General features: G+C 41.8%; 26 protein-coding genes and 2 long non-coding RNA genes across 41 annotated transcripts; 15 read left to right on the top strand and 13 right to left on the bottom strand.

Annotated features, from left to right (window-relative positions):
• Nucleotides 1–2,246: 2,246 nt before the first annotated feature.
• LOC114874742 (trypsin 5G1-like) lies at nucleotides 2,247–4,831 on the bottom strand. The gene is made up of 8 exons (XM_046285486.1): nucleotides 4,765–4,831; nucleotides 4,440–4,540; nucleotides 4,261–4,370; nucleotides 4,046–4,184; nucleotides 3,857–3,970; nucleotides 3,612–3,795; nucleotides 3,431–3,548; nucleotides 2,247–2,483 (listed from the first exon to the last, which is right to left on the bottom strand). Exons 1-7 carry the CDS (start codon nucleotides 4,829–4,831, stop codon nucleotides 3,445–3,447), a joined length of 819 nt encoding a protein of 272 aa, XP_046141442.1. The 3' UTR covers nucleotides 2,247–2,483; nucleotides 3,431–3,444.
• A 2,797-nt stretch (nucleotides 4,832–7,628) lies between these two features.
• LOC114874753 (transmembrane protease serine 9-like) lies at nucleotides 7,629–13,721 on the top strand. Its single transcript, XM_046285485.1, has 13 exons — nucleotides 7,629–8,056; nucleotides 8,190–8,278; nucleotides 8,345–8,483; nucleotides 8,545–8,649; nucleotides 8,947–9,099; nucleotides 9,181–9,326; nucleotides 9,840–9,867; nucleotides 9,987–10,296; nucleotides 11,469–11,527; nucleotides 11,662–11,750; nucleotides 11,835–11,973; nucleotides 12,416–12,679; nucleotides 13,389–13,721. Exons 1-13 carry the CDS (start codon nucleotides 7,946–7,948, stop codon nucleotides 13,533–13,535), a joined length of 1,779 nt encoding a protein of 592 aa, XP_046141441.1. The 5' UTR covers nucleotides 7,629–7,945; the 3' UTR covers nucleotides 13,536–13,721.
• Nucleotides 13,722–14,181: 460 nt separating this feature from the next.
• On the bottom strand, nucleotides 14,182–17,633 carry LOC114874754 (trypsin 3A1-like). Its single transcript, XM_029184337.2, has 6 exons — nucleotides 17,532–17,633; nucleotides 17,230–17,318; nucleotides 16,999–17,137; nucleotides 16,741–16,857; nucleotides 16,023–16,169; nucleotides 14,182–14,379 (listed from the first exon to the last, which is right to left on the bottom strand). Exons 1-6 carry the CDS (start codon nucleotides 17,631–17,633, stop codon nucleotides 14,182–14,184), a joined length of 792 nt encoding a protein of 263 aa, XP_029040170.2.
• An 865-nt stretch (nucleotides 17,634–18,498) lies between these two features.
• On the bottom strand, nucleotides 18,499–20,693 carry LOC114874741 (trypsin-7-like). The gene is made up of 5 exons (XM_029184318.2): nucleotides 20,618–20,693; nucleotides 20,261–20,429; nucleotides 19,370–19,505; nucleotides 19,189–19,296; nucleotides 18,499–18,909 (listed from the first exon to the last, which is right to left on the bottom strand). The coding sequence occupies exons 1-5, from the start codon at nucleotides 20,661–20,663 to the stop codon at nucleotides 18,613–18,615; spliced, it is 756 nt and encodes a 251-aa protein (XP_029040151.1). The 5' UTR covers nucleotides 20,664–20,693; the 3' UTR covers nucleotides 18,499–18,612.
• An 8,640-nt stretch (nucleotides 20,694–29,333) lies between these two features.
• On the bottom strand, nucleotides 29,334–31,391 carry LOC114874731 (UDP-glycosyltransferase UGT5-like). 2 transcript variants are annotated; one of them, XM_029184299.2, is made up of 6 exons: nucleotides 31,012–31,391; nucleotides 30,805–30,864; nucleotides 30,360–30,730; nucleotides 30,064–30,286; nucleotides 29,788–30,007; nucleotides 29,334–29,676 (listed from the first exon to the last, which is right to left on the bottom strand). In XM_029184299.2, the coding sequence occupies exons 1-6, from the start codon at nucleotides 31,298–31,300 to the stop codon at nucleotides 29,388–29,390; spliced, it is 1,452 nt and encodes a 483-aa protein (XP_029040132.2). In that variant the 5' UTR covers nucleotides 31,301–31,391; the 3' UTR covers nucleotides 29,334–29,387. The 2 variants fall into 2 exon arrangements, with proteins under 2 accessions (XP_029040132.2, XP_029040131.2); XM_029184298.2 differs by having other exon boundaries at nucleotides 30,805–31,391.
• A 26,945-nt stretch (nucleotides 31,392–58,336) lies between these two features.
• On the top strand, nucleotides 58,337–206,235 carry LOC114874744 (protein O-mannosyl-transferase TMTC1-like). Of its 2 annotated transcripts, XM_029184324.2 has the most exons (15): nucleotides 58,337–60,668; nucleotides 118,753–118,930; nucleotides 134,215–134,288; nucleotides 139,498–139,629; nucleotides 140,490–140,562; nucleotides 144,874–144,977; nucleotides 163,735–163,924; nucleotides 175,934–176,055; nucleotides 176,239–176,403; nucleotides 177,667–177,780; nucleotides 193,836–193,976; nucleotides 194,586–194,785; nucleotides 194,968–195,103; nucleotides 200,807–200,936; nucleotides 202,188–206,235. In XM_029184324.2, exons 1-15 carry the CDS (start codon nucleotides 60,346–60,348, stop codon nucleotides 202,371–202,373), a joined length of 2,268 nt encoding a protein of 755 aa, XP_029040157.2. In that variant the 5' UTR covers nucleotides 58,337–60,345; the 3' UTR covers nucleotides 202,374–206,235. The 2 variants fall into 2 exon arrangements, with proteins under 2 accessions (XP_029040157.2, XP_029040158.2); XM_029184325.2 differs by lacking the exon at nucleotides 177,667–177,780.
• A 34,986-nt stretch (nucleotides 206,236–241,221) lies between these two features.
• Nucleotides 241,222–243,590, top strand: LOC114874755 (spore wall protein 2-like). Its single transcript, XM_029184338.2, has 3 exons — nucleotides 241,222–241,426; nucleotides 242,072–242,323; nucleotides 243,040–243,590. The coding sequence occupies exons 1-3, from the start codon at nucleotides 241,222–241,224 to the stop codon at nucleotides 243,291–243,293; spliced, it is 711 nt and encodes a 236-aa protein (XP_029040171.1). The 3' UTR covers nucleotides 243,294–243,590.
• A 4,208-nt stretch (nucleotides 243,591–247,798) lies between these two features.
• Nucleotides 247,799–248,635, top strand: LOC114874746 (histidine-rich glycoprotein-like). Its single transcript, XM_029184326.2, has one exon. The coding sequence runs from the start codon at nucleotides 247,799–247,801 to the stop codon at nucleotides 248,633–248,635; it is 837 nt and encodes a 278-aa protein (XP_029040159.1).
• A 4,992-nt stretch (nucleotides 248,636–253,627) lies between these two features.
• On the bottom strand, nucleotides 253,628–254,528 carry LOC114874756 (histidine-rich glycoprotein-like). Its single transcript, XM_029184340.2, has one exon. The coding sequence runs from the start codon at nucleotides 254,510–254,512 to the stop codon at nucleotides 253,718–253,720; it is 795 nt and encodes a 264-aa protein (XP_029040173.1). The 5' UTR covers nucleotides 254,513–254,528; the 3' UTR covers nucleotides 253,628–253,717.
• A 1,273-nt stretch (nucleotides 254,529–255,801) lies between these two features.
• LOC114874750 (histidine-rich glycoprotein-like) lies at nucleotides 255,802–256,542 on the top strand. Its single transcript, XM_029184333.1, has one exon. It carries the CDS (start codon nucleotides 255,802–255,804, stop codon nucleotides 256,540–256,542), a length of 741 nt encoding a protein of 246 aa, XP_029040166.1.
• A 636-nt stretch (nucleotides 256,543–257,178) lies between these two features.
• Nucleotides 257,179–258,555, bottom strand: LOC114874757 (spore wall protein 2-like). The gene is made up of 2 exons (XM_029184341.2): nucleotides 257,765–258,555; nucleotides 257,179–257,663 (listed from the first exon to the last, which is right to left on the bottom strand). Exons 1-2 carry the CDS (start codon nucleotides 258,534–258,536, stop codon nucleotides 257,179–257,181), a joined length of 1,257 nt encoding a protein of 418 aa, XP_029040174.2. The 5' UTR covers nucleotides 258,537–258,555.
• Nucleotides 258,556–259,456: 901 nt separating this feature from the next.
• LOC114874758 lies at nucleotides 259,457–260,218 on the top strand. The gene has a single exon (XM_029184342.2). It carries the CDS (start codon nucleotides 259,457–259,459, stop codon nucleotides 260,216–260,218), a length of 762 nt encoding a protein of 253 aa, XP_029040175.2.
• A 1,657-nt stretch (nucleotides 260,219–261,875) lies between these two features.
• LOC114874759 lies at nucleotides 261,876–263,312 on the top strand. The gene is made up of 3 exons (XM_029184343.2): nucleotides 261,876–262,010; nucleotides 262,323–262,825; nucleotides 263,105–263,312. Exons 1-3 carry the CDS (start codon nucleotides 261,876–261,878, stop codon nucleotides 263,310–263,312), a joined length of 846 nt encoding a protein of 281 aa, XP_029040176.1.
• Nucleotides 263,313–293,432: 30,120 nt separating this feature from the next.
• On the top strand, nucleotides 293,433–296,937 carry LOC114874766 (UDP-glucosyltransferase 2-like). Its single transcript, XM_029184365.2, has 5 exons — nucleotides 293,433–294,304; nucleotides 294,381–294,748; nucleotides 294,831–295,050; nucleotides 295,142–295,361; nucleotides 295,525–296,937. The coding sequence occupies exons 1-5, from the start codon at nucleotides 293,824–293,826 to the stop codon at nucleotides 295,817–295,819; spliced, it is 1,584 nt and encodes a 527-aa protein (XP_029040198.2). The 5' UTR covers nucleotides 293,433–293,823; the 3' UTR covers nucleotides 295,820–296,937.
• A 2,530-nt stretch (nucleotides 296,938–299,467) lies between these two features.
• LOC114874767 (myrosinase 1) lies at nucleotides 299,468–304,884 on the bottom strand. 2 transcript variants are annotated; one of them, XM_029184367.2, is made up of 8 exons: nucleotides 304,792–304,884; nucleotides 301,977–302,030; nucleotides 301,650–301,765; nucleotides 301,446–301,579; nucleotides 300,691–301,361; nucleotides 300,391–300,541; nucleotides 300,056–300,297; nucleotides 299,468–299,706 (listed from the first exon to the last, which is right to left on the bottom strand). In XM_029184367.2, exons 2-8 carry the CDS (start codon nucleotides 302,024–302,026, stop codon nucleotides 299,592–299,594), a joined length of 1,479 nt encoding a protein of 492 aa, XP_029040200.2. In that variant the 5' UTR covers nucleotides 302,027–302,030; nucleotides 304,792–304,884; the 3' UTR covers nucleotides 299,468–299,591. The 2 variants fall into 2 exon arrangements, with proteins under 2 accessions (XP_029040200.2, XP_029040201.2); XM_029184368.2 differs by lacking the exon at nucleotides 304,792–304,884 and adding an exon at nucleotides 302,130–302,869.
• A 37,554-nt stretch (nucleotides 304,885–342,438) lies between these two features.
• LOC114874771 (paired box protein Pax-6) lies at nucleotides 342,439–369,952 on the top strand. The gene is made up of 9 exons (XM_029184375.2): nucleotides 342,439–342,678; nucleotides 350,078–350,330; nucleotides 350,437–350,617; nucleotides 354,116–354,392; nucleotides 356,759–356,923; nucleotides 357,510–357,592; nucleotides 361,856–362,082; nucleotides 362,619–362,875; nucleotides 364,962–369,952. The coding sequence occupies exons 1-9, from the start codon at nucleotides 342,666–342,668 to the stop codon at nucleotides 365,048–365,050; spliced, it is 1,545 nt and encodes a 514-aa protein (XP_029040208.1). The 5' UTR covers nucleotides 342,439–342,665; the 3' UTR covers nucleotides 365,051–369,952.
• Nucleotides 369,754–374,732, bottom strand: LOC114874769 (transmembrane 7 superfamily member 3-like). 2 transcript variants are annotated; one of them, XM_029184373.2, is made up of 9 exons: nucleotides 374,483–374,732; nucleotides 373,406–373,729; nucleotides 372,467–372,735; nucleotides 372,112–372,283; nucleotides 371,906–372,049; nucleotides 371,502–371,642; nucleotides 370,392–370,655; nucleotides 370,072–370,306; nucleotides 369,754–370,003 (listed from the first exon to the last, which is right to left on the bottom strand). In XM_029184373.2, exons 1-9 carry the CDS (start codon nucleotides 374,571–374,573, stop codon nucleotides 370,000–370,002), a joined length of 1,644 nt encoding a protein of 547 aa, XP_029040206.2. In that variant the 5' UTR covers nucleotides 374,574–374,732; the 3' UTR covers nucleotides 369,754–369,999. The 2 variants fall into 2 exon arrangements, with proteins under 2 accessions (XP_029040206.2, XP_029040207.2); XM_029184374.2 differs by having other exon boundaries at nucleotides 369,754–369,999.
• Nucleotides 374,733–374,796: 64 nt separating this feature from the next.
• Nucleotides 374,797–424,972, top strand: LOC114874768 (ankyrin repeat and SAM domain-containing protein 1A-like). Of its 5 annotated transcripts, XM_046285403.1 has the most exons (19): nucleotides 374,797–374,880; nucleotides 374,946–375,073; nucleotides 383,456–383,536; nucleotides 383,758–383,914; nucleotides 384,268–384,413; nucleotides 384,662–384,784; nucleotides 388,924–389,150; nucleotides 389,676–389,892; nucleotides 391,753–391,971; nucleotides 392,234–392,510; nucleotides 393,240–393,923; nucleotides 396,713–396,887; nucleotides 412,227–412,544; nucleotides 412,833–412,960; nucleotides 413,038–413,415; nucleotides 415,205–415,516; nucleotides 416,101–416,259; nucleotides 416,551–416,688; nucleotides 416,854–424,972. In XM_046285403.1, the coding sequence occupies exons 2-19, from the start codon at nucleotides 374,958–374,960 to the stop codon at nucleotides 417,460–417,462; spliced, it is 4,464 nt and encodes a 1,487-aa protein (XP_046141359.1). In that variant the 5' UTR covers nucleotides 374,797–374,880; nucleotides 374,946–374,957; the 3' UTR covers nucleotides 417,463–424,972. The 5 variants fall into 5 exon arrangements, with proteins under 5 accessions (XP_046141359.1, XP_046141360.1, XP_046141358.1 ...); XM_046285404.1 differs by lacking the exon at nucleotides 374,797–374,880 and having other exon boundaries at nucleotides 374,894–375,061; XM_046285402.1 differs by lacking the exon at nucleotides 374,797–374,880 and having other exon boundaries at nucleotides 374,894–375,073.
• Nucleotides 375,083–477,928, bottom strand: LOC123987729. Its single transcript, XR_006829334.1, has 3 exons — nucleotides 477,535–477,928; nucleotides 442,872–443,153; nucleotides 375,083–377,881 (listed from the first exon to the last, which is right to left on the bottom strand). It is a non-coding gene; the product is annotated as an uncharacterized LOC123987729 (long non-coding RNA).
• Nucleotides 473,808–490,591, top strand: LOC114873284 (torso-like protein). Of its 4 annotated transcripts, XM_029181462.2 has the most exons (4): nucleotides 473,808–474,246; nucleotides 474,323–474,401; nucleotides 487,487–488,153; nucleotides 489,141–490,591. In XM_029181462.2, the coding sequence occupies exons 3-4, from the start codon at nucleotides 487,515–487,517 to the stop codon at nucleotides 489,534–489,536; spliced, it is 1,035 nt and encodes a 344-aa protein (XP_029037295.2). In that variant the 5' UTR covers nucleotides 473,808–474,246; nucleotides 474,323–474,401; nucleotides 487,487–487,514; the 3' UTR covers nucleotides 489,537–490,591. The 4 variants fall into 4 exon arrangements, with proteins under 4 accessions (XP_029037295.2, XP_029037294.2, XP_029037293.2 ...); XM_029181461.2 differs by having other exon boundaries at nucleotides 473,808–474,401; XM_029181460.2 differs by lacking the exons at nucleotides 473,808–474,246; nucleotides 474,323–474,401 and adding an exon at nucleotides 480,255–482,077.
• On the bottom strand, nucleotides 485,545–487,470 carry LOC123987730. The gene is made up of 2 exons (XR_006829335.1): nucleotides 486,237–487,470; nucleotides 485,545–486,161 (listed from the first exon to the last, which is right to left on the bottom strand). It is a non-coding gene; the product is annotated as an uncharacterized LOC123987730 (long non-coding RNA).
• On the bottom strand, nucleotides 490,264–493,325 carry LOC114873282 (tetratricopeptide repeat protein 5-like). The gene is made up of 8 exons (XM_029181457.2): nucleotides 492,880–493,325; nucleotides 492,462–492,812; nucleotides 492,128–492,370; nucleotides 491,998–492,051; nucleotides 491,734–491,919; nucleotides 491,434–491,606; nucleotides 491,211–491,355; nucleotides 490,264–491,139 (listed from the first exon to the last, which is right to left on the bottom strand). Exons 1-8 carry the CDS (start codon nucleotides 492,979–492,981, stop codon nucleotides 491,020–491,022), a joined length of 1,374 nt encoding a protein of 457 aa, XP_029037290.1. The 5' UTR covers nucleotides 492,982–493,325; the 3' UTR covers nucleotides 490,264–491,019.
• A 136-nt stretch (nucleotides 493,326–493,461) lies between these two features.
• On the top strand, nucleotides 493,462–550,303 carry LOC114873287 (ubiquitin-like protein 3). Of its 2 annotated transcripts, none has more exons than XM_029181465.2 (4): nucleotides 493,462–493,897; nucleotides 540,271–540,379; nucleotides 541,747–541,911; nucleotides 542,886–550,303. In XM_029181465.2, exons 1-4 carry the CDS (start codon nucleotides 493,868–493,870, stop codon nucleotides 542,948–542,950), a joined length of 369 nt encoding a protein of 122 aa, XP_029037298.1. In that variant the 5' UTR covers nucleotides 493,462–493,867; the 3' UTR covers nucleotides 542,951–550,303. The 2 variants fall into 2 exon arrangements, with proteins under 2 accessions (XP_029037298.1, XP_029037297.1); XM_029181464.2 differs by lacking the exon at nucleotides 493,462–493,897 and adding an exon at nucleotides 529,978–530,220.
• Nucleotides 550,304–551,337: 1,034 nt separating this feature from the next.
• On the bottom strand, nucleotides 551,338–552,838 carry LOC114873283 (lethal(2)neighbour of Tid protein). Its single transcript, XM_029181458.2, has one exon. The coding sequence runs from the start codon at nucleotides 552,721–552,723 to the stop codon at nucleotides 551,422–551,424; it is 1,302 nt and encodes a 433-aa protein (XP_029037291.2). The 5' UTR covers nucleotides 552,724–552,838; the 3' UTR covers nucleotides 551,338–551,421.
• A 441-nt stretch (nucleotides 552,839–553,279) lies between these two features.
• LOC114873281 (dosage compensation regulator) lies at nucleotides 553,280–558,392 on the top strand. Of its 2 annotated transcripts, XM_029181456.2 has the most exons (10): nucleotides 553,280–553,407; nucleotides 553,499–553,697; nucleotides 553,762–554,260; nucleotides 554,695–554,741; nucleotides 554,812–555,053; nucleotides 555,159–556,797; nucleotides 556,868–557,235; nucleotides 557,304–557,573; nucleotides 557,641–557,886; nucleotides 557,961–558,392. In XM_029181456.2, the coding sequence occupies exons 2-10, from the start codon at nucleotides 553,619–553,621 to the stop codon at nucleotides 558,288–558,290; spliced, it is 3,720 nt and encodes a 1,239-aa protein (XP_029037289.1). In that variant the 5' UTR covers nucleotides 553,280–553,407; nucleotides 553,499–553,618; the 3' UTR covers nucleotides 558,291–558,392. The 2 variants fall into 2 exon arrangements, with proteins under 2 accessions (XP_029037289.1, XP_046141420.1); XM_046285464.1 differs by lacking the exons at nucleotides 553,280–553,407; nucleotides 553,499–553,697; nucleotides 553,762–554,260 and adding an exon at nucleotides 554,283–554,607.
• A 135-nt stretch (nucleotides 558,393–558,527) lies between these two features.
• LOC114873286 (CD151 antigen-like) lies at nucleotides 558,528–562,443 on the top strand. The gene is made up of 5 exons (XM_029181463.2): nucleotides 558,528–558,899; nucleotides 558,995–559,177; nucleotides 559,256–559,426; nucleotides 559,492–559,581; nucleotides 559,653–562,443. Exons 1-5 carry the CDS (start codon nucleotides 558,666–558,668, stop codon nucleotides 559,797–559,799), a joined length of 825 nt encoding a protein of 274 aa, XP_029037296.1. The 5' UTR covers nucleotides 558,528–558,665; the 3' UTR covers nucleotides 559,800–562,443.
• Nucleotides 559,984–1,007,586, bottom strand: LOC114873280 (teneurin-a). The gene is given in 27 exon segments (XM_029181455.2): nucleotides 559,984–565,820; nucleotides 565,890–566,073; nucleotides 566,153–568,143; nucleotides 568,214–568,436; nucleotides 568,515–569,611; nucleotides 569,678–569,913; nucleotides 569,985–570,643; nucleotides 570,944–571,095; nucleotides 571,464–571,648; nucleotides 573,030–573,149; nucleotides 583,612–583,819; nucleotides 584,163–584,225; nucleotides 584,228–584,308; nucleotides 584,384–584,514; nucleotides 585,582–585,846; nucleotides 587,664–587,877; nucleotides 588,235–588,881; nucleotides 589,295–589,414; nucleotides 596,783–597,063; nucleotides 720,053–720,128; nucleotides 815,956–816,129; nucleotides 826,056–826,223; nucleotides 826,801–827,004; nucleotides 844,114–844,359; nucleotides 855,513–855,571; nucleotides 886,556–886,591; nucleotides 1,006,591–1,007,586. Coding segments are annotated over 24 exon segments (8,676 nt in total). The 5' UTR covers nucleotides 844,349–844,359; nucleotides 855,513–855,571; nucleotides 886,556–886,591; nucleotides 1,006,591–1,007,586; the 3' UTR covers nucleotides 559,984–564,858.
• A 13,877-nt stretch (nucleotides 1,007,587–1,021,463) lies between these two features.
• LOC114873289 (potassium/sodium hyperpolarization-activated cyclic nucleotide-gated channel 2-like) lies at nucleotides 1,021,464–1,022,846 on the top strand. Its single transcript, XM_029181471.2, has 2 exons — nucleotides 1,021,464–1,021,597; nucleotides 1,021,655–1,022,846. The coding sequence occupies exons 1-2, from the start codon at nucleotides 1,021,464–1,021,466 to the stop codon at nucleotides 1,022,844–1,022,846; spliced, it is 1,326 nt and encodes a 441-aa protein (XP_029037304.2).
• Nucleotides 1,022,847–1,153,433: the final 130,587 nt, after the last annotated feature.

Raw genomic sequence — 1,153,433 nt, 5'->3', positions numbered from 1 at the left:
CGGAAACGGGGAAGAACAACATGGCCAGCGAATCTATTTCGTACGCTCTCCACGAACAAACAATCATTACAGAGTTCACGGAACCACGGATGAGCTCGAGAAAACACCGATACAATCTCGGGCGTGTACCGAGCTATTTTCAGTGTTGCCTTCTTTTATTTCTTTGTTTGAAACAACGTCGTCTTGAAAGAACCAGGATCCTTCTGCTCGTACGTACACCCCCGCAGACAGCGATGGTATTTGTGTACAGAGCGCAGTTTCTTCGTTCGTTTTATATTATTAAGTTTCTAACGTACTGAAAAGAGCCGGGGGAATGTGTTTCAACAGTCGGAGTAACCGTGAGCTGGGAGCGACGCTAATATCGCCGAGGATCTTGCCAAATTGTCGCAATAAGCGTCGCAATGTCGGTGGCTTCTTGCGACACCGTATTCTGATATGTTTTAACCGAGCACGGGAAATGGTGGCGTGCAACCTGTTTCCTTTTGGTGATTACACTCACTACAGATCCAACAAGACCGGACATGCTTTTTTTAGAGGGCTTTTGAATGTGTGCCTCGAGTAAGAGCACTATCTGCTCTATCCTAGTAGAAAAATGCGCAAAATTTCGCATTGCAATAATCCAATCGCGGCAAAAAAAATTTTTTATTTCATAGCCCGTTTAGAAACTCCTTTCTCTTTTATCGTAAGCTTATAACAAAGACCTGCTAGTCGGCTATCTTCTTTCTATAACAAAGAGTTTCTACCCAAATTCCTTTATAAAAATGTTCAGCTAACTTTAAGAAATTTTTCACAAAAATAATTAAACCATGTTGAAACGATTATAACGATCCTTAGCGTAGAGGAACGGCAGGTAATTGCAGTTATCTTTAACGAAAGAAGGTTAACGAGGTGCAACCGCGTTCCATAAACGGAAAGTCTGCCAGCAGTCTAAACAGGGAGCGTTCACGTGTCATTATACACGCCGGCAATTGTCAACTTTCGGACAACGAGTAGAACATTTTCCAGCTTAATGTGCCTTTTGGCGAGGGTGCTGGTGCCGTGGTTCTTACCGAAACGAGCTAGGAGGTCGTAGTGGCAACGACTTTTCCATGCATACCTCCTAGTAACCGTGCACGTAATACGCGTTACGTCATTAGTATGTAATAACTTTGACACAGGAGTTGCAACGACATTACCGGTGCATTAAAGTTAATTCAATATCAACCGGAGTTTCTCATCTTTGACATCTTCGCGCCACACCCGCCTCCATCCCCGCCCCGGAACATTGGACCCGGGGATTCTCCTTTGTCCCGGTGCACTTGGCGACGCGGAAATCGTCGAACTGGCGGAACGAGCTGCCACGAATGGCGCTCGTAAATGGTTTCCATGGTGTCGGAAAGTTTATCGAATCGGAGCCATGGTTTTCGAATTAATCTCGACGCCGACGTGGCGTCGACTGGAATTAAAACGTTCACCGAAACGAAGAGGAATTCTTTGAATTATTGCAAACTATTTTGTAGGGTGACTTTGGTTTCAATGCACTTTATGATTTATTTATTTAAAACATTTTTAAGCTCCACCACGACTCTATTTTAAAATTGTTTTTCCCTCAACCATTTAAGTTTATTACGTTCTTTAATCGACCGGTAATTAAGCTGTCGTAAGGGATGATAATCACGTTTTAATTCATCGTTATTTCGCGTGTTCTACAGCGAATGTGGTAGCAGCTACACGGAATAAAAGTAACAGTCGAATGGTGTTAGCAATCGGTGACAGAAAAGTTATTGGATCGTGTCTGCGGTTTAATAGGATTATTGCAATGGCCAGTCGAAAGCTATCAGCTCAGGCTGCGACGTCTCGAGGAGCCTCGAAATTAAACATTTCTGTCTGTGTCTCTCCAATGTTCCAAGGGAAAGCACTACTTCCATAGCTTATACGACTTTCTATCGGTTTTCCTTCAATACGAACTATAACAGCATCGATATTTTATCTCCTACATTTTTCGCTCCTGTACAACGACTGTTGCACTCTTTCCAACATGCGGGATGTTTAACCCTCGCTAACCCCGATATCGGGTCACTTTTGACCCACATTTTGAGCGACAAAAGAAGTTACTCATCATCGACTGTATCAAGAGAAACATTGATGTTTTCAGTCAACGTTATAGTTGAATATAGGTGGATTTAAATAGCAAGCGTAGACAGGTGTATATTAATTGATTATATATTTTCTATATTTATAACATTCTAAATAAAATTGATACCAAAAATGAAAACAATTCACATCGAGAAGTTTAATTCTTAAACTTTACAATATTATTCATTTATTCCTATAACACCGTTTTGAAATCCTAGTGGATCTAAGAAAAGAAACTACCTCATATAAAGATACGTATGATGATATAGAATCAGGAATGCTTTGAGACCCTTGTAAAACATGCAACAGGATGTAACGTGGAAAATATTGCAACCTCTATGTTATACCTTGGATCGCGTTACATCCGGGTACAGTAAAACTTGGATATATGCAACAAACATTGGGACCCAGGCGTTGCATATATCCAGTCGAGGTGTCGAATCTCGGGTTACACGCGACGAGCAGCCAAGCGTGAACGTAGAAAAGGACAGACAGTGGTGGAAAGAGAGAGGTCCGATGATCAAAGGAAAGAGCCGAAACGTATCGGTGTGACTAATACTAATTCAACTATAAAACTTTTTATTTTTGACTTTTTTTTACTGAAATTTTTACTAACGCATTGGTGAAATTTTTCTGATTAAAATGATACTAAACACGATATAGTTTGAATTATAATTACTTGCTAAAATTGATGTTAAAAGTTGGCGAAAAGCAAAGGAGGATTGGAAATGAAAACCGGTTGCGGCGTCGACTCGGGTTTCAAACGTTGCATATATCCAAGCGAGGTGTCGATTCTGGGCATTTAAACGTTGCATATATCCAAGCGAGGTGTCGATTCTGGGCATTTAAACGTTGCAAATATCCAAGCGAGGTGTCGATTCTGGGCATTTAATGTTGCATATATCCAAGCGAGGTGTCGATTCTGCGTCCGTACAAATCGTTTGTACCGTGCCGCGTTACCTATTCTACGTTCGTACACAACATGCGACGTGTTGCATGTTGCATGTTGCGTGTTTCATGTATCTAGTGTACGGCCTGCCTTATACATATGTAGCCAAATCATATCGTGTTTGGTACCATTTTAATCAGAAAAATCTCACAAATGCATTAGTAAAAGTTTCATTAAGAAAAAGTTAAAATAAAAAAGTTTTATCGTTCAATTAGTATTAGTCACACCGATATTACGGTCGGATCATATTACACGGTTTCCTCGCCGAGCGGCTCGGTCCGGCTTAGGGGGATCCCCCAAAGTGGAGGGGATAGCGATGTTGCATATATCCAGACAAACTTCTGTTGCATATATCCAAGTTTTTCTGTATATGTAAGGATTTAAGCAATACCTGTTACATCTGTGATCCAATCTTTTACTTCGGATATGGCTGTGAAAGCCGTTGGATATTCCGAGCTGCAAGATCGGCTCCACGAAGTTATACCTTAGAATTAAATCATCTTCTGTGTTTCTGCTCTTAGATGTAATTTTCATTTATAAAACTCACCGAATAACATGTTTTCAAAGATGAGAGGCGAACCGGAATCACCCACACACGGACCAGCACCGTTAGACAAGGCACAGAACATCCTGTTCGTTAATACATCACCTCCACTGGCTTGCTGACAGTTCTCGCTGTTAATTTTCTGCATGGTGCTACGTAACAATTCCTCTGACACGGGACCTAACAACTGAACAAACTCGTTCGAACATTTCCAAAGCAGGATAACAGGAAAAATTCTGAATTCTTACCCTGGATGCACCCCAACCGAGGACTTGAACCTGCACGCCATCCTCGATCATCGAGTGACTTTGAGGTAATTTGATCGATTGCTTCGTGCTGTCGTATTTTATACTATCAGCAAGCTGAAAGAAATATACACGCAGTAGTAATTTGTTATTACAAAAAAAAAAAAAAAGAAATCGAATTTGAAATATTACCTCGATGAGACCAACATCGTAGTCGTAAATATTTTCGTTAAACGCTGGGTGTATCGTCACACTTTTCACTCGGAAAATCTCACCGTTCTCGTAGTAATGCGACGTCCCTGCTCTCACGTGAAAGCCCTTCACCCGTATCCTGTAAAAAGTATAGAAAAAGGAAAGTGGGATATCCCCTTGAATAGCTGAGTAAAAATACGGTGTATTAATCTTGCCTAAGAGCACACTGAGCCGATGTTATTATCCACTTTTCACCGATTATACTACCGCCGCAGAAATGTTCGACTTCGTGTCCGAAAAACGTGCCATTGTTCTGCAGCGAGACCTGCAACCGGAAGTAACGATTCTCTAAATGCCAAATCGACCGTGATGATGTATCGTGCGTGATACTAACCGCAAATGGATATTCCTCTATGCCAGTTTGGGCTCCTCCGATGATCCTTGATCCTGGTGAATCCTGCTCTTGCATCGGCACCATTCGTTCCTGATAATTCCCTACAAAACGTACAATTATGGACGTTCGATATAGATACGCGATACATGGTTTTGGTTAATTTAATCCAGGTATCTTATTTGGTAATTTAATTCCTTGATAAACTCGCGAATGTATCGTTTGACGTTAATTGAAAATTGTTTAACTACTAAAGTTTCAAGGTTCAACAAATTATTGTGTTACATTTGTAATTGAATGAATTTAATTCAACACAAAATTGTTATACTTGAACCATATCCGGAAGCCGTGCAGAGCACCGAGAAGCCAAAGATCACCAACAATGACGAGTACATGGTAACTACTTTTCTGATTATGAAAGGTACCGAGTGTTTCCTTATAAAGCAATCGCCACGTAACGTTTGCATGAACAATGCGATTTAGCGATTACCGTGTCCGTCTTTCGTTTATCGGGAAGCTGTTAATGCTGCTAATACTATGCAATTAAGGGCTGAACCATCGTCAGTAAAATGTTTTCCACGTGTGGTCAAAAAATGGCTCAAGTTATTAAGATAACGGCGAAGGAACTTTAGTATCCACATCCGTGTCGCAATGGGTCATAAATTTGCTGTTTTATTGGAATCCGTTTTTATAGAATTTTTGGAAACGTTTAAGTACAAGTAATACTTTGTTTATCATTTTGTAAAATCGTCTCGTCTGCGTTTAAACAAAAAGAACCTCGTCGATACGAAAAATTGTTTTTAATTAGTTTCACGTGGAAAATAGCTCGATGCGCATCGAAGCTCATTGTTCGTTGCATAGCCATTGATTCATGCAAATATCGAATTAATAAACTCTACTCTCATTTAATAAATACGTAACGCAGCCTTGATTTCATTGTTCCCGGTTGAAGAGCCGTTTTTTGTCGAAATTCATCGAATTAATTAGCCGGTGGCGTGAGAACCGTGTTGGGTCGAAAAATAATTTTAATTACGTGCCGTGTATATGGTAAGCGGATGATAAATGTTGTGCCGTTTGTTAACGGCAGGGCAGAGAAACGTATTCAGCTCATCAACGCGACCAAGTAACGCGATATTTATTATCAAATTAACATACATCACGGATCTGTTGAAAATCTCTTGTTGATTATCGCTCGTACACATTAAAATATAAATTACCTATCGACGATTTCGATGTTAAACAGTTTTGATAATTTTTGCTGTTTTTCGTTAACTTTTTGATTAAACGTAATCTGCCAATGACTGAGGTAAAATTTCTTATCTTTAATGAAGAAAATAAATAACTCATCTTAATTGACATCTATTCTTTATAAATAATTTATCGTTTTATTAAGGGTATGAGATAATCAATTAAATTAACGATAATGAACTCACGAAACTTCTACGAAAACCATATACATATATGTATAATACAAGACGCGATTAATATTTTCAATCAATGTTTGCTCCACAAATTTATTATTAATTAATATCGCTTCCAAATGTCAACAAGGTTATTTAATAAAATTATTATATGAATAATCGTTATTTGCAAATATATTACAAACATGTTATTTGCATGGTAATTTAACACTCAAGTAGCTGGCCTTTTGAAAAATAATATTTTAAAATTGCCAACTTAAAATTTTACACATATTTAAATTATAAGTATCGAAATTTTTAATTTATTGAAACAACATGAAATTTTCAACACAGAAATGTAAATCTGGCAGCTGTAAAAATCTGCGAAAATAGTAAATAAAATCACATGCAAAAATTTGACCGAAAACGAAAAAGAAAAAACGCATTTAAAATCACTCGTTTGCACTGCGACTGTGGCCATTCGCTAAAGGTACTGAAAGTTGAAATGTTTTAAATTTCCAAAATTTAAATTATTCAGCTTGGGAGCAATTTTTTCATCAATTGAAAACATGTTTAATCAATCATTAATGGTAATTGAGGATCAAAAGTGGATGTTATCATTAACATCAGCAGCACGTTCCCGAGCAAGAAGATCGTGTTTAAAACGCGATGTAATAGCGGTTTTATGGTTTGAAGCTAATTATCATTAACCCGCAAAACGAAATACGAACGAACGTGGACAAGAATTTTTCGTCGTTTTTCGATGAGCAAAAATTATCGCGACGATTTTCGTAACACGTCGGCGTATTTTATTTGGTTGCGACCAACGTGTCGGTATTCATCTGGCCTTTGCCAACAAGCATGGCGAAAATATTTCGGGAGACGCGAATGAACGCTGAAATTCTTGCAAAATGTGCATTCGCGACGCGGCGTGGACGCGAATCCGCTATAAATTTGGATAAACGTCGCTTCCCGCCCATTCACCGTAATTTCAATAATCGTATCGCATCGATACGACGAGTATCTATTTTTTATCAGCGATTGCGTGACGCTCTCACGGGACGATTAAGCGTTTCAATGATAAACAGAATTGCATTATTTATCTGTCGCAATTCTGTCGCCTCGAATGAATTTCTTCGAGTAACTGACGAAACCGGAATTGATCGAAGCAATTTCCATAATACTCCAAATATCAAGGAAATAATTGTTAGGAATGATATTCTAGCAACAGAATATCTTCTTCTCTAATAGTTGCAGCATTCAGTTTCTCAAAAATGCATCGCTATCAGGTTGCACAAAAATGCGAGAAATCGGATGAAAATTTCAAGCGAAAAACACGCGTACAGACTCGTATAAATTCCATGGAATTATAATCAACTGAAATTTTGGAAACGATCGAGCATCGAAGAAACGCGAAGCGTGTTCGCGCGTTGTGTATTGTACTTACGTGTTAAGCTCTAGGCGTAGTGCGTCGCGGTAGAAACTAAGCATTAGGAGTTGGAAACTTCGAAGAGATTACGACGAATTAAGCTGGCAGCAAGTTGGAGTACGAGAGGGATGAAACGTCTGTCCGGACTTCCCAGAGAAACATCGTTTCATGTAAGTTGCTGTACCTTAAACAAATCATTACATTTGTTAACTTCAACGCTCGAAACCATCTGCCTTTTCTAAAGAAAATACTCTCATAGATTATGATAAATTATTTTCGTAAACAACACGTATTTTTATCATTTTTATCATTTTTATCATTTTTATCATTTTTATCATTTTTATCGTTATCATTATAATAGAAGTGTACGAACGCAAATCGATTGATACGACAACTATTCACACCTTTCGAATTCTTTAAACTACTCAACATATGAAGAATTTGTAAATAATAAAAATTGATAAATAAATGATACGCAATGAGTCTGACCGGAAGCGTGGTTATCTTGTCATCAATGTGTCTCGACGACGACGTATGACGAATCGATTAATATGCTGCAATCAGAGTATTTCAGTACTGATATCAAATCTGTGATCTTATCAATTTCGCGGTGATTGGTATTGCTGTTCCACCTTTAAAGAAGTCTGGATGGTAAGTCATTGAACACTTCACCGTGAACCATGTGGCGACTGTTGGTGTTGCTCTTGGCCAGCTGGTACGCGTACAGCTACAGCCTCGAACCTAGGATCATTGGAGGCGAAAACACGACGATCGACAAGTACCCGTATCAAGTAAGACAATTGCAGATTTACAATGATTTTATCGCGATCGTGTAGGGACTGTCCACGCGAATGAAAATTAGAAACAACGTTTCAGCGTGTACCAACAAAATAACACGTATCGTAAACAGAGTCTCTGTAACAGGTGTCTGTACAAGTCGGAGGCAAACATGCATGCGGTGGATCCATAATCAGCGAAAACTTCGTGTTAACAGCGGCGCATTGTGTCTATAAGTAAATATAAACCGAGTTACGACGGCACTGAAATGATCAATTATTAATTACCGAAACATTTTTCAGTGAGTTATTTCAGGATGTGACAATTCGCGTGAAGAGTACCTATAGCGAGAAGGGTGGCGAATTGATCGGTGGCGTTAAGTTCATGTGGCCACCTCCGTTCAATAAAAATACTTTGGATTACGACATTGCTTTGTTAAAGGTAGTATATGGATAATATTTTAATTCGGTAAACATAAGTAGGCAACGATGCGTGTTCACAGCTTCCAAAGCCTATAACGAACGTGAAACCGATTAAGCTGGCGGATGCTTCGACGGTGGTGCCGGACGGAAGTAAAGCGATGGTAACAGGATGGGGTCGGCTAGTGGTAAGTTCTTGCTAACCGTGTACCTGTGCATCGTTTTGACAGCTGTTGCACCGGTAAACTTTGCGTTTGACGATGGCCGAGTCGATGGCTTCGGTCAACGGTGACGTTCGCCGAGTCTGATTACCTATTGCCAACTCGTGTAAACATCAACGTTCGTTTGTCGATCGGTCGACAATGTTCGGTGGTCATAGTAAACATTCATCGAGTTTGCACTGTCTCGAAACGATGCACGCTCCGCAGACATACTGCGCGCTTCTGCAACGTCTGGTCAGTTGCATAATATGCAGTTACTTGCAGCCTGGCGGAGGGATGTCGAGCACTCTGCAAGTTGCTACCGTGCCTACGATTAATTGGGCAGAGTGCAAGAAAAAGTATGCTAATTTGAAACCTGGTGTCACGGAGAGGATGATGTGTGCTAGTAGTTTAAACGGGGACATGAATGTGTGCCAGGTAAATGTTCTGTTAAATGTAGCGACGCTTTTTCTGAAACGAACATAATAATTGTAATAATTTTGTTTGTGTATAATATAGGGTGATTCCGGAGGTCCACTGGTTTTCAATGGCGTTCAGATCGGCATCGTCTCCTGGGGTGATGGATGCACAAATCGTGGAAATTATGGGGTGTACACGCGAGTATCCAGTTTAAATAATTGGATACAAAAGACGATGAAAGAGATGTAACGATCGAGGATACACTTGAGGAAGATGTGAAAATTAAAATAAAATTTTTCTACCATAGTGTTTACTAGTTATGACAAATCGAACCCAGCTGAATAGAAAAGAAATAAAAAGGGAATATGATAGAAACGCGATGAAAGAAGCATCTTTCCAACGTGAAGCTCGCTAATGATAAGGCAAACAGCTTCTTGTGTGCACGTATTCGAAGTTAAGTTTCTCGTTTCCACGTTCTCACCTCCTCTTCGTCACGTGGAATTATTAATTTTACAGCTGACTCGATCGTGCCACGGGTATTCTCGTTGGCGCGCCATTGCATAGATGGTTTTGCAGCTTTGCACAGGTGGCTGACTCGTAAAGGGCTGCTGAAACGAGCGTCGACATTGTACGTGACGCCGTTGATCGGCGTCTTCTCGTCTCGTAATGAGAACCAGCAACGATTTCAACAGAGTTTACCTGGCCCTTTTACGTTGCTAAGAATCAAGACCAACGTGACATCTTCAAATTCAACATAGATACTCGGACAATTGGGAAAAACAAAATGTCCCAATTTGTTTTTATATTATAAATTACATTAGTAATTCCAAAGAGCAAATTTAATCATTATACGAAATAATTCATTCTCAATATCTCTGATAATTTCTATTTATCAAAATACTTAGAAACGCTATCTCTACCGGATAACACTTCGAAGAATTAAAAATCAAAGGGCAAAAAGTATCCTCGTTATTAATGACATTTATATAAGATGTGTGCTAATTTGCGAAATCCCGTGGGAAAACTTTCAATTATTCGTAACCAATTTTTTTTTTTACATAGAATGCGACTTCTCGATCCGACATTTGGTAGGAACGATTCCGAAACCGTGTTTCTTTTTGCCCTCTCGTTCTTCGACAGGGCACGAGTTCGTGCTCGTTACAACGGTCGCAGGGACAACGATTGAGAAGAAAAAAAAGAAATTCAACTTAATTGGTTCGTACCGAAGGAGCGATGTTATCGCGAGCTGGCGGTGTTGAAGTTATATTTTAGTCTTGCTCCTTTTTACGTAATCCGCGCGGAATCTAGGTCGACGGTCTCGAGACTTTCCTGGATCGGAAATTTTTCTCGTGTTCGGCTAAATTGATACGAACGACAATTAACCCGAATATCGAAATAAAAGAAGGGCGAGCCTCGTGTCGAACAGCTAGTCCTTTCGCCAACTTCCCGCCATGTATACCTGCTTATCGTTCTTGTTATTGCTACTCGCTCCGTTCACATTGTCGCAGTACTTTTTGTTCCAACGTACGTACACTTGGCCTTTCAAACGTCTCGTTCAATGGAAACGTTTCAATTGATCTTAACGAGGAAAATATTCAATTAAACTCTACGCTGCTCGACTTTTTCAAGAAATCCTCTTTGTTCAGAGAAAATGTATATTTATTTGTAACGCAGGCAGAATTTTATATATTACTGTTAATGTATTTTTTGGAAGGACAGAGATTGACACATTTGAATATCATAAATTTATTACAATTGAATAATTGAAAGAAAACTGTAAATATCATTAGTGCTATATTAATTTCCGGAAGTAATAAGTAGAACGTTTCTACTACAGTCCCTAACGTGTTAATTGTATATCTACTTCTAAAGTAGAAAGTAGAAAGTAGAAATTTTAATGGTACTCAAACGTTTCTATCTATTTTTGTATTCTACTTATTCGATTGAATTCAATTTGTAACGTCAGTCTTAATTTCTCGGCTTATACTTTCAATTTGTCATTTCACATCACATATTGACATAATTATTATTAATTTATTGCTAAAAGCTTTTCTTTTCTTCGATCACTCAATTATACTCGTATACCAATAACAGATGATGCTTCTGTTAATAATGCATATCATATTTTAACAAATTACAGATTTTAATAACAGATCCATTATTAAGATTGTTCATTGATAATCGTGTTATTTTATTCGAATCATCCAACATGAAATTATTTCGTCAGAGAGAAATTTCAACAACGATCTCTTCTGTGTTCGTCCAATTGATTTTAAGGAAGATCATTAAATCCCGTGAACGTTCGTCGAGCAACGTTACTGTTTAATTAGTAGTTTTTCAACGAGCATGCAGGTGGAAATACAATTTCAATTATTGATTTTTTCCAGTTGATGAGGGCCGTATTGTTGGAGGCCAGCCAGCGAGTATCGATGAACATCCGTATCAAGTAAGTATTCTAAACGATTCGAGCAACTGGTGAAGACTGGTTCAAATCTCTCGAGCAGAAATATGTAAAACAGTTTTTCTTCAATATTGCATCGATTATACAACGTGGTTTTTGACACGCCATTAAATTTACAGGTATCTCTGCGATTTAACAATCGTCACATATGTGGAGGAGCAATTATCAGCGAGGAATGGGTCATCACTGCGGCCCATTGCGTTCAAACGTACTTCTTTCTTCATTATCAAGCGTAATTAGTCTTGTTATCGACACGTGCACCCCTTCGCTAACCAGTGTTCTATTGTTTCAGGAAATTCATTCGATTCGTTTCGATAAAAGCTGGCACTTCGGACCTCAGAGACGATGGAATCGTTATCTTCGCGAAACAAATCATCAGCCATGATAATTACATGAGAAGAAACGCGGATTACGACATTGCTTTGGTTCGGGTAAGTTACATATTTATTTTTCATAATTAAATTCATTCTAGTTTACCTTGAAATTTTTATATTTAAAAATATTTCGAGATCACCGGTGCAAAGTGTATCGAATCTTAAAAATGATTCAAAGTCATCAAAGTGTTAATTACCGCGTTAATCCATGAAAACCGTACCCGTTCGCAGTAGAATGAAATTTCGTACAAACGCATGCCGGTCAATTGGAACGGCCGAAAAACAAGAATCAAAGGAAAGAACAAATCATTGCACGGTCTCAAAGAAACTTTCAATCGATTCAGAGCAAACGTAACGTCAATCGGCATCGAGTTTATTTATCAACGGGACACGGGTCTCCCGGTGGAACAAAGCCGAAGAATTCAATTATCGTTTCACAATCAATTCCGCAATGCACAAGCTGGCCGGTTGGCAGCGTTGAAACCAATTACAATTTCAGTTGGAAAAGCCGCTGGTGTACAGTTCATGGGTGAGACCGATTCTGCTGGCACCGATAGCCGATCATTATATCGCCGGTAGCAAGGCGGTGGTCACCGGTTGGGGAGTTTTGAGAAGTGACGGACCGTTGACCGATCAGTTACGTAAAGTCGAGGTGCCGTTGGTTTCTAATTCAGAATGCTCCGAATTATACGTGACCCGACCGATCACTTCGAGAATGATTTGCGCCGGTTACGTAAACCTCGGAGGCAAGGATGCGTGTCAGGTAATTACTCTCGCTAATTGTTCCTTCAACGACTCGAGCGTGCGGTTAATCTTTTTTTAATCGCGCCATTAAATTCAGCTTTGTACGTTCACTTTGCATTGTTTTTTTTTTTTTTCACCACGAAACGAATGTCGTCATTCAACGGGAACGTTTGGTAAATGATACACGTCGATTTTTATGGAACTTTGAAATCTGTATTAAAATTTCTGCTTGGAAAGCAGTTTCCATTTTGCAGTTTTTGATATTTCGAAAATGTGAAGTGATTAGTGAAATTAAAAATATCTTTCTCGAAGTTTTACCTTCAATTTTCTCCATTTTCAAATCTATTACTTCTTGTACGTATACTAAGACATAGCTTCTGAACCGTTCAAATTTTCACTGAAACATGGAGAGGTATGTGTATCTTTGAATAGACTGGAGAAACTTCACTGCTTGAGCTGAGCAACGAATGGAAGTTAATAGAAGTAAAGTTAACGTTTCCCGTTCCTTGGTAAACGTTAAATGTTGTAAAATTGAAGAAACGTATATACATTTGCGCTTTCCTTTAAGAGAGAAAGTTCCCCACCGTTCAACCCCTTCCATCGGTGTTTGTGTAATCTTCGCAGTACCATTGTTTCCGAAACATTGGTCGATCCAGATTCAAACAATTCAATGCCGATAATATTTTTCCTATTATGTACCTTTATATTGTTTAAATTTTCATCCACAGGGTGATAGTGGAGGACCCCTGGTGCAATATGACAAACTAATCGGAATCGTGTCGTGGGGTTTCGGATGTGCAAGACCAACCTATCCAGGCGTTTACACAAGTATCACAGCTCTTCGAAGTTGGATCACTGAGAAAACTGGATTCTGAATCATTCTTCTTTAATTACTAGACTGAGCGTACAAGCTCTAAAACGTTTTTATTTATCCTTATGCGACACATAATTAAATTGTGCAAATATTTCCGGACGAAATAGTATACGAATAAAAATACTGTGATCACCATATACAACGTTACTATGATGCTTTCGAGAGAAATAAACACGAGAAAATGGAAGCATTTGTTTTTTAATCCTGCTCGTTTGATTATTAAAACGAGGCAGGCGAATAACGAGCTGATTCTGATGTACAAACGTAACAAGTGGTCCTATAATTGAGCCGATTATATCTGATCAAAAGCATCTGCTATTTAGTCGCGCATTGAACGCGAAAAAATATCATTAACCTGTTAATGAACAAGCTGGTCCAGGCTAACAGAGCTAATTGACAACTCGCTCGGTTCGGTGTTTTATCGAGCGAATTGTCGTTCGTAATAAGGTATGAGTTCTATTAAACCGCTAATTAGTTCGCGCGACGATCGATAATCGTTCGATGCTTTAATTTGCGACTTATAATTGGGATTATAATTGATACGAAACCTATTGCTCGTTCGATTTCGAAATAAAGGGTATGATAATTTCCTGGAATTCTTTTTTATTCGAATTTTAAGGGTAGAAATTGGAAACGATTGTTCGATTTTAGTGCGGTAAAGTTTTCTTGGTTGAAAATTTTCTTGTTACTCGTGTATAGTGGACGTCGGTGTTCGTCGAGATCCACCTTAGGTAACTGCTGACACGAGTATACACGGCTGGATGTATCATAGTTTTACACCCTAATCCATAGGATAGAACACCAATCAGCGTCTGGCCTTCCATCAGCGGAGCACCGGGATCACCCTGCAAGCAGACGAAGGTTGACAGTTTCAGTGATTACTTGCAGTCTCTCTTCCTTTGATTTGCTAATGCATTACCGATCTGCGAATTTATCTCTGTAACGTTTGATACTAATTTGTACTTTGAAAATAAAATTTTAATTCGCCTAGAGGAATCGTGTAGAAGTCGAAAGGAATTAGAGAATAAATTCTTCTATATTTTTAGTAAGATACACTGACAATAATGAAAAATAGAGTAAAGGGAAAGATTGAAATCTATTGGCAACGATGACTCGACCGAAAGCTACCGTTCTTTGTACAGTCCCGACGAATTTGATCGTTATTATGATAACGATGGAACGTGTTGGAATCTCCGTGCTTTATGACAATTTTCTATTATGTTCGATGAATAATGTTCAGCTTTTATTCAACCGTCCGTATTCAAACGTTGCTTATAACGCGACGAATCTTTTGTGCCTTTTCTGAGCGAACGACGTTTCAGACAGAAAAAGGAAACGATGGCAAATATTGGCGTAATGATTTCATTAATCGTTTCTATACATTTGATGCTCCACTTCGGGAAGAGAATCTTCGATGAAAGAGAGATGTGTCAAGATTTTCGTGCATCGTTCAACATATTTAATATTCCACTCATCGGGAGTTGATTTCTTCGAATTGCAATCCGAAGTCAAGCATATGCACGTCCGAAGCGTGTGAAATCGATGCAGCCGACTCGACGCGACGGTCGAGTTAGTCTCGTTTCAACGGGATTGTCGTTTAATTGTTCGGCCAAGCACGTGTAAAAGGCAATCAGAATCGCGTCAACGGGCCCTGTAATTATTCGTTTATTCGTTTCACATTTTTCTGCTCGCTGTCGGCGTCACGCGTTTCATTATCGAGGCGAGCAAGTTATTAAGAGGCGAGGACAAAGGCCGTTACTCGCGAATGAAATCGAATCGAATCGAATCGAACGCTCGAATGCTGAGAATGATTGCCTGCTAATATACAAACAATTGGCAATAATAGAATTCTAAAAATTTGAATACACATTGAAGTCGAATTTGAAAGGTAGTACCAATCAGATTGTTTTGACTATAATGTAACGTGTAATATAAGATCAGATTTTTATAAAACAAAAATTTTTATCAAAATCTAGAACATCCGAATTATCTCAAATCGAAACTAATCGTTCTCAATTAAAATTCGATTTTCAGACCCAACGATTAACCTCCTTTCCCAATCGCATATCCATTTAGCGATTAATTCCCCTAGGAACCTCTTATCTACCAAATCCACGATCAGAGTGATTCATTTTCTTAATCATAGAGTTGTCAAAGCTTCGACTGGCACGATTTCTAGTTCGCCTGCCACGTGCACGCGTATACGTCGAGTTTTTGGGAGCCGAGGTTAGTATTGTTCCTAAAACAGTTGTAGCTGACACTAAAACGGTCTGGTAACGCGTACAGCCTGAGAAGCGTCGAGTGCAGTGCACTGAGCGACGCTCGCGTCGAGTGGCGTCACCCGCGACGAGGTCGACGAATCTCCTCGGCAGACGCTTCAGGATCTTAAGTGTTCGCAGGGTTGTCGTGGCTCGCGAATGCACACCGTTCTCCCTTTTCCTCTCCGGGAGCCTCGTTTCATCCCTCAATTTTCTCGTCTCCGTCTTACCTGACAGGTCTCCACCCCCTGGGTCATGTTGCCCGCGCAAAGCATACTCTGAAGCACAGGTTGGTAGGGGGGCATTTTCGAAATGCAGCTACTCCGATTCACTAAAGGCACTGTCGTCACTGAAAGTCGAGATTCCGCTGGACCGGGCTGAAAATAATTTTTCTATTAGTCTAAAAGCTCTGATACTTTTATATTTATCTAATTTTTTTTCTAGTTTAATTTTCGAAACATCTTCAGAGATCGTTCGCACAATTTCGTCCCGAAATTGGAATCCCTATTACACTCTGCACACCTGTTCATCCCTTTTTTTTTTTATACAATCGAAAATTGGTCCACGTAAAATGTGTAAGCGCTCGGTTCTCGAATATAGATATCTAGTTTTCGTATCCAGACTAAAATTAAATCCGATATCACGATTAAAGTGAATAGTAATCGTGCCTGCATTTTAATGATCGCACGATAACACAGAAAGATAATTGTTACGGGGTATAAAATGGATGACGTTACATTGAAAAAGTAACACGTTTCGATCATATTTCACGATTTTTTCATTTTATTTCTCGTCGGATAAGAACACATACACACATGTTAAACTGTACGTTGATCAATTATAAAATGTATTCGGATAATTGCTGAATGGTGTTCGTGCTTTCTGTCATTTTTTCCGATAAAACGACAGCGGTTTTATTTTATTAATAATACCACAAACGGCACTTACCAGCGTCTGCTTCCAGCCTGTCACGAAACACATCGTTCCATAATCGAGTTCGTAGTCCTCGTTTTCTGGTACCCCGATTGGCAGCAATTTCTCTCCGAATTGCACAGGAATTTTCAGCTGCGTTCCAACAGATTTCGTTATAACGGACTGATCGAGTTCTTTTTTATTACCGATATTTGGTAGACAAAAAGACGATTCATAAAAATGAGACTGGTAACAGGATAAGTACAGAATAGGAAAATTAAAAATTGTGTATACCTTTATTAGGGCGATGTCATTGAGTAACACGTATTCATTAAAATTTTCGTGTACAACAACGTTGCTCACTTTCAATTCATCTCCGCCGGTGGAAAGGGTGGATGTACGCACTCGCACGGTCACCGTGGACGGGTCTGTCCTGTAAGCAATTACGTTTTGTTGTTTGTTCTCTTGTTCGCGTTGATGCAATTTGCTCGATGCAACAACGCGAATTCCGCGAAAGATACTCACCGAAAAACGCAGGACGCAACGGTTACGATCCACGATTCGTGCACCAGTGCACCGCTGCACGCATGAATCCCGTGTTTCTCGATGGACACCTGAATTCAACAAATATCTGTTAGTTGGTCGTGTGGTACACCACGATCCATGAGTTTTAAATTCTGTTTTTCCATGTCGCCGAATTTTTCTTTTATTTCCTGCTGATTTTTTTTTTTGTCCCTCGGTTATTCGATTGTATTAAATTTCATGATTTACACGACATTCTTTGAATGTCACTGAATAGAAAGGTAGGAGATGATATTTTAACTTACGTGGTAAGGATATTCTCTGATATCCACGTACTTGGTATTTTCAAACACAGTCTTAGTATCACAGAAAATAACGCATAAAAGTAATAATATTTTCTTAAACATTTCGACGTCGATTGAAGAATACGACTGTCTGAACTGAATTCGGGTGAAAAGTGATATGGCCAAATATTTCGGCAATGAGAATCGTTATCGAACACCGGCGTCCATCAAAGGTGTTCCACCGCCCGAAGTTCAAAAAGTAGGTATTCGTGGAATTCATTTCGGATGTGAAAAAGTATTACTCACCGTCGAAAAAGTTTCGTCGTTCCGTCGAAAGGTACAAAGCGCGATTGTGATTAGCGATAACGTATCGAGACCGAGATAATGGAAGAATCGTGTCAAGATTCGTCGCGTACCCAATTTCGAGCAATTTGTAATTAATCGATCGATCGTGCTAGATAAAACGTATTTCTTGTACGTATCTATGTATTTTATGTGTCTCTTAAGTATATCATCATTTTTCAACATATTTTCATATCGAATCGAATACAATAACATTTTGAAGAAATCGTTGCTTTGTTAGATTACAAATAAATGATGACGATAGATGGAAGATAAAAAACCAAAGCAGAAGAGCATTTCAAAGCGTTTCAAAACCAGAGTTTCAGCATAACAGCGATCTTGATCGAACTGTCCAACTGGATAAACTATCGGAGAAAGTTCGCGGTGTTCTCAGGATCAAAGGTGGCCAAACGTAAAAAGCATTTCGCGGTTAAACAAACTATTTCATCCGTCAAACTGTCGACGAAAGTCGGTATCGGATTCACTTTTTGTGTCCCACAGTTATTTCTTTATAATCTAGAAACAAAACGATGTACTACGAACAAATGGATCTACAGTGGATCAGGTATCATTGAGATATCATTGAGATGGGGTATGATATTGATTTGCCTGCTAGCTTGCAAATCGAAAATAAGTAAACGAATTGTAAATTTACAAAATATCAATCATTTTATTTCTACATTTATATATTAACGTTTTAATTACATCTCTGATTTCATGCATACATTAAAATAGCAATTACATTTTCCACTTTACTGCATTACACTCCACTAATTTCCTTAATCCAAGAGCGTAAATTAGCCACGTTTGTGTAAACACCTGGGTATTCTGGTTTAGCGCATCCATAGCCCCAGGACACGATACCGTAAAGGGTTCCGCTGGATGTTAAAGGTCCTCCGGAATCACCTTGACAAGAGTCCTTTCCACCTTCGGTGTAGCCAGCGCATATCATACGGCTGGTTATGGTATTCAGTCCCTGATAAGCTTCCTCGCACTTTGTTCTGCTTACTATGGGGACAGATACCCTCATGAGTTGCGACGATGTCATTCCACCTTCCTGTAACATAAATTTACACCGTGATCGTTCCATAGCTATTCTCAAAAAACCTCGATAGTATAGGCGTTTAGTGGAGGAGGAGAAAGGGTTTCGTCACGCCGGACACCTTTAGTTCGGGCCGGGGACCGCTAGGTGGTGGCGAGATGATCGGTGACAGTGTTCTCGCAAGTGGTCGCACGAAACGCCTTTCTCTCCCCTCTCCTACAATAGCTTGTGTATTTTTTTATTACAGATCATTTATTTTTAATTTACACTAAATTTAATGTTGCATTAACTTACTCTGAGTGCACCCCAGCCGGTTACGTTCACCATGGTATCAGCCGGAACCTCCTCGTCCGCTAACTTGACAGGTTGTACAGTTGGACCGAAGCTGAACCCACCACTGACCTGAAATAGAATTTTTATAATTTTTCTTCTTTTCAATGAATTCATACTATAATTTCTTTTGTAGGACACATACCTTCAAGAGCGCAACGTCGTGGTCGATAATTACTCGGCTGTAGTTGGGATGTATCATTATGGCGTCAATGAGGTAACGAGTTCCAAGATTTTTATTACTGTTACCAGCTCGAAGACTGTAACGGCTGGCAACTGATCTGTAATTGATGAAACATATGAAAATGCCAACGATTCCAGCTATCTGTGCAGCTGTGCACGTTTCTCGTTCCGCCTCGGTTAAACTGGCGGCTGTTTGTTCGCCAAAATATGAGCATGGTATTTGATGGCCTTATTGTTATTGTATAATAGGTAACCGGTAATCGTGTTGGAATTCGAGCTGCAAAGCCGATTTAATATCGCGATAGCTTTCGTAATTATTATCGTGATCGGCCAGCGAACGCTGCCAAGCGCGAAAATGCTACGGATCATCCCCTGACGCGAAGGTGTCATGATATGCTATCTCACGCTAATTGAATCGTTCGAAAAGAGATAGCAATTGTGTGTTGTTATATGCAATGTATGGATGAAGAGGAGAATTTATTTTTTAAAGCTTTGTTGGACTTGGAAATTATTATATAAATATTCAAATTGTAGGCGTTCAAAATTATGCTGAAATCAAAGTCGATTTCTGGGAATTTATGAAAAATAGTGACCAGGGACAGTGGAAATCGAATCCAAATGTTCAGGGTTCGTATTGGGCTAACCCACCCTCGATCGTTCTTAAAGTATATAGGATTTAAATTAATAGATATAATATAAGAATATAAAGGGAATTAAAGCATATCAAAGCAAATGAAAGCAAGATCATCGCGCATCAATCTGAAAGGTCAATATAACAGGCAACGGAGGTGATGTTTACATCTGCTTAGCAGGAGCGTACTCTGTTGTTAACTTAGGGTATTTGTGTTATTACCCGACGCAATGAGCAGCAGTGACGGCCCATTCGCTGCTGATGATCGAGGCACCGCAAACGTGCCCGCTGGTTTGCAGGCTTAGTTGATACGGATGCTGACGTATGTCAGCCTCAACTCCTCCGACGATATGGGTATCCGGAAGTGGAGGGTATCCCCTCAAGGCGGTGCCTATAACGGTAATCAAATTTACATTAATTCCTACTAAAATATTTTTCTTTTCAATCAAGTTAAAAGGTGCAATACTGTTTCGCGATAAAAACAGCGAATGAAATTATTTATCCAGGATATTTTTGAACGATATAGCGAAAGAAAATTAAAGGAACGAGCCCCGTGTACTCTCTTTTTTTAGCACTCACCGAAGCATCCAATAATAAAAACACTCAGCACAACGACTCGTAACATCTTAGTGCAATATCAAAGATTGTGCGCCGTGCACCGCTTTTATACTGGAAACTTGCTCCTCTGATTCAGCGGAAAAATCCTTATCTGACGACAGTGCAGCGTGCTTTGCGCAAGTAGCATGTGGTGCAAGCATTCGTAATATCGTAGTTACCAAGGATGTGCATGTAGAGGGGGTGGCATGGGCGGATAGCGTAGGAGAAGAATAGCTGCGCTTTTTCGCAGACGCGATTCTAACAATATAGCGAGATAAAAATCACGTCGTAGTACGCGAGAGGCGCGATAAGATTTTGAATGAGCGTGCACTTTGCTCGATAAGGGATTTTCAATGACCTTACTCGTTCTCGGCCGTTTCCTCTTCACAATGGACCTCGATCTGGTAACGAGCTTCTGCAACAGATTGCTCGAACCTTTTTTCATGGCAACCTTAAGCTCCTCTTATACCGGCATAAAGAGATCGAATGCTAGTTTCAATTTGAATTCTCTCGATGTTGCATTTTCAATCTGAATTTGAAGAAAAATATGTCTATCGATGGAAGATTTATTCAATTTCTAGTGATTCATAAAAATGTTTATCGTCCATAAATTTTGTCGAGTGTCAAGGATCTTGAACAAAATTCTAATTCACACTCGAACCGCTGTTGTTCGATTATTAGCAACCAGGGACCGATTTGCCGGTTTGCGATCGGTGGTTAGGATTTGATGGCTAATTGTACATGCTGATTTACACATTTTGCCAGCAAATATATGGATCGTTGGCGATTGTCCTGCGATTAAATATCCTGCAGCGTCCGCTATGGTGCAACCCTACGATTGGACGGGATAAAGCGAAATGCCGACAATAGACATTAGTTAACGACAATTCCAAAAGCCAATTGTGTAATCTGTCTCCCGGGCTTTGTTCGCTTTGTCATTAAACTCCCATCGTGATTGCGTCGAATCGAAATTACTCATGCTTTTTATTAATCATTTTTTCGTGTTTTGAAACAAAATGTAACGTATTTCCCAATGAAAATTACGGCAATAAGCAGATGTCTCGTAAACACGGAATATACGTTGTTTTTCTGTAAACTGTCTTTCTATCATAATTTCATTTTATCTTTACCAGCTACTGGAACGTTGAAAATGATTGATTGTTTATTTAATTTTCACAGCATGATTCGACGGTTGCATTTCGTAAAATTTAATTATGTCGTGATACATTGTGATAGAAATACAAAAATAGCAGTAGAGATTAAAGTATCGTGTTTTTCTATACTTTGTTTTCGCTTATCTATCGAAATTCTCCATTATCAAGACAATCTATCGTTGATTGATTGTATACATAAAGAATAGGTCAAGTTAAGAGAAAAATGTTATTTAGGGTAATTGGAACAAATAAGATTTCTATTTGTATTTTTGCAATTGCAGAAGAGATTAGAATGCATTGACTGATTGTTATCTATATCGTCGTTCCAACTAAAAGGAATTCGTCTTGCGGATGACAGTAGTCAATTTTTCATGTCTTATTTGAATTCCTTCCCGAAGCACGATTAATTTTCACGCTGCACAACTTTCAATCCTCGAAGAGGATATTCGAAGACGATGGATCGAAGAATCGCGGGAGTCCCATAGTTTTCGCGGCAGAAATTCCATCGACATAGCTGATACGTTTAATTAATTAGTTTTCGAACCGGGGAACCAACTTCTCGAACGGATAATTCGCTAGTACTTTTTTCGTAACCCACATTCGTGAATTGAACTTTTCTAATGGAAATGCTTTTTGGAATTATTTCATCCTCTGTGTTTATTTCTCGATGAAAAACACGTGGACTACTACAAAAATTCTCTCAACACCTCAATTATAAATCTTTATTTGAAAAGTTACAAGTTTTGCTGACAACGAGATAAGAATTAATAAAATTTTTATTCTCAAAAAAATCATGAGAGAACCGGTGTTCTGTAACATCCAGCAATATGCGGTCCAGACGGCACCCTGTCTACTTATACGCCATATTTCGAGGATTGTTACGAGGCGTCGCGACGAAAGTGTACCACGGCAGACTGCGCACTTGCCGACTACCACCGATTAACATATAAATCAAATCTCTGCTGGTTCAACCCTGTCCCACCCGTTTCGACCTTCCCGCACCCTTCTTCACCGGGTTTTCGCCGATCTCGCGTAAGATACGTGTCCTTCGCAGCCTGCGCCGGTCCTTGTGCACGCTTTCAACTTCCGCCTCGTCGAGAAGCAGATGCTTGTCCGGATACGAGCTTCGTCGCGGGCAAACTCGACTGACTCGATATCCTGATTGAATATGTCGCGAAACGGAGGTGGCGGGGCGTCGGAACCGGCCGAGTTTTCCGGCCGAAACTTCTGTCCAACTTGTACGATCACCATTTCTAAAGTAGATTCCACTTTCGTGATGAAGGAGTTCATTTTTTCAAGTGGTTCTTGATTCCCGAGGAAGATTGATATGCGGATGTTCGATCTGAAAGTTTTGAGAAAAACTTGCCAACGTAATAACTCCCCTATAAGGAGTAATAAGAAATGTGAAGCATTAAGAATCGTTGATTCTATGAAGTGTTAAGATGAGACAATTAAAGCTGAACAGGATGGTACCGTTATCGGTATCACGGTTGTAAGGAAGCTCGATGAAGAAGAAGAAGAGGTAGGATCGTCAGAAATTTTCCAATAGCTCGAAGCGAGAGCTCGATGACAAAGAGATTGCCAAGAAGATTCAGACGGAAGGAAGAGAGAACGCTTTACGTTGGGCTGGTTCGTTTCCTTTCCGAGCCATGATGTGTGACCGAGGTGGGACGGAGCCCGGTAACCGTAAGTCTGCCTTGAAAGGACTAACGAGCCCCATCCTGAAAGAATTCTTCGAGCTGCCGTCCAAGCCACCGCCACTTGCTTCCTCGCCGCGCCGTCTCTTCCTTCTTCCTTTTTTCCCCACCCCTATCCGACCCTCGCGTCCTCCGCTTCCTGTTTCTCCCTTTTCTACTTGCTTCATCTATTTCGTCCGTCCCTCTTCGTTCCCTTATCCTCGATTCTATTTCTCCTCCACCATTTTTATCGAACACCTACGTTGTCCAAGGTTTCCAGCGTGATTACTACACGCCAGGGACAGGGGCAGCGTGTCGTATGCAATTTCCACGCTTCGCTCGACGTCGATTTATCGGCGGTAAAAAGTCGGCCGGCAGATTCGCGCCGGAAACGACAAGATCGACCAGATACGTCTCCTAACACCCTCTTTTTCCACCCCTTCGTTCCTTTTTCCCACCGTTGCGCCGGCTGCAAAGTGTAATTCCGCGGTGAACACGAACGAAAATACGGTACTCGCGGCGGCATGATTGCGCCTGGCTGAAAAGCTTCGTAATTGGAGGAGAACCGAACGAGCAATCAGTGGTCATTTCCTTCGGTTCGTTTTTCATGAAACTTTACCGTCGTTGAATATAGATTCATTGATGTTGCTTTCCTGTACTATTTCATGGAATCTAGGTGTTTGTTTTTTTCAAATAATGTATTATACTATTCGTCGCATTAAAGTTTGATCGTTTCAACACCATAACAATGCGATTGCGATAAGTAATCCTACGGTATTTTAGAAATTAAAAAATGATAAGGGAAAGTGGGTGAACTAGAAAAGCTTATCGGATAATCGTTCCTCTCGCGTAGCTTCTGGCGGTGAATACAGAAACACAGCAATTTACAGCGACAGAAATGCAAGACACATCGGATACATAATTGGCTTGTACGATTGTACCGAAGTTCTCGAAGGCGCGAGGATTACCGCGAACCTGATTGTGCCTCGAGCTTTGTGTCGTAATTTGGATCCTCCACCATTCCTCTCCTATCCTTCCAAGTGTGGGGGATCGTGAGCGGAGCGTGGCGTTCCCGGCGCCCCCGGCGCCCCCGGCGCCCTGGGCATATCCTGTGATAGTCGTAAGGTGTCGCGCGTGTAATTCCATCCTTTCTCGCAAGCGGTCCATCACGGGAAAGGATCAGGGCGTCGGGGGCGCCGGGAACGCCACGCTTCGCTCAGAACTCGTCAGTGGGGCTGATGTGGACGGTCCCTGCCCCAGACACCTGGGTTCTATATTCACAGATTTTATATATATATATCGACAAGGCCCGTCGTCACGAAATTACATCGCGTCAACGATAAAATTTGAAAAATCTGTTCTACAAATGAATAGCTCATCGAGGCACGTAAAAAGCAAGGAATTAATTGCACGAAATATTCGTCTAATTTATTACACGCAAGTGCAATGTACTTACCGCGGTCAATTTTATATTTCATCTTGGCCGTTACCGCGAATTCCTGGCGGTTCATCGTCAACCGAAATATCTGCCGTGTATCTGTGTAATATAGCGTAATATTATTTGTAATAAAATTTAATTAACTTCACCGCTGCGACAACCATTAACGTCACGGCCGGTGCATAATACACGACGGTAAATTACGTTTGATGTATCACCCCGTTGCAACGCTCGTTTCTGCCTACGGTAATAACCGAGAATTGGACAACGAGGCGCCATCGGCGATTAGCTACCTCGTCCCTCATATTTTTCCAAACTTTTCCGTTTCCCGCTTTTCCCACCGAGGATCGTGACAACGTGCCGTCGCTGGGCTCGATCTAGCTGCCAGCATCGAAAACGTTCGCGTCCGTATCGCGTCGCACAGCGTACGGTTATTTCCCATGGCTGTCATTGTCCGGTTAAATTAATTCATTAAAACTGTCGGGCTCTGGTAAACATCGACGCGACTGGCGAAGGGAATTAAAAAGGACACGCGATCGTGTCAGTATCGTGTTGCTCGGATGTTTTCTTAAAATAAAATTCCAATGGTCGATGAAAAATTAGCTATTATATATTTTTCAAAAGTGATATAAAAATTTCGTGTTCTCGAGGAGACGTACGAGTTACATTAGGACGATATGGGGGAGGTTTGTTCAGCCGTGAACGGGTTATGCGGGCTCGTAAGTGATTGGGAAACTCGGTAAAGTAACCAGAGGAATAATCAAGGTTTGCGCTTCGTACGTCGATTCTCGATGGCTCCGATCCCTGTTACAGACGTTCACCGTCGTCAGCGTGTAACTTGTAAAGCGTAGATTGAAAACAAGAGTCGGTGATGAGGGTAGATCGTAGAGAACCCTCTGGCTAGATGCCTGATCTACCGGTTAGCCAATCTCAAACCTATTTCAAGTTATTATATTTGGACTCAGAACTCAAACATCTGTTACCAGTCTAATTGTTATTCAAGCATTCGAGTTATAATTTATTTCGAATTCACTGGATTCGAAATGAAGGGCGCTCGATAATGTTCCACTGGTTTGCACCTCGAGTTTCAAAAACCCTATTTAATTAACAAATCCGAGAAAACAATAGACCTCTCGGTCGACGAGTGTTCAACGATCGAAACGAGTCGATGATTTTATGAAAATGTTTGGAATATTCGATGGGCGCTTAATTTAACTTGCAATCGAAACGTTCTCGAATAAATTCCACTAATTTCGTAAAAACATCAGGAATTAACAGCTGGTGAAAATTGAACAAAAATTGCCATCGTTAGTAACTTGTCATTAATTACTCGCGTTTGTACGCGTCAATTAATCAAATTGAAAATCGCGCGAAACTGTTCGAAAATAGTGGAAAAATTCGTGGAAATGTTTTAAAGATTTCAAGCGACGAATAACAAGGTTGGCTCGCTCGTAATGCGAATATCTCGGTGTCGGGAAAGAGACGACGATTTAAATCGGACTACTTTCCAAATTTGCTCGTGTGCTGAACATTTGTTTTCATAAAGAGGATAATCTCTTAGGTTCCATCTTACTGCCAACGTTGCACGAACTTTACCTTAATCCGTTACCCGTGGACTACCATTCTCGGCGCAACTTTCAGGCTACTTCTTTTCGCTGCTTTCACTCGTGTAAATCCGTACATCGTGAGTTATGCTGTTCGAAAGTAGAATCCAGCGACAAACGTTATTCCGGTTGCTCTCTAAATTATTTTACCGTCTTCTTCTTAAACTGGCTCGGATTTCACGCAGATATTTCGGATTTTCCCGTATAATTTGATACTCGAGTGTCGCGTTTCCCGCCGCTGGAGACCAACCGAGAGTTCAGAATCTTTGCAACGAATAGTTTTCTATTTTTATGTTTGAAGTCATTAATTATCCCTCGAAGAAATATACTTAGAATTTTCTTTTCATTATTATCCTCGTCTAGATACTTTCATCGTATCTTTTAACTATCATGCTTTCCCGGTTGTATGGTAAAGTTTGTGATAACTATGTACCAACGAGCTTTACGATAAGACACGTTTTGGGAGAAGTATTTTGGCATAAAATAGCTTCCTAGCCGGTTGTACGATTCGTGTAGATGGTAAATCTTGTGTTCCGAGAGCAAACGTTGTAGCATGTTTTGATAGGAGAAACGTATCTTAGTCTGCTTGAGATAATCGCATGCTTAGAACAGGGATTGATAGACGAGCGTCTGAAACAGATTCTCCTAGTACAAGTTTCGGATATGTAAATAGGTTGAACCAAGTGGATTTTGGTAGTTCGAAATGTTAGATTGAGATTGGCAGCCGTTTTCAAACAGCCACTCCAAAAGATATTATAGAAGCAGCTATACAGCGAACCGAAATAATTAATCACTGTAATTTTTATCGCGACGAACGTATTTATACTGCTTATTTTAAATTCTCTTTCGCAAAGCGTACACGGAACGCAAGAGAGCATTTTAATGACACCGCAATCGTGTAAATTAAAAGCGCATGCCACGGCTGTTCAGACGAGTAAACAATTTACTGCGGCTACGGTAAAACATTTGCTCCCCCATAAACAAACGAAGCTATCCAATTTGTAGGAAATGCATTTATCCTGGCTGTAGGTGACCATCAATGGCAAGTATAATGGAGGCTGTATTAACGCTGGCAATGTTAATCGCTCGTTCAAAGCTGCTTAAATTACTTCAATACCCTGCGTATCACAACGCTCGTTTTATATTTTATTAACCAACTTACAAAGGGAATTTGTAGATTGTAATATTTTGCAATCCTTTATAATACCAAAGCACGCTTATTTGTCACGTTAAAACATTGAATGACGACATGAACCATAATTGCTTCTTTCTTCTTTTTAATGAAAAAAAAGTGCGTTCCAAAAAATTCACCCATCGTTCATTGTGGATGAAAACAGAATAAAGCTGAAAGGGGGTAACTTTTGTAGACCCTCGTCGAGTGTTTACGTGATAATCGCAGATCGTCAAGGCGAACGTGCTCGAGCGTTCGATCAAAAATGCATACTAACACGTTGCTTGTCGCGCCAATCGAGTTGCACACAATGCAGCTGACTGCATCGAATGCCTTCGAGCGGTGCAATATGCGTGAAACGTGTGACACGCGACACGTGTCAAGCTCGGCCAATCGACCACGCAACTCGATTTATGCCCGAACATACGTAGCGAACCGTAGCAGGTTAAATTATTTCGTGAATTGAGCGCGTACCAAGGCGACGCGACGATGACCCTAATTCCGATGATTCCTATCCATGAAACGATGGTATATCAGTTAGACAGAAACACGATTATTAATTATTTTTTAGTTGAAATCGGTATCGTTAAAGAATACATTTAGTTCCATTTCAAGTTAGCTGATATAACATTGGAGGATGAAAGGATTAATCAATTCACGTGCAAGAATTCCATCGAACAAGGACTACTCCCCTCGTAACCGGTCTCGAAGATTCGGCAACTAGAAAATTAAGGATTCCTGTTTGATCTCGAGCCCCCGACACTTTGAATCATTATGCATGCCGTCGGGGGGTGAGCCAAGCGAGGGGTGAAACAACTTTCTCCTTCGACAGAGACGAAGGGAATTGGTTCAACGATGGGGGAGGACGAAGCGAGGATAGACGGAGGTTCTTCCTGTCTCTCCTCCTCTTTGGCTCTTGCTACCCTTGCATAATGCATCGGGAAACGCCGTTAAGGCAAAGACGAAACTTCCCTGAAGTGGAACGCCAGAAGCACACACGTCTTAGCTTGTCTCCTTTCGTCATCTTCTAGCTATATTTCTTATTTTTTTTATTTTTTGTTTTCTGATACCTTCATTAAAATCTTGTTTGACAATAACAAGTGACCTATGTCTGTTCGAATCTGGATTGAATATTAGGGTTGAAAGTTAAGACAGTAGAAAGTATAAAATATCCTATTAAATCAAGAGAAAACAACAGTATAGTCGTCCTTTCCTTGTATTTTTAAAGATTTAGAAGTATTTCGATTCTATCTATGATATTTCCAATTCCCTGGCTATCCTGGTTACAACAATGTCATTGTTGCTTTAATTCCCAAGTATCGATCTCCATTTCTACAGCAATAATCGCGAAAAACATTTATTAAACGAAACGTCGCCGTTCCTCAACAATGGCTCCTCCATTCAAGCAGAACGCCATAAAATCGTATCGCTAACGCAACAGCAACCCCCCAACAATCTTACCTTCTAAAGCTAAATGGAAGAATTTGTAGTTTGATCCTTGAATCTTTGCTGACTCCATTAATTTTATATCGGTATATTCGTTAACCAATGAATTATTAATTCCAAATGAAACTAGTGCAGAGGTGATACTGAAAATTCATATATTCAATGAGATAACGTTAAACGAGATTATTTAATACACATGGATATATTATTCTACTTTGCAAAGTTATATTTAACTATTATCTATTTTTTCTATATTCATGATGTTAGTCGATCTTGTTCCACTTTTTTGCATATTTAAATCTGCACGACCATTGTAATATTTGAACGAATATTATTATACTTATTATTATTATGGTAAATGATATTATCGAAAGGAATGCAATGACGTCGATATCGTATCTTTGATACCAGGGGTCGTCTGCTCCGCTGAAGTGGAGATGTGGAACTTCTTTTCGACGCATCACATACTCGATCCACCACAGAGTATGATTTTTACTATCGTAAGGCTTATCATTCATGAGTTCCCTTAATTTTAACATCTTCGTTTTGTATCTGTAAAAGTGACACGAATTCACGCGAATTGAAAATTTCTAAAGAAACACAGGCTGCATGGTTCAAAGTAAACCCATGCAATTATTAATGGTTTGGTCGTGGTTAAGCTACCTTTCATTATTGAGTACATCGTTAACAGCCTCCCGGAAAGTTTCCTCGTCGTATTTGTTAAATTCGAGCATTCTACCAACTCCATGCGACACGAGTTTCTTGATTCGGAATATTTGATCGATAAATATCGGTATTCCCACGATCGGTACACCGTAATGTATAGCTTCCTCCGTGCTTTGCAAGCCTCCCTGATAGACGAACAGTTTCGTATTCGGACGTGCTGCAATACGTTTCTTTTAATTTGTGATCGAGCGAACAAAATGGGAAAATTCTTACCCAGGACACTTTGTTGAGGGATCCATTTGCTGGTGAATATATTTGGATGTTTTGGCAGTGCATCGTTCGTTTCGAATTTCCAGAGAATTTTGTACGGTAACCGAGAAAACACATTAAAAATTGATCTTATGGCATTATCGGACAGCAGCGAGGAACTAACGATGGTTCCAAGACTCATGTAAATGAAACCATCGTGCGCCTTTCGCAGAAATTCATCCATATCCTGCAGAATCAATTTGCTGTATGATAATTTATGTCTAACGTTTGATAAATTTTTATTTATAAAAGACACATACCGACGGCAAAGGCGGAGGATTCTCCATAATATGGAAACCATTGAAATAAATAACATTTGGTGTCACTGGTTTAGCAAAGCCGAGAAGGAGATCATGGTTAACCAAGAATAGGCTTATATTTCTTCTAAGCTCGAAGAAGGAAGGTGTATTATTTCCAAGGTAGCTTTTCACTAAATCATGGACCTGCTCTACTTCAAAATTGTACCAATCACGGAGTACAAGCATTGTATAGATGAAGTTTCTTACTTTCAGAGAAAGGGACATGTTCGGTTCAATGAGACCGTCAAATTCCCAGTGTGACAGATGAGAGGGTAGAAGAGGGATGCCCCACATATAAGATTGGTGCGCATGAAAATCTAAAGTGGTAATACCTGATAAAGTAAGATAAGTGAGAAATTGCTGATGAAATTGAAAAATTCTTTAAAAACATCTCGGATTTGCTTACCAATTACTGGAATATTTAGTACACGAGCAACATAAAAGACTCCGTGGCTGTACACACTCTCTGCAATGATCAAATCGATTTTCTCTTTGTTATTCTTTCTATAAATCTTCTGTACATCAGGATGCTCAAAAAAGCATCTCGTGAAATTATATAAGTAATTCTTGATATGCATATTTATTCCCATAATATTTCGATAATTAAATATACCGTCATGAAATTTAAAGTTCAGCGATCTATCATAATTTTCAGAGAAATCGATTTCCGTGTAATTAATTAACGACAGATTCTTCGTTGGGAACGATGTTATCATCACTATTTCATGGCCTCGTTTATGTAGAGCTAAACCAAGACCCCGCATCACTGATCCATGGCTGTAGAATGGTGCCTGTGTTATAATTAATATCCTTCCACAGGTCACTTGATTGCTTAATGATACAAGAAGTACGAGAAATGGAACTAAATGTTTCGTTCTTTGAATATTTGAGAATTCGTACATTGTATTAATTGCCTTCCTAATTATTGGTTATTTTATTCACTGTGATTTGGTTTAACTACAACTACGATGGTATTTGTCGATGACTGGTAACTGTTTGGAGTACTAGAAAACCAAATAATGTGATTTTCTTGAAGGTAGCGTCATTCTATTACATATTCGACGTGCCGATACGACAGTCATCAGTGTTATCGCTGAGATTGTATTTAATTCAAAGCAATACATACATAATTTTCTTCGCTCATCCTCTTCACATGCACATCGTCGGTTTTCACCATTTAACATACCTCGCTTGTTCCATCTGCCAGTCATTTAGATTGTCCGTCTTGACGGGTCGATTATAAATTTTATCAGCATGAAATTTAAATTTCAAGTTCTTCATTTTAAAGCAAGAGGTAAAAGGCGAAAATAAATTTCGATAAAAAGTTGCTCTTAATATCGTTAGTTAAAGTACAGCCTAACAGATTGCTAACAAATATTCAACTAATATACGTATTTTGCAATTTTAACTTACAAAATATGTACATATTTTCTAATACACAGTTTTCTAATACAAATTTTCTAATTTTGTTTCGAGTTAATTCGACCGGAGGCAGAAAAATTAAAAAATGCTTTTACCATTATTTAATTATAAAATCGTTTCATCCATTGAATATACCACGTGCGATCGATTAATTCATCTACGAGTTACAGGAATTCTAACGAACCGTTTTATTCATATTCATATGTTCATTCGTTTTGCAGCTAGTTTTGCCGAATAGAGTTTCAATTTATTTTTCAAAACGTTAACCGAATAAAACAATTTCTAAGGAAACATCCGGTAAGAAGGAGAAAAGAAATCTACGACTATAAGATCGCATATGCTGCAATATTTTTTCAACTGCAGGACATGTCACCGAAAGTTCAATTAGAATCGTTAAAACGTTAATTATTATTTGTCGAGTTAAGCACCACACACGAAAGGGGTGTCCCGTGGGAGAGACGCCGTTTCGAAACAACATTCAAAACCCTGCCATTCGGTTCGCAAACTATTTGCTTTCGCATTACGTTCATTTTATTCCATTGACGAAGTATGCAAATTTCCAAATTAGCTGCAATTCAAAATGCAAGTTTTCGTTTCAAGGTTTAAATGTTGAATAATAGGGTTGATTAAGAAAGTTACTAATTTCTTATTATAAACATGAATTAGAATTGAATTGGAACATTCAGGCAAGGATCTAATTCATCCGCAGTATCTTGATTGTTCCGAGAAGTTCCATAATTGTCGCACAACGGCGAAGCCTGGAAATTCCATATCGAGAGCAAATGCAATGTCGACAGGAGTAGGCACTAACCCGTAGAATTACATCAGTTATACCATAATCGGCATTCGCCTAACGCTTAAGATCAAGCATGTATCACGAGCCATCACGCGGCAACCTATTAGCTAGCTGCCGGTCTCGAATTTCGCGCAAACACACCATTCCGATCACGCAGTCATTCGCTAATGAGTCATCGATCACCGCGTGTTACCATCGACTACCATAACATCCATCATCTCTTGCGAACCCCTTCGAAAGTACGACAATACCATCGATAAAAGTGTTCTTCCGTTGGAATTCTATTCTCCTTGGCATTAAACAATCTGACTTCTCTTGCTTTCTTTTTTTCACCCGTTGTTCGAGTACGTTTGTTACGAGGAGTATCGTCAGCGCTCGATGGCAAGCGGAAAACTTTCAAGTAATATTAAACACCTGTCAAACTATGGCATCTGGTAAGCGAGGGGTGGGTCATTCGTCGGATAGGGTTGCCGATGTACGAGTTCGCCGTGGCTCAGGCGAAATAGAGTTACGAGTGCTTTTCGAGATATTATGTTTGAGTTTGGCCCGTAATATACGCTCGTGGCTAGAGTCTCGACGTACATCGTGGTCCGTTAACGATGGGCGCGGAAAGACCACGGGAAATTCGCGTGTATCGTGTTTGGCAAACGTTGGAATCGTCTACGGGAAGAGCCGGTGATTTCAAACTAATGAGCCGACGAATGAATCATCTTGCATTTAACGAAAAATTTACAATTGCTTCGGATTTATTTTTCCGTCGCTGAAATCAGTGGAAGTTCACGTCCCAGTTGCAATTTAGCACGGAAGGGAATGTTTACCAAGCAAAAGAACCAGCAGCGGTGGTTCAGATTTATTGCGTCCCTGTCTCAGGGATAGAAAGAAACAGGATCTCCGTTGTTTATATTTGCTCAAACGGTGAACTTAGTCAATCTCGTCGGTGTAAATGGATTATACCTCGTCCCTTCCATTGCAATGGACCGTGAGAGTCGGGATATCGATTGGGAGGAAGTTTTTTCTTGCGGGGTCTTCGAAGGAAACGAACTTTATCCGGGAAAGTAGACAACAGCCGACTAATTGAAGTATTTTAATTATTTCGTAGCCGAAGAGGTGAAGTTTCCGAACAAGTCGGCTACTTTAGAGAACTTCCCGGTTTCAAAGCGGACCGTTGTATGACAATTAAGCCGATAATTTAAGCAATATGAACTTTTCTACTTAATGAGCATCACACAAAGAACGATTAATTAGAATCAGTCGAACGTGATCACTTGTGCCCGTCTAAAGAAATTTATTTAAACGAACGCCTCTTTTTTCTTTCCTCTTTGAACCGTTACAAAAGTTGTTTATCCGTTACAGAAACTCGAGGTGCAATTTAGAATTGCAGGTACTTTTGTAAAAGAGAAAAGAAGATCGTAGAGCTCTAATGGAGAACGTTAATTAATAGATGAATTTTCTTCGATTTTGTTAGGAAACCTATCGTTATACCATATTTCTTATATAGTTCAGTGCAGCAGTAGCGAACGTTCTTGTATGGCGATAACGAAGATAGAGTAGGGAAAGCTTCTTAAGCTCTGAAGCTTAGGCGGCATTAAATTAAGCTATTCAGGTCAGCGATGGATTCTTTTCTCCTGAGCTCTTTGTTCGAAATAATTGCTGTCTACAGTATTATATAATATTAGATGTGACACATTGTTATGATACTACATTTTTCGGTAATATTCTTAGTATCTGCTGTTAAGTTCTTATTATCCAGTTTGATGGAACAGGATTTGGAAGTTCCAAGTCCCATAGGGCAAAGCTTAAGTACCGTGTGTCGCCGACTTTCCGGACTGATCCTTGGTATCTATGTACAGGGAAGCATGCTGTGAAGAGCGAATGTTCTATCGCAAACATTTATAAGTTTCATTTTCGTCGCTCTGGCGAAATAAGGGCCTAGGTGTCTCAAGTTTTACAGACAATAATCCAAGTACCGTGCGTCGCCGACTCTCCGGACGGATTCTTGGTATCTATAAGAAGGTATAATAAGGATTCTAATGATCAGTTCTTTGGCACCTGTTTAATAAACAACGAAAATGACATTTTACCAAGAAAACAAGCGTCTGACGGGTAGGTACGTACGATAATTCGTATCGTGTTACGCGAATCGGAGCAGTCACGGAGTAAGCGTTGCATCGAGTCAGCCCGATGTAAGCTCTCAGCTTTCTCGGGCTAACACGTCGTAGAACGTACCGCAATTTATCTCTGCCACCTATGGTCGTCCGGGTCCGGTGATTCAAGCACGGTAGGACCGTTTGTAGCTTCGATTCTGTCATTAAGGCAGCACTCATGGTTTATTCAGATGACCACACCGGTGAGGACCCAAGCTCGTAGCCAGGGACGGGCTTACGCGGTTCTCTAGAGTCACTTGCTCATTCAGTTGATTACGTCGACCCACGAGCACGGCTCCCCCTTATACCTTGAACACCCTAATCCCACCCCGTTCCTAGCCAATGGAGAGATGCCCTTAAGGTGTTTGCTCGACCATCCAATACGACGACTAGCTTAGTTTCGCCCTCTTGTATCTACTGAATCGATCATCTTTGGTTAACATAAAATATATCGCCAGCTTTGTTCGTTCGTTCTATTTCAATTCACTGGTCGGGATTGATACTGGTGATTTTCTTGGTAGTAACGGTTCGAAGGACAGGCCACCAGTTCTTTTCTCTTCGCGATTAATAACACGGACATGGAGGTCAGTCAATCCGTCTCAATCTTTCTTCTTGACAGATCTGTTCTTAATATACCTTATTTCCCCTATTCGCCTGAGAATAAAATGGAAAACTGTTCTATAATATCGTACATGTAAAGTGAAATATTTTGTATTAAAATTGCAAAATTATTTTTATATTTTTCGATGTTTGCTCGTTTGTAAATCATTTCAATTTGCAAATGGATCGGTAAGCATGATTGAGCTTTCTCGAATTCATCACGCAATCAATATCATACGAATATTGGTGACGGTAATTCCTGAGATATGACGCTTCCTTCGTCAGGAACAACTTTTACCATCGCCACAGATGTTTGAATATTCAGGAACGGATCTGTTCGGTTCATCTGTCCACCTGAATATTCAATGATTTCGCTCGTTCGTTTACTCGTTCGCGTAGTCTTGCTTCCCGCGTTTCCACGCTGTTCCAATCAAATCCTTCTAACCGTTCGTATGCGTCGCGTTCACAAAGCTTCGTCATCGCGGTGACACGAATTCTATTTTCTTCTTCCTTTTTTCTTTTTCATCCTCTTTCACGTGTAAACACACATTCGCAGAGTGTTTATTTCCACGAGAAAATCAAAGCGTTTTCGCGTTTAGATTATGCTGCGAAATAATTGATCAAACATGCTTTCCCTTGCAACCATTCGATCGAAAGAAAAGCCATTCTAATTTTATCTAAAATAATCAGCAACGAAATACGAAAATCTTCGATGTTGGAAATAAAGTCTGTAACAGATTGGATTGTGTCAGCGGGGAATGTTTCGACAAAGACGAAAGAAAAGCCAAAGCGGAATGCGTTCACGTGAAAACGGGAACTTGAATGAAATTCCTGTTCTGTTGGGGTTGAAATCCACGTATGTCAGACTATCAAACGACGATCAGATCTTTACACGCAACTAAATTCCACCGGTGGTGCACCGTGTGGAAATGGCAAATTAAAATTTTGAGGGTTGCACCGGTGTCCGATACCCCGGGGCGGTCGCAATTTCACGGATGGCAAAGCAAGTTCGACCGACGGCCACAAAATCGTTGCCGGCAAATTAATACTATCTGTGTGTGTTATCAAAGCTACCGTGTTTCCTGCGTGAACTATCCTCTGTAAAGTTCCCTGAATTGTTAGATCTGGACATCGTGTAGCTTATAAAAATGTTCAATTTTCATTAAATAAGAACGTAATTTCGATATTTAATTTTTTACATCACTACTCTTCACTTTATATAGATGGTAATAATTTTCTTTGAATCGTTACAGTTGAAGGGTAATTACATTTATTTCAACGGTGTAACGTTTTCTCTTTTCATAAAGCTAGGTATTATAAAGGTATTTGCACCTTTAACATTTCAAATCCTTGCAATTTAAATTTTCATAAAAAATATTTTTATTACTGTAGATTACAGTAATTAGTGTATCAAGAATGTATTATTTGATGTATAATAATTTGAGAAGGTCTTGAAACGTTACGTTTAATATCATCAACGCAATTTTCATGGAAATATTTGGGTGTAAAGGGTAATTTCACCCCTAATTCTCATGGTATACCCGCATTGTTCGCTGTACACGGCACACGAGCAATTTAATCTCTTAATATGCTCGCTTTGAAAACACGAACGGTTAAGTATAGTCTTGTTTCTACGTAGTAGCTTAACCTAACTAAGCTTCATCGATGTCTCGTTCGTCAGGTAGTCGGTAATCTGGGCTTATGCAGATAGGAGGATCAGGCCAGATTAATTACTCATTCGGTTCTCGGTTGGGCCCATTGACTTAAGACTCGCTTCTGCACTTTGATTGGATCGGATGTGAATCGAAGAACGCTTGAGGAAAAAAAGGTACCAAGTAATTGCACGGTACCATACTTGTCATAAAATAATTATAATATTGGAATTTGATTTATCTGATTATGTTTAAATTAATCACTTATTACGCGCGGTAAAGAGAAGACGCGAGACGGATGAAAAGCGTGGTTGGAGGGGTGAACTTTTTGAAAAATCGAGCACCAGGTTATCGGGGTAGGGGGTAAGCAAGAGAAACGAGGAAACTCGTACATTGGACCGGCGATTAGAGGGGACTTTAAAAGCTTTGGCCAGTGCAATAAGTCACCAAGCTGTGGGAAAAAACGGTGGATTTCTTTTTTGACCAATAAAGCGTGCTGCGCGTGACCAGTGTCCCGAGGAACTCGGCCCAGCTACATTTTCACCCGTATTTCGCGATTGCGGGGCAAGAAACATTTTACAATTTGTCCGTTCGAAAAAAGAAGAGAAACAAGATTGTCCATTGGCGAGACCGTGATTATCGTAATTCTGCAGGTTGAAAAGGACTACCAAAAGGATTGGCGAAATATTGACGCTAGATCCATTGAAATTTCATTGAATTAATTTAATTCGATTGAAACGAAAATATGACTGATCCATTGACTTAAATTCGTGAAAGTGATTAATCATTTAAGCCACGACTTTCTTCAATTACACCTCCAAACCATCAATCAAATTTTCAGAATTTAATGGATTATAGATATATTCTTTTCGATATTTTATTTTTGAACTGGCCAGAAATAAAGAATATTTACAGATTATTAAAGGTGATATTGGATTATCCGTCTAAAATTAACCTGAATTTTAAGATTACCAGGAAAAGGTATTCAGTGTGAATTACTGGAATGTTTCATCTTCCAAGAAGGTATACAAATCTTTGACTGAAATTCTGAATGCAACATTCTTCCACGATACAAGCTGACTTTTGTATTAAAGTGAACCGACAATGAAAGCGAACCATTGACATCAGAGCGCGCCTTGCAGTTGGAAAACAAAGGAGAAAAACAAAAGGCAACTTCAATAGTCAGATTTTCGTCCATTTTTCATATTCGTATCAACATTGCATTCTGTGAAAGAATCAATAATAAATGAAAATGGATGAGTACAATAGTTTCGAACGAGACGACGGCGAAGAAGGAAATATCCGAGGAGAAAAAAAAAATGTATTCACGCACTTTATATTTTCCAGGATTTTCCCGACAGTCCCGTATCTTTTCGCCCGGGGGAGCAAATTATTCGAGGAATTATCCAAGCGACGGTAAAACTGCGAGTCCGCGTTTTTTCGTTTCCGATGAAAGTGCAATGTCACGTGCTAAATTGAGATTCACGATTCGAAACGGTGGACGTTCGACGTTGAAAGCGACCCCGCGAACTTTCGCGTTTCGATTACACCTGCACGGAACGTGTCGAGCCTTTATCAAGAGATTTTACGAGAAAGGGTGAAACGCGTTTCACCCTTGCGTCGAAAGTTTCGCGACGGTTTCGTGGCGTTTCGTGGACATCGCTGGAACGACGTGTCGCCGGCTGGTCCCGTTGCCAAATGTTTTTACGCTTCGATGCTTCGTCCAGTCTAAAATACATCCTAAAAGTTACTGCTATTCTCGCAAACCCAGTTGCCGACCTTTTTTTTTGCCTCTCTACGCGGCACCACTGAATCGCCAAAAACGTCGTTGAAAACCGTTTTTCTGTGACCTGTTTTATGGTTGCTAAAATATTTACTTTGGACAAGCGAGGTGGAATATTTTGGCGAAGAGAGAAATGTACAGTTTTCGTTTGTATGAAAATATCTGCGCTTTGATTAATACTTAATTACCTTCTTTCGAAATTGCAACTCTAAAGTTTCAAGTACAGGGAGATTGAAACAAAATTTCAAATAACCGACGAAAATTTAAAGCAAAGATGGTTTATTCTCATTCAGAAAGTTCAACGAATCGGGATCGTCTAATGTCAGTCCACTTTTAGCAGCAGTGTAAATAATAACGTGAAAGAGGATAACGATCCGGTCCGATTTAGCACGCGATAAATCTTCCTGGGTCGTTTCGATGAACGAGCACGCCACTTCTGATCCGCCCAAACTCGCACTTATTACCGTGGACAACATAATACCGGCGTGCCAAGGCAGCGAAAACACGGAGTGCAGGTAGCCAACGAGTACACGGCAAGCTTGGGTTAACAGGAGGCCGATGCCAAGAATCCGGGACACGGTGGATGTTCCATGGGTTTCGCCAACAATTTATTTGGATCGTGCACCGAGAAGAGTAACCCGGATTACCAGGAACGGCATCTTAGCAAGAAACTGCCTTCGTCTCTTTTCAGCCCACCCCATTGTGGAACGCTCGGTAATGTACACTACTTAATGCTTTTATAAGCTAGTGTACGGCTTGCTTTATCGTCGTTTGGCCTTGATTTATCGTTGATTTAACGCTGATAGCAGCGAAAGTAGCTTAAATAAATAAGTATCCTTACACCTTCGTGGTGTGCAGCATTATTTTAATGAAAAAAAAAAAAAAAAAAAAACAGAAATTCATTTCTCGTTTTCTCGGATGGAAAACAGAGAAACGCGAATGCTCGACGAATGGATCGACGAGGTCGTAATCGGGATTGTTAAGAAATTTTGTCGATGCAGCTAAGAATAATAAGTGTGTCGTGAGCTCGATCTATCTTTGTTGGGACGAAGCCAATGATTATCGTGCCTATCTCCCATAACCCGTTTATATTTCGCTAGTTTCCTTTTGTAGATACCGCGTAATTTCGTTCATCGTTTCCATCGCGAAACTGATTGCTCTGGCCCGTTTCGGGTCAACGATATTTGCATTCAATTTTCATTGTGTCATGCCCGCTTCTTTCTTCGATTACCCTGCAAATACCGTGTTACGGTAAGGAAAAACGAGGACTCCTTGGAATTTATTCGATATTCCTGTCTAAACGGAAATCGTAAAATGCACCGTTTGTTGAAATTCTAAAATAAACATTGTACGATATTTGTGAAACACAAGTTCCATATTCAATTACTTCTATTACTTATAGTAATATAGAAGGTATAAAGGAGAATAAATAAAGAAGGGAAGAATGTAACTGCATGAAATGTTAAAAAAAAATATTACGTGGTTCCTCTCGAAAATTTATTCAAGATTTGGATAGTGTTTCGCAATATGTACACCGTCGAAATAGCGTTTTGATCAAACGCGATAACGGAAATAATGTCGAATCTTGATCGTAGAAGGAAAATGAACAGGCAGGTATTTGGGTCAGAGAAAATGAACGAGCAAGACCGGGTTTATTTTAGCCGGTCGACGATACACGAACATCTCATTTTTCAGAAGGTTCTGTTTCCCTCGGTGTACAATTTAAATATGACCCAAATACAACTAGCGTCGACGACTGTCATCTGAATACCAGCTGCCGAGTGTACGGTGACAATGCTATTCAAGAATTCAGTTTTCAGATACGAATCAACCGAGTGTAGTCCCAGCTTCGACATGGCTGTTCGACGTACCTTTCTAACGTCGGATACCTCGCATTAATTAAGCCACGGCTGCTCATCAATCTTACGGATAATCAATCTAATGCGGATAAGACAGAAAACTAAAGGATAGAGGAAGTGAGTTGCAGTTATAAGGCATTGTGCTCGAACGGGGGGCATCGTTTAATTTAATTAATTTAAATCATACCGACTTAAATTACATATTAAGTGGAAATTCAATTTAATTATTCTTTCGAGAAATCGTATTTTCATGATATTTTTTAAAATTTCCACGATAACAAACGGGTTCGTTTCGCTGATTCAAAGGACGGTTTGAAAGCTACGAAAGGAACGAGACAAAGTTAACGATATCATTTCTGTTTTCCATTTTTCTTGCCATTATGTTTCTGGTTGGAGGTGCATTAGATTGTGATGCATTAAAAAAGGCTGTCTGACTAGTTAGCCACGGCTAAAAGCACGTAGACCGTGGAGATGTAATTTATACGGGCACATATCAAAAGAAAGAGCGTTGAATTAATTAATTGCACCCGGCTAAAAATGCAGCCGGGTTACTTTACAAACTTTATTTACCTTAGCGCTAATGCACATTCGAAAATGCATGGGCTTGCAGCAAGGTGAAAACCCTCCTTCGTCGGCAGGTTAAACAAAAACCATTCGTATTCTGGAATTTCCATTACGTGCATTCTTTTCTATACCGAGTAACCGAGTGATTTACGATGCCTGTGGCCTCATAAAATCTTATTCTTAACGAAGATAATTTAATGAAGATCTTTCGCGATCTCGATGCAATCATGACAAATTCATCGGATTCGAAAATTCTTTTCCTATGATTACATATTCGTAGCCATTAAGAATTTTTACCAACTGGTAGAGATTGTGGTCTAAGATGATAGATCGATAATTAAATTGAATATTTGATCAAAAAGTGCCCCTCTACTGGTAGGATTTTACAGCGAATAATAATAGGATCTGAAGAGAGCTAAAATCTTGGATGCTTCATTTTATATAATATTCAAGTTTAAGGGATGAAACCACCCTCCAAAGTTCGAACATAAAGCGTTAACTCGAGGATGTTTAGAGATAAGAAAAATTATTTTAAAATTAATTTTCTGCAGTTTTCTACAGTTCTTGGGTTTATATTAATTATCGACTTTTGTCGATAAAAGTTTATAAACTAATAAAAATGAAAATTTCATAACAATTTTAATGAAAATACCATTTCCAATGAAATTTTATCTTGTAACGAATCCGTCGATGAAACAAGGGAACCTTTCTTCCCTTTCATGCTATTTTCCCACGAAACTATCGACGTGTAATTAAGCATTTAACTCGTGAAGTCGGGACACGCGTTAACTGGTGATTTCGCGGGGGTACGAATTTCAGTTCGCGTTTCTACACGCAAATTATCTTCGCAAGATGGCGCCCTAACGTCTCGGCCGTAACATCTGATAGTCCGGTAAGTGCAATGTTAAAGTTGAATATAAGGTGGTGCACACGGTAGGTAGGAGGGTTGGCAGGTGGCGAGATAACATTCACGGTAAGGGAACGTCACGTTTATCGTTAAAAGCATCCAGGGAAATTTTCGTAGTTTCTGTAGACGTTGTAATACGTTTCTCTATCGTTTTGTGACACAGGATTCACACCTTTCTCTGATTCTTCAATTAGTCAGAATACGATCCTTTGATTTATTTATATTAAAGCTACTTAAAATTTTCTAAGATTTTTCTTTTAGATATATTTGTATATTAAATTCCTGGTAACGCTGATCCAGCTGGCACTCAATGTGTTAAATTTCTTGCTTTAATATCTTGCAAAATTGAAATTAAAATTGTGATGGTTACAGTGGTGCGAGTGAAATGTATTTCTGCTGCGGACTGGACCTTTCGTGTCAGTTACAGACGCACTCTACAACGATAAGAGTACCTTTACGAACCGTTTTTACGGGACACCACTCCATAGAGTTTCTTCCAACCTTCGAAACCGTCCGTCGAGAAGCTTTGTACTCAGTTGCTGGTTAAATTGCACGAAGTGTAGGTTTCGACTGGTCTTGATGCACAGCTTCTTCCAGTTTGAAACGAAGGACAAGTAGTTAACAAATACGTACAATAACGTACAATTTTATATCATTACATGTTCGCGTGTATCAAAGGAAATAATAGTTTTCGTCGAGTGTGAACCTTTGAATATCATTATTCAGTTTCTATTGTGTTCGTAGTGGTCATATTTTCGCGTGGGTATAAATTTTGAAATTGTAATGTTCGTTCGAGTTCTTTATCTTTGAACATTTCAATCCGATTTTTATATCTTAAATTCATTAAGATACCAGCAAAAGAATACGGAAGATTAATAACACTTCACCTAGTTCTGAACGGAAGATAAAATGTGATTAATAAATTTCACGGTACAGTACATTAAGCAGAGCTTCTTCGTTGCACGAACGATTAATTCCGGTTATCTCGTCAAGATCGTCAGTAACGAGGATATCCTTGTTACATCGCGAACTCCTTGTTCAAGGAGGATCCATCGTTTGCATTGCTCCTTTTTCCTAATACAAATTTATGGTTCTCGAGGAAAGAACATTCTAAATTAACAAAGTACTTAAAACAGCGATATTTAATTCCGTTCTTCTGAAGCGTTATACGAATTTTTAAATATTTCACGGTGTAATTAGCGAGTGAACAATTAGCAGAAATTCGTATTGTGATTTGAAGCACGTGCAAAAACCTCTTAATTACCATCCACGAATTTGTAACACTTTGAATTGGAACATTCGAATTGATGTAATAACCGTAAGTGCCTTCTCCATTAGCGACTCGAGTTCGTTGTTCAAATTGCTGCTGCTTCATATTCGAATCCGGTTAAACTCGACCTTAAGAAAGGTCCTATTAGTCTTACCACCTGCCGCCAACACTCGTCATCCAGCTTCTACGCGTTTCTCTCCTCTTGGCTGAGTCGCAGACCCGTTGCGTGCCAGCTTCTTAAGTGAATTATGTCCCGGTGTCTCCGGTCGCAAATTAAACGCGTCTCCAGACGAGTATTAATCGACAATTCGCGTAACGCTGTTGCAACTTGACGCTAGCGTCATCGGTTTTCGAGACGCCTGTCGGTGCCTCGCGTCGTGCCCTGTCTTATTCCATGAACTTCTACCATCTGAAGTGAACGTATGATTTTGTTAACAGGATCATCGATCTCAAATATTGAGCGCAATATTCTGCAACGCGTAGCAATTTTAAGATTAACACGCGCAACCACCAACGTTACAGGTGCCTAGGATATAAGATTTATAGATGCCAAGAATCCGTCCGGAAGATTGGCGACGTACGGTATTTAGGGTCTAATGCATCGTAGTTTCAATTTTTATAAATATTTCATTTCATTTCTTATTTTTTTTACAATTTAGCAGGCATTCATTGGTGCGATCATTGATGACACAAGGGTGGCTCCACGAGCAGTGATAGTAGCCCCCATTCATAGGGAAGGAATTAAAAGGATAGTTATCTGAATTAATTTTTAATATTCGAGGATCTTGAATGACGATATCCGGATAACTGTTCCATTGAGCAAGATTTTTATCTCATTTGCGACGCACTTTTCACGATCGTTCATTCGTTCTAACATCGATTTCGCGGTACGGAGATTCCGTTTAATTAAAATGCATCGCGATGGCTTTTGTTCGCGGTGCCGCAAAGGGATTAATAAGTCATATGTGTGCACAGAGCGGAATTTGTGCCGCAAAATGCGACTCGTTCGTTCGCATATCATAGAGAATCATTTTTTATTTTTCAGGTACTTTACTATAGTTCAGCTCGTTGGAATGGAACGAAGATCGTTGCTTTCATGAAGGCGCTTTCGAAATCATGAAATTCATTTGTTTGCTTATCATCGAAGATTCGATAGTGATTAGCGGCGCGTGTTCGACACAATGTATTCATGGAAGAGAATGATTTACAAAATGTTAATCAGTATGTAACGATCGTCCATCAGATGAATTTTCATTTATGTAGATCTTTTAATTATCCACGTTTCAATAATGTCGCATTAATTGAAATATCCATCATCTGTATTTGGACAGTCTCCTCCCGATTACACAATTATTGACCTATACTGCTCGCAGTGGTTCAATTGCGTTCGTGAATTTTTCAAATATTTCTTTGATATCGTTAAATATTTAACTGGGTTGAAGTGTTAAAAACCTAAAAACAGAACTGTTATAGTATAATGGGCAACCAACAGAACATAATATAAAGCGTGAAACACATCGTAACTTTAAAAATGAAAAAAAATGTCCCTAATTTGCCACGAAAAATACAGATATGGCATAAAATTAATGAATCAGCAGACATTTGTGACGAAGCCTGCGGATGTTTCGTGCGCATAGAATTAATCCCGAATAATGTCCTGCAGACCACGAGACACGCGATCGTTGAAAATAAAACGCCGCTACGAGCACGGACCTGTCGTCAGCGAGGATATTTTTATGGGGTGTACAGCGAGTTTTATGGCCCGTACACGAGGAATCATTGATTTCCAACCGAATGTCCGAAGGTTTTCCTCCGTTTCGTCGTTGAAACCGAGCGACCCGTTAACACGATAGCACCTTCAAAAACGGCTCAGTCACGTCCGTACATTTGACTTCCTTTGTTCTTGCTCGATTTGGCTGACTTATGGCACGTATAGATCACTGAAACGGCGTATACTTAACACATCTACTGCCACAGTGAATATACCTATGTTTAATCAGACGTATCAAAACAACGTTCTATTATTAACTTAAAATATTTTCAGTTTCTTCTCTTTTCTCAATTATTCGAACATTCGAGCGAAGAAATCAAGCTGCAGGAGACTGAAATCAATTACTCCATCACTGAATTGAAAAATTTCAATTCTCTCGTGACTGTTCTTAAACGCGTTGCTCGACGAAGAGCTGTTTTCAAGGCACCACTGCCTTTCCTTTCCCAAATTCGATTAAATTCGTTCGAATGGCGTTTCGCTTAAACCGCGTTTCAGCGATCGAATCGAACGAGCAGAGAGGAAGCAATGGAACGGAATTATCTGAGCGTCGGGAAACGTATTTAACGCGTCGCCGTTGAAATCGAACACGCGTGTACAGGACAGGCCGAAATTAATAGACACCCGAAACAGTTTAATACTTTCTCCCGTTCCGTGTTACCTGGCACCCGCAGCTATTACACAAGTAAAACGTTCCTGTCGTTAGACGACCGATCTCGACGAAGTAAAACAGTTTCTACTTTAATTTGAAAACACAATACACAAGTGAAAAATTAAAATATGTAGAATATAAAAAATTTTCATTGAGAAATAGAAAGTTATTAGAATGGTAAAAAATTTTATTTTCAAGAAAAACCCAATTACATGCAGCGATTATTATCAAACGATAGGTAAAATCGATCGAATGTTGGTACATATTTGAAAAATATTAGTCAGCGAACCCTTCAATTTTTCGTGACGCTTATGGTATCAAAGGTCTAAATAGAAAACAGGCAAGTTCTTATCGTAGATGGGGCTTGCCGTTATCTCTGCCAGTTCAGTCCGGGTAAATCTATTACAGAGATATGTCTGCCGGTGCCAGGAAGAAAGTTAGTAAACTGGGTCATCTGATAAAGGAAGGAAGCATGGTGGCGGCTTAAGAGCGATGTACGGACGCGTTGATATCAGTTATCGGTGCTCGTCGTTGTTAGCTTTTTGCTCGATTGACATAGGTTCATGTGTTTTGTCCATTCAAACCACCAAAGGACTAATTGTTTCTTCGTGTCTTACGCTGCTATGCAAATAGCTACTGTCTGGATTAAATTTACCGTCGCACGATTTATGGATGTGTATTTAAACAGAAATTAACACGTTATAAATGGCTCGCGAGATTGTACTCTGCTTTTCTTACGAACCATGAATAGTTTTATGAAATATCTGCAAAGAAGGAATTTGGAAAATTTGTAATTTAGGTTCATTCGTTATTTTTTTAACGGGTTCTTTAATATTGATTGAAAAAATCGAACATTCAATTTATTTACTGCTAGCAATAGAATACTCGATCAAAATTTCATTGAAATGGCTTCAGGGCTTTGGTAGAAAATGGGTCAGATTCAAAAATTTTTCATATAAAGATATATCAATTATTTTTTGTAAAGCATTATACAAACACTTGAATTGAAAAATGAAATATTCGTATTTTCATTATGATGTGATGGACTGCACATGATTAATTTCACTCTGCCAGCCAACACGTTGAAATTAAAATATTTTATAAACGTGTTCAAAGAAGTCCTCATTTACACCGTGAAATTCGTCTGAGGAATAATTAATGAAACACAAGTAGATTAAAGGTGGCCCGTTGTGTAATTTTAGAATGGAATACATAAAGTCGTAAAAAATAGGTCTGTTTGTAACATTACCTTCGAGTAAGTCTGCAACGAAGCCACGAAAAATAACAATACGTATTATTACCTTCAAAAAACCGTGTACGGTTTCTATGAGCGTAACAAAGCGTAAGTAGAAGCGTGTTGTAACTGAAATTTGTAAACGTGTTTGAAGCGGTGCACCGGCACACAAACTGAGATCCTTTCAGTTCTCGTATGCAAAACTCAATTTTAAAGCAGCGCAGTCGGAATCCCTTTTATTTTTTTGCTCCTCGTGTTTCTTCTACACTGTCCTTGCCGCAGATTTTCCCGAAAAAAGTTTGCCACTTTTCCGTACTACTTCCAAGAGAACTCGTGACTTTTAGCGAGAAGTCGCTTTGAAAATAAAATTCCGCGTTGCAACGTCTTTACGCGTACGCAAACCTGGATCTTTTACAACTAATAATTTGATTAATGTAAAATATAATTGCATATAAATTTCAAGTTTCATCTAGAAATTACTTCTTTGAATGAGAATATCTGTTGAAAATGGGGTAAATTTTATATTTTCTGCTGCAAGATGCGTTTGATAGCCAAATATTTCGAAATGCATCTAAAATTGTGCATTTTCCCTTGCAATAGATGTTGCAGTAAAGAAACATCTATTTGCTTCTTTGAAACATAGCTGGAAACACATTCTCTTTGCCTTGTGCCAAGATGTAACAAGAGAAACACACGAAACTGCGTGGAATTTCGTTGCGTTCCAGAGACAGGTCCATTCCATTTTCCCTTCCCACGGAAGCGTTGTTTCGATGCAACGCGAAACTGATTTGGCAATTTAATTATTTCTGGAATCCAACAACGTCCCCGAAGTAATTGCGTTTATCGAAGACGATTCGAAAACTATGCGCGGTTCTCAGTCTTAATCTCTTGACTGAACCGTGTGCACGTCCACGTTTCATCTTCTCCCGAATTGATTGTGTTTTAATTAAGACTAGGAATTTACCAATCGAAATTTATACCACCGATCGTGTCGAGCAATTGATTTATAGAGAGGATGAAAATTGAAAATTTCAATAATAAATTAAATATCATTAAAACGATCAGAAAATCAGTGGTGACACAATAGGCGCGCTGAACAAGCTCACGGATATATTAGACCAACTTTGAAATGAATTTCAATTTCATGACACTGATTAGTGTTGAATGAGTTCCGACTAATTGTCGACGGGCCGGAGACGCGTTGTTTCCTCCACGTTCGGTCGTCCCGACGAATCAACGAGACAAACGTCGACGGCAAACATCCACACGATGCGTCGCATTAAATCAAAATACATTGCATCGAGCATATTATTCACGTATTATCAGAAAACGTGATAAAATGGGAATTTGCTAGTAGACATAATGATACCGAAATACGATAGGGTTAGACTATTATTTTGCCAGTTAACAAGTTCTCATTATACAGTATTATTCCTTGAATCGAGTTTCATTTCCGCCCTATAAACTACCACGTCCGTTTATACCATTTGTAAACTTTCTACACTAATTTATACTTCGTGTTTCTTTCATTCAAGTTATCAAGTTTTTCGAAACTCTGTTGTATGTATTGTACTCTATAATTTATACTAAAACGATTCCTTTGAAGTTTAATGCGCCAGAAACATGCTGCAATTTAAAAGATTACCTTAATGGAAAAGAATTCGATAGTTTTGCATTTACACAAAATTTTTCAACGAAATTTTTAACTGTGGACGGCTTTCAACATAATTAAAAAGAATCCGAAATTTCACGGATATTTATAATTGAATGGATTAATTCCATGGCAATCAGTTCTTTCACCATTTGCTACGGTATTTACATTTGAATAGACCTACATACTGCTTCAGCTTTACCCATATGAATCTCGGTAAATACTGCTGGATGTAAATTTTCTAATTACGTTAATGTACAACCACGAAAGATCGATATTTTTTTTCTCATTCCATTACCTCTTTTTCTTCTTCAATTCTCCGTTTATACTTGCAATCTACAGCTATTGCTTTACTGAGAAAAATCAACATTTCTCTAACAAAGCATCAAATATATCACAGTGTACATAGAATAATTAAAAAAAAAAGTAACACTGAAAGGAAGAATATTCAAAGTAATTACATACAATCGAAACAATACTTTCGACCAACGAAACGATAGAACAAACCAAACGAGCATGGATCCCATGAAAAGGAGAATAAATATAAAAAAAAAATATCAAGAGGTGGAAGCCTGGAACAAGATAATCGAATAGAGGACGCTCGTCCTGTCGCTGAGGGGATTTATAGAAAAACCTTTGTGACTCAGTTGCCATTGTACGCGTCGGCAATTTCGCAGGGCTTTATTGCGCATTCCGACACTCTTCGATTCGCCATCCAGCGAATCGAAATGGTCAGGAGAACGGTCGAAGAAACAAAAGGCGAAAGAAAAAGCGCGAAATAGAGGAAAGTAGGAAAGAGATAAAGGTGCATTGTCGTCCATAAGTGGTATATAGCTTATTCAATCTAAAGTAGTCGAATTCTGGAAGGTACTAAGGGTTGTAAATTCTTCTTCATTATTTTTTTTTTTAATTTTTAAAAATCAACATTTGAAATATTTAGACATAGACAAATTTGATAAGTGTCTTATTTTTTATGGACAACGGCGTACCCGAAATAAATAGTCTCAGGAAGGTGAAAAAGATAAAAAGTGACGCTGGATGCCTACACCGTTCAAGGCACTCGCTCAACTTTTCCAGGATACCAAACATTCGGTAATTGCGAAAGATTTATACCTTAAATTCCAGCCAGTGACTTGTCTCTTTCTGATCGTTCTTTCACAGAGAGTCAGCCGCGGCGCTGGATGAATTCCTCTGCCGCGTTCTAAATTGCGCGCCGATTCTGACGAGGAACAATCGTATTATTATGCTGGTCGAGCGTCGATGATACGACAGTTGGTTCGTTCGTTTTTGGATCGTCTCCAACGTCGTAGCCTAGCTCGTTACCTCTGCTTTTACCCTCTCGATCGTTACCACTTGTCCTCTTCGACGGTAACTCCTCGATCTTCGCGATCTACCGCGCCCTCGCCGCTCCTTTTCCTGGCTGCTATCTTCATTTGCGAATTCTACGCGCGACGTATACGCAGAAACTCTTCGAGAAAGTCGGCAAATTTGATTTTCGAATTTCGCGCAGCGGCGAAAACGAAGTTTCCGTCGGTAAGTATATAAACTAGTTTATATTGTGTGTTTTTACACGGTAGAACAGGAATGAAACTTCCCGAGAAGTTAGAACGCATTTACATATGAAAGAATTACGTATCAAAGTGATAGTTTCTACCATTTTTATGGTTATGGAGAAAAAATAATCATACAACAGGCAACTTGTTGGAAATGGGTAGTTGAAATAATAATACGTCGTAAACAACGGCAATGTTTAAATAAATTCTATCTTACCAGAGCGATTGTAGGTTTCAAACTGTGCCCTTACTATGGCGCGCTTTGTTATTCCGTTCGAACTCGAGGTTCAAGTTAATCAGTTCTTGCCGTGACCGTCCCTGTGTAAACATGTGTGCGCAGTGCCGGTATCGTACCGATCTGAGATGTTTTTTTCTAGTATAATTATGCACGTGCACTCGGGTGTGTTATGACGTTTAATAATATAATAATTTTTCATTTATTTGAAAGTATTAGCACGCTGCGCAGTTTAATGTGAACGCGCATGCGCGTGCGAATGTATTATTGCGCGTCTACTAGTGGTGAACATGCGCAGTTTTAATCGCGCTTCGAACGTATCCAATGTGCTAAATTGTTTATTAACGTTACTTACAAATTAAAACAAGTCTAATTGTGCGAAGACTAGTTGAAAAGCCGTGAAATCGTTGGATTTGAATTCTCAAAATAGAACTTGAATTAACGTGGAGTGACATTTCTGTGGTGACGCTGAACGGACGGGCACCTAACCTCAATCGCAGTATGGCGCAGTTCAACGACCGGTGAGTCCATTATTTTATAGTTTCTCCAACAACCAATTATGCTCTTAACTTTCTTTGTTTACAAAATTTTCGTTCCGTCGAAACGGAAACTTCAATAAAGTAAGCGACTAAAGAAATACAGAGAATCGTGAAACTACTGGTACTCTCTTGATTAACGATTCGGTTTTTATAAACGACGTACTAGAATATATTTGAAAGAACGATTAAGGGTAATCGAGCTACGTTATCGGTGTTAATAATACACGGATTGATTATTGATTTTATGATTATTACTGGGGAGCGATGAATATTTTAGAAATCGTTATGTAAGGCGAGTATAAGAGACATTCAGATACGAAGTATCATATTTTAATCGTGGAATTACATTGAAAGGATATTTCAGTCTCACTGTAATTTCGTTTCCCATTGCTTCCGCATTTTTGAACAGCGGATAATTTATTTCAATCCAGCGGTGCTCATTAATCAACTCGATAACCATCAATTTGTGTCATGTACGATCGTACGACTTACGAGATCCTGCCAGCAGCGTTTTCTTTAATGCATTATGACTTAATTAAAAGTCTATGCTTTCTTACAAGTATGTACACCGAGTTGCATTGAACTTGTCGCAGTGAAGTTGGCTACAAATTCACTGACGCATTCACGCCGCGTCGGTGAGTAAATGCGTGGCCAACTTCACTGTGGTAAGTTCAATGCAATTCATCGTCAGTGTACCTATCCATTTGATTGTAACGATAGAATTTTCTTTATTGGAACATTTCAATCAATTATACGCCTTCTACATCTACATGATGTCCGAAATGATTAATTAAATTACTACCGATCAAATAGATAATTTTATTTATAAATCGATGCTGTTGTCAGCCGCATTAGAGTGTTATGTTTATCGAGAAGCTTATGACAGGAAGATATCGAAATTTAAGTGGTGCTTGTTCGAAAGTTCGGTCAAGCTTGGCTACGAAACGCCTGGAAAGAGCCGCAAAGCCGAAGTCTGGACTTGGAAGTTGCGTTAAGTTTCGGGATACGTCTAGACGCGGCCAGCGGATACGTACGACATAAGTTTAATCCCGAATTGGACGGCGGCAAGAAGCTTTCAAGAAGTTTCGGGCATGCTGCCGGAATGTTTCGACACGCAAACACACTTACGTTTACCTTTCGCCACGAATTCCGTACGATATGCTGAAAAGATTCCAGCTTGCTTCTCGATTGCCTGGAATCCAGCATCGCTCACGCGAAAGCTGAACCTTGCACCACTGAGATCCCTGTGAAGGGAATTTCCCTGATCTCGTTTCAAACGATTTCAATCTCCTTTTTTTTTCTTCTTATTTCACGGAAGTTTTTAAATTTCAAAATTTCTTCATTTTCCTAACAATTTTCATTTCTTTATCAAAATCCCAGACAAACGAAAACTATAATAAAAGGGATTACCAATTTTTCTAAACGCGTTGATCCAGAAAAATTGGAAAAACTTCTACAAAATTTGATACATTCCCGTCCTGTGTATTTTGTATTTATCAAAGTTTACTCGTCAGATCGAAATAGGAGCGTTCACTGGACACGTTCATTTGAAGTATTAACCAACGATCGGAAGTGACGGTGAAACGTCAGAAAGTATCTACTAGTTTTACAGACGGCTATGATAGTCTGTTTTTTTTTTTTTTCTATACTATCGATGTAAAGTCGACAGAAAATTGCTGTCGGATATCCGGCCCGGGAAATGGAACAGTGAATATTTCGAGGAAGCACTTCGGAGCGATAAATATATGTTATGTTAGTGGTAGGAGACTTTCATTCGGGTCCGAACACGTCGATAAAAGCGTTCGTCCAGCCAAGAGAGCTAGGTATCGAGGCAGCATTTGTTTATTCGAAATCGATGAAATTTGTCGCAGTGAAAATTTTATAGAGTATCGAACGAGCAGTAATAGACTGGAAATTCTGTCCGAAGGGAATCGAATTTCTATCGAGCCGGAACACTTTCAAGCGTTTGACTCTTGCGTATACGCGTCGAATGATATTGCCTCGCAACAATTGTAGAAATAGGATTGTTCGAATTCATACACGGTATTTCATTTTTTTACCCTTTGTATCCTTTTTATGCCTCATGAAGAACCAGGTTCATACATGAATTGCAGAATTTCTGAGCGTTTGAACTCGGAAGATTAGGATAGAAGCTTTCAATAAATTCGACGAATCATTTCCTTTATCTTTTGTACGACTATATTTCTATGAAACTTTTCGGTCGATACATTTTTATATTGAAAATTTCTTTAATGACATAGTTACTCGATGTCTATGACTCGTTAATTGCTGCAATGTTGAGAGAATAAGTGTAACGTGGAATCGTAATTAACTACAGCTCAACGTGACAATTTCGCGTGGAGAATATTCATCTTCGCACGGAAGATTTGGTTTCTCATTTATGAACGGCACATGTTCAGCTGTAGACAATGAGACAATGCTCAGCTGTACCTCTGCTTCGCCATCTGCATCCTGCCACGTCCTTTGTGGATGAGAAACTAAATTTTGATTGGATATGCATTCGCACAATCCATGGGATTTTTGTAGCATGAAGGCCAACAATCAACCACTTGATTACATTTTATTTTAATTATTATTTCAATTTGTGACTTCAATGAGTGCAGATTTTTGAATAACAGAATTTTGCTAAATTATTTTCTATTACTTTGCTGGAAGAGATGAATGAATGCATGTAACAATAGAATTCTTTCCAGAGGTAATTAACAATGCATAAAGCATTTTACAGACGTGAAATAATTACTTACATTACAAGAGAAGGAAGTATGCTTCGATAAGATCTTTTTGCACAATCATAATCGCATCATTTCTTTCAGGAAGAACAGTTTCTCGGTTTGACCATTTCTGCCCATTAAATTAGGAATAATTTTCTGGCATGATAAATGCATTCGAATTCCGACGGGCTAGCCGGTATTCGACCCAAATTGCGAGTCGTAAATAATCGTTGGAAAACGGGCCCGACAAGGAGGCAGCAGATTCGCGTCGAATCCGCGTTGTCGCGTCTCATCGTTCCGTCCTCATTTTCCGCCGTTTGATTTATCGTCGCGTTACTTGAAGCGTCGTTGGAAAATATTATACGTCGATCGTGCATATTCCTCGCGGAGGACGAGCGTACGCGAGCCGTGTAAATAATGTAAAGCTTGGAAAAAAGCGTTTCGATCGTGTTCTCGTAAACCGTTTTTTGCGGCCCGCCTGCCATTCCGTTCGATCGTTTATGAAACGCTCGCCTCGCCTCGTTGCCCGTAAAAATCTTCCCATTGAAAACGAACGACACGTTGTAGAATGTTATTCCTCTATTCGCGAGAAATATTTATAAACGTTTCGATTGTAGTCATTACATTGATAGCGTGTTGCGTTCAACGTACCGCGTGCAATGGTTGAAAGATAAATTTGAAAGCGTATAAAAAGAGAGAGAGAGAGTGAATTTGAAGTTGTGAAAAAGTAGCTGAAACGAAATATCGGCGTATTAATGAAAGACTCGGAGGTGCGAAAATTCTGTATATAACACAGCTTTGTCCATCGAGATCCGCGTGTTTGGGACAACGAACATTCACCGAGTGCAATTATTCCCCAAGAGAGAGATAATTCGACGAATTCGCGTAAGGCTATTCTTAATCCGGCTTATCCGACGTACCTTTGTTCCCGTTCAGAAACTTGCCGGGAAACCGGCCCCTTTCTGCACCCTATTTCCGCCCCTTACCGCCGCCCTCGTCCCTTCGCGGCGACTAATCTTCTTGGGTGCTAAGCCTCTGATCAGAGATTGCGGCGGTCGCTCGGTAGTCACCCCGTAACGGCAAGTCAATCACAAGAAACGTGCGAATTTATTACATTGAATTCGGGGTATCAATGTTTGGCCAGCTCTCAAGAACTTTGAATTGCTAGCATTAACTCGTGGCCGTTTAACAATTTTCCTGTTGATAGAGAATCGAATGAAATAAGAAAATTAAAGAAAATGGTAGAAAATCAAATCGTACATCGGATGATTGATTTTCATTAAGGCACATTTCGTTGTTAACGTCCCAGATTTGTTAGCTACGATTACTGCTGACGCAGGAACGAGTCTTTCCTCGGTGTTACCGGATCGTGTTTCTCTGCTGAAACTTTCCGCTATTAAACTTACGTCTACGCCTTTCGCGTGTAATCCAATCCATCGAGAGCGTGTTGTTGATCAGCGTGGTTGAAGATTGAGTACCCGTATGCTGCGGGTAGAAAGTTTATTGTCCTGGCTAATCAATCTACCCCTTTCAATAACCAGCGTGTATGTGCTCGCGTGTATTCTCTTTTCATTCTTCGAATTAACAAACACCACGAGACGTGAGAAAAGAAAGAACAGCGTAGAAACATTAAAATTTAATTGTCCGTGTTACAACCCCCTAACGCTGCAAATTACGAAAGAAACGCGAAGCGAAAGTATAATGAATGCATGTAATATAATCACAGTCTCCTATAATTAAACCTTGCGATACAATTTTCCGACCTGGATCCAAGGATCCGCCATAAACCTTAAATTTCACGCGACACGAAACGTGTGAAACACCTGCTGCGATGAATCATAGCGGCGGAGCTCCTCGTTTCGATATACACCGTGGTACAATTAACTTCCATGAATTACACTTAATCACCCCGTACTCTCATCGTCAGATATCCCAGTTGCGAGTGCAAGGGGATGGAGAGGAAGCTCGTCAAAGCGTCGTTCGTTGTAACCCGGAGAACCGGAGGTATCGTTCCCGGTAACCAAGGACAATTTCAATACCTAATCTCAGCGACAAATGGAGGGTACGTACAAGTAGCCCAAACAATGGCTACCATTCGAGGTTGATGGGTTCGTGTAAAAGGAAGCTGCATGTTCGATCCGCTTGAAATTCCGTTCGGAATTACAATCTCGCGAACGACTACGCCTTTCTCTCGTAAGTGAAGCAAACGTTGGATAGGAGATCGGTAAGGTAGCGGGAAAGGAAGTTCGGCTGGTCGAGGAACAGGAAAGGCAGGGTGAATTTTCATTGGATCCCGCGGACACGAGTTTCGTTGTCGGTCGGACCTCGTCAAAGCTATCCCCCGCGACATTACCGGAAATTGCGGACACTGGCTTTCCCAAGTCGACTGGCAGTTCGGTTGCGGCACGAAGTGCACGAGTTTTGCGGCGAATTCGACAGCTTGTATGCATTATACGCGCAGGTGTCCGTGCCGGTCGTCCGCTTTCTGCTTGTGGAAACAAGAATAACCCCCTTTTGTGTACGCTCTGCACATCTTGCGACTACATTAATTAAACACATGCTCTCTCTCTCTCTCTTTCTCGTTTACCCTCTAACCAACCGAATGCTCTCCACCTTTGATTGCCCATGAAGTTCCTATTGTATCCTAAACGATCGAGACCTCGCGGCTACCCTCGAGTACGATGTTTTAATGAAAACTCTCTACTATGTAGTCGGTTGAACGGCTCTTATTCATCAACGGGATCATACTTTGATCTTGCACTTGCAGTTTCGTGTTTCGATCTCCTCCTGTACGCACCGTTTATTTTTGCTAACGTTGACCCTGGCTTTTCTAGGATAACTTTGACGCGATGTAGAATCTTCTTTGGGTTTGCATAGATTTCGATTATATTCTGGTAATGAACTTTTCAATTTGTAACATCAAAAGCCAGGTGTATTGATCTTCAAGTTTTAGTTTAAAATCCTCTATAAGCTAAGTTCAAGATTATTTTTGAATGATTTATTGAAAATAAATGGAAGGATTTTCTGCGATTTTAACAGTGCACTCTCAAGGTGTTAAAGATTAAAGAATAGTGAATTAAAAAAGATTCCACATAAAACTTCGAATTCGTCTCGTTAAATAAAAAAAATTCTCTGAATTGGGCTGAGAGGGTAAAGTATTTGGTAGGAGAATATTTCGGTCGCAAGGTAATAATTTATATCATGTAGATAGAGAAATGGTAAATCGTGCATATGATAACAAGAATGAATAGAAATGATTAAAAAGCTGGGCTCAACCAGAATTCTGAATTTCTATTAATAATCCTTTGAGGAGGAGCGGATAATCGTGCTTTCGAAATGACGACTGCTGCTTGCGATGCTAATTCCTTGTCCATCTGCTACCTAATCGGATCTTCCTGCTACGCCCGGAAGAAAAGTTTGAACCGCACTGCGACTCCGTAGAGGAGCGAACATTCGCGAGCAAGACAGACCGAGTAACCTGCATTCTTGGCGAAATTGCCATCAAGCCTTTTCCTTGCAGTCTGCCTTTCAGAGGGACACGATGGAATTGCATTTGCGACACGGGACACCGACACCTTTTCACGGTCGTTGGAAAACCTACGCGTCCTTCGGGACGCGTACACCAACGTCGCGTCGGTTGGGTGCATTATTAAATGTTCGGAACTGAGATACTGACCCCATCGACCAAACTATTTTCTTTCGCATTGCTAAAAATTGAAATTCCATTTAAATTATTTGTTATTTCAACCCCTTTGTGTTTATTCCCTTCTTCGATATTCTCATGTTGTTTCATTTTATACGGCAGCATTTTATGTGGCAGTCGGTATCTTTTTCACAAACACGATAACCACCTCGTTTATAGTAATCGCGATTGACAACGTTTGGCAAGGAATACCACGGAACGATAGTTTCATCCCCTGGAAATGAACGCTGTAACACTTTGCTAAGCTATACCGCGACATGCACGTTATCGCATCATCGCTGTCATAACGTGCTAGTATCATCATTACGTTCGTTGATTCGAGTACCATGACTTCGTCGTTCGATCCTTTGTAATCCTGGAGGCGCATTTAGAGGGGCAATAACGAAGAACGATCGTTCGTGGCAACGATTTCGGTGAATTGAATCGTAGCTTCCAGGAATTAACTTGGTAAATAACGTAATAGAATTTTGTCAAATCTATTCTTTGTTTACTTTTTCAAAAAACTTTTCTATTCTTCGTACAATTTTTCAATTTGCAAACAAGAAATCCGTTTGAACACTAATCAGAGCAGTTCCATCGTTGTTCGAGCGAAAAGCCCATAGGTGCGGGCTGGTGCTAGCGGCTCGATTTCAAAGTGAGATTTCGGGAAAAGACGCAGGTAAACAAACACGAGGCTCGCTTAGAAGGCGGGAGCAAGCAGGAGCGAGGAGAGGAAGGAAAGATCGTGGAGAAAGATTGAGAGAGATAGTTGGATAGGGGTAGAGGGAAAAGCCCAGGGGTGGCTGGTGCGCGGGCGCGGCTTTGCGGGTCAGAGTGCGCCGGGTATATAACCGGGCGGATGCCGTCGTCCTTTAGTCTTGCGCTTATCGTCATCGCGACGATCCGCTCGGATTCCACGAGCAAGCGGTCGCGTGTTCGCGATGTACGATCGACGATCGGTAATCTTCGTTCGCGCGTTCGTTAAGTTTCGGCCGCCTCGAGGTTAGTTCGTTCGGTGACTCTGTGAGGTGAACTTGGTTCGCGCATCGACGTGGATCTAATTGAAAAATCGATCAGTCCTTCGATCGACTCGTGTAAAATATCCGATATCGGATCTTTGCTGATCAATTATAGTTAATAAACACGAACATGTCTCTTCGAGTCTCGGTGATAAATGACGCGTCAACCTGTTGTAACCTTGTATCGGGTACGCCATAGAGGCGTGTAAACAATTCATTGAAGACCTTTCGTAGAAGGGACAGTGCGGTGGAAACTTGCGACGATTATTGTTCGCTATTCGCCCGTCGAAAAGGTACCTTTCGAGAGAAGATGTGGAAGTGAAAGATTCTCGTACGAGTGCTGTCAAGGGAGCGGAAAGAAAATGGTACCGGACCAGAGATTCGATTGTCCGACGCGAGAGGCCGCGAAACGTGGAGCGTGAAAGTAGCACGGTTGAATGGTGGAAGAATCGAAACTCTGGAGTAGCGGAAACGAAGGGCGGAGAAGGAAAAAAGGAAGAAAAGGAGGAAACGAAAGAAGGTACTGCGGGGAATTCGAAGCTGTGCCTCCGGTCACTTGCGACTAGCCGTGTATATGCATAGGAAAATCGTGGTAATAGAAGATCCCCAGCTAGCACGACGCGTATCTGGGTCATACAGCCGCTTCCCTTTCGCACGCGTCTCTCTGCTCTGTGCTCGTTTACCATAATTTTGTGAGATTCCCTGGTACCATCGGACGTCGATTTACCGTCAGAACGAACGTATCCTCCGTTAATCTTTGATCAGAAACGAAAAAAACATGCAATTAAGTGTAACGAAAGAACACGACAAAGAAACGTCCTGCATGAAAGCTTTCTGTAACACTTTCACATAGACGGATAGAAAATGGAACGGAAAGCGGTGGCGTGAAACGTGTTGTACAAAGTTCCTAGATGTCGATATTCGTGGGGGAATAATCGGAAAAAACGCGAAAACGGGAGCAGACTTAAAGGGAACTCGGTTTTCCACGAGCCGGTGCGCGTTTCGTTGACGTTCAAGATCTAGAGAGTCGTTGCACGCGAGCTCGTTTCGACTTCTTTGTTAAGCGCGGCGGTTTGTCGGATCGCCGCGCCGGGTTAAATCGTTTGCGTAGACGAACGTGGTTTTTCGCGTAACAGCTTCGATGACGGCGATGGTAACGAGCTGTTACATCGTCACCGGGTGGAAAGCAGGATATCGAAGAGGGAAAAAAACAGAGTGGTGACCGTGGAGCTAGATTCCCGCGGGGACAATCCCGGACGAACGAGCCACCACGCGAGGAGCTATTATCTGTGTGGAAGAGCAATCAGCTCACGCGAAACCCGTTTCTCTTTAGAACGGACACATCGGACGCGCCGGCACGGTAAATAATGAACCTCCGCAGTCATTTATCAAGCTCACCGCGAGGCCAACGAATGCTCAAAGTAGCCCGGTTGAAGTAAATGGAAGAGTGCAACGCGAGCTGACGGCAGGTAGCAAAGCGCGCCCGCCGATCCCAGCTGGATTTCGTTCACAAGAAAAATAATACCGTCACTCGACGTTGCTCACGGTATCTCGATCGAACGTACTTGCCTTTCGTGATCGTGTTCGGGGGTCGGTTCAAGGTAACGAACCTGGTCGTCTAATTACAAACCAGGAAGTCTCGTGTCTCGTCCGTTCGTATGTACACAAACGTTCGATGTCGGTGTTGTGGCTGTCTCTGAGATGCGATCAACGGCCGAATCGTCCTACGGTCAACCGCGTCCTTGTTCCGCGAGGTTTTATCAACGCGACAGATAACGCCGTTCCGAGAGATTTCGTGGTTCCATGAAAGTGATCATTACCGAGGATCGTGGCCGAACGTTGACTCCGTTTTGTGCGACGGTGTAGTTCGGGTTTCCGGTGAATCATGCGGCGACGAAACAACAGCAACGCCGGTTGTTGCTGCCAGAGCAACAAGAGATCCGGTCGCGCCGGTTACAACGACGCGGACGGAAACGAACCACCCGGTTGGTGCCTGTACACGAGCGTGGCTCTGGTAGCCGTTGCTTGTTACCTGAACGCGTTAAACGGTGATTTCGTGCACGACGACATACCAGCGGTGGTGAGGAACAAGGACGTGCTCGCTCAAACACCTTGGGCCAGCGTCCTCAAGGATGACTTCTGGGGTACGCCTATGCACGACATCAACAGCCACAAGAGTTACAGACCGTTGACCACCCTCACCTTCCGGTGAGTCATTTTTCTTTCTTTTATTATTAATAGACAGACGATGTCAGACGATTATTGTATGGATTATTATTGGAATTCTTTGTAAGATTTTTAAAAGAACTTTCATATTTCTGTTAAGTAGAATATATTAGGTGTACTTTTCTACTTTTTAATTAAAGATTTATTTTTAAAAAGTCGTGCTAATTTTTATCGTTATTATATTCTCGCGCCACTTTTCACATACATTGAAGCGCAGGAAAATGTTCAGATTTAAAATAGTAATTAAGAAGGCGTAATGCTAAAGACACCTAATATGTTTTTACACAGCAATAGTGTTTTAAACAGTAATGAAGTTACAAACTGCTTGTGATATAAAACGAGAACAAGGTTAAAAAAGTGGTGAGATCGATGAAAATTTCCGTAAGTGGTTGACATGGAACCCGGGCAATCAACGGCGCTATATCATTAACACCAATTCGTTGCACGGTTAAAATTAGTAGACAGGTTTGTAATTAAAGTTACGTATTCGGAATAAATTAGCACGAGCGTGATCGTTTCATTGTGTTATCGCGAATAGTATAATTATACGTTGCGTTCCGTTTCAAAGTCGGGTTAAAGCGCGATCGTTTCCAGTCGATTCTCTACGATATTTTGAACATCTAGATCGTAGAAAGGTGTACGGTTATCTCGTGCATTTCAAACGAATCGCTTGTAACGCGTCGCGAACGTTCGTATACCTCGAATCCCCTCTATCTAATTACCTGTAACAATAGTTCCAGACGTCTGGCACGGTTACTTCATTCAACGGATCCATCAAGCTTGTCTTTAATTTTAATTAAATGAATCTCACGCCGCGTCGCGTTTCTTCCTAGCTAATGACAGGTTCAACTCGGGGCGTACTTTAGCTTTGATATTAAATAACAAGGAAACACAATCACGTTACGCAATTGATTTTAATGAAGTTTTCAGAAAAGTACTCTGAACTGTATTCCTATAACAATGATAGAATAACGGGGTGATCATAGATACGAAAGCGTGTAAATGCATAAAGTTTCTGCAACTATAGAATCATAATTTCATGGTCAACCTCTATCGTTTCTTCAACTTTATTCTATGCACCATCGTTCTATCGCAATTACATAAGTTAAATTGATCTCTATGCTTGAAATTTCTAACTTTTCTGTATATTGAAGGTGATAATAGGTATTCCATTTATTGTACGTATAAGCATTCCATACTCGCCGAAAATGTTGGCATTGTGTAGTATATTCTATCATCAATCGTTCGGTTGTTATTTGATAACAAATTCTGCCATGTAAACAGGTATCCGAAAAAGGTATTTGTTTAAAAACGTAGAACAGCTTCCATGGAAACGTATACCTATATGTAAACTACGAGTCGGTTTAAAAAAATATAGATGAATGGGAAGTTTTATATTTCACCGTCATAACAAATATTATTCAACGCGTCGAATATCTATATTTCGTACTCGTCAAAAACTACCCCTGTGGAAAGATGCGAATAAAAACGGAAAAGGTCGCGGAAAAAACTGGAAACACTAATGCATAGTTTCAGAATGAAAAATTAAAACACGATTTCTTTTATGAAAAGGGTTGATATTCTGAATAACAAACCATTTCCAAGAAAGCCACCCTTTTGTTGAATTCAAACGAAAAAAAAAAAAAAAAAAAAACTGCTCTCCTCCTCTTTTACGTTCACCGTTCACCCTCCATAACGATAGAAAATTGCTCAATTACACCGGCAGTCTAGCAGGTTCGGTTCTCCGATCGTGTGAATCTACACGACACATCTGCATCGGACAATTTCTCCACCGACTCTGTATTGATTCTCTCGGCTTGAACGGAGAATGGAAAATTACGGTGGTGCGTGTCCGGTGTAGTAGGTAGCCAGTGCCGTATGGTTGGTCATGGGTCCGTCCGGTGGTGGTTGGGCGCGGGTTGGAAGGGGTGTGACAAGAACCTGACCACGAGAAACTGTTGGGACACCGTCGTGTTACATTGTATCCGTGATACGCGACGAGGCCGTATGCTTTCCGGTTAGCGGCGATTTGATGCATGGATACCAGTTTGCCACACTCCCCCGCGCGATACTGCATATTGGCTGGTATTGGGCGATCCATCATACCGCAAGACACCGGTACATCGCTCATTCGCCTTAACGCCCCAGATGCTGTTGCCAACTTCGACGGCCAGAGACGCTCGGTTCATACGTTCTCCAGCAAGGAACGTAGGGATGGGGCCAAGGTGGAACTAGAGGGAGGCTGAGCATCGCGCTTCCGTGTTTCGCGCGTTGCCGGAAGTGGAACGCATCCATAATTCCTGAGGCTGTAGAGAGACGAGAACGCTATACGAGCTCAGCCAGTCACGTTCCTGCGTCTTTAGATTACGTGATATTAACGATCCGGACGAGAAAGGGCATCGTTTCCAGCTAGTTTCCATAAGCGTCTTCTAATCGTTCTATAAGATCATTTCTCTAACGTTGCTTTCGAGTCGAGTGGATCTCATTATGATTAACTAATTGGTTCACTTCTAAGAACGAACTCGTGAATCGAAGAATCATCGTCTTACTTATTGTTTGCCTCCACTGAAATTAAATTCGACATCAGAAGGCTAGATGTTGAATTGTATGTATGTCGGGAGGTATCTGGTAAAGGGCGATGCAATTGTCTAAAAAAAGGGACTGAGTATGGTGGGAGAGTTTTCTCTGTTCATAGTTAGTTGGAAAAACGAGACGAATCGAATCAGACAAGTTCTCGAATAAAGAGTTTGTTATACATCAAACTACACATTTTTTCTGCTTTCTTCCGATTCTCCCTTACCCGGGTCACTTTTGATCTATCTCGGATCCAATACTAGATCTTCGACAGAGGAATCTTTAGCAGAGATATTCTGGTTACCTAGAAACCTAGGAAATGATGATTCTTGCCTGACGCTCGTCAAACAGCGGACTTGTTAACACGGTAACTGAAACATCTAGAGAGAAAATGACAGAGAAGCAACGGGAGGGTCGTGTTACGTGTGTTTATAATTACTGTTTCTTTCGTTTGTCAAGAGGCCAGTCTGCCGATGACTCTTTCAGCACGGTGTTTTGCTTACGGCGATTTACGGGTCAGAGATTCCGAACAATTCCAACCCCACCTCTGCGTACCTTTGCTACACGTTTCATTCGCTGTCTTTCTTCCCTTTACACCACCTACCATCCTTTGATCTCTTTATTGTCGGCAGAACTTTGATGCCGCTTAGAATATTTCGCTCTCAGAATTCCGAGTTTCGAAATGAAAACGTACTGGCGAGCCTGAAAGTTTGAAACGCGGGCCCCGGTTGGCCCGTGCCGCGTTTACTCTAGTAACCCCTCGAACTTTGCCCGGGATTTTCGAACGATTCTCGTTTTAAACCAACCATCGTGGTAAAACTGTGCGCGAGTACTCGATCGAGTACACGATTCTGTACGTGGAATATCCTTTTGTGGTCTATTAATGGAAAACGGAACGAAATACTTCGATAACTTATCATTTTTGGTCGAATCGATCTACCATTTATGGGCAGATATATTCTTCATTTTGAACGTTAGATGTTCCTTCTTGTCATTTTTATTTGGTACCTTTCATCATTGGCACCTTTTGAATTTCTTAAATTTCTAATATAATTCATTAGAACATAGAATATCTAACGCAATCAAGCTTCGTCGTTTCCCTTGATAATAGGGTTAAACAACGAAGCAAATTCAGGCAGAGATTCGCGTTTACAAACGAGCAGAAGTTCTCTGGTTAGATCGGCCGTTGGATTTTCGCTTTTGTAAATAGGAACAAGCTGGAAGTTACCAGCGATTCCCCGATAGAAAACACAGCAAAGATACGATCAAACCACGATTCACGCTATCGGATCCCGATATCGTCTCTTTATTTAACCACCAATGTTAACACAATGACGGTAATATCGCGAGATCGACGAGGGGAGAAACAACTTGTCAGTTCAGTGTTACAATTGAAAACGATGCATAAGCGATAGGGATGCCGTGGTACCATTTAATGGTACAAACAAAACCTCTGTTTCTTTCGCCATCGTTACAAGCCGAACTTTATAATGATGGATGCGTAATTAAAAATCCATTTGTATTGGCGTGTACAACGTTACCGGCCGTAATGGTTAGCGAAGAATTTTCATAATGCGGTTCAGAGATGTTTCGATAGGAATCGGCGAACCCACGCGAAAATTTAGAAATTTTATTCAAAACGGAAAAACGTGTAAGGGAAGTTCTAGGATTAAAAAGAAAAGTTTAGATAAATACGATTTAATGGGAGCCGTCGTATTCCCGGGCGAATACCGAGCACGGATGCGACGTACGAACGTAGAATACCACGAAGAAATGCAAATGTTTCCGCGAGGAGCGGAGATCCATTAAGCTTCACGGAATCTTGTTTTCTCTTCTCCTCTTGGCTTAAACCGAGCATCCTCTACTTTCAATATTTACACTTGTCCATCGAAAAAAATGCGTTATATAAAGTTAGGAAAAGCAAGAAAATATGCCTCGCGCCTTTCGTCCAAGCCGCATGGTTTATTACATGGATCGTTTAAAAATTTGATGAATTTATTCGCAAATTTACCGTGTATGCCAAACATGTTTTCTAAATTTTATACAAATATAACAAATCATTTTAAATACTTTGGGTGCGATTTTTATCGATGAATTCGCGGTTCTTTTTCAACGTTTATCCACGGGACTCTTTGTACCCGTAGAGTGACGATCGATATAATCACATTTGCCAGAAGTAGGAACTTATACCGCGTCTCCCAGGAGAGATTCTTTGTTTCATCGCGCGACGGGCACGATAGAGAGTGAGATAGCCAGTTACTCGCGTGTCGGCCGGAATAAAAATTGTCAGACGATGAGTTTTATTCAGGAAAGCTTGTGTCACAAAGCTTTACGCTGCGAGCTTTTGTACCGGTCTTTATCCAATTCTTGGTTGAGAGGCGGTTTTCATTAGGGGCTGGTAGATACGTGAGAGGAATTATCGTCACGAGTGTGCATTCCACGTGATACATTCACGATTCTTGACGATTCTTGCATTGATCTTTGAAATAAAAACAAACTCGTCAAACACTTTAACTGATTCGAGTATAGAAACAAAATATGTAGATTATAGAAAGATTATTTATAAATTTGGTAAGGAAAATTAATCAAAGTTCTTTTCGAAGTTCTTTTGCATTCTATCCAGTTTACTCTGTTCAGGAATTTTCCGATTAAACAGCCGCATTGCAGGAGTCTGTAGATTGCTGTACGCATTTCTGACTATTCGTGCTTTTAAGCTGCTGCGGTCTCCTGTGACCTCCAGTTACGCGCAACAGTGGTTTCCGGAATTAACAGTACCGTGTTGTTCCCTCTACCGCGACTTACACCTGATTTCGTGGCAAAACCTAAAATACATTCTCGAGAACAAAAATTCTATCAACGTGCAAGTAAATTGAGGTCATTGAAAAGTTCCAGCTATGTTTTCTGTGCCGATGCTGAAAATTTAATTCTTTGGAAATAAACGAAAGTTTCAATAATTCATTTCATTCGATTACTAGTTCATGGATTAAGTGATTGTCTAGTGAATTTATAAACGGTCAATCAAAATTTTTAATCGATACACTAATTTATTCAACAGAAATCATTTAAAATATTATAGATGAGAATTAAAATAGGCGATTCAGTGTTGTTTTATTTTTGTTACGATGAAGTTGCGGAAAATTTTATAAAAGTAATATTTATAGAATATTTAATTGATAATAACTTTAATATTGATACATAAATTCAAATGTAAGTAACAAAGTGAATCAATATCTGTCCTGTGTCTGACCAGTGACAGAGGTAAAGCGTACGCAAGTAGTATAAGTCAATGCTCGGTCAGACATCTTCCTTAAAATCATATGGATATGCGCAATTAATTAAATTCAGATGAATTTTATGTGATTTCATTTACTAAAATAGCATTTATTCAAATTTCTTCAAATAATAAAAAGTTGAATTCAACAAAAGCAACAACAGTATCGATTGCAAAAGTACAAGAATAGGTTTTGTGGAAAAACGAAAAATAGAAAAGTATGATAGAATATTGATATTCAGTGAAAGGTATCGAGTTTCTCAAACATCGAAAAATCGCGTATCCTCTTTCTTTCGTGGATTTTCGATTGTAATCATCTTCGGTGTTGGAAAGCAGAGAGGAGGATGAGTTTTGTGAAACGAAATCGCGAAAACGGTTGTTTGCCAGACGATGCAGAGGCTTTGCATTGTTATTATCGATGCGGGTAGAGGCAAACAAAGTGGTAACGAGGTGAGCTACGTCGTTGAGGTTCACTTTGTTTCACGTATAAACGAAAGCACGGTTGATCTCTCGCGATCCTCGACTCGAATGCTCGACTCGACGAGACAACGGAACGACGAAACCACGGAAACTTTCGAATTTCTCCTCTCCATCGAGCGAACCTGCTAAACTATTACGTTTATCGTGACTCTTTTCACCTGGAGAGCACGTACCGGCCGTGGAAAGATAGGGAAAAGTTGGTTCGCGAGCAGTCACGACGCAGTGAATCGACGAAAGAGATAAGACATACAGCCGAAACGGTCAAAGGGAAAGACGGAGGGGCGGGATAGTTTCCTCTAGAAGGAATTTGCAAGTTAGCTGTGTTACGTGCTCTCTCGACTTTCGTGAAAACGGACCGCTGCATCGGCAAACCGTGCAGGTTCGTCGAACGAATTTTGAATACCGAATGATTGCTTTTTCTGATACACGACACACGCCGAGGCTCGATAATCTGGAAACGTGTCAGGCTTCTTATAAATTTTAGATATTCTATGAATTTCTGCTATTAAGGGGTCAAGCTAGAATATTTCATTCGTACATTCCTGCGGAATGCTTTGTGGTTTTAAGATGAATTGTTTGCTATCGAGTTAGGTATTTGAAATATTCAAGGTACTGTTGGAGTTATATTTGGATATAGGTGAATTAAATAAAGTGTTGAATCGAGAAATTTGTTATGTTAAAATAAGAAGCAGATAACGCTTGCCAGACTGATGTTCATGAAAATTTCAAGCTTTTTGTAATTGAAGTCTCACGCGACCTATAAAAGGATCCAAGTGAGAATAGATTCGTGAGTCAAAGGGATCGAAAAATTCATTTTCAATTAGATTATTGACAGGATGTAAATTGAACTGACACTCGATCCTTAGCCATGCTTTACAAAATAAGATTCAATAGTTATACTATTACAGGAATACGTGATTATCATTTCGCTTAATTATGCAGCGAGAAGGCAGTCTCTTCGAATAATGGAACATTCAAGAGTTAGAGTATTAGGATAATGGCTGTTGGAGCACGGGGTAGTTTCCCTGTACTACTTTATTCCAGTGTATTCATTTTGGAATTTGCATGGGCTCGAGCTAGTATCTGATGGTGAATTTCCTTCGAAGCACCCCGTACACCCAACGATACACGCGATCTTTCGATGTTGCTAGCATTCGTGGGTGTTTCACCGTTTAGGACTGGTTAAATCACGATTCATGAGAGAGAGACGAGCTTTCTCACGGTAGTAGGTTCTATGGTGATTTACGAGCAGGGCCGCGAGCGACGATGAGCGCGGTCCGCGGCGTGCATGCCAGGGAATAATTATTATTAAATTACTTGACCCGACGCGACGCACCAAGCGGAATCTCGTTTCACGGCATTACTGACACGCATGAATGATTACGTTTCAGACCCTAATTTAGACGCGCGATATCGCATTATACAGCTTGCCACGTACCTACGCTCACATTCGATTATGCCGCGCTACGTTTCACCTGATGTCTCATTCGACTGTACGATTAATCTGGCCGATAATCACCCGTGAATAATTCGTTCCCCGAGGATCGCTCAAAACTATCTATTTCATTAACTTTTTATTCCTTGATCAAACATTCATTTCGCTTCGTCCCTCTTTGTCCACGATTCAACTGGCGATCTTTTGAATTTTTTTCAAACCTCCCATGTTGAATATCGAAATCAGCGTGAAATAATCGAATCGATTCAATCATCAAAAAATTCAGGCGGCAAACAAAAATATTCGCCTCCGCCCCCGTTTCGATTCAATTCATTCGTTTCGTTTGTACGCAACAACAACAACATCAACATCATCGATTGTCCTCTGTTTAACAGTGTTTATAGAGGACACACGCATTGATTAAACGTCCACGGAATATGTACGTAACGTAGAAAACTCGCAGTGGGTAGAATCGAATTGCGGTGTGAATTCTGTACGTCACCGTTGCGACGACAATCGAATTGCGGTCGAGATTCTGCACGTCATGCCACCACTGACCGGTAGAATAACCAGAGGTTAATGGTAACCGAGGAAAATGGGTCGAATTTTAAATTTTTTAGTAGATAAATGATTCTTCTCGTTCCGAGCGTATCGATCAAATTTTTATTTTCGATTCAAGACGTGAATGTAATGTAAGAAATTTTAAGTTCTTCAAATCAAAGCAATTTCTGTAAAAAAAACGACTTTCTTCACAAGGTAATTGCAATTGTAGACAATTCCTCGCAGCTGGTTTTTTTTTTGTTCGAAGGTGTTCCTCGGAAGCGATATTTCCTTCGTTTCATTTCGCCTTATACACAGACGACGGTGTCGCGGTTTTCGTCTCGACCTCTCTAGCCGTGGATCAGTATTTCCGTGGACGTCTTTCTTCGGCTCCGTGCTCGAACTTGTCGTTCGCCAGTGAAAAGGGAATTCCTCGTCCCGACGACAAGAACGTACCATTACAGAACGGCGGCGACGGCGAGGGCGGCGAGGGTGGAAGAAGGGGGGTGCTCTTTCGGCGTTGATCGTGACGAGGAATCCGAAGCGAGCATTTGTCTTCTTCGAGGTGTATCCAGCCGTTTATTGGATTCGTGAACTTTGCCACCGGGTATGTAATAACCGAGCTGGTGAAACCCCGTAAATCCGTGAGCAGAGAGAAGAAAAAGAGAATGAAAGAAAGAGAGAGAGAGAGAGAGAGAAAGACAGGAGACACTCTTAAGAACTCCGGACAGATGGAATGATATTATTGTGCCATTGAAACGAGCACGGTATTGAAAAAGTTTGTCCTCTACGTATTCCGATAAATGATTAATGCATGGCGGCGTAGAAAGTTCACCAACTGATTTCTATTCCCCCCTCCCCCGATGGAAATAATGATTTTCTTCTTTTCAAACATCATTCAGATACTTTGCTGTTTCACTTGGTTATTTATGAGCCGGTGCATTCTGTCGCGAACGGTAAATACCTTTTCATAGATTTCGTACCATGATTTATTTATAACTACCCATCTATAACTTTCTGCCTAGTTAAATTAGCATGAATTGTTGAAAAAATTATAAGGGTTTCGCATGTTTTATTTTAAACGGTAATGTAGAATTTATAGGCGTTTAATGTAGGGGGAGAAAGGGTTTCGTCTCCCCAGACGCCTTTGGTTCGGGCCGGGGACCGCTAGGTGGCGGCGAGATGACAGTGTTCTCGCTAGCGGTCGAGTATACGATTAAATGTTATTAAATATTTAATTAAATATGAGTTCCGAATTGCGGTATGATAGGTGTCTCTGGGGCAGAGATTGTCTGTTGTCAACCCCACTGACGAGTCTAACAGACGATCCTGACACGAAAGTCCTTTTTCTCCCCTCTGTTACAAATTTGAAGAATTGTTAATAATAGTGATAAATTCGTACGCGTCATTTAACGAGAAAATTCTCACGAAACGCCATAAATTCGTGGACGATTCACCTGATCGCGCAGCACTTTGTCAACGATTAATTCTACGCGAAAGTATCGACAAACGGATCGATAACGAATGGCCAACTACTCTCGATACGTTGAGTCATCCCGTTTTCAGGGTAAATGCATTTTCTGCGAGAGCTTCTGTCCTCGCGATTGTAAATGGCGGGGATGCAATATGCAGTCGGCTCGACGGCTGCGTTTACCGCAACAGAATATCGATGCCATGGAAAGTTTGGTTATACGAATTCACCGTGAGGATAAACTTTCTGGATAGCCGACAGCTAGCTGAATATTCATCGGTTCGGCTAAAAACGCAAAAATTTCCCCCTCGTTTCCATTCGATTCATAGTAATCTTGTTTTAATACGACTGCAGTCAATGACTCATAGTCAGTGTTGTACCGATAAAATGGCAACAATTGTTTCTTTCTAAACATATGCGAAAAACGGAGAGTTTGTAAGACGGTAATTGAATGAGAAACGGCAGGGATTTTGTCTTACGGTAAAGAGAAGACAAATGAATCGGAATCATCTTGGCTGAAATGGCAAACGCGGATCGGACGAGCCGTAATTAATTTCCGATAAATGGCAGCAGAGCCGAGCGAGCGTATACTGGAAATTTGCGGGATTCGCGACTTGGTTTGGCATTAAAATTGCTCGATCCATTGAGTCGACAATTTCACGATCGCAATATCGAAATACGACGCGGCAGGCTGTTCAATCGCAAACGGAACGAAACGAAACGAACCGAACCGTCGACGTTTTCCCTCGTCCTATTCACGCTTCGACTGTGACGTATTTTTAAATACTACCAACGGGGAAAGTCGAGTTACAGAGGGGACGCGATTTATCGATATGCCTGGCGAATAATACGAAAATTCATTTCGTCTCCGTGGAAAAGCTTACTCAAATAACAAAGCTCGATATGAAACGCGTTTAACGTTTCGACGTAACAGCGCCACGTTTATTTTCATTCCGGCTAATTCAGTATTCAATCGGCATAACGTCGGTAGTGTATCGATTTTAAAACGCGTTTTTAACCTTCCCTTCACTCGCATAAACATCCGATTGAAACGGTGCGCGATGTGCACTTTACCGTCGCTCTCTGATCGCCTGCAGCGATTTCAAGAATCCTCCAACCGAACGCGTAATCGTGAAACGTATCGATACTGATGATAGAAAAACTTGATATACAAAGGAATCTTTTTTTTAGAAATAATCGATAGGATTTTCGTTTGTTGAACTACTTTATGATAATGTATTTTAATACCAAAATCATAGTGGTATCAGTCTAGCCAGGTAACACAAACGAAACTGAACTTTCTATCTGTTAGTTTAGTCGGCTAAAGTCGAACTTTCGTAGAGTGTTGAAACCTAATCCTTAAATCTTGGCGACAAAGTTGTAACACCATGGAACAGATTCAACCGCCAACGCGCATTATCGTCATTATTACTTCGGTCAAGTTTTCTTATTTTCATTGCTTTTTATCCTTCGACCTTCTTTGTCAGATATTTTCGAGACAGCTAAGAGTGTCTGCAATCGAAGAACAAAAGGACACGATCGTCGTGAAAATTCTTTAGATACGATCGCGTTACGACACACTCGAAACTCTCTTTACGAGAGTCCTCGATGCCGTGGATCTGAAAACTCGGCTCTCTTCAAGTCGAGGTTACGTTTCGAAATGCGTGAAGGGTCGGTGAAAATGGGACAAAGATCGAGTTAAAGTCGAACAGTATTCGGGGACGTGTCACCTTTTCAAAGCACTGTTGACGTCATTCGCAAATTCAAGCAATAAGAAGTTTCCTTATCGAATTTTCATCGAAACAAGTTGACTAAATTTTTGCTATAAATAGCAAAGTTTTTCTAAATGTTTGAATTTTTAGACTTCGATAAACTTTTGATTACTGCAATGAATATGTTAAAAATGTTTGATTTTAATCGCTCCTAATTTAATACACAAGAAATCCACGTCGTCGAGGACGAATTTTCCCGACAAGCGACAAGATTTATACCCACCAGGCTCCAGGCGCGAGTTGAAATTAATGTATCCAAAACTTTTCCTCGCGAATAGTTGAATCGTAACTTCACAGACTCTATCTCACCCCGTTATTCATTGAATAATTAGGCGGATCGTAGGTAGATGGTGGTGATCTGTTAACATCCACCAATAGCGTATGATTTTCGAAATTTACTTGATTGCGTTAGATATTCTCGAGAACCATGCAAAATTTTACTAAAATTCTATTTAAATCTGATATATAATAACGAAAGTTTTGATAATAGCTATTTTATAATGAAAATAATAGCGTGTGTACGTTTATTTTCAACAGACCGTACGTCACTTGATTCGCGTTCACGTTTTCGTGACTTAGGGTTGAAGGGTGCAGTGAGTGTACCGTGTAAACTCGATCGTTCGCATGCATTAAAGAACACTTCTCCGTAGTACCGATATTCACGATAGTCGATATATGCTCGAGTACCTACTTTATCGCATCCTCTTCTAACGACGACGCATAATTTTCATCCGGCTAGTACGCATCCCGTACGTGTCACCTTCATTGGCGAATATATTAATAATTAAGTGTCTCCTTCCACTTTTCCCAGAAATGCTGATTATCAGCGTTTAATTATTACCGGCTAATCGTTAAACGTGTCGCTGGCGAAGCTTGTTCCGCGATAATTAACCGTGACGCATCTATTGTTGCTCGTTTTGCCTCTGTTTCGTTGCTCGAATTACCGCCTCGAATTTGCATTAATAACTTAAAGAAGGTTTTTGGGCAATTTTCACACCCTCCGAGGTGTCGTGTTTCCGAACCGATGAAATATTGAATATTTTGATATTTATTACCAAATACAAATAAATTAACGTGAAAGGAAAGGTGTTAAAATATAAAATTCGCATTATTTGAGGGTAAACCGCGAGGGAAAAAAACTTTGCGGCCAAAAACTTCATATGATAAATATATCTAAATATAAAATATGCATGAATGTGAGGTGTGAATTGTGTGTGTGTGGTCAGAATGATTACGCTTGTAGTAACCACTCTTCGGATTATGAATATAATCGCTTATTGATTGATGTATCGATACAAATATGACGACGGTGAGTCGTCATAAGCTGGACCAGTTGACGGCAGTTATTGTAAATCCTGGATTTGGTTTTGTTTATGATTGTTTAAAATTTAAAAATGGTATACTTGATCACGTACCCTTGATGTAGAAAAGAGCCAGATCCTCTTATATATCACTTTTAGAGAACTTGAAGTAAATGCAAGAAAAAAATATAGTTGTGGTGTCAATAACGTTTTCTATAGAACTGTTCGAGTGCATCCCGCACTCGACGTGGCGTTAATTTTTTCCAGACGCGCATCCGCCAACCTAGACGCGCGAGATTTAAATGCTTAGATTCAACACTATTAAATGTTATATAACACACAAAACGTAAAATGAATTAACGTGATCCGTATTATCTCGCAGCGAGATAAACATAACAACAGTAAAATGCAAAAGTGCTGCCAGCAGCGCTGTCCGTTGGAGTGATAAGGGTTAATTTATATTATTCACACCAGGCGTGCAATAAGTCATCAAAATTTATTTGTTATATATTCGTTCATCATGGATAAGCAATACGATATAACATTTTCAAGTGGCGTGTCGGGGGTTGGAAGTTTGGAAAGGGTTGAAATCCGTACTTTGCCTTCGGCTAATTCCTAAATTAAGCGGCGCCCAGCACTTTATCAGGAGGAATCGCGCGAAACGTCACGCGAGAATATCGCGCGTTCGTCTCGACGCGGTTCCCTGAACGGTCGGCTGAAATTACACCCTTAATCGCGAATATTTATCTGCAATTATTATCGTCGCCCCTCGAACCGGTAAAATTACGCGCATTTACGTACCCGGATGGCCCCGAATAATGGGACGGTTTAATTGCGTGACTGCAGGACGAATCCTGGGAATTGCACAGAGTCGCAAGTGTGTACGTGTGCACGTAGAATGTGTGTAGGTGTACGTAGGCGCACGTACAGTCTCGCTCGCTGACTGAGTTAAGGCAGCAGGGCCGCTTTGCTGCCTGCTACACCGGATAGTTAATTACTTAATTACGTTGCCGTAATTAGCTCATAGTTTTGAAGTCGAGCGAGCGCGAAGGTGCACGATCAACGAATCGCCCTGACAATAAACCGTTCGCGTTGACAAAATTCTCGTTCGCCCCCACTTCTTTGCTCGTTCCGATGAAAATTCTCTTAATTTTCACCTCGATCTACTTTTAGAAGTAGTCTTGCTGTTCAATAGATCGGATTGCAACCAACGGGTAATCTATTTCCGTGAATTCAATTATAAATCGATTCTTCAAGCAGATACTTATCTAGAAGATTTAATTATAGTATCTTTTTTATTACCGCAATAGATTACACTTTACGATATAAATATACGAACAGCTTTTCCAAGAACATCGGCTAAAAGCTTCTAAAAGCTTTCTCTATTCCGTATTGTGCATCATTAATGAATTTCACTGTGATTAACACATCAATTATGAGGAATTAACGTTAATAAATTTTCTTTCTTGAACTCTTTAACTTCGGTTGCTTGAATCATTGCAACTTGAACGGTTCTATTATTCTAAACATTTGTATGGTAATAGTAAGGAAATAAGGAGAGGAATGGAATGAACTAGACTACTCCACGAAATAGTGGTACCAAAGGATTACCGAAACTTTGTTTGCATATAGACACGCTTTCGTCCCGTGAACGATCGAATTTGTTGGTATTTAAATTCTAAGCACGAGCTTATCCCCGAGCTTCTGCGAAATATATTTAACTAGATTACCTTTGACGCTGGTATCACGTTGCTCGATGCAACGAGAGCAAAGCTTTAAAGCTAGCTCGGACCGTCTCCGTGGACGCTCTTCCGTTTGTGTGTTTAACGGTAATGACAGTCCGGATCCTTTGAAACTTGTGTTCACCGTCTACTCCTCTTTGTCTCGAGTACCTTTTCGCCATACTCTCGAGGTGTCAGGTACATTCTTAGACCAGTCCATCCTTTGCATTTTGTTTCCGTGTTGAAACTACTCTCGTGTTTCATGGAAATTTTTACAAAACGACCTGTGCTCGTTCAACTTCTTGCCTTCTTCTACCGCGTATCTTTCGCTAAGCTGTTTGAAATATTTGTCGTTTCACGGTTTTACATTCGAAAATAAGCAGAAAGTAACACGTTTAATGGTCACATCCGTCCGGCTGGTAATTTAAATTTCAACAACGCGACGAGACACGGGACTCGTCGGTCTCGAATTCATAGGATTAACGCGGCCATATTTTCCGCGTTGCATTTCGCCGACACGACACAACGAGTTACATCATGATATAATGCGCGTTTGTAAATCCATTTTATGTAACGCTTAAGTTCCGGTCCACTCGTTAACTCGGAAAATTACCGAGGTTTACTCGTGTGCTTTCGATCGAACCGCGCCAGCTTCCGTGCCGATTGCCTGATTATACACTGGCGCCCTATAATCACGCGATTTGTCACTTCTTTTTGCCCTTTTTTTTCACGATGGCTAGATGCAAAATCATATCGGCGGCGCGCATTTACGTACATTGCACGAATCGTAACAGAAATCTCATGCGATCTTAAACCGGGAAATATAAAAATATGCAGCGTCCTGTCGCGATAATTTTGCTCGCGGCTCGCCGAGAATTCCTCTTTTCTACCATACGGATATTAAGTCGTTCAGACCTCATTATGTATCATGGCACGGTAAAGGTTTCTCTCTGATGTCGCAAACCGTGTTTCCACTACTTGGATCAGACTTTCCTTCGATCACAACCGGTACGTTCAACCTGGTTTAATGAAATAAGCGGCGTTATTAAAAAGACTTGTCGCGGAGCGGTTCTTGGGCACGGAAACACCGTCGGTTATTGAGACGTATCGATCGTACGGCAGAGAATGCTTTTCTTTTTCTTTTCTCTTCTTTGTTCGTTCATGATGGGTATGTTTTATGGGAGAGCTGTTGTGGCGGTTTTTAAAAGGTTTGAAATGCTTGAAAGGATTCATTGTTATTTGGTGAGTTTCATTATTACGAAACGTCTGTGTATATACATTTTATTGTCAGTTTTAATGAACAATATTGTAGTTACAAATACCATAACCCGAGTATTATTAATTTTCAAACGATGCAATTGGATCAACTATACAGAATAACGAAATCAAATTACGTTTAGAATAGCGTTGCCCTTTTGTGGATGAAACATTCCACGGTACAAACATATTATTTCATTGCTGGTTACAAAAATCAATGTTATTCGTTCAGTTGGGAAACTCATAACATGTCGGTACAAAGGAATCGAACGAGAACGTTCTCGTGGAAACGAATCAATCGTGTAACAAAAAGCAATCACAATTAATCGAGCGATGTTTCGTCGGTGCGCTCTCATCGACGAATCGAATTTCATTGGCGGTGAAATTTTTTATTTCCCATTTTTTATGAGCCTCTCTTAAAACAAGGAAAAGCCTGGCAATAATTTATTCCAGACGAAAATCGAAGAGGTAAGAGTCAGGTTCCGCTGGTGTTTCCCTAATGACTCGGCTCCCTCGTGAAATTGCTTATTGCTTGTCAGTTTTCCCCATTGGCCACTCCGTAATCCTACCGGCTTTAGATCGAACAGATTGCCTCTTTGTTACCAAGAAAAAGAAAACACGAATTGTCGCTATCCAACATAGCTCGGCGAATGTTCAGTAATAAAAGTGTGTAAAAAAAAAAAAAGAATTGCGAATAGAACGAAACAAACAAGGGGTGTCGAACGAAAACAATCACGAAACAATCGTTGGAAAACAGATGAAATCACGCGGAGATTTTCGAGTAAAGTTTTATCGGTCGAACGTCGGCGTGTCGCGCGATTTATTACAATAGCCCGAACGGTGTATCAGGCTTTTCGACGCGATATATTACAGGTGTATTGAGCGAAAACTGAGGGACCGGTGTAAATCGCGCGCACGTTCCAAGCGTGAAACTGAACACCGTAGATTTTGGGGGGCTTCGATTCATCGGCACACGATGGTCTGAGGGTGAAATCGTTGCGGTCAGCTGGATTAGGTCTGATTCGATTCTGGCGCAGCCTCTTGCCAAGATCCATTTCCTTTACCGAGGGTTGGCCGTTTTCGAATTGGCCCAATATCGCTGGCTACCATTCCGTGTCGGGTAGGTGAGAAGGGAAGGAAAAGTGTCATCGAAAGCCCTCTTTAGCTTTTCGATGTTCCAGCGTTGATAGTGAAATGATATAAACGCGGAAAGGGAGGGTATAATGTTCAACCCTATCGTAGTTTCTCGCAGGGAAGCAATCTTGACCGAGATTATCTCGGTCTGGAAAAAACTTTCACCTATTTCTGGATGTTTGTAACCCGGATTTCTCCTTGATTTTCCGCTTATGTCTTTGAAAGAAATTGCAATGCGAAGAACTTAACCGTATTCTAGCAAAATAAGCGAAGACGCGATTAAAATATTTCAGTTTTGAGAAATTCAGAAACGCTTATAGAGGAAAGGTAGGGCGATAAGGTTGCAGTTCTTAGTCCCTGTAGGAGTCTGAAAGCAATGTTTCCGATCCTCTGATTGAGGCTATGCGGTGCATAGTCGGTCGATGCTTACTATCTCTTGGCACGCCACCACCACCGCGGTCATCAACCACCGTCGTCCCTGTTATATCCCTGCACACGGCACGCCAATCCCTAATCCTGTCTGGTAATTGTTTTTGTACCCCCTGTGTCAGCCAATTATCGATTGAGCCCGAAAACCGGCCGTAATCAATTATTCGAAAGGCTAAACCGTTTTGCACGCGACTTACTACATGTGTTTCTTTCATCCACCACGCGGTGGTTTCGACTCCAATTTCGCGTTAACACTATTATTATTACTTCTCGATTTTATCAAAACGCAATCAATTTTCATCATTCGTAAAATTGTCTGAAAGCTCATTGCATGAAACTGAGGTGGTAATATAAAATTATTATAATAAAACTGTTTGGAATTTCGAACCTTTCAACGAGAGAGCAGCTAGAAATAAATTAATAAACGCCTCATTTAGGTTCATTAATTAAATTATTTAAGCAACATTTCGCGATTTTCCGAGCGTTTTGTGTGACGCTACGAACGCATTCTACGTTTGGTTCCCGCACGAAATCGGTTGAATATTCGAGGGATTAACTTGTGCCAGGGAATTTGGCCAAGCTCGAAACGCGGAAATTACCATTAATATGAATATTTTATGCCACCCCGGTGATGTACTCGGATGTTAGTTGAGCATCGCGCGTGGAGGAACCCGCGAACGGTGAGGATGAAGCGATACTTGCCGGCACAATAACACCATATTTATGTAAGCAAATTCTCTGCCTCTCATCGGTAGAGGCTTTCGAAGAAGAATTTGCATTCATTTCGGTGTAGCTTATATACCAGTTGCTCGAAAGCTCGTTCCTTTTTCATGCAAATTTCCGACGACTGTGTCGTACCATGGGGCCAACCGAGAACCGAGAACCTCTATCCTCGAGCCAGCTTCACAAAGAGGACAGTTAACTTTTCTTTCCACGTCAACGTAACTTAAAGTCGCAACTTTTCAAATATCGAACATACGAACATCGCGCTGAATGCATGACAATTCTTCCTTCTTCCTCCATCTTTCTATCCATTTATCGAAACTCTATTTAAAGTTTCTTTTATTCTTCGATTTTTCTAACGTAACAGTGCTATCGTCACTTTTTATCACCATGTTTGCGGTTCAACTTTGCCAACTGTGTTACTTCTTGAGGATGAAGATGAACTGACAGGAGGGATTGAATGAAAATCATCAAGAAAGGTGTGGGTTAGAATGACGCGATTGATCTAAATGACAAAGGTGTTTGGCACGAAGACAAACGGCTGTCGAACGCCATAACGGATACGTATGGATACCGATAGCGGAATATAGCAAGGTTCGCTGGCGCGTGCTATTTCGGCCAATTACAAGCATCCAATTATCGAGACATCGGCCACGGCATCGGACCGGCCGATCGTTACCCTCTGGTACACGCGAAACACGTTTCAGATATCGCATCGCGTGCTTTTCATTCTTCGCCCTCACCGGCCCCGGAAACGATGTCATACGTCATTGCCGGTTTCATTGTGACGTGGAACGCACCAGCAGCGTCCAATTCGATTGCGCCTCGTTGCTGGCATTCCAATCTCTCTGCACTTTTGCCAGCCCCGATTGCCGAATATACCGCTCGTAAATTGTTCCAGCTATTGCGAATCAGCTGGCCATCGAATGTAAATATTCGATCCACGAATCGTGATCGGATAAGTTGATTTAAGATTTCCACGTAGCAAATATTTTCGTACTGTACAATATTTATTTTTTCTTTTTTTTTCTCGATGAATTTGAATTTTAATCAGCCTGTTCGTATACAACGGAAAGAAGCATATTGTAGGAGGACGAAACTTTTCATGTTCTTTATATTGATATACAAAAAGTACGGCGGAGTTACTTTGAAGATTATGGTAATGAGCTTCGGTACCGATGTCCGTGGCATCTTAACGAGTTTCGCTGCATTATAAGTTTCGCGAAAAGTTTCAACTTCATTCAGGAAGAAAACTCGCTGCCAGAAACGTCGCTTACCGATGCTCCAGTCGTCGTTGCGTTAAGAGACATTATTCCGGAACTGTCAAGCAACGAGCTGCTTGAAATATCATCGTATTCTTCTCGCGTGCGAAAAGTCTGCTTTGTTAAATGAGTTAATTCGATCCTCCAGGGTCGCGAGACCTTCTTCTGTTCCGTGAAATCGCGAAAGTTCGAGGAAAACAAAGATTTCTGCGTTTTCCGTTTCGTACTAGAAGAATAGGAATTTAGAAAATTTCAAATCGACTATTTATTCTACCGAAAATTAGTATAAGGGCGGTGTAATTAGGCGGGTCGTAATTAGTTCCAATTAAACAGCGTTTGAGGAAAACTGAAGGGAAATTTGCATAAGATTTTGCGTGCGATTCCACGAACGAATTCGCTCGTGAAAGTAAACTTTTAGCGTCAATAGTGGACTTGCACTCCCATTGGGATGTGCCGGCGTACGATAATGAATTTCACGAAGACAGTTTGACCTCGCTTCTGGCGAGTAAATCCTGAAGGATCATCCGGTTGTACGTCCAACGAATCTTCGCTAGCGAGAGAACGCCACTCTTTTGACTGTCGTTGATTCAAGAATGGAACTTGCGAAAAGTTTTTCGCCTCTTCGCGAGTTATGTCGCAGAAACTCGAACCGTGTCGTCGTTACGATTCAACTCTCCTCCTTCCCTCCCTCAAAATCTAACTTTTCCAAAGGGGAAATTCAATTCGAGATGTTTGCCTTAGCGCGCTGATAGTGACTCCTGAACTTTGTTAATTTTGATTGATGTAGTATTTAATTTTCATGAAACGAAAAGCGTTCTCAAAGCGACCGAGCTAATCGTGAGTAACGGATCATCGTTTAGAGGAGGCGCGATTTAAATATGCCGTTTCACTTCTGCAGAGATGAAGTGAAATTTACAGCAATTATTTCTCGCTTCGAATCGCGACAAAGTTTAGCCGTAAGATGGAAAGGTTCGAATGAATATCTATTTCTCGCCGAATATTCAGAAAGGCGTGTTAGCGAATGACGAGGAAACAGCAATGTGAAACGCGATACGGAAGCTGAGAACGCGATATTAGGTACAAATGTTTCTCTGCCAGCTATGCATCATCGATATTGGCCAGGATGACTTTCTGCTCGAGCAATTATGCAGTCCGGCACCTGCTACTGATAACGTTCCATCGATAGGCCGGATGCATCTCCGACTGAAATTCGGGAACTAATGGTTGACTGGCCGTTCGCTAACAAAGGGGAGACGGTGAATCGTGATTGTTCAAACGGTTCTTCGATAAAGATTAAATTTTCCAATTTAGGAGCTGAAATTGTAGCAAACAATTTTAAAGAAAGCCTTGTTGTAACAAACTTGACAAAAATAACAATCTTCTTATCAAAACATTATAATACCGTTAATTAGAAGCACGTAGCGTGTGCACATTGCATTCATTAGTCACATAGATTAAGCATGCATGTAAGCCACTGTTGAACTTGTGTAACAAAGCTTAAAGGAAGCAGTTTAGCGTTGATAAACGTCGCTACCAATTACAAGTTGGCTAGTTTAAACATACTTAAAATTACGATCGAGCAGAAACAACATAGATACAATATTTTCTCCGGTGACATTTCAGTTGAACAAATTTATATAATAATTATCTTCAGGTTAACAATTAGATTAAGTTACGATTTATCATGTATGGATCCCTGGTGTTCCAATGCGCAAGTGCACCTGAGTGGCAATTTACTTAATTGGGTTAGGTAATACGATAGAAGAGATAAATGTACCAGTTACGTCAGACTAACACACTCGACAGTCAAACAAGTTATACGCCAGTTTTATCTTCGTTTTGTTACAAGACTTGCCTTCGCGAATGGTTGCAAGGATCCAGCATGGGCTATTATAGTAATAGACGCGCCGTATATCACGGGAATACAGTCCCATGTGGGAAGAAAGCTATCGCCGCTTCTAAGATGCACGAGCATCGAATAAATTCTCTAAACCATTCGGTCGAAACGATTTCTTATCGAATTCCAGTTATGTTACATTAAATGTTTCTTACAAAACGTCACGTATGTTTCTTGTAATATGTAACTTCGAACGAGGTACGTATTGTCAGTTATACCGGTTAAAGTTAGAATCGTTTGACACCCGATTTGTTTTCTCTCGGCTATTTGTCTCGCGAGAAAATCGTAATATCCTCTCGCTGTTTCCTTCCTTATACGCGGTGGAAACGGTGTCTCCAAGTAAAACCAACAACGTCTCTGCGAAATGGTAGAATCTTGATAAGAGGGAAGCCGGGGTCGCGGTATACACGGGACATACAAGAAATAGAAGCAGCAAGCTCTCTGCTCACGTAACGGACAAAGTTCATCCGGAACGGCGCTGTTGCGGCCGGAGTTAAGGCTGCCCTCAGACCGTTCGTTAGGGGTTGTTTTTGCCCTCGTACACCGCCTAGGTCAACCAGAAGCACACCCGCCGCTTCTCTTCGACTTTCTCAGAGGCTCTTTTCTTTTTTTATTATCACGTAGTTAATCACGCTGCCAATTATATTTTTTGACAGCTTTTTTGCTGGTCTGAAAAAGGTGCAAAATGAAAGAAAAATAATACATTTTTAAGCTCATCATCATTTGTAAAGGTTATATCTTGAAAACGAATTAAAGCTTAATGAATTCGTTTTGAGAAGCACTATTACATGATCTGAAAGAAAATATATGGTTCCATTTAAAAAACAAAACTTGACCATCATATCTCTTAAGCTAATAATGCAAAACATAGGCCCCATTTTATCCAGTTTTTGTATCATTAATAATTACGGGATAAGAGTTCTGTCACAGTTGGACATATGAGTTGCGAAAAGCGGGGTATAAGCGTCTGCCCCACTGGACGAATCTGACAGACGATCCCAAGACGAAACGCCTTTTTCTGTTCCTACAATACTTTTTACGGGAATTTTCTTACATTTGCATCCAGTAAACTAATATTTACAATATTAACGCACTCAGACAGCGAAATCGGAATGGCTAGGAACGTCCATTAAAAGCGACGGTGCTGACTGAAAGAATTCCATAGGGAAAGTTCGCTGCGTTCGTTCCACGAACGGACGAAGCTTTCGTTCCACTTGAAAAATGCATTCGCCGGCTCGTTTGCGCGCGTAAAAAGGACACATTGTGTTTACGACTTTTCGCCTTGGATTCTATTGGATTTCCGCGTCTCATTCGGCCAAGCACACCGGTGCACCGTGAATTCCGCCGTGAAAATTTCAGACCCGATGCTTGTTCGAGCTCGACCACCCTTCCCAATTCGGACACCTTTCTCCCTTTATCCATCTTGATTAATAACAGTTTTGAATAAAAATAAGACGGAACGTGTATTCAGTACGTTGTCCTACTCGCCACTTTGCGGATCCTCGTCTTTGCGAATAAGTAAATACGTCGGTTTCGTGCTGAGAGAGTGCCGGCTCCAGGGTTGCTTCGAGATGTTTACCATTTATTAAAGATTCTGCAACACTCGCGTGGCGGCCTCGTTTTCCTCTTACCCTTCTTGACGAACAAGTTTTTTCTCAGCCCGGCCAAAGAGCGAGAGGGTAAATATGAAGCTACTCGTAATACCCGGGTAAACGAAGCTTTAATGACGTTCGGAGGTCGTAAAGGGAATCTTAAATATTTGAATATTTTAAGAACGTTTAACTTGAGGGGAGGTGGAATCGTAACTTTTGTTTGTTCTTCGAAACGATTGTGGAAACAGCTGGCCACGAGTACACTTCATAATGATGTATTTGGATATTTTTATTTTCCGTTTCAATTTATCAACCTCGGCAAACACGATTCATACGTTTCGATCGCATTTAACCGCAAACGATTCGAAATTTGTATGCAGACTCGCGTATATTTGCTTTGCCCCGGTAACAATGCCACGATAAGCTAATATCTTCTCGTCAAATAATAAAATGTATTATACAAAGCTGGTTTGCATAACGTGGTTCTACGCGTGTTCGTGATTTCGTTCGATAAAATTCGAATACGCGTTTCATCGAGCGCCTCGAAGTTGATACGATTTTCATAAATCGTTCAGAAAGCAAGTGACTTTTTATCGAGCCTCCCTTCGACGCGTGCAACCGAACGCCTACGCGCAACGTTCGTCGTTCACCTTCTCTTCTGTCTGCGTTTCACCCTCGTCCCTTTGTCTCATTGATTTATGAAACGACACGAATGTTTCAGCGCGAAAGATCGAAAGCATTGGGTGTAGCCATTGCCGAATGATTCCACGAGATCTCAATTCGTAGCCCTGGAATTCCTTTTTCGTCGAGCGAACGTCGTTACGCTCGTGAAATGGAACGATGAAGAAAATATAGCCAAGATCGAGGAACGTCAATTTATTTCGATGTTGTAACACCAGTTCGCGAGTCGAAACATAGGTTTACAATTCAACTGGAACCTCGTTATCGAGGCTTTCTAAAGAACGATGGCTTTTTCTAGTATTATTATTTCTTGATCCATATACAATATCATAATCCGTATTTATATTAAGAAGAAGAATATAAAGGTTGTTTTTTATTGGAATCGATATTCCGGCAATATCGTAAATTTATTTTCAAAGGGATCGTAACGTGTTCTGTTAAACGTATCTATAACGGTTTGATCGTCATGAAAATTTTTACCTTGATAACGGCGCGGCGTTATCTTTATTTAGAAAATATACACTCGAAAGGTCGATTGGATTTAGAAAGTAATTGCACGTCGGGGTTGCAATTGAAGCAGTTAATTGGTAAAAAAGAGATCCACTTGGTTCTTCGGTCGATCGAAATCGATCAACATCAACGGATATCCGCGGGTGGTGTTTCATCGAAAAGTGATAAATCGTTGGTCGTTAGCTGCGGCAAGATCGTTATCCGGACAGGTATTATATGGAACGAGATTTCATGAAAATCGAGTACACGGTACGCTCGATCGAAACGGTATTTATAACCTTTCGTCGGTAGCTTTCAGTTGGTTTTATATCGAACGCAGAAATTGGAAATCGGTATCCGGCTTGGGTGTCCTCGAATTGATTTCCCTTCGGCTAACAATAAACGACGCCTACGATTAGACGCGAGCAAAACGAAACGCTCGAGATCGAGTGGCAGGGAAATTAAACTTGTTCCCGGCTAAATTCGAGTCAAATTAAACCGGTTTACTATTTAAACTGCCCGTGATTAAACGAAACTCGTACACGTACGTTTTCTTTGCAATTACCAACGAATTCACCCAAATAAATTCAAGTTGTAAATTTCAAGTAAGTAAATAAAGAGTCACTTGTAACCTTTTTAAACGACCTCCTGTAAGTGCTTTTAGGAACGAAAAAATTACATTTTTTTGCATTTCAAGTATTTTGTTGCATTAAGCTTCCATTTCTGTATACAAAGCTACCAACTAATGGAAAAAGAAACAGAGGAAATTACAAACCTCTGGATAACCGAAATCCAGAGATTAATCAAGGTCTTACTATTCCGTAGATTGTAACTAACGATGAAGAAATTTTAAACAACAATGTGCAAGAGTTTTGTGCGCTTCAAAGAGCGCCATCAAGCGTGCGTTTTCATTTCCCCGTTCCATTTATCCAATCCACTGGACAGAGTTTCCCCGCGTGTTTAATTTTTCTCCGTGGCGAAAGATTCAAATTAAATCCACCAGCAATTTAATCGAACAGTGACGAAGTAACCACGATGTACAGGGTGATGGAAATAAAATCAATCGCTAACTCTTTTTTTTAATTCGATTCGATTCGACCAGTATATCAGTGCAGATGTCGATAATGGTAATGGTAATGATATCTATTAACGATAATAGTATTATTATCTGTTTGATTGCTTTTATTTACGTCGGCCTGTAGTTTCGAAAATAAAAATGAAAGCAGCACGAAAGGGAAACGGGTACAATTGGATCCCCCGTTGTTTTTCACGGTGCGATGACCAACGTTCCCCAATATTCCCGTTCGCGTCAAAGAGTACACTCGCAGGTATAATTAACGGATTAAATTCGTCCCGAAATACCGGGCAATCGGGCGAAATACTCGGCGTACCCGTTGATTTTTGATTACGCATCGGCACCGCCTGATAACATTCGGCCGCGTTCAACCGAGGTCGTGGGTGAAATCGTTCGAAAGAATTTATTTCACCAGACTGCTGCCGCCGTGTCCCGCGTTTATTCCCGACTATCGCGGCAACGCGATAATCGTCGCCCTGTAATAACAATCGCCGCGCCTCCCAACGACATTTTCGGTTATTCGCTGAATTTCCAACATCGCCAGCTGCATCGTTCCCCTATCTCATCTGCCGAAGGTGTGAACGTTCGCATAAATACCGGCTCGGACAGTACCGAAAACCATTTCCCTCTTCGCGTTAAACGGGACAAAAAAAATTAATATTTTTCCCCAATTTTCACGGGAATGTCCATTTGCTTTTACATATATCCCAACGTTTCGCGATCAACGAGGGGAAATTCGTTTGTTTGTTGATTTTCATTTGAAATACTAATCGTTCGATGAATAGTTAAGAAGCTTGCTGGTTTTTGTCAAATGTCAACGTCTTAGCGTGAAAATTTTGAAATCAAAGACAGCTGTGAAAATTTTAAAATGACTCGACAGAAGTGAAACGAACACGGAAAGTGAAAGCGATCAATGGAAAGCTCGTTTATTATTGCAACGTCACGTTTGGCTCCAGTTTCGCGGTTGTCATCAAGAAACACGAATTGGTTTGGCGGCTTCATTTTTCACACCGAGCCGACTCGCAGAATAAACCTCGCAGGTGTCACTCACAATGCGTCTCTGGTTGCACAATGCTCGCCATTTTGGCAAGTCAGCCGTTTCAATCAGCGTGGCGAGCCGTTTTTTCGTCGCGCGTCGATCGCAAACGCGTGGCTGTCTTCGATAAAAAAGCCACGACAAGGATTACAGGAGAAATGGAAACGAAAGGGATGGGCGAATCCATGAAATCTTGAAGGGCTATTCGTCATTCGCGGCGTCTAAGAAGGTAGAAAGCCGGTAGAATTTCAGTCTACCGCTCGTTTCTAGACGGAAGAAGAAATTTATGCACCTTTGTGCATGGAAATGCTTACATAACATGGAGAAGTATATTCTTTCCTGGTCGGTTTGTTGTGATACGAGTTTACACCGTAATAAGCCACGAGAGACGTGGAAATAAATAATGGCAAAAAAGAATAATCCTGCCCCGAAGAAATTATTTGCAAAATATAGAAGCTTTCTACTGGCAAATTAAAAAAGGAACAGCAGATCCGAAGTGACAGGAGATGGAAAAAGAGAAAAAGGGAGGTTGGAAAGCGTTTGAAAGGAAAGGAAAAAAACGTTTATCGAGCGTGAGGTACGTCGTATCCGGCCGTACTTTTCACCGGATTACCAGGTACGCCGGAATCGGAGGTTGCTCGATTCGTTTCCGTACCTTTGGCTGGCCTTTCCATCGGAAATAATTACCCCGTCTGTAATCGACGGCCGCTGATCATCCTCAGTCGGTTAGAGAGAAGAATCTTTCCTCTTTTTTTTCTCTCTCTCTTCGCGGGGATAAGATCGAGCTTTCAGGGATGGAAATAATACGACTTGGTAGAATCGTACACCCAGGACGGAATTGTTTCCACGAGCAGAGCCAGGATCCAGCCAAGCTGATTCTTGGCAAGCGTTGTTGATGAGGATGAACGATGAAATGGCTGGCCGTGGTTTGCTGCTCTGCCCATACTATGGAGTCGTGTGGTTGATGAATTGGCGCTGGGCAAACCGCCCTCTGCCCTTCCTATTCTTCCGCCCTCTACCATCCCCCTTTTTACGCTTCATGCTCTTCTCTCGCTTCTTCTTCTGTCTCTTGCTCGACCACCGCCTCTCTCTTGTTCTGTCTTTAACTAACCTTGCCTCCCTCCGCCACCTCGTCTCTTCGTCATCTTTTCTCTTTGCCCTCCCCTTTCAACTGGTCGCTATTATATCTATTCTTTCTTCCATTATAATTCTTCCGGGGAATGTCGGTGGCTATCACCCATCGCCGCTCTCACCCCAACGTTCCTTTTATAATTGTTTCCAGAGGGTATCTTTCATTTCTTTTTGTCGATCACCCCCCTTTACATAAAGACTAGCCGGGAAAGCTTCGCACTTTGTTGCACGTCAGATCATTGGTGTTACAAAGCTTTGTTTCAGGCCGATGTTATTTTATATAAAAAAAAGGGGTGGTTCATGTATTTTCAATCGAAGGGCTGGTGAAATTTTATCGAAGGATTTTGTATTCGTTGAAGAGAATTAAATGGATCATTCGAGGTCGGGAAAACTAGACAGCTCTGCTTTAGAAACTCGGAAAGGAGCATCGCGAGAGCTCTCATACTTGGCTTATAGTAATCGTGCCACTGCTTTCCATACATCCCCCTTTCCTCGACGTTTATGCTCATAGCCTCTTTTGCGGCACATTTTCGAGGACACCCTGATATGGTTATTCTTTAGTCGAGAACGAGCCGGGAAAGGTTTAATGGCGGCTAATAATCGGAGAGCAGCTCGCTACAATACGCCTCCGTAACACGGGCTAAATTAAGGGTTGCGAGATGTTGAAGTGACAATGGATGGTTGTAAATTTTGACGGCTTATCGTCCTCTATATAAGTTTATTCAACGCGTATTCGCTTTTGTGAACACGCTTTTGTTATTTTTACGCTCGTAGCTCGGTCATTTTCTTTTGTCTATTGTTTCGAGGTTTTGATCAATTTCTGCTCTTTTCTGCTATTCCGATATTGCGATCTCATCGATCAGGCCATTGATTCTTGTTCGCTAGTAATCAAAAACTCAAATTTTCTAGTTCTTCTTGATAAAAACTAATTTTTATTTGTAGCTTTATTCACGGATTAATAATCAGAAATATTACAAATACACATTACTTTTCCCAAAAATTATTACTCAAATCCATGTCGCAACGTATCATGAATTTCTAATGATATTAAACCTAAATTTCCTAATGTAATGACTCAATCTGTTACTCGGTGTTGTCAGCGAAATTTTCACCGGTATTTTCAACCCGTTAATTACTCGTCTTACATTAAGTATTCAGGTCGTTAGAAGATGTCTTGGGGGTAGCCTCGGTAAAAGTTTGATGTCTTGATTACAATTTTCCACGAGATATTCTTGGGAGGAAAAAACACAAGACACGAAGGCAGGTAAAAGGGATTTCGTATACATGATGTATTACAGAGTTCCATCGTGTTAAAAGTTCACCGAACTTCCGTGCGTTTCTCATTAAAACTTGTCCATTCACCGATGAAAAATTAAATTTCGCCCGGTAATGTGCTAAACAATATTTTTTCACGTGTCCCAAGGCGAACAACGATAATTTATACTTTTAATCAGGAGTTAGGGATGCGTACCCGAAACTTTGTACAACAGGTGAATAGCAATCTGTCCGGATAATCTGTCACGCTGGATTAAACAATTGTGTTTAATTGAATCGAAAGGGAATATTTCGTCATGATATTCTCGCGGCTATGCCAACGATGTTTTTAATGTTTCGTCGATGATTAACGAAAACGGTGTTTTCACGGAAAATTCAGCTACTGGGAGAACGCTCGATGTTTTAATTACCCTCCATCAACATACGTTAGCACGTGCGAGCTTATAAACAATAGAAGCGCCGCTTGCAATGCTTTTCGCTCATTTTCACACACTTTTTTCATAGTAAGTCTTATCAGGAAATTTGAAATTCTGGAGCTTTTGGGAAAGGATTTTTAAAAAAACCGGATGAAAATATTATCTCCTTTCGCTTCGATGATTTGAACGTGAACACTGGCTGAAATAAAAGAATCGATGCGTTTGAAAAACGGCTAGTGGAAAAAAGGCGGGCATGAACAAATTTTCACAGGTTATTTTTCTTTGAAGCAACGATCTCTTTTATTTTTGTCTGAACATTCGGTTTTCACGTTTCGGTGATTTTGTTCCTTTGATAAAAGCTACCGATTAATCTGTCCACCGTCTGTAATTTTCTTAATGTCCTAGCTGCCTTTGGTAAGAATATATCTTGGGCGAGGTAAAAAGAACGAAGGGATGTCTCATTAATATTAAATTCTTAACGGATGAAACGGTCAGAACGTGGAAAGGAGGAGAATTCGCCATCCTCAAGCGCCATTTTAATATGTCAACCTTCCTTTTAAACCGTGGCTTTCCTGTAAAATCACGTGACAAATGATAGAAAAGAGAATACCGGACGAACCTTTCTAACAGAAGGCTGCCATTTTCTGTGCAGTGTCTTTTTGTGTTTTCGTTTTGTTCTTCTTTTTTTCATAACAAAAATGTTCGTTTACCAATAAACTGATGTTCTGTTGTGGTCACTCGAATTTCATCGAATTTTCACGTATTTCGGGACTCGATCCTGAAAATGCAGCTTTCAAAAGGCTGGACGATCAAAAGGGTTATCATAGAAAAATGTCAAACGCGTCAATTTTTTTTTTAACCTGCCTGATCGGCTTCGTTCAGTTTGTTTAACGAGGAAATAACAGGGCAATTGTGCGCTTGATATGAAAACCGCTTTACAAATCGCGCAACGAACATTTTCGGTGTTCCCGTTTATTATTCGAGGAACTGTACAAACGGTATCCTATACGATCGCCGAACGTGGTGGAAAAATTTATTTAATATTTTCGAAAACGCCCGTTTAACAGGAAACCGTAGCTTTCGTTTCGCGCGGTTTCCGTTCGCCGCGTTGATGAATTATTTTTGTTGAACGGTAAAATAATTCTGGCGAATAGCAAGTTGTGATTTTTACGATATTACAGCTATTACAGCTATCGTAAATATTTATATAAAATACATCAACGTTATTTAATTGCTATTGAAACATGCATTTTTTAACAATTTTTTATAAAAACTCTGATTTTATTTAAAGTAATCCTGATGAATGTCAAAATTTTTGTTACCGAAAGAGGAAGGTTCACGTATAAATTTCAACGGCAACGAAGTGTCCTAAATCTGAGGTAACAAAAACGCTTCTGTTAAGAGCAATTTAGCTGTGAGCACTCGCGTTTGACGGTACACTAGCTTCGGTGTTGATGGTAAAACTTTTTCACTGGCCGAAGTTTTTTGAGAACTAGTAAAGATGGTTAAATTTCATATCAGAGAAGAGACTCGTTGGAAGAGTGACGTTACGATGTTTTCATTGGGAAATCTTTGGAAAGTTAGATCTTGTAAAAATGCAAGATAGATGGAGGTAGCTTTGGAGCATTCTCTTAACGCGACCAAAATGGCGCTCGTCCATTAGCAAAGTGGTCTCAATAAAATGGAAACTGTAGTTACGTTTCGATTCCCTGCTCTACTCTCGATAGAGACAAACGTGTGTCGATAGAATTTATCGTTCGCACGTGTTTCTACGCTTTTGACCAGAATGAAATTTGCAGCTAACTATAATAACCGCGAAAGACGTTAAGCACGTGAACTGAATATATCGTCACGTTTGATACTTTAAAAGGACGCGTTTGATACTTAAGAGGCAGTCTTGTTCGAACTTCCGTCTTCATCGGTCGTATAACGGAAGTAGCTGTTGCAACGATGCCGGAATAATTATTAGAATCTCCCGACTGGTTGTACCCCATTTCATCGGTCCGACTTTGAAGAGGATCCGTGAAGTTCTCGTTACTGATCTAGTTAGAGAGAAACTGGAATTTCTTGAAACGGATCTTTGCGACAAATGAAATTTAACTTGAACGATCTAGTTATAAACACGTCCCTGGCTGAATTGAATATGTTTCCGACGTGAACGGTATACGAGTGTCCTACTTGTACCAAATTTCATCCACGTTGGAACAATTAATGTTTTGTTACGAGCGCATAGATGCAAATGGAACTTTATATTTTTCAACCCCTTAACCCATTTCTTCCCAAAAATAAAAATTCTGAAGAAATATGGTATTTTCATCTATCAATTTCACTTTAAAATAATTGAAACAACATTATAAATATTAAAAACTAACAGTATGTGTTGTCATTTGCACCACACTCGAATTATTGATTCAATATTGAATTTCACAAAGTTTATTGAGCGTACAAAGAATGTTTATCGAGGAATTAGAGCAGCAATCGGACAACAATTCGCATGATCGCGTATTGTTCGTAGATTCTGATTCACGTGAAGTTCGCGTACACGTTCGCGAGGTTCATTACGACCCCCTTTCGGTGTTTGTCACGATGACACATTGTGAGAAGTTCTGACAAATACTCGTCTTCCCCGCGAGCAACCGTCGCGTTTCGGTTCTTCCGTCGCCGTCAAAAGCAACCCCTTCGAGATTCAACGCTCGCGAGAGCGAACGTTTCGTCTGAATTTCCAGCCTTGATTAAAGACTTCTCTCTATTTAATGTAATTTGGTAGTTTCGTGTTTCGACGACGAACGACGACGACTTTGAAGCGTTACGTCCTCTGCTCCCCTGTCATTTGTTAGTTTTCCGGCGACGCCTGTTATTTGTCAGCTTTTCGCATTAAATTCGATGCGAATAACGATCGAATCATCCTCGTGATTACACAAAGCTCGAGAGTACGGAGAGGTTTTTATTCGAGAACTTTTTCATTACAAGTACAATTTACAATTTGCAGTTTGAACAAATTAGCCAGCACCGATTGCTCCGGAAAAATTATATAAATATTTAAAAAAAAGAAGAAATTGTTTGCTCATCGAAACAAACTTCGAACACGTATGAATAAAAAGTAAAGGAAACAATTTCAGAAATTTGTTCGACAGGCCGCTTACAAGGTGGAGCGTTGAAAAACAAGCTTGCATAAAATTTGTTCGCTCTCGAGAAACTTTCATAATACGCGAGATCGTCGGACACTGGTCTGTTCATGTTAAATGCATACGTTTCCTCGGGACAACGTCATTTAAAAACGTTGAACGCGAGGCGAGTCGCGTCGCGACGCTTGGGTGACACGGTGTTCGGTATGGCCGCTTCAAAGGTGGCCAGCAAAGGGTGTGAGGTGGAACTAGGAGGCTAGCTGCATCTCAATGTGACTCGCATTATCAACGGCTGATAGGTCGGCAGGTGTAAAAGAAAATTAAGGTTGAGCGTGTTAACGGGACGGAGTCGAGCCTTTGATTTTCACGCGGACACATGAATGCACACAAGCGTCGCGCCGTCTCGTAGCTGGCCTTTGCAGCTTTCTACTTCCTCTCTTCGTCTTTTTTCCTCTGCTCGCCGATTAACCGGTGCATGTAATTACATTATAACGTATCGAATTTAGCGCGGAAACACATGGTCAGCTCGCGATAATGGCCGCTACGTGAATCGGTCGTTGCGCGTTAACGGCTACGCGAAATTCGACCAATTAATCAGCCGCGAACACCAGCTTTATCCTGGACGCGTCGAAAGGCACGGGACGGACAAACGAACGAAAAATGAATAAATAAATAAACGGAAAGGATGCGTGGGACGAGCTGATCGGCTGCTTTGATCACCGGTGTTGCTGCGACGCACGCTGAAATATTCACGCGGATGAGACGCATCGATATTCATTGTCCCGTCCCGTCCCATCCCGTCATTTTCAGTTTTATATTTCGGCTTTTTCACCCGCGACCACCGCGACGTCGATTTATGGTGGCGCCTGTCCTCGCGCATGCTGGCGGCAAACAAAAACCCCATGATAATCCGGTCGTCCGTTCGATGAACCTTGACCAACAAACCTGTCTATAATATTCCATGATCGAATGGAAAACCTGAAGTATCCTGTACAAGTGAAATCTTGAGAATTACAGAAATTTTCTAAATGAAAAAGTTTCTATGAAAGGCAAAGGATCCATAAATCCCGTTGCAACTTGCGACTTCAAAACTTTTGCTCTCCTCGGTACTTCATCAGATATACCACTATCTTAAAATTGTAAATCTAGACTTCAGAATGAATGCATAAAAGATAGCCTGTTACTTTTCGAGATTTATCATTCCGTTAACTTCAAACGCATTTGTAAGATTCAAAGCCATTCATGGTAATTAAATTACTTAAATTACGGTAATTAATTTCCGTTTCTATACAAAGTAACTTGTGCAAATAGACGAGAGTGTTTGGAGAGAACGAAATAATCAGCGGAGAGGGATTTAAGGAAAAGTAAGATGGTTCGGGCAGGACGAAAGAAGCGATAGAAAACGTCGCTCGTTCGAATCACTTTTGCTGGTGCGCGACGCGAAGGAAATAGCGGGGGTGCGGTAAGATGGCGCTTCCCCGCATAAAATACTTTTTCCCCGTTTAATCGAGCTGTCGTCGAAGTCACGTAGCCTCTGCCGACGCTGCAAGAACAGATCGTTTATTGCGATTCCAGACTTCGCAAGGTGGTTATACGACCGCGTTAAGTCATCGTCTTCAATTAAGGGTAATCGGTAAATTGCTCTGCCCGCTATCACCCTCTGCACCCTGGCGGCCAAAGTCACGGCACACCGGCACCCTTCTCCTACCAATCTGAAACGAGACTTTTCCCGCCATTCGAGATACGGCACGGATTCTATGTGTACTTCTACCGTCGTCGACGTTTGCATGTATTACGGTTATCTCGACATCTCTGCCATCAGGTTGTCGCGATGATTCAACGTTGAATACGTTCTACGAAAGCAGGGGGACGGATAAAAAGAGTGTCGTCGCTTGATGTATCTTGGGAAGGGTGTCCATGGAACGCGACAAGATTTCTCAACGATTCGTCGACGTACCGGCTGAAATTTCGACGCATTAGTTTGGATGTTAAAGTGGTCCAAATACGTTCGGATAACTGACAGCAACACTCGTCACAATGTTCACTTGCAAAAATGCTTTTGACAGCTTCTCCAGCGAGTTTCGCTTTCGAGTAGACAGATACTCGGAGAAATTTCAATTTCGTACGACTCCTCTATTGGGAATTTCATTCGAAATATAACTCTTCTGAAATATTCCATTCGCATTCTGATTATTTAGCGGGAAAGTGTTTCATCAAGTAAATTATTCGTTTTCACGTAACGCGAGGTGTATCTTTTCACGTTCTTGAAAAAGTGCCTCCTCCCTGGAGAGAAAAGGTGTGCTCGCCTCTTTGATGTTGCCGGAATTGATCGAAAGGTAGTTTTACAACCACCTTTATTCCAGTCACCGATAACTTACCCTCGCTGACAGCCCGAGGGCTTTCGATCTTATTCATCCACTTTCGCATCTTTCGTTTACTCTCCCTGCGAGGGAGTTACGATCACACGACACTCGGAGATTCAGTTTACCAGTAAAATACGTGGATCTACAGGTTGTTTTATAGCTCGTTTGTTCGGTGATCGAAAGAGAGATTCGTGTAACATTAGAAATTCATATTCCTACCGTGATGATTGGTAATTATCTTGAATTCGAACCTTACTAAAGTGTAAATTCGATGGAATGAAAACGGAAGGTTGAAAATTACAAAAAGCAGAATTATTCGCTGATAAACCAGACTCGCGAAGGAGAAAATATACATACATTAAAATTCCTTTGTGAAAGCTGCAAACTAAAAATGTAATTAGGTTAGTTAACACTTCAAACGAGGAAGTTAAACTTGTTATTCTATATTGAAGGTATAACGTGTTAAAAAATGTGTTTCAAAATTGTGCTTCAAATAATGGGTATACATATTTTCTCTTTGTAAATCAAATTTACACGTGTTTATAAGTACGCGGTTGAAGCAAAGTTAATTTAAAATTTATTTTTCTTTAGAATTCCTTGCTTAAGAGTTACTTATCAATCTACTACTTTCATTTTAATTAAACATTATTATTTTAATATTTCAAATGGGAGTTCAAGCTTCTACCTTAAATTTATTCTAGAAAGATGTTTAATTTATTTCCCCGGAATGCAGAACAATCTGCAACCATTTCTCGCAACAAGTAATCATCTCCAAGAAGGAAATGCTTTCGTGGAAGGTAGAATTTGGTTTATTAATATGATGAATGACAACGGGGTCAAAGTTCTGCGAGACCTGGGTGCAACAATATTCCATGGAGCACACGATGGTGTCTGTATTCCTCTGACGAATACAAATCGTTACTCTCTGCCTCGATTCTGTTCTCTTGCAAGCGTTTTCGCGCGCCTTCCACGTACAATGGAAAATGAAACCAGATCCTCGTGTACCTACCGGCCTGTCGCGACGCTCTGCAAGATTTATCGTGAACACCTCTCTCTGAAGAGATAGTAAATTGCTTTTATCCTTGTTCTTGAACATTTTTCTTGCTATACAACAAATATAGACGTATAAGACCTTGATAGTTCGGTCGAAATAAGACCATAGTTCATATTAGGTGACACCTAAATTTGTAATTCAATTTATCTAGAATTTCCTAATAAACAAACACGTCCGCTTTCATGATAGATAGTAATTACCGAAACAGCTAATTAGGATCTCTCAGAAGTAATATGTAACCGGTCCTTGTTCAGGAATCTATATTCCGAGTTCTGTAGGTTCATAAGCTCGTACTATCGATTATTATCACTTCCCATTACCATCTAGCGTGCATCTGAAACCTAAACGGAAGCCGTTCAGGCTTGATGGCTTGCCGATCGCGTTACTACTTCGGCTAGGTATCTGTACAGCCTCCATTATACCCTATTCGTATTGGCAATTAGTGGCCATCAAATTCGAGGCCGCAAACGCGATCGTTATCTTCTCTGGTTAATCGCTGATTATAAGCTTGTTTGTTTTATCGCTGTTGAAACACGATAGGCTAATAAAGTTGATCGAAATCGATGGATCCATCGTTATTCCTAATCTTCAGACATCTACTGCATTCAAATTTTCTTCAAACGTATGTATGTAACATTTGATTCAAGCAAAAACTCGCTGTTTTTAATGAATCTCTACATTCATCACGTTTGACATTAAAAAGCTTCAGATGTTTCTCTTCAAAAGATAAAATGCGACGAGGAAATTCATTTTCGACAAACGGAAAGCTATTTTCCCATGAAAGTATGAACACAGGAGAAACAGAAAAAAATTGTGTAGTTTAAACGCGTAGCATGAGATGTGCAGAGATGTTTAAATTAATTTCGTACATTTTTTCTTTTTCGACACTGATGAAATTGAAAATTGTGAGTAACTTTATAAATAACGATAAGAAGGAAAATGACAAATGAATCTTTTCTGTATTTCAACCGGCACCACTAACGAAAGTATCAGAATTTAATTAATCCTTCCGTGAATGAACATAAATACCTTGATCTCAGAAACTTGGCTCGTAAAGAAGAGAGGAGAAAAAAAAGATAGTTCCACAGGGTCTGTATAACTGCCGAGGGTTTTGAAAGGTTAAGTGGCCTGTTAGCAGCGTGAACTCGAAAGTTTCGTTAAAAATGTAAGTCTCATTAAGGCTCCCGTGTCCGTTCTATGCAGTGCCCTAGCAGAATCCTCTCGCGAACGCGTGGGACGAAAGAGACGGGCGAAGCGAGCAGGATAAACGATTCGGTTAAATATCTAATAACCTCATTATCCAACGATTCGTCGCTGAGCAATTTACTCGGCAAAAATGACGCCGAGAAGAATAAACATTTCTCGAGAGGGTTGTTTTTTCGGGAGACGGCTTACGGTGGACGAACGGCACCCCCTACTTTTCCACGTCGAGAAACAAGCAAACAAATTGCTCTTCCTGTCGCCAACTTCTTAGCGAAACTCGACGATCGGTCGACTGCTTGTCGACAGTTTCGCATTCGCGAATTTCATCGATCTTCCTCAAAGAAGATAACAGATTAGCGAGCATCACAGGTGCGTGCGAGGTGTGTCGTTTCCCGAAGCAATCGATCCAACAATCGCAATTCCATTCTATAGAATTCTTGTTCACCAGCAATTTTTAGAATTCAGTGAAAGATTTTTCACGCGTGAAAAGTAAACCAAGAAACCAGTGTCAGAAAACTTAAGTTTTCGTCTTACTGATTATTAATATCTAACGATAAATCGCTTCATTTGAAAACTCGCAAACGGTGGTAAGATTTACAAGCAGATAGCGAATGGATTTAGATTTTTCCACCGCGTCAGCTCCTCACGAACTCGGGTATTAGAGCGCATTAGGCTGTACCGGTGCTCGTTGATTTAATCGGCTCGAGCATGCTAGAGCGTGGTCGCGATTATCGCGACGCGTGTTACGCGTACGTTTAATCGCGTGCTCATTCGTTTGCTCGCGTATCTCATTCGACGGTAAAAAGAACAGCGACGAAACGTTAGAGCTGCGTGATAATGCGATACCTGCTGCAATCTATGCATTTATTTGCGCTGAAATTTTCACTCGCCAAAATCGAACGTTTTCGTACGATCGTACGTCAGAAACGAAGACTTACGTAAAGACTTGAAAATACCAACAAGATTAAGGAAGAAATTAGTAGATATGCAAACAGATACAAAGATAGAAAGTTGAATGAACGTGAAATCAGTAAATAATTAATCGTATAACAGATCCGATAAGAAGATGAGATTCATTATCGCGACGATAACGCAGAGAGACTAGCATACGATGTTATCGAGAACACCGGCGAACGTAGATAATATAATTAGAGGAGTTTCAGCAGCTAATTATGTTGCTCAGCTATTTACATAATTAATTAGTAGGTTGGTACGACGGACTCGTGTAACTGGTTGGAACACGTCGATGTATACGTGTTCACGGTACACGGCATAAATGTTACACCACACTGCTTTTTGCAAGTGGTAAAATCAATAAAATTATCGATACATTTCATTACGAATATCAGAGATCTGATATTTATCTCGAATTATCGAATTCATGGAATTCGTGTCGGTACTTGATCTAATTAGAAATTTATGGAAAAAAAAGAAAAAGGAAGAAAACTGAAGTGGGTGGGAAAACTCTGCTTTGAAAGTAGGAAAAGCTGACCGTGTTTAGCGGTACTGATTTCGCGACACGCGTTCGTTAAAAGTTTTTTACTCGTTCGAACGAGCGCTACAACTCGTAGAACTTGGTAACCTTTTTTTAAGCAACTCTTAATAACTACAGTTATCAATGGAGGTTCAACTACTAGGATAATTTCGCTTCTTCTCAGACTATTTTCGCGTTTAATATCTGAAACATTGTCTGAAACGGTAATTTTAAATATTTCAAACGTGCAATTAAAAACAAGCCAATCAAGATAAGGCAACAAAGTTTCATGAAATTCCAGCATTTGCATCGTTATCTTGGCATTCGGCTACGCGTTTACCAACAATGGTGTGATATAAAGAGATTCATAAAGAATTCACTATAAACTCGCTTCGTTATTTTCTGATGCCAACGGTAAGTCCATTCCTAACACACGTTACTGCCGAGCCGGTATAGAAATCGAAAGATACACAATCTACTTTCGCCACGCAAGCCGTGCAACTCCGTACAGGAACTCGAAGGTACACAATCCTCTTTTGCCACGCAACCTATGGAATGGATCGATCAGCCTGGTCGAACCGATGAATAATTACACCATCGAAGACTACGCGAATTCTCTTCGACGTGTCCGGGCTGCATGAAATATGCGCATCTCTAACGATCCTCGCGTGTCAAACGGAAGACACCTTTGCTTCCAAGTTCACTTTTATCCGACTTCCATCATCACTTTCGTCACAACTCGCGTGATTTCTTGTTTTCTCTTCCATTGAACGAGTAAGGGTTGCGAGGGTCAGAAGTGGAACCACTTCACAGAATGGCACGAAAGCACGGTTTCGTTTTTGTACCGCGATTTTCTACGAGTTTCGAGTATTTTCCGTAGAAGGATCAACGTTCGAGATCGAACTCTTTAGTACACGTTTGCTGTTTTCTCGCGATCGCTCGCGATCGAACAGGAGATTAAGGTAATAACCCGTGTCGCGTTATGTCGCTGTTACGAGCTGAGACGGCTTACTCGTCGATTCAGCGAACGAGATCGTCGCAATATAGGGCGTGTCTTACAAAGCTGTCGATGTGAATATCAAAGTGAGCTACGAGGTAAAATTGTTCGCGTGGAAAGCGTACGAGAGAACGATTGCTCGAAACTTGGAATAGCTACGCTTGGAAACGATAGGATAAATGTACCGGTTAAATTTATAGTATAATTTATCGCTTTGAAAATTCAGAGAATATCCAATGAACCTCTGTATGATAAATATGACAAGCATCTTCGTAAGCATCTCTTAAAAAAAGAGACTGTAAGGGAAAATATTCTCAAGAATTATTTAAGGACCATTTAGTATATTAAAGGATCCAAATTCTGATTATTCTGCGACCCTAATGATTTCTGACAATTTGTTTAATTATTTATTTATTTATTTGAATCATTTTAATCAACATGTTGCACAGACGAGTATTACTGCTATTTTTTATCTTTAGATAATACGTAACGTTCAGTACATAATTTGCTGAGTCTAATGACGATATCCGTTGCATTTATCATCGTAATTCTCCCTCGTAATCCGCAACTTAACGCCATTACAGCGAGGAATATCAAATATACGCGTTTCACGTAACAACGCGTTCTTAGCGTTCATCAGTGATCCATGTTCCATATCCCCGTTAATTAGCCCGATGATATCCGAGCGACGTTCGATCGTGCCTAGTGTCGCTTTTCCTTAATTAATGCCGTAAAATTAATTCCCGTAAATCCAGTCGAGTTACAAGGTGCTCGGAGGAAATGAAATCAGTCAACTGTCAGAGGAAGATTGGTGAAAATTCAAGATGGAAAATAGAGATGATCCCGGAGGAAAGGTGAGAGAGGGAGAAAAAAGAACGATGTTAGGACAGTGATGCGTGAGGTCGATCCTTAGGCGAACGTAAGGATGACTTCATCTGGGTGCTCGACGAGAACAAAGCTCGCAATTTCGTTCGTCTAGAACCTTCTGTCTCGCCATTATCCACCCTCGCACCGCATTTCCGCCTCTATTACCAGAAAATAAGGTGCTCGACCTCGTCTACCGAGACCTCGTTTTCAACTACGCGTATACTATTTCTTCCTAACTACGATACCCGTATCTTGCAATATTATAATATTGTCATATAAGTAATCATTTGCTAAAAATATAAACGACACGCTGAAATTTTAATAATATTTAATCAAATTCTATGTGCTAACTATAAATGGGCGATCCGAATATAGAGATTAACCGAAAATTCATGCATTTAAGTCACAGTAAGAACTGAACACAGTCAAATTCAAGGAATCCTTGAAATACATTGTATTTCGATTCACCATCGGAAAGTAATTGTTTTATTTCAACTAATTCTAAAATTTCCAAACTCTCGAATTTTTAAATTTTTAAATTCATGTTGATAAATCTAAGAGCTGAACACCAGCTGTCAAAGTGTTAAGAAACGAAAATCACGTGAAACCACTTTCGCTTATGCGAAAGTATTCGATATATTATCAAATATTTCAACTCCGACCCTGAAAATGTAGTTCTAATTGTTGAATACTTAATTGCGATATCGGAAAAGCAGACGACAAGACAGTCTTTTCTTCTTACTATTTCCTTCGCGATATTCGATGTTCCCTGTTGTTTAATAGTCTACTTTCTTCTTTGTAAAAAGAAAATAATCATAGAATGCAATATCTTGCTGTTTACTTCGTAACGACTTCTTTCTGAGAACAGTTTCACATGAATCCGCTTTCTACAACTTCGACGTTCACGATCTAACAGTAGACTTCATTAGATTATTCTCCATGTAAGATATCTAGTGCACTTGTACCTCTTCTCTGTATTATATTTCGTTATTCCTAAGGATCAGTTTACATCTCTCCGAGGCTCAACTTAGTTACTATTTTCTCAACGATGTTGAAGTTACGATGGGAAGTCTCGTAAACTTCAGCGGCTTTTATTAAAATACCTGGTGGTTATCACTTGGACGATGGGGTATCGGGTCGAAAGTGCAGCCGGGGATAACGAGAGGTTGCATGCTCGGAAAATAAATTACACGCGTGTGTGCAACGCGTGCGTGCAGCTGGCCAGATAACGCGATTTCATCGAAGCGCGCGACAACGGGTCGACAAAAAGGTACTCATCGGATAACGACGATACAATATGTATATAATGTTTCTGTTGCCTTTTATTCGGGAAGAAGCTTGTACAATTAGCTGTTTACGATATATTTATTTTGACAGATATGTTTGATAAATATCGTGGAGTAGAACGTGTTAATTGTGTTCCCTCAAATGGGATACATCGAACAAAGTTACTTGGCACGAACGAAATTCTAACCGCAGCAAGTTGTTCGATCCTTCTTGCAAACGAGATCGCAATTCCGATAGGCAACTTGTAATTACTCCGTACAGATGGCATCGGTGAGTTACAAGACCACAAGGGTGTCCTAGGAGTTTGGTGAAGTTATTGGGCAAACGCCAGTCCACTAAATTTATAATCTAGCCCGTTGATAAATTCGTGAAGCGTTTCTACTATTTTCGCTTCTGTGATCCAACTTATCATTCTGAATCGGTATAATTTAAAAGCGCGATAAAAATAGCTATTATTCGATCCAACGTCGGATCACTGTTTAAATGTTATGCATTTTGAGCGCCTTCAGCGATTTCGAATTGAAAACAAATTCGACGCCCTGTCCGATAAACCATTCGGTTAAATATTTAGTTGGTTCGTGGGGTAATTAATACGCAGGTAAATACGGGTGCGCTGAATTTTCCTATTATCGTCGATTCTCAGCCCTCTGTGTCTATGAAGGCTCAATGAAATCGCGTGCAGCTACGTACGCGTAATAATCGATAATTAGACCTCTTCCACCCGTGGTCCTGTTCGACTGAAGGATATCCATTTGTGAAACGCGATAGTCCAGCAATGCCTATTATTATCAGTGATAATCCCTAGATAACACTCGGCATAGCTAGTAACAGCGTACTCGCTTTATTGGATTCGCCGAGTATTACTCGACAGTGGTACACGATTCCGTGTCCTTGTTGCCATGCTTTCTTTCCTCCTCACCACCTGATCCTGATCTACCTTCACCTGGCGTCTAGGTGTTCATCTCGACCGTGAGAAACAAGAGGGGGGTTGGGGTTGAATTAAAATTACAAAGCCCCCGTGGAAGCCGTAGTTTACCGGGCCAGAACCGGGTGAAACGTGTTCACCGCGGTGTGAATTATTAACGCGAGCATTTCTCATTTCGGGCCCGCTCATGCGCGACAGAAATTATTGGTGATCTCTGCAGATATATTATGCGGCCGCCACGATTTATACGTCATCGTGTGGGGTAGTGTACCGGTTGCATCGATCCAACGTGGAAAGCGTACAACCGACTCTCTTTCTTCCTCTTTCCTTCTATCTTTTCCCTTCTTTATTTTCCTTCCTCCTAGCGTGAGGCCGATGCAGGAACACGGGTCGGGACAATAACCGTGCGCACCTTAAATAAGCGCATGTATTATTAACGATGTAGAAAGATGGCTGGCACGGAGGTGATGCGCTTTCTCCCTGGTAGGTGGTTGCTGCGGCGGTTTTGATGCTTCTATTGTAGCTGAACGTGTGCAGCAGGAAATTTAAAGTTTCTCTTGCTTTTATTTTCGTTCTATATATTTTTCTCTGCTTCGGAGTATGGGATTTTTAAAAACCTCCTACGGTGTTGATTATAATTTTGCTTTACCAAGTTACGTCTTTATTAATAGTTTGTACTTTTCGATATTACTTTATGATCCTATCGATTTCATCTCGGTTTCATTTACAACCTCCGGAAGGCAACAAGTGCCACGAAAAAAGACAGCTAACGATAAAGCATACAAAAAGGATAGAAGAGGGCGAGAACGCGGTGGTGAGAAGAACAGTAACGAGAATAAGAATAGAAATAGGAAGGAAAACGAGGTGGATGCATAAAAAAGGAACGCGAGAAAAGGGTGGCAGAAATTGAGCTCGATAAATCGAGGGATGGCGGAGATAGAAATCCGGGCTAGTTGGGCCATGAAACGCGGTCAACCATCCGTGATGGAAGAAATTTCCGGGGAAAGTTTTAATCGCTAATCACGTCATCCCGGTGAATATATATGTATGAGCCGGAAGGGATGGTAAATAGGTATTTCTCGGGACGAGAAAAAGCAACGAGGAAATCCTCTTATTTCGAGGCAGCTGGGACAGGCCAACCTGGAGAACGTCGACGTACCGGACGGACACCTTGCCAGCGATGCGAAAACTTCCTGCCCACGTAGAAACGATGTGTCCAACGTTTTAGTCCCGTTCTCAGCCATAATGACATCACTGTACACCCTTTATCACGTGCACTACGAGAATGGGTATTAGAAAAAACTTTTCCCCTGTCCTTCTTCGTAGTTCGGCAAGTCGTGTGTCGTCGTCAGGTGAGAAGAAAATCACGGGAACGCGAGAAAAACAAGTGTAAAATTTATTTTGGCAAACTTTTAAACAAACATTTTTCAACGAAACGTAAAAATAACAGCGATGCTTCGTGCAGCGTGCTGATATGCAATCGTTAAAACAATATACCTGAAATATTTCCAATAATTTCGTACATTGATAGGAATCCGATATTTCGTGTGCACCGATAGCGAAATCGAAGGGAATATATTTGGCGAACACTTATAAAAATATTTATCCGGTGAAAAATCAATGTCGAACATTATAATTGTAACTTGTTGTAGGATAAAAGATTTCAGTAGGACAGAGTCGATAAATACACGGTACGTTTTGACACGAGGAAATTACGATTTATGAAATTAATAAATTCTCTCCTCCTTGAACGTTTCACGGCAGCACTCCAACCGAGTGACTCGAAAGCTATAAATTGTCGCGCGCCCTGTTCGTTTCACTTTTGCAACTCGGCTAGCTGACGTATAATACAGCACGAAATATACGACATAACTTGGTATTAGCTTACGGGCTACTTTTACGTTACGAGATGCACAGCTTGTTACATCTTGAAATATTCAACGGTACCAGAATCTCTGGCGAAATTCGCACATGCAAATTCGCCGAATACGACGCCGGTTGGATGTCGTATCGCGTACCATCTGCGCCGACAGTCAGTCCTTGTAACGAAAAGATGCACAGTCTTCTCGACTGGGTAGACGTTCGAACAGAGAACGGAACGCGTTTCTGTATCGACGCCGCGCGCCGGAGCAATTTGCCGCGACGACATCCTTCGTGATCCTTCGATATGAGATCTTCTCCCCGCAATCTGTCTTCGTATCGCGTCCATAAAACTATCGTCTACTTCTTCCACTATTTCCTTTCTCTCTCGTTCCCGCGCCTACCGAAACTGACACGTGTGAAACCCGACATATCTCATCGATTTTACATTGCTGTAGAGTCACTCTACGTTACAATTTTTTTTTTTTTTTTTTTAAATACAAATGTAACATCAGAATCTTTCCTAAATCGAAGGCAATTCGCAGAAGAGTAGGTGCTTCAAAAAGAAAATATTCCACGCGACTACTCTTTAGGAACTTTCAATAGCGCAAGATGCTACTTTGCAGCCTCGGGATAGGGTGCTTACACGTCAGGTGAAACACAGGTCGACGCACGCAGCAGCGTGTCTTGTGTGCTCGTCCAAGGTACAACACAAGCAGGCTGTTTTCGTAGAACAGGTGCTTGGAGACAATACGAGAGCCTCGAGACGAGAGGCTTCCGCCAGTCGTCGTATAATGAGGCTGGCCTTGTTTCGCTCTTCCACGCTGGAGAACGCTGATAAGGGCGTCTTCAGGTGGCCAACTGGACGAAGGTTGCCAGGCGAAAAGAGACCTCGCAAACAATACTACGGATCCTGGGCCTCTTCGCTCGACTGCGTTAATTACAACGAAACGTAATTGGCATTGGCTAATTCTACCTCATCTTCTACTAAAATCGTGTCTTGAAAATTTGTGTCAATTCATTATTTTTGGTTCGTTAAGAAGAATTTTAACTTTTCAATCTCTGAATGCTATTATTGGAAAATTTGTATTCTCAAATACGTTCTTCAACGAACTGAAGTATTTTCTACGGTACGTTTTTAGAGTTTCATCGATTGTACGATTGAAGTGCGCTCGTACGTTCGATACAATTAGAAGATTTTCACCAATTAGTCCGATACGAGTCGTCGTACTCGCGAATTCACTTAGCGAAACGATTCGATTATTTTTATTTAATTCTCCGTATATTTTGCACGCTCGACAACGCTTCGATGGAGGAATGGCAGGTGGGCTAGCGCTGTGTTACGCAGAACACAGAAGCTCATCCCCTGGGGCGGATACCCAGAAAAGTAAGAAGAGATTTCTAGGGGAGTCGAAAGGATTGTATCGAAGGCAGTTTCGAGAAGGTCTAGGATTGTATCGAAGTTTTTACCGTTGCAAAGAGGAAGTCGAGCGTGCACCCACCCTATTCTCGTTTTCTGGGTCAACAAGAAGATGGAACCTCGTCTGTGATCCTGCGATTTCAGGCGTATTCTTTCAATTCATCAGATTTCTCTAGCGAACGCGGAGAAAATATCGTTTCTAACTACCGTTGAGAACCTTTTCAATTATATTCTAATTTTTTTTAATTGATGGACCGCGACAATAAGGAACGAGAATTAGAATAAAACCAACTTCTTCCTCTTTAAAATACTGTAATGCGGAAACTTTCCATGGAACTGGAAGACTTACAAAATATGTTAATTTCTGCACTTCGTAACAGTATTAAGAGTTTATACCGTAAAACAGTGAAACCGTTTCGTTTTATCCGCTTTGCCGGTGTTTCACGCCGAAAGTAACAATATAACTTGGCCGAGACAAGTGACAGGTGCGGGCTGAAAGTGAAATAGAGAAAACAGGGAAATTCTTTCTTATTCCTCGCCTTTCTTATCCCTCTTCTCGGCCTGCTTTTGGCATAGAATAAGAAGGATAGGAACGACACGTTTCTGTCCCAGCCTGACGCAGCACACTTCGCTAGAAGTTTGGCTTGGAATTTTAAAGCACTCACGTTCGAGGGGTTGAGTGGTTAGGTCAGTCAGGGTGAATGAAAGGTTGCGGAAAAATTGAAAATCTTTTAACACGTGTTTATTACTTATTCTATTACATCATCGACAAATATCAATATAATTATAGACATTAATGCTGATGAAATTCAGATTGGATTTTAGAAAATGGGGTACCCTCCGATCGAGCTGATTGTTTTGCCATAGATAGCCTTTAACCTGGCGATTCCAATGGTGGCCATCTCATTTCTTAACCTCCTCCCAGGGGTCAGAAACTGAAATGGTCCAAAAAGTGGTTTTGGCACCGATCTCAGTGAGTACATCATTTTCAACCAAGCCTAAAATGATCCTTCGAGTAATTCGAACACATCGGTGCAAAAAATCATTTTTTGAAAATCATTGCCAGGTCAAGGGCTATCTATGGTAAAAAAATCAGCTCAATCAGGGGGTACCTCATTTTCTTAAATCCAACCGAAATTCATCTTTCATTTTACCTGTTGACAGGTAAATGAATTAGATTCTATGCGTTAAATAAAAGTATCTCGCCCGTACTTCGTTGAATTGGTTCCGCTAGGTGTTTTCTAACCATTTGTAGCATCGTATTTTCCAAGTAGTCGACTTGTAACAACGGTGGCGAGAGCTGACTGTTCGAGCGTTTGCGTTGGCCTTTTCTCGAAATTACACGAAATCTATCCCGAACAGGGGCTGAGTATTGTTTCCACGTTTCTTCATTGTTCCGCAATACCCGACGGAGTTTATGCGAGGAGCAAATAAAGAAAAGAAGGTACAGAAAAGACCAGGTCGCGTCGCGTCGTTCCACGCCGAGCTTATCGTCTAGGCCAGCATTAGATGAAGGATCTTCTCGGTTCCCGAGCAAACCGTTTCTCCCTCGGAAAGTTCGTTATATCTGGCTTGGAAATGTATTTCAATTCAGTAGAAAGATACCGTCTACTCTATTTCATATGGATGTCTCTGTATCCCATGCGACGCGAGGGAACGGTGCGTCAGGGGGTTGACGGTACACGCAGAAAACGTTTAGTTCGGCGCCGCCATTTTATCCCTTAAATACCCAGAGGTATTCTTCCCACGGAATTGTAGCTTTTCCTCTGCTCCTCGTCGTTGAATAGCCTTGGATATCCTGCTAGGATGAAGCAGTTACCTCACCCTATCTACCCCCGTTTCTCTGTCATCCTCCTTCACCCCCTGCTCTCGTTTTTTTCTGTCTTTCGTTTTCCTTTTTTCTCCCCTCCATTCTTATTCTTCGTTCTCCTGCTCGCGAAGCAATTTATACGCGCCTCCACCTTGCAAACAGCCACCCATTACTCGACGACGATAAAGCTTCCCGAGCTTTGCGAACACATCCCCGGTTGCATGCTCGAGAACCAGCAACTACCCAAGATTTATGCTGTTCGTAAGTTAAGAATCGTAATAAACACTCTAGGTCCAGGGAACATTCACTCTTGATAATCATCAGATATTAAAACGACTGTTTTGGGCGCGTTAATTGTAAGGGGTAGTCGGGAATTTAATAATACACGTGCAAAGTGATTTTCTAGGTCGTCCGTTTGCTCGTTTAAATAATTCCCGTTTGATTGATCAATGCGAATACCATTTCGCGGACGATAAATCTAGGATTCCCGGAATAACGAATGGTAAATCCCTGGAATCGACTACGGTTGACGTTAGCGTGTCGCTTGGATCTGACGTTTTATAGGGTTACCTATCGACATCCAGGACAAACCGACACGTATTCGTGCCACAGTCGTTCCAGCTACTTTTACCTGGCTCTGAGAAACAACCACTTTGTTGCACTTCGAGAAATACCAAAGATTACTTACTCGAAAGTAGCTTTCAAATCCTCGATGCCTTCGAGATTAAATTTTCGAAATTTTTCAATTAAAAGTTTCAGAATTTTCCAAAGGAAAAGCAAGACTATTCAGCTGACTGTAATTTCGCAGTTGTCAACTCGAACCAGCTGTCGTAAACTTGCAGCAAAAAAGGAAGAAAGATGAAATGAAATGGAAAGAAAGGAAAATCTGAAGCTCACAGCGTATACAGGCGGTCGTAAATTCTCTACAGGTTGGAACCCAACGTACGTTTCAGTTTTATGGCTCGAGCTTAATTGTAAACCGGCATTAAATCAGCCGCGTTAGGTACGTTTCAGTCGTCAGCAACGAAAAGTGGATAATCGCGAATTTCATCGCCACCATATGCTGTTTACCTTGCCGTGTCACTTGCGTTTAAAGGCACGATCAGGCAATTAAAGATGCGCGATCAGAATTCATTTCTCGCGTGCAGAAACTTCGCTGAACTTCACGTGCTACTTTACGACGGCCTGCGAGGCCGATGTACTGATTAATTTGCCAAGCGGAGAGATACAGACGGATAAGAAACTTTTAAGGGTTGTGTCGCGTGAAAATTGGTCAACTGCTCGATTGCGCTTTATGGTAATTTTCCTTTCGTGCACTTCTAACGTGCGCTGGTTTTTATGTTCGTTGCCTATTTTAATTTTCTTTAGAAAAATAGACGGATTCGTTTAAATAGTTCTTTTACAAATAATTTTCCAACGTTATTTTGTGCAGCATTATTTAACAATTAATTCGCCATATTCCTCGTTATCTCTCGAGTAATAAATAATAGAATTTCCATCGCACGAAGGAGAAGCAAGTAGAAGAAAGGCGATAAGAGGTCGGAGCAAAGGTGTTTCTAATTTCGTTGGTAACTCGTTGTTCGTTATCATCGCGTTGTTCTCCTCGGCTGGGATCGTGAGATCGTTCGAACGTCGTGTTTAATGCCCGGCCAGGGGAAGAAAGGCCGGAACGCAATTAATCGTCGGACCAGTTGAAGTTACCGGTGCAGTTTCGTGCAGTGCACTGCACCAGCGTGCAACTGTAACGATCGCATCCTGCGCCCGTTGCAACGGAACTGGTGGCAGCTCGTTGCTGCTTTTCGTCCTGACCTTTTGTGCAACTGTTCCCCGCCGAGAAACCGGATCAGCCGCTCGTAAACCGCCGTCGAGTTGATTGTGCCGATAAAAAGGGTAACGATCAAACGCTTCCGTAACGTAAGTAGCTGGTAGCCTGGTGTTAAAACGAGTCGTCACGCTTGTTTTCTATCTACCTTTTTGTACGATCGAAACTGCGCGAAGAAAATGAAGAATTCGATGTTCTGACACTTGTCAAATGAGCGTTTTTCAAGATCAATTAGAAAGTAATTAAATTTTTAGTTGTCCGAGTCGGTCAGATAGTATTACATTCAGTTTTTAACAGCCCCGCTGAAATTAATTGGAAATGTAATTTGGAACAGATATAATTATTGTAATTGCAATGTCATTGGCATGCAATTATAATAATTTTATTGTTTTATACGAATGCTTTAAGGGCTGTCAATTGCAACCGATGATCGGTATCGGTGGTCAAACAATTTAGCCAACATCGTGTTACAATTCGGTCCACAAATTTTCTCGCTCCTTTTCGTAATTGTTTACAGGACGCTTGAATGGCCGAATTAAATTGGTGGCAATGCGGTTTCCGTGGCTACCATGATGATGGTACTCGATGAGCTTCAATGGATTTCGTCGATGCGATTGTTCCCGAGGCATGAAATATAGAAAATTTTCAAGCTTGTTAACGTTTAATATTGAAAATTATTGGCCCTGCGGGAATCAACGAATCAAGCGGTTCGTTTGTCCTGAAATTACATCGTCGTGTAATTTGTTTATAGATTTTTTCAACGAATTTTATCGACGCGACGTTTCGACGATATATTTTCATGAATTTTCCCCATAGAATATAATACACGCGGAGGGCAGAAACTGCCTCTTTTTTATCATAACCCTTCGTTTGGTGAATTGAAATTATCCGATGTACATATTCGAATTCAACGACAAACAATGGTTATAGTAACGAGAGCGAACTTACTTTCAATGAGTCACGTTTCATCTGACTTGCGCCACGTTTTCAATAGGAATTCTGCACACGTGTTCACCTTCGATACGAATAATTAATTCGTGAATGGTAACAAAAGCTCGTCGTTCGATCCTTCTCTTCGGATCGTTGATAAAACACGTCGAATCACATGGGAGGATGGAAAACGGTATCGCTAACGTCGTTTCTTCACCGGCTGTTCTTCATTATTTACGGTCAATTTAACGCGGATACGCAACAAAGCACCTCGACATAAACAAGAAAGGGATGTAACGTGCATAAAAAGTGTTCTACACGACTTTTTTTCGAGTCGTAACTCTTTCGATAAAAAGGTATATCTGGGTTAAGCGCGAAGTACTGTTTTATATACCTTCATTCTTCAGCGTAGCTTAACATTAGCAATTTTATCGTTGATTGTTCTTCCTCAACTTAATCTGCATAATTAATGTAGCTACATTTTCTCACCTTATACTCGTATCTCAGGATATCTTCTACCTTTACCATGATGCATTTCATCCTGAATAAATGACTGGTCTTAAAAGAAAGTAAGATAGACTATTAAATTTTATATCAATGGACGTACTGGTTGTATTTTAATGAATTTTCTCTTAAACGGGCCAAGTAGACGATTAACCGCATTTAATTAGAACCGTACACGACAAACTATACCATCGCGTAATATTACGCAGAGTCTAATTCCTGCAGAGGATCGAGTAATTATCGTTGTTTCGTGTTGCTTGTTGCCGAGTATTTTTTTCCCCTTTTGCAGTCCGCTTGTAATCTGCTCCTTAACGAGCCACGGTACAGGGACACGCTCGATCGGACGGTTAATTTGGACGCAATGAAACCAACCCTCCGACCGTTCCTCCCCGATCGGAATGCCAATACAAAGGGATTCGGGGCGAGCACTAAGTCGGATTTTCGCTTAGAGATATCAGGGTTACGTCCGACACCATTGATTGGTGGCATCGTTCCAAATTACCCTTTAAACCGTCCCATCACTGACACGAAATCCTTCATTTTTCTCCCTCCAACGATCATTTTTTATGCCCTCGCTTTCGCGACTGACGTGTAATTTCTCTCGACATCTGCCCGTATCTCCGCCCTTCGTACAGTTACAAAAACTGACAGCAAGTTCGTCCAAGTTTCACTGCATCAAACACAATAGTAGCTCTCTCTGTAAATCCTCTTTTCTTCGACGTTTACGTTTAGTTCTTTTGATCGAACGGATCGACGTCGATGCAGCTTAGAAATATTTATTCTTTTTCACTTTTTCAATGATTTTAAGCAAGTACAAGAAATTTTGATATTTCTCAATTATCTATCGTCTGTTGGACTCACCTTGAACGAATGTGTGATAAGAGGTGATCGTTAGGAATCGAGGATGCATAACCATTTGCACAGCTCGTGTGCCAGCATTTCCCAGGCGCATTATCTAACTAATTAGAACGCTGCTGATTAAGATTACCACTCCCTTAATGGTAACGAGTATTTACCTTCGATCCGCGAGAAGATCATTCCGTGTAATGCAAAGAGCGAAGCATTTCGAAGCAATAATTTCCAGTGGGAATTGGATGGATAATGTACAATGATTACGAGGTATTAGGTAGGAACATCGTGTGCACACCCGTTCGATAGTCCTTTATCATGTTCGACATGGACACGCCATACTTTCCAATACACAATCTGGGAAAGGAATGAAGCACGTCCGTTGATATATGGCGCCACTCAAGGCGTATAAGCGGCAGTAATTCACGGTATTATCTGATCTGGATGCGTGGCTATGTGAAAGCGGATAACAGGCGCGAGAGTAACAACAAGAGGATAGTGTAGAGGATGGTGAATGTGAAGGGATGACGAACGAAACAAAAAAAAAAAAAAAAAAAAGAAAAAAGAAAAAAAAAGAATAGAAGAGGAATGGTTATCCCCGGCGATGGTTTACCAAGGATCGTCAGTGTATTGATTCGATCGATTCGAATCGATGCCTTGCCACATAGCCTTTGATAAAGTGCTGCACCGAGCGTACGGTGTTTCACGACTTTGTGTGCCGATTGTTGTGGAGTTGCTCTATGCACGTCACTGGGAAATTTCAGTATCGATAGTTTGTTCTTTTTTCTTTTTTTTTAAATAACACTGATCAGTCGATACAAGCTCGTAAAATTTAAAAATCGTTATGAGGTTTCAAACTGGTTGAATAAATACCATTTCTCTAATTACAGTTTTCAGTATTAATTTTAAGCGGTTGTTTTAATTTTATGTAAAATATCAGCGACAATTAAGTGGATGGATTAAAGTCTGACAATTTGTGTATTCATATTTGGAGGCTTTTTATTGGAATATTTATGGTTCGTTTCTAGCACTCAATTAACATCGATGTAACCACGGGCTTTTCGTCCGCCCGACGAATTTCGTCCCTTTAGCCTATTGTTCTCTTAATGAAATTCACGACTACCTTCCCTCAACCATTTATTTCCTTCTCACTCCCTTACTCCCATTATTACCGTCGTTGAGGGTTTTTATTCGCTGCGTCTTGCCCACGTTATCCTGCGGTTCTCCTTCTCCACCCCCTGCCGTTCCGCCTGAGGTTTATATTTTTCGTAATTAATTGGCCCGGAAAAAGACTTCTAAACAATGGTTAAGTTCTCCCCGTGATTTTCCCGATTCATGAAATAACGAGGCGCATTCATTGTGTCCTATAGTAGTCGCGAATGAACTGCATTGCTTATTGTGAAACGAAATTGCTCGCTGGAATTCCCTCGTGTTCACTCTGAGTAATATTTATCGAGTCAGATGGACTTCTTTCCTCCCTTTTTTTTTACTCGCGAGAAGAGAACAATGAACAGGACTTTCAGACGAAATTGTATTAACAAAAGAATTTTCTACAACTCGTTGTTAAATGTTGGTGGCTTCAATTCGTTGCTTTTTAAACGTTGTAAATTTTATCATAAATATTATTATGACTTTCGAGTCACAGTAGTATAACATTTTCGTTCGTTTTCAACTGTCCCGCCGAACATATGCTCCACTATGAAAATGCTATTAAAGACAGTTCGCAGGGGAAGAAGTAAGATCGAAGTCAGTGAATGTTAGCGATATATATCATCATACACTTTCTTGCTGATACGTGACTAGAAGCAAGGGAAGCTGGTTCGTTCCTTAAATCACTGAAACACCGCCAGAGAATAGTAACCGGTATCCTGACCCTAGTACCATATTCCGCTCACGATTTAACCAGAATAGGAATGTCCCGTGATCGTGTTCTGCGGTTCACGACAATTCCTCGAGTGAATATAAGAGAATAAAAAGAAGGAGAATGGCAGATTGATCTGAATTGTCTGCGATTATTCATTTCAAATCAATCAATTCTGCAGACACAAAAGCTGCAAAATAGTGAAGATGACAATGAACATTATTTAAAAGAGAACAGTTGTTTCAATTTGCAACGAAAGTGTTCGGAAGGTATTCTCTTTTTGAAAATTTTCTTTCAAATTCTTTCATTTCTCTCGCGATTGAATTTTTCATTCCTTTAGGATCCGTTTTTTTTTTTTCTTTTTGTTTCTTCCCGTGATACGAAATGTTACAAACGCAAAGTTTCATTACTGAAACACAGACGGGTGTTGCGAATACGGCTTCGAGGAAACGTCAAGAGTAATCGAGGCTCGTATCTCAAAGCAAAAGTTTTTTCGGTCCTGATACGAATACGTGTTGGCAGCAAACACGGAAGCGTTAATGCATGACGGAAGAGCAGGAATAAGTATCGATCGGCCGCAGTGGTCGGCTAGTAGTTACCGGCGAGCATGGTCAAACAGTAGTAATAGAACCGGTCGTGGTTAGCCAGTAGTAAGAGGGTAGTTGCGGTCAGACAGTTAGTATCAGGTCTCGCTGCGGTCGCTCGCAAATAACAGTTTTAGTCCATCATATTGTATTCTTCCTTCGAAAATGTCAACGTGAACGTCACGGGAATACTGAAAATCTGTGGGTGGAAAAAGGAACACGTGGAATTAATTCTGGACATTTACATTTTTACTTGAATTTCGCATTTATAATCATTTATATTTCATATTCTAATCATTGTTTTCTAATTTTAGAGCGTCGTTTATATAATAAAATCAGTAAAAAGATCATTTACAACCATACTTTTAATATATAATAAAAATTACAATTTCAACATATCAAAGGAGGTAAACTAAATATTACAAAAATTAATATTTCCTTGAATATCCTTTCATTCTATGATTGGCTATTTCACATCATGCGTTGTTTCGTGTTGCCAGGCGCATTTACTGCAGAAATATGAAATAAAGAATAAAGAATTAATTCCAGCAATGTATATTTAAAGAAGACACAGTAAAACTTGAAAAATTTTCATCTTTATTCAGTGGAGCAGAAAAACATTCCAATTTCTTATTTTTAACCATATTGCAAACTAAGGCAATTCGATAAATACATATTCATAATTAATGCAAATATTAGGATACATGTTATCGCGATATCGGTTTATTAATTATTTATCAGTATACGTTCTACATTTTGGTATTTCAGGAGTTTTATAACAATTTCAGAGTTCCATATTGATTATTTAAATGAGTTATATAGCTATATAATAAATACTGAAATCTCTGTCGCTATAGGGTGGATACGAATTCATTTGAACGAAAAACTGTCGAGGGATCCTATTATTGCTGGCGAGAGGAATCTATTTGAACACCATTCACGGCGTAATTAGGCATTCAACCGATTTGGTCTTAAGCGCTTAATCGGCTTTGTTTCAAGCTGACATCCTCTTAAACGCAGGGTAAGCCAGGCCAGCCTGTCTTCCGTGGTTCGTGCTTCGAAGCCGTTACTTGTTGACAAACGAGCCTTACATACTTTTACTGCTCGAACGAGCTAACTTAACCGAATAGTTTTCCGTGAAATATTAAAACGTCCGGACAAACATTAAGGATTTGATTAAATTACCACCAGCCAGGAAGTTAGGCCGTGTTTACAGCTTGACGCCGATCGATGGAAACGCGCGGCAAATATCGTCGAGATTCTTGAAAATCTGTCGTACAATTCATGCGATTAAAAGTCACGCAATTTCAACGGGTTGTAACTGTTTTGCGATTGAAGATGAAAAATTGCTGTTTAACCTGCACGTTTCTCTATTAAATATCATAACTTTGAAGAGGAGTTGAACATTCTGAATACACGATCATTGATCGTTAATCGAACCTGTAACATTGACCAGTGGTGGCAGAGCATTAACGGGAATACGTCAAATCACGTAATAGCTCGTTTTGTTTTACACGACTGCGCAGCTGGGACATAATTACATACGTCACCGCAAGCATGATTCCCTGGACGTTTTACGGGGAATTGGACATTGAACGAATATCGTACCCTAAAGAGAACTACGATATACATCACGGTGATGCAATATCCTAGTAATCAGAACGAACTACGTTACGTTGGACTGATACTAGGATTCGGTCGATTTGCGTGCTGCACTTTAATAGACGAATTCCGTTCTCTATGACGGTAACGTAGAATCTGCACCAGATTAAACCTTGATATTTCATTTCGAATAAGAATGTATGATCGTGTTTTGATAGACACGTTTTATTATCTAAAAGAGAATTTAACTCGATTGTCTATGAAATTTTGAAAAGGAATTCGAATAATTTTATTTAAACAACAGATACTGTAAACATTCAAGGAAAATAGAAGGTAGCTCAGAATATGGAGTTTGTGTAACAACGCGACAGGAGACTCATGCATCATGGCCAAGGAAGTCCTGTGAGTGCAAACAGGAAGATCCTAAATATGCAGCCCTCATACCGTTTAGAGCGCGAGTTCCAGTGCACCCTAGCGCCTTGCGAGACGAGATTGCGTCTAGGAAATGTTTCAGCACCGTCGTCGGTCTCCGTTTGTTAAATACATACGGTGAATGCGGGAAATGAGAGCATCCGTTTGTGAATACACGACTGGGTTATCGTTGTATCCCCAAGAATGAGCCTGCTCAGAAACGGATTTATTCATGAAATGATATTTTATGTTCAAAGAGATTTGCCTGATCTTCGGACAGATCTGTTGCGCGTGATGTTACAAGTAACAGCGTTAGTTGGGGCTTGAAATGTAGTTTCTATTTATATGATAAGTAACACGGTCCATGCATTAGCGTCACTTGGTAAATGGGCCTGGAAAATAACTCCACAGAATTAATAAATTCCGAGTAAGTTAGACGAGAAAGATTTCTATGAAACGTCTGGCAAGTGTTGCAAGCTACTTCGAATCTTCTTCTTTCCTTAGGGGTGAGAAACTTATCGACTGAGTTTATTTTTAAAGATCTCCCGTTGTACGACAGATCAATGAGCAAGGTAAAACACCCGAAGAGTATCTTTCGAGTCTCTACTAGTCGTCTTTTAATATCTGCAACGTGTCAATCTCCATAAACAGAGAAAAGATTTATCGAGCTAGGCGGTAAAATCTGCGTACAAACTTGCAACTGACGCGTCCAAGTTCTTTGGTTGATCCAGGGCCAAGGAGACGATGGGATACGCCTCCGGTCGGCCAAGATCCTTGACACCTGGAACAGGGCCAAAGTTGGCTGCCGCCAGGGGCGTCGAACTTATGCCGTCGGCAGACTTTCAAAATTATTGCCGGCCCGCGTCAGCAGCTACGCTGTTTGTTTTCCTCCTGATGGTGGCTCGCTTGTCTCACCTATTTTTCTTCCACTTCCTTTTTCCCATTTCACCGCCTTTGTCGTCACCCGTTTCATCGTCTTCGCACCTCCTCCTCCTTCCTATCGTTTCCTCCGTAACTGGAATTGATGTTCGAGCAATATCGACGAGCGTGTCTATCGAAGGAAATAAAGCATTCGATGATCGATAGCCGGGAAACGAGAGACGTCTACGAACTTTCGCGGGAAATGTGCTTTCATTAAACGATGATACTCGGGACGTCGCGTCGCTTTCTTCTCCGGGATAAGAAACAAAATGAAGGAAAGAAATTGTATAACCGGTTGCGGTGAATAGGGGTTGGAAGAAAAAAAAAAAAGAATGAACAGCGGACTATTGCGGAATCCGATTATCTTGCTCGACTTAAGCGGATTTTCCTGAAAACTTCAAATCCGTTGTACTTACAAATGGGAAGACGATGGCGCTCATTGTTTTTCAATTGCACGAATTGAAGGGTCGATGAAAAGAACTAACGAGGAGTAAGGTATCCGGGGGATGAAACAAAAGCTATTTAATCCCAGTAAAAATTATCCGCGGTTGCGTGAAAAATTTATGAAATTATTCCGTATGAAGTGTTAAATTTCAAGCATCACCCGTGAAATAATTGCACATATTCTGAAAATATTATAAAACAAAACGTTATTTCAAGAGCTTGAAACAAACTGCATTATTGTTGAAATCTGGCCTAAAAATCGTGTTTTAAATTGTAGTAAATTGCATTTGAAGTAGTCATTTATGTATCCATTAAAAGCTTCCGAAGATAAATAAATCATGAATTGATGCAATTATTTAAGGACAATCTGTAACTCGCCGTTTTTATTCGGAGCTACGTTACGAGGAGCCGGTGATTTCAATTACCGTCCAATAACGTCAAACGAAATTAACCGTTCACGGTGATGCTTTGGCACGAGTAACGACTGAAATTAGACAAGATTTCGCTCTCACGTTGTACACCAAAAATCGATCCAACCTTGTTCAATTGTGCTCTAAAGTGATCGCTTCATTTAATCCAGAACTCGTTTCAGATACAGAAACTTAATAATTTTCATTCGTTATCTATGCGCATCAGCTTTACATGAAATGATCATAACATATGGAATTACGTACAGTTTAATATTAAATAGTTTTTGCGATATTAATATTCAGTACTCCGTTATAATGTTCACGTATATTGCACGGATATCCCGGAATGAATTTCAATTCAGTTTCATCTTGTATTTTCAGATTGAACTATCTGATGTCAGGATTAACGCCAAGCTGGTACCATGCGACGAATATTGCCCTGCACGCTATTGCATGCGTTTTGGTCACAAGGGTGAGCCTAGTGGTGGCAGCTCTTCGTCCAGGATTTGCTGCCCTGGCAGGCTTGCTGTTTGCTGCTCATCCTGTGCACACCGAAGCGGTGAGTAAATCTGACCTCACAAACGTGTACCATAGTTCAAAATTCTTGAGGGGTTAAACTAAGTACCTTGACAAATTCAAAAAATATCGCATCTAGATACTTCCGAATCTTTCTTTATACCAATGAATCTCCATAAAAATGGTACGCTAAATTAACTGGAGATAAAATCGTTCCCTTCTGAAACTTTCGACGACTTTTTCGTTGCGTTCAAGGCGTTAAATAAAATGTATTCGCCGCGTATGGAATGTTGAGCTTAGAAGTGTTCCGTCCTCAAAGGGCTAACAACCCATTAAAAAACCGAAGTACAGTTACGAAAAAGTTGTAAATTCCGAAAGGAAGTGTAAACGTAAAGCTAAGAGAATAGAAAGTGGATTAGTTTGACACGGATTATCTCCACGGGTATTGTAAATTATTAATTTCCGGAGATTAACTGTTGAAATTAATCGAAAATTTTCACACACGTGTGAGTGCAAACTTAAGCCGATTGAGGGGCAAGTCTCTTGTACGTCTCGTCCCTTCGTACACAAGAACAATGAACTTTGGCATCGGCTATAATGTTTGCTTACCGAATCTACGCAGGCTCGGCGTATAATACTGACATTGTACTCGTCATTGTTGTCGGTTATCTGCTATTTCAGACGGTACAGGTTTAAAGAGGGCTTAACGGGTTGAGAAAGGACAATCAAAAGGATGCACATTGAGTTGCACCATTTTAGGGTTTCAATTAATTAACGTGTCCCATGTCGCATCAAATGTAACGCTTAGAAGGAAAATTGATGAATCAAAGTATTGGGTACTTCAATTATATATTTCTAGAACCATCCTTCGTTTAATTAAAATTTTGCTAATGGAGTGCTAAAATTGTAATAAATTGAAATTGACGGTACAGATCATTAATATCGAAGAGTTTAATATATCTTTTTGAAATTGACACTTAGATTCGATAGATTCTTACAACATTAAATATAGAAATTCTTTGGACGATGGAAATTTATTCTAAGATTTTCAGAGACCTAACTTTAAACTTGAACTCTATTTGATGGAAAAATTGTATTCCTCAATGGCCGGATGCTTTAAAAATTAAATATTCACGAAATTGTACAAAATAAATAGAACGCGATTCCTACGCTGCTGCGGTAAGAGGGTTGGAATTTGCATTTTACGAAGTTTGAGATTCTCCAATAACTAAGGAAAACTCGTGAAAGAGAAGAAAAAAAGCAGGGAAAAAAGTCGGGGTAATGAGTTTTCCAATGATGAAGCTCACGCAGAAACTCGTTGTTGAAACATTACGTTCTGGAAACGAAACTTTCCGAGGGAGTGTCATTAGCGTAAGACACAAGCTTTGCAGTAAGAATTACCGTTTGTGCACGATATTGATTATCCGACCGACTGGATTGCCCGTTACATGCCCGAGTCCGTTTGCTGGTCACGCACTGAATCCTGTTACATCAGCTGGGTGCACGCGTGCTTTCCGTGTTCGTGTGTACACTACGTGTAGACGGTGGTGTTATTACAACGGTATGCGCAAGGTTCATGGATAAAGAAATCGGACATGCACGTACGGTAGTAACTTGCTATGACATTAAGTTGAAGGCGATGTCGTGACTCATTCCACGCTCTATCAACGTCTTACAATATCACCTCAAAGCTTCCATTTAAAAATTCATGTATCGCCGACAGAAATACAGGTACAGTGAAATTTCTGGAGCACAATGGAGACGAAATATTCAACAGGGATTCGGTGATACATTATTTTTAATACTCTTAATTTATTAGCTGCTAAAAGGATTATTATTAGAGGATTTAAATGAAGGTTATAGGAATTGGAACGGTACATTATGGATTTATTTTAAAATAGAATCATTTTACATTTGAATGAAGATTAATAACTCGCACAATTTTCAATGTACCAGTAGAATCTCGCCGTAATCCAAATTTTCTCCCGCCTGAAATCCGAGTTTTGAAATGCAGCTGTCATAGGTTGCATCCAATTTGATCGGTAACCCTCATCATATTGCTATTCAACCACTGCTCCGACAACAGACGCAGAATCTCCCTTTGTTTGTCGTAGCAGGCGTTGTTTACCGAAATCATTAAAACCCTGTTCAGATTGAATCGTCGATGAGAACAAGAGGGAAGCGAGGCAAGCGTTAATCAAGTTGAACGATGCGACGATGCAGAGCGGAAAAGGGTTTGAGATTGGTTGCGGCTGAAAGACCAGGCATAGGTGGCCGTTTTGATCGCGGTGCCCATTTATCCGGTTGTTCGAATGGGTTCTTTGTGCCGATTCCGTGCTGGATTCGCCTTTTCGACGGGGATGGATGCGTCACGACGCTCTGTTGTCTACCGGACGCGTTAACCATCGAGGAGGACAACGAGGCGGACGTGCTCCTTGTCGAATCAGTTTGCGTTGCCGGTGTTTGCCGAAATGATCAAGCGGTGAAAGCACCGGCCGGTTTCTGGCTGCCTGTCAGATTAAGCCCTCGACCGAGCGTTGAAAGGAAGCGCGTTAATTAAGTACAACAGCAGTGAAGCGGCTGTTTCCAGTGTAAACCCTGCGGAACAAAGGATGAACCGGTTCGGAAGAGAAGCGACGAGAGAGTGTGAGGAGTGGCCTCGAACGTAGATGAAGAGGGTCACCGACCGTCCCTGGACTTCATCGAAACCCGCGAATTTTCACGATCGATCGGTTATCACTAGCGTCGAAACTGTTAATCGGGTCAGCATTCCCTCCTCTCGCACCTGCTCGCCATCAATTTGATCGGTAAAAGAGAACCGGTTGATCGTATCGGAACGGAGAACGGTGCTGTTCGTTTCACCAGTTCTTTGCGCCTGCTTAGAAAAGTGAACTCGCAGCCGTATACCGTGACGTGTTTCTCTTAAAAAGCCTTTCCGCACGTGCTTTCACGTTGATTCGTGTGCACGACTAGATTTGGCGTTTCTGATAAATCGTGCACGAATACCGCGTTTACCGAATGCTTCTCGATACGGATGAAATTGCACGTTCGAGACGGTCATTTGGTGGAAGTCGTTGAGGCCGAGAAAAATGATCGTCTACTCAATTACCGTCGGAAAAGGTAAAAATCATTGATTGTTCTGTAGTCTGAAGTAGGATTCAAGTTTCCCGAGAAAGGATTGGTAAATTCCATTAATGGTACTTGGTGGTTTGTCAACGAATGTTCATGCGTCTTAGAGGTGACGTTAAAGTGGCATCCTTTTTGTACTATTCAAGCACTTTACGCTTTGCCTGTGCCGTTCGACTTTGAGACGGAAAATTAAGTTTAAAGGAGACTCGAAATATTTCCGTAATTGGCGGGCGTATGTACGTAACTCTTTAGGCAGAGCTTGCAATCAAAGTCGCAGCCCTGATTCGTGCCCGACAGAGCGAGCGCTCCTGCTCAAACATACCGGAGATCGTTTGAGAAGTTTAGTATTAACTATAAACACTGGCTATTAAAGATTCGTCGATCGATTTTCCTTCACCGTTACTTCGAATCGTTGCCTTTGGATTAGCTTTTCTGCTCTACTAACTGGACCGGTATCGAACCGATATCGCGTCCTGCATTAAGTATCTATTATTTCTACTGAAATAATCAACCAGTTTGAGAATGGGAAAGTTACTTCTGTGTCGAACAGAGAATTAAATCGGGAAAGTGATTAGCTTAAAAGATCGAACTAGATTGAAACTACGTCCAAACTGTGCTCTGCTAGCCGGTATATAGTGGCTGAACTTTGAAACATTTCCCTGAACAACGCTCAGCTAACTTATCGCAAGTTTATACACGTTGCGTGTAAACACGATGCAAAGCTGCGGAGAGTTGTACAGAGTTAAGATTTAGTCGATACGCGTATAATTCAAATATTTTCGATTGTAATTTTTTCGAAACTAACGTCAAACAGTAGTCTCAATAATATAGGTAATTTCTAAACATTTTTAATGCTATCCTTTTACCCATTTTGTTTCTCGTTGACTCTTAAAGATACTTCTCAGCAATTTGCATCAATTTACATTTTGCCGTTTCTGTTACAATGGAAATATGCTGGTTATTCGATAACATCTTACTACCCTCTTTGAATTTCTTCTTTCGTTCTCGAGTTTCTTGCGATGCTTCTGGCTATCAACTTTTTCCCATTATAAATTGCACGTGAAATTGGCTGCATCGATTTTCCTCGATACGTGGCTACTTGTACGAATTTTTGTTGTCGAAGACATCGAATTTGCAGTAGAATTATAAAGAATAAAAAATAATAATGAAACAATCATTAGGTGTGTATGCATATTTGCATGCACAATTTTTTAATTTTCACTCAAAGTGATAAACTAATAAATATTGTTTGCGAACAAAATCGCAGCAGTTTGTGATAAATCAATTACGAGTCGTAACAATGCTGCAATCATTTTTTTTTTTTCACTTTTGTTATTCAGTTATAACGAATTGGAATTTATTTCTGTGACAGACGTATTGATAGAATTAATCAAATAACTGTTTGAAAAATTATTTTAACGAACCGTGGTTCAAATATTACCACAACTTCAATATTATTCAACTAAAAATATACTGCGAACCGCATAAAATATACGATTATATTTTCCTATAACAATGGTTTGAAAGCATTTTAATTCGAAAAATTGTTCAATCCTTTCGTTCGTTTCGAAGAATCCCGTTTAAGATAGAAAACCGAGGAAAAGACGAGAAATGGAAGAAAATATGCGTTCCGCGAATCGTTGGTCCGGAATGTTTGCGTGTTGGCGAACGGGGGTGGCGATGGGGGGTGGTGTGCTGGGACGAATCTCGACGAACAGAATCTCCCTTTTACCTGAAGAAAACTCGACGCGAGGAACGCGAAACGTTTTCCACTTTTCCACGGAGTTATACGCATTCCCGTGAAATCATTCGTGAAATCGCGAGCCACCCCGTTTCTTCGTTGAAACACCAGGCTCGGTTATTTTCGCGAACGCCCTTCGTGTCATCGAGACAAAAATGGAGGATGATGGAAATTAAATGTAGCGACAGGACGCATCGACGACGTTGATGTAGCTCGAGGGATCCCGAAGAATATTCGACGCGAGAGAGGGCAGGAATTTCATGGGGGTTGATGTCGATCATGAAGCCGGTTTTCTTTTTCCTCGAAGATCGAGAAGACCCCTCGAGGCGACTAGACGAGCACGGACAAGAAATTTTCAAACTATCATACATCATCGAACGAGTATATCCGGTAAAAGCCGGGCTACACGGGTTAAAAGGAACTTTTAGTCGAGTTCCAGGGGGGAGAGATAGAGGGGTGAATAGAAGTCGAATTTAAAGTAGGCCGTCGCCGATATATACGCGTGCGATGCAGTGCGTCATTCTGATTTAGAAATGCGATCGATGGCCTGGAAATATTATAGGAGGTGCCAGCTTTTCTTTGTACTAAAAATATAGAGAGATCGATGTGTCTGAAATATCCTTTCAGAAGAGAGTAATCGCGTTCTCGAACACTGGTTCAGCAAGTTTTGCAAAGAAATATAGATACCATCAGTTATACGAAATTTTGTAGAAATCCTTACTAATTTCTGGAAAAGTAGATAAGCTAAGATGTATCGTTCTTAACTCAAATATTCACTTGCTTGAACGTTTGTTAGAGGCTCTAGCATTCGTGCAATTGTTCTCGTTGCTCGCAATAACGGAATCTTCCATAAACGTAAACATTTCGTGAAATTTCAAATTCCCCTTGGCATATTACGAAAATAATTAAACGGAAAATACAGATACGTTTCTTCGTCGGTTTCCCTCGACAGAGACGCCTGAAGATTCGCCTCTATCCTTTTAATCCTTTCCGCGTAACGGGTATTCGCGAAATTGTTCGCCAGACAGAAAACACTCCTGCCCGTTTCTACCAATTAGACAAGGCTTTGCCGGATAATCGAGGATCGTTACGGATGTTGCCTCTCTGTATTCCCGTTAACCTTCTTATTACTGTTTGCCGAATAATCGCGTGAACTGCGACGCTTACGACGATATTTCACAGCTCGATAAGGATAATGGGGAGTCCTCGAGTTAAATTAACGGACCACTTTTCGGCTTGGCATACATTAACCAAGTAATTTACGAATAGTTCTGGACGACCGTAGGTTATCCTACTCATATGTCTTCGAAAATCTTTTCACGATCATTCTTTACTTTTCTTGACTATTATCCCACCTTCTGCAGCTTTATTGCCGATAAGCTCCATTCCGTATGGTTAGGGATTTTAATCTCTCGTCACTCTATTTAAAAAATTCTTCATTTCCTCGCGGTTTCAAATGACCATTCTAAAACGACTATGATGGAAAATCGTTTTGTCGCAAACAACACACGCGTGAAATCGTCGCGTGCAATGGGCAATAATGGCGACCAGCGATCGTAAAAACGGTACCGTCGCTGTACAATCGCCAAAGCGTGGATTCTATGTTTAATGGCGGTGCTAGCGAGATTACTTCAAGAATACAGTTTAGTGAAGTTCAAAATGATGTTCAAGCAATAAACTTCAAACTTTCTTCCTTTCTATACAGTATATAATATTCTTTTCATTAATGTGAATCTCTTTGCTGAATAATACGAAAGCACCACGGTGAACTGGTTCAAATCTATTGTCTTCCTTATAATGGAGTAAGCTGAAGCTACGGTAGTTTCTTTCCGAAAGAAGGTATTCACTTTGATGACTTACTCGAGAAAATTTAATTACGCACGGTATGCTAATTTTATATATATAGAACAAAAGAAGATGAAGCCAAAGCTACCTCTGAAACATAGCCTGCAACTTAAGAACCAAATTACACCAACTTCCTCTTACTCTGTCTCGCTCTCTCCCATTCCCAGTAATTTCACGTTTTCGCGAAGCTCGATCTCGCCTCCTTGTATTCAGGATTCTGTCGAGTTCCGGCAGTGTACCGGTGGTAAGAGAGAACGGTAACAAGGTCGATTGAAGGTACCTTGAGCAATGGCGTCATCGGTGACCTATATTGCCAAACGTGCAAAATGTGATTCGGGTCATTATCGAATTATGTTAATTAAGAAAGAAGCCGGTTCGCGCGAAGTAGACGGACGTTAAGGAGGTCCATGAGACATATTCATTATCTCACGGGCCATCGATCCGGTTCCTGTTCCCGAAGGGAATTCGCGAACACCGGGCTGGCCAAGTCGACGACGAGCTGGAGCTAACAGGGCGAGTTTAAAAGTGATTTATCTCTGATTTATGGAGGAAGGAAGCCGACCCCGAAACGGAAGCCGAAAAGTTTCTCGGCTCCTCGGCGACCAGGCGGAAAGAATTATCGGCGGGGCACAATGGACAGGCGGTGATATCGTTTACACGTCGAATCCCAGCACCGTTTGTTCCGCGATCAGATCGCTAGGGAAAAGGACAATGGCGATTCGTTCGTTGGGAAGAAAAGAATTTTGCGTACCACCGCGATCCCTGCGCTTCCACGACGCTCTTAAATCTTGAAAAGTTTTTCTTAGAACGTAATTCGCCAAGAATCTCATGATCGTGAATCTGAGATTCATTTGGGAAGAGACAACAAAGTTTTCACATGTACACACTTCTATCACAGTCGACTGCAGATACGTACATAATTGATTCAGAAGCATTTCCTTGTCGCCGGCAAAAACTTGTCTCCGCTTTTTACATACAGTTGCACCAGCTTCCGAGATGCTGCGGTGAAATATTCATGCTGACGGAATTCGAGGCCGTCAGCGCAATCTGTGCACGATTCGCGCGCGAACTCGATTCAAAGCAGAAGAGGTAACCTCGTTTCTCGTGAACGAAAGTTTCCTTTTTCGTCTTTGCCGTCGCGGCGTTTCTTTTCCTTTGAATCGACATCGAGACACCGAATGAAATATCTTGCCCTATTCCCGAAACGAACTTCATCGTACGAACTACTGGTCAGAACTTGCTATCGCTTTAAATCCCCTTTCAACGTGGTACTATAAAATTATTAATATATCGATCGTAGTAGACGAATTCTTTGTGTTTTGCTACATTTTACATCAATTGCATCTGTGATTTTGATTTGTAATGATCGCTGGAGCGTAATACGTGCCGTTACGTGGCTTGTCTGACCAAGCGTTGACCTATTCTACTTGCCCGGCGAAGTGCTATCGTATTGGATCTTCCTGACCAAATATTAACCCTATTTCATTTGTCTGGGCAAATACTGACCTTATTCCACTTGCGTCATACTATAACATACTGTTCCCGTTCTACTAACAATGACGATTGAATATAAATAGGGTACGGCAATTTATCTTTCAAGTAACTTTGTATTATAAATATTTATTCAAACTTGGAACCATTTCTTCGATAACTAATTAGTTTCTAAAAAAGTTATTTAAAAGATTTTCTTATAAATTTTCAATATATTTGCTATTACTTCCGATCGAAATTGTACTTAATCCCCTAATGATAGAATAAAGGGAGATTTTTCATGGGGATCCACGGGATCGATGCTTTAAATTCCTGTTCGCTATTCGAACACCACGGACGTAATAGTTTCGATCGACCAGTTCGATTTCACCGAGCGAAATGAAAAGCTTCAATTTCGGGTGAAACTATCAAAGTAATCCCATAACATTTGAAACGGTGGCGGGGCCATTACCATTCTTTTTCCTCCGATACTGTTTGATAGCGCGTTTAAAATTCGCCTTATCCCGAAGGAGCTGATAGGGCACGGGTTAAAGGGTAAGCCCGACTATCTAGAGCAACTCGAAAGCATTAGTTGACAAGTGCATTAGTCGGCATAACTCAGCCGCTATCACGACGGTATGTAAATGGCTGAGTTGTTACTGGGAGTATTCTCGAGTCGCAGATAACAATTTCTGCTTGATAACACACGCCGTGATAGATTCTCTGCGCATCGCACGCCAACTTTTCCGCCAGTCTGCGATTCAACGTCATAGAAAATTGATTCGGTTTGCCGGTGACTGACTGACAATGAGAAACGCGACGTTCATATTAAACGACTGTCTTTTTCGACAAATGATCATAATTATATGATACGGGTGTGCAGAAGAGACCACGACGAGTGTCTGAAACGGCGCATTAGTTGGCCGCAGAAGGAAATTCCGTGGAAGCCAGTCTTGACTGCGGTTGGAAAACGGTTTTATGCAAGTTGCAAGAAAAGAGGCTTACCAACTCTACTAGGGCAAAGGGCTTTGCCAACGCGACCACTCGCTTTCTTTCTTCGTTCTACAATTTCTACCTTTTCCTTTCCATCAAAAAGGCCTTTCTCCAAGCGTTTCGCAACGCAGCTTGCAAAACTTTCTTCTCGAATACATCGAAAGCTTCTAATACATCTGTGCGTGTCCAAATAATATGCGGATGGAAGCTTGTCCTTGATTAAATTTTTAATATAACTATTCTCGAATCATTGACCTCGTTTATCTGCAAAATTGTTAATTGGAGACAAATAGAGAAGAGAATCGATGATCATTTGTGCGTTCTGCCCGACCGGCCGGACGTTTCTTTAAAGGAGATTACCTGAACTCGAACAACAAAGTTGCAGCGGAAACAAAGAGACCAGGTTGATTTGCTTTTAACGAGCATTCGGTAGAACGAGCATCGTGTTACCGCGTTTAACGAACCGATTATCAACGCAGGGAGGAGGAAAGAGGGGAAGTTTGCCAAGGATATTCAGGACTATTCGATTATCGTGAAAAGCGATTTAGCGCATCGTTCGCGGCGGCTATTTGCAGCGAGCAAGCGATTTCCATGTAACGTCAGCAGATGTCGTGGGATGGAAACGTTGGGAGAGTGTAATGCCTCTTAAGGGCTGGCATTTTTGTCGATAATAATATTCCCAGGGAAGATTTATCCTCGTCACGTAAATGGGATCGCATCGATTCTACTTGGGAAAGGAGGGAAGGGGTTTGCTCGAATCTAACGAAACGTCTCTGATAGTTAAATTCCAAGTGGAATATGGTGTCACTAGAAAGAGTTGATCAGATGTTACATTTTCTTCTATTATCAGATTCCAGAAAAGAATGTCTAAGAGCTGTTGAAATTAGTTCGGATCTGTAACTGACGCGTTAATGATGGTGTTAAACGATGGACGATAAAAAAGGATTTTCAATATCAACAATTAATCTTCAATTTATGAGAAAAGCAGCTGCCGTGCATCAGAAGTACAATCGATCGATCGATCATTAAGTCTTGGACCGTGATACTGATAAAAGTCGTAATTAAGAAAATAAGGAAACAGGGAGAAAAGAAGATTACCAGGTGGCTTTCTCTTTCAAACCATCCATTCCATTACCGTTTCACGCTTGAAGCGGGGTTAACAGCGTCGTTATCACGATATAAAGCGGAATAGGAGCAGGCGAGGATGAAAGTAGACGATATTGTCACGTTCCAAAGCGTCGCTTCCTTAATAAGCCTGTTGTAGTAGCAAGGATTATTGGTATTCCGAGCCGTCCTTCCGTCTTTTCGTTTGCCATTTCGCGGACGAAATTCGAGGGAATTTAACGACACCGTTGCCAGGGTTACATTCCCGGAATGGAGTTGGCAGCTTGTAAGAAGATGGTGCTTTAATAAAGACTGCTATAATATTAAAGCGGCGGATTGCCGCAACGCGTAACCGCGAATCACGCGACTCGCTAATGTTTCCACCTCCTCTTCTAATGTCCCAACGTTTATCACGTACAGCGAAATCTTTCTCTTCTCGTGTTTTCTTTCATAGAAACTTCTCTATAATCCTTCGACGACACGTTGGAAATGGCTTTCGAGAGACACCTTGAGAATAATTTCTATTTGCTTCGGATCATCGTTCCGCGTGTTGCGAGATACAAATGAAGGATTTCGGTCTCCTTGGGTGGTACAGGGAATCCCAAATGAAGGTACGGAAATTTAATTAATGAAATATACTGAAATATCTTATCCCCTTGGACCATCTCGTGCAAATTGTCTTCTAGAAATACTTCGGAAATTATGTCTACTTGCTTCGAGTCATTATTTCCTGTCTCGCGAATTACAAATTAAGGATTTCTTAATGGAAATATAATTTACGAAACTTAGTTGAAACTCGTATCGTTACCTTTTCGAGTTATTAAAATATTCACGGCATGGTGTGCTCCGGGATCATTATTATTTCCCTTTCTGCGCAAATTTTGGTGTATTTTCAAAATTAACCTACTTTCATATTTATGTTATCAAACGAAACCCAAAGCTCGTATACTTAATTCAGATAACGCTATAAAAAGGATCACGCTTATCATACGTGCGTTGTACTTCTCAACAAAGGGACACTTCTTCAGTAGCAGACGCCGTTAAAATCGCTTTTCCCCCGCCCTTTGTCCATTATTAATGGTCGTATACCGTGATAAGGTAATCGTAGGCTCGCTTCTTTTCCCTCAACATCTCCCTCTTGACACTCGTACACCTTATGTTAATGCATCCCAATGTTACTTGTGGTTCATTTATGGTTAGACGGAGACAGGAAAGTGAACTGTGTGTACGTCGTTTCACGGTTACGACGTCGTTACCGTATCGGTATATGTATATGTATACTTTGGAGACGAAAGAATGCCACGAGGACAGGGGATGAGGGTGGATTCAGTCGCGAGGGACACGGTTCATGGAACGACCACTTTATCCATCGCGTTGGGTTTCAAGATAAATTAAGCGCGACATTTCGTGGGCGGGACTGTTTTTTTGCTGCTTACACGAACCGGGGGGTAAAAAAATGCTGTTGGGCAACCCTCCTTTTGATTGGGGTAATAGAAGAGTTTACTGCTTTCATAATCTATGTTATCACTCTCTTGCCGCCCTCTGTTTTCACAACAGATTCTATTCAGTGTTTCGGTAGAATAATGCATTAAATTTTCTTAACTCACTCGAGACTGGCTTCTTATTTTCTTTTTAATATAGTCCCATTCTATGAGTAAACTCCATTTATTTAACCCCATTCCATTTTATTTTACTTCTACGAGAATATGACCCATTTTTCTTCGACGCTCTAAATTATTAACGCAAACATCCGTATAATACCAGGAAATTAATTAATTATCTGGAATATTGATATTACGCGGTTAACCTGATTTACCACATATATTATATGTGTACATGTATATATCATATAGATTACACAGATACGTGATAGATTCATCGGTAGATATTGAAAATATGAGAGGCATTAACCGAGGTAATTACAGTTGCTAATTACGTCGAAAATTCTATTAAATTCTGTGTAAGATTTCAATTTATTCTAAATTCCATATAAAACAATCGTTCATTCAAAGAGAAATCAGGTGCATTTCCAATGAAATCAAAGGAATTTCTCAGCCGATGGTGCCTCGAATGGTCTAGTTAATTACACGCACCTGTGACTTTGGAAAAGGTGAAAGGAATGTGACTAGGTATAAGAGAACGACGAAGAAGGGCGGGTTGAGACGGAAACCAGTAGCGGAAGAAGAGGATGATCCACCTCGGAGTAACGAGCGAACTCCTGCGGAACTACCACCTCATATAATCAATTAGAACTCTTGAACGAGTGAGATGGTAATGGAGTTGAGCTAAGTACAAACTGGAGCAAACTGGCGAACGTATCAACCATCGTCTCTTCCCGATACCGCTTCCTGTCCACTTTCTCTCCGATCTTCGATAATATCAAGTTTTATTACACATTGTGCCAGATTAGTGTTGCCTGAATAGCTCGTTAACTTTGATGTATCGCAATTTGTCGAAATTACGAAACTTGATGATATTTTTGTAGGTAGGATCTAACGATGGATATTGTTAAAGTACAGGGATAATTTTCGATGAAAAGTACAGTAATAATTTATGAAAAGTACCGAGAGGGAACTTACGTAAAGCTTATTTAAATTTGATATACCTGAAGTATTCACAAACGAATCGACTTTTCGCTGTTGCATTAAGATTACGCGAAAGCTTAAGGAGAATCTTTCAGCGTTTAACGCCTCCGTTTTAATCCAACGAGCCATTTATATTCGCCACTTAGGATAATCGTCGGTCGGTGTTTTTTTCGAAATTGCCCATTATCCCCACCTATGAATTCGCAGGACACTGGGGACGCGTGAAGAAATCTATCACAAAGTGGCCTGGGTAATCTCTGTTATCTTAAGTAGACCTTTCGTTTATGGCTCCTTGGTCCTTGAAGAGGCCACTTTCGACTCCATCCTCATCCCCTTGACGTTGACGGAGTATTGTTCCTCGACCGAGATTTTACCCGGACCACTCGTTCCACTGTAAGGATAGGGTAGATAAGAGGACGAAGGACAGGATCGCCGGGAAACGTCACTTCTTGTTTATCTTGTACTGATTTAGTCTTAGCCCATTTCTAACGAATCTCACCCTTGAAATCGCTTATTAAAATTCACGAGGTACGATATGTAGCGTGAATGATATAAAATTACTCGAAAATATTGCGGTGTTGACAAGAGAAATTGTTATTAAAAATAATTAATTAGATCCTCTTTGAATAATTTAATATGTGGAATTTTAGAAAAATAATTAGCTATTTAATATTCTCGGATTTTCCAAACTTCTGGAGGATTCAGGAAGTTACCTGCTCGTGTTCGTGAGTAATTCAAAAATGAAGTTGAACGGATTGCTTGTTACACGTAATTTAAAGTTTCACGTAGAAATACGTCTTCCGAATAAAATTACAGTTCTGTAAAATTACCGTTTCGAATGTAATCATTCTGTCGTTAAAATATTCCTCTCTAAAGGGTGGAACGGAACGCCTTCGTTGTCTTCTTTCCATTTCCTTTTATTATCGCCGCGATGATTTATTACCTTCTGATATAAACGGCCACGCTAAAAGTGATATTCATCAATGTCCATCGCGCTGGTAATTACAGTCGAAATTTAATAATACCATCGGCAACTGTATCGGTTCTCCTGGTGCTTCGGTATCCTTGCTACATCTATAAAACGTACGAAATTAGGGGATCCGCGTGTGTAACGGTGCTTCATTAACGGTGACGTAATTTATTGCCGCACGGGACAGTTAATAATGATGAGAATTTAATGGGGAAACTTGGAAATTTCCGAGACAAACGTTAATCATTTTTCAATCGTAAAAAATGCCCGTGTGTCTATGCACGTTGTTAATCACGTTGTCGCGCCTCGACGAGAAATTAATGTAACAGAATGAAAAATGTACCTCGTCTTCCTACTTTGACACGTGAAATTGAACAGAACGATGTCGTCTGTAATTAAAATAAATTTCTATCTAAATCATTATTCTTGTAACTGACATTCTCTGATGGTTGCGACTAATAAGTGAACTTGTAACATCGATAACAACGATACCGCGAACATAAGCTCGGTTAAATGGAAATGGCAAAGTCGATTATAACTATTAATTAATCGGATTGAAACTGAATACATACATGGTAGCGAACGTAGCGCAACTTCCTGCAAACGACGTTGCAAATTAGCGCGGAATAGTTGTTGCGTCTTGGAAAGCCGGGCTCACCTATCTTTATATCCGTGTGGGCGGAAGCAATTGTAGCAGTTAATAGCGTTGAAAATTAATTAATCGAGAGTGACCCATTGAAAACGCAGCTACTACGCTATTCTGAGCAATGAAACGGAACAATAGAAGGCAGGGAAATGAAAAATGAGAAAGGGGAGGAAGGAAAGAAAAGTAAAAGCGAGGAAGTGGCGTTGATCCAGTGGTACATACGACTCGTCGATTCTCGAGGATGTCGGCACACACGAGACACTCGGCTTCAGGGTGATCCTCGAGAAGCTCGGTTATTCACTGCTGGTCGAGTTGTCAATAACTTGGCCAGCCTCTTTTCTCTTTCAATTCGTTCCTGTTCCTTTGGCTCGCGTGTACGTTCACCTTGTCCGTCATCGCGTGTGCCGTGAAAGGGATTCTCTCGTTGGCTTTCATCGCGGCCTTCTCGTTTTACGCCGCTAAATCCAATTTCACTTTACCGCCCCGTACATCCAGAGAGGATCTTCGCGGTAACACGCCTGGCCATTGTGCCCTTTCGTCGTTTCCCCCCCCTTGTTCGTCACGAGGACCAACGTCCTTCCGGTGTATGCGCTACCATCTCGTTAACTTGATCGTTCGACATTTTACACTAGCTTGTTCCTTCCTCGGTATCAGCCATGAAAAGATTTAGGTTTGCGCTAAAACGCTTGACGATGTCGCTTTAAACTTGTACTGATTAGAGATGTGATTTTCTTTTTTGAAATTGGTAACATTTTTTATATTTTTTGGAAAAACACTGATTATTTCTTATTATATGTTATTTATTTTAATAAATATTTAATTCACCGTTTCTTTGGTGTTTCAGGTAACTGGCATCGTAGGACGAGCAGACGTATTGGCCTGCATTTTCTTCTTGTTATCATTCCTCGCCTATCACGGGTAAGTGTAATTTAATTGATGTAAAGTAATACGAAATTTTGATCGTCTGTCAAAATCCTTCATCGACGAAATGCGAGGAATAGTTCACTGAAATTAGCTAACGAAAATGCGCAAACATCATCCTTTCCCTTTCTCTATTCGCATCTGTACGTTTGGGTTATGAGTAACCTAATAAGGTAGCAGTGTCAGAGGCATAATACAGCCATAACTCTGTGGAACTTAGCTGCTGCTGCACATACATACGTCACCGACGTCGAGCGTCGCTTAGCGTCGGAACGACGCCAGTCTGACGTGGAAACAGCAGCCCATTCATTCGTGTGAGCAGCAGAGTGCGAGTGCTGTATGGAAATTATAAACTAAACTAATTTATGTGGCTCTCGATGCTCCATTAACTGTACACTTACCGTTAGTGCACGTTCAACTACTCGTTTACGTCGATCTTTTCCTAATTTTGCAAAAATCGATATAAAATTATTCGATCGAGGGTTAATTTTAGATTTTTCACTTCCATTTTTCAGATATTATTTTTAATCATAGTTGATGCATAATTGCAAATATTTTGTAGATTCTTATCACGGGGAAATGTAAAAAGGGTGTCATCAATCGAACGGAAAATTTGCGTCGAAATATCGCAGCTCTTTTTATTTCATGTATTCAGTCAGGTTAGCGTTTCATTGTACCGGTGACAAAAGCCATTTTTTCAGCCCTGAAACGAGGCCTCCGAGGTGAAAATGTAATCCAATAAAAGTAACACTCACCGTTCGGTGATATTAATTTCCACGCGAGACGGGTGTAATTAAACTTGAACCTTTCACGGTCCGAGTGAAATGAGGGCTGGGCTCGTGCCGGATATCGCAATCGATAGCGGTGTATTCGGAACGTACATACGTGTACTGATCCGGCGCACATTTTTACCGTCACGGTGAAAAAGGAAACAAATATCGAAAGCGGCGCGAACCATGCAAAATACGAGGTATATCGAGAGAAACGAAGTCGTGGAGTTCGCAAACGACGGGGAAAACTACCTCTCGGTTGAAAACGAGTGTCGAACCGGGTCACTGTGTCAACCTTCGGGCTTTTAGGTAATGAATCTCGAATGAATATACGTATTTTAGAAAGAAAAAATAATAAAAATTAAAAAAGAAATAGAAAAAAGATGAAAACTGTACGAAACGTTTCAGAACAAATGGTTATTATTCGAAATCAGTGACATGATTTGTCGTGTTGCGAAAACGTATTCTACCGTTTGCAAACGCTATAGTTCCTTTGAATACTCGTTTCTTTTTTTACTTTTTACTTTTTAGTTTTATTCGGTTCATTGCGGTTTTCTTCTTTTCTTCAGGGAGATTAAGGAAGCGATCAATCGAGTCATGGAATATCGTTGAAAGTACAGAAAAATTGTTTGCAAACATCATCTATACACGGTAACACTTGACAGGATTACGAAGAAACTTTCAATTATATTTTTACTCTCACCGGAAATCACAGTAGTTCATGTCGATAAGTTTTAATGAGCATCGAGTTCCTTTCATCAAACTTGTCGCTAATTTAAATGCTCTTTCGTGTTTAATCTCTTGGCAAATTATATGAAAAGTGGATCGAGTTTCTGATCGTTTCAGCATCGTGAAACTCCGCCGGAAGTAGCAGAAGTATTTCAAAGAAAATTTCGAAACGAGATAGTAACGATCGACGAACAAGCGGGGTGGAGGGATAAAGCGGTTGTCTCAGAATCGGAAGAATTCGTTTCCATTTCGCTTTGGTTTAAACCTGTCCTTTCAACGGAGATGCTTCTCTTTCACGTAATTGCCGCCTTTAAAACCGTCGACCTGAATCGACCCTCCATTCTGCGGCTGCTTATGTTCGCTCGCTCGGAAATTAAGTAGTCGACCATTTGTGTTGATCAGACGCTTCGATTGAACGTCCTCCGCCGTTCGATTCACGACAACTTCCACTGTTTCTTCGATGATTTCGAGAAATTGCCGTTCGAAAGAGATTGAATTGATCCATTTACCGGCTCTTCCCAAGTGTCCTTTCCTCCTAAAGTAAATTCATTGATTTGTCTCTGTTACATCGCCAGCGTAGACTATGCATCAAAGGACAGACATCAAATCAACGCGAAAACATTACTTAACACCTTCGCTATATTTACAGTACAAAGGCTAAATTTGCAGTAAAATATTGTAGGATGCCGGCGAAAAAATTATGGCGTTTCGTCTCGGGAACCGTCCACTAGAACTCGTCAGTGAGGCTGACGTGGACTGTCCCTGCCCCAGACGACTGGGTTCTATATTCTCAGATCTTATACATATATAATATCGACAAGGCTCGTGATGGAGCACTTGCGAGAAAGGATGAAGCTACACATGCGACACCTTGCAGCCATCACAGGAAAGGCCCAAAGGCGCCTGGGGCGCCATGTTCCGCTTATAACCCCCACAATATAGAATTATCAAAATTTATATCGCCATTATTATAGATTATTACGTTACTCGGTAACCAATCTTGGTTTATTCAGTTTCCTTCTGCAAATTACAATTCGTGGAACAACCTTTATCACCGCGAGGTTTCCACTTCCGGGGCAGTTTCTTTCTCTGCCGGCAAATTACCGTGGAATATCCGATAAGTAATAATTTCTGCGCATAATCTTCCAAGCGCAGCGAGCACACGACCAAACGTTTTTGCCAGGAGCCTCGGAATTCAGCACCTCGCCCCGTTACGACATCCGTCCATTAATCTTACTTGCGGGGCTTTGATGTAAATTATAAGAAATGCCGTGCCGTTCTGGCCAGGACGTCCTCTTGCTTTTTACGCGGCAAACGGTCCGCGCTTTTACCACCCGCCGGACTTGTCTCGCCTTCACCTGCGCCCTGCTTTCGTAATCCCCAAAATGTCTTGTAACGTATCCATTTCTCAACTGGAATTAATTAGAAAAAAAGCGAGTATTAGAAAATCGTTAACTTTCATATTGTTCGATTAAAAAATATTCTTATGGGAACCTTCGAAAGGGTTTCAAAATCGGAAACTTTATATCGATTCGTCTAATCAGATGAGTTTGAACTTTGATGATCGAACTTGATCCGCTTGTAAGTTAGGAAGTTCGGTACCACCTTTCGAACCGTGGCGATCTAACTTGAAACTATGAGAATTCGAACTCTGTCGCGAAGTAGGAAACTTCTGCTCGGCTTAGACTTCTTCGACTTGCATCTGTCTGTAACTTCGTAACAAATTTTGGGAAGATGTTGCATCGTTAACAGAATCGCACAATCTGAAATTCTGTACATTAATAATCTCATTACTCGTTCGGATGTATAAAGAAAAAAAAAAAACATGATTTCAGGAAGCAGGAAATTAACGTTGCCGATCCTTTCTCTTTCCTCCTTTTTTTCTATCAACCAGGAAGCTAAAACGAATTCGAGCGAGTTAAGAGAAAAAAATTGTGGTTGAATTACCGTGAAAATGTAATCACGACGGGGAATTTAAATAGTTATTTAATTCAGCGGAGATCTTTTAGATTCCGTTACAATTGTTATCGATAATACGTGGATACATCTTTCTTCTTCCTCTTTAGAAAAAAGAATTATCATTTCTAAGGATATCCTAATTTAATTCGAAGGGAATGAAATAATTCTCGAGCAGCTGCAACTTGGAGAACGGTGACGTAAAAAAATAGAAGAAGAGAAACGAATTGCTACGTCTCTGTTATCGACGATGCGTCTCATATTTTTATCTGGATAAGAAACTTCTCTAAACTGTCACGTTAAAACGACAGCTTCTGAAAGTTTCTTAATAAACAATTTAACTTCGTAGAGAAAGTTGAAACAGCTCTCTGGTTAGCTGTCGAAGCAAGACTAAGCGCGGTTATGAAAGAAACGTTAGCTATTTCACTTTTTAAAAGAAACGTCGACTCTAAGAGCTGCGAAACGTATGCTTTTGACACCTTTCGACAATCTTATCGTGAAATATATCTTTGCTCTGATTTCGTTCGATAACTTTCTCATTTTCAAACGCCCTATCGTGAAAAATATAATTCGTACGCGGTTGAAAATCTTTTGACAAATAATCGTGTCATTCGCAGAGATCGAAAATAAAAATTGATGCAAATGGAGGGTTGAGATAAATATTTACTTAAAACGTAGTATGTAGAATAGAATCAGCGATCATTGAGTGAAATTTTAATTTAATCCGACGATTTAATGCGGAACGACTCCTTCGGGCTCTCATTATTTTTCGTGCCACGAAAAAGTCCCAAAGCTCGTTGCTTTTTTTCACCTACATTTTATCCATTTTCCGCAATTATCCGCTAAAATAGAATACAATTTAGATATACGATGAGGAAGTAACTATTCTTTTCGCCACCTTGATACAAAGATGGGTCAAGTTTATTATACGTTCTAATGATCCTCGTTAACCTTTATCCGATACGCGTTATTAACCCGTTGAGAGGGCTCTTTCAATGCTGATTACATTCAGAATGGTATCTCGGTTCGGTGGTAAGTAAATTTTAAATAAAGCTCGGAGAAAATGGTGGTTCCAAATTTAACGTTCTCTAGCGATTCTTTTTTCATTCTAGATTGATCCGCGATATGATATCTATAATAACAATAATTTATCCGTGTGTCCGTTATCATTAACAGAAATCATTATGCCATAATTCTTAGAAGAAGGCCGGAGAAAAAAAGTACATAAAGAATTTCTGAAAGTAATCTCTGCCTCTGTTTGATACATTAGGTTGCTTAGTCAGCGATCATTCTCAGCCTTGTATTTTATCTCGATCTAATGTATTTCGTGCATGACGAGGCAAGAAAAAAAAAATTATCGGTACGTTTCCCCCTTTGCAAAGCTTCGCTGCCCATTACAAGGGAAGAGAATTTATGCTTTCACCGAATACTATATATTATACTTCTGTTATGGTTACTTCAAGACATTACTCACCGAACTTATGTGTATACTTTTAGCTGGAATTGTATGTAACTTTCCAGTCATGTTGGCTGACACAATAGAAACAGCCACGATTAGTACGACACCTCGGAATATAATTTTTCTTCAGGATATTAGGTAGTAATTTGTTATTTTAACGTCTCAATTTTCCCTTGAGAATTCCTAGTGCAATTGCATCTACCTTCTCTGACCATCACAGGTTATTTTTAAAATAATGGAACGACGGGTGAAAAATTTATTGCATAACGTTTTGAATTTGTTTCATTTACAGACAGCAGACGGCTTACGTGTGGAGCAGTGTATGTCTCGGAGCGTTGTCGATGCTGGCGAAGGAGACGGGCATTACTGTTTTGCCTCTAAACCTTCTTTACGACCTTTGCCGTTCCTGGCATTCAATCAAGAGGTAAGCGTTTAAGCACGTGCAGCAATTTGGAAACACGACACGCGCCTGCCACCAATAAATTCCGAAATAAGAAGTAACGATCTGTCCCGTGCTCGCGTCTCACCAGACCTCTGGGTGCCTTCTTTTATAACATCCATCGGAGGGTAAATTTTACCCCGGAAGGATAATACCATCTTGCCTTGGTGTACGCTAAAGTCTCTTCATCTTCATTTAAATCATGAAAGTCGGATCGTTTTAAAATACAATTTTATTTCACATTTATCATTAACATCTCGTCTTTCTTGCTCGTTAAATGTACTTTAAAGTATGTTAAACATTTGCACCACCGCTCAGCAGCGAATTTCTTTCGAACATTTAGAACAATTACAGAAAGTCGAATGCATTAATCGAGGAGGAACTCGTGCAACGAGCAGCAGAAATTATTCCCTCTGATCCTGTCTGCAGCTACGGAAATAAAGTACGTTTAAAAGGGAAATATAAAATCGCGCGGCCGTATGTAACGTGAAATGTGGAATGTGATATAGGAATATCGCGAGCTGCTCCTTTGCATACAAGTGGAAAATGGGATTTGTAGGGGGAAGATTTGCGTTAATAGAGAGATCCGGCTATCATCGTTAGACAAAGACGATATCCAATGCTCGGCCGTAAAACAACGAAATCGGATTAACTGTTTACAATGTATTATGGGGGATCATCGTGTACGAAACTCGATCCTTCGAGGGACGAGAATCGATGGAATTAAATTCACCCGCAATTCGAGTCATAGCTTTCGAGTAAATGTAGTTAAACCAGGGAAAATAGTCAAATTTGTTTATTATTAATTAATTAGCTAACATCTTTTTCTTTTCTTTATGTTTCAGGTCTATTTTCGAAGCCAGATGGAACGACGACTCGAGACACTTTTCTCGTCGCGCTGCAGCTTTGCTGGTTTCGGTAAGTTAATTAATAAGCACTTAATCGTAATCAGAGATTACAATACTTAAGAAATTATACGAAATCTATGCTAGGTATTTGTTCCTCCTTATTATTATAAAATACGATCCAATTAAACAAAATATGCCACTGCGAAAGCTTACGATTTCTCAAATCATCCCTCAAGCTTCCTTCGCTATAATTCAATTATTATCATGTCACATTCGAATCGAACAAACATCTGACACATCTGTTCGACAATAATGAACAGGGTGTCAGGTTGCACGGCCATCAAGAAGGGAAGAATAAGCTAGTCGAATCCTTTTAACGCGTTATGCGAATTCAATTGTGCCTAGAAGCCTTCTAAGATTTTCAGACGAATAAGAATAACGTGTTGAAGTCCATTGGATGCGTCGTAATGATATTATTAATATGATAATTGTAGAAGGGATAAAGAAAGTTATTTGAACAAGTTATTTAAATAATGTAAAATGCAGTTTGTCAACTTAATCACCCTTTTAGTTAATTTGTCCGATACATTTGAAATTGATGGTATTCTTGGCTAGGACACCATCCGCCAGAATTTCAAGCACGTTTCAATGAAACGGTAACATGCCAGCAGCAATCGATAATAGCCGTGGGCAAGCGTTTTCAGTCGAATTTATTCGACCATTTAGCCGGAATTATCGCGAAGGTCGTTTACGCGGATATAACCGAGAATCCAGGGGGCCGATGGAGAACAGGCCCTCGACATAATACGAATGTACGGGCTTTGTGCAATAGAGGAGGCAGGAAAATTCGCAAAAGTTCCTTCGTTACGATCGATTGAAGCTAGGAATATTGTTTTCGCGGTTTGCATTTCGCGCATTGTTTCCGGGGCACAATGACCTTTGCACTGCATTAGCGGTTCGCGTGAAAGTCCGACCAACGTTTTATCGAAAATTATTGATTCTACATTTAGAAATTTAAATTTGAATTGCCGTGATGAAGTTGCCGGTGTCCTAGATAATATTCGATAGCAAACAAACAAAATAAAGGTACTGAAATCCGTGGATCAAAATGTTTGTGCTTCAATGAAAGATACGATAACATTAGGGTATCTTGAAAGGGTGCATAAAATGCGAGGTTCGTCGGAAACAAGCAATAGCGTAGTAGAAAATTCTAAGAAGCTCATCTCGCGGTATTTGCAAACTGCTCAGAACCGCGTCGTTAATTCTTAACGACCGATATCCTCCGTTTTTATCGTCCGGTCGTGGTCGACCACCGATGTTTACAGCAACTCGTGCCTTAAGCGAGTTTAACGATCGTTAACGCAGATACACTCACCGCTGAGAGTTTCCTTTTACGATCGCGCAAGATAAACTGCGCGTTCTATCGAATTGTAGGACTGCCACGGAACTCGCCCACCCTCTTTCATTTCGATGGCAAACGTTCGATTCGTAATGCCAGAAATAAAATAGAACGGCTACTATGAGAATGCTAAAATTATAAGTTGTTTCTCATATTCACGAATTTATTTCGTAAAAATATTAGAGAAAAATATGAAACAAAATAAAATCCATGTAAAAGTGATTTTGATCAATGCTTTCTAAAATACTGGATTACTTTTAATGAAGACACGAATGATTATCAGTAGAAACATTACGCGTCGGAATCCACTGTTAAGCATCTGATCGCGCAATCAGTTAATTAAACGTTCGCATTCAAGTGTTAACTAGACGGATGGAATTATAATCACCCCCGGCAGTCTTAAGATAATTCGAAGCACGCAGATAAGATTCAAGCGGCAAACCAATCGACCAAGCATCGGCATACTGATGTAGAATCAGTCAACAATGCGTGTCCCTAATGCATCGGTTTATCGATTACGTCCGTTACGTTGCACGAAACCGCAGCGTACTCTCGACTGTAACCGGAAGTAAATACTGCTCGATCAAAGCTAACGCAAGCGAGTACACTTGCATTAGTAATTGCTAACTCACTTGGTAAATTGCATAAAAATTTCACCGGCGAATTGCTGGTATTTGCAGACGGCATGATACGTCTATCTAGATTTAAACGTCCAATTATAATAGTAAAACGTGTTATATCATTCTTTTAAATTAAACACAATAGTCTTAAATGAATATCAACAATTTCTTTATCGCAAGTTCGCAAGTTCAACGAGGGAAAAATATGTTGAGTAACCCTCTCGGAAAGGACATACTTTGAAACGTGTAAGTGGCAATGGGTTGCTAGAAGGAGGATGAAAAGCGGGGTTAAACGCGTATAAGGGGTCCTGTAAGAGAGTTCAGCTCGCATGCCTCCCTCGCTTCTTGACATAAATTAGCATAACTCGGAATCGCGTTCGATTAAACTGCCTTCCGTGCTCACCCTTCACCTTTTTTACAACCTCTATGATACTTTACATACTCGAATATCCTTCTACCTACGATACAAATTACGTACCATCGAGAAAAACGATGCGGTGGGCGGCGATTGAGTCGAGCCCGGTGAAACTTTCTGTTAATTTCGTAATCGATGATATTTCTATGCGAGCGTATACACCGACCGAGGTCGTTAATTAAGTCAATGACTCTTTAATGAACTTTGCTTCCATGGGCATCGATTGTAACGCGTAAATTATAATAGCCGTTTCGTTATTTTACTCGTTACATTGACTTAATTAAAATTAATGAACTACCTGCGTAACGTAGCTCGATATTAATTAGCGATTCTATTAATTTTTTTTATAAATCTTATTACTGTTCTTCGAGAAGTTCCTTCAATTCTACAAAACTTCTAAATTTTTCAATAACGCAAGATTAGATCGAGTGTTTCTTCTTTTTTTCTAAAATAATAGGATGCAGTGGTACACTTTAGCACAATACCACTGTACTCTTATATGTCAAAAGAACAAAGATGTGGTTTGTGGGACCACGATACGAGGACGTCGTAAAGAGACGTCGAGACGGCACCTGTATCGAGTACGGTGGATCGGAAGAGGGTCCCATCTACCGAAGTCGATGTCGGTGTCGGTGTCGGTATCAGTCTCGATCGAAGAAGATATGAATACCTTGGATTGGCAGATATTGTCCGACTGTAGGACTCTTCTAGAAACCACTCGTCCTCTGTATGTCCGTTGGCAAGAACATAGAGATCCTGGCAACGGCAGAAATAGAAAGGGGTTCAAAGCGTTCTACAATGGATGAAGAAGGGTAAGGTGTAAAGAGTCGTGTCTAGAAGAGAGGATGGACTATCGGGCTTAGGGAATTGGCGGGAAACGTGACGGAAATGCGACAACGAACGATTCTTTGATATACCGAGAATGGATCATTTTCTGGTCCAAAAATTCTCCATTTTATTTTAAAAATCTTCAAATAATTTTAAATGAATTTCTAAATTAATATAAAACGTTGAAGTGGTAGAAATTGAATTTTAAAATAAATTATAACATGCAATTTGATATTTCTGAGACTTTAAGGCAACACTGAAGCTTCGTTCTATCGTAGGCGTATAAATTAATCAAGACGTTATTATTAAAAAACAAAGACGGCAGGAGTACACAAGCGAACCGTGTGCTGTATTTCCGCGTGAAATTTTTAGCTGGTAGCCTCGTTTCTTGTTTTTCGTTTTCCAAGCTAGCTAATGAAAGCTTCCAATGCTTCTAGCAATGTAGCGAGTCATTGAGCCGCAAGTCGAGAGGCTCCTCCAGAAAAAGCTAGTAAGAGGCTCTTCCGCAATCTGCATTCCCTTTTGTTTTATTCTCATTCATCTTTCGAGCCGTGTAAACGGCAGATAGAGAATTCGTGTTTTAGAAAATACTAGAGTAGCCTACTGTGCAGAATTTTAGCTAGGTCAAGTTAATAATACAACGAATAACATAAATAAAAGGAAAGCTCGATTTCTATGCTGCGATGTTCCAACTAATTTTATTAATCTTTCGTTTCACAGGGAAAGAGTTGAAATTTTATAACGAATTTTCAATGAAACTGGCTCGTATTAATATTTCGATTCGCCGCAAACACTTGTAAAAAGCTATAAGCTATCTGTTACGCGATACTGAAAAACGGTAAAATAAACATTAATATCCATAATACACGGGAGGAACAAATAACGCCTTTTTACGATGACAATATTCCACTTTGGAACTTTCCATTCGTACAAAACGACGCGCATACGTTTGAATAAATAATCAAACACACCGATATGTTTTCTCTCGGCCCTGTTAAATTCTCTGTGCCGCGCTTGAAGTTACATTTGGAGGCTGGCCAACGAGAAAAATTGCCGCGTAAATACGTGACCGTCGCAATTAAGGGGTCTCTTTATTAAAGGATTCTCTTTTATTTACAGTTTGGCGTGCTGCTTGTTGTACGACTCGCCCTCCTTCATGGCGCTCTACCGAAGTTCTCGCCGCAGGATAATCCAGCAGCTTTTCATCCCTGTTTCCACGTTAGGTGAGTAGCACCATAAGTCCTTTATACTGCGCCAGTCGTATTCGAGAATCCTATTACAATGTTTCAAAACTCATCGTGGTTCTTGACTTACGGTAAACGTTTCGTATCGTCGGTATCAAGTGAACAGAAAATTAAAATAACAAATAGCCAGGGATAAGATTTTACGGTACATCGAATATTTTTGCCTTTTAAGGCAATGAAAGGGAATTTTGCACAATATTTCAAGTAATAACTAGAGCATCTCTTGGAAATCAATATCACTCCTTCAGTTATCCGATCCATGCCAGTTGTCCCTATTCCAGCAAAACATACGTTGCTCCGAGGGAGTCCCAAGGGAGGAAGGGGTGACTATCTACAGACGAAACAGTCACCCCGAGGCCAAGCAAACAGAACGCTACGTCAAGCTTTGCCTCTCTGCAGGATATCCTTCCTGCACGATCTCCCTTCTACCCCTACCGTCTGAAGAGCCATCGTTTATATCGTACCCGTTGCTTTCAGACTGACCCGAATCTAGCAGCTAGTGCTCGGAGTTAAAACGCTTCGCTCTTCTCTCTTTAGGCTGCGCTTCCAGCGATATCTTCCAACTTCCGAAGCGTCGATCGAATCGTTCGCCAACGAGCAGCATTCTCGTTCGTACTCCGGTACGTTTGAAAACGGCCGTCTCGCCTTCAACTTTTCCAGTTGCTTACTTTACTCCATTTCGGGTTGCTTGCCGGATAGGACGAGAAGGAAAAGGAACTCGATGACTGGTTGCGTTTGTACCGTCAAAGAGCCAAAGCTCGTAGAACTTTAAAAAGAAGAAAAAAAAAAAAAAAGAAATTCTCTCGATCGACCTGTGTAGAAGTGGCGCACCTTTAAGGTCGTTCGCAAAGGCGAGAAATAGCGTTCTTTTGATTTTAAGTAGATTTCTTGCTGGTTTCTTTCAACTGACTTTATATGCAAATTGATTTGCTGATACGATTTTTAATAATATCACAGCCTCGTAAATATTAGTGGCGCGATAGCAGATTCTTCTATCTAAGATCAGAGGAAACAGGAAAAAGGGAAGAAGAAAGGGGTTGGAGAAATGTGCTGCAAGCTCGTCGCATGCTCAACGAAAAATTCCGAAATATACGACTCGATTTTACGGTTCGACGGGCATGTCCAGCAAATCCGATTTCGCTATCTCCCCGAAGACTGACGATATCGACTGGACCCGGTAGCTATCACGCCGCGAGAAAGGAATATGTCCCGTTGGTTTACGCGACCAGGAAAATAGAACCGATCCCCGTGTAACGCTCCATTTCGATATCTCGATATGACGCGACGCGTTTCCTTTCGGCCTGGCCTGCTCCGCTCTGCTCTGCTATGTTCGCTGTTCCACCATGTTACACCGGAACGTCCGTGGCTACTTCCGCTGCCACTAACGGAAGAATTATTGTATTATTCGAGGAAGAGAACGTGCTCGATCCGTTTTCCATTTCGTGTCCCAGTTTTTCGGCGAACGGACCGGTTACGTGTACCGGAATTGTGCCGTTTGATAACGAACAGCCATAACGCACCAGCGTTTTAGAGGGTGAAAAAGAACGCTTCTCTCTGTTAATTCTACGAACCGTTCCATTTTGCAATCCATCCTGTTAAATCGAAAATTTCTCGTTGAAACCGTGTTAGCAAACACTGAAAAATACATTAATATTTTCCATTACGTTATCCGTAAAGACTATATCCCGGGTGAAGTCGTATTCTGGATCAATAGAATCCTTGCACGTTAACAGTCATCCCGGTTACTCGCCGATGCGAGAAGCAAAGAGCCGAGAGTGGAGGTTTTACTTAGCAGAAGTACAGCCTTAGGAAACGTTCGATAATTTTAGCATATTGAAATATTGTTTCGTTCTTTTCGTGCCGTTCCATCCTATCAGCGTATCGGTACCTTCCTTTCCGAACTCTGCTCTTGTATTTATTCTTTTTCTCTTGGTGCTACCCTGGCCCAGCTTCTTTCCTTCTTCTATTCCTCTTTTTCCTTCACGATCAACCAACCGAACAGACAGGGGTTCGAGAAGATATTATGCGAAATACTTTCTACCCGGCTTCTAGAAACCGGAATACTTTACGAGATGTATAATTTGGCCGGATGTACCGTCGTTTCGTAAAATTTATGATCGTTCGAGCCTACGTCGAGTTAACCTTACGCGAGTGTGTTTCTTTGTACTTTCGCGAAGAACCAGTTGAATTTTCAAGTTTTTCTCCTTCTTTTTCTCTGTTTTCAACGATTCAAACTCATATGTACGGGTACACGGAACGACAACACGTGTCCCAGGGATGAGGGTGCAACCGGAGGAAATTCGAGCGCGATATTTCGTTTTCCAGCCGTCTGTTAATATCGCGCGACCTAGAAAGATTTGCGAAATTACTTCCCCGCTATGGGCCGTCTGGATGAGATTGAATACCACCGAATAGCGGTCGCGCCATTTTACGGATGATAAAAAGAACTCGGAGGCTTTCGAGGTACTCGGCGTCGAGTAAATTTCATTCTATCTATTCGCTAGATTTGAAATATTTACGCTTCAAGTATTTGCACGATTCTTTTTCGTTTAGCAAATTCTTTTTGTTGGAACAGAAAATAGGGGGATGGAAATATAAAGAGTAATACGTATGGAAGTAGATTGCCGGAATCATTAATATTTAAGTATCGCGCTTTAAAGGGTGAACGAGCTTTCTAGCCGAGCTCCTGGTGTCGAGCAAAGTGGTCGGAGTAACGTGAATTTTGTTACCGCCGCTTATTCTCGCAAAATGCCGCAATTATGGCTTTATTGCGGCATGCACGGAACTACAATTTCAGACGAGGCTGCTTCCAACCAGTGTTCCACCTTATTTTCGCTCGTGTCATGAACGACGGGTTCGATAATAATTCCTCTGCAGATGGAATTCCAGCGACAAAATTGAACCTGATATTCATTTCACGTAATACGCGCTTACGTTTTACAATTTAAAAATTCAGTTTCCGTGTCATCGGCTTCCTCGTCGAAAACAGAAAATGAAACCCTTCTATCAATTTTTAAATAAAATCAATAATTCACTTTCTATTTTAACCCGATGGGAATTAAATCAATTATGTCATCAGAAAAATATTTTCTTCAATTTGTCAGCCTTTTTACAATTTCCCTATGCAAGGTTTAATAGCAAGCATTTATTCGTCCTAATATCGTAATTTTCACGGCGACTATTCGTGTGCAAGTACGCAAGCGGTGTATAACAAGCTTTGACGACAATCGTGTCGCAGCCAGGTTACAAGGGAGCATAAAAGAGCGAACTTGAGGGGTGAAAGACGTCGGATATGGGGTGTGAGCGTAGGAACACGACAGTTGAAATGGTTAAAGGGGCCACGTTACAGGGGTATCATGTATCTCGTATAGGGTGTTCTTCGGTAATTAATTCCACGTGGAATCCAGGCTCGTCCATCGTGTCTCATTCCGTTGGCAACGTTACATGCCCCTCTATTCGTATACAGGCGCGACGTTTTCGCGTAAAATATTAATTACGAGCAGGTTCCCGCGGCGGAAAGCCGGCTGCGCGTGTGTTTCGAACGTTTCGCGAATCGAACAAAGGGCGAATGAAAATTCCGATGAATTTTCACGAGAAAACCGCTGTGTTTTTTTTATCGATTCAACGACGCCGGCAAATGGTATTATTCGCGGAAAAATAAATGGACCGGCAATTGAATTTTGTTTTTAGTAGAATCGAGGATGGAGAAACGTATGGACGTTTCTTCGAGAGGCTGAATTTATTTCGGGCCATATTTACCCTTAAAAGTCAAGCATTTGTTGGGCCATTCTTTTTTACGATTCGAGCAGACTAAAAGTATTATCTTTCACGCATGGTTCGCGCAATAAATCCTGGCGAAAAGGAATCTTTAGCGAGTCAAACTTCTCTATCGTACGTTAAGCGGTCCTTTTTTACGATTCGAAAGCTTTGCAACCGACAGAGAGTTGGTATGTCTTTTACATTTAATATCCAGTTTGAAAACTCTGTTTATAGCTAAGTAAGTACGCAAAGTTATGAATACTGTGTCTCATCTACGCGAGCGTGCTTTAACGCCGGGTAGACTGGGAATGATTTTACCAAAGTTTATGACATTCTTAAATCGCCGTGAATGTTCGTCAGAATGTGTATTCAGGGTGGACTCTCAGAAGACTTCCCTGTTTACGTCTGTACTCTTGAAACTTTTTTGAACGATGATCCTTGGATAGTATAGCTTCAAAGTGGCTATAACTTTATAGCAATTTTAACGATATCAATATTTGCTATTAGTATTAAAAATAACCTCTGAATATAAATAAAATTGTTTCATTTTAGAATCATTTATAACCCACCCTCGTAGTGGTGAACATGTTTAGCACACCATGCGTTAGAAGTGCCTCTTTATTTTTCCTTTAGAAAAGTATCGTACCGGGGAAACTGTAATAAAATGATAATTAATCGTCACAGTTAACCATCAAGTTTAATGACACAACCATGAGCGATCTGCATAGCCGATAAAAACGCAACTATTCGTGACTGGCTACCGCAACAACGCGCGACCAGCGAAATCGTTACACGTAGCCACGATCGTTGCGCGTAAATTTTCGATGGATGGATAAATTTCGTTCGATACAACGAACGAAAAAAAAAAGAAAAAAAAAACGAAAGAAGGAAAAATTTATTCCTCGTAAAAGCTTTTATAGCGGAAATAAAAGTTGCCCGCGAGCAAATTCTTGCCAGTGAGAAATGCTTGGTTTCGTTCCTCTCCCGTATATTTTTTATCCTTTGTATCCCTTTTCATTCCTTTCCGTTCTTCGTCTTCCTTCTACAGTCTCGTATGATGTATTTCGCGAGCCACATAAACAATTTGAACGCACAAGCTGCACTAGAATCTGGGAAATTTAGAATTGCTACTATGTAGACGTACGAAGCAGCTGGGTAACAAAGTTTCCTTCCAACTAACGTTTTAACTCGTTTAAATTCTTTCCTGGATTTTGGAACAACTTTAAGATCCTTTGAACTGTGGGAGAATCAAATTTCTGAGGCAGAATTACGTATCGTTTGAAGAATCTTGGAATACAAATTTCGTGTAAAATAAACAGAACGAATATACATTTATTCGAATAGTAACCAATTTTGATCTAAGGTTGGCCAGAAATATTTGACACCCTGGGCATAACTTCTGTAGGAACAAGATTTAAATTCACGTTGACAGATAATAAAAATAAAAGATTCAAAGCAACATTGGAAAGACGAAAGACAACGCAAGCAAAATCAAAATTGGACGAGTGCTCTCGTGGAAAGCATCTTTCGTCGTTAGCTCAAGCACCGAGCTCCGGAATTTAGGCGGCACTTTCATACCCCTGCATTCAAACTACACGAATTCGAGTACGAATTCACGGACGCTTCTTTATTTCGCGATTTATTCTCGCGTTCAAGCATCCGCGCGCCCTAACGCGCTGAATTTCGTTTCATTCGAGAGAATAAATTGACAATACTCGGTTGATAATTGTCAAGAGCCAAACACTCGAACAATCCCTTCGATCGAAGCTTCTGACAATCATACGAATAAACAGCAACTAAATAATGTTTACCAGCGCTGGCGGAGACGTGAGAAGAGTTTGACGGAAAGAGGAAGAGAAGAGAGGGATGATGGAGCGAGAGTATGCTTCTACTCTGTGATTTCAACGGTGAAGAAGAACAACGGTAACGGTAATGCTGTTAGACCATTTCTGTCGTGTCCCCAGGGGTATATGCGAACACGAAATGTCCCGACCACTGAAAATTCCAACGTTGCCTGAGATAAAGCGTTTCAGACAAAGGTAGCATGACGGCACCGCTGAGTGCACGTAATTAGTTATATCCGGCGGGCCTAGGCGGTGCCGCACTCTGACGAGTCCCCCGCGGTAGTAAATTTTATACTTCGCGACGGGACAAAGGAACGAAGATGATATCAAACAGTTTTTGCGACTTTAACGGGGGTCGTGCGACATCAAAGAATTAGCGACTCGTCTCGTTATTGGGGATGGGGCGGGGGGTGTCTTCTCGCGACGCGCGACTCTCTTTTACCGGCAGAAATCTTATTTTTGACATCGCCCCCGTGAATGAGATATCAAACGCTTTGCCAACCTGTTTGTGCGTCACTGCGATAGCTTTCCTTTCCATCCTTTCTTTATCTTCCTTTTGAATCCGACAATTTTCTACTTGAAAAAAAAAAAAAAAATAGTCCTGATCAAATGTAGCATCGTACTTTGATCTTGAATTCTGTTAGAAAAGATTGCACGTACAAAAGGTACTCCGGGTCTGGAAATTAGCACGATGTTCCATTGGAAGGTAATTTTAAAGAAAGAGAATAGAAATCGACACGATGAAAGAGAAGAGGAAGAAAATAAAGTAGTTGACTGGTAGAAAGAAACAAGTGTTGGCTGCAGAGTATCCAATTAGCCGGTACTCGAGGTAGGACAGTAGACGGTAGAACGTTGAAGATCGCCCGCGGGCATCTTGGCCTACAACTTTGTCTCGATTCTGCAGCTTCGTACGTGGCCACTCGACTCGTCCGAGTCGCGTTTTCACCAGGCGTTACGGTTTCTAGTGCGCGATAGTACTACTTAAACTCGCTTGGTTTGCCTTCAACGAGCATCGTTGGGCTTCTACTTAGTCCGTCGCGTTTCTTCCCCCGTTTCGCTCGATCTTCTTCATTCAAGGCTACGAAACGAGCGGAAAACCGTCTGATGTATGCCTGGGCTCCCACGAGTGTTTAGAACGACACCCGTCAATTGAAACCCTTTGCGTGTGTTTTCTCTAGTATGTAGAACGGCGAGCACGCAAGGTGACGTAGAGAAAGGAAGCCCCATCGGTTGCTCGACAGCCTTAATGCTTGACAGTTACTACTTACACGCTGCAGCCGAGCTGTACAGTGGTACGAATCAACGTCTGTCGCGAGGGGCATCGTTCGAAACGCTTACGAGTTACGTGCCTCCGGCGTGCACTGACACGGATCACGGGTATCGTAACGAAGGGAAATACGAACGTTTTCTTTGGCGAGGATGTTCGTGGTTAGGGTTGATACTGCACGTTTTTCGCCAGATATTAAAGTTCGCCAAGCTGCGGTGCGCGTAGGTAGAATGTAATATCGTGTCGTAAAGTCGAGGCGAAACGATTCTGGGTAATATAAGTGGTGAATTATTCGCATGGAAAGGGAATTTCGTGTGAGGTGAAAAGGGATTCTAGATCTCTGTATGGGATAAAAGCGTGCTGCGAATACGAGGCAACTGCAACTTAAACGATACTTAATGCTTATTTTTTGTTGGACGTAAACGATAGCCACCTATATAAATAAGAATAAGCAGGATGAAGATATAAGATGGGACACGAGAATGAAATATAAAATAATAACAAAGGAATGGAATAGAAATTGATAGTGATATTCTTTTATTAAAATTAACATCGTATCTTAAATTTCTCGTATTCCCAGCAAAGCATTATCTTAATTATCCCTTGAAAGCTGTTCCTAAAGCTCGTCCTATTGCACCACTCGGCTATCCTATAAACCGTCACAAGGGTCGCCGTTAGCACGCGTTTCACTGTTGGCTACCCAGCTACGGGAATGTAACTCTCTCATTGAAACGAGCCAGTGTAAATCCTTCAGGACCCTCGACGCATACCGTAGCCGCGTCTAGAGGAACGATCTCAGTTTACCTTGGTGCGTAACACCATAAGTGTATTCACGTATCGTCGAGCGGCGTACTCAATTACGAGTTTCAGCCACTGACGGAGACGGTTTCAAGTGCAACGTTGAAGGGGTCGCATTTCCCTGATGAGACGTCACAGAACGATAATGGCTTGGCTTTTCAGTCTTAACGACGCTCGAGGACAATGTATCATCGTTGACGGGGAACGGGATAAATCTAACGCCTTGTGGGATTTCTTGCTCGCCCGGCAATACTGGTGCTCCCGGCTCCCATTACCATTTTCGATTTACGACCAATGTCACCGATATTTCACCAGAAATACCGTGTAATACAAAATTCGCACAGAATGCCAGCGAAGAGTATTAGTATTCTGGATGTGTACGACGACTCGTGTGGTACGATGTGTCAAGGATATTAGCAAAACACCAAGAAAATTAATAATGACATAGATCTAAGAACTCCATAGATTCCATAGATTTGGATTTGATTTCGTTATCGATAAATTTCTACAATTTTAAGCGACAAACCGATATCTACCTTAGATAAGACATTCAAAAGTAAGTCGATCCTCTTGCTCGCCTTGTCTACGGGTACCATGACTGGAACAGGATCATCCGGATCACGTGGATACCGCAGGTGTCGTCGTTAACAACCCCGGACAACGAATTCCTTACAAAGCGGTCTCATACCGAACCCGAATATTTGGTTGCATCGTCTTGCATTCATTACATCACGACACCAGACACGGTACGCTACGAGCAGTGAGCAAAGTAAAGGGATGGCATCGGAAGTGAATCACGTTTCCTGAATGTCCTGTGACTCTTGTACGACGATATCGTTGATTTCGAGCAGACCTTCTCTAACCGCTGCGAGCACAGTGAGATAATATCACCTTCAGTTGAAATCGAATAACGCGATACTTCGTCTACGATCAATCAATCCTCCGCATTTCTGAGAGTGTTCTGAAGTCCTGGGGAAGTCGAGTAAATTACTACGAAACTAAGACCATAGCTACCGCCTTAGCAATCCGGCTAGATTGTTGAGTCGAGATTGCACGCCACAAATCATCTGCGTAGAGAAAACCACCCACTAATCCTCTCGCTTCCTACCCTCTTTCACTTTGTATTCCTCCAGCCAGCTTTCTATTTCTGACACCTTCTCTAACGCCTCGAAGGAATGGGATTTCGCAAGATGATTGTTGCAATAAGTGTATCTCAATAATAATTTTCGGAATCTCTTTAATCGAACAGTTCGTTAATTGATATAGTGACGTAGTACGAGATGGATAAACCAATTCGTTCGCAACTAATCGACCAAGCTACTCTGCTAAATTTCCAAATACAATTTCGGAAATATTATCGAAGCCGGATATACACTATTCGAGCCGTATTGGATAGCCGATAGTGTATCGAGTGCATTCAATGGCCATCGGTAAATATAACGCGGATGATCCTCTCGCATCTATTGTGCCATGTAAATCGCTTATCATCCTTTCGAACGTTTAATTGGCAAAAGGCAAGCGTTCCAATTAAACGTTGCTTTAAAGTCTCCCAAGTGAACATTCATAATTGTTTCCTATCATAGAAGACATAGCACTTTACGTAAAATATTATATTAACGAAGACGTCTAATTTTCGAGTGCAGATGATTAAAATTATCTACTCAGTCATTTTAGGGTTCCTCGTTTTTTCTATCATTCACAATAAATGAAACATAGTCGATCCTTTTATAAAAAGATCTAATTGTTCTCGGAATTAAATTGACACCCAACAAAGAAAAATACGAGACGTTTCCGGTTGTCGCGAGGGTGGAATGGATCGTTTTTCAACATTTGTTCCAAGGATCTTGAGTCTAAGCAAGGCAGACGTTTATCGTCCCTCGGCTCGCCAGTAATTATTCTTCTCTTAGCGTCCCGGAGGAGACTCGATGCTCGCGTGCACGTTCAATTAAAAGCGACGGGAGGGAGGGTCAAATTAATACGAACGCGGTCATTAACGACGAACGAAGCAAACTCTCTGCTCTCGAAGTGCAAAAGGGGTTGATGGCAGGCATGTTGCGCGATACAGAGAAAATAAGAAGGGGTGGCTGGCAGGGTGGTTCGACGTCGAGTTGCAAGCAACACCTCGGTACGCCACTCTTGGCTTCGATCCATTTCTCTTTTCACCTCTACGACAGAATAGTTCGTTAAAGGGGAACGATGATGTTGATCCCGCTGGCTATCGTTTGGGAACACGAATGTTACTAATAATTTCTGGCACATGAAACCAGATCGACGTACAAATAATTAGAGAAAATCATTTTCCTTATACAAATTTTTAATAGTACAACATTGCTACAATATTCCTTGCGTATTCGATAAGAATTCCTTTTAGCACCCCCTTCCAAATGACTAAAAAATTACCAGGCAAACTTCTCATAAGTTGTAAGTCAGAAAAACATTAATGTGGAGGCGCGGAAATTTTATTTTTGAGAAAAAGTTTTTCTTTTTGATTCTGCAGAATGAAGACGCGAGATGATATTGGTTAGTAGAGTTCTGATTGAGAACTATCCACATAAATTACGACGGTAAACTAGCAGAGTAAGATGGTGGCAATTTTTCATGAACCAAGAATTTCCGCGCCACGTGACTTACCCACGTGACCCTATTATGCATGAGAAGTTTGCCTGATGATTTTAAAGTCAATTGAAAGGGGGTGCTAAAAGGAACTTCACCCGCGTATTCTAATAATTTTTCAATCGAGTGTCCTCGTTTCTTGAATGCAAACCAACATTCAGCTCTTCCGTCGATGTCAAACCAGCAGTTTTCCTTTCAGTAGACGTTTTAAGTCTCTTCAGGAAGTCGACGGTAGCGTAAGCAGGCAAAACCATTCGTAGAAATAATACTGTTCTACCGAATTCGTGACGTCGATAACATTTACCGAGTACAATCTTCTTTCGTGTCGTATTTCCCTAATGCATCGAGCTCGATTGCTTTTCAACCTTGCGACTCGTTCGATCATATTGATCGGTACCAAGAGAATATCGGCGATGTTCGATAATGGTTTCGTGCCGAGACAAAGACGCTTTCGTGGCTGTACAGAGGGATCGGTATCGACAGAACGAGTCAAAGGATCGACGACGAGAGGCGGCCAACGGGGCCGCGTATACGTTTGATTCCGTGCACCGGTGCAATACATCTCTGCTCGGTTTACCGGTAGCCCGACGAGACGGAAGTGTATCGTGGCCGGCGAAGCGGGCACATCCGGTCTACAAGATTAATTGCCAATAAACCTGCATTACAGGGACCTCTTCCCGTCGCGTCACTCTTCTCGTGACCCCGTCTCGTTTCCCGCCCACCTACTTCCTACCACCCTTACACAACAACCTTTTGCCAGTTTTCAATTTAGTTACATATATCTTAACTCCTTCCAAACAGTCCTCCTGTCTTTTTCACAATTCGAAGCATTGCTCAAAGTGTCCGTGAACTGTGCGAATCTGATAGTTCTTTGAGCAACGAAGCATGTAATTAAATTTAATGAACGTTTGGCTACAGACTGATCTAAATCAGTGGAAATCAATCAGTCCCTTCTGACTAATCGTATCGGATAATTGTAGGTTCGTCGATGATCTTTCTCATTGATTATAATAGTCTTACAGTGATATATCAAATGAACGTGTTAAATCTGGAGAATTTGTAAGAAATCCTCCAGTTACAAAGCAATCTATTTTAAAAATCCCTTTAAAGACAGAGGACTAGGTAGGAGATAAGATCAGTTTCTTAACGGTTCCAGGAAAATCTCGTAAAAGAAATGCCCCGTTATAAGAGACACTTTGTAACTGCGCTTAGCTTCTTTGTTCATCTATTTCCATTCATCCGCGAAGCGAGATCATCCGGTCGAGCTTTGGAGCGCATATAAAGATAAAAATCCCTCTCTCCTTTCGGAAATTTTTCACGATACTCCTTCGCGCGAGGCCGCGCCATCTCCGTGGTATCGCGAATAAAAGTATTTCGCCTTTACTTTCTCGCGCTACCTTCCTTTTTCTTTTTCGGCGAGAATTTCATTAACCTTTTTCCATCTAAACGAACGAAACGCGTTTGAATCCGCTCGAGCTACTTGCACGAGTCGTCTCGTCATCGTTGAAACGGACGGAACAAAGAGGAAGAAAAGAAAAAAAAAAACAAGAGGAATAGATTGTATCGAAACACGTACGTGACTAATTTCTCACTGAAAAATGACTATCGTTCGCGTGTCCGCCGGCCGGCAACACAATATATTATGCGCGGGATTAATCTTACTTCCAAATCGTCTAACGGCTCCTTAGAAACACCTTGAACGAATCGATCTCGACACTATCACGCGCCTCCGACGATTTCAGGGAAATTGCTTTCGTACGAATTCAAAAGCTCGCTTTTCGACGACGATCAAAGCTTTTAGACGCGAACGACGGAACAGCGGCCGGGACGATGACTGGAAGTTTATTGCGTCAATTAGCTCTTTAGCCGCGGGCTCTTTTCGGAGTTTCCTGTTCGAAAACGCCAGTTAACTCCATCTATCATTTATAATCGTCGTAGGATATAATAATAATAATAATAACACTAAGATGTGACGATTAAGCGGATAGAACTGGCGTCTCCGATTCAAAGTGGCGAAACAGGGACTCGGAAGATCCTGGAATTTAAATCTAGTATACCGTTCGAAATTAAATTCCCTTCTTATACGCTATCATAGTGCATAAAATTTCAGGAAATCCTGGATAGCATATTGCGAGGAAATCGTTGCACCGAACGAGCTGATATTCGTATTCCAAGCAGAAGTTCTCCACGATTCTCAAGAATATTATTCTCTACCTTCGCTAAAACTAATATTTCCCAACGATTCGTCTGTTATCCGTGATGCTTTACTATAATCCGTTAAACGTTGAACAAATCCTTCCGGGAATATATAAAAGGTACGAAATGGTACAACTGTTTGAATACTAATATCCCGGGTGATAAAGTCTCGTAACATACCGATATGTGTCTCGGTTGGATGACAGAGCTCATCGTTCAAATTTCGCGATCGTAAATGTCGAAATATACGTTCGTAATACGCGTACGTGTCCCGTTCGACGATTTGTATTCGAATTTCAAAGGAATCCGCAATATAAAGCTACCTGTTAGAACCTCACTATAGCTCCATGGATCGTACTCTTATTCCCTGAACGGCAATCGACTTTAACTGCCATAAAGATAGAGAACGAAACGTAGCTAAGTTCTTTAAAAAAAAAAGAATAAAAAAAGATGAAATGTCACACACAGGAAGCGTACAACGCGGCTGATGGGTAAATATCAGTCCAGGTTGTCCAGGGTGTTCTTTTGTTTTGCGTGAACGCGAAGTTTGCATGCTGTATCGGCCATTGTGCGCCCGAATGGCAAAAGTTTCGCAAGCTTTTAGTAACCCTGTCTTTACGTATAATGGTCCAGCTAAAGTGGATTAACAATTTCTCGTTGGACCGGCCAGTTACCGAACCAATTTCAACGCATCACGGAAACTATGGAACTTTCATTTTATTGCTTCGGCCGAATTTTTAATAAATTCACTTCATTCAGAAACTTTCTATTCCTCATCGTTCCTTGGAAAGTGTAAGAAATGAACGAATAATAGATTTCTATAAAATGATTTGATATTCTAATACGTTTATACATACATGTTTTCATTGAATGCTGACTTTAAGGGTCGTTAGAGAATTTAATTCTTTCGCAGTCACGCGAAAGAAATACTTTATCAAATGAAATCTTCACCGGTGGCGCAATTCAAGTGCCGGGTAAATTAAATTCTAGAGACACGTGTCGCGTACCTTCTATTTATTCTTCTTTTTTTTCTCATCCTCCGTTTTACGTTCGCTAGCAGACGTTGAAATATTTGTTGGAAAATGCAAATCGTACCCGGCTAGGTATTGCAGGAATTTAAATTATAACTTCATTTCATCCGGGGAGGTGTAAATTTTCTGCTAGCTTTTAATTTTACGAAATAAATGGAATATTTTAATATAGAAATATGACGAAGATAGCATGTTTCGTTGTCGATGAAAATATTTTTTTCCCCCCTGTTTAGTTTCGATGATATCGATTTACCCACCTTGTTCAAAGGTCAACCGTGCTAACTTTCCCAACTTTTCCCCGCACCCTCGTCAAAGTTAAGACATCCATGCTCGATAAATCAATTTCTCCTGGCGGATTCCCTAACGATACGTTTGCACCGTCCCGTCGTCTGTTCACTATTTTTCGCGCGTTTGATTCATAGGACGCGCGAAACGAGTGCAACAATATGCATCCGTTCCAAATAACGAGTAAAAGCCTATAAATCCCCGGGTATTCGTCGTGCGTTCGCGGCAATATCCGGTTGGTTTGTACACGTATTCGCAAAAATCGCGGTCCGTTCCCCTATATACGTCAGACTGGAATTGTAAAATTGTCCACCCCTCGGTGGAATAACGTTCAGCGAGCTCTTTCACGTAACAGTACGTGCCGTGAGCGGTTGATGTATGCGTCGAATTATTATTTTGACGTTTCGGGTCAGCTTTTCTTCCTAGATCTCGAGTGTACGCTTCTTAAGCCGGCCACAGCCATTAATCATGTCAGCAAAATAAAAGTGTACCGGGTGCCGAGAAAAATGATACGACAGAAAAATGAACGTCAACCGTTGAATGGAATATATTATTGTTATTGTTTCTTGCGGTTCTTCTGCCTGATTCCACGTTTTTTAAAATTTGTTTCTTTTCTTTTTAAGGAACATCAATCAGCATTAATTAACTCATTAGACGCTACTGTTGCGTTTATGAAACATCTTATTTGCAATTTTTTTTTTCACAATTTATATTATTCTGACTTTTAATATTATGGTTGTGAAAGGAAATTTCAAAAATGTACGAATAATTTTGTTTTTAATTAAAAATTCTTTTATGTCTCTGATATGTGCAGCAGGGAAATTTTAGAAAAGGAAAATGTACAATACGAAGGAATGTTCATAAATATATGAAATTTCTATGAAACTATTCATTTCATTTTCAATAAACGTGTATTATGAAATATGTAGTTCGCATGACTAACTTTCTGATGCTGTAATAATCTTGAAGCTGGTTAAATTGTTGAATTAATTTAAGAGATGCAAGTACCATCGATCGATCAAGCTATTTCGTTAATTTATTTTTCATTTTCTTACACAAGGACAGAGCAGAACGTATAATGAAATTCTGAAACGCGAAACGTGCCAGAATACTTTCGAAGTGTAGACACAAGGATTTTGGGGAACGGGTAACGCAGCTCTGGAGCGTTTCCATGTTGGAAGCCTTTAAATATTAATCTTTGCCGGAAGAAAATAATCCGGCGGTATTTTCCCCGGCTGCATGCGATGTTTGCGTCGAAAATTCTTTAACCAGTGTAAACAGTCGTGTTCCTTCTAAATCCTTGCTCGCGTTGTTGCTCTATACGTAACCTGTTTCCGTGCCATTGTTGGTAATATATAGCATTGCGGTTTAGTATGAGCTGAGAAATGAAATATTTCAAAAACGACCGCATTGTTAAAGCATTACAACCGAACTGGAGTAAAATATAAGTTGCTCTTAAAACGAATATCATACAAATAACAGAAATATTCCGCTCTTAATTTATGAAGAAACATCCTACAATTTAGTACAAAATCAAATACTCATTTTACAAATAATTTTTTCATATACAGTGAGAGGCAAAAGTGAATAGACACTGTTCAAAATAGAATACCTCGGTTAAAATTCGACTAAATAACTTAAAATTTCCGAAATTTTAATTACTTATAACTTTTAAATGCCTTGACTGATCTCGACGAAATTTCCAGCGTACACATAACTTATCTGAATCTACGAAAGACATATTTTAAATTTTCATTATAGACTTACATAAAGAAGTTGAAAAATTACCATTCACTATTTTTTTTCACGATTTCAAACGATGAAAATACATATTTTAGTGAATTAATTTTTATAGCTTCTCAAAAAAGCTTAAGTTATTTAGTCCAATTTTAACCGAGGTGTTCTTTTTTGAGCAGTGTCTACTCACTTTTGCCTCTCACTGTATGACAGTCTGCAATTGAGATACGTATTTCATAAACTCGATTAATAAATTACATTTATCGATTCCATCTCGTCTTCGACAGAAAACGTCTGTACCAAGAGACGTTCGAAAGTTAATTTTAACAACGTCCATCTAACTTTATCCTTCGCCGAAGCTAACAAAATCCAGTTGAACGTCTCGAATTTGACAGTTTTATATTCCGACCAGGAATAATCGAACGTAACACCGTTCGATAAATCACGTATCGGTTCTGCTCGGTGTTGAAGTTTCAATGGTGTCTAAGAGGATGAAGCGTATCACTGTATCGTTGAATCTTGAAACAAGGGGATTCAGCGGAGGGATTAACTGGAATATGGAACACTGGAAATCAAGGGGCTTCGTGTCGGGAAATCCAGTCACGAAAGGGCAAACACAAGACACATTGTACCCGGGGATGCTCGGATCAGTTTACCATGACGGAAGCTGAGTCGGAAGGTCATCTTTACTCAGTGAGAAGTGGAGTATACCGCAATGCAGTTCGGGATTACCACGTACCTATCCCATCTACCTTATCCCATATCCTTCGCCCTCTGAACCCGTCACCTTCTCTATGCACATAATGGCACTGCTGCGTACAGTCGTTTCTGTTCGGCAACTCGTTCCGAGCGTGGTCTCGGACTTTCAACCGCGACCAACGCGATGATCAGCATCTTCAGAGAAAAACCTATGACGCTCCGGGGACGAACTTGTCTCCCATGGAGTGTCATGGTTTTTTAAATGACGCATAGGAAAATTTGATGGTACCGATACGAAGGAAAGATTGGACGTCGATGGACACATTTTCAGCTTATTAAGAGAAGCGACGAAGCGGTGATTCAGCTTTGGGGCCGGGATTATAAATTATGCGACAACATCGCTGAGAATAAATTACCCTCTTGTCTCTGTGCGTGTGAACGCAGCTCGAACCGTAATCACAAGGAATTATCGTAGTTAAGTGTACTCGTAACGGCATAACGCGTTTAATTAAGTCTGGCATTGTGCTTGCGATGCAAAAATGATGAGCGGTAGGTAGCGTGCGTTTCTGTGCCACGACTATTTCCCTTTCAATGAAAAGCAACGCGAAGCACTCGGCTGTAGGGTGTTAATAATCCAGAGTAAGGCTCTTTTAAAACAAATCCGGCGACGCTCTATTGTTGAACCAACGGTAGGCAGTATGTGATGAAAACGAGGAATGTTTCGCATTGCTCTTTACGTACGCTAGGAGGTAAAACTAGAAGTGAAACAATGCCACTTTGCGCTTGTTATATTTATATTTTTCAGTTGTCCCGTCGTCGTCTCACTTTCTCTCTCTCTCTCTCTCTCTCCCTCTTTCATTCTGTCCGTCGGTTCTTCATTAACGCAGATAATTATGTTCCTCAGAATTTTGATGTAGTCAGTCATAAAGCCAAATGAAATGCGCACATTACTTGATTTATTATACGAAATTGTTACGAGAGGAACACACGCGAAGCTCGTTATTTAAAAGGAAGCACGTTAAATGAAGAAATGTTTAACTACCCGGCCTCATTTGGAAACAGTGTGTCGAATTTTTTCAAATTACAATAATTGTTTCACGGTGGAAACATGGTCTTAATTAATATTTCAGGTTAATTAATCGAAAGCAAAGCTTCGTGTTGAACGTCTACGTTTTTCATTTAAATTTGCAATAGAGGTTACTTTATTTGCGTTTGTACCATCATTCGTACGTCGCCGTATACAATTTCTAGAAGCTCTGAAACACCACGCACGCCACATACCGGCGCCAACGACAATTAAGAAGGATCATACGGCAGCAGGATTAACACTCACTGGGGAACGATGTGAATATTTAATAGCGGGTTATGCCGGTCTTGCTGTGTGCCTCTCCGCTTATGCGGCAAACAATGGAGCTGCCGAGTAAGCCGCTCGTAGGCGCGACGATACACGGGGCCATCCTCCTCGAAGATGGCTGAGATGCTTGCCATAGAACGGCCAGGCATTATATCGGTGATTATATCGGTAGATGCTGATAGCAGGAAAATGGAAGCCCCACGTCAGCATTGGAGGGTGCCTCTTCAGCCGGCGTCGTTCGACCTCTTCACCATCATCCCCTCTGCTCGAACAATACCAGCCGCGTGAACACGCCGTTCCCGCTCGAAGTATCGTCGACCAATTTTCGCGGGAAAAATAAGAGAGAAAAAATGACAAGGAGAACGTGATGGCGTCTAGAAAAAGGGAAGAAAGAAAGGGACTTTAATTGACTCTAAGATTCAATTTTGTTTTTTAGAAAATCTAAATCTAGAGTGCTTTTAGGAAACGAAATATGTAGTATAAATTTCGAGTGATCAAAGTGCTGATAATAATTGATTTAAAATATCGTTTGAAATCAATTATGGTAATCGAGATATAATATGTTTGACACGGAATCCTCATCGAAAACAACTCGTTCAGTTGATTAAACGAAGTACGAAGTGTTCATTTGCGACGACTTGCACGTTTAGTATATCATTTCACTTATTAATGTAATGCTTCAATTTGGTGTAATTAATAGACCGTGCGTAACGTTGAGAAATTACTTGGCGTTTTCTGTAATTGACGTAGCCCGTAATTTAACGTCAACTGTCTGATCGCATAAAACATGCATTATTTTCGTGATCACATTGATCGAAAAAAAAAAACACAAGGTGAAATTTGTTATTTAACAAGCCTCGACGCATCTGGATTTGACACGTTCGACCGAGCACTTCTGTGACACATGATTGACGCTTTTGGATGGTAATAAGCTTTACGTGCCAGGGGCATAGCATCGACAAGCACGCTGGTAAAATGCGATTATTTCGCAAAAATTGCGCAACGTAAATTTTTCTTATACAAGATATTCTTATCTCACGAAGCATTTTTACAAATTCCATAATACCAGAAATTTTTAGGTATTCTTATTTACACAGTCCACCCTCCACATCACCCATCGCTAATAAGCGTTTCAATTTTTCTTTTGTTCCAGATTATTGACGTTCTGTTACCTTGCGGCTTTGAATTGCTGGTTGCTGCTTTGTCCAGCGACGTTGTCACACGACTGGCAAATGGGATCCGTTCCTCTGGTCGCCTCTTTGGCCGACACCAGAAATTTGGCCACCTGTCTGTTCTTCGGTGGCTGTCTAATTCTCACGTACAAAGCCTTCACGGATTTCGAGGTGAGTTTTCACACGAATGACAAACGAAATTTCTCGTTCGCGAAAGGTTTATGCAAATTGCACGGCTGGCCATTATCGCGTGGCCGGTAAAAACGGCTGGCACCAGCAAAAAGTTGGATCGCTGTGTCGTGGACGTGTATCCATAAATTACCGGTTTTATCCAAAAAGAACGCGTTCCCGTGTCACGTACCCGCCTACCAAACGTTAACTTTTAATTACAACGACAGGAAATTGCAGACGGAACGAGACGGATATGCGTGTTGCGTAATATGAAAACAATCCTTGCAACAACTTATTGCGAAATTTATTCATTCTTTTCAAACTCTAATATATTAAAAAAGCTGTACAAAAAAGAAAAATGAAATAACCGAATAAATTATCATCGAGGAGAAGTCATTCCGTGGCTAAACGTTTCGGGCCACGAATGCGGGGAGTAACGAACCGCAAAGTTCCGTGTTGCTTCTGATCCCCGCGGGCGTAGCGAACTGCTTCTGATGAAGTTGTACCAACCTGGAAAGCCATAAAGAAAGTTTCGCGACGCGAGTCAAGCGACGGCAGAGGGATGGCAACCCTCGGACCTTCCTGTTTTTCGGGTCATCCGTCAGGGACGCGGCTGAGCGTTTACCGTAATGTCCTCTTTAAGGTTGAACGTGTGCGAACCGGTGGCCACTTTTCTCGAAGGAGGCCATATCTGTGGTTTTAACGTCGTCTCACCCCTTTGCTCACCGTTAGCCAACCCTTCTTGCCGTCGAAAGAGAGTGGTGGCCGCGGTGCACGTTGATGGAACCGGCAGCGAACGGATATCTTCTTTGAGAACGAGGCCGTTCTAGTCCGCTTTCCCGTCGTAATCTTTGCGCCTAACATCCGATTTGAGGAACGTTTCAGTAATAACGCCCCTCGGCATTGTTCTCGATGCTGTATTGTCCGTATTCAGCGCACATCTTTGACACACTTTCGCGCTAAGAAGAAAGAACCTGGAGAACCGTCGGTGGGTTAAACGGTACGGCAGAATGGACGAATATTCTTTGAGGGTTGATCGAAAAATCGATGAAAGTTTTAGAGTTTGTTGCGCCACTTATAGTAAGGTGTCTGGGTAAACGTCACGTTTCGTTCTATGTGAATTCAACTTTCCAAGTTGTATTATTTCCAAAGTTCAAGGCGGTATTTGTGAGAAATGGAATGGACGCAAGTTGGTTCGCTTAGGTACTCGTGTGTAATCTTGCTGCAATATAGTGAAACGTGAACAGTTTTATCGTTAAACGTGGTTCGTGTTTGCTGAACACATCGAATTCACGAAATTATTAATCAGATTTGAAATTAGTGAAAAATAGGTATTTCAATTTTCGTTTGTGAGGTAAAATGAAAAGTGCATCGCGTCAAATAGCATCATCTACTAAAAAGACGTTTGTTTATATTTTCCACTAAACTAATACGTTTATTGGTTTATAGCGATTCTGTACGGAGATATGCAAATATGCCAGGCAGTCATTTTCCCGTTCGTCCAATGGAACTCATAGAAACAGGAAATGCATACAGTCACCAGTCACAAAACTGCTGATCCGAAATTGATTCGCGCCAAACATGTCTTTGAACAACAATCAGCCTCGCATTTGCTCATTTCCTGCCCCGTAATCGTTTCATCGCCTGTTCTTTTTCTTTCGAGCTTATTTATTCGCTCTGCTTCTGATAATCGAGGGTGATTTAGTGGGAAGATACTTTTTTAAAAATTGTTCGGAGCAACAAATAATATAATTGTTTCTATATCCTGGGAAAAGTAATAACTTTCATTGGACAGAAATACAAGAAATATGTAATTCATATCACAGATAAAAATGTACAGATGCATTTCATCAAATTAAAGATAATTTTTATTAACGAGATACATTTATATTTACAGTACAGTATTTATAACACAGGAAGGTATTAATTTCACTGTCGTGGCTAGAAACGTTATGATACATTATTTAATTAACGAATGAAAAATGTTGAATGATTACAAGGGAATATATGTTTTCGTGTTTACACGTCAGTTGAATTAACAAGAAACTAACAAGATTACAAGACAATGTCTATCTTTATAATAGACATACCTCTTAATTGAATAATTTATAATATTATAAGATTAAGTATTAAAAATATCAAATAACACGATTATTTAAGTATTTAGCTGATAAGTAAATTCGCAAATCTTATTAAAAATTAACAAATTCAATAATCTTTTACGATAATTTTACATAATTTTGTGATAGGAAGGTTGCAAATTTAATTGCAAACTGGATATTTATCTTATGCTGCTACAGGAATATTTTTGATTGCATTCTTTTTATACGATTCACGAATTTCTTCGTACGACTTCCTTGGCAATAATAATTTGTTTATGATGGAAGGTTTCATGTTGTTCACAGCTACAACTTTAACAGGTCCCTTTAGACCCCATTTCACCACATAGACATCCAAATTAGTCGCATCTGACTCCTGAATAAAAAAAGAAAAGAACAATCCATTACGTATCACCAATGGAAAAACTCTATATACAAAATTTTTTAATTCCATATTAAAATGAAAATTAGGGAAATCAGTTCCTTGAAACTTACCTTAGAAGTCTCCTTAATGATCTCAACATTGGACGTTTTTGTATCAGAGTCATCTGAAACAGTCTTTTCAATTCTCCAGGATCGTATAATCCATAGAAGGGACCTAATCATCCTGTGCACCGTTTCAGTCCAGCTATCATTTTCCAAAGATTTGTTAGATCCCGACTTAAGAGACTCCCAAGATTCAGGCCATTCATTTTTATTCACACCCTTTCTGAGTGGTTTCGCAAAGTTCCTCGAAGCTGGATGTAGTTTATCCACGATTCCAGTGTTCCAATCCTCGTCGCTGAGTTCATCGCTGACCAACTTCTGACCCTCTTCCCTGGAAATTTGCTTTTCAGATTTCTGAGCCATTGGAACATTAAAAATGCTAGTTTCTTTTACAGATACTGGCTTTGCGAGCGGTTTAGGCGCCCACGTTTTAATCTGATCGTTTCTAATTATCTCTTCGTTCTTTGAAGGCGCCTTTATTCCCTGTTTCTCGAGTTCTACGTCCCCTTTACTGTTCCAGTTTATAGAAGGTTGCTTTTTGAGTAGTTTAGGTGGCCACTTCTTAACTTGATCGTTTCTAATTATCTCTTCGTCCTTCGAAGACCCCTTTGTTTCCTGTTTTTCGATTTCTATGTCCTCTTTGTTGTTCCAGTTTAAAGAAGGTTGCTTTGTCAGAGGTATAGGTGCCCAATTCTTAACTTTGTCGTCCTTAACTATATCCTCACTCTTTGAAGACTCTTTCGTTTCCTCTTTTTCAATTTCTATGTCTTTCTTATCGCTCATCATTCCTGACTGCTGCTTTTTGAGAGGTATTGGTGCCCAATTGTCAAGTTTCCCGTTTCTAATTGTTCCTTCGATTCTTGGAGATTCAAATTCATTAGTATGCGTTGCTCCAACTGCTTCGTTCAAATATCGTACAATTGAATCCTCATTCGGGACTGGAGGGCGTGCTTTACCAGTTGTTTTGGTATTCAAAGCAGCCGGAGAGCTGATAATTGAAGGCACTTCCTGTTTGTTGTCTTCGATTAATTGCTTCCCCGCGGATATTCGCAAATTGCTCGCCGCCATTTCATTTGCGTTCAATTTTGTTTCGCGCGAATCCCCGGGCACGTTCAACTTGTTCCACGACGATTTATCATTCTCCTCCAAACTTTTGACACCTAAAACGGGCGACCAAGGTTCGTTTTTCCATGGTTTTAACGTGTGCGATGCCAACGATGACTGTTCCTCCTCTGCGCTGACATTATTACCCTCGGCGGATTTAACATCCCCTCGAGACGCCTTCTTCGTATCCCAAAGACGTTTAATCGATTCACTTTCATTCGGAGAAACTTCCTTCTCGTCTTTTTGTTGCTTCCAAACGTGCGTGTCAGATTCTTCGGGTCTGAGTCCGTCCTTAATTACTCGAATATCATCTCCCTTAGGTAATTTAGGAACGCTGTCCTTCGTTGAAGAAGCTGATTTTAACTCGACGTTGCTCACTTTCGAGGTAGGAGACACTTCTTCTTCTACCTTGTCCTCTCTTCCCTTTTTCTCAGATGACAAATTACTAATCACTTTGGAATTACTCTGTTTAGACAGATGATCTTCAGCTACGTTTTGCTCGCTTGTTTTCTCGACCTGCGATTCTTCTTTAGCTACTTGATTAATTACAACTGATGACGCACCGTGCCTCTTAGAGGCGTTGTCATTACGTTCTATTGATTTAGTTACTTGTCTCTCCTTGGAAGTTGGTAATTTTTTATCTGTAATCATCCATTCCTTTGAAGAGGCTATTTTTGAACCTTGTTTTATCGTTTCACTGGATTTTGAAGTAATCTCTTCTTCTGATTTGCTACTTACATCTTGCGCAGATGAAAGCTGTTTCCACATGTTCATCTTCCTCGAATCTTTATCCTGATTTTTAATCAGATCGACTTTATTATCAGCTTTGTTAACACTTAATTCGGTAGTACCTTGTTTCCAGTTACCTTTCTCGTTTAAACCATGCGTTATTTCCTTAGGTTCTTCCGCTTTCTTCTTGGAAGAAACTTGCCCAGTTTCATTCGTCCCAGTTTCCATGGTCTTTTCAGCGTTCTTTCCATTTTGATCCTCGAGAATCTTGTAATTCTCATCTTTCTCGTGTGCAACTTTTTCAGTCTCTCGTGTTTCTTCCTCTACTTTCTCAGATTCTACGATATTTCCTCCAGACTTGCTCGCTGTTAACAGAGTTTTACCTTGATTTGATACTGAATCAGTTGCTGAAGTCTCTTCTTTCGTCTTCTCTTTAAGACTATCCTGTTTTACACCCGTATCTAATAATCTCTCGATACCGGATTTATCTTCAGCAACAATTTTTTGCTTATTTTCTTCAAAAGAAGGTTTTAAAATTTCAATTTCACTTTCTTCTCCAGGTATTTTTAAAGGATGCTGGTTATTTTCTGCAGAATGTGGAACCGTCTGATGAGTAGCTTCGCGTGGTTTGCTCAAATCCGGGTGCAAATCGGAAACCTCGATTTTATCTTGATTATCAACACCTGTGGACGCGTCGTTTGTAATTGCTGCAGCCGTGCCATCGTTATTCACGTTCTCAGCTGACCGTGCTTCGGCTGTATTACCTCCTCTCCAACGAATCGCTTTGTTTACGTCTCCTAGTTTCACGTTCGCTTCAACAGATGTATCAGACGATACGTCGCTTCTTTGGGAAGAACTAGGACTTCCTGTTAGAATACTGCCGATGGTTGATAAGCTTCCAACTTGTCCCACATTCTTATCAGGTACCATGGTTTCATCCTTGTTCGTGTTTTGTTCTAATGCAATGGTTTTCACATTTGCAGGTTTAATTAAACCATTATCAGAAGTCTGATCATTTTTATTTAATTTTCTCCATATTTCACCATTGTTTTCAGATTGTTTTGAAAGATTCTCTCCTTCTTTGCTATTTTTTAAAATTAGACCGCTTTCTTTAGAGATTGCAATGTCTTCACTTGATTCTTTTTTTGCAATGACTTTTGTTGCCGACAGATCGCTCTTTTGTAAATCACTTGGTGCTTTAAGGTATGTGTTCTCAATGGAAGATCCAGTTTCTTTGTATTTGCTGCTCCTTTCAGTGCTAGTTTCAGCCCATCCAATCTTAATAGGTTTCTTTTGGAGAAGTTTGTTGTTTCTCATCGACTGATCATTTTTATCTTCCTTGCCTAATATCGTAGACTCTTTATCATCTTTCTGTGCAGGAATATTAATATCTGCCCATCCTTTTTTCCGCCACATATTACTCTCGGGTAACTGAAGTTCCTCGTTACGTTTAATGTCACTATGCTCCCATGGATTGACTGCTTCCAAAACCCATGGCCCAGATTCTTTTCCTTCCGAATCTTCTGGTGGCAGGTTCTTTTCGTTTAGACCGTCAGGAACAGCTTCTGTAGTGTGCAGATTGCTTGACCACAGAAAACCTCTCTCTGGACTCCACCATAAGCTCTCTGTTCCAGGGTTAGTTTCTTTTAGAATTCCTGCTTCAAGTCCTTGCTCTTCCCATTGCACCGTTTTGCCTCCTTTCAGATCTTCTGGATCAAGCATCTCTTTTTCAGAATCCTTAGATATACTTTTGTTAATATCAACATCTTTGGCTTCCACTTTCAATTCTTTTGAATCTCCTAATCCAACTTCTCCAATTTGTACGCTCTGTTTCTCAGATTGGTTAGACTTCGAACCCTTCATTTTGAGGCCTCCCTCCTTTAAATTCTTTTCTAACCCTTCAACTTTAAGTTCTTTCTCTTCTGAATTCAGCAACTTTCCTTTCCCAGCATCTACATCCTTCTCTATCCATTCCCGTTCTTGAGGCTTCTCAACCCCAATTTCCATCAATTCTATCTCTCCCAAACCCTTCCTCTCACTTTCAACTTGAACCCCCTTCTTCTCCGACTCCTCTGGCTTTCCTTTTATGGCCCATCCCTGTTTTTGAGGCTTATGAACCTTCACTTCCTTCTCTCCCAAACCCTGCTTTTCACCTTCAACTTGAACCTCCTTCTTCCCTAACCCTTCTGGCTTGCCTATCATGGCCCATCCTTGTCCTTGAGGCTTCTCAACCTCAATCTCCTTTAATTCTATATCTCCGAAACCTTTTTTTTCACTTTCATCTTGAACCTCCTTCTTCCCTAACCCTTCTGGCTTGCCTATCATGGCCCATCCCTGCCCTTGAGGCTTCTCAACCTCAATCTCCTTTAATTCTATATCTCCCAACCTTTTTTTTCACTTTCATCTTGAACCTCCTTCTTCTCCGACTCTTCTGGCTTTTCATTTATGGCCCATCCCTGTTCTTGAGGCTTTTGAACCTTCACTTCCTTCTCTCCCAAACCCTGCTTTTCACTTTCATCTTGAACCTCCTTCTTCCCTAACCCTTCTGGCTTGCCTATCATGGCCCATCCCTGCCCTTGAGGCTTCTCAACCTCAATCTCCTTTAATTCTATATCTCCCAAACCTTTTTTTTCACCTTCATCTTGAACCTCCTTCTTCTCCGACTCTTCTGGCTTTCATTTATGGCCCATCCCTGTTCTTGAGGCTTTTGAACCTTCACTTCCTTCTCTCCCAAACCCTGCTTTTCACCTTCAACTTGAACCTCCTTCTTCCCTAACCCTTCTGGCTTGCCTATCATGGCCCATCCCTGCCCTTGAGGCTTCTCAACCTCAATCTCCTTTAATCCTATATCTCCCAAACCTTTTTTTTCACTTTCATCTTGAACCTCCTTCTTCTCCGACTCTTCTGGCTTTTCATTTATGGCCCATCCCTGTTCTTGAGGCTTTTGAACCTTCACTTCCTTCTCTCCCAAACCCTGCTTTTCACCTTCAACTTGAACCTCCTTCTTCTCTAACCCTTCTGGCTTGCCTATCATGGCCCATCCCTGCCCTTGAGGCTTCTCAACCTCAATCTCCTTTAATTCTATATCTCCCAAACCTTTTTTTTCACTTTCATCTTGAACCTCCTTCTTCTCCGACTCTTCTGGCTTTTCATTTATGGCCCATCCCTGTTCTTGAGGCTTTTGAACCTTCACTTCCTTCTCTCCCAAACCCTGCTTTTCACCTTCAACTTGAACCTCCTTCTTCCCTAACCCTTCTGGCTTGCCTATCATGGCCCATCCCTGCCCTTGAGGCTTCTCAACCTCAATCTCCTTTAATTCTATATCTCCCAAACCTTTTTTTTCACTTTCATCTTGAACCTCCTTCTTCCCTAACCCTTCCGGCTTGCCTATCATGGCCCATCCCTGCCCTTGAGGCTTTTGAACCTTCACTTCCTTCTCTCCCAAACCCTGCTTTTCACCTTCAACTTGAACCTCCTTCTTCCCTAACCCTTCTGGCTTGCCTATCATGGCCCATCCTTGCCCTTGAGGCTTCTCAACCTCAATCTCCTTTAATTCTATATCTCCCAAACCTTGTCTTTCACTTTCATCTTGAACCTTCTTCTTCTCCGACTCTTCTGGCGTGTCATTCATCCCCCATCCCAGTATTTGAGGCTTTCCAACCTTTACTTCTTTCTCTCCCAAACCCTGCTTCTCATTTTCAACTTCAACCTCCTTCTTTTCTGACTCTTCTGGCTTTTTGTTCATGGCCCATCTCAGTTCGTGAGGTTTCTCAACCTGAATCTCCTTCAATTTTATTTCACCCAACCCTTGCTTTTCACTTTGAACTGTAACTTCCATCTTTTCAGTCTCTTCTGGCTTTCCTATCATGGCCCATCCCTGTCTTTGAGGCTTCTCAACCTCAATCTCCTTTAATTCTATCTCTCCCAAACCCTTTTTCCCACTTTCAACTTGAACCTTCTTCTTCTCAGTCGCTTCTGGTTTTTCTATCATGGCCCATCCGAGTTTTTGAGGCTTTTCAACCTTCACTTCTTTCTCTCCCAAACCCTGCTTCTCACGTTCAACTTGAACCTCTTTCTTCTCGGTCTCATCTGGCTTTTCTTTCTGGTGCCATCCCTGATCTTCAGGCTTATGAATCTCAAGCTTCTTAGCTTTCTTTTCTTCCGAATTCTTCTCCTCCCTTTGCTCTTGAATTTTCATTTTTTCAGCCATTCCTGACTTTGATTTTTTAAGAAGTAAATCCTTCATTTCCGGTTTCTCTTTGTCAGACTCTTTTAGCCTTATTTCTGTGCTTTGCTTTTTGATTTGTTCAGATTCCCATCTTCCTGTTTTGATATTCTTTTCTTCTTCATTTTTTTTCCTGTTGGCTTCTTCTAGTTCCCTATTTTTAAATGATTCCATATATTTGTTCCTTTCTATGTCCTGCAGGCCCAGCATCTGTTGTTCTGGACTGGCTGGTTTAAGGCCCTGATTATTCCAGTGGTCACTGCTTGGTTTCCACCATCCCGCATCTTCTGTTTTCAATACCTGTTGTCTTAGATTCTGTTTCCAATGTCTGTTTTCGTCTGGAATTTCTGCGTTCCATTTTCTTACCTCAAAATCATCTCCACTGGATAATTTCTCTTTTGAATCCTTCAGAGGCTTGTACATCTTCCAACCTCTTGGTCCATGTTCCTGTTTCCTCGAATCTTCTATTCTTGTCTTTCCTGCTGCAATTTTTTCTTTTTGCAAATTGTTCTCTTCTTTTTCTTTACTTTCTCTATTTCTCTGGGGGTCCTTTTGTTCTATGTTACTCTTCCACATGTGACTCCTTGCTCCTCCTGATTCATCTTTTTCTGATTTCTTTTCTTCAGAAGATATTGATTTGTCTTCACCGCGTTCAAGGATCTTCTTATTAATAATTATAATTCGATGTTTCCCATCATTTTTTCCCTGTATTTTATCCGATTGCTTGGTACTCCATAAAGTTTTTATTCTGTCATCGCTTGTTTCTTTTGATGGTTTCTCCAACTGTATCTTTTTGGAGCTATGTTCCCTCTCTGCCTTCACTTTTTCGTCCTCTTCTCTCCAGCCCTTAAGTTTTAACATTTCTGGCAATTCATCTACTTTTTCACTACCTCTTCTATTACTTATATATCGATTGCTCTCGTACATTTTATCACGGGCTTTATGACCATGTAGCATTGTACCATACTGTCCAGTACCCTTATGTTTGTATTTTGAACCATGCTCCAATTCATCCAGCAAGAGAAGTGGATCGGAATCAAACAAAGTTTTGTGTTTTAAATATTTATTTATCATCTCCTCTTCTTCTTTAGCTTTTCTATCGTCTGAAGAATCCAACGATTTTTCACTTTTATTTCGTATACCTTCCAAACTTCTACTACTCTCTTCACTCTTTTTCAAATTATCCTCATTGATTTTCCAATTTTTTACATTCAATCCACTGTTCTTCCACTGTGAGTTCCTTTCTCGTTTCCAATCTATCCTTGATCCCTCGTTTCCTTTTATTTCTTTCAAATTTTCTTTCTTCCAGCCAGTGTTCCATTGCGACGTAGGCAATTTTTGCATCCTCCAACGGGCACTGGCATCTTCATTTTTGATTTTCTTCCCGCGATTCGACCACTCAGGTCCTTCCTTCCAGCGTAAGTTTGTTCCGCTACTGATCCATTGTCCATTTCGTTGCTGGCTTTGAATTATCGCGCTTCTGCCTGGAGCCAATGATTCTGAATATTCTTCTGAACTGGCTGGTAGCAGGTACATGTACCAATTATCGTTGATTGATTTGTCACCAAGTTTCTCTGCTTGGTCTAATCTCGTGTATTTCGCGTCGTCTGACGTGAAGGAATCCCAATAGGGATCTCGATGCAATGATATTTGCTCGTTAGACTTCAATTTTGACGCTCTTAGACTTCTCAGCCATTCTAATAACGGAGACACTTCACTTTGCTTCTTCCTGTCCTTTTCCTGTGTTTTGGTTGCAAATGTTTTCATAATCATTCGAATAATATCATAGATAAATTTTAATAGGAATTAAAATGGCAATAAATTGAAAATATATAACGTTGTACTGTCAGCTAGATTAAAACTCTTTTGAAAATTATTTGTAACATTAAAAACTGTCGAAGATCAAAATATAATGATGACTCGTTGTTGAATAAAATGAAAGTATCGCATGATTTATTCAATGTATCTAGAATGTATTAATCAACACAATGATTTCGCTACATCTAAAGTGAAATAAAACGAGTGTAGGTGCTTTAAATTCCCTGTGCAACGTCGACGAATCTTTGATCATCTTTGATCTATCCAAACATACCTCTGCGTCAGGAAGCAACCCTCCCCAATCAGTTCCGCTCGAAGTCTTTTGCGCTGATCCCGTTTCCTGGAAGCTTAATCCAGCCTCTTTGCTTCGTGATTTCTGCTGTCCAACCTCCAAAGAACGTTTCGTTTGAACATTTCTCGAAGCAGCTTCTACATCGGTGACGTGCGACCGTTTCACTGTTGTTTCAACGCCCACCCGTTTCTCTGTTTGCCCATTCGATTTCTTTTGCTGCTGAATCTCCGACGAGACGGCAACAGAGCAGAAGAGAAGTGATAAAAGTATCGTTGGTATCTTCATCTTCGCCGTATCATTGAACACTGTTATCGATCTTAGCTGATTCGTCGATTATATATACTGTTTGCTGCAATTGTAAAAACAGTCTGCACGTGAAACGTGCGCGATTGTTGTTCCAGCTCGATGTGTACCAATTCGTTCCCGTTGTTCCGCTTCTATTCCCGGGAATCACTTTCGGAACATCATGTACTTTAGGTGACACTTTGAAGATGAATTGCAATTTTTGCAAACGTCTCTTCGTTGATCATAAATCATAAGTCATTAAGGTTCTGCAATGGAACGGAATTTTAACAACTGAGCTGTTTAATTGCTCCAATGTTATGATCATTTTACCATACTTAGCGTGTATGGCGTTAATTAAATTATTATTATTATTGTTCCGTACGATAATGGAGGTTACTCGCCGGGTAGATAGCTATGTATGCTAAGGGGTTAATAATGAATTTTCATGAAATTTACCATCCGTAGTCAATGTTATTTATAATTAATTTTGACAGAGAAACATAGCAGTCTGGTTACGTGTAAAACTCGAAATTCGAAATAATGGGAGAACAAAAGGTACGAGAATTAATCCCAATTAATATTGTAGGAAGGAAAGAGGTGGATTGAATCGCTGGGTCAGTATTCGTCCTAAATTTTTCCTTCATTGCTACTTTAATTTATTATGTTGTCTGTACCATCAGTGATTGCTGGTTTCTTCAGATTTATATTTGAAAACGTTTGCCATGCGTTTATAATTCTTTGAAGTATCTCGATCCACGACACAGTTTTTCAATTTTCGTTGAAACAAGTTGAAGCAGGAACGAAACGAAACGTAAGAGGAAACGTTGCGATCTTTGTAAGAGAAAAGTATTATATATTTAGCATACTGATAGAGGGGAAACGCAACATTGTGCGGGAACTGGGAACAGTTTCATTCTAAGGTGAAACTCTTTTCATCGCATTTAACGCAACAACCTGCATTTCATTTTCAGCAACAGAGGCACCCGCCTCTTCTCCTTGGTTGGATGTTCCTGGTACTCCCGTTCCTGCCCGCATCCAATCTTTTTATTACCGTTGGATTCGTCGTCGCGGAACGGGTGCTCTACATGCCCAGGTAACTACTAATTTATCCTCACCCTTTGTAATTTTAAAAGTCAAAGAAGACCGTCGGGTCCTAGCAGAAAATTAAACGCTGCGAAAACTTGCTAATCAGACTTCTACCGAACACGGTTGTTATTCATATTTTGTCATATATTAATAAATATCAATAAAAAATGAAGAACTAATAATCTTACAGTGTCGGATGGATCCTACTGGTCGTGTACGGGATGCAAATCAGCTGGACGGCTATTCCCCGAAGAAGAAGTCTGATCACAACGGGGATAGTTCTACTCCTGCTGTTAGGATGTTATAGAACGGTTCTTAGAAACCGAGATTGGACTTCAAGAGAAACTTTGCTCAGGTTAGTGAAACGCTATATTCGAATCGATCGTCCAACTGTTAGTAATTAATATAATTAGAGATGCAATCTGTCTCTTTACACATTTCAACCTGTCGAACGCATCTTAAAAAAGGCATTGACGTCTTTCTTCGTTTTAATTACGAGTAAACTTTGCACCCGTTCAAACGCAAATAGTTTATTTTTCATCGTGCACCGAGGCTGTCATAACATTGGTCCGATAACGATCGCGTCGATAATAGAACGAATCGCGTTGAGGAAACAGACGCGCATATTCGTGTACCCGTCGGTGAAGATGATGTAAAGGAACTCGCAACGTCGCCTTCCTTTATTTACAATTGAAAGTGGCGCTTACACGAATTTCATCTTTTCGAATTCACGGATCCAGAATTTTCGCCGTGATAGAAGATTTCGGAGCGCGACCGTGTTTCTTGGGACGCGTGAAAAATTCATGAACCTTTCGTTCCTTAGAAATTCGTCAGGAAGTGTGTCGACGCTTTTTGCAATAAATTTTTTAAGAAATCGCAGCATTCTAACATTCCATATAGCTCTCATTTAAAAAAATCTTGATTTTGCGAAGAGCAAATTGAATCCCAGTGCTTGCTTCGACAGATACGTTAGTCAAAATCTAAAATTAATTCCCTTTAGTAGAAACTTCCTTTATTTCTACACTTTTCTATTCCGATACCTGTCGTTTCAAATTCTGTACTTCGAGTCTATTCTCTTCTAAAATTTCTTCCTTTGGATCTTTCGATCTGAATACATACCTTCTTGTTCTAATCCTTCGATCCAACTTCCCTTTTCTCTAATCATTCTATTCCAAAGTTCTCTTCTTACAAAATCATCCCTCTTAATTCAGGTCAATTTGTTCTGCATTAACGTTACTCTACAATTCTTCCCTGCTTATCTCTGATTCTTCGATAAATCATCGATATTCAAAAAAAAGAAAAAATAGGATAAATTATCGCTAGAAGTTTCCTCTCGGTTAGTTCGTGCAGCCGTATTCATGGGAGGGTGGGTTCTAAATTCGTCGAATCGCAAAGTAATTCGAGGAAGATTTACGTCAGGCTTTTCTGCCACCAGTGGAACAACGCGGCTGGCATAGCGCCAGGCTGGCGCTTGCACCTACGTACACGTGTATAAACCAGCTAAGCTAAAGTCGCGCGGAAGCGATTCGCTTCGAATGTGACCAACAGAATGGATAAACGTTGATGACGAAAGAAAAATCGAGACGTCTCATCTGACCTTAACACGTTGTTGTTGCAGAGCTGGTCTACGGTCTCTTCCGCACAACGCCAAGATGCACTACAACTTCGCCAACTTCCTCAGGGACATGTCGCAACCGAACCGTGCGATCCTGCATTACCAGCTGGCCCTTTGGTAAGTAACCCTCCTGTACACGTCGATGTTGCGCATTCCGCTCGAAAGCACCGGAAATACGACGTCACCGGCCTCTTAGCGGCGACGCAGTTCATGTAGAAGCTTTCGAAAACGCTGCCAGCAAATAGAGACACGCTTTCACCGGATTCAAGAGATTTCACCTGAAAGGGCTGGGATGCGTTCTGGCAAGTGGGGGGTGAAATTGTGTAGGGAGCTTGAAAGAAGTTTCACCAACGGAAATGAAGGCTTATACATTTTTTTTTTCTCTCCTTCTTCCGGAAGTTTCGAGAGAATTCGGGAATTTTAGTTGAGACATTTTCAATCGTCAAAAGTGGAAAAATTGAATGAAGAAATTAAGGGTTTGGGAATCAAATGGCGCCACTTTTTTCTATCTCGAGCACTTACTTTCTCTAGGATACATCGCGCTAAGTCAAATACTAAAAAGATAAATAGCTGGAGAAAAATAAAAATATTGACACAGCGAGACGAATGTTTACCGAAGAATGTAAAGAGAGGAAACAGGTTAAAGAGATGGGCAAACAGACATGATTAACTAAAGAAATAATTTTCTTCCGTGGTAATGAAATCTTAAGAACACAGACTGGGTGTTTATGGACAAAAGATACGAATACTATCTTTACAAACACTCGCACAAAAAATGCTTCACAAAAATGCTTCTATCTTTGAACTTGTCTCGGATGAATTAATTTAACTTCTGATCATTTGAGAAAACAGACGGTCATTGGTAGCTTGTATAAACTAATATACTCACCGATACTTTTCACGTTTCAATCGGTCGATCCCCTGCAGTGTTTCGTAACTGATCTTACAACATCGAGCCACCTTAATTGCCTCTCGTTACGATTAATTCGAAGAGAATCGTTATTTCTTCAACAGAGTTATTCCTTGAAGTAATCGTACGAGTGTCGCGTACCAACGGTTTCGTTTCTTTTTTCGTTGTTGCCTTTGGTATCCTTTTTAGCTGGAGGGATGACTACGCCCGGCAAGGAGCGCGTTTATCAAAGCGGTGTAAGAGGTTTACTGACAGCGACTGGTATTCCGATAATGAAAATTCCACTTCCCCGTTCACGCGAATCCTTTTGAAGTCGACGCTTCAATGAACCGTTCCCTCGCTCTTTTTCCTTCGAACAAGGCCACCACTTCGTGTGTTCATTTTTTTGTTTTTTATATTTCTGTTTTGTTTTTTTGTCATCAGCCTGGGTCATATTTCAGCAAGACGAAGTTTCAGCTGGGTGGAAAATTTGATTCACGGTTTTGAGTAAATTCGTTAGCGCGTTGTTTTATCTGTGCCATGTGAATAACCCGAGACAATCGACGAGACGTGTTAAGTCGTTCGAAAAATTGTGATTTTAAGGTTTTATTATTAAGTGATGATAACCTTGCAATATTTTTGGATTCGAACGTGGGTTGGACTTTCGTTTGCGTCACCGTATTTTGTAATTGTAGCCTTGGGAAATTAATAAAATTCGAACGATGTTCTGATGTAGGAAGAAATATATTTGTCACATTGAGTTAACCGATTATTCTCTTAGGATATTTCTCAGAAGTTTGATCTACAAATTTCCTTTTTTTAAAATATAATTCTTAAATAATAATCAAATAATTGAAAGCATTGATCCTCTTTTTCCAAGATATTTATTAATCATTCGAATTTACTTGCAGCATATTTCAATTCCATCTCTACTAACAAGTCGTTATTTAAAATCACCTGCTGCCTATGTATACGTATACATCTAACGCACGCATATGCAAATATCGCCATGCGTTGACGACTCGTCGTGTCAGGGCACAAGTGTGTAAAACAATTGAAAATTAATTTCGTTGCTGCGTACGCTTGACACGTACAATCTTTTTTTTTTTTTTTCGAAATCGATGAGCCACTGAAAATAACAATACACTCGAGACAAGTCGGAAGGTTTTTCGTTTATTAAATTTTATCGGGTATTAATTAGAATCGTTATCGAAACTGACAATTCCACTTCGTTGTTAATTGCATTCGACATTAATATCGAGCAAATGAAAACATTTCATAAATTTGTGTTGTTGTTAAATTGAGTACGTACAAGTTAGTAAAATTAGTAAAATTTCGGTTTCGCTTTTTGAGGGTTGAAAAATTTGTATAGAAATTCCGTGAAATTCACTTACCCCATTGTCGTCGTTCATCCTCAGCAAACCACTATTCAAAGATCTCTTTTAAGCCTTCACGCCCATCTGTCGTATAAAAAAAGGAACAGCAAAAAATGAGGTGATTTGGTAGTTTTGATAGATGGTGTTCAAAAAGTAGATCGTATATTTGAAAGAAAAGGCGAGAAGAATGGATAGGGGAAGAAAAAGTGCAGACATCATATTTTTGCGATTGAACATGCGCTGGGGATGAAAAGAAAACGAACAGCAACGGGTACCATTGAAAGTAGAGAATACCCCATCATATGGAAGAATAATATTTGGTTAACGAGTAATTTTAGATGGAAAGCAATGTAGATTGTCATACTTACACGCAAAAAATGTGATTAAGCAAACAGGAACAATCAACGAAACGGGATCGTAGAAACTCAACATCTATTCCGATTTGGATAGAAAGTGATATAAATGGAAATTTTAAATAAAACTTCATACAGGAACTTTTTCATACAAAAGAATAGAAGAGGAAAAATTAAATTAGCGGAAAAAGATTTTATTCGAAAAGGTTTCGAAATTTTCTCACTTTTATTTCCAGATATGTAAACAGGAGAAGTGCAAATATCAATTTGAACATTGACGTATTCGTTATCAACGGGCCAGACGGCCTTCTGAAAATTTCGTCATTCTTGAATTGCAGTTCAATTTGGAAGGAAAACATTGATCAAAATTTGGGTGTGATTAATTCGTGAAAAAATTAAAAGCCACTTGTAACCTTCTTCGTTTCGGTCACCCAATATTTTTTGATTACATTTTCTCAAAAACTCGTCTCGTTCGTCATTAAATGGGTGCTTTGCAAATAATTGTATCAAAGATGATTCGACGAAGATGCATCTTTCATGAAAGATGAAACGAAGTTCGAAATCAACTTGGAACTCATGAATACGCGCTTCCATTGTAAACGAGGAGATTCCTATCGAATGGACACAGACATGCTCTATTCTGAAACGAGGAGGCGCATTCTCATCAGCATGGATATCGAGACGAAGAGGACACAGCAAGTTGGAAAGAATAGATTCGCCAGCTTCACAAGAGCACGAAAGGCTGAAGAATTTTAATCGGCCAACACTTTCATAATCTTCGCACGGCTCTGGTCGTGTTGCAATTCTTTTGTGACGTCTATCTACTGGGATGGGCAATGTTTATTAATGAAAGAGCCCGCTCGTACGTGTATCGAGGTTAATTGAAAAACACCGATCGAAATGCTGATAGCTCGGTTTGAAAGGTTCCGCTAACTTAGCATGCGACACGAGGAAAAAATTATATTCGAAAGAGTCTTTTCGAGTGTCAAAGAAATCCACGCCTCATACGGAAAGCAATTTGATCGAGCTGGAATTAATAATTCATAGAGAATTCGATATTCGCTTTTAAGATTTCAAAGCATCGATATTCGCCGGTTGTGGAAAGCAACCCTTATTATAATAGCTATCCAATCTTTCGATCGAATAAATTGAGACAAGTTTCAAAGGTGTTAATTTCGTGTCATCGGAAATTGATTCTTTTAATTAATTTATTATTCAGTCATTTGAAATAACATCCGTCACGATGGACGTGATTTCCAGTGTCCTAAAAAGTAAAATCAGTGTCGCAAAATGTTCGCGTTGCAACCGCGATATCGCGCCATTCCCTTGAACCATTTCGAAATTTCCTGCGCCATGAAGAAGTGCGCGCACTGCCAGACCAAGGCCGCAGGAAGCCAACAAAAGTGCATTAATTAGCCACAGGTTGGGCGGCGGTGCACGAGATGAAGTGGTAACCGCTTCGCTTCTCTTTCTTCTTTCTTTCCTCTTCGTCTATTTCCTGCTGTTCGACTCGTGCTACCTATTCCTCTCTATCCCGTCTTCACTCGGTTTCCCTCTTTCTTCTACCTTTTTCTTCCTCAGCAAACCGCAAGCCACTTCTTACGGACGGGGCTAATGCAGCGCGTACTAAAGCCGGCTATCTTTGGCCGGGTCGAGCGCGTTCCTCGCGCTTAGCTAAGCTCGAAACGGCATCGATCATTACTGAATAGGGTGCTAGAGAGTTTCTACGATGAACTGATCGTCGACTACGGGAATAGAGTTCAGCTTCGAGTTTCGCTTTGATGTTTCGACGATCTCCTTCGTTTAGAATTACGATTTATCTTCTCGATACACAGCCCTGTTCAGCAATTCTGTCGGGTGAAATTTTATCACCGTCACGGTATTATTCATTCATTCGCGTAACTTACCGTCCCCGAGTGGCTTTATATTTTCGCGATTCAACAACGTGCAGTCGACGCAACAACGTTTCGATCCGATCGTCCGATAGTAATAATTATAAGCTCGCGCGATAAATATCAAAGTCATCGATTTATTTTTCGAGCCAGGCCATTATTCGACTTCAAATCTAAGCATCGACAGCTTTAATTCGCGATCGCGCGGTCTCTCGATCGGGCGATATTTATGGGCCGATCGGGGTTGTAAGCTTCGGCCTGTTTCAGCGCGCAAATTGTTCGATCGTTACGTAAACAAAGGTGAACAAAGCCTGGCGTGCAAATGCAACACTGGACGCGCATATATCACGGATATAATTGTAAAAATCCTTCGTTTCGTCGCACTAACGAGGCCCTACGCGGCGAGATTTATTTCCCGTTCGCGCGACTCGCGTTTACTCGCAACAGGGAACGATTTAATGCGGATATAATTGGATTTCAGCGAGCGAGACGCGACTGAAATTTCACGGAATTTCTACATAGAAAAAAGGTACAGTGCTGAGGTTTCGATCAACGTTGTACGAGGTGTGAAACTGTAACTGCGTCCACGGTTATCTCAGATACATCAGATTAAATGAAATTGGATTTCTTGTACAAAGCGTCGCGTCGGTAGAAACGGAGACTAATTCTATATGGAGAAACAACTGAAAATTATAGGATAAAGAGATTTATATGTGAAACTTCGTTTTATAAATACACTTTCAGAAATTGTTAGAAAATATCGAACAAAATTTCCTATCTTTCACCAGAGAATTGCAACATTACAAGGAAACAAAATTGATACACAATAATAATCCCCGGTTTCATCCCCTTTCGTTTGCTAATCATCAGTCTCATCACAATAACGTAATATTTGCCCGAGAGAATGCAATCAATCCGGTAAACACAGAGGAGAACGTGATTGATGGTAACAAAAAAAAGAGTGAGAGAGGGGGGTAGAAAGAGAAAGAGAGAGAGTAGAAACGATGCAGGCGAGAGGACGGTTGCAACCAGATGAAAATTGTACTTGGACGGTGCATTCTCGTTGGTCCAGTTGGGTCGCTTGTAGATCTCATTTCCTAGGCTCACGCCGACGACCGTCCTCTTCCATTCTGCCTTTCTTCCTCGCTCCGCATCCCCTCGACGCACAGCTTCCTCCAACCGAGCGGTATTAACTCTGAAAAATTGAACCTTCGACTAACTGCCAATTTCCTACGTTTGTTTCGCTCGGCAAATCGACGCTCGAGCATTCCTCTTTCGCTGACCCGCTCCGCTTCACCTGATTCGTACATATCGTTCCCGCAGCTCGTTAGAGAATTATTCTTTTCAAATGGTAAGAATAACTTGAAATTTTATCTTCATTAGAGCAATTTTCAATCTGCTTCTTTTTTTTTTAGAAGAAGAATGTACCTTCAAGTAGTTGAAGTATGTTTGATTTTTTAAAAATAATACTTTCAATGATAATTCTTTGAAATTCAAGAAAACATATTTCAACCGACGATGTTTACTATGATCAATGTTCATCGTCTTCGAATCACGTTGCTTAGAACTTTGTATATTTCACACGAGCAAATCTTTTTCCTTGTTGATGTGCCAGCAGGATGAATTAGTTTTCGATCAGACGCTCGAAATTTCCCCGAGGAGACATTGCTTGAAGTTGCCGACCCAACGGGAGCGGCGCATCAGCTAAGTAATTTAAAGTAGCCCGAGATTGACCCGGTCTGTGCGCCACTAATAATTGAGTGCCTCTGCTAGGGCGTCGGAGTTCCTCGAGGAGCGCCGGTGTGCAAGTCGTTTCGCGGCGGTGCTCGCAGTTGTTATTGCGTTCGCGGGAGCAATGGCTCCGGGTGTCTGGAGAATTGTCAGGGAAGAATGGAAAAGGGGTTGGACGGAGAGAAATACGTAGCGAGTCGATGAAATGCCGGCAGAATCGAGGAACGATGCTGCTCGTGTTTGCTTTTCATTCGTCGCGAACCTGTCCGTCTTCCCGAGACGTTTCCTCTCCTTCCTCGTCCTTTATCTTCTTCTCTGCCTTCGTTTCAAAAAGACACATTCTCGCGCAAGTTCCCTCGTTTTCTCCTTGTTTTCCACGAAACGTCCTCTGATTGCGTTTCGAATCTATTATTAACACTTGCTATTAACACAAAATTTAAAGGCACATTGAGTTACTTCGACACCTGCAGCGATTAGAATTTATAGACATGGCGATAGAGAACTTTGACACTTGCAGTGGCTAAAATTCTATAGTTGTACCAAGTTTATTTCCCCATTAGCAACAGAAATACAGAAAATCCGATAACACAATTAAAACCTTTGGCATTTCCCGAAAAGCGAACGTATCTAACGACAGTTCTTTGCACTTTGTCCCGGTCGCTAATTAAAGAGCTGCAAAAGCATCAGCGATGTATCGACGTTCGTATCAAGGACCTTTGTGTGCTCCCTCGCGTTAATGTCAAACATATTTCGCAGTAAAAAGTCAAGGTAGATCGTGGTGACGCGCGTCTGTTACCAACGGTGAATCGTGTACAAAGGTTTTCGTCGATGAATGTTTTACGATCCAGTAGAACGAAAGATAGGAAAACGGGGAAACGTGACGCGGGGTTTTGCCATCGTTATTATTGTTTGACGACGAACGAAACATGTATAAAGCTGGCGGAAGTTTTACAGGTGTGTTACGCGGTCTTCTATTCGCGATAATGCATTATGCGATTGCAATTTTACGACGGCCCGGTTTTACTATTATTCGAGGCTCGTGAATCGACGAGGGCCGTTCGACGCATAGATATACAGTCGGCGTTGCAGTAAATCAAGTGCGAGAAGGATCCATCGAATACGTTGATCCGCAATAAAAATTCTCGCCTGTGTCGTGGCTCGAAGTAGACGACTCAGCTGAATGAGAAGTATATTCTCGCTGCGAGATACTAATGCACACAGTTTTATTGTTTATCGATTTAACTGTTCAGCCATCCACTAGGCGATATAGGTGTCCAGAACCGTCTGCCTGTAGGAAATTCAATTTTCTTAGAGGCACTAGCGTAGAGGGAAGAATTTCAAACGTTTATTACATAGTTAAGTTAGATGTTAAGGTTTTATGTTGACATATACTTTATTTTAATTTAAACCATTGCAGTATATAGAAAAGCGTAGTACAGCAAAGTATTTTCCAAACTACATAGAGTTAATAACGATGAATTGAACAAACTTAATCTTCATAATATGAAAGAAGCGATAAATATTCATGAGGGTTGATAGCAATAATTATTCCGCGGTATGATGTGATCCGAATTCATGATATTCCGGGGGTTCATTTCAACGGATGAATAAAGACTGAAAACCGTTGAAATGTTAAACGCTGAATATATTAAAGTATTTCCTCTGCCACGCATGAATATACAAAACGGGTTAAATAGCAACATGTGCACGAACTTTCAATCGTCTTGTTTTTCTGACCGATTACGAAGAACGATAATAATCAGCGAACGTGTATCCATGGAATCATGCAAAACGAACATCAAGTATGTACGATAAATGTGTGGAGGCTATGTAGGATCGTGGTAGAGCATCGTAGAAACACTGTGGCCAATTTATTCATCAGCATTTCCGGAGGATGAACAATACCAATCTACAACATGACGCGTTCGTCGGTCTTTCCTAATACCAGCGAACATGCTCCTATCATTATTCGAAAACTACAATGATCTATTTACCTGTGGTAATGCTTTCAGAGAAAGGGTTGGTTCTCCATTTAGCCGATGATAATTGTCGGTTCTTCTTTCTCATTAGCCATCGAAGAGGTGATAAATTCAAGCACTAAATTTCGTGAAATTTTGGGTTATGCATGTTAGAAAAATTAGAAATTGAAATCAATTATATTTAAAATTTAAAAAATTTTGTTTTCTGAGATGATCAGAGTAAACGATAAAAGAGAGGAAAAAGGACGAAGCAGATATTAAAAATCATTATTAGCAACAGTCTCGTATTTCAATATGATTTCTAACCAGCAATAACCTCGCGTAGAACACCATTATGGCTGTATAATGGGAAGTTGGATTTGCTATACGACCAACCGAGTCCCTTCCTCTTCATTGCTGCTTTATCTCTGCCGCTTTCTGTCCTCGCTATCCAGCTTTGTCGTTGCCTTAACTTTACGATCCGCTGCAACCATAAACTCGGTCTATCGAAAATTACGACGGGATATCCTGCAAGAACCGAACTACGTGGAACTGCCATCAAGGAAGTTTTCCCGAATATTGGCATCATAGTGACGCATATTGTTCGCGTCCATTTGCAAACTGTGCGTCGACGGAATTAATGAAGATCCATGAAAGTACGATTCCGCGAAAAAGAGGTGAAGGTTACGTCGGTTTAAGTGATACGACCTCTTATAAGTCAGACATAATACCGTCTCGCGTATGGCTGACGTATTCTACTTAATCTTCATGAAACCGCGTCATTCGTCGATTAGAGGAGCCCGACAGCAGCGTGTCTGGATCAGAAAAGACCCAGTCATCATCATGTTAAAGTTAAAAATACATCTATTCCTTATTTAAACGTTGTAGGTTTATGTTTCGGAAGAAATACGGTACATTTCGGTTCGGAAGAAACACACCTCGCGCGTGCTTTATCTTCTTCTTATAAATGAAACAAGTTATTTATTATCCAATAAAGAGACACTCGTGTTGCGCGACACCCTTGTGGGTGCTTTGCCGGGATTGTATCCCCCTGACGTGTAAATATCGAGGTTTCTCTGTGACCCTCTCCGGAGACCGACCAGACGCGTTCCAACTTCCATCCCCTTTTCGACAACACCCGTTTCCCATCTTATTTGAGAATGCTTTGAGACTAACGACGATTTCAATGATCCATACTCGATGAACGAAAAAGAAACGGGTGAAAATGTGTCATCTGTCAACCGATGACAGATGAAAATTGAACAAAGTAATAATTGAATGTTTATTCATAAAAGAGAAGATAGTTGAATATTCAATGAAACGAAAACTAAATGATATATTCATATTCTACGATGATATAGGGGTTCGATAGCGGTTGAATACGAACAGCCAGTAACGCGTTATTGTCACTGTTTCATTCTTTATTCTATTACTACATGATTACATTGGGAGAGAGCAAATTTTGCTATTCAAATCATTGCAGTGGGGATGCCAAACGAGCAAATCATTCCACGTACCAAATGTCCAAAAGTTCCTTCATTACTTTGATGTCGAAGAAAAATAGGATAGCAAAGAATTTTCCAAATGACCTCAGTTCCTTCGATCAGTCAAAGAAAACGATTTGTTCTTTTCCTTGTCGAACTTTTGTTCTTCCACGGTCCCGGGAGTGAATTGCCGCAGCACTTGTGCGAAACAAAAAAATACGATTGCATCGTCGAAAGAAAGGAGCAAAACGAGCTTTAATGGACACAATTTCTTAAATTGCGGATGATCGTATCTTGCGGAAGGACTTCGTGCCGAGCTGATTCGCGAAACCTTTACTGTTCCTGCACACGGAACGTTCGGCAGAAGCGGCATTGATTAAAACTTTTCAAAGAAACTTTAAACGTGTTGATTGATTAGTTTTCGCTGAGTTTAGAACTGGGAACGTTTTACATTCGAGGATGACGCGACGAACGATGTTTGTTGTTTAAGACACCGAAATGTTTCCGATAGATATACGTATAGAGTAATTTAATCATCGAGAAATCGATTTCTTTTCTTCCTCCTGCCGATAAGATAGAGTCGCCTCGAAACTTGTACAGAGAATGTCCGTTAAAGAAGAGTATCAGGGTCTGGCGTTGACTTTGATGAAACGTTTCGTGCTTTTAAGTAAAAACGTTGAAACGCTCTTTTTAACAAGTTCCTTTGTATCCCTCTCCCCCCAGGACGGTTTTCAAGATACCATCAAAGGGGTGAAACTTTGAAGGATAATTTTACTCTTTAACCGGAGCCTTCGTTGTTGAAAGAGAGACCTCATTATGCTCACTTTTCTGGTGTGCAAAGTTTTATTGAAGTTAAAATCGAATATAACTGAGAGAGACAGTGAGACTAATATATTTTCTATAATTGAAACTATTTCGTTTCGTTCAAACGAACGGAGTGTTAAATTCATAGAAGAAAAGAGTGGAAGGAAAATTATCAGGGAAAGATTTAAAAGCAGGAATTTATATTCCACCTTTTCAAGTTACAAATTGAATTTTTTTTCATTCCCTAATTATTTCTCTTCGTTTAATTTGAAATTCTCATTTAAGTAGCAGTATATTAACAAAGGTATTACACTTCCAAAGTTCATCGGAAAGCTCATCAAGAGAAGCGTGAATTTGATGCGCCCGGTCTTGGCTGTTCCGTGCTCTTGATGGCACGCGTGTACCAGCGAGAACTTTCCAGCGAGTTCTGAACTGCAGTCGATTGATTTTCTCTTAACTCGATCTCAAGTTATTCTCTGGAGCGTGCTACGCGTCTTAAGGATCTTTCGAGGGGCTGCATCATGAGAAAGTTTAACGAAGAGGGTTGAATTAACCGACGTAGGAGCCGCAAGTTCGACGGCACGCCCTCCGTTTTTCTGTTTACCGCCTTTTGTGCTACCACAATCGAACGTGTGGCGAGCGTATCGATCGAACGAGCACACCGGATATCGTGCAATATTTATCGAACAGAATCCAATCGAATCGTATTGTTTACAAAGGAAATTGAAAGATTACTTTCGTTAACAGTATGACGTGTACACGAATGGAGCGTTGTTTTCTGTAACAAAATTGGACACTGGAATTTGTAATTAAGATGGATTACGATAAAATTCTTATGCAAACGTTACACCACTTAAGAAATAAATCATTTTTACCTCGGTCAATTCAGCGCGAAATCGCCTGCTGCGGTTCAATTAGTTTAAATGATAAACGTGGAGAAGATGGGTTTTAATTCTTCTGTAAATAAGATTAGTTTCAATGGGTAAACGTTAATTCAAAAAGGGTACAAAAACGTGAAGTTATCCGTGAAAAGGAAAGTATGCCTTCTTCAGCGGCGATGTTTGACCATTTGCCGCGAGGAAAATAAACGAGGGGAAAAAAGGAATGTGGAAAGGAGTATTCTGCTCGGAGTTTTCACTCGAAACTCGTAGTTAGTAGCCTTTAATTGAACTTATTAAAAAAGTCTTTCAAACGGACCACGATTTTCCGCGTCCGAACGGCTCTCAAGAACCGCCTCGTCTTTCGCGTTTCTATTTTAAGCTCGTTCGCGAGAGTACTTGCGTTTACTTTAAATCGAGAATCCTCTTCGTTTGAGTGACTCGTTCGAAACGTTTTCATCCGTCCATTTCCGAATTATTCTTTTTCCGTTCGGATCATCGGCAATAACACGAAACGTTTCTCTCGGAATATATTCCAACTTTAAACCCTTCGAAAAACATTGAAACACACTAGAAGGTACAAAATGCTGTTGGAAACCTTGATATTTATAAGAGTGCTCAATTTTCTACCCTTTATATTTACATAAATAAAAAACTATTGTTGCATTCGTATTTGTACTTTTTGATATCTCGCGATGTGGGTCGATCTGGGATGACAGAACGCAGAGGCAAACAGTGCATCTCGCGTTTTAATTTTTAACAACGCACTCCTGCGCGTTCACTATCAGCCTGGATTACTATGTAAAATTCCGGACGAGAGGTCGCGATTTTTGATGCAACCATCCTTCCATCCGTCAGGCTCGTTCCGTGGATTTCAAGCAACGCGTTACCTCGACATTTTCGAGGATCCCGTTTTATCCCAGCTACGCGTTCCTCGGCAATCCTCTTTTCGAACGGTGCAAGTAAACACGGAGAGGAGATGGTTCGACGAGTGTCTTCTTTTTAAGACGGTGCAACGACTTTGCCGCAATGCGATCAGCGCGAATTTCGTTTCGTGCTTCGCGCGATGCATCGAACATACTCTCTTCCTTTTTTCGTTTCACCCACGCGAATTCGTGTCCCGGGCAGATAGGATTCGTCGAACGATCCATTCGATTAAGAAAATCGATCCAAGTTGTTTGCGTTTCGTCGATGTATACAGAAATTTGAATATGAAATGATGACACGAAAGAGATATAGTGTTTTTATTAAAGACGTTCGGTGAAATACAAGAATCAGGGACATCAATCCGGTCGATCGGTTGAACAGCAGATTCGTCAATTTTAATCTGGACGTTTCGCGCTAGCAGAATCAGTGGAGTACAGGTGACAGGCGTCAAGTCTAGCGACGATGAAGCAGAAGTTCGATACAATCCTAATAAATTCCGTTCCTCTTCCATGCAGTTATATTTTCGACGGAACAATAAATCTTTAAACCGTCAAATGAAAGAGAGGGTGGAAAAAGTGCTTACCGTCGAGATATTTCGCCAGGGATCAATATCGTTCCCCGGGAACTTAAATACAGATGAAACTCGGTTCGAGGAGTGAAAAAACAAAAAAGGGAGAGAGGGGGGAGAAAAAAGGAATTGGAAGGACGAAAACGAGAAAATAGAGGGATGGGTAGGTAAAGAAAGAGTACACGGTATCCATTGCGAAAAGCGTCGAATAAAACGGATTCGCCGCGGGAGCGTGAACATGCATCACAGACTGGATAGAATACCGGTCGGATTATACTTTTCTTCTTTTTTTTTATTTCCTTCCAAGCTGCCCGATCCACTCACGTCGGATTCCTTTCTGTCCCTTTTATCCGCTTTCTTCATTTCACTGTGTAACTCTTGCGCGAATCCTATCCCCGTATTTTTCTTCGACCTCGACGATCCCTTATTGAGCAGCCAACCAACCCCTACGGACCCGTTACACCGTTACGAAGCAACTATCCACGAATATCCTACCCTCTGGATTATCTTCTTCTCTTTTTTTTCTTCTCTCTTCTCTTCCCGCCTCTCTGTTGCCCTCTTCTCCTCTAATATTCCGAGACGGCCCGTGTGTTATCATCACCGATGACCTCCTTAATATCGAATATTACTCCGATAAGACCGCACCATTTCGACTACCATCTCGACCAACTCCATTTGCTGTTACAGATGTCACGAGGCTAGGGATACAGGGACCACATGGCTGCTGAAAGTAACTTCATTTTTTCTTTTTCTTCTTCTTCCTTTTCTTTCTTTTGGGAGGGACCAAATGGCAACATCATTTAGGTTCGAATTTCTTTGCGTCAGAGGATATTTTTCTTCTTCTTTTCCTTTTTCATTTCGAGAGAGTATGGCTTGATTTCAATTGGCAATTACGTTTTTGGTACCAAAATTCAGCCACCCTTCTACGAAACCTCGAAGCTGTAGGTGACTATGTGTCACGAAGGGGAAGGATTGCAGCCGAAACGGTGCAAGTGACATTTTATTAAGTACAAAGTTTCATGCTTACGAGCAATTTAGACGTACACTATGAGGCTGCCCTCAGCCCAGAAACTTCTGCAAGTTTCGCGCAGGGTTGCAGCATGCGGGAAAAACATTTGAACGTTGGAACGGTGATTTAAAGAGGTCCCATTTTGGACCATTTATTCGTGACCCGCGCCTCTGTTCACGGGTTCCTTCGCTTTCTAATTATGTATCGTTGTCCGCGATCGTTTAAATGTAACACTTCATTACGCTAGAGCGCTTGTTTCCAGCACAAAAGGGAGTAACGTGAATAGGAACCATGGTATAAGTGAATTAATTGAATTTGGCGTGTTGTTGCGTGCCGTGAGCGCATTCACCGATTGTTACGTGTTCATTTCCTGCGAGGATTTTCAAAAATGGAGGAAGAATAAAAAATATCGAGTGTGTATGATGACGAATAGGTCGAGTACTATGGTATAAACGAGATTGTTTGCAAAACGCTTTGGCGAAACATTATATTTACAAACGGCCACAAAATCAATTCTGTACATGGTGTTCACTAACACCTACCCCCTTTTTTTTATAAATCGAACGTTTTTTAATTTTCATTCGATAACAGCTTGTGAGATTAATACGAAGTCAATTGTACAAAAATTTTTCTCTCTATCGCTGGAGAACCTTTTTTTTTACAATGTTAATTTTTACAATGATTATGTTAATTTCTTGTGATATAACTTTGACACAATCAATCATGCACTTTTAATAGTTTTCCATCAGAAGTCGCAGCTAATTTCCGTGCAAATTAAACTTTCCTTGATTAAACGAAAGATTAATATTCGTTTCCCTAAGTTTACTATTTAATATGCATCGACGTTGATGGTCAGAAGCAACATTGTTCTTTGATTCCGTTGAAATTACAAGAAGCAGTGATTGTCGATAAGAAAGTTTAATTCAGTTTCTTGAAGACTGTTTTCCTTGAAAAATCGAGCCTTCTTAATAGCGTCGTTACTTTGCGGAAATTTAATAGTGTCCTTTAATCCTTGCGCGATGCCGCTTGGAATTGCGTTTTTTCGAAGAATCGCTGCGAGGATGTACGTTTCCTGTCGGAAGTTAGGAAAGTTTTGTCAGAACGTGTTTCTGCCGTGATGCATTTTCGCTAACCACGTTGCCTCTAAATTGGATTCGTAGAAACGGAAGCGATAGAATTAACCGACAGCAGAATTGTTTCCTCAAACACTTAAAGTTAAATATTTGATGAAAATCAAATGTCAAATTGCGAGTCAGAGAAGTTAATACGTTTTAGAATGTTGAAAATTTAACTGATTATATTCTTAATAATCTACCCTGATGAAATTTTCCCCTCTGACTGTCAACATATTATTCGATAGATTAGCTAAAATATGAATCAAATGTACCTATAAATGTTCTCACCTAATTCATTTTATGCAGCATCATTTAATTTCCTTTCCTAAAGATTATTGCAAAGTATCTGTTTCTAGCGGATCGCTTGGGTACATGGAGCACCCAATAAAAGACCAAAGAACCTTCCGCGAAATGTAATTTCCGGTCGAGGAACGCGAAGCGGTACGCGCGAAGGAATTAACTAATTTACCTCTCGCGTTGGCGTGTTCGCCTTTTATTTGTCCACAGTGACGCGTGTACGCTGGTAATCCTTAAATCCTCGTCCACGGTGTTGCGTCGAAACCACGAGCTCGCCACTACACTTTGTCACTGTCATGAGATTCATGCCGCGTTGCTGTTCGTCACTTTTCCGTTTTTTCTTTTTTGAAAATTTTAGTTTGAACCTGAAAAACTAGGACAATTTCGCGAGCAACTGGGTACCGCAGGACGCACGAGTAGCAAGGTAGAAAGGCGGACCTGTTATTGACCCTTGCTACTTGGCGATAATATTAAAGCCACTGGGACTCGTTAGATTTTTCAGAGGAAGTTAAAGTGTTCTATAGCTGCATATTATCAGGGTAATAAATTTTAAATGAAAATCTCCAAAGTTCTTTTAAACACGGAATTCACACCGGGACATTTTCCGACAGTAATGTATCGTTAGCTCTGAATTGCAATAATTTTATTATTCCGTTTAAAATATTTAATAGCAATTCGTTATCCATTTGTATGTTTATTACATTCCGCGCATTAATATTTGAAAAAGGATACCGAGAAACGATGAGAATTATTTCAGCGTTCGACTCGATTGCCAATTATTACACGTGCACGTATACCACACGTGAAACGGAATTACCTTGCCGATTAAATGCACCGTGTTCCTCGGATCATTAATCACATTGTAAATAAGCGGCGTTTATTTGATTACAGGCTGTGGCCGACGTACGCCAGCGCGCATAACAACCTCGGAACACTCACTGTGGGTGATCAAGCGGAGCAACATTTTTTGGCAGCGATACACGCTCAGCCAGGACACGTGAACGCTCATTATAATCTTGGTCAGCTCTACAGGTCAGTAATAACTTAACAGCAGATTTAAGAATTATTGATTTCTTACTTTCGCCATAAGAATTATGGCCGTTTAACAAAATTTTTCTGCGGTACGATTAAACATTTGTAAAACCTCCCTTACCTGGAATACGCATTAATTGGACTAACTGGTCTGTTCGGGAAAATAGTGAAAAAGGTTTTTGTACGCAAGAGAAACGAAAGCGAAATCGAGGATAAATATCCAGCAGCATTGAATACCCGGTGGTCTAATGGAGTCTTCCATCAGACAAAATAAACAAAGCCGTCCAAAGAATCTCGAATTCAGCGCATCCTATTTTATTAATGGTGCATCGCGGTATACCGAAGTACATATTATGCGATAAATTTAGCGTGGCAAGGTAATTCTGGCGGTAAGGTCAGAATTAAAGTTTAATTAACGTCTCTGGCTTGATGAATTAAAGTTTAATTGACGGCAGGGGTGAGGCGTGCACGCAGCTAACACAACACCATTCGACCATCCACGCGTTGCTTTAGAAAATCCCCGTACAATACCGACTATAAATTTTATTTATGAAACAGCCTAACATAATTGAAGCTGTTATTTATTAATTTTCTACTTCTGTTAATTAGGAAAACGAACAGAACGGAGGAGTGCATACGGATGCTACAAAAATGCGTGTCTCTTGATCCAGCCTACACCCCCGCTTATTTAGTTTTGGCGAGATTGGCAACCGGTCCAGCCGCAGGGGTGCTTTTGAGACACGTGGTTCGATTGCAACCGAGAAGTCCTGACCATCTCGCGGAATATGCGTCCTGGTTGCACCAGAATGGTAAGTGGAGGACAGTTAACCTGTTTTAAGAAGGACGAAGGCCGGTGTCCCCGTAGCGACGACCGAAAGTACGGGTTAAAGCAGTTTGGAGTAGCGGAACAAGAACGAAACTCTGCTCTGTAATAGCGTCGCGGTACGTTCTCCGCTTTCTACTCACACCAAATTGTCCTTCGTCTCTTCAGGTAAATGGTTACCCTCCCTGAAGTACTATCTCAAAGCCATGGAGGTCTCGCCATCGCATAGATCGTCGCTCCTGGGAACGGTCAGGATCCTGAGGTCGCGGGGTCAATGGCCGAGGGTGCATCAACTTATCACCAGGTGAGCATCATGTTTCTCGAGCAATTAATCAGATCTGATTGTAGAATTTTGATTGTGATCGTATAAATTTCACCGTAATAAAATTTTCACGATGATTTTATACGAGGATGATCAAATTCTAACTCTTTGACGATAGGTGTTATGTAAAAAAAAAAACAACCAAACCGTTAGTTCTTCGAAGAGAAAGAACTTTGGGAAACAAAGAATATTACTCGTCGGAAAGAATGTTTTTCAACTTCACAAGTTACCAGTCGAAAGAAATATTAAACATAAATTTCCCCTTGCTGGTAATCACGTCACGGTTTCACTCTCCGAGGTAAATTAGCAAAAGTAAACGAAAAGTCTGTGGGAACTCCTTGGTTCCAGGGAGTTCCATCGAAAAAAGGAACAACCATGTCCACTTGGCGCGCAAACGAATCGTCGAAACCGCTTAGCAAGTCCGGCTCTCAGAGTTGACGCGAAACTTTCATCCCTTGATGGCAATCGCGACCGTTGCCTTCCTTTCCATCCCTTCAACTCGCACGCACAAAATATACTTGTACAGGGTAAGGCAATAAATTTTTATATAAATCCATTCTTTGAAATGGGATATAATGTTAACAAAATTTAATAGCTTTCAAGATATTTTTAAAGTAAAATATTTCGTACAAAAATATTAATTTTTTTGACATTGACTTGTGTAAAAATATATGCAGTTCCATTAAAAGAAAGTAGAGTGCAAATTCATGCTGTATAATTTTACAATTTCCATACAAATTAATATCCTACATTAAAATTTCGAGTTAGGAGTCGCAACTAGATTGTTTTAATTAATAAAAACAAATATTTATTTCGTCTGACGTGTGATAAAATACTTTTGAGCTGTAGTGTAGGTAGCAATGCAGCGGGATTACGGGGTGAACAGGGTGCACGGCTTTGCGTCCTTGTCGGCTCGTTCTTTCTCCCTCTTCTCTTTTCTCTTTTTTCTCGAACCTCGCGTACTGTAATCCTCTGGTGCCCCCGCAGTGCAAATAGCGTCTATAAAACAGCCACGGTAAATTTGCCAGCGACGATTCGCACTGTTTTTGCAGCTCTCGCTTCGGGGGTTGCACGATCGAATGCACACGGTCGGGGGAATCAATTCTTTCTTGCTGGCCGAAATTATGGTCCCGTATCTCGTGATCGATAAAAAGGGTCGTACGAATTTCGAGAATTGTAAAGGATTTCCTCCTCCTTCCTTTTATTTTGAAGAACAGAGCGTTGTTCAATTAGCGAGCTTTTATGGATCCCCGATTGAATTTAATCCCCTACGGCTAATTTTTTATGCCAGTTAATAGGAAAAATTCATCTCTGCTTTGTTTTAATATTTTAAAGAGGGTAGTATTTTGTCATACGTTAGTTTTATTCTTTAAATAGAGGTATTGCGAACCTTTTACCGTGGAAAACGCCTGTGCATCACCGATTTTCCGGATGGATGTATGCCATTTTTATCCTATTCCTGAAAATATTCATTGGCTGTTTAAGTGAATTGTGCTTCTAGCGCATACACACCTAGTTGCTTATAAATAAACTATAAAGTGATAAATTTATCAAGTCTCACACCCTATTTTCGACCGTTTTATTGTTCATCCCCGTTCACTACATTCGACTTATGAATTATTCATAAACATGAATTATTCAATGGAAGAAGTGCGGAACTGGTCAACATTTAACCATGAGCTCTCCATAGTATATAATACAAAACATCGGTTGTGTAAATTGCGTATGAATTATGTCGATGGCAATCAATGAACAAGTAGAGCAGGGTAGCAAAGAACGTTAATTTTTGAAGTTAGTCGAAACAGATATGTCAAATTGCCGGGGTTTCTACATTGTTGAGTTCCTGTTATTTATTTCACGTCAATTCGGTACATGATAGATTGGTTTCTACCTTGTAGCGGCTGTACAAATGTCGGATTAAATTCTCATAAATCGTTCGTGTTTCTCATCGATTGGTTCCAGATTCCACTTACGTTTCAAACCCAGAAGTAGATTGTATTTCAGATTTAGAGGGTATTATCGGTCATTTTATTTACTCGCCAACTGGTATCCTACATATAAAAATATACTACTGCCAGGTAACGATCGGCATTCAGGATTATTTGAAAGAAGAAAATGAAAATATAATTAGCTACTTCGAATAAGTTTCAGAATATCTCTAACAGGCAACTATAAAAAGTTTTCAAAGGATATTAAAAATTTCTTAGGTAGAATAACAATTTTCTTAAGCAGTGATCTCATTTCTTCCACTACATTAACATCAACAATAACTTCTCCAGCGAAATGTAACTTATGTAATTGAACCAATCCTACACAGCGAAGGCAAGTTCACCAAGTTAAATGACTTCTCGCTTAAGAATTTCCTTCTTTTATGGCCACTGTGTACTCAAAGACAAGTTTGTGAACTTTGTTCGCCCATTGAATCACGGTCCAATTTCTTTGGAGTACATTTTTCAGAATTCTTGTCCAGTTTACCCAGAAGGGTGGGTAACAGGATTGTAAACAGCTAAGCTGAACCCTCGCAAGATCACTGTCCATAAATCCGAACGACTAAACACGTCTGGATAAGTGAAACGTGAGCCTCGAATAAAAATGTCTAAATGTATCATGATGATGCCTCTGCGCAAATAAACAAACAACCAAGTGAAAAATCTTAGTACATAATTGATGTATTCAAATAACATAATTAGCAAACACAATTAAATTTTCATAATTTTAGAAATTTTCAACGTTGGAGCTGAAAATGTGAAACAATTTGGGGATAAACATTTTCAGCTGCTCTCTGCACTAATAATTTATAAGTGTTTTCGTTCGTCGATGGAAAATTTGATAAAAGCATTAGCAGCTGGAAGCATTTTCATGTGTTATGAGCGAGCTTGTTGGAATACACGGTCAAAAGCGTTCGCTTTCAATCAGAACCGCTTCAATACCATGCTAATGCGTTATGGAAAACAAAATTACGCGATACACGGGACTGGCCAAAAATATCGGGGACGCATTAACTCCATTGACGTTGTACACGAGTGATTTTACCAGCTCGCGGAAAATTATCGAGCATTAGTGCTCGATTTTATTGCAAATAAAATTAGTAAACCTCTGCCATTTATACGTAACTATGTTTTGTTTGTAAAATACGAAACTTTAGATTAAATCGAGAGTGCGATCGAATTTCTGAAATAAAAATATCGGATAAGTTTTAAGCACCATTAACTGATCGACTTAACAGTTTTGGAAACATTTGTTTCAATAATACTTTTTTTTAATAAAGTTACGAATCAATAGATGGTTTTTCTACATCAAATTTTGAAAATATGAATTTCATCTTTCCAAAGTATGCTGTCGCGATAAATAAAATGACAGAGAGATTTTCATTGAGACGGACATCTTTTTTAGCGTCTCTTTTTCGAAAAGCCAGTGTGCAGGAGAGATGATTCCATAGGCAACGATAACGTCGCCACCGTTGCGTTAAGCGCTCGTCGAGCTGATAAATCGGGAATTTACTGACGCTATCTCCGTTTCTGTATTTTCGGCTGGACGGGTCCGGGAATCGTGCGAACGGGACGTAGCAGGTGTTAGCAGATTTTTCGGGAAAATTTATTTACGAACGACCATACTTTTCGAACGTCCACAGAAAAGAGTCTGGCCTCGAAATGTCAAAGCACCTAGAGTCACGTTATAATCCAGAAAAGTAGAATCTCCTGTGATAACAATTCTTTCGTGTTGGTTTCAATTTAATGGACCGGGGTATAACAATGAATTTCGACTGAGAAAAATAGTCACTTTTGATCACCGACCGTCTATTTTTGCATCCATTTTTGGCCTTTGCCTAGCTCGCTAAATGGCAATTTTATAATTCATAGAGTACCGAGATCCATTCTATCTATCGGTGCTGTAGCAAATGGTCGATTGAGCCAGCTTCTCGTTACCGTTTTGTTAGATCGTTTATTTTGCATAAATGCTGAAAGGTCCATTTATTCTGCACGTCGACGTAACTAACCCCTTCCTATTTTTAATCTTCCAAAAAAAAAAAGGATAAATAACATGCTCGCTACTACTATGAGATTATAGTTATGTATACCTAAATGACTCTGAAACCCCTCAACCTTGTGCATTTCGTTTGTTACAAAAATGTTTAAAAAAATAAGAAAAGCATCGAGAGCGAGTGATGCGCAACACCGCTATATACCGGAAATCATATTTAACATAGGAACAACTTGAAACTCTAGCCGGATGCGGAGTAATCGTGGTGCGAGGAAAGAAAAGGAGAAAAAATCGTGCGCACCGGCGACGGGGTTGAAATAAACGCGACGAGAAATTTCGTGAACCGAGGAGAAACGGAAAATACGGACGGACGGTTCACGAGGGTGCCCACCCACGACGCATTCGATTACGTAACACGGAAACACGGCCTGGCATCGTTGCCTAGAATCTAGCCGTAACTGTTCTCGGATAAATGCAATGGCCTTGATAACGATCAGGATTATTCAGCTGACTGAATGCACCCGCAAAGGCGCGCTCGAGGGTAGGAAATTCGTTCGGCCAGAAATGAAGGGGTAACTTCTAGTCAGCCTAACGTCACCGGTGTTTTGAAATAGAAGATACTTGAAATAGGTAGTTTCTTGAACAGAAAGGGTGACTTAACAGGGGGATAGTTAACGCCGAGCAGTTATCTGCTAACGACGTGCGAAAACGGCGAGGGGGATGAAACGAATCGCGAGGGGCGGAAAAGAACGAACGAGGAAAGTGGAACGTGGTATTTTATTCCCTTGCGAAGCTACTCGTTAGAACGAGAAACGTTTTATCTTGTGCACAAATTCCGAAGACGATACAAATTCTAGCTGACTTTGCAGTATTTTAACAACTATACGAAAATTGTTATTTTTATTTCGCTACCCTCGGTTCACGGTATTAGAGGGTATTCGGAGAAATTTAAACGTGTCGGAAACAAAATATTCTCCTGTCATAAAACGCGAACGAAAATTTCTCCAGTATGAAATATAAACTGTCACCATGGTTGGCTTGTTGATTTTCCAACGTCGGAGTAGCGACGCAACAGGATCGAGTTCTTAAATAATTTTCATCCGAGCAGCGGCTCTAGCGCAGAGCAAAATATCAACCGTTCTCAGGTTAATGTTGCGAGCGAAGTATGTGACACGATAAAGGATCGTGGAAGTCGACTATTGACTCCTGATATTCACCCTCTTTTCCGCCTCGTAAACACGCCGCTCGGCTGGCGAAAAAAGAGACCCGTAGAATGAACTGTGCGCGCGGAAGTGACGCGTGAAAAGGGTATGTCATTTACGAATTTATTTTATCGAGAGGGTGTGAACGGTTCCCCGATCTCGCTGCCAGAAACTCCATCACCGTGAACGGAAGCATGACTTGCGATCGTCTGGCAATTTATTTTGCGGCTACGTTAAACTCTTGTTCTATCTCTTATTACAGACCGCTATATTTCTTCTTGGTAAAAAGAAAAATGTTTGTCTTCGTGGGTTGTCTGGTATCTACCATTGCCTCCTGCTACCAATGTATCTTTTTATAAAAAGGGTAAATTTAATCCGCCGGGTGAATCGTTTTTTGATCGTCAAAGAGTTGGAAAATAAATTTTAATTCAGTTTTAACGAATTAATCTTTCAGAAGGTTAATACGGATTCATTTAATTCGTAACGTGTGTACGTTTTCCAGGTGGCACCTGATGTTACGAGCGAAACGTGGCGGACTCATATATCGTGGCGACCTTTATATACGCGCGTGGCAGCTGCAAAGCGAATCCCGTCGCCGAGCGCATCAGCATCAAGCGAATATCTGCTTATCGGTAAGTAGAAAATAAAATAACACATAGTGGTAGTTAATTTTTTATTACGCAAAGAACTTTACAATATAGCGCCAGCACAATAGTATGAAAATTGTATTATTCTAACGATGCTATTACACAAACGATCAATCGTTCTATCTGATTTAATATCGAGCCCTGAGAGGATAATAAAATTGATCACTCCCTGCAAGTATTTCTACGAGAACGACACGATTGAAAACGGAACGTAGACTCAACACAATATTAATATTTCTATTTAAGTTTCCAAGCCGGTTGACGTTGATCTCCTTTTATTACACTTTGATCCGTACGTTTTAATATTTCTTCCCTGCTTTCACCACGTTCGCTTCATTTTGCCTTCGGATACCTTTCCTTGGCCCGGAAACACCGCGATAAAAGTAATTGAACAAATTAGTCGTGCCACAGAGAAGAGAGCCGGATACCGCTGGTCGGTCCGCAGTTCCATTCCGGTGCACCTCTTAAACCTTTTTTTTTTTTCTTTTTCGGAGATTAATTGAGATTCTTCGGCCACGTCGTATCGCCATAATTTTAATTAAATAGATTTGGCTCCGCTCATTCTCCTTTCCTGTTCTCCTCGTTTCCTATTCACCCGGCGTAGCCGTGGACGGTCCTGCACTCGGCACAATTCGTTCCAGTCGTTAAAGATTCAACTCGTAAAAACTTGGCTACTTTCGGCTGCAGTGTCTCTTCTCTTTACCCTTTTCTTTTCCTTTCTTCCTACCCTTTTTTCCCTCATTAACGAAACGCCCTTTATCGATTGTTGCAAGTACGTTGTACCGCGGTAATTGTTACCAATGTTATTCAAACTGTAGAAGATTCCTCGAATCGGAACATAAAATGTATCTCGGATAATATAGCGACGTGGGAATAAATTGAAATAGCAGCGGAACTTTTAATACACTTTCAAAATCCATTAAAACTTTCATCATCACGAGTCCGAAACTTAGAAGAGATCGGTATTTTAAGACTTTCGAGCGGAATAATATGTTAATAAATTTGTTGTTCTTTTAACTACCTTTCGCAAAATTCGTTCTTTCGTTTGGCCGAGGAAGCTAGTCCCCTATTTGTCCAACGACGCGTTGAAAAGGCCGAGGCGTCGATCGGCGAGGGGGAGTAGGGGGAAGCTGATTAGCCGACGGGACAGGGAGTCCACCCTCTTGACGCGTGTTCTCGACGAGGCGGCAAACGTCAAGACTTCCCCTTCAAACGCGTCGAAATTGTCTGTTGCAGGAGGGCGGTTGTTCGACGCCCCGTGTCGCCAGCGTGTCAGTGCAGCTCGAGCAGGACAGCAACAAGTCGGAGCAGCTGGAGCGGGCGCCACGTTGCAACGTGCGTACCTGTAGACAGTCGAGAAAAGGGAAAACGCGCGTCACCGCGCCCGCACTGCTCGTACAGAACCTCCTGGAGACGCTCTAGCTCGACCAATTATTCCACTAACTACCTGTTTATCTCTCTCTTTTTCTCTATTCTGGTCTCATCGTCGACGAGAACCTGACCAGGCACACACGATGCCGATTCGGGAAGCAACCAATTGCTTCGAACGAGTCCCGAATTCTTTGTGATCGAAAAGAGAACGAAAAGCGGACGAGCAGATTTTTTGGATCTTTCTCTGTGTGATACTTATCCTGTTTTCGCGACGATCGACGATCAATATCGACCGTTCGATTTCCACCAGGCGGAAATTGCTTGATTGGCTAGATTTTCACGAAAGAGAGGACCAAGAGAGCCTGTACTTCGACCATGATTCACTGTGCACACCGAGTTGCATCGAACTTGTCGCGGCGTTTTACGCAAACCATATTTACGCCGATAGCCGATTGGCTGGTGTCCCACGCCGCGACAAGTTCGATGCAATTCAGTCAATGTACATCGAAAACCAAGAAGATGAGGGGAGAAGTTTGTACGAAGACGTGATAACGAAAGGTAAATGGCTTTGTTTAAGTGATAAACGGCGTTGGTAATATAGTTACTACTAATTGCGTCGTGATGTTTCTAATACGTATTCGCTGTATTTCGAGTGTGCTTTCGACGTTCTCAGAGAAACGCTGTGCTCGCTGTGACGATGCTTTCGATTCCGTGTCGTCGAGAACCGTGTAAATATTTATTCGTCGTAAATTCGAAACGAAATAAGCGATGTTTTTTTTCCAAGCAACTTCGACGCTCGAGGGTGATATTCGCGCTACGGAGAGTATTTTTCTGTCACGATCGCGTTCCTATAAGACAGCTATGCATCCTCGTTGCGGACACCGCGGACTAGCGGGTCGGAAAACTCCTCGAAACGTGTAAATATCGTTGCTTTCGGTCGGTGTCTCGCGACGACACGGCTGTAAATCGAGAGTCGAGTCACTCTTGAATTTATTTTTCCCACGACCACGAGTTTGACGATGTCGACGTAGTACAGAGACCACGTATACGTGGCTCGTTGTCCTTCTGTGAGCATCATTCTTTCTGTGTGCGTGTTTTGTCTTCGATTGCCGGACACCTAGCTCTCCGAGCACGCATGTAATTATACGGTGCCAATTTTAGAGTAATCAAACGTACCGTCGGTTTTCGGAGTTCGGTACGATTTTTCTAAGGAAATCGGTTGAGAAAACGTGCATTGAGAAAAGGAGAATGAAAGAGTAATAATATTGTACTTCATACTTCGATGAGCTTTGTTAGGCAACGTTTCCAAGCTCTGCTAAAGCATTGTTTACTTGGAACAATGAAATTTTATCAAATTTGTCGGTAAGTCTTATAATTCGAAATTTCATCATGTTTGAATTGCTTGAAAACTTGCGAAGAGAGTTTCGAATATCCATCAGTAGGTACACATTCATTGAGTTAAAGTTTCATTGAAGCCCGTCTTCTGGTAGAAAACGGTTCGGAAAGCATCGAGCCGACAAATCGGGGTCTCGTGCATTGCATTGCCGGTGCACTCGGCAGCGGGTTTCAATTAAAGTAAACTTCAATCCTGCTGGAATCTTTTGTCTGTCTTCCCCGGGTTCGCGACTCATCGGTTCGATAGTTTCTTGTTTAAACGGGGTCGAATGTGAGGCAGCACGACGTTCGGTCTCTTTTCCTTTCACGTTTTAGTTACACGCGTGCTGTCCTCGTAAATCGTCGCTTTAAACGGGCGCTGACCGAAACGTTGCCAAGACTTAATGGAAGACCAATGTATATACGTTGTACACTAAAGAGAAAAAAAAGGAAGAAAAAGGAAAAAAAAAGGAAAAAAAAAATCCGTGAAAACATCGAAACGTTGCGCGATGCTTATTGAATTTCTCTGCTAGGAGTATTATCGTTCGAGTGATAAGAAACCGAGTCGCGCTCGGTAGCTTTAGAAGATAGACGGTCGTACGTGGGCGTGATCGAAGCTTGAAATAAGATTCGTCTATGTCAAAATGCACAGACGTGACGCGAATTTGTCCGTAACAATTTGCGTTTCTTCGTACATATACTCGTACGTTCTGTGTCGTCCCCGGTCTCCTCCTACCCTGCCCTTGTCTCGTCGAATATTTTCGAATCGAAGCACGTTGGTGACGAAATGGAAGAGCGACTGTCATTGGCCTGGCAGCAATTTACCCGTACAATACCGGAGGATCGATCTGGTTTTTTTCCCTGTAAACGAACCACCGTGGTCGATGGGGTAGTCGATAGCCGCTCTAGGTCGATTCGATCGAGATGAAATATTTTTTTAAAATCTGCTCTACCGCGATATCGCGTCAACGTTGCTTCGCTTGGATCGTGTGCAGGGTGTTGCGTGAACGATATAGTTTCGAAAAAAACGAGAACGAACGAGCGAGGGTAGCTTTTTCGTCTTGTACCGACGTTACGGTGAATGTGAACGCGTATACTTGTATATATTAATACCTCGGGAGCATTTTTCATTTTCACTCGAAGCTCAGTTTATACGCTGGTGCAGTTTGCACAAACTAATTTGCTCGTACAAATTTGCCCAAATAAATTGAATTGATAACCCTGTATGCGTGTTCAGTTCGGTTTAAACAAATTTTGTAGTTGGCTGATTAATTTTGCCTCCGGAATGGCTCTGAATACATTGCTTACCCGACAGAATTTCTATCTTTCACTGTTATATTAAAATCAGCTAATACAGATAAAATGAACTTAATGATTTTTCCAACGTACTTACGCTGTTAATTAAAAAATTCATTCTAGCTGTTAGATCGATAGAATCTACCGAGTTTGTGCAAATTATATTAACGTACAAACTCAGTTCAGAACGAGGAACGTTCGGTATCATTCGTCGTTGTAAGAAACACGCAACGCCTCGCATACTCGCGACGAGATTCGCGTGAAAATTGTTTAACGAATCAGAATAACCGAACGACGTATCTTTCGTTCGGTGAGAATGAAATCGATGTGATTAAGGATTCAGCCGATTCCTCGGGACGACGATTGTGAACATGTTATTTTATTATCGTAACGAATAGCTACGAAGAGGTATTTATATAGCTATGCTTTACTACCTGAACGGTATCGAAATTATTACAATAATTGCTCAGCAAGAAATAAGAAGCGAGTTTTTCATCGCTCATTGTGTACAGTACAACTTACACGAATAAAAAAAAAAAGAAAATATTAGGACGGTTATTTTCTAAACCGTTGAACAAGACCGCGCGAGATGTAAATTTTGCGATCAGTTTCCCTCCCCCATTCATCGTTTTATTTCTCGTTAACCATAGAACGGAAGCCCTGCAACGTTGTACGACACGGAACGAATAAGAAATAGAGAGAAAAAAAAAAGAAAGAAAAGGAGCAGACAAATCGTGAAACGGCTCAAAGTTTCGAGCTACGTTAATGGATCGCCAGTCAGTTCAGTTCCTACTAATTTTTTTCGAGGGATACCGAGTGCGGAAACGATTCGCGGACTAACTGCTTGTCGCGTTAATTTTTTAGTTTTTCTTTTATCTGATTCGCAGAATCGACCGTGTTGAAATTCAACGATGTGGTCGAGATAGACGAGATTCCCCGTCGATTATAACTCGATAACGAATGATAAAGAAAATCCTGATTTGGAAAAACGAAATATGTTCGCGAGGATGAAATATAGAGAGAGATCGAAACGAAACTCGACGACTGGTTGTCGATAAACGCGAGATCGACGTGGAATCAGTCTGCACACGGGCCGTATATAATTAGCCGCAAAACTTGATTAGTCTAGGTTATTACTCCATAGACCAGTTTGTACGTCTAATTACAACACGTTATTGCGCATACTCACTGTGAATACGAATGCAATTATAAATTATCATAATAAAGTGTATGTTTATATACATGTACCGGGTATTCGTTCAATTTATGTTCCGATATCCGACCGCCGCCAATATTGCCGTACCCAGCCGTCCTCAACCCTCATCAATTATCCAGTTTTAGCCCGTTTAATTACGGTCGCTCGGTCAGAATCGTGGTTTCGACGATCGGGACCGGGACGAATTTGTGGATCGCTTTCGTCGCGACTAACCAACGATATTTCTACGTGTCCCATTCGAACGCGTGCACCGTTCAATTTGCGGATCACACTTCGATTGGTAGAATGAAACGTCGTAATTCTTCCTAAATTTCCGATTTTGTCGATTTTACTTTACCCGCCTGTAAATCGTTCGTTAACATTCAAACGCATATAAACGTAGAATTATAATTTTAAAGGTAATTATTTTTATTTTTTATTTGTAACATTCATTTATTTTTCCGCAGTTAGTTATATTGGAGAACAGTTGACAGTACGTGTTGCCGTGTTAGCATTGATTTTGCTTCGACCACATTTTTATTCGGAGAAGAAAAGCTTCTATTAGTTTTGGCTTTCGAATGGTTCGTGGATTCCTAAAGATTCCTGTCGTCGAGGTTTCGCAAACATTGCAGTTTGCTTTATCAGCAGCCGGACTGACGTACCGAAACCGTGAAAAGTCAACGAGAAAAATGATCGAACGTGGTGATCAACCGTGGGCCAACATTTTTCATTTGGTAAGTATAGAAAATTAATTCCATGTTTCCAACTTATTTTTCCATGCAGAATCATTAACTTCCCGTTTGTACAACGTATTCCCGTATTAATTACGAACGCGTAACTAAATCTAATAATCAAAGTTTCGATTCGTTAGCTGTAATTTTGCTTTACACCTATTTCGAGCTGGTATCGTACCACAAAGATGAATTGAATAGTTCACGTACCTCTCGAAATTCGCCGAGTTGATACCGATTCCACGTGATTAATCACTGTAATTCATGAGCGAATTTTCAGCTTGCCCCATTAATTCGGAAATCCAAAATACCGACTGTATTAACCGTACCCACTCCTATCGGCTAGTAGAGATCCATGGATTAACCGATTAGTTTATTTTTGAACACCCTCCAATCTAACGATAACAGTGGTGAAAATAAACCACTGAAAATGTCATTGAAAAATTAAATACCAGTGACTTTATATTACAATTTAAAAAAATGAAATTTTCTTCGCACGTGATTAGGACGATTGATATCGTCCTTTATCGTCATGCTGGCGAAGGCAACAGGGGGATTCAGCTTACAGGCTTGACAGGAAGCGTCGGTCTGGATAAATTCACTAGGTATCCAGTTGGCTCGCACCTGAGCACACCTGGGGAGAGCGAACGAGCGCAGGTGGTTTTGAAGAGTCCCCGGTATTACGGTCGGCTCACAATGAACGTGTCGAACGTGGGGCCGGCAACACCTGGAAATAATAGAGCTCGCCGCAATGCAGAATTTCGGTGCTCCGGTAAGTATCGTGTAATTTTAACGGTAATTGCTAGCGGTTTAGCGTGCCACAATTGAAATAGCCCTTATTTCGCCGGCCGTGTAGAGCCCTAGCGAGATGGCGGGCGAGAGGGTTGAATGGGGGACAAGAGAATCGCGTTGAATTCCACGTGATTACGCGAGAGGGAGAGAACCGACCCTTTTCCGTCGCGACGGTAACAAAATAGACCTAATATTCTGATTAATGCAAGATGCACGCGTCGAGCCGCGTCGCTCGACTCTGGAAATTTGCTTTTTGAACGAAACAATGCTCTCCCCAGAGTCCCTTTAAATTGCTGCGATCCAGTTGAAGCAGCCACGCGGTTTTATATTATTTCCTTCCATTGTTATCTACATTTTGACCGGATAACCGTTTCTCATTGTTTTGCGAAACAGCCAGCAATCTGATTCATATATTTTTCTTTCTTTCTTTCTTTCTTTAATATTAAAACAATCGACGTTGCGTGAAAATGAATTGGAAAGATAAGTAAAATTTTGCGAAAGTTATTTCCTATCTGTACGAGCTGGTGATTTCACGTCGGTGACCCGGATCGAGGGTAATCGAGAACTAGGCTTGCCGTGCTAGTTCGACGTCACAAAGTTGGTTGCGTCGTTCGCGCGGCCAGTTGCCAAATCCAATCAGGCCGATAATTGACGCGGCGTTCGCCAACCTATAGGCCGGCCTGATGTTTTCCGTTTAAATAAATCAAAAGGCCAATCGAACGAATTTAAAACGCAGCCGACAAAAATATAGGGGTAGAAAGTGAATGGTGAACAACTTAGCGGTTCCATTGATTTCACCGTAAACGTCGATTATTCTTCGTATTCTGTTGAATACAAAAATGAATTGAAAGTGCCTTTCGCGTTGAATTCGACAAAGCGACTTCACGGCCGAGTATTTCTTCGATCGATTTCAACCGAAGAAGAGCTCCATCTTATTTCGATGCTTTTCCAAGCTTTCCGGAGGAGATTTATAAATATTAATGTCCGTGAAAATTGTATATACGTCGACGGAGGATCTCCATGAAAATGGAGCCGCGGGCGAAAGATTTATGCGGCGAACGGTTTGTATTCGAAGCTCACGAATGCCCTGTCGTTTTCATTGATATTCCCTGTGATATTTCGCGGCTGTTATTCGATTTCGCACTCTACGTTGCTACGCAAACATCGGACTTACTTGCAGTCTCTTGATCCTCGATAAATATTTTTTCAAACCAAAAGTCGAACGACAAACACAGTGATCGTAAGAAATATTCGTACAGCAAAGAATTTTAATTAAAACTCCTTTTGTAATTACCGATCGTTCATCGATGGATATCAGTAAAGGTTACCGTATCTCAGAAAGAGCAATCTGTATGAACGAAGAGTAAAAAATCATCGATCCGTATCACAATGCCTCGGGGCTTTAACGCAACAGTTCTGTGCCGACCATTTAAATGGTCCCACGGTTCACCGAGCGAGCCAGTACTGGAAACGCAAACTGACCACCGAGGTCGGTGGTTTCCCGTTTCAATTTTCCTCGCTATTCCTTTCTCCCATCGTTACGGACTTTTTTCCCTCATTAACAGGAAACGAGGAAAATGTTTCTCATTTCGAGCAGGATCAATCATTTTTCCATCACCTCGCGTCGTTAATGATTTATTCTACACAGCTGGAACACGCGTGTTACGAAATGAGACTGAAATGAAAATAATTGGAACGAAAGCTTCGTAATTTCACTGTGTATCTTTATGGGAACTGTGCGCAGTTTGATTTACGCGGCGCAAAAGAGGGGTATCACGTTTTCGATGGGCGGATTTCCCGATAATGGCAGCTGGATCTACATGATCCTAGTACCAGCTGGGAATACGAATCGGGACATTATCCTGGCGTGCCGTGGCACCTCAGCAACCCCGAATGGATGCGCGTTCCGCTGCATCGGCCGCCCCTTACGTGATTGGGATTCGTCGAACGAGCCTGCGTTATTCCTTCTTCTGCTTAATGACCCTTTAACCGAGATCTCCGGAAATCTCGTAATTTTCACATCCGACAATTTTCTATAGGAATCTTCCGTAGCTTTCAAATTCCGAATCACGAATCGATCAGATCTATATTTAATACTGGATAATCAAAAGAGGGGTTGTTATTTGCATCAATTAAAAAATATTGGATTCAAGATGGGACAGGATCGAAGTTCCGTCTTCTTAAAAATTCGATATTATCGACAGGACGTTGAAACGATGGAAAACGTGATCAGCTTATCCGGGGCGCATTTTACAAGCAGCCTCGTTTTCGTCGGATAAAATACGACGAACCGAACTCGACGCAGTTTACGTCCGTGCGATAAGCTGGAATAAAATTATACGATAACCGTAAGCTTCGGAACGTTAATTCTGTCACGGTGCAACGTCGTAAAAGATTACGACTACGTGCTGAGAAACGGTTACTCTTTCCTCCTGGCAACTCGTATGCAAACAGCAGCCATTCTTTCTCCCTTCGCGTCGAACAATAGAAATCTCCTCGAGTGTTGAATCACGGCCGGTATGAAAATATTGATGAGAATATCGAGTTGCCGGGATGGATCGTAAAAAAAAGTAAAACAGAAGGGAAACGAAGCAGGACACTGTAAAATCATGACACCGCTGCCGATTTTGATCCTGATCGTAAAGGTTCGTGCAACGGGTTTCTGTGTTGCACGATCTGGGAAATGCTGGAAGAAAAGAAAAGGTTAATAGACAGGAAGAGGCAGGATAGGTATTTCACAGTACGTTCATAAGGTAGAATCGAGTTATTACCCTTCCTTTATTACCTTTACGTTCGTACGTGTATCGAATACGCACTTTATTTACCGGCTCGCCCACTGTTTTATCCTTCTCCACGATGAGATTCGTGGTTAAGCAAGTCTTCGAGCGAAGATTCTTTGAGGAGAAGACGGAACTCGTTCATGAAATTGTCTTTTGTAAAGTTTCTGAGACAAACTCTGTCAAATACAAAACTATATATTTAAGCTTCAGTTACTTCAAAATGGAGGAATAAATAAAAATTGGACCACCAGCAAAAGCATTAACCTGATACTGACGTATACGCTTACGTCGAATCGAGAAAGCTAAACAAGTAGCTTTGCACTGACGAAACAAGACACTCGACGATCGGAGGGAAGTGAAATCAGACACCTCAAAGCGGTCAGCAACGACAGATAGGTCCACAGAACATTCAAGTTTCCGGACCGTCTTCCTGTAATTATACTTACCACCTAGGAACTCGCTTTAAACCGAGCGAGCACTAATGTCTGACAAACCCCTTTACTTGCTCTACTTGAAACCTCTCGTCGATTGCGACAAACACATCTCCTCAATGGAGTACAATTATTATAGTGCCTTTGAATTAATAGAAATTTAGTGAAAATACAGGAATTAATATAGGAAATGATTTTTCATTACTTAAGATTTTAATGTTTAATCAACAAGGTGGTATTTCTGTAGAAACATCAGAATGCAATTTTAACGACAAGAAGTTGGTTCTTATTTCAATTGACAACAAGAATATGAACCTACGTTTGTTGTGCTCAAAATTGTCGAGCTATTAAATAATTAATTAATTTTCAAAACAAACATCTATTAATTTTTAAATAAAGACATGATTCTACTTCGATTTTTGAACATATATAGGATGTTTGGCTATAAGGGTGGACACCCTTGCATGGGGTCGTAGCTGGGATGATACTGTACAACTTTTTCCTTTATCAAAATGCTTGTTAAGGCTTAGTTTTTGAATTATTAATGAAAAACAGCGAGGAGTCAGAACGCGTCTAGTGCGCAAGCGCGGTCGAGGGAGTGTAGGCTATGAACCGACGCGCAGCTTAGTTGGTTCGCGGCCTCGGTCGAGTGTGGTTCTCGTAGCCGATTTTCTCGCGGCTGAGCGTGCGCGTTATACGCGCTCTGATTGGTCGGTGTTTTTCATTAATAATTTAAAAACAAAGCCTTACCGAGTATTTTGGTAAAGGAAAAAGTTATTCAGCATCACTTCAGCTGTCACCTTCACAATGGATGCTTACCCACAGCCGAACAAATACAATAAATTTTTGAATATCAAAATGGAAATAAATATCTGCGTACTCTATTATTAAGATAATTGATCCGACAAAAATTGTTTTGATCTGACAAGATGATCGATTTAAGAATCAACGACAGTAAAAGCTATTTCACCAATTGAAGGAGAAATAGGCCCTATCGTGGTCCAGTGAAAAGAGGTAGCCCGGTTTCATGCAACTCGGACAGATGAATGCCGGCGCACTAATGAGCCGTTAATGGTAAATAAATGGACCAGTAAGCGTGCCTGCATTGCGCCAACCCGTGGGACGTGACGTCAACCCTACGTCACCATTAATTAATGAGTGAGCTTTGTTCTTGCCCGGTCAATTACATACAATTCAGCTTCCAGTTTCACCCGTTCCGTGTCACTTCGAATCTCAATTCACCCCTCGTCTCGCGACTTTGACAACGTCGAGGGTAAAAGCTTCCGAGTGAGGTATGTTTTCTTAAGCAAAATTTCGAACTTTGATGTCTTGAATAGAGAAGCGAATGTACAGGTGTTAGTAACTAAAATTTAATTAAGTAGCGTGATTAATGATAGGGACTGAATTGTGTAATTTATTTTGAACACCATCGGCGTAGCGACTAAACAAATCAAAGGCGTGCATAAAAATTATCATATTTCAAAAATTTCGATACAAATGAAGTGTATCTCTCTCTCGAGGACGAAGTTTACGACGTCCTCGAGGAACCCCCGGGCTTAACGTAACGGCGAGACGATAAATAGGACGAAACTTTCGTGAAACACGGGGTCGACAAAGGATTCGACGACGATCGTTGCAAATTTATCGACTGACTTTGAGATTCCTTCGAAAGTTTGTTGCTGTGGCGAGGAGCTAGCTTCCGACAGCTCGTCGAACTTTCGTCCGCTCGAGCGAAAAAACATCATCACGAGCTTTTACGAACGAGCTGCTCGCGAGGAAATCGAGAAAAATGAGTTTCTTCGGGGCCGCGTGCAAACGTTCCTCTTATCAGAGGTAGAACATCCAACGAAGTAGGTAAAATATATACTGCCTTCTGTGTCCATTGCGTTGAACAAGATGGAGAAGCAACGCTCTAGTAGAGTGTAAATCCACGGTTATAGCCTGCGATTCCGGCTGATTTACTTCCGGTCGCTAGAGAATCCCGGCACTCTCGATACAGCCAATACGATTAAATACGGTCCCTTATCGAATTTGAATGTCCGTTGCTTGCGCTCGGTTGCGCGTTAATTGAACCTTCGTATTCATAGAAATTTCATGATATTAGTTATAGGTGTACCGAAATTCTATTCATTGTGTTTGGGAAATGTGTTTAACGTATTGTTCGCCAGAGAACCTGTGTTCTATTAACGCGTTGAGTGCCGCATGAAATTTGCTAAATGCTTCGGTCGTTGTAGTAGAACATTTTACGCGTACCACCAGAGATTTTACGATCTGGTATAAAAAACATAGCGCGAGATAGGTAAAAAACGGAGAAAAAGTTTTACGCAACATCGTGTTACAAAAGGGTGAATCCTGTTAATTCAGAAACGCGCACGCAAGTCCGTAAACTTTTACACCGTATTTTGATACATCGTTTTATAGGTGTAACTTCAGTGATCCTTACGGTTAAGGTGTGCCAGCGGACAGCAAGTAAGCGCGATGGCGAATCGATATGACGGAGATGTATTAAACGAGTCGGAATCCTTACGAGCGAGTATAAATCAGCCCCGTGCGTAAGCGACACACGTTTCTTGTCGATTCTTATACAGAAAGCTCAAAAGCTCCGTCATTTGTCCCCGAAGCTTTCCTCTTAATACGCTCCTTTTTTCATTTCTATCTCGAGTAAATAGGGCCACGTGTCTTCCCCGAACACACCAGTTTCCATGAAATATGATTTTTCATTAGGGACTACTGCAAGAGAGTTCCAGTTTTAAAATGATAATGTTTATGGTGGCCACCTATTATGGTAGACCCTGTACGTTCGAACAAGACAGATCTCAATAACGTTTCCAGTTTGATACACATGGCACGTAGATAAATACAATCAGTATTAGTACGTGCCTGTAATCTATTAACCATATGTGCTTGGATTCAGTGTAGCGAGCAAACAGGTTGTCACCTACGACAATGATAAAGCGTTTAATCTGAACAGGTGTTTGAATTCTGGTTACATGTGCGTCGTATATACGTATTCCGCGAGAAAATCCTTCAATCAGGATACAATATTTGTTAAAAACGATGTTAGAAATAATAATAATTCATTCACATCATTAATGAATAATTCATGCCATGAATATAGAATTTGACAATAGTTTTATTTGGTTTACAGTGTTTTATCGAGGCAGTCTTTCTATAAGGTTGTAATTAGTTTTCCAATCCATTTCAGAGACAATCGAAGCATGAATATGTATTTACTTATTAAAGATTCTATCAAAATGCTCTCAGTTGCCGAATAACTCGTTTTTCCGAGAATCTGTCCTAACTGCTATTCGAAAAATATTGCTCCTGTTTCCTGCAATATGCAAAGCATTCCATTAAAGCCGCCGAGTTAAATCAATCAATTTGCTTCGACATTTTGCAAACGAAATAGGACAAGCGAAATTTTCGACGATGATAACGAAATGAATGACGAATACTGCTGCTTTTTTTTTTTCATAAAAGTCAAAAATTCTCAATATTTTTGCTCTTGTCTTTGTGGACACGTGTATTCACTGACAAAGAGACATATTTCTGAAATTTCGATTCTATGACCCATATAATTTTATATTATATCTAAATTGTAGCGTTAGAGACCACGTTACGATTCATTTCTGTCAATTCCGCGTTTTCATCATTTATTTCTAAACTTCAATGAAAATTTTCCAAAGGAAACACGTTTCACTTTATTTCCTTTCACATATTCCAGGGAATGTAAACGCGTAGGTAATAGCCGGTAGCGTTCGGTAAAGAGGCGAATTTTTTCTTTCTTATCGACGTGCTCGCCATCTCGTTAAACATTCTGAAGACGAAAAAAAAGAAAGAAGCAAAGTTTTCCAACGATATTTTGCAAGTTTTACAGACCGTGCTTACAGCGGAACGCGTCGTAGGCGAGTGAACATTACATTTACCTGTTTCCCTTGCATCAGATCAAGTTTTCGTCGCATTCAATGTCGACACCTGATCTTACGAACATTTTCCGACGAGTCTCCGGAGAAAATCTGTCGTGCGAATATCAGGGTTGCCGGTTCGATTGGTTCGACGCGACGTTCCCACGGCGATTTCACGTCGCGAAACTTTGATGGCTGCTGTAGGTAGCACATCGAACGATAACTTGTCCACGATCCATCCTTCAGTAGCAACAGCAACCAAGCCAGCTACGCGAGACTTGTATAGCGAGTTTGTTTTATCGAATTTTCAGCCGCCCTGTACACCGTATGGCATCCAGCCTCGGCTTTCCTTCGAACGATATTACTTTTCCCCTTAGAGAGCCGCTGCGACGCGACGGGTTGCCCCGGTACACGGCAGTGCAAAATGAAAATAAAATAAAAGGAATATTACGGTTAACCGGACGGTGAACCGCTTCTCTTCCTTTGGCTTTATCCTTCCCTTCTAGCGTTATAAAATGCATCGCATAAATGCGTTCCCGTTACTTACCGAACGTATTATTTCGTCTTCAGGGGGTGGATACTGCAGTGATTTCCCTAGTCTTTCCACTAAGTACGCTTTAATGCATATTAATATGATAACTAGCATACTAGTAGTGGCAGCCGTGATTTCGTTCCCTTTGCTAAATTATTTGTTTATTTATTAACGGTAGCGTTACTTGATGGCGAAAGAAAATATACACAGAAGTACGGGGGATTAAAATAATTCCGTGGAAACACGTAGAGGTATATTACAGTGGAAAATATTGTTTCAGAAGAAACGTTCGCTACAAACATGAATAAACGAGCTCGACGTTGAATAGCTACCCGTGTCAGTTAGGCATGACAGAAGAGATTTCCATATAACGCGAGCCGGTTAAAAATTACAAGATAATTTATATCGGTATCAAGCACCAACGGTCTCGTTACGCAGCTGGAAATCTGCGCCCATCGCGGGATGTAAATCTCATTAACGGACAAAGTTACGAGTTTAATTCGGGAATAAAAGCGGTTCAGCCTTGCATAAGGGAAGCGAAACAGCGCGAAATGTATTTTAATTCAAAGCTCCCATGAAAATATGTCAATTAAACGTTAACCATGATGATTACGATAGAATGACAGAAGCCCAAATCGTTCGGTTTATTATTCCAGTTACGAATGTATGGGATAATGAAATTATTGATGAAATTTTAATCTCGATGTTTTCGAGGTCATCCCACATCCATTATCTGTGGTTTTAAAACAACATTAAAGTTATGGCTTCGTTAAATTTATCAATATCATTAAACATTTTGTCTCTTAATTTCCATCGATATAGAAAGTTATTATCAGACAGGTGATTTTCTAAATCACTATTAATGCGTTCCGTTGTATGTGAAATTAAAATTTATAGCAAAGGCTCGAAGCTAAATTCAAAAAATCGTTGCGTGTTCGTTTCGATTGTCTCTGATAAATATGGTCGGCTACGGATGGCCAATAAAACACAGAATACGGTCTACAAATGCTCTAGAAAGTATAGCTGCGATAAAATAACACCACCCTTTGTTTACATAGAAAATATTGAGCATTTTTGAGGGATTTTATAAGAACAAATATTTAATAAAAATTTGAAGTTGAAAGGAAAATTCATTATTTTTATAATTAAAAAATACCAGCCATATTTCCATACTTTTGTTTATTCACAAACGTTCGATTGCACTCGCTCGTTGATTTGATGCATGTTTCATATGCATTCCCTTTGCATTCCAATTCTACTTCAACATACTTCTCTCGTTACGCATACACGAGCAGAAAAATTAAATCAAATTTTTTACACTTCAACATAATTTTTTATTTTAAGCATCGTTCCAATCTTTAAAATTTAACTCTTAAAAGGATTTTAATTTTTACCTATGTATTTGTCAGACTTATAAATCGCGTTTTGCTTTGAATTTTCCATCAGCGAAAGGGTTAAAACGAAACAGGAAGTTGTATCGTGTAAACGCGTTTCATGGGGTATCAGTGTGCTTCATTAAATCGGATCCGATGTTTGCGATTACTCCGAACAGTTCGAGCGAACGATTTCCATTGTAAAACGCGATAATCGTCGCGCAACACCGTCGCTGTTCATTATTAATCCCCCCTTGCAAACGCTATGTAATATTCCACGCAATAAACGGATCCCGTTGGCAGGAAGCGCGACGCTCCCTCGGATAATCTCGCTGGTACGCGACGTTTTCGCATTTTCGAAAATCGCTACAGAACGCAGGAGGCCGCGAATTTCATTTGCCTCGCCGACGACGACGCCGAACGCCGATATAATCTATCCTGTACCGCGAGGAACACGCGAATTATGCATTATTAATTTTAATGGAATTCGCCTGCGGCGCCAACCGAATGCTGCTATATAACTTTGTGCGTTTCACGGTGACCGGAGTCGTTCTTTTCTACCAGAAACAATCATTTTATATATCTACCCTGAGTTCTTGCATTTTCCTCTGTAATTGAACATTTTTTACCGATCTGTTTTCCTTTCTCCCGCGTTTAAACAGAATGCACTTTAACGGAAAGCCGCGCGTCGCAGTTTTAAAGTCGGTACATCAGCCGAAGGCGTCGGGCCTCGATGAAAGTAGAATATTGGAAGCATTATCGGTCGACGACGGGTCGAAAGTAGCCATCGTTCCCGTACCACTCTATACCACGTGCAGAATAGGCTGTCCAAAGCCAATGGATGCGGGTATAATGCATACTGGACCCCTTGATCCGTGACCCTTGCTGATTTCTTCCAGGCGACCCTTTCACGACTTTACCCCGCTACTCGACCAACTTTACCGTCTAACCGACGATTTTTTCACCACTTCCAGCTAAATATTTAAAGGCTTTTATCCGGTCTCCGGGGTGTCGTATCGTCAGCAAGCCTCGTAAACGCCGCGCTCACCTTGCGGAAACGAGTAACCAGCTCGTCCAACTGCGGACGTAGCAATGCCTTTTTTTCGATACCTGTATACACGCGAAATAGAATTTCGTTGCTTTCCACGTAATCCTTTTGCCGGATAATGCCCGAAAGCAGTACGATACGTTGCTTTGATCCTCTTTCCGGTGTACAAAGTAGTTCAGCCGGAAAGAGGAACGCTGGAAACAAGGAGACACGTTTACGTTACACGGATGAAAATTCAATATTGACAAAGGTGCATGGGAAAAAGCTGCAGGTTGCGCTTTTTAAATTGAAAGAATAAATTTCTATGAAACTAGCTGGGAAAGCTATTGATACTGTGAATACTGTATGAAAAATTAATATTGTACAAGACTGTAGCTTTTTACAAAATCGATTGATTCAATGAATCATCGATTCGCTCACGTAGTTCGATGCTGAGAAAATTTTCTTGGTAACTTCTTTAGGGACCATCCGTCCCTTTCTTTCCTCGTAATTTCATTACCGTTGAGTTCTTTCTGGCACAGAGCCGGGCCACGCTAAATCCAGTCACGCACCTCGCCAAAAGAACGCGGTAATTTTATGAAACATTTTCTGAATAACCTTGCAACAAAGCGGTAAATTAAATTTCTGGGGTTGCTTTGGTCCTGCCGTGTGTGTAGGGGGCAACATCGTCGCCCATTCTCTCCGTTCCGAGAGGGATAATTTTTTTCTCCGCTCCAGCTTTCATTTCTCACCTAGCGTTATTAGCGACCTTATTTATTTTCCTTGCTCTTCCTTCCTATACCCCGCACCCTTCCCTATCCTCTGCTTTCTCTCTACTTCCTTCTTTCGCCTCACAAAAGAAACCTCTGCTGTCCAGCTGCGCCCTCAAATAAGGGAGTTAAACGACAGACAGCAGTTCAAAGCAATAAACGGAAAAAATTCTGTTATTAACTTAATATTCCATAAAGAATATAGAATTATTCCATGACTACAATACAGCTCGCAGCATCTGACACTGATAATTAACATTTTCAAATATCTTCGTTATTGTTGCAAGAATCATCGGATTAGATCTTTACCTCGCGAGAAAAAAAAGATACAATTATCGATTCGCTACGAATATTCACAACAAAAAAAAACAGCCCTTTGCCTTCAGAATTTTCAACGATAAGGAAATAAAATTAAACTCGCTTAACAGACATTTTTCCGCGTGCAGAAGATCCTTCTCGCCTCGCGATCGATCGATAGCGGGAAGGTTAGCGAGAAAAGCGATTACGGCCAATCTAATTAACCAGCGTCCCGACGCTTTGTGCATTGCAGCTGCATCAAAGTCGAGGACGAGTCGTTGCGGTCGACCGTGATGAGGTGAGGGAGGGAAGCATACGAGAAGATCCTTTTCGAGCTGATCGACGGGCACGAGCAATGAATACGAAATTGTTGCCACGAGTAGTGGATAAGGGACGCGAAGGGTGGACGATCGGGGGACGGCTAGGGTGAAACCTTTGGCCGTCTAAGCCGGCGGATGAAGAATGGCGGCGTAATACATATTTCATCCATATTCATTCGGCGTTACGCGAGCGTGAACCTCGTTAAACTCTTCGCAGGTGAAAGGTGAGCGATACACGTGGCGCTGGCTCGTATGCACGGAATGTCGAGCATCGTGGAATCCAAACCACGCTATTGAACATTGCGATGTCTCTGCTGTCAGGGGGTGTATCGATTTCCGGTTGGATCGGGCCACTACTCACTCGGCTACAGGGATTTCCGGTTTCTGATTTATTTCGCTATTATAACTACGTACCGCACGCTATCGTGTCGATTATTAAACGCATCACTAGCTTTGTCATTTTTTTTTTCTACCTTTGGTTAAAGCATCCACTTTGATGGGTTGCGTGTTTTTGGGCGAACCATTCAATGGATGATCCCCATTCTATTCGATGGAATATTTGAAAAAAAGAGTGCTTCAACTTTTTAATACGTTTCACGTGCATTTCTCGTATCTGTATCAATGGAATGGACGTTTAACGCTTAAAATTTTCTTGTTAATTATTCATTCGATTCGCCAATCGAGCTCCCAAGTGGAAGAGCAAAATTGAAGGAAACCGGACGTATAAAAGCCTCTTCTCTTCTCTCGTCGACGCTCCTTCGAGACTGTATCTCCAACAGGTACAGGGAAATTTTCCGTGACGTTATTTACCATCTGGTTAGACACAAAGTTGCAGTCGCTCGTCCCGAATATTTCCAGATAAGCGCTCACGGTCGTCTCGGTGAAAACACGAGCTGTGACTAATTGTGAAACAAGATAAGTTTCCGGCAAACGAGGGGGCCGATTCGGTGCAAAAGCGAGGAGGGGCGGGGAAGTTAGGTGGCCGGTAAAAGTTATTATTCCATCGAGTGGCGTATCCTCGCAGATCATCCGACCATAAAAAACTAATTTATCCGAAGGAAATGGAGACGAAGAAGGGTAGATGAGAGAATTGGTACGGTCGGTCGCGTCTCTTGAATGGGTTGCTACGTAGGCTGTGTTCTCCTTGCCACGCTACCTGCCCGCCTAGCTATATCATTTTAAAGACGTGCCACGAAATAAGTTTATAAGTAGTCTGCCGAGAGTTTCGTCAGACCCGCGCTCCTCTCTAAGTAGTTACCAAGTAGTTTGCGCCGGCGGAGTCAAGCTTCCCCTCGATATATTATGTAAGTGCGGAGACGGTGGTTCCTCTTTTTCCTCTTATTCTGTCCTTTCACTGGCTTTCCCATTTCTATTTCATTCTACTTTACGATTTTTCTCTCAATTTCTCCTTCTCGCGGCTTCTTACTTTCAACTTCAAACTTTATTCTTCGAAACTCAATGGTATACGTTTAGTCTTGTTTTCTATACGCTTTCCGAAAGTCGTATTTTGGACTATCCTATAAATTCGTCATAAGTTTCGTTTACATTCGGGACTTATAAAAATTGATCAGATATTATATCGAGGGATGTAACGTTAATTATAGTTCGGTGGATCACAATTAACAGTAGAAGCATGGCGTGATGCAGCGTATAAACCCCAAGGTGTCTACGAAATAAATAGAATCCTTTCTACCGACAATGAGATGTTGGCGAACGGCCATCTGGCCGCGGTCGACTTTTATTTTCGGCAAAGTATAGATGGTTGCTACCGCTACTTTAGTCCTTGAGATTGACGCTCATTAAAAGCTCATAGTCGTAAGTAAAAGTGCATTCGTTCATTAGTGTAAGTCCTCTAATTGGTCATTAGTAAAGTAAGGACCACCGACTTCCATTATTCTCTCGGAAGTCGCAATAAACTTTCTTTTCTCCGTGACAGAAAATAATAATTTCATTTTTCGATGTTGGTACACAGTCGGTGGTAATAAATATTTCTATTAAAGGTAAGAATAGTAAATTGAAGGGCTCGTAACTGAAAAGGTCGAACTTCTTTTGCCAGTATCATTAAAATGAACGATCAGTCTGACTATCGTGCCGTGGCATCAAAACGGACAAATATAAGCACTTTCGCCCCGGTGCCAGCCACATTCTATACCTTACTCGATATTAGTTGAATTATTGTGCCTGCCCGTACGATCTACTCGCGTGCTTCGTATCGAGGAATCAAGTTACAAGCTGCGCTTCCATTTTCTGCAATTCCGTTTGCATATAGACACGTTCCTTGATAACTGGCCTCGTGTTACGCTGAATTTACGAGCTTGCCCGGCGAACGTTGCCGGAGGCGAGCTTCATCGAGGGAATATGCGCTTACCTATAAACACGAATCTTACAATTTCACTTCCGCAAGTAGTTCGCCACCCTCTTGTTAACCGCTACGCAACCTTCAGGATACTGTGTAACACGTACACTCGAATAGGAGATTAATCCTCGAGACAGTGACGATTTAAATTAAAATCTTTCGGGGTATGGAAAATTTCAAAACCGACTCGAAAATTCTCTGCTTCGTCTTTCTAAGCACGTACCAGCGAACACGAATGTCCAAATTTAAAGGGGGAAGTTAAACGAGGACGATAATTAGGAGTGGCAGAATTAAGGAAAGGACAAGTTAACGAACGTTACCGCGGGAACAAGATGAAGACGATCCGGGTTATTAGGAACAGTAGAAAATAGGAGCCAGTGCCATTCGCTATGCCACCTTCAAGTCGCTATCATCCTTTCTTACGAGGGTCTTGATACCACACTCAGTCATCCGGTTCAGACACTTGCCCTCGAACTTCCCTATGTCTTCATCTTCGCTCTCTATGCATTCACTGTCGCAGGCGTCATTCTTTCTCGCACGAACGCCGCTTCGTCTTACAATTCCCTCCAGGACCGAGGATGTTTTGAAACGGTGCCCCTATTGTGCGCGACATAACAATTTCATGGAAAACAGTTTAAACTTTCGGCCACGTAACGCAATACTTGTCCCTGTTACCCGGAGAGTCTTTTTATACATGCGGGTCACCGATTCGATGCTCGAAGAAAATCGAGGAAATGGTAGTTCCTGAAAAGGAAGAGAAAAGGTAAAGGGTAGTGCATTTCGTCCAAGGACCCGATAGTGGACTCGTCAATAAGGTTATCCGGTCGACTGCTACCTCGAACCCTGGAACGATCGATACGAGGACCCTGAAATCTATAAAATCAGATGGTGAAACTACGACTTCGGCACGTTTGAATTTTCTTTCGTTGAAATCAATAGTCGCTTACTCTCCGAGACGTTCGATGGCATCTGAATCACTTTTATATAGTCACAAGCCACACGAGCTGCGTCAACATGGAATCAACACCAGCCACGTCGACTGGCAGAGCTAAGTTAATCTGTTCGAAGCTCTTCTCGCATACTAAACAGCCTCTTAGCTAGAACAAGGTGTTTTACCAAAATGCCTTCGTGGTAGCTACTTACGTATGTAACGTGGCGTCTCGGGTTCGTGCACGTTTCTGACACCGACCGAGAAGAAATACTTGTACAGTATTCAAAAATGGTAAATACGAAATAATACAGACAGAAGAATATACAGTTTCGAGGATATATATTTATTGATGGTTTGTCACGAGCTGGACGTGTGACTTTCGTGAAATAGGAGACAAAAAAGAGGTATTTCGTTGCGGTAAGGTACGACGTGATCGATTTAAACAGTGATTGATAGAGAAATCTGAAGATCCGAAGACAGCAGCGTCAATGAGCCATGGATACGAAGCTTGTTAGATCGATCGTGATGGATCGGGTTGCTAAAAAGCTCTTGTAAAGCTGCTTACGTAAACGAGAAATTGTGTGCGATAAAACTTTTAGTCGATATTTTGTCTTGTATCGAGGACTATCAGATTTCATTTAATTTCAGTTCTATCGTAACAATTTTTTATTTCCATTTACGTCACTTTGCAAAATAAGGGTTGGAGCTTTTAGGTCTCAGAGTCGACGGCCTAAGTACCGTGCGTCGCCGACCTTTCGGAGCGAGTTGATAAAGAGAAAAAATTCTAAGTCCCTATCTCGCCAGCTTGATTTACATAATCTTACGATCCTCTACGATTTTTCCAATCACTTCACTGGAAGGAATTCCTTCTAAACCCTTGGCCTGTTGTCTCGTACAGTCGTTGGTAGAAGGATTAACCATACACGACAGCGGTTTCCCAAGAGGGTTGGCTCGTTTTTAAGTCGAGCCACGTTTCAGTGCATGCTGAATCGTTACGTGAGCCGGATATTCTGGTGCAATAAAATCTCATACTTGACGACAGCTCGTAGAAAATGGGAAGACCTAGAACAAAAGCGGGAAAGTAAATATAAAGATCGATCGCAATCCCCCGGTCGCATCAGCCGTAAATTAGCAAACAATGACAATGCTGAAATATCCTGTGATTTATGATTGCTCTTCTAAAAAATACTGATAGCCTTTAGAAATCTAATGGCATATAACTTGTGCTGATTCTAAATAGCCTTCGCGTATGAATTGTAAATCGTCAACTTCGAAGAATTCTAACCGTGTAATGAAAGCTCATACATCTGATAAGGGTGTTATAAACGAGTCTCAGAAAACGGTCTGCGAAGAATGATTTTCATGCTCGTTTTAAAATCGATGTTCTCCAAGTACGTAGAACACGTAGACAAATGATTTCCACCTGCTTTAGTACTCTTATTTTTTCCACGATTAGCAGACACACACGATAAAGCATGTTTTCACGTTTAATGTCAGAGATAAAGGCTAATTAGGTGAGATTACTTCGTATCGATAAACCGAGCAATTTAGTTAGAAAGAGTATGCAGAAAGATCTGATATGTATAATTTAAATGAAATTTTACTGTGTCATGCTTCACATTCTTTGATACACTGTTTTCATTACTCCACGTTTCGCTAGCATAACATAATACAAATATTAATTTCATTTCAATTAAAATTTTTCCCGGAAGAGTATTCATTTAAAAGAAATAAATTTCTCAGGAAAATAGTTTAAAACTTTTTGTGATAAAACGTTATTATTTACTCGACCAGTGATAATACAATTTTTTTCACAATTTAATTAACGGTCTTTGGTAACAGCTAATTGCTTTTTAAAATAAAAGAACTTTCGTTCAATCCATAAAAGTGCATCGATAGAATGGTTACCGGGTTGCAACTCGCTAGTAATTCATCCGCATTAATAGAAAAACTATCTGGCTCGAAGCTAACACTTTACCCGTTAGACTATCGATCGAAACGAATCGTTTAAGCTAATAGCCGGAAGGGTAACGCGAGAAGTTACCTAGTCAGCTACTTCGAAAGGTTAACCGTGCTCGCTTGGGAGACAATAACGATAACAGGTTCAACGTAAGGCACCGATTGGCCCGCACCCTTGAAACATGAAATCGAATTTGCATTTACGAAATTCAACCCGATTCGAGCCACGTGCAAAATTTATAGCGATACCCTTGCCAAAATGATCCCCTGAATTCAGGCATTTCACCAAGATTAAACCACCCACCATTTGATGGACTTATTATAAATGAAGGTTCAGGAATTATTAAAATTATTTGGAGAAATGTACATTTTCTGAATAATAATTTGTTCGACTCAGAAATTAGAAATAACATAAGCTGTATCGTTACTGTTCGAGTACAGGTCGAGTTGGTTCGCGTTTCCAGCTTGAATTATGCCTCGTTTAGTTATCAATTACGCCAAGCCGCAGCCACGCCTCGAGATATAATACCTATCGAACACGGAAAACAACGTCGAACGATCGCGTCCAATGATCCGTTCTAACAGGCTACAATAGAGCTTTAACGGCATGCCGTTCGAGTCTTGGCTAATCGATTTTGTCTGGAATGCAAAGAGACCCTAGAGACCCTCATCTACCGAATGATTTCACTCGTGCGATTAGATTTGTTGGGAAATTCAACATTATCCCACATTTTCACACTTGTATTAACGAATGAAATAAAATATATATATTATATTGCAAAAACAATCGTTATTTCGCGTGTTAACGAGGAAATGCTAACAGGAGTGATGCAATTAATTTTCAACTCTCACCGGGTGAAAAACAATTTCGATAAAATATCGACGATTTTTTCCGATATAACGAAAATTCGAGCATGGCATATTTTATGCATTAAATGTAAATCGCCTCGATTTTTGATAAAACCGCGAGCGAAGAATGCGAGGAACGCGAGAAGAAATTCTATCATTAATGTTCATCGGTAATCGTTAAATTAACGAGTCGATAGAGGATGCAATCGCGCGATCAGAATACTTTGCTACCCTGGTTTCATTAATTTGACGAACGATAAAATTGTGAAGTGGCTGGTGTGTCAGAGATCACGGAACGTTTGATGCTGCGCCGGTGAAATGTTGTTTCAAAAAAAGCGGCTAGCGCTTTTATGAAAATACACGAACGAATTGAACGTTTCGTTTATGAAGGGTAGAATGAAAAACATTCGTGCTTTAATGTATTCGCAGAGTATATATTATTATTTGGTAGAAACCATTTTCGTGTTCTTCGAGTATATGTCGCGTGTCTGCTCCGAAGGAAAAACAGAATGGTATTTTCGTTTCGAATTTAAAGAACCTGTATGCGAATTGCTCGGGTTGAAAGAATTATTATTTTAGAGAGTCACGTATTTATGGAACACCCTGTGTCTGATTACGTATTGATTTTTCTACTGCGAAACAATATCGCGTCGCTCCTAACCATTCATCACGCTAAAATATGCCGACGCGGCGTTCAATTATTTAACAAGAGTATAACGTTTTTCACCGATTCCTCGCGGAAAACATCGCTTTTTCCTCGCTATTAGTGCGTTGATTCTTCCGCGCCATTTCTCAATTACACTCGCTCGTTCGCGTCGATTACACGACACGAACATTTCCTGTCGCTTCCTGTGCCCGTATATTACACGGAAAATTCAATATAGAGATAGTTCGTTGATCAGTGACAAACGGAATACTGGTAGGCAGTTTTCTCGCATTGGTACCGGCTGACCATTCGGTAATTATGTCATAAATAATGCAACAATCTGCCTCTCTCTATGTGTGTATGTGTATGTGTATGTAATTTTGGCATTAGATGAAACCCTGAAAGCAGTTTAATATTTTAGCGGATAAATGCGATGCATATGGCTCGTCTGCGCCTATGTATAGCGAGTATAATTATGGAGAACTCGTTACTGCTGTAATCGTATGGCAAAATCGTTCGTTTCTTCTTTTTTTCACAATGGTGTACCGATTATTAGCCGACGTGCGTGCGAAAGCTTACAAGCAGAACGTAATTATGTAAGTAGGCAACTGTAGAATTAAGTATTGCGTGCTTGAAACAATCCACCGTTAATATATAATTATTAGCGACGAAATTGGTACGAATACTGAAGCACGAGATGCATGAAAGTTCAAAACAATTCTGTAACATTTTCATTTTATGAAAAGACCAAGATATACGTGGTAGCTTACGTGTATTATGTCATCTTGAAAGCTGCGAAAAAGAATTTAACGGAGAAACGATAGGAATTAAATGAATCGAAAGATGATTTTCCGCGGTTCGTATCGAATCGAGCGTAAAGCGTTTCATTGAACGGGTATTCGATTGTCGTGGATCGACAGGAAAAACACGATAATTCCTTGTCCACGAGGGTAACCGGTGTGCACGCGTAATGAATGTCTTGCTGGTCGTTTACATAGGCATTTAACCTGGCTGTGATTTGCACGACCTTCGACAAATACTGCAGACGTATCGGCAGATGGAATATTATTTGCAACCGGCCAGGCTGACGTGCACGTTTTCGTTGCACGCGTTCGTGCTCGGAATAATGCCCTGCCGCCGCGCCGCTGCGGATGATATAACGCCGATGATTAATTACATGGATGGAAGTACCGGGAAAAATAATGGGCGTACACGCGGACACCGAAACGGAGGATTTGCGAGGACGAGTAATGCACGGCTCCTCGTTTCCCCGGCTGATGCGAGCCTCTGTACGTGTCTATTTCGATGATCGAAGATGGATATAATTCGTGATTAATGTAGCTTGACATCGCAGCTGATGCGCTCGTTAATCGAAATGACCGTCGTTTACGGTTACCTTTTTATTTTTTTATTTCGCGAGACATATTCGACTGTAGGGACGATTATTAGAATTTAAGGGAATATCGAAATTTGTCTGAATAGCTGGGATGCATCGAAATTCCCAGCTTGGAGGCCGCTCATTTAACGGCGCGACGTGATTGTACACGAGATAGACAGAATCCCTTTGGAGTTGCCGTAACGCCCAAGAACGTAGTTCGCAGACAAATCTTCCCGCGCGACGTGTGTCTCTCCGTAACGAGACTTGTGCACGGAATTAATACCGCACGCGTTTCAGCCGTCGACGCTTATTCAAGGGGATTCTCGTTGCACGCTCTAAGCAAGGAACGTATTAGCAACGAGACGTATCGTTGGCGATTTTACAATAGTCAAAGAAATTGCCGAGCTCCGTTTGACGCGAAAACGATCAAGTAGAAGACGTTAGTATTCTGGGTATACTGGATACACCGGAGACCTTTGAAAAATCATTTCTCGCCGTTTCATATCGTTTCGTCAACTTTTTGAAATTTAACATTACCAATCCGTGAAACCGGAACTCCGGGTAAATTGAATTTCGAGTCGTTCGATTTCGATCAGGAGACGTTCATAGGCAAAGAGATCAATATATGAAGAAACTCGATACGGAGATACGTGGTGGTTGGCCCGAAATGAAATGGACGGTAAAATGGCAAGGAAAATACGTATTTTTAGAATTTAACATTTAGTCGTCCGTTGCAAAAATGTATTTTACTTCGGTGGATATAATTGGTGTCCTTCCTGGCAGCAGGCAGGAAACAATGGACCGTTTTCCGATGGAGTTTTCCACGGTTCAATTAAAGGCCGTCGTTCGAAGTTGCCGATAAAGTCGAGCTACACGAATTCGAGCGTGGCAGTAACGAGAATACGGCACAGATGTGGCCAATTTCCGTTCGAACGAGCGCGGAGGATCCTCGTCCTTTGGCAGGACACGATCTCCCGAACGATGAAGGAACGCGATGTACGAGTACGCAGATTTTATTACGGTCTACCTTCGATTCCATTCTCATCCGTTCGAAAGCTCAACATATGAAGCTGACACCGAACGTGTTAATTAATCTCGGATGATCGGGATAATTTGCTGCACCGTTTTTCCTGGACGCGTTAAGATTCCCCCCCGAATTCCATTACGTGTCATGTTGCCGCGACCGCTATTGGGTAATTGTAGCGGTGTAAATAGCAAGCGAAGGCAATCAATGAGCAATTGAACGAATGCTACCGGCGGCGCATCGACACACGACGTCACCACCGCAGCTATCTGTCGACCTACCAATTCCATCACGCTCAACCAACGACTGGTTGTCCTATACATAGCGGGTATTTCATTCGGTGGTCAGCTCGGCCAGACGCCCATTCTGTCACGCTCCGTAGCCTCTCTGTCTCTCCGTTCGTCCCGAAAAGCTCTGTACAATTGTACACACCCTGGTTACTCTGTGATCGTCCTGGTATAACGACACGTCCGCGCGTGCCTGTGTTATCAATGCGACATTACCACGTTTACCCGCCGCATACACCTGTCTTCCGTTCCGCGACACCGGAACTCCGGTTACACCGCCACCTTCCACGCTTTTTCTCATCGTCGCAACAATGTTCGTATTCGGCTACCTTCAGAAAGTATCAAATGTAATTTCCTGGTAACGGATGAGCAAACGTAACGGAGGTTGCTATTTGTCAGACAGGTGATCGATGGTGCGATTCAAGTGGTATTTTGTGGTTTACGCTGAAAGTTTTGAGAATCCGTCACTGAAATGGAAGAAGAATTACGTGCAATAATGTTGATGGATCTCGTGCTCATATCGTGGAAATTCCATGTTATTTTCCTGTAGACATTTTGATTTTGAAAGCTTACCGTAAGTTTCTTCTGATTGCGGTTCTTAAAATAATTCGAGTAACATTCGTGTGGATTCTTTTTTAATCTCTCGACATTTCAACAATTCATTTTATTATCCATTATAATTATTAACGCTTATACCGGCACTCGATGCATGTTTCAATTCGGTATTACCTGCTTCATCGTTCGTATTACGTTCGTATTAATTACGTATAAAATCGATGATAATGCTTCGAGCTGTTGAATGGAAATCCTGCATCCGATAGCTGCACCCTGCTATACAAGTACCTATCGTTATCTGAATCAGGAATCGCTTTTATTTTGTTACATCATCAATTTACAAGCTTTTATTTGTCATATTTCATCCGTTTCTGTCGCTCTATTTCTTGATGGTTTTTTTTTCGCACATCACCCTTCCAGCTTTTTCTTGCCTCTTCATCCCCAGCGAAAGTCTTTGCCTTCTCTCTCGACCCTCCTCCACTCTGTTTCATTTATTTCCTCTTTTCACCTCTCTCCCTTCCAACCTTTTTTCCCCTTATTTCCTCGTTTTTACCATCTGACCTCCTTCCTCTCTGTATCTTCTTCGTATTTCTCTCTTCCTGTCCCTCTTTGTTCCAGCGGATTTAAGTATTCTTATCGCATAGTCTAACGCCACTCCTCTGCTCCTACCTTCGTGGATAGGGTGCCCAACCCTGTCCGACCATAAAGTCACTTCGACGGGGTACGGACCATGCTTATTTAAATACTCGGACGAAACGATGGGACCGTAATCGCGAGCGAAAAGAAACGTTCCTTGGTAGAATGAAATTCTTTTTTTACGACTCACGATACGGCACTTCCTTAACGCGGAGAATACCGTGGCGGTCGTCAGTGATACACCCCACGAATGCAATATTTAGTAGAAACGAATGAAACGTTGATTTTAGTTATTTAATCAATTGTATCAAAGAGTTTGATATTGGACAGAATATAATCGTTATCCGATATTATCAGCAGCATCGTATTTATCCAAACATTTTCATCGAGCACGCATCGACGGCCTTACGAAGGTGTGTCGCCCGTGTGCGTGTTCAGTCGATTTCCTTTTTCGCCGCTCTTCTTTCCCGTACTCTCGCGAAATCGTGCGCCGAATGGAAAGCTACATCCACGGAACACGTGGCAATGGAGAAGTCGAATTATCGCACACTCCGGCGGCAAATGGCTTTCCAATCTGAAAGCTTGCTAGCGTTCGCGCGGATTTGCCGCGTAATTTTCAGCGGCAAATGAATTCGAAAAGGCTGCGCCCAGGGAATACCGTTCGCTCGAAACGACGTGAATTCTTTCTGATATTCTCAAAAAAAACTGCTCCAGATATTTCTCTACGCGTTCCCTGTTCCGTCCCAACCCCCTTTTTCGTCGGGGCATATTCTCTTTCGTCGAAGCCGTTCCGCATGGATGTGAAATTAAATTTTCCGACCCTTCGTCGATATTAGCGTTCGAGAAAAATCGATTTCAGCCTTGGCTAGCCTGCGTGCGAGCAACGTTTGAATAACCGTAGGTAATCGCAAAATTCGCTCCTTTTCAAATGGCTTTAATCGCGTAATAAGTAAACGCGAATTCGCGGGACGAAACGATTTCGGGATGTTAAATGCAACGGACGGTGCGCGCGAGAAATGTACACGTAAGATAGATAAAGTCATAAATCGAGGGTGAACGGATTCCAGGTCAACCGCAGCCCCATATGATAACGGTAATATCGTGGCATCGGATCGATTATAACCCATAACGAACGACTAGCACCGCCTGTCGCGTCGATGATTTACGAAAACCCTCGATTTTATGGCGAAATCGTACGACTGTTACCGTTTGTTTAAACGCTCGTTGTTCCATTCGTTTCCTCGAACGTATAACTTCGCCGGGTCTTGTTTATATTTTATCAATTCCCTCGATGATATTTTATCAAGCCAGCAAGAAACTACGAAAGAGCTCGATACGAGAGATACTCTAATCTCTGATCTGTACACTCCTGATTCATCGCTCGATACAAGAACTCCAGGATTAATCCTGGACATCGTGGCGTGCGCGTTTCAGCATACTGATAAACTGTCGCGAAAGTAAGTTTTCAACGAGCGACAGGAAGAAAGAGGAAGCTGCAACGGCAGCAAAGGCGACTGCTGTTGCAAAAGAAGGAGCCAAGGGCCAAGTTGGACGAAGGAGCTTAGCTCGGGAACCTCTCCTCGCTTCCGGTAATACCATCGTCGACAGTCAGAATTACTTGCCTTTCACGTTACTTTTGCCTTATCGTCCATTAAATTCAAAATCTAAAGCCTTCAGACGAGCTACGGATCTATTGGTATCAAAAGTCGTACCACCATTAAATTTAAGAATATTAGAAATTTCGAATAATCCTTTATAAACTGAAAATATTGGCCATATTTATCACAAGAATGTATAGAATTATTAAAATTCCATTATCTTTACAGAATTTCGAATTAAGTTTATTCATACTTGGATGTTGCATTGGGAAACAACGTTATTTAATTAACATTATTACCTAAATATGTACCTCGTAACGAAGGATTAATGTTTCATTTTATTATATTTTCAATGTTTCAATGTTTCAATGTTTGAATTATTAATTAATAATTAATTCGTACATTTCATTTACATGAACACCTATGTTAAATTTGTTAACAATTAATCTGAATGACGTGAATTTTGCTTGGCAAAATTTTCAACTAACCCGTGCCGCAGCGTTTCTCATTAAACTATATTGCCATTAATATGCCTCGTTGAATTGGATAGCAGCACGAAGTTAATCAAAATCGTTTTTATCGCTTGACCAACGGCGGCCTCGTCCACAAGTTAAACGGAAACGGTAGAAAATTTATTAGGACGTTTCTAGGTTAATGAGCGCTTGTGTCCGCGATCGGGGAACGCTATTTTCACGGTACATTATAACAGTTTCCAAAATAGGCTACCCGCGGTGCAAAAGTTAACGCTAAACGCGGCTATTATTTTACTGATCGATCCTGAAACGCAACAATCAATTATTCCGAACACCGGGTACGCGTTATGATTTCAGAGAATTAGTACCTTTCGAATCCCCTATAAATTAAATTGAAACGCAACGAAAAGTGTTCAATAAAATTCAAGAAAAATTCCTTTTCCATTATTGAACTTTATACATTCCTCAACGAAGAATCTCTGTGATTTTCAGAACAGCTAAGATGGTAGAAAATCAAACGCATTCATCGCTCGACAAACCGTTCGTCGAGTTCAAAGGGAATCATGTACAAAGATACGTATGTGCCATACAAGAGGATCATCATCGTTCGATGCAGTATCGATATCGATATTCGCAAAACGGGCTCGCTTTGACGGCGAACAGTCGACGATCAATAGATAAGTTACGGACAAACGGAAATCCAGTCGAGTATATGTACAAGATAGGTAGCGTTGGACGAAGATTCCGCAAAATCGCATTGAAATTCAGTGTCCAAGCCGGTGAGGAAAGGGTAAAGGTCGCGACGTAGCAATGAGCGGGTCCTTTTTCTCTGTCGCAAATGGAGCTGGTGGTAGCTGGCCGTTTGAATGTCGGCGAGAAAGAGCGGAAAAGAAGAAGAGGATAGGTCGACGATGGGTGCAAAGGATGCAGGGTGAGAAGGGGGTAAAGGATATCGGCTCGTCTCTACCGTTGAGAACTTCTTGATACAGTTCTGCCCGGATATATTCGGGCAAAGTCGAAAAGATAGCCGGCCCTCCTATTTCATCGCGGCACGTGAAGCGTGCCATGCAAACTTCGATCCCTTGGAAAAGCCCTCCAAGTGTTATCGATAGTACGTCGGATCGCGGCAGGACCTCTCGTAAATACTTAGCCAGCCAGCTGCTTGGATATTCGAGACACGATGCCGGCTAACATCGATATCCTCGGTTCATTCATCTGAAACTATGAGACAATTTCTCAGTTCTCGAGGATAGTCGATTGGGTCTCCATTTGGCAAGATGGATCTTCCTGATTTCTTCTTTCAAAGATAGCATTTATTGTTCGAAATTGAACAATTTTAGATTTCATATTGTTGAATTTATATCTCGTAAATGAGAATTTAAACGCATTTTATTATTATACACTTTCGTATTGACGAAGCTATGTTTCAGCTTATCAAAATGAAAGAAGGCAAGAGTGATCACAGAAGATCATAAAGGAAAGGAAAGATCGGAACGCTTCTAATCAACAATCCGTGTTCACCGTGATTGTCAAATTGAGTCGAACGGATTTAAACGACGGCTCGTTTATTCCGAGCGTTTCAATTTTGCCCCATTTGCGCAAAAGATTGCACTTTGAAAGAATCGGATCGACGCGAGCGTGGAGGGCGTTCGTGTTACTTGAGAAACGACTTCCATCCTCTCCCTCGAGGAACAAATCGCTCGTGTATTAGTGGAAAATGATCTAACTGCTCGGCTTCTCTAGATTACTTCGGCTGAAAAATGATCGCGCTTAATCGTGATCACTCGACGAAATTGGAGTCGAGGATCGTTGCATCGTAAAATGAATTCGAACGATGGAAAACATTCGAAGCTGCATCGAAAAATTGATTTCTTTTTAGCATCTGATGCTTCAGTTGCCCAATTAATTACTTAATCAAATTAAATGCCTGGTCTGATGAAATAAATATTCACGAAACTGTTCATTTTTAAAAGGTTCTCTACGTGATTTCATTCAGCATAAAGTAGTCAACCTCTGAACATGTCCGCTTCGCTCTAACACAGCGTCACAATGGAAATCCTTTGTTCGTAGCGGCAAACGAGGCAGGTAGTCAGCTTCATAAAAAAAAAAGAAAAAAGAAAAGCCGAGCCTTCTACAGCCATTTTCTCGCAATTACATTCAGACCAGTTAGCAGCCACTCGGCCAGGCATTGTCCGCCAAGGGGACAGACTAGGAAGTGCAAGTTAACGTTAACGGACTCCGTTGCAGGAGCGTCGACTTCGTTACAGCTTGTCGGCCGCTCCGCCTCGCTTTTGTCCTCGTAATAGAGTATTAAGCAGTTGGGATCTGATAAAGGCCATTTCTACAAACACACTGTTCCACCTCGCGAGAGGTCCGACTTCACGCTGGCTACGGAATCCAACGACCAGTCACGAACGATTTACCTCAAGAATAACAGCCCCGACAAAGGGATCGACTTCATTTAAATGTGATCTTCTCCCCCGAGTGACGGTATCGACCCACCACGTACGAAACTCTTAACATTTCGTTTGCATACCTTTCGAGGGCGAAAGTTTCCGACAGAAACAACAAACCGAGGTAGGAGTGGCCTCTTTACGTTTTTTCGCTCTTTTCGTATTTCACAACGGCGATGGAAGTTTCCTTCGGATTCTGCTGTTACTTTAATTAAGAGGGAGCTAACTTTCGAGAAGGAAATAACTTGTACATTGAAAAATGACTCGGTTAACAGGCTGAATACCCTCGAAAATCTAACGTCATCAATGTAACGAGCTCTTCCCAACCATCTCCGTGGAAGATCAGAGCATAGTCGAGCGAATTCACGAGGTGGGTAGAGAAATTTTCAAGAGAAACGAAACCGATTTAAACGAGATCTTATCCATACTGCGATCGATCACGTGCTCTCAGCCGGATACTTTGAAAATGTTCGCTATTTCTTTAGCATCCGGTCCCGAGGAGTCGGGGCTGACTCGGTGAACCATCCAACTTTTTACCGCGAATGAAACTCGAACTTTTCTCCTGTCCGATACAAGTTGCCCGACGTTTAACTGCTTTTATAATTTATAAATATGTTGTCGGACGCCAAGCTGGCGTGCAATTAAATTCTCCGCAGTTCTTGCTGGTACGTTCGAGAAATTTTCCCGGTTTCACCCTGTCTATCGTCGACGTTTTAAAAAAGAAGAGAATCTTTAGCAAAAATTTCGGAGAGGGAGGAAAAATAAATACGCGAATAACGGAGAGAAATGGAGAAAAATGTTTTAAATAACTTTTTCCTTCGCACGATTCCGTTCGATCGTGCACCGTTCTATTTTAAAATATAACAAGCAGCAGAAGAATGAAAGAATTGATCATCTTTCAATTTGACGTCTAGTAAAGAAGGACGTTTACGAGTTCCGTAGGGAGGAGCCGAAGTCATCGAAGTGATCGTTTCGAAAAACGAGCAATATAGAGAGGCTTCGACGATGAGAGAAGCGGATTAACGAAAAGAAAATCGATGGTACGGGGTTATCGATGGGTTGGGAAGCGTGCGAAAGAGAGTGCAAAAACGATGGCGAAGAGGATGAAGAAGAGGAGGAGGAGTACTCGTAAGCCTGCAAAGATTGGAAGCGAGGTGTAACGTGGAGCAAGCTGCGAGATGTTGGATCGCAAGCAGCCGGATCAGGTTGGAAAAGTGTTTAGGGTGGTGGGTTATGCTCGACTTCGTCGGCAAATGAGATCGAGTGAAAACTGTTCGCGAACCGATTCTCCGGCTGGAATGTATCACTTCGGTGTAGACGGGGGTGATTAATGGGCTCCTCATGGAAAAGAATCTCGTTTACGTCGAAGAAAAGCACGACGTTACCGACATGGCACGGTTACAATTGATTCAACCTACTCTGAAATGTGTTTCACCCCCGACGAATCGAAACTTTCTCGAGAAACTCTCATCCTGACAGTTGTTCTATCGCTTGCTAACTATCATCGGCAATTTAAAAAAATTCGCAATTCATTGAATGGTACCATGGCAATCTCGTTTAGGCTGTATCTTGTTCGACGGTTATGAAATTCCAAGAACCTTCTCGTCGCTCCGATATTAATCTTTTAATCTTTGAACAGTGACGATGAAACCGTGGCGAAGTACGCAACTCAATTATAATCAACGGCACGGTGCGCCGAAAACTTTTCATCTCGTCATTGATCAACGAAAAGTTTCACGAGGATGAAAAAAACGTCTGATAAAGAGACGGACGAAGGAGATACTTGGTAGCTAAGATGGACGGGGTTTCAGAGGGGAAATAAGTCGAAACGAGGCATGCATCCGTACACAAGAAGCCCGGTGAAACAGCGAGGGGATCAAAGTATTGGTGGACATGATAGAGGAGCATGTCCCGAAGCGGCTGAGAGCCGAGGCCAGCTCGTTGCTCACTCGAGAGACGAAGATGAATGGCATCAGCTTGAATCCCGACAGAATCCATCCACCATCGACTTACCAGCCTGCAAGGCCATCTTCTTCTTCTTTTTCCTCGATTTCTTCGCTCGGTGCGATTACCTTCGTTGGAAAATTTTTACCACCATTTTCGCCAATTTTATCTCGCCATCGTTTCGTCCATCGACGAAACAGAATTGAATATCCTCGCGTTAAGTGTCGTTTTTTAAGTCGTAAAAAGATGGGTCAATTTTATTTAGGATCAGTTGCAATTATTTAAAGTGTATCATTTTGTGAGGTGATGATTAAGTTGAAAAAGTGATAGGAAGAAAATTGTGGTGAAAGTTATTGTAAAATACTTGGGGGAGCATAATTACCAAAGTATCGAAAAGAATTTCATTGGCACGCCGGCTGGTGGAATTTACTCGGAGGAAAAACTGAAAAGATGTTCAGTTGATCGGGGGAATGCAAATCTCCGGGGGCTTTTAATTAGCTGCCGCTCCCGTTTAAACGCAGCCTAAGTTGTTCCGTGACAGGGTCTGAGATTCAGGTCGAAATTGAATTTCACCAAAGAATGAGAAGAGTTCTTCGGGAAATCGAATCAGGGCCAGATCTCCTGACACATCGTTAGATGGAAAATTCCGTCGGATTTCAACGAGGACAAAAAAATGCTCGTTGACGAGACGTTACGTTATCATCGGCCTGTAAAAACCGATGTAATTTATTTTAATATCTAATAAACCGGTATATTAAACTTATTATAAATTTCATCGTTGCTAAAATCTTTGGAAAATTTTTCCGATGAAGCTTGATATTTTGCCTGTTCGTGAGTTGACAAGTTTCGAAAAATGGAAAAGGATAGGAAATCGGTTAACGGAGAGGGACGAGATCGTATACGGTCCATGACAACATGACCGAAGCGGAACGAAATGATTCTCGAGGGAGACACTCTGTCAAATCAGCTTCTGCTGTCTTTTATTATGTTGCCCTTTAGTGCTGCACCAAACATCAGACAATATGCTTGATTGCTCTGTTCTCCAGAAGGGGTTGAAAATTGAATTCACAGCAATTTCATTTTTGCCAAGTCCTTAAAAATCATTGTGCGAATGAATCGACAATTAAAAGGAAGTAAATTTGGAAAGGGGACGTAAATCGTTTAGCAAGCAGGAAAAAGGATAAAAATGCATAAGCTATCGAGAAAAGCTATGAATCATTTAGCGGTTAAAAACGGTGGATATTCGTAGATTTTAGCGCTATATTCGATAGCTGGTATTATCAATGTACGTCCCGTGACGTTCGAGGTAGTCCCAGCGATAAAATCTACGAAATCCTTGCCAGAAATGAGGTCATTCGAGTGGAATCGAACTTCTGTATCTCCCGATTTCCTTACGCGATTTATTCCCACGATTTCTCGCGTAAGGAACGAAACGTGTTTCATCGCGCTGTATTATTTTAACGGCGCCAAATATCGTGAAATGCGAATAGATTGCGGCGCGAAACTGAAATCATTTCTTCTCATAATTCTATCGCTACAGTTCCCCTTCGATCGTATCGATAAATCTCTGAATCCTTGTTTTATTAGAGTTCGTTCCACGTTGAAATTTAATCGATCGATCTTGACAACTTTCTTAAGCTTTAAAAGAAATTTTATTACCGACTGGAAAACTTATTCGTTCGGAAAATATTAAGAACATAAGAACATTACTTTTCAACGCAAAAATTCCAGAAAGGTGTTTCCCCAGTGCCTTGCAAATTTAAAACGTCCATGTGTTAAAAACTTGTAAAATTTAAATGATATCCGGTGTATTCAAGTTGCAGCTTATAGCGAGTTGTATATTTACAAAGTTTGCAAGCCGGAAATGAAAGTTGGTAATTTACGCAAAATGAAAGCTAGGAAAATATTTTCTAAGAACACTACTTTTTCGTGTTAATTACTTGCTAGAAACAGCGGCGAAGTGAAATGATGTATCACGTAGCTGAAGAGTAAGAAGAAACGCTTGAAAATGGTAAAAGAATTGTAAAATAAAATGATTCTTCCGACGATAATCTTCTTTAACGAGTGTTCATCAATCTGAACGGGAGGAAAGAAAAGCGTTCGATAGACAAATATAAATAACGTTGCTTTTTCATCGACCATCGACATCATCGACGTATTGGCGGGCACAGCAAAATGAACCACGTTCTTTTGCAACCGGGTTTTATCGAAGTTTATCCTGGAGAAAGCCCTTTAAAGGACAGTCATTAATCAACGCGTTTTTTGCTGTGACGTCAACTCTTCACTTTTCTATGCTTTGCCATTGCAGCCGTGGCAAAAGGTTCACCTGAAGCACGATCGCTCTCGTTCGATATTACCCGAACATAAATGGTAGGGTATATTAATTAAACAAAAAGAATTCTAATTGCCACGAAAATTGCATCGACAACACGAAAAATTAGAAAATTACTTTTTCATTATCTTTAACGCCACGAGGGAAAAGAAATCGTTGTAATTTAAGCAAGCAACGTCGTTCTTTATTAAAACCAACTCATGAACATGAATTTTCCTTCACTAAATTTTGGAAGCATTTGAATGGAAAACTCTGATCAAGGGTGCAAGTTGAAAATGAGGCAAGGCATTCTTCAATGAGAAATAATACGAAATAAAACCCTGTGAATATATTTTTTTTCAACGATGAATTCGCAACCCTAACACAAGGTCGTCAGTCGTACCATCCATCTATACGGGAAACGACACGTGTTACGTCGATACTCGAGGCGCCGAATACATTAGGACGTCTGCTTTCGACGATTACGTGCTTCAAATCTATCGACTTCGAATATTTCGCAATCTCATGTCAACTTATAATAGTTATAAATTCCAGGAATCGAGGACTATGGATAAATGTTTCATTCCTTTATAAGTTTAACTCATGAAAATTAACTACCAAGATTTCTCGGTAGACATCTGCTTTACGTATCTAATATTCTTTTAATTTATAAAATTCTTATTATCCGGACAGTTCTGTCGATGCCCCAGAATTCCTGTTTCTGCATTCCATTCAATTCCAGCTCGTATTTTTCAAACCACGAGAATCGCAGAAAAATCTCTCGAATCCACTAAACTTCTACGGATTACCCGAACTTTCAAACATCCTTAGCCTTCCGGATTTACCAGAGAATGCCACGGACGAATCCAAAACGGAGTCCCGCGATAATTAGATTAATTTCCATCGGCCCGTTGCTTCTAATTCAACGCCCTTCGTTTGGTGTAAACGAAAAAACGATCTCAGCAGTAGGGACAAGACGTCGAGGAGTTTCAGAGAGTTACATTCCATCGTGGATTTTCAAATTACCGGATTATCTGGATGAAAAGTAGCTAGCGCAGCGAGTATCCGGCCCGCTTAGCGTCGGCTTGCGGCGAGCCCGGCTTTAAGCTCGATTATGTCGACGCGACGCCTCGGCTCGTTTTAAATAGAGAAGAAGAATTGTGCACCCGCGGTTCAGTCGGCTGCCTGAAACTTCATCGTCCCATAGATTCCATGCCCTTTCCTCCAAACGATGTTTTATTTCTTAGGGAAACGCTGTTTCGACATAACCGCGCGCCGAAGTACGTATTTTAGAAACCGTTCCACGTAATATCCGTGTCGCACCGTGAACGATATCCGTGTCATTCAGCCTGTCTAAGTAAACGACGGTATTTTAACGCGATCGCAAAATCGATGCAAACGTAATACAAAAGTTTTGTACAGGTTCGTTCTAGAAACTAGGACGACAGTTTGTCATTTATTTGACGAGCACAATTCTATAAATCGTTTTCTTTATTGGAAATATTTCAAAGATATTCATTTTATCATAATTAAGTTTTCATTATTACATTTTTTTATCGAAGGATAATAAGAAAAATAAATTTAATAATATAGCTTAGTCAATTTAATTCGTTCTATTTTAATGCTCCATATACTTAAACTTTCGTAACTTGGTATACGAAAAGAAAATCTAAAGGAAATAAGTAAAACACGTCCCAGTCTCTAGAATCAGCCTGTACATCCGATTGCAACCGCTATACATATAACTGTGTCTCGCGTTCGCCTCGCTTATCGTTTGCATAATTCCCAACGATCCGGCAAGTTGTTTGGCAAAAACGTTCAACGAACAATCGTCCACCATCTAACTGTCCTACTGTAACGATCGAATAACTGAAACGTCCTCGTAACAGGCATGAGATAATGCGAGCGAGAAACGATTTCGCGTAAGAACGTTTCGAAACATAAACGCTTTCGCGATGCCAACGATCCCGATATCGTTATGTCACTCGATTGTTCGCCGATCGATCCGGAACGTCGCGTTGTGTTATTCCCGTGATCATGGAAAGCGTGAAACCGCTTCGTTTCACGATTTTTCACCGATCGCTTGATGGTTCATGGCTCACTTTTGATTCATTCATGATAACGTTTTAAAAGGCAAGCTGTGTTTTTATTATCCATCCTGTCATTCAATTTATTCGTACCAGATTGTAAATCACTGCATGTAGAAGTTTGAGTGTACTTGTAAAATATGTGTCGCTGGTTGTGCAAACATTGTACTCTCTTCTGTTTTTCATTGAGCTTCGATTTTGAAAAAGTCCTCCGTTTCGTGTTCGGGTCCATTTCGCAAACAGAATGATTTGAAGCTATTTGAATTTGAATGAAATGAAATGAAATGGTACATAGTAGGTACTGGTAAATAGTATTAAATCAAATATTAGGGGTATATGAAAGTTTTTATCGCGAAAGAATAGATAACAAAATTTTTGCAAAGTAAATAATTCGTAGAAAATGTTTCGTTAAAAATAGTTCAGATAGGATCTTACGAAATCCCTTTGATTTCCAATATCCTCCACGGGGTATCCCTTCTTCCTGCTAGAAAATTCGAGGGAGAAGAGGCGGGTGGGAGGAGCCGGATAAAGCAGCCACTGTCGAACTTAACCAACAAACAATCGACATCGATATCGGTGAATCGACGACATGTGGTGTAGACTGATCGTGCTCTTTTTCATTTTCTGCTGTTCGATCGAGGCACTCGGCTTCGACGACGTCGTCAGCGTCGAGTCGCTTCGTCGGGACGTCCGTGAACCATTACCGTTCGCCACGGAAGTCGAAGACCTGCTGGGCCAAGGAAATTCACCGGCGAACGATCGCGCCTCTAAAAAGGATATGAAAAATGTATCTGGTACGTTTCTTTCGAGTTTTCGTTAAACAGTTAGTGATCTAGTTGTTAATTTAAAAAAGTAATACCGGGAAACATTTGTTAATACAGCTGTTGTTTGAATTCGATCGATCTCAATTGACACGAAATTTTTATAAGGTATCAAAATTTTCAATACTTTGAAATTTCCGGTTGATATTCAGTCAAGAATAATTAATGAACCTTTCGCACCACTTTATCGATATCACAGTTTATTTATGACTGGGAACGATGAAACACACGAGGAGTTTGAAAGTACGGAATAAAATTCCAAATGTTTGTCCACGGAAAAATTCAACAAACGATGAGTTTCGTTCTTCGAAACATTATCAACACGTCACAATGGGTATACAAATCTTTCCACTCGAAAGTGTTGAACAGAAGGTTTGAATAAATTTATCCGTAACGAAACGTGCAGAATCTGCGTTCGATAACTTTAATTCAACAAAAACAAGAGTTTCTATCTACAAAATGTGTGTCGATTATTTCATTATCGCAATAAACAGATCGGCTCCTATCAAAGACCGGTTGAAATTAGTTAACACGATTCTTTTGTGAATTTCTACAGGATGAGCTGTTTTATTAAAGATTTTGTTAGTTACCCAATTAGAATAACAAGCATGGTTTTAGGCAAGTCGGACGAAGGAGGATACTACAAGACGTACGGCAGCGACGCCGAGGGTGAAAAGGGTTACTTGAAGGCAACCTTTAGTAAGGGCAATCACGGATACAAGAACCTCGACACCTTCCACAAGCAGGATGGCGACAAGTACGCATTCGAGAAGCACATTGCCTACGGCAAAGCGCAGGCTGACAAGAAAAGTGGCCACAACGTGGCTGCAGCGTCTCGTTCCAGCAAGGGTGGCGACTACGAGGGTGCAGGTACAATGAAACTGCGCAACTTGAATCACGTAATTACAACACCGGAAACGCAGGAGATCTCGTGTCTCGTTAGAGAACTTGTAGACACGAATTTTTCTTTCTAAATAAGATTTCATTTTTCAAAAATATCCGCTTATATTTGGAGGTCGACGGCATGAATCGATCTATATTCGATGGTATTAAGGGATGGAAGGTAATTGAAAATTTTTCTAGTACCCCTGTCATACGGTTGATTAATGTTCCCCAAGTGGCTTAAGGTAGACACTAATTTTGAGTTAATCCCGAAGTTGTTTCTTGGAGAAAACAGCAGTAAATATCGCTGGGTAAACATCGTTCGTAAAGCAGATCCGCGCCATTAATCCCACAGGATACTTTAATGAACGTCTCTCGCAAGTTCTCTTTCGCAAAGTTCGCGCGACTCGGCTATCGATTGCCGATAAAACTATACCATCGGGATAATGATATTAACCGAACACATTGACGTTGTCGCTTGTCGCTAATTTTAACGAGGCGCATGGCCATTTTACTAATTATTTCATCGAAGGACGCTGTTCCGACCGCTTACAGCATCACCGACGGCTCGTTTCCTACCTTTTATCCTCCGAACGCCATGTTTCGATGTCTAAACGATCGTAAATTGAATCAATTTACCCTGTCCGTTATATTAGGCTTCTTTCCATCGCGCTAACATTTTTTGTGAATTTTTTTTTTTTCAGGTACCATCGTGGATTCTCACTATACAGCCGACGAAGGGGATCATGGAGATCACAGCGGCGAACACGTCGAAGGTGATCACAGTGGTTATAGCGAGGGTGCTCACTACACGGATCATGGACCAGAATCCTCGAGTTACGGTCATAGCGAGGGCTATGCAACCAAAGACGGTGACCATGGTTCTTACGAAAGCCACAGTTCCTACTCGAGAGACTACGGTGACGAACAAGGAGACCAGGGAGGTCATTACTATTAATCCTTAGCCGACTGAGTTGCTTTCCACTTGTCTGCCGTTCTACTCGAAACCTTTAGACAATGAAGCTATCTTCCAGTCGTGACTGTATTTCGAGCTTCTTTGAAAGATTTGCAACCTGGGAAGGTACGATGCAGGTTGATTTTCTGGTGTTTCTGTACACTCGATAAAGCTTATCCTAGTTAGTGTGGTTATCGGCTTGAAAGAACGCATTGGTACCATTTCTGAACATAGATTGCTCGTAAATTAGAAGGGTAATGGTTGTAAACTGAACGTTCTTTGAACACGTTCATGGGTTGAAAGAAGTGGGTTTCTTTAACTTGTAAATTGTTGGGATAATCTATTGAGATTTGTGGTGAAGAAGAAAGGGAAAGTGATATTTTGTGTGATACGATAGCTTTTAAATAAAATAAAATATCGATAATATTTATGTATAAAATAGAGCGAGCTCCAATATTCATTCTTTCGTCGTACTTCGTACACTTTCGAATTCGATTTTCTCCAACATGAAACCTCGTTGTAAATTACGCACAGCATGAGTGCTTCTTGGACATGGAGCACCAGATGCAGACGAGTGATCCTTGAAAAATGTAATCCAACATATTCTGCAGCAATTAAGGAACGAAATCTTGACGAGTCAGCTAGCTGAAATGGAAGTATTATACAACGTGTACAAAAAAATATCAACGAGGGTATGCGAGTTTTCGAGCTGCAATTAAATCTTTTTTTCAATTTCAATAATTCCAATAAATAAAAGTCTGCACTCAAATGATGCTCGAATATTGAAAAAAGAAACCATTCAAATTTCAATAACCGTGCAAGCTTGTTTAAAGATCTATAAAAGCGTCAATAAAATATAATAAAAATGATACACTATCATTTATCTGTTAATGCGACTGCGATTGAAATTACAATTATGCCCGTTCGATATTATCATCAAATATCCAATCAATAGTTAATGCAGAAACATCGCTGTCGGAGGTGTTATCAAAAGTTGATCGACACGATTTGATGCAATTAAGAGTTGAAATTTCCTCTCCACTCTCGTGCTATCTATCGATAGTTGAATCGTTGCTTCCCAATAACACGGGTACCAATTAGTTCAGAAATACTCGTAACGAATTCAGCGCGTAATTTTGATGCAGTACAAAGGTGGGGTGTGTCGTTATTGTGAGATTTAATGGTATTACGCTTGTACCACATTGATGAGCCGATCTAAATTGCAATCAGTCACGGTCCTCTGTTGTTCGTCGAAGCTCGTTACATTAGCATTGTCCATCTATGGCCGATTATTAGCGGCTAATTCATTCCTACACCACGATATTAAGCGACAAGTGGACAATTGTACTTAGCAAGATGGCTAATTTCGTTCTTGATGAGAAACGGTTTTCCGTAATTGAAACCGTTCAACGCGTTTACCATAGGCAAGCTCGATCGATGATAAAGATAGCAAAGAGAATTTATTCGAGAACTGTTTTTCGCTGACCTGTCGAAAGGATGGGAAATAAAGAGAAAGAACAGTTGGCAGGGAATCAATTTATTTCGTAAGAAAGGAACTACGTAGCTTCGTTTCTTTTTTTTTCAATTTAACATCGTTCTGGTTCGATGTAACCATTTCGCCATGTTGAACTCATTGGAAATTTAATCTTATTTGAATTAATATCCACTTCAGTTGAGTCGACACTAATTAACCTCCGGTTGTTTAGTGACCGACTATAATCATTGGTAACGAAAGGGTTGAACAAAGTATCCATAAATAGATAACAATCTTTAAGAAGCAAAATCCAACTGCAAACGTATCGAAAGCGCTCGAAAGAATGCTTCTCGCCATGTTATCCCTTTTATACAAAGATACAAACAACGACAGCTGTTTAAACGGCGTGCAGAGGTTGGCAAAGATAGGGGAACGCGATTAGCATAGGGTTGAACCGAAGAATCAGCGGAGTGTTCGTTAAAAAGTACGCTCGGTCACGCGACGATCGCAACAGCTTTCTCGCTAGCAGCGACGTTTGACGCGACGGTGCGCGGGAAACAGCGGCGTTCCTCGACGGATTTTGCAATTATTTATAACGAGGAAACTTTCGGGACGGCCAACGGTAGGGAATCGGTTCGTTAATTGCGCGAGATAATTATCGTTAAACACTGCGCGTGACGAAGGATGATTCTCCTGTCATCGCGAGACTCGTCTAATTCGCAGCTAGCCGAATTCGCGAACAATAGCAGCGAACAATAGTCGACACCGCGGCGATGAACTTTTTGCATGTTGCTGCGGTCATGGTAACGAAACAACGAATAAATTTTCAAATTCTTATCAGATTCGAAACATGTAAAGTCCTGATTAAATTTGATGACATTAAAGTACTATCGCTTACGGCGTGTCAATTGGAAGCTCGAAGTTCGATGAAGACCGTAAAAGATAAATGGTCGAATCAGACGGAATTATCTCAAAAATTTCATGGTACGTTAAATTCGATCGTACTTGTTGCTACGAGTGAATAGTTCTCGAATCCGAAACGCTTTCGAACGAGCACGCAATTCACGTTCGAGTGTACTTAACCGGAATCACCTCGTACGCCTCGTAACAACCAAATCGAATAGTCGAATGTCAATGTTAGTTAGCCTTCTTCTCGCTCGTGAACAGAGCTTCTGGAGTGGCTCCGAATTAGAGGACAATTTCATTAGTGTTTCAAGAGATAGTGCCAGCTCCACTGTCCAGCGATTTTATTCATTAAACAAAAGTACAGTGTACAAAATGCTGGATTCAGATCTACTATTAAGTGAAAATGCACCTTCAGTGCTTGGACTTCAGACTCATTAGCATTTATCATATAGTAAAAAGTTGCAAGTAGCAGCATCACTTAGTTGAAATGTTTTCGAGTTAACCAGCGGCACTTGAAGGCTTAATTTAATAGTCGGCGGCCTGTTCTTTCGCAAACGAAAGGGCTGGATACTCTTCAGCGGCGATCCAGCGTCGTTGGATCTGCTTACAAAGCAATCTCTCCATCTGGGAATGTCCAAAGGGAACACCACCTAATCTAATCTCCGTTACGACGACGCCGAGTCCAAATCGAAGTTGGCAGAGCCTCCGGTATCCGGTTTTCTCCCTGTCTAAAGGAGAGGCCGATGGAGAAGCAGGGTAGTAACCAATCTTTATCTTGATTATGCAGCGCCAACGCTGGAGGAGCCAATCTCTAGCCGAACTGCCTGCCAAATAAGGTCGTAAAGAGGCTGAATCTATCGATCACCGTTTCAAACTGCGAATTCGGCTCACCTGATTTGCAATGGAGATCAACTTGAAGCTGGATGGAGGTGGATGCGCGTCGCGGAATAAGTAGCCGGAAAGAAAACTCGACTTTGTATCGAGCGAACAGGAAACGAGCTGCTATTGGGTTATACACCGGCACCTGATGCGAATTTTAACGACCTGCTAAAGAACTCGAAGCCGATTCGTTAGACAGAACGATGTTGATTAACTGATCCAATTTAGGCAAAATTAGATATGCAATTTTTTGAGAAAATAGTATTTCAAGGAATAGTGTTAGAAAAAAATATTTTATTTGTAGCCGGTTAAGTGGAGGGGGAGAGTAGGGTTTCGTCTACCCGGACGCTTTTAGTTCGGGCCGGGGACCGCTAGGTGGCGGCGAGATGATCGGTGATAGTGTTCTCGCAAGCGGTCGCCTGGTATGCAGTTATACATATAGAAGTTCCGAATTGCGGTATGATAGGTGTCTGGGGCAGGAATTTTCTCCCCTCTCCTACATATTCTTTATTACATTTTACATTAACTAAATCTTCCAAGCTTAGGCATATAGGAACTCTTAAACTGAATGAGCTTGATGAACTCCGACAAAGTTTCGTGCGTTTGAATGGCCGCTTCATCAATCGATTTAACGATACTTGGAGAGATTCTGCGAGCTCCAGAGATTCTTGTTACCTGTGCTAATCTTTGAAATGCATAGATCGAAGCTATGTTGGGAGATTTTCAAAGTCCTACGATAAGGTCGTCAGCAATGTCGAGACAAATGGTTGAAAAGTTAGCGAAACTAATGGCGATACATATAGCTCAACGAAATCCGTGAAATTATAATTAGCAACTAGAGGAACGAATCTGTGTGACAAATTTCAACCAGAACCTTCTTACACCTCTGAATGTTTTAATTCTCCATCGTACATTTACCAATCGTTCCATTTTCAACACTTGATAGAAATCATTAGCTAACAATTTCCGCCTTTATTATACAAGTGACAAAGGAAAAACTTGGATCGATCTTGCGTCACATTCAACAGTTGAACGATTCCTGTTTTTCGTCCAGAACAGTTCGTTACAAGCTCAAGAAAGTGTGAAAGCTGGAGCAGCGTCGACGAAGGTTTGCGGTCGAACGAATGAAAGTGAAACCGGCAGGAAGAATCGGATGCCCCTTGATAGAGTAACCGAACCGTGGATATTTAAGTGTCAATTCTTGACGACGTGGTCGTCAGTCGCATGATCGTGTCGAAGCCGACTCGAGATGCTGCGCGCCGTTTTCCCTATCGTTCTCCTCGCACTTCTACTTCAAACATGCCAACCTCGAGAATTAAACGTGCCTCGCGTTCGTCGAGACGTTCGAATAGAAGATAGCGATGCTTCTCAAATGGTATTGTCCGAAATTTCGAGTGCAAGCACGAAGGTCGACGATTCGAAGGACGATCTCGTGACCGCCGCATCGGGGCATCAGGGCCATCGACACGAGTCCGGCGGTGGTCAGAGTCATCACTCGGATCATCACGAGGAGCACGGCGAAGAGGGTGAGAAAGGCTACAAAAGTCATCATCATCACGATAAGAACGACAAGGGTGAGCACGACAAACAGCATCGCGCTGGACATCACGAGGAACACGGTGGCCATAAAAAGGCACACCACGACGAGCACGAGAAGTATGGCGAGCACCACGAGGGTGAGAAAGGTCACAAGGGTGGCAAGTTCGGCGAGAAGAAGGGTCACAAGAAAGGTCACAAGACCAAGGGCTATCATAATAAATTCCATAAAGATGAGTATCACAAGGAACACAAGTTCTACGATGATTATCACAAAGGGGGACACCACAAGAAACACGGCGACTTCCATGGCCATCATGAGAAGAAGGAGGGACAACACAAGAAGGGTGGTCATCATCATTCCGGTTACCACGAGGACCATCATGGGAAAAAAGGACACCACGACAAGGGTCATGTCGACGAAGAACACAAAGGTCATCATGGGAAGCATGGACACGATGAACATTACAGTCATCACGATTCTTATGGGAAAAAGGGTGACGAACATGCTGGCAAGAAATTTGGATACAGTAAAGGTCACAAGGGTTGAAGAGTGGATTTCTATGGTGTTGTTGCATTTTGAACTTTTAATTCTCTTAGGCTTTCATGCTGTTCATTTTTATTTATTTATTACTGTTGCGTTTGTAAATACAAAAAAAGAGATATAAATGGTATATTTGTATTAAAAGAAAAAATTTTGTTTCGTAGCTTCGTAATTTCTTCGATGGAAGAAAATCTGTTTATCCACCGACGTGGCTACTTTTGTAACATATTTTACGGAATTATGTTTTTCGCTTATAAAAGCAGAACAGTATTTGTGCTGCTCGCGTTTAATACCTCGAATATTTCACAGCTGTCAGTCTTAAGTTTTTCCAAAGTGACGGTGAAATAATGTATCGCGGGACGATATATCGTGGCCGGTATTGTGTAAATACATTATATAAATACACGGGTCAGGACGTTGCTGCAAGAGCAAAACGAGCAACTATACGGTGTCTCGTGTTCTTTTCTTTCCTTTTTACCCTCAATGCCGAGAATAAGTTTCTCTTCGCCTCATATTCATCCCGTAACGTATCACCATTAATCAAAGTAAGACGCGTCGCTATTCTCTTTTGAATTTTCGATGAAATTTTCATCGTTTATCGTTTCACCGTGACAAAAGCACCTCTAACGAGCCCCATTAAGTTCCTGGAATTTGGTTACGTAAAAATTATTTTATCTTGCAATTTAATCCTCAATTATAGTAAATTTATGATATCATCGACCCCCTAGCAGTCAACTTATTAAGAATAAAGACTCATGGTACAACAGAAGTTTATCGATCTATTTTATAGCCCGATTAATATCGCTGTCGTATAAATTCCTTTCGTGTTCGTCGCATTCACCTCATTCTCCTTGATCCATGTTCACATTAATAGCATCGCTGTTTGCACGAGCGTTTCCATCGTGTTTCTTTCTGTTTACCTATCCGCCAGTCTGTCTCTGTATAATCCCGCACTCTTCGAAAGCTTTATTTACACCTGGCAGAACGATGAAAATACATACTAGCATTTGCGCGGCGTCATGCTCGCGAGAAACGTCGACGTATTAACGAGAAGGAAAAATAGAGTGCTCGGTGCAAAAGCAAGTGAGCAATCGCGAGAGGAATGAGAAATTTCGATTTTCCATAATTAATTTCAAATTTTTCCTCGAAAACGAAATCCGTATACTGGATTTTCGTATTCTTGTCGCACCTTTTCACCCGAGTTTACACGTTCTCGTTAATTTAAACGCTTCCCACTGTCCTCGTCTCGCATACTAAATTCTCGTTGCCTTCTACTAGTGTGCCCGCTTATAAACTTCATTTAGCAACCTCGTTTGCGGCACGATTTTATTAAAACGAAACCTTGTAAACTATTCGGCGACGACGTTCACGTGATATCTGGCGAATTAATAAATCAGACGTACCAGAAGGTCTTGCTTTAGCTTACTAATTCAACTCGTCTGGTAAACGTCTGCGGGTCACATCGATCGACGGTCTCCAGGGTAAATCGTGAAATTTTAATCCGTTGATCGGGGAGAATGAGTTAACGATCTGTACCCAGAATTTTTTGCTCGAAATGCCAAGAAACGTGTACAGATTTGACGGTACGTGCTTCCAATTATATCTTCCTGTTCGTTAATAACAAAAACATAGTTACATAGGGACAAAGAGATCTCGTCGATCGGTTAATTAAGAATTTAATCAGTTGGTTAATGAACGAGTATCATATACAACAAACAACAATGTAGAGCTTTAATATGCGCAGATTATAGGTAACACTGCGTAATTTTGTTACGATGTAAACGTGCCAGTTTTCGTTCAATTATCGGCGAGAACTCAATTATAATTAGCGTACCGTGAATAAAATCGATCGATTTTCGATTAACCGGTAAAAATATCTGATAATGATATTATAATCATTTCAGACACTTTCAGATCGCTTTTGATATTAAATATTTGGACGTTTTATCGAGAGATAAAGTTAATTAAAAACACTGGAAAATAAATGGAGCTTCGAGTAATTGAATTTGGTAATTAATTATTCTTTGAATATGTACAACGTGTTATTTCAACTAATAGAGGGTGAATGGGCAAAATATTCGTGGAAACGTTTCACGCATTTCAAAGGTCGATTTAATTTGCGCAACTTTCACGACGAAAAAGTAACACGGTGATAAATGAGGGCTAACTGAACGACTGAAATCGAGCGGAACTGCGCCGAGATAATCCCGTTCCGGTTTGGACAGAATGTTTCCGTGTTAACTACGCTTTTATAAATTAGACGAGAAAGTTGTTCCCTAGTTGTTACTTCTACGTGAACGAATTGTCGCCAGCTATGTATCAAATAGAGAAATAAAATTCACTTAACTTTTTCGTGCCATTTCCACCAGGTTTTTTTTTTATTTCAACCAGCAACGACGATTTGTCCAGGGAAATTGTTTTATCCAAATTCGAATTAGTGTTCATGATTTTATAAAGAATTTCTTTTAAATTATAATTAAACATCTAAAGATGAGATTCATCAATGATTTCAATTTAACTTGATAATATTGAAATATCCGGTATTGTAACCAGAAATTAGGCGGTACGAAACTTTTGCGGGCTACTGTATCTTTCACCCTTTACCCCATTTTTTTTCTCACACTCGCAGTATTCTCGCTTAATCACGCGATTCTGTGTGTACAATCACGTACGTACACAGAGGAAGAGAAAGAGAAAACACAGAGGTGGTCAGCGACGAGTGAACGAGAACAGTCTAGGTAGCATCTAGCGCATTCACCGTGGCACGGGGTTTGATTAACGATTCCACCCAGTGCGAATGAAATTGCCGTGGCCATTTGTGGGTCTATCTAGACTGGATTCCGGTGCACCGGACACGGATTAACGGAGCTTTATACGCTTCTTTCAGGGCGAAGCCCGGGATGCTCGGCGAGCCAGCTTGATCGAGCTCGCCCATTCTCGGCCGGAGATTGCATACAACCGAGCGGTTCTACTTGAAATTCTCTGGCGTGTGACAATTCCGTCCTCCCTTCGTCCCTGAAACACCCTGGCCATTGTTTCATACCGAGATGCGCGCACGTGTGGCTGGCTTAATTAATCTAATTGGAGTGGTCGTGCAACTTGGAAAAGAAAAGAAGGAACATCTATGCTGGAGGCGGACATCATACGCGAACACAACGGCCTGTTAAAGGGGCCGGAAGCATCCGTCTCGTTGGTACTTCCGATCGATCGCGCGAGAATACATAGCGATTCGAACAAGTTAATAAGTACTCTCGTACGTCGACGAGAGACACGGAAGAACTACGATAGGAACAGCGTGAAAAATTACCCGTGTCTCAGCCATTGGCGTAACTAGGATTTTTTTTTTTTTTTTATCGACTCTGGTTTGTTTCGAGAAAATCCGAGGATAGGTACTCGTGATTTATCGATTTCTACTTTCGTTCGATACGCTTCAGTGTTCGTTAGAGAAACACGCTAAGTTTTGAATCGTTGATGGCCAATTAGCAATATGGAAATATAAAATAAATTTATAAGGATGAAAATGTACGTTTCGTCGTACGTTTGACAAATGATGCAACGAAATACTGTGAATTAGGTGAAAACATCGAGGATGAACATTGAACAACCACGTCCGACACATCGTATTTCGTCGAGTACACGATCGTCGAATTACAAGCCTTTCTTTCCACGGTTCGGAATGGTGGTGAGGTTTTTTGCTGGAAAGCCGGAAACAAGAGAAGTGGAGTGGACTTCTTCGTCGAGCAAATTCGATCGGTCTCGATTAAAGACTTTCTTTTCGATTTAACCGACTGCAGCGGGTACACGCGATTGATCAACGGCACATCGGCAATTAATCTCTTTCTTCGAGCTACGAGAAGACGTTGCCGTTACGAAATTGCTACATTTAATTTTAGTGATTCGACATAGCTCGTGTTTTCTTCTTCCTTCTGGACAGCTTGCACCCCATTGCATCGCTTTAAATTGAGCCCATCTGCGGTGAGACCATTTCTGTCGAGTACAGTTTTAATAACAGTTTGTCACGAAACTTGTTAAGCGTCATATTTTTATGACAAATCGAACAAAAGTTTTATAGACCTGACGTCGGCATGGAAATGAATGATATTACAGGGGTATATATTTTGTTCATCGATGTGATCGATGGTGGTAGTTGATGGATAAATGGGACGTGAAGATTTATTAATAATCAAAGGAATTTATGAACAGTCAAGTAATAGGATTTGTCATCCTGATATACGCGGAACTCACAGTGTACTAAAAAGTACTCACGGTAATAATTCACGTTGAATATAATGAGATAAATTCTATGATATCGCTTCAACACTTCCCTGGATTTCTTTATCACAAATAAATTTGAACCGTATTACTGTATCTCGATTTTTCTTTTCAATTTTCCTATTTATTTAGTCTCTTCACTCTTCATAAAGTATGTTATTTTTTGCGATGGTCCTTTGTATAATGACCCGTTTATAATCCCAATTTAAGCGACTGCAATTATATTTTTCGAAATTCGGTTAAATCCCTTCATATGCAAATGAATTGCTGATTCCAGCTTCTCATGGTTTATGTCAAAAGTATCTATTTGCGACCAGAAGTACCACTAGCAAAGTTTCACGCACAGATAACATATTGATCTTCTATAATTTTCCACTGACCGGTCGCGAATGTGTATCTAAAGTTGGACGATACCATTAATTGGAAAGGTATATATTGATTCACCAGCCGTTACTTCGAATCGCACTCTATTTTTCTTCGTTTCTATCCCTGTGAGTGTAGAATTCGTCATTCCGCTTTAGATAAACGTTTACGTTTCAGCAAAATAATTGGGTCGCTGTTTCATTTTGAATCATTTAAAAGTGGATCTAGCTAGGTATCTATGCTAGGATCAATTAGGATAAAAGGGAAATATGTTCGATCGAGTGAAGAAATGAAATTTAATTGTCAAGAAACAGTTTTATTATTAAAACAGTAGCGCAACAGATTTCAAGGTGGCGTCTAAAATTAATTAACGACGAAATAAAAAACCAACAAGCAGCGCAACAGTGATAAGTAAACTTGGTTACATCAGTTACATCGTTACTGTTACATTCTTCAATGATGATGATGATGGCCACCGCCGCCACCGCCATGGCCTCCGCCGCCACCACCACCGCTCGAATAACCATGCTTCTTTCCTTCTTGATGTTCACCCTTTTTACCATAATCTTCATAGTGCGAATGATGCTCGTCGTGTCCATGTTTACCATGATAACCCTTGTGATCGTCGTCGTAATGTCCTTTATCAGAGTGACCCTTCTTTCCATGATGGTCCTCGTGATGACCGGAATGATGATGGCCACCCTTTTTGTGATGCCCATCCTTGCTCTCGTGGTGTCCATGGTGATTGCCATGTTTTTCGTGATGTCCACCTTTGTGGTAGTCGTCGTAGAACTTGTGTTCCTTGTGGTATTCATCCTTATGAGCTTTGTGATGATAACCATGGGTCTTCTCGCCTTTTTTGTGTCCCTTCTTGTGTCCATGCTTCTCGCCCTTATGGCCTTTCTCGTGTTCATGGTGGTGACCATGTTCCTCGTGCTCGTCATGGTGGCCCTTCTTGTGTCCACCGTGTTCTTCGTGATGTCCTTCGTCGTGTTCCTTTCCATAATGGCCGTGGTCGCCTTTGTCGTGATGGTGATGGTGTTTGTAACCCTTTTCACCCTTTTCCCCATGGTCGTCCTCGTGGTGACTATGGTGATGATGACCGCCGCCCTCCTCGTGATGATGCCCGTGATGATGACTAGCCGCCATCTCGAGGTCCATTTCGTTCCTTATCTCCCTAGCGGTGGACAGGGAGAGCCACGTGCAAACCATGGCTACAGCAAACCAGAGGCACAAGCTTTTCGCCATGTTGGTACTTTGTAGACCAACGAGTGCTATCGACTGATCATGTCGCTTTAAAGCAAAGCTTATATACCTGCCGTCATAGCTCGCGTTTTATACGTAATCGCTTTCGTTCCCTTCGCAGCTGCTCGCTGGTACTACACGGGATTCTTATTTCGTAAACGTCACCAGCTCGTGGCCCATATCGTCGCGCCAATACTGTTTTGCATAAAGTAGAAATTAGGCACGTTAAACGGTCATCAGTGGAATAGATTTCGCGACAAAGGTGACTATCATGAACAGCTGCGTGCAAAAGGATTAATTGCGATACGAATTAGCATGGCTGATAAGAAACAAAGCGAAATGTCCACAGACGTATCGACGCAAGAACTTTATCAATTATGTGTCTTTCTTATAATTAAATAACGAACATTACAAAATAGTAGCATTGCGATATGAAAATATTTCTTTACGATATGATGCAATGGTTTATTCATTTCTTTTGCTCGTGATTGTACCCTAATGATCAGTATTTTTCTCGTGAATTTCTGTTACAGTTGATAAGATTCAGGATGTTTTGAACGCATTCAGGTGAAATTAGTCGTGATTTTATGTGGTGCGATTGCGTTACTGGAAGAGCTGATCAACCGTGTCGAGAAATTCCATAAAAGGTGCACCACAGTCGATCTGTTTTGCGGTCGACGAAAGTACATTCTTGTCAATAAATGTAACTACTTATTTTCTCCGATAATCATCTGACGACAGATGCTTATCATCCATAAAAATCTGTTACGTTCGTATACATGACATTTCTGGTACCGCTTCCAGAAAGAGAAAATATAAACATGCCAATTGTCATTAAACAAATATGCAACGAATCCTTCTTGCGCATCGATAACGAAATGCAGTAGGGTAATTCTTAGATCCTGTTTGAAATTGATAAAAATCGAAATGGAATCGTTTTTACGGTGCACGATGACACGGGGAAAGCGGAAGCAGAGAAAAGTGCCGTTTCGGAATAGAACCGTTGGATAGTTTCGGCAACCGTAAACGCCGATATCTATCGGCATTGCATAACGGTTTCGATCGACGGCGTTGGATCGACTGAAATCGACAAATTGCAAGCTAAAGGGGTTAAGGAGACGTTACTTTCGCAACGGTGTAAGGAGCCAGGACCGAGTCGTTGCTTCCTAATATCGATTTATACCCCGTTCGAATATATAACCCGGGCCTGGTGATCGGATTAATCATACCGAAAGCAGCGACGGAGTCGAACGTTTCGATACCGCTGATCAATTCCCATCGATCGCCCCACTATGAAGTTTCGATTGCCGATTTGTCTGCTGCTCGTGTGCTTAGCCTGTCAGTGCTTGATCGACGCCCGCGAGATCCGCGAGGATTACGATGATCTAGCCGTCGCGGCCTCCCATCATCACGAACATCACGAGCACGGCGGCGGTGAAGAACACCACTCGGATCATCATCACAAGCACGGTGATCACGGCGATAAAGGCTATAAATCCTCTCACCATCACGAGAAAGGTGACAAGGGACACCACGACAAGGACGAGCACAAGGGACACTACGACGAAGAGGAAGGACACAAGAAGAGTCATCATCACGAAGATGGTTATTACGACGAGCACCATAAAGGTGAGAAAGGAGAGAAGGGACACAAATTCCACGAGGAAGGACATTATGGTAAAGGGCACAAAACCAAGGGACACCATGAGGTCCATAAGTTAGACGAGTTTAAGAAGGATAAAGAATTCTTCGACGAACATCATGATTCCGGACATCACGAAGATCACGGTGGTCATCATCACGAGCACGAGCACGAGAAGGGCGGACACTTCAAGAAGGGACATCACCACCATGGAGAACACGATGATCATTACGGTAAAAAGGGGCACCATGAGAAAGGACATCACCATCACGATCACAAGGGTCACAAGAGCGACGGTGGCCACGACGAGCATCATCATCATCATTCTCACCACGGCAAGAAAGGAGGACACGATGATCACAAGTCGTGGGGCTTTAAGAAGGGTCATTAAGGGCCAATCTCATTGATTGTTATGTTTGTTGAGCATCGTGTTTGTGTTGGTCTTTGTATCTGAACGAAATAAATGTATTCTCAGATCGATTTAACTTGGTCGGAATAAAAGTTTCTATCTTTTACAATTTCGTTGTTGTTCAAATAGGATTAGGAATTAATCGTCACTTGTTAGGTGATTCGGTTTAATTGCAGTCCGATACTTTTTACTTCTCCCAGAAAATTTGAACAAAAATTCTAACGAGCGTTTCAAAAATTTCACAGGCTGTTCAATGAAAAAAAAAGAAAAAAATTGAAACACGACTGTTACAAAACCTTCATCGGCAACGCCTCAATGGTGTTTGACGAATCAATAACTTTTCAATCGATAACGATTTTTGCAATAGTTCAATGACCTCACGTTTTCTACACTGAACGAGCCATTGCACATTTATCTCCGCAAAAAACTGGGTCAATAACACTTTCTATATTAGTTACCTAATTTGATGGAGTAATAATATGTCCGCTATAATGGCTGAAATTTCTGCATCAGGTATCAACAAAAATGATATCAAGGAAAATTGAAGAAATAATAAAATCATTGAATTGTTTTATTACATACAAATGAAACGATAACAAATAGAGTTATGAAGTTGTATCAATGCTCAGAGTCTTTATGCGACTTGTGTGTTTTGGCGAATTTAGAATCTTCTTCAGAATCATGATGCTCGTGATCATCAAAGAACGATTTCTCGCCTTCTTCAGCTTGATGACCCTGATTCTGATTATCGCGATGTCCCTTCTGGTACCACCCTTTCTTTCCACGATCCTCGTGATCCTGTTCTGAGGAATGGTGTCCACCTTTCTTAAAACCACCCTCGGCTGTCTTGTAACCCTTGTCGAACTCCTCGTGCTTATCGAAATGTCCTTCTTTATGATCCTCGTCGTAGAAATCAGTCTCATTCTTGTACTCGTCTTTGTGGTACACGTTGTGGTAGCCACTTGTCTGGTGACCTTTTTTATGCGACGACGACTGTCCATAATCGTTGCTCTTCTTACTTTTCTCTGCTTCCTCGTGAGAACCGTGTTCTTCAGCTTTATCTAGATGTTCCTTTTTTTGTCCACCTTTGATATCGTAATATCCTATAGATTCACAATCAATCATTACACACTATGACAATGAAAAATTATGACCCCAATACAAAGTCAGCAATTTTATTGTTCAACATTACCTATTAACTTACCTTTCTGGTGTTCTTCATCATCTATACCTTGTTCACCTTTGCTATGCTTCTCACTTTTCTTATACCCAGACTCTCCCTTCTCTCCATGCTCGGCGTGTTCCTCCTCTTTGTGCTTTTTTCCATGCTCAGAGTGTTCTTTAGCTTCTCCCTCGGCATCTGTAGGTTCAAAAGAAGTTCCATCGACAAAGCCACGACCACTATAATTGAACTTTATCACACCACCGTTAGAATCACCATGAACGTCTTCATCATCATCCTCCTCGCTGTCATCTAGCTCCTTCTTCTCGTCGTCGTGATCCTCTTTAACGTCCTCGTCGTAAGTATCTTTCTTTTCCTCTTTTTCGTGTGTAACCTTCTCAGAAACGTAATACGGTGCACGTGGTTGCGAGGCCGCGTGTTTCAGCGATTGCTGGTTGCCGTAATTGGCAGCTTCTTCGTGCTTCTGGTGGATAGAGCGCGGAACATCGTGGACGGTCGCGTAGGGTTGCTGATGCAGCGTCGTTTCAGGAATGGCTGATTCAACAGGTGCAGCGGACTCGAGAACGTAGTGCACGGTGTCCGGTGTATGGTAGTACCGTCCACTTCCTTGATTGGTGTACTGCACGTAGTAAACCGGAACTCCCTGTTGCTGATTGTACGCGTACCCAGTCGACGAACCGTCCAGATCGGTGAATCTCGTATTGGTCATCGTGGTACGCTGGATTCTCGTCGGTACAGCATCGTTCCGAACAATCAGAGATATGTAACATATTAAAAACGTTCTCGATAGCATGCTTGTAACAACTGATTCGATCTACGAGATTGTTGCTCTGTTATTTCACGTCCAACTGGAACGTACACTGGTGTGTCCATGAAACGGCGTATTGCCTTATATACACACGAGAACGTGATTCGATGGGTGAATAAGGGATCGCAGAGTGGAACCGAGTATTCCATGGTCGAGCTCGATAATTCAAGTACGTCGTGTTATTGACGGCTGGCCAGTCTGCTTGTTCTACGGAATCGTCGCGATTTGCGTAATGCCAAGGGAATGCTTTCACCGTTGATATAATAGAAACGCAAGCTTTGGGAATCCCCAGACAGATATATCAATTTTTGGAAAAAAAAACGGCTCCTTCGTGGCTTTGATGGATGTTTCGTAAAATCTATGATTCCTGTCATTTCTTCCTCGTTGTTATATTGAATGAAATTTTATTTAAACAAATAATTTGCAAAATGATTATTGTTTAAATAACATTTAGTGTCTAAAAGAGTATATAGAGTTGAGATCGTATTTCGATCGTTCCAATTCAACCACGTCGATGCGACGAGAAATATTTTCCCAGAAAACCGCGTTTGCTCGAAACCTCCACATCCTGTCGGATAGATTCTTTCAACAGCACTGGGCGAGAGGCGATCGAATTGAATCGTTGGGCGGACCGCGTGACGTATAAAAGAGCAGGACTGATTGCAGCACGATTACAGTGCAAGAGAACCAACAAAGCGGCCTGCTTTGGAACCAGTGTGTCGTATACCCGGCATGCATCCAAGTTCCATTTAATTCGTGAATACACCGTCGACGGAATGAACGTCTTAGGGATAGGGTGGTACACCCTTTGCGCGTACATCTGCGTTTGCGTGCAATTAATCATCGCACGAGGTATCAGCGTGTACGTAATCAATCCGAGAATCCACGATTTAAGAGCGATCGAGATGGAGCCTATTTACGGACAGATAGCCAACTATCCTCCTCATTTTATGGGTAAGAAACTGATTCCGATAAAGGAGCCCCGACCGGGCAGGAATCTCGCTCTGCCTCTGGAACCGGATGCCGAGATGCTACCAGCTCACTACGAAGGAGTGAAACCTCCTGGAGTCGACCATATGGAATTAAAATACGCTGAAACACGGATTGTAAAAGACGTTCCAAAGATTCAACCTTCGAAAGCGCTTGCTCAGACTGGACGCGCTCAACAGTCATCCGAAAAGCAAAGATCAGAGGGTAAGAATGATAAAAACGAATCTCAGAAGACGATTTCTGTTGAGATCAAAGAAACAGGCGATGATCTGAGGAAGAAGAAGAAAGTCGAGTATGTCGATGCTGCAGGAAGGAAGAAGGTTCATGATGATCATGATCGCGTCTCGAAACATCATACAGAGAAGAGTAAGAGCGCAGATGATGTTTCTCATGCAGGAAAGAGTAACGATAAAGTGGACCGCGTGGCGACTGGTTATCGCAACGTTTATCATAAGGACGAGTACAAGAAGAATCACGATTTCTATGATAACGATGACCACGGTGGGCATTCGAAGCAACACGGACGATACAACGAAAGACACGTCTCCACCGAGGGTACGTTCAAGAAGGGTGACTCTCGTGGTGCTAGCTTCGACCAGGGCAAACTTCAGAAAGAGAAAGGGGCAGAGAACTCCGGGGCGAACGGAGAAACCAAAGGTCACGATGGATTTGTTTAAAACTTTCAGGGGTTCGCCAGACAGAAACAAGGGTGAAAGATTTCGCTTGGTCGAAACGAAATAGCGTTAGCTTTCTGTTATAATAAAATACGAAGCAAACCGACGAGGGGTTTGTTTGTTAATGTAATAATCTTGTAATTGCTGTTCGTTAATTTCTCATTCGTTCATTTAATCCATTGCTCGTATATTGACGAGAGTGCTTGGTACAATTGCAAGTTAATGTATACGTATAATATGATCGAGAATAATTGCATGCCCCATGGTAGATTGTTAACGTAATTTGTATAGTGACTCATTATCCGGACGCGCTGATGGTCAAAATAATTCGAGAATCATCTGTGGAAATGACTTCATCAATTACTCCAATTCGACGGAAATAATTATCATGCGAAATTATTTTTGATAAGACCCCTTTTATCGTTCGTTGGAAACGGAGTCTCTTGTTAATTCTATTATCACTATTCAGTGGGTGTCGATACTTTAACAATGCAATTTGATATCAATACCAGTAATCTATATAAATGACACCGACGTTGGTGATGGAATAAATCTAATACAGATTTAATAATATTAATAAATCTCGTTTATTTAACCTTTGAACAACGTTGGCGCATCAATCGTGGCTCAAAACTACGAAACGGTGCTTCGACTAAAATTAGGCGTTTCAAAAATTTATAAAATGAATAAGGTTAAATCGTTATCTCACTTCTTTATTCCTTCGACCCACATACGCGCACAAATATGAGCGTATAATTTGTACAGTACGTTTATCGTAGGTATACACTTGTCTCTATGATACTTAAGTGTACAGACGTTTGTGGAGCGTGTAAAATCGTATGGGTGTACTCTCACACCTTTGTTTCTCATCGTATTTACCTGTCGGGCACAGGTCAGCCGACAAAGATGGCATGGGTGGTGAACTCGGGTGCGTGTGGGTGCCCGTATATCGGCGACGGTGAAACGCGCCGCGAGTAATACATAAATCAGCTAGTCTGCTGGCTGCCATATCATTTCGTACAATGAATGAATAGAACCGTGTTTGAATTATCGTTCTCTACCTTGCTCTTTCAGAATTTAGTTCACTCGGTGCCCCCATCGAGAATCGAAATGTTAATTCTTCAATGAAAATAGATCTTTTCTTGTATAATACCAGCGAAAGAAACATGTACACAGAACACCGCAATTATTTATGTAATTAACGAGGCCGATTTAATTAAATCGAAACACGATAAACACATCAGGGTGATTAACGGGGTGTTGAAAAATAATTTATGCTTTCGACCATCCCTGGTCCCATTTTGTGGATAATTTGCGTTTAATATTTGTTTCGCGACGATTAAACGAGTTATCAAATTAATTTGCGGTAAATATTCTGTTACGATATTAATGCAATTTCGCGCTGGATGGCCGATTATTGTTAACGCCCGCGGTTAATCTCGCATCGATATCGACGATTTGGGTTAATTTTTTTCGTTGACGTTTGAAACGACCAGCGAATAGATGAATTAAGAAACGAGAACTTTCGATACGAGTCAAGTTCTACTCATACGTCTGCGTTTTTACATCGTTAGCCAATTTTGTCGAATGTAATCTTTAGTAAGTGAAACGTCGAGTGGAGAATGTTGTTTTATGAAAAACGAATAAGAGATGAAACGAAATGGCAACGTACCTGTTGAAGTCATTCGGGAATTCTGTTGCCAAATGCCTCAAGCGAGCCTCGAATTGCAACGGATTCGGAAATATCAGAGCTAATTTTCATTCCACGCCGAGGAATTTGCAAACAATTTGTTCCGTAAGTGAAATTCCCATGCGTTCCCTCCAGTTATTATGCAAATCGTAGTTTCTAACCTGTTTGCGTAGTGTTTGACACTTGTCAACGCATCGCGATCGTTTCCTAATGTGCATGAAAATATTGAATTTTAATACATCGATCTTGTACTATTTGACGTTTTCAATATTGAGTTCAGGTTACCAACGTCTACTTCATCATGGATATATCTGGCAATTTAATTTCAATTTTTAGCGGTGATTTGAATTTTGTACGTTTCAAAATTTCAATCAAACACATCGTCCCCCCTCTAATTGTAATTTTTTTATTTTTCAGGAACGTCCAGCTTACATCACGCGATTGGCTCTGCCGCCCGACTACGACAACGTGGTGGACTTCATGTGCGACGTGTACTATAAACACGAACCAACAATCGTGAACATGGGTCTGGCCGGCACAGAGGCTCCTCTGGTCTGGAGGAAAATGATGGACGATCTAGTGAGATGCGGATTGTCGTTCATCGCGGAGAATCGTGAACATTGTATCATCGGCGCTGCACTGAACTCTCCGACGACCCCGCAAGAGATACAAATGTTGTGCAATTTAGCGAAATGCTGCCAAACCGAGCCCATTAGTAAAGTAATCGAGTTCTATGCATACGTGCTGGATTCAGCGAGGGTCTGGGAACGTTACTGTGTCCACAACGTCTTCGAGCAGTCCAGTTTGGCTATAAGCGAGGAGTATCGCGGTTTAGGGATCGCCCAGAGGCTTATACACGAAAGTTGGATCCTGGCGCGTGATTGCGGTTATCGGTTGTTTCGAATGGACTGTAACAACAGGTGAGCTGAAATACTCGATCTTCTAATGATACTTTTCTAAGACCCCAAATTTTTCACAAGTGCAAAGATGCAGCCAAGAAATGCAACTACTTTTTTTATTACATACTTTGTGACTTTCATCGTCTTATAGGAAAAAGATTGATTTATTTCGATTCCTTTTCGAACGGAGTAACTTGTCCGCTTTTCCAACAATCCTTTTAGAGAGAAATAACCGTCGTATTTCCAGCAGTGAAACGGAAAGTTTTATTTCTTCCTCGTGTACTTCTCTCTGATGTACAGCTACTGCGCGAGAATATGCCGTGGTTTCGGATGGGAGGAAGTTTGGAGGATACCATTCAGCCAGTATGTGAGCAACGGTGAGGTAGTCTTCAAGTGCATCAAGGAACCGCACACCGATTGTCAAGTGTTCGTTGATCGCTTGAGATATTGCAAAACCTTCCTTCTCCCTTATAAGAAGTGCAAACGAGTCACGCCACCTCCGGCTTGACAGAACGTAGAATTTAGCTACGTATAGAATGGTATTAGGTATGGTTAATAAACATTGTAATTTCATTGCAACAGTGCAACAGCTCGCAGCTAAAATCAACATCGAATATTGAAACTATTACTGCTTTTGTTTCCCGTGAATCAACTTGCAGCATTGACATTATTAGAACCCGAAGCATTGTTCGAATTTCACGTTATCTCCAACATTTGCGAAATTTTGAATTTCCTGACGGTGAATTGCAATTTCAGATTGATTTTGTCTCAGCATCGTCAACAATTGAAAATTAATGACAAAACATGCGCGTGTGAGATATATAGAATTGAAATTTCTGTGAAATATGCAAAACCTGAAAATTAGGATCGTACTTTTTATATTAGACGCAACCTTGTTGGTTACTCGATCGATTGCATCACGTATCGCATAATCTAGCGTCAATCTCCGCATTAGACATTACGGTCTCGCCGTTATTGCTACAATCCCTCCCTTTTTGTCAGCTGTCAGGAAAGTTGCGAGACAGAGAATTGGAAATCACTTTTAAACAGACCGAAACCGACGAAGAATTTCGCGGGTTCAACGACCGTTCGATCTGTCGAGGTCCGCGAAAGCCAATCGAAAGGAAATAAAACGCGGTAACGTTCAAATGAAATTCGCCATATTTGAGTTGTAAGCCGGTCCCGACTTTTCAGTTAGGGCTTCGACTTTCCTGGACCGTAGAATTACAAATGTCGATGGAGTTTCGAACCTGAAACGAATTCCGTTACCGAGTTCCGCCGGTGAAACGGAAGTTTGACGATCGCGAAACGTCAATTAAACGTGGTAGGGTAACATGTTCTAACATCTATGCTCCGTATCATAAAACAGGGTTTGTATCATAAAAGAATTATGTAACAAATTAAAATCTTTAGAATAAATTAAACTTCGAAAGGAAATTAGTAATTACAATTAAACTTTCTGAACTTAATGATAATATAAAAATAAGGATAAAAAAAAAGAAATCACAGCTTTTACGATGTCTTTGTCGTTGTGAAACATATTTGTTTGCGTTCACAAAGATATAAGTAATAAAATATCTCGTAACAATACGCCGTGCGCTTTTATCTCATTAAGTATTAACGTCGTTGTCAGCTTCCGGGCAAACGTTAAGCCAATAGGTAACCAGCGGACTTAATTCCTCGAGCGTTTTAAATGTACGTTCCGCACAAAGTCTCTTTCACCTTTGACAAAACGAACACGCCCGCGGAATCAAACGAGACGTTCCACAAAGGTACGAAATAACGGCAATTACAAAGTGCGGCTTTTATTGGCGCAATTAAACGACGAACGCATACATAAATCTTTATTTAACGGGTTTTAAACGTGTCCAAAGGATCGGTGCAAAAATTCTGGTTGTCCGAGCCGGACCACCGTGGAAATTACTTTAAATAGTCGGCATAAATTAGCTTTAATCAGAAGAGGTGTCATTCTTTCGGATTAAACAGGACCCCTTTTATAGCTCTATAAAACGAACCGGTGTGACAAGGAAATTAACGCCCGACTCAGTTCAGGTGGACATAAAACCTTGCTCGTTTCTTTTCTCTCCGATTTTTCTGTCACTATGAAACGTTTCCGTTTCGTTCGAGCCGAATGTGCACTGAAAAGTATATTTGTTCATTCATACTTTTTTATCTTCGTGAAATACGTGTTTAATTTTTGCAACCTCGAATACCGTGTTCGTTAAATTTTATGAAAATTATCATAAACGTTTTCCGCCGAACGCATCGATTCTCGATCATTCGATCGGACGATTCATGTAGCACAGCGATGCTAGGAGCTGTTCGAATACACCTGATCATAGTTCCAATCCTACGGATTACATGGAATAGTCGATGGTAAGGAGTCGGAGAACGAAGTGCATCAACGAACGGGACGGAGCCGTTCTAAATGCTAACGAGCCCCTCGAAGAAGCTCTTCTCCGGTGGAGGCTACGATCCGCGACCGACGAATCTTCATTCTTAGTCGATACACGCGTACTTGCCACATAAGCGCATGCATTAAATGCGTTTCCAGTGTACGTCGAATCAAAATCAAATCGAGTTTGGAACGTGGTCGGATGGTTGCGAAACCGAGGAGACAGCTAGAATCTAGCCCGACCAAGAGACGACGTCGGTCCCCTTAACTCACCCCGAAGTTTCTCAACTGTAATTCCGACTCGATAGTTGCCACGGTATTACGGAACTACGCACACCACCCTAACTCCATTAATCATTACGGCTCCGAGATCGGCAGTGGATCGTTTTTGAGAGAAGGACCGAACGAACAGTCGCTACGGCTCGAATCCTAATCCATCTTGGATGGTATACTTACGAGCGACGTCGATCTTCCTGCTACCTAGAAATCGAGCTCGACTCTTCCAGTTACGACCGCGTCGACGGTGATCCCCCTTTCCGGTCGATTTTGGAGACAGGAACGATCCGTTTGATTGCGCTCGATCCTACTTTCTTCCTGGCATTTAAAAGTCTATCAGAATTGAACTCTAGTCCGCGAACAATAAGCGATTTAGAGTTCCATTAGAAAGGAAAATTAAATCTCAAGTCTCTTCTAATTCTCGGTGAGGAAACTTCGGTGACTGGTAGACGAATCCTCAGCAGAAGCGATGTCACCCCCTGAAAGGGTTCCTTGAACACCGAAGAGCGCTTGACGTTTGTCGTGGGTTCCGTGCACTTGGACACGCCGAGCTTAATCTGCATAATTCTAACTACCGGTGTAGCGGATCCTCGTGTATTCCGTGGAACACGCGCGTCTAACGCCCGCAATTCCACTAATATCGGGAATTGTTCGTCGAATTGAAATAGTTCGAGCCGGGACTCGGTTGCTCCTCGAACTAGCCTCCAGACCATGCGTGCAACCATCGTCGTGGTAAGTTCATTTCACTAAAGCTCCTTGCTAAATTGTATCGCGCTGCAAACGTCGCAGTCTTCGTTTCACCCTTCACAACCGAACGTGATTCGCACACCTTGATATGCTTCGTTATTAAACTTGGAGCTGTCTTATCGAAGTTGCCGGTCCTTTGATACACAGGATCTCGTTTGACGAACATAGATGTGAGAAACTAATTAGCAAAATTTGTAACTCGAGATTTCACGTTAAGAGGATCTTCAATTGACTCTGAAGAGAAATTACAATGGTGTACCACGTCTGAGAAGACGATTTCTGTGTACGGGAAACAAGAGGATCGGTATGAAACCTGGCATTTCTTTCTGTTAGCGAATCCCTCCCGGTTTCATTCTCGTTAGAGTGTATACACCGTGTCGCCAGGTGTGGCAGACAACACTGATCGACGAAAGAATTGGATTTTGCTGTCTCGCGCTACCATTTCCCACTTTTATCCTCTTTCTACTTCTTATATTCAACAGACCGTTTTCTTCCCCTTGCCACGCCGTTTTTCTTTTACAATGGCGCATTCGAGACCGAACATAAAACACGTCGCTGCTTCTCATCCGGCGCTTTAACTATTTACTCGTTCCGAGTAGTTCGAGCGAGCATCGCGTACCATTGTTCCAGCATCGTTAATAATTCTTCGGTAAATTATCGCGTATTCATTGAAACGAAGTTTCGTGTCTCTCAATTTCAGTTAAAATTCGATGAACTACTTCATCGTTTATTATATACATATCTCACAAATTTCCTTGTTTCTTTTGAAAAATCAGGGAAATTATTACTCGCTTATCGTTCGCAAATTATTGTTCGTCTCTCGAGTTCTCAGTAATGTATCTAGAAGGTAATTTAGTCTACGCTCGTTTAGGGTTAATCATTAACGAATATCTCGCGATAAGAGTGTAATTCGCTGGTATCCACGTAGCTGGATCTCTCGTGTCAATTGGACTGCGATCCGCGGTGCAGACATTTCAAGAGATTCGGTTAGCTGGGAAAATCATATCGTTGTCACACCAGCCAATGTGTTTCAGTTTCGTGTTGGTAATTAGGCTTCCCTCGCTGGCAACGTGCACGTCCATTTGGCAGATGAACCTAACTCACCGAGTATGGATCCATTAACGCGTATATTCGCGCCAAGGAACGTGCACACCGGACAGTATATAGGGTGTAGTGCAATTAGTGGTGTAAGTTGAAACGTGGAAATTCTGAATGACTAATCGAGTAAAAAGTGTGAAATAATATTTCTTTCTACGTACCTTTATTAACAATGAACAGGTACACTTATGTATTTAAAAAAAAAAAAATCATCACGAAGGGTTGTAAATTTATATACACCTTTGAAAAATATCTTATCGAATATGTCAGTGTTAGAAACTTAAAATTTATTGCCCTGATAAAATAATGAGACAGTATTTTTAAGTTAACCATTTATTGCGTACTGTGTTCTAATAGTAACTGTGTCTCTCGTGTCCTACCTCCCCTTCCAACCGTTCGCTTATAGTCATACCAATTTACAATAGTCAGAAATGTTGCTATATGTAATTGACATGCAACCTCAATGAACCTTGCTTCGCGCATAAACTATTTCGAAACACCCTATATATTCTCGAGGCATCCCCTGATGTAGAACCACTACCTGTCCGTCTATATCACTAATTATGTGACACCCTGTGTGTATACAACAGCTAACATCACATTGTATGCATACGTGCATCCACCAGGGAAGGGCTTGAACGCATACAACAAAACGAAGCCACCGATCTACCGTATTCTACAAACATCGCGGTAACAATGAGGAGAACCCTTTGCCCAAGCGTGGAACGCATATCTGGCTCCGTTTATGGAATGCGTGTGTTGCCGGTGCAATTGTGACGTGGACATATCTGCGGATCCAGTGAGATTATGCTACCCCAGCTTGCGTTACAACGCTATGCAACGTATGTTGCATACTGCCATTCCCCTCGTAAATCGCCTTGTTTATAGACGTGTTTGCTACCGGCCCGAGATTTCCTCTGACGTTCTTAACCTCTGGCTAGCTGACTAACCGTCTACATATTCAGTTGGCCTCTGAAACGCTTCGTAATTGTTCATAGATGTATTTATTATAATTAAACGTAGGCAGAATTTTTGTCTACCGTATTTTTCGCTTCGAATAGGGAGAAGGAAAATTTATTAATGCACCGATAAACCAAGGTGCACGGTCTCTCTTTTTTTATTCATCTCGTGTATGAACATGTTGAAATGAAAATACTGAAACGTCTACCCTCGTGTCGGCTCGTTCCTGCTAAAATATAAAAGAATAGAAACATGAACGATTCAGGAACGATACGGTTAGTCGAATAAGTAAACACGAAAATTGCTGTGCAGTTTGAAGGGAGCGATCGCGTCGTTACAGAGATCGCACGTGTGGAATGTTGAAAAGGCAAGCTTACGTGCAGGGCTGCCGCTTTTCTTTATAGCGTCGCATACGTAACGCGACATCCTTTCTCATCCGGTTAACCCAGAAACACCCTTGTCGCTCGTTTACCTACACCACCGATCCCTATGTTTTTACCTGTCGCGCGTTTGATTTGAAACGTAGTTTATGACACTGGAGCGATGGCGAAGAAGGGAAACCGGAATGGAACGAGGCGCGTTACCATTCAGCCGCATGGTTCTGGGCGCGTATCAAAATACAAACAGGAATGAAGATGGAATGATCTTAAAAGGAAACTGAGAATCCATGTTTGTTTTATTGCGTTTGCATCGTGCAAAAGAAATGGAGAAAGTTTTGTTCAGATTTTCCTAGATTTTTCAACAAGGGTAATAAATTGCAATTAAAACGCTTTACATTATTATATATTATCAGGTACGAACGATTCAAGCTTTTCTTAGAATTTCCGAGTCCCAACACCGAGTCCTCTGCGCGTAAACTTCGTTTACATAAAATTCCCATTTGAAGCTTCATCGTCACTTACACGGTACGTTAAATCCCGGCACGATTTACTCCCTGGCGAGGAAAAATCTGGATCCCTTTCTTATCTACACAATTTTACGCGCAATTAATATTTACACCGCGACACGGTTCTCCTTACGGAACATTTCGCGACGATCAAACACGAGCCAGGGACGCGATAAAACGAAATCAAGAGGGCCGAAAAAAGTTGGCTCGATTCTTTTGAAATTCCCTCGAATAAACTAAGGGAACGAAGTCGTTCGGTACAACTGCCAGTCGACCCCGTAAATATCGCGCACCATAAATACCGTGCGAGCTATTTAAACTTTTCCAATTACCTTGATATCTCCCATCGATGCCGTCCTCGCTGTGTTCCAGACTGCTCGGCCACCACTTCCGCTGGAAAGGTTTCATAAACAAGCCTTTGTCCCGCGGTAGATCCGAAAATTCAATTGGAAAGTTCATTCGGACAACGTGAGGAGGCTGGAAACGTAGCATGCCACTTTTCTGTCGGACCCGCGACACCGAGTTGCCATCCCCCTGATGCCTTCAATTTCCTGTACCGGTTTTCCGTCTGACAAGCGTTCGCCAGCTGATGTACAGAGTTCGTTTGTTCGTATTCAACCGGGAACAATTTCATTTCTTTTGCTTTCTATTTTTCGTGCATGCTCTGTGCAGTTTGTTTCAAAGAGTGTAGTCAGCAAAGTTACAAACACCCTGTGATTTCTTTTTTTAACGATGTTTTTTAAATTAGGCAACGTTAGACCGTTCTAAATGGCTGATATCTACGGTAGGGCGTCGTTTAATGCAACACGCTCAGCTTCGGTCGGCTCGCGTTATTGTCAACAAGCCTAGGCGTTTATTATATTTGCCCCCGACGTTCCCGGCTCGCGCACAGCAGTAATATAATTCAGCGTGCAGGGCTTGCTGAAAATCCGCCGAGCCGCACTCGCTGATGCTCTGTTTACCCGAAACGTGTCGGAATAATAATCGCGGGTTTGTTAAATTTCAACGCTTCGAACGGTGCGCGGTAGACGGCCGAGTTTGAGTGCTGGAAATCACCGCCGTAGAATTTTATTTATTAATACACCTAATTTGAAATACCACATAATTATCGCTATATTCTTTGGAACGTCGCAATCGCGTTCGCGAGGATTCGACGAACGATCCGGGGGGAATACGAAATCCTAGCTCCATTATATCGTACAAACGTCTCTTATGTAAAAGACAATACCACCGTCGGGTAACTGTTTTATGCCGTTCTAACAGCACCGCGGAGATTATATGGGCTCTAGCTGCAATTTGCAGATCGATAGATTTTAACGCACTTGGCAGACCTCTCGTGCAATTGGAATGTTTCCAGCGGGAACGGTCCAGGGACGTTAGTCGGCTACGTAATTGGTATTCTTGACGCAGGAATTCATTTACGAAGTCAACGAGCGTGAAAGAGACTACGAAAGATATTTTTAATAAAGGAACAACGCTCGGTGGTGATAAATTCCTCGCCGCTTTGTTTCGTTCTTTGTATTTAAATTCTTTACCCGTGTGCAAGATTCCTCGTCCTAATGACGAATCTTCGAAGTTGCTGGCTATAGCAATCTAGCATCTTTCCAATCCCTAATTATATTTTTAGAATCAACAGTCACGGTAATAAAATTCCACGTTAGACTCGCCGTTAATTCGACGTTAGTCTTTGAAATACACCAGCAAAGAACAAAGGCTCACAGAATCAGCTGTTCAAATTTTGCTTGTCTAAAGAACCATTAATCTGGCCACTTTCTACCATTATTCTTTCGACTGTGCCCGGGCTTAAATTGCAGGATATAACGGCGCAAGGAAATTCGAAGTGCTTAAACGAGCACTAATGACGAATTTGCTCACCGCTTCACGGCGCACCGCGCCGTTTTCTCCGATTTTTCCACTCAGCTTTGCTCTCAGACCGCCTGCTGACGGATATAATTACAGTTGATACCGGATTTACCTTCTTCACCCTAATGTAACGGCAAATATTTACGAGTCGTCGGGGTTGAGGAAATCTTCCGTGGAACAAGTAACAGTCCGCCTACACTTTTCATCGGCGGACCGTATTTGTCCATGCTTATTCGTATACCTTCGCGTTTCGCGAGTGTTTTAATAAAAATAACCTCAGACTTTTCCACCGCGAAACCGCTACCCGCATTTTCCCGACTTTTCTCTTCTTGCTTCCGCGGCTTCTGTTCTTCTCCGCGTCAGTCTGGCAAAAGGATAAAACGAAGATGAAATAAAGGAAAGGTAGCGTGCTTAGTCTTCTTTTTTCATCCCTTCATCTCATTCTCGTTTTCTTTCTCTTTGCCATAATAAAAATGATTAACTGTATTTCTAATACTTCGCGCGGTTAATCTCACCATAACTCGTTTCAAAAACTTTGACTCTTCGTCCAAGCTTTCCTTCGAGCCGTCCGTTTAATGAGACCGTTCGTATCCTGTTTCACAAGACAACCGGCATAAATTACAAATTTATTTCCAGCTTCGATTTGTCATCGACCGGAGAAAATTGAACGACGATGAATCGAAATAATCAAGAACGGATTTGCATACAACGCGAGCGCGGAGATCGAGTGTTCCTTTATGAATCCGGATGAATTGATTCTGAAAGGAATCTTGATTGCGCGTCGACGACCATTCAACGAAGGATGCACATCCAACTTTCCGATCAATCGTCGGGCCCTTACTCTTATAATCGTTACGACGTTACATGGGGTGGGGCTAAACAGAATATCGGAGAAACGAAAAGGGATGAAAATGGTCGGGTATTTGATTTTCCCGAAATGTTTTGCCGCAGTTCTCGTAGCGAGCAGCAAGTTGGCTGAAATAAGTCGTAACCTGGCTGCTAAACGACCATGTTTTTGGACGTTTTGCGTCGTTCCCCGGTTAACGCTGCTTGTACTCGAGGATTTTGGAACATTTTGCAATTAGACGAGGCTACAGAAGTAGACAACAGAGAGTAATTATAAAGTGAATATTAAGTATAAATGGATATTTTGAAATCTTGTTAAGCTTTTCTCATGGAGCTTAAAATAATGAATTTCTTTAACCCTTTGCTCTCGTCTATTTACCATTTCAGGTGAAATAATAATTAATTGGTGCAATATAATTCCATTACAGTAACAGTACCATAGATTACCCAACGGTATCGCGAAGGAAATCAGAAGGTACGATCGCCAGACTATCGTGACTCGAATCTTCGTGTTTATCTATGGAAATTGTAAATTCCACTGTTACAAGTAATTCGATGCAGATCGTCCAACGAAGATGGTAATGCGACCGATAAATTTCCATCGCACAAGATGAAGGTAACCATCTACATCTGAGCGGGATCCGTGTTCGTTTCTAACTGGACGTTCATTTCAATTTGACAGCATATTCAGCGAGTTCGTGCCGCGCAAATGGATCGTTTCCTTTATACCATCACGCGACTGATTCTACAATTTTCAGTCGGTTTAACTTGCTTCTCGTTTCGTATCGCAAACAGATACCGTCGACTCGTTCTTGTTTCACCTGAGACACTCGTCACGCGACATCAAAGCTTTGCAAACATCCCCGAATTGTCGATATGTAATATAAACGATCAAACGTCTTTGAAACATAAATTTCACCTTCGAAATTACTATTTAAAAACCTCGCTACCGTTGATGCACCCAATGAAATCAATGTTATATTTTTGAAATCACCAGTTTAGATGTCGAAACGTTTTACTAATCGTAAGAAGATTATTTTGAAATATTCGTGCAGATTTGTGGTTGAAATTTCCCTGTTCCTAAAGAAGTGGAATTTCCAGCTCGTCTCTTGTTACCCAACCTGTATTATCCATGGATCGCAACTTAACGCAAGTGATTCTAAATCATCCGTCTAGGGGTGTATACTCGCGCGTTAATACGGTGTTGTACGGCTCTCGGCGTGCACTTTATCAAATTCTATAGCGTTATAAGCCGCTCGGTAGGTAGCTATGCGTCCTGAGGGAAATATACTTCGTTCCCCGGGAAAGTTCTGCTTTCGGGAGGAAGAATCTCGAGTTTTAAATAAATTAAGCCTTCGTTTCTGAGAGCCCCGTAGGCGGGGGCTCGGTCGTTTCAGTTGGCCCGGCAGCGACTGAATAATATATGCTTCGGCAGGCAACCGAGGGAAACTCGGGGTCACGGGGAAAACGGTTCGGGAAGTCGAAAGACGAAAAGAAAAGGGCTCGGAGGGCCTAAATGCGAGGCCGATAAGCGCGGATACTCCTCGGAACGTTTACGATCAGGCAAGTTGAGTGGCAGCGGAAGTATGTCGTGTGGCGAAAGGAAGAAGGAAAAAGGTGCAACGAACGGGAAAGAAAGGACAAAGAGCGTATGCAGGGGATGAAAGAGGAGAGAGCATTCCGAACTTTCTCAATTAAAAGTTAATTACCTTTCGGCTAAGACCACAGAATTTCAATCGGTCGACGAATAATTGTTCCCTGCGTTTGAACTACTGCCGAAGTAATTAACACTGTAAACATTTACTTTTGATTCCGGTTAATCTTTTTATTTTCACTTCGTTCCCATTTATTGTTTTCACTGTTTTTTTTCCTCCCTGTTGTTTCCCATCTATTTCAGTCGTTGTTCGTCCACGAGCGATGAAAAAATGTAATATCGTTCGGTGTTTATTTTAATACGTGCGAACGGGAATTCTGTTGTTTGATTGAGTGCAAGAATCAAACACCGGTGCATCCATTGATACAGCATCGATTTCCTCGTTGCTCCGTTCGAATGAAATTTCTGGTCGATCTTTTTTCCTTAAATAATATCCTCCACGCTGTTCCACTTGAAACGGAATAAATTACGACGAGGAATAATTATGAATTCATTCCATCTTCGTGAAGTAATATTAATCGTTCGAGTGGATATCGAAGAATGGCATTAAATCGATGAATTAATATTTCTTCGTGTGTTAAGTTTTCGTATTAGATCTTCGTCGATCAGTGTGAAAATATTTCAATGAGTAACGGTAAGAGAATGGAAGGAACCGAGGTGAAATTATTACGTACAAAAGGCGTGAAATTGAATGAGAATACCACGGGGGGTTATGGAGTTCACGGTGGTGGCATAACTCACTCAGAACTCGGGTTAGAACTCACGGGCAATCGAGCTATCTCTTGTACCTCTGCCGCTTTCATGGCTGACCACGAAACCCCTTTGGAAGCTGACGGAACGTGATGTAGAACTGAGGATGTAATTTCGGTACACGGCTCTGTCGGCGATCATTTCGATGAGGACATTTAATTAATTAATAGCTACGGGATCCTGAACGCCTTAATTATAACGCGATTAATTATGTAATCGTCGAGAAGCTGGTCGTATCCAAGTTAGAATTAGTCTCTTGTGTAACCAACCGCTCGTTTATTCTCTCTTTCTTTTCCCTTCAACCCCTGTCCGTTTCGATCCCCATCGCTTTTTCCCGTTGGACGAAAATGGGTCTCGAGAGGAACGACCCCTTTTACACTTCTGGTCCGACCAGATTTTTCGGCCAGAGTTAAGGTTTGTTCCGTGGGACGAGTGGTTGGACATAAAAAAGCTGGAAGATTGCGAAATCACGAGGTGCCACGAGCACAGTCTACGTGGTCTGGATTCGGGAAACGGATTCTTCCAACCCCTCTCATTTCCTCTTCGTTCCTGTCAGTTGCATCGCGGTTCGATGTTGAGGGAATATTTGCGAAGCTTCGATAAGTGAAATTCTATCTGAGCTACGCGGATGGACGGTTTAAGAACGCGCCGCTGTAATTTTCTGAGAACCGTGTGTGCGGAATGTGGTATCAGGGTATAATACGACCCACCCTACTCGTTCGTTCAACCATCACGATTTCCACTGCTGTTTCCGTCAGAATGGATCGTTGTGTTTCGACGTGATATAACGATTGCTTACTCCAGAATTCATCTCTACAATAAATTGGACTGTTCTAAATCATTTTTAAAATTCATACATTTTTCTATAAAGCTTCTACTTTTTATGAGTCAACAAGTGACTCAAATATTAATGATTGAAATAACTTTGAAGTCAAAGGAAGTCGGTGTAAGTGAATATCTATATTTGTCTGTAGAAAGCTTTCATCACCATTTCTGATACCCTGCAACTTGTTAATCAATAATTGACCCAAATACTGACCGTAGAAATAACTTCGTACCAACTCGCTATGAAACTTTCTAAGCTTCATCAATTTTCCAAATTAGAATATATAACCGAAGTTAGGAAGAACGAAATAGAACACGATTGCAGCAATTTCCATATTTCATGATTCTGTGCGACAAACATCGCGCTCCCCGGGGGAATCGCATAAGTGTCCGGATTGCCTGAAAAGCAAGATTGTTCCCTTGAAACGGTGTCGAGTTCCGTAAGTCACCATTTCCTGTCAGCCAATGCCAGCTGACGAGCAGAGGCAAGGAAAGTTCGGTACAGGGAGGCGAGGCGCCAATAACGGGTAGCTAAGTACACAGACACGGTGGAAAGGGGCGCGAAAACGGGGTTGGAGAGAAGAGTCTTAGAGGAAGGCGAGAACGGAGGTTTAAGTAGGATTCTTACGTCAGTCGGATTCCACTCGAAGTAGCAAAGAAAAAAGGTCGAATGGAATCGAACGCATCGAGAGAACGACGGAAGGGTGGCTGGATCCTGTGGGTGGTTGAAGGGAAAGCAAACAAATCGATGTGCAAGTGCGTTCTTGATTTTATCCCGGTTCTTTCATTGTTGCCTACTCAGCGACACCCTGCTACTTGCCCAGATCAAAGAACACCCTTAAACCCGTATTCACAAAAGATAAAAAAAGGCGATCACCTTCTGTGTTTCCGGAGGGTGATTAATTTGTTAATCAGTTAACAACGATTTTATTTAATAAATGGAGCTCTTTCCTTACTACTGTTATTTCCAAATTACTCGCTGCTGAAATGAAATACAAAAACAATGCCTTTTCGCTTATGAAGCCGTCTAAAACAAACCATCAACATGGTACACGCTTCTGCGTCGATGAATTTACTTTTCACCCACTCGACCATGCACTTTGCCAGCTGTCGAAACGCGAACAAGCAACCAGAAGAGCTTCATTTCCAAACAATTTGCAGGAAACGAAGCAACGAGGGTGCTTATAGTACCTTTTCCAACCACTGTTCCAAGATCTATCTTCCTTGGAGTAAGGATCGTTTCGAAATTACAGCAACAACCCTTATCACCCTTCTAGCTGCCTCGAATCGATTCGCGCGACGTCTCGAGCCATTGGTTTGTTGAAAAACACGAATTTATGGAAGTATCATTAGCCGAGTAATCGATGAGAATGTCGTATCGACGATCAGAGGTTTCCGATATTCCACGATTGCTGTACGAGTCGACGACGTTCGAGAGATCGCCTAGGAGGACAAGGGTGGCGGATTGAAAACAGAACGGAAATAATAAAAGATGAAGAGGCCGGGAGAAGAGAAATCCGGTGGGACTACTCGTTGGTACTATATTCTCGCAATTATTTCTCCGGCAGTCGGTGGAAAGGAACAGAAAAGGTGAAATAAGGAAAAAGAAGGGTGGTGAACGTAGAAGAGGGAGAAAGGGTTCCTCTCTAGAAGAGAAACTCCCACTCCCACGAGGGACAGACTGAATTGGGGTGGTGGGTAAGGCTCACGGTGAGCACTTTTGTTAATTAAATGCCGTTGTTCGGCTCTTTTAATCGAGTTATCGTTTAAACAGCGTTCACCTGACAAAGGCTCCCTTAAGCGGGTTGTGTTTAAAAAGCAGTCTCTACGTAAACATATCAAGCTTCTACGATCTTGTTTTAATTACAGGCATTTCCTTCTACCCTATGGACGGACCATCATCAATTTTCTGAGTTTCAAAACAAAAATCTTTCAAATCAAAAAACATACAAAATTCGCTATTCAAATTTCTGTGATTTTGAGAACACTCTAGGAAGATAATAATGAACTAAAAATTTATATAAATTTATTTCTTCGGGCCATGAATTTTTCTGAAGACATAATCTCTTAAATTATTAACTTCCTTGAGTTTCCCTTCACGCTTTACTCTTCTGTTCACCCTTCAACGTCGTCTTCTCGGTTTTCGTTTACGATCTTTCAGCTCTTTCCTGAAGCTGACGGATACAAAAGCCTCGATGAACAGCCGATTAGCCAGGTGTTGGTCGATGAAACGTCTTTCTCGGCCGATTACCCTGTTCAATTCACTGTCCGCTTCCTTGTAGTCGCCTTAAAAGCTTTTCTTGCTTCTGCCTTCCCGCAATCACTTTTTCACAAACGATAACGCCGCGCAATCTCGTCCGACACTTTTTCACGTGGGATTCGAGCGCCTAGGGAAATATGATGATCCTTGGGTACTGGCAAGATAAATCTCGTCGGTGTAGCAAGGATTCTACGAGCCGTCCGGAGGCTGATTATCCTTTCTTCTTTTTTTCTCGTCGAGCAATACCGCGAGAAATAAATTTCAATCTTCTGCTTGTTTATTCGTCTACTATATAAACGAGTAGACTGTCTTTTACATTGGAATTTGCGTTGAAAATCACTATTTCAATTAACGAGTTAAAGAATTCTGATTACACTCGGTAGATCAGGAAGCAAAATTATAAATATAGGAGAACGTATCGCAGGAGGTTATCGCAATATAATATTGCAAAGTAAAAATCTGACAAATCACAGGAATAAAGTATTTTCTCTCGTGTTGCGATAACTGTTGGAGAACTTGTTAATCAGCGACAAAGTTTCCTCGTAGCTCGAAGCGAGGGAAAAAGCAGCAAGGAAGATCGAGAGCGGCGGAAACTTTGTCTCGTTCCGACGACCACTAGGTGGAATTTTAATTAATAATAACGAGCTGCTCGCGTGCCTGCAGGCTATGTTTCGCTAGTAACTATCCAAAGTTGAAATATTTCGGGGTTGCTCCATGGAATCGTGAACTTCACGCTTGAAATTACATCGCATAACGATTGCCTCCTTTCAATCACAATCCACTACTATATTTATTAATCCAAAAATTATTTCAGGCTATGATAAATTTGTGTATTTTCTGCTTATTATCGAAAACGCAAAATCCATTTCGAGCTGGCCGATAAACTTTTATTATTTGATTACCAGGGAAACGGGAATATTTTATTAGCAAACTTTGGTTAATATGCAGACAAGCAGAAACGAAGTGATGTAATTAGCGAGAAGAGGTACGATTTACGATTCAGAGAATTATCAAGGGTGAATTGCACCCAGAGTTTCTAAGCTCGGGCTTTGATAGTCAAACATTCGTCCGAAATCGTGAGTAAAGAGCCTTATTGATTTGAAACTTCATAAAATTCAGCTAATTCAGAGATCTGCATTATAATATCAAACAGGTACTTATTAATCATTCGCGTTCCATAATTTGATGATAGGAAATATTATATCAGGATGATAAATGTCGTAATGTAATAAAACTATCAGTAGTGTCTGTTACGTAACATCCTTTATTATTTAATTCCACTGAAATTCCACGAACTTTTTAAACAAATGAATCTGGGCCAGGATGAAAACACACTCGCGAGCCTTCCAGTTCGTTGAATATCCGCCTTCAGTTGCATCGCAGCCAACACGGAAGCGTCTTGGAGGATGGAAACCGATGCGCTCTATGGATTCTGAAACCAATGTCGCTGGGCAAACTGGGTCAGTTGCGACACCTTGAAAGCATTTAAACTTGCACCTAACAAGGTCTCCTGGGATCTATCGTGCACTGTCTGCTTCGTGCAGACTATCTATAGGTATTCTGGCCGAGCTGCTGGAAACTTTGGTTAAGGTGGATACCGGATAGCCGACAACGGAACGATGCTTCGAACTGATTGCAAACTAATATCCAATTCGATTCTGGAAGGGCGTGCGCTGCATTGATACGAGGTAACGGGGCTCCTCTGCTGTATAATTTTCACAGAAACTGGCCTGGACACCTAGCACACATACAAAAAAAAAAAAAATTAGCTGCTAGACCCTTTAATTAACGCACAATTGTTCCGTCAAAATCGACCGCTTGTCATTGAATTGTTAAGGAAATTCAGCAACGTTCTTCTCGTTTCTGGTGATTCAAACAAATGGTTCTTAGGATTGGGAAGGGTCGGTCGTGGCACTCGACGAATTCGTAAAATCGTTGGAACCCTTGTAATACTGGAAACGAACAATTTCCAGGGTAGTCGAACCACGAGTAGGCAGCATTCATCGATGGAAACTCCGCGAACTTCTATGGATCAAACCGCTCTTGGAACTTCGACCTCACCCTCCAGTAGGGTCGCTGTCGAATAACCGTGGATCGACCACGATATTTTTTCGCTGAAAAATTTTTAACCGGCTAAAATTGAAGAACGTGCTCTGCAACAGAGCTACCGAGGCTGTTCGAGCGTTGATAATCGGTATTTATCGGTCTGCTCCACGGCAGACATTACTGCAACGCTATATCTGCCCAGCAGAGCTAATTGCACCTCCCTGTTCGAAGCGAATGAACTTTTCCAACGCTTGAAACAAATGAAATGGTTAGAAACTTTATCTCCAATTATGATGAATAATCGGATCCTTTGAATCGAAGTGCTACAAAACATAATGATGCATTCTATTTTTACAAAAATATGGTGATTCACCTGGTTAAATTAAATGAGCAATTATTTTCTTAATTAAGTCAAACATAAAAGCAATGTCACAGCGATAGAACTCCTTCAAACTACATCGCAGCTCGTGCAAACTCTTCTTTCCTCTTATTTCTTTTTCTTTCGTTTGCTATTGCTGTTTTCTATTCCAGACAATGTACGTACCTCCAGTTCTCGTTCCTATTCTCCTTTTGTTGTTCCTTTTAAGAACGATTCTAGCACGCGATCTTTCGCATTTAATAGCGTACACCTATACGCGCACACGAATGATCGTACGTGTATTATTTATAAGTAAAAGTGTGTACGTGTGCAGGAAGGTTCGCAGAGAAACGTGGTAGAGGCTATTAATTCGATTGCCAATCGATTCAGCCTTGCTTCGCTGTGCAGTGGTACACGTCGACGTCTGGCTCGAGTGGATTTTTCATTTACCTGTACTACTTGGTGGCCGCGATGCACCTACATAATTAATTGTCCCGGCTGGAATGGGACGCGATTGGTCTTCTGGTTGGAGAGAAAACGTATACACGGATGCTTCTATGCAATTTTGACGTCGCAACACATCAGTCTCTCGGTTAATTAAATTTTTTTTTTTCCTCACCAAGAGACGCTGCTGTTTTTTCTCTTCTTTCAGTTATTCCTGGATGATAAGAATTTTCCGATTGAAATGCAAAATGTTACTCGCTCCGTGTCTAGACGAATAGTTTCAATGCTCAATAAAGGAAACTAACGGTGTTAAGGAAACACGTACCTCGAATTTGGCAGCTTTGAAGATAGATCAGTGGTTGTTCGCAGCAAGATTGGATTTCACCAGACTGCAAAATTGCAGTTAATATACAAAAGAGAACGAAACGATTCCCGGCAGCTATTGCGAAAGTTCTCTCACCGCTGCACCCATGCTCTTGCCATACTTTGCCTCTTTTATTACGTATTCAACGATGCGTTCGTAATTTTTCGAGCACACCGCCACGTTACGATCCATTCCCTCGAACCAACCGGAATTTACGCCCGCGTTTGAACGCGTGCAAATGTATGGTAACGCAATGAACAGAGTGAAAATTTTTTTCCATTGAACTTGACCATCGTCCGGGTTACGAATTTTCCTGACCAATGAATTCCGTGGATATCGAGTCGCTTCTAAATCTATATTAAAAATTAACTTTTTAATAGGTATTATATTTTCTATTTGGAATGATCTGATATCTTTGATTCTGTAGAACGATGAGATGGCGAATGGGCATCTAAGGAATCCGTCTTTTCAAATGATCCTTAAATCGCATTTTCTACGAGGACGACTCGCACAGAGGATGGCTGGAACTTTGAAACTTCGTCACTCCTTCCTCTCGCTCTTTTTATTCGAACCCTTCTGAAGTAGCTGCCCTTTGCAATTTCGACGTACAAGTTTCGTGTTAACTTTGCCTGTCTTCAATTTTACATGACTCGCCGTTAACCCTTTCAACGGTAAAACGTAAGTTGATACGCGTTAACGCGTTGAATGTCTAGAGAAATCATTCAGTTTTCCCTTCAGTTGATCGATTGTATTATACTTGCATAGATGAGTTTGTAACATATAATTGAAGTTACGTACGATAGTTTTCAACAGAGTGTATTTTGAGTAATTACTTCGGAATGAAGTTATAAAACGAATGCCATCAACAAAGTTCTACGAACGCCTGACAAATAAGATGCAATTATTTCAACAATCGTTACACTTTTTATTCGACGTCGTTCGGAAGTTTCTCCTTAAAAGAACAAAGTCCCTTTTGCTATCTTTGCAGTATTTACGATTTTACGATCATTCTTCACCCACCGCTAGCTTCTTATCGTTCCCTGTAATAACTTCCACGGAATTACCATCGGGTTTCACGTTCCAACGGCGAATCATACAACTTAAGGGAATTATTCAAAAATGGGAACGTCACCGAGCCGAAGAAGATGGCGGATTAAAGTAACGAAAGAAGAAAGTCGACGAAAACTTGAATTGTGACGTTCCCTCGTACTAACGAACGAATTAGTCCCGAAGATTGTATAGGCCGACAGACTTTTTTCTTCATGGCCACCTTGATTCGATCTTTTATTCCCCCCTTTTCTTCTTTTTCCCTCGAAGAGAAACGCGAGAGGAACGTTTTATACGTTCATTAGTCACACGTACCAGATTGAATTCCTCTCGAGCTTCCCCACGGGCTACAATCGTGAAATACGAACATCCGTCGGAGGATACGAAAAGTTTTTCCATCTAGAAAATTTCATGAGACAGATGAAAGTCCTTGAAAGATAGATTTCCATCTGCTACCACTGGACGAGGAGCATCGAACGTTGACGTTCGTTATCGTGGGCACAGCGGAGACCATCTATTATCTGGCATAGGGGTGCAATGGCCACGTTACAATGAATGAGGAGCGATGCGGAGATAATTTGTCAGCTTGAAGATCTAATTTGTAGCCGGAGTGTGTTTATAAGCTGATGCGACGTATAGATATAGGGTGTCTTGTTTAACACGTCGAATGTGTCATGCTTAACATAGCCTCGTCATTTTTATTCTTTTTCGAAGAATTAATTTTTACTTCACTCAACTATATCTTAAGTTCTGATCGTTGATAACCATTATAGCAGTCAACGTGTGCTAATGAGTTTAGATCATTATCAAATACCTACACTTGAAATCATTTATAATCGTCTCCCTTACAACAGACGAAAGGTACCATAATCGAGTAATTAATTTAAAAGGCTACTAGCGAGTTTGACTGGCCATTTTTTCAAAATTCCTCCACGGTAACCCATCGCGACATTCGCGCTAATTTCACCGACGAATTTCGCTGAAATTAATCGACGTGTACTTTCATGGTGAAACAGCATACACCCACTCCAGAGCAACACGGACAATTTTTTTAATTAAATTCGTTACAAGCACTGCTTTGCCGTGCATGGAAAATTTTTCACCCCGTCACGACAGCCATAAATCATTGGCCGGACGCGACGACGTGCGATTGTGAGAGGTTAAAATATGTATCGGACGTTACGTACACAGGCATCTTAAATTGTTCCATACGCAATGACGTCCCAGCTGAATTCTCTGTCGTGCCGGGCCACCGCGGCTATGATTTATTATCGGGCTGAACGGCGCTTCTCGTAATTTATGCACGCCGACCACCGTTGCCTGCCGTTCGCCCGTTCCACAATGCCGGCTGCAATTTCGCCGAACGTCCGATGGATTACCGGCAAGTCGCAAAACAACCCCACGGCCATGCCTCTCGACGAAAGGAGTTATTCGCTTTCGATTCGTGGTTTCGTGCGTACACCCGGAAACCCCGTAGTTCCGTTAATTGATTCGCCAATCTGCAAGCTCCCCTTTCAACCCTGATTACGTTCCCTCGTAATGTCTTGCAAGAATATCATGTTCGCGCGTGGACGATGTCAATTTTTATCAATTACACCCATGACCCTCGTTAAAGATTGCAAGCTTCTTGCCCAGGACGTAATCCTCTTTCCTAAATTAACTTTTTTCACCCTCTCGGACAAGCCGACCCGGAGAAAGCTATTATCGTTCAGGCTATGTCCTCCTTTATGTCTGAACCTTCCCTTCTTTACGCCGTTGGTTTTGGCAACAATCTAGCCGTAAATTTGCCGGTTAATTCTTCGAGGCCTGTGTTAACCTATATAACACACGATTTATTATGGTTTATAACGACGGCTCGGTTTTCGGTGTCTGTCCCCCCTCGAGCTGGCTCCCACGAATTCGCTGCTTGAACGTCCTTTAAGAATCTGTTTGCTTGCCAAATGCGAATTCGCGTTGTCTCGTTGCGATTCTTGAGACAGTTGCCGGGGGGTTGAAGGGAACGAGGATACGGGGTGGAAGAGCAACGACTCCCGGTGTAATGGAAGACATTATCCCCGGCGACCGACCATTCCTTATTAACTCCACTTTCACGTTCTGCTTCTTAGCCTCGGACATTTCGTAATTAATGTACACTTGCTGTCGTTCCTTGCTGTTTTCTTCGAACGCGAGGAATTATACTGGATAATTTAATTAACTTTCGTAACAGAAAATTCTTGTGGACAGATTTAAAGTATTTAACATGGAAATGGTTAATATATGAAGGGAACTTTTGTTGTTACATTGATACTCCCAAAAAGCACAATATCCTCGACGATAATTCAAATACGCGTTCACGGTAGATTACACAATTTGCCGAGTTCTTCCAACATCAAAAAACCATTGGTATCTTTTGTACACCGATTGTTGATACTTCAAAGCTGGGAACAACTGGCGCAGCATGATGTTACATCGGGGCAAATATAAATCCGGCAAAATTATCGCGAGCTCGGTGCCGCGTATAAATTCCGTCCAGGCAAATAACAGGAAGCATTAACGGGGAAATTTATCCACTCATTTGCACTCGACGTAACTCATCGACAATTTAAGGGGTCGTTACGGTTGACCTCCCTGCGCGGGATAAACTAAATGTAGCATAAACAAACGCGAGAGTTAAGCGATAAAACTTACAGAAGTTGCATGCGACTCCGTGTTGGTCGAAAGGTTCGCTTTTCCTTTTTTTTGTTTTCATTCTACCCTTGGTTCTGTCACCGTGGGGTATTTATCTCGTTCACATGGCTCACCGTCAGATGCACACGAGCATAGACAACGACGAGAGCGAAGAGAAACGACCGACGACGATATATTTTTGACACCGTCACCGACCCGCCGGCCATTTACCCCAGTTCTACCCGCGTATCTCGTTTACACCGAACGCCTCTCGAAAAAAGTACCATGTTCCTTTTCGCGCGGCTGTCACGAAATTTACCGTGCCGGACGGGATTAATTTCGTGGGTTTTTCGGGGTGGTCGGACTTTTCGCACGGGAAACTGGGAACGGGAGATCGATCGATGGAAGGCAAGAAGAAAATTGTTTGTTTTGCCTGGTCATATAGCTTACGCAATCTTTCAAGTAATTAGAGGGATGGTGATTAAAATCGTGATGTAATTATTATTGTACAGTGTGTTTTCGAAGCTAGAACTTACATTTCATTTTGTTTCGCGGTGGTAAATTGTAAAAGTGTATCGTGCCGCATTCATCGACAGTCTTAGAGAGGCAAGATTCTGTTCAGGTTCGCTTTCCTGATTTGATTTGAAATGCAAACGATGGTAAAACGTCGGGTCTCTCATTAGATCCCGCTGTTTTTTCGCTTCCTGCGACGTTTTGTCTGCCACGCACAGGCTGCATTTTCAAACAAAAGTGCTTGGAATTTCACTGAACTAATGAAAAGTATCTCGTTAAGTTCGATCGACGAAAATGTGCGCCCTGCGTCCGACGAAAGTAAATGTACGTAGACAATACATGAAAGAAGTAACGAGAGGGTGGGCGGATGATGAAAAATGAAACAAGAGAAGATTCTATGCCGAATTTCTTTCACTTTTCCATTTAATATTCGCGTTATACAATTTTAACCAAATGCGAAATTAATAATAAACTTTATGTACACCGCATCTTATTATAGCAAAGTTAATTTTAACGTAATTGATTTGTAAGAGAAATTGCTGATACTTCAATCCGATAGCAAAGGTCAGAAGAAGAAAAGATAATTTCATTCCATTAACTAATTAACTTCAGTTCACAAATATAGAACAATATTTTATAAAACAGCCTCAACGTATCGTGTGCTTTAGGAAGCTTTCCAAACGTACAAAAAGGTTGTTAAAGCACGAATTCTATTTCTGCATTACGTAAATGTATATTTCAGTTATCTTAAAAGCATAAAATGTAATTAACTTTTGAAATCACACATTATTACTTTTGCAAATGTTTAAACACACAGTCTACCCCAGCTATTCTTTGCTTCGTTACTTTAAAACGAATTTGCAAAGGATTCTGAATTATTCAAAAATTTGAGATCGATTATTAAAAATGTAACAGTTATGTAGTGGAGGCAGAAGAATAGATACTAATTTTAATTTGAACAAATATTTTATTCGCTTAGTCGGGATATAACAAAAATCCTTTGATTCCTCTGAAATGATCACAATGAAAGTTTCCATCAAGATGATATTCTGAATTATAAAATAGCCTTCGTCGGAGTACATGGAGTTTAGCCTTAATAGGCGGGTTAATTAACGTCTTCGCGTCACGGACAGCCAAGGATTCATCCCCTTCGGGTACGGTCTCGCGTAATTCGATTTTACAATGAGTTGCGGACGAGGATTCGTGAACACGTTCCTCATTAGGCGATCTCGTCCGAGTCCTTTGTGGGATTCTTCTTTTCCCGACCGTTGGAGAATTCACGACTGCTCGCCACGGAATTAATTCCTTTTTATATGCACCCACTGGCGTCTAATTTTCTCACGAGCCCCCGGGAATATGACAAATGGATCCCTTGATCGTGCCATCCGCGTGAATTTCGATGGAGAATCCATCCTTCTTCCAGAAACGCTGGTGAACCGTCTGAAGAGGATGAGAGTGGAAGATCGTTTTCGTTCTAGTACGAAATCCTATTTGGATACGATCCCTTTAATCCGGACTCGAAAGGGATTTCGGGGATAATTTTGCCGAATCGATCTTAATCAGCTTTCCGTCTGCTACAATTCCAACGAGGAATTCGTCGATTCGTCTGTGTAGCGTCAAGTGCTAGACACGCTTCTAATAAAGCGAGTTCCAATTTCATCGGTGGTTTCACGCTCGATCGTTTCATCCAGTCTGCACCCCTCGTGATTCAACACCGATATAAATGAATCGAGTTCTGGTGAACGGGGTTACTCGGTAAAGAAAAAAAAAAGAAAGGTTGCCCGCTAGGTTCTTGATCTGGAAAGTTTCTTGATTCTACTGCGTAGCGAGGGGAAAAGCGATAAGTTAAAAAGGTCGGATCGCGCCTGGGGTGCAATAGCGTAGCCGCAATGGGATGGTAATAGTACCTGTTACCATCGATCCCTTTCTCTAGCTTTTCAAATAATATCAGTTCCCTGAAATATAAAATATTATGATATCAAAAATATTCGAATATTCGATAAATACATTTTCAATTTTTCAATTTAATAATTCTGCATCTATTTTAAGTAATAATTCTCCTCAATAGTCTATTTTCCAATAACTTCTCCGATAGTTAGAGTTTACACCATGGGTGAACGATTTACACTCGAAGCTACTTCTGATAGCAACTCAATTCAACGTTTCCCTAAACCGTCGATTCCGTTCGTTCACGGTGGACGAACTGATCGAGATTAATCGCATTCCACCGATCGGTCGGTGGTTGTAGCTTCCTCTGATTGACGACACCGATTAATGCAGGTCGTCAGATTGTGCCCAGGGTTAAACCGTCGTGTCCTCGACACGGACGCGTTTCGACCGCGAGGAAATGTGCGCCACGTATATGTATACCATGTTTGTCTGTGAGAATCGCGTCCACTCGTATTCTCATTAACGACCAGATGGCTGTTGACGCATCGTTCGCGCGTCATCATCCCTGTCCGTGTCCTGCTCGCTTCCGGTTCGTCAAATCCCCCGTCGAGACAAACCATCTCATCGCGAGAGTTCCTCTCGAATGATTCGTTTTCACAGATGCAACCACCGGGGGTTTAGGTTCGTTCAAGGAAGTGAATAATTCATCGAGTTTCCTCGGAAAATTTTAGGAAAAACTCGTACCTTCGCGTCAACGTCGCTTGTTTTCCCTTTTTTTGTGCACCACGAATTCATAGTTCGTTAGCGGCTGGTCAAACAGAACGGCGACACGCGGACCGCATGCGCCCCGGTGCAGCAGCTGCTTGGAAAATTCTATGGAACGGGTGTTCAAAATGTCTTGCTACTGGTATTTATTTCTGTTATCTCAGAATCTTTCAAAAGTTTTCATTCTGTCTATTTTAAAGTACTGAAGAACAAGGATCTAAGTTTCACACGAAACAGAAGAATCAGAGTCTACCGTGCGTCGCCGACCTTCCGGACGGACTCTTGGTAGCTGTAGTAGAGCATGATGCAAGAAAGACTTCAGAATACATATTCGCTTCAAAAATAACTTTAACACGTAGATAAGTAATTATCAATCGAATGGTGTCGGAGGTAAAGCGATATCGTAGAATGGCAATCGGTTTAGGTGAAATCAATAGGCCCGTCGCGTGTATACGTGAAACTTGAATACGAAATAAAAATAGCGGAGTTTCGAGCTCGTTCGTCGAAAAACAGAATAATACAAAATAAAAGAAAAATACAATCTAGCTGAAGCCGGCCGTTATCGAGTTTTCACGCATTACCTCTCTGTCTGCCTCTATTTCTGGATGGTCGCTTTTAATCCGTTAAATGTCATTTCCTTGTACGCGTCAGCTACGGACCAATGAGCTTCGCAGGCTACGAATGTCCGCCACTTCTCCTGCCATTCAGCACCCGGGATCCAGGCATCCTCGAGTGCTCTCTTAGCCTATTCCCCCGGCGATTCCATGGGGATTCATCCCCTGCGTGTATGCGCGTACACAGCCACGCGTGTTTCGTCCAATCGTGCCAGCCCCGTTCGTCGATATGACACCGGAAACCGGCTCCCTATCGGGGTGAAAATTGCACCGATTCCTGGTGCGAATCTCGTCACCCGTCACCTGTAGTTTTTTCTAAGCATTTAATTCGCAAAAAAATGTATAACAACGTAGACAGAAGGATGTAGAAATAAAGAAAAAGGTAATAGAATGACAATATTTATATTTATTTTTGTTATAATTAATTTTAAATAGCACAATCTTTACTTCGCGATCCAATAACACTTTCTTACGTATTTCATTAAAGTTCACGACGTAAAACGGGCGCGTGTCGGCGCGGGAAAGAAAAGGAATGAAAGCGAGCAACCGTGAAACGTGTCGGTGCTGCTTCGACGATGCAGGGTTTAATCGAATTCTTCCTTTTTCCCTATAACTTCCGTTCCTCTTCTTCCAACTTCTTCTGCCTTATTGTTCCCGTTCGTTGTTTCGAAAATTGAACTAGCTAAAGAGAATCCGCGATCAAACAGCAGACGTGCTTTCACGGAAACAGAGACGATTGTCAACCGTGCTGTTGAATGTCTCGTGCGAGCTGATTCTTTCTTCCTTCGAGCGATGCAAGGGTTTCCAGGAATCTACTGAAATGGGATGTAGATTTCTTAGAAGACTTGAGGATAAGTTGTACGATCGATGAATTAAAGTTTCGGAGAAGTGATAGAGCTCAATTAAGAAATTAAACGCTTAAAGCGTTAAGGGAGATTCTCAGTGCTACTAAAATTATTCTGGTAATTTCGTTACATACTAATTATCGTAATCTTCAAGATACTTAAAATGAAATGGTGTCGCGTTTCGTTTAACCGTTTCGATATTCTGATGCTGGACGTTTACCTCGCTCCATCGATTCGTCAAACAAACTGCTTTAATCAATCTTTCGCGCCGATTTATCGGGTCATGATAATCACTTTGAATTCAATTAGCAGACAGTAGAACGCGGCAGAAATATTGCACGAAATACCATATTAAATAATTATAGAAATATTATTTTCCTCGGTGTCGTGTGATCTTCTTGCATGCATTTGATATGGTGGTGAAAATGATTACGTACAGTGGTGCCAATTACGAGTTATCGAGGGCAATTAACGTACCCGGCGTTTATAATGATTGTAGTGTACAAAGTTAATGACGGAATAAGAAACAAGTATACCACGATCGTATTGAATTGCGTGCCTTCTGACGGAAACGTTTTACGAGTGCACTATTAATATTTTCGTTTTATTGCTTTGTCAACTGAGATAAAAATCGAAACGACTGAATAATTACAGCAGGACAAGTACATGTTTTGAAATTACAAAACTAATTTACTTCTAGAATCTAGATTCATGATCGGGCCTTAATTAGCTCAGTAGGTTCAGTGTTAATCTAGTTGAACTAATGTATTATAGGGCAGTTAATTGCAATTTTCCTATGCCGTAGTTTATCTCATAAAAAAATAGTTATATGATAGAAGAAGAATGACTTTCATTTTCTTCTTAGAAGATAAACTTGAACGCGAGTACCAGTTGCGTTATCTACAATGAAGAAATCACGTGCATTGTGTAAGTTTTATGTTTGAAATGATAACAAAAGTATGTTTAAACATACATTAGATAATATGTATAATGACGAAACATGACATTAAATTGCAAAGCTATATAACATATTAGTGACTTGCATATGATAAACGCGATGACGATGTCATTTGTATATCATTCGCATCAGCTGCTTATTACTGCTTATTAATATTTAAATCATAACTCAAAAATGTAATAATAATATTAATGATAAATAAAGGACGTTACATAATACAATTTTAGCGGTCGAAACAATTGATGGGATGCAACGTGTGTAATAAAATGCTAACGATCGAAAGGGTAAGCAATTGTAGATGATTAAGTCGATGACATCATGCAAGTGGATTTCTGTTGGCGGAAAACGGTTTGCATGTTCTCGAAAATCTGAGTGCCAGGCAGTACCGAGGTCGAGGTACGCGTTAGTCGACAAGGACGAGACTCTTCTTAATTATACCGGCGAACCTTGAGCGAGACACAACATGCGAATAGCACCGATTGCTGTCTCGAATCTGACCGCACGATGAACTTGCAGAAGAGTCTCGTTCGTGCCGTGGTAACCACGAATCGCTCGCGTGTCTCGGTAAAATACGAATAATATTTCTTCAACGGCTAAAAGTTGCTGCTTCCATAGCAGTCCATTAGAATCTACAGACGGTTAACGATTGACATTAAACTCTAAGCGATCGAAATAGGTAATATAATCCGTCGCGCACCGAATTTCAATGAATTCGTGCGGGGGTGGATCTGATGGGGTGGCAAACGTCGTCAAAACAATCCTCCGTGAAATCGAAGGAAAGTGTTCTCGCGGTTGGGTAACTTCTCAACGCGATTTTCCACGGGGTAACGTTGCGATCGTGAAAATCAAGCGTTACTAGGAGAGGGTTTTAGCGGCGACGACGGTACCGGAACGCACCCAACGGCGTCGTTTCCGGTCGCAGCCGGCTGAACGACACCATGGCGTTCCAGCTTCGCGAAACGTGGCGTACCGTATACGCGTCGCGTGTACGGATACGCTTCACGATCCACGTAGCTATGCAATTTCTTCGACGGGATGGAAAAGATCGATGGCACTTTGGCAAGCCACCAGAGTCTCGGGCGACCGTGCAACACGAACCCCGACCATCCATCGTGTATCTATTCGAATATTACAGGGTGCTTTAGAAATAAGAGATATTCAAGAAGAAATTGAATTTTCATAAAAATCAATATTATTAAAAACTCTGTTACTTATCTAAATAGGAATATATTCAACACTTGGGATGAGTAATAGAGATAACAGGGTATGATGAAGATAATAGATAATATTTGTTAAAAATAGAAATATTATTTTTAGGTTCTTCAGAGCTGCAGTAGTCAATGAGTCAACATTGATAAAATGTATTTGAAGAGTGATCTCTGTTGAACAAATTCATAGTTTGGCAAAAATACAATTGTGTATATGATTTTTCTAACGCATATTTTTGAAACACCCTATGCATTCGCATAGAGCAGTTCATAAAATCCAGCCAGCTGTTTATCGACGCAGTCGAGCGAAAAGAGACCACGATCGTATCAGCTCGAGTTCACCAGCAAATGTTTGTCTACCGAGGAATTCGTTCCATTCGCTTGCTCGGCCATAAACACGCTTTCCACGAATCATGCTGATTGATGAGTCTTTTCGCAAATCCGTATCTAATTCGAGCTATGAAGATAGAAACGCAGATCACTTTCCTCCTACATCATCGAAATAAATAAAAGAAGAATCGATTCGAAAGAAGATTCGATCGGTGCGCACGTTGCAGAAATGAAATCGAATCGAATAGCATCGGTGACCGAGAAAAATCCAAAAATTATGTAACCCGTCTTTCGTAAAAGCACCAAACGTTCGGAATTCTATCCTGGAATAATTGAACGGAAAGTTTCGATGGAATGTGATCGATTCGAGAGACGGTGTAACAGAAACGAAAGCAGAAAATCGTGCAGGCAAGCTTCGATCCTTTCGGTAGAATCCAATTTTGGTGTTCCCCGCGTGAAAAGTTGTCGCCCCATGCTCTTTTTTACCCAACTTCGAGGAAATTGAATTCCCCTCGCGATGGCTCGTGAAGCGGACAATTATCGGTGATTTAACGGAGGTGGTTAAAGAACGTGACGAAGCTGCTCGCGGAAAATCGTTCCGCTCTGCGTTACGTTGCGACAACACCATCGGAACAGGATTTCACTTTGCTGATCGAGAAGGGAAACCGAGTTTGCGGCTTCTTTGGAAAAAAAAGAGCGCAAAGTATAAAAGAGGGGAAAAAAAGAAAAGAAAAGATAGACGAGTTCGTAGACGTTTCTCGTGGAACACGCTTCGCTGGACGAGACAAGACGAGCTCTTACTTTCGAACGAATTTCACCGTTTCATCGAGAAGTTGGTTTCACTCGACCCGCCTCGTGTATTGCTATGCAAATTGACCGTGACCCGTTCGAGGTGATGCTCTCTCTATCAAAAGTAATTTTCACGGTTACCGCTTCTGATGGCGTAACGACCAATTGTGCTGATGTTGGTCTACGACGACGATTCGCTGCATCGTATAGTCGATTGTAAAGTATGCTGAACTAGAATGTGACGCTACTGATCCAATTAGTAGCAATTGTCGGTTCATAGAGCAACAAGGAAGCATACAGTAAATCGCAAAAGTATTAAAATCCTGTCGATTGCTCGCTTTTCGTAATTCATATTTCATTAATACGCTCTGTCTATCTTCTTAGCGCGCAAAATAGATTTATCATGAAATTTATAGTTCAGTAACCATCGATACGATATCGATTTTGATTAAAAGTCCAACACTTTTTAATTTTAAGAAGGTTTCATAAAATGCTAGTCATTCCTATGACAATACCTTGCTTTATATTTTTATTTTTGTTATCACTGTACAACTTGGATATTTTATATTTTATAGAAAAATACTTAGTATCTTGCTTAAGAGGATTATTTATTTCAAAGACATTGTGAAAAAGAAGCACTTGTAAAGTGTATTAACTACGATGATTTGAAACGAGGTATCATTTATCAGCACATCTTCTCGTGTCACTTCACGTGCGCCGAGCAAGTTACGAAACCATTTCTGCCGTTAACGATTAGATGTTTCCTAATGTTGCAGCATGTCTACATAGAAATTAATTCTAGATACGGAACGAAACTTTGTTATTTGACGATAGATTAGCGAAGGATGCGTTGAATATTAAATGAGATTAATCATGAGTAAGCGTTTCTCGTTTCGCTATCGAAACTTTGTTAATTTAGAAATTATCGAATCAATTTCTTTCGCTACGTATCAGACATGACTAGACTATAAAGCGTTACTGAAAAAAATTAAAAATGATTTGATTTCATGAAATCCAATGACAATGCAACTTCTACTTTTCACGTGGACTGAAATAAAAAATTCCATTTTGTATCATTTCTTGAAAAATTACAATCGTACGTTCTGTATCTGAACGTGAAGTGGGATGTAAATTCTCCTTCTCCGATGTGAACGAACAAATGAAATTGTATAACTTAACCCCTATTTCAAAATATAGCAAACTTATCAAGGTTACCAAGATATCGAAATCGTATATAAGTTCAGATCATCAGGAAAACGATTACTAGTTCAATTAATCGTTCGAGTAAAAGTACACGTGCTCGTCCCACGTGTGATAAAGTCAATTGATCAATTACGGATTCATTACTAACTGTCAGGATTATCCATCCGACGGAAGGTCAGACTGATCCCCGATAGAACTGACATCCCCGCATCTCTAAATAGACATTATTACTGCCATAGATAACGGTTATAGTAACAAACGTTGTAGCCTGGTGAACATAGTGATTCAGCAATAACAGTGATAGTTTGGAAAATAAAGCGCTGCTGATATCGTACCGCCTCGAAGTTCATATTGCGTAAACATAGAAGTGACGTGCAGGTTTTCCTTTTAGTAGCTCCCTATCCGGGTATCGAAACAGTTCATCACTGCACCGAGAAGCATGAAGTTGAACGTTGCGGTCGTACTGTGCGTCGTCTGCGCGGTGTGCGTTCTCGAGGAGACTCGCGGCGCCAGAATCTTGGCGGTGGTCCCGACGCCATCGTACAGCCACCAGATCCCGTACAGAAAATTATGGACAGAATTGCACAAACGTGGCCACGACGTGGTGCTCGTTACGGCGAATCCGATCGCCAACATGACCACGAAGAATTTTACTCAAATCGACATAAGCAGTAGTTACAAAGATCTGCAAGCCCTCAACTTCTTGAAACTCCGATTCGAAGGAGTAAGCTGGATAACGTTCGCGGAGAGTTATTTATTCGACTTGAGCTATACTTTCGCTGAATCTGTTCTAAACAATACGGAGGTGCGACGATTGTGCGCGCCTGGCAGTAAAGAAAAGTTTGACGTTGTTTTGACGGAGCTACTGTACATGCATTCGGTGCCTGCCTTAGCTTACAGATTCGACGCTCCTCTCATAGGTATTTCTTTGAATTTCGATCTATAACCAATTAACACCTAACGATTTTTTTATAATTACGTTTCTTACGGTTGCAGGATTAAGTTCGTTAGGACTCGTTGCCATCCAGGAACATGATCTCGGAGGATTCATATTGCCTTCTCACGAGTACACTTGGGAGATGGAAGCAAACACCGGTCCGAACTTATCATTTTGGAGGAGGTTGTGGAATTACGTATCCTTGTGGCGAATAACATACTCGATGTACCGCGATATTCCTCGCCATCAAGAGATGGCCGAACATTACCTCGGTATGCGTCTACCTCCGCTGACTGACATTACGAGAAATGCTAGTCTTCTATTCGTCAATCAGGCGGATGCTTTGACGCCAGCTCGTCCGAAGTTACCGAACATGATCACCTTCACTTCTTTCCACGTCAATGAAAATCCTGCCCCTCTGCCGAAGGTATTTTCCACCTTGAACGGTGCAAATTATAAGACTCGTTAAATCGAGTCTACGTTAGGTTAATTCGATAATATTATCGCAGGACCTGCAGCGTTTCTTAGCCGAAGCGAAGGAAGGATTCATCTACTTCAGTCTCGGTAGCAACGCGAGAAGTGCAGACATACCGATGGCGGTTCAACAGGTTTTCTTCGACGTGTTCGCGAAATTGCCGTACAAAGTCGTGTGGAAGTACGAGAACGACTTACCGGTGAAACTCGACAACGTATACGCCTCGAAGTGGTTACCTCAACAAAGTATTCTCGGTAAAGCGACATTTATCTTCCACGAACGCTCGTACCGTAAACAGCATTCTTCCGTTTTATTGCCACTAATCGTCTTTCATTGTGTTCGCAGCTCATCCGAACATCAAGCTGTTCATATACCAGGGTGGATTACAAAGTACGGAAGAAGCTGTGAATTTTGCTGTCCCGCTATTGGGCTTCCCGATTCTTGCTGATCAAGATTATCAAGTAGCCAGGATAGATACTCTTCGCGTTGGAAAACGTATGGAAATTCTAACAGTCACGAGGGAAGAATTGGACGGCGCCATTAGGGAGATTATCACTAATAAAGAGTGAGTATACGTAAAATTTCAGAATATATTTGAATTCAATTGAAGCTTGTTTTAAAATGTAAGGATACTATGGCAATGCGATGATCAGCGAAAATAGATATGAAATTTTATATTCGTAAGGTCAAGTCGAAATGACAAGCAAAAATTATAATCATTGTTCCAGGTACAAGGAGAGAATGATTCACCTTCGGGATCTCATTAGAGATAATCCATACGATTTAATAGACAATCTCGTTTGGTGGACAGAGTATGTGATTCGACACAAGGGTGCACCTCATCTTCGTTCAACTTTAGCCGGGCAGCCTTGGTACCAGCGTTACGACATAGACGTAGTGATGTTTTTAACGATCGTTGTATTTGTGATCGCATCGAAATTGGTGAACATTGTCGCTACACTTGCAGTGCATCTTTACAAACGATTTTTGAGCTCTGCGGTGCAGAAGCAAAAGAAAAGTTAATAATTAGATAGCATTAGGTGTTTCACAATATAAATTTTATCGATCGAGAAACCAAAAGTTAATCAAGCCTACTGTAAGTTTAATAGTTTAACGGCTGGTGTCTCGTGTTCACATCATCCTTTATTCTATTTCTCTTAGCCATATTGTGTACGAGGAAAGTCGCGTTGAAATATTTTTATTTTAATAGCAGCGTAATTAATGTTGGATTCTCAAAAGCGTTGCACGTTCGTTCATCACTGCGAAGATGTGTAGGTAATTATGTGATACCGAATTTTTTTTCATTACGCCGGGTTTTCACGAGTAATTATTCGACATCATATACAATGTATCACTGAAATAATTGCTTCTCGGTTTTTAAATTAACGGCATTGAGCCAGTTATGAAAAATAGAATGGAAAATTCATTTCAATCGTTTAATTGTACAAATCAGTTCTGATGCAACGAGGATTGCAATCTTTAATATCGCTAAAGTTTAGATCGATGACGTTCGATGTCGTTTTACGATTAAATCCATTCGAAGAGATACAATAGTGACATTTTGCAGAAAGTTCTTCCGTTTCATTCTGTTTTCCACTGAGCTTTTATTAGCCAGCCACAACTTGCGATTTAAACTGTTCAAAGGACATTTCCCGAGAGTAATGTCTCTCGATTGCGCTCCTTCAAGAGTTTCAACTTCATTTATCGCTAAAATCGAACGATTGACGGAAAGGTTCTGCTAGTTATGAACGATTTAACGTTCCTCAAGGAAATTCTTCGATAAATTTCCGGTAAAGCGTCTTATCATTATGCCTCACTTCTATTTTTAATATCCTCTTCGATTCAACAACTTCAGAGCGTATCTAGTCGATTGGATATTATTAAACCCTCATTCGATGCAATTAAGAAATGGACAACTCTTTAAAAGAACGATAAAAATAGTACCAGTTTATTTGATCTAATTGATTTAAACTCTTCCTATTTTCATTTACGATTAATTATAAATTATAAATTATAAAGGGAGCCATGTATTTGTTAACGAAACGAATCGAAACTGCAGTGACAATTACAGCAGTGGTCAGTATTATAAAATATTCCAACTATGTAACAATTAAACTGCATACATTATTGCTGAACGATAACATTCTTGACATGTGTCATTGATATCAACGATTTAAATACTTCTAACGTTTACATTAATGTAAATGTCCAATGTCACCTCGGCCATAAATCCCATCGCTCGCATTTACAATATCGTGATTATTTTCCCAGTTACACCACAATTTACAGAATAAAGAAATCCCTAAATATCACCCTTTTTATTTTCGCAATTTCATTTAAATGCATGCCCTAAATTCGTTTCTTGAAATGTCTACATGCAATTAATAATCCCCTTACGTGATAATCCTCGAACATCGCGTGTAGTTTAAGAACTGACAGAGACTCTAACGTTATACGTGACCGCAGGACTAAGCTCGTTAGCATTACCCTCCGTCAAGGATCACGCGCTCGGAGAGTTCGTGTTACCCTCTCACGAATTCACATGGGAAATGGAGGCGAACGTGGGGACCATTCTGGAAGAGACTGCAGACATTTCTTGACGTTGTGATCGTGGTATATCAGATCGTCCCCTAAATAAAGTTAAATTTACTCCATTTTAATCGTAAACTGAGATAGGTACAAATTATTTTCGACTATCGTTGTATTGGACTGTCTCGATTTTAATTTCTGAAAGATCCTACAGCGCTGCAATCGGACAGAATCGAAAAGTCTCTTCACAGTGGCGAGGAGATTATCAGAAAACGATAAGGAGACAGCGATATTTTCTTTTATCGAATGGTTTCTGTCCAGTGAACCGGCGCTACAAGGAAGCCTCTTTGTTTCTACACTTGATAACACGTCCCTCGCTCGTCCAGGACACTTTTCAAGCTCCTTCGCCGATCCGGCAAAGGCAAACGCCTTCGAGAATCACGATATAACAGACAGAAAGCCGTTTGTCAGGAACGCGACTCGAGTGACCGGGGACAAAAGAAGTGGAACTGAAAGAAAACGAAACGGAGAAGGAGAAGGTGCAAAGCTGCATCTCGCCATTGTTTCATTGAATCTTCCGCCAATTATTGTATCTCGTGTCGTCGCCGTGAACTTTCGCAATTAGATCTCCCGACATCTCGAGAATTTTCAATTCTCTCTGCGTATTTTACCCAGTGCTTCGCGACTGAACGAAGAGCCATTTTCTATTTCTTCCGCTGCTCGTCGAATTCTCGACAATTACGGAGTGGACTGTTTCGTATATATAAAGTGCATTCTCGATTTGAGATTCTGGTAGTTACTTTAAACTAAGTTAATCTAACGGATTAAAGAGTGATAGCAATGCTGAAGTTTCATGAACACGTGCGAGGAAACGTGAATGAAAAGATAAATAACCTGTTAAATTCTACAGTTCTCTATAGTCGGGAGTAGATCTATTTACTTGGATATCTATGTTTGCACGAAGATTCACGATGTTTTGCTGATAAGAATTTCTATGTACATAACGGGCGCTCTGCTTAAGCTTCGTAACTATTTTGATAACAGAGTGCAAATACTAACATTACACCTAGGAAACACACTACCGAATGTAGAAATAACTAGATTTTCTATTTTCAATGCACGGTAATCAAACAAAATAGAAAACCAACCGTACCAGAAATAGATCAAATTCTATCGTATTTGGTCAGACTATTCTTCTATCTCTACGTCATCTAAAACATTTACTTGCTCCTTCGTCTCCTCCTGTAATAAAATTAACTGGATATACCAGCATTTCTCCAGACCGTTGTCCCTTGAATTTACTTAGCTCTCCGAACGGTGGATGGCTAATCCCTCGCATGGGATTCCAAAGCACGGATTTCCAGGCTCTCTGCATATATTATACGCCCGTAATATTTGCACTGGGGAACGAGGATTCTTCAGGATTTGCGAGTCTGTCCTTAGGCTCGCTGCTGCTTTTATTCTGCACCATTTCGGACGTCACGCTGCTACAAATTACTTCCGTTCACACGAGTCAACGATACGAAGCGAGAATAGAAAATGGATAACAACACTTTCTGGCCTGATAAAATGTCATTAGTCTACGAGACACGAATAGATAGGTGTTTCGAGTTCATACGTATCGTTTTCGAGTCAATTCTCAACGAGACCCAGCCGCGTCCTGAATCGTTCCTAATTTGCATGGAATTCAACGTTTCTCGGTTATAATGGCAACACGAGTATACCATCGATCCCGAATACGGTATCAAACGTATCATCCCTATAAATCATCGTGTCGTCCATGGGAACAGGCAATTGATCGAACGCGTGTCTGTATTCGATTGTTTCGTACGTTTACGAGCCGGTCCCTAGACGTAACACGCACGACGTTCCCAGATAATTGCAGGATATTCCGCTTGCCAATTTGAGATCCTCTATTTTCCATTCCGCTTTTTTTGCTGCCTAGTTAAATAGGAAGCTGTAAAAACGAGATAGGAACTGGAACATTTACAACTCGAACCCTTATCTCTATCCCTTCGTACCTGACGCCTTATCTCCCCCTCCGCCAATTCGATCTTCCAATACGGATGGGGTTAAAACGTGGCACGGACAAACGCACGTCGAATCAACTCTCCTCCCTTAAAATCGAGACTCCTGTACAAATATAAGGATATTGATTTATTAAAAATTTGTAAACAAAAGTTGTGTACATAACGGGAAACGAAGAACAAATTGCCATGATCAATCATACTCTTATGTAAGATCATTCAGAGCACGACGATTACGATTATTGGTCAAGTTTTCTGTCACTGATAATCTTCTGCCACCAAGTAGCGGATTTCTTCAAAGTTCGTGGCCTGTTCGGATCGTTGAAGTCAATGGATACGATGCCAAAACGTTCACTGCAAATTGAAATATTTATATTTACCACACAATGATTAATTCACAATAATACGCGAATGAATGATAATTTCTTTAAAATAAACCACGGTTCTTTGATCTTCATTTTTCTGTTTGTGAACATGGAAAGAATGAGATTCTTCAAAGGTCCGAGTTTATAGATTATTTCTGTTTACACAAATGTTTGACAACATTCGAATTCTCTAAATATCAAACGTTTCGTAAAATGTCGTCGAATTACGAAAAAGCAAAAAATATACTATTACGTAAATGATAATGAACATCTGATGAAGCAATCTCACGTTACGTACACACGGCTGAAAGAATGTTATTAATTTTATAAGCACGTACTTGTATCCTTTGTCCCATTCGAAATTATCAAGAAGCGACCACAGCAGGTATCCACGCACATTGACACCGTCGACATAGTGGGCGAGAAGCATCTGTTTTAAGTACTCGCGATAGTAATCGATTCTATCGTCATCGTTTAAAGTTCCACGATCGGAGAAACCGCTCTCAGTGATATATATGGGTGGATTTCCATAGTGCTCTGCCAATTTACGGAGACAGAGTCGAAATCCTTCAGGTACAACCTACAATACCAAGATAATCATGAAAACTATCAACCTCAAGCTTCCCTCTTCTACTTTGAGGCTATTGCATTTAGTGTTCGAAAATGTACTCACTTTCAACCATTTAGAGGCTGATGATTTCCAAGATTCGTCCATGGTTGGAAGCACCATTTGATCGTTGTCTTGAGACGGTACCTCTCCATAGGTACCATTTTCAACTATTCTTGATGTGTAGTGGTTTAAAGCCAGGAAATCAGCTGTTCCCCTGTTATAACAACAACGATACTCAATTAGGTCAATGCCCTAGGTTACATCAATTGTTACGATGAAAGCATCGGATCATGTTTTATAAGTGGCATTTGAGTCAAGTCATCACCATCAAAAATTTCTACAAGACGAAACATTATGAAATACCTTATGTATTTGATCCACTCAGCATCAAACTCTGGAAGACGGGATCTGGTGAAGCCTTGTTCTCGACTTCGTTTAGCGACGAATTCTTTCATTACAGCTGGATAGTCACCGTTGTATATCGGGTTCAATACCCATCCGCCATTGAATTGGAATGCGATCTCGGCTGCCGCCTCGTCCTTTGGTGTTTTCGGGAAATAACCAAACACGTTGTTTAATATACCAACTTCACCTTTGTATTGTTCTTTGAATTCTTTCTCGTAGATCCTGTAGGTTCTAGCGTGTGCTTTTAGAACGTTGTGGAGACACAGGTACTCGCCGACACCATGAAGTCTTTTTCCGGGCGCGTGGTTCCCGTATAAGTAGCCATTTCTGCAGACTTCTTGCGGCTCGTTCACCGGGATGAATCGCTTTATCTTTGGTGCGAACTCCTTGAAGACGACCCTGGCGTAATCGGCGAACCACTCGACCATCTCTGAATTCGTCCAACCACCTGCATCTTCGAGAATTTGGGGATGGTCCCAGTGGTAGAGCGTGACCATAGGCTCGATATTGTTCGCCAACAAATCGTCGATGACTTTGTGATAATACTGGATGCCATCTACGCTGATCTTGTTCGGGTATCCTGTCGGTAGGATCCTCGGCCAGCTCAAGGATAAACGGTAGGACTTGAACTGTTGGAAAACAAAGACGCGAATGGTTTTATTTGATTTTGGATGAAAACAAAAATTTTCTTTTAAGCAGAAAGTTATATTTACCCCAAGGTTCTTCAAAATGGCTATATCCTCCTTGTACTTGTAATAAGAGTTCGCAGCAACATCCCCCGTTTCGTTATGGTAAACATGGTTACCCCTCTCGTGGCTGAATCGATCCCAAACGCTTTCACCTTTGTCTGCGTTAGCGAGGAACAAAATGTTAGAAATGTCAGTCCGAGGGTGAAAATTTGAATTTGAGGAACCTACCGCTCACGTTCCAAGCTCCTTCTATTTGATATGCCGCTGTCGCAGCTCCCAGGAGAAAGTTTGGGGGGAACTGTAGATATTTCTCATTCTGCTCCACCAATTTGCCACTCGCAGAGCTAGAAAAAACAACCTTATTGGAAGTTGATGTTCGAGGGGATAAGTCTATTTTTAAAATGTCACCATCGTGAGCCGAAGTTGTGAATTTTAACAGAGAATTTATTTCACTTTAGAAAGATACGAGACAATAATGACGAAACAAACATTGAGTGGAATTTTAATTACTTAAGGGAGACAGTGTTTGAATAGAAAGCAATTCGAGTAACTTACATCACGAGGCAAAGAAAAATACTGGATCCCAGAGGCAGCATGCTGAACATGTCTCTGTTTAGAAAACACAAATGGACCAAGCTATCATTCGAGTCATTTATATATTTCATGCTTACATGTTATCGAGTATTCTTGATAATACAGTGTACATACAAATTGTTTATATCTCCTTCGTACCAGACGAGCTTATCTATAATTTTAAGTAATTAACCTCTCAGTATTATCAATATCTGACGATATTATTTACCAGATCGTATTCTTATCGTCCGATCGAATATTTTTCATTACATTACGCATCCGATCACAACTTTTCCATTCACTCGCACAGATTTACACTGTTCGATGTCCGCGAAAATAATTAGTATGAATTTTCTACCAGATGCGAGATAACTTAATCAATTTCTTACAGTTTAGATAACCCGCACTGAACTTTACTTCGGACGATACAACTCGAATTACTGCAACGACAACTATGCAGTTAATAGGAACACAGAACGGGTTTAACAGATTTCTCCTTCCAGGATCGTGAGACGATGTTGAAATTCTACGAGAGGATCTTTCCTACGCCATGATAGGTGACAGGTGATCCCCGCAAGAATATTTTACTTCGAGGCTATATGAGCGGAAAAGAGAAACGTGAAAAGTTTCATGCCTCTTCTACGTTTTGTTTCTCGATATCCTGAAACGAAACATGTTGCACGACCACCGTATCGTTCCAGGAGACACAGTTTTACGACTGTTTGCGAAGAAAGTGGATCAAGGGGTATTTTCTCTGATGGATAGGCGACATTATACGAGCGACAGTCACATCTATGGGAATCAGGACGAACATAATTCCATTATGCAGAACGACAGCGATTCGAAGGCGACAGGAGGATATAAAAATGTGTCGCGTAATCGAAACAGATGTTTTCGGTAGGTAAAAGGAATTTTCTTTTCAGTATAATTTTAGTGTTGAAAATTAAATTAAGTGTAAATTGACCCTACCTCCGCATCTTCATCTAACTAAGAAGGTTCTAAGCGGTTCTAATTAACGAATTGGTTGCCACATTCTCCAGAATGTCTTGCCATTTTACGTGAAAATTTCAGCCTTAAAGCTTGCGTTACCGGATTCTGTACACTGACGCCATACCTTCGGCCTCCTTAATTGAAATATGATTAAGAAATGTTGCCGCGGCAACCAAGCTTCTCACTTCGCTCATTGTCAGAGGTAATTCGGCTCTTTCTCGCGAGATAATGCGATAAAAAACTTTCCACTTCTTCTTCGTCGCGTTACCAGTCAACACCGAGGGAAGTTCGGTAAATAGGGTGCTGTTGATTGGCTACCACCAACATACTGAACTCTCATCAACCCGAAAATAAGGACGAAAATTCTCTATGAATATTTCCAACAACGCGATTTAAGTATTTGCAACGATAACCCAGCAGAGTTATCGATAAAAAACAGGAAGATATATCTTACGCTAAATTTTTCGTTACTATAGCAGTAAGTAATTAACGATACAATTAATGGGGTGTTTACTTGATTGAGATAACAATTTAATAATAATATCTGAATAATCGTGATGGCAATCACTATCAAGAGATCGTCGAGTTTATGTTTCAAATGATAACGAAAGGGTCAGATAAAAATCATACCTTGTGGTACAGTTTCTATCTATGTCGTTGCTTCGTGATAAACAAATGAAAATAGATAGTTTTTTTATTAGTTACTCTATTATATTATATCCATAGTGTCAGTCGCCGGTGATTCCTCATAAAGTCAACGTGTGACTCGATAAATGATAAAACTATAGACTCTACCATTGAATCAATTAATCAGCATTTCAATTTCTTTTTAAAAATCAGACAATTTCAAGCACTTTGATTGCAAGCATTAAAATTACGAGATTTGAAGGTATTAACAGGCTACTTGGACTAACGATCGAACTTGAAGATAGCTTTAAGCCCGGCTTTATTTGCCGATTAGCGCGCACACGGGTTGCAGTGAAAATTGCCCTTATCGTGGTGTAAATACGTTTATGTGGGCCGTCGAATCTGTGTAATACATGGTCATTTAATTTATACGCAACACAATACGCGTCGCTGGTATCTGTTTAATAAAAAAAGGCAATGAATTTCAAGTCGCGGAATGAATAATAAATGAGCTGCAAGTTAATGAGAATCTTTGTTAAGCATTAAAGCAACGTACAGGTGATATCGTGTGAACGTAACGAGACTATTTAATTAATTAGTACATTTCTTTAACACTTCTGAAATCTTTAAAAAGATAGAATTTTAATTGAAAGAAGCCTCGATTTTACAAAGATTTACCATGAAAATAAATTGATTACATCATTTCTTCTTTTTCTCCCTATATATTTTTCCGCAGAGAATAGTTCGGCTTTGCAATCGCTTCTTTTTTCATTTTTTACCCATAGATCTTTACACCGAATATCTTTACTCCATATATTTTTTCCTTCTTCCACTCTCGATTATTTATTTCCAGTTTTATTCAGAATTTATTGCGAGTTGCATTCTACGTCGTACGTGTCAGATAATAACACACCATCGTAACGCGAGCGCTCTTCTGACAATTGTAATAAAACGAAGAATCGTAATGATTAATCACCAAGCAATCGTCGCGTCGGTGCTCCACTCGGTGCAAATGAAAATTAATTAAGTCTAATGATCACAGTTAATTTAGTCTAATGATTAGAAATTGAAGGAAAACAAATTCTAAATTACACTACCGATTTGAAAAGAATAATCGAAACATTAGGTTAAGAAATTCATCCTTAATTAAATCATACATCTTAAAGAAGGTGATTAATACCTGAATCACTTGACGCGTAATTGTTGGACCGCTGCGGAACAGAAACTGGTCAACATCTCCTTCATGTATGACTTATATAGTCGTATTTGATTGGTCGCGACACAAATATTTCACGGAGAACTTGCTCTTCGGAACGATGACAGTTTTATAGACACACCAGCAAATGAGTAACATGAATAATTGAATACAGAGATTGAAACTTGAGATTTACGCGTCGTGCAGAATAACTACATACGTCTCTGTCCAGAATACAAAGGCATTTTAACTTTTCATCTAAAGTAAATGGGGGTCAAGTGTATATTATAAATTTAGCGTTTAAAAATTGTACATCCTCATATTTTTGTCTTGAAAAATTATCAATTGGTAAACAATTACAAAAAATTTCCTTACGACAAAATCTGAGCTATCAGTGGCGATAGTGATATCTTGTCCACTATTAACTCACATCAGCAAGTCAATTGATTAAGTGGCTTCCTTACTTCATTCAATGCGAGTACTTTCATTAACATTCGTTCTTGAAACGCAAATTTTTCAATTACACAAGCATGCTCTTATCGAATGATACGCTTAATTATTTATTCTGCTTATACCACGAAATTCATAAGAAAAGAGTAAGTCATTTTTAAAGCGTATCACAAATAAATTTTCTGGAGAGAACAAAACTTAGCATGAATTTTGTTAATCAAGGAGATGACCTTAAATAAATGAATCATATTTATTTACAAATATAGACAATGAAAATAGAATTCATCCTTGATTTTTATACGAACGAAGATAATACGATGTATCTTCTTTTGTCTCAAACTAATATCTATCAATTTTTTATTTTTCCATTGAAAAACCAATCGACAGCAGATAGATAGGAAGGTTTTTTCTCCCTCTTCAAATCACAGCTCGATGGTGTGGGTGTGGTATAGGTGAGAGGGTGGACAGGAACCGTTGGTGTTACGACGAAAGGGCGGAAAAGGCAGTGGGGTTGGAACGGATCGAGAATCTGGTGGGACGTAGCCACCCCCTTTATCAAAGGCCTTGGCACTTTGCCACCTCGCACCGCATAATGAAGCAGCACGTTGGGCTTCGGTTATAGCGGCGCCGGGGCTTGTGTTTTGCCTTCCGTAGAATGGTTTATTGTGTCCCGAGCCCACCCTCGCCTCCTGCTTTCTCCTCGAAGCTGCTCCTCATCCGCGACACTCGCATCGACATTCGTTGCCTTGTGCTCGACAGCCACGCTGAACAAAGCAAGCACGTGTACCCGGTAATAGGCGTTGTTCAGGGATAGGATCAAGTTCGATACACGTGCACTCGGCAATCCGAAGCAATTTCAATAAAAAAAAAGTATCGTAATGTAAATTCCAGTAGCATTGTTAAATGAAAAATTACTGTTTTGTTGATTCTAATTATCCTATGCTAGAGTCTAACGTTAACGACCCAACAAATTATGCAAGAGACACGTCTACGATGTTTGGCACCTCTAATTACAGGCTATACTCTAACAGAAGTCAACGACCAAGTGGATGTCTCCTCGAAGGTGTCTGAGACACTGCAGAATTCAAGTTCTTCTCCATGGAAGTTTGCAGTTAACCACGGTGTAGCATATCATCGAAAGTTCAAGGCATGCTGCAACAACAAAAAGTGTTTTATTGCCATGTCAGGAATGTAAATTACTCAGGCTGCGACCGTGTAATTAAGTTCAACCGGTGTAGTTAAACGAGCTTACACTAATCTTTCAAACGTTTTCCTCTGCCCACGGCTTTATCTGATATATCTTCCACTCGAAAGAAGAAATTATGATGACATAATAATCTCCGATCTTATAGTTTGAAATCCGAAACATTATTTGTAAACGTTTTATTAAGGTTGCAAAAGTTCTCGGTTGGCAATTATCAATCAACGTGCTTGGAACTTAACGAACGCAGCCGATTAAATAGTTTCAGGTTACCCTTCACCTTTCACGGTTGAAAGGAGAGTTCAATTGAATGTCGATGAAATTCCTTGGAACTCCGTGGCCCTCGTTATCGAAGGAAAAGTTTAAAGTCACGAAGTAACGTTGCTCACCCGATCGCGTCGACTCGAATAATCTTGGATCGCCTTAGTTTACCCAGTTCCTCGAAAAACGTTCGAGACGAAGGCGTCGTTTTCGGAATCATATTTTCAGAAATAGTTTTGCAAACGATCGAATTATCGGATGACAAATCTGAAATAACAAGTGTAATTTACATTACGGTTTTATCGCTCTTTACTGATTGGTACTCGAGTGTTTTGATTAATAAGTTTGCTTACCTGATTCTGGGACACTTCACTCGTATCTTTCGATAATCGATTATAGAAGAATACAACATACATCTTTCGATCAATGTAAATAATGTCAGCTTTCGTATCGATTCAAGAAAATTACTTAGAACTTTGTTGTAATTAAATTTTTTCTAAGAAAATTAATATACAAACGTACAAAAGGATTGGCAAATAATTGAACCGTGTTAATGATGGCATGTGGTGTGAAAAGAGATCAGCATACACCGTGCTAATAAATTTAATGATACCAACATATGTAACAGTATACTTGTTGCAATTAAACACTTGATAGTATCTTGAAAATTGATATCCCTTTTCAACTTGATTATCAAACGCAAACTTCCTGAAACATGGTACTCTTCGACGAATCGAAATTACTAGAGAAAAAAGCCATCATAGAAGTACGATAGATTAAAAAACTACAAAAAATCCTTTTTAAAGATTGAATAAAAATTCAATTCGTTCGGTAGTGAAAAGTATATTACTTGCGAAAGTAATACCAATTCTTTTGATAAATCGATGAAACGATGTGCGTTTATAAGCCCTGAGGAATTTCATTTCTCTTGGAAATTTTTGTCAAAGTAAATAGTTCGCAGGCGTGTGTTTGTTCAGTAAGCAGAAACGTATCGCTTTTGAAAGGAACATGAAATGCAGTTTCTTTTCCAACTGTTTGACGAATTTATGATTTTGTGTTTATAAGCTACAAAAATTCTATTAGAAATTTTTTCAAAGAATTAACCCTTTGCACTCCGAGTGTCAACTCTGCTCTACACTTACTCTGCTCCACGTATCCGCTCATTTAGTATTAAGATTAAAATTCTGCAAAAATTAAATGAAACATCCCTGACCTCAGCGATGAAAAAAAGGTAAAATGGAAAATTCATGACACACGCGTACGCTTCGTTCCGTTCGTCGAGGTGGAAAACACGTCGAGCCACTTAATATTATTTCCCCGGGTCTGGCCTCTTTTCCAGCGCACGTCAAACAGATCTTCGAAAGGAAAAAAATGTTCTTCGTGACCGTTGCTGAAAATTGCCGTCTAGCAGCGTAAAAATTCTTCCTCCTGATGAAGCGGAAAGCTCTTGCAAAAGCGTTGAAAAGCGGACGAGTAGGTCCATCGTGTTTCACAGTCGCTCTCCTCGATTCGTCGATGCCTTTCGTACAAAGGGTAACCGGAAGTCGGGGTATCCGGTCACGGAATTACGCTACCCCCGAGGAATAAATTCGCGCGGACGCTTCTCTTTCTGCAACTTTCTTCCCTTCTCTCCTCCAATCCTATCTACGATTTTTGAACGAGACTAAATCGAAAAATAAAAACGATTGCTTTTTATCACATAGATAGATATAAAAATCATAAAACGAATGAAACGGAAAAAAAATCCGAACGAGTTGAAGATCATTTTAACAGGATACAAAACGAACTGTATTTTCAGATACTTTGTATCAATTCTTTCTTTTTTTTTTTTTTTCCAAAAATGAAAACTCGCGGCAGGAAATCGAATCGAATCCTTTATCAGTTTCCATGGTACACCGAAGCCAGGCTAAAGTGACTTTCGGCCGGTGGCTCCCGATGCGAGCTCGAAAGCACTAAAATTTAATATTCCGCACGTTTCGAGTATCCCCAGATGATAGCGATAACGCATCTAATGCCGGCTGTGCCGAATCAGCTATTGAAATTTCAGTTATCACGGTATCGCACGACGATCATTCCATGATTATTATTGCTCTAGTTTTATTAGTAATTAAACCGTGCAAAATTGCGTTGGACCAATTTATCTAGATATCGCATGAAACGCCAAATTGCATGCGTTCGAATAAAATTCGGGCAAACAACGCGTCGTTTCGTCACTGATAATTTTGAAAATTTTTTAATATTTTGAAAGAAACACTTGACGCTGAGAAAAAAGCTGCAACGTGAGGTGCAATTATTTGACTATGCATGTTTATGTAAATACATATTTCTACAAGGACCAGGGTAAAAGAGAGGATTTTTAGACAGAAATTTGCTTGAAAATATATCCTTTATTTTGCATACGTTTCATAGTATTACATCTTCACTTTCAATCAACAAGTAATTACTCGACAGACGTTTTCGGGACAATCGAGCGCGAGGGGTTTACGATAATGCACAATGTAATTCTCATTGCACCGTTTGTGAACCATTCACCGAGTATCCGTGGTACGTGCTCGAACAGGAGATGGTATTATTGCCTCCCGCAGGACCTTCCCGGAAATGGGTCAGGAACGCCTGGCTGCTTGTGCTCAAACGCGATAACAACCACTTAGGCATTGTTCCCTACCTCGGATCGAACATACCTTTCGAATCGTTCTGACAGTCTGCACGGTGACATCGATCTTACATCTTTATCAACTTCGCCTACTTACGTTTAGCGTCCCTTCATACATCAAGGATCAGGTTTCTAATTAACACTAAAACTACCGACGTTTAATGCACACTTATTTTTAAGTTGAAAATAATGTAGATTACTAAATAGATAAAGGATGAAACATAATTAAATATATACATTCATTCTTTAGCTTGTTCTCGATAACAGCCAACATACAATTTAATAAAAATACATTGATAAAATTTATAATTTAAAATAAGAAACTGGAAACCAATCATTTTGACCCCTTTGGTAGTTCGAGTGTTAATTCCAATTTCAAATTCTAATATTTTTTCACCTTTCACCTTCCATGATAAATTCCCCTCCAAAAAGGTAGAAATAACTTCAGCTTTCCATGGTCGATACAAATTCGAATAAGGGCGATGTTGCTTGGAAACGAGAACCGGATTCCAACCGAGATTTTTCTGATTTTGGAACGTGACTCGGGTGAAAAAACGCGGGCGTTTCTGAGCACGTTCTTCTATTACTTTGGCAGGAAAAAATTGAAACATCCTTCCTGAATAAATGCCAGATAACTTGGAATAATTCTTTGGATGAATTGCGCAGCGTCGAAATCCGGATTACGAAGACCATATTCGACAATATTGAAATTGTAAAAGTGTGTTAGGTTATTTCATTAAGTCGTTGCCAATTTGTTTTTTCTTTATAAATAAAATTCTCCACTTTGGATGGAGTTTAACCGTTGAATATCAGAAACAAGAAGGAAATACTTCTAAAATAACCAGGTACAATTATTCAGTTCGCAATCGAACCTCTCGAAATTTTCTCTAAAATACAATCGATTCTTCTTGGCGCTTTAAACCTTCCATTTTCTACCGAAGCATCCCTCTTCAAGAACGAAGTTATTCCGGCACAGACGCATCGCTCGCTCGCATTGCTATGCATTGTTTGAATTCGATCTACGTTCCTTTGTGCGAGCTGCATCGAGATTTATTAAAATGCAGAAAGGAAAAGGATTTCGGGTAAGCAGACGGTAAGTTCAATGGATACGCGAACGGGTAGAAACGTGTTTCCTTCGAGCAGCAATACGCCCGGCGAGCCACCCCTTTCTCAAACATTGGACTCGCTTTAAGTTTTGCCGAAGTAAGTGTGCGCTGATGGGAATAAAAGTGGAAAACTCCGCTTCTTTCAAAAGCACGGGAGATTATATCAAGAAAGATATCGATACTTTATTTTTCTAGCCCCGATATTGCGAGCCAACGAGAGCAACAAAGAAGCCGGCTAGCCCTGGACAGAGAATCCTCCGGGATCCTCTCTGCAGGAACAAAGCACGATCGATCGTCCAGTCTCATCGCGAGTTTACAGAGCCGGTCAATGTGTAAGGGGGCCAATAAGACGGCAGTTACTGTTGCTTCTGGCCACAGATTAAAACGATTCCGTTCCATGTTTCTCCGCTTTTCTATCGTTTCTCTCCTCGAAACTCTTTGATAACACATGCTGGTAACCGAGCTCTCCTTTATGACGGCCAACTTTCAGGACACTTGGTCACACCTTGTTCAAGATGGATAAACTCGAAACATTAGGGAAGAAAGGTAGGAAATTAATAAATGAAGTGATTTAATATAATAACACTTCGTTCAGTTGCGTATCGTACAATCATTTTACTTGTCAATGAGCGGAAATTTAATTTTATGAAATACATGTTATTGTCGAGTTATAATCAGATATAATCTGAATCTGTTCGTATGACGTGGTAGAAAATTACCCAGGCATAGATGTTATCTATCGATAATAATCTGCATCTTGCTGTGGGATATGGCATACATAATTGAATCACTCGAAACAAGCGTTCGATAAATATCAATTTCTAAGTATCTAAATTAAATAAAAAATGAAAATCTTGCGCGGAATATTACAGAAGTGTTGTAAACGCGAGTGTCAAATATTATTTTCTAATATTATACATATCAATTCAAAATATCATGAAAATCAATGCGCATCACTTGTATAATATATCGCGTTACTTTATCGCAGCAATTTTGTCACGTGCACAAGTTGCATCATAGGTGCATTAAATCAGGTATCGTTGTGCCGTGGCAATTAGAACAATCCCGCTTCCGTTACACTCTGTCCTGTGACCGATGGAAGAGGTTCATTAGCAGAGGAACGTTTCCACGAATCGATCACGCTCACTGGGATTCGATTGCGTCGCCTTTGTGCGCGTGGAAACGAAAGCGTGTCCGCGCCGCAGCGTGCAATCTCGTTCGAACGACGACGGCACGGTGAAATTTGCATTTTGGATTTCAAGAGCGACGATGCAGCCAGTCTGCGGCACGGATAATAAGATAAACCAGCGAATAGTTTGCTGATGCATTGCCATTCGAACTGGACCAATGCTTTCAGCGGACATTTCAACGAAATTTCTACTCCCGCTATTTTATTCGTGTGTTCGCTGATTGATTTTTCGAATTTGCCGCGTGCACGCGCACCGGAACACCCACGCGTCCGACCCGGGGACGATAAATCCTAATGCAGCATTTGTCGATATGTCCAGGTGAAAAAAAGGGGTTATTCCGTTTCGAATGAAGTACAGGTTTGTAAATTAAATTGGTAGCACTTGAGATTATGAGAGTGCTAGACTTGAATTTTAATTATTCAACGCATGCACCGCGGGAAGCAACATTCTCTTAACGTACGAATAAGCGAATAAATAATTTCCACGTGAAAAATATATGAACCAGGCCGTTATCCGTTAAGTGCACTTCCTTGTCCTCCTCCTTCTTATCTACATATAAACTCGAAGTATACTTTCCGTTCGCGTAACCGTGAGAACTAAAAAGATACACGGGTAATTTCTAACCGTGCAAATTTTCTTGTCGTGAAAATAGTTCGAATTATGAAGGAATGAAAAGAAAAAAACCAGAAATACTGTGTACCGTTTTTATGAAAATATTTCTTTTGCAAACAAGCTTCCGTCTTGCCATTAACCGCGTTGAATTACACGCGTGACGATAACACGCGTGTATGAAATGAAACAGAGTAAAATTCCACGGCGAAATGAAAGTAAAATCGATGCCGGAAGTAGGAAAGGTGGAAAAAGCAAGGAACTGAAACGGGTGTACACGAAGAGAAATGGGTAGTCGATGTTTATTTCATATAACACTCGTACGTGGTCAGACTGAAACGTTACGTGTCGCCCTAGCTTCCACTACGGCTCGGAAAAATTGGGCGTTTTGCATAAAAAGCACCGCCGGCATTTCCAGCTGAATATTAGCAAGCTGAATTCTTGACGATATACGTGCAAGAAATCCTGACGGATGGAAGGGCGATGGTGGCAATTCGAATACTAAATCATCGGACGTAAGAGGGTGCGAGCGAAAGAAATGGGAACAGTCTTTTAAAAAACCGTGTTTCTTAAAATTATCCTTTTTTAAATAACTCAACCTTATCGAATTAACAAATATCGACAAGTACGGCTGAAAGTAATTCAGATTTCCTCATCCAAAATGATAACACAATTTTCAGAACACCCTGTGTATATTCAACCCTCTCGACATTTCAATATTCCAAAGAAGCTTCCACATGTGGCTGTTTACAAAATTCAGACGTCGCAAACAAGCTTCATATAAAATTCCATACAACCCGCTCTTTCCATCTCAGCAAACATCGAATACAAAATATGAATTCATAAAACATCTGACACCGACGTCCATGGAAATCCTTCTAATCAAATCCGACGTATTTTATCAATCTTTAAATAACCACTTTCATCTGCCAGTCTGAAAATGTCAAATGATTAAAAAAAACAACTGGAGGAAAACTTTGATAGAAGATTTTCTCTTGGCTTTCCGTTAATTTCAATCCAACCGTGGTGAAAATCGATCGGTCGTGGGTGGAGGTGAACAGTTTACCTTCGATCGTTCTGTGTCTCACTTGGAGGAGGACAGTGGCGAAAGAGATTACGGATAAAGCCGTGGTAAACGGGAAGACTTTTCATAAGTTGTCGTATTACAAGGAAAGGGACGATCCAAGGAAGATTTACGTCAATCCAGGTCCTGGTAGCAGCTCCAACCAAGGGGACAAGTAATCAAATTTTACCGTAAGATGATGGCAAACACGTCGTGTATTTGTCGAACACTTGACAGAACCTCTCGGGTTCGATGGTTTTCCGCGGTTCTACGTCTCTGATACGCGAACGACAAAACCGTTCCTGATTGCGCGGAAAAAAGTGAGTGACAGTAATCGTTGCGCGACTACGTGAGCCGAGTTTTTCGCTCTTCTCTGCCTGTGAAAACATTCCGTGTACTTTCAGCCAGCGAACAATTCAATTCGACCGAAAGTGACACGATAATCGCTCTGGTTTCCCTACCGCGGACTTGCTAATGGAAAACGATTACGTGGACGAGAGAATAACGGATTGCTTTCTTGTCACCTGCCGATCAACTTATTTGTTTGATTATTTTTTTTTTTTTTTTTAATTGTCGAATGATTAATCACAGAAACCTTATTTTTGTAAGTCCTTCGGTAATAAATGCTTCTGATGAGCAAATCAATCATTTACAGAGTACCTTACGAAATTGAATAAATAAATAATGAAGAAGGTGCTGATTACTATTAAAATTACACTAGTAATTAGAGGTTGGAAATCAAGGTAAGGGTAAAAAGATTAATTTTTAATATTCTTAATAATTCATATTGGCGCGGCTGTTTCCAGGTATAGCAGGTTCGATCTTAAACGGTTATTTAATTTTATAATACGAATGGTATTTTAAATCTTCTTAGCTCCGTTTTTCTTACCTCTGCGTGTTTTCAAAAATGAAATCGGCACTTAGAACGTTGGAAAATTAACATACCTAATCTGATTCGAGCATCGATTATTAATAAAATACCATTCAGACAAGTCCGATAAGTCGATGGTAACTTTCGCGATGGTTCGACAATTTTGTATCTGAAATGACTAGTTAATCGCTCATTTTCATAATTTTCATTTGCATTTATATCCCCTTATTATTCCAGACCTGAAGTTTCGGCTTCGTAATGAGATTATTCTGTTCAACCGGCATGTCAACGCACGCTGCCACCGTGCACCGACGCGAAATCCTACTGAACTTCCGCTCAAACTTTTACGGTTAATATTCAACGAAAGGAGAAAGTATATATGCGTGTATGTGAGAAGAAGGTAGATATGTAGCAAATGTAAAAATATTAACAGCTAGAGGAAACAATCCCTTTCGTCAGACGATGTCCCTCTTTTACCGTTCTCTTTCGGTTACCTTTGTTTTACAGTCGCTTTCTAGTCTCGTTTCTTTTTCCTTCCTACCACAACTCCTTTGTTACCAGATTGTAAACGTTTCTTTTTCGCCTTCTTACTCTATTTGCGCATGTTCCATTTACTTTCGCCACTTTTCTTCCCTCTGATTTTCTTTATCCTCGCACCACGAGGACCTCCGATATCCGCCACTATAAAATAATTGATATTCTAAGTGACATTAATGTTGTATTATTGTACATTAAGTAGTTCAACTTGACTCTCGTACGTAGTTGAATACGCTACTCTATCGATGCGTACACTCTAAGGAATAATTTCGTTTCCTGAAAGGAAATCGAACGTTATCTGATACAGAACTCACTCTACTCACGCGACATCCTGTACAAGGAAGTACCATTTCCATGAACGGATATAAAACTTCTTTGCACAGCAATTCCGTTATAGGGCATTAAAAGAAACCGTAACAGCATCAAAAGTATCTGGGAGAAAGCATTGATCGTTTCATTCAAACGACGCTTCTTAAAAAATAAGTATCAACTGCTCGCATGATAATTTATTGTAAATTTTACTATTTTTTCGATTCATTTTTCATCGAACATTTTACTTCTTAAAACACTCATTAAACATACCCAAACGTAATAATACCTCTAGCACGATTCCATGAAAGGAATAGAGTTCATCGTTCTTCAATATTATACGTGCAGTTAATCAAATGAAAGTCCTAGCCGTATGAAATCGGTCGGTGTCGCATAAAGGGAATGTTCATCATTAATTCAGACGAGAACGATTTGAGTCTTCGACTGAGACTATATTTACGCGAACTACCAAGATACGAATCGATACACCTGTTCTAAGAACCAATAGAAATTCCTTGACACGCCACACTTTACTTCTTGAAATATTTATACGACGTAGAACGGTATCGTTTCGTACCCATATTTTATTTGTCAGATAAACTACACCTACGAGACGAGATAGAACAGCGCAGCGGAAAATGATCGATATATCTTTGCAAAACTAATAGCTTTTCAGATACTGGAGCTGTGGATATTTAGCTCTAAGCAAAGACAATTCATAAATCACTAGATATTGAATGTTGAAAATTTAAAAATTGTATAATTTAATTAAAAGTTATATTAGAATTACAAATCAGTTTCTTGAAGGAAATACATTTATTTATTTTTTGGACTAGCAGGGAGAAAATGCTTTATGCACACCAGGTGGGGAGTGCAAGACTGGTAGTGTGGGACTTTATATACCCACTAAAAACCCTCTCCTCGTACTTACCTCACCCTTGGTGGGACCCCTGTATTGCCGGAATCGCCGTGTGGACATTACTTCAGCAAAAGGATTGTGTCCTCGCTGTCGTCATATCTTAGATATTGTTATTCGAAGGAAATATCTACTTCTATATATGAAATGGATCATAAAGGGGTCTCAGACATGACCAAATGAGGGGAAGACTGCCTTATTCTACTTGTCTGACCACCCAGGGTGTAACTGACAATCGTAAAATATAGTCGCTGATATTAAAGCAATCTGCTGTTACCGTCAATATGTGTTAGCGTGATGCAGTGCAAATTGTTTCACATTTCTATATTTACTAGGATAGAGTAGACGACGCCCGTTTTCAAGGCACAAATTCAAAACCTCTTGAAAACAAAACCATGTCCAATCTTGTTGGATTTGAGTCACTGCTATAAATTAGCTGTTTCGCGCCGAAGCACGTCTGTCTTCGGACATTTACTCTCATGTTCGACTATGTGCCATCTACACAAAAGTAGTGGAAACGACTCAACAACTTACCGACTGGCTGAAAATCAATCGATAAGTCGCAAGAAGTGGGAGAATTTATCAGTAAGTTGGTAGGTTACCGACTACCGCAGGAATGCGGATCTTTCGATCAAATATACGCCCTCGAGCACGCTCAACGTTATTTTTTCAAATAAATAGTTGGTCGCGAAAGCAAGTCGGTTCGTTAGTTAATCAGTAAAATGAATAACAAGCTCGACAGTAAATTAAATGAACGCAGAAAATAAAATAAACCCTTATCCCTTCGGCGGCGACTATAAGACGTTTCACTCGCGCCAACTTTTCTTCGGTCTATCAGCCATGACAGACCGTATCACCGCCGCCGCGGCCGATTATATTTATCGGCGATCCTGCGGCACTCGGTAAGTTTCTGACTTATCGATAAATTCTCCAACAGTTGGTATGTTGCCTACTTATTGATCGATCCACAGCCAGTCGGTAAGTTATTGAGTAGTTTCCGTCAATTTTGTATAGATGGCGCTATAGGTAAGTAGTATGTAGTAACTAAACTGTCTTATCCGTCGAGGAAAGAAGAATCAACAGGGTAATGTTTTAACTAGTTTATTTCAGAGTGCACTAGCTGCAAATTCGACTTAACTAGTTATTAAATGATTGACTTCGCACAAAGAAAACTGCGGAACTATGAGCACATTATCGAGATTTCAAACAACTACGATGTTTTCACTTCGACGGTTCGCGTGAGAAAAAGGCGTTTTCTTTCTCTGGGAAAAACCTAGCGCGCCCCGGAAGTATGTGGCTCCCTTTTCTATCTTGTGCAAACTTACCGGAAATGCACTGACACCCTCAAAGGGTTACTGGAGAGCCTTTATCATTTTCGTATCGCATTCTGCTATACCAACTATGATAGGAATTCATACATAGCTCTTTTTGTGGTAGGAATTAAAATTAAAAATACTTATTACCAGTCTGACAGTTTGTATTTTCAGGAACAGATATTGAAGTAATACCTTCCAGAGATTATATAGGAATCTTATTAATTTCGTCTGTGGTTATCAATGCAATATGTAAAACTTAATTTTTTTAATTTACAATTTCAACTTTTTAAGTTCAAGTTGATTCTACGCACAGCATTATAATGCAAAAGTCGTTTATTTTATTTTATAAAACACAACATTTTGGCTTATTAATCTTGATATTAATCGTCAGATGGCGAAGAAAGTACTCTTTTTAAAACGTAAATAATAAACATTGTTCGCTCATATTCTTCTGACACAAATTTTCAATTTTGAATATTTAGTTTTCGAAAAGTTCGATCAGAGGAATTCTTGAAGTTTTGATCCGACAGAGTTTTCAAATAAGAGATGTTCCTTCCTTCGATTCTACTTTATTTTTACCCCTTTTTATATGGCTCCACCAATGCTAAGTAACTATATTTCAACTTGAAGCCACATTAAAGAATCGTGACGAATTAATACGAGTATGAATGAAAATTTCGACGCCCGTATAATAAAGTGGTCGAGCACTTGAATTACCAAGAGGGGTTGCTCCCGTGCATAATTCGAGACACGAATACCGTTCGTGTAAAACACGAGTGTGCAGAGGAGCCGGGGACACAAGAGAGAAACCGATTACGCAGACAGGAGAGTGTCGATTTCCCCTGAAAATGAGCGGCAAGAAAATGAGCTAGAAGCCGAGAGTCGCGCCGTCACAGCTGCCCGTGGCGAATCCGTTTTTAGCCCCGCGTTGGGGTTGAAGAAACCCCCTCGATCCAACGCAGTCCATCATCCTTGTCGACGACTTGTCAACTCCATTATGTTATGAACAGGCATGTGCGAATATTTCCAGGGTTTACAGCTTTTTCGCTTCTATATTGAATCGTTCGAAGACTATTTTTCGGGTTAAACAATTTTTAAGCTAACAGTCTTCATCTCCATAAATATTGCTATTTCGAACTTCAAAGTTTTTCAAACTCGTTTATCGAAACGAACACGATAAAAGAACAAAAAGAAAAAAAAAGAAAAAAAGGGGGAAAAAAGGAATCTTCTGTGAACCGAGGTAAATATCATTACATGCCACGATTCGATTAAAATGGCATTCACGTTCATCTAGGCGAGGAACGCGTAAACCTCGAATATAAGCTGGCCGATAGTAAAGCGGCGTAATGTAATTCAGACCGGGCTGAAAAGCGACGGGGTGTTCGTATGTACAAAAGGAGAATGGCTGCTGCGGTGGTGGGCCAAAACGTGACGCAGCGTGACTCGTTTACTCGTTACGGTGGCACAATGCGTTCGTCAGTGGCGTAACATACACACATTGCGGGGTGGATTCGAACCCCGAGCTTCAACTCCGCGATCCTGTCGTTTATGAATTGAAAAACGAGACGAACCACAACCATGGTCACTTTAATTCAGATCCCTATCTTTAGTAATTATTTTACCTAGATGAAGTGTTAAACTTAAAAGCTTCAGAGATATTCTTAAAAAAATTTTAAAAATCACAATCTTAGTCAATTTCGTGCAAAATTAATCCTCCCCAAAAATAAGGGAAAATAGAATAACAGGCCGTATCGTAGTGTTCGATCTCGCGAGTTGCACTCGAGCGAAGCCTAGCCCGAAAGTGTAGCGGTATTCATAGTTTGATATACAGATTCGAACGCGGGCATTAACGCGGCAGACCTCCGCGCTCCCATGAAGCTGATTGATTACGCGAGCTCTCTCCGCTCTATCGCAGTGCACCGATACACGCTGGACCGGCTGGTTTTGTACGCGTTGCTGAAAGGGAAGCCGATGGATGCCTTTTCAAGCGGGTGAGATGTTGCCCACTTTTACCGTTCGCTCCTCCTATTCGTATATACACCAGAATCCTCTCTCTGATGATGCTACTCTCTTGTCTTTGATGTTAAACAGAATCGCCGCTACTCTTTAGCCACTGTATACCAGCGATCCTCTTCTATTCCAAGCCGCGAGTGATCCCTCTCGCGTTATACAGTAGAATGATCTGTTTATATGGTAGCGAAGTCGGGAGCTTTATTAAAGAGAATGGATAGGAAATTACGTGTGACGTAATCATTTAATGATCGGTCAAAGATAGAAAGAAAAAGGAACGGTAGTTGGGCGTTGTTGAGAAATGAGAAGGAGAAAGAGAGTTTCCTTTAGGTCCTGCTACTGGATTCTTTAGCAGAGTTTAGTTTACCAATGCAAGTAACTTGGCTGCATAAATAAATAAAACGATACATATTTCATAAGAGCCGGGGGTTCGATGGTTACCGAATATCTGATTATATTAACGTAACCAGAATCAATTCTTCGCGATGCTCGTCACCCTTCGTCTGCCGGCCTGTTATACGATTACAATTAGCAGCACCCCCCTTGCGTATTCCCTGATTACATCAGAAACGAACCTCCGGAGGTCCGCACAATTGGGTAGTTATCGATATTGGGATAGGGAGGCTGTTTTGTTCGTGGGGAGTTAAACGTTGTGACTTTTCTCGTTACGGTAACCGGCGTTCCTTTAAGCAGCCGATAAACAAAGAATCTAAATAATCATTTAGACGGCAAAAGAACATTATTTTCACAAACCACAATGATCTTCCGGTATTTAGAGGTTCCGTACGAGCCTGGCTCACTGCAGCTGTGAGTAAACAAGCAAGTGAAGGAATACCCAGGTAAAATAGTGGTAACAGAACGGAGCAGATAATTTATGGAGAACGGTAAGGTCGTGGAACAACATTATTTCCTTGGGAGTACAGCAACATCGTCGTCTTCATTCATGGTATACATCCTCGAGAACTCTACGTGGCATCAATTCATCGTGGACTGCACAATTCGTCTCGTTCTATTCAACCGTAGGAAAAACGGAGTCAATGGGCCGTCGTGCTTGTTCGTTCCGGGTCGGGGCTTATTATTACGGACTCGAATTATTTCGGGGAATAGAGACGGCTACAGGTGTACTCGTTCATGGATACGATGGGAGGATACATTCATCGTCGTTCGAGCTCATTGAGAAAAATTTCGACCGCTGACGAGTCCATAGGTAGAACGATCCTCGAGGGAGAAAACTCCAGCGTTAAAGGATCGCATTCATTGATCGTTCGACGAACGACCGAAGGGTGAAAAGTGTCCTGGCTAGCTTCGTTTTATGCCAACAGACGGTCAACGATAATTGTAAAGGTGGAAGCACCCTGTCGTCGGACAATGAACACATTTGTCAAGGGAGTATCGATGAGCACTTCATTTTTCGAAACGCTGAAGAAGCACACGCCCAGCCTCTTTTAAGATTCCTTAGAAGCTACCTTTCAATTATTGTATTTATCTGTACCACGTTTAATAAATAAATAAAATTAGTACATCTGCAAAATATTTGACGTTAAAATTAATTTAAATTTCTAAGAATATTTTCCTATCCCCTTGAAATTTTTCGGAGAAAAATAACTCAGGAAATTTTCCCTAAAATGGTACCTATAATACGAATCTATGAAATTTCTAAAGATGCAGAAGGAAATTTGTAGAAATTATCTATACATCAATTTGCTGAGTAGCCTATAGTAGCACAGGTATTCGTATTGTTCCCTTTTACCATTTCGTGCCATTCTTTGGCCATTTCTCTTTCTCTCTCTGTTGCACCTTGATTCGTGTGACCAGTGCTGCTGGCATCGTCATCCTCGATAGACCTGCATGTTCACCATGCGGTCATCCGTTATGGTTACTGGTCGAGTCACTGAAATCTTTGTCCAGGACGATCCTCGAACGTCGATACGACGAACATTAATGAGTATTGATGTCCTGTTCGCGATCGATCGGCCAACGCGATAGCCGTTTAGCGGAACTTACATCACACGGAAATCTCGCTTGGTCCCATCGATACAGTTATCGGGACACTTTGAGCTCAACTTCTAGGAGGTAATGCCTCTTTCCAGTTTACAAGTCTTCGTACACTTCGTTTCTCGATGTTCGAATTTAAAAGGAATGAAAATAAAAAAGAAATTTGACGGATTTGAAAACTGCTTAGCATCGTAATGAGTTATTAAAAGAAGTTATGCGCTAGTGAAAAGTCGCTTGACGCGAAGAGAAATCATTAAACACTCCTCTTGTTTCGTTGTCAACTAGCTCTTCTTACACTTTGTTGAGTTTTACCTGATAAAGTAAGATAGAAATAATTAAAGACGTAATGAGCATTTCAAGACAGATTCAAGATCAAGCGTTCCTTTTTCCAATATTCAGGTTTAATGTACCAACCCAACTGGCTTTATTCACACCCCCTTAGATTCTTGTCTGTTCAAGGAGTCTCGCGAATGGTGCGAAACGATTCGCGTAGCCATGGCAGAAAATAATCGAGCGGTATTTTCGTGCTGTTTGCAAACTGTATCGACGACGGGAGGTCTAAGACCTATCAGCGGCATGCCGATAAAAAGAGCGACGGAGGGTGGCACAGCTTGATCGAGGGGATGCTCTATCGCGGCACGCATTCGGTCGAGCAGTCGAGAGAGTCACGAGTTTGGGGTGCAGGCACGCAATTCCACCCTTCTCCCTCGCGATTTTTCGAAGAACGAATCCGCGCGTTTACCAACAGGGAGGGTGCGTGCTTTGAGCGAAGAGAGGAGCCACGACGAGGTAACGCGCGGGATGACGTGCGGCGAACATCAAAGAGTCCGACGTCTTTTAAAGACCGCCACCGCCTTACAGTTTGCTCCTCTTTCTCGATCCTTCTTCCTCTTTCTTTGCCCTGTATCCTTTCTCGTGTTCTTTGTCCAAGTGACTCTCGGTTCACCGTACCGGCACGTAGCGATGGCCTGCTAGTCGCTTCGAATCACCTGGAATATTTTGGAGAAATTAATAACTTCAATCTGAAGAACGACAATTGTAATTCGAAGAACTGAGAAACGATGATTCTCATAGAGAAATTCTACCTTCACCCTTAGCCTTCGCTGTTGATGCGGTGATTTCGGTGAAAATTCTGGCCATCGGTCCTGCTGGACGCCCTTCGTCAGCGGTAGGATCATCTTTCGCGGCGCGTCCTTTAAAATCAGATAGCAGGTCCAGAGATTCGGAGGAGGGTTTCTGTGGCGTCGTGGCAGGCAACTTGATATTATTTGTCACCCTTCGGTCAGCCAGATTAGAGTGGAATCGTAGAAAAGGGATTAAGGGTATCCAAATATCCAAGCCAGGGCTAATAATGAGGCTAAGCGGCAGGAACGATTGTCGAAGAAGCCTATGGCCTATTTTCCGTCCGATCCTGTCCCACTGCCACCGTTTACCGGACCACTCTACCAACGACAATAGAGACCCTGTAGCTCGGGTCTCGTTCTCCCATGGATTCATTACACTTAACGAGGGGTTTATTATTTAAAAAGGATTTACGTTAATTCGGAGATGTACGAAGGAAGTAGGAGGAAGAAGATCCTTTCTCGAGGAGGTAGCAAACAAGCGATTATCCGTTTGGATCGAGCGGAAAGCGAAAATTGAAGGATGCTCCGGGTACGTGCCGTTTAGTCGCTCCTTTTTCCTTACCTGTATCCTCTTCACCCTTTTTCTTTGTTCTCCTTATCGGTCGATACGATATCGTAGCCTTTCTTTTTTTTTATTCTTCACTCTTATCCGATCCGTTCCGAAAAACGTTCGGTGCGAGAGAGATACGGGGTAAGGTTAGAAATGCCTCGTGGTATAGGGTAACGCTCCGTTGACACGATGATGGATCGTCCACCTTGACCGGACAGGTAGACGTACATTCACGGGTAAGCGCTGAAAGTGTGTAATCGTGGCGGCACGCAGGTACCTTTACACAAGGGTCAACAACTCCATCAAAACGTGAAAATCATCTGATACGTGTTAGTCGAGTTTGTTCGAACGATCGTTGGCATGCGACGAACGCGAGGGAGCCTTGAACGCGTTGGACGAAAAGGAAAACACACTTCATTTACTGTACTAAACGTCAAAAGGTTTGGAAAAGCTTGAGAAATATTGAGAAATCTTGTTAATCAATCATCGACTTAGGTATACTTAGGCAATACCTGTACCGTCTATCCTTTCTCTCAGCCTTTCTCTTTATCGGCAAATTAAAAATTTGCGACTGGAAATATAAAATGTCCACGGTATAAACGCTTTAGAGGGGAGACCTTTAATGAAAGTAATTGTTAAGTAACAAATGCGATAATTAACGTCTACTTGTGGCTCGCAATAAATCTTTCATCGTTACTTCTGACCCGTTGTAAAATTGCACAAAGGAAGCGGTCAAAATATGTGATATAAGCGAAAATCCTGTGGTAATTCGAATTAATTCGGTAGCCACAGCGACGTTATAGGATTCCCACAAACTAGATTCAGGCCAGAAGAAGAAAGGATGAAGGGTGAGCGATTACAATGAAGGTCTTTGCACGGAGCAGCTAGGAGTTAAGTCGTGGGTAATAATTACCGATCCCTCGTTAGCACTGCCAATAGAGTGCCTCGCCCACCTGCCCACGTTATAATAATATAAGCCGCCTCTTTTGCGGTTCGCAGCCCTCGCACGTGCCATAGTCAGAAGCTCCTTTATTCCTTTTCTGCCCTTCGTTTCTCACCCTTTTGTGCCTTCGACCGCTGCATCGGTACTCAAGGCTCAATGTTTCTTCATTCTTCCTCGCTACAATCTCAGCCCAAATCGAAATACATTATCTATCCTTTGAAGAATAATTTTCGTTTCAGTACTTTGCCTCGAGAAGCCGAGACTGTGAACTTTTCTTAATTTTAGCACATTTTTGTTGGTGTCACAAAAAACGTTTAAATTACATTTGTTACAAAATCTTTTTTGTAATTCATCTATCACTGTTATTTCGATATTACTATGTAATTAACAGGGCAAGGTTCTCGTTCGATTAATTGCGTTTATTCAGAAACGATCAATCAGCAATTAGCAATCCACTGTCCAGCGCGGGGTGGTCAGACGATATGGTTCGAAGGATAAAAACAGAGTACAAGGGAACACGGTGTATGATTATAAGGCGTAGTAACGAATTATTCGTCTTGAGTGGAATCTGTCATTAGCTCATACCTATCAACAATATTCTTCGTTTATTGTTTTCAATCGTGGGTCTTAATTGAAATTACACGATTAAAGTGTTTTATTTATTTATCACGTTCGAATTGTACGATGGATGACTGGCGAGCCACGAAGATGTCATCTAATCAGGAAGAACAAGTTGTACGTGGCGAAAAAAGGAGGCGTACGAAAAGTAATACAAGATACTGACTCTAATTATGAATCTTGAGAGCTTGGCCACCCCTGATCGCTACGTTTACGTCGTTCGAGTGCCGTTTTGTTTTTCACTGCCAATTTGCGACGCGGAGAGGAGGAGAAGAGAACGAGGCGACTGACGTCTTGGTGGACGAAGAAGAGGAAGAAAAAGGAAATGGTTCTGGTCACACATGACAATGTACGACGAAGGCATGATGGATGAGGGGGCGGCTAGTTTACGTGATCGAGACATGATCACTAGCAAACGGGGTGGTCCGGCTGTCCATCCGTCCGTTTCTCTTTCTTTCACACGGGGCTGACTCGTCTTCGCGTCTTTTGCCCACGTCCTTCCGCCGCCCCTCGCCTCCTGTTACCTCGTCGCGCACGTTACAACGCACACACCAGAACAGCCGAACGCACCCCTGTCACCGGTCTGACCGATCTCGTTGTCATATTCTACGGACGCGGCTGTACAGAGCGGAGAGAAGCTGCTCCCTTACGATCCCTGCGTGCCAGTGCCTTTTATGCCTGGTTCACACTGTACATCAACCATCCTAAAGATTATTCCGTCCTATCAACGATGAAAAGTGGGCTGCCTTATTTTCCTGCCCTTTGGAAATCATGCTAGGTAATAGGTCGTGTAACGATCGTTCTTTCCAATCGAATATCTTCACAATCCTGTCATTGCATAAGAATATTTGGAACCGATAGAGATAAGTGAACTCCGTTCGACGTCAGACCGGGGACCAAATGATCCAAGATGACAAGTTCTCTACGAAACGGTGCTCGGTGTCGTTCGCACGATCCCGAAGCTGAAACATTTCCGAGTGCCGGACGATTTAAATTTCAAAGAGGGCCTACCGGCCCGAACCGTCCTCTTACGCGCCTCTAAGATAATAAGGGTCCGCGTTCTCTTCGCTCTTTTTTTTCACCTCCCTCCTTCTTTTGATCACCTCTTTCGATTTACATACGGGACAACTGGTTGTGAGCCGACGAAACGCCGCTGAAATTCGTACGGACGTCGAGAGGTTCCTCGACGGAGGCAGAGAAACGCAAGGCTCACGCTGTGACGATGCCCGGTCCGGGCACGCTCCGGGGTTTGACGAAGGAACGTAGGGAACGGATAGGAGGTCTACTCGCAGGAGAAACCAGTAGCCCCTCGTCGAAGTATCCCGCTGACCTTTCTCGATGCTCTTCCTTACGGAGGATCAACGTTCAGCGAAGTCCTGACGTAAGGAATGCTTTGCCAGTGCCGAGAGAGCCGAGCTGCTCGTTCGTGCTACCGGACCGAAACGTGAACCTTCGTCCTGATTTCTTTTCATCCTCGTCTCGCCCTCCTTGTCCCTTTCCGTCCTTTCGTTTCTGGCAACGACGTTGATTCCAGATATATCAGTCGGGCCGCGAAAGGCGGCCGGACGTCTAGTTTGAAAAATTCTTAATTAAATCTCTTGGCTGGACGTCTTGCTGGCAAACGACGAGGCGATCGGGGATGTGGCCGCGTGTGGAATTAATAATGAGACTATTAGCGGATGTCTTGTTGTTGGCATATTGTGTACCGGGATGTTGTTTTATTTTTCATCGGGAGAATATTATGTCAGCTGTTGGAAACGTGACGGAGATTCGGGTACTAGAGACAGTTGAAAATGTTTCTTAAATCTTTTGTTACAAAGAGCGATAACGGGGAGACCATCAGGAAAATTACAGAAACGATGCTCCTTTTTCCCCTATCGAGACAAATACAGGGGCTCGATATCCACGAAGGAGGGCCTATCGATCCTACCAACGAAGGACATTCGTTTTCATCCTAAATCCAACGAGATTGAGGGACACGACTCGATAAACACCGTCGCAGAAATTGATTTAGAAGATTTTCACGGTCCGTTTGCTGGTAGCCTCGTGGCAAGAGAAACGGAGAACACGTACCGTTGGTCGATTCGACGTTCTGTGGTCGATCACACGCAGATGACCAATCAGAGGCAAATCGTTTATCAGGAGTTAGAAAACGAAGAATGGACCACTGTGCTGCCTATACGTTCTACCCTTCGAATGATCGTTCTCTCTGATTCCGTCCGTTTCAGAGTTGCGTTTTATAGCACCTCGTACATTTTCGTTTGCACCCTTCGATCGCATTCACCTTTTCCATAATATATATATCCGAATGTCGGTCAATATTTTTGGAAAGAAAATCACTGTTTTCTTGATCTTGAAAAGTGTACATATATCGTGTATGCGCACAGTACGTGCATGTGAGTATATGTAAAGTATATGGGGGTTGACATATCGCGCAAGTTAAGATAATTGGTCGTACGACGATCAGGACAAATATTATTTCGCAGAAGGGCGTATAGGGATTATATTTGTATGATAATACTCCATGCATCGATGGTTCCCTACAATGGCATAGGGGAACATTGGTTGGGGGAGCGTTCGTTGATTCGCCTTGCTATTATTCGTTGTAATCGCTGCTTCATAAATATCTGCGAATTGACTTTTCTCTTATCGAACGTTTACCTAACAGAAGTACCTTATGCGGAATCGCGGTTAATGGCCATCGATCTTCGAACGCAAGTGGATGCTCTTCAATTAAAAAAGGAAAGCTGTTAAGATCGTGAGAAATGAAGATTTCGTATCTGCAAGGTGAACGCACGCGTGCGGAAAAAATTCGAAGCGACGCGTTCGAACGATTCGAAAATTCGGTAGCTTACCGTTGCTCGAAGATGATACCGTTGTTGGTGTCCCTAGGGTGCCTTTGTACCGGCGCTCCGCCACCCCCCCGCGAAAGCCTCTGCTTAAGGGTTCGGATAAGAAGAAGAAACAAATCCGCCACCTTTCGGATATGAGAAGACGAGCGATGGCCGCTGCGATAACCGACCGGTAAGCCGTCTAGGAATGCGGCCTCTTCGCTCCATCTCCCTTTCTATTTTATTCTCTCTCTGTTTTTCTCTACTCCATTCTGACACGACATCCGAGAAGCCTTCATCAGGACCCCGATATCGAATGGAGCTCGCTGGCCAACGTTACCCCGTCGACAACGTATCGAATACACCTTTGACTCGATCACACTCGACCACGTCCCTTCGACTTTTCGAAGATTCAAAAGATTCTTTTACTAACTCGAACCGTGAGAGTCATATTATAAGAGGAGAAACTATGACAAATTTTCAGTAAAAGAAGATTGAATTTTCTAGACGCATCAAAAGAATTGATTTTCTATCACTCTTAGGGAATATAATAAGACCGCAGAGCACATCAACGGTTGTTTAGCACTCTAAGGGTTAACCCTGGATGCTTTCACGTCTTTAATCCGTGGAAATTGTGTCGGCAAACAGAACGATTGTTCGCCAGTAGGGGAGGAATAGCCCAGGTTTACGTCAGGCCGCTCATTCTGAAAAGTAATCTACACCGCATTGTCGGCCCGTGGAAAAAGAGAAGGTTGGCCTGCTCGTCCACGGCTCATCCACGAGGACTTTAGCAGCACGTTGGATCTTCTCGCCGCGCCGTTTAACGCGGCTGGCTTAAGTTCGATTCACAGAACGCGCAGCTTGATCTGTCACGGGCATTGAGGATCGCGGTCGGATGATCGCGCGTAAGCACGTTATTCGTAGCGGCTTTTCAACCGCGCGGTATCGTTGCCTCTTATAGGGGTTGGTCCTAGCCGTTGCATAGATGGAGGGGGTAAGTAAGTCCCACCACCGTCGCTACTCGGATTATCTCTGGGCGGTACGGACACCAGCTTTTTTTTCCTCGCTACCTGGACGACCAAGTTTGGGTGATGCCAGGTAACGACCTGGTTTGGTTCCCCGCCGGACGCGACAATGGCTGAAATTTGTCGAGAATGGGGCTGTTTCCTTCCTTTTACTTAGACTCTTCTGACAATGAGTACTTTGAAACGAACACCGGACGCTTTTCGAAACGATCATGCGCCAGAGTTACGTTGGCTGAAACACTTTTCGAAATTCTTTCGATTTTGGGGTGGAATATTCAGCCCAATATTAATATTAACCCTTTTGATTTGACTATCATCACACGAGATCTGCATTTCACTTTGAATTTATGTTATATCAAAGTGAAAGAACCGCGATGCCAGGGATATCCAGCGGTAGCATCTTCGTTGGATGATGCTGTTACGGATCGCAGCTGTGTGCATCGGATTCAGGCTACCTAATTTTCGAGAGGGCGGACGGGGGGTAAGAAACCAGCTGGAATCCACGGGATCAGGGGAGTGAGAGCATTCGGATGCGTCGAGCCGTACAACGAGCCGCCACGAACTAAGGGATGTTCTTCCATCCTGTCCTTGTCCCTCCGGCCTCTCCTGGACTACCACTTTTTATAGTACGCCGGTAGACGAATATACATATAACTAATACCTACCCTATTGCGGGCACCCCTGGCTCGAAGGGTACGGCGAGACTTAAACACCAGGATACTTACCGCATGTTGCCATAATGAGCGGAGGGACCGGGCTAAGAGGGGTGAAAGAGCACCCCCATCCAGTTGCTTCTTTTCATTGAACGCCGCGAAAGGCGGCCAATGCCTCGAAAGAAAGATTAAAGTGCCGCGATGCACGCCAGTTTGTTTATCGCTCGTTTTCTTTTTCTACCGGTTCCTCGCGGCTTCCTCCTCGAGCGGCGCACGCACGTTGAGCTGATCACGAGGAGAACGCCGCTACTTTTTTGTTGCAACGTCCTTTTGACGCGAGATCTTCTCTTCTTTTTACAATCTCCTCTTATTCTGCTTTTCTATCTCTTTTTTACTTGCGTCGAGTACAGGGGGCGTTGATCGAACGATTTTTTTGCTGTTATTGAATTTTATTAAGGGGAAGGGATTAATATACATATTTATAATCATTTATTGAACATTTTCTTTTTGTATCGCATTAGTAAAAATCGATAAACGAAAGGAATTCGATTAAACGAGTGCGCTATTAGCAAGCGTGTATTGCGGGTTAGTATCGACAAATGATACAGCATCGTAATTATTATCGATATCGTGTACGGCTTGCTTGCAAAATGTATTCCTCCTCTGATGCGCATACCAACATGTACAAGGGTTCAATCGCGGTTTGACAAGGGGTTGGAAAATCGGGCCGAGGGATGCGAAGGGGGATGTTTCGGAGTAGGGCGGACCAGTGAAGGGAAAACATGGTGGCCACTGGTTGCGGCATTCATCAGAGGCGGTACTCTGCGTACCTTTTGAGATCTACTCTCTCTCCTTTCTTTCTTTCTTTCTTTTTTTCCCTTTTTTTCACCGCATCGCATCGTTCACGTGTGCGCACAGTACAGAGCGAGGATTGTGAGAAAAAAAGTTTCCATTGAAAATATTCGCAATAAAAGGGGCCGCCTTCGTCGGCTCCTTTCATCGGATGTTGCTCGTTGCTGGAGAGGGGAAAAAATCGTCCGCTTGTATTTACACCTACTTTCGGCTACTTGGAAACGCATTATCGCGCTCCATTCGGGCCGCACGGTCTACGTGCTTTTCTGAAAAGTTTCACGATTTAACAGATACTCGCGTGGGCGGTGCATTGTGTCGCTTGCAATCGCTACAGGAGATAAGGGATGTTTGATCGTTATTGTTTCGTTCAAGTATGTTTCTTCAATATAGGAATATACAAATTTCTGTGGCAACTCTTGATTGATTGGAAAATTCTTAACCCTCTTACTATTAGAGGTAATTATAGTCACTCGTCCTTGTCTGCAATATATGAAAAATAAAGGAACAGGATCAAATAAAACGAAGTTACATTCCTCTTTCTTTTCTTAATTATTCACAGTTTATCATTTCTTCAACGCTCTAACTCGTTACCATTCATATCTATACAGTTTTTACTGTACATTGTATTCTTCACATTTCAAATCCTTTAACCGTAACAAAATCTTCAATCCTTTCAACGGCACATCTTTCTCTGTAGCAATATCAATTAAAATAAAATAAAAAAGAGAAGCGTAGAAAATATAACGAGTTCCCGGCTACACGAACGATAACACAATCGTGAAAAGAGCATTGAAAAACGAGGGGCGAGCGAACAGGTAAAAACGGGAACGGGAGGAGCAGAAATCACGGGGAAATGAGTTTTAATTACGGAACAGAGGGGGAAGAGCGTTATTCGGGGCGGCGAAAGAAAGAAAGAGGAAATGCTGAGGGTGCGGCACGGATCAGAAGCATGACGGATGTTTTCAATTACATTTACAGCACTCCCTAGCATCGGTGTCTGATTACACCGAGATGTCGGGAGCCTTGGTTGCCGCAAACTGCACTTGCCGTTTTCGATGCCGCCGCGTCAGTCCCGTGCTTCATCTTCATCCCCCGATTCACCTAACTTACCGTGAATCCTTCCCATCCCGATGTCGTAGTTCTCTACGTTGCCATCGATTCTCTTCTGGAAACACGCCTTTCGGTAACTCGATACATTTTTTCCCTACGTCAGGCCGGCTCACTTTGCAGTTTCTTTGTGGTTGGCGCCAAACTCCACGATCCTAGATCCATCTTTTTTTTTCACATCAATTTTATCATAATTTCTATTCAGCGCAAATGATTTCGTGCAATAAAAAAAAAAAAAATAATATAGGTATCAAAGATTTTTGAAGATTATGTAACAAATTTTCAAGCTCCTCTGTATCGAGTTTTTCAATAAACGCGATTCAGCTGGCCTCGGTATTATATCCGGGAATCGGATGGTCGGAGCCTGGAAATGGACAATCTATTGTTTACGCGGATAATCTTATTAACGGTACGTTAATCTCCGTGTCCAGCGGCGTTCAAACAGCCGTGTCGCAGTTCGTTAACTTAATGGTTATTATTAGAATGAAACGCGGCTCGCGAGCAATCCGGATAAGCCGAAAGGCAATAAAGAGGGAATTGTAAATGCTTCGGTTGAAAATGTTGCCAACAATACAAGCCGGCCACGGGCGGCCCTCGTCTCTTCCATTCGCGTTAATCGTTCAAATAATACCGGTGAATATGAAATTCGTCTAGTCGGAAACGCTGATACGCGGCATCGTTTTATTCGCGATTACGCGACCGTGCAACAGATCCACGGGGGAAAAAAAAAAATATATATCTTTTCGAATCCTGCAGGCTTGTTCCCCCTAATTATTAGAATACGACTCGTCGTGGCTGAATTGTCCCGTTCTCTCTGGAACGCTGGAAATTATCAATGTACACGGTGGTTGGGTTGATTTAAACAATTGTTTTCTAAATGCACGGGCAGACTTCTTTTTTTAATTTGCATTATAACAATGCAACGATACGATGAACGTGAAATTCGTTCGAAATTAAAAGAGAAATTGTGGAAATTAATCGTATTGGAGTTGAAATGATTTCCTGAACTGCCAATAGAGCCGGATGACACATGGCAGTTTTACGAGGAAATCGTTGAACAAAATCGATGTTCGACATTTGTGATTCGCGAGGATCAGTCGACGTTCGAATGGTCGTGCATCGAACACATGCCACTCGTCGGTTTCGACTTCAACTTGATAAATCCAATTGTACGCGGTGGATAAGCTGAAAGGTACACGAGGGGCGTGACGAAAGGATCACTCCGAAATTCTGACAACGATATGACTGCTACTCGTTTCACGGAAGCTATTCAATTCTACCGATTCGTTACCGTGTTTCGAACGAAACCCTGTATAAGTTAACGCTATGGAGTCACCGGTGATCGACCTCTCAAATATAATGTAATGGAATAATTAATACAGGAATGAGGCAGCAATTTAAAAGCTTAAAAAAATTCTTAAAATAGGTCAACATATAATTTTCTAAAAGGATCCCTTTTCAAACCAAATAACTATGGAAAATATCTATTTAAAATTCTCAAGACCAGAAACCCTAACTTTGTACTCTAAATTCTTCAAATTCATTGACAAAAATTCTTTGAATCGGATGGTAAACACTTTGGTTGAAAAATATATTTTGTTAAAGGAAGATATTTTGTTCGCACGATTGAGTGGCTCCAATATAAGAATGCTCGTAAATAAATTACTTCTATAAGGCGGAAAGCAAAAACAAGATTCATTTTATATTGTCACAAGATTAGAATTTTCCTACGGTCATTATTGTTAGCAAAAAAGAGCGGGTGTTCAGTTACGTGGTCAACGACCGAAATAAATGAAAAATGTCACTCAAACGTCGGTACATAATTATACAGGTACATCTATCCGGTACTCACCAACCCGTTATACTATAATTTGGTTTTCTAGTAATCGTCCGACTATCTCTTTCACCTTTCCTTCTTTCCCTCGTTTTTCCTCCTTAAAAGCTCCCTCTAAAACGAACTCGACATGGAACATTCTGCTCCTTTGAAAATCTTCCCGTCCTCATAAATTCATGTCAAAGATTTATGAGAAATATCATTTAGCACGCTAGAAAAATTGTGCGAAGCAAAGTGAAATCTTTCATTTTTTAATACTTTATTTATTTTTTTTTTTATTTTCTTTGCAGAAGGGTCTATTGTTTAGGGTTAATTTTATGGATACATTTTTATCACCTTGCGTTTCGATTTACTCGAAACTTGGTATTATTTTCCTCCAGAAACCTCTGAAAATACGCTTTTTACCGGATGTCTCGGTGTGACGGAACTTTCGTTGAATGGCCCGTAGCACATGTCGATGCTCCGACCTGATCGATTCTCGTACACCGCCACCAATTACCCACGGATCGTTGATTAATTGCACACTCGGTCGAGTACACGTATTTAGCGGCGTCGGTAGCGAGATCGGCCATCCTTGGCGGTGAATCTTCGATGTTCTTCCCTCGGGAAGTTCGGGTGTCGTGTGACCATTCACGTGTGGCGAAACCAGCCGTGCACAGGTTGCTGCCTTTTTAACTAAACTACGCCGTTTAAGGAAAAAAAGAACGGGACGTCGCGTCGCGACGCCGCGCGACTCTGTAAGGGAGTAAAAGGGGTGTAAATACCAACGAAGTGGTAACTGCTTCTCACGAATATACTGCTCTGCCGTTTGTCTGGAAATCGTACAATACACCCTTTTCATTTTTTACTCGATGTTATCAAGGTTTTCTCCTTTCTTTTTTTTAATTACAAAATAATGAATTAGAACATTCTAATTTTTCAGCTGATGGACGAAATGCGAGGCCGTCGGTAGGAAAACAATTATGAATATTCAATACGATCAACAGGCGAAAGGGAAGGAAAAAAGCTTGTTCATTATAAACGGTAATTGATATTAAATGGTGTCGCTGTATAAAGCTCGAATGAAAGAAGCAACGATCGGTAGGAAAAATCGGACCACGTTCGTTGCATTTCACACTGAAAAATAATTAACGACCGTGGTGTGAATTTTTTTTCCCGCCGCGAGCATCACCGAATGAAAAGGAACAATCGCGGGAAATTTATAGCCGAAATACGTACGTGACAGTTTGTCGCAATCCATTATTATACTCGCGTATCAGTGTTTCGCGACCGACGTTGGTGAAATGCTACTTTTTTCCCCTTGTTTTCTGGCCTCCGCGCGCTACTGAATTAGCGCTTTGGCAACAGCTTCAAACGGGAATTAAATGCACAAGTAATTGGAACATAATTGGAGCCACCTGTTTCGTGTAACGAAGCAAAACATCGTCGGCAAAGAAGTTTGAACAACTGTTTTACTAGTGTTCTAATTTCTTATCCTCCATGACAGCAAAGTGTTTACGCTAAATTCTAATAACTGCAATCAACCGATGCGATATAAAAATAGAATCGTAAACCATTGATCGAAATCGTTGCACATATACTTCATTGCACGAAGCTGTCAAACACGAGGCATGATTCGACGACGAATATTTTTCACTCATCAATCTTTCCTAATCATAGTTGCTCGAATCCTAAACCAGGCGTCCTTGTGTACAGCAGCGAAGAGGAGGAAAGAAAATGTGTAGAAAACAATTGGGGGTGGTTTGAGGCGGGACAGGGAGGGAAGTGGAAGCACGGCAGAAAAAGGACAGGGTGAGAAAGAAGGGTAGAAAAAGGTAGTGCGATAAAGAGGCGAAATACGACACACGTTCCATGCAAGAATCTCTTACACGCATACGTACACTCTTTGCTGGAGCATGCACACTCTTACACACACGCAGACACGCGCGACGCACATATAGCGAGACACGCATACGTACAAGATCGTCGACTTACCTCTTGGCGCAGAAGTTCGAGCGGGCAGCCGAAGGCAGAGAGAAAAGAGGCAGTCGGATGACGACGGCCGCGACGGCGTTGCGTGCGAGAGTGGCGTCGCGACGCCGGGCGTCGGCGTGCGTCGCGCACGTCGCGTGCTGCCGCGCCGCCAAGACAATGGCGTCCTACAGAGCGGTCCAACGACAAAGGGTGCCGCCTTCCACAAGCGCCGCCCATTTTCACCGTCCTCGCTCGTCGCTCGCTCGTCGCCACGAAACGCCGGCTCTGAAAAGCACGACGCTCTTCTCTCTACTGTACTGTTAGTTGGGATTTCATCCCCACCTTTGGCCAGGTTCGGTGAAACAGCAAAGCGAGGCGTCCCCGTCGGGGTGCCGTTGGCTCCACCCAGATATAGGCGCTACGCGAAACGGGACGCTCGCCGTACTCGAGCCACCTCAGCTTCGGCGACTTTGCCCGGAGGCAAGGCAACCTCGACAGCCGGCTATCCCCGAGCTGACTAAAAGAGAGGGAGAGACGAAGAAGGGACGAGAAAGAAAGCGGATAGAGGGAGAGATCGTATAGCAGAGAGAGTGTAACAGCTAGGGGTGGGGGTGCCGAAATCGTGCGGCAGGGATCTTCGCATGAAGGAAGGCAGACTCTGGTGGTCAATCGGGCGCCGCGCACCGCAGCAGTGACGCGTCACTGCACCCCTGTTTTCGAGTTGCACGTGTTTCTTTCCTCTTCACCGACGATCACGTTCAAATTCACCTCTCCCGTTTATCCCTTGGTCAGCTTGGCCCGCGACCACGCAACGTGTACGAATAAATTATAAGCAACATCGTGCACGCCGGACATCCTGAACGAAAAATCGTGCACGTATCGTCGATGGTAGGAGGAACGCGTATTTATTCTCACCGACGTCGTTGTTACATCGCCGACCACGGGTCTAAAAGATAAATTGTGAACGAATAAAATCGTGGTCTTCTTCGTGGTTGTTGTGAGGACCAAGATCTTCCGTATTAGAGATCTATCTGCCGACGCTACCTGTGCTGGATTCCGTTAACCAACACGCGCCACTTTCGTTTTAAACCCACTGTGCATTCTCAGTGATTAGTGAGAGCGTTCACCAACACGAAGATCCGTCTAGTTTCGGAGTCGTGGCGTAACACGAGGTCGAGCTTCGTTTGAAAAGTGCTGTGAACAAGCCGCGGAGACACGTAGCTGCGGATTGTGCTTTTAGCTGGTGACCGGATCCGGCCTGACCACGGCCATTCTCGACACGGTATGTTTATTACTTTTTGTTAATTCAAGTGTCAATCGTGAGGAGAAACTTTGTAGACGATGAGATTCGATCAGCACGTTTGGAAAATAATTTTGTAGAAGATAGAGAGTTGATGCTGGTGGTTCTTGGAAAAATCTTGTTGGGATTCATATCTTACAATTGTGTTTTCGACATGTTGAGTGGCACGCAAGATTTAAGGCTTACGAAAAATGTTCAAGAACTGGTCGACACATTGAATTTCAATGCTTAATTATGTAAAATTCTGATTATACCATGTTCATTTTGCTTTTCCTTGTGTTATTTCAAAGTTTATCCGAAAAATACCCCTTCTTTGCTTAATTAAAGATGCGATCTAATTAAAAATAGAGAGCTATAATGCTTCGAGATTTGGAGTATTCACGGCAAATGAAAGTTACCGCGAAAAATAGGATTTAAAGTCTGCCGCGTGTCTGATCCCGGCGGGGTTGTAGTTCCGTTGTAAGGTTTCCTACTTGAACAAATATTGTGGCATAAAATTGTGCATCCATCGTATGCTACAACTTTCTCTTATCGGTCTATCACACAAAATTATAAAAAATTTGTATAATTAACATTTTAAAATTTGTTGCTTACGGTTACCGACGCATCGTTAAGTGTTACAAAAGTGCAATTTAAAATACTTTCAGTTTTAACTACAATATAATTTACTCAAAATTTGAAAGAATTGCTTCGGAATAAAAATTTTATATCGATTCTATCAATGAATGTAATTTTGTAATTTAGTGTAACAAACTGTTTTATTCTTTTTTAATCGACGAAACAATTTTTTCCGTAAATTTGTCGACTGATGGTCGGGGAAAATGGCGATAAACGAAAATAGACGCAAATTGCGCTCGCCACAATAGTGCTGTTAAAACTACAGTGGCTTATTGTGATCAGGAGTAAAAGCTGTCAACTGAAAGTGAATTGCATCGGATTTATTTCGTGGAGGGACGTGATTAAATAACGCTGCTACAACGCTTTGTTATTTACCGACGAAAATCTGTCGAGAATGCCAATTACTTTATGCACCGCAGAGGAAACGAGGGTTATTTACGGGTAATTCGTTGAGGACGAAACTAGATTATAAACTTCAGATCACAATCAAGTTACTGTTACATTTTTCATCGTATACTACTATTTTTCTTGCTTACACTTCATGAGGAAATAGTTGTTTTAGTTTACCAATTAAAATAATTAACTTATAAGAAATAAAGTAGAATTGATGGTTGGATGCTGATTAAAAAGTCAAAGGGTGATAAAAAATCAACAGAATTTGAGTTACCGTTCGCGTGAATATTTATCGATGATACAAGTAAATTTTCCATTGTGCAATCTATCTATATTTGAAGGAAAAGGGTGTAGATAAGTCAATTTTCGGATAGTTTCCCGCGCGTCCCGTCGTTTCCACGTTTCGCGCTGATCGAGCTTTCCGTCGGCGATATTTTCATCTCATTATACTTTCAAACTTTCGAAACTACGAGTATTATTTCGAACGGGAATAAAACAAAATTTTCCCCTTTATGAATAATTTATACGATTCGCCGCACGAATTAGGGATCGGTCGGTCCAACAATGGCGCAGACACAGCGGAACACACCTGTCCGTCTTTATTATTTTTACACGAAGCCGAAAAAGAAGACCGGGCACGAGAAAAAGAAGAAGATGAAAAAAAGAAACATCGCGCGCTCATTGAAAGTGATACAATCTCGGAAAATAACAGATGTCCCCTCGTTGCTCTCGAGTGCTCGACAAAGAAAGCTTTCGCGTACCTCGGAGATTTCATGGAAAGCCCTTTGTTGTACTTGAAGCGCTCGAGGGTGAAGAGACAACCAACCAACCGGCCTTTCTCGCAGAAAGATTCACCGGTCACAAATTATTTACTAATTCTGTTCACCTTTCTCGATGAATCGCGGGCCACGAAGGATTTCGCGTGGCAAACAAAAAAATAAACAAAAAAGAAACGAGCAATTTAAACGAATTAATGGTCAGAGGAGGAAGGTAATATATCATGCGCGTCGGACTGAATGACGTGTGACGAATTAGGCACGATTTCATCGGTTCAAACGTGAACGGGAAGTCGCCACAAAGTCACGAGCCGAAATCCTGCCCTTGCGTGCACGATCCCTTTTTTGATGCTTTAGAAAATACGGTAGGACCGTGATTATTTGAACTAATTGGTTACAAGATGACCGGATGATCGAACGATCAAAATTTTCATATTGAGTGTTATAACAATTATCGTTTTATCACGTCTTATCGTTATTACACACGTCCGTTTCTACTATGGCAGTCGACGCGTTACTTAGATCATAATGTGTCTTACCACGTACGGCAATTATCACTGTATCAGTCGGCCATCACAGTAGAAATAGCCACGATTAGTACGACACGCCATTTAGTATGATTTTAACGATGTATTTCTTGATTATCTGACCGTGACAGCCAATGTGTTGATTAAACATTTGGGTAATGAAATTCAAGATATTGAAATTCAATTAACAACCATTCGTTATATTGTTACACGTATGAGCTTCGATTAAATACCGTTCTTGTTAGCATTACAAATGTTTCCGGTCGTGTTTTTACGTCGTGTTTCATTCATTAACGAGACGTATCCTGGTTGAAAAATCTTACATAGATGTGTAATTTTTATATTATAAATTCAAAACTAAAATACAAATAGTTATTTGGAAAGAAAGTAGTATAAAAAGCAAGAGGACAAATTTGCATTTCGTATTCACAGGTAAATAGACAGCGGTTCCGTTTGTATTTACCGTACAGAGTCGATCGAAAATTGTCAGGCATTAGGTTAATGTAGAAAAATTCCCAACTCGTTTAACGATGTTCGTTAATGAGGCCGCGAATTCGCAAGATTTTCCACGAAAGTGTTTTCATTGAGAGGAAAAGTGCTTCCGCGTCTCTGATTGCAAATCGAGCGTCCAGGATATCGTTAAAGCATGAACCAACCCCTTCGTCGCTTTGAAACTGTGTTTTTCGGTCTAACCAAGAACGAGAACGTAACCTTTTTCTTTTTTTTTTCACGTGAAACGTACGTATCTCGCGCAGTCGGCAGAATTAAGTAATTTAACCCTTTGAAAAGTACGAACGTGGATTTACGTGTTACCTTAACCAACCCGCTGCGGTAGGACATGTACGTTCTTGAAGTTTGCACCAGTAATATATTTTAAAGTAAAGCGACATACGTATATAGTCTTGAAAAAATTAATTCATGAGAGAATTACTTACTTCGCACCGTTAACGCGATAAAATAATTTTCAGCTAACCATCGATGGAACGGTTAGTATTTCTTTTTCTACAGCAGACAAATAAATAAAATAATACTTTGAAATCTAATTTTTAAAACTGGTGCAGATACGGGTGAAACGAACTCAAAGGGTTAATGTGCCACGACTTCTAAGCACACGTCGGCAGTGGAGAACGAAGAAGCTGAGTAATTGGTAAACTTTGCACGGGCTCGTTTAATTTCTACGAGAGTTTAAACTTCCTTATGTTTCGCGAAACTCGAATGGATAATACATTTATTTCGGTGCCAATTGATTTTCGGCGAACATCCTGCGATATATTAATTTTAGTGCAGTAAACTTTCAAGAAAATCTTGTTTTGAAACGATCTCAATATAAAAATACGTATAATCTTACAACAGCATTCCATTTATCCTCCATTGCAATAGTCTCGTAGATACTCGCAAGGTAAACGGCCTGTACTTTTTACCACGATACAATGGCGATCGCGTGATCGTTAGGGTAGTAGCGTATATAATCAGTCGACAACGATACAGCTTGCACATTTTGATCGAGACAGATCGTCTATAGGCATCCGCTGACCCTCTTCGTCGAGATGTTCCTACGAGAATGAAAGGAGCTAACGATCTACGAAGCGAGCCGAATGATAATTAACACTCGCCGTAACTGCCGCGTGATTAACCGTGATGAACGAAAACGACGCTGGAATGCGCGTAGGTGAGCGTCGTTGTAAACTCGCCTTCAATGGTATCTCGATCGCTAAACACCATATGACTACCGGTGTAAACATCAGCCTGACCACAAAGTATCCATGGATAGGTACAAGAGTTGAATTACATGGTTTATAGTAAACGCTTATTATCATCGATGAAGGAAATGATTTTCTTCTGTTTCAAATATGACTGGATCTTCCCTAAAATAAAAAAATCATAAGATTAGTAAAAAATTTTGAAATAGCATACGCTAATCGAAGAAAAAATTGCATGATCGATTTTGCGATCGCAATTCGAAGAGGGGAAACTTTGCGCGTCGCGTGACGACGAACGAGGGATAAATTTATACGGGGCGTAATCAAGCTTGGAAAAATGGAATAATTTACCGTCGACACGGCTATGTTTATTATTCCCGCCGCAGTGTTATTTATTTTCTGGCTGCATTTTGAAATTTGCTTTTGGCGAACCAATTTCGACGTAGCCAATATTTGCCCCGTTTCGCACGCGATATAATCCCCTGAATTATGTTCTTTGAAGCGGCCGCCGTTTGTACGCGTGGAAGGGCGCGTGAAAGAGCGTGCACAAGTACAGAAATCAATCGAGTTTTCATGATTTACCGTCGGCTTATGAAATCATTGCAACAATATCGAGAGTCATTTCGATAGGCGGTTTTCGACATTTCACGCGGAAACATTGATCTGCCTTTACGCGCGGCTCCAAATCCGTCGGACACCGAGATATTCGATGTTGCTTCCCTTTTGTACGCTTCACGCGTGTATTCAACATATTTCCATTATCAATCCGACGTATTTCCAATGTTTCTCTGAACATAGAGAAATGTTCAACCCTTTAAAAGGGGGTTGCTTTCATATGGAGGTGGTATTTTTTGAATGTGCTATTAATGGATCAATTAGTAATTAATATTACTGATTCTAATTTATCGTAGAATCGTGGTTTCATTATAGTTTACACAAGTACAGCACCTTCACCTTTCGAGACCGCTCCGAATCACGGCTTGCTTATCGGTATGCAACACATCCTGTTTTTAATTAATTTATGCTCGTGATAATCTGACGACACGAGAGTTGGAAATTGTATAACCGTGCGTTTTGCAACAACAACAACACTCCACGATGTTACTTCGCTTGGCTAACAACCGCTATTGTTCGTGAACCATCGTAACGCTAAGGAAATTATTTCACCTTCTCACTAGCTGTGACGACACGCTCGCGTTCGCCTTCTAACTGAGCATTCTTAATGATCAGACTGTTCAGAGTTAGTATACAGTCGGTAGAATGCTTCTTCTGTAGTTCCTTTCAAGCGGTAAATTACGAAAGTTCGTTTGAAATCAAGGTTCGGTGATAAAACAATTACACAAACGTAATATTTTCCATCCACGTTTAACTCATCGCACCACTCGGTGCGTAATTCTTGCGTTTCAACACCCCTGTTAACCGGAAGCTTCAAGTTTAAATGAAGCTTTAACGGAAGACGTCAATAAAATGCATGAATTTATCAGAAACGCTGAAAGATATAAAAATCATTCTTCAATGTTTCAAAAGTACGCGAAAATATAATTCGGCGAAATAACGTAGGTAATATAAGTGATAAAAGTGAACAACACCTTTTGTGTGTGACAGAAGATACATATAAGAGAGGCAATGTATTCGCTTTGAAACGGAAGCAAAAGCACGTGCTTCGTTTGGCATGAATAAACACCCCGGCCGTTGCCGTGGAACTAAGCAAGCTTTCGCTTGTAAATCTTATGCATTAGCCTTGCGTCCTCGTGACTTCCTGCTGTCATTGTTTTGTTATAATGTATTGCATTGTGATTGCATTGCAATCATAATTTTCCTATGTTCTACGACTTTCATCGTTGTCACCGTTTCATGGATAATATTACCTTATTGTGTGCCACTACCAGCAACTTGTCTGTAAACTTAATTAAGCAGAGTCAAAGATCTTTCCTAGCGAACTCATTCGTTAAATGATGTAACCACGTTTATTTGATGTAACCCCGCGAAAACATGCCACTATAAAAGATTGAGAACCAACAATTTTGTATGAAGAATATTTCTGAGACGTTCATGCAATAGTGTTCGTTAGACTTTATTCTTTTTTATGTCATCGAATGATGCCAGACTTTGTTTCAAAATTGTCACATGCATCAATCTACCATGTACATACTCGTATGACAAGTGTGGCAGGATTTTCAATGAAGACAAATTCTCCAATTTCTTAAGGACGATTAATGCGAGGAAGTGCATTAACGGTCGATCGCGTTGTTCGGTTTACAGCACTGTGTTAGCGTGGCCGGAGGTGGCGGCGGCGGCGGAGGCGGAGGCAGCGGCGGCGGAGGAGGTGGCGGTGGAAGCGGTGGCACGGTCGGCGGCGGTCGTCTGAACCTGCACCTTCGTCCTTGCGGAGGCGGCGGTGGCGGCGGCAGCATCGCCGGAAGTGACAGCGCTTCGGATTACCCGCCAAGTGCTGCGGCAGCAAGGAGCAGGGAAGCGGCGGCGGCGGCGCTGCACGCGGCAAGAACCCTGTTGGGCGCGGGGGTGGCCAACCCTTGCTCGCCCACCCCCGAACCGCCCTTCTGGAAGATGCCACATAAAGGTTGGTCAAACTGCTTTCTTTGTTTACTTTCGTTTGGAACCAACGAAATTTACAATCTTATCTTTCTTAACCCTTCTATCAACAATCTCTGTACTGGGTTATCCATATCAGTATTTTGTTATTATTTTTATTCATTAAACAATTTTCCGTTAATTTACGTTCTTTCATTAATCTGCCACTATTTAATTGATAGATAAATTGGCGTAACGAGCACTTTATGTATTTTGAAGTGATTAAAATATGAAACTTGTGTGTATAAAGTATTTTTATCTCGCTACGCTGTTTTTTGTGTCAGCGTAAGATTTATATGCACGTCCTATCGACCGGTTTTTGTTCGAACACCGCTCCCGCGAATAGATTATTCTAGTACTAGTTCACTTATCGCCTACGAAGCGGTTTCAAAGGAGTACAGCCGTTGTGTTGTATCAAGCATAGCGGTTTTATCGTTTTTTTTTTTTTCCTTGGCGTTTTATCACGTGTACCATTTACCTGTATATAGGCCTTGCATCATGTAAACAAATTTATCTCGTGGAAGTAGTAACTTGGTCTATTCGCCTTTTACCTAATTCGCGTAAAAAAAGGAGATACGTTATCGAGAGTAATTTATCACAGAATAATAACGCGTAATTGTAATAAGAAAAGGAAAGTTGCGAATTAAGAACGGCGGTGTTTCTTTCGGATGCTGTCTCTTTGCCATAGAGACAGGTTGTTCGTGAAAGACAAAATGGAATTGAATCTTTAATCATGAAGCCTGAGACACCGAAGGATGCACGATTATCTGTCATTCAGATACTGTATCTGCTCGATCCGGCTTTTATATCTCGTCGACTGTGCTAATAGAAGGCCGTTACAATATGGTCGGTCGTCGGTCGCCTTTCGCATTGTCACCAATCGTTAACGTCAACTTTGTGAACAGTGTGCCGTGAAATCCGAGCCCCATGGATTTTGGTTTTTTTATCAATATGTTCAGAACCGACGATGCGTCCTATCCCCGGGATGGATTTCGAGTTGTCTCTAAATGGGACGAAAAAGGTCCGAAAGTTCCATGAATTGACCTGAACCTCGGTTTAGCTCGATGTTCAGAGTTTCAGCTCGCATCTTTTTTATTTTAGTTACGAATACTTAAATTTAAGGGATGAAATCACCCTTCCAAAGACTATTAGAGGTATAAAAATATATTTTAAATTCTTCCCTTCGTCAGTTATTAAATGATCAAGGAAACCCGAGTTGTAACACCTTGGCAACCACAAAAACTGCAATATGGGTATAGCGAACTGGTGGTAAGATCGAGTATTCGTGGCTATAACAGTGTATCCTTTCTAAACGCGTCTCAATTTACATCTTGTTACCTTTCCGTTAGCGTGCTGCTCCTCTAGGATCATAGGTGGTTCGGATCACACCGCAGCCTTCGGCTAAATTTGTGACCTTCGCAATGAGTTATACGAGGGGCGAGCAAATACGTGTACGCTTATGGGCTTAGGTGGGGCTCGCGGTTACCCCCGGGGTTAGCCGGTAACCCGACACGCCTTTCCTTGGCTTCTGTCGAGCCAACAGCCCCTTCACCGAAGACTCGACGGCCGAAGGGTGGCGCCTTTTACCGAAAAAGCCTCCGTCGATTCGGTGCTACCAACCCCGTACTATACAACACTCGGCACAATCGGCTCTATTGCCTCGGGTCAGACCTGGATCAGACGTTGGCATTAATAAGCGGGATCACCTACACCGCCAATTTGTCTCTCCTTTGTATTAGCTTCATTGATGCCTCGTATTTTATAAATCGTACACGTGACACTATTGAATTAATTCCTTGACTCTTATCCCATTCGTTAGGACAATATAGAAATTCTATTAATGTCCTTAGAAAATCATCTATGGAATTAGATTTGAAAATTCAAAAGGGGTTAAATCTGTGATGCTGAATAATAAATGTTTTCCAAATATAGATTCTCCTAGAATCGCTCCAAGTCGGCTTCATCTAGCGATCTAATAATTCTTAATATTGGTGGTCTGTTAAAATACTTGGGACACCAGCAGGTTCAGGCTGTTGTGCAAGAGGGGCGTGTATGTTTATCCGAAGTTTGGGTCGGATCGTATTACGGTTGTACGCACGATCGTAATACCCGTGTTCCGGGGACAGAAGAGTTTTCCCCTTGGAGCGTGTGCAGTATAGTTGCGACGGAGACCGACGAAATACCCTTGCGGCATAGGGTGCCCCATTTCTTTCTTTCCACGCTTTTCTCGACTCCGTTCGTTCGGCTCGCTGTCTGACCCCCTCTAGTTTTCCTTCCTTCACCTCTGTCTGCTCTATAAAAGCCCCGTAGCCATTCGAATCAAACGGCCGATTCATGAGAGCACTTTATTTCGTGCTAGGCTACAAGATTTGTTAATGGTTATGGGTTAGCTCGTGCCGTTCGGCTCGCGTGCCAACCGAGGCTGCGGAGATTACCTGCGCCGGCTTTCAAGGGGTAATAAATGTCGAGGGTGCAGGATTATCCGCGGCTAGGCAATAGGATATCGTTGGTAATACATCTCGAGATTTTCCGTTCGTTTCATAATTTATGCCGTCGCAGAGTGGAACGACTGGTGTAGCTAATTTCCTTTGCTTTATAATATCCAGTCACACTCCTGATACAACTATATAATTCAAACCTGAATGCTGTTATCGATGATATCGTAAAAATATCGATGATTCTAGGTAAGATTGGTTAAGCGATATATGACAAAATCTATTCGGAAAATTCTTTAGATGCCTCGTCCGATACTTAATATTTCGCGAAGAATATCAATGCAAATCGATGGATCGAGAAATTTTGGAGAAAGTTAAGAGCTAGACGAGAGAAGCAGAGAAGCCCGCGTCACTTCAAATTGCCCTGTGCACATTTAAATACCAATTACGTAACCGCCAGTGACTTCGCAATTATAATTAAGGAATGCGCTAAGTGTAATCACCCGACAACTAACTTCGATGCGATGGTCCCGTGGTTTGTAGGGTGAAAAGCGACGAAGACACGCGATGCCTTGCGGCTTTAATAATAAGAGGCGCGGTAACGAGTATATACGCCGTTAGTATGGCGTTGCTTCCGCTAATTCAACGCCGCTTCTTAACACTGGCCGTAATGAATTCGTCAGAGGAAGAAACGAGGAAGCAAGAGAGAAATCCGGTGGCAAGGGTGCGAGAAGGGTGAAAGACGGATAGAGAATCCTCGCTCTTGCCGCGATTCAACTCATTACAGAATGTATGCTTCGCACGCCATCTTTGATGTCGCGTTCACAGATGAAACTCTTGCTTCCTGGATGGCGTGAATTTAGTTTCCCACTGAATCTCTTCCTCTCCTCTCCTTTTCAACCCTCACCAACGACGTGATAATAACGTTTAACGAGAGTTACTTCTCCGTAGAGAATAAATAAAACGCGACCGTGAGTTTTCCCGCTCCAACACCGACGCGACGCGGCCTGGACCCGTACGAATGAAAGGAAAATATTTTCCACGAGTATATTATTCACGCGCGACTCTTCGCTTAATAGGATTCCGCTTGTTACGTCTTTGAACGCTATCGAACGACCGAACGATCATTCTCAAACCGTGGGGCAGATTTCGAGCACCCTGTGAATCTACGCGACAGGAAAAATTGTATTTAATCTCGAGTGCTTCGTCGAGCCAGAAGTTTGTTGTTTCGAGGGTGTATCTTCTAACAGAATAAAAATGGTGGATATTCTTTCCGTACGACAAATGGCAGACTTAACCCCTTGTTCTTTCACTATGAGCAATTGTACAGCAAGTATGTAGTATTAAACGATTCAAAATTATTCTCTCAAATCGCCAATTTTGACATTTCTTTATCATTTTTATCATGATTTCAGAACGTTCAATCTGAATACCTATTAATTTTGTCATGTTTTGACGTTGGTTTCGTAAAAAATCATATTTTTTGGCAAGCTTTTAAAATCGAGCGTTTACCTAATATGTTTTTAAACGAAAATAACATTATATGTTGGAATTGAAGTATCTCGATTGAACTTTGTGTACAGTACCCTACACGTGGAACGAGTCACGGGACTCGTTATTTTCGACTGAATGCCGCTGGAAAACTACCAGCTAATTATAGGTATAATATTATTGCGTTCGATTAAACATCCTGACGCAAACTTTTTCGTGATCGATGGGAACTGAAGCAGTGTATTTGTGCCGCGCTGTTTTGTTTCTATTATTGAATAACGATCAATGCTTCCTTTCCAAAGACCCATTGTTGCTTTGATTTATTTCAGATTTACCTTATTTCAAACCTACGAATGTTTAATGAATTACGTATACTCGTTGCCTGAGGCCTCTGTAAAACAGAAGAATAAATAAAAGCAGGGAATAATTCCTCCCAAAATTTTTTAAATATTCTACATAAATACTTCCAACGAGGAAGAATCACATCCAACGATTTACGAGGAACAGTTAATCTCACGTGTTTCATTCGTCGACAGGAATTGCAGCCGAAATAAAGAACTCTATAAACAGAACGCAGATGTCGTGAACAAAGTTGCAAGTACCGCGTATTCTGAAGAAAATCCACCAACAGTTATTGCTGGTTCTGTTGTAACATACGAACAAGAGTATTTTGAATAGAAATTTCATTGATAAGAAAGAAAAACGTTTCGTATGAAACCAGACTATAAAACTTTGGAACGATATAATTCGTCAAGAAAAGGTGCGCAGGTATTCATTTGAAGCAGAACGGTGAACAAATGTCATCCGTAGTAAAGTATCCCCGGGAAACACGCTCGAAAGCGAAGAAAGAAAAAAGGAGGAAAGATTGGGCATTAATCGGCACGGAATGTATTTATATGCCTTAAATAGCAGACAAGTATTTCCGCGCTTAAAGAGAACGAAATGGCAGAATTTTCCCGCTCTTCTGCTGCCCCTCTTGTCTACGGCGTAGCGTTAAGAACGGGTAGGTTCAGGGGTTGTTTGGTGAGGGAGGCTGGTCGCGGGATGGCGAGAGGGGTTGCTCTGCGAGGCAGAGCGAGGCGACGTGGACTCTGAACGAGGGTGGCAGGGGTTCGGCGGGATGGTTGGGAAGAAGAGGAAGGGTGCCGCGACGTCGTCGTCGTCGTCGTCGTCGTCGTGCGACGGCAGGATGGGATTTAATCTGTGTCCCGTTTCACGCTCAGCCAAGTGGAACCTTTTTGCCTCACTTTGCGGCATGACTCGCTTTTGCGCTGGTCGTCGCGTAGATTAACGCGAAATTATATATAAAGAATGTGTGCGGACGGCGTGTGCTCGGGTCGTCGGTGTCGCTACGGACGATTCGCTCTGCTCCTAGAGAGAAACAGAGATAGAACCGACCCGTTGGTGGAATAAAGAAAGGCTTATACTTTGCGCCTTCCTTCGACCGTCTTTTTCTACCTGTGCCTCGTGTCCAAGTCACACCCTCTTTATAATGAATTAAACTCGTGAGAAACCAGACCGAATAACTGTGTTGACCCATAAAGAAGAGAGGTCGAGATTTCAATGCCCTGATAGGCACTACCTACTTACGCCAATACGGGGGTGAAAAAATAAATGTACGATTATCGGGTGGAACGCATGAAAAAGAAAAACGGATTCTCTTGGACGGTTAGAGTGTTTCCGATTAAAAGCTAATTCATCGCGAACGTTGTAAATGCTGTTGGATACACGGCGATCTCGTCACAGTGTAGCGTCCTAGGGTACAGAGCAAAATCTGTTCGGTTCGAGATAATCTTTGCTCCGGTGAAAGGATGTACTATGTAATTTTAGATCGTCAGTAGCCGACACGAATGTTCAATCCAACTTTATCTTCAAAGATGACGCGTAATACGCTCAAAGCCGTCCCCTGATTCGTACCGGGCCCTTGAATGCATCGAAAACATATACCTCCGTGTCTCGTTAGTACATTTACATACGCGTTTATTGAACTGGCCCCGGTCCAATGAATATTCATGGGGTGTCCGCGAGGCGAAGTGGATTTTTCGAAGGGTAGCCGCCGTTTTAATCGGATCAAGGAAAATGTCTTAACGTTGGCACCGTTGTCGTCCTTTTTCGTTATGCATAATCGAACGGACTTTTACTTTCGCTCGACGATCATCGAGGTCTTTGGTGTGATCGTAAAATTACTCCGTAAAAAGCTCTTTTATTAAACGTACACGTTCAATGCAAAATTCTTGTTTATATCATTATTTTCCCTTGCGCGTCACTTAGTCGGACGTATCCTTCGTTCAAATTAATGCACTTAATTGCATCCTGTCGAATGTCATTTTCGAAGGTTATTATTTCTTGTATTCCATCTGCGATATTTATCCGTTGATAATTAAAAACAGTTGAAAATGTAGAAATTGTAAAATTCACCTCGTCAGGGTGTACGAGGTCGCGAGGGTGTTCGAGCGACGGAAGCAAGGAAAGGCGACAGACAGTTGCAGACGCGGAAACGCGCATCCCCTTTGAGCGTGAAATAAGCACGAAACGCGTGGAATCTCGGCCCTCTCGTGACGCCGGTAAAGGCTGATGAAAACCCGTGGCGCCACGTAACACACAAAGTGGTTTCATACGCGGCCGTACCATGCGAGACCATTCAAATTGCGTTTCCAACTATTTCTTGTCGTTTTACGCGACGCAAAAGCGGCAGATTAATTAAATTCGTTAATTGCAAGATGCATTTAGCGCGTGTAGCCTTCTCCGTGGCCAGCTGGGTGTAGAACATACAGCCAGTCAGCACGCGTTTCGTTTCACCCTTATTCTTTGCACGCTGTCGGCGTTAACACGTAAATTTAGAATGGCCAGGGACAAAACATTAAAAGGCCCACTTTGCACGTCCGTACAATTGTTTCTTCGTACCTGCTGGCAAACAGTTCATTCTTTGTCAGTGTGTATGTTCTGTCATTCGAGAACAGGGTTCCTGTATAGTCTCGCGTATAAACAATTTTTCTCGTTGCATTCAATAAAAAAAAAGTTCATTGATTTTTAACGAAGCTTATTGCAGTCTCGTCTGTTTGCTTCGTTCAGCGAATGCAAATATTGTTGCAGTACTTTTTTTTTAACGTTTGTGTATCTAGATTTCCAAATTTCCCGTCGAATTGAAACAATATAAATATCAATAAACCTGCTTTTTTTTTATATGTCTGTTTAACAAATTCGGAAATGCAGCTAATTACTTATTAATTCGTTTTCGACGATCTATGAGTTGAACCGCATCGATGGCATTTAGCAGTTGAATGGCACAAGTTCGACACGGTCTACGCATCCCTATATGCCGATGACGATAGTGTACACGCGGTATATATAATTAGATTAATAAGAACGTCGCGTGGGCAGGAACACGCATGTCTGCTGTTTGGCCAACCAGACACCCTGGCTAAGCGACAGGATACACGTTGCGCGCGTTTTGATTCACAGAGGAGGACTTGATGCACGGGGGTGGTGCGGGTATTGGCGGGGGTTCTATGGTCGGACAGAACTCAATATTTGGGTGCTCGGCTGCAGGACATAGCGGGGTTAACCAGCTTGGCGGTGTTTACGTCAATGGCCGACCATTGCCAGACTCTACAAGGCAGAAGATCGTCGAATTGGCCCACAGTGGTGCTAGACCATGCGACATCTCGCGAATACTGCAAGTCAGCAATGGATGTGTTTCCAAGATACTCGGCAGGTCAGTGATCGTTGTTAACTTTTTTTTTTTTTGTTTTCTTTTCATCAGATCCATGGGAATGTTTCTATATCGTAGAAACGATTAAGAAATTGATTTTCCTTTTCAGGTATTACGAGACAGGCTCGATCAAACCACGCGCAATTGGAGGCAGCAAACCACGCGTGGCGACCACACCGGTAGTTAACAAAATCGCCGACTACAAACGTGAATGTCCGTCGATTTTTGCTTGGGAGATTCGTGATCGACTTCTGCAAGAGGGTGTTTGCAATAATGACAACATACCGAGCGTAAGTGCAAGTACAACTTATTTCTAAACACGTTGACTGCCGTTCGATATCAAACTGTCGAAGTTATATCGTTGACTTGCAAAAAATTGCAAGCCAGAGAGTTAATTATCTGTCATTAATGAGACTTAAAATTCTTCGCTGTTAATCGACACAGAGATACTCTAACAAACCGCGGGAGAAACTGAGCAAGAACGAGTTCCAATCGTTGCACGAGCGTAATTAGCAAATGACCCTGTTCAGCCCGGGCTTAACCGACAAAAGAAAAGCGCAATGACTCCGCGGGAGACGAAGCCGTGTCGGCGACGCGTTCTCGTTCAGGGGATGCTCATTCGCTAGACACGTAGTTGCTTTGTATGTGACGGTGGTTTATCAGGGTGCGCACCCTGACGGTCGGTACTTACCCGTCGGATCTGGCCACTCGACCCTAATCAAAGTCTCGTCAATACGATCGCTTGGGAGGGGTAATCGGTCCATTACGCGGACCTCGGCATTGTCCACCCTCGCTTCGCTGATCGCCCTTCTGCGATCCAAAAGAATCCTCTCTGCCGAACGAACGTCCGTCTTCCAAACATCCTTTCCACCCTCATAGGCATCGATATTCCTCGACGACCCCTTGGCCGTTGCCTTCGATCCGAGACATATTCCGAAAAGGTCGCCAGGTCGCTTTTGGCTCTGAGTTTCTTCGAAAGCGTTCCTCTCTCCATCGGCCACCATCCCCGCGTACCCTCGTGATTCCGGGTGTCTGTCACGCATACCGAAGGGGATGATGGCACGCGTACGAGTCGTTATCCGTCGGTTGCTGAAGGAACCACTCGCTTTTGCCGGTTACGTCGTCGCTGTTCGGAACAGAGGAAGAACGTCCTCGGTGAGGGTGATCAATCAGCTTGGCTATGTGCACAAAAACGAGCGCATCCCTTTCTATCGATAGATAGATCCTACATCGTTCGTAAAGAAACGTCGAGCTCGTTTCGATGGCACGGTACGTTTCAGCTTTTAACTCGGAGTCTTTATAATGATCACCGTGGCCAGGCTTGTAAGCGTAGCCGAGGCACACGGGTAACAGCGGCGAGGATCGCGATAGAATTGTCCGTTGCTTGTAGAATTGATAGAGAGAGAGAGATACCGGCTTCTGGGTTGTCGATTGTATAGCGATCTTTTGAAATCGGTACCATGAAAATGGTCGTGCGTTTGAACGCTCGTGCTCGCGAAGAATAAAGTACAGTTATACGTATTGGCTTATCTACAATTGACTTTTCATCAATTTTGTTCAGATTACAAGCGTCGAAGCGAATTGTAATTGATAAACCGTAATCGATCTTTTCTAGTAAATTAATCTTACACGATCAACCCTCGTCGCTCGCGAATTCACTGCCGGTTCTAGGAAATTGCGCGAAGCTATTGAGAAGCAGCGTAAAGCAGTTGCAAACAAACGAAAAGCGATCCCGCGGCAGACCAAGCTACGTTCCTTAACCGGAATCAATCCACCGGGGGTTGGGGGTAGGTGGTTTGGGGATGGAAAGTTCGTATCGCAAGATTCGCCTCAATCCCGCGGAATAATGGCTGCGGTAGAACGAAAAGGACGTTTCCAGACTAACTGCACGTAGCAGCGTAGGTAGGTAGCTAGCTAGCTAGCTGCAGACTAGGCTTTCCATCATCAAACCAAGCAACCTAGCCGCTCTACGCTCCGCTCCACTCGGCTCCCGCCGCACAACAGCCGCAGCACCGATGCAGACCATTACACGCGCGACCGGACACGAATAATTGTGCAACACGCTTAACTGATCCCATTCACCCTGATTCTACCCGCTTCCATCCGCTCGTCGGCGACTAACCCCGTCGCACCCCATTGCCGCACGATATGTACCCACCGCAACAGCCAACGCCACTACCACTGCCATCATCGTCATTGCTATCATTACAGTTAACGTCGTTGTCATTGCCACCGAGACAATTGTCGTCATCGACGGACCGATCGAAGATACAGGGGTACAAGCATCGATTTGCTCGCGACGGTAACGCTCTCATCCAACTTTCTCTTACCCTTTGTTACTTCCCTTTCACTTTGATTTTGGAAATTAAATACAAACGGTGCGGTATCGAACTTTGATACATTATCACCCTTTACACCGTTTCTATGTAATCTAGCTATTATCAGTTGCAACTTGAAAATTAATAATTTCACCGCGATGTAAAAAGGCAAATAACATTACGAAAAAAATCCTCAAAGAGAACTCTAAAGGGATTTTTAAGAAACATTAGATAATGTTGCATTATTCCCATAATCGATGCCCATTGTTCGAACGATCTCTTCGCGTCGATTACTCGCGACAAACAAAGTTAGCAGGCAAAACGTTCGCAGCCTTAGAGACTCTGTTACCATTGAACTTAATATAATGGGTGTTTCGCTTATTATAAAGCGTTACTCGAGATATATAGAAGTCCGGCACTCGACTCGATCGATCCCATCGAGTCGCAAACAAAAAGCGCGATTGAATTTATCGGCTTTCATTCGGCGTAATAACGCGGGCCCTACTTGACCCAGCCTCGAACGTACGCAGCACTCGAAGCAACAACGTCGTTGGCACCCGACGGCATACAACCATTATTCCGTGGGTCTTAAGTCGTGCCACGCGAGAAGGATCGGCTTTGCACTCGTCGTACCTCTCTCGTCGAACCTTTCAACGAGAAGCCCGTAATTAAGAAGCTTCGCTCGATATCCTCCATCCGCAGGGATCCATGGGAGCAGTGCAATTCGGGTTATGTTCGACTTGCTGCTGCACCGTCGACAAGTCGATGTTGGGGGTTGAAAAGAGAGAGAGAGAGAGAGGAAAAGAGAGTAGAAGGAGAGGGTGGTTGTGGATTGGTGCAGCGTAGAACAGCGAGACTATTATGTACGAGTCGAGAGCACAAGGCTCGCTCCCGTGGCTCGTTATAACTTTAGAGTTAGCCAGTGGTTCGGTCGCGGTACAAGGTGAAGAAGACCGCGCTGCCGTTGGTTAGGGGAGCGAAGAGCCATGGAAACCGTTTTATGTAATAATAATTGGATGGCGGTGTCCTTTCATCTGGGTAGTCTCTCCCTCAACGTGAAGGTCGCTAAAGAGAAAGAGAAAAGAAGAAATCCTAGTGGCGGGAGGGATGAGCGAGAGACAACCGATGTAACTATGGAAATGATTGTCGCGCGGCGAGCAAAGAAGTCGGACGAAACTTTTCAAAGTCTCCTCTCTCCTTCCTTGCTCCGCGATTCAGAGTTTTTCTTCGCTCTTCCACTTTTAATTAAGCGCGAATGACGTTCGAAATTTACGGTAATCGATTAAACGTTTTTTGTTCCCCCTCTCTCTTTCTCTCTCTACAGTCTTTTGTTACGTTGGGTGGTAGAAACCGGTGGCCCCCAATGGCAGTCAACGTGTTAATTAATTAAACGATCGACAGCATGGTCGTTGTTGACATCACTGAGATCTTTGTAGAGTTTTGTAATAGAGATTGGTCGTTGGTCCGTAGGTATCGTCCATCAACAGGGTGCTGAGGAACCTGGCCTCGCAAAAGGAGCAACAGGCGGCAGCGGTACAAGCGCATCAGGGTGCCGAGAGTGTCTACGATAAGCTTCGGATGTTCAATGGCCAGGCTGCAGGTTGGCCCCCGGCATGGTATTCCGCTACGCCCTCTCATCATCCCCTGGCCACGGGAATTCCAACGGCGGCAACCCCCGGTTCTGGACAGTCCTTGCTACCAGGCAGCCAACTTCACGGTCGCGACGACTCCTTGTTGAAACGAAGCGGTAAGTTCTAATTATACTTTTAATTGTCAGGTCTGACGCACTATTCGCTTAAGAAATTTATTATTCTGCTATTGACGCCCGTATTAACAACGAACATTTATTGTTACATCTTCGTCATTTTAAATAAGGAGACGGTTGTTGTATAAATAGACACGATTCGAACGTTACGAAATATTCTTAATTGTCCCCGTTCATTGAGGGTTATATGTATAAAGAGGGCGGGGGTTCGATGGCGAAAGTATTATTAATTTCTTACATGAAATTATTGACGCAGAGGTAAAATTAATTTACGGTTTTGCATGGATTTAGTTATAAACGGATAATTGAGTATCTTGCTAATAATACCATTGTTAAATATACGGTATACGTATTTGAACACTGGAACTATTAACTTCGTTGAATTGACAATTTTCACGTGCCTTGTTTCATCATTACTAACCATTACGTAGGTTTTACTGTAAATAAATTGACACTGTTCCGAGTGTGTTTAAAGATATCGGTTGAAACGTTTCAACAGATCATTGTACGTAAATGAAATTTTTGTCGCTGTTCAATGTCTACGTGCTTCTGGGTATTTTCTTTCTTCCTTTCACGTGTTCGAGAAGCTATAGAATCAGACAAACGTTCAGAGGAATTCGGTCTCAATAGTTGATCCACTTCTTCTCGAGCGTTGGCAGATCCACAATGGTCGAAGGAAGGTAAAAGTCAAGGGAGCACCCTCGAGGGTATTATAATCTGGTGGTACGCGCGCGACACCCTCGCCTTTCTCGTTTTTACGATTCTTCAGCGAACGAACCCCAGCATTGTGCCGTGGCTATAATTCCACGATACCCTCCTCGCGCATCCTCACCGTTGCAGCTAGTTTCGACTTCCGAAGAAAGGGATACCTGGTGTCGTTGAATCGAAACGTCTCTCCTAATAGGATCACCGTAATCGGACCCTGCGGTTCGGATCGCGTCCGAAATTATTCCACCGACGACAATTCCGTGTGTAACCGCGCTCGATAAGCAGATTACGGAAATTATGAACGGTAGATTATTTTCGTGAACGGCCAACAGCTCTTCGATACGAATCTATTAAACCGCGTGGAAAATATCTGGCTGTGATATCCTTCGAATTCCTATAATTACAATCACGAAATGAAATTTCGTCTGTGTCTAATCTGAACAAGGGTTCATCGAAGATCGAGCGTGTTTCAACCCCCGGTATCACGGTGATGCGTCGTCACCTAGAAAATTAAAGCCAACGATGCGGCCAGCGAAACGGACTCTAGCCGAAAATCGTCGGTCGTTACGCGGCTGGGAGGGGTGTCAGCGAGAAGAGAAAAGGGAATATTCTGTGAGGGTCGGTGAAGGAGAGGGAGATGATTCCGAGCGAGGAAGAGGTTGCGGGTAGTGTATGTTTGAGGGTGACGGTATTTCGAATCGGCAGAAGGGTACGCGAGAGGCGGTAGGTGGTGGAACGGGGATGGGGTGAGAGATTTCGTAGGGTCTAGGCGTAGCAGGCTGAGGAAGGGGAGGGATGCGATGCGCGGGAGATGAGCGAACGAGAAAGCGAGCAGCTGACGAGCGAACGATATATAGGTACATCTAGAAATACATATATACCGCGTAAGGGCAAATATATAGGTAGACGTAGAGGACGGAGGGACGGACACAGGGACAGAGGGAAAGGGAAATGGCAGGAAGGTATCGGGAGGGATGGAAAGAGGGCTATGGCGAGGGTTCGGTGCGCAGAGGCGGAAAGTAATCGCGGCTCACCGGGAGCCGAGGACGGCTGTGTGCGTACGCACCAACACGAGTTACTATCAGACGAAGACTATGCGGACGCCTAGTCCTCGGTTTGTCTCTCCGTGTGTCTAGGAATCCCGAGGACCGTTAGTTCGCGTCGCTCCCTGCGAAATCACTGGAACTGGATACCACGGGACCCCAGGATACGTTCCGATCCCCTTAATTGGATCGCACTCCTCGAGCCAAGCGGCGGAAAGTTCGAATGGCACCGATCGTCGAATCGCCCTCGCTTCCCGCCTATTCCGAATTTTCCTCTCGGAACATCCTCCGCTTGCCGCCTCGCTAAATTAGCCGCGCGTTCCACGGTTAACGAGAGAATAAGCCCGAACAGGCGGGTCACGCTTGTTCCTTCGAAATCCATTACGATGTTCCATGGATATTCGCGAAAACATTCCGCTGACTGTAATTCGATGAACGTTGTCTTTGCTTTCTTGTAACAGTAGACGCAACTTATAAGTGAGAATGGGAATGCTCGAACGAAGTCGAATCGGTTGTCTATAATCCCTAAACCCGATGCTACGCTTTGAGACAGCTGGTAATTTGTTTGACAGTATTTTTGTTCACGTGTGCTTTCAGACACCGGTTCTTTGTTGTCGCATCAGCAAGAAACAACGTCGGATGGCAATTCGGAGCACAATTCGTCCGGCGACGAAGATTCGCAAGTTCGGCTGAGGTTAAAACGGAAACTGCAACGCAACCGAACGTCGTTCTCCAACGAACAGATCGACAGCCTGGAGAAAGGTTAGTATCGCACCGTTTTTGTATAAAAATTTCATTGAAATACTCTCGAATACAAGGATCACGTTAAAACTTTCAAAGCGAATTCTCGAAATTTTTAGCGTAACCTCTTCTAACTTTCTACTCTTGTCGATTATAGATCTCGTTCAACGCGATATTTTTCATGACTTATAAAACGATAAAAAAAAAATATGTTCATCTTCAACTTTTCACGATCGAGTAATCGTGTAATTCCAATACACGCGCGCGTATTCAGACGGACGAAATAAATTGCTGCTTTTCCTCGAAATATCGGTCTCTCCCGGAAACACGAGCGGCCGGTAGAAATGCTTTAATTGGATCCGCGACCATTCAAGTCGGCCGACGTTCGAGTATCGTCGATAATTATCCTTTTAATCTTGTCCCGCGGTGAATCGAAATTATGCGCGATTAATGCAGAATTATACACACGAGTGTACCACGTACGCGTTGCCCGTACACGTAGTACACGTGTGCGCGTATACCTATATCCGGAGCGCGATACACAGCAGCCGACCTAGCGGAGGCACGTTTAATAACGAGCACTTGTTGCAAACGGGTTTCGTTTTAGAATTCGAGCGGACACATTACCCGGACGTGTTTGCACGGGAGCGTCTCGCCGAGAAGATTGGATTGCCTGAGGCACGTATCCAGGTGAGTGTGAATGTGCGAATGCGGCGTGTGCCTCCTCTTTCTCGTTTGCTCCACCCACCTTTCTCTCTCTCCTCTATTTTTTTTTTCTTTCTTTCTCCTTTCGATGTCACCCCTACTTTTCTCTACACTTTTTCACCTTTCGCTTCAGCTTTCTCTTCACGACTCTTTCGACTCGTTCCTATCTCTTCTATCCCGCTTTCCACGTCTTCACTCGTGGTTGCAAGCTCCGCTACTGCTGGTGCTGCTGCTCCTGAAGAGGGCGGCTGGTAAGTGCGACGACGCCCTTTCGCTTAAACGCTTTAAACGCGTGACCACGGTACGCGGGGACGTTAGACACCTTCGACGAGTGGAAATCCGTGAGCACCGACCGCCTCGGGGATTTTATCTTCCCACTGCACACCGGTCTTTCTTTTCTATTGGCCTCTTTAACGTCTTTGCGCGACACCCGTCTTCCTCGTTGCTTCTTAACCCAGGGATCTCTTCGAAATTCTCTGTCGAAGATGAAACTTTGGTAATTTCAACCTTTCCTTCCAACTTGTAGGCATAGATTTTTTGAAATTTTTCTCGTAGTTGATCTTTGCAGAATGTCGATTATACGTAACGTTGATATGGCTAGTGGTAGAGCAACGCTCACAGTGTATCGCAATTAATTAATATAACATCGACGGTTGCTCGAGCCATTGGGGTGACGTGTACGAGCTAATATGTACGCAGCCTTATCGAACATTGTTTGGCCGCGCGGTGCCGTTGGCTCGGCCTGTGTTCGACCCTCTTGCTATCCGACCGCCCTCCCTCACCTGGCTCACCCTGGGACATAGGGGGTGGTGAAGTGGCCGGCGGGCTTTCGCGTCGATGGTAGTAACCGGGCGCTGAGCGTTATGTGGACGTACAAACAGTGCAAGACCATGTTGACGCATGTTTTCAAGCCTCGTTGGCTGGTATTGATCTTGCTAAGTGCAGGAAACCGGGAGTGCCGGTGCGAGAGGCAAAGGCAGAGAGAGCGACGGAGAAACAGAGAAGGAGGATCAACGAGTGAAAAAGAGGGATAGAGAGAGAGAGAGAGAGAGAGAGAGAGAGAGAGAGAGAGAGAGAGAGAGAGAGTAAGAGAAAGGGACAGTGTGCGAGAGAGACTGTGAGATAAACGGAATGAAAGACAGAGAGGAAAAGGGGGTAGAAAGGAATCGTTCCACCACCGGACTCGAGCGTCGTCGGACAAACGAACAAACGGAGGAGGAAGGAGAGAAAAACGAACAGACGAGTAGCAGAGAGACGCTGAATCTATGGGGTAAAACAAAGCTTGGCGTGGTAGGACACTGCATGGCGTGGCACGGACTCTCGTCGACACGGCACGGCAAGGCAAGTCATGGCATGGAACGTTACGAAACGCCACATCGCGGTGCGGTATATCCCGAGCCAGTTGTGAGGGATCCAGCAGACGGCCTAAGAGGGTTCGAACGCAACCATGGCAACGTCGAGTCCCCAGGGAGGTTGCCCTCTGATTGGTTGTTCCTCGCTTTTCCACCTATACCTTGAATACTCGCACGAGTTTCGCCATGCCACGCAATACTACCGTTGCCCGATTATCATCTATGGCGATGGACGAATCCCCCATGTGCGCGATGGCCGAACCACCGCGATCCGACAAACTTCACACCTTTACACTAGGAAATCTCATTTTGTCTCGTTGGCCATTCTTCCTTCTACAGAAATTTAAGAAGATATATTTTTTAAAATTATCCATTTCTTATTGCCCAACGAGATTGGTAAATACGATAGATCCCATCACGAGTACAAAAAGGATAATCAAAAAATTGATACAGATCCATTGTAACAAAGATTCTTGAAAATATCAAAGAAGAATTTGAGGAAACTAGGATCCCTTTGAATCGCTTCCTCGGGACTTTGGAATCTCGAAAAGTATCCCGCAAATAAGGGAGGAAACGAGAATCGATCGTAGATAGAGGAAGAAAGGAAAGGAACGCTGAGGATCGAGACGGGTACGTTTCTTGGTAGAATCTCCTTAAAATTCGCGTGCGACGCCATCTTCTAAACATTGCCAATCAAAGTAGAAGGTACCCGTTCGCCGTGAAGGACGGGAACGGTGGTGAACCGGGTTCGTGGAATTCCGAATGGATCGATTCAAACGAGTTTTCGGGACGTGGTAGGACGAGTTTACGAGGAACGACGGTATTGGGCGAAAGGAGCTCGCTGCCGGCGAATGGTGGAATATTTGCCGGTGGGGTGCTAGAACACGATTTGCTACGTCGCTGGCAGGATGAAATTTATTTTATTTGTTTTTCTTCGTGATTCAATTGAAGGCCGCCGGGTGTGCAGTGTTCAAGATCAAGTTTCGTCAGGGACTAAATAATCCTGAATTTTCTTCGTCGACCACGGTGGTCCCGCGATCATTCTGCGTACAAATTAAAATCCTTCAAATGAAACTTGTAATTTCGTTAGATTCACTTTGATTCGGCTTTGTTCATGAACATTTTTGACCGTAGAATACAAATGGGAACCAAAAGCGCATCGATCTGAAAATCCTTTCCTTTTTCATCCATTTTGTACATTTATATGTGTAGAACATCCATTTAACACTTCACGAATTGGAAACCCATTTTGATTCGTCCTGTTATTCGATCAGAATCGAAAAATTTATGTGTGCTGCAATATGTAGAAACTCGTAGTTTGAAATACCATGTACACTTTGACATCATTTGTTAAATGCCAAGCAAATCGTTGCTCCCTTTTTCGCTCAATTTTTTCTGCCCACCTTTTTCTGATTATATTTTTCGTTTCATCAATAACTCGACCGAATGCATACAAATTAGCAGCAGAATCGAGGGAAATAATGCCGTTGGCTGCGTTCCACTCGCGCATTGTTAGCGTCCTCGCTGGCGTATGGTAATTGAGAAAGTTGCGCTCATTGTTGGCCATCGAATTTTTATATCGTTATTCTCATTATCGTGCAAATGTTAAGCGCTTTTCGCGAACGAAATAGCCGACGTAGCGATTGTCGGTTATTAATAAAAGCGCTGGTTGCGAATCAAAACGTGCTCGTTGCATTTTTGTTTTTTCTTCTCTTCCTTCGTGTAAATGAGCCGAGCAATCGATTCGTTGAATTATGAAATGGCGTTCTTGTTTTCGCTTGATTATTCGTTTTTCTCCCCTTTTCTTTTGCGGAGGGAAGAATATTTGGTAAGCGCGATTGCAGGATAAATTTCGAGGGTAGGAAGAATGACGAAATGCATCAGAGGGAAAAATTACGATGTAATCTGGAACGTGTTTATGCGACGAGTGGTTGGGGATCGGGGAAAATCGACATATCGAAGGGAGAGAGAATCCTCTTATAGCGACGAGGTATCTTCGAAATCAGGAAATCTGTGGAAGCGCGACAAAGAACTTAAGCTCCAATTCGATGTTCCAGATTACGGGTTATTATAGTCGTCATCTCGGAAGTTCGTGTGGGAAATCTTCAAGAAAATCAGTCATCTATGTCACGTTCCTGATTTTAATTTTCACATCGATATTGGCATTTATTACAAATGAATATTTGTGTTCCCTCACATTTCTTCCATGGAATAATTCTGACGTAGTATTATTCTACTAAATTCAATAGCAATACCCTGAAAACAAAATCGAGCGAAAGAGCGAAGAAAACCCCGTTTCCGTTTGTTAAGAATCAAACTACACCGACATAATTATAACCCTTTTTCTCGCTGCCGGACGTACCCTATTCTCGATCGCCGAAAACGAGCGTTCGTAAAGAAAATCCGCGATAAAGAGGACGCAAGGAAAGAGGGAGTAAGAGAAAGGGACAGGGTGTGCAGCGAGAGTAACTCAATTTCCCATCCGACAACTGCTCGATCGCAATTAACAAACTGCAGCAGAGTCTCGTGCAAACTCGACTGCGGGCCTGGGTTTTCCTACGGGGTAGAAAAAAAGTATCTAGATTTCACGCTGCCACTGCGTGGCTGGGTGGTTGAGAACGGAAAGAGAGAGAATAGGGATGAAAAGTGAAGAGCAAACGAGAAAAGGGGAAAAGGGAGACGAAGGGTGGAGCAGAAAGGGTGGAGGAAGAGAGAATGGGAGTAAAAATGGATGATTGGAGGAGGAGAGAATTGAAAGAAACGCGAGTACGCGACGAGTGTGAAAGCAGAATGAACGCGGGAGAGGGCGAGGATGGATAGGTGCGGATAATGCGAATACATCGCGCGTAGTGACGCCCTTATCGTGACAAAAGCACCGTCATTGCGTCGGTTGCAGGTGTGGTTCAGTAATCGCAGGGCGAAGTGGCGTCGAGAGGAGAAATTACGGAACCAAAGGAGAGCAGCCGTCGATCAGGTAGTCGGTGGCGGCAGCAGCGGTGGTAGCAGCAGTACCGCACCCCCGGCTGCAACCCCTGCAACACCACGGTTACCCTTAAATGCTGGATTCAACGCCATGTACTCGTCGATACCGCAGCCGATCGCTACGATGCCCGACACTTACAGGTAATTATTCTCTCACCGCTGTATTTTCTTTCGCCACCCGTACCACTGCTTTCAACGCATTCGCGATCTTGATTAGACTTTTATCCGTGTACGATATAGCGCGATGGCCGAGATTTATTGTTTAACGGATTTGCCGATTGAACTAGAATCGTAGATATTGCCAGATAAGAGAAACAATCGTCACGAATCGTCGGACACGTAGACGAAACATTTATAGCGCACGTTCAATTACTTTTTGCACGAGGAATTACCTAATTTCCCGAGAAAAGGTTGCCACATAAAATCTCGTCAACTATTATCGACTAGTGGTACTTAGAACCGTAATAGGTCGCGACTTATCAGACTAAAAGATCATTAGCCGCGAAGAAGCCGCTTCTTCTTCTTCTTCTTCTTCTTCTTAGAAGAAGGCAGAAAAAGCTCGGCTGGTATAGCTCGCGAGATGGTTTGACGGAAGTCGTTTCGAGATCCCGTGGAATCGCGGAGATTGGCCTGCTCCGGTTAACATTTTCCTCTGACGCGGATCCGTTTTCTCGCAGCTCGATGTCAAGCAGCTTGGGCGGGTCAATGGGTGGAAGCTGTCTTCAGCAACGCGCCGAGGGATATCCAGCGTACGTGTTCCACGAGCCACTTCACTCGTTGACGCAGTCTTACTCCCACGCACACAGCACTGCTGCGCACTCGCAACCCCATCGTGGTATACCGACCTCTCATGGTGGAACCCCCACTACACCCGGAGGACAGCCTGCAGGACCAGGTGGTGCGCCCTACCAACCGACGACCTCGACCGCTACTGGTGAGTTTCCGCTTAAGGATTGTTTGTTTGTTCTTGCTGAATCTTCAAGGCCGTCTACCGGTACCCGCTTCGTCGCCACCTCTGCTTTACGCGTTAATCAAGGTCGCTCGTTGCTAACTCTGCCAGCAGAATCGTGTCGTGCACCCTTTTCCAGGCTCTACCGAGTTGCTGAAATTCCAGTTGATCGTTCACGGATGGATACTGATTTTTGATTACGGGTGTCTCTAACAATAAGAAAGTCAAATGACAATATTTTTCCGCTTCGATTTTTCATGGAAAACCATCGTGTCCTTTTAAATTATCAAGTTTTATTAACTTCGATATACTCTTGGCGGGCAAGTGCTGTAAACAATGGTTCCTGGCTGGTAAAAGGCTTGGAGAGCGATGCTTCACTTGCGAACTTTACGAAGATAAAGTCGTGGAAGGCGAGGAAAGGAGCAGAAAATTTCGATTCGTATCGCGTGCTCGCGCCACTCGACGCGTGTCGAGTTTGCGGAACACAGGCCTCCCGTTGAAACATACTCGTTCTGTACCATTGAAACTGTCGCTTGATTGCACACACTCGAGAATTCTGAGCGTGCAACTCTGAACAGATGGAAAAAAAAACGAGGAGAAGCACGCGCGTCATTGCGAGAAACTAGTTACCGTGCAGCAAACGACACGAGTGGAAAATACGTTTAGTTGGTGCAAGGAAGTTTGTTCCGGGCCGGAGATACGATTGACGCGGAAAAACAGAAAATAAATTTTCGCACGTTCGTGTTCCTCGCTTTTGTTTGTTCTTTTCATTGTTCCCCGATGTTTGTCCCCTACGTGATTCTGTTGGTACAGAATTTTATTCTGCAGCTAGGGTTAATATTTTTCATCCCCCTCGGTGGTCGTTTCTTCCGCGGTGTCGAGAACGAAATAAAGCGTCGGGGATTACTTAGGAAGCTCTTTACACGCAATCTACATAGCGAGCGTATCTGGCGAGGGATGGTAGGTAGAGGGTTGCACGGTTCAGGATGGTCGAGACACGGTACAGCACGCTGGGTCGTTCGTCCACGGAATTGTAAAAAGGATTTTAAAACAAATCTCGTATGGCGCCAGCAGGCTGAATCGAAGAATGGGGGTGTTCGGTGGTTTCCCGTCCCTTCTCAACAACGTAGCTGCTGAATTTTCCATTTTCTCGATTCTCACTTTCTCCTTGTTTCCCGTAGTCCAGCCTCCTCTACTTCTTTCTTGCTCGCCCTTTCTCGTTTCTTTCTACGTCAACTTTTCCTTCTCCTTCTCCGCTCGCTGTTCTCTCACCCTCTTCATTCTCGTTTAACGAAAACTGTGGAGGCTGGACCCTCCTCCTTTCGCTGGCTCGTTCTTCTCTTCTTTCTTCATCCAGCTTTCGATCTTTCTCTATCTTTGTCGAATCGGTTCGCACCGTCTCTGTCGCGGCGGCTCTTCCTCTCTTCAGGGTATACAGGAGGGTGAACAGAGGATGTGGATGGGTTGGGTCTCGCCTCGGCTGGGCGAGCGCTCAATAACGTGCGAACCCAAAGGGGAGGAAATACGGGGGTGCGCGGCGTATCTACAGGAATGGAGTGGAACGCCGTAGAATGGTGGAATACTGCGGAACACGCGCGGCATTCCTCTTGTCTTCCTTTCTTTCTCTCTTTTTCCCTAAACCGTAACCGGTTGCCTTCTTTCCGCTTTTCCATTCGCTCTCATCCGCTCCGATTTCCTCTCTTTCTCCTTCTCGCTTCTTACGTGCGGAACGAACCGCAACTTATCCATCATAATCGTTTTACGTGCATGAGCGCGGCCAACTTTCACTGTGCTCCTCTCGTTACCGTCGCCGCTTTCGACGCTTTGCTGTCCCGTCTGCTCGTTGCCCTATCTACCACTGACGTATCGCTTTCGAGGTAGACGCGATTCATCTGCTCGATTATACCGAGCTGTATCGGTGAGGAAACACGGCTTGTCGGTTTCATCGACTCGGTAATTTGTGCGGCGATCTGCTATAAGGATACCATGTACGATCATGTATTGTACAACCATTGGTTTATTAATTAATATTTCCTTTAATATTGAAGAAATTGTGTTGAATCTGTTTCAGGTGTGATATCAGCTGGCGTCTCGGTGCCGGTACAGATCCCATCGCAAACCCCAGACTTGACCGGCAATTATTGGCCGAGGCTCCAGTGATCCCAGCTCTTCGGGTTCCCGCCCGCGAGCTTGCTCGTCGGGCAGGAGAGCCCGCCACCACCGACAGCCACCCCTGGTGCAGTGCCCCGGCCGCTTCTCGCGTCCCTCGGCATACCAACGCAGCCACCACCGCACCAACCATCGAACACCCCGGCTACTACTCCCGTGCACAACTCCGACACCAGTGAGTGAACCACCGATCAATCTCTCTGAACGCTCTCTTTCTCTAAATTTCGGAGATGATGGTTCTCGCGCGTACGGTTACACGACGACGACGTCGCGTCGCGTACCATCGGTTCGTCGCCGTCCGACGAATCGTTCACCTCGATCACTGCGACAACGAAGACACGCGTCCGATGGTGAACCTAGGAGTGAGACACGAGATTCGTCATTCGAGTGCTTAACTTTCGAACGACGGTGACAGGGTCAACGTGACCCGCACCTTCGAAACGTGTAAAAAGGAAAATTTAGAAAATCATCAAGGATTCGGCTCCGTCATCCGAGGGTTAATATTATGGAAAAAGGTAAGATGGTATCAGTTGTGTCGCTTGTTCGATGATTTGGTTCGAATGTAGATTATTAGTTTTATTTAGATTCTTCAGCAAAGAAACAAAATTGAGCGATTATTTTGATTTCTACTTTATTTATCTCATTTGTTTATTCCTGTTGCCACAGCAGAGAAAAATATTTCCTGAATATAAGATTGCTTTATCGAATCAAATTTCTTATTAAAGATGTTTCCGACTACTAAAAGTTCTTGTCGATAGCGGGAAGATTAAACGAATGGAGTTCAGAAACCTGTTAAAGAAACGATGCAACAGGAGTTTAAAAAAAAAGAGAAAGGACGAAGCGTTAACGAGCCTGCTTTAATTCGATTAATTACTCTCTGGAAGTTCGCCAAATCTCACGAAACGAGCTGACACCACTGATCGCTACTTTCGCTGACCGAAAAACAACAGCACACCTGCGCTCAGAATTTACGATTATCGTTCCCTTGATTCGACCGAAACAAATCCGAATGGAACTTTAATTTTCTCCACCCTTGGTGCTTTTCATCGACGATAATCGCAAGTTCTGTCGTCGTTCGACGTGACGGAAAACAAACATCTCCGCGAATCTCAACGAATCTTCGACTCGCTAATTATGTGGAAGTCATAGACGTATACGCATGACCCGGGTCACACAGGGTATATTATCCATCTACTCACGACAGTGTACAAAAATCAAGATCACCTAAAACGTTCGTTAGACGATCCAACATGTGATTCTCATTCTATGTAAAAAGGAAATAAATGACTAATAAATGGCTAATAAATTGTTTTCCTTTTCGAATCGACAATTTGTAACGCTTTATCGAGCTTTCTCCTCGGCGCTTTCCTATACGCATGACAGCCGTGAATCGCGTGGAAATTTCGAGGGATTCGAAGACAGGGTAGGCGGGTTCCCGCTGCAAATATTCTCGCGAGACTTTGGGGTGGCTGGCAGCCTTTGTAAGAGAGGGAAGCGCGGGGATTGATAGCTGCCTGGAGGGTGGCTTTTTTCGCTGGCCGGCCATCACGCTTATTCGCAGATATGGCGTCGACTGACAACCTTCTTCGAACCTGAAACTTCGCTCTTCCTGAGTGTTCTGAACTTTTCTTTCCTCCGCTTAAGAATGACAAATTTGCCATAACTGTTTGCTTCGATATCACTCTAGATTTAACTCCTAATTATTTATTTCCAGCTACTCAGAAAATGAAAATTCATTCTAATAAATTTTGAACAATGATGAAAGAAAAATGAAGTGTTAATCGTTATCCAGTTGGATCGTCTTACGAACGGTGTTCAAGAGGCTGATGAATCCTCGCGTAATCCCATTAAAAGTCGACCCTCTTTCTCCCAGACTTCACGAACGGTTCAAAGATAGCATGGCTTTTTAGAAAAGCGTGTTTCTCTCGAGCTTCGCCTCGGAACCGATTTTCCATCAGCTACTCTCGTAAACACACTCGCACGTTGTACATTTTCCCCGGCACACAGACGATCGTAACATCCTTTGGTCCAACCCACGCGATTCTAGATTAAGACAATCCAAACCGTAGCTGGTAACGAAAGGATATTTCCTCTCGGGTCGATCGTCGTTTGACGAGAAATTTCCGTGGAACGCGACGTTTCCGCGTTTCTCATCCGAGACGTTGAGAATTAAAAGCGTCAGACCGACGTTCGCGTCTTACGGAACAATGTAATCGTTAATTCAAATCGAGGAACAGTTTCGATTACGTCGCGACAATGATTGTCAAAAATAAATAATTTGGTAACACGCAGGCTGTACCTCTGTAACAGCCTCGTAAGTAACGATCGAACCACGTTCCTTCGATTCTTTGTATAAAGACGATTGTAAAATAGCATTTGTTACTCTCCTTAGCTTGTATTGTACATTAGAAAGAATATCGTCGACACGCTGGTGTATATACGTCTAGGTAATAAGCGAAGACGGTAATTTCGGCACCGTTCGATCGTATCATTTCATAGAGATGAAACTCTTCACTTGCAAACTCTCTTTGCCTGTATATTCGATGTTCTCCCTTGAACAACGTACTTACGAACTTTCACACGACGTTTAACACTTCGACTATTACGACGGAGATTTACCGAAACTTCAGTACAATCAATTTTATTTTTTAACGAATCTAATTTATTTCCTTTCGTACGAATCATTTCGCAGTGAACGTGTTAAACGTGTGGTTCGAAAGTTGATACATTTATTCGCTCGTTCTTTCCAACACGGAGTCACTGTATGCCGCAAATATATCGCACGTTTCGCGCGTAGTTTCGAAACGAATTTTTAAACGACTAATCAACGAACAAATTCGAAACATGAATTTTGGAACGAAATTCACTGAAGCTGGTTTAATTCGCTCCACGGAAATTGTATCAACAATTTCACGGTACTTAAAGGACAGAAAACGAAAAAAAGAATCATTCGAAATATCTTTTTCTATGGTGTGAATCGGGTCTAGCACGGTGACGAAACGAGGGTTCAAAGTTTTCAGGAAAATGAATTTCCACGGCATCCGACCACAAATACACGTACACCGAGTATCGCGAAGGTGGAAAAAATTACGGTACAGGGTAATTTGATAGGTATATATATATATATGCACTACCTCAGACAAGGCTTTTTACGCGATATAAAATTTCTAATTAATCGCATTAGCGTTAAAAGGAAAGGGGAAAAACGGAGGTGACGGAAGAACGCAAGCGCGACCGCGAAAACCACTCGAGATTTTCGTCGGTCGAGTTGCATGTAACGCAACCACATACACACATTACCGCATACAACACACAAAGTTGGGTCGACTCGTCGTCCGTTTGACGCAGTTCTTCGCGCGATAACGACCCCTGTATGAAAAGCGACGCGTGCTTCTCCCTCTGTTTTTCCCTCGGTTTGTTTCGTTTGACTACTCGCGCGCGACTCGTGCCCGCTGTTGTAGTCGATTAAACTCGGTCGCTGATTCGTACCTGATTCGAGAAACACGGCGTTTAAATCGGTGACTCCGATCCACTGAATCTCCCTCTCCTCTGTAGCAACCTGTCTATCCGTCATTCAACAGCTTTGTCGTCTCAGGACTCTTTGGACGCGTACAGACACGTGTTGCCTTACATTGTAACATATGCCGCATACTGTAACATATAATTGATTGTTTCGACTGTTCGTAAATGAAGCATAAGTGGATGAAATGAAATTTACGTTAATAGGTGTCTGTACGCGGTTTTAGATCACGCTTCTTTCCCCTCTTACGCCATGCGCACACATCCAGTCACAGCCATAACGTATATGAATGTTACAGACAGTCAAGCAACCGTTTAATTAGATTTCGCGATTCGATCGCCGGTACACGGTTCGGAATGAGTTTTCGCGAATGAATGCTGACCAATCGCGTAAGGTCGCAGTGTAGATAAACAAACCATAACGATTTGTCCGCAATCGATAGGGTAATTAACGAACGATTGCGCGGAGTCCTGGTTTCCCGGAGACAAGACGGATGCACGGAAGAAAGAACGATGCGTTAATAAACGATGCTCGCCTCTTTCGCGAACCGTTGTCCCCTGGCACGACAACGTTTCCTTGCGACGTCGACACCCGACAGCTGGTGTACCAATTCGTCTGAACGTTTTCTACGACGAACGGGAGAATTGTACTTGTACATTAGTAAATTTATATTTTTGGATGAACATGGGAAAAAAGAAAAGAACAATGCAACCACGTGGACGAACGTACCGCAATTAGAAGAAGAAATCTTTCGCGGATCTATACGAGCACACCATTTTGGCTTGCCACCATTTTGACTCTCCATCGTCGAGAGGATCTCGACATCGAGGTCCTACACTTCGTTCGAATCCGCATAACGTGCCACTTCCGCGTTGACACCATCGTCGAGAACCAAAAATAATTCTCCTTTCGAGGTATGCTTCAAAATTAGCTTACTAATTTTTCTTCCTTTCTCTGCAAACAATCGTTTCATTTCTATCGACTTCATTTGCGCACAATTCATTCCGGGTGTCTGCCCAGGTTTTGCAATATTGTTCAAATATCATCTGATTGTTCAAATATTATCTGATGACTTTATGCTTTAAAATTGTTGACAATTTTCCATATCGACCCGTGACGCGGAAGTGGTTACGCAAGTTTTCTTATTATCTGTAATAATAATACTAATAACGAATACAGTGTATGAGTATTAACAAATTTATTAATGAAAATAATATATTATTGCGATAGTAATCTACGTAAGTGTTGTGAATAATGAAGATAATATTGTTGCTGTGATTATCTTTAAGATTGTAAGTAGTAGGATATAGAACCACTGTTAGGTGTCACTGTCTCGATTCAATAAATGTTATTTCATTTTAATGACAATGCAAGATATCTGGATTCGTTCATAATAAAAACACCCTCGCAGTTCCTTTACCTATCTGTATAGAATACATTTATTTTAAACTTATATAAAACAGAGATTGCTTAAGGTAAATGTAATATTTACAAATGTAAATATGTTGAATGTTTTCTGCCTCTGTGGCTGCCACGATAGCCACGATAACTCTGACTAAAACTATTTAAAGTAGGCATGCTAGGTGCACTAGGCGCGGTAGGCTCGCCAAGTAAATGTGTTGTTTCCTCTGATCCCGCATTTGAAGGCTGACATAAAATAGGCACTGAGAAACCCTTTAAACAACGCCAAATCGCTAGTAAAGTCCAGAATACAATTAATGTTATGTCTGAAAATATAATGATGTTTCAGAAACCGTGAACGGTCACAAAATTATTTAAATATCGTAATTAGTGGATTATCACAAGCGGTACCTTTGGATTGAACCGGAGGCTGGACAATGGCAAATCTGAAGTCAGAAACGGTACATCTTCGCGCAATATTTATGATGATGTATTTCAGAGCAGATCCAGTATAATAATCGAACGGTAAGATTATCATATAGGATCCAATTATGGCACAGCTCAAAAGGCCACGGGTGCACGAGTATAGTATTAGTTTGATTATAGAAACGCTAACAGCAATAGTCGCAAACAATGCCCAAAAGGCCCCATCGCTTTGCGTGATTATAAAGGATTCTGAAAAAAAAATTTTAAGAAAATATCATACCGCGTATCTTTCGTTGCTAAATAAATTTGTCATTAAATAAGAAAAGAAAGAAACAACCTTAGCCGATGTAGTTTCATCGAAAATTAATTTATCGTTAAGAGTTACCCCGCGTATGTACGAGCCCTCGTGCCTCTGTTGAGCGCACCAGGTTACATAAACCACGAGAACGTAATCAAACTATGCGAAAGACGCGACAGACAGCGAGTAGAGGGTGACCAAGTCGATCATCTGTCGACAGGGTAGATCGGGCCGATACTCTGTGCAGCTACGCATGCATAGACCATGTAATCTAAATAGGTCCCGAAGCTAAATAAATACGGGGACACAATTAGGTAAATGTGAATCTTCCAAGCTGGTTAGATCGCTTCGTGGGAGTTCGTGCAGGGGTTGGGGTTGGGAACAGTATACAAACGTGGAGTTTCTTTTCGTATGCGTGACGTGTACGTGTGAGGGTGGTTGCCGCGTTATGGTGAGAAAGGTAGGAGGCAACGCGAATGCCCGTTGCTGTGCTCTACTGCATGGGGGGATTCGGCAAGCGAACTTTCCACATGAGCGAACAACATTGATAAAAGCTACAGGGGGACTCTCTGACCGTGCTTCATCCCTTCGCCAAACTCGAACTAACTTCGGGGGCGGTCGGCTCTGTCTCCCTTTTCTTTTCGCGTTACTCCTCTCTCCGCTTTTAAGCCGGCTTTCATTATTTTCCTATAATTTACTACAGCCCCTCTCTCTTTCCCCGGCCACGCATATAGAATTGCTTTATTTCCAGACACGCGTTCGCTAACGTTTCTTTCTTCCGTCTTAGACGGATGTACCTGGGAAACGGAAATAGGCGACACAACCGAAAAACGATCCCAATGAGAGCACGAGCAATAGTCTGAAGATCATAAAGTGTTGGCACAATCCATACACCGCTGCTATCACCAAGCCTATCACCCAACCGGCCGTAATGCTTTCTGAAACAAATGATACATATTCATAAGATGAACGTATTACCTTTATGGTACTGTTTAACATGCCCGGGATTAAGTATCTTATTTTTCTTTTACGTATCTGACTCTTGTTCTTAACGCATTACCTTATGCGCTATCATTTTATAATAAAAGTAAGCTTAAAAAAATAATTTATATATCATCGAGCTCCTACGAGTATAAAATATGACATTGCCTGTAATGTGTTAACAACAAAAGATTAATGAAAACGAAGATTACGCGCTTACGTCCTGCGGCGATGTAACCGATTACCGTTCCGGTGAAGAATACTGGTATTGTTATGTCGACTAGAGGACATTTGTGCCCAAAAAAAACCGAAAACAGCCCTATGAAGAAACAGCAGGCGCAGACGAATTTCGAGTACGAATCATCTGAAAGAATTTTATCCGTCAGTTTAACGATCGTTTCGGTACTTATGTAACGTGAAACATACTCAGAACTTGGCAGGATTCTGGATCTCCTACAAAATTGCAGCCGTACGATAATGCTGGAACGTAAGCGGCGGAATGTTTACCATAATTGGCCACTGCGACGTAAACCGAGCCAGTTCCGGTGTACGCGTTGAAAATTCGTCTCATCGGATTAGAAAGAACCGAACTCGTTATCTATTGCGAAATATTCTTCGTTGATTATACAAATGTATAAATATAAAAAAAAAAATTTACAAAATGGTAATTGATCGCAATATACAAAAACAAAGCCTACTTGATTTATTTGAAATTTCATTGTCTTTTTTTTTTATGATCATAAGTACAATTTGCGAATAGAGGAAAAATGGTGAAGTATACCTCCTGACCATGTTCCTTAATGCTGCTTACGGTCAACATACTCGTGATGTACGAGAAATAACTTTCAACAGATCTGTCCTGCTCAGGTAAAAATACCTGATACATTTGAAGTGTGACTGGACTTTTCTCACAGGTTTGTGCCGTACCATTGATTAAGGGTAAGGAGGCTGCTTGCACGTCGACTACTATCATAGTGTCCAATGTAAGTACTTTTGCGTATGGTGCAATTTCGGTTTCGAACTCCATGTTGCATCCACCCGGTATGGGTGCTATAGCGAGAACAATTAACTAATGGACGAGGTTGCTCTGTTCTCTACTGATATGAAATTTATTCACACGGGATTGGAATTTATCCAGGATATATAAGGTATTTTGGAGGTAACATTTAAGTCGACGTTCAGGTGATACTTATTCGAAATTATCCGCGCTCTTGTTCATACGTTCATTCATAGATTTTCTATTTCTTTTGGCAGCGAGAATGTATTCGTACGATTTTTATCTTAAATGGGATAACTTTGGAAGTTGATTATAGGAATTACGTCGATTAAATATTTTCGAAATCTTAAATGGTAGATAAAGACTGAAGTTTGATAAGTTACAGGATGCGGGGGTGATTGTTGCATGATAAGATGAGTTTATTTTTATCGCTGATATGAAATTATCTAAATATCGACCTTCTTTATGAATGAAAATTAATAGACAAGAATCATCCAGAGATGTGTCATCGAAACAAATATTAAGCGTCTAACTCGAAAGTTCGTAAAGTCAAAGGAGAAAATTGTAAGACTTTATTTTAAAGCGAAATTCTGACAAAAAATATAAACGTACCGGAGTGAATACTCGCGCATTAAATAGTAATTCATTTTGCCTATATTTCCGAATTGTATTCATTACTTATATTTAAAATATATGATTTACGTAAAAATAATTAATACTCACCTTTATCATTGTAACCCATAACAACAAGCATGGCCTTTATAGCATAACTTTCCTCATTTTTGAAGAACAATGTTGATGCTTTATCAAAAGTGGACTTGACGTAAAGGCCAATGTTTGATCCATATACGCTTGTTTTATAATTTGCATCATAAGATAATGTAACTGGATGCAGGTATGCATGAATTTGAACAATGTAAAATGCAACATTGGAAGAAATGTTTGTTATATTCAAAGTTACATTACTACTGGGTGAAATGTATATTTGTTTGATGTATGGTATACTGTCACGTAGATTACGTAGATTTATCTCTAACACACTGTCATCTGTAAAATGCATTGTACATTACTTTCAAATATGTCATCAAATTAATATTGGCAATGATACATTCTATAACATTTAGATAATGTTACAAAATGTTCAAATCAGAAGTACTATACCATTAACCATTTAATAATGAAACAATTATGATATTATATTGATTAGTAATACACAGGAAGTACATGAAAATGATATAAAGAGTATGAAATATGACTTGAAAATATTTAAGGAGACATATATAATACATTTTTATAAATTAATCTATATTTATAAGCATTCTTCTTCATATTTATACAGTTATATATTTATCTTATGTTTGACCTTATTCCTAACAAGATACAAAATTTCAAATGTATGGTACACATATCACAAGGTGACCTTTAGAATTTAATAAATTCATACCTGCTAAATTCAAAGTTCACAAGTTAGAAATTCATGTAAAAACCTTTGCAGTAAAATTTATCATAAAATATCATTGTATAATATATTAGAGTGAATAGAATTCAAATTCACGTGAAACTTAAAATAGTTCATATCAAATACAAATGATTACAATAAATAAACAAAAGCAACGCGAATAAAATTCCATTTCTAAATAATTTGAAACAAATACAAAACGATAGGTATATAACACTATTCAGATTGACTTGTTCCATAACAGAAATCGGTTGAGTTTAAAATTAAACTACCACAGTATACGTTTACAGGAAAATAAATATCGTCAGAACGTGTATCGGTGTTTGAGGTTATGTGCTTACCATTGTAAACTTCTAACTTTTTCACCGCGGCTACGCAGCTAGCCAGTAGTAATAGAAAAATTAGTAGCTCTCTGACAAAACTGCGGTTCATGTTGATCAGAGTTACGAGCCGCGTGACACACTTATTCGATTAAATTGCCGCAAAGCCGAGTCGGCGTGAAGCAACGGAAAATCAGTACGGCGCAACAGCTGGTAGTTAACAGTCGGCTACATGCCTGAGCACGCTATACTCCGAGCCTCGACCGCGTTGTGCTCTATCCTGCTTGGGAGCATCGAAACGTCACTATTCTGGTCATTCCCCTTCTCTATCTCACTGCCGTGTTTAGCGCGTGCTTCGCGAAATGATCGCGAGGTGGAGGCGCAGTCGGGCCAAGATGGCCACGCTGGATCAATGAAACGCGAGTAATCATAGTAAAAACAGAAATTGACAAGTGTGCAAGTGAACACCAGACTTTGATTACAGTGTAAATGGACCATGGGGAAGGATCAGGAGCTGCTAGAGGCAGCGAGAAGCGGAAATGTCACCGTGGTCGAGAAGATTTTGGGTCAACGAGCGAAGAGGAGTGGTCCACTGGCAAGGTGGGTGTCACCGTAAGCAGACTTTGCATTTCCCCGTTTCTTTTCCCTTTCTCGCATCCTATTTCACGCTCGTTTCGACAGCTATGACTTTATAACCTTTGTCGCGTCTCGGTTATACGAAAAACTAGCTAGTTGTCTGTCAATTCGTCGATTGGTCCAGTTACATAGGTTGTCCACGTTCGTTCTTGAATCGTGAGGGCAGCCGAATTCTGTTTCGTTGATAAAAGTGTTTATACGGTATTGACTGCCGTTCAGATTGGTCCCTTTCATCTCGTTTCCGAGCACTTCCGCGTTGGCTTGATTAACTGGCTACGGATAACCGTGTTTTAAGCATAAACCGAATCGAACGAGTCATTACGCGTACCGGTACCTGCGTTAAATTACTTACGCTCGATTGATCGCTACATTTTTGCAATTAATTCCATCAGTTTGCCAGTTTCCGAGATACTGGATGCGTGTTCGCCGTTTGTACCGTTAATAGCACGAATCGTTCCATTGAATAGTTTTCATATTAATTAAGCAAAAGAATGTTGTTTTAAGCATGATAAATCATTCAATGTTATTAAATTCTCCTATATTTTGCCTGTACCATTTTTAATAGACACTCGATTCCACCTTCTCTAACCGGGTATGTACATAATTGGATTCACGATACCCGTTTCATAAAACTTACCAACCGATGTGTTCTTAAACTTGGTTTGCCTATTATAATCAGTAATCTCATTTTTTGTTAATATACATTGTATAATTTCTGCGTGAAAATAAAGCTCGCCGAGCGTAATTTTCCGAGCGTAATCAGTTTTACTCTGAATATCTATAGGGAACGCGTCCGTACATGTGTATGCGCATTATTGTCGAGCGATTATTCATGATTTTACCGTGACCATGAATCACCCTGCCTTGCATACGATATATGACGAAGATGCGTTGATATGGACACGCAACGATCCCACTATCAATTATTGAAATTTCTGCTCAACGTTTCAGCGGGACACGTTTAACCCGTGTTCGATGCACGTCTCGTGTTTTACGTGTCTCTTTTAGACGCGTTTTAACGCAGCAGCCGTTTAATTGAATTCCCTCTGATAACCGATGAAAAATGAACGGATCTCTGGTAGAGGCACGTAACGTCTTCACGACTTATCGGGTCCTGCTATTTTCTATTTATGGAAGCAGATAAAGAGGCTTATTTGGTGGGTAGCTATTTATTTTCAAGGGTCAACGATAAACCACTCTTGGACCTGATAAATCGTCGAAGACGACTTACAACCGAGACTGTGATACTTTTTTTTTTAATTCCAATCTATTCTCTTAAGAAAGATATCTCTGTAAAGCGTGAAATTAAAATTTACGTAACATTCTGTTACAACGTTTTGTATAAAAAAACATAGTACTTAAACTGATAATTTAATCATTATCAACAGCGTGCGAGAACAGAGACTTCCGTGTTTCAACTCCAGTTCCAGAGCGTAAAAACTATCAGCCTAATAACTGAGTCATCCTTCCGAGTTAGCGTAGTTCTGTCTAAAAAAGTATCATTTGCATGCACGCATGTGCGCGGTAACAGCTTGAATCTATTCCACGTAACTTGTGGATCAATTCTCAGAGAAGATGATTGCTTGATAGAGTAACTCGAGGAATCTGCGCGCATCGAATTTAAACGAACGCGCGTCCTGACTCGATCGATAATCGTGTCGACCGTTCGAAACGGATCGATAATGCGGTACGGTAGGCGATTGATGGAAACGCTCGATCGTCCGGTGGCTTCTTTATTGACCCAGTCCCGCGAACTTGTCGACAAAGACGACTTTGTCGACGCCTCTCACGCTTCCATTAATTAAGTCACACCGGGTCGGGTCGAGTCGGTTCGGAACGGGACGAAAAGCTGCGAGAGGGTTTGATGCTTGTGTGCCCGTGCATCGAGTGCATTCACGCATTTTAACACTGATTATCGTTCACTAGTAAAAACTGTCGAATAAAGAGAGAGGGAAAGAATAAGCGAAAGGGTGTTCGAAGCAGAGGGTGCAACAGAAGTAATTAAGCGAATTGTATCTGTAATAATTTCAAATGATTTCTGTTTGCAGTAAGGCAAATTTCAGCTCCCATTGATATCGAATAATGACCTTTGTTCTTTCTTGTAATTAGCAAGGAGACAGATCGGTTAATTATTTGAACCGTAGCCTGCAGAAATGAAGAGAGGTGGCAAGAAGCGTTTTTCTCCCCATCCCTTTCGGTGCGCACGACAGATCCTAAATGTATCACGAGAAACCAGCTCCTCTTCTAACAAATTGCCTCTTTCACTCGTCACCAACCGTGCAACTTGTCCATAACTACAAAAGCATGCCCCCGGCAACTTTCAACCACCGATGCTCTTTACTCTCTTCTGCTCTCCTGCTCGTCTCTCGTCACCGAGGCCTCGAGATCGGCTCGTTTCGTCCTCTTCCACCAGCGTCAAAACTCTTGCTCTGTTCTCGTCGAGAGATCACAGGGAAGCAATATAAAACGACCACAGCAGCCAGCGGAGGGAAGAAATATTTTGCGATGCTAATCGCGAACTGGATGCTCGCCACTTTTCGTGTACCATTGCCCGCGAATGCGTTTATCCTTTGTTTGCGCGACGTGTTGACTTTCGGTCGGGCAATAATTTTAATCACGATCCTCGCGGGGTTACGAGAAAGGGCCCCTCTCATCTGAAAACGTCGCCTACGGCGTTCCGTGCTCCCGTGAACCAGAACTTTTAACGTCATCGGCTCACTATGATAACTTCGCCCTCTCTCTTTGATGTCCCCTGGGTACCAGCGGGCCCGTCGCGGAATCTCCCTGAAAAAGAAGAATTTATTTTTTAATTTAAACTCCGGCATTCGACGAAGTTCACGGTTGACAGTACTCGGCTAATAATTCTTTCCCCTTTTTTGTTATTCTAATTTTTGTCCTTTGCAGATTAAAAATTTATTTGGATATACTATGTATTTTATTGTAGGAGAGGGGAGAAAAAGGGGTTTCGGTCTCGGGATCGTCTGTCAGCCTCGTCGGTGGGGCTGACAACAGACAGTCACTGTCCCAGACACCTATCATACCGCAATTCGGAACTTCTATATGTATATTTGAACTGCATGCCGGGCGACCGCTTGCGAGAACACTGTCACCGATCATCTCGTCGCCACCTAGCGGTCCCCGGCCCGAACTAAAGGCGTCCGAGGAGACGAAATCCTCCTCTCCTCAACAATTTTTCTCCTTTGTTTAATGAGAAACGAAATTAACCGCGTTAATTCAAATTTAGAAATGATTACCAGCAATATTTCTCAGCCCTCTGTATTTCTCTGTCGGTTGTCGTTACCGAAATGGCATTAAATTTGAGCATTACGAGCATTCCATCCCTCCGCAACGATTCCATTACACTCGACCGATATCGTTGTAATGTTTTGTTCGTTCTCCGTTCTTCCGGAAGAAGGAATCGATGCGTTAAACGATCAACGAGGGGATAATTAGCCGACAAGCAAGGCATTCTGCCACGACGAGGAACGTTCGCGTTCACCGAGTTCGTTTCTATACGGATCGATGGACGATCTCCTCCCTTCGAGCACCGCCCTTTTTTCCTCGAGGGGACGCGAAACTGCATAAAGTGCAACTATAAGAGAGTCTTCGCTTTTCTCTCTCAACTTTTCTCTTTCCTTTTTTTTTTCGAACTGACACTTGGAGTGTTTGCGAGGTAGCAGTTTTTCACGACATCAGCACGTATCGTGCCCTCTCTTCGCTGGAGGAATTTATCGATTGATGCCCTAACATCCCTCGCGTGCGTGCACCCTCGTTGCTTTTGGTCCCTGTCTGTCTCTTTCATTGTATTCCTCCTGTTTCTTCTTTTTGTCACGCGCACAGTACTCTTTCTTTCCATTTATTCTTGTTTTCTTTTCCCTTTTTTTATTCTCTCGAACACCGTACCTTACGTACACTTAGGGGTTGGAAAGAGTTACGATATTGATTTTGATTCTTGAAACAAGTTTCAGAATTATTATTACATATTCTTCACCATCTTCTGAATTTTTTTTCTTCTCTTCCACTTTGTCCTTTGATTTATTATTAAAATAAAATATTATTTTCTGATATCTCGAATCATTTCTTATTTCAACCTGCCATTTCCTTGTTTTTCTGCTCTTTCCGTTAGCCCCACTTCTCTTCCCCTTTCAATTTGTACTCGTCTATTTATTCTCTTTCCTTCTTCGCCTTCCTCTCGTTCGATCCGCGACTGTTTCACTTTCTTTCTCCCTCTTCGAGCCACCCTCGATCTTCCTAGTTTTCCTCCATCATCCACCCCGCCGGCATAAGGGTGCGTTCGCACTAAACACTCGCGTCTGTGGAACCGGAAGGGGCTGGATAGAAGTTCTCTTACCCTCGGCATTTTATTGCGCCTCTGATCGTCGAGTGGCCGGGGAAACCGCGTAATTCAATGACGAGAGGGGTGGTCCCGCCTGTAAATTTCATTTTAAACGTTACTCTTATTGTTTATCGACGTTCCGCGATTCTCAGCGATACACGGCATTCGCTTTGGCTAATTTTTACCGCAAAATTTAAGATGTTTAAATAAAATAAAAAAAGAACGAGGAAGTTCCGCGAATGTCGATCAATGTAAACGTTCTCCAGCGATTGTTCAATTCTCCGCGTCATCCGGAACAAAAACAGTCTGTACAATTATCCTCCTCCTCAGTGGCCGAGCATTTTTGCCGTTGATCGTTCGGTATTCTTGATTAAAACCGGCAAGAAATCGCCATTATAGATCTCTGACAGACGTTGCTCGTGCTTTCGTTCGGTCTTCCCCGCCACCCCTTCAGTTCGGCCAGCTATCTGTATCTTTCGCGTCCCCTCATCGTCCAATTCGTAATGTCCGTAGACGTCGAGGGCACTGGGCGATGTCCTTTTTGCAGACAATCTTCGGGCTTTAATTAAGGAACTTGGGCAAGCGGATAAACTCGATGAATGGGGCAAGCGAGGAACGAGTCGGAGTCGAGGGTGCGACAGACGAAGAAAGACGGAGCAGAAACTGCGAAAGCAACGGGACAGGGTGCAAAGGGGCAAACGGGAAGTTTTGACGAAAGAAAGGAAGAGTCAAACTTTCTCGACTGGTACAGCAGAGGAGTGACGCGAAGAAGAATATGGTCATCCCGCGATACTTTAGTCCGTATCGATTTTCAAAAATTCATAAAATTATGCTTTATCGTTCATTTGACGTGCAATATCACCGATGTGTTATCGAGACCTCCAGATCCAATGAGAAGAATCGTGGAAATGGGGGATATTGGCGGACAATATTGGTGTAGTGGGTAATGTAGCCGATTGCGTACCCCTCTGAGGGCTCGGATTCGAGTCTCAGGGGATTCGCAATTTTCCACGAATTCACCTACTGATATTTAGATTGTAACTTGTATAATACCCTCAGTGAAACGTAAAAATGTTAAACACCAAAATCACTGATACGTGACACCGAACGTCAAAGTGTTAAAAGAGAGTCAACTGGCACTCCATCTTCATCCCTGTCGCGTGGGGTGCGGAAAACAAATACGCGCGGTTCTGATCCGATCCATGAAGAGAAGGAGAAAGGCGCAGCAGGATAGCTGCGTAAAGACAGCGCGACATGGTTGGAGAAGTAAAGGAAATAAGAGGAAGAGGGAAATTCAACACGTGCCGTTCTCCTCTTCGCGTTAGCTCTTTCCTATTCTTCCTCTGGCCGAAAGCTCCTCGAACTTCCAAGCGTTGCGAGCACTCCGCGGAACCCTCGAGTGTTCGTTTCTTTTTCTTGCTGCCCCTCGCTTGCCAGACCCGGCCAACCCCGCCACTTGACGTCGTTGCGGCTCCTACACCGAGCGGTTGCCGAGTTTGCTTTCGTGAAATCGACAGTTTCTCTCGGTTTTGATCTTAGTTACAATGGATTAGAGAGGCGGGGATCAGAGCGGTTACAGGGCCTTGAACGATCCTGTATACCGGTATTATAAGCGAGTGCACGCGTGCCGTTACCGCTGGCCGATGATTTTAAGTGGCGGTATCTGAAAGCTTAATGACGTCGTTGCTTAATGACGACCACGTCGACGTTTACGACGACGACGTCGACGACGACCGTCAGGAAGGTTCTTTGATCTGCCCCGTTGCGCGGAGAAAGGCCTTCGGTTCTCATAATTGTTTTGGGTAAACTGAATGCGATGCTTTGATGCCGGCACCGACGTAAGCGTCGATTCAGAACGCGTCCCGTTAACGAGGTAAATCCAGCAGTTTTCTGCTTTCCACGGGTCCTCGTCTGGGAATGAGTACGAAATTGTTCGGAACCGAGGTAAACGATGACAATAATGACTTGGATCCGGTTCGAACACCTTTGTCTGGCTCCGCTCTCGCGTGAATGATCGTTTGAAGGTGTTGAACGTATGCACTTCATCTTTACCGCTTTTTTTTTTCAAATGTGAAGTTGAAAAATCTTATGTTCATTTAGAGCCCCCGCAGACTGCAGACTTTCTATCGGCCGATAGTTTAGTCGGATTCTTAATCAGTATGAAGATGTATGCAAGTGCGCATATTACAACGATTCGGTATCGGCTGATAAGTAAGTTTGATGGGCTACACGATTGCACTCAAACTAAACTATCCATCTTTTTCCACCTTGTTTCGTCTTTCACCAACCCGAGTATTTAGTTGGCCCAGTGTGCGCGTTAACCGGCCAAACCCGACTAAACTATCGGCCGATAGAAAGTCTGCAGTCTGCGTGGGGTCTTAAGGGAAACGTCTGCAAAATAGTCGGGCAAGAATCAACAAAATTGTATCCATAATATTGAAGCAACGCGGGGTGCGGTACTTTCCATTTTTGTTTGTTTCATTGTTCGATGCAATTGCTTTTGCACTGCGCACGGTTAAATCGTCGTCAGTGTTTGATTTTATTCTGCATTTATTCCGTACGATTTTTACCGTGTTTACGGCACGCGTATATCGATGATGTATTGTTTTGACAAACACCGGCCTTTCCAAATATTTGTTTGGATAGAACAATTTCCGATGAACACTCGGTATTGGTAAACGTCATTCACCAAAAAGTGTTGGCGATCATTGTTTAACGTCAAAACACATGCACCGAGTAGTATCTTTGCTAATTACACAATCAGTTGATTGAACATGTTCCATGTAACCAATCACTTTCCGCTGTTATAAATTTTATTTGTAATTCGTACAATGAATAATGAGTTCCATTTTTAATATTGATACGAGAGGTATAGCGTGTGACAGTTTGAAGAACGAGGGTAAACATCCATATTTTTATGAGTCTATCTTCATATCGGAATCGTACGAGAACTAAGTAAATACCGTACCTTCCTGCTCACCGTTATGATGTGTATTAATAGAGCAAGATAAATATTGCTTTCCCTTGCGTTGTTTTCCCTATTCGTCGAACGGCGAAAATAACGTGCTTTTGCAACTTTTGCTAAATCTACAGAGTTGCTTTCGTCGTTGATGTTTCAGTTGTTATAATTGTATCCGTTTTTGTCCTTTCGATAACCCGATTGATTCGTTAGAGCGAGAATACGTTCTAATTGCTTGACTTGTACAGCTCTTCTAATTGGGGTGACGTAATTAGCACGTGCTCATATTTTGAAAAGTATTAATTTGGCAACTAACTTCGCAATTATCTTACTCTTAATTACTCAGTATTAATTTGCTGAGGTGTTCTGATTATCAACTCTGTTAGAATCGATCGGTTCTTTGATCGAGAACACACTCGATTCATCGAGGGTGGTTGAACGACTTAACTCGAATACAGTTAAGAAGATAACGTGGTTCTTGGTATCTGTAGCTGTTCGATCGAACGAAGAAAAGGTCACTTCGATCGTGGTAGAAGAAGAAGGTGTCGCGTTTGTCCCAAAGGGGATGAACTTTGGGGGGCACGTTTACATTGTATTCGAAGCAGGGAGAGACGAGCGTTTATCTCGCCACGGACGCAACAAAGGCACGTAATGAGAACATGTGTTGGATGCAGGAAGCTTCATTAGCGAACCTGTTCCTGTCCGCAAGCTCCATTGTGTGACCTAACTGTCTCTGCCGATACTCTGATGCATTGCGTTGCGTTTCGCGTGATTCTTTGCCTCTGAGCTCATATTGCCGCCGGGTATTAGTTACCGCCAGTAAACATGAATTCCTAATTGCGGAAATGGACGCGCTGGCGACCCGACACAATCAGGCTGCTTCGAACGCCGCGCCGAATAAATGCGTCGACGCCGTGCATCGAGGGTCGTTTTTCACTATCGAGGAATTGTTTGCACGCTTCAACCCCCTGCGCCTTATAGCATCTTACGAAATAAATTGCTATTCAATGATACAATTAAATGAAATTTCTTCGATTATTATAAATGTTTCCTTTCCTTACAGCTTACGGCGGGGTCCGGGGGCTAACGTGCAGGATGCTAGTGGATATTCTGCCCTTCATCACGCAGCTTTGAACGGTCACAAGTACGTTTCAAATAATCAAATTTCATCGTTTGATTAAAAGTAAAAAAAAAGAACTAGGTTTCTACGTTATTTCCATACCGTCGTTCCATGTTCGTGAAATTCTAATCGATAACGACGAAACTTTCTTAGCTCGAGTTTCTCATTAATATTCCTTTCGATCGGCGATTAATCGATGTCGCGCACATTCTGACGATAATTTGGGGAAACGCTTTTATCCCCAGGGAGGTGGTAAAGTTATTGCTCCAATATGAGGCTTCCACTAACGTCGTCGACGCTAAAGGCTCTTCGCCGCTTCATTTGGCAGCTTGGGCGGGCAACGCTGAAATCGTGCGGTTAATTCTTACCCAAGGACCTTCGGTACCTAAAGTGAATCTTACGGTCAGTAAACTTGTTCCTCTTCATCTTTTTTTCTTCTTTGTTTATAAAAAAAAAAAAAATAGTAGTTGCGTGGTAACGTTAACGTTAATAACAAATTCGTTAATTGCAACGTTTATTTATTTTAAAAAGTAACTCTTATTTTTTATATATTTTCTTTGAATATTTTTAGTAACGCGTGAGGTTTATTGTATCCTTTTTTGTAGTTGAGTAACATTTTTGCTCGTCACTTTGCTAGATAATCACATTTTTCCATAGTCTTGATTGTTTTTTTCTCATCGAATATATAATATGACGTTGCGAATCGAAACGAAGTATCTGTTAAATCCGAAATACCTGGCTTTGTATGATCGCAGACGAAGGACAACGAAACAGCGTTGCACTGTGCAGCACAATATGGGCACACGGAAGTGGTGGCACAGCTGTTGCAGTACGGATGCGACCCCAGCATCCGCAACAGCCGGGGAGAATCTGCGCTCGATCTCGCCGCGCAATATGGCAGGTAAATTTCACCTACGATTTTTCCCCTTTTTTTTTTCATATTATTTTTCTTTCTGCTCGCATTTTAAATTATGCATAATAATTTCGTGGCTGTTTAGCCCGACGAGTAATTTGAAATTCGAACGGCTTCAGACTTGTGTCGACCTCTGCCACTGAAACCGTTCGTATAATCGACCGTACACATTGAATAATCGATGAGCCTGCTAATTGGCTTTGTGCTCCTTCTGTAAAATTAATTATCTTTTATAGATTGGAAACCGTGCAATTACTCGTTAGTACGTATCCAGAGCTGATCGTGCCCCTGCGAAATTCCTCCTCGTCGGTGATTTTCCCTCATACTCCGCTGCATTTGGCCTCGCGAAACGGTCACAGGTAAGTCTTTCTAAATGTGTATTTTCTTTGTAAAATTTGATTTCTTTTCGAATGGTTTGAAAGCTTCGATAAATTATATCCTTCTATCAAACGTTCAATCAGTTGACATTTATTGCTAATAATAAATGTTCCCATAAATTTTCGATGGGGTTGAGGTCCGGAGAATTTCCAGGACAGTCAAGAACGTTTTTCAACTGTGTATCATAATTTGACAAGCATCAATACATAATATAAAAATAACGAGAACTCTGTTTAACTCGGTTTTCATTTAAGAAAACCATTTATGCGAATGGCTCTAATAATTTGATCACCTACTGTAGGTACGTTGCTTCATTTAACGAGTTACGCGTGGAACATACGATTGTTGAAAATTCCATTTGATATTCTCTGTCTCAAGTTGTGATTCGGATTGTAACGTGTCCAATAACCATTCGTTCAGCAGTTCCACGCTCTCTTTATTTAATCAACCCGAGCTGATGATCGCACGGCGTTTGATCAACACGCGAGGGTGGCGGCTCGCGCGTTTACCGCCGGTGTCCATGAAATCTATTTTATATTGCATTGCAGATCAGGATCGTTGCTGGATTATTCATGACTCGTGGAACCGTGGCGAACTCGTGTACACACTTCGACTTAGCGAACGGGTACACGCGTCGCACGATTAATTTCTGTTTGACATTTCGGGATTGAAACATTACGTTCGTAAATAATATTCCGACTCTGTGATATTCATTCTCAAACAATTATACCGTGGTCAAACGGACTCGATTACGTAATTAGGAAATCAATTCCGTTCGACTGCGATCAAAAACACGTATGAAGTGGATTACTTTGTCTATGATTTATAGTAAACTGTAATTGAATTGAAAAAGAAATTAGAAATATTGATCCAAACCGTTTCTCAGATGAATTTACGAGCGGTTCTTCAAGTTCGCGTCTAGAGAACCGCGTACAGATCTTTTTTTCCCTTGAACCGTTCACGCTAATTACCGAGTAATGCGGCTCGCGCATTGTATTCCGGCACAACAATGGACTCGTTTCAGCTAACCATAACGATGTCGAGCCATTTGCAGCGTTACCCATTAGAGCCAATCAGAGAGCACCGCGTTGCGTAATCCCATCGAATACGATACGTACGTCCTCCAACTGGTAACTGGGAAGCGTCGCAACCCTTTCCTGGTTACACGCTCTATAACCATCATCCTACTACCTACCGATTGCCCTCTCGTTCCTCTTGCATTCGATCGCTGACAGCTCTTGTCCATCGGTGCGCGCTTTGCTAGCTACCTCTCGATTACGGCGATCCTATTAATCATTACCTTCGAAACGTATCGACCTAGATCGCTCGATGTTCATTGGTCACCCTGCGAATAATCGCGATTGCTCGACCCAAACGCCCAGGACGTTTGATCCTTTCGTTATGGGGGGTAGCTATGGCCACCCATCGTTGAAAGCTAATGTGCGCCAAGGGTGACTGCAGTCACTCATCACTGTTTGCCTGTTGTACATAACTGAGAATAATCATAGCTGCTCTATTGACAATTTTGTCTATCAGTATCATCTGTAATTCAAAACAATTAATATGAGCGTTTTTAATTAGGTAAGTAAGAGAATGCCTTAGGTGTAACGTCGATTTTCGAAATATCAATTGCGGAGAAAATAGGTGAATAATAGGTAACACGGTGTAACAGAGTGAAAGGTTATTTTGCAATTGAGAAGAATGCGTTATGAACAAAAATTGGCTGGCAAATGTCGGCAAAAGGCTCGTCGCGTTCGATCGATTTGCTAGTATTTGCACAAATAATTGGCAATTGTTACATCGCGCGGCAAAAATGTTCAGTTAAATAAACGATATTGTAAGCGCGGGTGTTTGTTATTCGATTAATCGTACCGTTCAATCGGATGATACAAGATTAACCGGATAATCGGTTACACCGGTGCTGTGTGCAATTAAATAACGAAAATGAATGTCGGCACGGACGAATATTTGTAGATACGTATCTTTTCGAACGCATTGATTTTAATTTATCGTTTAGTTAACGATCAGAAATCATTTTGCCGAAATTAGATTTAGATTGAAAAAGCGCAAATTCGCAGAAGCGAAACAAATCAGCTCGTGGAACGGGAATTGTATTTAACGCTTTGCTCGATCAATTCATTCTCATTTAACATCGCGGCGTCACGTCCATAATCCGGCTGGTAAGCCTTTAAAATAATCGACGTTGTTGGGACCGAGCGTGGGAGAACGGGGTGGCGGCGGCAGAGGGTTGAACAGGGCTCGATCGAAAATCGTTTGCCGATCGTGAATCGCCACGAAACGGCAGTCACATTGTAATCGGGTATAACGTCGGTTTTTCTATGCAGCCTCGCAGCCGGTAATCGCTTTAACTGGCGCTCGCCGCTTATAATGCGATCGCGTCGCGATACACTGTCCGATGAATGCATTTTCTGTCGTCGGTGACGCGTCGACCCGCTCGAATCTCCATCCCTCTCTGTTCGGGCTTCGAATCGTCGCCGATTTCGTGACCGAAACCACGGCTCCCAGAGGGGCGGTATTCGTTTTATCGGACGAATTTTGGTCGAAAAGCGTGGCTCGCGCGTGAACCGTGTCCCTCTGTCGTTGATACACAGCAGAAATGCGGTGCTTTGAGTACGCTTGTGTTCCTCGCTTGTGTACACTGGATATATTTGCCAGCACGCGGACGCGCGTCCTCCGCTCGCCGCGACTCGCGGCGCGGACTTGCTCTACTTGTTTTCGTTGACACGTCGACTACCCCCGGTGCGGTGCTCACCGCTGATCGCTTTCATGGATTTAATTCAATCAAGTAATTACAATACGAAAAAATAAATGGCGCAATTATTGTCGAAGCATGTTGTACCCATGTGATCACACTTTTCGCTATGATAATCAATTACACATATACGACTTTTGTAATTATAAATAATTATATACCATTGGAACGTCTTTCAATCCTCTGACAATTCGACGCAGCAGTGCTGTTAGAATATTTATCTTGAAATCATTCGCCGAAGCGGAAATCCTGTCCATAACCGGGGATCCTGTACTACTTGTTTCGATGAATTTCGAGCAATACCGGCCGACCCTCATCCCGTTGATTAGATTGCAAAATCTCCGGCGTCCTTTATGGACAATCTCCACGGTCAAACAGCGTACGGTTTGGACGCGTGTGTACGAGCATTTTGAGTGTTTGGACAGGCGCGAAACTACGGTGCCGGTGGCGTTGCACGACCAAGCTTCGTCGTGTACGCTCGTTTTCGGCGTTTCCTCTGCCTGTGTACGTCGCGGCCACCGCACCGGTCCAACTGTACACACGTAGCCGGCCACGTCGAAACGCAACGGGGATTCGCTTGTGTACCGATGCACACTGAGATGATTGCGTTCACGCACGCGTTTCACGCGCTCGCCACGATATTTGGCGGATCTGCTGAATGCGTGGGCGGTCAGAGAGCGAGATAGAGATAGAGAAGGGACGAAGGGAATGGGTGGAATGGGGCTGGGAGTAATGTCTATTATCGGATTCAATATCGGTGCTCTTGGTAAGCCAGTATACAAATACCCCTATGGCAGAGCAATAACAACATAGGTGCACGTGAATCCGATTCCCAGCCACGAATCCTATATGCAACGGATGGCTGCGGTCACTGCAGTTGCTGCACGCCACTCCGACAGATACAAAACGAAATCTGGGTTTTCTGCTGCTCTACGTGCACGCTCGAAATGGGAAACGCGTACACGTGGGCCACTTTCAACCGAGGTTCCATCATCCACACCCGTCCGCGTACGGTTCTTGGATAGCTTTCGCTCCACTATGCCAATGGAAATGTTACGTATGTATGGCGAAAGGAAATCGAGTAATGGTCATTTACGTTCGATTTATTAATTCCGTTTGGCCGAATCATGTAAGAGATCGATCCTCCAGGGTGTTTTTCAAAAAGCTTGAAAGACTGAAAGAGAAATCCTAATGACACAGATTTGAAATTTTCACGAAGACTTTCACAGATTAATTTACTTAATTATCGCGCGGTAAATAGATGATTTAATTTAACGAAATATTGATTTTTAGATTTCGGTATTGGGAACACAGGTCGAATACATGGAACGTGTATTTTTGTTACAGAGCTGTCGTCGAGGTATTGCTAGCAGCGGGTGTAGACGTGAACACGAGGACGTCTGCTGGGACGGCGATGCACGAGGCGGCTCTATGCGGCAAAATGGAAGTGGTGCGAGCTCTTTTGGACCGTGGGGTCGATCTTGGTATCCGGGACTCGCGACAGAACACGGTGCTCGATCTTCTAGGACAGTTCCCGCCGCACGTCACTCAGGACATTACCGCGGTGATAAAAAGTGCGTGTCGTTCTCCTTGCCAACCTCGTGTCTCGATAACGCGTAAACGAGTTGTGCAATTAACCAGGCGAAAAAACGACGGGTTTCATTACCGTCAATCGTTACATGCAAGTAGGTGACGATGCCTTGTGTTCGACGCTACTTTCCATCCAATTTTCGCCTCGTTAAACGTCCTCGACGAATTTGCATGATCGCTTTTCGACACGATCAAATTTCACGGCACAATGCGTGACCACGCGTTGGTAATTTTTTCATTTCTTTCCTTCGTCATTATTTTTATATTATTCGTATGTTGAATAGAATTAATTGAATGCAAAGTGGTGTATCTTGAAAATAAAGTGTAATTGAATTCAGAAATGATATATTAAAATCGGCAATTCGAATCTGCACATTCATCTGTGTTGTAATCAACTCAATATGGTTGGCAAACAATGACAAATATAAGTAACGTTATGCGAGGGTTACGCCCTGTATCCAAAATTCGTTGACACTAAATTATAATGGTGAACAACGTGCATTGAACAGGGCATAGGTCTTCCTCTGGGGTGGAGAGCGACGCCGACAGTGAAAACTTGCCACCTATTCCGGTGCAGGGAGGCGATTCATTGGGCAGCCCTTACGAAAACGTTCGCCCGGGGGATGATCTCTCTCCGGCGGAAGGGACGTCACCCACTCAATGGCAGTTCTATCATAAGCCTCGAGACGACGATCGCCGTGTTTCCGGCACTTCCGTTATGTCTTTGTGAGTATCGTTTTTTACCCTCTTTTCACTTTAGCTCGTGTCTGTCTTGCTTGCAGTTCTCCTTTCAAGCGCTGCTCATCAATTCTTTTACTTGCGCGTTATCGTGCTTGCAACTGCGTTCAGTGTGTCATATATATTGTGTAATTAATAAAATTGGAAAAGCAGAAGTAACGATAGGTTTCGACAAACTTGAATAATACAAATAATAGATAGCATGAACAAATCAAACAAGGGGGTGATATTAACACGTTGAAGAGGGTTACCAATGTAACCTTATGCATCGCATAAGAAACTGTATGAAAATTTTATAAAATTCACCCGGTATTCAACGTGTTAATAACGAAGATACGGGTCATGAAATATCCACGTTCGACAAACCACAACCCTCCCGACAAGGTACACGCATCGATACACGTTCATTCGCGTTTCCCATTCCGTCTACCGTGCACCGCATCACGAAAGAAGAAAGAAAAGAAAAAAAAGAAAAAAGAACCAACAATCGGCTGAGCCAGCTAGCTGTTCCTCCCGTATTTATGCTCATCCCGGCGTCATCTTGGTCGAGGAGAAAAGAATATCGCGTCGGTGCATCGGATAAGAGCTGAAGTCGGTAATATTTTCTAGAAAGACCGGATATACGTATAGAGGAGTATGGAACGGCTTTAATATAGGAGATGTTGGGGTAAACAAAAGCATAGACGTGGACCGGGGCACAGGGAGAGTGAATGAGCGAGCGGTGGCGAGCGCGAGTGCCCTCCGCTGATGATGGTTAACAGGGACGTCGGTGGTAGCGTTAGTACCGATGCTGGTTGCACCAGGACGGGAATGGCCAGAGGAGGCATAGGAGGGAAGCTTCTCGACCGTCGACCGAAAAGGGAAGCTGAAAGTGGAGGTGGAGGAGAAGAGGTTGGAGGAGGTGGCGCGGCCGCGTGTAGCCCCAGCGCGTTAAGCACCGCTTGGCTTGGTTTAATTTTCCTGATGTAGGCAGGCGATGGTGGGTCCGACCGCCTCGTTCACCCCTGGGTCACCCCCTCGCCGTATCACCCCATTGGTACATTCTCTCTTTCTCTCTCTCTCTCTCTCTCTCTCTCTTTGGATGTATGTGGCAGCTAAACGCGGCTGGGTTGGCTCGGACAGACGGAGAAAGAGTAACTCGGCCGAGCAAGAGACTGGCAGAGGGAAAAAGATAGATGTTGAATGGTGGAAAGAAAGAGGTAGGAAGAGAAAGATAGAAAGGGAAGCGAGAATGGTACCAGGCTCTCCTCACCTCCATCGTCAATGTTTGACGTCGGTAGCCGTAGCTCGGCCGCCTCGAGATGAATCCATCACGTTAAACAATGTAAATGTTAGCCCGTCTCAGCATAAAACTAATAACCATTGCTCTCTCCCTCGTCCTACAGGCATGGCCTCCAGCCGCGGTTCGCTGCCTCCTTATTCACCTCTGCTTTCGCTTCTTTCTAACTCCCACCTTTCTCTTCCTTCGGCTCTTCTCTTTTTCGGTTTCTCTGCTGTACGCCTTCGGGACCCGAGGTCTACGCGACCCCGTTAAAAAGTCGCCGCTGGTCGTGCAGGGCATTTCTGGTTAAACGATTTCTCTGTTTGTTCCCTTGGGGATCCATGTTTCTTAAGTACCGCGTAAAATATTTTCTGAAATAAATAATCGCTGAGGAGATACCCGAGGGGGTTTGAAAAGACGACAACTTCGAGCGCGTTGTCGTTAATGTTAAAAAATGATGAAAATAAGTTAGACGGGAACGCTGGATGGCAGATTGTTCCGCGCTATGTTGGCTTCGGTTTTGCTTTCGATATGTTAGATAAATTAGATATGGTATCTGACGGTAGACGCCGGATTGAAAATTTCAGTGAAGACGAACGGAACGGGGGACCAGTGAACGGAGTACGGAGGACTCTCCAGCAGACAGAGGACTCCGACCCCAGTTCCCTCTTCGACAGCGTCTTTATGTCCATGTCCGACACTCTGAACTCGATAAATACTTTCGAAAGTTCCGATCAAACTCCCGACGACAAACCACAAAACACTACCACCAACAGAATACCATTAGCACAACGCGACACGACACGGTAATAACACGAAACCATTGCCCGATAGAAATGGTAGCGCTTTAGATTCTTGCGGTGATAATTCCTATACCTTCCTTAACTCGTTAAGAAAGTTTTCAATTACATTGAATGATGTTTATCGTCCAAAGCGCTACTAAAACTGACGCGCTAATTAAACGTAGTGGGTGTAGAGAGAAGCGAGAATAGAAAACTAAGCAAAGCATTAGCAATTCCAAGTTAATCGTGAATTGGTCCCGTTGAGACGTTCAGTTTGGTTTCACAGGGGTTCCGACAGCGGACTGTACCAAACGCCACCGGTACCCCGAGGAACAATGGAGGGTAGCTTCGTGTCGGAGGATCTGTCCTTGACATTACCCACGGGATACGGGGGTGGCAGGGAGTCGGACCAATTGAGCGTTTCCTCGTCCTCGAGCGTCGGTGGACCGAGCCCTCGGGACCGGCGTTGTTTGCCCAACGATTCCAGCGCCGCCGGGATATACTTGCCAATGGCACCCTTGTCCAGTTCTCTTCATAGCCCTGCCTCCAACAGTAAAGTCTCGGTAAGAACGAGTCCCTTTATCGCCAACGAGTCATTGACTCTCGTTGATTTCGCAAAGGATTGTCATTACTGATGGGATCAAGTACTTTGCAAGTAATACTTGTAATACGCTTGAATTCCATTTCTACTCGCGAGAATACGTTCGTTCGAAGAAAAATTTTGCCATACTATCCAATTTTTATTTATTTATTTTTATTTTTTTCATTTACGTCCTGATTGAGTTTTTTAAAAATCAAAGCAATTAGAGAATTGGATTTTCAATCTCAAAAATCGCCGGTGAGATTTATTTGGTGAATTGTTTTTCCTTACGTTTTTCGACCCTTTCTCTCTCTTCGCTACTGCTGTAGATTGATTCTTTTTCAGCGCGAAGAATTCTAGCGTATAACGTGGCAATGAATCATCTCTGCGCCTTACAGTTCGTTAACGTGGACAAATTGATCGCGTGGTTAATTGGCCCGACAGCTCGACGTCGGCGAAATTTTTCCTTCGAACGAAACGGCTTCTGGAAACTAGCGCGATGTTGTTCAGCATTAACTTCTAAAGATAACAAGTGATCGGACGATGTTATTCGTTGAACTTTAGTTTACCCCTCGCTCAAAAGATTCTTTTAACTTTTTCATTGGATCTTTATAGTTTTAGATGCAATTATTTTTCGTCAAACAAACGAATCGCTTCAGTTTTCACCGAAAGTTGTATTGATAAAATTGGCTATCGTTGGTGCGGGTTTCAGCCAACGCCGCCGAAAAAGCCGCCCAGACGCAACCTGTCCGTCTCGCCGACGCACCTGCAGACCCAGATGTCCTTGTCGGCCGATTGCACCCTGGGTCCGAGCAACTACGAGTACTTGTTCATGGCACGGAGCGGAGCACGCAGTCACATCGATCTGGAGCAACTGCAAAAACGTCGGGAACAATTGCGTCACGTAACGAGAAGCGTGGACCAATACGTGGAGATGAAGTCGCGCGTGCCGGATGGGGAGGAGAGACGGGACGCGAACGTGGAACCTGTTGCCATTACCTCGATCTACGAGAACAGAACGATCAAAACGTTGAATCCTAGACGAAAGTTACGGAGGCACGCGTTCGACAACTACGAGGCTGAGAGCAGCCCTTGCGCGGACAAGTCGCCCTGCAGCGAGACGGATATGTTCGCCCAGGAACAGACGTTCGTTTCGAACGCCTTCCTTACGCTCAAGTCTTCCCAGGAGAGTCTGTTAGACGAGAAACGCGACACCGTTGACGAGCAATCGGTCCCAGAGGGACGCGAGGCGACCGACAAGCGCCTGAAACGAGTACAAATGATGTTACCCACCAGTCCCACGCATTACGCTCAACCACCCACGCCTGATCACCCTCCGCCGTCCGCCATGCAGGCGGAGAAGTCTATCCACGAACGGATTCGTCCGTTGAGCCAGGTAAGTACATTCCATTGCTATGAAAATATCAAATAAAAGCTAAACTCATCTCACGATTCGTTCTAATAATTCTACCAACGATTAACCAGTCAGTCGCATTCCGAGTATGCCATTAGAGTCCCATCGGTTGATCTTAAGAGCATACGTGATTCGTCACACGTTATTCGTCGAAGCGTAAATTCGCGGGCGTTCAATCTTCCACCCTCGGCTGGTTCTTCGAATCACGACGCGTGCGTGTTGCGTGACGCGTCGAGACGTCAAACGGTAGCTAACGCATCCGCTCGTGAAGGTATCGCTCCGGAATGTTCGTATCAAAGGAGGATATTACACCGCGGATGGTTTATCGTTAATGGAGATCGACGAAACGCGTCGAGTTCGCGAGTATATACGTGCGCTTCTGGTAGAAGAATCGCGCGGCAAGAACCGTGGAAAAGGCATCGTCGTAGCTGGCCGCTGTTCGCCGTAAGCTTGGACAGTAGATAAGCAGTCGACAGACGGATGTCTTAGCAGGTTACGTTTAATATACAAGCGATGTTTGATCTGTGATGCGATTTGCAAGGAGGTCGACCTCTCGGTTGCTACTGGCTGCGAGCCGTGTATCGCTCGTTTCCCGTCGTTTGCCGGCGTCATCCTGTGATCGTTCTGCTGTGAGACCGACTACGCTCTCGCTTCTCATCCGTTGCCGAATAGATATCCATAACATACACCGTTTGCTACCTTCTATTCCACTCCCTAACCCTCTCAATCTCCTACCCTTTTCGCGCGTCCTTCTGCTCTTCTCCTCCTGCTACTTCCTTTCCCGTTCGCTCTGCAATACGCGTTCCCAATCCGTGTCTTTCAGCGGTTATGCACGCTTCGAGGGATATCGTACAGCCGGGTTGTGTATATCATTGAACGAGAAATGACGACAAGACGCTTTGGAAGACGCGTGCGTATGGGTGGGTGGCTCCGCTTTGCAGTTAGTGCCTACAGATTCACCGATGCCGGATACGAGGTTCGAGCTTGCTTTTTGGCAGACGCCGTGAGATCTCTATGTATCCTGGCGAGCCTTTCGTGGACCGATGCACACGAATCGACGATGAAGGATGAAACGAAATGGATACGCGCAAACGGAAGGAAGTTGTAAGAGGAAGATGTTACTACACACGTTTTCAGCTAATCGAGAAAGGAACGTGCAATTTCGTTGGACCGGATGCCCGTGCATGTGTGTAGAAGTGGCAATCTAGCCGGACGGTAATTGGCAAGTGGCACGGGGTCGCGACTGGGGGATAACGAGTGTAGCCCGATTTCGATTGACGCTTGGAAATCTCGTCAACGTGCACGAGACACAAGAGCCGAGCCTGTTTCGGCACAATTTGCTCGTCCGCAACGCTCCACACCTATACCAGAGGAACATTCGACGATTTGATGTTGAAATTTCGGATGATTCGAAAATTTAGTTTGACAGGAGAGCGAATATAAAAATTCAAAGGTAAGATCATCGTGCACGTTCGAGAAGAAGAAATTCTCGAGGAAGCGCGTCGGTCGATAAACGAAACGAGGCGTCGTTTCAGCGATCGTTCAGCTGGCATCGGTGCGCAAATCGCGAAAGACGATGCTGCCAGATGCGATTCGAGGACGGATTCAAGCGGGTATCGCGCTTGAAGGAGGAAAAGAGGAAAGCGCAGCAACGAGAAGCCGTAAGAGGGAGGACGCGGAGGAAGGTGGTACCCGCTCACGGATGGTTGCTTCACACCCGTCAACTTCCGCGGATCCAGCAGAGCGGCAGAATGCAAGACGCCGACACCCTTTGAATAATGAAGCCCTCGGCTTCTATGCCTGTCTGACTTCTCCTCGTGAACGCTCCTTCTCCTTACCTTACCTTGCCTTCCTTTGCCTTGTCTTGCTTTTACCTTACCTTACCATTCCCTCGCGCGCCGACACACGGATCTACGAATTTCTAGAGACGCTTTCCGGCTATACGGTACACGAGATGCGAGAAACCGCGTCCGTCTCTCGAGTCTCTGGCGTCAAATTTTAATTGCGTTACGACGATTTGCACCGCAACGAAATCTTGTCTCTCCTCGCGTTTAAACGTCGCGGTTCTTCATTTAAACCTGTATCGGTGATGTGCACCACTCTCTTTGGAAGAAACACTTTTTTTCTTCGGCAGCTTTTCAGCTTGGATTGTAGACAGTCTTTTTAAGGGTCTGACGAATGTTTTTCTTCAAAAAGCGTAAAGTAAGATTTGGAAGTTGAAAAGAACGATTCAACACTTTGCGGTTGTACCTCTCTTCTCAGTCAGCATTCGACGAGGATACAGATTGTCGAATAAAAATTTTAATATTTTTGCATGTCATACATTTCGAATGCCGAATCGAACATTGGAACAGATATTTTTTCGCGAAATACCATTTGTACGACCCATATTTCACCAAGTTTATTTGATATAATCCTATCTGGTGATCTATTCGAATAGATTTCCACGGATGGAAATCGCTTTTATTTTTCCTCTCCGATCATATTCTCATCGTTCGATATCGTTTCATATCGTTGCCTCGCAAAATCATTTAGTCCAATCAACCTCCTACAAAAAAATTAATACCGAAAACCATAAACAATATCAACTCTAATGATTTCGATGAGGGAGGCTTTATAATCTTTAGTTTCGAATAATTATTAAAAATAAAAAAAAAGAGCAAAAACAAGAAATAAAAGGATACAATGCAACCAATCGGAGTGTACAATGCAGCTCATCAGGAATGAGCCTTTAGGAAAATAAAAATATACCCGGGTTTACGTGTCCGCAGGTATACAAGCGGAGGTCCCGCGACATGGAAACGGAAACCGACGAGGATTTATTGCAGTTTCCGGCCGGTGGTTCCCTGGACGCGTCCAGCGGATCGTTATCGAGCGTGTCTCTGTCCGACAAGAGCATGTCGACGGACAACGTCGAGGAATACTTCGGGGATATGCCGTTCGCAGGTAAACAGCAACGCACGCTTGGCTGCACCGCATGACGCTTCTTTCTGCCCACGTGTACATGCATAATCGTTGTGTTACGTCTTTGTTTCTTCTTATTTTCGTCGTGTGCCTGACGGCGACGATTGTTTGTCCCCGGTGGAACGGATTAACGTTGATTTATATTATTCGTCCGGACACTTAATCAGTATTTGGATACACACGTTGACAATTGAAGTTAAAATAATTTTTGGTCATGGAACGGATAATATAAATCTACTTTGAAAAATATAACAAATCTTCGAAGAATAAAAATCATTCACGAGAAACAGTACGTTCCTCGTTTCTAACGCCTTATCGACGAATCAAGGATGAATATGCATGATTCATTTTGCGTGTAATTAACACATGTTAAATTTGAGGATAAAACAGTGTCGCGCGTCGATAAGGTGTTATTTATGGATGCGTGCTGACACGCATAAATCGTAAATCTACGAATGAGACCCATGGGTGCTCCATGAGTGGTGTCTACGTTAGGGAGACTGAAACATGCAAGGGGTCCCATCCGTGGAGAGCGCACTACGTTTGATAATTTCGAAGGATGTTGCTTAATGATTGAAAAAATCTCACTTCCGGCGACAGCTTCTTTCTACACGTGCTACGAATTAGATCAGTCTGTTTTAGTTTTTTGTTCCACACCGATGGTTAATCTTCTGCGAATTGTAACAACGGGAGTTTTCGAGCTTCACGTTAATTTTTACGCGATGATTGAGAAGATCTGATTTTTGCTATTTTTTTTCTGCGGGACAACCATTGTACGGGTTTAGCTCTTTTTTGTATATTCATGAATACATTGTTTCTCGTATCTGGATCGTCACTAATACCACGTCAAAAATTCAATCTAAAAGGAAAAAATCGAAAGAGTGGATACTCGATTCGCGAGTATCCTATTCATTTTTCGGCGAGGACGAAACGCGTGGAAGAAAACCGCCTCGTCGACACGTCGATGATAAAATCCGTCGACGTTGGATTTCAATCTTTGCGCACGCGAAACGAAAGACGTGCGGTGCAAGCGGAATCCTGTTTGCGGAAAGAACTAACGATCGTTGCTCGTTACACCATTCTATTTCACGTTAAACGCCGATTATCGCTGTCGTGATTGCACGCAGTCAGTGCGGCCGAGGGTTTTCGCGGGTCGAACGAAATAATTAAATACCGGAAGCTGTCGTCCTTTCCGGCGAGAAACACCATCAGACGCTGGTTAGGGGTAAGGGTGGTGCAAACGATACTATAGAGCTAGATACTTTGCCAATATGTTAAAATTAGAGTTCGAATGGTTCCTTAGGTTATCGACCACCTATACAGGGATGTTTGAAAAAGATGGACTTCATAACGAAGATAAAATGGAATAGATATATTTTCGACCCCTCTATTGATAGGATATTTTTTTACTCCATTTTATCTCCCTTATGGAGATTATCTTGATTAGATACACCCTGTATAGTTAACTGTGATGTACATATCATGTTTGCATATACAGGGTATTAGAGGAAAAGAATGAAAATTTAGTAGTTTGTCGAAAAAATTAAAGATTTTCTCTTAGTTCTCAGTGACTTCACGTCAGAATGTGAGCAAGAGGGATAAAAACGTAGCATACGTCATTCTATTAAAGAAATATTACGTTAAAATGAAATGAAGAAATCAGTCGTGATGTTACTACTCTTCGAGATACAGTGCTATTTTAATCAGGCTTATTTAATTTTCAGCTTCAGTACTCCAGATTGTAGAAAACGTAGCACTACGTTAAAATGAAAATATGATTTTTTCATTTTTCCAAGTTTTTCAAATTTTCCTCTCCATCGACACCCTGTGTATGTGCTTCGTTATGCGTATTATGTATATCTGTATAAAAGTTTATCGAAGATTATTATATCAAATGTTTATTTTCTTTTTGAATAGAGTATACGCTATATTTTCTACACATTTGTCGATAACCAGATACATCGATGATTCAGTTGTGTAAATACCATACACTGTCCCGTTTAAACGAATCCTCGATGTACTGTAAAATACTATAATTTTTTAATCGTATTCATTAAAACATAGTTTAATTATTTGTTATATATAAAATCATATACATATATTCTTTATGTAGTTGCTGTTTGTCAATTTTTTTTTTCTGATTACATACTGTATTACGTATCTTGAAAGATGTAGAGCTAGAGAAGTTGTCAAGTGTGCAATAACGATAAAAGAGAATATAGTATTGAAAGGAATTTTAACTTTAGATTACGATAAATATATCGTTGTAGATCGTTAAGAAACCTATACCTAAGTGAAAGTATTCTTCGACGAATGGTTATTGTAACAGTGGGAACATCACTTTTATCAAAAAGTCGTGGATAGATTCTTGAATTGTTTCAATTTAATCGTAAAATAATTCTCTAACTTTTCTACTATTTCTTTGGCTATTATTTTGGCAATAAATAAAAATTTCGATCGGAAATTTTCCAAGGATTAATAGTTTCTTTTTTAAACTCCATCTACAATATTCATATATTTAAATATTATATTTTTGGTATACAGTATTAAAACACTGCCAGCATATAAAAAAATTCATCAATATTGCAACATTTTCAAGAATGGAACCTGTCCACGATATTTAGATTAAGCATTTTAGTAGATTAAGCATTTTGGTTTGTTACGTTGAATTCTCCATTCCTCCCTGGTATCTACATAGTTTATTTTGTGATTGATTTTTATATTTTATTTTATGTTAAACGCTTCGTCTGGTTATTGTAATCGCTCGACGAGCCACACGTATTAAAAGAGTATATATATATATATACATATATAGCTGGATAAACGTTAGATAGTACAGTTAGACGTTACAGTTAACTGCGATTATATCGTTGGTGTGCTAATAAACGTTATTTGCTGCTATGTATGCAATGTCTTGAATTATTTTGTCGCTTTCGTTCGTCCGTCGAGCTTTTCTCATTATTTCTTGCTCCTCTAAAACATTTTTCTATTTTTTTGTTTTAATTGCAATCTCGTTAATGAACTCGTTTTTCCAATTCGTTATGACTTTCATAACAAAAATATTTCATTCTTAATATTAATTGGATCTCAAAACAATGTTGCAATTAAAAGATTTCCAATTTTCATTTTCCAACGAAAAAGAGAAACGAGCATATCTTAAGTAATCTCCATTTTTCTCCTGATTTTAGAAGACGAATAGCGACTAGTTTTAGTTTTAATTAAACGTAAGCCTCTCGAGACTTGTATAAATAAATTTTCCAGTATGCTGCATTCTTTTGCTGTGACATATTGTTGATACAATATTGTTTGAGTGAAATTGCATGCGAGTGAAACAAATCGTCGAGATTACGACTGTGCCCCTTGGTTTTTCTTTACATTATAAGATTGGTTTTATAAACGATGAACTAATGTAACAATGCAATTGTTAACTGCATTTTTTATCGCATCACGGTAAGTTATCATCCTGTTTGTACATATACGATTATACACGTTTCATTTCGATTACATGCAACCGCTTCGATTTATCATCTTCACTCTCACATCTTATATATTCGTAATCATTGTACATACTTTGTAAATATTGCAACATGTTCAGATTGAGATTTTTCACTGCAAAGATTCATGCTAACGAGTTTGGGGACGTTGGATTTGTCCGAGCAGCAAAATGGTTTATCGCTGCACTTGACTGCATGCATGCTCGTTGATGCGGTTTCTATCATTGATTCATTAATACGCCACGATAATTGTTACATTCGACTCGTGTTTTGGTTTATCGAAAACCGTATCGCTTGTTCGTTTCATATCTATTTCCCGTATACTTTCAAATGTGTTTTAGAATAATGGAATATTTGAAAGGTTCTTAAATCCTCTATTTCGTGACTCTTGAAATCTGTATCGACGCGAAGGGAAAAAATCGGCTAAACCTTTCAACAGCTCCCTTCCGCAGTTACGTAACGCGGTTCTATCGCGAGCACAATGCTGCAATTGCACGCTTGACTTTCCGAGCGAGTGAAAAGTGGAGCAAGGTGAGATTCGAGCAACGACACGCGTCCTTTTATATCATTAGCAGCTTAATTATTTTCATCCGCGTCGTGTACCCGTTCACGGGTTGCGTAATCTAAAACCTCGCCACAATGTCAACAAATGGAATCGAAAATTAAAAAAAAAAAAAAAAAAAAAAAAAAATCCCGATTATTCTGTGTCCGTGCACTACGCAACACTACCGGTTTTGTACATTACCGTGATATCTGTGTAGATAACAACGCGTCTCGTTAAATCAACAGTCTTATCAAGCCCGTCGTAAGTTACGCGGACGCTCGTTTTTACTGATAAACGAGCATCTACGCTTTTCTCAGCGCTATCGAAGCTCTGGAAAGCCCTGCTTGTCGTAGGTTGTGAATTTTCGATAATACGACCCACCGACTTTATCTGAGCCCAGCTCTGCTCACAGAATCTCTGCCCTCTGGAGAATTTTCGGTGGTCTGTTTGAAGTGCATGACGTTGGATAACGAACATATTTTTATGAGGATTTTTGATTAAAAAAATGAATACAATTTTAGAAAATTAAATTGGAAGAAGAGAATTGTTTCTTCCTGTCAATTCAAGAACTGATTAATGGTTACAAGTACACCAGTAAAAGGAAATTAACATCTTCGATACGTAAAGAATTGGAACACGTTTCAATGCAAGGCTGTCACAAGAGAAAATAAAACGTACAAGCAGGGAGCAATACAATGTCTCGTCTGACAAATGATATGCTGTATCTTATCGCTGTTTATCTGTTCGAGCGCTCGGCAATCTCTCACCATCTTCAAATAAATCAGAATTCAGTCTCCGTTTCTTCATCTCGAAAAAAAATTCAGTATTTTTGTATGTAAAAGGAGAGATTGACGTATTGCAATTATTTAAAATATTGACAATTCTTGAATGCCAACTACAATTGAATATTGAACGCACCAAGCAAATACACTTTGTCAATAAATATCGACAATATTGACGTTATTGAACTGACAATTTATATGGTCTGAAGGTTCCTTAATAGAAGACTGATCGTTTCACAAAATCTGCTGTCTAAAATAGAAAGTCTGGATGAATGATATCACGGTAACAACTGTTAGAACGAAGTTATCAGTCGAACATTGTTGACTGAGAATCAACAAAAGGCTGGTCGTGTACATCCAACGATCTTATTCAGAGAGCAACATAAACTCGAACAACGAAAGGGAACCGGAATTTATTTTCAGAGGGACTGGTTAACTTCTCATTGTGCCTCGTTTATGACCGTGACGGAAAGTGCACGCCTCTTTGTTCTTGAGCGGAAGAACGCGGAAATTCATGCTCGAAATCTACGTTAAATTGCGATCTCCACTGACTTGCAATTTTCAGTTTCAACATTCCTCCGGCAATTATATTTCCTATTTTTATTCAACCTTGCCGTTTCGAAAACAACGTCGGATGATCGGTCGCCTGTTCGATATGAATCACCAGATTGCTCCACAGATAATACACGATGTGTTTCAAAATCTAAATATAGTAACTAAGAGCCAAAGTCATTTTGTTTCCACTAAACGAGCTTAGATATATGTTCCATTCGAAAGCCGAATTCTTAGCACTTTGTAACCGTCAGTGACAATTTCCTTCAGCCGAGAACGTAAATTTAAACGAAGTGCTCGTGATTGCCATTTTGACCGGAGCGTAATTACGTTTCCGGTCAGTAAAGTGTTAATTGTGCGAAGGTTATCAAGATGTTTTTATCCTCCAACGATGTCATTTGCAATTAAAGTATCTAATTAATAAAAAATTGGAGAAAAAGCGTAAGTGATGAAAGATTCAAAGTGATCTGAGACCTCGGAAATTGAAAATATCTAAAGGATAAAATGGATCGGCGTTGAAAATTCTTTTTTTTTTTCTTTCAATTAACGAATGAACATTGTTGCGAAATTAATTGTGAGCAGCTACGATAACGTGCCAGTGTTCCCAGCGAGTGGTAATCGCGTGGCGGCCCACTTATCGCCTCAATTACAGGAATGCTTGAATTATCTATGAGCTGGTGCTTCGTCGAACGCGAGAAAAAGTCGAGGGAAACGGTCGTACGAAACGGCCGCTGAAAGAACAGCGCGACAGTTTAACGTGACTCATGTTCCGTGGCTTATACATTCCTCCTCGATGTCATAATCTCGTTGTCGAGCTTCTTCCAGCCGCGGGAAAATGTTCCTTCTCGTTTTCTGTTCGCGTTTGTTCCGTTCCATTAATCTCCGTCTCGATTTTCCAAATAAAAGAAGCAGTGCGTGTTCTTTGAGTTCACTTGCTGAAGTAAGAAGTGTTTTTACATCTTCAAAAGTGGAACATCGACACGGTGATACGTAACTTTTAGAGATGATGATTTAACGCGTTTGTCACTGGTGACCCGAGAAAAAAGAAAAAAGAATTACGAGTCGGAGGATCGTTTCCTTCAGAGACATCAACGCCTGAGACGCAGCGATCACGCTCGAATCTGGTTGTGAAATGGTGAAAGAATTAAACTGAAACGAAACGCGACGATGGTTTCTCAGTTTCGCGCTCGTTTATTTCTTTTTTTTTATTAGTCGTAATTACCCGTGGTTGTTCACTCGCGTCTACTGATCTTGAACGGAAGCAACGGAGCTTTCGTCGTGTTCAGCCGCGCGCGGGTTGCATTTTAATGGATCACGTACCGTTTCCTCCGTTGCAGAATGGATTAGTCATGACCTCTAAGAAGTTTCCCAGAATGCCAGACTAACGAACTTGCCGACGGCTTCGCAACGACACTGACGTGTACGACGAGTCATGCTCTCTGTAAGATCTGTTTACTGCACCGTCCGGCATCGCGCGATATCGCGGCGACCTATTCAGCGATCGAAATTGTAATAATTCGGTTCGATTTGCAAGAATGACACCCGTTCGTTACGAAACCATTGAGTCGATATAATCGAACGAGAATGCTTCTCCAAATTTTTTGAGAAAGCTTTGAAGTATAAATCTTTATAATTTAGATCCAAGGAGAGCATTAAAATTAATTTTCTTCAGCTGGGTTATAATTTTACGTTAACCTGGAGCCGTTTCTGTGCAAGGTTTCACTGGGCACGCAATTCGTGAACAAAACGCAAGTTTCAGGGAAACGTGTCTTCTGCTCATTAACATCACAATGGCCGTGTCTGGTCAGCAGGAACGGACCTTCACCATGTGCAAGCGCGATCCACGTGAGTGTGGATTCATTGTCCGTTCCTCTGCCATTCAATTCTTCCTCAGGCTCGTCTGTGTGCTTTTAGGTACCTGAAACTTCACTGGCTTCGAAATCTGGAGGACATGCCTCTTCCTCTAAGAATTATCTTAAACACTCGAAATTTTGAACGTAAAAATTCCATATAATTTAAAATTCATAAAATGTAAGTGCACCCATTTATAAGTATATCCAAATGTAAGTGTAACATTTGATCTAATCGAAAATGGACCACCAGTGGATCGGATCTAAATCTTGGTCACTGAACTCTTAGGCGCCTTTTAGCCAGAAAACTAGGTCTCCTCAAACGTCGGAAGAAAAAAAAAACACAATCAATTCGTTGATGACGAAACGAGACATTCATTTCTCTCTTCAGCAACGAAGAAGCCAGTGTAATTCGGTCTGGGGTCCCAGCTAGCTAGTCCCATCTCTGGGGTCATCTTTCCCTGCTCCCAACATGCTGGCCTGCCACTATACGAGTCGAGCGACTTTCTACCCTTCTCTCTTCCTCTTTTCCCCTCGTTTACCTCTCTCCTTCTGTCTCATTGTCCCGATGGTAGGTGCGGGTGGCGAGGACCCGGCTCCCTCCTCCTCTCCTCACTATCTGTCCTCCTACTCCTCTTACATTGCCACCACCACCAGCAGCAACTAACTCCTCGTGGACCTAACACGTTCGAATTAGTCGTCTCGTTAAGCAGCCTCGTGGCACGTCGACGAACGAGTCCATCGCGTTACCCGGATGACCGCGTAAGCTCCGCTACGCGTTTACCCGACGATAAGAAGTTAACGCACTCGGGTCAAACGCTAGTTGACTGGTCGATCGTTTGTTCGTCCGTTTAGATCGATACACCGGAGGAAGAATCTTCCGAACCACAGAGATTCCTTTACCTTGCTTTATTGGGGACCTCGGTTAGACCGGTTCCAGAATCCTGGACGCGATCTCGTTCGGTTACGAGAACGAGGAGGAGCCTCCTGGTCGAATTCGAGTCTCTACGAGTTCCATCGAAAGTTACGTAGAAAGGAAGTACGGATACGAGTGGTGATTATTTTTCGGAACGTGTGCTCGAACCGGGAGTTTGAATTTTCAATGCGAACACGCACGGTCGTTGATAAGTCGCTGAAAAATATTGGAGCAATCAGTTGTGAAGCGATTGACAATTTGTCGAAGACTCTAAGACCAGCTGAGAATTTACTCGAGATCGTTGGACTGTACTTGGCTTTGCCAATAGAATTGATCTAACGGATCAATCGCGGGACTAATCGATTGTTATTGATCATTGAAACTCTATCGATCATTTTGCTAACACGATCAGCATTATTTTGAAGACTATTAAAATACGAATTCAGTACAAGTGTACATTTGTACCGATCGAAAGATTACCTTATCGCTTCAATTGGAACAGCTGATAAGTCGTTGCACTTCGCGATCATTTCGCGAGGCTCGTTGGGAATCTCCGATCAATAAAAATTCGACGGAAATTCGTCGAAAGACCATCGGTTGACTCACGCACAGGTTGTCCGGTGGAGGAAACGGTGGGTCACGTGTTCGGTGCTCGAAGGAGGATCGATCGGAGCGAGGTGTATCGAGGCTCAGTGCGCGGTTGAACGAGGATCGATCGAGGCAGGTGGATCATCGCGCGGTTCGTGCGTTCCAGGGCGTGTCGTTCGCGTTCAACAAACCGATACAATCCTCTTTTCCTGACTGCAAACGTCGAGGAAAGGTCGAGAAAGAAATTGCAGTGCGTCGAGTACACGAGTGTCTAGACTCCGACGATCTGATATCGAACCTCGAGATTATTACGCGATTCTGAAGTGACGTGTGTTATCACTGTTTATTTATTAGAGATTTCATGCGTACCGTGTGTTTGTTGACTGACGTAACAGCGAGTGTAGAACAGAAGATCGAAGAACAGAGGATACCTCATGATACCATAGATCTAGATCGTACGTAACAATTTGAGCAAATAAAATAATACAATTTTCACGGTTTAGAAATGAAGGCAATTCAGTACGCTAAAGAAAATTATTCAGGAATTTTGCAGATAAACTGTACTTCTATCCACTTGACACTCGTCGATTTTATTTTCACGTGTATTACACGGATCGCGTACGTCCACCGGTTCCTCGACAATATTCCTCTAGCTGGTACACGAAAAATAAAAATAGAAAACGAAAAAAGGAGAGAAATATTTCATAAAATGCAGGAACACTGGTGAAATTACGGCTGGCTAAATGCTGCACTTGACGCGAGCGTTATCTCGGTAGCGAGCGCGTTTCGGCGAGCGAAATCGAGTGCAGCGAGGCGGCCGGGCCGCGCGACAGCTGCAGAAATTTTTACAAAAATGACACACGTGTTCGCGCCGTGGTGCCCGCTTTTCCAAAAGTCACCGAACCGACGATGTAACGTGTAACGACCAACAGCGACAGCCTGTGCCCCATTGTTCGTAGTTGCCGGAGGGACACGGAGGTGAGAGAGGTCAGAGGCGTGCACCGTGTCCTGTTGCGAGGAAAAAGGACATCTGTTCGGTGGTGGTCGGCTACGGAAATGAGAAGAAAAATGACAGACGTTTGCAATAGGGGGGAATGTCGGACTTTTCTCTGCTGCTCCTAGAGCTGCGTGTCCTGTTTCCGAACGTGTACGCGCGAGTGCACGACTGCATTAGTGCCACGTGCATTCTCCAAGGGAATCCTGCGTGTTCAAAGTTCCTCGCGTGCCTGGCGAAAACCGCGATACGCTTTCTATACTTGTTGCTCGTCGCGTGGCATCGCGTACAATAATAGTCCGTCCTCTCGTTGCGTCACCACCGAAAACCAGCCAAGATATCGCTTTTCCGTTCCTAACTCGTCAAATTTACGTGAGTTTCAATCGGAGAGATAGTCGGTCGGTTGAGTACAAAAAGAATACTCCTTTCTCTATGCAAATTGATTAATTTCATGCGAAGAGAGTAACATTAACTTTTTTTTTGCTCGTGGAACTGCGTTCTTTCGTTGAAACGCATTCCTTCAGAGAAAACATCGACGAAGAAAGTTAGATATATTTCCTTCGTCACCAGTTACGTAGAAACGTGTACGTACACTGTCGTCCATAAGTCTCCGGACACTTTTTAAAACAGAATACTCTTTTTAAAATTGGACGAAATGTCTTGAACCTACGAACGTGACTAGTTGAAATTTTGTATGAAATTTTCAGCATACGCATAACTTATTTGAATAATAGACTCACATAAGAAAGTTGAAAAATTACCCTTCGCTATCTTTTTTCACGATTTCGACAAACTGTAATTTTTTAAAACAGCAAAAGTATATGTCTTAGTAAATTAATTTTTATAGCTTCTCATAAAACCTCAAGTCATTTGGTCCAATTTTAAAAAGAGTATTTTGTTTTAAAGAGTGCCCGGAGACTTATGGACGGCAGTGTATGTATCTCGATAAGAGCTGCATGAAAGTGCAGAATTTCAAAGTGGTCGAACCTATCGATCCGAATGATCGCTTGACTAATTGATTCCCCTGCACGACGATCGAATCGATGCCCATTATACACACTCCGGGGTCATCTTTCTCGTTGAATTCGTGTTGTCCGCCTAAGCTATTTCTGGCTCGCGATTCCGATATTTTTAGGCTCAGTTCTAAGTTTGGCCACGGCACAACTCTTGTCCCGCGTGTGTTATGTTATAATACAGCCACGAAATATAGCGTGCATCTGGATAAATATACAATTCGATTTTCACGACCGTGTGAATGAATAACAATCAGCCTTCGATCATGTTTGCCATGTTTCATTTTGGATTCTTGGAAAAAAAGGGAAGAGTTCACTTTCGAAATTGAGCATCGAACCATCTTTCTTTGGTCAACGATTTAGAATCGAGTATTTTTTTTTTGGGCGAAAGTTTTTCTGCTAATTTTAAATAAATTATTTCTATAATTAACGCGAATATTTATATCGTCTGATTAACGTCTCGAAAAAGAGTCTGCCGTGATCACTGAAGCATTCCAGGTACTAAACGAATTGTTTTCGTCGAGCAAGTACGAAAATGACAAATGCAAGCAGTGATAGACGAAGCAGGTTGGTCAAGGTTCCGTTGCAATCGGCGCGGAATCGCGTATTTGCTGTTTCCTTGGACAGCGGCCTTCGTCGAAGCGATTTCTCGCGATTATGCTTTTGAATGCCGGCAGTATTTAATTATGCGAACGTTCAACCAATTCGCAGAGAGGTCCAAGTGCGCGTTGCTCGCATTATCGTGTAAATGGCCGTGAATTTACGGAACGTTAATGCCTTTGTGCAACGAATGCTTTTCATTCGACGAGAACAATTGTTTCGCAAAACGCTACCCGTCCACGTTGAAAAAGAAAATCGAAAGTTTCCACGTCTTCGTTAGATTTTTAACTAAGCGATATTAATTGCTAATGCTGATTACTAGGGGTTCGATTATCCTGAATCATTTTCAACCGCCCGGATGAAAACATTCTAAATGGAACCTTATTTTCTGACCCGTTAAGCGCTGCAATCAAGTTCAATTAGTGGCATTATGAGTCAGCTGTATGGTCATTAGCGTATTCAAATGCGACGCGCACGTCGCAGTGTTGTACAGTTATTGTTAAAAATTAGTGAACCGAAGACTATACCTTTGTTTGCCTTGTATTGTTATAAACGAATGAATTTTCACTAGAATTGCGTTTGATAAATGATCTCAATTTTTACAAAACTAATGGAATCCGGTTACATCGAACAGAATGACTCTTATGTAACAAGAACGTCCACTGATCGTTTCAAATATTTGCATCGATCGATTCAGCGCCATTTGTATATAATCGCATTGATTAACGAGTAATCTTAATCACGAATCAATTTGAATAATTCAATACTTTCGAAGTGTACATTATAGATTCGATCAGTCCATTTGAGAAGTAGGTGATTTCGCACAGAGACGACAATTCGTGCCTTTTCCTACTTAGTCATTAGCAAATTATCCATTTCCACGATGATTGAGGGTCATTACATCAGCCGTAAATTGGCGGGAGCATTGCGAGCACCGATTGGACGACGCTCGTTCTCGGTAATTCGCCCAAGAATGAGTAGCACCTACGATCAATTGAATTTAATTGGTGACTCGCGACGAATTCAGCCAACGGTTCGCGATAATATTCGAAACTCGTGATTTCCATCGTTTTTTATTATTATTCCATTGGCGGTACCCATATTGTCCACGCATGAAAGAGCATCCGTTGCCTAACGAGTTGAACAAGCCGCTGAGCAGCGATTGAATGACAAATGCTGGCTAATTTGTGGCTCGACGATCGTTGAGCACAGATTTAAGTTTCGTTTGTTACTTGTATCGTGAGCTACTCTTCGTGGAAGCTGCCTCATTTCCGACCGAATAATATAACTAATTCCATGATTATTGTTTTAAAATTTTGAAAATGTTTTTATACAAATCCCACGTATTTCGCATTGAAATCAATTGAAAGACGAGGCGTCCCGACGCTGAAACGTTCAACGCAGAAGCGATCCGATAGTAACGTAAATAGCAATCCTCTTTCCGCTTGGCTGCCGTCGAGCGCCATAGTTTCAATCCAAAAGTAGTGCGACACAAAAACATTACAAACGAGAGCAACGAGAAGGAAAAACGAACAAATGTGTAGCAAGAAAAGAGGAGAAAAAGCCAAAGGGGAAGGCGGAGAAAAAAAAAGAGAAGAAGATACACGAAGGAAACACGTTAGTTTCTCACAGTTGTGACGCCGGGAGCAGGCAAACTCCGGCGACGAAATAAAAGAGAAAGAAAAAGGCGCATAATGTCGCAGCTCTTCCCAATTACTGCGATTAAACGGATTCCCTCGTGAGGGAAACTATTACGCCGTGAAAGCCAGCGGTCGCTCGTGCAACGATGAAGAGAATGGCAACGATGAGGAGCTTTCATAGGGAACGGTAGGATGGACGGGTACGGAGACACGAAGGGTTAAAAAAAAAAAAAAAAGGAAAAGATGAAAAATGGAAGAGAGAGGGCATAGGAAAAGGTGGTAGGAGAGGGAAAGCAGATAGAAGATGGTAACGGGAGAAAAGGACGACGATGAGGATTTATGTAATTTGTGTATATGACTTGAATAACTGCCTACATAATATAACGCTGCTGGTTGGAGTGCGCGCGAGCAGGCGACGCCCTTCATCATGGAGCTTTAATTAAAATTACGTACGTTTGCTGCTTGTAACGTGCGCGTACCAGCCTCTCTTCCCTCTCTTACCCTCTTCGATTCTCTTTCTCTTTTGCAACAACCACTCCACCCTTCCGCCCGTCTTCTTTTTCGCCTTCTTTCCTCCCTCTCGCTCTTCTGTTTAATATTTTTATGAGCTTTTCACGAGCGAAGGATGTACGCGCGTACGTACACGCTCGTACAAGCTTGCCAACACGCTCCTCGAGTGTACCTGTGCGGAGAGGATACACACAGCGTCTTTGAAAGGCGTTCATAGCCGCTGCTTAAAGTGGTACTTTTTTTTTCTCTCTCTACTTTCTTTCGTTTTCCTTCCATTTTTTCCCCTTCACCCTCGACGAGCCGTCTCACCCCGTCGTCTTCTTTCTCGCCGAGGACCGTTGCCCGCTTCTACGCGAATTCTCATTTGTGAAATTCGTATGAAAGAATTTCCATGGCGAACGCGCGACCACACGGCCATTTCCGAGGCGTCGATTGTGCGCGGCCGCTGAAAACGACGCGCGATTGTCTTTGGTGTACGACGGGAACACCCTTCAGACGAGGCTGAAAGCTCCCACCAGGGTGAAAAGTGCGAAGAACGAAGAGAACCGGACGAATAGGGGAATTATTTGCACCTGTCGAAGCGTGGACCGTGCGAGCGTTTAAGTGCTCGAAAGGTATCGCAAACGACGTCGTATCCACGTTTACACATTTCGTTTAATGGTATTGCCTGTGGCCGACCGTCTCCCATTGAGAGATTTAATATCGTTACGAGTTTTTGTCGGCTACGTTCGATTTTTTGCTTGTAATACCCTGAATGAAAGGAACGTTGCTTTTTTTTTTTGTTCAGAAAAATATTCAATACCCACGTACAGACGTATCGCGGCGCTACTTCTGTTGCGAATAATCCATTTAAAACAGCGCTCTTTTAGTGATCAAAATTTTTTTTCCAACATACCTTAGGTAAAAATCAACGTTACGAGACAGATTAATGTAACGTTTCGAACAATCGTTCAGTTTCTTTAGCAGTGTACAATATATCTTCGGCCAAATATTTATTTCGAATTGATTACGACAGGAATCAGGTATTTCGCGATAGTCTTTGCCGATGCAAATTCGTTTCCTCCACCCGTGACGTTGTACACGGTCCTGTTTGTTCGTTCTATTCCATCAGATTAAATGTAACATTCGCAACAAGTGCACGCGCAAATGATTTTTTTTTTATGGTACTTTGACCCTCAAACGTTTATCCGCGTTCTTTATTTACACGAAACCTGAATTTATTTGCCAGCGATCGTTATACAGCTACCGCGGCAGCGTTCAGTACACGATCGGATGCGTTTTGAATATCCAACGCATGGCCACCATACGTACTTCCGTCTCTTTTTTTCCCTATCTCTCTTTATCTTGTTTTTATTTGCAAAATCATGCACGCCAGGTCGACGTACAATATTTATACGTAGTACGCCATTTATATTGGTCGCATCGATGGGTCGCGACCGGTGTAATTTACGTTCACCAGCACGTTAATTGTTGAACGACATCGGTGTCGAGAGTCGGTCTTGATTATCTTCTGGGAACTAATCTCGTGAAGGCATCGAACAATGACGAATCTGTGATGAATATTCAACGTATCCGTGAAATTCGTTCGTATGTGCAGCATATCCATTATGGATATCCGCCGGTTGATTCCAGACACCCTTTCAGCTTGTTTGCGTTTAAAGCCGTTCGGAATTGCTAGCTGCTCGGGTCTCGGGAACGCTACATTTGCTGGATCCTTCGATGTAGAATTAGTCGAAGGAAGTGTTGAAAAGTTGAGGAATAAGCACGAGTGGCTGCGAATTCAAACGATACGTCACCATTTGTTTCTATTCAAAATTGTTTTTATTTATTTTCAACAGGTTTGTTGAAAGGATCAGTGACAGCGGAGCGACCACGCACGTTACGTCGCTTGCGGAACGTCTACGGGCCAGCCGCATGCGGAATGGGATCCGGCGGCGAGGGTGGAGGCGGAGAACGTCTCGAGGACGGTGAAGTCCCGTTCCGGCTGTCGGATCGCGACCGCGAAAGGGACGAGAAATCCCTTAGCATAATGAGCCCCTTCGACGAACAAGAAGAATGGGCGAAGATCTCCGAGATCATGGCGTCGTTCGGCACCGGTCTCGTCAGGGAATCCGTGTTCGTCACTGAACTCGAGAAAGAGTTCCAGACGAGACTAGGTACATTGAACATTTCCATCTCGTTCCAAAACTTTATCCTCTAAACAACTCTCAATTGGGGTGAACTTTTTTTAGCACCCCCCTCCAATTGACTCCCAAAATTACCAGGCAAACTTCTCATGCATAATAGAGTCACATTAATGTTTTTCTGACTTACAACTCATGAGAAGTTTGTCTGGTAATTTTTAAGTCAATTGAAGGGGGTGCTAAAAGGAACTCTTATCCTAAATTGTATTAACTACAAAAAATAGACGTCGCGAAATAGAATCGAATTTGATTTACACGCAGGTCTGAGTTCAGACACCAGCAGCAGCCCCATTGTCTCTACTTCCGTTGGTCAGTGGTTGTCAACGTTGGGCCTGGCTGATTACGAGACTCTGTTCATCAACTACGGTTTCGATGATCTCGACTTTATAGTGAGTGTCAGCAGAATCTCTTCTTCTATCCATCTTTGCAATTTATTGAAAAACCATCGTGTCCGATTTGTTCACAGAATGGAGTTCTGGACGAGGCAGACTTGAAAGACATGGGGATCAGCAGCGATCAGGAGCGAGCGGTGATAATGGACGCGGCTGGTTTGCTGAACAAACGCGTGGATAAACGTTCGGGCGGTAACAGTCAGTCGGTGGACGAATGGTTGAAGACCATTCACCTGGAGAATTACGCGGAAACGTTCAAGAAGCACCTGTACACGGATATGGATCGAGTGAGACGGGTGTGGGAGGTGGAATTAGCTGCCGTGTTGGAGATCCAAAAGCCAGCGCACCGTAAGAGGATCCTGGCGTCGGTCAGCGGATCTAGTGCGCGTGCGCAGAATCGAAATTCTTCCGGGCCTAACCTGGAGGACCTGAATAAGGATCTGAACACCTTGGTAAGTGAAATCGCTCGCTCCAGGTGAATACGAATCGTCCGACGTGCGTCGCGTGGAAGTCGTTATTGCGCGACGCCGACGTATCGTCCTGAATCGTAATCATCTTGATTGACCGTTGTCCGCGAAAAATTTCAAAAGCTCCTTCGAACGTTTTCTTTCACGCGGTTGCTATATGAAATGTAAAAATTCGAGAAGAATCTGATGAAGATGGGTTAACGAAGTTCGTCGCGCTGAACGGACCATGTGACACTCCTTGTTTCGTCGATTCTGTCACCTGTTCGAGAAGCAGGGATTTTAAGGGAGGCGACGAAAAATGTAGAGAGGGAGGGTTCGATGATATCGCGTTGAAGGCAGGGTGTCTGACAAGGAGCAAGCACTTGGGCAGAAGAGGGTGGAACGGAGCTGGAGAGGGTGGCTGCGACACCGAGTCGCGCTCGATCGCTTCCGACGGCTTTCAGCCGATCGCGTCATAATGTAAATATCGTGGCTAATTGGAGAGGCGTTATTGTAACGGGCGCACTCTCCCGCGCATCAGCTACCTGTCCGCGTATCACGCCGCGCCGCGTCGAGCTGGCGACACTCGAGCAACCTGCTCGCTTTCAGCTTGCCTGCTCGAGCGGATGCTAATAGTTTTTGTTCGTTCGCCTCGAACGCGATACGTGGATCCGTTAACGAGCTACTCCGTTACCTCCTGTCTCACCCGTCTTTTCGGCTCTGCCTCCCTCTTAATTAGCTAATTAAATTCGATTAACGGCAGCCGGTCGACGCGTACACGCCCAAATTGCTCTCTTTGCTTCTCCGTTTCTTTGCTCCTTACGTCCATTCTTTTCTCCTAATTGAATTTCATCAGCCGCGTCGCGATCCCTTCCTTCTATCCGCTTGCGGATCAACCCCTTCGCCTGTGCCGATCAATTTTTATGATTATTTTTCAAACAACATTTCTAGGTGCAAAGGATTGGAGGATAAAATAGACGTCGAGTAGAATTTTAATTGTATCTCATTACTCGATACTTCTCTATCCGTGTACTTCATGTATCAGCTACGATCCTTTCTCGCGAACGTTTTTCCGCGACTCGTCGCTGCCCGGGACCATGGCACTGACGCAAATTATACAGGCAAGCCAGATGTAACAAACGATTCGCGGGGATGTAATCCGAACGGCGAGCGATACGCTCGCGTGGTTTAAATCCGGTTTGATCGTAATTCCCGGAGCGGCGCGAAACGATCACGCGTTTCTACCGGAGAGATTGCAAAAAGTCTCCTTTTTGTGGGGCGGGGTTGCTGGCAATTTGAATCGTGACGCTTTTACGGGTGTAATTGCACGTTGTGTAACGTCGACTCGGTTTTCGAGTCTGGCTTTGTGAACGCGAAAATTCCGCGCAGCTTGTTCATCTTCACCAATTTTTTTTTTTTTCTCTCTTTATGTTCGGATCGTTTAGAGTATTAAATCGTTATCGGTTGAACTTGTTGCAAAATACATGGTCCAGAGGAAACGGTACAAAGTAGAAAAGGTTGCAATTTCGCGAATAAAACTTTCATTCTGTTGATTGAATTAATTGGAGGATAATGTTTGTTTGATTGAAATTCGGTTCGAGTTCACCAATTAATTTGTCTAAAAATTTGATAAAAAACTTACAACAACAACTTGACATTTCCATTGATCTAATTGAAAAGAGGAAAAAAAGAGAACTGCAACGCGAAGTTAAAAGAAGAAAGCGAAACGCGTTGAAAAGTTTCTGAAGAAGATACTGGTCGTATTCTCAAGCTCGGTCGCATCTCGTTTCCGCAGAAGACGAACATACAGCAGCTAAAGGAGGAGATACGGGAAAAACTACCGGAAACAACGACGGAGGGTAATGGCGGTACGTCGATAGCCGGAACGAATTCGACTACCACGGGTACGTTAAGGCACCGTAAAAACAGGCCAGCCCCTCAGCCACCCCAACGACCCAGTTCGCATAATGGGGCGATCTCGGCACCAGAACAACTCGAGATCAGGGCACCGTCGGAATTGTTGCTCGGCGTGCCATCCACCCTCAAGACGCAATGGAGGCACCAGCCAAAAGCTCTAGTCACAGGCTGCGTCACGTACGTTGCTAATGTAAGTGTAATTGCTTTCCTCTTTCTATCGTTCATTGACTTTTTGAAAAGTGTTCCCTAACTTACACTTACGGGAATTCTTAATACGTTTACTACCAGTAGTCGATTGGGAATTTGATCATCATAGACCACCTTTTTTTAAAAATAGAATAACAAACTACAGATTTTAGGTGTAGAAAAATTGATAAGCTTCTCCAGGTCTTCCAACTCTTAACGAACAATTCTGTCTAACCGCAGTGTTTAAAATCTTAGAGAGGAAACTATTACGATCAAGAACAGGTCGCATTAGCCTAGTAATTGTACTCCGTAATTCAGATGTCTGTCTCTGTCGTACTGTATGAAATATTACACCGTTCTGAAATAATGAGTGCGTCCTGTGATGTCAGCCAGATAGTGGTTGACAATGCCTCAAGGTGAAGGCCCATTACCATAATGACCGCGTGGGTGTAACTAATAACACGTCTCATTGCGAGCATCACTTTTCTACATTGTAATATTTCAAACATATTCACAGCGAGCATTTAACGCTTACTTTTCCTTCCAATCACGAGGACGCGTTGTTCTTTTTGCTTTAAAATCACACAGTATTTGGGCTCCACTGTTGTGAAGGAGTTGCGTGGCACCGAATCGACCAAGAAGTCTATACAGAAGCTGAAGAAAACGTGCCGTGAACCGAGAGTCACTCCCGATATCACCCTGGCGATTTCTTATCGCGGTGTTCGTTTTCTCAACACAGTGACCAACGTAAGAGAATTCGCAATGTGCCTAATTTTTTCAACAATATTAATCCTTTCTAACGTATCGAAAAATTATTTGGAATTTTAACAAATAATTCTGTTATCGCTATTTTAATTTCAAATCTATTAATTCGTCGAAATAATTAACATGCTATGGTGTAAATGAGGTACAAGGAGAGAAAGCAGGATTTCCCTGTGTTTATGGAATACGTGGAGTTACGTTCCAAAGGATTAATGTTGGACCTTAATACGCTTATCCTATTTGCCTATGTACATTTCGGATGATGCGAATCGATAGGAGCCGATTTGCGAGCACGAAATTCGCAACATTCACTGCGCCTGTCAGGATGCCGACGATCTCACCCATTTCGCGTACATCACCAAGGATCACGCCAGTCGTACGCATTTTTGCCACGTCTTTTGCGTGCCAACAATGGTAAGTCTGTTTCTTCTTCCCATCCTTCTTCATTAGAAAATTAGGGTAGATGTGCTATCTGTGGCTACTTGAAAAATTATCCAGAATTCACCATCGTCCATTAACTCCTTCTCGTTTGATCATCAAACCCCAAAAAGCCTACGAAGGAAGGTTTGCCTGTTCCAGGACCAAGCAACGGAAGTGATCCTAACTCTAGGCCAGGCGTTCGAAGTGGCCTACCAAATGGCATTAAGGGACAAGCTAGGTGGTCACACGGTTCGTTCTCAGTCCGCCAACCAATTGACAACGTTATCGAAGTCTCCAGCGTCCATCAAGATGTCCATCTCACCAGATTCCACTCCGGACGGCAACCTGATCGATCAGCCTGCAGCGGTCGTAACGAACGCAAACTTGACGTGTCCCAATCCAAAGTTAAAACCACGCTCCAAGTCGTCCATTCCCAATCCGATCGTTCAATCCGTGGTTCCTAGTCTCGCCCATGACGTGAACTCGAATTCGAGTTCCGGATCGAGCGCCATCGCAAACTGCACCTCCAGTTCGAACCCCGCCACCAGCCCCAGCACTAATTCCGTCAGTAGCTCGAATTCTAACACCAGCACCAATCAAACCGCCAAACCTCTGGTTACCCATGGAAGATCCCATTCGGTGAACGACATCAAAATAAATGGTAACCAGTTAAAACTGGCGCCGACACCTATCGACGATATCGGAATAGGCGTGAAGGACATGAAGCCCGGTTCCAGAGCACCCATCGCCCTATCCGAGGAACTCTAGAGTCTGGGGTTCTTGTCTGACATTTGTTCGGGTATTTGGGACTTTTTGGATTGCAGGAACCCCTGAAGACTCTACTTTTCGCATCGCGTACACGCGATCGTCGTCGACGATCGTTTTAATTCGCGATTAAACTTTGTTTTCGGATAAATTGTCGTATGACCGACGTCTGGAAATATGCAGCGATAGATGGTTAACGTATTTCCATGAAATTTGTACGACTAACCCGGAAGAATATTTTGTAAATTGACACTATAGGCTTGGGGTGTCGAGTAAGACTCGAACTTGGATGTTGGTTCTCGGTCAGGATTAATCTCCGTGAAAATTATACAACACAGGGGACATCGATTGGGCGTCCGTGTTTTTTTATCTTTCGAATTTTTCTAGTAGCCTTACACGTTTCTACGATTACTTATTTCCGTGTCGCCGAAGGAAGTTGGCCGACCGTGTTCGGGTAAGTAAGAACCAGCGAATTTCGTATTTTTTTGCCAAACTACGCACCTCCGGAACCGCGTTCGACCCTGAAACGATGACACTGTGATTTTCTACGTCGAGGGCATTAAAAGGACCGAGAAGACCCGTCTGGAGGGCAACCGTCTGCTCATCTTTTACACATTTCACGCGCTCGTGCAACGAGTATCTTTCACCAATGACAAATCGTGGGAGACTAAAAACCTAAACGGTTGTACGAGGCGCGACTATCGCGAACAGTATTATTCGAGTAACATAGTGTTCTTCGACATCACGTATGTAGATATTTTCTAGGTTTAACGCACGACGACATTTCGTCGCTGACTAACATCGACGTAACGTAACTAACAAAGAAAAGGAAAATTTCGAAAAAAGAATTCAAGATCTTCGTGCACAAAAATGGCATTTAAAAACACGCATATACATTCCCGTGGCAAAAAAAAGATGCAGGCGAGTTTAACGAATTCGCGAATGCTCAATTTTCATCCCGTGCAATCAATCGATGACGACCGATGAGACTGAAATAAATTTTCTCTTCGAACTCGTGGATCGCTTTTCAATAAGATACGATCTACGAGTCGCAATCGTTTCTGTCGACGTTCTCATCACCCAAGACTGACAGTCCTTATCTCCTTTTGTATTTCACGTTTAAGCGTTTGCGTATACACGCACACTCGTATTATAGTCAGAAAAAAAGAAAAGAAGAAAAATAACGAACGAAGATATCGAACGATGCTCCGTGTAATTAGCGTATTCGTGGAGCGTGGTAATTCGACGAACCTCGCGATTAGAAAAACGAAGTTATACTACGAAAACGGTACCAAATACCTATCTAACGTATATTTTGAATGTTTCACGAAATTAGAACGCGATTCGATTTCCAAGTTGCTAAGTAAGAACGAGCCAAGGTAGTTTTCTTCGAGCACAGCTGTTTCGATTGAATTTCAAGCTGTGTCACAGTAGCCATTGTATCGTTGACACAACGCGTAGCTCCGTTCTAACATGGAGCAGGCCTAACGATCGTCTAGTAATTAGATTCTAATTGTTAACGAATCTTAGATATAGCAGGGATCGCTTGATCGCCCCCGTTCACCATTCACGTCTCTTTAAAACGACGAAGAAGAAGATTAGAGCGTGACTCTAGAACCTCGTACACTAGATTGTGAATACGAACACGATAGTCGAAACCAAAGATTGCACGTATGTATGTATGTATGTTATAAGCACGATATTAATGAAGAATGTCGGAAGAAAGAGGAGAGTCAGGTGGATAGTGTCCATCATGGTGATACGGGGAGCTGAAGAGATGCAGACGAATGGAACACGAGAAACTGCCAAACAACACTCCATCATTAAACCGTGGCTATACGCACACTTTGTATTTATCACGTTTACAATAGTATATAGTTCTATAGGTATACACTATTGCAGGATTATGTGTTAAGGTGTAACGGAAGGCGAACGAGGTCCACAGAGGACGGGAGGACAATGTGATTTCACGGTGTGTAATCAAATATGTACAATCGCGGGTATAGATGACTTCTCTTGATTAGGGGAAGTAGCGGGGGTGATAAATAGAGTAGCGATGATCGAAACGTGAGTGATGGGGAGGGTAGGGTTTATGCTCAAGTTCAGGACCTAACACAGACCTTGGCCAAGTTTCGAACGCAATTTACAGCTAATCCAGAGTTAAGTCAAGCCTTCCCAACACTTCAGTTTCGGAGCTAACTTATTCAGATCAAACCAATGTTTTCCTTCACGCTTGAAGTTTCTATCGTGGGGACAAATCGTGATTCTCTGCTACGTTCATTCGTCTGAATAGAAAGGAGCCATTTATGCCCGCGACTGTACTTTCCTCGGATTTTCGTATACTCGCAATAGCGCAGCTATCTTAGAAATCGTAGTTCGAAGTAGAATGCTTCCTCGATGTGTGTCGGCAAATACGAGTGAGGGAAATTAAAGAAGCTCGTTGGCGGCTGGTATGGTCGAAGGGGGACACGTGTAACCGATTAGAAAAGGTCGCACGTGTTGGCTCCATGGCACTGACGCCTTGAATGGTCGCGTTGTTCGATAGAAATCAATAGACGAGTCGATCGAACGTTTGCTCTATCGTACGTGACACGATCGAACGAGATCATTTTACTAGATGGAAAATGTATCGACGCGAAGCTATTGATTTGAAAGAGTCAGAACGAAAGGATTTGCTAGAGTGCCGGGGAGAAATCGTGATTGATCGCTAGTCCACGAAAACGTAGTACTACGTGTCGCGAGTGCAATATTAGTAAAATGATTATTCGACGCTCTTGTAGTACGTAATTGCATCGTCCATTGATAGAACGTATCTTGTTTGACCAATATCTTACGGATACAACGTAGTACTACGTGTTTCGCGATTTTCTATAGAAAACGTCTTCGTTTTAGAGACGATAGCAAAAGTTTACCGAATGCTTTTTCATAGAATTGTATTTCCATAAGGTTTCTCTTCCTTTTTTTAAATGAAAATTATACGGGGTGATTCGTGTAAATGAAATTTCAAAGTCAAAGATAAAACTCAGAAGAGAAATGCTCAAATTTTCAATACTCTGACAAAATGCAATCGAGTTATTATTTTATTACGCGCATTTTTCGTGTACAGACGGTACAGAAGGTAGGAGGAAAAATCGTGCGAATTCTAGACGTTTAACCTCGCATAGGATCACTCGGTGTATTTTTTCGTATTTATCGATTAAAAATTCGTTGCTCGCTCGAGCAGACGACTCGCGACTCGGAACAACAAGCATTTCGTCCATCAACGAACAATAGAGTTGCAGCCGATGCAATCTGAAATGTGCCAACAATGGAGCCCCGTTTTATACTCTACGATACGCTCGTTCGATCCGATTTCAGGATCCGCAGGTTAGCTCGTCGAAGCATTAATCCGACTGTAGGTGTACATACATCGAAATCTACATGCAACTATTTGGTAGCTTATACATCCTGTTTCGGCGTGTTATCTATTCTCCTCTTTTGCTGATTACACCAACTGGTCTCGCACGGACAAATTTATTTATTTCATTTACGCGCTAACACGTCGTTCTCCAGCGAAACAAACGAATATCTCTCTATATGCATAGCATTAAAGTTAAGTAATTTATATAAACATTATCCAGAAGAACGAGTAAACGTTAGTTGTACACGTTAGACGATATAGATCGCAATTCGAATGGTATCGCGATGCTTTATCGCGCGAAAAGTAACTCATTCACGGACCAAGAGAAGATGAAGCATGAAACTAGAAGGAAAAGGAGGCGACGAATAGATAATTAGAGTTCCGACGAGAAAATGAAAGAAACGTTCAGGTGTGTATCGTTGAGCGAATTAACGCTCGACGCGATTAGTTCCTCGCATGAAAAACGAGGTAACACCGATTAACGATTCGTCGTGTCGATATATCGAATACAAGTTTCGATAGTAGATGTACATAGGTGTACGGTAATATTTTAGGCTGTTCTACTGCAATCACCGTGAATCAGTTCATTGCAACGATACCAAAGATGCAGTCGAAGCAACTTCCTAATTGTACATTAGACGGCTATGTGTGATTAAACTGATATGCTGATCGTATTACTGTGGATTTTCTGTTCTTATTAAATTTGATAAATCACCTACGCCTTGGGATCCTTCGTGATATCGTGAACTCGATTTACTTCGTGGTTTTTATACTGTTCGAGATTCTTGGATGGAATTTGCTGTACAATGATTCGAGTTCCTTTTTCTACGTATGCATAATATACTGTTTACTATTGATATTAATATACTACACGTACATTTAGATATTAGGTGGTTAAGTTGTGAGAGATTTTATTATACAACAGAAGGGTTAATGATAAGATCGATTAATTTTTCAATTTTTAACTTTGCATCACAGATAATATACTCAAGGCACAGCTAGAATAATTATACTTTTACTGTTATTTATATTCGTCATTGCAATATACAAGGTTTTCAGTGAAATATTCAACAAACTTAGCCAACGTGTTCAGCAGGTCATTTTCAATATCACCAGACTTTGTATATTCAACATTTGTGCTATTAGTTAATTGTAAGAACGATAATATCACAACGAAGCGTTTAACATCGATTTTTAACAGCACCGATTTTAATCTACATCCTCAGACCTCGAACAGTAGGTATACAAAATTATCCGCAATAATATCATAATAAATTTGTTCGTACAACTTGATACTACGTAATATACAGGTTTTTCGTTCACCTGGCACGGAAATTCGCGCGATTCAGTGAAATCGCGTTCGTTCTGATTACGCGACCGCTTCGCCGGGAAACGCGATGTCATTAACGCGACGCTTATCTCAAATCGCATCAATTTGCGAGGTGAATTCGCGCGATCGTTTCGTCGCTTCCGCTCAGAGGCTTTCGACGTTTCGAACCGCGTCGTGAGAAAAACGCGTGTCTCGTTAGCATCCTCGCATTAATTATGCGAACGTCGTGTCTCGAAATTATATACGCCATGTTACATATTTTATTAGTTCGTAGACTTCGATACGGTTTAACTAGCAATTTGTAATTAGGTGCTTCCAAATATCGTTCACCACTATACTATTACCATATTACAAGATTCCTTTTTGGAAATTTTTAACATTAAATGCAATTAATTATGCAGTATAGGGTCTACCTCACACTGATTTCAATGATCAAAAATGCATTTCTGAACTGATCCATGGTGGTAGCGTTTTCTATCCTTCGCGTAATTCTCGTATAGTGAATTGAAGCACTATTATTTAATATTTTCTAAAAAAGAAAATATTCAATCTCCAAGTTTCATATTTGCAACCTTTTCAATTCACTCTTCGTTCGAATCGCAAGATTTGTCGCTAAACGCTTCAATAATCTCCTAAATATCTTTGATCTTTAATGTAACATTGTAACAATAAATAGATTATCCATTGATGGACCATCAAACGATGATCATTAACTCTCGAAAGATGAAGAATGAAATCCATGAACTATGCATGTTCAAAACAGCGATCTAGGCAATGAATGCCTGGAAACAATCATTCGAATCATCGAAAGAAAAAGACCTTCTGTCGCGTGCTGATGTAGACGTGTACATAGCTGGCTATCGGATGTGTAAGATATAGATTAGTGAATATAATTTTGATGATCGTCTATTAATAGAGATGGGAAACGAAAGGTTGACTTTTGGAGCACTTGGCTTTTCGATGTTTCTCCTAGTCGTTGCAAATATTTCTCTAATCATAGTTAGTGTTCTCGAAAAGTTCGACTATCATCTTGTGCAAAAAATAACGAAACATTGATCGTCTTGTCGATTTGGAAATCGTGAAAACGCTGTTAGAGATACAGGTGGTAGACGTCGTAAATGAAATTCCAAAGGATAACTATTACAGTTTATAATGGACTTAATTTCCAATTACGAATCGACACGATTGTCAATAAATTGTTGATCGAGCAGAGATTGTAGATATTGTGAAAGAAACACTTCGAACTCCAAAGGATACGTAGAAGCTTTTTTTTTTTTCAAACTTCTTTTCGTTCGAATTTAGATAGGAACTCGAGCTGTCACTCCACTTTTTCGTGATATTATGTTGAAAAGATATTCCTACGAGTAAATATCTAACGAATTTATTTTAATAGAAGGATAAGCATGAATTAAGAATTGATATACGCGTGGCACTGTTTCCCTATTACCTCACGAATCGATTGTAAACGATTGTCCTCGCTACTTTGTAAACTGTGCTCTAACTTTTGCTGTAATTATCGACACTGACAAATCTAGAGTCTCTATTTCTTGATCTGTTAACTGGGAAAAACGAATGAACCCTTCGTTGCTCGTAATTCTATTTATAATTACAATGTTTTATTACATTCACAGATAATTCGGTTTTGACCAAAATAACGTGACCCAGTTAACGGATTAACACCTCTGAATTTCGCTAATCGATATCTGTTCCCGTGTAACGTTTACTATAATATAATCACACGACGTTGTACATCAGGCAATTCTATTTAAATATCATCGACCCATGTATTTTTCGCGACAGTCGTTTCCGATTGTTCAACCCAGAGAGGAAGAATCTATTGATCTATCGAATCGATCGATTCTTTCTATCTGTACACACGCTCCATGGCTGTTTTAACCCATTAATTTCCAGAGGTAGAAAATATATTATTTTCAAGATGATACATTCTGTTAGAAACCATGATACTACATTTGCTGCTGCTCACTCGATATCGCGTGCTTCATCCTCAACCCTTAAACGTAGCGGTACACAGCGAGCAATTGCTTCTTGGTTCCAGCAGCGAATGTGTTAAGGCAAATAAGTACATATTTATTATGTAATAATAATAATAAATAATATATATATTGAAAAAAAAAGAAAAATTTGTAGCAATAAATGGCACAGCAAAATATTGTGTATATGCGACTTTGGGTATTAATGGGTTAAAAATAATTCAACCATTGTTCATTATAACTTTCTTCGCGTTACTGTGTTCTAGAAAAAGAGAGAAATAAGAAAAATATGAAAGAGCGCTTAATCGTCGTGCAATTCGAAGGGTGACTGGTAGTGATAGTAAATGATACAAATGTATTCGCTGGTGAATCATGGCATCGCGAAACTGTTCATCGTCGTCGATGTTATTCGCTTCGAATGAAAAATAAATGGGGAAATTTATTACTCGGAAGTTCGAATACATCGACGATGAGAGGATAGGATTTCGTGAAGCACGGAGACTGTGCAAAAGAACGTACAAATTGAAATGGAGAAGAAGGGTAGAGGTGAATGATGAGTGTCTTTTGAAATCAAAAGATTATGCGTAACGAAGCTATTGCCGAGAATGCCGTATATAAACGTGCTATTTTGTACCGAGCAGCCTGATTAGACGCAGACTTCCTACGTTCTTGGACACATGATATTTATTATTGTTCATGTTTATTAGAATGATATATATATATATGAGAAAGAGATCATTCCCTGGATATCTATAAACGCCTTGAAAGGAATAAAACGGATGATTTACGGGAGATGGGGGTGTCGTTCTTTCATTTTAACCCTTATCCAAATAATTTACTTATTTATTCAACGTAGATAGTGGAGGATCCAAAAAGAGACGGTGAGGATGATCATCCTCCTTAAGAGCTGAATTTTATTCATAACCAAATTTTTTCTGAATAATTTAAAATACAGTAAACAAAAAGCAGAATACTGATCAATGAGACAATATACACTGGGTGACCAAATTATTAGAGCCATGGTATGAAAAATGGGTTTTTCGTATTTGTGTAGAAATAGAGCCACAATTTGAAGGCTTTTACATTGTGTAACTTTTAATCAATAATTCTCTACTATTAATATACAAATAAATACTTGATCAAAAAATCAAAAAAATTTGATCACCCACTGTAGATTCGCATAAAATCGATAATATAAAGAACGATGTATGTAAATGCTTTTCAATTGAAGAAGTTCAAAATTCAACAAGTAGAGACAACCGCATTGAGAGCCAAGTTTTGTTTTCAAACAACAATGGTACTTAAATAAACGCTTTTCGTATGTTATTTTAGTTCCTTTAGAAACACAAAGAGAAATCGTTTCCTTATTAAAACCTCTCGATTTTTATTTGAAGCGTTTCCTAATGATATACCCTGTACCTTGTAATTTAATAATTAATGCAACGATAATTTCGATAACAATACCGATTGTTTGCCGACGAATATTTCAGGATGGCACATTGCAAAGGGAATAAAACGTTCGACTTATCACCTGCCAAGAGTTTCAAGAAAGTTTACCGAAAGTACAGAGAGCACGGGCAACAATCGGCGCTCGGCCGGCAATTTTAACGACGAAACTTGCCGAGCTTTCTATTATTTTGCCGCGTTTCACCGTACGATTTCAGGGCTTGTTTGGGAAGATAATAACGAGCTCGGCCCGACAACCAAGCCCGCATCCTACAACAATTTACCGGCTAATCGAAAAACTTTGTTAAGACTGAAACTTGGTTAATTAGCATCTTTACCGGTATCGGCTGCTTACCTTGCGGCCAACGTGCCGCCAACCGGAACATCCGCCAAGAAATTGTATTATACAAAGTACAGCAACCGTGTACCATCGATTCGACCGCTAACAACGTTAATTCGATACGAAAACGCTTTGCGAATTTGCAATTTTCAAATTGAACTTTGTGTCATCTTCCTTCTTGAATTCATTAAACCTTCAACCCTCTGAAATCTTAAAGTTTCAATTTATAATTTAATCGATCCTTGTTAAAATGAAAACTGAACACTTCGTAGTGACCTCTTTCGAGACAGTAGCGAGCCCGATCGCTACTGATCTGCTCAATCGTCGAAAGCAGGCTGGTCCTACGAGAGAACGTATCGCACCCCTGGCTGCGACGCGGAACAAAAGAAATAAACGAGGGCGTGGTGTGTGCGTGACATTGTTATATATGTACGTACATACAGGTGCGTGTAAACAATGACGCGTCGCTTTTCCGGGACCACAGGCGGAAAAGACGAGAGAATCCCGAAAATCCTGGCTACGAACGAGACGACGAAGGGGGATGACGACGACGTGCCCGGCAACAGTAAAATCATCGACTTCCACGTTGAGAGAATTTGTTCCTTGCGTCCTGTCGACAGCCGTATTCTTTCGACAAATCGTGCCACGTTCTCCCTTTGCTTCCTTCTGTCGTCGTCCTTTCGCCCCCCATCTCGCGCCGAACCGATCCAATTTGTTCTTGGAAATGTCATTCCTACGATGCTCCATCAATCATATCGACGTTTTACATGCGCGGCAAGAATGGTCCTCCACTTTTCTCTTTTTCCTATTCTGTCTCTTTCTCGATAATCTTATCATCTCGCTATTAACACATTTAATGCGAAGGTCATTGGTGGACCACGATATTCATCGAGAGCATAGTTTTAATTAAACGAGGAAAGTTACCATTTCAGAAATCACTCCACCTTTTAATCTCTCGAGCCATCAATCTTTCCCGAAAATTTTCCCCGAATCGTTCGAGTCAGCATGCATCGAGTGAACGGCAATTAAGATTCCGCGTTGCCTAAACGAGCAATCACGGTGTAGCCTGCATTATCCGTGATCGAAAATCGCGCGACGGCGAAAAGACGGTCCGTGAAGGTAATGGAAAAGCGTGCGGGGCTTGGAATTAATTAACGCCCACCATCGCGGCCATTTTCTCTCAATCGAGCGTAACGGTCATTACGAATGGGTTGTATATCAATCGCCATGGAAGCGTGGCAAGGCGTAATATACGCTGGCGTAGGTTAAAACGAATGGGGTCCTCGACGATGCCGGTAGTCCCGATACGTTATCTGCCCTGAGAGGGGCTGAGGGCGTTTCCGTGGACCCAGGTCAACGCGAGGGGGATATATCCAGGAGGTCAGATAAATTTGGCCTGGATTACGTGGCCGTCACTTTCATATTCATTGAAATACTTCACTCGAACGACCAGCCGTATTTTTCTATCGGGGCCGAGGACTTTGCTCCGCTCTCTTGCTTCAGCCCGTTCGTTTCTCCTTCCTTTCGGCGAATCCGGCCGCGCGATAAGGGGTGCGCGAGGTGGCCGATCCAACGGACAGATACCGTTCGTTGAACGTGAGAGAAATGGGTGAAGGACGGGGAAGAAAACCGTGGAAGGAGGACGAACACAGAGACACGGTATAGGTAGGAAAATTGGCCACGATAGATGCAAGATACAGGATAAAATTAAAATAAAATATCTAACAATCGTTCGATTTGTTTTCCCTATACCTACGAAACAGCTTTTATGTATTTAGTTCTCTAATGTTGCAGAACGAACGGTGGTCGACTACTGTCACCGAAATAGGCCCATTAAATTGTCTTTATATGCCCAGGGCATCGTACAACGATACGTGCCCTGTTTTCCTACGACTGGGTCAAAGTGTCCCTATAGAACCGTTTGTTTATCTCACTATTAAACCGCCGGAGGAGCTACCGCATGATGGTTGCGACGGTGTTTGCCCAGGACTATCCTGTATGCCGCTGGCAACGATCCTTAAATATCCATTACGTTTCTTGTTTACAGGAAGTCGGCCTCGTTGAGCTCGAAACACGACAAATTGAACAACCGCATTTCTATTGTTCATAACATACAGCTTTGACTTTTGGAAAAATAATAACCTATCGGGGTGATCGACATCTGTATAATTAATATACCAACATTCTGACAGATCGTACAAACCGTCGGGACGGGGGGTTAAATCACGCCGCGTTACCTTTTGCGAAGTGTCACTGGCTCGTGCAGGGGTGGTCCTTTCGTGTATCGTTTTCAGCCCGATGCGACCCCCGGGGTCCACTCCCATCGAACCGTGACAAACGCTTGTACAAACTCAGGACAAACGGTGCGTGGCCGGATCTGTTACGTGTCGGCGTCTCCGCATTGTCGCGGGGCCACGTGGCCCGAAAAACGAGCGAATTGTGTTTTTCCTCGTCGAGCCGCGGCGCGGGGACAGTCCCGGGAGGGTGAGCTCGGGGCGTTCGAGGAGAAAATACCCCTGCAGGATACACGGGATCAGTTTTTGGTAGAGACACTCGACGACGAGGAGAAGCGGGGTCAGGCACGCACAGAAACGTCAGTCAGGCTTAGGACGAAGAGGATCTAGATGTTATCTTCGATATGGGACACAGCACGACCGATGCGGCTCCGTTGTTATATACCGTTAACTAATTATTCCACGGACCCTCGCTTCTCGACGATGGCCAGACGCATCCATCGAACTGCTTCTGACTTTTAACCGGCCTGAATCGAGGTCGAGAAGAGAGGTGCACGAAATGGGACTAGGGACACGATGGGATGCCTGATTTCCATACGCGTGGTGGGTGGCTAAAGAAACTACCGTTTCATCGCGTTAGGGGATAATGGAATCCGAAGAGGGTGGACGTTCAATTATTTGATGACATAAAATTATCCTAAAATAGTACTAGCGGTGTATCAAGTTAAACTATAAAGTTTGAGAAGCTCGAAGTTTGATACAAAGGATCAAAGCGGTGGCAAGAGTGATTCTTACATCGATGAAAACAGCGAAGCTAATTACGTATGTCGCTTCATTACCCGGGGCAAGGTCATTAATCGCTTTCCGAGGACTTTGGTGGCGGAAACTGAACAGCAGCGATGCTAAATTCATCGTGGAACGCACGCGGGACTGTTTATTCCAAACACGAGAATTTCAATTAGCTCGCGTCGACGGTGCACACGTTTCACCCTCATCGATCGGCAAATAATCTCGTTGCAGAATGTTACTTTTTGATGCTGTAACTCTGAAGCCGACACACGTAAAACATTATTAGATTACTACTCGATAAACAACTTTTTCGAATGTTTTAAAACTTCCCTTCCAGTAAAAATAAAAGTAAAAATTTCCAAATTTATCAATACTACAATTAAAAGTAAAATGAAACTTTTGCATATTAAACGGTCCAATAACTTCTCAAATCGTGTAGAAATGTTGCATATACCTTGGAAAAAGGAGCAGCGAGTGTATTAAAGAGATGCAGCTAGACGTAACCGAGTCCTGGTCGTACATACCAGCCTGGATATTGACATTCGCCGTTGGGATTGATACGAGGGATGTCGTCGAAGGATAGAGAGAATATGGAGAGAGAAGTAGGAAGCATACGGATAGAGAGGGAGAGAGAGAAGCACGCTGCTCGTTTCATGGAATCCGCCGATATTCGCCATATTGGCAGTATTCCTCTCCGCTTTGCTCCCGTTCCTCGCTTCGCCTCCCTTTGGCAACCCTCTTCCGTACGGGCATACGAGAGCACGGCTGTGGCTGACGCCGGGCATCGGCAGAGCTGCCGGGTATCTATCGGATAATTAGCCGGTGATTACGTGGCAGTCATTCGGGCGGATATCAGTGCCCTCGACCCTCGACCTCGCCCTCGGGCAAGAGGGTACCTAGCGTACAGGCTTGCTTGCTTGCAACCTGAATTCCACTCCTCTCCCTCGCCTTCTCTCCTTCTCTGTTCGCATCAGTCTATCTGCCTATCCATCTATCCATCTGTCCATCCATCCATCCATCCATCCATCTTCCTCAGCCTCGCTCTTGGCATCATCCTCTCTCGCCTAATTCTCTCTATTTCTCGTTTCGATCCTCTGTATTCTCCTTCGATACTCCTCCATTGGTCAGGCTCTATCCTTGTCCAGGTAGCGGCGCAGCTCTCTCCCCGGAGAAGCTCAGCCGCACTTCCTGCATCTCGTTACTGACGCCCAACGCACTGCTGGCTCGTATTATGGTCCGTACTGGATACCATAGTTTCGAACGTACGTGTGCGAGTGTACGTGCTCGCTGACGGAGGTGTTCGCGGTGAATGCCTGCACGTACGTTTGCTGGCCTGTCGAGAATAGCCCCGAGCGGTGACCAACCAGGCCACCAACCGACGCGACGCCGTCAAACAATCTCATTATCATTCGATTCACGGGTAACAGAGAGGCACACGGTTGCTGGGAACCAAAGGGAACCCCTTATATATATATATATATCGGATGCAGGTTTCCTCTTTATTGCCGCGAATCATCGGTCCAACTCGGCCATGAAATTGTCTCTCGTCGAGAATTGTTCTGCGATGGATGATTTTCTACGACGTAAACCACTAAATCGTTGCCTAGAAACCCTTGGAAAAGGAGGATGGTAAAAAAGAAGTTCTGACCTACTCCGCGCTGAAAACGACGAGGACCAGAGGTAGCGTGGAGCACGTCGTATCGTCTGAACTTTTCACCCTACCTTCGTCGACATTGTCCACCGAAGAGGAGATCCGAACCGGTGCGGTGGGTAGTTAAGAGGGAAATCGAATGGTGGAAAAGAAAGAAGGTCGGAGAGAAAGAAAAAAAGGGTAATGCGACGCAATTAAACAATTTGGAGGGGCAGCGGCGAGCAACGGCGCACGCGACGCAAGAGACTTCAAAAGTGCCACCACATGTGGGCACGAGATGTAATCAGGAAAGTTAATTGAAGAGGCAAGGCCTGCCTGGCTGCCTGCACCCTCTTCTTCCCTTCACCCTGTGTGTGCGTCGCGGCGCGGTGGTACGCGAGCCTCGAGTGTTCCCATTGGGGCCGGCGGGCGTACTTGTGCCGCGGATGCAAAACCGAAGCGATTGACTCATTCAACGGGAATAAAAACACAACAAACTTCTGGCGAGAAAAGTGAAAGAGCCGGGGCTTTCGGTCGCTGGTTGACGAAGAGAGGACGGCTCGCTGAAGGGCGGCTAGCAAAGGTAACGAAGAAAGAGAGAAAGAGAGTTCGCGTGACGTCACGAGCAGAAGGCATTCAGATTGAAGAGCGCTCGATGACTCTCGAGATTTGTATTGCCATTAATAACGAGGCGGGGGTGCGCCACGTTCCCTCCTACGCTCGCAATTGCTTCACGATACGCTGTTCACAATGTGTATGTACAAGTTGTACGAGCTGTGTACGTACGCCTGCTAGGCGGCACTTATGTTTGCGGTACACGCTTGTGCCTCGTCATGTCGTAAGGTAATGCTCCACGTTCTACGATGCTTCGCTCTGCACCTTTGACGTACTTCCGACGAATGTTCCACGTTACGAGTGCTTATGGCAGGACGCGCGAATTGTCGCTACTCGTGCGTGTACGTAACGAGACTTGAAAAGGTATACGCGTCCTCTTTCTTTCCTGCGTATTTCTCAATTCCGTGTATCGTTCACACGGACCAGCAGAAACACTTGACTTCCCAAAAATCACTTTTCTCGTTAATCCATTTCCCCTTAGTTCCAATAACTACCCCGTTAAAAGTAGATTAACGCTCCAAATACGGAACACTCTATCCTTGGAGAATCAGAAGAAAGGCCGATGTGAGAACAAGCTCCTGGCATCGATTTCAACTCGACGAAACGATGCACGTGACCAGAAGTGGCCGGAACCCCTTCGGCCGCGTCCCGTAGCCTCCGCAACCCCCGATCCATTTCTCCACCGGTTTTCCTACGTCCTACGGCGGTTGTGCACGGTGTTCGTCAAGTCAAGCGTTCCACGCACAATAGAACCAGCTTAAACGGCAGTAATTATATTTGTGGCTGAGTGTCGGCCTAAAGATCTTTTGAGGATCGTATTCACTCCTACGTGTACCAGTACGATATTTAACGAAGATAGAAAACGTGGATGATTAAGGGATTGACATTGTATAAAAATGCAGGAAATTGGAAAATAATTTCCTTTTCATTTCAACGACTTCTCAGTGTCACCGAATTGAAAGACATTCCCGAAACGAATCGTTTCCACGGGATTCCATCGCGAGGTTCGATTTCCACGGTAAAAAGAAGGGGGTGGCTACGTCTTAGGCGGGGCAAATTGTTTTCGTGAAAATTCGCAGCCGTCGTTTCACACGTTCCACAGTCACCGCGTTTTCCCCGCTTTTGACACACGCTGCGAATATCGTGCGTCATTTCGCAAGCCAGACGAACGCGGAACAATCCTGCTGTGAGGGTTGCCAGAGAGATGCAACGTCACGCGTGAGAAGAAATATGTCATCGTTGACGCGTGAAACTGGCGAAATGTCGTTCATTTATTCGCGACATTTTCTTGCAATTCGGGATTTGATTTCCCGAAGTATTCTGTCTATATTCCTTTGCATTCTTACGTATTTCGTGCGTGGATGCGGGGCTCGATCGTGTGTCGGCTAAAGAAGATTAACCAGCGAAGGGAAAATCCTTCGATAGAAGAGTCTATTGTTGAGGTTGAGTCTAAGGGGTGAAGCCAGGCAAGAAGAATTCTGGCATCTGTTTCTGTTTCCCGTTTTTCTCATCCGCCTTATTGCCATTCCTGTCCTGTTCCACCCGTCCCTTCTCACCTCCCTCTCGATCGTTCTCTTCACTTTGTCCCTTTGTTTTCGATACGAGGTTGAAACTTTCCTTTCACGGCTCGATATCGCCCCGAAGTCTTATTGTTTATCCGTGGAACATGTACCTATTTACGAATAAAAGGGATTCGATTCGCGAAAGATTCCGTTCGTCAGCTGAGCGGATGCAAATTAGTTCGCGGAGGGTGCAATTCAATTAAGCTTCATCATTTAACCGGCATTCTCGCATTGTAATTTGACTCGCAGGTGGCGCGTGCGGTGCACCCGGCGAAGTTCCTCCGTCTGTTTCTCGAGTAATTTGAGAGAAATTAATTACTGTGACACCGCGTCACGGGTATTTCAACGACGCGTACGTCACCAGGAAATGCGTGGGCGTTTCAAAGCAATGACGCGAGTGCCGAGCGTGTAACCAAATGCACGCTTTGGGTCGCTTCAAGAAAATTCGCTTGACGATGAATCGTTGTTCGCTCGTAGACTAGCAATTAAATTCTCCCCCTTTGCCAGCTCGGCATCTTTATCGTTGGGATCGAAAAGCAACGCTTACACTTGTTTGTAACGTTACAACAGCCAAAATTCTCTCCAGCCTTGGAGCAATCCTTCTCCAGACTTTTATCGGAAAAATTAGTGGTTTTACCTTTTCAAGACACATCATCGATCATCGCAAGGTTCGCCCGTTATCGAACAAACCTGCTATCCAACTAGAATTAAAAAACAAAAAAAAGAAAAAGTTATTCGATGAAGGGACGAGTGGCGGCCGAGGGGAAGCTAGGGGCTGTTGTCCGCGACGTGGTTCGATTCGGCACGGGACGTTCCGATCGAAAAGTCAGGGTGGTCGGTCAGGTGAACGATATCCGGTGTATATAGTTATACAGGAACCCTAGGAAACGAGCTTACTGGTGCATTCCGGGTTCAGCTGAGCTCTCCGGCTAAGGCTCCTCGCGCGCGTGCAGGAGCGCCCGCGCGTTCGTTCGTCTGACGCTTAATACCAGTTTCACGGCTTGATAAGCCGAAGCGTGTAATTTTGCAGCGGCTCCGGAGTCGGATAAGCACCAGGTTTTCTAGTTAAGTGGACCACAAAATTCGGGGAAGCCTATATAAGGCTTTTCGAGGTAGAAGGCGATCAGTCGAGCCACAGAGCTCTCCGGCACAACATCCGCGCACGAATTGTTTCTCGTTTTCCCGTTTCCCGGTTTTCATCCACCTATCCCTCCTCTCAATTTTTCCTCGTGACTCATACATGACGACCGTCCACTCGGACAATTATCTGCGACATCATGGCCGAAGAAAACTCGTTTAACGTTGCTCGTTACCATTTCAACGTTTCTATGGATTCCATGAAGAGTGATTTTCCTGGGAATTTAATTAGAGAACCGATGGTGTCGATTATACAAATCGTGTGGACTTTTTTTAGTTTCAGTGAACTTTGTTTTTAAATGGATTTCAAATTATTAAGGTATAATATTTAAAAAGTCAACAGGTGATCCTACTTTGAATGAACTGTTCTGAAAGATCGAATGATTAATTATATGGAAGCAATTGTATGTTTAAATAAAAAAGGAAGATAAAATGATGGCACCTTAAACTTATGAAAAATTATTTCCATTATACCCTTTTAATTCCTACCATATTTGCGAGTAAATTTGAGTTTTAGATCGAAGCCTTTTTTTCTCCCCTTTAAAAAGTGTAAAAATCAACGGGAGCGACGGACAGATTTTTATTTAGTAATAGCAATGTTTGTACGTTCAGCTTGAAAAATATGTTATTACCGTATCGAAATTCTGTTGCAAAGCATACGATTTGGTAAACATATTTTCGTGTGTTTGATATCGTGTATCGAGTAGTGATTCATTTGGTTGGTATGGGTGATGCGCAAACAAAGCATCGGTGCAGCACGTTGGTAAAAGTATTTACCCGCTAAAAGACAAGCAAATTTAGTTGAGGCTTTTTTGCGTTTTGCCATCCTCGCTGATTTGTCACCGGACGATTTTCAACGTGCTCTACCTAGGCCAGATCAAATATCCCTGTTTACGCACGCTCGACGCGATAATGCTTGTAAATAATGGTGGAAGTTTGTTGACTTCCCATTTGTTGATCGACGCTTGCAGCGTGGATAACTTTGTTCGTCGCACGTTCAATGTTTTATCCAATTTCAAAAAGCTGCATTCAATTTCAGTTTCAAACTTCCGCACGAATAATACACGTGACTATTTCAAAAAACCAACTAATACAGTTGTTTAAATGAAATTATACAATTTCCCGATTCAACTTTATTGTCGATCGACAGAAAATTCTGTGCAATCAATTTTCATCCGATTCATACTGAAATTGAAAATTGAAAATTTACAAATAATTCGAACAGTATAATTTCTAATACTTTTCTAACTCAACGAACCAAATGGTCTTTACTAACGTACTTCTATGCGAATCTCATCCTGTCTAACGATCCTCGCTGAAACTGAACGAGGTTCTTCAAAACTGCAACCCTTTCAAATTACTCGAAACTTTCTACACCTTCAGACTCAAAAAGCTCAAAGGCCAGGTTTCGCTGAAACGAGGCCCCGAGAGATACCGAAAGACACGTGGGAACGAAGATGTATATACGTGAACTGCAAAAGGAAGCTAGCAATGAGAGAGGAGCGTACAGACAGCAATAGAGCAACCGTGGTACGTGGGATGAGAGAGAGAGAGAGAGGGACGAATAAGGAGGTAGAACGGGAAGAAGCCTCGTAGCCGAATCGAGGATGTAGACAGGAAGGATGTTCGTCGAGTGGCATCAACTTAACTTGTACCATGGCACAGCGAGCACGAGCCTATCCTCTTCGGGCTGAAGAGAGGCAAGCCGGCATAATAAGCTTTGTGCGCCGACTGTCGACGTCGGATCCCTCTCACGGAGGGTTGAAGAGGTAGCAGAAGCAGAAGCGGCATCGGCAGCAGTAGCGACAACGCTGAGGAGCAGCAACAGAAGCTTTTGCATCGCGAGAGCTTGCCCATACACGCGGACGAACATCCCGAAGAATCGAGCATCTCCTCGTGAAACCAGTCCACCCTTGCTACCAACGCTTTCCCATCTTGTAACATCCCGGGTCCCGTGTGCCGTCGAAAAATCTGCCAAGCTAATTACGCTCCCTTCTGCTCCGCCGATCTTACGTTTCCTCGCTCTTCTAACGGAGATGACGTTGCGCTTGCCGGCCTTTGCAAGCCCCTTTTCCCTCCAAACCGATGTTTACCCTCTTCCGAAAACGTTTCTGATGGATCTGATCTTGTAGATCGAATCTCTAACTTCGTTTCGATTCATTCTAAACTTGGTAGCTTTCACCATGTGGCAGATTAGGTGGTCGATGTAATCAGGGCGCGGGGGTGACTTTTTGATTGTTGACAAAAGATAATGAAAATTGTATAGATATAGATTTTCCTTTGTTTGGAAAATATAACAAAGGAGAAAGAATGATAATTTACGGTAGTATAGAACAACTGGGGTTCCATCACACGAATGAAACAACGTTGGCCATGAATATATGTCTACGTCACGTTAGGGTTGTAAGTGGGTTAAAGGTAGTGATTGTTTAGAGGGTAAAGTGTATAGTTTGCCCGCGCTCGGAAACAACGGAGAGTGGATCGTCTAACGAAGTGTGTTTGCTGGAGGAAGGGTAGATTTTTTATATTTCAAAATCAGACAGGACATCCATAACCCGCTGCGAAAATGAAGATCTCACCAAAATTAGACTTCAAACGATAACTACGATAAAAGGACATACGAACTAAATGTAAAGGGTTGAAGGGTAGCGTTAACCACTTGAATTAGCCGGAAAGCGACGCGCCTGCTAATCCAATATGCACCGATTAAGCAGTATCCATAGTCAGGTATGATCCCCGAAGGTTTTCACCGAGATACCGATGGACGAGCTCGATATAATTTTTTTCCCCGCTCGTTCCGTTCCTCGTTCTCTGTCTCTTTGACTCGATTCGACAAAGCGCCATGGAAATTCCAGCTCGGCACGGCGATGTCGGACGATGGGGATCTCAACGGAGGAAGAGAGACGAGCAGTGTCAAAGACTGGGAGAGAAACTCCTGAACGATAGAGACGAATGGACGAAGAAACAGAGACAGAGACGAATAGAGATGGGGAGGCACTCGTTGATTTCCCGTTTTCATATTCAATATGATCTGCCCCGGTATTGTATTCATTGAAAACGAGTCAACCGCACGCAAGATCAGGAACCGGGCGCCAGAAACGAGAGTGGATCATGGAAGCCTGGCCTCGTCGGTGATGATGGGAGCGGTGGTAGTGGTGGGTAGGTCGTTGCGGTGGTTGGATGGATGGTTAGTTGGTAGGTAGGTAGGTTGGTTGGTTGGCTGACTGGCTGGTTTCCTACTCCAACTAATGAAAGGAGACTGCACGCCAGGGTCTGGAGGTTGCCCGTCTGCCTGAGGTTTAAAGTCGATGTGTCCTCTTCACCGTGAATCACGACGAGAGCACCGCCGAGGGTAACCAGAGGGAGGGGGATGCTTCTGGATCATTCATCCGGGCTAGAGATATCTTTTAAGGCTACCGTTTGTTTCGCTCCCAATGCCAATTTTCTAAAGATATGTCCGGCACCTGGACAACTTTCCTCCTTCTCGTGCTACTTGTCTTTGGAAATTCTTGAATATAATCCTTTTGGAGTTGGCAGGCTTTTGATGCCCTGACGAGGTTATTTTGAGTAATGGGCAGCAATTGAAATGAATCCTTAACGTTGCTTGATCTTATCTTCAACTATGATTGCATAGAAATTTGAATGGAAAGAATGCAACGTTTGGTAGGTGAAGTAGATGTCAGATGTAGAAGCTACTGCTTGCATCGTTGGGTACAACATGAATATAATGTGAAAGCTCAGAGCGCAGGAACTTGCTTCAGCAATATTCAAATTAATGGCTCGCCAGCATTTTCGTCCGTTAAGCCACGTACTCAGCTTATCAAAACGAATTCCTATTTACTCCCTAATGTATTGCGCGGTATGATGTTCACTTTCGAAGGGTTGTTACGAAAACCTGAATATTCGACGCATTCGAATAAATTCCAAGTTTCACAGCCCTAACTCAGTGCTCCAGAAAAATGAAAGTCTACAAGACTGCAATGAAAGAATAGGACTGTGGCGTTGAAGAATGTAATCAATGAAACGCATCAAATTAAAAACCGTTCCTCCTAGACGCAACAGCGAAAACCTCTTGATAGCTCAAAGGGAGATATGGTCGCTGATTAAAGATTCCCAGAAGAAGCGTGACTTTTAATCACGGTAAGCGTGACCCGGTGATGGCTTCTCGTGTAATGACGAAGAGCCATCCTGAGGAATCTTGTCCCATCGTCGTCGTTTGACCCTTGGATTTCTTTCCCATCGACGCGACTCTCCATACTCAAAAACAGGATACGAGGTGGTTGCAAGGCAGCGAGTAACGCCATTGTGGCAGAAAAATGGAAGTTCCTAATAGAGACCCACACATCACGCGAAAAGGGTGTAGCAAACAGAAAGCAAAGAAGAGGGAAAGAAAAGAAAAAAAGAACCGCGCGTAATACATCGGCAGGAAAGGAGACGAGCTGAGAGGGTGAACCACAGAAGGGGTGGCTCGAAGAGGGCTGGTTGAAAGAAGAGAAATACCCGCGAGAAGTTAACAGCAACGCGATATTCGAGGCGAGCCCGCAGCTGGCTAGTATCGTAGATGAGATGGATGGTGCGGAATGCAGATCGTTGGGAGGGATGCAGATGGACGGATGGACCGGCGAAGGGTTGCGAGCGAAAAGGGACGCACGTTGGCGTTGCAGCGTAGCTTGGTGCAACCCTATAGCGGCGCACCACTATTGGGGTGCAGCCAGAGTGGTGGCACAGGGCGGAGCGATGCCGATAGGAGGGTTGCAACCGGCCTCTCGCGGGGTGCTTTTTCGGAGGGTTGGATCAGCGCGATGCTCGATGCGCGCCGAGACGCTGTCGCCGAGCGAGCGACGGCACGCGTCGAATTGTCGAGCGCAGCTCGAGCTTGCCGCGCGATACGGCCGCTCTTCATCCCCAGATCGTTTCTCGATCCTTTATCGTTCTGATATCAAACCTTTTCACTTACTTCCCGTTTATACACAGAATGGCTGTTTATTTAATACATATAAATGAATTTTTATCAATGACTGGCACCATGAATTTAATATACAAATAAATAATTAAGAAATTAAGAAATGGTTCTGAATAGCATAAGATTAGGAATTATGCTAATATCGTAAAATATTAAACTGAAAACTTAAATTGGAAAATTTACCATTTAGAAAGTAATTTGCATGATGGAAAAATCATCAGTATGATTTGTTGGAATCAATTTCATAACGAAGAAAATGAATTTTTTAAAGATTTTTAGTCACAGCCCGTAAACGATCGGCGCGGAGTTCATTGAAAATGCAAATTCGTACCACGGTCGATGTTCCAGTGATCGACGAAATAATCGTGCAAAGGAATTTAATTACGTCGCCGTTCAGAGCGAGACTGGCGGCTGGTCGCTCGACGAAAGGACGCTCGACACCGTTTACTTTTTTTCACAGGTTTCGTACACGCAAACAGAGTTATAGGTGCACGCACACGTTAATGAGAAAACGGGGCGCGCGTAATTTACTGGCGAGGAGAACAGCCGAAGAGGGAGGACAGAGGAAAGACGTGTAATAGGGATATTACTCTCAATATGGCCTAGGGTTACTTGGCGTGGGTTAATTCGACGTTTAAGTGCGTGTAGTGACATTATGAACCCATAGTAATTATTATTATTCCGCGCAGCGAGTGCGAGATTTTCGAGACTCAAGAAAGCTACGTTTCCGAGAGGGGTCGAAAGTGACGCGCCTCGTCTGTATTTTTTATTTTCATATTTCGTTCGACGAGAGAGGGCAATATTTTTCTTGAATTTGGCGCGCGTTAATTACTCGATTATACAAAATTTCAGATACCAGCCACCGGCGACCCTCGACACGTTAAATCACGTTTCAATTTTAAACGGTACACGAGGCAGTGGAGTCGTAACGCGGACACGTGCGACTCTATCGAGCTAGAAAAAATGCGATTCGACGCAAGTACGTTTTTTTGGATTAGTCGATAGCAGGCGAAAGTCGTAATTTTAAACATCTGACATTGCCACGCGTGTCAAATCACGACGACGCGACGCCATTCCGAATGGTTGCGTAAATTCGCGTGCCGAACGTGGCCGTGTAAATGACAACGGTTCGTCCGCGATCGCCAATATGGTTCAATCGCGAAACACCGCGAGAAAATACAATGGCCAAAGGGAATTTCTTTCATCTGGTGATTCATTTTCTGATTGCTTCCCTCGGCTACATTTTATCGCGGTCTTTACTCGATCGCCTACTATGCAATTATTCGTAATACGTTAGAGTGCTTTCATGTTTAAATTACATTGGGCTCTTGAATTACACGTGAACGTTGCGTTATGTAATTTTTGCGAAAAATCTTTCTTTGAGATGAATATTCTGGTACGCTTTCAATCTGATTCATTACTGGACAAGTTGCGTCGAAGGGACACGTTCATCGCAGATTTCAATTCAACGATTTCGTTCGAATCGCGATAAAGCTTTCTGTTTTTATTATGGGCAAAGGAAATAAAATTGCGTATGAGTGTCGCATAATTGAAAGCTTTTTCAATTGAAATTGATACCTTCAAATGAGATTAACATGTTACCACAGTGGTATTAAACGTATATAGTCAGACATGATTAAGGAAGAAACGATTAAATACCAATATACAAAAATATTCATACTTAACATCGATTCCTTAATGCGTCTTCGTCTTGTTCCCTTAAACCGAGTCACATTTCACCCTCTTATATACCCTTCCTCCTTTAGAACGAGCTATCTTACAAGCAACCGGTCCACCCTCCCTAATCAGCCCTCGCATCAATATCTTAAGTACGAGCTTCCATTATCGTTCTCTCGGTTGTTGCTCAAAAATATTCTCCGCCTCTGTTCAACCCCTTCTACGAGCCGTCTATCGCTGTCCATTCTCACGGAATCTCGCGACCGCGTTAAGGGGTGAAAGAGAAAGGCTTTCTGTTCGGGAAGGAAGCTTTTGGCTCGCGCGGACTGATGCCGCGGTGCAACGCGTCTAGGCTCGCGTACACCACGTGTACGCATGTAAATGACAGGGTAGGGTGTGCGAATTGCGGCGACGAAGGGGGTGGTAAAACGAAGTGGAGCGATAGGAGGAAGACGCGAGCACGGATAACGGGTGTTGGATGAAGATGGAGAACCGAACGGATGATAGATGAGAGGGAGAGGAGAAAAACAAAGAGAGAAACTGAGACAGAGGGGGTGAGAAAGAGAGAGAAATGGTGGATCAGAGAGAGAGAGAGAGGAGATGCACAGTAGGCAGTAGTCGTGTTACTTCCGGTCGAGCGGTCGCTGTGCCTGGCAGCTGCGGAGTTTGCAGGACGGGGGTTGTTGTTGCACAGCCATGCGCCCCCTTTTGCGTATCCATCCGACCACCCACCCTCCTCGTATCCAACCTTCCGCCTCCGCCACCCTGTACACCCCGCTTTCCACCTCTTCAATCCCCCCCTTTATCGTTCCGTATCGTCACATTGATTCATTCTCTAATTCGATTAGTTTAAATGGCATTAAAACAATCCTGTTGCGAGTGCGTGCAATGCGGCTCGGCACCGCCTCAGATCCTCTCGCGAACGCATCGCTGCCACGCGCGCGATCGCAGCTGTTCGCTTTCCATCGCGGAGATTCTGCTTTCTGGGCTTCTTCGTTTTTGTGGTCGAAGCTGATGGTATTTTTCAGGAGATATTTCTCGTCGACGTAACTTCCTTAATTCGTCGATCATTTTTAAAAAGTAAATAATTTGCCAGATCATAACAATTTTGTAAGTAATTATGAAAACGCTTACTACCACGTCAAAAATAAAAAATAAAGGAAAGAAGAGAAAAGGAACGATCTATCCCCGTTCGCAAGGGAACGCACATATATCCTCGGCCGCGTCAAAGGCAATACAGAACTTAACTCGGGATATCGTTGTGCCGGCCGGGTCAAAGGCCATTAGGTTCGTGAGTTATGAGACAAGTTCTAATACTCTAATAATCTGGCTGTTGATCGCGTAGCCGGCTAGGCGAGCGAACGTGTGCGTGGAGAAGTGCTTAGAGCCGTGCTTAGGACGCGAGACTTTATTCTGGACGATCAGCCGCACGCCTCCCTTCCCATTTCGTTGTCCCCCGATTCTTCTCCCTTCTCTATTCTGCAACATCCTCACCCCTTCCGCGACCCCAAACCTCCCTTCCCAGCTCCGTGGCGAGCCAAGTCAGTGTGAAATTCGGCAGCCCTTATTAAAGCTTACACCCTTGCGATGTATCCGTTCTTTCCGCGTCACGATCGTCCGCAGACGCTTTCGTCCCAGCGTTTCTCAAATTCGATAAACATTCACCTTCTTCTTTCATTTCAATCCGATATTAGAAAATGGAAATGTTAAAGAACCTTACCTTGTGTAATTAATAACCATAGTTATTAATCTACAATATTATTTAATAATGGTCTCAAAATTGCCGTATAAAATGAATGCCAAGTAGGATAATTCAAATATGAGGATTTCCTACTGTTTTACGTTTACGATGTCGTACGCCGCGCCGCAAGCGAACCGTGGTCTGACGATAAATGAGTCTGACTACTCGGACTAATTCTACTTGCGCGGTCATTGTTCGCGATCCGTAATGCTCGATCTAATTAACTGGTATTATGATTGAAGAGAATAAAGAAATTTTACCGCGTGCATACAGTAGAACCAGGTTAATTTTTTCAGAATTTTTTCAAAATTTTTATTTCATATTCCTCTGAATTTTCCTGTAACAAGTTCAACATCGCGATTCAACTCGAGCGGAGGAAAATCTGTCGCGCGTCGAGCACCGGTTTCGCCTAAAAGTTTGAGAAACGCTGTGCTCGTATCACCGCGATCCAACGTTTCTAGTTGCACGCGTGCTGACTCATCTTTGTCCCACATCCGCGGCATTCGCAAACCGTCGGACACACGCTAGCAGTAACTAAATTTTAAATTTTTACTTACTTCCAGGCTGCTGCTCACCCCTGGGCCCCGTCATTACCCGCTGCAATCAGCAGCTAGCTATCCGCGCGGACGCCCCTACCCGCGCCACACCGCCTCCCTTTTCCTCGTCCTCTTCACAATCTCCGAGCGTCGTGCTGCCGGATTGCCCGTAACTGGATTAACTGCGGATATTTGATAAACGGCCGATGGTCTTCGACAGGGGGCCTCTGTTTCGTGGACACTCGTAAAAGGTGGTTGCTTTTCCTCGGCATGTACCCACCAATTTTTGCTAACACGTGCAAACTGAAAAGGTGTGATCGAAATTTTAATTTAAACCCTTCTTCGATTTTTATATACCAAAAATATATATTGTCAATTCTTATAGCGTACGCTTCCACTTTTGTTCAGAATTTTTAAAAACGAGGAATAATAAATTTAGATCACAATGCAACCAGAAAGAAAAATAATTGTTGAAAGAAGAACGGGTATATATTTTTTTATCCAGATTCAATTAAAACAGCATAGATATTTCTATGAAATCAAGAATAATAAAAAAAAAAGAGAAATGGTTTGCGTACACACAAGTGACGCTTTTCAAACAGCAATTCGATCGTTCCAGTGATACGTTTGTTTTCGAAGTATACATATTACGAATAGTCGAAACGATATTCGATTGTCCGTGGCTCTCGACAGAGGAATAAAAAGTTCCGCTCGTAAATAGTATCGCGGGTGCGTGCGAAATGAGAGGCAGAAATTGTTCGTCATGCTTCACTTAACGCGACGCAATGGAATTTAATACCCTTTGTTGCGCATGAAATAGCAAAACGAAATTAAATTCGAACAAAACGCATCGGGGAAACGAAGTCAAGCGTCGTGTTGCCGCGTTTGTGCGGAAATGTACAACAAATGTAATGTAAGCGTCGCAGATGACTGACGCGTATTTTCGTCCAAGCGACACGCACGAATAATTAAAAAAAAATAAAATAAAAAAAAGAGATGGACTAGTAACGATATTTGCGCTGTTAACGCAACACTTTGTCGAACTCGATACCTATTCATTTCGATTTGAATGAACAGTGAATCGTCGCTGATCATTTCGTGAAATTTATGAATTTTTTTAAACAGAAAAAAAATGAAAAAAGACGTGATTATCCCCGGATCGAGGGGTGCTCGAACGAAGTTTGCGCCGAGTTACTCGGAAATGTGTTTTTGCGGGGCGCAAGGAGTACACTGGGAGTCCTTGTCACCGAAAGTTCGTGCAACGAAGAAACAGGACAGAATAGGAGGAATACAAATTGAAAAAGTCGGATTCGAAGAAGGACGGAGAAGTCGCCGGCAACTCTTACGGAACAGGAAAGTTCGTCCTTTTGTCTCGAGGAGCAGACAAGTTTTTGCAATTGCAAGTTTTCCAAGCTCGACTCGCGAAACGAGACACCGAGCGACGACGTTTCCTGAGAAAAGTGAAATACTGCGGTTCCGTAGCCGAGACATCGCGATGTAATGTTCAACCTATAGCGTTTTAGTATGCGAATATTAAGCAATGGCAAACGCTCTGGCACTTGCCTCTGATTTATACCCGCCGGGGTTAATTCATCTGGATTTATTGTGATTCATTTGCGTTCCTGGAACGCAGCAACGTTTGACACGATCCATAATTTATAGTTTAAACCATTTCCTTGGAAGATGAGTTGTTCCATAATCTTAACAATTTAATAACATTACAATCGCCTCGATGTTTTAAACAGTGCGTAAGGCAACTCACAATTAGCCCAAGAACAAGAATAAACGTTTAATAAGGATAAAATTAGAAGAAGTGCATTTTGGTCGTTCTCTTGCAAAATGTTGCCAAAAATTCATCTTTTTAAGTAGTTATTCAGACTAGCATTCAGTTTTCACGATTCATAGAAAGAACAGCGTTGAAAGAAACTCCAGTCTCGGTTGTTGAATGAAAGAAAAAAAGAAAAAAAAAATAGAAAAGTGCATCCACTCTTTGGACTTTTTGCTCGCGCGCATCGGCCGAAACAATGGAGACTGGCTTCCGAGGATGCATCCACGGCCCGTTTACCTGCAAATGCGCTGCTCGCAGCCGCTGACCCGAGCGGTAATCTCTCATTTTTGTCGGGACAAAAGAGCGCTAAATCTTATTGTTCTTACGCCGGTAATTAAGGTGGTTGAATTAGTTCGCGATTGTTCTTCTACCGCTCGGTCCGTCCATCCCTGTGGGGATAATAAATAAGATTCTTGAGAAATTTCTGACCGTGTTATTCCGCAATCCTGTTTACGCTCAACGGGACATCGGAGGGATTAACGGGGAAAAAAACAGGATCTGCCCCTGTGCCAGCACGTTAATTGCAATTGTAACGAAACTCTCAACCGTGTTCATCCCGTAACAAAATCTTTTGCTCCTCCTCCTCCTCCTTGTTCCTTTATTTTGCATTTATTTCAATCTGTACAATGAATTCTCGTGCCACCAGATTCTATTTTTAATAAATGTATTGTATTCATTTTGTATTATTTAACTTATTAAATGCTATCGACAAAGTGTTAATTTTAATTCCATTTAGAAGTAGACAGATTTTCGTCCACCAATCGAACTGTGGACAATTAAATACTGACAATGACCGAAAATCGATACGTTAAATTAGATTTTCCGGTGTTGGTAACTTTGAATACCATCCAGTATCGCGTACGGTAAAAATCATCATTTAATTACATCCGTCATTTAATCATCGACGCGCCGATTAGCTGAAATAGATTAATGTGCTCTATTAAAACGTTCCATGATAATTATTACGTCGTTTCGATTCTCGTTCGACAGATCAACTATGCCGATACGTTGAAAAGCTGTTCGAGGGTATCGAGCGCGAAATCATGGCAAGAATAAAGGATCATTCGTGGTGACAACTGTTATCAACCCTTTGTACGATTCAAGTTTGCCAGTAGATCTTTGACGTTTCGATAAGGTCAAGATTCGTTTCAACAAAGCTTGGCGATTTTCCAGACCGCTGCAATTGAACATGTCAGTAACGCGGAAGAAAGTGGACGGCACAATTTTTTTCTGCTTCAGCAGCATTTTCAGCAAGCGATTTCAAGCTTGAAGGTGAATTTCCTTCGAGATATTTCGAAGCAATTCTTTGCCGAGTTAAAATTAAAATTGTACAATTCGTTTTGTCACGCTGTCAAAAGATCGCAAAGCAAAAGTGTAACCAAAGAAGAGTCGTAGGTCGTTTTTAACGAAGACAGGGGTTGAGGAAGGTAGGGGGATAAAAGTGATCGAAACTTCCGGCCCGACTCATCAGCACGCGTCACCCCATATTACGGATAACTATTCTTTCCGCTCGTTGCAAGTCCCTATTGTGAGGGGAGCCCCTCGCGTAAGCGATACAGTTTGGGGATCCCCAATTTTCTTCCCCCTCTTCGTTTTATAGAAGCAACTCTCTCCCCTTGCTGCTCTTCCTTTTCCTTGCCTCTGTTTCCTTAATTTTCTTCCTTCGCTACTGATTCTCTTCGTCTTTGATCTAAATGATCGCTACCGGCAATATTTAAGTATTAATCGTTACCGGCCAAGTGTTTGCAATGCCCAATTAGAAATTTTAATTCGAAAAAACCACAAATGAATTTCAGGAACAGTGAAGCTCTGAGTAGAAACAATGACGATATCCACGACTAATTGATCTCGATACAACGAGATATCCTTCTGACCGAATTTACGTCATTAAAAATAATTACCCCCTTGTCGTCGGCGAAGATGAAAACACGACAATCACGGCGACGATAGATTCGATGGTTTCTTTTCTTTTCTTGGCAATTATTATATATTCTTCCTCCCCGAGTCCAAGTCGATTCGTCTCGACTTATCGGCCTATCACAGAACAGAATAATAGGCGCATCCTGGTGCAGGAGATTGAAAGGAAAAAGAGAAGTGCTTTCTACCTTGGCCAGGTTCGCTGGTAAGGGAGCGAGTGCCCTCTTCTTCTATGCGCCTCGCTGACTACAGACCACGGAGTTGAATCAATTAAAGTTTAATCCGGAAGCAAGATCGAGAGAAGCACAGCTCCTTCGTCAACCTTTCCTCTTCTTTCGCTCTTCTTCTCTTCTACGCTCACCCCCCTTTTTTTCTCAGTTTCATCTCCTTTCCTTTTGTTTCGATCCCTTTCTCGTTACCGCTATCTCTTTTTCATTTTTATACATTTGCTTACGTTTCTTGATTATTGCGCATTCTTCTGTCTTCGTTGTTTCTATTTTAAATCGACAATCCCATTCTGAATACAGGTCCCGATTAAACGTAACTTGTCCCACCAAGCTCCGCCCCTGGGACATCCCATCCAAGTACAGCGTTTTTAATCTTTCAGAAGGCAGAGGCGAAGGGGTGAAAGTTCGCGGTACGAAAGTAACGGAACAAGAACTGGAAGAGGGCGGAAGGGACGAACGAGGAGAGGGTCTAACCCCTCTGTTCGCCCTTTTATTTGCAAATAATTGAAAGGACCGTGGAGAAAACAAAGGGCGGGCCAGTTCGTGGTTGCCCTCGTCTATCCTGTTGGACGACGAGTATAATTCGATGGTCTAATTTTATGGAACGACGTTAGAAACGGTCAGGAGAATCGTATTAGCCTTGGCCCATGAAATAACTGAGAAGTAACTCATTCTGGTAACTTGATTCCTCCCTTTTCTATTCTATGCTTCCATTCTCTTCTAGTACCTCCTGGTTACGTTTTCCTGCATATTCCGTATCCCGGAAGATGCAAAAGGGGACAGCAAAAGGAGAAGTAGAGGGATGAAAGAGAGCGAAAGATAGAGAAGGGGTGAGAAGAAAACGGAACGGGGTTGGTCGACCCGAGGTTGCACGGGCAGGCAACGTCAACGTTGATTGGATTTCACAGCTAACAAGAAAATTATATTCAAGATTGGGTAGGTAATCGTGCGAGTCATCTCACGGGTCGCACACTTGCAAACACGGTTGCTTCTCTTTTTTTGTACACCCTCCTCTCTATCGCGCTCGCCACTTACCGGCAGGTTTTACCCCTTGTGCGGGAAACGTTACAGAAATAACTCGTCAAGGCGATTACTGGTGAAGATTACTCGATATTCTCTGGAGGGTTGTACGTGGAAGTGCCGATTGCCAGGCTCGAAAATATCCTACGCAAGAAAACAGCCTCTCTGTTCACCCTACTGCAACCGATTTAACCCTTCGACGGAGGTGTTCGATGATCAAGCGCGAACTTTTCGCGCTGGCAACTTCACCAGCCCTCCGCACGAACGGAGAGTACCACTTTTAAAATGGCTTTGAAGTAAATAAAGGAAACGGGAAGTGCGGGGTGAGAGACTAGAGAGAAGAGAGAAAGAGTGATCGACCTCTCCTGAAACTTGATTGACGTGGACTAACTTGGAGGATGACGTTATAGTTGAAAGCGTTTGATATACCGGCTCGTTGTGATCAATTATAGAAAATGACCTTAATTAGAATCTTCGAGGAATACAAATTATTACACGCGACAACGTGAATAATGGTTGGCGCGCGAAACGAAAATGAAAAAGTTCAAGGAAGACATGGTAAGGGGGTGGGATCGTTTGAAATTTAAGGGAGAAGATTATACGGAATCGTAAAGCCACGCGACCGGAGACGTCTAGCAGGCACCATCGAAGCACCGGGGAACGTTAGCTCTTCCGCTTTGCCAGGAATAACTAAGTTTCGATTCTTCTTCCGAACATCCAACATCGACGTAGACTAGTTGTCCCGCAGCGTGCTGGGTCACAGGACCATTAAGTCCCAGGTTTACCACAATAAGCACACTATTCTGCCCTGGTCGGTGGGTTACCGCTATTATCGAACCAATGACCCACGGACACTGATTCAACCAGATTTTTCCCATTCCCGGATACATAAATTCGATGCACTCTTAGCTGTGTCCATCGCGCAAAATATCGAGTGAGCAGTAGCAGCAAAAGTTATTAAAATATTAACCCTTCAAGCATGGAACGTTGAAATTTAAATCATTGCTTTATCATTGCGAATCGTCGGGATCAAGAGTTAAGATCTCTGCCGTTTTATTACGTTGAAAATTCGAGGTCGAGTAACGACGCGGTCGCCATTCCCGGCAATAGAATAGTTCTTGTATACGGTGGGGTAGAGGGTCGCGAGGGGATGGCCAAAGTATATTACCAACGTTACGCTGGTAGCGACCCCGCTGTCGCTATAATCTGTTTATAAAACAATTTGCGAGCCAAGTGATGCGTGAGATACAATATATCTACAAACATTGTTAGCATCGGCTCGATGAGGATTCGTGGGGGTTAAGGGGGAGGAAGAGTTTCGAGAGGAGGAAGGCTAGGTGGGACACCAAGGGACAGTCCCTTCCGATCTTTCCAGGATCGCTGGAACCACTATCCTCCCGGTGATTTAGCGTGATTTAATAATGTCAGGACGAACAAGCTCGGCATGATCATTTTGCTCGTGAAAATTCGGACGAAACTAGACTGCCAAACTTTGCGTGAATCAATGCAGAGATATTTTTGTTAAATTTTAAGCTTCGAATTGATATGCCGTAAGTGTTATTTCGCAGTATGCGCTTTTATGTCATCGAATCACGTGCGAGTTTGTAGATTTAAAAATCGGCCATTTGATACGCAACACTGTAGCGAGAAGAAAGGAGAGAAAAGCGTAGGCATCGAGGCATCGCGAAGCGGAACGGAAACGAACGTGCAACAGACGATACGGTATTCGACGAGCGTATCCGAAAGAACTGAAAGAGCTCGTTTTCTCGAGCCCCGCCGAACGGGCTCGTACATCGTTTTAATTAATCGGATCCGAGATTTCGTTATTACCACCGATTAGCTTACGTACCAGTGCGCATATTTTTTCGAACGTAAAACGCGAGTAGAGACTAAAACATCAACACCCCCGACGGTCTGCTAGCTGATGACGGACAAAATGCGCATCACGCTTCCTCCCTTCGTACCGTCCACCTATATCCAGTCCACCCAGTGCCAGCCGTGCCACCCTGGCAACCCCAACGAGTGCTGGGTCCACTCTCGTCCAGCGGTCTCCATGTGACTGTGGCCCATCCCATCGTTCGTTGCACGCTGCTCGTCCTTTCGCACCGCGCGTCGCGGCGCATCGTTGCATCGGTGTCCTGCGTGACGCTACACTTCACGCAACAGTAATTTCATCGTTATTTTTATAAATTGGGTGGCCAGGGTTAACGCTCCAGCTAACTCGCCCCGTCGGATTACAGCTTTTCGTAATATTAAAGTTCAACGCCGTTCTACGTGTCCGGCTGTCGTTGTACATATTTTCCCGTACAACCCGCCCCCACCTCCATAAACGTAGGTCGTTTCGTTGGCTCGTTGTTGTTTACGCAACAGAGAACGACGAAATTATTGGGATGCCGTCGACGAACGAGCGATCGTTTTTTCTTCTTTTGCCTCGGAAAGACGAGCTGAAGGATGAGTTTACAGGATACCGTTGAGTACACTTGGCCGATTTGTACGATTTTACAAGGAACTTTATTGTTACCATGAATCTCTGTAAAAACTCATACTCATCGCTTGCATCGCGCCAAATCAAAGCGTTAAATACGGGATGAGTGCGAGTACATATCCTACTCCACGTGTCAACAATCGTGTCCCTCGAAAATTCAGCTAATATGAATTCCTAACGCCGAAGAATTTAAACTTAAGAATGCGAGATCCTATCTGGAATTCCGATCAGTCATCTAGTCGTCGAAGTATCTATTCTGGTGCCTGTGAAGTGGCGTTAATCGTCCCTTATCAACCGGCAATAATAGCTCGTTGGGGTGGTACGGGTGGCACGAGAGGCGTCGACGTCGGCGTCGGCGTTCTTGTTGACGGCGCGTCCAAAAAGTAAGTAGCTTTTTATTAAAGCGACGGCGACGGTGGTGGCGACGGCGAGGAACGCGCGTTCGCAGATCGCACGCAAGTAAGGGATGGAAAGTGGTGTCGGGAGAGAGTCTGAAAGCGGAGAGGAAATGAAAGCGGGCGAGCTCGTTGCGGAGGTGACGAGGGTAGGTCGTAGCGGGACCGTTTCTCTCTCAGGGGCGTCTAAAGTGGGCGGCTTGGTGACAGAGGGGCGGGTTGAGGGTCGAGGGAGGCTGCACGAGGGGGGCGCCTCAGGCACGTGACTGCTCGTGCCGCTGCAGGAGGGCAACCCATAAAAAGAACGAGCTTATACGTACACGCAGAAGCGAACGGACGTACGTAATGGACGCTTGTCGGATGATAGTCCGGAGGATCGACGCTCGTCCGCGCGAAATGCATTATCGTACGGGGCTACACGTCGCGTGCATCCCTTTACGTTCACCAGCCTGAGGGTGGGCCCCGCTCTACGAGGGGTGATTGATACGCGATTTAGACGAGTGTAAATTCTGATTGCGCTCACCCTGTATTATGATCCAAGATATACTACTTTAGCACGAGCGGAATATGTCCCTTCAATGGGGTACAATAGGTGTGAAAGAGCTTCATAGTTTCAATGGCTCGTGTGATTATGATACGCTTTATAGGAGCACGATCAGCTTACCGAACTCTTATGTTCTTGGTAGTATCTTATTGAAATGGCGAACGTTTTGATTTTTTTTCAACCCTATAGTAAGAAGAAATGTTTGCCGTTTACGAATTTGTACACCAAATACATCGTCGAGCTATGAGCGTCAATAAGCGGTGCTCGAACTAATAGATTCAGGTTGTAAGCAGGGGTGAATATGATTTTAAAGTCCCTTTTCGGACCTTGGACTTGGTGTTTGCTTAAGCTGTGTACCCAAGAGGGTGCATATGTATCCAGAGGGATAGAAACTTTCAAGTACCTTCCTTCTGCTGTTCATACATGTATATCTGATATCAATACTTGTATTGTACAAATTACATAAACAAAATAATTTTGCAACGTTAAAGATTACACTCGATAGTTTTATCTAAGAGAGAACAAGTGTCAAACATGAAGCCTAACTACTCTAATAACAGGGATCCTTTCTCGAATGCAGTCACCCTTCCAGATTGTGCACTCGTTCATCGAGCGTCTCCCATAACAATCGCCGTGTAATTCGATTCGATATCGAGAATTAGAGTTATGATTCCGTAGGAATAATATACGAGCAGGTCTTACTGTGATCGGCCGTCGACTCAATGCCGGCACGTGCTGGACGTACGTATACGTCGACGTTCCAATTATAATGCGCGATTTGATACGCGTTGCTGCGATGACGACTCAATTCGCTCAGATTTTCCAGCCACCCTCCTTTAGGTCGGTTAACTTTATTAATAAATAATTCTGACATAAATTTATGTCCAGAAGAAAATATGAAATAACATTCACAGTTTCTACAATATATACGTATCTGTTGAATCGACTTTGCTAAAGTTATAATTATCTCATTCTCACGAGTCAATCTATTCGTTTCGTTCCTCCTTCGACCGGGTGGCCATTGTGGATTGCGATTGAGAAATCAACGGGGTCGCGTGACTTTTTCGATACGTAACGAGCTTGATAAGCCTCGGTAACGCCCACGCGAAAAAGGGAGCGACTCGTTTATTAAAATGCGACGAGGAGGAAAAAAAGCTGATCGCCGGCCGACGAGGCGCGTGTCGAGCCGAGTGACGACCGATTCTCACCCTGTTAACGTGGCTCGAACCCCTAAACGGTTAAACGCCGCTCGCGTGGGACGTCGTGCAAACTCATCGAACCCGGTTTCGTTACAATTTGCATTTAGTAATGATCCGACATGCTGGTGACCGGTCGTGGTCGCCGATGGTATTGAAAATGAACCGATCGATGTTTCGAGCAGTTGTTCGATTCGCAAGGATCAAATAACGTTTGTCAATGTTTTTGATGAGTTATTTAAACAAGAAAAGTTAAATATCTCCGTTATTAATAGTCGTATGAATAAAACTCAAGCCTTTAAAAAACAACTACGACCTTAGAATCACGTAAAATGATAAACTAGCATACTCTTTTATTTCGTCGTTTATAAAGCAGAGTCCTCTGAGCTCCTATAAATACGAGAATTCTTCTAGTTACATAATTTTAAAAAAATCTGCTCGAAAGCGTTCCAACGATAGAGAAACAAGGGCAAAAAGAGGTGGCAGTGTTGGTACGTTGGGAATAGTAGAAAGAGAGAAAGGAGGTGGACAGAGGGACAGTGGGTCCGCGTAATATAATTCAGTAAGTTTATGACTAGCCTGAGGGAACGGTGGCGGTTTGCATATAACCAGGGGTAAGTTCGCCGCGAGTTTTCGGCAGATGGAGAAAGATGAAAACAGATAGAGAGAGGATGCGGAGGACGAAACGGAGAGGGTGGTCGGTTGGCCGTATTTCTTGTCTGGTGAGCTTTACGGTACCGCGCTACGTTATGACCGTCGAATGGATTATCATTTCCCTCTCTCTCTCCCTCTTGTCCACCCTTCTTCGTATCATCTTCTTTTATCTTCGATTATCTGTCTTTCTTCGTTCAACCCTCCCTCTGCTTCCTCCCGCTGTATCCTGTAAGAAAGCTCACCCCCCTCACGGTTCTTCGTCCTTCCAGCCTGCAAAGACATGCAAAGCAGGATGGACGACGGTAGGTTTGAGAGGGCCAACGCGAAAAAAAGAGAAAGAAAGAGACGGATCGAGGGAGAGAAAAGAGCTCGCAGAGAATATCCGCGAAATGTTCCTTTTTCCGAAGCTCTTTTCCTCTTTCCGAGCGTTGTTACCAACACGCTCGAGTTTTCTGCTCGCGCACGAGATACCGGGAGATGGCTCGACGGATACGAGGAAAAAGGAGAAAAACGGAGAAAAGGGAGATGCCATCGTGAAAACCGTGATGGGGGGAGAGGGTGGCCGGTCTTCGGCATGTACCATGGATATGTAGACCGACAGGTACATGAACATGCACACGAACGATGTATGTACGGAAAAACGCGGCTGCATAAGCGTGCACGTATACATACATGCAAATAGATGCATGTACAGGATGTTCAAAAAGAAAAGGGTCTAAGACTATGTAAGCTATAGTCTTTAACGAATAGAGCTACCTACAATCATTGCTGATATACTAAAAATTTCAATTCAAATTAATTTTGTATGATTTAAACAGCTAAGATATTCAGATTTGTTCAAAATTCAAGTGCATCGTTAAAATATGAAAATGACGACAACTGTATATGTAAAATTTAATACGTCATATTGTTATCGGAACTTTCTTCATTGTTTTCGTATTCTTCGTGTACCGCTGAAGCGTTATGGAACACTTTGTATGTCACGTGTTTATGGATGTACGAGGTATTTACGGGAAATTGTGTGAGCGTACACATACGCGAGCGTATATTATGTATTCGTGGAAGAGTACGCGGAGCCGGAGGTCTCATCTTATGTTGCACAACATTGGCCGCCATCATTGGAGCAACCCGGCTGGAATTAATTTGAATGTTTTTTGAGCGGTACAGCCCGGGGGTCTCCGTCTCGCAAGAAACGCCAGAAACCTCCACCCCGGACTACCCACTGCCACCCTCGATTCCCGTCTTCCCTACCCCACCCCCCTGTCTCCTCCTCCTTCTCGTCCCTCCGTACCACCCTGTGGCCTCGTAAATATACACCGATATTGCGTCCGCGGTATCCAAGAATACCGCAATTTATCTTTTCCTACGTCGATCCCCAACCATCACGTTTTATTGGCCGACTGTGCAGCCTGAGTTCCGATTCCCTCGAAAACGAGCTAAACACGACAGGTATAGGGCTGTTTATGAACACTTTTCGAAATAGTATGTCTGTTTCGAAACAATCACCACGGTCACTGTTTCTTTATTGACAGAAAGCAGCATTGTGAAGAGAACAGAAGAAGAATCACTCTTCTATTTCATCTCAAATATACCTAACCATCATTTCAAATCTTTCGAGTCAACAATTTTCATAGTTCTTTCCTGCCGAGTAAAAAGATTCCTCGTCCCACCCACAGTACCCTATCATTTCTACCACGATAACGAAGAAGCAATTTTCGATGATCATCGACGAATAAAATCGATCTCCAAAGCCGCGATCCCGCGATCGATTCAACTGCAGTTTACGAATTTTCCTCTCACCCCCCAACTTGCAATCGGCAATGTATGTCGGTGGGTACACAACCACTATCAGGGTGATCGGCGTCGCCGGTGTCGGGGGTTTGGCGCACACCAGAGCAGCGGTTTATGTACCAGAAGTGATGGGTACATTTGTTCGTTATTTCGTTGTGTTTTTGTTTTTAGAGGGACTTTATTTACGACCGGATAGCGGAGCCACAAATATGCGACGAGATAGGCGGGCGCGTTTTGTTTGTCGGTCGCGCGTACGTTTGCACTTATGCGAACACAACCTGGCCAGACTGTCCCGACGCGACGCGACGGTTTGTCCGTTTGGCATCGTGATTTTGCGGCACTTTTATATCCACAATAATTCGCGGGGTGGAGGGCAGAGGGTGTCAGCGGAGCGACGTCATCCACCGAGTGCAGCATGGCGTGTCACGTGAACCGCGAGTAATGATAATGAACCGCGACCCACCGGCGATAGGTGATTTATACACACCTGTCTCTTTCCACCTTTGTTGTTTTGGTCTGCGTTCCGTTTTTTTTTTTTTTTTATCCTGTGGCTCTGTTTTGCTTTTATTGGGGCAATGTTTTTTCTAGCGGAAGGGAAAGCTCGTTGATTAATGCGAATTGAATTAATCGTTTTTTGCAAAATGTGGGAAAAAGTGTGCATATTCTGCTACGAGCTTTCATGCATGATCGGTAGAGATACATTGTCAAATCGATCGTGAAGTATACACTTATTTATTTATTTATATTTATTTGTGTAGAAGAATTATATTTTGTTTGCGTTGCGTCGCCTACGCCATACTTGTCGATTCCAAACGCTTCTATTTATAAACTTTTTAAGAACTACGATTGTTAGATAAAATTGTGATCATCTTTCGCGTAATTCGGCTGAATGTTGCCGTTGAAGAGGCATTTTAATTAGAGTCGCGGATATAATTAGCTACGAGTGGTCAAATGAAGAGGCAAGGTCGTAATGAATGGGAAATTGAAAAATCAACTAGAGGGGCAGAAGTTTCTTAGCCGCCTTTCGTTTTCATTCTACTTAATACACCATAAGACGTTGATCTTGAAATAAAACTTATTAAAAAAGGGCTCGTCCCGGTTTCAAGGAATCGGAGTGCTTTTCTTCGTCGTGTCTTCCTTCGGCAGAGGCCATGCACGACTGCCCATGAAAGAACACCAATTTTTTGCTCTCAAAACTTTCAGGAACGTAGTCGCCGCGTTGCGAGGTCGGAGCGGTTTCGCATAATAAATCTGAGAGATATTTGTTAGGGAGGGTAGGAAGCATTTGTCTATGTTAAGGGGGTAGAAAGGGCGCCGACAACACGGGCGCCTCCATCTATCAACGGCTCCAGCAAACACATCAATCCACGACTCACGCCACGATGGACAATTTTAAGGGTGAGAAAAAAAAAATAAATGCCGATCAACGCCACGTTTTCTTTCCCGAATCGCGACGCCATCAAATGCAGAACAAACTTTCTACGTTGCAATCAATTTACCGCTCCCCAACCCAGTAGGAATCATCGGTGACACAAATTTAACACAACAGAATTATTATGGAATGAATAACGATGTAATTAATCAAAGAAGAGAAAAAAGAAAAGAGAAAAAATATTTCTTCACCCGATATCTTATGTATTCCTTTAACATCGCCAATTAACGAAAATATAATAACCGACTGTCGCAAAACGAACAACGATGAATCCATTGAAAATGTATCAGGAGGTAAATTTCGATTATAGGCTGCCGGTTGTTTCGACCGCGAAAACGTTGACAATAGGCAATTTCGCATTTCAAAGGACAATATAGGCACTCGTTGTGATCAGCATGTAATTAGGTGCGGTACGTGGGCAGGCACGTGCGGACAATTCATCAAGGGGCCGTGCCCCTGAACGTGCTCCGATCCGCACCACGTCATTTACGGGTGTTACGGGGGTGCAAGGCATTTTCTCCAACTTGCTGGTATTACCACGCCGATTTCGCAATTGACAGCGTATTACTTTTGCCCCGGTGTATCCTTAAATAGCCCAACTGCAGGAAGTATTATATAAACGTTTCACCCTCGCGCTTATTCTAGAGGGTTCGTTTGCAACTTTTTATTTTTATCCGTTCTTTACGTCAAAAACGTAAACCTCTGTTCTTAATTTGAAACAATTTTTATTCCCAATTCGTTGGCATAAACAAGACTGCAAAGTTGAAACGAAAGTCATAACCATTATAAAACGAATTCATCTCAAACGAGGAACAGAAGTAATCGCGATTCGTCAACTTCCATTGTACTTTCCCGGTTCTGCTCTACTTTTTCCCCGAGTCTTCTTTCCCGCGCGCGCGAAATTCAATTACGAGCTACCGCGACCGTTCTGGGACACGGTTTTTTAAACTCGTTCCTTCTACTCCCGTGTCCGAACGAAGTTACGAAAAACAGGAGAAAAAATCAAGCATTTCCTGCGACACTTCGTAGCTAATCCACTTACTTCCTGCCTGCTAAGTACTCAACCCAATTACCCGAGTTTCTCGACGTTCTTTCCTCGTGACAACGACGAGAAAATCCTGTTCCGCGAGTTTTTCTGAGAGTTTTTTTTTTTTTTTTTTTTAATGGGTCACTCCGCACGCAATATGCCCAGCACGTGGGTACACGCATGCTCCTACCCCCGCGGTTGGGGGTGGATATGTGCGTAGATAGCCAACGTTCTCTTGTCTGCCCTCGGTGGCGGGTTGCTATAGAGACGCGTAACCATCCAGCAAAGGGAACATAATGGCGGTGAGAGGAGAAGAGGGTGAAAGAGGAACAGACGAATCGAGGTAGAAGGGGGTGGCTGAGTTTCGGTGGTAAGAAAGAGGGATATTCTCTGTTGGATGTAACGGGAGGGTGAAAGAACCGGCAAATGGGATTAGAGTCGACGCCAACATTGGCATCTCTCGATAAATTTCTACATATACCGATCACTTTTCTAAAATTTTACTCTAAGATTGTTAGAAATCGAAATATTTATTATGTTTATTGATTGATAGATGTTATGTAATTGACTACGTTCTGTTCTCTCTTGATTTCTTTAATATCGAATGACATTCGAATCTATTTTATTCATACACGATTTGTTACAAAAAATACCTTTATACGGGATCAAAATAGCCGCAACGTGCAGCAAGTATAAATTTAATGAAACGCGTGCAGTCCGTAAACCGGCCGATTAATTATAACAGGGACTTAAATCCTGTTTGAATTATCACGCGCAATTAGCGATCGAAGGGTTTAAAAGGTGGTTTATATAAATACATTAACGCGTGGCAACCTATAAAATCGCGGGTGGGTAAACTTTCTTACTGGCAGGATATATCGAGTTGTATTTATGGAAAGCTGCCTGAGGGAACAAATTAAACTTTCCACGATAGTTATAATCTTCTTATAGTCTTTTACAAAAGACCTAATTGTATTGAAGACCTAATGTGTTATATTTTAATTCAATCTATCGAATACAAATTATAATTTAAAAGTTAATATTTTTAAGCTTTTAATATTTTCCATCAACCTCCTACATGAATTAATTTTCGATTTGATAAAACATCTGACTAATGTTTGCTTATTTCGTTCTTGGTTCGCGTTCAAATCCTACTTTCCACGCAATTTGCACCGGCGAAAATTCCGCTTGCCGTCCAATTATCGTATCCGTTTCTTAAAAGCGTCGTTTCAACGTCGAATTGCTTGAGATTGAAACGTTAATTACAGCTTTGATCCTGTCCCCACGGCGACACGGCATCGACCGAGACCGGGCAAGTGCCAGTGACATGCAGAACCGTAGGTAAGCAACCTCTGCCCGTATCCTCCCTACGAGTAACCTCGGCCACCTCGAGCAACCCTCTTCAAGCTTGGTCACGTGGGGAACGGAATACCTGCTGTCACTTATCGGTGGCCTCGTTACGTCCTCTCTCCCGGTAACGAGTCATTAGACAGCTGACTGGTCCGACTTGCTCTCTCTCCTTTCGCTTTACACCCTTCCCTCCTCTATTCCACCATTTCACTTGTACCAGTACACTTAACTTACCACGCAACCCTTAACACGTGTACAGGTGAACTTCGTCTGATATTAACACTGACTTTTATTTCTATTATTTCTTTTATATCGAAATGAAAATTAATGAAAAATATCATGTGTGAAAATTTCAAATTAAATATGAAGATACAAAAACTTCCATGATCAAAGATAATTTTTCAAAGCCTCTAAAACATTTTCATCACACGTGTGCACGAAGAAGGTGCAAGCGTTTTAATTATGGCATAATCTTGAAGCAGTACGTCTGTTTGCAAGGCGAGGATATTAGCCTGTTTCTCATCAAAACGATAGTTTTATTTCACAGAATGCTATTTAGCTTCCGGCCCGGATGGCCTGTTGGCATCCGCGAATCACACCGGAAGACAGTGTTCGCACGCATTCAACGAGGTAATCGTACGGTTAGCAGGAGAATTTTGCTTGCCACCGCTCGTCCAAGAAGATTTTCGAGGTTTGCGCGCTTCCCACAAGGATTTTCCGGAGAAGCTGCGGATCCCTTTCGACGGTTTGCACGGAAAAGCAAAATAACTCAATTAAAGAATTTCCATGAATCCCGGGGACGGCTACCAAGCGGATACATATTTATGATCTGATCATTCTCGCGCTGAAAATTCGAAACCAACTTGCTCCTTCGAGTTCCTGCTCTCGAGTTTTATTGATACGAGCGTAGAATAAAGAATGTTTCCAAAGTTCTTTTACAATTAGCTAACAGAATTATAAAATATACAGTAGCTACTTTTGTAAGGACACTGTCAAAATTCTTTAGAAGTTGCAATTACAATTTCGTCTCTTTCCGTCGTCTGACTTATTATAGGTTTTACTACTGCAACGTCGGAAAATTGTAATTAATTCAATAGCTACTTAAATATCACTCGAACAGCCAAACGGAACACCGATGCTCAAAGAGATAAAGACGGTGCAAATGATTCAAGCAATATTTTTCGCAGAAAATGCGACAGAAGGAGATGTAGCAGATAAAAACAGAAAACCCCGTGCTCTTTCGTTGGATTATAAAAACCGTTGACACGTCCAGCATTCAGGAGAAAATTGCGTACACCTCGGGTCGAGGCAGTCACAAGGCAATTACACGAGTCGGTCTGCACGCGTTCTTAAAAATTGCGTTTAACGCTGCGAAGGCAAAGCACGGGACGATCCAGAAATTACGAGTGAGAGAAACAGTGATGCTCTTGTGCACCGCGTAAAAAGAGGTTCTTCGTGTCCTCTTCCGCGATTATGTCTCTCTTTCCCGCTCTTTGTTCCTCAATTTTCCTTCGGCTTGCTCTTTCGACGACGGAATGAGAAACGAACGCGACAGAGAAACAGATAAAAAGTCAAAGTATGAGGACCGAGAGAGAGGCGAGGGTGAAACGGATGTGGAGTACCGAAGACTGTAGAGAAAAGGCAAAGAAGAGGTAAAAAAACAAAAAAAAAAAAAATGGCGCAGACGGCGTAGCAGGAAGTCGGGGCTAAGAAAGGAGAGTGGATAAAAAGAAGGAAGAGGAGTAAGGGGAGGCGGAAAAGAGAAGAGAAGGGTAGAAAAGAGAGTCTCGAGAAGGGGTGGCGAGGGGCAGCGGTTGGATTTCATTTCGTCTTGTCTCTTTGATGTCCGTGATGCGTGCTGCTGGCCCGCTTCTGCCTTTTTAACAAACTCATCTCCTCGGCGACCCTTAATCTCCGCCCTTTTGCCCGTTCTATCCACCTTTCTTTCCTTTCCGTGCAACTTTGTAAGGCAAGTCTGCACGTCTATACGTGTGTGCACGTTTTTCTCTGCAAGAGGCGAAGCCGCGATCTCTTCGGAAACAGAGAGGACGTGTGTATACATATAACGTTCGTAGGTGTGCGGGCATCTATAGATGGCCCGGCGCTCTTTATAGAACTGCAAATGTCTGAGCATGGTGCGCATTACGCCATTTACGTGATGGCAGGTTCCAGTAAAGATCACTATCTTCCGCGTGAATCGTCTAACTCCGTCGCTATCCTGCTTCACGGAGATTATTTCCGAGCCAGGCAATACGATATTTTATCTGCACCGAGGCAGATATAGTTTCTAGCCAATTTCTTTGGCCGATTTTCGACGACACGCAATCGATTCAAAGGGTCGTCCTTTAAATACCTACGAGATACTTTCATTCCCCTCGATTTGCATGATACAAGATACTATTTCGATACTTAACTACGTTTAGAAGGTATCTTCAGTGAAATTAGTTCGTTGGCTAATTCATCTTCAGACTTGATCTTTTCCGGGTCAAGTAGCCAAAGTGATTCTCCCCTAAAGCTACCCTCCTTCGCGTAGTCTTCTCGTTTTTAGTTTCAAAACACTCTCATTACCGAACTTTATTGCTTCGTAACGATCGGGCTCACCCCAAGTAGAACATCGTTTGCGGAAAAGGGTCACATCCGCATTGTGCTCGCGAAAATTAAGTGGTCCCTTTTGTGAGGCGACCCCTCGTCCTCGATGATCGTCGGTAGTTCGTCGCCGTCCGTGGCTATTACGCGAAAAAGGGACGATCATTTTAGCGAGGCACGATTATGTCGCGGAACGACGCTGTCTATGAACATAAGTCATCAGGAGGTGTCGTAAAAAGGGGTGAGAAAGGAAGTTGGCTTCTATGCGAATGGTCACGGGTGTTTAGCCGCACGTGCCATCGTCTTGAACCTCCAACTCCGAGCATAATTTTATGATAAATATGATATAAAATAATTTTTTTAAATATCGAAGCATTTTACGCTATAAACATGAAGGGAAAAATTGAAAAATTTGCCTAAAATATAAGCCATCTTAACCAAATTAAATTGAATAACTCCGTGTTATAAGTCAATGAGAAAATATCAAGGAATAAGTAGAATTAACCCTACTGTTGAAAATATCGACAATGGGATAGAGAATCGTGGAAAGAGCCCGTTCACCCTATTCGCGTTCTATCGCGTGGGAGCGGCCGCGTGCTATCACCGCGTTATTAGTATGGAGGCGAAAGGAGCGTTTTCTAGCTTGGATATGGCCAAGAGAAAAAGGGGGCTCCTCGTAAAAGGGGTTGCGGCAAAGGAGAGGGTGTACATGGGAGGTCCTGGACCGAGGCCGGGGGTTTCAGTTTAGCGCGGCTGAAACGTGGCCGCTTCCACGCGCTACGGGGGTCCTTGTTAGGGCGAGCAACGACGACACGCACCCCGTGTCCCTTGGGTCCCTTTTCTTCGCCCGCGACTATAACCTCACGCTCGTTACCGCATTTACCACCTTCCTTGCCTTTCTATTTTGTCGCATTTGCATTTATTGTCCCTCCGCGGCGTTCAACGCCCGTCCTTCCTTTCCACTAGGTTGCCTATATTTTTAATATCAATGCATCCTCTCTTTCGGGGGTCCTGCGGAAAGAATCCGAGCTTTGTAACGTTTGCGGCGGACACCCTCCGCAACATCGAGGCGGAAATAATTCTTTTTCTCGACTGTTTTGTCTGTCGGGATTTAACGACGTATTGAATGATCGTATTGGGGAGAACTGTTAAATAGCTAATCATTGTGATTTAATTGTTTTCAGGTATAGAGTAGTGGAAGATAAGTAGAGACCCGTTTCTCGTTTTTACACGGGGCGAAAACGCGTGTCGTACCAATTGTTCCAGATTTTCCATGCCGGGTAACGTAATCGCGAGATAACGTCTGTTTTTAAGCGGTAAATTCGAACGTGCAGCCGAATGGCATAGCGAAACGAGGCGCCGGGAATCGGCAGTCGATCGGGGATCGTGGGATAGGTATCGGCGCGTCCTTTAAATCAAAAAATCCAATCCCCTCAAAATCACGAGTCTGACAATACTGACGAGCAGCCGGGCATCCGGTTTTTCCGCGGAGCTCCACCGTGCAACCGGCATCAATCCGGGTTATACGTGCTCGTAACGTATCTGCCTACCATTCGTTCGTTCGCCGTTGCCGTACACACATCTACAACTATTCGATAACCCAAATAACGAGCTCCCAGAGAACCGGCGACAAACGGGCCATGATCCTTTTCGACGATTTGCCGTTGGTAAATAGAGCCGCCTTTATGGCAGCCAGAAAACGCGAGACTGCAATATCGCGGCTGCTAATATCGCTCGTTGATAAATGGAGCTTGATCGATTGAAAAAATCAAATTTCTAAACTCTCAATTAACATCTCTCTCGAGTCAGCGAGATAATCAACGGTAGCAGACGTCCCCGGCACAAGCCCGGTAATTCCATTCACGGTTATAATTATCTTCATAGTTGGATCTTCGATAGCCGAAACACAGGTGGTCCACGCGTGTCCATATCTGAGAGCGTACACGTATTCTCATAGGACATAGGATTGGCACCTGGTCCGTCTATCTATCCGTCTAGAATGGTTCTGCGAGTCTCTCGCGTCGCAAATCCGTGGAAAGGGATCACTGGAGGATTCTGAGAGGCAGTAGCGCCGGTAGATTCGGTTCGCACGTAGGCAGACACAGTACGGGCGATCATTGTCGAGTGTCAGGGAAGAGGCAGGTAGCGGCGGCAGCAGGCGTATACACAGGCAAACAGGTACGCAGGCATAGAGGAAGGTAGGTAGGCAGGCAGGCAGGCACGCTATGTTAGGCCGTTTGGCTGCCTGACTGGCTGACTGGCGGGATGGTTGGCTATCGAGCGACGCCGATGCAATTCCAATTCCTGGCTGTCAGCGGCAGAGCTGCGGGAGACGCGTCCATTCGTGATCAGCCTCCCGTGAAATCCTGTGCCTCCCCCGGCTCACCCCGAAACGAAACCCAGTCACTCTCTCCCTCTCTTCGTCCTGCTCCCTCTAACGGTCTTCTCTATCCTGTTTTCTGCTATGTTTCTCTCTATCTCGTTATCGCTCCTCCTCTAACTCTCTGTCTTATTCCCTCGTATCTGGCTGCTGTCAACCGGCCCTGAATTCTCTGGCATCCCTGTTTTCCGCTGAACATCGAGTCCCCTTTTCACCGTTCCGACCGTGTTAATGCGTCAAATGCGTGGCATCCGCGAATCGGTGGCTCGCGTCCTAAAGAGCTGGAAGCCTCCATTCAAGCCAATTTGCTGAGCTGGTTGCTTCGATGCTCGTCGAAGAAGCCATCGAAACGGGTCAGCGTTTCTCGGAACGGTGGAAAATTGTATCAGTGAACGATTTAACGCGTTCGCCTCGAAACGAGTACCATGGACGTTCGTCGGGCAATAACGATATATGTATAATAAATATTAATTGCAGCGACAGCTTACTTCCAAACGTGGTCTGAATGAAATCCAACATTCGGTCGAAAATATCAAAAGTCTATCGACGAATCGGATAATGGTACTACTGGCAGATGGATAGAGAGGAAAGCAACGAGAGGAGAGATAAACGTGGTTACCCTCTCGGCTCGATACGTAGGTATTGTCAGGTGGTTATACGTTTCAGCCTCGGAATCGAGATACATACATCGTATCTCTGGTTATCCCGTTGCACGTCGATGATGTTAGCTTCTTTCACAGGGGCGTGCGTTTTGCTACGAAGTAAACGAGAGTCAGCCCAAAGAGAAGAATGAACGAATAGAAGGAAAAAGAGGAAAAGAGGCGAGAGAGAGAGGATGAACTACGGCAACGGGAAGGATACGAGGAGGCACGGTGCGGCGGCGGTGAGATTGCCCTAACACACAACACAATCCGGCGGCTTCGTCTGCTTCGATGGATTTTAAAAGATCCCCGAGATTATTACTTTTTCCTTTTCTTTCATTTTCATTCTTCTATTATTATTTCAGAGGAGCGAGGAGCGGATGGTTGCGCCCGCGCAACTCACCCTTCAATCCCCTCCCCCTAACCCTCCTTTCAACCCCTCTCTGTCTCCGTTCCGCGTGTTTATACCTATACACACGTACATATAGGCCAGTGGATGTGGCCGGGATGCTCGCTCGAGTTGGTGTACGTATTGGTCGCGTCCCAGGTTCAGCTAGGCTGGGTTTGGCTTGGGTTGGATGCGTGGAAACCATGGACGACTTTGGGTAGGCTCGTTGGTTTCCCGCCGCGACTATCGGCGCGTATTGAAGCTCATCGTCACGGAAGTAACGTCGGGACAACGGCAGCGGCCTGAACGGGAGTGAGGACAGGGAGAATGCGAGAGAAAGAGGTGTACAGGGTGAAAACGAGACGGGAAAAGAGTAAGAGAGACGAAACGATACCGAGTAAGGATGAAAAGTATACGGAAGAAAGAGAGGGAGTAAGGAAAAAGGAAAGGAAGGGAAGGGTGGCACCAGATGCTGCCGTTCTACGCCACCGACCAGTTTCCCGCTCGTGCCTTCGCTTCCATTTCGTGTCGATGCTCCGAGGGCTTTTTCTGTCTTCGCGTCTCCCTGACAGGGATATGCAGCTGAAGGATTGGATGATGATAATATTCCAACTAGCGAAATCAGTTCGAGATTTCAGCGATAAACGTAAAGAGGCAAACTCGACGTTATCTGAAGTAGCGTCCACGTTTCTTTCCACTTTGTTAACAAATTAGAGGAAATTCATTTTCAAAGTATCGTACTTCTTACTTAGAAGCTTTTCAACTAAATACAAGCCCTCGTATTTTTCCCCGGAATTTCTCTTGCACCACTTCCTCGGATCCTGTCTCGTTGGGCGTGAAAGGCGAATGCAGCATCCTGTTCGCATATCCTCTCGGCTCGACGTGCAGAAGAGGGCACCGTTCGATGAATCCGCTCGAATCCCACACGAGTTGGGATCGGTGGCGCACAATATGCGCCGGCTCGGCACAAAGCCGAAAGCCGAACGCTATTATTAACTCCGGCCGATTTCTTACAATGCCGGATTTAGTAAGGGTTGTCCCATTACCTACAGTTGATCACACTCGAGCTGCAGGTAAAGTACAGGTGTGGGTATCGGGAAGTTAAATCCTCCAAGAACGGGACGCGTTCGTTCGCTTTGACAATCCGACCCAAGGAAATAATGAATCGAGTTGCGTTCAGAATAAATATATCCTCGGTTCGTTTTGCGTTTTGCTGACATTTCAACGCGATCAAGCGAAGAATGATTTTTTAAATAGCGCGGCAGGATTCGGAGGCACGTGTTCATTGTGGACAGGCTCGAGTCTTGATTCCAATCACTTTTGATCATTTATGTTACCATACATAAAGTTTCATTCAGTAAAACGTGTTCACTGTAAGCAGAAGTAAAGCATGGCAAGAGTTGTTGCACGATCGAAGTTGAAGATGTTAGCTCGCTAGACTGAACTGGCCGGAAATAAGATCACAATAGCTCTCCTCGGTTAAGACAGTATTACACAACGGTACCACGGTGTAACAAGGATAAGCTCCTAAAAGCTGCAGTCTATATTCCCGCGACCAATCGTTGTGTACATTGATCCCTTCTCTGTGCTTCATGCTCCGCGAAGCGTTTCGTGCACGTTTCAAAGGATTTTTGTCAACGACACCTCGACTAAAAGAGTGTTCCAGCTTCGAATCCTTCGCTGTATAATCCCGGACACTTTTTGTACGCATCGTTCGTCTATCAAACCATTTCTTGTACATTGAAAATTCGATACAAAAAGATACCGAAGGGATCTAATTAATATTTAGGACAATCTATCCCTTTCTCTATTGTCATTCATGTCTCTACCTGCCCTTTTGTTTTTTTATTGCGAATGCAACTTTTGTAAGAAGAAGACTAGAAGAGATAATATTTATACACAAAATAAGAGCGAAAAGTATGCAACGTATCCTAGCAAACGCCCTTTCGTCGATTCTTTTCCAGGATAGGTATCATAAAGGGAGGAAGAGGGTCAAGCTGGTAGGACCAGCGATTTCTCGTGTGTACGTCCCGCGGAACCTACGATACATCATTTTCGGCTGGGATGATCTTACGGTAGATTTACCATTTGTACAGTTTATGGGCGTCGGTCTGGGCCATAAACTTGGTTGGCAATGACGGGAACGCGGGTCGCCGTCGACCAAGTTGGGTAAGCTCGACCGAAGCCGGGACTACTACAACGACAAGAAGCAAGAGAAAGGGAAGGAACGAGGGGGTGGTCGGAGGGAAATCTCGTGGCCTGGAGGAACCTCACGGGGTTGGAAGTAGTTGGGTATACTGCGGAGGCAATAATCGTGTCCCCCAGGTTGCTAGCGACGAAAGTGCCGTCGATCTATTGCTCTACCGCTAACCTTAGTCCTGTCGAGCACCATTACTCGGAACAGGCGCTCGGAACATTCTTGTTCTCCCGGCAAAAATTGCTTCGCCCTGCTTGCCCGTTACTCGATCAAGTAGTTACGAGCTGTTGAAAACGCTTGTCGAAGAATACGGTGTCGAAAATATACAGAGTAAACGATACACAAATATAATTGCAATTATTATAAAAATTGTAACGCAAGCTTCACCCTCTCCTTATTCCGAACGGTATTAACAATTACAAAGCTTATTAGCGCGTGCATCGAAAGAATCGCGGAACGATCGTTATTGCGCTGGTAAACAATGCACCGAAAGCGCAATTATCGGAATGTGCTCATTTTGCAGGAGGAGCAACGCGAACGACTAACGACGCGTACAAATTCGATCCAGCGTGCACGTCGCGGGTTTAATGCGAATTGGATCACCGTCGATTCGTCGTGGAACGCGGTAAATCCTTTTTGCGAGAATGTCATTCATCGATTCCGGGATATCTGCAACGAGAATCGAACGCCTACGCTATGCAGAGATAGTCGAGAAAAATGTTCGACGTTCCATTGAATCCTCTTCCTTTCTCCATTTCTCTTATCTTCTTTTTTTGTTGTTATCCTATTTTCACTCGACGATCGCTTGAATTTGTTTATCGTTTTATCATTCGATCTCTTTTTTTGTACATGATAATTTTTTATCATCATATCTCTGGGATCATCCTCTCGATGCACTTACTCGTTTACACTTACACCCTCTTTCCTCTCAATTTCTCCTTTTCCACATTCAATCCAATAGTAGCAGCGTCCGTTCTGCATTCTCTCATTCCGCTCTTCCTTCCTCTTTCCTCGTCGCTCGTTCACGTGCAATCATCCATTCTTCGTCTCTTAAATCTCCTTTGCCTCGATGTTCGCAAATTACTCTCTCATCCTTTCCCCTTAACCCACTTTCATGCTACCCCTTGCCGCACCTCTTTCACCATTCACGGCCTCGCATCCTCCTTTTTTTACCCCTCTATCCTTTCTACGTATCCTCTTTCTCTCGTTCAATGCTCTCTACCAATCTTTCCTTTCCTCTCGTCTGTCCTATTTGTCCCCTCTGCCAGCCACCCCCTCAGCCTGCTTCTGCGGATCAGAAGCCGAATGGAAATTAAATGCGCAGTCGGCCGTTACGTCGATTGATTTGTATTCTCCGATCTGCCAGCACGACGAGGAAGTGTGCTAAACTGCGGGATTTATGTTCTCTCCTAATTGCGTCTACCCTCACCCCACAACCTCTGCCCGCCCCTCGTTCTCTTAGTTTCATCGACTGTGCTTCTGCTCGTCCTTTTTCTTCCTGCGTCCCTTACGGGATTGCTTTCGCGTTTCCTCGAAAGTTTCATCACAAGAAGTCATACTTCTGGGGGGGATCGGACGAAAAATCGTGTCGTTCGATTGCGGTAATGAAGGCGAAGGGTGGTCGGACTTAATAGAGTAAGATAATGTTTGCAGGACACCAAGGTGACGATCAGGATCTATGGTAAACGAAGTTAGGAATCGGAGACCTTTTCTGCTGATCGAGATGAGAATTTGATTGATCGCATACGTTGTTTCGTGGTTAATGAGAATTAATTCATTAACATATTATAATTATACAGTGAGAAAATTTGTGGCACAGATGGTAATTAATTTAGATGGAATTCATTCAAAAATAAAAAATAGAACAACAACAATTATTACATCATTTACTGTTACATTCAAATCGAGTTTAACGGAGCTTGAACCGACTTCCGCTTAATTCCAAATTAATTAGTCGCGTCCCGCGTAATTCTGTTATCAGAGGCGTCAACGCACGTTCCTTTCGTATGAATATTTAGCACCGATCGAGGAATATTTTTAGTCGTCCGATGTATTTTTAGGAATCTAGCTGCGTGTAAAAACTCGTTCATCCATGATTTATGGGGGTTCTCGAACAGCCATGGAACTTTGCAAAAGGGGTAGATGAAACTTTTTTTTTTCGAGTCTATTAATAAAGAAAGTATATCCAAAGAATGAAATAACTCGATGAAATTATTTATATAATCGGTTTTCGGCGTGTCGATGACAGTTCACGATGAAATTCACGATTGAATCGTCGAGCGATCGTTTAATTATCATAGATTGGCAGGCTGACTCGATTATCGTATGCTCGATGATTTTCTCCCCTTGTTGCGGCGGTAATCGTTAATGTAATGTAATAACGGGGAAAAAAATCAGGCGGAAGCGCGTGAATCAAACCCCGGAGAAACATCATACACTCTGTCGTATTAATAATAGTGTGTGTATGATAACGCGTTGGCGTAGCCGGTCGTTGAATGAAAGTCATTATCATAGATAACTCGAACCTCCTGTATCGTGCAACCCCCCATATCGATGATTATAATATATATACATATATGTGTGTATACATAGAACATCACCCGAACCTATTTCTCTCGCTCCACTTACAGACTGACGAATTTACGAAAATTTATATTTATGGACACACAATGTTCGACGTTTTTGGACGTATCACGTTATCCCATCAGATGTAATTTAAGATACCGATTCTAAGATACGGTGATTGGATAAGCTAAGAGTGGCTATTTTCGTGAATTATTCTTGCACGAAATTTAAATAGCATTGTTTTACAAGGAAATGACGAATGGTTGATGAATACATAATTATTACTACTGTTTGATTTATTTAATGTTATTTGAACTTAAGGATCGTATCTGAATCGTCTTGCCATCTGGCGTTCGTGCATCGAAGTGATGTTCAATGGATATTTGAAAATGTACTTGATTATTTCATTTATAATAAACAATGAAAACAGAAAGTACAATTTTTGTAATATCTTTTTGATATAATCAGTAGTGTTTCGTTTACATTCTAAAACATATTTTGTTGCTGTGCTTTTACCTACTGTAAGTAAAAGAACTGTACTGGCAATGGGTAATGAACAATGTTAAATAATTTGTGATAAAGAAAATGCTGTTGTTTATGGGCTGTAGATAAATTGTTTTTTTTTTAGAAAAGCAATCTTCTGTTTCATTCTTCTCCCATGCTGATTGATAGATAACGCTAGCAGTATCATTTTAAAAGCGCCAATCGATTTGAAATTCAAACATGCGTAGAAATAGAATTATCATATCATTTTTAATTTATTGAATTAATAAATTTGTAGTAGTTAGAGTTGGCCTAGGTATCAAGTTCTATTGAATTATTCGTAAAGTAAGAAAGCAACGTGACACGCATACCTTACATAGAAGTTAATTATTTAGTTAATTAATTAATCATCCTTTGTCTAACGCTAATCTTCCAACGTGAGTTAATGTTTGCAAGGTGAAAACGATTAAAAAGGTAGTATTAATCGGGTTACCTCGTGCAATGAGTACCTAATCGAACGTAGACTTTCAATTGATTACGAAAACCCAGCAACTATCTGCATACTAGGCGCGTCTCTAGAAGTCACGTACGAAGTGACAATGTTAAGGGAATGTGTCGGTGATAAGGTACCATTTCAAGGCCGCGGAATCCACTCTTAACGATCTGCTGGTGCAACCGGTTTTCTTGGATTCTGCTGATAGTTCGACAAAAGGTGGGTCGCTTTCACGCGACTAGTTCAAGGAAAAATGAAATTTCAATCTTTCCTTGTGTTGAAACAAACGTTCTTCATTGAATTATTATTACATATTAACGTCAAACCAAGCCAGGGATATTTCACGCCGGTCACCTGCCAAAGGGCCCGAATTCACTTTCAACAAACTGAGAGCTCTGCCGAAGAAAGGAAATCACGTTCCATGCAAGGGACAGGGTCGATAAAATTTTTTATTGGCAACAATCGCTTTTGTCTATCTTTCGTTAGCCTTAAATAGACTTTCTCGTAGGTACATTAAAAGGTGTACGTTTACTGAGACACGCTGCTCGTGACTAATCTGACCTTCACCCTTGCCTCGTTTCACCGACTGGTCATTTCTCTTAAATCTAAGTTAACCTTTCAAACCAGTGTTGCTGTCAGGTGTTCGAATTGATGAAGGGTAACTAAAAGTGTTTTCGACCTTTCCCAACAGGCTCCTCCTTCAATAGTTAATATCTCTTATACGTTTCACTGGATACTAGCCAAAATTAATGAAAAGACTAGCGATGGAACTAGGTAGGCATTGAAACAGCACGGAATACGTTCAAATTCTACACGAGTATTTCGAACCTTGACTGAGATACTACAAGGACACGTTGAATTCAACGATGAGAGGATTAAAAATCGGCATGGAAACACGATTCGCATGCAATAAATCAAAATTATCCTCCCAGGAAATCCTCTCTGAACGGCACAGAAAACGTTGGGAAAAAGTTGAAATCACGTAACGGTGATCAGCGTTATTCAACCTCGATTTAAGAGTGGTTCTTTTGCTGAAAAGCGGCAGCTCAATTCGCGCGATATCCATAGTCATTTCTTTTCCGGCCGGTCGCGGTATCAGAACTTTCACGCTCGAAATGTTGGCCGAGCATTGCGAAATCAGATGATATTTGCACAACCGCCGCGCCGCGGTGTGGGTTCACGCTTGCCCGATCGCCAATTACAACAACTATAACAACGATAAATGATCTGGTAAAAAGCCGGAAGAATGGTAATATGATAATGTGTCGGATGGGTGATTAGTATTCTTCAAGGTCGTAATCGTTGGACATTTAGAGCGCGTAATGATTGTGTGAGCGAAATGCAATATTCAAGACGGCAAAATTTCTACCTTCAAAAGTGGCATGTCGTCATTCTTAAAATAATATTTTCGTTTTCATATTCTGATATTTTTACATTTGACAATGACACAGTTTTGGTAAATAAACTTGACACGTTTCTTTGCTTGCATTCGCATTTTCCACAGGTAAATCTACCGTACTGTAACTCCATAAATGTCACCGTGAACATAAAAAGGTATTCGTTTCCAAATTTCTGAATCCACTTCCTCGCATTATTAGTATAATAAAAGTGGTATCACACGTCAGTCATTGGTAACCCTCATATTAATTAACTAAGCCAATTTTTGCAATGAGAAATGTATGAAAGGTTCCTAATTATTTTCCTCTAGTCAGCAGATAAGATAAAATATTTGAATTAATTTCAGACTGAAAGGTTGTATACCGATAACATATGAAAGATAATGCTTGAACGCGTTAAAAGAAATCATGAATTCTGAAAAACATGTTTTCAATTCAGATAGTGTAAGAAGATTGAGCGTTTAATATATACCTATGCTTTGTTTGCTTCCAGTTACACTTGGATATTTCGATACATGTATAAAAAACACTTTCACAGTTTGAAGAATTCACTTAATTACGTGTCTCGAGGGGATTCTTCTTGTCAACCGAATGTGAATCCCTTTCACCGTCAATTTGCACAGTTATGTAATCCAGCAACAAGTATTGAGACACACAATACGGTTCCCAGGTAAACGTAACTTTAGCATTCCCAACAATTAAATCCCGAACTGTACGTTTACTTAAGAGGCCGTGATTAATTGTAACAATGTTTCGATAAAAGTACAGCCAAACGTTTTGCGAATCATCAGAATTTCAGGTCGTTTAAAAACAACGTCGGTTTCACATTTGGTACTGGAATAGTAATACTGGAAGCAGAGTCTTAATAATATCGAGTCTATTCTATTCTTTTCGTCGTGTTTATAAAGCAAACAATGTAGACAGAAAGCTATTAGACGAATAGATGGTTGATTTGATTTAGAAGGAATGAACGTGTGAACGGAAACGAGGGGCTAAGGTGGCGTGAATTAGGCTTCATTGTTATCCAAGGAAGGAGAGGAAGAAGAGTTATCGTAAGAAGGAAGCTTACGCGTAATGAAGCGAATCAGATCGCCTGTTACGAAATATCAAGATCGCTTACAGTTTCTTGCAACAGACTCGATGAAGTTTCAAAAGTGAAACGATTACCACACGTTTTATTCCCTGTTTTGTCGTGTGCATATTTACCTCGTTTTTATGTCACGCCGATGGTTATGGTAAGAAAAAACATTGCTATGCGACTTCTTGCGAGAATCTTTATATCTCGATCGGTGCACCAGTTCATATCAAATCAGTGCATCGAATGTTAAACAGTGAAAGTTAAAACAAAGATTAAATTAACAAATAGAGTATCATTATTTTCCACCAAGTTTAATCAAGTCAATTTGTTGGTAAACACAAGCTAATACTCCTAAATGCAGTCATATTTCCATCATTCTATTATCTGCAATCTACCAATTACATAATAGCTGCATTTCTGCTGTCCCCATCCAAGATATTTATACTTCCATTACTATTTGAATTTTCCCTCCTTTATCGTTTACGTAACCACGTGTTTTCCGCAATCCATCGTTAAAAAGAGTGTCATTAAAAAATAAAAAGAAAGAGAAAACAAGTATCATCCAATGTCTGACCTTCCGCGACATTCAGATAAATCGGCACTGATCTTCGATTTTCCAAGATTCAGGATCCTGTTTACCATGTATCGTCCGGAGAGACCAAAATAAGGACATGTCTATGTCAAGCGGGATCCTCCCTGACAAATATCGATCTTGTCCAAAAAAAAAAAAAGAAGGAAGGATTCTTCTTATCTCTCGCTTACCACCCACCGTGAGCTTTGAACCATCGTCCCTCCACCGTCTCTCTCTTCAACGCGAAGCAACAGTGTGTAAGTGCGTGCACTGGCGTTTATAAGCGTGTCGTGCGTGCACACACGCTCGATCACGCGCGGACGCGCGCGCATTCGGCGGCGATCGTTGGTTCGCCGCGAGTAGATGGCCGCAGTCGCGAAGGCTCGCTGCTCACGGTGAGATCGTGGTCGTGAAGCGGTGAACGGTGCCGATCGTGATCGATCGATCGGTCGATCGATCCTCCAGGCGCAGGATCCCAGCGAGGAAGGAAGTAGATTCTCAGAAAAATAAGCGCCACATACTCGACCAAGTCGATTGGATCAGAATCCGTGGAAGATCGGTAAAGTCTGCGCGATTTTTATCGATCGTTTGATTTCGAGGATCGTCGGAACACGCGGGATATAAAAAGAGCGCGAAAATGACCGGCCTGATTCTGCGCGCTGATCATCCACGTGCTTGATCTTCAGAGAATCGATAATCGAATAAAATCGAAAGGCAGTTTCGATTGGAAAAAGTGGGAATATTTAAAGAGGTAGAGGATAAATTGCAAGAGGATTGTGTTCGAAAAACAGTGGTGATTTCGTGAATAATTGAAGAGTCTCTTTCAGTGAAATGATTGGTGGATGCAGGTAATCGAAACGCTAATTAGAAGATCGAACAGAGATGGACAATCCTTGAGACGTTCAGGTGAGATTGTTAATTGTTTTTCTTTTTCTTTTTTCAAAGTCCGTTCATATGGCTGGGTATCATGGTAATATCGGTATGACAGATAGTTGGTTGATCGAGATGTGGCAATCGTTCGTAAGACAGTATCGACGGTAAAATCTGATATATTATTATAGTGATAGTTCCGTTTAATTGCAATGCATCGGGGGTATCGAAACAGGTGTAATTGTGATCACGAGTTTCGTTTGCGTAATAATTGCACGGGAATGGTGTGTTTCTTTGTAGAATAAAGAAAAGTTTAATTAATCTTTTCTTTCTATAATCACAGAATCAGACTGATCATAATCTCTTAGTGCTAGAATAAAGAAGAATTTGTAGACGTATTTCATGAAATGTATCGTGGGTATCTCGTTAAAATGTAGGATATTATGTTAAAACGTAATATTTTCCATGAAAGACTGAACTTTGTAGTAGTGGATGGAGAAGGAGAAAAAGAAAAATATTCTATCAGCCAGGCTGCTGCACTCGTGAGAACCGGCAGCCGAATAAACACGTGCTACTTATGATGCATTCTTTCGTGCACGCTATTCAAATCGATATTTTTCTTCGTCCCCTGTTTTCATGGCTATTTCCATGAACGACCATAGAATATTAACCCTTTCAGCTTTCAGATGCAACTCGATTCATTAGGAAAAAAAATAACCCAGCAATTGAATTCAAATTCCAAAGCAAGGTATTTCATACAAAAACTTGAAGATCATACAAATTTTTTACTCCTTTGACATTGTGCCATAATACTTCTTTAAGTATAATGTTGCACATAATCGACCTATGCAAATAAAAAGGATATGCAATGCCATTAGAAAAAAATCCCTGAGAAATAGGGCACACTGTACAAAGTTAGGATTAACGTTTGATTAATATTATAATTATCAGCACTACGTAATTTGAGCAACTTCTATAATTTCCGTTCTGCTCGATAAAAGAAAATTTCCTTGAAATTAATCGGATTCAAGTAGCAACATCGTTAAATAGAATCTACCTGGTTTCTTGTACACTGCTGCGACAGATTATATCATCAATATTGACTTCCGATAAGCTAGCAGTGTGAAGCACCGTTTTATGTTTGATTTTGTATTACAACGAATAACTCGCACGCTATAGAGAAGTAATTTACCGGAAAAAAGAAATGTGATTCTAAAGTTTTGATATCCGAACCATATTGAAACAAGTGTCGAAGGTTCTTTTTCCTGATAATAAATCATTATCAGGATTTATTAGAATCACAATCGTATCTGTTATCAAACGGATTGTATTTAAAAATGCGTACATACAAATTTATTATAGACTTAACACATTCACTGTCACAGTAGAAATAGACGTATCTAATTAGACACACGATAACATACAACAGATTATTAACTTGCTATTTACGTTAGTAGTGTGACTTTAATTTCTGAATTATTTAATTAAATGGAATTCGTCACGGTGAATGTGTTAACCAAATGAATAAGAAATTCCTCCACGCTTGGCGGAGGAATTTTTCTCGAGTACAATGGTTTTGTAAGGAAATCGTGAGTTTAGTGGAAAGAACGAGCGAGAAAATTTCTAGCAATAATTACTAGGCTGAAGACGACATAGCCTACTGAAAGTTGGATTGCGGCAAACGTAGCCTTGGACTCGTTGTACTTAGAGGACCAACGGGCTCATTCTAGTTTACTTCTATCTTTGTGCAATTTTAAAATCACGTTTATGTCAACAGTATGCCAGACTTATCTAATAAAATGTGGATAAGAAAATATCACCTTAGGAAAATATACCTATAGAGCTGATTGCATTATTAATCATACAACAGGAGATTATAATAAACGTGAAAAATCGATTATTATTGATTCATAAATAACAGAAAGATATTTTGCACACCATTCGAACACACGTGCTATGCACGTGCGAAAACAAGCGTTTTGGCTTCTGTATTTACTATATGGATGAAATAGATTAATAGCCCGATGCGTTCTACAAGCAAAGCAGAACCTACAGAAACAATCCCTCCCACCCTTAGTCATTCTGGATTCTAAATTGAATATGCAATCTTTCAAAATAATTATCAAAATAGACCTGAAAATGATTTTCGAAATCTTCCAAGGATACCTACTGACTTCTTTCTGAAAGCGGAACAGCTATGTAAGTCCGGGTGAATGGTTTCATTATTGCGTGAATAAATATTTTCATACGACTACAAAATGATGATGACGATAGAAAATTTAAATAAAGAGCATTAGTATTCATCTAACGAATCCTTTGTTATTAACAACAACTGTGGGTCAGCGATGTCGATCTAATTTGAATCACTTTGGACTTAAAGTGGTTCGTTTCATAATCAATTATCACGATAAAGTTTCGTTGTCTTTATTACACTTTCACCGGTTTAGTTTGCCTCCGTATGGACACACACGTGGCATAATAAAAATTATCCCCTGAATGTTACTCAACAAACAGGATACGCTCACATCGAGCCAACGTTTTCGTCCACGCTGCTCATTCACCTACGAAATCGTGCTGATACACGTACGCCACACTATTACCCGGAATAATCAGGTATCCATGGTGGATAAGAGAAAAATTGTACGAGAACAATGAGTCAGCTGTGCACGAAACCGTGGCACGAGTTAATAACTCGAGTTCGGTGAATTAGAAATATCGTAGTATCATAATATTTAAATATACATTACAATATAATGGGTCTTTTAAACTCTTATAAGGTTAACGGAATGGAGGTTAAACTTCAACTCTGAGAAACGAATTCTTTTTACCAGAAATTTATATTAATCGACACTACGTATTAAATAAAATGCAAAAATAACAATTAAGGAATAGAAAAACAGTAATGTCTAATCTCAATTTGAGAGATACTTTTGAATATTTTTAATTCGGCGCATAAAATTTACAATACAAGATGGCCGCCCAACACAAAAATATCTAACCTCAGTTAACCGCGTCTGTCTTTTGGAAAAATAAATACGATTTCTAAATATGTAATACACAAAAAAGAAATCGGTTAATAAGATTGATTTCCCAGAAGTAAAGTTTAGATGAAAAAGAATAACTGTAGTATAATAATTGAACTAGGAAACGTGTATAAAGACTCACGTACTAGGATGCGATTACACATGGAACTGCACACGTGGACAGCTTGACAAATCCAGAAGAAAAGAATACAGTAAATAACACACTAGTCCATACTAGTACACACTATGCAATACACACACGAAAATACACGAAATATGCAAAGTACGAAGTTGTTATCGATAAGAAGTTAATGAGCACGTGCTTACGGTTTCACGGTCGCAGGGAGACTGACGAGGTGTCACTCCCCCCAAGTTCAATAGGAACAACACCGACCTGTAGTGTTTACTTCGCCAGAACCTACTATTCATTTCTACACATTATTTCTCTTATTAGGTAAGTCATTGATAAATTATCTTTGATTAAAATCTTACAATATTACTATATGTATTATAACAATATAAATTGTTTATTAATTTAAATAATTTAAATTATTACCGTGATACGATTCTGTAGTTATAAATTATTTATTTATTAATTTCGAAATTTCTAATTCAACAAATTTTTATTATACCAATTAGTTTATAATAAACAACAATTACGTTTCAAGACAATCAGCCCACGCAAACTTCGTCGTACATAATCTTAAAAAAAGTAATTCACGCGGCTATCAAGTTTCTTCGACCAATTCCCTTCCGAGACTCGCTAAAGTAGCTGGTAACTTATCGTGAGTCATAGAAACGAGTCATTCTAAGCTCTAAGCACTCTAAAATTCATTAGGATCGAATTATTGGCTAGATCTATCTATCGACTGGTTTGGTGGCATGAAACGATTGCAGGTGCAGGACCTCCACCAGCTCGGACGTAAATAACCAGCGACTTAGTTTGCGATAGATAAAAGCACCGCAACGTTCTCTCAACATTTATCATCGACATCGTAGGACGCACTTTCACGCTCGCTGGTGCACGCGACACCGACACGGATACTCGGTAACGCGCTTTCCGTGTTGTACACACGCGGGAAACAGTAGAAAGAGACGGCTGACACGTGCGAACCTGTCTGACCGTCCTTATACTACTTACCCAGATTTTCAACCAGGAACAAGCACGGGAATAATACCGGGCACTGTATAGTTTAGCAAGAAAAAAATACCAGGAACTTGTACTTTCGAACGTCGATCGAAGGAAATAGACGCGTGTGACCTTACGCACGTTCCTAGCCACGATTGATTAGGTACCTGTGTAATATTGTTATTGTCGACTATAAATGTCCGACGTGATATATGATTAAATCATCGTTGCTAATTAACACCTTACCTAACACTCGCAAATAATCACTTTACAACATAGTGTGGTAAAGCTTTAATTATCAGAACTAATAGATAAATAAAAGTGGTCGTTCTTTCGTTCAATAAACATTTGCATTTAAAGTGGAGAAATAATTAAACAAGTTATATTTGTACCATTTAATCAACACCTCAGTGTAATGTACGCAAGTATTAACCAATTTGACCCACTTTTCTTCGTTTATATGAACAAGGAAAGACAGAAAATACACATACCTATTAACAAAAAACAATGTAGACGCAGCTGTGTGTTTTTTGAAATAATTTCAACAAAAACAAAAAAATTGTTTCAATGTTGATATACAATTTTCCTCGGTGTCCGTGATTCAATAATTCGTACGCTGCTGCGTCAGCTCTTACATCCCAGCAAATGAAGTATAAACCGCAAAATTGTTGCTCAACGTTCAAATGACTCGAGGTTAATGTCTCAAAGCCATTCACGTCATTCGCAGAGTCCAAGAAAGCATTGTAATCGTTATTCCCTCCGTACTTGCCAATTATCCGCCCCTCTGTAAGTGGACGATGCAACGTTCGTGTATATCTTTCGGCGAATTGTTTGAAACAAGTTGATATTCCTTTCTTTATCGGCTCCTTCCGCTGATAGCGAATTCTCGGAAGCTTATTTCACAAATCATACTAAATATTACATATTTATGAGTAGATTTGCATATCGTCATCAAAAACTTTCCATTCCAACTGTCTTCGGTCTACGAAAAACATGTTTTTCACTTTTGTTTTCATCGACTGATTATAAAATCATGCAAACTACAATAATTATTCGTTCCTTTGGCAAATTCTCAAAACGTTTAGTATTTACCCACGTACGGCATTAATTTTTAAGAATACTGAAACGAAGTGATTGAGACACACTCGTTCGAAAGACTTACGGCCAGGTGTAACAGTATTTTCTAGCGAAACGATGGGTTCCGTTGCAAAATCACCAACAGACTATACGGTTCCCTGATGAAAACGTGACCTGCAGCGAGATCTTCGCGATTGGCTTCTCATGCAGCACGAGATCTTCGCTTTTTTTTATACGATCCATGGCGCAAGATGATCGGTGAAGAAGAACGCGCGTTGTTCCCTCCGATTTATCGAACTTACGAGAGGATAACAGCGTATCTTCAAATGTCAAGAGGAATCTCAAAGAGTATACGACAGTAGAAATTATTCATTCAACCTTGCGGAAACCTTTCTCCTTTTTCTGAATAATAATCATCGTTCGAGAGTAGACAATGACGTTGCTAAATCCTCGAACGCTCGAAATTGCTACGTCTATACGATAAATGATACCAGTTGATTTTGTTCAAGGTTGACCAGAATTTTTTATTTAATTCTTTAACGGGTTATAAATAGTAACCTGTTTTGTATGAAAATTAATAGTGATCGTAGGTAATAAGTTACGGAGGAATTGAGATTTGTATGTTTTAATAGGAAATAAAATATTTTCTTCTCTATTGTCAGCCTTCGAAATCTTGAAGTACATGCGACTTTGTTAAACCTGTATGCAAGTATTCGCGGGAACGAGGCGCTCTTATGCAGCCCGTTTCTGAAGATATACACTTAAAATGCCTTTGTAAATGCCAGCTTGTGATTCCCAGGAACATAAAAGGAACACGAACACTCTTCTTTCGCTTGGCGTGTAATAATGACACGGTGAGGAATAATAAGCAACAACTCCGTTAGGTTGCAAAAATCTGCTTTTGCTTGCAAGAAAATTTACAAAAGTAGAGAACACCTAGATTCTTGCATCTCTTGAATTACATGCCGCTTGAGTAAAGTTAGAAGAGCGCGTTTATTTAAAACTAAGAGAAGTAAAAACCAGACATTTTTAATTTATTTTCATTACGTGTATTTATCGCTTTTCATAATTTACATTTTAATTTACTACCATGAATAACGATTCTACTTGATTACCATGCATAATTAATATCCGCTTCGATCTCAACAACAAACCGGATTCTAAACGCATTCCATGATCATTAATATTTTTACATATATTGTGTATTTTTGTTGTATTCTGTGACAATAATCCCCGATGAACAGACGTTGTTTTCGAATTAGGTGACGATTACATGTGTAAAATCGTCATTGATTAACTCATTATCAATTAATTGTATAAACGGTACCAAGTTCAATATTGACATGTGTGTAATTTGTGCAAGCATACCGTGTTGTAAAAACAAATTGTTGTGATATTAATGGTTCGTTGCCTACGAAAAACACCAAATCCACCGTATCAATTGACGCGATGGCTTCGCGTTGAACCATGAAATCACTCATTGTAAACGTTCAATAAAAAGTTAACGTATTGATTACCAAAGCGAAAATGGCCGTACAGCATATTTTCTATGTATGGTTCTACAGATTTGCGACGCAATAGTGGTACTGCAGATTCCGTAAATATTTATCAGAAGCTTTCGTCAACGACACTTCGCCCATTCATCTGTCAGAAATCTTAGAGAGAGAGCCAACAATCAGAATACAAATGTGTTTATGTTATTGTACATCATACATCAGCTGAATAAACTTCTCGACTTTTGTCTCCGTTTCCCGTTTAACAGCTTCGACGGTACCGGCATTTAATTTATCATCTATACTGTGCTATCTAATTAAATTTGACTTGAATTATTACACATCGCACCTATAAATTTCAGAAATGAAAAATGAAAGTTATGAATCTTTCAAATAATAAAATATGGATCCAAATAAAGTGTAAATCATTCTTGATGAAAACAAAAATTATTAGCCATCCAAATGCTAAAAAATGGATCGAAATAAATCAGTCTCGTTAAAAACAAAAGTTTTCAAATAAAAATATTAAGTGTAGTCAAAGCTTAGGACGTCATTTTAAAAGCGTATTGCTTCTTCTTTGTCTCTTTCTTGAATACGTCAGCTTATCATCGAGCTGATAGCATTCAGTTTCACTCTGCGACACATCGGTCGATCCCTGTCCCGTCAATTTTCTAAACCTCATCTTCGACTGACGAGCTCCTTTATTAATCGGCGAAAGATTCCGTGGCACGTGTAATTGGGTAATTAACGAAGACACAGAGGATTCATTTGATAAATTAATGCAACAAGTGTACAGTGGTAACAAGTGTACGTAACGTTGATTACTACGGCAACGCTGGCAGGCCGCGTTATCTTTTGCTGTCTTGCAACAAGCAGAGTCAGTCAGTGACCCATAACAATTAGTGTCGCGATGGAAGGGAGACTTGAACGCGATCAGTGGAGGGAAATGTTGATTAACGGAAGTGGAATAAACTTGCGTGATCCGGTAGGGTAAGTCCATCCCGACATCTTGACCCCTGCTCTTCTCTCGCGATTCCTGCACGAATCACAGAGCCTGTAACCGATCTATATTTAACTCCTGTTCAAATCTTTATTACACCGGTGTCGTTCGATTCAATTTACTGTTCCAGCGATTTGATTGTCCTTTGAAAAATTGAACATACCTACGGTGTGAATCAACCTTTATGGTATTACGGTCGCGTAAGGTGTTATAAATTTCAGACATTAGTAATCCGTATAACAAGTGGTATTTGCGTTGCGATAGCACGTGGAACGGCACTCGCGAGGGACAGAAAATTGATCGCTCCAGGTTGGACGGGACCGGGGATATTCTATTTGCGAATCTCGCGTGTCTCCCTTTCTAAATCCGTAATGCGATCGCAATGCGAAGAATGACACGAACACGTCATTTTAATCTGCAGCCCGGTGCAACCGGGAAGAGATCGATGTGTTCATGGAACGACAGACTCGATGCTTTGTTCGTTTGACAGCCGAGATCTCCGATCATCGCGCGATTACTATCTTCGTTGGCATTCAATTAACGCTCGAGCACGTGTTAAACGCGTTCTAAGATACGTTTAACGTCAATCGCAATGCTTGTCTCGCAGTTCGTGATGAACGTTTGCAATGCGAACAGGTGATATCTCCCTGATGGATAGACTCGGATTTCTGCAACAAATTTTCAAACGTGATACTATATTGATATCGAGTGGTAATTTATGCTGTAAACTATGACTTTATATCCGAAGGTTGTTTTTTAAAATAAGACTGTTCATTGATCGTTCGATGTTTCAAAATATAATCAAGGTTGGCTAGAAACTTGAACGATCATCTTTTAAAAGATAACAAATTTACATTTTCTTGTATTAGGCACAATAAATCTTGAGTTTATTTCATTTATGGAAATTTAAGAATCTAATTCATGATATCGGAGTGAAACTGATTGCTTCATTGGAAAGAGGTTTGACTATTCAGGTTGTACTTATGAAATCGGATCCAGTCCGAACACTTTATCCTTGACTTTTTGTTACATTTTCTCTGCTCAAACGTTCCATTTTAGGAATATATGCCGTGAACTAAGTCGATAGACTAACTGACACGTCGTTAAACTGCACGTGCAACGTGATTCACGAGCGCAATAATTGTGACAATCATTTATTATACTCTTCTTGCCCTCTCTCTATCTCTTTCCGTAGACCCTCGGTTCTATCAGCAGGGAACACAGTTCGTGTCTAAGTGTCTTGAGACTTGCATACGAATCGTGGATTACGCGCTTCGATTTTGCTAAATCACGCGAGTCGAGTACGCGATGACTATAAATCTTCCGGTAGTGAGGAAAGCGATTGCGAGAAAGCCGATAATTGCATGCAATAAATAATTTACATATTCGTAGAGTCACTGAACAGTCTCCTCCATCATTCTTTAAGTAATCGGTTTTCACGATGACACAATAGAAAATTGGATTTTTTAGATGGGACACTATTGAAATACCACCGCAGCGAAAGGGTTAAACGCGTTTCAACTGTTAAAAAGGTACTTTGGTCGGCAGTGATTCGACTGTGTCACCGTTTCCTGTGTCTAATCCGTCGCGCAAAGACCCCTTTCGAGCGTCGACGACACAAAGCTACTTAAACAATTCTTCCCCATTGACTTCTGCGTCACGTAGAAGCTCGTTTCTTGTACCAGCGACAACTGAATCGCACCGTCCTCGCATACTCGATTGTTCTCACAATGAAGATTTTTCATGTCGCGGCTATTCGTTGCTTTATTATCGCGCGTGCACGGAAACGCGCGGTCCTTCGTTCCCGAAGATTCATTCGAGCCTCTTCGTCGCTGCTGAAACGACCAAACATCGTTTCAACGAAAAGGTACGGTGAAAAAGTAGCAATCATCGATGATATTGCGGTTCAATCGATCGCGATGCGGTTATGTGTCTCTATGAATGAATGATACATGCGTGAATTGCGGTTGTCATGAGAGAATAGCGTTAGGGGTAGTTCCTAGCTTCACACGTTGCTTCTGTGTGAAGTTGGTTGTATTCAGATGTACAAGAAATTTTGAATTTTTGAATTGAAACCCTCATTTTTGGTGTTCAAAAAATTTCGATTTCAAAAAATTCGCACACGAAGTTGCGAATTTGTTCGCTTACGGCTGACGGAATTGTTTATCCCAGTGTTACGTCTCTCCTGTTCGATCGGTTCTTCGATGCATAACACGTATTACACAACATTTTATACATTGGCTGATGCAGCATCGCGTCGGTGTTAAGCGCAACAGGAACAAGCAGATTGTTTACGATCGGTATGTTAAATTTCACGGGACTTTCTACTTCCCGCTCGGACGAAAGCATTTGTCACGTGCCAAGTATCGAACTGGATTAGTTTCTCGCGCTCGGTAACGACATTACGACCGTAAAACAGCGTGGAATCGTTTCAGACGAATCAGCAAATAATATTCCTTTCGCTATCCTTGAAATTTCAAGGAGAACCTCAGTTAGGTTAACGTGCGAACAATGTGTGCGCAATGTTCACCCGGTAACACGTCCGTGAACTTCTAATCACGGTGACAAACCACTTTCCAACACTTAACGGAGAACGGCGAAAGTGAAACCCGTTCCACTTCCGTTTTACCAATTTGGAAGACCTCGTCGCCTTGACTCGACGGATGCGCCTTGCAGAATATTCTATTGTTCCGTTGTCACGAAACTTTCAGTCATTCGAGTTGCAGGGTGGAGACACCCGATATCAAAATGAATCTTTGTATCCTTACAACTTTCAGCCATTAATTATTGTATACTCCTCGGCATTTATCTCTGTTCATTCTCCCACTTACAACGAGCAACTCTGTTACTTCAGCTTGACATTTTAAGCGTTAAGAAACAGCGTGTGAATGCACGTTCCTTACCCTTCATCGTGGTATTAAGCATTAAAATCGTAACAGATGAAATCAGCTCGGATCGACGACGTTCCATACGGCGAACCCTTTGTTGAAATCTCATGAATACGTATGGCCACTTTCCTTTGCAACGCGGTTACTGTGAATCTGGGTATGTGGAACGATCTTCCTTTCCAGATAAATCGACAAAAAGCTTCCCATTACGTAAGATCCAACACGACGCGCGGATGTGGGTGTTTTATCAACGTACGATACTTGGACCATGATTGTTTCGAAGCTGGATCCTATTTGGGTATCGCTGCGGAAACATTTTCGGAGAAACAACGATGTTCGTTCTATACTTTGTTATCTCAATACCATTCCAACGGTTTGATTAATTAATTATCAACGTTGCTCAAGAAGTTAAGCCAAATCACTTCTCTCGCGAAGAAATTAAATATTCAAAATAATTCGCTCCATCAGCAAACATGAATTTATTAAAATCTGACGAAATTTCATTAATTCAAATCGATGAAGTGTAATTGAAAATGTGGGTCAAGGTTAATCAATCTTCGTATACTATCTCTCATCAATCTAAATTTATTTTGTATTTTTAAATTCTAAATGATCAGCAAATTACAGTTATCAAATTTATATATTTTAATTAGATTTTTATTAAGGCTGAAAGTTCGCGGATACCTGAATCCGAAGTGTTACGTGGAGGACCTCAGTTTCACTTTCACTTCGATCACACTTCGTACCTTGATTCTTACAAGACCGTGTATAGCGAGGTTTGCTTCGCGAAATCGTTATAATCGATTAATCAACTTATCAAATCAACCCGAAAGAAATGAATCCAGTTTGTACGAAACATATGTTCGCGATTATTTCATCTCGACGAGCATATCAATCGAATTTTTACGATATCTCCATCGGTGATGTTGCATTGAAATCGCCAGATGCATCGTAGTGAAAGATTCAGGTTTTGCAAGCGGCATTCCGAGCCGTTCGTCACCGTAACCGTGTCGTACGTGTCCAACAAATTCATTTTCCGCATCCTGTCGCAACACGAATGCAACACCCGCGCTGTCTCCTGCTACGTTCCAAGAAACGCCACGGTTCAGGAAACGTGGATTTAAACGTGGCTAAAGTACCAACTTCTTATGCGTTTCCGTTCCTTTGTCGCAGCGGATACGTTTTTCTGATGAACAATTACAATATCTCGTTAAAAGAATTGAAAAAGTTATTCAATTTTCATTGGGAACGTGTTAATTACCTTGTGAAATAACAAAATTCGGGATGAAATGCAGCAAAGTGCCGCAGATACAAAGCGAACGAAAGCAACTAACAATGAAACGGTCTAATTGGCAACGTTTCTCGTTGTACCAAGTAATTACCGACTGTTGCTTCCCGAGATGCGCATCGAAGCTAAACAGTCGCATGTAGAAACGATTGCCAGGTTGGAAGAAGTCCAAGGGCTGGGCGCAACCTTCGCCTCTTGGTATGATGTACGCACCAGTGACATCGTTTAACGATATCGCCTTGCTCTTGAAACAGTTCTTCGTTTCCCATGCCTGTTAGAATCTTTACAATATAACCGTGTTCAGAGAAGCGACAAATTATATTTTTTCACTCAAAGAAATTCATGAGTCACGGCGGAGTCCAGTCTAGCAAGTAAGGGGGTCAATAAACTCGCGTAAAGGATCGCGCAAAGCGCCAGGATTACGCGCACGTCTCTGAGAACACGGAAGTAGGCGAGTCGTTTTCAACTAGGTATTTCATTGTCAACGAGCGTAGACTACTTTAAGCAATACCGTTAACACCGAGCGGCACATAAATCGCAGTCAGCGTGCATAATGATCAATCGTGTCGCGTGGACGCTTATCAAGATGTACAGAGTTGCGTGTAAACGATCGAGTGAAACGTGCCGAGGTTCGTACGATTTCTGACGACTGTCCGTTCTTGATCTGCCACGAAAAAGAGAATAAACAGACGGAACCCGAGAGAAGGGTTCCACGAAGAACCATGGTAAACCAAGGTGTTCGCCCGGTGCCCAGGTGGGGGCACGAAGGTCGTTCGTGCAAATGCCTCGACAACGTGCACCTAGACCTACGGAACAAGATAACTCGCTGTAATTTACCTATAAGTCAGTTTCATCGCGCGTGCACTTGCAGATCTCCAGAGTCAATTGTTTCGTCGACGCTGTTATTTATTCAAACTTACCAGATAACGAAACGAAAAAGCACTTCCAGAGGATCGGTGTTTTTAACGCTACAAGCCATTCGTCGCGCGAAGGTCATTTCCGTTCAAGTACGATCGTCGTTAGAATTGCAAATTAACACTTGGTTCCTGAAATACGCGCACCATTTACGCTAATCCGTTAATAAGTAACAGAGGAGCGTGTAGCTTGTGCGCGTAGCGGTGAACCAGCCAACTACCTGTCTAAACGTTGAATGACCTCACCGTCCTTCCACCTTCCAACCAAGTGTGTTAGCAGTTTCGAAGCAGTTTGGTCTGGTGTTGCAGGTGGTTTAGCCGCAGGCAGCCGCGAGAGATGTGGTCACGAACGCGATTCTTGGTGCTGGCTTCGATGCTCGCGTTGCTTGTTGGTGCACGGGTCAGCAACGGGTCGCAGAGGCCGCGTCTCGGCGGTGCCGTGAACATCTTCAGCCGATACGGTTACCTGAGCATCAGCATGAGAGTTGTGCCTAGAAACGACACCGACACATGGATATTCCGCGAGCCGACCTTGGACGTGTTCAGGAATCCTGTCCCGGTAGCGAGTAGGCAACGGCAACAGGCACCCGCCGTGTTCGACGGTGATTTCCACATGGAATTCTGCGACAACATCCGCCAGTTGATGCAGGCTTACTTCCGGGACTTCACGTTCGAGAGGCTAGAGAGACCATGGCGGGCGTTCACCGGTAGTTGGTCCAAAGCGGCCATAGCTCGTCACTTGGGCATCAACTCGTCATTCATCACCGGCGACCATTGTTACGTGCTGGTACGAGTCGCCAGGTTCCGCGACAACCAGAAGCTGGCTGCTACGGCAGACTCGATGATCCTTGACGAGGCTGTTCTCAGAGAAACGGAGAACGTGACCGTAGGCGATACAGCGAGCGTGGTGCGGTTCATCAAACACTTTGGCTCGCACTACATCGCCGCCTATGTGACGGGCAACTCTTTGTACCAGGTGAGCATCGAGATCAATTTCGCGATCACTTTTTCTTATAATGGCAATCCTGGATTTTCAGGTGAAATGTTTATCCTTCGTTAACTCGAGAGAAGTTGACGATGAACGTTGTACTTAAAAGCTATTTGTCTTCTTGCGTATGCAACTCTTTGCATCATCGCGTCGGAGTAGATAAAGATTGCACAATTCTTTTCGTTTTAAATTCACGACATTATGGTTGAGAAGTCCGGTTTTATAATAATTATAAATGTGCCTGCCAAGAATCGAATCCTTGTTCATTGACCACTTCGTTTTTGAATTGCTCTTTATCTTTCTGTTTCATATTCATATATTTTTAAACATCTTGCACTAAACAATTTACGAACATATAAGATTTATCGCTTCTTCGAATTTAGCATCTGCAGAGCTGCGCCGCTTGTGTAACATTAACACCTATTAGCTAAGTAAAATTACCCGTTGCATAAAACTTGGACGTTAATTTAACGATTGACGAACGGGATAATGATATCGAAGCGCGTCATATCAAACGATTTTCATCTCTCGCGTGGTAGATTAGAGGATTTTAAGAAAAACTAACGATATAAAATCCAGATTGATAAACAGTGGCGGGTCGCGTATAGGCACTGTGGAACTGCAACACCCCCTTATTCCACTTGATATTATCGATAACATTTAATATAATAAGTCCTTTTTACTTTAATTCTTTCTTTATACTTCAACTTAATGTCAGTAGCCATCCCCCAGTTTATGAAAAAGATACAATAATCTTTGTATGGAACTGTGCGCTTCACAGTTCCAGCGGTGTTCGACCGTGCGCGCATGCGCAGATAGGAAGCTGCGCGCGAGGCTGTGAGGGAGAGAGGGCACTGTCGCTCCCGCAGTGCCGTTTTTTTAAAACAAAGGCTAAAAATTTTCTGGAGTAGCGCCCCCACTAATTTTACCTACGAGCCGCCACTGTTGGTAAACTAAAGAATTTACTTGTTTCAGGTGTTCGTGTACACGCCTCAAGCGTACTTGCGTTTGAAAGAACGCTTGAAGACGCGCGGCGTGGCGGATCTCTCGAACCGCGAATTAAGCAACTTCTTCTCGCCGTGGTACGCGGAGCACATGGGTTCCATACAAGCCGCGAGCGGCAACCGCACCGTCGAGGCATGGGCGGTGGAACGCCTTCGAAACCAATATTACATTTTCTCGTACGCTAGCCTGCTGAAATTGCACGGGGACGCGTTGTTGCTGAAGCAACTGGATGGACTTCTCGAAGACGAGGCGTTGCTGCAGTTGCAACTGCGAACGCTGGCTCCGATCTTTAAGGATCCTCAACGACGCGATTGGTTCCTCGAAGTAATCGACAATTACTTTAAGTTATGGGAGGTGAACATGTGAATTCGTGTACCGATCCTGAAATGGACGAAAGGACCTCCTACGTATTCCTCGCGTGGTTGGAGAACCACAATACACACGTATCTACAAGAAGATGGAAGAAGCGTTGACCAGTGACGTCGACGAGAATCCGTTCCTGTAAAACGATTACAGTTTTTCGACCGTCGATCAAACACGGTCCACGACGGAAGTTCACTGTTGTCCTTCCGTCGAACGAACGCTAGGATTTAATAGAGAAAACCATCCAACTGCTATGTTGTTATAAATAAGTATTTATTATTATATAATCGATAATAGAAAACATTTTTATACAAACGTTTTAAATATATATATATATATATATATATATATATATATATATATATGTATATGTATGTATATCACAAGCAATTTTCGCAGTAATGTTTGACTGAAAAACGCGCGACGTCTTCCTTCCGTGTTTTCTGAGAATTTCGTAGACCAACACGGAAACAGGAGTCGCGATTTTTCTTCTTCGTATTTTTGAGTTTGATTCTGTTTTCGAGCGTAATTGAAATTCGAAACGATACGTGTGAAAATAAATTATACGCGCGATATATTTTATACTCTAGGATAAGTTTCTATCCTTAGAAAATCCTGGACGTTTCGATGTAAGTATTTGAGTATACGTGAAAAAGAACAGAAGCGATTAACTTATGTTTCTTAGAAGAAAAAGTTTGATATTATTGGCACGATGGAACAACGAAAGGAACTGTTTTAAAAAAAGTTACTTTATTAAAAAAACGACTTTCATCGTGAAAGTAAAACTTGAAACAATTAAAATAACAATAGTGTTGAGTTAAATCTGACGACGAGATTAATATAACAGGTTCTTCAAAAGACAATCATTTGAAGATTGAAAAATACGTACGATAATGTATTATAAAAGATCAGTATTTTTGTACGCGATTCGATTATACGACGCATTCTTTAACTGATTTTTAAAGTGCAGAAAGAAATCTAAAGTACTCGCATTTATTAATTTTTATAAAAATTTGCAGATATGCTATGTATAAAATTATAATTATTATTAAACTACATTTCCGACAGGTATCAATAACAAATTCCTTATACCCTATCTACAAAAATTTATTAAATACGGTTCGTCCGAGCACTCGAGATTTCTTTGCTAGTTAACATATCATAAATAAAATGTAACAATACTTAGAACGTATAGACGTGAACGAAACAAATTGTATAAAATGTCTTTTTTTTCTTTTTTAATTGAATTGTTTCTAACTAGAACAATATTTTTACGGACAAACCCGCAACAATACAAGTATACCGACCTATCTCACGAAATATTGACTATGGTAAGATTAGTTAATGCTATTTAATATACTATAATACTTAAACTCGAAATTCAAATATCACATTAGGTATTGACAGTGACACTGATTCCTATTTTAAATCGAAGGAAGTCTCGTTGTTAGCTACAAATTATCGAACGAATATTTGTGTATCAAGCTCAATCAGTTTTTTTAAAAGTATGTAATTTTGCGGATGCTTGCTGTTCTCTACCTAATTTCCTCCCATTAACAACCAATATAACCGGAGTTTCAACGCGTATAGATTTGAAGTCAAAGTCCTGAAAAAAAGTTATACTTACATAATTGTTAATCTTAAGGCAACGTGCATATCATCACTAATAATACGAACATTGTCGAGATAAGAAAACTTTTGATGAATCACAAACGGTTCAGGTATAGCAACAGAATCTCCAACAGTTACCCCACGACCTTTGGCAAGGTTGTATACGGTCACGCCGATACATGTTTTTTCTTCGTCAACGAGACAAAATGCGCTGAGAAGTTCAATTTAATTATTAAGACAATAAGTACTCAGTCTTCTTTGTCACTATCGTTTTCAAAAATAGACTTACAAAGGTACGCAATCCGTGTCTTGTATCCAACACACTACTTTCCCAAATATAACTTTCTCAGGATTTAATCCGAGGGTTAAATTTTTCAACGACACTAAATCTAATTTTACGGTTTTCTGACCGGACGTGAAAGAGCCACCTTTATAAGGTCCCAAATGTTTAACATCCAATGCCTACATTTAATCAGAAGCCTATAAATTTGTATATGTACCAGCATCATACATTACAGTTACGCAATTTCACGAGACGAAATATACTTTTAACTGCAAAATAATTGATTATTTAGAAAAATGTGTATACCCGTATCATTTGGTACAATCTTTTCGGCTTTACTTTTCCATTATTGTTTACTAAATTTTGTACATCTTTTAAATATTGTAACAATTCATCCCTTTTGTTACGTGGTGTTTCCCATAATGGATCTAATAACATTGCTCTTTCAAATGACTTCAATGCTAAGCAATATTCTTCTTGATATTTTAAAGCCTGATATTATAATTACTTTACATAAATACAAGTTGCTGAACTTTCTCAGTATTCTACTGGTAATAATAAAATGCTTACCACTGCCCTGTTATGAAATAAATCAGGATTACTTCCTGCCACAATGTCTTTTTCCTAAAAATAATTCAAGTGTTATGAATATCCCAGTGAATAATTAAAATGTAAATTAATCGTGTCACAAGTGACTTACTGCTTGCACATAAGCTGACATACAGAGACGTAAAGTTGAAGGATTTTGTGCTACTGTAAAAAAGGAATATAAATATGCATTTCCAAGAATTGCCCAGGAAATTCCATCTGTTGTATCAAGGCTAACTGCCTCTTTAGCATATTCTACACCCTTCTGTATATTTTGGATTTGTTGTTCAACAGTAGATACCGATTCTTGTCTGAGTACCATCGACAAATTTCTTAAAGATACTTTATTTCTACCCTAAAATATTTGTAATTTTGTTCCAATCATACAATGAGTTATTAAAATTTATTAAGTATAATAGTATATAGTTCTTATAATATAATTTTACATGACGTAAAGCACCAACAAAGCAATTCTTTGCTTGTTGAATATCATCATTTTTCCAATAACATTCTCCCAATTCGTTCCATGCTTCTACTAAATTAGGTTCTAATTTTACAGCTTTAGTTAATAATTCCTCTGCCTGAGGTATAAACCGTTCTGTAACATTTAAAGCTTTCCCCTTCAGATAATAGTATTTTGCTCTTGATCCTTCAATTTCATATCCTTTACATTCATCAAATTTGTTTATGGTATCTTTCATTTCTTTCTCTACATCACTCTTCTTTTTAATTGCTTCCTCAATAGAATGGTTCACAAAGTAATGATCTCGAAAAAAATATAATGCATTTACTTTTTCCTAAAATAAACGATTGGAAATAAATGTTATGGTATTAAACAATAAAGTTTAATAACAATAAATGTACCGTTAAAGCTACAATAGGATCCTCTTTGACAGAGTTTGCAGATTTTGCTCCTGCAACCACTTTGTCATCTATAATTGCCGACATTTTTTTAAATACTTTCATAAACAGTTATATCACGGCAATTGCATTGTGCATCAGATGCACGTATGATTTGTAGTTTCATACATAATTTACAATTATTTACATGTAAATCAATGTTTAAACAAAGAGGTATATCATTCGCAAACTGTCAAAATGTTAATGATCACGAAATAAGCAGAGGTTATGTATTAATATTAATGAAGTACTGGTGTAAGGTAGTATCCGCAATAAAATTAAACGATATTAACGTCATATATTTTATTACAAGTAAAGCAATAATAAAGTAATAAGAACATATACGTAATGGTACGAAAGAAACACACAAGAGTAATCATAAGAAAGTAACAATAAAAATTGTTTTCAGTTTATGATAACACTTGATAAGCTTCGTTTACAATATTCTTGGGGCATCGGCTTTCCGAATAGTTCAAAAACAAACCGAGCGGAGCGGTAGAAACGACTCTCCCCCCTACTACCTGTCTCGAGCATCGAACTGAGAGACTAGTCTAATCGCGTACTCCGTGACCGAAGCTTCCCCAGAAGGCTGCATCGTCTCAGGATCGCCATTTTATGTGTTTGGCTCTGAGACTGGGACGGTGGGTGCGTGCGGTGCATACTACAGAGCGTATTCCGTGCATTATCTGCAAGATGTTACCCAAATACTTTGCGCCGGACATGTACAAGTAACGACAGGTGTTGGAGTGAGTGGATCGGGCAGCGAAGGCTCGGGCCGAAATGGTCCCGGAATAGTGAGCTGTGCGTGAGTGTGTTTTCATCGAGTTGTGCGTCGCACTGGCTTTTCACTGCTGTCACCGTTTGTTAATACCTGTGCCATTCGAAAACTCGGCTTTGGGTCAAATTACGGACGGCCTCTGGATTCCTTGCGACACCCTCGTCACCATCTACGATGAGTTCGCGCAACATACCCTCAGACAAGGTGAGTCTTGTCACTTCGTCTAATATGTCTACCGCACCCTTCCGCCTCCTCTTTCTGCTTTATCCTTCGCATCCACGCAATCCCTGGCCGCCGTTCGATATCTATCGTATAGTACGGCTTTACTTGCCCGTACTTTTTATTCACTATGTCATGATTACGAAATCGTCGGTGTGCGAGATTTTTCACGGATCAATGAGAGACATCTTCCCGCACGTATCGTTTTTTTGATTAAACAACGGATGTGCACCCTCGCAATACCGATATCCCTATCACTTATTTTTCTTCCCTTTCTTCGTTACGCTGTCTGTACCGCATTATCTTTCCGCTCTCTCTCGCGTCATATGCAGTGTTTCGTTTCAAATACTCGTAATAACAGATTTACCGAAAGTCTCGAGGTGCAAACTTTTAACGAACAGAATCGAATCTCGCGCGGTGACGTGTTATTATCGCACCGATACATTTTTCCACCCCTTGTTCGATCGATCGTCAATCGAAACGAGATTTCACGCTCGAAGGGTATACAATGACGCGCTCATAGCTTGGTAGTAAATTTACTTTGTTTGTACTTGTTTCAAGTACCGTCACGAGTTTACACCCGTAATTAATTAATGAATGGTTACCTTTGATTCTCGACGATTGTCTCTACTTACGACTACTACACAATTTCACGGATGCTTTTTTTTTCCCTTTTTCGCGTCAAGAGCTCACGCTGTCGGCTCGTTCAGCCTCCTAGTCCCCTGTGAATTAATTGTGTCGTGAAAGTCGTGACGGGACGTTCTCCACGCTTTGAGCTAGCTTTCCGGATGCGTCGCGTTTTTTTCCTCTTTCTTTCTTTCTTTTTTTTCTGTTTTACAAAGTTGTCGTCGCGCGAAGTGCACTCGGTAGCCGGTCAGACGAGGCTGTTTAATTGGTAGCAGTCGCATCAAAGGATAAATGCTTTGTGTTCGGTGGTTCTTCGTTCCCCTATCGATTCTCCTCTTCACCTTTTGTTTCGCGTCTCGATATTATTAAATCAACGAGCCGTGGTTACGTTGTGTAGAGCGACGCGGAATATCCGCGCGCGCGCACGTCGACGAAAGAACGACACCAGTAAGAAGGCCTATTCCTCTAAAAATACCCGCGCATTGAAAATTTAACAACATCGATGCCCAGTGGAAAACATACAAATCCAACATTGGCGGTATAAGATTATTTATTATTCAATTGATTATCAGGGTCGGCCCTGGGCCTAAACAGACTAGGCGGCCGCCCAGGGTTCTCCAAGGTCCAGGGCACCCATAAGACGATTTTGCGTTTAAGAATGCAAGAAGAGTTTACTTAAATATTAATTGATGTAAATGCAAATCTAAATTAGTTATACAAGCTTTAATGTTAATTTTATAAATCTCATTTGAGGTACTTTTTTTTATGTCATATATTTTTCGGAGCTCACCTCGGACCCCCGAGATCTCAGGGTCGGCCCTGCTGATTATGAAAATTATTCTTCGTGTTGCTCGAATCGAAGTAATTTCTATTTGAAATATTTTTTCATAGCGTGGATAGATTAAAATAGGACACCCTGTGTATGAAAATTTTGAAATTTATTTAGTGAAAAGAAAATCTGTTGTTCCTTTGAATTTTTCGAGAGTGAAAGTAAATATATTCTTGATGGTTTCCGAACTTTATAGCCTGTACGATTTATGGCTTCTGAACAGAAAAACGGTGTATAGGGTGCTTCTAGAAACTAGGTCGACTTGTGTAGGTATTTCGTAAGTGACGATGGAGAGAATTGATGGGGGATATGTCGTAAGGCTTAGCGAAGTTTTTTTTCCAATAACTATTTCAAGACTCGTATAAATACGCTTGCAAGGTAATAAAGTAATTCAAATATTTCAAACCATCGAGTAGCGTGTATGCATTTTGAATAATCTCGTATAAATGTTCACCAGTTACAAATATTTTGTTCGTACAATTTTGGAATAACGTAAGAAAGAAAAAAAGGGAAAGGATCAAACAGCAGTATTCCGGTACGGCGAGTTTTCAATTAAGAAATGTTTTCCACGGAGAATTGCGGTCCCCTAGAAGGTTAGTTTCGTTACAATTAATCGTGCAAATTGAAATTCATGGCGAACGTAGTATTCCGTTGGCGGGTCGCGAGAGTAACGCGGCCTTTCAGCCTCGTTTCTACTAAAGATACTCTATCATTTAATTATTTTACCCGTTGGTCGACGTTTTCGCGGTGAAACATTAAACAGCCAGTTCCCATCGAATCGAATGGGCGAGTTGATTTTCAGCCTTTCCACTGGTAAATGATTTCTGCTCGGAACTCGGTAATAAACTGTTGCCTTCATTCATTTCTATTCACAAGGATTTTTTTCATTTTTTTTTTCTTTTTCATTTTCTTCACTGGCCGGTAACGTCATAGAAATTATTCTGACACTGTTATTTCTCATTATTCTCCTTCGTACTTGAACCAAGGATGAATAGAATTGAAAAAGAACTACGCGACGTTAAGTTTTTATTGTTCCAGTTTGAAAAACAGTAAAAGAATCTTGATTTTTTATTGTAAAATATTCAGCGAAGAATCTTGAAAAAATGGTACGTGGTTTATCAGCGGTGGGTAGGTTGGAGGGTTGCCGAGCGAGGTCCTCTCGTCGAAAGAGGCTCGAAAAGAAGGCGTTTCAGAGCGGACCGTTTCGTCTCGACCGCGATCCATTGTCGTGGATATCGAGCAAAGCACGGTCAAGGTCGATTAAAGAACAGGACGGATACATTTCTTTTCTTCGGGGAAAGATGAGGGATCCGGGTATAAGCGGCCACGGACAATACGAGATGATGTTTCTTGTAACAAACGCGTACAATAAAAATCGTGACGAAAGGATGGTTGCTTCTGCAGTTCGTTTCGATCGTTCTGCCGTTCCTCGGCCACTGGGAATAGAAAGAGAGAAAAAAAAAGATGGAGCTGTCTGTTGGTATCAAAGAACGTCCAGCAAACGGATCAAGGCGAATCCGCTTTTGTGAAACGTTTAAATCGATATTTCACGCCTAGCTACGTTTTTCCTTCTTTTTTCGTACGCGCATGGTGTTGGTAAAAAGTGGGACGAATAATGATATTGTAGAGTAAGAATAATTACAACTACAAATATATGAATGTCTTCAAATTTAAGAAAAATTCAATTACGAAGTTCGGTTCAAATTTCGTATATCTGCAGAATTTTCTTTTCTAACTTGGAAAGAATTTATGGCTCACTTAGTCGAGTTGCTAGGAACCTGTGTATGTATACGCGTTCCTACAACGATCGAAGAGGTCGATAAAGTAAAAGGGGTAGATTCGCTCGTTTGCGCGAGTTTTTCCCCTCTATAACCGACGTTTGATGTTTCTTTCCGAAACTAGATCGAGTAGGAGAACGTTCGGTCATTCTCGGTACGAACAGCAGGCTTTTTGCGGCCAATGCGGTCAAAAGTTAACGTTACTCCATTGCTACTGCTGTCTAGCTTTTTAACCGGCCAGCTAGAGAGACTCGTTTCTGCTTTTACGATATATCGTGACCCAGTGAAAAGCGAGGGGCAGAAGAGGGAGGAGGAAGCGGGAAAATACGGGTCTGAAACGCGATTGCCGAGGCCAGCACCGCTCTCGATCTGTAACATATTATGGAACACGATCGACGCGTACCATTTCTCTAAACGGACTCAGGATCAAGGCAAACTGCATGACCGATGCGGGAACGAAGCTCGTTAAAAAAAAAGAAGAAAGAAAAAGGAAAAAACACAGCACACCCATCGCATGGATTTTTTCCATGCTGGTAGAATATTCTGAAAGCGATCAAGAGCTCGATCGTGCACGTTTTTCCTCCAGAGAAATCCGACCGTGTCACGTACCAATCGTAAAACCACATTACCTTTTCCTCCACCTCTCTCTGTTTCTATACTTTCCTCCCATTTTCTACCTTCCGAACGCGCTGCTTCAAACAATTAAGGGACTCCACGAAAGTAAAATAAATATCCGGCGAGAAATGAGACCCTTGTGTTTCACACGGTTGTATTTTTATCGAACCTCGAGCTTGTGACGCGTGATATGAATATTCTTTGCACGAAATCGATTGTTCATTCAAGGTACTCAGCCGATCGAAGGACAACCAGCCCTCTTTTATCGATTTTGTCATTTTTGTCACACGCTTCGATCGGTGGATTTTTACATTTAGCGTATCAAAAAAGGTATTTTGACGGATTTTTTGTTTGTTGTCGAAACATTCTGTATATCAATGATTCATTTATGCTCGCCATTTGGGTGAAGTTCCTTTTAGCAAGCCCTTTCAATTGACTTTAAAATCCCCAGGCAAACTTATGCATAATAGTCACGCGGGTAAATCACGTGGCGCGGAAATTCTTGGTTCATGAAAAATTGCCACCATCTTACTCTTCTAGACAACAACAATGAAATTTTAAATTCATCTAATCAATCACGAAAGTTCACCGTAGTGATGTATGTGGACAGTTCACTTACGGTATTTGTGAGTATGTATCATCTCGCGTCTCTTGTTCTCTCGCTCGCCGTAATCAATGGCAAAAATATCCAGTGTTAGATTTAGATTAGGTTAGATCAGATTATTTTTTGAAACTGTGGTTTTTTTGCTGCTGTAATAAAATTCATTCTGTAGAATCCAAAAGAAAATTTCCGCGTCTCTACATTAATGTTTTTCTGACTTACAACTCATGAGAAGTTTGTCTAATAATTTTTCAGTCAAATGGAGGGGGGTGCAAAAAGGAACTCTTACCCGCCATTCATCTTTTCATATTCCTATTCATGTGTGTTATAAAGTAATATATTCAATTTAATATCTGGTATACGTGTCCCAGGATTCGCATGCCGGTATCCCTTTCTCATACCGTAGACGTCAAATATTTAATATATAAGACGACAAGAAGCAGCTCGACGAAGGTAGTTTTTACATAACAATGTTGTATCAACGTTTACGTGGCGGATAACCGCGAATATACGACCCTTACGGCCTCCCTCGAGAATACTCGGTGGTCTCCCGTGCACTGCACTCACGAAACTCGTCTTGAAAACTCTTCCCCTCGCTCCGGTTCTATTTTAAAAGGCTTGTTCTTTTACTTGCCGGGCTAAACACGTGGTGTGTTTACACGCGTACTACGGAAAGAGCTCATTAATGGAAGCCCGGTGGTCACGGTTCATAAGGAACCGGTCTTGTTTACGTACGAAGCAAATAAAAATTACTCTTCGGCACTCTCGATTGAAAGGGACGGGTTTAGGTTCGTTTGTCGTCTACATAAATATTTTAACCCTTCGACAACGAATGCCAGCGTAGTCGCGTGTACGACGAATAACAGGATCAAACATGACCCAATATTTTGTAAATATATATTTGCAAGTACGTTTTAGCCTCTTTTGTTACGAAGGAAAATGTATGTCAGGGGTAGGAGAATGTCGTTCGGGTTCGAGTCGGGATCCTGACCTAAATTGACCCGAATCGAAGCTCGTCAGCTCCTATATTTATTGTACGATTTAAGAATCATTATTCTTCTTCTATTCTAATTATTACAGTATAGTCTCAACTTGATTCAAGACTGGGTCTTGGAAATCACGTGAAACGAACTAGTTACGTGATGTATTATGTGTAAAACGAAATCGCTGTATCATGTTTGGAATTGCATTTCAATTGTTCATCAGCTGTTTCAGCAGTTTTTCTTCGCGTATCTTTAACGTCATTCCATTTACCTCGTGATCAGACACTTGTCTATCAATTTGTAACAGTGTTATGATATTATTATTCATTTTTGATATCTTTAAGCTCGATAAGGTTGATTGATAATTCTTAATCATTTCGTTAATTATATCGTCAAAACTTCAAGTATCGATCTTTAATCCGCAGGCTTCGAATTGAAAGAGAAATTGATTAGAAAAAAAAATAGAAAAGTTTCTTTTCGATCGTCTGATCGAGCATTTTGTCGTACAATAGCAATTGTCTGGCTATGCAAATTCCATGAGTTCGATTCTGTGAAATTCATGATACGTTAAGCATACATCGGCGGGCTATGTTCGAGCGATTGCATCAGGAGCATATTCTCGTATCGCAATTGCCAGGTCGATTCGTTACCACCACAATCGGTGGACGATGGACAGGTGCATAAGCAACTGCTATTCACGATCGTTTTCGAACGCGATAATATCCGACAGTGGTAACACGTCGATATTTCTGCAATAACAGACCGTACCATCGGCCATAAAGATCGTAACAGATGGAATACCGTAACCGGCTGACAAAAATTCTCCATCTGTTTCTCTTTGTACCGGTCATCATTGGTAATAAGGGCGGAATTAAGTAATTATATCGATACGACATGACTCCACCTTTAGAAGGAGAAACGTGAACCAGATGTACAGTTACGTATCTAGATTCAATTATAGGGTTTTTACTCTATAAAACTACTTTTACAATATTACGTTGTTCTATCATTTAGGAGTTTCATTTAAAATTGAATTCAAATTATAACTGTCCATTGTCCGAGATTTATAGCAATGCTTCTTCTCTAACGGCAGCTATCGAAGTAACATGACCAACGTTTATGTTTCTTTCAGATAAAGATCGACTGAGCAAACACCAGATTATTTCGTTGTTCACACTTTTGTTCCCTTTTTTTCGTCGGCACATGTATAATCATATATTACATTATATCCAATGTAGACATAGTAATAATGATAAATATGTATATGTATAAATATGCTAAGGAATGTTGTGTCCAAGTTTCAACAAAGAATATCAATATTTGACCAAGTTATGGCGATATGAAGATAAAAAGTTAATAAAATTTTTTCGTTTCATAAATTACGTTTCTTGTTAATAACTCAAAAACGAAAAAAGCTACAAAATTAGTTCAAATACAAAAAGACGCGCAATGAAATTCTCTACAAATAACAACCTTCAAAATAAAAAAATCGAGCGAATATAGTTTGAAGAAACAAACGCCAGGAAAAGCGCCGCGGCAATTTCCAAAAGAATGCCGTAATTTTATCCTTTAATGGTAGTAGCTATTAAAGATAAAGATCAGTGTTCGGCTATGTAAACAGAAGATCATATTACGATTCACGTTTCTGACCATTCAGTAAGAAAGAACATTGGCTAGAGGCGATTTCTTTTCTCGTAAAAGGAGATTGCGTTACTTGTGTTTCTTTCTCCTATTCGCGCGAGACAGGAAATGTTGTCAAAGCGTTCTTGTGCCGAGAACAAACACGGGTTATCGCTGTTGTACTATTAATTACTTAAAGTTTCGAAGCGAATAAGCGATAATGATAGAGGGAAAGCTGAATAGAGAGGTCAGAGGATTGATTCATTGCGATCCCACGGAAAATGCTAACTGTAACGACTGCGAAACAGAGGAGGGAGGAAAAGAGAAAGACAAAAGGAAAACGAAGAAGCTAGAAGGAAGCATTGTGCGAACAAAGAAGGTGGATAAACTAACTGAACAAAGACTTTGTGTCGGTGCTCTTAAGTATTGGAGACACAGCTCGAATATTTATCGAACTTCTTCCTGAGAATATTTTTATCGAAACGAATTAGAATTCGAATTTTGTAAAAATTTCATTGGATTTAAACAGACACGTCATTAAGGTCAAGAATGATCCAAGTTAATGGTGATTAACTGAAAACGTTGAATTTTGTTTTCAACTTAAGTAGCACATCGAGTACTACGTTGGCATAAAAAGTACTCGAAAGAGGAGCATCGAGAACATTTTTAAACTGAACGTGTCGATCGTGCGAACTTTCACACACACGATATTACACAACGGCATCGTCGTTAGTACGCCAGGGACCGATTCGATTGTACGTTAACGGCGAAACGAGACGATATAACGTTTTCATTGCCACAATTCCACGGAAGTTTTGTGTTTTTTTTTTTCTTTTACGCTTTCGTAAAAGTGTACCTGACCGCGTACAAAGAGAAAGTGCACGGACTACTTGTGCCGTTCTTGCGAAATCCCGATTCTCGTTAAGCGACCGGTCCGTTTACTATACACGATTGTGAGTATTATAGTAACCTTTCCTTGCCGGATATCGCGAAAGACTTATATCAAAGCGTTAATATTAGGTTTGCAACTAAACTCGTTACAAATTGAATGAAATTATTAGGTACCATTTGAAACGATAATTTCTCATCGTGTTTTCAATTAATGTCATACCGGTAATTCTAATTATAATTATAATTAATGAGATAGAAAGTTAGCTGGCAGATAGAAAAGTATGCAAGGTATAAGCAAAACTTTCGGTCGTAAAAATAAGATCTAATTTTGCCGCGTCTTTCCGCGAGGTTCTCGTTTACCGTCGAAAGTCGAAAGCTTTCTGTTGAGATAGCCTGATTTTCCTTGCTTCAACAAATATTACCCGTACGGAAATTGAGTAGTCTTTGTTCCGTGGTCGTAACAATAGACCGAGTCGCAACGGCATAACCGTGAAAACAATTGTCCAACACGAAACTGAAAATGTTACCGACGAAACGAGACACATTCTACATCCACGGTTAAACATTTGTTTGTCGCGAAAACAAAGTATCGCGGTGGCTGCTTCGCTCGGCTTGTAAAATGTAATTAAGGGAACGTTTAGGGAGTAATTTGCGAGCAGAATATTTCGTAATGCTGCATCTCGACGTTTAATCAACTTCCAGGCTACCGTTAACTCGCTAAGAATGTTGCGATGAAATTCCTTAAACATTATTTTGAATATTTTACTCAATTAATTATTACGCAATGTGGACAATAGAGTAATAGATCTTCGATACGGTACACGTACATAACATATGTCACTTTAGAAGCGTTAGAAATACACTCTTCGGTAGTATTACCTTCACCCAACCCCGTTCACTTTTAATCCTTTTATTCTTGTCCCATTTTCTCCATAATCCCAATTACCGCAGCAACTTTACGAATCTATCGAAACGGATCGAAGAGAACTAAAATAGAACACGATTCAGTACTCGCTAAAATAAGTACTATTCGAAGAATTAATTTTAACATTTGCAAATGGTGCAAGTCTTTCAAGGTTTTCGCTCAAGTTCCTTACAGATTTACCGCTCCAACCATCCGGGTATAAGTTGACCTTTCAGAAAATAATTTGATCGTTCCGTCTACGTTTGAGGTTGATTTTACCAAATTCTAGTTCCCGGAGATTAAAACTGGTATAATATTGAAAGTTTGGTTCAAAATACTTCGGTCTGTTACAATGTTATGACTTTCGAGTAATCCAAGCAGTCTGTCAAATTAATTTATGCCTGTTTAAATATCTAAAGTCTCGGGTATTAATGAGGTTATTTTCGGTATCTTCCGTCGAAAGAAAGATATTCGTTTCGAACATGAAGTCTACGAAGAAATAAGATCCATTCACTTCCGGGATAGTTCAATTAATTAAAGCGTTTGACCGATGAACCACAAGAGATACTGCCTCGAAATTTAGCCCACTAGTTTATGCGGCCGATCCTTTCTGTCGGTACGATAATTAACATGTTGTCTTTAATTCGACCCACCCATGAGTCATGGTCCTTCCGGTAGGGATTATACGACCAGTCATTCTGTCGGCCAGTTGTTTCTTTTGTACGAGTCGTTTATTGAAAAAGTTTCTTTGAATTAGATCTTTAAGAATATTTATATCCTGCTACCGGGCGTTTCGCTTCCCTTTCTATCCGAACGAGAAACAAAGTCTTTAATAAAATTATCCATCGATAATCATTTAATAAAGGAACGCAAAATCACGGCGGGAAATTATGAAAAAGAATTATGAGCCGCAGAAGATAATCATCGATCCGGCTGGCATAATCCTATAAGACGGAACCGGATTAACCTCGAACGGTATTTGTAGAGGCTCGATCGTACGTACTCGAAGTACCGTTCGCGTATACCGTAACAACGTGTTGTTATAGTGTAGTAAGTAGTTCGTCGAGTCCCGCTTTCATGCTATGGAAAAGTTTATCCAGGACTTGATGTTGCAACCACTCGTCATTTACAGTTTAACGCTTCGCTTATTCCTTGAGAAAAATAATGAAACACCGTGTACTTGGTTGTAAACATTTAGAGCCGGTTCCGCTAGAGGTACTTCAGACTGATAACCATAAGACGCATACGGTGCGTCGCCATATGTATCAGACAGGACACATAAGGTGCGTCACCGATGCATCGCGTAAATATGGCGCGTTCTCAATCCGGTACGCGTTAATACAGTTGAAAAGGAATGAAATGTTGGCTGACAATCGGTTTGCAGGTATTAAATCGTTGACGAGGTGCCCAGCAAACTAGCCAGTTATCGCGATGGACCGTTCTGGCGGAACGTAGCAGTAATACAGGTTACATAGGCACAGGGAGAGCCATGCGGCCACATCCTGCGGCCGGTATTCATGGCACGCTTTGCGATTCAAATTCGTTAGACTAATGGCTGGACGTGTCGGCGAAGCTCGCTCAATTTCGTGGCATAACGGCTAAAAGTTGTTCCGTCCGCGTGCGTAGCCGAGAACGAGCCTGAATAAGGCTAATTTATAGACGGCAGTTTTAGCAACCGGTTAAGTTCCCGTCACCTTGGAACAATAAACTGAGAAGGCTCGTGTCGAGGCATTTCGTTGTCAGAAGTTTCGAGCGTTAAACACTTCATTCCCGCTTGGCCGTCGGTTTATTCTGTTTTTATTCGTTTTACCTTATTACAAGGTGCTTTCTATGAAGTAGGTACGTGAAAAAAAATTGGCAATCGAATGATACAATCAGAATTCATGAAATTTATAAATCGAATCGAGGTTCCAATTCGTCGAAGAGCGAACGATTTCATGCTGACGCGAATTTCATTCGTCTGTCTGCGAATCCTAAATTCCCTCGAATACTCAGCAATCGTGCGAATTGCCATTTGATCACTTGGCATTTGATCAGTGCCTCGTCGTTCTCTCTTTATCGAGCATGTAATTGGAGCGGTTCCAAGGTTACGGCTGTTTTGAAACAGCTTCCTTTTTCCGTGGAATCTTGTCAAAGCGAAGAAAGCAACATGAACGAAATCATTTCCTTCCCTTTTCATAAATCCGGATGATCAGTCCCAGTGAATCGGAACGGAAATACCGCGATATTCCCAGCCATTAAACGACCATCGAGAAGCGAGAAGGTCCGACCCGATCGAATCGAACGTCGCGACGCGCAGGCCGAAAAATTATGCGCATAACTAACAGAGCCAGCCTTTTTCTCGCTCGCGATATTCTTCGTTGAATATTGAGCGGCATAATAAGCCCGCTGGAAGCGAGCGGTCCGGTTCGCTCCTGCGGAAGATTCGAAGGTCCTAGAAAAAGGAGTCGCGAGGAAGCAGCTACCGACGCGAAGGCATCGTAGACGGGAATAAAGGAAGAGGAAAAGAAGTGGAAAAAAAGAGAAGGAGATTGGTCGAGGAGAGGAAGGTTGAGAAGCAGAAGAGACCCGAGGCATTAACGAAGAAAGCTTTCCGAGCGAACGGTTAAGTTAGCCTGGAATTTATGGCCACGCCGAATCAGACGTGAAACACCTACGGCGAAAAGAGGAAATCAATTCGAGAACCCTCCGACTGGTTCTGGCTGGAACGGAAGTCGCGAATCCGACTGTTCCCGCAGGCGAACCCGTACTCTATCTCTACCCTTCTCTTCCTATCCCTTTTCTCCCGTTTGTCTGTCTCTGATGGACGACGTAGAGACCACGAGAAATTCCCGTGTGATCGTTAGGAAAAAAGAGGATACAAGTCACGAGAAAATCAGCCACAGTCAGGTTTCTTTGAATCGCAAAAATTACGGCCTTATGATCGCCGTTTCGTTCGAAACGCTTTGCGGAACATCGATTATGTCGCGAAGATTACCATCCGGAAGAGAGTCTTCTTTCACTTTGTATTTACTTTGCAAAATAGAAAATAAGTGGCATTGGCTAATCAAAAAGTAATATTAAAAAGTAAAATATCTCTAGAGATGTTTAGGAAGACAGTCTATGCACGGGAGAGCGCACGTAATCGCATCTAGGCGACACGTCGATGCGACATGCCGGAAGTGAACCAAGGCGTCCCTAACGGAAAAACGATTATCTTCACGGTCGGATTAACGGCAAGCCTATTTGCAAGAGCGGCGATCCTGGTCGGTATATGTAGTCGAAGCTGCAAGCGAAGGAAATTTCACGGAATCGCGATTTTTCCCTCGAATTTCTGTCGAATACGCCACCTTCGATCTTCTTTTCGTTCAACTTGCTACAGATTTAATCGTCGATGTCGTCAATGTAATCGTTCTAGAATCGATGAAACGATTTTCAGAAAATAAAATAACGTTTCCGAAATGCCTAAACGTTGTACGATATCGAGGCTCGATATATTCGCTAAATTTCCTTATCGATTATATCCGTGGGTCGTCGAACCCCGTTAGAAAAAGGAGACACGACCGCTATGAATTTCGCGTAGGCGTTTCCATAGGCGGAATTAGCCTACGAGAAAAACTTGCCATATTCTTCCACGTCATTGTTTAACCATGATAAACGTTCATAGCGATTCTGGCAACATAAACACTGCAAAGATATCCCTGATTCAGTATTTCTCGAAATCCATACGTTCATCTCCAAATAGACATTCCTGTCTCTTTTTTCTACTCCACCCCCGTTGCGTCTCGTATTTTTTCCTGGTTGCTCGTAAATTTTCCTCGGTATTTTTAGCGGCGGTATCGAAACAATGGCCCCGTTTCACCGGCGTTGCCGTCGTGCACTCGGCTTTTTCGTAAATTCGAACCATTAAATACGGAGCCCGTATTTACGGGCACATCCGCGATGTGTCGGCGCGTTGCATCGTGTATCGAGCTATCGAGAATCGAATCCCCGGTAACCGATGAAACTGTCTTCTCGTGTCGGCTATTATATTTGATGGATGAACTGGAATTTCTATGTTACACGCGATATATTGCAGTTTACAAAGGATAATAGAAAAACCGTTCAGAATTATAATATTCAATACTACTTCTCAGGAAAGAAAGATAAACTGGTTGAGTTTTGAGGCGATGTCGTTCTAATTGGTTTCTGAAAAACGACCAGGAGAAAAGCAATGTTTGACGTCATTTTTCAAAGACACGAGGCGCGAGAGTTCATCCGCACACGCGATATTATTATCCCGAAGATTAGAGGCGTGCAGGCCGCCAAGAATAGCGTCGAAAGTAAATTGATCGCGAACGTTTTAGCGCGATGCGTTTCTTAGACGAGCAAAGTGCTTTGCCGTGTACTAGCCAAGGAGCTTACTTTTCTTCGCGAGCTTGTGATAATAGTGCATTATAACTTAGCTCGGGGTGCATTTTTCTAAAAATTGCCCTGCTTGCCATGAATTGAAAGGGTTAACACGTTCCGTGCCACGGGTACATCTATGAAATTTCTTGAACATAAAACATCGATTAATCCGTGTACATATCCTGAATATAATCACGATTCTGCGTTACTCTAATTGCTCCCACGGTTATCGGCTAGAATCCCTTAATTAGTTTGTTAAATTCTCCGGCGCGTCACGCGCATATCGATAACTGCACCTCAGACGAGCGTGCTAATTCGAGATTTCGTACACTTGATGCTTGGCAAACAGAGCTGGTATTATGCAAATCTGTTCGATGTAAACCGGAGATTCGCGGCAGCGTAACATCATCGCGAAGGAACGTTCGCCACAGGCGACAGAATGACCCGGCTATGAATTTATCGCGGATGAATTTCAGCAATATATCGACGATATATGAACGATTAATTTCACGATACATTCTATCAACGGCTCGCATTGTTTTCCAACGAATCTTGTAGCGTATCATCGACCCGTACAATGAACGTGCTTGTCGAGTAATTAAAAATATTCTAAGCAATAGATTATAGATCTCATACATTTCGACTCGTAAATTTTTATCCGATAAGTTTATTTATAAATTGCAGCGCCAACTCTATCCTTGGAATCGTTTAACCAAGGATATTTGTTAAATCATCATTTTTAACTTCCTTATCTTTTATCTCGCGACTGAATGTCAGCTCGATGATACAAACATTGTATCATTACTGAAAAACAATTCAAGAATCGATAACGTTGGTAATTAATACGATGGTCGTGGTATGTTTGCTGACATTGTTATTCTTTTAACAGCAAATATGATTTGTGCGATTCTTTTTCTGTTTTTTATACGACTAACTGCAGTTCGTTGATTATTAAATTTTCCAAATACTAAATAGGAAAGATTACTATTATTAATGTAATGAAACTGTTTAATAGAGTTTCGTGAACGCACAGTTTATTAAGACACAGGTGTAAGGACCAAAGTTCCATATAATGAAACCGATGACGATGCTAGATTCTATATGGGAGGGTCTGCGAAAAAAACCCATAGTGCGTAAAACACCAAGCAACTTTTCCAACAAGATAGATTAAAGTCAGAGGGATTCACTCCCTCGACCTCTATCGATACATCATACTTGATCGATTATACCAGTAGAAATATGATCGATTATCTCCGCTTTCTTTATGAATTTTTTAATCAATCATGCAACAAGAATATTTCGTTATAATCTAAGGTTTATCTGAACGATCGCGAGAGAATCAACGCGTTTGATCAAAGAGAATCAATACTTGTTTTCGATTACAACCCCTATTGATCAGAATTAAAGTCGATCTGTAGAGGGAAGAAGAATCGTCTGACGGGTAAACCACAGTGCAGGGAAACGGAATTTATTTAATTAACAATCGTCTGCGAATAATTAGCTCGTTGAGCGTCGGCCAGTCGGACCCTAGGAAAGAAGAGAACTCTCCCTGTATCGGAGAGGTTTTCTGCCGGTCGTTAATTATCCCCAGGGAACCGAGGCAAGAAACGACGCCGGGTGAAAGTGAGGGCTCGGTTATTCCGGGAATGGCTTTGATGATCTTCAACAATACGCATTCCATCCGGTTTGCAGCCACTTCCACCTCGAATCACTTCAATTAACCATTGAGAGAGCAAGGAAGCGTTTTCACTTTTCTTATCCGTGTTCATCTCCAACCATGGAAAAGCAGAATAATTTTTCTATTTTTTTTTTTCTCCATCGAATAAAGAAAAATCTTTCTTGAACTGTTACTATTAACATCTACCATCTCGTGCTACATGTTATCCGCTCACAAAGTAGCGAATCAAAAGCGAACCGTGTGAAAAATTCGTACACGTCATCCTGTACACGTAAAACATTTCGAACAATGCAACGTAGCTAGCGACATAAATCACGCGATTGTACATACGAGGATATTAATATCAACTTATCTGGTAGTTCTTTGAATGAATTAACAATCGAAATGACTAATAGACCGAGTTCAAACATCGCCGTTAACCTTTGCCCGCAAACGCGTCTCTTTGTCATCCTTATCTTCAATCTTTTCCACTCATCCATATGTTACTTTGTCAATATTTCGATAATTAAACCTATCGTATCAAAGTTTCGTTACGATAAAAAAAAAAAAGAAAAAAATAATAATAAAAGAATAGTATAAAAATCTGTTTTACGATCTGGTTCAAAGAACAAAGAAAGATACGACACGAATAAACATTCGCGATTTATCTGCGAAAATACTCGGCAACATTCGTGCGAGTCTTAAATTTGATACCAGAGGAAAATTGTTCGTATCGAAGCTTGGTGGCGAGAATAAACGATGGATAATGCGATGGGTGAACAAAACGAGGTTCGTTGGACGAAGTGTTAGCCGCGTTTTCACGGGTACAGGCCGGTATCCGGATACGCGGGAACGCAACGTCAACAAATTGATTTGCACGCTCAAGCCGGACAAAAGCGTAATACCTGGCTAAAGCGGGGAAACACGCGTCGCATTGAAATCCAGCCTTTTGCATCGGCGGTTTATCCGATGGGAAGAGCTTCTAATATCACCCCCGTTTATCGATTTATCCCGGCCAACGTAACCGACACGTATTGCGGATCGTACGTCTCGTAGCGTCCGTGGCATTTCCTTTCCTCCGCCCTCTCAACAGCGTCGCCCTGAATCGATTTACATAAGAATTTTTGGCGGGGTTGCACGCTTTCATCGACGAAACGAACCGTGCCGCGGGGAAGGGTAGAAAGAGAGAAAGGAGAAGAGGAAGAATAGAGAAGAAAGTTGATGCAAGCGGAGAATCGATAGCCCTCGAGAAGGTGTCACAGCGTATGGAGCACCAGATTCTTCGCCCACGTCACGACCACTCGAGCCTCCTGAAATAGCATACTTTTCTTCATCGATCAGTCTCGCGTCTGCACCACCTCCTACCCTCGGGTTCATCGTGGCCCAACCCTCCGACGACGAGAAGGCCGGGGGTCGAGGTTAACCAGTTCCTCACGGTTACTCGCGGCTAGATTATTCCCAACGCCGACACCCTATTTCGCTGCTCCTATTTAATTACCAATTGAATCCCTCTAACCCCTTCACAAAGGCTCCGTTAGCTGGCGGTACATTATTAATCGACCGGAATGCAAATCGTGGGCGTGTAGGATCGACCATCGGAATTCGAATTTTCTTGCTGAAACATCTTTGATTTCGTAAAGATACATCTAATTTTCGAATGACGATTAAAATCGGTGTTAAAAGCGGAAGGGTTAAGGGTGCCTTATGCTTCTTACGATCCCAGTCACCCTTGAAGATCTCTTCGTACGAATATAGTATTATTTATTAAAATATCCCATAATTTCCAACAGATTCTTTTTACCATCTCGTTAACTTGGCTACAGACTACCTAGCAGTGCCTCGGATGAGGTATACAGTAAAAACTCGATAAATGCTCATTTGAGTCTATTCGATAAATGATACATTTTTATCCCCACCACTAGGGGGATCCCCCTTCGACCAGCGAGTCGAAGTGTAATCGGAGACGTAGCGGCTTCCTTTAGAGATCTGTGTTGCCTTCGTCGCCTTCGTTTAAATGCCCCGTGTCAGTGTGACCACACTAATGCATATAAAAAAGTTTTTTATTTTATACTTTTTGTTAATAAAAATTTTACTATCATGTGGGGGAGATTTTGCTGATTAAAATGAAGCTAAACACGATATAAATCGGTTTATATTTAGGTTGTAAGATTGAGTGAAAATTAAAAAATAAGAAACATGGCAATTTCACCCTTACCTTAATATGTATGTTTTCCTATGAAGAAGTAAGATCTTGTAATTCTGTTGTTAAACAGCTTGCTCGCATGATGTGGTATTTTAAACACTGTAACGTGTATTTTATTTGTTCTTGTGGTGATTGTATGTTGTGTTCGTCTTCATTATCACTGTCCTGTTCACTTTCATTGTTACTGTCTTGATCGAGTGAAATGTCTCAGTGGAGTAAGGGAATCGAAATAGGTATTAATGGCAGCTCCAAAAAGTTCGCTCGTATCCTTGCAAGGTCAGCGGTGGTACATTTATCGGATAGAGGTAGCTAACGAAACCTCCTATCTTATAAGTGTTGCCGTTTGTGATCATTTATGGAACAGTGGAAGCGTCCCGTTTGAGAATTAGCTACCTCCTATTCGATAAATGTACCAGTAACTCGAATCCGTCGTTCTTTGATGTTTCCGAACATAGAAAAGGATAGCGCAAGAAGGATAAAGAAAGAGAGAAAGACTCGCAAGTACAACATTTAACTCAATATTATACCACTAAATGTTGACCGATGTATATCGTGTTTAGCTTCATTTTAATCAGGAAAATCTCCTCCACATGACAGTGAAATTTTTATTAACAAAAAATATAAAATAAACAATTTTATTCTGTGCATTAGTATGGTCACACTGACACGGGGCATTTAAACGAAGGCAATAAATTCCAGTCTCAGTCCCTCTTTCGTTTTTAGCTACTGACTCTTTCTACGTTCGACGGTGTCGGCAAACTATAATCAAATTCGAGAAACGATTCTCCTATCCCATAAGAGTTGCGGAGCGGACCCGTAATAGTTACACTTATCGAGTTTTTACTGTAGTTAGAATCACCTCAAAGGATACTTCCGTCATTACATATGAATGGATAGTTAGAGAAGTTGCGAGAAAGTAGGAAGGCACTGAAGATGATCCATTTGATGCCGAATACTCTTGCTCGCTTTCCTTGCACTTTACATTGAACAGCCCGTCTGTCGGATCCTGTGCTATGATTTTGTCTCTGAATTGAAGCGAATGGGGAGGCGGTAACGCTATTTTATGGCAGGGTAAGTTTGAAATGCTCGGTACCGGTCGATTTTAATAGGATGAACGAGGGCGTACAATACGCGGCGCCCGTTGTCAGAAAGAAAACGAAAGGAGGAGCTGCTCGAAAACGCATTTCAAAGCAAATAAACGCGTGTTTGAGCGACGGGTGTTCTTTTTCAACCGGGCACAAGTGTAAGGAGCCGGAATAGGACACGGGTTTATTTCTTGTTCCCGTTGAATCGCTTTGTGTACAGACTGTTATTTCGAGGAACATCGTATTTTAATATGTACATCCTTTTAACAATTGATATTAGACATCACGCGAATCTTTTCTCTTGTAACATGTAGCCAGCTTTCCTTGGGGAAACATTCTGTGCGGCAGAGTTTGTTGGAAGCTTGAAGAAGTTCGATTCTCGGGAAAAGCTCGAGATTTCAGATTAGCCGGCTTCTTTGTGATCCTTAGGGAGCTGCCTAATTGCTTCTCGGTATACTTGTACATGCCTGTCCCTTTTCAACGCCTCTTCGAAACCTTGAATTTTTCACCCCAATGGCGACTCTTTAAAAATAGCCGCGATCGTTTCCTTCTATTCGTGCCCTCTTTTTTTTACCCGGGTAAAAAGCCTCTCGGCTTATCGCCCCAACTTGTCCCTTAATTAATGCGCCAGAACTTGGGGGTGTTTGCGATCCATTTAACCAAGCCGCCCGGTTCATCGACATCTTTTGGAGCCGTTCAAACTTTTGAATTTCAAATATCTCATGTACTGTTCTCGTTTATTAATTATTATTTGATCGAATTTAATTCGTCATTATTATTAACAATATTGAAATAAATTTCGTTTTCTCGAGTGAAACAAACCATCAATCCTTGAAAATTTATTTTAATAGATGAATCAAAGTCGTAGGTTTTATCCTCGATCCCATCAATGACACTCTTCTCACATTCACACCTGTCCTTCACGCATCCGACCCACATTCTCTCCCACGCTGGTCCAAATTCGCGCGCTCGTCAATCGTTCGCTCGCGCCTCGTGCAAGCTGTTTCCTCGAGTGTTCTGTGCTTGTCATGCTCCAAATCCTGCCGTACGCTCAGCTCGTTTTGTCCCAAACTGTTGTGGATTCTATCGCCACACAGATTTACACACATCCCGCTAGACAAACAAAAAGATGGGAAGGTATCCAGTTGAATAAGAGTCGATGCATCCAGCGAATGTAAATCAGTGGATTCCTCGATCGGGTTAAAGTTTCTCGATAAAACTCGAGAATGCTGCTTGAAACTGATACCAGGAATTTTCAGTTCCGAAATTATCTTTCCAACTGCCTTCGCATCCACCCATGAGAATCACCTGCGATTAATAACTAAAGGTAGTCTCTTGAAATAGTGACAATTTAAATTTTATATTACACATGGTAGATTTGTATCTGTGCAAATGTCTTGGACAATAATTTCGATACACAAACCACGTAGCAGACAAACGTTCCGTTTACATGAAACGTTAGAACGGTGGACACGTTTCTGTACAATTGTGTACGAAAGTCATTCTCAATCGGAGAGTATGATCAAACGTTGCATCGAGAGAGGAATATGGTTGTCGTCGGAATCCATTGATTAATTCTGGCTTGACTCGAATCTTGCTCTCTGGAGACTCTAAACCGATCAGCTTATTGAACGATGATCGTCTGTTTTCAAACTAACTAACTGTCGATAATCTGCTTAATATTCAACAGTCGTTAGACTGCTGAACTTCGTCAACGTTTAATCTGACCTCTGGTTATTATTCACCGGGTCGAATGGGCTTTCGTTGTTCACGCGATAAGCTGTACATTTTTTAACGAGATTCATCCTCACGGGCTTTCGTCGTCCTGGATTCGGCTGCTCCGAACTACTGTTAAATCATCTTGAAGGAAATCGTATCTTAATCAGAAGAGCGATTAGATTGCGAGCAATCGAACGTGGCGGGACATCAAAAGGTTGAAGAGAAGACGAAGCTAGCGTTGGTCGATCTCAAAGGAATAACTAAATCAGTGAGCTTTATTTCTTTTTAATCTTTTAACCCGTTAACTACCAACCGACTATTTCATCAAAGATCGAAAAGGAAACTGAAGAGATCATTTGTAGAACAAATAGATTTTTGCATCAGAAAATAACATCTCGCGTTCATTAGGAAAGAAGCTCTCTGCGTTCGTGAAATTACTAGCAACTCCGAGAAGAAAAATAATAATCTCCCTAGCTTCTTCTGGTCGGTTTCTCTTCTCCCTTTAATCAAGACGCACCTAATGCATTTCCGCATGAAACCGCGTTGCAGCCCAGGAACAGGTTGTCTCATCTCGGCTAGGAAACTTATTTCACACGAGACCACGTAGCAAGAACGAGGTGAATTCGTTCCTTAAATTCTCGGAAAGATGCACCGTGTGACCAGAAAGCAATTTCGAGCCACCGTTTCAGACAGGCTCGCTTTTAGGCCAAGTAGACCCGGATACCGGAAGCTAATCTCGCTAGCTTCGCTATTCGGCAGATAAAGCGAGCCAAGATTATCTCGATACCTCACAGATTTCAACGATTGCTCCTTCTACGTGGTCGGTGTAGTTAATTTTCTTGGATCGTTTGCGATTCCACGTATTTTCCACTTTTAGGAATAGTCAGAAGATTCTAACTTATTAGATTGACAACCGAGCTCGTGAATTTTGCATAAACAAATTTTTTTAAACGAGTTTTTAATCAGGGATCAGTAATTTCGTCCTGCTATGAAATTTAAAATACACCAAAAGGTCAGAATTTAGTAATTAACCTGATATATTCGACGTGTTTCATTGTTTGGTATCTTTTACATTTTACCAGTGTAATATATTCATAGAGTTCTACTGGTTGATTTAAATCGCTTACAATGAATATTGAATACGAGTAGCCGATATCATGCATAATCGATGTCTGTTTAAATAAATTCCTTCGCGTTTACATTGGAATGAATACTTCGTCTAAAGTCTAAACGGGATACTTTGTATCTACGAGCAAGTCAAGGCCGTGACTTCAGTTATTTGCCAGTTTACAAATTCTATTAGCAGCGTTGACGCGTCCAAGCGTTTTCTAATGCTTCCTTCTTCGCTTGAATCGAGAAGCATCTTTGCAATTGCAACGCTTTTAAAAGTCCTTCGTTCAACTTTTGCACGGAACAATAACCGCAGGATCAAACGAATAAAATGAATAGCGTTAAATTTAGAAAATATCCATTTTTCAGATCCGTTATATCCGGCAATTAATATCTGACAAATCGCAGGGTCTTTTGACGCATCGTCAACAATACGCACCCTCGTGTCCCTCGGTAGCTCTGTTTCACGCCGCGTTGCGCTTCGTTTGTCGTCGGAAATTGAAATTTTCGCGTAGATCCGCGTGTCCGAAATATTAATGGATCCAAAAAAACCAGGAGATAATACCTGGTGCTCGCGTCCGAGTGCCTTAATCAACGAGCTCCGTTCGTTCATCCGCCTTTTATTTTCCTTTTACTCGCTCCTGCATTCGCATCGTTCTCTCTTTGCCTCTGATTTCTTGGCCATTTCAATCCCGACGTTAGGTCGGCGAAACGAAACCGCGATAAAACGCACGGTTAATTCTCGATTTCGATGCCTGACCGTAATCTTCGGGAAAGAGAGAAACAGGGAAACAACTTCATTTTCTGTTCCACACCTGAAATCAGGAATTCTGGTGAAGGCTAAACAAAGACGGCAATTCGGCGGCGAAATCTTGGATCGTGGTGATAGCGGGAGGAACCTCATTACACTTGGATTAAGAGAAAATCAACGGGAAAAGAATTTCGCCTCCGTGTAAAACTTTTACCCGAGAAACGTTTATTGAAAATTCAAGTAGCCGCGCGTAATTTTTATATAATTCGAGACCATCATTGATACGATTTTTTCCCCTCGATTTCATTAAACCCTGTTACGATTCCAAATATTTTGAACGGTGCTGGGATAACACAACCGGGTGGTCCGTGTTGCAAATTGTCTTCATGAACGTTCCCCGAAATAGCCTGGTTTCGTTTATAACAAACATTCCATTGCACGAAGCGACAGTCTACCTCTGTGTCTCTCCTCTCCGAGCATCGTGTTTCTCTTTCGAAACGCGGTTAAAAGAAAAAAGGAACGAAAGGAAAGTGCGCAAGATGTGGCAAAAGAGTACGAGAGTCGACCATGATTTTGTAGCGTGATATCCAGCTAACGGAAGAACACGGGTTCCGTTTCTAATCCCGGCGTAACAAGCGGAATATCTCGCAGCTTTCCTCGGCTTTCAGAGTTACCAAAAGTTGCACCACAGTTTTGTCTGTGTCTGTGTTTGTCGCTTTACGTGCATGCGTTTCGGTGAGCTTTTGCCTCGTTTTTCCTATTGCGGATAACTGTTCTTCCTGGAAATCTTACGAGAAAACACGATCGTGGTTAGGCGTGGATCTTACTCTGTAACGAGTATGCAAGAAATGAATTTTGTATTCATTTTTCAAGGGAAAATTTCTAAAAAAGATTCTGAAATCAATTTTTGATTTTTGAATACGAACCGTGACACTGTGCATCGCGCGGAAGCAGTCGGGTTGCAGCAAGCAGGCGCTCTCTGGCTGCCGGGTGGTCTGACGATATAACATGGGCGCGAGCGAGATAGAAAGCTCTGGGTGAAAGGGCGGCGGGGCAAAATGCACGTATCGGAGAGTGATAGAACGAGGGTGGGAAAAGAGGGACCAAGAGAGAGAGAGGGAGCAGAGACGAGCGAATGTTACGATCGATCGGCACTCACCAAGCAGCAGGGGTTCCCCCTACATAGGGTGTCTCTAAAGCTTGGGGATAAATTGGTACAGTGTGTTAATGGGATTAATTACGTGAAAATGTATGAATCTCTGTTATGTGCTTTATTACCCCTTTATGATCTTCTTAGAAATTACATTTATTAGCACTTATCATTTTAAGTCATATAAAGTTGCAATATTATATGTACTTTATACCTTTAATGATCCTCGAATGTTCAAGTTGTAATTTATGTTACTTCTACTACAACTGCAATTCAGGTTTATCGCATTTGAATTGTAAGTTATGTCAGGAATATGACTAGGTATAAAGTAAGGAGTTGGAAGAGTATAAGCTTCCAAACATTTACACCTTGAAAACAAGTGGCACTTATTTTAGTTATTAACTTCCATACGAGTAGTTATCACCTGTTACTGGTACTTTCTTTTACAATAATAGTAGCTTCGACATTGAAACAATGTTATTTAACACGTTGAATGCCATGGGGGTCACCAGTGACCGACACCGCAAATTACACATGCCTGAATAATTAACAGAAAACAATAGAAAAACATTATCTTACATAATATTGCTGGTGTATAAATAATGTACAATAAAATAGCAAATAGAATTTGAATTTGGCGTTCAGCGTGTTAAATAAAACACCTTCGACAAATTATTTTCAGCTGCATTAGTCATATATTTAACCTTCATTTTCTGTTCTGTTTCAGGTACGTACAAACTCTTCATCCCCTATTTTGTAATCCAGCTTTCAGAACCCAGGTTCGTGTAACCTTTTTTTCACAACTTGACCCAATTAATACATTGTATCAATTTTCCAATCTTATCGGACACCCTGTATATCTAAGTTCTTCTGCACCCTGCACCACCACCACCACACCCTCGCCCCTTCTTCTTTCATCCTACTCCCTCTTTCGACTGCTCGCCATAGCTCGACGTTCACCGTCGCTTCTTTCTTCTTGTGTGTAGCTCTTTGCCCGGCTCTTGTATTTCTTTTTCTGTGTTACGTACCACGGCTCTTTGCTCTTCGAAGTCCAAGGAGTTCTGTGACGAACGACGGACATAAGCAGGAGCAGCTGTTCCCAACAGACGTCGCTTTGCTTTTCTCTTTCGATGTCTATGCACCCTCCTCTACTACCCGTTTCCGATCTCTTGCGGTGTCCCCATTTTCTCTTCGAAGAAACATCCACCTCCCTTTGTTGACGAATCGTAACGAAGTCGTAATGAAAGGACCCTTGCAGTCGGATCAAAATTGGCATTCTACGTTTTCAACTAGCCCTAGTTTACATCGATGGACCAGCTAGTATTAGTATGCGGTGGAATTACTATACCAGGGTACACAAAAGCGGGAGATAGGAAACAAAAATATTCGTGGACAGAAAGCTGAAACGTTGGCGGACTAATTCGCTGGTACAACGGGGAATTACCAAATTCTGCGGTTTTTGCTGTTTTCTCGGCGGCCTGTGTCGAACGGGACACGTAATTTATTGGCGAGCGTATCTGGGACGGTTTTTGGTTCAACCTTCGTGCTATGGATTAATTTTGAATAAACGCACCAGTGAAATGTTTGATACGTGGCCGATTGGAGAGGATCGGGTTGACCCTGTTTAAAGAATGAAATATAGATTACGTATTTGCGATGAAATTCTAAATTGCGGGAATAATGATAAAAACGTGCCCGATGGAGAATGAAATTGACCCATATCTTTTATCCTTTTTACATTTTAATAAAAATCCTCTCGATTATATTGACTCGATGATCATAATCCGTTAATATTTCATCCTATAATTGCAATTATCCGATCGTTATTTCATTTCCCAATTTAAACGTTCCACTTAATACCTCTGGAAATTAATATAATATTAATGCTATTTAGGATCCTTTACGATTTTTTTTTTTCTCGAAAAGCTTATTCGATTAATTTGAAGGACGCATAAAATGCAGTTTCAGTCCATCAAGTGAGAGCTTCAGGGTTCGTGCAACGGTGCAATCTGCTTTTTGTTTTCTTTCCTGCATGCGTCAACACGAACCGTTTGCACTTGCAACGCTCCGTGCTACGTCATTGGATATTTCAACAGGGAATAAGTGTCGGCGAATAACGGGAATCGATAGCTTCTCTAAGTAATGTAATGTTCCTCGATGTTACACACCACAGGTGTTTAGATACAGACTAATTCTGAGTCGCAGGTACATGGATACTTTCACACGTAGTGCATCGCGAATGCGAAACCTTGCACGAGCATACGTGCAGCATTCTTTAATACTTTCGCTACTGACGCATACATTGTGTTCGGTCAATTGTTTCAATAATGAATGGTGGACAAAAATCAATGAGTAATAACACCAAACAACAATAGTTCTTTTTTAAGAGACAACAATATGACGCATCATAATAATATGTGGTATATGAAAGATTGTTGGATCGTATTTTCGTATTTCATAAATCATTTTTCAAGTAAGTAAATGTGAATCGCGGAAGTGCTGTGCATGGCCCCGGATCGTTTCCTAAGAAAGACGTATGTAATGGCTTCTTAGAGTGTCCGTTGACACTGGATTCACCGAGATTGTACGAAATCTCCTCTCCGTGGTACTTTGGATTTCCGTAGTCGTATCAGAAGCTTAGAGCGTAATCCATTTACACTTTATTGGGGCACGATGCGGCCTCTGGTCGAACGTATTTCTGCCGCCATCGTATAGTGGCTGAAAACGAGGGAACGTTGTTTGTTCCTTATTATCTCGTGAAATATTGCCCTCTGGAACTTCGTTACACCGCGATATGTCCAGCCATAGACGAAATTATGGCCTCCTCTTTGCCCACCTTTTCTTCCGTCAGCCACCCCTAAGTTCCTTTCGAAGAGAGATCAAAACCTTTTCCGAAATCAATCTTTTCAACGTGACGCCATAATAGGTATACTCAAAGTATCAGACTAGTAAGCTGCGATCCACGATACGAAACGCCTCGTTATTGCAACTTCTTCTCCAGGATATTCCTGGAAAGTTGTTGAACAGCGTGAAATCGATTGAATCCTGCGATGGAACAAGTAGAGAAGTTCACTTTGCGAATTTTTGCCACGGTTCGCTGGCTGCTCCTTAATTGGTACTACGATAACTTCGATCGTTCATACTTCTTTTTTTTTACTTCGCTTTTATTTGAATCCGTTTTTCTTTTACATCGAGCTGCGACGAGTTTGACCCGATTCGACTGGACGGCAATTCGAATAGCGATTCTTACGGTAGAAAAAATCGAAGCGTGGCTACACGATGAAATATTTATCGGCTATATGCCGGTTTAACCTCGTTATTTTTCTGTGATCGAAGTTTGTTTAAACATCGACTGGTGTTTGCAAATGTAACGTACAATTTAACGTGGAAATATCTTTGCTAGATACTGCTGTATCCGCGTGCGTTCTCGAAAATAGATTGTATATTCAATTTCAATATTTGACACTTTGCAGTACAGTTTAAATTGACAACAGATATCATTGAAACAAAACCAGCCATTGAGCGTGATCCGGTATTGTGTTTTTATATGTATTGAATTACTTTATGCTGTTGGCTATTCATTGTATTTTAGTTTGGTAACAATAGAACATTTTGTAGTTTTTTTGTTGGTAATCAATTAATTGGAGTATCAATGGCTGTTGTATCTAATTGCAAGGAAATAATTTGGAGTTAGTAATGTAAATATTAATTGAATATAACGCTGATCCGCGGTGTCCACGGTGAACGTGTTAAGGAAATATTCAAATTATCCTTCCATAATTTCTTCGCTGAATATGAAAATTGATGCGATCATCAAATAACTCAAATTACCATCTACTAATTTGACAATGAATAATTTCTTATCCGTTTTTTTACGGGTTCCGTAAAAGTTTTAATCTTTCTTTTGAATTTCCACAATTGTATCCGGGAATTCAAGTTGAATCAAGCTATTAAAATGAAGTTAATTGTTCTTCTGCGTTAACACTGGAACGCGTTCAGAAATGAAGGAAATACAAACAGGTCGCGCAAAATAATTATGAATTAAACGAACGTATTTCATGAAAGTCGATCAATATTCACCATCAGCGATTCGAATAGTCATCGTTTTGGTTCATAGAACGTCGTTATTTCTTAATTCGATAGTGGAAGTTAAGAAAGGTCGGGTCTAGGTCGCGTGCTTAGATTTGCACGATCGAACACACCCCCGTCTCGTGATATCGATTTATAAGGAAACACCCCCTCCCTCACAATCTTACGGCTTCTCTCGATCGTTTCGCGTAATACCAACCCTCGTTGGCGATTTTCGTGAAGCAGTTGCAGTGAAAAAAATATAATTTCTTTTTAATCGATGTCAGCTTAAAAAGTGAATATAAAATAAATAATTGATGCGATATTTACACGAACGAAGTACGTTTGCCATTTTTGGAAATCGTTCACCTGTTCAAAAGGAAGCGCAATTTTTTTCGGCGCACTCGTTTATGTGAATAAATGAAAAGCAAAACAAAATGGTGAAATATAGGAATGTTGTTTTAACAGCATCGATCGTGAACTTGGTCGAGAGCACGCGAGGAATTTGCAGTGTTGAATTATTCGGGCGTTAAATGGTGTAGGAACTATTAATCAGCCACCAACACCTTCGCCGGCATTAACACGCTTTCGTGTATGTATTTTCATTACGTTCATAATCTACAGTTTAGATGTTAAACTCCCGACTATTTTCATAACCTTCATTTTATAGATCTCTTACATTGTACTACGCGTTACTGTGATCTTGACTTTCATAACATTTCACGAACTCGTAAAATCTTGCGGGCTGTTTGTTTTCATTTCCTCTGAAATATATCTTCTATTTAAAAATCATATGGTTTGAAAGACAGGAAACGATGACAAAGGATGTCGAACGTGTGAACATCCTCAGTCACCGAACACTTGATCCTCTTTTTCACCATCCTGCTTGCAGTGTCACACGATGCTTCCAAAAATGACTCGATGGATGTCATCTTTCATAAAAAGGAGAACAAAGGATTTCACCATGAAGAAAAATAACGTTTAACTCTCTAATAGCATTATCCGGTTCAGTCGCGACTAGGCACTCAAATTTCTAAACGTCAGCCTTTCATACATAGAAAACATAAAATTTGGATCAGCAAAGCTTTGCCAAGGACGAGGTAGCTAAATTAGTTCTATTTATTCAAAGATAAGTCAAAGCGTTACAGTGAAATTAGTCGCTAGAAAGTAGAGTCGGCTAAATACAGAGGCAAAACTGATGGAGCGTATACCATTTATCGCGTTTCGTCAAAGAAACATGCATATTCAAATTTCTTCGTCTGACGTTAAACAGTGGACGATGAATATTCATCGCTCGGCATTTCACTTGCAGCTTCGATAAACGCAAACGGGTATCGCGAATTAAGTCGCGAACTACGTGCTTATAATCGCGATCGAAGCATCACCCTTTTAAACGAACTTTTCAATAACGCGGACGCATTGTGAAAGTTCACCACGCAGGTTGCGTGACGAAAAATCTTGTCAACCCTTGCGATACCCGTTTCATGGCCGATGTGTATCGGGTTCTTCGTGTCTCCTGTCAGTCGAGAGTTTCCGCAGAATTCGGGTCGCAATCAGGATGTATGAAATTTAATATCGACGCTCCCGTTGCGATGAGAGTCTATCGGATTTGCATGCGATAGCTGAAAGCCCTTGTTCAGCGCTCTTTCGCTTTTACTATCGTACAGAGAATCGAAAATAGACGCGCACCGTGAAAATTGCAAATTTTCATGGAGATCTAGGGAACACTTAGCGCGGACCATGGTGATGTCGGTCCATGGTCCTAATTTCTAATTTTTCTCTTCAACTCGTTGACCGTGCCAGTACTAATTACGATAAAACGTAAAATTTTCCATTTTCCGCTAACCCAATAAAACAGGCAAGAGTAGTTATATTTCAAATACAGAAGATTAACGTTGTAGACGTATCTCGATTATCTTTTGTTCGTCGTCGAGTCGTTAGCTTAATCCCAGAGGAACGTTCAGGCTACGCGTGATCACAATCTGAACGGGAAGGAACAATGTAAGTCGTAAGAGAAATTAAACGTCGATATTCGTTATCGAAAGCCAGCCGAGTGGAGGGTCTGCTGGCGGTAATTAACTTCGTTCGATCGGCAACGAGGCTGCATTGTTCTCGTGGAGTTGGAAAAACGGCACGGAGACAATAGACCGTCTAATAGATCGATATTCTACGTGAGAGGTTTCATTGATTTCCCGGGGAAAAACGCGTTACTCCTCGTCCCGGATAAGACTCGGTCAATCTTCTTCAACTTTGAACTGTAATCACTATGTACACATCACGGTCTCGATGTGTATTTCGGTCAATCTTATTACACGGGTGTAATCGAATACACCACGGTTAGCCTAGAAATTTCTACGGCTTTTGAACCTAGTTTACAAGCCTTGTTGGTAACTTTTTTATTTTCTGACACGAGGCTACACAGGAACCCGGAATGCCGCAAAATTACAACCTGTTAACCCTAATTGATCCCTGGGTTTTTGTCACCACTCGCGGCTTATTAGCAACGCTTCTAGCTCGAGTACGCTTGCACCTAAACACGCCGATCAGAACAATTGTATTATTTTATTCTTGTCGCTTGAACGCCTTGAAATGGATCGTCGATTGTAAGCGAGATCGCGATCGAGGAACGTAAGAAACGTCGGGTCACAGTTAACGCGTTAAATTGGTATTCCATTCGCTATATTTAGAAGATACCTTATTTTACATATCGCAAATGAATGTTAGTATTAAGAACTATATTTAATATCGACAATATTAAATTGATAATTGAAATTACTGGACCGGATGAAAGGATCGATCGATTTCACTCCCTGATACATTCAACTCCCACTATCGACAATATCAATTACTTAGAACTTGCCCATCAGAATATTATTACTCTGCTTCGTAATTGAAATATAACACGATTAATTTGATTCTATTCTTGTCAGAACAAACCGAACGGCTTATCCGATCTCCAAACAAAGGATTTTTCAAATTTCAAAGATGTCTAGACACAGATTTGTTATCGGAATATGCTATCGCGATGGGATTCAATCGCACGACACCGGTTATTGTAACCGAACAATGGGAAAAAAATGAACAGTAGTCTGGTCAATTTCCTTTCTATCGTTTTTCAAATGTATCGTCGAGAACATCGGTTAGCTAAAATGCAATATTTCAGAGTACCCACGGAACAGTACCATTATCCGAATTGAAAAACATCGCGGCCGCAGATAGGCCAATAGGCAACCTGAAGAGTCAGTAGTTTCACTTTCTGGCTGGTTTCCAACGACCCGGAGACCTGAATCCCTGTTACATGTCGATCGATATACATATTCTTTTTTAGCGAGGGAAATCGTCCGTTATATCTTGATCACAGATTTATTCGTGCCATTTTGCAGCTTATCGAGGAACACGTGATCGGAATATAACGGCAGCCAGGGATATTTATTGGAAAACTTTTTTGTCTTCTTGCCTCTTTAAGCAGCTTATTCGTGACGTACGAATCAGTCAATATATATACCGTTTACGGATACTTTCGTCATCGTGACTTTATTGAATATTTATTATTTTCGTTTTTAACAACATTTCGCGTGTCTTGTACGTTACCGAAGGGGTTAGATCGCGTTGATGATCGATGTACAATGTCCTAAGTTAGTAGCAAACTTCGTTTGGATTATATTGAAATTTTCATGAAATAACAAGGTTTCGTTACCTTCGGATTCTTATAGAAAGCGGAAATTTTTCGCGTCATCACCTTGAGGGAAATTATCACTCGTTACGGGACCTAGCCGACTCGTTGTTGGCGAGCTTCGTCCAGTACCGAAACATTCATACCGGATGGGACAGCATTAGTATTTATTAACCTAAGGTCGTCCCGTAATTGACGTAATTACCACCTCGAGATATTCCGCGAAGATTGGGAAAATTACTTGTATCAGTAGTACACACCCTGCTTCCAAGTTGCTAACGACGCTTTGAATTTGATTAGCCGTAATTGAACGACACCTTTTTGCTATTTCAAAGCTCTCTAATGTAAAAACAATAATTTCTTAGTTTTCTTTATTTTTATATGGTACTTAATCAAGCGTTCGATACCCGGGCGATCGATTAATCAGGTGCAGGATTTATTTTAAAGTGCCACCCCGTTTCCTGATAAAGTTCGATTCCCTGTTTCGCCATTATATCCAACGAATATCGGGGTCGCACGCATTGCCTCTTTTATTTCCAATTAACAATTAACGCACAATTTATATGATAATGCAACGCGCGAAGAACAGCTCACGTCGCCATTCAATTATCGTTCGTTTATCTTTTTTCCCGATAATTGCCCGTAATTTTGCGCGCATGCTAAAAGGACCTTAGGTAGCAGGTATATCGACCAGGAATAACAATTTTTAATTTATTTAGAGGAGCAATATTGCACTCGTGGGACGGCGGTCTGCTACTTAGGGTGGATATACTACACTTATGGGGTTGGTACTGGAGATAGCAACTTGCCTCTTAGAATGGTAATACTGTACTTATGGGGATGGTGAGTTTTGGAAAGGCAGAAATCTTGATGCTAGATAGGGCAATATCTATACTTACGAGGTGGGAACTGGGAATAACTTTTGCCATTTAGAAAGGTAGTTGTGCCATTTAGGTGATACTGTATTTATGAAATGGAAATTGAGAATATCTTTGTCAATAAGAAAAGTAAAAGTCTTCCCATTTAGATAGATAATACTGTACTTATGGGATAAGGACTGAGAATAACAACTTTCACTATTTAGAAAGGTAGAATTCTTGTCACATGGTCGATACTACAGTTATAGGATTATGACTAGAAATGATGATATTTGCCGTTTTCGAGGTGGAAATCTTGTCGTTTAAACAACAATATATCTAACCGAGACCTAATATTTACGAGTACAGCTGTCCAGGGTACAATCGGTGTTCATTAATCAAAACAGAGGGTAGGTTCTAAATCCAAATCACAATTAGCTACTTCGCTCGCGAGTTAATAGCACTCGACGTCGGTAGCCACTTTTCGAGCCGTTTCTCCGCTAGTAAACGACATTGTCGTCCAGCATGACGATAAATCAGACCTGGTCATCATTCATAGCCGTTAGTTAACGATACGGGAACTACAATTATTTTAATGGTCCTGGCTGTCGACCGGCTGGGAATCCTGTCTCGCTTCGCCTCGCGTGGCCATCGATGTACCGCGACATCCAACCCTCTCCAACACCATCCATAATCTCTGTGGCTCGCAGCTAGATGGAATTTATTGATAAAACGCTACCGTGCGTACGTATGCACCCCTGACCGAACGGCGTCAGTAAGTCGTTTCGACGGGAACACGTGTATGTACCCCTGTTACCGGTATCACGCTTCTACTCCCGAACACGTTACGACCACGCGTGTGTCCTGTATACGCGATCGAATTGAAACAATTGCTTGTCCACTTCGATACGTCATCGAGATCGATGCTCGCAACTCATCTAATTTACACGGGTGTGACAATAGAATGAAATCTGTGCACACCTTACGATTCGAACGGAAGGTTTTTATGTTTTTTAAATGTACGTCTTTTTCGAATAAGAATGAAAATAGCGACAATACGAGTCCAGCTTTTAAACTGTCCGTACGAAACGTCGAATGCATTCTTTTGTACCTCCTTCGGCATACCATTTCCGTCAATTGCCGCTTTCCGTTTCGTTGGAGTTGCGCATTCAGATAGAATCGGTTATAATACCCGTCACGTTAAATGTTTTTCCTAAGCGAGCCTCGTGAAAGCAATCTTGAAGGTATCTCTCGGCGAAGATGCCAAACGTAATCTTCTGGACGCATCGAACGTTGAATGGAACAGCGTGACTTCCACGCAGCACGAGCTGAAAAATTGGTCGCTCGATAGAAACGACTCCTAGATACGTGTGTAGTCAGCTTCCTGCCGTTTCGCGATGAAAAGATCCATTTGCTGCCGGTCGACTCGTTTCGACTCGGGACGACCTGGAAGCACGGATGTTGAAGGTATCATCGAGTGTTTACCTGGCCAGGTGTCCGTTCGTTTCGTGGAAAAATGGGATACAGGGAAGGTGTAACCCGAGTCGCTGTAAATCTGGCCTGCTCGTTAAGTTGGAACCATTTTGTTGAAGTTTCCACGAAAACATCCATGTACGATCCACGTTGTACGATTTGTTCTACCATTTTAACTCGTCAGTTCTGAAAATTATCGGGTCTACCATAGAATTGATCAGATATGGTGCATCGTAAGAAGTGCATGGGATAATATAAGGGTAGTTGCATCTGAATGCATTGCATCTCGCGTTTGATCATCTGCTGATAGTAAATGCGCTTAGGTTCGTTAAAAATCGCAAGTGCATTCGAATGGAAAGATCACGAGATATTTTCATGCCGATTTTGACGGAATATTTATGGTGTTTTGTTCGCTAAATGACTTTAAAGCGTTTAAGTTACAGTATCCGTAAATCATCATTCGAACACGAGTATCAAAAGAAAAAGCGTAGAATGAAAATGATAAAGTGTTTTCTTAAGCTTAATCAACTCCAGTTAATTATAATAAACCGTGTTCGTAGGGATTATTAACATGGTCTGCAACACGAGAGGAAGATAAAGAATTAAAAGTGGAAATATCACGTTTCACGGGTCATTAATTCGTCTTTGTTTATATCGCCATTATCCAGCGAGTCCGGTATCTGCAAATAATATGCCATTGTGCTCAGATAAATCAATTTTATCGCACTCGACGAAAGGATTTCCATTTTTTCCTGATAATAGCTTTGCGGCTAACGTTGCCCACCTTTTGATGCTCTATTTCGTGTCGCGCTAATAATTCCTCGGGAATATTAGTCTCGAAAGATTCCGAGGCGAAAACGTTTGGCTTGCTGGATAGCAAATGGAAGCGTGTTGTCGGCCAGGAAAATCTGACCTCCTTTGAAACATTACAGGGGGGGAGTCGCATGAAATATCGTAGGAGATATCGTGAAAACGCCGTCGTTCATTTCGACATGGATCCCATTGTCTTTTCTTTTATCGCCGAGCCATCGCGATATCAGCCTGTGAATGCCGGCGCTGCTTTATTAGATCCGGTTGTTTTTTATCAATCAACGGACAAACCGCGTCCGTTCTGTCGATTATTAATATTCGTTGCGTTGATAAAATTGACGCCAAGTTTTCTCATCCGTATTTCGAATCAGCGACAGATTAAATAGTATAAAATTCAGAAAACGATTATTCAGTGCGGTGGCCGTTGTTTTAAAAACGAATTACATACATCACTTCTTTCTTCATCAATTTACACATAATAGAAAAAAGCGTTTGGAATTTCCCAAAGTAATCTCTGTTTCGAGTCGCATTCTCGTTCCATTCTCTTCATTTACATGTACCTAACTAGAGAAAATCGACAAGCTACTCGCATCGGTGGACAAGGATCGCGTGTAATACGGTTAACATCGATGCGATAAAGCGATTCTTCAAAGGACCTCGCTGGTAAACGACCAAAGCTCTTCCGTTTCACCGTCTACAATCCAATTATAATTTGAAATCGGCCACGGTGGAAGAGCTCGATTAAAGGGGCGTGCTTTGTGCGTCGTTAACAAGTGGCGAAAATCCACGCCTCGTTAAAATTACGTCAAAGGGGTCGCATCCCCAGTGTCGAAAATGAATTCCTTGCTCGCTGTCTCGAGAGCACGTATAAACGAATTCGGAGCCTCTTCCCGGAGCCGTAAAGTCGAGACACCGGGAAAAGTGTGTTTGAAATTTGATGCGAATGGGGTGCTTCTCGTGAAAATTTAACGGGATCATTATTTCTGCTCAAACTATGGAACAACTTTAACCTAAGTTGAATCTAAGATGGCTCTAATAATCTTGATTAACGGTTAAGGGGTTACGCCATTCTGAAGCAAGAAAAAATAGGCATATTTTGGGAATTTTTTTTTTTTAAATGATAGAATAAATCCAAATTCTGTAAGCATGCCTTTATTTTACAACTAATAAACTTTGAAAATTAATCCTTGTATAGTGATTCAAGTCAAAATATGGGCTCTGCAGCATTTCTTCGATTTTGTAGGGGTAAACCAGCAGCTTTTGCAATTTTTAGAGTGACCTAACCCCTTGATAACTTTGGATAAAAATTTTAGTTACTATGCCAATGATCCCTGAGCGGAGAGCCGCGTTGGATATCCAACGGGAAGCGGCGAACTGTTCAGGACATCCTCCTCGTTTCTGACGGAAGTGTGTCGGCGTTATCTCGACCGAGCCACGTTCGACTCGTGGCGACTTTCGTCTGAATAACTCTCGGTATCTGGTTGACCCATCTTGGGAAACGTACGTAGGAGCGAAACCGGAGGATGAAGTGGACTCGCAAGACGCAGCCTCGGCGCCTCCGCAAAGGAAACGCGAAACGAACGCACCTCGACTTCCTCGAAGGATGAACAGAGACAGAGAAGGTCGTGCCACGATCCGACGGGGGATTCGAGCAAAAAATAACCGCGATTCCGATCTCGTTGTTGTTTCTCTTCGGGGGAACAAGAAGTCAGAGAGACGTGCCTGAACGCACCGATTCGAACAACTTCGCGAACGTTTCAATTTCGGACCGACGATTTTGCTGCGTGCTCGGATTCCTGAATTCGAAGGATAATGGACCTCAACATCGTTTCTTGCACCGTGTTTCACGCTGATTCGAGCAGAGAATAGAATAAAGGATTTCTGGTTCGGAACGCGGCACTTAGGTAACCTCGGAGAGGGTTGATGTGTTGGAATGAATTTTTTCTCACTGTAATATGTGGAGAACGCGTGAAAGAAAAATCAATTTCCCAAGAACTATTCTCATTCGAAAACTAGACTTTCATCCGTCCGGTGGCACAAGGTCCTTGTAAACGACTTCGATCGATAAAGCTGTCCGTTGAAAATGAAAGAGGGAAAAGAGGGAGGAAAAATGATGAAAAGATGAAATTGTCTTTTGCGAGAAATATAAAATTGTTATACACGTTCAAATTAAGAGGCGTCGCTGGTGTAGAACATTAACATCTGGCAGAGCACGAAGCCCGAGGAAAATATAATAAAGCAAACGCGACTGTGAAATAAAAAAAAAATAAATAAATAAAAATAATAAAAAGAACCTACTACCGCCCGAATGCCGTATGAAATTATAATTGCATTGAACCGACGCGACGGAGGCGCTGGTGTTTCTCATTTGTTAAGCAAGTCGCGCATTGACGTCACGCGGCTACGAGAAGCAGAGCTAAAGCAACGGAAAACGTGTGGCTCTTTGGTGAAACGAAACTCGAGCATGTTCGTCGGGGATGACGATGATGCGGTTGTGCGCTTGGCTGTCTCTGCTGCTTGCTCAGAAGTCCCGAAGGTATCGACACACATTCACACGGGGCATATTTTTCGACTAGCTGCCACTGCTGCTTCCTTTTTCTTCCTCTTCTGCTTCTTCTTCTTCTTCTTCTTCGTTGGGATACTTCGGGGCGAAGAATGTACACACGAGCACGCGCGCCTCCCACACTAAATGTGGGTCATTCTGTATGCATATGCGCATAGATGCACCCGATCCTGCACCCGAATGCCCCAATGACCCGGTTTGCGAATCCCAACGTGTAACCTCGCCTCTGTGACGCGCGCACTCACCGAATCAAGGTAAACCCTCCCGATACATGCTCGCTATTAGCCCACTTGTCTTGCTTCTTTGTTCCCTGTTTGCTCGATCCCCAAACCGCGATCCTTCCTCTGATCCTTACTCGAGGGCCTAGTTTTCGAGTACCGCCAGCTTCGTGTTGCCATACTTATATGTATATTGACGAGGAGCCCTTCTATTAGATCATTTCAAAATGTTAACCCGCAGATGTTGAAGTATCCGTCGGAGTAGCAGAACAGAGGGATTTGGAAATTTTACCATCGTTGAGGCACTTCTCGCGCTATGCTCCCCTATATGTATTATAGATACCAAGAATCCGTTCGGAAGGTCGGCGACGGACGGTACTTAGGACTTATCGTTAGACCTCCCCGTGTTCTCCAGTAACCTAATTTGTTATCTTTAAAATAGAAATTAATCAGTTTACGTTTCTCTGCTTCATTTTCTCGTAGAGGTTCTAAAAACAGTAAGATAACGGATGCACATTTATCTTCTTTTTTTTCCCTGTTAAAACAGAATCGACTAATTAAGTGTCGTCCACGGTCGTGTGTACTAATAACGTGTTACCTATTTCAGTGTGAAATACTCTTTTTCTAGAGTATTTATGTAATAACTCTGTGACCTGTTTCAGCTGGCGCTTAAGTATGTAAATTGCACAAAATAACTATTGTGCCATGGTTTAAGCTTCTTTCTTAAATTGTTGCCTTTTAATGTTTTCACGTTAGCTGATCTAACATGTTTCAGCACAATGTTATCTTGATTAGGTTTTCTCGCATTGTACATTTAGAATCTTTCTCACAGCTGTATGAATTAATTAATGTTTAATTACTCGGATGACAGAAAGTTTCAATTTCGCTCAGTTACTTTCTAAGAATTTTATAGCTTTAATTTTTTAAAATTTTAATTTGAACCATCTCGGTCACACGATTTCACATATTTTCGTTAAAAATATAAAACAGCATGCAATCTGTCGGTGATTTATTCAACGATTGTTAATTGCGATTCAGCCGCCATCGACTTCGAATCGAATTTATTAAAAAATTGCAACCATCATTTATTTTATTACTTGGAACATATTTATTTGAAAGCTTGTTGCGTGAATAACGAATCCTATTATAAATATTAAAACTAAATTCCATTAGAATGCTATTGCTTAACGTGATATTTTTTTTACCCACGATTTATTGTATGAATTTTTTTAAAATTCACGCGCCAGCATTTCGCGTTGAAAATACAATTACTTCATGCGTCGTTTAACCCGCGAAATCGTTTCGGTAGTTACGCATGGTATCGTGTTATTTTACTACAACTAAGCAACCTTGGCTTAATTATCATACATCGTTTTTAATTATCATCATTATACAATTTTATTTTTAATTTCAACTTGTTCAATTTCTATCTCCTGTCGCAATATTTTTTAGACACTCTGTATAAATATAGCAAGACCGAGGATCAATCCTTTCTCCGTGAAGTGAAAGCAGTGAAAGCCAAATAAACCCAGCAGGTTGATGAAAAGAACGAAATAGATTATACTAACGACAGAATGTATCGCGTGAAAACAATTATCTTCATAAATTTCTTATTTATTAATTATCTTCACTTATTCGTTCCTTTGTTTAACTCGTCATTTATAATTAACAAAGGAGCTTAATTAACAAAGGAGACAGAATTAAATAGTACATACGGAGAAAATTATTTTTAATTACATTGCACGTCAAGGAATTTTAATAATCCATATCATTGTGTCGTCATATGAATACACGTTACTGTTCCTGTTAATTAATTTTGCTTATAATACTCGTTAATTTGTAGTATTTACATGCTCAATTTATTTATGAACGGTATCGTAAATCTAAATAAAGAAGATTGCGTAAACGGATGAAACTATGCATCTGATTATTTAAAATAACGGGAGGTCGCGTTTGAGCGACTGGAATTAAATTGAGGAGACGTATAAATGGCTGTCACATGAGATACTAATTATAAAACACTCGTATCCCTCTTCTATGCAACATTGGCTGCAGCTGTATTATTTTAATAACCAAGTGTCGTGGTACAGAATTTTCATTTTCCAAATTTATGACGTTGTAACACCATTTTTCATTATTTTATATATACCGAAGTATTTCAATTTTCAACTATAATTTATAGTTTTTATAACTCAATCCAATTTGATTTATAATGATCGTTTTTTTAAATGCACTTGACGCAAGAAGAAACGAATGGATGGTTTCTGGTGGCTTAATCTTAAATGGTCAAAGCCCGAGTCATTAACGTCATCAGTATGTCAGTCATGATGTTCGCATCACGGCCTGTCCAAGATTCGATGAAAAACGGTATCTTAAGAACTCATCGAGCGAAATAGTGTCGTCTGGATAATGACGTTTTTAGCGCTAGCCTCTCCAATGTAACAGCTCTATACAGAGTGCGGCTGTGACCTAGAATTTTAAAGACATATTCCTTGGATTCGTCGCTCTTAACAACATGACCATAATAATCCATAGCCTTCGTTCTGGATTTCAAAACGACCGAGTCAGATTCCTATGAATCAGTTTTCTTACCTTCGTAGTTTATGTACTTTTACGTAAAACGTATCTCTGAAAGTAATCCGGAGCATGAGAAACAAGCAAAATAAAATGATAAAAGGATTTTATAAAAATTGTCATGCAACAATGATAAACGATTGTTTATCCACTGGTGAACCAGAGTTGGCTCGAGTTTCTATTTCTATTCACCACGTGTGTTGGAAAATTTTCTTTCACCCATAACTCAGCTAGGGATCATTTCATGGATATTTGCCCAATAGAGCGACTTAATGGATTCATCATGCTTCCATACCATAATTAGCTTAGCGGCGTATCAACGATACTCCAGTATGTTTTGAGAGTGACTTTGAACAGATGTCGAATGAATTTGAGAAAAAGAAAAATAAGGGGAAAAAAGGTATCTCTATCGGTTTACACTCGATCCAGCTATGGGTCTACCGTGTTTTTTCATCGAGAAATAGAAAGACGATGAAATACGATCGTTGATTCTAGGCAGGTTACGCCTACGTCCGCTCAAGTAAACGAAGGGAGATCCCGGTATCGTTGGTCGAGTAACAAAGAAAATTCTTCAGATCATAAGATACTGGTTATTACTTACTTGTGTACACGTATTTCGATACGTAGATTCGGGGTCAAGTATACATAGTCTTGTAAATCGAAGTTTATCGGAATGCTTTATAGAAAATGTTATTAGTAATTTGAACGCAAGTTGTCAATCTGAATTCCTGTCGTTACGTATTCTTTTCTCAATGCCTCTGTTATCAGAGGGAACACAATCCAGTCGCTTTTCACGAAGCACATGAAATACGAATATAATGAAACGCGGCTATTCGTTATGTACTCTTAACGAGTGCTTTAACACTCGAACCGCAACGAAGTACACTTAACCCATCTACATTGATAAGCGTGCCGTTAGATTTTTACAACCTTGATCCTAATCAAACGGATCGTAGCCACGTCTGACAATAAGCCAAAGGAATTTCATTGAAATTGTTCCAAATGTGGCATCTTCTAAAGATATAGTCGGTGATCAAATTATTAGAGCCACGGTATGAAAAATGGGTTTTTCGTGTTCATGTAGAAATAGAGCCACAATTTTTAAGTTTTTACATTGTGTAACTTTTAATCAATAATTCTTCACTATTAATATACAAAAAAATACTTATAAAAATAAACAAATACATTTAAAAGATTATATTTACACATGTATGTTAATATTTCGTAACGCTGCCTTTTACTGCAATTACTATCAATTCTTTTCGGCGTACTTTCGATGCATTTTAAGCAATTCATTTTGATTGCTTTACTTCTGACCCATACTTTTATCAGATGTTCAATCAACTGACTAAATGTTCCCACAAATTTTCGATGGGGTTGAGGTTCAGAGAATTTTCAGACCAATCAAGAACTTTCATTTTTTTCAACTGTGTATCATAACTTTACAAGCATCGATACATCATAAAGAAGTAACAAAAACTCTGTTTAACTCGGTTTTTCTTTAAGAATTAATAATTTTTATGTAAAATCATCAATTTATGCGAATGGCTCTAATAATTTCATCACCCACTGTAATCTGTCCATGATGCATCCCGTACAATGATACGTTGTATAAGAAAAATGAGGTAAATTTTTTCTCCCTTTTATGAGCACACATTTTCATTCAACTAGAGAAAAAAGAATCTTAAGGTAAGGAATTAACCTGAATAAAAAAGGCTATATATAGGTGCAAGCACAGGCGCGCATCAACGAACGAATATATTTCAGCTGCGACCCCGTTGTCTATTTCGAACCATCTCTACCTGCTCTTTATTATTATTCTTCTTTTTTCTTTTTTTTATGAAATCTGATGTGACACTTTTTGATACAGTTACCGGCCGTTCCAGCGCGCTTCTCCGTGTATTTTATCGAGAAAAACTGAATCGAAAGCGCGACGATGCATCGCGCGTTGCTCTTTGCTCGTTAAACGAGAGACACGCGAATTTCCAACGAATTTTCACGGCTGAATGATGTGTGACGTGTGTTTTCTAAAATTTCCCAAAGAAGTCGATCGCGTCAACTATTAACCCGTCCGATGGACTCGGAGTTTATTTCACGCACTCTGATTCGTATTAATTATAGAATATTCCAGTAACGTCATGGACGGTAATAACACAGGAATTACAAATGTTGAATATAAAATAATAAAAAATAACTCGGACCAAAGCGTCAGTGCGGAATTGAAAATATGAGATACGACAGAATTTCATTATAATTATTCCAAGATTCTCGTTGAAATGCCATTGATCGTTTATTGAAATATTAAAATGATATAATAAAGCTTCGGATTGATCAGTTGAAAGAATAAAAACATTCGAGCAAAACGATTGAAACGTTCAATAAAGACGAGCTTTCACGGAGGAGTTGAAATTTCCCGGAGAGATTTCGGGGTAATCCATTGAAACGCGGTTCGAACGGTCGAGGATTTTCGTTTGTTAGGTTTCCAGGTTGGAAATTCTGCCTCCGCAAACAGACACCGATCCGTATTGCGATGGTAACACAGTCGTTGGAATTGTTGGTCGCGACACGATGCATAATGCAAATTGGTGTTCTCGCATCTGGTTTCCGGTCGACGAGTTTTCGCAACGATCAATGGGCCACGTTCCATCCTTCCCTCCGAAGTATATTGCACCCTTGTTATTACAACCGATGGCTACAGGATGCTTCGTCAATTAGTAGCGAAATTGATTTAAAATGCTTTCGACCGCAATTCGATGGAAACACATTTCTTAACCATTTACTTATCGGAAGGCCATTAACGCGTTAAGTGGCACGCTGCTGCTATGAAACATTATTAGGTAATTAGGTAAATTAACTAACCTTACTCGGTTAAAATAAAAATAGTAATACGTTAATAGCGTAAATTACATTATCCCCTTTTCTCTTACGTATTTTTCTTTTTTGATCTCATTTATCGGCTGACCCAGTTTCCAGAATCGCGTCTTCGTTCTCTATCGAATCATTCGTGGAAGCATTTCCTCGAAGTTATATTCAAGTGTAATTTTAATATGCATCTAAGGAAACAAAGGAAATCTGAGAAGAGTCTGTTGAATCAGTAGTCCATTATATCATAATCTTATTTTTGTTTTATCAGAAACTATACATTCCCTTGAATTGACCGATCGGAAACGAAATCACGAGGAGGTCTGACCATCTTATTTTTTTCCTTCCCCCGTTCGTATTAATGGAAAAAAATATTTCGCGGAAATGGGTGTTGTTTTTTTAAAACGAAACGAAGTTATAGTGTTCTAATGTAATTAAAGAGTGGAGAAAAAATAAGAACGCGTATTTCGGATGAAGAAATATAAAACGAGCCGTGTCTCGCAGTGAATCACGAGCGAGCAGGAATTTTATAAACATGCAAACGAGGAATGTATTCGAAGAATATTTTTGCACGATTCCTTTCAATTTTTCCTCGAGACAAAAGTGTTCGGCATAGATGTTTAATTCTTCGAAATTTCGGTTTGCTTCATGCTGAACGGTAGAGAAAAAAATAGAAATAACTGGTGATTTTTTATATCACCCGATTATAATTAGCCAGAATGCAGGAGGTGAAGTGTTGGCGAGTGGTTGGCGCTCAGCTTTTTTCCTTCAAAGCACCGAAATCCATCGCTCAAACAAAGAAAAGAGCCATGGCGGCGATAGAGGCCCCCGACACTACATTCATCTTTGAAGCACCATTTCAAAGCGTCACTCTTTACGAACCATCCAACTGCGTTACAAGCACGCTCATTCTCATTCCCGTGAAGTTTTCTTTACCCTTGTACAGGATGTTAAGAAAATAATGATCTTACATTTATATCGCGTTAAGAGCCCGAAAATTTAAGATGAAAATCTTGCTTTAACTGTACCTATTCAACGCGTTAAGTGGAGAAAAAGTTGTAAAGAAATTGTGTACCGGAAGCGAGCCGTTCTTTAAGGACGAACCGTGAAAAATCTTGCAGAATGTCCAAGATTCTCGGTGGCCTTATTTCAGGACCTACTGCAGTGCTATAAAGACGCGAAGAGTTTACAAGGACGCTGTACTGTTACTGTTTTTCGCTTTTGCCTTTCAACGTTTAGAGGATTCGTATTGACGTATCTTCAGGTTAAACACAACAATGTTTCTTGGATAAGGTATTTTGAAAAATTTTCACAGTGAGAAAGTGATTTATTTTCGACGCGTGTTGAACATTTTTCTTCCCTTCACTAGTTAGCGTGAAATATTACGCCCCCGTTTAAATACAATATTTACTATCTTTCTAATTGCGCACTTTTATTAACCCCTTGACATACAATGACGTTTGGGAGACGTCATTCATTTCATGTGCCACTTAGACTTTGACGTCTCCGGCAGATGCCGTGCAGTACTTGCAAATGTTTCATACTTTACAGAACTACTAATTTATTATTTTATTATGTTACTTAATTACTGTCCATTAACATTATATATCAACCTGATTAAATGTTATATAGCAATGCAAATTTTAAAATAAAATGTTCTGTTTCTAAGCTTGCACATAACTGTTCAGTTGAGCCAAATTAAATAGTATTTTTCGGACGTATGTATGTCAAGGGGTTAAAATACGTACAAACTTCCATATAAAAGTCAAAATTACATTTCGTAGAATTTGAAATCCTTTGCAAGAGATTACTGATAAAATTCCATTTGAATTTTATTTGAAACAGTTAAATTTACAGTTTACTTTCTGAACACTCTGTACATCTGGAGACTTTCTCCGACGATCTTGCATCTACACGCGCACGCACGTTTCGTCGATATTTACCGTTTTTATTATTAATCCCCAACGCTGGTGTGTCTTTTCTTAACAGAACGTACGTACGTGTAATACGTCCATATTTAACGTGGATGGCTGTAGCACGCTCGCCAACCCCTTTTTCTTCCCCTCGCCGACTCTCTGTCGTCGCTTTATCTTTGAGAACTAATTGTTACTGAACATGCGGTTGAACTTCTCCGGGTAGAGAAGCCAGGAGGCCGGAAAGTGTTGTCAAGCTGAAACAACCATCCCTACGCGGCTTTTAAAAAGCATCGAGTCGTGGATGACGCATCAGGTAGCACACGTACTCCTTCTGTACACGCGCACGAGGAGCGTGTGCAAGGCAAAAAACCGAGTATCGAATGCTACCGCATGAATAAGTCCCTTTGAAGTTACCACCACCCACGCTGCGCTCCGAAAAATCTCTGCTTCAACCCCTTTCGCTCGCTACACGTGCACCCAATGCCCTGAAACGTTAAGGCGAGCTTTGCAACACAGGTGAGCCGAAGTTACAGGGTGTCTGCGAGTGATAGTTTTAAAGTTTCTTCCGACGTGTATCAGACCGACGTGTTTCTCTAATTTCGTTCACCATCATGAAAATGTTTGTCTGGTGTATCTACCGTTAGCAACGAGTTAGCATTAGTGCACACCAGTGAGGTTTCCATTGCATTCAATTCTGTTTACCCCGACCAGTAGCGAGCTTTACGACTCGACGATACTAATTAATTTCCTGTTATCCTTTTGCGTCCAATTATTGTCCGGCTTTCGATTCCGGTGTTTAGCGAATAACTTAATTGAAACAGTTGATCGGTTTCGCGCGAAATTGATTCGGTGACAAAAGAAAGAATAATTGAGCGTTCACAGGTATCTATAATGAATTTAATTAACCGGAAAATCTTTCGCGTGATCAGAAAACATACGGGGTAAATTGCAAGAACTTTTCCTAATAACTCGAGGAGAAATGGAAAATTCTTGTGTCGGGGCGTAGTCGCAGGAGGCAAAATTCGATGGGTCGTGTGTTGACGGACGATTATTCGCCCCTCAGGCGACAATGATTTATGTCGCAACAACTCTAACAGCGGATTCTCGCGACCGCAGGAACCGCGAAGGGTCACGAACAACACCCGTTCCCCGCGAGTCTGGCTTCCTCGGTAATTATTTATGTTGGTCGGTCTTCACGCGGGACGGTAATTGAATTTGCGTCCGGAGAACGGTCAGTGACCGTAATTCGCCGACGAGGGACCAGTGAAAGGAGGAGAGGAACAGAGAGGAAAAAGGGAGAAACCGAGACGATTAATACGCTCTTAATTGTCCCTGTCGTCGCGTGAACGAAACGTGCTTACTTCTACCACAATTGAAGCCTCGTTAACGCAAGACACGTCGTCTACGTCTCGTTGAGAGATTATTTATTGAAAGTGAAAGATTGTTATTTCTATAGAACTCCGCGCGTTGTTAATATAAAATTTATAATATCTACAAATGAAACAAAGATGAAACGTCCGGTAAAAAATTTCACCTTTCGACGCTTTTATCAGCCGGAGGCTCGTAAACGTGACCGAAACGTAAAAGTCAAGCTTAAGGGTTTAGGACAAAGTCGGGACTAATTCCCTTTCATACGGTCCCTAAGCAAAGACAGATAAGAGTTAAAGCATATATGTACATCGTGAACCGTAAATGCCATTCACTCGACATACCCTTGTCCCTGTGTGTTTCGAGCTTTTTCAATGTGCCCCGAGTGTACTCCTTTTCTTTGTTCTTGCTACGCGTTCCTGTTGAACCCACCCCGGGTGATACACGCGTGATGAAGAGATACGACCGCCTCGTAGGGGCACGAACCGCATTTCGGATTCAAAGTGTACAACGAGGAAGCGAAAATTAAGAGTGCAGGATTTACACGAACGAAAATTACAACACGTGTATACTTGCCGTGGTAAGAGGGGTAAGAGAAAAACTGGCAGAGGGTGCCGTGAACGATGCATAGTCGCTGCTTTTGTTCGAGTTCATTTTCTAAGTCTGCACAATGAAAGGGACGTAGAATTACTGGGCTTGAATCTGGAAATGATTTGCCAACGCAAAGGGCGCTGAATTAATCGAATTATTTAGACATGTGTAGACTTTTCTCCTTCTAATTTACGAAGCTTAGGGTGCAGGAAAAATAATTCTCCAATCATTTGCATTCGCATACTCTTCGGATTGTTTTTTTCCATATCATCTCGTGTAATTCATTATATAATGCTTCGTTATTTAAATTTAAAATGTTCTATTGATATTCAAGGTTAAATCGAAGATAAACAAGAAAAACTTCCTTTCCAAATTATAATCAGTGCCAGACGACGCAGTAAATATCAAAGAACGACCTAATCTCCGCTGTATTATATCCACTAAAATGAAGTAAAAAGACGATTAACCAAGCCTGTGTTCTTTATATTTTTCAGATAAACCTACGCCTCATTCTTGTCAGCGGTAAGACAAAAGAGTTCCTATTCAGTCCGAGCGACTCTGCGGGGGACATAGCGCACCATGTGTTTGAAAACTGGCCGGAAGGTAGGTTATTCTCGGACCTCGTTCCCTCTGACATTACCATAAAACGAATCTGCATCGACCAACTGCTACATCATCGTTTACAAGTCATTTAACGTTATTCAACTTGTCTTCCAAGAATTTCTTTCATCCCATCCACCTTACTGTAAAAGAGGTCCATCAAAGTTGAACCTAAAGTGTCAAACAAGAACTTGAAAAAAAAAAAAAAAAGAAGAATTTCTCTTTCCAGTGTAACCGATGAAAAGTCATCCAAGTCCCTTCTCACTTTTGATGGATCTACTGTAACAGTTTTCACTTTGTGCGCTTCTTTTTATGCCACCGAAAATATGCGACCTCTCGGCGGATAGAAACTGCTCCAAATGTCTCGTGACAAATAAAAAGAACTAGTAAAAGGAACTAGGGCTGCTCCTTTGTCCCGACAGTGTAGTAAACGTTGCAAAATGACGGGTCGTCTAGGGTTTCGTACTTTCAAACGGACCGTTTCAATGAAAATCGTCGTCGAGGAGTAACTCGTTTAATATTGAAATGCATTCGGTGAGCGCATCTTCTGCTACCTCGAAACGTCGGCCAGCAATTATTTTCACTAGCTCTCGAAGGCATAAAAAAGCCATTGCGAGACGGAACGTTCTCTTAACCGGTTAGAATCCTCGGGAAATTCGGTAATTAACCGTGCCTGCTGTTTTGTTTCTCGAATCACGTTACTGCGATCTTCTCACGATGAATCTTGCGTTAATTCTCTTCGTCGTGGGTCACCGATGACCCACCAGATCAAGTCATATTCGTGGCCTAGATTATTTAACAATTTGAACGACTTACACGCGCCTGAATAATGTAAAAATAAAAACAATAGAAAAAAATTATTTTAAGTAATATTACTATGGTACAAATAATGTGAAATGGCAAATGGAAAACTTGAAATTTGAAATTTGAAAATGAATTATTACTATTCTTAATAATTAGAGCTTTAATACGTCCCACGAAACGTGCCCAATGTCACTTAGGTGGCATTCAACGCGTTAATTGCGAAGTAAACTAGTTTGCAAAAAAAGAGACGGTTTCATTTTTTTTATGAATATATTGGTAATTTATTTTCAAGTTCACTTTGAACCTGTTTACGTCAGACTTTTGTTCCTGGAACGCATGAATGCACAGGCGAGGAGTTTGAAAAAATAACAGCAAGGATGAAAGGATGAACTTGACGATTCATCCAGCTTGCGCTGGGGGAAAAAGGGGGTTGGACGGAATCGCGGACGCGAAACGTTTGCGTTTTCCGGGCTGGCGAACGCATTTTTTACTTTCGCCAGTCTGTCGGAAAAACTAGAAATATTCGAGACAAGGTCGTGGCTGATACGGGACTCTTTGTTTTTCAGACTGGGCGGAAGAGGCAGTCGCTAAAGCGGAGATCCTGCGGTTAATCTACCAGGGTCGTTTTCTGCACAGCAATGTCACGCTCGGTGCTCTTGGGCTTCCTTTCGGGAAAACCACGGTGATGCATCTGGTCCCACGAGAGAATCTTCCCGAGCCTAATTCTCAAGGTAAACCATCGAACGGTGCTGTTTACCTCCCCGTGCTCTCCGGAGAAAATAATGGACCGCCGCGCCGACAAGAAGCCTTTGTGACTCAAGCCAAGATGGCTCGCGGTTTAACCCTTTCGCTTTGATAACCTTTAGAAAAGGAAATACGTGTATGCGCGACAGACTACCCTTCGCAAAGGACGTCACTCGATTTTTATGTAAAAAACATGTTTCCTTTTTATTGGCAAAATCAACTTGGCCGATGATACCATGTTAGAACCAAAGTGTTGTAGCATTTTTTGAAAGGTCACAGTGCAGATCAACAAGATGTTGAATTGTAATATTTTTCCAAAAATGTTCCAGTACAATGAATGTACGATAACAAAGATTCGTATCGCGTTTCTGCTAATTACAGGTATTCTGCCAAATGGCGAGTACATGCATATTCAATCTATCGACGAGGACACCACCTTCATCTAATAAAAAGAACCAGAACGTGTCCTATCCTATATCCAAAGTGAGCCTACATCCACGTCCACGATCCCTCGTTCCTGAACACCCAATTCGTCACCAGCTCGAACAAGAAATTGCATGAAAATTGATGGTACTTAATTGTTTATTTCGAGATAGCTTTGTAACCGACGTTGACAAATGTACTCTTTATGCTCGGCAGTCACGACGATTCCATAGAGATAAGTATCTCACGCGGAATTAAACAGGGAAAGAAAAATGTCGTCCCGTATTCGTGATTCGTATACTTGTTTCACTCGCTTTCTGTGTTTCTTACTCTGATTTCCAAAGGGTTAAGATAGACCACCTTGGTGCCACTTAGAAAGGTAATAGACTTCGAATATCTTGTGCAAGGTATTCCAAGGTGGTACGATTCGAAAGAAACTAATTCTATTCCAGAAAGCTTTCGTTCGATTAAATTGCACCACATATGTAATCTATCAAAGAATGTAAAAACTAACAAAACTATCCGCTCTTTGTTACAGATCAGAGGCAAAAAAGTAAAGGCGGAGGAAGTAGTTGCTGTTCAGCTTCCTGTTGCATACTTTAAAAAACAAACATACAAACAAAAAGAACAAAGAAACAAAAAAAAAAGAGAGAGGTGAAATAAAACATTGTCGGCTGCCCTGGATATATTTTAAATGGTCGTACCGTGTGAGAGCCAGCACACGTTCAGGCTGAGCCATGGTTTCTAAGGTTTCGATGCTGGTGTATCATCGTTTTAGTGGCTGAGCTCGTGAGCAGTGTAGCAACACGAAATCGTCGCACCCTTCCTTTTTTTCCCCACCCCCCTAGATCCACGTGAAAAATAAGAAGAGGTGTTTACACCTACGACACATATATAGCAAACGAGAGAGCACACGTTGGTCACCGTCCCAGGTGAACGATTCGATCGATCATCATCGTTGTCCTCTTGTACCTTGTGTGGAAGGATAATAAAAAGCAGGATCTAATCGTGTCGCGTTGAAACTCTTCGATAAAAGAGACATAACGCGTTCAGAGCCAAACCCATAATACACAGCTGTCCGTTTTGTTCGCTGTTACCATGTACTTGATCGGTGTATTCACACTGAAAATCTATTTATGACCGTCGACTCACGACAGGAGACTGGTCGTGGTTCGTTCCAGGATGTCCGATGAGCTCGTTCAAGTATGCCTCGAGACACATCAAGCACGACAGTCTCCTGTAGTTAAACGTAAACGATTAATTCTCTAGTAAGATGAAAATGTTATTATTATTTGTTTTTCTTTTTTTCTTCTTTCGTTCGACAGAGAGATTAGAACGTAGAGCCTTTCGAAGGGGATGAAAGCTCTCTTGAACGGCGCTACAATGCTTAGAAACTCAACCACTATCCGACTACCGCAGCGTTAAATAGTAATTATTAATTGTAGACGGGATATCGCGTGTGTGTTGTGCAAGAAGAATGACTGAGTCGCGTTTGAAAGATCGAGGAAGAGAGTAAAAATTTATGTTGTGATATGCAGGTAGTGAATATATTATATATATACAATACTATTATTAAAATTATATATTATATATATGAACAAAAAAAAAAGGTATATATATATAATATGGGTATGAGACATGTTGACAGACAGTTTAAACTCTCATACACGATAGACTTTATTATCATGAATTTAAAGTAATATTATGACGCCACTTTGAGAGTTTAGTATTCTGGATAAGATTGCAGAGGAAAAGAACATTGGATCTCTAATGGTAGTTATGATTAAATAAAAAAGAAAAAGAAAAAAAACTCAAATATATCTCCTGTTAAATCCTTTTTTTTATCCGAAAAACACATCCCTTCTCCGATTATCCTTCTTTCACCTCTCTTCTCCTCACCTTTGATCACGTCCACCCTTCAACCTCCTTTCTTTTTTAATAACCCTTTATTCTGTTTTCACCCGTCCATTTTCAATCGGTCGGGCCTAGGATCGTGATTTCGTCGACCCAACGATCAATCCACGTTTACCGGCAATTGCCGAAATCGCGAGTATTGATTACAGTTAGGTCCAACCAAACCATTTTACGATAAGTTGTAGCCTATTCTATACTCAAAACTATACTACTGTAATTAATTACTATGACTCTTACCAATGCATAATACGTGTATATAATATATATATATATATATATATACATAGATATATAATGTTCTTACATAGTGAAATTCATTGGAATTCACGATTGTCGAAGTTTATTTAATTTATTTCGCACGAAACATCGGCGAACAATGTTGTACACCTGTTTGAAATCGTCGATATCTGCTTGACCTCGTAAACCTGTGTAAAAAAAAAAAATAATAATCGTCTTTCCCTGACAGAAACAAGAAAATTAATCATGAATACGAAATGTTTCTTAAATTGTTTCCAAGTATTATCGATAAGATGTTGAGTGATATCGAACGATTATAAAAATGTAGATGTAAGATAAAGAAAAGGAAAAAAGAAATGATATGAAAATCACACTATCGGATACGTATAGTTTCTCTTCTTGCTCAAATACACCGAATAATATTTATTGATTTATTATTAAAACATACTCAGTCTCTGTTTTTACGAAATGAACAATTGGTGTTATCGAGTACATGCAGATACGAGATAATAGGTTTATGGGGATGGCTAGCAGTATCATTTTTTTTTTTTTAATTTTATTATTTTCCTCTTAATTAGCGGTCAATTTTTATTAATCGTTGTATCGAGAACGTCGCTGCCTTCCGTTTATTCGTCCTTCTCTTTCTCTTCTTATTTCTTTTTTCTCTCTTTTTAAACAATAGAGATTAAGAGGTAGACTTTATGAACGCTGTTTATAAAAGTAACATGAAACTTGTTTAGCGCGTAAGTTCTAAAAGAAAAAAAAAATTGCGAACGAACAAACACATCACGTTACGAATATACATGGACTATCATCGGGAATAAAATTGTCTTCGCGGAATGACGAGGATCATATGCAAATTTTGTTGCGTACATATGTAATCGTCTGATTATAACAATCGTTCGATCACCGGATAGACGAACAATATAAAAGAAAAACAATGAAAAAAATGCTGCTCTGTAATAAGTTTATTGTACAGTTCCTTTGACGTTACAATATTACTTTAAAATCTTGCGGAAGAAAATGTAGGATGAATGAAACGTTGTTCGAAACGTATGCTAGATACAAGAAGCGGTCGTCGTCGAAGCTCTCTCTGTTCGTCGCGCGTGTAGAAATCATTAATTACGTTTACACGAATCATTCGACAAATTTTATCCACCTTTCATCTGTCATGGGTTATTTTTCAAACGTGTGACACGATGAAATCGAGCGCGATTACGCGCGGTGTTGGAAGAAAAGGATCCTTGAATTCTTTTCTTTTAACACTGTATAAATATACAGGATGTTCTAGGTTTTATATTCAAATGTATTCCAAAAAGAAATAAAATATGAAATGAATTGTTATTAAATAACAAACACAATGAAGTTTTGGGATACTGCGTTGGAATTAGGACATCGTTGCCCTTATTTTCAATCGTGATAATTTCTTGTGAAAAACCTGAGACACCCTGTATACATATCCTTTGTATAAAATTGTAGAGAGCACGCCACGATACGCCATCTTTTCTCGAGAAAACAATTTTCCACCATCGTTATAGTTCCCCTTCACATTTTATCCGGGTCTATTTCTCTCTGTATCTATGATAGTTGTCCGTTCTTTTCTTTGACCATTGCTAAATTGATCTCACCGAATGTTGCACACACACCACGAGCTGTATAACAATGAGGAACAAAGTAAGAAAACGCCATGGAACTTCCGAGGAAGGGGGGGTAATTTTAACGTGCTAGTGTATTATATTAAACTATACGCCTGACTCTATTTGCTGTTTAAACGAGGAAGATGATGAACTTAAATGAAAATAAAATGGTATTCTTAAATGCAAGAAAAAAAAGGTAATAATAATGATGATAAATAATAATAATAAATAATAATACTAAAACAGTCTACGAGGAATATAATTACACACATCATATCAAAATTCTAGCGGATAAGAATCAAATCATTATACATACATAGATTTATTTGTACACGCGTTTCGATGAGCTATTGTACGCCCATACCATACCATCATTTCTATGTACAATACGAACGTACAAAATCTTTGATTCTTCATCGACATCATCACGTGCATCATACACGAGCAAACGAACGGATTTAGCGGGTCATTATGGTACCATATAATGGGCCGCGAACGATCCTCGTTACGAATTTACGTAAAATGAGATGATTACGGGTTTTCATTGCACGGTCATGCGAGAAACGAGAAACGGTCATGTTGAAATTTCAAATTGTTTTGTTAAACAAATGGTGCGCGTTGTGTCGACAACCTGGAAGTATAGTTTATACGATACTAGTGTGAAATGTACAAGTTGATTGAAAAAGGGGGTTTCAGGAATCATTAAATTTATCAATAAATAATGGTTTCAATGAACCATTTATGGAACTAAATTCAATGATCCTGAAACCTTTCTTTCGATGTACTCTGTATAGATAAGCTTTGTTTAACGAGGAAGAGAAGAAAACAAAAATAGGCGGCCAAAGAGTAAACATAGCCGTGGCAAGTTTTCCGTTCGCCATACGAAAGCTTTGTAATCAATTCAGTTTACTTTGGGAAAAGAGGTTCAATCAAATAATCGTGCTCATATTGGCATTTCTCATCTTGGATATAGAGCATTGTTATCGCTAGTCGGACAGATTTTATCGATCACGAGAGAGAAACGTTATTGATGAATCAACGAAGAGAATGATAATATAAAGCAGCCCCCGTGTTATAAAATGCAGATTACGAAATACGTTATAATAATTTTATCGCTGCTGGCAGACGCAGTAGATCGTGTAGAAAAACGAGCAAGTAGAAAAATCAAAATGATAATAAACGATGATCATCTTCAACAATAATTACGGATAATCGAAATCCGTGTAAATAGAATTATTTAACGCTTTGATGACTAGTTTAATGTATTCGTGATTTCTATACGTAATATTTTACTTTATTACTATCGATATTATTAATTGTTTACTTGTAATTTGAAAATTAGTAATTTTGTGGTATACGGTATCGAACAAAGTAGACTTCTCCTGGGAAAAAATGGCGATACAGGGGAAATAAAAACTCTTAAACTCTTCATTTTTACGATATTAATATTAAAAGTGATTTAGTAAACAAAATAATGTAATCTTTAATCATCAAATTTCATAAAATTTAGTATATAATTAAAAAATGTGGAGAATAACATGAATATTAATTCAAGTTTCACTGCGCAACCGTTCGTGCGCAGATGGCGGGAGGCTGCAGCCCATATAAGTAAGCGGGGCCTTCTCTCCTTCATCGTCAGTCTCCTCGGGACCGCGGGTGGTGAGTGATATGCGTCTGGAGAGGAACGGCCTACAGCGAGGGCCGGAAAATTACAAGAATGAATGTATTTTTCTTAAAAAAGCTCGTATGCCAGATATGATACGTTATAAAAATTTGTAAAATATATTTTCATTAGTCTGTATTTCCAAAAATTGCGAAAATCACTAATTCGATCAAATATATGCGGTCATCAAAGTGTTAAATATAACAAACAATGAAACTTCAAGTAGAAACATTCCAAATTGAAACGAGTCCCAGCTCCTCGTTCTTATCCCCTCGTTTAATTAACCAATCCCATGCTCAACGAGAGAAAACATTAGAAAATTCCGTGTTATTCGATGTTCGAATGTTGAAACGCGATCGTAGAACGTACGATGTAATCGTATTTTAATGAAACGATTGTAATAATTATGCCTGAGAGAAAAAATTTAGACACGCGAAACTCGTGCCACACACGACACGATCTTTCTTTACATTGAGATTTCACGAAAGAAAAAGAGGAAAACAAATAAAAATGTGAAGAAGATGGAGGGAAAAAGAAGAAGTGTACAAAGCGAACTATAATTTTATACGGAAATCAGAACGTAATAATTTTACTTGAGATCCGTGAACGTTCAAATTTTCATGCGTGACATTATTGACTAATTACTATAGTATCGAACGAGCATTGTTGTATAAAAAAAAAAATTCTGACGACTTCTAACTGTCTTCGAGCGACAAATAATCCAGATATTTCGTTGATTTTTCTTTTTCTTCACCGGCTTGATAACAGTATTTTTCTAGGCAAGATACTTTTTCTATTCAAACGATACAAACGGTAGAAAAATTTTACGAACTCGAGGGAAAGAAGAAAATCTATTTCGAGAGACGTTTTTCTTTTATAAGGAACATATGTATATTTGTTCAAAACTGACACGATTTGTTATATTCAAAGGATCCTTCGTGTTTTATTTTTAAAAAGTCGAGTCAAGTTTAAGACGTGAAAGAAATCCATTTCGTGCATCGATTCTAATTTACTCTCGGTGGAAACGATTTCGAGCTGAATAAAAGAAAGGAAGAACGAAAAAAAAATCAAGAAGAAGATGTCTTTTTAATCGTTTGATAAGGAAGATGTATAAAAAACGTTTTCAACTGGCCGTCCTACATAGAATATGGCGAATGTTAAATGTATTATTTTAAAGCTATCCTACGTATTTGCCATAACTTATTGATGCGTGTAAATTGTAACAGACGATCGAACGTACTAACGCTAAAAGAAACAAGAGAAACGAAAAGAAAAGGTGTAACGATATGTAACACGCAATAATTTTGTAGACCTTATGTTATAATAAAACCGATGTTAAGAAATATTGATTCGAGTATTGTAAAACGATGACTTGAAAGGGAACGGGTTAACTGAAGTGGTAAATCTCGTGAAAATTTTACTAAAAAAAGCCAGACTTGTATTTGACGGTTACTTTTACAGTGTCTGCTGCGTGTTAATTTTATCTGATTGTAATAGATACGTTAATGATGGAAAATAAGCTATGCTGAGACATATATATACACGTCAATTTATTTAACGATCTCACACGAATTCCCTATTGCGGTCGCGTTAGTTGTACAAAATCTTTGTTTCTCTTTCTTTCTTTTCATTTTAATTTTTTCTAAACGCCTCTCTGTATAATGTATCGTTTAAAAACGCCAGTATCTTTGTCGTACATGTAACATAGGAGTAAGGAGTATATCATGCCGTAAAAGTGACAAATGGTAAACGTTTCTAAACCGAGAAATCATATAGTGATATAACTACCATACTCTCATTCAACCACGAGGATACTATCATAATTAACTATGTACATGACGTTCATTTCCTCTTCTAACGCGTTTGCTGTTGGATTTCATGCATTTCGAAAAAATTTCTTCTGCTCTATGATTTATAATGTTCACTTTAACCCGACAGTGTACAGGTGAACTCATGGAACATAAGTATCCAGCCGGGGTGCTCGTAGATCCCAGAGATCGCATAGAAAAATCTGTTTTAATGACTCTGTTTTAATGACTCTGTATTATGATTAAAATATTAACATTACTTTGTAAGAATAGACGGTAGTATGATTTTCTAGTGGTAAGGATCTGCAAGACCCCCCACGTATGCACTGTCGAATTAAAAGTAATGTTATCACAATAATGTCCGGATAGTGGTCACCCAATCATCCCCATTAGATTCGAGCTCTTGTCATGAAAATAATTTTCAACTAGTTTTTGGATTACTTTTCTTCAATTAGAAAACTTAGAAGCAGTGTTTTAAATGTATCTCATTTTAGTCCCCGACACGTCTAAGGCGAGCTGCCCGAATAGTAGTCACGATTTAGTCTCAATCCTGCGACCATTATCCGGGCATTACTGTAATGGATCGTGATTAATTCTAAATAGAAATTAGACGTCCTATTTTATCGCTACTTTTAGGTAAAAAAAACTAAAAAAGTCACATGTAAATAGTGTGAGAAATAATTAAATTGAACGACAATGGTCTTAGAACTTTTTTCAACCCGATTTCTTAAACGGAGACACGTATATAATTTTCTAACTTCTTACAATAGGGCACAGCATAATATGTTGCAGAGTGGTTGGGGATATTTCTATACAATAATTTCTATGATAATATAGATCTTTCGTGTGCACCGTGAAGAGCCGTCTTGTAATTGTTGATAATTTTTAACAAGTGGATGACAAGGTGTATTTTACAATACTGTGCCGTCTTGTAATGAACTTATCGATATACATAATATCAAATTTTTATGAGAACTTGTTAAGCTTGCGTTACACACCTCATTTGTAAATATTAGATTATATTTTTGTCTGTAGCATAATTTCACATATACGAGTTGCGAATGAGCGCGCGGTCGAACGCAGAAAACGAACGAACTGCGCCCTACAGAAGAAACGAGGAACTAAATTTGTGGTCTGTTTTACCTTTTTGATATCTTTCGCCAGTGAAAATCATAGAACACAAAGGGTATAGCCGGATACGGGGGTGAAATGTGCCTTTACAAGCGACAGATGTCGCTGACATTTACTTTTACTCGGTGGATATATTCGACGGTCATTTATGACGTCATAATTTACCGGTAGATACGCAACAACATTTATTTTCAATTGCTCTTTGTTAATAAATTGTTATTGATATATCTGACCATTGAATCTTATAAAACAAATCGGGAGCAATTTTTTGGTGCCATAATATCTTTGTAAAAAGATCATTTACTATCTATTTTGCAGATAACAAATTTCTGCTTTTTTGTTTGCGAATGTTTGCGACTGAAACAATTTTAGATTCTGAGGGAGTAAATGGGGAGCAATTTTTTAAGACATAAATTGTTAAGAAATATTAATATTCCGTGCCACTTACTGAACTCCGAATTCCGCGTCGGTAAAACAGCCCACGTTTGATCGAACAGAAACTGATTTAAGCGCCACCTCCGTTATAGCGGCTTAAATATAGATATCTGTATTTACACGATCTTTATATTTCATGAAGAATATCAAATAATCTTTTAAAAATGTTTTAGATACTGTAATTAAATATTCAAACATTATAATGGTGAAATATACAATTCTATATGAAGTATACAATTTTTATTTTTATTATTCATTCTTAGATTTATCTTTCAGAAGGCCATATAATAATATTAAATGACATATATGTAACAAGACGCTACTAAGAATAGTACTTGGATAAGTATTCCAACATAATTCTATTATTCCCAAAATGGTCAACTTTATAACACTCTTATAGTCTGTACACCATGCAATGTAAGGCAGTGTATGGTAATACCATATATAAAATTGATAATGCAAGGATCTACTAAATGTTATACCAATAAAATTTGCAACAAAAAATGGAAAGATAAACAATTGACTCATTGTAGACATATCTACTTTTTCTTTCTTCTTTAACTGTGATTGTACGTTTTCCTCTATATATTTTAATTTTGCATAGGACTTCATATATTTTATCCAGGTTGGTATGCAATAAATTATGGTTAATATATGTAGTACTAATAGTAATACATGAAAATATGGATGGATAAAAACATTATCTGGTAAAAATCTCCAATTTACAGTCCATTTAAATTCAAAAACTCTTCCAAGATCAAAAGCACCTTTTATATATGCAAGTGGATTGTTAAGTAAGAAAGGAAGACCTAATATTAACTGAATAAAAGCACAAATAAACAAATGTACAGTTGTCTTAATTAATCCTAAATTACATAAATAAGCTACTAAAAGTGCTGGTGCAAATAATAAAATGTTCATTTTTACAGACACTGCTAAGCTGTAAAGAATGCTTCCTAAATACCAATGATCGTCTAAAAATGCATTCAAGCTTGCAAACAATAACACCATTGCAACTGGGTCATTGAAAAGTCTCAAAGTAAATATAGAATGAACTCTATAAGATGTACAGCACATAATAATTAAGACATAAGGAGGAACTTTTTTAGTTTTTGCATAAATTCGAAAAACCAAAGTAAGTAATATTATATACAGAGCTGCAAAGGAGTACTGCGCTATTTTTATCTTCGCTCCACGTCCCGTGATGAAGTGTAGTATCGAAAATATATAAACAAATCCTGCAGGATATACTAATGGTCCAGTGTCACCTCTCAGTTTGGAGTAATCCAATGTTCCATTCAAAAAGCCCTCGACTTCTTGCATGTATGCTTTCCAGTCAATTTCTGTGTATGGTACTTTTTCGATAACCAATGTATTTAAAATAATTTCCAAAACAATAAACACTCTGCCAATTATAATTAATTTTCTTGGATCTGTGAATAAGGAAACAAACTTTTCCCATTCTAAGTAATTTTCGTACCAATTCTTGGTATTTTTCTTCAAAGTTTTTGCTGAATTCAGGTTAGATCGTAATTCTCTACGTGGTGCCATTTCACTCCGAGCACACGTGTGTGGAGTGTGGAGTATTACGCGGTGTGCGTTCAAATCAGTCAGTGACTACAGATCCAAGAAGACTAAACATGCCTTTGTTACCGCTGGGGCGTCATTATTGGAGTACCCGGTACCTCAAGGTGAGGTTGGGTTTCCACAGTTGGTATAACAGTTGTTAGTCACTGAATCAGTTCAAATATCAGGTGAAATGTCGAGAATGGTAAATGATGAAGGTTAGGGTTTCCTAGGAAAAATTCCTAGGGAAAATGGCAATTCGCCCCGCTCCGTAGATTTCCACGGGTTCCCGCATAAACATATGTCTATGGGTTCCCGGGTACCTGGATCCGCAGCTCACCCACACCTATGTATGTACATATACCTGCCGTCACCAGAGTCCATACCTAAGCCGCGCAGGTTGGAAGATGGTGGGGGAACTCAGTGAGCTCTCCGCGAATCGCTTTCCACTTCGTTTGGGAGTATCGCCAATCAGGGCGAAGATGCGCACTGGAGATGCGCGAAGAACGAAAATTGGTCTCTTCGCAGTTATGGACTTTGGTGAATTGCGGTATAGAAAAGTCTGCTTTGCTCAATATTTTATGCCGATATAATTTTGTTTTTTACTCATAGATTATTTTGTGTTATAACAAATGTTTGTTATATACAACCAAATATAATATAATTAATGTATGTATATATGTAAAATATGTTTAAAACTCATACTAGAGTTTGTAATGGAACATATTAAATAACTAGTAGTTGCCTTTGTTTCCGATAGATGCTGTCTAATGTCTAATCAGTGTTTACGAATTTACTACTATATAGTGTCGGTTATATTATCAATTTTACCTATTAAATATTTGAAACGTACCCCTTGGAGTACTAATAAAAGTTAAAGATGGGTGATATAAAATCTTTTCTGCATCAATGGTGTACAAAAAATGGCAAAGAACCACAATTTGATGTGAGACCAACAGGTATTGTACAATTATTTTGTAAGCAATGTAATGTTAAAAATTACTTAATTCTATTATTTTGTAGGGTTGAAACATAGACAACGTTTCCTATGTGAGCTACGTATACCTGGATTTGATTATGTAGGTGCAGGAAATTCAACTAACAAAAAAGATGCTCAAGGCAATGCAGCTAGAGACTATGTTAATTATTTAGTCCGTACAGGACATGTAAATGCTAATGATGTTCCAAAAGATACAAACAATCTTCAACCATTTGATGCAGTACCTATTAAAGTGGAAGCTCAGAATCCTACAACAAAATCTGTGTTTCAAGATGGAATGGGTCCTAACGATATAGGACATGCATATAGAGTATATAATGAACATGGTCAAGGCAATTATACGTACATGGATAGAATAGCAGACCAGAAAAGAGTTGAAGATGCAGAAGATGTTGATGTAAATTCTGGAATTCATGGAAATTGGACTATAGAAAATGCTAAATCAAAACTTCATCAATTTATGCAAACTAATAAAATTAATACTGATTATAAATATACCCAACTTGGTCCAGATCATACAAGGTATGAACTGTTTCAATGTAGCCATTTACTGTAGCACTGGGTGGATTTGTCACTGCAACATAATTCTACTTGAAGTCTCAGATTACACTAAAGATTTATTACAACATAATAAGAAGCAATTGCACAAGTGATTTCTGTACCATTTGAAATTCCACAAGACCATTTTGAAGTACACCGTTCATTTATATTTAATGCTGGTACAAGAGAAAAAATTGTTTCTCTTGTGCACAGATGGAGATGATGTTTAACCAGAACTTCTATTGAAATGATTCAATAACAGTTTTGGTGCAGTCACTTACAATAACTTACTGCAATGTGCTCCAATGTGGTCTTGAAAAATTTTAAATGTAAGTTGAATTTATGTTGTGATTGTTTTTTATTATGTATATTGTATACATAGAATATTAATAATACAAGTACAAATTTCTGTATAGGAGTTTCATGGCCGAAATGACGTTTTATGTAAAACAGCTTGGGAGAGGTATGTTATTAAATAGCTTAATTATTTATATGAACTTCACAATAAAAAATTTTAACAAAATAAATTTTAGACATTACTGGTCGGGAAACTGGTTCGAATAAGCAAACTGCATCAAAAAGTTGTGCTTTATCTCTTGTCAGACAGTTATATCATCTTGGTGTTATCGAGGCATTTAATGGCACTTTAAAAAAGAATAAAGAAGCAGAACAAATGAAACCATATCCAGTTAAAATTTCACCAGAATTAATCAATCAAATATATGATGTTCTTTCAAGTTTAAACGTAACACCCATTTCCGTCAAATCGGTTGAGGTAATTTTTAGTGGTTATCAACATTAATGTTATTCTTATTACAAGTTATGCCATGTTATAATTTTATATATATGATTCATTTTACAATGCAAATTTATATTATAGGAATCAGTTCAACAACAGGAAGATCAATCTACCAATGCTGTTTCTCTATTAACAAATCAAGTATTGGATGACTTTATTTCATCTGTACCACAGCCTGCTGGTGTAGTAAGTTGGTCTCCTCCACAACAAAATTGGGATCCATGGACCGGTTGTAATATAGACGAGGGACCACTTGCTGCAATGACTTTAGAACAGTTGTCAGAAGATTTACTATATGAGCAACGTGAAAGACTGCAACAAGATGTTAATCTTCAACAGATTATTAAAGAAAGATCTACTTTGCCAGTTTTCTCGATGAAAAATGAAATAATGAATGCTATTAATGAAAATTCTATTATTATTATTCAAGGAAACACAGGTTGTGGTAAAACAACTCAAGTATGTCAGTTTATTTTAGACGATTACATTGCATCCGGTCAAGGTGCATTCTGTAGTATTGCAATTACGCAACCCAGGAGAATATCTGCTGTATCTGTAGCTGATCGGGTTGCCACAGAAAGATGTGAAAATTTAGGAGAGTCTGTTGGTTATTCTGTACGATTTGAATCTGCTTTACCAAGACCTTATGGTAGTATAATGTTCTGTACTGTTGGTGTACTTTTAAGAAAATTAGAAGGTGGTTTAAGAGGTGTATCGCATGTTATTGTTGATGAAATTCATGAACGAGATGTCAATTCTGATTTCATTATGGTCGTTCTTCGTGACATGATTCATATGTATCCAGATTTACGAATTATTTTAATGTCTGCTACAATTGATACAACACTATTCAGCAACTACTTCAATAATTGCCCGATAATAGAAGTACCAGGCAGATCATTCCCTGTTCAACGATATTTTTTAGAAGATTGTATACAATTAACAAATTTCGTACCACCTATGGATTCCAAGAAACGTAAAAGTCGGGATACAGATGATTTACCAACAGATGGAGAACCAGAGGAAAACTTGAATAAAGTCATTGGTGAAACTTATTCTATCCAAACAAAAAATGCCATGGCACAACTGACTGAAAAAGAAATAAGTTTCGAGCTCATAGAGGCTTTACTGAGATATATCAAGGAACAAGGTATTCCAGGAGCTGTTTTAATTTTTTTACCAGGCTGGAATTTAATATTTGCGTTAATGAAACATTTACAACAACATCCCGTTTATGGTGGACCAGAATATGTAATTATACCATTACATTCCCAGTTACCTAGAGAAGATCAACGTAAAGTTTTTGATCCTGTAGATGTAGGAATAACAAAAATTATTTTAGCAACAAATATTGCTGAAACCTCGATTACAATTAATGATGTAGTCTATGTGATAGATTCTTGCAAAGCTAAAATGAAGCTTTTTACTTCTCATAATAACATGACAAATTATGCTACTGTTTGGGCTAGCAGAACAAATTTAGAACAGAGGGAAGGTCGAGCAGGACGTGTTAAACCGGGATTTTGTTTTCATTTGTGCTCTAAAGCACGGTTTAATAAAATGGATGAACATATGACCCCGGAAATGTTCAGAACGCCCTTACATGAATTAGCATTAAGTATTAAACTATTAAGATTAGGTAGTATTGGAAAATTTTTATCGAAAGCAATTGAACCACCTCCGATAGATGCTGTAATTGAAGCCGAGGTCATACTACGTGGTATGTTACTTTAACCAAATATTTATATTAAATATTCATCCTTATGTTGACTGTTTTATATTTATTGTAGAGATGAAGTGTTTAGACAAAAATGATGAATTAACACCTCTAGGTAAAATATTGGCTCGATTGCCTATAGAACCACGTTTAGGTAAAATGATGATTCTGGGTTGTATGTTTCGAGTCGGTGATGCACTCTCTACAATGGCTGCGAATAGTACAACATTTCCAGAAGTATATAATATGGGACCTGATGTAAGGCGTTTATCCGCACAGCAAAAATGGTTTGCCGGTGCGAGATATAGTGATCATGTAGCAATGTTACACGCTTTTCAAGCATGGGAAGAAGCTAGACTAGGTGGAGAATATGCGGAGCAAACATTTTGTGATTCCAAAAATTTAAGCATGCCCACATTAAGGATTACTTGGGAAGCTAAGGTACATTCAAACATATGCTAATTTAATTCATCATAAAAATTTATGCTAACAATATTATTTGTACATAGAACCAATTACAAGCACTTCTACAAAATGCTGGATTTCCGCAAGAAACTCTTTGCCCCACGCCATTGAATTATCAGGCTGGTGCAGATGTTCGTCTTGATACAATTACCGCACTGTTATGTATGGGTCTCTATCCAAATGTTTGTTATCATAAAGAAAAGAGGAAGGTGCTTACCACTGAATCTAAAGCAGCATTAATTCATAAGACCTCAGTCAATTGCAGTAATTTTGAACAGAATTTCCCATTTCCATTCTTCGTGTTTGGAGAAAAGGTAAAATACTCTTTGTGCGATTAGATAATCATAATTTGATGTTAATTTTTATCTTACTCTTTCGCAGATTCGTACAAGAGCAGTATCCTGTAAACAAATGACTATGGTATCGCCAATTCATTTACTATTATTTGGTTCCCGAAAAGTTGAGTACACTAACGGTGTCGTAAAATTGGATAATTGGATAAATTTAGATATGGATCCAAATCACGCAGCAGCAATAGTGGCTTTACGACCCGCTTTAGAAAGTCTTGTCGTGAAAGCCGCAAAAGAACCAGAAACTATTTTAGAATTAAGTCCAAATGAAGAAAAAGTAATATTTTATGGTAACTTCTGTTTTTCATAATATGATTGCAAATAATTACATCTTATTTTTTTTATTTGTAGGTATTAAATGTTATTAAGTCAATATGCGGAATGAATGCCTGTCGTTATAATCTAGATCAAATTACTGGTGGTGGTTTTCAATCACGAAGGCCACCAAGGGGACATTCGACAAATTTCTATTCGGACAACGGCAATCCTGCAAAAATGATGAGAATGGGTGGTGGTTTCCGTGGAAGTCCACGCGGCGGAGGTGAAGGTAGTGGTTATTCAAGAAACAGTTATTTTGGTGGATATAGAGGTGGAGGCAATAGAGGATATGGAATGCAGAATTCACGTGGATGGGGCGGTGGAAATTGGGGAGGTAGAGGAAATTTTCGCGGTCGTTTTTAGTTATAAGCTTTAATAATTCCTAAACTAGTATTTCTCTAATTATTCATGCGTAATCAGTATATTTTGCACTAATATATGTCATCTTCAAAGCAAAGCTGTAAACAAAATATGTATTATTTCTTTGTAATTATAAAATATTTATGTTATTCTTCAAAATAATAATACTTCAAAAAAATAAAGCTTGAAAGATTATTAACAGGTTGGGTGCCGCGCTGATATTATGACTTTCCTGAATTTGTTAATATGCGATGCATATGGCGTCACTGGTCATCGATGATCCTCGTGACACCCAACGTGTTAAATGAATTCAGTGTATTTGAATGCCTGTTTTTAAGTCATTTTTTTCAATTGTTTTCTGAGCTGCATTCGGGTTGAATGACGCACATGAATTGGAACAAATTTTTCACCGGTACAACGGACGATGATCATCAAAACGATAAAGATGAAACGGAATCGGATGATGAAGAAGACATTACTGGTAGCAATGCAACTGCATCCACTGATAAAAAGCCATACTTTCTTGGAATAGGTTTCCATAAATTTTCGTCTAATCGTTTGTCAAAACGATGCATTAAATTTGTCTTTATAGTGCTCAACTCGGCAATGTTTGTGAGTGATTGAATTAAATCATAGTAGTTCCAAATTTCCTGAGTATCTGAGACTAAATAAAATTGTATAGAAATTAATAGAAAAACTAAACAAAGCTTGCAGGCATTGTTGGTAGCGTTATTTCGATATGGACACTTACAGACAATTTAATAATGTCGAGATTGATCGGTCAACGTTTATTCGTAACGACATTACTGTTAATGAGCCTAATCGCTTCTTTCGTGTCGTTGTTTGGAATTTTTGGCTTGCTTAAAAAACGAAGGAATTTTCTAAACATCGTAAGTTATACTCTCATATGATTCAACTTCCTCTGCTATAGACCATTGGTAATTTTAAAAATCTAATGTTTCTTGTAGTATGCATGGTGCTATTTGTTGTTTCTATGCGTCATATTTATTAGCGCTATAATGAGTTTCCGGATATTTGAAGAGATCATCAGGAGGATCCATACTGACATGGTCTCCTCCATCAGACATTACGATTCCTTGCCTTCAAGCAAGGAAGCTTGGGACAACACTCACAGATATGTGAGAATGAAGTTATATCTCCGCTTCAGATACTTCAAAAATGTTAAAGAAAAATTATATTTCAGTTGAAATGTTGCGGAATAAATTCCTCGAATGACTGGGCTAAATACTCCATCGACATTCCGAAAAGTTGTTGTTCCAGGAGCATCGAAGAAGTAAAATATTTATTAAAAATGATTTCCTTCTGAACCCATTATTCAATTTTCTTAAAAATTATTTTTTGCAGTGCTTACAGATGACACATGATGTATCCTATGAATCAGGATGTCTGAAAAATGCAGTTCTTTTACTGAAGTCTCACGTTCATGCAATCAGTATATCAACTGTGTTACTATTTTTAATTGCAGTAAGTGTAATCATCGTTCGCGCCTAAAATATTGCTCACAATTGAAGTTATTTTAATTTTGCAGTTATTAAATTTCCTTCTCGCGATGTGTATCCTTGCCAGAATGAATTGAAAAAAGAAAAAGAGAATAAAGTCCTACATTGCATCCAAGTGTACAAAGAGACATTTTGGTCATTAATGGAGAAGGGTTGGACGTAGTTCAATTAGACGGTTTTCCATCCAATTACAGATATATTATATCATAGCAAACATCGTGACTATTTACAATAAATACAGTCGATTAGATTATATAAATAAAATATATCGTATCGTATTAGTTTAGGTTTACAGCAACACGTGACAGTAAACAATTAGATCAGCGGCAAAGTAGCGTAATCTACTTTTAGGGTAGTGGTCGTAGTAGCTGCAGCATGACAGATTCTGCACATTCATTCTCTCTCTCTCTCGCTCTCTCTTACTTCGTTCTTAACTTTCGTTCTCTCTTTCATTCTTTCCTCTCGATAAATCACTCTCGTTCTAACGCGTGCTCAAACTTCTGTGCTGTTCCTGATTACCTCGACCTTAACCCTCCTGCACCGTTCAGGTTAAATTAACCCGAAATAATTACAATTGTTAAAATATTCGTTATTAAGCATACGATCGACAAATTTTCAACTGAAAATTATGAAATTAGTATCTTGGATTATTAGTACAATATTAATGCTATTCAAAGTTGGTCTTTCCTTCTCTTTCATTAATTTCAAAGATATCGATTAGCTTCATCATTATCACGGCAGTTAACGTATTATTATTAATACTCCCAAATTGTTTAATTCTGTTACGGATCGAAAGATATTCAATATGATAACAATTTTAACGGTGCACAAGGGTTAAAAAATAAAATATAAAAAAAAAAGAAAAAGTACGAGGTTTCGCTTCGCGAGAATTCGAGTAATAGACACCATATGGTCCGACGACGGATTCACCAAACTCGGCCACATATTACACGTATCATTAATCATTGTTTCACGTCATTTCGCGTACGATCCCGTGGTTGTTAATAATAATTGATGCGATAATAGTTAAATAGTAATGATGATCGAAACCGTTCGGTGAGACACGTCTCGAGCTGTTCTACCCCGTTAATTCCAGAAGTTTATTTATATTTATATTTATATATATATATTTATTTATTTATACGTATATTTATAGATTTATATTTATAATTGTAATTCGCGAATCGAACGCCTGCTTCTATTTAGAAAGTTTTTAGCGAAACGAGACGAAACTTCACGGAAGTTAAGAGAGCGAAACCCATTCACTCTTTTGTAATCCTGTTTCATTTTTTTAAATTTTTTTTTAAATTTTAATTCTTTCCTGTCACTTCTGTTCCTTTTTTCTATAACGATAATTAGATACTCGAAGAAGTACAGTTAGGACTGACTGATTCTTGAGACCCTGCACGTTGAATCCGTCTTTTAAAATCAGCTGGCACTGATTCGCTTAATAATTTGACACGCTCGATACTTTTCTCTTTCTTTTTCTCTCTCTTTGTCTTTTCAAAAATAGTCAATTATCCTTTGAACGCCATTGCCGATTCAACGGTAATATATGGTTACAGATTACGAATAAATGGGAATTTTGGATGAGGAAGCTGGAAAGGGTGTTTCTGGATGGGAGTCAGTAGATTCAGAGTGTTTAGATCAGACCTTTCCGTGTCATTAGAAAAATTTCTATCAATTGTGATTCAGACCTACAAAATTATACAATTATGCATCGACTAAAATGAGGCATTCGAATTTTCAAATAAAAAACTTTCATATATTGAAAAAATAATAACTAAAAAATAGTATAAAATTGTCAGTTTTAAATTAAAATTTTTCACTTGCCACTTAAATTTGTAGTATCTCTAATGACCTCTCCCATTGCAAAAACAAATTTTTAAAATCAAATTTGAAAAATTAATGTACAGGAAACGGTCCAATTCAAGTATCAAGTTGTTGCAAATGAAATGACCGATTTATTCAGAAACTTTCAACATCTGTAATCGTTCCAACAACACGAATCGTTCAAAATTACTTTTCTGCCTTGTTTTGTCAATTTTACAAGCTGAAGATTTATACAATTCACGGAATCGTGTTAGAGGTGATTAACGCCATGTCAACCAGCACCATGGAAAAGAAATGTAGAACGAAGGATATTGTTTGACCATGGGAGTCGTTTTTGGAAAGATCTGGTTTAGATGTCCACGTGTCTAAGAGCTGTGATTCGATCATCAACGATCTTTAGGTCCTTTTTCAACGTTTCGTCCTTTCACGAAAATTCGAATAACATTGGCAGCATAAGTCGGAAGGAAACGCGAAAGGACAAACATTATTTTTTTTCTTGAAGAAAGAACGCGATTCAAAATTGTTCATGTGCGATATTTAAAAAAAAAAAGAGAGCATTTTTAACCTCGTTTGGACCACTTTCAAGGATCGGTGTATAATGTTGCTCTAAACACTCGTTCAAGTCAAAAATACGTCACGAAGCTTTCCTATATTATTTCTCTTTCTCTTTTTCTTTCTTTATATATATATATATATATATATATATAATTTTTTTGTTCTTTTATACACACAGTGTAAGAAGATAATTCTTTTTTCATTTTTTTCGTTTTCTCATCTATCCAGACAGTAATGTCGTTGTGAGACTACCTATCCGTGAACGGCCGTAGTTATCTAAAGCCGTTGCAAAATATTCAATGGCGAGTATACAAACGTTCAAAGAAACCAGGGAAAAAATAACGCGTCGGGGCGATTGGAGTAAAAGAAACTGTTACGAAGTCGATAAAAGGGTAGGGAAGTATGGTTTCGTTTGAAAGGAAATAGGTGCACGTGATAGACAGGTACAGCATCGTCTCTCTAAGTGGCACGCCGTCATTTCTGGCACCTTTTAATGATCCTAATATTTATTTAAACTTTTAAATTGCAAATAAAAAACAAGGACAATCTTGGTCACTTCTATACGAGATTAAAATCAACTAAGCAATAGGAAAAAAATTTGTTCAAACTTTAACAAGTTAATTCCACTTTCTTACTATTTTTTAAACTCTTTCATAACGTCTTAGAAAGATTCCTAGGGGTCCTAGAACCATTTGAAGTAAAAATTTAATATAATATTTTGAATTAAATTCTAGCCACTTAGCCAGATAATATTGTAATTAAGGGGTATGAGGGTGGGTGAAAGGTATCGGTGCTAAATAATATTCTTACATACATAGATGTATGGTATGGCGTTCAGTACACAGCGAAAACGATCGGTACTGACGAGCATTAAATTTAGATATACACACTTAGTATTCGGTGAAGAAACATAGTTAACGTTCCGTTATTCATATCCAGCAAGCACAAATATGCAATAATATCGTGTATACGTATTATTACCGATAATGGAGTTTTTTTTAACCATTCTCTCTCACACTCACTCCTTTTTCTCACTCACTCATTGTGTGAATTTTTTTTTTTAGTTTTACTTGTTACCATCTGTCGTTCCGGGGATCTAATTCGTCCCTCGTTCACAACGATAATAACGTTTCCCTTTCGAACAACAATTCGTACGCATACGCGACATCAATTCTCGAGGAAATGGACGCTAGCGCTAAAAAGGGGGAATATTTTTTTTCTGTTAGGACACATCCATCGTTAAAAATACTTAGCCACGCTCTATGCGGTGTGTTCCGATGTCCTCTAATTATTCACGCTCACCGTTAATCAACGTTGTTGCACCGACTTGTTTTTTCTATTTTTCTTCATCGCGCGAGAAAGCACCACATTTATAATACACCTTAGTAACGCCTTTTTCCTCTTCGACTGCCTAATCGCCTGTTCTGCTTTTTTTATACCAACATACTGCAGGATTCCGTGAAAAATAGGCGTCAGGACATTGGAAATCGAGCCATAGTCTTCTGCACAGCAGCCTACTTCTTCAGATCCCATTAGGATCCTGAAGTCCTGAAGACATAATATCTTTGGACGTTGATTATTCGCGTTTCCTTTCATCTTCTTGCGCTCTATCGATCTTCGTTCACCGCCATATTGTAGGAATCCGTGAGAAATAGCCATCAGGGTACTGGAAATCGAACCTCAGTCTTCTGCATAACAGCCTATTTCTTCGGATCCTTTTGTTAGAATCCTGATTCCACAATATTTTGGATAGTGATCAGTCATCATTCGCATGGCCATTCATTGTTGAGATACGTGTGTGTTCCTTCCACGTTCATTTGCGATCCAAATTAGCGTAAGGCTAAAAGATATCGCGTGGATAAATTGATGGGTGCACACGGCTCCTCGCATGGTACATCATCGACGATCATCTTCTTTTCTTTGTCCTTATCCTATTGGAAAAAGTTTATACGTCAATGTAAAGCTATATATTGACTAGTTTCTCTCACTCGATTCGCCTCAACGACGAATGGCCAGCTTTCCTTTTCATTCTTCCTTCGCGTCTTACGTCGGATCGATGTGGTGGCGCTTCATAACTTCACCTATACCTTCGCGATTCACGTACCGTTTCCTGTCTCGCAGTCTCTTTCCTCGAAATCCATTTCTGCATAAATATCGTCCGGGTATAATTAGTCTGTTCTCGAGAAATTCGATTTCCCAAACGACCGGAACCTCCTCAGGGTCCTCTTCATTGATAACGGGACGTTTCACGTATCCATGTTCCACGAATCGTTCGACCGGTGGTCACGATTTCGCGGACAGCATCCTCGTAGGCAAATATCTGGTTAACAAAACGCCGCACGGTTCCCTTTTGAAATCCTTACACACTACACCCTATCGCGGTACAATATAATCGATATAACGTTAAATGTTTTTGGCATCTTCGAAATACACAAATAGACTTTGGTATAAAACTTTTTTTTTTTGTTTTTGATAGTGTTCAGTACGTTTATTACGCGTGTATACGGACGCCACGGCCATGCCTCGGCCCGATCCTATCCATTCTCGGATCCTTCTCCACTTCCACGTTCCGCGTCCTTTCAAAATTCCTGTTGCTTCGATTTGGACAATTCTCCTGGCATGTCAGGAGAGGAGGACAAGGTAGCTGAGTACGTGCACCGGATCTAGCAGATCTTGTCCAGCCACCAGAGTTTGCAGGTGTGAACGCCTCTCCTTCTGCGTCGTTTCTTGCTAGACGGATCGACCGCCTTCTTCACGAACCTGATGTTATACGGGTCTTCGGCTAGCTCTGGATATAGCTGGGCATCGTGGATATATTCGCCTTCGTAATTCGACGCTGACCCAGATTTCAATATCTCGTCCTGTTCAGTTACCATCCACTCGATGGTCGTTGGAGTGTTCGCCTTCAAGGCTTCGCGTTCTCTGTGCCACGCTTTGCGAATGGCGGTCGCTTTAGCGTGATGTAGCAGTCTTTGTTTCTCTTTATCGGCGGTGGTGCCATAACGAAGGTTCACCACGTAGCTGGCGCCGTGGATCTTCACGTCGATCAACGAGCTGCTGCCGCTTCCGTTCTCGCTCTCGTGGAACGTGGTGTTCACTTGACCGCCGAGTCGTTTCAATTGACCACGATCCTCGCTGGCCCTCCAAGTTTCCTCCTTGACAAAGTAGAAAGCATCCTGTTGGGCGCTGTGGACCACGAACGTGAACGGAAGGAAATAGGAGCGATTGAACACCGAAGTGAACACGTCCCCGTAGATAGCATTGGCAGTTGGCACGCTGGACACCACAGCCTGACCGTCCATGGTTCTGGACACCAAGATGCCTTTTCCAAATGGAGGATCCGAGGCTGCGCCGAGACGGCTAGGTATCAGATCGCTGGTGTCCTTCTTCAGGGCCGAACGAGGCGGCGCTGATAGGCTGACAGCGTCACCCGAGTGCCTTTGCGCGATGTGAGCCAAGAAACCGGACTGAACGCCAAGATTTCTGGTCCTCTTCTTTTTACCGAATATCGAGGTACCTGGACCGAGAGATGGCGGAACTAAACTGTCTGGCAGTTCGTCGGGGAACAGTTGCGGAGCGAGACTCTTCAGATCGTAGCCAAGATGCGACAGCCATGATATGTGATCTGAAAGATATACAATTTATTAACTATATGTGGAAAGAGTGAATGAGATGCATTTGGAGATCAATATACCTGTTGGTTGATTCGGTCTGTCTGTGTGCCTGACATCGATGGGATCGTTTCCGTTAAATCTATACAAATGTAGATGCGTTGGGGTGTTCACCCTGTCCAGTACATTCTCCCATAAAGGAGACATCCACTTACCAATCAGTGGATCATAAACTTTACCGTTCGGCATGTGTACCAATGACGTTACCTGCGAACAGAAATAACAATCAAATAAAGAAGATGTTAATCATTTTTGATAAAGAGCAACAGTAGTAATCGTGTCTCACCTGATCCAAGAGTCCACCGCAGAAATCAACAGGAAGATACAAATAGGGATTCGAATCATAAACGATATGTCCGTAGGGCGAGCGCATGATCTCTCTGATACCTTCACCATACTGACTGAAAATCATGATCGGAGTGCCACACTGATCGGTGGCGATGTAATATTTGTGTCGATAGACTTGGGCGTAAATAAGATGTCCTCTATCATCATATACCAATGACATCAGTTTACCGTCCCTTGGGCTATAAATCTGGCTCACTTCGTGGGGTCGTTTCTGATTGTTATAGAAGAACTGTGTGACGTTTCCGTAATTATCTTTTCTGGTGGCCAGACGATCGAGATGATCGTAATAATATCGTACATCGAATCGTCCTCGTTTCGCAGCTCTAACGAGGAGTCCTTTGGCATTATAGCTGAACCTCTCTTCCCTAGCGTTTTGAACAACCAATCCTCTGTTATCATACTTGTACAGACCTTCGCCAAATTTCACGATCCTGTCCATGTTATTATATTCCATGGGTATAGTGTTTCCTCGGTACGTCAGCGACAGCATGTTACCATTAGCGTCATACTTGAAACCCCATGGTTCTTGAGCCTCGACGCCGGTCAGCTGGCCATCGCAGTCCCAAGTGTAGTTCTTCACGTTGGTATAAGTGTTTACAGCGACGTTCCGCGTGTACGTCCTGGTCTGATTGATCCGTCCACGAGAATCATGGGTGAACTCCATCCTGAATACCTCCAGCTGATGAATCGTTAGCGTCACTTGGGTCTCGAGGAACCTGTCATCCGTGATTCTGGAGAACAACGCTGTGCCATCGAACACGGTGGTCTCGTTCGTCTGTGGTTTAGTGACTTTGAATTGACCTATCTGCTCCAGCATACCAGTTCTGGCACTGTAAGCCATAGTGTGAGGCGGTAACGTCTGTCCACCTATTCTACCCTGAACATTGATCAATCTGAAGTTCGAATCATAGTCGAATGTGAATTTAGCATTGCTGAGACCAGTTTTAGCTCCAAAATCAATACGTTCTTCGACGAGTAGCCCAGCACTATATTGGTAATCCCATTTATATTCCACATCTCGTTCCGAATGAATCACCTCAGAGGGTAGACCACTCTCCGTGTACCTGATCTCGCTCTTTCCGTCACCGTGTACCACTTCGGCTAACTGCCCTGAAGAATGGTACCTATAGACGATACGAGCACCGTCACCTGGAAACACAGTCTGCAGCAGGTTTCCATCGTGGCTGTAGTGTTGTAGGTATGCTCTGCTGCTACCAGGCGGTGTGTAGGTTACTCGGAGGAATCCTAGGGAAGCTTGACAGGAGAACGAGTGTTTTGTTCCTGATGGAAGAATAATGTGACGCAGTCCACCATCGTCGTCGTATTGTAGAGAAAAGTGTCTGTCGCTGGCTAGAGTGATGTTGGACAGGATGTTGAAGTCGTTGTAGGTGTAACGTTTAGTGCCATCCTGACTGTTCGTCACCTCAGCCAACTGTCCGTGTCGATCGTAGCCATAGGATTCATCAGATCCACCCCATTTCCAGCTCTCTATTCGATTGAATCTGTCGTAGGTGATGCTGAGATTGTAGCCTTGTTCGTGAGGCTGCCAGGTCAAAGGTAGTCCAGCGGGATCAAAAGTGACCGTCAGAAGAGGATTTCTCGATTTGTCATAGAAGGTCTCGCGTCTGAACGCTTGCTCGAATTCCACGCCAATCACGCGAGTGTCGTTGACCCAGATTTCTCTGTTCAAAGTCTGCTGGAAGTGGCTGACGTCACCGACCAGGTTATAAGCGGTGGTCATAGTGTTGGTTAGTTCTCCAAGCGACATTAGCTGGTAGCTCCACATAGGTAACATTTCAGCTTCCACTGGTAAGGCCGCTTCTAGCAGAGGATGCTTGGTGGTGGCTGCACTTAGGACTCTACCACCGCCAGGAAGAAGGACCTCTAGACTGCTGTTCGTGAACGCGATCGCTTTCTTGATCTTCGTGCCTGGAAATAAAGAGTTTGGCAATGTATTGCGTACTTTGTGATATCTGTGAAAGCGGATTTCTCAACTTACCATCGGTGATTGTTAGTACTTTAGACCTCTCGTTCTTCATCTTAAATTCAACGGTTCGTTGTTTGTCTCCCTTCGACAAGGCTTGAAGCGGAGCTGATACCTTAACCAACAATCCTTCGTCGTCAGACAGGTCGGAGGATAATTTCAGTTTTTCACCTGTAGGCAAGATGACGTCGGTCACACGACCCAGACTGTCGTAATTGTATATGTACGTTTCGCCGCCCTGCAGAAAAGAACAACGCGTTTTATTTCAACAATTCAATAACAATTTGATACTTTTTATAAAAAGTTTCACACTTACTCCCGATCGACTGGTAAGCAAGCCAGTTGACCCGTCATAAGCGAGGGCGATCTCAGCTCTGCCTCGCTCGGACAGTTTCTCCAAGAACCCGACCGCGGAGATTTTTAACTCTGACTTATGATCTTGCGTGTTTTCTATAGAGTTAACGACGCCGCTATAATCTCTCCAGAATTGAATCTTATTCCCAGCGCTGTCCGTCACAGTCGACAACTTCCCAAAGCTGGTGTTCTTGCTATAGAAGAACGAGTATCGAATCTTCCCTGATGTCAGATCCTTCGTGGAGATGTGTTGACCGTAACGATTGAACACGTACACCTCGTTCGAAGGTGGGAACGGTATATGAAACTCTCCGCTTTCATCGTGGTTGGGAAGATAAGGCTGAAGGGCGAGAATGTGAAGGCTACCCTGATCTGCCACGTGCAACACACCGTCCGGCGAGACTGCTAGAGCAGATATAGCAGTGAACTTCGCGTTTGAGGATAACAGAGTCTCTGTACTGCTGGTGTCATCCGTGCAAGCGCAGCTCTCTAGCTCTTTGGTGCTCGGTGTTGTATTATTGCATTCGCACTGGCCACGCAGTCTCTCCTGCTGTTGTCCAGCGAAGTGTGACATCTTCCCAGAGCTGTCTACGATCTTGATCGAGTTCACTCGATGCGAATCACTCTCTGCGATGTACAACTCGCCAGTTGGACTGAAGCTGACAGCCAACACGGAACCGAGAACCTCGTCAGGCTTCTTGGGAATGGTGGCGATCGACGAATTCACTTTCGTCAGGTCACTGTCGTTGCTGTTTCCGTTGCTGGTGCAATGAAGCGGTGTGCCAGCTACGACACGGACTTTCAGATCGCTAGTGAGCTTCAGAACTAGTCTATCGTCGATGAAGTGCAAGGAACCATCCAGAGGACTTAGGGTCAATCCCGTTGGCCATTGTAACTGAGCTTGATGCGCGGGGATAGCACCTACGCAAGGAGCTGGTGACCAATGATTATGGTGTCCATGGTGACCTACCAGAGTGTGAATGACGCCGTTAGGATCGACTGCACGGATGTTCCTTCCATCGGCAATGTACATAGTCTTGTCAGCAGCGATAGCGATTCCTGTTCATAATTTCGAAAATAAATTAGATTCTTTCATTGTATACAGTTAAATATTAAATACTTTACCTTTTGGATGAGCTAGTTTGGCGCGAATGGCAGGACCTTCATCCCCGCAATGACTTTCATCACCGGGAATGCACCTTTCCCCGCTTCCGACTACAGGTTCGATATTAAGGCTGGGATGCTGAACGTTCTTCAACGATAATGCCTTTAATATTTGATGTTTCTCGGGATCACTGATGTACAGATGACCATCGGCAGGTGAAACGCAGAGATAATACTGATAAGCTACTTGAGTCGCGCTGGAAAAAAAAAGATCGTTATATTATAATAAGTTTACGAGACTGCAACGTTTCGATGGGTTAAGACTCACCTCAGCGTTAGGACGGTATAAACGTTTCCTTCCGGCGTGATCCTACGAACAAGATTGAAATCGCCAACGTAGATGCTTCCATCCGGACCGCTGGTAAGAGCCACTGGAGTCAACAATCTAGCATCTTTGGCCAAACCATCGCAATCCTGACAGACCAAGCTTCTCTGCAGTCCAGTACCCATCACCACTTTCACCGTCCGAGGATACTGTTTGAAGTGCAACGTGGTGCCGTCGCCTTTCTGCAGGATACCCTCGTGGAAGTTGTAATGATGATGGATATCCAGTCCCCAGCCACCGATGTCCGAGATGTCCACGTCGAAACCTTGCAGGGTGGCCGTCTGTGTCTCCCATATCACGGACGGACAAGTGGAATGCTGATAACCAATTGAAATTCGAGCCTGCGCCACCCCGTACACCTTCTGCTTGTAAACGTTCCGTTTATTCCAGGCGAACGTGTGCGTCAGATTCGGGTCCGCCTCGTAGGTTTTCGTGTGCAGCGAACCCTCGATCTCCACGTGCACGTGCACGTGTGTCAGCGATTTCGGAATGAACGATCCGGTCAACTGCATCCTCACCGTCGACAGATAACCAGCTGCCTGGCTACTTTGGTACATCAAGTGTAAATTCGAGCCAGGAATCGCGATGCTCTCCTGAACGATCTGCAGGAAGCAACAACATGGATCAGATAACATGGCCGCAGCATCGAAGAATCAGACTGTTGTTTACGACAAGGGATCGTGGAGATTCTTGGTTTTAAGGCTTGACATTTGAATTTCAAATCGTTCCGACTTGGGAATGAAACGATGCATACGGAGTTAGTACGAAGTTGGTCGCTCGAACAGGGACACTGCTATGCTACCACGGCTGGCTAGTACAAGTCCTTTGGCTACTAACTCGGGCATCCCTATTTCTAATACAGCGAAGTTTTGTGTAGAATAGAAAATTGATTCTGTGTTTACCTGACTCTCAGCGAACACCAAACTCTTGCCAGGAAGATCGCCGACTTTTTCAGGCATCCAAGTGCTGACGATGATCGGTCGCAGAAGCTCGTGATCGTGCTCCAGGCAGGGCCCATGATCGCTAAATAGTCCCATCGATATCCCTGGGAAGCCTATTATATTGTACGCCGTAAATGGTAAGGAACTTAAAAACATAAAACACTTAAGGACGGAACAAAGACGGCACACACGATCAGCAACGTCCGGATGATACCATTCCTCTTTCATTTTTTTTTTTTTTTATCTCGACGTAGCGGCGAACGATTAGTGACAGATACTTATAGACAGAAAAATGAACAAAGAACGCAATGTAAAGGAGAAAATAAAGAGAAATTACGAATGAAATGTGAAACGATTCGAAACGATCCTTTATTTATCTCGCTAGTACAGACGCTAACAGGTAACACGAGCTGGCGCCGACATAACGTGAAAGGAAGAAAAATGAAAAGAAAGAAATATTATAAGGGGGGTTAATACTTACCGACAGCAGGACTCGGGGGTTGGTTGGATTTATGAGACTCGCCTTCCTCGTTAAGGGTCATCACCACGGGTGGTAGAACCACTATTTGATTCCATGGCACGAACACCGTCGTTGTAAGGGGTTTGAAGGGGCTACGTTGGAACTGAAGCGTCACTGCACCACCGCCGTTGACCAACACGTCGAACCTGATCGAAGTACGTAAATGCATTTCAAACTATACCGCTTCCGGTATTACATCGGGCTGGGGGTCGATCGATAAAGGATACGCGTCGCTCTTAACCATAGCTAAATTCACCATCTTTAGAAGGGTGGTTCGAACGTTTGTTCGATGTTGAAAATAAATGTAATAATAATATTAGGTCTACCGAAAAATTCTGTCTGATGTCATCAGAAGTTTGTAAAGATGAATCAATCTACAGAAATGGAATCCACAAATTATCATCACGGTGGAGAGAAGTCATTAACAACAATAGAAATTATACTGTTCGGTAAATATTAATAAACGTATTGAAAATGTATTATTTTCTTTTAATTAAAAAACGAACAGAACTTTTCTCGGTAGATCTAATAGATTAGAGAAAGGGTTAAGTCCTTGAATAATTTATCGTAATTATATGGAAGTCTTGATTGAAAAAATTAAGTGCCTAATTTTAATCTATACGTCATTGTATATGCTTTGTAAGTTTGAGTCAGGATTAATCCCATGATTTGAAATAAAGGAGTGCAAGGTAAGCCGTCCTCGTAATCAAGCAGCAGCAAACATTCTCCGACGTATTTATCAGGGTTCGGCGGCACTAACTACCAATTCATCGGACTCCTGTTATTCATTAATAGGAAGTGGGAGCCGTGAATACAAGTTTTGCTTGGACTCCCGTCGGATTACACGAATCTGCATCAGAGAAGGAGAGACGGACCGGAAAACGTTCTCGTTCCGCTATAGTTTCTGCCGTGAATTTCCTGTATTACAATCTCTCATTTGTTAGTTCGCAATATTATGGTAAAATTTCGCCGGTGATCCGATGAGAAAGAGAAGTAGAAGGGGGTAACGTAGGTCAGACTAATCACACAGGTTTGCACGGAGTAATTAGGAAGCTTTCGACATCATTAGCTTGGGCTTTGATGTGGTTTACCGGGCCAACTCCTCCAGCTCCGTGTTTCAGGATTATCCTCGCCAGGATTACTATATACCTGTTTGATATAGGTGTTTCAGCGTCTCCTGCCCTCCTCTTCATTACAATGCAGCCTTGATCCTATTACGAAGAACGTTCAAGCTGGCGTACGCTACATATCACGATCCAATACCGATCTGCCAGATGTTATAAAAATAATACCTCTGGCTTGCGAAGATGATTGAACGAACATTTGCGGAAAAGAAATCTAGCTTTGACGATTGATGTCAAACGCTTATACCATATCATTCATTACTAAGGTGTTGTCAACTGCTTTGATTAAAATTAGGCACTTAAGTTCTTAAGCAAAAATTTCATATAGTTTCAATGTTAGGCGATACAGTTCAAGTTTGGACGAAAGCACCTTAGAATTAATTAAGAAAATAAAAATGCTCACCATCCATCAGCTCTGGTCAAGGTGAATCCAAATCGAGGGTCTCTGTCGACGGATACTCTGATGCCTACTATTCCGATTCCTTGTTCGGTTACAACTTGGCCTCGCATCACCGCAACTCGACTGTTACAAATCAAAGATATATCGAGGTCTCTCGAGATTGGATCGTATCGTTGATCCGTTGAGCCTCGGAAACGCTGATCCACAAGCTTACGAATCGTATCATAACATAGACCGGATAGAAATAAAGAAAATAAAAAAAAAAAAGGTGGAACGAAACAAAATGCTAGGGAGAAGATGCAATCTTTCAAATCAAATGCTCAATGAATCTGAGATCCCGTGCAATGGCAAACAAAAAAAAAAAAACAAAAGAGAGAGAATCTCTCTCCTTCTCTCTGCTTTGAAACAAAAAAAAAAGAGAAAAAAATATGTATAGAAAGGGGTTCGTTCGTTCGTTCGTGCAGCGTGTATCCTAAGGCAGAGAGATGGTGAGAGTGCGAACAATCGATTTCTGTCTGTCAAATCAGCTTCCGTGGTCAACGGTTCAATGCGATCCAATATTCTCACTTCGCTGCCAATACGATCCGCAACTCCATTTTCCTGCCGACCATTCACCGGTCGCGTTAGCCGGCACAAGAGAAGCTAATGCCGTTGGTCGAGTCCCAGGAACCCGATACAAATTGATTTTACAAACAGAACAATGCTGGACGCGTGTACGCGCTGAAACCTGATGGCGCGTGCTCTCAAACACGCTTGCAATTGAACCACGTACTAAAGCCTTTCTTTTCAGTATTCCCATTTCCATTTAGGGGTTGAAATGATACAGAGAATGATTGATAATATTAAAGGTTTTTCACATCGAATAGTTATGAAAGATGTTTATATTGAATAAATCGTGTAAACTACCGAATAACTACTTTGCTTACGGGTTCAATATTGGTTCAATAAGATTTCAAACAGTTGTTATACGAATAATTTGGATAAACATTCGCAGTCAACTCGTTATAATAAAAATTATTCAAAATGAAAATTCTTCATAGCCAAAAATCAAAATCGATATCACTATGATTTTCAACCCCTAGTATTATTGTAAACGAACGTATTGGCAGCTTCATGAAAACATTTTCTTTTGTTTCATTCACTTTCTTGCATTCGTTGCTGTTGTTGTTGTTGCTGCTGAGGTACATTTTTATAAAGATGCTTTGTATTTTGGATCATTTGGCTTGTTTGTGGGTATACTGGTTTTACTTTCATTTCGAGCATTGTTATTTCGGGAGAAAATTAAAAAGAAAAAAAAAATAAGAAAAAAGAACGATCTTCCCGAGGCAGGTAAATAATATAAGGGCTGAGTGATACTTTCGTGAGAATAGAACGCATGCATATTAATTATGTAATTAGATACTTAATAAGGCAATGAAAATATATATATGTATGTACGTAATAAATTTTAGGGTTGGATTAACTGCGATATGTATATATATAAAATTGGAGTACGTTGAAGCTGAAATATCTTAAGCGATCTGCGTTTGTGCTGAATATAATGAAATCGATGTAGGTAGGTAGATAATAATAATAATGATGATAATAATAATAATATATAGAATATGCGGTCTATCAAGCGCATACATACGCAGCTTGTTATAATCGTTCAACGAATAACATTCATTACTATTTTAGGTCAGTTTATTTTACAACAGAACAATTAGTGATATTTGTTTGTTGAATGTTGCAAACGCATTTTATGTATGAAAATACAGTCTGATTTTATATAGTTGAAATCATCGTCCTCGATTTACTATAATCTGGAAAATAAAGTCAAGTTTATAAAAAACAAGTATAATGTTTGCAGATGTGTTCTACATTCTAAAATAGAAACAAGATCCTGAAACTTTAGTTATATAAGTTATAGTTAATTGAACTTTATTTATCTATGGTATTTGTCGATAAAAGTCACTCTGAGCAGTTTTCAATGAATAATTTTCTTCACCCTTATAAATTTTATGATTCTCAACATTCAAATTCACCCTCTATAACACATTCCTTATATTACATATTTACCCTTCGCAATGAAGAGTCAGCTTCGAAATAGTCAACGAAACGAACGATGTATACTGTATAACAAGCTGCATAGATGCATTTGATATTCAAATATAAATGTATATATATATATATTCATCGGTCCCTAAGGGATTGCATATGGGGGCATGATTCGTTTTTGGAGGATCGTATTTTCCCCCCTTGAAGAGTCGACAAAATTGAACGATTTCGAATCTCGATCGAGCCTCGATTATGTATCAAATACTATAACTTGGAGGAATCATATTACATACAACAAAATAATTATAATAATTTCAGCCCCAATTTGAACCTTCATTAAAAGTTATAAAAAAAGAAAATAAAGTCAGATTAAATGATGTGAAAAGTTTTGTTTCGCTTTTTATATTATCTCGCAAAATTAAACATATTTTTGAATTTTATGGAAAAACAATTTTACAGAGAGCGAAACAAATATCCAGGTAGTGCAGATACCTACCCCCTAAAATGCACACACGTATATTGCAGTGATTGTTGTATTATTATTATTTTTTAAAAGTTATATAACGAAGTCGCTGTTAAATGATTCTTCATCAATATTTTATTTTATTTTCAAGACTTTTTGGGCCCAAATAAAATTCCCAGCGATTCGAATCCTGAATTGCTTGAAAATTTGTGAAAGTCAATTTCGACTATTTATCGTTATGTGCCACCATCTGTTTGGTGATTTGTGTGAAAAACGTCCGATCATTGATCCTCCAAGTACGAGCATAGCAAGGTGGCAGGCACAGTCGTCACTACTGGTAAGTCCAAAACCATAGTGAATGATAAAGAAGGGAACGCAAAAAAGAGAACCAATCGAAAGAACGAAAATCGGAAAAGCAGAGAAAAAAAAACGATGTGTGTCACGAGACACCGAGCGAGATCTCGCGGGGGTAGCCGATACACCGAGTCGAAATTCTATGCGTATACAAGACTTGAGTAATGTAAATGAAAAAAAAAGGAAGAAAAATGAAAGAAAGAGAGAAACGAACGGTGTCTCGGCGTAACTTTGACGCAATGCCGAATTCTGTCTCTCTATTCTGATCTTTTCCATTTTTTTTTTCTATCTTTCATTTCTATCATATTCTTTTCTCCTTCTTCCGTTATCTGTCAACAATTTCACTGAAACTTTCATTTGCACGGTCGTTTATGAAACGATCCAACGCGAATCGAAACATCGAGCACAGTTAGTCATTTCCTTTTTCTGTTTTTTCTTTTTTTTTTCAATTACGCAACGCGACGGGAAAAAAATATTTCTCTCTTAAAACGAACGTTTATAATCGATTGTTAAATAGGTACTCTGTCGTGTTTTTGGTATGATTTATACATTTCGGTGGGTAGATAGCACGGATTGGTTAAAGACAGACACAGGGCTTTGGTGTACGGGTAATTGGCACAATTGAAGACAGGTGATAAACAGACGTAGACAAAGGACAAGAATGGGTGTAAGGATGGTCCTTCAGGTGTTCTTTCATCATCATATGGTATCATATAGAGCTAGTGTTTTAAACGTTTCCGATATAATTATTGCCGATATTTCGTCGATGGAACAAACACGTGTTTGCATTTTACGTACACACGTCGATCTACGTATTTGTATGTACATATAATCGTTGCTTCTGTTCTCTCGTCTTCTATATACATACTTTCATTGTACATATATATTTAATTGATCGTAGATCATCGAAATGATTCGTTAACGACGAAAAATCAATCAATTGAACGTAAAAATGGAAACGCAACATATACTTAACCCAGATAGCACAGAAACATTTCATGTATGTCCATCGAACGTCCATGCTGGACGTTTCGGACGTACGGAGAATGTCCCGTTAACATCCATATGTCCCCTATAAGTCCTGGTTATGTCCTTTAAAGATCCTAGGAAGGTGCCTGTTAAAAAGTGGAACGTCCAGGGGACGTCCTGTGCGTACATTCTCAGGATGTTTTCTGAACGTCCTAAAGTAGCATTCTCTGTACGTTGTGTGAACGTTTACAAAACGTTGCAGAACGCTATATTAACGTCTTGAAAGCCATATAAGGAATGTTTTCCGATCATTTAAAATTACAAAACGTTTTCTGTACTTTTTTTTATAATCTTTATTTTTATTACATATCTATTATTTATTTTATTATTTCTACTACAAATCTTTTACAATGATCTTGTTGCGTTCCGCAGCTCTCCTTAGCCAAAACTGTATGGACACCTTCGTTTCTTTCTTATCTTTGCACACTTTTGATGTTTGTGCTGCATCTAAACAACAGAAATTCAGTTGAATAATATATTCAATTCGAAGCAAATAAATATAAAAAATAACATATGATGGATACCGACTACATGTTTTTCATATATTTATACATAGAATTGTACGCACAACCATTTCATAAAGAAAAATAAAAAATCGGTATGCATCGTATACGAATAACATATGTGTTGTCGTCTCAAAAAAGGCATAATTACCTATTATTAAGAAAAATTAAGGAATTAAGTTAATTAAGAAAAAAGTGACACTTACCTGAGATGGCAGAAAAACTCGTCAACACACTATAAACACCAGTAAGAAATACTAATATTCACTCGTAATATGACGATCGTCAACGCTTGAAATTCACACTCAAAGTGTACGGAGACTCGCTATACGTCTTGTCGCAACAACGTTTCACGAAAAAGTGTCGATGGTGGTTCGTCATATTCCCAAGTTGGAAATTCCGCCAATCGTTTGTCAGCGCCCGGGATCTGTTTTCTGTTTAGGCCTTGTCATAAAACAGCAGGCCCCAAACTTCGGTCGTTCTCGCCGCGCGGGTGACGTACGGGTCATTCTACCCTATTTTGGACATACGTCTCATCTATGTCCGTAGGACTTTCAAGACGGACGTTCCTAGGACATACGAAACGTTCGCCCTACGGACGTCCGTAGGACTTTCAAGACGGACGTTCCTAGGACATACGAAATGTTGGCCCCACGGACGTCCGTAGGACTTTCAAGACGGACGTTCCTAGGACATACGAAATGGTCGCCCTACGGATGTCCGTAGGACTTTCAAGACGGACGTTCCTAGGACATACGAAACGTTCGCCCTACGGACGTCCGTAGGACTTTCAAGACGGACGTTCCTAGGAGATACGAAATATACGTTTTGTGGACATCCCAAGGATGTTCAAAATGGACGTTGGACGTTCGGACATAATCTGGACATGAAACGGACGTCCCTGGGATGTACGGTGCTATCTGGGTTATGTATACATCATGTTTTGACACAAGAGGCCGCGTAATAAAGGTCAATAGCGTTCGTGTAATATAAATGCTAAAGGGACAAAGTTCACTAGAGACAAATTCGACAAGGGTTTAACAAGTACAAGTATAAAAAAGTGCAAGCCTGGCAACACAAAACAACACAAGACCAGATAGAGGATGGTATATATATGTATGTATCGTAAATACACGATTCTCAAACATACTATTTTGCCATTGTTGGTACAAGGTATAAATAGCTAATTTAGCGCTAGAAATGGACAAGAAGACAATACATAACGGATCAAAGAAACAGACGTAACGAAATAATGAAAAGAAATGAATTGAAACGAACAGAAGATTGGACTGCATAAGGGTAGACAACGATCTGACGACATATCACAGATAACACAAAGACAATTCGTACGACTGTACTTTTAAATGTTGGTGCGAAGATAGTTATTGGCCCATCTGGCTGTGGCTTCGTTCGTCATTTTCAATTAAGCAATTAAAAATTTTCTATTTTTTATAATCTAATAAAAAAATTCCCAGATTTGTGTTACTTTTAGTCAACACGGAGTGATATTATCATCTCGAATAATAAAATAAATTTAATTTGGATTTTAATGTAGTTGTCAACGCGAATTTATTAAAAATAATTAAAGGGGTAGCGTAACCCTTTGAAAGCAAAGTAAATGAGATTTCAATACCCCTAGCATCACTGTTAAATATGCCATACTTGCAAACCTCGGTTCTACCATTAAATATGAAAATTTTCAATTTTCAACGTAATTACAGAAACTTATTTTTAGGTGAACATTTAGCGACAGCCGTCGAGCCTGAAAACGGTATAAACAGATACACAGGTAGGAAGAAAGAGAAAGAAGAGCGACAGAAGGGAACAAATAGAACGAGAGACAGTGATTAAAAATAAATGATATCAAAATGGTGGGCAGACGAATAAGCAAAGTAGTATGATCGAACATTGGCAAAAATAAATTCAACGGGATAGCAATTGGACAAAGAAAAATAAAAGAAGAATAAAAATAACTGAAACAGAGAAGATAGAGGTGATAAGACGCAGGCTAAGGGTATGAACATACGTATACATATACAGATAGATAGATACATATAATGGGGCATACGAAAAAACATGTAAGATGAATGTACGAGCGAAACGAGCAATAAGATTGTACTTTTTTTTCTTTCTCAAAAAAAAAAAATAAATAAAAAAATAAAGGTTTCTTTTGTTTGGATTAATGAACGATTAGCGAGAGCTTGAGCTGCAACTTACCGCGGTGTAAAGGAACTCCAGAACGTACTACGTGTGGGAAAAAACCAACGAGAAGAAAGGGCGTTACCACGGTCACAGAACCCGCGTTTTGCGGGCAAAAAAACGGACGGCGCGTACGTAACATTCCATAAGCAATAATTTATTTCATTCTTTCGAATTGCAACATTTTCTACCCTTTCTAATCGACTTGTATCAACAAAGCATCTTACAACAAGCGGTTCCACCGATAAACCCGTTTTGTGTGTTTATTTTCTGATCGATCAGTTTATAAATTTTATGAATGAAACTGCTATTTGCAATGTTACGCACGCCGTTACAGAAACAATAGACGTAGACACACACTAATCAAGCGTACCCATCACACGTACGATCTTGACACAGTCACGCCAACATGAATGCAGTCACTCGCACACTCGTTCAACATAGAGTGGTATTACACGTGACAGACACAAGTTGGAAACTACGCACACACATTTTATTTGGTATATACGATTATACACGTATATATATATATGTATATATAATATATAAAGAAAGAAACAAAAATATATATAGATAGAAAGAGAGAAAGAGACGGAGAGCCAAAAGTACATAGTAATAATTAAGTGTCTCTCAGAGAATTGACCTGTGAGAGAGTGAATACACCGGTATGGTTAACGAGTAGATGTCGTTTCCTTTGGAATTCAGCATCTCGAATCGAATCGAATCGAATCGAAGAGTAGACAGACCGAAACGGCAGCGTTTCGAGAGATCCTCTTATCTCGTGTCCGTCTAGCTCGAAGGGAGAGCTGCTGGACTGACAATGAGAAGAGATTCCATCGTAGCTGGACTGCCATGTCGGGAGAGACGATCTTCGAATATTGATTATGCTGTCCGAGCAATCTCGACGCTGCTGGTCTGAATTTCTGATTCACAGGACAGGGGATACACTTTTGTATTTTCCATCGAGATTAAAATCAGATGGACCGTTGACCGCTTTCGTTCCAAGAATTTTCGTTTATCCCTTAACTTTCTTCTTTTTTACTTTTAATAAAAATGGCACAGTTGATGTTATCCGAGTTAATATTATGATTATCTTGAAAACTGAAGAATATTTTTCAACTGGGGCACAAGAAGGGATAAATTAAAAGTCTGACTTAATTTGTAATCAGGAAAGTCCCGTAAAGTAAGTTTCGTATTCTCTATTTAAAGAAACATTTACAAACATCTCGTAACAAAGCGTGCTTCATAAATGTGACACTTTATACCGTTCGATCGAAGGAGAAGACGAAGAAGGGTTTCAAAAGGCAGCGACGAGGGTGCTCGGAAACGATGATCAATAACGTTCTCGAGACGCTGCGAAACAATAGTCGACAACAAGACCAAACAAAACTTCATACAGCTCTCCAGAATGTCTCTTTCTCGGACACACACACGAAACTGTCGTATATCATATGCAGAACGTTACATACGAAGACGAATTGTTGGACGATTCACGAGAAAAACAGACCGGAACCACGAGAGATTTCAAACTTGTGTCTACCATTTCTAGAAGTAATTATACTCGAAAACGAACGAATCACGGTATTCATCATCCTCTAAGGTTCTCATTACTCATAATCAATTAAAAATATCTCAGTCAATTAAAATCATCCTCGACACGATCAACGATCGATGAAAACCATAATTCGTTCGCTCTCGTGCGCTTTTAACTATGAATCTCCCATTGTTGGTAAAAAATTGCTTAAACGAATTGGCCGAAATAGCTGGTAAATCACAAGAAATTTTGGAAAAGAACAAAGAAAATTAAAAAAAAAAAAATAATAATACGACACGGTCTGCATCTTGTATAACAATTACAGAAGGTAAGGTGATCTGACGTTTCTTATTTTTTCTCCGGACAACAAGAAAAGTGCCTGGAACGATGTAAACGTTTTCCGCGACGGCGAGAACTTAACTTTTCGACCAATCAAAGACACCGAACAAAAAAAGCGAAGTCTCTCTTCTCTCGTGTATTTTCTCCGTGTGCAGACTTTTTCTATTTCTTCGCTTTGTTTCATTTTCTTTTTTTTTCTTCTCTCTCTCGGTTTATTTTTGTCGTTTCAGTCTGTACGTAGAACGGAGCCTCTTTTTTTTCGGAGCTGTAAGGGTGAATGGTGATCTGGTGGTGGCAAGGGTACACACAGAGGATAAACACTAGACAAAATACACGAATCCCCCGAAATGCTCTCGCAGCCATTTTGTGCATCGGGCCACACGCGTCTCGAGCAAATCTTCATCAGTGTCGAACAAAGCTCGTTCTGGACCATGGAACACGCTACCCATCGCATGCTTTCCATTCCTTTTATCCTCTTAACGAGTTACCTCGGCCATATTTGCACTCTGGATACCTTCGTGTACCTTTCTACTTTGTTATATTAATATAAAAAAAAGTGAAGCACGTCCATCTGCTTAATGCAGGCTTCATGGGATTTCAAGCTGTTTCAAAGCTTTCAAAAAATTATCTCATTGATATGCAAGATGTTCTATTATAATGAACAGTATAATCGTGAAAATGATTCTTTACGGAGAAATACGTTAAAAATGTAGAATAATTACCAGTTAAAGATCTAACAACGTAATGATTTATTAAATGTTAAGAAGAACTTTTTAATTTCTTAGAAAATTAGAAAATACAATATCCTATACATATTTTTATTAAAATTAATATACAGAAAGACATAAAAAATATTAAAAAATTGAAACTGTAATTTAATGTAACTATATCTGGAAAATAAATAATTTTAGGCCCCGAAATACTTGTTTAATTCTTTCAAACAGAATTTTAGCTAATCTATAAACAATGAAATTTAACGAAGGAAAATTATTTAAACGATACTTTGAATTAATTATTTGTAAAATGTATAGGGCATTGTCAGATATTTGAAAGACGAGATTGCAAGTAATTAATATTCGTAGATGGCCAGTTAGGACGGTCCTTTGTTCGACAATGCTTCCGAGACGATCACCGACGCGTTTGGCATTCGGGGGAGGGAGGGGGTGAAACACGAGGAATAGGATGGTTCGAGGGTTTGGCAGGGTTTGTCACCCACCGGGGGCTCTCTTGATAATTCAGCTGTCACGGATATAACCGGATTGTTTGGCATGGCGGTACAAGTAAATCTGATTGAATCTCTTTCTTCTTTTTTTTGTTTTTGTCTTGTCGTCACCAAAAAGTCTTTCACGATGGGGCAAACGCGAATAATTCATATTTACATGAAATAAAATACAGTGACACGATTCTTTCTTCATTTTTTAAATCAACTTTTCGATTATAATATTGAGGGTGTCTATCGTACCGGAAATTGTACCGATATATCTTGCCCCATCGTGAATCTTCGTTGGAAAATGGTACACGCAAACAAAACTCTTTAAGCGAAACACCATCGTCTGTGTGTGATCAAACACGATTCGAATGATATACGATGCTTCTTTTTCTTTTTTTCTATACACATGTACTGCACATATTTCCGGGTTGTACGTAACGCCACCGGTGTGCCGTACGACGAGCGATTAAAGAAATCAAAATAATACACTTTCTGAATGAAATCAATGATCTTGGCGCAGTTCTCGTGGATGATAGTAAACGAGGAAAGTAAACCGCGTAATGTCAACGGATTCGTAATTATATAAAGGCCAAACTATGTGACACGCAGCTATGCTATACATCCTCCTTTCGTTATACGTTACACGTATCGATGGATATCGAACGAGTCAGTCGTTGAAGAATTTTCAATGTACTTCTCGAATGAAATTTAATCTAGAATATATTTTTCAGCAAAAGTTCAGAGAATACATTTTTTTCGTTAATTAACGACGATTAAGAGACAACGAATGGCTCGTTCGTCTAAATATTACCCTCTTACACGCGTTAAAAAAAATAATAAAGAGCTAAGCGTCTCTATGTTAAATATCGTGGTTAAATGAAAAAAGAACCCGGTTAAGAAGAAGTGATCGATCTTACCTTTCGGTGTACTCGTTCATATGAGCGTAGCTTTGCACGCTGTTCTCCTCAACGAGGAATTTCACGCGCTGATAAAAGGAAGCTGTGACGCTGGGCGGCTGTTTTCGAAGAAGGACGTCCACGGGATTATTACTAGTAAGGCACATGATATGATCTGCGCAAGCTGCGTGCGAGCAACACTCGCTGTCAGAACAGTCCATCATGCCATCTGAGGAACATTATTTCTTAGAACAATTCTCCTTTCCGTCCTGTTAAAAGCTAGTTATTTTCATTTTCGTTGAGTATCGAATAACGTTGCATCAACGTGAACAAGATTTTGCAGATTAGAAGGAAACAGACATGAAAAAGACACTTTCGGTTAGATTAGATCAGTACTGTTCATGGAAAAATGTCGAGTTTAATTGAAAATTAGAAACATTTGAAAGCTTCGAAGGCTTTGGAAAATTGTGGAAGACCTCCATGGACAGCACTGGATTAGTTGAAACTCTTTGAATCGTAAAATATTACTTTAATTACGTTATTATTTTGTTTAATAAATTCCTGACACTCACCCTGATCGTTGTCAATAAAGTCATTACACTCCATTTCGAGACGTATGCTGCAATCACGGCCGCCCAGCCAGTCGAGCACTCGCAGCTGTATTCGCCGTCCTGCAGGGTGCATAATCCGTGTCGACTGCATCCGTTCTCGCATCCAGCTATCAAGAAGATTTCAATCCATTTACCCAAGTTCCCGAGTTAGATTCAACAAATTTGGGAAAAATTCTGCTTACGTAGTGTGCAGTGTCTTCCGTTCCATCCTTGACTACATACGCAAATACCATTCTTGCACTGGCCATGTTCCGCGCATCGAGGATCGCACGGTTTCTGATCGCATTTCGTACCAGTCCAATCATCGTTGCACCTGGAGATCATTTATACCCGAATTTCCTTATTCGACGTCTTGAAACATCAATCGGTGACGATAAATTCAGAGAAAGGACGAATCGCTAGTGTCAGACGAGCTTTAATTCCCTCAAACGTTTTACGCGGGGGAAAAAAGAGACAATCAGTTAGGTGGAGTTCCGTTCAGTTTTGAACTAGACCATAGAAAGTTTTTGCACTCGGAGGCTCTTTCAGAGCGGCTCTCTCGGCATGGAATAAGGAGGGAGGGCGTCAGCTTTAGAATATGAGAAAGGGGATCCTCTTTCGAGTCCTTGATTCTGACAAAAGAATGGTACGAAGAGAGGACGGTCCTTCCAGTCCTGATAAGTCGGCATCCCCTAAGACGAAGCCTTTTTTTCTTGTAATTTTTCACCCCTCTTAGTCTCAACTTTCGTGCTTTCGATATCGCCAGCGATTTACCCATTTTTAGCTTTGATACTTGACTTCAACTCCCTGAGACATTCTGCTACGTCAGGATTCTATTTTAAGGGGTCATTCTGATAATTGGGTTTCAAAAACTCGATTCTTTCGATATGAGTTTTTAACGTTGCCAGTAAGGTTCCAAATATTTCGAGTTCAACGCTGGAACTATCAAACAAGTCAAAATGACGGTTTCACGTTTCTTATTTAAAATTACAAATTTAATCGAGATATTTTTGTTGAAATGCACGTTAGCTATTATCGAAATAAAGAATACATTAAATTATGTTTCATCCTTTATCTATATAATTTTTTGAATTATTCTCAATAACTGTGCAACAAACGTAAACAGTTCTAGTGTAAAATATTTACCTATTTTACACGTTTCTATTAATAAAATCGTCAAAAAGAATAGTGAAATTGAATAACTAAAATAAATTTAACGCGGGACGAGCAAAGGTTAAGGGGCACGATACGCGGCTATCGTTGTTTCTATTCAATTCGAATGCAAAGAGCATTCTCTGGTCCGCGTAACCTAATTCCAGCGACTCGTCCAACGGCCACGAAGGACTCATAAAGGAGGATACAAAAGGTGGTCGCACAGAGAGATACAGAAGGTGTACTGACTTGCAGACACCCTGTTCGCAGGTTCCGTGAGGTCCGCAATCGAGGCCACAGCTCGGCTGTGAACAATCCACCCCGGTCCAATGTCCCTCGCAGATACAGGTTGCGGATTCCAGGTCGTACGTGCCATGATCCGAGCAACGAGGCAGACATTGGTAGACCTGCTGGTCGACCTGGTTGCATCTTTCCCCCTGCCAACCAGCTTTGCAGTAACATTTACCGGAAATGCAGGCACCGTGACCGCTGCAGTTTGGATCGGAACAATCGGCTGGAAACGAAACAGAGTCGTGCGATTATTGAATTTATTTTGTGAATAACAGGTTTTTTTTTTTAATCATAGACGAGGGATGAAAAAACCAAAGGACATCGGTATGTCGGATCACAAGAGACGAACTCGTCTCTGCCTGAACGTTGTTTTCAAGATGTCGCCCGGAAGGAGGTCGTCGAGATGCCGGGGGCGATGGTGATTGCGCCCTGGGCGCCGACGAATGAGCCAACTTTTTAAATTATGGCATCGGAACAATTGCATTATTCCCGCGGATCCCAGCTGCCCCGGGGAAATTATGAAACTTAATTCCAAAGCGTCCCGGCAAAGCGAGTCGCGTGCTATGCTACCATCCGCGGCCATGCTTATTTGTATGTATGTATGTATACACGTGACGTTCGTTGGCTCGAGACGAGGAAAATTCCTGTCGGATTCTTCGGTTCAATGTTACGTATGCGGCTGCTTCGATCACACGGGGGAATCACTTGGTTGGTTTTTATTAGAAAACCACGAGCTTTATTGATTTCACCGAGCGAAGAAAACGATACTTGGAATTTTTGTAATTTATCCATCGTCTTACATGGGGCTGCGATTAGCTTACGGAAATATAGGGGATAACTTATAAATTTTAAGAAATATTTCACGTATGATGTAAGAATTTTTCTATTTAAAACACTGGAATGTTTAATTATATAAATTTAGAAGATACTATTTTCGTATCAAAAGGCAGCCAATGTGTTAATTATTCAATAGCTAGAATTGCAATTTATGGCACTTCTAACGAAACGAATTTAGACAGACAAATCCAATCAATCCAACACTTTTTTTCCCCTCCAAACATTTCACAGCTGTTCCCGATTCGAACGACCTGATCACCAAACAAATGCGTCCTCGGTCGTGGGCGCAGCACCCCGTGCTAATGCGAAACGAATATCGTGGCTGGTTCGTTGAAAAATGAAAGGGGAAGGACGGGTTACGACGAAACCCGTGATCGTGTCAGAGACAAAGCGTTCCCTTCTTCTTGCGAATAATTTCCCCATTCATTCTGTCATTTTTCTACCGTGCTCTTACGAGAAAGAGTCTTAACGAGCGGTCAGAGACGTGAAGCAGACAAACGTCTCGTAAGAATCGTGGAGAAACTAAATCGTTCGGTCGAATTGCCGCGATATGTTTGACCCGTATGTAAATTCACAGAAACCCCGTGCATACATTAATTATAAGCTTACACACCGAGGCACACACGCGTACGGGTACGTGTGTTAGTTGGTAGCCTGCATTACTAATATCTAGAATCTGCATGGATGAGAAGGGGTAGGTACGAGCTTGAATTATGGGGAAATTAATGGCGACGTGACAAATATGAAGAAACAACATCCGACTCAGAAATAGACGTCGAGGTAAATGTTACCCTCGAGCCCGTACCTTTCTGCTGCTCATTTTTAATGGTAAAACGACCCGCGTGTTTTAACTTCGAACACAATGTCGGCGTTAATGAACTGAAAAGTTGAATCATCTGTCGCTCCACGCCACGTTTATTCTTTTTTGTTCTTCATTCATTTCTCCTCTTTTTAAAACGTATCCCGTGTTGCGGTTATCGTCGCTCTTTAAAATTTTATCATCCATTTAAGTTGTTTTCATTTTTCTCAGGGTTCAGTGTAAATTGATTTTAACCCTTTTTCAATTAACGTTGACTTAATTGAAAATGGAAAATAAATAAACGTTTTAGAAAAAAGAATATTTTTCAATAAAATGTTTATGAAAATTGTTAAAGCTTTTAGTGAAATGTTTCATTGCTAGAGGAAAAGGAATTTGAAACTTACGTTCATCACAGAAGACACCTTTCCAGCCAGGATTACAAACACACGATCCTCGAACGCACTGTCCATGTTGATTGCAATCAGGAACTTGGCAATCTCCTAATGGTATATCGCATTCGGCACCTTTCCAGCCATCTTCGCAATGGCACATACCACCGCCGTATTGTCCATGCGAGGAACACAATACCGGGCACACACTTTTGCTGCAATCGGCTCCCTGAAATTGTTATCGGTACACTCTATTATCCTCGACCTATTTTCGTCTATAAAGATGATCGACGATTGTCGCTAACGATAACGTAGCAAATACGATTTCAGGGTCTAATCAATTCGATCGCTGTAATCTTTTTTAAATTGTCCTGGGAAAGATTTCATGTGCCGTGTCGGGACGTTTAAAGTCTCACGAGAGAAATGTTTTACTAATAAGGGTTAAAAATCTAATGGTACCAGTGCAAATTAACGTGGCTAATTCTAGTATCCAAGAATTAGCTAAGAAAATGGATGGCGACGAGCCAGAAACCATTTAGCCGTGTTTAACGAGCTCGTCTCCTGAAAGAAACCCAAGGATACTCACCTGAAACCCATCGATACAGTCGCACTTCCCAAGATAACACGATCCCCGTCCAGAGCAGTCGTTTGGGCAAGTAGTCGAGACTCCTTCGGCTTCGGTGACGACCAGGGTAACCTTGTACGGCTGCAGTTCATCATTGTACACCGAAAGGAACCAACGACCCGTGTCTAGATATTGAAGCAGACTGACGTTCACCATCATCGGTTCCACGATGGTCCGTTTGATCAGTACGTGTTGATACGACCGATTCTCGACGTTCGTGTGCGTTTCTTGGGCGGCTGTTTTCATAAAGCTCACTGCCTCCGAGCTGGTGTCCCTCTTCAATCGATGGTCAACCCTGCCCCCTTTCACGAACTCCACGAAATCGTACTGCGTAACGCTCGGTGCCACGTTTCGTCTACCGTACACCGCGAAGTTCGCGCCCCATGGCAACGTCAGGTTCAACCTGATGAAAGCGGGCTGCTTGTTCCGGAATTCCGTGTTCCAGAAGTGGTAAGGCGGTATGACGGCCGAGTGGGCAACGTTGTACGCTTGCAACTCGAGCACAGCCGGCCATTGTTGCGCCGACTGCTGGATCTGAGGATCGCTCTGTTGGTCCCCGGCGCTGTCCGACGCGCTCGAATGTTCCGCTGTGCTCGTTGGCAGTGATTCTGTGGAACATGGGGAACCGTATACGTGTTTAAGCGATGGAAAATTATTTAAATTATTTAAATTTCTTAAATTCATTGAAAATTGTTGAAAATCTATTTATTATCAAAAGGATAGATACAGTCTTGTGAAACTTAGCGTTAGGTTACATCTACGCTGTACCTATTATTTTAAAAGCAACCGTATGACAAATATTTTCACTGGAATAATCTAACGAAGATAGTGACATATTAGAAATGATATTATTGTCGGTGTAGCCGGCGCAGCGTTATATAAGCGATGCCTGATATCAGGCAAGGAGGAAGCCATTCGAACGTGGCAGACACATCCCAAAAGCAATTACCGTGAGACGCCGTACGCCCAGAGTATTTACATCATGCATAGTGGATGCAAATTGATACCGCTCGATATTTACCTTCCGTGGGTATTTGCGTTGATATCGGGTCGTGAATGTGCGCGTTCTCGTGAGTGACAGCTTTCACGTCTTGGACCACCACACACTTCGTACTGTCTATCGGTCGCATGGAACTCACTGCTGAAAAGAAAACATAGTTTCCTCTTTAACAAACGAACAATCGAGTCGCTGTAGAAAAATATAGGCCGGGAATATATCCCGTGCATTAACCCTCGGACGACGAGCCATGAAGAGAGCCGCAATTTTAATTTAATTCTGTATTTCATATTATTTTCATTTTCTAAATTTTATCCTGTTACCATTTAAAAATTATATGTTTGACTTTAGGTTAATATCTTTGTCTACGAGAGTCTATTGTATGTGGATTGTAAGTTTAGGCCACGATTGGCCCAGGCTCAAGGGGTTAAACCTCGAACGGCGGAGCCAGGTAGATCGTAAGAAAGATCTTCGTAATAATCACGTTATTTTATCACGGATATTACATCGTAATTCAAGTTTACGAATCCAATGGTAGCCATCTTTCTCACATACATGGTCAGACGTTGATCGTCGAACAAAAGCGGGCACAATCAACTTGTTATATTCTTAATGTAGGTGGCCGCCACTTCAGACAAAATAGCACCGTATCGCGACTCTTTTATTGCGCCAGGAATCAAGAAGGAGCTTCGGTCGAACGTCCCTGGCGCACCCTAATGGCTTCATAAATTCGAACAATCGCTTTCGAATTACGATGGGACACTAGATTTCCCCCGAGCGTGGCTCGCCTGGTAACTTTTCAAGAAGGGAATCCAAATGATAAAGGCCGCCGCGCCTCTCTGTTTCTGCGTTTAATGCCCGCCACTGTCGTGGCCGGTAATTGGTTGGCAAACGTGGCGGAGGATAAAAGCTTCGCGTTGCTCGCGACTACGGCGAAAGATGCTTTCTTCCTGCAGCTAGACAGCCAGGAAATTTTTAAACGGTAAGCTGACTGCGACGTTTAGAAAAATAACGGCTTACAGAGAAATGCTTGCGAATCTTCTCCGTGTATACGTTGGAAGAGATGCGTGTAAATGTGTGATTAGGATGTTAGAAAATTTCTTCCTATGCTACTTTTATTACACACGTCAGAGAAAGTACAAATAAAGAGATTAAGACTGAAATATAAATTTGTTTTAATAATATTGCTCGATCTTCTACTAAAAATAGCATCTCCCATCCAATCTACAGATAGTGTCTCCATCATGAATAACTTGAGCGCATAACATACGTTCCGAGCTGCAGTTCCTTTTACAACCCCATTAACGTCACGTTGTACATAAACAATATTAGTTTCTCGAACTACACTTACAGAATGTTCTGCTACGTGTATAAAGATAGTTTAATATGTCGATAGTTTGTAATAACGAGGAAAAAAAAAAGAAAAAAAATTATACATCCCACGTGTTACGTAAATTGTTCATAGCAAAACATCACACGTTACGTACAGGCCATAGAAATTTATAACGAAATTTGTCGCGAACATTTTGCATCGTATCTAGCTAGAATTTATAGCGAAAAATACGCGTCAAATATATGCGACAGGATTTTTATAGTAAAAATCGAGCGTTCCACGCAACGTATAAAAAACGGATCACGATTAGTTTCCTCTCGGATGGAATACAAGCGTGGTTTATAGCGCGTGTTGACCCGTGTACAATGTAGTTTTATAGCAAAAAATCGTATTGAGAAAATGGAGTTACGTGTTTCATCGAGATTTTCATAGTTTCAGATTTTCATCTCTCAATTTTCAAATTACCCAAAGAAATATCGGGTTGGTTAATAAATTCTTCAAACGTGTTTGAATTTGCAATATGAAATGATATAAAATATAATGGGTCAATAATACTTCTGCTGACTAGATGTGGGTTAAAAACAACCCGATGAATCTCACAGTAAAATCTTTATCAACAGCCAGGATATCGTGGTTGAATTAATTATCCGGTCCCGGTGTCTGGCGCGAATTAATTAATTACCCGGGTTAACGAGACTTTTTAAAAGCGAATACAACGTGTCTAACGATTCCCGGCTTAGCAACCAGTTAACTCGATCTCTACTATTATCGTACCTCGAACAGCCTGACAAATAGGAAAATCATAAACGCGCGGGTGTCATCAATTTTTCTTCTTTATCCTTTGATTTATCATTCACCCCTTATTGCACTGAACGCGTCACCGTGAATCGTAGTCGAACTGTTCAATCGTGAGAGCCGATATCTTTGACGGATATGTTCTGGTAATATATTTTTTTTCCTCGTTTCGCTGATGGATTCATAGGGTAGGGGGTGGGAATCTAGACGGTTTCGGATTGGATTCGCGTGACTACTGACACCGAATTCGATCCACAGCGAATACTGTTTCACGTGTCGCGCTGAGTGTCCTACTTTTCGAACGCTGTTTTTGAAAAAGACATCCTTTGGATTTAAGTATACATCTTCACTCGAATACTTAAAATATCATAGGTGTACGTATGTGTACACATAGGTTGAAAAGGACGTGTGTGACACGCGAAGAGGGACATCGAAACGGCGATGGCGAGCGACACGAAACGAGGACGAAAACGACGCCACGGTTGCTCCTGATGCTCGCGAAATGAGGTCATTCACAGTTCACTGCAACTCAATTTCCAACGATAGTTACATAACGGCAGCGTCGATCCCGCGGGGATGCTTCCTTCTTTTCCAGTTATTTCGCAGGTTGTATCTGCAGGTCGAGTCGATTCCCCGGTTATACGCGACAGCTCGCATGCGTCGACTTTTCCATCGGCGGACAGTAATTTGTCTGTCACGGCTGACACGCGAAATCAGAGAGACTATTGTGGTAATTGGACGAGCCAATTCATTCTTGCCCGTGGTCATTTTCTTTTTTCAAATATGCTCGGGCGTTGCATCGATGAAGGTTGGCTTTTGTCAGGGAGCATTAAATGCAAAAACTTCAATCCTCCCCGTCGACGTTTCAGGGTTAATCAAACTTTCAACACGTTCGACGCCGCGTTAATTGACAATTTGAAACAGCAAATTGATGAATTATTTGAGCAACTGTAACTTGAATGTATTTTCAATTAATAATAAAAGTTTCGCACCCCCTTTATTTTTTTATTTTTCAAAGTTATATTTCAATTTGTTCAGTCTCAACGCTGTATGAAATATAAAATTCTATATAATAAGAGGTAGGTAATAAAAGTTGAGTGTCGAAAGGATCGGAAATTTGAAATGGTTTATAGAACGGAACACGGATCTCGCACCTTGATTCGCCAACGTTTGATTCGACACAGGGAAAAGGTGAAGTCGAGTGAGAACGACAGGCTAGTCGATCGACAAGAGCAAAGGAACAACTTTTTCAATTATATTCCCTCGGATCGATAGAGCGATTCATTCCCGAGAATGATTCCCGGATTATCCAAGGATTATCTGTTCTCTCACGCTCATCTTATATTTTCATATTCTTTCTCTGCGTTATAATGAAATGTTTACCATCGATCCATTCATCCTTTCGTTACTATTCATGGAAATAAATTATTATAAATTCATGGTTAAAAGACGTTCGCTTTAGAGAATTAAAGCTTCTTAAAGTGTTCTGAATATTATATGCAATTTAGCACACCATGTATCATGTTTTCGTTAACAAAAGGGGTGGTATCTAATAAATTAATCAGAATAATAATAGTGCTATATTTTTGCGAATACCATTTGAAAAACATCCTGCAGGATATTTCATGTTTAAAATTGTTCAGAAGAAGCACCCTTCGTATCGCTGCAACGATAATTCAAGAAGGGGGAAGAAAATCAAAACGCAGGTACTCGAGGGTGGAAAAATGGCAGATAGGGAGAGAGGGCGATTCGTTTTGCCCATGAACATCGTGTCTTTGGAACGGCTCGAATCGTAGGAAGAAAATTGTAGCAAAAATCCGTCGGCTATTATTAATAGCGGCCGATTCGAGCAACGTTCCCATCAACAACAAATACCCAGAGCACAACGGAGTAACGAGGGCAATATTTAAAGTGAGGCGAAAAAGCAGCGCAACCAAGCTGCTTCGTTCAATCGATCCAACTCTCTCTCTCTTTTGTTGCTCGTTCGCGGAAATTACGTCGAGAGCGGAGAATCCGGAAGAGATTTCACTGCCAAAACAACGAGGCGTAAATCAAATTACCGAAAAACAATGTCGACTAATGCGATCGTCAAAGAGAAAGTATAAACTTGAATAAATTATTTATTATTTCAGCTGGTTGGAAAATGAAGTTGTACGCATTTTGAAATGTTTCGTTCGTACTAGGGATATTCTAATAAGAAACATGAAGAAAATTATACTGTGAAACGTTTCACGGTTGAAAACAACGTAAAAGTTGATAGGAGGAAGCCGGCCATGGTGGACCCGGTTCTGAATTGACGTGATGGTCAGAAAGGGGGTGGAGAGGAAGGCGTGGGTGTGGAAGAGAGTAGTTTGGATGCAGTAGCAAACAGGCAGATTGGATTCCCCCGACTCGATTTACCGGAATGCAGAAATAACAGCTGGCGAGGTCTCCTCGAGGCCGATCCGGCTTTGCAATCTTCTCCTCTTTTCTTCCTTCCGCTTTTCAGACATGCGAGAAAGGAACACGATGGCGAGACCAGACGATGGCGGAAGTAGAAGAAGAAGAAGAAGAAGATTGCAGACGCTGGATTCGAGGGACAGTTCAGTCAGGGATAGAAGAGATTCGAGAATGTTTTATATACATGCATACATACACTGTCGTTCAAAAGTATTTGCCTGTTTATATTCTTTCATTATTTAGAAAATACGTGTTTCATTTATCTGATATTATATTTTCAGAAACGTCCAAATGAAATTATAGGGTTTTGGTTGGCTCAAATCGAGACCCGAATTTACAAAACATATAGAAGGATATTAAACAATGTAAAATTTAGAAAATGAAAGTGATATGAAATTAATATGGGCCGAACCTTCTGATATGAAAGTTGACTTTCAAATGCAGACGATTTAAAAATCTTAGACCCCTTGTCTTTCATTTTATAAATTTTAGATTATTCCATTGGATAATATTGTTACCACATTCTGTGTATTAAATTAATAAAATATTATTTTATACAAAAAATCAGTCTCGTTCGAACATATACATAAGTTACCTTACTTTTGACCGGAAGTGTACACGTACGTATTCGTAACACAATGTGACTCTCTCCATCCCCTTATTCCCTTCTTTCCCGTCAAATCCCCTTTATTCCCTCCACCTTCGAAAGATAAACCGTAATTCCGCTGCGTCGGAGACCTTGACCGCCAGTTTGGATTCAGGGATTTGTCGACTCGGACTGAATGCAAAAACACAATTCCCGTCCCACCTCCCCTGGAGGCCACTGTTTCACGTTGATAACGAGGGAGCGTTAATTTCTCTAATCGGTCCCTGGCTCGGGCTGGTTTTGCCTCTCGTCTCTCGACGGGGATGCAATTTTCGTGTAACGGGGCTGAGCTAAGCCACTCTCACAAGATTCTTCCTGCTGTTCGCCCGGTTACTCTTTGATCTCTCGCTTCTTATCCAATCCCCCTAACCATCCTCCACTACCTTTCAACTATGGGGTGGAATGAGTTAACCGGTGTGCGGCGAGGAGAACGCTCGATGTTTGCCGTTCGTACGAGTAGTTTGAAAATTGTAAAAGTTTTATTGTAGAGGTTGTTCACTCACTTCCCAGGCATTATGAATTTAAGTCAGAATTTCGAGATTGTTTCGGATCTTTCAAGCGATGAGCCTCGTAGCTTTAGATGGGTTGCATAAAACATTTTCTGGAAATTGGGTACCTACTATAAGATGTTGGTGCAATTATACTCGGCAATTTGCAGATAAAATGTTGGATATTAAGTGGTACGTATATCGCAAAACGGCATTTATGGAGAGAAATTTGTTTGATAAGAAGCTAAATAAACGCAGACGTCAGGATGTATAATAAAGTCGGAGAGAGAACGCAAATACCAGGAAGAGAAACGATCAGTGAACGCAGATGCTCCCGCGGGCTGTACACCACCAAATTAAATACCGTTTAACGACGGAAGTCCGGATCTTTCGATAGGAAGTGCAGCTACGTCGTAACGTTACTAGCGCAATGGTTCGTTTAGCAGCGTGAGCGGCGGTTACCATCATCCGGTTTAGGGGAGAGGTGAAAATATTGCCGACCGATGGAGCACGAGGAAGCGGTTCGACAGCATGGACTGCGTTTCCGGCCAATAATGATCGGCCTCGAGACATTACGATGTTCCTCGTTCACAGGGGGATACTAGAGGGTGAGTTCGAATCGATATCGATGCATTACTCCAAAGAAATGAACCAATTTTACGTTCAACTAAACTCTGTTCCTGATCGATCATAAATTATCAATTTTTCTTCTCACGTCATTATCTTCTTTTATTTAAAATTATCTATCATTAATGCTTCGAATTGTGAATATTCTAAGCTCTTTAAAGGTTGTACAGGCACATTTGAAATTTCATTTCCCCGACTCGTTGTTCAGAGTAAGAGGTATCAAATGCGATCGCATCGAAATAATTAACGGTATGACAGTGCTAAAGGCGAATTCGAACATGGACCGTGTGGAAATTGCGAAACGACGGTAACTGGATCGGTACTGTGCACCTATTTGTACATAGATTATCACAAGTTAGGCGAATCGAAGTTTCACGTCGACCAGCACCCGTGGAATCGTGGACCGCCTAACCGAATCTGCAAGTTAATAATGAGTTATTGTACCGTAAATTGCAGATTAACGGACAGAAGGATTTTCCGGGCCGAGTAGCAATAAATTACGTCGCAACGTGAGCGGTAAATAAGAGCCGGTTCAACGAGAGACCCGTCGAATCGACCAACCTGTTCATACATAATAGATGAATTAACTGTATTTTGATTCCTGCCCAGACGGCCGTTTGATTACGCGTTTTCCCGTTACCACGGGACCGCAACACCGCAGCAAATTTCTAAACGCACGTGCCGATCGATCCTACCTTCGTTCCTCTTCAAACGACGACGACACAATCCTCTCGAAATCCTGTGAAACCGGACCAAAAGGGGAGTCGAGTAACATTGGAAACGAGCGGAAAAGCAAATTCTCTTCTCGTTATTGGACTTGTTAACCGGAGATCGATTTGCAAAGCTACTCTCGGCAATTTTTTTTCCCTCCGACAGAGTTTCAGTAGTTTGTCCAGAGTATTGATCAGGCATCGATTTCTTTTGATAGGATGTATGTACCTATATGTTTTTCTTGCATGAACCATTGGTGAGTTGTTTCTAATTTTCGTTGAACAGCGGAGTTTCAGTTAATTCAGATCTAAACTTACAAAACACATGGGGCTCTCTTCATGGTCCGCCGTCCGAGGGTTAATATAAGAATATTTTAAGTCAGTTCTAACATGAATGTTTTAACTTCGCATTGAAAAATCGACAAAGTTTTTCATAATTTAAATAATATTTAATGTAATAACGTTTGTACTTACTGGCGAAGTAAGCCAACATCGCTGTGAGCGCAACAGCCAGGAGGATCAGCGCGATCGAGAAACATTTCCAGGAACATCTATGCTGGCAGCGTTTGTCGATGTGAAAACGTGACGGCGAATAAGGTGAATAATGGGGCACCGCTGCTGCACGGAGTGGAAATCCTGGCATTACCATGGCTTGACCTTGAGCGCCCACCGTGCCTGTGCCACCATTTCCAGCGCCCGCACCCAAACCACCACCCACCGAGCCGACTGTCACCTGCTGTTGAGGTGGTGGAAGCCTGCAATAAAAAACCAAATCATCGTTATTACTGTCACGAACAAAATATATTTTTTAACATTTTATTACAATGGCATTAATAATTTGAAATAATAAATTTATCTTTAATAACCCATATTGAGGTATGCCTGACTGAATATGAGTATTTATACTGTGAATTTCAAAAAACTAATTAAACATTTTCTAAAAATGTTCAAATTAATAAAAGATTACATTATTTAATTAAAAGGGGGAAGAATAAATACCGAAATATACAAATTCTACCTCTTTTAATTAAAATACCTTTATTGACATAGAGATATGAAGCTGTATTAATTAATATATTTCAGTTGAGAAGTGTAGATGATAAATTAAATACGTATTAATACCTAGTATCTTTTGTCTAAATCCCTCCAAAATATTAAATATTAAATCTAGATCCCTCCAAATCCATCCCAACCATATCAAGTACTTTCAAATTAATTCATCTTGCCCCCTTCAATCATTCTCTCCATCGTTGATCATCCGTTATGCCATCGAAAAACAATGACAAAAAGAGACGAAGTGGAAGGATGAGTATAAAAAGAAGTTTATCCGAAGAAAAAAAGATGCGTAAGCACGATTGGCGAACGGTGACAACGAGACGGCGCGTAAAAATCGCTCCCATTAAGCCGAACGCGTTTGTGTTCAGCTTTCGACGAGGTTTTGGCCCTCTTGCTGGATGAGGGAGAGGGTGACAGGTTAAATCCTCGCCCCGTCCGACCTACGTCAAGGATTTTATTTTCATCAGCGATATTTATCTTCATCCCCGTATCGAGAGGTGGGCCGAATCTCCTTCAACGAGGGATGAAAAGGGCAACGTTGAAACAGGGATTCAATACGGAGAGTCTGGATGAATAAGAGGGTGATTCGTCGATAACCGTACGGACGTTTAGAGGACGTGTTCTATGATGCTAAATAAGGATAGATATACACAAATATCAATTTATGTCACCTTTATATTGTACCTGTATTAACGCTTTGATCATTATAAAACAGTCGCTTGGAAGTTTTAATAAAAAAATAATTTAATTTTTAATAAATTTGGTGTAGATATTAATTTTCACAATGTAGATAGATTTTCGAATATAATATTTACAAATGAAATAAAAAGAAAATAGAAGGATATCCTATGCATATTAATGCTTCATAATTATATATCTTTATTTTATTTTTCACAGTAAAGTAGATTGTAAATCTGAAACATCAACAAAATCACCCTCGGTAATAGGTCGATTTAAGGGAACCGCCGCTTAAATGAAACTCGAATTAAGGGAAACACGAGTACCGACCTCTCGAATCCCCTCAAATTTCTCCCCAACGAACAGGGGGAAAGAAATCATGCTCGAGTGGTCAAAATTGACAAAACAACTTGGCCTGGTTAACTGATCGAAGAAAGTATCTTGGTCCAAGCAATAGGTATAATCGTTGTTCGAGTTCTCCCCGATTTGAATAGCGAGCAGAGGCTTTTGGGCGAAATTTGCAAGCAGCCATGTTCAGTCCGCGTAATTCCAGCCCCTATTCTGATGCAACACCTGCCCACCCCCATAGTCCACCGGAATCTTAAGCGGAAAATTCAATATTGGCGCTCTGGGGTATTGTTAAGTTCGTGCCGGTTTTATTCCACTAGCCGCTTAGCCCGTTTTCATTCGTTATTCTTCCATAAGATTTCGAACAAAGAAGAGGGTGGATCGCGTATAATGCCATTCATAGCTACTGTTGATCATTTCGAGATTGTACGAGAGGATTCGACTGTAACCTTTGTAAATCCTGGATTTTTAACCCACAGAATCGAAAGAACGAGTTACTAATTGAGAAGAAAAAACTGGGTTAATTTGTTATTTCGATTATTTTTATTCTATTCATTTTTTTAAATAAACCAGTGGATATCTTAAAATACCGCTCTTCACGTTAATTTGTTCTCATCAGCTACCATCAAAAATAACGTTATGTCAGATTTGTATGAAAACTGCTCGAAAATCCTTTGAAATATCCTATGAATAGTATGAAGAGAGCGACAGCGAATATTTACGAAATAACATTTCAAAGCAATCTGAAGCTACGAAATCGCGAGGTCAGTTCAAAGCGTACATCATTTTTCTTCTTTCTCTTCCCAATCCCGTAGACCGGAAGGTTCTCGTGTTCGTCCCACGGGGTATCATTAAGATGTCTCACCTCGCGTCGCATAACGTATAAGTTATTTAACATAGCTCGACAAATACCATAAATAATCGCCGGCTCGGCTCTACTCGTTTCGCGGATCCTATAAACGTCCGCTCGCTCGTATTTCCTCGGGCAGGAAGCAATCAGACACGACGCAAAGAGGAGACGAAGAAGGAGAGAAGCGGAAAACGACATGGAAGAAGAAAAAAAAGAGAAAATAAATGAAAAAAAAAAATAAGAAAATATCACTGGCAAAAGTCTCGACATTCGTTGCTTTAGCAGAGCGAGCAACAGAAGAAGCGAAGAAAGAAATACCGAGTAATAAATATTTCTTTTTCTTTGGGATCATTAAGTGGAGAACAGACGGCGGCAGAAAATTAATTTACTAAAAGTATCGGCGGACTCGTCGCCGGGCAAAAACGGGACGGCGAAAGAAATTTAATGGGGAAATAATGGGAGTCTTAAAAGTTGGACGACGGCCAGTAACATTTTTCGAATTCGATGTTTAAATCATCTATTCAACAACGTATTGTACAACCTCCAGACGGCGGACCATAGAGAGAGCCACAGCTTTTTAATTAAATATAGTTCTTTAATTTAATTTCCTTTAAAAATTCTTCTTCTAATATTTATATGAAACTCTTTCATTTAAAAATGATACATTCAAGTTGAGATTAATATCTTTTATACGTTTTGTAACTTTGTCAATTATGCTTAATATTTTGCACCCTACAATACATATCTTTAATAACTCAATATAATGGTTCAATTTGTTAAAGCTTCATTAATCAATATATTAATTTTTGAAAATAGATTAGATTCTACTTTAACACCGGTTAAATTTTTTAAAATAATAAATCAAAATAAATTTTTATAAATTAAAATCCCATAAATTTACAAAAACTTATTATTAGTATATAATCTTACTGGTATTCAAAATCCTTTTATATTTTGTAATCGTTTAATTGAATTCGTAGCATTGACCAGCAATTAATATCCTGCCAGCCAGTATGTTCCAATATGTCTGACTATACTCGTCTATTTCTACTGCGAAGGCGAACGCGTTAATCCAGCAGCCTAACTATTACAAACGCGAAGTTCCATCGCGAGAATCGTGTACCATGAGCAACGATCCATCGAACGTAGCAGCAGGATAACCTAATCCATCGTATCGATTAGGAAATATAACCCAATTTCAGCTTAACTGATTTACTCGCGCAAACGGATTAAGCCGGTTCGAAGAAGGGGTCCAGGCAGTTAACGCACCAAATTGCTGCTTACTCCGTTCTTCCGTTGCTTTTCCCTCTGCATCCATCTCGATCTTCTCTCTCCTCTATCCTGCAGTACCCTAGTCGGTCGGTCGGACGTCGTCGTCGTCGTTCATCTTGTTTTCAGCTACTCCTACCCTTCGCTTCATTTGTCCGTTACGTGCAATCAGGAATCCGGTTGTTCGTAGTGAAACGGTGTACAGCTGTCTGAAGGTTCTTAACCTAAGCTGTATTTATTTGTCTCCGTCCGGAAAATTCACTTCCAACCCCACCCGCCACGTTCGCAATCTCATTAGGAGCTTTATCCGCGCCGCGGGAGTTGATTAGTGCTGCTCGTAACGGAATTGCGTTCCCGATCACGATTAAACGTTCGACGAATCCTGACCGAGCCGATTTTCCCCGCTGTCTTCTCTTCTTTCCTTTTCATTTCTCTCCGATGTATTCGCTAACCGAACGCGACAGAGTGCAACGAAGATTAATGACAAATTTCTGTTATTCTTCATAATTTTATCGGTGAATGATATCTCGCTGTTTGCGAATTCATGGAATTTTAATTCGGCACGAATTCAACTCGTATTCGAATATCGGAATATTCGTGAAATAAGAAGAATTTTGAGGAACGTTCAGCGGAAACGTTCCCAGGAAAATCTACCATCTCGAGAAGGGAACTCGCGAGGCGACAGGAGTCTCGTCATCGCGCGACAAGTCCCAGAGTACGAGGAGTAGTGGCACGTTCGAGGAAAATTCACGAGTCAAGGAATCCCTGGAGGCGTCGATAAAATTCCTGCTTTCGCTACAACGTCCCCGTGCTCGCGGCTGTTCAAGCAAAATATTCTAATTCGAGGCACGTTCGACGTTTCAGGTGGTTCTGTCGCCGTATATATCCACGTTTTCCTTCCCCGCTCAGTCACGATACGTGCCATCAAGTTTCAGCTAGTAGCTAGCCGCGTAACAACACCTACACCGATTAAGGGGACGAATTGTCCGGCCGTCTGATGTATATTGGAAGTTAAAAGGGTAATTGAAGGTGGCGTTGCTGTCACATATTGAGTCGAGTGTTGTCTGAGTGGAAGATTGGAGCGGGTGAGCCGCGAGGACGTGGATAGGGCCGAGCGTGTGATCCAATTATGATGTAACGAACGCGTCGTTACTCGGGACGCTCGATAACGAGACTGTATACAGCCTCTGAACCATGGTCAGACATCAAACGTTCTTTTCACTCGGGATCTGGCCACTTCGTTAAGACTCGTCCGTTGCCGCTGTTATTGCCGTTGCTTTTTGCGATCGCACGACGCTCGCTTTACTCTCGCGACAGAACAAGCATATTATCGTGAAATATTTGCAGGAAGAAAGAAAACGTCGGAAGCAATTTCGCTTACTTTATACCGCTGCCAAAATTGCTTCTCTCAAACTTTCACTCGCTTTTCTAAAAATGGTAATTGGTACATCGGTAATTTTCTGAAGAATCAAGCAATGTCTCGCTTTCCAATTATAAGCCACTGTATCAAAATTACGGAATATTCTGTTTGCGCGTGATTAGAAGAAAGAAACTCGACTCTCGGAGTGTCGAGAACAGATCGGATGGATCTTGATAATTCCTTTGCTTTTTCTTTTTAAAAACGTCTAACTAGCCCGATGGTACAGAAACGGTCAAAGGGAAGTACGGCGTTCGAAATTGTTCGTTAGCAAGCATAGTTTATTCGATCCGTGGAAATACGTTCGGACACACGAGAGCCAGAAGACACGGTCGAGTACGAGAGACAGCCAGAAAGCCGAGACGCGTTCAAAGAATTCTTCTAATAAAAATCTGACACCCCGTCGTCGCTTGCGAAAGAAAGGTAAAGTGACACAAGGATCCGTAACTCGACTCGGGGTCGTTCTCCCCGTTTGAAATTGAATCGTACTTCCAAGCGAGAAATAAAAAAGAAAAACAGTGAAAAGAAAGGAAATTATGACCGCTGCGAGGAGAATAATGAAGTCTGTCCCGTCCGATGGAGGAAAAGGTGAGACTGGACGAGAACGTTTTCCTTGTTACGGACCCGTTAAATGAAATTTATCGGCGGACGAGCCGATTTTTCGCTCGACAACTCCTTTATTTCTCGAGCAGTAGTTGTGCTACGAGGAAAATTCGCTGTAACTCTTCTGTCACATTGGCAACTAACGTTGCAATCCTTCCACGTCGTTTCCGTCAAAATTAATCGAATTCCATCGTAAAACGATCGAAAGATTAGCATAAAAATGGCAACTTAAAGAAATTAACAGATGGAAAATTGAAACATTCCGACAGAAAGGGTTTTAAACGAAGAGGTCTAATTACAAAGGTATCACTTTGTAATTCACCGTATCGACTCGTTCAAAACGATTCTCGACGCGACAAAGTTTCGATTGTAATTTTAATCGCTCGTTCGAGGCGCGTTCGTTCCCGGGTACGCGTTCATCGTAAACGTCGAAACGAGCGAAGAATTGCAATTAACCACGCGAGAGTCGAACGTCAGAAGAGCGTAATTATCGTGTCGGAAGCGGTGCTCGTTCGCGTTCCACGGTAAAAGAACAAGCGAGCCAACGTGACTGACGCTTCGAAGCCCGCTGCCTCTAACCGCGCCTTACCCTTAATTATTAATCTCGTTCTTTCAATATTAATTGCGAACAAATCCCTAACAGAAACACTAATGATTATAATTTTAATCTTCGTGCCGTGCGCCATGAATCATTTCACCCCTTCGAAATTTATTCTTCAAAATAATATTACCTTGGACAAAAACGTACCAACAGTGTATGCTACCCTCTTACGACAGGGGTGGTGCCTTTAAGGGTGCACTCGCTAATAACAGGCGCGACAGTGGTGAATATTCAAGGCGACGCCTTGAAGGAAAGGTCGACGTTATCGCGATTTTGAAGGCGTAAGAATATCCGAGGCTTTCGCGTTCGATGACCCACGTAGTTTACGAGCGTTACACCCCCTCGCGGCAGGGGCTCGAGGATCTCGTTTCCACGAGCCGCTCTTTGAATATTAATCTCATTCGGTAACGAGGAAACGCTTCGAGGAAAGGATTCACCGTCTGCCAGCCGGGCAAATGATCATTGGCCTCCAACCAGTTGCTTCGATCGAATGATGAACGATGTGTGCGCCTCTGTTTTATTTATTCATTTATTTATAAACAGTCGTGAAAACGCTTATTATGAATTTATTGCTCACATTATGGAATTAATACCGAATTGACGAATTCCTCGTTCCAATCCGAAATTCATCAACTATTCAATAAAGCAGCGACGCAACAACCGTGCCTCGAAGTTCTCATTTATTTATGTTACTACAGTTCGTATCACGAGACCACGGTAATAGCAATCACAGATATTCGATTAATCAATCGTATCAGTTTCTGGTAGATAGAGAAGTAATACCATTTCGAATCTTCGTGCTATATCGAGAGTAGAATCTTGTTATCCATAATTAACACTTTGAATAGCCTGCAGAAGCTGTAGAAAGTATTTTTAGGTGGTACTTTTGTTTTTAATTAAAGTAATAATTAAAAAAGAAATTTTCCTTATTACGAGCTGTAATAATGAAATTTTAACGGCTATGTTGAATAAAACGAAGAATAAACGTCGACGACAGTAAAAGATAGAAGCGTCCCTCTTGAAAATCGGTATGTCGTGGAACGATTATTCGAGGAATCGACGTAACTCGGTACGAAGTAGCCGGTTCAAAGTAAATGGCACTTATTAACTGAGGCCAGGCAGATGTACTATCTTTAAATGGATTCCGTGGCCTCGTGTCTCCGACAGTTGAACACGAGAACGGACGGGGCTAATGTCACTCGCAACGTTATAAAATGTGACACCAGGCAGCTGCAGTGTGCTCGGTAATACAATCCCGCGTAAATCCTGTCTCTTCTTCTGCTCCCTTCACGAACTACCGTGCTTTATTGCCTAGTCGTGTTAAAAGGATACCCCATCTGCGGGAGGTTACGTTACACAGTGAAATGCTCAGAAATTCATCCAAGTCACTATCGATGACCAATCGTACGCACATCTCAATCATTTATAATGCGTTCTAACAATTACAAATTGAAGTGACAATTTAATAATGTGGAACTCAAAGGATTAGTCGGTGAACTCGTAGAACAGCTACTCACCTATCGATTTCAATGATTTTTAAATATGTTGTAAAGTTCAAACGAGACGAGACAGTAAATGCGTAGAAATTCACGTTTCTTGATAAGCTATCGAAGGAGCCACCGCAAGTTGAATTTGGTTTAGGGACACTTTCGACCACCTTATCCGGCTATACCCGTTGACGTACATTTTTCTGATTCACAGCTCGGCAATCTGGTTAAATATTTTTCTCCCTACAATTTTCAGCAGCGGGGTTTCACCAATTGATACATCCGGACGGTGTGAAGTGTTAACCGGTCGCCTCTCACCTCGACGCGTTGCTTTGCGAGCGATCTTTCGCCCCTAACGTTCTACCGTGTCTCGTAATAACGTCTCCCATCGGACGACGTTTCTTCTCTTTTTTTTTTCTACGCGATCTCGTTTGTTCCCACCGCGCGTGTGTTACGAACAGCAGCCCCGAACGTGACCAGCTTCGATAATCTCACCTTCTACTACCCCTCAGTGTATTACCCCTCCTGTATTTTGATCCCATAGAACGGAACGATGGCACACAGCGATTTAAAGTTTCAGACGGTGATGTGCATGATTCGGGATCTAACAGGGGGGTCAAAGGCGGTGGATGATTACGGATAATGCGGATCAAGTTCTATGCAATCAGATTATCCATATACTAAGTTACCGAAGTTTTAAGTTACCTTTGGGCTCGTGGAAATTTGAAAAGTTTACTTCGCCATTACATCACGAAATCTTGTTTAATAACTTCAGTTTTCTTTTCTCTTTTAAGACGTATCGCGTTTACTCCGCTCGTATGCATTTGGAAAGATTCAAAGAGATTCGCGTGTATCATTCAGTATAGCCGCAAAGCGAAGGCGCTTTCAAGTCAGGCTCCGCGTAAGAGCAACCCCTTCGCCGCGAAGGGTGAGCACGTGCACTTTGACAATGAAAGTGTAGCTTTTTAAAGGATGCACGACGCGCGTCTAAGGAGAGAACCAACACGCTCGAGTAATTTCGTATATTCGTCAGAGTTTTACGTTTCCTACTTCTCGCTACGAGATCCATTAAGGAAATTTTATTTAAAAAATTAATCTACGATACCGAAGAGATATTGTAGTTTCTGATTTAAAGGCGAGAAATCAGTCACAAAGCGGTAGGTCGACGTGGTTTTCTCCTTTTTGTATCGTTAACACGGTATTCACACAGGTGAATACCACACGCGTACAACGCTCGAACGCGCGAGTGCTCGGTCGCGTTGTCGCGCGTGTATCTTACGCCTTGTGCCAGCTTGGCCGCGCGTAATATCCGTTTCAATTCGTTACCGGGCCATTGTCGGCGCGAAAATCGTCAGCATTTCAAAGTCATCGCTGGGACAGGCAGAAGCGAACCGTGTCAACGGGAATAATGCAAGGAAATCGTTTGAAAACGGCCCCGTGTCGAACTTGGAGGAGCCGTTAACGAGCGGCTCCAGTGGACCGTTCTTACCAGCGATTTTCTTTAACCTGCCAACCTCGTGTCGAATAAAAGAAGCCGTATATATCCTTCTTTTTTTCTTTTAAAAAATCCATGAATGTTTCATCGCAAGAGTTTTATGGACTTTTCGAGATTACATGCGTTTGTTTGTGATTTTATAATCTAGATTTTATTTCCCTTTTGTGCGGACTGAAATAATGAAATGTAAAAATATCAAAGTCGAAAGAAATTTAATTGATTATATTTTTAATATTTTTTCAATATAGAGTATTTAGTTTCAGTTTAATTAGCGATACTTTTTATGCTTTGCGTGTCGCACTAGGACCTAGAAAAGTTAAGAAGAGAAGAAAGAACAAAGACGTACAATTCTGCAGCATCTCTGTTACCCTTAGTCTCTCTTTTTCTCGGCACATCGCGAAGTTCGCGTCGAAGATCGAGCAAGGGGGATGTATCATCGGCGCGGCTGCCGCAAACTTTGCTGCTATTCGATCATCCTCCCCCATGCCGTGGTGGATGAACGCCGCCTGTCGCATTCTAACAATGCGACAGCCAACGACGATGCTACGGCGAACGAAGCCGCGAGTTGGGACGCGAACGTCGAAAGGGGCCGAAGGGGAGAATATTACACCACGTGTGCCCGTAATAAGACTGTGCACGTGACGATAATGCAAAAATACCTGGCCATCGCCCCTTCCTTCCCTTCCCTTCTGTTCGCCTTTTTTCTTCCTCACGACTTCGCGTTCCTTCGTTTTCTCGTTATCTTTTTTTGCTTCTTTATTTTCACCCTCTTTCCTCCCCCTTTCTATTTTATAAAGAAAAATAATATTTTTAATATTACTTTGTCGATCACTCGTTATAAATTTTCTCTTTAAACAGTACATCTGCATGGAATACCGTTTGCTAATCAACTTTTCGTCGAAAAGCAGCCGAAAAAAGATGATTGCAGAGATATTCGCGATTTCTCCGAACGGGAAACCGTGAGTCGCGTTCCTTTTACGAAACCTCCAAGTGTCCCATTAGCCTGGAAATCCGGGAAACCGTCGGTCAAGTACGGTTCACCGGAAACATGGAAACAAAACGAGTCGAGCTTTGACGTTTCCTCTCCGCTCTTCTTCCATGCTTTCAGCCCTGCTTTAGTCACTTCAGAAATCCATTGAATCAAATCTTTCACGCCGAACACGCAACGAACGTTTCGAATTCATGTATCTTTCGAAGGCTGCAGCTTTGAGAACTTTTGTAATTTTCGATAATCTTTGAAATATCAGAGAATCGATGTTCAGGGGAGTAATGTTGAAATATCTTCAAGAAATGACTGAACCTGATAAACGTTTGGTGAATTATTAGCTAGAAACTGTTCGAATGAGTTCCAAGCACGTGCGGCAAGTTTTGGATGTGACAAGTTTTGTGACACGGGTGTGTGACAGTTTGAATATATCACAGCTGACGAGATTGGAGAAAAGTAAGTAAAGTTAAGTCTAGATTGCAGTCGGATGAAATCACGGGCGGAGAAGCGAAGAGAACTATTCGTTTTTAAAGGACTTCGTGATCTAAGGTTTGCATTAACAGCGTAGAAAATTCAATGGAAACCCAAATGGCAGTGATTTTGTTTACCCCGACGAATTTAAACACGCTCGTCATAATACCCTCTCCATATTTCACCCTTTAAATCACCAGTCTGGCGCCAGAAAATAAATCGCCGCTACGAAACGCTCAGCATCCGCGAACGATCAAAGCGATCGTTCGAATAAATCGCTGGAAAGCTGCCCTCTTGCAACGGGACATTTCCGCGCGAGGAAACTCGATTTTATCCGAAGGAAAGATGGACCGACGGTGGAAAAATCTCGAGGAGCTTCGGTCCGGGATTCAACGAGTCGCGAGGAAGATGGGGAAAGAAGGGACGACGGCGAACCGTGGCATCGAAGCCGTCATTATTTTGAGTAAGAAGCGGGTAGAGGACGAGCGGACGGCTCGGCGCCGAGCCGACGAGCCGAGAAACGGCTCTGCAAGCCCGTGTTTTCTCTAACGACGATGATAATGCCGTGTTTGCACGCTCGCTACTCCGCCTGTTCGTCCCATTTCCGTGGAATAACAAATGCGAGCGGATCGTTACGAGGCACGCGACATTAGCGCGTGCGATTCGTCCGCAGCTGCCTTCAATGACCCGAGAAGCAGCCCTCGCGGACGAGTGTAATTGTTTGCCAGCTACTTCGTTTTCTTAAATCACCTCTTTCCGCCAGTTTTTTTCTCTCCAATTTGAGCAGAATGCATGCCTGTACAAATACGACTTTGCTCGAAACTGTACGTTTAATTACATTTCTTATAAACAATCTGAACCACCGATGGATAACAGTGGACGATCAAATTATTAGAGCCACTCGCATAAATTGACGATTTTTCATAAAAATTATTCAATCTTAAGTGAAAACACAAATATGAGAAACCTATATTCTCATACGATAACTAAACAACTATATATGAATATCACGAATCATTAGCAAAATGTATGGAAAATTAATCGTAATATTACAGACTCGAACGTCGATCGTTTCTATTTACGCAATTTTCACCCCACATTTCAAACAGCGTAATCTACATATTTACCCTAAACTCGAACGCGTACACCGGCAAGTTCATTGCGGTGGAGGAAAAAAAAACGGGAATTAGGGTGGGAATTTCGTGGAAACAGTAGTATCGCCACAATTACGGCAAACGTTATTACGAGATAAATAATATTTGCTCTTGATATAGAGTGGAACCCTGGGTGCTCTTCAATCGACCATTTAGTCGTGTTGCCTGTCTGTTGTCCGACACGGAATATCTCTTGTTAATCGACCACCTACTCCGCATGTAATAACATTAATTTATCTTTTATCAGCTTTCATAAAACATCCTGGAACAACGTACGGTGCGCCACGTTCTTCTATTTGTCTCTCAATTATTTTTCCATTATTACGAATGAAAAATATACAAATAAAGAAAAGACTTTTATGATTTTTCCAAATATTCATCCGAAGATTATAATCCTTTGTCTGTGATAGTGGAACACGACCGGGCCGCAAAATCACGTCACGAGTGTCATTAATGCTCGTTGTTCGTATACCGTTGTGCAATCATTAACACCGGAGCCGGATGAATAATTAGTCGAAGAGAAGTTAATGATAGCCACGGGCCGAGATAAAAAGCAAGCAACACGCGTCGCACGAATCAATTAATTTCGCTCGCAGGCCGACTCTACGTGACGTTCATTAATTACGTTGCTCGCGACCATTCCTCGCGATTCTAATAAATTTCGAATTTCGACTGCTTCTGTCCTCGTTGTCGCGCAACGTCGTTAATAATTATGTTCGATGATTACGCGTATTAAAGGTAGCGATTAAACGATCCCACTGCGTTTTGTTCGGCCAATGTGTTCAAGCGTTCGAAGCGAAATTTCTACGACTCGACGATGGAAATAAATCATTGACACCGTCCAAAGTAAATTTTCAAACGAGGATAGAATGTAAAACTAAAGCAAACGGAGCAATGATACATCAGTTGGAAAAAAACGTTGCACACGTACTACACAATGTCCCCTATAATTACGTTAATTCGTGATGATCATCGAATTGTCAATTAACAGAGTACAAACATTCTGCAGAATGCTGGTACGATTCAACGAACGTTTCCCTCCTCGAACTCGAAGCTGTACTCCATTTGTGTTCATAGTTGTGCACGCAGGCCACGAGCTGCCGAGTAAGTACACAATATTCGTGGCCGGAGCTTTCAAGTTAATTTAACACCAACTCGAGAGAGTCGAAGCAATCGTTTTGCAATCGGCGTGTACAACTGGATCGATAAGAACTTTCTACCCTATTGCTATTGAGAAAGAAAAAAAAAAATCAATGCTTATTCATTTGTAATAAAAGGAAATCTAAAATTAAAAGATCCATCAGCGTTCATTTAGCATATATTAGACAATGCCATAGGATAAATTAAAAATAATATTTTTTATTTTATTATGTTATTAAATGATTTGTTTAAAAAAGTAGATAAGAGTCATCGGAGTTAATGTAAATCGTCTAGATCAGATCCACGATAGAAACGGTCACGATCTTCAACCGTACGAGAAGAGCTGACCTCTCCGGTTCGTGAGTCAACTGCAGCCCCGGATAAATCTAATTTCAAGGGTCACGATTGTTCGTTGCATTATATATGCTCTGTCTGCAAGACAGTCCCTCAAGCTGGCCTGTATTTGGACCGTTCTATCCGAAGTGATTCTCCACAAGGAACGACCCACGTCTTTCTTCTGTCCAATTTTCTTAACGTCCTCTTTCGTTTCCGATCAGTGGTAAAATTAGTGGCAGCCATCGGATTTTTCAAGTCACGTCGATTTCAAAATACCTACTTCATGAAATTTTTTTACAATTTACTTTGATGAATGCACTTTGGGGAATGCACTTTCATGGTTGCAGTTGTTTAGTACACAAGATTGCATTCATCTTCATTTTCATGATCATTTGAATACCGAAAAATTTAAATAACAAAATCAGGAATTCATGTTAACGTCCATTAAAGTGTCAAGATTCATTAACCCTGGCGCATCAATGTTTACAATTAAGATAATCATCTAATTAAGTGTCGTTAGTTATTATTTTCGGATTTCTGAATAGGATTCTAGGATAATATTCTTTGTGAAAATTATCGAATATTAAATTAACTTTTGAAAATCGTATACCATGAATAATCTAGTTTTCCGGATGCGCATGATTTTTGAGACGCTCTGTACATCACACGTATTAAACTGGTGAACAACTGCGACTGGTCCGCAGGAACTGCCACGTCGTTTGCTCGATAGTAAGTGGTATAAACTAATTTTACCACGGCTCGTAAGTGTCAGGATCGCAACAGCCCATCGTTCCCCTTTCGCTTGCTGCATAATGAACTCGAAAATCGCTTCATCCTCGCGAGCTTTCAACTTCCGACCACGGATTCTTCCGTTCTATCCCATGCGGTGTTCCTCTATTAATAGCGTCGAGTGTAGCTTTCTTCTATGTCACGCGCCATTCATTCCAGCCCCGAAGGGGAGAGGAACAAGCCCGATGATAATTTACAGGCTAAAACGCCACTCATTACTCAACTTGTTGAGGCTGTCGAGGATCTGTTGACAATACCGTTCGCTGGCCCTTCATTCATCGTGTTACACCCTTAGGGCGTAAGTTGCTCGAACAACGATCATACTTTTTACCGAGATGATCGATGAACCTTCTCTTCGGCTCTGTTCGTGAGATAAGTGGATTTCGTCGTTTTATGCAAACGTAGACGAAGGTACGGAGAAGTTTATAAAGTAACGCGTTTAACATCAAAGTGGTCTCCATTGACCGCCATTAAAGCGCTTTAACAATTCAATGGACGTATATTTTGTTAAATATTATCAACTAATCGATATGAATTTGTGATGTCTTAAAGGATTCATTGAATTAACTGTATCATTTATCCGATACGATAGAACGGTGTTATTAAATAACTTCTTTTCAAAGCTCTATATTGACACGTATAAAAGAAATCCTTTAAACTCTGGCCAAGCGAGCGAATCCTTTCTATTTATTGCCCTCAAACTGTGCAGGCGGACAAGATTTATGACACCCGGAAACCCAGCTCGATTCGTTGCAAATCTATCCACCAGCAATATTTCATCCGACCATGTACTTTACAGTTTTTCAGGAACTTATCCCGGATATCTCGAAATAAGCTTCCTCTATCGATCGATGCTATTCCATCACTTCAACGTATTACCAACGACAAACAAGGAAATAATATCCCTCATTTCATTTATGTACACGTGTATAAACTATCAGGCTAAAGGGTTGAAGCGATTCGCACGTACACGAAACTTTCGCATACTACATATGAATGAATCCCTCCCTCCATTCATACCGCTTCCAAAAATACCCCTCGACCCATCTTTCAGAACCTCCGCAAATGAATCAAACGCACCGATGTATCACAACTCGGAACGAGCGTTTTTTGTCGCGAAAGCTAATTCCGTCGAGCGGTGTAAATCAATTCGAAGCACGAGTAAGTCCTCCCCTCATTAGCGACGCGAGGATGTCTTTTCCGCGGAGCGAAAGACGAATTTATAAAGACACACCGCTCCACTTGCATCCTGTTCCAAATATAAAGCCGCGTGCACATTCCACGAGCCAGTGATAGGAAATGTTCACTGGAGTATTTAAATTGCTTTTTTTTTTAAAGACAGTTAATTACGACTTGGATCTATGAAAAGTGTATCATTGTATTGTTACAAAAAAAAATAATGAATTTTAATTCGAAAGCGTTAGTGAGCTTGCGAATTCGTTTGGTGTGTACGCTACTTAAGGTACGCATACCAGGGACCAGCGGTAGACACGAATGGTCGCCGGGTGGAAGAGGGTATTGGTGCTCCTCTTGGCGGAAGCACTATTTCAACGTAATTGTCGTTTCATCGTTCCCTCTCGTCCGTGTCGTCTCCGAGCGGAGTACATACCATCGTCACCGAAGATTTCGTCTTGGTCTGCACCGTCTCGACCGTGTGAGCTTCGTACACGCACACAATGTTACCGCATAGTTGCGTCTTTGCTGGTAGACACTTAGCTAGACGAAATTAACCATGGGTACACCGAGTGCCGACCGTTTGAATACCCGCACGAGGAAGCTGCCAGAAAATGACGAGTGCTCAGCTACTTACTAGCTTCCGGTGGCGAGCTCGTATTACTCGTGGCTTCGTATCGGTTTAGAGAAGCAGCCTCGGAGGATCGTGAGTGATGTTTAGGCGTATAACTTGTTCTCCAAGAGCTTATTCACAGATGTTGTCTATCAAATTACACGCTCTATCCTGATCCATGATCCATGATCTAGATTCGATAATAATTAACTTTTGCACTTTAAAAGTTATGATCGTCGATTATTTGAAGTTTGAAATCACTTATCGCGATTTAGAATTTAGCTAAAATACAGAATAATTAATTTAATTTGTTATATTTTAAGGGTAGTGAAAATATTAACAGGTCCAGGGATAAACTAACAACGGAAACTTTCGAAAGATCTCCAAGATTGGATGGGTACTCGAAAATCAGAGGCAGCTATTATGTTCTTCGTCGAAATAAGCTTCCTCTACCGATCAATGCTATTCCATTAGTTCAACGTATTAACGACGAACAAGGAAATAATATCGCAAATTAGAATTTAGCCAGAGTAAAGAATAATTAATTTAATTTGTTATATTTCAAGAGTAGGGAAAATATTAACAGGTCCAATATAAACTAACAACGAAACTTTCGAAAGATTGGACGCGTACTCGAAAATCAGAGGCAGCCAGTCTGTACTTCGCCGAAAGTAAGCGCGTTTCGTCTTCTCTCGTGGGACGAAAGAAGAGAACGAAGCTGAGAAAGCGACGGGAAGGTCCGACGATGCAAAATGGTCACGTAATTCTCGCGGAATTATTCCCCTCAGCTTGCTGACTCGCAGGACGCTCGAAATATTATATTTCCACTCGAACTTCCCGAACTCCTTGCCGTCGGTTCCTGCGCTGTTTGCGCGACTCGCTAAATTATCGTCGACGAGGGTTGCGAGAGAAACTCGACGACGGAACGTTCTCCTTCGTCGTCTTTCCAACGGACACTCGGTCAAAAGTTGTTCGTCGAAGACACCGTGGACAAACGTCTTCATCAACGATCTTAACGAGACATCTCGCGGACTTAATTACCTTTCTCGTCGGCTGCATTTCTTTTTTTCTCAATTCTACACCCCTAGATTTTCCGCTCAGTTTCGTCGCCGGAAACGAACGCAACCCTCCCGTTTGTACGTTTTATCGCGACTGTTAATCTTCGTGGAAATTATGACACGAGCATAGACTAATCCTTCCCCCCTAATTCCTATCGAAAGGGGGTTATCTAAACGTCTATTGGCATTCATGACGGATCCGTCTGTCCTTTTGTACGATGCGCTCGCGTCACAAGCTTCACCGTTAATAATCTCTCGAGGGATTGACGACGCATCGTGCGATTGATGTTGTCTGGTTACCTCGTACAATGCGACTAATACCGTTTTCGCTCGCGTGCTTTTGTTACCAATCGGACGCGCACTACCCTATCTAGCTACGGCTCTCGTTAGCCTATCGAGATCGATCGAGAATGTCGCGGAAATATAATGGTAAAAGGGCGTGTAACGAGTACGACACGGTTCTCTGCGATCAACCATCCATGGATAAAGGGACACAAGCCCGAGTGTCTGGTGTTTTGAAAATGTCATTTCTTTGGGGAGGCTCTATTTTTCCGGTGGTTATTGGTTCGGGTAACCGGCGACACCACAGTGAATGGTTACGCATAAAGTACCTTTGAATGCAAAGCAAATTTCGATTCTTTTGTTTCTTTGTTTGCATACAGAGAGTCGGGTATCCGCTCTCTATTAGTAACAGTTTAGCGTGATATAAAGCTACCTCTATTCAAAGAATCTAAGTATGTACAGCGATAAAGCATAAGGGTGGCTCTGTAATAGCGTAGGGTTGTGCAGCTTTTATGTATCTACAAGGTACTTCGTTCTGTTTTTTTTTTTTCGTCGGCAACTTTCGAGCAACATTAATTACTCGGTCATGGCACAGATTACAGGGAAGCTTAGCAAATTGCCAATGTTCGAGTTGTACACGCTTCCAGATTTTGTATACCAGCGAAATTACAATGTCGTGTAACAGCCTGGTGGCACGGTAGAAAACTTGTCGTCCGTTCGATTTAGATTTTAAGAGGACGCCGGCTGCGATCGAGAGCTTTATAACTACGAGTCACGCTAATTTTCCTAACCGATCGGGGATCCCTGCCGACCACCCCCATGGGGATCGCATCTCGTTCGTTTAATGGCAAACAACCGAATCCCCCTTATTTAGGCCACAAGTGGAACACCATGATGCATTCGACGCTGTTTAATCAATCGCCGTTCGAGAGAACCGAGTGCACGTATAACGTAGCCGGTGGACGCTGTTTGCAAACATTAAATGAAAACAGAATAGCATAACGATCGGGAAATATTATCGTATCGCTCGGAACCTATTCATTTTTTATGTCCACTTCAGCACTTCAACATATGAAAGAACACAATCACCAGTCAACGATCGTTTTAATGGAATTGCGCTTGAAAATCTCGACAACTACGCGAGAATAGTGCGATCGATTTTCTTTTTTTCATCGTCAACGGTGCTAAAGTTTAAACAAAACGTAAGAATAATAGGAATTAACTGTGCATTGTATCGGGACGAGTGTACGCGATTGATCGTTTGCGAATAAACGAAAGTGGAGGATTGAATTCTATATTTTAAACAGTAATTACGATGGAAGTGTGAACCGTAACGAAACTGAACGTCAGAAGGTCCCAATCTACCGATCGAAGCTCGTCCATTTCACGCGGGTTAAAAGCTCTCGTACGAACTCGTCCAGCCCTTCGAGCTACTCCCTCTTAATTAGAAGAAGCCCAGGTGCGGGGGATAAACCGCGTCTATCTTCACGATCCGCCGCCTTTTATCCTTCTTCACCGGCCCCGCCTTTCCTTCGACTCTCACCCTTCGATTTAACACCTACGCGACCCGACGAATCGTCTCTTCCTCTTCTTCCAACTCCCTCGTTCGTTGGAAAAAGAAACAACCCTTCGGACCTTCTTCTTCTTCTCTTCCTCTCGTTTTCCCCCCTTTCGTGTTTTTCTTCTTACCGCTTTCTCGCTGTTACCCTTCGAACTTGCCTCGAAATAAACACGCCGACCAACAGAGGCAACCCTCCAAGACTTTCGCGTCGAAGTTGATACACAGGAAGGAAAGAGTAGCGAAAAAACGACGGGTAAGGGTGGCTGCTTGTATAGAGCGAAACTTGTGCCGGTGATGTGGCAAAGGTGTACACAGATAGATATACGTAAGGACGAAAAATTATAGCTAACACAGGGAAACGTCGCGACGCGTGACAGATTGGGCGCCAGGGACTAACAAACTCTGTCGGATATATACGTCCAACCTACCAATTTGTCGATATCGTTTTCACTGTCGATCGATCGGTATTGTTGCCGTTACTGGACTGTGCTATGCTTTGTGGAGATTGCACTTTGTAGATTGTAGATTGTTTCGTTCAACTGATGCTGTTATTGCTGTAGATATACCTACTGCTACGTTGTATTCTAACTTAAGAGGGTATTTGCATTTTCAACTTCGAAAAATCAATTTTTTCAAAAATATCACTGTTAAAGGATATTCCAGAATTCGTAAAAATAATGGAATTACAGCTATCATTTCATGTACTGATTTGAAAAAAAAAAATACATAATATAGCTAAAATGTTACTAAATATATGTGCAAAATATTAATAATTCCCAAGGAAGGTCTAAAAGTGACCGCAAAATCGCAAATACCCCCTTAATTTACAAAGGGATGCAGGTTGGTGATCGACGTTAATTTTCTTGTTATACATTTGCAGATTTCAAGGCAATTTTGCAAAAATTTGATGAAGATTTCTTTGCAACCTTTAAATGAGACAATTATACCCGAACCACTCCTTAATTCAATAGAAGACACGTGTCCTATTACTTCCGTTACAAAGCAACGATAAAGTACAGCACGGTAGATCATTCGAGAGCAACAGTTAACCCCATCCCCCGTCTGTGCAAATCCAGAGAAGAGCAAGAGGAAAGCTTGTTGCTTGCCTGCTCGTTAGACGCTGGGCGTATTTATTTCAACGCTGGAATACGAAGGGAAAAGTGTATCAGGGCGGGTGACTGTATCTCGGAAAATAACAAGGCTCCTCCGCTCCTCCGATCATTCGTAAAACTGTCAGTCGAGCTATATATCAGTATCCTTTTTGGTCGTTACGTTGACACACCCTTCTGAAGTGACTGCCGTTGGATGGCCGCTAAACGACACGCACACGCGTGTACCCGCCGATGCTGCCCTCGACGCTCGCCGCTGGGCAACACGGAGGGCTTTTCCACGCAACTGCACGGTCGTTAGTTAGCGAGCATTCATCATCGCATTGTTATCGTTAGACACGGTCTTCACAGTTATTCGAACCGTTCGCAACGAGATCACAATGCGACCAGATTCAGCCCCGCAACGTCGCCCAACGATAGCTTTTCTTTATTGTGCGCTCTTGATGCTGTCTAGACGCATCACGATTCGAAGCTTTTTGTTTTTTGCTGCGTTGTCTGATTGGATCACAGCTTGTTGCGCGAAGGGTTAATGGCGATGTTTGAGGGCTAGATAAACTGAACATCGGTTGAATGGGGATTAAGTTTTATTGTCAGACGTGGATGGTGTACGATTTATGGTGGGATGAATTTTGGTACTTTAATTACCATATCGAAACTGTTGAAAGTTTCTTTAGAGAATGTGTTAAACGATCGCAAAAATTCTCATCCCCTTTACAGATTTGACACAGATACAAACATTTGAATTCGGATAACAATGTTCAAATATGTTAATGCTATTCCTCCTTACGATTCGTTTCTATCAGAGGGATAACACGATACAAACGTGCTTTTTCAGATTTTCTTTTTTTATACTCTTTGTTTGGATTTTTTTGTTCGAAGCACAGAAGATTCACGATAAACTCGCTGGTTCTTTCTGGGTCGCTTTTAAATTTGAATCTTCCGTATCCCGGTCTGCCCTACTTCCCTTGCTGATACCATTCCGCGTGTAACGGGATGGAATGGTTGAACGAAAGACAGAGGGAGAAACAGGACTTCAAAGCGTTCCAGTTCGGGAATAATGAAATGTATACAATACGAACGACGTTGTTTCGTCGGTATTTCACAGGTTCAACGGCGGTATCAGCAACCCTTCACGAATTCTCTATTTCCCGCGGACAAGAGTAAAAGGGATGGTGACGATAAATTCAAGCACCGATATTAACCCCGTTTTCGACGCCGCTAAGAAATTACCACCGAGAAACGAGCTGGAGGGGTGACTTTTATCTGTAAGAAATATACACCGTAACGGTGAGTCCCTCGTTCTCGGGTCCAAGCATGCACGTTGTCTAAACATTCGAGTAGAGAGAACTTAAAATATATGGTCCGATGGAAAGACAATGTTTACGGTACGGGCGTTTATGGAGGGACACCATCTGTTTCTACACCGAACGGGGTGAGATAGTTTGTTTCGAAGCGTGTATTGAGCTGTTACCGATGGAAGTTATAACCTGACCGGATTGTTGGATTATTATTATTAAGAAACATCGAATTGAGTATCCTCCACCTTTTCGAAGTCGGATAAAAATTAGTTACACTAGTGGAATTGATTCTGGGCACTTTTAAATTTTTACTTAAATTTCGCATTTATTCAAATTATTTAATATATAATCATTTATATTTTATATTCTAATCATTGTTTTTTAATTTCAGGGCGTCGCTTATATAAATAAAATCAGTAAAAAAACCATTTACAGCCATACTTTTAATATACAATAAAAATTACAATTTCAACATATCAAAGGAGGTAGAAAATAATTAATATTTCGTTGGACATTCTTTCATCCTGTGATTGGCTATTTCCCATCATGCGAAATGAAACAAAAATAACAACATAGTTTAGATTTTTTTTAATTAAAAATTTAAAACATTTACAAACCAAATCGTGTGAAAATATTAAGTATAAACATCATGGATTACAATAAAAATATTACGGTATCAATTATGAAATAAAGAATGTTTTTATACAAAGTGTCCATAATTAATTCCACCAGTGTATATACCAGATCGAGAGTTGATTGAACGGATAATATATACATATGTATAGATATCCTTCGCGAACGATAAAAAGTATGGACGAAGGAAGAAACGGTAGAGAGGAGGATTTTTATTTCAATCCTTCGTAGCAGAGCTCCCGGCAATCCCGTTTCACCGGTAGGATACTATTTTTCCAACTTGTTTTGGACCGTTCCAGGTATACGTCGACGCTCGATACGAAGCCCGTTGGAAAACGTCGAATGGATTGACCCAGTTCGGGATCGGTGAGGAGCCGTAATGCCCGCTGATAATGCGAGAGAGTTTTCTCATTTCTTCGGGACGGTGCGGCGGGTCCCTTTAAAAAGATAAGGCAAGAACTGTTCCTTCTGTAATTTCTGACGTCTTTACCAGGATCCAGGGGGGGGGAGGAGGAGAAGAAACTTTTTTTTATCGCCAGTTATCGCTGTAACCGCGTTTCCGCGAGGCAATAAGCGTTCGCTGATCTGTTTGCACGACGATTGTTTGCTACACGTGCTCGTCGAGTGGCCGACTTTATTTCCTCCGCCGTTTCTTTCGATTCTTCCTCTAATGTTTGTCTATGTGTTTGCTTTGGAACGATTTTCTGCCCCGCTATCGTGGGAAATTGGCCAGCTTAATCGTGACTCTTCCTTTAATCTGTTTAAACTGTTCAATCAGTAGACTGAAATCGCTGGAATTTCTGGAACCGAGATTTGTAACTTTTATTAAATAGATATATCCGTTATTATATGTTGAACGATATAGACGAGGCTGGAATTATTATTGACATAATACAAGTAACCGTAGGATGACGATCCACTAACGTTTATCACAATCGCAACTCAAACGAACGCAATTTGTGTAATCGGTGTTCGGAGGATAGGAATTTGCGCAATTACAGCCGCGGTGAAACTATCAGAGAGCCTTCCTTTGCTAGATTCTCTTCTCTTGACTTCTTGTTTCTACATCGTTTCCAGTGTAGGAAAAACTTTAAATCCAACTCGAACGAATTCCTTGTAACGATCGTTCGTGGTTGTAATTAAGCTTGTATGTTGAAATGCGATGGAAAACATGAATCTCACCTGTTTCTATATTCTTTTCTATTTCATTTATCATAGTTCGAAGGATGCAGTTTGCAGGCGTCGATGACACTATCGGGAGTTTAAATCAATGCAACTTTTGTAAGGATGTTGGAGGATCGCAAACGTCGCGATTTTAACTCGCAAGCTCGCAATTATCGCGACCTAAATTCGAGCACGATCGTAATTCATCGGCTTCTGAACCGGTACGCTCGCAACTCGCACGATTGCAACCATCCCGACAGCAACTCGAAGAATCGCAACTATCACGATAGCGACCCTACGAATCGAATTTTCGGCATCGTACGGGATTGGCTGTAGTATTAACCTTCTACCGATGGAATGCAAGATGCTCTCATAATGTTGTATCGGTTAATTCATGAAAGTAATCTTGTCGTTCGCAGAATGCAGAAGCGAATTTAGAATTTCCCGAAGTTTATACGAATGCATAAAAATGCATACGTAAATTAGCAACCTTATGCTGCTCATACATGCCAGCCGCGTACATGATATTCTGATTTGATAGCATGAAAGGAAAGAAATTTTAAGAAACGTCTTCTTTACTGACAGTGGACTTTAAATGAAACCTGATAAAACCTGCATATTATGAGAAAACGATAGCTGACACGAAAAGGAAAAAATCATTATAATAAAGAATTTTAATAAAAGCTGTATTGGACAAGAATTTCATTTTCTAAATTTTGGATTTGATCCCATTCCCTAAATTAATCCACGACACTCTTGATATATCGTCAAGTATTAATAAGATATCGATAATTGATCGATGATTGATAGTAGAATCTCTAGTGCACAGCTCGTAGTAGCTAGTTTCTATGGGATCTAATCGAGGAACTTGTAATTACTTGGCCGACTCCACGGTACGAGGACACGGAGAGTTGAAACGAAAGAAACGGACAGATTATGAGGATAGAAGAAGAAGGAAGATGGCGGAAAGGAGAGGAGTTCATCGTAGTTCTATTTTATCGCAAAGTGATGGAGATATCGACAGATGTAATGCCACTTCTCAGACTGTCCCTGAAGCTTTTCCTCACAGCTATCCGCCACTTTTCTTCGTCCTCTTTTCCGCTTCCTTTCCTCTTCATCTTCAACCTCATCCCAACCCGCATCAACGCTCGAAAGGATCTACTTTCTTTCTCTGTCTATCTCCGGCAGCGTGATTACCGAACACCTTGGAAATCCATTACTTTATATCAGTTTTTCTTAAAGGGCTCCCAATGGCGGACTCTCCTTAGAAACTCCGTCCTCCTTCGGTCAAGTACTTGGCCGTACCTTTATTCGTCGAGGCAGCGGTGCACTGTTATCTCCGAGCTTCCTCTTTTCCATGCTTTGGCTCGCCATTTTTCGAAGCTTCCTGATAGTGATAAATCCCACTCCTCGCGATTCATAGATTCGTAGATTCAAGTTTTCGGGTTACCTTGGTGGAGTAGCGGTGGACTATGGGTTTATCGATGGATATTCGATATCGTATACTACCCTGAAGGTGTTCGAATCAGTTCGACGATTATTTCGAAATTGAACGATCTTGGGATTCTTGAAAGTTTCGAGGGACTTCGATGTAATAATTCCAAGTTTTTGGAAATTTCGAAACGTTATTGATTCTCGAAGGTATATAAGTGTATCACCACGCGAACGTAATTACGATTTATTAACCCTCGAACAGCGGACCATGTAGAGAGCCCCAAATTTCAATTTAATTTTATACTTCACGTTATTTTCTTTTTCATTTAAAAATTATATGTTTTATAAGTTTGAATCACGACCGATCCAGCCTTCGTTCTTCAAGGATTAATAGCGTAGTGTGACTAGACAAACTTGGAACTCTCACTGATTACTAGCACGGAATGACTAAGCAATTTTGGGACACCTAATATTTAAAGTGGTTCGAAGTGATTACTTGTAGAGTATAATTAGAAAATCCTGGGACAATTCTAAGCGATTCGAACTGATTACAAGAGCAATGTTGGATGTCGATCTTTCTTTCTTCTCCTATCGCGTTCCTCGAGGATCACGGAGTTCACGTTCCAGCGTAACGTCCAGTTCCGTGAGACTTTTAATCGCTGCCGGCGAATCGTTGAAGGTGGCACAATGAAATTTCGAGGTTGGACGCGGATCGAGGTAGAGAAGAAGAGAGGTCGCCTCTGTGCATCGGACACACCAGGCGAGCTCGAGGAATAACGTTCGATGAAAAGTTCTCACGAAGCGACCAGCGGAGCTCGGCTTTTTAGGGGCTCGTTCAAAAGCAGCTCTTTGATAGGATGCAAATAAAGAGGAACTTTTTACTTGCGGTTAATACGGAATCTTAAATCTTCGGGACTTGAAGGAGGAGAAGAAGAAGAGGGAGGGCAGCAGAGAAGATGAGGCTGCTTTTGTACAACGAGGGTGGAAAGCACGGTACAAGCAAACGCGAAGCTGGTTCCTTTGCAAAGAATCATGGAATTATTTTTCTTCTTAGCGAGAACCTTTATCCTCGAAGGAGACGGCTTTGAAATTTCATTGAAAATTTTAACCACTATTCGGCTTTAACGTTCAGTTAAGTTTAATTAAGATCAAGCTTGATGCCAGGTTTATTATGCTTAGATAGAAAGTCATTGTTGAAAAGTATAAATTACATTGAAATTATGAAAAATATCTGTATGACTTTTTACTCTCAAGCACTGAAACAAGCGTAGAAAAATCGTGTAAAGATAGTGTAAATACTGTAGTCCTATGCAAACGCGTTTTTAAAAGCATTTAAACAAATACCCTTGCGTTTTATGTTTTCTATTCGGGATGGAAAACACGTGTTTTTGATACAAACAAACAAGCATGAATGGCTTTTTTGGACAAATCCTTAGTCCTTGTTATCCTGTTTTCCCACGAGGACAAATGTTTGCTTGGTAAACAATTGCACGTAGATTTTCGACTAGATTTAAAGAATGTATCAATATTTCCGTTGTGATTTTGGAAAGTTTCAACGGTGGTCTGTTATCCTACACTGCTGAACCGGTAGATAACCCGTAACGCGAAATCCAAATGTTCCAACATTTTCCTTTAAATTATCGTGCTCTTTCGTCCGTGTTCTCTTCTCAACACTCGAGGTCGTACGGCATCGTACGGAGCCGCGGTTTCAAGAATTCTCCGCGGGATAAGAAATAGGAAGCCGAGAAGCGAGCAAGAACGGCGTCAGAGGAGGTCGCCGAGCCAACAGAGAAGAAAGCTGCAACGAAGCTTATGCGAAGCCAATTAATTATCGAGCCAGTTCTTCTCTTTCCCCATTCGCCTCGTGCTTTCTCCTGCTCGTTCAAGATATTATTCTCGCAAACTGCCAGCAAAATCGAGCAGAGGATTTCCTTCCTCCTCTACGCCCCTTTCAAATCTTATTTACAATGAAAAGGCAGAACTGAACGAATAATACTGTTTTCGCGGAAAATTATCATTCGTATAGATAAGTATTAACACGAAATAAGACAAAATTCAATTTGTATAATAACGTCCCGAAAGTAGACACATTTTTGCCTTTATAGTAGACGCAGGGTCATCCTCATCATTTTTCAAAACTGCTTCAGGCGAGCGTGCTTTCAATGCCTTTTCCTTTTTTTGATATTACAATTTAATTTCATCCAAGATTACTGTTTCTTATTTTTCCTAAAGAACGAGCCAGCAATTCCTAGAATATCTACTTCCCTCGTTAGTAGACGCCTCGTGATCTCGAAGTACGTCCACTATAGCGGCATTACCGTAAATAATTTTAAAAGCTGAGAAATAATATATTTTACCTACATTTTATGCAAATTTCTGTTGAATCATTACACTTTTGTTCATCACTGTACACGTGGCTCGAGAGAGCGGTTCCAGCCCTCGCCTCGTGTCGAGTTTTGTATGCCGGAAGAATCCGGCGACGCCCTCCTAATGATGGTATTATGCTCGTTCTATGAGCTCACGTGATCCCACCCCCGTTTTACATCCCTTTCCTCCACCATTTTTCCTCTTCTATTCTACCACTATTACGCTAGCTGGTTACTCGCCAATGTACACACAGGCGCACACGTTTCTCTCCCTGGCCGTTTGCCGTCTCTACGTTGGGCCAACAGAATTTTCTACCTGTTAGAAAATTACACGGCCGACGTCGCAAACGCGTTGCTGGCTCATCTACTCGCACGCGATTAATTTATTTTCAGCCGCGGGCGAACGTCACGCGCTCCGACGAGTCGTCGTTACCCCGTGCCTGGAGCACAGCAACCGTCCCTCGAGAAATCTCAACGAAAGGTAGAGACGTCTCTCTTTCTCCTACCTGTTGGCAATTTTCTTTTCTATCCCAGGATACGGTGTGCTGCGAAATCGAGCGCGAGGGGGTGGCGGATAGTGTAACGGACGTTCGATGACCTGTTCCGCTCGATTTACTTCGCTTCAGCGAAACGCGGAGTACTTTTAGTGTACGCATTGTAATTACGCCGAATAAAGCGAATAGCGTTTAACAGACAAATAAGAAGAGGAGGGTAATCGAAAGACTCGAAAGAAAAGATTTAAGGGTTGTCGTTAACCTGCGCTGTGAAATGAAGAATTTCAACCGTGTTTGAAAGCAAAGCGTTCAAAGACAAATTTCTAACGCTGTCGGGCTTCTATTAAAGCGTAGCTCAAAAGAGGATCGAAAATTCATTAGCGAACGCGATCATGATCATAATTGGCGTCGGTGATCACAGCGGGTTAAACGGTGTGACGGCTCGAGGTCGGTCGCATATTACGGGGCGTGTTGGCAATCGATAGCGAAGCGGGGGTGTTATTCGTGTCATATTTACGTTACAGCAGCGAGTATTTCGTCGGTCGCGGGTGTATCGTCACGTTCGTTTGACGATATTAACGGTTGGCCGACCGTGCGGATACATATTGCTTCGCTGTCACCGAATTCACGTGGCGTTCTTCAAATACACCTACACCGGCACTGCTGCCGGCTCGAAATCGCGGCTGTCCGCGAGCTAAACGCGAGCGCGTATTGTTACGAGGCAGGCGTTCGTTTCATTACGACGAAGCGTCCACCGCTACTCGCAGCCACGAGGAAATTAAAGGGGAATTTAATCCTGTCAATTTCGAAATTCCAACGGTGCGTTGCGTTGCCACGCGAAAGGCCAACCTATTTGATGGGATTAGGGAGAAAAAACACCGAGAATCCGTCGATAGAACGTCCAGCTTCTGTTTATTCCCTATACAGAATACTTGACTGGCTTTACAACGCGAATGAAAAACATTTTTCACAGTCTGCTTTTCTAGCTGAGCTTTTCTAGTTTGATATTCAATTTATTTTCAATTAATAAACTTAATGTATAGTTCAAACAAAATTCATAATTAAAATCATACATAATATTTCTATTTTCTTAATTTTTCTGGAAATTAAAGCAGCAAATTGATTGCAGCAGAGTCGTTAAGAAATAAAAATCTAAGGGTCGATTATGGAAGATCACGTTCAACTATCGGTTATAGTCATCAGTGGCGGTGTCCGTAAACACAGGACGTACCGTAAATTACTATCAGCCATTGAATCGATCGATTCATAGTTTATTAAAGCAATTTACGACACGTTGCAGCGACGTTACCGCGGAACGACTGTTCTTTCACGAGGGACATTGAGAAAATATCGTGGCGCCTCGGTCGATTGTCCTAGGTCAGGCTCGTATAGCCTGCACGTAAGTATGATCGATTATTCTTTCAACCCCTTATTTTTCCACGAAGTAGGTTCGTTAGTCGTGTCGTGTAAGCGACCATGCGTTCCGCTCTGATTTATTCAGAGATGCGACCACTTTTTTTTTTCTACCGGAAATTGCTCATCATTAACCTCGTTGAACTGTGCTGTTTTCCTCAAAACACTTTTCAAGACTTTTATAATACCTCTTTGATAAAAATTAAATGTTTGCGGCTCGCCGCCTTAGACGAATTAGAAAGAAAAATAAATTTCTGTTTGCTGAAGTGTCCATATTAGCAAAATTGTTACTCTCTCGAGAGATGGAAGTAGAAGGAATTATTGTTTCGTGTAAATAAGAAGAATAACTGCAGTTGTTGCAGCTTCATCCAATAAATATCAACGAGATCGTGTGCAGGATGATAAAAAAAAAAGAACTTGTTGAATACACATGCACATCGTTAAAAGTTACCAACGCAACAAGAGGCACAATTATACCCGTGGTCGTCTCATCGTTTTCCCGTATTTATTTCATTGTATATTTTCGATGTGCAAACACTGAAACTCGTTGTCGCGGATTCGAAAACGAGATTCAAGCATCGGGCGTACGAAACTTATACTGAATGCAAGTTGAAAACTGGTAGTTAGTTAAATGTACGAGTAGAAATGATATCGGAGTTGATTAAAACATGCGCAAAGCGAAGATATCATCGTCGCTGTCTAAACCTTTAACGTGTTTACATATCTGGGAACTGTATTGTGTATGCGTTAATACTGTTAATCGCGTTATTAGATATTTAATGCGTTAATGCGTTAATTAGATATTTAAATTTTGAAAGATTAATCAATAGATTTAACCCTTCGAGAGCAAACTTGGTCGTTTATGTCTGAAACGAATTCCAACTTTTTCCAATTAATCCTTTAAACATTTAACGCAAAGAACGATTATATAATAAAGTAGAGTCCTCAATAAGTATTCGAGAAGAACAGTAAAAAAATTAGTCCTAAATATGAACAATCCAGGTTGCTCAATAAAGTTGCAAAAAATATGCTTGCCCCCCCTGAAGGATTAAATGTTTGAAATAAATGTGATCCAAGGACGAAGGAGATTTTGCGTTATATTCTCCTGTAAGTACATCATTAACAACTAATCTGTATGTGTCGTAAAGTGATTGACAACCATAGACTATCAGACTTCGTGGGTGGTATTATATGGATCGCGCAATCTCGTAATGCGTTTCATACCTCAATGTGAGTTTCAGATTAGTTTCGAAACGTAATCTTCGAGGTTATAATGAAGAGTTAATACCAAGAACTTGTCGTATAACAGGCTATTGGTGAATTCACTACTAACTTGTATTCGTTCGCGTTGTAAGTTGAATAACGTGTACGTTTCAAATTCCCGAATCTTTTCATCTCGTGTAATCAACTTTATCTAAACTCAAATTCATAATAAGCTATCTACGATATTAACGAAACTTGAGAAGCCTGAAACAGTATTAACTAGGATCATTATTCTCGGTAGGCCAGTCTGGCCAACCAACCACGGCAACCCTTTTCCCAGACGTTTGTCCATCGCATTATCTATTTATACCGTTCCGCGCCCACGATGCGCTCTCCTCTTTTCTTTTTCCTCCCTTTAGTCTTACCTATTCCTTGCCCCTGTCTGTTCCGTACGGCGGAGAACGAGGGTTATGAGAAGCGTGGCGAGAAATTTTAGAACCGTGTCCGCTGTCATTGGGAAACGTCTGCTCGTGGAAAGGTTTGCATTAATCATGCCGGTCGAATCCGCGAGAGTCGAAACTCGCAAGCAACCGACTCTCAGTCGTTTGTCACTCTACCAGCCTTCTACGATCCTCCTTTGAGCGAATTCTTGATGGAACCTCGACTGTGTACAGTTTTCGCTTCGGGCTAACGCTCGTACACCATGCTGTTCGCATGCTTGGACGAACAGCCACGGTTTTCACTCTAGCTTTTCAAACGGAATCGCGAGCTTCCATTCTTTTTTTTTTTAAATCGTTGGAACGATAAGAGTTCCTCGATAAAAACTTTTCTACGTTTTGAAATCACCCATCGAATATGTGATTATTTAATATTTACAGAAGGTTTTTACAACCGAGATTTTCGTTTTGATTATATAATAAAAAAGAGAGAGGTTTAATAGCACTCCGTGTTTGTATATCCTAGTGCTAATTAACGATTCGTTCAAAGAGATCGTTTTCCTAACACCAACTGTTTCCACATGGAACTGCTAGCTCACCTTACTGACAAGTCCATTAAACAGACTTTTTTCTTTTTCGTTCTGTCGCTCCCTTTGCTCTACGCTTTTCCACAGACTTTCAGGGAGCAACCATCTTTCCCGCCACAGTTTATACACGGTAATTCTAGAAAGTAGGGCGAGCTTATATAGCGCTCTTCCGAGCGAAGATAGAGGAAATTGGCGAAAGAAAATGATTCTATGGCTTAGGAAAGGAAAAAAAACGACCATCTTAATATCATTTTCACCGCAAAGAATATAAACCGATTTTTTTATATTAAAAATTAATAAGCTTTTAAACCGACAAGTTTTTAAGTTCGACTCGTGGTACGATGAAACCGAAAGATCTTTATATAAGCTGTGCAATTTATCGCAACTAAAATCCTTCGAAAACAGGGAATTTTAATAAAACGACAGTTGGCCCATTTTTCCCCGACGACGTTTTCTTCTTCAACGTTCCCGGAAATTTCCTTCCCCCTTTCAGCGACGAATTCGATCAAACTCAAAGTCTCGGGTAAGCGTGGCAAGCTTGGAGAACGTCAGAATTGAAACGAAAATGTCGAATTCCCTAGATATTTCCTAGTACGTGGTAGCAGGCATGCAAACTGTCCCGACGAAAGTATTCTCTATTTTCTCCCCCGCTACTTCGTATTCGAGTGGGTCGAAAAATTTCGATCACTGCGAACTTTACGCGATTTTCATGCAGTCTGGGCTACGTCGGCACGGAAAAACTGGATCGCATGGAAAAATTGATCAGTCTGAGAAAAGTTGGACGCGGTCAAGAGTTGGCGTGTGCAAGTTGTCCGTTCCAAAAAAAAAACAGAAAAAAAAATTCGATCAGTCGAGCAACGTCGTCTCGTTTACGCTTCCTTGTCCAGCTACACACGGTCCTTCCTCGCTTTTCCCTCTTCGTCCTCTCTGTTTTCTATTCCCGGCCGATATTGATCCGACGACGACGTGACGCTGCCGACCGGTCACTACTCTTCGTGGTGCTGCCGTTTCCCCTGCACGTGGCACCGGAAATATTATGCACTTCTTGTTTTGCATACGTCATGACTTTTGTCCTAGACCGGGGAACAACGTGTTCCGCTTCGATTACACCGAAATATTTGAGGACGATTTCATTCGTAGCCTTGCAAAAACGTCGGTGGACGAATAATTTCGATCATTTACAAAAATTCAATTTTTCAGCCAAAATTCGTTTCATATTCGTTTTCGTTTACAATCGATGGCCATCATTAACGTTGTTTCCTGTATGCATCCCTAATCCAGTCCCTGGTGATCCCCTCTAATTTCATCCCTAACGGGGCATCGCTAACTTCGTCCCCAGCAGTCGTCAGTAATTTTATCCCTAGGGTCCGTCACTAATTTTCCCCTAGCGGACGCGCACGGCAATCTTGCATAAGAATTACATACGAAATATGTCGCGGTGGTGCACGTCGCACGAAAACGAGAAACAGAACGTGTGTTACATGCATGCAACGGAATACTTTATTCGCTTACTTAATGCGTCTCGTATTTGCAACTCACGCTGCTTAATATGTTGTCGCGAGAAGACCTAGACTGCACAAACGCGAGGCCGCAATTGCATTTCTGGAACGATTAAAGAGATGTCGGAGCATTGTGAAATTTAAAAATAACGAGTCTTTGAAAATGTAGAACGACTTTTTCTTTGTTGAAAATTCTACCTTTTAGGATAATTTAAAACATTCAAAGACGGACACTTTATTCGCTCGTTCTGTCATTTTAAGATTAACGTGTTTGCACACTGATTATTTAACATTTGGATAGTAATTTAATTACTAAAATATCACATCCAGCTATTATTAGATTAAACGATTCAAATTGTTGTATTGTTTGAATTTTCATCTGTAAACAATAGTTTGGATTGACATAGTACTCCAATTACTTAATGCAATATCTATGTCTAAACTACCTCTCGAATTCTATTTGAAATAGAATTGTTAAGTGAGATTCGAATTAAATATTCAAAGAACCAAATTCTCCTAACATTAATTGCAATCAATTGAGAAATGGATAAATCAGAAGGCAGAAAAAATATAACGCAAGAGAAAATGAAACATTCTAATTAATATTCCATTTTTCATGGCTTAAAACCGTATTTCCATAACCAATTAATTTGCGTCTGTTCCACGGTTCCCGATATCGCTCGCCATCGATCTTCAACCACATACATATACAAATTTATAATATCTGCAATGTATTGTCTTGATTGTATCGCGTTCAATCAATGAAATCAAATATATGTAACTTTATAATATAAAGAACAAAAAAGTACATACCACTCTCTTCGATCACGAGAAATTTAGAACTTCATGAGAACAGTAGACTTACCTAAAAAGAATACATCGTTAAAACAACGTAAACTCATCGGCCTAAGGATAAAAGAATTGACTTAAATCAATTTGGGGAAATGGAATAGAGTTTTGAAAATTTTCCAGTGTTTCTTACAAATGGTTCATTTAATAAAAAGAGATGCTATATTAAATTTTGTTCATATTTCGGCAGGTACCGATCATCCGGTACATTTCACAAAATCCACGCTCGTAGAGAAAGAATACTTAACCGCGTGTTCAATTCGAAGGACACGGGACGCGGAGCGTCGATTCAATTTCAACGTTCCAGACCGTGGACAGGGCGAGCAGAGGGCTAGATGGGAAAGCAGAAGATCGAAGGGTGGAGTGAAGAGGGCGTAGAAGCAGCAACCAGAGGACGTGATAGAAGAAGAGGGATTTAGTGGAAGGGAACGAAATGTAAGAGGTTAATTGGAACAGATAACTGCGTCTGCGTGTGTCGATGTGCCAGCCGTTGCACCCTTCCTAACCGTTCAACCTACCAACCACCCCCGGTTTGTCTCTGCCTCTCTGTCTGATCTCAGTTAGGTCACATTTTATCCGGCTCTTCTCTTCTTTTTTTTCATCCGTTGTCGCGTAGAAAGCGACTTTGCTCCCCACATGCCACCCTAACCGAAGCTGAACTTCCTTTTCGCACCACCACCAAGCCCGTAAGCGTTTTCTCCTCGTTGATGACGGCCGACTCTCGTCATTAACGGTTAACGGCCGTCGACTGGTGTGCATTTATTTATATTAGGACGTTGAATGACGAAGTCTGCAGGGGAACGATGATACCAGAAGTACGAGTCGAGGGGAAAGGACAACTTGGAGGATTTATAAAAAATATCTACAGAGATTTCGTAGTGAACGTTCACTTTGATTAATTAATTATTAATTTTGATAGCGAAAAGGGTTTAGAAATTTGGAATAGGATAGTTCCAATCAAATTTATTATTTTTTATGGGTTTAGGAATTAGGAATAACGAAATAGAAATTAGAAAAATAAAAATTAGAAATATTTCTAAGTATTCTTAAATTATACACATATATATATATATATGTATATTACGAGTAAAAATTCTTCTTTTGGTTCAGTCTCTTGAACGTATTCCTCGTGAACTCTCGGCTCGTCTAACCATGCATAACGAACGATTTACAAACGTGATCGAAAACACGATCCGGTGGATCGAGTTTGGCGCATCGGCCCTCGTGAAACTTGCAACGCCGTTAATACACGCCCACCTGGCTATGATTCGTCCCCGGCAAGTGCAAACGGCTGAATAAATAAACGCGATCGGCTGCGTGAACTCGCGGAATATTCGCTTGCACGCTCGCCTATCGGCGAGTTTATAAATACTCGAAGACGGCGAAACGGATGCGGCCAGGGTAAAACAAAGAGCAAAGGGGAAAAGCTCGAATGTGTGGGGGTGGACTGACACACACGTGTGTACACGAGATGGATCGGCAAGGGAAGAGGAAAGATCCAGGAGGTTATAAGTAATTCATCGCCTCGTAGCTGCGAGCAGCGAACCGCTCGTGTAAATAGCGACGACGCGAACATTTGCTAGACCTCGGTTCAGATATCCGCCGCTGACTCCTTTCCGCCCTTTTTTATTTTCCATTTCTTTTTTCTTTAATTCTCCCTATATACGAGGTGACTCGATAATTTGCTATACGGAATTAGTCTTCGAAGAAGAATATCTACATCGAATCACCAAGTGTTGCAATTTGTCTCGCGTTCTCCTCGAACCCTCGAATAAAATAGGAACAAAAATCGCTCATAAATCCGTAGCTACTTCCTGATCAACCTCCTCCTCGGAAAGCGAACAATGACTCGTTCCGCAGCAAAATATCGACGATCTTGCAACGAACGATCGTACAAAGCCGTCGTCCAAAGGACGAAAAAAGAAAGGAGAGAGCGGTCGACAAAGAGAGGTCGCGGTAATCAGAGATCAGATGTCAAATCAGTCGCAGCCGTTCATCGAATGGTCGCTATTCTCCTTGATTATCGAGATGCAATTTCACGGTGACAGAAGATGGGTGGGGGGGTAGAAAAACGGGAAGAACAAAAGAAGCTAGGAGAGCGAACTAACACTGAACCAACTTGACTCTGGTAGTAAGAAGAGTTCGAGTTCGATCAGCGAAGGGTAGCTTCTTCGAAGACGAGCGCAAGGTATTAAGTAACCCGAAGCTTCTTCTCTTATCGAGTATCTCTGGACCGAGGTAAAAGGACGCGGAAGAGCTGCAGGAGGAAGAGGTTGTCCTTATTTCCTGCAGAGATGGCTGCTTCGCAACCTGAGAATTTTCCTCGCGAGTAGAAACGCCAACGAACGGACGCTCGTGACTCTCTCTCCTTCTCTCCTTTGGAAAGATAGATTTTACGCAAGAATCTCAGGGAACGGAGCAGCGCATTACGGATAATAAAGGAGATTGACTCTAAATTACAAAGTCCGTTGCAGACAGCCGCGTTGAATACCTCTCAGGCACAGAAGCGTCGCCAAATCGGTTTTACGGTCGGCAGGTGGTCCAACTGCTCTTCTACTGCACTTACGACTCGCTTCGTCTCACCTCTCTCTCTCTCTCTCTCTCTCTCTCTCTATCTCTCTTCACTTCTATACCTCTTTCCATTCTCCAATTCACCTCGCTCTCTCCTTTCTCTCTATTAATTGTTACCGTTCCAACGTCCGTCCTCTGGTTCGCGTGTCTTTGTTTCGTTGGCGAATCGCGACCAACTGTTCCCTTCTAATTAAGCGCTTAACACTCGCCTGACTCGGGTTAGATGGGTCTTCTCATACCCAAAAATCATTTCTCTGTCTCTTGTTTTTTTTTTTGGAATTTTTATGTAATAGTTTATGTCTCTTCTTTCGAAAAGAAAGATAATCGGACACGTGGACGGGTAAAGAAACGAAGGGACGATAATCGAGGGATGGATCTGGTTTTCAGGGAGGGGAAAGGAACGTAGCTGACACAGGCGACGAGTAATTTAACGCTCGACGAGATTTATTAAAATTTTTTTTTTTTCAACCGGCATGCGGGCTACGCCTCTCCCTTGGCGGCGAGTAAACGGTTGGTTCTTTGTAACGCAGCCGGGAGCTGGGTTCTTTGTGGACGAATTTCCCCCCTTACGCCGCCTACAATTTTTCGGAGTTATATTCTTTTGTAAGCTCGTAATTATAAACACGACGACGCGGACCCGCGGTCTTTCCGAACTTTCCACGACGATGGAACACCCTTCCGGCGATTCGACCAGGTTTTCAACTGTTCTCTGTGGGGCGTGGTTGAATAACTGAATTCTGTTATCGTTTCATCCCATTTCTGGTATAATTAAAGCGACTTGCGGGGAACGGAGAAGAGATGGATCCTTTAGATTATCATGAAACGTTTGAAATTCATGATTAATCTTTTTCTTTCTAAATTTACATCAAAGGCATCAAACGGAAGTCGCGTAGATGTGTCCAATCGATTTTCTATTCCTTTTTTCTTTTTTTTTTACGCTGAACTTTATTGCATCGCCTAGACTTTTCCCAAAAGTTGAAATATACATTTTCATTCTTTCTGTTTTACAAGTGAAATCGGTCGATACATATACAGTGACCCGGACAATTCAAAGGTTACTGATTATGTACACGTAACAAAAAGACTTTGATAAAATTATTATTTTGTTAATTAAAGCGCTTCTCGTACTGTTACGAAAAGAATTCGAAACTTAAAGTTTCTCAAAGCTTGGTGAAATTGATCGTTAACCACTAAAGTGAACCGAAAAATTTCATTCCTTTGGAGCTTCACTCAACGAGTTCGAAGGTTAAATCGAAAACGGTTCAAGGATCCGTTTACGTCGGGCGCGCACAAACGTATCTAATGAAATAAATTTCGTTCCTCGAGCCCGAAACTGGGCCACCTTGCCTTCCAATTTTCCGGTTAGGTACAGCTATACCGCTCGTAGTCGAGCTACGTATACAGGATGATCCATCTAATTAGCTAACACGAGTATTATCATTCGTTTCCCTAACAGAAAACGTCATTTGTCGGTGAACTTGACGACCTAGGAAATTCAAGATTTTCTCGAGTGCAAAATTTCAAACACGGTAAAATATAAAATAAACACGGTATTTTTATAGAATACCAATCTAGAAGACCATCTAAATACATTCTTCATTCTTCGTTTCACTTTGTACGTTTTACTTATAAGAATTCTCCAATGACAGCATCCGGTGCAATACGAATTGCTTTTCGAACAAAACACTGAAAGGATCTCTGACTGCGCGAATAAACCATCTCACCTGGACGAGTGGCGGGGGTGATTCGGCTTCCGGAATAATAGGATCAAAGAACACCGATAATTCATTCGAATCGCAGTGTGTATGCCCTATGTATTACTGCGGATGAAATAAGAAGAAGCCATTCTTACGGTACTGAATAAAGCATAGCAAATCAGAATTCGTTATATTAATGGATATAATATGACTTCCGAGCTAAGGCATTTACTAAGTAGTCTTTCGAAATTTAAGAACAATTGATAATTAGGGTAGTAAATTCGCATATTCACTTCGAATTGATATAAAATGCGCGAATTCCATACTGCCATAAAACGAGAGCAACCATGAAGAAAAAGGAAAAGGACAAGAGTTAGCAGAAATGCAAGTGAGGGGACGGAGAAGGTGGAAACAAGTCGAGTGAGAGAGGGCAGAGCAGAGAATCGAGTCCGAGCACCGATAAAGAAAGGATACGGAGTGGTTTAACCGCGATGGGTAAAAGTGCAGCGAGATATCCGACCGGTAGAACCCTGACACGTCGGGACGCTAGAACCGGAGGCCGAGCTTACACAAAGGATAAAAGCGGATGGGGTGAGTTCGGTATAGGGGGGTTGGCGGATCTCGCCGTCGACGAAGACGCGAAGAAAGAAGAAGAAAAGCGTGGAAAACGAGAGACGAAGCAGCCAGAGGGAGCCACTGTAGAAGGTCGACGTTGGAAAACGGTGGTGGGTTACAGGGGGTTGTTGGAGTCGAGGTAGTAAGGAGGTAAGGGGTGGTTAGAGACGAAAGCTACAAGTCAAAAAATTTTAGTCAAAAAATTATTGGCATATCTGAGAAACGAACAGAAACGTGTATAAAAATAAAGAAACGATACTTTTAACTTACTAACAGTTACCCCTTTCATTTTACACGTTTCTCTGAAATTTCCAAGTGCGTCAGCAATTTTGTGACTCACTGTACGAGAAGAGCTGAGAGTAGATTTTACGAAGGAGAAGCGGCAGCGAATAGAAGTCGCTTGGGGGTGTGTTAGGAGGAGCTATACGGAACCGATGTCCCTTGAGGTCAGCCTAGCGTGACTACCTATCAATTGCCGAGACTGCGTCTAGCTCGTCTAAGTGACGCGATGCTGTATATACCTTGCTTGGATATTCTACAGTAGATACACTCTCACCCTCTCGCTCGGCGATGTCGATTTGCCGTAAATACGCTCGAGATAGCGTCATCCCTCGTGTATACGGTTTCCAGTTTTTTATTTACCCGCCTCCGCTCGGCTCGGCTCGGTTTCGCGCGCGCCTCGCTTGTTTCCTCGCGTCGCGATGCCGTGAAATTTCAAGCGGTGATGAGTGCTTTCTAGACGCGGTCTAAAAGGGTGAAAGGTGAGAAGGGTGGTAAGAAGGAAAACGTTCGTGGACGTCGAAACAGAACGGTATATAACTGTCGGATGATCGATAGACGCCCGATGAAGTGCGTTTTCTTAGACCGATTTTTCTATTTTCACAAACTTCTTTGCTATTCGAGCCTGGAGTTATTTTAATTCTATATGCATCAGGGGTTAACTATCTCGCTTCCGGCTGAACGAAGCTCATCCTTCCTGTTCAAATATTGAAAAATCAATGAAATATTACTTAAAGATTCTTTAGCCAAGATTCCCTGGTTGAAGCGCAACTCTCGTAATCGCTTCAACGGTTTTTCCAACGTTCCCAGCAGAGTTCACTACAACGTAGCTGTAACACGATTAACTTATACTTTCAGTTGCTTCGAGCATTATTTTAACGCTCGAGTAACTCTTATACCACGTTACTTCTTTATTTTACTATCGAATCAACGTGGGTCTTTAATTACTTCTGCATTACGGAAGACTCTTGCATTTACCGAGAACGTAATCATTCGAATATCTTGCATTTTGCTTGAAAGATCTCATTTTATTTTACAATTAAATACACTGTCTAAATTAAAACAGTTTTAACAACCGTATTATTTAAGACCATACGTCAAATCGATCTGGATCAGATATATCAAAATATCCTTCATCGAATGGAACACAATCTTTATTCCCGAAAGAATTAGAAACGATAATACGTGCAAGATTTTCGGATAATTCTTTTCGATTACCGTCCACAAAACCCAATGGTTCAGCAAGGAGAACAAAGCCGCTCGTAGAAGCAGCCTTTAAGAGAACCAAAGGTTGGCAATTTGTCGAATATACGTTTCAAACGTGCCCGCAGAGAAATGTCGTTGGTGTACCAGTATCCCAGAAAGTGGAATATTCTCGTTGGAAAGAAATGTCCTGCCATCGCTCATCCACGATGGCGTAACATAAGATGGTAAAGCCCATATCCGTACCACGAGAACTCTACCTCCTCTTTTCCTCCGTGTATTTCTTACATTTTTCTAAAGAAGTATCGTTTCCTAATGTTTCTGATTAAAATCGAATTATAATTACAATTTTCCTTCACTCATGGGGGTGTATTTGAAAACGAACGGAAAAAATAAATGGAAGAGGTCAATCATATCTCAGACGCGGATTAAAAAATCCACTGTTTGCTGCAAGTAGAATAAGTCAACCATATCGTAGACGGTGGCAGCTAATATTAAATAGCTTTCATAGACAAAATAGACGATTATATTAAAGTAGAATGCAGCTACCTACGGATAATAATTTCGTCGGAAACAACTTTCGCTCGCGCCACCTTCTACCCATCAATCTTCATAATTCCAACGTTTCTACCTGGCAACACGAAGACAAGCTTCCCTATTCTTCGGATTCACGCCCGTATCCCCGTTTTCCGCGAATCTTCGGACCAGTAAATAACCGTGGACAGGGTAGCTGGAACTGTTGGAGGGCGCACAAAAGCCGGAAGCGTAGCGCGCGTCCACGTCGACGGAAACGGGTCGGCTCGGCCCGGCGTAGAATGAAACGTTCCGCGAGGGACGGAGAGCGCAAGGGGTTGGCTCGCGGCACACGAAAGAACGTGGACGGGAACAAAACGGGGATGAAAGGGGAAAGCAGAGGGAGAACCGGGAGGTGGCCGGGAACTCGTTTAGAGCCGCGAATGGATGACAAACGAGCAAATTGCTCGAAGAAACACAACGGGTCTCTTTATGACGAGCCATTGTAAGCACTGGGAAAAACGACGAAACAACGAGAATTACGAGATCCAGAGGATAGCTGAAGCACCCGGGGTGTGTGTAGCGGAGCCACGGGATACGTAGGGAACCCAGGAAACGTTCAAGTGAAAAGAAAAGAGTGCCGTGGCTAGTTGGAGTGAGAAAAGGGTGAAAAGATGTTGGATTACTCCTCTTCCCTTCGTTCAATCTGTTTGTTTATGTAGCTTTTAGGGCTGTGAGGGTACCATAAAATTACAGACAGAGACTGGGGATGATTTTTAAATTGCTTTCTATATGTACTTGAATTCTCAAATTGGAAGCCTCGACCCCTTTCCTCATGATTTCTTCGATAGTTGCGTCAGGAGTAGTTAGTTAACGAGTAGTTACTCGTTGCCTGAATTTTAGAACATAAAAAAAATTGAAATATCATGCAAATTACAAATAAAATTCAATTGTTCTAATATTATTAGCTAAATTCGTCACAAGTTTGAACTGCAAGTTGCCTCACGAGTGTGACTCGATATTATAAGTCAAAGAGTTAAAATTAATAATAATGTAAGCAAAGTATAGCCGTACTTAGAAGCGAAAGGGTTAACAGGTTACACATTTCTAATCCAATTCACAGACTCGTTCAACCGGACTCTCGACGAGGAATGAAGGAAAAGCAGGTGAAAACGCATGATAGAAAAAAGAAAGAGGAGTGTAAAGAGAGTGAAAAAAGGGGATGATAGGGTTGAAGTGCAGACGAAGTCAGAGGGGTAAAGGTTGGTAGATAGGTAGAGTAGGTAGTCGTTGGTGGGACAGAGTGATGCATGGCTATGGGGTCGGTTGCTTCACCGCGAAATGTCGGCGCCGAGCAGCCGCCCTTGCGTTGCTTGCTTGCTTGCTTCCTTGCTTGCTTGCCTTTTACATACTCGATGCGCTTCTACCCTCATCCGTTCGCTCTTCTTCGCTCGTATCACTTTGTTTGCCTCTCGTACGCCGCGTTACCTTTCGTTCTCCCGCGCCCGTGCATATCGATCGGCTGCGCCGAAACCTCGTCTTTTCTGACACGATTACACCCCTTCGAAGATACTTCTTCGTGGATAATGTTCTAATGTTTGTGGCCCGAGATACTTTGATAGATAACCCAAACAACGATGTATATCATACGAGTTAATCAATATTTGTCTATTTAGCAGTTTTCTTGCAATGATACCTAAGCGATAAGGAGACAAAAGAAAATTTTCAACCACTTGTATTCATTGGGTCAGTAAGTATGAATTTCGACAAAATGGAAATAAATTTTTTCATTTCTTTTGGCAAGCACAAATAAGTTAGTATTAGTCAAAGTAAACAAAAAATTTAGTGAAAGTTAAAATTCCAAAATTTATCATGTTGAAATTCGGTGCGAGACGAGAAATAATAAATATTAAAGTTTCGATATTTATCATGTTTCATACTTAATGATCCAATAAAATTTGCTATAAAAAAATTCATTTCACGTGAATCTTTGCAAGCCAAAGATGATAAAAGATATATACGATATAAAGCGATAGAACACCTCGGATGATGAAACAATCGTGGTACAGATAACAAACGAAATAAATATTTTCCAACAATTTTTCTGCAAACAGTGAATTTAAGTGATATCCGTAAGAGAGGGGTTTCTATTACGTTCGGCGAACTTCAACGGGAGGCAAACAGGTTGCACTGGGATTTCCGTGTTTGCATCGATGCAAATGCGTTTCCTCTCCTCTCTTCTCCCTTCCTTTTCCTTGCATACTACTTCGAAACAAGCTCCGGGGGTTGCACAACCCCGTATCGCTTTGTTTGTCCTAGCTTTGCTTCTGGTGCCACGTTGGCTTTGATACACTTTCCAGCAGGTGCGCGTGGATCGAGAGAGAGCTTCTTATCTTGAACACGTCGTGGATAAGCGTCTTATTGTTCCTCGCGTGTTATCAGCGACGGTTAGGTGAAAGGTTATCGTTCGCACAGCCTCGACGGAAAGTTGAAAATTTTCTCATAAGACGCTCCTTTCCTTTTCTTCGTTGATCTTCCCGGCACAAAATCCCTGACTTTGTCTGTTTTAATTGGATTTATCAATAGTAAAGGATGAGCGTGAGGTAATTCTGAAAGAGGTATCGACGCGTTATATCGTCTGCGGAAAGCATAAACAGCAATTTTCCGGTGAAATTCAGAAAACGACATTTCGTAACGCGCCAATTCAATTAGGATAACCGGCTGTTCCGATTGCAATCGATGCCCCTAATGGCCCCTAATTAATATTCGCTTTTAATTACGTCCGCGTCGCGACTATTCATATCTCGTCGTGTGTTGAATGTTCTTGCATTATGCTACTTATTGTTCGAACGGATTAGTTGTATCAAAAACCAGAAGCGTTTTAAATTTATTTGAAAATCGCTTGGTTGACAAGGTAAGCGTCGAAACGATCAAGATTTCAGAATGGAAAGATAGAAAAGGAAAAGTGAAATGAAGAAAAAGAAAGACAGGGTTAAACGAGGGATGGCAAAGGTTTCGCGAGTCTGTTAGAAGGGCAATATAGGTACTCACACGGTGGAATTGTAGCTCGTTTCGGTAGGTTCACGCCCGAAGAACGGGGTTAATGACAAGCCCGGTCTCGAAAGCGTTTCGAAATCGATTCGTGTTCGATGAGAATGCACTGATTCGAAACGGAAAACTTCCAACTAACGGGAAGGGTTGTGGCCCTTTGAACGACTAGCAAGGGTGGGAGGGTGGAAATAGCGTTATTGCGCGACGCCCGAGCTTTCTCCACCCGGAATGTTCAACTCGATGGAAAAATTATTGATAGCCACGGAATCTGTTCGATTTAATGGGCTTGTTCAATTAGTGGTTATTTGTTTATACGCTTCTCGATCTTTGTGGTTTATCGTGAACGAGGGTGGAGTGCAAACAACGCGTGGAGCTTTTGTGAACTGATACGATGATGGATCAAATTTGCAAACAGATATGGATGACGTCTGAATTTCCATAAAAATCCATCCATAATAAGTAATAATTTATTCAAAATAAAAATTTCAAGAGCATTAGTGAGGTAATTAGATATGGATATTAGGTAGAAGCAAACAGATGTGAATGACGTTTTAATTTCCATAATAATCCACCCATAATAAATAATAATTTATTCAAAATAAAAATTTTAAGGGCATTAGTGAAGCAGTTAATATATTAAAAATCTTTGGACAATAACGTAGATCGTTTGAGAAGACAGAAGGAAAACAGATAAGTTAAGATAATTTTATTCACGAAGGACCAGCGTTTCACGCGAAAATAGAATGGAATAATTGCGATGGATCGTTTCGTATACACACTGTCAATTTCGCGGTAATTCACCGTTACCGGATGGATAAGTCGATAAATTAAGTTGAATAACGAGCCCCGTGGCAAGGATAATTGTCAATTAGTATTCAACGATTAACCGTTGATACGAGTACCTCATCGATCGCTCGAAATGAGCCCTTTCTCTTTTTTTTTTAAATACCCGATACGTCCCTTGTCTTCCTTGTTCTTTCAACAGAAAAACCCCAACGAGAACGCGCGAACCGTGAAATTAGCTCGCATTTTTACGCGTTTCAATCGACGATCGCGTTGATGAGTAGAGAAATGCCGAGGGTAGTTTACCATTAATCGACGCGAAGGGTGAAAACCGTCGGGAACACGCGAGAAGCTGTTAATCTCAAACTACAATCCAAAGAGTGATCAATTGTTGCTAACTGTTTTTATTAAAAATTTTGCAGCAAATACATATTTGTTTCGCTGTCATTGATCCCTTGAAAAATGACAGGGAATTTATTTCGAAAATTTCACTGTTTTATTTGGTATATTCCTCGGTTGTTTAAATTGCAGAAATGGAACTTTTTTTTCGTTCAACAGTTTGTCGTCGAGAGTTTTATTTAAACAACACGAATAAATATGGCTAAACGAAAAATGAAAAGCAGGTGCAATTTTTCCCATGTGTACCTTGTTATATAGAGTTTAGTAATAGTTTCGTTTACTGTTAGTCTTTAAAAAAAAAATTTATATTTAAAAAATCGCAATTTTCAAGTCAACTTCTTAATTATTGTTTAAGAAATTGGAATGGTGTATCATGAAACGATTCTAGTTCGAGGCGATAAAGATCTTGATGGAAATCAACTTTCCGATATATACAGAGAATTCAACGACGACCCTTGCGGGTCATCGACACTTGGGTGTTTGCACAGCGAAGAATGGAACGTTCGACGGGAAAACGAGCGAGAAGTGGAAACAGTGTAATTATTTTGAAGTATAAAGCACCTTGGCTGCGGTAACGATTGCTACAAGTAAATTGTTCGATTCAATTTTCATCCCTCGGGATATTTTGTGCCGAAGACGTCTCGATTCGTCGCGTTTCAATGTACATTCTCGTTCTAACTTGTGAGAAAATTGCTAAAAGCTTTCCTTGTTTTTCCAAGTAGATATTTCCATTTGATGTTCTCAACATAATTTCATTCTAAGATGGGATATTGCTTATTGAACAATTATCTACTAAAACTAATTAAGACGATTGGTAGTATAATTGGAAGCTTAGCTTATCAATCAATAATACTGATGAGCCAAGAATTCGATGGAACCATTAACTATCGATCTCGACCGACTGTTTTAAGAACGTTTAAACATTTACGTAGCGTCGTCAATTGTGGAACGTACTTCTTCAAACACTTAACAACTGGAGGTTCTCTATTCACCAGGGAAACACGCGTTTCCACTTTCAATCGTATCCTTCGATCTTTTAAAACTCCAATCACATTCTTCCGTTCTTCGTTGTGCAACGCAAACCCACGATTTCTAATCAACGAAACTTAAAATATCGAAACTTAATGGATATCTCAAGTATTACGACGAGGAAAAATAAACATTTAACTTTGAATCAAACGAGCAAGTATCATGCAAGTATATTTATATAATGTTTCCGCGATGGATCGCATTAAAAAAATGAATATGGAGCAGATGGGTGATAAATTATAGCTGCTGACTGAGCTTCTGACACACAGACGGTTCGCTATTTTTAAGGAAACGCGAAGCTTTTATATATTCGTAGCTGCTGGATCTATGAATCACCTTATACAACCTTGCGCATGTATTTTCTTTCTCCTGAAATTATTTACATATTATCATAGCTACCGTAATACACTTTTCATCATCCCTGTCATAAAGTTCAAGGAAGCTATAATCTTGAAACACTATGGGGTATAAAACGCGAAGGTTATTCGTCGCTAATACAAACGTCGCGCTCTAATCACAATATTATCACTTACCGGACATGACGACGAGGCAGCGGCGGTGGTACGGGGCTGTGAAAGTTCTCCATCATCGAATAGGAATCGTGATCGACGGTCTTGTGGTCGAGCGCCTCGAGATGATCAAGCCGCAGCAATTCGCGCTCGCGAGGCGAATGGAGTTCACAATGGGCGACGTGAAGCAACGGTCTCAGGGACGAACCGCCTTCGCATCGTTGCTGCCGCGAAGGCGGCCTCGCCACCTGTCGTTCTACACCATCCGACGCGTGTTGCTCCTCGCCCCAAACTTCAAACTCTCCCGCCGCCGAATAATCGCCGAATCCACCGTTACCCTTCACCGTTGCACCCTTCTTGCGACTATTCTCCAAGAGTCCGGCCCACGAGGAGCCTCGCTCCTCCTTCCTCTCACCCCTGACCTCCTTCGATTTATCCTTCTCCTCTTTACGTTTGTACTTGACCAGATATTGCTTCCGCTTGCTCGGCAACGACAACGACAGGCTGCCACGCAAACCGGAACGACGGGCCGTCAGATTTCCAGCGGACGGCCCGCGATCCGCATAGAAATCCTTCCACGAACGGGTCACCGTACCTTCTTCTTCTCTTCACGATGTCAGCATGTCACGGCGCAACGACGTGATTAACGATGTATCAATGCCGATTCAAATTCATACACGATTATTTGTATTCGTTTATGATTGTTAAATAGAGTTTTTCAATGGTGACTCTGCAGGCTTAGTTTGGTTCGCTTGGTCAACCTCTCTGATTTGAAGGTGAATATAATTCGGTGAAGATTCAGAGGAGTATTTTGCAAATGGGAAGGAATTTCAAATGATTTCCGCGGAGTCGATGGTAATCAGTACTTTAAATTTGTTATTGATCTATCAATTCCGGTCTCCACGATTGAAAGTGAATATAACCTTCGTAGGGTTAACAATGATTCAAAGGAATACTTGTTTAGTATAAACGTTGCGATTTGAAAATGGATATAATTTGGAGGTAGCTGACGGTGATCGAAACGCGTGCTAGTTCAGTGTATTTCACAATTAAAATTGATCCAATGTATCCTTTTCACTGCACTCTACGACGCGAACACACTGTACAGGAACTCTCGACGAATTCCCATCGGTCACTCTGCACAAACTGGAAAAAATCGTCGTTACTGTTATTTCCCTGGCGAATGACGGATACTATCCTCGGCAACGTTCAGCAACGGTGCACCGCTAAACGTACATTCCCGATGACACGGATAATTTGTGTTTTTGCAACTCCGTACATGCGGCTGGTTGTCAGCCGACACACGGGTAAGGGAAGAGTAATTGGGTCAGGGGGTTGTGAACCGAACGCAAATCCGTGCCGTGCCGGTGGAGCGTGAGCAGCGTGTGCTACGAAAATCCCCAGGGGTGCAGGTGAAAGGACACCGTGGTCGCTTTTATCGGTAACCGATTATCCTCGAAAACGGTAACTCGAAGAAACGTATCACGGGATAACGATCGAGACGGAGTATACTCTCGTTAATCGGTCGAGAGAGGTATATCTCCCGGTCGCGTGACGATCACTCTCGGCGGAAGGGATGCTTGCGGCGAACCGTGCACCCGCGTTACGTTCGTCGAGCGTAGACAGAGGTTACTGGCACCACCGTGTTACTCCCCTCTTCTCTCGCGCACGACCAGTGGAAACGATATTTCGTTTGGCTATCTCTCGAGTACGCTCGAGGGTAACGCACACACACTCCGCGCCGACTGCGGATCAAAGACTGAAGGGCCACGGCGACGCAACGCCCGACACCGAGTGACACTGAACATCCCCACCATTCGCGCGAGCTTCCCGCATGCGCACCGTTCGCCTCGTCCATCCCCTACCACCGCGGCTGAAAAGGGAATCCCCTTGTAAGCGAACGCCGCCACGCGGGTGGTGCGCTCACTATTCTCTGTCACAGCCTCGCGATCCCGTCGTCCGTCTCGTCGCGACGCTGCTGCATCCCCTTGTTTTGCCACCGATCCACCGGGGTGTCGATATCGAGAAGTTCGTTCGTCGCTGCCGCCGCTGCTGTTACTGTTGGAAGTTTCAGCGGCGAAGAAGGGGCTGAAAAGTTGGATGCTTTTTCTTCCTTTTGGAAATCAACTGATTGGACACTTTTGGGATGGATTCGTTTGCTCGTGTGAAAAGAGAAAGTGGGAAGTTTCGTACCGTTTTTTCCTTTCTTTTCTTTTTTGTGGAATTTGTAGTTGTAGTTTACGTGATTAGTGATGGATGGTGATACGATATGAAACTCGGAAAGAATTTAACAAGAATATCTTATAAACTGCTAGGCGTAGATAAAAGCATGAAAATGAGAAGAGTTATTTTCGAAGTTGATAATATGTAATAGATACATATAAGTAGTAACAATGAAATAAATGCAAGTATACCAAGTACTCTATTTAAACACTTTCTCGTGACACCCTCTAAACTTTCCCTCTCTATCGTCCTTGAAAAGATTCACCCGCATAACTCAGCCTCTCCGACGCACACACGCATTCTCGGATCCCTACGAAGCTAGACAATTAAACCTACAAACTGCAGGTTAACAGCAATTTAAACAAAATCAATTTGCACGGTAAAACTTGCAGTGAAATTACAAATTGGTAAACGAACAACGTCAACGCGAACAGTGACAGAAAGAGAGAAAAAAAAGAAACGTTTGATTGTAATCGATTTCTACAGAAAATCCTCGTACGTGATTCAATCGACTGTCGTCGTATCGAAATAGCCTGAAAATCCTGATAGAGAAAAAAGAAGCAATCATCAACGCGTCATCACCGAGCCATCGTATCTACGGAAGTGGATAAAGGAAATTCGTTGAAAACTGGCGAGTTGAATTTCGAGTAGCCGCAACAAGCTTGTACAAAGAGAACTGGAACTCCGTCAGAGTGCCTTAATCATTTAGGTGTGTTCTCCGTTTCACGGCAGGAACCGAGCGGTCCTCGTTAAACGCGCGGCCGCTTTACGCGAACGAATTAATTCTCCGCTCGACTCTGTTCCGAGTACAATCGTGGCGAGGAGTTTTCGAAACGTCCTCCTCTCTATGAACGTGGATAGATACACGTATGACGGCGTACGTGTAATAGAACCCCTTTTATATTAGAGCGCGCACGCGTCCTTTCATCCCCTCGCGAATACGTGGAAACATGATCGGTGAATTGCGAGCAAGAAGACTTTTTATTTATGATTCAGGAAGAAGATTCTCAGATGAGTATTCATTTAATTACAGTGGAATTTCGATGACTAGAACCACAAGGAAAGGGCAAACAATTTCAAGTTATTGAAATGAAGAAAATTTTCGCCTTATAAAGGCTGTCAAGTTATCAAGGTTCCACTGTATAATTATAATCATAATACTTTTATAAAATCCCGTTGAATAAACGAAAAGAAAAAATGTACATAGTATCAATAAATACTTTCGAAAGCAATCCCTACACAAACACAACGATCCCATAGAGGACTCCCCTTCGATGGACCATCCAGTATATATAAAAGTTGATCGCATTAGTCCAGGAAAATGGTTGAGGGCTGACGTCTGTTCGCATCGAAAGCTTTCCAGCTCGTATAATGAACAGGAGACTATTTTTTCTATTAGCTCGCAGCATCCTCTATTAATTTATTACCCTGGATTGCCCCAGTTATTGCGTGCCCTCCCTTCTTCGCGTTTCACCCGTGATTCATGGGACTCGAACGAACGCGGAACGAAGGCTGTCTCGAGGGGGATTAGCCTTACGATTAAATAATCTTTACCTTCGTTTATTCAGAAGTCAATGATTCGCGAATATTTCTGTTCGGGAAGAATAGCAACCACGTGGATTAATCGGGATTAATCTGGTTGCTTTGAAACACAAGTGTTTCCGTGAACGGTTAAGGGATCGATAGCACCTTCGTTCGACAAGCCATGAATTATAACGACGTTGGGCAAGTAACTGGAAGCGTGCAGTGGGGTAAACAACGAATAACGTTTACGTTGTCGAAAATGACTGGTAAATTGTTTATGTCAAAATCGCTTAGCCGGAGCTTGCCGTGTTTGCCTGTTTTCACGGTTTACTCAGCCGCGTAATAAACAGATTTCCATGGCGTTTCGGCAAACCTTGGCTTTACCTAACCTTACGTTGCGTAACATTTTCATATGGTATGAAAATCTCAGAGAGGATCGAGTTCAATAATCAATTTGATGTTAGAGACACAAGGATAAGGATAAATTTTCGTTTTAGAGAACATGAATCAACCCTGGAAAAACATTTGACTGATCTAAGTGCTTGTCCATAAATCATAGAGTCCACTTTCAAATAGCAACAACAAAACATATTCTGCAAAGGATAAGTAATCTCAACAACTCATCAATCAAACAAGATCGTGAACTAGTAAAACATCAGTAAATGTTCCGAGCATATTTTTCGTTGAAAATGATTGCTGGTACGTCAAGTCCGGTAAAAATCGGCATAGAAATAATCGCCGTGCCTCTGAAAACGATCCTTAACGCCGGAAATCGGTTTCGGGTACGCTTTCCCAGCGATTCCATGAAAGCTGAAAAAGCGGAAACGAGCTACCCCCGCGCGACGTCTTAACTACGCGGGGGCGGTTCGCGTTGGAGCTCGAGCGAGTCGCTGGTTAACGGTCCGGAAAGCGAAAGACCATTACGGAGAATCACACGCTCGATGACACTCTTCTACTTAGGAAACCATATTAGGCTGGCCAGCTAGCCGCTTTAAATCGCTGCGCGCTATTCCGAGGTGAAAGGTCAAAGTGGATTTATACGCGGTTACCGAGCCCTTTGCTACTTCACGAGGGTATGTTTCCCTTCTATTTTTGAGAGAAAAAATTCTGCAATTTTTACGGATCAACACAAAAGATTTCCTTTTTTTTGCTGTCCCTCAAAACCATCGGGTCTCTCTTCGTATTCGTATTAGAGAAGAACTAATAATTGCTTCAAATAACAGTATTAATTTTCACCAATTTTGCAAAACTTTTTGAATAAACATTATCGCATCGAAAGCCCTAGGAATTGCAGATATCCTTATCGTAATTATTCGTTTTCAGAGAACAGACATCTAAACCAGCTTTCATGCTTCTTTATTTTCCTTCGTTTCGGATCGTTTGATTGTTCGTGTCACGTTCGTTAAAGAATTCGCCGCGTTGCGATCGGTGCATAAAGGCGTGACTTGTTTTTCACATTCGCGATCATATAATATACGATTTAAAATGCCACCGCAGCATGTTCCGCGATTATGATAATGTAATCGCCGCCATGTATAATTTATAATGTCCTATCTCTCGACTTTTCTCGTTCCTTTCCTCTTGATCGATAAATAAAATAATATACTTTGACCTCTCGATCTTTGATGTCCGTTTTACTGAGTTATTCCGAACGAATATTGGTATTCCATCCTTGGCGAGAATAAAGCGAATGTGTGGCGTGATGAAAGCGGACAAGGAGCGGATGTGTAGCTGACTTTGAAATGTTTTATTCGTTGTGGATTTACTCGACGTATGAAGTACACGTATGAATTGTAAGACGAGTGCAACCCCTTTAAGATAACCCGCATAACAAGATTCGAAGAATCTTCGGATCGAAAGCGTTAAATTATCTTTCGCTTTCTCGAAATTGATTCCACGATCGAAATCAGTAATCCCGAAAATTTTCGCTGGCGATGGAAAAAAAAGGGGACTCGAGATGGTCGACGCTCGCAATAGCAGTGGCATGTCGCGTTGAAACGACGAGCGGTAGCGAGATAGGTCGTCATTACCGGAACCAATTTTCTACGACGAATACTACCTACATCTCGAGTGTCCTCGTCGAGGATTTACCAAGGTAGGGACGAGAGGGGCGAAGACGAATACACGCCGCTCTTGCGATGGGATACACGGGGCACCGCGCTCGAGAAGTCGCTGGAAGAATGGTCGATTTCATATGAATGCATTCCATGCAAATGCGCCGTCGAGCGGGGGGAGTTAAAGGGAGGAACAGTCGGCTGAACCAAGCGAGAGCTTGCTCTCGAGCACAGGGGCAAGAGGGTGGTATGGACGGCTAGAGGGCGAGAGGAAGGGGAGGAGAGTTCGGCACGCCGATGCAGAGATAATTGGGTGAATACATTTCGGCCCTTCGTATCTTGGACATGTATAGGTCGTTTCAAAAAATGGTACACCATGTTGTAAAATACCTAAAGTTGTATGAAAAAATTTTAATATTAGACGAAATAGCGAATATGTAACTAATCGTAGACCAATTCTACTTTAATACGGTACTATATAGAAAGTTTGTAAATCTCCTTTGCACTTCGGTAAAATTTCAACTGAAATTCTCGCCAAATATATTAGAAGGTTAAGTCAATAATTAGGCGTACAAATTAATTCTCTGCTTTCCTTTTCTTTTTTTAATTAAAAATTTATGTTTAAACAGTCACGGTAGCTCCAATTATTATAATTTTTTATTGCTATCATAATCTCGCGCCACTTTTCAAATACACTAAAGCGCGGGAAAGTATTCAAATTTAAAATAATAATTAAGAAGGTGCGATGCTAAAGGTACGGAATTAATTTGCACGCCTAATAAAAATGAGAGCGAAAATCATCATTAGAGATTCCTCATTAGCGACACCAGATGCGAAAGGAACATCGACACGCGGGAACAAGCGTCCGAATGTTGCGAGGATGTTGAACGATGAATTAATAAAAAGAAACACTGCTATAAATGACGAACAGCCGAGTGCCGTTTGAGCAAACGAAGCGGACCGTTCAATCACAGAGCAAACGAGGCGTCAACGGCCATCGTCTGTGAGAGCCACTCAAAGGACGCCACGTTTCCGCAACAATGTGGACACACATGGCCGCCTCGGCTCGACATATTTACTCTGGCGGTTGTTTCCCTTCGCGAAATAAAGCTTGCTCGTTCCTTTTAATAAGCAGTCGCGTCGCGTTACGGCCTACGGCTCTGTCAGATTCCATGGCTGCTCGAGGACCGGCCAGGCGCAGGCGAGAAACAACGAGGAAAAAAGGGGACGAAAAGGTCCGTGATGTAACGCATCGGACTTTACTAGCCATCCTAGCGATGGATTCAAAGTTCTCCTGATCTACTTTGTTCAAGATACAAATCACCCTGTCATTCTCCATTTTTACAAATTTCCTTTTCACAAAAATACCTAAATATTGAGATTAGGAAATACAACATTGTACGATAGAAAGTTTAAACAGATTCGAATATTTGTATGATCGAATGGTTCGAGAGGTAGCATCGGGGAAGATCGAATGCCCATCGCTAGCTGGAACAATTCCGAGACCCCCAACATCGTCTGGCGTGCTATCTGGTATGGCAGAGAAATCAGACCGGCCAGTTTCTCCCTCTCGTATTCCCCGTGGCGCGATATTGCGACTAAGGGGTGAACGTGGGCGCGCGTTTACGGGCTCATCTATCCTACTCCACAGACTGTCCCCAAAACGAGCGCGACATTCCAGACCCCGACTTATAAAAACGTTATTGTTCGGCACGCAGCGTGTGCTCGACACTGCTGCACGAGCCAACTTGTCTAATATCAACGGCGATCGTTTATGTTCATCGTGAATCATGAATGCATTTCGAAAAACATTAACGTCTATGTCTATAATAGCAAGGTTTAAAAGAAAAAAAAAAAACAAAATAGAAATCATGGAGCTCTTGCACTCTCTTTTTAAGTAAAAACTTTTAGAATTAAGTATTTTTTTAGAAAATAGAAATTTAATTAATTGAAGTTAGCAAAGATGTTACGTGATTCTGTGTAAGGAAAAGTTGAGCAGCAAGTCGGAATTAACGTTTTGATTGTTACGTTGAGTCCAATATTATTAGAGAAAACCTTTAGGGAGTAAAGCCAGACGCGAGAAGCCACCCTCGACAGAGAATCTTAAATCGCGGCAGGACGAGTCGAACAGTGAAAGCCGTTCTCCGGAGAAACAGGACGTTGTCTGGGATTTGTCCTGTCGGTAACGCGTCGCGATCGAGTTTCCGTCATATTTTTTCACGTTTGTCGCGTGCTCGAGTAAACAGGCAATGTCGAGTGGCTCGGTTCGCCAGCGAGCTAGCGAATCAGGGAGGAAAAAAAAAAAAATAGGGAATCGTCGTGAAAACGATGTACATACGCTTGTTTCAAGTGTACGCGCGACAGCCTGTATGAATCGCGTCAGCACTTCAGAAATGCAAACGTCATTGTCACGAGAGATTTCATACGTTTTAGCGAGCAAAACTGGCGAACGAACAGCGAGTTTCGTCAAATGCCGAACTCTTTCACGTTCCGTGCGAAGGAAACGTGATCGTTGATAACGAAACGTTTGTTTCTATAATGGAAATTACAATGCTACAGTATTTAACCCTCAGACGGACCGTGGAGAGAGCCGAAACTTTAATTTAATTTTGTACTTCACTCTTATGAAAGTTTTTCGTTAAAAAATCATATCTTTAACTTTCGCTATTGAAGGATTAACCCTTTCATCGTATACGTTCAAAAGTCATCTTTCCTTTTTTTTCCTACTAATTATTTTATTATAGAAAATTCGAAGCGTCGGTTAACAGTGGCCGTCACGTTCGTTAACACGCAAAGGAGGAAGAAACACCATGAATCACGGATATTCTTTTTAGCTGGCGAGCTGTGTACAGTGTGGTCAGTGTGGCCAGGTAATACCAGACACAGGGCTGCAGGTGACGATAAAAATAACTTTGCTTCCCACTTGTCCGCTTTTCTTTTATGCAACGCTAATGACGCCACTAAGCGTTCAGCCTGTGACTCGCGTGTAACTGCCGCGGCCGGATCTGTGAAGAGAGGGTCGAGGCCTTTAAGGAAATTACTTTGAAATTAAATTAAAAAACTTAGGAAGATTGGACGCTTGGACAATATCCATGCATATAGAACGGTTTAAGGAAATTAGTTTAAAATTGAATTAAAAGGGATCGGCCGGCGAATTCAAAAGTCGCGAAGAAAGGTTCGGAAGATGAATATTGGAATCGAGATAACTGACAACGGTATCGTCTGTGGTTATTTTTCTTAAACTATGTTCCTCGAGCAAACTTCGCGAACATTACATTCATTTTCGTTTAGTTATAAAAATGTTCAATTTATATATATTTTCATCGTTATTGTCAGGGAAACAAAAGTTGCTAAGGCGAATTAAGTTGGAGGATTCACACTCCGTTACAGAGGATCGTTTAAAAGGCAGCCGTTTCGATCGTTACCTCTTCGCGTTAATTATTACAACGGGTAGGAAAAGAGCCTCTTTGTAAAGGTTGAAATGTTTCGTGCTTTCTCGCGTTAACGGGGCTGTCTTCCTTCCTTTAATTCCACCATTTTCATGTTGTAATGGTTAAAGGAAGCACTGGGGCTACATAAAGAATGCAAATACCTTCTTCTACCTTTTCATTCCATCGTATTCCCGTATTAATACCTAAAAGCATCCTTACTCGTTCTGCGACGAAACATTAACATAAATGTTGATGAAAAAAAGGAGGAAAGAAGGAGGAATTAACGAAGGTGATCTAATTGATTTGCAGAATTTTCGAGAAATTTACAGCACGCGTTAACATCCTTAGTACTTGCTAGTAGAGCAAGTCAAAGCCTTGCAATCGTATTAGAACAACACGATATTAGTTCACAGTGTTTGCTGGCCGAGTAAACCGATAGGTATCGATCTTACGAGTCGTAATTCATCATAGGCTAATTGAACGGTTACAATTAGTCGAACTTGGTGGTATTAGAGGGACAACGTCTCGTATACATAGATTCGAGGATCAGCTATCCCTAAATCCAGGAATCGACGAGCTCTCGCAACAAGCGAACACGATTCGTGTAACAACGAGTATCGATTTTACCCCGGTGGACCAAGTGCATTTACGTCTATCGTCCGATAGCCGATTTCTGTCAAAGAACCTTGTTTCGAGCAAGCTTCGTTGCTCGACCGAATTTTTCATCCGAAACTAACCTCGCGTAACTATTCAAACTAGGGGAACTGCAAGCGTCGAACAATCGGGTTCGACCGATGCCGGTGAAGTTAGAAAATTCAAAACGAAGCTACGGAGAACTGTAGAAATTTCACTGTACAAACGTTCCTCACAAAGGGCGAGTTAGCTCGCGTACAGCACAGTGCCACGGAAAAGGCCATGGAATGGGTTAAAATCACAAACGCCACGGGCAGTCGGCCGGTTTCTCTTAAAACAACGAGAAATTTCGCACAATGCCCGCAGCTAGAGGCGGTGGTTGCTGCTCGTACGCAAGAAAACGCGTCGTCAAAAGCTCGCGCCCGCTGCCCGCTTGTCCATTTCAAACTCCCGCGCTCTATCGTTTCTCGATCTGTCTCCATCGAGAGAAACGCTATCCTCGATAAAACTACACCGTTTCACTGCCCCCGTTGGACACACCGTGTGGCAGGATATTAAACATACCTTATGATACTGGCGGCTCCTTTTGATATTTTTCGGGACTTTTACACGGTTCCATTGTGCTTCGTAATTTGGTTCTTTTACAAAAGATGCATTCGAATTTGGTCTTTTGAAACATCATTTTCCAAATCGATTGATTGATAAAATATAAAAAGTTAAGCATGAATTAATTGCTTCGACACTATGGTTCTAGAAAATTTCCAAAGTGTAGTTAACCACTTTGGCCCTTAGACAAAATTAATGGGTACAGCGTCCCAAAGTGGATAAAATTTAAATACAGTTTGAAATATTTTCTTCAACGCCGATTATACGCGCTCGATTTCACAAGTCCAAGCTTGCGATGCAAATTCCAAACGGTCGGTCGGCGAACGAACGAAGAAAGGCACTCGTCGTTCCTTCAACATCCGGACGTCGCAAAGGCTGAGAAGTGCCTATCGAGCAGATAAGGAGAACAAATGAGTGCTTATGGCAGACGGGGTGGCCAGGGGTTGCGAACGATATCTTCATCGTCGCGGAGCTGCCGGTAGTTGAGGCGGTTCTCAAAGAGGCCAGGACTAAAGGACTAAAGGAGATGCGCGGCGATAACGGTACGCCCGGTAGAACGAGGGTGGAAAGAGAGAGATTCAAAGACGTGTCCGACGTGCCGTGAAGGCAGACGAGCGTAAGAAGCTAGCTGGCAGAAAGAAAGGAAGGAGGAAGGAAGGAAGGAAGGAAGGAAGGAAGGAAGGAAGGAAGGAACGGAGGAAGGAAGGAAGGAAGGAAGGAAGGAAGAATCTAAGCCCTGGAACAGCAGGAGCCGACGTTTTCTGTTTAAGCGACATCAAAGGCCCTGTCGCGAATTTTCCTTTCGCCCCACCTACGCCTCTGTACCACTATCCTGCTCGTTTCGGGTCATAGCGTTACTTTGCGTACACGCTTATATACCGTGCGCATGTATTTTACCGTGTTCCGTAATGCTTCAGTTGAATTATAGAGTTGAGAAGAGAAGGAAACGTGTAGAATGGTATTGTTTCAGAGTTGTAGCATTTCTCAAAGTTTCAATGGTTTGATATTTACTTAGCATTCATCCAAGTTTATCGTAGAGAATTGTAATTTAACAGATTCTTCGTTTACTATGATTGACGTGTACCTATGTACGATTTCGAAAGTGGAGGACCATGGAGAGAGACCGAATTACAATTTACCTTGCATTTCATGTTATTTTAATTTTCATTATTGGAATGTACGAATTAATAATTTCACAGCCTACGGTACCCGCATATTAATAGAATGGTTCTGGATGAATGAAAATTTCAGGAACACCCTGTATACACATGGTAGAGGATTCTGCAGCCGGGGAATAGTGTAGTTCCAGACGGTGGTCGCAGCCAGGAAAGAATGGCGAACGGTACGAGTGGCAGCAGCGGGGGTCGTCGCTGCTAAAAGGGTAAACGTTGTAGGCTGTCGTGGCAGATTTCGTATAAAACAACTTCTCCATCCATCTTGCTTCATCCCTTGGATCGTACCCTCTCCCTCTCTCTCTCGCCGTCGCGTCTCGATTCGACTCTTTGCCGGGATATGCGTGGGTACTCTCGCACGCGCGCGCCTGATTGTTCGCCAGTATCAACGACCAGCAGGATGTACCGAAGGGGATAATTAAACTTCCCAGAGAACGTTCAGTCTCACGAGCTCTTGCTGGAATAGCTTCGAAAGTCAATAGTATCTCTATAACCCTTGTCGCGTCGGCAAAGATGTCGAGATAGGGAAAGTGGCGCGGAAAGAGGGAACTAGGATACGTACGCGTCACCGAACATACGAGCAAATTACGATCGAGTATTTAATTATAAATTTGAATTGGCCACGTTGGAATCCGTGCTACTGTTCGAGCGTATTGTAATCGTTTGAGAACCAGCACCAGTTTTCAAGACGATTAAATCGTCGATGCTCCTCTTTGACGACGAAGCAATCGAAAACGACAACGCGACGGTTTTACGAGTCCATTCGTGAACATATTTAATTAGCGACGTTAAGGGTATGTTTTCACGTGACACTAGAGATCGCGTCTTCTGCTGTTTGATGAAAAAAAAAACGTTATTATGTCTTATATCGGTAATTACACTTTATACTTGCAGTATGTTCGTAAGATTCCGTATTCGCTTTTACGCAACAGACGTTCTTATTAGACGTCAAACGCGAAACGCTTAATTATTTCATCGCGAAGCAAATACCCTCTTGTACAGAGAGTCAGATAACGCGAACAACAATGGAAGGCAATAATGATTGCGGAGGCAAACGTTAACGCGGGCTAGCTGAAGCATATTAATTGCGAGTACTGTATAATTAATAATACCGCGCTGAACGAGCAAGCATCGATATTATTACATCACAGCGTTCATGGAACAAAGCTGGACATTTCAGACTGATTGACTTTTGTTGTAACGATCTTGTAAAAATAATTGCTCCTGTTGTATCGAATACTTGAGACAATTACTTGGGTAATAGAGACTTTCTTCTAACAATAAGTATTTAAAATAGTAACCGTTAAAGTAATTCCTCTACAAAAAATACATAATTAATGAAAATAATTTACCTCAGAGTAATGATCATTGTCGTTAGAATTCGCAATAAGTCAGCGATTCAAAAATCAGGAGTAGTTCCAAGAGAAAGCTTTTCGCGATAAGGATATCGATCGTGTTATCAGTGCCGTGAGTTTCTCGTCCGGCAGAAATTGTCAGCCTCGTTTTATGACAATGACCGTGCAAATCGAGCGACGGTGTAATTAAGGGCGCCGTGTTTTTTCCAAGACGACCAAGGGATTTCCATTAATTTTAATAAGATGCTCGCGGTGTACCAACGAGACGCGTTCGTTAAAAAAAAAAAAAAGGTGAAATTCATCCGAGAGTGTCGAGGTGGTTGGAAATTAGAAACCGCTTGGAAAATCGATTCCGGAAATGTCGTCCGTCTCGGTCATGTTGTTTCGTCGAGGCAGCACCGATATCACGCTAATTGGCGTAATTATTCAACGGGCCCGATCGGAACGTAGGTCGTCGAGGAACGACGGTGAATTTTTGCGATCGAACGGATCGATTAACGAGTGCCTCTTTAGCGAACAGTCTACGAGAAACTGGGACGATTAAGATATATCGACGGACGGTTCATAATTAAAGGCAGGACTCGGCGACTTACTTCTGCGCGAGCGAATTAAGCGGAGACCACTCGGCGACGCTTGATTGCCGCTCGACGAATCGACTTATTCTCGAACCGAGCATGAATTTTTATTATACTCTTCTACTTTTATTATTGCCTGTAATTATCACTAGCGATACACTAATTACTACCTACTTATTATTTTGTAAACACATATTGTTCATTGATATCTAGAATAGAATTAAGATTACTCCTGTCCCTTTCTATCAAATATTACATAAATATTTCAATTTTTATCTGTAATCACGATCGAGTACATTACGTCCTCGAACAGTAGTTATGTATGTTAAAATAGTCTATCACACAGAATTCGACATAATTCCAGTTAGGCATTCTATCTGAAATATTTGCAAAGTAGTAATAGATTGAAATTCAGCTATTCACTGAATTTCAGTCTCTGCTATACTATGCTTCATTTAAATGCTTTCTATGCAAACAGATTGTATTATTCGATATTCCACCCGCATCGCTTACATTCTCTTGTGTTATCGAAATAAGCAACGACCAATTATTTACCTTAAAATTACAACTAGAATCTTTAAAAAAAAAGAATCTGCCATCGAGAAACCTGTGAAGTGCGAAGCGCGGGGTCGAAAGGGTTAACAATCGGTATTTTCTCAACGCGGTAATTTTCACTGTAGCAATCAAAGCGTTAATTAATTCAAAGATAGGTGTTTAAGAGGAGCCGTTCGTCCAACGAGCGACAGTGTTTAAACCGCGTCCCGTCATCCTGGAAGGTTCATAACACGCGAACCGGTGGTGAACAGTGATAAAGCATGACGAAACACGTTGGTTCCCGGTGGTAGCAGTGTGCACAGGATGCAGATAAAGTTAATGGGATTTTATCAGGAGCCGGTGCAATCTTAGGTTGCTGACCAGGCTGGACAGGACCCCACTCGGAGCGGTTGAAGTAGATTCTCCTCGTACTCTTCTCGTTTCCAGCCGAGGCTCAATTAATAAAAGGGCTTTCTACTCCTTCCACCTTCCCACCAGCTTGGTTATCTTTCTCTCGGCTCCTCTTTTCACCCCGTTGCACGGCTAAGGTCCGCGTACTTCGCACGAGAATGGCTCCCGAGCGCAGACAGCGTCCTTACAAATACACTGACCACCGTCTGGTGGACGGACGTTCCTTGGTTTCACCACCACCCATGCGAGCTTGATCGACAACGACAGAGGAAACGCTATCGTCGGTGTCGGCATCGCTGCTGGATCAGCCTGGAGCTCTGCCGAGGGTAAAAGCGGAGAGAAGCAGAGTTGGGGTAATTGATAGAAGCGCAAGGAGACGCGGATTGTTTACCCTGGCAAGGATTGACCAGCTCCTGGTGCAGCCACTCAGGCTACCGTCGTTCGTTTTGTAACGTAAGGGTTACAAAGTGGACGAAGTTCGATGCGCGAAGAATACGAACGGTGTCTTGTGATTGATGGTATACACAGAAGGGAAGTAATTACTTCTGTCATTTTCTGAGAAAAGTTACTTTCATGATCAAAGTAGGGACGTGATATTTGTAATTCTTTTTGTTTTTTTCATTATGCGAGGAATTATTCCTGAAGCGATGTATTTTAAAATGTTCTGTATTTGGGGTCAGTGTTGACCCACCGCGTTTGTCAGAGGGTGCAGACTTTGGTTAGCAGCGAGTGCACGATTGGCCAGGGACACCCCAGTCTCGAACCGACTACCCTTTCGAGGGTCCTGTAATTAATGCTGCTAATATACCCCGGATTTCTCGCCCGCTTTCGACACTCGTCTTCGTGAAGAAGATACGTGTATGCGTGCGGCGCAATTTCCAACACCGGAGGATGGTAATTGCATTGGACGGCCGTTTCCTTGATTCCAATCGACCGTCTTCGCTCAGCCTGCTCGATAAGCTTTAAGAATATACTTACTGCTACTGTGGCGTGCGAAATCTTGCGAACTTGTTGCTTCTGCGAATTTAAGAGACGGTAATAACGGCCGGTAATCCGATTTCACGAGTGTTTTAATAGCATTAATAAAATTTACTTTCAAACGCATACTAAAAAGGCTGAAAAGAAATTAATCTTTATAAATTTGTTAAAACAAACGTGTTGAAATAAAAAATTATTCGCAGCTTTTATTCAATAGTTATTCGAAAAATTCCCAACTGTACATGGAACTCGATGCTGCTAAAGTGTTAGTGTTGAAAATTGTAAATTTTCAAACTTCTAGATTCACGCTCCCTTGATTATTAGATCGTATTTAATTTGCAGTGTTGTTTATCAATGACCATCGACGAAGTAATCGAAACTACAGAATGCGTTTGCGTTTCGCCAAGCCTCTTTGCAATTTTAACGCATCGTATCGTTCCCGTACAGCGACCCCGAAGTTTCTATCCCGATGCAATTATAAGCGCAACCCCTATCATCGAATATCGCTTATTAACGACTCGGCTAGCGGCGGGTTCGTAAACTACCAGCACACCGACAGTCTCGATAGCTTGCTACCAGTGTTTCGCGAGAACGCACCATCAATTCACTACGATCGACTGTTTGCCTCCATTCGCGATCGATCGCTCGACGTTTCTACCCCCTGTTCACTGACCTCTGCCCATCCAACGAACCAAACTTTTCTGCCTACCTAATGTTTACGCTATTTTTTCAAAGGTAAATATTTTAACGTACTGTCCATCATTGCAATTTACCAACCAACGCGTCCTTGACATTCGTATAATTTTATTTTTTGCTTTTTCGAATATTTGACATTTTTTTTTTAACCTGACCCAGTGTCCTTGACATTCGCATGGTTTTATTTTTTATTTTACCTTCCGAATCGTCTTTCTATTTTTTAATCTTTTCCACGTCTGATTACTGCAGAATCTAAAAGCGACATTATAGTCGCATTACCTGAAACGATTGACCAATTCTATAACCACCCACATTACCTCGTAACGCGTTCCACGTTGAGCGTCGCGATCGATTGTCAACGCGACTTGAACCGACGCATTAATAAAGCAAAGTCTATGGGGCGCCTTTGCTCGCGACAATTTACCCACAACCGTCGTCGCGGCCTCCCTCGACTCGATCCTCCCACAGAGAATTATTACCCTCTTCTTAACCCTCTGCTATTACAGTACATGTTTAGAATACGCTTGAGTTTTGCCAACCACTCAAGGGTTCAGGCTCGCTTTGCTGTGTAATGGGTGTTAATCACACGCACGAACAGAGTTTCCTCTACAGAACATGCATTTTTGTCGCGTGGATAAACAAAAGCACACGGATGTGCCTAATGCGTCGCCGAGTCGTTCGACGGTGTTTCTGATATCGATTTTCCACGATCGAGCGAACAAATAAATAAATTTTTCTGCAAGGTCTTTTTTCTTTCCGTTGCGAGCGATCTTATCTCGACGTGAAAATTTCTCGCGCGCCGTCCGTGTAAAAACTTCTCGCTTTTTTCCTTCTTTCCATCGTCCGCACCCCATTCGAGACAGACCCCCTGCTGAAAGAAATACGCACGGTCCTCGCGCGGGTACGACTGCGCGAGACGCGAACGAGCGGCGACACGCGGAGCGGAGGTGACATGTGCACGCAAAGGGAGAACCGTAATCCCGCGTGGCCGTTTGATGTTCAGAACTTTGACCCCGGGTAAATGTGTGGCAGACTTCCGCGTTTGCGACCTGCCTTACGACAGGACTTGTCGCCAGGAGACAGAAATGGAAAATACACGTGCGATAAATGAATATTTCAGTGAATTAATAGAGAATATAAAATAAATATCTAATTTCAAGCGAAAGAAGACATTCTACTAAACGAAACAAATTATTCTCCTATCTTTTCCTTATTTCCTTTATCCTCTTCCAAAGTAATTTCGTAATTTTAAATATTTTCAAAGATAACGAGAGAGAGAGAGAGAACTTCAAACGCGGTCCCTTCAATTAAACAAGTTTAATCCCGGGCTTCCCTCAAATTAACAAGTTCAATTTAAGGAACATTTCAGAGCATCATCGTCGCGGAGCATCGTTTATAAAGATTAGGAAAGATGACGAGGGCGAATGGGGAGGGTAGAAAGAAATTATTCTGAAAGCGTTAAATCAGTTCTCAGCCGGTTTCGGGAAGTTTGGCCCGGCGGCGATAACTCGCGAGGACCCCCCATGGGGGTCCTGCGACGAATCTGCAACCGCCAGGATTAGGCACGTCCCGTCTAACACGCTGAAACGAGCCGAGTTTGCCGAACTTCCATCCCTTTCCTCCACCGTATCGTGTTTCAGGAGTTGCACGTGCAACGTCCGCGCCTTACCCTCGACGTGTTTACGCGAAATGCCGGAATAATGCATGTAGAAACTGGGCTTCGCTGAATGACTCGTTTGACTGGTTCAATGGTCGGCAGAGTGCTTCGAAACTGGCCGTGCACATAGCCGGCTTTCCACTTTGTGTCGCTTTACATGAACGATCTTCCCGGTGAAATGCTTTCTACAACATTCAATGATTCCGCAACATTCAATTCCTCTGACGGTGAAATTGTGGAACGCTTTGGAAAAAGTGATTCCACTTGCGAGAAATAATTTTCAAAGCTACCAATTATTTCTTCGATATACGATATCGGTAATTTTTGCAAATTTGAAAATCTTTTACCAGTCTCAAAATCACATACCGCGCACGCGCGGAACGTAAAATTGCGAATACGCGTAAATCGCGATACATCGATAGCCGTTGTGGTGATTTGTATCGCGGCATTCGTCATTGCTTTTAATATTCCTCCAGCATGACGAATGCGACACGGTCCGTATCCTGACAGCAGCGTCGCGACGAAACCTTTTTATTTCCCTGTCGATATCTGACAACGTCGACGTCGTGTCGTATTTGCGACGATCGTTGATTACGTTAACCTTTCTTGTCTCAAAGATGACCACCTCCTTCTATAATTTTTTCTTACAATTATATCGTTAAAAAGGAAGAAAAATCTAATTTCACTCATTTTTGTCATTATAATATTAATTTGAATGCCCTGTTGTTTTATTTTTCAAATTGTCGCAGTTCAGACTGAAGCTTATGACACTAGATTTATAGACCATAAATCGATTCTCGTCTAGATCTCCATAGGCGTTCAACTGCTATTTTTGACGTATACATTACAGTCCATCGATGAGCTGGGGAAACACGCCACCCAGAACAAAGAGGGTAATTGCAACCCCTCTGGTATCGTACTTATTTCCCGACAGACGAGAACTGTCAACGGCACGCGACGCAGTTTGACGCGTACCAACGTAGAATTTTCTACTCTCCACTATGCTCTTTTTTCCCCTCTCCTTTTGGAAACTGTTTTCACAGACCTGTCATCGATGCCAGACCTAGCGACGAGCGTGTTCCATCGAGGAAAATAGATCGGGGGTGCGTTGACCGATGGTCAGTGGACAAATTTCTGTCAGCGACTTGTCAAGAGAGGTGAAAATAAAGCTCGACAATCGTTCGCTATTATTAATAAAATAAAACGGTTCGAGTTTCCAATGAAGTATAAAGAAAATAGCAGAGAAAACGATCATTATTGATTATGATGGAAGACGTCTACACGAGACGTGGACAAATTTCTCGCGCGATATCCTGCTCGATCGAGCAGGTTACGCGAGGTATGCGAGCTGGCAAGCGTGCAGGAGTCACGCTAGTCTGAGCGCACAATGGCAACGGAAAGAAGCGGAGAAGATAAAGCAGAGGGGAAAGGTTGGAAAGGAAAAACGCGGCCGGAAAGAGAAAGAGATGGAAAGCAGAGTCGTTCTTTTCCTCTCTTTTCCACCCCTTTTTTCCACCCCGGTCCACGAAGAGAGCGTATTATGCGAGTAGATCGAATCATGCCCGGCACCCTTAATGCATGACGCAGCTCGTAGGGGTGGCTGCTGCACCTTGCACCCAGCACCCTGCACACGTATTCGATTGGGCGAGCTGCGTCGCAACGCAATAATATCGCAACGATCCATCACACCTCCGCCGTCAATAAAACATCTGCCATTTCTTGCCACCCTCGTGCTACTTCTCTGTCCTCTCCTTCTTTCTTCCACTTTCACTCTTCGATCGGTTTTTTCTGCTCTTCCCGAACGATCGATGAAAACCTCCCGTCTCTTTTCAACCTGGATATCCTGCTCGTCTTCTATTCTGTATGCCTGGCGTGACGGCTCGTGCCTCGCTTCGATGTTCGTAGAGAAACAGGGGGTGAAACGCGTAGCGGGAGGAAAAGAAAAAGAAAGCCGACCTCCTGACGAGCTTCGAATCGACCGATTTTTTCTGCCCGCTCCTCTGAATCGCCGAGGGTATTAATGTGTGCGGGTATTATCCCCAGACGCTAACAGACGGATCATCCGCGACGCGAACCCTCTCGCGAGTCCTGGCTTAACTATTCGTATGAATATACAGAGTAAAATAATGGAAATTGTGAGGAGTAAAAAAATGGAGAAGTATCCTATGCATCTACGATGCAACTCTTCTCACGAGATTCCAATTCACCCGTCTCGCGTGCACGAGCATCGTCGAGGAATCCGTCGGGAAGCCGTTTTCGAGGAGACTGTCGGCGTCGAGGAACGTCGGGGAAAAATAGAGAAACGCGGCCGGCCTTTTTCTACGGACTCGATTCGTTTTCATTGAATTGCAAAGTAGCGTTCGACGAATTTAACGCGGGAAATCGCGAGAACGACGGCGTGTCCTTCGTTCTCAGGAGGTCGTCGTCGACGGACGGCGTCGAGGAGGAATATCGTTCGAACCGTTTGACGGGAGGCAGGGGAAATTCAATCGCGAATGCCAATTATCGCACAGAATCGGATACAGTTTCCCGGAGAGAAGGAAAAAGAAGGCGAAAGGAAAACGAAAGAGGAAACAATGTCTGCGTTCCCATACGCGGCACCGACGCGACGGGGGGGTAGAAACAGGCCGAGGGAGAACGAAAGAGAAGTAAATGGGAAACGCAACGATTTGAATGCTGGAATATCGGATACAACGATGGAATAATGAGCGTCGGTATCGCGAACGTTACGAGCAAATTATTCTCGTCGACGGTGCTCGTTTTGACCAAGCTTGAAACACCGAAACGGAAGCCAACTAGCGATGTAAATATCGTGAAAATAGCTGATGTTTCGGGATGGAAATTGAGAACGCGCTTTTAATAGACGTGAATGTTTGACAACGGACGTAACGACCGATGCTAATGTCATGTTGATAACGGCGATAATAATTGCGCAGTCATAAATTATCGTAACAAAGAGATTGGAAGGTAGTAAAAACCGTGTAACAAGTTACGTTGTTAATATGTTGAATGCTGCAAGGGTCGCCGGTGACTGGCATCGCAAATTAAACATATCCGAATAATTAAAAGAAGACAATAAAGAAAATATTATTTTGAATAGAATTACTATTATATTAATAATGTAAGATAGCAAATTGAAAGTTTGACATCTGAAATTTGAAAATGACATATTCATATTTATAATAATTACAAATACCTATTATCACTGCGGCAATTAACATGCTAATATTAAATTGTTCAACTTTTCAATTAACCCTGCGACTGTGGTAATAACACAGCAACAATATCAGTATTTTAAAAAGAGTATTCAATTAGCATCAATAAAACATAGAAATCCCTTTATTCTTCATGGAAACATTTCAACATCCGCGTTCGTCAATCGAGCTTGTCCAAGTGTCTTCTGGAACGAGGAGGAGGCAGAAAGCGAGCAGGGTGATAGGGAAATCAGGAGGGTTGCTCAGGAGGAGATCGAGTTGGCGGCGACCTTTGGTAACGATGCAAAATAACATTACCATTGAGGTTCAAAGTCAAATGAATGGATGTATTCCACGTTTGCCGGGAGTTCTGCAAGGTAGTCGAGCAAGGGTATATAGCAATGGCAAGACTGTAGAAAATAAAAGGGAGCCGCTAGAAAGAGCCACGTAATAGCCTGTGTTACCTGTCCCCTCTACCACCCTACGTTTCATGTTTTCCCTTTCACCCTGTCCTTTCACCCATCTCGTCGCTTCGATAGTCTTTGACCGCCACTTTACCCATCCTCTTTCGTCTGTCTATCGCATATCTGACGTTTCGTTATCTTTCGTCCTTCTCTTCGTCCCTTCGATTTTCTTTTCTTTTCTTTTTCGGAAGGTCGTTCTGTAGCACGCAGATGAAGTCATAAATTTAGTTTAACCCTTTCATTTGTAGTAATTATGCGACCCTCACGCGATGCTATTTTTGCTGAAAAAATCTCTACAAAAATGGTATTCAAGCTGCTTTCCAAGCTGAAACATATGCTTTTTCTTCCGATTCCAGAAACTGACACTTTAGGCTCGTATAACGACGTTTACATAAAATTTCAGCCTTCCTCTGAACAGAGGGTGTATCCTTGACCCGGATATTTTCTACTTCACAGAGCTTCCGGCTGACCTTCTTTGGTCAGTGAAAACCGAGAAGTACCTTTTCTTCTCCGAAGAATTTCAACCAGAGAAAGGCATAAACACGTGTCGGCGACAAAGATTCACCAGTCGGACGACGAGTTTCCTCCTTTTGACTGTTCGTGCTTTGGTTGTATTTCTTTGACAATTCACAGTTCGTGGTGCAGCAACGTTTATACTACTCAGTGAACTTTTCTTTTCTTCCTTAAAGTTATTTTTGTCAAGGTAACATGCACAAGGTTTCAGAAAATTGTCAAGATTTTGCGAGGGATCGCATAGCCCTGAGAAAGAACGATAGAATTAATGCTCGTACCATCTTTCGAAGATCCAACAGGAGATCTACACTGTAAGAAACGCGAGAGGGGCTTAAATATGGACAGGTAGGCAGTTCGAGTACAGATTGCGAAGGTTGTTAGAGATTCTTTTGTCGAGGGTCTTTTGAAAGTTGGGTGTATGTTACGAGGCGAAATAAAGTAGATTGCATTCGTGTAGGCATTTATGTAGCACATTATTTCCTTTTCGTGGATTATTTTACAACCCTTTACAAATCGTCTCGAACGCGAATCGCAACGCGGAACGGATTCCGCTGCTTAGGCTTTAGGTAACGGAGCGTTCGTCGCGGAGGGTGGCAAGAGGATTCCAGCGTAATTTCGATTTCCGCCGCGGTATATTGTATGCCGTTTTGCGGCTACAAGCGATACATTTTTCATGCCTCCGGACAAACGGAATCGGGAAACGTTTTATGACGGGTCGGCTTTTGATGTTTCTTGCAGTGACTCTGTTGCGCGACCCCATTGCGGTAATAACTCGTCGTCTCCTTGCGAGATGCCGCGATGTAACGCGGCGTCTTGCCATGTAAAAGTAACGAGCCCGGTGGGAAGCTCGTTCGAGAGAAGCTCTCCTCATGGTTCGCCGCAATTCGCGCGAAATAAAAGCGCTCGAGGTGCGAACGTTTCAAGAAGAACGTGCTTTAATGCGTTTCGCTCTCTTCCTGCTTACGACAGTGGCTGTTTTTTTACGAGGCTAATGTAAAGAGAGTTTTATTCTATTTTATGACACCGGTGTCTTTGTTATCAGATTCTTTCGAATACTTCCTTCAAATTTACCCACCTAAGCAGAATCACGAATATCTTTTTAAATATTCGAAACTTCTTTCGCCATGCGTACATGCTTGATCGCAATCGCGAAGTTGAATAGCTTCTCAGAACTCATTCGTGGCATCGACGATAGACAGCAGTTATTTTTCGTCTACTATTGCGCTGCTTCATGCTGTTTCGACGTACGAAATTTCGTTCCGCACGCAATGAATTTCAAACGGTCTTTAATGACACGTCTCGTTCACGAGGAGTACACCCTACGCGAAAACACAGCAGTTTTACAGGTACCTATTCATTAGAAAGGCCACTATTCACCCTCGACACGAATGAAACGGACGGGTTTCCAGGCGACAGTCGCGAAATAATGTCTACAGACTGACGCCACGATAAAACGTTCAATTTCAAGTGTATCCAAATAATTACACGCTCGTGTGAGCGAACGAGGCGGTTATAAAGTTGACCATTCGCTCCTCTTTATTTCGCTCCATGACAATTTCATTTTTATTCCCTCTCACGTCGGTCCACGATTCACCGTAAACATCTAGTTTATCTGTCGACCGTGATCTTAGTGTCCTCTTCTCTCTGTCCCTTTCAATTGTACGCCACGGTTACGCGTGTCCGCATCTTGCATTTTTATCTTAATGCACCGGGGACGCAACAGGCCGTTTCTTCGACCGCCTCGTAGATGGTATCGTAAAACGGGAGCGTCTTACGACACGTTTCTCTAAATTAATACGCCTCGACAATTGTCCCCGGAGGTGGTGTGCAAGAAACATTTTGATATCTCTGGAATCGTGCCCCATACGACAATGTAGACAGGCGGCGAACGATAACGTTCAGTTTCTATGCTTTTCTCCTTGTTTCGACTGATTGAAATAAATGATCATGGTGAGAAGAGAAATTGTTTGAATAAATATTCATTTTTAGTTGCAAGGTATTTAACGATTTATAATCAATTTTTTTCATTAACGACACGCCCTTACAACTTCAACCCCTGTTTTATTAATATATTCACATTAAATCTAGCCAACTGTACCGATTTATTTAGCGCGTATAATTCGAAAAATCCAACAAAGCTCGTAAAAATTGCAATCTTCCATGAACCCTGCTCAGATCATTTTAAACGATGTAATTGTCCGACGAGGAGGACAAGGGAATCGCGTCATTTTCACGGTCCATCTTCCACGGTGAATCTCCCTATGGCGTGTCGGTCACCATAAAGATAGCCAGTGAGAAAAGGGAGTTCACAAAAGGGAAAGAACGCGTCGAGTGGAGAGGAAGGGGTGTGCAGTCATATTGAAAGGGAACGCGAGAGGCTAGGAGGGGTGTTTATTAAAATCTGCCTGTTAAAGGGAACGGAATTAATTCCTCGGGAGATATCGGCATTCGTCCGCGAAATTTCGAGGGCCGATAAGCGGGCGCAACTTTTGCTCCTTGACGAGGGCTCATCGTCGAAACGAGGAGCTCTTTTTATCGTCGTTTTTACGACTGATCAAAAGGAGACGATGGGGGATTCATGATGCTGGATACTACGGGGAATTATCGATCGGTTCATTCATTTCGACGCGAATCTTTCTTTATTGTTCCTCGATGATTACGCGAGGTAAATTTATTTAGCGGAGTAATTCCACGATCAGATGGCATAACCTGATAAAATTTTTACTCAGGGAATTAACATTATGAATCTTCCGTTGCAACTTAACGGCTATAAAGGTTCAAGATTCCAGCAGGCGAAAGGAAAAATTGTCAGACATCTGATACAGATGTGCCACTTGCCTAACATCCTCCTTCCACTTATCGATATTTACAGCCGCAATACACAGAGTGGAGGCAGAACAGCTTCCAACCCCATTACTCTCCACGATTATGCAATAACCAGCGGTGTTCTAGCCGCGTACGATAATAGATCACGAGTCGGTGTGCACGGTGTGCCGAGGAAACCACCGGCAGCTTCTCTTGGCTTTGCAAATTTCCCAGCGAGGGGAACAAAGAGCGCGTAGGGTAGAGGGGTCGGGTAGGATTTTATTGCAACAGGACTTTTGCCGAATTCGCTGCCACGTCGCGGTATCCATCGTGGTATGACCACGACCAGCTAAACTAGAGGAGAAGCGAACTCGGCGACGACGCCAGATGCACCGCAGCCGGTGGTTAGGATTGCCGAGGGTAACAGAACCAGAAACGCTGCTTTGCCGTAGATTCTATGCCAGCTACGAGCGTATCAGGGAAATCTCTTCCAAGTAACGTGATACGTTGTAACTCAAACGAACCAGAACGGTGACCCGACGTGCAGTTCTAAACAGACAGTCATAACGAGCTGTTCGATCGCTTTGAATACAAATTTTTGATACTTCTACAATAGTATATCGGTACATTAGCGTTCATGATAACCCTCGAACGGCGGACCATGGAGAGAGTCCCAATTTTAATTTAATTTTGTAATTTGTGTTGCTCTAATTTTCTAAATTTTACACTGTTCTTTTGAAAATGATATATTTAACTTTAGGTTTCAATATTCTTATACAGGGTGTTAAGACGGAGGAGGCTAGTCCTCTACTCCCCGGGTCTTGCCACTCAAACTGCGCGCTGATTGGTCAATTTTTCAATTTTCAATAACGAAAAATGCTACAGAACTTTTCACTTCGATTTTTCGTGATCTATCTAGGCGGTGTAGAGGTATTTTTTAATACGTTTAAATTAGGGTCTCGATTGATCCAGACTCTGGTGTTCAAGAGTTAAATAGAGCAGCCTGTAATCTGAAAACCGTTCCCGTCTGTGTCTCGTCATTCGTCGCTTATCATGCTCTATGACTTCTCGAGCCTCCCCGTTGCCGGCTTCTCTTTATAGTTTCCACCGCAAAGGAAGTCGTTGGCCGCGAACTAGCTAGGATTCCCTCGAAGGAAACACACTAGCTACTCTAGCAGCAAGTAGCAACGCACTGTAAACAGACGCGGATAGAGATCCAAATAGGCGGCACTTGCGCGAAGTTGGATGGCCTGGGCCGCTTCTTGTGTATAATGGGCTGGGTGGCGTAACTCAAACAACCGCGGTGCAGCCCCGTTAACCGACCTCCCCCTATCCACCCTCCGACCATCTACTTCGCGAGTACCCATTCTACGCGAGATTACAAGCGAACGAAAAGGGGCAATGCAACGGGCTGGAGGTCGCGAGTTCCGGTCCGTTGGGAAGCGACGGGGCTAGGAGATGGGGCGGTGGTACATACTACCCTCTCCGTGCTACTACTCTTGAATAAGGCGAACGACCGAATAAATTCAACGGGTAGCGTAACGACGTCGACCCTGCAGCCCTCGTAATTTCTTTCTTCGAGTGGATGCTCGCGATGGACGGTTCGTAACAACGCGGAAAGAAGGGAAATCTGGGAAAGAGAGGGTGGAATGTTGTTCGAGTTACGGAGTCCGGGAACAAAGGAAGGGATCAAACGTGGATCGTTGCTTTGATTTTCGTCTTTATTCTGGTCGCCAACTGAGGTAATTAGCGGATCGATTAGCTATGCGTTCGAGGGTGAACCGTCTTAAGAAAAAGGTGCTCGAAGATTCAACGAGGGTGCTCGTCGATTCGATGGCATTCGAAAGATTTCCTTTGGCTACTTTTGAAGGGACGAAAATGTGTCACGCGCATCGATCCGAATGGGAAATTGCGATGATAAAAGAAACCCTTAAGACTGGATCGACGTAGAAAGAAGGTTACGAAGGTGAGAATAAGGGAAAAAAGGAGCGTTATTATGCGTACAGTGTGCGATCTGCATACGTTACATATTCACGACCGTTCCACATAACTCGTCTGTAATCCTTTACTTTACGTCGGCAGCATAGCGAAGCTTTGTAAAAGAGTTCCCGTACAAATATAACCTATGAATTATAGAGGTGAACGCCACTCGCCGCTACTCTCCTGAATGTTTCATTTACAGATGGATCGTTTATTATTTCACGGAGGGCAGCGGACGTGTATTTCCCTTTCCACGGATCGAAAAACCCTCTCCTAGAACTCGGACACCATGACGCCTGGAATATTTAAAAATTCACCGATTTTCCTATGCGCGACGGGTGAGAATAATTTTTTGAAATTCCGAGCTTTCGATCCTGTTCTTCGCGCATAAATAAACAAACGGAGCCGCTCGTCAATTCGATCTTTTCCAAGTGCTTCTCTATATTTTACGATCGTTTCATTTCCCTCTGTAATACGTAAATCCAAACTTGGGGACAAACCGCTTAATTTCGATATTCGGTCACCGATGGGAACCACCATCTAGCAAGGTGATCATCTAACCACCCACCGTCCAGTAAGTTTCCAACAGACCTCTATTTCCCCAAAGAACACTGGACACGTCCAGGAAATAACCCTCTCTGTAATTAGCGTCTTCCTTCGCCTCTTTGACGAAGGTTCTAACAAGCATGAAGAACGATGGTTAACAGGTAACCTCGACCGCTGAAAAACCTGTCTGTTACCCTCCTGAAAATTCGCTTTTCAACGCTGCTCGACAGCCTTAAATAACGCATCGTAATTTACTAGATACATTATCGCGATGTAACGGGGGCGTGTTATCGAAACGCAGAAACGTGTGGGTGGAAAATAACCGGTACGTCGGCGTGAATGGGCGCGAATACCGCGCCTATTTCTCGCCATTCCCAGTTGCATTTTACGGGAACCGATGTCGCGCGTATTTCTGCACGGTCGCGCGACTACAGACAGGCCTGTTTAAAAGGATGAAACGCAGTGTGTGACAGCAAGGTGTGTCCGGGACGTGAAATCAATGTTATTTCCGCCTTCGTCGCGCTCGTGTCCCCGTTGGGACGGAAAAAGAAGCGTTGTCGTTGTACGCTTGCTTTTTCCGCGATACACTGATTGGTGATATTCACGTGGAATTAAATAAGCGGGCGGGGACTCTTGTAACGTTGATAGACACGACGATTTCATCGCGTTGTTACACGTTGGATCGCGATAACGTTGCATTGAAAACATTGAAAGAATATATCTGTACTTTAATTAACTGGCGTCAATTAGAATTGAAATAATTAACGATATTTCCATATCCTCCGAATTGATTCACTGAACTCTTTCAGATTAAATCACCATTAATTCTTAATAGATTTCTACTACATACTACCGATATCATTCGATCTTCTCGCTATATAGATTCAAGAAGTTTCCGATAAACTTGCACGAGGAAAAACTAATAGAAAAATCTCGCAGGTTGAAGAATTTTTTCAATGAAGGGGTAACGGGCGTTCTTAGCCCCGCGAAGTTTATAATTACAACGGAACCAGACAGATCGAGCGGAAATACGAGATTCAGGATCGAGAAAACAATCTCTCTGTAATTATGTACGTACGGCTTCTTCGATACGCTCCATCGACGGCGAGAAATATAGCAACGTTTCTGCTCCGGTACAATTACTTTTAAAAGTATTCCAAACAACTTTGGGAAAGCAAAAAAAAGCTGAGAAATTCATCATTCGTAATGGTGTATATTGATAATGGAATACTGGTCTTCTGTGTTTTAGTTGTCTTGTCCTACTTTTATTATTTTTACTTATAGTATTATTGCGTCTGGGGCTTCTAAAGATACGTTAATTTATTTTCTCTTAATTTTATACCGTCTTGTTTCTGTCGATCCTTAAGAATTTCAAGATATTGCTTTGAAATAGAGAGACGTTTGTATCTTCCCAGCAGGAAATTCGAAGAATTATGTCCTTTAGTTTTTCGTATTCATTAGATCTCCCTATGTTATAACACGACTGATATTTCAGGTAATATACAGAGGGTGGCCAAATTATTATACTCGAACGATTTGTCCTCAAAATGTTCGAAAGAACGTGCTTTAATTAAATTAACGATGCATGAATATTATTGATACTTCATGTATTTATTAACTACAACATCTGACAATGTCGTGAGTAATATGTTAACGCATAAATCATAATTTTTGAAAAAAATACAGGGGATTCTAATCTACGTCAAGAATTGCTATTATAAAAATAACATAAGATAGAAAATAGAGTGCTTGAAATTTGGAATTTGAAAATTAACTATTCTTATTCTTAATAATTAGAACTCCGCAACCAATACCCATTGTCACTGTGGCAGTGAGCGTGTGAAACATATAAAATATGAAATTATTTGTTTCAGTATAATTGACCACTCTCTATACTACAATGTCATACGTTCGACTATATTACACGTATTAAATCAAGATTAGCTACCTTCCATTATCAGTACAACAATGGTTCATGATTATTATTGGGTTGACAATTGAACGCGTGACCTAATAAATATCATTAGCAAGCTTCTGATCGATAAGATATCAAGATGGTTATTCAGAGGACAAGCGAGTGACGTCAGTGAGGATATTTCAAGTCGGTAAAAGGAATCGGTAGACGAACAGTTGGGAGATTGTATCTCTGGGTATGTTGGAAACACATCTCGCTTGTATTACACATTCTCTCTGCGTGGGGCAGATTTTAAAAAGCTCCTCTGATACGGGCACTGGCACCGGGGAATCTTTATTTATGAAGTCAAGTAGCATACGACACTTTACTGAATCCGTCGTGTCCTTTTACCAGGATATAGCGGGGCCGACGTCTATACGAGACCGGATACGAATAAAAATGTCTTCGTGCAAGGGACGGAGCAAGTCTATCAGACCGCGGTGAGATACATTAGCGATCCACTCGTAACCGCGATGAAAAATGGACCGAAATGTTCCCAGATTCAACTTGGAAATAAACAATAAATTCTGCTCAGATTCGTAAACACCGTGAAACTAGGTATGAAGGTATTTTTGAAGGCACTGCTCTATATTAATCGTTGAATGTTTCATTTCTCCCTTTTTTCTTTTATATTATAAAAGCAAACTTGTGATTGATATTAAGGGAGAAATGTAAGAAATTGACGGGGTTAAGCATGAGATAAATTCCTGACACTTGTAATGCATAATAATATCATCCTTGTATTGTAAGACAAAGAATTAAATGATTGTACTTTCTTTTTCTGTTTATTCAATTCGTCGAGTTGAATGCTACGTAGCATTGGAGTATACGTAGGATAAATTTTCGAAGAAAGATAGTCAGAGTTGAGTGTAGATTTATTACAGCGTCAGGAAGGTGTATACATAAATTTCAAGTGCATGTGGTATCTTCTTTGATATCAGATCGCTTTTGAACATCGAAGCTTTTGGTAGTTAACGAATTCTTTCTTAGAAAATATTTGTTTTCTTTGTCGCGTTACTAAATTTATAGACGGAAATAAGAATCTTTAAGACATCACACTTTCGTGTTTCGATAAACATCTCTTTTAAAATACAAACTTCCTTATCACTTTATCGATGAAATTTCTTATCGAACATTCAGTTTCGTAACAGCAAATAGTATGAGAATATCAACTTTCGTCCCCGCGTCAATACGACGATTAAGAAAAGTCTCAGTTGCGGAAGTACGTGTGCGCCATTCGAAGGAAAATGATTGAGTTTGAATCGCGAGTGAATATCCCGGTGAGATTTATCACGGACGAGCATGGAGAAGCGTGTCCGCACGGGGAAAGAACAAGTTCGAAAGAGGAAAAGTTGACGGGGCGGGAACGTGATTTCGTGGTTCCGATGGGAAGCAAGCGGAGCAGATAAATATAAGAAGCCCGTGGCCGGATACGCTCGTATGTCGGACGTATCGACAAATGCCGGCGCTCGTGTGACCAGAACCAATATCCATCCGTGATTTCACTGATTTATTGCGTCACGGGGAATTTTCGGTTGCCACGGAACACTGGAACTGGGTTATAAACCGCATATCTTATTGTCGAAATACCTGCCTTCTCTATCATCAAACATTTCCACAAATTTTCAATTATTTTATCATTTCTTTTTTTTTTCTAATTTGCAACAAAGATTCAATTTTGACCTTTTCGTCGTTTTATTTCAAAATTTAACGCGTCATATTTATTTCGACCGCACGTGATCGCGAAATGGAAGATTACACAGAGATTCTAATTAAAAAGAGGACCGTTCCCCATCAGCTGACACAAAGTGTTTTTCTTCGTCCGGATGAGCGTGTCACCGTTCCCGTCGAAAGGAACCAGTTAAAACAAGCTCGAACGTGAGCCATCTAATACGCGAAAAATTTTCTGAAAAGGTGGTTCGTCGTCGACCGCTTGTTATTCCACGTCCATCCATGAAAATTGTTTGTTTCGCAAACAGATCTTGCTTGCAATCAGTTGGCGGACTGCCTCTGGCTGTTGCCAATGGGTAAGAAAAAGATAGACGAGGGGGTTGAATACCCATTGGTGCTTGTCTAACGCGTGCCTATGACAGTCGATCTCACCCTTTCGATCCCCCGAAACGTTTCGATCGTCCCAATCCAACGGGAATGATGACGTCGAGCGACAATAATTGGAAAACTTATTAAACCCTTTCCCTCGAGTCCGACCTATTATTCCTTGATACAAAGAAGGGGGTGAGTAATCATCTTTGCCGAATCTGCCGAATGATGCGCTTTCTTTCTTCGTGATTTATTGCAAGTCTGATTGCTTCGAATCAGAATAGATCGGTTGTTCTTATTATTCCAGGATTGTTCTGTTCTCGAGAATTCCGCTTTGATCGTTAAACTATCCAGTTCTTAAGAGCCAAATGGCTGCTATCCATATCCGTACGTTACAAAGCTAAATTAAAAAGGGATTCGATACTCTCGAAGGATCAATCATTGGCGGGCAACTCGGGCAAAGAAGCAATTTCCACGCGTTGATAACCGATTTCAACGAACCAGTTGTGGAATTGATGCGAACGAATTGCAGAAAAAAAGCTGCTGAAAGTTCGAACCGACCAAAGGATTAATGGTAGATCGGCATGAAATTTTCTATTTAGCCGGAAGTGGACGATTCAGCGGAGGTTACCGGTTGTTCGGATCGATTCGACGAAAAAAAAATCATCGTGAAAACTGGTGCACCGGCCAACAACAACGATTTAAACGTAATTTCCATCTCTTTTCTGGCATTTAATTTCCGCGGAATTATCCGGTGAACGAGTCGCGAACCACCCTCTCGTTCCCCCTCGTTTCCATCGTTCCTCGTTCTCGAAAATACGAAACGCTGGTTTGGAACGAGCTGAAACGAGGAGAGAGGTGGGCGAGTCGCTTTCGACTGACAGCGAGAATTATTTCATTCTATCCTGTCCGAGGATCGGTCGCGAATCCCGTCAGTGGTTGGCTTTTTCCCATCCCTCATTCCTTTTTTCCTCTTCTGTCGATCATTCGAAACGGAAGAAAAGAACGTCCAAGGTTTTCTCGCGTACCAGCTTGTTTCTATTTATTCCTGATACCTAGATTTTCTTCGACATTTTTAGCGAAATTCCTCGAGTTCCCTCGCCGTAAACAATTTCTAGAAGTCCCAAAAAAGGAGATCAGCCTCGGGTAGGTACTTACATTGTGTTACAACGGACAGATACGTCCAGACTGCGTTCCGCTATGGAGATTATGGAAATTCTGAGAAACAGACGTAGCAGTCGCTTCAAAAGGACACTAGGATCGCGCGAGGAGTACATCATTCAACTCTGGGTTAGATTCGTCTGTATTCTGTTTGCATGTGCCTCGGGCTCGCAAAGGGTCCTGTCATCGCGACGGGGGTTGCCTCTTCTGTCCCGTCACCTTGTCCCTCCTTCCCTTATTCGCCTCGAGCATTATTTTTTGACCGGCTGTTATTTCGATCGCTCGTGTCGAGAGATGTTCGATACAAAGTGTCCCCGTGGCTATACAATAGAGGATTGCTGTGATCGTTTGATTGATCAGTCTTCCGTTCGTCACGAATCGTTAAACTCGATTGTTATAATTTTAACAAGTCCTAACACCTGATTCTTTTTCTATCGCTATTTTTCCTCTGCTATGTTTCGTTATCGTCTTAAAATTAGTAAAGGTTTATTATTCATGGAAGAAATTATTTTTTTAAAAGATTAAAAAGATGAAAATTTATTTAATTTTATTATTTCATTGAATTCCTTTAAATTTAAGAATTTCTTATTTAAAATATACTAATAGCTACCAAAAATGAAATAAATTCAGAAGCAGGAAGTTGTGAAAAATTATCAAGGCAATAAAGGCAGTTGGAATGCGACTAGTCAAAAAGACTATGTCTGTCAAATTCAATTGAATTGTATTCTTATCCTATGAAGGCTAAGAATAGTGACTGAAATCTCGCTTTTTAGAAGCTTATTACAAACAGAGGATCGGAAATATATGTGACCCATGTGAAAAGCGGATATACCTGACCTCGCTACCTACTTTTAGGACCTTCAGTTCGAATAAAGGCTTCACATCGGACCCTTGGCACCCTGCTGTGACGAAAAACAGATTTTCTGGGCTAGTGAATTACAACGGGATACAATTTCTTCCTTTTTGTCCATTTATTTTGACCTCTATTGAGTTTTTATTACTCCTACCATTGCAAAATTTTATTACCATCATTGTAATGTATTTTACATTTAAAGATGCGTAATTTCGAATCTCCGAGGTATTCGGATTAATAGACGTGGGTTGGTAAAATAAAAATCAGTTAACAGGATCGTTCCCTTTGAGATTCGTTTTCTATCTACGTTTTCAATTTCACGTTCTTTGAGAGCCGATAATCGAGAACTAAATGATGAAAAGATAAAGAAGATAACTGTCCTGGTTGGCTGTCGTCCAACAGCACTGTAAAAGCCAATTACAAATGGACTTAACGATGCTGAAAGTTCAAACAACGAAATTGAGAATGAAATAGGAAATAGACTCGCAACATTTACAGAAGTTATGAAGTGAAACTTGTTGAGTTCGTTGCACATTTAATAAGAAAACTTTTGATATCTACTAAACAATACTTATTTGCTTCACGTTCCCGGGAATAAGATAAAAGAAATCTACGAGCTGATTTCATTCTTCTGAACATATAGAAATAATAATAAGCCTAAGAAAAAGCAATACTCTATCGTTTGTTTGAACTAGTAATCTTTCTACAACCTTTTATCAAGCAAACAACCATTTTTATCGCTTTATCAAACAAAAATTTTCAAATTCACGAACAACTAGCGCATTTTAGTTAGGATCTTCTTATCACGAACAAACACCTTCCTAACGCGTAGATCTAACGATTTTTGTCAACGAGAAACAGTAGCTGACGCTGTAACGTTCCTAGAAATATACAACGTACAGATACAGATTCATACAAACAAGATAAAACAAAAATGAAACATCCGTGTCACGAACGTGGGATCTGAGATGAGGAACAAAGTCTGAAGTCTAAAGTGAAAGCAGATGCCACGGAGAGTTCTCTTAACCCTGTCTATTTTGGTTGTCACGTTATCTCTGCCTCGGGTACCATTGTTATTTCTCTTCTCATTTGTTATACATGGCATTGTTGTTGCTTCCATACAAGTTTCCTTACTTCACCAGTTGGTAGACCCGTTGGGATCAAGTTGGATATCTCGAAATCTCTGGTCGGATCGAGTTGCTTATTTTTTTTTTTTTTTCTATACTCAGCCCAGGGATAACCCTTGTAACATGATAGTTTCTGGGTGGTTCAGTAGCGAGATCACTCTACACGCGTAGCTTGAATTGCAATTATTCGATTTGTCACTGAACACCTCGACCTTTCCCTCATAAATATCTGGGCGTGGATCGAATAAAGAAAACTGGGTCATGATTCATTTTTGAAGAATATTGAATAAATATAGCCATTTGAGCAATTATTGATCATTGAACGATGCAACAAAAGGGCATAGGCTTATTATCGAGTTCAGGTCCGTGTCGCCGATAGTGAAAGGAAGAATTAAACGAGAAGATAGGGTGGCTTTCGTGACAACGACGAAGGGAGGACAGATCAAAGGACATTCGACTGCCGCGATACAGGCGGGAGCAGAGATTTTGCGGAGAAATCTCTTTCGCGAATTTTCAGCGGGGAAATACTATGCTGGATCGTATATTACCCTCGTTCGTCTCCTGGATACACTTTGGCCGGAATCGAAGGGGAACGCGTCGCCCGAAATTTATTAGCTCTAATTCCTTTTATGCTATGGTCAAAGGTAAATCTCTGCCCTTTGAAAATGTCCTTCGATGCTCTTTATCAATGAACTGACGTTCAGTCGTATAGTTTCATAATGTTAAAATTGTCATGTAGATAAATTAAAAAAATTAACTTTATATGGCCTCTTGTTATATAAATGGACAATTTAAAAATATTTTGTTACTTTGAGAAAAATAATGCATTTAACGGTTAATGAACCTAACGTCTCTTGTTATTTACCTGATACTCCCGCATAACAAAAAGCATCGCAATTTTTACCTAGCTGTTTTCCATTCGTTACCTCGATTCGCCAGACGCATTGCAAAAGGAAGGCAAGTTTACGTACCTGAAACACAAAAAAAGAAGGGGGTAAATCAGATTAATACGGGTAGCTGTGCGACGAGTAAAAGGACTAAAAACTAACGTCGTCGTCGTCGTCGTCGTCGTCGAGGGCGAAATCGTTCGTTCGGCTCTCGACGACTACGAAGGGCGAGCGGCAAATAAATTATTTTCCCCTCGAGTCCCGCGTACAAACACCATCGCCAACGAACAGAACGAAAAAACGTCGCGTCCCTTAATGAACGCCCCTCCTCTGGAAGCCTTTGATGCTTTCTCCATCGACTTGGAACCGCGTGCTCGAGTAAATTCACAGACGGCATCGATAATCATCCCGCGATCCGATGATAAACGACCCCTTTTTTCATTGCCAGGAATTAGTTTCATCCCATTTTTCAGCGAACATAACATCGAGACTTAATCTGCTGTAAAAATTACCAATACCTTCGTCAGATTATGGAACAGTAGTATATAGTTATTTGAAAATTCATATGAATACAAATATGCTAGATGCAAACATTTTATTACGAGAATATGTCAATATTCGAAGGCAAGCTTGGCACGAAATTCGATTTAATGGAAACGAACTGGTTTCTGGGGCCGATACTCGACGAGCACACGATATTGTCGCGTGATTTTCGAAATAATGAAGACTGCCCGTTTAGGGTTCGCGTTTAACGTTCCCTCTGCACGCGACAACGAATCACTAAAGCGGAGATTGCAGAGGATTTATTGAAATTTCTACTTTAGGGGATACTTGCAGGAACTGTTAAATACAAACGCACATTAGCGAAATACGCTTTCGTATTATCTCTCTTATACGTGTATTGCTTACATATTTATATCTTATAAAATGTATTCATCGAGATGTTCATTTATTTAAATAATCAAAAAGTAGACACAGCAATGAAAGTAATATATATGTACAACAACTTTACTTGGCATTGGATTCTATTTGAATGGTTGTATAAAAGGTTGTTACCCAGCAGGAAGATTGGATTCGATCGAACTCGACGAGCCAAGTTATCAAGATCAGCTATTAACCTCGGTATCGGAACATCTATTGGAACAGTCGACAAATAGGTCAATTTTATCTTATATTTAACCTTTCGCTGTTCTACTCTGTCTCATAGATACAAACCTAGAATACTTCTGCCATTCGAAAGTGTCTGTCAGAAAAATAAATTCCTCAAACTTAATTCTATAAAATCCTCGGCAGTAATCAACCGTTGCGACGCAACGGGCTAAATTGATAAACTAGAAAGGCTGGTGTGATTTGTACGAAAGAAGAATGAAATATCGGAGAGGTCAGGCTTTGCTGGTTAAATTATCGTTATTGGTTAGATCGGAAACGGAGCGGAGAATGAACGATCGAAAGTTGAAGTTCAGGTTTCGCATGAGGTACGCGAATGCGCAACGACTGTGATAGCGGCGCGACGAGGTAAATTACACTCTGAGACGGCTTGTTTAGCGTGCAACGAAATTGTAAATGCTAATATCGAATGGTCGTATATCGTAGCGAAGGTTGTTCAACCAACGATCGCGTGACCGTCACGCTTCTACGTTACGTCCTTCGTGAAGTAATCGTCTCAGAGCTTAAATCCGTACAGTTTAACTTCGAAGAAGGGGTAAAATCGGAGACGACTAAAGGTGAAAATCAATCTTAAGAAATATATTAATCGATGGATATTCATTTCGCATTTATAACTCTAAAATACTTATTTTCCTCGTGGCCTATTTATCACGAATAATAAGAAATTTCTTTTATGAAGCATAATAGACGTCCTTTCGTTCGTACAATTCACATCGATGTTCCCATCAGCTTATCAGTTTAACAGTGTTTCGATTACTCTTGAACCTCGATTCTTCTTTTAACCTGTCCCTCTTCTATCGAGAAGACACTTTGCATTCAGAGGAGGAATATCTCCTCGCAAGAATTCTCCTCGAGCCTTTCGCACAAGCAACTCTAATCCCTTCTCACTCGTTCGACCCTGGCCACGAATCATCAATACGGTGTAATTTTTGCCAGTGACTCGACGATTCTTGAATCGTTAATCTGTCGTGCGGCTAGGGGACCGCCACTCCAAGTGCTCGAAGGGAGAAGGGTTAAGGGATTGCGTTTACCGCGTCTGCCGAAGATAGGGGTTGCATAATCCTCTTGATGAGCTGCCTTCCACGAAGAGCACAGGGGTTTTGCAGCTCGCTTCTCGAATGTATTTAGCCGAAAGATCCCACCTTCCCCAAGCTGGCCGCAACAACTTCTTGTTTCTTGCTGATGGAAAAATTCCAGATTGATCGTCTCGCTTTCTACCCTGTCCCCCGATGCAATTACATTTTTACACGACGCGGTATTGCGAATTTTCTGTCGTGAAACGGGAACGAAGAATGTAAAGTAGAGCAAGATTTCAATTTTAAATAATAAGATCTTTGATGTTACAAAATTCAAACGAATTGGAATAATAATATTTCCGGAGCCAGTGATACGTATCAAACGTTCGTCAAATTCGGTTTAGCCAGAAATAATTACAGCTCGATGTCGAAGATTGCGAAACGCCACAATGTACGTTGAATTTCATCTATTACAGCAAAACCAGAACGAACCGTGGTTACTCTCATCCCTTATCCTCTCGTTTCTCTCTCACCATTCACCTCACAACATCTTCCAGCCACTGAACTCATTAACCCAATTCTTAGTTCACGAACTTCTTAGTTCAAGCGCCGGTCGTTGTAAAAGTAACACTTTGCCAACTGTTTGTCGAAGAAAAACGACCAACTCGAACCAATGGACCGCGCCACTTCGCGTCGGCTAATCTCGCTACCGATACTCGAGACAAGTAAAAAGAAGTCAATGCAGAAAGTGATGTACTATACTTTCAGTGTACCAATATCAACGTTCTTATTTTTTAAGAATTACCACTTTTATCCATAGTTTCCTCACGTATACGTCTCCAGCCTTAATTATATCGCGGTTCGATCTTTCACCGTCTCAAAGGTCCCCCGTGATCCCTCTGTGTCCCTTTATTTCAGTCTCTGGCCGCGTCCTTCTGCATCGTTCGACCCATCCCTTCAAGGTATTCGCCAACAGTTTGGTAATGAGGCAGAGTTTCTACGTGCTAATCCTGATACGACGATGGGTCGACGAGTATCTCGGTAACATCAAAACCATCGTGGGCCGTGGAGACGAAGAGCAACAGATACCGTTGGCCAGGGAACGTCTCTCTGCTACCTTAATCCTCGCCCAGGAATCTCGATCCTCTAAGAACTTTCGACGATTCGATAGTTAACGCGCAGCCGAAAGCTTCGTAGGGAGCTTCTAATTGTATTCTCATTGTTTGATTCTTGAGAAGCTCTAAAGCCAGGGGATAGAATTGTGAATGGAATATCGTATAACATAGGAAAATTTAAATAAATTTGAAGGGACACTATAAGAAGTTCTTCGTTATTAATAAATTTTCAGTAAATGAAAATATTCTTTTTCAAACGCTTAAGATTCAGAAGCTACGTATAAGGTACACACATAAGAGAACATTCACCCCTTTCACATTGATCGCACCTGGAATTGCTTCAGTACGAATTACCACAACAAACCTGAGCAGGATATACCCAGAAATCACGCACACGTCGCGTTACATCGGACCCATCAAATCAAGCCTCCCCCGCAATATCAACGTTAATTACATCGTTGCTTTGCTATGCGTTTGCCCCTTAGTCAAGGCTTATCTACCGTCGCTGGCAACAGTTTCGTTGAGTAGTCCGGCCACAGGACGTAATCTACATTCATTTCGAAGAAGAAAGGAGTGTCCAAAGCAGACCGATTAAAGATGATGGAAGCAGAGTGACCCTTTCGGCTTGTGCCGTCGAAAGTAGCTAAAACGTTGCTGCGAGTGATAAGAGCACCATCATACGAGGGTAAACTTTCGGTCAACAGTGGTCGAAACGCGCGAAGATCAGAATCCAAACGAAAGGAGTGTCCCAGTGTTCGTCGGTGACCACCGTTGATTTAATATATCCATCCCGAGGGAACCGACGGGATCTCTGCGACAATAAGTGCCGAGGACTATATCTCCGACTGCTCTCGAGCGATCCGTACTCGTTCATTACGGCTGGTTTGTTTATCCTTCCATCTGTCCGACCCGGTGATCCCTTAATAATCCTCCAACAGCCGGCCCAACGTTCCCTTCGGTTGTCTCGCAAGAGAACACCCTCGAACTACTACTGTCCGGATCTGAATTCAACGCGGCTTCATAGAAAATGCAGCATAATCGGTGCTCGCGAAACGACCTAACCGCATCCCGGTCGAGCGAGTTACTTTACGACCCGATTCGAGCGTCATTCATGTCCGGGTTTAGAGCTGATCGTGGAAAGGAGAAAGCGAACGATAAAGTGAAGGGGGATGGGGTTGGAGGGATACCGAAGGGCAAAGAAGGAAGGGTGCACGCGAAGCAGATTGGTACGAGACGCGACAAAGTTGGCTCTGAAATCCAATTAATTCAGCCTCTGTCGTAGACAATACGGTCGCCATCTTGATTTGGAAATCTAATTTAGCCGCTCTTTATTTATGATAACGCCCGCCACTTATTGTACGTCGCGTCGGTACAAGGGTTCGACAAAGGATTGAAGACAAGGAAGGGTGGTACCCCGTTGTCACATCCAGCCTTAGACGATGCTGAACACACAGGATTGTTCGTTGTTATGAAACAGACCGGTGAGAATCGAGTTTAGATTTCCTTTGATGCTTTTACGTGAATATGTAATAGAGAACCTTGTAATGTTTGAATGCAATATTTTATTAAAGGACAAGAACACCTTTTCTTCGAGCTCTATATAATATCAGGTTGTTTATAAAATTTTTAAATAAAAATTCCTCGTCTCCCTTGATGCAACAAATTGTAGGTTGGTTTATGAAATTTTATGGCGGAGTAATTTCGTTGGTCCGCCGCGCCGACGCGATTAACGGGACCCGTGAGCAGATTAATATTTACGCGGCTGTGAAGCGTTAATCAATTTCGCGAGCACGTCCGCTTGTCTATTAAGCAACGAACACGGTCTTGCCATTAAAGAGATTTGTCGCCGATAAAACATTCCTAATGGCTGCCGTTATCTTATTGCTTATCCTTTCTGCTTCTGACTGGGCTTGCCCCGAAATTGCTTTGGATACCAGATTAGATTATCCATATTAGGAGTGATTCGACTTCCCAACAATCGTCTCGATAATTTGCTTCGTATAATCTTATGTTCGATACAGCGATAAATAATCCTTTCAATTATAAATTCAAACAGGAGTTATTTCGTCCTCGGAATATTTGAAATTTAAGCCAAGGTACGATGACAATTTGTGACGTTTGAAGCAGAAGGGTAGAATGAAAAACCAAATTTCGAACAATTTTTCGTCTTTCACCCTCGTGGAATTTCCATAACACGTATCTCCCATTTAGGCGGGACGTAGAAACAAAAAGGCAATCGCGCATAGTCATCCCTTCGACGATATATCGAAAAGTGAGATTCGTCCTATTTCTTCGGGCACAGAAGGCAATCATCTGGGCTTTTACGCGAGGAATGTTCGAAAATCGAGTCGAAAAGAGCTACGACAAATTGCTGGTGTATTCGATAGAGCGCAAAAAGGAACCAATTGGAATTGGAATTGGGATCAATTGGTTTCTTATATTTGTACAACTATGAACTATTTTTTCCATCTGTGATAATAAAACAATTCGAAGATATTAGGCAAAGATGAAATCAGTGCCAGAATCGAGAACACTTTTATTTAAGTGTCGTACAATTTTGTCAACGCATCTTGCTGTCCCATCTGACATCCCATTCATCATTCCAACACGCATCCTCTTCAACCAGCCTTCACACAATTATATCAATTTATCTTGAGAGCAATAGTACACTGCGAGAATGGGTCAATCATCATCCATCTGCAACCCAGTGCCTCGGCACAATTAGAGCTTCCAGATTGGATACACTTAAATTGAACGAGGTATGTAGTGTCAATAGAAGTTCTTTCTATTGTACTTTACAAAAAAAAAATCGATCCCGTTATTAGATAGAAGGGAAAGATCCTAAGGGATAGTGGTACACTGAAGTGACACTTCAATTACTTTCGAGCACCCTTCATCTACTGTCCCATATTGTACTCTCCGATGTCTTATTTAAACACGGTATTTAAACAGCCAAATATATTTGACACTAGATGTTAGCTGAAAAATCTTCCATCGCAAATCAAATTATCAAAACTATTTTATCTACCTCTGGATATCGAGTTAAGATGATTTAATATAAAAACCAACAGCGAGGGGACTTGAAATGAAGAAAAATCGTTCAAGAAAAAAAGGAGTGCCTAAGCAGAGGAAAAAATAAGGACGAAAGAAGGGCGGAGGAAAAAAGAAGGAAACGATGAGTGGTGGTGGTAGCCGAGAAGGAGATGCTTCCGGGAGCCAAGAAGTACTTTCAACCACTTGCGTTCAATTACTAGTGGCGAGGTTATGGCGGGCTTCTCGTGTCGAGGCCGTAGGAGTGGTCTGTTCGTTCTCTCATCCCTCGTTCTCACTCAGGTCCGCTTACGAATCTCTTCTCCAGCTAAACGTCTCCACCCTCGAACGGTATACACGATTCTCCCCTTTTGTCCAGGTTCTATCGGTGCCACCGTATCGTGGACAACTTACGTTCAAGTTTAACCAGAGACTGGACGTCGTTCGAAGCGCATCTAATTGACCAGCTCTTAATGAAAATGATCGCTGGGATCAGTACGACCAACCCTTATGGTGCTTTACCTTATTACCCCTGACCATCCGAGTCTTGGACGTACAATGATGCCGGCTGTTGTTCATTCGTCCATAGATGCGCAGAGATAGTAGGGTTTGTTTTGTACCTGTCGTTGACGACAGACCTGAATTTACGTGGTCAGATCCGTTGGGCTAATTAACCGCACAGGTGGATGCTGTTTGGGCAGAATGGCGCGGTAAGATCTGTTTGTAATGTGGCCAGACTTTAATGTATGGACTGCATACGAAGGTAAACCTCTGAAGAGAAGATAAGCCGGGAATTAAAGTTTAAGTAGGAATGAATATTAGGACATTTAAATACTACGGAGAATACCGCACAGATATTAAATATTCCTCTCGGGGAAGAATTGATCTTCAATTATGAATCAACTTGACGTTTAAATTTTCTTCGACGTTTTATCCTCTCTAGGTAATTTAGAAACTTAAGATATCTTTACATTCGAAATGTAATTAAATAGCTATTGTAGAATTCTAAGGTATAAATATAAAAATTATATGATCTGATTATCAGGAATTTTTTTTCTCTTCTCTCATATTTCCTAAAATTCAAGATATCGTCTGTGCTGCGGGCAAAAGGGAACCGGAAATATACCTGTCCGTTTGAAATAGGAAGGTAACAATTTGAAGACGAGTGACGCGGTGCGTTCAAACGAAGGAAAAATTTTCGAAGAGCAAAGTTTCTAGCCGCAAAGCCGGAAATTCCGGCACGATTACAGTAATTGCGTTCAGAATCTAATAAGCGGTTGACACAAATTACAGAAGCACCTGCCCGAGCTACGAAAGTCGGCACTACTTCCCTGTGATTTCTCGAAATTAGACGCCTCTCCTAAGAAAACTTTGCAACGACGCTTCGAAATTCGGGTCACTCGGTTTTTGTCCTATAATTTCAACCGGTCGCGCTTCCTTGCAGCTGCGTTCGCGATAATTACGCAAATCGAGACTTAATTGCACAGAACGAACCTCTCTAAGTAAAATAACTATTTCTTCCTTCCGAAATTGTTGCTTCGTTTACGCATCTGCTTCAGTTCCACTAGCGAACCTTCTGAATAAAAAGGTTAATATGTTTACTACGAGATTAAATATTCTGTACATTAATCTGTAAAGTAGCTAAAATGTTTCACAGGTATTCAACAGCGTAACAACAGGCCAAATTAATTATTACCAGCACCCAAATTACACTCAGCAAATATTATATCCTTTTCTTTCACTGAACATGAGATCTGTATCTCCCTTTATTTATCCCGCTCCAAATATAATCAAATTGAAAATTCAAATCGTAAGAGGCTGTCATCGCGTCTCAACAACAGGATCCGTCGCCATGATCGCCGCTGCTTGTCATCTTTGCCGAACCCTCTAATTAGACGGTCGAAAACGACTGTTCGAGAAGCAATTTCACGCGGCTCGAATCGACAACGCTGGCTCGCCGAAACGGAACAGGGTGGATCGTGGAGGAGCAAAGGAAAGAGAGACAGGGATAAAGCAGAACGGTGCAAAAGCGAGAGACCATTCAACGGCAATCACCGGGGCGTAGACCGGTCCCTCCCACGGGACCAGGATGTCCAGTCTGTCATTCATTCAAATTAATCTCCTGAATGTTTCAACGGCCATCGTGCTGCTCGTAAAACTTGCCGGTTTATAGCGAGCGTGGCGAGCTACCAAAACGCCGTGACAAATTCCGGCTAATAAGTCGGACGTCGATTTAAACAGGTCACGCGTTCACTCGATCCGATGGTGGTGTGAATTGGTGAAAAAGGTCCTGTTTCACATGTTGGAAGGATAATTTTTAACGGAACGAGGATAATATGAAATACAAAATAAAATTTAAAGGGCTCTCTTCATAGTACGCCGACTGAGGGTTTGCATTAAGAGGCTGATTTTAAAACATTTGAAAGATATTTGCACTTCGCTTATCAAAAAGTTATCATTTCCTGTTCTGGTTTCTCTTTCTATTTGCGCGTTGCCAGTTTCATATCTTCCGTTCCATTATGTAGGCTATCAAATTTAGCAAGATGCATCCCGATCTAGCTGGCAAAGGCGCAAATAGGACAGAGATTTCTCTGAAGCAACTCTCCCAAGACGTATCTGTTTTTCATAAAAGAAATTCCTCCAGCAGACCCAGAAATCCTGCCCGAGTTCCTCTCCAAGTGTCCTGCCAATTGTTTGCTCGGACAATCGTGTTATCGTTCGCGAATCATCCTATCGCGCGGTAAAATCGAGCGCGAGTTTATTTTTCAGCGCAGCCCGTCCGGAAAGTCATTGTTCTCCTCGGGATTTTTGCAATATCTCGCACGCGAGCAACACGCTTATCTGGAATTCTGGCTAGCTGAATTCCATGCGTGCCCCAACGAAATCTGTTAAATACAAATTGTTTTGTGCCGTTATCGTATCGTGCCAGCGATGCAGGGCCGCGAGTCAAAGTAACCGAGCGGAGCGTGATTTACAACACCGCCGACCTGTTTCCCGTTCAATTCTGCCGCAGTCAGCATGACGATCATTTCGAGTCGCACCGATCCCTTTTCCTACGCTTAATAAGGCGCAAGTGCAAACGCGGCAGGTTCGCGTTACACCTAAGGCGATTAGTCGGATGATCGTCGAGGTTTTTCCAACGTTTTATGGGATTAAAACGGGGTGCATCTTGCGAGAACGTAACGTAGGATTTCATCGATTGGTTCAGGCTATAAATCAGTATTTTCCTACCTTCTTGTATTAGCAATACTTCTGTTAAATTATTCAGGATTTACTCATTTTTAATTAAAACACAATTCACCCTTGATGGTGGAATTCTTAACAAATCGTGTTAAAATTGTAAGAAGCTTTTACAATTATTACTAGTATCCAAATATCAAAAAGGTGATTGCTAAAAGAGGAAAGAACGAATCGTGGCACGAAAACCTCTTCAGACTCCCATCGAGAGCGCAGAATCGCGCGAACACGAACAGAAGAGGACAGTTTAAAAATTGCAAGCACCGTAGAAAAGGAGAAAAGTACATGCCCGGTAGAAGCAACGGAACCTCTTTCTCCTCCATTATTGTTCCCACTTTACGAGCACTTCATCCGGTATGCAACGAAAATGCGTTTCGCCCGGCAACGGAACCGAACCGGCAAACGAAGGGGAACGAATTTTCGTTTAAAGATCGAGCAACAATCAAGCAGTTGAAAGGATCGGGGCTCGACCTACTTTCCCCGTGAATCCGACTAGTTTTATAACCCAAGTTAAACTGCGGTAGCTTTTCAATCAACTTTCCCTGGAAAGTTTCGGTGGGACGGTGAAAAGGAGAAAGATTATTTTCTCGAGCAAATCTTACCGGGGGAAATCAAATTTCTAACCGACGGATAAACCGTTTCGCGAGATTTACACGGAGAAACATTCGCGAATTTCCGCTAATCTCGTGTTCTATTCGATCGTTCTACGGGTTTCGCTGTTCTCCTATCACCGTAGAGAGTCTTCTCCTTAGAGGAGAAAGAAAGAAAAAAAAAAAAAGAAAAGAAAGAGAGGATCGAGTGGTAGGTTGGTATCTTTGTCGGGAACAAGTCGTTGGGAAAAACTGTTCTGACCTAGTTTCCCAGCCGATACGATGACGATAGCTCGAACACCGCTTGGAAACGATTTATGTACAGACTTTTTTCCTTCCACCGTTTGCTGTTTTTCCTCTTTTCTTCTGCGTTTTCTTTTTTTTTTTTTAATTTTTTTGGTTCGTTCGTTCTCTCGATAGGTGCAATCTTTTAGCACGATTTAACGAGCGACTCCGTGGGTGCTCGCTCGATTTCACGGTTGCTGGTTGATTGGAACGCATGAAACTCGAGGCTCATTACATTTTCGGCGGAATCGCTGACGTTGTCGTTCTGCCAACGTCAAACGTGTCGTTCCTTTAATTAGACGAATTAACGTTAACCATTACCCCGTAGATCTGTTTCGCTTTGGATTCTTTGTAAATCAAATCCCGCTGAAGAATCGTTCTAACGTTTCACAAAGCCTCTCGTTTCGATTCCGACGATCGCTCCAGGCGAGTATGGAGATCGTTTGCTAAACTCGCGCGTTCAGAACGAACCTTCCGGTTTACGTAATTTGTTTATCGTTCATCCAGTTTGTTAGCGGACTGTAATTTTATTTGATCGTTCGTCGATTGCTATGCTCGTTTCGCTTTGACTTACTTTCACAAACGTTTCATTTACTTTTATTCTTTTTCTCATTGCGGAACGCGTCGAGCATTGTTAGGTTTAAAGTCGTCTTGCGATTATTATTAGCTGCAGCCAAAATTTCGCAAAATTTAAAAGTACTTCGCGCTTTGATATGTCTTTATTTATGATGGAAAGTAGTTTCTTGGAAATAATATATTTTCCTCCTCTGGAAATGGACTAATTGCAAGCGCAAGAACGCGCGCGTCCTCTGCGTCGAATTATTTGGAGCACCTGTTAAGTCCGAGTCGAACAAAACCTCTTTCACTCGTCTCCTCGGTTTATCCCTCTCCACTGTTCTGATTCTCGTTCACTGTCTGGCATCTGCAAGGTATTAACCAGTCCTCGAGGAAGAAAGGAGAGAAAGAGAAGGTTGGACAGGCCAGCGAAAACATTATTTCCTAAGAACAGAGGTCCGCTTTGTGAGCGGGACAGTTTGAAGTGCGTCCATCAGGGAGCAGATGCTGGGGGCGCACGAGTGGCGTTGAATCATAGATTCCTAGATTACAGGCTGACTGGAAGGAAAGGAGCAGGCTGAAACGCAAGAGGATAAGAAGAGGGTGGGTTTTTGGTGAAACGACGGCCAGAAGATGGGAGAAGGCGAGGGTCCGTTGATTTAACGGAGTCTGTTCCTGACGAGGCGACTCTGTAATTCTGTTACTTCATTTTTGTTACAGCTACGAAAGAGACGGCGTTTGCCCGAGTGTCGCGATATACTCCCCCGTATTTAGGGGTGGCGTGAAACCGATTGAAATCAAAACTAGCTTTTATTTCGCGTCCGTTCGTTCGAGGGTCCCTTAAGCTCCTTCATGATGGAAAGAAAAATTCATTTTATCCCTTGAAACGATTTCAACAATTCTTCGTTTCGTGTAATGAAAAATCTAGTTAAAGCAAATGTTTTTATAAATCATTTTCTCTTTCAATACCTTGATCACAATTGTTTCCCTTCGCTTATTAAATTTATGCTGTCAGTTTTATATGACCACCGCATCAATCACCGTGTTAAAGAATCTGTCTATGGAATGATAAAAAAGAACATCGTTACCTCTGCACAATTGTTTTGCTATAAATCACAATCAGCTTCATCGCACGGTTAATTACATCACGTCGTATTCAATTCCGTGCAAATGAACACGTTTTTTCAACTGCACCCGCTCAACCCGTCGCGTTAACTGGCGGCGGAAGCGAATAATCCTCGCGAGGCAGTAATGAAAAATTGTTCACGCTCACCTACAAAATTCTAAATTCACATACTCTTCTTTTCGCTTTTCGAAATTCATCTTGCTCTCTTTGTCTGTATTTTTTATCTTTTTATTTTTTTTTTCGTTCACTTTCCCTCTCTTTTTTCATCTACATACCTCGTTCGATAGAATTCGGCCGGTAACCACCAAGCCGAGATGACGCGAGCGCGGACCAGTTTTTATTTCATTAATTATTGGAATACCTGAATACCAATCAGTTTTATTCGCGTCCACGGGAATTTTCATTAGCAACGGCAGTTTCAATACCGGCATACGCCACTTTACTGATTGCGAAACGGCCACAATGGCGGACGAACGCGTCCGCTTACTAGCGATTCTGGCCTCGGGCTGCATTACGACGGGTCGCGCGAGCCCCGTGAAATATTGTAGCAATAAAATTTCATGGACGCGAATAATTCTATCGTAGCCGGCCGCGTGTCGAAGACACGCTCTCGACGATACCCCTACGCGAATTTTTCGGCCAGTTTCGAATGGATTTACAACGCTCCTACGTCATGTCTGTTCGAATTAAAATGTCCGACTTCTATGGCGGCCAGTTTTATCACACCGTCTTATCTATGGAGGAGAAATACAAACGTTCCGGTTATATATCACGCGTTTACGTTCTCCTTTCAGCCACTGTGTATCTTTGCAATGATTTATCGAGAAATTTTTAAGGTTGAACTAAATTTTATAAAAATAATAACTGCGTCGCTTTTCTGAAGCGAAAATTTTATGCAGTCGTTAAATTCTATTTTAAATAATAAAAAAAAAGAGAAATGAAATGAAAGTTGTAGATTTTCAAAAGAAGCGAAGTAAATTGTGTCCCGGTGTTGAGCAGCTTGTTTCAATATTTTCGTTCGCACCGCGTCAAGAATTTGTCTCCTCTCCAAACCAGACTCATTATTTCAGAATCTCAATGTTTCCCTTCGCCTTTCGTCTCGAATTTAAGTTTCACTCGTTCGGTTCATAAATAGTGGGAAGAGAGCAGAGTTTCTTTGTCGGTCGCTTGCTTTCTGTTCCCGTCACCGCTTCAATTTTTTTTTTCGGCTCCGCTCTTATTTTCAGAAGCGACGATTAATTTCCAGTTTCGAACGAGCTGATGAACGACGCTACGAGCGTAGCATGAAAATCAGAGGAACGTAGGGCGATGAGAGAAAAAGAGAGAGAGAAGGATTGATGACAGGCAACACTTTGATGTCACGAAACTCGATTAAAAATCTCTGCTCCCCTCGGAATGGATTGCAGTCGTACGTGTACGTCGAAGAGGGTTACGATGCCAGTTTATTCCTTGGCTTAACTTCGCTCGAATTAGTTTAAGGCATTATCGAATGACACCGGTCGAATTTCGTTAAATAATTCGTTTACGCACGGTTCGACGCCTCGATGCGATTCAATTTCACGCGAGAAAGATGTTAGATTTGATATACGAAGTCTTATTTATTCGACACGAATCAAGAATTTTATGTTAACTCGTTCGCTATCACGATTCTCGTCGAGCCCATAATGTATTGCAACTTGCAACCAATTTGGAAATGAGCAGTATTGTTGAGTTATAAACAATAAAATAGATGTAGGATTACATTTTTTAACCCTAAAAAGATCCACGTCAATTAAGGACATATTTTAACAAAAAACACCTTGGACTTTGATACAAGATTTTCTTCTCACAAACAAATCCTGGTAGCGAACGTGTTAATAAACGTAATTATAAAGATAATTTAGAATCAATTTGCGAATGCATCGATCGAGCAAAGATGCTTGCAGTCTCCTATTTTTCTAACAGCACAGTACGTTCGTACAAAGATACAACATTCCAGCCGACCGGTTCTCGTTTGAATAATGGAGAAGCAAAACCTCGTAACTTTGGTCAATGTTATCTCTCAAAGCTTTGTCCTCCGTGGCCGTACCTCATCCAAACTCATTTTCATAATTGCACACTATGTTCGTAGCTTTTTTTTTTACGCCCCTCTATTTCCGCCATCTTTCACAGTCACCGTCGCCGCCGCGGCTCCGCGACTAATTTCCTTTTTCTTTTTCTTTCCCTTCCGCGACCGCGGCTCGCCGTGTTGAAAACATTTTTAATTACTCGAAATTTCGTTTGCCCGCTTTTACAAGAGCTACGGCCTTACGGATAATCGTAACGTTTGCGAGCTACCTTCCGGTTCAGAACGCGGCGACGCTGTTGCATCCTCCGCGACCATTGTTCCGCGATCAAAGTACCGTAAACAATCGTGTATTTACCGTTAGAATTTCGTAACGACAGTGGCCTCTTTATTTCGCGAACAACGAGATTACCGTGACACACGGGAAAAACACTGACGTTCTGGAAAATTAAATTCCTTCAAACTCGGCAGGAGAACGAGTTCGCTGGGTTAGGTATGAAATTAACTTGCTACGTGTGCGAAACGACTGCTCTCTTGTAAACAATCAGACTCCACGTTTCTGGGTAATTCAGTGAAATTAACTAAATATTCAGAGGAGAGGGAAGTAGGGAAACTGCAAGAGAATCGGGGTCACTGGAAATAATAAAAATTCGTTCTTCAACGGGGATGCAAATTGGCAATTTCACTATTTCGTATTAAAGAACATTGTATTTTTGGAGAAAATTAATTGAATGATTTATATTAAAATTTGATGGCGGTAAATCACTCTGGAATACAAATAAAATCGCACAAAAATTCGTGAAACGATGTAAGCGTAAACAGGATGCGTGTAACTGATGGAATTTTTGATACGATTTCGGCTTTCGGGAACAGGAACGAAAATCTATACGGTAGAAATTGAAATGTTCCATCCAGGAACTAGGTGAATGCCATTTTCACGGTGTACAGTTCAAATTCGTTACATAATTCAACCGCTCATTTGCATAAATTCAAATTACACCGGGTAGGGCGAATAGGAGGGGGTAACACAGCTGTGTGTGCCTATGAATAAAACCAACGACGAGAACAATATACGCGATATACATTGCTTCAACGAAGCATCGAATGGAACGCTCGAAACGATTTCGTCAATTAGGCTAACGAGTCGACCGAATTCCATGAAACGATACTAATAAATTATTAATTTCACAGTCGCAAGTAATTACCGACCTGTGTACGAGTCGATGTTCTTGTACGCGTGTTCTCGAGAAATAGGTTGGAAACGTTATTTCGGATGATTAAAATTTTCAGACTCGACGAACCGACGAATATGTACATACGTATGTAGATAGAAAACGAGAAAGAGAAATAGGTGGACTCGAACGAAATTATGAAACTTTAATTTGCAGTATACTTCCTTTATACCTCGAGGCTGAAGTGCGAATATTTTTCGAGAAGGAGAAATTCATATCGGAAAAGACATTAGACCGGGGGACGCTTGAAAATTCTGGGTCAACGAAAGTACTAATTAACATGCAAATTGTACGTATTAATCTTGTAAGGTTCGGTTACCGTTGGGAAAGTAGAGCTGCGCAATCAAACGACGGTAACGATTACGCGTCATCGATCGAATGCAGATTCGTTCGTAAACAGGGGTCGCAACCACCCTTTTCTGATACGCTTTCCAATGTCTTTCGAATATTTAAAAGTTACCTACTCCCTTATTACTCGAATAAAATTAGAATAAATGAAAGCTGATGCGGTGAAATTTTTGAGAAAAATCCTCTGTTAACAATTGGAGAATTGTGGTGTGTTCGTTGAAACTGCCAAATCGCTTGGAATTCACTGATCGATATTTCAATGGAAGTGCATTAGTTGGTGGGACAACTAAGTTGGATAATCGATAATAGCGCAACTATTCGATTGTTCAAGCAGAAGTGTCCCGATACGTAGGCTACTGGAATTCCTCGCTATATCTGAATAATCGAAAATCAATGAACCGATGAATGTATAACAGGTAACAAACAAGTGTTTCATAGTCTATCGAATCCTATGCTAGAATCAGGAGTTTTTACATTTTTTATTGCAAACTGTTGTACTGTTATTTCTATGATCGCGATGTATAATTCTGTGACCTACTTTCATTTGCATGCTATAAACTTTTCATTTTACTTGACACAAAATGGAACATTCATCGCTTCGTGCAGTCGCTCCAATAATTAAACATAGAAGTCATCAAAATTCCGTGCTAGCAGAGCAGCTTAAACACAACTGTGTTCGAGTACCCCATTCGAGAAACTGGTGAGTATTTTACTTGATCCTGTTCTTCCTTCTGTACGCAAAAAGCTCTCGGCTAAAAAAGCCTGTCTCCACAATAAGTGGTAAGCGAACGAACGAGCAAGCGCGACGGCACATTTGATCGTCGCTGGCACCTCGCGCGGAGCAACATATATTTAACACGAGTGCGGGATGCACACGGTTGAGTGGAGGTAGGGCTGGGTAAGTGCGTTGTACGGGGGTGGTTTTGCAGCTTTTTACCCCCCCTTCGACCCCGACACCGTTTCACTCGGCCCTCTTGCCGCCTGTCACAGAAGGGGTTGTTGTTCCTACAATTACTCGCATTTTGTCACGCGAGTTTACTTTATTAATCCGTGTTATCCATTTATTTAATTCACGGTTGCAAATTTCAAAATCTAATTTCTTCACCTCTAACCGTGAATCCCTGATATTTTAACAAGTTCCCTGCCACACGACTTGAAGACGTCAACGGCAAAAGGTCCGCTCACGTGATATCGCGCGCGCGATTGTTAATTGTTTAATAGCAATAATATAACGTGGCATATTGCAATATATCTTTTTTTGAAGAAGTCTGTATAATCTCACTTTACGAACGTAACCTCTTCGGATGGCTCCCATCTTCTGTCCGATACTCTCGGTCTCATCTAAAATAAACTGACCGTGCAGAGATTTTCACGTTCAGGCTAGTTCGAATCGGGAAACGTCGAACGACGCGAGCCTGAAAGACGGCCAGAGAGAGGGGAAAAAAAAGGAAGAGAAAATGAACCGAGGCGAGGCGAAAACTCCTGGGAGGTCCGTTTCTTCACGATCCTCTCGACGAGAGTAGCGGTCCATTCACCTTCGCCACCAGCTAGTATCGACTGTCGAGCTAGCTTTTATTTCTGATCCTGGCTATATAGCCTTACGTTCGATTTGCGAGCGTCACTCGTGTATTTTTCTTCCTTCCTTTTTACGTAAGCTTCGTCCTGACGGTTTCTCTAAACCTTTCGTCCGGTGATTTATCGAGTTCCCCATGGTCAGCCACGAATGTACTCGTCACGTTAATCAGACATTTGCGTCCCTACATCGTTTATTAATTTAGCTTATTGAAGAAAGTTATTGTATATCTTCAATTTATTTTTTCGAGAGGAATCACAATTAATGGGACACCCTGTGGATGACGAGTAAGTCGAGAAGAGGTTCCCCTTTCGTTTGCCTTTTGAAAGTAAAGAGTTATTTAAATAATAATCTTGCTTTAGCTTCGCACAAAAGTATAACTGAGATTTCGCTCAGTCGTCTGGAATAGAATGTAAATGAGAAGAAACTGCGAGTAATTATCTCTCCCTTCCTTCACTCCACTTCCTCTGCCGTCGTGCTCTTGCTACCCTGTTTCTTTCTCGCTTCCACTTTCAGTCTGTCCATCTGCCTTTCCCTTCCTCTTTCTCTCTATCTCTCTTTCTCTGTTTCACCATGTTGAAATTTCCGCGCTTTCATCGCGCGACTCTTTGTATTTACCTGCGGGGGTCAGTACACGTTTCCGTTGAATTCATCAACGTTTGTTGACAAAGCTGCGCGCTCCTGTGCCGGTATCGATAATTTTTAATTGCACCTAGCAGACAACGGTTAATAATTGACGCGGTATTTTCCGAGGACCACCGGTTGAATCGAGGCACAAAACGCGCGGCGAAAAGAGCTTCGTATAATTGCACGGGCAGACAGGATATTGGAGGGTTGAATAAGATCGCGGGTGCGTTAAAGCACGCTAATTATGTCACCGGAATTAAGCTGTGAAAACTTGCCAGCCACGGGACCGCGGAGAAATTTTGTTTACGAAAGTTTAATTGCATTCTTTGATACATTGATTCTCCGTACTCTATTAAACTGCTTTAAAAATTGCTTTGACAAGATTTCCTTTGACAAGCAGTCGATTCAAATTTACCATCATTTGATGTTGCGAATAATTGGCTTGTAAAGGAAAGGAGTGGTTCGAGTTTTACGAGTTAGAAATAAAGATTATTAATTTTCAAGATATAATTTAGTATTTGACATTACAGTATTACTATTTTACCGTAAAGGTATTGAATACCATATCTCAAAATCATAGTTCCGTGCGTCGCCGACTTTCCGGACTGATCCTTGATATCTATAGAGAAGCACAATGGGAAGAGCAATTTGACAAACAGAAAAATTTTAAAAAATCACGTCCGAATCAACAAATAATGACTGACTGATCATCGTTATTATTAGCCGTGGTACGTTGAAGAACGAAAGCGATACGACGCACATGTTGCTATTGCTTTTGCGTAAATAATGCTCGCCACTTACCGGTAATAGCGTTCATTCATCGCAGCTGTTGGACGCACAAAACCGCGCTGACGCACCGGCTACGGGCACAATGCTCGAAATTATCGAATAAGTAATTGTAACGAAAACGATTGCCGCCTATTGTGCGCCACTAAGCTCCGTTTCATTTCGGTGTTAAGGTATTTATTCAATTCATCTCGTCTCTTCCGTTCCGCTTGAAAACACGCCGCGTTTGCTCGACGTTTCAAACAGGCCGATCTCGAGTCGTCATACAATAACCATTTTATCCTTCAACATAATTAGAATGTAATTAAAGAAGTGTATAACGCTTTGAACTGTTCTACCGAGAACAATATTTGCATTTAAAATATTGAATACCCCTTCGTAGAAGAAAAATGTGCATCGTCAGTGATGAGGTGGCAGAAAATTTTGCGAAATCGTACGATACGCGGCACGAAGTTCAGGGCGATTCAATTTAATACGTCGTCATTATCGGAAGTAGCCGTGTAATTAAACAATTATTTCAATCGTTGCAACGTACCCGGATTTAAATCGGAAACTGGCCATTTAATCAGCCGTCCGCGTCTCGGCCGAGCAATTCATTTCGCGACGATAATTGGAAAACGAACGACGTCATCTGCAACGCGAGTGTACAAGGCAGATTTAATGTTCACCAGGTTCGTGTAACCCATACCTTCCAGTTTTCCTTCGTCATTTTCCCCTTTACTTGTGCGTTTGATGCGTGTCATGGAACAGACACAATGTCAGTGAATTAATTTGCCAGTCTATCAATATATTTCAGAGCTAAAGGCGCGATAATAATAACAAACGTATCCGTCATTTAAAACAATTCATTATATTTGCGAGAAATTGAAGTATGAAAAAGAAAGAATTTTTTAAAAATTTATAGGCACGCAAGATAGCGAGCAAGGACATCGAAGGAATACATTTTGTTATTACGAGTCTCTTCCGCCCCTGGTGGGTCGCAAGGGGGCCTTAGCGTGCAGACCAGAGTCGTAACACAATACACATGTGAAATATTGCATCAGGGGGGGGACCGATTTCCAGCGTCTCCATAGCACGTCTATGGAAACAGGGGTGCATCTGCGAAGCATGTGCGTCGGGATGCCCCGTGGCGAACAGGAAAATTTGTTGCGCTTCGAATTTGTTTTGGATTCGTACCACTGTTTTCCTCTCGAGCCTGTTCCGTCGAGTGCTTGCCTACCTATTAGAACAACCTCGGCTGGGAATCGTCCGACCGCTTTGTAACGGTTTTCTACGAGTGCTTTTCTTTCTTTTCCTTCTTTTTTTTTTCTACCCCCGTTCGTTCTCAGCCCTCTTCGCCCCCCTCTGCAGAAAGCCGGCTCTGCCGTTGTTGTTCGATCGCGTTCACGAGTGTTTTTGTATACAGTTGCGAATCACGTTCGTCCATAAGGCGCGTGGCCGCTCGAATATTGTTACCGAGCAAAGAGGAGAAAAAAATGAAACGGGGCTCGATTCAGGGGTTGGTCGCGTCGAGAGGGAGCACGGTTTTATTTCGTCGCGAGCGAAGGTTTACCGAGCTCCAAACGAGCATGATGCCGCGAAACATCGTGAATTTCTTAGGTGGTAGGAAACGCGTGTCGTGTAAGGGAGAAAAGGTTTACGCGCTTCGAGCGAACCGAAGTCGGTATAATTTTTAAGGACCTCGGGCTTAGTGCTGTGGGAATGCGTTAGGTATTCGCGCGGGACACAGGGAAATGGACTTTTTATGGGAACATTTGATCAATTTTCGTGTGTAACAGGATATTCTTAGAATTCAATATGAGCCTTCTCTTTATCAATTCTTTAGAGAACATCGAGCTTCTGTTAGAAATAACTTTCAGTATAAAGAACTAACGAATCTATATAAATGGAACTACGTCCAATGGTGTTCTATAATATTTCAAATGACCAGATCTCCGTTTCCACTTTCCTCTTTTCATGAAATAACATTTAGATTAGATAAACGCTCTTTCTAATACGCAAGAAAACGTTTCAGCGGCAGGCTCGGAAAAGCCTGGACCTGTTAGTTCGTACGGGTCGTTTTTGTCCCACGTCACAGATGACACGATCCAAGAGGCGGCTATCTACCAATGATGTCTAGCTTCGAGTTTGCATGGGCGGTAAGAGTGAAAAAAGCAGACCAGAGCGTAACAGCCTTTCCCACTCTCTCTTTCGTTCCTTTCGGATCGTTGTCGTTGTTTCTCCTGGACGCTCTTACAGCCCTGTCGGTAGCCACTGAAAATGACAGGGCCACACACAACGCCGTGTATAATGCACTCCAAAGCGTTGGTTAATGGAATTACCAGCTAAAAGCTTCGTCAAATTTTTGCTCACGGAGTGACTCGGGCCACCCTAGTCCCTCCCCTCGATCTCCCATCGCTGGCGAAACAACATTGTTTGGAAATTAAATTATTTTTCTTGACGAAGTTATATCCGCGGCGTCACTTTATGGAAAAGGATTGTTATCTGGTTATGAATACAGAGTGACTAGTGTTTTCTTTTCAAAATTAGTTGCTCGAAACGTTTTTCTACTTGTAATTATTCAAAGGATGGTTCGTGGATCAATGTAACTCGTTATACGAAACAAAAAAAGAGGAGAATCGAGAAATTGCAACAGAAACGCGGCTCGAGTTTATATTTCTGCAACATCGAGGGAAACTGCTCGTTTAATTTTCATTTGAAACACCCTTTACGGAGTCAATTTTCGTCTGAATTTTCTCTAACGAAAGGAAGATCGATTTTACGATACTTTTATAAAGGTTTCCCGTGGCTTTGCGTTAAATGACGACATGAATGCTGAAAAATGTTATTAACTTCGAACGAGTACAGCGATGAGATTCCTCGAGTATTCGTTATCATATAACGAGAAATTAATTATCGTTTAAATTGTTTTTTTTTTTTATATCTACTATTTACGTCTACCTACTGGAGCAAAATTAAAAATTCGTATTGAACGGAATTTTCGTCGGAGGTTTTAACGGCGGAAGGCTTAAAAACGTAAAAACAGGAAGAAAATTTATCTAGAACGTTCCACTTACAAGCGTCTACGTTCCGTTTTAAAAAATATTCATACGCTACTTGAAAGCTACGCAATCGGTGATCGTACTTGGTGCAGCATAACCGTCCACAAACCTCTTGAAACTTGAAAGGGCTACGACATGAGACAAAAGCCAGTAACGTCGATTTTCCTGCTCGCTCATACCAGCAGAATTCAACGAGAAAAAACACTCAAAGACATTCATCGTTAAAAAAAAAATTACAAACAACGAGAGAAAAATGATAGAAAAAAAAAATCGTACGAGCAGTGAACCAACGGAGATCGTTAAAACATTAAAAAAGATGTTTTTCCAATTTTTATTCTGCTTCATCTACCTAAAAAATTCTGTAAAAAATAAAATAAATAATAATAATCGATTATATATAATATCTAACATAGTTTGCTTTAACCGTTTTTTGAACTCCCTGTACCCGTATAACGCGTCAAAAAAGAGCGAGAGATCGAAGTAGCTGCAAGCAAGAGGGCATAGTAAACGGCTGGATCGGTGTGTTGAACCGTAACGAAAACAAAAGGGTCCATTGGTGCAGTGCACGGTGCACCGTGCACATAATGCAACGACGCAGAGCCGGCATATGGCTACGAGCCGGCGAACAAACAAATATACTCGAATTCGGTGCGTCAGACGTGACCGAGGAGGCCGATTTTGCACCTTATGGTGCACGATTTCGAAAATCGCATTCAATTGCCACGGTTTTGGGGTGGCGAGTGATAGGAACGGAGGGGGTGAGGATCGGGCGCGCGCCGCTCATTGTTCACCGACGCCTCGCGTGAATTAATTCCCGGACCAGGATCGCGAACAATCGCCGATGCAGCGTATCTCGTTCGGTCACACCTCGCGTGCAACAACGAGATTGCAGCCGTTTGCTCGCTCCTATATGTACGTTGCTTTCTCGCGTGCACACGGCTTCGACGAATAATAATGTCGAGAGAGTCCGCGCCGCACCGCGTCGATCTCACGGTCGGATCTTCGATCGCGCGGATCGCTGGAAATCGACGCGATGCGATGGCTGGTATCGGCCCGCGCGATAAGGGGTTTAGCAAAATCACGTCGGCTGGATGTTTTCTCAATTTTGTGGAAAAATGAATATGGCATATGGGGTGGAATCGAAAATGTCTATGGATTTACGTTATCAAGTGAAATTACCTATATATTTTCTAATCTTCTTTTAGATTTTTTTTTTAAAATGATCTCCCTTTTTTAAATGATCTCTGATTACATTAACACAAATTCTAAATTGAGGAGGTCAACCGGAAATTTCTGTTCATTTTTGAATTAAAAGAAAGATAATACATTTTCAACATTAATATTTACTGAATAATATAATTTCTGTCGTTACTAATGACCAATACAATGGTAAAAAGAGGCAGTCATACATATGTTCATACGTGTTGCCACTTAAAATGACATTATCGGACAGAACTTTCCGGTAAACTTAATATAAGCATAGAAAAATCAGCCTAATTCTAAAGCAAATTCGAGTAAATACATATATTCATATCGTTGTAATTCCAATATGCATAGAAAATCTTTCTATTGTTCTCAAAAGATGAGGCGGGGTTGTTGGTGACCGGTCTCTTTGATAATCCCCTTGTACGAATTAGAATCATGCAAACGATCCAAGGATAATTGCAAATCGTGTTTCAAATGATTGTCATTCATTACCGGAGGCAGAGAATTACCTTTACCTTGCTACTCTGTCCCCCTTCCAAAGTATCTCCGCCATCTAATAGAAATGTCACGGACGAAGGTTGCATCAACTTAATCCGATCCGAGAGGATGGTGCACCTTTGATCCCCTGATCCGTATACCCGGAGATCACAATATAGCGACGTTTGTATTTTCTCGCAGCAGCAGATGTTACTGGAGGTACGAGTGGTTCTTTGTCGTTCTCTATTCGAGCCTTACAGCACGAGGAATTCGTGTTCCTTCGGCTGAATCGATGCGAAATCTCCGACCGGGCGTTATTGAGCACCGAAAAAAAGATTATCCTACCGACAAATATGTCTGCAGTCTAGATTCGAGACGAGCTATGAATAAAAGCGTGGAATACGATTTGACACTGTGTGTCTCTGAGGGTTAACAAATACACACTATTTACGGTGTACCTTGAGTAACCCTCTTTGATGGCAACAAATATCTTTTAGTTTATTTTTTACCCACATCAAGGATCGAAACGTTCGTTTATAATAAAGTAACCAATGCACCTGGATAGATTTGTAAATATATAGTAGTTCGTCTCTGAAATATTTAACCCTCGAGAAAATTTCAACGTGTAAATTGCGCAAAAATCCTCGGTGTTATATGGTCGAACATTTCTACCTTTCTTTTTTTTCACGACCAGCAAAAAGGTCTATCTGTCCGAATCCCTGCTTTTAATAAAGTGAAGACCTGCCACGAGATAGGGGCACAATCGTGGTATCGTTCGATCGTCCCTCAAAATGGCCACTCACCCTCAAAGAAAAGGGGCTGAAACACGAGATAAAAGGGCCGAGTATCCGTCACGCGAAACCATTTGGCGAAGAATATTCTTTCTTTTCCTTGGGAACGTCAGTTTGATAACGTCCGGGCGAGAAGACGTGCATCTATTCGGTGACATGGTCATTCGCATGAATCTAAATCGACGATAAACGCCTCGGAGCTTTTGACGAACGACGGGGGAAGCTACGATATCGAAAATCAAGCGATCGGTTGAATTCGAATCGTCCTCGTGACGATCGAAACTCTTGGCGAAAACTAGCAATGGCTTCGTTAAAACTTTCCCGGACCGCATTCTCCGACGAGGATTTTCGTAAAAAGTTTTACAATTTGCATGGAACTCGCTAATAACTTAATTCTTCGACGATTATTCGCGCGTAAATTCTCGTCGTCGATCTCGATATTAGCCAAATTAATTTGTTAATAACGTATGTCATCGATAAAGTTCCAAAATCTAATTTATGTTTTCAGTCGAACTCCGAAGTTCTACCCGAAAAAGGCGATTAGAGAGATGACAAATATTTTCACTTATATCTGTGTGCCGCCACAATGCTGAAAAGAAAATGAAATGCATCGCCGACAGCGAAAGCAAAGTCGATGAAAGCGGTATCGAACGTAAGCGGTGTTTACCGGCACGTAACGAGACGTCGCGTAAGCGGCTGTAAAGTTTCGAGGGTGTTTTCCTTCTATCCCGATTCCTCCACCCCTTGCATCGTTTTTTTTTTCACCCCGGTTGCATTTAAATTGAGTAATATTCCGTCGTCGGCCTTCTCCACCGCTCAAAGTTAAAGACCTTGTATTTAGTGGAGCGCATATTTTATTTCCATGCAGGGTATCCCAGCTAAAGGGGAACGCTCGATTTTCGTTCTTCATTTGAATCGTTTAATTTTTTAGAATTTAAGAGACTTCTGTTGATTTTCACGTGTCAAAAATGTTAAACATTCCTCGTATTATCAAAATGAAAGGAGGTATTTAAATGTTCCTGTGCTACGATATTCTGTATACCTGAATCAGCCCCTTCATTTGCCCCCATCTCACCCTCTCCCAACGCGTCTTTGTACATCCCGACCTGGTCATTGTTGTTTGCCAAGCACGAAGGTAACAGGCCGGTCAGGAGACTCGTACGCCCTACCTTTTCCAACCTATCAACCTACCTACGTACAACTACCCTTATGTCACCCCTTCTCCATCTCTCTCCTCCTCTCATCAGTCTCCCGTCCCAAACCACTAACATGCTACAGCCCTTAAACGTTTATTCAATATCTGTCGAGGGGTAGACTGTTCCTGGTGCACCGAATCCTTGCACGAGACTCGTTAGACCGACGTACGAGCACCCTACACGCGGATTTTAAAAAGCCAGCTGATCTTCAACCCTTGCGGCAACCGTGAAAAACTTTGTTCCACGCTCCAGTCACCCCTGACCCGGACTCTGTCGACCTCCCTGTCGCGCAACCATCGTGAACACGTGTGACGTAACGGGATAGGATTTCCATTCCGACAGAAATTTTTCATAATTATAAAGTTTCAAAATTTCACGAAATCGAATCTTTTCATTTGAATGAAAAATGAATTACGGAGAAATGAAAGGAAGCCAGTGAATCGGGTACACTGTGAGGTAGCTGAGTACGAAATGCATTAACGTCTTCCAATAATCCAATAATAAATACTTTTAAATGAAATCGATGGAGCAATGGGGTCTGGCTATTGTAGTCGTTTCGTGAATCGACTCTTGATTCGCGTCAAATCGGCTACCCTTTATCTTCGACCCCTTTTGATTCGCGCGATTTACATAGGAATTTATGGATTATTTATCGATACTGCTTCTATGCGCATTATTAGTAAGTAAAATTCAAAACGAGAATAACTCAATTTCCATCTTTTCTACCGATAATTAGAGGGAAATCAATTTGGAATGGGTTCGTTTCACGAATAAATAGGGTGTGCGTTTTTATTTATACACTCGTTGCAGAACTGTAACTATACGTTTCTTTCCTCTCGTGACTGCTCGAGCGTTTCAACAAGTAGCTCGCGAGATCTGCTGACGTCTTTTGAACGGTTCGAGAAGAGCAGCGAGCAAGGGGCGAGGAGGAGGAGTCGTAGACGCGATTCAAATTGCGTTAATATCGCCTGGGTCTAAATTTTTCGTATCTCGACGATTGTAATTGACGTCGTCGCATTCAGGGCTCGTTCGCTCGAGGATCCAGCTGTCACTTTGAATGGTACGTGATTGGGAGGGCAATGAAGCGAATTACGAAGCGAATGTGCGTGGAGAGGAAAAGGGGCGAAAGTGTATCGCGAAGCATCGCGAGGCCAGGTAACGATATATTGCTTTCTCGCCAACCCCTGGCTGCCTCGACGCTGATAGTAATCTCGTTTGCCGGTCTAATGTATACACACGCGGTGGCCCTTTGCTTAAAACCGACGGGAAATACGATTCGTGCTAACGTCGAACCGAGCCTCATGCGAAATGTACCTTTCCAATTGGCTTACGAACGGTAAAGCTACCTACTTACTTGCTATTTGCGACACCGATCTCATTTCCTTGTAATTCTGTAATGCGATAGCTGAAATATAACTTCCATTTCATCGAATTAATTTCAGCCTGTGATATTTCATTTCCGCCCACTGTTCTAATTTTCGTTAAATTATTATTATATATTGTAAAATAATCTAAATTTATTTACTGCAACATAAAAGTAAAAAAAAAATTAAGAAGCGTTCTATGTACGACAGGACTTCTACGCATGTATTAAAAAATCCACTTCCGGTGGCGGCGTCGCCACACCTTCGTTTGGACGATCGTAATTGATCGTAGCAGGGATTGGAGTCTCGTCACTTTGAATGGTATGTGATTGGACGGGCAATGAAGCGAGCGGGGAACGCGAGAAATAGGATGAGGAGACGAGGACGTTCAAAAGGGAGGACCCCAAGAGCGGGAAGGGTCGAATTTGGCAAAAGAGAAAGCACAATAGGCGGTATACCACCTCTGTGTATCTACATGGTGCTCGATGCAACTGAAACCACTCCGATGACTATAAATTTTTCTAATTTTAATTCTAGTTCTTCAGAGATTAAAATTATTTTAATCCAAAATTATTGCACAAATATTTTGATACGAAACAGATTTTCACGTAAGGAACTGAATACAGGTAATCCAAGGATCCTAGAAGCCACAAAATACATAGAAAATTCGAGTACTGAATTATATCCAACCACTCTTCGAGCCACCCGTTTTCAGTGAGATTAATATTTACAGAGCGATACAACTGTCTCCACCCACCAGCCAGCCATCCCAAACATACCCAACACATTCGCCTTTCTAGCACAGAAGTACGACCTTCGAACCTTGAAAAGTTACAAGAGATACAAAAAAATTCGTGCGACGCATTACGCGATCCTCCATGGAACGCCCAATTCTTACGGAGAGGTTAATATTTACAGAGTCATCCAAGTGGCTCCAGACCACCGTGTGTATATGTACGATCGTACATACATAATGTATACGTTCTGTCCCTCCATACATAGTGTTTCATTGTCGGGAAAATTCACCGATGAGCTCAATATCCTACATTTTGATAATTAAATGTTTTATATACCTACACAGTGATTAAATAGGATAGATTATTTATGAAATTTAATCCATACCTCAATTTTTGCAATTGGTTTAAAAATCATCTCACACTATTGAGAGATACGAATAAATTATTACAAATGTGACTTGATATTTTAAAGAAAGATAATAAAGTGGATCTTATTAATAATGAAACACTCAGTATATTTGCAGCTTGCACATTGCATATGTACAGCCCACACAGGGATACACATACACACGGTTTTGAGGGTGGTTGAAGGAAAGCCCCACTGTGCCAGGGTTACCCAGGTAACGCATCATTCCCCGTGTACCCATGGAAACCGACCCAAACTCCGATTTCTCCCATCAACAAGCCTTTTCGTCAGCGATCGCTGCGAAAAGACCGAGGTAGGTCGCGTGCACGCCACGTGATCCGTTGCTGGACCGGAAATCAGAGTCCCTCCACGTGACGAAACCTAAGGGCACCACTGTCGCCGGTGTTAAACAGGTGCGAGCTGCTTCAACGAGCTCGAATCGCCGATTAATGGTTACGTAACTCCGTTACGAGGCGAAATCCGTTCCGCCTTGACGGAAACTCAATGTTCTTCTTGGGGTGGAAAATATTTCAGCAACAGGGTGGAAATAAGATTATGGAGCTGGAGATTGTATCGAGGCGACGAAATTCTAGATAAATGTACTTTCGATCGATCAGGTGAAATAGGTTTGTAAAACTGTTTGGATATTCCAGGATAAGAAATGTTATAAAATTTCGAAGAAATAAAAAAGGAAGAAGTTCAAGATCTTCAGACGGCGAACCATGGAGAGAGCCCTAATCTTAATTCAATTTTACATTTCATATTATTTTCATTTTGTAAATTAGATACTGTATCTCTGAAAATTATTCATTTAAAATTTATAATAATATCCTTGTACATATTTTATAAATTTGGATCTCGTCTGACTCAGATCTCATGCAGCAAGCGTCAGAGATATGAACGGAGAATTACCGACAATTCGCACCAACTGAATTCCCAATTAGGTTTTAAGCCGTTCGTCGAGGGGGAATGTAATTAAAAAATCAAGAACAAGCGGTTGGGCGTTATCTAATCGATGGTGCATTAGCGTCGTTCCACGGGGTCCACCCTCCGCCGTCTCTGCCACGTTGTTTCCCCTCTGACGTCGTTAACATCCGTCGAATCGCGAGATGCTTTAACGAAGCAAGGAGCATCTCCAGAGAATACAATAGATGCGGAGAGCAGCGAGAAGCAGGCAGAGATTCCGGCGTAATTGCGACTAGACCTTGCGGCCTCGTGCTTGCCGAGCTACCAAATAATTTCCTCTCATTAACGCAACCTAACGACGGTCAAACAAAGCATAAATCTTCCGTCCGTCTCAGCCGAGAGCCGGATCTTGATGGAGCAATTATTTTGATATCGGGACCACTCTCGAGCATTGGCTTCCTCCTCCTTTTTACCCGGTCGCTTGTCTTCTTCGTCTCTTACTCCAATCCGCTTGCTTCCGGTAGAAACGTCCGTCTTTTGCTCCTCCTCTCATTCTCCTCTACCGTTGATAACTGCTCCGGCTATTCCACCTCTTATTTCTGTCGCCGGCGTCTATTCTTCGTTAAATCGGACTTAATTACTTAAATCCCGTCGGGAAATGCTGATGGATCGGTTATAATTAAGGGGATTCTTACGGGACGACTTCTCTCAACCCCTTCTGGGTACCGTTATTCCTCGATAACGGCACCCCGTTCGTTCATAAAGATGGACCTTTTTCATCGAGAACGATCAACTCGCTCGTTCGACGATTCGATCGAGTATTCCCTCGATGAAGAAGAATCTGAATAATCAGTTCCCGAGTTCAGCAGGTGGATCGCGTTTTCGCGACTTTCTTTTACGCTTCGAATTTTACTTTCATCGTATGTAAAATTATAATGATTCGAAATATACGAATTTTACTACAGGCGACCCTGAATGTCATTAATATCAACGAACGCAACTGCGAGCGTGTAATGATATAACTCACGGTAAATATTAATATCGTATTTGTTTCTCGGCCGCGATCCGCTGTAGGGGTCGGTACATAAATTACCCTTGCTTTTCATTTTTGTTGAAATCCATCCTGTCCGTGCGCGGCTCCGCACTGTTTCGACTGTCTATTTGCACAGCAGTTTCGCGTGTGCCGCAGGCCGACATACAGGGTGCAAACGTGCCCTTATTATAATGTATTCCCTTCGGTCGACAGCGAATCCGGAGCTCCACGCTAGCCAGAGGGGGTGAATCCGACGTTGTAACGTTTAACAGAAGGAAATCCCATGGGGTTAACCGGTCTCTGTCGGTTCTATATTGGGTCATAAACAGAACGACACAGACAACGACGGTCACGAAAAAAAAAACCAAAAAAAACGCCGGATTTTCCGCACACAGATAGTACTAAATATTTTTTATGGGGATTCAGTGGATCTAGAGTTATGATTATTCGTCTTGTTACCAGAGTTCGTCGATGAAATGTGGTTATATTTTTCGCCTGCTTTCTCTTTTATGAGGATGCACTGGCGTATGACACACAAATTGTTTAGCGACCGATGATTTAAAATCGTCGCAGAACCAGAAAATGAATCGAGATGAAAAGTTTTAAAGAAAAATGTTGAATCTCACATCGAACGCACGACGTGCAACGATTCTATGTAAATGCCGTGTTTGCACATGATTTACATTCGCAACGGTAGAACGCATCCCGTGCAACGCACTCTACGGAACGAACGACCAGAATCAAAATTGAAATTAAAACTGATTCAGTGCAAATTGTTTCTCATTCGTACGAATTATTCGATTACCCGGGAATGTACACCCGGCAGTTTACACAAGCTAGCCACGTTCTTTCGAAAAACAGATCGATGGATTATGCCGGGAATTATTCCGATCGACCGATTAATCGAACTGCAATTTTGGGTATATAATATGTGACCACTGAAAAATTGGTGGTTCTTGAAACTTCATGAACGAAGCAATACATTTGTCATAGATGAATTTTGGAAAAAATCAAACCTTAGATATTATCTTGAACATACGCAGCCTGATCGTTACATTTTTATGAAAAGAATTATTAGTATTGAAAATTCTCCATTTTAAATCGTGTATTTGATTTTTCTCTATAAAATTCGAGTGCAATAGATGCAGAGTACACGGTATCGGTATCATAGCGAACAGTAATATCAAAAGATTACCATTATGAAAGGTCAAACGAAGGGATAAAACACGGGCAAAACGTTCAATTAATCGCAAAAAATCGGTTCGTTATCCGTTTGAAAGATATCATTCCGTTGATGATTGCATGCACGATTTTCAATCCAACTCGCGTAACACCCAATTACCACGTACATACGCGTAACGGGCTTTTCGAAAATCGGACTGTACGCGGAATTTTCCCTGGAAAAAATAACCGATGCCAATTACTTTCCCGTGTATGCGTCAGAACAAGCGGGAGATATATAATCGTACGTGCTAATTAGAGGAATCCCAACGATCCGTCGGTGAAGTCGTTCGAATGTCGACGAGCCGTCAGAGATTCACTGGCTGACAACTCGTTGCGCGGCGCGGAACAAGGCGGATGTAATTTCAGACGAAATTAACCGGCGTCCAACGGAAACCTGTATCCAGATGGATGGCTGGCATTACGTTCGGGAATATTATGATCCATTTGACGTTACGAGATGTTATATTACGTCGACGGTAACCAATATTGCACGCGAAGCCGGATGAACGCCTCTCTCTCGCGCGCTCAAGCTTACGGAGGGTAACTTCTCCGCGGACCGATTCAGCATATCGTCTTCGAGATGGACCACTCGTAATTCATTGTGCCGGTTGCGGATGCAACTATTAATTCGAGTATTAACCGGGAAAATTTATGTACCACAGGGAACAAGAGAATCGGTCACGGGTATTAATTCTTTAGAATTGATCGCTGTTGCTGTACATTCGGTTGTTCACCAAAGGGAAGTTGAAACATTGAATGATGATGATTGAGTTGTGTTCAGAGATTGAGAAGATAAAACTAGAATAGATACTTAACAGCTGAATCAAAATTAACCCTCCAAATCTTTGCTGAATACCTCAGAAGTTCGAAAATTGAAAGGGTACAGAGTTTTTAAGTTATACGCCCTTCTTTTTCGTCCCCTTTAAAAATTTTATTCAACGCAACTTTCTGAGTTTCCAAGAATTTAATATTGAATTCTACAATTAGTCTCGCTACTTCGCTCGTAATGTTTCCAAATTCAGTCTGTCCGAATGATCCAGTGAAATTACTACGATATCATCCACTATATTGAAAAGATTAAGGGTGGATGTCTTAATTTATTTCTTTTCGTATCTCCGAGCCTCAAGGAGAAGCAGAAGGGGATGGCAGCTTAATTAGTTAGGGTAATCACGAGCCGAGGGGGGCAAATCCGAGTTTGATTTACCATTCACCTGTTTTATCTGGATGCAATTATGCACCCCTCGTTGTATATCAGGGAATACGTATATAGGAGGATTATGCAAAGGCTCATCGTTCGTCGATGCTGGATAGAGACGGAAAATGTTGGCGAAGCGGAAATGGGGGGACAGGATACTTTTCGCGTTTTGCTCACCACCCCTGACTCGCGTACAGCTGCATAACTCTATTGTTGTATCGATTGTCGGAGCGCGGGGGGAAGGGGCCGGGTTTTACAGTTCATCCCTTCGAGCTAGGAGGAGAAGGTGAAGGGGTGAAAGTTGGGCTTAACGAGCTTTTTCAAACTCGATTTTGACGATGACAAAATTCCTTCGAGGAATAAACAACTTTACACGCGACACTCTTGTTCCTTTGTTTTTTCGATTTGAATTACCGTCAATTAGTTATTCAAACCCATTTTTGTTTTTTGGCTTCTATTTAATTTCAGTCCAAAATCATTAACGGTAAAATGCAGAAATTTCAAATATTTATTAAAATTTTTAATGAGAATCGTATCGCAAATGGAATTCATTGTCTAATTCGTGCTGCAATGCATAGATGAGAATCGTAATCTCAATTAAAATGTCGGTAGATGTCGAGCGTTTGGCAATTAGCGGCGTGTTTGTACTGGCCGCTAATTACATACCTTCGTTACAGCGGCCAACGTTATGCTCATCTTTGCATAATTTTATTTGACGGATACGTCGTGTACAAAGTAGTTAACAAATAGAAGATGATAAGTAGAATTTGGATAGTTTCGAAGAAAAACGTATTGAAATATTACGGGTTTAATTATCAACTTTATAAAATAGTAATTCTTTTCAGTCGAATTAATCGATGATATTTGCAAAATTACGATACACGAGAAAATGCGAATATATTAATGATTCATGTATAATCAAGAGTATAATCAAAGGGGTAAACGATTGAACGAAACGAGTATAAAATCCAGAGAATCTAATGTACGTAATCCTGGATGTAATTTATTCAGCATAAACGGACATTTACACTCATGACACCAAACAATCCGCAATGAGCCTCGCGTTTCGGATTTCAAAATATTAACGATTTCATCCCTCCAGCTATTAGTTGCAATTACCGGGCGCATAACACGCGCTGATCTCGTTGCAAACGTGAAAATTGTGCTTGATACACGATGCGAGTAAAGGGCATCGTTTCGCTGGAATTTCACCCGAACCGAAGCTGTTCGTCGAGCAATCTGGTTTTCTTTTTTTTTTTTTTTTATTTTGTCGAACGAAATGTTTGCAAGGGTGGCTCGAGCCGTAACTCATCACCGAATGCCGACACGCCTCGTTTACTTTAATTTCGACCAAGCATGTCGTCCGTATTAAAAACAAATCGAATTTTCTTTCGAATTTCCACGAATTTCGAGATGTACCTTTCAATGTTTAACGTTTCAAGTTTCATTTCTCTTCCGAATTATTTGGAAAATTAAAACGATTTGAATAGCGTGTCGGATTATAGAGGACGAACAATTTTATTATCAGAGACTCGATGTTAAAAATAAAACGTTATCGTGTCGTAAGGGTAGGTCGACGGTATCTGAAAGCCAGAACACTGACTTCCGACCAGACGGGACGTTAATTCCACGCCGTTTTCGGAACTCCTCTATTTATGAAAGATTAGGTGGTTTAAATATTCCAGCCTGTTTCTCTTCATTTATCTTGACGTATTACATGCCGCCTGGCGCGGGTCTCGTCGCGCGCAAAGTTACCCTCGAAACTTTCACGATGCTCTTAAAAACTCTGTCCTTCCTGCACGAAATCTTTCCTCCTTCTGCGAAATCAGCGACAAACGTTCGCGTTTCCGTGATTTAACCCACGTTACGTAATCGTCCCTTGTCCCAGGGAATGCCAGGCGGTTTAAACGGTTCTAAGGGGGTGACTCGGAGAGGGTTTCACAGTCGCATGCTCCATTGCGTGTAATTAATTGCAGAGGTCGCAGGAAAAATTGGATAGACGTGAGAGAATTGTTTCATATAAGATGTGTCATTTCGAAATGACTCCGGCGGTCAGAGCGTTAATTGTTTAATTTACATCACTGCAAAGAATTTCGCCTTTTCGTTTATTTCTAACTGACATTCAACGTGTCAATAAAAGAAACGTGTGTTTGTGACAAGTTGTAAAAAAAAGAACAGCAATTTCATTATTTTGTCAAAGTTGATACGTTTTATTAAAACGTTTAGACCGTTCTCGGTGTGGCGTGGTAACATTTTAAGAAATTCTTTCTGTTCCCGTTTCTCCACCTTTTATCTGCTTTCTTTCCCCCCCAGTTCGGCCGCTGTTACGCGATGAAACGAGCGGTTAATGCTTGGCAAAAGTTACGAGCGCAAAGCACACTCGTCCAGGAAGAATAATAGCGGCGAAGAAGGGAAACACCGTGGCAACGGTGTGTATACCCGAAAGCACGATATAACGCCGCTAATGTATCTTTATAACGGAGGCGAATCGACTTTTATTATGACTCGAGATCCGCTTGAATATTCGACGTTGTTTCCGCTTTGACCCCTGGCCTGTTGCTACGCAACTCGTAGCACGAGATTCTTCTTTTCATCTTTACTTAACTGTAACCGAGTAACCAGTCGCGAAACCAGAAAAATAATTCTCCGCTTCGTGCTGGAATTTTCATCGGAGGGGTTGGAATTCGTTAGGTTTCAGTGGAAGGGAAGGAGAGGGAGAAAAACGTGAATTAGAGTTAACCACCCCTATTGAATTCTTGGCACGCATGATACCGATAAGTTAGTTTCATGGCTTACTTGATTTGTTACATTGCAGAAAGAAATTTGCTTTTAATTTAGTTAGGTTAATTACTGTATTAATGATGGCTATTGATTTCGTTTCATTTGCGAAATGGTGCCAATGAGGAGGATCTTATTAACGCGCTGGTTGGTGTGGGGATTAATTTTTCTCATTTTCCTTAATTAATTTAGGAAAACGACAAAATTTAATTCTACGATCGCTGCCATGTAGAAGCATTTTAAAGATCGTCCATGAATTTCCTAAACACCCAGTATATCGACTGCTTTCATTCGTTCCACGTCCGGCAGAACGATAATATTGACTGCAGCCAACCTTCCGTACACCACACACGCTCGTGTACGTTTTACTCTACTACGGTATTTCATATCGGCTCTCGCGAATCTCTCCGTTCCGTGTATTCACGTTCCTTTTCCGTTTTTCTTCTGTTTCTTGGGCGCCGTAACTTTCCCCTTCCGCGGGCTAAGTTCACCACGAAAACGCTCTGTAACTCGTCTACGCCTCGCTACCCTCCCGTAGTACCTTTTCTTTTTTTGCTTTCAATGGTTTGTAGTGCTTGGTTGAAAAAAATGGCTAACCTAGACCTTTGGTTGCTAGCCAAGAATTGGAATGGAGCGTGGAAAAGTGAAAGGAGAGAAAAGAGGATTTCAGAGGGAAATGCTAGAGGTATTGCCCGTGATCAATGCGTTGGTTAAATATGTAGTGGTAGAAATAGTAAACCAATCGATTTGGCGAGTTTAATTGTTTTGTCCTATATACATGATTTTATTGATAAAATAAAATATGAATATACGTATTGATATTGTACACCAAATTACATTTGCTATCTTTTCGAGATGTAGAATAATTAATTTCATTTATGAAAGTTGTACAAATTCAAAACGGTCGTAAGGGGAAGTTAATTTAATATCCAAGCGAACATAATATACACAGGTTGGTGTACTGTACAAGCTCGAAAAAATTAGTTTTGTTCTTTTAAAAGGTAACATAATACTTATGCAATTATTTTTCTAGATGTATTATTTCATTCCACTTTTATGGAAATCAACATTTTTCGCAATTAAATGTTATAATGCTTCATCTTACAAAAGATTATATTTCAAATGGTACTGTTTAATCAAAAAATGTTAAATAATATGCATTATAACATACATATATTAAAGCAACAATTTCCCAGAAAGCACCCGTTGAAAATATCTAATTAACTTTGTTATTAATTTAATTTATAACATTTGTAACATATCATACTTCATTAAACTTTACTTTTAAAAAGTGTGAAATATGGAAGAAATAAATGCAATGCTTCTGACACCGGTTCAAGTGGTACGAAATTGTTGAACTAAATTCAGACGGTCGGCGTTATCGTTGACCTCGACTACTTAAAAAGAGGATCAACGCGTTTCCACGTGTAACGAGAGCGTATTTACATCCCTCCAGGCCCTATATTCGTTTATTTACTCTGCTGAAATTCGGACGAGCAACGGAAAGTATGCTTGTTTTTCCCTCGTTGTTTGACAGAGAAGAGAGAAAGAGGAAACCGCGAGCTTTGATCTCGGACCTTGCAATCTCGCGACTCTCTACGATAAATAAATATCTCGGTAATTCGATGCCCGGGCCATTAGAAGAAAAACAAAAGGGCTTCGAGGGATAGAGTTTTCCGTCGGATAATTGAAACTGGAGCCTTGCTCGTTTTCAGTGCACTCTCTTTTCTCGAAGCGAATTCCTTTTCGCTCGCTCTTCCAACCCGTTACAAGCGCGTCTTTACGATCTTTTTTAATTACGTCACTGGGGTCGGGTCGGATAGAAAAAAGCAAGCATCGTATTAAGTGGAAATATCGAGACTGACTACCAATCAAACGCTGCGTATCAACCGTTCCTCTCTTATTCAATCTCGTTGTTACTCTTATTTAATCTTCCCGTTAAACAGACATTTAATCTCTGCCCTTCGTTCTGCAAACGATTGTATTGCAATCAACGATTAATTAAATTCAATGGATATGTTAAAATCAATTTATCACTATATTATTATGTCTTTCCAAAGAACATTACCTCTGTCGTTGGAAAAGATTTATATTTTGAATTTCTATCAATTTTACTTTACCCAACTGAATGTTCTTTAAAATAGTCAACCGGCAACACCGAGAAATCTCGTCGTGTTAATTTTTCTACGCTCGCGAAAGATGAAAAAACGGGATTTAAAAAAAAAAAAAAGAAAGAAAAATTCTCGCGGTCGCGCGTTTCCGTTCACCAACGGCGCGGACTGAGCCGTCAACGCGGACGCGTTAATTTTTGCGCGGTAGCGCGATATTCCGTGCAAGAAGTTCCATTGTGTCGGGGCGCGTAATTAACGATTAGTTGCGAAACTTGTTTAATTACGAATTTAAATTGCCAATATGACAGAAAGTTCGCAAAAGCGAAAATTAAGCGGCACGGTTCGATGCGGACGTTTTGAAGCTGCGAACGTACGTTGCTTGTTTTAGCGACGCATGATTTTCGAGTAGGAGTAGAAAAATTAATTCTGTAGCGTTTATAAACAACGATGCTTTGTAACTTGTACGAAAATTACTTCGTTCAGCTGAATTACCCCGAAGAAACGAACCGAATTTTCGTACAACGATTCAATTAAATAAGAACAACAATACGAAGGATATCGTAACGCAATTGTTCTGTACTTGAACGTGCGGTTCCTCGGCAAAGGAGACGATAAGAAAGAGCCGATAAAAAGTATGGGGGGTTTCCTGAAACTCGTTTTGCGTTTCGGCTGAAGAACGAAGGAGAAGTGGAGGAGACAGAGGCAGAGCCAGACGAAGGCTCGAGTCGCACAAATTGAAGCTGAGATTAAGACGTCTGCGGGGATTAAGGTTTCCATGTTGATTAATTTAAATGGTTCCCGCGGTGTGCTGTTCGCCGCACACAGGAGTGCTCGCGGTCCTGGCCCGTCAGAGAATAAGCCACGGAAGGATACACGGTAAACAAGTCACTTTTCAAGGACCGACCGAAGGATCGGGGACGTAACACAGGAGTTAAGCGAACCATTGCTCGGCGAGAAACTTTTACTCGAGGGTTGACGCGGATTACGCGACGACGCCGTGTCGCGACGCCTCGTCAACGAGTACGATAAAATAATTTCTCTGGTACGGTGAAATTTCTTGTTAACAGTTCCAAGATGTGGGATTAAGAGCGGAGAACTTAGAGCTTGTCTTTTAGCTTTCCAAATAATACTGAATGTGGGGATGAAATGAAAAAAAAAAAATGGATGTATTTGAACTTTTCTATTCATGTTCATAATCTTTTTATGAAAGTATTCGAACGGTTAATCTTTTTATAATGTTGTAATATGATTTTTCAAGATGAAATTGCAGATTCAATTAAATTTCTTGGGACTATTATTACAATTGATGTTTCATAATAATAGTAATCCGACTTGAAAGCAGAAAAATGAAATGAAGAAGATAAAAATCCCTCTTCTCCGAGCGTAGTCCGTGCCTACTACTCGAAAACATTACGTATATTGGAAGCGTGCAATCGATACAGGAACGAAGCTTTTCCCCGATATCCTTTCCCGTACAATAACGATGGCAATGTTTTGTTTTCGGAAGACTTCGATAGCCTAGCGCGGAGTCTCGAGAGGAACGATATTGAGGACGTGAAAGATGGACAAGGTGGAACGATCAGAAGGAAAAGAGTAGAAAAAGAGCGATTTCGCTCTCGGTCGAGCGAGGACGATGTTCTTTTAGCGGAATTGCTTCAGTTAATAAGTGATAAATGCCAACGGTAGATGTCTTTTTTATATTTTGAGATCGACTAAGATATCAAAATAGAAGAAGAATATCCAGCGTCAGAAGACTTTGAAATAGTTACAATCCGGAAGTCCCCTATCACGTCCCATGGAATATTTAACGTATCGAACAATCGCATTGATACTTCTTAAAGCAGGTGTTGGACAGGTTGAAACGTTTAAAGGCAAGAATCTCTGGTTAACCCGGTGGACCATCAATGATCATCACCATCATTCGTCTTCAACGATGCGAGGATCGTTAACGATCTTGACCCGACGTGGAAAAAAAAGAGGGCAGAAGTTTTAGGTCTAACGGATGGAAAGAATAGCAGGAGAAAGGATGGAACGTTGGGGAACTTTTAGCTGGAAGGCGATGGTCACGCGTGTCCTTTTAGCTCCGTTGCCTCAGCAACAGAATACCTTCCGTCTCGCTGACCCGCCGTTTCCGGTGACACGGATGGCCTTCCCTTTTCTTCGACGTCCAGACGAGGCTGGTGTACACCGTTCCAAATGGGAAAAGGAAAAAAAAAACTACGTCAAGGGAATGGAAAAGGGGTGGCTCGTCTATTGTTCGACGATGACCGAACTACTTTCTCCTGGTCGAGCGAAAAGTTTCGCGATTGCTCCTGGAATTATTCGCTTCATAGGCACTCGTCTACCGAAACTGGCGTTTTTATACGGCCCTCGATTTACGAATATTGCACGGAGGAACGGAATTTAATTTGGTCGAGGAACATGGGATGCTTGGTAGTTTCGGCGGAGCTGCTCAGATCCAGTTTAGGTAAAAATATTTGATTCAGAATAGAGATCCTTGCGAATGTAAATTAAGAAATGGGAGTAATTGTTGAAGAGTATTCCGATCTTTAACTTAAAAAAAAAAGTACCTTGAAATTACATCGTTTTCTTAGTAGATGATAGCAATATCAAATGTTCGAAGTATCTTCCACTTATTAAGAAAAATTTTACGCTAAGCTAAGAGATTAATATTTGATTAGCAAACTTGACGATTCGATTAAGCAGAAGGGGACAATTTTTCGCTCAAGATCACAGCGGGAAAGGGTACATAAAACGCGCGATTAAACGCGTTTACTCGCGGCCGTCCGGCCGCGGTTTTGCTTCACACCGCATTCACTTAATCGCCGGTATAACTCTATTAAGTCACTCTTAAATATCACTTAAACGTGGCGCGAATTCATACCTCGCGGCCCATTACTCTCTCTGGAATCTCATGCAAATAATGAGAACGCAAGCATCGTACACCTGGCGGAAAGTGATTCCCGTCATCTTGGAACAAATTGCTTGAGAAGGATGCAATTAAGGTCTATCGGGTTCGGCAACACGTTGCTTAGAATTTTCTGTCTAATAAGCTGGAAATTTCTTAAGTATTTCAACTTAATTGAATTTCATCGTAGTATAAGCAGCACGCACCCAATATACAGGAAACTTTTACGTTCAACACCTTCACTATCAGTAATCATTCTTACTCTAAAAATAGTAAGGCAAAAAATTTCAATTTCACTGATTAAACTTCGCCGTCTAATTCCCACAGTACGATATTACTTTGGAGTAATTTTATATTTGTTACACGTTCCATCTATTTTAATTCAATACTCAGTTTTCCATTTCCTGTAAATTCATGCTGCTCGAAAACACGAGGCTTTGTTACAATTGGTTAGTATGTATTTTTCAGTACAAGAAATTGCATTTCAAAATTGATTTACTAAACAGAGATATGAAAGAGTAAAAGGTAACGTTAAATATAATCTATCGAAAAACTCTTGGGACCAAATACGAATTTCCTTTTTTTATCAAATGCTTCTTGAATTAAGATCTTAATTACATATTCTGAATATTTACAGAAACGAAGAAGTTATAATTAACATTTTCAAATTTAGTCCAAGAAGGAGCTAGACTCAAGACCTAATTTACAATTCAAGCTAATGCAATGAACGAGTGAAAAGATAGTCTAATTCGATATTTCGCGTGCACCCTGATCGAGTGAACCGTGAAAGAAGTAACGACAAAATAAAGAAGCTGCCGGGACGAGGTTCTAAATATTTTAAAAGTTCGGCTCATTTGAATTGAAACATCTCCGAGCGGGTCCCCTTCGATCGTCGCGCTATTTTCTTCGCGGTTATTGCGCTTTCGATCACGTTCCAGCCCTATTCAACCGATTGATTTGAATTTCTCAAACTTCTTCTTCTTACCTACCACTTTTCCACCCCTCGAACAAAGGCCGCCCGGCAAAACTTCCACTATTGCTGACTGGATTCGAAATTGTTCGCGTCCCAACCTTTATGCAGCGATTTTATTGCGCGCGGCAAACGCGAACCGAGGGAACCTACTAATGACTCGCTAATTGCCAAAAGTGTCCGGGTGAAGATTTGTAATCGTTAGAGAGACAGCAAACGACAGGCTCGCGGTAGATAATGGCACTTCTGCGGTTCGATACCGCCATTTTCCTGTAACTAGTATCGAACAAAGTGTTCAACGACCCGCTGGCACGGCCTCTCTACCTTTGAATTAATTATTGTTCAACGTTGTTTGCAAGGTTCGAATACTTAACGAATTATCTGCTTCGTAGATTTGCAATTTAAACTTGCAAAACAATTTCGTTATTAATTCCGATCGAGTGCTAATCTGTCGAGGATAAAATCGAAAAATAATCTGCTCTGACCCCGGAAAGCATCGAAGACAAAGTCGGCCAAAGGGTTCATTGATTTGGTGATGCAAAACCGAACGACTCGTTTCGAAGCAAAGTCAACACAGAGTACGGTCGATTTTTCGCGGCTTAATTCGACCGCGCGAAATCCAGCAACTAGGTAAACCGATAAGTCTCGCGGATTTGTCGGCGGCCTCGCGAAAAATCCGCTTACGGGAACTGGCTTACGCGGAAATCTGTGTTATTGCCTGCCGGAATATGGATGTGTCGTTCGCGTTTCGCTCGCGTTCGAGATTCCCGCGATTCGCTCGATTTGTTATGCTCACCTGGTCACCGTCGGCGTGGAAGCGACCCCAGGAGATCGAGCCGGATAACTCCGTGGATTTCCTGACATCAAGTACTCTGTAACAAACGTGAAAAAACAATGCTTCTTAATGCTCTGTTACATAGAATCACGGTCAAGTAAAATTGATCATGTGGCGGACTGTCGTGCCGTTTTAGGAAAAGGTTTTCCGGGTCTTTATGCTTTGAAAGACTACATCGTGTGCGACCGAACTCGAGGGCTGGCAATAAAAGTGACGATTGCCAGAACCTCGGTTCGGTCGGAAGAATAGCTAAGTGCCAAGGGTAATGAAGCTAGTCCTTGAAGGCAGAGGGTTATTCCCCCACCCCTTCCAATTTTCCTTTAAACGACGATTTGATTTCGGCAGAAAAACGGCAGAATGTACCGGGCAGTCGCCACGAGCACTAGACTCGCATCGTACATCAACTATATAATAATAAACGTATTATTTGTTATCTAAAATCAGATCGCATACCAAATTTTCAGGTTCCTCTTTATAAGAAGCTTATATCCGTTATAGTTCGTAAAAGTTTAAAATAGTGGACATCTCGGATTATTTCCAGTAATGATCTGATACCGTAACAAAAACAATCGCAGACATTGTTATACTGTCTTCCGTTTCGATTGAACCGTAACAAGGTTCGTAACGAGGCAAAGAAAATCAGGCATTTAAGTGTAACCTGACGCTTACCGTATTTCCGCCATTATACATTAACAACGAGCGGCTTCCGTAAAAGTAACGACCTCGTAACTAGTGTCTTGTTAGTGGGATAGGCCACGCCGAGGTGGCTGATGTTCCGCCACCAGCAACTCGACTCGCCGCGAGATAATTGAATTTATTTGATACAACTTGCCGGACTTTTCCTCCGGTGTCTACGAATTATCGTTACGCGGCTGTTTCAAGCCACGATTTACGTGGTCAGTCCTGTATAATACAACAGAGACACCTTCAAGAATGCGATTGTTTCCTTCGCTTGGATTATTCGAAACAATTCTATTCAGGGCACCGTTGTTTCTTACAATTACTACTTCTTCCACTGTATTTCGTTTCCAAGAAATATTTCGTATAACGTTAAGCAATACTTTGTTAAGCCTTAGACTTCTGAGTACTCTAGGCTTATGAGTTCTATCTTAAGTCTTATTTACTTTTTTTTTTATTTCATTTCATTTCTCAATTTATTTTTTCCTGTGTGTAATTTTTATTTGATTACGATTAAGATAAACGAGAAACAAATTATGGACCCATATGTGCAGTCAAAGGGTTAAAAAAACTTCAAATTAAAGAAATTATACTTGAAGAAATGAAAAGGGCTATTTGACTTAAAAAAGAATTTATGGGGTGAGAAAATGTAATCAAAAGGTTTTAGTGCAGATGCATCAAGGGAGCAAACAGAACACGCCGGAAGCGACTGGAAATCTGCATCGATAGACGTGTTAGAGGACCCCGACAGTCGGGTTGTCGGTTAATTTTTAAGCCTTCTTTCCAAACCGTCGGCAGGCTGACGTTGCAATTCAATTCTGTCTTCCTTCGCGCACAGTCTCGGCCCGCCGCCGCGCCGGCTCGAAACGTCATGCATATTCTAGCTGATGGAACGTCTCGAACCACCTTCCCTTTATCTCTATAGTTAATGAGTTCATAACTAATGTAGCTACTACTGACGTCCCTTTCTGCATCGATCGTTCCAACTTGCCCACTGCACTTTTTGTCGTGATCCTCGACCCTTTGAATCCCTTTTCAAGGATTTAAGTCGATCTTCCGCCCTCGTCCGGCTGTTTGATAAAGCTATTGTTAGCGAACCTTTTTCGGAAGAAGCTGCGCATTGTGAAGGTAAGGATAAATTGTGTAACGTGCAAGCATCGTAGGTACAGAGCGCCTTAACAAAATATACACACACTTTCAATATCGTAAATAAATAAAAACACTCCGTTGGTCCATTGATCAAAATGTTAAAGAAGATATCCGCAAAACTTGGTCGAATTATCAACTAGATCCGTTATCAATTGAAAACAGGGGAGTATAATGTTCGGAACAAAAGAAATTATAAAAGAACGGTAACCCATTAACGAGCGGAAGAAAAGGGGTAATTTCTCCGGCGTAGCCATGGAAGTTTCGTTTTCATCAAGGGGGCAAGGTTGTTTCTACCATTCCAGACCGTTCGTCCTTTTATCTGCGCGGCAATTCGTCACTGTCTCGGTGTTCAGAACATTTTTACGAAATTCCCGAGATCTTTCGGTACGCTTCGGTACACAGCAATGTGACGAATCACCGTCGCGATATTATTCTTTTCGAATCTCGTGAACTTATTAAGCCACGGGGGTCTTAGTTACACAGCTACAGGGTACGTGCGAGTCGACTTAACAAAACGGGATCTTAGGAGAACGTTAGCGGAACGAGCGTGACGACTAAAAACTGCGCGGCTAATTTCCAAGAGGTCCGCTTAATCCAATTTACGACTCGGCGAAACATTTATGCCGCGTAAAATTTCCTTATGCAAATCGCGTACAGTTGTTACGGAGCCGGTGTAGTTTAACGCGACCGTCAGACTGCGGATCTTTTTCGAATGCGTCAAAGCTACGCGACGCGATTATCCGACATTTTTAACAAGCCACCCTCAAAGCTGGCGAAACGTTAAAAGAATTTCCTACTTTTGATCAACCCCGTTCGCGGACCGTATTAAACGTGTAATCCTACGTGAAGGTAAACGATCTTCCTGTTCAACATAGACTGTACAATCATCCGTGAATATAGGGTGTCCTTTGAAGCTGCAATGTGAGTGACAAAGGCTGAACAGCGCGACGAGAAGGCAATTGTGTCAGAATCAGACGGTGTCTATTACGTCGAAGCGACGAGCAGTCGAACACGGAAACACAGAAGTAAAAGGGGAGGTAGAGGCAGGGCATAACCCGAACCTTACGATCCTTCGCAACGATAACGTATCCTGCGATCGGAATTACACCGTCATTTGCACGTGGTGGGCCGGGATCAAAGCTTTGATCGCGTCACGCGTTGTTGCGCCCTAGAGACAATGTGACAGATCGAGACACACAGCTCGTGCCGTAGCTACCTTCGCTTTGCAAAGGGTGAGGAGAAATTGTCGCGCGTCTGACGAACGCGATCGGCCAGGGCCCGTTTAACGCGTAAACAATCCGTTTGCCCGCATCGACAGGCGAAAACGAAGGAAACCGTGCGTCCCCGATGAACGGGCTCGCTCGTTGACAAGGGTTCCACAGTAACGTACAATCGGCCTACCGTTGTTTCATTCGGTAGCCATGGTGATAACACGGAGAATGGTGGCTACGACCGATCAAAGGGATTCTCGATATCTCATATTTTTCGCTGGCCACCCCTCGCAGAAACGATTTTCGTCGCCACTGCACTCGTCGCGGTTTTCTTTCTTTTTATTTTCTGCTTCGCAGCTCGAACTGGCTGTGGTTATTCGTACCTTCTCCCTCTTCTGGTCTTAAAGTGTTATAGTTTCATCAAAATTGCATTGCAAATTGTAAAATATTTAATTTTTTTTTTGTAGCTTCGTGCCTACTCTATTCTCAGAAAAAGTACATCAGCTCGAGGGGCTTTTCTCTGTCAACGATTTCGCTCGGAATTATAGAACGATCGCAACCGCACAACCAACCAGCCTGTTCATACGGTCCAACGCCGTTGTGCATACATTCGAGCACGTTTCTCGAATCGATCAAACTGTCCGCCATGAAACGAGAGATGCACGGTACATATCGCGAGCGATTGACACTTTTTTTTTTCGAGGGCAAATGTATCGGCAACGAAAGGGAAGATCAATCATTTCGCGTGACTGTTTTAACTTCGAGTTGAAATTGCAGAGCGGTGCTGTTTTCCGTGTTTTTTTCCCTCTCTCACTCATTTCGAGACCGGGTCCAGCTGATTTCAGAGAACCGTTCGAAAACGGGCGTGTACGATCGACGTCGTTCGAGTCCAGCTGGGCTTGAAAAAGTGTCATTACCCGCTAATGGCGCGGCAACAACTGGGTCAATGCACCGGTACGGTTAATGACACCAACGTTCTGCTACGTTTCGTTCAACGTATCCCATCGTTTCGATACGTTCCCGAACCTCTCCGCTGGAATTCACTCTTGACGGAAATAATTATAAATTTTATTAAATTCATAAAAATGAAATGAGAGAATGAATTTTGAAAATTCAACAACGTCGTCGAGTTAATTAAATAAAACTTCAGATAATGATTTCAAAAAATTCCTGTGCTGGTCTAGAATCCAGTATCCATCGGATCGACTGAGTTCACCGTGGGTCACGTAAACAACCCTGGCTGCTTAATCGCAGCGTGGCTCTTTCCTAACAAGAACGAACGAGCCCAGTCAGTGGAGGAAATGCCCAGTCGGTCGCGTGAAACGGAGCAAAAGAGCGTAGAATGGAATCGAGGCAAGAGATAGAGTAACGGATGCGAGAGTGATAACTGAAACGATAGCGAGTAGCTAGAGTGACAGCCGAAAGGACGAGTAAGAAGAGTTAGGAGGAACGGTCGGTAGATGCGAGGCAGGACGTTAGAAAATGGAATTTCGGGGCTGAGGGATGGCGAGCAAAGAACTGGGAGACCAGCAGGTGGAGAGAAATAGAAGGAGAAGGAGGAAATGGAGAGAAGAAGAGAAGAGTTGGTAGATGGCTAGGTCCGTGGATGGAGTGGATACAGTCGAGTCTGAGGGTTTCTTGGTTGTTGGGTGTTTGGCTGTCTGCCAGAGAATCTCTGAAGCGCGACGGTTACCTTTTTCTCCTTAGAGAGATCTATACACGCACACGTACAAAGATTTTGCGTGTTAAAGTTAGTTCTATACAGGGTAGGCCACCCGATACTATCGGTTTGATTCGCATAAATATTGTCACCTGCAGAGAAAAATAAATAAAATTGAATTTGTTTAATTTCAAATTTTCCTAAGTGATAATTCTTCCTTTATAATTATTGATATTTTCAACTTTGCAGAATTCAAAATATCGCAAAATATTTTTTGAAATGAAAACATAGCAGACAGAACATTCAAATTAAAGAGGACGATTTTACATTCGATTTTTGAACACAAACCAGAGAAATAATTAAAATTCAGTTAATCGATACAAATAACATTTTAAACAAAAAATATTATCACCACGTATTCAAACTCATAATCGAATTAACTTCTTCATAGAATTCGCCCCATACATGTTCGAATGATATCCAACCGAATGTACAGTGTGTAACGAACGAACATGCAGGTTTAATTAAATTTAATAAACAGATTCAAAGAGAATAACGTTTCAACGAGTACATGTATCGCGATTCGATTCCCTGTTGCACGCGTCGCCTTTGTATTCGCTGCATGCGCGTCATTGGTGACCCGAAATCCCAATTCCTCCTATGCATAGAAAGTAATTTTCATCAAGAGAACAAATCCTTTCAAACGTTTCAACGTCCAACCAATCCTTTTATTCTACATATATTAATAGCATTTTATAAAGAAGCAATATTATGAATTTTTATTAAAATTAATTAACTCTTTGTATTATTACGACAACCAAATAAACACTGTTGGGAAATGAATTTCATTTACAAAAATTTACTCTGATAGCTATTGTTCTGAAGTTTTCAAGGAGAATTTCCATCGATACTTTTTGAAATTTGCCAAGTTCCAAATTTTAACGCGATTCTTGATTTTCGTTGGATTCGATCGTTGGTAATACTTCGTAGAAGTGTTCTCTAGGATGGTACGCGTTCATGGTGGCAAACAACGACGCTTAAGACTCCGTAAACACTGGCTTGATTAACGATAATGGCGATCTAGGGTGATTTCCGATAGTCTGCCGCTCGATTGCGGGATTTGAAGCGTGTCTTGGTGGGGGTCGATGGTCGGTGCCAGGGTGGTGGACAAACCATCGACGTGCATCGTGCAACGAAACGTTACCAGCAGCGGAACAAGCAGACGTTGGGAAGGACGGACCGGTCGAGGGTAATCCAAGGGGGTGCGTGCCTAGGCATTCTGATCAGCGCTTTACTCCCTTATAGCTTTGCACGATGCGTTATGATCGTTAACACCGTACTTGCTGGAAGAGCCGCGGATATTGTCTGACGACCGTACTCCGTTGCTGGGTGTCGTGGTTAATCGACGATCGGACGGACGAGTTCGTGTTTCCGCGGCGAACGGACGCCGGATGGATTAATATAGTTGCGCTGAAACTACGAACGGGCCACCTGAAACCGTCGACCAGCGAGTTATGGTGCAATTAGCGGAGAATGTAAATGCTATCCGGACCCTTGATACGCGTCCCACACGTTCGATCGAGTATTAATAGCGGCTGGAAAACTTTCTGAATATTAATTTGCTAACGTGCTCCTGAATAATCTTTATTGATTTCACCCTTCCGTTACGATCTTTTCGTGATAGAATAATGGCTTGGAGAGATATAATATCGAAAGGTAGTTTAAGACGATCTATGTTCCACGATAATTCTTGTAAGAGTAAATGATTCTAGTAAGGGGATGAAACGAATTAAAAAATCATGAGCATATAAACGGTTTGATTCATTGATTCGAACTGGTGTACACAAGGGAAGAAGAGTTAATTGAAACGTTTCCTCTCGCATCGTATATCACAGACGACCATTCCGAAAGAGAATGAACTTTCCCTTCTGTGTCAACAAATTTCTCCCCGTTTCGCACCCTTCTATCCAACGCCGATCCGTACTCGTTCCCAATATCTTCACGATCCCATCGGTTTGTCGACTAATGAATGTTTATTAGTACAGGATGCGGTGACGTATCGTTCGAGACTCGAGACGGATCGATACGGATGCAGACACTTGTAATGCAAAATAATTTATTCGAATTTAAAGCGTGGTATTAATTCATTTTTTTTTTAAATTCCAAACAACAGTTGTCATAATTTGTCAGACGTAAGCGCGACATACAAGTTTCTTGTTCAAATGACAAAACTCATTAAAAAATATATAACATCGTTAAGTAATTACAACTTCACTAATTTATTTTGAAACGATCATCATATAAGATGTGTCCAATTTGGCTAAGCAGCGAGTCGCGTTTAAATTTCGATCATCTAATTTCCGTCTCCCAGCGTAATATACATTAACAATCCAATTAAAAGCGTGCTTGAAAAGATGAAAATGTTATGACATCCAGGATGGTCCTTGTATCTAACGAACGTGGAAGGAACATCTTCCTTCGTCTCGTCTCGGCGACGATAACGAGGAAATTGGCGGTCCTGTAGCGATCCGCAGGAGGGTTTCGGAATAACCGTGGCTGATTATCATTCGCTTATCGTCTTCATAATTAACATATTACAAGAAGTTTCAAGCGAACGAGATAAATGGGACGCGGCTCACGGCGGAAGAGAACGTACAGAAGTAATCTGGACGGGGGCCAGAAGCTAATTCCCGCAGTTTGAGCTGATGAAGAGAACGAGACCGTTCCGTTGCGAAGCTAGTTAAAGTTCAGCCACTTCTATTTCCGGTTTGTTCCTAATAGCGGACACTAGACAAGACTATGCGCGCTGATACGTGTGTACGTATCTGCATTGGTGAAACGAATTTTGCATTTTTAAGCTTATTTTGATTTGATAAGAAATTTAGGAAACACAGACTAGATTATTCCATTTGGAAATGAATAAATTTTTATCCGCGAATCGAACGATATCATTGGGAAATAATGTCGACGAAATTGCAACAAAAGTGCTGGCGAAAGAATTGATACGCGACGCGTTAAATTTCGTTTCATTGGATGATGGAGTTACAGCTGAAGGCTTCCGGTGAAAATTCCGCCTAACGAAATGGATAAATTGTAGCGTTCTGTCTCGCCAGCTGCCGGTGAATCGTGCATTTGCGTCACGTAACTTGTTTTACGTAGCCGCTTTTGTTCTGCATGAATCTTATTATCGTGCCAGCCCATTTTGTCGAGTTAAATCGAATTAAATGCAGTTTTACGCATTAAGCCCTGGCCCTCACGCATCGGTTACTTTCGCCGTTGGCTGCAGATCGTTTGATGGGGATCAATTTCCTAATTAGTATTACAGTTGTTCCATAAATTAATAATGCTCATCAAAAATACTCGGACATACGATAGCTTCGAAATAATAATTATCTGATAAAATTCTCTCCTTTTCAAATTAATTAAACGTGAATTAAACATAATTTACAAATATTATTTCTACCATACCTCTATATTCCAATGTGTGCTATTGAAATATTAATAAACCGCCTGTACACCGGAAGCTAGTGGTGTTCGATCCAGTGTTGCTAACAGAGGATAGAATTTCTGTTGCGTGTAAAGCAAAAAATTCGTGATCGATATCGTAAGGGCTGGAGAACACGGGATACGGTGTTAATTATTGTTACAAGCACGAGGTACTCTTTTATGTAAACGGTGAACAGGAGTATGTGGAGTATCGAATAACCCCAGATTGCGTTTCACAGCGGGGTGCCAAGTATCTGGGCTAGAGTCCCAGTTTATTGGCAGTCAAAGGGATAAGTTCTAGGAGTAGGTGACAAAGCATGGTGTTGTCTTTGGGTTACACACTCCACAGGATAGTGTACTGGGTTAGAAACTTCTTTGGAGATAACAAGTAATATACGTAACACAAGAATTACCGTCAATTTTTGTTTACACTCTCAAGAATATTATTACTAAACTTTCGATTTATTATTTTAAACTAAAGCCAGATAGTAATCAGAACAGTGAAAACAAAGGGGAACGAAGTTAATCGTTTATGTATGAATACTTAAACACGGTAGGTTTTAGCGCGTGAATAAATGAAGGTGATACACACAGTTCACATTAGCCGCTCTACTTAAGTTTCTCACTCAACATGATCGAACAGTAACGAGGCATCGAATGCGAGCAAAGTTAACGCGTTAAACGTTTCTCGCTCGCGAGTGAAGAACAAACGGGTTAGGGCAACGAAGGTAAAAATACGTGTTACTCTCTTTTTTTTTTCGCCTCGCGGCATTGTTTCTACGGGGGAAAGTGGTTTATATTTACCTGGGGGGATGACTTTTATAGGAGAAGCGGAATCCCATCAAGCGCATAATATAGCCGCCTATCGAGTTCGTTGAAAACGCCGCGGCGCGACGCGCAATCGACGCGCGAACAATACGCTTCGCTCGGGCCGATATAATCGTTAAATATTTCGTTTTGCCGCAGTATAAATCGTATCCGTCAAACGTTATTTTTCTCCATCCTCTCTGCATTTTATATATATCTACTGTGTTTTATTTCACTCCTTTTCTCCTTTCCTTTTTCGATTTTAATCCGTACGGTTAATCTCATAGATCGATCTTTCCGTCACCGCGAGTAATTCAATACGGTCAGTGAACAATTTTCATTCATCAACGGGATTTCCATCGACGGAAGATGATCTCGATGCCGGTGGAAACGATATGAAAAAAGAGATGAGATAAACTTTGAAAGTATTTTCTCGATGATATCATGGAAAGAGTTAGAGGGAAGAGAAAGTTGCTATTTATGATTAGCCATTGTCATTGTCGCATGGATAAACTTCTTCAATTTCTCTGAAGTTTCTTCGAGATCGAAGTAGTTTTCTTTAACTTCATCCAAGATTTTCCTAAATCATAAGTACCTACCTAAATGGTACCCAAATTTGGAGCAATCTAATTTGACCTAAATTAGACGTACGTAAGTAAATTCTTCTCGTGTTAGCATAATTTTCGGAGAAATTCATCTTTGCAACGTTATCGATGGTTTATGCTTTGAAGAATTCCGAGTGGCAACCTCGTGGGTAATCAGACGAGCGTCTCGCGCTTTAATGTGCGTGCGTTTTATAAAAACTTCCAGGCGAGGAAGCAAGGAAAACGAGCGGAGAGAAATGAAGCTAGATTCTCGCAGGATCCATGTAAATTTTATAGTAGAAGAGGAGAGATGAGGCGGGAACGGTTGTCTCGTAGGATCGATAGAAACTTTGTTGGATTCGTCGTGCTCCACTTGCGCCACTATCGAGGGGAGAACGTTAACTTGTTCTAGCTCCGTCGTACAACCACACAGTCATCCTCCTTTTTTTACATAAAACTTGATTAGACCATTTCCTAACATTTTCTGTTTAAATTGTTTCCGTTTAAAAGTTGACTCGATCCTTTCGTTGCTTTGTTTTATATCATCGAATGTAACAAATTACAAGATAAAGCAGTTGCAAGTTTCATGTAATAAGAATAATGATATCGAATAAGCTCGTTGCAATTTCGAAAGGGAGAAACGGTGATCACTTATGGAGACACTTGTTTGCGTCAGGATGCATTTCCACGCGGCAGGAGTTGCGGGTTCAGGCCGAAACGAGGGATGACAGAGAACAATTGACGGCCACGGCGATAGCAATGCCCATTTTATCCCCAGGAGGATATAAATAAAACTCAAATTGAGCGAGGGTTGCGCCATCGCGTCTACAATGTATTTACCCAGCCAGCACTTCCATCCCTTAATATCATTTTAGATAAAAGTCCCGCGGTGTAACCCGTTCCCTCCCACTATGCATTTACATTTTATTCGTCCAAGTATCGTTGTTTCCTCCGCTTATCGCTCACCTACAGTTGTTTCTTCGGATCGCGGTAGAATTTCTTTTTATTTTCTCATGTAAACGCGTTAACCACGGCACGCAGAGGATCATCTAAGTAGCCACCTCAAAGATCTTGCGGTCCGTGGAAGCACGCGCGGAAAAAACAGACGAGAAAAGGGGACAAGGGAGAGGAAGATGCACCCTCCCGGTGGATTGCATTAATTCCGTTCACGACACGTAATCCTAGCAATAAAGTGGCGTAATTGCCGATGTGTCCGTGCCCTTTGGACGAGCAAGAGGAGAGGAACCCATTGGCAACAGGGTACAGCGTGGCCGAGAAAGGGTGGCCTTACAAATCCAGCCCGACATGCCCCACACGGAGCACGCAGACACCGAGTCTCGACTTATGCGAGCCACGTGCGCCATTCTAATTTGCTTACGAACTGTGCGGCCTTAAAGCAGAATGCGTTACGGGGGACTCGTACGTGCGACCACCATCGCCTCTGGACGAACAATGCCAGCTGCCGGTGTCCTATGCTCGTTCGCCTTCTTATTGTGTCGCTAACCCAACCCTGGACATCATCTATTCGGACCCGACGTTCTCTTTTTCTTTCTTTCCTTCCTTTTTTCTCCTCTGGAAAAAAGAGCGCCCGAATAAAAGAGTCAAGTGGCGTTCTGCGAGAACACCAACAGCAGGGGGTCTCTGATAGGGGGGTGACTGTTTTGGGAAATTGAACTTGGCGTCGACGGGACGGTGAGAAATTGGCAAAATGGATAGTTAATGAGATATCTAATATGCCGAAGATGCTTAAAGTGTTAGTAAGTCAGTTAAGTCTATGGGGTTGTGAAATATTTGAACATTATTCACGATGTTATAGCCTGCAATTTTCTACTCTTCCTTTATGTTATAAATAATGTTTATCGACGAAGAAAATCGAGCAAAGTTGTTGCAAATTTTATTCCGGTTCCTTCGTTTCGCCGTTATCGTATCCGGGCCAATTTAAATTCCACCGGGGACTCACGCGGAAAGCCTGAAGGACCTAATATAATCCTGGGTACAAGGGGTAGCCAGTACGGCTGGGATCTAACCTGCATACATTTCCCAAATAGGCGCGTTAATGTTAAGAATACCGCGCGCGTGTTTTCACGCCGACCAGAAGGGGAAGAAAAAGGGTATAGCCGTGACAAAAATGTCAGTGAGTTTCGTGTCTCGAAATCAAGACCAGATATCATTTCCAGTATTTTCATGTGCCTTCTTTTCAACCTGATACGATACTTGACACGAATTCTTAATGATCAAGTCATGTTCAAATAAAGAATCAGTCGATGAAACATTTATATGAAACCTTAAGTTTCAAATTAATATGCGAAAGCACGTCAGTGTTTCAATGGATAAACGCAGAGTTAACGAACAACGATCGTGTAATAAAATTATCATCGCTTGAAACGTGCCTTTGGAAGCAAGCGAAACTAGGAGAATCGCATCGCGAATTCTATTTACCGCGATGCGTCTGGTGTTTCGTGCAACTGGAGAAATTAGATGACGTCGTAAGGTAATTCGAGTGGTCTCGAAGGAACGGCTTTAATCCCGTGTAAATACGCGAACGAACAATTTACAGCCGGAGCCGGGGGTTGAAATTTGCGATTTGACCGATAATTCTACGAAGTTACGCGACGGTCGAATTTGCATTGTAAATCGGTACGACGTCGCTCGCTCGGATCGCTCAAGGAATGCCCCGACAAACTTTGTAATCGCGTACAATCCTCCGAGTGTCGCTTTTTCGTTGAATAATTATCAACGCCCAACTCCCCCTTTTATCGTTCGTTGTCTGTTTCACAGACAAACCTGTCTGTTTACCGTTCTTCCGTATCTCCTTTAACCGGGTGTGCAGTGTTCTGGGTCAAAGTTAAAAGTGGATCGGTTCACCTGACCTCCTCGTCGGCCTAGATCGATCCTTGATTATCATCTGGTAATTACGAACACGATAGCGAAAATCAACGGTTCTTGCGTGTTACAAATTGTTTAGCAGTTTTGATTAATCTTTATCTTTATCAACTATCATGGCGAGTGGTGAATCAATAGAACATTGACACATTCCATGAAAATACCACGAAAAAATAAATAATAATTATCACTAGAAAATCATCTATAGGACTATCGTAACGAGTAGAGAGAATTCACACGAAGTAGAAGAGAGTTCTCTAAAACGGTACGTTTGTATTCTCCTAGATTAAATTTTCAAAAAAAGACAGATGCCCAGCATTAAAGAACCGATAAACATTATTTTTTCACAAGCTTCACTTACCAACACGATCTATGTCTTCTTGCGGATAATAGTGATGCATCGTTGCTGCTGGTTCAGGCTTGCGGTAGCAATTGAATCACTCGGGCGACAGTTTATGGCCGTACGATCATCATCACGACCAATACAGCGGTCACTTTACTCCGCTATTACTCACTTCCATCTCAAACAGTCGCGAGACCGCCCATTCGCCGCTTCCTGTACACCGTATTGTTCCCGCGATCACGACGTGCTTTTAGATCGTTACACGTTATCCAATATAATATCGATGTTCCTCTTCCTCTAACACCAAACTTTTCGCACCAAAATCCAACACAAGAAGAAGAAGAAGAAGAAGAAGAAGAAGAAGAAAAAAAAATAACAGAACGAAGAGATTTTCGGTACGCGGCAAGGAATAAGTTGTCACGAGTTTCGTCGAATCGAAACTCGACGGTCGTTCACCCTTAGTTCAATGTCCAAAAGGGTTAGCACAAGATGCCCGACGATAGGTCAACGATCCTAATCTGACGCACCTTGTCTCCCTCTTCGACGCGGCTAATTTCCGACGTAGCTGTCAAACCGACTGATCTATCGACGCCCGCGTCGGCGGGTTTCACCGACGTCGATGTTTACGCGTGTCGCACTACTGGCTCGCGTCACGTACAAGCGGGTGCATTTGTGTAAAACGCCTGGGTAGTGTTTGTGCGGTAACGGTCACGCGCAAGGTCCGCGTTCCCGTTGGTTCGGGCTCCGATTTTAAAGGTTATGAGAAACGAGGAGCGAAACCAGGGGATGCTGTACACTCGCGACACGGTTCAAGGTGGCCGGCCAGGTGGTACACGGAATGGTCCCGTGCCGGACGAGACACCGGGAACACACGCGTTTTTTATTTGATCGATCGAAAAATTTTCTCAACGTCACGGTTGCATCGACAACAATCGAAACACGGGGTGAAACGACAGGTCCGACAACATTGTGGTAGAACGCTGGTCCGCAAACCGATTCTGCGCACTGCGTCGATCATACACGGCAGAGAGGATGACGACGGCCACGTTACGCAGACAAGCGACAGTGGCGCCATCCCGATTGCCACGGCAGCGTCCATGGCTATAGCAACCCTATGAAACTCGTCGCCACCCCCGCGACATCCTGCCTGCCGCCACCTATCGCTGCCTACCGTCACCTGCAACCACCCTAAAATCCCCTCCCGCCCCTGCCTGATCCTACGCCTCGCAAACGTTCACCAGCCTACAACCACCGTCGCCACCGCCGCTCGCTTTGCCATCCACCCCCGACCCGCCGCCGGTGGCTGCGGTATCGATTGGCCCAGTTGTCCCTCGTCAGAACACGCCGCTCTCTCCAACATCCGAACGCGACTCAACGCCGCCTGCCCGCCTTTTCTTCACCTTCTTCTTCGACTTCTCTTTTGATCCTGTCGATCTTGGATTAGGAACGCTGCTATAGGTTGTAAAATGTGTTTTAATGTTCGCGGTTTAATGGGTCAGGGAATGATGAAAGCGGTAAGACGGTCAAGGGGATGCTCTGTTGATAGCTTTCTGGATACGTGATGGAGAGAAGTTGATGGCGCTTTCAGCTCCAGGTTGGATTTTCTTTCGTATAAGGTCATTGGTTTACGAGTGAACTTGGAATGAAATTGAGCAGTGTTCTATCAAATATCGGAGAACGTTCTTTTTGTTATTGAAATTACTGTTCAAATATATCTGAATTGTCTGTCGATGAATGGGTAGTAAAATCTATGGGTATTTGGGTCCCTCGGTTCCTTTCATTTTCAGTATCGATAAAAAGCATCCCGGTTGCAGAATCGATTCTACTGAAATTCGTACTCGAGATACCGACAACTTGCTAGCAAAGGAACAACTACCAAACTATAGCCGCTCGTTACACAATTCGAAATACTACAAGAACTTCCGATCATGCTCGACACTTCACCAGCCGATGTATCCTTCTTGTACAAGCTATTTGAAGCGTAACTTTGAGTAATTTCCAAGATCTCAACTTGGAAGGAATAAGTCTTATCCAAACATTCGTAACATTTCCTGACATCAAGAACTCCAAGAGTACTAACACTCGTACCGTGTTACCAAATTATAAATAATTTCATGGAATACTTCAATGTACCTCAGCATAATACGTCAGATTTATCGTCAATGAAACTACCTGTAGATCGCGCACTAGGAATTAACGGGATATGAAATATATGTATATTCGGATTGAAAGTAAACTCCGTTCACATGGCTTTCCGAACTTGTACCGTCCCGAGGAAGACTCGAGAACGACTGAATGTACGATCGCGCTTCGGCACGTCTGCCGATAATTCGAGTGTTTATCCAAAAGGATTATCCGTTTCTCAAAGGCGTTACCGATTGTATCGGTTTCATCGGTAGCCTAACGGCCTCGTATTCGAGGCAAACTTCTTTTTGCGGTGCACGCGCTGACCTTCATAGATTTCGAAACCTACCCCTGTCGAGGTCGGAAACGCACCCCGGTCATTTACATAATTTACTTACATCTATTTCCACAGGGAATCAGAAACAAAATTCCAATGCCTTGCAAACGGGAAAATAATACAGTGGTTATAGCGGATCGTTATTAATCTTACCCTAATTATATTTCGCATTCGCGCGTAACATTGCTACTTATTAGAGAGATTTTCAAACGGTCGTTGCATTCGTGGATTCATGAATCTTTTCCAAGAAAATTTTCAAACTATCCAGAAATTATAAACCTGACGTTTGTTCGGTGTTTTTGCACGGTAAGCCATAAGGAGAGTAGACGGGAATACGGGGCAATGGTAACCGGCGATCGTGACTAGAGCGAGCCAGAAAACAGGGGGCGCATAAACGACAAAGGAACCCGGCATTATTATGTGCCGGGGGTGAATGCATGACAATGCCAAGCGAGATTCTCTCTCCTCGTTCGCTCTTCCCTCTGTCTTTCTCTTATTCTCGTCGACACCGTCTTTGTCCCTTGGTCGTCGAGTCCCGGTTGCTCCCGCGGGCATCGCACGAGCACCGTTACGGGACCACCGTTTCACAATGCTACGCTAACAAGGTCAGCAATTAATGAATCGCTGGAAACGCGTTGCCAGAAAAATACGGCGAATCTATGGGGACCGATGTATTATTAATGAACTAACCTTCCAGCTATGCTACCATGTGGCTCACCGTTGTTTCTCTCGCTTTCTGTCTTTCTAGGACAGTCCGAGACACGGTTAAAGGGAAACTCGTTTGTTCCCTTTTAAAGAAAAGAATATAATTGGACGGACACAATGCGTGATTTTGGACAATTGTTGCCGTTTGATTAAAATTTAGGCGCTTTCAATAGGACAGTTTTATTCGCGAGTAAATATCCATTGTTTCGCTGAATTCATTACTGAATTATTAAATGAATGCAAAATTATTTTTTAAATGGTGATGGTTAGGTCAATCGTAACCCAGATCTATAATGGCGCATCGACAATAATTAGCCGCTTGAATTATCAAAGAACGATCAATTTTAAATACCAAAGCATGAAACGTTTATTACTTGCAATACTCTAAGTTGTAAAAGTATAAAGACTAATATAAACTTTCACGAGCTTCATTCATTTCGAAAACGGTGCCCGTTTCTTTAGGCCTGTTACAATTTGGTTGTTTGCCAGCTTTTAAGACAACCTCCACATTTCTTGCAGAGTGCGTCTCGTTTTCTTTCAGTCCACAAAAAGTGCTGCGCGACATGCTTGTAATTTATCGCTAGAAAACATCTGCTTGCGTTTGCAATAGACTACAATAGAAATTTATTAAAAACAAACAGGTCGAAACAAACCGGGGTGACTCTCTATCGCTTTGAATAAGTTAGCGGTCGGTTTCAAAGAACTACACGGAAGAATGATCGCTAGTTGATAATTACTTTGTGCATTTCTGTTTACCGGTATATCTCCTATCGTCACGGAGAAAGAAGCTGTTAGAACGAAATACGCGTGTTTGAAAGTTCTCGTTCCGCGGGACACTCGTCTCCTTTTCATAGAAAACCTGCTGTTATTCTGTCCGCTTTTTCAACGGCAACGGATGAACTATTTTTCGCAAACGGGACTATCAAAAAGTATCCTTTGAGGTAAGCATCGCTCGAGAACGGTGATTCGCGTTCGTGTACTAGTAGAAAATAGGACGCTTCAAAAGTTGAGCGCTTCGCGTTCTAGATTCAACGAGCTGATTTTTCTATCTGGTCGCGATAAAATACACCGTGCATATTTTCCCTGCCTCGTCCAGGAATAACGACGCTAATGAACTAGACACAGAAATTCAGCATCGTTCTAGCGGAGTAAAGGTACTTTCATTTTCACCCTGCATTTGACGGGCAACTTTTTATACGCTGTACAAACTTCCCCCCGTAAAGTTGTTTCAAAGCACTAAAACATAATAACTGACCACTTTGACTGCAATCGAGAATACCACAGTCGAAAATTATAAATGAAACTTATGTTGGTTTGATTGAACGAAATTCAGATTGAAATTCATTCTAATCGAAATAATAAGTTTGATTCTCAGCAAATTTATCTAACAATAATGTAGGATCATGTACATATGTAAAGCAAGTCAGAAAGTTTGTTTGCACTTTGTACCGGCAAGGATATCAAAAGCAGTATTTCAAAGAAACGCGTCCACTCGTTCACGAGCGTAGGTAGGATAAACGAGGGAAGTAAATAGGTGACGAGCAGGGTCGTTCTAAATCGTGATACGTATCGATATCCTCGCCAATATCGTCGTTTTCTGCTGTTCATGTTTATAGATTCAGGCTCGATCCGCGATACGAGCGGACGATTTCGAAGATGTTTGAATGATGAATCCAATATCAGCGAGGGTTGCAAAGCGACGCAAGCGAAATACACCCCGGGGACGAAAAGCGTTTCCCTAAAACGGACCAATAGTCCCTAGTCCACATACACTATTGGTCAAAAGTTTCACACCATGTAATTCGTCGTTCGTTGTAAAAGAAATATCATTTTTATCTTTAATTTTCTTTATAGATAAATAAGAGGTATGATAGATAAGTATTGCAACGAATAATAAAAATTAAAAGAAACAATAATAATAATAATAGAAAGCCATCCAATGGATAAAATAAAATTGCTAATATTTTACGATTAATTAAATTTCATCTGAATCGTTAGAAAGACAATGGCGTAAAATTTTTGATCGGTAGTATACATCAGTCAGCTATAAACGTGTAAGTGGAAATGTGTGTGTGCCCGCATAAACGTGCCCTAGCAATGCATCATACGTTACAGATTGGTTTTAGGTAAAAGAACAGCTCCGTAATAGTGTGGACATTTGACGTCAGCTCGGGAAATGGTTGGAAAATAACGAAAGTAAAACGGCGGCCATTCATCGTCACGTACAACGTTCGTTCAGGCGATTTTTTACCGGCCCGGCAATTCGTACTTTTATGATTTCGTTTAAATTACACGGAAACCGGGTCCGAGCGTTCGACTGAAAACATTACTTTGGAAAATTGAGCACGACCAGAGGGAGAGAGGAAAGGGAGAGAAACGAGCCAACGCAGAGCACCAGGGGTTGCGTTATTTCCATAAATGTCTCAATGCATCAAACTAGCGACGCCCGTACTTGAACGCGTTTCGCGATTGTAATCGCTAGTTACGAATCTTCGTAAATATAGAATTTTTTATTAGGCTACTTGAAGTTTAACGAATATAGACGTTAGTTTCAGAAAATTAAGAATTAACAATTAATCGAGCAAGTTTCAATGACTCGGCAGTTTAAAAATCATATCATCGAGTTTCCACCGTTGGAATTCCATCCACGTGGCTATTAAACGCGGATAATTTGATGTTTAACGTAAACGTTAGCGCATTCCTTCGCCGCCCTAATGTTTGCAAAGATATACAACCGGCGAAAGTAAACCACTGCCGACGGATTCCTCCAAGTACCGGCCCACTAATTACAAGGGATGCTAAATTACATAACTTTCACGAGGTTGTATGTTCTAATTTGCCGCGATCGTTAAAGCTCTACCCCGTCGGTTTATGAATATTCATCGAGGTATTCTTTTTTTTTTCTCTTTTTTAACGAACCAGAAGATCGAATCCAGAAGAAAGCCTTGATTTATTCTAGCCCTGTTACCATCGACGAGCAACCCTCGTCACTTGCGCCCCGTAAACCCCCTCTCTAATCATCGTTTTGCAAATTAATGGCGGGTGCATCGTGCAGTTTCGTGGTCAATTCTAGCGTGGATATAATGCACCTATGCAGGAATCTCCAATTAACGCGGATGACATCGTTGCATTTCGATAGATAGAAACGAACGTAGTGATAACTGGAAATTCGCATACGAACGTTTGTCGTTATTATACAACTTATTATACAATACCACAGCAACGAGACCGTGGTGTAATTATCTCCGTATACAGGGTGGGCGGACAAAAATTTATCTTGTATATCTACACTTCGTTATCTACCAGTGCTAATTATCCTCCCACTTTGACTTTCTTTTTCTTTTTTCCCTTCGTTTTTTATTCCGTCTATCTTTTCCATTGCAACGTGTATCCCTCTTCTCTTTCAGCTTTTTTGCTCCTCCGACTAAGTTGCAGAGCTAGGTTCTTTCCAGCTCGAGTCCACGAAAAAAAAAAAAAAAAAACACGAAAATTAATCTTGCAAGTTTGAAGCGGATGAAGCGAGCTACTTCGAATGGCTTTGGTCCTCGAAGAAAATTTTCAACGGAAAAAGAAGCGCATCTCGCCGACTCGTATTCTAATGCCACGTATCCCGTTCAAGTGAACGAAGAGAGGGGAATAATTCGAACTGTGGATTCGATGTAATTCACGCCACGTGAGTGACAAAAACCGGTAACAGGATTCCACCTGACGATGCGATGCGATGCGCGACGACCGGAAATCGAATTCTCAGCCAGGGTCACGCGGCCAGGTACGGAAAGAGAGAAAGAGCCGGGGAGAGAGTGGTGATTAAATCAACGAATCGAAACTTCACGGCGAGTCGCGGTCATTCAATTTCGTCGACTCTCGAAGGCTTTCGTTGATGCGAGCACAGCTTGTCGGCGCTGGCTGTTAACGAAAAGTTCTCCTCTGACTAGCCAGAAAAGAGACGGAGTTCGGTACCGTACGGTAAGGGTGGAACGCGAAGGAGAAGGACGGAAGAGACGGTGAAGAGAGTACATCCAGCGAATCACAAATGAGTTGCGAGACTCGATTAAGCATCTTCCGGATGCATTATTAAGGGTAGTGGCTGAAGGGTTGAAGAGGGGCCACAGCGCAGCGGGGGTGAAGAGTGGACCGGTGCACTGGAGTCGGATACAGCGGTTTCAACGGCACAGGGTGGCACGGGGTGGAAACTAATGGATTGTAACTAGCGTGTGCACCGGATTGTACCTTCTCGGTCAAGCTGGTACGAGCCAACGTAGGTGTTGAATTCCAGGTAATAATGTGTACACCGAGTGTACTTTGACGATGTATGAAGATGGATCAAATGTACACGTGACTCTTCGTGTACAATGCTTATCTTTCGAAACACGAGCTCCCGTTAAACATCCATATCCCAGAACGTAATAAAAATTATTTGAAAATTTCAAAATAAACCTAAACCAAATAGTTGACGAGAGACAGGGAGCGAGATACAAGAGAAGGAGAGCTTTAGCCCTAGACTTTATGAATGCCCGAGCCCTAAAGCAGGAGTTCAGGTAAGATAAGGGCTTTCCGCGCTCTCTTTCGCCCACGCTTGACTCCTCTTCTCTTCTACCGCAACGAAAACGCCCCTGTCGAAATCCGGCCAACGTTTTCCCGGGCACGCATCGCCTGCTACCGCTTGCATGTACAGCTTTCCACCGCTTAGCGGCAGATTTCGTAACTCCCGCCGTTCCGCTGGATGCATGCAGGATTCCTCGTTAATATTCGAACAGCAGTCTTTCGTCATGGCTAAATCACCGGAGTTTCCACGGGACTACTCGTTACATTACCTTCTGACGGGTAATTTCCGAAAAACGTACGAGAAACTTGCCAGCTAGAACTATTGGCTTTCGATTTTTTACCTCGCTACACGACGTTCAATGTTTATTAATTAGGACCGTGTGAAAGTTTGAGTATGAATATTTTATAAATGAACCAACATTTTCAAAAAAAGTACTTGTCGAACTTTTATTAATTTTTAAATATAGAAGTTTTATTGACCGAGTTTCTGGCATCGATTCGGTGCACTATATTACGTGTCATAAAGTACTTCATACGGTGATTCGATTACAGGAATCAATCCGTGATTGAATATAAACGATTACCAATTTCAACGTGACCGAGGGAAATTAATCGCCGGTTGAATAATTAATAAACCATCGCGAGTGATCAAGCACGCCCCGCCGCGTCGTTCAGCCGGAACTTTAATCCAAGAGTACAAAATTTATATGGAAACTCTCAAGCACGGCCCGTAAACTATAAATTCCACCTGGCTCTCGATGAAACCTGTCAAAAGCGTTCGTAATAAAAAAAAATAGAAAGAAACGAGGTCACCGGACGAGGTCAAAGGCGAGGATGAACGAGGACGAGCGCGGTTTCGTTTTACGTTCGTCGCGTTGAACGGGAGCAACGGAAAACAAGAAACGTTTTGACCAGCTTCGAATGCTTCGAATAAGAAGCGTAAAACGAAGACAGCGTCGCGCAGACTGTCCGATCCTCGCCATTCTGCTCGCAAGCACCTATAACCGAGATGACAGGTCAGCCGAGAGAGCGAAAAAGGTCAGCAACGCCTGGCTGGAGCAACGTAAGGGCGGGATTTCAATTTCATAGCGGGACGAGAACCTCGTTCGATCCTTATTCTCGCTTATAAACGCGAATGGCGGCACGATAAAACTTAGGCCGAGACGACAGCCTCGAGGAAACGGCACAGTCACCGTCACTGATGAAACGGGCCAAGGGATAAAGAGATGAAAGAGCCAGATGCTGACACGGGATAACATCCCCCCCAACTTTCGGAACATTTTTGGTTGATGCTTGCAACGTTTTTTTTAATGCATCTGCAATGGAACGAACGGGTTAGAGTTGGTACGACGACCTACCGTGATCTAAGAATTCTTAAAGTACTACGGTAAAAGTTGGATAACTATGCGAAAATCGGGACCGAAAACGGGCAGTTATGAAGCGTTTGAATGTTGTCGAACTTAGGAAAGAATAGAGAGCGAAAAAGGAAAAGGTCTGAGAATGAAAGGAACCGAGCCAAACATATCGATGGGACAATATCAATTCAACAATAAAACTTTTCTATTTTTTTATTTTTGCTAAATGAAACTTCGACCAATGTAATTGTAAGGTTCTTCTAATTAAAACAAAGCCAAACACGACATAATTCGAAGCATATTTGCTTATTTAAAGAGTGATTTTCTTTCACCTATTTAATATCAAATGTGATCTGAAGTGTTTTACTTTTTTAAGGTAATAAGTAAATATGCTTTAAAAATTATATCGTGTTTGGTCTTGGTTTAATAAAAAAAACTTCACAATTAAATTACTAAAAGTTTCATTGAAACAAAAAAATCAAAAACCAAAACGTTTTGTTGTTGCATTAATATTATTTTATCGATGATCCAGTTGAAATCAGGTTACACTATTCGCTCGCCGAACTTTGCAGTTCTTCAAGAGGGATCTCCCCAACTTATCCAACTTTTACCGTGTTTAGAAGTACCGAATACTATCCACAATTTTAGAAACGCCCTATACTTTCCCAGTCGTTAGAAGCATCGTGAAAAAAATCAATTAAAGCAAATATTATTTAAATCTTATCGTTAGAGCAGGAGTAACAGGAATATCGCGTGAATGATTAGGTTGGTTAGCGAGGAACACCACGGGGTGGTGGCTACCCTCTACTATCGCAGCCCTCGCTACCAATGCCACCACCACCAATGGCCAGGATGCCACCACTACCACCACCAGTAACGCCATCAACGCCACCACCACCATAGGCTAGGGTTTCCATCGCCATGACCACCGTCACCACCATCACCAGCCTAGCTGGTGGATAACCTCCGTTTGTAATATTATTTCGAGTATGTGTGCGGGCGTATAACACGAGGGTACGTGTCTCTATGTGTATGGACAGCTCACCCAGCCGTTCCACTGGTTGGCTATCTGAGAGCACGCGAGCGCACAATCGGCCACCATAAAGAGAGATAGCGACCTATGGAATATCTGCAAAACGCTCTCTCCAGGCTGTTGCTTTTATTCCCATTCGCCTAGCGTCGTCGCCGCTACTGGCTCGGTTATCTCGACGTTGCTGTCTGATATGTGTCGAGTTTCAAATGTGCCGCGTCATTACGAGCCTCCAAGCCACATCGTGTGTGCACCAAGCCAATTTCTGTCCTCTCTCGATCCTTGTTTACGTTTCCGATGCGCCTTGCATTAAACGAAAATTACTTATCTCATTAAGTTGAAAAATTAACATTCAGAATGTCTAGAAAACCTGGCGCGTTGAAGGTTAGCCGTTCGAAAACGGAAAGCTTAATCGTCGTCCCACATGACGAAATGTTGGACAAAGGACTGGGAAAGCTGTAACGACGTTTCGGACACCGGACGCCAGCGATGTTATCTTTCGCTCGCGGGAATTACTTGGCACCTCCACGTTTTCGCCCCTTATGTTCGCAATATCGACGCGTGTTACGCGGTCCGATCGCAGATATCGCGATGTTTCATCGATACGGCGCACGCCTTCGACCCTTTGCCCGAGGGAAAGGGAAAAAAAAGGGAGAGAACGGGAAGCGTCACGTGCACCGCCTCGAAATCTTGATCACGTCAGATCGTGGACGCGTCCAGGCGAGCGTTATTCGCGTCGACAGTTGCGCGGAGATGTTCTAGCGATTACATCGCCGCGAGGATAAATCTTTCGATGGGGTACACGACTTCTGGACGCTTGGATCCGGACACAGACGAACGACCATCGTCGTGAAACGAGAGTTGACGGATAGATCGGATCGATCTTGATCGACTTCTTCTCTGTCGAGGCTGATCGAAGCTGACGACTGAACTTCTGATATTTTCCACCGAAGAAACCTCCTCCGTGTTGAATAGAAAAATAGATATTCAAAAATAGGATGGAAGTAGTGGCGAAGCAATTTGGAAGAGTGTGAACGTGTCTGCTATAAACGTACCGGATGTACTGGGACAGATGGTATGCGCACGATTAAGTTGGGGTCGCGGGAAGTCCTTCGAACAACATTGGCTCTGCAAATGTTTGCCTTCCTCGTAAATTTGTCGCAATCATTTTTCTTCGTACCTAATAAAAGAGGGATCCTATCTTTGTATTCCATATACGACGGTCTGAACGTTCAATTCAGAGTTTTCACGAATGACAGTACTTTTGAGAAATCCTGTAGAACGTTCTTCCTGTTGCTGTGACTCGGTGACACGATCCTTCCGCTCGAAATGAAATCCGGCAAAGAACAGGTTTGTCAGACTGATAAAATGACAGTAGCAGAGACACGAGGTGACAGCCTTTTGATGCAATCCATGAATAGCAATGCAAAAGTAATGGAACAGAACGGGAGGAACAAGCGAATCTATTAGATATTCATGGCGACGAGTATAACGGCCGATAAATGACCAAGAAAACAGCGTACCACGGGCTTGCGGAATACAAAACAGCCGACGGTGAATGAAGAATCCATACGAAGTCATGCGAAGCTGGAGCGGAGTGCGTGTATTGATCTTTGGGGTTCAGCTTGGTGGGGACACATCGGAAAAGGGCCAGGGGAGAAGAGAGGTATCAAAGGATGAGGTCAACGAGGAGTTACAGTCAACCCGTATCATCTTCTCTTGGATTTGTTTTGCATATGTCTGTGTAAAGAACAACCTTCGAAATTCTTCTGTAGGATCATTCCATTAGTCGTATCCCTTTTTATCTGGTTCATACGTAAAAGTAAACCTATCTTGTTCGTGATGTAGTAGGATACGATATTCGTTGAATTTGAAACAAACAAAGTAGCAAAGCTCTCACTGCAAATGTCTTGTAAGTAACTTTACATTCAACAAGATAATGCAAACATTTCTAACAAAGTAGAGTAGCATCAAGAGTAAAGCTAATTATACTCGACGAACAGGTCAAAGATTTTCCAACAATGTCTCTGACGTAAGATACTTATTTATACGGTAGAAGCATAAATTTCAAATGAGACTCTTGTGCAATCGAACAATTCAAAGAATAATTTTACGAAACTGTGCCATAAAATGCGAAAGAAGAGCGTTCGAGAAAATTTCATAAAAATCGAAAAGCAATAATCCGCTTTTAACTTCTGATCCATTAGTCCCGTCTGCTTTAGTACGTTTTTCACGGGACACTCGAAAAATGGAGGTAGAATTATGGAAATGACATTAGAAAATTTATACGACACCAACCCTCTCGCGTGGCTGTTTGAAGAAATATGCCTGACGGATAATCGAATCGAGGTTACAGCACCTACGTAAACGCGAATCGGAAACGCGTTATTCGGCTATTTTTAAAAGCTGTTTTCCACCTCATAACACTGAATTCGACGAATACTGGCTGGGCCCTGATATCAAATGCGGGCTTTCGATGTGCAAAGCGTAGCAGAATTTTATAACCCTCTTACTTCATTCTAGGTGCATATTGCTATCTATTTTATTAGCTTCGTCGTAAATAAACTATCGCTCACTAGCTTGAGTATGCATATATTTCAATTCTATCTTTATAAAATATAAATTAAAATATTAATATAATGAAGCATTTTGAGTGCTCTGCTACAATCGTAAAAAATCCTTTATTTCCACTGAATTATATGTATATCGTTTTCGTAATATTCAGATATTTAAAAAAATTATTTTGTAGTTGGTTAATTAAGAACGCCCCCTAATGAAAACTTATAGTCACTCGGATATGGGTTAATTAACCTTTCCTCTTAGCCGTCCGATATAAAATTTCTACAGAAGCACACGGCGTTTGTTGTCGAATATTGCACATGAAACGCGTGTTTTTCTCTAAAAATCACTGAGTAAAACGAAAAATTTTCGAAATACCGAGCCAGTGGAGTCGAGGGAGCGTGGACGAGAGACAGAAGGACTGGTTGAGTCAGGTCGGCAACGAGATACACGTGGAATTCGTTTGCGTTTTAATGAACACGCGAATGATCGTGGTTCCTCTGGCGTTCAACGCGGACCAACTTTCGTGTTCACCTGTTTTCCACGCGTGTCATTCACACGGCATTGTAAAACCGTACGTTGGAAGAAACTCGTTTCCATTTTGGTCAACTCGCACGCTGTACCCTGGCCGGTGTTATTCAACGTTGTTCACGTAGTTTCACTTATGTAAACCAGCTCGTGTTCTGATACGTTTACACGTTGCTTCCAATCACTGTTACAGATTGTTTCCGTGTTCTCGAAAGGTATTCGCACCTCGTGCGTTGCCCGGAGGTTCTTAATTAGGTGCAAACTTCTCCTTACAGAATACATTGTTCCGTATGGAATTAAAAAGACTTTTAATTCAAGTTACCCCTCCGAGGATAAATAAATTTGTCCGCGTCGATTTTCTTCGTCTCGTTGGAATTCTCTTTTACAAAATCCAAACGAGTCCGTTTGGAAAGAATGCACCTTCAATTACCAGTTACAGTAAGGTGCAGACCGCAGACAGTTAACCAACCGCCACGTTAATTGCAACGCCATTCATCGCGTTGTCCGGAAGTTAAAACGTATTGTTTTCTTCTGGTGCGTGTACCGTCGACTTTTTCTGCCGTCGTTTGTCACACCTATCGTACGGTTTACGCGATAGGTTCGTTTCATTTGCAACCGTGTTCATTAATCCACCAGGTCGTTCCACTCTTACGTTATGAAAATTGATGTCCATTCACCTTCTCCCTCGTCCCCCTCCCCCCCCCCCCCCCCCCCCCCCCCTGTTGACGTATCCGGCGAAAACAACGGCGCAAAATGTCGCCGGGGATTAACAGTACGGGAATATATATCATGGTTATTTCCATTCCTTTAATGGCTTTATTGGGGTAAAGCCTCGAAGAGATTGGTCTATTGGTTCAATTAACACGTACCCCCGTGACTTTGATCATTCTTGGTGTGGCCGTTATTTGTGTTTACTGTTCTATTAACACGTTGACTGCCATCGGGATCAACAGTCATCGACGCGATAGCTTATAAAATTAACAAAATTAATGTCCATTTCCCCAATCCACGCACACAAAGATACGGCAATTACGCTACGAAAGGATAAGAAACTGTTCTTGTCTGACTACACGCGAAAATACTACTTAATCGGTAGTAGAGATGCTTCATATAACCGTCAAAACGAAAATTGTTGTGAAAACAATTGTCAATAAAGAAAATATGATATATTTCTAGTGTCCTAACACGTTTTTTCATAGTTTAACAGATTTTATTTCAAAAATTCACAACTTCCTTTGTTTATTTTTAAACATTAAAGGATAGCGTTAACCCATTTCAAACGTTAATTAATTAAACAATGAAAGCTGTAAAGCTATCTCGGAACAGTTCTGTAATGTTTTATCATACTGTTGGTATTTCTATTGCATATTATATGTGAACATTTAGGAAAAAGCAAACGAAACAACGTTACACTGGAGAATAAAACTCCGCGAGTCGGTGATTTCTGCATTAGCATTCGAAAAATTTACAAACCCGTCGGATGAACGCGTACAGGATGACAGGAGGTGAAGAGAGAAGGAAAGCGAGCGACGACGGATGGCAACTTCAAAGATGCATGCATTTCCAAGGGAGAGATGCGTCAGATAATAAAGAAGTCTCTCTCTGACGAATTTTCCTTCCTCGACGACTATCCTTTCGTCTGTCTCTCCTGTCTTCTCCGTTTATTTTCTTTTTACATGGCGAGCTTTCGCCAGGCAAAGATTACAGTGATGCGAAGAACCGAACGAAATATTCATGCTCTCCTCTCGTAACTGTGCAATAAGCATCGTGCTAGACAGATACACCATCATAATACATAGCTGATATTCTTTTTTTTTTCCTTGAAATCCCACGAGTATCGTTCCAGCGTGTTCGCCAATTGGAAGCGGCGATCCATCGATCCTTCAGCTTCATCTTCGACGTTCTTGCACGCTGTTATGAGAACGAATGGATACTACAACTTTCATCGCTACCTGTCGATTACTTCTTGCTCGAATAACGGAAAAAAGTTATGAAAAAGATGATACAGAAATTGATTTCAGAGGAGAAATAAAGAAGAACAGAAGAAAAAGTAAAATTAGACGAGCTATACAGCATTCCAAAATTATACAGGGTGTCTCAGGTCGGGTAGTACAACCGGGCAGAGGGTGATTAAGTACGCCAAAAAAAAGAATATATTTTTTTCCCGAGGTGTACCTTACCTATTTTCTCCGTTCTGGGATATGTTGTAGTATATCAAAAAACGTTAGACACGTATTATTTTATACGTGCTAATTCGTTCATTTAATAGTTGAAAAACATCATCGAAGGATAGCCCGAGAAACCGTCTTTTTTTTACATATTTTGAGAATAAATTGGAATTTTTTAATGAAGTTAACGACAAATTATTTGTCGTAAAAGGACGATATTATGAGCATTATTTTTATCCTGAAGGGTTGCATTCCCTAACTTTTATAAAGAAAAATGACATTTTTGAATGTTTTTCTTCGAAAACGAAAACTCCAAAAAAAATTCTCTTCTTAGCTTACTTTTGCTTATAGAATCATCCCCTGCTCGCTTGTACGACCCAACCTGAGACATTCTGTATAAACGTCTTTAAACATAGTATTTAGAATTGTTGGCGCCACATGTATCTTAAGATGCACTTTCAACCATTCTTCGTCACGATTCCTATCTAGAGTCGCACCACGAAGGAATACCTCTTGAACCGCCCCACAACCTGGTTCACTGAATTTATGTAACTTATCTATAAACCTCTCGGCACAGGTCTCCGCGGTGTCACGCGATACCATAAAACTCGACTTCTCATCGACCCTAAAGAAAACAGACTTGATCCTCGTTATTCACCGTTCCACGATCTCGTCATCGTTGCACAATTCTCTGTCCTCGAATGCAAAGTACGTAAGTACGTATTCTTCTTCGTCTGATCGCCGAGTTTTCGAAAACTTTCTTCCAGCACAGGCACGGGAGATAGGACAAAAAAAATAAAAATAAAAAATTGGAAAGAAGGAACCGGTACTCGTTCGAATGAAAGATGGTTGTTAGCGAGTTTCCGGCAGAATTCGAGAAGTCGGTCGTTGCAGGCCACGTAAAACCGGTCGAACAGACGTCGAGCATCGGGCGATCCATCCCTCTTCTTCTACTGTGCGCGCACACACGTAGAGGAACCAGGGGATGGAAATATAGGTGGTCATCCCCTAAACCAAAGTAACGACAGCCGACGCCGGCAGCGTCCATACGTCTTCTCCCTAAACCGACCAATAAATCGAAGAAATCGATTGCTGATTGAATGGAAGCAAGTAGATTGCCGTTTACTTTCTCTCCTTCCCCATCCATGTCGCCGGTTTTTCTACTTCGTTTCGTCTTCTCGACCATTTCTTTCGGAGCCGGACGCTCTTGGACGCGTGAGATGGTCATTCACCAAGATCAATCGCTTAACGGTTAACCTCTGAGACTTTTTTATTGCATACAAATTGTTACAAGACATTTAAAATTTAAAATTAAATTTTTCGTGATTATTACGAGAAACACATTACAATAGGAAATGTAATATAATTCATAAGTGACGAGTATAACCACCTCTAGTGACATGAAGCGTTGGTTATTTTTATAATTATTAATTTTAAATGTTCCTACTGGTGTTTGTAGCAGTTGGCAAGATATTAGATGGTCTATATCGTGAATTGTTACACAGAAAACAAATATCGACTCAAATTGCAGCTCTGATGCTGTATTTACTCTTTCCCGTGATTCGTCTTTGTACCTTTCCAACTTGCTACCGACGACCAACCCTTAAAGTACCTACAAATCACCGAATCCCAGAGGACGTGTTTCTATCGGTTCCGAAAGCAAAAGGCAACTCTATCTCAAGAACCAATCAAGCTAGAGCCTTGAAATTTTAATCGCTTCGCAACTTCGACGCGAACGATTTCAATTTATCATCGTTACTTCCTTCCACCGCAATTTCAATGGCGAACAATCATGTTTCTACATTGAGGAATTTTTTTTTCTGTAATAACGATCATCAAGGATACCAGGAATTTACGTTTTTAATTAAATGTTTTAATTTAATTGCTTCCATTTCTGCTTCCAAGCACGCGATAGAGACTCGCACATCGACGATCTCAGCTGCACATTCAATAGCGAATAACATATTGTACCAGATACGCTGTCCTGACTTAAATAATACAGGACAAGCCTGTAATTCGCGGGGGTCGTCGATTCCCCCTTTGGAATCAGAATTAGGAAGGAAGGGAGCACGGAATTTCAAGGGGTTACGTTCGCTGATCGGTCTATCGCGGCGCGCATCGTGAGAGGGCTGATTTCAAATGATCCACCAACGAACCTTCCGCATTTCTAACGTGGATAATGCAACGGGAATGCTCGCGATGTACAGCTGCGAAAATTAAAAGTGTAAGTGGAAATCGATGGGGCGAGTCTCTAGATGCAATTTAGTTTGGACCTTGATAGGTTCCCTGTCACAATGAAAATTAATTTTACAAATTTAACTCCAATTGCCATTGTCTCCACACCCCACTAGTTGATGTTTGATAAGATAGAATAAGACAAGAAAGATGACATTTTTGATAAATAAAAACAAATTGGTTTTATATTTAGGTCTCTTAATATTAATTTCCCTTATCCTCTCGGTATTATCTCCCATCGTAAACGTTCCTATCCAATGGACCGTACGTACGAACGTCTCCCGATCAATTATATCCTATCGATAGAAAGGACACCGGTCCAAGGAGCATTAGAAGCGATCGGTTTTTGTTGGCGGAACCTACTCCATCCCCGATGGCAGATAAAGATTACATTCTTCGAGCTTCCGTCGGGATCCTTCCGGTCGCGATGTAATATTTCTAAGTTGCAGAAATATATTGCAACAACATCAGAGTTGGCTGTCCTATAAACCAGCTTGGCCACGGTTGTTGAACAAGGACGAAGTTACCGATACACGAGAGGTGAGAGGAGGATAAAGATATCAGGTCCAAGTTCGAGACCGAGGCAGAGCTCGGCTCGGTTGATATTGAGAAGCAAATTGAATCTGAACGGTGTCATAAAAGATGGATATCAGCTTCCACGTGCCCCCCCACCGTCCTCGGTATTGTCTACAAATTCGTTACTAACTTTAACCCCAACCCCGTAACTTCTCCATCGAGACTTTATCAATCTCTGCTCGGCTGACGGTTCTACTGGGTGCCTCTCAACTGATAATACAATAGAAAAGGTGCTGATTCTATATTGGCTCTGGAATATAGTGTTTCTTTTTGAATCATTCGCGACTCAGAGGGGTTGAGAAACTTCGCGTAACTTCCGGTTTTTAAACACTTTGTCGAAAATTGCGATTCATTGCCCCTTTGGGGATGGAGTATTCTTAAGCTTGCACAGAGTATTATTAATTAAAATTAAAGGAAGTAATAATTCCATCCTTCAATTATGTTGGACAATTATGTTTGGATTAATTTAACTGCAATAACTTTTACGATTGTCATCGATTGAATGGAATTTTTCTTTCTTCGATGTTGGAACACGATATATCGTAATTGTCTGTGGCATTGAATCATCGCGTAGTATCATGTCGAGCAATGGCAACGAGTTTTCAGCTAGTAAAATCAGTCTAGGAGACGTTGAAACGACGTGGAATCGGAAAACGATCGATCGCGAGGAGAAAAGGGCCTCGTATTCAGAGACGCGAGCGGATATCTGTTTGTATCAAGGTGCATTATCGAAAGGAAAGGCGGTAGTAGAATAATAAAACGGACTGAGACTCGATAAGAAAGGATAGGAGGAACGCGACGGCTGCGCCGAGCTCGCGACTCGCTAATAATGCAGACATCGTGATCCCCCGAGCGTTTTCACCGTTAAAGCGCTTAAATAACCGTTTATTCCGAGGGAATTCATAGTCGCGATATTGCATCGCGAGCTGCGAACGTGTTATTGGAAACGGCACTCGCAGCACCGCTTTCCTCCTCTCGAAAAGGTGCTTTTGACTCTTTCAAGTCGCAAGCCGAATTAATATAGCGCGGACGACTCAGCCTGTCTGTCGATTCAATTCACCGTAACAATAATTGTTTGCGACGACAGAGAAAGTTTCATCGAGAATTGAAACTCGGTTCTAAAAGTCCACCCTGCTTTCTGCTGGACGTAAGCGATGAATTACGCTATCATAGAATTGCTAAGTTATTAATTGTGAATAATTGAAAGAACGCATTTAGTTAATTATACTATTTAAGAGATAAAAATTAGAATACAAGTTTAACGAAACTTTCGTAAATCGAATATGTATTATTACCTTTTTATTATATTTTATATTAGCATATGCTGCCTTCGAAAACTCATACTATTTTGCATGAATAATCATGCGATTTGTATACATTTAAACTTGAAGCGTAACACCATTCGATGCGTGTTGGTAGATGGTGTTGATTGAATGTGACCGTCTCGATGGAAGAAAATTCCACCAAGCACCAGCACTCGCGCAAACAGGATGAATATGAATGAAACAGGTTTCCAGTCTGACTGAGTCCGAATTATTTTTACATTTGCATTCGTATTTGTCGAACGCAAGAGCCGGACTAATAAAAGCAGTCTAATTTTCTCCTCTTTTTCGACAGCTTTACACGACCGACACAGGGACGAACAGGGAAATCCTCTTTCCCCATTCCTCGCCCCTACCGGCGGAATGGTTTTTTGATTAGTCGAATCCGCGGCTGCTATTAATTACACGCATACGCGAGCTAACGAGAGCTATTTTTTCGCGTTGCAACGATGAAGTCCTGTCGTTCAGGGAAAAAGCACGACCAGAGAAGATTTTATGTCGGCTTCCGATTCGAAAGAAACGATTTATTCGTTGCGGGAGCGTTAATTGATAGTCGACTCTCGCTTAACCAATGGGCTTTTTTCCTCAGAATTTCAACGCATTGCATCGCATCGCCGTGCTTTCTTGTTCTACCTTTTTTATTTTTATAAACTTGTGCGCCGGGATTGAGAAATTCTGACGGATATTTAGCACTCTTTGATAAAATCTAAAACGTACAATGATGCGTTTGTCGTCATCGTTGAGACGAAGCTACACGTAAGCCAAAGCGAGCAAGAAATTCGACTTCTACCTACTTTGCTACTCGAAACTCTTTTATTTGAGTTCGAATTAGCCGGGTGGTTGCGGTTTAAGAATGGATGGCAGAGAGTGGCTGGCGTTTCGGGGTTCGTGCTTTGTTTAGAAATCGCGCACTTATAGACCCGCCACGCGCTAACTTATTCCCCGTGTTAGCGTAATTGGATCAGCGAGAATTACGGAAACTCGCTTTTAGCCTCGCCCCAAGGCGGCGAAGCGCGCACAGCAACACGGGTCGCTGCGTTCCAACCTTCCTACCGTTCCACGGCCTGATTCGATTCTTATTCGCACGCTAAAATCGTCCAAGACTCGAGATTCCCGCTAAATTTCCTAACAATCAAAGTAGCTTCCCGGTGGTTAAGTTAAGTCACATCGAGACTGATATTTTCGAAAATAACTTGACGATGAATTTTCATTCAAACTATTCCTCAAACTTGGCGTGTGAAAACTTTATAAAATAATTTACTTCAAATATTTCGAGTATAACCAAATTTTTTTTATTACAAAAAATTTCTTGTAAGAAAATAATTTGTCAACACTTTTCTAACTTGCTACGTTTAATACGGACGATAGTGTCACGTTCTTAAGGGTAAGGGATACATTAAGCCAGCTACCGATTTCAATCAGCCGCGTCGGAATATCAATTAATTGCACTAATTACCGGTCTGATTACTCGTGATTAGTAAGTATTGCCTACTAACTTCCCATTTGCAGGACGTACGTGCCCTCGACCAGGACAGCCGAGCGATACGCCGTAATTAGAACACGAGTCTGCTCGGCAACGGCCTCCATATTTTACATTGTATTACGCCGACTGGCCGTTGCATCCGAACCGATGAATATAACGCCAGTGGAACCATGAAACATTCACCATCCTACCGACAAATGCAATCCCAGCTTCGTGTATCCAATACTGTTCGAACGCTACACGCGAATTGACTGGTGGTACAAATTTTGTAATACATAGTTTATGATACAAATAAATAATTCTTGACCAACAGAACGTTCTAAGAAGCTCATGTATCTCGTGAACCCTTTCGCTATATCTAATGGACAATAAGAATCAACACTCTTGTACCAAATTCCCGATAAAAATTGAACACCTCCCCAACACTTCCAAAAATAAACGATCAAATTTTATTAAAATTAACATAAAATATCAGCAAAGCAATGTTTACCCGAGCAAACTCATAACTAAACGCGTCTCAATCGATCAAGAGGGTACGACCAGCTGTCGATGTTAACCCTTGCCTCCCGAAACCATCCTGCAACCGCAATAAAAGAAGTTTCCTCGATGGGGATGAAACATCGAAACAGCAGGGCACGTTGTTTCGTCGCAATAACGAGAAAAACTGGAAGGTTTTTTCGGTGGATAAGGTGCAATCGGTAATCGGTCTCGGTCGAGCGCGTAATAAATTTCACCGCAGCGGTGCAGCCACGTGACCCGATTTCAACCCTCCAACAAGGCTTTGTACCCATTCGTGCTCGCCCCCATCGTTCATCCTATATTTTATCGCGTCGGTGAAAATATATTCAGGAAAATCCAACGTAATCGCACCCTTCCTCCTCTAAACCTCCCCCTTGTCGTAATTCCCATCACTAGGACTCTCGTACGTATAGGACATAGACAAACCTCGGTTGAAAAAGCGATGGTCGAACCATGGATCAGGTTTCGGATTCTCCTAGGATTTAGATCATTATCCTCCGATACGAGCCGGGAACACGTCGCTGCGAATCGACGCAGGGGCTCGTGGGACGGGTCAGGCTCGTTCTTTGATGCCCCCGCAAATCCGTACGCGCGAAACGATTAATGCTTAACCGGAATGGACGTTGAAACGTGCGCTATGAAACGGATGATTCGCGGATCGCATATCAGGGGGGGATTTCCTGCTTTGGTAATTACCACGGGGAGATGGTTTTTGATTAGATCCAGTTGATTTTCAGAGATGCATGCCCCCACCCCCTCGATTGTCTCCATGATTTCGAGGCATGGTCTCGTGTCGCTTTTCATCTGTTTCACGTTGAGTATGTTTGATGATGATTAGATTATTAGTATTCATTGAGCGAGTATGAATAATTCATTCATGCGAGATTTATATAAAAACACACGAAGGATAATGTAAACAAAATCTAATCTGATTATTAAATAATGAAAATCTTCTGTAAGAATATTCCAACGCAGTCGACTAAAGGAACATGGAAAGAGATCAAGAATATTATGAAATTTATTTCCCAGAATTCGTCAAAGGAAGGAAAGAAGAATTCAATTGTTGAAGAAGGAATAATACAAACGAAATACGTACTCGAGTTCGTCTGTCTACAATTATAAATCAATTACTAAAAAAAAATGTAAGAAAAAGTAGAATATGAAAAATCGTGATATATATATGTCGTAATAAGTTGATAAATATACTCGATAGGCGCGTACACGAGGCAGAGTATATTAAAATTGCATTACGACCCCAGTTACGAACGCGTTCGCCCCATGATCATGGGTTTCAATAAATTTCGACGGGATTATTATAAAGCCAGCGCGGTTTCTGTTGGAACACGTGGCCGGCGTGTTTGTAAAATGCGTTCCTCATCAAGCTGGGCGCCGCGGGATCCTTTGCCAGGATAGAGTTGTACCGGGCGGAGCGGACAAATGGAGCGGACACGTGTCGCCTGCGACACTAATGCGGGCTGAAAAATTATTTCGCGACGCGTCTTAGTCGTTCAATAAAACGGTCGGGGTCACAAAGAGCCTTTCGCACACCCTCTAATCGAATCCTGCCACCATCGATTCTTACGGTTTCTAATGATTTTCAGGGATTAACACATTAACTGACACATCGATAATGAAGGAAATCGTTTGTGTCCACCGAAAATCGAATATCATGAAAATGTCGCTAGCTGACCGATGAGACATCAATTCATCTAGCTCGGTGGATTCGATTTTGTACTATGCGAATCAGAACAAACTGTAGCTTAGCGATAACGAGAATCCGAGTGCGGGGTGCAAGAAGGGTGGTAGGTTTGCGTCGTCGGCAGGAAAGGGAGCTGGAAAAAGAAGAGAATGAAAAGATGGAAGGTGGAACGAGACAGAACGGCATTTGCACTGGCTCCCGGCCAAATCCCACCTCATCAAAATGTCGGAAAGACGGCTTCGGGAGCCGAGTAAAGGCAACACGGTCTGAATGTCATCCCTTGAGGAAGTATCCAACGAGATCCAACCATCCAAGGGTAACTGAAGGGGTGGATTTTGATATTTTTTGACGATCTACAATACAGGGTGAAGGAAGACGAATGAGAGGGAGCTGCCAGAGTCATCGTTCATGATGATCCTACCCGGCTCTTTGATATCGTGTACTGATCACCACTTTCGTTCGAGTCACGATTAACTGTCGACTTAAGAGGGACATTCTTTTTCAGGTATAAATATAATGGGGTGAAATAAGACGAAAGTTATGGCGGTTCAACGATAACGGGTTAAATTAACAGCTTGTCAGCTTTAAAATTGTCGGAGTTGAATATCATCCCAAGAAAAGTTTTCAGATGGTAAATATAGGGAACGCTGCTTTAATAATTTATTTCGAAAGTTTCCTCGTCTATTTTATCACGATCTGGTTACATTGAATCGATTACAGGGAAATAGAGAAGATAGTTGAAATCTAATTTTGATGTCACTGAAAAAAGTTAAGAATAGAAATTGAACTTTTTGGTCTATTTTAGGAAACGCAATACCTCTGTTTGAATATCATCTTTACATAATAAATATTTTTCATTTTTACCTCATTCGGTGAGGTGTAATAACTATTTTACCTAATATATCACTGAACTGACAATTCTCAAAGTTTTCAGCGTATAGCACGCAACAGCTTTTTTCAAAATATAGATTATCAGGGAATATTTCGCGTGTATTCACCTTTGACCGGCTTTGCCGTCACCCGACAATCATATCGGACAACTGGAAAGTCATATTACCTGAAACGGGCATTATCATCGATAGAGGAAACGTAACGATGGCATGTAGCAGGAGCCCCCTTTCAAAGAGCCATGTCTCCTGTTACTCCGCGTTTTATTCGTTGACTACACGAAAGCATAGGATTCTTCCGAGCGAGGGGGACGATCGTGTTTCGTACAATAAATGTTCTCCGTTTTCACAAGCAGGCTTCCGTTGAAGGAACCTCGCCGGAAGGTGTAGGCATCCTATTATAGGCGCCCGATCACCCCATCTAAAGGATCTTCGCCAGAGATACGGCGACGTAATAACAGATGAATTTTTTAAAGCTTCTTTTTCTTCTCCCTCTTCGTAATTTCTTATACGCGTTCCATTGGAAATGATCTTTTCCTTAATTCAAGGTATGGTTTCAAAAGACACAATGGAAATTACTGAATTTCTGTTACAACGTTACAGAATGGCTATGGATCGTTTTCTATAGAAACCTTTTTACGGTACCCACGTATCGACTACGAGTTAGGAGCTCCCCCAAATTTTTTACACGCCAGAGAAGCTCCAGTTCGGTCTAACGACGCACGTCGAACGTATTCCATGGCAGGCAACCTCGTGCCCATTAAGGGGCCCCGATGTCAAGATCCGCTTGGGGTTTGCCCTGCAATTATACTCGACGATTCGATCGAGCCATCTTTATTCCGACCATATGCCTACCGCCACCGTTCTAAATTAGTAACAGAGGCTTCATCTATGCGTACGTGTGCGTTAATCGTTCGACCGTGCAAGGTGCATTGTAAACGGGATTCGAATAAAAAAAAGAGATTGGTGTATTGAAAGTTACATTATCAATACAATAGAGATACAAAATTTTGCATCATTATTACCATTCTTGAAATTTAAATTAACCACCATACGATTATAAGAAAAAAAAAATAGGGAAAGCAGTGAACAAATAATAGACTAAGGAAAGTTTTAAAACTCGTAGTGTTAAATGTAATACAGGGAACGGTAGTTGCGGAGTTTTTTTCACGGGGAGAGGACCTTGTTATTTCGTTAGCTCGCTTACAATGCACGCCGGGAGCATTTTTGGGAACAATGCGAAAGCGTAGACCGGCATCGTTTGCCAAATAAAAGGGTGATGTGACTTTACAGACAGGACGATAATTAACGGCTTTGATTTAAACTTTTTCTTTGTCCTCTACTACCTCCTTGTTCGTTAACAATCCATTTTTGCTTCTGCGTGATTGTTTATTCATTGATTAATCAAGGGACGCGTACAAGTGTCTGTTGGCTAATTGAAGAAGTTGCGAATTTTAAATATCTTATAGCAAAAATTTGATATTAAAAACTGCTGGAATTTGTCTGTTACAAAATTATAGTAATTTCTTATACAGAATCAAATTAACTCTTTAACCCTCCTGATTCTGGTCTGATTTTATATTTTTCTAAGCTTTAAAAAAATCTGAAAAAATTCTGAAATATTTATTAAAGCTCTTAATTCAACATACAAGTGTCATGTAAGTTAAATGTTTAAACCTTCTTGCAATAAAAACAAAAACTCGAAGGTAGGACGGAGGGTTACGAGTAAGTTATTAATTATACACCGACAAAATTAATAGCGCAAGCTGTAATTAAAATTACTTTTCTCCGTTTCTAAATACAAAGTTGGAGTTAGTTTATCTGCCCTATTACTCCAATCCGTACAGGGTTCTTAGGGTGTTAAGTGTATTAAACATAAGCGACAGATCCGCAGAGGATCGGGTACGAAACGACACGTGGGTCGACCTTATTCATGGCATTACTCGTTGAATCGTCTGCGACGTTGATAGGGAAGGACGTAAACGGCGCACCTGGCAATATCCACGAGATTACAGGTTGTCGTTCTGCGTTACGCTTTGATGCTCATCGGTCTGGAAATGAATAAGTACGCATCGAAGGAGATGCTATGTGTCCTGGCCCCTTGTTGCAGGTGGTCCCGACCATTGTGTTCACCGTTTCGATACGCTCTCGCTTCGATCCGCTCGACGCTAGGGGAAAAGCGGAATAAAAGCGGCACGAGTGTCGCAGCTTTGCCAGCGTTTTGCGAGCGCGCGGAATTTAATAAACGGCATTTAGAAGTTGCTCGTTTTCAATTTGCACCGCGTGCACGGTGGAAATGGACCAACCGTGGGGGAGGATACGAGATAAAAAAAAAAAAAAAGAAGGCGTGAAACGTTAAGCGTTGCTTAATACTCGGCGACGTTGAACACGAGCTGTGCTCGTAAATCGCTCGAAAACGCGGCCAGAAATTACGCTGGTAGACCAATTTTCCGTAAAATCTTTGATCGTTTAATTTTATTTCGATTCGAGATAATATTCCTAAGAATATGTATATGGAATGAGATAAATTTATTTGATCTCCTCGAAGTAAAATTTCTGATTTTTCTACCGAAAAATCGTCATCGAACGAGAAGAGATTGATTTCAAGCGTAAGCTGTGCGAACCTGTTGAAAGAGTCAGATGCACGAAATTTTCAACGAATGCACGCGTTCAAATGAGAAGAAAAAAGTGCAAGGATTTGCAGATAGAAAGGGGTAGATGGTAACGAGAAAGAGAAAGAGAGGGAAAGCGGAGAACGATTTATTTCGCGTTTAAAAGAGCGACGTTGCATGTCTGCCGCGCGAAATACCGTAAATGGATATTCGAGCGGACTTTTTCAGCGCGAATAATTAGGCTATAGAGCGGGACGCTTTACGGTCGCGTCCGAATGCGAACTTCTGCCTCAAAGATTCTGCTTCGAGAGCGGTTGTCGCTTTTTTTAATTTCGCGGGATTTCGGCTGGCTCGCCGCATTTTCCCTCGAATGGACTCCTTTAGCCAGCCGGAGAGAACGTCGAGCGCAACCGGCTATTCTTTTCGTTAAAAAATTTCGAAACCAGAACGGCTTTCAATGGAATCCTCCCTACCCCTTCTATTTCTCTGAATGTCTTCGACTGAAAGGACTCTGGAACGCGGTTCGAACTCAGACCGTGTACCTACTCGAACGACCCAGTTAAGTTCCAGGATGCACGCTTCACTGTTTTACGACCGCCCGAGGATTTGTCAAGGAACAGACATAACTCGCTTTTACTTCAAACAATATTTTTGAAATTTAGACGGATAATTAAAAATCGAAGAAAAGGTAAAAATTTTGAATATCACCAAAAATTATACCAACATGTTACTAGAAAGTTCCTTATCGTGGGAAATTACAGGGTTACAAAGTTGTACTGATAAAACAGTGCTGGATAAAGACAAGGTTGACGTACAAAGTTGCGAATAATTGTTTAACCTAGTCAAGAAAGAAGATCTATGTTTGAGTAATTAGAAAGGAAACCATGAAAATTCACGAGGAAACGTAGAACTCTTTGAACTATCTAAATACAACGACGATGGCCTATTTCAACGTGAAAACAGAAACTGCCATTAAACTAGAGAAACCAATTAGCCTTATCAAACAAGAAAGCGAACGCAACGTACGTTTTACGAGCACTTGAGGGTTAAATAGAGGAAGTAGTCTCGGTTTAATGGTTGAAAATGGCAAAAGAAACAAAGGAAAAAAAGGAAGAAGTAGGTAAAACCTTTTTAATCGATCAGATCGAACGTATTCCATTCTTTGTTTTTAATCAAATCGTGCACGTGACTGTAAATTAGAATTTTATTCATTTTACGATATTGGAGTCGCCTGTCGAAGCAATATCATTCTCAAGGAAATCATAAATAAGAAGCAAAGTGCTTCCAGCAACTCGCGACAAAAAAAAGGAGCGAAACGTTTCCATCAGCGAAGCTGTTTCGACTGATTCTTTACGCGTAACTTTTGCGATGGAAAAGGATTCCACTTTTAATTTTCCCCTCGGTCGATAGGTCTCAAGAAGGACTTAGTTTAAAGCTTCTGGAACGTGATTGTATTGCGAATCGTTCGCCCCATGAGAAGTTCAAACGTTGCGCAACATCTCGTGGGGATAACGTAAATCGTTTCTTTCAAAGCGACATCACGTTTTCCATTCCATAGAACGGACAAAACTAACAATGCCGGGTAATTAACTCGATAAACTGGGTAGACGAACGATTTTTCAAAAAAAATCATTCAATCGAAGGTGCTTTGCTTTGATTAACAATCTAATGGCTGGAAAATTGTGTTAGAAAAATTCGGGATAGTTTCAGTCAGCTTCAAAAATTTGAATGAAAATTCCTGTCCAATGTAAGCGACAAGGGAAGACGATTTATTCGGATCTCGGGACGGTCGAATAATTTTCGGGAGGAAAGAAGATAAGCCGCGGAAAACGGTGACAGAGCCGATGGCGTAACATAAGCCAGAACGTGGCCATTACGCGGCGGTTAAGCCGGATAATCGATCGGTCTAACAAGCGACAACGGTAACGGTAGCCACGTACCGGCACTGATAAATTAGATGGGCCGCCAATAACGCTTATTAGCGTGCCAAGCGCAGAAAACGCCGCAGGCCAATGATGAAAAGCGAACAGCCTCGTAGGGAGCGACCGCTAGTTCGTTGCCGAAAAACAGGGCCCGCTCTCGAAACGTGAAAAAAGCTCGCGGCTTCGCTGAAACGCCGGGATATAACATGCTGGAAATGAATTTGCGGTCTTGGCGAATGGCGGTCCAGCCCGGTTGCTCTACCTCGTTATCAGATGGACGTCAAAACGTGTAGGATAAACCCCCATCCAGGAGGAGGACACGCGTCCGAAAACCGCTGTCCCTTTCACGCCTAATTCGTCCGACCGCCGCGTAAATCGAATTAATTGTTATTCAGCTTTCGATCGTATGATTTCGTCGACGAACACGACAGTCAGGGGTGGAGGGCATTAGTCGCGGCAAGGTAATTGGCTGCTCGCTGGTCGACGACATTTTTGACCGATGACAGGAAACGCCATGCGCTCGTTATATCCTTTTCCATCGGCGGAAAATTCGCGTATGAACATTTTTGCCGGAATCGACTCGACAGAATTTATATTGGTTGTGGTAGGTCGTCGTATTTATTAAATTCCAAAACGTTTAATCGTGAAATAAAATCGCGAAATGTAAAATGAATTTTGGTAATTTAGAAATTTCGAGAAGGGCTTTGAAGGTTTTCATAGTTACATTGATAACCGAAACTTTAGGTTGGATTCAATCAGGGAAATCGAACAGATTTAACCACGTTTCGCGAAACAAGGTTCATCAAGCTGTCGGTCACGCGTGCAACATGAATCGGGTCTAATCAGAAACGAAGAAGATGGCGTCGGTTAATCACGATTCGCGTCTGCGATTTCAATAACAATTTCCGCGCGGGGTCGAGCGTTTCGTCGCGACGCGTAGCGTCCAGTGTATAGGCGCTCTGAGTGTCGCGGGCGTGAAATTGGCGAGGAATCCCGCGTTAAATTCGCACTGGCTGGCAATCAGTCGCCATTCTCCTGTTGTTGGGTCGCAGTTACGTGCCACGCTTACGCGCGTTATTACGCGAATATGTGGCGAACCTCGTCCAGCGTACCTTTTCTCGCTTTGCACACGTGTACCCAAGGGACGAGCTTGCTTAATTAAGCTTCCACCGTCGCCGCTCGATGGCCTCGGCTTATTTGAATCTTCCGTTCGCTCCAGGTTCCTGTTAAACCTCGTTTCCTACTTTCTCTCGCTATTTCACCATTTGCCTGGCCATTTTGCTACTCGATATTCGAAAAGGATCAAAGAATTTTAATCAATCGAAGTAGCACCTAATCCAATTTACTAGAGAAAAATCTCGTAGACTAGAAAAACATTCGAATTGTCTGCGAAGTGCAAATTAAAAAAAGAAAAAAAAAATGTACAAAAACTTTATAACTCGGAGGGAAGATTGTCAGACAGTGGTGGAAGATTTTTCTCGCCATCGTAGAATATTTATTCTACGGAACATGTGCCCAGAAAGAATCCCCGCTACGGTCAAGCCGCATAGAATATCGTTACACGGGCTGATTAAACTTCCCCGTAAAGTTACATTAAATTCCTACCTGTTTAACCTACTTCCCCGATGTTGTACGCGATCCGTGCCGGTGATGTATTTTTTCGGTTACAACCTTTTCGCATTTCTAGCCTTAATTACGTTGCCCACGGCCCGGGGCGGAGTTCTTTTATTTCCGGTCTCCTGCTCTTAAAGGGTCAACGAAATGTTCCATAATTACGTTGTGTTATCTGCGAGGGGAACAAGCGAAGTGGCACATTCCTCCACCTTGCACTATAATTGGTGTTGCATTTTTCTTTTTTCCTCTATGAATTTTCAGGTATAACGTAACAATTCGATAAAAAGCGAAACACGTTGATAGGAGAAAACTTGTGGTTATTTAAAGCAAACGACCTCTGATTTTTCGAGACAAATAATTTTGTAAGATCCATAGAACTGATCCTCCCACACCGTTCTTCTATCCGGTACAACGATACGTATTCGTTTCAAAAGAGTCGAATTATTCCCAAGCCCGATAGAAGCTAATAATACAATCACAACGAGTAGGAAATTCGATCTCACCTGCATTGTAATCGCGTCAATCGATTTTCACGTTGCTTTATCCCGGTTCAATGACGTTATCTCGGGTCGAACCGCGGCCAGCAGTATTCGCTATCCGACAGATATTTTACCGATCCCTGTACCGCATAACATTAATGGGATTTTTGCATTACTAAACCGTTTAGATTCTATCAAAGCGTTATTCCCGCATTCGTTATCGAGCCACAAATTATTCTACGAGGTTCGACGAGGGTACGCGGGGGGTTGGTTCTTGTTGGTCGGTTACATACACAGTATCCTCTCCTTATTTAAACGCGTCCCACCGACCAAACCACAGATACTGTCCATGTTTATTTATGGACCGATAAAAAGCGGATAATTTCGCGCCACCGTTCGCCTATTACGTTATAAATTATCGTCCGCCAGCCGGCATCGAGGCCCGAAATTAATTACCGCCCGGCTATCACTTTTATGCACAACGATAACCGCCAACTCGCGAAAACAATGACGCGTCCACGTGCTACGCCACGATGCTGTATCTTTTGGATCGTTATCTACCAGCTGCAAACATTCCTAGTGTACTGATTTTTATATAAAATACTATGATCAAGTCCTAGCTTGCTTAACGTAGCAATTAACCCTTTCGTTCCAAACGGCTTGTCCGCCGTAACGCTTCCGCTAAATGCGAAGCCGCAGCAAAAGTGTGTATACATTACGCGAGGACAATTGTCAACGACTGAATTTATACCTTACCGCAACTAAAGTTGCTTACATGATTTTTTGAGGAAAAAAACTTTCTCTAAAAGAGGGATTTATGATTTCTCAGCAAATGATATCAGAGAAAACACGTGAATATCGAAACTACAAGTTCAGAGAGATACGAAATGTGTATGAGAAGGAGCGACTATAGTCGCCCTGAAATGATATTCTATTTTAAAAGATTTTTTTCATTGTATTTATTTTATTTTTATTTTAGTGATACCACACCCGCCTCTGGCTACAATTATAGTATGTAGTTTATAAACCACACCTGCAGTTAAAGGGTTAAAGGCATCGTTGGATAGCAACTATAGTCGTAGCGAGAGGGTTAATTAGATAGTTCAATTGGAACATTTTAACCAAAGAGTGCAGTGTAGACATGTTTATCGAAGAATATTCGAGAGAAAAACGAAGCCGTTCACCTGATCGAGTGCTCGACAGGTCGAGGGGGCGTCGCTTTTATACGAACAAGTTTAAAGACGAGCAGGAGACTTCTTTTTTCCGCTCGCCGTTCGCTTCTTCCTGCCTCGTCTTCACTCGCAATCGCATTTTCCAAGTGCCAGGGCCGGGAAAACCAGCCTCTTATTCGCGAAATCTAGCAGCGGACTCCTCTACTCGACCGGCGGCAATAATTGAAGAATATTGCCCCGCAAGACACGCAAATGGAACACGAGTCTAATTTCATTATCCGCGGGAGCGAAGCGTGCTCCTCCGTTGCCACAGAGGAATACCTCGCCAAGTTGACTCGAGCCACGGGAGCTCCTATTGCTATTTAGAGTCATAGTAGGGAGAGAGAGATAGAAGGAAAAAAGAGAAAAAAAAAAGAGGGTCCTCGTCAAGAGGCTGGAAAAGTTATCGTGCTCCCTCTGAAGAGGACGTATTACGCGTGCAGTTCGAGAGGAAATGGGCTCGGAGAGAGTTTCCTCTTTCGTGCGATCGAAGAGCTTGTAACGACCCGGCTTCGATTCTGTAATACCTTTGCCATCTGACGATCGTGTTTGGTGGAAAATTTCGCTGTAGACTTTTGTACAATCCTTTATTCACGGTGAATCGATTCCGACGTGTATTTCGAGCGAAAGCGGAACGACGTCTGTTGTGTTACAAAGGTACGGATATAAGGATGCAAAATTATTTAAATGATATGCACATATAGAGATACTTGAACAATCAGAGCTATATGGGGGCTGGAAAGGTAGAATTATAGGAAATTAGAGTAGGTTACTTAGAACCGGCAGCATTCCGTGCTTTCAACGCGAACACAATTCGATCCCTCATCGTTGATCATCGGTACTCGTTTATCAAAAAGTAACATCATCGATGCGATGAGCAAGTACAGAAGATACGTTTCTCGCAATAGCGTATCGGTATAGAACGCAGAAGAGCGATGATGCGATCACACGAGCCACGAGCCCGGACATTTACACGCATTTAACCCTTTGACAGTCGGAAACACGCGCGGCGAATCAGCGAATCGCGCACGCATTCGAGGCACATGCCTCGGCATCCAATTATCACACAGCTCGCCGACGCTAATTTCATCCATTCAGATATCATTTCATCCGTCAATGGGAGCCTGATTACCGATTCTATAACCCTTCTTTCCGTCTCTCTCTCTCTCTCTCTCTCACACCCCCGCCTCTCTACCCCACCTCCTTCCTTTTCTTTTTTCCGCTTCGACTGGTGTAACCAAAGCGTACAATGGTCGTTTTTGAGGGGCTATCGTGCGGTCGCTTGCGTACGCCGCACTCCATCACTATAATACGCCTCGGCGGTTGCCCGTCAATTTTGCAGCTCGTGGTCGTAAACATGGGTATTCCATTGCAGATAAAACTTGCCCGTTTGACGGCTAATGACGCGGCCCATATTCCGCCCGTCTCGCCACGCACCAATGAAATCTCCCGCGAATTACTGCTCCTGCGCGTACCTGTTCTCGATATTATCGATTTATTGCGCCTCGTAAAATCATTTTCCTCCCGAACCGAGAATAGAGAATTCCTTTTGTTTGTTGTTCTTTCGTGGATCGATTCGGGATTCAATGGGATCGAATGGTTGGATGTGGAAACGATTCAAAGAAAATTTAATTTTGAGAAAGATAAAAAATTTTAAAGAAAAATTCTGGACGCTCTAATAGTGTTAATAACCAATGGAAATAATAAATAGAAAAGAAAATATCGAAATGAAAAGTTGTGCGAAAATGTAACTACGAAGCCGCAACTACTTTAACCATCGACGATGCAGCGATGAGATAATAACGGAGGGTACTCTCGACAGCGATTCTAAAATTACGCGGGAGAACCTAATTTTCCACTTGCTTTATTAATTATGCCTCCGAGCATGTTGCGCGATGACCAGAAAAACAGGCTGCAAAAAAATTCGATTAGAAAGTACGCGTTCTATAATAAACGTCGTCGAAACTGGATTTCATATGTCGGATAATGGATTTCATCAAACGTGTCTACTTGCACGTTTGTAACGTTTGAAACGTTTTACGTGAAAAAAGGAAATAAATGATAGTACATCGTTTGAAAAATATAATAAAGTCTACAAAAAAAAAAAAATTGTTTGGTTCGCTCTACATTATTTTCATTAGTTTGATACAGACATTTTCAACCGGTGTGCCGCGAGAATTTTCCAGAAATCTGTTTAAAATAATTTTATTATATTGCAAATGATGGAAGCTTTTATCTTTCCTATTCTAAAATAAAAAATTTGCCCTCGTACAAAAGCTATTTTAAAACAATATCAAGCTCAGATATCGTATTTAATATTAAAGACAAGTACACTGAAAGAAAATAATACATTATTTTAAACTTACTTGTATATTTCATTATTTCATTTTAAACATTTTATTTTACTTTCATAGGTATGTTAGATGCTATATATTATGTTATCGTTATGTTTTGTTAATTTATTGTTTTGTATTTGCTATATTATTCTATTTTTTTATAAAACCACTTGGATAACAAAAGTATTTACTAATTTCCTCTTCTGTACACTAATTAAACTCTCCCCAACCTGGCATGATGCGCGCCAGTTTTAGTAATCAGAAATATGTCATATAATGCAAACGATTGAAAATCGTTGGTTTAATAAATAAATAAAAGGCTTTGGTATAATTTTGTCTTAATAATTTACCGAATGAACGTGCGTTGCTGCAACAATTGTTTTCATTATTTGATCCAATTCTTGTACTATCAAAGTTTAACTCGCTTAACAAATAATTCATCGCTTTGTTGTGGAAGGGTGGAAATAAGGGCTAGCAAAGTACATGGTCACGAAACGGACAATCCAACACGGAGAACAGGACACTTACCATGGGCAGAACTGTCGAACCGCCAAAAGTTTGTCTTGCTTTCGAGCCGAACACTTCTAACGAGTGTGACTTCAGTGTACATACACAATAGCTTTCGCACTTCAGCTTGTTTCTCCGCGCGAACTAAGCGTCCAATGGGGCAAAATTCATTTACGCCTGGATATTGCCTGTTCCCGGCCAATTATACCGCAATTTGTCAGCCATCCGGCACGCTCGCAAAATCCACACCGACGAAAGTTTCAAACTTTGCGAAGCGTAAACGCGCCAACCAATAAACGCCGCTGTCACGATTATAAACATTTCGTCGCGTTCGAACTTTGCGGGACAGATTTAACGCACTGTTACCGTCAACGCGATCGCCGAACGCCGAGATTCGACCGGAAACGAGAATCGATCTCAGCGTTCCGCGATCGGGAGGAAACTTTCGACAACATTGTTATCAAAGCTTTCATACCAGAATCTCGTTCATCGATTCGATGCATAGCTAACGTTAAAAATATTCGTAATTTTTACAAAGCAATATTTTTGGATTAAACGAAACGAATGTAAATTACTTATTACGAATTTGTAACGTTTTAGCCATTCGATTCGAAAACAGCTGGTACAATTTCGATTCTAATATTCGTCGAATGGTCCGCGCGACTCATCAACCATTACAAAAAAGGAATATCCAGCCGTATAAATCTGTGTTCGATTAAAACGAAATTCTCCCTTGTTCCCGAAACGAACTCCGGTACCCCGATTATTCATCCCTCCCTCTTTCACCCTTACCGCCAATTTCCCGCCACATTCGAGCTGACCAGCGAGGAAGGATTATTTGTTTTCGCGTTAATTCGTTTTCTATTTTATTCGCGGGCCTGGGATGCCGAGGCTATGCAGCGTCGCGACGGCTTGGGTAAACAGGAAACGGCGTCGAGAGCAATCGTATCACGTATGCGCGTGCCTACGTGCACGCGTCGCGCCGTTCATACGCTCGTTCGGGCAAATATGGTAATGCGTTCGCGAGCGAATGTGTTTTCACGTGGCTTTCTCGAAATACCTCGGCCACCGTTTTTCAGACAGCTTCGCAAACAACCTCGCTCGTACACCGTCCAACCCCATCCTCAACGTCTAACCGTATCGGTTGCTTTTCTCTCCTAGAAACAAGGAGAATGGCCGAGCGGTAAGCGAGCTCGTTCGCTGAAGCGGCGCGGGCCGGTCGTTATCCTCCTGCGAATTCCCGACGATGGCTTTCTGGTTCAGCCTCCTCGTTGTTCAGCAAAGAAGCACCGGAGAAACGATTCTTCTGCCTTTGTATGAATACGTTTATGCCGTGGAAGGTGGTTTCCTTAAGTGTACAGGATGCGGTTACGACGGAAGTTGCTTTTTAGTGTAAACGTCTATTAAATGAATGATTTACTACACGAAATGTGTCGGGAGTGACTGATAAATCAGCCATTCACAGAGAAAAATATTTAATTTCATTTTTAAAATTTTTTAAAATTTAGTACCAGAGCACCTTCACTTCTATATTTTATCAATTTCTCTACATTTTGTTTTTTGGGAGTTAATCGAATCGGCAAATGAGCGACCCAATTATGTTTAACCCTCGAACGGCGAACCATGGACAGACTCAATTTTAATTTAGTTTCTTTAAATGTTATTCTTCTAATATGTAAAACTCTTTTATCCTCCTTTACTAAGTCAAGGTAACAAAGAAAAAATTTAAGTTAATCCTTTACATTATTAACGTAACCCTTGATACGAATCTAAAAATGTCTAAAAAATGAATATTTAGAACAATTTCGAAATCATCTCTTACGATAAAATCTCATTACGCACTGTCATTGGTGGAACGAAAAGTAACGGGTCAGAAGTGTAGCGAAAGTAAATTACACTGGAGATGAAAGTAAATTTCCATTAACGTTAATGCAATCGCGAGAGTCATTCTTAAACGCATCCTCATACGGCAAACGTTATCCTCGAAAAAGCTAGTAGAACGAATGCGAACAAACGCGATTCGACCAGTGGTTCGTTAGTCACTCGTTCGTTACGGGAATTTAACGGTGGCCAATAAAGTAACGCCGATATTACCGTCGCTATTATCCTAATCGATGCCCGTGATATCGATGCCGGGGGTTTACCCGCGGATCCGATGGAAGGGAAAGCTATCAAAGCAGACTTCGATACGCATTCACGACCCTCGCCGCGCGATTACGTTCGATGATCCGTGGCGAAATAAGCCCGCTTCCAATCATTTCTGCGCGCCGCAGCCAGATGGGCCAAACGTGGCCGCGGAAATCCTCTACTTAATCCTGGCCGCGGTGCATTTAAACTTACGTACGTACAACGCTGCGCTCCGCGAGGATCTTCCTCGCCGCGACTAATCGGTAATTCATGGGCCATCTGTTGTGTTACTCGTTGGTCCTCTGCATTCGCTTGTCTTGTCTTGAATTACGAGTGCAATGAATGCCTAGATACCAGCTATGACCCCGTTGTATTACGTCGTTTTAACTCCCCTTTCGAGGATGTCAGGCATTTTACGTTAATATGATATTAAGGAAATTACTATTATATCATATTAAGAATGCTTATAAACACTAATACGCAAGTCTGAAATAAATTAACATCCAGCATCTACGTAACATTAGTAACATATTAATTAATAATGAGATTGAAACCTGTTTCGATGTAATTGATATAATGTACTTCTGACAATAATACAAGAGCCACTAATTATAGAGAATATTCGATACCAATTTAATTACAGTCCATTGCTAATCAAAAGTAAAAGTCAGTTGTATTCAATGGTATTATAATAATACCTATGATCGATTTATATTTCAGGTATAATTAACCACAGTTAAGATATCATTAAATGAAAGAAAAATTAAATAAAAACATTTCTCAATCAATGTTATTAATTAATTTACGATATTTAGCTCTTTCAATTGAGCAAACTTTCTAGCAACCTATCTATTATTAATTTTCTAATACCTCTTATAGCTCAAGATATCCTTTGTCAATTATCAATCAACGTACATATTCGTTTCTGAACCACTGCAAATTCGTCGGAACAACTGGTACACTCGCAAAATGATTTCAACAGCATGGCGTATTCAACGCGAGGACGCGCGGGGGAGGAATGATGGTGGTCGAGCGAAAAACGCTTTTCGTTTATCCCTTGAACTTTGATCCCCCGTGGCATGCCGCTGACAGGTTGTTCAATGTTTACTCGGTCGTTTGTCCTGCAGCCTGGTATTTGGTTAATCAGCGAGTTAGTTGTCCATGGTCGAATTCCTGTCACCATCCCCTTCCGGTTGCCGCTCTATTTGTTCCTCTTCCTTCCACCCCGTACCACCTATATCCCTCTGTACGCACACGTGTTTTTTCCATCTATGCATTCATCGGCCCTTTGGTCGATCGCGCCACTTTGTCGAGCGGAATTCATCGAACGCGTCCGCGCGTTCACGCAAGCGGATGTTTTCCACGTAAGACCCGATAACATCTATGCTTCGCGGCCCTTTCCATCCCCCCTTCCCCACGTCCGTGCAACCCTTCGTTTCGCGATTCACTTCGCGCTCGATTTTCCACTCGAGATTGCGAAACAATGCTCCATGGTTTTGTTTCGACGAACCTCGCCCTCGAAATCGCTCCCTCCTCGTGGTGTTAAGTTAATGGCCGATGCTATCGATAGAGTCTTGGGGTGTGAAAATGTTTTCGTTGCCGGTTAAGAGGGTGAAAGTTAAAATAGAGAGCACTCTTCGGGGGTAGAAGTTACTTGTACCACGATGATCAGCTTCTTTGTTCGAAATTTAAAGTTATAGCAAAGATAAAAGTATATTGTTCTTTTAGAAAAAATTCTTAATTACAAATGTACGAGATACATGTAAATAACGATAACATTCGTTTTTGTCGAATTGCTCAGCAACAACGACAGATCGATGCAAGCCCTGGGAACGTTGTTCAACGCTGAAAAACCGTCCGGAATTCGTCAACTTTTAACGATCACGGTATCGTATCATTGTTTGCCCGCCTAACCGTCTCATTATTTTGCCGGGGCAAGGTAGTGCTTGTTAAAAGCAGCTGAGCGAGCGGGAACGGAGGAGATTCGCAATGTTTTAAATTGACTCGCAACGTGCATAAAATCCCGGGCAAATCCCCGGTAATTCTGAATGTCGATAGACATACACCCTTTATTTTTCTTTAATTAAACAAAAATTATTCGCGGCTATGTACTATCCTTTTATAATTCAACAGAAATTTAATAACGAATATCATCTATTTCCAATTTCGTTTAAATTGTTTAAAGGATATAAAAATCAAGCAAGTATCTACGTCGAATCGAATCGAATTTCTTCGAAAGCAATTTACTCGAAATCACGAGCCAAAGGATTAAGAGTTCGATAGCCAACAGGACACATAAGTATCCAAGAATCCCAGTTTAACGCCTCCATTATCCAGTGCAATTAATTTGCACGGTAACAATTCGAACTGTATCGTTGCCGCAAAGACAAAGCGTGGCCGAGTATCAATCTCTCATGTAACTCCGTTAAAGCTGTGCAATCCCCGTCGAAACTTTCGCGTGTAAATACCATAGAAACGGCTCTTACATCGTGGCTTGCGTCGACAAGTTTCGTATCATGTTGCCCCTATATTTTCTCCCGCAGCCGATACCCGAATCTCCTCGAAAGTGTATCGAATTTCCCTCTATAATTCCACTATTCTCTTGGCGGCTGCATTCCGCCGGTTTCCTTTTAATTTCGTGAAACTATAAGCAATGTATCCGGTGTTGCGACACACAAGATAACGGAATTCGATCTCTTCGTTGCGGCCGCGACGATACACCGGAAACGGAGGCACCTCCTCGTTTCCTGCGCGTTGTGTGTGTGTCTGCGCGTCAACTTGCCAAGTTTGCATAATTAACGTTACTTGTGCATTAATTGAGGATTACAACAGCGACGAGATGCAAGACGGACGATGAAGGAGCGCATCGAATCTATAGGACGATTCAGACGAGGAGGAACTTGTTTGACGGAAAACTCGAGAGAAAGCCAACGAGATTTTCCAGTGGAACGTCGCTTTGCCGCGGTTGTTAGGATTTCCTTGGTCAACCGAAATCGATTTCGACGGCGTACACGCAGGGTCGTTACTATTTAGCGTTGTTGCCCTGAGCGTTGACTCGTTGGACCAATCGAATATTAAACAGGTAAACCGGACGACGGAGAATTAAATACGAACGAGAAGTTTAGTCAACGCGTTGACTTTCGTCGACGCGCGGTCGCCTAGTAGCGAATTTTGCTTTAAACCGATTAAAATGAGACGACCAGTTCCGGTAGAAAGATTTATCGTGACTATTATTATTTGAAAGTTCGTGGTTTCGAGATTTGCGGAGGTGGTGCAAGGAGATGAGGAAACATCCTTGGAGGGTATGCGGCATTCAGAGTTGTCACGGGGTCTTTCGAGAGTTCACGTACACGTTATACATACATACACGGCAGCATCATCGAGTTAGCCGAAACGGAAGGGACGAGATTCAGCAAAGTGTCTGCACGGAGACAAGCCCTCTTTGAAAAGGGAAAGGCAAGTTCTCTGGCGTGCACAAAGGGTCGCTTTGTAGGCTCAGACGTCCTTCCACGTCAGACTACGAGTATATGTCCCGTGGAATTCACACGGGGACACGAACACAAGCGGTCCCGACTGGCCTTCTATCTGCATTCGGAAAACTTAAAGTGCCCCCGGTAATTCTATCAAGCTTTGCCACTGGTTCGCTTCGCGGGACGAACGTAAATATTGCATTGTACGACGGGTCTTGATGCTTTAACTTGCGCCGACAACGAAACAGCCACGATTTCTCCTTAATTTTACATTCTTTTTCGTTATTATTTTCTAAATTTCCGGCCGTTTCCTTAGATGTTATTCACCAAATACCGAATCGCGTTTGTTAAGAACAAACAATTGCAGCTGGGAGAGCGTGTAATTTAATAGAGAACAGGTGAAATTAAAGCTGTGTTTGCCGAGAGAGCCAGGTAGCCGAGTACTCGTATTACTCGACTTTAAAACGGTTAGAGACGCAAAGCTGAATAATTGCGTTAAGCCGTAGCGAAGTAAGAAATACCGTGGTATTTCATGTAATAAACCGTGGCTATATCGCGGTAAGCTCCAGCTTTAAACTTCCTGACGCTTCCGGGAGAACTTGAGCGACACATCATCGGGGAAACACGAGGCTCAGGAATATTCTTATTGCGAATTTTGGACCACCGATCAAGGTATTAGACTGTTGCGGATGAAACTTTTCAACAACTATTCGTAAGCACGCGATTTACCAATTTACAATTTTCCTCCGCCACGAATTTTATAACGTTACCAAGAATATAACCCTCGACGAAACAGCGAAGAATCGGGGAAAGATTTATCGCGCGTAGGAGGAAATGTAGTTTGATCTTCGAAGATGAATACCCAGCCGCGCCGCGCCGTTCCGAATCGCTCAGCGCCTTGGTGCGTAAGGAGCCGCGGTGAATTTAGAACAGGGGAGAATCCGAGGCAGCCGTGTCTCGTGAAAATGCAATTCTTCATTCTTTCATGAGATTTCTCGGCGTAGGTGTCGGGCTTAACGAATTGAAACGAGCATATATCCTCGGCCCAGGACCGAGCGTATCTTTCGGAATACCGATGTACTATACGCGGTGATGCCGGTTCAATTTACACCCATGACGCGGTTGCTGGAATTATTTTTCTCCTCTTTTCTGGTCGCTGCCCTTCACACCCCCTGCTGTGTATTTTTATTATTATTCATGGGGTAAAATATTATTTTTATAATTCGATATTTTAAGATAAGGGGTTAGTTACTAAAGTCATCCACCCCTATCCTACTTATCTATCACGTTATAATAACACCTTGATCCATAAACTCATCGAGAACGAAAACAATCGACAAAGTGCAGTACCAGGATCCTGATCAAAGTCCTAAACACCGTTCTAAATTATCGCAGGCTCGCTTGGCAAGCGTTATCACGAAGCTGGCACTGCGAGCGGTGTATCTTATGCGCGGAGCAACCATCGTGGAGGAACGGAGGTATAGCCTGGGACGTTATCGTCGAAAATCGTTCTATATAAACATAGGACTTAGCCAGCCGGGTCGGCTCACCCCTTTCTCGATACAACGTAGCCCAGAGTCGAGATTGACCGGGGCTGAAAGGGCACGGGGGGTGGGGTTGGCTTGGCAGGGTTCAACCATCGTGCAGCAGCATATTCATGAGCGCTGAGTACGCGGGGTTTGAACCAATATACCGTCTCTGTTCTCGTGTGCATGCGACCACGCACGGCCGTGTGTGTAAATACACGCGCGACTGTCTCTGCTGTAAGCATGTGCTTGCGGCAGTGTGCTCGTTCGCACGCTACAAACGCGCAACTATACGTAGAACCTTTAGTTTCGACGGCATAGGTAACAGAGTGTTCCGTTTATTCAGCAGCAAGCAGAGAGAAACCCTGACTTTCGCCACCTGATCTTCGCGAAACTATCGCGTTCAGCTTGGACAACTCGCGACGACTCTCGACGACGCGTTTCGACGCTGGTTATCGTCCTTTTTTGGGGGGGTTTTAAAGGAGCCTTTGCCGCGATGCACCTTACCACATCGTTGCTTTTTCACGGAATTTTGAATTTACGCTGATTTTGTGAATTTCCTTGCGGACGTCAGTCGCTTTTGACGTTAAACCAGGGGAAAACGAGGTTACGTAGATGATAGCAGCTTTGGTTGCGCAAAAGTTGCTGTCACAGCGTTTGAACTTACAGCGATAGGTAAATGCGCGATGAAACTAGCGCAGTACAAATTCTCAGTGAATTAACAAGAACATTCTTGTTATCTATTTGATCGCTTACAATTGGATTTACAATTTTCGTATTTGTGATAGATAGAATCTCGATATGTGTGAATAGAGGAAAGCAAAATGATGGAATACTAGGAAAAAGGTTACGCGAAAAAATCCAACTGCGAGTGGTTAACTATTTCTGTCGCTTTCTGTTAAACTTTTTTCAAGCGAAAATCATTGTTCGTCAATGCAATGATCACGACGGCAAATATTCGACGAAACGTCGATACGAACGGCAGTGTACCGTGCAAAAAGCACGTGAACGCACGATCGAACGTGACTCGGGGGGCGATTATACGCGCGAGCTTGCACCCCGTTTCGACCAACAGCGGCGGATCCACGAGAAGGGGTGCCGGGGAACAGGGGCATCACTACAGAGCGGTCGTTCGTCGGAATCGTATATCAAATCTGACGGTTCGTATTTTACATCCAACGATGTTGGATCGGCTCTGCATCGACCACCTCTATGTATGTAGGTCATTTCCATCAAGGCCGAAATCGGTCCAATTACACGACTACCCTGGGATGCAATTACTCAACGACCACCAAAAAAAAAAGAGCAACGAACGAAGGAAAAAGATAGAGAGATAATTATAGAATGGATTCGAATCTCTTCGAGCGGAATTCAAATCGTTCAAGTGTTCTGAAAATTCGGACAACTGCTACACTGTTATTTTCTACCTAGAAATGAGGAATTTCAACCGGGAAATTATGTATAAAATAGATTATTCGTGATAGAATAATTTAGAAATTAAATGAATGAATAAATTATAATCTTGATTCTAATTTACTCGTAATTAGAACTTTAATCCTCTCTTTAATTGTATGATCAATTAAACAATTAGCGATAACTGTTAAATGCCAGCTGATAACGAGTATTCAACTAAATAGAAACAAAATTGCTTTCCCGTGGATTTCTTGAAAACGCAGAAAGAAACACCTCCATCCCGGTTGTCACCCCTTTTAACCCTCATGGTTGGTACTTGCAAACGACTGATTTACACATCGTTTGAGCGCGAGCAATCTCCGCGAAGCACGCTCTGTGTATCTCTTCCTTTGAGCTGAGCAACAAAGCATTTTAAGCAAACTGCACGCGAGCCACGGGGGTAGGAGACGCCGTGAGGGTTAATTAAAGTATTTCAATGGGTATGCCTGCATCGGACTGCCCTCGGTGGACTTTTATCTGCCACCCTATCTCTCGACGAACGGACACTGCAAACAACCGGCCTCAACCGAGTTTCCCGTATCGAATCTATACATATCAAGGAGGAGAAACGCGGTCGGAGGTGGGGTCAGTTCCGACGATGGAAGTTTAATATTGCCGACAATTCGCTACGTTCTTCCGTTCGCTGGCTCGTAGAAAGAGAGCGAATTACCTGGAGGCTGTTGCGGCCTCTCGCTGGAAACCACCGTTGAAATACGTGGGCTGTTTAAAAACTTTCTGGAATTGTTTTCTCCACGTTTCGTTCGTTTATATTTGCATGAAATTCTACCGTGTGTGCAGAAGTATTTGGGTCAATACGTTTCTGCCAACGAGACCACCATTTTACTAGACCTACATTTTTTTTTTTCATATCAATTTCATTTTACATCCTATCAAAGCTGAAGGGTGAAACGTGATCTCTATGTACCGATTCTCTGATTAATAATTTCCTATATTAAAAATCTTGTTTCTTTTTTTTTTTCAAATGTTCGACTCAATAATCGACACTGATCAATTGCGGTAGGCGAACAGGAAATCCTGTCATTCCACGTTGCGGTCAAATTTTATAGTTTGCATATTGGAACGATATTCGCGTCAATATTAAACGTCACCGTACCTTCGCACACTGTTAACTAATATATGACGACGTTAATCTATTTTAGCTAACCGTAGACCATAGCAAACTATTTTGCATATAAACTGTTCTGGCTGTTGGAAAATCATTTTGCAACTCATTTCACATGACGCCGGCCACTAACGCAATGAAAGTTAAGCCCTCGCCTGTTTCATTCACATGTAATCAACGATATTCATCGAATCAACGTGGAGAACAATTTCTACAGACTGCCATTGTGAGGGTTTTGCATACATGTTGTTTGTACCATCGAATCTTTCTTCTTTTAACCCTTTTAACCCAAGTCAGTAGACGGAGGATCGTAGATCGATTGATAATTACAAAAAAACTAGATTTTTAATATACGTAATTTTTTCATTTTGTAGAAAAAGCCTTTAATGTTTTATAAAAATTTGTTTTGTACACGAAGAATATTTTGTAGTGGTGGGTTATGTTACCATCAAGTGCTAATCGCTGAATTTAGAAGTAAACTTGTGTTTGGACGTAAAGAAAGGGCGTGTTTATGCGTATTGCAAAAAGGTGTATAATGTACGATTGTATTAATAATATTAGCTCTATCGTCCAGGTACTGTTAATCCGAGCGATGAGTACAATTTTCATTTTATGCTTGAATAAATTAATTTCTTCAGATGTAATTAATTTTTCCTCTAAATTTATACATTTTTAAAACAATTGATACGAGTTTTGGAATTACCTAAACTGTCCACCTACTGGCCTATTTATCCTATGTTCAAAAGTTTTGGCATTGATTTGAAGTTAAAACGAGTATCCAAAGAACCTCTTATTACCACTCTACCACCTTAACATTAAAAACAAACGAGAAACCCTGTTGCTTCGTTGTTACCAAAGAAATCTTCAACTGCCCCGTCGTTGTCCCCGATACTAGCAACAGGAAATCGAAAGAAAGCAACGTGCTAACAAGTACAACAACCATTCTGCTTCCTAAAAGATTACACCGATGGTCGGGTGGTAAAAAAGAAGTAAAACAAAGAGAGTGTATCGAAGGACACCGGTAAGAAATGGACCGGATACGAAACGCGGAAGACGGATAGCTTTCTTTTCAACGACCGCTGGTATCAGCTTCGCCGTCAAAGAACCTATCGATCTAAGTCGAACAAAGGAGCTACTTTAATTATCGACTGTGTCTCTTGTGCACCGTCACACCCACTCGGCTATTTGGTATCCTTTGTTGCGAACTCGAGCTGCGGGTGGAGTTGCGTGCGATGGCTGCCGGTCTGAAGAGGGATGGCCCAAGTCTGTCGTCGGCTTTAGCCAGCTGGTAAAACAATATGGGCCAGTTCTGTACGCCGTCGGCGTTAATAAGTAAATACGAATTAGCATTCCGAGTCCTTTGCCGATATAAATCAAACGAATTAATTACGGAGCAAGGGTAGAGTGGCACACGAGTCCCATCGACCTCTTCCGGAAGAAAGAACCCGAGGAGCCCGTCCGCTCTTTTGCATATTGCTAAATACTAATAAATCCCTTTCAGCGATGGCGTACGCATACGAAATAGTCCAACAGTTCAAATATTCTCTGTATCAAGGATCGACCTAAACGAATGACTTTTTATAATCATCCCTAAACATCGATCGACTTATGAACGATGTTCGCATTCGAATTCGATATTGCATCCATGAAACGGACAGGATGAAAGATCGAGCGCCAGTAAAAATTTCCTCGTAAGCGACTATTAATGAGACGACCGAGAGATATGCGATTACGTTTGAGCCTTGTAAACTTTCCCCGCTGATCGAGGCAACTGGAAACCGTGATCGATGACAAACGGTGTCAAATGCGAGAGGGGATGAAATTTCTTAAGTTCCATCCCTTCGAACAGCGGGTGAACGGTATAACTCAGTCTGACTAACGGTCATCGTTCACTTAGGAGCTAATCGAATTACATGTCCGATCGCGTTACGGTTATCCTATATTCATCGTCGTGTTACACATCGTTTAATGGAACTTCAAATAAAACTTTATAACACGTACCAATGATCGACGAAATAAGCTCCACTTAAATTTCAAAATATCAACGTAAGCTCGAGAAGATTGCTGGTGCCTGAAGCAAAAGCTTACAGCAAGTAATTACAAGGGAAAGAAGCTTTCCGCGTACGTCACTCGCGATAATACCATTAATAGATCGGTATTTATGACCGGTACGTGCAACAGTTTCGCGATATCGTCGTTAGTTATCGAGGAGTCGATCAAAGAGGCACGTTTAATAACCGGCTCGATTCGGGAAGGCGACGTTTCCTTATTGCATTTCAGATAAAAGTTATAAGTTGGCGAAGATTCAGCTCGCGAGCCGGACGAGAAAACAAGCGTTAGCTTCTACGCGAAAGAGCCGGCGAGATTTATTTCATCTGCCTCCCCCGACCCTACGGAAGTTCAGGGAGAAAATGAAGTTCTTTAGTTACTACATACCTATGGAACATCCTACGTGATTAAAAACCGGAAAATAAGTTTCGCCGAGTGGCTCGAATAACGAACAGGGAAAACGTTCTCAGAAGGAAACCTTCTCGATTGGAGAAGTTCATAGCTACTTTAATTCTCGGTGAATCATCGACGCGTACCATTTTCCTCCCGGAACCCGATATTTCATCCCCGAAGAAATACGAATCGCCCAAGTTCCGTTTTGATATCGACCTTCCGGCTAGCGATGAGGTGCATGGAATATCAGTACGGTAGAAAAACTCTTCTATTACATTTGAAATGAACCACGTCCCCAGTATTTCTATATTTTTCGAAGTTTTTGGATAGCTAGAGTGTTCACATCTGTCAAACTCGTCGAACGATAGGTGACAACCACTTCAGATATATTAGGCTTAAGGAGAAGGAAAATCCTTCGATGGGTTGGATAGCTCTTTTGCGGGTCCCTGTCACCTTTGGGTTACCACTTTACCCTTCGAAAGAGCTTCCATAAGGTTATCTAGAGATAGAAATCCAAGTTTCACGAAATCGAAGAATCGCCAGTAAAAAGCGAGAAAAGTTATCGAGATTACTGTTACACTGTAATTCGTACAAACGTGTTATTACAGATGATCGACGATCGCGGCATTATTATTCCACTCTGTATACGCTGTAATACAATACGCACAGGGCTAGTAAACATATCGATTTCCACGAATGACGTAGTGTTGTGTCTATGGTAAACAACATATGGTTCTCCTGTGACGTAGCACTACGTCATCGGAGAACCAACAAAGTGACAATGGGACAATGCATTCTGCAGAAGAGTCACTACATCAAGGTTCGAGCACAAACACAGGGTTGCAAGTAGCTGCAGCTCTATGCAGATGACGTTTCATTAAATATGCAGATCGATGTTTAGAAACAAGGCAAATAAACTAGGTAAAACAAACTAAATGGACTTGTGTTAAATCGATTCGATGAAAGAATTTAAAATAATCCAATCAATAATTTCTTCTCCATGGACCTTCGCTTCCATTAGCCAATGTCCAAAACAAGATTCCACCATTCGCACCCCGAAATCGAATTTAATTCCGCGTACACGTTCTTCCAATTTCGATAGTCGGTATACTCGAGTTACAAGAGCGACCACGTGTCACGTCCATACACAAAGCGACATATTGTAATGGACGGTTTCGATATTTAATTTTCACCCCCTGACGCAACCCTTCGATGGATATCCTGACTCGACACAAAGACGTATCTGGACGAGAACAAGCGGCGATTAAGCCTATAATCGAATAAACAACGATGTGACGTTGTTCATTTAGCAAAGGTCGCTTTATCTGTCACACACAGCCGCCGATAACGTTGAACCGAGCTACGGCTGTGTGTCAGTGCATTATGCATAGGACGGGCTTTGGGTATAAACATCTCTAGGAGAAACCGAGTGGAGGATAGGCTTTTCATTACTGTTTGGTATCGTGTTTCCAGCCACCCTAACGAGTCGAATGAAGGGTTGTCGTGGCGTTCTGCGCGAACTGGCTGCCTCCAGTGCACAAGGGATGGCGGTGGTTGGCGAGAGGGTGAAACAGGCCAACGACGAGGTAGTATGAGGTTAAACGGGGATGAACGAGAGAACTGAGACGGGGTTGTTTGCAGTTTCCCTCTAATTTTGTTGGAAACATCGTTACACCTAGATCGTATCATCTTGTTTATGGGCTTATACCTAGATGTCGTTCGATACCGACAACCCCTCGCTGCCTCGACGTTCGCCATTTTATTATCGTGGCCGGAAGCTGCGAGATACCGACCAGCAACCCGATCGAATTTTTCGTATAAATATTCCGCCCCTCTAGCTCTCTGATGCCTCGAGGATCCCGCCGATGCACATACGAGCCACTGCAACTTTCTTGCACTCTGATTACTTCGATAATGTTGTTTCGATCGAGTAATAAATTGGATACAGACATCTTTTTTTAAGCCTCTGCGAATGGGACACTTTAATTTTGTTGATAATAAATATGGTATTATAATAAGGTTCTTAGCAAGGATTAATATGAAACAGTGCACCAGTTGACAAAATATTGTGGTTGTTAAAGCAAGTATCTTCTATGTTATCGCATCGTAGCTGTTATTTCGCAACATAATAATGATGTAATTAACAACACGTAACACATTCCGCGAAGGTGGTGCTCAGGCTGAATTTAGAGTACATAACACAGTAACAAACTTTCGGAAATTGTGCCAGGAGATCCAGTTATGTTAATGTGTTAACTGTCCAACTGCCTTCTGCTTGCGTAACCCGAATGCATCGTGCGGTTTTGACAACTTCGTTTAACGTATAGTGAAAATGAACGCGTCAAAGCTGCTAAGAGGATTTTTAATTCAATACATCTGTTATCGCGTAAAAAGATTTTTTTAAGATATAAAAGTAAACATGAACGAAATTTCTATTCAGAGAATAGAGATTTCATATTTTGTATCGTATTAATGGTCTGATTAAATATTATTAAAATATATCTATTATTACAGTGTTCTGAATGTTATCACTTGCAAGTAAAATATCTGTTATATCCATTAACGTCGAGAAAATGGCATTGCCCCGGGTCCATTTACATTCGTCCGAAGGAAATGTACCTTTATCGTAAAGAAAAATATGAATTGAATAAGTTGGATGGAAGAGTTCGAAGGTCCCACCCTTTTGGGAATTCTATAACCACCATGTAAAAGCAGGGCTGACGTATAGCGATATTTTGCGGTCCACCAGTGTGCACCCTTTCCAGTTTCTGTTTATTATCGTATTACAAAACTTGGCCAATTTGCTGGCTGCAACGACGGGGTAACAGCGGCCACAGGAATGTCTTTCATTTTGGAAGTTCCTTGAAACAGCCGTCAACCGTACAAGTATTTCGACGACAACGATCTTTCACGAAATCATATGTTCTTTCCAAAATTTTTCTGCTTACTATTTTACGATCTTGTTTACTTGCGATTCTGCCCATTATTATTTGCTAAGCAAACTTTCTACTTCCCTTTAAAATGTGAAAGAACGTTGGAAATAAAAGCTGTATCTTTCGAGAGGACCAAATATCAAATAAAATTCTTATTTGACTAATAACTGCAATTAGAATAAATCAATTACGAGCATACTCCGGTATTATTTCTGGAATCCGTTTCGAAATCAGCGTAGACGTTCCACAGTGTTCATCGCAATCTGAAGAGCACTTTTGGCCGAAATTTGTACGTGTGAGATCGAAACGCGTGTCACGAATGTACATATATACACACACACACGCGCGCGTATCTGTACGAGGGACACATAGAGGACACATTGTACGTTCTGCACGCGCGGAAAAATAAATCTTATTGTTTCTGAAATCGAGTTTACCAGCGCGGTCCACCTGTCACGCTCGTCAAGCGGCACGACAAAAAGTTTAACGATGTTATCACGCTGTCCAAACAGACCTGGCGACGCTCGCGTGTTCGTGTCCATCGTAGGTAAATGTACACAACGCGACGCGACGCGACGCTTTTCGTCCTGGTGATTTGCGCTCGACTCGGTACGGACGCAGAGAGAATTACCCGGCCGAGCACGGAAACGTTACCGGGGGTATAGAGACGTTTCAGGGAACCACCGGCGACCTGTGTCTGCAAATTAGTGTCAACCCTTGCACCATCCTGCGTTTATTCGTCGCGCGAGTAATGGAACGCTTCTTTTCGGATTCTTTTTGCGAAATTCGCGGATAAACGGGCGGAACTTATGAGACGTTGAAATGCTTTCAGGACGTCGCTGTAGCGATGAAAGAAGGAATTAAGTCTTGAAGATGGAAGAAATATTTTGTTATTAAATATCTGGGTTATCGCAGTAACTGAATCGTGAAATCGAGAAAACAAGAAGATTTTTAAACATCGCTCTATTCTCTATAGATGTTCATAAAGGAGAACTGAACGTTTGCAGTTAATTAAGCTATATTCCCAGGAGAAGTTTCATCTATCATCGATTTCGTCGAAAGTAACAGCAATCACAACAGAATGTTGCGATTCATCGCGTGTAATGGCGTCCAGCGTTTACTCTGGTGCGGCAAGTACTAGGTGGGAGCTTGTAAAAGCCCGTGTGTACCACGGGAAATCTCGTCGAAATATTGTTTTTTGCCGAGGTAACAATGATCCTCGGCCACGAGTGGACCGGGGTGCTCTCCCCGTGTACCTTTCAAAATACGCTTGCAATCGATTCAAGTGGAATCTCGCGCAATCGAAGGTACCATTCTCGTCGAGGGTGCCATTCTCTTCCGGAATGTACAGTCGAATCGTAACTGGTTTTATCACGGAATTCCAGGCTCTGTATCTCTTGAACATGGTCGACAGATTTAAGATGGCGCGACCACGAAATGTTAGCGCGTTATCGAAAATACTGGAAGAGCCCGACGACCATTGAAGGCTACAGAAAAAGAGAAGTTTCCCCAAAGAATTTCACTCTTCCTCGATAATTAATAACGAGGTCCGTTTAACGAGAGATCGAAGACATCCTCGACGAAATCGTCGAGTGAAATCAGGGAAACGGGTAACGAGGGTCGCTGTTAAATTCAACCAGGCCGTGGACCATTTCTGTGCAACGAAGGCACGAATCGTTCGTGGATGAAAGAAGGAAAATCGAGGGGAGTTTACCTTTTTTCCTAGCTGCTCGTTCCATCGTTCAAAAACGATACAATTAACGTCGAGCTCGTGCTTCATGCTCCTTTAAAACGAGCAACCAATCTTTACACGTAAATTTTTATCGATTCCAGAAAAAGGGTTGCTGGAAAATGGTCAAATTTATAGATTTCCGACGAGGAAAATTTTTACTTTTAAAATGTTCCTTTTAATTGGACACGACGAGTTAATTCCTCATTGGAAAATGCATCCTCAAGGCATATAACGAGCTATCCCCCCACGGAATTTTGAAAGCAACCCACGTAAAATTTAAACTTGATATATTTGTAACTTTTTAACTAGGAAGGTCATTTTCGAAATGCGCCTTTTATTCGTATCGTGACAAATGTATCACAACGAGTTCACTTCCTAGTTAAAAAATTAATAGAAAAAAAAAGAAATTGAAACAGAATCCACAGCTTATGATTTGCTTATAACAATTAATTTTCACGTTTTTCATACTCAATACCTTTTGCCCCTATCAAAAATTACAAAGCACCTGTCCTACATAATGTCCTGTTGAATACCACTTTTGATCGAGCAAACGTGATAAACGGATCTCTTGGATTAATAATCGGTCTTGACGAGACACGAAGGACCAGCCGTAGTAAACCTTTTGCATCGTATTCCTTTCGTATTAGTCGATCCGTGCCATGAGGCGTTCATTGTCATATTGTCGCACAAGTGGCATTGATTGGCACCGCTTTAGACGGGTGCGCGTATACGAGCAGGCAAGCATGTTCACCGTTTGCCCATTCGCTCTCTCTATCTTTGCTTCCCTCTGTCTGTCTGTTCATTTTGCACTTGTATTGCACGATCGTGACTATTCTGTAACTACGTTTATATGGGGTGGACTGATAGCAATTAATTGAAATGTGGTTGAAATAATGAGCTAGACTTGTAGTGCTTGATTTGGTCGAAATTGTTCGCTTATGAGCAACCGTTGTACATTAATAATACATTTACTACGACTGATCCATTGCGATCTATGCAAAACGGGTTGCTAACTGATGAAGAATTTTTTTAAATCTCTAGTGGTCAAGGATAGAATTTTCTTTGGACACCCTGTATTATCTTCCGAAAGCAAAGCCTATACAGCCATACGTTATACCAGCTTAGACAGGATGCAAGGTGCGGTGGCATTATATCAAAATATAGATAGTCAGGTACTAGCACACGGTTCGGTTGTAATCCAGCGACGACGATCGAGTCGTGAAGCGGCTCCAGGAGTACTGGAATTTCGGATAACGCGCGAGGACATTGCAAGCTCCGTCTCCTGTCTGCCGTTCGCTTTGACGCCATCACGATTAAGCCTTTTGACGCGACGTTCTAGCCCGTGATCCTCGAAACGGAGCCGCACGCGGGCCCAACCACGGCTAATTCCCGGATTCCGGATACAATGGCCATTGTTCGACGCCAGCAGCTTCGATCGTGCACCGACCGACCGTTTGCGTGATCAACCACCTACTACGCGCGATGCCCCTGCACTACTGTCTCTTGTTCCGACTGGAAATTGAAATGCACCCGGCAACGTTTCTCTTCATTACGTTTCAACCTATGCTTTCGAACGTACCGAGCTATGTTGCAATTGTCATTAATAAAATCAGAATAGCGGCCAAAATGGGTTCGCTTAAATATGATTCACCGATAAGGTAGAAACAAGCAACTGTTGCATTCAATGTCGATGCTATTTTTCCAATACCATCGCTATTTGATGTCATACGTGCCAATTCCGCCATGGAGGGCAAACCCAAGTCGGGTATCGGCAGACGTTGGATAGCTGACAGAAAGACTCTCGAGCGAACTCTCTCGAGCATCTTATATCCCTGTAATATCAAACTTTCGTAATATGTTGCGCGCAAGAAACAAGATTTAGCTGGTTAAACTCGCAAGAAGTTGCATATTCTTTCAGCCCTGGTGAAACGTGGCCGTAAGAAACGAGGGGAGGAAGAAAAAGTATAAAGAAGGAGAATCGTGATCGTCGCGGTTCCTTTGACAGAAAAGTACGATCGTTCTCGTAATAAAGCGCGAGCAACGATTATACACGTCCCCGATGAAAACGCTAGTTGCTTAACGAACCTATTCAATTTATCATCTCGCTCGGTTTCATTACACGATCCAATTAGTAAGCTCCCAAAGGCAGAGGACACATAACTCTTGTTAACTCCCTCGCTCGAGCACTCTACCGTTCGTTACAGCAACTAATTAATTACCAGAACTTTTTCGTTATTCTTTCGAAGTACGAACATTTGCATTTCCCTTGTCTCGGAGGCTTCATCGCACCGATGAAGCTTTAAACGTGACACGTATAAAGGAATACCGGATTATTGGTCGATCGCGAGATGTAAAAAAGTTTTAACCGTCTAACGAGACAAAACGAATATTACTTCGAAGAAAGTTACAGACGTTTAAAGTTTTCGGAATAAATCAGCCATTTCATCCGCAACAAACGGGTCAAATGAATTCTCAACCGGACAGGAAACTTATCTCTACAACATTACAACGATCTCCATCTTTCAACGTCGTAAATTCAAATTCAACTTCTCGGAAGCTGCATAAATACTTTTCGCTTCGAGTAATACCGAAACCCGGTTTAATCCGAAATTTCCACGAAAGTTGGTCGCTCCAGTTTCAGGAGATTTCGACTCGGCCAAAAGGCTGATATTCAACGAGTATCGTAATATTTAAAACTGGATATCTCCCGGGCGAGGGTGAAACGAATGACTCGAATTGTTCTTCATTGGTTCGGCCTTAATGCGGGAACGATTGAAACGAAGAATCATGTAAAGCACGACGGCATATCGTGCTGCAATGGAAGATAGAAGTTCCGGGTACTTCGTGACAGCTCCTCGTATATCTCTAGATCGTTCGAGAGAGAAAGAGCCATGGGAGGCCGTGGACGATTAAGCCCCTTCGCGTCTGCTTCAGCCTCTAGCACGAAGCGTATCAATTTCCTTTAATGTCACTTTGACGATGCCATTAACAGATAGACACAACCGGCTCTATCTATTCTGCTGGCTGCCGTTCACCTGTGTCTACCTTCGCGACAGTCGATTGAAGATGCAGCTCTGCCGAGCATTCCAGAACGCTTGAAATTGGTATGCGTGCTTATTAAGTTGCTCTTGATGCTAGGGTACCCATGAATCTGTCTACTTAGGCTTGTCATACATGCAGCAGATGCTTGCCGATTATCGATCGATCAAATTTAATGCTTCATTTCGTGTTTAATGTTTAATTTCTAATGGTGAATTAAAATTTTTACTAAAAAGCCTGTAGCGTGCGTCGACCAGGTCGGCTTATTTCCTTTTTGCCTAGCGTTTTGGGAAACGTGGCCCGCGAGCCCCTGAGTTTACAAGACTAGAACATAATTATTTCTATGGGGAAAAACTATCTCTTTCGGCCGTAGAAATTTCCAGTTTTAAGGACCTTTTCTCTTGCTCCCCTCTAACGAGGACGAAATCTAAAAACGAGGGATGATTATATCTTCAGCTTGTTTTCTTATGCACCACATTCATCCTTAGGCTTCTTTTCTGAAAAACTCTGTTGTCAATTTCCCTCGTTCGGAATTCAACAATTTTTTAAAAATTCGTTTCAAGTATCCTTTTACATTATTACCATGCATCTATGCATTTGTACCATTCGTCTCTACCGTGCAATGCATCACACGATACCCACTCGAAAAAGTGTGTGCATTGCATTCGAACGCAGCGTTTATCCAGGCGCATCAATAAAAGGAAAATCCGTAGCGGCGATGTTGCCGATGAAACAACGAAGAAAATCGTACGTGGAGCACGTTCGCTCGATATCGATAACGTTGTACAAACACGCAGGGTGGCTGGTTTTGCGCGCGTCCAACAACAACACGGAAAATATTAAGCCCGTAGAAGCAGGGAAATTAATGTGTCGCATCGTTGCGTGGGAGAGATCGAGCAACGCGGTTGGTCATCGAGATGTCGAATTGGTCGTGAGTTTTAACCACTCGACGCAGCGGCAGGCTCGTGTTTCATTCGAAAATCGTCGTTGCTTCCGATCGAGTCTGCTCGAGGTTGAAACACGGACACGATCGAGTGGAGAACGTTTCGAACGAGGAGACGTATCGGCACGTTAAAAGCTCGGCTGCTTGCACCCAGTTGGCCACCGCTCGTATTTATGCAAAACGCACGCCCAGCCAACGAGCATTCCGTTTGCTTTGGCTGGCTCGCAGACTGACACCCAACAGCACCCTTTTCTTTCGTCGACCTGAGTGAAAAAGCTCGCCTCTCTTCACAGTTTGTCGAGCACGATTCGATCGCGTCGACATGAAAGACGAGACTTACTGCTTAGACGGCTCAACCTATTCATCGTTTCCTGATCGATACAGTCTTTCGTGCGAACTGCGTCTACGATTTTTTGCAAGCATGCTTTATAGCCGGACGATGAGAAGAAATGCTTGTTTGTTGAATTTTTATGATTACGACGGTTGTATCGTAGAAAAGAGGTAAAGAAAGGGGAGTTTCCATAATCAATATTAACGTGATTCAAGAATCTCTGTTCCCATTCGTTTGCACCCTCGCGATAAGGAATAGAAGCCGCAAGCCCTGAAATCTTAACGCGTTTAACGATCTGGCCGACCGAGCGTCTTCGCAAGAAAACGGCCGTTCCAAGCAAGAAGGGAAAATGGGCGCGAGAATTGGCACGTGCTTGGTACGCGTTTGGCAAGTGGCGGAGAAGCTCTCGGTGGTTCGAAGGTCTGACCTCGACGACGTCGGGCCAGGGTAATTTGTGCCCCGACGATTGCACCCTTGGGAGCTGTTTGCCGTCTACGACCACCGACTCGAGATCGCGAACGGAAACGCGAGTGCACGTAAACAACAGAGCCGAGTGAATTGGTCTTCGCGAGAAAAGCAAAAGCGTCTGGATGGTAATGTCTGCGACGATAGATAAGAATGAAAATGTGAAAACGTAAACAAACAGTGTAATGGAGGAAACTAAGTGATAAAATGAAAAAAAAAAAAAAACTGAATCAAACTCTAGATAGATTTTTTCTTATTTTCATATTTTGAAATCGTTCATTTAATATGCAACAATGTAATATTAGTAGGTGGAAATAACAAGAAGGTTTAGATTAAAGAAATTAATTCTTAATTATTTCTACTGTATCGTTGTGTTAACATTTATACTGGAAAGGAAAAATTTCAGAACGTAATTAAATTCAACGTTCTAAATATACTTTCCAGGTCATACTCGGAGGTTTAATTATCCGGCGAATATTTCTGGGAAAAATTGCATATTACTTATCTTCTTTCTTAGTATAATTGGACCAGTTCCGTTTACTATATGTAATTAAAATTTCTCATAAAATTTTCAAATTCAAGAATTTTAAAAATACATTTCGCAAGTCTTTCGACGCGTCACTTGTAAGATTAATTTCACGTCTGATCGTTTAATAAATGAAGGTGATCACTATTTCCTAACAAATACAATACTCGAGCAACAGTTTCAAACAATACCGCCTTGCCACCGAACCCGAAGCCACGCTGAAAACTTGGAAAGTTTCTTCCATAACAGAGGCTGCAACAACACCGGTGAAATTTCATGCTGACAACTGCGTTTCCTATCCGCTTGCAATTTCGAGTGTGGCTGTTTTGAATATCGACGTCGACCCGGTTTCATCCGGTTAACATGCAAATACTTCAAACGAAATTTAAATCACGATTATTATGTCAGTCAGCCGTCGAATTAATTCGAATTTATGAGATACATATCAAGCGTGATTTCGTTGCTGGTCGCTCATTATGCGGCACATTATTTTATACGCGTCCTATTTAAATTCGTCATTAATATAAAGTGGTGTATACGGTAATAAAATTTGCCCGGTTGCTCGAACGTTTGCAACGGCGCCGAAGAAATGAACGTTCACCAACGCGGTGAAATTTCCATCGCGTCGGTTAGAATCTCCACGGATGGAAACGGTGGAAAAAGAAGATGGAAACGATGAAGGAGGAGCTGGCAAAGTGACCACGCTCGTAACATGGAAAATTAAAGCCGCGAAAAGTAAACGCCGCGGAAACGAAGTGAAAATGGGTCGACGGCCTCACTTGTGCGCACAGGAAACTGTTATTACGGAAGTTTATGGCGGCGACGTCATAATAAAGATTACAATCTTTAATGTAAGCATGAATATGGACATCATTGCGCTGTACGGCCACCTTCAAAGAACGTGCCGCAGCATTTTCTTCGGATAAAACGAAATAACCGACCGCTGTAACCTATTAACGCTCAAATTAAATAACCTTGAGTCTGGATGTTCGCTAGATGAAAGTTTTTATTAACAACCGAGAGCAGTTGAGAATTTAACGTTCTGACACCTGACGATTGCTCGTTTAGGATTTTCAAACGCTTCGCACTTTTCGCGGTTGCAATCGTTTCCGGGGAATATTTTACTACTGGTTAAGTAGTATTTTCGGTTATAGTCAGACAGTAACGGTTTAAGCACGTCTGTTTTATTCGTTCGTAGCGCGATGGTTTTAAAATACAGTCAAGAATAAAAGTGCCTGAAGGAGAGCTTTTGCGCTTTCTTCTTCAAGTGGTTAATGAAGTGAGCTAAATTAAAAAAATAAGATGGCAGAAAGTAGGTGAAGATAAAACTTCGAAAACCAGTATCACGTTATTTTACTAGTTAAGTAGTATATATCGTATATAGTCAGACGGTAAATGTTTGACCATATACCTTCTTTGTTTTTTTCAAAACAAACAGTGTGATGGTTTTAAAATATATTCGACGCTGTCTAAAAATCGAAATTTTCTATAGAAATCGACAATGAGCCCGTAAATCGAGACCTTAAAAGGCAGCTGTTCGTGTTTCAACGTTGCGAATCGCAGGAACGATAAACCGAGTAGGAAAAAATTCGTTAAACCGTGATATTAAGAGGAAGATATCGGAGTTTTTTATGATGTGCATTACGCTCGGCGAGAAGGGAAATGTAAAAACGCACGTGCCTCCATCCCCTGACCGTCACCGACCCCGACCCCTTCATCCTGCACCCCACGGGGCCGGCATTCTTGCGGTAATATGTGTGAAATTGCGAGGGTGCATTTTTACCTCCGCATTTTGAGATTACATTCCGGGAATAATCTCAAATTTTTGCCTCTCCGTTGCTCTCCTCGCAGCGATTTTATTCGGACGCGACTGCTGTTTGTTCTTTCTTTTTGATTCTTTAAATTGTACGTTACATACAGTATTTAACAATCTTTTTTTCTTCAGCCTCGAAACATGAACGTTATATCAGGCAACGAGAAAACAGAAAATATCGCAAAGAAAACTTTTTTCTTTTCGCAACAAGTCCGTGTTTCAAGTTGTTCGCTCTGTTTTTAACGACGTACCGTTGGATTCTACATTTTCCTTGCAATGAAACGAAACGGAAACGTTGTTATCTTTAACGAGATGGTTCAGTCAATATAATTGTCGAAAAGATCGTTCATATTCTGTTTCTTTTGTTGCGCCTTGACGATCGTAAGGAAACTTTGTTAGTAAATTTCTTTTAACGATCAGTCTCTTAACGCGTTGACAACACGCGTTGGCAACCTAAACAGGTAGGATTATATCTCTTCCGTTTTCTGAGTAATTGCAACATATGTACGACCCAATTACTCGGTCTTCCGTATTTAGCATATTTGCGAGCATCTCAAGATAAATGTCATTAGGAATATTTGGAATATTTCTCGAAATTCAGCATCTCTCTCTATAGTGTTTTAAGCAAGATGAATTAGATCAGTTAACCTGTTACACCTGACTGTTTTCATTAATGATCTACTAAATTTGAAATATTACTGTAATGATCTGCATAAATAATATCAATGTACTTGATTATACATTGCGAAGTTTAGCAAAAAAATTCCTGGTTAAAATGAATGAAGGTATCTACAGTAAAAATAGAGAGAAATATTTTGTTTTTCGAAAAACTTTATCTTTTAGTAGCTTCAAACAGAACAAACTTTCGACCTAAAGAGACTAAAGATACTAGCTTCGAATGAAAATTTGCTTTCGCGAATTTGTTTAACGAAGAAAAAAGGTCGCGGTTAATCTTGATTTCGCTTTATCGGTCAACGATTTAGCCTCGAAACTTGAATATCGAGCTCGATTATCGCAATTTCGCGACGTAATAGCGATCCAAAGTAAAAAGCGCGAATTACAGGCTCGCGAATTCAATATACGCTGGGTTAATCGCTTGGGGTTGCGAATCGAACCCCCTGCCAATTGCCCTTATATTAACAAGAATTTTTATGGTAGACCGGTCGAGGTCCGCGCAATTAAAACTGGATGAGCTGGAAAACGATAGCAGTGATCAATGTTTAATGCGGTCAGCTACGATGCGACAACTTCCGGCACGAAATAACGCTCGAACGAGCAGTGTCAGCATCGACCCTCGTTTACGATATCGCTGAATCTACGTTGTTTAAGATATTTTCCGTAATCTACGCTATTAATATTTGTTATCTTCAAATTTTCTAAAAACACAAATCGTCTGACGTAACTTTAAGCAATTTTATGAAAATTACTGAAATTTCGAATTTCCCTAATTACTCGACACATGGTGCTTTTGAAATGAGAGAGGAAAAATATTTTCGAAAGATACGAATAAATAATGAAATTGGCTTCAGTTTTCGTTAGGTAAAATGGTCATGGTCTTCGAGGGTGTTCTCGTATTAATCATTCGAGGGAGTCTGCGTGAAAGATTGAGCAGTCACTCTTCCGACCGCAGTACTCTCCTCTTCTTCTACCCTCCCACTCTGTGGCTTTTCCTTCACCGGTTTCCTCGTAAGGCCTCATTTTTGCTCCCTTGAGTTCCTCAAGTTCGCCAGTCTCTCTCGTCATGGTCGTGTATTCTTCTCCGTCCAATCGGCTGTATGATATGTTTAACGTTGAATGTAATGCGAAGGATAAGCGGCATGCACAGGTTGTTCCTTTGACGTTTAGAAATTATGATGTCGGTAAGTTGCAGATTGAAACTACTTTCCCTTGAAACGTGAGCCCCCCGCAGGTGATGAGAATAACGGTAGCCCATCGTATTTTCTGCTCCAATCACCGTGTTCGAGTACCCCTCCATTATCTCCGCTTCCGTCGATGGAAACATCGACGTTGATTTTTCTACTGAAACTTTAATCAACGTACGCTCCTCCACAAACCCCAACTCCCCTCCCCGCCCCGCCCCGCCCCGACCGCCTTGTATCGTGTAATTATTCCCGGGGAAACACTCGATACACGATGTTTTATTCATCGGGGATAATCGATTTTCGACATTCTTCGTTCGTCAGTTTGTTTCGAACCTTATTCCACCCCTAACGACGAGAAAGCTCAACTTATAATCGACTCGTCTAACTCTGTCCAAGGAACATTATTCATTATCTTCGATGCGTATGATGAAGTTTCTGTTTAGTTACACAACTGTGGAATCGCGAAACCTTTGCTGAGTAGTGAAATAATAATCTCAAATTCGTTACAATCAATTCTACCCTGAACTTTCAAGAAAAAAACTTGCCGTGAAAGACTGATAAAACTGCAATAAATCTTTGCTTAAATTGCATTCAGAAATCACCACCGTCTATGCAATTTGCATTGTTTAACGATTCCCACAAGGCTCTGACCAGACTTGGGGCGCGATTACGCGGGCAAAAATGTTGCACGAAGGAAGATGTAATATCCGATACAGCGGTACACGTAAATGGTTTTAAGTGTCGACACCTTACTCACTTTCTTTCTTTCACCGGTTCTTAACGAACCGGGTTGGTTTAATTGTACGTGTAACGTTGGCGTGCACCGATTTCATTACACAGTCGAATCCGGGTGTGGCAACGACTTCTTACCGATGCATATGCACGCCGTCAACTTACTTTACTTACGGCCATTACCGTATGCACCGTGCAACCCTTTTCTCTGCTCAATATGCGCGAACCACCGCCGTCTGGTCTATTCGTAATGCAAATAGATTTCCACGATGAAATTGGATTCATGAATAAATTGTACCCTCCGATAATTTTGTTTTGTTCCGCGACGTGCAACCACCTCGCACTCGCTCCGATATATTTTGCCCACGACCACCGAATTTCCAGCTTAATGCGTTTCGCATTGTCGCGATTTTACGCCGCGAGACGCTTGCCGACCACTTACGCATAATTCGTGCGACGATATTTTAATTTCAATTCGTCCCAGCATCCAGTCACTCTGATCCGATGAAAGCAAATGCGTTTGTAATATAATGTAAGGGGATGCTGTTTCAGAGTTACAGGCAAATATATGATATCAGATAATTTAACAGACTACGTTTGAATAGTGATTAGAGGAAACGTCACTCAATGTAGGTATAGATAAATTACAACCGTGATATATTTGACTGTGTAACATCACTTAGGAATTGTAACGAGGAAACTACCTATCACTCACAAGCAATTGATTCCTATCTTCCGAATACTCGTGTTAAATCTATAAACCTCAACCATATGTGGGCTATGGACTCTTTACACTGATCCAACCCGCATCTGAACCAATGGACACGTCAATCTTCCATCGTTTCAAATGATTAATCTATTTCAATCAATTGTAAACTTTGTGTTATTATTTTCTAATACCAAATTATGAGTAGGAGGCATTATTTGGTTTTATGTACATACTTATTAAGAATTGAAATTTGAAGAATTGTAATAGGGGCATTCAACAAGTTTAGTAGTAACTAGCACCGTTAAAGAATCTTTTAGATCCCGAGGCTATTATAATTTAACAGTGATTGCGTTCGAGTCATTTAGAGCAAAATCCGTTTGCGATCATATCAAGCCACCTAACTTTAGGTGTTACGTCCGCGCGAGTCGTATCGTGTCCGTAATAACCCGGGCATCCAATACCGAGAGCTTCTAGCAGTAGCCAATCTAACCCTGACTTCGCTTCAGGAAGATCCTCTTCGCGATAAGGGTACCTCGATCTCTGCTACCTCACGATGGACCAAGCCCGAACATTCGAACGTTTAACATCATTGCTGTGATGGGGATGTCTGACATGTTAAGGTTCGATGAAATGATTCTTAACCCTCGGACAGCGAACCATACACAGAGTTCTCAATTTTAATAATTTTATATTATTTTCATTTTCTAAATTTAACATTATTCCTTTAACACGTTGTTCGCCGCGTAAGGTTGTTGAAAATTGTATTGAATATTGTTTTTATTCTTCACAAATTTCATCTACTATTTTTAAAATATTTAATTAATGCCGAATTTACTAATAAGGTAAGTCAAAGAAGACCTAACGATATAGACCTTAATGTCATTCGCATATGCCTGACACGAGAATCAAAATGTTAAAAATTATTTTTCTAATATATAAAACATTTTCATTTGAAAATGATATTATACATTTAATTTTAGAGTTACATTCTTATGCATATTTTGTATATTCGTGTCTTGATTGATCCAAACTCCGCTGTCCAAGGGTTAAAACAAGTACCTATATCATTAGCAATATAATAAGAAAGAAGTGGTCTACGATGTAGGAATTCTAATTTCTAATTCAGAGGAATTTCTAATTGAACGAATGTTAAAACATAATAGATAATGGTTGAAGCTACATCAGAACATTAATTCGTTAGAAAACACTACTGTTAAAGCTATAGCCTAAATCTTTAGGCGTTTGAATTTAAAGCGAGTTAGCGAATATACGAGCAAGAGGGAATGTATCTCGCCTAAGAGAAGACTCTGTTGCTATGCAAGATACATGAAGCACGACGTAAGCGGGCAGAGCACGGCAGCTCGAAGCAATTACTTTTAATATCCGAAAGATTTATAGGGTGGAAGAGTCACGGGGAGTCTCTGCTGTTCCTCTTCCGTTTCCTTTTTTTGCAACGCGCTATTCAGCTCGACCATCCTTCCTCTCTCACAGCTGTTCTTCTTCTTATTGTTCTTTCGCGAGCGTACACAAACGGAACGAGTTATCTCGACCTTTTCCCCGCTTGTTTCCTCGTCTCGAGACTCTCGAATGGAAAAACTGGCCTGCGATTCGTCACTATCTCCCCCGTGGCCAGCTGACGCTTCGTCCAGTGATTTCAACCCGGCCCGGAATTATTTCGATGTCCACAAACTCGTCGACGACTTTTTCCTCTTACCAGCCCGTGCTTTTTCATCGTCCCCGGTGGCTTTCATTAGCTGGTAGCCGTGTGTCGCAAAACGTTTACGCTTCGAACGTATCGTTTGCTCTTCTCCATCCGTCCACGGTTGACTTTCTTTTGCACGTATATGAAAGTAAAGAAGATATCGAGTTTCTCGTTACGGTCGAGTTAACAGGACGATTGTTATTTACCGTGTAAATGGTCGTTTGCTTGAAGTTTTCAATTTTCGTCACACATTTCTTTCACTCACCGCGTTCAAACGTTTCAAGTGACGTCAACTGTAAACGAAGAAAATAAACGAACTAATCGCGTCGTTTATCGAAGACGCGGATTAAAATTTGTGCCAGCTTTCTGACTTTATAGGGTGTAATTTCGAATGGGCTGTATCGGTGCTACAGCCCGTAGGAACATTAAATCCGGGACATCCCCTTATTACACGGCACGGTACGTTGTTTTATTAGACGCTCATCGCGTCGAGGGTATCCCGTTAATTTAACCATGGCGGTTTTAATTTGTCGGGGATGCCTCCCTTGCTGTTACGCCGTGAGTCATAAGTCGAGCCGTGGATAATAGAATCCGAAAGCGTACGCATTAAAATGCCTAGAACCGTTCCCGTAGGCATTTAATCGCCGCTGATGGAAAAATTTCATTTTACAAATGTCGCTAACCCCTTCAATCCCCTTAAACGGGGGATCATAGGAGAATAATTGTGCAGGATTCGAAACTGTTATAGTATATTTGCCTTTAACCATTGTCCTTTCCATCTTCGACGATTATCTTCTGTGTACTCTTTTTCGAAACTCTCATTCAAGTTCCTCTTTTCTTCGGTTCTTCTCTTTCGACAGCGGGAAAAAAGCCGAAGCCGAACGGAGTTAATCCTTCGCGCGCGAAAAGCAAAAGGCGGACCGGCGCGGCGCGGCGCGGCGGCTCTTGAGTTTCACGGAGCTTTAGCGATTACGCCGGCGAAAAGAGGATCGGTCCAGGAGAGGCTTTGCAACCGACTGTTAAATATCCGGACACGAGTAGTCGGAACAGCGGAACAGCTTTGCGTGGCTGCACAAAAGTGCATGTGCAACGCGCACCGGTCTGGTTGTGTTTATGCTTGCATCTACCCGGTGAACGCGTGCTCACCCTCTGGCGTTGTTTGCTCCAGCTCCGTTCGAGAGTCGCTAATTAAAGGACCGTTTCTTCTTGCAAGTTAGTCAGGTTCGATGATCTCTGGACGAGAAACAAGACGGGATCTGACGGCAACCGAACCGCGTAATAATGCTTTTTAAACTAAACTCAATATGGTGTATACGCGGGACCGTGTTCTGTTACTGCGAACACAACCGAACACAATGAGTTAATGAACGTTATTACGAAGTATCGAGCTTGTTGCGTTAGCTCTAGCTTCTTGTTTCTCCGTTGGTTGTTTGTTTGTTTATTTTATGATACATGCTTGACGATGAAATTTATACCCCTTTATGAATACAATGACAGCTCGATACATAATTCCTCGCTTCCGAGGTTCTAAAGATGGGACCTTCCACGAAACGAGAAATTATGAAGTACCAATAATTAATTCTTAAACAGCGAAGCCTGAGTATTGACTGAAGTGACCCTAACTTACAAAATGTATAGAAGGGTGTTAACTTAAAATCAAATGTTTAATTGAAAAAAAAAAAGAATTTCATATGGTTGAAGAATAATTTTTAAAGAACAGTGTAAAATGAGAATAATATGAAATACAAAATTAAAACTGGGGCTGTCTCCATGGTCCGCCGCCTTAGAGTTAATGGCACATGCGAAAGACATTCTTTCAAATTGCTACTTTTATTTAAAAAAACTAAAATTGATTGCTGAGTCATTTCAAACAAATTTCAAGAAAGACCTTCTCTCTTCGTCTACGGTAAGTTCCTGCGGTGAAATTCACCCCGTGCCCCTGCTGACTGACTGGCTGTCCGTGGCAACCCCCCTTTTCCTTTTCCACTTACAGGCCGTATAATTTCCCCTCGTCCGTGCATCATACACTCACTTATTTTTGCGCTACAATGAACCGAGCGGACGCGATGGTGGGTTAAGCTCGGGGGCGGTTTAAGGGCGAGCCTGAGAGAGACAGAGGAACACATAGCGCGGGTGGGGAGAAACGGTAGCATAGGGAGAAAGGATACATACGGGCAACGCGACAGGGAGAAAAATCGAGGGGGTTGCAACGATGAAAGAAGGAAAGAGAGAGGAGGCAACCCTACGAGCCCGTGCACGGATAAATTATTACTTTCGTTCCCGGTGAAGCAATATCTGTGCTAATAGGAAATCACGAAGGGCTTCTAGTCTTCCCGTTCTCTGCTCGCCCTTTCGTCCTTTCGCGTAACGACGCCCATTCCTCGTGGAAACGCAGCGTCGCTGACAACTTGTCCGTGGCGAGGGATGGCGCCGAAAATACTTTCCTTTTCATCGCGCCGCTAAAAAAAAAATGCGAGAAATTTCGCGGTTCGCGTGAATCCTGACCCTTCTTTTTCTTTTTTTTTTTATTCGTAATACCGGACACTTTGGGTCACGATAAATTGAGAGAATTAGCGTCGTTCCAACCCTTTTTTCCAAGGGGTGGCATGGTTATGAGCTCGACGAAATTATTCGTTTAGGGTAGTTTCATCGCGAATACGGTGACCAATTTATCTGACACTATGTTAGGGTAAAGTTTTCTAACGACTGAAGGATTGATTCAATTTATTAATATTAAATAAAAACTTTGGTGACCAACGAGTTTGATTAAACCCTTTGATCATTCCACACGATTACGTAAATGTACGAAGAGTCTCGTTTACATTTGACCGACCCATCTACCCGATATTCGGATGTTTGTAAAACACGATTGTTAATTAGGTAATCGTTATCGAGTTAATTTATTTTATTTCAGCGTCCAGGTGATAAAGAACGGCTTTCGGTTCACTGAACGACATAAAGTGGTTACCGTTTCCCGATAAACATAATTATTGCAAAATTGCAGCCTTTATGCGTAGCTGCCTTCTAGCATTCGTATAATGATCCGAACATACTCGTATTTTACGAACCCGATCGTTTATGTGAAGGACCATTTCCAAATCATTTGTCAGCAACGGTATCGCGTTTATCGCCACTAACTTTCGATAAACATTATACGCAATTCACCCCTTTACGTACAGCTGTAACTAATGTTTACGCACGAATCGAGGACCATCAAATTCTGCACTTTATTAGCCGGGCATCGTTTGCGCAAGACCTTTTACTGAAACCGGAAGCTAATTTATCGATGGTAATTTTAAATATTGGCATTTTATATGTAATTCCGACAGTTTATTCAATGAACATCGAATGGTATCATTCTGGCGGAGAAATTTTGTTCGTTGATGAAATTTCGAACAACTTTGGGTAGTTTAAGTAAGCTTCCTGTAAAAGTATCAGGATCAATCAGTCAGATAACTGCAGCAGACGTTCGAAGGGTACTTCATTGAGCTTAGAGAATCACCGTCTACGATCCAACAAACTTGCCAATGAAAACTACGAACCGAGAAACGCGTAATTATCGTGTCGTCGCGACAGCATCTCCTCGTCGAGTACACCAACGTCCCCCTCGAACAGTTTAATAGGGTAACGATTAACGTCTCAAGGATATGTAAGAAAGTAAACTCTCTCTCACTCTTTGGGCTGAGTGAATCGAGACGAAGTTCCTGGGTGAGCGCGTCTCGGGAAACGAGAAGGCGCCGCCAGGTATTATACTTTCTCCGAGACAGACGACCCTCGAACGCCACCCCTTTTCCATTTTCTCGAAAACAGCTCGCGCCAGACGGAACGAAGCTGGAATTAATTAACGTCCTCTTCGACGCGAAATCGAAGACGCGAAGTCGAGCCGAGTGGTGAGAGGCCGATGAGAAAGTTACTTCGTCGGCAACACTCGTGCGTGACGAACAACGATTTTCAAGCGTTTCATGGAATAACGAGTCGCCTACGCCAGGGGGGTTGGAAACGGTGTGACAGACAGACGAATCTTGCCCTGGTAATTATTGTTATTCCACGTGTCAAACGGCCCCTGTTTCCAGAGGATGCGAAACGTCACGGATCTCGCGACGGCTGACTGAGCGAACCAAGATGTAAATCCCATTAGAGAACTTGACGCGACTTCCTGGTCCGAATGTCTTCGCGTCGCTAAGGTAGATCTGGTGAGACGACAACAACCACGCGGGTAGAATCGACGATGGAACGCGGGCGCGAGATAGAGAACGATAATTTAGAATGTGTGAAACTGGCGACAGCTTCGAAACGATTCCGGTATGAATATTTTACACTCAGTAGGTACTTCAAATAAATCACATTGGATCGTATGCATAAAAGCAAGTGAAAGTTTTGATTAGAAATTTTTTAAGCGAATACTGGGTTCTCTATGCACAAATGATTAAGAATTTACTAAATTTTTCAGTAATTACTTATAATAGGTCATGCAAATTTCAGGTAAATAATAGTGCTATTTTAATTCTGTCAGTAGTCTGCCTTAACCCTTTGCCTGCTGAGTACTATAGGCTTAATACGAAATAAGAATTAAGTCAATAACACTTAATATTTTTCTTTTTTATTTCATTTCTCAATTTACTTTTTAATTTTTTTCATGGTTTTATCACATTATTATAATCTCATAACATATGGTATGTAATTAGTAATATGCATTGATAACTTTTATTTAATTATGATTAAGATGCACAAGAAACAAACTATGAATTCTACCTAGGATTAGTAAAAAATTATGCATACGAAATTTAATATTTGCTTTTAATTATACTTCATAATTATAAGCATCTACTTATTTTTATACATACGACCCATTGTTTTCTGAATGAATTTTAAGAATTGTAAGACTTTAAGAGTAATTATCAAAAGTACAAGTTGGGACGAAAATTTTGAAATGATTTTAAAAATACGAAGGACTTTTCATTATGAGGATTTCATTACTTTAAAATCTGCACTAATTCCAATGATTCTACGCTTTCATAAAAGGGACTGACTAGGCTTCTACCAAAAGACCAGAATTAACCGGAACAAATTTCCTACAAAACCTATCTCAAAAACTATTGCAAAAGCAGCTACCTAGGTTACACCATCGTCAAAGAGCTCCTCAACTATCACAACCACCGTAGTCGTATCAACTTTTCCTACCTTCAACCCATATTCTCTTGGCTCGTTTCGCATTCCCGTATATTACAACAGTTTCACACTCGTAATCCAGCGAAACGAGGGCGGAAAGTAACACACAGGACGTCTGTCTCGGAGTGGAAAAAGCCACGGTAGAATTATCTTTGTCGTTGAAATTTCTCAACGTATAAACAGTGCGCGGGTGTCGATAACCACGAGGAGAAGGAATTCCGTATGCGAGAAGAAGGAACCTTTGAATTAATAATCGCGACGAAGTCGTGGTAAGTCAGACGACTGTTTCCACGATGCAAACATTCGGTAACCGCGTGTCGAATGTCTCGTGTTTGCAGTGGCACACGGCACTTCTGGATTAATTTGCAAATTTAAATGCACCCGCACGCCTTCCTCGCGACGCTTACAATTACCATCGTAAGTTATCTCGCGATCCACGTACGTTCGTCGCGAGGAAACGTTTCGAAGCGAGTAAACTGCCTTATCGAGTACGTCAAATAAGGATTCAACGGGGATCAAGCGGTTTCGTTGAGTTCTACTAACTTTCCACGTGCACTTTGCTTCTATTAACGTTTAAAATTTGTTAATTTTCTAAAAAAAATTAGGAACACATTTCACCCGAAGATCTCTATGGAATCGTGTCTTCCACGGGGAGCAAAGAATCGAGAAAAATCGACGCGTGACGCTCGCGAATCGACGGATAATACACGCCAAGCGGATTCCTCGACAAATATTTGTGCGATGAGAGCCTCGCTCGAAAGTGGGTAGGAGTTAAAGGCAAACGACCCGCGCTGAATTTTAACGTCGCCTACAGAAAATTCGAAATTTCATCAGAGTGAACGAACTTGCGTGTGGAAAAAATACACCTTAAGATTACGCTTCACTTGGTTCGTGAAATTTCTTCAACGCGTCGTTAGGTAAATATTCATTAGAGAAGAGAACTGGCCGTAGGGAGGGTCGACACTGACGCTACGGGATTCCCTAGGGAAAGAAAGATTTCGCTCTCGTAGGAAGTCCTGCTCCTGGCGAGCGGAGACGATAGCAAGCGTTTCAAAGGAGCCGCTAAAATAATCTGCTATGCATAGCTTCAGCCCTCTTTCGCGCGGCTCGCTATTAAATTCGACTGCGCGAGACGTTTACCGGAGACCCCCTGGCAGACTGCTGCTACGAGTCTTTTAAGGGTGATATTCTGAATCCTTATGAGCTACTTTCTTTTCGAGTTCATCGCGGTAGATATTTCAAATAAAACAGTAATCATGAATGCCTGATTATTTTACAAACGATAGAGAAATTTCAGTACAAAAGCTACTGTAAAAATGTTGTCCGCATAAATTTTTTGATATTCCGACTGCCAGAGGATCTAACGTTCGCGTGGCCCTTTTAAAAATATCCATAATGCACGCTTCGTTGTATAATACCGTCTTGCATGGAGCGAGGTTCGTAAAAATCTTGCGATTGGTCCGCCTCCGCTGACACCGGCTCAGACGTTATAATCCCTTATCTTTTTCTCTCCCAAGTTTGCGCAAGTCATTCTTAACATTCGTTTCCGTTTACCACGCGAAACAGCCCCTTTTCCCTTTCGCGTATAGCCACCGACACGAAGAAAGGGGTAGGTAATTCAATACCGGATTCGGTAGGTTCGCGGACCAAGGAATCGCGAACGGTTCCCGCCAAAGTTCCGCGAACCGGAAAAAGGAACCGTCTCGGATTACTTTCGGGGCGACGCGGGTCGCGATTAAACTTTCATGCCGGTGAAATCGTGCCGAGGCGATTTCAAGAATGCATAGGCTAATCAAAAAACCGGCCTTTGAAGGAGAACGAGAAAGGTATGGGGTGAGTTGGGGAAGAAAAGGTAGGGTACAATCGTGGTGTGGAGCGATACGTTCGATTTTAGTTCGAGTTTATGGTTGGACATTTTGATTTAAAGCGGTTGTACGCGAATAAAATAAGGAGGCAAAAGTTGCAGTGAAATTATTCAATGATATCTTTAACTTCTTCGAATTATGGAATGTTTCCAAAATAGTATATAAGAGATTCTAATCTTTTGTATCTCGAAATGTCTACGCTCGCCATCTTCTTCCTTCAAAATTATATATTCGATTCAATACTCTAGAAGGGAAGAAAAACGCGGATTCAGCGGCTCGTGTTTCCATATGGTCGCCACGAATCCGGTGCAAAGGCTCGACCATCGATTCTCACCGTTCGACGTATCAGAATCCGGGGGGAAAAAGCGCAGAAATAAAATAACGAGCAATAACGACAGCCCGTTCCACGAGCGCCCATAGCTGACCAGATTCTGCACACCCGCCTCACTATTCCTACAAATACTTTCACGAGGAGACGTGAAAGCACGTCGCGCGTTGCGGCTCCTTTCGTTTCTCAATTATTTCGCCGATGCTCCGGATGTTTCTACTAATTATCCCGTCCAGCCTGGCCAATAGTCCCTTCACGGCGCCCACATATTGTATATATAGTATATAGGAACGGTGCAGAATGTGGATATCGTCGGGACTCCGCCAGCGGAAATAATATGACGAGACAGCGGCGAGGAGGGCGGGAATGAGAAAAGGTCCGGACGAGAGGGTGCGCGAAAGGACAATTTGCCGGGAATTCCAAGAACGCAACACCTTGATCGGCGCGAAATGAAATAAGCCAACGAATATTAATTCGGCTACGCCCAAAAAAGAGGGACCCGCAGATCGTTCGATACAGATTATCCGATCAACCTTTCCCTTCTCTGCGCGATGGGATTCTGTTGCCAAGGAAAACGTCTAACACGGTTCCGATGTATCTTCATGGGTGAAACGTAGTTTGAAAATATTTCGATGTGCGATACAAGATGACGATTAGAGACACAGTTGAATTGCTTTTAATCAACATATTCTTTAATTTATATTCCATGGTCGTTCATATTCTAACTAGATCTCGAAGAAACTTTCCACGTTCCCAGTACAGGGACACTTCAAACTTCTCGTTTGTGAAGCTTTAAGCTCCGAAATTATAAATTCATGGTACTCTAGAAATTAGTGGAAATTAATATTCCAGAAATTACAAGAACGTCTTTACGTTGAATAATTCACACCCCTATGCTTGGTAATTACTGAAATACTTATTACAAGCTTACAAAGTATTACAAAGGAATCGAACTTCTAAACATAAAAAAAAAATACATCAATACATTGTTCCATGAGCTATTTAATTATAAACAATTTTTTCAAGTAACTGAAATCATGTTTAATGGAATAATCTAATTGGCACAAGATCGATACGAAAGACTTATTGAAAATAAAATTGTTTCATGACAGGACTTTTAACGACTTTTTCGTGGCGATCAAAGTATCAAAGCGACACGTGTACACGCGAGGGAGGATGGTGTGCAACTCGAAGCTGGTTCACACGGGGATAAATTTGCACACGTACGCAAACTCGAACAGGCATGGTGTACATTTATAACGCCGTGGGGTCACGCCATCACCTCCGAGATTCTGCTGGCTTTCGCATGCAACTTATGATCGTTACTAACAGAACATTATGTAAGCCGCGATAAGCGCGTAATAGTTCATTCTAATCGTTATTTAAAACGGACCTTCCTATCGTGCCGGACTTGTTAACTCCTCTGTAATCTTCCTGGAACGTTGCTAATTGTATTAGGCCCGCTTGCCCCCGCCCCTTATACAACCTTGTGAAATTTACATCCGTCGACAAAAATCTTGCCATTCCATGTATTTCAGCGACGATACAGGTCGATATGCGATGAAATTTCGAGTATAAAAGATGAAAGGAACGAAAGAAATATGTAAAGGGTTATAATAAGATTTTTAAATAAATCAATTGGTCGATACTAACTGAGTATTTTTAATTTACAGTAGTCACGTATTCATGACTCTGCTGATATTTGACTGTTTATGAAGGAGACATTCAATTTCTGTTCTTTTATTTGCTGATACGCGATCGTGAACGGAATTTTAATGTTAACGCCTTGAACGTTTCACGTGGAACGATTTTGGAAGATTCATTGCTTCTGAATTTTGCCTGCTTATATATCATCGTTGTTTATCCGTTCGATCTTTACGAGCTTACAGACTTGTTTACTGCTTTTGAAGGGTAAGAAAAGAAGCTGCAAACAGAGGGCGAGTCGCTATAACTTACCACCTTGGATAACTGTTTCAGTATTGATATTGCAAAAAACTGTCTTGGGATACGTATGCCTTGTGCTATAAAGGTATCGAATAAAAATGGTATAGCAATCATACCGACGCGTTCTAAATATTTGAAATGCAGTATTATGGAGATGAGGTTGTACTTGTTTTTTCGAGCACAGCAATCGAGTCGGCCGACGTAATTACGCGAAAGAAAGGTTTCACGCAATCGGCAGCTTGCATTTCCAATTCTCTTCCCGAGGGAGTTTGATATTTATCGTTCTCACAGTGTATTTACAGCAAACGAATCAGATATCTCTAGGCGCTGTTCGCCCACTCGATGTTGTTCTTACCGAAGTTGTCCGAGTCGGTAAACTTGGTTCGCATAAACGATTTTATTAAATTCTGTTCCCTGAGCTTCGTAAACACGGTTATATTGAAAAGTAAGTTTCTCTTCAGTTATAGAAACAACGATCCGAAGCGAGGGGTACGAGGTGGTTGAATATTTATGGGAACCGACGAGACTGAGCTGGACATTTTCGACTTAACAACTCATTAATAAGTTCCCCGTTAAACACGGATCAAGAAACTTTCGCTGTAATTAATCGAGCGGTTTATTGGACGAGTTTTCATCTTTCCATTGATGTAAACAACAATAGCTGAAACTCCGATTTTATTGCGAATTGAATAACGTCCAGGGAAAGGAGATCAATTGTCTGTGAATTTTCTTCGAAACTTTCCTCGAAACGAGTTACGCGTTTCTCTTAACCTTTCAAACGAAGATCACTATTTTAATAAATGTTCCACGCGTTCTTTTTTTCATCGATATTTTTCTTGAATCGCACGGTGTATCGCAGAAACGAGTGAACTTTATACTTGTACGAGTGCGAATGACGAGTGTCTGGGAAAGGTAGGAGTACTGGAGTGCATATCAGAACGAACCGCATATTTGAGTGTCTTCCAGAAGTGCACGTAGAATTTTGAGCACTACCACGTAGTACGTGACACATTGTGCAACGTATGTGTAAGGGACTAAAAGTACAGTTGAGAAGCGAGTTAACTAGTTGGAGTTGTAGACAAAGTCAGAGAGAAAGGAACAGAGAGGGAGAGGTCACACAGAGAGTTGCTTAATGTAATTACCTTTTAACTTTCAATGAACAATTGTCAGTTGTCAAATACTTTTGCAATATTATTATTCGCTAATCATAGGAGATTCACTTCAAAGGCAAAGGAAAATAATTTAAGAATTCAAATTTTCAAACAAAAATTGTTGCTTTTATCCTTAATTACTACATTCTTGATAAATACCTAACTTAATTCCCTTTGCCTTTGTTTGCTCTTTGTTGCTCTAATTTCAAATTAATTACTTGTCACTATTAGTTTGCATTTTTTTTTCCACGGCAATCGTTGATGGACAGGTCAATTACTGCTTAAATTGTGTTAACAGAGAAAAATTTTCGTACTACCGGAATCTCTTTTGCTTCGTGTGATTGTAACGTAATAACTTGTCTATGGTAGAATGCAAATATCAGTGAAAGTCGATTCCATGCATCGATGCTCGCATCTACGAGCTGATGATACACTGCGTCGTGGGGCATCGATGATTGGAACACGCTTATCCGGAATTCCGATTATACGAAAATCTGTTCGACGGAATATCGATCAGCCAGAACACCGATGAGCTGGCTGCAGCACAAAGGGTTGCCCTGCTTCTCTTTATTAACAATCTAATATCTTCGCAAAAACGATAGACCGAATTCATTCGACATTATGAATATACAGAGTAATATGAAATGTATCGAGAGAAATACATCATATTAAATATTAACTATCAAAGTTCTTCCTTAAATTCTGAAATTTCTTAAAAGAAATTAAAAATGAACTACACAGTTCAAACTTTTAAATACAAAGACAACGAACACACAATTTCAAGGCAATCCTCTTTCTTCCCAGAAGTTGCACGAATGATTATCAGAAAACCAACTCATCGAAACGGATTAAGCTTAGCCTTTCGACGAATTTACGTTAATTGGCGATATCATTTAATTACGTCGCGAGCATTATTCCAGCAATCCCTAATCGTAACTCGTCGGCCCGATTAAACGAGGCAACTCGCAATTCACAGAATTATCAGAGAAAAAAGATCGTCCGACCGCGGAAATTGAATTTCACTTTTACCTCAGCAAGATGAAAACTACTTAACCGTCTGCTACGTTAGCTGGATTCTGATTGTAAACTATCCTGTCCTGAATGTTCTCTGTCTCTTTTTCTCGGGAAAGTCAGGGATCGTGGAATCCCATAGGCGCAGTATGGTGCAGCCACAGATATTATTGGAAAAAATATATCGCCTCTATAAAGTCCATGGAAGCCTTTAAGCTGAAAATTGCTTACAGTTGAAAAAAAAGGCTGATTCCGGAAGCGTGATATTTTTTCGGAAGTTGAATCTTGGTCCATAGCAAGAATTCGAAAGCGTCCTCGATATTCTTCGCGAGTATTGGGTTTTCGGATACAAAAACGCGTTTCGTTAATTACGATTATATCTAATTAAACCATCTTCGCAGTCGTGCCGGAATTAGGAACGATAAAGCCAATTAAAAAATTTTAATTTTCACCTGCTGGAAAATGTAATGAAATTCTTCGCGAGTTCGCTACAATTTTTTTTACTATCTCGACCATCCTTCCCTCTCTTTCTCTCTTCGCAAACCCTCTCAGCTGTGTTCCACTTTTCGTTTTCTTTTTCTTTTACTCGGTTTTCGTCACTGAAATGCACTCTGCGCATTCTACTCTAATTAAATTTAATCTTACTCTCTGTGAAACGTTCCCGTTATTCGTGGCCCATGAATTCGCATAACCGTTTCGCGATTTTATCGTTTGTTTCGTTTCCGATGCAACACTGAAACCTCGTTTGTGTAATGAAATATATTCGAAAGAATAGGGGAAATTTGTCATTTTTTTTCAAAATATTATTTAAATTTTTGGTAATTAAACTGATATGATAATAAAAATATGCTTATCAAATGTTTACTACACGTCACGGAACTTTCAAATATTTGGAATTTTCCCCGAAGAATTCACCCTCGAAAATTCCCTCGCCTTCCCGTTCCCACGTTTGTCCACATAATCGACATTCTACTCCACATTTCGGCCATTTCCGCCTACCCTCGGTCCCGCCAAAAGAATCAACAAATTATCGAAGAAACCTCCACTTCGCCACTCCAACCCTCTCGTGGCACGGAGGGAGGAGATCCCCCGACAACAAAGTTCGACAAAAGCGCGCGAGTTTCGCGTCGGTCGCCGAGCAACGGAAGCTCGCAGGGGTTGACGGAAGCGTTGCCGAAGAAAATCATCTGGAACTCGTTTATCACGAGCCGATTAGATCACGTGCCGTTAATGTTCAGCGACCGCAAAAAATACGAAACAGCCTGAATTCCAACTTTTGTACTAGTCCCTTCTGTTCCTGTAGGGCTTGCTCGCATTCTGACATTGAAAACTTGAGGTGAATTCAAGGAAACTCGACATCACCCTCCGAGTGACCTCTCGGGGTGCGGTAGTACGGGGTTACAGAACGTGTAGCACGAACGTGTTCAAAGGATGGTTTATACCCGCGTATCGAGACTCGGTAATAGCTGGCACCGCGTGTCGCGGCGCGAAGACAGCGTCTGCAAAGCGAGTTCCGCGGACGCCTTATAAATTTCTAGCCGCGAGCCGAGCGGACGATAAGTATTTCAGCGTGTACGAGCCAGTCGCCGGCGCCTATTGTTGTCCTGACGATAAGATCTCGCGCGTTAAATCCAAGCCCCGCCAGCCTAGCTAGCTTCCACGAGGACAGTTTGAGTTATGCAGCGTGCTACCGCAACGAGGAAACAGGCGGGCGGCAGCTACTTCGACGAGGGTCGACCGACCGGCAACGACGCGACGCGACGGACAGAATCGTGAACGGGATAGGGAACTAGGGACAAAGGAAGGGAGAGATGGTGGCAATCGAAAGGACATGGGTTGAGGTAGGGTAGCTTGGACGATTTATAGGAAGCAACGGATCACGCGAGTCGAAAAGGCCTGTTAGCTCTGCCCTGGGTTATTCGTGAAATGCGACTCTCTTATCCGATCATTTGTTCGCTTTATATCGATACCGACGTGAAATATGAATATCAGACGCCTGGAAACATCGTCGCGACGCTTATACTCTTTGTAACGTTTGCTGGTGTCTGGGCAAGAATTAACCGTGCGGAGAGTTTCGAATGTTTCGAAGTTTTTAAGCACCCTTTGGGAACGAGTTGTTGCGATTCTTCGGAGAAATATTTCGGTTAGAACGTGTGCACGTTGGGTGTGCTGAAGTTGGTAGCTTGGGACTGTATGGGTACACCTGGATCACACGGTTTTCGATTGTATAGATGGTAGAATGAATTTAGCGCAATTCCAAAGTCGGCTACACGGACACGTAAATTATATCACTGTTGTCTGATGTCAGACTGATGTCATGTCATTCGTGATTAAGAAAGCTCTAACATTCATCGTCATAAAATTGCATAAATTATTCGACCTCAGTACCATTTAATCTCCAACTCTATAATTACATGCCACACCTCTATACTCGCGAGGAATAAAGTTTCTGGTAGAGAAAAGGTACACTGTCGATTAAAGGGTAGTTGAATTATCTTAATATCCCCCATTTATTATCGACCTACAACTCGATACACGTCAAAGATTGCAGTTTTAGCTGAAGCATTTTGCGGTGACTAGAAAATTTCTAACAATGGGAAAGGCTTTAATCTACGAGCAGAACAGGCTTCCTTCGAGACGCGTATCAACGTCGCTTAACGATAGAACTAGCGTTGCATGGCGTGCGTGCGTCTCCCTAATAAATAGTAATTAGCGGCCTGGTAATTAATATAGAGTAGCGCGTGCGAGCACTACATCGCACAAATGTGTTTACAATTTATCCTCACCCTACTTTGCTAACGTTAGTTTATAGAATTTTCTATTTTCTGCTGAATCGTCTAAAATATTCACTTTCAAATCATTCTTAATCGAATCTCTATAGAGTAATGCCAGTTCAAATTCAATAATGCCCATCGCTCGAAGCAATTCCACCATTGTATTAATCAAATTTCCGTCCACTTTGCTAGCAATGGCCAGGCATTAGTAGGAAACTTCCGTCCGGGGCTGGAAGAAAGCAAACATTCGTCGACTTCCACCCATGGGTAAACAACTCGCGGATCGAATTCATTCGTCCAGGAAACAGGGTGGCGCTCACGCATACAGCAATTCCGCAAAGGAACTCGAAACGATTAAGGGGTGCCCTTTGAAACGCTCGGTCGAAGGGTAGGAGTTTGTGGAACACCGGTTGAAATAATACAGTGTGGTACCCGCGGAAGCTAATAACCGCGGTTACGGGATCCAATGATATTTATGTTCGCGGAGAGTAAATGTCGTCGTTGAATCGAGGGATCGCGAGGTGTAACTGTGTACATAATATTTCTCGTTCCTCGTTCGTTTGATCCGTCTTTATTACAACGATTGAATGGAAACATTTTTTTTTTTCGTTTTACGACACTCATTTTAGGGGAAGAAAATTTATTTATTCGACTTATTTTATTTTTGATTTGTTCCTTGAAATTTTTCACTAGACATTTTTTAATGAATTACCGGGAAGGCACCATAAGACAAATTTCAAAATTCAGCAATTTTAGAATCGCGTATTTTCGAAATAAATCTTAGCAAAGAAAGGCTTGATAGATGGAACAGGTTGTAAGAAGCAGCTCGCAGAAGACTGGCTATATCGCTAGGCCAGCAACGTTCCCGAAGGTGCAACAATAATTACTTCTAATTTCGAGTTATGCAAAAATACGTAAAGCTTAAGTACCCTAGATAATAATATTCCTTTCGCTGTAGACACCCCCGGGGTACGGTGAATTTCGCGGCACTGTACGCCCAACCCATAGGTGAGGAGGTAATTTGCGCGCAACGCCGCTGCTAAGTCGGAAAACATGCGAGGCTTGCTTTTCTTCATGGAAAACGAATCGTTCTTACGAGTCTCGCATTTTCATCGAATATTTTACATTACTCGTTTCTAATAAACGTTAACGAATCCCAAACAGCGGCGCAATGAAAACTGTTAAAAACAGAATGATCCGTAATTCGAACAGTCGAATTGTAAAGTAATAAAAGGCTTTTAGCGTTCTTTCATAACGGAGAATACACAAAATTTCCGCAACGTTCACGATCGGAATTTCGAGCGTCGGTGTTAAATACGAGTAGCAGTGTGTACGGTTTGTTGCGTTGATCGCGCAATAAACGCCGCTTAACTCGACCGGTAAAAATGCAATACACACCGTGCAGCCAGCTATACTGGCCGTCAGAAAGTGCTCGTTGACATCCGATACGCGAGCCACCCTCGGTGCAAAAGGATTTCGACATTATTGTCGCGCCGCAACCCAGCCGGGCCAGGGTAAAAAACAGTAAAAATTACACCATGCGTATAATTTGATATACACCGGGTAAAGCTGATTACTCGTCGGCAAGGCTAGACGGGAGAGACGAAAAAATAAAGCGGTGTGACGTGACAGGGTGAGCGTACAAGTGGCGCTGCACCGGTCCGAGGGACGAACCCCGAGCATCGACGGGGGTTGCTTTATTGTCCACGCAAGAATTGTCATTGCTACATACACTATCGGTCAAAAGTTTCGGATCGTTTCATTCATTGTTACATTGTAAAATATATTGTTCAATTAAAATCTATTTTAGAATAGTTAATCTCCGTTCATGCTGAGAATCATTTTTTAATTAACATTTTAATATCTAAAATTGTCATTTCTGGTGACGAATTTTGTTCAATATGAAGTAAAATAAATTCACTAGTATCTTATCGTTATTTAAATGTGATCAAAACACTATAACAATGGCTGAAAGATAGCAATCTCAAATTTTTTACCAACACTATACGTATATATTCCGTGTCCAGTCGGACCGTCAGTTGCTGCCTCATAATGTACGGTATTATCCCGAAAAACACGACGTGTCGCGCGATTTTTCGCCCATCTCCGTTACGCCCCGTCACGTTGTTCACGCTTTATCGACGGACTTAACGCGCCGCGATAATGGCTGGTTTTCAATTCGCGATAGGCCCCGATTATAAAGCACTCTGGCCACACAGGTCGTTTTGTCGAATTCGAAATGAGACTCGTCATTTCATTTTCATTTTTAGAAAATGTAAGATATTAAATAAACGCTATTGATTATTAAATTAAGGTTCTTTTTTGTTACTTGAATCAAGGAAGCCACAAAGTGTATAGAAAATCACGAAGCTATTTTTCATTTTTGATCACTGTTAAAGAAGATAAAAATTGGAACAGGCTAGACAATAATCGTATCGACTTTTCTCGGTAGAGAGGATCGCTTCATTCAATGAAGCTTTCGCGCTCCGTTAAAGCGGTACGGCTTATCGGGAATGCATTACTATAAATTTACGTGTAAACATAGTGAACCATGCACTGGGCAACGATACAGTGAAACGGTGCCCGTAAAATTCCAGTGATCCTACGAAAATACAGAGTCAACCAATCGTTCTGTATCGCTTTGCAGAACGACCGGAAACAATCGTGTTCGGTTAAACGTTCCGTTGTAACGGGGAGAACTCATAATCTTGTATAACACGCTTTGTATCGACGCTGATACTGAAATTTCAGCTAAACGTTTCAAAATAAATTTAATTGTTTATAATTTCGATGAAAAATACATCACTATTACACTAGCGTGTTTTACGCTCTATACTCAATAAGAAATTCAGATTCCACGCGAATGAGGTTCGAGGTAAACTTCAAATTTTTAATTGAAATAACATTCTCAGAGAAAAATAAGGAACAATATACAAGCGGTAGTTAGAAGCCGTGGGAATATACGATTCGTAGACTACAAGGAAGCGTATCAAATAATATTATTAAATTAAACATTATGTTCCGCGAACTGTGCGGAAACACATATCACAATGTTATTAAATTAAACATCGTATAATCTTAATAAATATATACTCCCGCGTTTGGTACTAAATCCAAAAATATTTGCGTCTATACTGGCAAGAGAATAATGTTAAATTAAAGTGATATAATGACCGTATTATCTAGCAAAGTGCTAACGCGTTCACCCCAGCAGATACCGATTGTAACCCTCGGGAAAGAAAACAAAGGGTCGTTCAACCCTCCACATAAATTCCATCGTCATTGAATTCTTTTGATTAGAAACTATTCGTTATAAACGTGCAACGAATATAATAAATTACATCTAAATAGAAAGCATTGTTAATCCTGTTGGAAGTTTGTTGAAAATCTAATAAAGAAAATAGCAAGTCGTATTTCACTCGAACAGTTCGTGCATCGCTAGGCATCGTTACAAAATCCATCAGACGGAATCGAATGGGACAGCTTCAAATAATGCGGTTCAGTTTTCCGACGAGTGTTTAATTTCGCCACTCTCTCTCGCTCCGTGTCCCGGTTATGCGAATGCGAGGCCATGAACGTTGGAAATCTGTTTAAATTAATGGCGAGTAGACCCGGGGATTTTCCGTTAACGCCCCCGTTAATTCATTGTAAATATACTCGGTGTATATTCGTTTCTCTATATTTCTATGTACATACCATTAGTATATTGCCCGGCGACTAAACATCGTTTGTAGCTCTGGTAACAAACGTTCACCCCCGTTCCTGTATATCTTTCTCTGTACGTGTGTGCGTCTGGGTAACTCGTCGTGTATGCCATGTTATATGTGCTCGATTTACATACTGCCGCCGTTCGATTCGCGTTTACCAATGCTATAAACACTTCTACGATAATAGGGACGCGGTATTAACAAGCGCGGTTATCGTCCTCCATTAATCATCGCCGCTGCCTGGAGACGATATTTTCGAGTGTTCGAGCGTGTTACAACGACCTCTCGGACCTGACCAAACCGATCGAGCTGATCGAAGCCCGATCCCTGGCTCGTTTATTCCTCGGGGAATACGCGAATGTAGAAAGGAAGGTGGTAGATAACCGGGAAACTCATGATAAGGAGAATTTCAACAGAAAATGATTGCATATACCTTGAGTAATTATACAGGGTGTTTTAAAAAGTATGGACATAAATTCAAAGGTGAATTCGATACGTTAGAGTAAGAAAAAAAGTTTAAATAAATATTTGCCCCATATGACTTTGTTTTCGAATTACAGCCGTTTTGGTATTGTGCCTGTCGTCTAATTATTTTTATAAAAATTGTTCAAATTGACCACCTTAGGCTTGAATGCAGGCTTGCAAACAACTGATTGAAACAAATTACAAAGACAAGAAGGTAGGACATGAGATGAGATTTCGAAGAAAACAAACAGCAGAGTCACAAGAATTATTAGAAAACAAAAATAGATGTAATTCAAAAACAAAATCATATCCGGCATATGTTTATATAAACTGTTTTCCTTATTTTAAAATCGTGAATCCATCTTTAAAATTATGCCTACATGTTTTGAAACACCTTGTCTAATATTTATGAAGATATGATGGACAAATAATCTATTATCAGCAAATAATTCTTCAAGCATCTATCCTTATCTATTAGAACCATTATTGGAATAATAGAATACGCCAATGAAAAATTAAACAGTAATCGGTTTTAATAAATTCTACCACCCCCTAATACAATTTCCATCAGACCTGGAGAGGCAGAATACTCCGCTTCCTGTGCAGGTCCGCCAGTGATTTTATCTTTCTCAAAGTTTCATAACTGGCGGCTGCATTGGTAATGTATCTTCGGGGATTCAATAAAGGTGGAACGGCTGCGGAAATAATGAGCAACGCCGCCGACGCGTTCACTTCGTCAGCCGTTCCCTAATTAATTCCGAATAATCGCATAGAAGTTTAATCCGATGCGTCAGCGATCGTCATTCGTGAATACATTGGAAGGGTTGTTTATCGCGAAACATTAAGTCGCGTGAATATGTTTCCCGTCAATAACGCAATTGTTATTGTGCTTTTATTGGAAACTACTGCCACTTAGATTTTGTCGACATGCATCGTAGTTTGAAATATGAAATATTAGCAGGTACTTACCCGAATACTTCTCCGTCTGCATCTGATCAGTTGGCACAGCGAAATTCCCTGTGGCGTTTGGCGGGCAACCATTTCGATTTTGCTGCGTACGCAGAGTGTGAGTTGCGTGCAGAGACGGTCCACGCGGTGGCACTTCCGGTGGTGCTGGTTCCGGCGGCGAATCTCTACCCGTGTCTGTAAAGAATTCCATAGAAACCTAAGTCATTTTGCTCAACATCGATCAATTTTTGTATATTGAGGGAAAACTTTGTGAAATCCATTTTAATTTTACGTTTACTTATGATTAATATTTGACATTTTCTTTTTCATACAGTTTTTCATTTTTCTGAAAAGCTCAGCAAATTGCAAAAATTTCATGGATAATGAGGTGGTTAAATTAAAATGGAAAGATTCCCTCATGAAGCAACGTCAATATGAATGAAGGATGCGCCTTCAACAACGCTTATTTCACGAACGAATGATTTATGTATCGGCACAATTATATTAATGTCCATTTTGTCCGATTTACGTCCCCTTATCCGTGCTGGCGTTCACCGATTACCGCCCGGTGGAAATGCGAGCAATTAAGCAGCATTAATAACTAATCATCCCCTAATTACGTTTCACGCATGCTGGCACGAAAAATCTAATTTTACGCGAGACCGTATTTTACCGGACCACGAACGCGAAGGAAAAACGAAATGTTTGATGGAATAAAATGGCTTTGTACTCGTAATATCCTTCTAGTCGGCTTGTAATAAATTTTTGCGCGTTTTTTTCTTATGGAGCCTAGAAATGAATCTAATTTCACCGATTATGAACCTTTATCGTATTCAATCTGTTACCAAAGAAGTCATCTTGTATCAACTGACAATAAGAATAAATATTACTAATGCGGAAGGTTAATCACGTGTTACAGAGTATCGAACTTATTATTCAAACGTGAACATCGAAAGCAACGATAGCCGCATCACGCGAAATGCAAATGCAATAGTGTTTCTTTGTTGCTGATGCAACGTGCGTGTACGTAATGATGGCAGTAATACGTTTTGAATTCGATGTTATCGATTTGCTGTTGTATGAGCTGTTGAAAAGTGTATAAAGAACAGTTGTTACTATATACGCAAATGTACTGTGTTTTTCGAAAGCAGGACGTTTTTTCAAATATAATACACGACGATTTAAATATAAAAATATTAAAATTGAGGGTATCCATGAATGTACTACAGTTTAATATGATAGTAGGATTACAAACGACGTATTGAAATAATAAAATGGACTCGTGGAAGCCGTCGTATATCCTTACAATTATTTTTTCATTATTTCCAGCACCAGAGACGCATTAAAACGATAAAAGCCCAGTTTTGATGGCAGGGTAATTCATACCGAATTTAAAAGGGAGTTATTCTTCATTCAAAAACAAATCAAAATTACAAAATTCAGTAAAATCTATCTGTATACCGTTTACAAATGTATAGAGAGAGAGTGTTCCGAAAATTCAGATAGAATAATTGCATAAAAAGCAATCAAAAAAAATGCGAAAGAATGAAAGCGAACGCGACAATGGAATTTCCACACTGTTTATACAAAAGATTTATTTTTTATTAATATGAATAACTGTAGATGATTTACATTACATTGTGATAGTTGCCTGAGCTAACAAAGTAAATTAATTTTCACTTCCCTGGCCATGTTTAAATATAAACGTTTAATAAGAGATTAAAATCGCAACGGTAATTCTAAAAAATGTTCATTTCCGCCCACGCAGCGCCAGTTCCGACCCTTAGGGCTCCATGTTGCCGGCATTTCGTAATCAAGTTGCTTATAAAGTTATTCAAACTTGTAAGGAACTCTTCTCGACGAATAATTAAAGTTACTTAAATATAAAGGGCACAAAAGAAGGGCTGGCAGGCATGCTACGAGCAACACGAGTCCTGGATGTATTCATGAAAACCCTTCTGTGTTATACGGGCGTATTGTCGAAGAATAAACATTTCGTACAGATTTTTTGGTTAAATCTCACGAAACGAGGATTGAAAAGCTACGATTACTTAATATTTCGTGGCAAAAGTTCATTTTAATCAATGAACGTGTTAATAATAAAAAAATAATAACTCCACAAAACACTTTCACTTAAGCCATCGTTAGGCACACTTACAGCAATGAAAGGTAATAATTACTTTTCGCATTAAGCGCGTAATTTCTTGCTGCTGAAGAGTTACGAGCAGCACAGCTCGTGCTGTAATTGTTAAGGAAAGTCATCGTTACTTTTTTCCTCCCCGGTTTAATTAACAAGCTGTACGCGAATTAATCGTACTTGTCCCGTGCAAATTGCAATTTGTAAGCTTAATCCGTGTATCTTGTAAGAACACGCGAACATAATAGAAACTGCTGGTAATAAGGGACGATGACGCGACAAATCGATGCTATGTTAAACATATATATACAAAATGGAGGGTAATGTATAACCATTATAGGGTTGTATAATGTTGCAGAGCGCATTATTGTAAATCAAGGTTAATTGCGATACGATGATTTATTACACTTTAACGAAATTCTGAACTTGGTTGGAGCAATTTCGATGTTTGATAATGAAATTTTCGTTCCCCACCATGTGGATTAATATTTATTAACTTAACAATTGAAACTGTGGTATTTGTATGCAATTTGAATCGTGTACAAAGATTACGTTACAATGTTTTTGAAAACAAGTTTAATCAAATTCATAATAAAAAAGTAACGATCAAACATGACGGCTATAAACTATAAACACAACTCTTTCAGTCTTTCATTTAAATTTAAACAGTATATGCTAATAAAATGTTACTTACGATTAATTCTACCATGATTTCACGACTGCTCGTATAAATTTCTACGTCTACTGATGCGAACACAACGAAACACCGAAAGACACTAGATCAGTAACCGGCCTGGGATGTTACTCAAACTAACAACGTAAACATTGGGTCGTTCGCGTCGAGCTTTAGAGCGAACACATATCCCCAAAGCACAACAATGATCTATATAGGAATGGTTTAACACGTTTACTGCCGTATAGGTCAATGGTGTTCCGCAATTCATTACATATAACTAATAAATATAACAATTTGTTTTTGTCGTCACCTCAGTAAGGACCAGATTTTGATTCTTATATCTAAATCGTGTTATTTATCAGGTTATGATAACGTCTTGTAACAAATTTGGATATGAATAATATTGTCAGTTTGTAAAATTGTTTATTTTGCTTATTTGGAATGTTATAAATATATCCTAAAACGACCCATGTCAATTAAGGATGAATTATAACAAAAAACACTCTAGGCTGTGGTAGCAAACGTGTTAATAAAATCCCAAGTGAGAGTTCGATAAATGATAAAAACTTTTAGATGGTTTTATAAAATTTACCCTAAACACCAAATTCCATGCAGCGGTGAACGTGTCACCCTAGAGATTCACTAGAGAATTTACATACCTGTGAAGTAAATAGGCCTGGGCAGACCTGCGCGTCAAGGAATGTGCAGAAGAGAAAAGTGCATTAGTGCGAGGAGGTTAGGTAATGCTGTGCGCGAGTGTGTGTTGCGGCAATTGGAACGTGCTATTACGGTTAAGCCGGCTTCGTGAGCGAATAAAAGCGTGAACAACCACGTAGATGGGTGGCAGAAAAGAAGATAAAACAGGTGAATGATGTTGAATGACACGGTGTTTCGCCGCCCTGCTGAACGACAACGATGACCGTAGCCAGAAAGCGTGGCTCGAATTACGAAGAATCGTTCACAGGTAATTAAGACCTTTCAAACTTACTTTTTCCGGGTTGACAGCGTTGAAAACTTTGCTCATTAAAGCGAGCCTCATTTCTCGTCCTTTTTATTGAAATTGTGAACTATATTTCACGATGACTAAAATTCAAACGCAACACTTTCGAATTCGTAACCGACAATGCCAAACACTCGCGGAACTATAATAGGTGGCGCTCGTAGCAGCGAAAGCGCGCGCTAATTTTAATATTGAAAAATCGTTTTCTTTACATCTTTTAAGTGATTTGTTTACGCTATTCAAATTTTTAAACGGGTAAACGCGTTGATAACGTTTAAAGGTTCAGTAATCCATATTATATTTTAACCCATTGACTGATATGAACGCACATATGCGTCTATAGTTTGTTTCTTGTGTATCTTACAAAAGTTATCAATGCATATTACTAATTACACACCATATGTTATCAGATTATAATGATGTGATAAAACAATGGAAAAAATAAGTTGAGAAATGAAATGAAATGAAATAAAAAAGAAAAATGATAAGTGTCATTGACTTAATTCTTATTTCGTACACACAAAACGTTTAAGCCTAGAGTACTCAGCAGGCAAAGGGTTAATAAAAAATAAACTCTGTATATTGTCATAATCCATCTTGATTACGAAACCTTTAATCGTAATTGCGTTTGCGTTAAAATCAGCATGGGGGATCGGTACGAATTACAAACGAGAGGAAGACCTTTCCACTGGAAGCAGAGTCCACGATATTTTCCGTAATAAGCGGCTAATAATAGCTTAATTAAAGCGAACCGTGAAACGCGCAATGCGTTCCTGTCAGCACCACCCGCGTCCAACCCGTATCTTGGACGACTTTACCGTCGAAATGTACATTCGTTGCAGTTATTGAACAATTCGCCGGCATTGTTCGAGCGTTGGGAACACCTGTAACGCTCAATTACAAAGTCGATATGCCGCGTCGTCGACGGGAGAGAGAAAAATCTCTGCATGGTGCAGATTTCCTCGCGAATCTGCGAATGAGTTATTCCCGGGCGTTTATTTGCCAGCGACGCGAACAGATCCGGCGTTTCGTTTCCTTCGATTTCCTTTCGTGAAAATCGAAGTGAGAACGTAGCGCGAACGTGCTTGCGATGAATTGACAGATGCTTCAACGAGCCGTTCGTTCTTGAAAAACGTTCCTCTCCTTCAATCCGTTGCGATTTAATGATATTTCAGAATCGTCGCGCTGTACAATCTCTGTTGATCATCATAAACGGTTCAAAATATAAATTCCAACAACTCTTCTATTAAACAAATAATTAGATAAATGTATACAAAAAAAGAATCAAACTCACCCTGCATATCCAAGAAATCGTATCGTGATTGATAATAACCCGTTTGGAGATCGATAAAGAGCCAAAAATTAAACGAAATCGAAACAAAGAAATCTCTCTCATTCGATTTTGTAATAATCTATAGAGTTTAAATTTCGTGTTTTTGGGGAATGATGCATAGGTCACGCGTTATTGGTACACCGTAGGTAACAGTATTGACACGTTGTCACGTATCGAGGACAGTGTTTCATCGCACGTTATAATTGTTTGTCAGTCGATCTTTTATTTCGTTCTTGGTGACACGTTCGATACAATATAATGTGACAATCGGAGCGGGCTGCAATTCGTTCGCCGCATTCGAGTTAAATCGGTGGATGACGGTTCGGGCGACGTCATTGGACGCGATTCAAATCGCATTGTGATCTCTGATTGATTAACCTTTATAAAGTAACGTGCGTTAAATCGAAATTAATTTTCCTTCCTGGCATTGTCTCGATTGAAGTGTACAACGCAACCAAAATTACCAAAGCTTGTAAATAAATCATCATCGCGATAACATATAAAAAATTTATTAAATTTTTTTGTTAATGATAGAATTATCTTGGCCGATGAAAGTGAGGAGAGAAATATCTCTAATTACTGTTACCATCAATTTAATTTTTAAATAAAATTCAAACGAAATTCACGTGGTATGAAATTTCACTCATGACAGCTTTTAAAGGTTAAAACGTGATTAACATAGGGTGAAATTTAATCGGTGGATGACCTTTAATGGTTAAATATATGGATATTATTATTTAAAATAAAATTTATCAGAATACGTAGTTCTTTCTGAAGTATAATTAAAATATCAACCCTTAAGGGTGAAACTTTGTTGCTATCTCAAACTGAAGATCGCCAGGGCGTAATAGGTTATTTATTTACGAGCTTCCAAGGACCAATAGGACATTGATAAAGTGGAAGTTTAGCGAATCGCGGCTAACCAATCGCAGATCAGCCAGACAAAGGGGTGAAACGGGTTATCCCTCATCCGTGGGCCGGTGCCGGATAGAGTTAGTCAGACATTGCAAGGGTGTGCAAGGTGGCCGACAGTGACTTGATGCGGTTAGCGATTCGCGCTGCTAACTCGATTTGATGGTCTAATGCCTCCGTCATGTCCGACGCTACGTATTCATGTAAATACGAATTATTTCCTAGGGTACAACCGTCGTCTCTGTGGTCGTTACGTTCGTTGACCACTCGAGTACCGCTCCAGATATTCACCTTTCGACTGCATAGTAGAAATTTATTTATAAATTTCACGGTGACATTTCTTAATGTTCATGACATCTGTACAAAATTGTACGCAGATTACGTTAATTTTCTCATTGCACACTGGTTGGGTTTAAAAATAATATTTTAAATTTAAAAAAGTCTGAAGTGAATTCGTATCGATGTTCCTACGTTATAGTAATCATTGCTTATCATTATTATTGGAGTTTCAAAAATGGAATCTCGTTAAGGTATCCCGTTTCTGATAGGAACATCCGATAAAGTTCCGGCTGTTAAGGTTTTCGTAGTCGAACAGGGGATTCTCTATTTGCTTTTGCCGAAACGTATAACGATTAAGCTCGATATTAGGTTACCGCATGATCGTAGATTTTCGGTCTGGAACGAAGCGGAAGAAGTGCAACGGTAACGATAATGGCGAACACGGACTATTGGCATAGTTTTCAAGTGGTGCTTAAAATTATTCCTATTTCGAGTAACCTGGCTGTGGTCCAGGCTGCCTGGTACCTTCTAGATAACGTTCATGATTAAAAAAATCAAAAAACCATACATATATTTATATTTGGCACATTATTTATTTTATTCGCGACCGATACTTTCGCGCTCTCTGTTGAGCTTATTCCTTTCGTATTTTTTTTTTTTTGGTTTCAAATTTTTTTCAGTTTAATTCGTATGCTTTTCCAGTGATCTGGATAATATTTCACATTAAATTGTACCGGTTTCAAAGATGCGGCTGTTGCCTGCATTATTTGCAATTTAAATAATCCGACAGATCGGTGATTAATCGTCCGGTTCGACAACATTTTTCCCAGTCAGATAAGCTAATATCGGGAAAGTTCGAATTTTCATTGGCCGCGGTTGGCGCACTTAAATTTTCTAGGCCAATCGCGCTAATCGATACCATATTTGTTGGCTCGCGGCTTCGTTTCAGGAAATTAAATTCTCCGAACCAGGACCGTGACGCACGTGTTCTTTGATTCATCGTCTTAATTATTTTCCCTCGTTTCGTCTCGCACCGCGATATAACGGGCAACAAAAGCAAAGTTAAACGACGATCAAATTTTATTTTGCAATTCAATTTTATGCATCTATAAAATCGTGAATCGCAAGATCACCTGTGTTTAACACAGAGTTGAGAATGTTTGCATCGAGAAGCAACGGTACTGAATCCCAAACGGCTGCCAATTCAATAACGCGGTTTTCAACTGCCCTATATTAGACAATACGTATCTAATGTAATATCAATCGTCTTTCTGACGGTGGCGAGCACGGGGTTAACGTGGGTAAGCCCTGACCGTTGGGAACCATTTGCTAATAGATGCCACGAGATGCCTCCATTAGACCGCAGGGACATTCCAGCAGGCAATATAGCTTCGAAGATTCAGGACTTGAATTACGGCTAGCAGGATGATGCTATTTGGCTATCAAATATTCTTACATCCATATCCGACCCTTTACGATATCCACTCATGGTGGTATCTTGAAACTGTACCCAGACAAATAAAAAGAAATCGAGGATATATAGGCAACAAAAAGTGGCCTATACTACTTAAATTTCTGTAACACTTCAATTTGTCTCCATTTCAATCTCATTTCCAAATCAGGCATTTCAGTAGAACAATGCTATTTCGCGATCCATTTATGTATCCAGAAATTGAATCTGGAAAAAACTAGGACTGTGTAGGCACCGCGACATAAACACAGTTGCTTTCGAAACGAGCGGTTTTTACGGTCTCCCTTCGGTCGCGTCCGTATACCCGATCGACATGTTAAATTAATTTTACGATTTCTCATTTCACGGTCCGAGAATGAGTTTAACCGCGTTTCAGTAGCGTATCAGGTTAGGATGATAGCTGTGTAACCGGAGGCGACGAACGCATCGAAAGATACATACACGCGTAAAGACGTACGCCGGTCTCGTCGTCGCTCACGCGTTACTGATACGTCAACATCGAGAAGTTCGACGATCGGCTTTAACGTCGTCCTGGCAAACCGATGCAGCCCGAGGGCAAGATACGACTACGTATTCGTCTTCAGAGCATCCTGCAGCTATGTACGACCTTATGTACACGTCCTGTGGAACGGTACATAGACGGGCTGGGTCGGGATCTTAATCCGCGTCGCTAATTTCCACGGAATGTACGCGTAATGCGATCACACTTCGGCAGGCAGAGGCAATGGCACACGGAGCGGCAAATTCCCGGACGAACCGATCTACGGAGGCGTGGCAGACGAGCAGCCTGGTCTCGATCTTTGCCCTCCTGGTCCTCTTACACCGCATCCTGGACCTCCCACGCCCCCCTGTTCTTCCTTGCTTCCGCGATATCGGCCGACGACGACTAATTGGCGAGCCGGCTACCAGCGTCAGCGAAACACCAGGCTAAACGAGATCCCGGGGAAATTTCGTTTAAAAGTTTGGCAACCGGGACGTCGACATCGACGTGGACGTCAAGCACGCCGTTGCCAGCGAGAGAGCCGGGCAACTCTAGAAGCCGCAAAGCTACTTTCTCATCTCCGTGGTAACGCTAAAACTGCGTTACGCGGCTCGCCGAGGAAGCTGGCGAACGTCGCCCGTGACCAGACCAGCCCAGTCCTAAATACCCTCGGCATTCCAAAACAATATACCCAGGCTACCAGCTAACTTCCACCGTTGACCTACGTTCTAACTAGCCCGGCCTCGTAACTGCTAACTCGGTTACACCCTCAGGCTCTCCCTCTCTCAGCTCCTCTTTACCAGCACTCTGTCCTCTTTACCCTTGTCTTTCTCACCGGTATGCATTCTCTTTCAACCTCCTTGTTTGTACTCGACACAGCAGCCTCTTTCCGACAATCTCTGGTGAGAGTAACGCGGTGGCGGCTGGGTCGTCGTCGTTGTCGTTACCAACTCTGTTACCGGTTACATCGACGCTGGATTCAACAACAATGAGCTTAACTCTCAAAACTAAGAGAGAGAGAGAGAGAGAAAGTCCCTTGGTTATTTAACAAGCCAACGCATAAGGCAGTTTGTCGATTACGAGGCTGTTAGCCGTCTGAAGCGTTTGCCTTTGCTCAAGATCCCTCGCCCACGGCCGTTTCACCAAGCATCGCAATTACCGACGCTCCTGAAACGCGCAACGTCGTAAGATCGAGGCGAGTAGAATGGGAACTTGAACGTAATTGTCACGTAACGCGGTAAATATTGGACCGTGATTTAACGACGCGACGTTGCGTGGAATCGTTTGATACCCCGTTTCATCGAATTTTATTATGTACATACACACGGTTCGCGTTCGCGGGCGGTGAAAAGCGTCAGGATACGTACATATACATATCAAAGAGTAGCTATCGGAACAATGCCTGGACGGAATCGAAGTCTTCCGCTTGTGTATCGGCTAGGTGACTATTAATATTAAGCTTTTAACGAGGAACACGTTTACGCGAAAGCTGATTTAACTCCGGCCAGGAGCTCGATACCAGCCGGTAATCCTGTTACGCCGGTAATCGCATTTGAGCCACGGATCGTTAACTTATCGCTGCGCGGGAAAATTTTACGTTCTGATTTCCGGCAGCCGGCGAGGGTGCTCACACCGGAAATCGATGAATACACATATATATCCCACTGATCTCGTTGTTCGCGAAAGTTGCGAGGGCAAAAAATGATTCGACGAGACGAGGTGTGCGGGCGATGAACGAAATAATACGATGAGCGATGGAAAGATGAAACAACGGCGCGAAAAATGTTAAGCCAAAGAGGGAGGGAGGAAAAATAATGAATTCGTTGACTTACCGTTGGTGAGATGCATACGAGCGTGCTCGTCAGGGAAGACGGTTTCCGAACGGTCGCTCGCGGTTGAGCTACTGCTCAAAGCGCTCGTATGACCTCTTCGGGTACGTCGCCCTAAGGTCCCGCCGCCGGTGTTCGTCTTTTTCGACGGCGCCGCATAAACCGTTTCACCTGCGATGTATCAGAATCGTTGGAATATTTTTGGGTACATTAGAATATCTTCGTCGAACGTGAGAAAAATTTCAGACAGTCAAAGCGAGCGAAATCTAAAGCCGCTGATTCCTGGAGAACATAAATTTTCAACGACCGTACGTTTGTTCCGGAGAATTCTTCGCGGAATGGTAAGTCAAAGTCGAGGATTAGATTTAAAGCGGGTGGAGCTTCAGTTTCGAGAGAGACTTAGGTAAATGATAATTATTCGACTTGATAGAATTTATCAAACGCAATATAAAAAATGATATTACAGTCTTCGATTGAAATATTTCCCTTGAAAAATTATTCTGTACCGTGTACAATCGCACATTTATGCTCTCTAAAATATTAACCATTGTGGATACAGTATACGATTAATATTTACTAGATTCAGCGACACGGTAACGCGAATGTTATTTCAAATTTCACGGTTTTTCTTGCATTAATCGGGACAACCGGGTTGACTCGCATTACCTGGACTTGATTTCGAACACTTACTAGTATTTCGTGCAAGAGCGAGCACAAAATTCTCTGGTGACACTAATTAACTACGTACCGTTGCCGTTACGGGATCTCTCGGATGATATACTTCCATTGTAATGATGCCGGCGGGAGTTTGTGCTCTCCAGGGGAAACGGAGACGCCTGTCGATGATTTGGCGTCAAGGTTGGAGGTGGCGTCGGAAATGGCGTCGTTGGATTATCGGTGGTCGCTGCACCCTCCGTATCCGAACCTGTACGGTACGATCGGTCGCCAACGCCTGTGGGCATTAATTTCATCAAATTAGAAACCTCGTGTAACATTACAGAAACAATATTAAAAATTTTTTTTTCTGAATATGACAGTCACAGTAAAAAACTTTCACTCTCAGTTATTTTAAACTATTTTATCCTCTATCGTAATAGAGTACAATAATAGGAGCTGTAGAAAAAATTTACATTTGTTTCATGTCATAAATTACTTTTATTCGTAACCTATATATTTTTCACTTTTTTTTTCCTGCAAAATTCGATATACGATCACGCTGACAAAATTTCACCGTTTATTGATGTACTGACATGATTCATATTTCAATAAATGAAAATATTGCTTTACATCAGATATATGTCACCTTTTTGTTTTACCTCGGAAAGAGTAAAAATATATTTTGAACGATCAATATCACAGTGGCTGTCATATCGATTTCAAAAACAGATTAGAATATTTTATAACTCAAATAAAGTATCGTAACAACAGTTTTGGGAGAAAGATCGATGAGAACGTTGCGAATAAATTCGGGATGATCTATGCCAACCTGATGACTCCTGATTTCATCAGTTCGTATTTCGAAAGCGTATCGAGACCGAGTCATCCGACGCATCGTTCACCGATGCAACGCGACGTCGAACACAGGGAAGTTGCATGTACACACGCATGCATCACGCGTACTTTCGGTGCCATCACGAGAGTGGTATGCTCTCACGAGACAACCATCGTTTCGTTTTACTGCTCTCCAAACTGGTGCGCTACTTAATCCCTCGTGGAAGCCTTCTGCTATCCTCGTCAGACATTCTTTCACAGCTTCCATCGGGATACGACAGCACTTTGACTCGCGTCGCTACTCTGACCCGCATTTGCTTAAGTTGTCTGTCGCGCAGCTAAACTTTTCGACCCACCAAAGTACAGGCATTCCAACTCCGTGTACACGCTTCTCGACCCTTGATAGCGACACGTAAAAACCACTACTTGGTAGACGAGAAATACTTGGTCGTCTCGTTTTCTAACCGTGACACGGATTCGTGATACTTGAACCAGTAAGAATACCTCGATCACTGTTTACGTCCACTTTACACCGACAAAATTCTAGATTTTTCTGTCATTCGTTTAAGCAAAATTAAACACGTCGAATCTTATCAGCCTTTGAATTCACTTGCAAATATCGTAGCAGATACAGTGATTTCGATCGCGTTATGGAATGGTTGCTCGTTCGACGCCCGTCACCGTCACAGACCGTCACCGTCATCCTGTTTACACGGGCACATCCTGTTCGCAACGGGTTACCGATTGGTTGTGACGATTGGCCGTTCTCGGCACACGTCACGCCAGAAACGGTTCGTCACGTCGGAATATTCTTGTTGACGATGCTTGACGGTCCGTGACGCGGCATGACATCGCGCACGACTCGACGCTGATTCACGGATACCTTGGTGCACGTCTGTCCACAATTTCGTCTACGATTCAACGGTTGTCGTTTTATTTTTATAGGGAATAACCAAAAATTTTACTGGCGTAATCCTTTCACGGGTTGCGAATTAAAAATTATTTGTTAAAAATTAAGATGTACGCAAATGGTAACATTAAAATCGTTTGATCAAGGGGGTGTAAAGGATAGGAAGAGCAATACAGAAGAGCATATTGGGTCTTGGCTGGATCAGAAAGGAAAGTTAGTGGACGTTTCGACAACACAGCTGCCATTTATCAGAGTATAAACAGGCAAGAGATTACATATATAGAATCTACATTTAAAAAGATCAGAACTTTTGGTGTTTGAAATTGTTCTCTTATCTTAAAAGTAAAAGAAATTTAGAACACCGGTTTGCTGTTTCATTTCAGAAACAGTAGACTGTAAACTTTTCAATTTTTCTAAAAAAAGTGCTCGTTCATGGTAATCTGACAAGATGACTGGATGAAACAGCAACGATCACAGTATTCGTCCTGTTAATTGGCAGATAATTGCCCGATGGGAGAACGCGCGATCTAATTCACTATTAAACTTCGTACCGCCGCGAAGGACAAAAGGGTAGCAGGATGGTGGGAAAAGATAGGGGTACGGGCAGGGGGTTTAGTATGGAAGAGACGAGGGGATTGAATCTTGTCTGTAATTAATGAGGAAAGTTTTACAAATAGCCGAAGGCATAGTCACTAAACGCCTTAGCGAGACCGTGAATTCCATCCGCAAGCAAAATATCTCACGAAAGTTAGTTTTTAATTGATAATTATCCTTCCCGGTGTAAACGGTAATCAGCGTTCCATTTTATTTCAATGTACTCTAAATTACTTGTCCTGTTCGCTCGTGAAAGTAAATGATAAAAGAGATAAATGAATTAAAGATCGAGCCCCCTATATCATTTGCTCGGCTGATAATTATTTATTAATTCTTTTCACCGAACAGATAATATCTGATGTTACTCAAAGAACCAGTTCCTTCCCTGACAATTTTAATGCATAGAAATATCCACTTCTGATTGCTGCTTTCTCAAGTGATCGCGTTCCCGTCGGTGAACACTATCGCGATAACAAAACGCTTTGGCCCGTAACATCAAAGGTCGAAAAAGATTCAGCGAAGAAGAGAACGGTGGATGGTGGTGCATGATATAAAGAGAGATAGAAGAGCAAGATGGGCAGGCTGATAGTCGAGACGTCTGAGAGAGCGAGTAGCCGAGGGACGGGCCAGCGTCGCTGATATTGCTCGCATTAAACTTTCATATTCAATCTTGCCACCCACCGTTTGGCTCTTTCCCTCGTCCCTGGCTGAACCGGAAGGTCGTGCAGTCGAGAGCAAGCTCGGCCCGGCATCAACCCCACATGTAATTGTGTTATGCCCTCTTCTCTCCCTTCTAACTCTCCCTTCGCTTGCTTCCCCTTGCTTTCCTCTCTTCTTCGACCGACCACCGCCTGGCAAACTTCCTTCACGACCTTTCTTACTCTCTGCTCCCGCAATTTTGCGCCGTCTTTTCTATGGATTGGATTTTCTAATTCGCGACGCCCGTTGCTGCGGGCTTTATGGAACGCTGTCAGCTCTTTAATACATACGTATATCCGAGAAACGTATCAGAAATGTATGTTATTGCAACAGCTTCACGGACACCGGGGAATGTATCTTTTATTGGAACTCGACATGGTTTGTAATTAAGGGGGTGAGATGAAGGTAAAAGTAAAATAATTTGGAAAAAATAAAGACTGATCCTTCGTTTAATTATAGTTTTTAACGAGCGTAGGAAGTTCAACGTGGCAGGGACAAACTGCAGGACTATTTGGCAAAGCGTTACAGCCCAGTTGCCGTTTTACCCCTTCACCTTTCTGTTAACGGTTATTCTTTGTTCCACAGTGTCACCTGTCGCGTATTGTCGGCTCGATCGTGTAACGTTGACGTTCGACGTCCCATTCCGTCAGCCAATAAAATCGATAGTCCAGCAGCCTCCGCGTCGGTCACACTTCCGGTTGAAAAACTAAATCGGCCCGGCTGGAGGGCACCGGTAGAAAAATAATAGTGTTCCATCCGGTATTCGCTGGCACAGCCTGGCCGTAGAATCAGTTTTGATTCGATGCCGTCCGGCGCGCGGTTTATTGTGCGCTCCGTTGTTGATTGGAAATATTGGCTCGTTGTTTACCTTGAAATCCCAACGCGAGGATCTCAGAACAATGTCCTCCACGGCTGGCACGTGCAACAAACTCCGAATGTTTGCGTTTTATTCCGTTTTCAGCGATCTTTGCCAGCGCGAGCATCGGAATCCGTTAGTTACAACGCTCGTATTTGCGTAGACTCTCTATTCGTTGATTAAAATAAATAACGTGCAACGAATCGATCATATAGGACACTTCGATTTATCATCATATTTCGAGAAGTCCAAATGACTCCTCCCTCTTGTCCCGTCCACGAAGGGTCGATGGTGATGCGAGCCTGATGAAAAACGAGCCAACCATTTTTCTTCGATTTCGTCTTCGATGGGACATAATCCTCTGCTGGAAACGATTAGGGTTGCTCCCTGTATCCTCTGATTTTATTGCTTGGTTAAGTATTTATTGCTCTTGACGTGAAAAGAAATGAGTTCAGATTGATATTTAATTCACCTCGATAGGCATCAGAAAATTTGTCGCTTTGCTAGAGTTAATAACGTTGCATGATGTTTGATATATTTCTTCGAACACAGCGTGTATTCGGCTATTAAACTGTGTCACGTGTCTGGAGAACTGTTGCATTTATATCGCGGTTACCGGGCGAAATTCCCGGGTAAAATTGATGCGGCCACGCAGGAAGTTGTTGGTCCTACGAGCGAAGAGAATTAACGGGCTTGCGAGGGGCCCTGGGCGGCGAACTTTTCCGCAAGCTCGCTCGCCCGTGGAAGGCAACCGTAGCTGGTCCAAGGTGTATTCGATGACCGAGCGAGCACAGCGGAGTACGCTGTCATGGCAACGATCCCCTACAAACAAAATCCACCCCCCAAGAGCACGGGGGTTTGCGCCACCCGCCACGGAAGGAATTCCCGTCGAGCCGAAGAAACCCGCTCGTACCCGGTCAAAGACACGAACTGCTGCGAATTCCGCTTCCGGCCACCGCGCATAGGATCAATCCTGTCTCTCGTCTAGTTTCTCGAAGCTCCAGTTACAATGTTGACCCACCTTTCGACACTGGACACTTTGATTTCTACAAAATTTCTTCGGTTTCAAAGTTTCAACGTTTCTGATGATTTTTATATCAAATTACCGATTTGTAATCTTTTTATTGATGCACAGAATGATTAATCATTAGTGTAATAAATTGCACGCGTTGCATTATGCAAATTTTTTTCCGAACATGGGAAACATTTTATCCTAGGATTAGATAAAAAAGTATGCTTAATCAGCTCGCAATTTGTGAAGCCAGCGATGCTCGATAAACCTCCTTTAATTAGTTGCGAATAGTGTTACGTCCGAGGAGAAACCCATCGATCGTGAAATTCGACGATTAATTTGGAGGGCTAGTAATTTTATGCGTTTCGGCTAACGAACGCAGGCCATTCGACGAGGGTCGTGATGAAATATGACTATCAGAAGATAGATTGGGGTTACGGCAAATTGCACGTGCCTCGAAAACTCTCTCGCTTGCTCGTACATACACGAATCTCGATATAATTTAATAATAAAGAGTAACCAATGAAACGAGCTAGGAACCGTTGAAAGAAACTATCCAAAGCACTTTTCATGAATTGCACCGGTAATATCGTGATCGTAAAAAAAAAAAAAAACTTATTTACTGCTGGTGAGATCCTAAACTGATCGTTGCGAATCCTCCTACCTTCTTCCATGACAAATATGAATTCACGAAATTTGAATACCGTTCGGGGCTACGTTCCTCCCTCTCGACGTTGGCTAAATCAATATGAAGCTTTTACCCCTCGAGACAGGGGAGTCATTGGGTGTACGACGCGTCCACGAGAAAGGGCTCATCGGGAAGTTGCGTATCGAAATTTAATATAGAGATGGTACGGGTAAGATTCGTCGCGAGATGCTGGCCGAATTGAACGACGTAAAAGATCGAACGGGAATCTGTGAAAACGAAATCGACGGACGGAAGGAATTACCTTTCATTTTTCTACGAACGGTTGCAATTCGTTTTACAGCCTCGGTCCATTGAGGTTCAAACAACGTTTCAGCCTGGAAGCTGGCCGAATAAATACGGCAAAGTATACAACACAGCAGAGAGTAAATACAAATCGATTTTTTTACTCCATCAAGTATCGATTCACTCGAGTGGTATAAAAGTTCGATCGCATTTCTATGTTTTGTAGAGAAAAAATAGCGATGGACGCTGTTGCGATCCTTCTTTTTCGTATCACGGGATCTTTTTATTCAATTCTGTATAGAGGATGGAAGGAAAATAAGCGACGAAAGTTAGTAAGAGAAAGTAGAATATGGTATCACAGATTGTCCATTGATTTTTTTCTATCGTTCTTGTGTATCAACTCCATGTGATATCAAATTATTTGTAATCACTTATTCGATCCTTTTATGCATTGAAAATTTTCAAACCACACAATTGTCTGGGTACTCGAAACATTTATATTCAATTGATCTTGCAGAAAAAAGAATTTCTTTTATTCTTTTTTCTTTCGATTCGATCGTAATCGGCCTGTAGGGGAACAGGAAGCTTCACTTTACGCGCGACGATAGAGGAGAAAGGACTCGCGGCGGGTTATCGCGACAGGATAAAGGGTCCGGGGTAAAATACGCGTAAGAGCTTGTTGCTAGCGAGCACAATGTGTCTTTTTACTAACTGTCATATGCATAGGGAACAACGGGGGCCGTCTACAGAGAGGCTGCTATCGAAAAGCAATTTCCGAGACATCAAATGGAATGGAATCGAGTCGGGGAAGAAAGTTCGGTGACATTTTTGTTGGTAACCCCGGCCCGTGGCTCGAGATCAATTTCAGTGCGAGAGTAAGACTTCAAAAAAAAATAATAAAATAAAATAGAAAAAGGGAAAAGAAGCATGGACAAGGAAGACGAGAAGAGAGGGAAAGGAATAGAGGGAAACAGGGTGAAAAAAGAGAAGAAGAAATAGCGAAGGAGAAGCCGTATCTTCAACAGGTGCAAAGTGTCGTCCGTTGAAAGGGCCACTCCTCGTTTCGCTTCCCACTTTACCCCGTTCCTCTTCCTTCCGCTTCTTAAACCGCAAGCTCTTTGATAAAAAGCCTAAAGCACACCTTTGGGGAAAACGAGCCACATCCCGCCACCGAGTCATAATAAGTCGATGCTCCGTTCAAGAATCTAATGTGTTCTCTAACGAGACCGCAAGTTCCTCCCGGAATGTGTTTTCTATTTCTTCAAAATACAAGCGCCACGTTTCGATGCTAATCGATAAGCTTCATTACCAGTTATTTTAGCACTCCGATACTTCAATGCATCCACGTAGTTGAGTTTGTACACAAAATTTCGTGCAACTTCATCAATCGATAGCTAACATGTTAGTAAATTCAACACAGATGAAACTAGCTGCGTGTTAACTGGTTCTCGCAACGTTCTCGACAACATCCTAGAAACAACACGAAGAAAACTACCGCTAAAAGCTGAGAACTCGTAACTCGAGGCAGAAACGAAGTCGAATCGTATTCAAATGAAATTTATCTTACGTTATACCGATCATACAGTCGAATAGAAACATCGTGGTTCGTTGACTAAAATAAACGCACCAGTTTCATCGATCTGCTAAACAAATCCAGTTAAACAACACGAAGAATATTTAAAATAGAACGTAAGCCTTTGAAATTAAACGCGATGTAAGGAATGAACGACGGGAAAATCGCTACTCTCTTTCAGAAGAAATTGCAGTTGAACGCACCACCGTCGTGAGAAGTAAAATTGTTTTGTCTCGAAAGAATAGCTTCGTCTGGAAGAATTTCCTTCGATTACGTTTGTATAGGTTTAATTTTTCTTTTTTCTTCTCATTGTTTCTTCGCAAAGAACCGTGTTTCCCATCGACCTCTCGTATTGTATCGTCTGCAAACGATGCGTGTTTTCCCACCAGGAAACAACCATCCAGAAGAATAATAAAATAAGAAAAATGTAGGCACAGTTCGCGTGCGATAGGGGTTGCAGTTTCACATCGGTGACCAACGGTACGTTGTGTGCTGGTTTCCGGTTATCGTTGTCGAGCGAATAATAAATGCCGATAAGTAATTCATACCGTCGATGATGATGATGACGTGTAAAGTTCTGGTAGCGTTCGTTGAAATATACAGGTCGAAAGAAGTAGCTATTCATTACGGTTGAAAATAACCCGAGTCGTTGCCATAAATCCAACGGAAAACAGCGTGTTTGAAAATTTCAATTTCTCTTTTCCTTTAGTCGGCACGCTCGTGTTTTTCATTCCCCTCGTTTGTTTTCCTGTTATTCATGGAACGTATGAAAATATTTTCCAACCACTCAGACCCATTGCGAGCATCCAGAAGGATGGGAATACAAGTTGACACGGCACCAATCGATAGACGAAAGGAATAAATTCCTGCAGACGTGTCCCGTGGCGAGATACGTCAGCCTGGATCGCAATTAAAATAGTAATAACGTTTCAGAGCGGAAAGGAGATTTAATGCCGGTTTCCGGCCACGCTAGAAATCTCAGCTATGCGGCCTGCTATGTATCAAATAGATTAGAAGATCTCGAAACCCGCGGCATTACAGGACCGGAAACGGTCGGCTCGTAACGTATTTCAACGGGTTATCGTTCGCGGTGGAACACAACCAGCCTGGCGAGATGTGCATTGTTAAACAGCGAACTTGGTAAATTCATTATAACGCGACTTACTTCGGATAACTGCTTACGGCCTCGCTCGCGCGGACTGATTTTACCTCTTTGCTATGAAATCAACCCTTCTGCAAAGTTGGCGGAAGCTTTTTCCGAGTTCGAGGAATTGCTGTACATCGATGAAGGTTAACCCTTTGTAAGCAAACTGGTTCTTTTAGACTTCACTCTAATAGGATGATTCCACTACACCTAACATAATTCCTCTGTAAACAGCATAATATTGACAGAAAAAATTCACAAGATCAATCCGTTTGAAGCTGATCTTAAAAATATCTGAACGATACGAAGGAGCTTCACCGAATACGATCTTGATCCCCGAAACAACGAGACGCAAAAGGTGAATAATTCCGTCTGCTAACCATTCATTTCGCGGCCGATATAAATTATTTCCGGGAACGCATTAATTTCCTTTCCGAATAATTAACAACCTACCGGACAACGAAACCTTGGCGAACCTTCCGCGCCCGGCGATGGTCAGCGTTACCGTCGCCACCCCCCAACCGTTCCGAGCGTCCAGTGCACCCCATCAGAAGCTCGCTACCAACCTCCCCCTAACCTTCCTAACCTCTCGCGGTCGACACCTGAAATATTAATCATGACTTACACGCAGTGTACACGGGACTACGGGTATTCTCTATCTACATTATTAAGTGGACTTGCGCGCCAGTTACTCTGCGTTAGGCCTTTGCACCGAGAAACGAATACGGATAGCGGATCTTCGATGTTACTCTATGAGAACAGCCTGAATGAATGCTTCAAGCAACGATATCGCTCCAGTTGGTCAATATGGAAACGCGTCTCCTCTGATCTGTAACCTGAAAGATAAGTCGATGTTCCTGTAACTCGCTCGAGTATTCTTTCGCGGTACATTTCGTGTAACGAGGCCGGCGAGCATCGTCCTCCTTCTTTTCGAACATTATCAGTTGGCTGGCTCGCAGTAAAAATAACACTTCCGCTCCGCTATTCCCACAGGCGTGCATAGAAACATGAAGGTTCGTTAAACACAACGTGATTTATTGGTTTTCCACGCGGATTTGCCCGGCCCCCGGAGTATTCTTGTTCCAGAAAATCGTTCCGTTTCCTTTTCCTTTCGCGAAGTGTTATCTTCCAGTTTACGGTGTAAGAACGTTCGAGTGCATCGATATCAAGCGTATCGTTTTGCGCTCGTTAACTCATTACACGCTGTTCTTCCTTCAATTCGACCGAAAGTATAAAATGTAGAAGATGAGAACGAAGCGAGGTTTGAAATTAAACGCGAGTTATTGATATTTAGGTCAAAAATAATCGAGCTGCGAAATCAGTTGCAAATCATAAACCGTAGGAGTGGTAAGGGATAGGGGATCGACTAACGTCTAAAGTTACGTTACGATCGCTGTTCAATGGGGCTATCGAACAATAGAAGCGAAACAACGCACTATGGACTAATATTTCTGAAAAGCAGTCTATTGTAACACTGCATTATACGTGTTTCCAATATACAGAACGCTCATGAATATCCAGGAGCATACAATTTAAAGATGAAAGCAGCAACGCTGGAAATACCAAGAATAGATACTCCACGAATGAAAAAATATCAGAAATATATTATTTTCTTCGTTTAGAAAATTTCTAAAAAATTATATAGATATATACCATGTACGAAACTTCATCACTCTAGTGTTAATAAAAGAAAATTAGACCCCGGGACACTTGTTTATCGTAAAAGGAAAAAATAAGCTGAAAGACAGGAAAGAGGAGAATGGAGAAGCCATCAGGACTAAACGTTTTAAGCACGCGATCCATTAGATCGTCGAACGTAATAGCCAGCAAAGTATTAAATCCGTTCGAGGAGGAAACAAAGTTAGAAGCGTGCATAGTCGATACGAGGACAACGAGGAGGAAGAGGACGCATCGATCCCTTCCTTGAATTCGATCCATGGTACCAGCAGCCGCAGATGATGGCAAACTGCTAATAGGAGGCAAGTTTTAAATGCGTGTAACGTAATAACGCGTGCATTAGGCGACTGCTATGGCGTCGGTGGCGTCTGCGGCGGCGACAACGATAGTAGACCCATTCTCTGTAAGGGGTAGTTTGCCTGACAACTCGATTACACGATACCAGCCCTGGCCTGAGTGGCAAGTGGTGATATATGGCGCGTATATACCTACACGCCGGCCTCTGTCTCTGAAGTCACTTAAAATAATGAGAAAGCTCATGGTTGTATCGGGTGGTGTACTCGTTTTCCCTCTTCTTTTTTGTTTTTCTCTTCCAACCCTTATTGGTGCCGCCACGGTACCCGCGGATATCAACGCCAACCGTTGGAGTTCTCCACGACGTTCTTGCTAATCACTCTCGAGTCATCTAGCCACGACGCGTAATTACACTCGAGATAGCTGGATTTTAATTTTAATAAGAGAACCGATGGACGAAGAACGGTCGAGATTCGATTTTACCGGTTCTTCCATCCAGCGACCAGAAGCTACCGTGATAAATAGTGCAGTGGCATCCTGATGAAATTGCAAGTACATTGATGGAATTCGTATCTTGCTTATAATACGTGTCTGTGGGACGATGTGAAAGAAAAGAGACATGAAATCTCAGCATTCTGACCCCTTCTGAAAGTCATAACATAACGCTTGAATAAATATTCATATTGACCACCGAATATCGATGCGTGCCATCAAGATTCCCCGATTTCATGAAAGTTTTTTTCAAATGAATATTTGCGATTCATATTTCAATATTGACGAATGCCATTCGTTGTCCGGCAACGATTAATCCAAGCCATTCGAAAAATTCGTGCGGACAGATACGTCTGCGGCGTTTGATTTAAAAGCAGGAACACGGAAAACGGTTTAATTACTCGACAGCAATAATAAAGCCAGAGAGAAACATCGTCTCCCTGCAGATCGAGGGGCAACGTTTCCTCGTTAGGGTAACCTTACCTCCGGCGTGTTTATTCTGCCGATGAGAAGCTGCATCTACGTAAAACGAGAATGATATTTACGAGGAAGCTGGTATGTAGAGCTGAAACGAGCTTTATGATCAAGCTACGGGTTCGGCGGAAGGAAGGGTGGGTCGGGACGGGAAACGAGAGATGCGTATCCAGTTCGTAATTTGTGTGTAGCCAGTAATTTCGTTCTTGCGTGGATTGCGATGCCTGTTGCTTTACACCGGCGACGTGATTTTCCGATTATTATTCCTGATCTACGATGCGAAAGATCAATCGGAGACCAATTTCTGTTTAATCGTCGAGCATTCCATTTGCGATCAATCGATGGAATAATTCAATCGAATTCGATCGTTAATTCCAATAGCCCCGATACGTTTCTATCAAAACACAATACCGTACGCTTTTAAAACGAATTCAGAAATGGCGTACGAAAAATGTTGGCTGCATTCACGGATAGCCACGTCGTTGTTCCGATATTAACGGCTGGCATTATCCAGCGACACAGACGTTTTATTTCCACTTGACCACCGATATATCCTCTTAAACTGCCTCCTACTGGCAGCGTTTACCGTGACCGATCTCTCCTCGAATCTTCTGATCTTCTTCGTCTCGTTGCTACGAGCAATAACAATCCTCCTTATCTGTTCCCATTGATCTGACATCGTCGAATCTCAGCAACGTACGCTCCTTCTGAACGACAACTCGCTATCGTCGCCAGATCGCGCAGCATCGTGCAAGGAAACGTCGTGGTTAGGATTTGCAAGGAAAATTTATTGGTAAATGCTCAGAGGTACACGTGTACTGGCACACTGTGCAAGAACGTGTTGCGGTGGCGCCTGCTGCACGATATAGCCCCGATGGTGCAAGCTTACCTAACGATGCTTATGGTTATGTAGGCCTACCTTGTGTGTCGTTCATCCGGTATCCACGTTATGCGAACATTAGCGGGGCCCTTTGAAACCCTTCCCGCATACCGCTAACCATTTCAGCGACACACTGTAACCCAGATTGTTGAACATCCGTGTACCTCATTCTGGTCTTTGCAGAAGATTCCCAGAAATTCACCTCAACCCCGTGTTATTTGGGATGATTCGATAAAATTATTAGGTATTATAACAAAGTTCTATAAAAAAATAATTAAAATTTTATCGTTCTTCAAGACTATAGAGGCGCATCGATAAGATTTATTAGAGTTTTCTTGTTACACGTCTGGGGCAGTCGTTCTGACAGAAATTCGATCGGCTGCATTTTAATGAACCGTTTGCCAGCAATAGAGTGATTTAAATGGATCGACCGTCTGTAACACAATTATTCAAGAGATCGGTCGAGGAGAGAGCCTCCCTGTAATTTGACGTTCAAAGCGACTCCCAGACACGTGAATTTCGATCGCACGATCAGACGTCCTTAAATTATTCATCCCTCCTGAGAGCCGTGGATTTCCTCTCCTTTCCGTTGCCGACGAAAGAATAAGTGGAAACGGCGAACCACCGGCGTTCTCTTTTCTCCGTTGAAACTTTTGTATTACCTTGTAATGAGCGTTGCTTCGACTCCACGTTTCCCTGTACCGTGAACTTCGGCTACTTAATCTCGTACGTTAGCCTCCTCAGTTACTCCAACTTTCACATATATGTCGTTAACTTTAATCTTGAGTTAGGAGCGAGTATCTTTTTCTCCGAAAAGTAAAAAGTCGCAACCTTTCTGAACAAGGTTCAGTCCGTTTCCCGTGGGTTAAGTTATTATTTATGAACACCGAAACGTAATATTTTACCAAAGATTTCAACGATCGAAAGTTTCTTTTCGTTTAAAACAAGTTTTTAAGTTTTCGATTCTTTTAAAGCGTCCTCGTGAATCGTTTGATTATGACTTCAGATAAAATCGCAGAGTTTAATTCTTCATCTCGATCATTTGCATGTATCGCGGCAGTATTTTATAAAGCCGGAACCTCCGTCGGCCCATTAAAAATTTATTCTTGGCTTAACATCGTTCCTCGACCATGTAATGCATTGTAAGCCAAAAAAATAGTCGGATGGCGATATAAGAAATTCGAGTTCAACGACCGTCTTCACTCACGATAGCTCGAGTATTTCTGATTCTCCTTTGCTATCTGAAAACGTTCGATTTCGACTCGACTTTCCCATAATGTCGCGTGGTCCATTAAATTCTAATTATTTTATAAAAATCCACGCGATACGTGAGATTTATTCGGAATATCTTGTTTCGACGAGGACTGTTTGAACGTTCAACGTTGACTATAGCGAGCAATAACAACAGAGAAGGCTGGCACAGTAATTAACGCACCAAGTTCCACCACGATTCCCTATTGTAGCAATATCTGACCGCATCAAATTAATAGTCCGCGATGTCTATGCAAACGCGACGGGGGAAAATCAACACTTACAATGCCACGGGAAGCTATACACTATCCCGTCGCGTTATCGCCATCGTGGCGTGGTCAATATTTTCCACAGGAAAAGCGGCGAAGCAGGACGTGGCTGACCGTGTGGACGGTGTTATGAGCCGACAATGTAATGTCTCGCGAGCTTCGAGACAGCAACTCACGCAATTCCACATCAATATATGTACATATGTACTGATGACCGTGAGGACGTGGATAAAAAGACACCACCTACGGGGTATCTAGCGAGGAGTTCAATAAACTTCGAACACATACCCAGCAGTTCATTCTAAACGAAAAAAATGTCTTATGTGTACGCTACTCTTTGTTCAGAACGACCCGCTGAATACAGGGGTGAATTTTTGTTAGATTCTTTCCTATGGACACCCTGTACAGGGAGATGCGGTGCGGTTTCTCGTAACGCAGGGGGCGTACGATGACACGACCGTTATTAAACCTTTACTTGCCCTCTTACCCTCTATCCAGCTCGTAAAAGGTATTTCGATCCGTGATATAAGACGAGGTACGCGACAATGCAGGATTTTACGGAGGCGGACTACTCTGTCGTAACATGCCTGCCAATCGTCGGTAACGCGATCCACCACTCTGACGCGTTAACGGAACGGTAACGGCGATACCTAATAAAATGTCGTCGGATTATTTTTCACCGTAGAAAGCCTGCCCTTTCTCCCTTAGCCGAGTGGCTCACTGAATCGACGTGGCCATTAACGCAACATAATCCCCGTTGGCTGGACATGGTGCGACGAGGCGAGCCAACCGTGAAACAGCCGACAGACAGACAGACAGACAGACAGCAGAGCCATCTGCGAGCCTGCCCCTGGTTAAAGCTCGGATTTTCGCTCGATTTTCGCGGGGATTCCCCCATGCCTGCACCTTTTCGCGGAACGAAATCGATCGCGTTTCCATGATCTATCGCGCTCTCATCAATTATCTCTGGCAGCCTCGAGACCGACACAACCAGCCAGGGGTTAATTAACCTCGCGATTTCAAGGCGGCCTGGCCCGACGCGATGTCTGCACTGCGGCAATCAAGCGTGCACCTCGCAACAACAGCCGAGAAGCGTTTCGTGCGGCTCGTATCGGGAAACGCTAGCCGCCTCCTATCGATCGACCAGAAGGAGAACAACGAAAACGGCGAACCACGGTAACCAGCGAACAGAAACGAAAAGAAGGTAACATGGTAGCATCGAGTCGCTTCGCAAGCTGCGCAACTCTGAGCAGGTGCAATTTAGCCTTCCTAAGTCTGAAGACAGGAGATTCTAAGTTGAACTCTTCTCCTTAACCAAAGTGGCCTACATTACACCCGCGAGTGTGCATCGTCGCGTTCGATAGCGTAGTTAGATCGACGTCGATGCCATGGCGAATCAGGACTAGTCGAGCAACGGATGAGTTTGCAGGACGGAAAGTGGAAAGGGATGGTGGAGAGAGGAATGGGGATGAAAATGGGGAACGACGATGTGGGGTCGTGGCGTATCGAGGAGGGGAGGGAGCGGTAATCGGCAGCAAGTGAATTGGAACAAATGCAGACAGACGTGAGGTGGGTTGCTGGCTCGCTTGATACCGCAACCAAGAAATATAGTATAAACCGAGCACTGGTATTAATTGAGTTCGCCCCTTCCGTCTCTCTAACCTGTCCCCCTTTTTCGTCCTCCTCGTTTATTTTGTCCAACTTCAAGACGAATCGATGAAACTTTCAGGGAAACGGTAAGTCGAGTCGAAGATCAAGGGGTTACTAGTGAAAGAGGAACGAATTTCCCTCTAGCTGATGGTGTAAAAGAGTAGTCGACACGTTTTCAAAATTCATCGAAACACAACGATTACGCGAAACAACTAGGGAGCACGACAGTGATCGCACAATAGGGGTACAGGGGTAGAGATCCGAATTTGTAGATTTAATCGGGATATCCGGCTGTATCCGAGGTCAAATAATGGTTGTGCAACCGGAACGCGCGATATTAAACTATTATTTGCGTAAGTAGTAATCCAAATAAGCCATCAATGATAATGCAGTTATGCGGCGCGCGATATTTATACGGGATACCGCGAACGAGTCGCGTAATCGATACACAATACGCAAACGAATCATGACAAAGACCGTGGAATACCATTATTCCTCTAGATATAGAGCTTATTAACGTTATTAACGTTGTTTCGCATTTTTCTTAGATTTAAGTAATCGTAATTATTCATAATTATAATCCACAGACTCACGCGATACGTGTAGGTTACTCGATCGATCTCAGCTTGGCGTGAAATTCAACGTTGATACACAACAAAAGTAATTAACGCGTTAAGCTCCATCTTGATACGTCAGCGGCGCAAATGAATCACGACAAAGACGACGAAATGAGATTATTCTCGGGGAGGCGTCGCGTTGCGCGGACAGAAATATTATTTTTAAGGCTTTGTTTACTCGAGCACGTACCGGTGACGAAGGCGTCCCGACGCCCGGCAATCTGGATTTTACCGTCAAACTTAATATCCGGCCGCGCTCGTAGACGACGCGAGCAAGTAAAACTAATTTCGTAAATCCTTTAATCTACGCGTTTGCCGGGGAGTCGAAGGAAGATTAAGGGAGGCAAACTGAATGGCCAGGGGTGGGTTGCGCGAACGTTTGATGGAATATGATGAACGAGCCACTCTGAACTTTATTATTGGCGGCGGCAGCAGATCGACTCGAAGGAAACAACAAAAAAAAAGAGAAAGAGAGAAAAAAAGAGTTATCGACCACCAGCGTGTATCGTTAAATCGTTCTCGGTTCGACAGGTCATTATTCGATGATCGGTACCTACCTGTTCGAGGCCGTTTTTCTGCATCGTTCGATTCTCGCGACCAACAGCCGCGCCATCGTTTAATTGTTACGATTCGAAGTTCATAGGTTGCTCATTAAGTCGCTCGTTAAAGTTCGTTTGAATCGAGGCGGAAGAAAATGGAGGAAGGGTCATCCAATCAGACTGGTCTGGCTTACAAGTCGAATCGTTACGTTAATTTCTTTTATCTAGGAGCAAGTAGGGTTCGACGAGTCGCGACTGCTGCTTTCGTTTAATGAAGACCCCTCGGCTTCGTTTGAGTTGAAAGTTTCGAGACGTTTAGAGATTAGCAAGGAAAAGTTCTCCCGAATAAGTTGAGAATTACTTGAAAAATGAGCAAAATGTTTGCGCAGGAAAGCTGATAGTATCTAATATCAGTTTGTTAACGATTCCTATCAAGTCTACTTGTGTTTTCCAAAGTTCTGAAAAGTCTAAAAAATTACAAACTTCGAGTAGCCATTAAAGAAGATCAAAATTCTACAACGATGAAGGATTTTTCAAGTCGCCGAATATTGAACGTCCGTCATTACTCATAGTTTCCTTGGAAACTGCCATCGAACTCCATTCTCTCCTCAAACACAAGTTACGCACGGCAAACTAGATCCGCGAAACTTTTCTTCGCGCTCAAGGTTCTCGATCATGGCATCAAATATCAATTATATCATCACTCACTTCCGTACTGCTGCGCCAGGAGTGAAGCAAAAACCTGGCCCGGACTTCGAGCGCCTCTTCCAGCGGACGAGGTCGAGGTGGGACCAACGGCATGACGAGAGTTCTCTTCGTCGTCGCTGCTCGATTGGGCACTGGGTCCGTAACCGCGCCTCTCACGCCATTCCAGGGACCGTTGACGGCGCAGTCCACGGCCCCCGTTTCCGTGGCCGCGGCCCAAAGTGCCCTCGCTGTCCATCACTGCAGCATCTGCAAGCAAATCGGTTACCCGACGGTCAGTATACCTATAACTCGGTACACCATGGGGTGTGAATGAAACCACGCTTTCGATATTGCGTGTGAATGAACTGATTTAGGGTGCATCGGGTGCATCAGCCGCGAACGCATCCGTTCGATAGGGTGAACGAACCGGTTGAAGGTGAACTCGAGGGTGAACTTGTGCATGGGGTGCATTTGGTGCAACGAGTGCAAGCACATCGTGTTTTGTACGAGCGAATATGGATAACAGTTTAATGACGTGTACCAGTTGTGACAACAAAGCAAAAATTCATGATTACGTACGCTTTTGTAGGTATTTAGATACAGATACGTATTATTAAATTAGAAATAAAAAAATGGGGGATGAAGAATAGATTTGGGTACAAAATATATGATTTTATTGATATGTTGTTCGTATTTCGCTTTTCCACGGCGATAAATTATTTTGTATCAAGGAAAGTTTGATTAAATAATTATAACAGCATTGCAAGCTTCAGTTTCAATCAACGTTTAAAACGGTTGAAAATTAAATTTGCAAGTAGATCGCTTCTGACGCGTTGCATCAATGACCGGCATTAAAACAAACACATAATACGGGAGAATTTCATACTGTACAAGAATATAATTCATTTATCCTTATTGTTGTTCTCTTTAACGATGAAATATTCGCGTGAAACGTTGTTAAAACATTCGCAACAACAAACAGTGTCACCCTTTGACCGATACGAAATTGTCAACGGTGATCGATCAGGAAATAATTGAAATAACATCAGGTTTCGCTTAACCGTGACAAATTGCTTTCCCTTTGTATTTACATCGTCGAACGACCAAGAAAAACAAACTCTACTAAACCTGAAACGGCACTCGAAACTTGTTCTGCACGGTGTATTCGAGTTTCTTTTTTCTGTATTTTTTTTTCTTTTTTTTTTAACAAATTAAATAGGCATAGATTTGTATTTTTCAGCAGATAATCACCGGCTCGTGAAGTAGGGATTTTATCGAGCCGCAAAATAACGCTTCGTGTCCCCGTATTTTCATTATGAAAGCTACGAGAGATCGAAGGCCCCTGAAACATGGAAACTCGATAGCGTTTCGACGGCAAACAACGTCGGCTCATTAAGCATTCACGGCCGTCGATGGGAGTCATTCGAGGTTGAATGAAATCGAATTGCCTGCTCGCCGATATTGAATACGGATAATTCACGATTCGACACCGACAGCCGTGTTTACTTTGTAACGTTCTGCAAGAATTTTCCGATACCCGTCCCTTATCGATGCAAAACAAGGACATTGTATTATGCAAACTATGTTACCATTAGACTGTTTGTCCCGGGAGGATTTATTTATCTGAAAAATAATGATATACGAGATGAAATCAAATTTTAACCCGTTAAGGGAAAGAAATACTTGACTGATTTAGTTGTTGTATTAGGATTTAAAGGTAATTACTATTATTTTTCTGAAATGGCTATCGCTCGGTTTTCTTCTTCGGTGATAATAAATATATTTCCATGATACGCCTGTTTGGTCGATGACGACGAAATTTCATAGTCAAAGGAACACAAGGAGTGATCTTAAGATGGTCGATCGGTCTCCTCGAATCGTAGCTCGAAGCATTAATCAGCTGTCTCGATAATCAAGGGGGAACTACTCACTGTGAGGACGTCTCCATGGGAATTTCGAGAGGTATCCACCACTCAATTATCCGATCCCGTACACGCTCAAGATGTTATCGATCTTCGGAGACCCTGTTCTCAGCACGGTGTGCGAGCAGAGTAATTAAATATTCTGGACAGGGAGGATTCTTTTCGTCGAGGGAGTCGAAGTCGAAGAACGACTTGAATACTTCATAAAATCCATCAAAGAGAACAATTTTCTTCGGTTAGATTCCAATTAATCGGCGTCGTACCGTTACACGTCGTTTTCGAATTGATTACTCTTTTAATACATTGAATTCGTTTAAATTTCTAACAATGTTAGTAAAATGTTCGTAACAACGTATTTGTGTTCAACCAACGATCACGAATAATCTCATGATGGTTGGTGGAATTTACCAGTTATCGTAGATTTTTACACGGCTCGGAAACCAGCAGCGGAACGTTTCAATTTCAAACACTCGTGCAAGTTCAACATCTCTATGGAAGAGCAAATAAATATTCAGCCTCGGGAGTCGTTGAAAAACACTCTTAACCAGGCAGCGTTAAAATTAAGAGCAACCAAAATCCTCGTGTTCGTCAAAAGTTTAGGAAAAAAGTGAAATAAAAAAAAGAAATGAATGTGGACGTTGGTCAAGCATTCGTTTGCCTGGAATCGTGTGTTTCATCAACGCGGCCATGACGATTCGCAGAACGAAATTTCCAGGGAAATATCCCATGGTGTTAGGTAGTTACCTTAATAAATTTCAATACTCGCCGGCTTGGGATAAAACCGTCCTCTGGAAACGCGCCCTTATGCATCGCCGACCACCACCTCTCGCAGCCACTTTTCTCACTTGCTTCAATAGCGGCTAACAGGTCGCATCCTCCACAGACGAGGGTGCTTTACGATGTTTTATTTTGTCGGCCCTTCAGCTACTCCTTCGTTCGCGTGTGCAAGCGAGCAGGGAACGTGGGAGACTCGTCAAACCGTAAGTGAATCGGAAAACTCGTCTTGCTTTAAGTCGAGCTAACGAACGAACCACCCTGAACGTGCTTCAACTATGTTGAAGAGTGGAAGGGATGTTAAAATTAGCTTACTCTGTGTTTAGCTATTACACTGTTCGGTTTCGATGCTTGTTGGCTTCAGAGGGTTTCTCGAGTCTTTTTATCTGCCTGTTTTGATTATATCGTAGTGAAGTTTAATTCTTTGTCGAAAATTTTGTTTCAATATCGATGCAATTTTGGATCATGTAAAAATGTTAAGCATCGTCTTGCATCGAAAAGATGGCCATTATATGATAAATAAAACGCTTTATGATGTATAGTATATTTTACGATCGCTGGCTGGCCTCCCATTGTTCGTTTCGCGTATTAAGAACAGCATCCACCCTTTTAATAGAACACTTTCGTAAGGATCCATAAACGGGAGGCATTGAACCATGGGCCACTCTTATTGCTATAAGTTATAACACGTGGCATTAACGACCGATAATATGACAGTCTCGTACAATATAAGAACTTTTACGTAGAAGCCTATAGTTGCTGACTATACTCCTGATGCTTGGAAATAACCGTGTATTCTTTCGCCATGTAAAAAAAGAACTATCTATTCCTTTTATGAAACAGCCCTTCTAAAACCCTCGTACAACTATTATTGAGTTTTTAACTGAGATATTTTCCAGGAAGACGATCCTTTATACTGAAAATGTCCTGAAAATCTTTTCAATTTTCTATTCTACTTGAAAATATCTTTATATTGTTAACTCAAACAATTTCTTTGCATTTCGTTAAACTATCTAAAGTTTAAGAAATTTTTAATTTTATGAAGAGAAAGAAATATAAAGGGTAATTGGTAAAAATGAAGGAAGGTTCAGTCGTAGACAATGCATGTTGGTCGTCTTATGAGAGTGACGCGAGATCGTCGTTAAGGAAGTATCGGAAAACTTTCACGTTCTGGCCTGGCCTGTTCTTCGTGGAATGGAGGCAACTTCTTGGCAATAATATACACGTGTGACCTAGCTCGGTAATAAGAATAACTTTTTCCCTAATGCTCGTGCTCGCCTTGACGTCGGATGTGTCCAACGAATCTTCTTTCCAACCCTCTTCCACCCCCTTTCGTTCAATTACGATTCTCAGGTTGCGCTCGTGCGTGAAATATGACGCCGTTGCTTCCTCGGGCAAACAATGTCACGATGGCTCTAATTTCTTAAACGAATTGTTTCAGCTCCCTTTTATTCTTCAAAATTTACCGATAAGTTTTCAAACTGTTTTCTCAGAAATTTTTTTATTCAATTTTATTGATATTCCAAATAATTTCCAAGAACTGTCGAGCTACTTTTTACCTTCGTATACATACATAAATCACTCAGCATGATCTTGCGTATCCTCTTAGAGGTAGGTTAAAAGTCTTCAGCATCGTCGACGGTGTGCACGTAAAATCGCGAGAAAGTCAGCTGGTAAAAGGTCTGGTTGAAGAATATAGCGTTTCGAGTTTCAGGCCACGAATTCAGTCTTAGAGAAGCCATCCTATAAAAGGCTTTAAGAGTTTGCCGGCGTTCTCGCGAATTGAGTGGGATTTGCATGGACGCCGCTCGTGGCGGGAATTCCCTGCAAAATGTAGACCTTTTAAATGGCACCTAATGAAGCCGACACGCTGCCACGTTGTTCAATCCTTTCTGCAGACGAGAAGAGAGCAGGAAGAAACGTAAGTAGGGCATCTGAATGCATGAAACATAGAGGCCGGTCGCCGTACAGGTGACGCAAAGTTTTGCATATTCATCGTCCTCGTCAACAGGCACGATAGTTTGGATCTTAAACGCTCAGACACCGTCTCCGCGATGTCTTCTATTCACGCCACCATGATATACCCAACCTGGGATAATTATGTCTGTCTGTAATCTCGTCGATAAAGCCTTGTAAACGTTCCTCTCCCGGACTTCAATGACGATCCTCTTCACGGAGGATCCTGAAAATTTGAATAACCGCTAATTACCGCGCGTCTGTTCCAACTAGAACCGTGTATTACGCGTGCTGTTAAATTTACTTCGTACGTGACACACGTAGATCCCACGATTAAGTTATGCATATGCCGTGGTACGCATCGCGGGCTGAATACGCCTGCGGAGAATACACGCACGACGTCGCGGGTAATGGCGTTGAATCTTGAAGGAAAATCGCAGAGGGACAGATTTCTTGTATCCCTACTTCGATGGTTTGATAGAATTCGTTACACAGCCCAAATTTCTCTGGGAAGATAATCAAAAGACAGAAGCGGCTATGGTCGCGTTTGGGAGAAATCGAAGCCGATCAGTGAACGCGAGGCTGTGTAACAGGGTGGTTGGCAGGCAGGCAGGCAGGCAGGCAGGAGACGAAGAAAATTACACGAGGCGCGGGACAGGCGGTATTTTGCGGCGCAGAATGTCAATTAAACGGCGTGGCCGATTAACCATAACCGAAACCTCGACAAAGGCCAGAGCGTGCACCGTTTCGCACTCCGCTGGGTTCATCACGCGATAATTTATATGGTAATTCCAGGGACGTAATAAGTCCCCCTTGGCAAACTCTGGCTGCCGCTACACACGAGTGAGCGCACCAGCCGCGTCCTAGGATGACCCCATCGGCCGTTCCATCGGGAAAGGACGATCTGCCATGTACACATCATTACTAAAAGCGGTCATCGATTCATCGAGCTTCGACCAACGACGTCCTGCTCTCTTGTAAACGCCTACACACGCGTTCGCGCAACGTTCGCCTCTGTATTTGTGCCATTGTCAAATTTTCCCACCGGTCAGGATTCAACGTGTTGGATTTAATTAACACCGTCTCGTTAACTTTCGTCACGGACGGATTGGATCGCGGAACAAAGATGAATTTAAATATTGAGCCACGTCCTTTGGCTCCCTGATTAGTTCTGGAGGCTCGTTAAGCAATTCTATGGCGAGAAACGTTCGGCTCTCGACGTGTTTCAGTTCGTTTGTGATGCACCTGTCTGTATGCTCGTTTTTTATTCGGCTTACTATGTATGGAGAGGATCATTGCCTTTTTTTTCCTTTCACTGTTGCACGCTTTTATTCAAATTTCGTTGGTGGAACGAATGCTTCGCTTTTAACGCGACCTTTTCACCGCCCATGCGAATGCTAGAAAGTTTGTTCGGTTTTTGAAAACATATTTATCGAAACGTAGAGTTTGTACGTAACGAAATTTGAATAGCGAAACGGGAGTTTCGGTTTGAATAGGAAATAATATTGTTTCTCGTTGTGCAAATATCCTTGGTGATAACTAACATTTTCGTCCAACAAAGACTGGGAAATTTGATCGAAATTTGAAGGCGAAAAAGTCACGTTCCTTTCATAAACTCTGACCGTGTAACAAACTTCAACGGCTGTGACTGATGCCGGATTGATTTTGTTTAACCTGTTTCGTGAGATGAAAAACCTTATTTCGTGGAAGTTTACAGTCTTTAAAATTTGAACAAGAAAAAAGAACCGGAAGCTCTAAACGAGACTTTGAGTTAAGAAAGATACTCGAAGCAGCGTCTAGCGCGATTTAAATTATCCAGGAAAGTGATTATCGGACGTCCACGTCGTAAGATGTATTCGAAAAGGTGACTGTAAACGCGAACGATGTGGATTCACGCGGACAGGGAGGGAAGATATTAAAAACAACGATAATCGATGAGGATGGATGAGGTCGTAACGTTACGGTGAAACGATTTACTCATAAATTTTGTTTGCTTCCCGAGATTGCAAAACCACGACACGTCGAAGATGTACAACGTTGTACTAACAAGTTGAATACTGTAAGCAATTTTACAGAAAATTGTAAAAACTTTGTATCGGTAGCAAGAAAAATTAAAGGCGTATCATAATATAGGAATAAATTTTCACAAGTAATTTGTTATAAAAAAATAATACGATAATTCCGGGTCATACGAGTCGTTAAGGGACAATATTTGTGCCACCACTCTGTAATAATGTAATTTTTATAATAAATCACCAGAGTACGCAGCAAAAGGGATGGCACAAAGAAAGCTTTGAATTTTGATACGTTATTTCAAAGATACATAGGGGCATAGAAGATTAAAGCTCTCTTTTGATAGGGAAATAACGAGAAAAAAGAATACCGTATAGTTTCATAGATTTCAACATCCGTCCCGCGAACTCTGGTTACATTTTTAATTAAACAAAGCTACGCGTTGTAGTCTACATTTTCACCGTGCCAGATTATCCTTGTTATCCAACACAGAACCGGGATTCAAAAGGCGGATACTTTTGTCTCTTGCTTCTTTTATTTTTTATTTTTCGCGTAGCAAGTTTCTGTTAGAACAGTATACCTTTTACGCGAGAAATATTTACTCGTAAAATCCTGCCCCGTCTGTAAACGCTCCAATTGTTTTCACGATGTTTACAGGAGTATTTCCTGGAAAAAGTTCGCAGCAATTCCGAACGTAACCGGTATAAATTTGATTCTAACGATAACGAGCGAGTCGTTACGATGATTACACCAATTAAACAACGTCAATGAACGACGAAAAGGACGAGCGGAATCGTTTCATTGTTCGAAACGATAGAGTTCGCGTTGGAGAAAGCAGGTAGGCGAATAGAAGGGAAACGAAAAGGAGAAGATGGAGAGAGAGAAAATTACCGTTTAATTGATTACAAAGAAGAATTTCCACATTCGATGGCCGGCAAAGTTCAAAGGCACCGGTCTGTCGAAGGCAAACTGAAGCATTGCTGCTACTCTTCAGAGGCGACCGACTCGTTTGAGAGATCAGAAAAGAGAGAACGTGGCTCTGACTGCTATGATTGCGAGCTTGATTGTCAACCTCTATTCCTGGCACCGAGAGCAAACCCCTCACCTGTTCTTATTCCCTGCTGAGATTCGTAATTGTTCCTGAAGATGATTTCGCTGGCCTCTTTCGACTCTCGTTAAGAATTGAATTCGTTAGAAATAATGTTGTTCCTTTTGGAACTGTAAAGAGAATTTTTCATTTATTGCAGTAACAATGAGAATACGTTCTCGTGGCCTTAGTACGTGATCGTGTTGGAAGATTATCGCGTTAGTATATGGTATTTGTTGGTTGACAGAATTCTGAGGAAATTTGTTGCATTACCCAGGATTACCGTTCAAATTAGGAACTCAAGCCAGGGAAGGTAGCGGTATCGTTTTCTTTTATTGCAGAAAACATCGGTGAAAATGTTTATGAAGCTGGAAGCTATAAAAAGGGATGAGACAGTTCGATGGTATCACCATCGCGTCATGAAATTAAAAGTTTTCCTTTCGCGAATTTCGATGCTCTTAAATTGTAGCACAATACAAATGCCTCAAACTTATTAGAAAAATTATTATTTTTAAAATAATAATTCTGGACTTTAGATTCTAGTGGTACATGTTTAGCCAGTCCTAATTCAGATTTGGGTATGGTATGTTCTAATTTCATAGATCACACTGTACACTAAATCAAGTCACGTGCGAGTAAGGTACAGTGGTATAGGCACTCAGACACGAATTCCGAGTCTCTCACAAACAGACGGTTCGATCACGCGAAAGGAAGCTCACGGACGCGTTTGGGGTTCAGGGTGAGAGGTGGTGTATCACGAGCACCGATAATCTACGAGGCGTTTCGTCTTCATTTGCCAAATGGTAGGTAAATCCATGCGTTCTCGTCACACGCCGCCGCGCCGGCCAGGGAAGACGGTTCAGAGTCGTATCCCCTGGTACAGACATTACTGCGAAACTTAACTGTTACGTAAACCCACTTTGGTTACCGGTCGACCATTGTTTCTAACTAACATCGACCTGAACGACTCTTTCGTCTAGATTCCATGTTGCTAGATAGCCATCCTGATCTGTTTCTCGAGACTTTTGACCAAGATGAATGATCAGTCGTGGTTGAGAGCATTATTGGATTGGATTGGAAGGCAAGTTGTAAATTCTCATGGTAATTGGTAATTCAACGATGACGAGTGACAAGAATTCGTCTAGCAGAAAGAAACTAAATTGTCGAAATAGAAAGAAGCATTCGTGAACGAAAGAAGCCGCAGGGTGTAAAAATATTTTAAGAGAGTCACTCCAAAGATTTACACAACGTTCCTTCATTTATGAGAGAAGCGCTTAATTAAAAGATTTCCCGCCGCGGGCTGAAAACACTTTTTCTTCGTTCACCGGTGAGACGGCGTATTGTCATGAATTATTGTTACGGATTGAAGAATGAGAAACAGAATCCAAGATTAAATTGAATAATTATATTGGTATCATAAATTTTGATACACGTTTTAAGTATTATTTTCCTGATTAAATTCGTTCGTGTTACAAATGAATTAAAATGGCCGATAAAACTAGGTTATTTATTTGAATCGCCATAAAACCGTTGGAAACTCGTACATACGTTTAATTAATTTGACCGTTCATCGGACCCGGTAATCCTAGAAATGCGATTGATTTTTGTAATTATGTTGAATATGCTTTATCGCTGGTGCATTTAATTATACGACCGGGATAATACCTCGTTACGAAACGGGTTTCGAATTGTTCTGAAATTTCACCGGTTAACGCGAAATCGAAACCGAAGACGACTCGAATAGCGTACACTGTTGTACGTTTGTTCGATCGTTTGTATCGTGCGCGGAAAAGCGGTCAGAAATCAGGACATTCGTGCAATCGTTCGAGAATCCCCTGGAAAACAATATCCTCGCTACGTTGAGACGGCCTTGAAAATTGGATTGTTCTTCGAAAGTCCCGAGGGTGGTCTAAACAAGAGTGCACGATGATTCACTCGACGAGATGCTCATAAAATGCGTGGAAACAGCTTTTTCTCCTTCCAGCTGACTCGAGATACTAAGCGTAATGAAATTTCAACAGAAAGCATTGCAATAATTGAAGCCATGTAAAGTGAAAGCTATTACAATTACCGGGAATGGTAATGTTGATCTTGTGCTCTTTACGTAAACGATAAATGATAAACTTTCTTAATTCTTTTTATAAAATACAAGGTATGAAATGAATGGAATAAAAGCTTTGACTTATTTTTAACAAGAGAAAGGTAGCAAAAGAATGCAGTACTTTGAGCGTGTTTAATGGGAAGGAAATGCTTAACGCTTAAGTAGTAACGGATCGTTATAGTCAGACATCGCGCGCGGCTGACATATCGTACGTCATATCCCTTACGATTCTTGATACTCGTATCTGAATGTAGTTCACGAATACTAATTGGTACAGTTTGGATCGTGAATGAATATTTAAACTATATTGATGTGAAAAACTCTTTAGACATAGAATATGTTATTTTTTTATTTTTTATAGTACATTTATTCGTTACAGAAGATACTCAATATAGGCCGGTGATAACTGGAGTAGTTTATATAGTTTTTACATTCAATATCGTTATTACTTATCTCACAGCTGAAGGAGAACTAAATCCCTTAAACAATGAAGGTTTACTTATAATATAAAGAAGAATATGCCACATAACACTTATAGCGTTATGGAGGGTTTGAGCCCTATAACATATTCTATGTTAACAGATAAAAATAGCGTTAGATGAGGTATAATCTAACAGCTTAATGTACATACATCAATATATCAGATGGCATCAATATATGAGATGGCAAATCAAAAACTTAAATTGTAAAATTAAATTTCAATAATAATTTCAAGTTAGCCTTATCAAACTTTATTTAATCAAATCATTTACAACCTATTACGTGGCTAAACTAAAGACACTTTTACTTGAACAAAGTAAACCCCATAACAATGCTTGTTTTCCAATACACGCAAGAACAAGAAGCTTTCGTAACGGCATGTAACCGTCTGGTGGCTTTTGAGAACGCGTAATTCCAACGTTTCGACTGGGAGGAAGAAAAAACTCAACTACCTTTCTTTCCCATTATAACGGGCCGAGAGAGGTATCGCGAAAGGTAGGTGTTGCATGCAATAAAGCCACGCTACTTTCCGGCGACAGTGAATGTAAAGGGGAATGAACGTTAAGTAAAGTCCTTCTGGGTAGCGCAACGTTTTACGCGCAGTGCGCCGCATAAAGCCTCTTACGTGGAAGTAAATTGTAAGTCCCTTATAGCCGACTGGTCAACGCCGTAAGTACTTTCATTCGGTCCGCAAAAACAGCTTGGAAACGTAAGGAGATTAGAGTCGTTATTGCGTGGACGAGGGAGAAAAGTGGAAGTTCTATGGGAAAGTCGCGACCGACTCCTGTGTCGTTCTTCTCTACGCGGTTGCTCGTCACACAGCTTGCTAAAGTGACGGAAATCTGGCTACAAAAGAATCACAAGTATTAAAGTATAACTTATATAACGACCTTGGTGTCTGCGTTACGCCAACATTAAATATCTCAAAGCGTTGTTAATAATGTTCCGAGCACTCGTTCAAAGTGCAAATTATAAAGACAATTGACAAAAGCACACGGATGATACCTTGTTTTTTTTTTTTCAATTTATTCTTCGCCAGGTTATAGCGTTTCATCAGTGTTTTTTAAATGAAATATAAGGTACTTACAGTGACACGTCAGACTGGTGGTCAGAATCTGCTTGTTAGAGTCCGCGTGCTCTGCAAAGCTGAAAATCAAAGGAACATATTTTCAGAATACTTCTATTGCAAAAATTTTGATTACGATTTTTTGGGATGATAACATAGAACATACTTTATATTTCTGACTTATGGTCATCGTAAAAGACACAACTTGCTATTTAAATTTTACGGGTTTATACAGTGGCTATTCGTACGCAAGAATAGTTTCACTTCCATAGTGCTATTCGTTGAGAAAGGGTTGAATCCAAGTAGGTACGCGTTGCTTTCAAAGCAGGTAAGGTTAAGCTTGCGTTACGTAAGAAGATTCGAAAGAGGGCAGATCCAGATTTACGGTGAATTAAGTTCGCGCCGGCCAGGAAGTCGTCGTTAAATTTATGCCGGAACGTGATAAATTTATTCGAAACGGTATCGTGTGCCGGATATTCAGGGAACGTATTTGGCCACGGCCACGAGTTATCCGCTCTCTTTCTCTCTCCCTCTACGCTGACGCGCTTAATGAAGAATTAAAGTCGGCCTTCGTGCTCCTATTACGAAGAGGAACGATACACGGCCGAGTGGGCTAGACCCATGGATCCCGAGGATCCGCGAGCGGTGCATGTTTGATGCCGGAAGTACTTCAAGGCCCGGGCCTACCATCCTCTGGCTGCGGTTCCCGCAACCTCCGTAGGGTCATTAGCCAACCATTCATTATGCAAGTGCGAGGCAGTATTGCGTCAATATGGGGGGCAGCAGATTGTTGGCCCAATCGATAACAATGCGCCGTGTTTACCGGTCGGATAATCAACAAACGCAGCTTCTGCTACCTCGTCTCCGAAGACCAAGCAAGTGGGAATTACGGTCTGTCTCGTTCCGAATGATATTGGGTCCCGGAAGTGTCACCCGTTCCCTTTCGCCCCTGTCTCCGTGTACTCGTCAACCCCTATCCTCTGCGTCTACCGCTATTCACGCGACTCATGATGACAGCTGCATGCACCTAGCTAGGAATCAATGGCTGTTTTTGTTTTCGATAATTGATTTCAATTGCTGCTGTCCATCAATATAATTGTCATAAAGTATTCAAGATCGATCAGGAATAGATTTATCCTCTCGATTCCTGTCACGATTTACGATGAAATAAGACGTGTAACCTGTTACACGGATCGTATTGGGGTCACGCAGCTCCACCCCAAGTATTTCGGATGGAAGAGCGGAGGCTGGCATCAACGGTATTCACCGAGGCAGCGGTCAAGCAGCGAGAATTCGATATTCGGGAAGTCGTCGGGCGGGCAAAGCGACAGAGAGGCCGGAAGTATGAAACGCGTAGATGAAAGGGGACTCCGGACGATATTCCGAAACAGGAGGCAGCCCGGAAAGAGGGCGGGAAAGTGGCCAGAGGGAGGGTTCCGTCGGTCCTTTGATCTAAGTTTCTGGGAATGCAGGGCGAAGGGACAGCGTGCGTAGCTGCCGCCCAGGAAGTTGCCAGTAATTTGCTTAGTTGAATTAGATTGTGAATTTTGCACCGCAGTGTTTGAGCCATCGTTCGTCGACGACTTTGCCAGGCCCATCCTCGGCCACCTCCGCGTTGCCTCCTCATCGTCGTCGACCTTATAATTACTGTTCTATCTTCAGAGAGAAGTTTGTCAATTCGTTGCCTCGGCAGAAATCCACGCTTTGATCCGGCAAGAAGGTGGCTGTACGTGGAGTTTCAAGACAGGATGCGGCCTTCATGGCGTCGAGCGGAATCGCGCGCGATAATGCCGCCGTGATTTCCGTCGCTTTGATCTGTCGCCGCTTGCTAAACGGAAAAGATGATCTAGAACGGAGAGAGAGCTGGGGTGAGCAGCCAGGAATAAAATTAATCTGACATCAATGAGACGCGTACTGCTGCCGGATTCACGTACCACTGCGAGGATTTCCGAGACCGGCTGCGTGATATTCGGATTACATCGGCCTTGATAGTTTGAAATAAATACGAAGTTCCCGGGGTGAAGATCCTGTAGGAGATGTCGTCTCGTTTGATGTCGCTTTGGTATTCATTGCGTTGGAACATCGCTATGAATCGTCCAAGAAAGGAAAGGTTTCTGTTTCTGTCTATGTGATCCTGCAGGTATACCTTGTGCATTATTGTTAAGTAGAACTTTCAAAAATAAAGTATTACTTTTTATTTTCAGTGTCATCATTCGCGTTTGTAAAGGAGAGTGGGGACAAAAGTAACAATTTGACTTACAACAAAACCGTTTATCCCAAAATCTTACATAGTTATCTGACATTATGGAATTTAAGCTTTGCTTTATAACAAGCAATATCCACGTTATTAATTAAAAATTGGAGACCGGGGAAAATGTTACAACCCAGTGTTACTCTATTATGGGTTGTTGGCTGTAACACTGAATGGAATCGTAACTAACAGAAATCTTTAGACAAGTAAAATATTTATTAATTTAAATTAAAATAATAAGTGAAATAGGTAAAATTTCCAGTCGATTATTCGGAATCGAAAGAAAGGACAGAACTGGAAATCATATCACTCTAAATGCAATCGCGTCAAAAAATCTCGTTCTTTCTCGCTTTCCCGAGCCCTCACCAAAAATAAAGCAAAAGATCGTCCAACCGTCGACCCAAATTCCATCATCGTCGAATTCCTAGTGGCACGAGATTCGTGATTCGCGTGCGGATCGCGATACGGGCAGACGCGTAGCCGTGTCTACATACCCGCAGGTAAATATGTATAGGCGGTATCGTGCAAGAGGTGCACGCACGCTGCTGCAGTCGAATATAATCCTGGTGAAACGGTGTTACGTATGCACGAACAACCGGCGTACACGTGTGTGAAGCACGTCGCGAACCGGCTGCCAGTGTCTGTCTGCCTACCGACATTGCGAATCCTATACGGCAGGCTTCAGGCACGAATGGGGGATCAATGTTTTATCGATATTACAGCAGACGCGGCACTGATACGTCTCGAGTCGTTGGCGAATATATAGCGCGTGCTTTCTGCCGTTTGCACGAAGATTTATGGATTACCGTTTGTTTATCGTCGCCGTTGTTCCTTACTTTTTTCCACGTGACCAGTTTTCCTGCTCCGATTGCTCATTAAGGGATTAGATGGTTCAAACTATGCTACGCGTCTGAAGATTTATTTCTAAGCGATAAAAACAGACTTTCTTAGCAGTTTAAGACAATATGCGCGAAGAGAGGACTAAAATTTGCGGATACAAGGTGAAGGTGAAGGCGAAGGGAGGGATAGAAAAAAGAAATAAAGGGTAAGACACGCAGAAAACAGCGAGACGATGAGTAGAGGGGGAAGGGAAAGAAAGCAGAGAGGTTGCCGCCGTCAGGAAACTTTTGTTTAAAATTGGAATTCCTTTGCGGCTCGTTGGGACTAGGAATGCAGATAGGGTGGAGGCGACGAAAACCGTGAGAACGCGATGAGAGCAAAGGGGTTGGCGAAGCGTGGGTACCCAGGAAAAAGCAACGCACGATATTGTTTCATCATAAAGGGAAGCATCTTACCCGTGAGGAAATAGTGTTTGCGAAAAATCGCGGTTGAAATTTCGACGCCGCGCCGCGTCGCTTCGAATAGCTTCAAACAGCCAGACCGATCGAAGAAATCTACTTATCCCCCTTGTTCTGAAATTCCTCGATCAACGATTCATCGCAAACAGTATAATGGACGGAGTATCACTTCCTCGAAGAGACATAACACAATTACTCACTGAGCGACAAACTAGGGACTGTCGAACATGTAGGAACGTCGATGAACGTCCACGAACCACAATGTTCTTCGACTAGAGACAAGATCTACATGCCAGGGCGTCATTCCGATAAACACATACTATTCGGCAAACCATGGCAGCCGCTTAATTAATTTGCAGGTATCTTACGGGCGTCCTGAATCATGTTACCGGTGCGTATGTCGCCGCAGCTAAACGCATTAACCCGTAATTATCGAAATTACAGGGCCAAGAGGAAGCCAGATGGAATCTTCCCCCTCGTATCTTCAAGATCCTCTCTTTCTCTCACTGTCTTACCGCTATTGTACGGCCTACTCGGGGTAAGTGTCTCATCTCGCTAATTATTTGAACCGAACCCCCGGTATTCTGCTGGCCCAATTTTCCCGCTCGTTCGAGCTCGAGGAAATTGATTGTCGCGGTGAGTTTTAAGAAATTGAAACTCGATCGGGTCGTGTCACTTAATCTGCCGTATTAACGAAATGTAATTAGAATTTCTCGCGACGACAAGCTGCTGGCACGGTAGAAAAATTTATTCAGTGATCGAGATTGAAGGGATAGCGACGATAAAAGGAAGAAACGTTGTTGGTGGATTTGAGATAGAAAACTTCATTAAATTACCTCAGAAAGGTAAATTATTTATTTGTCTTTGGATCAGCGTGAAAGTTTGCAATTAAAGAAAAGGATCTTAAGTAAATAACAAAGTATAGTTACATATTTAAAGATAACTGAGTTACCGATGGGTAAAGCAATTAATTTTTAATCTTTACTAATTTAAAGTGCGCCGGGTTATTACTGGAGAGCGTTTTATTGATAAAATTAAAAAGAAAAATGACGAAGATGCGATCGACGTCTTCCATAAAATAAAAAAACGACATTGGCGCGAGAGGAGCTTCTTTAATTTGCAGAGAGGGCGACGAGCGAACAACCCCACGTGAATCTCGCGTCGAAATTGATCGGCCAGAACTATGAAATATCGTCGCAGCCGATGACGTATTTCATTTCGCCCGTCACTCGTTTTTCCCCTTTTTTTAAGACACCCATCACGAATATCGAGCAGCTTTCAATCGGCCAACAAATGTCCGAAGAAGAATCTGCGCCCGTGTTTCAGCGGCTGCTGACTGACAACGTTCTTCTTCCAACATGAATTTTGCAATAGTCAGTACATCAGAAATGCGACTAAATATGATTTGTAAAATTTCCCACGCAAAATTTTCCTATTTCCTTCAATTTCCGTTATAGTTTATACCATCGAATCGTGTCGCAAAAGCATGTTAACAAAATGAAACAGAGTACAAAGACAGGGAACGAGAAAGACAGCGAGTTAATTTTTACGATTATTCCCTGGCAGCGTAGCCTTGTTAACCGTTTCCGTGTTCCGTTCCCGGACTTTTACCCTGATGAGCTTTAGACAGGGTGTGGCTGATTCTGTCAAGGAAATTTAGTGGCGATTCTGGGGGCTAGCAATTAGAGAAAGTAGATGCGCGTAAAGTTTCTTCGACTGGTAATGGAGCAGGCACGGCTTTACGATCACCGCATTATCCGAAAGGAATTGGGAACATTTGAGAAGCTGTCTTAATTTGAAACGTTCGAGCATCGTTTACCGACGAAATTCGATTTCAACGGCGGAAAAGACGTATTTTCTCGATCGCAGAATAGTCCTCGCTGTTAACGAGACTGTTTTTCTTCTGATTTTCAACAGTTTCTTTCTTCCTTAATGTATCCCCAAAAGTGTATCGAACATTATAGAACCGTTAAATTTCCATGAAATTAGCAAAAACTGCGAGAACTTCCAGGATGACCGAACCTGGATACAAAAACGTTTGGCGTTGAAGATCAACCGTTTGGATCGCGAAGCTAAATCTTCCGTCGTGGAATTTCGGCAACTTTGCTCGTAAATCTTCCGACGGGGGTATCGGCGAAAATGTTAGACATTGTGGAAAACGTTAAGCGTATCGTGTAAAATGGAGAAGCGTTGCTTTGAAATTGTAATGAAGCGCGAGAAAGTGGATATGCTAAAGCGTTCTACCAAATTCCGCGAACTAGTTCAAAAGTGGTTGCCCTGTGGGAATGTGGGAAAAGCATCATTCCATGATTTTAGTTAGCGAGTTTGTCTGGATGATTGAAATCGATCGCGAACGACGTGTGTTTACGACGCGAGCAAGTGTACGGTTAGAAAGTTTCCAAGCTAAGCGTCTAAAGTCCTGCCTTTAAAGGATATTCCGAATACACGGTAAAGAAATAACCAGAGACGCGTTCTATCGAGCGAATCTCGTTAATTTTTCCCGAAAGTCAAGTATAAATTCAACCGGGTCGAAATCGCTTAAACATTCTCTTCATCGGAAATCTTTCGCTCCCGCCCCAAAGCGTGTCAAACTATGCAAACATCCTCTTCGATGTTCTCAAAGAGCCCCAAGTAGCGCGTCAAGCTAACTCGACAGCGAGTATGCAACATTGATGCATCCTGCAACCTGTGAGAGGAGTGCGTTTTCGTACAACCGCCGCGATAAATATTTCGCGAGACGCGACCTGATCTCTCGACAAAACGACGAACAGAGAGGAAAGGAGCTCTCGTACAGCGCAGGAGGAGAGGATCGATTAGGCAAGTCCACCCTCGATCATTCGGGCAATTAAAGCGAGGGATCGAGCAGATAGTGGCGTGCATTATTTGTACGCTAATGCTCGGCTCGATAGGAACGATCAGGCTCCAAGGCCGACAATAATAACGTCGGCTCGGGGGGGTCTGCTCGAAGCAGATTACGCGGCGAGGCACGCGAGTGCGCACGTTTACATGCTCGTGTAAGGGTGCGTCTTTACCGCCGCTAAGGTTCGCCAGTGAATATGCACCCTAAGGGTGGGAAAGCTAGCAAGAGCGTCGCCGAATCAGTCGTTGAAGCACGGCAACGAAGCTAAGGGTTTCGCCGCTGGCGGCGTCGCAACTCATCCTAATTACATCTACCCTCGTTTCCGGATTCGGAAGCCTTCCCTTCAAGAGGGTACACTAGCACTTAATTAGTATTGCCAACCGGACTTGCCGGCATGTAGCTAGCTGCAATTGAGACGTTTAACTATATTTCCGCCTTGGAGGACTATTAACTCTTGATTTACGACGCGACGCTGAGAATAGCGAGCTTTCTTCGTCGACCAACCTCGGCCCGTTTTCTTCGGGCTTACTTAATCGCGCCCGGAGACAATCACCGGCTCTCGCGACCTTTTAATCTGCTCGATTAAAGCTTGGCTCGTGTCTTTGATATCCGTTGTTTCCGGCCCGGGCTAATGCGTTTCCAAGTTGGCTGATTCTGGGTAGCCGGACGAAACCAAATTTGCGACACCGTAATCCGCCCGAAGAACTTTCTGCGGTTCGAGGAAAACGAAATAGAGCCCCTTGCGGAATTGATATCGTTGGATAATCGTTGGAACGAGTGCAAGCGTTCAAGAAAGCTAAACGATTCTTGTCTATTTCCTTATGGTAATGCTTTGCCTCCGTTTAAAGCACACTATTTATATTGCGGATGATTTTTAATCATTTTTAAATTCAAAAGAATATTCGAGTCATAAGGAGCATGGAGTGGGGCGAACAGATGGGACGAATAGACGGTCTCGCCAGGCGCATGCGTGATATCCCCATCACAAGATTCAGGTGAGCTTGGGATGACTCCGGCCGATAGATCGTAGATCACTTCGATCCCCAGGACTACACGCGTTTTGAAAGCGAGATTGCGCTTAACGAAACACTTTTCTACCAGATTTCTTTATGTGTCATCTCTTCCGTGCCCTTTTATGCCTTTGAGATATTCGAAACTCGATCACCACTCTGAGATAGATCAACCACCTCTTCCTTCGGCGGGACATCTCAACAAGGACATTGACGCGAGTCTTTCCCAAGAAGTAAGAAATAAATTTTTTACAATTTATTTACTTATAATTATAATGTATACCTATACATAATCACCTACGGTAAACATAGATTTGTAATGCATAAATGTGGGATAACATAAACATAGACTGTGTGTTGCACTCTAGGGATCGCATGCTATAGGCGCGATATATCAGTTTGCGTCTTATATTATTACATAATGTCCGGAAAAGTTTATAACAGTGCTGCGTATATGGAGTGTTTTAGTTTGATGATAAAACCGTTTGAAATACGGTTTCAAGCTCATTATCGATCTTAATAAATATACGTTTGAAAGGAACCTTGAAAATTATCAAGCCGATTATACGTCTTAAATCTTAAAATAGAATTTCACGAAACGTTCAGCGTGGCTCACCGTTAACGAAGCATCGGCCGATTTAATTGAAACGAATTCAACGTGACTAATGAACCAGTGGCTGGTGGAGTTCCAGAATATGTATGTACATATATATATATATATATACATATACACGACAGTTTGAAGTGGAGTGTGCTCCGGTTTCGTGAATCATTTATAACCAGCCCCGTTAAAAGATCTTAACGCAGCTCGCGTGGCGTAAAAAATGAATCGACCGACCGACTCGAGGCCACCGGCAATTTCATCCCGCTGCTACATTATTTCTAATTACCGGAGATTTATTAACGGGGCCCTCGCGAGATCCACTTTCGTCTCGCCGCGCCGAGGGAGCGTTTCCTATTGTGTTTTGTATCGCGAATAACTCTTCTCGAGCGTACCATGCCCGCGTAATCGCATTTATCACGATCCTTCGTCGACAAGACTTCAACGAATTGGTAATTTAAAAATCTGCCTCATCGATTCATAAAGTTGTATCTACGGAGGCATGGAAAATTTCCAAAAAGATTTACCGCTACTTATCCGAGTAAATCTTTGGTTATTGTCATTACAGCGTGTCACTCGTACCTTAGTTTATTACGCTTCGTCGACACTCTTGAAACGTAAAAAGACACCTCTTCGTATCATCAAGATTTTAAGTTTATACCTGGTCGAGGGTGGGCTCAAATGACGGAGAAGAACGAGCGGTAATTTAGCGAACAGCCGGTGGGAATAAACGGAAAGCAAGAAAGTCAAATTGATGGGCGCGATCGTGAAATTAGGGATGAATCGGTGCCGAAGGGTGAGAACGAAATGAGCGATGACTCTGTCCTTTGTGACGGTTTTAGACAAAGCTTTCCTCGAGCTTTTGCTAGTACTTGGTATATCTTACAAATATTTCGAACAGCAACCTTTGAGAATTTTCGAATCAATCTATGTATAATAGTATCCAGTGTTATAAAATATCTTCGTCAAAGTGAAATATTAAATTATTAATTAAATTCGAAATCGTTACATCTTTTCCCTACAGAATAAATTAGAATCAATCCAGTGACGTTATAAATGTTCATACTCTGCACTAATCAGTTACAATAAGTTTATTAAAGATCAAGTTAGCTGTGTTCCAATGATGAAAAAATTGCCTGTCAGCCTCACTCGTGCGATTCATTTTGCGTTTCAACTTATTTCTCATTCGTCTTTCTCATTCGCTGCTCGTGTCCCTTCGACCTTGCTCAGGAGGTGACTGATTAAAGAAATCCACGTCAGGTGTTCTCGTCTTGGATGGGACGACTGTCAAAAGGTTAGGTTAATTGCGCCATGCGTGATTGATTAAGGTTTCAATCTTATTAACGGCTCGAGGAGATTAGGTCATCTATATTTGAAGAGGGCTTGATAACCAAGGGGTTGATGGCAACATACAACAAATTTATCGCAAATTCCTTTATTAACTTTTTCGCGTACATTCCGTTTCCTAACTTGCGAACGACAGTGATCGATAATTTGTCATCCTTTTCAAATACAGTGAGCTTAAATTACGATCCTCAGAATCTCCAGGAGGAATATATTCGTCTAATAAAAAAGGGTAGTAAAGATAAAACTTTTTGAAACGGCAGTTTCGAAGCTTGCGTTTAGATTATGAATGGATGAGTGCACGTCGATGAAACCTACATTTTTATAGTTCAGCAAGATTGCAAAACATCTTCTCCTTTTGTGCTCGAACGTCACCGTGTTACAGTCTCACGATTATATTAAATTTTTTTAAAGAGAAACTGGTGTAAATGGATTTAAACAACTTCAGAGTGTTCTCGCGTTTCTTCAGCCGTGCTGAAAATGGTGGATTCATTCCGGTTTATCAAGTCGAATAAAAAGTATGTGATGAAACGCGTGACTTTGAAGCAAGCCCCGTCAAAAGAAAAAGCTTGAAGCTACTAATAACCGTGATTCGAGAAGCGAACGCTCGAGCATTAATAAGATAAATTAGCTCTATTCAGGCGAGCTCTTCTACTGTGCGCCTTACCATTCTCAATCACCGGTTTGACTTATCGTTACGTATGCAGAGAACACATTTCACACTGATACGCTCCGTATTTGCGGCCACTGAATTGCACTGATTGTATTCTCATGCAAAATATGTCCTCCATAATGGCTGGACCCTGTTCCCTCTGTATGTGCAATTACGGCGTCCTGCGTGTAATTGTTATCGTACGCATTTCCTGCCTTCGAATATCCTCCTCTTATTGTTTCCTAAAATTTCTTTAAGTTAAATGAAACACGTGTTTCTAACTGATAAATTTTTAAATACTATTAGAAATTCATATGATTATCGTACATAAATTTCATAAATGCTGGGTATTGTTGCCGTAATTCCCTGTATTAATAGACGTAAGCAATTAAAATTTAGTTTGAACGATTGCTGACGCTCACAGCCGTGCGTCATTCTGTGAACTTCGTGCCGCGTGTCTAAACGGAGTTATGCGAATTGATACCCCTAATTAAAACTTTCCCTCGACCGTGCTATGATTTCACCCTTAATTGCGTTTCACGTTCTAAGAGCCGTCTATTAGATCGAATGTACATCACGCTTTTTTATTTCACTTCAATTTCATCCTTTTCTCTCGTGTTGTACAGAAGCATCGATGGTTCATGAGGTCGCAATCACGAGTATAGACAGTTGTATCGGTATTATCGGTCGCCACGAATTCAATAGAGTCGCGTAAATAATCGGGCTGATCGTATATTCAATTAAAGGTGAAATTGTTCTCACAATGACGTCACATCCATCCTTTGGTAACCCTTTCGGCAGCTCTATCGGATAACAATTACCACCGTCTATGCTGTTGCCTATCCGTCGATATCTCATCCCCTCTACTCGTCAACTCACCCCTTCAATGATGAAGCGAACAACAGCCCTTCTTCGAAGAACGACTTCCCTCGTTTCACACTTACCGACTCGCTGCCAACCCCTGCTAGTTTCCGCTTCACGAGTATTCTTTTGTCGCGGATGCTCGAGTCGACTTTTCAACGCGCGGTTATCGGACAGAGGAAGCTCACGAAAACGCTCCAGCTACTTGTTGACATCGTCTTAACGACCCAGAGGGCACGGAAGTGACACGGTTCGCGATGTTGAAAAGGTTTCAAGTTTGAGGGATGAGTTTGCGATAGAAACGCTTCGAGTGGAATATTTCGGACGTGCTTAGTTTAAGTGAAAGAAGTAAGAAAAATACATTTGAACAGCTTTATTATGTAAAAGGGTAACGATTCAAAATTCCAGGCATTTCAACGTCGACTTCTCGACTGCGAAACACCGCGTGGCAACATTCGCAGCAGCTCGATTGCCTGTGAAAACGCGGACACAGTAGAATCACGTTCCGTATAAAATATAATCGATTCGGTTATTAAAACGAGCGACGAACACTTCATTAAAGCGTTCATCGAAATTATCATATTAGAGTGGACTCAATTACGCGCTGGCGGAGAGGGAACGCAATTAACGCACTATCGACGATCATCGTGAATCCTCTTACTTCTCCTCCTCCTTCTCGCTCTCGTTCTCTGATCATTACTCCTATCCGATCTCGAAAATTATTTTATCGATAGATCACTGGTTGATCCAGACTCATTCTCGTCGTCTAGAGAAAAAACAACAGAGGAGGAAAGTAAAGCCATACAACGATCGATACCACGAAATATCGCAAATTGGTATTAGCGAGCAATCGAGCACGAAATAAACAATCGCATTTAAACGTAGATCTCTGCCACGAACCGCCATCGTCCATTTGTCAGGGAATATCACATTTTTCCACTCGGCTGCTCTCTACCAGCACATCCCATCCTATCCCATGTGTGTATGTGTGTGTACCTCGTGAAATAAATCGCGGCAAATAAAGCAAGCGCCAAGATATGGCTTCCCTCTTCGTTTCACTTTCTTCGTATCCCTACACACCCGCTATCATCCCCTTCTCTAAACGTATTTCTTCCTTTCTTTCTCCGTTTCGTAGGACGGTACCGGAGACTTTCGTTGTCTCTCGAAAGCCTACGCGTCTACGTCGCTCCAGGATGCCCTGGTGGTAGAAGGAGGTTGGCAAGGAATGAGGGTGAACCTACCTTCGCGTCCTTACTCTTTTACTTCGAGCTAGGTAGTATTGTACTCTCTTTTGGTATTTCTAATAACTTCTTCTTCCATCTCGCTTCCCTTCCACCTTCTGTCTCACAACATTTCGTTGTGCTTTCTCTCCCTCGCTAACCCACCCCCTCTGCAACGTCGTTTCTTCTTTCTTTCCTTCTTCACCGCGTCGGGACTTCACAATACCGCCGGTAATCCGACACTATCGGACCTTCTTCTTTCTCTTTCCCTCTTTCATCTTCTACCACCCTCTTGTTCTTCTTCTTCTTCTTCTTCTTCTTCTTCTTCTTCATCTCAACCATCGTCCTGTTCTTCCACCCCTGACGTCGTCTAGCCTTGGTTCCCTCTGAACAACAATTACTCCGCCATATTGTCCGCTCCTCTATATCCTAAACGAAAGAAGGGGGTTCGGTGAAACGAGCTCGAAAGACGGAGAGGGTGGATGGATGGACGGATAAAGATGGAGCGGCACGGTAGGATCAAGTTTTTAATCACTCTCCAATGTCAGTGGAAAAAGAAACGTGAGGCGCGCGAGAGGCTTGGCTGCTCCTTCTTTTTTCTCTCCCCCTCCGCCTTTTTTTTATTTCGTGTATCAACGGAGGCGTAATTATTGTCACCCCTTTCTGTCCTTCCCTCTTCAAGATGCTCTATCCCACTTTTATACCTTCTGCGCGCTTCCAGGAGAAGGATTTTTATATAGACGAAGGGACTTTGAATAAATTGAGGAACGTCGGTGCGTCGGATTATACGTCGACTCGTTTGATACTATTTGTAACTCGAACACTTTGCGCTGGAACGTCGTTACACGAATTTTTAACATCTTCAGAACACTGCAGCGTATATTACAGCTACAAACGGTCGTTAAATGTCACGTTACGCAGTAAGGCACAGAGTAATAACTTACGCCTATCGTTATCGCTTTATTCGCCTGATTAACTTTATGCCCGCCCCTACCATTCCACTTTCTCGATCTTCTAGTACTTTACGTCTCGAGTAGTCGGAATAAAATCACCTCGACATTTCTGAATCCCTAAGCATTCAACGATCGTAAAGTAAACGCAGCGATGTCCTGGACTGAACCCCTTCGCTCGTTCTCTTACTTAAACCAATGAACTGAAATTTATTTGCAATTAGATTTCTCATAATGTGTATCAAGTTCTATAAAGTTACGCGACATCTTCGAAACATTTGCTAGGAAACAGTGCAAATGTGTCGTTGCCTTGTTAACTTTTATTTCATGAATAATTCATTCGTGTGTTTTCTACGCATATTTAAAATATTATCTTCATACGAAGTTAACGAGTGACCCGTTTCTATTTTCGACGCAACGTCCTTTGGAGTGCGATTATAACTTCTTAAATACTCGAGCTTTTTAACGGTTGCTTTACAGCTCGTTACTCGTCATTTTGTCGGGGAGGATGAATGGAAGAGGGACGTAAGTAGAGCATGTGGGGTAGTTCGTGATTAAAAGGACAGAAGGCTATGGGTAATTACGTAGATTCCGTAAAAACGTAGAGAAACTTGAAATAGCTTGGGAATAACATTAACCACACTTCCGGTTGTTGATAACCACCGCTTCCTTTGAACGGTTACATAAAAACCTAATTACACATTCGTAAGAACGTTGCTTTTAATAAGCTGATGTTGTTTAACATGTGATGAGTACAGGTTTCTGTTTCCATTTCTTTTCAAAACAGAATCCTCACACCAAATTAGAAATTCGTTTATAAAATCGTCGTCAACCTAGATTTTAATAATAGTAAAATCTACTTTGATCCTGTAAATTATTTTACCCTTCATTCTAGTTAATGCTAGTTCAGTGCTTTGGTTAATCGATGCTTGTATTATTTATTCAAAGATTACACTGTACTACTTAGTGAACAAGAGCTTGTTTAAAGACTAAACTACGTTACTTATTACGTGTCAGCTTATTCAAAAATTGAGCTACACTACTTATTACGTAACCGCTTGTTTAATGCTTGAACTGTACTAGTTATTACATAAGCACTCGTTTAATGCTTGAGCTATACTACTTATTACATGAACACTTGTGTAATGCTTGAGTTATACTACTTATCACAGAAGGAGTTTATAAAATAGAGGCAAGGAATTTAATTTTCAAATCCAGTTGACCCTTGCACTTACATAGATAAATCATTTTTTTTTTTCTACCACACGTGATTCTCGTAGAAGCTAATGTGCTTCCGTGCTACCGGTTTTTCTGTATGTTTTCCAGGTTCGATGACAATCCCATCGATCACTTGACAAGAATCCCCTTGTATACCTACAACTTTTCATTGCACGTTCAAACCCTCCCTCGTTCACCCCCTAGATTACCGCATGCATATTCTATCATCCGTTTACGTCAGACCGTAGCAAAGGTAGCCGTCCCGACGACTGTTTCTCGACCTCCGCGTCGCCGTCTATGCTATATATAATTCAGCAGGTAGGTGAAGACACGGCGATAATGATAACCCAAGGGCAAGACACAATGGGGCTCGTCTATAGTACAACTTTACTGTCTTACCTGTGCGCACCCCTGTCACTGCTATCTGCCATTTCCGCCGTGTTTTCTTATGGATCCGCGTCGCGTCCGTAGATAATCTTGTTGGTGAGCTTTCGTGTAAAGGTGGGCTATTTTGAATACCTTTTCTCAAATATTAATAGAGTAGTATAAGTGAAGTGACAGTGTCTCACGCGGCAGATGATAGCATGCACTTTCAATCGTTAATTATATTGAATAATCCCACTTTCTAAAGGCCTAAATTATTCTATTTTGCTATTCTTCTGAAAGGCACGAAGCCTGAATATTTGGCATGAATTCTGCGCGTTTGATTTCTAGTAAAAATGCATTAACGCTGATATATACGAATCCTCTTGCAATGCGCGGAGCAAGTAGAGTAGCAAGACGCTTTCTCCGGCCGACGTACGACTGAACGTAGACTACTACTACTGCGAGAGATACGTACGCTCGCGGAACGCGGTAAACCGTAGTGTTTACGAGGCGGGACACGTGCAAGAATATCTGCAACTGCGAAAGAGATCGATACCACGAAACGACGGTGTTTGTATTCAACCTTTTATGCCCATGATCGCACTAAAAGGCGCCAGGCGAAATCAGGCAGGCTGACTTCCCTGCGGTTCGATTGATCCGGCCACGTCGTTTCGTTCCACGGGAACGTTTTATCGATACGAACGATAATCCAACCCGCTTGTACGCAATCCTGCTATCTGCCTCCTCGATTGAACACGAATATATTCGTTTAGTAGTAAAATACGAGCTCTTTTATGGTCCTTCTTCAATGGAATTTACATGAAAAAGGCAAAAATTCTTTTTCTTACAAGTGGCTCTTACTTTAGATAGTACTCTGACATTTTGCACTTGTGCATTCTATTATATAATTAATAAGCAAAAATACTAGTTTGCTAATTGATTCATTATCATTAGAATTATGCCATTATGCAGAGTTTTTTAGTACGATGACGTATATGAGTAATGTCTTTCTTTATTCGAGAGTTGAATTTATATTATTTAAATTATTGACAAAAGCAAATTTTTCCGATAGATTTAGCAATCTTGAAATACGCTTCCGGTACAACTAACCCCATCGTTTGACTGGAATCCTAACTCCAACCCTTTGAACCCTTTTCCAGAGTACTCGATCGGCAATAACCACCCCCTACGTATACACCCTCCTTCCTTACCGACGAGCTTCAATAAAATCAACCCCTGTAATACCGGCTTTCCCTCTGTCGCTATACTGCAGTTCAACCCCTTTTTCTCTGTTTTACCCTCTCAGCTGCTACAATGCATCCTCTAAAAATAGTACCTCAATATAATACCCTTCGTTCTACTGATAACAAGTTTCTTCTGATATCAATTTATAAAAGAAATTTTAAAAAATGTTAATCAAATCCGAAAATATAAAATTATAACTCGCGAACAGAATACCATATGCATACAACAAGACTTTGTTTTTATTTTCTTCATAAAATATCTGTTACAGTGTTTTCAACGAAATACGAGGAATTTCAGTTATGTTTGCTTTTGAAATATTTGATAATCGTGATATTGTAAACAGGATCACGATCCAGTTGCGGTGATCATCATCGAAAATGTTAAAGCGTATGGACACACGGTGCCGCAAATAAATTACCCGCGTATGACATGTACCGTAATCACACGTACCGTACGAAGTAGCGTTTTGAACTTTCCAGGTCAAGAAAACTCGATGCCAGGGTAGAGTGGCCAATTCAACTGCTGATGAGCTGCTACGTGAGATGGGCCTCTAATACCACGAATTCCACGTAGTTGTGGGGATGAAAACCCACCCCCTTTATCGGGGATCTACCAGCGAGCCTTTGATTGTTGTTCATGTAAGTCAGATTCGAAGCTTTCGAGCGGAATTTACCGTGCCTTTTCTTCTAAACCTGTCGTCGAAATATGTTATTATCTCAAATACCTTATAATAACGACAGTCAGTTATTCTGGCTTTAAAAACGAAAATACGAATGGCAAGATTTTAGCTTTTAAGTTATCGAAAATATGAAAAAGTTAATTGTGGACTAATTACAAGCACACTTAAATAAACGGCCACGCGAACGTATGTAAATATGTAGACGTAGAAAAAATGCAATTATTTTCATCGCGTAATCAAATGTTCCATTACAGTGTATTTTCATTTATTAAATCTCAGTTAACGTTGAAATTTTATTTTTCGTGGAAACGAATAGCTAACAAAAACCGTACAAACTCTATATCATATTTCATTCCGCAATTTCGAATACAAACAACTTTTTCATTCTCTTAACATTTTATGAAGCAATCGTCGTGAACGTAACATTTTTATTTCAAACGTCTATTTGTATTAGCGAAAAAAACCTTCCTCAAATATTTCGCATTTTTCTACCCACATTTCATCTTCAACAACGTAACAACGTCGACGTGAAAAACGAATAACGAAAGTATGGTTAACGGTATCGTTCTGGAAAGTACTGGTAATCAATATCTACAATCTGGAATGTAGAAGATATCAATACTGTACATAATATATGTGTAGAGATATATTTATATTGAAATATCAGCTGTAAAACAGCCAGTATTTTTGTAAATGAAGGATCAGCAATCTCCTTGTCGCATCAAGGAGTTGCATTAAATTCGTATTAGCGGAGAGGGTTGTGTAAAATGAATGGGATGGAATGGGTGGAAACGAGGGTTTGAGCGCTCGTCGAACGTGCGAATAATGATGAAAAAATGGTTTTTCGAGGTGGGTAACACTCGCAAGATCAGGGATCACGATAAATATGGGCGGCGAGTCGAATGTTTCCCAAGCACACGTTGCGATAATGGGAATTATTTGCATATTCGCGGAGGGAAGGCGCGGATTTACGCGGAATGCGGTCAGAGTGAGCATTAAAGAGTTATTATCTCTTTTGTGGCGGTCGAGCGGCATTCCTCTCGCTGAACGACCTTACAAATGCGACGTTATTTATCACGAAAATACCTCGTCCCGTATTTAGGAAACGTATCTCGCGTCGGATCGTTTGTTTAACGAACAAGACCGACGGGAAACTCCGATTTCGCTTGGGCCCGTTGTTTACGGGCTTAATGAAATTGTATCCATTTATAAATTAATGGTCCACGGCTAAAAGTATCCTTCCACGCGTTTCATACCGTTAAAAGCAATACAAACGGATTTTCATTTCGAGCCGTTCCTCTGTTTCGTAATCCGCTCTGTCCGTCCAGTTTCTCTTTCTTTCTTTTCACCATTTCCTTTTTTCCTTTTTCCTTTTCTACCAAAGAAAAACAATGCTTTCCTGTAAGAGAGAACAGACAAGTTTCTATCTTAAGCGATATAATCCTGATTATATCTAGTTTACAAGTTTCTTTTTTCTCTTCTTTCGTCGTGAATATTTTCGCTGGCAAAATTGAAAAGAACCCAACCCCTGAGGGAAACATATTTTAAAAATTCTCGGGACTCCCCGAGCCGTCCGATCGCTTTCCTTCTCGTTTATCACTCTTTATCATCGTCGCCAGTTCAAACATCACTGATGCTTCTATCGGATACATTTTTCAACGTATTTCCTTTAAAGTCTCTTTGAAAGTGTCTTTAACGATCTTTCCTTTTACCACCCCTGCCGAACTATCCAACGACTAGACGTTCATAAACATAAGATATTTATAGCACACTATACCCACTTTGTGAACTTGTAAATAAATTGTAATGCTGTATAAATTATTGTGCCAAAGGACATTCATCGTTTACCGTTTATCGACTAAATAAATAAATCATCCCCTATTGACCGTATCACTCTAATGCAAGTGGTTAACAGTTTGTATACCTACACCATAAACCTCGGTTCTTGTTAACTCTAACAGCTCTGGTAACAGGTTATTTTCAGTTTGATCTCGTTCGATCGTGTCTCGAATTGTTTTCGCTTTTCGTATGATCCTGAAGGAAAAGCGAGACGCATACTCGAGGTTCGCGCCATATTGAAATTTACATAGATATCCGGCGTATATAGCAGTTTACGTACACTCGGTTGCACGTGTACCTATACGAAGGATGCAGTGGAGTGGGAAAGGTCTTAGGGTCTCTATTGGATTACAGAACAAGCGGCTAGCACTCAAGCCTCCGTAACCCCCGCCTTGCTCGGGGCCAAAGTAGTTTAGCTTTCGAGTATAGCCTTACCTATCTAGCCTTAGCTTGCCTGTCCATCCGTTACGTTATGTATCCAGGATCCACCCTAACCCTCCTCATCCTACGTCCTTCAACCCCCGCAACCTTCTTTCCTACCCTCCTCTTCTTTTTTTGTTCTTCGTCTACTTATTCTACTTATTCTTCTTCTTCTTCTTCTTCTTCTTCTTCTTCTTCTTCTTCTTTTTCTTCTTCTTGTTTGTCTGTTCAGTCTGGCTGGAAAAGCTCTCGCGTCACCGTCCCACGCAGGTAAAGAAAATAAAGGAGCGGTTACCTCGACCCAATCTGCACCCTCGCAATTTATGCGTGTGTATTAGGGGCGTGGGAGGATACGAGGAGCCACCCCCCTTTTTCATTTATCTTCCTCGATACCTCGCATTTGGAGAATCGATCGAAGCGAACACCACTCTCCGGCGATGGGCTTCGGGGAATGCGCATGACTCCAGATAAATCGGTTCATTGTTTCGAGAAATGTGTTTACGGGGTGTTTATAAGGTGTTGAGTAAGATACCCTCGAGGGTCTTGAGGTTTTTGCGCACGAAATTTACATTTTGTACTGATATACTTGGCACTGCTTTTTATTGTATGATCATTCGATCGATATTGCTTAATCGGATGGCTAATTTTGGAGGAGGCAATCTGTAGGTAATCTATAATTTAACATAGAAATCTTCTAATCCGAATTATCAGAAATTTAACGCTTGAACCGTGTTCGTTCACCGTGTCTCATTATAGTTTTCCAAAACTTTTCTGATAAATGGTGTTCTATTTCTCTATTCAAGGATGTCAGTAGAAAATTTCTGTCTCATAACAAATTCTCTCCTAAAGAAGCCTTTGCTTCATTAATTTCCGCCATTCTGATAGATGTATATCATTCTGAGGCAATGTACAAGCTGAACGTTAGACCTACGACAGAATTCCAAGCCGTGGTAACGTGTTTTACGGCATGCAACAGCGAAACAACTGGAAACAAAGTGAAATTCCGGTGTCATGCAGTAGCGGGGTGTCGTCGGTCGAAAAGTGGTCGTATCGTTCCGTGGAAATATCATCTAGCCAAGGCCGTGGAGAACTCCGAGCCATCATATTACAGCGTTAAATTAGCGTCGCTACTTTTCCGACAGTGTTGGCCGGATTTACGTTTCCACCGCGCTTGCTCGCTACCCGACAACAAACAACCTGCGCAACTTGACCCAAATACAGTGAAATCGTTTCTGCCAGTCGGACACTGGCTGCTGGCAAGTCATAGGACTTTGTGTGGCCACCTATGCATAAGTGTAACACACGGATGTGGCTGTGCACCGTAGGCGCCGGAAGCCGATGTTATTAAAGTAGTAAATTTCATCCCGGCTAGGATATGGATTAGACTTTGCTCTTGCATAGAGTACCACGCCCGGCTGAAACTCACGGAATCAAAGCGTCGCGTCGTCCCGTCGTGTCACGGGCTGCGGACTCGTTTCCGGTTCGCGAGTGAAACTTGTTGGAAGATTTGTTCGGAAGAAATTCGCGGGAAACGTGTAACTCGTTGAATTTGCGCCGAGTTTAGAGCAATGTTATTAAGCTGGTAAATTTCGTTTGTGCTAAAACGAGGGAGGTGTTGAATTACCTTCAATCGCTTGCATTTCACTTGGTTGTTAGGTAATATTGTAACGAAAAACATTGGATAATCTCCTGTTGATTATTTATTGACAATCCGATTCGTCGAATAACCGAAAGCTTCATAGAATTTAATTTAATTACCATTGAATCATCGAAAATTATCATCCCTCCAGGAAATCATTGAATCAGCTCGAAGTAAATTATTGACACTATTAAATGGAGGCAGATGGAAGTCTAAGAGGCTAAAATTCGTCACAAGATTTCCCTAAAGTTTAACACGACGTTATTAAAGCAGTAAATCCCCCATAGGACACACGGATTAGATCGGCTTTGCCAGCTTGCTGGATACTCAAGCAAATCGAAGCAGAGTCTCCTTTATACGTCGCGATAAACGGTTGTTTTCTTGTTAAAGCTGTTGCAACGTCCAAGAAACGAGTGAAAAGTACACGATCCATCATCGAGTCGGGGAAAGAAGGAAGGACCGACAAACGAATAGAATCGAGGAAGAAGGCTGGTCGATCGATCGTTGGCCCGTTACTAAAGAGCCACCAACAGAAGCTGACTTTTTCCCTAGCAGGCGAATTCTCGGGGACGCGAACGGTGCAATTCGATCGCGGTTACAGACAATTTCAACGTGGAAAGTTGTCGATAGAAGGGAAAGGCCGTAGTCGTTACGCCGGGAATAAGCGGAAATCGAAATTGACGCAGAGAATTTGCTCGCGGACAAAGTTCGTGGGAAATGGGACGCGAGGCGGATGCTGCGAACCCATGTTGACGAAATAAAACGTGGAATAAAGTTACGTTGGCTCTGGGATCAGATTTACAGTCACCTCGCCGGATTTCATTTACAATTGATTTTATTCGAACCTCCTAGGAAAACCAGACTCGTCGATACTGGGATTATTACAGTTTATTTGTACTCGAATCTGTTTCAGTAACATTGTTGAAATTGAACGGTGTAGATTAAGATAAGTATCAGAAGAAATGATATAAAATAATATTATTTTTCTATTCTTTGTAACGAATTTTTAAGAAATTTTACACCAGAGTATCGAAATTATACCTTTAAATTTCTTGGAGCTTTCAAGACTGCAAGATTTCACCTCTTTTTTCCCTTTCTGTTCTTAGTTTTCACCTACTATCACGCGATACTTGACCCAATGTACCCACGCGGACGGCCTAAAGCTACGTCGTGTAAGAAACAAAAGAGACGAGCAGTAAGACTTCACGAGTGAATATTTGCGAGCAGGATATTTAAATTCCGCTGGTATGATATTAAATTTAAAAGATCACCGCTCTGGCGGTTGTAAAGAAGGAAGCGAAAAGAAATTATGAGTACCGGCAGTGTTTCACCGGCGCTTCAAAATAGCAAACTGAAGTTTTAGATTAGAAAGTGAATGTTTAATACCGTTAGTAATTCATATTGTAGTGCAGCTATGGTAGTGAATGCATTAACGCGAATCTATAGCTCCCAGGAGAAATATTATAAAACCGAGAGGTGTGTTTCTTTTTCATAATTTCTTCGATTTTTCTTCCATTTTACATTTTTCATACTCAATCCTCTCTTCCAAGTAGCTCACATTATATAGAAATTTAAATAAAAATTTTCAATTTGCATAATTGTGCACTAATTTTACAAATTTCCAACGATATTGATCATTTCCAAAATTTATTATTGCAATCGACATTTTAATTCGCAGCCCTTTCGTTTTCGTATGAAAGAAAACGAATATAATTTTTCTGAAACGCAATCCGTAGATTCATTCGTTGATGCCTGTACAGGAAAATCAACGACGTTCGTTCGATCCCTTTTATTTTCATGAAATTCTTCAGAAAGGTTGCTCTATGAAGGTACACTTCCGCTGGACTGACAATTGAAGAAGAGCATCCGGCGACTTTGAAAGCACTTCGCTGTCTGTTAAAGGGAGAGCCCGTTCAATTTGATCGCCATTGAGTTGACTTCACTTTGCTTAATGAAACAAGAAGAACTTGGATTGCTCATGCTGAATCAAACAAGATACCATCGAGGATAAATTATTACATTACATTTGCGACATGTTGGAAATTTCCATCGTGAACTTCGCTTCAGAAATAGGAAAACTAACATTTTGTGCACAATGTCAGTCATATACGAATTTCTAGAAAAATTCAATCAATTTTCCAAGTATTTTGCATATTCCTGCTGACGATCTGAATTTCTCAGTTCGAAAGCTCGAGCAAAACTAATTGAATCGTCGAAACAACCCACTCCGAACATACATACTGACAGATCGATAAACTGCAGAATCTTAGACCGTTGATTTGTCGATTCTCATCAGAGAACTTCTGTTTCGACAAAGAGCATAAGGATACCTTGCTGGTATCTGAAACGCAGAGAACAGCAGTAGCGGCAGCTTCCTGCCAGGGGTTCGTTCGAGCGTTACTCGTAATTGGAAACTGCCGCATAATTATCCTCGCAGCCGCTGCAGCCGCTGCAGCCGCTTCTTGTCCAGCTATACACGCGTCCTACGGATTCTCGCGCGGCTGCCGGCAAAACACCGTCATTAACGTGCCTCGCTCGTCAGCCCGTGAACGATGCTTCAAGTGTCTTCGTCCCACTTGTCGACGAAACTCTCCGCGGCTGGATGCATTCGGGCCAAAGCGCCTTTGCGGTCCGAACACGGCATAATCGTTGCCGCGAAATCCGATTGCGGTTGTTCCAAAGGATTAAACGGCACCGGAGATCGCTCGATTCTCGAATACCGTTAGTCTGCTGTAATCGTTCGCGCACTCTTAACCCTTTCGTCCTAGCAAACATCACTTTGTCGATCGTTAGTGGTCCACTCGATATCCTGCATAAGTAATTTCGATGCAATTTAGAATTTTTAAAGAATCTTTGTTTAACACGCTCGATCATAAAAATGAATTTAAACGTCCATGCATCCGAACCATCCGAAGCGTGTACTTATCAGTGGATCCGGTCGTTTTTCCAACGTTGTTTGAAAGCAATCTTCGCTGACCCGAATGCTGCATCGACCTGTCGGAACGAGCTTCGACGGATGTCTGCTCAATGTTCTTTGAACGGATGATTTTTAGTGAAACGAAAGTTAAGGGTAAGGCACGTTCGCGACGCTTGGCGACACTAGTTTGTGATTGTAATTGGAGGAGTATCGATTATTCCAAATTAATTGGGAAAAATATTCGTGCGACGAGAATATAAGACTACTTTAAAAATGGATTTGATGAATTAAAAGAAATGAAATAGCGCTCTTCTATCTTTTTTAAAAATATAGCAGAACATTGGACTTAAGTTTCGTCCATGCCATGGAAACATTTCAAGTATATTATGTGACATTTATTTATATACTCGAAGCGACCTACTTTAAAAGTTCCATTACCTTCATCAATAAACTTTTCGTCGAGTCTCGATCCGGAAGCGAAGTTTTCTTCAACGGAAAGAAAGATTCGATTGCTTTTCCAAGGAATTTCACTTCCTCCCAAATAATCAAGAATTTCGTATGCCACATCGTAATCCGTAAAAAATTTCGAAATTGAATCGAACGGCCAGAGAGGAAAAATGATTTTTCAGTAATTTTCATTAATACAGCGGGTAATTGAATTATATGCACTTATGCGGTGAAAATGAGAATCACTGCAGCTAACGATGCGATTTTTTCATAAATGAGGTAATTTTGTTCGGTATAACGGATTCGCATGCTCGTTTAATAATTTATCTTCGACGAAGCGAGAAATAAAATTTTACTGCGTGTGTTCGACCTCCGCTTAGCGATTCATTTTAACGCATAAAATCCTCTGATTGAGGGAAAATGAAAAAAAAACGGAAGCTCTCTATATTATCGATGCTCACTAACCATTTTCACATACTATCGATATTTTAAGCACTCCCAATAATCTCATCGATTCAATACATCACCGTTTCTTCATTAACGATTTTATTAACGAACGTAAAGTTGCAAATCGTTTAAGTACAACTGAATTACCGTTTATCATGTAAATGCAGGTGAAACTGTATTCAGTTCACTTTGATTCGGTCGAGAAGCTAGAGACTAAGTAAGAGGTAAGGTTCTCTGTTAAATGGATTGCACAGGAAGGACCAATTGCTTAGGCAGTCCAATCCCTGAATCTGAATCCATTCCATTATTAATTACAGAGTCATCTAAAATCCATCGTTTAAGTAACATCCGTTAACTCTCTATGAACTCTCTGTATTATAAGTGTGAAACCCTTTTCCCAACCCTTTTTATTTTGTATATAACCCTTATACCCTTATAACCTTTGTATAACAGCAAGCAAATTATAGAATAATGAAACAAAATTATCGAAGCTTAGAATTTCGTTAGAATTTCGAAGTATCAGTAACGGGATAATATTGTTCAATTTATTCAGTTATCATCGAATGAAATTATTCTCAATCTATTCACGTAAACAACGCAGTGTTTCCAAACAAGCGGTCGCTCGTTTGCGAGATCTATCCCACGATCAACTCCATTCGAACCCTACATCAAATCCGTCCTTGTTCGCAATTCAGAAACCCACTATCTCTCAAATCGTTCCCAGGCTTCGACTTCGACAATGTCCCTTCGTGATCGTCAGGCGTTCTATATACCCAGGAACATTTTCAATATTGCATCGCATCAATCTTGAATACACGTAGCCTGTCACAAAAGTAATCAAACTGATATTTTGCTTAAATTGGTACCGTTAGGAAGCTGCTTATTACACAGAATGATAGATAATTTCAAACTGAGTAACTTGATAACGCTTGAAAAATGATCTCAGCCAGTTATGAGATCTCTCAATTATAAATTTATGCATTCGCCGATTATCCTTGTTTCATATGTTTGAAAGGTCCATTGGAAATAGCGTTTTAAGCGAGCGCAGTATAAATCTGACCCAAGAATCGACGTAATAGTCTGTATTCCAACGACGTACGACGATGACCACCCTCCGATAACGTTTGAACACGTCCGACGTTGGAATTCTGGGTGAAGGTTTCACGGTACCAACGGTCTCCATCCCTTTTTCTCCTCCCTCTAACCGAGTCTATTTTCTCGTTCTATCGATATCCGTCCAACGTAGGGGAGTTATTTTACGGTGAGTCGAGGCAGGACATCGTGGACGGAAAAATTCTCTGCCAGCCGCTTCTCGTCGCCCATTAATTCCATTGTCTTTCCGATCAGGGAAGCTTTGTTCCCGGCAGGGCCTTACGAAAAAACTTGCGATTCATTCGCAAACGATCAGATAATAAATCGTGGCGCATCCTTGTACCTCGTCCACGTGGAAAAATCCAGTAAACGACTACGAGTAAGAAAACGAGAAAAACTTACTGTTTTATTTGATTTCATAAACTTGATCACATCTCTTCTATAAATTAATTATTCAGGATAATGAAGAATAGACAAAAATGGGGACAATATTAAATTGAAGGAATATTGCGAGTGAGATTATAGATGGAACTCTCGTTGTACGTCTATGAATGTCACCAGTAATTTTAAGAATCTCGCATATACCGCATTCTATTCCAGTAAATGTGGTTAATGCCTGGCATGCCGATGTTGACCCTAATTTTACACGCAGAGCTGCTGGTTCTCGTTGCATTTAGAAAACGCTAAAACCGGGGGATCGATATAGTACACGGGACAATTGTAGGAAACCTTTGTGAAGGTAATTTCAAAGATCATAGAACGAAATGTTTGCTAAAAAAAACAACGAATAATCTCCCAAAATTTCTTCATAAAAGATAGATACTTTGAAAATTGTTTCTCTGAATCACCTCTTAGAAGATTACATCACTGTCAAAACACCGAAGGTTTAAAAACATCCGTTTCCATTTACCTGAATTAAACCGACTCGCCGAATCGCCGGTATGAATCGAAAGGATTCTTAAAGGATATTAATTCTAATTTCCTTGTTGAATCTTCGATCCCTTAAATATTGACCCAGCACGTCGAAGGGACCTAAGATCGCGAGCACGCATCAATTCGACGATGAAATCATTAAGGGAAGCTCGTCTTCGGTCCCTTATAATTCCTCCAGCCCCATACCACGATTTCTCAAAACGCGTCGATTTAATTCCCATTACCCACCACCTAATTAATACGAACGTGCTCTTCTCCGATCGAAGGGTGACCAGAGTGGCTGGAAGTGTGACCATCGACAAACACTCCCGCTCCCTTATGCATTATTAAACGTCCGACCAAAGATAAAATCATCGTCGAAGCGATGGATCTTCGTATTATTTCTTATTAATCCGCTCGAACCCGGACGATTGTTCGCGTTCAATCGCGACTATAACGAACTTTTCGTCGTTTCATCATTTGCCCTTTTGTCTGCGGTGGTGCTTGAATATTTATCGAACTTCAATCGAGACGAGTTTAATAAATACATTATGATTTAATGAAGAGATAACGAGATAGACGAGATAGATCCTTTGGTCTCCTGTAGGCTTCTAATTAATTTCCGAGATAAATTCCTGTGATTGTCGGTTTAAAAGTTATAACACAGATTTTTCTTTGGAATCTCGCACAGCGAATGGGTTAATATCCGTTCCGCGTTCTCAAACCTGTAATCGACGCGAAAATCTGACGGGTCCGACGAGACCCCGCAGCATCGTTGAAACCGTCCGAGTAGGAATCTTGAAGTTAAAACGATAATTGTTCAAAGGGAACAGGCTTCTCCGGTCGATATCCTTTATCTCGGCACAGTTTCACCGGTTATCAGGAGAGAACGTACACGGTAACTGTCGTGGACCAGGATTTCTCGCGGTCAGAAAGCTGGAAAAGATTCGGCACAAAAGAAAGCCTCGTCGTTCGGAGCTGGCGTTGCACCGTTCACTCGTCTAGATAATGTTAATATCCCGCTCGGTTTTCTAATTGCCAATTATTTCAGCTTATTCCGTTCTTTGTTCGTTACCTCGGTGCCAGCTAGCCAGAATTCCCCGAAGAATCCTCGAATCCAGCTGCACCTTTATGCAATCGTCTCGGACTAAGACCTCGTCGAGGTCTTGCGAAAGAACTTGCTTCGTTCAATAAACCGAGTCTTTCTTTATCCGCTGGAACGTTGTCTAGCTGGGCTGATACTTTAGATTTTCGTTAGATGATTCTGCTTCGCTTTAGGGTAGAGGAGATCGGGGACAGAACAGGGGGGTTAAAGTAACTGTAGGTGTTTAGTCGAGGGGGACAGGGTTTCGTCTCCCTGGACATCCATGGTTCTGGCCGGGGACCGCTAGGTGGCGGCGAGATGATCGGTGATCAGTGTTCTCGCTGGCGGTCGCCCGGCATGCAGTTCGAATATACGGAAGTTCCGAATGGCGGTATGGTAGATGTCTGGGGCAGGGATCGTCTGTTCTCAGCCCCACTGACGAGTCTGATAAACGATCCCGAGACGAAACACCTTTTTCTCCTCTCTCCTACATAACATTGTAGATGACACAAAATCTATTATAGCTTTGCGAAATTACAATTAAAGTGCACACAAATATGTTTTAACAGCATAGATAGGCAATTAACATATGTATTAGGTAGTGAAATAAATAACATTTGACACCCTAAAGTAATTTCTTCTTTGCGTTTTAAAATTGTAATACATATATTCCCTGCGTTATCTTGTTACGTTCACATCACACGATATCAAAGCAGTCATCTTTTTACCGCGTTACAGAATAATTGTCTATTGGTGAATTGGTGGGAGACAGGGGTAAGAGGGTGGTATCCCTCGAAGCGTGGCAAAGGGTTTAGATTAAAAACGCGATAATACGCCGTCCTGATACCTTTCGGCCTGTGCTGCGATGCAGTGGCCAGTTTTCACGATCCGATCCCACCCCCCTGGTCGCGTTATCCGTTTTCCACGGTAACGTTTAGTGCACTGGCTGCCAGTCGGGGCCTACGCTACTCGCAAGCCGTGGCTCCACAAATTTTGCAAAACACCGATATAAATCGTTTGATAACGCGGCTGGCCATGGGCGTCGATATACACTGGCATAGGGGAAAAAGGCAAAAGCGGAACAGAGAGAAGAAGAGGCGAAAGGGGTGTGGAAATTTGGCGAAATGCCAGAAATAGAAGGACGGCGTGGCGTTGCAAGGCGCGCATAAACAACGCGTCGGGTTACGCAGCTGATATCGCTAATTGCAAAAACTACCCCCGCTGTTATTGCGGACTTTTTAACGCGTCCGCGTATTTTCTGTTGTTTCGCGTATCAAAAAGTTGACTGTTCTCTTGAACAAAATGTAAAAAGGTTTTCAAGTATAATGGATAAAAAAACAAACAGATACAAAGCATCGACTCAATAGTAAAAAAAAATGAAAAGAAACATCCATTGTAAGCTTAACGCTGTGCTTTTGTTTCTAATTATTTTATAAAAATTTCCATCGCGGAAGAACTGAAATCTTCGAGTTAGCACGGAAATGCCATCAACGTAACCAATTCTTTGAAACGTTCTAAGCACAAAACCTCGCCGCCGAAAAATCGACGCGCTTTGTTCCCCGAGTCGCTCTTGCAGAACACCGGAAATATGATTTACCGCGGGAAAAATCGTGTCGCTAGACGCGAGGAGAAAGGCGTCCAGCCAACCGTGAGCAAAAATTCTGACGCAGTTGTTCCTTGAGGAGAAATGTTTTTAAAAGACGTTCAGCGATGCGCGGGCTCGTGGTAATTAAGCATCTTGCCTGTGCACAGGCAAGTCCGCAAACCGGCAGTAAAAACTAAATAAATAGAGGACTGGCCGCGACGAAACACGGCTGGCTGGACTCGGACTCTGGACGAGCACACAGCACAGCTTGGGCAAACACAAAAGCTCACGGCTGAAGACAAACAACGAGGACTGTAAGCTGCAGCGTAGCTTTGGGCGATGCGGCTTGCGTGTGGAAGGAAGGAAGAAAGGAAGGAAGGAAGGAAGGAAGGAAGGAAGGAAGGAAGGAAGGAAGGAAGGAAGGAAGGAAGGAAGGAAGGAAGGAGGGAAGGAAGGAAGGAAGGAAGGACGACAAACGAAGGAACGAAAGGCGAGGGCAAACGGCGAAAAGAAGAGACAGAACTTCTCGAGCAACGTCAAGACGCGGATAACGTTGACACTTATACCTAACAGCCAAAGGCTTGCGACCCTTTCGAACGCGTTTCGTCTGTATGCTCGAATAAATGCGATAGAAGCTGTGCTCAGAGATGTAAGGATGAGCAAAAGACGAAACGCCTGCTGCCAACGTCGTCGCAGGAATTATGACTGTGAAGCGAACCGGATGAGCTTCGTTTGAAGTTCTTGTTCAGAAGCACTGATTAGTGAACTGTCGGTGATGGTGTATTAATATTAAATTACCGAGCGAGTTCTGTTCCTTGATTTCGTACAATTAATCCGTACACACTGAGAGATTTCGTATTTTGTAAAGAACCCAGAAACAGGGCTCCATAACGCGTTAATGTCTTTTGGAGAAATTCAAGTAGTTGCATAAAATTAACAAGAATTTAAAAATAACAAATGATAAAATAGTTTTAAAGGTACTTACATTTTTAGACCACAACAAAATTCTCAGGTGACTATTAATTCTTGATTACTGTTTCGTACATCGTAGTTCAAGGGATATATTTATGTTAAAATGGTTTGCATGTATCTAGGTACGGTAACTATCCAAAGCGTATGGTTTCCACGTTTCTACCCGCATTCTCCCGAAAACAAGAGCAGCCGGCACAGGAACACGCGTTTATTTGCGCCGAAACAGGCGTAGATTATACGCGTTGGAAACTTGAGTACGTGCACGTTGTCCCATTAGAATCGACCCTCTTCGAGGCTTTCGAGTAGGTTCCGCAACAAAATGTCGCACCGGTGTAAACGCGTCCTACCAGTCGAAAGCTGGTGTAGCTTTCAAAGATGCTTCACCGGTATACTCGCGGTATTAAAGCCCGTGTTCCTCCCGTGTACTGTTTTCCAAGAGTATTCTCCCCGATTACAACATATATCTATGTGTGAAAACTCGTTTCACGATGCAAGAACCAGGTGATTCAAATACCTTTCGAATGAGCATGGTGTGAACGGTGCAAGAAAAGCTTTCTCTCGTTTCAACCCTTTCATTGTTGAATTAGAATTTCATTCGATTTCTTTTTAATAACCTTTTTCCCCTGTTATTCCAGATGTTACAGGAAAACGTTAGCACGAAGCATTAATGGTGTTTTCATGAACGAAACGACTTCCGTGTTTCAATTCCAGGGATTTTTCACGGCTAGCGTAACCTAAGTGCTTTGATCGTTGAACGTTGATAGCTGTATTGGCGGTGATATCAGCGATATTCGATTTTCCGCTAGAATGACCGTCAGCTTTCCGATCGACGGTGAAAAACATGTTGTCCCGTCCATCGCGATTTTTGTTAAGGTCAGAAACGGACGAACGAGCAAAGCGAAGACCAATCGTACTGCTCGTTTCCGCTAGGTGGAAAATAAACGCTGGTATTTGCGATAATAAAATGAAATTTATAAAAATATTTATAGCGTGCCGAGTTTTCTGACACAATATTGATACAGCAAAGAGTTAAACAAGAAATTGCTTCCCTTAGAAAAGTCCAATAATGGGAAATATCAATTTGTACAGGAAACGTATCTGGAGGTTATGAAAAATTTAAATTTTATGATTATTTATTAAATTCCTTCAACTCACCTGCTACTTTTAACGCTGGACAAGTCTGCGATCGTCCTGTAACAAAGATATGTACACATGAAGTGATAAACTTTGACAATGGCAATGATAATTGTACAATTTTTTGAAGCATTCTATAGAGTTTTTAAATTGAGTACAATTTTGGACCTCGATTGAGAAGATTGGAGAAGTTTAGAGCTGACCAAGTGTAATTTATTGAGCCTAATCTAGCTCCATCACTTAACTTTAAACTAGGTTAGTGGACGCGGACTCATCACCCCTACGAAAGCTTGCGCTTTCAAACTACGAGACGTAATTCAGTTGCTATACTTCCATTCCGAAAATTACTGTACCAACTGGTAATCAACAAAATTAACAGGTGAATATTTTATACATTTTCCTTTCAATCAATTTTCGATCCTTTTACGCGCGAACTACGCACCGTTCTATCGACAAAATTTTCTATACTCATGTGTTTGAAAATTGTTAACTATCTTTGAATTAGAACTTTTTCCTCTTTTCAAATCGAACAACTAGTGCCTGAAAGCTTTATGAAGCCAATATCCCTTGATTATAACAGAGAGTTGAAAGGTCTGCAAATGCTATCGGTACTTTCATTCCATTTCGTTGCATTAATTTACTAAACAATTTTGCATACTAGAATTTCATGACTTGCATTGACCCGTTTAAAACGTTTACTGCTACAATATACGATTTATGAAATGCACTAAATATTAATTTAGTTTCATTTTCTTTATTTTACGAAATTAAATTTATAGACTCATCGGTGACTGGCGCGATGGACGGCTCATTACAAGGTATTACCACTACGATGATCGAGGACCGCGTTATTACTGACTTGCACTACTTCGCCTCGTCTTCGATCAAAGCACAGTCGACTTCAAATTACAAACGGGGCACAGAAGATCGACGAGTGTTTCGCTGGCTTTTCATTAACGTCCATAGCTTAAACAACTGGTTATTAAATTCTTCGAACCTTTACTTTTTTATTCAATTATTACTTTGCAAACGTTCTGCAACTCACACGTTCCGTGGTGGCTTAATTAAAAATTCAATCGCGTCACCTCCTACGTTCGTTGCTTCTACCTAAATTACTAGTTAATATTATATTTCGAATCATTTCCTCGAACCTCTATTTTTTTATTTTATTAATACTTTGCAAACGTTTTGCACGTTCCACTTAAGTCATCCTCTAATTCCATTAATAAGTTAAGCAAACGTGTATGACTTAGCATTTACCTGAACTACTGTTTAATCCATCGGACGCGGACAAACGTTTCACGACGTTTAAACGACAGGCTGTTATCGTTGATCGCGATGAAATCTAATTTCATTCAACGTCAAATGACACTAATCATGGAGGTCTGGAGGTTGTAATCGATGAAAACAACGGTGTACGAAAGAACACAATAATTCTTCGTCCGTCCGACGCCAGTATACCAAACGATTATCTATCGAATTTATCGCTGGCATATCTGGCGCGGTAACTGCACACGTCGTCGTCGTGGCGTATATAATTTATCGTCACTTCGCGTTCCGAAAAATGCCTTTACTGATTCATTCGCAGACGCGTAAAAACCACGCGGCCATACATTACGCCCGTTCAGCCTCTTGTTCCATTTTACGCACACGCAAACAGCTGCATTGCAAAGAGTGCCGCCCGTGTTTCTAGCACGAATATTTTCCATGCGTGTTCTTTTTTTTCATATCTTCTTCTCTCTCTCTCTTTCGTTGTATTTTTTGTTACTGGTCCCGTTGCGATCTTCATTGGCCGGTTGTCTCGGCCGTGCGAAAGATAACAAAAGTTTCGAGAAGTCCATTATCACAAGAATAACACAAGAGTGAAGGGTTCGAGACGAGTTTAACAGAAGGAAGGATCTCTCCAGCTGTTTCAGTTACTCGTAATTTTCTTTTGTCGAGAAGATGGTAACGTGATATTTCATATACGAAAGGATACGCAATTATATCTGGCACGGTCTCCGGAGGTTTATGGCGTTGTTGCTTTCCACGCCTCGTTTGAAAAATCCGCGGTATAAGAAAAAAAGCGTACCTTTCTGCGGGCTAAATTTTCGCTGGAATACGGCAAACATGATTGTTAAATGTTATCTCGTCAGTCTCAGCTTTCGTAGCTTGCTGTTTATGTAGAATGTGCTGCAACAAATGAACCGTGTTGCAATTTGAGAGGTTTTGTAACGAGCTTCTTGTAAGATGAGAGCTTTTACGCTACTGAAATTTATTGGCCGTACGATAGAATAGGATGTAATTTAAATATTTTATTACAAATTTTCTTATACATTTATGTATCTAAACATTATTAAATTCATAATTAAATTCTAGCGATTTTTAAGCGAAATACTATAATTTAATTGTGAATTTAATTACGAATTAACTATCGTGGCGTCAGAGATATATGATTGAATTAAAAGGAAATGTTGAAAAAAGGAGAAAGAAAATCGTTCGATGTTTAAATCGCAACTCGGTCGACGCAAAATACGTAATCATCGTGAAATGCGCTTTAAAATAAATAGCGATTCACCGATGGGAGATACTTGACGGTATCTCGTTGAACCGGTTACGCAAAGCAAGACTTTTCCACGGCACTTTAGACTTCTCCGCTGCACCGAGCATAAAGCTATTTACGTATCCTATTTCCCGCAAAGAGTAATTTTTTCTGTCGTAAATATGACGCGCGCTCGCTTTCAGCTCTCAAAAGACGTTCAAGAAATTCGCGATGCTGCCTTTCATAACGAAGTGGCTGCCACGGGTATCGTTAAGTCTCGCCAGGCAATAAGATTAACGAGCGATTCTTTTTCGAAATGTTAATGCATCAAGGGAATTGCAAATCTCAGCACAATAAATGTACCTTAAACTTTGTTTTCCACGTTTCGTGTTTGCTACTTGGCAACTTGGAATAATTATATAATAACCTTGTTCCTTGTTGACCAGGCGGAGCTCTGAAAAGGAAATGTAATACGAACGAGAGACAAAGACAAATTTTTCGAATTGTTTTTCATCCCTTGAAACCCCGTATCCGTTTCGATGCAAATTGGACGTTGCAGCGTGTGAATAATCGACGAGGTTTTGTCGCAGTTGCAAGGCCCGCGGGGCTGTTCGCTAACAAGATGTCAATGCTTCGTTGCTGGCTGCGCTAGAAACAGAACGCGAAATGAGTTCCAGCCTTTTCTAGTAACTCGTCAATAGGATTACCGGAACGCGATACGCTCCGTGCAGTGGGTCACACAACCTACTAAACGCTGCCTTCAATTGTTTAAAGTTTCCACGAATTCCAACAAAGGACAAAGGAAATGTACACAAACGGCGGAACTTTGTTGCGCTAATAAAATATCCAACGCGTTTATTAATACATCGAGTGCTATAGGGTCGCCAGTGTCCAGGTCTTCAAACTTGGTACAGTCGAACAATTGAGTCAAAGAAGTATAATACTAGTAGAAATGCTCATTGTTGCAAGGGTAGCTCAGATATAGAATACTAAAAGGAAAATTGAATTCATCTTAATAAAGGAACTATAAACGTGCAGTAAGAAAGCGAAACAAAAGATAAAGTGCAAAGTAATAAAGTATTTGATGTTGCTGTTGAAATAGAAATTCAGAATGTGTAAGAATCAAAAGGCGAGGAGAATTTTCTTCAGCACGTTTCACATTCAATTGTTTCTCTTCTCAAGCACATACATTGCGTCAGCCACTTGAAATTGTTTAAGACTCAAGGGTACGGAATTTCTGGGTCAAACTTATTCCTTTAGGACGGCAAACTTTAAAACCCTTTTTCCCCCAAGCCTATGGTTCCGGACCGAGCAGCAATAAAGTCCGCTATACTGCAGAGGCGCTTCATAATTACTAGCTTTAATCTCGCAACATTATTTCTGTCGGAAAATGGGAGGACGAGAAAAAAAGAAACAACATTTTGCTACCAAAGCAAGAGGAAATAAGAGTTATTCATTGCATGGAGTTTCTTTTATTTCCGTTTTAGCTTGCATTTAAACCGTACAGTGTTTGCCTAATGAAAAATACCGACGAACCATTTATCTTGATTTCTTGCTACATTTGTCCAAGGTATTAAACAAACCGTGACAGTATCGATTCGATGAAATTCATTAAACCCGTCGGAAATTATATGCTCGGAAAGGTCGTTCAATCTCGTCGAAATGTGTTCGAACTGCAACAAAATGAACGATCCGTTTCGGGTCGCACATGTGCGCGAAGCTTTTTTACGTAAAACGCAACGACGCCGTGGTAAATCACGCCAAACCGACGATTAATTAGGTCAAAATCATTATCAGCCCTCCTCGGTTGTTTAATGATCTCGATCCAAAGCAGTTCAACTTGAATTACCGACGCCACGATGCAATTCGTTGTCGCATCTCGCAGATATCTGCTTGCATGTACGCACACTGTCATCCTGTTCAAACTGGAATGCATCGTTCGAGATAATACGTCAACGAGATCGGGTTGAAACGATGCAGAATGCATGAAACACGAGGAAGATACGAACACCGTTCAAGATACGAGCCAATGCGCGATTAAATCTTCCAATTTTCTTTACCGCCACTTACTCTTCCGTCTCTGTTATCTTAGAATAAATTTCACTGCATTGGAGAATCTTCAGCTGTGTCACTTTCGTATGAACTCGTTTATACGGAAAGAACTAGAATAGAATAAATTAAAAAACTTCCTCGTATGCCGTTGTAATTTAGAGTGTTTATGTAGATAATTTGGCTTGATCAACCTCCGGCAAACATTATTAAATTCCGATGTTTTATAAATGTGAATATTTTATTCTTACTAAACTTCATACACAGAAATTTTACAGAAGATACTTAAATTATAGCTTCTAGAGCTAGCTCTATGAGAAAATCTCTTATTCTAACGAAAAAGCGTTCTTCTATTAATTTTAAAGGATCAAAGGTTTGATTTCGGAGATAGTGGGAATGAGGAAAGGATGAATAGGAATTCTTGGATATTACTAGGGTTCAGAGGGTCAAGCGTATAATTCAAGTTTGGCGAGTAAGGAATTCAAGGGTCATACGCGTAATTGTGTACAGGAGATAGAACAGCTAGAAGCAGAATTTGGAGTTAACTTATTTTAACCTAACCTGAACGTTAAAATATTTTCTATCCTATGACGGTATCCAGCAAAATCATAAATCAATCTTCAGTAATAAACAATCCCACAGTCCTTCAATAACTAATGATTCACCCTTACCAATCATCTTCGAATCTCGACCTTCTTACTCATCCTTTATTGACCACTAAATTCTAGATAACCCCAACTTCTCTATTTTCTGACTCTATAATACGCACCACTTTTTTCTCACACCCTCATAGAATATTTGGAACCGTCTTAGCACGAGTAATTACACACGTCATGCGAACATACTGTCTCTTCTGCTCAAAGTTATGAACCTTATTGAATATAATAAACGACAATACCAGCGGAATACAACAGCTCCTGAATTGTTCGTTGTTTCATAAAACAGCGATTCGAAAAATCACTGTAGCTTTGTCTTTTCAAGAATACCATCATTTGGTTTTAACTGGCGGTAAAATAAAATGACGCTTCGTTGATGCATTCGACGCCTTCCGGGCACTCTCATTACTGATTCAATTTCAACGCTGGACGTATCGATGAATAATTTTTCCGCTGGTATCCGTACGCGCGGCCTAAATCGTCGTTGCTCGTTTTTGTCTGGTTGGTTTTGCCGCATCCGCGCATCGTTCGCGTCGCGTTAATCGGCCGGAATTTTTTTAGCGAAGCGGGATCGCTCGTATCGTTCGTCACGAAACGTTCGCCGAGCGATCCGTTCAATTCCTGTTGAGCGTAATAATGGCCGCTCGGTACGCGTTTTCGCGACAAACGATCCACCCGCTACCTCGTGAAACGACCGATACAAACGTCACGATCGAACAAAAGACGCGAGTAAATAGCTGAATCGGTGCATGCACTCAACGGATTTACGCTAATCGCTCGTCTGCATTAACGAAAGTGTTTCGGTTATTGTTTCGCGCAATCCGTAATCGAGCGTATTCGTCCAGGATGATCGGTTGTTTTTACTCGTATTAAAGCGGTTCATCGATGAAATACCACGCGAGTTCAATTGTACTCGCAGCTGTTTCCAGACGTACCTTAACAAAACGGTATTAATAAAGCGAATCGTTTGTAACTTCATGAGATTAATGAAATTATGTTTTACTGCACAAGATAACAATTTAATAGAGACAATAAAGTATTATGTGTACAAATTAATTCGGCACCTTTAACCTTACCCCTTCTTAATTACTATTTTAAATTTCTGTGTATTTGAAAAGTGACGCCAGAATATAATAACAATAAAAATTACTTCAAAAACTAAAGTTACCATGACTTTTTGAAAGTAAACCTTCAATTAAAAAATAGAAAAATTATATAATTGATTTGTACACATAATACTTTATTATTTCTAGGAAAGTCATACACTTTCTGGTTAATACCACTCGTCTCTTGACTTCAAACGAGCTGTAACGTTCTTCCACGGCCAAGGGAATTAGAAGGTAATAACTAGATCGGTACGCAAGAACAAATGGTCCCGAACAAGGGTGAAAAGGGGACGGAGGGAGGGGGTTAAGGCCGTTGTTTCGAGCTGAACTCCGTCCGGGAATGAGTTCCTCTGCACGTACGTTCTAAACCAGGCCACGGTTGCATTCCGCCGCTCCGCACCGCACCGCGCCGGGGCAAAATGTACGCGAATCTGCGGTTTCGGTCACGGGAAGGTTGCTGTGTGTAGGTGGCAGTGGGTGCTCGAACGAGGGACAAGTCGGTGCCGGGTTCCCGACAACTTGAACAACTTCACAATGGCGGCTACCTTTGCGCGGAATAAACTTCCGTCGCGTAACTTTAAAATTGATGATCTCGCCGGTGTACACGTAAGTGTATCCACAGTACTTCCACCGTCTACCTTTATCGTGGCTTGGAGAGATGCTGCCTGCGCGAAGAATTTATTCTCGAAGACCGTTTAGAAGCACGGTAATTACGTTTCTGGAAGGAAGAGAAACGTTTCCCTATCACGCACCAACGACATTTGAATATTACGGTAAAACTTGCTACCGGAAAGCTGCATTTAACCTGAAATTAGTCTACGTTTCGCTAAAGCTTTAGAAAATTCTGAGATAAAGCTGCGTATTTAATTTCGCACTTATTAATATCGAATGTGTTGCAGAATCAAGGGTTCCTGGAAAATCTCAGCCAAGATCTTCTGATTGATGCGAACCGAATCAACACCGCATCGAACGGCAATCCCGACAACAGGATTGGTAGAGTGTCTGACGATATCGGAGGAATGCAGGTGTAGCAATGCAGGTAGAGAGTGACTCCGGCAAATATATAGGGCGTTTGCAGGCAGATAGCGCACAAGCAAGAGAGGCAGCTAATGAAGATGTTTGTCAATACTGGCGCGTTACCGTATGCCGTAACTGTTTCTCTCTCTCTCTCTCTCTCTGTTTCTCCATACCCATGTTTGCCGTCTATATCGTCTTTCCTCTGACACGTATCCGTGTAGCCGTGTGTACAGGTAAGAGCGTTTGTTCGCGTGTGTATACACTCGCAGACAGGCCAGCGAGCGGGTCGAGCATAGTTCGGTATAGACGCACATAGGTTCTTCGTTAACCCGATGGTGCTTAAGCTCGCTGGAGTAGGCAAGACGTGCTTCGTTACAGTTAATATCGAGTTATAACCGAATCATACCGCGTTGCACCGAGTTAAATCTTACTTAGGCGAGTCTGACGTTACTCACCGACAATTATCCCGGGTCTCGTAGCAAATTTGGGACACGAGGACACAGGGACGACAGACACCGTGAAACTTTCTGTCCACCCGTGAGTGCAACCTTCGTTTCTCTTCGTTTCACTTTGCTTTTGTATTCGTTAATGAGGCATCTTTTACTGAAAATACTACATATCTGTTTTTTTTTCTTTTTTTTTTTTCACGAACAATTGAACGCAATGTTTACATAATGTTCTGAATATTTTGGAGCGAAATTTACACAGGAAATTTATTTTCTTATGTAGATGCAAAAGAGTGTAACTGACGGTGAAATGAAACGGTACAGATCGTTTTTGTTGAAAGTAGGGTAGATAGATTTTCCAGAGAGAAGGAAAATACAGAAACAGATACCGCTCGTGACGGTGAAGTTTACGAACACCGACTAAGTCGTCCAATTGTCCACATTCGGAAAGGAGATTAAAGGACGTAGCTGAGTAACGAGCGAAAAGCCGTGCTATTTAACGAGCCCTTAATTCACGGACTTTGCTGCTTTCCTCTCAACTTTTCCCTTGCGCAAAGCAAAACAGTCTCATCGAATTCAACGAAACTTGTAAAGTTTCGATCTCGATACCTTCGTGCTGATAAAACAAAGTACGTCTCTCCTTTCCTATTCGAATAATTTTATTTTTTAAACTCATTTTTAACAAACCGACGAGCCGTAAAAGGTATTTTAAAAATCCTCTGTATTTTCCATGGGAAACAGATTTTCATCGTCGGAATATTGAAAGTTCGTTAATTAAACAGCGCATTTTTAAAATGGAATAATGTATAAACGGAAAAATAGAATTTAATGTCAGTTTCGACTGGCAGCTCGGTGACAAAAAACCGATTTCATATATTTCAAATAATACGCGATTTTCCGAGGACAAATCGAGAAATTTACATACACCGAAACGAACATCGATGATGCGAAAGCATAAAAATGCAGTGAAAGGATTGTACGGAGCTGTAAATCAGTCTGTTTTCCGAGCACACCGTGTCGAAACGCCGTAGGTACATCTCACTATATTCCGTGTGGACTATTTAACGCGTATCCTCGAGATGATTTATGAACGTAAATTCACCTCCTATACTAAACAATATGTAAGTAATTATATCTTATCTCTAATAACGAATTTAAAACAGTCCACTGCATCTTATATTTTAAATTGATGATTTTTTTAAAGAACTAACAAATTCTTTGTCCGACAACAAATCTGAAAAATTTTAACAGTACCGATTGCATTCGAAATGAATATCAATGAAAAATCTATAATGGAAGATTACGATGATGATATAACAAGCATAAAATCACAAATTCGAATGAATCATCCTGTACAAGTTAACAGAATCTCGTGAAATTGAATTCTCATCGTTTGTTCGACGCGTTGGTCGCGTAAAGAACGTACGGGAGGCAATAACGACGACATTAGCGGGAATCAAGCGAGTGGCGAACGCGCGCAAACAGCAGGATGGAACGGTAGTCGCGATGCAAAGAGGTAATGGTCATAATCCTGTTACCAATTCCATTTGTCGAAACAAACGAACTTCGACCGTTATGTGCCGTCCTCCTGCGTATCTATACCATTGTCACTAATACAGTTTCTATTTCCCCTTCGAACTGGACCGGGTCTATTGTTGATAATTAGAATGTACCATCAGAGTTCAGTAACCTTTCGCATCAAAACGGATACTGAACGATACTGAACTAATATCGGATTATTCGGGAAACTCGTAACGTTCGCGATAATCTTTGATATTAAATTTAATATTTTATTAGAAAATCAACGTTTCGATACATTGGTGAAAGATTAAAAGAAATGATTGAACACTCTTCGTATTAATCCAACGTATTGGATTCGAAAAAGACAGGATTTATGTGGATTAAGCGAAATGATAGGGATCGTGGTAACTAAGGTAAAAGTGTGTACATTGTCCCAGAACGAGCCATAAAGTTTAGTATAGATGGGTGTGTACTCGCACGCGGTCGTGCCATCATTTCCTAGAATAGAATCATTTTCGATGCTATTATCCAGAGTATAGCCGCACTGCAGTTCAACAGATAGACACAATGGCGATGTTTGCACCGTACGGACATGCATAGCTATGTGAGTAGATTAGTCTGATAGGTGGTGCAGGCTAGGACTGCCTGGCCACGATATGCTTACTAGATTGATAATACCGGCATGCTGGGGATCGAACAGTCGATAGATAAGTAGAAGCTCTCCCCTATAGACGATGCTCTACTCGGCCATATACCACGATGCATCTAATTGCTCGTAAATGACGGATCGCGATGTCAGATCGAACAGTCGATTCGATCTCCCTTACTCCTCTATCCTCTCTATTCCTGTCACTATCCATCGATATCCCTTCTACAAATCACCGTACAATATTTTCTGCGTAAAATTACTGTGTAAGATTCTTGAGAAAGTTTAATCCTTCCATTTAAGGGGATCGTACACGGTAAATAAAGATACTTTTGAAAATTCTTGTAAAGCAACTAATATAACATAACATTTTTCTGTTTGATAATGCATAAATTGTCAGTATTGCAGAAGATATAAAAAATGTTTTTAATAATTTTGGTAGTTTTGTGGCTGGTATACACAATTTTGAAGCGACCGCCTTTATAAAAACGTTGTCGTGGAGTTGACAATAAATTGGCCTTACACTTTTTCTGACACAAAGAAACCAAACAAATGATTTCTATTACAGCATGTAGAGAAATGAATAAATTTGAAAAATAGCAAACATACCAAAAAATACTTTGAAATTTCACTCTTTCAAAGAAATTAAATAAAATTAAATCATTTTCATTAATCACAAAACGACTGCCTTAAGTGAATAAGATAAAATTGACGTTAGGTCAATTTACTTATACTTGAGAGAAGAAAAATTCCACAATATTTGGAATAATAATCTTCAATGTTTTCTTAGGGAGTTTTCTAAATTGGCAACCTCTTTTCTTCGATCCTCGACCTCTGATAAACGGGATCGATCCAATCCATTAGCAGCAACGCTAGCAGAAGTAGAACGTTTGTAAAATAAGGCTGTCCTTCCGTCGAGCATCGCCGATTTCAGTCTCGAGTCTCTTTTTTTTTTTTATTTTTCCAAGGGTCTCTTTTTTCCCAACACGGGGGACACTTTTCCATCACTCTGCAGCTGACCTACTTTTAGATCCACGAGTAGAGCTTCCACGTTTACACAGAGATCGAAGATCGTCAAAGAGTATCAGGGAAATCCCAAGATTTGTAATCCAGATGGATGGACACGCAGATAGACGGATCGATCGAAAGAGCATACAAAGGAAACGCGTTGAAAATCAAAAGAAAAGAGTGATATAAACTTTTAAGTAACATGGTCAGATTTGATCCTATAGCTGCACTTCAATCACCAGGATGTAACAGTTTTACTCGATATACTGAGAACAACGTTATGCATGAAATGACCCGATATATCTGAGCACCGTACAGGATTATTCAGCTCGATATTCCTTTCAGTCGTTGGTCAGAGGAAAATCTCAATATCCAATCTCTAAGTTACCGCATAAATTTCCATCGAAAATAAACGTTCTATAATAGGTGCATCCAGAAAGGTATATTCCTTTTCGTATCACGTATTCACTATCGCAAATCTACGAAGTGGTACATACTTTACGGTCATCCATGGATTCGAACAAAGTTTGGACGGGTAGGAAAACAACGCTTCTAAATTTCGCTTATAGCCCCTAAATTCTAGCGGACGCGGTTTTATCAGGCATTAATTCCGTCGATGGCGGGCTGTCGCACTCTTCTCGTTGCCCGCTCCGTTTGCAACATATTGCAAATCCATTACGGGCGGCAAGCTTCGGCTCGTAAAGTTTATCGCGTTATCCATGGTCAGGGGTGCTCGAAACGCAGACGCAATATTCCTGTCGTAGAGTGCATTTCTATGCAGCCGTTTGCAATAAAAGTGAAAAACTCCGCTTTCAAAGTATCCGTAAAAATTCCACGACCGTTATGTAGTTCACTCGCGATGACTCCCGATCGGCCATCGTTTTGTTTCGTTTCCGGAATGATGTTGCTCGTTTACGTGGAATCACGGAAACGTAATTTATGTGACGGACGGTTATCGTACGCTTCTGAGGTTACGATTAAATAGATTATGAGATAAAAACATTCGATGTTAAGTTATAATATTAAAATCTCGATTTTTAAGTAAACAAACTAATTGAAGAGTTGTACTTATATAATTGGAGAAAAAGGTGTTTCGAATTCGTGGAAATATCTGTTGAACGCTTTAGTAGAATACAGTAGCGTTCGATTTTCATTCGAAACTCATACATGGTGGCACATTTGTATCGCCGGCACGTAAGGCGCGACCGATCGATGAATTTGATTGATGTATCCGAAGATTATGACCGCTTTATGCGTTTGTCGTCGTGGCGGGCATCGAATTTCCAGATCCTTCACGGTGTATCCTTGCGGTCTTGCGAATCGAATCCATCTATCAAGTTCAGCCGTCGCGACTGATGCTTAAGGGCGGTTTGTAGCCGGTTTAGAACAAGATACGTTGATTGAATAGCGGTTGATGTACGAGCGCTGATATCGAAAAAGACCATATCGTTTTAGCGCAAAAAAGCTCCCGGATAAATAACCTTTAACGAGCACCACCCCTGGGATACGTAGCGTCTTTTAATTCACCGTGCTACGTTACGGGAATTTCGTTGCCAGTTTGTCCGTACTTTTTACCCAATCAGGCGAATCCATGGCCTTAAGTCACCGAATAAAATACGGCGGCCACTCGATTTTCTACCCTTTCAATTATGTCCAGTACTGCGGTGAAAAATTCGCCAACGAACAGTGAATGTACGGAAGCACGAGATCGAAGAGAACGTTCGGTTTCGATACAGGGGAGGGATACTATGTTCCTGGTAATTAGCGAGCAATGTTTACGAAAAAGTTGAAACCGAGCGGAGTTCAGTAATTGAAATTGTTTGAACGCTCGATGCTTTCGATCGTTGTAGCCACGTGCTCGCGCTGTTTGTTTTTCTGTGCGTGTTTGTTACGTTTCGAAAGGGGAGGCTTGAATTTTGTATCAGCGTATCGTTGTCAGAAGAAGTCAGAGGAACATCGGTTCGAATTAATTTAATGTGATTGCAATCATCGATCATTCAGAAATTAATATACTCGAGTAATCGTAAAGCCAAAACAAAGAGAAGATCATTTTTATTTATGATACTACTCATTGAGTAATCATTTTTTTTTTTTATTTAAATGAACATCTGGCGATGATTCGATATTCACATTGATTCGAGATGGAGCAGTCCAATTACGTCGCCGCGCCTAAGTCTGATTAATTTCGTTACTTAATATCTGCCACTCTACTTCGTGAATTAAATTCGATCCCAATGAAACTTTGTCCCTCGTTCCTGGATTTCGCATCGCTCACCGTCGAATACAGCAATAAATTATTTGAAAACAGATTTTATACCGTATCGAAATACCAGTTATTACACCTTCGTTTTACGAAAAGTTCCTTTTGAATTTTACACGTGGTTCAATTAATTTCCGAAAAATATTTCATTAATTTTACCATATTATAATTGCATTACAAAATTAGATGGAAGATGAATAAATCAAATTGCTACTAATTTGAGCAAATTTCAGTAACTTTACCAGTAATTAATTAATATTAAGGTAATATTAATTTATGATCGTTTATGAAACCAGGTATAATTTATAAACTGAAAATAAAATTTCCAGTTACCCGAAAGTAGTAGCGTTAAAAGCTAATTTTGATTTGGTTCTAAAATAAAACGTCTAGTTCATTTCTGGATAACGATCTGTAAAAATGTCGCCAAAACTAATTCATTTTATACATAATATGTACTTTTCAATTTTCATTATTTGAAATATTACGATGTAAGAAAGGGTACAGCGGTGCTTCAGCAAATGAAGTACATCACCGAAGAAAGATTGCATAAGAAAATTAGACCGTAAGTAGGATGATCAATAACAAAATAAAAAAATTATCCAGAAATCTCCAGAGCTTTATAAATACCCGTCATAACTTCACGTCTCTTAGCTTCTTCAACTTCACTGAAGCACAACTTGATTCAATCTTCCATGAAATACTTTAACCAGAAAAATGGTACCTAACAAGTTACTTTTTAATGTTCTTGAAAATCCGTACCATCGCATGTTTGATTAAACCCAGCTATTTCCACTATGGTAATTAATAATTTTAGCTACTCATACTTATTTTATTCAAGACTTGAGAAAATCTTGATTTCCAGCTGGTGAAATTAGTTCTGAATATTCTTAAAAATCTGTAATATCAGATGTCCCGAGAAGTGCTTCAATCTTTTCAGCCGGATGTCACGATTCGATACTAAAAATATCTCTAAATGGAGCGGAATTTGGAAGCACGAACGACTTTCGACGTCAACGCAGGCGTTGACGCCCAAGCGTCCTGTTACCAGGGTGGAGAGCATGCATTATCCTTTGTTCCGGGATAGAGCACGAGGCTCTTGTCCTCCGACCGGCACGAAACGGTACATACGTCATTGTCCAACGGCCGTTCTGCGGTGGTAATTGTCATTTGATCCCGCTAACTCCCGGTATATATGTAGCATTCGCGGTTCTCCTAGCCTGCCTCCGAGACATTCATCATTTACAGATAATTGCCTCAACTTGCCTTGCGCGACACACGGACCGTACTGAGACATCCTTCGCTGTTCATCCAGGGAAATGTACTGGGTGTTTCGTGTAAATTCAACTGAAACACTTGTAACATCATCTCAAATACCTCTGCAACCCTTCATCGTACGAACAAATGTCCAGATATTACACCATCTTTGATGATACGAATAATGGTAAAAAATTTCCTCTAAGAACTTTTGTCTTTTAGAGATTTTAAATTGATCTACATTTACTTCATTTTTAAGTTGAATTGTATATAAACATCCTGTATGTTTTTAGTATGCGATCGTTAAATAAAATGTAAGACGAGTCAGACACTGAAAAAGCAATGGCAATCCACTTTTTGAACGTCCTCGTTGCGCAACGTTGACAGATTAGCCGGGAAGGAGAGGAAGATGATGTCAGACAGATCCGGGGATGAAACGATGTCGTGTTTTATAGATTATTCATGGTAGGAATCTCGTAAGTCGTTTCGTTGCATTTGCAATATTTCCCCGCGTTGTAATATTCACGGTACGAGAGTGGAGCTTTGTTGGGAAATTTCTGAGTGCAGGCTACAGTCATTTCAGAATATTAGACCGGCGTAGAAGGATCTGTCGATGGCCCAGACAGATTCAACTTCGTAACCCGGTCAAACAATCTGATAAACCGACTTTTTTCCGTCTGTGCCAAATGAAAAGAACAGAAAGTATTCTGTAACACGAGTGTTTTGTTTATCCAACCTAGGTCAAAGTGAAAACGATCATATACAGGGTGTTAAAAAATACCCTGAAGACCTCTACATCGCTGGATAGATCACGAAAAATCGAAGTGAAAAGTTCTGTAGCATTTTTCGATGGGATCAATAGTTTAGTCACATTTCGTTGTTGAAAATTGAAAAATTCAACTTCGATTTTTCGTGATCTATCCAGCGGTGTAGAGATCTTTAGAATATTTTTAACACCCTGTATAGTGTAGTATCTTCTAATAAAAATTATTAACACGATATTATTTTTCATAAAAGTGCAATTTTGATTAAATGCAAAGGTATATTTGTGGGCTGCTGCACAAGCTGTATGCTATACGTTACACGTTACACCCTACAACCTACACCCTTCACCGTATAACAAACACGCTACACCCTATGTTCCACCCACTACACGTGTAAACCATTGTTATACAGAATAAAATAATTACACATAGAAATCGAAATAAACAGGATTTAGATTAAACCGAATTAACGGAATGAAGTGGACCTTTTGGAAATGATTGATATCGAGCATTGAATTTAAGCTCTTTGAAATTCATTAAAATAATACAAAGCAACACAAACCTTGCATATTTGTATTCGATATAATTACAAATCCAGGTTCTTTATGAAATTTGTATGTTAAAATTATGAAATTATATATGATTGTTAAATTGGCGCTGAAACCGCATTCAAATCGCGCGAATTAATTAGTTCCATCACAAGAAACACATGTAAATGCTTATTCAATTTAATTTATGACGAAGAATCTCTCGCTTTGAATGAAAATAATGTCACTGTCGTGGAAAGATGCGACGATACACGAATCCTATTAATCATTCGAGGGTCCGGTAGCCAAGAAATGCATTTTTTCAAATCTTTTACTCGTCACACAGCGGTGGCGGTTAAGATGGATCGTTTCCTAGAAAAATTTAACCCCTCGGACGTTTCTTGACCCGGACAAGTGATAAATGCTTTGGTCCAGAGTGCAGCTAGTTAAAAATATCTTGAATATTTATCTTGGTTGAATCAGTGGTTAAGGAGACTTTAACATGGTATACACCTTCTGTGTACAAAGCAACCATGAAATTCAGATATAATCATCAGGATTTTCATGTGCAAGTAGTCGTTATAACTTAAACATTATAACGATTTGCTCCAGACACAACAAAGTTTGCATATTTCGTTAATTAATTCATGGTTACATAGATAAATAAGTCGTACATTATTCATACCGAACCGAACCATCGCCGGCTGTGTTTTATTATTCAAAATCGAACCAACAACTTTATTGTTAGCCTTGTCTATTCTCTACTATTTTCTGCTCTACTAGAACACTGTAATTTCGTTGCGTTCAATAGATTCATACGTCAGTCGTGCATACAAAACACGAACGAGGAACCTTTGAAATTCTGATTTTGATTTTTAATATATCCGTCTCCTTTGAATAATTCTGAATATTGCAGATTTCTGTTCATATATTTGTCTGATGTTATTCGTTTTTATTTGGAAGAGAGTTCACGTTGTTACTCAAAGTTAGAGAGCTTGTTGGAGACAATACGGGGGTTGCTTTCAGTTGTATCGCATTAGACTCGACTTTCAAATCTTCTCTGTCCTCGTGGAAACGCTTAAATCAGCGAAATGTTTCTGCGCGAAACAGAGCTTGATCCGTATAAGCTGCTCGCGAGAGTTAATGTCCTTCAGCTGGAGTTTCTCGTAATGTTAAGAATTACAATGCGTGCCGGGTTTATTCGTAATGCCAGAGTAATTTCTTTTCCACTTCTTGCACCTCTTTGTCGTTCAACTTATTCACGAGTAGATGAAATTCAACGGAGATCCAAAGCAGTTAACGTCTGAACGACTTAAAGGATTTCTTTGACGCGACATCGAGCAAGGGAAATTTCAGACTTTGACACTAAATAATCGAATAACAAGAGAATGTTGATTTATACTTTTGCATCCTTTGGAAGACTTTCAAGTGTGAATGAAATCAAATGTATAATTCGAAAGTTTTCAATACATAGTTATATAGAAATGTTTATCGTTTCTTTTAATAGTTTCATTTTAACCATTCAATCCAATTACTATCTGTTGATCGCTTGATCAGTGGTGTTTCCCAATTATCTCATTTATATTAGAGTTTAGATCATCCGATGGATGGAATGTAACGCGAACAATTAGCGTTGGTAGCAATTCGATAAGCTATCAAAGATAATTACGGCATCGAGGGTCGTAGCTGCGGATGCCACTATAGCATACATCTCGCAGGATCTGGCTTATGAGATGTCGGACATCCGTGCCAATTTCAACTAGAGATGCAAGCATTTCGGTGAGGAGTTCGATTTGATCGTTTGGCATTTCTAGTATTAACCCTGCATTTGGGTCTTGAACGATAGCTATGCGTGTTTCCATGGAAACAGCCCTGTGTGATCTGCATTTTTTATTTTCAGATATTTTATCTAATAGCTAACACCTCAAATCTAATATAATTCCATTTAATAATTTTTTTCTTCAATTTGTAGTATATCAAATTATTTTCATCAATCGCCTCTAAGTTAATGCATTTCACATCAGCTATCCTTAGACTTACACCTTCCCGTTGCTTTTTGAATATTTCATCAAACGTGAAGCACCATCTTTACACAGTCGTGCACACAGGCCAGAGTTAACTAATTTTCCAGCAAAGTCGCGACCCGTATTTCCTAGCTAGCGAATCGCCTCGTTTAATCTCGAACGGTAGTCGTTGTCGCGCGTTGTGTTCCCCTCGCGAAACACGACGTCCGTTGTGTTCGAGAAGTTATTAAAGCCGAGGAACCTCGGAGATTCCCTCCGTCAACGGTCTATTTCATAAAGCTGTTAATTAAGGACAAGGTCCACGGTCACGTCGCGCGTTAGCCGGAATATCTTGAAACGCCTTATGAATATTTATCGTTCGGCTACAGGAAGATGTTGATAATTATTTCAAAACTTGTTACCCACCATTTATCGTTTATGGCTGCTCCGTGCTCGTCCTTCGTGTTCGACGCGTTAATTCGTTTCAGAATTTCAGCAAGCAACCCCGTCGGGTCAAAGGATTTCACCAGAACAGGGGGAAAAACGTTTCTGGATCCGACGACGGTTCTGTCGACGTTCAAAATATGAACCCATCGTCTCTAAAGTATGCTGCAAAATCGCAGACAGCGGAGATAAATAGAGTGCATCGTTTAAAATGGATTTAAAGCGAGGAATCGAAGAGTGCGCAGTTTTATTATTTTTCCGTTCGAACGTCCGGTGATTAATCTATTGATTTCCAGGATTAAAATTAGCGAAAGCATTAATGTTAAATTGTAAACCTCCTGTGGATCCCAGTTTCCGTATTCATTTATAATCTCTGCCGCGTACTGTTCAGCGATGATGAGAATAATACGCATAGAACTAAATTAATTAATTAATCCATGCAGAAATAATTATTTAGCGAGTAACAGTAGCCCATGATCAATGAATTAATTGACTCCGTGTACTTCGTCAGTAGAATATTCATATATCTAGTCAGACGTGCAGCGCTGTAGGGAAACATAGAAAACTGTACGGGTACTACTTAAAATTCCATTGATGAGGATTATTAATTGACTCATTAATTTTCAAATTTATCCCTGTATAAAAATATATAATTGGCTCTGTACTGCAAATAATATTAACCTCAGTATATTGTATCTATCAGCAACTATTCCTCGCCAATTAACGAGTCGGATTTTTCAACAAATTTGATCGTCGCGATAATTTTTTGCTAATCCAGTCGGAAAAATTGTTATCGCTATCTCTGGAGCGGCCAAGGAATCCTCTGTCAGTCGTGTTCAATTTAATTTTATGTTTATTTCATGACCATGGCTGAGGTTGCAGGCTTGGGGAAAAAACGGGCACTGAGAAATCAACGGTAATATAATCGCGGTAAAACGCAAGGAAACCAAGCGTAATTGTATGAGAAGAGGTCTTCAGCGTTTTTGTAACCAGCGCCTCGTTGTAATTGCATCAGTAACTTCAGATTCAACAAGACTAGACATGCCTTTGTTTTCAAGGGGTTTTGAATGCCATCTGATCTATCTTGTTTCATATAAAAATGTGAAATACTTCGCACTGCAACAGTCTAACTTAGATTGATGGCAATTGCAGATTGGTTCGATATCAAACACTATACCCCATTACTGATTGTCAGTCAGTGTCTCGAGCTCAGTCTTGCCATACTACAGCAACAAGAGGAGCAGTAAGGGATGTGGAGAAGCGACATCACTAGAACACAGACCTAAAATTCTGGAACCCCTTAAATCTTGACCCTTCGAAAACAAAGGCTTTCACATCTGTAGTCACTGATTGCGTTGAAACTTCATTTGACGCGGAACTCGCTCGCGACCGGCTAGCGGATACGAGGGTAAACGCGCGTTAAATAGTCGAATAACAGCCGCTCGTCGCGTTAATTGTAATGTTGTCAGCTTAACAGACGGTTACGCACGATCTCGTGATAAACAACCGCTTAGTCGCGGCTCATTAAACTTATCCGCTTCAGATTTTGTCCGCGAATATTGAACGTTAAACTTCGGTCAGTCGAATCCTGAATTTCCTCCAGTTTCGCTTAATCTTCTTCGATTGAAAATTGGTTACTAATTTTTCACAGCTTGGTCCAAAGGGTTCTTCCATTGCTTCCTAAGCTTTACAACGCACCCAACATAAAATAGCTTTGAAAGGATGTAATTATAAACTCGTGGAACTACTTGTTTTCGAGAGTTTACTCGTTCTGACGAGTTTATATTAATAATTTTATAAATTTTTCAACGAAATCTCCTGTTAAATTGTTGAACCCTTCTATAACAACTAGAGACGTAAGTTCTAGCTCTTTGATCCTCTTCTGTTAACAACCTGCCACTATTATAATGTATATTGATACGATTAGATAAAAGTAATTACAATAAGAGGCATTGCAGGAGTTTCTGGAAAATTTTACGAAGTTGCATAGTACTGGTCGGTAAGAATATTGAACTTTCCACTTATGTTATCCGGGTCAATTGGTCCGGCCTAATTTGACAATCAATTTTCGAAATAGCTCAACCGACTGTAGCCGCCATTAAAAGTAAAGGCATTCGTTTCTATTTTACACGGCTCGATCGCTGGTATTTTAAACTAACCCCTATAACGATGCTTTTAGATTGGAATGATAATAAATTCCGTTGATTTCAGTGTAATATATCAGGCGTTGCATTACGGATGAGTTACAGTGATGGATTGATTGGAAAACGATCAGAAAGCTTCTGATGAACCTAAAATTTGACCGTACTCCTTTCCAAATATAATTCTCGTCGTTACGTTTAGTTAAATGAACCTACAAGTTCATATTTAATCGTAAGAAAAATTTCAGTTTCTTCATGCGTGTAATCACAGGAAGTTTCTCAACAACGACCCATCTGTTCGTAAAGAAAGAAAGTAAGATCCGACAAGTTGCTTCGCGGTGAAATCAAGTTTCAAAACTTGCAAAATTTCATCGCTACGGTGTTCGAGGAAATCCTTGGAAAACTTGAAGATTGAAATTCTGTCTCTCGCGTTGTTTGGAAGGTATCGAGGTCGTTGGAAACGGTGACATATGAGTTCACGCTGTAGCGCCAGCCAATTCAAACACGCCTTCAAATATCACCGGACACGGTCCACGGTTGTTTACACTTTGGCTAAAACTCGAAACGTTCCTTGCTCGTGTCACATATCCTGATGACGTGGCAGCGAAAACTGTTCGTCGATACATTTTTCTGTCATCTAATCCACACCAGATGGTCGACACCTTTGCTGAAGAATTTATTTTTATCCTTTAGTTCAGATGCTAGATCAACGGTCGCGAACGTAAAAAGCGTATCGATGTAAACACAGGAACAAGATCAAGGCGATTATTTCAAATTTAAAGGAAAGGAGTAGCAGAAAGAAAAGTGGAATTACAACGGCGCTAAGTATGCGAGGAAACGTGATTTGAATGGTGAGTCGGGTCGCCTTTCAAGAGAATAATTCTCGCGGAACGATCCTCGACAAGTTGAAGAGGATACAACGTTTCGGGTCTGGTGAGTCGGCAGAGAAGAAATTCGTTGCTGAAGACGAAGGTAACTCGGAAGAAAGGAAAACAAGCTGGGTTTGTCTTTGTCTACGGCCCAACAGACAGGCAATAACAGCGTTTTTAATTCGACTAACGAATTTTGCTTCAGTTATTTATTCAGGATTCCATGAAGATTAAAGAGCTTGTTAGATGACGGCGACCCCTTCCTTCTAGTGCAGCAGCAGTAATGAAATTGAAGAAACAATGCAGTCTCCTTTGTGCGTGAATCAAAGTGGTAATCAAAACGATCGCAAGAAACTTGTGTGTTCTGGAAAGAAACTAATTTCCTTTCTTTAAGGTAAATTGATATTCTTTTTTTTTCTACGGCCTTTTGAATCTAATGCGAGAAGAAACGTGTTGGCTTTTAATTCACGAAATTACGTTCTTATTTACTTATGACATGTATATATTGTGCCAACGAAGTTTGACGAAATCGAAGAATTTCCTGAAAGACGAAGCCCTCTACGTAACGTGCACGGGCTCGAGATACTTCAAACATATGCAAGAGTGAAGTATATTGTCAAGAAAGAAAGCTCGCAAGCTTTGAAACGTTGCAGAATTCACACGCCACGAAAGAAGCATTCATTTCGTCGCATTGTCAAGAAAATAGCGGTTTCCAACGTTAACAACTTGCCATACCTTGCGTGGTTCATAAATCCTCGAAAAGTGTCGAAAAAGGAAAGAAAAAAATAAAAAGATAAACTGACCGAGTTACGCGTCCTTGTGCCGAGTGTACAGCTCGTTTGTTTTAAAAGAGTCCTTAGTAAATCACTGGGCGAACATTAGCAAACTTGAAAATCCGCTGTACTCGGCCTCTCTGGAGAATGCTAATTGATGCATTAGAGATTGAACACCGTTCGATAAACCCGTATCCAGTGAAATACGGTGCTATTGGCTATTTAAATGCATTCAGTACAAAACAATTGCAACTAAGTTGCTATTTACAAAGCTGGTGTAGCTGAAGAATACATTAGAAAATTTTAGGGTAACACTAGATATGAACGTTAGATGATTTGATAAGAAAAACTAGGAACTTCGTGCGTCGCCAACCTTCTGGACGAATTCTTGGTGTTTTTTGGAGAAGGTTAATGAAGAGAATAATTTCTAATTTTATATTGAATTCATAAGCGCGAGTTGATTGTAATTTATTTTATCGTTTATAATTTTCCGTACAAAACGCAATTTCGAGTCTTCCTTGTGAGTGTACTTTCTGGAATAGCGGCGAAATCAAACAGACGTCACTAAAATTCATTAAACAGAGTATGCGTAATAACGCAGTGGAAAACAAATATCAATTGCTCGTTCATTTAAAGCGTCACGTTTTCATGGAACTGTGAACGCGATATCAACGCAGGCAAAGCGTTATTTGTTGTTATCAACAAATCATTGTAACTCGTATTTCCTGATATACCATTTATTGCGTCTAGAAAGTGTAAGGGAAAATCCCGTAGAAAATCTACCAAATCCCTTCTACAACACATATGTGTTATTTTCGTTAATCCCCTTGAATGTACCGTAACATTTCGAAGCAGAAGATTGAAACATCAGATTAAAAAATAAATTTTCAACATTTTTAAAAATCCATTTCGTAGATTGTCGGACCAATCCCGGTCCTTTCCACTGCGGCACTCGTGCCGAGGGTGTTACTAGGTTTCAGAGGCGCGGGTCCAACGATCAAACAATTTTAATTTAAACATTCCTAGCTCGACGGAAAAGAGGAGGAAGGTAAGCTCAGCAGACGTGGACGAAGCTCGTTGAAAAAGCATCAAATTTCAGCGAACGACGCGAAGGATCTCAGAGTACCAGGTCCCGGCGGAACGTATTCTCCAGCAGGATCTCCTTCTACGACCGAGTAAAATCGATTATGCCCCAAGCTAGAGCATGGTCGGACACTCGTTCCGGGACAAACAAAAAAGTCACCGAACCGACATCGCCGACTGGGCTCCTGTCTCTCTGATATGCAAACGTAAGCTTCGCTCAGGTACACGTACACTGCTGCTCAAAAGCTCTTCGTTCCATATGTAGGGCATGGAAACAAAAAAAAAAATTAAAGAACTGAATTGCTAATTACTAATTGTAATTAGGACACGTGTAGACAATTGTAAGAATTACAATTCTAATTGTAAATCCCATACGAATAACGAAGGAGCAATAAATATTATTTATTTATATTTTACATTCTCTATTTAATACAGGATGTAAATTTTTAAAATCTTACCGCAGTCGTTGACATCTATCTCTGTACTTCCAAAATTTAAGTAGTAAAAATCAATATATATTCTGTCTGACGTATGATTAAATACTTTTGATCGTTAGTGTACGTGCAATAAGAAGGTTTAGCCAGATGTAGGATTATCGCTGCATCGTCGCAAAGATCTTCAGGTACATCTATAAGTGTAGTTCCGAAAACGGTTGCTTCGGCGCCGAACAGAGCCACGGGAGGGTAGTTCCAGTCCGAAAGAGGGAACGAAACGACGAACGAGGACGATGAAGAGAAAAGGGGGAGTGTACGGGTTTCGCCCGAATGCATCGATAGCACTGTGCCCCAGTTCTTCGTTTCTCCCTCTTTTTCTATCCTCTCACCCGTTTCTCACCCTTCGACCGTCGCCCACCCTCTTTGCCAACCTACGCTCCTCCTGTTCCTCCCTCTTCGTCTTACCACCGGTCCACCGTATCGTTCCAGCTTGTCTTTTCTGTTTCCCTCCAGCCCCGCGGATTTATAGACAGCCTTATCGCTACATCCGCACCTCGATAGACTTACGACGATACGAACGCAATTTTCAAAATCCTTAGAGATACGTATCGTGAATGATTCAAAGTATTTTATACCTGGACATTTATTTTTCATTGATTAATCTGTCGGAGATCATCCGTCATTTCTAGCACGCGTGTTTTCAAACGTTATCGACAGGCTTTCGATAGATTTGAAAGAATTAAGAGAAAAATAAATAAATCATTGAACGTACGATAGTTCGATTTTGATAACAGAAGTCCAGATACAATGTGCTACAGCCATCTTCGTTTCGGCAGCTTTGAAATTCAAATAACTTTCGTCAGACCAACCCTCGGCGAACTCATTTTACCCATATTGCGTTTCCTCGTCGACTTATAGCGTAATTTGCATTGTGCCGGCTTGGTTGCTCGACCCTCGGTTATCAACAATACAACGAAGACACGAATCCCGTTGAACCGTTGAAAGCGTTCTCTCGAATCAAAACGAGAAGTTCGCGCTTACTCCGTGCAACGCCCTCCAACACGAATCCCTACAGCTGTTCTCAAGACAAGACCCACTTCCCTGTTTTCACCGAACGATTAAGGAATCCCGGTCACTCTTTTTATCGATGTACCACCAAATCGATCCTCGAGCATCCTCCGTGTCACCTGATCAAACACAATACCACATATCCGACCGATCACAATGAATTAATAGCATTCGTGATTAAAGCGTAGATCATTCGACGAACGCAACTACAGAGTGATTGATTACGGGATCGATGAACGATTAGTTTCTTGTTACGGCTGCTCGGTAATCTCTGTCACGTTATTATGCACTTTGATTAAGTGAAACCTATACAATCTTGGTTTATCGTGAAATGGAAAGGACGTCTTATATTGAAACTTGTAGTAAAATATTTGAATTTCTTTCTTAATTATTATTTACAATCGTTAAGAGTCTTAAGTCTAACTAATGACAGAGTATGATTATCTGATTATATTAATTTGATGAATTATTGTTATAATAATTCTTCGATTCTGTAAGCTTTGCAACCTTGATTATTCGAAAGCGAATCGAGATTCGATGATCTCGGTACACGTTTGACCGAGAAAATCAAATAACCAACCACGAAAATAACTCGTCCACTCAAACAGATCGATTTGGCTGATTTTAATTAGCGTCACTCGTTAGCATCGCGATGAACGCGCGTGGCCTCGTAATGAGCGTCAACGGCTCGATCGTTGCTGATCCGGAAACGATACCGAAATGAAAACTCGCCCTATACGCGGATATAAAGGAGCACCACTCTCGGTAATTGGGAGCGATTTGCATGCCGTGGGTCGCGAATGCATCCAGCTTGGATCGATGCTTGTCACGGCTGGTCTCGAGCCGATCTTAAGGTCGCGTGCAAGCGTTTCCGGCCTCTCTTCCGGGACGACATCATTTGCATACGCCTTTAAATAAACGCAAAGTGCAATTGCGATTTTCATAACGCAGCCAGATGCTACCTTGCCCTCTTAGTTGAAGAATAATTTTTTTTTTTCTTCTAGAGACAAGTATTTTAATCGTTCAAATAGATATGCATTAACGTGATTGATCAAAGAAATTATCCGCTTTTGCATTGCATATAGGCCTTTCTTTTATCTTCAGGAATATTTTAATACCGCCACTCGAGACGGTTTGGTACTTCGATTTGAAAGTTATGTCGAAGCTATGGGATAATTAGGTATCTGACTGCTCGATGATAGTCTTTCTGTCTAGGAAAGGTCGAGTGCATTTACAAAGAGAATCGTGAATTGTTGGAACGGAGTGTTTTTAATTAGACGAGTTCAGTTTACCGAATAACGTATGGGAATGAAATTGAAAAGCTCGATTTTTCTCCGTTTGGAAAGAGCTATTATGTGATGGGCAAAGCTGAAAGCGGAGTTTAAACTAAAGCCTGGATAACATTTAGACTTCATTTTCTGCTATACAAAAATGATACCCCATTTGTACGAAGCAATTTTCGATAAAATCGATATTTACGAAGTCATTCGTGTGGATTCTATCGCGTGACCTACTTTCTACATATTCTCGTTCTCACCCTTCAAGATATTCTTGAATAGGTACGAAAACGCAGATAACAATGTTGAAAACTTTCTACTCTTCAGGAGTTATCAAAGTGCAATATTCAACTGGGTACAGAAAACACGAGCTAAGCGGTCTCAAAAGCATCAATTTAATCACTATGGAATCCTAAAGCAGTGCTCGACCAACCGTGAAGCTTAACAAGAGCAATTAAAGAGCCACTGTTTCCGGCATCGTTTCACACGGCCGGTGGCAAGATCGGAAACTGGAACGTTTCGAAAATCGTATGCAATTTGTCTCTGTTCTTCGACGAGCAAGCTGTACAGAAATCCGTGTCCCGAATCGAACGAATCTCCATAATTCGCACGGTGCCGTCTCTTTTATTCTCGTCCTCGGTTAACTCCACTTCGATCTGTCACACCTAAATGCTTTTGTATCTTGTAAATACCGTAAATATTTTTGTAAAAGATAACGTTTACATGCCCGGAATCGATACACCTCGTATAAACTCAATATATACGAGCTTACGGTTGTAGAAGGATAAAGATCCCATCTGATCAACGATTCCCTGTTTGACTAGCGTAACCTATTTCTCAGCCAATCTGGAAGCGTTTCATCGCGAGGTAGAAAGGTAAAAGAAGAGGTCGGATAGAGCAAGATCGACTATCGTATTTCCTGCCACGACATCCATAGCTGTTCTTCGCGTAGATCGGGCAACGGGTTTGCTGGTGGTGCATCCCGAGGAAAGCAAGCATTACCTAGCGTCGGCTTTAATGGTTGTACCAGCTGAAGTTCCCGCTCGAGCCGAAGAAACGACTCGTTTTACTATAAATTCCAGATAAGCCGAGGTTTACGGGGTGGCATGCAGTTAAGACGTCGTGCGACTGCCTCTATCGCGAGCGAACAAACAGTCCGTGGTATTACCATCTTCGTTTCGCTTGTCGATGCCAGAGATTAGAATCGAGAACGCGCGAATGCACGACGATCCATCAAGCGTGAACGAGGTTCATTAGGCGGACCGCTTTTATCAGATACGTTTGTTAATTAACCGTCAATTATATTTCTATCCGATGTACATCGGTTGCGTATTTTTTCCTGTAACTATTTATTACTGCGGTATCGGGACAAATATAGAAAATCTAAAAGTCTATAGAAATGACACTAAGAAGTAAACACACCATATACCATAAAATCCATGCGGAAGAGCATCGTTCAGTGATCGCAAAAGGCGTTCGCGATTTTCCAAATGTCACTGCTCGATAATCGCAGAAAGTTCCGATGCTCTGTGAAATACTTTATTATTTATGTCGCCCGGTAAATCATCGCTTCCTCTGGCAGAACTGCCCTAACACTCTAAACGCTTTTCCGCTTCGAGTATCGCGTCTCCACCCTCCACGACCGTTCGTCCCGTTCCCGCTTCGTCTATAACTCGTCGACTCTCTCCTCTTTTCCTAATGCTTAATCTTCGCAGAAATTGCTTCGCAGACGTTTGACATTAAGTGAAAAATTTCACTTTCGGTACCTGACGGTACGAATCCCTGGGAGATAATTTTATCTCGTTAAAGAAAAATATTAAGAACGAATTTTTATCTCAACGTGTTGGGTGTTACTGATGCACTCTATAAATGTTTCTATTGTACGACGAGTTTAACTTGTCTGTATAATTGCAATGGTTACTGACACTTTTGCAAAAAGACAGCGATATACATTCGAGAGATAAGGTTGGTCTGAATGTAGGTCACGTCTATAAATGGTAACCCAAAGGATGGTTTCCTTTTCCTCCAGAAGTAATTCGGCGAATTAGAGTGTACAGGGTTCTGCTTTATATCCTGTCTCGATTATTATCTTTGAAACTGTTAGCTTTTTCTATGAAAATTTCACGGATCAGAGCTTCCTCGCTGAGCGGAGCTTATTACTAATTTCTGAAAGAAAAAGAATATTAACCCGTATTCTTTGCTACGATATTTACGGTGTATCCTTCGACGTCTTAATTAAACCAAGAATCTTGATTAAAATTATAAGGGTAACAAAAGGGTTAAAGAGATGAAATATGGAAGACACGTTTATTCTTCTTAAAAAGAAAACGACTGACCATAAAAAGTGGTACGGCGAAACAGGTACTTTCGTCCCGACGATATTTCACAGCCCATCTCTGTCGACCTTGACGTCACACCTCGTCGCTCGTGTATCATTATCTTTGTGTCATTTAAGCCGAATTAGTGACGAACGAATTCACGCGAATCGTCATCTCTCTCCCATATTTTCGCCGCGTTAAATTTCATGTAATCGGTCGCGCCGTTGATTTTCATAATTCCCGCGCAACGTAACCGAGGCGCCGCGACGACCAGGCGCCTTTATCAGTCACGCCATACGATTAATCTCGACCGATTACACGCAGAAAATTCCAACTACCTTTTCTTATCGTCGCGAACAAGCGGACCATTGAACCAGCGTATCCATTCGAATCAATAACCGGACGAGCTAGTGACCTGGCTGTTTATCGTTCTGAATGGAACGGCCAATAAATTCGTGCATTGAACACCGGTTGCAGCTTCGTCCGAGTTTGCTAAGACATTCAACGGGACGATGAGAATACCTATATTCAACTCTAATCTTGCTATTCGAGTTGTTCCTAGGCGGGCATTCCGCTGCAACTATCGCTGCAACGTTGATATCACTGAAATCTTGGAAACAAAGATGGACTTAAGTTTTGGAAGGGTGGTTATCGGTTAAGACGCATCGATAATTGATTTCATGAAACGTTAATACGATGATTAACTGTTTTAACTTCCTGCTCATGCCACGCTGTATTTTTGCTACTAACACATTGAATACCATGGAAGTCACCAGTGACCAGCAAATTACATATTCCTGAATAATTAAAAGAAATCAATAGTAAAATATTATTTCAAATAATATTCCTATGGTACAAATAATGTAAAATAGCAAAATAAAAGGCTTAAAATTTGAAATGTGAAAATTAACTATTTCTGTTCTTAATAATTAGAGTTTCAATACGTCCTACAACAAATGCCCATTTTTATTGTGGAGTTCAACGTGTTAAAGAGTTGACAATCTAGTAGCAGGGAACGTGTTAAGTGGATAATATACACGCCTCACCTTAGCAGTCTGATCGTATTTTTACAATTAACCCTTTCTGAACGATCGACGCATATGTGTGTTCAAACGTAATTATCATAATAGTTTATAATTTTGCACGTATTGCCTTATATTCTTGATACAAGACACAGCTATAAGTGTAGAATGATTACATTTTCTGCTTTAAATTAATAATACTTTATGCAAGCATAAGAATTCTCCATCCTCAAAGGGTTAAAGTTGCAATGTTTCTTTATATTATTTAATTTCATTTGTCACTCAATTGAGTAACGCTAATTTCGCTAAACAAAATGAAAGAATTCAACGCATGGTTGGTGTACCAGCGAATACCATTGCAAGTATTTACACGGTTTAACATACTGTACTGATGTCCCATCGAGTGGAGAGACGTCAACTCTCCGCTGGCCCGTTCACGCCACGGTCCAGACCACGTAAATGCTCACGATTGCTCGATAACGCGAACACACGCGCGTAATATTCTACAGCATGCCGATCCTCTTCGTTCCTGCATGTAATTATGCAGGATGGTTATAGCAACTCCTGGCCCGGCTTCGTTTGCCAGCTCCTCCATTACCTTTTCGCGCGTTTATTTGGTTGTATGAGGAGTAACGTTCAATATTTGAACGGGCACACGTGCGTGTGAATAGACTGCATGTCGAGCGTGTCGTTTCATTTGAATATCGATGGGTTTAGAAAATCATGGATAATTCGGGATTTAACACTTTGACCTACAGTGGAAATAGCACTCTCTGTATAACTAATAATCTAATGCATTAGTTTGCAATTTCGAATCACTAGTGTGTAATTTTAATACCTATTCAGAGTTTCTCTACTTCCTTTATATTTCGATTTTGATTAAATTGAAGTTTATAGGGTTAATCATTCATCATCTCCATGGTAATTCAACGTGTTACGAATATTAAAGATTAATTTTGTTAATGTAATTAAAGTTTTCTTGCTAGATCAAATTTGAAATCGTTTAAGTTAAAAGAAACAGAAAAGGCATGATTATTTGGTCGGAAAGTTATATTACAGAAATTTATTTAATAGAAAACTGTAGACGGTTTTCATTATAGAAAGTTGTACAACAGGAAATGGAAGTTGAAGCGTAGCGTAGATAGTTACTAAATTTTACTTTCCTAGCAAGTTTCGAAACTGAGCATTGTTAACCATTGTTCGCTTTCAATTCTTGCAGGCTTTTGTTAAATTTGCACGTGATATAACGATTACGTTTTCGAAAGAACACTTTCATACCAGGATAATTTAATTATGGACAGAGGTTTTGAAAATTCTTTTAATTCACTCGATATCATAAATGAGTAATTTTGTATTTTTATATCCGAAAAAATCATATCCTTTATATCGTATTGAAGTATTTATGCTACATTCATGAAATATTTCAATGAACAAGAATAATTTGTGATTGTCGATCGCAGGTTCAGCGTTTCAATTAGCGGAAAATATCGAGTGAATAATTTCATACCCATTCTGTGTTTTCTACCGTGAGCTATAAATGTCGTCTGTCGTATACAGGGCAGAATTTATGTGCTTTCCTCCAGAAATGAAAAATTCTGAAGTTCTTTAAATCCGAACACCGAGAAAATCAAGCCATGGTTTATCTGTTGTACATTATTATAAAATGTGAGAATGACTATATGAATATATGACACAGATAAATTTACAGACCGAAGGATACATTTTCTAATAACTCAGAATTTTCAGCGAAAAATCGCGGTTCGGAATTACACTTACAGGTTTCAACAAAATGAACACGAATAAAACCAGCTTGAATAAATGAGAGCTCTAGCTAGAATCGTAAAATCTTATTAATGCAAAATGGTTTTAATGTAACATGAATTTTCTGAAGCAATTCCGTTTGGAAAGTGTATAATAAGAAAAAAGGATTAGTAATTCAGATTTAAAGCTCTTAATGTTTTCAACACGTTGATTGCCGCAGTGGAAATCAATACGTTTGATCAGACATATCGAAACTCTCATTATTAAGAACATGGATAATGGTTTTCAAATTTAAGCTTTCAATTTATTACATTATGAGTATGAAAGCAGTGCTATTAAAAATTCTTTTCCATTTTTCCTTTATTAACTATACCATTATATTACATTTAAGACGTCGGTTACCAGACCCTTGCGGCATTCAACGTGTTAATAATCAATATTGTCGTATGTACTAGGCATGGTTGTGACAGCAAACGTGTTAATCTATAATATAGAGTAAACAAGTTATTCGATTATTATACGAGAGTTAATAACTAATTTACTCAGAAACTTTTAAATTCGTTTTTTCTACGTGAACAACGATTGGATAAGTAGTTTAATCGATGCACTCTGAAAACCCACGCGCCCGGAATTCAACGATCGGAAAACGAAGTAACATGCATAAAACAACGTAAAGAAATTCCACTTTATTTATAAAATTTCATTTCATTCGCTATGGTTATCGCTCCGTTTGATCGATGCTCGCCGCTTTTAATCGCGCGTTTTAATTCTTCATTTACGCGTTTCAAAGCCGTCAATAGCTGCGATTTATTCGTTGATATTTTAATAGCTCAGCCGACCCAGTTTCAATTTTGTAGATTGTTTACCTAGTCACGACTGAAAATCACGCTCGTGTACTCGTTGCAACCCCTCCGATCGTTTTATCCGCTACACTGTCCATCGGTTCCCGTTTAATTATCGCCCCCTGTTTTTTCTTTGCTGCCATGTTCGTCGTACAACGCGTTCGTCAGTGAGCTTTGATGGGGGACAGTCTAAATAACAGAGTTAACGATGGACCATGTATTATCAACGAATAGTTAACATACATATACTGCAACGTTGGTAATCGGTGATTCATAATCCAAATTTAATATAAAGCCACAAAATAATCCTCATGGTATATCGATTTAAACCTTCAAACCTAAATCTTAATGTATTTATTTTTAATTTTTTTTTTTTTTTAGTCTGTGTTTTGATCGAATGGTACTCCATTTTCTTGATTCTAAAGAACAACATTTGTAAAGTTTCTTGTCACGATTCTCTTACTTTCCAACCGAGTGAACCTAGACAATATTAAATCTCAGTTCGTCTCAAAGTCCCAAGCTTTACATTCGCTCATTGTGTTACACAAAGTTACAAATTACACGAAATCAGGGAAAAGATCAATAGAGTGAGATTGCAAAAATAAATATACACGAGCCATGTTTTGTGAAAATAAAATGGTAAAGAATTCTGTTTCTGTCACAAAAGTGTATTCATATAAAGGGAAGCTTTATAGAGGAAAGAATAATCGAGATACAGCACTTTTTACGGATTGTCTGCTTATAAACCAATATCGTCAAAGCTCACTGTTCTGTTGAAAAACTGCACAGCCCAATAAACCTTCGATACCATTCTTTTGAAAGTATTGTACCCTTGCATTCTGTGATCATCATGGACCCTTATAATGCATGCTCTCTGTTGCAGCTACTGTAACAAGAAATTAACACAAAAAAAAGAAAGAAAAAAATCGTGCCTTCCATTTGTACACGTAGCCGTTCCCTTTTTTTTTGTGTTTCTGTACCGACCTATATACCTCGAGAACATGCCTTTCATCAGTCGCTACACGGTCCCAGCGATGCCAACGAGCTTCGCGAATTTATAGCGCGTTTTCCCCGTTGACGATGGAATCGCGAAACACTATATTCGTTCGCAAAACGACTGCAAGCATCGCTGAATACCGTGTACCCTGGAAACAGGGTCCGAGCTCTGAACGGATTTGTCGTTTCAACGTGAAACTTCATAGTTTGATACAGATATCCGTTGATTCATCAAACTGATCGTCGCTCGTTTTCCTGAAAATCGTCCTCTTAAAAGTTTATGTAATCTAGTAACGCGTAAACGACGACACGTTTCGTGATTTCATTTTCTGTGTTTCATTGTTGGGAGACGAAAAAATTAAACGCGGTGCGTATCGTGAAATTTTTGGCTGAATAGAATCGTTTAATTTGAGATTATTCCTTCACTTAAAAGTTACAAAGTAGATACAATAGTAGAGAAATGTAAAAGACGTTTCACTTCCCTGAAGCTTGAACCTTAATAGATGATGAAGAGGGGAAGACAGCGACACGTCGACTGGTCTGGTAGAGATAATTCCAAGCGATTTTTCACGCAGGTTTAAAAAGTAGCGGGACGTGTCAAAAGTGGCACAATGGGGCTGAGGGAACAGTCACATTCTTTACGAACTGTCAAAACCACGAGGATGGACCACGAATAGGGACCCGCTTTGTTATCAAACTTACGTTCGATTAATTAGCGACAATGAAGTCGCTCCTAGAAAGATCATCCTTCAACCAACCAATACCTAAGGCTGAGACATTCGAGTTTTCACAATATTTTTTGAACGTTACCTTTTGCTATTTTATTTAGACATACTGTTGCTAAAGAAATATTTTTCCATGGATTCGTTCCATCTGGAACGAAGTTATACGATGGCTAAGAAAGAAGGATAGCAGCATGGTCGAGGAGGTGGGATCGATCAGCTGATTCCTCGAGGGTGTACTAAACTGTCGCTTACCATCCCCTTGTGGTTCAGGGGCTCGCAACAACCTGCATTTACTCGCTTTTGCATGTCTGTACCTTCTGGCCTATACCGCAACAGGCAATATAACTTTCTCGCCAATTAATTTCTCAGCAACAAACGCGCACGAACGGTCCAAGTTAAACGACGCCAACTCGCATCCCAAAACGATAATCAGGTTAGAAGGGTATGAAGCATTCAACACCACCTCTAACTTTTCGTTTTATACTATATAGGTTAAAGAGTATCTTCTCATGATGAAGATCAGTTATTAAAGATTCAGAGAAAATTTGTATCTCTTGTACCCCGTATTTTTATACAATAAATGTTATTATAAATAATTATGATACTAAAAAAGGACTAATACCTTGGGTAATATGCCACCGTTCAATAATTATTTATTTAATTCAGAAACGGTGTTAATTATCTGTTTATTTTGACAGTAAATATTCACTTTTATTTTCGTTTATTCTGCTAAAATCCAGGTAAACTATTATTGCAAAAGGTGGTATATTACACCGAATTACCCTATATTTATTGCTGATGAAATAATCAGCAGAAGCGATGTTTCAAACATTCCAACAACGCATCTCCTTCTCTCCGAAGAATCTTCCACTTTCTTCTCTGTCTCTGTTCCCTTTTTCAAATCATCTTCTCTCTGCAACGTGCTCTCCCAACTGTCGAGCTTTTGTTCCTCCTTTTTCCCCTTTCTCTCCGTCCGACTGTTACCGGTGCTCGGTGCTTTTACTCCGCTACTCCGACTACTTCATACTTTCTCTCGTCCGGACCTACTTTCGGACTCATCGCCATTCCAACCACCCCCGTTCCTCGGTACTGTTGATGTTCCATTAATCAACTCGCAGATTCCCGCTTGTAAGGAAACATTACGCGTTTAAGCGAGCAGAAATTGCTGCTTGACCGACGCGACCCTTGGATGCTGTTAATTTCCGTGCCACCTCGATTCAACCCAAGTACTTTCGATCGATCTCCCTTTCTCACAGATTGCTTATTAATTCTTTGACGAGTGAAATTTTCTACGTCACTTTATTCGAGGCAATTTTAAATTTCTCCTTGTCGAATCAGCATCTACCCCAAGAAAACTTCTTTCCCCTTCGATTTCATCCACTCTGGAGGAAAAATAATATCGAATCCTTTCTAGACCTGCCGAAGAACCTTTTCTCACCAGATTCAAAAAAATCTCGGCACGACACATTCGCTGCTATTCCTTCCGTTTCATCGCGAAGATGCATTTTTCTCGCGACGAATTACACAGACAACGTAGACATCGTCGGTTCGACGCCTCTTCGGTTCCCTGCCAATACCTTCGACGTCGGTTGTTACCGTTCCGTACTGTCGATAGGAGACAGCGTGTCTTCGAGACATTACAAATTTTTTCCCTTTTTCGAGAGAGGGTACGCGAACGACAGCAGCGCGGAACGAGGTACGAGGCAAGAGTTCGGGGCTGATCGAGAGGCGGAAGCTGCGTTTTCAGGAAATTTCCCCGTAGCCCCATGTGCAAATATTTATCGAGAGTATCGGGACCTGTGCTAGCTGTTACGTACGTGCACGGTCGCGATGCGGCACTTACGCTCGCACACGGCGACCCGTTCGTCGAAGACAGAGAAAAGAAGGAACGCGTGCACGTTCGTGCCGCGTAGTAGGTATGCATCGGGGAGCCGTGTGAATACATGCATAAAAATGTCTACTTTCGCATATACGTTCTTTCTCTTTTACTCTCGTGTTCCATCTAGTGTTTCTTCGCACAGCCATCGGCGTCGACAAAGAAAAGCGCTACACAGCGGAGCAGAATCTCGAAAAATAGAGGAAGAAGTCAAAATTTCAAACTTGCGAATTATTTCTTTAATATATTTTTTGCAAAATAATGATATGAGCTATTAACTATTAAATTATTATTAAATTAGCTATTAAATTAATATTTCAATAATTAAAAGAAAGTATTGTTGTTATACGAATAATGTAAGATACCAAATTAAAAGCGCTACATTTTTTAAATTTGAAAATTAACTATTCCTATTCCTAAAAATATCTATTTGCCCTGCAGCAGTCAAAGTGATAAGTAATTTTCAAGTAACCACGAATGATGTTGAATAATTTGTTAATAGCACAGGTAGGTACAGTGTTAACTCTTTTGTTATATCAAATAGCTAGTAAAATTCATCATTCGGAATGCAAAGAAGGATACGCTGAATTTGTTCTTTATTTCATGAAATTCTACCCCACTGTGCGTCGCCAGTATGCACGGCGTGAAAACGCCTTTGGATCTGTGATGTAGCAGTCGAATGTTAACCTTTCCGGCACGTCGCGGAATGATTACGTTCCCGACCTAGATAAGAGGGTGGTCGCGCGCGTGTACCGCCATCGTGCAATCATGTATCTGCAGTGCGAGCATTTTCAACGAGCGGACTGCTCGACACGCTAGAAAGCTGGCTGGTTTTTCACGCGTCACAGAAAACTTGCCGCTTAGACACACACACATACAAGCTTCTCCTTTCTTTCTTGCACACTTCTATCAGTGAACCGGATGGTGAAGATAATTTCCCACAGATAACTTTGACTCCGCGCAAGCTTTGATCGTCTCTGGCGCTCGTTGCCGCGCGAACAGCTCTACGGGATCGTTTCAAGCTGACCCCGTGTGCTCGGCCAATTTCCTCTTTCGACTGCTTCCGCTTCGTGCTCTGAAAAGGATTTTTTTGCCGACCCTCGCTACGTGGACGCGTTGAAACGCTTCGAACGTGGACGTTTAGAACGGTCGCGGTTGGTCAGGCCCGATCTCTCCGCTCGCGACGCGGATCGAATCGAAATGCACACGCTGGAGCTAATGCAATTTGCTCGGATTCACGGTGAAAAGCTTGCCGGGAGGTTTTCCACTCTTTTTCTACCTTTCCGTTTCACTTTCGTTTTCTTCACGGAAACGAAATTAAGGCCACTCTGATCGAATTAAATAAACTTTTCCATCAGTTCCATGAAATATGCATCCGTCGAAGAAATAATTAGGAAATATTCTTTCTTTGTTAATTTCCGAAAAATTGTACGTATCGCAGAGAAATACAATAAACAATATTGTGATAATTAACCTATGCAACGTTGTCCAGCTCGCTTTATCGTCGTTCGTGCATGTACACGATCAACAAGTTCCACGAAAATTATTTCTCGACGGTGAATGATTTTATTGCGTGACTTTCACTATCACGGGTCGCTGGTGATTCGCGGCCAGCCGACGTTTTGTACAATTATTTATACCAGTCTGAGAAATGTTGCTTTATCGAAGCACAACCGCGTGCGAAGAAGCAATTCCACGGCGTACATTAATTCGACTAAAGAAATACTTTTATTTCATTGCATTTGTTCGGATGACTGGCGAAATGTGGTCCAATGCAATGTACTTTAAAGTCGATCTTCCATGGCAATCGATTATACCAGCAGTTCGTTGGAAACTTTGCCCACTCCACCTGCGACTGATTGTTGAACTTCAACTGAAGCGTGAAAAGGTCGAATTGCCAATAAGGCGAAATTCGAATTTCTTGTTTATTGACAATTCTCCCGGATTTTTACGTCTATACTTCCGTAACGATATTTTACAACAGTTGGTTCGAAAAAACTTTATTACGAATTTTATAGAGGTCGTACGATCGAAAATCTTCCATCACCACTTATGAATATGTTAATCATCGTACAGGCTGACATTGCCTAACACTACTCGGCCCATTGAATTCGATCGAACGCAACGAACCACCGCAACGCAATTTTCCAGCGGTTGGCCCGTCCTGATCTGTTAACCCACTTATAATGATTACACTGCATTCGGTACCATTGCAGTTCATTGACGCAGTCATCGTATTTGAACGCGCGAACCGCGTGGACACTGGATGCTCGTTTAGAAATTTCGCTGAGAAGGAAATCATTTTCGAAACACGCCGTTAACTCGGTCGGAAAAGCTTGCATATCCGGCTAAAACGTCCCAGCCGCCAACCATATCCCGTTTTCCGGTGTTCCGTTCGTTTTGTTGCCATCAATCGCCCGACCACGCAATAATTCGCGTTCGTTCACCGACCAAGTAATAACAGCCGGTCCTTTTTCGCGATGACAATACGCTGTTGGTGTATCGACGAAGCCGCAAAATCGAATGGAATCGTTGAACTTTCAACCTCTTCAACTGTAACTGGGATGGTCATAAATCGATCGGTACAATTCGATAAACCGTCCAATTATTCCTTATTTTAATCAGAAGCGAGAGAAAATGTTGATAGACAATTTTCGAGATAAAGTTCGTTTCATTAACATGGATCTTGTTATTTTTATGAATGTGACGTATATATGCGTCGTATATAATCGAATGCTTAGAACGTAATATACATACGTGGCTCGAGTGCGACGCGACGGCCAAATGATCGGATAGATCCATTGGGAAACGATTCACGCGCTTAACGTATTGACCCAGTTTTCGATATGAATCTTGTTCTTGTTTCGCTGAAACTTACGTCGGTCGGGAAAGAAAGTCGACCAATAAGCCAACGATTCGTTCGATGCCGTTATCCTGACGAACATACGTTTCACTTCGAGTTCTTTCTAAAACGTTCTGATATATTTTTATGTGTATTCATAGCAGTTGATACATAAAAGCTGGTACAGCATTGACGTTTATTCATAGTTCGATGCTAAAACCGGTATTACAACATCAATTTTTTAAATTCCTTTCAACGATGTACAGATAAAAATTTGTTGTAGTTATAATCTTCTTGACAACTCGTTGACAAACGCTTGTCGATTGAAATGCATTTTAGAAAGAACCAGCACTCGGTGAATTGTTTTGCAAACAGATATTTGATGTACCAGAGGTGTTAATACTACCATTTCATCAGGAGTATATTCCAGAGAAAGAAGTTTCTGTTACAAAGAACCTTTTCCGACCAATGTAACAGCAGAATCATGATGAACTATACTCTCCAGTAAAAACCGGGGATGCAATAACATCTAATTTTATACGAATTAGAGCAGAAACGAAATTAGCTAACGTACGAAGAATCTGGGTTAAACGCTTGATTACTCTTCAATTTTGTATTCTCTTATCAGCACGACGTACGAAATATTGAATTTTCCGTTATATTGAATTTTCGAGATCGACTTCAGACCAGAGAACCTGAAGTACATCACGAAGGACATCTTTCGATCAAATTCTGTACAAAAATACTATCATATACATAAGAACAATTTTTTCTTAAGGATTTTGTATTACAAAGATTAATTTTTTCAGCAACCCTCGTGAGATATAAATTATTTTTAATTTTCAGAAAGTGCTGTAACGAAAGTAGAGGCGCGAACACCTCCAATATAGATTAATCTTATCAATTAAGCAAGATATATCCAACGTTTCGATAGCGACGTGTTGCAAATTAGAATTATTACTCGGTCGATAGTGGTCGCTTTGCTTCGTCTTCAACAGAATGCATTTGCTTCGCTCCGATTCTCCAATCTAGCTCGGTACGTAGGTTTCATTGGGATTAAAGCGCATCGAGGGATCATATCTATGCGGCAAGTAGATGTACCTCCATTGTTCAGCATCGTGGCGAAGTATATGACACAGTGGCTCGCTCGAAACCATTTGTTTTCGACCGCAAGTTGTTCGAACCGTAGCGATAAGCGTGTACCTACATAAGTCAATTTCAAGTTTCTCCGCTTGTCCCATCCCCGTTAACTCCTTACCCTTACACGCTGCAATAAGGAACTGCAAATCACGCGCTTACGTTTACGAGAAACTTTGATATCGATCTCGGCCTTCGAATAACGCTGTATCGTCGATAGCGGTAAACATGTTCGATAAAGGTCATTCGAAATTGCTTTTCAAGCTGAGAATTTTCTTAGAAACGACGTTAGAATCCGCGTTCCGATGTTACAAATACGTGACCTCTGATCGTGAAAATGTTAATGACAAACATTAAATACCTTACCGACGTTAGAAATTAAATGTTTAAAGCGTTTCATTTAGCAAAATTTAATTTCGAAATGAATCAGAGCGACGGTAACTTGTTGCTCTCAATTAAATTACAACCCCTTGTTTTCACGTTCTAAATATCACAGAGACCCTACACCACCGTCACTCGAGTTCTAACTTAATTTATGTTTATGAAAATATCAAATATCTACTTCGACGAATATTCACGGTTCTGTTGACAACCGTCTATAATGAGATCTCTTCTAGTTGCAGAAAGATCAATTAACTAAAAGATAAGAGACATAACAGGGCAAACTTGATCGATAAATTGAACAAGCGACGCGTATCCGTGCTCAAAGGTCATAAATCACTTATCGTCGATGTAACGCGAATCAATACGTTACATACCAGTTTCTAAACGCGTCCATCCGTGTGTCGACGATAACGTGTCCACCGTTTCACAACGTTATTACAGGTCATGTGTATCGGAGATGGTTTTTAAAGCATCGTGTCGGGCACCCTCGAGCTTTCACCTGCACTTCAAGCAAGAAAGGCGAGCACGTTTCGAGGCCTCCACCTTCTTGTTTAGTTCTTCATACCGTGAACTCCTGACATAGTCAAGATGCAATCGATATCTCTCGATGCCTTATACGCAAACATTTTAATTCCACGACGTCGTTGCTTGCCAGACACCCATCGAACCGTTCGGAAACGCCTACTCGAGACATTCTCCAACACGTGTTTCGGGATATTTCGAAGAGGAAGAAAAATCTGTTGGATAAAGGTAAATGAAAGGCGAAACGCTTCCTCTTAATTAACTCGAGCCGTTAATGAAAGCCGAAAAGTTGGTGTCTTGAGTGGCGAGCACACATCTCGTCGACTCGCGCCGGAAATCCTTTTAGGTTTGCCCGACGCCTTCGAATTCGCTTTGTTCGTTAAACGAGCTTAGAGATATCTGTATCCTTTGTACACGGCGCGGTTTAATTGTTTCCGAACTTCCGTGTATTCGTTACCATTTTCATTATTGGTGGAATTCAATTTTGTCCATTTTATGGATTTTTAATCGCGAAACTTTGTGGAGCGGAAAGAAATTTAATAAAAAAATGTAAAAAGAATAGAACTATATGAAAAACTGAGAATGTTTTTGTTTAAATTCACAGTTATGAGAAGCTTTTCAATTTCATACAATTGAAGATATTCTGAAAATCGTAACCAACAAATTCGAGCGACTCACAAAAGAATATTTTCAACAACTTCATTAACGAAGTGCGTGTATGAAAAAGTATATTGTTCCTGAAATTTCGTTAAAGGGAGGTACTTTGTTTTGTGTAAAATTAACGATAAATATATTTACGAAAACCATCTCATTTGTGCAGATTATTTTGCATTATGTATGTATATTGAAATTTTGAATAAAAATTGGACTGCAGAAATTTTCTTTCGGACAAGTTCGAGTGGGCTGAAATATTTTTCACTAAATTTCTACTTTCACGTTTCATTTTTTTTTCTTTAACATTTACTTTGAAGTCATTTTCTTGTGTTGTTGTATAATTCTAAACAGGTGTTACTATTTCACAACACCACTAATGTGGCAGAGTTATGAAACTGGACTGCGAAAATGTGTACGGAAGAAAGAGCGGCGTAACGTGGAATCTCTTCTCAAAGAATAAAACGCGGAGCAAGCGCAAAGTTGAACGAGTTCAAATTGAAGTCAAATAACGTGATCTAAGTAAATATTCCGCCACCTGCCGCGCTCCCTGCCACACAATTTCCATCATCGTCTCTGAATCCTAGTTTTTCCACGAATTTCCTATCCGACCATCGATCCGTTCAAATAAATCATTTCTTAGAACACATTTGACGTGTAAATAAAATACCTCGCAATCATAAATAATTTGTTCCTTTAATAATTACAAACTCTACTGTATAAAATTTCCACGATCAGTATCGATTCCTCTATTTCTCAATACTCTAGCCAAAACAGCAAACTGTGACGAATGTAAAATTGCGCAAGCACCAGTAGAACGATTTGTACTTGCAACAAAAGTTCTGTTTCGATTTACTACAGTAGCGCGTTCATAGCGACCGTAATTCGAATCCACCCCCATCGTGGCATCCCTTGGTGGCACGGTACGCAAATATAGCAAAGCGCGCGCGGCGAAAAGAAGGATCACCAGCGATTTTACGAGGCGTATAAATTTTTTTACGCCTCGATCCCGCGTCGTACATCGTCAGCGCTGTCGCGTTGAGGAATATTTCATGACGGGTCGCCGGAAACCCCCCTTGCCCCGTAATTGAACCGCGTGTCACCTGTCATCGCGTACAGTCAATCGTTCGACGAAACTTTCGGAACGATTCTTTCTCTTTGTCACCCGGATGGATTTACCTCGGCTTGGCCATTCTTCTTTAAACGCTGCTCGATGAACACGTATTGGATACGCTTTTATTAGGACACAACTATTGTGACTTAAAAGAAAAAAAAGAAAAAACAGAATAATTCTGTTGCTTTATAAGAATTTTACATTTTAAAAGTTGGAAAATCCAATTTATATCCTATGTTTCTAAGAAACTACGATTGATAGTTTCTTTTAAAACAAAATGTAACACAAACACGACAGGGTTTGTCTATCGGCCCAACAAATGTCTAACGATAATTCACGTTGCCTTTAATGGCCAATTTATTCTTTCACGACGACAAAGCGTTAACATCCACGGAGGAGAACGGTTAAACTGGATACGCTTCATTCTCGGTAATTGGTTTCAGCCACTGGTTTCACTTTGTCCCCGCGGAAAGTAAAAACGAAACAGGCGGTTTGTTCCGTTCTGAGCTTTCGGCGGCTTGCGAAAACGTTTCGCGAAAACTGCAAGGTAAATACTTAGAGGAACGTAATATCTACAAGCAAGATGGGGGGCAAGAGCATTCCGACGATGGAAGAGTCCAACGTTGAAATAACGAAAACGCAACGAACGTAGACCCCGGCAGCCAGGTTTTCAGCCCTCGGGGTACGTTTTTGCCAGCGTACACGAAGCGCACGCGCTCGTTCTGCGTGAACGTGTATTACTTTCCACGGTCCACTTTGATTCAAAGCAAGCTTCTCGTGGTTAATAACCGTGAGACGGTTAAAACCATCAAAATTTATTAGAAACGAACGGTAGATTCCCTTTTGTGAACATTCGCGGACGGAACATTCGCCAGAAATAATCGTTCCAAGCGAGTTTTACTCACCATTTTTACTGCGTTCCTCGTGTAACGAATAATTTTCAAAGCTTTTAATTCAAATAGTAATTAAAAGATTATAATGACAGTTAATTTTTTTAAATTAACAAAGTTGAATTTAATATTTTCTCATTTTTAAAGTACCGTCAAAATTATAAGAATAATTTGATTCAAGTAATGGAAATGTTTCGTTAAAAAATTCATCCTTAATATTCTTAGTAATTCCGATTAACGTCTGCATTGTCTTATTAAGCGTAGTTGATTAAACATTCATTCTCCCAGCATACTTCTTTAATATGTTCAATTGTATTAATTCCAGCCGAAAACAGGAATTTCCAGTTCAAAGTACCTGAAAGGAATCAATGAATTTATTATATCGTGCCACTAGTTGAAAACGAAACGGTCGATGGAATGACGTTTAGCTTCGAAGCCCGTCGCATTATAATAGAACTTTAATATCAATTTATGGTAAGCGTTCTGTGATGGTTTAATCTCCAGTTATACCAGCCCAGTACGGTCTGTACCTAAGGGGCTTACGGTTGCTTCGCTTTATTACTGATGTGCATGCTTGTTCACGATCGGTGGCTGCTAACCACGCTCCATCCATTCTCTTCAGTATTCCTGGTGAAACGTTGCCGGTATTTATTCCGATCGTCGTTCGTGGTTTTAACGGTGTTACACTGATCTATCCACGTCCGCTGTCAATCGACCAAAGGACCACTTAACATCGCTCGTTGCCGACCTTCTAACACCGGAGCAAATCCAGCAATAAAATCGTTCAAAATTTTATCATCGTGGTCTTTCGTGTAATTACAACAACCAGACCATGAATAAATTGTATTTCTTCGATGAGAAACCGATTACAACCGATAAAATGTTTTGTTGGCACAGTTTTATGCACCTGTCACTTGCATCGCCTGATTGCACAAAATTTGCATGCAATTTTTATTTTCATCATTTTGACAATGTCCATGGTTTTCAATAACCGATGCAAAAATCTTGTCTTTTTAATACGTGTTGTAACTGGACCCGTGTGATGCGATTATAAATAAATTGTACGTTTTTTTTCCCAACGTCCAGCGGCTCCTCGTAACATAAATAACGAAGCGGGAACGCGTGGGCGTATATACAAGTTTTAACAGAAGGTACAATTGCGAACAATGGAATTACATATCTCGGCCCTGGTTAACGCTGTATCGCACGTGCGGGACACACGTATTTACATTGTTAATAGATGCAACGGTGCTCGAGCGTATAGAGGCTGTGTCGTAATTTGCCAGACCCTGTTTCCCTCGCTTTTTGCCGCCGAATTTATTCGTCGCCAACTACAAATTACTCATCAACCGGAACAATGTTATCGGAGGTCTGCTACACAAAAGTCCTCGAAATCTGTTGTATTCATTTTGAATGGAAATAATAAATATATTTCTAATTATTCGAGATGTCCTGATTTTATTTTCAAGTTACTTGAATTTTAATTTCATCCCTTAATTACTTAGTAAGTAGCAACGACGACGAGAGGTCAGAAATTTCTTAAAGAGTGTTTGTCACCTACTCGACGTAATTCAAGCCACTCCAAGTTATAGGTGGCAGGTTTTTTTCATTCAACTTAATTCCTGTAAGTTCCATACGTTCCTCGGGGCCGCGTTGGGTGCTTTCTCGTGTTTAGCTAAAGTAAATAGGGGGAAATACGCGGCGGAGCTGGCTGAAATTGCTGGAGGGCCGGCGCTCGGATAAAAATGTCACGCCAGTATCTCCGGGGAATAAGTGAAGGCAAGAGTAACCGAGCGACATGTAGATAGAAGGTGGAAATAGTTGAAAGAAGGCTCGTGTGTTGCTCGAGAAAGCTGTACACGTTCTTTACGTTACGGTGTTCCCATCAACGTTTCCTTTATCCTTCATTCCTCACTTATGGGCGTTGCACAGCGGTCCTCGGTACGCTTTGTAACTCTGTTCTCCCCTAATAGGGTAGAAATATGCTCGACTTTTCGTTAGAAATCTTCAATAATGCGCGTAATGCAATTCCTTCCCCAAAATTCTAATTTCCTTTGAAATTATTAAACGATGAAATAAATTGATTCACCTCCATTGAAAATCGTAAATGCTGGTCCGTTCACCGTTCATTTGCTAATTAAACGGGAGGAGATAATTATTCACGGTGTCCGCGTTCGAATAGTGTCAAGTGTTCACTTCCCACGCAAAATTTTCTATATTTAATAAAGCGATTATCTATTCGCGCGATTATTCGTGACGATAATTGGATTGCCGAATCGAAAGATACACAGGTTTGATAACAGAGATCATTAAGTTTCGCGTATCTTATTATCGATTACAACCCGCATTTTATTATCGGTTCAGTCAGCGCGTCAAAATATACAATTATCGAAATATCGATTACCCTCGATAATTGCAGCCGTGTAACGACGATCTCGTTAGCGACCCTCGTGGCCGTCGTCGTTTTATCTATCTTACATTTCTGCCATTAAAATCGCGTCGAGACGCCGGTGGAAACAGGAACGAAGAAGAATAGTAGAGAAAAAGAGAGGAATGGGAATGACTGGCCGCTAGATAATTTGCGAATAATAAGATCAAATGGCGTGCCGTATTCATTTTCGACTCCATTGAATCGAACAACCGAATATACTTCACAGTCATTACATTCGAATCGCTAAACGTAAATCGTGTGAAGGAAATGATTTTCCATTTGGCTTTTCCATTAAATTCGATTCTCTTTATGCAAATTATTGTTTCAAGTATCGTAAAGAACGAATAATTTAGACGATCAGGGTTAAATCTAATCACATTTGGCTTACATGACCTCATCATTTACAGAAACGTTTCACTATCATTAGGATATAATTTGTGTTGAAAAGCCTCCACGTTCGTCGAACGTATTAAAATGTTCGTTCAAGACGAGTGGACGAGTAACAAGGAAAAAGAAAGGAGGATTGTGAAGTGTTGTTTGAAGAAAGAAGACGAAGAAGGCGTCAAAAGTAACTTAAGAGCTTTCATGACGAAAGCTTCCATGCTTGCTCGAGTTTCGAAGAAGGAGAATCGCGTGTCGGAGCAGCTCGTTCGTTTCCTTCAGTAATCCCCTGTCCGGCCACGAATTCGACTGTATTACCCTTCATGAAAGCTGCAATTACTTGGTAATACCAGAAGAACTGTACACGGTTGAACAGCTTTATCATCTGTTATTTTCTTTCTTAATTTTTAATTTTTATATAATTTCTTTTTTTGTCAGAAATTTAGAAAATAGGTACTGACTGAAGTAGATTTGTAATTATATTTTTTGGAGAGAGATTTTATTCACCTATACTGGGTGTCTCAGGTTGAGTAATACAACCAGGCAGGGGGTGATTATATAAGCCTAAAAAAATATACATTTTTCGTTTGAGCTTTCGTTTTCGAGAAAATTGAGTTGTAAAATTCGTCGAATACTTGTGCACTCACAAAAAACGTATCCGAGATGTACTTTACCGATTTTCTGCATTCTGTGATATGTTATAGTTCATCAAATAATGTTAAATATATACGTACTAATTCGTTCATTTAAGGGCACATCATTTGTCATAAGAGGACAATATTGTGGGCATTACTTTTACGCTAAAAGGTTACATCTCCGAACTTATATAAAGAAAAATTTCATTTTTTTATCTCTTTTATTGAAAATGAAAGCTCAAACAAAAGAAAATTGATTCCTTCATTTTTGCTTATTTTTGCATATAGAATCAGCCCCTGCTTACTTGTACTACTCGACCTGAGACACCCTATATTTGTTAAATTCTGAAATTCTCACAATCTTGTCATTGGAACAAAGGTAGAAGTAGATTGATCTGAAACTTCTCTCTATTTACAGAAATGTACTGTTCCCAACAAGAATAAACGAAACTTATATCAAAGATGACCCTTCTGCAACTAGGAGCTTGCAAGTTTTGTGTAAGTTTCACTTGTAAACTCTAGTCATCTCAAATGTTTACCGATACAAAAGGTACACTTTGCTTTTGTTTGCGATCAAATCGACATCAAAGCTTAAAGGAGTTTAATATCAATAATTAAATTTGAAATATCATGAAATTTGAAACCGTTTACCTATTACAATCAACTGCTCAAAGTAATCAAAATGCCATCAACCAGAGAAGGTAATAATAAAAACAAAATTAATTAACAAAACTGTCTTAATCTTAAAGCACAGTCTGTATCAACCAACCCTAAGATTCTGTTCACAAAGGGATAATTAATTACCTCGTTGATTATAACGAACAACGACAACCTGTCAAGGAGACTGTCGTAAGACTTTCAGACACTTTTAGACTGCGTTAAAGTAATGGCTTACAAGTTTGTAGTTGTTCAACAACCTCGGTCGTTCGAATATTTATTGCTTCTTTAAGTTTCCAGCTTTTGAACAGCCTCGGTCGTTAGAATATTTATTGCTTCTTTAAACTTATTGAGTCCAACATTGTAGACATTTATTTGCATTGTAGCGCAACAAAGTAATTCCATAAACCACCCTAATTTGAAGAACAATATGTAGAACAAAGGAAAAAGGTAGGTAGAAAGATAATAATTCTACAGGACATGTAATATTTAAACCAAACCATTCAAAAATAACGACCCCATCATAAATTTTACAATTAGCAGAAATTCTAACTGAACAATATCGCTTACGACAATTTAATTTTTCCCGCTGACTGAAATACCTGTATCGGTTGTTGGTTGAATGCAAAAACACGAGAACAAGTAAATGCGGGGGTTCATTCGTAAGAAATGAATCGCGTTTAAAATTCTCCCTCTTCCCGTTCCCAATTTAAGGAGAGAACAGGATGGTGAATGGTAAAATGCACGGGTCACGGTTGTTTTCGACTTCGAAAGCGCAATTGTCCCGGAAAAGCGGTGGCACGACGATTGTTTCCATACTCGACACGCCACGTACTCGCGAGACCTTTAAATCTAACTAGATTAATTGTTGCTTGAATACCTCGTTCATTACGGATACTGTAACACGGTGCACCTACGCTGAATTCGTATCGAGTTCTCAGCCTGCAACATTTACGGCTACAATTGCGTGCTGCTATGTTCCTGGATAGCGTAACCTCCCCCTCCATGTTTAATTACAGATGCCATATCGTGCGAGTTAAATAATACAAACGGCTTTACAGGCGAATTGTAGAAGAGCCCAGTGTTGGTTGCAACACATTTTCGGATCGATATCTATGCGGAATCAACAAATATAATGGATTGAATTATTCAAAGTACTTCATGGAATGTCAAAGTTTACGTATATAGGTTCTTTAGTCTCTTCGTTAATAATTAATCCGCACAACGGTTCATGTAACTATATGTACCTAATTACAAGAGTTATATTTCAAAGTAGGATGTAATAATTTAATGCTTGTTACGTATGAATTTATTAATGAGTTTATAAACCTTCATATTTGCTGTAAAGGATTAAAACGATGTCCTTTTTTACATCAACAGCATGTATCACACTTGATACGAACAACACTGTAACTAATTTATAGCAATTTATATGAGAGCAATTTATAATTTTAGAACTTTATTTTTTTACATCTGCTATTTATCTTCGTTAGTGTAACAAGGACTTAAGGAAAGCTCTTTTCTGTGTATTCTCTGTAATCCAAAATATAATGTTTTTAAGACCAAAAAGTCAAGAAATGTAGAGTTACAATGTTTCATTTTTGAGATTTAAAAATCGTTCTAATTGTAATAAAAACGTAATGCTAGATAAAAGAAAGATTATTTTTGTTATTACATTTATATTATATTTGCTGAACACTGTAACAAAAGTTACAATGTTATTCGTATCAGGTATCAATATATAACTAGTGTTTCTAATACAGCCTGTACAATCAATCTGACCAATATACCATCTAAATAGAAAATTTCAGGGGATGATAAGTATGAAATAGTAAAAAGCTGTTACTTTAGAACCAATCACCCATCTCCAGTCGAATTAATTACAAGTATGAATTTCCCCAAAACGGGATCGAGCTCTGGAATACGGCAATCCCGATGCTATTACCAAAGCACGTTTTCTCCTTCGATTAATTACGACGGATACCTGTACGATGGCTACCATACACATACTCGCATGGGCATACGAGGATCAATCACCGGTGGAGCATAGCTGTGGTTGTTCAGCTTCCGTTATAGAGAATTTCGCGAAATGGGTCGGCCCGAACGGTTTCGATCGCCTTGTCGTTGTAAATCATACGACCGCGATGTATCTGGCCACCTTATCGCGACCATTTCACTCGTTTCGCCGTAAAAATTCGCCGAGTCATCCGTTAATAAAACGCCTCGACGGATAGCCGAACCAGATTACCTGGAAAATAATCGCGATTCGTGGACTGGAAAAGATCTGAACGATAATAATTTCCAATATCGAGCTCGAGTTTACGATGGATGAATGGTAATATACTCTCAACGTGTCATCTTTACATAAAAATGTAATATTATATCAGCTGCGTGACAAATTTGAAAATCTGAACAAGCACCTGTCAAACATCATTGTATTCACAGAATAACATTTGTAGTCATGTGAAATTCATAAACTTGATTAAACATTGAAACAGTAGTTGGTTCGATTCACCTTGACCAATAAGTGTTCTGCTAGCGTAACAAGTTATTTAAGTCAGGACTTTAATAAGAAAACCCGCGATGCATTACGCCGTCCATAAAAATACACGGTTTCTTTAAAATAGCACTCGGTCGGACCTTCGTCGTATCAGCCGGTGAACTCAGCGATAGCGTGTTAACGGATGGTTAACGCATTCTCGTTATCTGTACAACAGATCGGAGGAAAGCACGGTGCTTTCTATTCTTGGAAACACGTAGCCGCTCGGTGTTCGCGAGGGAAAGCCGAAGAAACGTTGATTCTATCGAGGAATCGTAATTTTCCAAAGGTGTTATTCGAGTGAACGCGATGCCGTCCGAACGAGCAGTAGTTACATCTAAATGTTGACGAATAACAAACAAAATAAGAGGTTAAATTATAAATGAAACGGTTGGAAATCGCGTGTATTTCGTGGGATATCCGAATAACGAAGACAGATTGTGATTCAGAATGAAATCAGGCCTCGTTTGTATCGCATGTAAAATAGCGTTTCTATGTTGCTTTCACGTTTACTCACCGTTAAGATCGTTGCGGATGGAAAGCTAGTTATATGCTCGACTCACCTGTAACAAAAAATATACTACGATTAGAATGGTGATAATTTTAGGTAGATTTCTATGTGACGACAAATATGATTCGCAATAAAATAACAAAGTTGTCGCGTTGAATTATTCAAAGCCTTTTATTTGCATGACCACACCTCGTAGGTCAATTTTCTCAACCTTTCCCTATTTTATGCTTCACTTCCGACCTTTTCAGAAATGCATACCGTAATCCGTCCTACCTCCACTCCCACGTACGTGCATTTTTTAAAACATAACAACTTCTTCCGAAGCTAAAAATATTACTCTTCGAACCTAAATAGGTATTCAACACGTTCTGAACGTGTTAAATATACTATTCGTTACGCTTATTTTTGTCGAGCAAATAGTTACGTCGTGTTACGTAACTGATATCGTATAATCGTAACAGTTAGTACAGCTGTAAAAGAGGGGAGAAAAGGGGAAAAATATGGAGCGCTTTTATTCGTTTCAACCTTTGTCGCGTCAATCGTTTATTGTACTACTGTCTGACACGACACTGCCTTACACTACTAGTACCTTTTATTTCGTTCCGAGCAGCAGAGGCTGTTACGGTCAGAATATCACGATCTTTATGTCAGTTGTAGAAAAATAAAATAGTATAAGCTCACAGTTGGGAGGTAATGAAATTTGCCATTGTAAAATGGCGACATTTATCACTGCTGCATAATAAAATACTGTTCCAGGAAATTTGTACCATGTCGGAGTTAATTCACGCTATTTCCATTTTCAGTTCACAGCAACTTAATGATTTACATTCGTAACACGATGACATAATATTGTAAAATTTATATAGGTAAAACTGTTTAATTTAAAGAAATAATCTGAATTTTCTCTTTTTTATTATCAGTCACAGAGATATCAATATCTTCGTTCTTTGATAGATCATAGAAAAGTACTTGATAAAAGAATGATGAAGAATGGAATAATACGACTGTGTAGAAGAGCAAAGGATAAAGTTTAATATTCGCCAGGTATGTACGTCACAGTGAAGTTGGTCGATGAATGAGGTTACAAATTTGCATCCAGCTGCCATTCGATGCAGAATTTTCTGGTCGTACCACATTCGGTGAACGAAAGCCGTCAAAATACACATCGTACGAGCACAGGGATGTTCACCGTTCGAACCTTTCATCAAATTCTAACGCGATACAAGAACGTGACAGAATTCCCGCTCGTTCCCCGGTCTCTCGACGTTTCCTCTACCGTCATGCCGGGCATAAAAATATTTCTCTAACTGTTCCGCAACATCGATGCCAGACACGCCAAGTCTATCAAGACAAAATACACTTGTCAGCTGTGACCGATGCTGTACCATCGTAATGGGATTACGGAACATTCGCAGCTGGAAAAGTTGCAACGTATTATATCTACTATGATATTTACACTCCCTCTAATCATTTGATGTTTCAGCGAAACGTCATATTTCTAACGATGTTACGATATTTTTATGTTAGTCGATTGCATCGTTTGCAGTTGAATAACTGGGAACCTGGAGTGGAAAATAAAAGATTCTACATAAAAATATGGAATAAATTTCTTTTCCAGAACTCGTCTGGCTCGTACGCACTTGACTATGTTTTTAATTAACGTATCTACCTTGTTACGAATAATACACTTGCGTATGCAGCAGAACGACTCGCATTTCCAACAATGTTCAGGATAGTTAAATAATTCATAGAAAGATCTGTCAAGTGGAACCACTAGTTATATGCGATATAATTTTGTAAAGTTCAAGAATTACGATGATAACCTCGTTATGTACACCTATAGAGTATCCAGTGAGTGTATGAACAGATTTACTCATTCAACATGACCAAATTCATTACCAATTCTCGCTACTAGGTTAAGCAAATGAAATCCTCGTCAATTATTTCCTCTCATCAACCGGGTCAGTAAGCAAAAACGAATCTGCTTAGCATCGAAAATTCTTCCAACCTTCTGATCAGCTAGCCGCTAATTCCCCGAAATCCCCTACCATTTCCTCGTATAACAACGTATCGATCTAATCCAAAGCGAACATTAAAGCAGTTCCTTGTCATACGTCTCGGATCTTCTCCTAATCTCGAATGTCCTTCCTGGAGACGACCTAGTGCAACGTGTACATCTCGTATTCACATGTTGAGAGAGTCGCGGCACGATTCCCTGGGCCGAAGGTCAGACAGTTTCGAACTTCCGGTCTACCGTTCAGCTGCAGGAACACGTGAAGTCACGTTCGACGGAATGTAACCAGGACAGAATTCGATGAGCCGATACGTAACATCCGTAAGCCAAGAACGTCTTTGAGTTCTCTCATTGTGTTTGCAATATTATTGACATTTATATGTGGGTCAAGGCGATAACCTGATTCAAAGTTTGTAAATATTATTTCAGGTCAATATTATCGTCCATTGGCCATTGACGACGGGGATGATTTCAGTGCAACCGGAAATTCAGACTGGTTGACGAGCGTTGGGTGGCAAGATGCACCAAGACGGCGGTGTCAGGGTGGAGCGAACAGGCTACCAAGCAAACAGAGAGTAGGGCATCAAACGGACAGGCCGAGAAGGAACAGAGGGTCGCATGGAAGCGTAGAGAAGCTTAGCCGCCCCAGTTGCTGCCACTAATGTCTCCTCATACTAACTACCTTCTTATCCTCGGTAGCGAGGGCAACTAAGGCCGAGGGCCAGGTCGGGCTGAGTCGAGAGAAGCTGCGACAGTTAAGATAAAATAGCTCGGATGCTCGTCGTGCCATGGCTCTCGATTTTTCACTCCTTGAGCCACCTATGCTACCTCATGGCGTAGCTCTAGCCGCGAGCGAACCGACGCGACGCTACGTTTCACCCTTCATCCCGGTGTTTATGAACGCCGATTGTTAAGGTCAGTTAATTTCAAGGAGAGAGGGAAAAAAACGTTGATCCCGGTACGCGGTCTTCGTTGGGTGAAGCTTCTTCCAGGTCGAAGGAGCAAGATAACGGCTACCAGTCGCTCGTAGAATGGGAAAAACAGCTGCATGATGAAGATTGGTTGAGTCCGGATAATCAACCTGGCTATCTCCTCCATTTCCATCTTCCTCTTCTTCCTCCTCCACTTCTTCTTTCTTTTTCTGCTACGTTCTCCTTGTCCGTGTTTCTTTCTTACCGGTTTACCTACTCCAGAGAAACAATAATGCAGCTAGCAGGGTTCAGCAGGGCCAGCAAATTGTACTATTTTATCAAGCGGATGCTTCCGTAATCTTTATCGTCCGCGTGGCCGCGTAACAACAGTCTGGATAATAATCTGTTAGTACCGTGTGTCTTTAGAAATGACTACCTAACACGTCGTAATAATTCGAATTACAGCTCTGTGAGCTAAAGAAATAGGCTATTCATCTTTCAGAACATTCATCTTTTTCACGGATGAGAAGGAGATAATCTTCGTTTTCTAAAGATCACCTTTGCTTAAAAAATATCTTAATCCAACGAATAGTACCGTTGCTGGAACAGATCGAACTGGGGAGAAAAGAAAAAAAAAAGAAACGATAATGGCGAGAAGTGTCGGAGAAGCTTGCCAAGGGGTGTTGCGATGGTGGTAAGGAGAGAAAGTTGTAACAGGGACAGACAGTTAAGGGAGTGTTTGAGTGTGACCTGAAAGCGTAACTTTGTCGCATTACTCTTTCGTAGCTGCCTTCGCACTTCATACAAAGGTTAAAGTTATTTTGTTTCGTGGTGTATTAGCTTTCTTGTCGCGTCACAGGCCCGACTGTGAACGAATTATATACACAAGGTAACAAACTTTCAGAGAAAATAAAATTCTTAAAGTGAAACAGTGAATCAAGAGATCCGATGTGAAAATACTTGAAGCAATTGTAATTTTTCTTCTTTTTTTCATAGGCGTTAATGGCTTAACAGTACGAAACGTTCTAACGAGACTGCCGAGTCGTTACATTCTATATCGTTTCACTCGACGCGACGTGTTAAGTATCCATCAAATGGGAAATTATTCTCCTAAGCGCGCTTCAATTATCGTACGCTCGAAATAGAGACAAGGGACAGGATTGGAGACAAATAATCGATACGTTGGTACGAGGGAACAATTGGACGTCGAACAATACTCGATCTCGATATAAATGTATAACTGGCGAAGCACGGGAAGCTTGCATTTTTAATACATCATGAAACAGTTCGATCGTACTGTAGAGTACACAAAAAAGGTAGAAACGAGAATTTTATGATACGAAACCTGTCAATCACCGGTTAGTTTTTCATCCACCGAGTTCGTTGTTTTATCGTATCGCCGTAATTAGACTAAAAGGATTCGGATCTGAAATATTTATTATTCAACCTGAAATCCGTCGAAGAGTTCGCCCCGAGTATCTTCGTTCGATCCGGTTCCGTAAAACCTCTGTGAAATTGATTTCAATTCAGCTGCCCGATGAAGCAGATTAATTACATTTTCATTCCTATCTTCTCGAATCGAGTTTCTCTGCTAACAGAAACGATGTGTTTTCAACCACGACCTTCTTGCAGAGGGGAGAAATGAACGAAATAACGTAATTTATTGTTTACGTAGATATCAGTGATTGAAGTAAACAGTGTCATAGAAAATTTCTAAAATGACAGAAATTTTCTCTATCAAATTGCAAGCACCTGATAGGATAATGGAGACAAAACGTACCAAATGACAGAGGTTTAATCACGATTTCTCTGTTGCAAAGCTAAGACCGTAATGGCGTGCACGATTCAATGGGCGCAACGTTGTCCACGCGTCGAGCAGAAACGATGGCGAATAATCGTGCGTTATAGTCCATTCACGAAATCATACGTTTCACGCATTCATTGGTAATTCGCAACGCATACCGGTCGAGTTACGTGCGTCGCGCCCTACCTAAATCGGCCATTGTAAGCCCGATGCCTACGCAATTCCGCTTAAGTGCCGAATAATTGATCTGGACAATATCACCGAGCCCGTGGCTCCATTGTGCCTGGCTTGGCCTACTTTCGATTACAATACTCGACCGCTATTGGAAACAGAACAGTTTCGCGGTGTTGATTATTGAGACTTACGTCCATATTCACATTTGCAGCCTCTAATAATAGTTAGCCCAGAATCCTTATAATTCCAGGCCAACCGAGGCTTTTGCGTTAATTAACAATACAACGTTCCTGGCTGGCCGAGCCACAATCTTGCCCGAAATCGGGCATGATATTTCGTTACATCGAGCCCGTGCAAACTAATTATTGCCACGATAATTAGAGATATTAGTTTGCATTAAGCTTAACACTGTCGTTAAAAGTTCACTATGGCGTTTCTCATTTATTGCTTGTTTATCGGTTTGCAGCGTAAGCTTCGAACTGGTGCGTTTATAGAGAAAAGTTACAAATTCTTCCGACATTCCGCTCGACGACGACGCGAAGTCGCCGGTGGCCGGTTCGATGATTGTGCACAGCTAGAAAAGGGGAACACGTTCTAGTACGAGTGGAAAGATTGAAACTGGAAAACAAGGACGACTCGCGACGGAGAATGAATACTCTCTCCTGTGCAGCCTTCATTGCTCTCTCTCTGTCTCTCAATCGTTATCCAAGAGGCAGTCACAAGCGGCGAACGAACGATGAACAATTACCGCTTGAAATTCCCTCGAAATAAGGTCAGCCACGGCAATATCCTACCGACCGATGCAACCCTGTTTTTTCGACTCCACGATTTATCGAATATCATTCCGAAGATGTATATCTTTGTTTTTGAGAACGAAAGAAGAATCGCGCGAGATATATCCCCTTTATCTTCTTTGTTTCTTTCTCCTTTGCTGTCCGATGATAGTTAAAATTAAACGGAGTGCCTTGTCGTTGCGGTTTTGCAGCTTAAGAATTCCATGAAGTAAAAAGCTCGTGAACGAGTAAACGGACAACATAGATCGTAGCTCATCTCTCCTTTGTAGAAGCTGGAGTTACTTTCCGAAAGCGCGTCAGTGTTAAAGCTTTGTACAAAGCTTTGTAGCCGCTTGAACGAACGAAGCAATTTAATTAGCATTATCAATGCAATTTCCGCGGTGGTGGCGTCGGCGTCGGAACTAATATCGGAGGCGACGAGGCTTGCCGATGTACGTGCGTAATGTACACGATATTGGACAGAACGAGAGACGAACGGGCAGGGGCATGTAGTAATTCTGTAATATTGCGGGTGACGGTGGTTAGCCTTAGGGAATGGGCAAACAATGACGTCCGACCGCTGCGGCTCGATTGCCGCACCGTTTCCCAACGTCGAACGATGACAACGTAAACACGCTATGGAATTATTTGCTCGACGCTTTGGAAATTATCGTCCACCCCCCGTTTCTAATACCAACACCATTCGTCGTTCGCCGAGAAAGTAGCGTGAAAGTTATGGCCCGCTTCGTCGAACGTTTGTTTCGCCACGCTACGGTGGTCTATCGAATATTTGATACAGGAAATGGAATTCTTGTTAGCTTCGATATTATTTAGGGGATGGATTAAAGATAGAATTCTTAGCACAAATTATTTTCATGATAAATGCAATTGAACAAAACTAAACGGAAATTTCGGTCTATAGATATACCTGATCCCTTTTTAGTTTTTATTTTTAAGTACATACATACTTTTTAAGGATCGATTGAATTAAATTCGTACCTCCAGTCACTGACCTCTCTGAATGAATTAAATTTTCAACAGGATTTATTTAAATATCTATTAAGACTTTTTTTTTTAATTCTAAATTGTTTGCCGAGTTAAATGTCCGCTCCTCTTTTAAACCTGCCATTATCCTTTGCCTTTGATAATTAACGTTTAAACAGCTATTATCGAGATACTTTAGGATTTACCTGTGATAGTTAATCTGCTGTTTGCAAGGCGAGGCATCGGATCGGGTTAGTAGATTGCCAGTTACTTCCATTTTATGACGACAGTTGTAACGCATGAAGCAGCAGTATCGAAACGAGTACACAGCCGTGTCTGTGTAACTGCGGAAATAGGAGCGGTACACGGCCCGTAATACATTGCAAACATTTACTTTGCTCCGCGCTGTCGCTCATATTTGTCAACAGCTCGGCAACGCTAAGTAGCGACGTCTAATTCGTTCTGTCCTCGATCGACTTGCGTTTCGTCCAATTTACTCAGACAATTTCTATGTATTTCAAAAAATAATATCAAACTTTCGGAATTTTTTATTACTGCCGAGAAAAGTGAAATGTGTTATTGTATACTTTTTATAAACCAAGTAGTACAATTTGCATCGTTACTAAAAGAAATGAATATTAATAAGCCTTCTAAATGCAGGCTAATTTCAGATCTGTGTAGTTTGGAATTTAGATAAAAGAAAACCGCAAAGGTATTCACGTATATGATCTTTAATGAAAGTCAGAATGCATCAGGTCAGCGATTATGCTTTATGAAAATCTGAGATATTAAATTTCACCGGTGACCGCTGGCTGGCAAAGGGAGGATCGCGAACACGTACGGACACAATTGGACGAAACCAATACCGTTTTTCGTCGCCCGAGCGAAAAACTGGGGAAAGAGACGCACATGACGTTACACTTGAATAAACTAATTTTGCTCGAGCATGCTGACAATTTATCGAAAGAAAGAAAAAATAAAAAGGACAAAAGTATTCAGAAATCCGAACGATTGGGTGACTTTTGTATGCGGCGACGAGATTGACGACGAGGCAGAGGGTGAACAGGGGCTGAAGCTTCGCTGACCGCGGTTTTAATTTCCTTTCGATATCCAGCATTCGCCAAGGTTTTTCTCCTCTCTTGCTCTATTAATCCTCGATACCCTTACGGTCGCGTTATTTTATACCTCCGTCATAGAAAGCTTTGGAAAGAAAAGGAAATAAAAATTGGCTTCGTTGAAACGAACGCGTCCGTTGGATGATAAGGTAGCATGGGATTAAAATACATATGGTTTCTGTTCGTTCTGGCTGGAATATTTTCGTTCGTGTAATAAACTGAATAGGTATTGAAAATATTCAGGCACGCGTTTGTTAATGCCGGAGGTATAATACGTTATCGTGGAAAATCGAACCATGTTACTAATTACAGTTAACGTTTGAATGCAAGGTTAATATTTGCTTTTGTAATGCACCAATGGTTCTGAAACAAAATCAACGAATTCCGATATTATCGTTTGCGATGCACTCGGCTCGGTGAAAATTTTCCGTGTTACCACGAGGAAAACAATGCAGATAGTTTTATTAACATCGCTGCGTATCCATCATTCGTTTGTTGTGATCAAACTTACAATTTATTTCACGGTACGAATGAAATTCCCATTCGGCAACATATCGTGGAATGTAATTTTAAATCAGGTGATTCCATATTTTCAATTGACGGTGTGTGTATCTTTGAAGCAACGGGAAACGAACAAGTTCTATCAACAGGTCAATATATACCGAGCGAATCTCAGCTTCCGTCCAGACGTGATCTGACACATTTCTGGAATATCAATATTCACGGTGCGGTCGAAGATTGGGATTAAATCAAACGCGATCGGATGCATTACGTAAGAGGAATCGCCGTGCAGGTTAGGAATGCAAATGTTTACCTAAGACTCCGCACTACGAGGAGGGTTGCACGCGCCTCGAGTGTGCAGAGAGGGTGAATGTCTGAGAGTATGATAACTAATACATAACCTCGACGTCGTCTGATCAGATGTAAAAGTAGCTGCGCGAAAAAATATTCAATAATCGTCGTCAACTTGATACCAATGTCTCTGTGTAACCTGTAACTGAACCTTTGAAATGCATCCTCATCGAATCGTGATTCAATTGCAATTGGTTTTTTCCCGATTACAAAGTAAGCTATTTGAAGGATATTCCTTCCAAGGATATATTTTCTAAGGTATTCATAGGTCGGAATTTATAACTACCCCGCGAACCGTAGTAAGCATGCTTATCTCCTCGAATACCATCGCTAACTGGATTGCTTGAGGAATCCTCGAGCTAATTTTAACGGCACGAACGAAGCTCTCTCGAAGATGGATGTACAATTTATGAGAGACTGGTTCTCGTGCCACGAGTAACGATGTTTCAAATAGTAAACACGATTTTGAGAAATTAATCCAACAAATTTGAAAACTGAATATCTGATTCGTTGTGTCAATTCGATGTTTGCATTTTTTACATTTTATGCAACGAGAGTCCGGTTTATTTAAAACTCAATTTAGCGCAACATGCATTATAAATAAATGTATTTGATGTGTAAACAAAAATTTCAAGTTATCGTACAAATAATGGCCCTCTAACCCCTGATGAAACATTTACGTTGTAAAAGAGAATTTGGAGAAGGTATATCCATTTGCTCCTCGATACTGGCAAGCAAATTTTTTAAAATATTAACCCCTGCCATAGAATCATTGTCCCCATTCAGTTTTCCAACCGATAAAATTCTATCGCTGCATGGAACACGGCGAAATGCATTTTATCGTCGCGCGGTTGAAAATTCCGGTCCGCCGATCCTTCGTGCTGCAAAATTACTGTTATTTGTAACGTTTTCAAACTACACCGTATCAAAAATTATAGGAAATTGTCCCTTTAAATGCGTTAAAATAAAAGTAATTTCAAAATAAAAATTGATGTTTTTAAATTAAAGAAAGCAACTAATTCTTCGAATCACGACTAGTTAAATTTAAGATTTTCCCGATCTTTGTCTATAAATCATTAATACTCCGGCAATAAAAAGTTTTCTGAAATGTCATCGATATCGACAGCATTTCTGTACCTTCTACGGCCTCCTTCTGTCCCATAGTCAGTACTTAATTACCTCTTACATTCTGCATCGGCAGGGTGCAGTATTCATTGCAGCTTCCCGATTAAATTCTTCCCAGGTTCCTGCGACCGTTTTACCCTACTCCTCTGTGATTTGCCCCCAACCCTTTTCCGGACTAGAACCGATTCCATTCTTTCTTCGTCAGGACTGGAAACTAGTCGTTCGTTCTTCGATACGAAATTCCTGATTGCAATCTAGAAAGTTTTCTGTTAAGCATTGCTTACCTTAACACGTTGATTGCAATCGGTGTTCAATACTGACCGATAACAAATATTTAACTGAAAATGAAAGAAAAGAAAACGAAAAATTTGGAACACTGTTACGTAAGTTTATATTGAAAAATGAAATGATTACTATTATATAACTAGGTTGAAAACAGGCGAAATAAACTGAAGAAAATGAATGGAAAGGAGTGCATTCATTTGTAATAAGCTTATTCTGCAACGCAACAGTTTCCATAGAAAATCATCTTCCACCGGACGAATTTAACCGGTAGAAAAATGGGGAAACTAGCAATGAGAGTCCGAGAGATAGCGAAATGTTCGCGATGAGGAATGTAAATGCAATGGTGTTGCATCGTCGGAGTCTGCGAGCCAGCGCAGAGATTGGCAATTTGTTATGGGTCGCAGAGTAGCTCGGGGTGGTAGTTTACCTCGTTTCAACCTCAAGAATTCTCACTCATCTTTCTCACACACGCCGGTACTTTGCGTTAATCGCGACGCATTTTTAAGCGCAGTTAAGGTCGGAGAGCTTAAACGCTGTCTGATTTTTAATAGATTTTACGACTGAGACTTACTTTAACTCTATTTAAAATTTTCTTGAATTTTTCCATTCTTCCAGTTATTCGGTTTCATTAGCCCTCATTCAGATATATGGTTTCCCAGGGTCATTATTTCGTTTATATATCATTCTATTAAATTTCCAAGTACGAAGGAACTTTCTTTGGAACGTTTAAAAAATAATAGAGAACAACGGACATTTTCACGTTGTAAATTCTTTTCTCTTCGAATCCTATCGTGAAAATACGTTATTAGGTAAATGGTAAGGAACAACAAGACCACGGTAAAGAAACTCTTCCATCGTTATCACGGCGGGCGTGTTACGTCGTAAACAGCTCGCAAATAATCAAGGGAAATGGGAATTATTGCGGGAATGTGCATCGGGGCCAGCTGCACCTTACCCCGTCCCTTCTTTCCCGCAAACTTTTCGAATAACGCCTGGCGACTTGCACGCCGCGCGAGTTGCCGACCCGAAATTATGCGCTTGTTCCACCGAACTGGTAAAGGGAAACTTTTGCTAACCCAACGAACCTTGCACACGAGTACTTACGTAGTAGTGAACGAGATACGGGGCGATAGAAAGACTCGTGTTGCGTTTTAACCGCGAATTCTGATTTGGAAAAAAGAATCTCGTTAATTGGGATTTGATGTTTGCTTGTTTCTTTTTTTTAACCATATAAAATAAATTTATCAAATTTTTTTGAATAATTAAAGTGAGAGTATACAGGGTGTCTTAGGTCGGGAAATACAACCGAACAGAGGGTGATTCTATAAACAACAATAAACTGAAGAAAGAATACATTTTTTCGTTTGAGCTTTCGTTTTCCAAAAAATTCAGTTGAAAAATTCATTGTGTACTTGTACAGTCACAAGGAAAGTATCCGAGTCGTACCTCACCGATTTACTGCATTCTCTGATATGTTATAGTGCATCAAAAAATGTTAGACACGTATTTTCCTATACGTGCTAATTAATTCATTTAACGGTTGAAGACCACCATCAAAAGTTATCCCGAAAAACCACTTTTTCAAAATATTTCAAAAATGAATTTTTATTCCGAAGGGTTGTAAGCCCTAGCTTTTATAAAGAAAACAACCTTTTTTACGCTTTTTTCACAAACGAAAGTTCAAGCGAAAAAAAATATATTATTCTTTTCCGGTTTTATTTATTTTTACTTATAGAATCACTCCCTGCCCGGTTGTACAACCCGACTTGAGACACCCTGTACAGTTACCACCTCACCCTATATACGTTCATCGTATTCAGAGAAAGAGTTAAGCAAAGTATCCCGAAGATGGACGATCGTGGACCTCTCTCGGGGGTTTTCGAGTCGTTTCAAAGGCGACAGCCAATTTTTCACGTAGGATCATGATTTTCTGGCCGGTTGGCCGATGCGGCACGGTCATCGGCACTCCTCCCTCGGAAGGACACTCGGTTGTTCGCGGGTGGCCGAGTCGTATTCAGATTGAAATGTATGTAAAAGGAGCGATAGGTACACACTCGAGTCCACGTCTTGGCCGAGCCAACTTCCACTTTCCCCGTTGGTCCATCTTCTTCTGTTAAGTACAGTGTCCACTATCCGGCCAGATGCTTTCAACCCTCGAGAGCCAGAAGGAGGACAAGCATAGAGACACCGAAGTGTACGGAGACGTCAGCGTTATATTCGTGTTGACTATCGATTACCCTTCACCCTCTATACCTCCGAGTTCTCTTTCTCTTTGTACGCCAGCAAGATGGATGCACACGCATGAAACAATAGCTTGGAACTATGTTTACGATGGACTCCGGGAAATGGCTTCAGCTAGGTGATTTTCGAAAAGGGTTATCGCGAAGCTTGCCAACAGTGGCCAGAGTTACGAGAATACCGTGTTGATTTTGGAGAAGTTGGATGGCGGTAATAAAATGACGCTGAAGTGCAAATATTAACACTCCGAGAATGATACAGCAGCGGATAGAAGTTTAAAACGACTACGTTTCTAACGGATTATTATTATATCATGGATTATTCATTATGGTTCTTGGAGTCTTCGGCGCGTTAGATTTTTGAATCGACATAATAGAAAATTGATAAAATTTGGAAAGATTATAAACTATTTATTATTAACTTGAATTCCCACTACACAGAAATATTCAAATGCTACCAAACAAGAAACGAGTCCGTTAGACAGGTATTCGCAAATACCTGTTACACTAAAAGGATTCGCTGTAAGCAAAACCAAAAACAATTCCCCGGAGTAACTTGTAATCAAGAGTCAGAGGGAAATTTGGCATAATAAGGGAACAAAGAAACACGCAGAGTGTTGAAACGGTACATCACGCAAGTTACGCTTTTTATAACCCATGTTTTCAAACCGCCGTACTAACTATCATCACAAACGATCTTTCCTTTTCCGACGATTTCCCCGAAAACGCGACGAGCGAAACGCACCGAGAATTTGACACATTTTTAGCGGGCGGAAAAACGCGCCGTCGGCATATTTTCACGTTTTTCCCCTTTCGTACCTTGACTTCCTCTCTCGCGTTGTCGCTCACCGGTACCGCTGCGCCGCGCCGCTCTCTCGAGCTTTTTCACTTCGTTATAACAGTTTGTCCTTTGCCAGTTATTTCCTTCTATCTCGCTATTCGTTTTAACTGTCTCTTTCTCCCTCGTTCGCCGTTATTGTCATCAACCCTCTTTTTCTGTCTCGCCTCCTACGTCCAACAATGCGCCTCTCTATTCTTGTCCCTCAATTTCCTCTCTCTGACCCCGCGGGCCGAGTCGTGTTTGGTCCACTCGCAAACAATGCCGCGGCCGTTCTCGCGCCTCGCTGATGTTTTCGCTGAATAAATTTAATTTAAATTTTCCTGGTGTTCGGTACGTTTATTAAGTAAATATATCACGCGGTACAGCGGTTTATACACGCGGATATTTTCCGTGGGACCCGGCCACGCTATTGCACGTGTGCACCCGTGAATTTCGAGTCCGTGACGTATGGCCGGAGGCGATACGTCGAAACGCGACCCTGATGTTTACCCTATTAATTTATTAAGTTTCGTTTTCTCGTTTCCGCCTCGCTTGTCAGTTACATTTCCGGCCGACACGTAACGGCTGCCTCGTAAAAACTCCGATTAAATTCATTACTCCACGCCCTCGCAAACAATGTACCTCCCATTTTCGTGATTAACCGAGGATTTTCGTTTCATGAAAATGCATGATTAGGCGTTTCTTTTCTTTTCTTTTTTATCAACAGAAATGTTGGTATTACAAAGACAAGTGAATCACCATTGTCCACCACACCCACTGTATAAAAATATCGACTGTCTGATTGTTCTACTTTCTTTGATGCCTCAAATGACGATAAATTTCATATATTTTGTATTTCATAACAATATGTGGAATATTATTTTCGAAATATCGTTCTTCTGATTGATTGTTTCGTTCGCTCTCCATACGTTTTTCATTAAAACTTGAAATCATTTCATCATTTCATATTGTACCATTTTTATCGCAATTTTATCGTTTCTCAACGACCATCTGGTCGCATTTTTATCGCGACCTTTTTCACAATTTTACATCCAGAGTGAAATTTAAAGTTATAATAAAGATTCCACGGCAAGAAGAAGTCGTTAACCTTTCATCGTCTCGTCGGGTAGTTTGCAAATTTTATTTTGTACCGATACAATTATTTTTATCAGACGATATTAATTCAATTGTATCCAATTCATACTGTCCTATCAATCTATATTGATAGCTACCTATTTTAACTTTTCATTAACAGCTATCTTTTATTAAGAAAATAAACAATTATAAATCAACGAAATTTCAGTCGCAAAATGGAGTAAAACCACGCTAGAACGTATAAGTGAAACGTTCAATCGCCTAGACTCTAGATACAACATAATATCACCATTAAACTGTTAGCCTAACCGTCGAACGCTTGTGAAACAGCGCAGTAGAGAAAGCTGGCGATAGTCAGACAGACGGATAAAGAGGCGGGAGGGCAAGAGGTAATATTTGCAGCCATTAGGAAGCAATTAGCCAAACGTGAGCAGCCCTTTCATCTTCAACGAGCTAAATCCGATACTTACGGCAGGAATGTTTAGTGTAATACGAGCTGCGGACTTTCACCGTTGATAGAGAAAACGAGACGTTCCACGTAGTAGACAAAATAAATTCCCTATGTGAACTCGATCATATAGTTGAAGCATACGATCTAATCGTCGTCTATTGTTAATTAATCGCTGAAAATTATGTTCTCCAACTTTGTTAACAAGTTGAGCATGGTATTGAATTCGTTGAAAGATGAACAGGATAATCATTTTCTTTCAAATTTTAATCCAAAATAAAACCTTCGATAAAAATTGATTATTCCATTGAAAAAAGTGGAGCACGATTTTAAACTTTCTCCATTTAGATTCAACGTACATAATCTTTCTCCAAACATTAAAAAGAAGAAATTCAAACGTAACTGAAGCCTGAAACTCTACAAGTTCTCTCGATTTCCAACGAGCGATTCGTGACTCTCGAGTAGCATTAAGCGTTCGCTTAAAATTAATCGTTATAGTAAAACGAAAGTAACTTCATCGTCGAAGTATCTCCATCTGAATCGAGCAAAAAATATCGTGTAATTCCGGTTCGGGTAGTACTCTCTCGTTTCTCTCCCTTCTGCTCGCCGCAATTTCACCGGCCGGACGATCTTTCTCTTTGCGTATCGACCAGGATGGTCGTAGTATTTGCCCATTAAAAGCCCCAAGACCCGCGAGCCACGACGAGGAAACGAGCACTTTTAAAATTCCGTTTGTAACGTTGCCGGTGGTGGTAGAAGGTGGGGGCGAGAAAGTCGAGGGGGGGTGCTAACTCGTTGCACAGGTGCAAGCTGGTCGAAAACTGTAGGACACGTTCGCCGATGTCACAGACACAATTTACGCTCTCCCTTTTCCGTGTCCGACTGTCGTTGATCCTTTTTCCGTCGCAAAAACGTCCGGTCACGATACAACGGAGAATAAAAAACGAACGACGGTAAATGGGAAAAAGTGCAACAAGAGGGAAAGGTGAAGCAAAGAGAGAACGGTGGTGGTGGTGGTGGAAATACGCGTTGCTGGCACCGATAAAAGGTCACAAAGAGAGGAGTCGATAGAAATTGCCTCATCATCGAAACGACCGACGAAATAGTAACCAGCCAACAGCGGGAGATTGCTCGCAGCCTCGGATTAAACTATTGCAGAATGAATCTTTAACCACGGACGAAGAGGCGAGGGAGGGGTAGAGAGATAGAGAGATGAAGAGGAAAGAGAAAAAGAGGGTAGAAAACGAAAGACTACTCTTCCAACGAGGCGGTCGAGCCTTTTGATTTGAATGTAAGAGCGATTTTCCGTGCAAGAAGCTTGAAAATGTAAAAGCCATCCGCTCGAGGGTTACCGAGCCGAGGAAGGAAAGGATAGAGGGAAGAAGGGAATGGGTCGAGGAGAAGGGTAGGGTAGAGGCCGGGGGTGAAATAGAGACGGTGGATAGGTGAGATGGTAGGAGTAACATAATTGCTTTCGCAAAGGAGGTCGCAAATTTACCGTTCACAGTCGGTCAGCGCGGCTGAAAGTGTCTTCTCGAGCGTAAGCTTTTTAATACGAATCCGAGAACTACTTCTGGTTTTGAAAGCGTCGAAGGAGATCGCTTCCACTCTCCTTTTCTTCATTTTTCCACCATCTTTTTCCTTCTTCCATCGTAGCCTTCGTTTCTACGTCGTTCCAAGCTGTCGAGGCTATACGAATCGCTTCTTCTTGCACGGCTATCGATTACCGATATTTATTGCCACGCGGTCAGCGTGCTTCACCTATATATCCAGCCCTAACCGATCAAACACCCTCGACTGTTCGCGATTTTCTAAACGCTTCCGCAATCACTAGTTATGACTTGCCAAATTTTCCTCGTCAAATTTTGACGTACAGCTGATGCGCAGCACGCGTGAACAACGTGCGCGATTATTCAATTGGTCACGTGTGAGTGACACGATTTACAGAGAATTTAATTACACCACTTCGCTGCTGTTATTTCGTTTTCGCAAACTATTAAGAATATTAATTTTCCGACGACTTTCCAGGGGACTGAAGGAACGGAGTATTATTTTAGTCGATAATAACTGCAGACGCTGATATTACATTAATTGGAGGCACTGAGCATTACATAAAATGTATATTAAATGTAACGTGCTTAAACTAATGAGCGAGGTAAATAATACTTATTGAAATATACAAGATCATATAATAAGAGAAATGAGATAAAACAATGATAACTGCTGGTATTAATTAAATTGAAAAAAAATCCTGCAGTTTTAAGTGTATGTTCCGTTTTCAATATTAGGTCTCCTTAATAAATGATTTCGAGATAAAAGATCGTATTGTCATCTGAAGGAAGTCTAAATTTTATTTCTTACTAAAAATATAACCTTGTCCTATGTACAACAAATTTTTAAACCAATGAAAAATAAATGAAATTGTTCAACTGTCTATGTTATATTTAATCATTTATATTCTGCATTTGAATCCATTTTTAACTACATCATGTTTTATCAAAAGATTATCTTCACAAATAAACACCCCCAAGTCTCGTTAGCAACAGCTTTAACGATTATAAGAGAAATATAATTTCGCAACGTTTTACTAAAAAAAAAAGGAAGAAGAGAAAAAAGGAACGAGGAAACGTTCCTTTGAGCTGCAGCAGCTAATTAATACGCACCTAAAGTTCAGAAACACTGCAGGTATCTCTGTTAATCTCTAGCATGCAAGAGTGAAACGAACTCTTTGACGATGAAAAAGTATTCTGCCGTTATAACAACAAGATATATTTATTATCCTCGAAAGATCACGAAACAAATATCAACGACAAATAGTCGAGCATTTAATATGCTAAAAACGCTACAAACGTGGCTACATGCTCGCTAATGAAATCCTTCGTCCAGCCCCGGTTGTTGTATGCTCGTGTTCCGAGCGAGTGCAGAAGAAAAACGATAATGAAGAAGAATAACTACGTTTGGCCCCGGCAGGCCAGCCGTATCCGTAAACACGGCATTCAAGTTTTATGAAGGCAGGAAATGAAAATAAGTTTAAAGAACCCAGACGCCACGGTCAATAGACAAACAACTATCCTCGCTTCTACGTACGTATGTATGTGTACACTTGATTTAAATAGATTGCTCGATCTTCCATGAAAAATTTAGCCCATTCTGAACGCCGGTTCCACAATATTCCTGTTCTGTCGCGACATTTCGGAAAGCTTGATTGTTGCTCGAAACACTCCTGAAGTTCCTTGAGACATTGATCGAGATTGAATAATTTAACGATTTGTTTTGGAGTCGTTAACGCAAGTCAAGTTTAAATCTAGAACTAAATCTGGGTTGGATGACAGGCCATTGAAGCAACAGCAATTTAAATTTAATTCTATATAATTTTAATTTATCTGTTGCGTTAACGAGTCTCAATGGATTCTAATTAAAGCCGCGAAGCTGAAGTAGACACGAAACGACTGTATATTCGAATTTCATTTGGAAAAAGACGCTTCGTTATTCGTTTTTGCAGCGGTCAGTTCTTTGCAGATAGCAAACACCAGCACATCAGGGTTCGAAGCCACTCGGTAAGACCGTGGCCTCTAGAGACCGATGGGCTCTTCGATAATTGACTCTGTCTTCAGCTCCGGGCTTCGTTTCAAAGCCACCTAATTTATTTCTCCTACGTGGTACCGCGTATATTTTTCGCGCTTGCTTCTGCCAGCAGCTGCGAAGATATCGCCGGACCACGGTCTTCGATTGTAAATTGAACCGGCCGATTCGTGTTCGAACATCGTGTACACACCTTTCCTCAGCGAACGAAATTACCTTCGTTCAATCGTTTCGAATACGATTCTGTTCATTTTATTTGTCTTTTTTTTCAGAAAGAGATAGAGAAATTTCGTATTTTCTTCGCGACTACTCTGTAGGATATGGCGTCCATGTAAACGAGCCAAGCAATTCGAGCCACGATCGAAAGCTGGCTGAGTCTAAAATCGACGAAAACGTGGAACAAGTTTTTTCATACGAATCATTGCATTCGGAGAAATTGAATTTCCTAAAATGTAAGTGCGATCGATTAACGAGAAACCGTGTTGAATTTCAATTATCAGGAATCCTATAATATTTATAAAGACAGTATAAATAAATTGGTAGGAGTTTAAAAAAATGTCGATAAATTTCTGTTTCACAAGAATTGCTTTTGATATTTCGACAACCAGGAATTTATAAATTTTCTGAACCTTCGGTTGAATGGATTTGATAACTGCATCTGAATGCTCCAAAATGCCATCGCCATGGTATCAAATATCGAAGAAGGAATTTCGATACAGAGTCGATTGCTTCGGTATATTTTCGTCAATTCGAGGGAAAACTGCATCGATGCTATAACGTAACAGATATTATCGGACGATGAAGAGAACGAGATTCCCGTGAAACGACTTCTCTGGGGCGGAGCCCATTGACCACAGACACCTTTAAAATCGGTTTTCAGAGAAAACTGGAATCGTCGACGAAACCGACGATTTAAAGGGTCGAATGCTCGACGAAATCCAAGTTATCTATCGAGTTTCATCGGTCCGGTGGTTGATCGTAACCACTAGTCCGAGTGTAACCAGAGAGACCAGATGTGATGTCAAAGTGGTACAAGAGAAACAAAAGCCTCTCGCGATGCTTCTGAGTTTCGATACCGCAAGGTGAGTATCGAAAAAAACAAACTCAACCCCGTACACAAATTCTGGAATTACGTTCACGAATGGTACGTCTGTACCTCTGTGTCTGACGAATCGTTGACTCTAACTACTCGTCTGACCGTTGCATCGAATATTTTCTGACGATTGTAATAATAATAATTTAATTTTACGGTTATATGTATGAAAAATTTGGCTAACGTTTATATTTTTCAAAAGTTAAAAGATAATTTTTTGGTCGGTCTGAAGAATGGTTGACTATAACTACTTGCCTGGCAATCTTTCCTTTTCCACTGGATATTTTTCAACGACCGTAATAATAATTCGAACCAACGCGTCAGTCACTACAATTAAGTGTCTCTAATGGAAGGACACGCTTCGAAATGGTGTTAAACGATAAAACATGGCATCGATTGCTATGTCCCATCAACTGCATCCGCTGGCGCCTCGAAACGTCGATACGTTCTTCCATTTCTGCCGCGAACTACAAACGATACGATCACCGAACGATATCCCCGGTTTGATTCGCGATACGTACGTTCTCTGCTATGAAAGTTTTATAGGAGCTCCCCGTTTCGAGGTGCAACACGTACGTTCCCAATAACGATTGTGTCTCGTACAAGGGAGACGCGCGCGTTGTAATGGAGCATGCAACCGGTCGCAATAACTCGATATATAAGTTCCGACCAGCAACCGCCTACCACATTCTTCGCTCGTATTCCAAAGGCATCATTCGCGCGAAATAAAAAGCGTGAGAGACAGCCGAGTGTGCACGATTGAAATTGAAAAACGTTTTATGTTATTCGTGTAGAAACAGTTCGGGTGGTTAACCTCGGAAAAACGATCATTGTTATAATCGAAACCTGGTAAAATATTGTAGTAGAGTTTGAAATTGTTAAATCGTGCATTGTTTTTCTTCGAAAATTTTTTTTTTTCTGTTAAAACATAAATTTTGAATACAGTTTATCAGGTAATCAGAGGATCGAAGACTTTGTTTAACGATTAAGAATGGATTATAATTCAAGTCGCTCAGGGCTCGATAGATTCATTCGAAATCGCTGAATCATGATGCACGATTCCATTTTTCGTTCAATCTTCACCGGTAAAATTACTCTCGTTCATATTGACGCATACCGGTTCTATTGCCGGTCGAAAAAATGTTGTTATTAAATTTTTCCGTCAAGCTGAGTCGAGTCTCAAAATGAAAGTTGTCGCTGTTAAAGCGAACGTTTCGTGTCGATCAATCTCGAAGCGGCGAAACAGGAGTGGAATTTTAAACCAGTCCACTTTGGTCCCCCGCAAATAGAGGGGAGAAAGGAGATTGGCGTTGTGCATACGTGAAAGTCACGGTTCAAGCGAATGCCGCTCGACTTTTCAGTGAAAACGGGAGACGAAGATCTGGTAAACAGCTAGAAAGCGATAGACAGAGTTTCCCCGAGTTTCCCCGGACGTCGATTCGCGTACATCGACCGATTCTATCGAGCGCACCCTTCACCTCCTCGATTACCCTCCCAGCTGCACCTGACTTCGACACAAGAACGCTTTTTCCTTGATAAATTTAATTTATATCGCCTTAACTCGCTGACATCGACGATAACCCGTCGCCCTTAACCGTTAACGATCGTTTTACAGCCTTCTGCTTTCTGCTACCTGTGGAATTGTATCGACAGTATCACACTGACTCGATATATTACGATAATGAGCAACGACGACCTCACCCAATAAAGAAATACCAAAAGAATTTTTGAGGAAGGTTATTGTCGAATGTGAGCCTTGGTGGGTTAATAATCCGCTCTGCAATACCCAAGCTCGTTACTTATCGCCAATGGGGTTGGTAAAAATTCCACTCATGGGCTGGCGAATCATCATACGGGTTCCGGAAGACCCAACATTTGACTCATTGTTAGCGTGTAAGGAATTTTTGTCTAGGGCTAACAAGCTAACCTGAGTGGGTAGTGACTACACCCACCAGGCGCTTAGCGGCCAGAATTTTTGAGGAAGAGAGAAAAGCAATATTCCGTTTAACGAACGGGGTAAACTGACTCGAGGATCGCTTACGGCAGACCAAGTCGTGTAACGAACATCGCCAACGTTGGAATCAGATAAGAAGCAGCTTGATCAGTGGCCCACTTCGCCGACCTGTTTGCATAGCTGTACGGATGCACTTTAAATATATAATGCTGGAACCGGAGGATAAACTGTCAGGGCCACGTGCTATAATGAGAGCAGCCTGTATACACGCTCTAGTGCGACGTCTTCGACGAAACGGTTGCCTTCTTTTATCCGACGTGTTATCGCGAAGTGTGCAAATTTTCAACTGCAACCGTGGTCGTTGAAAAGATTTATTCAAATTAGCCAAGCAAATATCGACGAACTTTCCAGGTTTATCTGTGCGTCAATGTTCTTGGCTCGATTTTGAATGCGACTTTACTCGTGGCGCTCTTCGTTTTTGTATCGGCTTTCTGCTGTCCAATTTTGGTATTTAATGCTTAGTATTTGGACGCAGGTTTATCGTATTTCTGCTTGGAATTTATTCAGAGATATCACAGTCAAATAATTAATGCATTATACAGTTAGAATAATTAGATAAATTCGTCAGGAATTAAAATTGTCGCGAATAATGAAATCTAGAACGGCAGAAACTTTTCTAGAATACCAGTGCGAATCGTTTGAAGCTCGGAAGTCTGTCAGCAGCGCCATTTCAAAAATTCAAAACGCTTCAATGGAATCAACGCGAACCATCTGTGAACAGTTTCCCTTCAATCAACTCGCACTCTCTCTCTCTCTCTCTCTCCCATTCGGTTTTTAGCTGCCAAAAAACACAGCTAATTGGTTCCTTTCGTGGTTTGTGCATTTCAACGAACCATGAATAAATGTGTCAGAGTGAAACAGGGATTTTGTAGTGCATAATGGTAATAACTGTTTCAATACGACCGTCGAAACTGTATCACCTCGAAATTGGAAATTGGAAATTGAAAATAATTTACAGCGTACAACGTGGTACGGCGACTTAATTAGCCGTGAAACGACATTTTTTTTTTAGCTTCATTAAGCGATAGTCGGCAGGGGTGACGTTACGGTAGTTCAAACGGGGGCGGTGTTTAAAAAGAACCTATGTGCTTGACGTGGTAATAATTCAGCGCTAAATAATGCAAGGGTGAAGGAACCTTTTGCAACCCTTTAACGGTTTATGCGATTGGTACACAGATTGGTGACAATTTATTTTCAAGCACCATTTGTCAATTTATTTTACTTCGTTTTAATCGGCAATTTACCTCTAAGATTATTCTCTAACCTTCTTCAAACAATTTATCTATACAAATTTGCAGAAGTTATTGTCAAATATGGCTTACAAATATTGTGACAGACCTAATCCCTGAAAGTCGAGTTTGATCCAAAATACTGGCGCAGCCAAGCCTCGTCATCCTCGCTCAACGGGTTAAAGGTCTATCTTAGTCAAAGTTTAACTTCGTTAATCCGCAGAATGGAAGTCACAGAGGAAATTCAACAAGTTCATCAAAGAATAGGACAATTATCCAAGAAGAGAGAGACATGTACGACCATCCCGATATTAGAATGTAGAAAACGTGAAAACTTCATACCGTTCTAGAAAGCACCCTCTTATTTATCATAAAACTTGCGTTAAATACGCCAGCATGTTTTCGTTCAAGAAAGTTTCATTGCTGTTCCTCTAGCCGTGAATCAGAAAATAACTGTAATACGGTGTATAGAGTGTCGGCACTCCGTTTACCGAGTTCTTCTCATGCAATTACCCTCAGTCATCCCCCTTTCCCTTCCACGGTGTTTGCGGCTTTTATGTTGCTTTTTTTTTTCAAAACAGGAAGCATAAAGTTTTCATAATAACGCATCCTCTTCGCTAGATAGGGAGACCCAATTGCCGCAGGATGCACACAAGAAGGGTCCCTGCCCACAAAGGTACGATCTTTTTTTCCTACCTTGGTAGCGTCAGCGCACGGAACAACGAACACACCCCAACCCTTTCTCGAGCAACGGGTTAATTTTAGAGATTTCCTCATTCAAAGGATGCCGTGAGCGGCTTTCGACACTTTTCGACGAGCACGGAGATACGGGTAATTATCGGCTGTTATTCCGCTCAATTGTAAATAGTGGTAGCTACGTGTAAGAGTTGTTCCAGAGCTGTGCGTAACGTATACGCAACTTTCTCTGTTATGTATTCACCGTAGGCGGCATCGAATTAAATCAGCTTCGTGCTCCAGTTTTTTGAACGACGACAACTTCCACGTGAACGTGTCCGCGATACGCGATAACAGGGTAAATAATGAACGTTTGAGTCGGGTGTTGATGTACGGGATGGACACGAGGAGAGGTTATGAAACTGAGATAATTTAATCAGCAGCAGCTGATTATTACCCTGATGAAGTAAGCAGACGGTGGGATAAACTGCGAAGCGAAATTGAAAATTCTGTTTGAAAGTTAGAAACAGGAATTGTATTCGTTTATAAATGACAGTCCAATCGAGTAATTCATTTCTACGGATTCCCCACGATTATACACACAAGTATAACAATTTCTGCTGGAAGTTATTACCTCGAATTAAATCACGTTACGTTCTACGCGATATTAAAACGTTTCTCGAATTACCTAGTTCAAGCCCATGCATAGTAATAAACCAGCTACGAGTATCTTTGCTACAGACCCCTTTTCATTACGTCATTCCGTTCAACACATGCATATGCACATAATCGTCGATTTAATATCTCTCCGAGAACGCATTTTCCTATCCGTTTAATTAGCCGACGTTCAAACACGTTTCATCGTACCGCGTCAATTTTCAAAAATAGACCGTAAAAAGGGGCCGAACCAGCAATTAGCCACAAGAGAAATTTTTTCAAAAAATTCCATCCAACGGTTTCGCGACGAATTTAAACGAGCCCTTCGAGTCACGATACCTTCCCTCCCTCCCTCTCTCTCTCTCTCCTACCGTGGTAACGTTCGAAAGCGGGAGAGAGCGTTATTTGTTGCCGGGAAAAAAGAGGCAAAAGAAAAGAGAAGCAAATATACGCGCACCCTCTGCCGATCGTTACGCAGCGACGCGAAATCTCGCGAAACCTCGCTGGAAAGCGAGCGTTGATTGTAAAACTCTTCGGTAACCAGGCAACCTCTCGTTTTTACAGCGTAAGCCAGACCGGTCCGAGGCAAAGCCCTGGTGTTAGGGCGCGTCGATTCACCGCAGCATGCTCGATCTGCATACCCGTAAACGATTAATGACATCCCCCGCGAGCCGAAAAAAAAAGAACTCGAATTTTTTCGCTACGGTGTACGGGCATTTTCCACCGCGGGTCCTACGTATTACTAGAAAAATCTGTCCGAGAGAATTTGCTCACTTTTAATCGATGATTCGGGGACCAAAGCGGAGCGTTTTTGACTATGGTGACACGTTACGAGGGATCAACTGGGATTCCACCCCTCTAATAATCGTAAATCTCGATCGATACCACTATTTCGATGTTTTTCTATCGCAGCTCGATATGAATTGGACGGTTCATTCGTTGATCCCACCCCAAAATCGCTTGTATAATCGGTAATACCCTCAAACTTCACCTGTATATTCGCTAATCCTGAATAAATCCTCTCGTTCATTAGCTAATTCTCCCAAAACTCGCTCGTTCGTTTGCTAATCCCCTAAAAATATTCTCCCTCGTTTGCTACAATCCTAACAAGTTCATTCGTTCGGTGTATCCGGAAAAATGTGGCCGAACGTCCCCTAAATTCCTGACTCGCTTAGCATAGCAGAAAGTTTTCTTCGAGTCACGAGATAACACGACGACTAACGTTGTCAGTTCGGATCGACTGTTTCTCCGTGGCAACGTTTGCTTTCAACCATAAAACAAACGATCCGACGTCCATTGAGGCCCGAAAACGGCGGCACCGGGGCGGAGCGGAACCGTTTCGAGACCGTCTGAACCGGAGCGAGCGAAACGCGACGCGATGTTTACCCGCGCTCTCACGCTCTATTTGCATAATGCGGAAAAGAAAAGTATCGAGGGAGAACCGAGGCGGATAGGATCGTGGAAAACACGAGGCGTGTGTACGCTTGGTACCGTAGTTGCGCAACTTGAAACTTTCATATTACCGATAGCAGTGGGATCGATTCGATTCTTCTGCACGAAGGGCTCTCCTGTTCTTCGCTACCCGTCCGCCAACAGATTATGCTAATATTCGGGGAGTTGCGCGGATTATCAGCTCGAGATACCCGGATTCGATGCAACATCGACGACGATAACGCGCATTCCCGCCGATCGATCGAAGATGCAGCCAGTAATTTCGATCAGCCGTCCGATTCTCTCGAACAGTGATTAGCGTTCGATGCACAAAGAGCCTCGAGTGTGGCACGATTTACGGAAAGGAATATCGATAACAAGATTGAACCGATCAAACGATGTAATACGCGAGACCGACGTTATTGGCATTACTGAATCTCCCTCGTAAGAATCGCTGATTAAAGACTCGGTATCGAAGGCTTTCCAGACGATTCAATCGTCGTCCGTCGCGTCGGCCAATAAACGTATCGTTAAAAAGCGCACTTGTTGCTAAGATACGGCTCGATGTTCGATTGTTTCTCGAATTCTTTAGTCGCCTGAAGCATGAATGACGCTTTAGCGTTCTTTTATTAGCGGATAGAATGGTAATTGGAAACCTTGAGAAAAATTACGATAGAATTACGACTGAGAAAATCAAACCTTCGAACATTTTCGTTTTAAATTTGACTTCGCTTCGATCAGAAAATACCTTCCAATCTCTCCTAAATTGTGAACCTCGACGATACAAATTTGTATAGTTTCTTTGTAAAAAGAGATGTCAAAGGAAACTTGGGAAAAACCTTGCACTAGAATACCCTGCCTTGAAGTTATCGCAAGTGCAGAATTGCATCTTAAGAACAGATCGAGCGGCATTCATTCTGAACTGTATGCAACTACGTCGGCCAACGTCACTGAAACTGTTTCAATGGAGACAAAACTTGGTAGCCGCGTGGACTGTATTTCCTTTGTACCTTCGAACGAGACCGAGCATCCTCTCTGTGTCGACACACCGTATCACAAGTCCTGCTAACAATGTAAATCACGTACCAACGCACTAGCCTCGTCTCTTTCCCTCCCTTTCTTTCAACTGGTAACCAAACCGGCAGCCTTGCGAGTTACCGCTCCGTCGGATTCACAGTATCAGTTGCAAAACGTCCGCAACCTACCACGTTGACGTTATTATTTAAAAAACATCGCCTTTGTGCTGTTCGTGGCTACGGATCGAGTTGTATGTACATTCCTGGCCAGGATTTCAACAATAGAATAACCGTACCGGTGCGTGCACGCGTTTTGTTTGCACGCCGGAGAGGAGAACACGTAGCGAATTCGATATTAGGACCTCGGGTCCACGGGATGCGTTCTAGCAAACGAGCAAACGAAAACACGGCCAGGATCGAAACAATGGTTGTAAGGATGAAAGCAACGAGGAGGACGACGATGTAACGAGAATAGGTTGTTAACCTGGCAACTCCATTGCAGAGTATGAATTTTGAAAATACTCGTACAATGGAGTTCCTGTAATTTGGCATGAAACGTTTCAAAGCATGGGTCGTTCTGACGAAGAGAATTAAGAGAAAACCGAGGAATAATAATAAGGAAGAGAATGAAAGCATGAAAAGTTCCAGCAAGAACAGTAATGGTAAGAAGGAACGCGACATGATGTCGGTGATAGTAAGGATAAAGATAACAACGAAAAAGACAAGCAGAGTGATGAGTAGGACAACGAACAATAAGGATGACGAAGACAAAGAGGACAAGCACGAAGATGACAAGTAAAGAAAATAAGGACAAAGGAGCAGGAAAAGGGAAGGACACCGGATGCTTTCTCAAGAATGGCCCGACTGATAGATAGCTGTCAGTTCGTTAAATAACGTTCGAGTGGAGTCTCATAAGAGGCCCTGAGTTTCGTGAAAACGTTCATATTTCTCGATCGATCAGGATAACCTGGAGTCGTTTCATTGAATCCCTCGGTTCGCGATAATTTCCGGGGAGGAAAAAAACCCGAGAGATCGAGCGTGGTCGCCCCAAGATAAGTACAGAACGTGGCTGGAGGTCGAGACTGGTCAGGGTAGAGCAACGCCATGGCGATGACAGGGCGATATGTCAAACCATTGTCCCTCTGGGCTCGCTCGACGTCCTTCCTCTCTCGCCACCTTTGCTTTTTGTCTACGTCACGCAAAAACCGTGTGGCTAGCGCCGGTCGATGCATAAAACAGCCGCCACCTTCTGAAAGGATCCTGTACGCGAGAAACTTGCCTCGTACGTGTAAATCCTTGTCCAACAAGATTTTTATTTAACGCTTTACTGCCGATTAATTGATCCTAATCGAACGTTGCCTCTGATGAAAATCATTATCAAGATTGCCTTCGATTCTTCATCGGTAGGTGTGCAACTTTCTTATGAAATAAACGAAGAATCTCGAAGAAAAAGTTGGAATGAATCTCGAAACAACCAGAAAATTGTTAACCGAATTACAAACTCGTTCAGAAGGTTCCAGGATTTCTCGTCGAGTCTTGTTCGATTTGTTCTTCGAGAAGTCACCGTTAAAAAAATACTGTAATTTTAATGACCGGCTAGGACAGAAGAAGCCGGCACAACTCGAAAACCTGCTCATTACACGCGAAACCGTAAAAGTCGTGCCCAATCCCCCTGCCAGTGGGAAACAAAAGTTGGATCGAACAAAGCAATTATAGTCCTGAAGTTGCTCCTGCGCTACCTGAAACTTCTAACCGCATCTGGTATTCATCCGAGAGACTGTAATAAAGGAGAGGACAAGACGGGAAGCGTGCTCCAAAGAGTTACCAAACTTTTCGCCCACCCCGATTTAAAAAGTCACCGATCGTCGATCGGCGAACATCGCCTGAAGATAAGGAACTTCATCGTGGCATCTTCTTACACATTTTTTGGATCAAACACACGAAATATGTTAATTTCGTACGAAAGAGAGATAAGAAGTTTGAAAATTTTCTTCGCAATACGTTTAAATGATCCACTATATCCACTTGCGTTTATTTCCCAAACCGCTTTAGAACGTCCACATACACGTAATCTATCTTCCGTGCCTTCTAATTATATTTTCCACCGGCAACCTCGAGATAAATGAAACTTGAATCAAAACGTTGGCTGAGGGCGCAAGGTTCGCGTCGAAACAAGCAAGGAAACGGATGTCGAGGAGTCTATATATCTCGCAGTCACCGAAAGTAATCTGAAAGAAGTCAGCCAACGGAAGGCAAACTTTTTCCTCGATGAAAGCACTTATTGCATCGATATTGAAACGACGAAACACGAGCTTTCGTGCGTATCCCGTGTCGTACACTTTCGCGAATCATCTGCGTGTGTTGTGAACTCTCGAGCACTTTGAATGCAATAGAAATCGTAGATTGAATTTTTGAGCAACTTGAGACGCACACAGATTTCAGAGAACTTTGACTTGGAAATTTTTCAATTATGAACGAACAGCAACCCAGACTTCGTTACCCAAATAAAAATAATTCAAAATTGTTTTTTCGAATTTCATAATTGCCTGGTTGAAAACGGTTCAGTGAATTATATAGATATACATAATATATTGTTCGTATTGTTCGTCGAAATTGGGGCTGCACTTCCGGACAATTGCACACGTAGCCTTAGCTGCTATAGTCTAGAGCTTCCGTTCTGTTCTTGCTTCAACCCGAGCCACTTCTTAGCGAGCAACGTTGCACTCTGCACCCCAGGATACGTTCAGTCATCTACGTCACATCGAGCATCTCAAATGAAATTATGCGAAATGGCACATGGTCGCGTTTTCGTAATATTCCAGAGATCTCTCTGCATCCCCCGACGAGACGGCTTCCATTGTACGTGATTACCGCAGCACCGTCTAAGTGCTGGTACAAGTACGTGCGAGTAATTGTAAATTATCGAGATGCGTCCATTGTGCTTGGATTATATCCAACGTTTTATTAATTCCATCGATTTTCATTATTTTGCAATTTGACATTCGCGCTCATGGAAGATTGATTTTTAACACGTTTAATGCTATAGAGGGTCATCGGTAACCGCCGCCACAAATTATACGTGTCTGAATAATTAAAACATTATTTTAGATAATATCTGTATTGTACAATTAATGTAAAATAGCAAATAGAAGGTTTGACATTTGGAATTTGAAAATTAACGATTCCTATTCTTAATAATTTGGGTTTCGATACGTCCCACGACAAACGCACATTTATTCACTGTGGCATTCAACGTGTTAAAATAGCTTTGCGAAAGATGTTTCCACCGCGATAGTCGAGGTATTAAAAATACAATTGAAACTCAAAGGCTGATGTTTAGAAATCCAATAACGCAAGACAACTTCTTTGAACCGAGTCATCCCGTCGGGTGTATCTAAAGGTCCTTTCATTGACAGAGACAGGTAATTCAAGTGAGTGGACACATTCTGATGACGACAGCATATTGACTTCGGGGCACAAAGGACTCGATCGGTCCTAGCTTTGCCTCCTAACGCCAAAGCATTCGGAGACAGGAGCATATCTGTCTATATTCATGAGCCATACGTATACGAAACGGAGGAAAATGCAAATGTCGTGCCTTTCCGGCCGAAGATCCGGGTACAATTTTCACAGAACCCAAGGGAGGACATACGTTTCCTCCTCCACGTCCGAATATATATTATAATAGAACGTAAAGAACGATTCCCTCGCTCCACGGATTGCTTTCTTTTACGGCCACGCTATTTTATCCGCTACCTGTTTTTCGAATCGAACTTATTCTCTTCACGGTTCCCCGTATCTCAGAATACGATCGTCTCCAATCTCTCCATCTCTCGCGCGAATTTATTTCAATTACTCCGGGAGATGTTGAAAATTTCGTTACGGACAGGATCGCGAAGCAAAGAGCCGTATATATGATGATTATGCGGCTTGATATTGCTTTTGGAAATGTTGCAATGCACGGGAACAAACGATGGGGCTTCGTTTTAGCAAAGTTTTAGGGAAGCAATCTTATTCAAAGAACAGCACGTTACATTCGTAGGTACACCTCGTATAGCAGGGCTTGAAAAATCGAAAACTGCATCGACAAGGATTATCGGAGGTTCGCCTGTAACGTTGCCTATAATAGCAGGAAAACTAGGAGCTGGTATTGGGGTAATCTCCTGTGCAGGAAATTTATCCGCCATCTCGGCAGCTTCCGGCTACATCGCTCTTTCCAACTCTCGGCTTCGGCTTCGACGTTTTCCTACGATTAATATCCACGCTGTACGCCATCGTTTCCGAAAATTTACTATGCGATAAGATTGCTCGCACGCTCTTTAAATCTCGTCCAGGTGAATGCATTCGGTTTGATGCGGCCGTATCGTTCAATTATATTTCGCTTCGAAACGGTACGGAACGCGGCCGATATTATTTGCGAGACTTGTTACGAATTTAGAAACGAGTCCGGTAAAATTTCGAGGGGAAAAAGCGTTAAATCTTTTACACAGAAAAATTAGTTACGCTACACCTAGTGGAAACTGTCTTAGAACACCCTGGTAAACAAGTTTTCACTTAGCCGCGTAATTCACCACACTGTTCTAGCAAAGGAATCTAATCCAGCTGAATGTAATTGTGCCACGATAATTACACATAACGAGCGCCACAGAAAACGCGAAACCTTAGAATCAATTAAACCTTCAATTACGTTAACATTATTAAGTAATCCTGTACGAGCTTTCGATTCTGGTGGGTAACTTTTTTCAGTTAAAAATTTTCCCTTTGTCTTCGATTATTAGAATTTGGTTAAGCTTGAATTCATTGAACGGACAGAAAAAAGTACCGGCAAAGAACATTCATTTCATCGCGCTTTTGAATCGTCGCGCGGAATTTCGTTGGAAATGCGTTTCGATCTCCGACAGCGTTTTTCCGCGATAAAAAGTGCAATTAGTTCGGGGCAATCGAACACAGAACGAAAGCACCATCGTAAAAAACAAAAAGCTGTCCAACTTTCGTCGAAGCGTTATTTTCAGCTCGCAACGAGCGCGACAACGAGCGATCCAACTCGGCTGCAGGAAATATACTTACGACGGGGGGCGAAAAAAAAAATAGCTTCCTTAAAATCGGGGTCACTCTGTTTTCCATCGATCCGCGAGTGCGATTCGAGAGAGAAGCAACGGCGACATGAAACTTTGAGCAAGCACTCCGATAAACTGTATAATTCAGTTAAAGAAACTGTCAGAAGCGCGCAGCACAGAACCAGGAGAGTTTAATTAAAGCTGATCCGGACATTTTCTGGCCATGGTAACGCGAAAGACGAACTTTCAAGGAATTTTTTCACATTTCCCGACGAGAAATACGAAACAGAGTCAATTACATCGCGAGCAAACAAGATTGTTACTCTAGTTATGATTTTTACAAACGCGAATAACGAACGTCCGGGTCTTAGCTAATTCTCGTCGATAAATGTTCAGCCAGTAGAACGAACGATCTCGCAATTAGCGTAGGGCTGAAAGTGCTAATCCCACGGCTGAGGCGTTTATCCATAGAGAAAGACACATCGCGCGACAGTGTATGGAGCTCGAAGAGTGGTTAGACTGTTCCTGGTATCTGGCTGAAAGCGATCCACCGAAACATCGCATTAACATAATCCCCATGTATCCTGTAAAGTCGTTAACTTCCGAATCGTCGGTGGGCTGGATCTGGCGGAGGCTCGCGTTATCTACTCGAAATTCCATGGTCGTGTGAAGAAAAAAGGGATGGCCCGGGTTGGAGTAATAGTTAAATCTCGCTACGTAGATACCCGCACACCCCTAAGGCACTCGCGTCGTTTTAACGCTCGCTACTTGCCGTGCTCGGTGTAATATTTAACCGCGTTAATCCGCTCCCTCTGTCGTTAATTCTGAATCGTAATTCTCCAGATAGAATCAGACTGCTAAATAGGGGGTACTAGCGAAAAAAAGAATCCAATCTCGTTCTGCTCTAATTCCTGCAAAGTTCGCGGAACTAGATTATGTAAGAGAAGTAAAGTGCAGTTTATTTGCAAACACAACGTTCAATATATTATCGTATGACCATTTGGGAGATGAGGTGAATTACGCTGAAAATTCTGATAATAAGATCGTAAAGTTTGGTTAATGACCAAGCATTGGCCCTAATGAGCACGTTCGTATCACGGCTCTTAATGATTCCTCGAATTTCATAATTGGCGCTATTCTGGGAGTTAGTTTCTGGTTATCAAAGCATCGACAGACGGGTAACGACATAATTTGTTCGCTGACGTTTGACGTATTATATAACATTTGCAAACGGACTTATCAAAGGGTTCAAAAGGGACGGCACGAGTCGAAGCGATCCTGCAATCCGATTCATCGTTTTTCAGAACGGCAAGGCGATTAATGGTCCCCGGCCTATTATCGGTGCACACGATGCTCGTTTTCAAGCATCAGAGGCTGACATAAGTACCGTTTTGACAGGATAACTCATTTCATCGGGAACGTTAGGGAAGCCGTGTTCGCTAACGAACATTCATCCCAATATCCAGGTACCGAGCCAAACATTGGCAATTAATTCTAACCGTGTGCCACGAATGCGCAGTATCTGTCCACTATCAGTTTGCAGCTCCAGGGAGTACGTGTATGTGACAGCCGAAACCGTTTCCCTCCCCTCCGTCCCTCATGTCACTCGCCGTCTCCTTCCGTCTCTCTATCGATTGTCCCTCCTTCTCTTTTCTTGTGTTTGTACAGGGTGTTAAGAAAATAATCGTCGTGTCCTCGCATCGTGTTCGAGGAATATTTGTAAAAGAAACTCAACCTCAAAATTAATTGACACCTTTGGAGGTTGATGTCCGACTTAACCGTACGTATACTACTTGGATCAGTGACAATACCATATACCTACTGGTATTAATTTAAAAAACAAGGTAAAGTGAACTCTTACCATTTGGTCTATACAAAAGTGACAAAAACTCTAAATGCTATAGCCCCTTTATCAAGATTTTCAATCTTAGTAATAATCATTTTATAGCATAATTCGTAAATGCTCTTGAACGCAATTCTGTCTACATCCAGCGCATTATATTTTGTTTTAACTTTATTATTATTTCCTCAACACCCTATGCACAGTCTTGTATGTTTCGTTGCTCGTTCCTCAGTCCATCCAACGGTGTTCCATGCTGCAACTGTATCCGACTAAATCCTGGTGTGCAGTAAGTTCTTGCAGCTTGCAGCGTTCAAGATTTCCATGTCTAGAAGTTCCTAGCCACCAGTTCACCAGCAGACCCTTAGATCTCGTGTTGCGGTAGAGTGGCTAGGAAAATGTAACGCACCGTACTTATCGTAACGAATGACCAAGGCTATCAAACCATCTCGTTGCCTCTTCTACTTTTTTCTACCCCTCTATCGCTATCTCTAGATGAGGTTTTTTTTCCATCACGCCCCTGACCAACGCTGAGAAGAGAAAAAAGAGGGTGTCTTCGCATGTTACGAGCAAGTATTACGACCGGCGACCCGAGAGTTAATGATCTATCTCGGTGCACGTGGTTCTGGAATGCACGGCTGCCGTGATAATGGGGGAGGATCTTTAATGCAGCTAGCGCACGTTTGCAGCTATTCATGTGTCCAAATTGCGATTTAGAGCTTGAATTGATGGTAGCGTTCGCGCGCGAACGACTGCTCTTCAGTTTATTTGGTATTTTCCACGCTCGGTAAGAGACCGCTAAACGTCATCGCACGGATAATGCGAAACGATTGAAAAAGATTAATGGCGGAGGTAGATTGAAAAAAAGAAAATGTTTAATTTCCTTTGTTTTTCTATTGGGACATTTCAGAGATTTGTGCTATCTTTCCGGAAGAATCAATTTGCCAAAAAGAAACAGCACCTGTTGAAATACAATATTTCTCATAATTCTATGTCGATAATTCTTCTGTCGTGCAACACGTATCCATAAGCCGTGGAAAGTAATATTGGATTACCGCACAAAAATAGACGAAACCACTTCGCGGTTCTTTTATCTCCATTTGAAGGGTCGTTTCAGATATTTCCATAATGGACAATACGATATTCGCGAAACTGATACTACTGCAAGTGTTGCGGGCCAAGAAAGATACATCGATAAGGTTCGAGTAAAGGATGCCATCGCGCATTGTGTGTTACCCAATGAGATTGTCGGTTATACCGACTTCATATCCTATGTATGGCTTTATGATACCACTCTATCGGCTATCGTGCTACGTTCCGCACGTATACCTACGCGTTCGTATACGTGACGTTCGGCTTCTCCGAAGGTGCCATTTCATACAGGAAAGAAGGTACTTTTATTCTTGAAAATAGCCCCGGCGACCCGTCAACCCACCGTGCCAAAATGAATTTCTTCTGTTTATAGACCACTTCAATGGAATATGCACGTCGTATACTGTCCTATAAGCTCTGCCACGTTCTTAACTGTATTTGGTGCTTGTTTATTGACAAAACGTGAGACAGAAAAGAAATTCTGAGTTACAGAATAAATTTCTTTCTCAAGATATTCGACTGAAAATTTTACGATTTATACGTAAAAATCATCTGTGACTTAATAAATACACAAAGTAACAACACGTGCAACGTATCGCATCAAAACTACCTCCCCTTTTTTTTCCATGTCGATTGCACGACGATGTTCAATCAGAAATATTGCTGTCGATCATGACTCTCGCGGTCTCTCTCGAAAGCTCGCCGTTTTCAAGCCAGGAAAGGGAACAATGACCCGAGTACTTTCTGATCCTTACACGATTCAATTGGTGGTCGCGTTGCTATCCCGCGGCACTGTCAAAACAATACACCCCTTCGGAGCCTATTTGCGGCATCGAATAAAAACGTCGAGATTTATTTTTTTTCCCCCTCGAAAACCACGATGAAAGCTTTCGGTGTCACTTTCAATGCTGTTATCTCTGCAGATTTATAAAAAGAGAGCCTTTGTGAAATTTAACGGAAAAACGCACTGAGTATTAATTCCGTAAGAGTGTCGAAGTATTAAAAATCAAGGTTAAACACGGAACAATCAAAGCGTTGAAAATAATCGAGCCGTCCACGTAGTATGTATCTAGCCAACTCGGTAGCCCCATTTTTTTGCCGCGTAACGAGGAAAGTTCGAGCCGTTAAACGATCCCCGTGGTTCCAACGCGTCACCAATTTGGAAGTTAACGACATTGCTGGGTAAGCGTGGATTATGTTAATGCGATATTTCGGTGGAACCGCTCGGAAGCAAATAGTCGGTTGCGGGGGTAGCAGGGACGCGTTGGTACGAGCGGACGAACGAGGCGATACGGGTCCGCTTGTATGGCTTGGGGAGCCTTAGACACATCCAGCGGGGCCGTAGACCGTGGAAACGATTATTGCACAGGGTATAAAACCTAACTACTTCCTTCCGTGGCGCGGTAAAGCGCGACAGTTTTGTAGTCGCCCTCGGTTCCCCGGGATAATGGTAAGTGAATGAAGCCCGTGGCCAAGTGTCGTGGCTGCTTTTAAATAGACCAGTCGCGCCACGGCCTAACGTGATTTTTCGTTACACCATCTCGTGACGGTGCTTCAGACCTCCCTCTTTCTCCACCCTACCGTACTCGCTTAATTGCACAGTAATCTACGGTCTGCGTAATAATTTCAGGCGAACGCTTACGAGTCGAATTCAGGGAACGCAGACGTGAAATTCAATTTCTAGCAACGATTTCTATCGCGAAAATTGTTGAAATCCGTGAAAAATAAGGAACTGTAGCGTTACGGTTTGGACTTGATTCCTCTTATTGGGTTTCGATTCCTCAAAATGAATATTCAGTTTTCGATTGTAGTTTAATATAATAAACTTGAAACGCAACGTTTTGTAATTAAAGACTCGAATATTGCAATATGTCGCGTTTAATCGTTGCAACCTAAAGCTCAACAGAGCAGAAATGAATTTTCTGATATTCCTGAAAGCAGCCGGTGCAGATTTTCTACTGATGCCCGAAGGGAGACGAGCAAGTTTTCACGGTAAAAACTTGTTGCCGCTTGAATTTTGATCGTGTTTACGGAAACACTTTGTTCCCGTAGATTTGAGAAGTGATTTAATGTAGCATAAAAATGGAGTTCGGAAAGAAAGGGGACGCTATATACTCGGCAAACAGCTTCTAATACATGGTAATCCGAAAGGAATTAAAAGTTTCGCCGACGTTGTCCGATAATATTTGCAAGCAACTGAGCAACTTGCTGAATCGAGGCTATTAAAAACTTTAACTATTAAAATTATTAATACCGTATTAAGCAGCTGACGACACAACTCGAATAAATGATAAATAGTCGCCTAACGTTGTTTGATGAATCATTTTCGCGTTCGCGTACAATTTGAAACGATCTAAATATTATTTAAATCAACGCTAAATTTAATTGATTATAAACAAACCAACAAAAATTGTATATAAGTTGTAGTAAAACTTACATAGACAAATGACGTTGTAGTTTTGTGTAGGTGATTCAAAAACGCTTACCTGAAACACAAAATTAGGAATACATTATTATAATGTAAAAAATGCCTAAAACTTTTTAATTGAATTACACATTTTCTATTTTGAACGGTGTCTTTCATTCTGTTCAATTTCGCAGAAAATCTTTGGTACCGTTGTCCGTGGCTAGTCTTTTCTGAATTCGAGCGATAAAACAAATGCTCCCCATAAGTCCACCAGGAGAACTCTCACCCAAGTAATTTGAAATAGATTCTCTGGTATCTCCGCGTAGTTTGCACCGACTCCTTTTTAACCGACTTCGAAAAAGAAGGAGGTGACTCAATTCGATCAGTATATTTTTTCTTTTTTTTTCTTCCGTAAAAACCGATGAGACCGTATTTCAACCACGTAACCGTACGTACTCGCCACTTTTCAATTCTCTCTTTTCCACCGCATCATATCCACGACGGAAACGTTCGCGATGCCGTTGAATACCGCGAATTTCGTCGGCATTAAACGACTCAGCTTTTGCCTTCCCTCGGGCTCTTCGTCGTTAAAGAGTCCACGCTCCTTTTACCCTTTTCTCTCGTTCACTTTTCAGGAAAATCTTGTACCCGTTTGTGTTCGGTAGTTAAAACTTGATTACTCATTACCTTTGTCGCGCAAAGCGTAATGAAATTTTCGATTCAGATTTATTCCACGTTCAAATTAAATCGACGTTATCGCTCCTGCGTATTATTAGCATAATATAATTTCAAATTTTCCGTCGCTATTATTTCCTTTTATAACAAATCAATCGCGTTAAACTAATAATTCTAATCACTAATAGCGCAGCTTTATTTAGAAAGAAATGAAACACATTGTAATCCCATTGTAATCTACTTATCTTTAAAAAGATAACTTTGAAAGCACACCTTCAACAAATCTACCCCGTGTAAGGAACCAGGTAGACTCAACCAAAGAACAAGCTACAAAAGAAACAGTTCAAAGCAGAATAAAAACCGAAGAACTTCACAATGTACTACATATATACACGTGTAGTCTTTCTCATTTTGCTCTTTAGATATTCACACCCAGTTGACTACTCCAAAAAACTCGACAAAAATTCGAACAAAAAATTACATTAAAAAAAACAGAGAGAAGGAAAAACAGGTGAAAAAAAAGGGAAACGGTAATACACTTGTTAGACAGACGGCGACGACATTTATTCAGACGAGCAAATTGCCGAGCGCCGTTTCACCGTGAAATCCGGAAAAAGCGTCGCTGGAAAATTGGCAACGATAAAAGGGGGATAGGATAAAGCCGATGGCGGCGACGATTTCGAGCCCGTTCCTTTCGTATCTGGTTGCGGTCAGGCATCCCTAATTAGTCGGACACGCGCGGCTTGTCGTTTCGCCGATTCTGCCAGCGTCACGTCGCTTCGCACAGCTCGTACCAGTCGACGTTTAACCCACATTTCCGCAGGATGCGTGCTACGCCCCGTGTCCGGGAATAATTAGAAGGCTTACCGGTTGGTACGTTTCTTTTTATTAGCCGACACGAAACTGCACAGTCATCGGTTAGCCGACACGAACGACGAATCCAGGGACCGTGAAGGTAGTACGAAGGCCAGGTGTAAATTTCGTCGGGACTAAAGCGCACGCGAGGCCCGTTACCGCGTGTAATTCACGCGAACTGCTTACGAATCGCGATAAAAATGTAAATAACGGTGCGTGCGAGAGACGTTGCGATGGATGCTTGATAGACGATGATCTTTGGTTTTGATTTGATTAACGGCAACTGCCTTTCGTGTTGGTTTTCAATCTTCTTTTTCATTTTAATTAGCAAAAGAGATGTATATGTTATCGGCAATGTATTAAAAGCAAACATTGTATATAATGCCTGGCGTTTTTGGGCAAAGTATGAAACGAATTGAAATTAATACTTCACACGTATTCTAGGCATTCTATGCAATGCCAGAAGACAAACTGGCAAAGTATAAAATACTCCCGTTAATAATATTTCTAATATCACCTGGTATTTTCTTTTTTTATTTATGTATTTTTAATGAAGGCCTTTTCATAACTCTCTTTTACTACTTTGCCTAAATAGCATTCGTCATTGTATATAATGCCTAGGTATTACATACGATACCTAGGAAAAGTTTATATAATATTAAAATAATTTGAATATTTCATACTTTGTCTAAAAACACCAGACATTGCCGGTAACATGTATATTATATAATAAAAATTATGTTTCACAATTCAAAAGTTTATTTATAATATACACTTTTATACCAACGCTACACTTTCATTTCCAGTTCATCCGCAAACATTGTCCTCCAGACGAATAATATGTTCATTCATCCCTGCATCGCGTATGAAATCCTGAAATATTCGTTTTAGAAAGAAGAAGCAAGCAATGTCCTTTCAATAGTGGTTCATCGAGCTCGTGAATCGGTCGCGATTCACGAAGCCGTTATAAAAAAAAAAAATCTTTAACCCATCCACAGTGAACGCGTTTGCGTCGTAGCAATTTCCACTTGGCTTCCTTTCACCCTCGAACCACCCCATTGACCCGAGGGTATTCCCTTCGGTGTTGCCTCGTGCTGACCAACTCGTGTTTTTTTCCCACCCTTAACCTGAACCGAGCGTGAGGTTAACCGTAAGGGTAGAAGAAGAAAGAAGGGAAGATCGTCTGACCAGTGCCTGGTCGAGGCGTAAATTCGGAAAAGAATTGAAGGAAACTGCGGAAAAATACCTCTATTATGACCGAGGAAAAACTTTTATTGATTTGAAGAAAGTGTTAAGATACGAGGGTAGACTTTTGTTTCCTTTCCAAGTAAACAGTACACTGTAATGAATTATTTCAGGAAAGAAAGTTTAATTGTAATCATTTCTTCAGTTTGAAAACCTTATTAATTTAGAAATTCTTTTATCTATTTTTGTTTATGTCGAAAAATAGGATGCAAAAAAAATACAATAGTTATTATACACATTTTTCTTGATTCCAAGTGTCCGACCAAGCTTACAAGATGATTTATCGTCCCGCGTAATTTCGTCAACTTCTTTCCTTGTGTTTCTCGGCATAATGTATCGCTGTACATTATAGTGTCTACTATATCACGTTTTCTTCGCCATTACGCGAAGAATGCAAAGTTGAACACGCAACACGTTTCTCATTCATTTCGCAAGAACTTGTTCGTTTCGTTGCCTGTTTATTGATTTCATCGTCAATGTCCATCATCTTCAATCTCAGTTAATGTGCGGGTAAATATGACTTCATCAACTTTCTATTTAAATTACTTGTGAAACTGAACGATCGTGTTTCTAACTGATTGTTATTGCAACATGCAGTATCAAATATATATATTCTTTCAGACTTGATAGCGACTTGAGGACATAATTTTGTCGAGCTTCCATTCGCTCAGACCGATTAGCTATTACTGTAATGCGCTTGCGAATGATATAATAGTACTTAATTGTTTTTATCGAATAGACGACAGACCAAGCCGAACGGGGGTTCGATCGAATTGATACCCGTTGACAAATACGTTTAAGAAATGTCTGCTGTCTACTTAGTCTAATTGAGCCATTCATTTATTTCTCCACGTTCTATCGATCGACCAATTTTATTTCAGTTGAATTCGAAAATGAAGAAACACCGCGCCCAAATGACTGGTTAATTTGTAATAAAAATAAATGAAAAAATAATAAAATAAAGAGACAAAAGAACCCATTACACCGTTACAAATATACACATCGTTACGTCACGGGTCGAGTACTTTTTACGTATTCGTGTTCTGCATAACATTTTGCGTGTGCAACGGGAAACCATTTAAAAGCAAAATAAAAATACCAGTTGATTGTGACGCACAATCGACGTCGTTGTGTTTCGTGCTTTTCTGTCGCTACCCCTCCCTTCCACGATACAAATGCTGTAACCTCGCCCCATCGTGTGCTTGGAATTTCTCATTTTTTCCATTTATAATCGTCGTAACATGGAAGAGTTTACAATTTTCATCGACAGTCGCTACGATAAAATAAATTCTAAATTCTAATTCTGGTTCTAAAATTTTTAAAACTTTAAAAAGTGAAGTCTTTGGTCTGTGGAATCTTAATAAACAATTCTCTTTCAGAAATATTGTAGAATTATTATCTTTCCATGAACCGACTGGTAAGATAATTCGAAAATAATTGTAAAAATCGATCGCCGTCTGTTCATTCTAAAAATAAAGCAAGCAACCAGGGAAGAAATAAATGACACCAGGAACAACATAAAACAACAACTCCCAGCAGAGCGGCGTTTCTATTCCTCTGGTCGTAATTTCTCGTCAGTATCGTTTACATCCAACGCGGCACGCCATAATGATATCTCGCCAGGTCTTTTTTCGCCGGTGAAAATTTATGGCGAGGTAATAGAGGGCAAATTAGAAGCACATGACTAGCTGCGCCATCAATCTCCGCCTCTCCTCGACCTACGAGCTCTCTTCTTCTCCTGCTTCTTCTTCTTCTTCTTCTTCATCTTCTCGCATCTTCGAATAAACTAAAACGTGTCGCATGCCTGTTCCGAGCCCGCTACGCTTCGCGCCCTTTTGCAGAAGATTAAAATCTTGCCGTTTCTTGGCCGCAATCCTTCGTTATCTAATTATCCCGGCAACGGTTATCTGTACGCGGAAAATCAGCGTTACCGGTGCTTCATAACCCGTAGGGGACCCCCGTAATATTTTTTCGCAACCATACACCCCTCCGCTGTTCACCCCGTCGAGATTTATCGTTACATTTTCACGGAAAGAACTGAGAGAAACGAGCTTCCTCGTGTAACACGCTCTTTTCTAGCTCGTTATGAATCTCATTCTTTGAATGGCGATGATAATGATGATGATGGTGGTGGAATGAAAGTAACGACGATAAGACGAGAAGTGGAAAATTTTGGTTAGAGTGTAAAATGTACGAATGGAAAGAGATGAATTTTGTATGAATTTTGAACAGATTTTGAATACAGAGGGTAAGCGATCATGGTACTTACTTGTCTCTTAGAAAAACCGTAATAAAGTGCACGGTGAGAAAAAGCAATTCTACCGGAATTGTAAATTCTATTGGAAAAATATATCACCGGTATAACATCTGGCTCCGCCAGGGCTCTAAGAACATATTGAAACTGGTGTGTACCTTACGGTTGTCATCTATTTAAGGCTCCCCTGCTCGTGTCACGGGTCATTGGTCACCGACCGCAGTTCGAGCTACGTTTACATTGGCTGTCGCTCGAACGTCGCGTCACCCAGAGCTCTCTTTCATTTCGTAATTGATCAATTAATCGGTAAAAACTATGGTCGTTGATCAACGATCCGTGACACGATCACGTGGATCCGAAAAACAATGAAATTTTCGATACTATCGTCTTGCGGATAAACCTGTGATGTAATTAATTTATGGTATAATGAAAAATTCGATTCAGCTTGCTCCGAACAAACTCTAAACAAAGTGCATCAATCATTCGCTGTCGAAATCGCATCGTGAATCAGCTGTCGCATAATTAATCGACAGGTCGTTGGAGTGAGCCGAGCAAGGCCGATTTAAGCGATTCGCGTCGGTGTTACTTCGGAAAACCGCGAAATCCGATTACAAGCGAGCTTAGTTGGGTTTACACGTGGAAAAGGAAATCTCACGGTTCGTTAGGTGCGCGCAAAAATTACAGCGCGCCGCGACGACGTTGCGTCGTCGCCGAGTAATAATTCAACGCTTACGAGCGTGCCTCGGCAAAAGCGAGAAAAAAGGAAATAGTTAACGAGCCATATGGTACCGGGCCAAAACCACGATTACGGCATTGTACCGCGAAAGAAAATTAGCCGGACGGAGAGAAACGCAGCAGCTAAGAAAATATTTAAGACCGAAAAACTCTGGCATCCCACTTCGAGCGAAACAGACGTCGTCGCCGTGGATCGTTTGAAGGCTGGCGAATTCAAAGAACCGCTGGAATAAAACGTGGCTAGGGATTGCGCAGGAAGGAAACACAACGGCAGGAACCGGCTACAAAGACCATCGTCGCTAATTAGTAAGATTATGGCGGAGGGCGCGTGCTGTCGGGGCCTCTTTTAAATTCTAGATATGTTTGTAGGAAAAACGCGAAACGTCTGGCCAGGACGAATTGTGCCGGCATCAGGAAACCGGGGAAATGTTGTTCGCGACAAGCAGAATAAACAGAAAGGTCGTTTCTTGGGATCAGGGAAACGAATAGACTCGTAGACGCTTTCTTACAAGGGAAATATTTTTAAAAAATTAGAAAAATTTGATATTATTTCATTCGATTGTAATTTAATTGAAGTCGCAAATAAATAAGAATCTGTTTGAACTTTCAATATCTCATGAATATCTCCATTCTCCCTGATGATTTAAATTTAAATCAATTGCTTCTAGTATAAATGGGATATCGCTCGTGTTTATGGGCCGCAGAGGGGACGGTATACGATAAACCGGAAATCTGCATGATATTTGACGATTCATAAATTCTTAAACGGAACGACTGTGTCGTACAAAGCACTTATTTCCACGTGACGGTATCACGTTTAAAGCGGTACCCGTGAAATTTCGCTCGCGATCCCGTACATGTTGTACGCGTGCCCACCGCCACGGTGCAATGAAATATGCTTTCCCGATATTCCAATATTGCCGAGGAACAATTTATCTCCTTACGAGTGGCCAAACGCTCGGTCTCGTAATACGATAATGAAAAAAATTCTACGCAAAGCCCCGAATAACTGCTGAATATTGTTTTCCGTCTGAACGGCTTCCGCGAAGCTTAGCGGCCTGGTAATTGAAAGTCCAAGACTGATTTATAACCAGCCCAAGAACAAGGATGCAAATAACGATAAGTTGCCGTGTATTTAAGAAACAATATCTGTTCGACCGGTTCGCACTTTGTACCTGTATTCTCGTCACCGATCACATATCAATTTTGTTCCGCGTGTGTTTTTCCTCCAATATAGAAAAGGAAATTCTGAATTAATGTTTTCAAGCACGACAATCGAATTTATATATATGTGCTAATGGCACGTTAAACAAGTAGCACGCACAAATTATTTCGGACAATTTCAGCTCGATTTATTATACGAACATCTATAGTTGACGGAAGGAGTATACTTGAAATTGAATTATTGACGGGATCCGCAGTAATATTTCAAACGCACCCGGAAAATATGTCTTCGACGAGACAGCTAACAGGAAAATAAAAATAAAAAAATGAAAAAATGAAAGAAAAACACTAAATTCGTTTCCACGACGATTAATACTCGAGATTAATTAAACGTGATTTATAAAAGTTCCCCGGGCAGAGGCCACGGGTAGGGCAGGTTTGTAAAAACCACGAAGGAAAATGCTGTTTCGACGGGACGAAAGAGGAACTGAAATTAACCTATTAAATAGTTTGTAAAATGAGTTTGATCGGATCCGACTGAATTCACGGTCGTATTCGCTGCGGTTTTAATTACCCTCCTATTATCTTCTGTTCATTATCCGGATTAATCGGATATCGGTGAATTCCAATGACATGTGCAACGAACGTAGTCGGGATTTCTCTCGTTAGACGCTTCTTTTACAGACGCGATTCTATGCAATCGTGAAAACGTGAAAATTAACGGAGTCAATGAACCCCTTTGCTGTCATCTATCCCTTTCTCCTGTGCCACCCTCGTTCCTTCTTTTGATCAAACTTTCGCGGTGAAAAATTTCAATTAAACGTTTGCTCGTATTTTAGGCGGTTGGTTAGAACATAAAGGTGTCCAGAATAACGTGTCGTAACTTATTCCCTTTGAAACTGTTCAAATTAGAAGGATATTTTTGTCTCGAGTTTTGAACTTTGCCGCGGACCTCCAAAGGTAGATTATCCTTATAATTACTTTAGGTACTAAACTACAGATAATACTCATCAAAATTTAATTTTATGATATAATTTTGAAAGTCAACAATATACCTGATGGGAAACTAATTAATATACAGAATCTATCGCAACAATTTTTACGTGTTTCAATTTGCTAGATTCTGATAACCATGTTTATAGTAGCCATCATTTAAATAATTTAATGAACCATGGAAAACCCGTGAAATTTGTTAAAGAACAGCTTTGATAACATCACAGCCACCGCACCGAAATGCTGCAACGTGACTGGACTTTCAAATTCCTGGCACTTTAGATAAACATTAAATATCACGTATTAATTTACATGCAAAAAACGTGCCCGCACTTTCAACGACGCCATCGAAACAATTAGTTTAAAAAAAAAAGAAAGAAAGAAAGAGGATTGCGTTCTCGCTTTCCAGTTATCGTACAATCGGCCACGTTTTTGATTTCGCTTGTTTCGTTTCGAAACAACATTCATTCGGATTATTACAGTGGAATAATAAGCTCGCATTGCAACATTTTCTCTCAAATACGATCACACACGTGTGCTCGTACTATGCTGCACGTGTCCTGCTCGTAATAGGGAATATATGAACCAGCTCGCTTTTTTTTATCGAGATCTCGTTAAACTTGCCGCCACGTGCACCGGGCATAAAGTAAAGTACGATGTTTAATATAAAATGTGCAAACACAGGGCCGTAAGCCCTTTAAGCACTTTCCAACCGAATTAATATTCCATGCAATTTATCCAGCACGTGATTAATTTTTCAATAATTCAGACTTAATAATCGCTACGTACTCAATTTGCGCTCGCATTATCGATTATTAATTGCAAATTATTTAACCATTATTGCCGTGATAGCTGCTGCATTATTACCTATAACTCATGCCTTTTTCTCTTATTTTCCCGAAGAAACAAAATTGAGCCTCTCTTTCAAAACCTTTGAACTTCAAGTATTAACCCGAATGGGTTTGACAATTTTGAAGTTCAATTTTGATTCGTATTGACAACTCGAAAAACGACTATCGATAGGTTTCTACGACAAAAACAATTTCCAATAAAGTGTACTACTTTTATCTAAAAAAAAAAAAATTAAATTCTTCAATTCAACCAAAAATGAATGTGGTATTCAGTAAAATTAGTCGAATAAATTTGTGGCAGCAGTTTTTGAACAACTCTAATTCGTTCTCGTTTTGACCCACTCCGGAAATATTGCTCGTTTTATTTGAAAGTGGTTGCCAAATGGTGTTGCGATCATTTTTCGACGCAACATCTGCCTGCCATTCGTTTCGAAACGCTTGGTATCCAATAAACGGTAAAAAATGTTTTCAAAGAGGTCAAGTGTTCGGTGAAGCTTGCAACGTTCGGGATTAACGATCCTGATTGGCACGGCCACGAAATCGTCGCTTCACCAAATTGTCGGTCACCTTTCCGAACTATTCTCTTTCCACGCTCCCGTTCGCCGCAACAAGGTTTAATCTGCTTAGTCGCATTTAGACTGCGTGGGAAACTGCACTCGTGTAACTAGATCGTGAAATCTAGTGTGTCCCTAAAATCGAGGCCGTGTTCCTGTCCCGGTGAGGTATGGCACGCTGTCCGCCCACGATGTGTCTACAAGCCTGGGTTACAGATTTAAATACTCCTCTCGCACCGTGTACGCGTCCATCCTCCCTTATTTCCAACCCTCCACCCCCGAAACTTCCGTGAACTTTTGTAACACTTCGTACCTTGTCCACCAATTCTCAGATCAAACGAATGAATGCTATCTTTATACAGACAGAAGTAGTAATCAATATTATCTGCGTCTGGATATCAAGATTTTGCATATCAATGTATAAATTGAATTTATCAAATCTGTTTTTCCCCGGCTTTTGACTTTTATCTTTTAAAACAGGGATAAAGATTCATGTAGTGTCTAGATATTCGTCGAAATACGTTTGTTAGATAACGCTACCTAAATCTGCAGCTTCATATACAAACGCTGCATATTTTATTGACAGAAGCAGGTCGTGTTGATGCGGCAGCAGATGTTCCGATAGATATTCCGATAAATGCTGTTCGTTTCCCAGGAAATCTGTCAAGAAAACTCCTTCCATTGGAACATCTTAGAAGCAGATACAGTCTCGAAAATAACATACGTTATGTATAAAAAGATATCCTTCCACATAAGAAGAGGATAAAAGCTTGGAGAAATCGTTGCATCGCTTAGAGTATATTCCTTTCAATAGAGAAAGCATCTTTCAAATTTTTCGAAGTTAGTTTTCACGCAGAGAAAAGAAATTTTGCAATTTATTGCAATGCTTGTATCAAGTGTTCGACCAGCAAATTTCTCAATCGTTTTACCGGTTTGGTTTACCAGGGTAGAATTTTAAAATTCCATCGAACCCCCGACAAATCGGTGGTTGCTTCAAGTCGCGGCGCTTCTGATTATATTCTCATCGACTAATTCAATATAAATTGGTTGATCGTGGAAGTTTGTTAAAGTAACTCGATCGAGATAGCTGGTAGGGTGCAACACGTTGTGTCACCCCTTTCTTCGCTGTCAACCTCGATTTACCATCGGACCTCTCAACCATTCCGCCGGTTTCGCTCACCCGGCTCGATTACACTTTTTACCAGGGCAAAACCACGCTGTTGGCAACGACGAAGGAACATAATACCGGATACAGCTTATCCGAATGCTGATAGAGCCGAGGAGAATCCGGCGTAACCGAGGCCGTAGTAGGCTTACCGCGGCTTAAGGGTTGCCCTTCTCCCTTGCTCCTTCAAATCCTCACTTTTCTCGTTGCGATATCGTCTGAGCAGTCTCGTTTTGTGAAATACGCGCCATTCAGAAAGGGTTTTTCGAAGGCAGAAAAATGTTTTGCCAGATTATAAAGTAATACGAGCTCCGACGGAACTTCCCTCGTTCGCCGAGTTCTCTTTCTCTCTCTGTCCATTTTCCGATCACCCTCTTCCGACAGAAACTTCTGTTTCCCTGTACTTCCTTTGACCCGCTTTTTACGGTGGTTCCAACGGCTCTCCAAGCGATTCGAAACGAAGGTTTCAATCTGATCCTGTGTTACGAGAATGTTATCGATGTTTCGATGGACTGTGTGTCTTGACGATTTCTAGCTTGCCAAATGTTGTAGTATTTTTATAGGATGACTATTTTAATACGAAAGTATGGTATGTTATAAAATGTTAACAGTTGTAAATAAACCGAAGTTATTATTCTGTAGATTCTTCATCCGACTTATCGCGGTGTATCACCGCTACTCAATATTCGACGACATTCTTTCGAGTACGGAGCGAAGAATGGAACGAATCGAAGACGAACGAGCGCAAAACTGGCGCATTTATCGGCCTCGAACTCGTCGTAGGCCAACAAGATTAATGACCGGAAGGAATATGTTCGCGACGAATTCACACTCGATAAAATTTACAACGTACCGTCGCGTCGGGGCTCCGTGCAAAATATAACGCGACCAACCCGAGCAAATATGTGTATTGGAAGCATTCTACACGCTTTTCTATCCGCCGCATTTTCCATTTCGCTCGACGAATCGGCGCGAGCACACCGGGGACGTCCTTCGCGGAAATCGCAAATTCGAAAGCACTTTTCCACCGACTCGTGAACCATTTCTCTCTTTTTCTGGCCGGGATTCGCGCTTTAGCAACCGTACGTACGCTGGCCCGTTGCTACAGATTTCAGAGGAAACGACTTCGAAATCGGTCGAAAGCCGACCTTATTCCGGCTGATCGACGAATATCGATGCGAGATTGGAATTTCCACGTTCGAACGATGTCGCCTTTAATTCAATCTGCGCCGAATAAAGCTGCTTTTTATGCATGCAACGAGTTATGCACGGGGATCCTCCTGGGACTTTACGCATTGCTCGACCATCGATCGCGAATCTTCCACGAACGCGTTGGAATTCCGAGAACGCTCGATTAGATTTCGATGCCACGGATGCAACGTATCGTATCCTCGTTCTTTATACAGATTCTATAAGAATACCGTCGATCCACTCGTTGTTGTACACGTTCCGGAACTTTCTGCGAGCGATTAGTCGACGGAACGAGAGGAGCAAAGTTTCAAATCATTGCAGCGAGTGCATTGTTAGATATACAGCGAGAGGCAAAAGAGAGTAGACACTGTTCAAAATAGAATACCTCGGTTAAAATTGGACTAAATAACTTGAGGTTTTCTGAGAAACTATAAAAATTAATTCACTAAAATATATATTTTCATCGTTTTAAAAAATTACAATTTCTTGAAATCGTGAAAAAAAATTGTGAATTCGTAGATTCAGATAAATTATGTGTGTGCTGAAAATTTCATCGAGATCGATCAACACATTTAAAAGTTATAAGTGCGACTTTTCATCTAAAAACGGAACTAGTCACGTTTATAGCTCCTCAAAAAACCTCAAGTTATTTAGTCCAATTTTAATCGAGGTATTCTATTTTGAACAGTGTCTACTCACTTTTGCCTCTCACTGTAGCTATTCGTATCATGAACTTTGCAATTGTTGTAGCTTGGAAAATATTAATATATATATATTTTTTTTTTTTTTTCATAAAACCAATACCATACTAATATCAAAAGCAGTTAAAAACTTATAGGTACATTTTGCTCGGAATATCAAAGAAGTTTTCCAAAGAAGTAACCATCAGTCACAAATTTACATACTTTAGTAGGTAAGTTTAGTCGAGCCTAAACTTAAACCGAATACGATAGTTTGAATAAAAGTCAAAACCACGGGTACGGCAGAACAACGGATAACCATGAAAAATGGTGTAAAGTTTAAAGTTTAGCCCGATGAACGATCACCGACGACGGCGCCGCGGCGCGAAACTTCGGGCTCCCTTTAAAATCTCCGTCACGTAGAGCGTGTAACAGGACGTCGAAGAAGCGGTTGGCACGTCGAGAGGAGCTCGTTTAACGGCCGGATTATTAGTGACAATCGTGTTAAGCAGAATTGCGAGGATCAACGTGCATGTACAAGCGATTCGTGGCGCACCGGTTGCGCTTGTAAAGCACAAGTAGAGCATTTAGTATGCTGCTGTAAGTCCGAAACTTATGGCAGTTTGGCAGGGCCGAGCGAATACCGTCGTTCGAGGATTTAAGCCTCGTCCTCGGATACCAACGTCGCTCGGTTAAATGGCACCGCCGGTAAAATAGTTCGCCGCTTATTCCTGGAATGGCTTTCGTGATCCGTCCTGGATCCTCGCAAGTTTTTGCTCCGCCGTATCGTTGCCTGAACTTCCTATAACGACTCGACTACAGGATTCGCGAGAATCCTCCAGTGACGTGCTTTCCGCGTAAAGGACAATGTTCGTGTCGCCAATGTACCGGAATAGTCGTTTCAGTTTCGATATTGAACCCGTTATTCCCTCTCCAGAGATATCCTTGCCTCATTACGTTCCAGATACTTTCCACAAATTTTAACTATAAAATAAAAGAAAGTAAGGTAGTTCGAAACATTAACCCCCCTCCCGGTCTACCCTACCTATTTGCTTTAATTTAAAAAAAAAAGAAAAGCTTTGGACCAATTATTGATCGAACATCCAGTTAACTTAGTATTCTCTCGTTCTTCCAAAACTACCGGACGAAATATCCAATATCTACGAAAATATTTCATCCTGGAAAAACATCGAAACTTTTTACGATCCTTTCGACTAATTTATTGCCGTGCGATCTGGAAGGGCCAGTTAGAAAAAAGATGTCGATAACTGTGAAAGGATAAAAGTCCGTCTTTCGATGGATTCGACACCGGTAATTGAGTTGCGTCAGATTAATTGTAGCGAGTGCAATTCAATCATTCAATTAGAGAATAACAATACATACGTGTACAGGCACAGACGATGTGCAGCGACAGTTTTCTGTCAGTTTGTTCGTGAAAGCTTCGTGCATCGAACAAAGGACCCCGTTTTGCGAAAGCTACCGATAACGGACAAAGGATCCCACGAACAGGATGCAGATGTCGAACCAGTGAATACTCTGTATACGATTGTTTGTCCTCCACGACGATTGAAGTGTAATTATACATGAAGAAAAGTAATTGACAGATACATACTGTCTGTTTCCAGTCGATGATCGTTATGTTACGACGTTTCCCTTTTATTCGATCGTCGCTTTGGTAGCAGAATATAAAATATCATTCACTTCAAAAAATTACATTATAATATTTTTGAGTTATTTTTCATTGAACTGCGAACTTTGAATCACACGACACAACCATTTACTATACATTCTATAAAGTTTCAAACGAATTCAGACTCGCAACACCCTCGTGTTCCACTTTCATCTTGTTCCCCGTCAAAACTGCTCGGCAAACGTGTTTTACGGATCAGCAAAGAATTCTCTCCTCTGTTTCGGTCAACCAATGCTCCTGTTTGTTTTGCGTAGAGGGAATGTTGTGTCAAAGTCCAGCAACATTGCCCACAGGATTCAACTTGACAGGCGAAACTGGAGCACTTTACTTTAGTACTGGATCGTACTATACACGTTCCTAAGATTTTAACGGACACTTTTCCTCGCCCAATGCCCGTGAGAACGCTCGCCTGTGCACGGAGCCGTGTTTAGAAACGAGATTCCAGTACATACAGGGTGATTCTGATAAAGTAACCTATCGTTTAGTTTCTATTCTATTTTGCTTTCCAGCGAAATGAAATTTCTCGCAATCAAAAACTAAAACCTCCGAAGAAAAATGGTTTACAGATTTGTAATAAGCGCAGAAAATCCCATTATATAAATAAATATCGGAATTCCTGGAAAATGGCAAGCTGAAATTCGTTGGCCGGTGTAACATACGCGTAGGAACGCGACCGCAATCAAAAGAGAAAGAAAAATCAAAGCAGTTTAATCGGAATTCGATTATCCGGTTGTTCAATTATCCATGCTTTACGGGGCCCAGAACGGGGGTGCTTCTAACGGGCGAAAAGTGTTTCCTCCGGGTCGTGGAAGTTTCCGCTCGTTTATTCGAAAGCAGGACACGCCGTACGATGCGCTAGCGGCGATTCAACTTCGCCTCTGATTATTTCCGATTGATCAAGCTCCCATTGTTCCGTTCTTCAACGGAATAAGTTAAACACGAAATCCGTTGGGAAAGTTTGTCACATGAGTTACGCGCCTTTGGCGGAACGATTTGTCCTCGCGAAACAGAATCACTTAGTTTCGGAGACGATGATCTGTATGAAATTTTACAAATTTCTATACGTAAATATAAAAAAAATTTCTTTACATGTTTGCTTTAATTTATTTTGGAGTTGGTCGGCAAACATGTTATAATATCCTTGGAAAGAACCTTCCTTCGGAAAACAACCCTTGCTTTATTGATTCAATCTTTCACGTCGATCCGGAGGCGTGAAAAGAAAGGGTTATCTGTTCCAAGGCATTTGGCAAAGGAGATAGGGAAAATCCTGAAAAAGCTCCTGACGAGACTTGAACTCTCTCCGTTAACTCCGACGAAATCAACTTTCCTAGATATCCGAGAGTAAACCTTACACCGAAAGTTCCATCTCGCTCGGATGAACAGCAAGCTGTTTCAGGCCGAACAGTCTGAACCGGGAAGAGTATAATCCCTCCCTCGCGGAAAGTTAACTCGAGACAGATCAAGTCAAATCCAGCGTCTAAACGAAGCGATCCGCGCCACTTGTTTCTTATATTCGTTGACGTTGCAACGAAATCTGTGACTTGAACAACGCAGCTACGAATGGGATCAAATTCAATATGTATTCGCGAACCTCAGTTTCGATCCAAAGGTACGAGTACAATCTCTTTTTAAGCTACTTCAATTCCGTTCGATTCATATTTCACTCTGTGTAATTTACGATTAACGCGTAACGAGTAATAAGAGAATTGATATTCGAGAGCACGTTTATTCTAGGACCTTGTTGAGATTCGACGCTGGTAGCACGTGAAATATTTTCTTGAAAAACGAAACAGGTGGTAATTCGATTTCGCGCGGATATTAAAAGTTCGCCGGAGCATCGTGGCCGAGAGGAGCGGAGAGGGCGCGAAATGTCGCCGTTAAACGAGCGAATTTGATTTCTCTTTTATCGTTGGACGACGACGAAACACCGCGATCGAAATTACACCCGACAAATATTGGCGACGCTAAATCGCGAAGAAATTTCCGTTCATTAAGTATCGGAATAAATTTTCATAAATTTTCATTCGATAAATAAACGCCGGCGTGATCGCCGAGACTTGCTTTAATTTATTCCCGCTTTCCGCTAATTTTCGGGTGAAATGAATTAATGCGTCTACGACATGTTACAAAAATTAATATTTAATTTCGTCGCGATCCGATAAATCTACCTATAATGTGTTTACGCAAGGGTGTCCCATGTATATTCAGATACGCTGAACAAATATAGATACCGTAAAATCAGATGATTTCACCTGAAAGACTGAATCTAAATTAAATTTCTTCTATAAAATAAATTACTATGATTCGATAAATATTTCTCAATCGCAGTAAACATCATTAGAGGCAATAATCTTTTGCAAATACTTTGCGAAAGATTGGCTGCTGCAAACTGGTAAAAGGATACGTTCCCCTGTAGAGATGAAATTTTCAGAGTATAATTACATAAAAAGGCTTATGACTTTCGTTACGAAATATAAAATGTCATTAAAACTCGACTCTGCGCTGAATTACTTGCAGCTCGACTACTGAGCAAATTTTTAATAAAATATCTCAAATTCTCAGAAAAATCCAATTACCAAGCAAGACAGAAATTATTAGATTGATTATTATCGTTTAATCTAAATCAGTCTTCGGTTATTTACTGATGTAATTAAAAAGTACATATTTTACACGAAGCAGGACACCGAGGTTTTACAAAATACGCTGCGATTGAGTCTTCGTTGCGTATGAAAAGAGTAGCCCGCGGGAGATATTTTTCATACTCTCTGTTGCTCGCAAAACATTGGGGTAGAACGAGTTTTCACAATACGCACGGCATTTTTCTCATTTTGAATATACGCATACGTTATACTGGGATACGATAATGATAATGTTGTACGGAAATGGAGCGGGTTAATAGTAGTTAAACCCGGTACTCGTACCATTTGTTCGAAAGACAGTGTTCGCACAAAGAAATCCTACTCCAAATGTAATACCTGTTTGCGAAAATATTTACATCGTTGCGAATTTTGTTTAAAATTAACTGCATTAACTCGTATTTCCAGTAAATGTATTTGAATAACCATATTTCATAATGAACTTTAGCAATTTCATTTCTAGTTAATAAATTAAGATAATAAAAAGATCCCGGCATTTTCGTCAAATTTTATAAAGGCACGAAATTGAAACGACAATTAGCGAATGCATTTTCCAAGAAGAATTTCCGGTGCTCGAATCGGTCGCGTCGAAACGGCACGCGCGCAATCCTCGAGATCTGATTTACATTTTAATACAGCTCGGACAGGTAAGTCTCCTTTAATTAGCGGCACGCGCTAATCAATGCAAATCTCTTGGTTTTCATTAATATCCGACCGGCCAGGCTGTAAGCGCATTTTAATAAATTATATTAATCCGTCACTGAATTTCCAGCAGGTAACGGAACGGGAAATCGCGTCGGGAACAATCGCGAAACTCTACTCGCTATTCAGATGAAATCGTTGAATTATTATACGAAGCGTAAGCAAACGAGCTTATGTTCGAATAAAGGAAAAAAAATGGAAGTTGTCAAGTTATCGATCAACGAGGCGGAAAAACTGGCAATAATATAAATAAGATCCGACGACGAATCATGCGCTTCACTCGATTTCTTTGCTTATGAATTTATCCGCTAAATATTGAATTCCGCCCGGGAAATTGTCCGCTTTTCTTTCCGTTCGTGGAAGATGGTGAATTCTCCGCGACAGCAAATGAGTCCACGGATCAATGAACCAATCTCGATAACGGTGCTCGATGAAACTTCAAATTCTCGACTTGCTTCAACACTATGGTTTCAAAAAGAAAAAACAACATAAGCACGTTTCGCTCGCGTTTATTGGCTAAGTTGAAATATTATGTCTAAAATTTACGTCTATCTTTTATTTGTACATACATGCGACGATACGGCACAGATGCGTAAACATTTGCAGTCTAGTAATTATCATGCATTGGATGGCGCGGAAAATTGAATCAGATCGTTTTTTAAATCGACATCGATCATCAATTCTCGTTAACTCGTTACAGTGCGGCGAATGTAGCATTTTCCGCGACAAAAATCTAACGCGTTCGAAAATGCGTATCAGGTAGCGATCTACGCAAACACGTTCGCGTTGAATGAAGAAAAACGTAGCCGCGTTGAAAACGAGAGAAGAGATTTGCATAATTACGAAACGGTCGATGGATGAGGTAGCCGATGGATCAATCACCATCGCTATTTTTCACGGCTGGTGTGTATCGAGAACGAGCACCGAGTTTTCGCGGGAACGCAATAAATACACGCTTTAAGAGAACTGATTGCGTTTTACCAGCTTTTCTCTTGTGAAAACTCGTTTCGTTGTTACAAGAACCGATGAAAATTTACTTTCGGAGGGTATTCATATAATCAAATATTTTTCTTTGCAAAAAGTAATATTTAAAACGTTTATAATGAAATTTTCTTCCTGAAGTTGTTATAACTTTGTAAAGAAAAAAATCGAAAAGTAATCTGAGGTTGCTTTGAAGAACTTTTTAAAGATTTTATGAAGCTTTCTGTTGAAAATAACTTTTTAAACGATAACTAGCATGACGTTTTCGTAAATCCGGTAATAAAAGAAATGTACGTGTAATAGTGTAATAATAAGATAAAATTAACGTTGCAAACAATTTAGAACAAAAAGGTTAGTCAAATGGTTTCGATTTATCCAGCAACATATCGGACCTAAACGAGCAACTTGCCTCTTTGTTCCGGCAAATTTCAACAACGACCAATGAGCGCTTGTATTCACGTCTCGTTTTATCTCGGTTCCCATTAACTGCAGAATAAACCCCGACGCCGTATAAAGTCGCGAAAAGCTTCCTAAAAACTTTCCCTGGTCGGTCATTTTCTCGCGGTTTCACGACCGAATCGTTGTGAACTTTTAATATCAATTACGCGAGGATAGAGGATAATTCTGTCGCGTTTCTTCCCAACGATAGTTTCTACGACTTCCTAACGAGAAGAAAGAAAAGAAAATCTTGAAATCGCGCGAACACCTGTTTCCCAAAGTTGATGGTATTACGCGATATTATTTTCCTTGATATGCTTGTTGCTGTTCCTCGATTTGCAAGTAAAAGCATTCGATTTTTCCTGCTATTTACCCGTGAATTCAAGCGACCGAAATAATTTGCAGTCGAATATATCCGAATAAATTTGAATGGATAATATTTCAAAATTATTATGGAAATAAAAATGATCAATTTCCGTGCTGTTAGTCGGTTACGAATTATAAACGAATTAAATGTGCAGCAACACGATATACTTGCCTAAATCTCTCACGATACAAATTATCATACTTATGTTAAATATATTGAAAATGTACAAGTTGATCGTTTAATTGACAAATTAAACGTGATATAATTTGTGCCATAATTTTTGACCAGCTTCTTGTTGAAATTGCAAGCGAATCGTTCCTTCCAATTTTCGCATCAGATTTCATATTCAACTAATTAAGCATTCCTTTTAAGTGCTACAATTATTGAAATGAAGATAATAACCCGTGATATCGCCGAACAAATTTCATTCGTATGGTTAGCCGTCAAATGAAATATTCATATATTCATATGTGTATTAAAAACATGTTAATTCAAATACTCGTATACTGAACTGTAATATGCTGAAATGCGTTTATTTAAAGCAACTGCAAATCGTTTAGCTAAATTATAAAACTCGTTAATTTCAACGAGCTACTGACATTATGAAAATACACGAACTTTGAAATTATTCTTTGAACCCTTACACAGCTTTGTTAAATATACAATTGCAAAAGTAAACAGACAGTTTTTCACATTTGATTAATTTCAAAGGCAAACAGAACATATATGAGCACATTTCTTGCCTGAGATATCGGCACCTTTGTCATCGCATATTCATTCTCATGTGAATAGATATTAATATAAGTAACATTGATAGAAAGGGGAAATCTTCTCGTTTAATATGCATTTGGTTGGATGTCGTTTTGGGCTTCCCTTCCCGAGATATCGGCGTTTAAAGCAGTGCCTGATTGTTTCTTGCTTGCACGATCAAACCTTTCACTCGTGTGTCTTCAATAACCGGTTTACAACTATACATATAGCAGTAGTGACTGGTCAGTGTCAGACCGAATCAGCAGGTTTTTTTTACTACTACTACGCGACGTACGCATTTCCAGGAAAAAAATGTGGGTTACGACGTTTCCGAGAACTTCGTTCATTGGTATTCTCTCAAAATGAATGGTATTATTTAAAGCCTTACATCTCCGGAACCAAATGAGATATCGATTCCCAACTAATTGCATTTTTATCAGCACGCTATCCGCTATCTTTTGAGCTACTATCAAAATATTTCATTCAATTTTTTTCTTTATAGGTATTTTATAATTAAATTTGATCCAATATTAATGTGTATCAACTACAGTACGATTACTTTGGATTAATTGCAACGTATTATTTCGTTAATATGCTTATTATTACAATTTAATATATATATATCATTGTGCTGTTATTTTATTTAAATGTTTATTCATGTTAGCGGATTAAATAAAGTTTGTTCTTGATAACGATACAAAATTAAATTGATATTTGCAATTAATTTGTGGTATCCACGCAAATGAATTATTTTTAATACAACAGGTTTAATCTTTGATCATATACGTTTTAGACGTTACAGAATTGATGTTATCAATAAAAACAGCACGATATCAGATCATTCACCGACACTGTTCGCAAATACAAAGTTCGCAACAGCGTGAAACGGTGAATTCATTTCTTGCTCGATGTTCGCCCACGGAAACCATTCAGTGTACACAGTGGCGATTGCCTACAAGCTATAATTCCGTGCCCGAACGATCATAATTTTCTGTCGGCACACGTATTGCCGCCGCGAGGCCAACGAAACGGTTAGCAGTCGTTAATGCTTGCCGACCGTTCGGAATCCACGATTCAATTTAAATATAAATTTACCGCGCGATAACCGACTAACGATAAATTCATCCCGCGCTATTCCTACGAGTATAAACGGCACGTGCATACAAATTCACCCGCGGGCACATATGTAAACGGAAGACAGAGTTTTCGAAATCATGAAAGTCCAGTGGTAGTCCGGTTGAGCTTCCTCCTGATAAAATCATACGGTACAGTAATTTGACTTAAGGGTCGTGCGACGGTAACTTCAAACTTCGTTCATCAAAAGATGTCCGCGGGGACTCGGTGTTAGCTATGTGAACCTAACGTTTAACTACACATGAGCTCGCAACTCAATTTACGAGTGCAAGCTTTGCTTAACCCGCGTATTTACGGATATCACAGTCGACGCTCGATATCCGCCCGGATCTTCGAATCGTTTTCTATTCCGGGACAGTCGACGCGAAACAGAGAATCAGCTTGATGAAAGTTGATTTCGCGAAACGTTTCGTTTCAATTAACAAAAAGTTGAGAGGTCAATTTTTTGTTGCGATATACCTTAACACTTTTACTGCTATTAATTAGAGGAAAAAGTACAAATATCAAATAGGGTAAAAATATGAAATCCTCCACATTTCCATGTTTGATTTTTCTATTTATGATTATTCTCGGAATCTACATCTAAAAATAAAATGAGTATCCTATATTTGTAGTCTCTCTGCTATTATGTAAAAAGCATCGGTTTTCAAAGCGTAGATGTAATTATTTTTTAAAATATGAGAAAGAGAGAAGGACTCACAAGAAGGACTCTAAGACTGAAATCTAGATGTTGAACTTTCGTAGCCATCCACTTATCCGCTAGGCCAGTTTCTGTCCACGGAAGTCTTTAGGGAACTTTTACAGAACCAGAGAGCTTTTCTCCTCGCTCGTTCTCCTCTTATGCATATACGCCTGCTGACACACACTTGCCATTGAGTAGAATCCCCTAAGTGTCCCAGGAGCTTATGAGTACCTCCTACTGTGGACAGCACAGCATCACTCCAGTGCTGACCACGAAAAACTTTAGCTAGCTTTTACGAAACCAGACAACTACCCACTAACTTTCCTTACACGTATGTATACGTAGTCACATTTACACGTTTTTCAGCTTAAAAATGGAAATTACGAGTAGCTCGTGAGTCTGTGTTATGTTTTTCTTCCACAATTTTGTCTGCTGTTAACAACAGGTGAGGTTTAAAGCTCACAAGTTAGGTGAGAGAAATAATATGCAGCATTAAAAGTTATTACTCTCCTCAAAGGCGATTCGTAATGTTTCAACGTTACTGACTGATAACATAAGAAGCTTATCGACAAAAAAATAATGGCACTCGTAAAATGTACCATTTGCTACCAACATCAGTAATCTCAGTTCTGGGACATAGATTACACTATAAAATCCGGAATATCGAAAAATAACACCTAGATTAAGTTATTCATCATAGTAACAACGAATCGGTGATTGGTAGTAGGCTTTAACGTTAATTGTTCGATACGCGGTGCCATGTATTTTCAGTTCGCCTAATGCATTACAAAACGATTCATGCGTATCTTTTGATCCCGGCCACATAACCGAGGGCTGCTGTGTGCCCATGATGTGCGCCCACTGTTCAGCATAAAGGATTGTTATTTACGGCACAGTTTATATTTCATCGGAATATAATGGAAAATGGACCCCGCGTTATGCGCAACGTATAGTTTCCCTCTCTTGACCCCGCCACCGATGCGTACATATATCCTTGCCGTTCTCACTTTACCGTGTGCCCAGCGGTGCATTTTGACGTTTGTTCGCCGCTGAAATATGCACCTATAGGCATCTCTGTAATTATTCGAACGTTATATTCGCGCCCACCGGGCTGCGGCTATCAGAAATTATTAATCCATTCTACAGAGAAGGGGTTACATTCGACCCGCTTTGTTGATGTTTCCCGTCATTGAACGCGACAATCTCAGAGATATTCGAACAAAATACACGTTATTTCGTACAAAATAGACTTGTGAAGAGAGGTAAGCTACCTGGAGAAAATTTAAAAATTTTCAAGAATGACTAGATCCAACGAAAACTACCAGGCAAATTAAACGTCTTTTGAAATTTCGGCTTCGTGGACAGCAAAAAAAAAACCCGCACGAGTTCTCAAGAGGAAGGGAATTTCGACGAAAGTCAGCCGGAAATTGTGGGAAAACGATGTCGCAGAAACGAGAACTAACCAGAGCGCATCCAGCTCGGTCGCTCCTGTTCGTTTCGCCAACTTTTTCTTGGAAAGCTTGCACGCGATCGTCAAAGGATGCAATTGCAGCCCGACCAACGTGACTAAGGCAAGGGAAACTTTCGCCAATTCTTGACTGCACGCGCCCACACGTTTCGTACGTGCGTGAAGTTTTGCATGCAGCTCGGACTTCGCAGTTATCGAACGAAGCGAATCATCCTTTCTCGTCGTTTCCCCACTAAACTTGTGTTTTCTCGCGGCTCGCGTGTCTGCTCGCAACGATCGCAGCTTCTCATTTCACAATTTCCACGGAAATGGCGGTTGGATGCAGGGAACGGCACGGAAACGAGGAGAAAGGAAAAAGAAGATGTAGAGAGTATGAAAGTGGGCAGGCTACGGATTATTACGAAAGCGGGTTTACGAGGTCCCGGTGGACAGGAAACCAAGGAAAAGAGGAAGGACACGTCGCTGCTCTCCGAAAGGAGGAAAAGCGTTATCTTGCCGTGTGTGACTCGAATAACGAGAGCGAGCCTCCGTCTTATCGTGGACAACGTTAACGTGATTCCTGTTTCTACAATTCCGGCCCTTCGTGCTCGACTTTGTCACTGGGTCGTTCTACGCCCGGGTGGCTCGTTTTTCTCGTCCTCGACCCAGCAACGGGTCAAAAGTAATTTTTTATCGGCTCGAATAATTGAACGAAGCCAGAACCAGAATTTCAAATCGAGGACAAATTTGATAACGATGCTTCGTTTGAAAATGTTCGATGCTGCCTGAATTTGATCATTCGATTTCAAGTTTTATTTCAAGCCGATGCTATTTGTGGCTCATCTACCACCTCTTTGATAATTTGATGCTCCGATACATACTGGTAGTTTATAATCAAATTAATATGCTAAGTTGAATCTCTATTATTTCAATTCTGCTCCTGTATTTGAATATTGTATTATTCGTGCAGGTTCGTATTCCACTAACAAAGCTCGTAATTATGTACGTTCGAAACGTACAATTTCCTCTGGTCGGTTTCGTGCTACCCGCCTCTTCTTTTACCGCTTAATTTCATCGAGTATCCGGGAAAGCAAGCGAGCGTATCGCAAATAAAAGTCTATACGTAGGAGTTGCTTCACGTACACTCGACAATAAAGTTACAAGAACGGAAGATAATCGAATCAATGAACGGAACTTAATTGGACAGTAATTGGACTGGGTCTAGCAATATCGACGCGGTGTACCCACCGGGGTAAATGACACACAGAAAGCTCGCCTCGAATAACGTCAGAAATGACAAAGTTTGCCCACGGTAACGTTCCTTTCTGGCTGGTTCGCGATCTCGATAACGTTATAGTCTTTCCAGACAGCGGCCATTAATTCAAACTCTAATCTCCAACGTAGTTTCCATACTTTTACACTGATCCTCAAATTGGCGATTACTCCATACGAAGGTAGCGTTCATTTTGCTCGAGGGAAGAGGGCAGATTCCACAGGAAAACGCGAATTTGTCATGGCATCTATTTTATATCGTGACCCAGTTTGAGAGACGCTTAAAAATCATTTATAAATTATGCAGACATCCTGGCCACCCGATATTAAACGCACCCTCCGCGTAATGCCTTCATTCATATGCAACGAGCATGAAAAAATTCTGAAGCAGAGGATCCTTAAGGACAGCAAAACATCGAGAAGAAAACGTTTGACTGTGCTTTTTTCCCAGGGCAAATGTGTGTCGAAACTTTTTGTAGTGGATTTATTTATAACTCCTCTTAACGTTTCAACATCACTTATCGCCACTTTAACTGAAAAATCTTAGAACTCCATTTTTTCCAGATGACTTTTTGACGTAACAAGACACATTTCTATGTGTCTAAAAAAAGGTAAAACTTTTTAGGTTCCCTTGTTATATTTTTAATGAATGGATAATGTCGAGAAAATTGAAGTCAGAATTGACAGCTTGATAATAACATTACATATTTCTACCTTATATAAGTAGAAAGCACGAAAAATGATTCGAATTAAAATAAGTGCAGATGTCAGGTACAACGTTGAAAGAGGGTTAATTAGTGAAAATTAGACGGTGGTATTCAAATAGAAGCTGTCAAATTCAAGTTGAAGCCTGGTTTGTTAGGAAAAGGGTAATTTTTAATAAAACTAGATACGAGTGAATTTAATTCCAACTCTATCTTTACACAAATTTTCCTTAAGAAATGAATCTTCCCCAACAAATAATTTCAATTTTGCCTTTTGACTCATTAACCTGAAGATATCTGATATCTGACAATTTATCAAAAATACCTGCCAACCCTTTGTTCAAGACCTGTAATTAACCGGTACTCTAATTTCATCTAAATCAGATCCGATCCAAAATAAACACGTTTACCCTTCCTATGCGCGATGAACGCAATTTATACAAGAAAATCGACAGCTAACCGATAATTAACAAGTACGATTACAGACTGAGTATACTAATCAACGCGATATAGCAGCATACTGATTCTACTGAATAAACTGGTATCCCGTGTGTACATAACGCGGCAATACACCTGGATAACTAATGCTAAACCGAAATAAATTACTCGTTACTTTAGCCCACGTGATAAATTGTTATTGAAACTGTACGCTACTTCCTGGTTTGTAACCAATTCCCATGTTGAATGGCACGAATTAAAACGATACCGAACGTCGATGCTTGCGTCGGAAAAAAACAATTTACAAAATCTCAGGGTACGACGTTTATTCTGGTGTAGAACAGAAACGGAAGCACTTTGGTCGATTAATATTTAACCGGTCGCGCAAATTCGATTGATATGCATGTGACAGCCGAAACTATTACATAATCCAGGCGTAAATTTCGCATGCCTCTCGTGCACCCGGCGCTGCTTTGCCAAAATGGATCGAAATTATGGCCGGCCATTGCGCTTGCTAGCGCAACAATAACTCATTCGCAATTAATAGCTTGTTTTGAAGGGAAAGTTGGTCCAATTGTATCTCTTGTTGCATTCCTCCGCTAGAAATTCTACTTTGTGCACTAAACGAACTAGTATTTCATATGACAAATTTTATAATTGTTACTTTTTAAGATTGTCCCTTTGGAAGGGATCAAATAAACGTTGATACAACATTTCTTACTTAAAGCTTCCTATAGAAGTCCCTGGCACATGGAACATCCAGCATGTGTCCAGAATATGAAGATATACGCTAAAGGCGCATATGAGTACACGAGCCAGGTCGATCGATCACATTTACAGAATCCAACCACCTGAATTCGCAATGCCGAGAAAACTGAAATGCTTTTCTTTATCGTTAAAGTAACCCTTTCGTGATTCGACCTCATCGAATACCAGGGCGATCAATGATTTGTACGGGAAGAAAAATGATAGATAAATCGAGCAAAAAGAACTGCGAATGAGTTGAAAACTTCAACTTCTGCGGTCGATGCAAAACAGTCGGATTTATCGCACGTGCTTGCACGGTGATTTATCCCTCCGGAAGTCAGGACACCTCCACCTCTGTTGGCCTACATACCCCCAGGAGTTATGCTCGCACGATGGTACGGTGTCATACGAGTCACCGCCGGCAGACTTACGAGGAAATAAGAGCGTCACCTTGGCCGAGCATCGCGGGAAAATACCGAGTCGGACACGAAACAACGAAAGTGTTCTTTAAGCGTCGACGAGTGGAAAATGATCCGAGATAAGCGTGCAGATCCTACGTCACGATTTTTCCATCGATCGAGGGAAGGATAAAACTTGCCAGCTGATAAAGTCTGCGTGTTCATTCGTGGTGAATCTATTCGGTAATATTCGCGGGATCGATCGACTGGCAAACACGCGACCCTTTTTCTTCCTTGCCAAAGAAAGTCGACTCGGTTAGGTGATGGATGGATATTATGCGAAAATAACTGACGTTGATATTGTCCTGCATAGAAGTGCGAAAAGTAAGGGTTCGATTATGTAAAATTTTGATAGGAACAAATTCTTCTTTCTAGAATTGTTCTATGTAGAATGTTGAACTATTACAATTTTTTACATAGAGTGCATCGAAAAATTAAATTACCTCCTTCCATAAAATAATATTCAACCTTTCTATTCGTTAGTTATAAAAGTTCGAAAGACTAGCTGAAAAATATCCATGTACATCCTCGTGATTAGCGAACAGCCAGATATCCCCAGGCGTTGCGCGCGAACGCGATATTCCGGCAAACTTCCGCCATTTCCGTGGGATTAATACAATTCCGGGGAACTTTAACAATCCGCAGCAACTAGCTAAACTAAACAGATTTCGTTGCGCGAGGAAACGTCAATTCTGACGTATGCGTTTGATTTGAACAACTTGTATACACTAATACAGGCTTATACCGCTCGCACCGTAACTGACGGCTTGACGTTTGCACGCTGATGTATACTGATTTTGGATTTCCAACAGCGAAGAAGGGGTGGAGGGGGGCAGCAGGGCGCGTATATTCCCCCACGTCACGGCTAATGAGGAAATCATGCCTCGTACAATTAATCCCGGACGAGTTGAAATCGTTTCGACGAAACACCCTCAATTACCGGCGCGATATCGTCAAGACGATCGACCAATCGGAACTACCTGCACCTCTCTTCCAATGCTGCTGCTAATTGAATCCCTTTAATAGGATTGTGTTTCAACAATATTTCCCAAGCTCTATTTAATTATATTATATAATGATTTGATGTCACAACTTTGATGTTCCAACTGGTAGCAGTTGGACTCAGAATTTTTTGATTTTTTGATCATACGTACCAATCAAACTAAGCTGAGAAAAAAGATCAAAAAAGGACTTTCAAACGTTATCGGCCTCTCTATTGGCAAACATGATAACCGACTGGTATTCTGATCGCGCTTCGAAACGATATCGCGTTCCCCAACTGCAATGTATAACCTGACTGTGTATACACGTAATGTGTACATGTGTGTACGTGAATGTATCGCTACGTAAAGAAGGGAGGCGACTGGATAGGCAGTCGGGGGTGTAACAAATAACGCCCTCACTTATCTGAGTCATGCACTTTTCAGTGACAAGGGCGTATGATTTATCGCCTACAAGGCTGCTACAATGAGTCCAGGACGTGTTAAACTGACCGCGTTCATCATTAAAATTAATGGGTATTGGATACCGGCCGCATGACCGGAGGAAAGAGAAGCGGGGATAACCGGGACACAAAATAGAGAGGTAGGTTCGAGCGTGAAAAGGCGTTGCGATCGTTTAACCCCTTCACTTATCCACCCCTCAATAGCACATTAGGTATATTTATTTAAAAAAAAAAAAGAAAAAAAAACATAGTATAAAAAGTTATGCTTACTCGAAAATTGTCAAAATGATAACACGTTAATACAAGTTGAATATTTCTCGTATCGTCGAACGAAATAAGATACCCGTTCAATCTTTCTCGGTGAAAATCGTTCGAACCCGTAATCGCGTAACCTCTGTTTCGTGAATTTCGATCGCGGCCCCGATCAAGCCCAGGCAAGCTTATTTGAATGCGATCTTCGCGCAGCGTTTGAATAAAATTCACCTTCGTCGCCGGAAGATCGATACAGGAACGTCCCTTGGCTGAATTTTAACCGGGCGGAGCGGCAACGACCAAGTCGAATTGAAATTCGTAATACGCGCCGGATGTAAAACTTGCCGGGTGGTTCGTGTAAAAAGCACTTCCATGCCGGCCGTGGAGTTGCAGAAGCACAATACGTTCAGGGAGATAATTTGCACCGCAAGGCCCGTCCATCCGTCCGGTTCTCAATCGTACGAGCATCTCAGGTGTTTAACGTTCAGCATCGCGAAATTGTTCCGGTACCGGAGGCCCATTGTGCGCGGCGAATATGAAACGTGTTAAACTAACCGCCAACATCCATTAAAATTAATGGGTATTGAATAGCGGAGATGGCCGGACGAGATGGGCTGTACGAGATAGGAAGTCAAATGAAGTGCTACATCGTCGGCGTGCCGACGCTTCGCTCGTGAATCACGGAAACCTTTCAGTCGCCGATACAAACTACCCCCGATCGAGAAAAAAACTGTACCGTGAAAAAGGAAGAGAAGAGGACTACGTGATGGTCGTGTTAATGCATTGAATAGCATAGTAGGAACATGGGTACGTTTGATATGGCACCTGATAATACGAATTTAATACGATAAGTTCAATTGTAATTACGGATATAATTGCAATTATATTTAGAATTTCTATTTTCCTCTTTATTCCTTAATTAGTACGGTAAATTAATTTCCTGACGACGATTATCGGTGATAATCTATAGTGTTCAAAATGATACGCAATCGAGTTCCGCAGTAGAAACATCCGCGCTTAGTCGGACACACGACGAGACGAATTCGAAGCGATAGATTCAATTAGTTATAACTAACGTTAATTTAGTGGTATTTAGGATTTTTATTTCTAGTTCTATTTTTCAACCATTGTACTAAATTAAACTCGAAATAGAAGCTACATTGTTTCACAGTTTGTCTTTCAGCAAATCCAGTGATATTCGTACAAAGGGTTCTTGCGTTAATAATGACGAATAAATGCGCGGAAAAACCTCCATGAATTTCCTGGTCCTATTCAAGGAGAGGAATTTCATTTGAATTATAAAAGACATTCCGGCGCTGAGCAAAGAGTATACGAATGCGGTAGTTCCTCCGAAGAGATCACTAATTCCAGAAGAAAAAAAAAAAAGGATCCTACCCCGGCGTAACAACCGTTTTCGCGTTTCACTTTGTGTCATACTTGACCCACTACCACCGGCCATAATCACTTTTCTTTTCCAACGAATTTTTTTCCAATATTCACGGAAATTCAACCGCGATAGCTAAGACAGTAGACTGTTTCATAAGAAGCTTCAGAGAAAGGGGTTTAATAATATACAAAGCGGCTGAGAAGTGGTGGATAACGAACAGGAATCTTCAATCGATGAAACAGAAATATGTTTCACGCTATTCTGATATTTAAACGATACAACAATGCTTTCGTAATTTTCATTTCTTTAATATGTTTCATATTTGATTTCACATTTTGCAAATTGAAAATTCTTAATAAACCACAAATTGTACAAATCAGAAGAGAGTGAACATATCATTCGAAATGGGAATCCTTTATCTTTAATCCGACGCGTTTCAATCCTAAAGTTGCTAGAAAATTAATTATCGAAAGCAAATGAGTAACTGTGTGATTTGCGCGTTACCCTGCGTCAGATCAGTAAAGGGTACAATCGCTTGAATAAACGAGTGAAACTTTATGAAGAATGGAACCTCTTGTGATTCAAACCCCTAAATAGTTTATGATACGAGCTTAGAAATATTCCATCTGCAGGGAAATTTGAATACAATCTAATTATTAATGAGCCACGTTGCGGCAATGAGATTTCACGGATAGATCGTAGAAAGGAAATGTAGCAAACAAGAGGAAAGTTGTATGGCAAGGCAAGTAGAAGTAAATCGATCTGTCGGCGCACGTAACAGGCGGTTAAGTAGCGCGTTAAAACTCCGCGAACGTTCCGGGTATGCTTTCAGCATATTTGCATAGGACTGTAGTTAGTGGCGCGTGTACGCACACAGGTGGACAAACGGTTACCGGAATACCTTCCGGGACATTTGCGTAGCCACGCGAAATGACAACAGAAACTGGTTAGTTAAGAAGTGGTCGAAGCTATGCGGCCGTTTTAAAGGGAAACGAGAGCGGAAATGACGAGGGTTGATCGATCATCCGGACGATCGACGATGATCGAGTTGCTGTTTCGGTGCCAGCGATTTGAGAATTTACGATTCTTACGTTCCCGGTTATTGCGTGATCATGGAGAACGTTCAGAAATTCTTCTAGGTGGAATTGGAAACTCGCGTGGCAACGTTTCCGTGTCTTTCGAATGAAATCGATGAGAATCCTCCCTTATTGTAAACGAAGAAAATGGAATGAAATTTAAATAAGAAGAAAATGGTTTTTCAGTTCAGAGAAAAATTCAAATATATCATTTGAAGTAAAAACATAATTTAAAGAAATATTTCTAATAAACCAGATTCGAAATTGCAGATTTTTAATTACTATAAGTGGTTAATCGTGTTGTGTAATTGTCAAGAGACAAACCGTTGATATGAATCAATATTTCATATTCCGTGAAGTGAAAAATACATTAAAAATACATTAACGATAGAAGCGAAAAGTTTCATCATTGGTTCAGCGATAATAACTTTACACCTATTGTATATTTAAATTGAATGAACGAACATTTTTAATTATTATAATAATGAGCGGTATAAACACTTTGAAATGTCACGAGAATGGTATTTTTTTTCCGTCGTTTGAAACTTCTCTTGGGTGCTCGTGATTCCCTGGTAGTTTAAAATAGTGCTGTTTGCACTTTCCTCTCAATTATGGAAATACGAAGCAGAAACGCCGTGGAAACTTCAAGTATCTCGAGCACAGTTAATTTCTATTATATTTGTACATTTAATCTTCTCTCGGTGGAATAATCGCGCGAACGGGTCAGAGATGCCGGAAACTTTTGATAAAAACTGTAAATAACGACGACGCGACGCGACGCGATGCTTAAGTTTCGCGGGAGGGTTCAGTGGCTCTCCAGTTAGAGATGTTTCTTGAAAAAATTACCGACAAAAGCGAGTAGGAAATACATCCATCCGTGAGGATATTACGTCAAGCTTGCGACTCGTTCATCTTACTCGAATATATTATATTATAAAGCATGAAGCATTCGCAGAGAATCCTCTGATATTTATTACCCTTCTCTGTTTTATTGATTTACATAAATCTAATTGGAAAAATATACTTACATTATCATTTAAAATCAAAAATATTGAATTTCTTATCGTTTAATTTCAAACGTCCATAAAAATACTTCATTCCCATCTTCAAGAACGAGTGTTTCACGCGCGCTATTGCGCTCACTATAAACAACGAATGAGGCGATAAACTGATTTATCGTTCTAGTATCCCGCGCTCGACAATACATGAATTTCTATGAACGTTAATTTCGACGTTAAGAAAATTATATGTGCTTTTCGTTGCAATTTACCAACGATTACAAGGTGATTAAAAATAACCGGTTGACTTATAATCGCGTAAAATCGAGTTACCGTACGGAAATTGGGCGCGTATACTGCAATAAAAGCGATTATTCGAATAACTCGCGGTTAACGCGATGTCGCGTGAGCGGATCATTTACGACCTGATCATTGGCTGCGACCGGATAAAAGTTCTCGTGCACAACGTAATGAGCGGCTTCGCGGCAGTCCGCCGCTTTAAAAGCGTGCAACTTAATTTAATCGGTTACGTGGCCGAAACGCGTACACCGGTTTAATCGACAATTACGTTTAAACAAATATCGTGGTGAGCGCGAGGGCTCACCGCAAACTTTATAAAACGTGACAATTCCCTCTCCATGCATTCAAAGAAGACGGTTGTCATATGTAAAAAGGGTACATGAAAACTATAAAAAATGCCAATATGAGCAGTATAATATCTATGGTGCGTTATACTACAGAATCATGTTTAAACTTAAGAAAATTCAAGTGTATCATCTCACATTTCACGGATTATCCTCCAGAACGAATGTTCGAAATATAAAATTCATAACGACCTATACCACGTCCTTCTCGCTTTCGGTAAATAATTCAAGGAACACGTATCTAAGAATCACCATAAGGCCCAAGGAAACGTAAACAGAGAACGTTATCTGACGAAGGATACAAGTTCTGGACAATTCGCAATTTAGAATGAAAAATTTGTTCAAACGATTTTCGATAAACGTTCGACTGACAATGAGTTTTCTATATCTGACAACGCATAACTCACAACGTGCCAGTCGATTATAATTTCATTGCCCGAAATTTCCCGCGATTAACGCGAATGCACGGAATCGTCCTCTCTAGTTAAATCTCGCGTACAAGCGTGGATAACAGGGTTTCGAATGGTACGATCGATCGAGTCTGTAACGAAGCCAAGAGATCCACGAGCAAACATGATATCTGTAGATTGTAACTGAAAGGACGAACGTCACTCACCTCAATTCGATGCCGTGATTCCGCTTGTCATTGATGCTGACGATCACGTCGCGAGGTTGTATGGTCTTGTCGCCGTTGCACTTTGTGGAAGTCACTTTGCCGCACTACCGTTCCCACCAAGCTCGACCAACTCGACGCCTGTAAGCTCTCCTCGAACACGCTCTCACTCGTTGCTACCACCGGATAACATTTAGAGAACGAACACGAAATGGAGTTAAGGTCCCGTGAACTCCGCGCGGTTTAATCCTGCCTGGAACTCGCGGCGCGCGTTTACCAGCCTCACTCGACGCGACAGATCAAAGTCATTCAACGAGATCAACAGTTCTCGTCGCACTTCACTTTTCGAACGGACAAACTTTCTTCGTGATCCTCTTCGTACGTCTCGTTCCCGCGATTTTCAACCGCACGGTTATACACGCGATAGACAAGAAACGTGACCACGTATCACTGAAACGCGACGAACGGAGCGAAAGATGGTCTCTCAGCTGATCCTGTTGGCGAGCAAGGGTGAAACGACGAGAGAGAGATAGAGAGAGACGGAAGACCGGTGAACGATGCGACGAAACGCGAACAAATGGCAGCAGAAGTGTATTTGTCCGAACGACGACGTAAACACTTTGCGCGATAGCTCTCGACTGATTCGGCAGGGATGACCGTGCGGCACAGTTCAGTGGTTCGCGCAAGTAAACTCGGTAACGCGAACGTAACAGTGCGCAAGCTGTGCTTTTGTGCGGCAGATACAGCAGCACCGTTGGAATCGGTAAGCTGACTGTTTACTCCTTCTGTTTCTGCTCGATTGCCAATCCTCTCCCGCGTTCCTCGTCCTTTTCTTATCCTCCAATTCTTTCGTTACCTTTTACGTACACACGTTTCTCTGTTACGTTGTTAGTCGTTGCCAAGATTGTTCCATCTGCGATATCACGGTAGGTCACGGTAGATCGCGCAACTACGTTCACCCTTGTTTCCTTTCCGTCCTGAGACTGACTAAATCCGACTGCTCGTCCGAGCTGTACACACCTGGCGCCGCGACAGAGCGGCCACGGTGAATCGCGAAAAGTAACTGGCGAGCCGACCGACCCCGATTGCCTCGAGTCTGCGCCCTAGCGACATTTCTCGTGTACCGGATATAAAATATAGACGCCAGCCACCGTGTACGTATACCTAGGTGTATACGTAGCTCTCGCCTTCTTCTTCCCTCGCTTCTGCTCCATTCTCCTCTATTCTTACCCTTATAGCGCACACTCTCTATCTCTCTACGCTTTCTTTCACTTTAGCTACGCGTGCCTTCCGCACGCGAGTCTTGAAAAGGAAGAAACCTTACGCGACTACTTCCTTTCTTTACTACACTCTTCTTTCAGATAGATTTCCTTGTTTCTCTTCTTCCTCTCTTCTTTGTTTACTTCCTTTACTTTACGTCTCTTTGCTTTTCTTGCTTCTTCTCCAATCACTACATGTTACCTTACCTCGTTATTTTTTGTTTGTTTCTTATAGATGTCTTTGTTCCGAATTTGTCGCATACAGGTTGACACGATCGTTTCGCTATTGTTGGTCGGATACAAGTTTATAGAAAATTACGTTAACCTGACTCGTCGGTGCCATCTAAAGTGTCTCTCTGGTTTCGTATAAGTTGAAATTCTAGAATGAAGTTCGAGGTCTGCTCTTCCTTTGATCGGATTAAGTAGAATTCTACGTTTTCAAGAATTTTGTTGGAGCGCGTCGAGGTCTACAGTTGTCTCTTACAACCAGGTCACAGCGACACACTTCGGAAGATCAAATTTTTCCTTGGTATAAAGACTGAAGAAAATTTTCTTTTGATACGTTGACTTTGAATTTGAAATTCAAAATACATTGATTTTCCTAAAAACTGTACAATTCTATCATATTGATTCTGAAACGAGATATTTCTCTCAGGTGCTTGCATTTCCGTAAGCCGGTGAAGTTATCGAAGACATCGAGGTTAGGTTAGGTTAAGTTAAGCTAGGTCTGAGTTTAATCTGATTTAGGATCCTGTTGGGTCAGGGTTAGATCCAGACTAGTTCTGAGTTCCGGCTTGAGTTAGAACTGGGATCAAATATCTTTCTCATATATGTATGTATGTCAGTGAAATTCTCTCCGAATTGGAGCTGTCATTTCCATGAAAATTAAATTCCGAATTAGATCCGGCTTGAATAAAGTTCTCAATTAATATCGTTGTTTGAATTACGGTCGGTTGCAAAAGACTCGTATTAAATTATTTTCTGTTTCCGACTGCTACTCTATATATCATCTGAAGTTTCTGATTTAGATCAAATCCGAATTACCTTCTGATTGATAAGTTTTTGCATTTTATCAGAGCTTTTTACTAAAGCTGTCGTTTTTTTATCAGTCCAAACGTACTAATCATTATTCCTTCTCCGAACGAAAGCTTGCACTGTCACCAGTTACGAATTAAAATTTCAGCGGTGAAATAAAATAATTAACATCATTTCCGTCCGAAGTAATTTTCCCAATTATATTTCTCTTTCCCCGCTTCGCTTATATCAACCTTTTATGGATTTTATAAATTCGTCAGTGGATTTCTCGAAAGGGTGCGAATAATTAAATAAATTTGTAGATTTAAACTCGTCCGCGCTCTTCAAATATTTCGTCTGCAATTGAGGTTAACAAATGTTTAAGGAATCAAAATTCGAACACCATTTTCTACATTATGAAATCATATTTACAAAATCTAAAACACGATAGCAACTGTCGGATTTTATTGTATTTTGGATTACTCGACATATTATAGCAGCTAATGTAGCGCATTAGCGTTACAGTTTGTTTACGGACAAAGTGAATACGGGGGGCCGTTTCTGTCGAACCATTACATTTCGTTAATGCACGAAACCCCAAGTGGTATTCGTGGGCCAATGAAATACACAAATATGACTGTATACAACTGTGTGTGCTTCTCTCTCTTTCTCTTTCTCTTCCTGCCCCTTGAAACTCGTAATCTGTAATTCAACGTTGCATTTCACTCTGGTATCGGCTCTTTAAACATTGATTGCACGGTCACTTACCCCAACCCAGCGTGCGATTCATCGGATTAAGTGAAATGGAAAAATACCGTGAAAATCGCAAGCGATCGCGGCACGAACATTCGTGTAAACCTTATATAATCTTGATTAGGGATTAACTTCTTATAATATTAAGTCACATCCCGGCTGCAATTTACGGTTTAAATGTAATAAACCTGAGTTATATTTGCGGTGAAGTTGAATCTTGGATCGTTAAATGGAAAAATTTGCATAATGCTTTAAATTTCTTTTTATTGTATGCCGAAGGAATAAAGGTCCCATTTATTTATTCCGATCTACTAGAAAAGAGAAAAAAAGAGGGAAAGAAGAATTGAGAAGAGAAGTGTACTAGTTTCGACTCGAAAGTTGACAATTTTAGATCTTAAAGTTCGACAGTAAATCTTAACTCCGAGGAGCTGAAAGTGGAATCAAAGTTTTAAGTTTTGCCTACAAGTTTTATCTTCTTAGAGCCGTTTACACGAAAAAAAAAACACGCACAAACACGGGGACAAATCTTTGCTCCTTCAAATTCATCGGACAACTTCCTATTTGTTATCCTCCGAATATTTGTGGGCTAGGATTTTGCCGGTAATAGATCTGGACGAAACGAATCGGAGGAAAAGGGAAAAGTAAAATAAAACGTTTCGACGGAACGGGTTAAATTTTTACTTGATAGAAGGTAAAGCTAATTAACTTTCAATGCGCTAAAAATTAATTTACCTTTGCAGTGTTCTTTACGAGCAAGAATATATTATGTTAAACAAAATTACCCTTCGTTGTTGGCTGTTTGTAAAACACGTGAGTATTCAATAAGCTGCGTGAAACGGTAAGAAGAAAATGCATCCCGTACCATGAAACGGTAGGAAATTAATCGGCCATTAACGTTTTTGCACGTGTATCTGATGGCGCGTGCGTGACGTAACGTTGAAACGTTCATTCCTGCAGGATGCACGCGTCGAGTGGTATACACCTTTGCCGTTTCGCCGAATCGTGCATGAGCCGAGAACGGAGGCCAGCAAAACGGTTACCCCTGGCATCATTCTAATGCATCAAGCCACGTGCTCGTGTATCGAGCAGACTTCGTGCGTAACGAGACAGCCACGTACATCGTGATAGCCTGGCTCCGGCTTCCAAGGAATTGCTCGATAAAGTCACGTTCCTGGGAAACCGTGGCAATTTCGTTGAAAGAAAGGATACACGGCCTTGTTAATTGCAACGAATCACTAATCTGTCATTGTGCAATGCCTGATAGCGAAGCCTGATAGCGAATTTATTTCTAATAAATTCCATTAGAATTCCTAATTCTGTGATATATTTCGTGTAGAGATTTAGAGTAAGGTATTAAAAGTTAAATATGGTAGGAATATTTAAGAAACTCGGATTTTGTTCAAGTTTGTAATTACAATGAATAAGTGAACGAGTGCAGGGACTGAAGTTTTTTCTTCACAGAAGTTATTTAAAAGTAGGAGGGCTGTGGGTTAGTGATCAAACATTTTTGATATAAAAATTCTGAATAACGAATAGATATTTGTTCAAAATTTAGCACTGTCTGATAATAGCGTATTCTAAGAATGCATTCGATTATTCTACCTTTTTGCTATTTCCTGCGCAATTCCTTTTTATTTTTCAAAGCACACGACTATTTAAGATAAAGCAGAGCATCTTTGCCCTTCTACACCGAGCGGAATCCGCTTCTATTTAACCGAACGCTGAACGAGCGGTGCACTCGAATCGCGGTCTAAGTCACCTGGATTAACTCCGATTTCACCGCGACCAAATACGATTTCGACGAAAGTGGTCGGTAGGAATTTCTAGGCAGGCTGAGCTTCGATCCCCAAGGAGTCGGCTAGACAACACAAATCGCCTGGAACAGCCTCCGATACCGGTTAGCCCGGCCGAATTCGAGCCAAAGCTGAACCAGAAATCGAACCGAAATGTTGAATCAAAATTGTAGATTTCTATCAAAGCTGAATTTCAGAAATCATTTTAATTTTATTTAAATACTAGCATCCCTGTCGCGGCTTCGCCCGCTCTCATAAATAGAAAATTCGAGAATTTGAAGTAATAATTGTTGTATTATTTTTTGGTGATCAATCTCTAGTATTTCAGAAAAGTAGCTTCAGGTAAGTAGCTTTTGAAATTTTTCTGTACATACAAACAAACGCTGTCTCTTTATATAATAGTATGATTTCAAAATTTTTCCTCCTGATTCGAATGCTTAGAAGATCTAATTCTTTAATAAATTACAACCATATTCTCCTATCCTCGAACGTTTATCTTGATCGGAATGGCGTTTTCTTATGAAAGGTGACAAATCATTGATAGAGAGAAATTGGACGCCAACAAGGAGCAAAGAAACGAAGACACGTTAAAAATGGAAGGGAAGACGGCCAAGTTTTTCTTCTGTATCATGTAAGAAATATGATTCTGATTGTGTCTGACGCAATAACATCCCTTAGACAGGTTGCACATGGCATGAAGTCAGGCTAGTCACTTGTTATGCATGATATATTGCGGCGTGCTTTCTACGTGTCTTCGTTATACCGCTGTTCATATCTCATCATCCTGCGATAGCTGGCTCTATTACGCGAATTTTCAAAATAACGTGCCAATTATGGAAGCCATATACGTTACGTTATCCGATATCAAATCGAGCGATGTTATTCAGTAACTACGAGATGCGCAAGCTTCTCGTTCCCTCTAAATTTGACATATATGATACTGGCAATAATATATGATTTTTGAAAACGATCTTAATCCTTAAAATATCATTAGATTTCTACAAACTATTTCGAGAAATGATAAAAATTTTCTTTTAATATTTATGAACGAACAGAACTTCGCTCTAAAATGAATACTATTTCTGACAATGAGTTATATTTGGTAAATATCTAAAATTAGGGCCCCAACGAAAAATCAATTGAAAAGAGGTCAATTTTATGTATTTTTACCCCTCGAATCCAAAACTGTTGATAAAATTTTGGGGTCGCTTGTATTTTTTAAGAAACACAGGTTAAGTTAGGTTATCAGAAAAAATATAACTTACCCTCATGGCAAAAACTTGACCAGTCAACAATAGCCTCCTTGGAAAGAATAACTTCAAAGTGTGAATTTAAACGAAGTGTTAAAAGTGGTACGTGGCTAGCTAATTCTAATCTTAATATCACAATTGCCCGTTTTATTGTATATTTTCTCATGATGCGTCCTTCGCGCTGTCACGCGCTGTGCACTCTATGAACAGGAATTAGAACTGAGCAAGGAGACTATTGTTGATTGGTCAAGCTTTTGCCGTGAAGTTAGTAGCGACGCGCTTTATACCCCGCAAAGTCATTAACTTTTGAAAATAATGATTTTATGTCAATATTTACCACAATATCTTAGTAAATACAAGCGACCCCCCAAATTTTATCAAGAGTTTTGGATTCGGGGACAAAAATACATAGAATTTACCTCTTTTCAATTGATTTCTCGTTGGGGCCCTAATTATAAATATAAACATTTACCTTATATTTCTAGTGTATCCTTTTCGGAATTCAAGTTTCGTTGAATGAATATAAACATATCCGGATTAATTTTTTAAACGATTAATACATTCACTATCACTTGAAACGTTTTACAATGTTTCATTGAATATATTCCTTTTCATATAAAAGTCAAAGACGCGATACTGGCTGCTTTTCATATCTAAATCACCATCAAAAACGTTAACCTACATATTACACCTGAACCGCATTCGAGGGGATTTTTACGGTGGTAATAAAGTGGCCATGATAGAGTGGCATTTCGTATAACCGCTTATTGGTACTTGCATAGCCTGAGGATTTCTATGTTAACACTTCGTAAAGACGTTTCATGTCTCGAACTAGGTATAAACTTGTCTTTACCATGGAAGAGATAAGCTGGTTATCGATAACGTTATGAAAATCGATGAATTGATGAAGTTCCAAAAAGATTCTTCGAATATGCATGTTTGCTTTGCAATTTCCTATAAATAACAACAAACAAATGCCGAAGAATAGATGAGAAACAATCATTGCTTACATTTATAAAAGTATTAGTATAATATTTTTAGTATAACTATATTTATTTTTGCTCATTGTAAGAATAAGAAAGAATTTCTGTGAAATATTTTTCCTCGTGATCTCGATTATACAAAATTAAACATTGAAATGGAATGCTCGTTAGATCTCGAATGATACCGTTGGTTGCTTTCTCAGCCAAGGTTTCTCTTTCCATTTCTTCGTGGAGTTTGAAGTTTATGTTTACTCTAACTTCGGCAAAGAATGTATCAAGTGTGTACTATCCGTCTCGAGAGTTTTACAGTTACCATGAAGCAACGCAACCGACTCGAAATATTCTGATTAAACGTCGGAGAACGCGCCACTCTGGCTGCAAACAATAAACATCTCCAGGTTGATGAAAATTGTATTGTACGATACGTTTCTTCCAAGATTCGTCAAGGTATTAGCGTAATTAAAAAGAAAAAGAAATCTATGGTATTAAAATTCAATTAGAACAAATGAATGTGCAAAAATAATGGAGTTATTCGTATTTCATAATAGAGTTGTTCTATGAAATTATAATGACTTTACTTTATTAATTTATATAAAAAGTAAAGGCTTCAAATTATCTAATTGATTGAGAATCTAAAAAACTTGAACTACTTTTATCCAAAAGGCGGCTTGTAAGTCTTTCATATTCACTCGTTCCATATTCAATAATAACGTCAGACCGCAACGTTGCTACGCTACTTTGAATACGTATATAACAAAAGTTCGAAACTTTATAAGATGTCAAGAACTTTCTAAGATAATGCAACAAGACGGGTACGCGTTCTGACGGTCGGGACCCCACCACTCTCTCTTCGCCAACTTTCCCAATTTGCTATCTATGACTGCGACCACAGATTCTAACTCGATACACGACGGTCCTTCTTAATATTCATTAAAATCATACGACCTAATTCTGAGTGTGATTTTACGAATCGTTTCAATGTCAAATTAAATATTTAATATGATGATAATTATCGTAATATCACGAATGCACCTTCTAATGAAATAATTTTACGATCAAAGAATTGCCTTTTTTCTTCTTCTTTTTTTTAACGATACGCAATCACCGCGGCAAATATAAGCCAGGATCTTTTAGGAAGATTTATGAAACGTTTACCCGACCAGGAGGAGGGTAAAACACGAAACAACTTTCACCGCTGCATCAGTAGCCTGAAAATATTATTTCCTCTTAGCTGTGGTCTCCTTTAACTTTGAAATTATTTTCTGATTACATCTGTACGTATTTTAATACGATTTTTACTTCATTTTACAGAAGTTGTTAACGAAGATGAAGAAACTTGCCAGGTCGATTCTGAGAATTTTTTAAGACAGATTTATCTTTAAAAGAAATTAAAATTAAAATTGTGTTAGAAAAAGGTGAAAAATGTTGATAGTAAATAAACGGTAATAGATTCCTCTGAACCTTACCGTTCAGTCACCAAGTATTAATTAATTAGATAAATTTAGGGAGGAAAGCATCATTCTTAATACACTGTAACGATGCACGCCGATGAATGGATAAAGCATCTCGTTTCCACTATGAAATTTTCATAACTCACGCCAGTTGCCGTGAATTTATACCCGGTCTGGCCGCATTGCCGGCATCACCCCTCTCGCGTTGCGGCGACATTTTATCCAACGTTTATGGTCGCTATAAGCTAAGATCGTTACCCCGTATGCTCGTATTTTTCACCATTATCGGCTAATAGGGTTGTAAGTCTTGGTACGACACAAATGAAAAGGCGCGTTGGTCATTCATCGTTATAATGATCCACGCCGACGTGATACGTCCGAGCAATTTAGCTTTCAAGTTAATTCCGGCTTAACCGCGAAGAACGTAAGAACGAATATATAAATTACTATGATAATTGATAAACTGATAGAATTGACTGATTACAGCGATATTAAATCCAGTGGATCCGTTCAAATACCCCTCAAGTTGAAAGTTGGTAGATTCAACAAGCGAACGCGGTGGACGCAAGAAAATTAAAAAAGGGAAAAAGATTACGTTGAATTGGCAGCGGCTTAATCGATTAAGGAGTCGCGTCACGACGCCACGAGTGCTCAGCGAAGATCCATCAAAATGTCTCGGAAGATGCGCTCCGGGCAACTTCCGCTCGTATCGCGCGACTCCGCCGTCAAGAGTCTCGGGGAGGAACTTTCGAGCACGATCTTTATTCGCCTGGCTGAACCACCGATGAACCATCTGCAAGCAACATTAACTCTGTTTAACAACGATTTCACGGTAACAAACTCACCCGACATAAACGTACATACTGCTTCAAATATTGTGATAGCTGCTCGGGAAGGAAGAAGTTTACCTTAAAGAGGATGCAAGAAAATTATCAAAATTTCCGGAAGTTTGCCATCTTTCCGTGACGTTAACCAAAAACTATTATCTCAGTGGTGATCATTGAAGGGAAAGAGCAGGCAACTGGTGGTCGTAGAACTTTCGTTCTCATGCGAATCGCATGCAGTAGAATTGCAAGGGTGTCTGACATACGATACAGTCTAGCCGGCCGAAGGTACTATTTCGAGCGGTTGGCATTTGGCCAGTCTCGTAGTCGACACCCGTTTCAAGGGCTCGCTGGTCTGCAGGCTGGTCCTCGTTGTTATACGAGGATTACCGTACAGCTTGTGTAATTACGCCGGTTTTCCCTTCTCTCTCCTCCTGATCACCGTGTATTTGACTCTTTATCGTCGGTTCGAGGCCGCGTGCGAACGCACCCCGACTCCACGCTCACATTTGCATCCCGTTAAACGTCGTAAACTTGTCAAAGCGAGCTGCTGCTAGTAGGATCCCCTGATCGTTTGCCCGGAACCACGTTTGCTGGGATCCTCTTCCGTGGCGAGACAAAACGTCAGCCTATTTGCACCGTTACACCGTTGAATCGATGGCAATCACAAAAGCCTGCTCGTACTTAACGCGTTTTCACTTCAGCGGGGGTGACGATGGTAATGTTTCGTTTGGAACTAACGTGAAATTTTCCATCTAATGATTATTCATCAGACAACTTTGATAACTCGCTTTTGAACGGTGAAAATTTATGAAAATAAGTCAAGGAAATACGTCGAACTAAAGATTGAAACAGGATTCTGTTTTTTCATTCAGGTTACAAGAAAACTTTCTCAGCCATTCTCTGAAACGAATTTAAGCGCGTTCTCGCATGCTTATCTGCCGTTATACGCTTGCCGCGGTAATAATTGCCCGAACTGTAATTTTTACAACGGACCAACGTGGCAATAGATATCAGCAGTACAAGTTGAAACGGTGCGCCGCACGAAAAAATTTTAATTTCGTTCGCCTGAGAATGGAAAATTATTTCCTCCTTTGTTTGTGTTAAAATGTATATATATACATTTTACGTGTATATGTTTACGCTCGATAGCATGGGTTCACTGTAAATTGCGATCAAGTTTCAACTTGGTTAAGCATCCACGAGGGAGAGAGCTAAGACGACCACAACGTACACAGAGTTCAAAAGATCTATCTGTTGGCTTAATGAGCAGTGAAACGCGACGCTTGCCGGTAATGAAATCAATGTGTGCACATAAGTACCAGCTAAAAATCATACAGGCCATTTAACAGCGACAAATTGATTTTCTTCCACGAAACACGTTGTTCCCGCTGAATTACTCCAACAGATTGATGGTAATTGTTGCTACTTTCCGACCTAATTCTTTGATCGCGAAGAAACACGCGACATCTAACTGGTATTCAAGAAAGCCTATGTTTTATTTTTTTCCTGTGTCGGAGAAAAGTGTTTGAAATTTACGTTGATACCTTGAATTTTGTAAAAGATTCAAGATAATAAACTGCGGCTGTGTGTAATGAAATTGTAACATGTAAAATTATGCGAAATATTATCATTCAAGTGTTTTGTTTAATACACTGTATAATTTTTTAACAATTTGATCGCAGCAAGGATCACGCAACGAATCGAATATTTCTACCGTGACAGTGAATTAATTAACTTATACGACGTATAAAGTATTTGAAAATAAATTCATGGATGATATTAACGTACTATTCACGTTTATCTCCAGACTTGTATCATTTATCTATTTCAAAAACACAGACACACTCGCATGGAAAATGCAGAAAAATACGAAACGTATTCGAAAGCCATTTACCAAAGTGATACGTTCAAAAATTCGCTCGATGCAGTTCAATTTTCACATTTCACATTCTACGCATCTTGCGCCACCTGCATTATTGCATTTGCTGTCCGTCGGACGCTTGTGCGCGCGTAAAACAGCAATTCGCCGAAAATCGCCAATTGCCAACTTGTCGCCAATTTCCAAGAACGATAATTGTCTTTGTACCGCGACCGATTCCATTGAACGCGACTATCGATTACCGATACGTTCTAACACCAGCTGATTGGCTGTTCCATTTTACGAACTACGATCACAGTTGCGTACGAAAAAACAAAAAAAAAAAAAGAACCAGGTGCCTGTGTGTAGACACTAGACGAGGAATAAACATTTTATCTTATTTTCATCATTCTTTCTAACGAGATATTGATACAGCAAAGAGAAAGGGAGAAAGATAGAAAGAAAGAGGAACTCGTCCGCAGTCACTTGTCGTTACGAGGAGGATGGTCTCAATAAATCCACGTTAGTATGTGCAGAGGGTTGCGAGCGTAGCCTGTGTGTAACCACCCTTCTTGTTCTCGAGCATCGTCCATAACGTCGTACCGGAGTTCCACAACTCGGCCGGACAACTTGAAAATTTATTATCGAGATGCGGGGAAAAAGACGAGCACGACTTCCACCGACCTAGCTTCCCTCGATTTCGGTACTCGCTGCTTTCGACGGGAACGAGCCGGGACTTTAGATTACGTATTACCGTAAACCAATCGATTCGGGGATCGAAACCACCCCGTTTCGATGGCGCCGTCGAGAACGTTCTGGTCTGCGAGTTAGAACGGCGATGGTAAATTGATGGTAAGGGTTCACGGTTTAGTGAAGAGAATTTTGACGGTCTAAAGTCTAAGCGTATAAAGTTTTCACCGCTATGAAATTTCCATTCATAGTAATCAACAACTTTATTTTAGAAAATCTATCTTCATTGATAACAACATATATGTCGGCAAAACTATACCTTGAATAGTAGTAATATAACAGAGTAGTAATATAAATAATTGTAAATCATTGAAAGTTAGAAATTAAGTCCCGAAAGCCAAAGTCGTAGTACCGTGCGTCGCCGGCCTTTCGGACGGTATCTAGAAAGACAGAAAAAAGTTCTAAGTCCCTGTTTCACATAAAAATGAAAAGGAATAAGCTTAAAAAGACATAAAGAAAAGGTGCGATGCGCGGAGTTACATATCCGTTAAATCCCTAACGAGTACAGTTTTTATGCCTGATACACGATATCGGTCGGAATATAATAAAGATGCCCGCGAAAATACGTTCGCACTGGGTGAAGAAATAAAATTGTCCATAAAAGTGTGTCGTTACACGGAGAATTCACCGCGGCTCAACGTGCACCGTGGAAATTTGTTCTTATGCCATGCACGCAACCGTGGTCTGAGCCCTCGTAAAGCTAACTTGTATATAAGGTCGCTTAAATGTACCGCGAGCAAGGTCATCCATCTTGACGTTCTACGATTTTCATATGCAAAAATCCATCCTTTTCATTCGTAGAGTAATCTTGGAATTTATACGAGGGTGATCGATGATTTCATACAATAGGAATCGAAAGTGGCGATAGATCATTCCATTCATACAGGGTGTTCTATGATGAAACCAATAAGCATTTTCCACTGTATTTGATAGGTCATTTTGAATAAAAAGTGTTATAAATAATAGGTCATTTTTAAATAAATAATTCAGTCAGATGAGATTAGGTCAGCATGCAGAGAGCACAGCCGATATGATAATCGTGTCTGTTTTACCAGTCCTTCTTTTATCGCATCTCAGATTGACAGACTTTCTTTTCAGAAAGACCCAATTTTTATCCCCTTTGATTCTATTTTTCTTTTTTTTAGAAATCAGTCAAAAGCAGCACAAGACTATTCGCGACTGTTATAAAGTGTTATAGTCCCTCGTCGGTGGCGCAAAAGAGGTTTTATACTACGTCGGTATTTCAGAACTTGAAACGGTTCTTGAAAAGTGCTGCCACAACCATGGAATACTATAGCCATCTAGAGAGATTATTAGAACTAAATTTTGCTTATTTTTTCAGTAACAACTAACTTATTCAATTACCTAAAGCTCGTAAAATCTGCTATTGTCATGATAGCGTTCAGATAAAATACATTAAAACACTCTTACTGAATTGAAAGTTATACAGACGAAAAGGGGAAGATGTTACCGACTTTGGCATGCGCCTGTGTCGTTCTCTAGATTCTTGAATAGTAACAATGTAACCCTCTTCAGCTCTAACATGCCACCAGATGGCTGTTATGTCATCTTTCTCGCTAGTGCTCGCTCAAACTTTCATTCCTATATATACAATCTTCGAATAAAAAAAAGTCTTGTAGAGTATTATTTAGATGAGAAATATCGAAGGAAAGAGAAACTTTCTTCCCCTTTTGCGAAGGGCTCTACTTCTTCCATATTATGAGAAAAAGGGGTTAGACTCTCAAACCCCCCCTGGGATAAAAAAGTAATATAGAATTCCAATTCCCTTGTGGGTTGCGCATCATAGAGTTGAGGCAGGTGAAACTGCAGGTTTCCTTCCCTAAATCATTCCGGAAACAACACATAGCGCCACCTATCGTCGAGTTTCAGAGGCTGAATACTAATTCCTGAAATACCATTACTACTACCGTGGTTCTCTTAGCTCCCCGTAAGATGGAACCAAGAGGATAGTTTTTCTGTCCTTCGTCGGTGGATGTTACCTTTTGAAAAGGCTTTAATTACCATGACATTTCAAAATTAAAATACAACGTACTTACGTTGCTTATTTGAGGAATTATAAATGCATAGATGTTTAGCTTTATTTAAATAGCTGTATCTAAACTGTTCTAGTTTAAAATTATTCCTGTACACGCGTATTTTCTTTAAAGTAATGTGTACGCTTTACAGATCATTAAATCTGTTTATCATATTTTAAATACAACTAACTGTCTCCTTACTTAAACTCACACCAAATTCATATTAAATTACATCAATGATATCTTTACCTATAACACAGGTATGGAACACTCCATGAAAATCGATACGTTCTTATTATCCCATAACCCGACTGAACCGGCTGAAGCTGTAGCGCATAAATAATACTGTTACATAATGCCTATCTTTACTCGGCTGTGGTTGCTATAACCTTCTCTCAAAGGACCCTAGTACCTATATTTTCTACGTTATCAGAACGTTGAATCATGCTGCATGTTGAACACCAATGCGAAATCATTGCCAAAGAAGCGGACATACTGTTCGTACCTGGCAGAGGACCGCTCCGGAAAATGTACGATTTTATTCGTCTATCGATGATAGCCTCTCGCAACAATCCGGCAGCTCATAAGTATCTACGAAGCAGCGCTTCCATTGTCCACGAAAAACGACGTCATTTGCGAATGTTTTTCTACATCATTCATCCGTTCAGCATGTTCAGGTACGACCTTACTTCTTAACACCTTGACGGCCGGTGTCACGGATTAAGCTTAAAATGTTAAACTTTCATCGAAAGGAGACAGCGTAAAATGGAGTTACAGTTAACGTAATGATAAATCGGCTCGTGAAAGTTTCCAATACCCGTTTGTGCATCCGGCCCACTTTGCCGGCGTATTATGTCCCAGATTGTTGCAGGCATTTCTGGGACTTCCTGATGATTTTCATGATGACAAGCGTACTGATACTGGTGCCCTATCAAGCTACCTTCGAGATGATCAGGAAGTCCAAAGCTTGGATCGCCAGTAAAAATTTCCTGCTGGTGTTTTGTTGCGCGGACATAGCGATCAATTTCATGACAGGGCAAGTATAGTTGGATTAGTAATGTTATTAAATCTATATTTTTAACTTCAATTATAGGTACTTTGACAAAGAAGAGCACGGAGTGATATTGGAACAGAAGAAAGTAGCCCATCACTATATAAAATCCAGCACGTTCGTTTTCGATTTCCTGGGTTCCTTTCCAACCGATTTATTTTTCGTAACCTCATGGCATCAGTACACAGTGATCCGAAAGACGTTATCTCTGATATGCATTTTTCGCGTCTTCTCCCTGGGCTTGTACATTGATCGCATAGCGTTCGCCTATGACATCCCCCTAGCTCTCTATGAATTTTGCAAAATTATATTTTGGTTGATGATGGCGTTGCATTGGCAGTCCTGTCTCCACTGGCTGATTCCCATCGCTGCAACCTCGATGTACCTGCCGCAACGTCCTAAAAATGACTCCTGGTTGCACGCTGACAACCTCTGGGAGGCTCCAAGGAATCAGCAATACTTGAACAGCCTGATGAGGGCCGTTACTACGTTCCTCAGGGGTGGTATGCTGCACACGAATCCTCGACACGTAGGTGATATATATCTGATCATCACGTTGCAGTTGATCGGCATTGTCTCTCCCTGGTTCCTGATAACACGAGTGATGCAGTTCTTTAAGGGTGCCAACAGTTCTCGTCTGAGGTACCAGGGTACCGTGGCTCAATTGAAACAGTACATGAGACACAGACAACTACCATACCCAACCCAGAGACGAATCATAGAGTATTACGAGTTTCGTTTTCAACATCGTTTCTTTCGGGAGACTGAAATCATTCACACGTTGTCCTCCCATATGCGCAATGAAATTAGCATGCACTCTTGCCGCAAGCTGGTCGAGAATGTCACATTCTTCAACAATCTACCACTTTCATTGTTGAGCCGAATAGTGTCGTTGCTCAGGTCTGAGATTTTTCTTACAAACGACGTGATCGTACGGGCAAATCAACCAGGAGACTGCATGTACTTCATCGGCACGGGCACTGTGGCTATCTACACGAACTCTGGTAAAGAAGTGTGTCACCTGGAGGACGGTGCTCACTTCGGTGAGGTCGCGTTGGTCATGCCAAACGAGATGAGGGTGGCCAGTGTTATCGCTGTTGAAGTATGCGAATTGTATCGTTTGAATCGAGCCGACTTTGCTAGAACGATACATCCGTATCCGATGCTGTGGGAGAGGATCAAGAAGATCGCCATCGAGAGGCACGAGAAAACGATTATTCTTAATGCACAGTAATATTATCTATTTAATTAACCCGTTTAGAAGTTATTGCCAATTTTACCTATAAGTTTCATTTTCGCCTTATTAAATGCAATGCCATTATAAAATGTAACTGTTAATATAAATGTAAATGTTAATTCATTATGATAGCAAGATAACACGTTGATTAAATTTTCTTATTTAAGATCAAAATCAAGAGTGTCAACCATCTTTATAATGTTTTTGCGTATCGTAAGACCAGTGGTATGCTACGATATTACGACTAGAGCTACGGTAATTTTTCTTGAAGACTCGTTTTCCATCAGATGTACAGATACGGTAGATAAATACTACCTATCCTCTGGTACATACAAACGTACGATACATTGGAACTCGATATATTGTTACTATAATACCAGAGCACGGTGGATCCTCCGTTAGATCATCAAGTTCAACGAATCGTTAATGAACGTAGAAAATAATAGCCGGGAAATTGTTAAAGCTCCATCGCATCTCGAAGATCTGATAACTGTTTCTCCGGGGCTGGCATTAGAGCGCAAGATTTATTGGCGCAATTGCAATAATTTTTGCGTGCTGTAACAGTAGACTAGGGGTATCGCAATGTTCGAGCCGACAGGACTGCAATTTTCAGCGTGAGTACGACCCGTTACGCCAATCGTGGAATGAACGTGGGAAGAAAAAGCATTTATTCGATCGTTTAGTACTGAACACTTTGAACACGTCGAATTTTCAGCGAGATTATATTGTAACAAAGGTTAGAATAACCACCAAACAAATAATCATATATTGCTTGTCAAATACCTAATGATTATAACCACCCTTAGTGGCAAGAAGGTTCAATTTGAACCTCCATTTCTCTCACAAATGATGAGTAAAAATTTATAAAATGATCTGACATAAATGACAATCCCTTATGAAACTTTACGTCAATCTGTGAAATTTTAAACCCCAATCATCGATGATCCCCCCCCCCCCCCCGCCCTTGTTGAAAATCAACCTGTTAACTGTGGGAAACACGCATCAGAAGCTTCTGATTTCTAACGATTACGTGTAAAAAAGGAAGGAAACAAGGCGAAGAGATTCCAGCTATGAACAGGAAAGTTTTATTTAGTTCGAAAGGAAGGTATTCTGATGGAGCTCGTTAATGCCGGCTAGATCCGGTCATCGTTATCTCGAGCGTGCTGGATATAAGGCTCGCGGTTGATTGTCCCCGCTGTCCGCGTATATTACATTTAGAATGCACGGCCGCGCGAGGGAACAGATCTGATTTACTTCACGATGCCCGCTTATCTGAGAGATTCGCATGTCGAGTTATCCTCGACCGGTTCTACGTCGGATATCTACGTGGCGCGATCGAATGATACTCGTAGCCCGTTATTAATGAATACGGTTTTCACTGGGAACACGTCCATTTTGTTTTGTTCCCTTCGTTGTAACGAGATTTCGTGCGCGTTTCGCGCAAAGGCCTGTCGCTGGGAATCACGCGGCCAGAAAAGAGGACCTCCGTTCGTTCTCGAAGACGACGTAAATCATCGACGCGCACCGAGGCTCGATGGAATCTTTAATTGGGAATTCATTATCGAGGCCGCGCGAACACGGTATATCTTGCTCATCGAACACACGATATATTTATCCCTGACCGTGCTTCGTCTCGAGCGTTAAACGCGAGGAAACATCGAAGACTCGCGTCGTTTTCCGCCACTTTTATTTCTTTGAATTATAAATGTTGCACGCGAATGAAAATGCCGTGGTCAAATGGCGAATCCTCTCTTACGGAGCTCCGCTTTTTCATCGAAACCTACGTTTCTGTTTTACAATTCGGCCAGCTTCAATTTTTCTTTTGCTAACTTTCAGTTTCCAGATTTCGGCTGATTTATTTTCTTTTTATTTTCAACTTTTCAAATGAAAATGCGAAAACAGTAGCGAAGGAAAAGGACGGAAAGCAGCGAGGCGCGACGATGCTGATGGCGTCGCGATGCGGAGGGCCGCCCATTCGTGCAAAACAATGGTTTGTGCGCATCGACGCATGGGCAGAGAGAAGGCGCGCGCGACCGATGACAATGAAACGCTTAGGAGGGCTGGCCATTGTAATAGGTCGACGATGCGCCTGCTTGGTAGCTCGGTGCCGTACGCGCGCCGCGTATCCCTACCTCGAGGCTACGGCGAAATCCGCGAGCGGAAAGAGGGACGAAGGAGACCGAACCGGCGAACGCGAGGAGGAGCGCGACAGCGCGTGACGGAGCGACGGAGAGGGCAACACCTATTGTTATCAGAGCGCGGAGCTGGTTGAATTCGCGAGCAAGAGACGGATAGATAGGGGTATCGGTGGGCGGAAGGAGATCGAGCGATGAAACGTGCGCTACCAAACGAGACAACGCGGCAAAGGTCGGAAAGAGAGCGAACAAGAGGAAGAAGGAGCAAGAGAGGAGAAATCGTTGCGGCTATGGTTATATGGCCACACCCCGCGAAGCCAGCCAACGGGCTCTCTGCCGACTGACGACCCACCTGACCCCACAATGGCCTGATCCGCTGGCACATTGCACATAGCTAGCTGGATGCATTGTTCCCTCCTTGGCCACTTGAGTGGCGCGCGCGCGGACTACAAGGGGATGAAATGGATGGTTGGATGGATGTACACGAGCTGGAAGAGACGAGGTAACCGAGGGTGTATTAAAAGAGAGAGGAACGCGAGGGTGGGCCAAGCGAAACACGACGTACACGCTCTCTCGTGCCCGACGAGCGACCAGGACAAACGACCGTGCCGCGACAACGACCACGAAGAATCGGAGGATGTATTCCGAGCTCGCGCATTCTACGTGGCCGGGCCCGGGTCGTTAACGCGTTTAACGGAGCGTGAGTGATGCGGATCGCGATACGTCCTCCAGAATGCCAGGGCGAGCGTGTCGAGCTGGTAATTCGAATCGGTTACACGTCTCTCCATCTTTATCTCTCATCCGTGCTTTTCGAATCTTCTTTTCTCTTTTCGTCTTGATAACCTGTCCCTCTAACCACCTCTGTCCACGAGACGTCTCCGACGCGAAGAAGGGAAAACACGCGGAAGATGACGCCGCTATCACTCTGGTGGGGTGACTTATGTTGGAGAGTAGGGATGAAGAGGTACGCCGTCCAGCTAGGCCCGGGGAAAATTTAAACTTTGACAAGAGGAGTGGTAAAAAGAGGTGGCGAGGTAAGACATCTTTCCGTAGCAAAACGACTATGGACTATAATAGGGGATGAAGTTTCTATCTTGACTAGTTGACTACACAGTAGTGTTTTAAGATCAGACGGATTGAAAAGACTTCTGATCGCGTCTCGTGTCTGTGTCTTTCTGTTACAAGATTGCAAGAAGATTGTATAATCGAAGAAAGTAACGTCACCCATCAAGGAGATTGCATTCGATACATTAGCTGTTTAACTAATGGTCGACGAAGGGCATCGAAGCTCGCGTTCCTTAATATCGCTTTTGGAACTCCCGAACGTCTTCATGCAGGTTCCTCATAGACGGAAACGCGGCACACCTATAGCAACAAAACCCGGCGACGGCGACCCTAGCTACCTTCTCCTCCACGGTGGGTCGATACTCTGCGGGCCACCACCCTCTCCCAACCTACTCCGCGCTCTCTTGCCATGCAACCTCTCTTTCTCTTTCTCCCTTTCTCTCTCACCCCCCTTGTGACGAGAACGCGATCTCTGTTCGTTCCACCCCTTCCACCCTTCCTCTCACATACCCATCTTCGCCAACCATCCTACCGTTCTCTCATCCCTTTCGCTTGCAATCCCCTTCTCCGAATTCCTCCTCTTCTTCCACCTCTTCGTCTAATCATCCACCTTCTCCCGGTCGCCACCCAACCGCCTCTTTTACCCTTCTCGCTGGCCTCTTCCATAGGTGTACCGGTTGATTGATCGTTTATCGATACGCGGAGAGAGACCAGGCTGGCGAGTTGCGGGTATGTTCTACCCCTACCTACCAAGCATACGCATTACACATTTATAAGGGCGTTAAACACGAGCCACATCGACGGTATAGAGTGCTGTACGACATGTATATAGGGTGGCCCATGTAATTGGGACAAGCTGTAGCTTTGAAACGGTTTGATGTGAAAAAGAAGAATATAAAATAAAATTAATTCCTCCGATCTGAGTTTCATACGGCCAATAGAGATTTCTATACTGTCATAACTTGTAAAATATTTCTAATATTAGTTTTTGGTTTTCATAGCTATCAGAAGAATTATCTGTTATATCTCAGTTTTTAAATCTCTTACAATGAGTTTGGAAACAATTTCACAAATAAAATTTCATGTGTCATATGAGAAGATTAGATTGTAAGTTAAATTAAAAGGTGAATTGAGTCGGTATTAAAACAAAGAAACGAAATCGCGTACACCAAAATCATTGTCGATACAAAAGAGTCATTGGCACTACTAGTTCTTCGCCTATTTTGGGACACCCTGTATGTATCCTCGTTTTCCCTCTTCATCCCCGCGTAGTACTCTGGCCCTCTCCCGGTGTACCTCCCCCCTACCAACCCACCGCCACTCTATCCTCCCGTCCCGTCTTCCTTCCCTTTTCCACCCTTTGAAACCGACCGGCCGCCTAGCTAACGGAGCCCCCTGGATTGGTTTTCTATAGGAAAAGCCATGCTCGATTGGTGTCGGTGTGTTTGTAAGCGCGCCGGGCAACATCAATGTTTCGACTCGGGCTCGTCCGCCCCCATTATTTCACCCCCTGGCCGCGGAACCACCACTACCACCCCGACTACGGACTCGTGCAAAACCTCCCCGCGACCTCGTCGATCGCACTCTCTCTCTCTCTCTCTCTCTCTCTCTACCTCCCACCCTTCGTCTCTCTTTTCGTCTGTGTCCCGCTTCACCACCCCCTTTCTCTTTCTCTCACGTTTCGGTCCGTTGCTCTGTCACTATCTTCGCGCGGCCGTTACTTTCTCTCCACCACACACGAATCCGGATCTCCTCTCTTGTACCAACGATACTTATTGATATGGGCTTCCGTTTACCGTTCACTACATACGTAAGTTAAACCACGGCGGCCCCGTGCACTTCCGAAACTACTGTATCAATTTTTAACTGCGCGCCGGATTTATCGAGGCTTATATTCCGTTTGCTGTGCGGACGGCCCCGCGCTGCCTATTGGATCGGGGATGTTTCACCCCTGATCTCCCCCTCTGTAATTCCTTGTTTTTTCTTTTTCTCTGACGAGAGAACACGTCGAGCACGCATCCAACGACCCACCGATAATTCCTCGAACGATCGGACGAAATTGGATTGAAAGCGATGCGGTGACTACGCATCAGGGATTCACTGTGTTTAACAATGACTTAACGATAACATGGATAAATAAGTTCGATTTAAACGTTATTGAGAATTGGTAATTGTTGACTTAAAATTTTACTGATATTTTGATTATATGTTATTTTTATCTAATTATTTTATTAACCCTTTGACTGCTATGAACGTACATAGGCGTCAGACGAATGTGATAAAAAAATGGAAAAAGAATTGAGAAATGAAGGGAAATAAAAAAAAGTAATAAGTGTTATTAATTTAATTCTTATTTCGTACACACAGAACGTTTAAGCCTAGAGTACTCAAAGCAGTCAGAGAGTTAAGTATTTGCAACACAACATAAGGCAAATTATTAACAATTACGATCGTCTAGATGACTGGTCCAATTACGAAAGCTCGCGAACGGATGATTATCGAGGTGGTGAGGAAGAAGGAGGCTACTGGACGCACCAGCCAATGGAAAGGAATCGTGCTACCCCTATCGAATGCTGGCTCCCAACCGTGACACGGCATTACGGTGTTGACTGTCCGTCACACATCCCCGAGCCCGAATGACGACGTTTATAAGGTAGTGTCAACAACGGTGGGTAATGATGTGCGGCCCCCATAGTCGGCGACCATAGGAGCTTGCCAGCGGGTGGTCGGGCACCCGCAACGTATCATCCCGTCACGCTACATTGAACGTCATTGTCCGAACTAAAGTCGCCGTTTATCGCTCAACGGGTGACGGCATGCGGACGTAGAAACCGAACACGAGCTCCCAGCATTCTCTCAATCGCCGACGATGCAAAAAATCATCCGTACGGTCAGAGAGGAAAGAAAGCTGGGAAACTCTGACCGTTTCACGCGATTTCGGTGGCTCCGAGCAGCGAGCTAAATTAATGGAAGTTTCCGTGAATGTCAGAGAAACGAGCAGGTAATTACTGGGCCGCGTAAACGTTGAACACCTGTGAGTGATAGAAATTAATTGTGTAATCGGTCAACGCCGAGCACGCCCCCCGGTTATAGTAATTTCCGGCCTTCTTCGTGGATAATGGAAAGAGTTCCCTTAGCTCGTCAAAGGGGTCTATTATATTACACGAGCGTGCAAGTAATTTTAGTCATATTCGTGAGAGGTTTGAAAATCACTTTGGTTCTTTCGCTGTTACTACATAGCTTTTCAATCATTATCATAATTTCTCTGTCGACAGAGTACGCGTTGGGATGATTGAGGTACGGTTAGAAAAAATAAACTCTACTGCTACTATCTACAGGTATTCTTCGAGTAGTCGTATTTTTTAATTTCGACGTTAGCATAACGTGGCTAAGGGAAAACAAATGTCGTTTGTATCGAAACGACACGACTAACTGGAAGCCACCCCAGGCGTACCAACCGATCTGCATAACTCGTGGCTGGTTTCGTCTTTACAGTCACCCTTCGCGCTAACGAGACTACCCGAGCCAAAGAGGGATGTTTCTGCAATTCACCGTCATCCTGCGTTCCGCAGCCAACACTCGATTATCTTTGCACTGTTAAGGCATTCACTGCAACCGGTGGGTAAAACGGAAGATACGGCCGAGGCATGATTTGCAAAGAGGGACAGGCTTTAAACGCGAGCCTCGCTGATCCGCGAAAAGAAACAGGCACGAACAAAGAGGGTGGTCGGTTATTAATCTATGTCAAAGTTGCATGGTACCATCATCGCTTCGACGACATTCGATGCCGCTTTTCTGCTCGTCCACACGTTGAAAAACGGTTATAATGGACCGAGTAGGGATCCGCTGGTCGCCACGCGGAAAGCTACGCCCGTTAATGAAGTGTTCGCTGCCGGAAACGTCATAATCGAGCGGTTGAAGGAACGTTATCGCGAGCAGTTTTTCCCTCGAGTCCGGGAAAATCATCTAATTAAAATTGTGTACCAACTGCGCGCGATAACGAGGCAGTTTGCATTTATTTGATATTATGAATTCTTTTTTTTTCCTTTCTCCTTTTTTCTCTTTTTTTTTCAACGTACACACTCTTCCTACTTGCTCGACGAGCGGATTTTTTATATTTATATTAAGCGATGCAAAGCGTCCGCCTCGCCAACACGGCACGCCGTTTGCGAAGATATCGTGTTTGCGCTTCGAGGCAACGTTCGAGAAGCGTGTTAATTCAGTCACGCGAGAAAACGCGAACACTCATGAGATAATTGCACTGACGCTATATTGTATACATTTGCGAGGATCTTTTGCCTACAGACTAGGTATAATACATTATTATTCAAACTTATGTACAGCCGCAAGCTCAACCTGAAATTTCTAAATTAAGAGATTGATTTTTGATACTGCATAAATTATAGAATAGTGTCTCGGGATTCTACTTTTATGCATTGCCGATATGGATAAACTTAGACTTGCAGGAAAGGTAGATTCAAGGTGTCGATATTTCTTGAATTTTTCGTCACTTCAACCGAAATTTGTTATATATTAATTACAATCGTTAACTGAAAAATTTGGTATTCATTTTTATTATTAATGAGCCACCGTTATATCTACAAACAGATACCATTTTGCTTAAACAGTTCCAAGTGATCTAGCAATCACTAAGCCCCGAAAATATACGGAATTCTTGCGAGTACGAACGATTAAGACATAGATATCCATCGATCGCGAATCCAGTCGGGAAAGAATCATAAATGAAGTCATTTAATCGTCGTCCGTGAGAAGCGGAGAAAAACCGTACGGCCACGGGGCAACTATCCTCGATCCTGATTACTTTCATCTCACGTAGAGATCGTTTCATTGCGAACGCGACGGAAATTACTCGTGAGCCGCTAGATTTTCGCCGCTCTTCGCACTCTCAATGCGAGCTACACGATCGTGAATGTCATAAAAGAGGGAACGCAGAGAATGGGGGCGAGGGTTCGCGAAATTCATAAACTTCTCCGCCATACCCCTCACCCTTTCGCCCTTTTCTTCGAGATCGCGAGAGTAGTCGCAGGTTTAGCCATGGATAATGAAAACGGACGTATCCTGGCGCTCTTTAGAAACTATGACTTGCAGTACTGTAACACCCTCGAACGCATAATTCGCTGTTACAAATGAACAAAGTTCCATTGGACTTTCCTCTCATTTAGTTCATTATCGACTTCTTCGAAAGGACTTCGCCGACGACGAGGGTTGGAGGATAGCTGATTTGTTGGGACTCGGGGGAATTACTTGGGCAAACAAGCGTGTCTATTTCCGGTCTGGGGTAACAAGCTTTCAGAAGTCGGTACTGTGCTTGTTTCTTGACAAATGGACATCCTAATGAAATATTGCACAGACAGAGTTCGCGTTATTTGTTTTCCTGTATTTCTTAAAAATTGATGTATTCCGTTGAGGTAGTCCTTTATTATATTGAATAAATTCTAATATCGTTCACCTTGAAGACAGGATCTTAGAAGAAAACTTAATTATTATAATTATATGCTCCACTTCTGCCACTGCCTTTGCGACACATCGATGTTTATTTCTCCCCGCGCGACAGGTGAAAAGGAGCTTCATACGGCGAAACACGTCGTACATATTTCATGGGAACGTACAGAACAAGAAGGACAAATTTCATACTTTAATTGCTTTTGGCTTGTACCTCGTCACGTGTGCGTGCTTTCTTTCGGCGCTTGTGCACGACGTCCAACGGCTTCTCATAATTTCTTTCGACGGTTGCCCTCTTATATCATGTAACTTTATTCTGCGAGCATGCAGCGGCACGATTTATCATCTTGCATGAATTCGATACGACATAGCGTCGCTTGCGTCGATAACGATGCCCGAGGTGAAAAGAAGAGTCAAAACCGAGTGGTCTCGTGACCCTTCATTGCTCGAACGCACGAGATCGAGACTGAAATCGTTGCGTCAAAGATAAAGGATTAGCTTCGATCAAATTCACCATCTGCAGAAGTATTTATTAGAATTCAACAAGTAACAATTTTCAAAGAAATTGAGTATTCATTTTTTCCCCATATTTATGGACTCATCTCGGATAGAATTTGAACTTGGAATGATTGCAATTTAATTTGTCAATGAATTCAATGTAGAACCTACCCTCTAGATAAAAATTAGACAAAGTTCAATGTTCTACGGTACGAATAGCAAAGGCGAAGCACATTCGGTTAATAGAAAAACTTCTTCTATCGAGTAATGTTCACTGAACACTTCTAGCGGATAACTTGTCCGAGTATCGACTTTCACGTGGAAACACACGAGACAGGGTTGACGTAGTCACAGCCTCGCCAACAAATTCGGCTTTTTACAATGCACCCGGTGACCCTGGTTAGATCTCACACGGAAGTCCCTTCGTTTCCTCGCGTCGTCTACCTGTGAATTTACCACCTGAAATACCACCTAATCGAGCGATAAATCCAGCTAATCGTTGACTAATTTTAGTTCACATGCTTCGTACAATAGCAAATTATTACAGTGTAAAGTATCTTAATTAAAAAACCAGTCTGCAGTGTTTAAGAAATATTCGGTAGAAGTATAATAAATTTGTTCACGTTCATATTGGAATAGGTATTCGATTATTAACAGAAGGGTTAACGTATTAAATGCATCGTGTTAGGGTGTGACGAGGATTCATTCGAGGACTCGTGTCAACCCCTGCTGAGGGTCATAGTGTTAAAGCGGTAGCGTGACTCTATCCGCTATCCCTTCGTTTCGTTTCTTCGTCGACTGGTTTCGCGAACAAACAAAAGCGTCTTGCGGTTCGCTCGGGTTCTGTAACGACCGCGGCACAACCGCGAGACCGCAGGACCTCCCGATGAGCCAGGCATGTGAATTAATTATTTGTTTTAATATAAAATCCGCGGGGTGTGATTTAGTTGGCCGCCACGAGGCCAAGTAGTCGGGCCAAGGGCATAAACAAGTCAGCATCCGCTTCTTGAATCTTTATGATCGATTTGAAAGTGGTCAGGGTGAAAAAACTTGTCGTCCAGTGAATGTAATGTATGTAAATTAAAGAGGAAGGTTTCGTAGAATGTGTTTTATTGAGTACACACGTGACAATGGAACCTGATATTTAATTAACGTATTTTTTATTTCGATGTTAATCGAACTGACGTTGAATTAATATGGACGAATGTGTTATGTTATTAAATTAAATTTGTACTTTTAATGAATACCAACGAACATCGTGTTACGAGACGTATTAATTGACGAAATTGATCGTCTTCAGACGAACACCACCAGTCGATAAACGATTAATATTCATTAATATAGAAACGACAGTAGACATTAGTCGGTGTCTCGTTCGCGGATAAAACTCCACGCTTCTTATGCTAATTACATTATTGACAGATACGAGGAGAGATTTACGGTCGCCTTTTTACGCGACAACCGACGAAGCAGCTTGCCGCTTATTTATGCTCGATTTCAACGTTGATCGTCCGATTGGACTGAATTTATACCCTTTCTGTATAAACGTGTTTAATGGTCTCGACTAGTTGGTGTCGGTGAAGTACGCTTGATCGTCGGTGTGTCAACGTCAATTAATTAATCGATTGAAAATTATCGAAAATTGTCGCTTTATCGATTACAAGAATGAAAACTTTAACGACTTCCTTCCGTAGTAATTACTCGATCAACACTTAGTTCGGTTAAACGAGTCATGTATGGATCATTTAAACACGATTGTGTATTGAAAGTTTGAAAATAATTGAAATTCCGATTATGATCAAAAGTCTGCTGCAAAAATGTACCGTATGCAGGATAACGTTACACATGTTCGATCGATAATATTCGTAAAATGTATGAAGCAGTGAAAAGGTTAATGGCTTCTAGCCTCGGCTAATCACGGAGAATGGACAGATGAGAAAATGAAGAAGAAACGATGAAGCGGTTTCACAGCGTTCCCGTGTAACCTATGTAGAAAAGGGGAGGGCCTAAAATCCGAGTCGACCTCGGCCTGGGAAGCTCGTTAATGGAGGGAAGGTCGCGTGTAGAGGAGAGTAGCATTTAGAGCTATTGGTCGGCAGCCCACTAATCACCGCTAATGTTAATATTATGCAGCGACCACAATGCTCTACGTGGAATCCCGATAAACCACGAACGAATCTCTCGAGGAGAGATGCATGAACCTCTCGCATGCAATCCTCTTGTCGGTACCGTGATGCGTTTCTTTCGTTCGTCCTGTGTAACACGCGTTCAGCTTGGATTGTTCGACGCTTCCGCGTCAGGGGTATCTCTCTAAAAACCATTAGGGATTTTCTTTTCCACTTAGCCGTACTCGAGCTTCATCTATTCCTCGTACGAACCAATGTTTAGCATAATACTTGTAATACACGCTTCTTTCGTATAATGCTTGTAATTTTCGTGTATTTTATTTAAAACGTGTAAGGTCGGCTGAACCTTGGAATCATGATGTCGCGAGCGATAACTGTTAGGGAATATCTGCGTTATAAGTTTTAAGAGAAAGTTGATACGACCGTGTACTTCCATTTTTTTTTAAATTTATTTAAGGTGGTGAAAAATATATAGCGCGCAGGTGAAGAATTTGAATAAAATTTATTCAACCTCTTCAAACTTGATGTTCGAATAAGTTCAGCGTTTCGAAATATCGATTGGAATCAACATCCTGTATCGTCGATTTTAATATCGGAAGGAATAGAATACGGACCGTGTCGGAGGGTTCATAGATCAGCTTGCGGGTTCTGTAATTCAGGAAATTTACCGTCGCTTACGCGCTTGTATACGTATGTACATCCCAACCACGAAATCGGCATCCTCGGTAAAATTAATACACCGTAGAAATTACTATTTATTTCCACGTCTCTGGCTATCAGACAGCGCGCGGCTAAATGTTAATGGATGGCCACCGACAGTAAATTGAATGCATGCATCGATTCGAAGGCGATATCGTGCGTGTCCGCCGCGACGCGCTACTTCATCAATCGTTCGCCTATCAATTATGGGAACAGCGTTCATTTGCATTTATTCCAAAATTGGAAATTCTTGAAAATGTTCTCGTGTCTTGAACATTATGAAAGTTTAACACTTTGAAGTTTCATATTAATATAATAATAAGGGTGTACGTTCAGTTGAATTAGCTTCGATGTGGCAGCTGCTGGTGACCTCCAAGGTAGTAGACGTGTTAAAATTTGGTCAAAGGCCTTTTCAAGAATCTGAAACTTTTAACAACTATCGAATAAGCATTAAATTGCATGGAAAATCTGCATGAAATGGTAGTGAATGCCCATCACTGTCCATCAAGTGTTCTGCATAACGCTGTAATCGCGAGACAGGAGGAGGATGTTGGCAGGATTCGATTGGAGAGTGTAGCGGCGGGTGGGCAATTGGAAATGCATATTCGGTGTGCGTCGTGTTAATTGACAACCGTCTTAGAGGTCGATGAGTTATAGCAACCGGTCACGCGATTACCGTCTAAAAGCTAATAATAGCTTGGTACGCTCGTGACGCGCAGCCTCGTACCTATAATGTTAATTACAGCGTTCGACTGATTAATTCGACTCGCGGCTGATTTTCCTGCTCGCCGCTCGGAGACGATCGGTTGCCATCCCGCGGTTCGTTTAATTGCATTTGCATTCTTCGACGTGGTCGTCGGATGTACCGTTATATTTTCTGGCAAGCTTATAGTTGAACGCGAAACGATTTATAACCATTATTACAGAGTGAATCGATCGTACGAAAGATTTTCATTTACAGGATGTCTCTTTTAAACGTAGCCAACTTAATACGTGTTTTATTTACTGCACGAATAATTAATTACCTCGACTAACTTTTACCATTTCCTTTCTCCCCTCCCCCAGTGCCATTAATTTCACTCCACCTTGTATCTACATTAACGAGGAAGAAGAGGCTAAAAGACGAGGCGAGCGGTGTTCGTACAAGAATTTCGAAATTGGGCTACCTTAATTGGGGAGGAAGACAGGGTATCCAACTCGTAGCCGCTTTGTCACCAGGACGCTTCCGTATTCACGTGATCGGGGCGTGAATTCTGCGTATTTAAGTGTCCGCCACGGCGAGCATCCTTTCTTTACCCCCGGGTAATGATCCCTTTGTCCGGCAAGTGAACGCAACTTTAAGTGAAAACGTCCATTCAACTAACGACAACGACGCTTTGCACCCTGAATATATTGCACCGATTGCGAGGGGAAGATAAGTACCTCTGAGACTGAGGTCCATCGGAGGCACTCTTAGCTTCCAACGACGACAACAACGACGACGCCGGCGACGACGACGACGACGACGACGACGACGACGACGACGGGTCGAGCGAAGGTTTCTTTTTTTATTCGCCTCTTTCTTCGTTGCTCGAGTAGAAAAGGTAAGTTTAACGCTCGACTCCTCGCGCGGCCAACGAGAATGGTCCCCGTTATTCATCGGTTGATGAAACGATGGGACGTCATAATGCGATCTTACAGTGGATGGCGGCTGTTCAGTAACCCGCAACACGCGATAAAAGCTGATTATCGCGACGGTTGCTGTGAAATTTCGCGGCGTTCTGCTCGCGACGCGACGCCTCGCGGGATCGTCAATTGAACGTGAACGATGCATTATGGCCGATAAATACTTTCGCTCGTAAATGCGTTATTAACGTGTGCCTTCTGCTTGGAAAGGATTCTTTCTCTCGGTTTCTGTATTCGTGGTTCATTCGATTTTTCTTCAAGCCTTTTGAAAGATTCTGTAAATGTTTATCCCCTTGTCTTGAAAGAAATTTGTAACCAGAATAACAAGTGTACGGTACAGAAACGCCTTCTCGCTTATTCAAACTTAAAGTTATAAATAAGATATTTCTGTACTAAAACTTTTACAATTTTGATGATCGTAAAACTTTCAAAGAGTTTACGATAACGAAGCAACTTTCTTGACCCAGCACCATTAACGGAAGCCGACACGGTGTTCAAGATTTCCAAATGAAAAATCCTCAACTTCTTGTTTTGTTCCTCGCGGTTCCATTTCCGTCGATTTACCGCTACTTATACGTCGTTCCCAAAACCTGAAGTATCCCGGGAACGAAAAGGAGCCGCGAAACGACGGGCGACATAACGGAGATCGCGTTATCAACGCTCGAGCAGACAAATCAGTTGGAATTCCGTTCTTTCCCCGTCGCGATAAAACTCGATTCGATTTGCCAGCGTTATCTGCGCTACCAGTCTGTCGTGTTAGCACGCCAACCTGTCTTCCTAGGCCAGAAAACCGGCAGATCGATTCGACGTGTTTACGGGGTCGCTCGTTGGCCGGGTAAAAAATTAATTAACACCCTCGGCTCGATAAGCCGCTTAGTAGAGATAATATTATAGCCAGTGTGGCCACTCGGACGCGTTAATAGATGCAGTCGTCGCTGCTGCAGCCGAGCTCGTACACGCTGCTACCCGCGTGTAAATGAACGCCTCTCTCTCTCTCTGGAGTGGCTCTATTAATAGGATTCCGAGCTTACAAGCTGGAACGCTTTTTTTTATTATTCTTTAAATTTTTTTTCAGGAGCACGACACGGTATCGCGCGCCTCCAAAGCCGCGTCGATTCAGGAGCCGATCTTTGCGCGAGATAATCGCCGCTAGATCGTCCCGTCGCGTCGAGTGAGACGGTTGAAACGCGCCGGGAGCTAGTCAACGACCGAGACCAACGCGTGCAACCAGCCTGACCTGGCGATCTTTTCGCACGGGAACCGACTACAATCGGGGCTAATCGTAGACGTGATTTTCCCGTATCTACGTTCACCCGTTATCGTGGTTAACTCGATAAAAGTGGCAACGAGAATTACAGGGCGACGTCACGAGACGGGAGGGAAGCAGAAGTAGGTCCACTCGCGAAGCTGCGTGGAACGTGGTCCTGGATTGGAGAAGGTCGGAACACGGTCGACCTAGTGAACTGGAACCTTTCTGTTCTGGGTCACGATTGCTTTATGTACACTTTGAATGGTAATTAGATTTGTTTTAAGCAGAAGCATCTATATTAAACGCCCTGAAGAATACCATTAAGATATAGATAGATTCTCTTTTCCATTCTTATTAATTTGATCTTATCATTTCGAATGATACTATACAACACGTTTATGAGAGTAAAACCTGTAAGTCGGGCGTATCTTCTCTGTTGTCCAGTAAGGAGGAAGCGTGGAAGGGTAGGAAGAAACGGTGTCCCGCAGGAATGCAGGGGACAAAGGGAAGAAGAGTTGGCGTAGCATCGTCGGGACGACGCAGTCGCGAAGAGGTTGGCATCGAGAGGAATCGAGCGAGCGAACTAGCGAACGGCGCGGCGCGGCGTCTCGCGTCGGTCGGTCGGGGTCGGTGACTCGAACGGTCGCCGATCCGTCAGTCGATTACTCCGGGGATCTTACGTGAACATGGAAACAGGTTCTTGGAATCCGGTTCTCGATTCTACATACGACTCTAATCAACGCGGCTAGATTGCTGCATCGTATACAGGCCGTAGACTTGGCTGCTATACCGGACGGTTCGCCGCATGCGTTACATACGTTCGTTATTCCCTTCGGCGGAGCGTAAGTACGTTTGTCCGCTTTGGAATCGGCCGATTCGTTCAGCTTTATAAAAGCCACACGACCAGAGGAGAAGAGGAGAGGCTATACCGAGGCGAACCGGTCCCGCGATTTGCGCTAAAACGCCGACATTGTTGGACGAGCATGTATACTGTTCACCTCGCGACGTCGAAACGAGCGGATCGACGATTTTATACACAGTTGATTCGCTACCGTAGCTGCCAATTATTGTTAACCAAGATCGCCAAATGCAACGTTAATCGAGACGGCTGTTCCTCAACGGAAATGATCTTCATTCAGATCGAAATGGCCTCTTCTTTCTCCTATGAGGCATCGTAAATGTTAATTTATATCAATTACATCTGTGCTCTACGATGCTGTCTCAGCAGGAGGTTATCGTTATTGAAGATTCCATTTTAGTCACCGTTTACTTGAACTTGTTCCTGCTTACGACGTGTGAATAGAAAGTACGTGAAATTAGCAGCTGATGATCGACGTTAGAAAAATTAATTAATGCAAGCCTGATGGTATACAATATTACCAAAATACAGAATTAGAAACTATACGGATAGGAGAAAAAATTGCGACACAAGAAAGCGATAGAATAAGAAATGAGCGAAAGCAACGTTCACCTGCTCTTTTGCTCATCAGCTGTTGTTTTCGAAGCTGGACCGCCGCGACCGCGAAATTATGAGCGTTTCGTCTTGATCCGATACCGTAGGCGCAGCCAGCAAGAAGACCAATTAAATTTCGTCCAGCTACGAGGTCCCCGTTGATGCAGCTACTTATTTAGGGCCCCCTCGAGAATAATGTACTGCATTCCAAATGAGGAGATTTACACAATCGTCGTGGTCGTCGGAGCGGCGCTCAGACCCTCGACCGATGCAACAAGTCTTTTTGCGGGAACCCATGGTCCCGATGATGCTTCTTTCGAGAGCTGGCTACCTTTTTCTCCTACGTGATCCACCGTTGCGGGCAATTAGGAAGTCCTGATTTCCTGAATTACGGACATCGGTCGTTTTTACGCGGCAACTGCGACGCAACGGAACGACAATCGGCGCTACGACGATTTGGCGAAGAAAGGATGGAAAATTTACTGGTTAAACGGTGCATTAAGCGGTCGACGTTGTCTCGTCGTCGTTACCTTCGAAACGGCGCAATGCAGGAAACTGGTTTCAGTATTAAAATGTTTCTGAAGTATCTGCCCGCTCACGGGTATTACGTTCGATACACGAATTACCCATTCAGCGAAAAGTGGATTACGATTATCGTCAAGAAATGCCAGATCCGTCTGAACGATCTTTGTTATTTGCTGGGAACCGAAACACTTCTACTGGCAATGAAGATTGAAGATACACCGTACATATAATTGACGAAGAGATTGCAAGAGAACGATTAGTCTCGTTAAAAAGTGGTAAAATTTTATTTTAAGAAATTAAAGCGTTAACACGTCCGTTGCTGTATGTGAGACGTGGGTATTCGCCGAGTGATTGAAATAAATAAGAATAATATTAGAATTAATATTGGAAATGTTAATTAAATGTGACGCGAATACGCGTTGTACGCTTATTACCAAGATTACAGCTGACGCAAAGGATGCTTTTCGAAATTATAGATGCTCGTTTGTATACGAGGACATGGTACCTATATCGTGATGATTGATAATTACGCAAATTATCAATTGCCTACGGTGGTTTAAAATTCCTTCGTCCATTATCTACTGCGTTCCCCAGTTCACTCGTCTTCCCACATCAACGTGCTCCAACAAATAGATCGCAACGAATTTGATCGTCGGAAGATCCGTAACGGACAACCGCGGCGTGTTTCATCGGCTGCGGACGGTTCGCGGGCACCGCCGTGGGTCGGCAACAACATCGTGTAGTACCAGCACCGTAAAGGATGTTCCTTTCGCGGCGATCTGTAAAAGTGAAAGAAGTTAGCTCCGAACGCCAGCTGGAATCGAAGCGGCGGTATCGGCTCGCGAGGACTTCTGATGCGACCCGGGGTCACGGAACGGTCCAGGAAACACGTGCAGCTCGCAACGGGCAGCCGTCACGCGGCCGTACAGTCGCTGCGTGTCGCTCGCATACCTGTAACAAGACAGACAATAACAGGCGTTAGAGCGCGGTGCAGGTCGACGATGTTGGACGTCGAACGCGTACACGAGGGGAAAGAGAGCGACGAGGAGATCGCGCGACACGCCGAGCAGAGAGCAAGTTCGCCAGGACAAGGGAGAGAAAGGGAGAAGAACGAGGAGCGCGATACACTGGAGCCGGTGGGAAAGAAGAGGCCTAAGAGTGGATCGAAGATGTAAGGAGGCCCGTGCATCACCTGTGTCGGCCCACGGCCCACGGCTATTGCCGCTGGCGTGCCGATGCAACCTGGCGGCCCGAACCAGGGGTGCAACAAGAGGAAGAAGGGGGAGAGGACATGAGCGAGGAGGGAGCACGGGGTCTTAGGCCCTGTCAGCCGGCCAGAGAAAAGAGGGGAGGGCCCTGCGTGTGTGACAAGTGAGGCCCCGGGAGGTATCAGCAACCACCACAATCGCGTGGACGCGTACCAGCCATTCCACGTCAAAACGCACCAGCGTTGCGGTCGTAGTAATCGATTTTTATTCGTTTCTTAAACTCGGTGTTTGTTTACAATCATGATCACAAGTGTGTAAAATTTTAGCTATCTATCATGAATGGTTTTTCACACATTCAAATGATGACGTATTGGTTCTTTGCGATCATTTTTTTTTTTTTTAATTTAACGTTGAACATCTGGAAAACCACTAAAGATAGAGAACTAAAATTTTCCTAAAAGCTTTCCGCTAATAAAAGATGACATTTTTATTTTGACGTAGAATAGCTGGTACGTGTTCGAGGGACGGAGGGTGTGGGATAGGGACTGAAGAGGAATCAGTTGGAGAACAGACGAAGAGGTGTTGGTTAACGAAAGAAGGAAACGAGATAGAGGGATCGAGTATTCTCTGTTACCGCGAGGGCAAAGGGTGGAGGGACGAAGCGTTCTGGAAGCGAGAGAGAAACCGCGCGCGGCTGCCCTCCGGCGCTCGTCCGACGGCATTCCTTCCACCGACTGAGTCGCCTCTTCATTCTTCTTATCGCTCTCTCCTTATTCCTCCCCTTTTGTACTCGAACGCTGCTCCTTCGTCGCCACCCCAAACCCCACCCTGTCGTTCGCTCGCTTAGGTCCCAATTTTAGTCTGGAAAGACGCCTAAACACCCGACTTTGTCACCTGCCGCCCCCTTAGACCCTCCACTTCCCGTTCCTTCTTCGCCGCTCGGACCTTAACCCTAACCTCAAGAGGCTATGGTGTTTTCTAGTATTATTTATGGCTTTTACAGATGCAAATTATGACATAGAAAATAATGATAATCTTGCTTAGTTTGATAGCGAGGATCAACTTAATCCTAGAGTTTCTTCTTGGTCCGTGTAACGCTATTCGTGATTGATCGTATGGTTCTCCATGGGCGAGAATTTTTTCGAGGTTTCTCAAGAAAACGCCGTGGCTTGTTTTTATAATTGGATCGTTTTGTCAGTGTCCCGACGCGTTTAAATAAATTTCTATGGAGAGTTAGCGGTCGCTGGTAACGCGAGCTCACGTTCCATGCGCGTTCGTCACGCTTCCAAACACGGCGACCGAAATGCAGCACAGAGAAAGTCGTGGAAAAAAGAAAGGTTCAATTGTCCGACTGGTTTTACCTATCTGTTCCCTCAGCCGTCGGAATTCGTGCTGGAAAGAATGTCGTTGATCGAAGGGAGACGGCGATACTCTAACGAGATCTCAAGCTAATCGCCAGATCGGAGATCGGTAAACAAATTAAGACTGATTCGTGAAGCTTTTCTATGCGGTGTTTCTCAACGCTCCTATGGTATTTGATCATAATTTAGGTCGCAGGAATGTAAATCACTCCGGTGATTTATTGCTTATCGAAAATCCTTCGCTGCCCCTTGAATATTCTAACGCGACTTGTACTTCAACGCGAAACGACACTTAATGAAAATTAATTCACGAGACTTTTTCTGTCCATAAAGGGATTAAGAGACTTCAGAAAATTGTTTTTTGATGATCTATGATCGTTTAACAGCCGCAGAAGAGAAGAATGATCCTCCCCACGGTTTAACGGACGCGAGGACAAGAAGATACTTACCGCGATGAATCTTGCCGGGCGTAATTAAAAGTAATTTTCTTAAGCAGCGCGGTATCGGTCGTCGCTGAATTTCAACGCGAGATAACATCAACGGCGCATAATTTATACAGAGCGCAGAAAAACAAATACATTTCCGACGGTCAGGCCATTATACGTTGCGTTATTTATCCTTGATGATCATGAAATACCGGTTCCCCGCGGCTCGGCTTACGTACAATAATTAACGTACGATAGTAATAACGATAATTCGAGATCTCGCGCAGCATTCCGTGCTACCGGACAAGCAGCTGCCGTCGAGCGGGCTTCATTCATCGATCTCGGGGTCTACGGCTAGGACACGCTCCCTTCTGGTTCCATCGCGAAGCTGTTCTACTCGAAGCTCCTTATCAGCGTCGCGATGCCGCGTTTCGATTCCTTCTTATTTAATCGCGACCGACGTACGTGTATGTACAGGGTCTACCGTCAATCGCCGTCAATCCTGCGTCATTGGATGCTCGTTCAAGCGTGGATACTCAGGCGCGAGCGGTTAAGGGTGTGAGAGGAGCCGAGTATTTTCCTCGGCTCTTTTTCGAGGACACTCCCCTGCTACTCAGTGTTTATAAACACGTCGCAAAACGCTTTCGAGAAGTCGACCCGATTCGATCCGATTCGATTCGATCCGTTCTTTTGCACCCTTAGCGAGCATGCAACGTTGGATCCTCGTAGCGTAACGCGTACCAGGTAGGCTCGAACAAACGCCGCGGGTCGTTTCTTCGGTGATTTTTACTCGCGGCAAATAATAAATTATCGGCCGGCCGTGCGTAATCGGGCTTGGAATATAATCTGCGCATGGACAACCGTATCGCGCTGCGGTAGCTGCGGAGGCTCCCTCTTAGCCTACAATCTGTCTTACATATTCATTATGGCTGCAGGGTGAGCAGGTATTATCTTAGATGGTCGGTTTGGAACAACGTATAGCTTGTAATTTTCAAGGGGCCCCACGGACTGCCCCTCTTTACTCTTCCACGTCTTCGTCCTTTTCTTCTGTTCTTTCTCTTCTCCCACACCTCACCCTCTAACCTCTACCATCGTCTTCGAACATGATTCCTTCCATCTCTTCCAGTTCCCTTTAGTTACAGACATTACGCGAATCAATGTATCTACCTGCAGTACCAACATACGTACAGTACTGAATGTTATCGGTGTCATTGAGAAACCGTCCTAACGATCGACGATTTCGTGCACGCTTCACGTGTCCATGCCCGTAGAAGCGCACGCCACCACCTGATGATATCGACGCTCGACCGTAATTGCCGACCCTCTGCGCCCATCTACCTGCTTTGCAACAGGCCCGGCGACCATCCTGGTATTCCCGGAACTTCGAGCGGCGCCTTCTCCAGAAAACAATCAACCTCCTCGGGCCTCGCGATCCTTGCATTCGCGTCCGCTTTATAACGCGCGCGATGGTGTCTGTCATCTTTGAAGGAGATACGCCCAATGTGACCTATAATTCCACTTTCATGGGACACTCGGTGTAGATCGAGCGGTGTTTAATCAAACTGACTAGAAGTGGATCGCGGACCGTCGAAAGGACTGGAAGTGTCCCTCGAGCGATTAGCGAGCGGACAAGAAGCGTACTTACAGAAATCGCGATGAGTGGCGGCTGAAGTTGAAGAGAGGAAAATTCCCCGGGGATCTTTCGAGTAGAATTACACTTGGATCCCGTAGCTTCTGATAACGCGTTTTCTTGACACCGACGACGTTGATCGGCGCACAGCTATGCCCTCTGTTAACGGCACTGACAGAGAAGAAGGTAGAGCGAAGAGAAAGAGAGACAGCGGCGGGTAGAGAGCAGGTGCCACGTGAAGTGAATGACTGGTGAGACGATGGTGGTGGCGGGTACGGAGACGGAGAAGGGGAGAAGGTTTAGCGAGTAGCGTGAGTGAGGTGTGTAACTCGAGTGAGCGTATAACGCGAGTTTGGTGAATGAGGCGAATGAAGTGAAACGCTCGAAGTCGACGGCGCGTGCAACGAGTGGGTGATACGCTTTCTAATTATCGAGATTAATCCGCGGGGAAATAGAGGCGGGCGTGTGCCAGCTTGACGCGCTTTTGCCCGCCGCGCCGTTCATTTTTTTCCCGCTTCCCCTTCGACGCCCGCGCGGATTTCCACCGCACCAGACTTGACACCGGTTCTGCCGTGATTTTCCCGCATACCTGCAACCCTGTGTCGCGCAGCATGACCTGCATTCTCGTTTATTTACGCTGTTCACGTGCGTTACCTTTCTGGAATATGCCTATGGACGCGTCTGCTGCTCGCTTTGGCGATGACGCGATCCGTCATCCTTTGTAACTTTGTGGGCTCTCGTTCAAAGATGCGGGAGAATCGACAGTGGCAAAATTATTTTCAGCTTTCGCGTATCATAAAGGGTGGATACGTTTGAGAAGTTCGTTAGAAGTCGCATTTTCCTATTGTTGGGAAACATTATTTTCAGAGTATTACCATTTCAACGCGTTACTTTCGGAGAATAAAAAACATGGCTATCTCGTTAATTGTCATTTGCAACAGAGAAACGACGTTACGTACTCTTGTTACCAAAATTGGTCGGGTTGAAAGTACGATCCATGTTCCACGGGTGTTACAGAGTGTCGCCATCGAAGAAAAAGCATTAAGTAGTCCGAAAGACATTAGCATTGTTTGTTCGGTACGGACGCTTACAAATTTCCTAACATGGAATGTTGCTGGCTGGAAACACCTTGCGAGCCACGGGTAGCTTGGCTGGAAGCTGGAATCAGGGCATACTTGTCGTTCGCCAAGGCGGGGTAGGAAGTGCACTGGCAACAATAATCAATGGAGTTGCTGCATTGGGGTGTGGCGCGCAGTACCGGCGCCTCCTTGCTGTCCGACGTACTTCGATCGTACCCCCTTGCAACCCTGCCTCTTCCTCGCCGTCTTCTCTTTCTCTCCCTACCTCTCTCTCCTTCTCTTTTTCTCTTTCTCTGTCTGTTCTTCACCCACTATCCCCTTCCTTCGCGATATCGACGAGCCATCTTGTGCCCTTCCACTTGAACGCCACCGGCGGAAAGCCAGGAACGCGATGTGCAAGGAAACCAGCCTTGTCTTGAGAAATGTTATCACTGTATCTTGGCCCTTGCTTTCATTTTTATCCTTTTCATTTAGGTATCTAAAGGAACAAATTTTGAGAACGATGTCTAAAAGTAAGACCACCTCTGATTTATATTAGAAGCTTCCTCGTATTTTTACGTCGAAGGATTCTTATTACTTTATTCGACGTAACAGTTTGTTCAACGCGATTCGTCCTCCCCGTGTCGTTTACACGATCACCCTCTAATTGATTCGAGCCACACAGAATAATTACCGGCTAGCTGGCCGCACGGCGCCGCTTATCGGTATATTAAGATCGTTTAAACACAGGCTGTCACCTGGGTATCGACAAATACGGGCTTTCGAGTGCCGGCGGGCCAGGTAAAAGTGCGGCTTTCGACCGCCTTTGGGACTGGTTCCATCGCGAGGGCACGCGTGGGTGGAAGACCAATCACGGTAGCTCGAGGCAGCGCAGTGTGTGCAGGTGCAATGCAACGGAACAGTGGCGAAAGAAGCAGAGTTGCGCTGGTCAGCGCTGACACGCCCGGTTGCTCGCGCTTCCGGCGCCACCGTCGAACGCTGCACTGTGCTGCGTTCCACCAGCCTACTGGCGCCTACGAATTTGCAATCGCACACCTTCCCTCCAGCTACCAGTCACGTTCCGTTGTGAATACGATCAGCCACCGTACGAAAACACTGTACGGTTACGCTACTCCAATTACCACCCTTCTTTCCCCGAGGAAATTTCTGGGGAACCGAAGCTGAAGAACAGAAAATAATAACCGAAATATGATCTTGATAATACAAGATTGTATTTTAAATCTGAACTGCAGATCAGAATTAAAAATAAGATCAGATAAAGATATTACATTGCTAATTCTAACTCGAGGCAAACTGTATCTCCCCTAGGTATTTGAGTAATCGAGTACTTTATTAACAGACATATCGAGTTAATCCCAGCCTGTGCTGCTTTTGGTAAGAACGTAAGTACGTTTGAAGGATCGAAGCATTTTCATGAAAATGAAGGCTAGGAGCAACATCGAACGGACGACTTTAATACGCGCATCGTTTCTAAAATGCCACGGTTAATTAACATAAATAACGCGTACGGCATTGCCGGCGTGCTACGTCGCGGATGTAATATTTAAACGACACCGCTTTCTACGTTCGCTGCAATTTATTCAAGAAGCAATTACCGCTTCGCGAAGCTATACGTTATTACAGCTAATTGGAAATCGACACTATCAGACGCACAGAAAGCATCGTGTGTCTTATAATTCCTGCGTTAATCACTTTAAGCGGAGGTCGGTAATTAGCACAAAGCGCGACAGTTTTCCCTTCGGTTATATGTATGTATATATACCTCGCATTTGCGGTTAACTTTGATAAAGTTAATCGCGATTATGTCCAACGTTGATTTAATTGCGGCAACAGCGTCTTTAACAAAACTCCTCGATATCGTTGACAAGTATTTTCAAATCTTAATGCCCGTCGTTAATTACCTGTGTCGATTTAATTTGGATCGAATAAAATGTAAATCAGGGAGAAAACTGATGCGATTCTTGTTATTTATGTGTAAGTATTGGATTACTTGGAATTTAAGATCAATTATATTAAAATACGTTGAACAAATTAACCGTAAATTCCTGAACATCTCTGGTGGGTTTTATACCATATACTGTCTAAGTGACAAAATGACCGGCGTAACTGTAAACTTATGCATAAATTAAAATATTGTTACTTCGACATACCACCGCGGAACGTTATTAAGTTCCAAGAAAGAAAGCGATGTAACTTTTAATTATAACCGAAGAAAATGGAGCGTATCTTCGTGCTTTGATTATCTCGATGATCATTTGTCCACCGACACCGTTATCTTTCTCTCGTTGATCGATCGAGGGCCAAAGTAAGATCGTTTCGCGGCAATGTTGCGGGAACGATTGATCGATCGACGTTAAGTACGCTGTTCGTCTTGTCTGGCGAAAATAAATGTCATTCCTCTGGCCCGTTGCATTCTTAGCCGCGTTACATCATTACTTGGCCGTCGGTGTCTCGTGCTCGTTGTTTACTATCGACAACAGATCACGTCGGTCGATCGAAAATTTATTTCCCAATGACACGACATCGGTATGATCGATTCTCTCTGGCTACTGGTTTAGTAAGTACCTAACAATCGTAAAAAATCGAGCTTCGATGCAAATGATTCGATAGAAACAAACTCGTTTAGATGTACGAGTGCTCGACTTCTTTTTTGCACAAGCAACATGTATTTTTACATTGTTGCAATCTGATGGTTAATCTTGAATTCCCATTAATAGGTATAAAAGAACAGTCGACTTCTTTAGAAATTCTTGCAAGGTTTCAACAAAATGAAGATGTTCCTTGCATCTGTGTTGTAGCTATTCACGACGACAGGTATACGTATGACAAGGCGTACCTTTTTCCACGTCGCGTTATTAATTACTGTGTACGTATCGGATAAATGATGTACGAACATTAATTCCTGTAATGATTATTACGTTTAATGATAGCTGTATCGTTACGTCGCGTTTCAACGCGTGATTTCGCCACGTTACATTGCCGTTTGTTTGATCGTTGAGCTGCGCAAGTTGCACTCGCTCGTTAATCGCGAATTAAGCAAAGGGTCAACACACACGTAGTACCTGTCACGAAGACGGACTCTTTGGTCCAGTGTTGCGAGTCCGTTTAACCAAGTAGGGACCAATCTCTCCCAAGGGACACCGATGAAAAGGTGTTTCGTTCCCACGTGAACACCATAGGGAGTTTTTCCGATTCACCGTGAATTGCAAACCTAAATGTTCGGTAGCTCGAAATCCCAGATTGTACCGACGCATTGTGCATTCATTGTCCCGTTGAATGGAGAACATTTTTAGACGCCACTTAGGAGCTTCTCCGATGGGGTGACACGCAGCTACGACTCATCCTTATCTCCTCCTCCTTTATTTAGCTTCTTCTTTTTTCGTTCTCACGAACCCCATGTTCATTGTTCGCGTTGCTTTTAGCCGGAACGTTATCCGCATTCTAACTGACGAGTGCCGACAAAAGAAGATACTATTGCAGGGGATATTTTGCAAGCTGGAATGCTTCGAATCTGATTAATAGTAATTCCTGATTACTACAGAGTCATTGATAAATTCGTGGGACTGCTTTAAGAGTGAATCTGCGTATTTCAGTTTCAGTGACTTCTCAGCATTCGATAGGATATAAAAATTTTGATTTATTAGCAGTTTGCTAAATTAAGTAATATATAAACAGAAAAGTGGTGATTTTGTGTCAACAGAGCATCGTTTTGTTGCGTGAGAATCGCGGGTTACGTAATCCACTAAAGATATCATCGTAAACATCTACTAGGACATTTTACGTCACATGATTCTGTTTAGGTCAATTCACTAGGAGACAAATATTTCAACTTTCGTACACGTGCGAAAGTTTATCGATGAATTCATTGCTTCGAAACCGGTATCATATTTTTGTGATGAAATCCGTAAATTACTCGAGTGATGACCAAATAATACACGAAACGATAGAAATTATCATATTACGTAACAATGACCACACTTTTGAAATACAAAATACGTGAAAAATCTTCCTTGACATTTAATAAAAAGGAAGTTTGCGTAAAATAAAAATAAAAACTTGAATCTTCTAACAAGCATCGCGAAATTACACTGTAATTAAAAACGCATTTGAAAATGCGTCTTCAAACAGCAATGCCAGGAATGTAAGGAAAATTGTAGTCGTTTTATGATTGAGCTCTTCGTTCTTTCTTTTCTCACGGTGAAATAGCGCCAGATATATAAATAGTTAACATCGAAGATTACAGTTCAATCGGCAGTTAAACCGTTAGTGCAGAAGAGCAAAGGTGTAGAATATTACGATGGTAACGAGCAGTCAAGGAACAAACAATATGCAACCGGGTAAGCAGATACCATTTACGTATCACGGGCATTTATATTTCGCGCGGTCTACAATTTCGAAACACCTTGCGATGCTGTTCCTTTCATGGGGCTGCGTTAATCGCCATGTGCGTCCGTCAAGCTGAATAAAGTAAATTACACGAAGCGAAGCTTACGTGCCGTGAATTCTATGCGCCTTGCTTTATTATTCGATGCCAGTGTTACTCATCATCGGTGTTCTGTATTGTCGACAAGATAACAACCCTTAGATCTTCTCTGTTGTTTGTTACGTGGCTTGTGTTTAGAATAACTTTATCTTGCATAAAAAGAAGAAAATTTTCGCGTCCAATTTAGGATACAAACTTCTACTATAGAAAAGTCTAAGTTTCTTTCTCGAAAGTAGGAACATTCCTCTTTCGTGGGCACTAAATAATCTATCTATTCTAATAATGAAAGCACAGAATCCCATATTTCGAATTATACAGGGTGATCCTCTCGCTAGGGGACACGAAGGAACTGGCGACAATGAATCCCTTGACCGCACCATGAAGACACACAGAGTCGTCTCGGCCCGGGTAGGTCCCCAATACGGACCTCTTTATGGTGTGGTCAAGGGGTCCATTATCGCCAGTGTTCCTTTGCGTCCCCTAGCGAGAGGATCACCCTGTATTTTCTGTGGTTACAGATCCCAGCTGGATCTAAGTAGTCTAAGTATCGATCGCTTACTCACTGCAAGATAATCTCAGAATCTCCTTGTATCCCGGTTATTGTTCCAGTTTGCAATCAATTTAGCAAGGAACATTGTCAGCTCCGTGTACTGAAAGTGTATTAAGTGAGAAAGAAGAAACGATTTGCCGGAGCAACCGGCTGGTAAAACTTCGTTTAGCATCGCATCGGGGTGAAACAAACCGGTCGCGTGCGTGTTCGCCTGCGTACGATGAGCAGGGCAGAGGGTCAATCTCCTCGTGTCTTCGTCTTCTTCTTCTTCTTCTTCTTCTTCTTCTTCTTCTTCATCATCATCATCATCATCATCTTCTCTCTTTTCCTTCCGCTTAACTATTTTCTTATTCCTCTTCTTGAGCTTCTTCTTCGTTGGTCCCGAGCCTTCTTGCCGGCCTCACTCTTTTTCTTCTCATGTTTTTGATCTTCTTCTTCTTCTTCTTCTTTCTCTTTGACCACCCGTCCGCTTGTACGCTCGCCCGGAGGTCGGACATCATTGTCTCGTCTTCGAAAAGGGAATGGGACCAGCGGAGAGGGAAGGAAAAGAAACGAGACGCGTATTCAGTCCAGTGGATGCACGAAAGGTAATCAGTTACTTCCGTTCAGCCGCCATTGAAAGCGCGATAATTATAATTTTATACCGTGTTGTTTCGCGTGCTTCATAGAAACGCGATGTTATGTCTTTATCGGTTAGAGCGAGGGTTGAACGTGGCAATTATTTGATCGCAGATGTTGAAGATTAAACCTCGTTCTCGTTATAAAAATTTCAGAATTTCAAAATAATGGAAATTCGTGCCGTCCGTTGACAGCTATCCGTTATTACGAAAGTGGGAATAAAGAAACTGTGAAAGAAATTCCGCTTACAGTCTTTCCGCATATTCTCCCTACTCCACGAACAATCATTAAATTAACCTCGGGATTGCTCGCTAAATTTCATGGAATACGCCGAACGTTCCCGTCGCCTGGCTAATTCATACTATTATCGCGAATGTATCATCATAAATTTGCATACGCTATTACGACAGTCTACGAGTTCGCGCGAAACGAATCTCCATACGGTTGTACGGTGAATCGCGGCAACGTGTTTCCATCTGACGGGACCACCTGCGTTACCTACGGTGCCCGAATACCGTACGATAGATTAATTACGAGAACGTGTCGGAGGGAAAAAAATTAGGGAGGGTGGGGGGTTCGTTACCTTTTGCGACGTCCAATTGGCTAAAATTTATCGTTTCCGTATTTTTACCGCCTTTCGACTTTGTACCCTCTACGTTTAAGGATCAACAATTATCATTCCGTTTCACATACGTTCTTGACTTTTAGCGTAACTTTACGACTATCTCTGCAAACCATGAAACGCCAGGTATCGCGGTAGATAAGAACCGTTATGGAACCCTTCCCTTTTTGTATTTTATGTATTTACGAATTAACCATTATTATTCCACTCTGCTTAGAGTCTTCTTATCTTCCTCCTTTGATAATCCATCGAAGGTACGAAACTCGAGGTGTTGCGAAAGACGAAACCCTTTCCTTGCCGCGATAGGCGTAAGCAGCCGCATGGATCGCATCCTCGTCGGCACGGCGTAGCTGCACGCACGCGAGCAGAAGAATCACCGTGAAACGCTAACGTTATAATAACGGTCGTAACAACAGCAAGAAGTCGTAATTTAAATTGAGTTTCTCGCTTGTCCGCCGGTAATTGCTCTATCCCGGGCTACTTGCAACGGAAACGTAAAAAAGAAAGATCGAGAGGAGGCTCGTCGAGACATGGAGCGAGGAGGAGAGGAGAGGAGAAGATGGATCGCAGCCGGGTGGGTGTGAGTGATATTCTGCGACACAGGTTAGGGTGAGCTGATCTAATTGATGGCCGAGCTGGGGACAGAGCCAGGATATGACGCGAATCCATTGTGGCCCACATTATTATAATATATATATTGTATATACGTATCCTCTGTCACCGATATCGCTCACGCCAACGACGTGGCCGCAACAACGAGCGAGAAATATGCGGGGAAAGAAAAGAGACAGGGTGACAGGCTACCGGTGTAATAATACGTCGACATTGTTCCACTCGACAGTTAGGGAGTGCGGCTAGTAAGTATCAGACAGATTGTGGGATATATCGACGACGCGATATTTCGCGCCGAGTAGTGCGGTGATTAAGTTCTTGCCGGTACACCAATTGGTTCGGGATTCGATCATGAGTGGATTGTGAATGTTTATGTATTTATCGCATATCAAAGTGCTGGAAAGCTAGAGTATCTCAAATGGGATAGTACAATTGAAAATATTTGTAAAAACATAAACTTAAACGAAGAAAGTGAAGCTTGTATCTGATGGCTGTATCGTAGCGATTTCTTCAGTCGGTGGTTCACGATGACCCAGGCCGATAATCCGGTGGCGGTAGCAGCATTAAGAGGAATCCGTGTCTGCAAATACGAGGACCGTACACGCGTGTTTGGCGTTCATCTTCAAAGTGTTAACTGCAGATCCCTCGGTCCGGCAATTCGTTAAAAGACATGTTGGTAAGTTGTGCATGCTGCGCGAGCGTGAAGTGAAATTGAAGCGCATCCACTCGAAAATGAACGGGCATAGGCGTCTCCGTTCCGACGGGAAAGTCTTATGAGCTAGCTCCTCTTCGCCCCTCACTCTTTCGCATTACGTTCTTCTCAGCTATGAAACTTATAATGAAGAAAATCCTCGAGACGATCGAATATAGGAGACGGCGATATAGAATTACTAAAGCGAGCAACCGTGCAAGTATCTTCCCTTCCGCCCTCCCCTTTTCCCTGTCCCCTTGCTCACCCTTCGCGGTGGCACGCCACCCTTTGGCTGCCTTGAGATTCAAAGTGTCCTCGTTATAGCCGAGTGGATGACGCTTTAACCAGGACCGCGCGTACCGCCTCGGCGTCTAACGTTTAATTGCATCGGACTTTAGCGCCGGATATAACTTCACTGCCGGAAATTAACAGGCTTTAATCATTGCCTATACGCGACACATGGCCTCGTGTAAATTATACGCGAACTGTATACACGGTTACACCTATTGCTTCGAAACGATCGCGTACACACGTACCATCGACCAATGAGAACGAGTAAAATTAGGCTGTGGGAATAAACGTGCATCGTGCTCGTTCTGAATCGACCGGGCTTACAACCGTGTCCGCCTCTACTCGACCGTTATTAGAAGATCGAGCGAAACGTCACGGCGTGATAATTAATGTCCTGATACCGGCAGGAGAACCACCCGACCGGCTCCGGGTTATTACCGATTATGCAATATGTTTGCAAACGAGTTTCAGATACTCTCCGCGTTTCGCATCAATTTTGCTAATTTACATAGGTTTATTGAAAAATCTCCCCAGCAAAGAAGAAGTTCCTCCGCTTATTCCACAATACGTTAAGGTGTCCCGTGTGACTTATGGATAAAAGTGTATACGCGTAGATGGACCGTGCTCGAAAATGCAGTGGATAGAGAAGGAAGGGAGGAAAGAGAGAAATATAGGGATCGAAGGTAAAGAAAAGGGGAGTGGAATCGTGGCGGTTGAGGCAGGGGCTCAAGGTGGTGGGTAATCTACGTAGCGAGTAGGTAGGATGAGCAGTGGATACACCGGCTATGTATAAGTATAATGACTGGCACTTCTATGCATTATCATACCGCTGGGGCTGGTTGGCTCCGGTGGTGGTTGGCCGATCCGTGCAGTGGCTGGGATCAGCCGCGGTCGGGGAGATGAATAATTTCAGGACGGGCACGCAATTACGTGCGCGTACGTCTCGCGTACCAAGTAGCCAGTCGACGGGCCAGGCACGCATACGTACACACGTGCACACGTGGCAAGGAGCCACGGGCACCGTAGAAAACGAACCCTGTAACCCATCCCTCTCTCTCTCTCTCTCTCTCTCTCTCCCCATCGTCGCTCCACAATCTTGGTATCATTTATATTTCACTGCAGGCAATTATTTCGGGCCCCGGCGGTGCCCATCGGGTGTCCGATAAGTTCGAAGCAAGGTCCGAGACCACCGCTCGCGGTGCTACCATACGGCTATCGTCTTGTCCTGGACGATCTCTCATGGCTCGATACATCGATGCCGAGTTGCATTTTTCGCATCGTGGCATTTTTTAACGCGCTACAAGGTATTCTGATCGTTGAACCTCGTCGGACTTTTAGATGAACGTGTGCTGTTCGTTTCGTGTAAGAAGATCCGATTCAATTCGACAGAAATTTATTTGAAAATGAAACGTCTCTTAATATTCCATCTAATTCACCGTTATTACCGTTCTACTACAATTACGTTATTTACGACGCGCGTCCGTTTGACACTTTGATTCGAACCATTCATAAATACACGAATAATTATATGCGAAGCAAAATGAAAGTTAATTTCACGGAAGCTGGACATCGTTCCCTCGATACAGCTCCCAGATTACTTTGAATGATATTTAACGTGGTCTTCCCATTAAACGTAATTTCTCGATTTCAGTCGTTCATCTGACGGAGCTAGTTGAGATTGTAATCTCCGTGGCTGGTAATGTGCAATTACACACGCGGTGTCGTGTAACGTTCACCGCGTCACAGTCGCACACAACGGCGTACTAATATCCTGGTGAAAATTTATCTCCCGTATAAAACGATATATACAGATCGAATGTACGTATAAAATACTATTACGCATTTAATTAATAATCGGTTACATAGGACTTTATTCTAACTTCTTTTGTTTTGGAATATGTGACGCGATTCGTACATCTTCCTTTTTCGAAAAACTTCAATTATGTATACCGGAACCAGGAGCGTGCAATTACATGGACCAGTTCTGTTGCCGATCTCCGCGAACCTCAGCTTTTCGTTCTCGTTAAGGCGGCCTGTAAACGGTGCCGACGACTCTGCGATTAACCGAATTTCAAGGGAAGCTTCGCATCTCCGCCGGATACGGCTGTAACATACATTCTCTCTCTCTCTCTCTCTCTCTCTCTCTCTCTCTCTCGCTCTGCACGGATTTGAGTCATTAAAACTCACTTAGGGTAATATCTGGGTTGTTCGTTTTTAAACGGAACGCTTTCTCGGAGCAATTTATCTCGAATTTTCGCGGTACCCTGCGGCTGCTCGGAATCATATCTCGGTCGAGCCGAGTGAATATTGTCGTTACCAGTGAATTGCATAGCAATTTGTAAGAGTAGAAGGTGTTGAAAAAGTTTTAGGAATTTCTTCCTTTGAATTACTTGCTAAGAAGGTTCGGATCTCGACAGGAATGAAGGAACATTAATCGCGATTTGGCTTATTAAGATCGAGCAGCGCGGAGCTTCCAGCAAATTGGTCGATAAAGGTATATCGATTGCTACCGAATCACGCGCGCGAAAAATCGGTAATTTCAACTTCGTCTGAGAACAGCTAACTGCAATCGTTCGGAAGCGCGGATCGCTAGCGCACTGGCGCGCAACCGGAGGAAGTTTCGCGCGATTCGTGATATCCTAGCGCATCCCACTCTAGAGACCCACTCTCGTGCCCCTGCAGCGTTCGCTTTGTTTCTGTGCCTCTGAAGATAATGAACACAATTACGGCGAGGTTTTTGTTCTAGAAATTACACAGTAGTGCGGGGATGCATGTCTGTGGCTGATTGCTATGCCCCGCCATCCTTACGGCGATACATCGTGCGTTCTGCGCGCGTGTGAGCACGTGAGTCCTGTATACACACGGTCTCGCGTTTATTCACCAACAGGAAGGATCAGAGTGGAACAGTTGTGTGAGTACGTACCACCGCGAAGACGAAGAGCACGAGGATGAGAAGAGTCTAGCAAAGGGGTATGGGGAGGCGCGGCGAGACGCGCGGAGGGACAGGGACACGGAGTAAGCTCTAATTGCATTCAATAAAGCAAATAATAGCAAGCTCATTAGAGCAGAGAGAGGAGCTGGCGAGTTGACCGCGGCTCGTATGCCAACCTGCCTACGCTCTCGGACGAAGGAAGGAAGAACAGGACGAACAGAAATGGAAGAGTACAAGAGGGAGGGAGAGGTAGACAAGAGAAGAGAAGGAATCGCTGGAGACGATGGTGGAGGAAGAGAGCGGTGAAACCGGGTAGAAACTGGCGGTCGTGCCGTCGTATCGTCGCGAGAACCACGGGTCCAATGTCATTTATTGTCCCTGGTGGACAAGCGCAGTTTGCCAGAGAGCACCCCCCTGGCCTGGCCAGCTCTGCTCAGGAAGGGGTGTGAGGAGACTCGAGTCGATGTCTAACCGCTGGGTCTACAGGGTGTCCACTGATACAGTCCCGTTATTTAATAACCATTCGTGATAAAGAGAATTATTTAAACGAAGCTTGTATGATAAAATAGGGAGAATATTTTAGCAAAAATAATTTTTAGAAATTGTGAAAGATAAATTTTGTTTTTTAAATATCTTTGTCATTTCTTCTACGGATGGAGGCTAGTTTTATTTAAAAAACAGAATTCGAGTTCAACGTCTCTTCGTATGATATCTTCTGCAAATGGAACATTTGTTTTCGTAAACATATTCTTGCTATTTTACACCCTGTATATGAATTGGTCATAGATATGCATCCTTCGTTAGCTATTTATCCTCGTTTATTATTATTCGACCGCATCCCATATATACTAGCAATCCGCACTCAACACTCTATACCGCGTAATCGATGAGTAGCTATTCCCAGGGAATGTCAGACCCGTTCCCTGGGATCCGGCCATCGATGGGAATTCTTTCCACTATGGTCGACTGCATGCGCGTTATTTAATGCGTGCTCAGCGAATATAAGCGGTATGCCTGTTTTGCTATTCCTTTGTGCGAAGATGGGTGGGTGGGTTCAGCAGAGTTCTAATAGACGCGAGGCGTGGAACGCTTGTTCTTGAAATACAGCCACTTCGGGTTGCAACAGGGAACCTGGACATTGGTGCAGATTGGTTGGAGAATCGTAATAATTTATGGAAATTTGTTGGAAACGTTCGAACGTTAGCTTCGACTTAAATCGAGATTAGAGCCTTAGAATTTCCAATTATTTTCAGAAGCCGGATTTTGAAAAGATTGCGAAATAAGATTCTATCGTATTCCCTTGGCAACCATTACAAATTACAAAGATTGAAAAAAGAAGATAGCAGAGCGGCGAGGCGATCTGAATAGCAGCGACGAGTGCATCAATTTGATCGCGGAGGCAAATTAATTTACATCCCCCTCCAGGTAAAGGGAAAAGAGATCGCGTCTCGCGCAGAGGCGAGCGTTTTTTCGTCCTCGACCATAAAGGACAACACCTGAACCGGATCTTATTTCAGCTTAACAGGGAGCGGTACAACGAAGACCGCGATCGTGCCGTGTCGTTCAGGGACACGAACAATGAACCACGAACGGACAGGAAAGCTCGTTCCGAACAAATCGAAGCCGTCTCGAAGGGTAAGAGGGAAGCATGGAACGAAAAGGTATACACAACTACACACAATAAAGAGAAAAGATAGAAAGAGAGGAGTAAAAGGGAATCGGCCGCCCCCGACGCGAGTAAACGCCGGTAAGAATGGCCGATTCGGCTAATGTATTCCGCGGTTGTACGCGCTCATTATTCAGCGATAATTAATTGACGGCTATAAATAAGCGGCGCGTCCCGGCACCGCGTAAATAAATGGTTCGCGCGAACCGGAATGGTAATGGTGACTTTGACGGACCGTTTAAACTGGAATAAAGCTTGGATACCTGGTTCCCCCTGGGGTTTCCGTGGGTCCAGGTCTGCTCGTCCGTTCCGACTAACGAATATAACTCACCTGCCACGGTACACCGTCTCTATACGGTGTCGTTTCAGGCCTCACGCCATTCCTTGTCCCTCACCGCCAACCGGAATATTTACTCGTCGGTTGATCCCTTAAACATCGACCACCCTGTCCTCCCACCTGTGTCCATCGTTCGCGCGTTCCACGAGCTTGCGCTTCTCGTCACCCTTGTCCCGTCCTCTCCTCGTCTCGTCTCGTCTTACACCTTCGTGTCGCGATCCTGTTCCTTTTTCGGGTGTCGACAACCAAACCTCTAATGTAATCGCGCGGGACCATCGTTCTGACTTCTCTTCCCTTTGACAGGAGTATCGATCAAACTGGCTGCCGGAACGTGGCCATCTTACGTGAACAAGTAACATTGCTCTCGAATATCTTTCATTCTTTCCTTCTTATTTTTCTTTATCAATTTTACGCAATTTGGAATTGGTTATTTCTAAATACAAAAATTTAGAAAAAATTGAATTTCTTTCTGTACGTTGTTTAAACATTTGAAATGTATAAGATGTTATATCGAAGCGATATATCAAATCTCAAATACCTGGCGAAGTTGCAACGTGTTTAAGCGTTCAGACGTCGTTTCTAAGCACGTTGTTGCCTAATTCTATTCGCAGCACTGGCGAGAAAGACAGTGAGCGTTCACGAAAGCGGCACAAGTTATTAAGGCTAGACTTTGTAATAACCAGTGGCTTTCCTTCACTTCCTCGTTCACGCCCACTATTCTACGTTGAACAGTGCACAATTAATTTTCACCGCAGCAGTAACTAATCGTAGCTTAATTTCTCCGGCACGGTTCAGGGAACCGTTTGCTCGGAGAATAGATCAACGATCACGTATTGCGCGAAACAAGGAGAAAAGTAAAAGAACTCCGCCTCTTGACGTGATTTCAATCATAATTATAAGCGTGTGTTGAATTCAACGATACAGTAAGACGACTTGAGAAAAAATGAGAACGTGTCACGAAACCGAACGCTTAAAGTTGTTCTTTCTAACCGATTACGTACGCAACAACAAAGTCCATCGAGTTGAAAGGCGTAATTGGTGATTATTGCTTCGTAGCATACAGTTACGACGATGAAATTACAGTCCTGCCGTTACGAATCGGAATGCTTAAGGAAAACTCTTTAGAGCGGAAGTGTCAAGCAGTAAAACTGTTCAGAGTAATATGAAGAGAATTGTATAATAAGCAAGTGCAATCGTTCGTTGAGGAAATTTATAAGAACTATTCCTGATAACTTCTACTCGTTCGAACTTTCTACAATTTGCTTGTGTATTTTATTTTCAAATGTAAATAGAAAAAAATTCTCTAGAAGGAAATTAAAATATTCTTCATCCGCCTGATTCGAGCAATAAACACGACATCAAGAATGTACCTGGTTCGTTTCCATGCACGCGAGAGCGTAAAAACGAGCATAAAAGGGAGCAGATCCACTCGAAAGCAAAGATCGGTATCTGATCTTGCGAATCTGCTGAAAAAAAAAAGAAATACAACAATGAATCGAATCGTTATCGCGTGTAATCTTGGAAAGAAGAAGTACGCGGGATCCCTTCTAATAACCATTTCGGTCGATCGACATTGTTACGGATCGCGGTCGTTAGATCCAGCTCGTCCACGGTGCGGCCAAAAAACGTAGAAAAGCCGGTGAACGTCGTCGTTTATCGGCCCTTTCGCCGTTGGGTTTCATCGGGGCTCGCGCGCTTATCTCAAGGGACTTGAAAATCCGGTCGCATTAAGATATCTATCGGAACAACGGATGTGCGCCATTAAACTTTTACTTTATTTAGCGCTCGAAGGAGCCGCGGCTTGCTCTCTGGCGTACGCGATGGAGAAGAAGACAGGAGGAAAGGAAGAGGACCGGCTGGAAGAGAATGAAAGGAAAGAAAGAGAGGAAACAGGAGTAGAAAGCGAGATGCTACCGCAGTAGAACAACGCGACGCGCCGCGTCGCGGCGGTGTGGCAGGGTCGCCAGATCTACACGAGGATTCCCCGTGGTGACCGATTGTTCTTCAACGTGTAATTATTATTTACGTTTACTCCTAATGACCGGCCCTTGCACGACACCATTTAGAATTGCTAATGGCCCTGCATCTGCGGCCACTGTCAATAGGTAGTAAAACTCATTACCTAGCCGGACTAACTAATTGGATACATCTGGGTTGACGGAATGCCCCTGGTACGATCGGTTATTAAATCGCTGACTCGTCGGGGCCAGCTGAAAGTCCTTATGTTAATATCGTTGCCATTACGGAATAGAACGTGTACACCGCTCGAGAATCGTTTACGTTCTACCACCGGTTTATTAGACCGTTCTCTGGACGTACGTTTCATTTCTTTTTTCTTCCCTCCCTCCCTCTGGATGTTCAACTCGAAATTCTTCGTCGTGAAAGCTCGTCGTAGAAAGAAACGTGCATGGCGACCAGAGGAAATAAAGTCAAACGAATCGTCCAATTAAGGAACGTCGGAGCAAAATGGCGCAACCGATTCTTCCTTCATTCTTACTCGGACGTGAACGATTGTTAGCCACTTGTCCGTTGACCGTCCGCCAAAACGATCGATTTAACTAGAGACATACGAGCGTACAGCTCGTTACGCATTCATAGGCGCGAGCATAAAACACTGGAAATGCGAGGGCGCGTTAGCGAGCGACTCTTCCAGGTTGATATTTCTTTTTTAATTTTTTATTCTTTTTTCAATTTTTTCGAGAAAATCGACAACGTACGACCCTTAACTTCCTCGTTCACCACGAACAGCGGAGATTTTTTTTCAGCGTGCTGTCTCTTGGCTATTCGACGCGCCTTCCGGCGATCTACTCGCGCGAACGACGTCCGGCGAGGGCGACGACGGGCGTCGTTACTCGGGCTGATTTAGTTGAAGGCTGCGAATTTACGGATCCACCCTTTTTGCTGGCCTCTGCTCGCTGGGTCCAGGGCCTTTCTCGTTAGCCGCCTACATTATATTACCCATCGAGGGGCATACATCATTCCTTTCTTGATGTAAGTATCTATAACAGCCCGAGAAACATTTGCAGCTCGCGCTACGAGAGACGCCGGGGCCGGGGCAAGCATCGCGTGGGCAGGCGTGTACGAGCGTGCGGGAAACCCGCCAAACACCAACCGAAGCGGTCAGCTCAGCTCTCGCAATTGATGTACTGCGCTCGACGAACAATGCCTCTCCGTACCAGGACGAGACGAGTTGCTTCGACCAGCCTAGCCGGAGCCCACGTGCTTCAACTCTTTTCGCTTCGTCTCGCCTCGTCCGACACCAGGCTGGCTCGCTTTGAAACGCCCCTCTGCCCCGTTCCTTTCAAACCGTCGCCCTTACTCTCGATCCTCCTTTTACCGATTTCACTCGCCTAATGTACGTCCACGTTTTCTGCCCGACTTGTTAGATAAACGGATCGATTTCTAGCCGATAACCGTATACGGTGAAGGAGCAAGTTGAGAAGATAAGTCGTACCAACAAAAATGATGTGTTTCGCAAAAACGTTTCATTATTGTTGTAAATTGTAAAGCTACGCTATTCTTATTCACCGTTTACTTAATATAACGAGATTCTGCGAGTTCCAACCTAACTGGACGTATTGAAAGTACTAAGGATTTGGAATCAATGGGTAGCCAGCGAAGATCCTTTTATACCCCGCTTGTTTACTATATTTGGGTACTTTTATTTTCAGGGGTTGTTTGCCTGTATTCAGACGGGAGAATAGTAGCAACGTAACAAAGACGTCTAAATATAAAAGAGTATCGTTTCTTGAACCATTAGGTGGAAACTTTAATCAGCAGTATAGCTGTTAATGCGTAATTATAGAAAAATACAAAATATTCAAGGACTTAATTAAGAGGATAACACGGAGCCGGAACGGTTTCTTCGTAATTGCGTATCTACGCTTACGATAAATTGAAACGATTACAGAGTAACAGAGTTCAACGTTTAAATCTAATCAAATTCACTAGACAAGCTTGGATCGTTTAATAGCCGCGTATATCTGGTAAAATCGCTAATCAGGAATCTCGTACAAAGTACTGGACAACGTTTATGATTGCCGGTTTAGCGAATAGAAACGTCGATATCAAACGGTTAACATTGTCGTGGATCGTTCAAGGAGGTCAGCCCTTCGCAGATTACGCAAGAGGTATAATTATTGCTTCACATTGGCAGAAAAATGGTAATTACTTTACATGCTTAATTACGCACTTGAGGCGGCATGTACGACGGCCGATAGGCCGCGATAGCGCTTTAATGGTATAAGAATTAATTATACGCTGCACACGATACGAAGAAAGTACGCCGACTTTTTATCCGTTCGGGGAGAAGCATTAGGCGCTTAATTGCCCGGACATTGCTTTAACGAAGATCAATGGCACCGTGCCGTACGAGGTTCTTTTCGATCGAGATGGCCAATAATATTTTAATTACGCCAGCCTCGTTTTTCCATCACGGAAAGTAATCGTTTACGAGGACAGAAACGGGTTAATGGGAATCGTAATAAAATGAATTCACCAATTACGTGGAAGCGTTAATAGGGGGAAAAGAAGGGAACAAGAAACAAAGGTAAATGACCTAAATATATTTGGTATTGGCATAGAGGGATGGACGTTACGTTGACGTTACGGTGACAATACGGTTGGTTATAAACGGACCTTTAACCGGCTGTGCGGCGTCGTATGCATCGGCACGGTGCATTGTTGCACGCGGCATCCGATGTTATCTGCAGCAGTGACGTTGTCGTGAATTGTAAGACACCGGCGCGGTGCGGCGGTCCGGCGGGCCGCGGATGGAAACGAACGGATCGAAGGAACGGCCACGGCCACGTGAAATATACGTGCACGTTTCCCTTCTATCCGGCCGATTATCTCGAAGCTGCTGTCGCTCACGCGGTAATTGTCTCTGCCCCGGGACCGGCCGAACCGTTCGATACTTAATGAGACGTACGATTGCTCCCAATTTGGTATACGTACCGCAGCCTCGTAACCCGACCAACCTGATCGTACAGAGGATCCAGCCTATAAATCTCCGTCACGCAACTGTCGTGCTATTATGTCGCGCTAAAATTTATAGCACTGCCATTCGACGGCCGAAATGTTTTCGGATATGATGTGATTTTTGATGGTACGAAAGAAACATCGAATAGCTTTTGGAATTTTTGTGCTATACCTAGTTGCATCTTTATTTATTTAGAACACAATTAGTAATTTGCTCGTCGTCAGTAGAATTGAAATTATTTACATACACATGCAGTTCAAAGCCACTCGGAGTCGCAAATCAGTGCTGACAGAGAAAGCTGAATACACTCACGAAACGGTAATCTATCTTGAATCGGCACATCAGCCCGTGCGAACCAGCGAATCATGCATGTGCACCGGGCTCAAGCGATCGTGGCCAAACTCTCTTCTATTAGCGATCGATTTCAAACGGATTCGAATTTTTTGGCGAATATTTTTATGATTCCGTGAATCATAGTTTAGGACTCAAATCAATGACCAACACGCTGCCGAAGATCATAGTTCGCAAAACTATGGTAATTTGCCAATTAAAAAAGTATATTCGTCAATAGAAATATCTACCAAAAAATCGGAAACCATGTGAAATCGATCACTAATTGAACGCAATTTGACCACAATAGTATGTTGCTTGATATGTAGGACCTCCTAAGGTTCCTTAATTCATTTCAATCCGGTATATATTATACATTTGAGGACATTGAATTAAGAAAATTCACTCGAAATTTCATTATCTACTCCACTATTCACTTTTCCATATTTAAACCACTCCCTCGGGAATCATTTCTAAGTTGTGACGTTACATATTATCGAGTATCGATTCGAAGCGATGCACGAACCACTATATCTCCCGTGGTCGTGACGAGCGTGCAAGTTGTCTCATTGCACAATCGGAATCTCTCATGTTCGATGAACACACGTTTGCAAATTAACCTTTACTCGTATCATTCGCGAGAACCAGGACAAAATTGAAAACGTTTCGTGAATGAAGCATCGATAATTTTAGCTAAATCAATTAGAATCGCCATTTGTAACATTCAATTAGCCGACAGTTACTTTCTCTTTACAGCCATTATTAACCATTCGTTCGACGTTTATTGGATTAAAAACGAATAAAAACCTAATTTCTTCAATTTTACACGCTTCGATGCGTCTATAGTTAAACCCATAAATAGTCACAAAGCGAACATTCAACATTTTCTTAGAAAAAGCGGCAGTTAAAGCGAGATAACGCCATTCGTGGCGTCTAATATCGTTGCACACATTTAAATCAGAACCATAATCAAATACCTATTCATTTGTTATCTTAAACAATATGATCTTCCATATTTTTTTCGTGATTGTTTGCGTTCAAATGAAAAAAGAGATAAAAGAAAAAACACCCTTTCTCGGGAGCACGGTACCAAACATGCGACAGTAAATTCCGAGAGCACGAGACGAGATTTTCCCTCGGCCAGGAAGTACAAATCCCGAACAACCATTCGTCGTTCCGATGAAATTTATCACTGAACACGGGACGTGTCTTACCGCGAGAGGCATACCTGCACACGACAACAACAAATAGGTACTTAGGCCGAATGGGATGTCCGGGCGGTGGAACAAGCGTGGATTCTACCGGTTTTTAATAATTCTACCCTCCGTGTCGCCGAGCTTATCTCGCGAAACATTGGAAAGCCAAGTCGACGAGTTGGCACGAGATGGCTGGATAATTCTCGCATATCTTCGCCGGATCCGGACTGGATGCATCCTCCCGAAAGCCGCGTACAGAAGCGCAACGGTGCATTTAACGCGTGGTTCGCAGCTCGTCGATTCACGACAGATTCCGTGGCGGATTCTTTAACCGCATCGATACCAACGGGAACCATTAAAACCGAGCGTCTCGAATTATTACGGATTCCTTTCGACGCGTTTCGCGCGCTCAATCGTCGTAAATACTTTTCTTTACAGCTGGCTAAACGCGTCCCGACGATCGAACGTTGATCATAAACCGCGATCCTTAATACACGAACAGACATCCACCGTGGATGCTTTTAACCGCGCTAACGAATCTAACAGGCGACAATTTGACGCCCGTATGTCTTCGAGTAAGCGACTTTTATTAGGCGCGAATCGATCGCTCGGTGAGAATGTGGTTTAAAATCTAGCAACGAGGTAATTGAAGTTTCTGACGTTGGGACCAGGAGTAAAGTCGCCTCGTTCAAGGATACTATTTTAATTAGCTTGCCCTGCGAATTGCAGTTCATTTTACGTTGTCGTGTAGATTACTGGTTATATTGTCCGGATAATGATTTCTACAGGGTGTTAAAAAATACCCTGAAGACCTCTACACCGCTGGATAGATCACGAAAAATCGAAGTGAAAAGTTCTGTAGCATTTTTCAATGGGATCAGTAGTTTAGCCACATTTCGTTATTGAAAATTGAAAAATTGACCATGACATCACTTACAAATCCAAGCTACGAATCTCCTCGAAAAAGGATTTCTTTCAGATTTTCATCGCAAAAGATCCCAAGCTGCAAGGAATCCAATCGAGCTTGCATTCGAATACCTTTAAGGGTGATAACTGCGCGCGGAATTTTCGAGGAGGGCTCGTTAAAGCGACGGGACGCGACGTCCTGGATCCTGCGACTAATGACATCCTCGTGAAAAGCGCGGATTGGACGCGTCACGCCGGTCTAAGTACGCGTCGCGTAGCAAGCCGGTCCGCGTTTGGAACAATGCGTGCCGGGCCCGTTTAAATGTGTACACGGCGCGAACAGTCAGCGCGAGGATCCACGCGAGGCTGACTGCCGCGGTGCCAACGTGCGTGGGCTGACAGGCTGACAAGCTGACAGCGAGCCGGGTCCCGACCACCCGACACCTCACTGTCAGACGGACCTCCACTCTCCCGTAACTCCTCTGCTCTCGTCTCTTGTCTTCTGCCTTCCTCTCCCTTCTGCTCCCCTCCACCCTTCCGGTGTCCTGCATTCGCGTCGCCTCTATCTTCCGTGATCCTCGGACTCGATCCTTCGGGCGAGAACTCAGGACGCATTATATCGATCTCGGTATCAAACGTTTTCTCTCAAATATAATTAGAAAAACAAACAAGTGCGACATTTTTTCTTCCACGGAAGCTTGCATAAAACGTTCTGTATCATCAATAACAAATTGTTTTACTCGTTAAACTTGTATTTTCCTGACAAACCTCTTACAGTCCGCTGTCCAGATCTCAATCGGTTTGATGAACGATGTCGCACTCGGACATGCATAAAACGTAACATTCAAAATAGCAAATCTCAAGTGTGGTATTATCTAAGACAAAGAATGATTCTCTGTTTGAAATCTATGTCTAGAGATTCCTTTTACAATAACAATTCCGTTAACTCGTTTCCTTCCAAAGTTGATTTATTTGTGCAGCGTGAATTAACGGAATGTGCATAACGAGCGCAAACGCGTACGAGATCCGCGGTAATTAATATAAGCGCAATCCACGCCAGGTGGAAAAATAGATGCTTAATTAATTATAACGTAGTAATTGGCTAATTAAACTTCGCGGACTACAGATGAAAACATTATTACGCGTTATTGCTTCAATGTTCAAACAACCACCATTGAATTTCTTTCAATTTGCTGCGATGCAGACGCCGCGTTATTTGTAAATTTGTAAAGTTTCAATTCTTCTATGAATTTTACGCATGTAATAAGCATTTTTTCATTCGAGATGTTACCTGCCACCCTGGAATCACCGGAAAATGCTATCAACAGCATTTCATAATCTTAAGTCACACTATGCTGGTCACTATATCCGGGAATTAATATCACGCTCGTGGCTTTGATATCAATCTACTTATTCTATCCGTTCATTGTACTCAAACGTTAGCTGTTCTCCGGAATTTTTCTCCTCGGGAACTGTCTTTTTTCCATCGTTGATGCAACCGGTTCGAGATCGAATAAAGGAACAGGCAATGAGAAAAAAAAAAATGGAAGTGCGAAAGTGGTGTTGTTAATACCACTCGAGGTCTGAATTGCACTTTCATCGGAATTACCCACTGGCAATACTTACGAGCTACCGTTCTCTGCCACTGTGCGATTTCTTGACGAGATGGCAGTAATATGGTATCTAAAGCAGTAAAATACAACGAGGATATGCTAAAGTATTTAAATTAGAACAACCTAATAAATTTATAATAAAATCGGATATTTTTGAAAAGCATTTCAGAACAACTGTTCGTTCGATGAAATCGTTCAATAGCCACGGGCATCTATTATCATCCTATTGAATTATTTAATTTATACACATAAGAATTCTGTTTCAAAGTGCGCCGCGATTATGTTCCCCGCCAATAAGTCACGGCTGGAGATGATTTACACCGATCCGTAATAATAACGCACGCGATAATTAATAAAATTCTTGGTAACTTACGATCGTGCCACGGTGTCGTACATCATGCACGCTAGTCGTTCGAACAACTTGTTCGACCTGCAATCGATTGTCATTTATACTGTCGGAATACTAATCGATTTTATCGCTTTTTATTCGAAACACAAATCGAACTCGGAATCTACATCGAATCAAGTTGTTTGGAAATTTCTTTCGATCAGAGTTCTTTCTAAAGGAAGTTTTATTATTTAGAAATTTCTATCGATTGAAGCGACAAAGTGAATTTGGCACAGTAAGATTGAAAGAGGGAAAGAGGTAAAGGTAATGGTCGATGACGTTTATTGACCTTACCGCGGTGACATTGCAGTCTTTATCGTCGGCTAATTAGTCAGAGAATAAGCAATTAATTTCAACAGCTGTTGAGCGTGTCGGTGGAAAGCTTTCGTCAAAGATAATCAATCGCGAGGCTTGTCGACGAGGCTGTCTTCCTTGTAAATGATACGAAGCCTCAATGGCCATGATGTTGTCGAAGTATTTATTAACTATTATACCCGACGGATGAGTTGCTTAGTTTCTCCTCGGCGCTATTTTTCTCGCACTGCAATTATTTACTATTCAAACGGGTATTAACGCAGTTTAGCCGGAAAGTACCCGACGATAATCATATATTACACGCACAAACGTCTTTCTGTTTGTCTATTAAATCGACGGAGAGTCGCTCAGTGAAAGGCAGAGCTATCCATCGGGCTTTGGAGATAGCGGATGATTGTGTCACGATGACCGTGCACCGGAACCTTGCTGCTCCGTGACACGTTTCCGCATCTGAAGCGATTCACCTTTCACCTACCGGACGATTCGTGTCATCCTACGCTTCCTTCGCGAACTGGGTTCTCGTATAACTTACCGGTTGATCCTTTCTATTTTCAAAATTCACATTTCACGAACGAGAAATGCAAGACACATTTTGTCATCAGTATTCCGATCTCGCCTATATCCACTTCTAAGTAATTACAGCGGCGTTATTGAAAAACAAAGGTTGACAAAGCAAACAGCAATCTCGGCCTATTTAAATTCCACAGGGACCAAACCTGCTCGCAGTTATTAATCATCGAAAAAGGCAGCCAGACCGCCGTGTTCCCGCGTTTCACGCGTCCAGGCGTTTAATAACCGCTCGAAAACTAACCGTCGTCGATCAGCCCGGTGTGTACCGCTTGTATACGACAACGGAACGAGATTATTAGATATATGCGGTTAGTACACGAACATAGCCATGGGAGAAGAGAGTAACGTAACAGGAGAGGAAAGAGAAAGAGTCATTGGTGTGTTGTGTATCGTGGTAAAGGGTAAACGGCCTCCCAACAACCTAGACGCGCCTTGACCCACGCGAATGAAAGACAGAGATCGAACGGCACGGTGAGAGGCGACCAACGATCGAAAGAGACAGGATACACAACTGTGAGAGAAACAGAGAGAAGGGAAAGAAGGAGTTTAGAGAACAGGTGCGCGACCATTGACCGCCGCCTTTGGTTACCCACTGAATTATCATATAGGTACGTTCATTGCGTCGGCGATCGGCCGATTTAATCGCGCCGATTACCGACCAACCGTGCACCGTTGGGGTGAGGTCAATTAAGATGGGTTACTGGATAATAATACGTTCAGGGGTGACCGGTGCGAACCTTACGCTAGAACCAGCGCCGAATCGTCCTCGAGATAAGTTGCGAGCAAACAACGTTGTATAAATTGCTTCGAATTCAACGCATGTATCTCATTTGTTAACGATCTGTGATGCAGGCGTTCGTGGGATACGCTCGACAAGTATAATAAATATATTCGTCAATTACTCGCGATCTCGATAACGTAAAGCCATCGGAGAGATATCGACGAAGGAAATTAATTTCCTGTGCTCGGCGCAGGAGCGTTTGTACAAAAATAAAAAGGTGATTTTCACGTTTTATCCGGGAGCCAGCATGCGGCTACGCGCTGCCAATTTGTAGGCGCGTGCATGCGTGGCGCGGACGATTCACAGAGCGAGTGCCTCGCGTGGTCGTGTTGCGTACGCACGCGAGAACACCTACACGATAACGTCCGGTTGCGCGTATCCCAGCCCGTTGTAGTCCCGGTTTCTCTCCGCCGCATGCGTTATAATCTCGATATCCCATATATCCACGTACAAGACATGCCTCCCATTTTAAATATACCATCGTGTAATTCATAATAAATGACTTATAAATGCAATGTACTTTTTGTAGCCGGGCGCATCGTGCGCCCGTTGTGCGAGCAACCAACGCGAGACTCCTCCTTTCCTACGACGCGCGGCCACGCGCATGCGTGGACGCTACCACGCATGCGCACCAGCCGCGTTCGTAGCACGGGCGCATGCGTAGTTGCGTGACGCGACCGTTTCTCCTTTCTTTCTTCTTGCAACCCGGCTACGTGCGAGCGGACTTTTTCCTGACGGACGCACACGCGCGCGTCTTCTGCTCCGATGATTTAGATAAATTAAAACTGTATCAAGATACGCGCGTATCTACCTCCGCATTCCAGTTGTCCTATCGATATCGCGTGTCCTGAAGATCTCACTATTCCACCAACTTAATTCGATTCTAGAGTAAATTGAATCTTATACGTGCCGTTATTCTACCGTGCGCTCATCGCATTACGTAATATACGATACAGTCTATTAATTCTTTAATAAACTTACGACAACATAAATCGCTTCCACTGAACGCTACTCGTTGATAACGATTCTTTGAATAACTTTTACACACTCGTCGAACGTCGTGGTACGACACAGGTGGATGGATTAAAACGCAGGAGGTAAAAGATCTGCATGCAACAGAACTTGTATTTATAAAAAAAGGCGAGGTAAGAAATGTTGCGTGAGCGCGACGGGGATAATCGCGACAGCGGACGAAAAGCCGTCTATCGAGCGATCTATCTTCGAGCAGTTAAATGCTTGTCACCAATACGAATTACCGAGTAGTCGAGCTCTAAGATCTTTGTATTTCTCGTGTGTATCTGTTCGAGTTTGAGTGGGACGAGTGGAGCTGCGTGACCGTGCCTCTGGTAAAAGACACGGCAAGATTTATCGAAACCCGATGCGGCAAATGCGCCGATATATGTATGTCGGACCGCTCGAAAATGCTCGAAGAATCGTTCGATACTAAAAATAAAGGAACGTCGCCTTGGTCGACGACGATGTGCCCGGCGCGTAGTGCGCGCTGCGAGCGTACCAGCAGGGGTGCGATTAATCGTCGTAAGCAATCGCTTATATTCTGGAATTTTAATTCGCAGTCAGTTAAGCGAGCTCGTTGCCTACGGGACGAACAAAACGTCCGCGTATATTGCGAAAAGTTGAATTCAAGCGTCGCGGGATGCGAGCTTCGTGTATCTATACGTTCGAGGCGTCTACGCAGCTCGACACCTGCGTCAACGAGCGTCAAACGAAGCGGTCTTACCGGTCGCCGCTTGCTAAAATGACAACGGCTGAGATGTGCCGCGTTATCTTGACGTCTATTCCCCTTAAAATGAAAATATCCGCGGCGGCATAGAATCGACTGATTGGTTTGCTGAAGCGACATTTGCACTCGACTCCTTCGCGGTGATTTCACCGGTTAGAAGCCGACTGAACCCTTCGGACCCCTGCTGTTCTCTATCGGCCTTTACTGCTCGTAAAATTAAAGGAATACGGTATATTATGGAAAGATAGAGAAAAGAAGAGGGAAGTTTTCGAATGATTTCTTTGGTAAAAAGTGGAGGTAGGATAGTCGCAAGGTTTCCTCGTTTGACCCCTAGACGTTCGAAATTATCGAAGGAATCCTTGAGAGCTGAACGGGCCCAGCGGACCCCTACATCATCTCCGACTCCTTGTGTCCCCGTACGTTCGCGTCAGGCGACGGGCCATGTCTTTTTTTCACGTGGAACGTCTGGAAAGTACGCGCGGCATGTGTATTACTTATAATAGCTGGATACTCGTCCGTGTACAAAGATGTAAAACCGCGCTTGCACGCCCCTGCTCGCAAAGATCCCACGTACCCCTCAGCGGGGCGCCAAAGCTAAATAATGCAATAACCAAAGAATTATGGCAACTTAATGATACTTTATGTATAATTATATGGTTGCGTTACAGGCCGAGTCGTTGGTCGTTTCGTCCCGTTTGCGGGTGGTAGACGGCTCGCACTATTCTCGTCTTCCTAATAAATTCTGATTCGCTCTGCGTCGCGTGATTTTCCCTTTTTTTTTTTTTCTCCCGACTCTCGCGTACGTCGCAAACTTGAACTCGCGTGTGCACCAGAATCGCCGAACAACGGGGCATCGACGGTGAATTCGACGACAGAACTTGACGAAAAGCGGTGCAATTTGCGCTCTTCCACTGTCTTCAACGTATTCCTCTGTAGTTTTCGAGGAACGCATTAGCATACACCTCTTCAAACTACGGGAACAGAAAACGAGAGGTCCATTCCGTCGCGTGTTGTTCTCGCATAACGCGAACGACATTAACTTCGCGTTTTCGTAACAAACGCTTGTCCAGGTCGACTGGCAGGAGTTCTGGTCGCCGCTAGGCGCCCCACGACGAGCGTAATCACGGCAATTTGGCAGGAATCACTTTCTACATTGTGCCACAACAATATTTCCAACCCTCCCGTTTTAATGGCAAGTAATTGGGAATGCTCGATCAAACGTTTAATATTTTTTCACGCGGTTGCACGTAATCGCGCCGGTTACTTTTAATTTTTCGACCACAATGCGTTCGATGCGCGTGTGCACGCGAGAACTGGAGCCGATTAGTGAGACTGTCTCACGCAAGCTAACGACCGGTTGCTCTGTGAAAACATTTTGACGAGTCTGCTACTTTGTACGTACATGCACACAAACGAATCGCTTTTCAGGCCAGGTTAAAAGCGGCAGCGCTAGCGGGTTCATTTAAAACACGTTATATGCGAGTGGTAATGGCCTGTCGACCATAATTGTCGATCCTCTTAAACGTCTCTTCGATGAGCGTCCACGGGTTTCGAAAGAGCGGCGTTTTTACTTGCATTATTAAACCGCAGATACATCGATAAGCGTGCTGCTTCGAGTTTTTTTAGCGTTCTTAACGGGCAGCTCGTACGAAGATTCGCGCGAGATACAGCGGCGCCGATCTTTCCTCCCTTCGGCTTCGTAAGAACAAACACGCTCGAGCGACTGTGATTCTTCGTGCTTCGTCGTTACACCATCTCCCCGTTAGATAAATATAAGTTATTAACAATAATTCCAATTTTACGACTCGTGAAAGTATTCCCATTCGAAGGGCTCATCCGACGCTTGCGTTAATGACCGTGACATATTGTAAAATATATCACAGGCGGCTCAAAAATTTTCACGGAAATTGTTATATTAATTTTACGGCTTAGATAATTTCACCATTAACGTTATTATATTCTCTCCACGTTATCAGTCACTTAATCAGAAATTACATGAAATTAAGAAACTGGGTTACACGACACGGTAACTGCTAAGTTACAATTAGCATTAATGCTCGAGCATAGCTATTAATGGGCCGTAAAAACGTGAAAAAGAGCGTATCGTCTATGGTGATCAGGTGCCCCGGTGTCCCCCCCCGCAGTTTACCTAAATTGCAGCTCACAACCGAGCGATCAAGTCTCCGTAACACCACGTTGCTCTGCACACCGGTTTGTAAACATCGATCTATTAGAAGCTGGCCAGTGAAAGCTGTTGCTACCGCGTTGTCTCGCCGGTGGCCGATCCGTTTAACGAGGTGTTATTTTCTTAATAGATTTTCAACGAGCAAAGGTGGCGCGTATATACCAACCGCCACGATACACCGAAAACCAACGACGGATATTAATACACGATACATGTGTCAGCATCTTAAAACGTAAATGCCTTGATATTTAGAACACGTTACTTTCGGATACAAGGATTTTAATACCATGTCAACGGGTTCCAAATAAAACCAGAAGATCAGCTCGAAAGAATTTTCTAAATTTTAATTTCAATTTCATTTCACCTTCGGCTCAAAGTTTTCGAGATAGCAAGCGCACTGCATATCCTTGAAATTGAAATCGAAAGGATGCTCGCCGAATCGTCGGTCTCGCATCGACGATAATACGATAACAAGAGAAGCAGACCCTTGGAAAGTTTGACGAGTACGGTTGTTTCGTGCGGTTACCTCGCGAGGATATGCGGGATAAAAGAATCAACCGTGGAAGATCGAAGAGGCTGGCGCGGAGCGGACGAAACGGGGGCCAAGAGAGGAACAGAGAGACCGGTAATTTATAATGTGTAATATGTAAAGTGGTAATGGACGGCCGGTTGTAGTGGTCGCGTTCGATGCAACCTGGAACTGCAGGTTGGGAGAGTCTCGAGGCAGTCGAGCAGCTAGCCAGGCAACTGGCTGCGGAGATGTTGCGAGGGGGCACCGTGCAGCGAAAGGGGGACCCCAGGGGCGTCGTATGGGGTACCTGGCCCCGAGAGGGCAACAGTGGGGCTGCGGATGAGGGAGAAAGAAGGTACCTGGCAAAAGGTAGACAGAAAGCAATCGAACAGCAAGGAAAAGAAAGAACGAGGAAGAGAGAGAGAGAGGAAGACGGTGGTGATCAGTAAGAGAAGAGATGAAAGAGAAGGAGAACATCAACCGCCACTGCTTGCGTGTCGAGGCTTAATGAATGCAAACCACGATCCGGAGGCAGCCCGCTCGACCTGTTGTTTTCCAGTCCAGATAGCCTATAATTTTTATTGTCACGGGAGAAATAGCAGCCTGATGGAGGCACGGCTTATCTTGGTCCTCGTTTTGCGTCCCAGCAACCATGTTCCATGCGTTTTGTTGCCCTCTCTTTAGCCATCGCCCGTCTCCCCTAGTCGCCCCTTCCTCTCCTTCATTCTTTCTGCTGTTTCGTACTTTCTCACCACCTTCCCACCTACGGATTTACCCTCCTCTATTTTTTTTTCTCTTCGTACTTCGTACCACTTCTCGCTTCCGTTCGCCTCATTTTCGAAATCGAACAGGGTTCCACCAAACGTGCACGCATACACGGAGAGAAGAACGAGAAATCGAGATTGCTTCAAGGTTTTATAAAATGAAAATTTCTTCCCCGATTGTTTCCAATTTTGTAAGATAAATGGATATAAATTGAAGAGGAAACTGTAATAATTTGCTGTTTTTAAAATTTATATCGCGTCGAAGTAAACGCTGTCGAAGAAATTCTCGTCGGTCAAGTGAAACGAACCCCTCGATACTCGTGCACGATCGACGACTACCGTATCGAATGGCTTTCTCTAGTCGCAAATGGTAACCGCCTCTCGAAACAATCGTCCATTATCCGATATCGATTCGCGGCGAGGATACCGAGTTTGCACGCATGGTAGGTCCGTATCGAGGATAGAGAAGAATATCGAACGCAACCGGGCTGCTGCAGGTGCACGAACCAAGTGATGGGGACTACGCTGACCAGAAGACTGGTAATCGATTTCGAAGAATCGCATCGCAGAGGAATCGATGAAGACACGTCGGATCGCCAATAACGATTATCCCGGACTACGAGGTATAACCGTCTCCCTGCGCACCGCCGATCGACGTCGTATTCAACGAGCCTTGTTATACGCTCGTTGCGGCAAATGCATTGTCGATCGAGCTCGAATGGTTTCGTGGAATCCTTCGACGGTGGCCAACGATCGTAATGACCCTACCTAGCTGAATAAGTCGCCGCGTGCGCGCATATTCGACGAGATTCGACTTCGAAACCGATAGGACGAAGATTGCCCCAGGAAATCGGACCAACGGTACTATGGCTACTGCAAATCTAATTTTCTTCACTACTGGTTTCTTAATCGATTACTTTATTTCATAAAGAAATATTCACGCAAGATTGCGTACGTGGCGGGTCATTTCTCTGACGTATGAACGAGAAGCCATCGAGTCTCGTTAAACTGGATTTTCATTTTCAACGATTCAAAATGCTTTTATTGGTTTCGATTTTGTTTCTTGCTATAGTTGTAAGTCATCAAGTTTGAAGGGTTAAATTATGAAGTTAAAGGAAGCATCAAGTATCATCATCTTGGAACGCGTCTAGAAGCTCATCGTGTCCACGTGCGTGTAGTTCATCCCGCGTGTATCGGCGTCATCATCATCATTATTATCGTCATCATCGTCGGCTTTTTCCCCGTGCCGTGCCACGGGAACAAGAAATTCCAGCGGGCAAACGGTATACCGACCGCAGGGCAATCAGCGTTAACAATGTTTTATTGTTACGTCACGGATCGGATCGACGCGCACGTAGCAGACGAACGGACAGCCGTGCATTAAGCTTATCATAACGGTTTGCCGTTAAGTCGCCGTCAGACCGAACACTGAGCGAAGGAAAAATGAAAAAGAAAAAACAAAAAAAGAACAGAGACACAGGAAGGAGAGAGAGAAAGGTGGAAAGAAAAGGCGCATCGAAAGGATCCGTCGCGATACGCGGTTGTCTCGTCCATCTTTGGACGCGAAGATTCGCGCGCAGTGTCAAGAAATTTTTTGGCGGAGAAAGTTCTTCGAGCAGAAGAACCGAGCGACGGAATTATGTATTATATTTTTTTATTTTTTTATCGCGTCACCTGGTTCGTAAACCCGCCCTGGGAGATAATCACGCAACAAAGTGTAGGTAAAAATATGAGAGTGTCGTCTTGAATTTTATGGAACGCATAATTACCGACAGATCGCTATTAACGAAGCGGATATCTTTCTCACGCTTCTTCTCGAAGACGCGTATGTTTTCGTGCGGCTTCGTATGGTAATGCGTAAAATCTTTCGCTTCGTGATCCTTAATTAAATGACAGGCGACAGAGGCAAGGAGGAAAATAAATTGAATAACGAGGTATTACGTCGGTGAGCAGAAGTTTGATTCGTAATTTCGGCGGACACCCTGTATGTCCGTTCGGTGAACGTTTCTCGTTCGATCAGAAAAATTGCGAGGGGAGAAAGAAAGTAACACCTCTGGGCGCTTAATGCAACCGAACGTTTCAGTTAACTGTACTCCTATATGATAGGTTGTTCGTTCTCTCTTAGATCGACTAATATATGGCGCATGAAATGAGCAAAGCCATGAACCAAGAGAAGGTGGGGGAGTGCACGTTGAAGGGGGGTTAAGGTGTAACGGAACCCCGATGATCCACGTATTCATCATGCACGACCTTAAGCGAGAAAAAAGTGACAACCAATTTATAATCGAGATAATTACAATATCAAGTGGCTGGCTTTTAATATATGCTTAATAACCAATAATGAGCGTGTCGACCGATCGATTCGCTCTTTCTACTTATCGATTCCCTTCACGGGGTAAAGAGAAGATGCTTCCGCGAAAATTACCCCATTATCGTGAACATCAAACCCAATTTCTTTTTTTGTAAATTTTCTAAACGAGTAACACTTGTTGTTTTAGTTACGTATTAAGAGATATAGATGGTCAACTTTCCTTGTAACCAATTGTCAGAAAATGTTAGCACGAATGCTAAAATGGGACACTGGGTAAAACGCGAACAACAGGGAATACACGGGCGACGTTAAATACTCGTCGTTGTACAAGTATGTCACCTAAACGAGCGAATCTCGCAGCAGCGGACTAATTGACAAACATTGACGGACCGTTCGTTGTTGCGCGAGTCGGTGTAATGTCCGAAGTGGCCTTTATTGACACGAAAGACCTTTACCTAGACAACGTGCACGGCGTTCCCCACAAAAGCCCTACACCTTCCAGTCCATTTGCTCCTCGCTTCCCATCTACTCTAACGCTGGTGTCACACTTTCAGAACGTGATTCGCTGTGATAGATAAAAACCTATAAAAATACTACCAGCATCTTCGCAAAAGTACAAAATCCCTAATTATTTAAATTTATATAAGAAGGGCAAATTGAAACATTGTACTTATTCATTAAGGGTAGTTATACTCATTCGTTGCTAATGCGAGAAAATGATATTAGAAATAAAATTGAATACCATGTTTTGTCTAAGAGACAGAGGAAGCCAGGGATTGCCAATGATCTCTTATCAATCGTCTGTTCTCGTTTCGCGATGATACATTGGCGAAGTAACGAGAAGATTGCGTAGAACGAGGAGGAACGAGGCGAAGCGACGACAGCCGAAAAGTCGTTTATTTGCATAAGCGAGAGAAGCGGCGCGGGCAAAAGGATTCCGATAATCCCATGCAAATTGTTAAAGTTGAACCATTAGCGGAAACTAATGTCGTTCTCCCTCGACGCGCTGGGAAACGGGCGAATATAATATTGATAGGTTTGACATGGGCTTATAGCGTTCGATTGGGGCGATAGAGAGGGTTTTGAACCCCTCATTATTTATTGAATCATCGCTCTGCGGAGTCGCAGCCAGCCACGACGGTGCTCTTGGAAATTCGTTTCGCTCGAATAACGCGTCCCGTCGAAGCTCGCGACTCGCGTAAAGCGTTCATTACGTAAAACGAGAACCGACAGAATGCGTCGCGTCGTTTAATCGAGAAGCGATAATAAGAAGAAAGGAAAATAAATGCCAGGATGGACACTTTGCAAAACATATTAATTCTTGGGAAAAGATCGTCTCGTCGAAGTTCAAGTACTCTCGTTTCGTTGGAATTAGTTTCGGTAATCAGGTTCAAATATCATCCTCGGCCACGCTTCGATTACGCTTGGAACAACGCGAGCACAAGCCGAGCCGAGCGTTTATTTTCACCAACTTCCTACTTCACCGTGGAGACGTAACCCCGTACGTCACGATGCAGATGCTATCAATCATCCGTTTTAATTGCTAGACAAATGGACGTATTAGGCTACGTCCCGGGAATATAAATAGTACCTCCATCAGGGCGCGCTTAATATTCTATTAGCTTACCTAGCCACCTCTCTCTATCCTCTTCGTCTACCTTAAGATCCGGTTAAGTTTGCCGGTTAGTTTAGTGCTCGAAAGCGGTACCATTCTTGCACAATCTCCGAACACAATAGTTACGTTGAACGTCCATTTACGCGTTCCTCTTTGTTTCTCTCCTCTTGTTCTTCTCTTTTCCACCGCTTCTATCTCGTCTCCTTGATCGTCGGCCTGCTCGAATCCGGGAATCTTTATGAAAGGCATAAACGACTATCTTCCCTAACGGTACCCTTGGAAATGGTATTCATAATTATACAGTTGCGACACACGCATGCACGCACGCGTTATTTGTTCGGAATTGTAATGGCCACGGGTTGGCTCTTCTTTTCATTGAAACGTGCCAACCAGCGACCGGTGTAAAACGTTATAATCACCTTGCCAGAGGAAGATGTCCTTTACGATCTATTATAAATCTTCGACTTTCTCGCTGTGTCGTGCTCGTTCGACCCGCTTGATGCTATAATCATATTCACGGCCAGGTTAACAGGCGGTAGCCGAAACAATTTCGATCATCGATGATCGGTTTTAACAAGCCTGAAACATTGTAATGTTGCCGGAAGTAATCGCGAATCTTCCATTCGATACGATGGGTCGAGAACCGACGAGGATCGTACATATTAAATGAGGAACGATTAAACGAGGCGAGCGAAACTTTCTTCTTTACTTATGAAATAGAAGAAACGGATGCACGGTACGACAGATAGATCATAGGTTGAAAATGATATATACAGAGAGAGAATTACGTGATCGGGATGATACACGTTCGTTATAGGTACCCCCCGAGATGATGCTTAAGTGGACGGTTGAATGAAATAACGATAAAGAGAATAGGTTTTTTAATTATGCATGTAGAATGTAGAATTCGATGATATACAGTCTTGTGTCTGTCCGAAGGCCGTAACGATTGTGCCACGAAGACAACTTTCTAATTTTATTTACACGTATCTTGGATTTATGTGTTTTATTAATTTGCAACTAAGCAGACGTTTATAAGGAATTTATTCCTTCGATTAGCGGTGGAGTAAACAAGCCGAGAATAATCGACTTGTTGCTATAGACTGTTGACTCTACAATGTACTTTAAATTAATAATGCTGTGTGCAAGCTTAATCCTTTGGTATACAATGACGTCTGGGAGATAGCAAGAAGTTTTTCCGACGAACGCCGCATACCAAAAATGAGTATATTATCAAACACGGGACCCGAGTCACTAACGAGTGACGTATAACGATACGTACGTCGATTATATTTTGCTTTAATTGTAAGACGCACCCTCGGCATGCGATTCGGAAAAGCGGAGTTTTTGTAGGCGTCTGGGGCAGGGGTCGTCTGTCGTCAGCCCCACTGGACGAGTCTGGCAGATGATTCCGAAATGAGAAAACGCCTTTTTTTCTTTCCCTACACTTATTAAATGATATTTATCAATGTAAATATTCCGTTCTGTTTCTAACAATAAGTTTACGTAACTGCTCGGCCCAGTCAATTTTCGGTCGCACCGAAGTACGTTTTATTGGTATGCCAAGTGTTTAAGAATGCTCGGCTTCCAAAAAAGATCAATAGACAATTGAAATTGAAAGAAGCACCATCGAGTATAAAGTACAAAATTCGCAAAGACACGGGGGAGGTGTGTGCGAGAAATATTGAAAAAGAAGAGTCACGGCGACATGTCGAAAGGTCTAATAACAGTGAGGGTTCGTTCCACCTTTTCATCGAGAACAACCGTGTGTTTACCGGGTGCGTGCAAAAATCCGTCTTTGTAAATAAGGTGAACACTTTTCAACTGGCTGCACTCGTCCAGACAATTTCGCTGCCAATCGAAAGCAATTTAATCGTCGTGCCAGCTCGCGCCACCGGAGGCGGAACGTCGAGCGTGAAACAGTCGCGCTTCTTTTCTGCAAATAATGCAGGTTCGTTGGCCAGCAAGCGACGTTTTCTCTTTTCTTCCGTCGTTCGTTGGTTACACACCTTCTCTTCTGCCCCTCGTCGCCCGTCGACTTGCCTCGGCCGGAGAAGAGCCGAGTTTTTGTCGCCCCCATTGTGTTAGTCAGGGTTGCTGCCACTTCTGCTCTCCTATTGTACGCATTCATCAGCGTATTCATTCATTTCGTTCTCATTGTCTCGTCGCTGTCCTCGCCTCTAAGGTCCTCGCTGCTTTTCTACCTCATCCTCTTCGACTCATCGGGTCCGGCATTATACTCCACGGCTAACGACCAACCACCGGGGAAAGGGCAACGGCAGACGAGAATCGAAACAAATTACGACCAACCTGCAATTTATGTTTTTGCACAACATAGTCGCGTCGATCTGAACGTATACAGGGTATCGTGTAACTGGGGTTACAACCGGACAAAATTTAAAATAAGATAAAAATCTCGAATAAAATATGTAATCGTCTATATTATCGCGCTGTTAATGGTAATGAGGCCCCAGCTGTTGGGCAATAAAGGTATTTGGCGTTATTGAAAACGTATCGCAGAGAATAGGAGCTTAGTTTAGCCAATGACTAGTCCACTCGAGAAACCATTTTTCTAACATTTTTATTTGCTCCTTCGCGATATTGTCGACAACCGTTCGATAAACCATTCGCATCCCCTTCTTCCGGAATTCAGCCAGTTGCCGGTCGTAGGTGTGTAACAACGTCCGTTGCCAGCTTCCTTGGGTGAAGTTCGCACCCCCCGAGCGACGCGGAGACGCGAGGGTGAAGCAACAATCGTATTTCCCGCCGGAGAATTATCGAACCCATGCAATATCAGTGCGGATATTGTTTCGAAGCGAAGCAACGCGGTTAAGCCAGCTCCGTATAGAAAACGACAATAGTGTGAACCAGGGGGTCGCCAAGGTGGATGGCGAGAGGAGGGTGAACAAAATCGAGGAGGGATGGGGTGAAGTGGATTAGAGAACAAGGAGAAATGGCTAGGGGAGGGTACGTGGGAGGATGTTAAAGGTGCGTATCCACTGGTTAGTATAGGGAAAGGGAGGCATGACGAGAAAGCTAAGCAAAATTTAAAAAAAAATGAATAATTATACCTTTTACTTAATCAATATATAAGTTAATACTTTAGATTTTGGTTCATATCTGGAGCAATATATACATAAAAATTTGACGTTATTATATTTAAAGCTATTAAAGTGAAAACCCATCTTGCCCATACCACGGGGTATGATAAGTTACCGAAAATGGGGCAAGATGGTTCCCTTAAATACATGATTGGAAACAGAAGGAGGAAATTTTTCATTATCGTTTTTTCACGATACTCCATTTCACCTCCCTACCTACTGTTCGCGGACAATTTCGAGATAGTACATCAACTATTCGCCAGTGAATATGCACCTTTATTGTCGTAGTCGCACGAGCCATTTTCCCATCAGTGGCAGTCAATCAGGCTTCTCTCAGCTCAGTCAGTCAGTCAGTCAGCCATCCGTGGCTCAAGTAGTCTCGCTGCTTGTCGACCTACCGAGCATGGAAATACAATTACCATGCTGGGAACAGTACGCCTCGTAAGCCGCGGCAGCCAGCTCGCCTTCTATTCAGCCACGCCGTTCGTAATGACATTTGATTGTGCGCCACCGACGGATATTCGATTAAATAAACAATATTAGATTCCCAGCTCGGAATTCTCGATCTCCAGCGTCGTTATCCAACCCCTACCCGACACCTGTTCGCCGCGTTTCTCCACACGACTCGTCGAACACGAATTTGGACCGCGTTCCACGCCAACTTGGAACAATTAAGGCACGTTGAAAGGACCCGAGGTCGACGACGAAGCAAAGGCAAGGTTGCGATATGCTCTTCGAGGCGGCAAGACTCGTTGCCTCGTGGATGGGACGTCGTCGGAACCGTTATACTCATTAAATCTAATATCGCCGCGTGAAAAAATGTGATGAGTTAATAGTAGCGATGGTTCGTTCGAAAGATCTACGCGCAGGGTAAAGCTCAAAGCTTGGTAAACCTATTAAAATTTCCTGTAAATCAAAAAAAAAAAGTAATTGAAACCGCGAAAATATTTTAAGGGAAGCAACCATCTTTTCGTATTTAACACACTCGGCTATACGTGTAATAATTTATTCCAAATCGTATCAAAATGACTTGTTGGACGCTTGTAATTGCACGAATGACATTTGTCGAATTACACGATGATTCTGCAAAAAGCATCTTTTAAAATATACAGATTCGACGATGCGCGCGGGTAAAGTATATTTAAGCTGTATTTTTCGGTGATCGATCGTCGTGCAATCATCAACGAGCAAATCGAGAGTCAAAAGTACAAGCTTTCGAGCGGACCACACTCGTTTCCAACAGGCAACTGGTTTTTTATCGCGACGCAGTAAATCCCCATTAAACGTGTTTACAAATGTTCCTCCGCGAATTCGTCGGTTCAGAACCGCGAGCTACACAGTTTACCGTGGAATTCGTTTAATCTGTGATCAAATTGAAAAAAAAAAAAAGAATTCAGCAGAAACCGAAAAAACTCGTTTACAGAGGGTGAAGAAAGATCGATCCTTACAGGTGCAGCTTGCAACGTTTCGAAGGGACAATTTTTTTATCTAGCCCTCTGATAGCGAGAAAGTTGCCGGTCTATCGATTGAAACAGAAGAAAAATCGAAGGTAATTTTAGTTGGCTAACTAAGGAAGCACCGATCGTTCTTGTGATTGAATACAGAACTCGATTTCGCTTTAACGTCGATCGGCTGTCGTTGCGGTCGCGGAAGTTGCTTCTTTGCTAGGATGCACGAATGTCTCCACGCACCGGTGTTGAACTGATAAGGGCATAAGCGAGGGTAAATTCGTTCTCGAGCCATATCCTGCAGAGGATGCTGGCAACTGCGAACGAGCGGAAATCGGAAAAATTGCTTGCTATCTCGGGGACGACGCACCTTTCTTTCCATACTACCCCGTCAAGGTGCTATGATAAATAATTTCCAAATTTTATAATATTTTTATTCCCTAACAATTTCAGTATAGACCTGAAAATTATTTTAACATACTCTCGAAAATATTCTTAAAAATTGATCTAATTTAGATAGCTCTAGGGCGGAGCATTTTGTATAAAGAAAAAGGCATATGAAATATTTTCAATTAGCGAACTGTACAGCTGTACTGTTTTTAATTGAGCGACATTCTTCTGTGTATATTCCATCCCCTTGAATATCACGAGTATTAAAATACTTATTTAATGAGACATTTAAAATTTCTTAATAACGTTATTCCTTTGGCTTACGAAAGTGTTCATACGTAATACGATTGTACGATAACATTCAAATTCCTTTTTAAGCAAGTTCTCTTCATCAAACTTCGTACGCTTACATTTCGCAGGTGTGCCTATAAGAAGTACCAAAGGGTACGAAGATAGACCTGTAGGTACCATTCAAATTTTTTCTTTAACTTCAATCGTTTCCACTCGTGTAGTTTACTCTATGTATATGCCAAGCATATTTCACAGATAAAAAAGAACACAAATAATAATAATTTTTTGACGAATCCAATGTATCGTCGATACTGAAATGTTTCCTGTTTGAAGGGCTGCTACGAGCTTTCGTACTAAACAAATAATCGATGTAGATTTTCGTTATTGAAAAGAGTTAAAAGGAAATTAATAACGTATCAGTCGGTAACGCGTTAGGTCCGTCGTATTAGCATAAAATTCGAGATGTTATTTCCTGATGCATCGTGTTTACCCATCAATACGTTCCATATTTTTCGTTTAACCCGTACCTCGAAGCAGCGAGCTGTACGACTGCCATTTACAAGCGATACTAAGAAAGAACTTCATAATTCACAGTTGGCTGCGAACCGTGTTATTTGGGCGACGACCGACATACGTTGCGATTACATTAACCGCTCGAGAGAAGGGAAAGAAAGGCAGTCCACCCTTATTTGCACGCTCCTCGGAACCAGATATCGAGCACGATAATCGTGCTCGCCCGTTTGCTTGCTGCGAAAAAAAAATTCATCAACCTGTTCGAAGGTAAAATGTAACATAAACTTCCATTCTTCGCTTTCGAAATGCAAACGAACCATTGATAAGAAGGAATAATGACAAAGTAACGTTTTATGTTGAACTTAATCAAGATCCTCGTAATTAAACGAAAGGCGTTCAAGGGATCGAGTCGCGACAGATTTGGGACAAGAGGTCTAATTATTGTCGACATTATTAGTGCTCGCAGTAACAGAAATCGCGCAGAATGAAGGCTGGTTGAATGGGTGTCAGAGGGCGGAAAAGCGATAGATGGGTGGCTCGGTGCGTTGGCTCGTGGAACGCTGGAGGAACGTTGAAGGAAGGAAATCCGAAGCTACCAGCTTCGGCTATAGACGCGCATTATGTCTCCGTCCGCCTTGCAGCGCACTGTGTGACGTGACGTGAGTGTTCCAGACAACCTAATTACATCACAACATAGCGCCACGCTATGGGCTACCCTCTCGTATATTCTCGTTTCCTCCTGCGCCCACCTACGAACCACCTTTCCTTCCAACTTCCTCTTCCTTCTCTCCTGCCATCCAACCCCCTTCCTCCAGCATTCACACTCTGCTCGACACTCTCGCGAATAACTCGGTAAGAAACATTTTGTATGTATCAATATGAGATAAAATACTGCGATCAAGGCTTAACAGTACCTGTACGACGACGGTCATTCATAAAACGGGTAATAAAAGCATTCGACATGCCCTTTCATGCCACTTTCACCGCAAGTCAACCCGAGACAAGGGCACTTAAAACGCGATACGCTTCAATCGGCAGACAGTGTTGGTAAATTAAACATCGTTTCGGTTATCTAGCAATGCTATCGGAACACCGAACACGATGGAAAAAGTGTGACTGCTCCCGCCAGGACTAATCGTTCGGTGTCGCTATCGCACGGTCCGCGTCGTTTAAACCACGGGATCGGCAACGTATCAATTAATGGACGAGACGTTTCAACAGATTAGACGAGAAAGAACGACGACTAGGTAGGATCGTCCGTTAGCGATTTTTACGTCTTCGTTCAAGCGCTATCGTGTCGCCAGCGTCTTCCTGCATCCGATAAATTAAATGAATCTCGCAACTCCGTAACGCGAGCGAACCTTCGAAGCTCGTTTCGCGGATAATGCCGACGACATCGGGGATCGAAACGTGACCTCGTAATAATCGACGCGAGACGAAACGGAGCTTGACGCGGGAAGATTGCAGCGCACGTGTACTTACTTACATGCGAGAATGCATCCAAAGGTGCTTTGTGCAAGAGACGTTGCATGTAAAATAACTCCGGCCAGTTCGAAAATCAGCGATTAGTTCGTGATACTTTAATTTTGTCACCGAGTGCGATAATTATTTTTACATACATAAATGTAGCTGGTAAATTAATGAAATCGTGAAAGGAAAGTGACAGAAAAAGTGGTCCAGCAGGGAACGTGTTAACGACTAGCGTTACATTTCGATAGTCCAGTTTAAATTTTGATTTATGATTATTTATCTAATCTTTGAATAGTAATTAGCTAAATGTCTCCAACTTGTATTATCAATCTACAGGTTATATTTCAGAGGGATGATAGTAGATGGGCACGTCCAAGAAAACTAAGGCACTGATTTTCAAAAGTTTCTAAAGTATCTATAAAACTTGTTAATCCCGCTAGGAAGTTTTATTCTAAACAGATTTGCCATGGTCCATAAATAACGCTAAACGATGCCCAGATAAATCGTTCAGGCCTATCGGAGACACTTTGCTGCCGCGATTCAAGGATTCCTGAAAAACGCGGATCAATCTGAAAAATGAGTAGAAAATCACGCGAAGCAACGACTCGTAACTTTAGTCCGACTCGATCGTTGTATACGTGACGGGAATGATTGATAACCGGCTGAGTTGGTCAGTTTTTAATCGTTAACCTTTATATCGCACGCTCGTAAAGTTTAATCTCTCAGTCACGCGTAATCGAAGCAGGCTCGCTTTGCGCGATCAACCTTACGTTTCCACACAAGACATTTCGCCAAATATGCGTGTTTAACGTGTTAAATGCCGCAGTGAGAACGAATACCGCTGTAATTTTAATTATTTAAAGTACTATCGCTTTATTTTTTTATTTAACGCATTGACCGTCGCGGGGTCCTTCTCAAATTTTTATTTTCTCGGAATCTTCTGTGGAAGAATTAAAATGGTTTTAAAGCAAAATATGCAAAAAGGTCACTGATTTTCCGTCCTAATAATAATGATTAAAGAAAAGGAAGTTTAAAGTAGAATTTTTAAATAACCTACAGGAAAAGGTAAATAACGTGTTGAAATGTTAAACATTCAAGATAATAATCCCAGAATAATTTCTAAAGAACAAAAGGAAAGATTTAAAGGTTTGAAAAATCTGGATCCCTAGTACGCAGACCTATAATTATTAAAACCATCGTGTTTTTAGCCACGAGTCCTGTTAACCAATTAAATACACAGCTACACCTCGGTAAGTTTCAATGTAATTAGAAAGGAAATAGTTGGCAGGTAACGCGCAACTGGATTTCCCTCGAAACCGTACTTTTCCCGAAACATCTTAGTCGGCGGCCATTACCGTAAAAGCTCGGCTCGATACGAGGCCGTTGGAAAAAGCGAAGCGGATAAGTAAGGAACTGTGACTAATAACGAATGGTAGCTGTGTTACGTTTGCCTGTTGGCATTGCTGCTCGACTCCTTATGCAATGCAAATAAACACGAGCATTTTACGGTTTGCACAGCCATTTTATAGTGCCCAGACCTCGAGTTACATCGACGAGATGCCGTACGTATAAAGGTTACAAAAATTCGCTCGATCTAAGGAAATTGCAACCGCAAAGTGCACCCTTAATTATTCCGCGGGAAAATGTTAATTTTTAGAGCTCTATCAAAAAGTTAAATTTTCAAATTAAATCTGCATGTACAATAAGTAGAAATAAGCGTGAATGATAGCAATCATCGAAGTCTTAATTAACACCGTAGCAAGTGAACAATCTCGTCGATCTTTAAACATGAATGTGGCTTCGTAACTGACTCATTCGAGTGATGAATTAACTACAAGAAACCTTGAATATTTCCTCGCAAAAAGCGGTCTTCAAATGACCTTGAACTTAATTGCATAAAAAAAAGGCAATATTTCATGCACTTGTCTCACTTGAGCGCCAATGTTAATTCCTTCCGCGTGATAGCGTGCGGCACTCGCGCGGTCATTAGCTGGCCATTAAATAACGATCTAAAAACGATCGCGTAGGAGTGCAAGTTGTTCATTAATCGGTCACCACGACCAGTTCTTGCGATGCTAACATCCCACTGGTAAAAACAATGCTTGAAAAATAACGGAAGCTGCATGTTCACGACGTAAAAGCTGATGCTCTTTATTGAATTCACTGGATTATTGTGTTATACTATACGAATCGTGCGATTTGAAATGAAAAGCCACAAGGTGATGGTGTACCGCGAGAAATTATATCTTTGTTTCTGTTCGAGGAACTGGGGATGGCTAGCGGCTACAGCAATCTCGTTTTTCCACGTTCTGACCGCGTCAGAAAGGGCAGCAGCATCTCGTTCGGTTCGCTTCAGTTCGCGCTTTTTATCGCGTCGTCCGACCGCTCGTCGCGATACTCGACCGATAACTTTGCTTCGTTACAACCGTATAACGCGATGTTAAACGTCCGGCGGATAATCGTACGAAACAATTACCAGGCGAACGACGAACCGCATAAATTCGGTCGCGACGCGCTACATACTTCGGTGCTGCGTTGGCTCGAGCGGAGCGAAGCTGGTCCAGAGTCACGCAACCACGTAGTGTTACATACGTTGGAAACACGCGACAGCCACGTACGCCGTTTGCTTCGTCCGACACGAAATTTCGATCAAAGTGGGACGAAGCAAAGCTGTAGCTGGAGCCGATCTCGAGCCTCGCCAGTCCAAAAACGGCCAAGATCGATCGTAAACGGCGGCCCGCTATCGATCCGATCGATGCCGTAGCCGTAGTAACTGGCATTCCTGGAGATCCGGCGTTCGGTGTGCACGGAATATAATATGTAGCGCCGCGTAGTTAGCTGGCAAAGAGAACGAGCGAAACAGTCGCAAGAAACAGCGCGCCGCTGCCATTCCTGAATCAGGCCGCACGGTAGCCGCACGTCCCGACAGCTTGATTAATAGCCTTAATTAAGATATTTAATTGCTTTTATTTTTATTTGCCGTCGTTGTACGGAACGGAGACGTCGCGACAGAGTGCCGGGGGTGGGACCGACAACGCGGTGAACAGTCTAAGTAAGATGGAATCGAGATTCTGCAGTCGGGGGACGGTTGAAGGAAATCAGGTTCGAGAAATGGACTGGTTACTATCTCTCTCGACTATTTTCTTTTCATTAGCGTGATGTACTAGTGCTGGCGGATGTTTATTGCTGTTTAACCCCTAAAACATATACATGTCACAGAATTTTCTTACGAAACGTACGAAACTAAAGAAAAATACCGCAGAAAATTCTCCGATACACAGGTAAAGCGTTAATAAATCACGACGGGGAAAAAGTTATTCAAGGTCCACGCATGGTCCAACCTGCACCCACGGAGCACGATACTGGGTGGCAGCGTTCGAGCATAACTCAACATTTTTCCCGTGGATTTTTCAAACGCCCGGAATTAATCGCGGCGAGAAGCATCGGGCGACCTCGACGTCCCGCGGCGTCCAGGCAGTCGGCTTGCGCCACGTCGCGTCGTGCGGCAGGGTGTCTTGAAAAGGGAGCAAGCGACGGCGTCATAAACCGTCGGTCCATTGTCCGCCGGCGGCGTCAGACAATACGGGCAATCACGTATGAAGGAATCGGTGATTGTTTCGTTTTCGTCTGGCGGGCGCGCTCGCGCTCGCGCGGAAAGGGTTGTTGGGTTAGTCGGTCCGCAAAACCAGGAAGTACCTCCCTCGTCAGCTCGTGACATACACGTACGACGCGACGGCACAAGTTGGACACGGATGGACGCGCGGTGCAGCTTTCTCGATGAATCTCGACGAAGAGTTGTAGAGCCGACAGACGACGATGAAGCGACGCGATGCCGGCCGTACGTGTACGATTCGAGTGTGGAGGAAGCAGGCTCGCGTTCGGGCCGGGGGGATGATGCTGTTGGAGCTCTCAGAATGGAACAATCAGGCGAGAATCAAGCGACCGCTTGTTCCATATGCAGGGACCACGGACTTCGCTCGTCGCTTCTCCAAGTGGACGAACAATACAAACCGTGACAATTATTGCAATTATCACCCGAAACTCTGACGGTGAGCGCGTCAGACACGGGAAGGATACGCGACGGACGTTAAGTCGCGCCATTTCCATGCAAATGCTGGTCCCGCGCGCAAACCACCGCCTCGAAGTTACCGTCGCTCCAACGCGAGATACGTGTTGCGATATATTCGGGACAGACCTGCCGCCGGCTTTGCTTCACCGCGTTGTCTTAGTCGGAGGATATGCAAATTGATTTAACGCCGCTCTCGGGCGACACGGCTCTCCTCCACTGTGAGCCAGTATGCTGCTGTTTCGTTGCGAAATTTCATTAGTACCAGAAGATTGCTACCTTTCGTACACGCTACAGATTCCTACATCGGTTATGTTTTAAATAATTTAGAGAATGCAGAACAGATTTATACCTGTATATAGGGTGGTGAAGTGGGTACGGTACGTGTGAATAGAGGATAATGAAGAAAACATATTGAAAGCTGTCGAACATTGACTCCGATTCGTTTAAAATAGTACAGTCCAGTTGAAGGTTTCTCCGTGCAGCAGGTAAATGCGTTTCACTACAAGGTTTCCTAAATCATAGCCTGTAACTTGTTATTTATCCGTTTATAATAACCTTTCAATTCATCAACGCGTAAACGCGTTGCTGTTAAATGTACCGAGAAACTGACACGAGTTCATTATCGCTAACTAGAAACTTTCAAACCACATAATTAAAACCAGTAGGTAACAGAGAACTCTTTATGGTAAGAGTTGCTGGTAGCCAAACCGCGAAGTTTGTAGCGCGACAAAAACTTGTAGACGCGTGTCGCTGGCTGTCGTTAAAATATAAAACCCATTGAAACAAAATCTCCAAAGGCGTGTCAAAATAAGAAGAACGAGTAGAAGAAACTCGCGTATACACAACCCTTGCAGAGACAACGCGTCTGGCGGGAGAAGAAAAAGAGTCATGGCCGAATTCAAGAATAGAGGCAGCTGGCAACCGTGATCGGTAGCAAATGAACGTTCTCGTTCATATTCTGGCAACCCTCTAAGCCGATACTCTTCAACGTCGAATGTCGTCATTGTCGAGCAAGCATCGTGGAAGTGAGGGTCACGGAGAAGCATCGCGGTATTCTTCAGCGCGCGGATTACGCGTTGCTTCGAAGCGTTGTGTGTTGTACCAACACCAACCACGACAGCGACGTCGACGACGACGACCAGGAAAACGATGGCAATGACAACGGACAAAGAGAGTACACCGAGACAAAGAAACAAATTTCTAAAGAGGACGCCTCGTCGTCGTGGTCGTCGTCGTAGTCGTCGTAGTCGGTGCTGACTCGTTCCTGTAATGTTTCACGCACGCGATCGCGACTAACGATGGTTAGGGCGACACCACGAAAAGAGGTGAGACACGGGGCGCGAGAACGACAGGAACACACGGAGGAAGAAAAAAGAAAGAAAGAAAAAGAAGTTACAAAGGGCGTACACGTATCGCGCATATAAATGACAATGCCGGCTGCCGGTGGAACTGATGAAGTGTCGTGTCTGTGTTTCTCTCGTCCGCCCTCCAACAACCACCCCCGTGAGACTTTGTCGTCGGGGGTCTTCTCATCCGTCGCCTCGCCCTCACACCTCGACGAGCCGAGGGTGGCTGCGACCCTCCGCGCTGGTTATTGTTGCGGTTACCAGAAGCCCTCCGACGACGGAGTTAATTGGGCGACGATTGTGCCACAGCTACGCCGCTTTTCTTTCTCTTCGTGATACACGCGAGCACCACCGCGCGACCCTACTCGTTGACCTCCGACCAGAGGACGACCCTGACCGTAAAGGAACAAAGGTTGGCTAACTTTAACTTTGCTTCTTCGCGAAGCGCCGTTAAATAACGTGGCTTTCGCGAGGACGTGGTCAATGTTGCGGGTATAGATACAGGTAAAGATAATTGGAATATCAAAATTTCCATCCCCAATGATAAAGAATATGAATTGTAGAAATTTAAAATTCAGACCCAAGCATCACCGCAATGTCCCCGAGAAGAAAGATTCTGGAGAACAGAAACGGATACAATTTTTTATTCGGCAGCAACTTTCATTACGATCCATTCAAATCCTCGATAACACGGGGGCAATAGTCGTGGCACAGCGATCAATACCAAGCGCCCTTTCATTGATTCGAACGTAATTGCATTTACTTGGGCGTTTTCGCCCAGAAACCTAGTGACATTGACGTTCACCTTCGGGCTATTCAATCTATCGCCCACCCAACACTGCCGGCACCCTTGCGATCCAAGTCAATGAAACTGACCTTTCTCATGTAAATGCGCCGTGATTGGGAACGCGCGACCCGCTGTCGGAGAATTAAAGCTTTAAAGATAAGCGAGACGTGAAGCGCGTACGGTATCGTGCTGGGAAAAAAAGTGCCGCTGCCGGCCCGATGGAATTTTATCGCGTGAAAATGATAATTACCCAGTTACAGATATTAAATGCACCGGGAACGTTTTGAAGATTCACTCGGTGCGATTGTTACGCTCTATGCAGTTATTATTAACTGAGCTGCCAGTATTTTAACGATAATTTTAAAATATTGCCATTTTTAGGATATTATTCAGGAAGTGAATATCCATATCACTTTGTCAATGTTAATTGAGGAAATTATTAAAAATTCATCATCGCCGTAGACTCGAGTGTTCTTGCTTAATCGCATCGAATAATTTCATTACACGAGAAAGCAAAGGTATGCCGAGCAGCGAAAGCATCGTGAACGATTTTTCAACTTGTATTTTGTTCGAACGAGCAGGAAGCAATTTCCATAAGGAAATCGTCGACATAATTCAATTGGCAATATAATAACACGAGGCAACCCTGAAAACCGTCCAACCGGTAATCGTACAAAACTGTGCAGCCGTTGCATTTCCGTAGAACCCTTAATTACGTTTCGCATTATTCCGTTGATCGACGAAATTGAATTCGTACCGACACGGTGCTCGTTAATTATTTCAATTATTAAAGTCGCGTAACGAGCGCTCGTACAATTATATAATCGACACGCGATAACAGAACGCGTATCACTCTCGAGCGATTCGTCTTCATTAAACGGGAGCGCAGCGTGCAGTATGTCAGAGTGAAAATAAAAAAAGACAGATGGGGTAAAAGAGACAGATAGGGAATCGCGATACGGTGCATCGATAACATCGCGGTTCCACGCTATTTCCGTTTCGGCACAATGCAATTAATCACAGTTATTCGCGCATTTACATAGCGATAAAGATCGCGATACAGTTTGGCCGACGGGAAGAACGCGGTGCAGACTATTACCGGCGGACACCTGTCCCCTCAATAGCGCAATCAAAAATTCAAGCTCGAGGGGTAAAGAATTCCTGTTTCACGACGCCTAGAGTGCACCGATCCTTGGTTACCTGGTTGCTTCGTTCGCTCGGTCCAACGTTTGTTGGCTGCGTATTCACGCACAGGATCGCACACGAGCGTGCGGTGCGCACAGCAAAAGTAGATAATACCTGAGCGGCACGCAAACAGCACACGGACGCTGCCCGAGCCGCAGCATTGTTCTCCGGGGAGGCGCTCCCGCTAATTGCACATTGTATACCATTGTTGCTCTCAGCCGGTTAACTCCTATCGACCTGCTATCTTTATATAAAGTAACACAAAACAACGTAATTAATTACCAGTCTTCCAGCCATTGTTAGACGATAAATAACGCGGCGGAGCCTACGTCCAATTAAAATATTCAGCAAGACAAACAACAATGGGGACGACCCTTGGCCGTGCACCCGGCTGCTTCCTCCTGCCATGCCGCCCGTGTACTCGCCTCTTCTTGCATCCCTTTTTCTTTCAACCATCGCGTACGAGTCCTCATTCGTCCTGTAACCTTCTCGAGTCAAACTGGGGATGGATATCGTGACAATATTTAGGAGTAGTGTAATTCGACGTATCTTCGGATGTTTATTTCACGTCAGTAATTGGAACATAATTTTAGTATTTCGATCGTTAAAACGAACGCGATCAATGGGAACTCGTCTATCGGTATATGTACATACTCGGTTCGATAATAGTCGAGTATCGGTCGAAAGCAGGCTACCGCGAACGCTTTTCTCGATATTCTCGCGCTCGTTCGTGCGACGCCTAGACGTCTTGATTACAGGTTGTCCAACGGTGTCCACTTTCTAATGCAACGTATCGCCGTGGTATTTTCATTTTCGACTCGAGTGAAACTCGAATCACCGGGCGATAAGCGTCGTTGAACCGGTGGGCGGCACCGATATCGTCGCGGTTGCGCAACGTGATTCTTGTTTTGACAGTTTCAGCGACAAGCCCGCCGATTTCGAATACAAATATCTTCCGCGCCTTCCGGCTACCGTGACGCGTGCGCTCGCCTCGTATACGTTTCAGTCGGTCGAAGCGGGTAGCAGGTAGTAGCGCGCAGGTAGCAGCTGTCTCTCGAGGGGAACGGTGATATTTCATAACGCTGCCCAGCTGACTGATGACCCGCTTGGAACGCGGCGCAACGAAAATCACAATTCAACCGTATACGTTGAACGAGCACGTCGTTTAACCGGCTGTTCGTTTACGTCCCGTCTCGTCGTCGATCGACAATGACAAATGCCCGTTTCAGTTTAAGAAACAGGAATCTCAGTGTTTTTCTCTCGAAAGACGAATGGTACTGCCTCGCGAACGGCTCTAATAAGCGTCTAATTTGCTCGAGCGACAGTGAGAAAGTAATTCGGAACGAGCTATACGAATTCCTACGGGCGTAATCACCTCTTTAGCATACCACAAAGGCATAGCCCGGGACGAGCTTCTCGGTTACGCGATTTTCGCTTATCACGGACGATCAGTCGCGAACGTGTAGAGTAATTGCTGGCGATCGTTCATTTGATCCCCTTGCAAGGGAAGCGATTTCTTCGCCGCGAAGATGACCGGTACCCTGCGCGCTGCGCTCTTTCGTACCGCATGCCGGCGACTTATCAGTAAGAAATTACCTTCGCGAGAGAACAAGGCGCTGCATTCTCGCACGCTCTAACGACGCGGCTATCTCTCCTCGCTTATCCATCCCGAGCGGATCCTCGAACGAGCGATGCCGCTTCAACGCGCACAACTACGCCCGTTATTACGCCCGTTTCAGAAGAAGCTGAAACGTTCGCGGTTACCTGTGGATAATGTAAATCCGTTCGCTCGCTCGCTGGTATTGTAACGAAACGGTACGGCTCGCGGCTTTTCAAACGCGTATATAATGTAAGCCTCTTCTTCGTTATTCGTTTTGCATCGCCTCGATGTCCGCCCCGTGTTACCTACGTCGGTTCTTCGTCTTCTTTCTCCTAAGTCTCTTCTTTCCATCTTTTCTTCCGCCTGTTCTTCTTCACTCGGCCAATGTCCCTCCCTTCCTTTCGCGTTTCACTCGATTTCTTCTCTTGCTCGTTCGTCTCGCTTCCACCGGCCACCGAGTCGTAAGCTCGATCTCCGTTCGTCTTCAGCGACTGGACGCGTTATTTATTGCCGGCAGCAACGGCCGCTAAACTTAAAGCCCATACACGCGTGTACACTTTCTGCGTACGGTTTTTACACCGTGCATTACAATGCGCGCGCATGTACGCATTATACTGTCCGCGTGATTCATTACCGGCCGATCCTCCGGCTGCTTAAGAAAATACGGAAACTATAATTGCGCGAGACTTATGATGCCCGGGTATGTAGCGACCGGTCGCTCGAGCACAAGCCCGTACTCGCTCGTTCGCTCGGCTAGAGACTGGAATAAGGACCGAGAGGATCGTATAGGCAACGAGCGTTTATGATCGTTGAGAAACTTGGCGAGATCATATCGCCGGATCTCTTCATCCGTGCTGCCTTGCTCCCTCCATTGAGTCGTCCATTGTCGTTGATCGTGACACTGCGTAATCGTCGCTGTTTTATTGGCGGTTGTAAAGTAATCAGTCGACCGAAGGAATGTTTAGTATTTGATTCCGAGACAGTGTTCGCGGCGTGTGCGTGCTCGCAACCGATCGCCGAGTACCCGCGCATCATTCCCGTGGACGTCGAATGGTATTTCGTTAAGAAAGTTCCTTCGGTCAGCATCGAAGGATTCTCGTTTAGACGGGAAACGGTGATTATAGATGAATGTGAACTTAATAGCCTAGATAATTGCGGTTAAACGCAGCCTGTTATTACTGGTAAGAATGTATTTCGGGGCGACAGAAAGAACGATCGTTCGTTTTCATTCCTTGCGGGTAGTTTATTTTTACAAGGGTTGGCTGATTCTTTTCTGATTTATAGGAGTGTGTTAACAGTAGATCTACCAACCTTTGATGCACACTTATTTTCAAGTTGAAAATAATGTAGAAAATTAAATAGATAGAGGATGGAACATGATATACCTCAGCAAAAGTATGAAATATCCGAATAATTATTTTAAAAATTAGTAAAATAAGAAAAGATCCTAAAAAGTCTCTAATTTAAAATTTTAAATCAGGATTTAGATCAATATTGCCTTGGCATTCTATACAGTACCTGTTGTTTGTTGTCAGACCTCGATAAAATTTATAATTTAAAATAAGAAACTTGGAACCTGTCATTTTGGTATTTCTAGTTTCAATCGATTTTGCGAAAACAAATTGATCGACGCGTATATGTGTCAAGCGTACCGCAAGGAAAGGGCTAAGGAAACGCAATCCTTGACTAGGGATTTTTAATAGCAGATTAAGCAAGTCGAATGTGGCAAGAAGCGATCTACTTCTGTTTCAATAGTATCTATGGCAATCAACAAGAAACGGCACAGCGTATGATCGCTGTTACGATACGATATCCTTAATGAAGTAAATTCTTACGTTTGCGAAATTTCCACATGCAATCGACGCTCCCCTCGAACCTATACCACGAGCCATCTTGCTAGCAACAGTCTACGTCCTTCTTAATTCTTTCGCTAATTGTCTATGAAAGACCCACCTAAAATCGAGTTAGATTTGAAAAATAAATGCCACAGGAGAATGTTTAATTACTACAAGGAGCGAATGAAAATCTAAGCAGCATTCTTCGAGGATAGATCGAGACCACGGTTCCTCTCACATCCTTTCATCCAACTCGCAATCAGAGACGGTAGCAAAGTCCAGCACGAAGCTTGCGGGCCACTGCTGCCTCATCCAGGCACGATCTAGCCCGAGGATAAGTCAGAGTAGAGCTCTGTTACGTGGTCATAGGTACGCACACGTCCGCACGCACGTACCTGGCCTGCTGTCTATCCAATTCTTTCTTTCACTCGGCTTCTACCTTTCTCTCTGCCTCGGTCTGTCTTTCTCGGACAACTGGTGCCGGCCGTGTCTGGTCGAGTCATCAGCATTGCAGTCAGGTGCCGCTACTTGCACAACCTGGTGGATTCCATCTCGGGAGCCGGATGGAGGAGACCGTGCGGGCACACCGCGAGCCTGGACCAGCGTGCATCGAGTTACCAGAACGATTTCTATTTTCTGCCATCCCGGTATTCGCTTTGGCTGACCGATTTCATCGGGACGGCCTCTAGCCCATGTCGATTTATAGTATCCACCGGCCCATTAGAGATAATTGTTAGGGCAGCAACCAGAGCGCTCGCTCGCGGATCACCACGTACAACCGTTTCTTCAGAGTTACCTTCCAGCCTCGTCCCTCTGACTTTTACTGTCCGCGTACCTGCACAACTTGCTTTATTACGTGCGAAATTTTTCTGCTAATGGTCTTATTCCAATGGTTTTATCGCGATGCCGGCAAAATCGTGTTGTCTGGAAGTCCGGTTGCTCGGAATGTCGCCCCATACGATTAAACTATTAATCTTTCAACGACGGCCTGTTATGACGGGGCTTTGCTAAATCAATGTACAGAACGTTTCGTTCTGAGATTCCTTAGATTTCCACCATTTTCGTAGATACTATTCCTTCTTTCGTTTGAAAATTTACGAGCTTAAACACCATTGTATATCTACCGGATAAAAATGTCACACTGATAATCGACCCTATTGAGAATTAAAACGATACGCCAAGTTGCGTTTACCACCTAGGTTTCTTTTTCTCTTTTCGAAGGGGGGGATTCGCGTTTCGTTTACAAACGCGTAGAGAAAGCAAATTGACCCAGTTAATTAGTTACGTTAACGTTACACCTTAAAACTTGGAAACTGGATTGCAGAATTCTCCAGATTGTGCAAACGTCGAACAAATGAACAAATTAACGTATCAGCGTTTTTTCCGCGGTTTATTTTTTTGTCGGCTTTTCACCGGCTACGTTCAGATAACGACAGACCAGATCGGTGATCCGGTTACGGGCCAGGTATTAATCTTACGCAATGAATCTCGTACAGCTCGTACGCCTTTATTGATTCCAATAACAAGAAGGCGATTCTCTTTTCTACAGCTCGAGACTTTGAAACCGGCCAAAGGGAATCCTTTTTCTCGTTCGTCTTTTGCAGCGTGGTCAGTAACGCGTTGGGTTTCCTATAAATTCCTCCCTCTGGTAATTTAGATCATTTGCCCGACTGGTAATAAACTAATGCAGAGAAAAAGAGCATCGCGCGGCAAACGTTCGCTGAACGTGTATAATGAAAAATGGACAGAAGTGAGAAACGAGAGATTAATAGATAAGCTGGATGAACAGAGACGGAAAAGAGGTGAGAGAGAACGAAGAGGAAAAGCCGAAAAGAAGAGGGAAACTTGATTGGAAAGGCGAACGAGGAAAGAGGTATCGCGACGATCGTTAAATGAACTTTCTTATTATGTACCGCATTTCTGCAACATTTCGTAGTAGCTCGAATTCTTATTAATTCCAATTAGAGTGTATCGAAGCTGCCAAACTAATAAACGATAACGAAGTAACACACGCGTTACGACTTCCCGTTATTCGCGTTTGAAACTCGCGTATCCGAGGGCTCTTACGGGATTCCGCGAACACGCGTTTCATCGCAAACGCGCTCTTTTACGCGCGACGAGGAAAATCCGTCTTGCGTGGCTGTCACGGTGGATAAGCAGCGACATTTTCCAAGACAAGACTTGTCGTGAAAAAGAAAGGAAGAGGAGCAGCTCGACGATGGTAGAGGAACATCGTTCGATCGCTTAATCCGATGAAATTAACCGCGTGAACGGCAACGAACGCGTTCTATTTGTACTGTTCGTTTTGTCGCTTATCGAAGAAATGCTGTATACTTAGGAGTATGCCCGAGGTGTAGATAACGAACGAAGAGAAAAAGAGTTTATCGAGGATACGCGTGTATGTACGTCGCACATGATCAAGCTTTAGGAATTCTGCTTTGAATACCTTTGAACAATTGATTTGGTACTTTGTAAAAGTAGCAGCGATAGAATGAAACTATTAGTTCTGTTACCCGTCAACGTACGGCTGACAGTAATATTCGAGTGGCCCATAGAAAACCATGCTTTCCTATTTTCCTTCGTGCCACTTCAAAAGACCAGGCGTCGAGTGGCTCGAGTACGCAAGCAGCCATGTGGTAATCTTACCGTAACAATTCTCTTAAACCGACCTCCCGGTTTACGTTCCCGGTCCAGCCAGTTACCGGTTGCAAAGGGGCGACGATTGATTCATGTTCCCTCCCTGGCTGTCTTTACCCTGTGGATTCGAACTTAGCCGCAGTATCTTTGTAACACTGTTACTCGTGGAAAAGGGAAGACCGAAATGTGCCGTCTATTCGCGCGACGATTGATGCACTCCACGCAACGATTCTTCCTCCTGTTTCTTTTTTCTTTTTTTTTTTTCTTCCTCTTCATCTTCCATGCACGCTCGAACGAAACTTCCGTCTTTCTTCGACGAATTTTCTGGTCTGGATCGACGCAGGGAATTCGTAGCTTGCCACGAGACAGGGGAAAGTTTGAAACGAATCATTCTAATCGGATCTGGCATCTTCCAGACGATGCTTTTCGTGTCTCTTGAGAGATTTAAAGAGCGACAGGCTGGAGAATGCTGGTGTTTAGATTTCGTAAGCGGAATTTCTGTACAACGTGCAGCGGATAATTTATGTTACAGAAACACGTAAACAGGGATGGAATTGAACAATAGGATCGTTACCAAGTTAGGATCTTTCTTTTACAATTTAACCTTTTCGCTGAGGATCAGGTGTTCATATATCATCGGAAAGGGTTAATTACAGAAGGTGTATTTAAACGGATATTGATCAAGGTTCTAAATCGGTGGAGTTATGATAAAATATAGATAATCCTTGATTATGGAAATTATAATTAGAACTGAAATTATCATTTAACTCCGCTATAAATACAAGCCTGCTCTGTCTCGTTTAAAGCACGCTATATAGTTGGATTGCGATTCGATATTATAAGGCAAGGAATTGAGAAGGCGGTAGAATGTACATAAATTATCTACTTTAGATTGCTCTTTGTCATAGCATGTATTGAAGTTTGACCATTTGTTTGTGAAGTATCTTGTAGAATGAGAAAAGTTTCGTTCTTTCCATCGTTCGAAACGTGTTCCTTGGACGGTGCAACGGATTCAGATGCAACGAAGCTGCGTTGCATCACCGGACTCGCCACGGCCTTATACGTTTCTTTGCTTCCACCGGCTTCCTACGTCCCGTGATAACGTGCTTATAAGGCTTGATCTTCGAGAAACCTGGTCGCGAGCCCTCTCCTGTTCGCGGTGCCGAACGAATCCGTGTACGTCGGACGTCGCTTTCCAGGATCGCTACAATTGTAACTTCCGATTTATTCCAGCGATAAATTATGGAAACTCGGCCGGATCGGCTCGTCGGATGCTTTTGTAAAAGTGAACGCAAACGCACCTGTGCAATGATCAACGTTAACCGTAAACGAGCAACCATGCAATAGCGCTACATTGTTATTTCTTGAATTTCTTAATGAAATTCCACTGTTTCTTTTTATAATTTTTCTTAGATAAATGAAAAAGTGAACTAACAATAAGTTCTAAAAATTATTTCAACCTCTTTAGTTGCATACTGTTCGTAGCTTGAACTATCGTTTAATAACTGAATATTAAATAATAATTGGAAGGAGCAATCTGTCTACATAGTTGGGTACCCTTTATCGCACCACACTCCAATTTTTACCTGTCGATCGAGCCACAAACCAACGATTATCCACCAAACGACTTCTGTAAATAATTGTAATTGATTTTAAATTGTTACGTAGACCATCAATTATGTCACGATGGAAACGATTTATGAGCAGCATAAATAAAAAGCTCGCATTCTTAGCTATTCTCGAGCAAAAGTATAGATTTTTATACGTTTAGCAAATAGGTATAAGGCTACCGTGCGTTTCTACTCGTAACTGCTTATTATGGTAATTACCATGGTATTATCATGACCCTCGTTCCCCTACACCCCATCCTACCTGATAACCGTCAATTTTCGTCCTTACGAATCTCGAACATTAGTTTAACAATACATTAATTTCGAAACGATTTCTGAAATTCTATATAAATCATGTATAATAATCGCAGCACCAAACGATCCAGCAGGGTATTTTTGATCGCATGACGAACTCCCGAGAGGAAGTCGAGGAATCGCGTTTCTGAAAGAGAGATGGAGGGTTACGGAAAGGAGGAAGGACTCCGAGACGAGTCCTAGCGAAACCGCCTTTTCACTGCACGGTTATTCTATCGTCGAGGAGTCGTAAGTGAGCGCGAAGGATATCTGGCAGACACATTTCTACGGACGGGCAGTAAAAGCCGGCTAACAGTGGCGCACCAAAGTAAATGTTATAACAAACACAGTGAGCAGAGGCCACGACGCCCCGCTATTTAACATTATTTAGTTTGCTTTGTGGACGTTTAAACAGTGCCTGCCTACTTTTTTCTATGGATATTTGATGTGCCCCGCTCGGCCTCGAACTCTGCTGGTGTATATACAAACGAGGATTCGGTGTTTGTTTTCTAGGAGGTACTGCTGAAGCAAGATAGCCAAAACGTTCTGTATACACGTGTACCCGCGCGTACTTGATCCATTTGTATCATCAGAATGCTTCAATGACACGCCCTACAACAATTGCGAGTTTATAAAAAAAAAAAAAGAGAAACATTGTTGAAATTTGATCATCGCAGACGAAATTCTTATTAACAGGGTGCGGTCAGTAAGACAGGCGAACGATTAGATATCGACGATTTATCGTCGACTATAATCCTTCTGAGAACATTGTTAAGATACGGATAATGCAAATACTGATAAAAATGCACATGCAACGAATTCGAATAGTTGGTCAAAAAAAAAATGGGAAGAGTTACGTCGGGGAAATGCTAAAACGAAAGGTGCACCGTCAGGGTGCGGTGAAGGAGACCCTAGATTAGATATCGTCGGCTTATCGATAACTTTAAAGCTCCGGTAATATTTTGAAAGAAATGAAAAAATGTCGATTCGATAGATTTTGAATAGAGCTGCAAAGGGGTAAGGGTTCGACGTCCTGTAACAACGCGCGGCACTCGAAAACCGCGAACGAACCGAGGCTGGGAAAGCAGCGGTTCTTCCGATTTCGAACGATAGCGATATATTTTTCTCCCTTCTGTATAAAGAACCCCCGGTCGTCGTATCCACGGAAGATTTACACGCGTATTAAATTACACGCGACTTCGTGTGACACGCAAAGGAGGCTTTTTCTGGGTGGAGCGCCACGACGCGACGAGGCGTGTTTCGTGTAAGAGAGCCGCGACTCGTTGTCCGAGCATAGAAATCAAGATAGAAAGCTGGTGTATACCTGGAGACGACGCCGAAGACAAATGGTTGTGACGTACGGCGCGGATTCTCAGTCGCGGTCGGTGTGCCCGCGACTCCCGCTTAAATCACAACCAGAATATTTACGATACGGCGTATCACGTTTCAATATATCTTATTGTAGTCTGGTGGCCCGCATCTCCGTAATGAAAACGCGTTTTATGTAACGATACGGCCTACGTCATATCCTTCTTCCCTCGTGATTTTCCTCGTGAGAACGGGTTTACGGTAAAATCTATCAATATTTATACTGAATTTTCTTATTCACCTTCCACTATCTTTCCGATAGTTCTCGACAAAAATCTCTCACGAACATTCCGCGAGCACTGGATCAGGAGGTGCAGCCAGACCAGGCGCCCGCGTTCGTTACGAGGAAAGTCTGTCGAGAATGGAGGCGACGTCTTCCGAATCGGTGAAGTTGAAAAACCGCGGCAAGAAAGCAACGGGCAACATCGATGGTGGCTGTTACGCGATGCTACCGTAAACGGGGCGCAACCGAGACCATTTTCACGTTACGCAAACCCTCATTAGACATCCTATTCTCGGGCCACGCGTTTCAATCGAGCCGCGTGCGTGCAAGGTGCAACGTCCTTTCGGCCTTTCGGGCTTTCTTCGTAAAGGTATGTATTCTCTTGGCTGTTCCACCGTGTCCAATGGTGGGGAATGCTTCTCGTTTCTGTTCGATCGTGGCAAAAGACAACCGAGAAGGGACCTACTTTCTATCGTAGTTAGCCTACTGCTGGAGCAGAGCTGCTCGAGTATCCGGCAGCGCCCCGGGGGATTCACCACTCTCGCTTTATTCAACGTAACTTTTATCGTATGTACTGGGTACTGTCAAAAAATGTTCGCAATATTTGCACCGCTTGCTATGCCATTATACTTTTCGATCGATCCTGGTGCTAAGGTTCCGTTGCGCTGGTCGTGGATCGTGAGCCAGCGTCCATCAGCCACCGTGTCTCCAAAGTGAACGACGGATCTCTTGCTAAGATTACGCGGATGTCTCGTGCCGACAGCCACGCGCTGCTATTCCCGATTCACGCTACGTCCGAGCTACCTGGTGTCAGATGGTCGCGTCGACACGGTACCAGGACTAGAGACGCGTTGCGTAATCCACCACGTGCTGGAGATGATCGTCTACCTCGGCTGCCCTTCGTGGAAACGCTGTCCAAGGGTTATCGCTGCTACTCGCTCGGTGACTGAATAGTTAATTGTCGACGTACGAAGGTACACGATCCTGGTTAGCGATACTGTCCGGGATATAGCTTGTATCACGGGGATGCCTTTCTAACGCGTTGATCGTCTGCCTATGTTTGGCTGACGCATAGATCCCCGTGATTATTCATTGATGGAAGAGGAGAAATTAAAAGGAAATTCTAAAAATCTGATTTTTCTAACTGAAATGCAAGAGAAATCTAGCATTCAGTAATTATAAGGAAGGAAAGGTTAAATGTCTGTTTCCTTTTAATGAAACAAGGTTTACTGGGATATTGTCTCACTTGATATTTCATTTAATTTATTAACTGCAATTTACACCTGCTCGAGGCGAGCAAGAGTCGCGATAAGGACAAGTAAAATCGCGAGTTCGCGAATCAACTGAGCGATATCGCTTGCCATTATAACCGGATCGGACGTCGTTTCACGACTGAAGTTAATCCAGTTGACGAAACACGATCCACGGCGTTCCATTTACCTGGCGAGCAACACCGACAATCGATTTCAGCAACAGATCCACAAATTTCAGAATCGGCTGTCCCATGTGTCGACCGACCTACCTGTTTTTCTACTCCGCCTCGCTCGCTTCTACCAAGCTACCTGTTTTCAGTGACGTAAACACGCAACGTCCGCGCGGAATTTGCGGAGCGCAATGTGTCAACTTGTACCTGGTACGCATTGACCAGACTCGTGCGGAAAAGCAAGGAAAATATAAAATTCCTTTAATTACATCGAGGTGCTATCCTTAGACAAAGGAACAAAAGAATTCAATCAGAATTTTGAGAATGATAATATGCATGGCGCAGTGTTATTGTTCATGGTAGGAGAGACCGAGGCAAGTTGACACATTTTTCAATTTTTCATTTCTGCAATTTTTGTTTGAATCAATTATATAAAAAAGGTAGGTTCAAATATTCTATATATTCTAATTATACATAACTAAAACTTCCAGAAAGATACATAAACAATAAGTTATAAAATATTTATTTTGCTGCTGTGGAAATGAACAAAATTTAATAACTATCAACTCCTCTAAACGTAGACGTAAATTCCATCGTATACAGCAATTGACTAATGAACTTCAGGTACTTAGCCATAATTGAGCTACATGCATCCAGTGTCCAGAAAATGTCACTGTATCAACCTGTCTCTATATTAACTTGCCCCGGTCTCCCATACTTGTAGAATTAAAAAAAAAAAATACTCAAATAGGATCGTGAAAGGAATGAACGACAGGGAGTGGAATAAGATGCCAGTGCATCAATGTTAACAACATTCGGTTGATGGAAAACAGTTGGTATGCCTTGGCAGGCCACAGAAGCCATTTCAGTGACCACAATAGCTGAAAAGGAGCGCGTGTAAGAATACACGTGCATAGCATCCCTATCTCGTTTAGGTGAACGCAATATGCGAGCCACCGCAGACGCTTGGAAAAATACGAGAAAAGTAGCGGTGTAACCGCACTTATTAAGATGTCGTTGCTTGGTCGGAATCTAAAGTGGCTGCCGGTGGTCGAGCACGAGCTGATGGTTTGCCCTTAACGGCGACGAACTCGTACACGTTTCTGCAGTACGCTTTGGTGGTCGCGAAAGGGGTTGAAAAACGACGGTGTCCTCCAATAAACGTAAAAATTAATGTTCTCGTTAGAATCCGAAAGATCGGTTCGCTGATTTCGAATACGACAGGAATATCGTTTTCAACCGTGTCTGACGTCAACGTCTGCTCGTTTCCTCGTCGCGAAAATGTTCGTTGTAATTAATTAGAAACGTTAGAAGTCTGGTCTGTAGATAGGTCATATCATTGACCATGTGTTAATGGCCAGTTCGTTTGTGGTTTAATAAACGTGACGAGAGATTTTTCGATGCAACCTCCTAGGTAGCTTTCGAATTTTTATACTTGTCTCCCATTGAAAGAGTAAACGACTCGCTTAACATGTTAACTACCATACGGGTCACCAGTGACTAGCGCTAAGAACCTAATTTATCGTACTGTTAAGGCTTTCACGAACCGGTGTCTTCGAGTTATTACTATCTGAAGCTTCCGGGTGAGAGGCATCCTGAAGGATGAATATCTTGACGCCTTCACCAGCGTTACAGCTAGCTTCTAGGGGTCTATAAAGCACGCTAATATTAAACTGCGTTTTAAGATCGTTTATGGAAATAATAATTCTATTTCAGATCACCGTTTACGCGGTATGATAATTAGAAAACTACCTTTCATCTTTCATAATTTACCCTCTGAAAGCGGGGAAACACGAGAAAGAAGAGAGAAATAGATATATGTAGGGTGCCGCGTGTCCAGTGAAAGCGTCGGTACGCGACCGATCGTCGGCGTCGGATGGTCGCAAAGGCGGACCCGGCAGGTTGGAGGCCGAGACGGGGGACGAGCAACGAGGGCCGATTGCGAACGCGGAGACTGGGGTGGGTTGCGAATTTCTGAATTACGGGAAACAAATAGCGGGTGGAGTAGGCGGGCGAGCGTGGAGGATCGGACGCGAAGGAAGGCGCGGAGAGCGGATACGGAGGCACGCGTGGACGAAGAGAAGAGAAAGGGAGAGAGAATCCCGTGGTCCCGTAGGTGGGTATGTATCTCGGTTCGCGTGGCTGTTGGGGGGGGGGGGGGGGGTTTTCGGCCGGTGGAAAAGGGGGCGACCGACCGGGAAACAGGACGGATTCGGCGAGTCTGCGAGAGAGGAACAGAGAGTTGTATCAAAGACTGAAAGAGAAGCAACGAGACAGTAAATGAAGAGAGAGAGAGAGAGACGGTGAAAGAGGAAGAGATAGAGGGATGAGCGGATGGAGAACGAGGGACCAAAGCGCTCCACCGGTAGCTCACATCAAAGAGTCGTCTTAATAGAAAGCCTTAGAGGCGTTTGTTCGAGTCTCCTCATCTGACTAAATATTCCTGGCTGACTGAGGAGATATCGGCGGGCCAAGATACACAGCACGGCGCAGATCTTACGTATAGAACAAACAGCGAGCGCCGGGCCCCGGGATTACGCTTCCGTTTCGTGCCTCCTGGGTAACGATCGCTCCCGCATAAGTTTCTCTCCGGAGTTTCTGCAATCTGCGTGTATACATATCGGGAAGCCGGCTTCGACGAAATCCTCGATAGCCGTGTTTCGGCGCGAATAGAGGAGCCGCATCCGCGGTTACGGATGCGGATCTATACATATAAGGCTGCAACCGTGTGTAACCGGGGATGAAACTGTCTCCCGTTAGCCGATATATCTCGAAGAATTAAACGGCAAAGTTTCGCGAACGGCTTCTACGGCAAACGATCCGAATTCTCGGCTAATTAATACCCCCGTTGAACCGACGAAGTTTCTGTTTACGTCGCGTGTCACCGATTGGTAATGATATTTCAATAAAACCGAAAGATCGGTCTATGCTTGAGATTTATTTTTCAAATTCTAATCTTGTCGTTATTTTTACATTAATATATTGAGATTTAGAAAAATTTCGTGGTTCAAGGAGAAGGGTGGCTCGTAGGGTGGCAAACCCTGTTTGCTTCGTCTTCACCGTTAAGATTCGAAAAGTGTGTTTTAATGAAAAGACACTTGTTCAGAACGGTGCTGACAACACGGACCAGATCCTCGGCGCAAAAGGATATAATCGTGAGTCCTTCAATGCCCGAATAATAAACGGACGGATGCTGATTCGACAAGGGGTGTGTCCCGCGCGACGATTCATTTATAAATAGCCCGAGACCCACCCCGGCCAAGCCAGAGAGGCCAACACTGATTGCGAACATCCCACGTCTATTTGTACAGCTTAACCGAAGCGAAACAGAGGCCGAATATCCCTTTAAAGGATTACATCTGTATGGCGCTTAGTAACGGGCGCATCCGATTCATTTATATCTGTCAGAGGATAAGGGGAGGCTATTTAAATCAATCAAACGCGCGTTCGAATACGCGGTTCTATATCCGCAGGTATTAATCGACAATGTGCACGGCAACTATGCGCGGATCAACGTTGTAAACCCGCGATGATATACGTATCGGTTGAACAACAACGATTCTTATATGGTTGCTGAGTTCATTTTTTTAAGTTCCTTTTGGATTCCGAGCAAACAGCACGGATTTTAGAATAAAATTTGGAAGTTTTATTCACAGTGACAATCGCAATATTGACTACAGAATTCTACAGAGATCTATGATTCTTATGGTTTTTATATGCTGATGATGAGGATGAGTAACAAGGATAGTATAAGGGCCAGGGAAGAATGATACAAAGGGAGGATACGAAAGGCAGGATAATTAATCCCTTGGCATATAATGACAGGCCACACTCGTAACGCACCTATAGTTCTAATGTGACAAAACTGAACCGTACGAATCTGAAGTACTGTAAATATAATAACGTATCTGTAAATATAATATTCATAATTCAATTTCCTTGATTTGCCTCAACATTAAAACAGTGAGTAATTTAGCTTTGGCAGACGCAAATGCTGAGAAAATAGTACGGCAAAGAGTTAAGGAAATAGGAACCGAGATTAGGACGATTTGTTCGATGACCAACACAACTAGTCTTCTAAAAACTGTTGTCAGTTCCCTTCGTTCATGAATCTGGTGTTTGCTGTTGATGAATAAGTTGGTCATCCAACATTTCTCTATTAACCCATTCGACGTTTCTAACAAAGTACATATTTATACAAATGAAAATGAAATCAAGAGAATGATTTCCTCAAATTCATTTGTCTAATACCTAGTGTATGTAGGTCAATCCGAGGAGATAGATGTTCTCGCATAGCAAAAGTCGCTAATTGCTTTCGTCGGTAAAGAAGAAGACTTTAACTCGAGCACCAACGAAGGGAGAAACATTACGGTTAACAATTATTCGAGCACGCCGAGAGGCGGGCTCGTGAATTAACAAGATCTATCGCTGCCTTCTACCTCCTTCCCCCGTTCTCTCTCTTTCTCTCTCGGAACACTCCAGTTCTCGCAAAGATCTTACTGCGAATCATCGTGGCAAACGACCTCGGTAACGACGGAGCTTCCGTCGGTTGTTTGTACGCTTACTTTACTCCTATCTCGTTTCCTCTCTCTTCTATCCACGTTTTCGCCTCTCTCGTTCGCTCTCCCGCTTCGAATCTTCCGCCATTGTTTAAATACAATTTTGTCGTTTACTAATTAATGCGCTGTACATCAAAGAAGATGTTTATTGGTTCATGTGATACTAAAGAGACGGTAACGAAGAGGTAACTTGCTAAGGGAGCGGTTGAAGGAGTGACGAAGGGTGGGCGGGTGTCGTGGGGCGAGAAGGGTAAGGAGGAAGCTAGGAAGGAAGGGGTGTGGGTGTACGACGGTTACGGGGACGAGGGATGCTGGTACGCCCATGAAAATATCTATATAGAAGTGCTGTTCCTTCTCCCGCTACTCTTGTTTATAGCCATCTTTCTTTCTCCGTCTGTTTCCTCCCTCCTGTTTCCCATCCAAACTAACTCCATCACTCTCTCTCTCTCTCCCTCTCTCTCTCTTCCTCTGTCCTTTTATCCCCGACAAACGACGCCAGCCACCCACAGACTCATCAGCTAACTCTGTTTCAGAGTTACAGGACTTCTCCTCCTTTCCTCTCTTTCTCCTTCCGCTTGTGTCTCGCGCTTTACGGACTGCTCGCCCCGCTATCGTGGCCGCCGAATCAACCGTAGTTACCTACGGGGTAGTTCTCTCCCTCCCTTTCTTCTCTGTTCCTATCCCTCTCCCCCTCTATCTCCTATGTCCGTCGACGTCAAACGGAAAGCACCGAGGTACAAACATCGTCGCAGACGCAGTCGACGCAAACTCCTGGATAGGCGTTCGGTTTGTCGGAGTCGAAGGGGCACAAACGCGAAAACCAACCAACTTCTTCGAGCGTGTAATTCGAATACGAACCCCCTGCTCACCGCCGCCCCTTCATTCGATTCGATAATTCGTTCGTCGAAGGTTAAGCGACAGCCTCGAATTTTGTTCTTCGTCCGGCGATCACGAACATTCGTCATCCTTGTCAACTTTGCTACCAATCGACGCACTTCGTAGCGTAATTTCTCGCGCGACAAAACAATCAGATACATCTCCGATTCTTCTCCTTTCTTGACGTCACTTTCTTTTCGTTTTAACGCCGATCGTTCATCTCCTTCGTCCTTTGTTTCATCGTCTATTCTCGTCTCGCTCATTAATTTTCCGCTGGCGCAAAGAACAGTGAGTAACGGGGTCAACCGCACAATGCGCAACACCTTGCCAGGCATAATGCAAAGGGGTGGATTAGAAAATGCAATCTTTCCTAATGGATCAGAACGAGGGGAAAAAAGGCGGCGGCGTACAGTGACGAGGTGGGGAACAGAGAACGTAGAGAGGGTATAATGAATGCAGGATCATAGCGGTGGTAACGTGACGATACAAAGGAGGCTTAGAAAGCCCGATGGAACAAAAGCGAACGGTGATTGATCAGGCCTCTAGATGCAGCCTGTTGATACTACCGTTCATTCGAGAGTCGATCCATAGAATTCTCCGGCTAAACGAGAACGAACTAACGGAGGGACGATAAAAGAGCCCCGAAAAAAAAAGGGTAAGGGAGAGGAAGAACGGAAGGAAAATCGAAACAAAGTGACACGTTCGATGAAACACGATGAAAGAGGCAAAAGGAAAAGATGTCGTAGACGATAAGGAGAAAGGAACGAGTTTTCTGAAGCTTAAGTATCTCGCGACACTTTTATCAATTTAAGTTTCCCACGTATTCTACGTGAGTAATATAATATCGATTATATTGAACTGTTGACTCGTACAGCATTCAACTTGTTAAGGGCCATTTACTATTCACTATTTACGGACCATTTTTCCGAAAAGCTCTTCAATTGCGAGAGAAAATAAGGATGAAATGGAAACGGAACGTCTAGCGGGAGAAAAAGGGAACGCGTGTACGGACAGACGTGGAGCGTGATTTCGTGGATGCACACGATAATGTTATGCTCGGCCGACCGGACGAAAAACGGGAACCGGGGGATCGGCGAACGGGACGTATTATGCTCGATGGAAGAGCAGCATGCTGAACGTTGGCTACCCGGTCCGTGCCCTTCCTTGTGTCAATAGGCTCGATTTCCCTTTCAAGTTGTCAACTCTTTTTGTGTGCTCGGCAAATTGTCGCCGCCGGTACAGAGGCCGGGGTCTGGAGCGAAAGAGAAACGTCGGAACGAGGCGGGGGGGCTAAATTAACATTATTGTTGTGACAAAGAGGGGGAGGCCAGGGCCACCCAGGACGTTGATGCACCCCGCGGGACTCGTAGCTAGGTAAACAATTCCACTTGATGATCGGCTCGTTTGATGTCGCCTGATTACCCTCCGCAAACAATCGTTGATTCTCCGCGAAAAGGAGGATATCTTCCCCTCCGCTGTTACACAGGGACACTCCCGCTTTGACTTTCCAGCATCTTCATGAATTGACCGCTCGTTCTGGTCCATTTCCGTCTGTGCTTTTTTTCTTTCTTCCTACTGTATTCTGAAAAGGATATCGATCCAGTGCCGAGAATCGAAGGGTCCCTTTGGCGAGGAATTCGCGTTTGACCGGTCGGAATATAACGCGTTGCTTTATGGCGAACGGAAACAGACAAAAGTGTTTCTCTTCTTCGAGTGTTCTTAGGGGTGATCTTACTATAATTTGCTAGTTTAATTCTAGCAATCAAAGTATCCACATAAATCTTATTAATTAGAAAGTAGACCCATTGCTGTGCGAGTATTAATGGCGCCAGTTTCGCGGGTCTCTTTGAAATAAATCAATCGCGTTTCTGTCGCGATACGCGTCCATCACTGTTTCAGAAAAAAAGAATGCTTCAAAAGGGTGTTTGTACCACGCTCCATACCGTTGCGACACAAGAACATGCTCGAGGAAGACATACGTCGTCGTTCGTTTAAAGAGCAACCCTATCCGCTGGCTTGTCGCCTACATATCGGAACCTGTTCTTACTTCGATACTTCGTTGATCAATCTTATTAATTAACACTTGACCGTTCGCCAGCGCAGAAAAGGACACCGCCAGGAATTTCTCAAACGTTCCCTACTACCTTTCACGTGAAACCGAAAAGGTAGAAGCTCGAGTTTTCCGCGTTCTTCATCCGCTGGGGGGAAAAAAGAGAAAGAAGGAGAAGAAAATATCGAGTCCCTCGTTGGAAGTCGTTCGAGAAGCCATCTGAAAGAGGTTCCTTGGTTAACATGAACTCGCGTGGCCTCGTTAATTAGCTCGGCCTCCCTTACGTAAACCCGGCCGTGAACGTCTTGTCATCCCCCGTAGCGCGTCACAATGGGGCGGCGATTGCCAATCATAAAGAGGATTCGCCGTTTTTGCGCGAGCCTCGGTGCGATCTGAATAAAATATACGATCGAATCGATAGATAAAGGACAATGCTCTTTTCAACGACGGCAGGAAGGAGAGCACCGCGATCGTTCGGGACGGGGAGGGTAGCCCACGAGTAGCACGAAGAAACGCGGAAAAGAGAGGGAACGAGCGAGCGAGGAGCACTCCGGACTCTCAGCCAGTCGACAAAGAGGCTCCTTCTATGCAAATTAAATGCTGTTTCCATAACCATTCGTCCGTTCCATTGAGTGAGGTTCGGTTCGCCCGTTCGCCCGGTTCTTTGTCATCAAGGTAAAGGGAACTTTCACAAGGGGCCGCTGCTCGTTCTCTCGCTTCACCCGACCAACCAACCAACCAACCGACCCATCCACCCACCACCCAACCACCAACTACCCTCTCCATTTCAATAACCGAAAGCTCAGCTCGCTCCTCTATATGCTATTAATCAAAAGAACTTCCCCAACTTTTTCTCTCTATCTCTACCCCTCGCAAGGCACCCTCTGCTTCCACCCTCTGCTCGCAGGTTTGTTTCTACTTTGCGCGACCCTGGGCCTGGGGAAAACAAACGTCTGCTTCTTGCGGACCGCGCTAGCGCAGCGAAACTTTCAACGGTACTCCATCGTCTGGATGATATAGATGGAAATTGCTTCGAGGATAGTTACACGCGCGCCACAAGTGGCAAGAAGTAATTTCAGAACGACAGGAAGTTCGACTGTTTGATCTTGTATCAGACTTGCAACGACGAAATTGCGGTAAGAATTACGTAATAACGTGATTAATTTCTTATAGTATCTTCTTTTATTAAAGGACTAATTGCATGGTCAACGAAACGGCCCGGTTCGTAGATACCTATCGTATAAGCGTGTACAAAGAAAAAAAGAAAAAACGAAGAATAAAAGAAACGATGAAAGTGAGAGGAGAGTACGCTCATCCGCGATCCGAATTACCTTTCTCTTCGCATCGAACGCACTTCCCGCACGGAAAGCAATTAACCATCGCAAGATAGGAATTTTCGCACTCCTCTCACTCGCGCAATTAATTGATCCATATACCCTTACATAAATCACTATCGGTATTTTTATTGAATCTTCAGAGCAATATTCACTCGGTGCAACGTCATTTCGTATTTAATTTATTATACAAGCGTAACTGTAAAAAGTAAATTACAGGTTGTTTACCGAAATGATTAGTACTTACGTACCTCTAATTTTTGTTCTTCAGTTTTGAAACACCAAACAATTGCAAAATCATTCTCCCCGTATAAATTCTTTGCGACATCGGAACACGGTGAAAATATGGGAAAATCGTGCTGCTGTCAATGAGGTACATATTAATGAACTCCGTTCTGATATTAATAGAAACCGTCCCGTTGACGTTTTATCGGTGACATTCATGGACTCCTAGTCCGAGACCTGCAGCTACCAAGTGAAATCTACGAGCCAAACGATCCAGTAAATTATTTCACTGATCGTCTAGGCGTCGTAGATCGCCCTAGCTCGATCCCATTAGAGCCAATGTCCGGATTGTTAATACTTATTAACGACGGGTGTCATAACGCCACGCGCAATGGAGCGGAAGGAAAAATGGAGCAACGACGATATAAACACATGGTGATTTGCACCATACATTAAAGTTTTGACTTAGCGGCGGGCGGTTTTATCCACGTACGTTCTTGTCTCGCATTTGTTACATTGAACGTTTCATATATTATTCGCTATCTGAAACGACGCGGCACCGTTAAACGTCCAGCCTTGGACGCTTAAGCTGTCGCCTGTGATCGGTGAAAAATGTTGCCTGATACCTTACCTCCTGCTTTTATGACGTTCGTTGATAAAAATTCATACAGAAGAACGTCCACGTGTTTCTACAGGACGTGTTCATCGAACAGACATACGAATGCTTTAAATTTTGATGGAACCTTAATATGTCCGTTAACATTACGATATGACAGTTTTGATACAGTTGAAATGATCATAATCATTTTTACTCCAACAACCATCCATCATTAAAGATATTTTTACATTAAAGAAAGAAAGTATGTGTCTTTGTATTGAAGATACACACTCATCGAGCTCATTACGTGATATCTCATACTCGTTGTTAATCGTGAAAACAAAATCATAGGAAAAATCTCGTTCGGTAAGTTTCAACGAACCGAATGCCGACTATTTAAATGCGAAGCATTAGTTAGAGCCATTAATATTCTGCCACCGATGCTGCGAGCCTAGCGTCTTCGAACGCGGACGACAGCCCACGTACGCTGTGAAATTTCCATAATTGCAACACGCTCGAACGTCTAGCGGGACGAACAGCTCGTAAATCCCAAAAAGACCTAGCTTCCGAGGCGAGCGTTGCTGACGCTTCTGGGAAGATTCTGTCCGTAGGCTGGCTAATCCCCGGCGCGGCGTTTAATAGTGGCAACGAGTCAACGAGAGGGCAAAGATTTTCCGTTGGTAGCATATCGGATCGAAGGAGATGCGAAGGCTCGTTCTGCTGTCCGAGCGAATGCACGCCGATAGCAATGAAATTACGCCCAACCACAAAGAGCGCCGCGGGCGCACCGTCCCGTAATGATGCAGCGCGTTTATGTTAAGAGCACACCAGTTGCCTCTGAACAGAAGCAACCTCCTCTTACAGCTCATCGACTCGCTGCCAAGTTAGCCGAGTTTCTATGTATACCGACGAGCATGGATGCCGCTCCTCGTTAAGGAGAATTAACTCGGTTCCAAGCACGCTACAAGTCCTCTTACAAATTCATCCAAAACAATCAGTTGAAGATTCCTGGAAGAACTAAACGATAACTATAAACGAAACCGATAGTCGAGGAAGGTAGTCCGATGGAAAGCCGTTCTCTTCAATCATCCTCTCCAAGAGTATCCCAATCTGTAGACGTCTACAGTGTAGACACGTCTATGCTTATCCAGGAACAAGTGGCCGATAATTAATGGCCGATTACCGAAAAAGGTCTGCGAGCGTGAACAAACGAGAAAATGAGAACGGGGGCGCGGGGTTGAGAAGGAAGAATAGAAAGACGGCTCGTTAAGTTTCTATCAGCTGACAGCGTGAACGGGGGACGAGCGAAGAGTAGAGGATAAAGAGGGAACGAGTTTGCAGAATATCCGGCTGGCTAAACGGTGGATAAGCCTTTAACCTATCACGTGGCGCGGCTATCGAGCCGATAACTGCGATAGTATTTTCGAAGTACCGTATAGCGGTGACGAAAGGTTAACTTCGTAATTGGTACGTCGACGGTGAGAATAATTCGTGCAGTATTGCGAGGGTCTCGTTTCGCGCGTTATGGAGGCCGGCTCGATACGCGATGGCTCCATTAAATCAGGAACGCCGCGACGTGGAACACGATCGCATAGAAATTGAAGAAAATTACAGAAGCCAGTCGGCCGCGTATGATTTATATTCGTGGGTTTGCTCGAACGTGGTTCGACTCACGGCTAGTTCCATCGCCTTATGGTCAGCTCGCGGTCCGGTTGAATGGCTTCGCGGTTCGAACTTAACGTGCTTGAAAATCTCGTTAGACACGCGCCGGTTTACGCGAGTCGTAACCTTACGTCGCGCCGTAACGTTATGTTCCTTCAACGAGAAGGATCTCGATTAACTTGCATCTGATCTTTACACCGTTTTCTTAATTAGTAGGTACCCTCTTTCGCATTTTGTTTGTTACGTGTTGCTTGCTATTTATCACCCAGCTCGTCCATCATCCTACCCGAGAACTTTGGAACGATTGATCACTATGGGTCGGTACTGTTCTTCCTTCGGCCGTGCATTGTTTACACGTGCAACTTAAGCATCCTTTAGTTAGAAGGAATTATAGAAGAAGTATCGTTTAATTTGTCTATGTATTACGCTACCTAATCAACCGCGAATCCACTTGGCTAATAAAACAAGGTATAATAAAGCTGAAGCATGTCGTTTCATCGAGTCATCGGTAATTGTTTTCGAAGAGTAAAGAAAGAAAGGGGGAGTCGTGAATAACGGCGAGAATGAGGATCGAGCGAGGGAAAAGAAGGAAAGGAAGAAACGAAGGAGCTGGTTGGCGAACTCACATCCTTGCGAGGAGTCGCGGCCTCCTTAGCATCCCGGTTTTTGTCGCGGCGAGAGATGCTCGTCAGCGAGCCGCGTCATGTAAATCCGGCCCGAGTTAAAGTGGTCTGCGAACTGAAACGTACCGGCAAAAACAGCCATAACAATATCTACGTAAGGCACATAGACCGCGACGGGGCTAGTTAGCGAGGCGTTTCATTAGGCAGATAAGGCAATCAAGTTGCTAGCCGTTTCGTTCGTTGAATTGTGCACGCGCCTGCACACAAACACGAATGGACGCGTACGGGTTTATTTCACCCTTAACTTACGTTCGCGCGTCGCGTCGCCACGACTCGACTATCCTAATAAGCGCCCGTTCAAGTCGCGACAGTTTATGGAATCCATGGAATTTTCTCCTGCTCTGCCTTCGTCTTTCCTGACGGATAAATTCTTCGTGTACGTTTTTAGTAAGCACGTGTTTCTCCAATCGCATCGCTTTCACGATAAGAACGTTTCGATGCTATTTTTAACGGCAGATGAATTTAATCACGGCTTAAATGATTTAATCGAACGATTGATCAATAAGCGGAAATACTATGTTATTTTATGTCGAGAGAAGCTTTTAAAGATACGAGCAACTTTCGTTTTGGTACCCTTGTAGACATCGAGATAGGTAACTTATCAAATGTCACTTTAACACTTTAAATCTGAAAAAAATTGGACGAATAAAACAGAATCGAATTTCGGTCGTTTCCACGCCGAACGAAGTCGTATAAGGTTGTGCGAGATAAACCTGTCCGACGTTGGCAAATCGGTAGCCAGGTTGGTTATCCTGCTACACGAAGGCACCCTGTGCGTCCAGGATTGTCTCGATATCTCGAGACCTGCCCACGTGCGAGACTCGGAAACCGTGGCAGCGTGTTACGCGCTCGGAAAGCGAACGTGCGCCTGCATCCAGACCGGATATCTTCAACGTCCCACGTGAAAACTTGGACACGTTGTACCATTTACAGGTACTCGTCTTCCTTCGCGGCTCCGTGCTCGTCACGCGAATGTCAATACCGCTAAATAACGAATCCAGCTTTTAATTAGACGTTTTATGCTGGTAAATGAACCTGATGAATTTATATGGAACATCCGGTTCAGCTATCTTTCATGTATAACCTGCTGTTCTTCTCGTATCGACATCATCAAAAATGAAAATCACGTTTCCATAAATAATTTCATTTCTTGAACGTACTAAATTATTTCGATATTTGAGAAAAATATAGCAGCACATTTAAAATAACATCAGATATAAGCGTAAGTAAGGAGAACCGAAAAGATTAGATGAATTTAATTGGTTGTTTAATTGATTGGCAACGTTGAGATTTCTGAAGCTTCTAATTTAACGGAGATGCTTCAATCGAATTTTTTGTACATCCTTTATTAATTCAACAACACCATCGAGCACCTTGATCACTCCAATATTTATCGATTCCTTGGCTATTTATGAATACCCGAAATGACTCAATTCTATTAATTCCATCGGCCATTTCTTACGAGCGATATTCGTGGCCCGCCTCGGTTGTCGACCTCGATGAACCATAAATACACGTTCGAAGTATCCTATTGTAATTTGACTACTAATTCGCCACTCTTCTTTTTTATAAAATAAAGTACTCTAACTTCGGTTATTCGATTATATTAAATGTATGACACCGATCACCGATCAGCCACGCGACAGTTAATAAAGCGATTCGTGTTTAAATATATGTAAGAAAAATATCGAAGGAAGTAAGAATCGCTCAGAAGTATCCGCAGCTCATTTTCGCCCCGTAAACCAATCACCTGCCTTTTTCCAAGAAACATCGTCTCGCAGCCTGCTCGCGCGCATATAATTAGATGCAACGGGTATTATTATTTTTGCTGGGATCGAGATATTTTCGGTCGGTCAGCAACGGCTCGATCTCGCGTAATTAAAGCAGCATTAACAAGTACCTTGTAGGCAAATTACGTCCGCGCCGGGCCTGATCGCTCTATAAATTCGGGGAATTCACTGGCGCGAATTTCGAGCGACCAGTTTCGATGAGAGAGGAGAAACAGGTACGGCATGAGAAGGAAGAGAAGAAGCATGAACTCGTTCTCGCGGTACGTTCGACACCGGATAATTGGCGGAAATTTAATGGGTCGTTTGCTTTCGTTCACGTTTACGCACGCTCCTATTGTAGGGAATTTAATTAGAGTGGTGCTCGCGACCGATCGGTATCGCAACGAGTGAAAGTACGCGATTAAAAGTAACGGCTGTTGCGTGTGATTGTAATCACACGAGGTGAATCGTCGGAACGGAAGCTCGCCAAGCGCGTGTCGATCTTCGATGATCGCCGGGACACTTGCTGATATTTTCGAAAGCGATAATCAACCGTTGACACGAAGAATGTCCTCGATCGGCATTAAAACTTCGCGTCGGTACGCATAAAGGAAAAGAAGAGTTGAGGAGAAAATTCAGTTTTTAATTTTTTATTATCAGGTTTCTTTTCCATTAAAATGCAACGTCTGTTATGTCAGCAGATACAACGTATACATCAATCGAAAGGAGCACGTGTAGGCAGTAAAATTTCACAATTGTTTCGTTACAATCAGTTCCCGTGTAATTTTTTTCTCTCACCTTACTCGCTCGCGTTGCAGTGCAAGCGGTTCGGTAAATCACGCCTCGCACGACACACGTGGGCAATTAACGCGTATCCACGGACGATTAGGTGCGTTAAGGATCACAAGCGCCTCCAGGAACGATCCGGCCTCGCACCGTGGTCGAATCGGTCGCGTGGGTGTAGAAAACGAGCAGCTCGAGCAACGAACAGCAGAAGAAACCTGTCGAATGCTGACATTTATCACCGCGTTATCGAGAGAGATTAAATCGCGATCCTCTTTAACATTCCGCGGCTGTACCGATCTACCTTCCACGATACGGTATACGTTTCGTTCATTTCCCTTTTCTCGCGTTTGCATTTGAATGGCGCGTAAAAACGCTGATCGTTTGCCTTCGCTTAATGCTTTCCAGTTAATTTGCAAGTATCTCTCGACTTTTGTGAATCTTTTAGTACGCTCAATATATGTATATATTCTTTTAAATTTGAAACTTATTAAAATCTCTAATGTAGTTAATAAATTGATGAAGAAAATGGCCCCGATTATACGCTTTTTTATGTTTTAATCGCTAAGTGCTAGATAAATTCCATAGACTTCTCAATATTTTATTCTTAGCTTCGAAAATATATAACGTTCCTATCTTTTTCACATTCCAACATACTACATTTATATATCTGTTTCTGCAAAAACTATAAGTATTATATGCCGCCAATTAGTACCACCATCGATTTAAAAGCTATGTTCACTGAATTATTTCCAACTATCATCTCGCGCAGTTTCAATCACTCCATCTTTCTCCAAAACACGAATCAATTTTCGATCATCGAATACTTACGTTCGAAGAGATATTCCCAATGATCCTCGAGGATACGTCTAGTATCGCCACATGAAACAACTCGCAACACGTTACGCGGCTTCGTAACATCACCGTACACGTTTCACTGCATCCAATCAACAATAACAGCCTCGCTAATGCAAACTGTTATCCGAAAGGATTTTATTGAACGTAGAGTTCGTAGACCAAAACATCCCCATAACGTCGCCAGTGAAACGTCTCCGCTGCAATGTCCGACAGAGGATTACTTTGTTCGTCGACGGTTCGGAACGTTTCAGCGTGCATTCCGCGGTGCCACGTTTCCTTTAACTATCCGACACCGGTTTCGTATCCGAGAATCTCATTCCGCCGATTCCTTGGCTCGCCGCGTTCGCGGCCAGGACAGCACAAAGTGAACGCGGCATAAAGGCGCGACCTTCCTCTACCCAGACTTCGTCCCCGACAAGAAAGAGAAAGAACAGGGTGCACCAGCAGCTTCGCCCCTCGATAGGTTAGGTCCGCGCACACATGACCGGGAACGCACATATATTTTCTCCTGATCTGGAAAACAATACGCTAAGCGTGGATTTATATGCACCGAGGGCCGAGGCAATAACTTACGCGCGAAACACTGCCTCTTCTTTGGCGTTTCCTTGCTTACCCCCCCCGGACGTGTCTCTCCTCTAAATAAGGACACGACGGAAATGGCTTCCCATTTCTTTTTCCCTGCATCTCCAACCTACCGATAATCCACTGCCGTCGTCTCTTCTCGCCAGGCCTTTCCTAAGGGCCAACAGGCCGCCCTTCGTAACGCGCGCCTCTTTGCGGATCATCCTTCTAAACCAGCCACCGTTCTATACGACTTTCCTTTCAATCATCGAAATTCTTTTAAATTCTTTTAAACGCCAAATTGTTTGAAATGTTCTTAGATGGCGAATACCCTTCAAACCCTCCACAGATAAAATTCCAAAGTTCTAGAATCGATAACGTTACAATATCTAAGAATCCTGTTATCGATCACTGCTTTCTTTCCTTCCCGATACATCGTGTATCATACGAGTTTCCTGAGACGGTGCTTGTTTAAACATAAATTCAGATTATTGGTGATATTTGTGTCGGAGATGGTGGAGCAAACGGCACGCGATAAATCCAGGGGCTCGTGTTCCGGCCTGAAGAATGGAGTTTCCCGACAAGCGTCGATTTGTCAAGAAGGGCTTCGAATGCCTCTCAATGGCAACAAGCGGAAAGCTCACCCTCCGGGCCATTCCGGGTGCCACAATGCCTTGAATGCGGTCTTTATCCCGGCGGCGGAGAAACGTGGAGCCGCGGGAGAAAGCGTCGAGCCAGAGAATAAATTCGAGCTCTCCTTTTAGCCGATCGAACGAAGCCTACAAAATTTACTTACCTACGAGCCGCTCTCTTTTCTTTTTTTTCTTTTTTTTTATTCTCCTCGCACCGGCCCATTCACCGCGGATAACTGTATTACGTCTCATTGTGCAACGCGTGTGCGTGTACCATTGTCGGATTTCTTGCCCCTTCGACGAAATCTCGAGGGTCGTTTTGCATGTTTGCCAGTGACCCAGTCACCGTATCGGAATCAGGGACTCGGTCTGGGTCAAATAAATAACCTTCCCGTTTGGCTCGATGCGAAGGAATAACGTCGACGCGATGAATGCTTGCAATTATTCGCGCGAAGAACGCGTAAGTTCTCGCTCGCGTTTCCAGATTCCGCGTGCTCAAAAGCGGTGTAATTTCTTCCGTTACTTTGTCGAGCCCGCGTTTTTCACGAGTTTGCTTGCGTTCAAACCTTGTTACAAACTTTTAGAACCATTCTTTCAGAAGATTGCGAATACCTTTGAACTTGATATTGTTAAAAATAATAACACTGTTTATAATTGGAAATACGTGTTGTCAAATCGTCAATATTCGGAGGGTTAATTGTTCCACTTTAAATAATGGCGATGGTGAAGGAAAAATAGGAGGACGGTTCGAATAACGCCGGAGAAACCGATGAGCCCTCGTCGACAGAACAGAGCCAGGGTCCCATTACGACCCATTGTCCCGGCTTTACCTGTCGCCTGACATTTCCGTGTCGATCGTCGCTCCGATAGATCGATTTCGCGCGGCGCTACCTCTCCTGCGTCCTCCCCCCCGCCCCGAAAGATTTATATCGTATGCGCCGATCGCGTATAATAGGTTGAACGACCTCGACTTTATCTTGAACCTCGTACCGCGAACAATCGATCTCTCTCGCGATCTTCAACGTTGGCCGGCAGAAGGACGAGGGAGCATTACAGAGACGCGGCGTGCGTGCGAAAGGTCATGACTGGCACTCGCTTCTCGTTTTTTCCACTTTCTAACGCCTCAGGACGCTCGATCAGCGCTGTACGAAGCTAACGATAGCCATGATTCCCGGGTATGTCGATGCTGAAGACCTCTCATTGCCAGCAATTACAAGCTACCTCCAACTGCCGATGCAGCGTCCAGTTTTTGCGGCTTTGTTGACGAAACCCCAGCGCGATAGCAGACGAATAGGTACTCGAGATTTTGGTTTCTTTTACACCCCCTAATAAAGACTCGTCGGCAAAAGAGGACACTCGTCGTCGCAATAACGAAGTGATTAATTACGCGACGTCGCCGAGACGATTCAAATCCGCGTGTTCCGAAACAAAGTAAAAGACGGTGGGTCTCTGCTTTTTCAATGCTAACAAGCGGTGACAATTTAATGGTATAACATCGTCGCAGTCGCGGAGAGGCGATAGAGATATAATAGGACTGGCGCTAATTAATAATTAATAACCCGGATCCAAATTAAATGGCTTTAAGGGTCGAGGGTGACCGCTGACACGAAGCAATGAATGCCGCAACGCGTGGTGTATCGGAAATGGTGTATAGGGTGGCTCGTACAAGGTACAGAGGGGCGAGGGTTAGAACGAGACAGAGCCTGAAACTCTCTCCTGTTCCAAGGGTGGCCCGACAACTCAGAATCGCACCGAGGGGTGTTGCATTATTTATGACCGCCATCGATCATCGTCCGGCTTGCAGAATCGCCACGAACACCCCACTAATCGCCATATGACAACCATATTTATTTTAAAGTCGCCCACGTCGACGCACGATGCATTTGTTCTAATTGTTTTGATCCAGCACGCGCCTCTACTCGTCCTTCACCCTCGTGCCCCTGCATATTTAGATTCCCATTACAAGCGCTAGGAGGGAGGCGCGGGGTTCTAGGGGAACGTAATTCATTTTCGTAAGTGGAAGGGAATACTTTGTAGAAATCTGTAGAACAGTATAACGTATCACACGCACAAGTGGTAGTAAGAGCAAGGATCGTCCTGAATGGTACAGGGTGTAAGATCATTGACCCATAGCAATGGTAGGAGCTAAGACGCAGAGAAAGAAGGAGGTCGATGATGCGACATGCAGGAGGGTGGAAGCGCATCGCGAGTAGTGCGATAAAATATGCATAGAGAAAGGGCTGACAGGGGTGAGGGGCGGAGTGTGAAGAGAACGACGACGTCGACGACGAAGAAGAAGAAGAAGAAGAAGAAGAAGTAGGGGTGGTCGAACGAGGCGACACGGCGGGACGAAACGGGGAGAGTGGGTGGAGGGTCAGAGGGAGTTGCGTTGCATTCGAATCTCGATGGGTGGGAGAGACAAGGAGACTGCTGCACCTCGGAGAACGTCGGCGGCTAGAATGCCTGCAACGAAAGGAGGGTGCGGATCCGGAGGATGGGGTCCAGAGCTGCCACGACGCGGAAAGGGAGTTGTCGTAGATGTCTGCAAAAGGAAACGAGGGGAAAGAGGGAACGTTTTACCCACCCCATCTTACACGGTGATGTCGTAGGTCGTCCGTTGACCTCGCCAGCTTCGCGTAAACCTGTGACGCGTACTATTATCTGGACGGCATGCGATCTGCGTGTACCCGCCTTAGAAAATTACACGCTTGCCTTCGTATTTCATACATCGATTGTCCCTAATGATTTATACGTGAGAAGCGAAACTGCTCGTGGCAACTTCGGAACGCGTCCAATCCTATTCGTTCGTCCGGCCAATCCTCGACAAAGCTACTGGCGATGAAAATCTAATATCGATAAATACAATAATCGAAGAGCGGTAATTTAATTCGTAACCCCGAAGTGGCAGACCTTGTTCCTCCTCCGCGCTACAGCCCGTAACCTCTCCGGCCTGTTTATTCTCAGTGGCGATAATACGATCGGCAGAAGAGCGTCGCTCGCTACCAGAACGAAATCGATTTCCGTCTTCGTCGTTCGTCTTTCACGGTCTATCGAGCTCGGGCAGCGTGTTCGCGTGGAAACAAGGGGGCAAATCGAAGGCGGAACGCGGAGAGAAGGGACAGAAAATGGCTGTAATACCGAAGACATCCGTGTCCGAAGGTTGCACAGCGTAGCTGGCTCGCGAAAGCTTATACGCGGCGAGCACGGATCTGCCGACTGGCATAACTTGTTCAACACGTTCCTCGCGCGCGATGGGGTCACCGGCGAACGAAAGATGCATCGACCAGCGGGGTCACCACGGGGTTGCATTGCACACGTGGCAGCCTGCCGCCGGCAATTCGGTTGCCGTCAACAATATCCCGGCCGGGTATGTTTTGACCACCGTCCGCCAGTATGCTGCTTGCCGTATAAATCACTCGCGATAATCGTAGCCGATGGCCGCTTAATCGTAGGATGTATCACCGTGCCGCTATTTGGCGCGAAACTACGCGTTTGCTCCAACTCGGCCAATTATTAGGGAAGAGATATATGCACAAGAGCGGACGCAGTAAAAGTTCAATGAAAATGGTATACTAAGGTGCGATGCGTTTACCACGATCGCGAGGCAGGTGTTCGGGACCGACTGGCAAAGGTAATCGACAATCTTATCCTCTCCGAATCTCGTTAAAAGGGTAAATCGACGCTGTTTCTGCGTTATATGCCCGCGAGTGATCAGGCCTTGTGAAAACGTTGACAGGTCCACGTTCGAGGATGAAGATCGTACGAAACGGTGATTTATTGGCGTCCGCTGAAAGAGAAGAGGCGAACGAGTGGATGCGCGAGGCTGACGATGCTCAAATTGATTTAACGTTTTAAATGGAATCGTCGGTTTACTAATGAAACCCGCCGGCTTCGATAGCATCTTCGATTGAGAATTCATTTATAATTCTTCGACTCGAAATGGAGACGTTAACTTGCGCTTAGCGAACGCTCGGCCAGATACTATTCAACCGACTGCTATTCAGTCTTCAGCTCGATCATTGTATCGCGGAATGAAGTCAACGTGATTGGTCAACAGAGATAGAGAAGCTACGACGACGAGAGGAAGGGACAAAGAGACGAAACGCCGAGGTGTCAGGGTAATCGAGTTTTCAGAGTTACCGTTTCACCGAGATTCTTTCTAATTTCGAGCCTGCTCTTTACTTTGCCCCTGCGAAGCCGGATAATATGAGAGAGTTCAAGCCGGAGGGCGGCCGCCTCCGTTACTTTTCTAATAGCAACGGCGCCAATCGGGGCGGCCCGCGACAAAAGCAGGGTAATGAGAGCAGAAGTAAATCATCGGCCATTGTGAGGTAATCTCCGGGTATTGTCTGCCGGTACGCGCGTGATGTATTATGTTATTGGGGCTAGCTAGCCTGCACGTCACAGAGACGCCGCAGATTTCTCTGCCACCCTCTTGTTCCGCAGACTTCTTCCGATATCGGGCCATTTATACGCCTCGTCCTTTGCAAAATTCATCCCCGTATCGAACTTGTTTTCCGCGAGTAACGTGGTAGGTACGCTTGATCCTAAGTGAATTGAGAAATATTGATTGCCATGGCAGAAATAATCAATTCGTGATTGAATTAACTTCAACGACGAAGCGAACAGGAAGTCAACATCTGGTAAAACTAAAATTAAATTCGATCCCAGTCTCCATCATGAACTTCTCGATCCAACCCGATGTTCTAGGCATAGAGTTTCTTCGAGAAATCGAGGATCGTTATCAGAATGATCTTGAGTGAGGCGTGTGCACAGGATTATACGATAATGGCACATTCGAACCGTTGTCTTTTCGATTTACCACGTGACGCGAGGCGATACGGAAGTGATCGGGGTATCGAGTGGTCGTCGTCGGTGTAAATACGCGTCCCATTTAAGAACTCCGTGCACCGAGTCGCGTAGGTGTCGAGAACCAGTGGAATCAGCTTCTGTGAGGTCAAGTTTCCCAGTCTGATCGATAGATGTTATCGAAACGGTTAAAATCCTTGCTCGATACCGGTCAACAACGTCGAGTTAGGAGTGTAATACGGGGCGTACCACTTCCGGCAGCGTAGAACGAGCCAATTGGAGTTGGCGAGTTTTGGAATTCGCTAATTCGCTTCGTGTTTCGAGCAAGTTGGCGGGACAAGTTCCAGGGAAATGTAGTTTCACGATGGATCGTGTAAGTTGTTTCAGGTGTCTCCTACCTGTCATTGCAAAGATCGTTTAAAGTGAACGCGTTGTTTATGTTTCATCCCTTCGTTCATTTATATTAATGAATGGTGTCAAGCACTTTTGACATTTTCAACTAGTGTGTCGCGATACACTGATGTGCCGCGAAGGGTTTCAGGTGGGCCGCGAGAATTTTCTGAGAGTATAGGTATTTCAAATAGTTTTAACACATTGCGAATGATGGAAGTTTCTGTCTTCCCTATTCTAATAATAATTAATCTGTAATATTTGTGTACTCAAGAATGTATTACATACAGGGTGTCACAGTAGGGGGTGATTCTACATGAGAAAATAAGTGGAAAATATGGAATAAAATATGGAATAAAAGTTTTGTTTTTGAAGTTTTGTTTTATTAATGTAGAAATTGTTGAAAATGTTGTACCGTACAACTGTGCTTCTCATAAGTGTATGCGTACTCGGAGAAAATTTAAAGCCCTAAATGAAACAGAAATTAATTCCATATTTTTGACTTATTTTCTCATATAGAATCATCCCCTCTACAGTTGTACCATTAATATAATACCAGTGATACTTTTTATGTGGTATAGGTATATTTAAAAATTATTAATTCGTATCTCTTGTTGCAAACGCTTGAAAAACAAAATATTTCTTTTATAAAGCCACTTGGATAACAAAAATGCTTACTATTATTTCTTTTTGTAAACTAATGAAACTCCCGCTCCCCTTTTTTTAACTTGATCTGCCGCTAGCTTTAGGAGTCAATGGATGATGATGAACAGGGTTAAAAATCGCTGCATTACAGCGACAGAATAGTCTGTTTGGCGACGATTTCGTAGCCAACTGGAAAGGGTGAAGAATCGACAAGCTCGCGCTGCGTTCCCGTTAGATCGAATTCACCCGGTGCAAGCATTATGCGAGATCTTTAACGACGCCAGATAACGATGCGCGATATAACGATCTACGTTTCGATGCTGCCGATCAAAGACAGAGAGCGCGAGCTCGCATCGATATACCGTTATCCTCCTGGACGAGAAGTTTTCTCGAATGATCGGCAAATGGAATAGCAAGTACCATCTTCTTGACACGGGACCACGTTCGCGGTACCGTTGGGACGCGTTTACGTCGCGTGTACCTGAAACAATCGTTGGACGAACGCTGGTTGAATCGATCGATCGATCGAATTTGAACGGTGAACGGCCGCGTAGTCGATCGAGGACCGAAAGATAAAATCGCGTACCCTTATCGGTTGACGGTCGAGCAGGAATTTCAGTTGGAATTCTTTCCGTTTGCAAACGGAGAGATGGAAGCTGGCGAAGCTGCGATTCCAAGCAAATGGATCGATTCTTCACGTTTTCCACCTGCGAGATCGCAACTCGAAACGAGCCCTAACGAGCCACGAGGATGTCTCGCGTCCGCTGAAATGAGATTCGAATCTTGGCCGGTGATCGCGAGGAAGCAGAATGCGAAAAAGAAGGACGAGAAGGATACGGACAGAGGAGCTTGCCGACCGTCACCGAGAGAGTACAAAGTGCAGGACGGGACGGTAAAGGAAAGTCTGGAATATCTCATTTTTAATCTTTTGCACACCCCTTGGATTCATCTAGAGTGCCTTTACCACTCCTACAGTCCGTGCTTTGTCACTATTTATAAAATCGGGAAAATGTAAATATTCGCATTTTCATCCCTTTACGATTTCTCTTTCGGCAGAAAGAATATGATTATAGTATAACAATACGTGAGAACGTAACAAATAGGACGTTCATACGTAGATACGTTGTTTCGCAGGAAGAAATAAAAGAAGGAGGAACGGCAATAAACCTTAGGCAATCGAGTATATTGGCAAGAGATGGTCATAGTGTTTCTAATAAACGCGTTTGCATACCTTCATGTATGTACATTGATGAAAGCGATTCGTGATTGTTGCAATTGCCTGAACTTCTCGCTCGAAACGAATCGAATCGTAAACCATGTTGCTTGTCTTCTTCTTTTCTACAAACTTATTCCGTATCAGATTAACTCTAACTAATGTTAGCATCTCCGCGACTAAGAAAGCAACGTTCACTCTTCATAACTCGTCAATATACTCGTAGCCTTAAGCAAATATCGTCTGACAGAAAAATATTCGAACGTTATTACATCGAAATACATGGACGTGTAGATATTTACGATCGTGCGTGGAATATGTATACGGAAAATATACATACGACGCCCAAGTGAAGCCTTGTTCCCCTTTTCCACTGAATTCCTTTGCGCGACATCGACGAAATCCATCGATATCCTTAGAAAACCTTGTAAACTGCGAGTACTCGTCGTTCTAATAGCCGGGCAGTATCGATACGAGATCTCGTTAGAGGCCACCACGGGCCGTAGCTCGCGTCCCAGCCGAACACCTCGGTGCTGAAGCGTTGAAAGAACGCGTTGGAACGATTTATTAACTGGCGTCGATACTCAATTATCCCGCGGCGGATAAACGAGCCCGTACGGAACGGCAAGTGGGAGTACGTCGGGAAGACAAATTGTAACATTACATCGCGGAGGAGCCGAGGTGCGATAACGGGGCCCGTATTCGTCGCACGTGAAAAAAAAAAAAAAAAAAAAAAAAAAGAAAAAGAGAAGAAAGAAAAGGAGCTGCGCGAGCGTGCGAGCCGCCAAGAGTGCAGTGCGGTTTCAGTAGCAACGACTATATCGCCAGCAGCAGTAGCACGGTAACGGTATCACCTGCATCGGTTTAAATTTACCCGATCGTCGGCCGGCATCGTTCCGCGTGCGCACCGATACACACAGCCACTACCGCTCGTGAAAATCGAGACGAGTTTGTCCCTACAGATACGGTGCACTCTCGATATCTCTGTGGCGTTATCGCCAGCAAGAAAAATCCACTCCCACGTGGCTCGATAATGCTGTATCCTGACAGCAATTGGCCGCCGTGCCACGGAATTTTACTCGAGACGTGGTCCGTCCACTTTGCAGCTGCCTACATTCTTCGCCAGCGTGCTCGATAACGTGCCGATTGTTTATACAAGGAAAATTTAACGGCAATATGAGTTACAACACGGAACATGCGGGTTATGTTTGAGGAAGGTTGTTCGAAGAGCTAGTCGGAGTTAATCTGGACAGAGGACGAGTCGTGTCGCTTAATGCGAAGAGAAAGAAATTGGTCGTAAACGTTAACGAGCTTGGCGCGGAAAGAATAGGGTATCTTGGTACGAATCTTAGAAGGGAATCGTATCGGGATGTTTCGAGGAGTAGGCAGAAGGGTTAGAAAAGAGGAAATGAAATAAGTCGAAGATAAGGAGAGAAAGTGAAGGAAGAGGAAAAGTGGTGGGATACGTAGGTGTTAGCTGTTAGGAGGATAAGGAAAGAGGTGAAGCGCGGATGAGCAAACGGTCGCGGCGGTGGCCAGGGGATAGGGATAGGCAGCGAGAGGGCAGAGAGGCAGGGCAGAGGCACGGCAGACTCGTAACGTGGGCTAAACTACACAGCCTCGGTGGGTATAAGTCGGGCTATTATCGGGCTATGCGCTGAGAGCCCTCCGCTTTCATCCGCTAATGGGCAGCTCTCCGCCCGTCTGCTCCTTTACTGCGTCATTAATACAAGTTGCACATGTCGAGAGTCGGTGCGCTACAATAATTTACATGAATGGAATTGAAAATTTTCTACTCCGCGGAGGAGAAAAAGACGCGAACGAGTGAGAGAAGCGGGAGAGAACCGTGCACGGGGCGAAGGAGGAACGGAGCGGTAAAAAAGGTGAAAGAAGAGGGCAAGAGAAATTGAACAGAGACGGTGGATGAAGCGGAGAGAAATTCAGAGAGGGGAAAGAGAGAGAAGGTGATCGAGAGAGCCCGGGGGTTTGTAGGTGGGGTAGGAGGAAAGGAGAGGGCGAAAATCTTCTGGCATTTTATGTCAGTAATTACATGAAAGATGGTATAACCTATCCGACCGACCGCCCGGCCGATCCTCTCCACCCCTCGTTCGAAGCAAGCCAACCAACCAACCAACCAACACGCGACCTCCTCTTTCACTCGTCGGCCTGTGAAACCCCCTTTAGCCCCCGTTACCGTTACTCATCACCCTCGCCTCTCTCTTTTCTATCTATCCGTCGCTTTTCTACCTCTCTCGGCATCCAAGAAGCCAAGGGTGCCCTTTTTATGCTTTAATTTGTGCATCAAGTGTGTCCGGCTGAGCGGAGGATTTACCTGACGTGCTACGTCTGAAACATCCTCCCCATTTTCCAAGACGAACCGGAGGGCAGCTCGTTTCTACGCGGTGTCCGCTTCGCTCGTGAACCGGGTGTTTTCGTTAAACGCCGCGTACCACCCGGCAGCCTTCCGCCTATCGTTGACCCCGTGCTCTCCGCACTTTATTACGCGTTGTGCCGTGATTTAGCGCGAATAATGTCATCGTAAAGCAATCAGACCGCGCAATCCCCCACACCTACGCGCGAGGATCTGAAACGCGTACATACATCGTGCACCGACGATCTGCTCGCTAGGCTCCTAAGTACTGTCGCGTCGCGTCGGTGCATCGATGCGAGTGTTTCATATATTACGCGGCTGGCTGCGAATTAACGATGAACCCGTGTCAGCTTAGCAGGATAAATCCAGGATGGTTGCCCGCGTCCCCACTGATTCTTCTAGCTCTTAACCGCTCGCCGACAAGGCTTGGCTTAGGCTTACTGGAAAACGACGTTCGCATCGTTGACGTATGTACGTTCCGTGAGAATCTAGGAAAGACGTAACCGTTAACAATGTATGGTGTTATGTAAAACAGCGAACGTGTCCGAGGATCGAGCTTGTCCCTAAGGTCCTTTGCCTCTCGGTAAGATCCGAGGGGATCCTTTAATCTTGCCGTTCGGAACTTTCCGCGCCGATTTTATCGATGTACGTGACACGGCACGGGTATCGGCCACTCTCAAACTCGCTTCTTCGATGTCCGGTGAGTTCTCGAATCATGCAAATACCCGGCGATACGGCCGGGTCAAGGGTCCAGACGCGCGGGATGGATCGTGGATGGAACGCGTGCCTAGGAACCATCGTGTCTACGAAAAGAAAAAAGCTACGTTAAACGCGGCGGCTCGCTACAATGTAACAACGTAGTAGATTACACGCGAGCCAGGATCGTTGGTATCCGGCGTTCTATCTAATTTCACGAAATTACACGGTGTGATATCTCTGCGAGTTCTGAATAATGACGCGTTGCATCCCCTAGAAATGGCGGGTAATCAAGAACCAGTCACAATGATTTTTGCTCGAGGGTGGCGATTAACGATCGGACAGCAGCGAAATCTTGGAAGAATCGTGGAAACGCAAAGCACATTCGGTACTCCCTGTATATATGAAAGGTCGTTGCCAAGTACCTACTTCTCCGACATCACTGTTGGACCTCGGTAGCTATACCGGCCATACGTCAACGTCCATTACACTTCCACCCGGCTGCTGGCTTTAATGTTTTCGACTCGGCCACTCTTTATCCCACCTTGCAGCTAATTAGCGAGCCGGATACCGGACACGCGCTCTACCACTGCCCCCATCCCATACCCCCAGTCCTATCCCGACGTACGTACCACCAGGGTATACCCACAAAGTCGTCCCGTACTTGGTGCTCTTGCTTTTCTCTCTGCCCCTTTTTCTCCCTCTTTTCTCCGCCTCTATCTCTGCCCTTTCCTTCTCCACCCTATGGTCACATCTCTGCTAGCGCTGGTCATTGCGAGGGACGAAAGGGGACGAACCCAGACTCCACGATTATTCCAAACTCATTTTAACTCATTACTCTGGTCCACCGGCACAGAATGGCGCTCGACAAGTGTGCTTGTCCACTCCTCCTACCAGCGGTATGCTCGAGATATGCCCGGAATATAAAGCTGAAAATTCGTATCGTTAAACCAGCTGCCTGGTTTTTCGCTCAAATAATTCAGCCAGTCGATTATTTCCTGGTAAAACCGCGCGATACAACGATCATTCGCGATTACGTGGATTGCTGGTCTTTTAATGAATATCCGTGCTTTCGATGGTATATTTTGAAAGACAGCGAATCGCTCGTATCTACATCCGGAAGGATTCGAACGATTCCTTCAAAAATTGCTTCAACGTTCTTTCGCAGCTTGTTTTTAACTACTTAACCCGGAGAAGATCTCGAGAAACGATTTCTACTTTTCGAACGAGCAGAGTAATTCCTCTCTCCGTTGAAGAAGCGGAGGAGGCTGGTGTGTAACCCGGTAGCGGGATAAGTTTCGAGTTGATCATTAGGTAAGTTTAGAAAAAGGGCCAATCCAAGAGGAGGTTTCATTAGGAAATGGATGAAACAGTGGATATAGGAGGATTGGAAAGGAGGCGGTTCTCTGTGGAAAGGGAACGAGTACAGCTTTGAAGCTCTCGCGATGACTCGAACTGATAATCCATTAGGATCCGTCTACTTAGAGTATAACATCTATTTGAATGCAAATCAATAGGGAATGGGAAAGGACGGTAGCCAGTAATTGGTCCGGCTTTATTGGAGCTCTCAGTGTCTCAAAGAGCATCTCGTTCGGTCATCTCCTCTGGCTCCCGCTTCGGCCTCTCCTGGTGCTCCCTTTTCCCCCTTTCTCTCGGTCCAGCTCTCATTCTCTTTCCCTCTTCTCTTCTCCGACATTCCTCTACTCGGTTCCTCTTCCTTCAACTCTGCCAACCTCTGTCGTTTATCTCCGTATGTTCGGCCTCTTTCTGCAAAATATATACGTATATACGTAAGACTCGACGGTAATTAACCGAGAACTTGTCCCGTCTAGCCACTTCAACCAACGCGCTGCATGCTTGCTTGATACGCGAACGATTTCAGAATATTGCGTCTCATCTAGACCAACCAACTGTGTCGTCAATATCTATATCTAATATCGAATCGAGACGAACAAATGAGCGGAGTGAAACAGAACGAGGTCCTCTGTACAACTTTCTTCCAACTATCCTATATTGAAATTATGTATCCAGCTCATCAAGAACGTCATTTATCATACAAATCTAAAATGATTTCAGTGCGATTACTTTGCTCATGAATATTATTTAGTTCATAGAATAAGGAAATGATAGCTTGCAGAGATTTATATTAACCTTAACATGAAGTTCCCATGCAGTCTCGAGCATGCAGACAGATGTTACTATATTTCACGAAGAAAATAATCCCGCGCAAAAGAGGCGGCCAGATTGCGCAAGATGTTCGACGTTAACGAAGCTTGCAAACAAATTGCCGTTGCCCGTTTCTGTCGCAAGAAGGGGGTTTGGCGCGAGTACTCGCGCGCGTCTCTCTTGTCTTCGCCGAGCGTAATGACTCTTTTCTAAGCAGGTGCAGAACCATTCATTCGACGTGGTTGCGTGAGTGCTAACAGCACGGCAACAGATGAAATTAATTCCAACCACGTTCGTGCCACTCAATGGCTTCTTACTTTCCGTCCTCGTCCTCGTCCTCGTCCTCGTCCTCGTCCTCGTCCTGGTCGTTGTCGCCATCGTCGTCGTCGTCGTCGTCTTACGATCCGGCACAAGTATCCGAGTTCTCGTTCGGTAATGGCTTGTAAGAGGAAACGGCGAAGATTTATAGGTTGCCAGAACTGAAAATGTATGTGAGTCAACAATACGTCGATACAATATAAGGGGAAAGAGATGGCTGTGGCAGAGCCGAGTAACGTGCACACAATCAAACAGCGTGATTTCCAATGGAGTTTCTTTTTGCCTGGCCGCATGATTAACGATTGAACGCACTTGACTTCCGATCCGTGCCGCTTCGACGTGCACGGGGAACGGTAAGGATCGTGTTTGATTTTTATTTCTCCCCGGTCTAGCCACTTTTCTTCACCTCTTTGTCCGTTTCGCGCCTTCCACCTCCTTGATTTATCGCCACCCCTGCAAAATTGCGCTTTCCCCGTCGCAAGCTGATAAAGTGCAGGCCCGATGCTTGAAAGTCCGCCAGTGGATGTCACCGCATCGATTAAAAACTATCGTAACAATACTCTGATAAAATCGCTTCGTCCAACCGGCTTAATATCCTGGCCACGAGCGTTACGCAAGTAATATCAACGGAAGAAGAATGAGATCGCTATTAAAAGCGACTCGAGGACCCCGGCCCCTAACGTCTTTATTCTTGGCGTGACGAGCGAGTTGCCGAGTTTCGCGACGTGTAGCGTATTAGTTATGATTTATTAATAGTCGGTAGCCACTTCGATACCGCGATAAAATTAGTATTCCCTTCGGATGTGGACAGTTCACCAGCCGATTCTACTCGGTTCCCTTACCTGTGGCCAATTCACAATTAACGCGCTCTAGCTGAGCCGTTTGATCGTCGACTCGACACGCGAACAGCTTACCTCGGCATCATAAATTAAAGTCTAACTTTGGCCGACGTAAATGTATCAAACGATGGATACTTCCTACCGACTGCTGACACTCGAATGGAACGGTATTTCAAGAAAAAAGAAGGACCAAACGTTTGCTCGAAAATACGTCCATGATTGTTTCTTTCTTTCTATTAAAACCATCGCCAATGGAAAACGAAAATGTTCACTGACATTTTTTCGAACGTTTATAAACAGTTTTTACAATGTTTCTATATGTCTGATTCAGTGTTTGTTAGTAAAAGTATGTCAGGGCTATGCTTTCATAAATTGAAGAACCGAGCAACAGAAGCGAAATTCGAATCTATCCAATGGCTATTCAACCCTTGCGATAGATCGATTCACGAGCACGCGAAATTTTCGCCGCCGGCTATACGCGCTACTTTACGTTCAATGTACAATTTAATCTAACGGTCAAACGGTTCTTTTCGCTGTTATGAAATGCTAAAAAGCTACGGAACGAGAGTCGATTCGTAATAGCTGTTCCACTGATCGTTTTCAAAAGGAAAATTGAATTGATTTACAAGCTAATGGGAATCCGTTCGATCGGAACGTTCGATTTGAATAATCGAATACCTTGCGAAAAACTATGATCATCGCATAGGGGAGGAAAGAGTACCACTTTAACTTGACATAGATTTGAAAACTGCTTCGTTATCAGGCTATATTAAAAAATATTTAGCTATTCTAAATTCAGAAACTTTCTCCTGAGCGTGACAATAATTTCATATGAGAAATTAATCATGTGACATATCAATAACACTGATAGCGATTGTGTTAATGAGATCTTGACACAAATTGCAGTTACCATTTCGTTTGATGAATTAGATTCTTCTTAAGAGGTAGATTGCGTATCAACAAGTGATAATATCGTTGTCCTTAATCAATTCCACTAACGCAGGAACCGATATCCTTTCGCAAGAACGATTAGCAACGTGCAACACATTACGAGCTAAAGTGCTTTCATAAACAGCCGCAAGATTTTTCACGAAACGGTCACACTTGTACGATCTTTCCCTGAATATCAGTGGAATTAAGACGTTAAGTGTTTGAAATTATCGTGGCATTTTATACAGTGGAAGAAACTTATCCGTAATCTTGAAAATGTATCGCTTTATCGATATTCTTTCACGAATAATGACTGCAACGCGGTATCGTTACCGATAGTTCCTCTCTCTTTCTCGCAACACTCAGGAGAAATCAAGGATCATTCGAAATGTCGGTAAAGCATTAAAGTTATTTGTCGCATAAAATAGTATTATTATATAGTGAACGAGACAACGTTCGAGTTGCATGTCGAGCGACAACGAGCCAAGTGAAACGTCTTTAAGCAGACTGCAAAGAGATCGTTACCTGTACCGTATAATTTGCCGGTTACGCAAGGGAACGTTAACTAGCTGGAAGTCTTGTCATCGCCGACTGTATAAATCATTTCGATTGCGTGCTTCGTGCGTTTTCCTGTCTGTCGGAAAATGTACCAATTCGTGCGAGAGAAAAGGGGGTCTCTACCGGTCATACGCGACGCAATGCAATGGAAATTCTCATTTTTTTTCCATTTGTACCTTCTGTCATTAAGCGAAATTGTCAAGCTGTCGCTCGTTTTTTTCTAACAACAAGCTTTTTATTCTCCTATTATTTTATAATTGTAAACATATTATTTATTCTTATTTCTACCTCTATTACGTGACGAATAAACGATTTGTTCTCCGTTCCGTTCTCTCCGATTATTTTAAATAGCGTAGCGTACAGCAATAGACAATTCCACGAGAGCTTTCCTTTCTACGGAAATCACCGACGGAAAAGTGAAGGTAAATAATCCAGCAATAAAGAAACGCATTCGTATTGGGCCGCGGAGGTTATCTCGACTCGTCTCCTGTCTCTCGTAGATTTCTTCCTCGATGCGGTTCGTCGTTTCTTTCGAATCGAAGCGCCGCGGATCGAAGTGAAAGTTCGACTCTCCCGCGGTTCGAACGTGCTATTCTTTTGCCGATTGTCTCGTCACCCGGGCGCAGCCAGCATTATCCTATCGCAACGACCGACACGAAGAAGGAAACGCGGAGAGAATGGATGCTGAAACGGCGTCGTTGATCCTGAACGATCTCCGATCCAGTCACCGCGAGACAAATTCTCACGCTTCGTAGCCCCGGCCAGCCTCTACGGGTTAATAACGGCCGGGCTCCGCTTCCTTCGCGATAGAAATTAACGCTTGATCTGCTCTGTCTGGTATCTTGCCACGTGTCACCATTATCGTCTACGTTTCACGCGATTCGGTTCAAGATTAATCGACTTACCATAATCTTCAATATTTTCACTCTTCGCGTGTATGTATGTATACTGGGTCATATCAAACGTTAGTGCCATTTTTCATGTCGAAGATAACAGTTTACAGTGTTATATATTCTTATCATAAAAAAGTATCGGGGTGTAATATGTTACGACAATTTATGTATAACAAAAAAAAAATGACGGATGTTAGATTCCTTATTTTAAATTATAGAAATCATTTAGACGTTTTTGTTGCAATGCACGTTGATTTTTTATTTATTTTCAATTGAAAAGTAAGTGCTCGACGAACGCCGATTGTTCTAGTGTTAAAGTTAGTTGCAGCGATCGAAATATCGTTGGTCGATCTTGAAACGCAACCAGCTACAGGGAGACGAAACGCGACCGGTCGACTGTGCACGATCGTAAAATGTCTAGGTGACTAAGAAATCGTGCTCGGGTCTGGGTCAGCAGTGACACCCGAACGCGGTTCCGCTAACGATCCACGGCACGCCGGTAACTTTTCGTCGGCGGATTTTTCCTTCCCTTCGTTCCTTGTGCGAATGCTAGAAGCGAGAATTCCGCAAAACAAGGTTTCGCGAGAGAACAGGTCTCCTCGTTGTGCCCACGGTTCTTACGTGCTTTCTAATGTAAAGTATGCGCCCGGCTAATGGCTCGGAGGAGAACAGATATTGCATCGGGACGCCGGAGCCGTGGTAAGGTGCCACGGCAGGCAATTAATTCCTCCGGCAGACTTCCGTATCGGAAAGAGATAAACGTTGGACGCTCTCGGTCGGGACCCTAGGATCGTATATTACGCCGCTGGTTTTGCGAAGGGATTTTTCTTTTTCTCCAACCGATCGGTTGCCGTGTGTTCCCGACTGTGAGAGCTGCAACTTCAAACCAGAGGAAGCTGCAGCAACGCGTCGTTGTCGTTGTCGGTCCGCCTCGTCCTCGTACTCCGCGTCGCGTCGTCGTCGTCGTCGTCGCCGTGGTCTCCGTGTTCTCTGCCCTTTCCTTCTTCGACAAGGTATAGAGTGTGTGTCGGGATGGTACTCTTGCAGAACGAGAGGACCGGCGCCAAGTAGATGTCGCCACTACCTATTTGGCTACACAAGGACGCGAATCTACACGCGCGAGAGTTCCCTCTGACCGTATCCTCTGTTCCCTATTCCGAACTCCCCTTAATCGGATGCCTTAGATTCCATTCGGCTAATTAACCGCGCGTTATGCTGAATCCTCGCTAAATTTAACCCTATGCACCAGCCGATACGTCGATCCATTAATTAACGGCCGTCTTAAACGGACACGTCGCCGTGGAAAAATCTACGGAACTCTTCAGAACTCGTACCGACACCGTAATTACTCCGTTCGCGTAATGTCTTACTTCGCGCTGATCTGAATTACTAATCGTCCTGCGCCAGGAACGAATCATCGTGCCTTCGATGGACATTAATACATACGTGAATAGACTGACAACGCGTATAGTATGAAACGATCGACTGAAATGATTTGGAGCATTAGAAACGATGTTTCAAGTGGATATTCAATTATAAATACATATGAATATACAATAACCATTCATGCAAACGATGTTATTTTATCGCATAGCTGTATATATTATGATATAATATATAATAATATAAAATGTGTATAAAATAACAGCAGGACAATACATTGCAAGTTAATAAGATAAAGTTTCGAAACTAAACAACTACAACACATTATATATTTTGATCCATTCACAAGGCTACTGTTTTAAAATGTAGAGCACAAAACTGCTGGCGCGTATACATAATTTATAAATAATGCGACAGTGGAACACGTTCATTATAATGGTACTGCTGAAATAGCAAGGAGTAGCAATTTTGATAATCTAAGTAATACGATAATGCGCGTGCACCCAGCGCTATAATTTCAAATTTTGCCGCTGGGGCAATGAGCGTGCATCGTGCGCAGACGCAGCTGTATTCACGCAGTTGCCGCGCAGTGGCGGTGGAAAATGGTGCGTCCTCCGTTAAACTCTATTTGTGACACGCGAAATAACGTGCGTTGACGGTTTCAATCGTTCCGAATCGTAACAAATAAACGTCTACTTTACCGCGATGTTATGGTGGTTATACACTCGATAATCGGTACACAAATTGGCGTGTTTGACGGCGTTCGCGAGTGTTTGGCGTTCTTCGAACCAGCAACGCGATGTACGAGCATTGTCACGCGCATGCGCTGCCAGATACGACGAGACTGGAGGTAACACGATGTTTACAAACGAGCGTGGAGAAGAGATTTTCAGGCCAACGAACGTTGTGATTCTGCGACCATCAGCATGAGTAAGTTCTCACAATCTCTTTCTCTTAGAGTATACGATCGTTTTCGACGTTTCATCAGATTACGGGTCGATTCGAGACACACGCGTGGCTAACAAAGAAATCGATGCTAAAGAAATAAACGTGTCGTTATTGACGGTTTGACACGTAGACGACGATAGAATGCAGCGATTGTCTCGAATCGAGATACCGCTTTCTCGGTTCGACTTTAACATAATTCAAGTGTCTCGAACAAAAGTCAAGGCGAATCGCAGAACGTTGCCATTCAGAGACAACACGTTTTACCACCAGAGGGGGTAACGTTTTCGCGTTGCATCGTCCACGCCGCGCCGATAGGATATCTCGGTCTGTCGATAAATCGACTTGAAGCGAGCTACGAATTAGAGAATCGACGCTGTTTCGACGTGAAACCTTGTCGAGCCCGGTGTAGACTGTCTTGTACGCTCCGAACGTGTACGAACGCTTTCAAAACTGCTGGCGTTCTGCGTGTGATTAACGAGTTAGAGCGGCAAGCTGCGAGTTGCTTTTCAGTAGCAACGTTGCTCGTTTCGGTGCTCGCCATTACGTAACGGGAACGCTCCGCGGGTACAGGCGTAGAGGGGAACGCGGGAAACGCGCGTTCGAATTATCGCGCCTCACCGTACGTTCTACACATAGTATATTACCAGATGCGGAGATAAGGGAACGCGCGTTAAATGTTTCATTACCGGCCAGGCTCGCGCAATCCACGCCAGGATTGAATGTCCGAGACGTTGATACAACTTATAGCTTGGACCTCGAGCTAGCTGTGCGCGCCTCTTAATAGGCGTGAAAGTTTAGCGTGTAACCCTTAACTAAGCGAGGTGTATTTAACGAGAAAATTGCCATTTCCGAACCTGACAAGCTCCGCGATTCGAATATAGAATAGGTTGATGCGTGATGGTTTAGCATGTCCGTTGCTAATTATTACGAATGGCAATGCGAAAAATGACGCTGGGTATAGTGTAAAAAAAAGCTCTTGTCGTATAAAGGTTAAGTACATAAGGTAGAATTAAGGGAGTGGTATCACTTTGATTTTGAAACATCATTACACAAAAGCTATTACACTTACAACAAATCTTCTTATACCAAAATGTTATATAGTTATCTAACATTATTAAGTCATAACAGTTTCGCTCTATGACAAGTAATATCCAAGCTATTAATAAAAAATGGAGACCGGGGAAAATGGAACAATCGTCTCCCATTCCGTGTCAGTTGTAACACTCTACTTCAAAAAAGATCAAATTAAAGATTACAAAAAAGAACAAGCACATAATTGCAAAAAAAAGTACCTATTGATATTACAATTTTAAATCAGTAAGAGAAAGTTACTTTAGGGTACGAAAAAGTTATTTTGTAGACATCATTGTCTACTGCGTATCTATACTGTCAGGACATTAATATATATATTTCAAATACTATTTTTCATTATATGTATATCCAAAATTTATGTTAATATCTGTTAAATGTTTTGAGCTATTTAACGTGTTACTACACGCGGTCTACCTACATACAAACAATAGTTGAAATAACTAGGGCAAACCAGTTTACTGTTAATATTCTGGAATAAAGTGGCTGGAGTAAAGTGTTGATGGTATTAGATGAACGATATTTTCTTATTTATTAAAAAAGCAGATCGTTATTGCATAAGTAGAATGTGAAAGCAATTCGACATGAAGGGAAAAATGATCGTACAATGTTTCACGCGGCCGCCGCAGCACGTAGCGAAGACGAACGGCCGCAAAACGAGGCAAGGTATATTTCGCTTTGTCTTATCCCGTCGAGGTAAGGGTGTAAAATGCGTGTGGAATACGTGCTAAGACAAGGGTCACCGATACACCTGCCCCGGAGCTTCTAGAGCGCGATAATATAGGATTCTGATCCGACAACTGCGACCGGTATCTTCTTTTCCCCCTTCTGACTCGTTCCATCCAGAGGAACATAATGCCCTGTAGAGCAGGCACTCATAACGCCCGGCGAACCTGTTGAGATATAGCCCGGGTAGTGTTTCAATCGCTAGGCCACGAACGTCGACAATGATACGCGCGTACGTATGCAAAACGTATTACAATATTGGATAGCCGGCCCATGTATCACGATAGTCGAAATAAATCAACCGCGAACAAGCACCGACGTGGCCGGCAGAGTCTTAAATAATTTACTAATTTTTCAATAGGTCGACCCCAAAGGTCGCCTCGGAGTACCGCGTAAATCCCTTTGGCTATGCCTCTCGTGGCGAGCCCTCTTCCAGCTGAATCCTTTCCTAGTCCGCTCTGTACATACGTAAGATACACCTCGGGTGTTAGAAACCGAGGGAAATCGCGTAGCTCGTTTGAAAAATTCGTGGTGCGCACCAAAGGGAATAAAGTGCCATACCTCTCTCGCGATCGCCTAGCAAAATACATACTTCCGCAGGACGAGCAACAAAACAACGCGTCGTGAGTCGGTGAACATAATGTAAACGAGCAAAAGTCTGTACTTATTACCTTCTATGTGCTTTCCTCCAAGTTAAATCTTGGAATGTCCTGGGGAGAGATCTTTGGGAAAATAGAAACAGAGGTTGTTCCACACAAAATGAAACGTACCGTAATTTTAAACAACTCGAGGCATTTTATTTGCAATCATTTGATACCATGGATACATATGATTCTTGAAGGTTAAATTTCCGAATCTACGCAACATTAAGTAAATCCATTCGAAATGTCTTCTACCGTAGCCCACCCTCCTATTCGCAGGATCTTACAAAAAGCGAGGGAATCTTCTGGGGCAGACAATACCACTTGATCCCTCAACCAGTGGCTCTGCGTCTCTCGTTCATTTCCCTCTACCCCTGCGTGTCTTCTTTATTCTGTTCCTCTACATTTGTAGAACCCTCTTTCTTGCTCCCCTTGCCGGTCCGCGGTTCTTTCTCCCTCTCGTTATAATGGGCAAACACATAATAAAGAGGGTAAGCGCGGAGCGTGTACGCGATATGTGGGGCGTTTAACAATGGAGCACACCTGAGCACGGGCCGGTGCTTTTGAGGTGGCTTTAGGAAGGTAGAGAGCGAAGGTACCGCATGGTGCATCGGTATGAAATGTGGTGGGACGAAAAACGAGCGGTCCGCGGCGAAACGGAGCGAGGGGTACGGAACAATGCTTCCAACCTCTTCTTCTTCTTCTTCTTCTTCTTCTTCTTCTTCTGCTTCTTCTTCTTCTTCTGCGTTGTGCCCCTTTTTCTCCCGTGTCTCCTCGCCACCGAGTCGGGGTGCCGGCACGATGCTCTCCCATTTGTTCGCGAAACACCGAACACAGGCAGTCACCTCGTACGCACGTCGTCGTAGCATAGCCTCGCATTGTCCACTACGCACCCCTCGTACCAGAAACATGTGTGCGTAACGTATCTCTTTCAAGCTGCACCGGTGCTATTCCAGTGTGCTGGAAAACTGCCACCTCGAAGTCCACCGTTTGTCTTCCTCCTTTCCATTCATCCTCACTCTTCTCGCTCTTTTCTCCTTCTTTCGGGAATCCTTCGTTACTTCGACTCGCTAATTACGTATGCACTCGCGCAACTGGCTATCTCGAATGACGCTGGTGTCTCCAAATTATTCAGAACACGGTCGCTTTATCTTTTTAATTTAATTTAACTTTCCGCTCGATATTATGCACGAGTAATATATGTATACCGACATTACTATACATTAAAAAATTTGGTCCCCTTAATTATTCAATTAATATTGTATTAATCGTATCAATCACCAGAGCAGTCTCACCGAATTCATTTCTGAAGAAGGTAAAAAGAATCAGTCGCATCGATCTATGTGTAAAACGAACACATCTATACGATCGATAAGACGTTAAAGATCTTACGGCAGACGGAATCCAACGGTTGGTCGTTAACAGACAGCGAGTCGTTAGCTGAGCTCGTTTATGCGACAACGGCTTATTACTCGCGTTTGATCGTTACGTAATAACGATTCAAAACGTACGATCGTGTTACGCATCGACGAAGTCGCAAATGCGCCGCGTATCTCTCAAAGACGAAGGATAATGAACAGTTTCGATCCGGCGAGTGAGTTTTTCTCTGCCGTTACCAGAGAGCTCCGCCTTTTATTTGCTTTTTCCGCGGGAAGAATTACCGATTGACTACGATTGAAATGGCGGTTGCGTAAACACCGAAACGAAACGTTCCCGCGAGAAGCAGCTCTTTCTCTCCGATACGTAATACCTGTAACGAGCTTGTTTTCCACGCAATTTCTCGCAACAATATCTGGGCACATACGAAAAGTTCGTCGTTGCGTATCACCGGTAGCTGGATGTCCACCCAGCGGAGACGTCGCATATTTTATAACGACGGAATATCGCGGGTCTGGGTCGTTTCACGTTCGACAACACCCGACGACGACGTTAACCGCGTTTCGCTTTGATCTGCCCCGGGGCACTTTTTAGCGTTAATTTCTCTCTCTGTTGCCCTCTCTCCAGCTGGTGACGAGAGATCATTAACCGCCACGGACTTACCGTGCTCAGGCATTAGAATTTAAATCGTCGCTGATATAATTACGAGGAAAAGCTGAATCCCGCGGTCGCTGGAGGGAAGGAATTACGAGGGAGAAAAATTAATAAGGAGAATCATAGGGTATTTATGCGAAGCGAACGACGTTTTATCGACGCATTCGATCAACGATCCCGATGTTTCGTTAAGTTTATCGCGCCACATCCAGATCCCTGCGCTTTTCATTCCCTCGTTACGCGCCTGTCTGGTATCAGCGAACCGGTAATAATAAAGGAAAAGGCCGCCTGGCGATAGCGAACAACTACTAAAATGATCAATCGAGTTTCGGATTCGCGGTATTATAAATCCAGGGCTAATTAGAAGGATCGGGAGAGGTTGGAATCGCTAAGAGCAACCCGTTCCGCGAGAGGAATGTTAACAGGCGCGTAGATCCGTATTTTCCACCGACCGGATTTCGCCCATGAGTGACATTGTGTATCTGGCGCGTTTTAACTGTCACGAATTCTGCGAGGAATCTCTATAGCCGACCGTCCCGCTCGAATTACGATAAACGAGCATCGGAGCCGCATGAACGGAAGAATGTTATGCCGAATGGTTTTCACGAATGCACCTTCTTCGAAGGCAAAGTATGTATCGGCATTCGGAATGCGTGTAATCTAACGTACGTTCTGTTTGAGAAAAAGAGAAACAGCCGACTCGTTGCTGAAGTAACCCATTAACGAGCTAATGAACGTTGAATACAGGATGCAACGTTCCAGGATGGATTTCTAGGAGCAACGAATTCGATATTGACTCGTAGAATGATTAAATTTCTAATTTTACATCCTAACAAAATGCTAGCCTGACGCTAAAGGATTAATAGCCCGATTATACAGCGTCGGAGCATCGAGAAATCTTCTGGTAGTTCGTTAGAATTATCCTCTCCATCTTGGCGTTGATCAAAGCGAAAGTATTTTTTCTTTCGTTGGGTCGGCCAGGGGACACCGATGGACCCTTAGGTACCGTTTCTTCGTTCTTCCTCGTCGACGCGGTTCGAATCGTGCGCGCTTTCATTGCAGCTGGAATGCGATGGTTACTTCTCGTTCGTCCGTATACGCCGTTGGATCCGTTCAAGGCCGATGCGGTTGAGGTGAACGGATGAATGGATTTGTCAGATGAATGCTTGGGATAGGGGCGCATCTTCTTCAATTACCACTCGCGTGTGTCGGTCGGTGGCTCGCAACCAACGTGTTTTCTTTTCGTGGCTACCTTTGGCTAACTGGGCGGTAGCTCTTACGCCAACGGCACTCTGCGAACGACTAATTGTAAACGAGATTCGGGGATAAGGTGAAGGAACGGTATCATTTCTGTTTGCTAATACCCTCCAGCTGTTCAATTGCACATCCTATTAGAGAAAAACAGGAGCATCCTCCTAAGGGGAAAGGTCCAGGACCAACTGAAATCGTAAATATCCTAGTGTTTCACTGCAGTTACGAAAAGGAAGGTCGTACATAAACATCTGGTGGCCAGGTCCGAGCTGATAGTGGAAATCGAAGCAACCTGATCCGAGGGTCTGCGTTAGGGCTGCATAATAGAAGCTGCCCGTTAACAATTGCATAGAAAGACGCGCCGGTCCGTTTTAGATTGAGGAATATTGGGCCATTGTAGGACGATCGGTGAGTGGTGTGTGAGTGCGTTGACAATGGGAAGCCCAGTGGGTGCGTTAATCCGGCATGTAAGGTTGCTCTGTGGGAATATTTCGAGTAGAGGCAGGGGATGAGGGTGGATACACGTAGAAAGAGGGGGAGAAGGAGACTCGGCTCTATTGTTGCATCCTGGCGATATTATCTGCGGTACACGCGATGCCTCTGTCGGCGAACCAACCGAGTTGACTCGCGTTTAAAGCCTCGTGTGCGTTCCTTCCAGCTCCTTCGTAATTGCCGCGAACGAATGAATCGCTGCTGCAATCGCCGTGGACAGATCTTCGCGAGCTTATCGGCACTCGCGGCGCGCCTTTGTTCGAAATCGATAAACGCTTCGGCAGAGAATCATTTTCCATTTTCCTCTTCGAACGATCGCGATGAATCGAACCGAGTACGCGAGATGCTGGGAGACCGATAAGCGTCGCGAGGCAAGAGGTTGCGCTTACAGGCATTTCTCACGTCGCGTCGTAAAAATTGCATCCAAGAATCGGATACTGTTAGGTTAGATGGAGCTTTTACGCGTTTCGATCGATTCAACGTTTTGTTTGATTCCCAGGATTGATCATTTAGGGAAACTGCGGAGGCAATAAAATTTCTTATTGCAGTATTAGTGATACGTTTACTCTCCTATTTGTCGAAAAATTGGAATCTCGAATATTCCTTCGCGATGCATACCCGACTACATAACACCGGCTACTTTATGTTTATTAACGACCACGTTTGCCGCTTTCGCGCCTAGCTGCCCATAGACTATTCCAATTCCAACAAACGACCAATTGAATCGATCCTGCGTTAAAATCATGCGAATATGAAGCTCGAGCGCTGACAGGTTTTAAAAACGCATTCCGTGTTCTCGCGGCATATAAGAAGGCGAGTCGCTCTTCTGGTAGCAATTTCTGCCTGCTTGCCACGTTCGAAAGAGGTCTCAGCCCAGTATCTCGCCTGCAATTTCATCCTCTCGGTCGAGTGGTTTCGAAATTCCAGTTGTGACGGGCGACGTCAACGACGCCGTTTCGCCCGTTAACAGCGGTGCCTCTAATCTCGGGAACGGATATCGAGACGGTGTACGATGTCGTCGGTGATCGGTCAGGGGATCGGTCTCTCGGAAAAGTGGCCGGCCACTTTTGTAGCCGCTGAACGTGGGAATGATTTTGAGAGAAGACCAGCCCCGGTCAGATCGGAACAGAAACAGGTAGAGTTGGGAGGAGGAAGAAAGAGGGAGGGAAAGCACCTGGACGCCTCTTCGAGCCAGTTCCGTGGCGTCTTGGTGCTCCAACCTATAAGTATACTATACAGGGTGTTCAACTTAACGCTTCGTACGATTTTTTATATTCATTTGCAACAATGTGATGACAAAAATTATTAATCAGAGTTTCTTTATTATAATATAATATTTCAAAAATACTCCTTTTTTCTAGTAACACCAAGAATTTTTTAACTCTAAGATGACGAAGCAGAATCGTTGTCGAGTCAATACATAGTTGAGAGTTTAAATTTAGCTTTAAATCCTTTCTCGTACTCTCTTTCAAGTTTTGTATTATTTCTGTAGATATTATTTTTCCAATGCACGGTAGTGTTTTATTTTGAATCTCGTGGTACCTTCGATTTTATTGCGATTGCTACAACCGATCTGAATTTCAATTAACATTGTTGCAAATGATTGGAAAATAGCGGGTTGCGTTAGCGTGAACACCCCGTATACACGTACACAGGTGAACGACGACACGGAGGCAACACACGTGTCGTCTCGTGTATGCGCGTTCATGCAGTTTGTAACGCGAGGAACAGGTATTCCCCCATTGAAATAAGGTAACGTCGCGAATATGAAATATACCCCCTTGTACAACTTGATAATCCGTGGTTACCATAAATCCTGAGTGATTATCCGCGTGTCTATTTATAAGCCTCGTGGCGTCGCCCTCGCCTCTCAGCCCTCCCGTCCTCTCCTCCTTAACTTCGTTGCATGTACCTTCTCTCCTTATTTCTCTTCAATTCTTTGTTCGAATATTCTCCCCTCGTCCCGCTCTATTCTTCGTCTTCTCGTCGAGGAGATGATCGCGGCCAAAGGACCTCGCACGTTTCTACCTATATGCGTGTCACGGCCTTCCATGCATCGTGAACGCTCGCGCGCCAACAGAGCCCTTTGGAGAGATACGCTCGATAGGATTAATCGGCTTACGAAGACACGCTCGCGCGTCGAGCTGCGGCGAGACGAGCCGGCCAACCACCGGAATGATTTGTTGCTGAACATTCGTCCGCACCTGCGACAAAAATGGCGTTCGCCCGGTGGGGCTGCATGGCCTTTCTCCTTCGACGATGATTCGTGGACGTCCGATATTTGGACACTTTTCTTTCATCTTGTAAAACTTGAATGCAAGGGTTTGCTACGGGTCGGAATTTGACTAGAAAAGTAATATAAGCAGGAATAGTATGAAATTGAAAGAATAATTAACCGATCGTACTGCTATTAATTAAGAGTTCGAATCAGTCTTCCAACACATAGCAGTTGCCACAGTGCGTTTACAGCTTATTTAAATATATAAATGCACACTAACAAGAACGTTTAAGTTTGTCGTGTTCGAAGATATCGATGCTCGATCGTGCGAATTCCTTGTCGATGCTCGCGATAAAAGGCAATAAAAGTCATGGCAACAATCGCGCGACGTAACACGAAAGGGACGTCGTTGCACGCTCGATCGGGTTTCGCAACGTCCCGTAGAAGTTTGAGAACCGGAAACGTAGCGAACGCGAAATGCGTCTGTGCACTGTCAGATTAATTGCACGGCCGCGTTTCTTTCGCGGTGTCTGTTGCTGGAAGGAAGCCGGTCTCGCTCGAACATTAACGCACGGAACGAATTAACAGTTTGCCTTATAAAAATTGAGAGATAACGATCTCGATTCGAACGAGATCCGCCCTGTTCTCCGATGTCAAACAGAATTCCTATGGATCGCGTTACGTGTTATGCCAGGCAGATGTGCACATTTTCAATGATAACACAACTGCTCTTCCGGTTCTTCGGACCGGAAACACGTCGATCTCTCGCGTTGTCGTTCGCTTATTCGCGCAAACGCTACCCGTGAAAGATTAGCGCCGTTTCTCTTTTGTCAAACAGGAAACGCATTCCACGGCTATAATATAATATCTGAACACAGACATCTAATCTTCGTATCGCATCTGTAATATATCATTGCCGACGGACCATGCTTGGTTGCGTAATTCCGGGTTTCTTGCGAATGAAATTGCTCGCGATCTCGGCGAACCAGCCTGTTTTCCCTTGCACGGCCTTTCGTCTATCTGATTTCTTCATTAACACCTTCCCCATACTCCATTCGTATTCGTTGAAAAGTCTTGTAAGTATTATCGGAGTGCATAGCAATTGCATTTTTCTTCATCTTTAATAAAAGGGATGAAGCAACTCGTTAGTTATACTTCATCTTAAACGTACTTGAATAATTTCCTCATTTGGTACAGGTGTTGAACATTTTTATAGAAAAACGATCCTTTCGTTCATGATTATTTAATTAAATTAAATCGAATTCAAGTGATTCGAAGGTGTATGTAAATGCAGCGATAAACAATAATTTATTTCAAGATTTTAAACGCGTAGATTTGTTTAATTCTGGTGGGTAATTATAGAGTGTAATAAGATAGATTCTGTAGATAGTGATACCATCTTTGTGAATATTTAAGATGGTAATCATCGCCATTAATGAGATGGCGGGTAATGGACTTGCACTTTTTATAATGCACCTGGTTCAATTGAGGTTCACATAAAAATAAAATACGATTTCATATTTTCATATCGATAAGCAATTATTGGTCAGAATTTAGCATCTGTATTTATTTCAAATTTTATTACTCGTTTAAATTTATAACAATCAGTAATTTGACCATGTTCAAACCGCCATAATAAATCACTCGCATATCTCCAACTTCAGCGGATATTCATTCCAATATTTCAAGCGTAACAATATCAATTTTCTGAGTAAAATTCCGATTAATAGCTCGGGACGTTGATAAGGATTTAGATCGTCGACTGTCAAAGTGAAAAGTGAAGAGAAAGGTTCTGGAAGAGCGTATCGTTCGAATGGATGTCGACGGAACGAAGAAATCGGGGCTATCCTCGGACGTCGCCAGAGGCGGTGCGCGTTGTGCCACGGCAAGCTATTAAAAACCCAAGTTATGAATGAAAGCCGAGCTGAAATAGAATGGCACGCTGTGCTCCGCCCACAAGAACAGGTACAAACACCACGACGATAAGCTTAGCCTCAAGTCCAATGTCAGAAGATTCTCTAGAAAACTGAAACGAATTCTCTGTCCTCTTTCTGCCATTAACATTTCATGACGAACCAAACAATTGATCAACAATTCAAGCTAAGAAAATCAATTTAAAAATTTGAATCTAGAATATTGACAGAGGGTGGGGGTGAGAAAAAGATCTCTGATACAAAAGTTAACAAAACCAAGGTGCTAACATTCGCTTTAATATTTTTCTCTTAATTATCCAGTTTAATTGAACTCGTGATGCTGGCCACTGATGACTCCCATTAGTAAACCTGTTAATAAAGACAGAGGGAGAAGGCATTCGAACGTTCGAGTGGCAGACCACAGGTCCGATTCGCGCGTAACCGAAGTGTAGGGGTTGGCTCGTCTTAAAGCCGAATCACGGTGGGGCAAATTATGCGTAAACGAGCTGGATGGAAGAAGAGGCAATACGTCCGGATCCGTAAGGCAGGTCGCCGTAGGTTCGACGCGATGGGATCGTGAAAAGGGCACGATGCCTGACTGTCTGTCACATTCTTGATGTCAGCAGGCCAGAGGAGGGCCGGTAGTCGAGCATCCTGACGATTCAATTAGGATTCAGGCATGCAGCACAGGTCCGGATCTCTCTGTTCGCCTGGCCTCTCGGCCGCCTTCCTGTGTGTGCCAGCTTTCTTTCCAGACCCTCCTCGGGTATAATCGATCCTCGATTTCACGAGAGATCCTTCCTCCGCTCGTTCCGCCGTTCGCGTGGCCACTGATATACATACTAAGATTAGCCTCCTACCCCATTGGATAGCTTCGAATACTTCACGAATATTTTGTATCGTAAATAAAGTTCTGAATTTTCTTATTATTCTGTAAGGGAAATTTCTAAATATTTGCTATGCTCGCCATTAGGTATAAAAATACTTGAGTCGGGCCTGTGCCATAGGGGGCGATAGGCAGACAGAGCCTGTTAGATAGTCAGTATTGTGAGCGAGGCCTAACGAGAAACGTCACGCGAGTCGATTTTTTACACATTTATTCTCGATTACCCTTGCCCTTCGGGTCTTCCATCTTCCGTCGAATCTTTTTTATATCGTTTTAAAAATTAAACTACAGGTCTTTCATTTCATCGCTAATTTCTTGCAAATCGACCAAGTTTATTTAAAGTTGAGAAGCATGCTTCGAAGTGAAGGGTGTTGCACAGAGATGGAATGGTTTGGAACACGGTTATTGCGACTCGATGAAGCTTCCCGAGAAATTCAATAGGCTCGTCCTTTGTGGCCGGTATGATTAACGAAGCTGCAGCAAGCTCGATCGATATAGAACTATCCCTTTTACGTATGGAAATATCGTTATAATCGTGTACACAAACGAGTCGCCGCGCCGGTGAGACTAAGGAAGAGGAAGCAAAGCGTTGAACCAAGGGTTGAAAGCTTCGGACTGGGGCCATCGGCGAGAAGCGTCGCGGGACAATGGAGCAATCAATAGGGTAATGTGAGGACACTTTATCGAATTATCGATGCGGTCGACACTGGCGTACCTACGGTCAATGGACACGGGTACCCTGCTTTTCGAACGAACCCTTCTTACCCCCCTCAACCGGCTCGTTGTACAGCCTCTTTCTCTCTTCTGCCTTCCTTCTATCTGCGCCTCTGTAACATTCTCTTGGGCCGCTTTCTATCTGCCTATCCCGTCTCTCTTTCTCGCCGTTTCCCGTCAATGTTCCATCGCTGATAAAGTGTACCATCCGTGCCGTAACAAGCTCAGTCGCCCTTGACACTTTGGCCAGTTAATGTCCAGCAGGCACGCGATAAATCCGCCCCCGAATCGAATCGCGAATAATAAACACCGATCTGTGTTAACACGCGAGTGCATTCGCGACGAAATCATTCATTATGTATCCTTCGTGTACGTGGCCTCGATCGTTCGGGACCATCGGTGCTGTGGTCTTGAGACGTCGTCGATCGTTTCGCATCGAAGAAAAGTGTTCAACGTCGGTTCCTCTAGAAATTCAATGCTCTACGCGCTCGTTGTCGTGAATTTTAAAGAATTAAACTTTCCTCGGAGACGAATCGGTAAGAATCGTCTTTTCAACTTTCTTCCTTAACCAGCGACCAGAGGGTAAATCGTTCCTCGAAATTCGATCGCGAGGCCATTAATCACGAGACGCTCGGTTCCCATAGCTTCAGCTTTTGCGACGCAAAAGACATCGCAACTGTGAAACGCTGCTAGGAAAGCCGGTCGCGAGTGGGTTTCGCGAGCGAGTGGCGGACACGTTTAACAGGGACGATGGTGGGCCGATACTTTTACGCGGACGCGATCACATATTTCATGTCAGTTTGACTCGACGTTTCTTTTCCACGTTTTTTTTTTTTTTCTTCTCATTTTTGTTGCTTTTTCTCGCGACGCTTCGGATACGTATGAACATACGTGGCACGCATACAGGCGACAAGGAACGTACGCGCGTGTAATTGCCGCCGTTCGGTCTTCGGTATTCTTATCTGGTCCAGGCAGGGACGACAGGCGAACGGAGCAAGAGCGGAGTCGCGTCTCGTCGCGTCCTGCCACCAGCCACCAGTCCGATTGACCGCGTGTGAGAACACGATATCGCACGAATGAGTTATGATCCTTATTCGAGGATTTGCATACCGATTCATTATGCGCCGGTGGAAGTCAAAATTGGAACGCGACGTGGCGCAACCGATCATGCCGCCGCCACTCCGAGAGGCCAGAACTCGAGGAGACGATAAATCAAACACCCTTCCAGTGGCCCGATTTTTTATTTTTTCCATGGAACGCTATATGTACTCTCTTTCCTTCCAGGCCGTTAGACAAAGCTAACGTTACATAGAAAAGGCGTAGTTTCTCTTTTTCTCTCTTTCTCATTTTCACATTGTCAGTTTACCTTTTTTCGTTCGATTAGACGAAGATGGTAGAAGGTAACGGACTTTTCGAGAAAACGTCCTTCGCGTTCTGCGAGGTTATTATCACGAGCGTGGCTACGAATCAGTCGGTGAAGGCCGCGCGCACAGATGTTCTAAATTGCGCGCAAACAAATCACTTTGGTACCATCGAGGCGCGCAAATACAGTTGTGCAATGACTCGAGCTGTTAGGCAATTCGATTTATGTAACGGTGCCGTTGCTATTGTTGACGTACGCGTGTCGTTGATTCGTTGAAACTGTTGCAGCAGCCTACACGAAATCTCGGCCGTACTATCTCGCGCGGCGTAACTAAGGACCTACGGTTTATTTTGATACGCGTCTCACAGGGTATCGATTCAATTAATTTCGCGATCGTGGCGCGCCATCGAAACGAGCAAAAGGAGAAACAGCGGCGAAGAATGAAACGAGAGCATCACAGCCCCGGTGAGAGAGGATACCGGTACGCGAGAGACCGTGGCCCGAGAAACGGATGAACGGATTGTCCGAGATAAGAAGAGATGACAGGTAATTCGGCCGATGGAAACGAGACAGCCGACTGCAGTGCTCCAAATGCACCGATCCTTCGTCTCGCGTCTTAATCCTTCTTACACTCGGTTTGCCCGCTTTTGTCGATCCCTCGTCGCGATAAGAGCTCGGCTTGACGGAATCGAAGGCTTTTCGGTCGGGACTAATTGCCCGATGCTGACGCCGACGCGTCTTCGTGAAATCCGTCTTCTCGAAATCGCGCCGCTGCTATACCTAAATCAGAAAATTACGTCGGAATAATAAGTTTGTCGGGTGGTGAAACAAGCTGCGGCACTCGTAACCCAACGAATCGGTCCGATCAATGAACGCAGTGACGCCGATACGTCCGTTCGCCAGTTTAGCCCACTTTCATCCCCAGAACAGAAGTTCTAGAAGGTTGGTAAGCGGTTGGGCGGATGAAGAGAAGAAGGGAGGAGGGAGATAATACTCGCGCGGCTGCCTTAAAGCGTGCGTACTCGCGGCTTAAACAGCAACAGCAACATCGGCACGATGCTGCGGCGGTGGCGGTGGCGGCGGCAGCAGCAGCAGCCGCAACCACAGCAGCAGCAGCAGCCAGGAGCAGCAGCAACGGACACCCCTCCAATGGGCACAAGCAGTTTCTTCTCCTCTCGTCTCTTCTCTCTGGTCACTCTCTTCTCTTACCTCGCTTAGTGGTTAGTCTTGGCTCCCTCTTCTCTCTCTCACACCTGTCGGTGTACGTTGTCTCTAGCAGCGTTCTCTCCTTCTCCCTCTCTCCCTCTGCACAAACCCTGCTGCGTCTGCCT

Source organism: Osmia bicornis, chromosome 4, assembly GCF_907164935.1.
Source record: "Osmia bicornis bicornis chromosome 4, iOsmBic2.1, whole genome shotgun sequence".
Lineage (NCBI taxonomy): Eukaryota > Metazoa > Arthropoda > Insecta > Hymenoptera > Megachilidae > Osmia > Osmia bicornis.
The sequence above is the reverse complement of the archived record's forward strand: the minus strand, read 5'-3'. Positions and strand labels throughout refer to the sequence as shown.

Excerpts from the sequence above, each read along its gene's own strand:
- LOC114873282 (XM_029181457.2), bottom strand. The coding sequence starts at position 492,981 with ATGAAAGTATTTAAAAAAATGTCGGCAATTATAGATGACAAAGTGGTT. Across the intron at positions 492,052-492,127 it reads TGTCAGCTTATGTGCAAGCA|GAAAAAGACATTGTGGCAGG; the intron begins GTAAGTCACTTG and ends AATTATTTTTAG. Across the intron at positions 491,356-491,433 it reads GACACGGATTGCGTACCTTT|CGCATTTTGTCTCGTTGACG; the intron begins GTAAGTCTATTT and ends TGAACTTCTCAG.
- LOC114874769 (XM_029184373.2), bottom strand. The coding sequence starts at position 374,573 with ATGAACCGCAGTTTTGTCAGAGAGCTACTAATTTTTCTATTACTACTG. Across the intron at positions 371,643-371,905 it reads CGGTTACATCGCCGCAGGAC|AAAGCATTACGGCCGGTTGG; the intron begins GTAAGCGCGTAA and ends CATTTGTTTCAG. Across the intron at positions 370,656-371,501 it reads CGCCTATTTCCGTTTCCCAG|AATCCTTTATAATCACGCAA; the intron begins GTACATCCGTCT and ends TTTTTTTTTCAG.
- LOC114874757 (XM_029184341.2), bottom strand. The coding sequence starts at position 258,536 with ATGCTATCGAGAACGTTTTTAATATGTTACATATCTCTGATTGTTCGG. Across the intron at positions 257,664-257,764 it reads TGATGAAGAACACCAGAAAG|GATATTACGATATCAAAGGT; the intron begins GTAAGTTAATAG and ends GTGAATCTATAG.
- LOC114874756 (XM_029184340.2), bottom strand. The coding sequence starts at position 254,512 with ATGGCGAAAAGCTTGTGCCTCTGGTTTGCTGTAGCCATGGTTTGCACG.
- LOC114874742 (XM_046285486.1), bottom strand. The coding sequence starts at position 4,831 with ATGTACTCGTCATTGTTGGTGATCTTTGGCTTCTCGGTGCTCTGCACG. Across the intron at positions 4,541-4,764 it reads GGCTTCCGGATATGGTTCAA|GGAATTATCAGGAACGAATG; the intron begins GTATAACAATTT and ends TACGTTTTGTAG. Across the intron at positions 4,185-4,260 it reads TCGGCTCAGTGTGCTCTTAG|GATACGGGTGAAGGGCTTTC; the intron begins GCAAGATTAATA and ends TACTTTTTACAG.
- LOC114873286 (XM_029181463.2), top strand. The coding sequence starts at position 558,666 with ATGACGCACATGAATTGGAACAAATTTTTCACCGGTACAACGGACGAT. Across the intron at positions 558,900-558,994 it reads TGCTCAACTCGGCAATGTTT|CTTGCAGGCATTGTTGGTAG; the intron begins GTGAGTGATTGA and ends AACTAAACAAAG. Across the intron at positions 559,427-559,491 it reads GGGACAACACTCACAGATAT|TTGAAATGTTGCGGAATAAA; the intron begins GTGAGAATGAAG and ends ATTATATTTCAG.
- LOC114874768 (XM_046285403.1), top strand. The coding sequence starts at position 374,958 with ATGGGGAAGGATCAGGAGCTGCTAGAGGCAGCGAGAAGCGGAAATGTC. Across the intron at positions 389,893-391,752 it reads GGCACTTCCGTTATGTCTTT|TGAAGACGAACGGAACGGGG; the intron begins GTGAGTATCGTT and ends TGAAAATTTCAG. Across the intron at positions 392,511-393,239 it reads CCTCCAACAGTAAAGTCTCG|CCAACGCCGCCGAAAAAGCC; the intron begins GTAAGAACGAGT and ends TGCGGGTTTCAG.
- LOC114874758 (XM_029184342.2), top strand. The coding sequence starts at position 259,457 with ATGGAGCCTATTTACGGACAGATAGCCAACTATCCTCCTCATTTTATG.
- LOC114874744 (XM_029184324.2), top strand. The coding sequence starts at position 60,346 with ATGCGGCGACGAAACAACAGCAACGCCGGTTGTTGCTGCCAGAGCAAC. Across the intron at positions 140,563-144,873 it reads CTGCAGCTTTGCTGGTTTCG|TTTGGCGTGCTGCTTGTTGT; the intron begins GTAAGTTAATTA and ends TTTTATTTACAG. Across the intron at positions 176,056-176,238 it reads CGGGTGCTCTACATGCCCAG|TGTCGGATGGATCCTACTGG; the intron begins GTAACTACTAAT and ends ATAATCTTACAG.
- LOC114873287 (XM_029181464.2), top strand. The coding sequence starts at position 529,993 with ATGCCGTATGAAATTATAATTGCATTGAACCGACGCGACGGAGGCGCT. Across the intron at positions 530,221-540,270 it reads CTTGCTCAGAAGTCCCGAAG|ATAAACCTACGCCTCATTCT; the intron begins GTATCGACACAC and ends TATATTTTTCAG. Across the intron at positions 541,912-542,885 it reads TCCCGAGCCTAATTCTCAAG|ATCAGAGGCAAAAAAGTAAA; the intron begins GTAAACCATCGA and ends TCTTTGTTACAG.
- LOC114874741 (XM_029184318.2), bottom strand. The coding sequence starts at position 20,663 with ATGTTACGAGTCGTTGTGCTGAGTGTTTTTATTATTGGATGCTTCG. Across the intron at positions 20,430-20,617 it reads TTTTATTATTGGATGCTTCG|GCACCGCCTTGAGGGGATAC; the intron begins GTGAGTGCTAAA and ends TTACCGTTATAG. Across the intron at positions 19,297-19,369 it reads ACGACGTTGCGCTCTTGAAG|GTCAGTGGTGGGTTCAGCTT; the intron begins GTATGTGTCCTA and ends ATTCTATTTCAG.
- LOC114874746 (XM_029184326.2), top strand. The coding sequence starts at position 247,799 with ATGCTGCGCGCCGTTTTCCCTATCGTTCTCCTCGCACTTCTACTTCAA.
- LOC114874750 (XM_029184333.1), top strand. The coding sequence starts at position 255,802 with ATGAAGTTTCGATTGCCGATTTGTCTGCTGCTCGTGTGCTTAGCCTGT.
- LOC114874767 (XM_029184367.2), bottom strand. The coding sequence starts at position 302,026 with ATGTTCAGCATGCTGCCTCTGGGATCCAGTATTTTTCTTTGCCTCGTG. Across the intron at positions 300,298-300,390 it reads CAGCCTCTAAATGGTTGAAA|GTTGTACCTGAAGGATTTCG; the intron begins GTGAGTACATTT and ends TTGGTATTGTAG. Across the intron at positions 299,707-300,055 it reads GAATGGGACAAAGGATACAA|TGAACGTTTTGGCATCGTAT; the intron begins GTACGTGCTTAT and ends TTCAATTTGCAG.
- LOC114874754 (XM_029184337.2), bottom strand. The coding sequence starts at position 17,633 with ATGTTTAAGAAAATATTATTACTTTTATGCGTTATTTTCTGTGATACT. Across the intron at positions 17,138-17,229 it reads GTTGCGTCCTGCGTTTTTCG|GACAGACCCGTCCACGGTGA; the intron begins GTGAGTATCTTT and ends AATTGCTTACAG. Across the intron at positions 16,858-16,998 it reads ATGACATCGCCCTAATAAAG|CTGAAAATTCCTGTGCAATT; the intron begins GTATACACAATT and ends GTTGGAACGCAG.
- LOC114874755 (XM_029184338.2), top strand. The coding sequence starts at position 241,222 with ATGTGGTGTAGACTGATCGTGCTCTTTTTCATTTTCTGCTGTTCGATC. Across the intron at positions 241,427-242,071 it reads GGATATGAAAAATGTATCTG|GCAAGTCGGACGAAGGAGGA; the intron begins GTACGTTTCTTT and ends GCATGGTTTTAG. Across the intron at positions 242,324-243,039 it reads TGGCGACTACGAGGGTGCAG|GTACCATCGTGGATTCTCAC; the intron begins GTACAATGAAAC and ends TTTTTTTTTCAG.
- LOC114873289 (XM_029181471.2), top strand. The coding sequence starts at position 1,021,464 with ATGACAAGCGTACTGATACTGGTGCCCTATCAAGCTACCTTCGAGATG. Across the intron at positions 1,021,598-1,021,654 it reads GCGATCAATTTCATGACAGG|GTACTTTGACAAAGAAGAGC; the intron begins GCAAGTATAGTT and ends CTTCAATTATAG.
- LOC114874766 (XM_029184365.2), top strand. The coding sequence starts at position 293,824 with ATGAAGTTGAACGTTGCGGTCGTACTGTGCGTCGTCTGCGCGGTGTGC. Across the intron at positions 294,749-294,830 it reads ATCCTGCCCCTCTGCCGAAG|GACCTGCAGCGTTTCTTAGC; the intron begins GTATTTTCCACC and ends ATATTATCGCAG. Across the intron at positions 295,362-295,524 it reads GAGATTATCACTAATAAAGA|GTACAAGGAGAGAATGATTC; the intron begins GTGAGTATACGT and ends TCATTGTTCCAG.
- LOC114874759 (XM_029184343.2), top strand. The coding sequence starts at position 261,876 with ATGGCAACGTACCTGTTGAAGTCATTCGGGAATTCTGTTGCCAAATGC. Across the intron at positions 262,011-262,322 it reads ATTTGCAAACAATTTGTTCC|GAACGTCCAGCTTACATCAC; the intron begins GTAAGTGAAATT and ends TTTATTTTTCAG. Across the intron at positions 262,826-263,104 it reads CGAATGGACTGTAACAACAG|CTACTGCGCGAGAATATGCC; the intron begins GTGAGCTGAAAT and ends TCTGATGTACAG.
- LOC114873281 (XM_029181456.2), top strand. The coding sequence starts at position 553,619 with ATGGGTGATATAAAATCTTTTCTGCATCAATGGTGTACAAAAAATGGC. Across the intron at positions 554,742-554,811 it reads TGTAAAACAGCTTGGGAGAG|ACATTACTGGTCGGGAAACT; the intron begins GTATGTTATTAA and ends AATAAATTTTAG. Across the intron at positions 557,574-557,640 it reads TCTTCGTGTTTGGAGAAAAG|ATTCGTACAAGAGCAGTATC; the intron begins GTAAAATACTCT and ends ACTCTTTCGCAG.
- LOC114874771 (XM_029184375.2), top strand. Across the intron at positions 362,083-362,618 it reads ACGATGCCCGACACTTACAG|CTCGATGTCAAGCAGCTTGG; the intron begins GTAATTATTCTC and ends GTTTTCTCGCAG. Across the intron at positions 362,876-364,961 it reads GACGACCTCGACCGCTACTG|GTGTGATATCAGCTGGCGTC; the intron begins GTGAGTTTCCGC and ends AATCTGTTTCAG.
- LOC114873283 (XM_029181458.2), bottom strand. The coding sequence starts at position 552,723 with ATGGCACCACGTAGAGAATTACGATCTAACCTGAATTCAGCAAAAACT.
- LOC114873284 (XM_029181459.2), top strand. The coding sequence starts at position 483,818 with ATGAAGATTTTTCATGTCGCGGCTATTCGTTGCTTTATTATCGCGCGT. Across the intron at positions 483,955-487,486 it reads AACATCGTTTCAACGAAAAG|GTGGTTTAGCCGCAGGCAGC; the intron begins GTACGGTGAAAA and ends CTGGTGTTGCAG. Across the intron at positions 488,154-489,140 it reads CGGGCAACTCTTTGTACCAG|GTGTTCGTGTACACGCCTCA; the intron begins GTGAGCATCGAG and ends TACTTGTTTCAG.
- LOC114874731 (XM_029184298.2), bottom strand. The coding sequence starts at position 31,300 with ATGTACGAATTCTCAAATATTCAAAGAACGAAACATTTAGTTCCATTT. Across the intron at positions 30,287-30,359 it reads ATCCTCCGCCTTTGCCGTCG|GATATGGATGAATTTCTGCG; the intron begins GTATGTGTCTTT and ends TTGATTCTGCAG. Across the intron at positions 30,008-30,063 it reads CCCTCAACAAAGTGTCCTGG|CACGTCCGAATACGAAACTG; the intron begins GTAAGAATTTTC and ends AACGTATTGCAG.
- LOC114874753 (XM_046285485.1), top strand. The coding sequence starts at position 7,946 with ATGTGGCGACTGTTGGTGTTGCTCTTGGCCAGCTGGTACGCGTACAGC. Across the intron at positions 8,279-8,344 it reads GCGGCGCATTGTGTCTATAA|TGAGTTATTTCAGGATGTGA; the intron begins GTAAATATAAAC and ends AACATTTTTCAG. Across the intron at positions 11,751-11,834 it reads GCGGCCCATTGCGTTCAAAC|GAAATTCATTCGATTCGTTT; the intron begins GTACTTCTTTCT and ends CTATTGTTTCAG.